Here is a 1,066,649-nt window from a genome sequence, read left to right on the forward strand (position 1 = left end):
TGGTGAATCCCTGTCTCTACTAAAAATATAAAAATTAGCTGAGGGTGGTGGTGCGTGCCTGTAGTCCCAGCTACTCAGGAGGCTGAGGCAGGAGAATCGCTTGAACCCGGGAGATGGCAGTTGCAGTGAGCCAAGACTGTGCCACTGCACTCCACCCTGGCAACAGAGCAACACTCCATCTCAAAAAAAAAAAAAAAAAAAACCAAGGCCCTTAAAAGTTATATTAAATCTACTCTGCCAGTGCTCTATAAATGAAACAACGAAACTTGGATGATGGCACATCTGTTTACAGAATTGTTTACTGAATATTTTAGGATCACTGTTGAGACCTATTGCTCAGAAAAAAGATTCATTTCAAAATATTGCTCATTGACAATGCAGCTAGTTACCCAAGAATTCTGATGGAAATGTACAAGGAAATTAATGTTGTTTTCATGCCCACTAGCAAAAAATCCATTCTGCAGTCCATGAATCAAGGTGTAATTTTGACTTTCAAGACTTAGTATTTAAGAAATACTTATTTCCTAAGGCTATAGGTTCCATAGATAGTGATTCCTCTGATGGATCTGGTAAAGGTATATTGAGAACCCATAAAGGATTCACTATCCTAGATGCCATTAAGAACATTTGTAATTCATGGGAGGAGGTCAAAATATCAACATTAACAGGAGTTTAGAAGAAGTTGACTCCAGTCCTCATGGATGACTTTGAGGGGTTCAAGATTTCAGTGGAGGAAGTCACTGCAGATGTGGAAGAAATAGCAAGAGAAGTAGAATCAGAAGTGGAACCTGAAGATGTGACTAAATTGCTACACTCTCATGATGAAAATTGAATGGATAAGGTGGTGGTTTTTTTGGTTGGTTTTGTTTTGTTTTGTTTTGTTTTGTTTTGTTTTGTTTTAGAGATAGGGTCTCACTCTGTCACCTAGGCTGGAGTACAGCAGCATAATCATAGCTCACTACAGGCTCAGACTCCTGGGCTCTAACAATCCTCCCACCTCAACTTCCCAAGTAGCTAGGACAACCAGCAAGCACCACCACCACACCCAACTGATTTTTTTCCTGTAGAGATGAGATCTCACTATGTTGCCCAGACCAGTCTTAAACTCCTGGCTTTAAGCAATTCTCCTCTGTTTTAGTCCGTTTTCACACTGCTGTAATGACATGCCGGAGACTAGGTAATTTGTAAAGGAAAGAGGTTTGACTCACAGTTCCACATGGTTGGGAAGGCCTCAGGAAACTTACAATCATGGCAGAAGGGGAAGCAAGCACATCTTACATGGCAGCAGGCAAGAGAGTGAGCGTGTGTAGGAAGAGGAATAGTCAAACACTTAGAAAACCATCAGATCTTGTGAGAACTCACTCACTGTCACAAGAATAGCATGGGGAAACCTCCCTCATGATACAGTCATGTCCCAACAGGTCCCTCCCTCAACATGTGGGGATTGTGGGGATTTTGGGGATTACAATTTGAGATGAGATTTGGGTGGGGACACAGAGCCAAACCACGTCATCCTTCCTCAGCCACCCAAAGCACTGGGATTACAGGTGTCAGCCACCATGCCTAACCTGGAATTGTTTCTTATGGATGAGCAAAGACAGGGTTTTCTTGAGATGAATGTACTCCTGGTGAAGATGCTATGAACATTGTTGAAATGACATCAGCTAATTTAGAATATTACATCAACTTACTTGATAAAGCAACAGGGTTTAGGAGGATTGACTGCCATTTTGAAAGAAGTTCCACTGTGGGTAAAATGCTATCAAACAGCATGGTATGCTACAGAGAAATCTTTCTTAAAGCGTTAACAGATACCAGGCATGGTGGTTCACGGCTGTAATCCCAGCATTTTGGGAGGCTGAGGCGGGCAGATCACCTGAGGTCAGGAGTTCGAGACCAGCCTGGCCAACATGGTGAAACCCTGTCTCTACTAAAAATACAAAAAATTAGCCAGGCGTGATGGCACATGCCTGTAATCCCAATCCCAACTACTTGGGAGGCTGAGGCAGGAAAATCACTTGAACTCAGCAGGCAGAGGTTGCAGTGAGCCAAGATTGCACCATTGCACTCCAGCCTGGGTAACAAGAGCAAAACTCCATCTCAAAAAAAAAAAAAAAAGTTAACTGGTATAGCAGATTTCATTGTTGTCTTATTTGACTAAGTTGCTGTGGCTTCCCCAGCCTTCAGCAATGACCAACCTGACTAGTCAGCAGCCATCAACAACAGGGAAACCTCTTCCACCAGCAAAAAGATTACAAGTCACTGAAGGCTCAGATGGTTGTTAGCATTGTTTAACAATAAAGTATTTTTTAATGAAAGTACATACATTTTTAAGACATAATGCTATTGCATATTTAGTAGACTACAGTGTAGTATAAAGTTATCTTCTATGTGCGCTGGTTAATCAACAATTTTGTGGGACTTACTTTATTGAAATATGTACTTTATTACAGTGGTCTGGAACCAAACCTGTGATATCTCCAAGGCATGCCTTTATGTACCGCCTCTGTCCTGAGGAGACCTCCCCAGGTCTCTGATTCTGTTGTGCGTTTTATTCTGGCATCTTTCTTCTCATATTGCTAGGATCTTTTATTGTCCCACAAATCCAAATATTCTCTACTTTTTGGAGGATACTAGCATCTTTTAAAAATGATATTCTCATTGTATTTCCTGCATAGTTTAATAAACCAGTAATTATTTTGACCATCTTCAGCAATTCTACTCTCACTGCCTCTTTTAGGCCTAGCATTTACACTTCTGATTGGGCACTTTGGGTTTATATTAAGCAGCTCCTAAATTCACCTACCTATAGAAGGAGTCACAGATACAAACCTTTGTAAGAGTTACTCATAGTAACATTTATATTCTAAAATCATTAGCTGGGTGTGATGGCACGTGCCTGTAGTCCCAGCCACCTTGGAGGCTGAGACGGGAGGCTTGCTTGAGCCTATCAGTTTGAAGGGCTGCAGTGAGCTATGGTCACATGACTGCCCTCCAGCCTGGGTGACAGAGTGAGACCCTGTCTAAAAAAAAACAAAATACAAACAAAAAAAAATCAGTTATGACTCAGCACTATAATGATTAGTTCTAAGTGTCTCTAAAAAACAATGTTTCGTTGCCAGGTGCGGTGGCTCACGCCTGTAATCCCAGCACTTTGGGAGGCCGAGGCGGGCGGATCATGAGGTCAGCAGATCAAGACCATCCTGGTTAACACGGTGAAACCCCATCTCTACTAAAAACACACACAAAAAAATTAGCCAGGCGTGGTGGCGGGCGCCTGTAGTCCCAGCTACTCAGGAGGCTGAGGCAGGAGAATGGCGTGAACCCTGGAGGAGGAGCTTGCAGTGAGCCGAGATCGCGCCACTGCACTCCAGCCTGGGTGACAGAATGAGACTCTGTCTCAAAAAAAAAAAAAAACAAAACAATGGTTCGCAAGCTTGAACACACACCTGGAACTCGTTAAAACACAGATTTTTGGCTCCAATCCCCAGGGTCTCCAATTAGGTCAGTCTGAGGTAGGCCCCACTTGCTGCTGCTGCTGCTGCTGCCGCTATGCAATCACGTTTTGAGAACCACTGTTCTAAATCATGGCAAGCAATTTGCACCCTTTCAAGCATAAGCAGCCTACCTGGCTTCCAGATGTAGCCCATCAACTACGAGTTCAGGAGGAAAGACTAGAAAAGTACTTTTGTGTTGTGCTATGGTTTGAATGTTTGTGTCCCCCTAAAATTCATGTTGGAACCTAATGCTCGATGTGAAAGGATTAAGAAGTGGGGCCTTTGGGGAAATGATTAAGTCATAAGTCATGAAGTCTCCATTTTTATGAATGGGAGTAGTGCTCTTATAAAAGAGGTTGAAGGGAGCTGCCTTGCCCCTTCTACCATTTGAGGACACAAACCATCTCTAAAGCAGACGGTGGGCCTTTACCAGACACTGAATCTGTTAGCACTTTCACCTTGGCCTTCCCAGCTTCCAGAACTGTGAGAAATAAATTTCAATTATTTATAAATTAGCTAGTCTATTTTATTTTGTTATAGCAGCCTTCACGGACTGAGACATGTTGCTACTTAGCACATGTGGTCTAACCTAAATGAAAAGCTGTAACAATTTTTCCCTTGGTATTTTTCCTTCAATAAGGAAAAAAATCTAAGCACTGATCTTAGGAGCAGTTTAGGGATGGTCAGAATCTTGTAGCCTCCAGCTGCAGGACTCCTAAACCATAATTTCTAATCTTGTGGCTAATGTTAATCCTACAAAAGCAACCTAGTCCCCAGACAAGAAGGAGGTCGGTTTTGGGAAACGGCTTTCGTCATCTTTGTTTTAAACTATAAATTAAGTTTCTCCCAAAGTTAGTTCAACCTAAATCCCAAAGTGCTGGGATTACAGGCATGGGCCACTGTGCCTGGTTAAAGTGAAACAATTTATGTGACTTTTTTTCATGTGACTCAATAAAACCACTTTATTTTCATAAAATTTTATTTTGTCTGATTGACTGATAAATATACGTAAAGCTTGGTTCTCACTGCTCCAAGCCACAGCCTGACTCCACACAGATAACAGACCATCAGTAATAAAGCCGCATCTCCTAGTCCTTGAGACCTGGGTTTCTGACCTTGAACAGTTTACTTCCATTCTTTTCGTGCCCTGTGTGTGTGTGTGTAATACAGAATGAGGGGTTAACATATATAACCTTCCATATCTTAAAGACTATGGTTCTGGGATTCTAGAGATTAGACTGAAGGAAGACCTTCTTGATCCACAATTATAATGGAAACTGGGATGTGGTGACTGGAATTAGCCAAGAAGATGATTTAACACATTCCTAAAATGACAGATATCTTAAGTAATTTCCCCCAAATGTCATGCTAGCTACTGTGTTGGGAAGAGAAGTCTTTTTTTTTTTTTTTTTGAGACAGAGTCTCGCTCTGTCGCCCAGGCTGGAGTGCAGTGGCACAACCTCTGCTCACTACAGCCTCCACCTCCTGGGCTCAGGTGATCCTCCTATCTCAGACTCCTGAGCAGCTGGTACCCATAGGCATGTCCACTAAAGCCTGCTAATTTTTGTATTTTTTGTAAAGATGAGATCTTGGCATGTTGATCAGGCTGGTCTCAAACTCCTGATATAACTGCCCAAGGGGTTCACCTTGCCCACTGCCTAGACAGAACCAATTTATCAAGACAACGGAACTGAGATAGAGAGTTATTCACACAGAGCCAGCTGTGTGGGAGGCCAGAGTTTTATTATTCCTCAAATCAGTCTCCCTGGGCATTCAGGGAGCAGAGTTTTTAAGGAAAACTTGGTGGGTGGGGGTAAGCCAGTAAGCCGGGAGTGCTGATTGGTCAGAAATGAAATCGTAGGGAGTCTTCAGGCTACACGTGAGGCCCATAATCACATGTAATCATAGCTGTCTTCCTGCACTGAGTCAGTTCCTGGGTCGGGGCCACAAGATCAGATGAGCCAGTTTATCCATCTGGGTGGTATCAGCTAATTCATCAAGTGCAAGGTCTGCAAAATATCTCAAGCACTGATTTTAGGAGCAGTTTAGGTAGGGTCAGAATCTTGTAGCCTCCAGCTATGTGACTCCTAAACCGTAATTTCTAATCTTGTGGCTAATGTTAGTCCTACAAAGGCAACCTAGTCCCCAGGCAAAAAGGAGGTCAGCTTTGGGAAAGGGCTGTTGTCATCTTTGTTTTAAACTATAAATTAAGTTTCTCCCAAAGTTAGTTCAACCTACTCCCAGGAATGAACAAGGACAGCTTGGAGGTTAGAAGCAAGATACGGAGTCAGCTAAGTTAGATCTCTTTCACTGTCTCAGTCATAATTTTGCAAAGGCGGTTTCAATGGGCTCAAGCAATCCACCTGCCTCAGCCTCCCAAAGTGCTGGGATGACAGGCATGAGCCATGCACTTGGTGGGAAGACATAAGGTGAAACATATTTATTTATTTATTTATTTTTTTTTTAGGGATGGAGTCTCGCTCTGTCACCCAGGCTGGAGTACAGTGGCGCAATCTCAGCTCACTGCAGTTCAAGCGATTCTCCTGCCTCAGCCTCCCCAGTAGCTGGGATTACAGGCATGTGCCACATTACCCGGCTATTTTTTGTATATTTACTAGAGATGGGGTTTCACCATGTTGGCCAGGCTGGTCTTGAACTCCTGACCTCAAGTGATCTGCCCACCACAGCCTCCCATAGTGCTGGGATTACAGGCATGAGCCACTGTGCCTGGTTAAAGTGAAACAATTTATGATGTTCTATATACTTTATACCATGTACATACATTAATGTCTTTTTTTTTTTTTTTTTTTTGAGACGGAGTTTTGCTGTTGTTGCCCAGGCTAGAGTGCAATGGCGTGATCTCAGCTCAGGCAACCTCTGCCTCCCAGGTTCAACTGATTCTCCTGCCTCAGCCTACCTAGTAGCTGGGATTACAGGCATGCATCACCACGCCTGGCTAATTTTATATTTTTAGTAGAGACGGGGTTTCTCCATGTTGGTCAGGCTGGTCTTGAACTCCCTACCTCAGGTGATCCGCCCGCCTCGGCCTCCCAAAATGCTGGGATTACAGGGGTGAGCCACTGTGCCCAGCCATTAATGTCTTTTTTAAGTTTCTGGCTAACTCGAATTTCCCTATTAGTTTCCCAGCAGAGAGATTTATCTGGAAACACATTTAAAAGTTGGAAAGTAGACACCAGGTTGATGGGCCTCACATGTGGCCTGAGAGTCTCTGATCTGGCTCAGCAGTTACTGCTGGGCTCAGAAGAGTGTCATTTCTGTATGGATGATCTGTTTTATTATTTTCTTAGCACTTTTACAACAATCCTGTGAGATAGGCAGGGCTTACATCTTACAGAAGAGGAAACTAAGGATGCAAGATGTTACATGACTGCCAAAAGTCATTACTGAGTGAGGATAAACATGTTAAGACCCTTTTATGAAGGATATTTTATAAAGGATATAACCTTGGTCTGGAGATCATTTTTATTTTACTTTATTTTAAAGATAGGGTCTTGCTCTGCTGCCTAGGCTAGAGTACAGTGGCACAATCTAGCTCACTCTAACCTAGAACTCCAGGGCTCAAGCGACCCTCCTGCCTCAGTCTCCTGAGTAACTGGGACTACAGGCATGCATCACCACACTCAGCTAATTTTTTTTCTTTTTTTTTTTTCGAGACAGAGTCTTGCTCTGTCACCCAGGCTGGAGTGCAGTGGCGCTAACTCGTCTCACTGCAACTTCTGCTTCCTGAATTCAAGTGATTCTCCTGCCTCAGCCTCCCAAGTAGCTAGGACTACAGGCACCTGCCACAACGCCTGGCTAATTTTTTGTATTTTTAGTAGAGGTGGGGTTTCGCCATATTGGCCAGGCTGGTCTCGAACTCCTGATCTTGTGATCCGCCTGCCTCGGGCTCCCAAAGTGCTGGGATTACAGGCATGAGCAACTACACCCAGCCTTTTTTTTTTTTTTTTTTTTTTTTAGCAGATACAGGGTCTCACTATGTTGCCCAGGCTGGTGTCAAACTCCTGTCCTCAAGTGATCCTCCCTCCTTGGCTTCCCAAAGTGGTAGTATTACAGACGTGAGCCATTGTGCCCAGACTGGAGATTTTTTTTTTTTTTTTTTTTTTTTTGGAGAGACTAGGAAAAATATAGATACCCTCAAAGCTATCTAGTACAACAGACATATCCCAGAAGCTTGTGAGCTTCTTCTCTACCACTCACCTCCCACCATAACTTAGTTTGTTTTGTCATTATAAGGCAGTTCTTTTTTTTTTTTTTTTTGAGACAGAGTTTCACTCTTGTTCCCAGGGTGGAGTGCAATGGCACAATTTTGGCTTACCGCAACCTCTGCCTCCTGGGTTCAAGCGATTCTCCTGCCTCAGCCTCCCAAGAAGCTGGGATTACAGGTGTGTGCCATCACACCCGGCTAATTTTGTGTTTTTAGTAGAGACGGGGTTTGGCCACGTTGGCCAGGCTGGTTTCAAATCCCTGACCTCAGGTGATCTGCCCTCCTTGGCCTCCCAAAGTGCTGGGATTATAGGCATGAGCCACCACACCCGGCCAAGGCAGTGCTAAGATCTTTGAAGCCATAAACTCTTAGTGGACTGAAAATTTCTTTTTGTGGCAATGCTGACACACAGGGAATCTATAAAAATCATAGATGTTGTACTGTGAAGAAGGTTGAAATAATTCCAGAAAAGTTCATCAAATACCAAAGCATTCTTTGGAAGAAAAGATAAAAAATGTTTAGTATGTGCAAAAAGGATAGAAAACCTATATTAAAGAGAAGAAAGATCTCAAATAAATAACTTAACATTCTGCCTTAAGGAGCTATAAAAAGAAGACTGAACTAAACCAAAGCTAGCAGAAGGAAGGAAATGATAAAGATAAGTGTAGAGAGAAATAAAATCATAAATACAATATAAAGAAAATGAATCAAACCAAGAGTTGATTATTTGAAAAGATCAACAAAAGTGACAAATCTCTAGTTAGCCTAAGATGAAAAAGAGAAACAACTCAAATTATTAAAATCAGAAATGAAAGTGGAAACATTACTAATGACCTTACAGAAATACAATTATAAAAGGATACTATGGGCCAGGCGTGGTGGCTCACGCCTGTAATCCCAGCACTTTGGGAGGCCAAGGTGGGTGGATCACGAGGTCAGGGGATCAAGACCATCCTGGCTAACACAGTGAAACCCTGTCTCTACCAAAAATACAAAAAAATTAGCCAGATGTGGTGGCGGGCACCTGTAGTCCCAGCTACTTGGGAGGCTGAGGCTGAGGCAGGAGAATGGCATGAACCCAGGAGGTGGAGCTTGCAGTGAGCCGAGATCGTGCCACTGCACTCGAGCCTGGGCAACACAGCGAGACTCCATCTCAAAAAAAAAAAAAGGATACTACAAACAATGGTACATCAACAAACTAGAAAACCTAGGTCAGTGTTTTGTACACAGAAAGCTACAAAACATTGCTGAAAGAAATTAAAGAAGACCTAAATAAATGGAAAGATATCCTATGCTCATAAATTGGAAGACTTAATATTATTAAAGTGTCAGAACTCCTCAAAGTGACCTACAGATTCAATGCAATCTCTATCAAAATCCCAATGGCCTATTTATGCAGAAATGGAAAAGCTAATATCAAAATTCATATGGAATTGCAAAGGGCCTTGAATAGCCAAAACAAATGATATGGTTTGGCTGTGTTCCCACCCAAATCTCGTCTTGAATTGTAGTTCCCTTAATCCCCACATGTTGTGGGAGGGACCAGGTGGAGATAATTGAATCCTGGGTGTAGTTTGCCCCATCCTGTTCTCATGATAGTGAGTTAGTTCTCACAAGAGCTGATTGTTTGTTTGTTTTGAGACGGAGTCTCACACTGTCGTCTGGGCTGGTGTGCAGTGGTGCCATCTCAGCTCACTGTAACCTCTGCCTTCTGAGTTCAAGTGATTCTCCTGCCTCAGCCTCCCAAGTAGCTAGATTTATAGGCACCCGCCACCATGCCTGGCTAGTTTTTTTTGTTTGTTTGTTTTGTTTTGTTTTGTTTTGTTTTGTTTTGTTTTATTATCATTTTATTTTTAGTAGAGACAGGGTTTCACTATGTTGGCCAGGCTGGTCTCGAACTCCTGACCTTGTGATCTGCCTGCCTCGGCCTCCCAAAGTGTTGGGATTGCAGGTGTGAGCCACCGCGCCTGGCTGAGCCGATTGTTTTATGAGGGGCTTCCCCCTTCTCTGGGCATCATTCTTCTTGCTGCCACCATTTGAAGAAGGACATGTTTCTTTCCCCTTCCACCATGATTGTACGTTTGCTGAGGCCTCCCCAGCCCTGCAAAACTGTGAGTCAATTAAACCTCTTTCCTTTATAAATTACCCAGTCTCAGGTATGTCCTTATAGCAGCATGAAAACAGACTAATACAGTAAATTGGTACCAGGCAGTGGGGTGCTGCTGTAAAGATATCTGAAAATGTGGAAGCAACTTTGGAACTGGGTAACAGGCAGAGGTTGGAACAGTTTGGAGGGCTCAGAAGAAGATAGGAAAATGTGGGAAAGTTTGGAACTTCCTAGAGATTTGTTGAATGGCTTTGACTAAAATGCTGATAGTGATACAGATAATAAAGTCCAAGCGGAAGTGGTCTCAGACGGAGATGAGGAACTTTTTGGGAAATGGAGTAAAGGTCACTCTTGCTATGCAAAGAGACTGGCAGCATTTTGCCCCTACCCTAGAGATCTGTGGAACTTTGAACTTGGGAGAGATAATTTAGGATATCTGGCAGAAGAAATGTTTAAGCAGCAGACTCCAACAGGAAGCAGAGCATAAAAATTTGAAAAATTTGAAGCCTGACAAGGCAGTAGAAAAGAAAAATCCATTTTCTGGGGAGAAATTCAATCCAGCTGCAGAAATTTGCATAAGCAATGAGGAGCCAAATGCTAATCACCAAGACAATCGGAAAAATGTCTCCAGGGCATGTCAGAGCCCTTCGCAGCAGCCCTTCCCATCACAGGCCCAGAGACCTAGGAGGGAAAAATGGTTTCCTGGGTTGGGTCCAGGACCCCCCCTACTGTGTGCATCACTTGGTGCCCTGCATTCCAGCCATTCCAGCCATGACTAAAAGGAGCCAAGGTACAGTTCAGCCCATGGCTTCAGAGGGTGCAAGCCCCAAGCCTTGGCAGCTTCCACATGGTGTTGGGCCTGCGGGTGCACAGAAGACAAGAATTGAGGTTTGGAAACTTCTGCCTAGATTTCAGAAGACGTATGAAAATGCCTGGATGTCAAGGCAGAAGGTTGCTGCAAGGCTGGAGCCCTCATGGAGAACCTCGGCTAGGACAGTCCACAAGGGAAATGTGGGGTCAGAACCCCCACACAGAGTCCCCACTGAGGCACTGGCTAGTAGAGCTGTGAGAAGAGGGCCACCATCCTCCAGAATCTAGAATGGTAGATCCACTGACAGCTTGTGCCATGAGCCTGGAAAAGCCACAAACACTCAATGCCAGCCTGTGAAAGCAGCCAGGAGGGAGGCTGTACCCTGCAAAGCTATAGAGGCAGAGTTGCCCAAGGCCATGAGAGCCCACTTCTGGCATCAGTGTGCCCTGGATGTAAGACATGGAGTAAAAGGAAATCATTTTGGAATTTTAAGGTTTAATGACTGCCTCATTGAATTTTGGACATGCATGGGGCTTGCAGCCCCTTCATTTTGGCCAATTTCTCCCATTTGAAATAGGGCGAATTTACCCAATGCCTGTACTCCCATTGTATCTGGGAAGTAACTAATTTGTTTTTGATATTACAGGCTCATAGGCAGAAGGGACTTGCCTTGTCTCAGATGAGACTTTGGGCTTGAACTTTTGAGTTAATGCTGGAATGACTTAAGATTTTAGGGGACTGTTGGAAAGGCACTATTGTGTTTTGAAATGTGAGGACATGAGATCTGGAAGGGGCCAGGGATGGAATGATATGATTTGGCTGTGTCCCCACCCAAATCTTACCTTGAATTGTAATTCCCATAATCCCCACATCTCATGGGAGGGACCAGGTAGAGAAAATTGAATGCTGGGGGCAATTTACCCCATCCTGTTCTCATGATAGTGAGTTCTCACAAGATCTAATGGTTTTATAAGGGGCCTTCCCTTTCACTGGGCACTGATTCTTCTTCTCCTTGCTGCTACCATGTGAAGAAGGATGTGTTTGCTTCCCCTTCCACCATGATTGTAAGTTTCCTGAAGCCTCCCCAGCCCTGCAGAAGTGTAAGTCAATTAAACCTCTTTCCTTTATAAATTACCCAGTCTCAGGTATGTCCTTATAGCAGTGTGAGAACAGACAAATACAACAATCATGAAAAAGAAGAACAAAGTTGGAGGACTCATATTTTCTGATTTCAAAACATACTACAAAGCTGTAGTCATCAAAACACTGTGGTGTTGGCATAGAGATTGACATAAAGACCAATGAAATAGAATTGAGAGCCAAAAAATAAACCTATACATCTAAGGCCAATTGATTTTTGACAAGCATGCCAAGACCATTTAATGGAGAAAGAATAGTCTCTTCAATAAATGGTACAGGGACAATTGGACATTTACATCCAAAGAATGAAGTTGGACCACTAACAACGACATACATAAAAATTAACTAAAAATGCATCAAAGACCTAAAAGTAAAAGCTAAAATTATAATATCCTAAGAAGAAAACATGGGGCATATCTTCAGAACCTTGGATTTCACAGCTTCTTAGGTATGACACCAAAAGCAGGAGCAATAAAGAAAAAATAAATGGGACCTAATCAAAATTTAAAACTGGGCATAGTGGCTCACACCTATAATCCCAACACATTGGGAGGCTAAGGCTGGATGACTGCTCAAGCACAGGAGTTTGAGACCAGCCTGAACAATATAGCAAGATGCTGTCTCTACAAAAAAAATTTAAAAATTATTCATGGGCCGGGTGCAGTGGCTCATGCCTGTAATCCCAGCATTTTGGGAGGCCAAGGTGGGTGGATCATGAAGTCAGGAGATCGAGACCACCCTGGCTAACATGGTGAAATCTCGTCTCTACTAAAAAAATACAAAAAACTAGCCAGGCACGGTGGCAGGTGCCTGTAGTCCCAGCTACTCAGGAGGCTAAGGCAGGAGAATGGCGTGAACCTGGGAGATGGAGCTTGCAGTGAGCCAAGCTCATGCCACTGCACTCCAGCCTGGGCGACAGAGTGAGACTCCATCCCCAAAAAAAAAAATAAATTTATTAATCATTCATGGTGGCAAGTGCCTATAGTCCCAGCTACTTGGGAGGAACACATGAGCCCAGGAGTTCAAGGTTACAGTGAGCTATGATTGTGCCACTGCATTCCAGGATAGGTGACAGAACAAGACTCTGTCTCAAAAAAAAAAAAAAAAAAAAAAATTAAAATTTTAAAACTTTAGTACATCAAAGAACACTACCTAGAAAGTGAACAGAAAACCTACTAAATGGCAAAAATAATTTCAGAGCCTGTGCAGTGGCTCACACCAATAGTCCCAGCTACTCATGAGGCTAAGTTGAGAGAATTGCTTGAGCCCCAAAGTTTGAGTCCAGCCTGGGCAATATAGTGAGATTCCTGGCTCTAAAATAAATACAATAAAATAAAAATTTGTTTAAATTATTTATAAACCATACATCTGATAAAGGTCTAATATCTGAAATATTTTTTTAAGCTGTTACAACTGGACAACAATTAGACAACCCAATTCAATAACAAGATAGAACATGAATAGACATTTCTCCAAAGAAGCTATACATGGCTAACAAGCACATGAAAAAGTGTTCTACGAAGTCATGTCTCTCACAACATGGATGGCACTGGAGGCTGTTGTCCTAAGCAAATCAATGCAGGAAAAGAAAACCAAAAACCGCATGTTCTCACTTATAAGTGGAAGCTAAACATTGAGTATACATGGACACAAAGACAAGAACAATAGACACCAGGGCCTACTTGAGGGTGGAGGCTGGGAGGATGGTGAGGATTGAAAATCTACCTATCAGGTACTCTGCTTATTACCCAGATGACTAAATAATCCGTATACAAAACACCCATGACACACAATTTACCTATTGTATTAGTCCTTTTCATGCAGCTAATAAAGACATACCAGAGACTGTGCAATTTACAAAAGGAAGAGGTTCCAAAACACCAAAAGCAATGGCAACAAAAGCCAAAATTGACAAATGGGATCTAATTAAACTAAAGAGCTTCTGCACAGCAAAAGAAACTACCATCAGAGTGAACAGGCAACCTACAACATGGGAGAAAATTTTCGCAACCTACTCATCTGACAAAGGGCTAATATCCAGAATCTACAATGAACTCCAACAAATTTACAAGAAAAAAACAACCCCATCAAAAAGTGGGCGAAGGACATGAACAGACACTTCTCAAAAGAAGACATTTATGCAGCCAAAGAACACATGAAAAAATGCTCATCATCACTGGCCATCAGAGAAATGCAAATCAAAACCACTATGAGATATCATCTCACACCAGTTAGAATGGCAATCATTAAAAAGTCAGGAAACAACAGGTGCTGGAGAGGATGTGGAGAAATAGGAACACTTTTACACTGTTGGTGGGACTGTAAACTAGTTCAACCATTGTGGAAGTCAGTGTGGCGATTCCTCAGGGATCTAGAACTAGAAATACCATTTGACCCAGCCATCCCACTACTGGGTATATACCCAAATGACTATAAATCATGCTGCTATAAAGACACATGCACACGTATGTTTATTGCGGCATTATTCACAATAGCAAAGACTTGGAACCAACCCAAATGTCCAACAATGATAGACTGGATTAAGAAAATGTGGCACATATACACCATGGAATACTATGCAGCCATCAAAAATGATGAGTTCATGTCCTTTGTAGGGACATGGATGAAACTGGAAACCATCATTCTCAGTAAACTATCACAAGAACAAAAAACCAAACACCGCATATTCTCACTCATAGGTGGGAATTGAACAATGAGATCACATGGACACAAGAAGGGGAATATCAAACTCTGGGGACTGTGGTGGGGTGGGGGGAGGGGGGAGGGATAGCATTGGGAGATATACCTAATGCTAGATGACGAGTTAGTGGGTGCAGCGCACCAGCATGGCACATGTATACATATGTAACTAACCTGCACAATGTGCACATGTACCCTAAAACTTAAAGTATAATAAAAAAAAAAAAAAAAAAAAGAAAGAGGTTTAACTGGACTCACACTTCCATGTGGCTGGGGAGGCCTCACATTCATGGCAGAAGGCAAGGAGGAGCAAGTCATGTCTTACGTGGATGGCAGCAGGCAAACAGAGAGCTTGTGCAGAGAAACTTCCATTTTTAAAACCATCAGATCTCATAAGACTCATTCACTATCATGAGAATAGTGCAGGAAAGACCTGCCCCTATAATTCAATCACCTCCCACCAGCTTCCTCCCACAACACGTTGGAATTGTGAGAGTTACAATTCAAGATGAGATTTGAGTGGGGACACAGCCAAACAATATTATTCTGCCCCTGGCCCCTCCCAAATCCCACGTTCTCACATTTCAAAACCAATGATGCCTTCCCAACAGTCCCCCAAAGTCTTAACTCATTTCAGCATTAACTCAAAAGTCCACAGTCCAGCATCTCATCTGAGACAAGGCAAGTTCCTTCCTCATATGAGCCTGTAAAATCAAAAGCAAGGGGATGAGTGTGGTAGCTCATGCCTGTAATCCCAGCACCTTGGGAGGCCAAGGCAGGTGAATCACCTGAGGTCAGGAATTTGAGACCAGCCTGACCAACATGGAGAAACCCCATCTCTACTAAAACTACAAAATTAGCCAGGCGTGGTGGTGCATGCCTGTAATCCCAGCTACTGGGGAGGCTGAGGACAGAGAATCACTTGAACCCAGGAGGCGGAGGTTGCAGTGAGCCAAGATCATGCCATTGCACTCCAGCCTGGGCAACAAGAGCAAAACCCCATCTCAAAAAAAAATAAATAAATAAAAATCAAAAGCAAGTTAGTTACTTCCTAGATACAATGGGGGTACAGGCATTGGGTAAATACACCCATTTCAAATCAGAGAAATTGGCCAAAACGAAGGGGCTACAAGCCGCATGCTAGCCTGAGATTCAGCGAGGCAGTCAAATCTTAAAGCTCCAAAATGATCTCCTTTGACTCCATGTCTCACATCCAGGTTACGCTGATGCAAGAAGTAGGTTCCCATGGTCTTGGGCAGCTCCGCCCTGTGGGTTTGCAGGGTACAGCCCTCCTCCTGGCTGCTAAATAAAAGTTGGTAGGAAAAAGAGGAACAAATAAAAGAAAAGATGTTCTAGATTATTAGTCTTTATAGAGAAATGCAAATTAAAGCCACAATGAGATAGCATTTCACACCCATGAGAATGGCTATAATTTTTTTAAATGAAAAATAAGTGTTGGCAAGAATGTAGAGAAATTGGATTCATCATACGTTGCTGCTGGGAATGTAAAATGGTACGGCCACTATGGATAACACTCTGGTGGTTCTTCAATTACTTAAACATAGAATTACGATATGACTCAGCAATTCTGCTCCTAGGTATATATCCAAAAGAATTGAAATCAGATATTCAAACAAATACTTATACAGGAATGTTAATAGCAGCACTATTCACAAAAGCCAAAAGGTGGAAAAAAAACAAATATTCTTCAACAGATGAATGGATAAACAAACATGGCATATTCATACAATGGAATCTTATTCAGCCATAAAATAAAACTGATAACATGCTACAAACATGTTTTGAATGAACTTCAAAAACATTATGTGAAGCAAAAGGTCACATCTTGCATGATTTCATTTATATGAAATATCCAGAATAGGTAAACTCATAAAGGCAGCAAGAAGATTAGTGGTTGCTTGGGCTGGGGGAGAGTGGGAATGAGGAGTGACTATTTAATAGTATAGAGTCTCTTTTGAGGGTGATGAAAATGTTTTAGAGCTTTTAACAGATAAAAAGCAATGATTGCACAACATTGTAAATGTACTAAATGCCTCAGAACTATATCATTTTAAATGGTTAATTTTATGTTACATTAATTACCCCTAAATTAAAAAAAAAAGACAAATTGGACTTGCTTCTATATTTTCAGAAAGGCAACTGTCTTCTCTTCCCAGATCCAGTAACAAGATACAAGACTACATGGAACCTCCGTGCTTTCAAAAAACACCTGCGGCTGGGCGCGGTGGCTCACGCCTGTAATCCCAGCACTTTGGGAGGCCGAGGCAGGAGCATCACCTGAGGTCGGGAGTTCGTGACCAGCCTGACCAACATGGAGAAACCCTGTCTCTACTAAAAACACATAATTATCCCGGCATGGTGGCACATGCGTGTAATCCCAGCTACTCGGGAGGCTGAGGCAGGAAAATCGCTTGAACCCGGGAGGTGGAGCTTCCAGTGAGCCAAGATGGCACCACTGCACCCCAGCATGGGCAACAAGAGCGAAACTCCGTCTCAAAAAAAAAAAAAAAACACTTCCCTACATGTATAAAAAATGACTTCATTGATTTAGCAACTACTCTGTGGAGCTGATATTCAGCTCAAACCACTATTATGGATTACACTGGTGCTGAAATGCAGGAATATTTCTGACTGGCTGAGCATTTTTTTATGCCTGTGCTATACTGGGGTTAAATACTTGACATCAGCCTGGTCACTCTGTGTCAGGCTCTGTTCTGAGCACTGAAGATATGGTAATGAACAAATCAGACAAAACTCCCAGCCCTCCTGAAGTTTACATGCCAGTGGGGGATGAGAGAAAAGAAACAATGAAAAAGTAACTGTAGCATGTTAGATATAGATAAGTTTTAAGGAGAAAAACAAATAGAAAAGGAGATAAGAACTGTTAGAAATTATGTTCCCAGTCATGGCAGAGGAGCTCCTATGAGACTAATCCTGCTGCAGGTAACAACTGTAAATTCTGGACCAAAAAAAAAAAAAAAATCAGGCCGGCGCGGTGGCTCACGCCTGTAATCCCAGCACTTTGGGAGGCCGAGGCGGGCGGATCACGAGGTCAGGAGATCGAGACCACGCTGGCTAACACGGTGAAACCCCGTCTCTACTAAAAATACAAAAAAAAAATTAGCCGGGTGTGGGGGCGGGCGCCTCTAGTCTCAGCTACTCGGGAGGCTGAGGCAGGAGAATGGCGTGAACCTGGGAGGCGGAGCTTGCAGTGAGCCGAGATCGCGCCACTGCAGTCCAGGCTGGGTGACAGAGCGAGACACTGTCTCAAAAAAAAAACAAAAACAAAACAAAACAAAAAAAAACCCAAAAGCAACCAGACTGGAGAGAGACCCAAAAAAGGCACATTCTGAGGGGTTTGAGAGCTGTGCACCAAGGCACAGACCAGGTGCAGTTTATTAGTTCAAAGAATCCAAGGACAGAGTTCAGAGAAACCATAGCAGCTGGAAACTGAGAAGAGAAATCCAGGAAAAGGGAGAGGTAGAGAGGAGAAGCTTCAACTTCTCTGGGTATTACCCTTTCGCTGAACCTGGCTGACGTCTGAACCAGGCACATATGCCAACTCCAAGCTGCCCAGATAAGGTTAAAATAACCAAACTAAAATTCTGCCACTCACTGCAAGGAAAAAAGTGAAACTGTTGTGTTCAGCCAAGGCAACCAACTGATTTATTTAAAAAATAAAAATAAAAAACAATACTATTCAGAGGCTCTAAAAGAATCCAACTCAAACTCCGGTGTGTTAAAAGCTATCTTCCTACCTACTGCACCTTACCTCTTTACAATCTATTTAATCTCTTTTTAAGCTTTGTTAGATGGGAATGAGAAAATTAGCACATCTTTCTGGAAAACACTGTAGCAAAAAGTAACAAGAGTTTAAAATTGTTTGTACCTTTTATCCTTCCTGGGACAAGAGGACACCTTTACAAATTCACTTCTTGCTTTTAGGTAAGTAAAGGAAGGGCAGAGAACTTTTCTTGTATCTGCTTCCTCTCAGTTGCCTTCAGCTCAAAATAATCTTCATGCCAAAGTGGCATATTTTGGGTTTGCATATTCTGCTACTCTTAAGTTTTTAATCATAGCACTATTTTTCATTTGTAAAATTGCATATTACCTACGAGACAGGGAAAGATTTAAAAGTTTCATAAAATGCTATGTTGGAAAGGCTTATTGTTGATATTGAGTTGTTGTTGTTGTTGTTGTTGTTGTTTTTGAGACAGGGTCTCACTCTGTCAACCAGACTGGAGTGCAGTGGCATGAACACAGCTCAGTGCAGCCTCAATCTCCTGGGCTAAAGTGATCGTCCCACCTCAGCCTCCCATATAGCTGGGACCACAGACATGCGCCATTACACCTGGCTAAGTTTTTAAATTTTTTCTAGAGATGGGGTCTTGCCCACACCAGTCTTGAACCCCTAGACTCAAGCAATCCTCCCATCTCAGCCTCCCCAAGTGCTGGGATTACAGGTGTGAGCCACTCTGCCCGACCGATACTGAGCTTTTCATTGCAACAATTCTAATGAGGGCAATTTAGCAATAATCAACCAGAATTACAAATTTCCTGCAATTCCACATCTGGGAACTTATCCTACAGATATACTCACATATATGTGAAACTACCTATGTGCAAGGTTACTCATTGCAGTGATATTTTTAACAACGCAAATTTGGGAACTACTGAAACCATCCATCAGTGAGGGATTGGTGGCCAGGTGTGGTAGTTTGTGCCTGTAATCCCAGCACTTTGGGAAGCCAAGACTGATGGATGGCTTGAGTTCAGGAATTCAAGACCAGCCTGGGCAACATGGTGAAACCCCATCTCTACAAACAAAGTACAAAAATTAGCTGGGCATGGTGGTGCATGCCTGTAATCCCAGCTACTTGAGAGGCTGAGGTGGGAGGCTCGCTTGAGCCTGGGAGGTGGAGGTTGTGGTGAGCCGAGATCAGCCACTGCACTCCAACCTGGGTGACAGCATGAGACCACATCTCAAAAAAAAATAAAAGAATTGTTGATACTATAAAACAATGGAGTATTATTATTCAGCCTTAAAAAATAAAAATAAAAATGCCAGGTGCAGTGGCTCACGCCCATAATCCCAACACTTTGGGAGGCTGAGGTGGGCAAATCGCCTGAGCTCTGGAGTTCGCGACCAGCCTGAGCAACATAGTGAGACCACCGTCTCTACAAAAAATACAAAAAAAAATTAGCCAGGCATGGTGGTGCATGCCTGTAGTCCCAGCTACTCGGGAGGCTGAGGCATGAGAATCGCTTGAACCCAGGAGGCGGAGATTGCAGAGAGCCAAGATGGCACCACTGCACTCCAGCCTGGGGGACAGAGCGAGACTCCATCTCAAAAAAAAAAAAAAATTAAAATTAAAAAATAATAAAAATAAGGATTCTCCTTAAGTACTAACATTGAATCATTGCCAAGATATATAAAGTAAAATAGGCAAGGCACAGAACAGTATTAATTGTTCCCTATTATTCTTTCTCCCTTCTTCCAAAAGTTTTAGCCAGACACATGACCATCAGGAGTAGACTACATTTTCCAGTGTCCCTTGCAGCTAAGAGTGGCTATGTGATTGAAGTCTCCTCAGTGAGATATGAGCAAAACTATTATGTGGCAGCTTCCAGGTCCCTTCCTTAGACAGAGGTATTATGTGGCCTTTGTTTCTCCATTGGACACATTCTTCATTGGATACACTCCATCCTGCTCCCGGGAAAGTAGTTCTCTCATCTTGGTTCATGATTGAACTGGAAGAAAACCAAGTCCCTTTTGGAGCTCACACACATCACAACTCTGGACCACTCTTGGAATTTCGCATGACAGTGATATAACCATCTTTTTTAAACCATTATTATTTGGGGTTTCAGTTATTTGAAGCTGAACCCAGACCTATCTCTTACACAAGTATAAATTTTGCAAGACTTATATCTGGCTAAATTGCCTGCAGAAAGATTGTGTCAATTTGTGCTGCAATAAGTGCTGTATAAATGTGTACAGAGCTTTTTTTTGCCACACTGTGCCATCTCCTGGATACCAGATGCCAACTGCTCGCTGGATCTAGAGACAGGTAAAAAGAATCTACAAATGTGACCTGGATGCCAGGACAGGCAGAGGCACCAGTACCAGCAAGAAGCTTCAGAAATAGAGTAGTTATTAAAATGACCATTTGCAGTGAGAAAATAAATCACTACAAACTACCAACTACCAGAGGCTAGGAGATTCAGGTCCCTTACTTGTGACATCTCTTTAGGCAATTTATCATAAATGCTTTTATATGGATGCATCCTGCTTACAATCTGGCTTCCCCTTCCGCTTAGGTCACCCTTTAACTCTCTGTAAGTCCCAGCACCCACAGAATCTGAGCAAGTGAAGGACCAGGAATTTTAAACCTCAGTAAAGTCCACCGTGCTGTTAATGTTAATCTGCCCTGAGCAGACACACCTTGTAAATACTCTGAGAATAAGGTTCAAAGTACCAAGGGCACTTGAGGAGGACATGGCTTTGCTTCAGTCAGGGAAGATTTCCTAGAAAAGTTAATGCTTAACAGAAGCCAACAAAGAAATGAGTGAAAAACGGAAGAGGAACTAGGATTTCTGCCCAGTTGGGAATTTTGGCGTTTACAAAACACCATTGAAACACTGACTCAATTATCATCTTCCTCCTGGAAAGACAGAAGTCTTCCCTATGATGTTAAAGAGGACACATTTTCTTTTTTTTTCTTTCATCTAATTCTCAAAATAGTTTCTTTCTTTTATGTTTTAGATTCACTTTTTCCATCTGTTTTTTAATCTTTTCAGTATAATGCCCATTCTTAAAGACCAAGAGATTAAAATTGAACACCAGCTTTCATTAGCATCCAGGTCAAAAATATATATTAATATGTGCATTTCTAAAGGTAAAGTTCTAGTTAGGTCATGCTCTAACCTATAGACATGAACACTCATAAAAGGGAATTTGTTAGGAGGCCAAGGTGGGCGGATCACCTGAGGTCAGAAGTTTGAGACCAGCCTGACCAACATGGTGAAACCCCATCTCTACCAAAAATACAAAAAATTCGCCAGGTGTGGTGGCAGGCGCCTGCAATCCCAGCTACTTGGGAGGCTGAGGCAGGAGGATCGCTTGAACCCAGGAGGCGGAGGTTGCAGTGAGCCGAGATCGTGCCACTGCACTCCAGCCTGGGTGCGACAGAGCGAGGCTCCATCTCAAAAAAAAAAAAAAAAAGAGAATTTATCATAGCTGAGGTCCGTGTTGTCATGGAGACAGAGGTAAGGGCTCCTCTGACAGATGTTCTCGTTCCTTTTGATTCCTTACTCTTCATTCTCTTTTCTTCTCTAACTACAGGATTCCATATATACCTCCTCTGACCTAACTCCTAAAGTTTTTCTGACTTGACCCTTTTCTCATTCCATGTGCTATCTCTCTGGATCATCTTATCCACTACCCTTGTAAACTGTTATCTTTAAATAGAGGATTTTCAAGTCAACGGCTCCAGCCAGACTTCCACCCAGCTCCAAGTCTATGTTTCCATCGGCCACCTTGACATCTCCTCTCACACTTCTCCTGGTGCATCAAACCTCTCCCAGTCAGACTGCGAGAAAACTCAGTCATTATTGACTCACTCCTCTTCCTCATCACCATATTTGATCAATCACCGAGTTCTATCATTTCACCTTTGCAATGCCTATTCTCTTCATCTGCCCAGAATATGGGTAAGCAAGCCCCAATCATTTCTCACTCGACTTTTCAGGAATCTTGCCAACTCCAATTCCTTGCCTCATCAATGGATGCTTTTCGTTAGGGAGGCAAGATGGCACAAAGTGGCCAGGTTCCAACCAGGGTCAAATAGAATCTCTGCTCCCCTGCTTTGTGCCTCCTAGCAAGTCATCTCCTCCAGCTAAACCACAACTGCTTTATGTAGAAAATGGGGCAATAACTCATAAAGATGTGGTAAGGAGTACATAAAATAATCTATGCAAAATGTCTAGTACATATAAGTACTTAATATATTTTACCTGGTTTTTTTATTTTGTTTTGTTTTTGTTTTGTTTTTGTTTTTGTTTTGAGATGGAGTCTTGCTCTGTTGCCCAGGCTGGAGTGCAATGGCACAATCTTGGCTCACTGCAACCTCCACTTCCTGGGTTCAAGCAATTCTCCTGCCTCAGCCTCCCAAGTAGCTGGGACTACAGGCATGAGCCACCACACCCAGCTAATTTTTTGTATTTTTAGTAGACACGGGGTTTCACCATGCTGGCCAGGCTGGTCTTGAACTCCTCGCCTCGTGATCCGCTCACCTCAACCTCCCAAAGTGCTGGGATTACAGGCATGAGTCACTGCACCTGGCTTTATTTTACCTGTTACAGCATAACTCTTAACGTCTAACACATCATGAAGCCTGTATTTGTATAAATACAGGCTTCACCATGTGCTAGACATCACTAGTGCACACTAGGGCTTCTCGCCTTTGGGGCACATGGAAGACTTCACTTCCTAACCACCTTCCAGTTAAGTGGGACCATGTGACTAATTCTAAAAAATGAGCCAAAATGTAGATTGGGTATGAGATTTTGATGAGTTTTTTTCTCCCATTTGATGACCAAGAAGGCCATGTGTTCCAGGTGGCACTTCTACAAGATGGTAGAGGCTCCTCAGCCTGGGTCTCAAGTTGCAATAGATACCAAGTATGAGCAACTCAGATTGGGGAGCTGCTATTATCACAGCAAAGCTTAGCAGGTGGTATCCCAACTAATACAGGACATCTCATTTCCTACTTCTCAATCCTGGGGATAGGCCCTAACACGTGTAAGATTTCCTAAAACAAATGAACTAGCAGACAGCAAAAGTTCTAGTTATTTAGGGACAAAGGAATGTCTGCAGTTCTCATTTATTTTCCAAAGTTATTACATCTGTATATATTTACTTATAAGTGATTTTAAAAACCAAATGAGGCTGGCATAAGCAAAATAGGAAACTGATTAACATATGTAAATTAGATGTCCAAGAGCCGACAAGTATTGGGCATGCTGGATGCAGGGGCTTAAGGTAGATATCAAGGATTCATTCTTGCCCTTTTCATAGCTCAGGTCTCTTTTCTTTTGTGATAGACGCATTTGCAGACAAAGTCTTCTCTTTTATTGGAAAGATGATTGCCAGCAGCTCCAAGATTACGTTGCTTTCTATTAGCTCTTACAAGTTTTCTAACTTGAGCACGAAGAGTGATTCTTTCTCCCAACCATTCTGGTAAAAAGTCCTGGGATACAATCTAACTGGACCAAAGTCAGTCATATACCCAGTGCTAAACCAGTAAATATGACCAGAGAAATAAGATATTCTGATTGGCCACTCTACACCATGTGTCTAGCCCTGATTCACAGGGTAGGGCCATCCACAGTGAAGCCACATGGACTAAAACAGAGGAATGGAGGTTCCCCAGGAAAATCAAGGAACTACTACCAAAGAAGACAGAATCGACACAGGGTAGCTAAAATGATAGATGTTCACTACAGACATTAATACAATGCACCTGGCAATGTTGGTGAACTATGTAATCAGTTAAGGAATTTTATGAAGTCCTGAGTATAAGCTTAAAACCTACTATGTCTGCCTGACCTTCAAAGGACCATCTTCCTTCCAAGTATTAGGTTGGTGCAAAAGTTAATGTGGTTTTGCACCAAAGAAATACATTGCAAGGTTCAAAATAGCCTGCTGGCTGGTCGCAGTGGCTCACGCCTGTAATCTCAGCACTTTGGGAGGCTAAGGCCGGCGGATGGCTTGAGCTCAGGACTTTGAGACCAGTATGAACAACATGGTAAAACTCCCATCTCTACAAAAAATACCAAAAAAAAAAAAATTACCTGGGTGTGGTGGCGGGTGCCTGTGGTCCCAGCTACTTGGGAGGCTGAGGTGGGAGGATCACTTGAGCCCAAGAGCCATAGGTTGCAATGAGCCAAGATTGTGCCACTGCACTCCAGTCTGGGTGAGCGAGCCAGACCCTGGGAAGAAAGAAAGAGAAAGAGAGAGAGAGAAGGAAGGGAAAAAAAATAGCATGCTTTCAGCTATATACCACTCTCGTTACCCCCATCCCCATCTTAGTAGGCTTCTAAAATTATACTGGAAAACAATTTTAAGGATCATGGCATAGAATAGACTTCTTAGTCGAAGCTATTGTGATTTTAGATCACCTTTACATTACTTATGTTCTCAAATGTGAGTGAAACTTGAAAGAGGTGCAGCAATACATCTGGTTTTCTTTTCTGTTGTTGTGCATGTTTGCATTTTCTTTTGTTTTGTTTTTTGCCTCATGGGTGAAACTCCCATATCAGCCATTCCAGCCTCTACATCTCTCTCCCAAGCGGGTGTTCCTCTTGAGAGTTTCTGGCTTCAGCAGCTCAGGTGATGCAGTAACAGGTACAAAGTCGTATGTGAAGAGAATCACTCTCTGTCGAATTAATCTGCCTCTTTCAGTGAGTGGGGTCTTAAGAGGAGAAATGAGCATCAGGAGAAATTGAAATGGGACACTACTCTTTGACTTATCCACAGCTTGTGCAAGATGAAGGGATTTATGGATAAAACCATCTGCCCACTCAGGGTTGTGAGCTCTTCAAGGACTTAGCATGTGTCTTTTTGACATCTGTCTCCACAGCACCCAGTACTATGAGGGACAAAGAGGTGACGGACTCTGCCCAGGTTGTTCATAGTCTAGCGGAAATATTAACCTGGCATAGGAGTTACCATAATATAAGATGGAGAATATGGACTGACACTCGAACCACAGGCAAAGAGTTTTGGGATTTCAAAGAAGAAAGTGATTACAGCTGAATGGATAAGCAATCTTTAACAAGGAGGTAGCTTTGAAAGAGGTAAGGGAGGGATGAGCAGAGCTGGGGGCAGGAAGTGCCAGGCAGAGGAACCACTAGTAAAAGAAAACAAAAAGGTGACATTTTCAGCTTAATCACTAGTACCAGAATAGGAGAGGACATTCTTTGTTTGGAAAAATATTTTGGTGAGCTACTAGAATTTAGGGTGAGAACTTTAAATTCATGAACATGGGCCCAAGCAGAGTCATGATCCCTGCACTGTACTGGATAATACAAGAAAGGGGCTCATGCGTAGCTAGATTTGGGGACATATACCCTCCTATGTCACAATGGAATACATTAAGCATTTGGAGGAATGGCAAGGAGTTTGGAAAGGGCTGCAAATTTTAAAGTTTTTATCATTTCAAAAATGTTATATAAGAATTAGACATATGTTATTTTAGGGTATTGACTGTTTTCACTCAGAACAACTTCCTTGTGATTCATCCAAATTCTCGCATGTATCAATAGATTGTTCCTTTGTTGCTAAGTAGTATTGGGGGAATATATCTACCCTGGTTGTTCAAACATTTACCTGTTGAAAGATGTCTGGTTTGTCAATTACCCTGGAATAAGAAAAAAGGACAAGGATATCTGAGCTATTTTCAATTGTTAGCAATTACAAATAAACCTCTATACAGGTTTTTGTGTAAGTTATAATTTCTCTGGGTTAAATGCCCAAGAGTGTCATTCCTGGGTCACATGGTCATTGCATGTTAATTTATAAGAAAGAGCCAAACTGTTCATCCAAGTAGCTGTACCGGTTTAAATTCCTCACCAGCATTTGGCATTTTCACCATTTTTTACTTTAGCCATTCTGAGAGGTGTGTAGTCATAATTAACTATACTTTTAATTTGCCTTCCTCTGTGGGTAATGCTGCTGGACAGCTTTCCATGCACTTATTTGCCTCCATAGATCCTATTTGATGAAACATCTGTTAATGCCTTTGCCCCTTTCTATCTGGTTTGTTTGTATTTTTACTCTTGGGTTTTGAAATTATTCTAGATACTTGTCCTTTGTTGTATATGTCATTTGCAATTATTCTTTTCCGCTCTGTACCTCGTCTTTTCACCCTCTTCTCATGGGCTTTTACCAAAGTTTTTAATTTTGATGATCTCAAATTGATCAATTTTTGTTTCCATGAATAGTGCTTTCATAGATCATGTATCAAATTATTGCCTAGATCTAGATACCAAAAGTATTTTTCCTATAATGTTTTTCTCAAGTGTTTATTTTATTTATTTTATTTTATTTTTGAGACAAGTTCTCACTCTGTCACCCAAGCTGGAGTGCAGTGGTGCAATCTCTCTCACTGCAACTTCTGCCTCTCAGGTTCAAGCGATTCTGTGCCTCAGCCTCCCAAGTAGCTGGGATTACAGGCGCGAGCCACCATGTCGGCTAATTTTTGTATTTTTAGTAGAAACGGGGTTTCGCCATGTTGGCTGGGCTAGTCTCAAACTCCTGACCTCGGATGATCCACCCACCTCAGCCTCCCAAAGTGCTGAGATTACAGGCATGAGCCACCGCGCCCAGCCAAGAGTTCACATTTTACATTTTACATGTAAGTTCATGGCTCATTTTGTGTTAATTTTTGTATTGAGTTTTGTTTAAGTCAAGTTTCATTGTCTGATCACAAATGTCTCATTGTTCCAGCGCATTTGTTGGAAAGGCTACGCTTCCTGCATTGAATTGCTTTTGTACCCTTGTCAAAAATCAACTGGGTGGATTCTTATGGATCTATTTCTGGGTTCTCTATCTTGTTCCGTTGATCTGTGTGTCCAACCCCTCACCAATATACCACGCTGTCCTGATTACTTCAGATATAGAGTAAGTCTTAGCATCAGACAGAGTAATTCCTCCCACTCTGTTCTTCTTTGTTAATATTGTTTTGGGTATTTGGGAGGCCCATGTCTTTCCATATAAATTTTGGAATAACCTTCTCTCCATCTTCAGAAAGTTTCCTAGGATTTTTACAGAAATTGCATTAAACCTATAGATCAATTTGGGAAGAATCAACATTTCTGTTATGTTGACTCTTCCAAAATATAATATAGTACGTCTTTCCATTTATTTAGGTTGTCTTTAATTTTTTTAACCAGTATTTTGTAGTTTTCAGCACACAGATCTTGTACATGTTTTGTTGAACATATACCTAAGTATTTTGTTTTCTTTAGAGCAATCAAATGGTATTGCATTTCATTTTATTTTTATTACAGCAATGCCAGCCTAAGAAGGTATTGCATTTTAAAATTCAGTTTCTTCCTTTTTTTCTTTTTTAGACGGAGTCTTGCTCTGTCGCCCAGGCTGGAGTGCAGTGGTGCAATCTCCGCTCACTGCAAGTTCCACCTCCCAGGTTCACGCCATTCTCCTGCCTCAGCCTCCCTAGTAGCTGGTACTACAGGTGCCCGCCACCAGGCCCGGCCAATTTTTTTTGTATTTTTTAGTAGAGACGGGTTTCACCCTGTTAGCCAGGTTGGTGTCGATCTCCTGACCTCATGATCTGCCCCCTTCGGCCTCCCAGAGTGCTAGGATTACAGGTGTGAGCCACCACGCTTGGCTTAAAATTCAGTTTCTATGTGTTCACCGTTAGTACACCGAAATGTGATTGATATTTGTGTTGATCTTGTATCCTGTGACCTTGCTTAACTCACTTAGTTCTGGCAGATTTTTTTTTTCTGTAGAATTCTTGGCATTTTCTATGTTGATAATGATGTCATCTGCAAACAGTTTTATTTCTTCTTCTGTTCTTTTTTTTTTTTTTTTTTGAGACAGAGTCTCGCTCTGTTGCCCAGGCTGGAGTGCAGTTGTGTGATCTTGGCTCACTGCTAACTCCGCCTCCCAGGTTCACACCATTCTCCTGCTCAGCCTCCCAAGTAGCTTGGGACTACAGGCGCCCGCCACCACGCCTGGCTAATTTTTTTTTATTTTTAGTAGAGACGGGGTTTCACTGTGTTAGCCAGGCTGGTCTCGATCTCCTGACCTTGTGATCAGCCCGCCTTGGCCTCCCAAAGTGCTGGAATTACAGGCGTGAGCCACCGTGCCGGGCCTCTTCTTCTGTTCTGATATGTATGTCCTTTCTCTTTTCCTCCCTCCCTCTCTTCCTTCCTTCCTTTCTTCTTTCTCTCTCTTTCTTCTTTCTTTCTTTCTCTCTCTTTTTTTTTCTTGCTTACTGCAGGGGCTAGAACTTTCAGTACTATGTTGAATAAGAGTGATGAGAGCTGACATCCTTGCCTTGTTCCTAATCTTAGAGCAAAAGCATTCAGTCTTTCACAATGAAATGCGATCTTAGCTGTAGGATTTTTTTTTTTTTTTTTTTGAGACAGGGTCATTCTCTGTTGCCGACCTTGGAGAGCAGTGCCGTAATCGTGGCTCACTGCTGCCTCAGCCTCCCAAGAAGCTGGTACTACAGGTGTGCACCACCACACCTGTATAATTTTGTTTATGTTTTATAGAGACAGGTCTCACTTTGTTGCCCAGGCTTGCTGTAGGTTTTTGTAGATGCTCTTGATCAAGTTGAGATAAATCTCTGCATTTCTAACTTGCTGACACTTTTTTTAAAATCATGAATAGATATTAGATTTTGTTAAATGCTTTCTTTGTGATATGTTTATGTGACTTTTCTTCTTTAGCTTGTTGATATGGTAGATTAATTACATTAATTGATTTCTAATGTTGAGCTGGGCTTGCATGCCTGGACTAAATCCCACTTGGTTGTAGTGAATAATTCTTCTTATACATTGTTGGTCCACATACCTTTAAAATTGAGAAACTTGTGTGTCGTGCTGAACATTTCCCTCTCCCTCTCCCTCTCCCCAACATTGCCATTGCCATGACTTTTACCCCCATTACCCTCTAGTCAAAGCCTCTACCCCCATTCACCTGTTCTACTTCAACAGCCTCCTGCTCCCCCTGCATTAATTTTTGCTTGCCTCTAGCCATTCTCCACACAGTCAAGGGTATTTTCAAAACACAAATCCAATTCTGATGCTTCTTTTCTTAAAATCCTTCAATGTTTTCATGCCACTTTTAGGTTAAAGGCTCACAACTTTAATGTGGCCTACAAGCCCCAGGGTGATGTGACCCCGCTCCGCCTCTTAAGCCTGCTAAGCCCCACTCTGTGCATCTGCATGTGCACCTTCTTGATTCCCTCAGCATCACCTGCCATCCACCTTGGAGCCTTTGTGTGTGCGATGCCCAAACACTCCTGCCCTGCTCCTTCGTCAGGATGAATCCTTCAACTGACAAATTGCTTTCCCAGGAAAACGCTCCTGGACCATCTAGCTTGGTCAGGTCCAAGTATTTATCATAGTTTCCTAATACTTAGCATAGCTTCATAGTATTTAGCATAGCTTGTGGGTTATGCTTATTTGTATGGTTATTTGATTAGTAGTAGTTTCTCCTGAGACTGTAAAAGCTTCATCAGTGCAGGGACTATATCTGTTTTGCTCAACAAATGTATTTTGAATTAGCAAATGGAATCAACTGTCCTACTTAGTTAGTTCATCAATATGTGTTTACTGACCATCATATATACCTTATCACGTATATTAGGCCATTCTGGCACTGCTGTAAAGGAATATCTGGCCAGGCGCAGTGGCTCACACCTGTAATCTCAACACTTTGGGAGACCAAGGCAGGAGAATCACTTGAACCCAGAAGTTTGAGACCAGCCATAGTGAGACCCTGTCTCTATAAAACATTTAAAAATTAACTGGACTTGGTGGCACATGCCTGTAGTCCCAGCTACTCAGGAGGCTAAGGTGGGAGGATTGCTTAAGCTGGAGAGTTTGAAGCTACAGTGAGCCATGATCACGCCACTACACTCCAGCCTGGGCAACAGAGTGAGACTCTGTCGCAAAACAAAAAAAGAAAACAAAAAAAAACAAAGGAATACCTGAGACTGGGTAAGTTATAAAGACAAAAGTTTTAATTGGCTCACGGTTCTTCAGGCTTTACAGGAAGCATAGTGCTAGCATCTGCTTAGCTTCTGGGGAGGCCTCAGGGAGCTGCCAATCATGGTGGAAGGCAAAGAGGGAGCAGGCACATCATACGGCCAGAGTAGGAGGAAGAGAGGGAGAGTGAGAGGTGCCACACACTTTTAAACAACCAGATCTCGTGTGAACTCTCTCAGCACCAAGTAGATGGCAGTAAGCCATTCATGAAGGACACACCCTCATGATACAAACATCTCCCACCAGGCCCCACTTCCAACAACAGACATTACATTTCTTTTTTTTTTTTTTTTTTGCGAAGGACTTTAGCTCTTTTTGCCCAGGCTGGAGTGCAATGGCGTCATCTCGGCTCACCACAACCTCTTCCTCCTGGGTTCAAGCAATTCTCCTTCCTTAGCCTCCCGAATAGCTGGGATTACAGACGCCTGCCACCGCACCAGACTAATTTTTTGTATTTTTAGTAGAAATGGGGTTTCTCCGTCTCTACTAAACCCAGCCACAGGCTGGTCTCGAACTCCTGACCTCTGGTGATCCTACCTGCCTCAGCCTCCCAAAGTGCTGGGATTACAGGCATGAGCCACTGCGCCCAGCCCAAGATTACATTTCAACACGAGATTTGGCAAAGACACACAGATCCAAATCATATAATCAGGAGAACAATAACTAAGGAGAGTGAAAACAAGGGAGCACAAGAGAGCAAGAGAGAGAAAAAAAAAAGAGAGAACAAATGCTTACTAGGTACTATTACATATACGCGAAACAATCCTGTGCACTATGTCATATAATTTTATTAGGTATAAGGATATTTTCTGCTAATTTAATTGGTAAAAGAATTACTAAGTAGCTACAGTGGTCAAAGTCATCTCTGGGTGGTAGGATTCAAAGTAATTTTTATTTTCTTCTTTTTATTTTTTTTTTGTTTTTTATTTTTTTTTTTTTTTGAGACAAGGTCTCACTGTGTTGCCCAGGCTGGTCTTGAACTTCTGGGATCAAGTGATTCTCCCACCCCAGCTTCCCAAGAATGGGAGCCACCTTTGCAAAAATGATAGCAGTGAGAGAAATCTAACATAACTGATTCCATCTTGCTTCTAACTTCACAAGCTAACTGTGCTTGCTCATTCCCAGGCATAGGCCAAGCTAATTATGGGAAGAATTTAATTTATAGCTTAACCGTAGAGCAAGGATGATGACAGCCCTTCCTAAAATTACCCTGCTCCTTGTTCAGAGACTGAAACTGCCCTTTGTAAAGCTAATGAAAGGCTATAAGGTTAGAATTATGGTAGAGGCCTGAATTCTGCTAAGCCCTAGGCATAGTAAAATAGTAACTAGTCATTGTCTCCTAACTTATGTAAGTAGAAGTCATGTAGCCAGAGGTCACAAGATTTGTAACTTCTCTAATGGCCCCTATAGATAACATCACTGCTGTTAAACCTGAGACTGGTGTTTGCAATATTTTTCAGATTTTGCATTCTGGTGGGCTAACACATCTGGACTCACGACCCACACAAAGGAAATGACCTAACTGGCTCCCCACTCAGAAACTGACTTAGTCCATGAAGACAATTTCGAACCCCTATGATTTCATCCCTAACCCAAACAATCAGTCAGCATTCTCCATTCCCTAGTCCCCTGCCCACCAAACTATCCTTGAAAAACCTTAGCCTCCGAACTCTTAGGGAGGCAGACTTGAAAAACATCTCCTGTTTTCCTAGCTTGGCTAGCCTTGCTATTATTAGACTCTTTCTCCACTGCAACTCCTACTGTTCTTAGTGTCTTGGCTTTTCTGGGCAGTGGGCAAGAAGAACCCAGTTGGAGTATTACAGTCGCTGGGACAACAGGCATGTGTCACCACACCCAGCCTTCTTTAATTTGTAAGATGAACACATATTATTAGTTTATTAACGAAAAAACTATAGAGCACTCTTGAAAAATGTTCACACTTCATTCACCTTTCTTCAAAATACATAAACAAAACAAAATTTAAAAGATATAACAGGCTTGGCGCGGTGGCTCATGCCTGTAACCCAGCACTTTGGGAGGCCGAGATGGGCGGATCACCTGAGGTCGGGAGTTCGAGACCAGCCTGACCAACATGGAGAAACCCCGTCTCTACTAAAAATACAAAGTTAGCCAGGCATGGTGGTGCATGCCTGTAATCCCAGCTTCTTGGGAGGCTGAGGCAGAAGAATCACTTGAACCCGGGAGGAGGAGGTTGCGGTGAGCCGAGATCGCGCCATTGCACTCTAGCCTGGGCAACAAAAGGGTAACTCCATTAAAAAAAAAAAAAAAAAAAAGTTATAACAAAAAATTATATTATTAAATGTTAGTTCTTGAAATAATGATAGGCTATTAAGAATTTATATTTCTAACGATCATTTGTGTCAAAAATACTATATTATGCTTGAATTATATTGTATAAAATCCTAACACCATATTACAATTCAGAAACACCAGAAGAATACACACACACCAAACACACACACAAACACACACACACACACACACACACACCCCCCATGCAATTCATTCTGCTGACTAGGATGAGATTGAATAATAAAGTTGTGAACCAATTATAACACTTAATTTGCACTTTATAATATCTATACTGTGTTCATACTATCTACTTGAATATATATTGTTTTCATATTTTTAAACAAAACTACTTTTCAAAAATGCATTTGGAGATAATTTTTTAGAAAAAAACAAATGAGTCCGGGCGCACTGGCTCATGCCTGTAATCCTAACACATTGAGAGGGTGAGGCAGGTGGATTGCCTGAGCTCAGTAGTTCCAGACCAGTCTGGGCAACACAGTGAAACCCCATCTCTACTAAAATACAAAAAATTAGCTAGGCGTGGTGGCGTGCGCCTGTAGTCCCAGCTACTCGGGAGGCTGAGGCAGGAGAATTGCTTGAACCCGGGAGGTGGAGGTTGCAGTGAGCTAAGATTGCGCCACTGCACTCCAGCCTGGGCGACAGAGTGAGACCCCATCTCAAAAAAAAAAAAAAAAAGAAAGAAAGAAAGAAAAAACAAATAACCTGGATCCCTGTCACCCTCCCCCACACCTCCCCCTTGTTAGCCACATTCATCAACCATCGCAAACACACATAACCACATTGCAGGCTCAAATGGAGCCATTCTATTATTATACATATGCTATAGGGGAGGAAAAGCTTTATCTCTCTATCCTTCTAGGGTCTCCCACTGGGGCCCTGAAAATTAAGCTAATAAAAGACAGATTAACAAGAGAGGCCAGACATGATGGCTCATGCTTGTAATCCCAACACTTTAGGAAGCCAAGCGGGCCTATCACTTGAGCCCAAGAGTTCAAGACCAGCCTGGGCAACATGGTGAAACTCCATCTCTACTAAAAATACAAAAAATTAGCTGGGTGTGGTGGCAGGCGCCTGTAGCCCCAGCTACTCAGAAGTGGGAGAATCACCTGAGTCTAGGAGGTCAAGGCTGCAGTGAGCCAAGATCACACACCTGTACTCCAGCCTGGGTGAGAGTGAGACTCTGTCTCAAAAATAAATAAATAAATAAGAGAAAAGTTTAATTACATATGTATGCAAAGGAGTTTCAGAAAGAAAAGTGACTCAAAGAGGTGGCCAGATAAGTGAGGCTTATTTATCATCTTAGGCTAAACAAATTAAAAGGGGTTTGGGGCTTCTGAGTCGGGGAGGCACATTATGGGAGAGAGAGGAGCGGAAATATGTAATAAATAAAAGTAGTCTGGTTATGCAGCTAAGAGTCTCAGGTGATAAGAGTTGTCTGCCAGAGTACCTTTCTTCCTGGTACAGACATACCTTTACAAATAGAAATTTTCTTTATAAATGTAAATGTATTTTACAAAAGGGGAAATGAATACTCCACTTTCATGCAGTTAGAGGGAGGTAAAGAGCTTTTCTGCATCTGCTGGTTCTCAATTGCCTTTAACTTAAAGTAATGCATATGACAAAGCAGCACACTTTGAGGAGGCATATTCTGGCATCTTTCAATGCCAACCTCAAAAACAGTAAGAAAGTGACTTCTGCTTCCCAGTAAGATGGAGTAACAAGGCCCAGGATGACGGACATGACTGAAAAAATGGTGTGTAAACAATGGTTTTCAGACATTGGACATCAGGCAATGCAAGAAACTATTCCCTGAGTGGTGAGAAACAAACCAAGTGAACCCAGAACTGCCCAAGCTTATTGCCTGGAGAGATTTACCAGGCTGCAGTTTAGGGTGAGGGAAACTAGATGAAGCCCAGCCCAGCTGAATTGAGATGGTGGAAGTTCAGGGAGGCCAAGGCAGCTAGAGTTCACAGGGCACAGTACTGGAGAGGAGAGAGTTGCAGAGACAGATAAATCTGGAGATCTGTGAAAGATCCCTCTCCAGTCCTCAGCTAATTATTTATCAGCACATGAGTGATTAGAGGGAACAGTCCTGGGAGATCACACAGATCTGGTATGTGAATAATTCATCTGCCCAACAGACAGACCAACTCACCGGACATTAAGTGGAGTACTCAGAAGAGTATTCTCTCAGTAGCGGGGCAAAATTAGCCCTTGACCAAATCCTGTTCCAGTCCACTTAGCAAAGCTTAAAAGCAAGATCCAGAAGGATACAGACATTTCCAAGTAACTAACAGTGTCCCAGAACAAAGCTAGAGAATAATTAAAAGAATATTAAAATATACAGCACTCAACAGGATAAAATTCACAATTTCTGGCATTTTATCAAAAAGTACCAGGCATGCAAAGAAGGAGGAAAACATGATTGTGATGGTTAATTCATGTGTCAACTTGATTGGCCACAGGGTGCCCCAATATTTGCTTAAACATTACTCTGAATGTGTCTGTGAGAGTGTTTCCGGATAAATATCAACAATTGAATCTGTAACCTGAGTAAAGAAGATTGATCTCCCCAGTGTGAGTGGGCCTCACCCAATTCAGTGAAGGCCTGAATAGACAACATAGTTGAGTGACGGAGAATTTGCTCTCATGACACGACTGTCATCAAGCAAGAACATCAGTCTTCCCTTGCCTTTGGGCCCAGACTAGAACTGGAATTTACATCCACCTCTCCTGATTCTCAGGCCTTCAGACTTGGGCTAGAACAATATCGTTGGCTCTCCTGAGTCTCCAGCTTGCCAACTGCAGATCTTGGGACTCTTCTCTGCCTCTCTAAGTGTGTGGGCCAATTCCATAAAGAAATAAATCTCCTGTTTTAGCCGGGTGTGGTGGCACGCACCTGTAATCCCAGCTGCTCAGGAGGCTGAGGGAGGAGAATCGCTTGAACCTGGTAGACGGAGGTTGCAGTGAGCCGAGACCGTGCCATGGCACTCTAGCCTAGGCGACAGAGCGAGACTCCGTCTCAATAAATAAATAAATAAATATCCTGTTGATTCATTCTTTTTCTTTTGAGATGGAGTCTCACTCTGTCGCCTAGGCTGGAATGCAGTGGCATGATCTCGGCTCGTTGCAACCTCCGCTTCCCTGGTTCAAGTGATTCTCCTGCTTCAGCCTCCTGAGTAGCCGGAATTACAGGCCCACGCCACCACACCTGGCTAATTCTTGTATTTTTAGTAGAGATGGGGTTTGCCATGTTGGCCAAGCTGGTCTCCAACTCCTGACCTCAAGTGATCCACCCGCCTCAGCCTCCCAAAGTGCTGGGATTACAGGCGTGAGCCACCACTCCTGGCCTCCTGTTGATTCTTTCTCAGCAGTACCCTGATTAATAATAAAAAAGTTAAATGTATTATTATCACTTCTATTTTATGTAAAGAAGAAATTGAGGCCACTAGAGATGTAACTGGTCCCAAATCAGACAGCTAATACATGGTGAAGGGAGGACTTGAACCCTGATTTTGGGTTTCTACATTCTGTGTCCCGCCCACACTCACTGTCATCCCTGGTTGAGTGTGATTGTGCAGCTCTCATGCTCTGGCCCTCCCTTTTTTTGGCACTGCATTATACGTTGCATCTATTGCAACTTCATATTGTAGTTTCATGGAATTATTATTATTGTCATTATTTTTAGAGACGGGGTCTTGCTGTGTTGCCTGTGCTGGAATGCAGTGGCTATTCATAGGCACAATCATAGCACGCTGCAGCCTCGAACTCCTGGCCTCAAGTGATCCTCCTGCCTCAGCTTCCCAAGTAGCTTGGACTACAGGTGTGCACCACAGTGCCCAGCTTTCATAGCGTTATTCTTAAATCCCCACCTGGCCTGCAAAGCTGAGAAGAAAGTACATGACTTCCGGAGTTAGACAGCCTTAGGTTTTAATCCTAGCTCCCTCGCCACTTGCTCATTTTAAGACCTTGGGCAATAACAAGAATCTCCAGTGTTTATTGAATGCTTAGTATGTTCAGTGATGCTAAGAGCTTAATATGTATTAATTTCCTCTAACCTACACAACAACTCAAGGAGGTAAAAACAATTAATATTCCCATTTTGTGGAAGAGGAAATTAAGAGAATCCATTTTCTCTCTCTCTTTTTTTTTTTTTTTTTTTTGAGATGGAGTTTTGCTCTTGTCACCCAGCCTGGAGTGCAATGGCACAATCTCAGCTCACTGCAACCTCTGCCTCCGGGGTTCAAGCGATTCTCCTGCCTCAGCCTCCCAAGTAGCTGGGATTACAGGCACGGGCTACCACGCCTGCTAATTTTTGTATTTTCAGTAGAGACAGGATTTCACCATGTTGGCCAAGCTGGTCTCCAACTCCTGACCTCAGGTGATCCATCCACCTTGGCCTCCCAAAGTGTTGGGATTACAGGCAGGAGCCACCACACCTGGCCGAGAATCCATTTTTTGTGTGACAACAGTCACATCTAATTTACTAGGCTATCATGAGGATTACATGAGATAACACATAGAAAGTGTCTAGAGGGTAAGAGTGGCTTTGCAACTCTTCCTCCCCTCCCTGTCACCTCCTCCACTGAGGGCAAGGACCACATCTCTGCTGCCTCTGCTTTCCCTAGTAAAGGGCAGGGGTGAGCAAGTAACAGGGGCACCAGAAATGTTATCAATGATCAATTTGAAGATTGGAACTCCCCTCGCATTTGACCTTAATTCCTCTTTCACCAAAAACACCAAACATATAGATGTCATTTGCTCTGCCTGCCACTATCCACCCAACAAATACAGCTCATGGAGCAGCTAAACTTTGCTGGTAATAACAACCACTTGATATGTTCCACCATCATGTTCTGAAACCAACTGACTAAGGAAAACATACCTGGACTGAATAATGACCACCTGCACGTTGGGTGTAACTCAGCACTTTGCTGACTGTTGTATGCCACTTTGGCTACACAAAGAATCACCCAGGATCTCTCTGAAAATACTGACGCCTGGCTCCACGCCAGAAATCATGATTCATTCAATCTGAAGTGATGCCCAGGCATTAAAAATGCTTAAGTTCTAGAGATGACTCTAATGTGTCACCAGGATTACAAATAGTTGATTTACCTATATACATGAAAGGGAAATTAATTTTAGCCATTCTAATTATTATTTAGGATGGCAAATCTGTCTCTTTGCATGTGTTATTCAGACTATAACCAAATATTATAGCATGGTGCAGTAACCATACAAGGAAACTAAAAAAAAAAATTATGGTATAGACTGAGATCAGCAAATACATGGCTGCCCCTCCCTGTGTCCACAATTGCAACACTCATCTGAGTCCTGGTCTTGCATCCTTTCCCAAGAGAGCATCTTGGTGGTCACACGAGATGGAGCTTAATCTTGCACAAGGTATACACACACTTAAAAAGCTATTACGGCCAGGCACAGTGGCTCGCACCTGTAATCCCAGCACTTTGGGAGGCTGAGGCGGGCGGATCACCTGAGGTCAGGAGTTCGAGACCAGCCTGGTCAACATGGCGAAACCCCGTCTCTACTAAAAATACAAAAATTAGCTGGGCATGGTGGCGCATGCCTGTAATCCCAGCTACTGGGGAGGCTGAGGCAGGAGAATCGTTTGAAACTGGGAGGTGGAGGCTACAGTGAGCTGACATTGCTCCATTGCACTCCAGCTTGGGCAACGAGAGTGAAACTCCATCTCAAATAAATAAATAAATAAATAAATAAATAAAAAGCTATTACCAGACAGTATTTACTGTATTTATTCAATAAATATTGATCAAGAACCTACTATATGCCAGGACCTGCGTTAGCTACCAGCAATACGAAGATGGATAACATGTGGTTCCTGGCCTCAAAGAACTCAGTCTGTTGGAGGAGAGAGGATGTGGTAAGTGCTTTGTAGAATATGTACACAATGCTGTTAAAACAAAGAGAACAAATCAACTATTCATGCCTGGGAGAATCAGGAAAGATGACAAGAATTGTCAACTGTGTTGGATCATAAGGGATTGAGTAGGAATTCACAAGGCCCCATTCAACTGAACCAGTATTCTAGTGAAGGATTAGCATGTATGACTGCAGTAATATGAAATAGCTGCTGTGTTTAGTCTACAAGTGGTGTTAATAGTGTGACTGTGGCCAAAGATGAGCATGAGGGATTGACAGAAAGTCAGGCTGGAAAAAGAAGTATCAGGGACTTTGCATGGCATTTTGGTGTTCAGGTGACAGTTAAGACTGTCCAGTGAAATTTCTGTGATGATGGAAATTAAGGGGGTAGTTCAAGCAAGAAAGAGTATAGGAATTCCAAGAGTGAACCTAAACTCAAAGGGAAGGTCTTGCACTTACATCAAAAGTTTGGGAAATCAACATACTTGCATGTTTTGATCTAGATAAAATTCTTTTTTTGTTTTTTTGTTTGTTTGTTTTTTTGAGACGGAGTCTCGCTCTGTCGCCCAGGCTGGAGTGCAGTGGCTCGATCTCGGCTCACTGCAAGCTCCGCCTCCCGGGTTCACGCCATTCTCCTGCCTCAGCCTCCCGAGTAGCTGGGACTACAGGTGCCTGCCACCATGCCAGGCTAATTTTTTTTGTATTTTTAGTAGAGACGGGGTTTCACCATGTTAGCCAGGATGGTCTCAATCTCCTGACCTCATGATCCGCCTGACTTGGCCTCCCAAAGTGCTGGGATTACAGGCGTGAGCCACTGTGCCCGGCCCTGATATAGATAAAATTCTTAAATTCCACTTGTCTTTTAAAAAATAATTATTCCCAATTCTCACAAAGTTTTTGTCTTCATAGACCAATCACCAATCCATACAGCTTCATTTCAGTGCCACAGCTAAGGATGTGAAGATACTGTTTATGCCACGACGTTTACTCAGCAATACAATTCACCAGTACTTAAAGGAAAGTTGCTACTTCCACCCACCATTAATAACTCACTTTTTTTCTTTATCGTCCCACTTTTTTTATTTACTTTTAAAAAATGTTTTAAATTTTAATATATTTAAGAGATACAAGTACAGATTTCTTACAGGCTTGTACTGCATTATGGTGAAGTCTGGGCTGCTAGTGGACCCATCACCCAAATAGTGAACATTGTCCCCAATAGCTAATCTACAACCCTTACCCCACTTCCACCTAAATAACTCACTTCTGGTCCACTCTTTTCAACCGTGTGTTCACTACTTAGCCTATGTTGGTTTCAAATTTCCCAACCACCAACGTTGATCCTTGTTTCCAGTATTTGTCTTTGCTAGTGCTTTGGCCTCAGTGCTCAATCCTGTTTTTCCAGCTGCAAACTCAACTTTATAGTCAATTTCTCCACCTCGCTGTGTAGTCATAGGAAAACAATCTTCCTACTTTGGATGGGTCTGAGAACCACCTATCTCAGGGCCCCCTTTACCTGTGATCATCCCACCAGGCTGGCTTCAGTTTCTTAAGAAGGTCAGAGAGAGCAAGAAAGGGAATCTAGACCAAAGCCTAGGACACCTGAGAGGAAACACTGAAGGACAGATTTTGGGAGGAAGATAATGAGTTCAGTTTTAGGTGTGTTCTTTTAAAAATGTTTCTGTACCATTCAAGTTGAAGCTACCTTTGCAAAAATTATAACAGTGAGAAAATTATGACAGTGCAAGTGATCTGACCTCACCAATTCCATCTTGCTTCTAACCTCTAAGCTGCCCTTGTTCATTCCTGGGCATAGTAGTGTATTGTTGAACCTTGAAATAAAGATGATAGATAATAACCCTTTCCTGGAACAAATCCTCTTCTTGCCTGGGGATCAGACTGCCTTTGTAATGAGAGAAGAGAGACAGACCCTCTCATATTGTTTTATATTGTTCTATCCTCAGAAAAGGAAAGAGAACCAAAACTAAAGGCGGGTAGCCTGGCGCCTAGGAACCAGACCCAAAACCAAGGAACCAGACCCAAAACCAGGCCTGGGCCTGCCTGACCTAAGCCTGGTAGTTAAAATTCGACCCCTGGCCCAGCAACTGATGTTATCTATAGATTATAGAAAGACACTGTAAAACTTCCCGGTCCGTTCTGTTTCACTCTGATCACCGGTGCATGCAGTCCCTGTCACATACCCCCTGCTTGTTCAACCGATCACGACCCTCTCATGCGGACCCCGTTAGAGTTGTGAGCCCTTAAAAGGGACAGAAATTGTTCACTCGGGGAGCTCGGCTCTTGAGACAGGAGTCCTGCCGATGCTCCCGGCCGAATAAACCTCTTCCTTCTTTAACTCGGTGTCTGAGGATTTTTGCCTGCAGCTTGTCCTGCTACAGTAAGACTAATTAACCACAAGATTAGAAGTTATGGTTTATGGCCGGGCATGGTGGCTCACGCCTGTAATCCCAGCACTTTGGGAGGCCGAGGTGGGTGGATCGCATGGTCAGGAGATGGAGACCAGCCTGACCAATATGGTGAAACCCCGTCTCTACCAAAACTACGAAAATGAGTAGGGCGTGGGGTGGGCGCCTGTAGTCCCAGCTACTCGGGAGGCTGAGGCAGGAGAATCGCTTGAACCTGGAAGATGGAGGTTGCAGTGAGCAGAGATTGCGCCACTGCACTCCAGCCTGGGCGACAGAGCAAGATTTGGTCTCAAAAAAAAAAAAAAAGAAGTTATGGTTTAGAAGTCATGCAGCTAGAGGCCACAAGATTCTGAACTTCCCCAGTTGCTCCTAGGGATAACATCACTATTGTAAAACTTAAGACTAGTGCTTTGAGACCTTTCCTACTGATGCACCAGCTGCAGCCACTCAGACCGGTAATCTAGGTCAACGAGTTCTGCAATCCCATCCAGGAACGGAAGGCAGCAAAAAGAACCCATCTTGATCCCCTATGATTTCATCTCCCACTTGACCAGTCAATACTCCCCCACTCCCTGGCTCCCCTACCTGCCAAATTATCTTTTTTTTTTCTTTTTGAGATGGATTCTGGCTCTCTTGCCCAGGCTGGAGTGCTATGGTGCCATCTCGGCTAACTGCAACCTCTGCCTGCTGAGTCCAAGCGATTCTCCTGCCTCAGCCTCCCAAGTAACTGGGATTACAGACACCCACCACCACACTCAGCTAATTTTTGTATTTTTAGTAGAGACGGGGTTTCACCATGTTGGCCAGGCTGGTCACGAACTCCTGACCTCAGGTGATCCACCCGCCTCAGCCTCCCAAAGTGCTGAGATTACAGGTGTGAGCTGCCACACCCAGCCAAGAGTTTATATTTTATATTTTACATATAAGTTCATGGCTCATTCCATGTTAGTTTTTGTATTGAGTTTTAAGTCAAGTTTCATTGTCTGATCATGACATATCATAAGATACTTGAAGAGATTTATTCTGAGCCAAATATGAGTGACCACGGCCCATGACACAGCCCTCAGGAGGTCCTGAGAACATGGGCCCAAGGTGGTCAAGGTGCAACATGGTTTTATACATTTTAGGGAGGCATGAGACATCAACCAAATACATTTAAGTATTACATTGGTTTGGTCCAGAAAGGCAAGACAACTCAAAGGGGGTGGCGGACAGTGGGGGAGTTCTAGTTAAACATTTTCTGGTTGACAATTGGTCGAGTTTGTCTAAAGACCTGGGATCAATAGAAAGGAAATGTTCAGCTTAAGATAAAAGATTGCGGAGACCAAGGTTCTTTTGAAGTCTCATAGTGGCTGCCTTTAGAGACAACAGATGACAAATGTTTCCTGTTCAGACCTTTAAGTGGTGCTAGACTCTCAGTTAATCTCTTCAGGATTGGGAGGGCCTAGAAGAAAAAGATCTGGCTATGTTAATAGAGATTCTTTACAGATGCAAATTTTCCCCCACAAAGGGCAGCTTTGCAGGGCCATTTCAAAATGTGGCAAAGAAACACGTTTTCAGGTAAAATATTTTGATTTTCTTCTTTGTCACGTAATATTATGCCAAAGTCAGATTGGAAAGTAGTAACAATATATAGGTCTAAACAAAACTCATCTGATGAGAATTTATGGTTTGTAGGGCATGACTCCCCAAACCCCTTAGATAGGGAATTTGGGCAAGATAAGAAAAACAATCTGAGCTTAGTCCTCAGTTTGGATAAGAAAAACAGGACACTTTTGCCATAATAGGAAGAAGCGAAAGATAAGTTTTAGAGATGTTGCTCCTAAGAAGCAAGCATGGTTTCACACCCTTTACTAAATGAATTTAAGGGTTGATGTTTCACTTTTATTAAGAAATGTCCTAAGTTGGCTAAACATACGTTTGACAAGCTAAGTCAAACTCAAATTTCTCCTGACTTGCTTTCAGGTTTACAGGCACAATGAGTACAGGGCTCACACCATTAGTACTCAATAGACATTTAATCTTGCATTTGGGAAGCTCCTGGTTAGTAATTACAGAATGAATGAAAGAATAAATCTGTACAACAAACCCCCAGGACACAAGTTTACCTATGTAACAAATCTGCCCTTGTACCCCTGTAAATCAAAAATAAAATTCTAAGACCCTCCCCTCGCCCCAGCCATCTGAATGCACTACCTCCTCCGCGTGAAAATTTAACCTGAAGGACTGGCTCAGGCCATGGCTGGAAGTGAGGGTCAGACAGGCCTCATTATACCTCCCTGGCATTAACATCAACACAGGCCTTAAGTCTGATAAGAAGCATTTGCAATCTATTCTCTCTGGAGCCTGCTACCTGAAGGCTTCGTCTGCACAATAAAAACTTTGGTCTCCACAATTCCTCATCTTTTTTTTTTTTTCGTTTCGCTCTTTTTGCTGAGGCTGGAGTGTAATGGCGCGATCTCGGCTCACCGCAGCCTCCGCCTCCCAGGCTCAAGCGAATCTCCTGCCTCAGCCTCTTGAGTAGCTAAGATTATAGGCATGCACCACCACGTCCAGCTAATTTTGTATTTTTAGTAGAGACAGGGTTTCTCCATGTTGGTCAGGCTGGTCTCAAACTCCCAAGGTGATCCGCCCACCTCGGCCTCTCAAAGTGCTGGGATTACAGGCGTGAGCCACCGCGCCCAGCCCACAATTCTTTATTTTAACCAGAATATTTCCTTTCTATTGATCCCAGGTCTTTAGATAAACTCAACCAATTGTCAGCCAGAAAAATTTTAAATTTACCTGTAACCAGAAAGCCCCACCCTTCAAGTTGTCTCGCCTTTCTGAACTAAACCAATGTGTTACTTGAATGTATTTGATTGAAGTCTCATGTCTCCCTAAAATGTATAAAACTGGGCAGTACCCCGACCACCTTGGACACATGTTCTCAGGACCTCCTGATGGCTGTGTTATGGGCCATCGTCACTCATATTTGGCTCAGAATAAATCTCTTCAAATATTTTACAGAGTTTGACTCTTTTTGTCAATACCCCCGAACTTAAAATAAACGTTAAAAAAAAAAGAAAAAAAGAAAAGAAAGGATAAATTAATGCAGAAAAAACACCTTTTAACTTGCCCAGGGAATATATGCACTAATGGCAGGAAGTCAAAAGATAAACCTTTCCAAATTAAAAAGATGTACTGTAACCAACTCCACATGCTTATTTCTCTCATTATTACCTCTAAAAACTGAAGGAACCAGTGTTTTATTAACTTCCTAAAAGCCTTGAGGAGTCTTTTAAATGTTAAAAGGCCAAGACCCATTAAGTATTAGTAGATCATTTCTTAATATAAACTAATAAGTAACACAATGCAATAGGACTATCTACTGAACTTAATAGCCATGCTAACACTTTGCTACTTGGTTCACCTGCGAAAAATTCAGGAATATAATGTAAAATTAGTTACAGAGGGATTTTTATTTAGTCATTTTTCTTCTTCCTCTTTTTTTTTTTTTTTTTTTTGAGACCAGTCTCACTCTGTCATCCAGGCTGCAGTTGCGGTGGTAAAACCATAGCTCACTGCCGCCTCCACTGGGCCCAGGTGATCTTTTTGCCTCAGCCTGGCAATTAGCTGGGACTACAGGCATTGCGCCACCACGCTCAACTAATGCAGAAGGATTTTAAAACAAACTTTTTCATATTTTTTTGCTCTGACTATGTCCTTTAGTTACTCTCTAGTTTGGTTCAGATTCTCCCAGTCATTGGTCTCATACAGCCAAATAGAGCAAGAACTTAACTTACAAGGTAATAAGAGGTCATATTCAACAGAAAACCCAATCCACCTGTTCTCAGTTGACCTAGGTTGCTACTATGGAAACAGATAAACCCACAGATACAAATAAACCACTGTGCTCTACTCAAGAATAAGAACCCCCCTACAATTCCTTTTGCTGAGACTCTTTTCTGATTTAATGTATTAAAATGTCACTATCAAGTGAATGTAATGTTGTTCTTGTCTTATTAGCTTTTTAAAAATTAAAATAACAATTGTTCTTATTACAAAATCAATACTTTGCATTACAGAGAAATCTGAAAATGCAAGATATTCAAAGAAACGAAAATTACAGCAGGTAATTGGGCTTCCTGTTAATAGGTCAGTTGGGACTTCAGTGATTAAATAAAAAAAAAAAGAGAGAAAAACATCTAGAGATAATTACTTTTACACTCAGTATATGTAAGTGATTTGCAAATTTTTCAAACTTGCAAAACTTCTTTAAATGAATCTTATGTAGGTTATCAATATGTAAAACATACAATTAGGAGGTGGATGCCTGAAAACGCAACAGTTTGGTCTGCAAACACCCGCCAAGTTGAGTCCCGAAGCACCTTCTTGGCACCTCACAGTTCTTCAGAATGAAGTTTAAAATCCACTGGGATCTATTATTCTAGAAATTTTTCCTATGAATAATATTCCTATGTATCACTTTATAAAAAGATCATACAATGTATGCATTTTTACAGAGGGGAATACTATTTTCACTGCACAATATTACAATTCATAAACAGCTTTCCCACATCAAGATATTCCCTTCTAAGGGTCACTAAGGGTAAACCTCTTTGTCCTTAGTCAGGTCATAATTTTTTTTTTTTTTTTTTGAGATAAGATCTCACTGTCACCCAGGCTGGAGCACAGTGAGGAGATCACAGCTCACTGCAGCCTCAACCTCCCGTGCTCAAGGGATCCTCCCACCTCAGCCTCCCCAGTAGTTTTTGTTTTGGGGGTTTTTTGTTGTGTTTTGTTTTCATTGCCCAGGCTGGAGTGCAGTGGCATGAACACCGCCCACCACAGCCTCAACCTCCTGGGCTCAAGTGATCCTCCTGTCTCAGCCTCCCAAGTAGCTGGAACTATGTGCTCATGCAGTCACGCCTGGCTAGTGGTTTTGTTTTTTGATTTTATGTTTTTTGTAGAGACGGTATCTCGCCAAGTTGCCCTGGCTACTTTCAAACTCCTGTGCTTAAGCAATTCTCCCTCCTTGGCTTCTCAAAGTGCTGGAATTACAGTAGTCAGCCACCTCTTCTTGTCTAAATTTTTAACATTTAGTTTTAATAGTAAACACTGTTACTTGTTCATATGCCCTTCCTATCTCCTTGGTGGTTAGGGAAAGGCACTATTTTCATCCTTGCTTTAAAATTAACCTATAAACTAAATTCCTCCCATAGTTAACATGGCCTATGTGCAGAGATAAGGAAGGAAGTTAACCTAAAATATATAATTGGGGAGGGTAGCATTAGGAGCAAAATGGAGTTAGTCATGATAGGCCTTTTTTTCACTGTTACAATAACAAATTGTTTCAGTATCATTTATGAAACAATCCACCAATCAATTTACAACACTAACCCTATCACATATAATATTTTCATGCATGTGGATCTGTTTCTAGGCTTTTCCCCATTATTTTAGTCTGTATAATATTGTGCCAATATTATACTTTCTTGATTACTATAGCTTTGAAATAAAACTTGACATCTTGAACTTGGGAGGACAAGTTATCCCATCTTCTTCAAAGATCATTTTGCAAAATTTTGATAGGAAATCAACTGCTCTACTCAGATTCCAGTCTGGAGTTTTGCATTGCATCAAGTGTTGTGAATTGTTTCTACAGAATGTAAGAGAATTGCCTCTTTATTGTCACTGAATGTAATGTTTATAGATAACCTGCAAAATTTTTCTTCCATTTTTCAAAGGATTCCAGTAACAGGAATTTACTGCTCAATTTCTCAGGACAAAAGATTTTTTTTTTTTTTTTTTTTTTTTGAGACAGAGTTTCACCCTGTCGCCCAGGCTGGAGTGCAGTGGCATGATCTCGGCTCACCGCAACTGCCTCCTGGGTTCAAGCAATTCTCCTACCTCAGCCTCCTGAGTAGCTGGGATTACAGGCACACGCCACCACACCCGGCTAATTTTTTTATTTTTAGTAGAGATGGGTGCTGAGACCAGCTCGGTCAGGGAGACCCTAACCCAGCAGCGCTAGAGGAATTAAAGACACACACACAGAAATATAGAGGTGTGAAGTGGGAAATCAGGGGTCTCACAGCCTTCAGAGCTGAGATCCCCAAACAGAGATTTATCCACATATTTATTAACAGCAAGCAGTCATTAGCATTGTTTCTATAGCTATTAGATTGACTAAAAGTATCCCTTATGGGAAAAAAAGGGATGGGCAGAAATAAAGGGATGAGTTTGGCTAGTTATCCGCAGCAGGAGCATGTCCTTAAGGCACAGATCGCTCATGCTGTTGTTTGTGGTTTAAGAACGCCTTTAAGCAGTTTTCCACCCTGGGTGGGCCAGGTATTCCTTGCCCTCATTCCAGGTAAACCCACAACCTTCCAGCGTGGGCGTCATGGCCATCATGAACATGTCACAGTGCTGCAGAGATTTTGTTTATGGCCAGTTTGGGGGCCAGTTTATGGCGAGATTTTGGGGGGCCTATTCCCAACAGATGGGGTTTCACCATGTTGGTCAGGCTGGTCTTGAACTCCAGACCTTGTGATCTGCCCGTCTCAGCCTCCCAAAGTGCTGGCATTACAGGCATGAGCCACCGCGCCCGGCCACACTAAAGACATTTTTAAATTTATTTTTTGCATGAGTTATTCACGTGGTTCAAAAACCAGGAAATATTAAAAGGCATACAGCCTCCCTTCTATATTTGTCCCCATTTGCTCAGTTCCCTCACCTCCATAGGTCATTCCTTTTCTTAGTTTCTTATGTATCTTTCCAGACTTTCTTTATGCATATATAAGCAAACATAAATATAAACCCTTATTTTTCACAATTTTTTCCAAAAACGTGTTCTCCATCTTGTCTTTTTCATGTACAATATATTTTAAGGCTTTTGCATAACAGCACATAGGCGGCTTCTAAACTTTTTTTTATTTCATTTTATTTGACATATGTATATAGGTATTTAATGAATCTGCCACTGATAGACCTTTGGTTGTTTTCTACCCTTTGCTTTTGCAAGTAATGCTGCAATAAGTAACCTCGTACAGATACTTTCTTAAACATATGTAAGAACATCTGTCTCATATATTGCTAGAAGTGAAATTTCTGGGTGAACGGCTGTGCTGGTAATTTTGATAGCTATTACCAAATTCTACCCATAGACATTTTACCAGTTGGACTCCCACCAGCAACATACAAGAATGTCCAGTTCCACACAGACGCATCCATAGAATGTCATTGCTGGTGCTCAGAAAACAATACACCAAAATGAAGGCCTCAAAAGCAAAAGTTCTTTTCTGACCTTCTCCTACCCTCCTATCTCTCAGTCCCATTCTCCCTCAAGACTAGAATTCTAGAAAACTAGAATTCTAGAAACTAGAATCCTTCTTCCCCAAGGTGGGCCATAGAAACCAGTACCCCTTTTCCCCATAGAAACCAGAACCCTTTTTCCCCAATCAGCCATAAAACCTAAAAATCTTACTCTAAGTTTCCATCTGCCTTTCTTTCTAAAATCTGGCCATAAAAAAAATTATCTGACCTACCTTGTTTGACTGTAGGCCCAAAGGCCCCCAATCCAGAGAGATCTTTCCCCATACTCAGAAGGAAGGAATGCATGCTCAGGAAGGCCGAGAAGAATCTAGACAGAGAGGCCTTGCTGGGTTTCCCCACTCATTCTATTAGCATTAGATTAGACCCTTTTTGTCCAATCATTTTTCTACATGGCCGATCATACATTGTTGAACCTAAGCATAAAAATGGGCAGTTTCTCCTCTTTTCTAGCTAGAACCATAGAGGGTGTCGAAGAGAAGCAGCAGCAGCTTCCCGCTGTGTCAGAAACTTAAGAAAAAACAAAGGAATTTCGCAGAACTGAAGATCAAGCGCCTGAGAAAGAAGTTTGCCCAAAAGATATTTTGAAAGGCAAAAAGGAAGCTTATCTATGAAAAAGTGAAGCACTATCACAAGGAATATAGGCAGATGTACAGAACTGAAATTCGAATGGTGAGGATGGCAAGAAAAGCTGGCAACGTCTATGTGCCTGCAGAACCCAAATTGGTGTTTGTCATCAGATTCAGAGGTATCAATGGTGTGAGCACAAAGGTCCGAAAGGTGTTGCAGCTTCTTTGCCTTCATCAAATCTTCAATGGAACCTTTGTGAAGCTCAACAAGGCTTCAACTAACATGCTGTGGATTGTAGAGCCATACATTGCATGGAGGTACCCAAATCTGAAGTCAGTAAATGAACTAATCTACCAGCGTGGTTATGGCAAAATCAGTAAGAAGCAAATTGCTTTGATAGAAAACGCTTTGATTGCTCAATCTCTTGGTAAATATGGCACCATCTGCCTGGAGGATCTGATTCATGAGACCTATACTGTTGGAAAATGCTTCAAAGAAGCAAATAGCTTCCTGTGGCCCTTCAAATTATCTTCTCCAAGAAGTGGAATGAAGAAACTGACCATCTATTTTGTAGAAGGTGGAGATGCTGGCAACAGGGAGGACCAGATTAACAGGCTTCTTAGAAGAATGAACTAAGGTGTCTACCATGATTATTTTTCTAATCAGGTCAGTTAATAAACAGTACTTGCTCTCAAACTGAAGAAAAAAAATGAACAATTTCCCCTGTATTTTTTTTTTTTTTTGAGACGAAGTCTCACTCTGCTGCCCAGGCTAGAGTGCAGTGGCGCCATCTCTGCTCACTGCAAGCTCCACCTCCCGGGTTCAAGCTCCCATATAAACATGTTAAATACATTTGCACGCCTTTTATCCAAATAATCTGCCTTTTGCAAGTTAATTTTTCAGCGAAACTTCAGAGGGCTCTTGGCCCCTAAATTGTCCAATCTTAGGATTTTTGCCAACCTTCCAGGTGTACACATTCTTTACTCATTACTTAGCTGTTGTTCTTACAGAGACAGAATATGAGTTGCAAATGTGATTCCCCAGTTCTTTTTATTTTATATACTTCTTTTCCCCGCCTTTTCGTTTTATTTTTGTGCTAGTTTCTGTTTTATATAGTCAAATTTATCAAGCTTTTCTTTTGTGACTTTAGGATTTTAAGGCATAGTTGCAAAGGTCTTCCTAACTGCAAGATTTTAAAGGTATTTCTTCTGCTTCTTTCAAGAACTTTTAAGTTTACAATAATAACTTATGCAAGTAGTGATAGTTTTACCTTCTCCTTTCACAATTTTTATACTCCTAGTCTCTGTCTCTTGTCTAATTGCATTGGCTAAAACCTTCAGCACCTTGTGAAATAATAGCAGTGACGACGGACATCTTTTATCTTATTCCTCACTTTATTGGAAATGTTTATAAATTCTGGCATTAAGCACGATGTTGAGCTGAGATCAATTTATCTTATCATGTTAAGGAAATATCCATCTATATCTACCTAAGTCAATATTTTTATCAAGCATGGTTGTCAAATTTGGCCAAATGTATTTTCAGCATCTATGGAGACCATTTTATGGTTTTTCTTCAGATCTACCCATATGATCAGATATATTAATATATTTCCAATATCAAAATATCTAGACTAAACCTCAGGGCACATTTCATTTCTTCATGCTTTCTGGCCATCTTCTTTTTCTCACCATCTCCTATTTTTGTTCTTTTTGAGACAGAGTCTTGCTTTGTCGCCCAGGCTGGAGTGCAGTGGCACCATCTCGGCTCACTGCAACCTCCTCCTCCTCCCAGATTAAAGCAATTCTCCCGCCTCAGCCTCCTGAGAAGTTGGGACTAGAGACACTATGTTTACATTAAAAAGTCCATATATATATATATATATATATATATATATATATATATATATAACTTTTTTTCATTAAAAGGATGCTCATGGCAGGGCACAGTGTTTCACGCCTGTAATCCCAGCACTTTGGGAGGCCGAGATGGGTGGATCACCTGAGGTCAGGAGTTCGAGACCAGCCTGGCCAACATGGTGAAAAATGCTACTGAAAATACAAAAATTAGCTGGGCATGGTGCTGGGTGCCTGTAAACTCAGCTACTCAGAAGGCTGAGGCAAGAGAATCGCTTGAACCCGGGAGACAGAGGTTTCAGTGAGCCAAGATGGTGCCATTGCACTCCAGCCTGGGCAACAAGAGTGAAACTCCATCTCAAAAAATAAAAAAAGAGATGCTCATATAATTATTTTCATGTTGTTAATGATATGGGGAGGGTAGTAAACAGTAGAGAACTTTTGCTTTCTCTTACAAATGGAAATAAACTTTTTCCTTACTATAAAGTAAAACAGTTTAATTTTTTAAATGCAGACAGTATAAAAAGTGTTGACTCTGTAACCCCACCATGAATAAAGAAGTTATTGCTACTTATAAAACTTTTGTTCTAGGTTTCCAAGTTTTTTTTCTACCCTCATCTCTACTCAAAGTTTTGTTCTAAGTATATACAGTCATCTGTTGGTATCAGTGGGGCTTTGGGTCCAGGACCTTCTCAGACATCAAAATACACAGATGCTTATGTTCCTGATATAAAATGATATAAAATGGCTTAGTATTTGCGCGTAACCTATGCACATCCTCTCGTATACTTTAAATCATCTCTAGATTACTTATAATAACTGATGCAATGTAGAGTTGTGTAAATCATTGTTATATTTCATTGTTTTTTGTTTGTTTGTTTGAGACGGAGTCTCACTTTGCTGCCCAGGCTGGAGTGCAATGGCACTATCTCTGCTCACCGCAACCTCTGCCTCCCGAGTTCAAGTGATTCTCCTGCCTCAGCCTCCCAAGTGGCTGGGATTACAGGCATGTACCACGATGCCCGGCTAATTTTTATATTTTTAGTAGAGATGGGGTTTCACCACGTTGGCCAGGCTAGTCTCAAACGCCTGACCTCAGGTGATCCACCCACAGTGGCCTCCCAAACTGCTGGGATTACAGCATGAGCCATTGTGCCTGGCCAATATACCTTATTGTTTGGGGAATAATAACAAGAAAGAAACATCTGTGATGGGCATGGTGGCTCATGCCTGTAATCCTAGTGTGTCCAGAATTGGTGGGTTCTTGGTCTCGCTGACTTCAAGAATGAAGCTGTGGACCCTTACCATACATAAAGATGGTATGTCCAGAGTTTGTTCCTTCAGATGTTCAGATGTGTCCGGAGTTTCTTCCTTCTGGTGGGTTCGTGGTCTCACTGACTTCAGGAGTGAAGCTGCAGACCTTTGCAGTGAGTGTTACAGCTCTTAAAGGCAGTGCATCTGGAGTTGTTTTTTCCTTCCCATGGGTTCATGGTCTCGCCAGCCTCAGGAGTGAAGCTGCAGACCTTCGCGGTGAGTATCACAGTTCATAAAGGTGGCCCATAGGGAGTTGTTGGTTCCTCCCGTCCGGAGTTGTTCGTCCCTCCCAGTGGGTTCGTGGTCTCGCTGGCTTCAAGAGCGAAGCTGCAGACCTTCACCGTAAAGTGTTACATCTCATAAAGGCGGCGTGGACCCAAAGAGTTAGCAGCAGCAAGATTTATTGCGAAAGGCCAAAGAACAAACCTTCTACAGCGTGGGAGAAGACCTGAGAGTGTTGCTGCTGCTGGTTAGGGTGGCCTGCTTTTATTCCCTTATTTGGCCCCACCCACATCCTGCTGATTGGTCCATTTTACAGAGAGCTGATTGGTCCATTTTACAGAGAGCTTATTTGTCCGTTTTGACAGAGTGCTGATTGGTGTGTTTACAATCCTTTAGCTAGACAGAAAAGTTCTCCAAGTCCCCACCGATTAGCTAGGCACAGAGTGCTGACTGGTGCATTTACAAACCTTTAGCTAGACGCAGAGTGCTGACTGGTGCATTTACAATCCTTTAGCTAGACAGAACTAATTTCTCCAAGTCCCCACCCGATTAGCTAGGCACAGAGCGCTCATTGGTGCATTTACAAACCTTTAGCTAGACAGAAAAGTTCTCCAAGTCCCCACCGGACCCAGAAGCCCAGCCAGCTTCACCTCAGACACCAGCACTTTGGGAGGCCGATGCAGGTGGATCACCTGAGGTCGGGGGGTTCAAGACCAGCCTGACCAACATGGAGAAACCCCGTCTCTACTAGAAATACGAAACTGGCCAGGCGTGGTGGCACATGCCTGTAATCCCAGCTACTCGGGAGGCTGAGGCAGGAGAATCACTTGAACCTGGGAGGCAGAGGTTGCAGTGAGCCGAGATCATGCCATTGTACACCAGCAGCCCGGGCAACAAGAGCAAAACTCCATCTCAAAACAAAAACAAAAACAAAAACAAAAATTCCATCTGTACAATATGTACAGACGGTTTTTTGTTTTGAATATTTTCTATCTGTGCTTTGTTGAATCCATGGATGCAGAACCCATAGATACGGAGGGCTGACTCTACTAACAAATTATAAGCACATTCACATGTATTAAAAAAAAATACAATCATAGCACGTCTTCTGTTTCGTAGCCTGCTTTTCCACTTATATCACGGCCCTCTTTTTATTTCTTTTTTTTTTTTTGAGAGGGCCATGGTGGTTTGCTGTACCTATCAACTCATCAGCTAGGTTTAAGCCCTACATGCATTAGGTATTTGTCCTAATGCTCTCCCTCCCCTTGTTCCCCAGTCCCCGACAGGCCCCTGTGTCTGATGTTCCCCTCCCTGTGTCCATGTGTTCTCATTGTTCGACTTCCACTTATGAGTGAGAACATGCGGTGTTTGGTTCTCTGTTTCTGTGTTAGTTTGCTGAGAATGATGGCTTCCAGCTTCATCCATGTCCCTGCAAAGGACATGAACTCATTCTTTCTAATGGCTGCATGGAATTCCATGGTGTATATGTGCCATATTTTCTTTATCCAGTCTATCATTGGTGGGCAATGATACATATATATACCTATGTAACAAACCTGCATGTTCTGCACATATATTCCAGAACTTAAAGTAAAATAAAAATTTTAAAAAAATTAGCCAAGCATAGTGGCCCAGGCCTGTCTCTCTCTTTTTTTTTTTTTTTTTTTTTTTGAGACAAAGTCTCTCTCTTGTCCCCCAGACTGGAGTGTAATGGCATGACCTCGGCTCACAGCAACCTCCGCCTCTCAGGTTCAGGTGATTCTCCTGCCTCAGCCTCCCGAGTAGCTGGGATTACAGGCATCTGCCACAACACCTGGCTAATTTTTGTATTTTTAGTAGAGACGGGGTTTCACCCTGTTGGCCAGGCTGGTCTCGAACTCCTGACCTCAGGTGATCCGCCCGCCTCAGCCTCCCAAAGTGCTGGGATTACAGGTGTAAGCCACTGTGCCCGGCCAGGACTGTCTCTTAAAAAAAAAGAAACTGCAAATATTGGATGTAATCTTAAATAAATGAGGATTTATACCTATGGGTAATTTCTGTTACCCCAGAAAAAACATTTATTTTACATTTTAGCCATGAAGTACTTATGTCTTTCTGGAAAAGCAGTGATTTGTTAGAACTGATTTCCTTACCAAGTCTTCCAACAGAATAGGTGAGATTATAACAGTGATCATAATATAACTGTTTTTTAAGTCAAGTTCTTTGAAGTATTATTTATATTCAGTAAAACTACCATTTTTAGTATATAAATTTATGAGTTTTGATTAATACATACAGTCATGTAACAGTAATCAAGATATAGAACACTTACACCACCCAAAAAATTCCCTCATGGTCCTTTGGTGGCAATCCCACCCCTACTCCAGCCTCTGGCAACCACTGATCTACTTTCTATCTCTATACTTTTGGCTCTCCCAAAATTCTATTTAAATACACTCATGCAGGCTGGGCATGGTGGCTCATGCCTGTAATCCCAGCACTTTGGGAGGCCGAGCCGAGTGGATCATTTGAGGTCAGGAGTTTGACACCAACCTGGCCAACATGGTGAAACCCCATCTCTACTAAAAATACAAAAGTTAGCCAGTCATGGTGTACACACCTGTAATCCCAGCTACTCGGGAGGCTGAGGCAGGAGAATTGCTTGAAACCAGGAGGTGGATGTTGCAGGAGCTGAGATCACACCACTGCACTCCAGCCTAGGTGACAGAGTGAGACTCCATCTAAAAAATAATAATAATAAATACACTCATGCAGATTTATTTCATTCATTATGCAGGCTTATTTTATTCAGCATGATGCTTTTGAGTTTGATCCAAGTAGTGGTGTATACCAATAGCCTGCCCATTCCTTTTTATCACTGAGTAGTATTCCATCACATGGAAGAACCACAATTTGTTCCTCCATTGAAGGACATGTAGATTGTGTTTCCATCTTGGGTGATTATAAATAAAGCTGGTGTAAACATTAACGTACACATCTTTATGTGACTATAAGTTTTTGTTTTTGTCTTTGTTTTTGTTTTGAGCTGGAGTCTCACTCTGTCGCCCAGGTTGGAATGCAGTGGCACAATCTCTGCTCACCTCAACCTTCACCTCCCAGGTTCAAGAGATTTTCCTGCCCCAGCCTCTCAAGTAGCTGGGACTACAGGCATGTGCCACCATGCCTGGCTAATTTTTAAATTTTTATTTATTATTTATTTATTTATTTATTGAGATGGAGTCTCGCTCTGACGCCAGGCTGGAGTGCAGTGGTGCGATCTCAGCTCACTGCAACCTCACCTCCCAGGTTCAAGTGATTCTCCTGCCTGAGTCTGTCAAGTGGCCAGGACTACAGGCACACACCACCATACCTGGTTAATTTTTGAATTTTTAGTAGAGATGGGGTTTCACCATATTGGCCAGGCTGGTCTCAAACTCCTGACCTCGTGATCTGCCCACCATGGCCTCCCAAAGCTGTGGGATTACAGGCGTGAGCCACCATGCCTGGTATAATTTTTGTATTTTTAGTAAAGACGGGGTTTCCCCATGTTGGTCAGGCTGGTCTTGGACTCCTGACCTCAGGTGATCTGCCCGCCTCAGCCTCTGAAAGTGCTAGTGTTACAGGCATTAGCCACCATGCTCGGCCAAGATCTGATAGTTTTATAAAGGGCAGTCCCTTGCACAGATTCTTTTACCTGCTGCTATGTGGGACATGCCTTTGTCCCTCCTTTGCCTTCTGCCATGATTGTGAGTCCTCCCCAGCCATGTGGAACTGTGAGTCCATTGAACCTCTTTTTCTTTGTAAATTGTCCAGTCTTGGGTATGTCTTTATTAGCAGCATGAGAATGGACTAATACAGAGTTGATGCAGTTTTGAGTCCAAAATCTACCAAGGAGGCCAGGAGCCTGAAAGGTCAGGCAAGGTTTCTGTGTTGCAGTCTTGAGGCAGAACTGCTTCTTATTTGGGGAACCTTAGCTTTTGCTCTCAAGGTCTTCCAATGATTGGATGAGGCCCACCCATCATTAGGTGAGATCATCAGCTTTACTCAAAATCTACTGATCGTAAATGTTAATCACATCTTTAAAATATCTTCATAGCAACATCTATACTGATGCTTGACCAAAAAACTGGGTACTATAACCTAGTGAAATTGACATATAAAATTAACCATCACATATGGGCCAGGCACAGTGGGCTCACACTTGTAATCCCAGCATTTTGGGAGACTGAGAGGGGAGGATGGCTTGAGGTCAGGAGTTCAAGACTAGGCAACATAGTAAGACTCCATAGATACAAAAAAAAAAAAATTAATTAGCTGGACATGGTGGGATGCATCTGTAGTCCCAGTTATTTGGGAGACTGAGGTTGGAGGATCTCTCAAGCCTGGGAGGTTGAGGCTGCCCTGAGTCATGCTCACACCACCACATTCTAGCCTGGGTGATAGCACAACCCTGTCTCAAAAAAATAAAAATTAAATTAGATCAAATTAACCATCACATATGGTAAGTGTGTTTAACTGCCAAATTGTTTTCCAAAGCAGCTGTCCCCTTTTCATTCTCACCTCCAATGTATGAGTGTTCATGTGAGTGATTACTTATAAACATTCTTGTAGCCAAAACTCTTAGAGTATACATTCAATTTGCTATAGCATTGGGATATTTAAAAAAAGTCAATCTTGCTGTACAAAAGGGAAAATAATTTTCTCTCTATCCTTTGTAGTTCTTGGTTGGGACAGAGTGACAGACATCTGTAGCCAAAGACAGATTAACAAACAGGTTTATTAACATGTGTACATAGGAGATATCTGTTGAAATTGGTAAATCTCAAAGAGATGGCTTTAAATTTAGTCTTAAATACCATCGTGTGCTGAAACGAGAAAGAATGATATTGGGAAGGCTGGTTATGTGGAGATGCTCAGGAAAAACAAGGGTAAGGTTTGTTATGCAGATTTCAGCCAGTGCCTTCTCCATTTATACACATCTTAGTGACTTTGTCATCCATCTCTTCCTGGTACAGAGAAGGAGGCACTCTTACAAATGGAGATTCCCTTTATAGATATAAATTTCTCTTACAAAACGATAACTTCTAGTACTCTGTTTTCAGAATTTCTCCTGTGTCTGCAGTTTCTCAAAATAATCAGCTCAAAATAATCCTTATGCCAAAAAACCATTATTTTGGAGCAGCATATTCTGGTCCTCAGCACTGCCATCAGAAATTTGTTTGTAAACAAACATCCAGTATGAGTGTTTTGACTTTTAAGTGTTGACCTTAGGAGGAAGTACATTTATTGTAATGTAGCTTAAAAAGGGTAAGTAAGCTGTTTCATGTTACATCACTAATAAACTGGCTTACTAGCTAATATGTCTCATCCTTCAAAGGCTGGCAAGTATTTTAAAATCTAACCTACCTTACGCATGCCCTCAGCAGAAACCAATATCTTAATTAGAAACAACAAATCAAAAAACCTAAATGGTGTTAAAGAGCACCCGCTTCCCAGACATTTGTTCTTAATTTCCTCCCCAGTAGGAGACGTTAGCTCTTATTATTTTAAATTTGCTTTTATTTTTTTAAGAGATAGAAGTCACAGCTCAAGAAGAGAGAGAAAATTTGCCTTCCTCAATCCTTTTGTATGTTTGCTTTTAATGAAAAGTGAGGGGTTTATGTAAATCGGCTGTGACTCCTCAGGTACAAGTAGAGGCTAAGGATAGCTACTCCTGTTCTTCAGTAGAAAGATGCTTAGCTCCATCTACACTCAGCTGGTCATCTCGTTACCATGGTAACACCATCCCTCCTCCTCACTCTCGGGAGCTTTGCCTGCCTCTGCTGATGGAAGGGCATTGCCACATTTGCATCAGAAATTAAATAATACTTTCCAGGACAGATCGTACACAAGGGCTGGGGTCACAGGGATCACCAGTATGGCCTTGATAGAGGTGAGCAGAATTAGTCCAATGGTTACAGTATTTCTCTTCAGCATCATTTCCCAAAAAAGAATAGAAAATTGATGACTCAGAACTTAGTAAGCTTGTTGATTAGCAGGGTACCAAGTGGGAGTATTCTCTCCAAAGTAACAACAAAGAGCGGGAGCTTTCGGCAGCAAGCCTGCCAGGTTTTCAGGACTGTTTCCCGCTGTGCCCCTCAGTGCATGGCCCCACACTGCCTCAGAAACCTTCTTACATTGTAGGCAGCTGCTTGTTCGGGATCTGTCTCTCTCTCTCTCTCTCTCTGGAGCCCACCTCCATCTTCTGCCTTCATTCTCGTCTGTTGGCCTGCATTTCTTCTTAGGCTTGTTTTACAGTGACTGCTTGCCCAGTGATCAGTTCGTCCTGCTGGTGGACTTTGCCCCAGGATCCTTCCCCTACCCCGACCCTATCACCGGAGGTGGTTGCTGCGGTGTCTGGGAAAGGAGTCCTGCCAATTCCTCTTCCTGGCACTCGTTCTCCTGGTTTCTCCCTTCCTCTTGTCCTCTTCCTCGTTCCCTACTCCCACACTTCCTTTTTCTTTCTCTCTCCTGTTTTTCCTTTGCTTCTCCTCTTCTCAACCTAAAATTTAGCACCCTCCAAAACACAGCCACACATATTTCACCCTACTGGTGACACTGTAAATCAAAAATACAATTCTAATGCCCCCCAAAACCATCTGAATGGACTTCCTCCTTGGCCAGGGTACATGTTCTCAGGATCTCATGAGGGCTGTGTCACAGGCCATGGTCACTCATATTTGGCTCAGAATAAATCCCTTAAGTAATTATTGTTGACTCTTTTTGTTGACAGTAATTTGGTGCCTCAGAGAAGACTCAGGACCCTGAAGGAGTTAGCCAAACTCGGAGCTAAGGTACTAGCAGGGAACCATTGAAGCCTCCCTGACTTCGAGCTTCTCCAACCAGTGGAGCTGACAAGTCCTCCTGAGCCCTGGACCTCCCTTTGGTCGACGGTCCTTAATTTGTTCTGAGCCGATTTTTTCCTCCGAGGAAGTTATTGTTTAGGATTGTTTTTTTTGAGACAGAGTCTCACTCTGTCGCCCAGGCTGGAGTGCAGTGGCACGATCTCAGCTCACTGCAAGCTCTGCCTCCTCCGGAGTTCATGCCATTCTCCTACCTCAGCCTCCTGAGTAGCTGGGACTACAGGCACGCACCACCACACCCAGCTAATTTTTGTATTTTTAGTACAGACGGGGTTTCACCTTCTTGGCCAGGACGGTCTCTATCTCTTGACCTCAAGATCCGCCCGCCTCGGCCTCCCAAAGTGCTGGGATTACAGGCATGAGCCACCACGCCCGGCCTGTTTAGGATCTTACTTCTAGTTCGGAGGTACATTCTAACGGGGCTTCTCCATTACTTTTTCTTCCAAAAGTAATCTTGATTTGGCTTGCCTGTGCATATTTGCCTTGGGAACTGAAATGTTGTTTTCATAGGTAAATAAGAGACTGAGTTCCCTCAGCTCTGAAGAGAAGGCCATTTTGTTTCTCCCAGCCAAAAAGAACCCCTGGGTGACAGGGGGCCACATGGGAATGTCTGTGGGGTTGACCCCCGTGACATGCGGCGGCCTTCAGGGAACCCCCAACAAAATTAGTTTAAAAAGGGCTTGTCCAGGAAGTGCATATAGGACCTGGTCACTCCGTGCTTTGAGCCCTCCCAGAGGTGCTTAGACCTCTGGAGAGAGAAACTGAGACATGTAAGAGGGCGTCAAGAACTCTGTGGTGACACGGTGGAGTCCAACCCACAACCAGCACACTTAACCCACCACACTGAACTCTAGACCACAGCTCAGCCCCTCCTTTTCAAGAAAAAAAAAGTGGGCAACAAATAATCTAAGAATGAGGAAAAAACAAGAAGAATGACAGCTTTCAGGCGCTCTGTTGGTTTTATGGTGCCACTCCTTGCAAGTGTTTGTATAAAATGAACATATTATGGTCTTTCTGCACATTTACGTCAAGGGAAAAGAGCCCAAAGTTCGAAATGTAATTATAGGGTTTCTAAGTTCTCTTTTTCTCTATTTTCTTTTCTGCCTTCTTTAAATCCACTGTTTTTTTTCTTTTTAAAAAAATTTTAAAATAATTTATTTTGATATAGGGTCTCACAATGTCACCCAGGCTGGTCTTAAACTCCGAGGCTCAAGCAGTCCTCCCACCTCAGCTTCCCAAAGTGCTGGGATTACAGGCATGAGCCACTATGCCTGGCCTGCTGTTTTCTACTGAGATAAAAACCACTGTTTGGAGCCAACCATTTTTTGTTTGTTTCTTTGTGTGTTTGCTTTTTGCAAGCCTGTGAATTTGTATTAATAACTCATGGCTAGAGTTCTGAAGTAAAAGCTATAGAATCGTGTGTGTGTGTGTGTGTGTGTGTGTGTGTGTGTGTGTATTTAAAAGGCCTTTTTGTTTTGTTTTGTTTTTCATTTTTTTCTCCTATGACCATGTTCTTACTGAGAAAGTTTTTTTAGAAAAATAGTGTCTAACATCCTGGGATTCCTTAAAGTAAACAGAGAAGTTACCAAACTCCTTTTAAGGAAGAAACCTCTTTTTCCCTGTTGAACCCCAAGAATGTAAACAAATGTGTTTTCTCTCAGATCTTAAACTGCTTGCTTCTATATTGTGTTATCTGATTTTTTTCCAGCTAAAATAGTTATTACAACAGAGGCTACTGTTTGATGTTTAAAATAAGGAAGAATGTAGTTTAGACACTTAGAGAAATGTCTTTGTAAAAAAAAAAGTTGCACTGTAAAAGCATCATCTAGCCTCATAATTCTCTTTTTGGAGATCCAGTGCTCAGAGCTTAAAAGAAGACTTAGGGCCAGGCACAGTAGCTCACACCTGTAATCCCAGCACATTGGAAGGCCAAGGTGGGCAGATCACCAGAGGTTAGGAGATCGGGACCAACCGGGCCAACATGGTGAAACCACATCTCTAATAAAAATACAAAAACTAGCTGGGCATGGTGACGCACACCTGTAGTCCCAGCTACTCGGGAGGCTGAGGCAGGAGAATCACTTGAACCCAGGAGGTGGAGGTGGCAGTGAGCCAAGATCATGCCACTACATCCAGCCTGGCAACAGAGCAAGACTCTGTCTCAAAAATAAAAAAGAGAAGACTTAAATTAGAACTAATGAAAAATCGTGGATAGGAGACAGGACTAACATGCAGCTCCTGCTTGGACAGACAGAACAGTGTCTGGAGACTCACATTGTGAACTTTTGCTTCAAGAACCACTGCAGGAACATACCAGGAAAACCAAAAGAATTCAAAGACCCTTTGAAAGAAGTGGCTTGCCGTTGCAAACACCACAAGACAGCCAAAAAACTGTGAGTTCCCAAAGTGTGAGAGGAGGAAAAGAAAGCCTCCAAACACACATCTTCACTGGGGAAACTGAAAATCCAGGTCACAGGAGAAGGATTTAACCTTACCTACAGCTGAAACAGATTTAGGGAGCTGAGTGAAATATAAAAGCAGAAGAAGCAGTGGGAAGATCCCTGTAGGCACTCCCAGTCTCCAGCTCAAGCCTAGTGAAGCCATTCCTGGCTTTATCTCACAGAGGTCTTTGGGGAAGTGAAGACAGCCAGTGGAACTGGGGAGGAGCCACAGAGAGAAGAAAGCTCCTAGCTGAACTTTGTAATAATTTTGACTGAGCACTAATTTTTCTGAACAGAATCAGGTGGGGCAAATGGGGAAGTGCCGATACAAGCGCAGAAGCCACAGCCTACAGTGCAGGCAGGTGGGAAGGGGTGAAGCCTGAGAGCCCTGTTTGCTTTCTCAATAGGGAGGCTTGTACCCTGGGGCAAGATCTCACCCCTGCATGCGGGCTGCTTGGATATAAACTCAGTGCGGTTGGTGGGAGCATGGTGGGAGTGAGACTGGCCCTGCTGGCTGCATGGGAGCTAGGTAAGGCCTGTCACTGCTGGCTTTCCCCCACTTACCTGGCAACCTGTATGATGCAGCAGAGGTGGCCATAATCCCCTGGGAACATAACTCCATTGCTCTGAGAACCACTCCCCTACCCCCAACAGTGGCCATAGCAAGCCCCACCCATGGGGAGTCTGATCTCAGACTCACCCAACCCTGCCCCCACCTGATGGTTTTTGTCTACCCACCCTGGTAGCTGAAGACAAAAGACATAAACTCTTGGGAGCTCAATGGCCCCACCCATCGCTTGAGAAACCTGAGAACTTATCCTGGCCAATATAGAACTAGCCTATATCTCCCTTCTACTATCACAGCTGGTGCTCTCTTAAAAGTGCCACCTCCTGGTTGGAGGCCATCAACTCAAGCCATCACAGTAACACATAACAGAACGACCCGGCTCTAAAGGAGAAAACAACAGCTAATTCCACTGCCTGCAACACCCTAGCTAACCAGAGGTCCTGAGTCTGTCCACGTGACAACTTCACTGCTAGTATAATCACTATTCAAGAAAACCAGCACACTAAACAAAACTACAACCAAGGACTCGCAGAGTCCAGTTCACTCCCCTTTCTTTCTTTTTTTTTTTTTTGAGACAGAGTGTCACTCTGTCACCCAGGCTGGAGCACAGTGATGCAATCTCGGCTTGCTGCAACCTCCGCCTCCCAGGTTCAAGTGGTTCTCCTGCCTCAGCCTCCTGAGTAGCTGGGATTACAGGCACGTGCCACAACGCCCAGCTAATTTTTTTATTTTTAGTAGAGATGGGGTTTCACCATGTTGGTCAGGCTGGTCTTGAACTCCTGACCTTGTGATCTGCCCACCTCAGCCTCCCAAAGTGCTGGGATTACAGGCACGAGCCACCATGCCTGGCCATCCACTCCCCTTTCATCTCCACTGGAGCAGGTGCTGGCAGCCATGGCTCAGGGAACTAGAGATGGATCACATTACAGGACTCTTTGCAGACCTTCCCCAGCACCAGCCTGGAGCCTGGAGCTGAGTGGCTAGACCCAGAAGAGCAATAAAAATCACTGCAGTCTGGCTCGCAGGACCCCATCCCTAGGGAAAGAGGGAGTGCACCACATCAAGAGATCAAGAGCGACAAGAGCGAAACTCTGTTTCAGAAAAAAAAAAAAAAAGAACAGAGCCTCCAAGAAATTTGGGATTATGTTAAATGACCAAACACATGAATAACTGGTGTTGCTGGGAAAGAAGAGAAATCTAAAAGTTTGGAAAACTTATTTGAGGGAATAATTGAGGAAAATTGCCTGGTCTCACTAGAGATCTAGACATCCAAATACAAGAAACTCAAAGAACATCCGAGAAATTCAGTGCAAAAAGATCATCACCTAGGCACATAGTCATCAGGTTATCTAAAGTCAAGAGGAAGGAAAGACTCTTAAGAGCTATGAGACAAAAGCATCAGATAACCTATAAAGGAAAACCTATCAGATTAACAGCAGATTTCTCAGCAGAAACCCTGCAAGCCAGAAGAGATTGTGGTCCTATCTTTGGCTTCCTCAAACAAAATACTTACCAGGCAAGAATTTTGTATCCAGCAAAACTAAGCTGCATAAATGAAGGAGATATAATTTTTTTCAGACAAACAAATGCTGACAGAATTCGCCACTACCAAGCCAGCACTACAAGAAATGCTAAAAGACGTTCTAAATCTTGAAACAAAACCTTGAAATACACCAAAATAAACCTCCTTAAAGCATAAATCTCACAGGACCTATAAAACAATAACACAATGAAAAAAAAACAACAAGGTATTTAGGCAACAATTAGCATGATGAATAGAACAGTACCTTACATCTCAATACAAATGTTGTATATAAATGGCCTAAATGCTTCACTTAAAAGATACCAGGCCAGGCATGGCGGCTCACGCCTGTAGTCCCAGCACGTTGGGAGACCAAGGTGGGCAGATCACATGGTCAAGAGATTGAGACCATCCTGGCCAACATGGTGAAACCCCGTCTCTACTAAAAATACAAAAATTAGCTGGGCATGGTGGTGTGTGCCTGTAGTCCCAGCTACTCGGGAGGCTGAGGCAGGAGAATTGCTTGAACTCAGGAGATGGAGGTTGCAGTGAGCTGAGATTACACCACTGCACTCCAGAGGCCAAGCATAGTGGCTCCTGCCTATAATCCCAGCACTTTGGGAGGCCAAGATGGGCGGATCACCTGAGGTCAGGAGTTTGAGACCAACCTGGTCAACATGGCGAAAGCCTGTCTCTACTAAAATTACAAAAATTAGCCAGGTGTGGTGGTAGGTGCCTGTAATCCTAGCTACTTGGGAGGCTAAGGCAGGGAGTATTGCTTGAACCTGGGAGGTGGAGGTTGCAGTGAGCCAAGATCATGCCACTGCTAATGACACCTTTGAGAGATCTCTAAGCTGATCTCAAAGGTGCTATCACCCAAACCTAAACCTGATGCCAGAGCAGGCTGACCTCTGCCTCCATCAGTGCCACAAGCTGCAACCAGGTCCTGAAGGCCCAGTTCTTCACATCCTCAAAGTCTCTCAACAAATCAACTCCTCCAGCTTCAGGCTCAGCCCAGGCCAGAGATCTGGGCAGGAGCACACACCATACTCATCTCTGGTCTGTGTCCCTCTCTCTTCTCTGCCCCCAAAACTCCTCTCTTCTTTAATTACAAGGTAAAGTCGTCTTGTATTCACTTTTCCTTTTCCCTAAAAATTTGCAACAGCAGAAGCATTCATGGAAATCACTTACACTTAAATAAAAATAATCCAAATAACCTTAAATACCAAATTCCAGACCTCTCCTATAATATTCATGGGAATGCCCAATTGTAAAAAGGGCTAGAATTGCCAATTACTGTACTAACTCTGGTGGAAGAGGTATATCTGTGAAAAGAAAATGAGATCTCAGGACCCCAAACTCACTATGCCAAAGGAAAAAGTTAAGCTTGAGAACTGAGTCAATGCGAAAACTGCCTTCCTTTCATTCCCAAACACATAGCTGTAATTTCACATGCTTATTTTGTCTTATGTGAAATGTAGATTTACTGAGCCAAGAGGACTGCATAACTGACTCCTCCCCTTTCTCTTCACATGTAAAATGTAGATTCACAGAGTGCTAATCAGAGTTTCACAAGAATATAACCACTTGCCTCATTGCCTACCCCTCCTTTTTTTTTCACTTTCTTCATCCTCCTGTTTGCTCTTTCCTATTTAAATACTGAAGTTTCCAAAACTCTCTTGGAAAAAAGCACAGGACACAGATCCTACTGTGACTTGTGTTTCTTGCCCCCCAGCCCCAGGCACATCCTCAACCTTGGCAAAATAAACCTCTGAATTGATTGAGATCTGCCTCGGTCACTTTTTGGTTTACGTGTCTATGAGAGCCTGAAAGTGTTTTTGAGCAATTTGAAAGTTCACACTGTCTTCTCTTGCTAAGAACCGATTGTATCAGAGCAAGGGTAGAAAGCATTAAAAGGTTTCTCAGTTGGTTCACCTTTTTTTCCTTGAATTTTGGTCTGTCACTTCACTGATCTTGTTATTTTCCAGCTGGATTCTTTCCATCTTAAGAAATCTCTTTTCTTGGCTGGAGAGAAACACACACTAGAAGGTTCACAGTAGCTCTCTCATGGAGGAGGAATTTGGAATTGTTACTTCTTCTTTATATGTTCCTGTAATTTCCAAAGTTTTTATGATGAGACACATGAAGTGCTGAAAATAGAAAAATGCTGTTTTTAAAAAGAAGAAAATCTGTTTTCATTTTACATTTATCTTTATTAAAACCCAATTCAAATAATTGGACATTTCTATTTTTTCCTTCCTGGATGAAAAAATTAATGTCTAAGCAGCTTGCATTCATTAATACCACTAACATGATGATTATTCTCTACCCTCCTTAACACTGAAGAAATTCCCTCCACATTTTGCATCCTAGTTAAGTTAGATTTTTAAAGAAAGTATGAACATAACTTCAGCAATCTAAATCATAGAATTAAAAATAAAAATTCTGGCTCACGCCTGTAATCCCAGCACTTTGGGAGGACAAGGTGGGTGGATCACAAGGTCAGGAGATTGAGACCATCCTGGCCAACATGGTGAAACACCGTCTCTACTAAAAATACAAAAATTAGCTGGGCGTGGTGGCATGTGCCTGTAGTCCTAGCTACTCAGGAGGCTGAGGCAGGAGAATTGCTTGAACCCGTGTTACGTATAAAGTTTCAGTGCCACAAAAGAAATAGCACTCGAATATAAAATTTTCTTTTTAATTCTCAGCAAGGCTAGGTACTTCTATAGAAGGGTGCGCCCTTACAGATGAAGCAAAGGTGAGCACGCACTTGGACAAGGGAGAGGAAGGATTTTTTTTTTTTTTTTTTTTGAGACTGAGTCTTGCTCTGTCGCCTAGGCTGGAGTGCAGTGGCGCGATCTCGGCTCACTGCAAGCTCCGCCTCCCGGGTTCATGCCATTCTCCTGCCTCAGCCTCCCGAGTAGCTGGGACTACAAGCGCCCGCCACCACACCCGGTTAATTTTTTTGTATTTTCAGTAGAGACAGAGTTTCACCGTGTTAGCCAGGATGGTCTCAATCTCCTGACCTCATGATCCACCCACCTCGGCCTCCCAAAGTGCTGGGATTAAGGGCACGAGCCACCTCTCCCAGCCAGGGGAAGGGGTTCTTATCCCTGACCCACGTGGCCCCTGCTGCTGTGTTGTTCCCCTATTGGCTAGGGTTAGACCACACAGGCTAAACTAATTCCGACTGGCTAATTAAAAGAGAGTGACAGGGTGAGTGGTTTGGTGGGAATTTTGATTATGACAGAGTAGGTAATAGGAATGAGTCAGGGTGGAGCAGGTGATTGAAATGAGTCAGGGTGGAGCAGGTAATCAAAAAAGCTTGCTTTATGAGGAAGTTTAAAAGTAGAAGGCAAAGAATTGAACATACTGACATATTGATTCTTTGAAAAGAAATTTAGAACTCATATCTAACACCCAGGAGGCAGAGGGTGCAGTGAGCCAACATTGCACCACTGCACTCCAGCCCGGGCAACAGAGCAAGATTCCCGTCAACATGCATCTGTATGAAGAGACCACCAAACAGACTTTGTGTGAGCAATAAAGCTTTTTAATCACCTGGGTGCAGGTGGGCTGAGTCCAAAAAGAGAGTCAGCAAAGGGTGGTGGGATTATCATTAGTTCTTACAGGTTTGGGATAGGCGGTGGAGTTAGGAGCAATTTTTTATGGGCAGGGGGTGGATCTCACAACGTACATTCTCAAGGGCAGGGAGAATATTACAAAGTACCTTCTTAAGGGCCGGGGAATATCACAAAGTACATTATTGCAAGGGCGGGGAGGGTGTATTGTCATAAGGTCAGTTGATCAGCTAGGGTGGGGCAGGAACATCACAATGGTGGAATGTCATCTTTTATGGTTCTTCAGTTGCTTCAGGCCATCTAGATGTATATGTGCAGGTCACAGGGGATATGATAGCTTAGCTTGGGCTGAGGCCTGATAACTCCGTCTCAAAAACAAAATAAAAAATAAATAAATAAATAATAAAAATAAAAATTCTAACACCAGAAGAAACAGCAACTAAAATAAGAAAATCAATCGGAAAAATAGCTGTCAGATGATAACCTGGAGAAGCTGAGCAGATGACAACATGAAACAGAATGGGCTTATTGTAAGACTGCCCAGGCAAATTTTATTACAATAGAGTTTTTGAAATCAAGAGAGAGAAAATAAATGTGTTGAAAGCCAGCTGTCTATACTGCACAGTACACTTAACATCTTGTGGGTATGAAATAACACTTGAGTTTATTTGGAATCATTTTAGAAATACTGTCTAATCTCTCTTTCCCTCAGTTTCCTCCTCTGTAAAGTGGGATAGTAACACCAGTAGAGGTGTTATCAGAATTAAAGGAGATGTTCATTCATTTATTCAACTAGTAGTGACTTAATTTTGATGTGAATAGTTGAGGAATTGATTAACCAGTTTAAAGATTTCCCCACCCTTTTGTCTCTCACTTTCCCCCCCTCCTGTCTGGCTTTTGATAACTTCAATCCCTTTCATTTCCCCGCCTCAGTGTGCAGATAGGGGTATAAAAGGAAAATCAGTCCATTTTGTTTTCTATTTCAGCAGCTTCTGGTTAGAAAGTGCTATTGAACAAATAAGGGCTTTAATTGACCAGTCTTCAGTTTCATTATCCATGCTCTCCTGGTCTTTTCAACTCTGGGATTCTTTTTTGTTTTTGTTTTTTAAGACAGAGTCTCACTCTGTCGCCCAGGCTGGAGCGCAGTGGCGCAATCTCAGTTCGCTGCAACCTCCGCCCCCCAGGTTCAAGTGATTCTCCTGCCTCAGCCTCCCAAGTAGCTGGGATTACAGGCATGTGCCACCACACCCGGCTAATTTTTTGTATTTTTAGTAGAGACAGGGTTTCACCATGTTGGCCAGGCTGGTCTCAAACCCCTGACCTCAGGTGATCTGCCTGCCACGGCCTCCCAAAGTGCTGGGATTACAGGCATAAGCCACTGCGCCCAGCCAACCCTGGGATCCTTTTTACCCAGAATACTGAACCAGAATATTTGTTGGTTAAAAAAAAAAACAAAAAACCAAGGTCTTGCTAAAGAGGCAGCAGCTCAACTGACTAGAGCCCAGAGCTGGGGGTGATCTCGCTGTCCCGTCTGCCTGTTCCAGGAGCTGAATTAAAAGCCTCAGAGCTACCTTTGGCTCTTCAGGCCAGAGATCACCTCAGCCGCCAGCCCAAGCCTAAACCTGTTAATAAAGATTGATCCCCTACAATGTACCTATATCCCATCTACTCTTCCACTAATCTTACCCATTTACCCTTTTCATATGAAATTGCCATTTCTGTCAACCAAAAAATGGTTGAATATCTGTAATTTCATATGGTCCATATCTGTCATTATTGGTATGCCCATTTTACAGATGAGGAAACTGAGGCTCCTAAAAAAGCCCTAGATCTTTTCACTATTGCCTCCTGAGCCACTTGAAGGAAACAGTCCAGCCTGGGAAACACCATTTATAAAGGGAGGCCCCATTCTCACCATGTTAACCCCTTAACCACTGGCCCTCAGTCCTGCTCCTTCTTGCTCCTTCCAGCACCTTGTTGGCTTCATGACTTAGTCAAAAGTTGGAAATGAACATTCTGAATTAACCATTTTTAATCTGTATAAAGATCCACTTCAGGGGTGGGTCATGGTGGCTCACATAATCCTAGCATTTTGGGAGGCCAAGGCAGAAGGATTGCTTGAGGCTAAGAGTTTAAAAAAATTAGCTGGCCACAGTGGTACATACCTAGATTCCTAGCTACTTGGGAGGCTCAGGTGGGAGGATCGCTTGAGCCCAGGCTACAGTGAGCTATGATCCTGCCACTGCCTAGGTGACAGACCAAGACCCTGAATCTAAAAAAAAAAAAGAACCACTTCAAAGCCTTCTTATTTTCCTCTTAAAATGTTTTCATTGGTACCACAACAATTAATAGTAAAATAATTTTGATCAAAGTTTATTAATGCCATATTTCCCCCACCTAGAATAAAAGTAATTGGATGGTTATACTTCATGTGTCCATGTATCTAAATTTGTTTAATTCGCAAATGTGTGTATTCTCTCTCTCTGTTTTTTGGAGGACATTCTGATGGCATCCTGCTCAATGAACAAAATATGATTATTCTATTACTTGTTAAGAAAATTGTAAGTCTAGAAATCCATGTCAAAGCCCACTGGTCTTTTCTCTGAACTTGTGTAACACTTATTGTGTTGAATGAATAAATCTATTCGTTTATTTATGCAACAAACATTTATTAAGCACTGTGATGATCAGTTTATGTGTCTTCTTGGCTAGTCTATGGTGCCCAGTTGTTTGGTCAAAGGCTTGTCTACATGTTGCCGTCAAGGTATTTTTGACCAAGGTATAACAATTACTATCAGTTGACTTTAAGTTAAGCAGATTATTTCAATCAAGCTTCATCCCATCAGTTGAACGCTTCAAGGGCAAAGACTGAGGTTCCCTGAAGAAGAAGCAATTCTGTCTCAACAGAAAAATCCTACCTGACCTTCCAGGCTGCTGGCTTCCCTGAGATTTTTCAACTCAAGGCTGCAATATTAGCTCATACCAGAATTTCCAGCCTGCAAGTTTCAGACTTGCCATCCCCCACAATGATATGAACCAATTCCTTGAAATTAATCCTAATAGTTCTGTTTCTCTGTAGAACCATAAATAATATAAGCACCCCCTATGTGGTATGCACTATGCTCATCAATGAGGACCCAGACTGGCCAGGTGCAGTGGATCACATCTGTAATTTCAGCACTTAGGGAGGCTGAGGTGGGAGGATCGCCTGAGCCCAGGAGTTCAAGACCAGCCTGGGAAACATAGTGGGACCCCCATCTCTACAAACAATTAATTAAAAAAAAAAATTAGCCAGGTGTGATGGTGCATGCCTGTGGTTCCAGCTACTCAGGAGGAGGCTGAGGTGGGAGGATCCCTTAAGCCAAGGAGACCAAGGCTGCAGTGAGCTATGATCGAACCACGGCACTCCAGCCTTGGCTACAGAGTAAGACCCTGCCTCAAAAATATATATAAGTAAGTAAATAAATATGGACCCAGATAAACCTATTCAGGAGATGACCTCCCTTCAATGCAGAAGGAACATGTTAAGAGAGAAATCAGGATACCTCAAGTTAAGGGCTATGAGAGTAAGAAAAAAGTACTTGAGGAAATAAGCAAGGAGGTGGCTAATTCTGCCTGGGGGACCAGAGAAGTTATACCTAAAGAGGTGATATTTTATTTGGAACTCAGGGTGAGTAGGCATTCCCAGGGTTGATTAGGGGTAGAAGCCATTATAGGAACCAAGCCCGGAGCTTTTGTAATTCAAGAACATGTCCTAAGACCTAAATATTGCAGGAGCACATGACAAAACGCTGTAAGACCAGGATGAAAAAGATCAGGACCAAGTTGTGAAGATTATATTGAAACTGAGATGCCAACAGCTGAAAACTTTTTAGCTAACGTTGGTAGGGAAGTCTAGAATTAAGTGCTAGCTGGGACGTAGAAAGAAAAGGCAAAATAAACGTCATTTCAACATGGGAGAAAACTCTTCATTTTGTAGATAAAAGAGACTATGTCAAGAGAATGTAGCTCGTCATTCAAAAAACATTTAGTGAGTATCCTGGGCCGTGAAATGTTTTAGAGACTGGAAATATAACCATGTATAAGATATAGTCCTTAGGTTCAAGGACCATGTTGTCTAGGGGCCAGGCAGAAAGTTAATACATGCACCCCACCCACCCAAACCTGGAAAAACAGATTGCATTCCCAACATCATCCATCTCCTTGTAAAGTTTCCTGGTTATTTTTAGGAACCTCAGTAGTATCTATTATTCTCTCCATGTTTGGGTCCGGTTCCTGTCAAAGCTGTCTGCTATTGAGGTCTCTGATACCAGGGAAATCTGCCTGTGGCCAACCCCACTGCTCCCACCCACCTCCACAGGGCACCCACCTTCAATCCAGTGTCCCAGGTGGTGGGTTGACAGACGTATACTATATTTAAAAAATCATCAAGCTGTTGTATTAGTTCTCTATGGTAGCTGTGAAATATTGCAGCATTTTAGAATTAAAATGATGAGGCCGGGAGTGGTGGTTGAAGCCTGTAATCCCAGCACTTTGGGAGCCCGAGGCGGGTAGATCACCTGAGGTCAGAAGTTCAAGACCAGCCTGGTCAATATGATGAAACCCTGTCTCTACTAAAAATACAAAAAATTAGCTGGGCATGGTGGCAGGCGCCTGTAATCCCAGCTACTCAGGAGGCTGAGGCAGAAGAATTGCTTGAACCCAGGAGGCGGAGGTTGCAGTGAGCCAAGATCACACCATTGCACTCCAGCCTAGGCAACAAGAGCAAAACTCCAACTCAAAAAAAAAAAAAAAAGAATTAAAATGATGAATAATAAGTATTGGCAAGGATATGAGAAATGAGAACACTATTGGTAGGTGACTCCTACGATCATTCTGGGGGCATAATATGGCAGTACTTAATGAAATTTAACAAATGTGTTCCCCATGTTCCAACAACTTCCTCCTGGTAAAATATACACGAGACATTCTCACATAGATGTGCATGAGGCTACGTGTACAAGGATGTTCACTGCAATGTTTATGTGGTAAAGGGAAGTTCAAAATCCTAGGCCTGAGGCAGAAACACCTTCATGCAGCAGTTCTTAGGTTGGTGCAAAAGTAATTGCAGTTTTAACAATGAAGTACTGGTGAAAATTGCAATTACTTTTGCACCAACCTGAAATAAATGCAACTTGCTTTGATATATAACAATATAGACTTTTTAAAGGTTAGTGCTGAGCTTTTAAAAAGATAGAAAAGAACGAGATCCCTGGCAAAATACTAATTATGTGAATTTAAAAACATACACACAAAAATACTATGTATTTTATAAGAACACATTCAAGTTCAAGGTAGATATTAACACGTGAGAATTAGTGTCTACTGGAAGGAGGAGGAAATGGGAGTGCAGAACTAATCAACCAAAGGAGGTATTTCAAAAATGAAGTTTAAAAAAAAAAAAAAGGCCCAATTAAGGCGTCTCATGGCTGTAAATCCCAGCGCTTTGGGAGACCAAGGTGGGTGAATTCCTTAAGCCCAGGAGTTTGAGACTATCCTGGGCAACATGGTGAGACCCCTTTCTCTATTATTTAAAAAAAGAAAAAGAATAAATAAATAAATATCTTTTCATTAGCACATGTAACATTCTCCAGAGACCATATTTTAGGCTACAAAACAAGCCTATTGCATTCTTTGTGATCTAAGATAAGGTGTCATTTCTTTAAAATAATTGGTTATATCTATAAGATGTTCTTTGTAAGCCTCATGGTAACTACAACACAAAAACCTATAATAGATTCACTAAAAATAGGAAGCAGCAAAGTATACAAATGAAGTTTGTATTATATTGTAAAGTTGCAAACAGCAGAAACTGACTCTGGTTGATTTAAACATAAGAGGAAAAAAATTAAAGGCTATTGGGTAGTTCATCAAATCACCTGCAGAGGCTATGCAGTCAAATCACTATCACAAACCACACCCCAGAATTGGTAGCATAAGGACACCACAGTTGTGGTCTCTGAAGACTGGACTATTAGCACTGCCTCAACAAAAGAAATGCTCACTTTAGGAGGCTGAGGCAGGCGGATGATTTGAGCCCAGGAGTTCAAGACCAGCCTGGCCAACATGCCATAACTTTGTCTCTACTAAAAATACAAAAAATTAGCCAGGTCTGGTGGCACACACCTGTAATCCCAGCTACTTGGGAGGCTGAGGCATGAGAATCACTTGACCCCAGGGGGCAGAGGTTTCAGTGAGCCAAGATCACGCCACTGGACTCCAGCCTGGGTGACAAAGTGAGACTCTGTCTCAAAAAAAGAAGAAGAAAGGAAGAGAAGGGATGAGAAGGGAAGAGGAAAGGGAAGGGGAAGGGGAAGAGGAAGGGGAGAGAGAAATGCTGCTATCACGTTATTCACTGTCGGAGAGAAGCCAGCTCTCCCCGATTCTTTGCATTACCAAGTATGAATTCCATGCCTGGGGCAGGTATATCAGAATGGCCAAGCCTAGGTCATAAGCAGGGCCCTAGTTGCAAAGGAGGCTGGCAATGCTGCTCTTTTTAACTTCTATAGTGAGATACAGTTTTTACCTCCCCTAAGACACATGAAGTGGGGAAATCATGGAGCATCAGAAGAAAGTTTTATGCTGAGCAGTCAAAAGGATAATAAAAGTCCACTAATGAAAGTGTGGCCAAGAGTGGTAACTTCTGCATTGAGATAGAACAGTCCATTGACTTTTCTAACTAGAAGGCCAACGATAACATTTCTCAGAAGAGTTTCATGAAAAGCTGGGGGTGGGGGTGGGAGTGTGGGAGGAACAGGAAGTAGATAGTAGTGATATGGTTTGGATCTGTGTCCTGTGTCCCCACTGAAATGTCTTGCTCAATTGCAATCCCCAATGTTGAAGGTGGGGCCTGGTGGCAGGTGACGGGATCGTGGGGGCAGTTTCTCATGAATGGCTTAGCATCGCCCTCTCGGTGCTGTTCTCACGATAGTGAGTGAGTGAGTTATCCTACCATCTGGTTGTTTAAAAGTGTGTGGCGTTGGCCGGGCGTGGTGGCTTATGCCTGTAATCCCAGCACTTTGGGAAGCCGAGGTGGGTGGATCACGAGGTCATGAGATCGAGACCATCCTGGCTAACACGGTGAAATCCCATCTCTACTAAAAAAAATACAAAAAAAATTAGCCAGGCTTGGTGGCGGGCACCTGTAGTCCCAGCTACTTGGGAGGCTGAGGCAGGAGAATGGCATGAACCCGGGAGGCAGAGCTTGCAGTGAGCCGAGATCGTATGTGGCACCTCCCTCCTCTCTCTCTTCCTGCTGCCCTGGCCATGTGAAGTTCCTCACTCCCCCTTTGCCTTCCTCCATGATTGTAAGTTTCCTGAGGCCTCCCCAGCCATGCTGCCTGTACAGCCTGCAGAACTGTGAGTCAATTAAACCTCTTTTCTTTATGAATTACCCAGTCTCAGATGTTTCTTTATAGCAGTGTGAGAATGGAGTAATACAAACGGTAAGTTGGAGAATGAATGGAACGTGAAGAGCGAGCTAGTAATGAGTATAGACTACTAAGGAGTTTAACTGTGAATGGAAGGTTAAAGGGGTTCATATGTAGAGGAAAATGTAGAATGAAGGAGAGGCTTTGTTTTTAGCCTGTGAAGAAGGAGCTATCAGAGAAATGTTGCCATGGCTAGAAAGAAAGGGAATGATTTTTAAAAGCAACAACCTAATTAGAGCCCAGGTAGAAGGATTAGCCTTAGAATGGCTCCTCTAAGAGAGGAGCAAAGCAGCTAGAATGCATGTGGCTGGGAATGTTTTCAAGCTGGGAAGTGGTGGGAAATGAGTGTGCGTGGATGGCCTCTATTTTATCTAGGAAATAAATAGCAAGATCATCAACTGAGGGAGGCAGAGTTGGGGGTGAGCTAGAGGCCCTGAGAAATAGTGAAATTTTCTGCTAAATAGGAGGGGAGCTGACCATGTTCAGGTAAAGGAATTATTGAAAGATGAGTACAGATAAAATGGAAGATTATAAATTTGAAGTGGTTGCAATTTGCTTAATGGTTGTTTTTCCTTTAGCAGTACTCTGCCGCCAATGTGGAAACAAGAAAGGCCAATACTGGTTTGGCCCCATGGATGTGCAGGGCAGATAGATACAGAACTATAAGAAACAAGCAAGAGAGAGTGGTTGAAGTGCTAGTCCATCTGGCTATGGATTATGTAAGGAAGGAAATACGGCCAGGAGGTGTTAGATAGAGGGATCAAGGTATTTCAAATTTTCTCCGAAACTGAGAGTTAGGAATTGTAGGAAAAAAAGGAATGATAACTGGAAGCATGGGAATTTGTAGTCAGAGTGTGAATCTTTAGAGTTTTAGGTTTTAGAAGTGAAGCTATTTAGGTCCAAGATGTGATGATTCAAAAGCAATAACCACTCAGGCGCAGTGGCTCATGCCTATAATCCCAACACTTTGGGCTGCCAAGGTGAGAAAAGTGCTTGAGCCGGGCGCAGTGGCTCACGCCTGTAATCCCAGCACTTTGGGAGGCTGAGGTGGGTGGATCACGATGTCAGGAGTTTGAGACCAGCCTGGCCAACATGGTGAAACCCCGTCTCTACTAAAAATACGAAAAAAAATTAGCCAGGCAATGGCACATGCCTGTAGTCCCAGCTACTTGGGAGGCTAAGGCAGGAGAATTGTCTGAACCTGGCAGGTGGAGGTTGCAGTGAGCCGAGATTGTGCCACTGCACTCCAGCCTGGGTGACAGAGCGAGACGCTGTCTCAAAAAAAAAAAAAAAAAGAGAAAAGTGCTTGAGGCCCGGAGTTCAAGACCAGCCTGGGTAACAAAGCAAGACGCTGTCTCTACAAAAAAATTAAAAAATTAAGTGGGTATAGTGGCATGCACTTGTAATCCTAGGTACTCAGCAGGCTGAGGTGAGAGGATCGCTTGGGCCTGCAAGTTCTAGGCTGCAGTGAACTATGATCAAGCCATTCACTATACTCTACCTTGAGTGACAGAATGAGAAATTGTCTCTAAAAAAGGAAAAAAGAAAAAGCAATAACCTTTGATATTAGGTCCAGAGGACAGAAAAAAAAATTAGAAAAACCACCTGCAGAGAGATAAACCAACTGTCCCTCTGTTTGGAAGCCTGCAATTAAGAAGTGTTGCAGTCAGCACAATGAGTCCTGGAGATCCTGCCTCCCATCTGGTAGCCATGGGTGGTACACATGGCCAAAAACAAGGATTCCCTAAGAAGTTGGTGATAAAGGAAAAATGACTGCCCCAGATAGCTAGATTATATTGTAAGCAAAGAAATAATTGTATCAGAGATAGGCAAAGTTATGGTAAAGAGATGGATGGTAAGATTCCCAGGCCAGTAAAGTGTAACCATAACTTGAGGTATCTTTAGGGTTATCACCCCAATAGAATGTGTCTATCAGGTTGCAACTGGGTTTGTAAATGAAGCATGAAAGAGAGTTAAAGACACAGACATTGACTGTGTGCCTCTAGCATGAGTCAGGGCAGTGAGTCCCTGGCCCATGGACACAGATAGCCTGACACAGCCAGATTCCTATTATTTATCATACCCAGATGATATCAGCCATTAAAGTCATCAGTTGATTCTGCTTGTGTTCATTCTATGCTCACCAAGTAAACTCTTCCTATTAGATTCTGGCTTCCCACATAGGTTTCACAGATAGGACAAGATACATTAATCAGCAACGCAACACCTCTGGGTGACCTAACAATTGAATTTCAGAAACTAAAAAGCTAAGCATTATCTCCCGGAAAGTGGAGCTCACAAAATACAGCCACCATCTGAAGTTGGATTGGGGTGACAAGCAGTTGTTTCCCAGGCATTGCCTCTCTGACCCACTGCCCTCCTACAGATCCACCACTGACTTCTGCATGTACTCAACAGTGGCAACAACACTCATGTGATCTTTCTATCTAATCCAAGAGTACAGACCAATAGTCAAACTAATAAAGTGGGATATTATGGTCATTTGTCATGTGGTGTCATGTCATGTGGTTGCCATATAAGAATAAAAATATTATACAACGGCAGGTATATAATAAAAATTATGCTAGGGCACAATTTGGAAGGCCGAAGAGGGTGGATCACTTGAGCTCAGGAGTTCGAGACCAGCCTGGCCAACATAGTGAAACCCCATCTCTATAAAAATACAAAAATTAGCCAGGCGTAGTGGTGCACGCCTGTAGTCCCAGCTACTCAGGAGGCTGAGCCTGGAGAATTGCTTGCATCTGGGAGGTGGAGGTTGCAGTGAGCTGAGATCATGCCACTGCACTCCAGCCTGGGTGACAGAGTGAGACTTCATCTCAAAAAAAAAATTATGCTAGGGCAAAAAAATGGGAAGAAAACATCCTCTGGTCATAAAATGTTAAGGAAATGAACAAGTTCATTGCCAACCCAGTATGACAAGGTTGATGATTTAGTAACAAGGCTAGAGCCAAGTAGGCATGCAATTGAGACCCACTTCCAAGACCTTTGCTGTGCAATTAAGTCTTTCCAGAGCTGTTAATAATTACTCATACACTGGAACTATGTAAGCATTATATTGAATAGCCTGCTTCTGGTATGTAATAAAGCAAATTTATTTGCTTCTTTTAAATGTACTCATTGGGGCTTGTTCTTCCTCTTCCCTCTGGGTAAGCATTATAGCAGGCCCTATGGTTTTTCTAATTATCCATAGTTAACGCAAGGTCTTCCGGTTAATTTTTAACATATCGGCCACATGTAATAGTTCAAACTTAGAACTTCATGTGAAGCTGGGTTCTCTCCTCCTATCCTCCCAGCTCTGACTTATTGCCAGATGTTACCAGCTTCTCTCTACCACTTAGGGCTTTTATTATTCCACCTCCATCTTGCTAGCTGTGTTTCTAATGTTTTCAGGAAAATTACTAGGGAGTGGGAAAATTATTACTTGTACTATTGTGGGTAAGTAGTTGGCACTCTTTGGAAGTGCCAGATAATTAAAGCTGTATCTTTCTCTAATGGGTGCATTTGAGAGTGTTTTGGAGACCCTTGATCAGTCAAGGTCCTAGCAGAAACTACATTTGCCCTAGATGCTTCAAACACAGAGACTCTAATGAAGGCACTGCTTATAGAAGTGTGCACAGAGTTGATGGCATATAGAAGGGACGGTGTCACATACAGATTCATAGCAGTGAGAAGCCATTACCACCCACATATAAAAGGGCAAGGGAAGGAAACAGTAATACCAGGGCCCAGTGAGGGCTGAGAGGGGAAGGAGTTGCCTGTAGTCCTGGATGGATGCAAACACTGCTAAAGACACAATGCTAATGCAGGGAGGGAATGCCTAGACTTCCCTCCATTTGCTCTGAGTTTCTGCCAGTGCCTCACACTGGCCAAACCCAACTGGTACCCAGCTAGCAAGGGAGCTCAAGCAATAATGTTGTCAGGAGAAAGCCTCCTGAGAAGAAAAATGGATCTGGGAGACAAACAGAATAACCCCGGCACACCACCCTCACTGGGGATCTCTCATCTCTACTTCCCCTGATAGAAGCAAGTGCATCTCCATTATGCTTACTGTTTCTTCACTTTCTGGGAATTAATCCTGTAATTTTTTTTGTTTTGGTTTGGTTTGGTTTGGTTTTTGTTTTGGGACAGGGACTCACTCTGTCACCCAGGCTAAAGTGCAGTGGTGCAATCACAACTTACTGCAGCCTCAACCTCCTGGGCTCAAGCGATCCTCCTACCTCAGCCTCCCAAGGAGCTGGGACTACAGGTGCAAGCCACACTGCCCAGCTAATGTTTGTATTTTTTGTAGAGACAGGGTTTCACTATATTGCCCAGGCTGGTTTCCAACTCCTGGGCTCAATCCACCTGCCTCAGCCTCCCAAATTGCTGGGATTACATGCATGAGCCATCATGCATGGCTAATCCTGTAATGTTGACAATTTACCTCTGTAGAGGTCCACAGAAAATATTCACACATCCTTTACATATAACATTTGCTATTTAATGTATTTAGCACCATGTTAGATATAATATTAACTGTTCACTGAGCTACTTGGAGACAGGCATTGTGGTAGGAGTCCTGCATGCTTTTTTTTTCAAACCTCACAATGGCACACCAAGGCAGTTATAATTATTGTTAATTAAAGAGAATAATTGGCTGGGCGCGGTGGCTCATGCCTGTAATCCAAGCACTTTGGGAGGCTGAGGCAGGTGGATCATGAGGTCAGGAGTTCAAGACCAGCCTGGCCACCATGGTGAAACTCCGTCTCTACTAAAAATACAAAAATTAGCCAGGTGCGGTGGCGGGCACCTGTAATCCCAGCTACTCAGGAGGCTGAGGCAGGCGAATCACTTGACCCCAGGAGGCAGAGGTTACAGTGAGCCGAGATCACCCCACTGCACTCCAGTCTGGGCGACAGAGCAAGACTCCATCTCAAAAAAATAATAATAAAAAAATAAAGAGAATAATTAAGGAAGAGAGGAGGTAGAGAGAGAATCCAACCCAGAGTAGTTAAAGTGACTTATTCAGGCCACAAAACTGCCTTTCGGTACTAATTTGCCTCTGGGAACAGAGAAAATAATACCTCTTGACATATCGTTTGTTTTTCTTTTTATCACCCTACCTTTTCCTTGAAGCTGATATCAGTATATTTAGCTTGGACACTGGAAACAACTGAGCCTGTCTCTGAGCTCTGAGATTTCCGCTGGGAATTGCTTTGCGTCAGGCTAGCCAAAGAAACCAAATCCCATGTGTTCTCCTTAATTGCTGGTTCATACTTTTAGCTCTTTGGTTGTTTTATTTGGAGCCTTTTAATGAACAACTGGTAGGGCTGGGTGTGATGGCTCACACCTGTAATCCCAGCACTTTGGGAAGCCAAGGTGGGAGGATCGCTTGAGGCCAGTTAGAGACCAATCTGGACAACATAGTGACATCCTATCCCTGCAAATACAAAATAATTAGTCAGGCACCTTGGCATGCACCTGTAGTCCCAGCCACTTGGGAGGCTGAGGCAAAAGTTCCATGCTGCAGTGAGCTGTGTTTGTGCCACTGCACTCCAGCCTAGGCAACAGAGCTGGACTCTGTCTCTTTAAAAAAGAAAAAAAAAAAGACTTAATTTAAATACTCCCAAAGTGTATGAGCAACATATGGTATAACTATTTTGTTCTGGAAAATTCTGAAATGGTGGCTCTTACCAAGAGACTGGTTTCTATTACAAGCTATCTTCTTTTTGGATAAGATCTTTAGTGAAGCTAAATCTGGGTCCATGTGTTCCATCCTTCAGGAGCCCTTTAGAGCCAACCCAGGACTGAACATAGCCTATGTTTCCACTTAGAAGTATGTTCTCTTGGGGCTATTCCAGGTGTGGGGGGATACCTGGCAACCCTCTTCTGATACTTTAATTTAACCAAGACATGCTCTGCAAGAGCAAGGCAGTCACCTTGACTGCCAGGTGTTGATAAATAACCCTCTATTGAAAATTCAGGGAGCACACGCCTATTGTGTAGCCACACCTGTTGATCAATTCCCAGGTGCCTATCTTCAAGCCTCTTACTAGTAAGTATTATAGAGTTTTACTCCAAGTATTATTAAACATAAATGGAAGCTTTCTATAATCATTTATGTTTCTGCCTTTCCCTCCCTCTCTTCCTTTCTTACGTCCTTCCTTTCTTTCTTTCCTTCCTTTGTAAAAGCTATAAGGTGCTTTATTTAATAAGCAAATGAAAGGTACTCCTTGTAAGGGCAATATATTTTTCCTAGAAATTGATTTTACTGATATATAATTTACATATATATATTTTGTTTGTTTGTTTGTTTCTTTGAGATGGAGTCTTGCACTGTCGCCTGGGCTGGAGTGCAGTGGTGCCATCTTGGCTCACTGCAACCTTCACCTCCCAGGTTCACGCAATTCTCCTGCCTCAGCCTCCCGAGTAGCTGGGATTACAGGCACACGCACACCACCATACCCGGCTAATTTTTCGTATTTGTTTTTAGTACAGATGGGGTTTCACCATGCCGACCTCGTGATCTGCCTGCCTCAGCCTCCCAAAGTGCTGGGATTACAGGCGTGAGCCACCAAGCCTGGCCTACTTTTTTTTTTTTTTAAGAGAGACAGGGTCTCAGTCTGTGGCACCCAGGCTGGAGTGCAGTGGTGTGATCATAGCTCACGGCATCCTCAAACTCCTGGCCTCAAGCGATCCTCCTGCCACTGCCTCCCATGTAGTGGGACTACAGGCACAAGCCACCATACCCAACCAACTTTTAGATTTTTTTTGGAGAGCCAGGGTCTGGCTCTATTGCCCGGTCTCGTCCTGAACTCCTAGCCTCAAGTGATCCTCCCACCTCGGCCTCCCAAAGTACTGGGATTACAGGCATGAGCCACTGCTCCAGCCAGTTTGATAAGTTTTGACAAATATATACTGTCTCATAATCATGACCAAAATCAAGGTATAGGACATTCCATCATGCCAAAAAGATTTCTCTTGTGAGCTTGCAATCATTCCTCTCTCCCAGCCCTCAGGCCCAGGCAACCACTGATCTATCACAATGGTTTTGCCTTTTATAGAATTTCATATGAATAAAACTCTTGTTTTGCTTAGGAAGCTTTAATTAATATTATATTAATCAATATTTTTGCATGTATCAGTAGTGCTTTCCATCTTATTAATGACTAGTATTTTATGGAATGGAATTATCACAATTTTTTGTGATTTTTAAAAATATCCCAATATGGCCAGGCACGGTGGCTCACGCCTGTAATCCCAGCACTTTGGGAGGCCAAGGCGGGCAGATCACGAGGTCAGGAGATGGAGACCATCCTAGCTAACACAGTGAAACCCCGTCTCTACTAAAAATACAAAAAAAAAAAAAAAAATTAGCCCGGCGTGGTGGCAGGCGCCTGTAGTCCCAGCTGGTGGGGAGGCTGAGGCAGTAGAATGGCGTGAACCCGGGAGGCGGAGCTTGCAGTCAGCTGAGATCGCGCCACTGCACTCCAGCCTGGGTGATGGAGCAAGACTCCGTCTCAAAAAAATACATATATGGCCGGGCGCGGTGGCTCACGCCTGTAATCCCAGCACTTTGGGAGGCCGAGGCGGGTGGATCATGAGGTCAGGAGATCGAGACCATCCTGGCTAACAAGGTGAAACCCCGTCTCTACTAAAAATACAAAAAATTAGCCGGGCGCGGTGGCGGGCGCCTGTAGTCCCAGCTACTCGGGAGGCTGAGGCAGGAGAATGGCGTGAACCCGGGAAGCGGAGCTTGCAGTGAGCCGAGATTGCGCCACTGCAGTCCGCAGTCCGGCCTGGGCGACAGAGCGAGACTCCGTCTCAAAAAAAAAAAAAAAAAAATACATATATACACACATATGTATGTATATATGTATATATGTGTGTGTGTATATATATGTATGTGTGTGTGTGTGTGTATATATATCTGTATATATCTATCACAATATGGCCTGGGCACAGTCACTCATGCCTGTAATCCTAGCACTTTGAGAGAACAAGGCAGGTAGATCACTTAAGCCCATGAATTTGAGACCAGCCTGGGCAACATAGCAAGACCCCTGTCTCTACAAAGAACTTTTAAAAAAATTAGCTGGGGCCAGGAGTGGTGGTTCACACCTGTAATCCCCAGCAGTTTGAGAAGCCCAGACAGGTGGATCATCTTGAGGCCAGGAGTTCAAGACCAGTCTGGCCAAAACATGGCAAAACCTACTAAAAATACAAAATTAGCTGGGCATGGTAGTGTGTACCTGTAATCCCAGCTACTGGGAGGCTGAGGCTTGAGAATCACTTGATCCTGGGAGGCAGAGGTTGCAATGAGCAGAGATCGCACCACTGCACTCCAGTCTGGGTGACAGAATGAGACTGTCTCTAAAATTAAAAAAAAAAAATCAGTTGGGGGTAGTGGCGCACACTTGTAGTCCCAGTTCCTTGTGAGGCTGAGGTGAGATCGCTTAAGCCCAGGAGTTTGAGGCTACAGTGAGCTATGGTAGACACCACTGCACTCCAGCCTGGATGACAGAGCAAGACCCTGTCTCAAAAAAAAAAAAAAAAAAAAAAAAAAAATCACAATGTGTTTAGCCATTCAGCAGTCTGTGAACACCTGGATTTTTTCTAGTTTTTGGATGTTGTCAATAAAACTGATATGAACATCTTAGTACAGAGTTTTGAATGGATAAATGTTTTCATGTCTTTTGGGTAAATACCTAGTAGTGAGATTGCTGGTGCATATATCAAATGTATTTTAACTTAAAAAAAAACCAACTATTATTCAGAGTAGTAGTTGCTTCATACCCTTGCCAAAAATTAGTATCATCACTCATTTAATTTTATCATTCTACTGCTTTGTAATGATACCTTATTGTGGTTTTATTTGCATTTCCCCAATGAATAATGATGCTGAGTATCTTTTCATATGCTTATTTGCCAGTTTTAAAATATTGTTTGGGGCCGGGTGCGGTGGCTCATGCCTGTAATCCCAGCACTTTGGGAGGGTGAGGCGGGCAGATCATGAGGTCAGGAGTTCGAGACCAACCTGGCCAACATGGTGAAACCCCGTTTCTATTAAAAATACAAAAATTAGCTGGGCGGGCATGGTGGCACACACCTGTAATCCTACCTACTCAGGAGGCTGAGGCAGGAGAATTGCTTGAACCCAAGAGGCAGCGGTTGTAGTGAGCCAAGATTGCATCACTGCACTCCAGCCTGGATGACAGAGCGAGACTCCGTCTCACAAAAAAAAATAAAAATAAAATATTCTTCCATGAAAAGTCTATACTGTTTTGCCCATTTTTAACTACATTATTTATTGAATTATAAAAGATTTTTATATATCCTAGATACAAATCCTTCATAAGATATAAATTTTTAAATATTTTCGCTGTGTGGTTTGTCCTCAGTGTTCTCAGGGTGTCTTTGGAAGAGCAAAAGTTTTCAATTTTGATGAAGTTCAACTTATGGATTCTTTTTATGGCTAATGTTTTTGTGTCCTAAGAAAACTGCCTAACCCAACATCACAAAGATTTTCTCCTTGACTTTCATCTGGAAATTTTACAGTTTTAGCTCTTATTTTTACATCTATGACACATTTCAAGTTAATTGTTGTAAATGGTATGAGGTAAAGGTCATGTTTTTTATGTATATGAATATATTCTCATGTTGATCCAGCATGCTTTAAGATTATACTGCATTGAAGCTGGGTGCTGTGGCTCACGCCTGTAATCCCAGCACTTTGGGAGGCCGAGGTGGGCGGATCACTTGAGGTCGGGAGTTCAAGACCAGCCTGACCCACATGGAGAAACCCCATCTCTACAAAAAATACAAAATTAGCCGGACTTGGTGGCACATGGCTATAATCCCAGCTACTTGGGAAGGCTGAGGCAGAAGAATCGCTTGAACCTGGGAGGTGGAGGTTGCGGTGAGCCGAGATTGTGCCATTGCACTCCAGCCTGGGCAACAAGAGCAAAACTCCATCTCAAAAAAAAAAAAAAAAGAAAAAGAAAAAAGAAAAAGATTATACTGCATTGAACCTTTAAAATCAATTGACCATATATAGGTGAGTCTAGTTCTGACCATGGTATTCTGTTCAATTGCTATCATTATATGATTATACTATCTTAATATTGTAGCTATCTCGTAAGCCTTAAAATCATGAAGTATAAATCCTCTGATATTGTCCTTTTTCAATATTATTTTAGCTATTCTAGGTCCTTTGCATTTCTACATACATTTGAGAATCAGCTGGTCATTGTCTACATACAAACTGCTGGGATTTTAATTAGAACTGTAATCAATCTATAAATAATTTGAAGAGTGGGAGCATAATTAACATCTTAAGAATATGGAGCCTGCCAATCTCTGAATATGTATACATCTCCTAAGTAGGTCTTTAATTTCTCTCAGCAATGTTTTATAGGTTTCAGTATATAGCTCTTACAATTATTTCATTAAATGCAATCCTAAGGGTTCATGTTTTTGGTGATATTTTGATTTTTTATTTTAACTTCCAATTATTTTTTGCTATAATATAGAAATACTGTTTATTATTTATCTTTTGTCCTGCAACCTTGCTAATTTACTTATTATTTTTAGTCATTTTTAAATAGATTATTTAGGAATTAGTATGCAGGCAATCACGTTGTTTGTGACATTTTCTCTTCTGTTTTAATCTGTAAACTTTTATTCCTTTTTCTTGCTGTATTAAACAGGTGAGGACCTCCAACACAATGCTGCCTAAAAGCAATAGAAGTGAACATCCTCACCTTGTTCACAGTCATGAGAGAAAGCATTCAGTCTGTCATCATTAAGTACAAAATTAGCTATAACTTTTTGTGGATGTTCTTTATCAGATTGAGAAAATTCTCTACTGGGTATGGTGGCTCACACCTGGAATCTCAGAATTTTAGGAGGTCCAAGCAGGCGGATGGCTTGAGTCCAGGAGTTCAAGACCAGCCTGAGCAACATGGTAAGACCACATCCGTACAAAAAAAAAATACGAAAAATTAGCCAGGCATAGTGGCACAAACCTGTAGTTCCAGCTACTCAAGAGGCTGAGATGGGAGGATGGCTTGAGCCAAGGAAGCAGAAGTTGCAGTGAGCGGAGATCACTGCACTCCAGCCTGGGTGACAGTGTGAGACCCTGTCTTAAGAATAAATAGGCCAGGCGCGGTGGCTCACGCCTGTAATCCCAGCACTTTGGGAGGCCGAGGCCAGCGGATCACGAGGACAGGAGATCGAGACCATCCAGGCTAACACGGTGAAATCCCGTCTCTACTAAAAATACAAAAAAATTAGCCGGGTGTGGTAGTGGGCGCCTGTAGTCCCAGCTACTCAGGAGGCTGAGGCAGGAGAATGGCATGAACCCGGTAGGTGGAGCTTGCAGTGAGCCGAGATCGAGCCACTGCACTCTGGCCTGTGCGAAAGAGCAAGACTCCGTCTCAAAAAAAAAAAAAGAAGAATAAATACAGAAAAAAGAGAATTCTCTTTTTTTCACAGTTTGCTGAAATTTTTCAAAAATGGATGTTGGATTTTGTGAAATTCTTTTTCTATATCTATGGAGATATAATTTTTTTCCTTTATTCTGTTAATGTGATGAATTATATTGATTGATTTTTGTTTTCTTTTGTTTGAGACAAGCTCTCACTCTGTTACCCAAGCTGCAGTGCAGTGGTACAATAATGGCTCACTGCAGCCTCAACCTCCCAGGTTCAAGTGATCCACCCACCTCAGCCTCCCAAGTAGCTGAGGCTACAGATACGACTGTGCTCAGCTTGAGGTTTTGTAAAATTACAAACTCAATTTATTTAGTAGTTATGGAGTTATACATATTTTCTATTTATTTCTGCATCAGTTTTTGTTAAATAGGTTTTTCTAAGAATTTGTACATTTTCTCTAAGTTGTCAAATTTATTAGCATAAAGTTCATCATAATATTCCCTTATTCCCTTTCTTTCTATAGGATTTCTTGTGATGTCCCCTTTTTGACTCCTGATAATTTTAATTTGTCTCTTCTCTGTTTTTTCTTTATCATTTTCCCTCAATTTTATTAGCCTTTTCAATGAATTAACTTTTGGCTGTAATAGTTTGATCTGTCTTTTCTGTGATTTATCTTTCTTATTTCCATTCTTATTGGTTCTTCTACTTACTTTTTGTTTATTTTTTTTTCTAGCTTCTTAAGGTGGAAACTCAGAGCCTTAATTTGAAGGCTTATCTATTTTCTAATATAATCAATCATTTTAGACTATAAATTTCCCCCTAAGTGCTGCATTAGCTACATCCCACAAATTTTGATATGTTGTGTTTTCATTATCATTCAGTTTTAAATACTTTAAAATTTCTCTTGGAATTTCTTTTCTGACCTGTAGGTTGTTTAGAAGTAGGTCATTTGCCGGGCACGGTGGCTCACGCGTGTAATCCCAGCATTTTGGAAGGCCAAGGCAGGCGGATCATGAGGTCAGGAGATCCAGACTATCCTGGCCAACATGGTGAAACCCTGTCTCTACTAAAAATACAAAAATTAGCCGGGCATGGTGGCGCAGGCCTGTAGTCCCAGCTACTCAGGAGGCTGACGCAGGAGAATCACTTGAACCCAGGAGGCGGAGGTTGCAGTAAGCCAAGATCACGCCACTGCACTCCAGCGTGGATGACAGAATGAGACAGTCTCAAAAAAAAAGAAGTATGTCATTTAATATCCAAAATATTTGGGCTTTTTTGTTTGTTTGTTTGTTTGTTTGTTTACTAGAGACAGGGTCTCACTCTGTTACCCAGGCTGGAGTGTAGTAGCACCATCATGGCTTACTATAACCTTGAACTCCTGAGCTCAAGTGATCCTTCCACCCCAGCCTTCCCAGTAGCTGGGACTACAGGCACATGCCACCATGCCTGGATAATTTTTAAATTTTTTTGTAGAGACAAGGTCTCACAATGTCGCCCAGGCTGGTCTCAAACTCCTTAGCTAGAGCTATCCTCCCGCCTCAGCACTGAGATTACAGGCATGAGCCACCATGTCCAGCTTGGGTTTTATTTTTTTTAAAGATATCTATGGCAACTCATTTCTAGTTTTATTTTTCAGTGGTCAGAGAACATACTCTGCATTACTTCCGTTTTTTGAAATTTGAGACATATTTTATGGCCCAGTATATAGTTTATCTTGCTGAACATTCCGAGTGACTTGAAAAGAATGTACACTCTGCAGTTCTTGGGTTAGTGTTCTCTAAATGTTAATTAGTCCAAGTTGACCTAATAGTATTGCTCAAATGTTCCATATCCAAGATTATTTGTCTTTCTGTTCTATCAATTATTGAAAGAGTAGTTAAAATCTTCAGCTATAATTTGAACTTAGCTACTTTCCCTTTCAGTTCTTCAACTTTTTGCTTTTGCTAGGCCTTGCAGATCCTTGCCTTACATACACGCATTTCAGCCTCAGCCAAGAAGCCCACAGGAGCTACCCCACAAACATTTCTGGCCCCTTTCTTCTCCATTCTCCTTCAAGTGCAGAGCCCTCTCAGTGGTTCATTGTCCCACAAATTCCAACTCTCTCAGCAGCTTCAGAAGCCCCTTATTCTCTTCTTGGGCTCTTTACTGTGCAGTCCAGAGAGCTCCGGCAGATAAACTTGGAGCTCACCTCACTAGTTTCCCTTCTTTAAAGGATTATAGCCCGTATCTGTCATCCTGAGCCTGAAAATAGTAGTTCCATATATTTTGTTTAGATATTTTTAAACTTTATTTTATCTTTTATAAATAGAGACAAGATCTCTCTATGTTGCCCAGGCTGGCCTCAAATTCTTGACCTCAAGCAATCCTCCTGCCTCAGCCTCCCAAAGTGCTGGGATTACAGGCATAAGCCACCAAACTCAGCTAGGACTTTGACATACAAAATATATCAATAACAAAAACAAAACCAACTCATAAGGAACAATATAAAGAAGAGTAGAAAGCATAACTCGCTACTAGTTGCAGGTTTTTGTAGTTCCAGTGACTAAATCCCTGTCCGTCATGGTTTTGGGTGATGGATCCCCACCAGGTTACTTAAGGGTGTATGTCCACTCCTTGAGCCCTGAAGGCTGGGCAGTGAGCCAAGGCCGTGATGACCAGCTGAAAAGAAAGTGTCCCTAAGAACCTAAACATTCCAGAGCATGTCTGGGAACATACCAAAAAAAACAGTCTCGTCGCACGCAGTAGGCAAAGGGCAAAAAAAAAAAATAGCTTAAAAGCAGTTTACAGATGGGTGGTAGAGCAGTTCTCCGGAGATGTCCTGCTGCTGCCCAGGAATGCCCTGTCCGTAAGTCCTAATTAAGAATAACTAGACTTCTCTGGGTCATTCTTTGGTCTCTTGACTCCTTCCCAATTTGAAAGGATGTTCTTCTGTACAGTCCTGTGTCTTTCCCGTAACACACAGGCAGCCATAGAGAGCAATCACTGGGTGAGAAATGGAGTTTGGAGTCAGGCAAATCAGAATTCAAGTCCTACTCTCAGCATTTGCTCCTTGGATAACTTGGTACAAATAATGTGTATTTTCCCCAGGGTTTAGTTTTATCATCTTGAAAACAGAAATAATAATAGGACCTAATTCCTAGAATAGTTTAGAAGATTAAATGTACCAGATATATTGCCTGGAACCCGGAAGCACTTGATAAATAATAGTTTCTGCTTTCAATGAATTAGTTTTCATGGAATCAGTCCTTTTCCTTATTTTGTACCCCTACTACCCACCCTACACAAACAAACAAAATGCCCAACTTACATAAGGGTGTTAGTGTATGTAGCAGACCAAGTGAGGAAATGGGCAGGATTTAAATCACAGAAACCTAACACCTTAAAATTGAATATTAGACACATCTACTCCTATAAAGGTCTTTCCATTACTTCCAGGAACCTTGAGATCTAGCCCACCACTCTGTTGCTGAGCCCTCTCTACCTATTTCTATGCCATCCCTCTACCTTCACAATTCTGTTAATTTCTTGTGCACATAAGTTTGCCTCACATTCTATCCATAAAGGTCTTTTCAAATACAAAAATTTTTCCCAGAAGGATATTTTTTCTCAGTTGTTGATATAACTTTCTTTCTTACTCATTTACATTTGGTTTACATTTTGGAATTCTGAATAAGTACATCATTTGAAAAAAAAAAGGTTTTCATTTCCAAAAATTGGGAGGAGGGTAGTATAAAAACTTCTATAGACCAGAGAAGTATAGAAGACAATATGCCAAATTATACTTTAGAAATTATAGGGGCCAGGCACAGTGGTTCACACCTGTAATCCCAGCACTTTGGGAGGCCGAGACGGGCGGATCATGAGTTCAGGAGATCGAGACCATCCTGGCTAACACGGTGAAACCCCATCTCTACTAAAAATACAAAAAAATTAGCCAGGCATGGTGGCGAGTGCCTGTAGTCCCAGCTACTCGGGAGGCTGAGGCAGGAGAATGGCATGAACCCGTGAGGCAGAGCTTGCAGTGAGCTGAGATCGCACCACTGCACTCCAGCCTGGGCGACAAAGCGAGACTCCATCTCAAAAAAAAAAAGAAAGAAAGAAAGAAAGAAACTATAGGTAAGTTGCAAGTTTCCTTGGGAATCACACTGGTGTGGCACTCAATTCTGCTTCTTTAAATCTCATATTTTATGTGTAAAAAAAAGCAAAGAAGTAGAGAAGAATGTCAAGGATACTGGCATATTTTTGTGGAGGCTAACAAAATGTGGCAACAGTATGGCATAGATCTGCAGACCAAATTAAAGCTCTCTAAGGCAGAAGTGATCTCTAATTGCCTTAAAGGCTGTAAAACCAGAGGCAAGGCATTTTTAGAGCAATGGAAGAGCCTAGATGTCATCTGATCAATCCCTCACTTTACAGATGAGATACGAAGCCACCAGCTAACTAACAGCACAGCTGAGTTAGAGTGGAGGGTTCCTGACTCCAAGTGCATTCTATTGTCCCTGATTGGCTGGCTTGTAGTCACTATCAAGACAGGTACCATGGGCCCTGTGTGCATGTGATAAGACTCAAGAGGACCTAGAGGGCGCTGTGATAGGGAAAATGTGATCACTGGAGGCTCAGATAATTTTGTTCATGTTACTTTACCTTCCTCTGCTTAAATTAATTTATCTATCAAAAGAGACCTAATCCTGGAAGGAAACTTTAGGTGGTGGGATATATTTATGGCGTAGATTGTGGTGATGTTTTAACGGGTGTATACTCATCACCAAACTCATTAAATTGTATACATTAAATATGTACATCTTTTTGTGTGTCACTTATACTTCAATAAAGTGTATTTTTAGGCTGGGCATGGAGGCTCATACCTGTAATCCCAGCACTTGGGGAGGGCAAGGTAGATAGATCACCTGAGGTCAGGAGTTCGAGACCAGCCTGGCCAACATGGTGAAACCCTGTCACTACTAAAAATACAAAAATTAGCCAGGCATGGTAGTGGGCGCCTGTAATCCCAACTACTCGGGAGACTGAGGCAGGAGAATCGCTTGAACCCAGGGGGCAGAGGTTGCAGTGAGCCAAGATCACGCCACTATGCTCCAGCCTGGGAGACAGAGCAAGACACTGTCTCAAGAAAAAAAAAAAAAAGTGCATTTTTTTAAAAACATGCTAAAATTTGCCCTCAAATGGCTATTTTGGGGAATAAAAATGTAATAATGTGTATGAGATCTGAACCACTAACTCTGTCTAGAGCATAGTAGGTGTGAAATAAATGCTAGTACCCTCCCCTGTCTCAGTCACACCAGCATACAAGTTGGATTCAAGGTCAAATAACATGAACTAAAAAAAAATAACAAGCACCAGTAGTTAGCAGACAATGAAATACATAGATGTTTAGTTGGTATATTTTGTGAGGATTAAGGCAGGCTGCCCCTGTCCTTCATAGTGGTGATGGGTGAATTTAGATGCATGCATGGATAAGTCTGCTTCAAGTTCTGTACCAAGAAACGATGCATGCCAGGCCCAGGTTGGCTTCCAAGCTGAACACTCATCTCCCAAGGGCAGGCTCAGTCTTCTAGTTCCCAGAGCCAATCTTGACCTGGGGCCAGATGTGTTCAGATGACTCCTATTCCACATTTGGCTGCCAGTCTAATCCCAATCTATTGCTAACCTTTTGGTGGCTGGACTTCTGCTTGCTCTCCTATCTGAGTCCCTGCCCCATTAACCTGCTTTCTACTTTGCCCTGGCTTCTTTGTGACTCTACCACACATAACCAATAGGAAGCCCACCTACTTGTCACCTTGGCACCTCTAGTAGTTAAAAATTGTAATGGTTGCCCAGCACATAGTGAAGCACATCTGTCCTTTAGCTATGCCTAAATGAGCCAAGGGAAGGGGCTGCTGACCTATCTGGCTCTTTCCTGAGAATTTTGAGAACCTAATCAGAGACAGGAAACAGTAAGAGCTGAATTGCCTCCAGAAATGCTCAGAAAAGAAGCCCACAAGCTCTTTCTGTTTCAGAAGCCCTGGCCTTGTTACCATTCTTCCTGAGACTTGGCTGTTCAAGCCTTCTATTGTAAGCTTCCACAATCAAATTTTTGCTTAAGTGATGGAAGATCCATTTCTGGTGTTTGCTTCCAACATGAACCTTATCCAGTACTTACCTGAGCTCCTGTGTCCTGCTCCTGGTTCAGTACCTCTGAGTCAACTCACCCAGGTATCCCAAACACTAAAGCATAACAACACACCTGATATTTAACATTGACACCTGTCCCAGGTTCTCCAGAAAATAATTTTTGGAATTTACCCCAGTCCTAGTAATGTCATTGGCTGTATTCATTTATTCATCTATAATCCATCCATGTATCCACCTAGCCATCCATATTGAGCATCTACAATACACTGGGCACTGTCTGTGGTCCTGGGGTTACAAAAAATATAGCAGACAGCATCCCTGCTTTTCAACACCACAGACCAGTAGAGGAGACTGCTGTACCAACAAGTAATCTTAGTACAAAGGGCTAAGAACTATAATGGAGCTACAAATATGGAGCAATGAGAGAACAGAGGTGGGAACAAGCCTCACAAAGAAAGCAAGAAAGTCTTCAACAAGTAGCTAAAGTGAGTATTGGAGAATGAGGAAGAGTTCACGAAGAGAAGAAGAGTAGTATTGCATTTTAAACACACACACACACACACACACACACACACACACCACAAGAATGACAAATTTGTTAACTATTAAACCCAAGAATGCCATTTCTGGGGTTTATTCTACAGATGTATTTGTATATATAACAAACAACTTATGCATCAAATTAAATATTGAAGTACTGTTTGTGAGAGTAAGAGACTGAAACCAATCCAAATGTAAATTAATAGAGCACTGGTTATGTAAATATGGTATATCCACTTGATGGAAAACTATACAACTATAAAAAAATGGGGAAGATCTCTGTTTACCAACATGAAAGATCTTTAAGATACAATGCTAAGTTAAAAAAGAAAGGTTCCCTCTCCCTCTCCCCCTCCCTCTCCCTCTCCCTCTCCCCACGGTCTCCCTCTCCCTCTCTTTCCACGGTCTCCCTCTCATGCTGAGCTGAAGCTGGACTGTACTGCTGCCATCTCGGCTCACTGCAACCTCCCTGCCTGATTCTCCTGACTCAGCCTGCCGAGTGCCTGCGATTGCAGGCTCGCGTCGCCACGCCTGACTGGTTTTGGTGGAGACGGGGTTTCCCTGTGTTGGCCAGGCCGGTCTCCAGCCCCTAACCGCAAGTGATCCGCCGGCCTCGGCCTCCTGACGTGCCGGGATTGCAGGCGGAGTCTCGTTCACTCAGTGCTCGGTGGTGCCCAGGCTGGAGTGCAGTGGCGTGGTCCCGGCTCGCTACAACCTCCACCTCCCAGCCGCCTGCCTTGGCCTCCCAAAGTGCTGAGATTGCAGCCTCTGCCCAGCCGCCACCCCGTCTGGGAAGTGAGGAGCGTCTCTGCTTGGCCACCCATCGTCTGGGATGTGGGGAGCCCCTCTGCCTGGCTGCCCAGTCTGGGAGGTGAGGAGCGTCTCCGACCGGCCGCCATCCCATCTAGGAGGTGAGGAGCGCCTCTTTCCGGCCGCCATCACATCTAGGAAGTGAGGAGCGTCTCTGCCCGGCCGCCCATCGTCTGAGATGTGGGGAGCGCCTCTGCCCCGCCGCCCCGTCTGGGATGTGAGGAGCACCTCTGCCCGGCCACGACCCCGTCTGGGAGGTGAGGAGCATCTCTGCCCCGCCGCCCCGTCTGAGAAGTGAGGAGACCCTCTGCCCGGCAACCACCCCGTCTGAGAAGTGAGGAGACCCTCCACCCGGCAGCTGCCCCGTCTGAGAAATGAGGAGCCTCTCCGCCCGGCAGCCACCCCGTCTGGGAAGTGAGGAGCGTCTCCGCCCGGCAGCCACCCCGTCCGGGAGAGAGGTGGGGGGGGTCAGCCCCCCGCCAGGCCAGCAGCCCCATCCGGGAGGGAGGTGGGGGGGTCAGCCCCACGCCCCGCCAGCCGCCCCGTCAGGGAGGGAGGTGGGGGGGGTCAGCCCCCCGCCAGGCCAGCCGCCCCGTCCGGGAGGGAGGTCGGGGCGTCAGCCTCCCGCCCGGCCAGCCGCCCCGTCCGGGAGGTGAGGGGCGCCTCTGCCTGGCCACCCCTACTGGGAAGTGAGGAGCCCCTCTGCCCGGCCAGCGGCCCCGTCCGGGAGGGAGGTGGGGGGTCAGCCCCCCGCCCGGCCAGCCGCCCCGTCAGGGAGGGAGGTGGGTTCAGCCCCCCGCCAGGCCAGCCGCCCCGTCCGGGAGGGAGGTCGGGACGTCAGCCTCCCGCCCGGCCAGCCGCCCCGTCTGGGAGGTGAGGGGCGCCTCTGCCCGGCCGCCCCTACTGGGAAGTGAGGAGCCCCTCTGCCCGGCCACCACCCCGTCTGGGAGGTGTGCCCAACAGCTCATTGAGAACGGGCCAGGATGACAATGGCGGCTTTGTGGAATAGAAAGGCGGGAAAGGTGGGGAAAAGATTGAGAAATCGGATGGTTGCCGTGTCTGTGTAGAAAGAAGTAGACATGGGAGACTTTTCATTTTGTTCTGTACTAAGAAAACTTCTGCCTTGGGATCCTGTTGATCTGTGACCTTACCCCCAACCCTGTGCTCTCTGAAACATGTGCTGTGTCCACTCAGGGTTAAACGGATTAAGGGCGGTGCAAGATGTGCTTTGTTAAACAGATGCTTGAAGGCAGCATGCTCATTAAGAGTCATCACCACTCCCTAATCTCAAGTACCCAGGGACACAAACACTGCGGAAGGCCGCAGGGTCCTCTGCCTAGGAAAACCAGAGACCTTTGTTCACTTGTTTATCTGCTGACCTTCCCTCCACTATTGTCCTATGACCCTGCCAAATCCCCCTCTGTGAGAAACACCCAAGAATTATCAATAAAAAATAAATAAATTTAAAAAAAAAAAAGAATGGTTAAAATAAAAAATAGCAACAACGCTAAAAAAAAAAAAAAAAGAAAGGTTTAGGCCAGGCACAGTGGTTCATACCTGTAATCCCAGCACTTTGGGAGGCTGAGGGAGGCAGATCACAAGGTCAGGAGTTCGAGACAAGCCTGACCAACATGGTGAAACCCCGTCTCCACTAAAAATACAAAAAGTAGCCAGGTATGGTGGCATGCATCTGTAATCCCAGCTACTCAGGAGGCTGAGGCAGGAGAATCCCTTGAACCCAGGAGGCAGAGGTTGCAGTGAGCCGAGATCGAGGCACTGCACTCCAGCCTGGGTGACAGCGAGACTCTGTCTCAAAAACAAAACAAAAAAAGAAAAAGAAAAAGAAAGGTTTAGAACAATACTACCTGTTGTCTTAAATAGGGTAAAATATAAATATAATTCTTATTTGTTCACTTTTATCTTAAAAGCTATAAGAGTAATATACACCTGGTAAAAGTGGTTCCTATTAGGTATGGGGTGGTGAGAATTAAAAAGTGAAAAAAGTGAAAGTGAAAATTTTCACTCAATGCTAACATTTTTAACTTTTGAACTAAGTGAGAATACCATCAATTAAAGATTGTTTTCAAAGAATACATTGCAAAGAAACACCGAAGTTAGATGCAGGACTCAGAAGACAACACATTTTAAAGACTGTATGATGAGTTAGGAACTTGCTGGCAAAAGAAAGTAAGGGAGAATGTTCTGCTTCACCTCCCTCTCTTGTGGGCAATAATAATTCTAATAGCTATCTGTTCACAGCAATTACATAGTATGAGAATGGGCACCTTTAGAAATACAGATATGAGTGGAGATCTGAAGCTGATGAGAAAGAGATATATTGGCAGGGAAATCTATAATACAGATTTGGAAGCAGAATTTTTATTTCTTCTTATGTGAGTGTATTCATTCCATTTAAACAACACTTTCTGCCTTATTCCTGAAAAGATGCGAAGACTTTTAATTGAAAACACTAGGAAAAGAAAACAAATAAAACTGCTTTCTTACTCTGGAGCTGCCATAACAAAATAATATAGACTGGGTGGCTTATAAACAACAGAAATTTATTTCTCACAGTTCTGAAGTCTGGGAAGTCCATGAGCAAGATGCCTGCAGATTCCATGTCTGGTGAGGGCAGCTTCCTGCTCCACATATGACACCTTCTCTCTGTGTCTTCACCTGGTGGAAGGGACAAGGCAGCTCTCCAGGGGCTCTTTTTTCTTTTCCTTTTCCTTTTTTTTTTTTTTTTTTTTTGGAGACAGTGTTTTACTGTGACGCCCAGGCTGGATTGCAGTGGCATGATCTGGGGCTCAGGTGATCCTCCTACCTCTGCCCCCAAGTAACTGGGATTACAGGTGTGTGCCACCATGCCTGGATAATTTTTGTATTTTTAGTAGACATAGGGTTTCGCCATGTTGCCCAGGCTGGTCTTGAATTCCTGGCCTGAAGCTATCCTCCGCCTTGGCCTTCCAAAGTGCTGGGATTACAGAGCCACTGTGCCTGGCCTTGGGGGCTCTTTCATAAGGACTCTAATCCCATTCATGAGGCATCTACCCTCATGACCTAATCACCTCCCAAAGGCCTCCCATTTCCTAATATCTTCACATTGGTGAGTTTCAACATACAAATTTAAGGAGGAAACAAACATTTAGACCATAGCAACTGCATACCCTAAAGTCATCTTGCAACTTAAAAATCTGAAATTTTGATCTTTAGAAGCCTCCCTTGTAGAGAGTATAAGATACAAGGCTGAAAAGTAATTACCTTCCCCCAAGCAATGGGCTTGTGAATGTTATTAGACAGGATCCGCGTTTTTGTTTGTTTTTTATTTCATAGGTTATTGGGGAAAAGGTGGGGGTTGGTTACATGAGTAAGTTCTTTAGTGGTGATTTGTGAGATTTTGGTGCACCCATCATCTGAGCAGTATACACCGCACCCAATTTGTAGTCTTTTGTCCCTCACCTTCTTCCCACTCTTTCCCCCTGAGTCCCCAAAGTCCATTGTGTCATTCTTATGCTTTGCATCCTCATAGCTTAGCTCCTGCTTATGAGTGAGAACATATTATGTTTGGTTTTTCATTCCTGAGTTACTTCATTTAGAATAATAGTCTCCAATCTCATCCAGGTTGCTCACTGCAAAAGCCATTAATTCATTGCTTTTTTGGCTGAGTTGTATTCCATTGTGTGTGTGTGTGTGTGTGTGTATATATACACACATATATATATATTACATATGTATGTATATATATAATGTATGTATATATAATATATTATATATAATTATATTTTATATATATAATATATATATTATATATATTATATATATAATATATAATTATATTTTATATATATTTTACAGTTCCTTTAGCAACTCACTGATTGATGGGCATTTGGGTTGGTTCCACATTTTTGCAATTGCAGATTGTGCTGCTATAAACATGCATGTGCAAGTATCTTTTCTGTGTAATGACTTCTTTTCCTCTGGGTAGATACCCAGTACTAGAATTGCTGGATCAAATGGTAGTTCTACTTTTAGTTCTGTAAGGAATCTCCACACTGTTTTCCATAGTGGTTGTACTAGTTTACATTCCCATCAGCAGTGTAGAAGTGTTCCCTGTTTACAGCACACCAACCTCTATTATTTTTAAATTTTTTGATTATGGCCATTCCTGCAAAAGTAAGGTGGTATCACATTGTTTGATTTACATTTCCCTTATCATTAGTGATGCTGAGCATTTTTTCACTTCTTTGTTGGCCATTTGTAGCTCTTCTTTTGAGAATTGTCTATTCATGTTCTTACCCCACTTTTTGATGGGGTTGTTTGTTTTCTTCTTGCTAACTTGTTTGAGTTCATTGAAGATTCTGGATATTAGTCCTTTGTCAGATTTATAGATTGTGAAGATTTTATCCCACTCTTTGGGTTGTCTGTTTACTCTGCTGACTGTTCCTTTTGCCATGCAAAAGCTCTTTAGTTTAAGTAAGTCCCATCTATTTACCTGTGTTTTTGTGGCATTTGCTTTTGGGTCCTTGGTCATGAAATCCTTTTTTAAGCCAATGTGTAAAAGACTTTTCCCAATGTTATCTCCTAGAATTTTTACAGTTTTAGGTCTTAGATTTAAGTTCCTGATCCATTTTGAGTTGATATTTGTATAAGGTAAGAGATGAGGATCCAGTTTCATTCTCCTACATGTGGCTTGCCAATCATCCCATCACCGTTTGTTGAATAGAGTGTCCTATCCCCACTTTATGTTTTTGTTTGTTTTGTCGAAGATCAGTTGGCTGTAAGTAATTGGGTTTATTTCCAGGTTCTCTATTCTGTTCCATTGGTCTATGTGCCTATTTTTATACCAGTACCATGCTGTTTGGTGACTATGGCCTTATAGAATAGTTTGAAATCAGGTAATGTGATGCCTCCAGATTTGTTCTTTTTGCTTAGTCTTGCTTTGGCTATGTGGCTCTTTTTTTGATTCTATATGAATTTTAGAACTGTTTTTCTAGTTCTGTGAAGAATGATGGTGGTATTTTAGTGGGAATTGCATTGAATTTGTAGATTGCTTTTGGCAGTAGGGTCATTTTCACAATATTGATTCTACCCATCCCTGAGTCTTGCTCTGTCGCCCAGGCTGGAGTGCAGTGGCACGATCTCGGCTCACTGCAACCTCCACCTCCTGGATTCAAGTGATTCTCCTACCTCAGCCTCCCGAGTAGCTGGGATTACAGGTGCCCGCTACCACGCCCAGCTAATTTTTGTATTTTTAGTAGAGATGGGGTTTCACCATGTTGGCCAGGCTGGTCTCAAACTCCTGACCTCGTGATCCACCCGCCTCGGCCTCCCAAAGTGCTGGGATTACAGGCGTGAGCCACCACACCCAGCCAAGAGTTTTAATCACAAAGGGATGCTGGATTTTGTCGAATGCTTTTTCTGTGTCTATTGAGATGATCATGTGATTTTTGTTTTTAATTCTGTTTATGTGATGTAACACATTTATTGACTTGTGTATGTTAAACCATCTCTGCATCCTGGTGTGAAATCCACTTGATCATGGTGGATTACCTTTTTGATATGTTGTTGGATTTGGTTAGCTAATCCTTTTCTTTTGTTAAGGATTTTTGCATCTATGTTAATAAGGGATATTGGTCTGTAGCTTTCTATTTTGGTGACGTCCTTTCCTGGTTTTGGTATTAGGGTAATAGTGGCTTCATTGGATGATTTAGGAAGAATTCCCTCTTTCTCTATCTTGTGGAATAGTGTCAATAGGATTGATACCAATTCTTCTTTGAATGTCTGACAAAATTCTGCTGTGAATCCGTCTGGTCCTGGACTTTTATTTGTCAATAATTGTTTTGTTACTATTTTAATCTTGCTGCTTGTTATTGGTCTGTTCACAGTATCTAATTCTTCCTGATTTAAGCTAGGAGGGTTAAATTTTTCCAGGAATTTATCCATCTCCTCTTAGAGGTTTTCTAGTTTATGTGTGTAAAGGTTTCATAGTATCCTTGAATGATCTTTCAAAGTTCTGTGGTGTCAGTTGTAATATCTCCCATTTCATTTCTAATTGAGCTTATCTGGATTTTCTCTCTTCTTTTTTTGGTTAATCTTGTTAATGGTCTATCAATTTTGCTTATCGTTTCGAAGAACCAGGTTTTTTTTTCATTTATCTTTTGTTTTTTGTTTGTTTGTTTGTTTCAATTTAATTTAGTTCTGCTCTGATCTTGCTTATTTCCTTTCTTCTGCTAGGTTTGGGTTTGGTTTGTTCTTGTTTCTCAAGTTCTTTGAGGTGTGAACTTAGATTGTCTGTGCTTTTTCAGTCTTTTTGATGCAGGCATTTAGGGCTGTGAACTTTCCTCTTAGCACCGCCTTTGCTGTCTCCCAGAGGTTTTGACAGGTTGTGTCATTATTGTCACTCAGTTTGATGAATTTTTTAATTTCCGTCTTGATTTTATTTTTGACCTAATGATCATTCAGGAGCAGGTTATTTAATTTCCATGTATTTGGATGGTTTTGAAGGTTCCTTTTGGAGTTGATTTCCAGTTTTATTCCACTGTGGTCTGAGAGAGTGTTTGATATAATTTCCATTTTCTTAAATTTATTGAGGCTTGTCTTGTGGCCTATCATACGGTCTATCTTGGAGAAAGTTTCATTTGCTGATGAATAGAATGTATATTCTGTGGTTGTTGAGTAGAATGTTCTGTAAATATCTATTAAGTCCATTTGTTCCTGGGTTTGATTTAAATCCATTGTTTCTTTGTGGAATTTCTGTCTTGATGACTTGTCTAGTGCTGTCAGTGGAGAATCGAAGTCCCCCACTATTATCGTGTTGCTCTTAATCTCACTTCTTAGATCTATTAGTAATTGTTTTATAAATTTGGGAGCTCCAATGTTAGATGCATATGTATTTAGAATTGTGACATTTTCCTGTTGGACAAGGCCTTTTAGCATTATGTAATGTCCCCTTTTGTCTATTTTAACTGCTATTGCTTTAAAGTTTGTTTAGTCTGATATAAGAATAGCCACTCCTGGCTGGGCATAGTGGATCACGTCTGTAGTCCCAACACTTTGGGAGGCTGAGGCGGATGGATCACAAGGTCAGGAGATCGAGACCATCCTGGCTAACATGGTGAAACCCCATCTCTACTAAAAATACAAAAAATGTTAGCTGAGCGTGGTGGCACATGCCTGTACTCCCAGCTACTCAGGAGGCTGAGGCAGGAGAATGGCATGAACCCAGGAGGCAGAGCTTGCAGTGAGCCGAGATCGCACCACTGCATTCCAGCCTGGGCAATAGAGCGAGACTCCATCTCAAAAAAAAAAAACAAAAAACAAGAATAGCCACTCCTGCTTGCTTTTGATGTCCACGTGCATGGAATGTCTCTTTCCACCCCTTTATCTAAAGTTTATGTGAGTCCTTATGTGTTAGGTGAGTCTCTTGAAGGCAGCAGATAGCTGGTTGGTGAATTCTTATCCATTCTGTGATTTATATCTTTTTTTTTTTTTTTTGAGATGGAGTCTCACTCTGTTGCCCAGGCTGGAGTGCAGTGGTGCGATCTCAGCTCACTGCAAGCTCCACCTCCCAGGTTCACACCATTCTCCTGCCTCAGCCTCCAGAGTAGCTGGGACTACAGGTGCCTGCCACCATGCCTGGCTAATTTTTGTACTTTTAGTAGAGACGGGGTTTCACCATGTTAGCCAGGATGGTCTTGATCTCCTGACCTCATGATCCGCCCTCCTTGGCCTCCCAAAGTGCTGGGATTACAGGCGTGAGCCACCGCGCCCAGTCTAATTCTATATCTTTTAAGTGGAGCATTTAGGCCATTTACATTTAATGTTACTATTGAGATGGGAGGTACCATTCCAGTCATCATGATATTTGTTGCCTGTATACCTGTATACCTTGGTATCTTTGGCCAGGCATGGTGGTTCACGCCTGTAATAGCAGCACTTTGGGAGGCCAAGGCGGGTGGATCACGAGGTCAAGACATCAAGACCATCTTGGCCAACATGGTGAAACCCTGTCCCTACTAAAACTATGAAAATTAGCTGGGTGTGGTGATGCACGCTTGAACCCAGGAGGCGGAGCTTGCAGTGAGCCGAGATCGCGCCACTGCACTCCAGCCTGGGCAACAGAGCGAGACTCCGTCTCAACGGCTGGAGCATAGTGGCGCTATCTCAGTTCACTGCAAGTTCCGCCTCCCAGGTTCATGCCATTCTCCTGCCTCAGCCTCCTGAGTAGCTGGAACTACAGGCGCCTGCCACCATGCCTGAGTAGCTGGGATTACAGGCATGTGCCACCATGCCCAGCTAATTTTTGTATTTTTAGTAGAGATGGGGTGTTGCCGTGTTAGCCAGGATGGTCTCGATCTCCTGACCTTGTGATCTGCCCACCACGGCCTCCCAAAGTGCTGGGATTACAGGCATGAGCCACTGGGCCTGGCCTTATTTTTTTTATTTTTTATTTTTTTAATTCTTTTTGAGACAGTCTCTCTCTGTCACCCAGGCTGGAGTGCAGTGGTGCAATCTTGGCTCTGTCACCCAGACTCAAGCGATCCTTCCACCTCAGCTTCCTGAGTAGCTGGGACTACGGGCATGCACCACCACACCAGGCAAATTTTCTGTACTTTTAGTAGAAAAATACTAAATGCCATGCTGCCCGAGCTGGTAAAAATAATTTTTATAAATCTAGACCAGGCCGGGCGCGGTGGCTCACGCCTGTAATCCCAGCACTTTGAGAGGCCGAGGTGGGCGGATCAAGGTTGGGAGTTTGCGACCAGCCTGACCAACATGGAGAAACCCCATCTCTACTAAAAATACAAAAATTAGCCAGGCATGGTGGCACATGTCTGTAATCCCAGCTACTCGGGGGGCCGAGGCAGGAGAATCGCTTGAACCCGGGAGGCAGAGGTTGTAATGAGCCAAGATCGTGCCATTGCACTCCAGCCTGGGCAACAGGAGTGAGACTCCATCTCAAAAAAAAAAAAAAAAAACAAAAAAAAACTAGACCAATTCTACACTCAGAGAAAAAGAAACTGAAGCCAGAGAATAATAAAATAAATGATGTATCTATAAGAAAGATTTAGACAGTAGGGGAAACTAGCTGGAAATACAACTTGGATAGCCAACATTGAAATGGTGGGATACACACATGACCTCAATCCCGGTGAGGCTCCCAGGTACCTATAGCCTTATTACAAGAAGGAAGGCCCTAGGGCAGTGGCAGAATTACTTTGGAAAACAAACTGAAATAATTTTACATGTAGAATTGCATAAATTGGGAGCTGGATGGATTTTAGAGATATAATAGTTCAGAAATCACAGTACGGATCAGCGATCACAAACACCAGATGCCTGTGAGTTGTGTTTGGCTTGAATACTGCATAACGTTGTTTTTTTTAATTAATTAATTTATTAATTTATTTATTTTGAGATGCAGTCTCGCTCTGTCACCCAGGCTGGGGTGCATTGGCATGATCTCGGCTCACCGCAAACTCTACCTCCCAGGTTCAAGTGATTCTCTTGCCTCAGCCTTCCGAGTAGCTGAGATTACAGGTATGCACCACCACACCTGGTTAATTTTTGTATTTTTAGTAGAGACGGGGTTTTGCCATTTTGGCCAGGCTTGTCTCGAACTCCTGACCTCAGGTGATCCACCCACCTTTGCCTGCCCAAGGTGCTGGGATTACAGGTGTGAGCCACTGTGCCTGGCCTATTGTTTTAATTTTTTTTTTTTTTTTTTTAGAGACACAGCTTCACTATGTTGCTCAGACTAGCCTGGAAGGAAATACTGTGTTTAAATTTTTTATTAATTAATTGCCAACATTTTAAGATCAAGAGATTTCACACTTCAACAAATTGGCTATCTGGCTTCTTTTGAAATTCTTTTTTTTTCAGACCTCTATGGTTTAACTCGGGGATCTTTTGAAATTCTGAAAACTCTGGTAGGCGAGGCCCGCATTCTCACGTGGCACCATCACAGCTGCCCCCGTTAGACAGAGGATAGAGTACTCCCCAGTTTCCCACAGTCCCCACCAGCCAGTGTTTCTCATTTTCATCACCTGTGGAGCCCATATAAGTATCTCAGGTGAGGAAGCTGGTTCAGAGGCCAACTGTAAGAGTTCGTGGCCCCTTTTCCTACTCCCCAGTTTTTAATATTTTCTTCAATAAGCAGAGTTGGGAAATCAAGAGCCAGATAACACTCCATAATCATCTTGGTTTGAGCCACTACTCAGTATTCCTGATTCTAAATTCTACACCACTACCCCAACCTAGTGGTTGGGTCCAATAACCATAATCAGAAAAAAATAGGGGTTTTTCCCCCAAGAATTATAGAAAGCTCATCCAGAATTTTAGGGACTATACTTATCCCAGGACCTTGGAATCTTTCCACTTCTTTGCTGCTATTACTAGTGCCAGGCCTACAACACCCCCATCTTTTGCCAAATTTGCCACTGAGCTAGAAGTTGCCTTTGCCATGACTTTATCCCAACGAGGGCAGCTGCTAATATGATTATGGTTGCTTCCAGGAAGGGGCGTTACATGGAGGCTAAGACCCAAATGACTGCCATGTTGTTGTGACTGCTGCTGATGCTCACCATGAATTCTTCTTTCCCCACTGATCCCTGCAATTCCCACCTCTGAAGCTGCTGCTCCCAAGTGCTACTCCTCAGGGTGACAATGAACCACCTCCCTTGGTTACAGCCATTCTGATCCTGCCCTTACCCACTGCTGCCCAGGAACCTATGTGGTCACCACTCCTGAAGCGAATGCTACTAAATCGCCAGATAATATGTTAGACCAGTTCTACCTGAAAGATGACCTCATTCTCTGGAGTGAGGGTGCCCCCTGTTGAGGAATTTGGGTCAAGTATTTCAGGACCCAAGATTTTAGGTTGCAAGAGAATCCAACTCAAACTATCTTAAGATTTAAAAAATAAATAAAAAGTTACTAATGAAGGAGTTAAGAATATGCCACCCCAAAGTAGTGGCATACTATTTTCAGTTAAAGGCACTTGTGTGGTAGGAGTTATTATTTTTTACAATTTATTATTATTATTATTTTGAGACAGAATCTCGCTCTGTCGCCCAGGCTGGAGTGCAGTGGCGCGATCTCGGCTCACTGCAACCTCGACCTCCCGGGTTCAAGCAATTCTCCTGCCTCAGCCTCCTGAGTAGCTGGGATTACAGGCGCCTGCCACCAGGCCCAGCTAATTTTTGTATTTTTAGTAGAGACGTGGTTTCACCGTGTTGGTCAGGCTGGTCTCGAACCACTGACCTCATGATCCACCCGCCTCAGCCTCCCAAAGTGCTGGGATTACAGGCGTGAGCCACTGCGCCTGGCCGAGAGTTATTAAGAAATTACTGTAGGCAGATAGAGAGGAAAAGGGGCCCTTGGGGAGTTTTGGTTTTTAAAGCATCTCCGGAAAAATTTCTTGTAAAGCCCCGGCTCTTAGAGCCAGGCCGGCAACCTTTGATATGCAAATGCAGGGCATTAGAAACTGGGTCCACCCAACATGGTGATTCCTGCGGCCTTCTTGCCCTTGCCCCACATGTTCCTGGCAACATGGCTGCCCCACATATCTCCACATGTGTAGAACATTCAGAGTGCCCTGCATTTGCATCTTAAAAGGCTAGGATGAGAGGGCCAGCTTTTTCTGAGGGCTACGTGAATGACATGCCTGGTCAAACCAATCCCCTGAGCCCTATGCAAATCAGATATTGCCTTCTCCAGCCTCTGCATATATACCTGGCTGGTATCCGTGGCAGGTGGGGACCTCCTCTTTTGGCTTTGGAGCCCCCCTCCCCCTGTCTCTACTGGGGACCTTCTTCCTTCTGTCTCCTCCCTTCCTTGCCTATTAAACTCTCCGCTCCTTAAAACCACTCCATGTGTGTCCATGTTGCCGGCACGAGGACCAAGAACCCTCGTGTTCCTCCACTCATCTGAGCCGTATCACTTGGGAAACAGCAGGTGCAAGGAGTTCACTCTGACTTTTCTTCTGTTTCTTAAAAGCAGGAGATGAAATTCCCATGTGAAAGGTGTCCTCCCTATACCCAGAAGGAAAACATCATTCTTATCATCAAGGACAGGAAGTTGAGGCTAAGGGAAATCTGTACAAACCAACCTTGTTAAACTAACTCTTAGCTTTCTAGTCACTTCTCCACTCAATTAACTACCCTATCCTTGTATGCTTTGCCTTGTCACATTTTCATAATTCACTAACTCTTTATCCAATTCAGTTTATAAGTGTTCAATTGTAACTGTTTCTTTGGGTCTTCATTTCCTTATGAAGGATCCTATGCCACATAACACTTGTATGAAATTAATTTGCATGTTTTTCTCCTGTTGCTCCATCTTATGTCAATTTAATTCTCAGGCCCAGCTGAAAAATCCTAAGAGAGTAGAGGTAAAATTTTGCCTCCTTTACATAATGGCAAATACAGGAGAGCAGATGGCCTCAGCCCCAGTAGCTCCAAGTCACTTGACTTCTATCTTCTCCATTTTCTGCCTTTGCTTGTTCAAACTCTTGCCTCTGTTCCTTCTAACTCTTCCACTGGCAGGAACGGTCTGTGTCTAGGACACATTATTAGGTCCTTAGAATGGATAAAGGGCTTCTTGGTTTATAGATAAAACCCCACAGGAGGATTCCGATTGGCTCTATTTGAGACACTTGATCATCCTTGGACCAACCACTGTGGCCAGATTGGGAATGGTTCTATGACTGGCAGCCCCAGGAGGATCAAAAGTAGTAGGGAAGGTCAGCTCTAATAAACAATACTAGGCTGACAAAAACGATAGATATTTCCTACAACAATGTACTGATAAAAACCAGGGCTCCAGCTGGGCATGGTGGCTCATACCTGTAATCCCAGCACTTTGGGAGGCCAAGGCAGGAGGATAACTTGAGCCCAGGAGTTCAAGACCAGCCTGGGCAACATGGTGAAACCTCTTCTCTAAAAAAATAAAAAAATTAACTGGATGTGATGACAGCGTACCTGTAGTCCCAGCTACTCAGGAGATTAAGATGGGAGGATCACCTGAGCCTGGGAGGTCTACGCTGTGTCACACGCGTCAGTGTGAAGAGACTACCAAACAGGCTTTGTGTGAGCAATAAAGCTGGGTGCAGGCGGGCTGAGTCTGAAAAGAGAGTCAGCAAAGGGTATGGAATTATCATTAGTTTTTTCTTTTTTTTTTTTTTGAGACGGAGTCTCACTTTGTCGCCCAGGCTACAGTGCAATGGCGCAATCTCAGCTCACTGCAACCTCTGCCTCCCAGGTTCAAGCGATTCTCCTGCCTCAGCCTCCCAAGTAGCTGGAACTACAGGCACCTGCCACCACGCCCAGCTAATTTTTGTATTTTTAGTAGAGAAGGGGTTTCACCATATTGGCCAGGCTGGTCTCGAACTCCTGATCTTGTGATCCTCCTGCCTCGGCCTCCCAAAGTGCTGGGATTATAGGCGTGAGCCACGGCACCCAGCCTATCATTAGTTCTTATACGTTTGGGATAAGCGGTGGAGTTAGGAGCAATTTTTTTGTGGGCAGGGGGTGGATCTCACAACGTACATTCTCAAGGGCAGGGAGAATATTACAAAGTACGTTATCGCAAGGGCGGGGAGGGTGTATTGTCATACGGTCAATTGATCAGTTAGGGTGGGGCAGGAACAGATCACAATGGTGGAATGTCATCTTTTGTGGTTCTTCAGTTGCTTCAGGCCATCTAGATGTATATGTGCAGGTCACAGGGGATATAATGGCTAAGCTTGGGCTCAGAGGCCTGACACGCTGCGGTGAGCCTTGATTGTGCCAGTGCACTCCAGTCTGGGTGACAAAGCAAGACACTATCTCAAACAAACAAACAACAACAAAACAACCAGAAGGCCGGGCGCAGTGGCTCACGCCTGTAATCCCAGCACTTTGGGAGGCAGAGGTGGGCGGATCACCTGAGGTCAGGAGTTCTAGACCAGCCTGACCAATATGATGAAATCCCATCTCTACTAAAAATACAAAAAAATTAGTCAGGTGTGGTGGAATGCACCTGTAATCCCAGCTACTCAGGAGGGTGAGACAGGAGAATCGCTCCAACCCAGGAGGTAGAGGTTGCGGTGAGCCAAGATCGCACCATTGCACTCCAGCCTGGGCAATAAGAGGGAAACTCTGTCTCAAAACAAAAAAAAAAAAAAAAAAAAAGAAAGAAAAAAAAAACCAGAGCTCCTATGGAAACACAATAACTTTATTTAAAAATTGGTAAAGAACTTGAATATACATTTCCCCAAAGAAATATGCAAATGGTCAATAAGCACATGAAAACGTGTTCCATCAATATAATTAGGGAGATGCAAATAAAAAGTCATGAAACACCATTTCACACTCACTGACACGGTTATAATAAAAAGTTCAGATAAGTGTTGGCAAGGATGTGGAGAATCCTGCTGGGGAGGGGAGTAAAATGGGACAGCCACTTTAAAAAAATCTGGCAGTTCCTCAAATAGTTGAAAATAGAGTTCCATAAATACAGAAATCCCTTGGTATCTGCAGGGTGGACTGTTTCGAAGACCCCTGTGGACTCCAAAATTGACAGATGCTCTTCTTGCAGTCAGCCCTGTGGAATCCGCCCATAGGAAAATTCCTCTTATCCTCAGGTTCTGCAACCTGGGAATACTGTAATTTTTGATATGTGGTTGGTTGAATTGGAGGATGCAGAACCCACAGATAGGGAGGGCTGACTGTATACTACTGGGCACATGCCCAAGAGAAATGAAAACGTATTTGCACAAAAATGTGTACATGAATGTTCATAGCAACGCCAAAAGGTAAAAACTTTTTGATAAATAAAATGTGGCATATACATACAATGCAATATTATTCAGCCAAAAAAGGAATGAAGTACTGACACATACTACAAAATGGATGAACGTGTTACAGGTGGCAGGTATCCAAGTTACCAGGGCAAATCTGTATGGGTCTGCAGCAACTTCAGTTCTTGCCTCCTCAGAAGAAAGAATTTGACCGAGGGGCAATAAGGCACAAAAAGAGACTGAGGCAAGTTTCAGAGCAGGAGTGGAAGCTTATTTAAAAGGCCTTTAGGAAAGAAAGGAAAGCACGCTCGGAAGAGTCCCAAGCTGTCACTGAGGTCAACTGTGATATTGACCTCGATCCTAGGACTTTACAGGCTGGCTCCTTTCCCATGATTCTTCCCTTAGGGTGGGCTGCCTCCATGCGCAGTGCCCTCCTTACCCTTGGGAAGTGAGCACAGCGCAATATGTATGAAGTTGTATGCGTGCCCATCTGAGGCTTTCTTCCCTTTTCCGATAGAGTCCCCCTGAAAGGTCATACTCCCCGATTTTGTCTCTTAATGCATATGCCCAGGAAGTTGCTTCTCCCTGTCACCTGCATTCAACGAGCACTTTAGTGCAACAGGTGTGGGCCATCAGGAAATGGCCTCTCCCTGGCACCGGCTGCCAATTTATCACTTTTAGAGGCAATGTGATAAATGCCTAAGCATCACCCCACATTCCTAGTGGGTGAGGGAAGAGCCCTCTCCTGCCCTGCTCATGCCTAACTACCTGTAACAAACCTTGTAAACATTAAGCCAGCCACCAAAAGACCATATAATTCCGTTTATATTAAATGTCCAGATTAGTTAAATCTAGAGAGACAAAGTAGGTTCTTGGTTGGCTAGGGCTGGAGGAGTTGGGAGGATCAGGGGTGATAGCTAAAAAGTACAAGTTTCTTCTTTCGAGTGGTAAAAATGCTCTCAAATAGTGGTGATGGTTGCCCAAGCCTGTGAATATACCAAAAATCACTGAACACTTCAAATGGGTGAATTATATGGCATGTGATTACAGTCTAATAAATAAATAGTATGTCCTGCTGTATCCTTCAGGGCCTCTGAGAAATGGAGAGAGCTCCATCTGAAGCCAGACTGAGTTCCGATCCTGCTTCTATTTTCCCCGCAGGTAAATCCTTCCTCAACAGCAACACGGGGTGATACGCCCTATCCGGAAAGGTTGTTGTAATTTTTAAAAACATTAAAAACATACATTAGGGTTAATCATGTAGCGTGTGATACACAGACGCTCTGAAACACTACTGCACACGCACACCAACATGGGGCCTCTGCGGAGCTTGTGAAAGAACCAGATCTGGAGGGCTGGTCGTGTCCCTGGTCTCGGCCCTCGCCCTCCTTGTTTCTTAGGCTCTAAAGCAATCAGGCAGCAGAGCAGTCCTTGAACCCCAGTCAAGAAAAAGCCCTGCACCCCTTAGTCCGAAAGCCGCAAGGAACGGGGCCTAAGCGCCTGGCGAGGCCGCCCTACCGGGCAGAGACAGTTGCTACGTAACTCGGGGACCAGAAACCCAGCCCCACCCGCTGCGGTTAACCGACAGCCGCAACGGTTCCCGCACCGCCCGGGTCGGAGAACAATGCTGCGCCCTGCACGTAGAGCCTCGCGGTGCCGCGCCCTGGGGCGGGCCTGCCCATGGCCTGCCGGGAAATGTAGTTTCTGATGCCCTGCCCGCGCCGCCTCGCCGCTCGCCGGCCGGGCGCCCCAAGCAACTACAACTTCCATCACGCTCTGCGAGGCCTTGATCTGCAGGCTTTTGCAGGGGAAGGAGTGGGGCGAACATGGCTGAAGGAAGCCGAGGTGGCCCTACGTGTAGCGGGGTGGGTGGCAGGCAGGACCCAGTCTCCGGCAGTGGCGGCTGCAACTTTCCAGAGTATGAGCTTCCCGAGCTAAATACGCGCGCTTTCCATGTGGGCGCCTTTGGGGAGCTGTGGCGGGGCCGTCTGCGCGGGGCCGGGGACTTGTCGCTGAGGGAGCCGCCGGCATCCGCTCTGCCTGGGAGCCAGGCAGCTGACTCCGACCGGGAGGATGCCGCGGTGGCCAGGGATCTGGACTGCAGCCTGGAGGCGGCGGCTGAGCTGAGGGCGGTGTGCGGGTGAGTGCGGAGCAAAGGGGCTCTTGCAGCTTGGGGTCAAACAGGGTGCAGCCTTGCTCGTGCGCTCCTCTGGGACTCATCCCTGAGAAGGGCCTGTGGTTTAGACCTGGGCTAGGAGTATTACCCTTTAAAGCTTTCAACCCGCTGGAGCCTTCCTGGGACACCAGGAGAAGTCCTGGGACCCGAATGCACAGTTTCTACGAGTTGGAGCAAAGGGACAAGACAGCTGCATCAAAGACTAGTTTTTCCATTTGCTTATTCTAAGAGTGCTTGTTAATAAAGAAAAGCAATCAGGGCAACAGCGACGTGTACCTGCCATTGACAGACACTTTGACAATGGAGGAACCTGAGTAATGGTGAAGCTGCGGGAGACTTCATCAGAGGAGTGTTAAAACCCCGACTAACTGGTTTCTTTTGGGGACCTTCCGGGTATTCTGTTACTGAAATATTTCTTAAAAGTGCCTTATTTGGGGATGAAAATATAAAAATAACTTTAATCTCTTTCTCCATTTAACAGTACTGGCTGCCTTCATCGGCCTTTTCATTATAAAATATAATCACAGAAATCGTTGTCTTAAGTTCTGGCCTCTCTGAGCCGCCTGCTGGATTTTATCTGACTTCGTAATTCAGTAATGTATTTAGGAAAACAACCCTAACTCGCTGTGAACCAGATGCAGAGTCGACCTTAAAGTATTGCTTTTCCTTTTTGTTTTAGCCTTGATAAACTGAAATGCCTTGAGGACGGTGAGGATCCAGAAGTCATTCCGGAGAATACTGACCTGGTGACTTTGGGGTATGGAGGACTTGGTTTTTATGACCTATTTATTTAAACATTTTTTCAACATTATGTTTTGAAAAGTTGAAAGTGCAGTATTGATTGTTGTCTGTATACCCACCCCTTAAATTCAGCTGTTCTTAATATTTGACCATATTTACTTTAGCCGTGTGTATGGGATGCCTGCTGTGTGTTTTTTCATTTTGCTATCCCCCATTCAGTAAGTTAGACATGATAATTTACCCGTAAATACATAAGCATATAGCTTCTAAAAGTATCATTCTCCTACATAATTATTGTGGTATTATTATACCTAAGAAAACCGTAAATACATAATCTATAATATTCAGTCCATATTCAAACTTGTGTTTATTTTTTAATATTTTTGAATGTTTGTTTATAGAGGTAATCTACTTAGATCTGGGGGGCAACCTAAATACTCTGACAGTGTTTTTCAAACTATTTGTGGTAAAGGACAGTTCTTGTTTTTAAAAATTTTTAATCTTTGACAGATTTATGCTTTGATAAAATACTATAAAAAGAATTACTAGAAAAATGGAATTAAAAAAGACAAACACAATATAAGTTCAAATTTTTAATTAAATTCAATAGACAAAATTATTCAATGATAATGGAAGTTTCTAAATGCTTACTGTCATTTTCTGTACAGATTGGTTAACAAATAGGTCATAGATGAATTCTGGTCTGCCTACCACTCTTTGAGAGGCACTGTTGTATGATAATATAGAGAAATTGTGCATGTAATAGTGAAATTTATAATTTCCAATTTATAGTCCACTTATTTCATACTACCTCAGCTATGTTCTGTCGTTCTTGATCCTACGCTATTATCCCCCTCAAATATTCAGGCAGTCATTTCAACTCTACTTGGGTTTTCTTTCATAATAACTGCTAAATCTGTTCCCCTGGTCCCTACTGCTGACTTTTACAGCAGCAACACCTGGAGCACTGTGCAAGGTTCTTAAGTGTCTTTGATAAGTACAGTCATTTCTCCCACTGATTTATCCATCATGCTGTCGCCTGAGCAAGCCATTTTGCTTAAAAATGGTCTATGGCCCTACATCTCCTATATGGAAAAATTTCAAACTCCTTAGCTAGACATTTGAAGCCTTCCACATATATCCCAAATTTGCCTTTCCAGATTTATTTTCAACCACTTTCTCTTTCAGATGGCTCAGGATGCATGTGGCCTCTCTCCCATCTGAAACATACCACTTCTATGTTATGTTATGTTACGTTATTTTTTTGAGATGCAGTCTCACTCTGTTGCCCAGGCTGGAGTGCAGTGGCGTGATCTCTGCTCACTGCAACTTCTGCCTCCGGGTTCAAGCGATTCTCCTGCCTCAGCCTCCGGAGTAGCTGGGATTACCGGTGCCTGCACCCTCGGCTGCCTAACTTTTTTGCATTTTTTGTAGAGACGGGTTTCACCATGTTGGCCAGGCTGGTTTCAACTCCTGACCTCATGTGATCTGCCCAACTCGTTCTCCCAAAGTGCTAGGATTACATGCGTGAGCCGCCACACCTTGCCCATACCACTTTTTTAAAAGCCCAAAGATTCCTTTCCAGATTACCACAACCCATCTTTCCCTTAGGAAACAGATGCATTTATACTGCCTTAAACTCTTAACATTTCTAAAGTCCTTGAAGGCTCAATGAGAGTCCAAACTCCCATCTGTGTATTGTTCTCAAGCCTACTATACTGCCTTGCTCCAATTGGTGCTCTGTAACTATTGTTGATTGATTAGTTGTATTTGTCTAAAATGCACATCTGATTGTCACTCCCTTGCCTAAAACCTTTTGATGTCCCTTAGGCTGAAGTCCTGAGTCTGTAGTGGCTCACAAAGGCCTCTAAGGAGTGGACCTTGCTGTTTTCATTTTGTTTTGTTTTTGAGATGGAATTTCACTCTTGTTGCCCAGGCCTGAGTGCAATGGTGCGATCCCGGCTCACGGCAACCTCCGCCTCCTAGGTTCAAGTGATTCTCCTGCCTCAGCCTCCCAAGTAGCTGGGATTACAGGCATGTGCCACCACGCTTAATTTTGTATTTTTAGTAGGGACGGAGTTTCTCCATGTTGGTCAGGCTCCATGTTGGCCAACCTCTCGTGATCCACCCACCTCGGCCTCCCAAAGTGTTGGGATTACAGATATGAGCCACCGCACCTGGCCCGACCTTGCTGATTTTTTTTAAGCTTTCTCTCTGCAGTGTTCCAGCCACACTGCACTGTGTTTCAGTTCCTCGAATATGCTCTCTCACTCCAGGCCTTTGCCCAGAACAGTCATTCTTGCTTATCTCCTGACCTTGTTGACTTCTACTCATCCTGCAAGTCTTAGCTAAAGGACTACGGACTCCATTTAGGTCATCTTGTATGCTCATGTAGCACCCTATGCTTCCCTATTGAAATGCTCATCACATCTGTAATATACGTGTTTAATTTTCTGTCTTCTTAGCTACACTTGAAAGTTCCTTAAGTTACATCTGCCACACTCACTGCTATATTACCAATTCCTAGAACTGTGGTGCATAGTAGGGAGCCAACAAATATTTGTAGAATGAGTGGAATAAATGAAACTTTCAGAAGACTCAGGAAGTGATTTTTAGAGATAGACTGAAAAAAGAACGTTGATGATAATCATATTAAAGCAGACTCTTTTTTGCTATAGTTAATAATGTATTCATTGATTTATAGTAATTTTGTTAAGCCATGTTAAATAGTAATTTTAAGACTGCTTAAACATTATTTCCCTTGACTACTTTGCACTACTAGGTCAACTAGATCTCTTTGGTTTCTTCTAGTCCCTCCAAACAGGATTTGTGGGTAGAATTATATATAATCTAATGTAAATCAGTACGGTATTCTTCAACTGGGGTTATTTTGATATACTGTGAAGCTAGTGTATTTAATACATGACCATTGTTAACCTTAATGGTCCTGCCAAAAAAAAATTAGACTTGTGGCAAAAGCCTAAATTTGTATCTCTATGCTTTATCTTTCTCTGAACCTTCCTTTTCCTCACCAATAATTTCACATTATTATATTATAAAAATAAAACATAAGTACATCATTTCTTTATTATGACATAAAATAAATTTCTGGTACTTTTTCTTTCCCACATCAAATGAAAGAGCTCGTTTTATGCATATAAGGGACCAAAGGTAGTTGGTAGATATTGATTCTTCCTTGATACATGTTGCTCCCTTAATCTATAGCAAACTACATAGCTTTGGCAGTTTTGACATTTTTTTTGACTACTTAGTTGGTTTTAATTCCTAGGAATAGGAGAGATAATTGTTAATACATGGGTGCTGCTAAAACTTACTTGTCATTCCAAAAGCTTCAGCAACATCACTTATTTATTTGTTTATTTATTTATTTTTAGACAGAGTCTCACTCACTCTGTTGCCCAGGTTAGAGTGCAGTGGCTCAATCTCTCCTCACTGCAACTTCTGCCTCCTGGGCTCAAGTGATTCTTCTGCCTCAGCCTCCCAAGTAGCTGGGATTACTGGCGTGTGCCACCATGCCTGGCTAATTTTTTATATTTTTAGTAGAGATGGGGTTTCACCATTTTGACCAGGCTAGTCTCAAACTCCTGACCTCAAGTGATCTGCCGGCCTTGCCCCAAAGGGCTGGTATTACAGGCGTGAGCCACGACGCCCAGCCCTTCAGCAACATTACTTTTAATACAATAGAAATTTTAGATTATTCTGCCCATCCCCCTCACTTTTGTGACCAAGAAAGCACTGTTTACAGGTCCAGGATGTACTGTTTAAAGGTTAACAAAAGGAACTTACAGAGTCCTGCAAAAACAAAAAACAAAAGAACCATGAAATTGGAGAACTCAAAACTCCTATTCCACCAAACCAACCACAAATGATTTTTTAAAAAAACTTAAACAGGGTGGAGTGCTTGAGGTCAGGAGTTCAACAGCAGCTTGGCCAATATGGTGAAACCCCACCTCTACTAAAAATACAAACATTAGCTGGGCGTGGTGGCACCCGCCTGTAGTCCCAGCTACTCGGGAGGCTGAGGCAAGAGAATCACTTGAACCCGGGAGGTGGAGGTTGCAGTGAGCTGAGATCGCGCCATTGCACTCCAGCCTGGGTGACACAGCGCAACTCTGTCTCCAAAAAAAAAAAAAAAAAAAAAACTGTCAAACAGCTCTCATATATCTGAAGTTGGCTAGAATGACAGAAAAGAGCACCATCAAACTGGGAATCTTGTAAACTATCACTGTGCCCCAGATGTTACAAAAATGAGCAAGAGGAAATAAAATCTAACGAGAGCTTGTTGCAGATAATCAGGAAATAACTGTTTATACAGATCAACTTTGGAGACTACCTGTTCCACTCGGAAACAGGTAAAGCCTGTTAAGTCTAGCCGGTCGTGGTGGCGGGCGCCTGTAGTCCCAGCTACTTGGGAGGCTGAGGCAGGAGAATGGCGTGAACCTGGGAGGCGGAGCTTGCAGTGAGCCGAGATCACGCCACTGCACTCCAGCCTGGGCGACACAGCGAGACTCTGTCTCAAAAAAAAAAAAAAAGAGAAAGCCTATAAGTCTGTACTCCAAACAGAATTGAATATACTCAAATAAGCATTTGAGGGTATAAAAATGTTTACCTTGGCTTAGAATTTTTAAAACTATTAATAAGAATGGAAATGATGACTAAAGGAGAAATGAAAAAAGAGTTGATGAAACAAAGGGAAGAAATGGAAGAAAAAGACAATTACCTCATAAGTGAATAAATTGTAAGATACCTAAGGGAAAATAGACTGAAATGAAAGCAAGAGGCAATGAAGAAAGGCATAAAAACAACGAAGAGAATTGAAAATGACAAAGAAAAAAGTAAGATGAATCCGAGAAAGTAGGGAATGGTAGGTAGATAGGCAAAGACATAATATTCATATTATCAGAGTCCCTGAAGAAGAAAAAGAAATGGAACATAATTCATGTTTAAAAACATAATCCAGCAAAAGTTTCCAGAAATTGAAAAAAAAACTAAATCTAGAAAGGGTTCCCTAGGTACCTGGAAAAATTAACCCAGACTTATTGACTTTTGGGATATATTTTAGTACAACTATTAGATTTCAGAGATAAAGATGAAATCATCAAGTCTTCTGTGCAAAAAGAACATATAACTTACAAAGGCAAACTTACAAAAAGCATCACATGTTGAAAAACTGACATACAAAGCAAGGCAACATAGAGCAGTGTTTTTTTTTAAAGCTCAATGAAGGTGTGAATTGAAGGATTTTATATCTAACTGAATGTTCTCAAATGTCAAGGTTATAGAAAAAGAGTTTTCGACATAACGAAAACCTGGGTAATTTCTGTACCTGCTGGCCATTTCTGAGGAATATACAAGAGAATGAGCTTTATCCAACCAATTGATGACTGGAAAATTTTCAGCAAAAGGACTAATACAGAGAGGATGAGGGTGGAAGATTTGTGTAACCGTTGGGTATTGCAACAAAGTACAGTATTGCAACTAAAATGATGGAAGGAGAAAAATGGATAATGTGTGGGCAATAGATGGGTTTTAAAGACTACTGCAGAGGAAAAAAAACCTGACACACCAGATAGTAAAGTGTTAAATAAGAAAATGGGTAACTCTAGGATTTAAAAAATGTGAGTAGAAAGGTAACCAGTAGAACAATAATAGAAATATCAACTCCCCCTCAATTTCTAAAAATTAAATGGAAAAGAAGGGTATGCATTTCATAATGAAAAACAGCTATTACAACAAAATACAAATAATTAGAAAATATTGTGATAGAGTTGAGACCAAATACATTAGTCTTAAGCAACCTATTAAAAAAGGATTTTCAATTTGGCTTGTAAAACAAAAATCTTGGGATGACAAGAGACACATCTAAAATAAAATGATTCCGAAAAGCTAAAAATAAAGGGTTAGACCAAAGTATACCAAGTAAATGGAAACAAAAATCAAGCAGGAGTAGTGATGCTGATATCAGACAAATAGTATTCAAGCCCCAAAGTATTACATGTGATAAAGGACACTTTTTAATTTATATCTTATGGAGGTACGTATACATAAAATTTGCTCCCTGCTAATGAGAACTGTATGACATGTTCACAAAAATTGATTATGTATTAGGTCACAAAGGAAACATCAATGACATTCATAACATAGAATATTACTAACAGGTTGCGTGCAGTGGCTCATGCCTGTACTCTCAACACTTGGGGAGGCCAAGATGGAAGGATTGCTTGAGCCCTCGAGTTTGAGAACAGCCTCGGCAAGATAGGGAGAACCTGTATCTACAAAAAATAAAAACAATTAGCCAGCTGTGGTGGCACACACCTGTGCTCCCAGCTACTCAGGAAGCCAGGGTGGAAGGATCACTTGAGCCTAGGAGATTGAGGCTGAAGTGAGCCGTGATTTTACCACTCCACTCCAGCCTGGGCAACAGAAAAAGACCCTGTCAAAAAAACAAAAAGAAAATAAATTTCCAGCTCAGAAAACAAAAAAAGAACAACAAAGTAAGTGAAAAGAAAATACTAGAAAGGAAATAATAAAGATAACAGAAATTAATGAGGAAAATAATACTTTTTGTCCGAGCAATCCCATTTCTAGTAATTTATACCAAAGGTACCCCTCCAACAATATGAAAATACATGTGTTCAATACTTACTAGTGATGTTTAGCTTGTTTCTGTCTGCTTGTTATTCCTTGCAGTATTGTTTGTAATTGCAAAATATTTGAAATACCTTAAATATACAGACGTAGGAGAGGAGAGTGTTGAATACGCTATGGGAAATCCACACGGTAATATTTTGCAGCTAGAATAAAGGATGAGGAAGGATTAATTCAGAGTAATTTCCAGTACATTCTATTAAGTGAAAAAAGCAAAGTCCCAAAGTATATGCCACCTTTCATGTAAGAAAGGTGTGCCAGGTGTAGTTTATTGGCTCTCATCTTCAAATTTACCTCTTTTTCCTGCTCTGTAAAAATGGACCTTGGCCTTTTAAATACTTTTCTTTTGCCAACTAGCACATCCTTAAGCTTTGTCAGTGAAGGGCAATGGAGAGACTTCTCAGGAGTCTCAAAGGTTTTGCTTCCTGATCTGATGTGCTGGCTCAGCAGGATCCTGCAGTGCACACAGCTTCCCCAGTGCCCAGCTCCTGCAATACACTGCAGTCTGAAGCACCCCGCGCCCAGCAGCTTTCCTGCCAACCCCATTTCCCTCCACAGCTCCCCTGAACAGGTTTTCCTAGTGCCCTTGAGGGTGGATTTCCAGCAAGTTCCACTGATGCAGTACCATAGCAACTTCTTTCTCCAGCTCGTCTGGATCTCTGTCCAGGAAGAAAAAAGGACTTCCCTGCGCTCTTTCTCAGCCCTAGGGGTAGGGTGCTCCTTCTGTTTGCTATTATTCTATACTTCAGTGTTCCCTTTTACTGCTTCCTTGCCAATCCCTCATTATTCCAATCCTCTGTTAAAGTTATTGAATCCTTAACCTTTGTTCAAATTGCTGTTCTTTTTTTCTTCCTAATTGAACTCAGATTGATACAGGAGATAACAGAGTATACACAAATATCTGTTTATTTGAACAAAGGAAATGGAAAGGACAAACCAAAACTATAGAGACTGATTGCCTGCAGGGGTGGGTGGGAAAGGGGTGGAAAGAAGGGAGGGAATGGGAACAGGTTAGTAGGAACAAAGAGGGAGTGACACTTTTGACTCTTAGGATCATAGTAATGTGTCACATATTTTTCACACACCCCAAATGTAATCAGACAATTAAAACCAACTAGGATGTAGGGGGAACCCAAAACTGAATTCAAAAACTAAAAAATAAGGCTAGTTGTATTACGGATGTGTAATATAACACCACTGAAAAGGGTGGGGAAGAAAGAACTAAAGTCTGTATTAAAGCCTGTCTTTTTTTTTTTTTTTTTTTTTTTGAGCACTTCATGAATTTGCATATCATCCATGCACAGGGGCCGTGCTAATCTTAAATATATTGTTCCGATTTTTAAATAATAAAATGCTACCAAAAGCGTATCTTGATATAATGTAAAGGTGAAGACAGAACTGTTTATAATTTAGTGTTTCTCACAGGGGTATAGGTTAGCAATTCTGTAACTATTTTATGTATTTACTAGAATTGAACAAATCATAGGTTGCCAACAGTGAAAGCTGGATTTCTCACTTGTGGAGAAAGACGTTATAAACAAGGAAATGTTAAAGGCTAAAATGAATCCTGTGGTTTTAGTTTGGGATCAGAAGTATCAGTATAAACTCATAGTTTTAAATGTATGACAGTAAAATACAGAAATACAGATATTTATACATGTATAGGTTAGTATACATACATATATTTCCTGCCTATCTCAGCTGAGAGGCCTAGAAGCAGTGACTCCAGTAACAATGAGAACGCCTAGAACCCAGATACTGGTCTCTAAACACCTTTTTCCAGTAAAGGAACTAGGGCTCTTACAAGTGGTTGATTCCGGGGACGAGACAAGAAAAATATAGGATGGGCCTTGAGCATCTTGTGGTGCCGGAAAGTAAGGGAATATTAAAAAAATAAAAAATAATTTTAAAAAGGAGAGGACTTGCTGAAAGAACGGGAGCTCCTAATGATAAAGCTGTACCAATTTGAACAACAAAATAGTGATAGTATTAGATTTTAACCCCAGAATAAAACAATTATCTGTAGGTTCATACTAATAGAAATGATGAAATAAACAGATGGGAGGAAAGAGGCAGGTCTTCCTCAAAATATAATTCCAATGAATAAATGTAGAAGATCCAATGAATAAATGTAGAAGAAAGTAAAGACAGAATTGCTATTAGGCATACAGCACAGTAATAAATGTTGCAGACATAATCTATCAGTGAATGCTAAAATTCATGGGTGAAGTTTGAGGAGAAACAAGATTTGCATAGTGTCAAAGTATCTCCCCCAAAATATTTACCAAGTTCATAGAAAATAAGGTGTCTTTCTGGTGCAGGAACCTGGCAGACAGAAACAAGCTAAACATCACTAGTAAGATGTCATATTAATATCATGAACATCTTGATATGATATAATGAGAAGGGCATCATTGTAGTATTCTTACCAAAATGCTAAATTTATTCCTATCATGAGGAACTAGCGGTCAAACCCAAATTGAAGGACATTCTATAAAATAACTGATTAGAGCTCTTTGAAATTGTCAAGATCGTGAAAGATAAGGAGAGACTGAAGTATTTTAACAAACTCAAGGAGACTAAGGAAAAATAACAGATGCCATGTGGGATCCTGGATAGGAATCTGGAACAGAAAAAAAAAAAAACGAGTAAATTAAAAATTGTGTGAAATTTTAAAAAGGCGTATAGCTAATAATATTGTGTAAGAATTTATTTCCTGTTCTTAATTGTCTCATGATCAAGTAAGATGTTGACATAAGGGAAGCTGAACAAGAGATAGAAGGGAACTTTTTCCTGCTTTTGCTACTTAAAATTAGTTCAAAATAAAAAAACTTGAATGTTAAATATGTTTTTGAAGCCCGAATAACAAATGTTGAACTTTGATTTTTTTTTTTCTTTTACATCTACAACAGGGTTAGAAAAAGGTTCTTGGAACATCGGGAAGAAACCATTACAATAGATCGAGCCTGCAGACAAGAAACATTCGTTTATGAGATGGTAATTAAGAGTCTCATCTTTTTCACCCTTTTCTCTTAAAACAGTAAACCGACATTGGCTGAGGGTTAGTAATGACAGTATGGTAGCTTTATACTGGATATGCTTAGTTGAAAACAAACTAGAGAAACTCCTTTGAGTCTGGGAACTAGTGAGAGAAGAGGACCCTTAGAACTCAAGTGACCACATGTTTGACTTTTTCAGATCTCTGCCTTTATTCTTGTTTGGTTTTATCTTGCTTTCGGTATTAGGCTAAATTTATGCCTTTTCACTACCCTATTTCTGGTCTTTTTGTTCTGCTCCTGATTTTGGTTTAACCACATTCTCAATCCTCATCTATTATCTCTTGTGTAAAACTTTGGGAAAATTTAAGATGATGACTCTTGAGGAATTAGGAGCTAGTAGACACGATAGGTTCAGAATCAATGTGCTAGGCACTGTGCTGGCACTTGATCATGCATACGGGCACCTATTGTCTCTCCCACTTATTTTACTTTTATTGTGGTAAAATTTACATAACATAAAATTTACCATTTTGACCATTTTAAAGTGTTCAATTAAGTGGCAATAAGTACATTCACAATGCTGTAAATCATCACCATTTCCAGAACTTTTTCATCATCCCAAACAGAAATTCCATACCTGTTAAGCAATAACTCACCAGTTTTCCCTCCTGCAGCCCCTGCTAACCTCTATTCTACCTTCTTTCTCTATGAATTTGTCTATTCTAGATATCTCATGTAAGTGGAATGCTTTTTTGTCCTTTTCTGTATGGCTTTTTTTTTTTTTTTTGAAACAGAGTCTCGCTGTGTCGCCCAGGCTGGAGTGCAGTGGCGCCATCTCGGCTCACTGCAGTCTCCGCCTCCTGGGTTCAAGCGATTCTCCTGCCTCAGCCTTTTAAGCAGCTGGGATTATAGGTGCCTGCCACCATGCCTGGCTCATTTTTGTATTTTTAGTAGAGACGGTTTCATCATGTTGGCCAGGCTGGTCTCGAACCCTTGACCTCAAGCAATCTGCCTACTTCGGCCTCCCAAAGTGCTGGGATTACAGTCGTGAGCCACAGCACCCAGCCTATGGCATATTTTACGTAGCATAATGTTTTATAGGTTCATCCATATTGTAACGTGTATTAGAACTTCCTTCCTTTTTATGGCTGAATACTATCTATTGTATGTATACACCACGTTTTGTTCTATTTATCCGTTGATAGACATTTGGGTTCTTTTATCTTTTGGCTATTGCGAATAATGCTGCTATGAAAATTGGTGTACAGATATCTTTTTAAGTCCTTTTTCATTTATTTTGCGTCTGCCCCTAGGAATGGAATTGATGGATTGTATGGTTAATTCTGAGAAACCTGTTTTTCATAGCAATGATACCGTATTACATTCCCATCAGTAATGCATGAAGGTTCCAATTTCTCCATGTACTTGTGAACATGTGTTTTCTAGCTTTTTTTTAATAATAGCCATCCTTGTGGGTGTGAAGTAGTATCTCATTGTGGTTTCGATTTGCATTTCCCTAATAACTAGTGATGCTGAACATCTTTTTATTTGGTTTTTGGCCATCTGTATATTTTCTTTGAAAAAGATCTATTAAAATATTTTGTCCATTTTCAAATTGGGTTGTTTATCCTGTTGAGTTATAAAGAGTTCTTGGCCGGGTGCCATGGCTAACGCTTGTAATCCCAGCACTTTGGGAGGCCGAGGTGGGTGGATCACCTGAGGTCAGGAGTTCCAGACCAGCCTGACCAACATGGCGAAACCCTGTCTCTACTAAAAATACAAAAATTAGCCGGGCGTGGTGGCATCCCCCTGTAATCCCAGCTACTCGGGAGACTGAAACAGGAGAATTGCTTGAACCTGGGAGGTGGAGGTTGCTGTGAGCCAGTATCATGCCACTGCACTCCAGCCTGAGCAACAGAATGAGACTCTGTCTCAAAAAAAAATTAGCCGGGCGTGGTGGCAGGCGCCTGTAATCCCAGCTACTCTGGAGGCTGGCAGGACAATCACTAGAACCCAGGAGGTGGAGGTTGCAGCGAGCCCAGATTGTGCCATTGCATTCCAGCCTGGGCAACAGGAGTGAAACTCTGTCTAAAAAAAAAAAAAAAAGAGTTCTTTGTATATTCTGGATTCTAGACCCTTACCATATAAGTAATTTAAAAATATTTTATCCCATTCTATATGTTGTCTTTTTACTTACTTTTCTTTCTTTTTTTTTTTTTTTTGAGACAGAGTTTTGCTCTTGTTGCCCAACCTAGAGTACAATGGAGCAATCTTAGCTCACTGCAACCTCCATCTCCCAGGTTCAAGTGATGCTTCTGCATCTGCCTCCCAAGTGGCTGGGATTACAGGTGCCTGCCACCATGCCCAGCTAATTTTTGTATTTTTAGTAGAGATGGGGTTTCACCATGTTGGCTAGGATGGTCTCGAACTCCTGACCTCAGGTGATCCATGCGCCTCGGTCTCCCAAAGTGCTGGGATTACAGGCGTGGGCAACCACAGTCAGCCTTTTTACTTTCTTGATACTGTTGCTGGATGTACAAAAGTTTTTAAATTTGATGAAGTCTAGTTTATCTTTTTCTTTTGTTGTCCTTGCTTTTGATGTCATACTTAAAACATTGCCAGATGCAGCATCATGAAGATTTTCCCATATGTTTTCTTCTAGGAGTTTTATAGCTTTAGCTCATAAGTTTGTCTTTGATCCACTTTGAGTTGATTTTTATATATGATGTAAGGTAAGGGTTTGATTTCATTCTTTTGCATATAGCTGTCTATTTTTTGCAGACTGTCCTTTCCCTAGTGAATGATCTTGGCCCTTTTGTCCAAAGTCAGTTGACCATATAAGTTTCATTGTTACATTCTATCGGTCTAGATTCTAACCTAGAACTACACTGTTTTGATTACTTTGGCTTTGTAGTAAATTTTGAAATCAGGGAGTGTGAGTCCTCCAACTTTGTTCATGTTTTTCAAGATTGTTTTGACTATTCAGAGTCCCTTGAAATTCCCTATGAATTTTAGGATGGGTGTTTCTATTTTTGGAAAAAATGCCATTGGGATTTTGATAGGGATTGCATTGAACCTGTAGATTACTTTGGGGGAGTATTGAGATCTTAATGATACCAAGTCTTCCAATCCATGAATGAGATTTCTTTCCATTTATTTAGATATTTAATTTCTTACAGCAGTTTTTTTTTTTTTTTTTTTTGAGACGAAGTTTTGCTCTTGTTGCCCAGGCTGGAGTGCAATGGTGCGATCTTGGCTCACCGCAACCTTCGCCTCCCGGGTTCGAGCGATTCTCCTGCCTCAGCCTCCTGAGTGGCTGGGATTACAGGTGCATGCCACCATGCCCGGCTAAGTTTTTGTATTTTTAATATAGATGGGGTTTCTCCGTGTTGGCCAAACTGGTCTCCAACTCCCAGCCTCAGGTGATCCGCCTGCCTCGGCCTCCCAAAATGCTGGGATTACAGACGTGAGCCACCGTGCCCAGCCTATCAGCAGTGTTTTATACTCTTTATGTATACAACCCTTTCACTTCCTTGGTTAAATTTATCCCTAAATATTTTATTCTTTTGAATGCTATTGTAAGTGAAATTGTTTTCTTAATTCCTTTTTTTTTTTGAGACAGTCTTGTTCTGTCACCCAGGCTGAGTGCAGTGGCACAATCTTGGCTCACTGCAACTTCCGCCTCCCGGGTTCAAGTGATTCTCATGCCTCAGCCTCCTGAGTAGCTGGGACTACAGGCGCCCATCACAATGCCTGGCTACTTTTTGTATTTTTAGTAGACACAGAGTTTCACCATGTTGGTGAAGATGGTCTTGAACTCCTGACCTCAGGTGATCCACCCACCTTGGCCTCTCAAATTGCTGGGATTACAGGCGTGAGCCACCGCACCCGGCCCTGTTCCTATTTTCTTTAGTGTTTTTATCATGAAAGGGTGTTAGATTTTGTCAAATGCTTTTCTGTGTCAGTCGAGGTAATGATCTGTTGTTTTTTTTTTTTTTTTGCCCCATCATTCCATTAGTGTGGTGTATTATATTGATTGACTTGCTAATGTTAAATTACCCTTGCATTTTGAGGATAAATAAATTCCACTTGGTTGTGGGATTCAATAAAAATTGTAATCATAAAAAGTACCTTTTCTTATCATAACTGAATGACATTAGAAATCAATAACAGAAGAAAAGTTGGAAAATTCACAAAAATTAAACACATTTGACAAAAGCCTTTTCATATGCTTCTGAATTTGCTTTGCTAGTATTTTGTTGAGATTATTGCATTCCTATTTATAAAGGGATATTGGCCTGTAGTTTTCCTGTAGTGTCTTTGTCTCACTGTGGTATCAAGATAATGCTGGCCTCATAGAATGTGTTAGGAAGTGTTTACTCCTTTTGAAATTTTGTGAAAGAGTTTGAGAAACTCTGGTATTAATTCTTTTAATGTTTGGTAGAATTTACCAGTGAAGTCATCTGGTTCTGGGCTTTTCTTTGTTGGGAGGTTTTTCATTGCTGATTCAACCTCCTTACTTGTTACAGGTCTATTTAGATTTTTTATTTCATTTTGAATCAGTTTTGATAGTTTGTATGTTTCCAGGAATTTGTCCTTTTCATCTAGGTTATCCAATTTGTTGGCAAACAGTAGTTCATAGTTTTCTCTTCTAATCCTTTTTTTCCTGTAAAATCAGTAGTAACGTCTCCACTTTTACTTCTCATTTTAGTAATTTGAGCCTTCTTTTTTCTCAGTCAGTGCAGTAAAAGTTTGTCAAATTTGATGTTTTCAAAGAACCAGCTTTTGTTTTTATTGATTTTTCTGTATTTTCTATTCTTTTTCACTTATCTCCACTCATCTTTATAATTTTCATTTTTTTTGCTAGCTTTGGGTTTAGTTTATTCTTAATTCCTTATCTAGTTATTGAGATTGTTCTTTTATATAAAGTTATACAGCCATAACTTTTTAAAATCACTCTTTTTACTATATCTCCCTAAGTTTCCTATGCTGTGATTTTTGTCGAGTGTTGTTAAATTTCCACATACTTGTGAATTTTCCAATTTTTCTCCTGTTATTGATTTCTAATATTCACTTAATGATCAGAAGAGTTACGTTTATTACTTTAATTTTTTTTAATTTAAGATTTGTTGGTGTATCCTGGAGAATGGTTCACATGCACTTGAGAAGAACCTGTATTCAGCTGTTGTTTGGAGAGTTCTTTGTATATCTGTTGGGTCTAATTGTTCTCGTTGTTCAAGTCTCCTGTTTCTTTATTGATCTTCTATCTAGTTGTTCTACCCGTTATTGAAAGTGGGGTATTAAAGTCTCCAACTATTACCATAGAACTGTCTATTTCTTCAATTCTGTTGGCTTTTGCTTCATATATTTTATTTTACTTATGTTTTTTGAGATAGGGTCTTGCTCTCTTGCCCAGGCTGGAGTGCGGTGGCGCCATCACTGCGCATTGCTGCCTCAACCTCCTGTGCTCAAGTTATCTTCCCACCTCCACCTCCCAAGTAGACAGGACTGTAAACTTGCGCCACTATGCTGAGTTAAGTTTTTGTATTTTTTGTAGAGATGGCGTTTTGCCGTGTTGCCCAGGCTGGTCTTGAACTCTTGGACTCAAGCAATCTGCCCACCTTGGTCTCCCATGCTTCTTATGTTTTAGAGTTCTGTTGGCTTTATATAAGTTTATAATTGTATATATCTTCTTGCTGGATGGCATCTTTTGCCAATATATAATATCCTTCTTTGTCTATTGAAACCTTAAAAAATTTTGTTTTTAGAGGTGGGTCTTGCTCTGTTCCCCAGGCTGGCCTCAAACTCTTAGGCTCAAGTAATACTCCCACATCAGCTTTCTGATAGCTGGGACTACAAACACATGCCAAAACATCTTATTTTTCTGTAACTTAAGGATTACTTTGTTTTTTTTGAGACAGAGTCTCACTCTGTCACCCAGGCTGGAGTGCAGTGGCCCGATCTCGGCTCACTGTAATTTCTGCCTCCTGGGTTCAAGTGAATCTTGTGCCTCAGCCTCCCGAGTAGCTGGAACTACAAGCACCCACCACCACACCCGGCTAATTTTTGTATTTTTGTAGAGGCAGGGTTTCACCATGTTGGCCAGGCTAGTCTGGAACTCCTAACCTCAAGTGATCCACCTGCCTCAGTCTCCCAAAGTGCTGAGATTACAGGTGTGAGCCACTGTGCCCAGCCAGGATTACAATTAAATCTTAAAATTGAAACAACTTACTTTTAATTATACACAGTCCTCAACCTACTGTGGTTTGACTTAGGATGTTTTGACTTTATGATGGGTTTATTGGGGTCTTAAATGCATTTTCCACTTGTGATGTATTTTATTTATGGGGTTTATTGGGGCATAATCCCATCATTGTTGAACATTTGTGTCAGTTTTGTTTCTATAATATTCAAATACTCTGCTTCCACATCTTTGTCTGTCCCTCTTTGGGTTGTCACAGATTATGTCTTTATATATTGTGTGTCCATTAACATAACCTTGTAAGTATTGTTTAATCCATTTATTTTGCAATCATATAGGAAAAACAGAAAAATCGTAGAGGAGTGAGTTACAAACCAAAAGTACAATAATACTGGCTTCTATATTTACCTGTGTTGTTCCCTTTAGCAGTATTCTTTATTTCTTCTTATGGCTTCAATTTACTGTCTAGTGTCTTTTCATTTCAGCCTGAAGAATCCTCTTTAACACTTCTTACAGGTCAGGTCTGCTGGTAGTAATTAATTCCCCTAGCTTTTGTTTATCTGCAAATGTCTTAATTTCTCCTTCATTCCTGAAGGATAGTTTTGCCAAATACAGAATTCTTGGCTGACAGGTTTTGTTTTTTTTCTTTCATGGGTTTAAATATGTCACCCAAAAAAGAAAAACAAAAGTAAAAAAATTTAAAAGCTGAACACAGTGGTGGGTTCCCATAGTCTCAGTTACTGAGAAGGTTGAGGCAGAAGGAGCACTTGATCCCAAGAGTTTGAGGCCAATCTAGGCTACATAGATAGATAGATTTAAAAAATCAGGGCCGGGCGCGGTGGCTCACGCCTGTAATCCCAGCACTTTGGGAGGCCGAGGCGGGCGGATCACGAGGTCAAGAGATTGAGACCATCCTGGCTAACACAGTGAAACCCCGTCTCTACTAAAAATACAAAAAATTAGCTGGGCGCGGTGGCGAGTGTCTGTAGTCCCAGCTACTTGGGAGGCTGAGGCAGGAGAATGGCATGAACCCGGGAGGCGGAGCTTGCAGTGAGCCGAGATAGCGCCACTGCACTCCAGCTTGGGCAACAGAGTGAGACTCCGTCTCAAAAAAAAAAAAAAAAAAATTGGTCAGTCAGTCCATCCGTCTATCTGCCCATTCTCTGGTTTCTTAACCTCCATGTTTTCTGATGAGAAAACTCCTGTTAATCTTATTGAGGAATCTGATTTTCTTTAAGTATTTGGTTTCCTTTAGCTAACTGAACACATTTTTAAAGTTGATACATAATGATTGTACAAATTTCTGGGGTACTCATTGAGCACATTTAAGTCAGTTGCTGTAACGTCTTTTTTTTTTATTTAACGTTATTATTATTTTTTTAATTTCATTTTCTTCATTTTATTTCATTTATATACCCTGAAGTGGGATGACTGAATCATGTAGTAGTTCTACTTTTAATTTTTTGAGAGACCTCCGTATTGTTTTCCGTAATAGCTGTATCAATTTGCATCCTTGCCAACAGTGTGCAAGAGTTCCCTTTTCTTTTTTTTTTTTTTTTTTTTTTTTAGTATTTATTGATCATTCTTGGGTGTTTCTCGAGGAGGGGGATTTGGCAGGGTCATAGGACAATAGTGGAGGGAAGGTCAGCAGATAAACAAGTGAACAAGGGTCTCTGGTTTTCCTAGGCAGAGGACCCTGCGGCCTTCTGCAGTGTTTGTGTCCCTGGGTACTTGAGATTAGGGAGTGGTGATGACTCTTAAGGAGCATGCTGCCTTCAAGCATCTGTTTAACAAAGCACATCTTGCACCGCCCTTAATCCATTTAACCTTGAGTGGAGACAGCACATGTTTCAGAGAGCAGGGGGTTGGGGGTAAGGTTATAGATTAACAGCATCCCAAGGCAGAAGAATTTTTCTTAGTACAGAACAAAATGGAATCTCCTATGTCTACTTCTTTCTACACAGACACAGCAACAATCTGATTTCTCTATCTTTTCCCCACATTTCCCCCTTTTCTATTCGACAAAACCGCCATCGTCATCATGGCCCGTTCTCAATGAGCTGTTGGGTACACCTCCCAGACGTGGTGGCGGCCGGGCAGAGGAGCTCCTCACTTCCCAGAAGGGGCGGCCAGGCAGAGGCGCCCCCCCACCTCCCGGACAGGGCGGCGGCCAGGCGGAGGCGCTCCCCACCTCCTGGATGGGGCAGCTGGCCAGGCAGGGGCTGCCCCCCAACCTCCCTCCCGGACGGGGCGGCTGGCCAGGCGGGGGCTGCCCCCCACCTCCCTCCGGGACGGGGCGGCTGGCTGGGTGGGGGCTGCCCCCAACCTCCCTCCCAGACGGGGCGGCTGGCCGGGCGGGGGCTGCCCCCCACCTCCCTCCGGGACGGGGCGGCTGGCCGGGCGGGGGCTGCCCCCAACCTCCCTCCTGGATGGGGCGGCTGGCCGGGCGGGGGCTGCCCCCCACCTCCCTCCCGGACAGGGAGGCTGGCTGGACGGGGCGGCTGCCGGGCAGAGACGCTCCTCACCTCCCAGACAGGGCAGCTGCTGGGCGGAGGGGCTCCTCACCTCCCAGACGGGGCGGCTGCCGGGCGGAGGGCCTCCTCACTTCTCAGACGGGGCGGCTGCTGGGCGGAGGGGCTCCTCACTTCTCAGACCGGGCGGCTGGGCGGAGACGCTCCTCACCTCCCAGATCGGGTGGCGGCCGGGCAGAGGCGCTCCTCACATCCCAGACGGGGCGGCGGGGCAGAGGCGTTCCCCACATCTCAGACAATGGGCGGCCGGGCAGAGACGCTCCTCACTTCCTAGACGAGATGGCGGCCAGGAAGAGACGCTCCGCACTTCCCAGACTGGGCAGCCAGGCAGAGGGGCTCCTCACATCCCAGACGATGGGCAGCCAGGCAGAGACGCTCTTCACTTGCCAGACGGGGTGGCGGCCGGGTACAGGCTGCAATCTCGGCACTTTGGGAGGCCAAGGCAGGCGGCTGGGAGGTGGAGGTTGTAGCAAGCCGAGATCACGCCACTGCACTCCAGCCTGGGCAACATTGAGCACTGAGTGAAGGAGACTCCGTCTGCAATCCCGGCACCTCGGGAGGCTGAGGCTGGCAGATCACTCGCAGTTAGGAGCTGGAGACCAGCCTGGCCAACACAGCGAAACCCCGTCTCCACCAAAAAAATATGAAAACCAGTCAGGCGTGGCGGCGCGCACCCGCAATCCCAGGCACTCGGCAGGCTGAGGCAGGAGAATCAGGCAGGGAGGTTGCAGTGAGCCGAGATGGCGGCAGTACAGTCCAGCTTTGGCTCGGCATCAGAGGGAGACTGTGGAGAGAGAGGGAGAGGGAGACCGTGGGGAGAGGGGGAGAGGGAGAGAGGGAGAGGGAGCTAACGTCTTTGTTTAGTGGACTTTTATTTATGTGCGAATGTAACTATTGCCTGTAGGAATAATTAATTGACACTTTGACTAGTAATTCCAATGTCTGGGCTTCCTCAGGGTTGGTTTTGTCAAATTCTTATTTTCCTAAGAGTTGTCCATACTTTCCTCTTTTTTTGTGATTTATATGTTTTTTTGAGAACTAGACATTCTAGGTATATTTTCTCTTGTGCATGGCTGGAGCTGCCTGTGACTTTTCCAAACGATTATTGTAGCACGTGTATTACTTGTTGTACGTGGTCACTGATGTTTCTGTTTCATTCTCTCTGCGGTCAATCAGTGATCTGACAAAGATTTCCTTAAATACCTGGCTCCAAAAAGAAAAAAAGCATCTTGTCTGTAAGTCTTCCAATATAGATCCTGCTGGGGGAAGCTGCTGCCACCAAGAGGGTCAAAACCAATGCACGTACCTGGACCAGGCACTCGGCATCACCAGACCAACCAAAACATAAAATCCTCAGTTCTTAGAGAACAGGTCCCCACTGCCTGCCTTGGCACCAGCCAGCTTCTCCAGGAATTCCAGCTGCCTGTCTCATCGGCGAGGGGCGAAGGAGTGAGGGTGGTAGTTGATTTGCACACAGTGCTTACTAATGAAAAGCAGCAACTTCTCTCGTCATCAAACACTCCCCTGATTGTTGTAAGTGTCCCATCAGGTTCCAGAGTTCCCAAATAGTTTATTCCAGTCTCTCATTCCAGCTTACTGGTTGCTTCTGTTAGAGGGACTAGGCCCTGGAGCTGCCTACTCTATTTTGTGACATGATTCCCACTTATTTTTAAAACTCCTGCATCTAAACCAGTTCAGCCTGGCCCCTATTTTATATTAATTTAGCACACATAAAAGATCAAAATATATTAAAGATGTCATGGTGTTATAAAAAGCATAGGGTTTAGAGCCAAACAAATCCGTATTTGCGTCCTAACTCTGGTATGACCTTGAGTAAATCACTGAACCTCTGAGCTTTATCTGTAAAATAGCTTTCACAGGAATATTTGATAAGGAATGTAAAAATGTAACTGGAAATGCCAGTGTTATACCAACATTAGTTGATACTCCTGTTTGCTCATCAACTGCTAAGTACTCAGTACCACACATCTTATCAGATGCATTGTGTACACATTCCCAGCAACAGTACAGTAAGTATTTTCTGGTTCTGTTTGTTTATTGAAAGAAGATGAAACTAAAGCTTAGAGATGTCTTAACAGTTTTCCCAGAGTATAATTAGGTGTCAAACCCAAGGCTGCTTGACTCGATCCCTTGCTGATAGCCATTGTACCACACTGCATCTTATCTGAGTTATAGTATCTGATTTCAGTGTCTCTTTTTCTTTCTTCAGGAGTCACATGCCATAGGAAAAAAGCCTGAAAATTCAGCAGACATGATTGAAGAAGGGGAGCTTATCCTATCTGTGAATATCTTGTACCCTGTTATATTTCATAAGGTAAGTAGTAAAACCTTTTGGATTTTATGGATAATAGTAACTTTTGTAAAAGTGTTTAATTATTTGAAGAGTCATATTCCTATGCTTACATTAAAAATAAACACTCTGGGAGTGGTGGCTCATGCCTGTAATCTCAGCACTTTGGGAGGCCAAGGCAGGAGGATCACTTGAGGCCAGGAGTTTGAGACCAACCTGGGTAACACAGTGAGACCTTGTCTCTACTAAAAATCAAAAAAATTAGCTAGGCATGGTGGTGCACATCTGTAATCCCAACTACTTGGGAGGCTGAGGTGGGGAGATCACTTGAGCCTAGGAATTCAAGGTTGTAAGCGAGCTATGATTGCACCACTGAACTCCAGCCTAGGAGACAGCGTGAGACCCTGTCTAATAAATGCAAGCATATGCTGCCTATCTGATGTCTTATTTTTAGAGTTGACAATCTATAATCTTGTGCCATCTGTTCTAATAAGGAATATTGGAAATAAGGTCAAATTTCAAACAATCTCTCGATCCAGTAGGATTACAGGTATAGTATTGAAATATATGCCTGATTTCTGCACTAGAAGCAACTGAAAGTATATGTAAATCCATAATGATTCTAATTCTACTAATTCTTGAGGGATTTTTGCAGAATAGGTGGCTAATGGAGGAATTAGCCTATGTTCACTAATTTAGAATACTTGGGAAGTTATTGAACTAACCAGAGACAGCTCTTCTTTGATGAAAATACAGAACATTATTAAGTCAAGGGTATCTAGGAATCTCTTAGGAGAAAGAACTCTTTCCTAGGCCAGAGTGTATATATTCTTGATTCCTTAAATAGATGTGTCATAAATTCTGATGAGTTGTCATTGAAATATTAATATATATATAAGTTGCACTTATGAATAAATAGGCTTTTACAAAGCATCTGGGATGTAGTTAATACTAATCTTATTTGATTAAGATCTCAAATTGCTGGCTGGGTGTAATGGCTCACACCTATATCCTCAGCACCTTTGGAAGGCTGAGGTGGGCTGATCACTTGAGCTCAGGAGTTCAAGATCAGCCTAGACAAAGTGGCAAAACCTCATCTCTACAAAAAATACAAAAACTAGCTAGGTGTGGTGGTGTGTGCCTGTAGTCCCAGTTACTAAGGAGGATTGCTTGAGCCCGGGAGGTCAAGGCTGCAGTGAGCCAAGACCATGCCATGGCACTCCAGCCTAGGTGACAAAATGAGACTGTCCCTCACCGCCACCCCCTTCTCCCCAGAAAAAGATCCCAAATGACCAATCATAAAAAGAAACCAAACCAAAGTATGAATCTGGGTTTATAACCTCAGGTTACAGTATAGATTGCCTGACCTCAATGAAGTAACTTTTAGGAAATTTTAAGACAGTCTTGCTAAATGAAGTTACATTCCAGTGGATCTTAATGCTCATGTCAGTTTGGTATCATCTTGATTATAAACTTCAGTTTAAACCAGAAAATTTCCATGGCTGAGTATGTCAGTTGTACCCATGGGATTTTTGTTGGTTTGTTTGTTTTTGAGACAGGGCCTTGCTCCATTGCCTAGGTTGGAGTGCAGCAGTACAATCATGGCTCACTGCAGCTTCGCTCGAGCAATCCTCCTGCCTCAGCCTCCCAAGTAGCTAGGACTACAAGCATGTATCACAACGCCCAGCTAACCTTTAAATTTTTTGTAGAGATGGGGTTTTGCTATGTTGCCCAGGTTGATCTTGAACTTCTAGGCTCAAGCAATCCTCCTGCTTCGGCCTCCCAAAGTGTTGGGATTACAGGCATGAGCCACTGTGCTTGGACATTCCATGCTATTCTAATTTATGGAGATGACTGAGTGATGACATGGAGAGGCTATAATGCCTTTGAAAGGAGATTTTTATTACATTTCCTTAGAGGAGGGGGCACACCATGTAGGGCCACAGGAAGAAGCATCATTCTCATTTAGGAGGCTGAAAGGGGAGAGGGGAAGGCATAGACCACAGTTTTTATTGGGGTTTCTGTGGGAAAGACAAGGTAGGGAAGAGTAAACAGTTTAGGATTGGCTAGTTCGAACAATTCCAGTAGGTTTGGTGGCAGAGGGGCTGTCCCTTGTAGCCTGGTGCTTGGCCCTGGGTGGATTGAGGTTGAGGGAATACCAGGGGAAATAGTGGCTTGGTGTGTAATAAAGGAGGTGGTTTCAGAGTGGCTCTGGATCACAGGGGAGATGTAAACAATTTTGACCATGAGTTTGGCCCTATAATTATTGGATGTGAAAATACAGAGCATCAAGTTATGGGGACAATTTAAAATTAAGAAAACCAGCAATTTAATTTTGATCTAGTCATGACAGGATTTGTAGTTTTATCGCTTTGTCTCTAAATGAACACTTATTTATTCTTTGACTTTTAGCACAAAGAACACAAACCATACCAAACAATGCTGGTGTTGGGCAGTCAAAAACTCACACAACTGAGGGATTCAATTCGATGTGTCAGTGACCTCCAGATTGGTGGTGAATTCAGCAACACTCCTGACCAAGCCCCTGAGCACATCAGCAAAGTAAGGTGATTTCCTCCCATAAAACAAAAGGAAATAACAAGCTAAGAAAATAGCGATTACTCTAGCTGGTTCATAAATGTCCCAGTAAATCCTTTTCTTCTCCTGCGGGATTCCATCAAACTACACTATCTCATTCCTTCCCTTTATCACCGGAACTTTTCCAAAGAAGAGGCTAGACTCTGTTTTGATTTCTTCATCTCTCATTTGTTTCTAAACTATTGTATGGAGACTTTTCCTTCTGGGCTAATAGTGACCACCTAATTTTCTTTTTTGTTTTTTTTTGTTTTTTGTTTTTTTGAGACAGAGTCTCGCTCTGCCGCCCAGGCTGGAGTGCAGTGTCGCCATCTCAGCTCAATAGTGACCACCTAATTTTCTAAGCAGTTGGTCACTTTTCCATTTTTATGTAACTTGACCTCACTGTAGCATATGACTTTGCTGTTCATTCACTCGTTTGAAGCTCTGTCAGAGTTGTGATCTGTCATGATTGTGCCCAGCAAAAGGCTGGAGTCGACCTGAGAGCCTCAAATAGTTAGCACCCATTCTTCACCTTTCGCTGCCCAAGGACCAATACCCAACAAGGAGAGAGCATATGAAGTTGGTCCTTGCTGGTGTTTCCCCAATGTGTTGCTCTCAAAAGGAAAGAGAAGCCCTGCATACCCCCTGGATAAGGATGGAAAGAAGCAGTGTGGTAGACTGGCTACCCACAATGTTTTCAGAAAGGATCATTTACCTAATAAAGCAGGAGGGCCTTGATCCCTTCCACATTTCATCATAGGGCAGGATTGAACTAAACCTGCTACAACTCTGGCAGAGGGCCTCAGGTTTACAGGGCCATTTCAGGGGAGGGATAGCATCTCCTAGAGATAAGTAAAAAGATATTTGGAACAACAAGGATGGAGATAGTGTTTGGACAAGAACCAACACAATCTCCTTTTTTCCTGGGTCCTGTTCCACCAGCCACATAAATGTTGGTATAACTGAGGTTTCATGTTAACTTTTTTTTTTCTCCCTAGGCTGACATATAAGGCCTTTTATAATGATGCTTCCCAAATTAACTTTCTGAACTGTTTACTTGCTGCCTTTACACCTCATTCATCCATAGTGAATTTGTGTATTTTCATCAGTGTACCATACTTTTTCATGTCTCTGAGTATTTGAACATGGTAGGAAGCCCTTTCCCTACTTCATCCGTTTTGTGAGTTCATCCTCAGATTTCCAAACCCAGCTCAAAACTCACCAATTATATGCAATTTTTCTTGACTCCTTTCTTTGTTACCCTGGCACCTTTTCTTTTGTCCATTGTAGTATGTATTTCAGTATGCTGATTCAGTGTAATGTGTGTCCGTCTGCTCCACAGGCTGACTATATTCGTTTTTGGTGACTAGTGTGGAGACTAGCATATGGCTCACATGTAGATTTCACTTAAGTACCTGTTGAGTTATGCTGAAAATGGTTTTTAGATATTTAGGTTCTTCAGGGTTGCCATCTCAGTGCTTTTGGAGAGAAACAATAGGATAAGAAAAGTAGAATTTCAAAATTTTACGCGGAGCAGGAAATACGAGATTTATCTTTTTCTTTCTTTTTTTTTTGGATGGGGCTCTGTTGCCCAGGCTGGAGTGCGATGATGCAATCTCGGCTCACTGCAACTTTCACCTCCCAGTTTCAAGTGATTCTCGTGCTTCAGCCTCCCAAGTAGCTGGGATTACAGGTGGCCCCACTGCGCCCAGTTAATTTTTGTATTTTTTAGTAGAAACGGGGTTTCACCATGTTGGCCAAGCTGGTGTCGAACTCCTGACTTCAGGTGATCCACCCGCCTCAGCCTCCTAAAGTGCTGGGATTACAAGGTGTGAGCCACCGTGCCTGGCCAAGATTTTTCTTTAAAGCAGCGGTGGCAATCTTCTGCAAAGTTTTTTAACCTTGTCAAAAAAAACGTAAGATGTAACTGTTAAATAATAAGATCAGTCTAAGAAGAAAAATCTGAATTTACCCTCTTCACTCCAACCATCTGAACATTGCTCAAAGCAGTTTGAGTCAGATCTGGGAATCGGTCTTACCTTCAGGAAACCCTGGAGAATGTTTGTCTGTCTGTTTTTTAATCAAGTCCAGTCTGGGCAACAACTCACTGTGTTGCCCAGCAGAAGGTTTTAACCAGGCTTTGTCAATTTACTTGGTCTGTACATTGCTGCTGATAGCTTCGGAAGTTTTTTAAGCAGGGATTAAATAACCCATAATTGTATTTTAAAATGTTTACATATCTCCTGTTATATTGTTTCTGTCTCTTCTATTATTATTATATATATATATATATATATATATATATTTTTTTTTTTTTTTTTTTTTTTTGAGACAGAATTTTGCTCTTCTTGCCCAGGCTGGAGTGCAATGGCACCGTCTCGGCTCACTGCAACCTCTGCCTCTCGGGTTCACACGATTCTCCTGCCTCAGCCCCATGAGTAGCTGGAATTACAGGCATGCACCACCATGCCCGGCTAATTTTTGTATTTTTAGTAGAGATGGGGTTTCTCCATGTTGGTCAGGCTGGTCTTGAACTCCCAACCTCAGGTGATCTGCCCACCTCAGCCTCCCAAAGTGCTGAGCCACCAGGCCAGTCAGGGAAGTTTATTAGTGGATGACTTTTGATTTAAATGGAAAACATTTTTGTTCTTTTAGAGTTCACCTTGTAATTAATAATTATGCCAAAAGATAGTAAGTTGCTTAAATCACCTAAGATGAAGTTTTATGGCAGTGTTTTGTAAAACACATATATATTAAACTTCATTTTGTTTCCAAAATAATAGTTATTTTTTTAGAACCTTTATTTTGGACCCTGCTTACCTCTTTGAGGGTGTAGAAATATATTAAGTGGCAGATTTTGTATTGTAGCAGCTAGTCATATGACATTAAGTACATTATACTTAATGTACATAATCTCCATAACAACCTATGAGGAAAGTAAAGGCTTTACTCACATTTTACATGGGAAAACAGTGTGAGTGAGATTTAGTGACTGGTCCAAGAAGAAACAACATAGCCAGTCTTGCAGGAGTGTCTGATGCGAACACAAGATAATCTGTAAGTGGGGGAATGAAGACAAGAAAGAAAAATGGAAGCTTCAAAGAACTAGGAGAAAAATTAAAATATTACGGTAAAATTATTTTAGTACCTGAAACATATCTCCTATACATAAATTGCTTTTGATCTTCACCACAATCCTGTAAGACATCGTGGCAGATATTATTATTCTCATTTCACAGATGAGAAAACAGGTCTGAGAAGTGATTGCTACATACCAAAATCACAAAGCTAGTAAGTGGTAGATTAAGGAAAAGAACTCAGGTCTTCTGACCCTCATTCAGGAGTCTAAATAGAAGGTGAAGGACCAGTTTAACAGAGTGCTTCTCAACTCTGGTTGCATGTTTTTTTCTAGAGAGCTTTGGAAAAATACTGATCCCCAAAGATTCTTAATTAATGAGTCTGAGTTGACACTTGTGTTTGGTGTTTTTGTGATTTGATTTTGCAGTCAGGATTGAGAGCCACTCCTTTGACGGACACTGTGGTAGAATGAGTTAAGAACCCTTGAAGGTTCCAACCAGTTGTGGTACAACTACAGTACCTGGGGCAAGATTGCTTGAGTAAAAATAGAAATTCAGATTCTGTCTGCCTAAGAGTTACTGAAAATATAAAGAGAGAATTTTTGTAAAAACATTGCAAATACAAAAAAATGCCAGAAAAACATAGCTCGATGATCATTGTTACTACTGGGGAAACATTAAAGATAGGACTTTGTTTAGGTTTTAGTTCTAGTATCCAACACTACTTACTGCTCTGTAAGTATAATAAAATAATGATGTTTATTTGATTTCTAATTGGGTTCCTTTCATGAATCTCAGGAGAATATACACATTTAGATCAAACGTAGTGATTATAACAGCAATAGGGTAAAATTGAAAATAGTAGCAGTTTTTTAACACATATTAGTGTGATTTTATGATATATCTATTTTGAATTAATACTTAGAGCAATTTCATCATTGTTAATAGTTGATTTTCTCTCAATACAATCTGTTTTCTTGTAGGACCTATACAAATCAGCCTTCTTTTATTTTGAAGGAACATTTTATAATGATAAAAGATACCCAGAATGCAGAGATTTGAGCAGGTATAGTTTCCAAAAATCTTCTCAAAGTCTTTCCTATTTCTAGTTATCAAAGTAGTGTTATCTCCACAAATCCTATTATTGGCCTATTAAGGACCTTTGCCAAGGAATTATTGATAAATCTTGTCTTTTGCATTACATACATCCAAAAAAAATTAGCCAGACACAGTAGTCCCAGCCACTCCGGAGGCTGAGGCAGGAGAATCTTTTGAGGCCAAGAGTTCAAGGCTGTATAGCATGCTATAATCTCGCCTGTGAATACCCACTGCTTTCCAGCCTGGGTAATATAGCAAGACTCTGTCTCTAAAAAAAAAATAAATAAATCACCTTAACATGCATTATTAGTCTCTGGCCTTTACATATAAGTAATAGTGGCAAATTAACCTTTCACTATTTTTTCTGCCTATCCAGCATATACTATTGTTTGCCCTAGGTGATGGTGATATATATATATTGCTTAAGTACATAATATAGGAAAAATCTGTAAGCTCATTTTAATGAGACCATACTTTCATTATCAATGTCTTAACAATTACAGTATACAAGTATATATATTATTGTTGCCCTTTTTAAAAAAAAAAAATGAAAAAGTCTCGTTCTGTCACCCAGTCTGGAGTATGGTGGCACGATCTCAGCTCACTGCAGCCTCTGCCTCCCAGGTCAAGCCATTCTCGTGCCTCAGCCTGCCAAGTAGCTGGGACTACAGGTGTGTGCCATCATGCCCAGCTAATTTTTGTATTTTTAGTAGAGACAGGGTTTCAACATGTTGGCCAGGCTGGTCTTGAACTCCTGGCCTCAAGTAAGCCGACTGCATCGGCCTCCCAAACTGCTAACGTTACAGGTGTGAGCCACAATGCCCAGCATATTGTAGCCATTTTTAATCTGTATTCTAACCCAACAGTTCAAACCTATTGGTTTCAGCATTTTTTTTTTTTTTTGAGACAGTTTCGCTCTTGTTGCCCAGGCTGGAGTGCAATGGCGCGATTTCGGCTCACCACAGCCTCTGCCTTCCAGTTTCAAGCGATTCTCCTGCCTCAGCCTCCCCAGTAGCTGGGATTACAGGCAGGCACCACCACGCCCGGCTGATTTTGTATTTTTAGTAGAGATGGGGTTTTTCCATGTTGGTCAGGCTGGAGTCGAACTCTGGACCTCAAGCGATCCGCCCACCTCGGCCTCCCGAAGTGCTGGGATTACAGGTGTGAGCCACCATGCCCAGCCTTGCATTTCTTTATACTATAAATAATTGAAGACCCCAATGAGCTACTGCTTATGTGGGTTATAACTATCACTATTTATAATATTAAACATTGAAACTAAGAAGTATTTGAAATATTAATCTCATTACATACTAACATTTTGTGAAAAATATTTTTCAAAACACAATGAGTGGCATTGTTACACATTTTGCATTTAAGCTAAAGTGATGCACATCATGTAACCTGCAGAAAACTGATCCCTTATGAAAATTCAGCGTTCCTAATCTCAACATGTGTCAAACATTTTGGTCTTCATCTCAAGATGGCAACTGTCCAGTTAGTTGGGTGAGCTAGGTTAATGTGAATTACTGCAATCACAAACTGTTTTCTGTAGTTTTTAAGTTTTTGTGGAAAAATGATATATCCTTGCCTTTTCCCCCCTCAGAACTATCATTGAGTGGTCAGAGTCCCATGATAGAGGCTATGGAAAGTTTCAGACTGCTAGAATGGAAGATTTCACCTTCAATGACTTGTGTATTAAACTGGGTTTTCCTTACTTATACTGTCATCAGGGAGACTGTGAACATGTCATTGTCATTACTGACATAAGGTAGGTGACAGCACTTAAGACATTTTGTTACCTTTTTTTTTCTTTATTTCAGAGTACAAAACCAGAGATAGTTTTTTTAAAAATAAGAGGAGTAAAAGTAATAACCATTGCAACTTGGCTTGGGAGCAGCAAAAATACTGTCTTCTTTCCATGCAAATACCAACTCTTTCCATCCATTTGCATCCTCTATTGTTCATTATTTTGGAAAATCTTTAAGAAATACTTTACTATTAGACGGTTAAAAATCTGTTAATACTTTAAAAAGTATCTCTATTTTGTATTAAATAGCTGTTATTCAGATATAGTACTTATCCATTTATATATAACATTGCAACTTTATTTTTAGGTTTGTCTTTTTGCCAAAATTTGAAGAAGATAAAAGGGAATTGGAGGAAGAGTAATTCTAATATTTGACAAATGTGAAGTCTTAATGCTTTGACAAAGATTTAAATTGGGAAGGAGCTAAGATAGTCTAAAATAAGACTTAGGGATGAGTTATAAATTTTAGACAGCTAATAGCTCTATTCCATGAATAAGGCTATTCATTTCCTCTTTATTTAGGAAATCACAGTTTAAGAAGGAATACTATGTACGAATAAACCCTGCTCCATTGCTGGTTTGATTCCTTATGAGAGACCATTTAAAAGTTTTTTGTGGAACAATAATGTACCTGTGTTTGACCAGTAATTAGAAACCAGTAATTACTGGTATTAATTAGTAATTTATTATACCACTAATAGAAACTGATGCCTGCCGGGTGCAGTGGCTCACGCCTATAATCCCAACACTTTGGGAGACTGAAGTGGGCAAATTGAGCCCAGGAGTTCGAGACCAGCCTGAACAATATGGTGAAACCCTCTCTACAAAGAATACAAAAATTAGCTGAGCATAGTGGTGTGTGCCTGTAATCCCAGCTACTCAGGTTAAAACGTGAGGATTGCTTGAGACCAGGAGGTCAAGGCTGCAGTGAGCTATGATCATGCCGCTGCATTCCAGCCTGGGTGACAGAGTGAGACCTTGTCTCAAAAAAAAAAAAAAGAAAAAAAGAAAGAAGCTGATGCTTTCAGAAAGTCCCTGCTTCCATTTTTGGTCTTACTGACTCTTCTCCAAAATTTTGTATCCCATGCACTCCATCTCAGGAAACTATCAGAAGATGTAAAAGTGCTTCACAGAAAGTGTAAACCATGAACAAGAAAGACATGGAATGCAACACAGAATAGGTTAAATAGACATAAAAGGGATTCTCAGAATTATGGAAAAGTGAAATCCCAGTGTGAGAGCTTTACACCAGACCCAGAGATTTGATCAAGGGTCTGGAGCCAGGAGCATACAGAACTCAGGAAGGATGTCTGGGAGGAAAAATAGAACTGGTAGACTCCCGGTTGTTCACTGTTCTGTCAGAAAATAGGGGACTGAATTCGTGACAGGTACACTGAAAATTAAGCAAATGGGCCAGGCCCGGTGGCTCACGCCTGTAATCCCAGCACTTTGGGAGGCCAAGGCGGGCAGATCACGAGGTCAGGAGATCGAGACCATGCTGGCTAACACAGTGAAAGCGTCTCTACTAAAAATACAAAAATTAGCCAGGCGTGGTGGTGGGCACCTGTAGTCCTAGCTACTCGGGAGGCTGAGGCAGGAGAATGGCGTGAACCCGGGAGGTGGAGCATGCAGTGAGCTGAGATCGTGCCACTGCACTCCAGCTTGGGTGACAGAGCAAGACTCCATATCAAAAAATAAATAAATAAGAAAATTAAGCAAATGCAAATGGGAGAGAATTAATAGATTAATAGCTACAAAACAAAATGTCGTCCAACAGATGTCAACTGTGTGGCTTAGGTAGAAGTAGCAGTAATTCGTCCTGAATTAAATATCTGTTTAACCAAAATTATGGTAGTTCTGTGGTGAGAAGTTGAGGAGCTAAATTCTAAACAAACAATTAAGAATGGAAAACAATTGCCCCTAGGGAAGAAGAATGGGGAGGCAAGAGCCAGAAGAATACATAAACCTTGGATTTATATGACTTTTAAAATTATAGACAGTACATTTATGTCTTTGATGTTATTAAAATTTTATATCAGCAGCCTGGCATGGTGGCTCATGCCTGTAATCCCAGCACTTCGGGAGGCCAAGGTGGCCAGATTACTTGCAGTCAGGAGTTCAAGACCGGCCTGGCCAACATGGTGAAATCCTGTCTCTACTAAAAATACAAAAATTAGCCAGGTGTGGTGATGGGCGTCTGTAGTCCCAGCTACTTGGGAGAGTGAGGCACGAGAATCACTTGAACCCGGGAAGCGGAGGTTGCAATGAGCCAAGATCGTGCCATTGCACTCCATCCTGGGTGACAGAGCAAGACTGTATCAAAAGAAAAAAAAAATTATATAAGCTGTTCTGCCTGCTCTTCCTTTCAAATGTGGGAAAATGTGCTGGCCTTGTAATAAACATAAGATGGAAGGCAATCCCCTATTCTCTCTGATGGCCTTATTTTTCATATATTTTTCTTTTTTTTTTTTTGAGACGGAGTTTCGCTCTGTTGCCTAGGCTGGAATGCAGTGGCATGATCTCAGCTCACCGCAACCTCTGTCTCCTAGGTTGAAGCAATTCTCATGCCTTAGCCTCCCAAGTAGCTGGGATTACAGGCACGTGCCACCTTGTCCGGCTAATTTTTGTATTATTTATTTATTTTTTTGAGACCGAGTTTCGCTCTTGTTGTCCCAGCTGGAGTGCAGTGGCGTGATCTCGGCTCACCACAACCTCTGCCTCCCAGGTTCAGGCAATTCTTCTGCCTCAGCCTCCCGAGTAGCTGGGATTACAGGCATGCGCCACCACGCCCAGCTAATTTTGTATTTTTAGTAGAGACAGGGTTTCACCATGTTGGTCAGGCTGGTCTCGAACTCCCGACCTCAGGTGATCCGCCCACCTCAGCCTCCCAAAGTGCTGGGATTACAGGCGTGAGCCACCATGCCAGGCCTAATTTTTGTATTTTTAGTAGAGACGGGGTTTCACCATGTTGGCCAGGCTGGTGTCGAACTCCTGACCTCAGGTGATCCGCCCATGTCGGCCTCCCAAAGTGCTGGGATTACAGGCAAGAGCCACTGCGCCTGGCCTTTTCCGTACATTTCTTATAGTGTAGGCCTATTTCTATAAACAACGTGATTCCAAGGCTGAAGGATAAAAACATGACCATTAAACTCATGGTAACTTCTTGATACAGTGATCAACAAAAGAAACATGATTTGTTTGAGTGTCAAAGACAAACAATTTACACTTTTTTTTTTTTCTTGAGAGGGGATGTCACTCTGTTGCTCAGGTTGGAGTGCAGTGGCAAAATCATGGCTCAATGCAGCCTCAACCTCCTGGGCTGAAGTAGTCGTCTTCCCTCAGTCTTTCCCATAGCTGAGATTATAGGCATATGCCACCATGCCTGGCCAATTTTTCTATTTTTTGTAGAGACAGGGTCTCACTTTGTTTCCTAGGCTGGTCTTGAACTCCTGAGCTCAAGCGATCCTCCTGCCTTGGCCTCCCAAAGTGCTGGGATTGCAGGCGTGAGCCACCACATCTGCCCTTTTATTTTTTTAAATGGTTTACATTTATTAAGAGTATGCAATGTAGGGCTTTTTAAAAGGCCATTTATAGAAGTCATTTTTATCTTACAGGTGGATTTAATCATTCATTGCCATTCCATAATACCAACTATCAAAAGGTTAATTATTTTCTGATGGTGAAAGTTTTAATTTTAAAAAAATCAAATTTTAGAATTGTTAGAGACCTTTAGAACAATTTTGTGTAGTCCTTTCATCTTTCAGAAGAATCTGAAGTCTGTCATCATTTAAAGGATTTACCCAAAGCCATGGAGCTGATTAGTGGCAGAGTAGAGATTGACTTCCATTTCTTTTTTAATAAAAATTATGAAACTTCTTAAAGGTTTCATAATTCTGATACTTAAAACTAAGATTCTACCAATTCATATTATGCCAGGAGTCAGAATTAGATTTTAATAAAGGAGACATTAAAAAAACAAGAGGCACATTGTAACAACCAGTTAATCTAGGTAAAATATCACTGAGTAGCTTTGCCCAAATTATGTTTCATTACAAGGTACTAAATGTTAGCCAGGTGTCGTGGCTCACAGCTGTAATCCCAGCACCTTGGGAGGCTGAGGTGGGAGGATCGCTTGAGACCAGGAGTTTGAGACCAGCCTGGACAACATAGTGAGACCGTGTCTCTACAAAAACTTAAAAAATTATCTGGGTGTGGTGGTGCATGCTTGTAGTCCCAACTACTGGAGAGGCTGAGGTGGGAGGACTGCTTGAGCACAGGAGTTTGAGGCTACAGTAAGCCAAGATCATGCCACCGTACTCCAGCCTGGGTAACAGAGTAAGACCCCATTTCAAATAAATAAAAATAAAAGGTACTAGTGTTAAGCAAAGCAAGGATTCTCTGGTAGAATACATTCAAGAAATGCTCTACATAATAACTCCCTCTTAAGGGGGGATCACAGTGTACATTACCATAAAGGGATTTGAGAAGCCTAAGGAAAGAAAACCTTGTTTAATCCAAAATGCTCTTGGAGAAAGTATTTTGTGGAACAGAATTTGGTGAAACATGGCATAACAAGTAATTCAGCAACATCTTGTAAGCAAAAATTGAAAGTATCTATTTTCCTAATACTCAGGCACAGATATATTTAATAGCTCATAAAAATTTGTCACTTAATATTTGTCACCTTAATATCTTTATTTTCCCACGAACAAAAGGCTTGTGCATCATGATGACTGCTTGGATAGGACATTGTATCCCCTCCTTATCAAGAAGCATTGGCTATGGACCAGAAAATGTTTTGTTTGTAAAATGTATACAGCCAGGTGAGTGATAATGTATTTTTTTTTTTCTCTGAGAAATGGCAGTTTTGACTTTTGGTATTTTGTTTTCCACTTTGGATCTAAGAATATTTGTACTTTAGGTTATAAATATGAAGTATCATCTAGTAGGGAAGTGCCAGAAAATCAATTTAGTGAGTTAAAACTAACATTCTTAAATAGTCAGGAAATATTATATGTACACAAGTCCAGGGATAGGTCAAATTTCAGGCTTGTAAAATGTATACAGCTAGGTGAATAAAAATAAAAGTCACTAGTGTTAAGCAAAGCAAAGAATTCTCTGATAGAATACATTCAAGAAAAGCTCTGTACAATAACTCCCTGTTAGAGGGTCACAGTGCACATTACCATAAAGGGATTTGGGAAGTCTAACCAAAGAAAACCTTGTTTAATCCAAAATGCTCGAGAGCCATGTTCTTTCTGCCTCTTGTCCACATAGTTTACATAATCAGCTTCATCAATAAAACTTCATCAATAAAACCACAGTACATCACATGAAGTTAAAATATAGTTTTATAAAATTTTTACTTTATGTGATTCTACATGTTTAGATTATAAGGCATTTCTTACTGTGGGTCAGTAAAAAAAAAATTTGTTGCTTTTGGAGGCTGAGGTGGGAGGATCGCTTGAGGCCTGGAGACCAGCCTGGACAACACAGCAGTAACTATAAAAAACATATAAAAAAAATCTGAAAGCCACTCAGAGGAAAGGAAATTTAGTACAGGTTGAGCATTCCAAATTTCAAGATCAGAAATCCAAAACCTGAAAGTGTTTGAGTGGCAACATCTGATGCTCAAATGATCATTGGAGCATTTTGGATTTCAAATTCTCAGTGGGATGTTCAACCGGCAAATATATGCATAATATATTTAAAAATCTGAAAAAAATCTGCAATTTGAAATACTTCTTTTTGATCCCAAGCATTTCAGATAAAGGATACTCAACTTGTATCTTCAGTTTGTTTTCGCCACCCCACCACAATATTCTTTTCTGAAAGATCAATAGGAAAACATGATAAATCAAAGTGAAAATAATGTTAAAAGCAAACATTCCATGAGATGCAGAATTCAAACATACCATACAATAGCATCTTCATGCCATTCAACATTTTGGTTGAATAATGTTGCCCATATTGCTATTTGTATATACTTTATAACATAATCTTGAGTTCTAGGTAAAAAGAGTTATATAGTTTTCAAATTAACCAGTACTCATTTATCAGTTAAGAAGGTATATTAAGCAAAAGTCTATCAGATTTGTAGCATCTAATTTTGCCATGGTTTTTCAAGATGGTCTGTTAGAAGAAAATGACTATATTCGTACTTGGAGGATAGGTATGTCGTGGCAAATGTGTGATGCTTTCAAATAGATTTATATTCTTCCTTTAAGGGTAAGTATTACAGAGAAACAGCATTCTGCAGTGTTTCTTAATGTTAGATGCCCTTTCGCTTTGTAGAGAGAGTATTGGTGGTGATGTATTTGTATCTATGTATACAAAATTAAGGGATTATTATGCATTAATAACAGACTGATAAGGAAATAGAATGTTATATTTACATATTGCTACAGGTCATAAAGCATGTTAAGTATGGCAAATTTGATTGTAATGATGTACTTCTTTTTTTAAAAACTACAGATGGGTGACGAACAATGACAGTTTTGCACCAGAGGACCCATGCTTCTTTTGTGATGTTTGCTTCCGAATGCTGCACTATGATTCAGAAGGCAACAAACTGGGGGAATTCCTTGCTTATCCTTATGTTGATCCTGGAACCTTTAATTAAGAATAGCTACACTCACAAAAATACCCCCTCATGAAATAACTGTTCTCTTGGATGGTTACCTTATTTCTAAGAAACGCCACTGAGGAACAGGATCCACTTTGAACAGTCCGCTAAAGCTATCAAAAAAAAGTCCAAATGACAGATTTTCTTATAATGATAGTATTTAAATGTTTATAACATAGTTTAATTTTATATTTATTCCAGATAGTATTTAATTTAGTGCTTTTTACCCATTTTGAGTTGAGTTGTAGTACTTTATATATTCTGACTTTAAATCCTTTGTCAGACACACATATTCTTTCTCCCAATCCATGCCTTCCCTATTCATTCTCTGTCCAGAGTTTTTTGCTAAAGATAGAATTATTAATGATACATCAAGTAGTGGAAGTGTTTTGAAAATTCTTTGAAGAATGTGAGAGCTACACCTTCTACCATGAGGCTTCCAAGGTAAAGATCCTTCAAATAACTGTAATGGAAACTAGGGAGAATGAATTATTTACAAATAAGACAAAATTAATAGCTTTGGGATTATTTATTTTTTGAGACAAAATCTCGCTCTTGTTGCCCAGGCTGGAATACAGTGGCGCAATCTCAGCTCACTGCAGCCTCCGCCTCCCGGATTCAAGTGATTCTCCTGCCACAGCCTCCTGAGTAGCTGGGATTGCAGGCACCTGGCACCATGCCTGGCTAATTTTTGTATTTTTAGTAGAGACGGGGTTTCACCATGTTGGCCAGGCTGGTCTCAAACTCCTAACCTCAGGCGATCCACCCGCCTAAGCCTCCCAAAATTTTGGGATCACAGGCGTGAGCCACCGCGCCCGGCTGCTTTGGGGGAATTTAATCTTAGTGTGCTGTTTAGTAATGTTAGGTTTTGTTTTGGAGGAAACTAGGCATACAAGACATGTTAATAAGACTATGTGAATAATGAATTTAAAAAGATCTTGAGTATATACTCATAACTCCAGAAATAACATTAACTTGAAGCTTTATTTCTTGACAAAAGCTTTATGAATGTTATGAGTTTAAAATATGTCAATTTAATACTATGATTTAAAAAACAATAGCAGATTTCGTATGACTGTGGGGACATGGAAAAATCAAGATCCTATTGATTGCTAGCTCTGGCTCACTTATTCTCCGGTAATGATACTATTGGATATATACCAAAATTATATAAGCAAAAAGAAAAAAAATAAGTTTTCCTGGCCCAGGTCTTCCATTCTTCTGGTCCCCTTACTATAGTAATTCTAGTTACTCTCATCTTATTCTGAGGAAAAAAAAAAAAACCAAAACTTTTTAAACTTATTTTTTGACATAGGGTCTTACTGTGTCACCCAGGCTGGAGTACAGTGGCGTGATCTTGGCTCACTGGAGCCCTGACCTCCCTAGGCTCAGGTGATCCTCCCACCTCAGCCTACCGAGTAGCTGAGACATGGTGGCACAGGCCACCATGGCGGGCTAATTTTTTTATTTCTTGTAGATACAGGGTTTCACTATGTTGCGCAGAATAGTCTCGAACTCCTGACCTCAAGTGATCCATCCGCCTTGGCCTCCCAGAGTGCTGCGATTACAGGCATGAACCACAGCGCCCAGCAAAATAAACTTTCTTTATTTTCAGGTCTAGACCATCAGATAGATTTATTCAAATATTTTCTGGGAACCTTTATGGGTAGAACATTTAATACTGTTTAGAAGACTTTTAGGAATACTATAGATTTCAAATGCATCATTTAAAATAAATAAATTCCACTTTCTCTCTCCTAGGTTGTATTTAAATTTGACTGAATATCTGGATGGCTAAGAACAGACATTTATCTTACACATGGAAAACTGACGAAACCTATAAGCCTATGTGTTTGACAGTGAAGTATGTTTTATGGACTTAAATGCCACAAACAGTTAAGTCCATTGGCTTGGAGATGACAAGCACGAGTTTCTGGTATGTCTAGTGTTCTCATTCACTGATTCAGTCAGTACACAGATAATCAGTATAGAGAACTTAAGAGGCTGGCTTATGTTATACCTAAATTTTTACTTTCTTGTATACAACAATGCTAAAATTGAGCAGATTGATAACTGCCAGCAAACCATAGATTTAAGATAAATGAATGATTTACCCAACCCTAAAATTCCATGGGTAAAAATTTTGATTCCTTTATTTTCAATACTGCGTTCCTTATAGGTCTTACATGCATATGCAAGGATATTTTATCTTATTCATTCATTTCATACTCTCAAAACACCAAACTTCAAAAAGTTAATTATTGTCATAATGCATTATTCCATGTGTGGTGTCAATACATTTTAGCGGACAAAGAAGAAACATGCCAGTTAAAACATTTCTGCTACTGGGATTCTTTATTAATTATTTGAGAATGTTATTTTGCTAGTTCTTAAGGTTAAGTTTTTCATCAAAGACTCAGGTACCTATTATTGTTCCCTGGTGAAACTGAGGAGAAAAGTTAATCAACCAGGTTACTCCCACAGTTTGCCCGTGTGTTATGTATCAGTTATACAGGTATCCCACCAAGTTCAAGTCAAAAGAAATTCCTAACTTTGTATATTTCTGGAGCTATAAAACCCCTGATTTAAGACAGCTTTTCTCTTTTTTCGAGGCAGCTTTTCTTTATGCTTATTTCAATCAAATGTAACACGCCTGTCAAATTACATGTAACACATTAGCTAATGAAGATAGGCAACTGAAAATGTTGTCATGAACATGTCAACCTGCTTGGTAGTTGAATTTGACTTTTATATAATAGTGGATACACATGCACAGAAGTTACTAGAGAAGCAATAGCTATTTCTTTAAACATTCTTCAGGCATCAGTACCATTTAAGGACAATTAGACATTCTAGTTTTACTAGGAGAAAGGTCAGTCATCTCTAACATTGTGTTGCAGAATTACACGACACAAACATAAACACATTTCTGCCTATTAAACCAGTTTCTTTGTTTCTAAAGAGTTTAATGATACAGGTTTGCTATTTCCATTAGAGCATCCTTTTTCTGGCCAATCGGACAAAATAGAGTTAGCAAAGCCCTCACAGCACCCTATGAAAAATCTCTGCTCTTATACAGGATTAGATGCAGACCTCATCTTGACCTAACATCTGTAACCAGGTAAGTGTATGAGTAGGAACACAGACAGCAGTACTGTATCAGCAAAATCTATCATATTATTTGAAATCACTGGATATAATATTAATTATAAAGTGTATGGTTCTCTCCAGTTGTTCACATACCAAATCCCAGTCAGTTCTCAGATTCAGATAGATGTATCTGCAATTTCTCCAAGCAGCTAAGAAAACCTTCAATGGTCAGTTCTGCTTGGTCATGGTATGACTCTTTTTTTTTTTTTTTTTTTTTTTTTTTGAGATGGAGTCTTGCTCTGTCTCCCAGGCTGGAGTGCAGTGGGGCAATCTCAGCTCACTGCAACCTCTGCCTCCCGGGTTCAAGCAATTCTCCTGCCTCAGCCTCCCGAGGAGCTGGGATTACAGGCACGTGCCACTGCGCCCGGCTGATGTATGACTCTTTTATCCAGTAATCAAAACACATACGTACATACACACACATACCAGCCCAAAAGAGGTGTTAAAACATACATATTACACGTACTTTTTGGAGGGGTGGGGTGGGGTGGGGTGGGGTGGGGTGGGGGTTATCTATCTCAAAATTACCTTTTGGTGCCTTGTCAAGCTGTGGAGTTTTGACCACACACACAAATTGAGCCAATGAACAATTTCAATGATCCTGAAAGTTCTTAAGTCTTATGAATAATTATCAAGAGTTCTGAGAAGTTATCTGTAAATCAGCCTATGACACCATTTCTTGAGAGTTATGATTAAAGAAACAGCAATTATGCTTGAAGCGAACATACATCAACTAGTTAGAGCAAGGTCAGCCTGTACAAGCTGACATAAATTATGAGAATGATGCTCTATCTCTAGAATTGGAATATTCTGTGGCTTCTTTGTAAAACTATAGATCTGGTGGGTCATGGGAAGAAAGGGAGGGTGAACAAAAGATAAATATTACCTTTATTTTTTATCATCTTGAGCTTACTGTTTAGTTACCCCGTTTCCCAAAACAGCACAACCTCTGTGACCAGTTAACTAAGAAATTATTTCCTTGGCAGCAAACCCAGAATTCCATCACTTACTCTTGTAAATAGCAAGAAAGTAATTTACTAGCAGAGTTTGATAGAAAAATTCTTTAATGAAAACAAGTTTACACGTTGAACTTATGGCTTAACTAGAATAAATCTAAGTAAGTTAAAACTGTATAAGGACCAAACAGATAATGACTGGTATATATGCAGGTTCTCTCAAAACGGTGATTCCTAGTTCCATTATAAGACCTCTTTAAAAGCAAAAATGCAATTCTGTAGATGAAAACAGTTATCTCAGAGGGTCAACCACACAATGTCATACAGAGACGCTGGTCTTAAGCCATTTTTTTCCATATTCATATAATTTCAAAACATGAGAAGTATCCTACTTGCTGAGAAGTGCCAAATGACCCTAATATTCAAAATATCTTAGAAATGCTATCCTTTAGTTAACATACCCTTAAATTTTGTAACATTGATTTTACCCTGGATTTAGTCCATACACGTCAATGTACAGACTTATCAAAGTACAATGCTGGAACAACTAGTGTTTGTATTTTTGGAATCTAGAAAATAAAAACAATATAGCCATGATTTCAAATAGGTGAGTTTCCTTATATAACATTTATTCATATTTATTGTATAAGCATCATGATTTTTTCTTCCAATTAAGTTTTAGTGACTTCCTAAAGACATTTTTAACAACATTCCTCAAAAATAAACTTACTTAGTTTTCAGTTTTAGTTACTAGTGCCTGCCTATAAAAGGACCTTAAATGATTTAACCCTAAAGCCAGATTCATTCCTATATATACCCAGTCAGTTGTCTGCAAAGAAGTCCTAAGACTTCACTGAATGCCCAGCCACAAAACTAAATTACCTTCAAAAATTAATGTTTTATAGTTTGTAGAATTCTCAGTTCCATGTCAGTTGCTTAATTAGTTGTCATACCAAAAAAAACCATACAGAGCACACATTGTTCCAAAGAAGCTGGATAATGTAGCACAATGTAGACTGTGAGATTAAAATTAACTTTTGATAAAAAGGGAGTGAGTACTTGTATAGAAGTAACATTTTATCTACCATAAAAATGTGTAACTTCTACAAAACCCACAAACAGTGAAAAGACAGTCTGGTAAATCCAAGGTTTGTAAAAACTATGCACAAAACCCACAGTATTTGGGAAAAGAGGCAAGGTTTATACAAGTAGCAGTTTTAAAAATGTAACTTTGTTCTACTATCAATTACACATTAACATACACACACTAATTGAAAATATGCTACAACCATGTCTGGAAAAGCAGTTTAACATTTTCTAAATGGATTTTATCCCACATTTACTGTATAATGTAGCTGTTAATACTGCACAAGTACACTTAGCGATAATGTTTACTTTACTTTAAAACAAAGGGATTTTCTCCCTCAAAACAAGTTTTCAACATCAAACCTATGCTTATAAAAATTTAAAACTTTCAGCAGTCTATTTCAAATGAAAACCATTACAAACTTCTCAAGTGTTCTCTATATTCCAGGTATGTCAACCTAGTTATCTAGTGTAGAATCCTTCAGAGATATTTCAGTCTCTCTCTCTTCACTGGATGGCCTGAAGAAAAGGGGGAAAGGTACAACTGGAATTAGGATTTTCTCCTGATGAAGGAAAAAAAGACATTAAGTCTGCATTATATTTTTAAACCCATGAAAAGACTGAAACCAACCAAACAAAAGAAAAACTTGACTTGTTATTAGAACAGTCATTATTATTTTTTTCTTCTTCAAAACTGTTATTTTACCATGTTGTATCTTCTTCCCAAAGTAATATGCAGATGAAGCAAAATAACTCAGCAAAGTGTCATGGACCAAGCCCTTTCCATCATTTCTAGCATAAAAGTGAATTCTCTTTAAAGAACATGAGAATGTTTTATATCTGTGATACCAACATATTTCAAAATCTTAATAAAAAGAGAGGTTGATACACACATAGACAACAAGATTTCCCTCAATTTCAGAATTAGAAGGGATGCTTCTATCTAACTCCTTCAGATACACAGTGGAACAAAGCAAGACTTCAACTATGGCTCCATAGCCTATTTTAGGGTGGGTATTAAAAAATAGCCTGTGATGGCCGGGCATGTTGGCTCACAGCTGTAATCCCAACACTGGGAAGCCAAGGTGGGTGGATCACCTGAGGTCAGGAGTTCGAGGCCGGGCTGGCCAACATGGTGAAACCTCATCTCTACTAAAAATACAAAAAATTAGATGGGCGTGGTGGCAGGTGCCTGTAATCCCAGCTACTTGGGAGGCTGAGGCAGGAGAATCGCTTGAACCCAGGAAGTGGAGGTTGCAGTGAGCACGATCGTGCCATTGCACTCCAGCCTGAGCAACAAGAGTGAAACTCTGTCTCAAAGAAAAAACAACAACAACAAAACTGTGATTCTCCATCTAACTTTTTACAATTATCCTTTCACAATTCAAGAAAGTGTGAATGCAAGTCATTACTAACAGTATCTCAGTAAAAGTAGTCCAGGAGCAAATATTTTCTTTTTAACTGGGTTCCCAGCTAGTTCCATTCCCTTGAATTCAGTGGCAAAGTCACTGTCAATAAAAGGTTTTTACTCTTCTTCCTTTTTGAATTGTAACTTGCTTACTGAATTCAGGAATTGGGTGATCAAAAGATAACTGCTTATTATAGTAAGATAACCTTGGAACAGAACTGTGATTAAAAACCTGAATAATAAAAAACACACAAGACCCATTAAAACCTATTCCTCACTTTTTCTTCGTGCTGGCTTCATGGTTGTCTTTGCTGTCTTCATTGCTCTCCCCGTTATGTTGTGGCTGATTACCATCTTGAGCATCAGATCCTCCATTTAGAGTCTTTGACCCTTGCGAAGGAATCCAATGGAAAAACTTTGTTAAAGCTTACAAAACAATAATTGAAGGTGTCCACTAAAGATCCAGAATCAAAATACAACATGGCCATCGTGTTTCTACTACTTAATGTCTTTTATTTGAAATTACATTGTAATACAGCCCTCTCTTGAATGTTAGAATTGGGTTTTGATGGCTTTGTCAAAAAGGGGAGCAGATGACCACCAGAGGCTTTGGGTAGCTAAGGCACCATAAAAAGCAGGTTAACTATCTATGAGTACAGGAAGTGGATTATTAATCTGATTATTCTGGTTGTTACTATTACCAGGAATACTACAGGGTGTTGTAATTCTTAGCATATTCATTTATTCTACCACGGAAAAGCAATGTGAATCAAATTTTAAAATTTACTATTTTAGAACAAAGTGCTAAAGGAGTATTTCCTAATTGATATTTTTGTGCCTAATAAAGGGGGTTTTCCTGTAAGTCGTATTAATAATTCTCTAAGGGGACCCATGTCATTCCCCAATAAAGCAACAAAAACAAAAAACCAACCGACTGCTTTTGAAATGCCAGCTTTTACCTTAAGCAGCTGCCACTAAGATGTTTAATAACAAGACTGGAGGAGCTGATAATGGTACTATGATTCTGTTTTAAGAGTCTTTCATACATTCTGAAATGTTTATGAGTGAAATGGTATGTCAGGGATTTTTCGTAAAACAACTTTCAAGAGGGGCATAGAGAAAGCTTATGGGCTACAAAAGCACAATGATCATAAACTGAACTGCCAAAGCTGGATGACAAGGACATGAGAAGTTATTTCTATTTGTATAAGTTATAAATTTTTCCTAATACAAATGAAAAGAAAATAACTACTGTTAGTAATAAGTACTAGCAGGATTTAACTACTGCTAAAGTTAGTGAAAAAAGTAGAAGCTAAGGTTCAGTGCCTTACATATATGCTACACATCTAAGTGCTTTGTAAGACTTTATCACCAGGCGCGGTGGCTCATGCCTGTAATCCCAGCACTTTGGGAAGCCACGGCAGGTGGATTACCATAGGTCGGGAGTTCAAGACCAGCCTGACCAACATGGAGAAACCCCGTGCCTACTAAAAATACAAAATTAGCTAGGTGTGGTGGCGTATGCCTGTAATCCCAGCTACTCTGGAGGTTGAGGCAGGAGAATCGCTTGAACCCAGAAGGTGGAGGGTTGTGGTGAGCCGAGATCACGCCACTGCACTCCAGCCTGGACAACAAGAGCGAAACTCCATCTTTTAAAAAAAAAAAAAAAAAAGGACATGGCATTAATACTGTGAAGTCTGTTCAGGGTAACTCAGCAGCATCATCAGAATACCTGTATCAAGTAATGGCAGGTGTAGTCTCCACCTATGAGGCTGTGTTTTAATTTAAAAGGCTACTGTACGCTATTTTACTTTTTAGGTGAGAAGAAAACAGAAGCAGCTGAGCAACCAGGAAGTGGGTACTCTAGGGATTAGGAGGCATTGTGATGGATGGGTTTTTAAAAATTGTTTATCCAGAGTCATCTGCCTCATGAGCAATGGTTTCTGCCTTAGAAGTCGAATATAAACTGACATGATTTTTTGTTCTCAATGCACACTGCTCTAGTCCTTCAATAGGCCCATCAGATTTTCACCATTTTGCCTTTGTATACTTTTTCTGTGGCGTATACACAGTGAAACTATGTATGAAAGCCATTTTTAAAAGCAGTCCTGGCAAATGGTTTAAAAACTGGTGTGAAATTGTTGGCTTTTTACCACATACCTGTTTGTTCCTTCTCTAGCTTTTTGTTTGGCCCTTTCTTCCCTTGATCTTTGGTTTTATTCGCTTCCTCATGCTGTCTTTGTTCAGCAAGAGATTTATTCAGCACTTGGGTGATCACGGAATCTCCTTCACCAACCAAGAACATGTTCTTAAACTTGTTATACAACATTGTAGACTTTTCCATGATTACCTGACTAACTTTGAATCGCCGTATCTGAGAAAACAATATACATTCATCATAATTGTTTTCCTAATTGATTTTTTAAACAATTTTTAAATGAAGTAATGACAAAATTCAAAGAATCCACATGACTTGAAATCACTTACTTTTTTCAGTGTAGTAATCATCTCTGTGTGTTTCTGAGCTTGTTGCATTGTGACCTGAAGTGAAGCAAGTTCATCCAAGGCCTCAATGCATCTGTTCACATCCTTCATGACAAAACAGTAATTTCATAGCTGTTAATTATCTTAACACTTAAACAATCTGTTTCTAAAGATCGTTTCCAAAAAAAAAGAGGTAGTGCAAAATGACCAGTAATTATCCCTTAAATTTACATACTCATAAGATCATGTGAGAAAATAAAAGATGAAGCTATAAATGCAGTACTGAAGTATTAAATGAAGTTAAACACTTACAAGATTATCAATTTTGAGTGAATTTTTAATCTCAGCATGTATCCTTTGAAGTCGAGAATCCATTGATGTTTCTACAAATTAAAATATGTGAAAAACAGTGAACAGTTTTTCCAAAACCAGTATTTCTATATACAGGCTAAGTATAATGAATTAGTGGACTTAAAAAAAAAATGTTCTTAGTAATCTTTACTAAGAAGCTCAAAGATATGCACAATAGCTTAACTAAGAATAAGTACTTATTGCCATTTTTAGTGGTTGAGAAAAGCAACATGCAGTGTAAAAGCACAAAACCACCACTTGGCTGCGTTTTTCCTAAAATAAATAGTCTGCATATGATAACTCCTCTGCTCTCCAGTCCCCAAACACCTGCTTTTCCTTATGTTTAACCAAGGGATTTGTCTGAAATGGGAAAGCATCCAGCTTTCAGCAAGTGTACTAAAATTTGACACCATCAAATAATTAATGAGCATTAAACATAAACAACTCAAGCAAGTTCACTTGATTATGCTTAAAATACAATGCAATTTATATAAAGCCCATTAGGGATTTGAAAAATTCTATTTGTAGGATATGAGTATAAAATTATTCCAAAACCAATACATGAAAAGTTATGTCTATATAACTTCTTTTCCATGTATAATTTTATGTATCTTAGAAAGTGAAATAACTAACCTCGCTTCTTCTCCACTTTCTTAACTTCTGGCTTCTTTCCTTCATCTTTATTCTGCCTATCAAATGTTAACAAAAATATTTCAACACATTGGAATTTTGTGACTAAATGCCCACAATCCCTATGTAAAAGCTAAAAATGTTTTCCTTAAAATAAGTCAATAGCCTAGACTGCAAAGGAACTGACTGTAGCTCTTAGAATGGTGCAGTTCCGTAGCATAAATATAAGCAAAACTCTAATTAACATGCTAGATTAAATCATATCTGGCTTTTCAGTGACATCACAAATAGTGTGTTGCTAGAAGAGCAATTTCAGGGTCACTGGACAAACAGGCCACAATGGGAAGATGACACCTATAAATGTTTAATGGCTTCTACATCCATTCTTTTTTAAAGCTGCATCTTAAAATAGACCAATTTAATCATTGTGCATGTAACAAGCAGATTAATGAGTTCTGAAGTTAGCTTTAAAGTTAAATAGACTTAAGATAACACTGTTTTTAAAATTTTGGCCAATTCATCAAACTTGAATGACGTCCAGTAACATTCACTAACATTTCACAAAAGGTACCATTTTATTGTCAATCACAAAAATAACCACTTAAAATTGAAATCTTAATTTCTAGTACCTTGGCTTAGAGTTCAGGCCATATTATGAACCAATTCAAATAGACAAGAACAAAAAATATCTAAAAATCAGGTTTTTTTTTTAAAAAAAACTTTATTTTAAAATTTTGGTTACAGTTTCATTCTTAACAAGTCTACTACTGTTTAATCTCTCAGGATTAAAAAAACATTTATTAAGATTCTAAAGAATTAAACAACAAAGGAATGTCAAGAGAAGGGCCCCATTCTCAGGGATATAACTGCTATTCCAGTTTAATAACTAGCTTCAAAACAAAATGAATTTTTATATTTTCTAGATGAATAATGTACAACCACCATCTTCGTCTGAGCTTGTTATTACTTTCAAACACAAAGCTTCATTTTAAGCTTGGTTAAAAAAAAAAAAAAAAAAAAAAAACAGGAATGATGGCCGACCTTAGTATGTAGTGTGTACCTTACAGGAAATTTGTTAATCATAACACAGTAATGCCATTAATAATGAAGTCCTCAATTTAGAATCTGGAACATTCTTCCATCAATGGGGGGAAGGGGGAAATTCAGTCCAATGAGTCTGTATCAAGATCTTCATCTCTTGTTTGCTCCACTTGTATTCTCTTTTCAGTAACTGGATTAATGCTTTGAGCCCAAAATGAGATATATTTTTTATTACTGTAGATTACATGTTGTTTGGCTGGGAATACAATACAATAAACTTTATTTTGCATAATGCATTTCACACAAGCTGCATCTGAAATGCTTTACAGAGCAAAACTGTCCAAGTACAAAGTTTTGTAATAACAGGAGAAGGAAAGAAAACACAAATATTAGAATTTGAGAAAGTTACATTGGAGGACATTCAAAAGAAACTGAAATACATAAAGATAACTTTAAGATACTAAAGAAGGGTTGGGCTACATATACTAGTAACAACTAATTTTATATCTTAATTTTGAGATCACAATAAAGTCAAAAGCAACAAACAGTCCAACAGCTTTTCAGTGAAAAGATAGAATAGAAAATGATAGGTGACAAAGAATAACTTAAATATTTACAGAAGTGCTTAAAGTCTAACATTAGAGGGAATAATATTTTTGAGCTTTAGATAAGTTATTTAAATTACTCCCTCAAGGAGCTAAAACTACTTGTATATCCTCCAAACTAAGAAAGCAGAGTAAAACGCTGTACTTGTCAAGAAAGACTTTGGCTTACGGATATATTATATAAAGAAAAAAAGTACAAAATTGTTCAAGAATTGTTTTACTGCTCATCATTAACTTTGTCTTATTGACCTAGAGCATGTTTTAAAAATCACCTCACTAAAACAACAACAAAAAAACAAAATTTAGTCAGAATGTAAGACGCTTCACGAGAAAAGAAAAGCATGTCAGAGAAAGAACTCAGAAGTGACAGTCTAAAGGTAACTAGGAAAGCAAATGTAATAAAGACACGAAGTCTGTTCATTATTATCATTGCTATTACTTTTCCTTCTAGTAATAAAATTATATAGTAAGGGGAAAGAAATTCCCCATGGCAAGTCCTGTCTCTATAAGTATCAAAATTTAAGAGAAAACAGCTTTGAATTTGATTTATATTGCACATACATAATAATGTACACCCTGTCAGCCTTTAGATTTACTTTTACTGGCTTCCTGGGTTTCCAAATGTGCTTTTGTTACTTTTGCTGGTCTTTAGGGTGAGGCCTGCTTGGTGGTGTGATGAATAAGGGCATTTCCTGCATTCTTTGTCTACCAGTATATTATCGCCCCTCTATCTATATGTATTATATTATACAAACAAATGGTTGAGGATGAGTACACTTCTTGCAAAGCCAGTATCAATTAAATCCTATCTGCACTTCGTTTAAATTCAAAAATAATTCACAGAGTGACTGCCTCAGTCAATTTCATCCTCTCAGAAGAGAATGAAGCCTGAAATAAGATCATCATCATATATTGAAGATTTTTCTAACACATGGGAAAAGTCACTTCTTCAAAAGGCTTCATAAAGTCTGGAAAATGAAAGTCTATTATTTAAAAATTCCATGCTAGCCTTTAAAAAGAACCCAAAATTTAGAAAAAAAAAAATACTTACTGCTCAGTTTCCATTTGTTCCTCTTGCTTGCGTTTTCGATCTGCTGCTTCTTTCTCATGTTGGCCTTTCAGCATATTCCTTCTGTGAGCAGTCTGAAAGTTCCTCCCACCTTTTCTCTTCTGTTTTGAGAATTAGGATGGTTTTATTTAACTATAAAGTCAGTGACTAGTGCTTATGGAATTATAATCTTGGGGGAAAAGCAGCAGCTAGTTTTTAAAAAAGGGATGAATACTCAAATTAGCAACCTAAAAATAGTCTTTGAATTACACCTATCTCTGCAAGTTTAACTTTGATTAATGACCGTGAAATAATCATCTTGTTTTATGCCCTGCTATAGGAGTGATGTCCTTTGGATAAAATATAGTATGTCAGTCTGTTTGCCTCTCTACAGAGTGATTTGACTTGAGTACTGACAAGCACACTACATGACCTATCCAATTTAAAATGTTTGGTTTCTAAAAGATTAAGAAATGAGCCAAAAATCAGATGAAAGTAAACAAAAGATTTGCATGACCTGAATCTGTAAATCTCTAAGGCTATACACAAAATTTTATTTTTCTACACAAAAGGATACACAGCTTTAATGAGGTTCCCAACAACTATGGCGTCCAAATAAATTTACATACCACTGATAAAATGTACAATAGGCCTGAAGGGTGTTAAGAACTTCTTGGGGGTAAATAACAAAAATCTCTATATAAATCCACCTCTTTTAACATTTGTCTTCACTGGCCACAGCCTATTTCATCTACCTTTTCTAGACAGATGGGGTTATTGGAAAGGTACTGTTTACTTAATTTCCAGATCATAATTGTAAAATAGATGAATTTAGAGAACAGATAATAAAGGGACGTTTTCAATATGCTTTGTAACACAGCTAATTCAAGTCTATTCAAAAAGGTAAACAAATTCATTTTAACTGCCACTGATATTTATAGACTTCCTCCAAAATATTAAAAGCTCTTAAACTGGGCAGATTAAGAAATACATAAATGGCCAGGTGTGGTGCCTGTAATCCCGGCACTTTGGGAGGCCAAGGTGGGAGGTTCACCTGAGATCAGGAGTTCAAGACCAGCCTGACCAAGATTGCAAAACCTTGTCTCCACTAAAAATACAAAAATTAGCCGGTAGTGGTGGCACATGCCTGTACTTCCAGCTACTCAGGAGGCTAAGGCTGGAGAATTACTTGAATCCAGGAGGCAGAGGTTGCAGTGAACCAAGATTGTGCCACTGCACTCCAGCCTAAGCAACACAGCGAGACTCCATCTCAAACAAAAAAAAAACAAAAAAAAAAACAAAAAAAAAACAAAGAAAAAACAAAAAATATATATATAAACTAAGAATAGAACAGCCATTTTATATATGTAAACTTTATACCTTTTCACCTTCTTGATCATCTCCTTCTTCTTCAGAATCGGAGGTTGAAGTAACCCCTGTTTTAGCTAAATTTTTCCTTTTTGATTCAACTTCTTTCTTCCCCTCTTTTTTATCCGGCTCTTTTCTTGGCTTATCTTCTTCCTTCTGGCCCTCTTCATCCTTCTTAGGCTGCTTTTTAGGTTGTTTTTCCTCTTGCCCCTTTTTCTTACTTTTGTCCTCTTCAGTAATGCTATTTTAGAGAACATAACAATGTATACTTGTCATTCAACTATAATAGTATTTTAGATATCAGTAAGCTATAATTTTTAATTTAAAGGCAAATCTAAAACAAAGTAAAAAGAGTGTCTTCACTATCCAATCATAAAAGGAATTCTGTCACAGAACATCCTTTTGGTATAAATTAGAAGATAGAAGATGGGCAGATCCCTGGCTCTTATGGAACTTAAATTCTACATATTTGTAAGAATAAATTATGTTTAAAAAGTAGACACACTGGGACAAATGGAATTGCGGAAGTGAAATCAAATACGGTCGTTTTAGAACTCAAATATTCTTTGCAGGGTAAAAAGGTCCCAACTTAAGCATATGATAAATATATAGCCAATTAAGCATGTTTTCAGACAGTGCTGTGCTGACTAGCACCTAAGTATTCCCATCACCACTGAATTTCACAGACACCACTAAAACAAGAGAAACTACCTAAACTGCTCAATAATCCTAATTACTGCTGCATATTTATGCAAGTTGGTACTACAGAAATAGGCTCTAGGAGAATCAAATAATGCAAATACTAACCACGTAATTACTTTTATGGTTGATATATATTCTTCTAAAGCAATTCTTTTACAAATAAATACTTCATTTGAAGCTGGAATAAGCCGTTTAAAAACTGTAACCTTTTAACTGTCCAAAGAATTTCATTGAGATTTTCGCAAATTATTCAATTAAATCAATGAATTTGAGAGCTTGAAGAGACTTCCTATCATTCAGTTCAACCCCTTCCATTTGACAAATGAGAAAATGATGATGCAAAAGGTCAAATAACAAGCCCAACATCTCAATTCCAAATCCATTAACCTCTTTCCAGACAAGTGATTCCCTGACCACTTAAGAACTATTAAGTTGGAAGAGAAGAAATTTACTTTTGCCCCTTTAGAAACTTTTTATTATATAATTATCATTGGGTATGCTTATTTTCTAATGGTCCTATGGTTTTTATCCTTTTAACTTTAGCCTCTCTGGGATTAAAACCATCCTTTACTTTTAATAAATGAAAGTAAAAGCATGCAAGTGAAACTATTTGCTTTCTTCAGGATTTCCACTGATGTAAATATTTTGATAATCAGTTTCCTAAAAATGGGACTAGAGTCCCATTTAAAAAGACATTTCTGTGTCTCTTAAACAATACTGGCCAACTACTTCTCCCAAAATGTTACACCTGTATGGAAGGAAATAGCTATTAAAAATACAAATACCATTTGACCCAGCAAATCTGCTTCTAACAATGTATCCTAACCAATATATTTGCATTATGTACAAAAGAATAGATGACAATGTTTTTAAAATCGTCTATCCATACATAGGATAGATCTTAAGAATTATAAAACATACAGTGGGATACCATGCAGCTGGTCTTTAAAAAGTGACTTTAGGGATTTATTTTAAAAATTTATCCTAAGGTCATAAAAAAGATTATTTCAAGGTGTGAAATAATCTTTGTGCCAAAACAATTTACATAAACATGACTATCACTGCTTGCTACCAATGAGTCTTTTCCCAGTGGTTCTTCCATGAAATACAGACTTGTGACAACTTCCCTTTTTAGCAGGTAAGGGATATTAGCAAAGTTGTATTTGTAAATTTCTTAATCTTTTAATATATGTTAATATAAGCAAAGACTAATGCAAACACAACCCTAAGAGCTTCAGTGGGCTTTAACAAACATTTCTGAGGATTATGAGTTGGTTTTTAGCTCTTCTGGGCTCTATTCTACTGTTGTGTCACATCAGTACCCGTGACAAAGAAGTAGACGCTAAGAGATACATGGTGTTCTAACGGTGAAGAGCAGAAGTTTAAAAAGAGCTTATACAGTTTAGTTCTGCACTCCACTGAGTGTGTGCCCAGATACACAGCCAAGAGTAGTTACAGCTCACACTCAGCCTACGCACAGCATGAATAAGAAATAAACGTTGTAAAGGCTACTGCTATTTTAGGGTTGTCCATTGCCTCAGGAAAAAGCTCACTAATAGAGAAACTGACACCAGGACCAAAAACCTAAAACATGTAGTCACTTGCTTTAGGGCTGGGAGACTGGAAACCCTAATACGTTATTATACAATGGGTAAAACTGTTGGACCGCAGCAGAAATAAGAAAATATATTCAATCAACTTGTGGCTTTGGGTGAAGAAGTTTCAAAATAGAATACTGGTAGCGTGAAATGACTATCAAGGTGAATTTGATAGTGTTCAAGAAAGATGTGTTCAAAAAAGATTAGCCTATTTTCAAGTGAGGATGTAGGACTTTCAAATTGGGTGATAGCCTGGGTCAAAGACCCAATAAAGGGTATAGCTGCAATCCTTAAGAATTAAAATTGGACTTCATTAATCCTTCAGATGGACAAATGATTCCTGAGGGATGGTTTCTCACAAAAACCTATAAACTCAAAGTATCTGTTATTAAATATAAAAAGACGAGCATGTCTGAGAAAAGTCTTAACAATAATTGCATAGGAAGCTGACCAGAATTAAACACACATACAAAAGTATTACATTACCAAAAGTGACACCAGACTCCATCAAAAGAAAGTAAGTGAGATGAGGATAAGTTCCTAAAAAGGTACACTGGGCCCTCAGATCACTATGGTCCGAAAGTAGGCTGAGAAAGCTGCTCAGCTGATGAGGAGGGCAGTATTTTCCAATGACCTTTTCAGATGCAACAAAGGATGATACTGAAAAAGTAGAGAAGTTCCAGAGGAATCAGCCAAAAGCCAAGAAGACAAACGGAGTGGGAAGCATACTCCGGGGGAAAACTGGGACCTAATTAGGGAACACTAATTATATCCAAAACAGAGGGATCTCACAGTATTTTCCCAGCAGAATTTCAGATTTCCTAGGGAATAATGACTGCCAACTCACCTGTTAAGTATCCAATTTCTTAATTTCACTATAATAGTTAAAGTATGTTGTATTTTTCTGCCACTATTTTTAAAAATTGACAGGTAAAAATTCTATGTGTTTATGGTGTGCAACACAATGTTTTGATGTACGTATACACTGTGGAATGGCTAAATCAAGCTATTTACCATACCACCTCACATACATATTTTTATTTTGTGGTGAGAACCCTTAAAGTCTACTCTCTTAGTAATTTTCAAGTATATGATATATTGTTATGTGCCACTATTTTTGAAAGTAAATACAGACTGGCAGTGAAACTCTTTAAACATATTTTGGTTGAAACATACCAATTCTCTAATAGTGTTCTACAATTAGAATTTTCTATAATCAGTTCATTCAAAACAATGTAAATCTATGCTTAATAGACATACCCCACTTAAGCCTTTCAAATCTTCAAACACAATAGCCACAAAAAGTTTTTCTCCCCCTTTGTCTAAATATACTCTCTATTCCTTCTGGCAAAGATTCCCCAAAAAAGCCAAAGTAAAAAGGATCCAAGTAGAAAAGGCAGCAAGGGAAAAATGCAAAAAACCAAAAAACACGCACAATTTCCTGGATAACTGAATAGTTATTCTGAAATGCTTTAAAAATTAAATTTACATACAAAAATTATTTTAGCCCTATTTTTAAATAAAGCACCTATTCTAGAGGAGATAAAAAAAAGATTTGTAGGCTAGGCACGTGGCTCACCCCTATAATTCCAGCACTATGGAAGGATGAGGTGGGAGAATCGTTTGAGCCCAGGAGTTTGAGACCAGCCTGGGAACGATGAGACCAGTCTCATCAAAAAAAGTTAGCCAGGTGTGGTGGCACACACCTGTGGTCCCAGCTACTTGGGAGGCTAAAGTGGGAAGAGGCTCCTTGAGCCCAGGAGTTTGAGGTTACAGTGTGCGATTGCAGCACTGCACTCCAGCCTGGGCGACAGAGTGAAACCCCATCTTTAAAAAAAAAAAAAAAAAAAAAAAAATTTGTGACATTACTTCAAATATATTCTAAAATTCCTGAAACATACCATCTTGCCCAATTTCTCTATTATATATTTTATGTTGTATTATCTAAGTATCTATATAAATTGATATACCCAAGAGTCTTAATTAATGAAATGATAAATAGCCATTCCTTACCAATTTTTACTTTACAAAATTTTCCCAGTTTTTCCTGTAATTTTAAGAAAGATCAAAATAATAACAAACATCCTGTAAGAGAAAACTGATAAAATCGCAGAGATATGTGCTTGTTTAAAGTCAAATGTCTCATTTATTGCATAATTATACATTAAAAATAAACTCACATGTCACTCTCTGAAGGACAGGGCTGTTTTACCATTTTGGGTCTGCCTCTTGGTTTTGGAATCTTGACTTCTGTAGCTAATATACACATGGAAAAAAAATCAGTAACTACTAGTTTCTATTTAAGATACAAATCTCAGATATAAATATTAGAAATGATACATACTATTTAAGAATATTAGTAGCTTATTACAGATACAATTATTGCTAAATTGAAAAAATAATACCTCCCCCACCATGGTTAAAATGAGCAACAACAAAAAATTTATAAAGAGGTAAACAGAGTAATCCTCAATTTGTCCTTATTATGACTGAGAGGGCTTAAAACATTTTTCACTATCGTTTTAACAGTAATGTCACAAAATTCAACTTTTAGAATAGGAAACAGCACTTATATTTAATATTCATATACATATTATATTACTTATGCAGTTACATATCTTTGGAAGTTCATATCAAAATTCACTGAGTTTCCCTAGCACTATTAATTTTATCCACTGCAATATTAAACTCCAAAATATATAAATAAAAATCTTTTTTCTTTTCTGGGTATTACTCATCTTACCCCCCATTTTCAGTAAGAATCCTATTAAAAAGTAGAAAAAAAATTCACTCAATTTTGGTTTTGTTTTACGAAGATTTTTCCAAAATATTTCCAATTTGCCAAATTAAGAAAATACTTTTAAATAGGCAATGCTGAAGAGAGCTGCAAACTGTAAAAATCAAAATCCCTATCAATAAAGAACGCACAAATTTAAAATATTAATGACTTTAATCAAATGCTATTTCTCATTCTCTGATTATAACTCCATTTTGAAATCTTACGACTCTTAAGTGAAAGGTAAAATAAACCCATTATTCATGATAATTTTAACCTCCCCACAGCCTCTCTTACCACTATTTAGGGAAAACATAACAGAGATAAAGCAAAGTTTATTTCAAATTTAAATACTTTGAAACAGAGCACAAATCATGTTTATCTCCTTTGAAATCTGTATGTTACACATAATCAATTGCCTATTTGCTTCATTCCAAAATATTTGAGGCAGCAACACTTTAAATGGACTGGAATATTAATCACAAGCCAAACAGATATTTAAACATCAGTAATCCTACCTGCAGGTCGTCCTCTTTTAGGACTCACTTTTAGATTAACAGATGCTGTTGCTGTTGTCACTACTCCTGCCTCCTCAGTTTCTACTTGTTTTTCTGCCTGAATTACAAAAATTTAATTAACTTATTTAGCAAATAGTAGGCACTCAAAGTTTAATTCGATGGCAAAAATATGCCAGTCTATGGTAACGTTGAGTTCAAGTATAGATATAACCTCTATATGATCTTTTGTTTTTTCAACAATCAACTCAAGAGTAACATCTTCAAACTTAGTTTATAACTCTAGTGAACAACTCTTAAAAAAAACAAAAAATTTCTTAGAAATGAAGTCATTTGTAAAAATAAAGCTAATATTCTTGATGCGATATGGAGAACAAAGTATGTGATTACACTGCAACTAACACAATGTTATTTCTAATTCTTCGTTCATACAGACACATTTTATTTCTAAACTGAGACTGTTACCTAACAGTTCTCCTTTAGGAGTTATTCTTATTTCCCGTAAGAAAGGATTTACTACAACAGAGAGTAAGGAATCCACTGACCATTTGCAAACTCTAATGCCCTTTGATAACTGCTAGTATGATTCTCCTGGAGAGAATGGCCCCAAATGAGAATCAGTATTATTGATTTAAGCATTAGAATGGAACAAAGGTTAAGAACACAAATTAGAAACAAAATGTAAACATGAGGCAGCAGTTGGTACTGATCATAACTGCAAAAGGAGGAAAGAGAAAGACCAAAGGAGGAGATGGGCTCCTTCCCCAACTCCCCCAACTATTTAGAATTCAGCATTAACTGTATCACTAAAGATAAAAACAAGAAGGCATTCAAAAACATGCATAATCCAATCTCATTGATTAAAAAAATTAAAAATTGCCTTTTCATCAATGATTTGTAAACATAATGCCCAGTGTTGATAAGCATGTGGAGAATCATTCATACATTGACTACCAATGATCAATAAGCTGGTATCAATAAACTGATACTTTATGAAAGCACATAATTATGAATGAGTATTGGCAATATAGAATGTGCAAATCTCTATATAGGGCTGGACACAGTGGCTCACGCCTGTAATCCCAGCATTTTGGGAGGCCAAGGTGAGTGGATCACTTGAGGTTAGAAGTTCATGACCAGCCTGGCCAACACGATGAAACCCTTTCTCTACTAAAAACAAAAGATTAGCCAGGCTTGTGGCGCACACCTATAATCCCAGCTACATAGGAAACTGAGGCAGGAGAATTGCTGGAACTCAGGGGGCAGAGGTTGCAGTGAACTGAAATTCATGCCACTGCATTCCAGCCTGGGCGACAGAGCAAGACTGTCTCAAAAAAACAAAACAAAACAAAAAACCTTTATATGGCAATTCCACTTCTACGAATGTATCCATTTCTTTATTAGTTTTTTAAACATTTCTTTAAATAACTGAAACATAATGAAGCATATTAAAAGTATTATTAAAACTCATCTAAGGTAACCCTTGAGTTGTTCTCAGAGAACACTGAAAATTCCTCCCTGAACATTATTAGCTCAGGTTTTATTTCTAGAATTTTAAGAACTTACAAAGTTGCCCTGCCCCAATCCTGATTCAATAGCTCTGAGTCAGGGAACCAGGATTCTGTGTTTTTATAAAGCTCCCCAGGTAACAAAGCTTAAGAACTCAAGACTGAGAGCTCTTTTCCTACTGAGGAGTTAAGAGGGCATAATTTGTCTAAAATTCAGTTATAACTGGTCAATTCTTTGGTGCAAAGAAGACTCTCTCCACTTACACTTTCTGCTTTTGGAAATAAATCAAAACACTGAATAAGAATTATAGGTAGGGTTGGGTGCAGTGGCCCATGCCTGTAATTCCCACTCAGCGCTTTGGGAGGCTGGGGCTAGCAGATCACGAGGTCAGGAGTTCGAGACCAGCCTGGCCAACATGGTGAAACCCCATCTCTATTAAAAATACAAAAATAAGTCAGGCACCTGTAATCCCAGCCACTCAAGAGGCTAAGGCAGGAGAATCACTTGAACCCAGGAGGCAGAGATTGCAGTGAGCTGACATCCTGCTACCACACTCCAGCCTGGGCAACAGAGCAAGACTCCGTCTCAAAAAAAACAAAGAATTATAGGTAAAAGAGATGGTTTTTAAGGAGGTACCAATAAGTGTAACAAGTTCATCAATAATAATTAAAACTATATTAACACTAATACTAAGAGATCAGCCCTACCATGCACGTGTGTTCATGACTATTATGGCAAAATCATGCAAGTCAGAACCATTCCTCATGAAAATAAAATCAAAGAATAATAAATATTTTATCTAAAGAAAGGACCAATGAAGTTATACGAAACATATATATTTAAAACTTTTCCACTCTTAGGATATGCTTAAATATTTAAACATCTTAAATGCTAATATCTTAAACTACTGACTACAGATTTATTTCTTCCATATTTTACTTGCTCTGAGACATCTAACCCTCATTTTCTCTTCATTTTTTACCCCTTTCTAGCTCTACCAGCTTCCTTGATCTTAACTAAAAACACACCACTTCACACACACACAAAAACCTCATGGGATTACTATTCAAATGTATTCATAAGTCCTCCACATCCTTGTTTTGCTGTATCTGTCCCACAAATCCTCAAGAGAGGTTACTATACAATTCTACCTTCTCTGTTCTATTATTCCCAGCTGCTGAAGCCTGCTGGGAAAAAAAAAATGTACAAACATGCATTCATTTTATGCAATCTCAGTTGAGATCTCAAAGTCACTTTACCCTATCTGATCAGGCCTCCTCCTCCCACCAACAGCTGCATAATTTACTCAATCTATTCTTCCCGACTTGTACCACATCCAAAGTCTTGCTTTGATGTGGATGGGGCAGAAGGGAGTAAGGGCTGTAGAAAGGAATTCCCTTAATTTCCTAGTGTCCCAAGAAATTTTCAGAGCCTCCTCCATCCCTCCCCTTCAGTGTTAAGAGACTGAAACATCCATCTCCTCCTTGTTAAGTCAGTTCCTTCAAATGTCCCCTCCATTCTCTCATCCAACATGTATTTACATAAAATAATTTATACTGACTCCACATCTTTGATCTTTCCTAATTTTGCAGAGAAAAAGTGTTAAGGCATTTACTGTCTTTTGTCATTTTAACACTTTCCCTTAGCTATGAAAATCCCTATTATGTTGCCACATTCTCCTTGCCTTCAAAGATTTAAAAAGCACAGTGTAACTTTACCATTAACATTTATTCTCTAACCCCTTAATCTAGTTTCTGTCCTTACCATTCAACTAAATGGAGTTCACCTGAAAGTATCCTAGAGCAGCCTATGTGGCAAGTATCTTACTGGTACCCTCTCTAAATCAGGACATTACTGACCACTTCTTCATTCTGGACATTCCCCCTTCCCTTGTTTAGCTTGATACCCTCTTAGATTTTCTCTTGACAGTTCATTCTCAGCCATAATTTCACAGAGCAACCTTTCCCCCTCTCCATTATATTCCTTCAGGATTCTGGTTTCTGCATCCTCTCAATAAACCGTTCTCCTTTGACCTCATCTATTACCCTATCTTCATGCCAGAGACTGCATCTGTAACTTACATCTTCTCCCTCTTTGGTGCCAGAACAATATATATATCTCTTCACTCCAGTTCCCACAGGTGCTTCACCTTCCCCTTACTCATGCCTATGATTCCAAACCAACATCCTCTGCACTCCCAATAACTAGCTTATTCAAGTAAAGACCTTAGAGCCACCTTAGATTCTAGTTCCCTCCCCCGCCCCCTTTACCATCCACTTCTCATCAACCATCAACTTAACCTCTTAAAGTGCTCTTAAATCCCATCTCTCGTCTACACCACTTAAAAAATCTATAAGATCCTTGTCCTTCCAGTCTCATGCCAACTCCTTAGAAAGGCCTTTTGTAGCCTAGTCTGTTGCCAACTCATTAACTCCCCATTTAAACCCTCTTATTTTAAATATTTATTTTTTGTCTAAAAAAAAATGTAAGTTCAATGGAAACAAAGACCTTGTCTTCTTTACTGACTACTCAAATCCATGCCAAGTCCAGTAAAGTTAGTACTAAAATTCTGAATGAATTTTACAGTGAACTGGTCTCACTGCCCCAATCCAATCCCCATCGTTCACACTGCTTTAAAAAAATGACGCATTCTTTGGGAGGCTAAGGAAGGCGGATCACAAGGTGAGGAGTTCAAGACCTGGCTGACCAACATAGTGAAACCCTGTCTTTACTAAATATACAAAAAATTAGCTGGGTATGGTGGCGGATGCCTGTAATCCCAGCACTTTGGGAGGCAGAGGTGAGCAGATCACTTGAGGCCAGGAGTTTGAGACCAGCCTGGCCACCATGGTGAAACCCCATCTCTACTAAAAATACAAAAATTAGCCAGGCGTGGTGGTGCACGTCTGTAATCCCAGCTACTCAGGAGGCTGAGTGAGGCAGGAGAATCGCTTGAACCCGGGAGGTGGAGGTTGCAGTGAGCTAAGATCATGCCACTGCACTCCAGTCTGGGTGACAGAATGAAACTCTGTATCCAAAAAAAAAAAAAAACAAATTTATATTTAAAAAAAAAAAGAAAAAAGAGGCATCAAGTTGTGTACAGAGGCTCACATCTGCAATCCTAGTGCTTTGGGAGGATCACCGAGGCTGGGAGTTAGAGATCAGCCTAGGCAACATAGCAAAACCCCATGTCTATCAAAAAAAAAAATATATATATATAGGCCAGGCCCGGTGGCTCACACCTGTAATCCCAGAGCTTCAGGAGGCTGAGATGGGCAGATCACCTGAGGTCAGGAGTTCGAGATAAGCCTGGCCAACATGGTGAGACCCCATCTCTACTAAAAATACAAAAATTAGCTGGGCGTGGTGGCTCACACCAGCACTTTGGGAGGCCGAGGTGGGTGGATCACTTGAGGCCAGGAGTTCAAGACCAGCCTGGCCAACATGGTAAAACCTCATCTCTCCTAAAAATACAAAAAAATTAGGTGTGCATGGTGGTGTGCACCCGTAATCCCAGCTAATCGGGGGGCTGAGGCAGGAGAATCACGTGAACCTGGGAGGTGAAGGTTGCAGTGAGCCGAGATGGCGCCACTGCACTTCAGCTGGGGCAACAGTGTGAGAATCCGTCTCAAAACAAAAACAAAAACAAAACAAAAAAATACAAAAATTAGCTGGGCATGGTGGTGCATGCCTGTAATCCCAGCTACTTGGGAGGCCGAGGCAAGAGAATTGTTTGAATTCGGGAGGTGGAGGTTGCAGTGAGCCAAGATCGCACCACTTCACACCAACCTGGATGACAGAGCGAGATCCGTCTCAAAAAAAAAAAAAAAAAAAAAAATTAGCCGGGTATGGTGGCACACTTCTACAGTCCCAGCTATTAGGGAGGGTAAGATGGGAAAATCCCTTGAGCCCACAAGTTTCAGGTTGCAGTGAGGCATGATTGTGCCACTGCACTACTCTAGCCTATGTGACAGCATGAGACCCCATCTCTTAAAAAAATTTTTTAAAAGGAGGTATCTAAAATTTAAAATAATTCAATCATTTCCCATCACTTCTGTAAGTTCCAAGGTCTTTAGGACAACATCAGGTTTTTTTGGTACCCATTTCCCTCAGACTTTATGGTGTGTTAATAATGAAATACAATACTCAAGATGCTTGAGTAGGAATTTCCTCTATGTGAAATGGCTTCATGTGTCCTTCCCTGCTCCTTCATCCGCCTGACAAAATTCTGCCTGTATTTTAAAATCTTGTTATCACACCACTTCCAACCCATACTGCACAACAAATAAGCCACTGTAATTATTTATTTTCATAGTTTACCTCCTCATGAGATACTGAACTTTTGGTTTTCTTTGCATCTTTGGTATATGATAATAATTTGAGACATAAATAGGTCAGAAAAGGGTGTGAACAAAACTTCGTATATGGAAGGAAAATTTCATATTAATTAAAAGCCTACTATGTACCTAACCTTGCACTGTCACTCACACTCATTTCTCACAACGTGAAGTAACAACAACAACAACATAATGGACAACACTTATATAACACTTACTAGTGTTTAGGTATCAGGATTTAGCATAAACATTTCACATATGTTAAATCATTTAATCCTCCACAACCTTGGAGTATATATTTCTACCCAATTTAGAGAAAACTGAGGCACAGTCATTAAAATGAATGAAAACTGGTGTATTTTATTTCCTTTACCACTCAAGTTACTTTAAGGGTGCTATATCACTAAGAAAGAAACACAGATAGTTTTGCCAAGTAAAACATAACCCATAAAAAATTAAAGGGTTTAGAATAAAAGCTGAAATTTAAGGTTTCATTGTATCTACTCTCCCTCAACCCAATTAAAATAAAAATTCTTTTCAGATCCCCATGGTTGGTAAGTCAGTGAAATTACCTTTCTCTTTCTCCCCCTTCTGGCAGCTTTTGGAGTAGTTATGTCAACTGCTTTAGTCACATCCTAAAAAAGAAAAAAGAAAACTGAATACTGAATAAATTATTCCAGGAATGAAAGAAACCTTGTTAAACTAAAAGTTACAAGCACGTTTAACTGAAAGCATTGGGGAAATCTGTTTTGCTCTGTAGAGTTCTGAAATTAAAAACATTGTGTCTCAACATTATAAAGTGAGAAAAATGCATTTCCACTGTCAGATCAAATGTAAGTCATGGTTGCTGGTACACCAGGAAGTCTGTCTATTTAAATTTATAAAACTACTTTTTCTACACTAGAATTCTGAATTATAGGGGTGGATAAATTTGAATTGTGAATTTTAAAGGGTGGCTGGGACATTGAAGATCATCTAACAACCATTTCATTAGGCCTGGAAGGGCTAAATGAGTCATCTTTACACACAGATCATATACAGTTGGACATCAACCTAGGTTTTAAAAAATTTAGTCTAATGCTGTTTCCAGTACATCCATCCTACAACACTTCTCTTTAAAAAAAATCCTTAACACTACCGCACCCTACAGTTGGACTTCATGTTTTACATATAAAAATAACTTCAAATAATAACAGGTATGCATCTTAAAGATGCATAAGTTGTTTGACAATACTGTATTTAATATTTACACAAGGAAATAAGCCTTAAATATTTTCTAATTCACTTTTGAAGTACTTTAAAAATTACTTACTAATTAATCATGGCCAACTCATTTCATTATTTCTTCCTTGAAACAAAATGGGTTTAAAATGTTAGGAGAAATAGAACATACCTCATTGCTGGCTTTTTCTTCATGGTCGGTATCTTCCTTTGAAACACTAGTTTCCTTTTCTTCAACTTCAACATCAGATGATGCATTTGATTGTTTAGTTGCTGCCTGTGAGCAATCAACTCTATTAATTTCAAAAAATAAGTTTTTATCCCAATAATATATACAATTCTTTATTTTTATTTTTTTTTTAGAGACAGGGTCTCACTCTATCACCCAGGCTGGAGGCAGTGGCGCAATTATGGTTCACTGAAGCCTCAATTCCTGGGCTCAAGGCATCCTCCCTCCTCAGCCTGAGCCCAGGAGGTCGAGGCTGTAGTGAACCATGATTGCACCACTGTACCCCAGCCTGGGCAACGCAGTCTCAAATAATAAAAATTAAAAAAAACTCCAAGATTATATGGTGACAAGGCTTGGCAATTTGGAGGATAAAAAAGACCATAAAGGTGCAATCACAGGACAAATGATCCAAGAGAAATTACAAAACGTAGTTGGGCACTGTGGCTCACACCTGTAATCCCAGCACTTTGGGAGGCTGAGGCAGGCAGATCACTTGAAGTCGGGCGTTCAAGACCAGCCTGGCTAATATGGTGAAACCCCATCTCTACCAAAAATACAAAAATTAGCCAGGCATGGTGGCACGCGCCTGTAATCCCAGCTACTCGGGAGGCTGAGGCACGAGTATAACTTAAAACCCAGGAGGCAGAGGTTGCAGCGAGACAAGATCAAAATTGCACCACTGCACTCCAACCTGGGCGACAGAGCAAGATGCTGTCTCCAAAAAAACAACAACAAAAAAGAAATTACAAGACGTTAAGTTTCAGATAACAATCAATTCTGTCTCTTTAGACAGATGTCTTCCCATCACACAGTCAAGGCAATAATGATAAGAAACCATGTAGCCATTCAACAAATATTTAGTGATTAGCTATTCTTCTCACACGTGTACATGCTGGGCACACAGGACATAAACCTTTGTTCACAGAGGCAACATAATATTCTGTAGCAGGTACAGACAAGTACAGAAACAATTATGATATGGTTCGATGAATCCATTAACAAGTAAGTACTGGGAAGTAATAAAGTCACTAATCATTTAATGTGGCCTTGGAGCAGCAATGAAAGATTTATATGTTCCAGATAGAACAGTATCTAAAAAGTTCTCCAAGGTAAAGCATGGCACATGTGAAGAAATAAAATTTATCGGTTTAAAAGTAAAAAGCTAGGCCGGGCACAGTGACTTATGCCTGTAATCCCAGCACTTTGGGAGGCTGAGGTGGGTGGATCACGAGGTCAGGAGTTCAAGACTGGCCTGGCCAAGATGGTGAAACCCCATCTCTACTAAAAATACAAAAATTACCCAGGCACGGTGGCAAAGCGCACACGTAATCCCAGCTACTCAGGAGGCTGAGGCAGGAGAATTGCTTGACCTGGGGGGCAGAGGCTTCAGTGAGCCGAGATCACGCCACTGCACTCCAGCCGGGGTGACAGAGTGAGACTCCATCTCAACAACAACAACAAAAAAAAGAGTAAAAAGCTGCAGAATTTCCACTTTGTTGCTACCTCGCTTCTTTAGATTTACTCGTGCTCTTCCTAGTTTTTGGACCTCAGGTCTTAAACAGAGGACGTTTATTGATGAAAGAGAAACTGTCCCAATTATCTTCATAAAGACCTCTCATAGCCCTCTGATCCTATTATAAAGCCATCTGTTTATTTTAAATCGTAAGAGTTCTGGAACATTCATTTGGGAATATATGCAACAATTCAAGAGTGCAATCGACAATATAAAAAATTTTTCTAAGCCTATAATCCCAGCACTTTGGGAAGCCGAGGTGGGCAGATCACAAGGTCAGAAGATTGAGACCATCCTGGCTAACAAGGTGAAACCCCGTCTCTACTAAAAATACAAAAAATTAGGCTGGACACAGTGGCTCAGGCCTGTAATCCCAACACTCTGGGGGGCCGAGGCGGGCGGATCACAAGGTCAGGAGATCGAGACCATCCTGGCTAACACGGTGAAACCCCGTCTCTACTAAAAATACAAAAAATTAGCCGGGTGTGGTGGCGGGCACCTGTAGTCCCAGCTACTCGGAAGGCTGAGGCAGGAGAATGGTGTGAACCCGGGAGGCGGAGCTTACAGTGAGCCAAGATAGAGCCAATGCACCCCAGCCTGGGCGACAGAGCGAGACTCCTCTCAAAAAAAATAAATTTTTTCTAAATCACATCAATACCAACACAAAGGAGAAGTAAGAGAACCAGTGTTTTCTGTAGGATAAAAACAATACAAATTGGATAAAGGCAAACCACTCCATGAAAATTTACTATAACATATAAATTAATAAAAGCTCTGGACCCATGGGAAAAACCACAGAAAAGAAGGTATAAGGTGGCTGCTGACACCAATAAATATAATTTGCATAGTGCTGTAAGTACATTTGTCACATACCAATTTAACTCATGAGGTTCATATTCCAATACAATTCTATGGATTTAGAAATTAAAGGCTGCGCGCAATGGCTCTCATCTGTAATCCCAGCATTTTGGGAGGCTGAGGTGGGTGGATCACCTGAAGTCAGGAGTTTGAGATCAGTCTGGCCAACATGACAAAACCCTGTCTCTAGTAAAAATACAAAAAGTTAGCCAGGCGTGGTGGCGGGCACCTGTAACCCAGCTACTTGGGAGGCTGAGGCAGGACAATCACTTGAACCCGGGAGGCATAAGTTGCAGTGAGCCAAGATTGCACCATTGCACTCCAGCCTGGGCAACAAGAGCGAAACTACACCTCAAAAAAAAAAAAAAAAAAAAGAAATTTAATTAATTAATTAAAGAGAATAAGAAAACTTAGGCATACACCATGTAAGTCGCAAAACCTAAATTTAGAACAGTACATACAGCTTTATATTCAATGACGTATTAAACCCTCTATCAGGAGTTAAATAACTGAATAGTTCCCAGTTTCTTGAGATCTGTTTAACTACATAAAATAATGATTTTGTCAATTCATTTTGATATAAAATGCCCAAGGTTCAACCTCACAAATAAGAACACAACAAACTAGTATGAAATTCCCAAGGCTTTTAGTATTTACTTTCCTACAGCTAGGATAGTGATTATTCCCCAGGATTAAATAAGTAATATCAAATTTTATGTAATATGACTTACCTGTTGACTTGAAAATTTCACTTTTGGATTGTTATCTATCTCCCATAAACCTTCATTAAAACCTTTTCTTTTATTTGGTTTGCCATACTTTTCCTTATTTTCTGAGTAAGGAAATATATCCTTTGGTCCTAAAAAAGCACTAAAAAAGAAGTGGGGAAGATGTGAGTGCAAAGCAAGCTCAAATACATAATTTATTAGATAAGACACCCTATTACACAATTATCAAAAATACAGAACCTAAACTGCATTACAAATCTTAAATAAGTTAAAGGGCAATTAATAATTCCAAATACTTTTATTAAATTCAGTAACAAGCTACTATTTAAATCCATAATCCTATTAAGTAAAACCACAGACGTTGCACAATGTGAATGTACTTAACACTGCTGAACTATACACTTAAAAATGGTTACATCGCCATGCGTGGTGCCTTACGCCTGTAATCTCACCACTTTGGGAAGCTGAGGCGGGTGGATCACTTGAGGTCAGGAGTTTGAGACCAGCCTGGCCAACATGGTGAAACCCCATCTCTACTAAAAATACAAAAATTAGCCGGGCGTGGTGGCGTGCACCTGTAGTCCCAGCTACTTGAGAGGATGAGGCAGGAGAATCGCTTGAACCCGGGAGGCGGAGGTTGCAGTGAGCTGTGATCACGCCACTGCACTCCAGCCTGGGTGACAGAGTGAGACTCTGTCTCAAAAAAAAAAAAAAAAAAAAAAAGGTTAATTCAATAAATTTGGGTTTTTTTAAACTACAAACTTTGACACATTAGCATTAATCAACACATTTAACTGCACCCCAAATATAGTTTCACTTCAAAATAACTTCGTATATTATACAACTCACAAAACTATCGTGTTTTTAAAATAATCAGTGAGTATGTTAAGAATTTTATTTTACTGAATGAGGGAATCAGACATATTATAACCCATTCATTCATATATGTACTATCAATTTTTGCTATCTGTGGTAGTAATGTTCTATAAAGTCACTGTGAAAACTGAATTAGCAAATACACAACCATTGCTCCTAGGGGAAATACAGGGTTAGGTTCCTGTAATCACAAGGTTTTCATGAACCAATCAATACATAAATTCATTTTATGTGTGTTTCTGTTTAAAGACACCTTATTTAATACAGACTGCTAACTCATTAACACTGAACTCATAGCCAACAGCGTATGTAACATGCGCTTTCTCTGTAAAGCACATTATAACCTTCTCGCACTTAGCAACATGAAAGAACACTTTAGCATTATGCTTGGGAGCTAGTTTAAATAGCAAAATGACCAACAAAAGCAAAAAAATGCATGGCAATAAACAGACTGCAAAAAAGATACTTGCTTACAGTATGAGTGCTGAAAAAAGAAGGCAAGCATTCCCTTGTACAACCTCAGCTAAGAATGTGTTGTATCAGGAGACTCAAGTCTTTCCACTACTCAGTGCATGTTTGTGAATGACCTGTACAACAAGTACTACTGATCTGGGCTTACAAATAATTTTGGTGAGTAGGTACATTCGCAAATATGGAATCCACAAATAACGAGCCTCAACTGTTTGCATATGTGTGTACATATATACACAGATAGTTCTTAATTTACTAGGAGGTTATGTCCCAATAAGTCCACTGTAAATCTAAAATATCTGAAGTCAGAAATCCATTTAAGTAACCATGAAAAACCCACTCTAAAGTCAAAAAATCTAAGTTGAACCACTATAGGTGTGTTAGTCCATTCTCACGCTGCTATGAAGAAATACCAGAGACTGGGTAATTTATAAAGAAAAGAAGTTTAATTGACTCACAGTTCCACACGGCTGGGGAGGCCCCAAGAAACTTACAATCATGGCAGAAGGCACCTCTTCACAGGGCCACAGGAGAGAATGCATGCAAGCAGGGAAAATGCCAGACGCTTATGAAACCATCAGGTCTCATGAAACTCACTATCACAAGAACAACATGGGGGAAACCACCTCCATCATTCAATTACCTCCACCTGGTTCCGCCCTTAACACCTGGGGATTATTAGAATTCAAGGTGAGATTTGTGAGGGGACACAGAGCCAAACCATATCATTCTGCCCCTGCCCCCTCTCTCAAATCTCATGTCCTCACATTTCAAAACACAACCATGCCCTTCCAACAGTCCCCATCCCCCAAAGTCTTAACTCATTCCAGCATTAACTCAAAAGTCCAAGTCCAAAGTCTCATCTGAGGCAAGGCAAGTCTCTTCCACCTAGGAGCCTGTAAAATCAAAAGCAAGTTAAGTTACTTCCTAGATACAATGGGGGGACAGGCATTGGCTAAATACACCCATCCCAAATGGGAGAAACTGACTAAAACAAAGGGGCTACAGGCCCCATGCCAAGTCTGAAATCTAATAGGGGCAGTCAAGTTCCAAAATGATCTCCTTTGACTGCATGTCTCAAATTCAGATCATGCAAATGCAAGAGGTGAGCTCCCACAGCCTTAAAAAGCTCTGCCCCTATGGTTTTGCATGGTACACAACCCGCCTCAGGCTGGTGTTGAATGTCTGCAGCTTTTCCAGGTGCATGGTGCAAGCTGTCGGTGGATCTACCATTCTGGGGTCTGGAGGATGGTGGCCTTCTTCTCACAGCCAGTGCCCCAGTGCGGACTCGGTGTCGGGGATGCAACCCCACATTTCCCTTCCACACAGTCCTAGCACAGGTTCTCCACGAAGTCTTCGTCCCTGCAGCAGACTTCTACCTGGACATCCAGGCATTTCCACATGTCTTCTGAAATCTAGGCAGAGTTTCCCAAACCTCAATTCTTGTCTTCTGCACATCCGCAGACCCAACACCATGTGGAAGCTGCCAAGGCTTGGGGCTTGCACCCTCTGAAACAACAGCCTCAGCTATACCTTGGTCCCTTTTAGCCAAGACTGGAGCAGCTGGGACACAGGGCACCAAGTCCCAACGCTGCACGCAGCAGGAAGGCCCGGGACCCAGGCCAGGAAACCATTTTTCCCTCCTAGGCCTCTCGTCCTATGATGAGAGGGGCTGCCAGGAAGGTCACTGGTATGCCTTGGAGGTGTTTTCCCCATTGTCTTGGTGATTAGTGTTTGGCAGCCTGCTTGAATTTCTCCCTAGAAAATGGGTTTTTCTTTTCTACTGCATCATCGGGCTGCAAATTTTCCTTTTATGCTCTGTCACTTCCTAAATGCCTTGCTGCTTAGAAATTTCTTCTGCCAGATACCCTAAATCATCTCTCTCAAGTTCAGAGTTCCACAGATCTCTAGGGCAGGGGCAAAAAGCCACCAGTCTCCCTGCTAGAGCAGAGCAAGAGTGATCTTTACTCCAGTTCCCAACACGCTCCTCATCTCCATCTGAGACCACCTCAGCCTGGAGTTCATTGGCCATATCATTATCAGCATTTGGGTCAAAGCCATTCAACAAGTCTCTAGAAGTTCTCAACTTTCCCACATTTTCCTGTCTTCTTGTGAGCCCTCCAAACTGTTCCAACCTCTGCCTGTTACCCAGTTCCAAAGTCGCTTCCACGTTTTCAGGTATCTTTACAGCATCACCCCACTTTCTGGTACCAATTTACCATATTAGTCAGTTCTCACACTGCTATGAGGAAATACCCAAGACTGGATAGTTTATAAAGAAAAGAGGTTTAATTGACTCAAAGTTCCGCATGGCTGGGGAGGCCTCAGGAAACTTACAATCACGGCAGAAGGTACCTCTTCACAGGGACCCAGGAGAGGGAATGAGCGCAAGCAGGGGAAATGCCAGACACTTATGAAACCATCAGATCTCATGAGACTCACTATCACCATAACAGCATTTGGGAAATTGCCCCAATCATTCAATTACCTCTACCTGGTCCTGCCCTTGATGTGTGGGGATTATTACAATTCGAGGTGTAATTTGGGTGGGGACACAGAGCCAAACCATATCAGTAGGTCAGGGACCATCTGTACATATATATTTAGATACATTATCCAGGATGGACCCTGTACATCTCCTCCCCACATCAGTGAGTCATATAAGTCTGTCAGTTCTATAAAGCTAGACGTAAGTATGTTGATAATTTTACTATGACAGCTGATATACATATACTCCCCAAAGCAACAGGAAAATGGAACTGATACTTATTTCCTCTAAAATGTACTAAATTTTAAAATTATTACTATCATTAGATACATATCATAAATTCCTGATCTGCTAAAATTCTTTAAGAATTAGGGAACTAATGAGTACAGTTAATATTCTAGTTAGAATTTTAAAAAGGCTCTAAAATAAAATTTCAATTAAAAGACTTAAGAGTTCTATTTAAATATGGCTGGGCGTGGTGGCTCATGCCTATAATCCCAGCACTTGGGAGGCCTAGCAGGGCAGATCACCTGAGGTCAGGCGTTTGAAACCAGCCTGGCCAATGTGGCAAAATGCCGTCTCTACTAAAAATACAAAATTAGCCAGGCGTGGTGGCACACACCTGTAATCCCAGCTACTTGGGAGGCTGAGGCAATAGAATCGCTTGAACCCGGGAGGCGGAGGTTGTGGTGAGCCAAGATCACACCATTGCACTCCAGCCTGGGCAACAAGAGCAAAACTGCATCTCAAAAAAAAAAAAAAAAAAAAAAAAAAAATACACACACACACATATATAAAAAATCAGGGTATATAAAAGTCAGCTTTATTATTTAAATTCTGTAACATTCATTGTATCCATGTATTTTAACTGCACATCCCATTTTCAAAGTAATATTATTATGCTAGGATTAAGGCAAACCAATAATTTACCAAATTTACTTTGGAGTTAAACTGAAATCATCTCATTCCATCAAAAACTGAAGATTTTACTAGACATCATTAATTCCTGTCCATAATCTCAAATTAGAAAAATTAACACATTTAGCTCTAACAGTATAACATTCCTCTTATGTAACAGGTTTCAAATTCCAAGTAAATGACTTGAGTTAAACCTCCATGAAAACGTATTTCTGGTCAGAACAAACCCAATTCAACACAAATTCTCCCTCCTGAAAAACCAGAAAAACAACAGTAAAGAGATTATTTTAAAAGTATAAACTCTTAAAACCAAACAAGGCAAAAATAAAATTTGGAAGCTAAAAAGACAACTAAAGAAGTTGAATCTTAAGCACCCTCATTTACAATTTAAAATCCCCAAAGGGCTCAAAATTGGGGTGACCAGGAACTTCAGGAGTAGGAAAAGACCTCAAAAATAATTACAGGAAAATGTTTTAAAACCTCAAATATTTATTTTTTTTTAAAGATATGGCTCTAAGTCTAAAAGCCACAGAAGACTGATCTACCACAAAGTTACTGTATAAAAGATAAATTTTTTTACATGAATCATTTTTCTTAACCTCAAAAAAAGCAGTTCTTAAAAAGGACCATGCAAGGCAATCTTAATAATCAATGGGAAAAGTTACGATTGTTCTGTGACCTTTAAAATTTGTCAGAATATTAAGTAGTCTATTACTGACGGTTATGTAAATGCATAAGGAAATGAAATAGTAAAACCAATACCAACTTAGTATGCTGTAACTTAAAACATTAGGAACACTGATATTAAAGTGTATCATTTCTTTGTATTAAAAAAAATCTATCAAGAATAGTTTGAACAGTGCTTGCCTTCTTCTAGTGATATTTATTATGATATGGAATGCGTCTATCTTCTATGCCTTGGCAAACTGTCATACTCCTAAGTTTAGATCACATTCCAATATTTTATCCTTCATGCTTTCAATGATGTGAAATATCCTCAATGTTTTTTGTTGGTATCACTTCTATTAATAGGATATCTTCATATTTTCCATTACAACTACCTTTTTCATTTATGTTGATAAGCTTGCCTTCACTAAGTTTCTCTGGCTGGACAATTAGTGTCTCTCCAACTGCAAACCATCTATATTCACAAGGTAAGCTATTTATTCTATTATTCCATTTATGTTAAATTCAAATTTCCCATCTAGCATTAGGATTTTTGCTGCACTATCATCTTTGTTGACCAATTTCCTTGTTTATTTTGGTAAACTGTCACATGGGGACATCATTAGGAGACAGAGGCCAACTATACATCCGACTGTGCATGATTTTGAGAAACCAATGCATGGTGACCAATCACCAAGAAGCTTTAAAAGTGACATTATATGCACCTGTCATTTACATCTTAATTTGTAGGTTGAAAGACTAGCAGCAAATGTTGTAGTTTATACAATTAGTTAATATGGCAGGGTAGGTGAAATTTTAACCATGTTGTTAGTGGACTGTTACTTAGCTAAGTCATGGCAATTGAAATTTGTGCCTACAGGAACTATGTAAAGCTAAGGACTGCCTATATATACCCTTCTCTCTTCAAGCTTTGAGTTTAAATTCCACTTTTAACAGACAGCAGTATTGCCATTCCTGCTTTCTTTGTGACATTGTATCATTGCTTGCTCTTGTTTTGTTTGAGCTTTGTCTCACAAAATAAGACATAGCAAAGTGGTTTATTAAAACAGAAAGTCTTAACAGAACTATATTCATTCATAAAATGTAATGTTTACATTTAGTTTTATTCACACCACCTCATTTTACGTGTACCTTTTCACTACAATTGTTTTTTATTCTTAACTTTGCTAAGTAGGTTTTTAAAAAAATTCACCCCTTGCTCCTACTCCCAGATTCAGATTTACAAGTTGTACCTTTCATTATTAACCATAATGGTTCAACTGATGTCATACATAAATTCACGTATCTTAATATACCAAAAATTAAATAACTATGTTCTTCCAACTGAAAAGACTTTTACAAATGTAAATTCATGTTAAGTACAGAAGATTTTTAAATTCGCACACTTTTTTTTAGTTCACATAATTCAACATCATTAAGTTATCCAGGAAATGTAAATCAAAAATCACAATATACTACCGTCACTCCCACTCAGACGGCCAAAAAATAACAAATAATAACAAGTGTTGGCAAGGATGTGGAGAAATTGGAACCCTCCTACAATTGCTGGTGGGAATGTTAAACGGTGCAGCTGATTTGGCAAGTCTGAGAGTTTTCTCAAAACGTTAAACGTGAAATTACATCTGACCCAGGAATTTTCTCCTAGAGAAATGAAAACTTATGTTCACAAAAAAACTTGGACACAAATGTTCACAGCATTATTCATAAAAGCCAAAAGTAAAAATAACTCAAATGTCTATCAAGTGATGAATAAATATGGTAAATCAATATAATGGAATATGTGACAATAAAAAGTAGAGTAGTAATGTACTATCACATCCAGGCTAGAGCATGGATGAATCTTGAAAAACATCATCCTAAGTGAGAAAAGCCAGCCACTGAAGACCACACGTTCTATGATTCCTTTTTTTTTTTTTTTTGAGACAGAGTCTTGCTCTGTCACTCAGGCTGGAGTGCAATGGTGCTATCTTGGCTCACTGCAACATCCTCTGCTTCCCAAGTTCAAACAATTCTCCTGCCTTAGCCTCCCAAGTAGCTGGAATTACAGGCATGTGCAACCACGCCTGGCTACTTTTTATATTTTTAGTAGAGATGGGGTTTCACCATGTTGTCCAGGCTGGTCTCGAACTCCTGACCTCGTGATCCGCCCACCTCGGCCTCCCAAAGTGCTGGGATTACAGGCGTGAGCCACCGCGCCCGGCTGATTCCATTTATATGAAGTGCCCAGAATAGGAAGAAAGTAGGTTAGCTACCACCTAGACCAAGGTGGGAAAGAAGATTGGGTAGAAATGGAAAGTAAATGCTAATGAATACATGGTTTCTTTTTGGAGAAATGAATTATATTTTAATAAAGCTGTTAAAATTTTTTGACAATAACATATCCTATCAAAGTAAACTAATCCACAATCTCACCAACTAAATCTACTGTTTTCAGCCCACTTATTTGTATATATACATATATAACTATGCAATTTCAATGTATATGATACAAACTTACTCAAAAGTAGACCTCTTTAAATTAAAATGAGTATCTTTTTATGTCAACAATTACTTAACACCTACACACTATTTCACTGAATAGCTAAACCTATTGTTGGGCCATTTTCCATGTCAAATTTTATATTATAAAATCACACTGCTATAATAAACATATTGCTCAATCTCTGCACCTATCTTCACAATAAATTCTAAGAATAAGTGGGTCAAGCCGGGAATGGTGGCTCACATTTGTAACCCCAGCCCCAGCACTTTGGGAGGCCAAGGCGGGCGTGTCACCTGAGGTCAGGAGTTCGAGACCAGCCTGGCCAAGACGGCAAAACCCCATCTCTACTAAAAATACAAAAATTAGCCAGCCGTGGTGGCGTGCACCTATAATCCCAGCCACTAGGAAGCCTGAAGCAGGAGAATCGCCTGAATTCGGGAGGCGGAGATTGCAGTGAGACAAGATCGTGCCACTGCATTCCAGCCTGGGTGACAGAGTGAGGCTCCGTTTCAAAACACAAAACAAAACAAAAAAACAAAGAGTAAGATATGCTCAAGACTGATGAACTCTTAATGAGACTCAAAAATGACAGCAGATGGAAAAAAAAAAAAATCTTCCTTGGGCACGCAGTCCGACAGGTTTGGTGAACAGGGACCAGATTAGTTTTTCGACGGACATCACTATACTACTTCCCAAGGGTACAACCTTGTGCAGCTGTGGTTCTGATTCATTCTTCAAGGCATTCCACTTTAAAATTACATATAAAAAAATCCTTAATATGCTAAGTAAATGCAGGATATAATTATACATAATATCAAATACCAAAAAATTGTAAGTCAGTCTGAAATACATCAAAATGTTAACAGTAGGTCTGACTGATTCATTCTTCAAGGCATTCCACTTTAAAATAACATACCAAATGCTTAACATGCACACAAAAGCAGGGCATAACTATATACGACAGAAGCTCCTTTAAAAAATGCACAGACAAGTTTGAAAAAAACACGTCAAAATATTACCAGGTTTAGGGGTTATTTCTAAAAAATAGGAGTAAAAAGGATTTGTTTCCTTCTATATTGTTTTTTAAAATTTTAACAAGAAAAGATACACATTCAAGGTAACTTACCCACCAAATTCCAGAGCTGAAAGGAAACTGAGGGATCACCAAAAACCTCATTTTAAAGATGAGAAAATTGAAATTCAAAAAGACTGACTCAGGCAAGGTCACCTACCTATTAAAACAGCAGAGTCTCAACTTGCAGTGTTCCTTAAAGAGGTTTTGGACTTTCCTTTAACCATTGTAATACAGTCTTTGAAACATCTCCTAATAAAATATTCATGCTATTTCTCTATATGTACGAACTCAGACCTCAAATACCAATGTCAAAGCTTGTAAGAGTCAAGACTGATGTAAAACATTCTAAGAAAACAGGAAATCATTAACTGAATTCAATACTAGTTTTATAATACTGAGGCAGCTCAAATGCTACAATGTGTTTCTTACATGGCACACACGTTGAAGCCCTAAGTGTGTACATGTGCATTCCAATTTTCCTAATGGTATATAAACAAAGACAAGCAGTTCTCTCTCTTAATTCACTTTTTGTGAATAATATGAATACCCACAAGAACACACACAAAAATTCAGTTGTTACACAACTAGAACTCTTAAAAGAAACAAGTCACAGGCCAGGCACGGTGGCTCATGTCTGTAATCCCAACACTTTAGGAGGCTGAGGTGGGAGGAACATTTGAGCCCAGGAGTTCAAGACCCGCCTGGCCAACATGGTGAAACCCCATTTCTACTGAAAGTACAAAAATTAGCTGGGCTTGGGGGCGCGTCCCTGTAATCCCAGCTACTCAGGAGGCTGAGGCAGGAGAATCGCTTGAACCCGGGAGGCAGAGGTTGCAGTGAGCCAAGATCACGCCACTGCACTCTAGCCTGGACCACAGAGCAAGAGACTCTGTCTCAAAAAAAAAAAAAAAACCGAAGTCACATACACAAAACAGGAAATCAGAGCCAAATATATGAAGCTCAAAACTCATTTAAGTGTTGCCAAGTAATATTGCTAAACAGAAAAATTCCATTTTTAACAACATATTGATTCTAACTTGCTGCTTCATTTCTACATTACTAAATCACAAAATATGAAAGTTTATTATAAATATTTTATATTTTATAATAGCATGTATTAGTCTATAACAGAAAAATTATTCAACAGACAACTGAATATGCACGCACTATTTCTCATGAACCTGCTGGTAAAGAGAGATCAATAGGGCTGGGCGTGGTGGCTCACGCCTGTAATCCCAGCACTGTGGAGGCCGAGGCAGGAGGATCATGACGTCAGGAGATCAAGACCATCCTGGCTATCACGGTGAAACCCGGTCTCTACTAAAAACACAAAAAATCAGCTGGGTGTGGTGGCGAGCGCCTGTAGTCCCAGCTACTTGGGAGGCTGAGGCAGGAGAATGACATGAACCCAGGAGGCAGACCTTGCTTTGAGCGGAGATTGCGCCACTGCCACTGCACTCCAGCCTGGGAGACAGAGCAAGACTCTGTCTCCAAAAAAAAAAGAGATGAATAAACAGTTCATCTCATTATTTGGTGTAAAATTTAAGAGAAACCATACAAGTCCCACACCAATACGTGCAGCTATGAAACTTGTACAGAAGAACTAGTGTAGAAGAAAAAAATCCTATCCTAAGATTCATTACTTTATTTTCTTCTTGTCACCACTATCAGTACCTCTGCACTGACCTTCACTCCTAAAACTATAAATTAGACGGGTTTTAAAACAGCCTGTGATGTATATTTAAAGTTCCTAAAACTGAGCACCCAACTTCTTTGCATTAAGACAATTAAGAGCAGTAAGGAGGAAAAAACAGCAAAATATCTTTATTTAAATTTCCTAGACTTCTAAGATACAGAACTAGGTAGGAATAGTCCCTGAATTAGCAAAGGTAATTAGTCACCAAAACTCAAACTGAGCTTCATTTCAATTTAATAAATACTACTAGAAGTCTTGGAAAAATGGGTAAATCCCCACAACTCTTGTTCCCAAAATGAAATAAAAGTTTGCCAAAGCTGAACATTTTAAATAAATAATAGCCAAGCATTGTTCTAAGCATTATTCATGTCATGTCTTATTTGCATCCCAAGATTCTGAGGCAAGATAATATTATCCCCACTTTACAAATGACAAAGAAAAAAAACACAAATATAAGTAACCTGCCCAAGGTTATATAGCAGGTAAATGGCAGTCAGTATTCAAAAACAAACTTCTGATCTAGTTGCTCTACATAAACGTTGGCTAATGGACAGCAAATGCATAATCAACAAATGACTTTATCTAGTGCACAAAGCTTTCAATCACCAAATATTTATTTAACAGCTACTAAGTGCCAGGCACTTAAGTTAATGATGACAAGATAGACAAGGTCCCTGCTGATCCAGCTCTTCGAGTGTGGGTGAAAAAAAGAGAAAAGGGGAAAAAAAAAAATTCAGTCACTGTTGCAGTGGGGAAAATAAACACGAGGAGGAGGATGTGAGCTAAGATCTAAATGACTTCAAATATCCGAAGGCATAACCTTCCCCGCAAAGGGAAAACAAAAGACCTGAGATAAGATGAGGCTTATTTTTACAATAGAAAAAAGCGGTGAAAAATGTAATGAGGCTGGAGAGGTAAGCATGGGCTAGTTCGTATAGGTTTTTATAAATATCATTTGTAGGTAGTTTTTGGTTTTGATTCACTGCTAATGTTAAAATAGGGAGTCACTGAAGGTTTTCAGTGAAATGACATGATCTGACTGAGATATAAAGATCTCTTTGACTAGACAGTTGTACCTCCGTATCCGTAAGACTGTGGATTATCCTTCCTCGACCCCTGCAGATACCAAAATTCACAGATGTTTAAGTCCCTTATATAAAACAGCATATATATATATATATATATATATATAAAACGCACACCCTCCCATATACTTTAAATCTGGGGTCTCCAGCCCCCTGGCCAAGGACCAGTACCCGTCCGTGGCCTGTTAGGAACCACGCTACACAGCAGGAGGGAGGCATTACCACCTGAGCTCTGCCTCCTGTCAGATCAGTGGCAGCATTAGATCCTCACAGAAGCACAAACCCTACTGTGCACTGCACATGCAAGGGATCTAGTCTGAGTGCTCCTTATAAGAATCTAAGTAATGGCTGCTGATCTGAGGTGGAACAGTTTTCATCCCAAAACCATCCCCCCAAACCCCCGTGGAAAAAACTGTCTTCCATTGCTGCTTTAAATCATCTCTAGATCACTTATAATACCTAATACAATGTAAATGCTATATAGTTGTTACATTGCATTAAGGTAATAATGACAAAGAAAAAAAATCTATACATATTCACTACAGACATAACCATCTTTTTCCCCCAAATATTTTCAATCTGTGACAGGATGACTCCATGGATACAGAACCCACAGATACAGCAGGCCAACTGTATATGAAGAGTGGAAACTGAAACCAACATAGAGTAAGCGCACTATTTTTAATTTTTTTACCCCCCAAGACAGGGTCTTACTATGTTACAAGCCAGATTTGAACTCCTGGGATCAAGGGATCCTCCTGCCTCAGCCTCCTGAGTAGCTGGGACTACAGACATGTCCCAGTGTGCCCAACTTAGGACATTATTTACAGAAGTAATTACGCATGGACTTGAATTATACAAAGATGACCAAGAGCGGACAGATCCGAATACATTTGAAAGGCAAAGAACAAGATTTGCTGACTGACTAGATGTAGAAAGGAAGGGGAAAGACTATAACATGTAATCAAGGATAATACCAAGACTTGGCTTCAGTAAGAATTGAGTCTATGTCATTCCCACTTACTAAAAATCTGTCTGAATATGTTAGGTTTAAAATATCTAGTACATGGTCACAGTTAGGGCTCACTGTCTAATATTCAAAACTTGATTGCTGAACATTTACTATGAATGTCCTAAGTAAAATCAGACGTCTGTAGGCCAGGAAAAGAATGCAGTTACAAAAGAATTCTGCTCTAAATTAACAATTAAAAAACCTTAATCTATAAACCAGTTACGAATTAGTACAATTTCCAAATATACCTTTCTTCTAGTTTAGCAGACTACTAAACTATTTATGCAAAATCCAAACTAAAAAGTTCAAACAGGCCAGGCACAGAGGCTCATACCTGTAATCCCAGCACTTTGGGAGGCCAAGGCAGGTGGATCACTTGAGGTCAGGAGTTTGAGACCAGCCTGGCCAACATGGTGAAACCCCATCTCTACTAAAAACACAAAAATTAGATGGGTGTGGTGGCGGGTGCCTGTAATCCTGACTAGTTGGGAGGCTGAGGCAGAGGAATCACTTGTATCTCAGAGGTGGAGGTTGCAATGAGCCGAGATGGTGCCACTGCACTCCAGCCTGGGCAACAGAGGAGACTCCATCACAAAAAATAAAAAAATAAAAAAATAAAGTAGCCTGTAATCTCAGCACTTTGGGAGGCTAAGGCAGGAGGATCACTTGAAACCAGGCGTTGGAGACCAGCCTGGGCCATGTAGCAAGACCCCATCTCTAAAAAATAATAATAATAATAAAAAATACAAAAATTAGCAAGCTACTGCAGTTATCAGCTACTTGGGAAGTTGAGATGGGAGGATCACTTAGGCCCAGGAGTTCAAGGATGCAGTCAACTATGATCGCCGCTGTGTTCCATCCTGGGCCATGGAATGAGACTCTGTCTCCAAAAAAAAAAAAACTTCAAATAACTACCCTCCCAAATTTTGAGGGGAAAAAAGATCATCAGAGACCTAGTTTCCAAAAATTAGTATTTTTTTGTTTGTTTTTTAGAGACAGAGTCTCACTCTGTTGCCCAGGCTGGAGTGCAATGGCACAATCTCGGCTCACCACACCCTCTGCCTCCTGGGTTCAAGCAATTCTCCTGCCTCAGCCTCCCAAGTAGCTGAGACTACAGGTGCACACTACCATGCCAGGCTAATTTTTGTATTTTCAGTAGAGATGGGGTTTCACTATATTGGCCAAAGTGGTCTTGAACTCCTGACCTCGTCATCCGCCCGCTTCAGCCTCCCAAAGTGCTGGGATTACACGCGTAAGCCACCGCGCCCAGCCCAAAAATTAATCTTAAGTACAAAAGAAGTCACCACCAGACCAACATACATATGGGGCAGCACTGCTTTTCCAAAGATAAATGGTATAATCATAAGAACACTAAGGCAAAAACCAAGTGCATTTTGAAATGAAAATTCAGTATTGTCAGCTTAACTTTAAAGTTAAATTCATTTGAATTCCTTGAATATATCCTAAATTCTTGAATATTAGTAATTCACTGTCTTCATTAACTATCTAATTACCTATTAACCAAACAACAGTTTAGTTATTTAGTTTAGTTTGTTTTGGTTTAAAGTGTACATATATTTATATATGAAAATCCTTTTAAATGCAGGAGAAGGGATAATCATTCCTCTTCTAAATTTAAAATAGTAACGTAAGAATGGACTGTGTATTCTGTAAGACTATCAGGATATATAGAAGTATAAAATCGGTTCCATTCCAGCACTTTAGGAGGCCGAGGTGGGCAGATCACGAGGTCAGGAGATCGAGACCATCCTGGCTAACACGGTGAAACCCCATCTCTACTAAAAATACAAAAAATTAGCCTGGCGTGGTGGCAGGCACCTGTAGTCCCAGCTACTCGGGAGGCTGAGGCAGGAGAATGGCGTGAACCCAGGAGGCGGAGCATGCAGTGAGCGGAGATCATGCCACTGCACTCCAGCCTGGGCAACAGAGCTAGACTCGGTCTCAAAAAAAAAAAAAAGAAAAAACCTGTTCCATTTCAGACAAAAATCAGAATTAAAGACTTTTAAGCTTATAAAACTGAAAAATGCTAAGGAATGTCCACTCACATTACTACAGTATTTCCAAACTTCAACGTAAATCAGAATCATCTGGAAGGCTTGTTAAAACAGGTCTTTGGCTCCACACTCACAGCTTTATTCAGTAGGTCTAGAATAAGGCCTAAGAACTTTTTTTTTTTTTTTTTTTTTGAGATGAGGTCTGCAGTGGTGAGATCTTGGCTCACTGCAACCTTTGCCTCCCCGGCTCAGGTGACGGTTCCACCTCAGCCTCTGGAGTAGCTGGGACCACATGTGTGTGCCACCACAAACGGCTAATTTTTGTATTTTTTGTAGAGACACAGTTTCACCATGTTGCAGGCTGGTCTCCAACTCCTGAACTCAAGTGACCCTCCCGCCTTGGCCTCCCAAAGTGTTGGGATTACAGGTGTCAGCCACCACACCCAGCCAAGAACTTACATTTTAATTAAAGTTCGCAAGAGATGCTAATGGTGCTAGACCTGACAACACACTTTGAAAAGCCCTACTCTAATATACACTGCACCATTTTCCATTAAAAGATACTTTTGTCCTCTATTAAATTTACTGAAGAGTTTCTTTAAAGTATCCCATGGAATCAGAAACTTATCACTTCTTAAAAATTATATTGTTATATATAGAATACACTTGAACCTAACTCTAATTATGATGAAGGCCAAACCAATTCTGGATCCAAAGTTGTATTTTTTTAAAAACTTATTATGAAATATTGTATGACACCATTCAAATAAAATGTCCAGAACTGGTAAGTCTATACAGACAGTAGACTAGTGGTTGTTTACGGTTGGAGAGGGGAAAGTGATCATCAAAAGGTTATGATAGTCAATATACTAAAATCTACTAAATATACTAAAATCTATTGAAAATCACTTTAAGCAGGTGAACTTCTTTGTATGTAAATTCCATCTCAATAGAGCTATTAAAGACATTGTGTGAAAGTTTATACAGTAGCTAAGCAACTTTAAACCAAATATTGCCATTGCAGCCACTCTTAGGAATACATAATTCTAATCAGAATAGCAATAGTTTTGTTTCTCCTCATCCCAGGTAAACAAGACTACCAAAATTATGACAGACACCAAACTTCAAGTCCAAAATCAACCAGATTATATAGTATTTCTAAGGCCATTAAATTATAGGTACATAGGAACATTCTTCGGGAAATTAACGGTAGCCTCCTGAGTGATCCCATGCACTTGGCAGTAACATACGTCAACATTCAGCTGCAATTTTTGAAAAATTTGCTTCACATCAGTTCTCTGCCCACATACCCACCAGAGGCAGCAGAGCTTCAGGGACCATATAAACACATGGAGGGAACTAGCTAGACTTCCTCTTCTCACCTTCTCCACAATATACACAGTTTGCATATCTGATATCATAAAACCAAAAATTAGGTACCAACTAGTCCTTATAAAAAGCACTTATTTTACTGTATAGGAATATCAGATCACTTATTAAAACTTTCCTTATGTATTTTCATCCATCAATCATTCTTATTGCTCAGAGAATTTCTACTTTCCTTTTTGGTTAAGGAAATATCAATTCCAGTAAAAAATAAACCTATAGCATCTGTAAACGCTACCTTAAAAATAGAGACTTAAAGACTCTTTCCAAAGTTCAAAGATTTTAAAGTTTCCTATTACGTTACGATTTCCCCCTTGAATTAATGTCTACTGCCTAATAACCCTGTTAAATTAGCTCTGATTTGCCTTTAAAGCTAACAGGACTTACGTCTCATGAGTTCCAAAAAAGAAAATGGGTAGTTTGTTTGTGGGTGGCTTTACAGCTCCATCAGGAACTTCGTCTACCTAAAAGAAAAGTGAGAAAAATTAAAATATTTTAAATCATACACACCTCAACATTTATCTGAATAAACAAGAGCACAACATCCAAAAGGGTTCTGTTATAAAATGGGCCAGTTCTGCAGGCCCATAATCTCCTATCCCCAAATCTGAAACCCAAGAAGCTCTGAAAACCAAAATTTCTGTCAAAACTCATTTGGTGGCAAAACCTGGACTGACATTGAGGGTATCAGTCATTTCTTTTATCCACCTGTTTCCACTGTTGTTTCTTTGCAGACATATTATTATGTGCTATTCCAGACCGCACCAGCAGCAAAATATATGGCATATGTACTCTCCCTGCCTTCCTAAAATCCCAGAATTCTGAATTGTTAATCATATCATTTCAGGTAAGGAGTCTGAACCTATTTGACAACCCTAAATGTTAGTTCTGCAGGAAATCTATACAAATAACAGACTAATGTAAAAGCAGACATTGACAAAAGTTTAAATCAGTACCTCCCAAAGTCTGAAAAACTTACTATGAAAAGATCCTTCACTGATGTGCCTGAATCACATGAGGCTACCTGTTCCTTTTTCACTGCTCTTTCAACCTTTTAAATTATGTAAGGAAGAAATCATCAGGTGCTGTCACGTCTAATATATCCATAATACTTGTTACTTTCCCTCATCAATAAAGGAAAAGCAGACCTCAGGACTAAAGCAGTACTATCTAGCTAGAATTTAACAACATGTCGGCCAGGCGCGGTGGCTCACACCTGTAATCCCAGCACTCTGGGAGGGCAAGGTGGATGGATCATGAGGTCAGGAGTTCAAGACCAGCCTGACCAATATGGTGAAACCCGGTCTCTACTAAAAATACAAAAATTAGCAGGGCACGGTGTCAGGTGCCTGTAATCTCAGCCACTCCAGAGGCGAATCACTTGAACCTGGGCAACAGAGGTTGCAGTGAGCCGAGATCATGCCACTGCACTCAAGCCTGGGTGACAGAGTGAGATCCTGTCTTTAAAAAAAACAAAAAAAAAGAATTTAACAACATATCTATTTTAAATGTCATAATTTTCATAATTTCAAAAACACTTCAATTTGAAAATCAGCTGACTTTGTTAAGAAGGGGGTTGACCATCAGAGGACCTACTATCCTCTGTAAGCATTATGGTGTTGCAGAAGAAGACCATCAGGATGACTGAACTGATTTGTGAGGGAAGTCTAAAGGCTTTCACACACCAACAGAATCATTACCACCCAATATCTCTAGGGACCTATTTCCCCACTTATATGATGAAGATCACACCTGTTATCTCAACTTTGTGGGAATGTCCCGATAATTGCAAAAATCCTTAATCCCTTAAGAGATCATTTCTGTTAACCCAGTTCATATGCCTCTTTCTGCTAGCAAACAGCTTAAAGAGTTTATGCAAATACCTAGCACCTATAGCCTTTAGCAAATGCCGGGCAAAATTTAAGTTGATTTTTTAAATAATTATTACTGGTAAACGATTATGTACATGAATGTTTAAGACTTAAAAATTAATGAAGTTTGGGACATGTAGACAGAAATGTTAAAGCAAAAATTGCAACAAGAGGTGTCACCTTTACGGCTCAGACTTTAAATATGGACTCTAAACTCTACAGCAAAGATTTCAAATTTTTAAGAATGAAGAAGACAGAAAAAGGAATGTAACTGTTGGACACAGAATACACCAACACTAAATGGAGGTGTTTCTCAGAAAAAATGATGGGGAAAAGGGAAAAGACAAACACTTCCCTTCCAATCCAAATGAACTTGTTAAATGTAGAACTTGTTAAATAAGGAAAACACTCTGGTCTTCCAAAGGCTACCCTATTTTATTTTCAGTAGCACTCTTAGTCACTTAACATATGAGCGTGGGGAGGGTGATTTGGGAGATTTTTTAAACATTTCCTTTGGCTTTTAACTTCACTGTGGCATGCAAATCGGAATATAGATCTATTAGACAACCTCATATTTTCAAACACCTCAAAATAAACAAGGATACCTCGAAGACCATGAAAAAGTATATCAGAGGGGCCTTAAACCTGATCAGTTTCCCTAGGCTCCATTTGAACGTGAATTGTGTTTTATAGGTGCATCATATATACTACGGACTATGGAGGGTATAAACAAATTCCATTTAAGGTTGTTGCCCTCGGTCTCACAATATATTTGGAGGTCAAAGCATACACAGAGTTAAGAATTAAAACAAAAGATTATCACGAAAGGAATAGATTAGAATGTAAAATATACAGACAAGGATTATGACTAAGGATTGTTCAAGTAAGACTGCACCGAAAAGGCAGACTTTATAGGCAAGGAAAAAAGCTTTGGAAGGAAACTTGTGAACAGGAGTTTACGTAGAGCAGCTAGATGGAAGAAAGTCAAGGAACAGTGATCGTTTTACACTTGGATGGCACTCTCAGCTCCTAGACAGGACTCCGTTATCTAATGGGTGTTTTCCACCATTCCCCTGCTGACATAACTAAAACTACAGAATTTAATTATTTTTAAGAAATACATTTTCAAAGGACAGTAAATTAGTCGAAAATAAATGGCTTGGAAAAATAAAACTTCAGAACCCCATGTAAGTATATTTTTAAAGGATCTTGAGTTTACCTAATCTAATTGATTGCAACATATCTTAGGTCCTATCTATCTCTGTTTGAGAGCCTGGGTACCACCATAAACAAAAAGAACCCTTTTTCTAAAAATGGAGCGTAGATCTTTAAACAGTCTCAATTCCTCAATGTCACAAAACATCCTGGGTCCTTAATCATTTCTCTGTACCACTAGATGTGAACTGAGGAATCTGGTCCACACCTCCTTTTTGCCTATTGGAAACAAAAAGGTAAAACAACTTCTTCAAGGTCATAAACATCTCAAATAAAAAAGGAGAAATGAATTTTCTGGCCCTTCCTCGGTACTAAACTACTGTAATACTTTCAAGAATATCCAGTCCTGAATCTGTATTAAACAAGCAAATCCAGAAGGCCTCATCAAGTACAAGGTATTTTTTTTAAAACCCTGTAAATCCAATTTAATCACATACGCACTTCTCTGACATCCAAGTGTTTGTGTGTAATCTGCACAAATTCCATTGATATTTTGTACTTGATCCAAAACTATGGAAATGTCAATGTTTCACTAATTTTTAAACAAAAATTCACTCTTCATTATTTCACCTACAATGGAATATTAACTAGCAACGCATTTAAATATTTCCTAGGAAGAAAATCTGTCCAAGTCTGCCAATAAACCATAGGGAAATACACAGGTATGTAGAAACGTCTGGATTTTCATAATTACACGGGAGATTATTGGGCAAAAAACTAAAATGAAAGGTCAGGTTACAAATGAGACTAAAGCGAGGGAGAGAAAGGACAGAAGAAAAAATAAAGAGACACGGTGGGCAGCAGGCCTCTGGAGAGGAGGGTAGCACTGCTAAGCGCGAGGGCTACAAATCACTTACTCGAGCTGGCCAATGGGGATAACCTTTCATCTTGGCGAAGATGAGGTCTCCAGGTTTGAAATCGCGAGTCATGTTTCGGGGGCGAGACCGGGGGTCCGAAGCCCGGGAGGCGGCGAGGAGATGCGGCGGCGCGGGGATGCGGGCGGCGGACGCGGGCCCAGCTACCGGGCCCGCGGGCGGGGGAGGATGCCTCGGGGCGTCCCGACGCGCCTGCTAGGGAGAGCACCGAGGGCGGTTAAAGCGAAGAACCCCGAAGGGAGGGGCCGCAAGGGGAGGGGGAGGGGAACCGGCGGGTGGGGGTGGGAGAGCGAGGGGACGGCCGCCTCCCGCTCCTCCCCCGCCAGTGCGCTGCCTCCGCGCTGGAGCAGGTCCTCCACCCCGCCACCGAAGAGACGCCACCACCTGAAGCAGGGATGCTGCCCGGCCAGAAATCGCCCGTCTGCCCGCCCCATCTTTCTCCGGGCTTTTTCCACCGAGCTTAAGCCCCAAAAGGGAGGGGGTGCATGGGAGAGAAAAAGGCAGGGATTCCGAGAAGCGAGCGGCCCCCTTCCGCCCACGCAAGGCCTCCCCCGCAACCTGCTGCCCAGCGGCTGCAGCCTCGGCCCCCTCGGCTCCCGGGCGGGCCGCGTCCACTTCCCCGCTACAGCCAGGAGCGACGCCACCGAGGGGGGGGCGGGGCGAGTCCCCGTCGCCCGCTCACCTGCCGGGGCCGCGGGCGCCGACGCTGCGGTTGCTGGCCGGTCGCCTCTACCCGCGTCCACGCAAGCCACCTGCGCCACCAGCTGCCGCAGAGGCGTCTCAACGGCTCGGAATCGCAACCGCGCCGCCGCTGCCGCCGCCGTAGCTGCGCTGCTCCCGCGCGGCTCCCGCTCGGCGCCCGCTAGCACTGGGGCGCGACCAACTGTTTACCGAGAGAGGGGGGATGTTGCAGCACCCGGCGAAGCTGTGTGGCTCCGAAGCGGATTTTCTGGAAACCCTACGTCCCCAAGTTCGCTTTCATGTAACAGGTGCATGCAGATGGAGAGGAAGACGCAAGCGAAGAAGAAAGGACTGGGCGAAAATAGCTCGGCCTGCCGCAAGTTCCCCCTGCGGTTTGCGGAGTGGTCGGGCCCGGCCCGCCCCTGCTGGCTTCTCTGCGTGTGTGTATTTGTATGTGTACTGTATGTAAAAGGCGGGGAGGGAGGAAATGATTGTTGTGGACGCGGTTTTGGGGGCGGGTATCCGGGCCTCTCTCCCTTGGCTGCGTGTTAGGGAGAAAGTGGCAGTAAAGATTCATGTTCTTGTATCGTTTCCAGGGTGGGGAGGTTTGAATGCTGCTTTTGCGCGGTTTGCATCATCCAAAAAAGAGGAGCTGTACGAAAACCCTAAGATGAAATTGGAGCATGCGGCGGTTGCAGGGTGTGCTGCATCTAGGCCTCTTGCACCTCGCTGAATGGGCCTCGTAGTCTCCTTTTCCTTGAAATTGTAGTATGAGAGAGCCCTATTTCATTTCTTTTGCATTTGCATCACCAAGAACTATTAAGAAAAATGCAACCCTACTGAATGCAAAATGCGAAGGGTAGAAAACAATGACAGGAAAACAGAAACCTTTTAGATAGGATGTGAGTTTGGGCCCTAACTAAATTTTAGCTGCATCTAAATTTTATTTCCCTAGTAGAATAGGAGCTGGTAGGTGGTACAATGTGTAAGTGTTACTAAACCTCAAATATTTTCTCTCTTAAAATGCTCTTCAAGGGATTTTAAAGGTTAATTTTTTGATCCTTTAGAGAGGCTGAAAATATTTTTAAAAAGAATGTTAAGACATATAAAAATAAGAATAATAAGACATATATTAGCACCTAGATAATACTGTTTTAAATACGGGACTCAACTGGAAATGAATTAGGAAATTTTTTTTGAATTGGTAAAAATTGAGAATTTTTTGAAAGCGATACAGCATGTCTTTAAAAAGGAATGAAAGAAGACAGTCCCAAAGTAAAATGTCCTGTAAGGAGTTTCGAGAAACTAAGTATACCTGGGCAATATGCAGAGAGTTCCAAGTGGAGCAAAAAGAGAAATTGGCAGAGGAGAAGGAAGGGTTGGTGAAATGTCTTGAAGCTTCTCATTCTGAATATGAATTTAATGTGTGTAGTAGGAAGCTACTATAGGTTGCTCAGCAAGAAGGGGGTAAAAATGATTATTTAACCAGTTCTTGATGTTTCAAGGTAGATGTTAGTAGAAAGAGGCTGGGGGTAACTGGAGTACTCATGAAATGACGCATTTCTCAGTGAGAATGGTGACTAAGAAAAGGGAAGGAAGAGCACAACTAAGTAATTACACAAAGGAATGATTGTCAGGTGTTGGCTATAAATTATGCATAGGAAAAGGTGGAAAAAGATGTATTGAAGAAAAGCTCAAGATACAGAGTAAGAGAGACCAAAGCAGCATCCAGCAATCATTTTTTTGTGTGTATGCACTTTATTTGTTCTAAACCCTGTAAGGCCTTGCTACTTCAAGTGTGGTCCAAGGCCCAGCAGCAAGGGCTTTACCTGGGAGCTCAGGTAAAGCTCAGACCTTCCCCAGGCCTTCTAAATCATAATCTGCGTTTTAACAGGATCCCTAGGTGATTCTTACGCATATTCAAGTTTGAGAAACTGCTTTAGAGGATACCTCAGACTGTAAAAACTTCAAACTAAGAAAAACAGATATATAACAAGTTATAATTAACGTTAAAGATAACTTTTTATTAGTACTAATGGTAGGATTAACAGGTAAAGAGGGGGTAGTTAGTGTTAGAGGGGACCTCAGAAAAGAAATAAAAAAGGGAAAATGGAAAAGCATTGATGTTTTACTATTAGTATTTTCTGTTGTTTTTGTTGTTTTAAAAAAAGGAAGTACCATACTTAGCTCCTGCTGCCTTTAAGTTTTGTCCGCTTCAACCTGTGGTAGTTTGTGAACAACAGGAGATACCCTTTAAACAATAAAGGCAAAACAGGTGGTGGTTTAAGCTTCCAGAGAACAAAAGCCCAGGATCCCTGGGAGCAACAGTTCTGAATCTGCGAGGAAAGGGGGGGGGAGGGGAGGGGAGGGGAGGGCAGGGAACGGGGAAGGAAAGCTGGGCACATCCTAGCCACTTGGGAGAGCTTTTCTGTGCTCTTTTCCAGCTATGCTTGGTGCAGCCCTCTCCCATAGTCAGCCTTCTTAGTGGGGATACTTGAAAAAGTATACCAAAATGGAGATCAGAGGAGCAATGGGAAAGTTATAAGGAGAAAGAGTGTAATTTCCAAAACAACTGAAGCAAGGGGAGGGGGCAGGAAAATCCAAATGAGTTGAGGCAGGAACTTGGCCTACATTATCTCATTTAACCCAAGTGCCACTATCCCCATTTCACAGATGAGAAAATAAGCTCACAGAAGGTAAGCAGCTAGCTTGCCCAAGATCACACATCTAGTCCAGGGGCTGAGGCAACATTCTAGCCCCTCTGGCTACTTGCCCATGCCATTTTTGTGATCCCACATCGCCTCTAGGTGGGGCAGGGAGGCAGCAAGGCTGAAGGAGGAGTGGCTTATAATTAGAAAAGATGCTGGAAGGAAAAGCAGCCCAGTACTTACTCTTCCACCTTCCACCTTTGGGCTTGAAAGTATTCCCAGCTTCAAATTTCCTAACAACCTCCCTCCACACCATGCCATTCCCCAGCTTGTCCCCAGCACGAGACCATTCTGTTTAACTCCTTCTGGTCCTAAAAAACTCAACCCAAAAATCACCTCTGGAAAAGATGTGACCTAATCTTAGAGTAACATAGTTTCTTATTTACACTCTTTCCTACTAATCTGTAAACTGCTTAGAAGTAGGCACTATCTTATTCATCAGTGCAGGTACTCAATAAAAAAGCGCCGGACGCGGTGGCTCATGCCCGTAATCCCAGCACTCTGGGAGGCCAGGGCAGGTGGATCACGAGGTCAGGAGTTCAAGACCAGCCTGGCCAACATGGTGAAACCCCGTCTATACTAAAAATACAAAAATTAGCCGGGTGTGGTGGTGTGCGCCTGTTAATCCCAGCTTCTCAGGAGGCTGAGGCAGGAGAATCCCTTGAACCTGGGAGGAGGAGGTTGCAGTGTTCCAAGATCACCCCACTGCACTCCAGCCAGGGTGACAGAGCGAGACTCTCTCTCAAAAAAAAAATTCCTTTTCAAAAATATTTATTGAGTGAATGAGAGGGAGGGGCAAGTGAAAAACCCCAACAGACTCATTAATCCTTTAGGATGAAAATACAGGTAAGTATGACACATGGAAGTGTTTTTGTTTTGACTTTATGAATTTTTCTTGTACAGTACTTAAAGGTTAACCCTTTAAGAGCAGTGACATTTTTCATTCACTACAAATACATTCATTTTAACTATTTTAATGAAAATCTTTCTAAATGAGATCTTTATTCTAAAAAATTAGCAACAATCTCTTCCTTCGTATCTCTTGCATAATTTCCTACCTTAATACACAGTGTTAGTGATGCACCTTCAATTTATTGGTATGAACAGGTATTGAACTGTTTTCTCGTGTTGTATGTTAATCCTTATGATGGGGAAATAGTGGGAAGTTAGCAAGAATATGGGGGAAAATAAAGAGCATTAATCAAAGAGCTAGTTTAGTTGGGGATGTCATAAATCCAATCTAGGTCTTGCTTCCCATGAAAATCAATAAGCATTCAAAGCTTTGACTCCCAGGTGGGCAAAAACCAAGAAGTACTAGCTTATGAGCTGGTAGCTAGGTTTACTGCTGAGCTGGTTTACCAATGTTTAGAGGAGAGTTGTTTTCAGCACATGAGATAAGAGAAGTCTTAAGGAATCTGAGTGCTCCTTAGAAAGACTAGAAAGAAGCAAGGCAAAGATAGAGTTTGACAGTTGACCTGTGAGTACTATTAGTGCCTTTTGTGAAGACTGCCTAGACTGTGGGCCGTTCCAGTGGGAATTTTTTTTTTTTTTTTTTTTGAGACGGAGTCTCGCTCTGTCACACAGGCTAGAGTGCAGTGGCGCAACCTCGGCCCACTGCAACCTCCACCTCCTGAATTCAGGCAATTATCCTGCCTCAGCCTCCCGAGTAGCTGGGATTACAGGTGCCCACCACCATACCTAGCTATTTTTTTTTTTTTTTTTGTATTTTTAGTAGAGACAGGGTTTCACTATGTTGGCCAGGCTGGTTTTGAACTCCTGACCTCAAGTGGACCATCCACCTCGGCCTTCCAAAGTGCTAGGATTACAGGAGTGAGTCATGGCACCCGGCCTTTTTTTTTTTTCTTTTTTTTTTTGAGATGGAGTCTCACTCTGTTGCCCAGGCTGGAGTGCAGTGGTGCAATCTTGGCTCACTGCAACCTCCACCTCCTGGGTTCAAGTGATTCTCCTGCCTCAGCTTCCCAAGTAGCTGAGATTACAGGCATGTGCCACCATGCCCGGCTACTTTTTTTGTAGTTTTAGGAGAGATAGGGTTTTGCCACGTTGGCCAGACTGGTCTCGAACCCCTGATCTCAGGTGATCTGCCCTCCCCGGCCTCCCAGAGTGCTAGGATTACAGGCGTGAGTCACTGTGCCCAACGTCCAGTGGGATTTTTAAAAAAAATCACTAGATGACCTGATTACTTCTCATCTCAGATACTTGGTTTGCTTCTTTCTTACATCTCCATCTCCAGTCTTGGTTAAGGGTTCTCTTACCCACATGTGTATATGCCATACTCCTCTTTGACTCTGCTGCCTGATTTTGCCTTTTTCCCTGCTTCATCTTATTCCTTTGTCTACATTCTTTCTCATTTTCCTCCGTGTTCTTACTCCATGATTTTGGTGTGTGAAGTGTGTAGCTTTGAAAGTAGAATGATGTCTTGCTCTGGTCAATAGACCTACCAACCTACTGATGTCTTTTATTGTCTTTGTACCATTGATTCTTCTAGGTCAGCTTTCTCAGAGTGTTTTATGAGAACAGTAGTATAGCTTGAGAAGTTAAAAGGCCTAAATTAGGGAAAAGGAAATTCTATAGACAAGTGAATTTGAGAAACGCAGAGTCAAAGTTGCATGGCTTTCTTTAAAGTAAGACATCTCAGAGCTGTTAATATATTAAATTTGCTTTATGAATTTCTAAAATGGGTTTTTAGCCATCAGTCCAAAGTTATTTGATAATGGAACTCCCCTTTCTTTTTTCCTGGAAAACCGTCACCTAGGACTAGTGATGGTAAATATTGTACCATGCAACATTTTGGCGATGTGCTTTCTTATGAGCTTATTGATAAGCAGGGGATGTGAGGTTGAGCTCTGATAGCCAGACAGACACCAGAGGCTTTACTTTAAATGCAAATTTAATGTATCTTAATATTTAGAAAAAGTAACTCAGGTGCTCGATGTTCAATTACAGAGAAAAAACTAATAGTTACCACTTTGATATGACATAAGAAAAGAGAGCACAGACTTTGGAGTCAAGCATGAGTTCTGATCATGGCTCTGTCACTTTCCATACGTGCTATTAGGCAACTCTTAACTTCATGTACTTATTTTCTTATCAGTGAAATGTGAATAAGGACACTTGCCTTGGAGGGCTATTGTGAGGATTAAATTAGATCATAAATATATAATGTGCATGATATTAGTATCTTAGCCATGTTTACAACCTAGGGGGAGAAATAAGTAATTGTCTTCCATGTATGTATAGGATTATGCTATGACTGGGTCTAAAATCCAACTAGATGTAGAGGGAAAAGTTCTGTATGAAAACTTCACTTCTAAGGACTGCTGGATGACAAATTACTGGTTTGACTTTGCTGTTTGGGGATTTTTTTCTTCTTCTTGGATTGGTCTTTTATAATTATTATTATTATTATTATTATTATTATTATTATTATTATTTGAGACAGGGTCTTGCTCTGTTGCCCAGGCCGCAGTGCAACGGCCTGATCTCGGCTCACTGCATCCTCAAACTCCTAGGCTCAAGTGATCCTTCCCTCTCAACCTGTGGAGTAGATGGGACTACAGTCGCATACCACTATCCCCAGCTATTTTTTTTTTTTTAATTTTTTGTAGAGACAAGGTCTCCCTATGTTGCCCAGGCTGATCTCAAACTCCTGGTCTCAAGCAATCCTCCTGCCTCGGCCTCCCAAAACTGTAGGATTATGGGCACGAGCCACAGTGCCTGGCCTGGTTTGGGTTTTTTTGTTGTTGTTTTTTTTTAAGATTTTATTTTTTGAGAGCAGTTTTAGATTCACAGCAAAATTGAGAAGATACAGATGTATCCCATATGCCCTCTACCCCCACACATGCATAGCGTATATCATTATCAACATCCCCCACTAAAGTGTTACATTTTTTACGATTGATGAAACTACATTAACATATTACCCAATGTCCATAGTTTACATTAGGGTTCACTATTGCTTCGTGCATTCTATGGGTTTGGACAAATTTATAATGACATGTATCCGCCACTGTAACATCATACAGAGTAGTTTCACTGCCCTCAAAATCCTTTCTGCCCTGCGTATTCATCCGTCCATTCCCCAAGTCATGGCAACCACTTATCTTTTTACTGTCTTCATACTTTCCCCTTTTCCAAATCATACAATATGTAACCTTTTCAGAGGCTTCTTTCACTTCGTAATCTGCATTTAAGTTTCCTCCATGGCTTGATAGGTAATTTCTTTTTAGTTCTGAAACATATTCCATTGTCTGGACATATTTTGTTGGTTCGAATATTCACCTACTGAAGGAAACTTGGTTGCTTCCAAGTTTTGGCAATTATGAATAAAACTGCTATAAACGACTATGTGCATGTTTTGTGTGAACATAAGTTTTCAACTTATTTGTGTAAATACCAAGTTCTGTAATTGCTGATTCATATGGTAAGAATATGTTTCACTTTAAGAAATTGCCAAACTGTTTCCCAAAGTGGTTGTACCATTTTATATTCCCACCAGCAATGAATGAGAGTTCCTGTTGCTCCACATCCTCATCAGCATTTGGTGTTGTGTTTTGGATCTTGGCCATTCTATTAGATGTGTATTAGGTATCTCATTGTTATTTTATTTTTTATATTATAGCTCATAACTTATTAGCTCCTCCACAGTGGTTGGTAGAAGATTTCTGCTTAAGTATGTTTTATATGTGTCCTTTAGTGAAGAAAATATTTGTTAAGATATCAACCTAGAATAATATGGAAACCTAAGGTGGCTTGGAGAAAACAGTGTTTATGTACAGATTACAAAATATTTCGAAAATACAAAGTAGTAGCAATGAATTTTTTAAATTTCCATACCCACAAATTACCCTGTTAAAATGTTTGTGAATTATCTTCCAGTCTTCATTTGTATAGATTTTTTTTTTTCAGGCAGGGTCTCGCTCTGTCGCCCAGGTTGCAGTGCAGTGGCACAATCACACCTCACTGAAGCCTCACCCTCCTGGGCTCAAGCGATCCTCCCAGCCGGAGTAGCTGGGACTACATGTGTACACCACCATGCCTGGCTAATTTTTTATTTTTTGTAGAGAGGAGGTCTCTGTGTTGCACAGGCTGGTTTTGAAAGCTGGGCTCAGGCAATCCTCCTCTCTTAACCTCCCAAAGTGTTGGGATTACAGGCATAAGCCACCACACCTGGATTTTTGTATAGATTTTTAAACATAGTTTGTAAATATTGTTTTGAAATAAACTTTTCCTTTTTGAATAATTTTATTTTATAGACAAGTTACCAAGATAGTACAGAGGGTTATTTTATACCTTTTGCTAAGTTTTCACTCTTGTTAATATCCTATATTAGCATTGCAAGGGTGTCAAAATTAAGAAATTAACATATCTACAACACTGTTACCTAAACTACTGAGTGTATTTGTATTTCACCAACTTTCCCATTAGTGTCCTCCTTCTGTTATAGTATCCTGTCCAGGATACCGTATTATTCTGAGTTGTCATGTCCTCCCGGTCTTTTCCGGTCTATGGCAGTTTCTAAGTCTTCCATTGCTTTTCATGATCTTGGCAGTCTTTTTTTGTTTGTTTGTTCTTGTTTTTGTTTTTGTTTTTGTTTTCTTGAGACAGTCTCATTCTGTCACCCAGGCTGGAGTGCAGTGGCGCAATCTTGGCTCACTGTAACCTCCACCTCCCAGATTCAAGCGATTCTCCTGACCGTGACAGTCTTGAGGAGTTCTGGCCAGATACACTGTAGAATGTCCCCTAATCTGAATTGGTCTGATGTTTTCCTCATGGTTACACTGGTGATGTGGGATTTCGGAAAGAATACCCCAAAAGTAAAGTGTCTTTCTGGTCACGTCGTATCAGCTATATGATATGAACATGACACCACGCGTAATGTGAACCTTCATCACGATTTTGGTGATGTCTGTTAGGTTTCTCCACTATAAAGTTACTATTTTTCTCTTTCCCTACTTAGTCTTTGGAAACAGTCGCTAAGTCTAGCCTACTCCCGGGGGGGTCAGGGGCACCCAGAAATGAAGCTTCACCTCCTAGAGAGGGGAATATCTCTCTATATATATACTTTGGAATTCTTCTATATAAAAGATTTGTTTCTTCCCCCTTATTTATAAATATTGTTTTTAGTGACTGAATTACTGGCTATACTATAGTTTAGCTAAATAGTCTTCAAATGTTGCACATTTATGTGGTATACAATTTTTTACTTAGAGAGTTTTGTATTAATAATTTATAATCATATGATGGGTTTTTTAAATTTCCATTTTTTATCTGTAGTGTTTTAAACACATTCCTTGCTCCAAGGAACATATATTTATAATTTCAAAAAATCAGTACCTCTTGAGCATAGGCCTGCATATTTTATTTGACTGAGAACTCTTTTATCTCCAAGATTTTAAACTTGGAGCTTTCTGCTGTGATCGTAATCCAGGCAACTCTCCAGCACTGTTCTATCCATTGAACCTCTTTTTCTCAGTTAACTTGACTTTAGTCATTTTTGCATCCCACTTCACTCAGCATATCCCACTTTCCAGCCTCACATGATGCCTATGACAACAGTCTTCACATTTTTTTTGCTGCTATAGTTCCCCCTGCCAAACATTTTAAGTTGAAATATAACATTTTTTCAACATTTTAATCATTCCAAAAGATGCGGTTTCTAGCACATTAGAGATACTTTAAAATAAAAATGTTACATGAAGTGTAGTATAAATACCCACAGTGATTTCATAGCCACTATTATTCATTTTCAGAAAAACGTGAATAAATACATCTTTATTCTAAGGAATAAAGAATTCTTGTTCTTTAATAAAAATTTATTAGCATTTAAATTTTTCCATATTTGCTTATTCTCCTTGAACTCTAATTTCCATTCTACTTGTCCTGTAGAATTTTGTTGTAATCCAATACATTTTATATTTGAAAGTACTTTAGGGCCAGGTGTGGTGGCTCATACCTATAATCCCAGCACTTTGGGAGGCCAAGATGGGCAGATCACCTGAGGTCAGGAGTTTGAGACTAGCCTAGCCAACATGATGAAACCCCGTCTCTACTAAAAATACAAAAATTAGCCGGGCGTGGTGGCGCGTGTCTGTAATCCCAGCTACTCGGGAGGCTGAGGCAAGAAAATCACTTGAACCTGGGGGGCAGAGGTTGCAGAGAGCCAAGATCACGCCATTGCACTCCAGCCTGGGTGACAGAGCAAAAGTCTGTGTCAAAAAAAAAAGAAAGTACTTTATTGAACCCATCATACTTCTCTATAACAGTAATATGTATATAAATTGAAATTATCAAGTGCACTTTTTTCTTGTGATTATAAGACATAGATTTTTTCCTCAGATTGTTTTTCATTAAAATTAGTCATATATAGTTGACCAAATCAACATATATTACACATTTTAATACATTATTCATTATGAAAATTATATTGGAAATGTTTCTCTTAAGCAGATGAGTCATGATCAAATTTTTTCTAAGTATAATATTTAATGAAAGTGAAAGGCATAGATAGTAAATACTACTCAGTCTGGCAGTTGCTAGATATTTTAATTTTTTCTTACTAGGAGGTAAAATTTTTTAACATTTTTTTTTTTTTAGAGATAAGGTCTTGTTATGTTTCCCAGGCTGGATTCAAACTCCTGGGCTGAAATTATCCTCTCGTGTCAGCCAGGATTACAGGCACGCACCACTGCCTAGCTTAAACATTTTATAAGATAAAGAAAACTAGAAAAAAAATTACGTGATGATAGGTTCTTGAAATACAGTTGGCTCTCTATCAGCAGTTTCTACATTCGTGGATTCGACCAATCCCAACCCTGATGGAGAAAACAGTACCTGCATTCTGCATTGGTAGAATCCGCGGATGCAGAATCTGGCACCTCCTCACCGCACCCCCTCCATCCCACCTCCCCCTGTGAGTGCTAACTAAGGAACTTGAGTATCCATGGATTATGGTATCCACGGGGGTTCTGGAACAATCCCCCACAGATAAGGAGGGCCAACTGTGTGTTATTGAATAACACGTTCAATTTAAGAGAATCACTTAAATTTTTACCCTGGATTTTAATCAGTGTATCTGGAAATATTTAGTATTCATGGGAAACTTTACAGTTACATTTTAAGAATCAAGTTTAACCAGTTTATACCACTTCATCTGTGCAAAGATGATTTATTTACCAGCTCTAATGACAAATCTTAGAGATGAGTAGTGAGAATATCTAAAAAGAATTGGCAGGGCACGGTGGCACGTGCGGTAGTCTCAGCAACTCAGGAGCCTGAAGTGGGAAAATCACTTGAGCCCACCATCACTTGAATTCGAGGTTACAGTGAGCTATGATCACCACTGTACCGCAGCCTGGGTGACTGAGCAAGACCCTGTTTCAAAACAAACAAAATTGTTTGTTTGAAGGGAGACTGAGAAACACTTTAATGTTCTATATTTCTTATCAATGCTACGTTTGTTTTGCTCCTGTGGGAGTCTTTCTCGCTCTTTTTATACAATTCAAAAGATAGAAGAGGCAGAACTGGGCCATTTCTGCTTTCTCTTTCCTAGGCCACAAGTGTTGCTAAAGAATGCAGCAAAATCATGTAGGTCCCTTAAGTTAAAATTCATATTAATGTGGCAAGTTTGAATCATATTTCACAAAAGCAGCTATATAAGAAACATTTTATCTATTATGACAAATAACTCTGACTTTAACACTATTGACTAGCAGGAAATTCAGTCTCACTATAGGGTTTCCTTCCTCCTCCTAGAAGTTCACAAGAAGTAGGCTGATGTGCTGCGCTGGGTACATATGAAAGCTTCCTCATCTTCAGACCATCCTGATTGGATGATCCCTTGCATGTCTTGGTAGCCCTACAGATAGCAAAAAAAAATGTAGAGAATCAGAAAGATTAATATGGCTCAATAAAGTATCTTACCACTTTTCCACTGAACTCGTAAGATCACTCAACTGGTCCTTCATTAAATTTTGTTTCCTCTCCATTGTATAACCCATTATGACTCTTTCAAGTCATGTCAATACTACTCAAGTTCACACTTAACCTTGAATCATCCTCAGTCTTAGCAGATAACCTTTTCCCCACAGAGAAGATCTGCCATCAAGCTCTTCTCAAAGTAGTACCTGTCTTTCTTTGTCCCTGCTACCTTGACGGAAAAGTAAAGAATTTCCCTCATACCATCCAAAGTTAATTCTTTCTATTTTGGGGAGTGGGGGAAAGGCAATGCCCTGTATTGCGGAGGATCGTGTATTTACTATACCTTCGTTTTCACAATACAAACTCAAGGAAATAGAATTCTGAAAAAAAACTTCACTGTGGGTGTATGAAGAGAAGAAAATGAAGCGTTGTAGGGGCCATGTGTTAGAAAAAAGGCCGAGTAAACACTGCAAATATTGTATTTCTCTCACTGCTGGTCCTTTTCTCGATACCTTCATAATATCTATAAACAAAGCAGATTTTCCTTGCCTTAAACAAAAACTTTCTCTTGAACGTACGGTGAATAGATCTGTGTTTTTTCACTTTTTATTTTGAAATAATTATAGATTCACAGAAAGATGCAAAAATAATCAGAAAGGTCCTTTGAACCCTTCACTCATATCCTCCAATGGTTATATCTGAATTATAGTATAATGACAAAATCAGGAAATTGATCTTGGACGATGTGTATGTATAATTATCTGTCACTTATGACACGTTGTAGATTCCTGCCACCACAATCAAGATACAGAACTATTCCACCACCATGAAGACCCCTAGTGCTATCACTTTAGAGTCATTTTCTCCTCCTCCCAATTCCTAACCCTTGGCAATCACTAATCATTTCTCCATCCCTATAATTTCATCATTTTGAGAATATTATATATATTAAATCATACAGTATGTGGCCTTTTGAGATTGGCTCTCATCACTCATCTTAAAGCTCTTAAAACCTATCCAAGTTTTTCTGTGTATCAATAGTTCATTGTTTTTTATTTCTGAGTAGGATTCCATGGCATGAATGTATACAATTTGTGGAACCATCCACCTATTGAAGGACATCGTGGTTGTTTCCAGATTTCCCCTATTACAAACAAAGCTTCGATGAACATTTATGTATAGTTTTTGTGTAGATGTAAGTTTTTATTTCTCTGGGTTAAATGGCCAGAAGTATCATTACTGGGGTGTATGGTAGTTGCACACTTAGTTTTTTAAACTGCCAAACTATTTTCTAGAGTGGCTAAGCCATTTTACATTCTCTCCAACGATGTATGAGAAATGTAGTTTTTCCTCATCTTCACCAGAATTCGGTATCGTCATTATTTTTTCTTTACACTATTCTAACAGCGTGGTCTTAATTTGCATTACCCAAATGGTTAGTGATATTAAATATCTTTTCATGTGCTTATTTGTGAACTGTACATCTTCTGATGAAATGTCTCTTCATGTCCTTTGTTAGTTTCCTAACTGGAGTGTTTTTTTACTGTTGAGTTTCAAGCATTCTTTTTTGTTTTTGCCACAAGTTGTGTTTTATTTTCATTATTCATACAAATAATTTTCATACATTTATTTATTTATTTATTTAGACAGAGTCTCCCTCTGTCACCCAGGCTAGAGTTCAGTGGCGCCATCTCGGCTCACTGCAACCTCTGCCTCCTGGGTTCAAGCCATTCTCCTGCCTCAGCCTCCTGAGTAGCTGGGATTACAGCTGGCTAATTTTGGTATTTTCAGTAGAGACGGGGTTTCACCATGATAGGTTGGTCTCAAACTCCTGATCTCAGGTGATTCACCTGCCTTAGCTTCCCAAAGTGCTGGGACTATAGGCGTGAGCCACAGCGCCCGGCCACAAATAATTTTCTATAATATCCTGGGGCAAGCCAGAGAATTTGGCAGTCCCATTGCGGGTCCCCTCGGAGACTCACAGGTCGGTGGCATGGTTCGGAGAGCCCAGGTTCACAGCGCAGCTTGTGGGGCATGTCCACCTTGCAGGTGGCTGTTCCTCCACATCTCAAGTCGGGGCTCACAGATGACAGTCATAGAGAATCCTCGAGGCTCTCAGGAAATTTCACTCCACTTCTCCTGCTCTGTGGTCTCTTTGGTCATCAGAGTGTTCTTCTGCATCTCTGTGGCCTTCAGCTTGGCCTTATCCAAGCTGGCAATTTCTTCCAGGTCTAGTTTGTGTGCCATTTTCTTACCCACTTTCCCATTTGCCCTGAGAATACTCTCCAGCGGGGCTTGTGGCTGCAGCGTTTACCCACAACTTTGCCACAAAATATCTCACTTTTATTACTATTTTCACGTGGTTCTAGAATATTGACTTTGGAAACAAAAGACATCACTCTGTTCATAGCATTTTGTTTTTAGTAGTGCTATTTCCATTTGCAAAATATAGCGATTCTCAATCACTGAAAATGCCAGATCCTAGAAAACATAGCATTCCTACATGGGATGTGAACATCGTTCTCAAACAGTTGTTGCCCGAAGATTGATTTGACAAATCCGGTTTTTCCGAAATAGATGATTCTGATGATTCAGCCTATTTTTATGTTAGTTCTGTTTAGAAATAACTTCAGGAACGGTTTTTATATTTTATTTTCACATCAAAAGTCAGTCAGATTTGCTTCAGCCTCAAAGAGCCTGTTTCTGTAAAATTAAATGAGCACTGGCAGTGAGCTGCCCTTTTTTGTTCTAAACAGGAAAAGGGCTAAAGCAATCCATGGCATCCTGTTCCAACCCTGGGTTCCTGGTGCTCCCACTCATGTTGCTGTGGCAGGCGACCCAGTTTCAAGCATTCCTTATATATTCTAGATAAGAGTTCTTTGTCACACACGTGATTTGCAAGTATTTTCTCCATATGTGTAACTTGTCTTTTTGTCTTCCCTATAGGTCTTTCACAGACTAAAAGTTTTACATTTTGATGAAGTCCAACTTATCAGGTTTTTTTCTTTGATGGATTATCCTTTTGTTTTCATGTCTGAGAACTCTTCATTAAGCCCTAGATCCCAAAGATTTTTCTTCTGTTTTCTCTTTAAAACTTTAGCGTTCTATGTCTAATATTTAACCCTGTGATCTACTTTGAGTTAATTTTTGTAAGGTTTAAGTGGAGGTTCATTTTTTTGTCTATGGATATCTGAATGCTCTAGCACCTTTGTTGAAAAGACTACTCTTGTTTTCTTGAATTGCTTTTTCACCTTTGTCAAAAACTTTAGAATAAGCTTGTTTGTATCTGTAAAAGTTTTGCTGGGATTTTTTTCTTTTTTAAGAGAGGAGGTCTCACTATGTTGCCCAGGCTGGAGTGCTTTGGGTACTCACAAGCAAGGGCCCACTACTGATTAGCATGGGAGTTTTGACCTGCTCCATTTCCAACTTTGTTCAATTCACCACTCTTTTGGCAACCTGGTGGTCCCCCACTCCTGGGAAGTCACCATATTGACCTTGGACTCAATGTGGACACCTGATCACTCAGCATAGTGCACTATAGCCTGGAAGTCCTGGGCTCAAGCAGTCCTCTTGCCTCAGCCTCCTGAATAGCTGGAACTACAAGTATACACCGCACCTAGCCTGCTGGAATTTTGATAGGTATTTAATTTATAAATATATTATAAATTTAATTATATATACATTTCTATATTACATATTATATAGAATATATAAACATAGAAATATATTATATATTTAATTATATATAATTATATATGATATAGAAAAACATATCATATATTTATATATAAATTTGAGGAAAATTTAGGTCTTTACTCGGTTGAGTTTTCTAACCCTTGAACACAGTGTATCTGTTAATTTAGTTCTTTCATTTCTTTGATTGGCATTTTGTGGTGTTCAGCCTACAAGTCCCACACATGTTTTGTTAGATTTACAACTAAGTATTTTATTTTTTGGAGTGATTGTTTTAATTTCAGTGTTCATTGCTAGATATAGAAATACGGTTGATTTCTTACAGTTTAGCTTGTGTCTGAGACCTTGTTGAACTGACCAATTAAATTTAGAAGGCTTTTTTTCTTTTTCTTTTCCTTTCTCTATTTTTTGTAGATCTGTTGGGATCTTCTACATAAACAGTCATATTATCTGTAAATAGGGACAACAAATACACTCTGTGTGATTTCAATATTTTTCAGTTTTCTGAGGGCTTTTCTGGCCCAGGATATGGTCTATCTTGTAGATGTTACTTGGGTGCTTTAAAAGATTGTATGTTCTGCTTTTTGTTGGATGGAATATTTGATAAATGTCAATTAGATCCTTCTAGGTGATGGTGTTGTTGAGTTCTTTTTTTTTCTTTTTGTATAAAGATAGGGTCTCACTATATTGACCAGGCTGGTCTCAAACTCCTGAGCTCAAGTGATCCTCCCACCTCGGCCTCCCAAAGTGCTGGGATTACAAGCACGAGCCACTGCACCTGGCCAGAATTCTTTTTTTTGGGCGGGGGGGGGGGGGGGGGGTACCAAATTTCTTTATTTGAAGGAATGGTACAAATCAAAGAACTTAAGTGGATGTTTTGATACAACTTATAGAAAAGGTAAAGGAAAACCCAACATGCATGCACTGCCTTGGTGACCAGGGAAGTCACCCCACGGCTATGGGGAAATTAGCCTGAGGCTTAGCTTTCATTATCACTGTCTCCCAGGGAGTGCTTGTCAAAGAGATATTCTGCCAAGCCAGATTCGGGTGCTCCCATCTTGCACAAGTTGGTCACGTGGTCACCCCATTCTTTGATGGCTTCACCTGCTCATTCAGGCAATGTGTCTCAATGAAGTCACACCAATGGGGGTCATTTTTGTCAGTGGCCGGTTTGTGCAGTTCCAGTGGTGACTGATACACATTTTTTTCCAAATGTAGTGCACACTCCATCGCATTCAGCCCACTCTCCCAGTCATCACAGTCTGGTTTCTTGATATCCTGAAGAAGGATTCGGCCACCTCGTTGGTTCTGCAGCTTCAACAGTTTCTCAGCATGTTCCCTCTCCTCATGAGATTGGTGAAGAAAGTATTTGGCAAAGTTCTTCAAAGCCACATCATCGAGGTCAAAGTAGTAAGACGTGGACAGGTAAAGGTAGGAGGTGTAGAGCTCCAGGTTGATCTGGCGGTTGATGGCGGCCTCTGAGTCCTGGTGGTAGTTCTGGCGCACCTGCGAGGTGGACGCGGTCGTCATGGCAGTGACTAAGGAGAGGCGGCGGCGGCGGCTGCTGCGCGGCGCTGGAGCTGCGGCGGGGGCCTTGGGGCAGTCCCAGGGCGCGGTGAAGAGGTGACGGAGGGCTGGCTATGGGCGGCTGGCCGGGGTAGGGGACGAGGGCTGGGTTCCATCCAAGCACTGTTGAAGCAGGAAACCCCAACGACTCTCGGCGAAGAACGTCTCTTTTTTTTTGAGATGGAGTCTCACTCTGTCACCCAGGCTGGAGGGCAGTCGGCACAGATCTTGGCTTACTGCAACCTCTGCCTCCCAGGTTCAAGCGATTCTCCTGCCTCAGCCTCCTAAGTAGTTGGGACTACAAGTGTGTGCCACCACGCCTGGCTAATTTTTTGTATTAATCCCAGCTACTCAGGAGGCTGAGGCAGGAGAATCGCTTGAACCCAGGAGGTGGAGGTTGCAGTGAGCCGAGAAAGTGCCATTGCACTCCAGCCTGGGCGACAGAGCAAGACTCTGTCTCAAAAAAAAAAAAAAAAAAAATCCCTGTAGCCCCAAACCTACACTACAAATAGGCTATGCTTGGTCATTCCTAAGGGCAATAAAAGCTTTCCTCTAGCGTTGAGAAGAGGGTCGGAAAGGTAAAACCAAAAAAAAAGTGAAAAGAAAAAGGAAGCATTTTTGTTGAAGGCATAGAGCAACTTGTCTGAGATCTATATACTCTGTCTTCTTGAACTCCACTCTGAAATCTTCTTGGTCTTTGGGACAGGGCAGCACATGTTCTCCTTTAAGAAACCCATATTATGTCTAATTCCTGTCTATTTGGAAACATTGTCTGTCCCATTTTATAAAATTCCTAGGTAAGGCCCTGGCCTTAGACAGGGAACTCCTTTACTATCTTCTGAACCATAGGATGTAGGATTAGTCTTAACTTTTCAGGCCTCTTAGAAAGCATAACATGAAGAGCCTTTGTGTAGAAGAAAGCAGTCAAAAATTCCCCTTCAGTTTTTAGGTTTTGAACTCAAATCAAGGCCCAGATTTCCTCCTTATTGAATTAAATTATTTAAAGATGTTTAGGGGCTGGGGAATGGAAATTTGTTGATGAAAATGAACCTTAGGTGATATCAGGGCCTATCCTGAGAGCAGGCATCAGTTGGTCAAGATAACATATCTGTGTCCAATATGCTAGTAGCAGTTAGTTTTTGCCCCATCAATTTAACACTAGGTACAAGGGAGCAACCTTGTTTTTGGTGATAATACCCCTATGGAGTTACCCCTATGTTGTCAGATGGTGAGGTAATATTTTGCAATGTTTCATAAGTGTCGTTTGGTGTCAAGAAATGATATTTGTGATAAAGAAATCACCAGGTAGGTCTAAAGCAAAAAACGGCTGGGTGCAGTGGCTCGTGCCTGTAATCCCAGCACTTTGGGAGGCCAAGGCAGGAGGACTTGCATGCCACTGCACTCCAGCCTGGGTGACAAAGTGAGACCTTGTCTCAAAAACAAAAACAAAAACAAAAAAAAAGCAAACACAAAAAGGCTAGGGGAGGCCGGGTGCAGTGGCTCATGCCTGTAATCCCAGCACTTCGGGAGGCCGAGGCGGGCAGATCACGAGGTCAGGAGATCAAGACCATCCTGGCTAATAGGGTGAAACCCCGACTCTACTAAAAAAAATACAAAAAATTAGCAGGGCGTGGTGGTGGGTGCCTGTAGTCCCAGTTACTCGGAAGGCTGAGGCAGGAGTATGGCATGAACCCAGGAGGCAGAGCTTTCAGTGAGCTGAGATCGTGCCACTGCACTCCAGCCTGGGCGACAGAGTGAGACTCTGTCTCAAAAATAAATAAATAAATAAATAAAAATAAGGCTTGTGCTTAAGCCCACTAATGTGCTTTTCTTGTAAGATCAGTAAAAGTGAAATTATCTTTGAATACACCTCATCTGTTTAAAAATCCTTTCCAGGACTGATTTCTTTTGGTTGCAAAAGCTGGCTCCTGCAAGAGTTTTCTACAATGAGTTTGTCAAACTGCAAAGTCTGTAGGCACAATTCTCCACAAGACTGCCTTTACTTCAGTTAACAGCCACAAGTTTGGGGGTTCCCAGGGCAACTCTCACTTCTGACCAGCTGGCTATAAATTCATGGGTTCCCACAACCACTCTCAGGTTTGATAATTCACTAAAAAGGTTCACTGAACTCACTGAAGTTGTGTGTGTATTATAATTTTATTACAGCAAAAAGATACAAATTAGAATCATCCAAAAGAAGAGATGTATCAGGTGACATCTGGGAGGGATCCAAATGCAGAGCTTCCATCGTCCTCAAGGATGTGTTATCTGCCCAGCATCAAAGTGTGAAAATAAGGCATGCTGCCAGCCGGGGAAACTCACCCAAGTTTCAGTTCCCAGAGTTTTTATTGAGGTTTCATTACGCAGGCATGATCGATTGAATCATTGTGTATGTGGTTGAACTGAATCTCCAGCCCCTCTTTCTCAAAGGTCAAGCTGATACCACATGGCTCAAAGCTCCAACCCTCTAATCACATGGTTGGTCTTTCTGGCAGGGCTAGCCCACATCTGAAGCACTTCACTAACAGAAATTATCAGGTGTGATTTGAGGGGCCCACAATGAATGACAAAGATACTCAGATCACTTGGACAACTCTAAGGTTTTAGCAATTAATCTCCCAGGGCCAGGAACAGTGGCTCACGTCCATAATCCCATCACTGTGGGAGGCTGAGGTGGGCGGATTGCTTGAGTCCAGGTGTTTGAGACCAGCTCAAGCAACATGGCAAAACCTCATCTCTACAAAAAATACAAAAATTAGCTGGGTGTGGTGGTGTGTGCCAGTAGTCCCAGCTACTTGGGAGGCTGAGGTAGGAGGATCACTTGAGCCCAGGAGGCAAAGGTTGTAGTGAGCTGAGATAGCACCATTGCACTCTAGCCTGGGCCCTGCCTCAAAAAAGTGAGACCCTGTCTCAAAAACAAAACAAAACAAAACAACAACAACAACAACAACAAAAAACAAGGAGGGCCAGGTGCAGTAGCTCATGCCTGTAATCCCAGCCCCAGCACTTTGGGAGGCCAAGGCAGGCAGATCACTTGAGGTCAGGAGTTCGAGACCAGCCTGGCCAATATGGTGAAACCCCATCTCTACTAAAAATACAAAAATTAGCCGGGCGTGGTGATGTGCGCCTGTAATCCCAGCTACTCAGGAGGCTGAGGCAGGAGAATCACTTGAACCCAGGAGGTGAAGGCTGCCATGAGCCGAGATCATGCCACTGCACTCCAGCCTGGGCGACAGAGTGAGACTCTGTCTCAAAAAAAAAAAAAAAAAAAGGAAATTATTTCCCAGGAGCTGGGGACAAAGACCTGCCAAATTGCCAAATTTTTTATTACATAGTCCCTGAATATTGTTTCCATAGAGGGGAACATGATGGGGGATTTTGTATTTCTGGATGTCTGACCTGTTGTGTTACTCTAAAAAAAAGTCACTTCGTGGTTGACTCCAATTACCAGGAAAGTATTTATTTATTTTTCTTTCTTTCCTTTTTTTTTTTTGTCAGAGCGGAAGAACTTGACTACTGATTTATTACACAGAACTAACATAAAAGGAAAATGAAGGCACCTACCTGTAAAGAGAATATAAACCCAATAGTTAGTTTGATTTTGTGTTTTAGCCAAATTATGAAAAATTATAGCCAAGCATTAGACTTTTACCAAGGAGTGATTAAGGAGACAAAACACATTATTAAGGATAAGGACCTTATAGGTATCAAAGTTAATAATCCAAAACTTCAAGGAAACTAGAAAGAAAGAAAATAGCTTGAACAATAACAAACAAAAGCCTGCTGATGCAAGCCTGACGATCTGACTCCAGTCATCTAGGTCTTATTTCATGAGTCTCTGATGGAAGCTGTCTACTTCATGCAGTCATCTTGATCTGAAAGTCTTGGGTGGAAACTGTCTCCTCATGATCTTGTGGTTTCTGGCCCATTGGGCTTTCTTGTAACTTAAGGATGAGTAAATTTCTTTACTTGAGAGAAATGGTTGTAAGCATCAACACCCTAGAGTTTTGTTGTAGTGTTAGATGTTTATAGCAACTTATATAGGTTCTTTTCATCAAGGCTCAAGGGCTATTTTTCTCTGAGGTCTCTTCCACAAGATGAAAAATATCAGAACATCATCAAAATAGAAGACAGTTGAATGATTTCTTGAGGGGTAACAGAAAATTAATATATAAGCATATAGTCAATGATGATCCTGGGAATAGGAGCATAAAGAAATTACATTACCATTTCCTGTTATAACCAAGATGAATGGAGGACACATTATAAATATGAAAGGCCATATTTCTTATCATGACCACAGCCATCATTCTTTTAAAATCATATTTATTTGAAAATACACCTGTACAGCTGAATAAGTAAATAATTTAGTTTATTGATTGATATTAGTTCCATAGAGCCAAATGGATTCCCAAACTCCAATGAGGGCTGCTAGGAAGAAAATAACAGAAGCTACAGCATCAACCAACAAATGTCTATTACACATTGTTTGGCTAAATCTCCTTCTCTTTTTTCCATAGCAAGTTTATGACTTTTATTTTTATTATTATTTTTTTTTGAGAGCAACCATAAAAAAAACACATAAAATAAAAAATTCAACAAGCAATTACAAATTCTCTTGAAACAAATAAAAATATAGAAATTCTCAGCAAAGAAATAGTGGGTATTTAGAAAGAACCAAATGGAAATGACAGAAGGAGACTCCAGGGCTTTTTAATTTGTGCCACAAGGTATATTACAGTGGTCCCTGATCGACAAAGACATTGGAACTTAATAACCTGATACAAAATCTTTTTGGAGACAATTATTGTACCAATCTTTGTACATGAAAAAACTATATTTCTAAGATATGTCAATCAGGGACCAGACAGGAAACAGAAACCACATCAGTTTTTTGAACAGGGAAAGTTTAATATAAAGAATTATTAACTAGCAGGAGGTGAGTGAATTCAAAAAGGAGTAAACAAGGACTCTAAAGAATCCAGAAGCAGCAAGTGCGGAAAAACAGCGCATCCCTCTAGGCTGAGGAAGAATGAACGATAAAGAGGAGAAAGGGCTCCTCTCAGCAACCACCACCCCAGGGCTGAGATTCAGACCTCTTCAAAGAAGACATGTTTATTTATTTATTTATTTTTTCAGACTGAGTCTCGCTCTTGTTGCCCAGGCTGGAGGGCGGTGGCGCGATCTCGGCTCACTACCGCCTCCGCCTCCCAGATTCAAGCGATTCTCCTGCCCCAGCCTCCTGAGTAGCTGGGATTGCGCCACCACGCCCGGCTCATTTTTGTATTTTTAGTAGAGACGGGGTTTCACAATGTTGGCTAGGCTTGTCTCGAACTCGTGACCTCAGATGATCCGCCCGCTTCGGCCTCCCAGAGTGCTGGGATTACAGGCGTGAGCCACCGCGCCCCGGCCAGAAAGACGTGTTTACTACAAACACAGCCACACAGCCTGGCAATGGTGAAGATACTTGCTAGAGGGGCCTATAAAAGTGATTCACCACTGCTGGTGGGGATAGGCAGGCTGGGCCAGTCTGCAGGAAGGGTCAGCTGTTGCCAGAGGATATAGGTAGCTGGACCTGGTCTAAGGTCGCCTTAAGAAGAGGGACTATACAGACTGAGGGCACAGCTAGAGCTACTTTGTTAGGCTCGTGTATTGAAGATTATAAGAGGGCTGGAGTCCAACCGAAAAGTGTCTTTCCGTAGCTGTGGCCATGCAGTGTCACTCTAGCGCCCTCTGTCGATGAACCATAACATTTTATCTGTTGGCAAAAAAACGATTGTAGGGTTCAGGACTGATCATGAATCAGGGCAAAATAGTGTAGATTTGCAATGGAGCGATGATATTAAATTGGTAACTAGCACATAAGCATTCACAATCATGAAACAATATTAATAATTTTTTTATTCCAAATTTTATTTTATTCCAAATTTTGTTTCCAAATTGATTCCAATTTTTTTTTTTTTTTTAGACGGACTCTTGCTCTGTCACCCAGGCTGGAGTGCAATGGCGTGATCTCGGCTCACTGCAACCTCCGCCTCCCGAGTTCACGCGATTCTCCTCTGCCTCAGCCTCCTGAGTAGCTGGGACTACAGGCTCGCCCCACCATGCCCAACTAATTTTTGTATTTTTAGTAGAGACAGGGTTTCACCATGTTGGCCAGGTTGGTGTCAAACTCCTGACCATAGGTGATCCTCTCGCCTCAACCTCCCAAAATGTTGGGATTTCAGGCGTGAGCCACCGGGCCTGGCCACACATAATTAAAATTTAGAGAATGTCACACATGCCTAATTATTTCTACTATTTTTCTTTTATAAATTGAGAAACTGACTTTTTGGCCGAACTGGTGGCTATTCCAGTAAATTCAAAGAAAGTTTTGATTTATAAGAGAACTTTACAGGCCAGGCATGGTGGCTAACTACATCTGTAGTCCCAGCACTTTGGGAGGCCGAGGAGGGTGGATCGCTTGAGCTCAGGAGTTCGAAACCAGCCTTGGCAACATAGTGAAACCCCATGTCTCCTAAAAAATACAAAAATTAGCAGACATGGTGGTGCACGCCTGTGGTCCCAGCTACTCGGGAGGCTGAGGCAGGATGATTGCTTGAGCCCAGGAGGCAGAGGTTGCAGTGAGCTGAGATCACACCACTGCACTCCAGCCTGGGTGACAGAGCAAGACCCTGTTTCAAAAGAAAAGAAAACAATAAAATCTTAAATAAAAAAAAAAGAAAAGAAAATTTTACAGTCTGATTATTCTGAATTAGAGAACTGAATTTGGAACACACATAATCAAGAAGAGTTGTCAGGGGACATAAGACATACGCATAAGCCATTTTATTCAAAGGCTATACATGGTTGTAACAAATAGGAAACACAACGATAAATAATAGCTATTACTAGTAATTTTTATTTTTATTTTATTTTATTTTTTTTTTTTTTGAGACAGAGTCTCACTCTGTCACCCAGGCTGGAGTGCAGTGGCATGATCTCGGCTCACTGAAACCTCCACCAACTGGGTTCAAGTGATTCTCCTGCCTCAGCCTCCTGAATAGCTGGGATTACAGGCGCATGGCACCATGCCCAGCTAATTTTTGTATTTTTTTAGTAGAGACGGGGTTTCACCACGTTGGTCAGGCTAGTCTCGAACCCCTGACTTCGTGATCTGCCCACCTCGGCCTCCCAAAGTGCTGGGGTTACAGGCATAAGCCACCGCTCCCGGCCCTTGATTACTAGTAATTTAACTTTAAAAAATTTCTTGCCAAAATGATTCCATCATATGTAAGAAGTCTAGAGAGTTAACAGAATATTTTGGGAATAAAAAAGAATTTCTGTTTATCTGAGCATGAATAACTAGGATGTTACGGGAAGAAAATGCAGATCTTAATTTTACTTTTTGTTTTCAATCCATATTAAAATTTACAGTAAAAGATATGTAAGCCTTCAAATTTGTCTTTTGTCTTTTAAATTTTTATTTATTTTATTTATTTATTTATTTATTTATTATGTTTTTATTTTTTTGAGACGGAGTCTCGCTCTGTCGCCCAGGCTGGAGTGCAGTGATGCAATCTCGGCTCACTGCAAGCTCCGCCTCCCAGGTTCACACCATTCTCCTGCCTCAGCCTCCCGAGTAGCTGGGACTACAGGCGCCTGCCACCATGCCTGGCTAATTTTTTGTATTTTTAGTAGAGACGGGGTTTCACCGTGTTAGCCAGGATGGTCTCGATCTCCTGACCTGGTGATCCGCCTGCTTTGGCCTCCCAAAGTGCTGGGATTACAGGCGTGAGCCACCGTGCCCAGCTAAAATTTTAAATAATTCTTTTGAATTTATTTTTATATAACTCTATAGATATGCATTGAGACGTACACAAATATGTAAATATGCCAGCAAGTGATTAAACTAAGGCTTTAAATTGTAGCTTTAAAACATATTTAACTTACAAAAAAATTTAACTTAAAAAAATTTAACTTTATCAGCATATTAAATAAAACAAAGTATATATTATGTTATTAAATAAACATCTTTATACACTGCAAAGATACCCTTAAAAAACAGTTAGGCATACCTTATTTATTGTTTTGAATGCATACTCCTATTTCTGTTTAACGGTTCTCATTATTACAAACTGCAACCAAAGTAATCTATTTTGGATTTTTCAGACACAAGATAAATTAAAAGGTAGAATACCCAGAACTATATTGGTAATGTTTTTTCCTTTGAACAAATATATATTACTTTAATACATTTTAAGGTGGCTGAATAATATATATGCATAAATAAAGACACATATATATATACATATATGTAATCGTTAAAAAAGATTTGCACATCTTGCTAATCTATAGCCAGTCCATACATTAAAATAAGGTGTAAGATTATTTATTTATTTAATTTTTTGAGAGGGGTCTCCCTCTGTCACCCAGGCTGGAGCGCAGTGGCGCAGTGGCGCAGTCTCGGCTCACTGCAACCTCCGCCTCCCCTACTCAAGTGATCCTCCCACATCAGCTTCTGGAGTAGCTGGGACCACAGGCGCACGCCACCACACCAGGTTAATTTGTTTTGAATTTTGGTAGAGACGAGGCTTTGCCACATTGCCCAGGCTGGTCTCGAAGCCCCGAGCTCAAGCAATCCACCTGCCTTGGCCTCCCAAAGAGCTGGGACTACAGGCTGAGTCACCGTGCCCGGCCTAGAAATAATTTAAAGTTATGCTTAGTGTTCAGTGTTTTGTTTTCTTTTTTATATAAAATGATTTGGCGCTTGAACTCATGAGACAGAAGTTGCAGTGAGCCAAGATCACGCCACTGCATTCCGGAGCGCCAGGGCAACAGAGTGAGACTTAGTCTCCAAAAAAATAAATAAATAAATAAAATAAAATAATTTGGGTAATTACAGTATATTTGTTAATTTATTTTAATATTAGTTTAATGTCTTAAAGTTGATTAAAAATCTGGAAATTAGAATTTAGGTCAGGCCATTGAGTCCTTATCATTTGTATTATCAGAATCCATGAGCTGGCTGGGTGCGGTGGCTCACGCCTGTAATCTCAGCCCTCTGGGAGGCCGAGATGGGCGGATCACGAAGTCAGAAGATCGAGACCATCCTGGCTAACACGGAGAAACCCCATCTCTACTAAAAATACAAAAAAATAGCCGGGCGTGGTGGCGGGCACCTGTAGTCCCAGCTACTCGGGAGGCTGAGGCAGGAGAATGGCGTGAACCCGGGAGGCAGAGCTTGCAGTGAGCCGAGATCGCGCCACTGCACTCCAGCCTGGGCGACAGAGCCAGACTCCGTCTCAAAAAAAAAAAAAAGCATCCAAGAGCCTGTGCTCAGTGACTCATGCCTGCAATTCGAGCACTTTGGGAAGCTGAGAATGGCTTGAGCTCAGGAGTTTGAGACCAGCCTGGGCAACAAATTGAGAACCCCCATCTCTACAAAAATAAAAACTAAAATTAATAGAAAATTAAAATATTTTAAAAATTCATTTAATTTTTCTTAATTCAAGAATTTTAATTCTTGATAAATCTATTATTTCATTCAGCTAAATACAATTTCATGTTTGTAATCTTAAACCATCTGTAAAAATGATAACTTACTGGGCTGATAGGATATTAATCCTACATTAGTAGAAATTTTAGAAGTTTAAATGAGAAACGAAACCCAAGTCTTGCATTAAACAAAATATTGGGTCAACTTTTTATTTTCTGAAAAAGTCAGGGAGAAGGCATAAAGTTGGTTTTAAGCTAAAATTTTATCACTATAAAATGTTCAAAGAATCATCTATCAGTAATATTACATAGACTTCTAAAATTATAAAAAAAAACCCTCAGTATTTACATATAAAACATTTTCAAAAAAGACTTTTGAACTCATCATGCCAGGAGCTCTAAGTATCTAGCTTTTTTTCTTGTCTAGGTATCAAGGCCATTACCTAAACCTACCTCAGTAGTTCTTTGCAGTGAGGAAATTAGGAAAAGGCCTTTAATAGGGTGATTTTTCAGGTGAATTTTGCTTGTAAGAAACTTGTTGGGATAGTTGGATTGTTGGGAAGAGGAAGATATCAAGGCAAGTTTTAAAGAGAAAGCTGTTAGTCTTGATAAATAAGTTGTTTAGCTGGTTCACAATCTTATCTTCAAGAAATATTTTCCAGAGCAAATAAGCTAGTTATTTTTGCTTGGTGTCAATATTATTTAACATAGGGAATGAAAGCATGTTTGTCCCCATGGATGTAGGATTATGTTGGTTTCAGTTATCACTTGTGTCCCCTCACTAAAATGCAAGCAATGTGAGAGCAGATATTTTTGGGTGTATTTTTCACTTTTCTATGCCTAGCACCTAAAACATCTAGGAAATAGTAGGTGTTGGGTAAATATTTGCTGAATGAATCTGAATTAATGGATGCATTAGAATAGCCAAGAACATTTTTAAAAAGTAAGGACAGACAATTTAGCAGTTAAAAGAGGTACTACAGTCAGGTGCAGTGGCTCATGCTTGAAATGTCAGCACTTTGGGAAGCCGAGGCAGGCAGACTGCTTGAGCTCAGAAGTTTGAGACCAGCCTTGGCAATATGGTGAAACCCTGTCTCTACTTGAAAAATGCAAAAATTAGCCGGGCTTGGGGGCCTGTGCCTGGAGTCCCAGATACTCAGGAGGCTGAGGTGGGAGGATAGCTTAGGCCAGGGAGGTCGAGGCTGTGGTAAGCTGAGATTGTGTTGCTGCACTACAGCCTGAATGACAGAGCAAGACCTTGTCTCAAAAAAAAAAAAAAGAAAAAAAAAGTACTACAAAGGTACAGTAGTTAAAACAGTGCGGTATTGGAACATAGATAGATCCATTGAACAGAATAAAAAATCCAGAAACACGTACACACACGTCTATTAAACTTTCATTCCACTTTAAAGGAAATGTCAACCTTCTCAAGTATATGTGTTTTTTGGGTTGGGGGTCTTTGTTTTGAGAGAGGGTCTGGCTTCATCACCCAGGCTGGAACGCAGTGGCATGATCATTGCTCACCACAACCTCCGGCTCCAGGGCTAAAGCTATCCTCCTGCCTCAGCCTCCCAAGTAGCTGGGACTACAGGCATACACCACCACACCCAGCTAACATTTGTATTTTTAGTAGAGATGGGGTTTTGCCATGTCAGTCATTCTGGTCTTGAACTCTTGGACTCAAGGTATCTGCCCCCCTTGGCCTCTCGGAGTGCTAGGATTTCATGGGTGAGCCACCGTGCCCAAACCAAGTATATGTTTTAAAAGGAGAGGAATTTTTCTCATAGTTGCTTCCAAGTTGACCACTGCTTCTCTGTCAGTGATCCCTCAATCCCTCTTTGGTTGCACTGGTTACAATCTAGAACTCATTAACTGTGATTTCGTCTTACATCAATGCTGACAACTCCACAAAAGCTTCTATAGACTAAAAGAAGGTAACATGAGGCCGGCTTAGCTTGCTTCATAGATTGGTCCTCACTTCCATCTACAGCTCCAATTATAAAGCTGTTAGTTGCTCTAAGAGGAGTTAACATGTGAAACTATAGACCAGATGTGACTTTTCGCAAAGTTGGAAGCAAAGGTTCCCAAGAAGTTATACACTGCCCAGGGCTCCATTATAGACTCACTTGGCTCTTAACTTTTCTCTTCATTCCTTAGGTCTACCCTCCTTTCTGTAATAGTGCTTCCTTTTTTGGAGAGGAAATCCCACCTTCTAACCACTGTTAGATGGTCTCACTGTAGGAGACATTCTCCTCTCCAGGAGTATGGTTCTTTAAATTTGAGTCATTTCTTCAAGAGCAATGGCTCAGAGCAGCAACAAGGAAGTCTAAGGTAAGCTTTAGGAGATGAAGTCCTGTCTTGCAGTCCCATGCGGGCCAATAGCAAATTTGGACCTCTTTCAGATCTTCTCACGAGAGATAACTGCACATATCTTTTTAATTTTGTTTGGAAGTCTATTGGGTAGGTAACTATTGGATTAGAAATATATACACTTAAATCACTTGAGGAGCCTGGCGCGATGGCTCACGCCTGTAATCCCAGCAGTTTGGGAGGCCGAGGCGGGCGGATCACAAGGTCAGGAGATCGAGACCATCCTGGCTAACACGGTGAAACCCCGTCTCTACTAAAAATACAAAAAAATTAGCCAAGCGTGGTGGCGGGCTCCTGTAGTCCCAGCTACTCGGGAGGCTGAGGCAGGTGAATGGCGTGAACCCGGGAGGTGGAGTTAGCAGTGAGCCGAGATTGCGCCGCTGCACTCCAGCCTGGATGATAGAGCGAGACTCTGTCTCAAAAAATAAAATTAAATAAATAAATAAATAAATAAATAAATAAATAACTTGAGGATAAATACTGGAGAATGCTAGTCTAAACTTGAAAGAGTAACACTTTCCTATTGCCCGTAATTTGCAAGAACACCACTACTTATATTGGAGTCATTACATTGCTATACATACTGATTTTAGTGTCTTTCTTCCACCATTGCCCTCACTCCTACTCCTTAATTTTTGCTTTTCAATTATACTCTGTTTAGACCCGCGAGGAGTAATAATAAATAGGCTCAATTCTTAACAATAGGCTTATGTAGGGGATGTTACCTTGCCTAGTGAATCTTGGCCAGAGCATTTCAATTATTCATTGTAAGGTTATAAGCTAACATCTTAGACTTGGTACAATTCTCCTCTCTAATTTGTGATGGCAGTGGTGGTGTAGTAGTGATTTCGTGCTTCCAGTTACATAAAAGTGTCATTTCTAGATATTACTAAACTTCATTAATAATCAGATAAATGTAAATTAAAAGGACAATAGAATAACGATATATCACTTTTTGCTTATCAGATCGGAAAGGTTTCGATACTGAGAAAATATCTAGTGGAGAAGGAAGTGGATACTTTCACCCAATGTTATTATTTGTTTAAGTTGATACAATCTTCCTGGAAGGTAACCTGGTAGTATGTTTAAATAATTAAAATATGTTGTCAAATAGTGACTCCTCAAAAGCTCATTATAAAAACTGTTGATTAAGCAAAGTTAAGTGTATTAGATTTATTTCATTAAGAAAGTATACCACCTTGACTGAGCCTTAGCAGTGTCTCAAAACAGAAAATTAGAGTCAATTATTTGTAGAGTTTTAGAGCTTGGGCTGAATACTTTCAGGGAATGTCAGAAATACGATGAGGATTGGGCACAGTTTATGATACAGTAGCTTGATATTGGTGGGCACAGTAAGGGAATTGTTGTAAAGCATTTCTTTTCTTCTTCTCTTTTTTTTTTTGGTACAGTATGTCACTCTGTCACCCACACTGTAGTTCAGTGGCTCTATCACGGTTCACTGCAGCCTCAACCTGGTTCAAGCCATCCTCCCAACTCACCCTCCTAAATAGCTGGGACTACAGGCATGTGCTAGCATGCGGGTTAATTTTTGTATTTTTTGTAGAGATGAGATCTCATTATCTTGCCCAGGCTAGTCTTTAACTTCTAGGCTCAAGTGATTCCCCCCCTACTCAGCTTCCCAAAGTGTTAGAATTACAGGCATGAGCCACCATGCCCAGCTCTTTACTGTCATTTTTTTTTTACTATCATTTTAAAGAGACAAATATGGCCGAGCATGGTGGTTCACGCCTGTAATCCCAGCACTTTGGGAGACCAAGGCAGGCAGATCACAAGGTCAAGAGATCAAGACCATCCTGGCCAACATGGTGAAACCCCATCTCTACTAAAAATACAAAAAACAAAACAAAACAAAACAAAAAAACAAAATTAGCTGGGTGTGGTGGCGTGCACCTGTAGTCCCAGCTACTCGGGAGGCTGAGGCAGAAGAATCACTTGAACCTGGGAGGCAGAAGTTGCAGTGAGCTGAGATTGCCCCACTGCACTGCAGCCTGGTGACAGAGCGAGACCCCATCTCAAAAAGAAAAAAAAATAAAAATAAAAATAAAAAAAGACAAATATGTGAAATATACGTAGACAGACAGTGTTTAATTTTTTAAATAAAAGGAATAAGTTAATAAACATCTAAATGGATAAATTATGGGCATTTATAAAATAGGTCATTATGCAGTCATAAAAGGGTATTTTTTTTCATATCAACATAGAAATGTCTATGCTTATTAAGTAAAGAAAAAGTATAGAATTACAATGCATATGTTAGCATTTGTTTGGCTTTAAGCGGTGATGTGCCAGAGCTGGTTCATATTTGCTTGAGAGAGCACAGGGCTCTTGAGAGCCAAATGTGCACATTTCTTCACAAGTGCAGTCAAGCTTCATGTTGGTTGTTTAAAATTGGCCATAGTGAGAGCATTTAAAGTATTTACATCAAGGAAGTCAGCAAAGACTACAAATCAGGGGAACTTTTTCCCTCCCCCAGAGCTAGTTTACTAGCATGCCACTGGCTTCAAGTAACAGAAAACATGACTAGCACAGGCTTAAACTCTAAGGCCATTTATTGCTTACTACAAGGAGATCAGGGGAGATCAGCGGTAGTAGGCAGTTCAGGAAAGGGTCAGCAACTAATTATGTCATCGAGGATCAAGGCTCTTTTTATTCTTATCTCAGTAAATGTGCCCTTATATTTCATTGTTCAGAACTGTTCACATAGCCAACCCTAGCTACAAGGGAGCCTGGGAGCGCCAGGAGCTGGCAGCAGGAAACGGGATAGCCAAGAGTCGAACATGCATCTTCTGGAGTCGTACCTATAACTGCTACAAACAAATCAGGGTTTATCAGCAAGGGTGGGGTAGGGAATAGATAAGCAACTAACAGTGTCTGCTACTAATGTGTATGTGTGTACATGTGAATAAATATAGCAATAAATAAATAAATGCTTATTATTTTAAAAATATAGCTGGGTGTGGTGGTTCATGCCTGTAGTCCCAGCTACTTGGGAGACTGAGGTGGGAGAATCACTTGAGGCCAGGAGTTTGAGGCCTGCTTGGGTATCATAGTGAGACCCCCTATCTGTAAAAAACAGAAGTATTTTTTGTTTTTGTTTTTGTTTTGAGACAGAGTCTTGCTCTTGTGACCCAGGCTGGAGTGTAATGGTGTGATCTTGGCTCACTGCAAATTCCGCCTCCCAGGTTAAGCCATTCTTGTGCCTCAGCCTCCCAAGAAGCTGGGATTACATGCGTGTGCTACCACACCCAGCTAACTTTTGCATTTTCAGTAGAGACAGGGTTTCTGCATATTGGCCAGGCTTGTCTGGAACTCCTGGCCTCAAGTGATCAACCCACCTTGGCCTCCCAAAGTACTGGGATTACAAGCATGAGCCACTGTGCCTGGCCAAAAATTAGGTATTTATTTATACATCAAAATATCTATAAAGAAATAAAACACATTCTTAAATGTTTTTAGATCTGGAGTAGAGAAGTTGGACTTTGAGGATATTTTACATATTTTTATGTATATGTATTTTTATTTATTTTTTTAAAAGACTTTAAGAGCAGTTTTAGGTTCACAGCAGAATTAAACAGAAAGCACTGAGATTTCTCATACACACCCTTCCCCCACACATGCGCAACTTCCCCTGTTTTCAGCATCTTCCACCAGAGAGCTACATTTGCTGCAATCCATGAATCATCATAATCATAATCACCCAAAGTCTGTAGTTTACATTAGGGCTCACTCTTGGTGTTGTATATTCATGGATTTAGAGAAATTTATAATCCACCATTACAGTAGCATACAGAGCAGCTTCACTGGCGTAAAAATTGTTCGTGCTCTGCCTATTCATCCCTTCCCCTACCAACATCTTGGCAACCTCTGATCTTCTTGCTTTCTTCCTAGTTTGATTTTCCAGAATGTCATACACAGGTATACCTTGGAGACTTTGCAGGTTGAGCTCCAGACCACCATAGTAAAGCAAACATTGCAATACAGTGAGTCACACAAATATTTTGCTTTCCCAGTGCATATAAAAGTTATGTTCACACTATTCTGTAGTCTATTAAGTATGCAATAGAGATCTGGCAGTGGCTCATGCCTATAATCCCGGAACTTTGGGAGGCTGAGGCAGGAGGATTACTTGAGCCCAGGAGTTTGAGATAAGCCTGGGTAACATGGTAAAACCCCATCTTTACAAAAAATACAAAAATAGACCTGGATGTAGTGGCACAAGCTTGCAGTACCAGCTACTAAGGAGGCTGAGCTGGGAGGATTGCTGAAGCTCAAGAGGTCGGAGCTGCAGTGAGCTGTGAGCATGCCATTGCACTTCAGACTGGGCAACAGAGCGAGACTCTGTCTCTACAAAAAAATGGGTGTGGTGGTGCACACGTGTAGTACCAGCTACTTGGGAGGCTGAGGTGGGAGGACTACTTGAGCCTGGGAGGACAAGGCTGCGGTGAGCGGTGATCATGCCACTGCATTCCAGCCTGCGCAGCAATGTGAGACCCTATGTCAAAAAATAAAATAAAATAAATAAATAATAAATTCTTGTCATTTCAACAATGTTCACGGCATCTTCACCAGGAGCAGATTCCATCTCAAGAAACCACTTTCTGTGCTTGTTTCAGCAGCACATATACTAAGACTGGAATGATGTAGAGAAGATTAGCATGGCCCCTGAGCAAGGATGACATGCAAATTTGTGAAGTGTTCCACATTTTTTGACAAATGGGATCTAATTAAAGAGCTTCTGCACAGCGAAAGAAACTATCATCAGGGCAAACAGGCAACCTACAGAATGGGAGAAAATTTTTCCAATCTACCCAAGTGACAAAGGTCTAATATCCAGAATCTACAAGGAACTTAGATTTACAAGAAAAAGAAACAAACAACCCCATCAAAAAGTGGGCAAAGAACATGAACAGACACTTCTTAAAAGAAGACATTTATGCAGCCAACAAACATGCAAAAAAGCTCAACCTCACTGATCATTAGAGAAATACAAATCAAAAGCACAATAAGATACCATCTCATGCCAGTCAGAATGGAGATTATTAAAAAGTCAAGAAACAACAGATGCTGGTGAGGCTGTGGAGAAAAAGGAATGTTTTTACGCTCTTGGTGGGAATGTAAATTAGTTCAACCACTGTGGAAGATAGTGTGGCGATTCCTCAAGGATCTAGAACCAGAAATACCATTTGACCCAGCAATCCCATTATTGGGTATATACCCAAAGGAATATAAATCATTCTGTTATAAAGATACATGCACAGGTATGTTTATTGCAGCACTATTCACAATAGCAAAGACATGCAATCAACCTTAATACCCATCAATGATACACTGAATAAAGAAAATGTGGCACATAGACACCATAGAATACTACGCAGCCATAAAAAGGAAGGAGATCATGTCCTCTGCAGGGACATGGATGAAGCTGGAAGCCATCATCCTCAGCAAACTAACACAGGACCAAAAAGCAGACACCGCATGTTCCCACTCATAAGTGGGAGCTGAGCAACAAGAACACATGGACACAGGGAGGGGAACAACACACACTGGGGCCTGTCGGGGGGCAGCGGGCAGGGGGCAGGGAGAGCATCAGGACAAATAGCTAATGTATGTGGGGCTTAATACCTAGGTGATGAGTTGATAGATGCAGCAAACCACCATGGCACACGTTTACCTATGTAACAAACTTGCACGTTCTGCACATGTATCCTGGAACATAAAGTAAAATAAAATTAAAAAGAAAAAAAAAAGAAGCCACCTTCTTTGCTTATTCATGAGAAGCAACTCCTCATTTGTTTAAGTTTTATGATGAGATTGCAACAATTCAGTCACATTTTCAGGCATCACTTCTAATTCTAGTCCTCTTGCTATTTCTACCACCTCTGCAGTGATTTCCTCAACTGAAGAATTAAACCCCTAAAAGTCATCTATGAGGGTTGGAATAAACTTTTTTCAAACTCCTGTTAATGTTGACATTTTAGCTGCATGCAGTGACTCATGCCTGTAATCTCAGCATTTTGGTACGCTGAGGTGGGAGGATCATTTGAGCCCAGGAGTTTGAGACCACCCTGGGCAATACATGAGAATTTGTCTCTAAAAAAACTTAAAAAACAATTAGCCAGGTGTGGTAGTGTGGTGTGTTCCTATAATCCTAGCAACTGGGAAGGCTGAGGAAGGAGGATTGCTTGACTGCAGGAGTTTCAGGCTGCAGTGAGCCATGATCACACCACCACTGCACTCCAGCCTGGACCACAAAGCAAGACCTTATATCACTCTCTCACTCTTTTTTTTTTTTTTTTTTTTTTTTTGAGACAGAGTCTTCCTCTGTTGCCCAGGCTGGAGTGCAATAGCATAATCTTGGCTCACTGCAACCTCCACTTCCCAGGATCAAGCCATTCTCTTGCCTCAGCCTCCCAAGTAGCTGGGACTACAGGCATGCATCACCACTGTGGGCTAATTTTTCTATTTTTAGTAGAGACAGGGTTTTACCATGTTGGCCAGGCTGATCTTGAACTTCTGACCTCAAGTGATCCACCTGCCCCTGCTTCAAGACCCTATCTCTTAAAAAAAAAAAAAAAAGTGACATTTTTTACCTCCTCCCATGAATCACACATGTTCTCACTGGCATCTAGAATGGTAAATTTTTTCCAGAAAGTTTTCAATTTACTTTGCCCAGATCCATCAGAAGAATCACTATCTATGGCAGCATAGTCTTATGAAATGTCTTTCTTTTCTTTTTTTTAAAATTAATTAATTAATTTATTTTTATTTTTTGAGATGGAGTTTCGCTCTGTAGCCCAGGCTGGAGTGCAGTGGTGCGATCTCGGCTCACTGCAAGCTCTGCCTCCTGGGTTCGTGTCATTCTCTTGTCTCAGCCTTCCGAGTAGCTGGGACTACGGGCACCCACCACTACGCCCAGCTAATTTTTTGTGTTTTTAGTAGAGGTGGGGTTTCACTGTGTTAGGATGGTCTCGATCTCCTGACCTCATGATCTGCCCTCCTCGGCCTCCTAAAGTGTTGGGATTACAGGCATGAGCCACCGTGCCCGGACTCTTTTTTTTTTTTTTTGAGATGGAGTCTCATTCTGTTTACCAGGCTGGAGTACAGTGGCACGATCTCAGCTCACTGCAACCTCCGTCTCCCAGGTTAAAGCGATTCTCCTGCCTCAGCCTCCTGAGTAGCTGGGATTATAGGCATGCACCACCATGCCCAGCTAATTTTTGTATTTTTGGTAGAGACGGGGTTTCACCATGTTGGCCAGGCTGGTCTCAAACTCCTGACCTCAAGTGATCCACCCACCTCGGCCTCCCAAAGTGTTGAGATTACAGGCATGAGCCACCGCTCTTGGCCAAAATAGATTTCTTAAATAATAATACTTGGAAGTCAAAATTCGGCTGGGCACAGTGGCTCATGCCTATAATTCTCCTTTGGGAGGCCAAGGCAGGTGGATCACCTGAGGTCAGGAGTTCGAGACCAGCCTGGCCAATATAGCAAAACCCCGTCTCTACTAAAAATACAAAAATTAGCTGGGCGTGGTGGTGTGTGCCCGTAATCTCAGCTACTTGGGAGGCTGAGGCAGGACAGTTGTTTGAACCCGGGGATGGAGTTTGCAGTGAGCCGAGATCGCGCCACTTCACTCCAGCCTGGGCAGAAGAGCGAGACTCTGTCTCAAAAAAAAAAAAAAAAGAAGGTCAAAAATCTTCACTGATCCATGGGCTGCAGAATGGATGTTGTGTTAGCAGGCATGAAAACAGTATCAATCTCCTGGTACATAGCCATCAGAGCTCTTGGTTGACCAAGTGCACTGTCAATGAACAGTAATATTTTGAAAGTAATCTTTTTTTCTGAGCAGTAAGTCTCTACAGTAGGCTTAAAATACTCTGTAAACATGCCATAAGAGATGTACTGTCATCCAGGCTTTGTTGTTTCATTAACAGAGCACAGGCAGACTAGATTAGTGTAATTTTTCTTTCTTTCTTTCTTTTTTTTTTTGAGACGGAGTTTCACTCCTGTTGCCCAGGCTGGAGTGCAATGGCGTGATCTCGGCTCACTGCCACCTCTGTCTCCTGGGTTCAAGCGATTCTCATGTCTCAGCCTCCTGAGTATCTGAGATTACAGGCGTGCACCACCACGCCCAGCTAATTTTGTATTTTTAGTAGAGATGGGGTTTCTCTATGTTGGTCAGGCCGGTCTCAAACTCCTGACCTCAGGTGATCCACCTGCCTTGGCCTCCCAAAGTGCTGGGATTACAGGCGTGAGCCACTGCGCCTGGCCAGATTAGCCCAATTTTTCAGGGTGCTAGGATTTTTGGAATGGTAAATAAGCACTGGTTTTAACTTAAATTACCAGCTGCATTGGTCCCTAACAAGAGTCAGCCTATTCTTGTAATCTCTGAAGCCAGGCATTCACTTCACTTCTGTAGGGATCATCTTCCGATAGAAGGCTGTTTTCTGTACATTGTAAATCTGTTGTTCAGAATAGTCATCATCAATGATCTTAGCTACATCTTCTGGATAACTTGTTGCAGCTGCTACATCAGCACTTGTTGGTTTACTTTGCACTTGAATGTTACAAAGAAGGCTTCTTTCTTTAAAACTTATGAACCAATTTCTGCTAGCTTCCAACTTTTCTTCTGCAGCTTCTTCACCTCTCTCAGCCTTCGCAGAATTTAAGAGAGTTTGGGTCTTACTCTGAATTAAGCTTTGGCCTAATTCAGGGAGTGTTGCTGGTTTGATCTTCTACCTAGACACTACAACTTTCTTCATATCACTAATAAGGCTGTTTCACGTTCTTATAATTTGTGTGTCCACTGGAGTCTCATCCTGTCACCAAGGCTAGACTCAAATTCCTTGCCTCCCATTTTAGCCTCCCAAAGTGCTGGCATTCCCCTGCCTCAGCCTCCCAAAGTGCTGGGATTACAGGCTTGAGCCACCACACCTGGCCTAATTTCCTTCAAGAATTTTTCCTGTGCATTAATACCTTGGCTACCATTTGGCGCAAGAGGCCTAGCTCTCAGCCTGTCTCGGATTTTGACATGCCTTCCTCACTAAGCTAATCATTTCTAGCTTTAGGTGTGTCTTCCTTTCACTTTAATGCTTAGAATTAGAAGTCATTGTAATTTGGGGGACACATTCAAACCATAGCAAATGTGAAACCCCTTAGTATAGTGCTTGGCACATATTACATGTTTAATAATGTTATTTGGCTAAGAGTGGTGGTTCACACCTATAATCCCAGCACTTTGGGAGGCCAAGGTGGGCGGATCACTTGAGATCAGCCTAGGCAACATAATGAAACCCTGTCTCTGAAAATAAAAAACATATAAATTTAAAAAACAAACACAAAATAATATTATCTGGATTTAAATCTTGTATATTAACCTATGTATCTTAATACTTTTAACACAAGCCCATGCCTACCTCTTATTACATTTATTCCCAAACATTTTGTGTTTTCTTTTGCTAATGTAAGAATGAGAAGGAAGATTTATTGCAAGGTCAGAAAAAGCAAGTCTGGAAAGGCGGGTAGGGAGATTAGGGCCCTTGACTGACAGCAGAAAATCTGGGTTTTATCCAGGCAGCAATTGAGGGGCCACCAAAAGAAATAATCAGTATAGTAACATAATCAGAGTTATGCTTTAGAAGGATATTTCCGTTTTAGCATATAGAAGGAGCATAGGACCAGAGCCACTGAGAGCAACAATTATGGCAAGGCCTTTCAGTTCTACGAATTGATACCAAGGCAGCATAATAATCAAGAAGCTGTGGGGTGGGGGGTGGGGGGTGGGAGACTAGGGGAGGGATAGCATTAGGAAAAATACCTAATGTAGATGACGGGTTGATGGGTGCAGCAAACCACCATGGCACATGTATAGCTATGTAACAAACCTGCACATTCTGCACATGTACCCCAGAACTTAAAGTATAATTAAAAAAAATAATAATCAAAACCTGGTATTTAAACCTTCTAGGGGAGGTTACAGAAGGGTCAAAAGAATGTGGTTCATCTGGTGCTTTAAAACTCTGAGGCTCACATACGTACAATCAGTTTATTACACTCCCCTAGTTTCATAAAGATACAGGTGTTCTTAGACCTGCTTTTGATTTTTTTCTATTTTTTTGATCCTCTCTTCTTATATATGCCAGTTTAAAAATGCCCTAGATGTTAATGGTCAACTTCTAAAAATGTCAAGAATTTGCACAGAAGGGGAAGGTGAGTGACTTGCATTGGGCCACAAGGAAGGTCCTAATTATGAGTGTCTCAATAGGAAGCAATAAGGAAACAGACAAATGAAGTTGCTTAGTACTAAGTAGGCACAGAAAGAAGACATGAGGTTTAGAGAAAAAGTAGGAATCCTGCATGCAGGAAGTGAGAGTTTGAGAGAGAAAGACGCAAACAAAATTTTTAGGGTTTTTCTTGCCTGGGTGTCTAGGAGATTAGAAGTTTTATAAACAGGTGGGAGAGTAGTTTAGAGGATTCCCACAAGAAGTTAGAAAGATAATTAAAATTTAGTTATATTAAATTAAGTATTTCCAGAAATTAGAGTGGCACTGTTCAAACCGGGGTTAAAAATTCAAAACTAGAGCTCAGGAGAGGTCAGAGATGGATATAAAGAGTTGAATATTGGGGATATGGAGTTCATACTTGCAGGAATGGATGACATCACTGAGGACGCTTATCTGGTACAAACGATGGGAAGGTTGAGGGCAGAAACTGAGAAAATATCACTTTGAGGGGCAGGAAGGGAAGAATGGTTTCCTGAGCAGCAGCAGAAAGTTCAGAGAGTTGGAGAAACAATGGAGTATAGAGTCTCACCTTTGCTGGAGAGGCATCTGAGGATCAACATGTGTCAGCAAAGTCAAGGGGTCTCAGATTTGGCAATGAGGTCACTACTGACTTTGGAAGCTATTGGTAGAGTGGTGTGAATGAATGAATCTAATCATATCTCAAAAGGATTGGTAGAAAGAAGAGAGAGAAATGAAGTGATGTTGAGGCCAAAAGATAAGCGGGTAGGAGAACATCTCTTTATATAGCTTTTTTCAAGTAGTAGTAGCATGTTAAGCAAATAAAAGACAACAGAGAATCTCCACGCATTTTGAAATGGTCTGATTTATTGTGTAATTTTTATATTTTTTCTGCTTAAAACCCTTCATTAGCTTCATTGCTTGATAAACTCCTAAGTATGATGTAGAAATTCCTCTGTGATCTGGGTTCTGCATATTTCTCTAGCCTCATCGCTCACACCTCCTTTGCACAGACAGCTTTTTCCAGCTTTTCAAATGTCTGGTGCTGGTTCTTATGCTGGTGTTTGCAGCTTCCGTGTCTTCCTTCTAGTTCCTTGTTAGCTTCATAAATCTTTAACGGTCTTCTTAAACTAAGCTCAAAGTTCTTTTCTATGAATCATTTCTGGGAGCTCAGGGTTGATATCAATATTCCCCTGTATTTCTATCATCTAGCTCCATGTTGGGTACATAGTCTGTATTCTGTAAATGCTGAATGAACAAATAAATGAAAACGGGTCTTCACATCACATCCATTTTTCATTTCAAAAACATACAATATAGTACATAGCATTTATTCTTGCGATACAATATTCACTTTTGTGACTTTGTTAAAACACAAATAATTTTTTTTTTTTTTTTTTTGAGACGGAGTCGCGCTCTGTCGCCCAGGCTGGAGTGCAGTGACGCAATCTCGGCTCACTGCAAGCTCCACCACCCGGGTTCACGCCATTCTCCTGCCTCAGCCTCCCGAGTAGCTGGGACTACAGGCGCCCGCCACCACGCCCAGCTAATTTTTTTTGTATTTTTAGTAGAGACAGGGTTTCACCGTGTCAGCCAGGATGGTCTCGGTCCCCTGACCTCATGATCCGCCCACCTCGGCCTCCCAAAGTGCTGGGATTACAGACGTGAGCCACCGCGCCCGGCCAACACAAATGAAATTTTAAGTAGTTCCAGCTACTCAGGAGGCTGAGGCAGGAGGATGGCTTGAGTCCTGAAGGTCTAGGCTGCAGCGAGGCGTGATTGTGCCGCTGTACTCTAGCCTGGGCAACAGAGAACAACCCTGTTTCAAAAAAAAAAAAAAAAAAAAGAAAAAGAAAAAAATAAAATTTAAAAATATTTTTTAAAGCTTGTAACATAAAAGTTCTAATCTCATTAGTCAGTTGTAATTTTCCATTTCATTTCTAAACTTTAGAGTGGGCTATTTTTTCCCTTTATTTCCTCTGGAGCAATTGTCCTCTTTATGGCTCTAGTAAAAAGAATCAGGGACAGGCCTCCGTTTTAGATGTAAATGACTAAAATCAAACCAATTAAGGTTTCAGTGCTACAAGAATCAAGGAGGTTTTAATCTCAATTTGTGTTTGCATTTATGACCGTTGGCTCTCCCATGGGAGAGAGAAAAGACGGCCCCTACACCTGGTTTCAGGTTGATTACAATCAACAAGGACCCAGTTTAGTATAGAAGGCTCGTTTTGCATTAAACACCTTTTTGTGCAGAGGAGGTGGTGGTGGTGAAGATAAAAATCTTTGACCAAATCCTGTCAATTTGCATTGTTCTCTGGAAGAATAGGCTTTCAAAAGTTAAGGAACAAAAGAGGAGTTGGTTTTCCAGTCTCCCTTAGGCGGCAGCAGATTGTGAAGCAGCCACCGGGAGGAACCAAAGTATAAATTATCAATAAGAGGACGGTGTGTGTGTGTGTGTGTGTGTGTGTGTGTGTGTGTGTGTGTGTGTCAGAGAAAAGTGAGAGAAGCGAGGAAAGAGATAGGGAACACACATGCTAAGGCTCCGAGGCGTTTTCCACGATGTGCCTGGTTACGTAATGTTGATAATGAAACGCACTGCAAGCAGCATCAATGCATTCTTCCGACCCTGCTCACCACTCCCAGCTGGGATACAATGGGGACGGGAAGAGGGGACAGGATGCCCTGTGCAGGCAGAGAGCTGTCCAGACAGAGGTAAACCAGGCAGTTGGGCAGAACCCGAGCCCAGAGAATTTCTCCCCAGGCCCCGGGACCAGCCCACCGTTGCTGTGGCTCTAAAGATGGGCAGAAGAACCAGTTTCAAAAAGCAGGATCTGGGATCCGACCTCTTAGGTTTTTATTCAGCAGGCAGGGAAAAGGGGTTAGAAGCTGGAAATCTGCATTTCCACTCGGCTCTGGCGACTGAGACAGGAACGCGGACACCTCACGCTGAAAAGCCACAGCAGCGCGTGGGCAGGGCGCACCCCCGCGCGGGGACGCGGAGCTCCTGGAGCGAGAGCGCGTGCGGTCGCGAGCCCGCCGCTCCCCAGCAACGGCGCATGCGCCCGTTCGTCCCTCAGCGAAGGCGCGCTGCTTGGCGGGCGGGCTCTTCCAATCCGAGCCAGCGTTCTCGGAGTACGTATCCAGGAGCTGCAAGCTGAGGGCTGCGGGAGGCGGGAGGAAAAAGTGGGGCCGGGCCTGAGTTGGGCTGACCTGTGAAAGTCTGGGAAGGTCTGCGAGAGAAGCGGAGTGTTTTCAGCTCCGGAAGTGGCAGTTGTAAACTTCACCTCCCGGGGGCTCTTCCCCTTCTGTACCCCTTTGCTGTTTGTCCCCCTCCTCCCGGGTCCTGGAGTCCGTCGTGTTCCAACAGTTTTTGCTCTTATTCCCGTGGGCTGCCTGGGCCTCCTTTCACCCGTGAGACTTGGAGCGGCCCCTGGGGTCTTGGGTGTGCAGCACGGATCACGCGAGACCCCTGAGGTAACCGCACGGTGTGGGGGCTTCGAGGCGGACGACTTGGGAGGGAGGTGTTGAGAGGGTTGTAGGGGCCCCTGAGTGAGTTTGGGGCGGCCCTGGGGCTGTTGGCGTAGGCTTTGGGGCACGCCTCCAGCTCCCTGGGCTGGGTCTCCCCGCCCACCTGGAGGAAGATCTCCGTGGAGCATCCTAGCCAGAGATCGCTGAGGCTGTACCAGAGCGCCGGATGGGGACCAGAGGGGAGGCAGAGGACCGGGATTTGGAGCTTCTTAGGGTTACTGCTGCGGAGCGCTTTCGTTCCCGAGAATCAGTAAGCCCCTCGAGGATAGGGACCACGTCTTTCAGCCCGCTCTCCCCTTTTTAAATGCCGGCCACACACTAGACACTCTACAGATGTTTGATAAACGGGAATGAGTTGTGCTAGACTGTCACCTGCAGCTTCTACCTACCCTCCAGGACTCTGAGAGACTTAGAATCTGAGTCAGCTGTGCGTTTTCCCGAAGCTGTAAATTTTCTGCAGAAATGGAGCCGACTTTTTGAATTTTTTTATTCCATTATGATATTGATCCTAAGAAAATACATATTTCATGTATACATTTTAGGTAAATGAGATAAATACGTCTTTATTTTGTTTATTAGAGTTGGTGTCCAGCTCTTTTGAATACATGACATACCGATGTTTTATGGTTTTCATAATATTGGAGAAAAGAACATACGATTTTGTCACTTTTTTTTTTTTTTGAGATGGAGTCTTGCTCTGTCACCCAGGCTGGAGTGCAGTGGCGCGATCTCGGCTCACTGCAAGCTCCGCCTCCCGGGTTCACGCCATTCTCCTGTCTCAGCCTCCCCAGCAGCCGGGACAACCGGCGCACGCCGCCACGCCCGGCTAATTTTTTTGTATTTTTAGTGGAGACGGGGTTTCACTGTGTTAGCCAGGATGGTCTCGATCTCCTGACATCGTGATCCGCCCGCCTCGGCCTCCCAAAGTGCTGGGATTACAGGCGTGAGCCACTGCGCCCGGCATGTCACTTATTTTATTTAACTGTTAGTTCCTACTCTCAACAAAACAGTGGTAGAGCAGAAGATGAACATGGTTTTTCATAAAATGCAGAGGAAACAAAGGCAGTGCAACCTGCTAAGAGGAAAGATGAAGGGCATAGTCTTAGTTTGTAGCTTTCTGTGTTAGTCTTGGGGCTCAGCCATTTATGAGCTGCGTCCCCACAGGCAAACCACCTAACCTTCCTAGGCGTTAGGTTCTTTATCTGTCAGATAAGGAGGAAGGACTTAGTCTCTAAAGTCTCATTTGATTCTAAAACGTTTTGGTTGTCTCAGTCCCTTGGTCTTGGTCTTGTTTTGATGTAAGAACCAAACTTCCCCTTTAAAGGTTGATTATGTACCTATGCTGAGAAACACTTCCAACACAGGTGTGGTTACTAATGAAGACAGCACTGCGTAGTGAAAGAGGATGGACTTAGCCAGATGTGGATTTGAATTCTCATTTTCCGGCTGAATATTTTTACACAAATTATTCAACATCTCCAAGCCTCAGTTTTCTTATCTGTGAAATGTGCATAATCTCATAGAGATGTTGGGATTAAATGAGATCAGGAATGCTGATCTCAGTATCTGGCATATAGTAAGTGGCTCAATAATAGGAATTTCTATTTTTTCATCCACCCATCCCTCGTTTTTCCTCTGATCTGTGCAGACACACTGAAAGATGAGTGCATTTGGGATGACCAACTGAAGGACTCAGATGTAAGGTAGAAAAATTTTTTACCAGTAGTGGCTCCGAAATCTAAAGTAGATTCGCCTTTCTGGCTGGCACCTCCTCTCAGGATGTCGGGATCACTGATCCCTTGGCCTCAATTACCCTTTTATCTATTTTTAAAAATGCTTCTCATTGATGAATGATACACATAATATCCCATCATCTATTTTAGTAGGAATGGTGAGATTAGTTCAACTCCACTATCAAAAAAAGATTAATCTATTAATACATTAACATAAAAAGCTAATTTGAACCTTGCCTTTCTTTATCTATTACTGCTACAGGATGGCCTGGTTTTGGTCCAGAACTGTGAAGGTGCTATCTGGATTGAGAATCGACTGAAGGTCTGAGTAATCTTTTGTTGAGAAGGCCATGGCTTGTCAGTTTCGATACGGGGAAAAATGATATTTTTAAGAAATCTCCAGCAAAGAGCAGAAATGCTTCCCTGATAAGTGAGGTCTTACATGCTTCCCTGACTGGGATGAACTGTGTCTTGAGGGCCAATAGCAAGGCACACAGCAGAGCTCTGGAGTCAGCTAACTTGGGTGTAAATCCTGACCCTGTCACTAGAGATGTGAGAGATGTGACTTTAGTCAAGTGACTGAGTATCTATTTTTATTTCTTTTATTATTATACTTTAAGTTATAGAGTACATGTGCACAATGTGCAGGTTTGTTACATATGCATACATGTGCCATGTTGGTGTGCTGCACCTGTTAACTCGTCATTTACATTAAGTATATCTCCTAATGCTATACCTCCCACCTTCCCCCACTCTCTGCCAGGCCCCGGTGTGTGATGTTCCCCACCCTGTGTCCAAGTATTCTCGTTGTTCAATTCCTACCTAAGAGTGAGAACATGCGGTGTTTGGTTTTCTGTCCTTGCGATATTTTGCTCAGAATGATGGTTTCTAGCTTTATCCATCTCCCTACAAAGGACATGAACTCATCCTTTTTTATGGCTACATAGTATTCCATGGTGTATATGTGCCACATTTTCTTAATCCAGTCTATCATTGATGGACATTTGGGTTGGTTCCAAGTGTTTGCTATGGTGAATGGTGCCGCAATAAACATATGTGTGCATGTGTCTTTATAGCAGCATGATTTACAGTTTCTGCCGAGAGGTCCGCTGTTAGTCTGATGGGCTTCCCTTTGTGGGTAACCTGACCTTTCTCTCTGGCTGCCAGTGATGGGATGGCTGGGTCAAATGGTATTTCTAGTTCTAGATCCTTGAGGAGTCGCCATACTGTCTTCCACAATGGTTGAACTAGTTTACAGTCCCACCAACGGTGTAAAAGTGTTCCTATTTCTCCACATCCTCTCTAGCACCTGTTGTTTCCTGACTTTTTAATGATCGCCATTCTAACTGGTGTGAGATGGTATCTCATTGTGGTTTTGATTTGCATTTCTCTGATGGCCAGTGATGATGAGTATTTTTTCATGTGTCTGTTGGCTGCATAAATATATTCTTTTGAGAAATGTCTGTTCATATCCTTTGCCCACTTTTTGATGGGGTTGTTTGATTTTTTCTTGTAAATTTGTTTAAGTTCTTTGTAGATTCTGGATATTAGCCCTTTGTCAGATGGGTAGATTGTAAAAATTTTCTCCCATTCTGTAGGTTGCCTGTTCACTCTGATGGTAGTTTCTTTTGCTGTGCAGAAGCTCTTTAGTTTAATTAGATCTCATTTGTCAATTTTGGCTTTTGTTGCCATTGCTTTTGGTGTTTTAGTCATGAAGTCCTTGCCCATGCCTATGTCCTGAATGGTATTGCCTAGATTTTCTTCTAGGGTTTTTATGGTTTTAGGTCTAACATTTAAGTCGTTAATCCATCTTGACTTAATTTTTGTGTAAGGTATAAGGAAGGGTTCCAGTTTCAGCTTTCTGCATATGGCTAGCCAGTTTTCCCAACACCATTTATTAAATAGGGAATCCTTTCCCCATTGCTTGTTTTTGTCAGGTTTGTCAAAGATCAGATGGTTGTAGATGTGTGGTATTATTTCTGAGGGCTCTATTCTGTTCCATTGGTCTATATATCTGTTTTGTTACCAGTACCATGCTGTTTTGGTGACTGTAGCCTTGTAGTATAGTTTGAAGTCAGGTAGTGTGATGCCTCCAGCTTTGTTCTTTTTGCTTAGGATTGTCTTGGCAATGTGGGCTCTTTTTTGGTTCCATATGAATTTTAAAGTAGTTTTTTCCAATTCTGTGAAGAAAGTCATTGGTAGCTTGATGGGGATGGCACTGAATCTATAAATTACCTTGGGGAGTATGGCCATTTTCACAATATTAATTCTTCCTATCCATGAGCATGGAATGTTCTTCCATTTGTTTGTGTCCTCTTTTATTTTGTTGAGCAGTGGTTTGTAGTTCTCCTTGAAGAGGTCCTTCACTTCCTTTGTAAGTTGGATTCCTAGGTATTTTACTCTCTTTGTAGCAATTGGGAATGGGAATTCACTCATGATTTGGCTTTCTGTCTGTTATTGGTGTATAAGAATGCTTGTGATTTTTGCACATTGATTTTGTATCCTGAGACTTTGCTGAAGTTGCTTATCAGCTTAAGGAGATTTTGTGCTGAGACGATGGGGTTTTCTAAATATACAATCATGTCACCTGCAAACAAGGACAATTTGACTTCCTCTTTTCCTCATTGAATACCCTTTATTTCTTTCTCCTGCCTGATTGCCCTGGCCAGAAGTTCCAACACTATGTTGAATAGGAGTGGTGAGAGGGGGCATCCCTGTCTTGTGCCAGTTTTCAAAGGGAATGTTTCCAGTTTTTGCCCATTCAGTATGATATTGGCTGTGGGTTTGTCATAAAGAGCTCTTATTATTTTGAGATACGTCCCATCAATACCTAATTTATTGAGAGTTTTTAGCATGAAGTGTTGTTGAATTTTGTCAAAGGCCTTTTCTGCATCTATTGAGATAATCATGTGGTTTTTGTCATTGGTTCTGTTTATGTGATGGATTACGTTTATTGATTTGCGTATGTTGAACCAGCCTTCCATCCCAGGGATGAAGCCAACTTGATCGTGGTGGATAAGCTTTTTGATGTGCTGCTGGATTTGGTTTGCCAGTATTTTATTGAGGATTTTTGCATCAATGTTCATCAGGGATATTGGCTAAAATTCTCTTTTTTTGTTGTGTCTCTGCCAGGCTTTGGTATCAGGATGATGCTGGCCTCATAAAATGAATTAGGGAGGATTCCCTCTTTTTCTATTGTTTGGAATAGTTTCAGAAGGAATGGTACCAGCTCCTCTTTGTACCTCTGGTAGAATTTGGCAGTGAATCCGTCTGGTCCTGGATATTTTTTGGTTGGTAGGCTATTATTGCCTCAATTTCAGAACCTGTTATTGGTCTTTTCAGGGATTCAACTTCTTCCTGGTTTAGTCTTGGGTGGGTGTATGTGTCCAGGAATTTATCCATTTCCTCTAGATTTTCTAGTTTATTTGCGTAGTGGTGTTCATAGTATTCTCTGATGGTAGTTTGTATTTCTGTGGGATCAGTGGTGATATCCCCTTTATCTTTTTTTATTACATCTTTGATTCTTCTCTCTTTTCTTCTTTATTAGTCTTGCTAGTGGTCTAGCAATTTTGTTGATCTTTTCCAAAAACCAGCTCCTGGATTCACTGATATTTTGAAGGGTTTTTTTGTGTCTCTATCTCCTTCAGTTCTGCTCTGATCTTAGTTATTTCTTGCCTTCTGCTAGCTTTTGAATGTGTTTGCTGTTGCTTCTCTAGTTCTTTTAATTGTGATGTTAGGGTATCAATTTTAGATCTTTCCTGCTTTCTCTTGTGGGCATTTAGTGCTATAAATTTCCCTCTACACACTGCTTTGAATGTGTCCCAGAGATTCTGGTATGTTGTGTCTTTGTTCTCATTGGTTTCAAAGAACATCTTTATTTCTGCCTTCATTTCGTTATGTACCCAGCAGTCATTCAGGAGCAGGTTGTTCAGTTTCCACGTAGTTGAGCGGTTGTGAGTGAGTTTCTTAATCCTGAGTTGTAGTTTGATTGCAGTGTGGTCTGAGAGACAGTTTGTTATAATTTCTGTTCTTTTACATTTGCTGAGGAGTGCTTTACTTCCAACTATGTGGTCAATTTTGGAATAAGTGTGATGTGGTGCCGAGAAGAATGTATATTCTGTTGATTTGGGGTGGAGAATTCTGTAGATGTCTGTTAGGTCTGCTTGGTGCAGAGCTGAGTTCAATTCCTGGATATCCTTGTTAACTTTCTGTCTCATTGATCTGTCTAATGTTTACAGTGGGGTTTTAAAGTCTCCCATTATTATTGTATGGGAGTCTAAGTCTCTTTGTAGGTCTCTAAGACTTGCTTTATGAATCTGGCTGCTCCCGTATTGGGTGCATATATATTTAGGATAGTTAGCTCTTCTTGTTGAACTGATCCCTTTACCATTATGTAATGGCCTTCTTTGTCTCTTTTGATCTTTGTTAGTTTAAAGTCTGTCTTATCAGAGATTAGGATTGCAACCCTGGCTTTTTTTTGTTTTCCATTTGCTTGGCAGATCTTACTCCGTCCCTTTATTTTAAGCCTATGTGTGTCTCTGCACGTGAGATAGGTCTCCTCAGTACAGCACACTGATGGGTCTTGACTGTATCCAATTTGCCAGTCTGTGTCTTTTAATTGGAGCATTTAGCCCATTTACATTTAAAGTTAATATTGGTATGTGTGAATTTGATCCTGTCATTATGATGTTAGCTGGTTATTTTGCTCATTAGTTGATGCAGTTTTTTTCCTAGGCTCGATGGTCTTTACAATTTGGCATGTTTTTGCAGTGGCTGGTACCGGTTGTTCCTTTCCATGTTTAGTGCTTCCTTCAGGAGCTCTTGTAAGGCAGGCCTGGTGGTGACAGAATCTCTCAATATTTGTTTGTCTGAAAAGGATTTTATTTCTCCTTCACTTATGAAGCTTAGTTTGGCTGGATATGAAATTCTGGGTTGAAAATTCTTTTCTTTAAGAATGTTGAATATTGGCCCTCACTCTCTTCTGGCTTGTAGAGTTTCTGCTGAGAGATCCGCTGTTAGTCTGATGGGCTTCCCTTTGTGGGTAACCTGACGTTTCTGGCTGCCCTTAATATTTTTTCCTTCATTTCAACTTTGGTGAATCTGACAATTATGTGTCTTGGAGTTGCTCTTCTTGTGGAGTATCTTTGTGGCGTTCTCTGTATTTCCTGAATTTGAATGTTGGCCTGCCTCACTAGGTTGGGGAAGCTCTCCTGGATGATATCCTGAAGGGTGTTTTCCACTGGGTTCCATTCTCCCCGTCACTTTCAGGTACACCAATCAGACGTAGTTTTGGTCTTTTCACATAGTCCTGTATTTCTTGGAGGCTTTGTTCATTTCTTTTTACTCTTTTTTCTCTAAATTTCTCTTCTCTTTTCATTTCATTCATTTGTTCTTCAATCAATGATACTCCTTCTTCCACTTGATCAAATCGGCTACTGAAGCTTGTGCATTCGTCACATAGTTCTCTTGCCATCGTTTTCAGCTCCATCAGGTCATTCAGGGATTTCTCTACACTGTTTATTCTAGTTAGCCATTCATCTAATCTTTTTTCAAGGTTTTTAGCTTCTTTGCGATGGGTTTGAACATCCTCCTTTAGCTCGGAGAAGTTTATTATTACCCATCGTCTGAAGCCTTCTTCTCTTAACTCATCAAAGTCATTCCCAGTCCAGCTTTGTTCCGTTGCTGGTGAGGAGCTGCGTTCTTTTGGAGGGGGAGAGGCGCTCTGATTTTTAGAATTTTCAGCTTTTCTGCTCTGGTTTCTCCCATCTTTGTGGTTTTATCTACCTTTGGTCTTTGTTGATGGTGACATACAGATGAGGTTTTCATGTGGATGTTTATTCGTTTTCCTTCTAACAGTCAGGACCCTCAGCTGCAGGTCTGTTGGAGTTTGCTGGAGGTGCACTTCAGACCCTGTTTGCCTGGATATCACTAGCGGAAGCTCAGTTGGAAATGCAGAAATCATTCGTCTTTTGTGTCGCTCACGCTGGGAGCTACAGACTGGAGCTGTTCCTATTTGGCCATCTTGGAACCTCCTCCGTGACTGCTTATCTTTAAGCCCTGGTTTCCTCATGTATAAAGTATGGATATTAGTATTATCTTCCCCTTGGGGTTGGTGTAGAGTGAAATGAGACAATATGTAGAAAGTTTTTAATACGATGCCTGGAGAAGGGAGTTTTGTGACAGTTGGAATGATGACAGCAGGGAATGACTTTGTATCATATAGTTTGTTCACAAGTAATGATCAATTGAATGTTTTCAAATGGAAAGTAATATTTAGAGTTCAACAAATATTGAAGAAGAGAAAGGCTGATTTTGATTGCATGTCATGAGGAATTTTTAATCACTGACATAGTTTGACCAAATTGTGTATTTTAACTTTGTGGAGTTTCACAGGGAAGTTCCAAGTAAAGCTAGAAATAAATACTCTTTAAGGGCACTGTAGTTCTTTAACTTAACTTTGTATTCCATTGACATTTTCATTACTATCCTGTAACTCTGAACTTGACTGTCCTCATCATTCCTTGCCTTTTTACCTGGTGGAAGAAGAGGGAGGAGATTTTACTGCACCTTCTCTGCCATGCTCGATTGCATGGGAATCCCATCATAGTTCATATTCAGCCACTGACCGTATCAACTTTGGTCCTTCATTGATTTAGTCTTCCTAAAACACACAGAGAAGTAAATCCTTGTTCTCTGTGTCATCAGGGGCTGATATCAGCGAGGAAGATGAAGAAAATTAAAAAAAAAAGAAAGACTTGATAAAAGACACACAGGCAGAGCTGGTGTGGAAACCCATTTTCCTTCTTACCTGCCTGTTACTCAAGATTTTTTCACCTTAGGTCCAAGATGCTGCCTGCAGTTCTTTGCCATGTGGCTTCTTCCATGGGCAGTTCACAGCATGACATTTTGCTTCTTTTTTTTTTAAGATGGAGTCTTACTCTGTAGCCCAGGCTGGAGTGCAGTGGCGCAATCTTGGCTCACTGCAGTCTCCACCTCCTGGGTTCAAGCGATTCTCCTATCTCAACCTCCTGAGTAGCTGGGATTATAGGCGCCCACCATCACGCCCAGCTAATTTTCTTTATTTTTAGTAGAGTCGGGGTTTCACCATCTTAGCCAGACTGGTCTCTACCTCCTGACCTCGTGATCCACCCACCTCGGCCTCCCTAAGTGCTGGGATTACAGGTGTGACCCACCGCGCCTGGCCTGACACTTTGCTTCTTTAAGGTCAGCAGGAGATTGTCATTCAGTCTGCTAAGATAAAAGTCTTATATAATGTAATCATAAGAGTGGCATCCCTTCATCTTTGCTGTATTCTCCTGGTTATATATCAGTGAGCTAGAAGTAGATGAAACTTGCTTCTGAGCTATGGAAGATGCTATCTCTCTAGAGGACCATTCAGATTTGAAGATGTTAGGTGCCAAAATAATGCACTGAAGTATGATGATTCCCTTTAACTTTATTGAAACAACTTTATTAAAAGTTTCGTAACCTCTACTTGCCACACTTCTCTGCCCAATATACGAAAACATGATTAAGGCCCTAACTATCTGAAATTATTTTCCTAAGAGGTAAATAGAGGTCTGTTTATGCCTGTTGTGCTACCTCTGCATATGTGTATTTAAGCTTTTCAACAAAACAGGAACATTTCATGTATGTGTTTTTGTGCCTTGGACATTACTCTTAAATACAGAAGGGTCCATTCCTTCTGGGTTCTAACTCTTACTTTCATTCTGAAGGAAGTTTCCCTGGGGTCTGACCTTCAGGAGCGTGGTGATAATGTGACAAGATTTTGGGACAATATCTGAAGAGCTTGATAGACTCCTTGGTGCCCCCCACTTAATAGCTGAATGGCTTTGGGCAAGACAGTTGAGCGTCTCTGAATCAGATGAGTTTTCTTATAAAGTGAGGATAATAACCCTCACGTAAGATAACTTATAGTTCAGGTTTATGTGTCATCAGTGGCCTGTTAGAAAGAACTTGAACTTCAGTGTCAGAGAGTTATGAATTGGAATCTTGGTTCTGTAACTATGTGACTTTTTCAAGTTACTTCTTTTTTTTTTTTTTTTGACACGGAGTTTCTCTCTTGTTGGCCAGGCTTGAGTGCAATGGTGCAATCTTGGCTCACTGCAACCTCCGCCTCCCAGGTTCAAGCAATTCTTCCACCTCAGCCTCCTGAGTAGCTGGGATTACAGGCATGTGCCACCCCGCCTGGCTAATTTTATATTTTTAGTAGAGGTGGGGTTTCTCCATGTTGGTCAGGCTGGTTTAGAACTCCCGACCTCAGGTGATCTGCCTGCCTCTGCCTCCCAAAGTGCTGGGATTACAGTCGTGAGCCACCGCACCCGGCTCAAGTTACTTTTAATCTCAGTCTTGGTTTTCTTGGTAGAAAAATGGGATAATCCTTACATTGCAGTGTTGTAAGGATCACAATGCTATATATAAAATACCAATTACAGTGCTTGACGCTGTAGTAGGTGTTCAGTAGATGAATGACGGTGGTATTCATTTGTCTACCACTATTTCCAACCTAGTCTTTCAGGTCCCTGGATAGATGAGATCTCCCCATTCCCACATCATCTTGGCCAAAATTTCAACCTCTGTCCTAGGTCAGACTGTTCAGTCAGCCACGTGAATCACTGTTGTAAAGATCCTTTGGATCTATATGTAGGAGCTGTTAGTCATTTCTCAGCACTGAGATACAGTCTCCATCTCAGTCTGCTTATTTGAGTTCCTTTTCTTTTGGTGATCTTCTGAGGTCTAGATATCTCTATACACCTACAATTTCACTTATCAATTATTACATCTTTCCAAAATAAACCAAAAAACAAGAAAAATCTCCAATAGTATCAGGACTCAAACTGCTATTGTATCATTTACTATTTTAACAGACCTCAAATCATCTAACGTGAAGCCACAGACATCTTGGGCAATTTTAATCATCAAGAAAGAAATATGTCATTAAGAAATAGCAGGGTATTTTGAAAGAGTTGGAAAACATCATGAATTTGAATACTTCAAGTAATACTGGTGATACCCAAAGGTAAGCCTCTAGTCTCTTCTTTTAGTTGATGAACGTTTTTAGTTGCAAGGAACAGGGAGAAGTCAGTGGTTGTAGAGCTAACTGTAAGAATTCTCATGGGATGGTAAGGGGAGTAGAAATTCTGTGGGACTGAAGGAGCATGAATGAAGCCTCATAAGAATTGGAACTGATTCTAGAGACTTTATGGGGATTTTGTGCTCCTCTGTTAATTTGGACCACAAAAGTCTGTGTGTCTGAACTTTGTCCTGTTACTAGAGACTTGCTTGTTCTTTTCCACTACTTTAAATGTTTCCCTTGTATTTTTTATTTATATTTCTGTTTTGTTTTCTTTAACCTCTGTGGCTTTAATTCCTCTTTCTTCATTGGCCCAGCTCTAATTCATGGCTACTGCTTAAGCATTCATTTAGTCTTAGCTCCTGTTGCTGTTTCGCTTCCTTACTTGGTATCTCTCAGTTTACCCTTCAAGACGTAACGCCTAATTGCTGTTGCTCATCTTTTTTGTACCATTGATTTCTGCCTTTGGGCGTGGCGCCTACCTTTAGTTCATTCACCTTTGGTGGGTGGAGTCTATAATACAAAACTGGACCACATAGGGCAGTGCCACTCTCTCCTAAGTGTGCTTTACAAAGAAATAAGTACTGAAATTAAAAGTAAATGTTTAGAAACTTTTATAGTCATGTAACAGAGTAATATTCTGTCTGCTGAATCTAAGAGTAAAACATTTGGGGTTGTATTCTGTCTGTTTTTAAAATTTCTTTAAAAATAATGCATTAAATGTATTTTACAAAATCATCATGGATGGGGTGAAGATAGTCCTTCCTCATATTTAGTTTGAGAAGGACTGATCTAGACTGCCTTTTCAGCAAGGATGTGTGGGTGGGACAAGTACCAAGACTAACATGTAATTTACCCGTAAATTTGTTTTCCACTTAGCTTTTGAAGCTACCCACCCCCCACTTTTTTTTTTTTTTTTTTTTGAGACAGAATCTTGCTCTGTCGCCCAGATTGGAGTGCAGTGGCATGATCTTGGTTCCCTGCAACCTCCGCCTCCCGAGTTCAAGTGATTCCCCTGCCTCAGCCTCCTAAGTAGCTGGGATTATAGGCGCCTGCTGCCACGCCTGGCTAATTTTAAATATGTATTTACAAATTAGAATATTTCACCTTATTTAGTATCCTGCTTTTTCAATTTTGGGGAAACTTCTTACCACATCAATGTATCAAAGTTTTTAAATTTTTCTGAAGTGGGGTCTTGTTATGTTGCCCAGGCTGTCTGAGAACTCCTGGCCTCAGGCAATCCTCCTGCATCAGCCTCCCAAGTAGCTGGAACTGTAGGCACGCACCATTGCTCCGGCTTGTCATCATTTTTAATGGCTGAATTACTTTTTATAATTAGAGAATCTGGATACAGTTATTTAAAATCTGCTACTAATCTACTTTCTGTTTCTATAGATTTGCCTTTTTTGAACAATTCATGTGAATGGAATCACATAATAGATGGTCTTTTGTGGCTTCTTTTACAGGGCATATTCCTGAGTTTTGTAAAGTTGTAACACGTAGCAGCCCTTCGTTTCTTTTTATTGCTGATTGTATTCCATTGTATGGATATGCCACATTATGCCCATCTGCCAGTTGACAGACATTTGAGTTGTTTCCACTTTTTGGGTACTATGAATAATGCTGCTGTGCATGTTTGCATATGTCTTTGTGTTGACATATGTTTTTGTTTCCCTTAGGTAGATTCTTAGGAGCAGCAATGCTGTATCATATAGTAAATTTATGTTAAAATTTTCAAGAAACTGCCAAATTGTGTTCTGAAGTGGCTGGGTCATTTTATATTATCACTAGCAATAATTGAGGGTTTTAATTTCTCTATAACCTGACCAATACTGGTTTTTATCTATTTCAATTTAGCCATTTTGGTGAGTGTGAAGTTATATGTTATTGTGGTTATAATTTGAATTTTCCTAATGATTAACGATGTTGAACATCTTTGCATGTGCTTTTTGGTAATTCATGTATCTTCATTGGTGAAATGTCTCTTCAGATCTGTTTATTTTTAAATTGTGTTTTTTTTTTTTATGTTATTGAGCTTTAGGAGTGTTTGTATATTTGGAATGCAAGTCCTTTATCAGATACATGATTTGCTGGCCTGGTGCAGTAACTCATGCCTGTAATCCCAGCACTTTGGGAGGCTGAGGTGGGTGGATTGCTTGAGCCCAGGAGTTCGAGACCAGCCTGGCCAATATGGCGAAACCCCATCTCTACAAAAAAATACAAAAATTAGCCAGGCGTGGTGGTGTGCCTGTGTGGTCCCAGCTACTCCAGAGGCTGAGGCATGAGAATTGTTTGAAGCTGGGAGGCGGAGATTGCAGTGAGCCTAGATCATGCCACTGTACTTGAGCCAGGGTGACAGAGCGAGACTTTGTCTCAACAACAACAACAACAAAAAATAAGATATATGATATGCAAACATTTTTCTCCTGTTTAGTGGCTTGACTTTTTGTTTTCTTAATAGTGTCTTTGGAAATGCACAAGTTTTTAACTTTGATGAAGTCCAGTTTATCAGTTCTTTTCCTATAGGAGTTGTGCTTTTGGTTTTGTATATAAGAAATCTCTGACTAACCTAAGGTCATGAAGATTTTTCTTCTATGTTTTCTTCTAGAAGTTTTATAATTTTAGCTCTTATATTTAGTGCTCTATTTTAAGTTACTTTTTGTACGAGGTAAGGGTCTAAATTTGTCTCTTTGCATGTGCGTAGCCAGTTGTTCCAGCAGCGTTGTTGATAAGAGTAACATTTCCCCGTTGAATTGCCTTGATACTTCTGTTGAAAATTACTTAACTATTTAAGTATAGGTTTATTTCTAGAGTCTTAACTCTGATATATTGATCTACATGTCCTTTTTTTTTTTTTTTTTGAGGCAGAGTCTCACTGTGTTGTCAAGGCTGGAGTGCAGTGGCGTGATCTCACTGCAACCTCTGTCCCCCGGGTTCAGGTGATTCTCCTGCCTCAACCTCCCGAGTAGCTGGGATTACAGGCACCTGCTACTGTGCCCAGCTAATTTTTGTATTTTTAGTAGAGACGGGGTTTCACAATCTTGGGCAGGCTGGTCTTGAACTCCTGACCTTGTGATCCACCGGCCTCAGCCTCCCACAGTGCTGGGATTACAGGCGTACATGTCTGTTCTTAATCCAATATCACATTGTCTTGATTACTGTAGCTTTATAGTAAGTTTTGAAATTAGGAATCAAAAGTTTTCCCATTTGTTCTTCAAGATTGTTTTGGCTATTTTGAATTCTTTGTCTTTCCATATGAATTTTAGGATCAGCTTTTCAGTTTCTGCAAAAATGTCTGTTGGGGTTTTAATAGGGATTATATTGAATATGTAGAATAATTTGGGGAGAATTGCCATTTTAATAATATTGAGTTTTCCTTACATGAATGTGAGTATGGTGGAATGTCTTTCCACTTGTTTAGCTTTTCAACTCCTTTGAACAACATTTTGTATTTTTCAGTGTAAAAATCTTTCACTATTTTTTTTTTTTGAGACAAGGTCTTGCTCTGTTGCCCAGGCTAGAGTACAGTGGCATGATCTTAGCTCACTGTGGCCTCAACTCCTGAGCTCAAGTGACCCTCCTGCCTCAGCCTCCTTAGTAGCTAGGACTACAGGCATGTACCACCATGGCTGGCCAATTTTTTTTATTTTTGTAGAGACAAGATCTTGCTATGTTTCTCAGGCTGGTCTTGAACTCCTGGCCTCAAGTGATCCTCCTGCCTTGGCTTCCCAAAGTGCTGGCATCAGGCATGAGCCACCATCCCTGGCCTTGCATTTCTTTTGTTAAATTTATTTTATTCTTTTTGATGCTGTTATAAATGGAATTGTTTTCTTAATTTTGTTTTTGGATTGTTCATTACTAGGATATAGAAGTATAATTGATTTTTGTTTATTGATCTTGTATTCTGTGACCTTGCTGAAATTGATTTTAGTTCTAGTCTGTTTTTTCTTAGTGGATTTCTAGAATTTTCTTTCAGAATCATGTCCTTTGTAATTAAAGACAGTTTTACTTCTTCTTTTCCAGTATGCATGCCTTTTATTTCTTTTACATTGCATGATTGCACCATCTACATCTCCAATACATCTTTTTTTTTTTTTTTTTTTTTGAGGCGGAGTCTTGCTCTGTTGCCCAGGCTGGAGTGCAGTGGCGCGATCTTGGCTCGCTGCAAGCTCCGCCTCCCGGGCTTAGGCCATTCTCCTGCCTCAGCCTCCGGAGTAGCTGGGACTACAGGTGCCCGCCACCACGCCTGGAGAATTTTTTGTATTTTTAGTAGAGATGGGGTTTCACCGTGTTAGCCAGGATGGTCTCGATCTCCTGACCTCGTGATCCACCCGCCTTGGCCTCCCAAAGTGCTGGGATTACAGGCGTGAGCCACCGCACCCAGCCTTATTTTTTGACTTTTTGATAATGGCCATTCTGACTGGTGTGAGATGGTATCTCATTGTGGTTTTGATTTGCGTTTCTCTAATGATCACTGATACTGAGCTTTGTTTCATATGCTTGTTGGCTGCATGTATGTCTTCTCTTGAAAATTGTCTTTTTATGTCCTTTGCCCACTTTTTAATGTTTTTTTTTCTTGTAAATTTGTTTAAGTTGCTTATAGATGCTGGATATTAGACCTTTGTCAGATGTATAATTTGCAAATTTTTTTTCCCATTCTCTAGGCTGTTTAAACTGTTGATAGTTTCTTTTGCCACGAAGAAGCTCTTAAGTTTAATTAGATCCCATTGGTCAATTTTTGCTTTTGTTGTGATTGCTTTAGGCATCTTCGTCATGACATCTTTGCCCATTCCTGTGTCCAGGATGGTATTGCCTAGGTTGTCTTTCAGGGATTTTTATAGTCAAACATATTTGTTAGTCTTTTGTATAAAACCTATTTATTTCTCTCTAGACTTTGGAGGAACTACTTTTTTGTTCCTTGTTTTCTGAAATTTCCATGCATTTAACCTGGGCTCTTTTAATAGGCCTTTTCGGTTTGAAACTTATATCCTTCGGAATCCGCCTATTTCCATGGATTTGTTTCTGTAATAGTTTCCTCCCATTCAGAGAGACATTGTAGTGCAGTGGTTAAGAGGATATATCATGGAGCCAGGGTTTCAGGGTTTGAATTTCAGCTCTGCCTCTCCCTCACTAGCCCTGTGAACTTGGGTAATAGGGGGTCATAAAAGTACCAATCTCATGAGATTATTGTGAAGAATAAATAAGTTTATATATGTAAAATGCTTAGAACAATGCTTACAAAATAACAAGACTATTTAATGTTATAAATTTATTGTTTTTCATTCTGCACCTTTTTTTAGATTTTGAACTTCTTGGACAGTCTTCTAATTTAAAAAATTTTCTATTTTTCGGCCGGGCGCGGTGGCTCGCGCCTGTAATCCCAGCACTTTGGGAGGCCGAGGCGGGCGGATCACGAGGTCAGGAGATCGAGACCATCCTGGCTAACACGGTGAAACCCCGTCTCTACTAAAAATGCAAAAAATTAGCCGGGCGTGGTGGCGGGCGCCTGTAGTCCCAGCTGCTCGGGAGGCTGAGGCAGGAGAATGGCGTGAACCCGGGAGGCGGAGCTTGCAGTGAGCCGAGATCGTGCCACTGCACTCCAGCCTGGGCGACAGAGCGAGACTCCGTCTCAAAAAAAAACAAAAAACAAAAAACAAACAAACAAAAAAAAAATTTCTATTTTTCATCTCCATCTCTTTTTTTGCTTTATTTTCTGGGAGATTTTTCTTTTATTTTTATTTGTTTAGTTTTTCGTTTTCTTAGTTTGTGTTTTTGATTACTTTTCTTTTTCTTTTCTTTTTTTTGAGATGGAGTTTTGCTCTTGTTGCCCAGGGTGGAGTTCAAAGGTGTGATCTCTGCTCACTGCAACCTCTGCTTCCTGGGTTCAAGGATTCTCCTGCCTTTGCCTCCCAAGTAGCTGGGATTACAAGCATGAGCCACCACATCCAGCTAATTTTTTATATTTTTAGTAGAGGCAGGATTTCACTATGTTGGCCAGGCTGGTCTTGAACTCCTGGCCTCAAGTGATCTGCCCGCCACAGCCTCCCAAAGTGCTTGGAGGCCAGGCGTGAGCCACTGCACCTGGCTGTTTTTGATTTTTTAAGAGCTGTTTTTTTTTTCTCTGAATATTTCATTTCCTATTGCAGTCATGGATGTGACATATGGATGATATACTCCTATTTTTTTTAGTAGACAATGTTAGTTTTTTTTTTCCCCTCTTCTAAGTTGTCATCTTTCTGCATAGTCTTTCAAGGCATGCTTCTTTTCTATGCACCATATTTTTGGTCTCTGCTTATCATATTAGATGCTTATTAAACTTTTGGTGATTGTTGGCTGTCTGCTTATATTGAAAAGTAGGGGCTTAACCTAAAAAGATGACTGGAAGCTCAGTGTGTGAGACTTTGTGTTTGTGGCATGCTCTGTAGGGTTATATGGTTAAGCTGTTTTTCTAGAGAACCACTGGCATCAGTATCTTTAGGTATTTTTCACCTGGTTGCTTAGGTTCTGTAGGGAAGACACTTCCAATTTCTGCTTGACTGCCATCGTTCTGGCAAGAACATTCTGGCAAGACAAGTAGTGTTAAAACTCTAGAGCGCTCTTTCCTTATATAACTTTTAACTCAAGCTTCTTGTATATAGTATGAAAAACTTAGGTCATTTGTATCTAATGTCTTCTGATCCAGAGACCGTCTGTTTTATCCTCTCCAGGGAATAAACCCCTAGTGTTTTTCTGCCAGACTGGGAAAGAGATAGGTACCCAGTTGTGTGGTATAGGGGATGGGGATCTGAGGATGTAATTATTTTGTTGGCAGACTTTCAAATAATTCTCCTGTTTTCTGCTCTACTTTTACCTCCATTTTCAAAGGTGTTGCCAATTACTGAGCTTTTGGGGGTTATCAGTTACCACTTGTCCACATGCATTTCAGCTTCCAGTAATTGGTTGCTATTATCTCATCTTTTGTGTTCTCTCTCTTGTGAGTTTATACCTCTAAATTCTGTTTGCTGTTATTTTAATTTTTAATTTTTATTTTTGGGAGAGAGTAGGGTGCTTTAGTCTGACATTTTTCTTTTTGTATTATGTATTACATTTGCAGTAAACAAAATGTATTATTTACAAAGAAAAAAAGTGGGAGAACCCAGTCTCTTCCAAAATTATCCAGCTTGTGATATGATCAGACAATTTAAGTAGCAATCTTGAATAATGTGGTAATTTCCCATTAGACAGTGGTTTGTTGCTAGGTATCTATCTATATATATATACTACTTTGTATTTCTACATAGCTTTTGCAGTGGACATCTTTTACTAGATTGTGAACTCTAAGTCAAGAACCATGTCATGTTCTCTTTGTTTTTTGAAAAATAAGTTATCAAAAATATCAGAAATGCTCTGAAATGTGCTTTATGAGAAGCATATACATTTTACTGTAATCTCATTTTAAAGGTTGAAGATTGCCTCATTGGATGTAAAACAAATACTTAAAAATGAAACAGAGTTGGATATTACTGATAATCTCAGGAAGAAACTCCATTGGGCTAAAAAAGAAAAGTTAGAAATAACAACCAAACACAATGCAGAGGTACGATTTATTTTCCTCTCAAATAATGTTAAAAGTTGAGTTTGATTTTTTAGATTTATTTCATATGAAAAACTCCATGTTTAACCTTTATAACTATACCATTCTTGGGCTTAAAAAGGAAATTGTAATAAAGGAAACATAATTTTAAAATGTAGTGTAATTGCATAAGTGTTAAAGTAGAACTTTAATGAATTATGTTTATTTGTATGTTATCTTAGATTTATTTTAATTAATGGGTTCAATTGATTAAAATTATTTATGAACATGTTTGATGATTAAAGGATTTGTAAATCAGACATTTTTGAAATCATAATGTAGGTTCCTTTAAGGTCTCCATTATGGAGCAATCTCTTTAAGTAAATTTGAGTATGGAATTTTTAATCATAGTTCAGTTCATAAATTGTCTTAGTTTATAAGTCATTATTTCTTTTATTAGTATGTATGTGTGTGTATATATATTTCATATGTATATGCATATAGTCCAAGATAGTTTTCCTTCCCTTCTAAGATAATTCATGAGTCATATCTTTATGCCTCTTCTCTCTGCTGTGTTTTTTCTCCTTTTTTCTCTGATAAGTCTTATTTATTCTTAAAACTCAGTTTAGGCCACCTGGTATAGTGGGAAGAATATCAAATTACACAGAGCTCAATTTATTCCTGGCCTTTCCATTTACAAGATGCGTCATCTTGGGCTACTCATTTATCCTGTACACCATTGGTTTCTCATTGTGAACTGCTGGTCCCAAAGGGTTGTTGTGATAATTAAGTGAAATAAAATTTGGAAAGTGCTTGTGTACTGTAATAGCTGTAATTTATTGACAGTTAAGTGTAAACAGTATGTTTTTCTTCCCTTTTTGCTAAGTTCTGCAGTTCTCATGTTGGGAAACCTTTTAATGTCTCTCTAAGTGAAACTGGCTACTACTTTGTTCTTCCACAACATGTTGCTGTTATAGATATTTTAGAACTAAAACATTTATATCATGCTTTCCTGCTCTTCTTTAGTTTGTAAACCCCCTGAGAGCTGAAAACAGTGATCACACTTTGTCTCCATATTGCTTATGTTTACTGGCACATAATAGGCCGTCAGTAGTTGTGTATTGAATAAATGTATGAAAAGGGCCAGGTGTGGTGGCTCATGCCTATAATCCAAGCACTTTGAGAGGCCAAGGTGGGTGGATCACTTGAAGTCAGGAGTTCGAGATCAGCCTGGCCAACATGGTGAAACCCCATTTCTACTAAAAATACAAAAATCAGCTGGGCGTAGTGGCACACACCTGTAATCTCAGCTACTTGGGAGGCTGAGGCAGGAGAATCGCTTGAGCCCTGGAGCTGGAAGGTTGCAGTGAGCTGAGATCGTGCCACTGCACTCCAGCCTGGGCAACAGAGGAGAGTATGAAAAGATGATTTTTTTCAGGATATCTAAGGAGCAGTGGTATTGCTGATTGAAATAACAAGAGATGAATACATAATAATTCTCTTTGTATTTTTTTAGTAGCATTTGAGGTAATATTATTATCATAATTTTTCTTTTTTTGAGACGAAGTCTCGCTCTGTCACCCAGGCTGGAGTGCAGTGGAGCGATCTCGGCTCACTGCAACCACTGCCTCCAGGTTCAAGTGATTGGAGAATCACTTGCCTCAGCCTCCCCAGTAGCTGGGACTACAGGCACGTGCCACCATGCCCGGCTAATTTTTGTATTTTTAGTAGAGATGGGGTTTTACCATGTTGGCTAGGCTGGTCTTGAACTCCTCACCTCAGGTGATCTGCCCACCTTGGCCTCCCAAAGTGCTGGGATTACAGGCGTGAGCCACTGTGCCCCGCCCAATTGAGGTAATTTTTAAGTGATAATTGAAGTAATTGCTTCTATTTACATTGTAATAATCATATAAAGTGGTATGTGTTAAATGTGTGCTAATTATTCATAAACTCTAAAACTTGTTTTTTTAAAACCAAATGCACATTTTACTTGAGAGTATTAGTGTGATGATAATCATTACTCTATTAAATAAATTCTCTCACAGCCAGGTGTGGTGGCTCATGCCTGTAATCCCAGCACTTTGGGAGGCCAAGGCAGGAGGATTGCTTGTGCCCGGGAGTTCGAGACCAGCCTGGGCCTGTGAGTGAGACCCTGTATCTACAAAAAATAAAATAAAAATAAATATATTCTTTCATAATATGTTTATAGTTGTCATTAGATTTCTCAGCAGAACACACTGTTCTCTTTTATTTGATCAAAATGTTTTGAAGTATATGTTCACATTAAGGAGATAGAAATTATCTTAGGGAAGGAATACAGTTTTCTTAAAACAGGAAATTATAATTGGTTCAACTCCAGATTTATATTACTAATTATTATTTTTTCAATTATTTCTTTTCTTTCTCTTTTTCTTTTTTTTTTTGAGACAGAGTCTCACTCAGTCTGTTGTCCAGGCTGGAGTACAGTGGTGCTATCTTGGCTCACTGCAACCTCTGCCTCCCAGGTTCAAGCGTTCCTCCTGCTTCAGCCTCCTGCGTAGCTGGGATTACAGGTGCCTGCCACTGTGCCTGGCTAATTTTTGTATTTTTAGTAGAGACGGGATTTCACCATCTTGGCCAGGCTGGTCTCGAACTCCTGACTTTGTGATCCACCCGCCTTGGCCTCCCAAAGTACTGGGATTATAGGTGTGAGCCACCGCGCCTGGCCAAATTTTTGTATTTTTAGTGGAGACGGAGTTTTACCATGTTGGCCAGGCTGGTCGCGAACTCCTGACCTCAAGTGATCCACCTGTCTCGACCTCCCAAAGTGCTGGGATTACAGGTGTAAGCCATTGAGCCACTGTGCCTGGCCTTCAATTATTTCTTTAGATGATCATACTTGTATTATGTAGTTAAATTTTTTAGCCATATAATCTCCAACTGTACGCATCAGGAAGCAAGGCAGAGAGGAATGCAGTGATTTAAAAACTAAGGCCATATTTGCCTTATCAGGTATTCCTAATGCGAACACAAATGCACGGTGATTGGCACAAAATATCTTTAAAGACTTCTGTAGGAGTTTTATTGTTGGAGGATCTTGGGCAAGTTAATTTATTTTTCTGAGCTACAGGTTTCTTTGATAGGTATTCAAATAATAGATTACTGTTGAAAGGATTTATTAGTAGACAGAGGGTACAGGGAGAAGAATTGCTTATAGACTCATACGTTCCAGATGAGACTGAATTGCATTGATGTAGGTGATTGGGATGGGAAAATACTGTAAGGTTTTTAGAATCATTTGAGCGTAACAATACTGTTGTGGAAAATAGGACAAGAAGACCGTGAGGCTATTCAGATATCTCATTGGCCCAGATAGTGATAACAGAGCAAGAAAATCCAGATAAATTAGAAAGAGAGAGGGTAAAGGAGAGTGACATAACTACTTTTTTTTTTTTTTTTTTTTTTTTTTGAAACAGGGTCTCGCTCTGTCACCCAGGTTGGAGTGCAATGGTGTGATCTTGGCTCACTGCAGCCTGGTCTCGAACTCCTGGACTCAAGTGATCTCCTACATCAGCCTCCTGAGGAGCTGGGACTACAGGCACGCACGTGCCACCATGCTTGGCTAATTTTTTGTATTTTTATAGAGGTGTGGTTTTGCCATGTTGTCCAGGCTGGTCTTGAACTTCTGGGCTCAAGTGATCCACCCACCTTGGCCTCCCAAAGTGCTGGGACAACAGGTGTGAGCCACCGTACTCGGCTGACATAACTTCTTTTAGCCAAAAAATACTGGAAACTTAGGACTAATCAGTAGGCTTTATGGCTTGAAGATATTGTCTGACCCAGCCAGTACTCTTGAGAGCAGGGATTCTTAAGCTGGAGTCCTCAGAGAAATCAGGGAATCTGTGAACATAGATGGGGAAAACTTATAATTTTATTTTTATTAACCTCTAACTGATATTAAGCATTTCCTTCAGTTCTGAAAGGCTTGACCCAGCCAGTCCTCCTTTTAACAAGTCATAGTAGTGTTAGCAGCACTTTTGAGTATCATCAATAGAAATCACAGATACATATCACATTTTAGAAATTATAGTTACAGGATGGGTGCCATGGCTCACGCCTGTAATCCCAGCACTTTAGGAGGCTGAGGTGGGCAAATCACTTGAGGTCGGGAGTTTGAGACCAGCCTGGCCAACATGGCGAAACCCTGTCTCTACTAAAAATGCAAAAATTAGCTGGGCGTGGTGGTGCGCACCTATAATCCCAGCTACTTGGGTGGCTGAGGTGGGAGACTCACTTGAACCTGGGAGGCAGAGGTTGCAGTGAGCCGAGATCATGCCACTGTACTCCAGCTTCGGCAACAGAGCGAGACTCTGTCTCAAAAAAAAAAAAATTATAGCTACATATATATCATATTTCAGTTGTGTGTGTGTGTGTGTGTGTGTGTGTATATACATGTATATATATTTGTTGTTTTAAATCTTTTTTTAGAGACAGGGTCTTGCTCTGTTGTCCAGGCTTGCATGCAGTGATGTGATCATTGCTCCCTACAGCCTGGAACTCCTGGGCTCAAGTGATTTTATGCTGTAGCTTCCCAAGTAGCCAGGACTGTAGGTGTGTGCCATCACACCTGGCTAATTTATTATTATTATTATTTGTAGACATGGGGTCTTGCTGTGTTGCTCAGGTTGGTCTCAAACTCCTAGCCTCAAGCAACCCTCCCTCATCAGCCTCTCAAAGTGCTGGGATTGCAGGAGTGAGCCACCGCACCTGGCCAGCATTTTAATTTTAAGTAATGTACTTTGTGCCCTTGAAGAGGATGTAGTCAAGGAAAAGGGAGGCTTGGTTTGCACAAAACCACTCCCGTGTTCTTAAGTGTTTGTATTATGCCAGGAAAGTGCTAGTATTTTGACCTTATGAAATGATTGTAGGCTAATGTCGAATTCAATTTTCAGTCAGCCATCCAAGCAAAACTGTTAAGAGTTAACTTAGAGACGATATCCACGTCGATCTTGTACACGTTCTCCAAGTTCCTGTGAATACCAGATTAGCAAGAGCTTTCAGTTCTTCTGCTATATAAGCTATTTCCTCCTGGAGCAGACTGCATTTTTCCTTCTGTAGCATACTGAGATCTGAGTCAATCTGTGGTGAACAGAGCGGTGTAGGTGGCTCTTGCAAATCCTCCTGCAAGGCAGCTGCTTCAGGTGTGGTCATTACTAATTCTTTCAGCAAGGAAAGGCTGGTTACCTCAGTCAGAAAGGAGAGGCTGCTTTTTTTTGGTAAGGAATGTTCAGTGGGGATTTGAGAGTTCATAGTTTTTAGGTTTGTTTAATTCTGAAAGTCCTCATCCTATGTTCTTCCTACTTAATATCCAGCTGATAGCATCTTAACAGAAGAAACCTGGTGAAACTCTTCATTGAACTTGTAATTTTGCATTTCCCATAATTAGATTTCCAGGTTTGTTCATAACCTTATCTGCCCTGGGGCTGTACTAAATAAGCAGTTATTTTAAAGTCACCATAAAAACTCGTTTTTCTGACTGTCTTGAACTGAGATTCTAAAGCTCTGAGATTATCATTTTGTGTTTGTAAATTCTCTAGTATAGTGAGATTTACCCTTTCTATCCCTCAGGCCTTGTAGTAAATCAATACTGGCATCATAGTTAAGTGCGTTCATTACTTCATTTTCCGAAGGCTTATTTTCAACTGGCACTTCATCCTAAACAACTGCACACCATAATTTAAAGAACTGTGATCCCACTGTATGCTGTAGATCACTAGAATCCCATTTCTACCTGCAAAGAGGCTTTCACTGTGTTCAGGCTTAAATATATTAGCCAGCCAATATTATAAACCCATCTTGAGACAATTTCTGATACCAAGAGCAATATTACTGGGTGTTTAGTTAGGAAAACAGAAACCATTCTAAGTCTTAAAACAAAGGGACATTAATAGCGGGTATTGGTTACACAGGTACCAGAAAAGTGGAAAAGACAACTAGAGGAGATTAAGACAACCCAACATTAAGAACTGCTTCTATTCCCAAGGTTGATTAGAGCTAGAACTGGACAAAGCAAGGCCCATGGAAGGAGGGACTATCCATAAGGATTTGCAGCCACAGGCAAGAGAGGGATAACTGCTCAAGGTAGATCTAGAAAGGCAGAAATAACTTGGCATCTTCACTTCTCCTGCTGTCAATCATTCCACATGTGCCTCTCATTGATCAAGCCTATTGAGAAGCCAGTTGTCTCTGACCTTCTGTCATGCTACTTTGGAAGGATCACAAATTCGATATTCGTTCATTTAAATCCCTGCAAAATTGGCACTTTTATTACTTTATGATCAGTGATATCATAATCAAGAGAAATAATACAGACAATATTTATTAAACTATACTTTGATGCAATTTGTTTATTGGTTCCATTTAGGGAATAGAAGGAGGAGAGGAAAGAATGAATTTTTAAGTGCTTAGTATGTATCATGCATTTTTTTGTTTGTTTGTTTTTTAGGTATGAATATTTTCTTTTCTTTATTTTTTTTTTTTTAGACGGTCTTGCTCTGTCCTTCAGGATGGAGTGCAGTGGCATGGTCTCTGCTCACTGCAACCTCTGCCTCCCAGGCTCAAGCAATCCTTCCATCTCAGCCTCCTGAGTAGCTGAGACTACAGGTGCACACCACCATGCCTGGTTAATTTTTGTATTATTATTATTATTATTATTATTATTATTATTATTATTATTATTGAGACAGGGTCTGCCCATGTGGCCCGGGCTGGTCTTGAACTCCTGGGCTTAAGTGATCCTCCTGCCTTGGCCTCTCAAAGTGCTGGGATTACAGGAGTGAGCCACCGTGCCTGGCCAAGGTGTGACTATTTCTGATTAAAACGTAATTTATCTTTAATTTTATAAAAAGTTCTTATAAGATTTTTTTTTTCCTCTAGTGGATTCTCTAAAATAAAAAACATAATGGGTGTCATTTTGTAAGGTAGTGCTTTCTTTCCAGTGATTCAGAATATATAAATTTATAAATTTTTGCCTTGTATATATTATGGAAACAAGTTTCTCTAAGAAACTTAAATGTTTGAGTGTATGATCTCATAATCTTTGGACACATGTTGATATCAGGAATCTGTTTTTAGCTGGCAAGCTATGAGAGCCAGATTGCCAAGCTACGGTCCGAGGTTGAAAAGGGAGAAGCATTGCGACAAAGTCTGGAATATGACCTAGCTGTTGCTAGAAAGGAAGCTGGTCTTGGAAGACGGGCTGCTGAAGAAAGATTAGCCGAGGCACATAGGATCCAAGAAAAACTCTGTGGTAAGACTGTTTCTATTTCTTCCCAAGTTTAGGGTTGTAACCTGATTGTATATCACTCCTCGCTGTTGTGTGTACATCCCATACAGGGTCAGAGGTAAGATTCTGATTCGTTGACTGACTTTTGATGTACAGACTTAGCTGGGTATGTATAAAAAGTCTTCTGGCAATTTTGTGAACATTTATCTACTTTACATTGATTTTTTTATGCTGTGCATATATGGAAAAAGGAGTTCAAAATTCTCTTAAGTCACTTTTTAGAAGCACTTCTTCCATGAATAATCAACAGAATCACAAAGGGATTTTTGTTTGTCTTAAACATATACTCCAGGCTCCCCATCACATATAATATGAATCCAAATCTCTAGCTTGAGAATCTATATGTTCAAGAAGCACTGCCTCTTTCATTGATTTTGCCAGGTTTAGAAATCACTGGGCTAGAGTGTGGTGCCTGGAAAAGAAAAAGTCACTGGATTTAATCTTCAAAAGCTATGTGTTATGTAGCCCTTGGACTTAAATAAAGCCTTTCTATTTACATATAATATATAAAAATAAATGTGCCTAGATAGCGATATCACTCATAACAAGCACCCAGATGAGGGACCAGAAAATGATCAAAAGCCCTTCTACATGGATGACTACTATACTGGTTTTTAATAGTGTAGATTAATTTTGCCACTTTTTTGTACTTTATATGAATGGAATCATAAAGTATATATTCTTTTTTTTCTGGCTTTTTTCCTCCAACATTATGTTTTTGAAATTCATGCATATTGTATGAGAGCTTTGTATTGATGTGTAGTATTGTGTAAACATTCCACACTTATATTTATCCATTTATTATTGATGGGCATTTGAGTAGTGTCCAATTTTTGATTATTAACAATAATGTTGCTATGAACATTCTTGTACACAGCAGGTTTTAATTAAGAGAACACTGAATGTGAATTCAGATTTAGATTTAGGTCCTGGTTCTACATGGTACTGGTATAAAAACAGGCATGGAGACTAATGGAACAGAACAGAGTACCCAGAAATAAAGACAAATACTTACAGCCAACTGATCTTTGACAAAGCAAACAAAAACATAAAGTGGGGAAAGGACACCCTATTCACCAGTAGTGCTGGGATACTTGGCAAGCCACATGTAGAAGAGTGAAGCTGGATCTTTATCTCTCACCTTATATAAAAATCAATTCAAGATCAAAGACTTAAATCTAAGTCCTGAAACCATAAAAATTCTAGAAGATAACATTGGAAAAACTATTCTAGACATTGGCTTAGGCAAAGAGTTCATGACCAAGATCCCAAAAGCAAATGCAACAAAAACAAAGATAAATAGATCTTTAAACTAAAATTAAACTAAAAAACTAATTAAACTAAAAAGCTTTTGCACAGCAAAAGAATAGTCAGCAGAGTAAACAGACAGCACAGACTGGGAGAAAATATTCACAAACTATGCATCTGACAAAGGAGTAATATCCAGAATCTATGAGGAACTCAAATCAGCAAGAAAAAAACAAATAATCCCATCAAAAACTGGGCAAAGGACATATATAGACAATTCTTAAAAGAAGATATACAAATGGCCAAAAAACATATGAAAAAATGTTCAATATCACTAATTATCAGGGACATGCAAGTCAAAAGCGCAATGAGATACCACCTTACTACTGCAAGAATGGCCATAATTTAAAAATAAAAAAATAACAGATGTTGCATGGATGTGGTAAAAAGGGAACACTTTTACACTGCTGGTGGGAATGTAAATTAGTACAATCACTATGGACAATAGTATGGAGATTCCTTAAAGAACTAAAACTGGAAGCATTCCCTTTGAAAACCGGCACAAGACAAGGATGCCCTCTCTCACCACTCCTAGTCAACATAGTATTGGAAGTTCTGGCCAGGGCAATCAGGCAAGAGAAAGAAATAAAGGGTATTCAAAAAGGAAAAGAGGAAGTCACATTGTCTCTGTTTGCAGATGACATGACTGTATATTTAGAAAACCCCATCATCTCAGCCCAAAATCTCCTTAAGCTGATAAGCAACTTCAGCAAAGCCTCAGGATACAAAATCAGTGTGCAAAAATTGCAAGCATTCCTATACACCAATAACAGACAAACAGAGAGCCAAATCATGAGTGAACTCCCATTCACAATTGCTACAAACAGAATAAAATACCTAGGAATCAACTTACAAGGGATGTGAAGGACCTTTTCAAGGAGAACTACAAACCACTGCTCAAGGAAATAAGAGAGGACACAAACAAATGGAAAAATACTTCACGCTCATGGATAGGAAGAATCAATATTGTGAAAATGGCCATACTGCCCAAAGTAATGTATAGATTGAATGCTGTCCCCATCAAGCTACCACTGGCTTTCTTCACAGAACTGGAAAAAACTACTTTAAAGTTCATATGGAACCAAAAAAGAGCCCATATTGCCAAGACAATCCTAAGCAAAAAGAACAAAGCTGGAGGTATCACGCTACCTGACTTCAAACTATACTACAAGAATACAGTAACCAAAACAACATGGTACTGATACCAAAACAGATATATAGACCAATGGAACAGAACAGAGCCCTCAGAAATAACACCAGACATCTACAACCATGTGATCTTTGACAAACCTGACAAAAACAAGCAATGGGGAAAGGATTCCCTATTTAATAAATTGTGTTGGGAAAACTGGCTAGCCATATGCAGAAAGCTGAAACTGGAACCCTTCCTTACACCTTACACAAAAATTAACTCAAGATGGATTAAAGACTTAAACGTAAGACCTAAAGCCATAAAAACCCTAGTAGAAAACCTAGGCAATACCATTCAGGACATAGGCATGGGCAAGGACTTCATAACTAAAACACCAAAAGCAATGGCAACAAAAGCCAAAATAGACAAATGGGATCTAATTAAACTAAAGAGCTTCTGCACAGCAAAAGAAACTATCATCAGAATGAACAGGGAACCTACAGAATGGGAGAAAACTTTTGCAATCTATCCATCTGACAAAGGGCTAATATCCAGAATCTACAAAGAACTTAAACAAATTTACAAGAAAAAAACAATCTCATCAGAAAGTGGGCAAAGGATATGAACAGACACTTCTCAAAAGAAGACATTTATGCAACCAACAAACATATGAAAAAATGGTCATCATCACTGGTCATTAGAGAAATGCAAATCAAAACCACAATGAGTTGTCATCTCACACCAGTTAGAATGGGGTTCATTAAAATGTCAGGAAACAACAGATGCTGGAGAGGAGATGTGGAGAAATAGGAATGCTTTTACACTGTTGGTGGGAGTGTAAATTAGTTAAACTGTTGTGGAAGACAGTGTGGCGATTCCTCAAGGATCTAGAACTAGAAATACCATTTGACCCAGCCATCCCATTGCTGGGTATATACCCAAAGGATTATAAATCATGCTGCTATAAAGACACATGCACACGTATGTTTATTGTGGCACTGTTCACAATAGCAAAGACTTGGAACCAACCCAAATGGCCATCAATGATAGATTGGATAAAGAAAATATGGCACATATATACACCATGGAATACTATGCAGCCATAAAAAAGGATGAGTTCATGTCCTTTGCAGGGACATGCATGAAGCTGGAAACCATCATTCTCCACAAACTAACACAAGAACAGAAAACCAAACAGCGCATGTTCTCACTCATAAGTGGGAGTTGAACAGTGAGAACACATGGACACAGGGAGGGGAACATCACACACTGGGGCCTGGCAGGAGGTGGGGGGCTGGGGGAGGGATAGCATCAGGAGAAATACTTAATGTAGATGATGGGTTGATGGGTACAGTAAACCACCATGGCACATGTATACCTATGTAACAAACCTGCACATTCTGCACATGTATCTCGGAACTTAAAGTATTAAAAAAAAAAAAAAAGAACCAAAAGTAGAACTACCATTTGATCCAGCATTCCCACTACTGGGTATCTTCCCAGAGGAAAAGAAGTCATTATATGAAAAAGACACATGCACACGCAGGTTTACAGCAGCACAATTCACAATTGCAAAAATATCGAACCAGCCTAGGAGCCCATCAACCAATGAGTGGATAAAGAAAATGTGGTATAGGCTGGGCGCGGTGGCTCACGCCTGTAATCCCAGCACTTTGGGAGGCCGAGGAGGGCAGATCACCAGGTCAAGAGATTGAGACCATCCTGGCCAAGGTGGTGGAACCCCGTCTCTACTAAAAATACAAAAATTAGCTGGGTGTGGTGGCGCACGCCTGTAGTCCCAGCTACTTGGGAGGCTGAGGCAGAATAGCTTGAACCTGGGAGGCAGAGGTTGCAGTGAGCCAAGATCGCACCACTGCAGTCCAGTCTGGTGACAGCGAGACTCCATCTCAAAAAAAAAAAAAAAAAGAAAATGTGCTATATATACAGCAAGGAATACTACTGAGCCATAAAAAGAACGAAATAGTGGCATATGCAGCAATCTGGATGGAGCTGGAGGCCATTATTCTAAGTGAAGTAACTCAGGAATAGAAAACCACTTATAAGTGGGAGCTAAGCTATGAGTATGCAAAGGCATAAGAATGATATAATGGACTTTGGGGACTCTGTGGAAAGGACGGGATGGGGGTGAGGGATGAAAGACTACACATTGGTTACAGCATACACTGCTTGGGTGATGAGTGCACCAGAATCTCAGAAATCACTACTAATGAACTTTTGCCTGCAACCGAACACCATCTGTTCCCCAAACTATTGAAATAAAAAATAAAATGTGAAAAAAATTGTCCTTGATTAAAAAAAAAAGTGTTTTTGTTAACTTCATGGGGCTAAAGAAATGTTAAGATATAATTTTCTTTTTTTCTTTTTTGAGATGGAGTCTCCCTCTTTCGCCCAGGCTGGAGTGCAGTGGTGCGATCTCGGCTCACTGCAACCACCGCCTCCCGGGTTCAAGCAATTCTCTGCCTCAGCCTCCCGAGTGGCTGGGATTACAGGTGCCCACCACCACGCCCGGCTAATTTTCTTGTATTTTTAGTAGAGACGGGGTTTCACCATCTTGGCCAGGCGGATCTTGAACTCCTGACCTTGTGATCCACCCGCCTCGGCCTCCCAAAGTGCTGGGATTACAGGCGTGAGCCACCGTGCCCGGCATGTTAAGGTATAATTTTGTAACTGTTAAGATCCTTAGTTTTGCTCAGCTGTCTGGGGTTATTGATATTGGTCAGAAGTATTTTTGATTATGTAGAGAAGAAAAAGTAGTATCTTTTACTCACCCATGCAAGGTTTACAACTGACAACCCTATAACAAAACACAGGTTAACAAGAGAAAACCATAACAAATTTATTTAACAAAGTTTTAGATGACATGGGAGCCTCCAGATATGAAGACGCAAAGAACCAGGGAAAACCGTATTTTTGTGTTAAGTCTGATGAAAGAAGTGGATAGTTGTGGAGAAATATGACTGGACAAAAGTATATGTTCCAATGTAATAAACTGAGTGGGAAACCCAGCAAGCCTGTTTGTTCAGTAGCATTTCTTTCTTCCAGGTGATAGATCACATGAGGGCCCCATGACCTACTTTCAGAGGTAGTAGGTCAGAGAGGCGACCTTTCTAGATTTTATATCTTGCTTTGGGGAGAAAGAAGGGTAGAAGACAGGAAGTCAGAGTAACCTTCCTTCTGAGGCCCTCCTGTCTTCTGCAAGTGAAAAATATTCAGCATACCAAGCCACCATAATTGGGGGTATTGTGTTCTGAGCCCCAGTAATTACCTTTGGTGTTTAATAATAGTTACACGACTACCTGGAATTTAGGAATATAAGAATTGGAAGGCACTAGATATGAAAGTTCATGACTTTCATTTAACCATGAGGAAAGTGAAGTCCTGGAAAGATGGGAAGTTACTTGCTCAGAGTCAAACAATTTCAACAGACATTCTACAGAGTAAGATAGAGAGATGACTATTAATCAGAGGAAAAATGCGTAACCTCACTTATTGTCAGGGAAATGCAAATGAAAACCATAGTAGATGTTACTAAACACCTATCAGGTGGCTCTAATTGAAAAGATTGTCAATACCAAATATTGGTGAGGATATAGAGCAACAGGGACTCATATTTTTTGTTAATGGGAGTGTAAAATGATACAGCCACTTTAGAAAAAAACCTGGCCGTTTCTTTTAAAATAAACATGGATTTATCTTATGAGCCAGTGGTTTCACTCTTTATTATTTCCCCATGAGAAAGAAAAACTTTTGTCCAAAAAAGACTTGTAAAAGAATTTCCTAGCAACTCCATTCATGGTGGTCCAAAGTTGGGGAAAAAGACATTCATTAACAAGAGAATGAAGAAACAATTTGTGTTATATAATGAAATGCTACTCAACAATAAGAAGAAAGCAACCACTAACGTATGCGGTAACATGAATGAATCTCCAAAACATGCTTAGTGAGAGAAACTTTACACTCAAGAGGACATCCTGTATGGTTCCATTAACATAAAGTTCTAGGATAGGAAAAGCTAATCATTGGTGAAAAAAAGAATCTAAACAGTGATGGCCTCTGCAGGGTGGGTTGGCAGTGGATTTGACTGGGAAAGAGTATGAGGGTACTTTTTGGGTTGAAAGAAATGTTCTGTATTTTGATAGGTGTTTGGGTTACATGAATGTATTTATTCATAAAATCTCTTTGAACATTGGCTCACACCTGTAATCCCAGCACTTTGGGAGGTGGAGGCGGGTGGATCGCTTGAACCCAGGAATTCAAGACCATCCTGACCAACATAGTGAAACCCCATCTCTACTAAAAACAAAAACTAGCCAGGCATGGTAGTGCACGCCTGTAATTTCAACTACTCAGGAGGCTGAGGCAGAAGGCTCACTTGAACCAAGGAGACAGAAGTTGCAGTGAGCTGAAATCGTACCACTGCACTCTAGCCTGGATGACAGAGTGAGACTCTGTCTCAAAAAAACAAAACGAAAAACTCCTTGAACAGTACACTAAAGATTTGTGCATTCTACTAGATGTACATTTTATCTGTAAAAAAATAAAACTATATTACATTCTAATTAATGATATACATGCTGAACTATTTAGGAGTGAAATGTCCTGATGTTTGCAACTTGCTTTGAAATGCATAAAATGTATGATGGACTGCTGGGTGGATAAATGAATGCATGCATTGAAGGATGGATGAATATCTGATAAAGCAAATATGGCAAAATGTTAACAATCCTAGAGTCCAGGTTGTAGATATATGGATGTTCACTGCACAATACTTTCAACTTTCTGTGTTTTTAAAATTTTTATAGTGAAATGTTGAGGGTAGTGTAAAAAGCCTAATGCAGTTATGAGATAATCCCATAACAATGGAGAGAACAGGGGGTGTGACAAGAGAGAAAATTTTGGAAGCTGGAAAGCAAATGGATGAGGAATAACTGAGTTAGAGAGATGTTAAAATCCTAAGTCAGGAGTGGGGAAAACCGAAAGAGAAATTCTTAGTCAAAAGGCTTATAAACTGGAAGCACCAGATACCATTGGAATTATGTATGGGAGTAGCAGTAGTGAGTAAAATAAGTAGGGTTAGATGAAAGCTGTTTGAGAGGCAGATAGGTCCTTAGATTTCCTTCCAAGAGCATGCTACTCTGGGATTACTTAAGAATTGCTAGTGGAAGTCAGGAGGTTTAATCCCTGGAGATGGCGAAATAGAGTCTTTTGACTGGCAAAACCAGGAAGATTCTGAATGCTGAATATTGAGGAGCCATTCCTTCCAGCTTCCCTTTAATTAATTAATTAATTATTATTATTACTTTTAGAGACAGAGTATCACTTTGTTGCCCAGGCTGGAGGGCAGTGGTGTGGTCATAGCTCAGTGCAGCCTTGAACTCCTGGGCTTAAGCCATCCTCCCACCTCAGCCTCCTGAGTAGTTAGGACTATAGGTGTATGCCACCACACGTGACTAATTAAAAAAAATTTTTTTTTGTAGAGACTAGGTCTTGCCATGTTGACCAGGCTGGTGTCAAACCCTTGGCCACAATCAATCCTCCAAGCTTGGCCTCCCAAAATGCTGGGATTACACGTGTGAGCCACCATGCTCAGCCCCCAGCTTCCTTTATATATTGACTTCCCCAAAAGCTAACACCTGGATTTCTACACTCTATGCCGGATGTTGGAGGACTCTTTTGTGTATCACCTGACCAAGCTGATATAGTTTGGCTCTGTGTCCCCTCCCAAATCTCATCTTGTAGCTGTCATAATTCCCATGTGTTATGGGAGGGACCCAGTGGGAGATGATTGCATCATTGGGGTGGGTCTTTCCCATGCTGTTCTTGTGATATGGGTCTCACGAGATCTGATGGTTTTAAAAATGGGAGTTTCTCTACACAAGCTCTCCTTTTGCCTGCTGCCATGCATGTAAGATATGACTTGCTTCTCCTTGCCTTCTGCCATGATTGTGAGGCTTCCCCAGCCATGTGAAACTGTAAGTCCAATAAACCTCTTTCTTTTGTAAATTGCCCAGTCTCAGGTATGTCTTTATCCAAAAAAACAGACGAATACAAAGCCAGGAGGAAGAACCTAATGATACTGATGTTGGAGGTTTCCCAATAAATGAGCCATCCAGATCCTTCTCCAGCGAAGACTAAAGTTGTTAACGTCCACCTTGAAGCTCAGATTCTAGGTGGTGGGTATATTAGTGTATAAACTGTATTACATTTATAGTTTCTAACTTTTAATGAGAGTAGACAACCAAGAGTTACCAGATATATGAGGAAACCCTTTAAAATGGAGAGAAGAAATCAACTTAGAAGAAACAGAGGCTCTGCAGGGAGAACATTTAAAAGAAGTAGCATTAATTTCCTCAGATCTGAAAGAATATATTTCATCTATGAAGTAAGAACCAGGTGTTATAAAAGATGAAATCTATTAGAAATTAAAAATATGAGGCCAGGCGCGGTGGCTCACGCCTGTAATCGCAGCACTTTGGGAGGCCGAGGCAGGTGGATCATGAGGTCAGAAGTTCAAGACCAGCCTGACTGATATGGTGAAACCCTGTCTCTACTAAAAATACAAAAATTAGCCAGGCGTGGTGGCAAGTGCCTGTAATCCCAGCTACTCGGGAGGCTGAGGTGGGAGAATCACTTGAACCTGGGCGGCAGAGGTTGCAGTGAGCCGAGATTGCGCCACTGTACTCCAGCCTGGGTGAGAGAGTGAGACTCTGTCTCAAAGAATTTAAAAATATGGAAGCAGTGGGAAGAAGAGGCAAGAAGGACCCCCGGACTGACCAAAGCCCACACGCCATTGCATCCCTGCATCTGGTGCTACGTCTTAGCAGCATTACCACCATGCCCAAGAGAAAGCCTGAAGGGGATGCTACAGGAGATAAAGCCAAGCTACAGAGAAGATCTGCAAGGTTGTCTGCTAAACCTGCTCCTTCAAAGCCAGAGCGCAAGCCCAAAAAGCCTTCTTTGCCCCTGCAAAGAAGGGAGAAAAGGTACCCAAAGGGAAAAGCTGATGCTTACAAGGAGGGGAAGAATCCTGCAGGAAATGGAGATGCCAAAACAGACCAGGCACAGGAAGCTCAGCGTGCTGGAGACGCCAAGTGAAATGTGTGCATTTTTGATAACTGTGCACTTTTGGTGACTATACAGTTTGAAATATTTTTCAACCAAGTTTTATGAAGATGCAGACTTTTTTTTTTTTTTTTTTTTTTTATGAGACGGAGTCTCACTCTGTCACCCAGGCTGGAGTGCAGTGGCACGACCTCGGCTCACTGCAAGCTCCACCTCCCGGGTTCACGTCATTCTTCTGCCTCAGCCTCCTGAGTAGCTGGGACTACAGGTGCCCGCCACCACGCCCGGCTAATTTTTTGTATTTGTTTTGGTAGAGATGGGGTTTCACCGTGTTAGCCAGGATGGTCTCGATGTCCTGACCTTGTGATCCGCCTGCCTCGGCCTCCCAAAGGGCTTGGATTACAGGCGTGAGCCACCGCACCCAGCCGTGTTTTTTTTTTAGAGCTATGTTGTTGCCCCACAGAAAACGTCGTTGTTTTTTGAGGAAGGGACATGTGTTACTACTAGAATGTCTCTGAAGTGGATTGATGGGGGGAAAACACGTTTCCCTTCTAGTTTTGAGAGACTTCTTCTTGGCTTCCAGGAGGAGAGATTCCCTGATATTGACACACATAGCCACCTTGGCACAAACACCTTGTGGTGTGGAAAAACAAATTTGTTTTTATGTCCTCTTCTCCCTTCCATCCTCAGCATAGACTTAACTCCCTTAAGCCCAGACATCTCTTGGGATTGACTCCCAGTAATTGGTTGCCAGTGTATCAGGCAATCTGGACTTTCCAATGACACCACTGAGATGGCACTCCTCAAAATAGCAGCCCTTCTGTTTCTAGATTGTAGATCTTTAGATAAATCCTGCCATTTTCATTTCACTTCCTAAAAGTCAGAGTCTGCTTGTGAAAAGTTGTTAAACAACATGTTAATGTGAAATGTCAACCCCCACTCTAAACTCTCTGTTGAGAACATCAAATGAGGACTTCATTGGGTTTATAGTGGCTTTCTGATTTTGGTAGTCCTTTGAAGAAGAGGGTTTGAAAGTTGTATACTGTTAATTGAAATACCTGCCTACAATACCATTATTGTTTGTGAAAAATATAATTAATAAAGTTGGATACAGTTTGGCTTGAAAAAATTAACAAATTAAAAATATGAAGGCAGAAATGAAAAATGTCCCTAGAAGCACTGGAAGATGAAGATGGAAGAAACCTCCCAGAAATTAGAATTAAAAAGACAGAGGTAGAAAAATAGGAGAGAAGAGATGAAAAAATTTGAGGACCAATTTGAATAATAGGGAATAGTGAAAGACGTAAGAGAGAAAACAGAAATGTATGATAAATCATCAATGAAAATAACTCAAGATAACATCTCAGAACTAAAGGACATGAATTACCAGATTGAAAGAGTCTATTGAATATTTACCGTTATGGAAAGAAGTAGACCTACTGCAGGCATAGCATTATGAAATTTCAGAAAAATAAAGACAGAGAAGATTCTAAAGCTTTCACGAGAAAAGAAAAATAGGTCAAATGCAAAGGATCAGGAGTCAAAATGGCCTCAAACTACTTTCCTGCAATGCTGGATGAGAGACCATGGAAGAATGTCTTCTGGAGATGGCAGCTGAATGGGAGGGGGACTTTTAATGTATTTCCTTTTGTACCTTTTATACCTTTGTATTTTGAACATTTTGAATGTATGATTGATTCAAAATGCAAAGAAATATAATTTAGAAATACTGCTAATATAGCTGTGGCATCTTTTAACATGTGTTTTTATAAACATTTCCTCATTTTATCTTCACAAAAACTTAACTAGGGACATTCTTATTTCTAGTGAGAATCAGAGAATCAGGGAGGTTTAATAAGTGGCAGGTGATGGAGCCAGACCTGGAAGCATTTCCTTCTTTTCTAGGTGCTGAAACAGAGCAGCAGTGTTAGTGTGTTGATAGGTGTTGGTTATTGTTGAGGTAATCGGGTAGGAGGTGAGTTGCACCTAAATCTGGCAAAGTAAATAGTTACAGTTCTAAGGGTTGGGGTAGTGGTTTCCAGCCTCAGCTTTGTGACCCTTGTGTAAGATGTGTTACAACTAGTTTGTTGTCAATAGTCAAATATAAAAATTTGTAATCTACTCTTTTTAAAAACTTGCCCTATATATCACAGTCTTAAAAATAGATTTTTTTCTTCTTTCTTTCTTTCTCTTTCTTTCTTTCTTTCTTTCTTTCTTTCTTTCTTTCTTTCTTTCTTTCTTTCTTTCTTTCTTCTTCTTTCTTTCTTTCTTTTTTCTTTCTTTCTTTCTCTCTTTCTTTTTCTTTCTTTTAAATCTGAGAGGAGGTCTCCCTATGTTGTTCAGGCTGGTCTTGAACTCCTAGGCTCAAGTGATCCTCCCGCCTCAGCCTCCAGAGTAGCTGGGATTACAGGTGTGTACCACCACACTCAGCTGGTTTGTTTTCTTGAATAGGACAAAAACCAATAGAGTTGCAGCTGGTGCTAGAAGTGCACCTAAACTTGGATATGCCTTCAGAAATATGTCACACTGTTTCATAGCAAAATCATCATTGTCTGAAGGGGAAGAAGAGATCGAAAATTATAGAATAGATTGATTTAGAGACTGTGAGCTTTTCAAGAATTTACCGGAATGGAAAGGTTTTCAAGAGTTTACTGTAATGGAAAGGTTAAATGTTTTATCCTAAGATCATGCTGTAAATGATGTCAACTCCAATGCCTAGGTTTTGGGGCTCCTTGTTATTTAATTCATGGTTGTAAATGTACCTATTATTCTATTCTTAATAGCACAGAATTCAGAACTTCAAGCAAAGACAAATGAGACTGAGAAAGCATTTCAGACTTCTCAGCAAAAATGGAAAGAAGAATGCAGAAGATTTGAACATGATTTGGAGGAAAGAGACAATATGATCCAAAATTGCAATCGAGAATATGATTTACTTATGAAAGAAAAAAGCAGACTAGAGAAAACTCTACAGGTAAAATAGTTTTTATAAAGGAATTTTCCGATATGTAATATTCACCGAGATGTGTTGTACATTACTTGAAGTTATCCTGGATTTCCTTCCTTCCTTTTTCCTTCCTCCTTCCTTCCTCCCTCCCATTTTTTCTTTTTTAGGGGCATATTTGCTGGTCTCTTTTGGAGTATATTAATAGGTATACTTTTTGGGGTGAAAAACGGTTTGCGGTCGCTAATCAAAATGTTAAAAGCCAACAAAGCACTTATATGGGCATATTGTAAGAAGCTAAGAATCTACAGCTCTTTTTGTCTAGCAATATGAACATTTGGAATTTTAGAAATATGGGCCCTGGATTTTGGTCTGAATATACAATAAATATAGAAAAATATTTGTATGTTTGATATGAGCTTCATTATCTATGTAGAGCATGTTTTGTATAAACATGATATGTAACATATTTAACTTCTCCTAAAATTGTGAGCTATTTATTCCCTCATTTTTTGTTCTCTTTTTACTCCCTAAAGTAAAAGTGATATAAGGTTGAAGTTGCCAGTGACTTAAAAGGTAGATTTTGAGTTGTCTATATTTGCCATTTTTTTTGAAGTAACAGTTTAAATGAAAAAAAAAAAAAATTACATGACAAAGCCAGGTATGGTGGTGCAGGCCTGTAGTTCCAGCTAGTAGGGAGGTTGAGGTGGGAAGATCACTTGAGGCCAGGAGTTTGAGGCCACAGTATACCATGATTGGGCCTATGAATAGCCACTGTACTCCAGCCTGAGCAATATAGTGAGACCCTGTCTCCCCCCAAAAAAGCAAAAAAACAAAACAAAGAAAAAAAAACGGTGATAAAAATGTTCTACCTTTACCATTGGTGTAAATGGCTTTTTTGAATTCTGGAAATGTGTCTTTACTAAAATTAATTACACAAAAGCATTTAAAAACTGTAAAAGTTTTCGCACAGTCATTCCCAGATGTTGTCATTGTCAGCAAATTTACTTTTGATTTCTTCCACATCAGTAGTCATAGTTTGTTTCTTTTGTTTACTACTGTATTCTTAGACCCTGGAACAGTAGCTGGCATGCAGAAGGGCTCCATTAGTGTGTGAATGGGGGAGGTTTCGGTGGTAACTGATATTACAAGTCCTTGGATGGGCCTGTATAACCTTCCCCACATAAAATGTTTTGGAGTTATGTGGAGAGGAGGGTGATGGTGGCAGTATTTCTTCAGCCAGTCAGCTTGCACCTGAAGGTAGAAGATTTTGATCTGATCTCAATTAGCTACTTAGGAGAATTGTGGTTTGATTTTAGGCTATTGGCTTTTTTTGTTTTTATTTTTATTTTTATTATTATTATACTTTAAGCTTTAGGGTACATGTGCACAATGTGCAGGTTAGTTACATATGTATACATGTGCCATGCTGGTGTGCTGCACCCATTAACTTGTCATTTAGCATTAGGTATATCTCCTAATGCTATCCCTCCCCACTCCCCCACCCCACAACAGTCCCCAGAGTGTGATGTTCCCCTTCACTAATCTGCACAGAGACCCTTGGGACAGTTTGGAGTTGAATCTGAGTCACTATTTAGCCCTTGGGGGAAAAAAAAGCCTCAAGGCTCTTTGTGAAAGCTTTCTTTCTATAAGTTAGGAGGGTAGTATTTGTTATACAGATCCATGCTACCATTGTGTGGACATGAGAGGCTTTCTTTCTCTCGCATGTAAACTATAGACTTTTTCTTCTGTTAATGGGAACTTAATTTTAAACCCTATAGTTAGAAAATTGGGCTTCTCAGCAAATTGCATTTTATGTTTTTAAGATACTAAACCGAATTAGATCTTGCAGTACACCTCAGAAAACCCAAAAGGAAAGCATTTTTTCAAGTATTGTTTATCTATAGAACTAGAAATTAAAGTCCATACTTAAATTTCTTGTTTTTTTGCTTTTCAAATTTTTAACATTCTAGAGTTTCCTTATCCTAATTTGTTGCACAGAATTCTTTTCTTTGCCCCTTTTTCCCTTTTGGAAATACATTGCTCGTGTCAAATTTATATATAAATTATCAGGGATAATCCAAATGTTTTGATCACAGGTAGAGATTTCCATATTAAATGGAATCTACTTTGTTTATATCTATCATATGATATCATATATTGATATTTTGTTCAAACCTCTGAAGTTAACATTTTTCAGAAAAATTGGGTCAAATATATCCCTATATAATAAACAGGTATATACAGCCTGTTGCTTATATATACATATTATATATAGGTAATAGGTAAATATATGCCTATATAAACAAGGTATAATCTGTTGTTTAAATAAACATAGTTTCTCAGATCTACATTCTATTGATCAAATTATAGTTTTATTAATGATTTTAACATGAATTATGATGAGTTTTAACATCTATAGGTAAGGAGAGCCTCTTTGTACATTTAAACTGGGGATGAAGGAAGATAACTTTTATTGATCTAACAGTAAAGCAAGATTTTATTTATATAAAGGAAGCGTTGGAAAAACATCAACGGGAGAAGAATGAGATGGAGTCTCATATCAGGGAGACAGCATTGGAGGAGTTTAGATTACAAGAAGAACAATGGGAAGCAGAAAGAAGAGAATTACAATTTATAGTACAGGTATTTTAAAAATAATCAGTTCCTTAAATATATATTTTTAATGCTTATGATATTCAAAATTACATTAGTGGGATAACTGACTCGCTCAAAGGGAAAATAATTTCTAGTTTTGATTCTGGAAGGCCACATTTCATTTGCTGTTACATGACAATAGGGCAACTGTTACCAACAGATACCATTAGTGTTTAGAGTTCAGTGATTTCCATTGCATACCTTATGTGATTTTTAAGAAGGATGTATATATATTTGGTATTTTATTTTTCCAATTTAAAATTTGAGACTAATAGCTGTTTTGAATAGGACAAAGAAATAGAATAATAGGATTCTGGATGTTAAAGAATCCTTACAAATCATATAGTGTAGTAATTTTTGAACTCTTTTTAAGAAGTACAAATTCTTAATTATCCTCTATTCCTCCACCCCTGAAATACGCAGAATCCCCGAGGCTTCTATAGTCCAATTTGAAAATTACTGATTACATCTAATCCCCTTTATACATGAGCAGATGGAGATTTGGAAGTTACTGACTTAGGTTATAGACTGAATGATTAATCTGGGAAAAGGCTGCAGGTCTCTGAATTCTCACTCCAGTGTACTTTGCATTTTTTCAGGAGATTATATGTATTTATTTTGAAGGAGAGGTAGGAGAAACTCAAACTAGTGTGTTGTGTGTTTTAAAGGAAATTTGTGAAGGTAATCCTCTTTAAGAAAAAAACCCATGAATCAACTAACTTAAAACTTCAAATACATTTTCAGCACATCTTCTAGTTATTTTGTGATAACACAATGTGTTTTATGTATTTTTTCGACACAGAATGACAAATTGAAATAACCTTTCTATAGATGTCAAAGATATGCATTTTTCACAAGAATGAAAAATATCCACATATAATACATTTTGGAGTAATTATGTCTCACAAACAACTTTGTAACACAGAAGTTGACCAAAAATATGCAGAGAATAGAAGCCACTTAATTTTTTTTTTTAATTATACTTTAAGTTTTAGGGTACATGTGCACAGCGTGCAGGTTTGTTTCATATGTATACATGTGCCATGTTGGTGTGCTGCACCCATTAACTTGTCATTTAACATTAGGTATATATCCTAATGCTATCCCTCCCCGCTCCCCTGACCCCACAACAGGCCCTGGTGTGTGATGTTCCCCTTCCTGTGTCCATGTGTTCTCACTGTTCAATTCCCACCTATGAGTGAGAACATGTGGTGTTTGGTTTTTTCTCCTTGCGATAGTTTGCTGAGAATGATGGTTTCCAGCTTCATCCATGTCCCTACAGAGGACATGAACTTATCCTTTTTTATGGCTGCATAGTATTCCATGGTGTATATGTGCTGCATTTTCTTAATCCAGTCTATCATTGTTGGACATTTGGGTTGGTTCCAAGTCTTTGCTATTGTGAATAGTGCCTCAAGAAACATACATCTGCATGTGTCTTTATAGCAACATGATTTATAATCCTTTGGTATATACCCAGTAATGGGATGGCTGGGTCAAATGGTATTTCTAGTTCTAGATCCCTGAGGAATTGCCACACTGACTTCCACAATGATTGAGCTAGTTTACAGTCCCACCAACAGTTAAAAGTGTTCCTATTTCTCCACATCCTCTCTAGCACCTGTTGTTTCCTGACTTTTTAATGATTGCCATTCTAACTGGTGTGAGATAGGTACCTCATTGTGGTTTTGATTTGCATTTCTCTGATGGCCAGTGATGATGAGCATTTTTTCATGTGTCTTTTGGCTGCAGAAATGTCTTCTTTTGAGAAGTGTCTGTTCATATCCTTCGCCCACTTGTTGATGGGGTTGTTTTTTTCCTGTAAATTTGTTTGAGTTCTTTGTAGATTCTGGATATTAGCCCTTTGTCAGATGAGTAGATTGCAAAAATTTTCTCCCATTCTGTAGGTTGCCTGTTCACTCTGATGGTAGTTTCTTTTGCTGTGTAGGAGCTCTTTAGTTTAATTAGATCCCATTTGTCAATTTTGGCTTTTGTTGCCATTGGTTTTGGTGTTTTAGACATGAAGTCCTTGCCCATGCCTATGTCCTGAATGGTATTGCCTAGGTTTTCTTCTAGGGTTTTTATGGTTTCAGGTCTAACATTTAAGTCTTTAATCCATCTTGAATTAATTTTTGTATAAGGTGTAAGGAAGGGATCCAGTTTCAGCTTTCTACATATGGCTAGCCAGTTTTCCCAGCACCATTTATTAAATAGGGAATCCTTTCCCCATTTCTTGTTTTTGTCAGGTTTGTCAAAGATCAGATGGTTGTAGATGTGTGCTATTATTTCTGAGGGCTCTGTTCTGTTCCATTGGTCTATATCTCTATTTTGGTACCAGTACCATGCTGTTTTGGTTACTGTAGCCTTGTAGTATAGTTTGAAGTCAGGTAGCGTGATGCCTCCAGCTTTGTTCTTTTGGCTTAGGATTGACTTGGCAATGTGGGCTCTTTTTTGGTTCCATATGAACTTTAAAGTAGTTTTTTCCAATTCTGTGAAGAAAGTCATTGGTAGCTTGATGGGGATGGCATTGAATCTATAAATTACCTTGGGCAGTATGGCCATTTTCACGATATTGATTCTTCCTACCCATGAGCATGGAATGTTCTTCCATTTGTTTGTATCCTCTTTTATTTTGTTGAGCAGTGGTTTGTAGTTCTCCTTGAAGAGGTTCTTCACATCCCTTGTAAGTTGGATTCCTAGGTATTTTATTCTCTTTGAAGCAATTGTGAATGAGAGTTCACTGATGATTTGGCTCCCTGTTTGTCTGTTATTGGTGTATAAGAATGCTTGTGATTTTTGCACATTGATTTTGTATCCTGAGACTTTGCTGAAGTTGCTTATCAGCTTAAGGAGATTTTGGGCTGAGACGATGGGGTTTTCTAGTTATACAATCATGTCATCTGCAAACAGGGACAATTTGACTTCCTCTTTTCCTAATTGAATACCCTTTATTTCCTTCTCCTGCCCGATTGCCCTGGCCAGAACTTCCAACACTATGTTGAATGGGAGTAGTGAGAGGGGGCATCCCTGTCTTGTGCCAGTTTTCAAAGGGAATGCTTCCAGTTTTTGCCCATTCAGTATGATATTGGCTGTGGGTTTGTCATAAAGAGCTCTTATTATTTTGAGATACGTCCCATCAATAGCTAATTTATTGAGAGTTTTTAGCATGAAGGGTTGCTGAATTTTGTCAAAGGCCTTTTCTGCATTTATTGAGATAATATGTGGTTTTTGTCTTTGGTTCTGTTTATGTGATGGATTACGTTTATTGATTTGCATATGTTGAACCAGCCTTGCATTCCGGGGATGAAGCCTACTTGATCATGGTGGATAAGCTTTTTGGTGTGCTGCTGGATTCAGTTTGCCAGTATTTTTTTGAGGATTTTTGCATTGATGTTCATCAGGGATATTGGTCTAAAATTCTCTTTTTTTGTTGTGTCTCTGCCAGGCTTTCCTATCAGGATGATGCTGGCCTCATAAAATGAGTTAGGGAGGATTCCCTCTTTTTCTATTGATTGGAATAGTTTCAGAAGGAATGGTACCAGCTCCTCCTTGTACCTCTGGTAGAATTCGGCTGTGAATCCATCTGGTTCTGGACTTTTTTTGGTTGGTAAGCTATTAATTATTGCCTCAATTTCAGAGCCTGTTATTGGTTTACTCAGAGATTCAACTTCTTCCTGGTTTAGTCTTGGGAGGGTGTATGTGTCCAGGAATTCTTCCATTTCTTCTAGATTTTCTAGTTTATTTGCATAGAGGTGTTTATAGTATTCTCTGATGGTAGTCTGTATTTTTGTGGGATCGGTGGTGATATCCCCTTTATGATTTTTTATTGTGTCTATTTGATTCTTCTCTCTTTTCTTCTTTATGATTAGTCTTGCTAGCGGTCTATCAATTTTGTTGATCTTTTCAAAAAACCACCTCCTGGATTCATTGATTTTTTGAAGGGTTTTTTGTGTCTCTATTTCCTTCAGTTCTCTTCTGATCTTAGTTATTTCTTGCCTTCTTCTAGCTTTTGAATGTGTTTGCTCTTGCTTCTCTAGTTCTTTTAATTGTGATGTTAGGGTGTCAATTTTAGATCTTTCCTGCTTTCTCTTGTGGGCATTTAGTGCTGTAAATTTCCCTCTATACACTGGTTTGAATGTGTCCCAGAGATTCTGGTATGTTGTGTCTTTGTTCTCGTTGGTTTCAAAGAACATCTTTTTTTCTGCCTTCATTTCATTATGTACCCAGCAGTCATTCAGGAGTAGGTTGTTCAGTTTCCATGTAGTTGAGCGGTTTTGAGTGAGTTTCTTAATCCTGAGTTCTAGTTTGATTGCAGTGTGGTCTGAGAGACAGTTTGTTATAATTTCTGTTCTTTTACATTTGCTGAGGAGTGCTTTACTTCCAACTATGTGGTCAATTTTGGAATAGGTGTGGTGTGGTGCTGAAAAGAATTTGTATTCTGTTGATTTGGTGTGGAGAGTTCTGTAGATGTCTATTAGGTCCACTTGGTGCAGAGCTGAGTTCAATTCCTGGATATCCTTGTTAACTTTCTGTCTCATTGATCTGTCTAATGTTGACAGTGGGGTGTTAAAGTCTCCCATTATTATTGTGTGGGAGTCTAAGTCCTTTTGTAGGTCTCTAAGGACTTCCTTTATGAATCTGGGTGCTCCTGTATTGGGTGCATATATATTTAGGATAGTTAGCTCTTCTTGTTGAATTGATCCCTTTACCATTATGTAATGGCCTTCTTTGTCTCTTTTGATCTTTGTTGGCTTAAAGTCTGTTTTATCAGAGACTAGGATTGCAACCCCTGCCTTTTTTGTTTTCCATTTGCTTGGTGGATCTTCCTCCATCGCTTTATTTTGAGCCTATGTGTGTCTCTGCATGTGAGATGGGTCTCCTGAATACAGCACGCTGATGGGCCTTGACTCTTTATCCAATTTGCCAGTGTGTGTCTTTTAATTGGAGCATTTAGCCCATTTACATTTAAGATTAACGTTGTTATGTGTGAATTTGATCCTGTCATTATAATATTAGCTGGTTATTTTGCTCATTAGTTGATGCAGTTTCTTCCTAGCCTTGATGGTCTTTACGATTTGGCATGTTTTGGCAGTGGCTGTTATTGGTTGTTCCTTTCCATGTTTAGTGCTTCCTTCAGGAGCTCTTTTAGGGCAGGCCTGGTGGTGACCAAATCTCTCAGCATTTGCTTGTCTGTAAAGTATTTTATTTCTCCTTCACTTATGAAGCTTAGTTTGGCTGGATATGAAATTCTGGGTTGAAAATTCTTTTCTTCAAGAATGTTGAATATTGGCCCCCACTCTCTCCTGGCTTGTAGATTTTCTGCCGAGAGATCCGCTGTTAGTCTGATGGGCTTCCATTTGTGGGTCACCCAACCTTTCTGTCTGGCTGCCCTTAACATTTTTTCCTTCATTTCAACTTTGGTGAATCTGACAATTATGTGTCTTGGAGTTGCTCCTTTCGAGGAGTATCTTTGTGGCATTTTCTGTATTTCTTGAATCTGAATGTTGGCCTGCCTTGCTAGATTGGGGAAGTTCTCCTGGATAATATCCTGCAGAGTGTTCTCCACTTGGTTCCATTCTGCCCGTCACTTTCAGGTACACCCATCAGACGTAGATTTGGTCTTTTCACATAGCCCCATATTTCTTGGAGACTTTCTTTGTTTCTTTTTACTCTTTTTTCTCTAAACTTCTCTTCTCACTTCATTTCATTCATTTGATCTTCCATCACTGATACCCTTTCTTCCAGTTGATCGAATCGGCTACTGAAGCTTGTGCATTCGTCACATAGTTCTCTTGCCATGGTTTTCAGCTCCGTCAGGTCCTTTAAGGACTTCTCTGCATTGGCTATTCTAGTTAGCCATTCGTCTAATCTTTTTTCATCTTCTTTGCCATGGGTTCGAACTTCCTCCTTTAGCTCGGAGTAGTTTGATTGTCTGAAGCCTTCTTCTCTCAACTCGTCAGTCATTCTCCATCCAGCTTTGGTCTTTTGCTGGTGAGGAGCTGTGTTCCTTTAGAGGGGGAGAGGCACTCTGATTTTTAGAGTTTCCATTTTTCTGCTCTGTTTTTTCCCCATCTTTGTGGTTTTATCTACTTGTGATCTTTGATGATGGTGATGTACAGATGGGGTTTTGGTGTGGGTGTCCTTTCTGTTTGTTAGTTTTCCTTCTAACAGTCAGGACCCTTAGCTGAAGGTCTGTTGGAGTTTGCTGGAGGTCCACTCCAGACCCTGTTTGCCTGGGTATCAGCAGTAGAGGCTGCAGAACAGCAGATATTGGTGAACAGCCAATGTTGCTGCCTGATTGTTCTTCTGGAAGTTTTGTCGCAGAGGAGTACCCGGCCGTGTGAGGTGTCAGTCTGCCCCTACTCAGGGGTGCCTCCCAGTTAGGCTACTCGGGGGTCCGGGACCCACTTGAGGATGCAGTCTGTCTGTTCTCAGATCTCCAGCTGCATGCTGGGAGAACTGCTACTCTCTTCAAAGCTGTCAGACAGGGACATTTAAGTCTGCAGAGGTTTCTGCTGCCTTTTGTTTGGCTATGCCCTGCCCCCAGAGGTGGAGTCTACAGAGGCAGGCAGGCCTCCTTGAGCTGCGGTGGGCTCCACCCATTTCGAGCTTCCCGGCCACTTTGTTTACCTACTCAAGCCTCCACAATGGCGGGCGTCCCTCCCCCAGCCTCGCTGCCACCTTGCAGTTGGATTTCACACTGCTGTGGTAGCAGTGAGCGAGGCTCCATGGGTGTAGGACCCTCCGAGCCAAGCGCGGGATACAATCTCCTGGTGTGCCGTTTGCTAAGACTGTTGGAAAAGTGCAGTATTAGGGTGGGAGTGACCCGATTTACAGGTGCCATCTGTCACCCCTTTCCTTGGCTAGGAAAGGGAATTCCCTGACCCCTTGTGCCTCCTGGGGGAGGCGATGCCTCGCCCTGCTTCGACTCACGCTCAGTGCACTGCACCCACTGTCCTGCACCCACTCTCTGACAATCCTCAGTGAGATGAACCCGGTACCTGAGTTGGAAATGCAGAAATCATTCGTCTTTTGCATCGCTCTTGCTGGGAGCTGTAGACTGGAGCTGTTCCTATTTGGCCATCTTGGCTCCACAGCCACTTCATTTTTTTGAGAGTAAAAGCTGGTAGTGAACATTGGAAATTCTGAATTTGTTATATATGTCATTATTGAAAATACCAATGAAACCACAGCTTTTCCAAACCTTCAGTCTTTGTGCAGTGCTTTTCTTCCCATTACCTCTTCTGTAGAATCTGGAAGGACAGTACAACCACGCTTTAGACCTCTTGTATTCTGTTTGTAGTTTGTGTAGTTAATTAGTTCATTAGTTCATTTACTCGTTCATTCATTCTCTAAGTACTTACTGAGTTACTGCTCTGGATACTGAGGCTGTAAAACTGATTAAGACCTGGTTTCTGTCCTCGAAGATATTTCAGCGCAGAGACATGTAAAGGGAGAAAATATTGTTTGATAAAATTTTAAATAAAATGCTGTAGTGCCACAGAAGAGAAGTTGATTAGCTGTCTGGGAGACTAAGGAAGACTTTGCAGAGCCTACAGGATATTTAAGTTGTTGATAAGTGTCTTAAAGGCTACTTGGAATAAACAAGCAAAATAAAGTAAATTAAAATAGCTCTTTTATTTCTAAACACTCAGCCAGAGGTCTAAATTTATAAAATATAATTCAAAGGCCTGTGTATAAATATGTGGATGATGTGATTTTGGTCTCATTTCCAGATCAGTCCTGTAAATCCTAAATGAAACATTGTGGTTATACCAAAGTTTATATGTGAAGTACTAAAAGAATTTAAAATTAGGCATCTGTCTTTCATTATGAGGTGTACAGAAAAATGTGGGAATATGCTCCCTAGTTACTACGAACAGTAACTTGCTTTGCTGCTTTTGTAAGGTAAATTTTACTGTAATTTGTAACTGGAATGTTTAGAACTCTGTTTCTCAATTTCTTGTCCTTTTTTTAATTAACAAAAGAAAATAGCTTTTCCTTTTATACATCAATCTTAAGAAACTGTTGTGACTTTATGTTAAAAAAAGTTTTTTAAAAACAACCTGAGGGATAGAGTGAAATTTTCTTCTCTGTTGGCTGTTGATGGGTTTAGTTTTACATACTATAATTAGGTGTTAGTATCTCATAGTGTTCTCTTTGTGTAGCTCTCTAAGAGAATTCAGTTTTTTAAATAAGTTATTTTTAAACCTTCTCAGTGAAACCCCATCTTTAATAGACAAAACTTGTTATAATATTTCTCTCATCTGGGCTTTAGAATTCAGACCCACCATAAAAAGAAAATCTCAATTTTATGCCATATTCTTTTTCTTTCTTGGAGATTGGAGCACTAAATAGAGGTGTCCTTCTCTGGAATATTAACATGAGTGAATTCTTATTGGTGTTACCCAAAAAGTTACCTCATTTTAAGATAGTGTTTCTCATTTCTTTTTTTTTTTTTTCTTTTTTTTTTTTTTTTTTTTTTTTTTGATACAGAGTCTCTCTGTGTTGTCCAGGCTGGAGTGCAGTGATGTGATCTCGGCTCACTGCAACCTCTCCGCCTCCCGGGTTTAAGCGATTCTCCTGCCTCAGTCTCCTGAGTAGCTGGGATTACAGGCACGCACCACCATGCCCAGCTAATTTTTGTATTTTTAGTAGAGACGGAGTTTTGCCAGGTTGGCAAGGCTGGTTTCAAACTCCTGACCTCAGGCGATCTGCCTGCCTCGGCCTCCCAAAGTGCTGAGATTACAGGCGTGAGCCATCTCGCCTAGCCTTATTTAATTTTTTTAATTTTTATTTATTTATGTATTTTTTTGAGACGGAGTCTCACTCTGTCACCCAGATTGGAGTGCAGTGGCGCGATCTTGGCTCACTGCAACCTCCACCTCCTGGGTTCATGCTATTCTCCTGCCTCAGCCTCCCGAGTGGCTGGGCCTACAGGCGCCCGTCACCACGCCCAGCTAAGTTTTTTTTGTATTTTTAGTAGAGACAGGGTTTCACCGTGTTAGCCAGGATGGTTTCGATCTCCTGACCTTGTGATCTTCCCGCCTCAGCCTCCCAGAGTGCTGGGATTTATTTTAAGTTTTTGGGTACATATGCAGGATGTGCAGGTTAGTTACATAGGTACACATGTGCCATGGTGGTTTGCTGCTCCTGTCAACCCATCACCTAGGTATTAAGCTCAGCTTGCATAGCTGTTTTTTCTAATGCTCTCCCTCCCTTCACTCCACCCTTGACAGGCCCCAGTGTGTGTTGTTCCCCTCCCTGTGTCCATGTGTTCTCATTGTTCAGTTCCCACTTACAAGTGAGAACATGCGGTATTTCGTTTTCTGTCCCTGCATTAGTTTGCTGAGGATAATGGCTTCCAGCTCTATCCATGTCCCTGCAAAAGACATGATTTCATTCATTTATGGCTGCATAGTATTCTATGGTGTATATATACCACATTTTCTTTATCCAGCCTATCATCGATGGGCATTTGGGTTGATTCCATCTCTTTGCTATTGTGAATAGTGCTGCAATGAGCATACATGTGCATGTGTCTTTATAGTAGAATGATTTATATTCCTTTGGGTATATACCTATTAATGGGATTGCTGGGTCAAATGGTATTTCTGGTTCTAGATCTTTGAGGAATTGCCACACTGTCTTCCACAATGGTTGAAGTAATTTACATTCCCACCAACACTGTAAAAGCATTCCTCTTTCACTGCAACCTTGCCAGCATCTGTTGTTTCTTGGCTTTTTAATAATTGCCATTCTGACTGGCCTGAGATGGTATCTCATTGTGATTTTGACTTGCATTTCTCTGATGATCAGTGATGTTGAGCTTTTTTTCATGTTTGTTGGCTGCATGTATGTCTTTTTTTTTGAGAAGTGTCTGTTTATGTCCTTTGCCCACTTTTTGATGGTTTTTTTTTTTCTTGTAGATTTGTTTAATTTCCTTGTAGATTCTGGATGTTAGACCTTTGTCAGATGGATAGATTGCAGAAATTTTCTCCCATTCTGTAGGTTGCCTGTTTGCTCTGATGATAGTTTATTTTGCTGTGCAGAAGCTCTTAAGTTTTTAATTAGATCCCATTTGTCAATTTTTGCTTCTGTTGCAATTGCTTATGGTGAGTTTGTCATGAAATCTTTGCCCTGCCACAAGCTTTTCTATTGTGGGACAGGCAGTGATAAAGCTTTGTTTCTAAACTATCATGCCCCTCCTTTGTTATTTTTCCAGTTAATTTCACGTATACTTTATCAGTGGGATTGAAAACATTTAGAAGATGAATATATATGTTTTCATTTTTATTTCATTTCCAAAATTCTATACCTCAACCAGGGAATACAGTTATCCTTTCCTTATTCATCGACTAAATTTGGTGTATGTGTCTAGTGATTGAAGCATGGGGGAGTTTGTGACGGTATGGGAAGTGTAGCTTGAAAATAATTCCATGAACTATAGAAAGAGGAGGAAGAGTAGGGAGGCAGTGAAGAAAGTTATCAGACCACCCTTAGTAGGCATGGTCTGATAGGCCTTAAGACAATCCAGGGATTGGGGTGCAACATATCAAAAGCTGACCCAGTAAGTATGATTGTGATGTAGTGACAACTCGGAGGAAGTTACGTGAAAAGAAAGTGTTTTTAGGAATATCCACGTAACAGAATAGTATGCAAATACACACAGAAATAAGATATGAACATCAACAGATGGATGCAAAATATTAGGAATATAATTTTATTTTGTTTTATTATTTTATATTTTTGAGACAAGGTCTCACTCTGTTGCCCATGTTGGAGTGCAGCGGGACTATCACAGCTCACTGCAGCCTTTGCCTACCTCAGCCTCCTTTGTATCTGGGACCATAAGCATGTGCCACGAAGCCTGGTTAATTTTTAAAATTTTTGTAGAGATGGGGGTCTTCCTTTGTTGCCTAGGCTGGTCTTGAATTCCTGGGCTCAAGTGATCCTTCTGCCTCAGTCTCCCAAAGTATTGAGATTACAGGAGTGAGCCACCACACCTGGCTTATAATTTTATTTATGTAACACATTAACATATGTTGACATGTATGACAGGTAAACACCTTAAGGAAGTTTACCTTAAATAATCAAGGGCAGCAAGGAGCATTTCTTTTCTTCTGGAAAACTATGTACTGGTATCCTATTAACAAATGGCATAGAAAAGGACTCTGACACTGATAACTTTGTTATAAAAATGCCCCTAATTTGGCCGGGCAGAGTGGCTCATGCTTGTAATCCCAGCACTTTGGGAGGCTGAGGCGGGCAGATCATGAGGTCAGGAGATTGAGACCATCCTGGCCAACACTGTGAAACCCTGTCTCTACTAAAAAAAAAAAAAAAAAAAAAATTAGCCGGGAGTAGTGGCACGCACCTGTAATCCCAGCTACTCAGGAGGCTGAGGCAGGAGAATCGCTTGAACCCAGGAGGTGGAGGTTGCAGTGAGCCAAGGTCGCACCACTGCACTCCAGCCTGGGCGACAGAGCGAGACTCTGTCAAAAAAAAAAAAAGAAAAAAAAAAGTCCCTAATTTAGGGAAATTTAAAAGCAAGAAAGTAAGGGTCTTGCCCCTTTCACCTCTGATTTCGCTCCTCATGTCAGGATATAGAAGCATTACGTTTTTACATAAATAAAATGATACACCTCAATAATATTTTGCCTCCATCTTTTGATGTTCATACCTTATTCTTTTAGTATTTGCATGGCATTCTGTCATGTGGATTTTCCTAACATACTGTAGCCTTTCCCTTACCTGTGGGGCATATGTTACATGACACCAGTGGATGCCTGAAACTGCAGATATGCTGTGTTTTTTTCTATACACACACATACCTATGATAACGTTTAATTTATAAATTAGGCGCAGTAAGAGATTAACGATGTAACTAATAATAGAACCATCATAACAAGATACTATAATAAAAGTAATGTGAATGTGGTCTTTCTCCCACTCTAAATATCTTATTGTACTGTATTCACTTATTTTTGGACCTAGGTTGACTCAGGGTAACTGAAAGGGAAGATGAAACCGCAGATAAGAGGGAATATTGTATTTCAGTAATCTCTTATTGATGCACATTTTATTTCTTTCAAAATTTTTAGCTCTAATTAATGATTCACTAACATTCTTGTCCATATCTTTGAGCAGTCATACAAATGATTCTTCGTGTAAATGCCTAGAAATATAATTGTTTCATTTTCAAGCTTATGGATTCACAATTATGATAAATGTTATACAAAGCACCAGTTTATGCTCTATAGCAACAAACACTTTGTAATTGTAGAACTTTGCTAGCCTTGGGGACTTAGAGAGGAGGAACTTGTTCTGGGTCTTTCAGGAGATAATAATGTAATAGATTAAGGTTGTAGTTAGCTATATTGATATATTTTATAAGCTAGAAAAGAGGAGTACATTTAACTCTGATACTTTTCTAACTAGTGTAATTCTTCAGAATTGGAACGGAACTGTATTTTGGATTCTGAGAAATGTTGTTTATATGAGTATATATAAAGAATTATACTTTTTGGGCTACGTTTCTGGAAGATGTGGAAAGAAAGCAAGTTTATTTTCTAACAGCCAAATGTAGTTTCCTGTGATATTAAATGTCAGTTCAAAAACAAGCCTCATTTTAAAATATTTTAAGTTCAACAGCCCCCTCTAGTGGAAAAAAGAAGAACTTCCCTCAATTTCCAGTGTCCTTAATATGATTTTATTTCACACACACAGACACACATAATAAAGATGCAGGTAGCTTTTGGTGTGATTGGAAAATATGTTCTGTAACAAAAATTTTAAAGTTACATTTATTTGGGATGAAGGCAAGTTTTTCTGTAAATTGCATGAGGTATTTTTGTAGTTTTTTTGGATTTTCTTGAGTGTTACATTGCATCTCAGGATTGGATGATATTGATAAAGCCATAAACTTAAAGCAAATATTTGAACATACAACCCCCCCAGGGATTTATATATACTCAATGCCCAATATAACCCAGCAATACCATTAATGTAACAAATGCTACCTAGATCATGTTAGTGTGTGTTATGTTTACTGGAACTGGAAACAAACAGTAAATTGTTATATCATTGAAGACAATTCTGAGTCACTTCCCCATCCTGCCACAACTTCAGCCCCAAAAGAATAACTGCCATTCTGAAGTTGGTGTTTAATTTTCTGTCTGTATACATTGACAGTATATTGTATTATTTTAGTATTTTTGTTTTAGGATATATATTAGAATATCATACAGGATGCTTCTTTGTCAAACTTATATTTTTCACTTTTTTTTTTCTTTTAGACAGGGTCTCACTCTGTCACCCAGGCTGGAGTGCAGTGGCGCGATCTTGGTTCACTGCAACCTCTGCCTCCTGGGCTCAAGCAATCCTCCCACCTCAGCCTCCTGAGTAGCTGAGACCACAGGCACGTGTCACCACACCTGGCTAATTTTTGCATTTTTTAGTAGAGACGGGGTTTCGCCATGTTGGCCAATCTATTCTTGAACTCCTGAGCTCCAGTGATCCACCCGCCTTGGCCTATCAAAGTGCTGGTATTGCAAGTGTGAGCCACCATGCCTGGCCTGCTTGTATTTTTGAGGTTTGTTAAAGTTAATAAAATAGCTTCTGTTCATTCAGTTTAACTGCTGTATAATATTTTATCTTGTGCGTGTGCCATAATTTACTCATTACCTGACTGCCTTGTCCATTTTCTGTTGTTTATAACAGAATATATGAAGCTGGTTAATTTATAAAGAAAAAGAATTTATTCTTGCAGTTCTGGAGGCTGAGACATCTAATGTCAAGGGACTGCATCTGACGATGGCCTTCTTGCTGATGGGAACTCTGCAGAGGTCCAAGGCTGCACAGGGCATTGCATGCTGGTGGGCTGAGTGTGCCAGCTCAGGTCTCTCTTTCTCTTCTTGTAAAGCCACCAGTTCTACTGCCATGATAACCCATTAACCCATTAATCCATGATTGGATTAACCCATTCACAAGGGCAGAGCTGTCATGACCCAGTCCTCTCTTAAAGGCCCCACTTCTCAAAACTGTCACATGGGGGATTACATTTCAACATGAGTTTTGGAAGGGACACACATTCAAACCATAACACTGACATTGAGATTTAAGTTCTTTGCAAGTTTAAATTATTACAGACAGTGATTCCATGAACATCACATCTTTTTATGTGGGTATGTATTTAGTGCGTATAAAATATGTGCCAAATTGTTCTCTTAAGTGGGTGTAACAATTTCAAAGAAGAGTTTCTCTTCCTTTACAGCCTCTTGGTATTTTTCAGATTTAATTTCTTTTGAAATAGGATATGTGTGAAATTGTATCTCATTCTTGCTTAAATTTCCACTTCCTTGACATTGACCATGTTACGTTTATTGGCCATTCACATTTCTTTTTTGTGAAGTGCCAGCTTATATTTTTTGCCTTTTTTCTTTTGGATTTTTGGGTATATTTTTATTGATTAATAGGAACTTTTGGCTGGGGGTGGTGGCTCCTGCCTGTAATCCTAGCATTTTAGGAGTCTGAGGTGGGAGAATTGCTTGAGCCCAGGAGTTCGAGACCAGCCTGGGCAACAGAGACACTCTCTCTATGAAAAAAAAAAAAAAGTATATATATTAGCCAGGCGTAGTGGCATATACCTGTGATCCTGGCTACTAGGGAGGCTGAGGTGAGAGGATTGCTTTTGCCTGGGAGGTCAAGGCTGCATTGTCCTATGATCACAGCCCGGGCTACAGAGCAAGACCCTGTCTCAAAAAAAAAAAAAAAAAAAAAAAAAAAAGAGTGGTTTTTTTTTAAAAAATATATTTAGTAACTAACCCTTGGTTATGTATATTCCTTTTGCAAACATCTTTTTCTTCTTTGTAGAGACAGAGAGGCAATTTACATTATGTATGATGAACAGTTTAAAATTTTTTTTTTTTTTGGACACGGAGTCTCGCTCTGTCATCTAGGCTGGAGTGCAGTGGTGTGATCTTGGCTCACTGCAACCTCCGCCTCCCGGGTTCAAGCGATTCTCCTGCCTCAGCCTCCCGAGTAGCTGGGATTACAGGTGCCTGCCACCATGCCCAGCTAATTTTTTATTTTTTTTTATTTTTAGTAGAGACGGGGTTTCACCATGTTGGCCAGGCTGGTCTTGAACTCCTGACCTCAGGTGATCCACCCGCCTTGGCCTCCCAAAGTGCTGGGATTACAGGCGTGAACCACCGCACTTGGCCTAGTTTTAAATTTTAATGTAGTTGAATTTATCAGTATATTTTTTTATAGTTGTGATTGTTTTGTCTTAGATAACCCAAAGTCATAAAGATAATGCGTATATAGCATGAGATGGGATCTAATTTTGTTTTTCCAAATAGATAGCCAAGTGTCCCTGTACTAGTTATTCAATTGTCTGTTCTTTTACCGCATATTGATTTATAGTGTCATTTCCATCATACATCAAGTTCTTTTATATCTAAGATTTTGTTCTTGGGTACTCTGTTCTGTTTCACTTACATGTTTGTTTCTGCATCAGTACTAAATTGCTTTATTCATTATACCTTTAGAATAAGTCTTGATATCTGGTAGAGAACTTTCCTCTGTCTTTATTCTTAATATTTTTTAGGGGTGAGGGAGGGGTTATTCTTGGCTTTTTACTTCCCTATGTGAGTTTCAGGAATGGCTTATTGTATTCCATCAAGAGACCTTCCTGTAATTTTGATTAAAATTGGATTGCATTTATAGATCATTTTGACATAAAGTTGACATCCTTATAATGCTTATCTCTTCTATTTTCCATCTTTTTATATTTTTACTCTTATTTTCTGAGAGATTTTCTCAATTTTATATTGCAGCCTTTCTATTACATTTTATTTCATCTTTTGGGTTTTTAATTTCTAAGCTCATTCTTGTTATTTGATGATACCTTTCTTAGTATATTCTCCTTGTTTCATGTTTGTAATGTCTTAATTTAACTCTTTGAGGATATAAGTCATACTTATTTTGAAGGTGTTTCTCCCCCCACCCCTCCCTTGATGGTCTTGTCTTCTTTTCTTTTCTTTCTTCTTGTTTTTGAGACTGGATCTTGCTCTGCTGCAAAGGCTGGAAATGCAGTGGCTCGATCATGGCTCACTGCAGCTTAAACCTCCTGGGCTCGGCTGGGCGCGATGGCTCATGCCTGTAATCCCAGCACTTTGGGAGGCCAAGGCGGGTGGATCACCTGAGATCAGGAGTTCAAGACCAGCCTGGCCAACATGGTGAAACCCCATCTCAACTAAAAAAAAAAAAAAAAAAAAAAAAAAAAAAAAAAAAACTGGGCGTGGTGGTGGGTGCCTGTAATTCCAGCTACTTCGGGAGGCTGAGGCAGGAGAATCACTTGAACCTGGGAGGCGGAGGTTGCAGTGAACCGAGCTGGTGCCATTACACTCCAGCCTGGGTGACAAGAGTGAAACTCTGTCTAAAAAAAAAAACAAAAACCTCCTGGTCCCAAGCCATCTTCCCACCTCAGCCTCTCGAATACCTGGGACTACAGGTGTGCACGACCATACCTGGCTAATTTTTTCTGTTCTTTGTAGACACAGGGTCTCACTGTGTTGCCCAGTCTGGTCTTGAACTCCTGGACTCAAGTGGTCATCCCGCCTTGGCCTCCCAAAATCCTGGGATTACAGGTGTGAACCACTGTGCCCGGCCTGGTCTTTATTTTCTCTGAGTGTTTGGCTTCATTTTGTAGTAGCCTCTGAGTTTCACATGAGAAGTGATATATTTTGGATGTGTGTCTCTGCCCAAATCTCATATTGAAATGTAATCACCAGTGTTGGAAATAGGGCCTGGTGGGAGGAGATCATGGGGGCAGATTTCTCATGAATGGTTTAGCACCATTCCTCTTGGTACTATCCTCATAGTAGTGAATGAGCTCCACGAGATCTGGTCATTTAAAAGTGTGTAGCGCCTCCTTCCTCCTGCTCCTGATCTGGCCATGTGACGTGCCTGCTCCCCCTTCACCTTCTACCATGATTGTAAATTTCCTGAGGCCTCCCCAGAAGCCAAGTGATGCCAGCATCATGCTTCCTGTACAGCCTGCAGAACTGTTAGCCTATTAAACCTCTTTTCTTTATAAATTACCCATTCTCACATATTTCTTTATAGCCATGCAGGAACAGCCTAATACAAGAACCTTTCCGCAAATGTCCGGTGATTCTAGACTGTGTGTTTATATTTAAGAATGAGGCACTAAAAAGATGAGAAGAAGCTCTTTGGATGTGGAGCCCTTGCATTGAATTAGGGAACCTTACGATGTCTTTTTTCTTGGCCTGGTAGTTTCCCTAGAAAGAAATCTTTCCGTCTCCTCCTTATATTGCTATGAGTGTAGGAGTCAGTGCTCAGGGCGCTGTGAGGTCTAACTGCCCACTATGCAGATGTTGCTTAATCTCCTTATTTTTAATAAGGTGTCTTACCCCAACCCCCAGTTGTGTTTGCTTTTCATATCGTCAGAACCTCTTTTGATCAACCTCTAGTTTGTAAACTCCTTCCTTTTACCAGGATATGGAGGGGGATTTTTCAGGGAGGGAGCTGGCAGAGGCAACCCGAGAGTGTAAAGTACTGGTTATAGAGGCTTCCAACAATGCTCCTGTATTCATTTTTACTATATAGCTTGGCTTCAAGGTTAGCTGTTTTGCTAGGGTCTGGATGTTTGTGTCCCTCCTAAATTTGTATGTTGAAACCTAATTGCCATTGTGATGGTATTAGGAGGTGGGGTCTTCAGGAGATTATTAGGTCTTGATGGTGGAAACCTTAAGTAGAATTGGTGCCTTTATAAGGGACTGAAGAACCAGAGTTCTTGCCTTCCACCATGTTAGGACACAGATAGAAAGCATCCTCTATAAACTAGAAAGTAGGCTCTTGCCAGACATTGAATCTGCCAACACCTTGATCTTGTATTTCCCATCTTCCAGAACTGTGAGAAATACATTTCTGTTTTTTATAAACTGCCTAGTTTATGGTATATCTTGTTATGGCAGGCTGGATGGACTAAGACATTGTGCCTCCAAATTCTGAGCTTTTGTGGCTGTAAATCAGCTTGCTACTAGGCTTCTCTTTTTTTCCGCATTTAGAAAAGATGAAAAAGCTGAAACCTAAGTCATTATCACTTGTCAGTTTGCTTTCTGTCTTCCAAATTTGCTCCTGACATCTTTTGTTGGCTATCATTTTCTCCACCATTCATTGTTTCTGCCATTTGTTTTTATTTTTTACTTTCATTTAAGTGGTGTTTTAGGAGAGATGATTAGCTATGTTTAATCATATCTGTTTAGTGGTCCCCTCTTGGTGTTCTTTTTAACTTATGATCTTCTGATAGAACTGCAGTCTCACTTTTCATCTCATATTTGAATTCTGGTTTTACCAAATGTTTTTAGTATTAAAAGTATTTTGTAGTGTGAAACTGTTGTGTTGAGTGTGCCCCTGTTCTTGAGTTTTGACTATTTTCTTGGTTGGGCACATTGCCTTTTGTGTGCTTTGTTCATTTCTACCTTTGTTATTTTTTCTTTTTCTTACTTTTGAATAGTTTGCATATTTGCATAGTTTCCATGCCATTCTTTGCAATTTCCTGATACTTTGGTGGCTTTATTTTGATCTTCTATTTATAAAAAGAGTTGGAGTTCTTACCTGTCTTACTAGTTTGTTTTTCCCACTGAACATCTGTTTGAGGACTGAACTTCTGTATTTCTTAACACTTTTCTGCAGGTTTATGTAATGGTGACAGGATGGTAGATACTCAACTGATGTAGTGGGTGGTCCTAGGCTCTGTCGCCTATTTGAGATTTATTAAATGCCATAGACTGTTTTGTTGGGGGTTCTATATACAAATTTTTGTGTTGACATAGATTTTCTGTTCTCTTGGGTATATACTCAGTATTAGAATTTCTGGGTCAAATAGTAACTTTATGGTTAGCTTTTTGAGGAACTGACGGACTGTTTTCTAATGCTGCTGAATGACAGTATGAGTAATGTTTGAGAGTTCCAGTTTCTCTACGTCTTTGCCATCACCTGTCATCATCAGTCTTTTTGATGATAACCATCTTAGTGGCATGAAATAGAAGTCCTCATTTAACATCATTCATAGGTTCTTGGGAATTGTGACTTTAAGTGAATGACGTAGAATGAAACCAGTTTTAGCATAGGTTAATTGATATAAATGAGTTAAGTTCTTGGAGCATATTTCTGGTAAAAAAAATCACTAAACTTCTAAATAAAGACTCAAAACACTCATATTAAACATTGAAATAAATGTTATCTATACATACATTTAAGAAAGCTTAATAAAAACAAATGGTTTTGATTTGCATTTTTCTTTTTTTCTTTTCTTTTTTTTTTTTTTCAGATGGAGTCTCGCTCTGTCGCCAGGCTGGAGTGCAGTGACACGGTCTTGGCTAACTGCAGCCTCCGCCTTCTGGGTTCAAGCGGTTCTCCTGCCTCAGCCTCCCAAGTAGCTGGGATTACAGGCATGCGCCACCATGCCCGGCTAATTTTTTTGTATTTTTAGTAGAGACAGGGTTTCACCATGTTGGCCAGGCTGGTCTTGAACTCCTGACCTTGTGATCTGCCCGCCTCGGCCTCCCAAAGTGCGGGGATTACAGGCGTGAACCACCGTGCCTGGACCTTGATTTGCATTTTTCTAATGACTAATGATGTTGAATACCTTTTTATATTGTTGATTGTGACTTTTCTGTCTAAATCTATAAAGTGTGTATTCTTTGTCATGTGTGGCCAATGAAATCTCTACTTGGTTTGTAGATGGTCAGCTAATGAATGGACAGAAGATTTTCTTAAATGCCGTGAACAAATAAGTCTTCTAGCCTTTGCTGAGTGGTTCTTTCTTTATGTTGGAGTATGCATTCAATGCTTTTGTGGGCTGATCAAAACTCTGCCTTAGCCTTTGCTTCCTACTTGCACAGAGCCTTAAGGTCAGCCAGAGATGAGAGACTGAGGCCTTCTCAGGGACTAGGCTTATATATAGACTTGCACTTGCATGGTTTTCTGATGCCAGGAATATGTCAGAGCTTTTCAAAGGCTATATATGTGCCTGGTTCTCTGTGGCTGGGGCTTTTGGGGAGCTCCAACTCTGTTCTTCTCTCCTTCCCCACAGTGCTGGCTAGGCTGCTGGATTCCATAAGCTACTACTATTCTGAGGCAATTGATTTTTGAAGCAATCAGGAGCTGGTGGGGTGGGGATGAGAATAGTACAAGTTAAAATGCCACATATCTCACTATTCTTATTGAGATTCAATTGATTTCCCTGAATAAATGCTTTTTGGATTACTGCAAGTTTTTGGTTAATTTAAAGAGTTAACGAGAAATTAGATTCAGATAATTTTTGCCAGCATTCTTGTTGCTTTTACGAAGGAAAGGATTTTTGGTGCTACCCCATTCTGGAGCTGCTTATGTTCTTTGAGGATATTTTGAAGTTTTCTTGTTTTTAAATACCCATTTCTCTTAGGTTGCCCCTCCCCCTTTAACATTATTTGATTTAGATTTTATCTTCATGTTGGATAATTTTTAAAAATATCATGTTTTCTCATTTTAAGAGTGAAGGACTAAAAAGTTTCCTAGAAACTTTGAGTGTCTGGGTGAGGCTTTTCAGCCATGATCTTTACTATAGGATTGTTTGGCTAGATATAATCCTTCCCCCTTCCCCATCTAACTTAAGAAGTAGAAAATAGAAAAGCTGAATACTATGGATCATTAAATAGATTGAGTCAATGTCAAAATTGCTGGCCCATATTGTTTTACCAATGAATAAAAAGAAACATTAAAGGAGCTAATAATTCCAGTTTTATGTAAACTCCTCTACAGAATGGAAACATCTTGATAGCATAATCTTGATACCAAACTGACAAGGATAGAAGAAAAGATAATTATAGCTAATCTCAGTTATGAATATATATGCAAAAATATTATACAAAATATTAGCTAACCAAATGTAGCAAGATTTTAAAAAGATAAAATATAAAAGACTTTATACAATTAATGTCAGGCGGGTTTAACATTAGAAAATCAATCAATATAATTCTAACTCAATGTAGTCAGTTAATTAATGTAATATAACTTTTCTTCATATAGAATTTCTAAGTATCTCTACTCTTGAGTAGAATTCCTAAACATCTCTACTATTTTAGGAAAACATCTTTTTCCGTGAAAACATGTTTGTGTGTTTGTATGTGTCTATATCTGTGTGTGTATTTATATTCATATCCAAGAATACAATAGAAATTATCATATAATATTAAGTGACTACCAGACCTCTGCATTGAAAATGTGATTGTTAGGTCAGAATTTTATCTAAATCTTGAAATACTCTTAAATAAAAGCCATTTGGCAAGTAATATTAAATATAGATCAACTATCATAGCAGTAATATAGTAATATATCACCAAAATAAACATCATAAGCTCTAACTGATTGGCCTTTGATTTTCCAGGTTCTTTTTTTTAAAAAAGGATTAAATTTAAACTTGGTGGAATAGTGGGCATACTCTTTGTTTATTGCAATGGGATTTAAGTGATTATGTGTTGTGTTTCTACATGATTTGTCAGTAAAATGGGAATCACGTGTGATTTTTTTTTTTTTTTTCTTCAGACAGGGTCTCACTCTGTCACCCAGGCTGGAGTGCAGTGGCATGATCTCAGCTTGCTGCAGCCTCTGCCTCCTAGGCACAAGTGATCCTCCCACCTCAGCCCTCCAAGTACTGGGACCACAGGCATGCGCCACAACGCCAGCTAATTTTTGTTTATTTATTTATTATTTTGAGATGGAGTCTCGCTCTGTCGCCCAGGCTGGAGTGCAGTTGTGTGATCTTGGCTCACTGTAACCTCCACCTCCTGGGTTCAAGCGATTCTCTTGCCTCAGCCTCCCGAATAGCTGGGATTACAGGTGTGTGCCACCACACCTGGCTAATTTTTTGTACTTTTAGTAGAGACAAGTTTCCACCATGTTGGCCAGGTTGGTCTCGAACTCCTGATCTCAAGTGATCTGCCCCCTTTGGCCTCCCAAAGTGCTGGGATTACAGGTGTGAGCCACCACGCCCAGCCATTTCTGTTTATTTTTTAGGGATGATGTTTTGCCATGTTGCCCAGTGTGGTCTTGAACTCTTGAGTTCAAGGGATCTACCCACCTTGGCCTCAAAGTGCTGGGATTACAGGAGTGAGCCACTATGCCTGGCCTATGATTTTCTTTTATAAATAAATCTCATGAGACTTCCTAAATAATTTATTTTACTATTTTATTTATTTTACTATATAAAATACTATATAAAATAGTTTCGATCAACTAGGATATAAGCATCTTTTTGTTATAGACTCCATTTTGTTATTATTTCAAATTATTTGGTTTATGGTTAACCATGTAAATTGCTATTTATTTACTTTAAAGTAGACAAGTATGTAAGTCAATGACTGAAAGTTGGAGATTATGTATTTGTAATTTAAGAAGGCATATAATTTAACAGTGACTGAATTAATACTGGGGCTATTGAGTGATTGAAGGAGGAGGACCTATCATATAGAATAATAGTCTTTTATACTTAGGTAGTATAGTGCATAATGTTCTTAAAAGTGCTTTCATATATGAAAGTACTCTTATGAAAAAATGAGATTACATAAGGTTGTTCATAATACTATTTGTATTTGGCCATTCTCACATTGCTATGAAGAAATACTTGAGACTGGGTAATTTATAAAGGAAAGAGATTTAATTAATTGGCTCATCATTCTGTATGCTTTACAGGAAGCATGGTGCTAACATCTGCTCGGCTTCTGGGGAGGCCTCAGGAAGCTTACAATAATGGTGGAAGGCAAAGGGGGAGCAGGCATGTCACATGGAATTTATGTTCCTCTCTATACTGGTTATTCTAGTTAGCAGTTCCTGTAATAACCTTTTATCAACGTTCTTAGCTTCTTTGCATTGTGTTAGAACATGCTCCTTTAGCTCAGAGGAGTTTGTTCCACCTTCTGAAGCCTACTTCTGCCAATTGCTCAATCTCATTCTCTGTTCAGTTTTGTGCCCTTGCTGGAGAGGTGTTGCGATCATTCGGAGGAGAAAAGTTATTCTGGCTTTTGGAATTTTCAGCATTTTTGTGCTGACTTTTCCTTATCTTTGTGGATTTATCTACCTTTGATCTTTGAGGCTGATGACCTTTGGATGGGCTTTTTGTGGGAGGGTTTTTTTTTTTTTTTGAGATGGAGTCTTGCGCTGTCACCCAGGCTGGAATGCAGTGGCGTGATCTCGGCTCACTGCAAGCTCCGCCTCCTGGGTTCATGCCATTCTCCTGCCTCAGCCTCCCAAGTAGCTGGGACTACAGGTGCACGCCACCACACCCGGCTAATTTTTTGTATTTTTAGTAGAGACGGGGTTTCACCATGTTAGCCAGGATAGTCTTGATGTCCTGACCTCCTGATCCACCCGCCTCGGCCTCCAAAAGTGCTGGGATTACAGGCGTGAGCCACCACGCCCGGCCTGTGGGGGGGGTTCTTGATGTTGATGTTGATGTTGTTCCTTTCTGTTTGTTAGTTTTTCTTCTAACAGGCCCCTCTTCTGATGGTCTGCTGCAGTTTGCTGGACTTCTGCAGGTCTGCTGCAGTTTGTAGGCCCTGTTTGCCTGGGTATCACTAGTGGAGGCTGGAGAACAGCAAAGATTGCTGCCTGCTCCTTCCTCCGGAAGCTTTGTCCCAGAGGGGCAGCAGCCTGATGCCAGCTGGAGCTCTCTTATATGAGGTGTCTGTCGATCCCTATTGGGAGGTCTCTCCCAGTCAGGAGGCAGGGGGGTCAGGGACCCACTTGAGGAGGCAGTCTGTCCTTAGGAGTGCGGGTGCGCTGTGCTGGGAGAATCCCCCTTGTCAGGATCAGCCGCTGTCTTCAGAGCTGACAGGTAGGAAAGATTTAAGTCCACTGAAGCTGCGACTGCAGCCGCCCCTTCCCCCAGGTGCTCTGTCCTACCAGGATGAGAGTTTTATCTGTAAGCTCCTGACTGAACTGCTGCATATCCTGCAGAGATGCCCTGCCCAGTGAGGAGGAATCCAGAGAAGCAGTCTGGCCACAGCCACTTTGCTTTGCTGTGGTGACTGTGCCCAGTCCAAACCTCCCAGTCTCCTTAGCACTATCAGGAGAAAACCACCTACGAAAGCCTCAGTAATGGCGGTCGCTGCTTCCCCCACCAAGCTCGATCATCCCAGGTCGACTCCAGACTGCTGTGCTGGCAGTGAGAATTTCAAGCCAGTGGTTCTTAGCTTGCTAGGCTCCGTGGGAGTGGGACCTGCTGAGCTAGACTTCTTGGGTTCCTGGCTTCAGCTCCCTTTCCAGAGGAGTGGACGGTTGTCCTTTCTCACTGGAGTTCCAGGTGCCACTGGCATACGAAAAAACTCCTGCAGCTTGGTGTCTGCCCAAACAGCCGCCCAGTTTTGTGCTTGAAACACAGGGCCCTGGTGGCATAGGGTCACGAGGGAATCTCCTGATCTGCGGATTGCAAAAATCCATGGGAAAAGCGTAGTACTCAGGGCGGGTAGCACAGTCCCTCCCCACTTCCCCTGGCTGGCTGGGGGAGGGAGTTGCCCTAGCTCCTTGCACTTCCAGGGTGAAGTGACGCCCCACCCTGCTTCTGCTTGCTCTCCGTGGGTTGCACCCAGTGCCTAACCAGTCCCAGTGAGATGAACTGTGTACCTCAGTTGGAAATGCAGAAATCACCCACCTTCTGCGTTGGTCTCGCTGGGAGCTGCAGACTGCCGCTGTTTCTATTTGGCCATCGTGGCCCCTCCCCGCCCTGTCCAGTGGTCTTTACGTTACTGCTATTGTAATTGTTTTGGGGCACCATGAACCATGCCTGCATAAGGTGATGTACTTAATTTATAAATATATGTGTTCTCACTACTCCTCTGTCCAGCCGTTCTTCCAACTCTCCCTCTCGTCTGGCCTTCCTACTCCTTGAGACACAACAATGTTGAAATGAGGCCAGTTAACTCTACAGTGTCCTCTAAGTGTTCAAGTGAAAGGAAGGCTCACACCTGTTTCATTTTAAATCAAAAGCTAGAAATGATTAAGCTTAGTGAGGAAGGAATGTTGAAAACCAGTACAGGCCAAACGCTATGTCTTTAGTGCCGAACAGCCAAGTTGTGAATGCAAAGGAAAAGTTCTTGAAGGAAATTAAAAGTGCTACTTTAGTGAACACATAAGTGATAAGAGAGCCAGCCATTCTTATTGCTGACATGGAGAAAGTTGTAGTGGTCTGGATAGATCAAACCAGCCACAGCATTCCCTTAAGTCAAAGCCTAATTTAGAACAAGACCCTAACTCTCTTCAATTTGATGAAGGCTGAGAGAGGTGAGGAATTTGGAGAAGAAAAGTTGGAGGCTAGGAGAGATTGGTTCATGACTTTTAGGGAAATAAGACTTCTACATAATATAAAAATGCAAGGTGAAACAAGTGCTTATGTAGAAGCTGCAGCAAGTAATCCCAAAGATCTAGCTAAAATAATCGATGAAGGTGGCCACACTAAACAACAGATTTTCATTGCAGACAAAACAATCTTCTACTGGAAGGTGTCATCTAGGTGTTTCAGAGCTAGAGAGGAGAAGTCAGTGCCCAGCTTTAATGCTTCAGAGGACAGGATGACTCTCTGGTTAGGGGCTAATATTGCTGGTGAGTTTAAGTTGAAGCCATTGCTCATTTACCATTCTCCAAATCCTAGGGCCCTTAAGAATTATGCTACATATACTCTGCCTGTGCTCTATAAATGGGACAACAAAGCCCAGATGACAGCTCATCTCTTTACAGAATATTTAACTGAATATTTAAGCCCACGGTACCTGCTGCTCAGAAAAAAAAGATTCTTCTCAAAATATTGTTTGTTAACAATGCACTTGGTTACTGAAGAGCGCTGATGGTTATGTACCAGCAAGTTAATGTTGTTTTCATCCTTGCTAACACAACATCCATTCTGCAGCACATGCATCAATGAAGAATTTTGACTTTCAAGTCTTATTACTTAAGAAATACATTTCATAAGGCTATAGCTGACATAGATAGTGACTCCTTTGATGGATCTAGGCAAATTAAATTGAAAACTTTCTGGAAAGGATTTGCCATTCTAGATGCCCTTAAGACCATTTGTGATTCATGTGAGGAGGTCCAAATGTCATCATTAACAGGAGTTTGGAGGAAGTTGGTTCCAGTCCTTATGGATAACTTTGGGGGTGGGGGCAGGTTTAGACTTCAGTGGAATAAGTTACTGTAGGTTAGAAATAGCAAGATAATTAGAATTAGAAGTGGAGCCTGAAGATGTGACTGAATTGCTGCAATCTCATGCATTCATAAAACTTGAATGGGTGAGGAGTTGCTTCTTATAGATGACCAAAGAAAATAGTTTCTTGAGATGGAAACTCCTCCTGGTGGAGATGCTGTGAACATTACTGAAATGACAGCAAAAGATTTAGAATATTACATAAACTTAGTTGCTAAAGTAGCCATAGGGTTTCAGTTTTGAAAGAGGTTCTACTGCTAGTAAAATGCTATCAAGCAGCATTGCATGCTACAGAGAAACCTTTTTGAAGAAAGAGTCAACCAATGTAGCAAACTTCTTTGTTGCCTTATTTTAAGAAACTGGCACTGACTGCCCAGCCTTCAGCTGCTACCACCCTCATCAGTCAGCAGTCATCAACAAACATTGAGTTAGGACCTTCCACCATTAAAGATGATGACTTCCTGAAGGGCCAGATGATGGTTAGCATTTTTTTTTTTAGCAGTAAAGTATTTTAATTTTATTTATTTATTTTTGAGACAGAGTCCTGCTCTCTCGCCCAGGCTGGAGTGCAGTGGCGTGATCTCGACTCACTGCAATCTCTGCTTCCTGGGTTCAAGCGATTCTCCTGCCTCAGCCTCCCATAGTAGCTGGGATTATAGATGTGCGCCACCACATCTGGCTATGTTTTGTATTTTTAGTAGAGATGGGGTTTTGCCATGTTGGCCAGGCTTGTCTCAGATTCCTGGGCTCAAGTGATCCATCTGCCTTGGCCTCCCAAAGTACTGGGATTACAGGCGTGAGCCACTGTGCCTGACCTCAATAAAGTATTTTTAAATTAAAATAAATATGTTTTTATATATAATGCTATTGCACACTTAATAGATTACACTATAGTGCAAACATTACTTTCATTTGCAATTTTTTGGAAACCAAAAATTGATGTGACTCACTTTATTGCAATATATGCTTTATGGCAGTGGTCTGGAACTGAACCAGCCATATCTCTAAGGTATGCCTTTGTTAAGAAGTCTGTTACCTGAAGGAAGTAATTATTAAGAGTTCATATATAGCCTGCTATAGAATAGTAATCTTATGAATAAGGGGATTCATAAGAATAAGAATAAGGAATTGGAATCTCAGACCAGTCAGAATGGCTATTATTAAAAAGTCAAAAAATAACAGATGCTGGCGAGGTTGTGGAGAAAAGGGAACACTTATGCATTATTGGCAGGAATGTAAGTTCATTCAACCATTGTGGAAAACAATGTGGCGATTCCTCAAAGAACTAAAAACAGAACTACCTTTTGATCCAGCAATCCCATTTCTGGGTATATACTCAAAGGAATAGAAATTGTTCTACCACAAAGACACGTGGCATGCATATGTTCATTGCAGCACTATTCACAATAGCAAAGACATGGAGTCAACCTAAATGCTTATCAGTGTTAGACTAGATAAAGAAAATGTGATATATATACATCATTAAATACTATGCAGCCATAAAAAAGAATGAGGTAATATCCTTTGCAGGAACATGGATGGAGCTGGAGGCCATTATCTTTAGCAAACTAACACAGGAACAGAAAACCAAATACCACATGTTCTCACTTCCAAGTGGGAACTAAACAATGAGAACACATGGACACAAAGAGGGGAACAACATACACTGGGTTCTGCCTGAGGGTGGAGAGTGGGAGAAGGAAGAGGATCAGAAAAAATAACTTTTGGGTTCTAGGCTTAGTACCTGGGTGATGAAATAATCTGTACAACACATCCCTGTGACATGAGTTTACCTATATAACAAACCTACACATGTACCCATGAACCTAAAAAGTTAAAAAAATAGAAATAAGAAATTGGAAATATGAAATAAAAGTTGAATTTAAAATGTTTCTTCATCTCTTCACTGTGGACTTAGGATGCTGGGTGTTTTTCAAACTAGAATCTTTGATAGAGAATTATATTTGATGTTTGTAACATACTCAGATTCTAATGGTATCTTTTGAGTGGCTAGGTATTCTTGGAAGCATATATAAATATTCATGTGTGTTTGTCCATGAATAACATTACTGTGGTGAGGGAAATGTGGGAAAGAGGGCTTTGTTAAAGGCCTTAAATGACAACAATGAATCTAGATTAGTTACTGTGGAGAATGCCTTTGATATTTGTGTTAACTTTACTTTTGAACTTTTTCAATAAAATTCAACTCCCATTTCTGTGTTTAGTTGGGAAAGGGGATTGAGAGATTTTAGTATAAGACTACCTGAAGTTATTTCTTTTTCAATAGCTAAGCAAAGATTTGAAAGCTTTTTGAAAATCCAAGAGGAAATGAAACACAGCCATCTAGTGGATGCAATTTTAAAAGCTGTAAGCATGTAATTTAAGTACCGTGAGCTCATGTAAGCATTATAAACATTATTAGGCATTCAAGTTAATCATTTCTTATTATAAAAAGGGCAATATACATTTAAAAATTTTAATGAGAAGGGGAAACATAATATATGATAGTTGAACTACTGCATTATATAAATACCTTCAGAGGTCAGTTAAACTAATGTAACTTTCTCATATGCTATAACATTTTCCGTTGTAATATTAATCAGAGTTTTTGAATTCTAAAACTTCAGTATTGCTTTTTAAACACATGGACATTCTGAAACATTGATGGAAAATATCTAGGCCTCTTTTGCCTATATAAATTAACCTATTATTATAGTTGAAGCACAGATTTAGTTACTCACTGTCTTCTATTGGAGTGACTCTTAGTCATTGATGGCTTATAAACTTTATTGATGCAAAAATGAATTATTTTCCAGGAGCAAGATACTGCTGTGCAAAATATGCATAAGAAAGTAGAAAAATTAGAAACAGAACATATGGACTGCTCTGACCTTTTACGGCGACAAACAAGTGAACTTGAATTTAGCACTCAACGAGAGGAACGCCTTAGAAAAGAATTTGAGGTACATTTTCTCATTCCTTTATAATATATATGCGTACAAACTTTCACATATGCGCGCGCGCGCACACACACACACACACACACACACACACACATAAAACCCATTCCGTGATTTAAGATTGGAGAGTTTTACTCTGTGATAATATATAAAACTAATTTTAGGGGCACTTATTTATAATGTATATTTGGCTTCTTTGAAAATTTTTGTATCTGAGTATTTTCTGTTTTGCCCTAGTTTAAAAAAATCTGTTCACTTTTGAACAATTAACTCTCATGGAATATTTGGGAAGTTTGAGAGTAATTGTTTACATTATTAGGTTGAGAAAGCAACACAGGAAAAGTTTTGGTGTACATAGGTTCTAAATCATAAAAGTAATTTTACATTTTAATTTTGTAGTTTGAATCATGTATGGTTTTGTGGAATGCTTTTCAGATGAGACTTTACTTGGGAAAGGAGCATCAATTTACAGATGAAAAACAGGATTTTTATTCGTGAATGATACTGAAAATAACTTTTAATCTTAAGAGAAATGTAATTGATTTGTTAGTTCATCTTTTTAAAATTTCTCTTTGCTTTGTGGGAAATGAAATATTTAAACAGATAAAGAAGTTTTGTCCTAAACATAATTTGTAATCTTTATTAGGCAAATAAATACTTATGAAGAGTATTTAATGGCAAAGTACTAGAGTTAACACTTATTAAACTCACTGTGTCACTTAACACTGTTAAGAACAGCAATAAGGATTATAACTTTTGGGAGGAAGGAAGTGTGATTCCTAATATTTTTAGATGATATGTAAATAAAATGAATAGTAAAATCAACTTTGAAATTATTGACACTAGTAAAAACATTCAATAAGGAGGCTAGGCAGAGAATAATATATGACAATTTTTTAAAATTAATTAATTTTTTATTATACTTTAAGTTCTAGGGTACATGTGCACAACATTCAGGCTTGTTACATATGTATACATGTGCCATGTTGGTGTGCTGCACCCATTAACTCATCATTTACATTAGGTATATCTCCTAATGCTATCCCTCCCCACTCCCCCACCCCATGACAGGCCCCGGTGTGTGATGTTCCCCATCCTGTGTCCAAGTGTTCTCATTGTTCAATTCTCACCTATGAGTGAGAACATACGGTGTTTGGTTTTCTGTCCTTGCAATAGTTTGCTCAGAATGATGGTTTCCAGCTTCATCCATGTCCCTACAAGGGACATAAACTCATCATTTTTTATGGCTGCATAGTATTCCATGGTGTATATGTGCCACATTTTCTTAATCCAGTCTATCATTGTTGGACATTTGGGTTGGTTCCAAGTCTTTGCTATTGTGAATAGTGCTGCAGTAAACATACGTGTGCATGTGTCTTTATAGCAGCATGATTTATAATCCTTTGGGTATATGCCCAGTAATGGGATCACTGGGTTAAATGGTATTTCTAGTTCTAGATCCTTGAAGAATCGCCTCACTGTCTTCCACCATGGTTAAACTAGTTTACACTCCCACCAAAAGTGTCAAAAAGTGTTCCTATTTCTCCACATCCTCTCCAGCACCTGTTGTTTCTTGACTTTTTAATGATTGCCATTCTAACTGGTGTTAAGATGGTATCTCATTGTGGTTTTGATTTGCATTTCTCTGATGGTCAGTGATGATGAGCATTTTTTCATGTGTCTGTTGGCTGCATAAATGTCTTCTTTTGAGAAGTGTCTGTTCATATCCTTCGCCCACTTTTTGATGGGGTTGTTTGATTTTTTCTTGTAAATTTGTTTAAGTTCTTTGTAGATTCTGGATATTAGCCTTTTGTCAGATGGGTAGATTGTAAAAATTTTCTCCCATTCTATAGATTGCGTGTTCACTCTGATGGTAGTTTCTTTTGCTGTGCAGAAGCTCTTTAATTTAATTAGATCTCATTTGTCAATTTTGGCTTTTGTTGCCATTGCTTTTGGTGTTTTAGTTATGAAGTCCTTCCCCATGCCTATGTCCTGAATGGTATTGCCTAGCTTTTCTTCTAGGGTTTTTATGGTTTTAGGTCTAACATTTAAGTCTTTAATCCATCTTGAATTAATTTTTGTATAAGGTGTAAGGAAGGGATCCAGTTTCAGCTTTCTACATATGGCTAGCCAGTTTTCCCAGCACCATTTATTAAAGAGGGAGTCCTTTCCCCATTTCTTGTTTTTGTCAGGTTTGTCAAAGATCAGATGGTTGTAGATGTGTGCTAATATTTCTGAGGGCTCTGTTCTGTTCCATTGGTCTATATCTCTGTTTTGGTAGCAGTACTATGCTGTTTTGGTTACTGTAGCCTTGTATTATAGTTTGAAGTCAGGTAGCGTGATGCCTCCAGCTTTGTTCTTTTTGCTTAGGATTGTCTTGGCAATGCGGGCTCTTTTTTGGTTTCATATGAAATTTAAAGTAGTTTTTTTCCAATTCTGTGAAGAAAGTCATTGGTAGCTTGATGGGGATGGCATTGAATCTATAAATTACCTTGGGGAGTATGGCCATTTTCACGATATTGCTTCTTCCTAACCATGAGCGTGGAATGTTCTTCCATTTGTTTGTGTTCTCTTTCATTTCATTGAGCAGTGGTTTGTAGTTCTCCTTGAAGAGGTCCTTCACATCCCTTGTAAGTTGGATTCCTAGGTATTTTATTCTCTTTGTAGCAATCATGATTGGGAGTTCCACTCATGATATGGCTGTTTGTCTCATATTGGTGTATAAGAATGCTTGTGATTTTTGCACATTGATTTTGTATCCTGAGACTTTGCTGAAGTTGCTTATCAGTTTAAGGAGATTTTGGGCTGAGACGATGGGGTTTTCTAAATATACAATCACGTCATCTGAAAATGGACAATTTGACTTCCTCTTTTCCTCATTGAATACCCTTTATTTCTTTCTCCTGCCTGATTGCCCTGGCCAGAACTTCCAACACTATGTTGAATAGGAGTGGTGAGAGAGGGCATCCCTGTCTTGGGCCAGTTTTCAAAGGGAATGCTTCCAGTTTTTGCCCATTTAGTATGATATTGGCTGTGGGTTTGTCATAAAGAGCTCTTATTGTTTTGATATACATCCCATCAATACCTAGTTTATTGAGAGTTTTTAGCATAAAGGGCTGTAGAATTTTGTCAAAGGCCTTTTCTGCATCTGTTGAGATAATCATGTGGTTTTTGTCTTTGGGTCTGTTTATATGATGGATTACGTTTATTGATTTGTGTACGTTGAACCAGCTTTGCATCCCAGGGATGAAGCCCACTTGATCATGGTGGATAAGCTATTTGATGTGCTGCTGGATTCAGTTTGCCAGTATTTTACTGAGGATTTTTGCATCAATGTTCATCAGGGATATTGGTCTAAAATTCTCTTTTTTTTAGTTGTGTCTTTGCCAGGCTTTGGTATCAGGATGATGCTGGCCTCATAAAATGACTTAGGGAGAGTTCCCTCTTTTTCTAATGATTGAAATAGTTTCAGAAGGAATGGTACCAGCTCCTCCTTGTACCTCTGGTAGAATTTGGTTGTGAATCCATCTGGTCCTGGACATTTTTTGGTTTGTAGGCTATTAATTATTGCCTCAATTTCAGAGCCTGTTATTGGTCTATTTTGGGATTCAACTTCTTCCTGGTTTAGTCTTGGGAGGGTGTATGTGTCGAGGAATTTATCCATTTCTTCTAGATTTTCTAGTTTATTTGCATAGAGGTGTTCATAGTATTCTCTGATGGTAGTTTGTATTTCCGTGGGATCGGTGGTGATATCCCCTTTATCATTTTTTGTTGCGCCTATTTGATTCTTCTCTCTTTTCTTCTTTATTAGTCTTGCTAGCTGTCTATCAATTTTGTTGATCTTTTCAAAAAACCAACTCCTGGATTCATTGATTTTTTTCAAGGGTTTTTTGTGTCTTTATCTCTTTCAGTTCTGCTCTGTTCTTAATTTTTTCTTGCCTTCTGCTAGCTTTTGTATGTGTTTGCTCTTGCTTCTGTAGTTCTTTTAATTGTGATGTTAGGGTGTCAATTTTAGATCTTTCCTGCTTTCTCTTGTGGGCATTTAGTGCTGCAAATTTCCCTCTACACGCTGGTTTGAATGTGTCCCAGAGAGTCTGGTATGTTGTGTCTTTGTTCTCATTGGTTTCAAAGAACATCTTTATTTCTGTCTTCATTTCGTTATGTACCCAGTAGTCATTCAGGAGCAGGTTGTTCAGTTTCCACGTAGTTGAGTGGTTTTGAATGAGTTTCTTAATCCTGAGTTCTAGTTTGAATGCACTGTGGTCTTAGAGACAGTTTGTTATAATTTCTGTTCTTTTATATTTGCTGAGGAGTGCTTCACTTCCAACTTTGTGGTCAGTTTTGGAGTAAGTGTGATGTGGTGCTGAGAAGAATGTATATTCTGTTGATTTTGCATGGAGAGTACCGTAGATGTCTATTAGGTCTGCTTGGTGCAGAGCTGAGTTCAATTCCTGGATATCCTTGTTAACTTTCGTCTAGTTGATCTGTCTAATGTTGACAGTGGGGTGTTAAAGTCTCCCATTATTATTGTGTGGGAGTCTAAGTCTCTTGGGTTAGACCCTAAGAATCATGGGTTTAGGGAAGCCGTATTGTGTAGGGTGATAAGGAAATGTTAAAAGGTTTCACTGGGGAGGGAGCCAAGATGGCCGAATAGGAACAGCTGCTGTCTACAGCTCCCAGCGTGAGCGACGCAGAAGACGGGTGATTTCTGCATTTCCATCTGAGGTACTGGGTTCATCTCACTAGGGAGTGCCAGACAGTGGGCGCAGGACAGTGGGTGCAGCACACCGTGCACCAGCCGAAGCAGGGCGAGGCATTGCCTTACTCGGGAAGCGCAAGGGGTCACGGAGTTCCCTTTCCTAGTCAAAGAAAGGGATGACAGGTGGCACCTGGAAAATCGGGTCACTCCCACCCCAATACTGCGCTTTTCCGACGGGCTTAAAAAACGGCGCACCAGGAGATTATAACCCGCATCTGGCTCAGAGGGTCCTGTGCCCATGGAGTCTCGCTTATTGCTAGCACAGCAGTCTGAGATCAAACTGCAAGGCGGCAGCGAGGCTAGGGGAGGGGCGGCTGCCATTGCCCAGGCTTGCTTAGGTAAACAAAGCAGCTGGGAAGCTTGAATTGGGTGGAGCCCACCACAGCTCAAGGAGGCCTGCCTGCCTCTGTAGGCTCCACCTATGGGGGCAGGGCACAGACAAACAAAAAGACAGCAGTAACCTCTGCAGACTTAAATGTCCCTGTCTGACAGCTTTGAAGAGAGCAGCGGTTCTCCCAGCACGCAGCTGGAGATCTGAGAATGGGCAGACTGCCTCCTCAAGTGGGTCCCTGACCCCTGAACCCTGAGCAGCCTAACTGGGAGGCACCCCCCAGTAGAGGCAGACTGACACCTCACACGGCCGGGTACTCCTCTGAGACAAAACTTCCAGAGGAACGATCAGACAGCAGCATTAACGGTTCACGAAAATCCGCTGTTCTGCAGCCACCGCTGCTGGTACCCAGGCAAACAGAGTCTGGAGTGGACCTCTAGCAAACTCCAGCAGACATGCAGCTGAGGGTCCTGTCTGTTAGAAGGAAAACTAACAAACAGAAAGGACATCCACACCAAAAACCCTTCTGTACATCACCATCATCAAAGACCAAAAGTAGATAAAACCACAAAGATGGGGAAAAAACAGAGCAGAAAAACTGGAAACTCTAAAAAGCAGAGCGCCTCTCCTCCTCCAAAGGAATGCAGTTCCTCACCAGCAACGGAACAAAGCTGGATGGAGAATGACTTTGACGAGTTGAGAGAAGAAGGCTTCAGACGATCAAACTACTCCGAGCTACAAGAGGAAATTCAAACCAAAGGCAAAGAAGTTGAAAACTTTGAAAAAAATTTAGACGAATGTATAGAATAACCAATACAGAGAAGTGCTTAAAGGAGGTGATGGAGCTGAAAGCCAAGGCTCGAGAACTACGTGAAGAATGCAGAAGCCTCAGGAGCCGATGCTATCAACTGGAAGAAAGGGTATCAGTGATTGAAGATCAAATGAATGAAATGAAGCAAGAAGGGAAGTTTAGAGAAAAAAGAATAAAAAGAAACGAACAAAGCCTCCAGGAAATATGGGACTATGTGAAAAGACCAAATCTACGTCTGATGGGTGTACCTGAAAATGACGGGGAGAATGGAACCAAGTTGGAAAACACTCTGCAGGATATTATCCAGGAGAACTTCCCCAATCTAGCAAGGCAGGCCAACATTCAGATTCAGGAAATACAGAGAACGCCACAAAGATGCCCCTCAAGAAGAGCAACTCTAAGACACATAATTGTCAGATTCACCAAAGTTGAAATGAAGGAAAAAATGTTAAGGGCAGCCAGAGAGAAAGGTTGGGTTACCCACAAAGGGAAGCCCATCAGACTAACAGTGGATCTCTCGGCAGAAACTCTACAAGCCAGAAGAGAGTGGGGGCCAATATTCAACATTCTTAAAGAAAAAAATTTTCAACCCAGAATTTCTTATCCAGCCAAACTAAGCTTCATAAGTGAAGGAGAAATAAAATCCTTTACAGAAAAGCAAATGCTGAGAGATTTTGTCACCACCAGGCCTGCCCTGCAAGAGCTCCTGAAGGAAGCACTAAACATGGAAAGGAACAACCGGTACCAGCCATTGCAAAATCATGCCAGACTGTAAAGACCATCGAGGCTAGGAAGAAACTGCATCAACTAATGAGCAAAATAACCAGCTAACATCATAATGACAGGATCAAATTCACACATAACAATATTAACTTTAAATGTAAATGGGCTAAGTGCTCCAATTAAAAGACACAGACTGGCAAATTGGATACAGTCAAGACCCATCAGTGTGCTGTATTCAGGAAACCCATCTCACGTGCAGAGACACACATAGGCTCAAAATAAAAGGATGGAGGAAGATCTACCAAGCAAATGGAAAATAAAAAAAGGCAGGGGTTGCAATCCTAGTCTCTGATAAAACAGACTTTAAACCAACAAAGATCAAAAGAGACAAAGAAGGCCATTACATAATGGTAAAAGGATCAATTCAACAAGAAGAGCTAACTATCCTAAATATATGTGCACCCAATACAGGAGCACGAAGATTCATAAAGCAAGTCCTGAGTGACCTACAAAGAGACTTAGACTCCCACACAATAATAATGGGAGACTTTAACACCCCACTGTCAACATTAGACAGATCAACTGGACAGAAAGTTAACAAGGATATCCAGGAATTGAACTCAGCTCTGCACCAAGCAGACCTAATAGACATCTACAGAACTCTCCACCCCAAATCAACAGAATATACATTTTTTTCAGCACCACACCTACTCCAAAATTGACCACATAGTTGGAAGTAAAGCTCTCCTCAGCAAATGTAAAAGATGAGAAATTATAACAAACTGTCTCTCAGACCACAGTGCAATCAAACTAGAACTCAGGATTAAGAAACTCACTCAAAACTGCTCAACTACATGGAAACTGAACAACCTGCTCCTGAATGACTGCTGGGTACATAACGAAATGAAGACAGAAATAAAGATGTTCTTTGAAACCAACGAGAACAAAGACACAACATACCAGAATCTCTGGGACACATTCAAAGCAGTGTGTAGAGGGAAATTTATAGCACTAAATGCCCACAAGAGAAAGCCGGAAAGATCCAAAATTGACACCCTAACATCACAATTAAAAGAACTAGAGAAGCAAGAGCAAACACATTCAAAAGCTAGCAGAAGGCAAGAAATAACTAAAATCAGAGCAGAACTGAAGGAAATAGAAACACAAAAAACCCTTCAAAAAATTAATGAATCCAGAAGCTGGTTTTTTGAAAAGATCAACAAAATTGATAGACAGCTAGCAAGACTAATAAAGAAGAAAAGAGAGAAGAATCAAATAGATGCAAGAAAAAATGATAAAGGGGATATCACCACCGATCCCACAGAAATACAAACTACCATCAGAGAATAGTATAAACACCTCTACGCAAATAAACTAGAAAATCTTGAAGAAATTGATAGATTCTTGGACACATACACCCACCCAAGACTAAACCAGGAAGAAGTTGACCTTCTGAATAGACCAATAACAGGCTCTGAAATTGTGGCAATAGTCAATAGCTTACCAACCAAAAAGTCCAGGATCAGTTGGATTCACAGCCGAATTCTATCAGAGGTACAAGGAGGAACTGGTACCATTCCTTCTGAAACTATTCCAGTCAATAGAAAAAGAGGGAATCCTCCCTAACTCATTTTATGAGGCCAGCATCATTCTGATACGAAAGCCGGGCAGAGACACAACCAAAAAAGAGAATTTTAGACCACTATCCTTGATGAAGATTGATGCAAAAATCCTCAGTAAAATACTGGCAAACTGAATCCAGCAGCACATCAAAAAGCTTATCCACCATGATCAAGTGGGCTTCATCCCTGGGATGCAAGGCTGTTTCAATATATGCAAATCAATAAATGTAATCCATCATATAAACAGAACCAAAGACAAAAACCACATGATTATCTCAATAGATGCAGAAAAGGCCTTTGACAAAATTCAACAACCCTTCATGCTAAAAACTCTCAATAAATTAGGTATTGATGGGACGTGTCTCAAAATAATAAGAGCTCTTTATGACAAACCCACAGCCAATATCATACTAAATGGGCAAAAACTGGAAGCATTCCCTTTGAAAACTGGCCCAAGACAGGGATGCCCTCTCTCACCACTCCTATTCAACATAGTGTTGGAAGTTCTGGCCAGGGCAATTAGGCAGGAGAAGGAAATAAAGGGTATTCAGTTAGGAAAAGAGGAAGTCAAATTGTCCCTGTTTGCAGACAACATGATTGTATATCTAGAAAACCCCATCGTCTCAGCCCAAAATCTCCTTAAACTGATAAGCAACTTCAGCAAAGTCTCAGGATACAAAATCAATGTACAAAAATCACAAGCATTCTTATACACCAATAACAGACAAACAGAGAGCCAAATAATGAGTGAACTCCCATTCACAATTGCTTCAAAGAGAATAAAATACCTAGGAATCCAACTTACAAGGGATGTGAAGGACCTCTTCAAGGAGAGCTACAAACCACTGCTCAACAAAATAAAAGAGGATACAAACAAATGGAAGAACATTCCATGCTCATGGGTAGGAAGAATCAATATCGTGAAAATGGCCATACTCCCCAAGGTAATTTATAGATTCAATGCCATCCCCATCAAGCTACCAATGACTTTCTTCACAGAATTGGAAAAAACTACTTTAAAGTTCATATGGAACCAAAAAAGAGCCTGCATCGCCAAGTCAATCCTAAGCCAAAAGAACAAAGCTGGAGACATCATGCTACCTGACTTCAAACTATACTACAAGGCTACAGTAACCAAAACAGTATGGTACTGGTACCAAAACAGAGATATAGATCAATAGAACAGAACAGAGCACTCTGAAATAATGCCGCATATCTATGACTATCTGATCTTTGACAAACCTGAGAAAAACAAGCAACGCGGAAAGGATTCCCTGTTTAATAAATGGTGCTGGGAAAACTGGCTAGCCATATGTAGAAAGCTGAAACTGGGTCCCTTCCTTACCCATTACACAAAAATTAATTCAAGATGGATTAAAGACTTAAACGTTAGACCTAAAATCATAGAAACCCTATAGGAAAACCTAGGCATTAGCATTCAGGACATAGGCATGGGCAAGGACTTCATGTCTGAAACACCAAAAGCAATGGCAAGAAAAGCCAAAATTGACAAATGGGATCTAATTAAACTAAAGAGCTCCTACACAGCAAAAGAAACTACCGTCAGAGTGAACAGGCAACCTACACAATGGGAGAAAAGTTTTGCAACCTACTCATCTGACAAAGGGCTAATATCCAGAATCTACAATGAACTCAAACAAATTTACAAGAAAAAAACAAACAACCCCATCAAAAACGGGGCAAAGGACATGAACAGACACTTCTGAAAAGTAGACATTTATGCAGCCAAAAAAACACATGAAAAAATGCTCACCGTCACTGGCCATCAGAGAAATGCAAATCAAAATCACAATGAGATACCATCTCACACCAGTTAGAATGGCAATCATTAAAAAGTCAGGAAACAACAGGTGCTGGAGAGGATGTGGAGAAATAGGAACACTTTTACACTGTTGGTGGGACTGTAAACTAGTTCAACCCTTGTGGAAGTCAGTGTGGCGATTCCTCAGGAATCTAGTACTAGAAATACCATTTGACCCAGCCATCCCATTACTGGGTATATACCGAAAGGACTATAAATCATTCTACTATACAGACACATGCACACGTATGTTTATTGTGGCACTATTCAGAATAGCAAAGACTTGGAACCAACCCAAATGTCCAACAATGATAGACTGGATTAAGAAAATGTGGCAGATATACACCATGGAATAGTATGCAGCCATAAAAAATGATGAGTTCATGTCCTTTGTAGGGACATGGATGAAATTGGAAATCATCATTCTCAGTAAACTATCGCAAGAACAACAAACGAAACACCGCATATTCTCACTCATAGGTGGGAATTGAACAATGAGAACACATGGACACAGGGAAGGGGAACATCACACTCTGGGGACTGTTGTGGGGTGGGGAGAGGGGGGCGGGATAGCTTTAGGAGATACACCTAATGCTAAATGATGAGTTAATGGGTGCAGCGCACCAGCATGGCACATGTTTACATATGTAACTAACCTGCATATTGTGTACATGTACCCTAAAACTTAAAGTATAATAATAAAACAAAAGAAAGCAGAACCCAAACACACAAAAAAAAGAAAAATAATTTAAATTTTTTTTAACTTTTAAAAAAATTAAAGATATAATTTGAATAATAAAAAAAGTTTCTTTGGAAAATTTTTAAACATTACAATCTATAGGTCTTTTCTCTGTATTTCTTTTATTTCTACAAAGGGATATCTGCTAGTTTCAGGTTTGATGGTTAGAAAATGGAAGAAGGAAATGGAGGAAGAATCTGGTTATGATGCTGTTTAATGTGCAGACATCCCCCTGATTTTGGTCTGGTGCACCCCTCTTCCTCTCTCTCCATGTGTATTTCTGTGTTCAGCTTCTGGTTCAGATTTATATTCTTCAGATAATAAACCTTTGTGTGAGGGCTAGGGTAGGGTATTTGTTTGGCTACTTGGGGTAAGGGTGGATGCCTTGAAGTCTAACTTCTTACAGCGATGAGTAAAAAAAACACTTTATAGAGATGTAATTTGCATATTATAAATTTGTCCATTTGAAGTGTACAATTCAGTGGTTTTTAGTGTATTCACAGCATTGTGCAACCATTACTATAATCCATTTTGGAACATTTTCATCACACAATAAGAAACCCTGCTCATTAGCCATCACTTTCCTATTCCCCTTTCCTCTCATCCCTAAGCAACCACTACTTTCTGTCTTTATAGATTTGCCTATTCTAGACATTCCTTACAAGTGGAACTACAATATATGGTCTTTTCTGACTGACTTCTTTCACTTAGCATAATGTTTTCAAGGTTTGTCCATGTTGCAGCATGTATTAGTGCTTCATTCTTTTTTATGCCTGAATGATATTCTGTTGTGTAATATATATTTTGTGTCTCTGTCCATCAGTTGATGGACGTTTGTGTTTGTATTTGTCAGGGTTCTCTAAAGGGACAGAACTAATAGTATATATGTATATGTGAAGGGGAGTTTGTTAGGAGAATTGACTTACACTATCACAAGTTGAAGTTCCACAATAGGCCATCTGCAAGCTGAGGAGCAAGGAAGTCAGTCGAAGTCTCAAAATCTCAAAAGTAGATAAGCCAGCAGTGCAGCCTTCAGTCTGTGGTCGAAGGCCTGAGAGCCCCTTTTTATCATTTTATGTGCTTATTAGCCATTCATATATCTTCTTTGGAGAAATAGCTATTTACACCCTTGTCCTTTTTAAAAATGGATTGTTTGTACTGTATATATATATAAATCACAGTGTAAGTCCAAGAGTCTAAAAATTGAAGAACTTGGAGTCTGATGTTCCAGGGCAGGAAGCATCCAGCACAGAGAAAGATGAAGGCTGGAACACTCAGCAAGTCTCCCCATTCCACTTTCTTCTGCCTGCTTTATTCTAGCCATGCTGGCAGCTGATTAGATGGTGCCCACCCAGACTGAGGGTAGGCTGCCTCTCCCACTGCACTGACTCAAATGTTAATTTCCTTTGGTAACACCCTCACAGACACACCTAGGAACATTACATCCTTTAATCCAATCAAGTTGACACTCGGTATTAACCATCACAGTGTTGTTTCCACTCTTTCAGCCATAATGAATAATGCCACCATGAACATTCGTGTACAGGTTTTTGTGTGGATATGTTTTCAGTTGTCTTTATGATATATCTAGGAGAGGAATTGCTGGGTCACATGGTAACTATATGGTTAACATTTTGAGGAACTGTCAGTTTGTTTTGTACAGTGGCAGCATTTTACATTCCCACCAGCAAGGTATAAGGGTTCTAGTTTCTCTAGATCCTCACCAACAGCTGTTATTGTCACTCTTTTATATTACAACCACTGTAGTAGGTGTGAAATGGTACCTTATTGTGGTTTTGATTTGCATTTCTCTGATGATTGATGATGTTGAATATCATTTTATGTGCTTATTAGGCATTCATGTATCTTCTTTGGAGAAATAGCTATTTAGACCCTTAGACCCTTCTCTTTTTTAAAAATGGATTATTTGTACTATGTATATATATATATATCTATAAGATGCTAACGATGGAGGAAACTGGGTATGGAGTAGGTAGATGGACTTACCAACAGAAATGCCAAATATGAACTTGGCAAGGATAAACTTCCTCATACTCTAACCACACATGGGTTATTTTTTACAAGATTACAGAAGGAATAAAAATATGAAATTATATTTGAAATAGTATTTTAACATATTGTCTTGTGCTGAACATCTTTTTAGGCCAATAAATTCAGGAATTCATTATATTTTATATCATCATTTTTAATACTATGGTTTGTAGATGGCTTACTAAAAAAGGATTAAGGGCCAGGAGCTGTGGCTCATGCCTGTAATCCCAGCACTTTGGGAGACAGAGGTGGGCAGATCACTTGAGACCAGGAGTTCAAGACCAGCCTTGGCAACATGGTGAAATATCATCCCTACAAAAAATACAAAACTTAGCCAAACATGGTGAAATGTGCCTGTAGTCCCAGCTGCTTGGGAGGCTGAGGTGGGAGGATCACTTGAGCCTGGGGAGTTTGGGCCTGCAGTGAGCTGTGATCGTGCTGCTGTACTCTAGCCTGGGCAACAAAGTGAGACCCTGCCTCAAAAAAAAAAAAAAAAAAAAAAGGTTTAGGATAGAGTTAATGTTCTGAATATTAGAATTTAAAAGATCACTTAGAAGTCACTTAAGGATGCTAGAAAACTCTATCATCACTAAAAACATTTTATTAATTGTGTTATAGTTGTGAGGCTGTACTATGTAATAACGAATTTTTTTTTGTTTTTAGGGTTCTTGGTAAGGCAGTTTTGACTCAGTTAAGAAAATATCGGCTGGGCGTGGTGGCTCATGCCTGTAATCCCAGCACTTTGGGAGGCTGAGGTGGGCCTATCACTTGAGGTCAGGAGTTTGAGACCAGCCTGGCCAACATGGTGAAACCCCATCTCTATTAAAAATACAAAAATTAGCCAGGCATGGTGGCGCTCGCCTGTAATCCTAGCTGCTCTGGAGGCTGAGACAGCAAAATCACTTGAACCTGGGAGGTGGAGGCTGCACTGAGCCGAGATTGTGCCACTGCACTCCAGCCTGGGCAACAGAGCAAGACTCTATCTCAAAAACAAAACAAAAGAAAAAGTAATAAAATGCACACAAAAAAGAAAATATCTAAACCTAAACTTTAAGGTGTGGTTGTGCACAACCCGGTATTGACTTTTTTCTGTAAAATACTTAATTTCCTCAATATCTGTTTTTATTGGTTGATGTTATAGGTATAATATTATTATAGACTGGTTTTATTTTTACTTTTTAAAATTTTTTTGTTTATTTTATTATTATTATTATTATACTTTAAGTTTTAGGGTACATGTGCACAATATGCCGGTTAGTTACATATGTATACATGTGCCATGCTGGTGTGCTGCACCCATTAACTCGTCATTTAGCATTAGGTGTATCTCCTCATGCTATCCCTCCCCCCTCCCCCCACCCCACAACAGTCCCCAGAGTGTGATGTTCCCCTTCCTGTGTCCATGTGATCTCATTGTTCAGTTCCCATCTATGAGTGAGAACATGCGGTGTTTGGTTTTCTGTCCTTGCGATAGTTTACTGAGAATGATGATTTCCAATTTCATCCATGTCCCTACAAAGGACATGAACTCATCATTTTTTATGGCTGCATAGTATTCCATGGTGTATATGTGCCACATTTTCTTAATCCAGTCTATCCTTGTTGGACATTTGGGTTGGTTCCAAGTCTTTGCTATTGTGAATAGTGCCGCAATAAACATACGTGTGCATGTGTCTTTATAACAGCATGATTTATAGTCCTTTGGGTATATACCCAGTAATGGGATGGCTGGGTCAAATGGTATTTCTAGTTCTAGATCCCTGAGGAATCACCACACTGACTTCCACAATATTTTTACTTTATGTTTTTTTCTTTACTGCTGTGTAAATACTTTTGATAATACCAGGTCTCTGCTTTTGGAGAACTTGAAGCTTTGAAGGTAGTCTAGATAGTCTTTATTTTTCTTCTATTTGTAAGAATTTTACAAGTGGAGAGCTTTAGTCTTCTAAGTTACCTATGATTTCTCATATTTAGATTCTTTTTAAAAGCTTTGCTTTATATTATATATCATGTGTTGTATATTAGTTAGTATATTTTATGTTGGCTGTTTGACCACATAGTGACATAATGAACAAGAAGTTAAATTTCTGGAGAGCATTTTATGTTAGTTTTACACTCAATTGCGGAGACAATCACTACCAGTAATACTAGGTACTTAAGTAATTGTTAGTGGTATTTTTAAGAGAATTAAGGTAAGATGGGATAATAATAAAGAAGAAGTTGTTAAAATTTTAATTTAATAAAGTACATTATTTAATATCAGCAATATCAAACTAAAGCAACTAATAAAATAGACATTTAGCCTAATGAATGTTTTAAATTCTAGTGAAGCTTTTTAACAGTTGCATTTCTTGAAAGGTGATTTTTTTATGTGCCTGAGCCAAAGAAGTTTTTATATATATGAAACATAAATATAAAAGAATTTAAAAATCTTATAAGCTTTATATCACTGTGTCTTAATCATCTTAACATGGATCAATGCTTTCTTAGATTAAAAAAAAACAAACAAACTCCCAATCCAATTTTATAAATGCAGTACTGGATACCATAGAATCAAGGGAAAAGCAAACTGGAAAAAGAAATATCCATGGCTTTTATAAACCTCTTTACAACTAGGGGAGTTTATTATCATGGGAAATAAGCTTAACTCAATAAGAAAAGAGAAAAGAGAAGATGCAAACCTAATTCTGAGAGAACTGAAGAATCTTCTGAAGATTATGGTAGAGAGAGAACAGTCTTTGCAAATAAATTCTGAATTGCTTCTGTCAGTCATATTCTATATTATAGTAACATAAAAAAGGGTAAAAGGTAGCATCTTTCTCTAAATGCGTACTATCTTCAACTGAAAATGGAAAAGTTGTATTTTACCTTTCATAATTGTTGATAAAGACCACCTTGTATGATTCATCTTTTTAAAGCCATCATGTGTTTGTAGGAATCATTTTCAAAGGTCCATTTGCATAGATTACTAACTATAAAATAGGTAAATGATGAAATCACCTGTGTTATACAGTCATAGGTATTACACATTTAAATGCAGCATTTTATGTTTATAATAAATTTTAAGATTGGAACTTCAGTTAAAAATTTGGTAAATACTCAAGTTTTTTTTGCCAGAAAAGGTAGAGATAATTTTTAAAGAAGGTAAATCAGTTTATTATCATGTTAATCAGAATTTGCGACCACAAATTCTGTTCCTGATATTTCTTATTTTTATTATCTGTGGGTTTTTTGATTATACCTAGAAGTAATAAAACTTTTTCTTCATTAAACTCTTTTATAATCTGAGTGGTATACTTCATTTCTTGCTGAATAAAAAAATTACAGTGTTCTCCAGTTTATTTCTATTGTCAGCCTATTGTCCTCATATATCCCTTCTGAAACCGTTAAGGCTCTGTTACCATCCTCAGTGACTTTAACTTTGAATTTTCTACCTTCAGAACTGCATAGTTAATCATGATCAAGATGACTGGCACAGAGAACTCTGAATCTTTCTATGTTCTGCTATGCTTTATATGAGCCTGTTTATGTAAAATAATCTAGGGGATTCTGGAAAACAAATATGTTTTGGCCATTAATAAAACAGTTACAGATGAATTGTAGTTCAGAGAAGTAAGTAGAAGGAATATCCTTTAGCGACAAATGAATTTTTGTCTACAACACAGGTCTTTTGCTTACTCCTAATGGAAATGCTTATAGATGTGTCAGGACTCGTTTTGGCCTTTGGGCCAAGGACCTAGTATGGCATCTGGCATATAGTAGGTACTCTATAAATGTTCCATTCTGCTTTTTAGTTGACCTATATAGTAAAATAAGTATCAATGAGATCATCATGAAAAGTTATAAACCTATTCATTTGTTTTTAATAATCTTTTGTTTTTATGCAGTCACATTTGTTTAATGGGATTGAATATAAATGTAAAATGTTTGGACTTCTATGAGGGTACAATAAAGTGGATAGGACTTCCTGACCAATTCACTTCCAAGACCAGTTGGACTTCCTTCCTCTTCTCTTTTACATGGCAGTTCCCGTGTTCTGAGTCACAAAGCAGCATTAATTTTGTCTCTGAGTTGTTTTTCTAATGTACTGTGCTGGCCACATGGAAAGTAGGAGAGCTACTTAAAAAAAAACACCACCTTCAAATTAGAATGCCTTATTAAGATTTAAAATATTATGTATCATACGAGGCCCCTTATGTAAAATATATCATGTTATTTTAAAAGTCAAATGAGAACATACACGAGAGTTCTTTGAAAACTGTAGCATATTAATATTTAACTCTAGGCATAATCTCCTCAGTGACATTAATGTAAATACACTCTGTCATGTAGAAGTGACATTAGAAATATAAATGCTTACATTTAAAAAGCCAACATTGAAGGTCAGACTAATTGAATAATATTATTGTTTCTTAACATGTTTGATTAGAACAAGGATGATAAATAGTAAAGGGCTTATAGACAGTTCTTAATTATGACCCTTCAATATATGACTCTAGCGATTAAGTGATTTAATACTGTGATGCCTGTTTTACAAATACTTATCAAATACTTGGAGACTCTGACCCTCTGAGGCATCTTTTTTGGTAATAAAAATCCTTTGAGACCTTCTGTTTAAGGGCTCAAAAGATAGTATTAACAAGTGTGCCCCCCTTCCCTGCCCAGGTAAAGAATAAGTGTTATATTTAAATATTAACATGCATATAATAAAATATTAACAGCTATTAAAATGTAACAAAATAAAATACACTTATCATTAAAATAAGCATCGTAGAATTAATCAGTCTATGATGATTCAGTCCCTTGGAATCACCTTTTTGTAGATGGATTATTACTATATTTATTACTTATGAAAACATCTATTAAAGGGAATTATCAGGTGATAAAATCTGGAAAAATAATCATTTTCTATTTATACAAGTTATTGATACGTTTGGGGTAAACTTTGTGCAACTAATGAGGAAACTAACATACAACACACTCCTGAGGAAATCATTAACTAGTATGTACTCATGATAATTCATCTCATTTTTCTTGATGTCTATTTTGGTGGACTAAATTTCATATCTCAGTTTTTCTTCTTGACTAATTGTTTTAAGTTCAAATCCTCTAAGCTGAATATATTTGGGGATAACAGAATGTAGTAGAAACTGTTTTGTTTACTCAATCTTTCAGCACATTCATTGTACACATATGTTTTCATAACTTTTGTGAAACTTTTGGAAGAGGCCCATGGAAACCATAGAACCAAATGTGACGTGGAGAACATCTGGGTATGTTTGGTTAGTTCTGCTGCTGAATTGGAGTCTTCAGCTCATTCCTGGTTTATAATAAAGTAACATGTATCAAAGGGTTGGATAGGAGACATTCTTCTCTATATTGCCCTCTTGAAAGACTGAAAACCCCCTTTTCTTAAGTGTACTAGATGATCTAATTGGGCTTAATATGATTTAGTGAGATATAAATTACACCAAAAAAGAGGTAGAGTAACACCTACTATTTACTAAAATAAAAATCTCTTGGCAGTACATTGCTGTAGGAAAGGACATGGCAGTCAGCTTATAAATGACAAAATATGTGATAACTTTGTGTTACATACAGAACTGTTGTTTGGCTAGGCGTAGTGGCTCACGCCTGTAATCCCAGCACTTTGGGAGGCCAAGGTGGGCGGATCACTTGAGGTCAAGAGTCCGAGATCAGCCTGGCCAACATGGTGAAACCCCATCTCTACCAAAAATACAAAAAGTAGCTGGTCATGGTGGTGTGTGCTTGTGGTCCCAGCTACTCAGGAGGCTGAGGCAGGACAATTGCTTGAAACCAGGAGGTGGTTGCAGTGAGCTGAGATTGCACCACTGTACTCTAGCCTGGGAGACAGAGTGAGACTCTGTCTCAAAAACAAAAAAAAAGGACTGTTGTTCGTAGTGTATAGTACATAATACAGTGTAATACCTGTATTATAGGCAAAGCTGTATATAGTTAAATTAACCTGTAGTATATATATGAACATATATGTGTGTGTGTATATATATACACATATGTATACACGTATATATATATATACACGTGTGTGTGTGTATATATATATATATATATATATATATATATATATATATATGCATTTTAACCAGAATTTTGTTCCGCTTTCTGCCCTTTCTTTGTTGATTACATTAGGATTGGATGCCTATGAAACAGTTTATGAATGTTACACTAGTTCTCCTAGGTGGTATTGGAAAAAATTTTTTTGAGCAGCATGTTGATGTTCCTCTAGCACCCTCTGCTGGATTTGAGAATTAATTCATTGGACTAGAAGATTTAAAAAAATTATTAAGAAGGCTTAAATTTCATTATGTCTATCAACAAACCCTACTCTTGGAAGGAGTTTGTTTAAAGATTTGAAGATTTTTTGCTGTCCTTACTGAGTAATTGATAGTTTCAGTAATAATAAGCACCTTATAATTTTCTGACATTTCATTTAAAATGAGAAGTTGTGAAAATAAAGACATGATCTCCAGTTTATTATTTCAACCCCCTGTGTTTTGCTCTAAGCAGGAAAAACAGAACCTCTTTTTGATTTTTGGAGTGAAAACTAGATCATTAATTAACTAATTAATATATATACAAGAAGTGAAAACTTGAATTTTCGATTCATTATAGAATCACTGAATATTCTGCATTTAACAAAATATATGACTATCATTTTGATAAAGAAGCATATATGCTTTTTGGAATCTGAGAAAATATTTTAAAATTGTTAGCCTTGTTTTTTTTCTCTCTGTGCCCTTTATTTGCTTTTTTTTTAAAAAAATTTATTTCCATAGGTTTTTGGGAAACAGGAGGTGTTTGGTTACATGAGTAAGTTCTTTAGTTGTGGTTTGTGAGATTTTGGTCCTTTGCTAGCTTTTAAAATCATTTATTCTCAATCCTATGGGCTATTTCCTTGTGACTGGCTAGACTTTTTTTTGACTTACAGAAACTAAAATGAGTATACTAGGTACTGAGAAAACTGACTTCAGTTCTTTAAGGGCAAGAACCTTATCCTTTATACTTTCTTAAAGAAAAAATTAGCATTGGGCCCATCTGGGATAATGCTCATTCTGGTGTGGGCTAAACATAATAATTTCTCTGCTACAGTATGCATCATGCTTTATACCTACAACCTCTGGGGGACCCTTGTTCTAAGGCTTCAAAGTCAGCATTTAGAAATAACTTTTTTTCCACAATGAGAATCAGAAGTTTAATTTAGGTGGCTGCCACTTCTTGACATTCCAATCAGGGATTCTTTATTTTTCAATTGAGATATACTTCACATATCATAAAACTCACCCTTTAAAAGTATACAATTCAATGCTTTTAATATATTCACTATACTGTGCAACTATTACCACTATCTAATTCCAGAGCGTTTTCATCACCCCACTAAGAAATTTCATATACATTAGCAGCTACTGCCCTTTTCGTTCTCTCCTTCTTCCCTATCCTCCTGCAACCACTTAATATACTTTTTGTCTCTGGATTTGCCTATTCTGGACAATTCTTATCAATGAAATCATACAGCATGTGGTCTTTTGTATTTGACTTCTTTTACTTTTTTTATATATGCTTTCAAGGTTAATCCATGGTATCACATTTATTGGTACTTCATTCCATTTTCTTGCTGGATAATATTCCATTCTATGGATTCACAACATCTTGTTTATTCATTCATTGGTTGATGGACATTTGGGTGCATTCCATCTTTGGCTGTTATAAAAAATGGTGCTATAAACTTTTGTGCATAATTTTTTGAATCTGTTTTCATTTCTCTTGGGCAAATATATAGGAATGTAATTGCTGGGTCATATGGTAACTCTATGTTTAATTTTTTGAGCAGCTACCAAGCTGTTTTCCACAGCAGCCAAACCATTTTACATTCCTATCAGTAATGTATGAGGTTTCTAGTTTTTCCAATTTTCTTCCAGTATTTTCTGTTATTTAAATTATAGCCATCTGGTTTTGGTCCAAGATGGCCGAATAGGAACAGCTCCAGTCTACAGCACCCAGCGTGAGTGATGCAGAAGATGGGTGATTTCTGTATTTCCAACTGAGGTACTGGGTTCATCTCACTGGGGCTTGTCAGATGGTGGGTGCAGGACAGTGGGTGCAGCCCAGTGAGCGTGAGCCTAAGCAGGGTGAGGCATCGTCTCACCCGGGAAGTGCAAGGGGTCAGGGAATTCCCTTTCCTAGCTAAGGGAAGCTGTGACAGATGGCACCTGGAAAATCGGGTCACTCCCACCCTAATACTGCACTTTTCCAGTGGTCTTAGCAAACGGAACACCAGGAGATTATATCCCGCACCTGGCTCGGAGAGTCCCATGCCCACGGAGCCTCGCTTATTGCTAGCACAGCAGTCTGAGATCCAACTGCAAGGCAGCAGCGAGGCTGGGGGAGGAGCGCCCACCATTGATGAGGCTTGAGTAGGTAAACAAAGTGGCAGGGAAGCTCAAACTGGGTGGAGCCCACCGCAGCCCAAGGAGGCCTGCCTGCCTCTGTAGACTCCACCTCTGGGGGCAGGGCATAGCCAAACAAAAGGCAGCAGAAACCTCTGCAGACTTAAATGTCCCTGTCTGACAGCTTTGAAGAGAGTAGTGGTTCTCCCAGCATGGAGTTTGAGATCTGAGAACAAACACACTACCTCTTCAAGAGGGTCCCTGACCCCTGAGTAGCCTACCTGGGAGGCATCCCCTAGTAGGGGCAGACTGATGCCTCACACGGCTGGGTACCCCTCTGTGACGAAGCTTCCAGAGGAACGATCAGGCAGCAACATTGGCTGTTCAGCAATATTTGCTGTTCTGCAGCTTCCGCTGCTGATATCCAGGCACACAGGGTCTGGAGTGGACCTCCAGCAAACTCCAACAGACCTGCAGCTGAGGGTCCTGTTAGAAGGAGAACTAACAAACAGAAAGGACATTCACACCAAAACCCCATCTGTATGTCACCATCATCAAAGACCAAAGGTAGATAAAACCACAAAGATGGGGAAAAAACAGAGCAGAAAAGCTGAAAATTCTAAAAATCAGAGCTCTTCTACCTCTCCAAAGGAACTCAGCTCCTCCCCAGCAACAGAACAAAGCTGGACAGAGAATGACTTTGAGGAGTTGAGAGAAGAAGGCTTTAGATGATCGGTAATAACAAACTGCTCTGAGCTAAAGGAGGATGTTCGAGCCCATTGTGAAGAAGCTAAAAATGTTGAAAAAAGGTTGGACGAATGGCTAACTAGAATAAACAGTGTAGAGAAGTCCTTAAATAACCTGACTGAGCTGAAAACCATGGCACGAGAACTACGTGATGCATGCACAAGGTTCAGTAGCCGATTTGAACAAGTGAAAGAAAGGGTATCAGTGATTGAAGATCAGATGAATGAAATGAAGTGATAAGAGAAGTTTAGAGAAAAAAGAGTAAAAAGAAACGAACGGAACGTCCAAGAAATATGGGACTATGTGAAAAGACCACATCTACGTCTGATTGGTGTACCTGAAAGTGACAGGGAGAATGGAACCGAGTTGGAAAACACTCTTCAGGATATTATCCAGGAGAATTTCCCCAACCTAGTGAGGCAGGCCAACATTCAAATTCAGGAAATACAGAGAACGCCACAAAGATACTCCTCGAGAAGAGCAATTCCAAGACACATAATTGTCAGATTCACCAAAGTTGAAATGAAGATAAAAATGTTAAGGGCAACCAGAGAGAAAGGTCGGGTTACCCACAAAGGGAAGCCCATCAGACTAACAGTGGATCTCTCAGCAGAAACTCTACAAGCCAGAAGAGAGTGGGGGCCAATATTCAACATGCTTAAAGAAAAGAATTTTCAACCCAGAATTTCTTATCCAGCCAAACTAAGCTTCATAAGTGAAGGAGAAATAAAATCCTTTACAGACAAGCAAATGCTGAGAGATTTTGTCACCACCAGGCCTGCCTTACAAGAGCTCCTGAAGGAAGCAATAAACATGGAAAGGAAAAACTGATACGAGCCCCTGCAAAAATATGCCAAATTGTAAAGACCATCCATGCTAGGAAGGAAGAAACTGCATCAACTAATGAGCAAAATAACCAGCTAACATCATAATGACAGGATCAAATTCACACATAACAATATTAACTTTAAATGTAAATGGGCTAAATGCTCCAATTAAAAGACACAGACTGGCAAATTGGATAAAGATTCAAGACCCATCAGTGTGCTGTATTCAGGAGACCCATCTCATGTGCAGAGACACACATAGCCTTAAAATGAAGGGATGGAGGAAGATCTACCAAGAAAATGGAAAAGAAAAAAAGTGGGGGTTGTAATCTTAGTCTCTGATAAAGCTGACTTTAAACCAACAAAGATCAAAAGAGACAAAGAAGGCTATTACATAATGGTAAAGGGATCAATTCAACAAGAAGAGCTAACTATCCTAAATATATATGCACCCAATACAGGAGCACTCAGATTCATAAAACAAATCCTTAGAGACCTACAAAAAGACTTAGACTCCCACACAATAATAATGGGAGACTTTAACACCTCACTGTCAACATTAGACAGATCAACTGGACAGAAAGTTAACAAGGATATCCAGGAATTGAACTCAGCTCTGCACCAAGTGGACCTAATAGACATCTACAGAACTCTCCACCCCAAATCAACAGAATATACATTCTTCTCAGCACCACATTGCACTTATTCCAAAATTGACCACATAGTTGGAAGTAAAGCACTCCTCAGCAAATGCAAAAGAACAGAAATTTTGACAAAGTGTCTCTTAGACCACAGTGCAATCAAACTAGAACTCAGGATTAAGAAACTCACTCAAAACCGCTCAACTACATGGAAGCTGAACAACCTGCTCCTGAATGACTGCTGGGTACATAACAAAATGAAGGCAGAAATAAAGATGTTCTTTGAAACCAACGAGAACAAAGACACAACATACCAGAATCTCTGGGACACATTCAAAGCAGTGTGTAGAGGGAAATATATAGCACTAAATGCCCACAAGAGAAAGCAGGAAAGATCTAAAATCAACACCCTAACATCACAATTAAAAGAATTACAGAAGCAAGAGCAAACACATTCAAAAGCTAGCAGAAGGCAAGACATAACTAAGAGCAGAACTGAAGGAGATAGAGACACAAAAAACCCTTCAAAAAATCAATGAATTTAGCAGCTGGTTTTTTTAAAAGATCAACAAAATTGCTAGACCACTAGCAAGACTAATAAAGAAGAAAAGAGAGAAGAATCAAATAGACACAATAAAAAATGATAAAGGGGATATCACCACCGATTCCACAGAAATAGAGACTACCATCAGAGAATACTATAAACACCTCTATACAAATAAACTAGAAAATCTAGAAGAAATGCATAAATTCCTGGACACATACACTCTCCCAAGACTAAACCAGGAAGAGGTTGAATCCCAAAATACACCAGTAACAGGCTCTGAAATTGAGGCAATAATCAATAGCCTAACCAACCAAAAAAAGTCCAGGACCAGACGATTCACAGCCGAATTCTGCCAGAGGTACAAGGAGGAGTTGGTACCATTCCTTTTGAAACTATTCCAATCAATAGAAAAAGAAGGAATCCTCCCTAACTCATTTTATGAGGCCAGCATCATCCTGATACCAAAGCCTGGCAGAGACACAACAAAAAAAGAGAATTTTAGACCAATGTCCCTGATGAACATTGATGCAAAAATCCTCAATAAAATACTGGCAAACCGAATCCAGCAGCACATCGAAAAGCTTATCCACCATGATCAAGTGGGCTTCATCCCTGGGATGCAAGGCTGGTTCAACATACGCAAATCAATAAACGTAATCCATCACATAAACAGAACCAATGACAAAAATCACATGATTATCTGAATAGATGCAGAAAAGGCCTTTGGCAAAATTCAACAGCCCTTCATGCTAAAAACTCTCAATAAATTAGGTATTGATGGGACGTATCTCAAAATAATAAGAGCTATCTGTGACAAACCCACAGCCAATATCATACTGAATGAGCAAAAACTGGAAGCATTCCCTTTGAAAACTGGCACAATCCAGGGATGCCCTCTCTCACCATTCCTATTCAACATAGTGTTGGAAGTTCTGGCCAGGGCAATCAGGCAGGAGAAAGAAATAAAGGGTATTCAATGAGGAAAAGAGGAAGTCAAATTGTCCCTGTTTGTAGATGACATGATTGTATATTTAGAAAACCCCATCGTCTCAGCCCAAAATCTCCTTAAGCTGATAAGCAATTTCAGCAAAGTCTCAGGATACAAAATCAATGTGCAAAAATCACAAGCATTCTTATACACCAATAACAGAGAAGCAGAGAGCCAACTCATGAGTGAACTCCCATTCACAGTTGCTACAAATAGAATAAAATACCTAGGAATAAACTTACAAGGGATGTGAAAGACTTCTTCAAGGAGAACTACAAACCAGTGCTCAACAAAATAAAAGAGGATACAAACAAATGGAAGAACCTTCCATGCTCATGGATAGGAAGAATAAATATCATGAAAATGGCCATACTGCCCAAGGTAATTTATTGATTCAATGCCATCCCCATCAAGCTACCAATGACTTTCTTCACAGAATTGGAAAAAACTACTTTGAAGTTCATATGAAACCAGAAAAGAGACCGCATTGCCAAGACAATCCTAAGCCGAAAGAACAAAGCTAGAGGCATCATGCTACCTGACTTCAAACTATACTACAAGGCTACAGTAACCAAAACAGCATGGTACTGGTACCAAAACAGAGATATAGACCAATGGAACAGAACGGAGCTCTCAGAAGTAATACCACACACCTACAACCATCTGATCTTTGACAAACCTGACAAAAACAGGAAATGGGGAATGGATTCCCTATTTAATAAATGGTGCTGGGAAAACTGGCTAGCCATATGTAGAAAGCTGAAGCTGGATTCCTTCCTTACACCTTATACAAAAGTTAATTCAAGATGAATTAAAGACTTAAATGTTAAACCTAAAACCATAAAAACCCTAGAAGAAAAGCTAGGCAATACCATTCAGGACATAGGCATGGGCAAGGACTTCATGACTAAAACACCAAAAGCAATGGCAACAAAAGCCAAAATTGACAAATGGGATCTAATTAAACTAAAGAGCTCCTGCACAGCAAAAGAAGCTACCATCAGAGCGAACAGGTAACCTACAGAATGGGAGAAAATTTTTGGAATCTACTCATCTGACAAAGGGCTAATATCCAGAATCTACAATGAACTCAAACAAATTTACAAGAAAAAAACAAACAACCCCATCCAAAAGTGGGTGAAGGATATGAACAGACACTTCTCAAAAGAAGACATTTATGCAGCCAACAGACACATGAAAAAATGCTCATCATCACTGGCCATCAGAGAAATGCAAATCAAAACCACAATGAGATACCATCTCACACCAGTTAGAATGGCAATCATTAAAAAGTCAGGAAACAACAGGTGCTAGAGAGGATGTGGAGAAATAGGAGCATTTTTACACTGTTGGAAGGACTGTAAACTAATTTAACCATTGTGGAAGACAGTGTGGCAATTCCTCAAGGATCTAAAACTAGAAATACGGTTTGAGCCAGCCATCCCATTACTGGGTATACACCCAAAGGATTATAAATCATGCTGCTATAAAGACACAGGCACACGTATGTTTATTGCGGCACTATTCACAATAGCAAAGACTTGGAACCAACCCAAATGTCCAACCATGATAGACTGGATTAAGAAAATGTGGCAGATATACACCATGGAATACTATGCAGCCATAAAAAAGGATGAGTTCATGTCCTTTGTAGGGACATGGATGAAGCTGGAAACCATCATTCTGAGCAAACTATTGCAAGGACAAAAAACCAAACACCGCATGTTCTCACTCATAGGTGGGAAATGAACAATGAGAACACTTGGACACAGGATGGGGAACATCACACACCGGGGCCTGTCGTGGGGTGGAGGGATGGGGGAGGGATAGCATTAACAGATATACCTAATGTAAATGATGAGTTGATGGGTGCAGCACACCAACATGGCACGTGTATACATATGTAACAAACCTTCACGTTGTGCATATGTACCCTAGAACTTAAAGTATAATAAAAAAAAGAAAAAAAATAAATTATAGCCATGTAGTGGGTGTGAAGGTATCTCTTCATGTTTTTAGTTTTCATTTCCCCAGTGACTAATAGTTTTGAGCATTATTTCGTACAGTTATTGGTCATTTACATATCTTTTTTAGACAAATGTCTAAGTCCTGTACTCATATTTTGAGTTGTCCTTTTATCGTATGATTTCTTTTTTTATTCTGGATACTAGAACGTGCTCAGATATATGATTTGTAAGTATTTTCTCCCATTCTTTAGGTTATCTTTTCATTTTCCTAATAAAGTCCTTTGATACACATGTTTTTTGTCTTTTAGTTTTAATTTTGTATTGTTACATAAAATTTATATATATTTATGGGGTACATGTGTTTTTTTTATGTGCATAGAATGAAATTATCAAGTCACTAGTTAGGCTATTCATCATCTTGAACATTGATCATTTCTATGTGTTAGGAATATTTCAAGATCTCTCTTCCAGCTATTTTAAAATATACAATACATTGTTGTTAACTGTAGTCACCCTACTCTGCTATCTAACTTTAGGACTTATTCCTTCTAACTGTATGTTTGTACCCATTAGTCAATCTGTCTTCCCTGCCACCCACACCCTGACACCCTTTCCAGCCTCTGATAACTATCCTAACTGTCATTCTACTCTCTACCTCCTTGAGATTAACTTTTTTTACTTTTATTTTTTAATTTTTTAGAATTTTTTTTTTTTTGAGATGAAGTCTCACTGTCTCACCCAGGCTGGAGTGCAGTGTGCAATCTCCACTCACTGCAACTTCCACCTCCCGGGTTCAAGTGATTCTCCTGCCTCAGCCTCCTGAGTAGCTGGGATTACAGGTGCCCGCTACGACACCTAGCTAATTTTTGTATTTTTAGTAGAGACAGGGTTTTGCCATGTTGGCCAGCCTGGTCTTGAACTCCTGACCTCAGGTGATCTGCCTGCCTCGGCCTCCCAAAGTACTGGGATTACAGGCGTGAGCCACCGTGCCTGGCCTATAGTTTTTTTTTTTTAATAGAGATGAGATCTCACTTTTTTATAGAGATTTTGCTCAGACTGGTCTTGAACTCCTGACCTCAAGCAATCCTCTCACCTCAGCCTTCCAAAGTGCTAGGATTACAGGCATGAGCCACCATGCCCAGCCGAGATTAACTTTTTTAGCTCTCACATACGAGTGAGAACGTGCGATATTTGTCTTTTTGTGCCTGGCTTATTTTACTTAACATAATGACCTCTAGTTCCATTCATATTGCTGCAAATGACAGCATTTCACTCTTTTTTTTATGGCCAAGTAGTATTCCATTGTGTATATATAACCCACTTTCTTTATTCATTTGTTGATGGACACCTAGGTTGATTACATACCTTTGCTATTGTGAATAGTGTTGTAATAAGTTTTTAATTTCTATGAAGTTGTTTGTTTGTTTGTTTGTTTGTTTATTTATGCTTGTGCTTTTGCTATCTGAGAATCCATTGCCAAATCTAAGGTCATGAAGATTTTTGGATTTTTTTTGAGACAGGGTCTTGCTGTATTGCTGAGGCTGGAGTGCAGTGGCATGATCTCAGCTCACTGAAGTCTCAACCTCCTGGGCCCAAGCCGTCCTTTCCACTTTAGCCTCCCAAGTAGCTGGGACCATAAGTGTGCCTCACCACACCCGGCTAATTTAATTTTTTTGTAGAGACCAGGTTTGACTATGTTGCCCAGACTATAAAGATTTACCCCTATGTTTTCTTCTAAGAGTTTTATGGTTTTTAGCTCATATATTTAGGTCATTGATCCATTTAGAATTTATTTTTTTATATGATATGAGGTATGGGATCCAAATTTATTCTTTTGCCTATTTATATCCAATTGTCTCAGCATCATTTAATGAAAAGATGAATCTTTTCCATTGAGTGGTGATGGCACCATTGTCAAAAATAAATTGACCACCCATTCATGAGTTTATTTCTGGACTGTCAGTTCCTTTCTGTGGATCTATATGAATCTATATGTGTATCCTTTTGCTGGTACCACATTGTTTTGATTATTGTAGCTTTTTTTTTTTTTTGAGACAGAGTCTGGCTCTGTCACCTGGCTGAATCTTTGCTTACTGTAACCTCTGCCTCCCAGGCTCAAGCCATTCTCTCACCTTAGCCTCCCTTGTAGCTGGGTTTACAGGTGGCCACCACCACACTTGGCTAATTTTTGTTTTTTGTTTTTGTTTTGATAGAGACAGGGTTTTACTATGTTGCCCAGGCTGGTCTTGAACTTCTGTGCTCAAGCTGTCCACCTGTCTTGGCCTCCCAAAGCACTGGGATTACAGGCGTGAGCCACCATGCTCAGCTGATCACTGTAGCTTTGTAGTGAGTTTTGCAATTATGACATATGTCTTCCATCTTTATTCTTCTTTTTCAAGATTGTCATGTTAACGTTTTGATAAGTCTTTAGTAAAGAAAATTGTTTGGCTTAATTTTGTGTTTCTCACATGCTTCTGATGATGTAATTGCTTTTTTATATAATAGCTAAGAACATCCTGTGGGACTGGTATTCTGTGGAAACATTTTTTGAGAAGGGTGGGAAAAAAGTGACTATGTGGGGAATATTTTCTTTGCCTTATCTTATCACGTCAGCAATATATGTAGGAATAGTTTGAGTTAAACTCCCACTTCCCATTTACTTTTTCTGTTTAGTCGTGAAAGTCTTAATTCATTCTAGTGGTTTTTTGTTGTTGTCATTGTGAAAATATATACCTATATATTTTTAGCTGGGGTCTCGTTCCTCTTGCCTAGGTTGGAGTGCAGTAGCACCATGACAGCTCACTGCAGCCTTGATTTCCTGGGCTCAAGTGATCCTCCCACCTCAGCCTCCCAAGTTGCTGGGACTACAGGTGCACATCACCATGCCTGGCTAATTTTTGAATTTTTTTTGTAGAATTGGTGCTTCACCATGTTGCCCAGGCTGGCCTTGGACTCCTGGGCTCAAGTGATCTCCCTGAGTTGGCCTTCTGAAGTGTGGGGATTACAAGTGTGAGCCACTGTGCCTGGCCTAATTTTGTTAATTGGGTAAATAATGATACCATTGCCATACTACCCCCTTAACTTTAATAACTTTGCTTTTGTTGTTTAAAAAATGTTTCTCAATATGGAAAATTTCACACATACATGAAAGTAGAAAGAATATTATAGTGAACCAAGTGCCTATGATTTAGCTTCAACAGTTATCAGCTTATGACCAATCTTATTTTATGAACACTAACCCCCACCCCTAACTCCCAGTTTGATTATTTTAAACCATATCTAGACATTATATAGTTTCATCCCTGAACACTTTAGTATGTATTTTTTAAAAGATAAGGGTTTATTTTATTTATTAATTAAAAAAATTTACTTAGTTAATTCTTTTATAGAGATGCAGTTTTTCTCTGTTGCCCAGGCTGGTCTCAAACTCTTGGCCCCAAGCAGTCCTCTCACCTCAGCTTCCCAAAGTGACGGGGGCCACTGTGCCTGGCCCAAAGATTGGGGTTTAAAAAAATTCTAATCATTATCACACCTAAAAAGTAATAATAATTCCTTAGTTACATCAGATATCCAAATGTCCTCATTTCTTGGTTTTCAGAGTGTTTTGAGTCTTCAGACAAAACTGTGAATATTTACTAGTTTCACCTTTCAGCGGAATGCCTGTTATTTTTAAATACTCTAGTAGTATAAATTATAAATGTCAGATTTTATTCAAAGTATTATTTTATCCTTTGGATTTAAATTACCTTGAGACCCAAAAGGATCATATTTGGATTTATTGCTTTCTGTAAAAAAAAAAAACCAAAACTATTTTCTAGTATAATAGCTCATTAAGAAATATTTTCCATAGGGTTGTAGAATCTAAATAAAGCAAATAGTTCATTGTAAAAGAATATTTTGTGATTTTCATGTTTGCAAAACACAGAGTGATTATATCCTGAAGCAGGATTACTCCATGACTGTGAAGGCCATCAGAACCAGGTGCATCTACAAAGGCCTCTAGAGAAGAAGGGATGTTTGTGTTTATGCTCTGCACTATGATAGTCATTATGGGAATGATTTGCCCAGAAAGAAGTATAGTCATTTCTAAGTTATTCACAGACTGCTTGATTAGTTTGTGGATTATTCAGTTTTTATTTCTATTTCTTTTCATTGTGATCCATTACCATCTTTGTCTGTAAACAAAAAGAAATGGTGGGAGAGAAGGAAAGTCAGATTAATCAAGTTGAACATTAATAAAAACTTGGCTAAGGGGGTGGAGCCAAGATGGCCGAATAGGAACAGCTCCAGTCTATAGCTCCCAGCGTGAGCGACGCAGAAGACGGGTGATTTCAGCATTTCCAACTCAGGTACTGGGTTCATCTCACTGGGGAGTGTTGGAAAGTGGGTGCAGGACAGTGGGTGCAGTGCACTGAGCGTGAGCCGAAGCAGAGTGAAGGATATGAACAGATGAGTTCATGTCCTTTGTAGGGACATGGATGAAGCTGGAAACCATCATTCTGAGCAAACTATTGCAAGGACAAAAAACCAAACACCGCCTGTTCTCACTCTTAGGTGGGAATTGAACAATGAGAACACATGGACACAGGAAGGGGAACATCACACACCGGAGCCTGTTGTGGGGTCGGGGGAGCAGGGAGGGATAGCATTAGGAGATATACCTAATGTTAAATGACGAGTTAATGGGTGCAGCACACCAACATGGCACATGTATACCTATGTAACTAACCTGCACATTGTTCACATGCACCCTCAAACTTAAAGTATAAAAAAAAAAAACTTGGCTTAGGGTAAATGGTTTAGTAAATATAATGAATATTAATTTATTTTTTCGCCAAATTTCATCTAGGAAGGGAAATCAAATTAGTAATGCCTTTTTCTGTCCCTATTGAACTACCCCATTGACAGATAGGACTCTAGGCATGGCTTTTCTTTGCTACTGTTATGTTGAGACATGCTGGATGTTCCCATAGTTCTGTTTTTCTGTCCCGAACAGATTCTTGGTCATGACCGATTCCCTTTTTGGGACTAGTAATCCGCTACTTCCCAGGGGTGCATTTTCTGAACAAAAATTGTATTCAAAAATAAAGATCTTGACTTCTGCTTCTGTCCAGAAACTGACTCTTGCCTGAAAAACTGATAAATTAGACTTCATCATAATGAAAAGTTTTGGTTTGCAAGTGATACTGTTAAGAGAAGGAGAAGACAGGACGTAGACTGGGAGAAAACATTTGCAAATCATGTATCTAACAAAGGACTTGTTTTCAGATTGTATAATGAACTTTTAAAGCTCAGTAATACGAAAATAAACAGCTCAATTAAAAAATGGTGAAAATATTTGAACATATACTTCTTCAAAGAAGATACACAGTTGGCAAATAGGTACATGAAAAGATGCTCAGTGTCATTAGTCATTGGGGCAATGCAAATTAAAACTAAAATGAGATAACCACTACATGCCTATTTGATTGTCTATAAAACCTCAAGAAACCAAAAACAGAAAATGACCGTAGCAAGTGTTGGTGAGGATGTGGAACAATGGAAAATTTCAAAAATTGGTGTTAGTAATCTAAATTGGCACCATCGCTTTGGAAAACAGTGTGGCAGTTTCATAATATTCAATATGGCTGGGTGCGGTGGCTGACGCCTGTAATCCTAGCACTTTGGGAGGCCGAGGCGGGCAGATCACGAGGTCAGGAGATCGAGACCATCCTGGCTAGCACGGTGAAATCCCGTCTCTACTAAAAATATAAAAAATTAGCTGGGCGTGGTGGCCGGTACGTGTAGTAGTCCCAGCTACTTGGGAGGCTGAGGCAGGAGAATGGTATGAACCCGGGAGGTAGAGCTTGCAGTGAGCCTAGATGGCGCCACTGCATTCCAGCCTGGGTGACAGAGCGAGACTCCGTCTCAAAAAAAAAAAAAAACAAATCAATATGTACCTGTCATTTCACCCATTCATTCCATTCTTCACTATTTACCCCAGAGAAATGAAAGTGTGTGTCTCTACAAAGTCTTGCACACAAATGCTCATAGCAGCTTTATTTGTAATTGCCTAAACTGGAAACAAGTCAAATGTCCATCAGTAGGTGAACAGATAAACCAATTGTGGTCTATTAATAAAGTGGAACACTATTTAACAGTGAAAATGAATGAACTATTGATGCATGCAACCACATGGATGGGTCTCAAAATAATTATGTAAGGGGAAAGAAGCCTGGCAATAAAAAGCATAATATATGATTCAATTTATATACAACTCCAGAAAATGCAAACCTCTCTGTAGTGACAAAAAGCAGATTCGTGATTACTTGGGTATGTGGTGGGGTGGTGAGGGCTGGAGGAAGGCATTACCAAGAGACATAAGGAATCTTTTAAGAGTGATGGAAATGTTTCCTGTATTGATTGTGGCAGTGATTTAATGGATGTGTACGTGTTTGTGTGTGTGTGTGTATAAAAATTTATCAAAAAGTATATTTTCACTATGTGTAGGTTATTATATGTAAGTTATACCTCTATAAAGTGTAAAGAAAAAAAAGCAGGCTCTGGAAGCATTCTTCCTGAGCATGAATTTTACATTCCATTCTTGCAAAGAAAAAAAAAAATGAGGCTGCAAGTCCACTAATCTAAAGTGTTAATTATAATGCTGGACTGTAGTGATCCATATCTTCTTTAAATACCAATGTTTATGAATTTAAACTTTTAATTTGTTTTCAGGCAACTACTCTAAGAGTGAGGAAATTAGAAGAAAACATTGAAGCAGAAAGAGCAGCGCATTTGGAATCAAAATTTAATTCTGAAATTATTCAGGTAAAATGTAAACAAATATTTTGGCCTGCATTTTCTTAATTTGTGTTATAACAGCTGGGAAAAACAGCACTGTGTTCAGAGAACGAAGGTGTGCATTGAGAATGGGTAACATATTGTTATGACACTCATTATTGTATATAAGGTTAGGATACAGTTGAGATATGCTACCTTAGTGGAGGAGTTGGCACACTATAGCCTACAGGCCAGGTCTCACCCACTGTCTGTTCTTGTGAAGTTTTGTCTTGTCCATAGCTACTTTTGTGGCAGAGTGGAGTAGTTGTGACAGAGAACTTACCTGGCAGTCTGCAAAGAAATTTGCAGATTGGAGTGTTCTTTTACGGCTGTGGGATGGATTTCTTTTTGAGAACGTTGAAAAAATGTGCATGTTATTTATTGAGTGCATATCCTATGCATATCACTGTATTAAGAGCTGAAGGTGTAAAGATGAATGAGCTCCTTTTGTAACTTACATTTTGTTGTCAGAGATACTATATATCTATCTCCAGATATATAGATGCTTACATAGAAGTACAAAATACTGAAATACAATGGGAATATAATAAAGAAAAGGATTAAATCTGGGAGGGGAATTAAATGGAGGCCTCCTAAGGAAATTATCCTTTTTGCTATGCTTTAGAGAATGAGAAGGAATTTCTAAGAGAAGTGAGAGCAGGGCATTTTATTAGGGGTTGGCACACTACTGCCCATGGGCCAAGTCTGACCTGCAGCCTTTTTCTGTAAAGTTTTATTAGAAGATAGCCATGCCCATTTGTTTACATATTGTTTATGGGTGCTTGTCGAGACAGACCTTATGGTCCACAAAAACTGAAATATTTACTCTGTGGCCCTTTACAGAAAATGTTTACTGACCACTGTTCTGAACAACTGCTTGGATAAAGCCACTAAATAAAATGTACTTGTTTATTTTTGAGGAATACTTGCAGTGTTGAGTGGTAGAGCTTAGGGAAAAGTTTGGAGATAATGGTGGGAAGGCATGATGAAGACTAATTATGGAAGTCCTTTTTCGTGCTAAGAAACTTAGACTTATTTTGAAAGCAATGGAAAGCCACTGCAGCTTTTGGGACAGACAGATATGAAATCTAAGTTTAGGAAAATAACTCTGGTGCCATATTGGTAGATAAAGGAAGGGAGTGAAGATAGGAGGCTGGGTGAAGAGATGATGAACACCTGAATCAAGACAACGACTGTAGCAATGGAAAAGAGGGCTCCTGTGGCAGAATAACAGTCCCTCAAAGATGTCCACATCTGCCCTTATCCTCAGAACCTGTGAATATGTTACCTTACATGGCAAATGGGACTTTGCAGATGTGATTTATTTGAGGATCTTGAGATGGGAGTTTGTCCCAGTTTATCTAGTTGAGACTGATGTAATCATAAGAGTCCTTATAACAGGGAGGCAGGAGGGTCACAGTCAGAGGCAGAGATGTGATGACAGAAGCAGAGGTCAGAGTAGGTCACCATGAACCCAGGAATGTGGGTGGCCTCCAGAAGTTAGAAAAGGCAAGACAAGATTTCTTCCCTAGAGTCTCCAGAAGGAATGGAGTCTTGCTGACACGTGACTTTAGCCCCAGAAGACCCATTTCAGAATTTTGACCTCCACAACTGTAAGATAATACATTTATGTTGTTTTAAATTGCCAATTTGTGGTAATTGGTAATAGCAGTGATTGGAAAGGTACAGGGGACAAACTGAGAATGCATGATTTTAGGTAACTAATTTGCAGTGTGAGGGGAGGGAAGGAGCAATAGAAGAGAACACCAAGGTTTGCAGTATGTGTGAAAGTGGGCAGATGCAGTTGACTGTCAAACTCTGAAGTCTGAAGAGAGACAATGGTAAGTTTTGAACATGTTGACTTTGAGGAGCAGTTTAAGAGGTTCATAGTGCCCTTTGAGGATATGGTCATGCAAAGTTACCTGAACAATGTACATTTACTCTTGACATCCTGCTTTTTGTGAACAGATCCTTTCTTTATATTCTCTCAAGCAACTGCCGGTAGCTTATCTTGGATCAGCCAGTTTCCCAGGTGTTAGGAAAGTTAAGGAAATTACATAGGAGGAGATTTGTTGGACCTGCTACTTTCTTGATTTTAATATTTTATAGACAGTTATGACTTTTCGCTTAAATGTTTTCTCAGCATTTGATAATATGCTTTAAAATCTAATAAATATGGTATTTGTTATGCTTCTGTTAAAGAGATTAACTTTAATGAAGATTGTATACCTATAATAGTATTTTTGTTTGCTTAAATCTAGGAAGGTAGAAAGTATCTTTATGAACTTAGATTCTCAGTATAAACTGTTAAGATGTTCTTATTTCATGTTATTTAGCTGGTCAGTTATTACATTTGAGCACTACTTTGTGAACAAATGTAATAGACTGTATGAAAATAAAATATATGCACTTATTTCCAGAAGAAAAAGTAGTTTTAAGCTTATTTGGCTTTAGCAAGTTTGAAAATCATCTCACTTTATTTGTGCTCTTGAATTTCATATCAAGTAGGATGGTGGGATTGCCAAAATCAGTAAATGAAAAGTAGCTATAAGCAGATAGATTAAAACTAGTTTAGACTAAAAAAGTTATTGCCTTGATTTAGGTGTTTATTATCTTTTCACCCAACCTCCTATCACCACTCCGTTACTTTATTTGCCAATGTTAGTTACCAGAATTATTTTTCTAAAACTTAGATTTGATATCTACATCAAAGGCTACTTATATTAAAAGCTACTGCTTTCAATATGTCTAAATTACTTAATTTAATTTACATTTTTAAAGACTTACACTTTTTTCCTATCTTGTTTTAATTAATGCAATTTATAGTGTTTTACCTTATTGTTTAAAGAACTCCCAATGTAAGATACAACTGTATTTGTAAAGATTTGGTATTAAAATTTATGTTTTTACTTTTGACTTTAATGAAATGTTCTTTTTACCTAAAAATTCTCAGATCCCTATATTTGAGCATGTCTGTTTGTTAAAGCAAACTTACATACTTTTCTTTAAGATCAGGTCACTAAAGTGGCATCAATAAGTAATAAGACTGAAGTTTTCTTTTTCTTTTCTTTTCTTTGTTTCCTTTTATGATTTCAGCTTTTATTTAGATTCCGGGGGTACATGTGTAGTTTGTTACCTGGGTATATTGCCTGATGCTGAGGTTTGGGGCATGATTGATTTTGTCACCCAGGTATTCAGCATAGCACCCAATTGTTAATTTTTCAACTCTTGCCCCCTTCCTGCCCTTTTCCCTCTAGTAGTCCCCAGTGTGTATTGCTGTCGTCTTTATGTCCACAAGTATCCAGTATTTAGCTTCTACTTATAAGTGAGAACATGTGGTATTTGGTTTTCTGTTCCTTTGTTAATTTGCTTAGGATAAGGGCTTCCAGCTGCATCCATGTTGTAGCATAGGACATGATTTTGTTCTTTTTTATGGCTGCGTAGTAATCCATGGTAAGTATGTACCACATTTTCTTTATCCAATCCATCATTGATTGATGAGCACCTGTGTTGATTCCATGTCTTTGCTATTGTGAATAGTGCTGTGATGAACATAAAAGTGCATGTGTTTTTTTGGTAGAATGATTTATTTTCTTTTGGATATATACCCAGTAATGGGGTTGCTGGATCAAATGGTAGTTCTGAGTTCTTTGAGAAATCTCCACTCCACTTTCCGCAGTGGCTGAACTAATTTACATTCCCACCAATAATATATAAACATTTCCTTTTCTCAGCAGCCTCACCAGCATCTTAACATGCTGTTTTTTTGCCGGGCGCGGGGGCTCACGCCTGTAATCCCAGCACTTTGGGAGGCCGAGGCGGGTGGATCATGAGGTCAGGAGATCGAGACCATCCTGGCTAACACGGGGAAACCCCATCCCTACTAAAAATACAAAAAATTAGCCGGGCGTCGTGGCGGGCGCCTGTAGTCCCAGCTACTCCGGAGGCTGAGGCAGGAGAATGGCGTGAACCAAGGAGGTGGAGGCTGCAGTGAGCAGAGATTGCACCACTGAAATCCAGCCTGGGCGACAGAGCGAGACTCCGTCTCAAAAAAAAAAAAAAAAAAAAAGTAACATGCTGTTTTTTGACTTTTTAGTAATAGGCTGAAGTTTTAAATTCATGAAAAAAATGTAATTTCAAAATTAGGTTTTTCATTGTAGTTGTGATACATCCCTGGGAATATATAGTTAATTACTATAAATAAGAAAATTATTACCTATTTTTTACTTATATGGTTTAAAATTAATATTTGATATCTCAGTGCTATGACTTAGAAAAAGTGAAAAGTTTATATTTGAATCATAAATCTATAAATATTTACAAGTATTTTCAATGAGGTACATCTACTACCTTTCGGTTTCAGAGCAGTTTAATGGAAAGTAGAGTACTAAGTAGCTATAACTAATCACCATCTTATAAACTACTGTTGAATATGTATTTGAAATTTGTTATTGTTTGTATATTTTGGCATAAAAATGAGAAAGCAGACTTAAAAGAGTTGACTCAAATTTGTTATTTTGTAGTCTATTTTTCTTTCAATTGATTGGTTTACCATTTGTGATTGAGTGTGCTTATTTTCTAAAAGAAGGTAGCAATGTAGACAAGAAGAAAATATTCCCCAGATTTACTGTTTGGCTTACAAACATTGGATTTAGACAAAATAACAAAGAAAAATAGAGTTTAAGAGGTACAATTAAAAAATTTAAATCGAGTTGTATCTACCTATTTTACTCCCTTAGTTTAGTATAAGAATAAACGTTTCATGCCAGGTGCAGTGGCTCACACCTGTTATCCCAGCACTTTGGGAGGCTGAGGTGGGCAGATCACTTGAGGCCAGGAGTTCCAGACCAGTCTGGCCAACGTGGCGAAACCCCGTCTCTGCTAAAAATACAAAAGTTACCTGGGTGTGGTGGCGCATGCCTGTAGTCCCAGCTACTCTGGAGGCTGAGGCATGAGAATTGCTTGAGCCTGGGAGGTGGAAGTTGCAGTGAGCCGAGATCGTGCCACTGCACTCCAGCCTGGGTGACAGAGTGAGACTCTGTCCCCATCCCCCCTCCCCCCCAAAAAAGAATAAACATTTCAATTATTCCAGAAATTTTGGATAATTAAAAATAATTCTGGTGATTATCATTTTTATGGATTAATGTTGAAACATTTTCATAGTGTCTTAGGCTTCATTTCCTGGTGAGTTTATCTTTCTTAACTCAGGTTGTGTGTTGCCATTCCTGTGACGCTTGCCTCACACAGAGTTCCGTAACTTTTCTCTGAATTCAGGACCTTTGTGCATGCATCTGTCACAGGAAGCATATACCATATTATTTCGCAGTCTATGTTCTCTTAAAACCTATCAGCTCCTCAAGATCTAAGACTGTGTAGTTTCATTATTGTATGTATCTTGAGCATTAGGATATTGACTGGCATATATTAAGTACTTAATAAATATTGATTAAATAAACATTGCCAGTTGGACACGGTGGCTCACACCTGAAATCCCAGCACTTTGGGAGGCTGAGGTGGGCAAATCATTGGAGGTCAGGAGTTCGGGACCAGCCTGGCCAACATGGTGAAACCCCATCTCTACTAAAAAAAAAATACCAAAATTAGCTGGGTGTGGTGGCAGGCACCTGTAATCCCAGCTACTCAGGAGGCTGAGGCAGGGGAATCGCTTGAATCCAGGGGGCGGAGGTTGCAGTGAGCTGAGATTGCACCACTACACTCCAGCCTGGGGGACAACGCGAGACTTCGTCTCAACAACAACAACAACAACAACAACAACAACAACAACAACAACAAATTGCCTGATTAGATCCTTGTAGCCACCCCGCAAAGTAGATAGTCTAGTTGACATTATTATTATTCACTATTTATAGATGAGAAGCCTCAAATATTTGGAGTTTTAGTAATACGCCCAAAGTCGCATTAGTTAATTTTGTAGATCTGGGATTCAGCCTGAGTTTTGTTGGTTTGTTTGTTTTATTCTAATATCTGTTATGTTTGCACAGCGTCAAACCCAAGTTTTATGGTTCTAAAGCCCATTTTCTGTCTAATGTGAAGCATTTTTTTTCTATCCCCACCCCGTCTTTAAACTATTTTCTAAAAAGAAACTATTTTTCTTTTAAACTTTATTTTCTGAAAAGGTAAACTATCTACAGAGTTAAAAAATTAAAACAATATTAGATCAAGAGTTCTTGCTTTATTCTTGTCCCTCCCATTCCTCTACCCTCCTGCCTGCTTATTTTTATTCTTTTCACTTATTTACGCCAAATGTAGCATACTATATACGCTGATGTGGAACCTGCTATTTTCAACATATGTTAGCAATACATTGTTCTTGAACACTATGTGGAGAACTACATAGAGAATTTTCTTTTTTTTTCTTTTTTTTTTTTTTTGAGAGGGAGTATCGCTCTGTCACCCAGGCTGGAGTGCAGTGGCGCGATCTTGGCTCACTGCAAGCTCTGCCTCCCAGATTCATGCCATTCTCCTGCCTCAGCCTCCTGAGTAGCTGGGACTGCAGGCGCCCGCCACCACACCTGGCTAATTTTTTTGTACTTTTAGTAGAGATGGGGTTTCACCGTGTTAGCCAGGATGGTCTCGATCTCCTAACCTCATGATCCGCCTGCCTCGGCCTCCCAAAGTGCCGGGATTACATGCGTGAGCCACCGCGCCCGGCTGAGAATTTTCTTTTTAGTAGTTGTTTTGAAAAAAGAATAAACTCATGTATTTTACAGCAACATGGATGGAACTGGAGGCCATTATCTTAAGCGAAACAACTCAGAAACAGTCAAATACCACATGATCTGACTTAGAATTGGGAGCTAAATAATGTGTACATATGGACATAGAGTGTAGATTAATAGTCACTGGAGACTCAAAAGGGTGGGATGCTGGAAATGGGGTTGAGGGATGAGCTATTACTTAATGGGTACAGTGTAAACTATTGGGTGTTGGTTACACTAAAAATCCAGACTTCACCACTATGCAATATATCCAGGTAACAAAACTACACTTTTACACCTTAATTTATTTATTTTTGAGACAGGTTCTTGCTCTGTAACCCAGGCTGGGGTGCAGTGGTGCGATCTTGGCTCACTACAGCCTTGACTTCCCCAGCTCAAGTGATCTGCCCGCCTCTGTCCCCCAAGTAGCCGGCATTACAAACGCGTGACACCACGCCCAGCTGATTTTTGTTTTTTTTGTAGAGATGGGGTTTCACCATGTTTCCCAGGCTGGTCTCAATCTCTTGAGCTCAAATGATCTGCTCACCTTGGCCTCCCGGAGTGTTGGGATTACAGGCATGAGCCACTGTGCTTGGCCTGTAGGCCCTTAAATTTATACACACACACACACACACACACTCACACGAGTTGTTTTGTAGCCTTTTTACAGCTACATATAATTATTTTGTTGGAATCTCTTGTTTATTCATCCTATGGTTGGTGGACACAGGGAATATAGTTTTGTTTTTTTTTTTTTTTTTTTTTGAGACGGAGTTTCACTCTTGTTGCTCAGGCTGGAGTGCAATGGCGTGATCTCGGCTCACTGCAACCTCTGCCTCCCAGGTTCAAGTGATTCTCCTGCCTCAGCCTCCCTAGTGGCTGGGATTACAGGCACGCACCACCACGCCTGGCTCATTTTGTATGTTTTAGTAGAGACGGGGTTTCTCCATGTTGGTCAGGCTAGTCTCGAACTCCTGACCTCAGGTGATTTGCCCACCTTGGCCTGGGAGTATAGTTTTAAAATGTCTTTTTATGTAGAATTTCAAGTATATGCAAAAGTAAAATAGTAAAATGAACTTCCCACATACCCATCGCCCAGCTTCAATACTTTACTCACGTCAATGGTGTTTTATCTCTTACCTCCTGGAACTCTCCCAGTTTCAGACCTAAACATTTTTTTTTAAATTTTTTATTTTGAGGGAAGGTCTCACTGTTAATCAGGCTGGAGTGCAGTGGTGCAATCACAGCCCACGGCAGCTTCTGACTCCCTGGCTCAAACGATCCTCCCTCTTTAGCCTCCTGAGTAGCTGGGACTACAGGCGCCGGCTGCCTCCAGACTATTTTGAAGTAAATCCCAGATATCAAATAACGATAACCATAAATATTTCAGTCAAATAGTATTGTTTGACAATAAGAAGATCACTTTTCTATAGTAAGAAATCTCAGGAATAAAAAGATCTGTTAAATTTCTTAGGCTTATAAAGATACTCATGTAATAATGTTTCTTGTAAGAGAGGAAGAATACTTCCCTTTAGTTTTCAAAAACCAGGCCAGGAGCAGCGGCTCATGCCTGTAATCTCAGTGCTTTGGGAGGCTAAGGTGGGAGGATCACTTGAAGCTAACAGTTTAAGACCAGCCTGGGCAAGATAGCAAGGCCCTATCTCTACAAAAAATAAAACAATTAGCTGGGTGTGGTGGTGTGCACCTGTAGTCCCAGCTACTTGAGAAGCTGAGGTGGGAGGATCACTTGAGCCCAGGAATTCAAGGCTGCAGTGAGCTATGATCACACTACTGCACTTCAGCCTGGGTGACAAAGTGAGACCTTGTCTCTTAAAAAACCCAAACATTTAATTTATTATATTTTATAAAAGAAGTATCTGAATGGATTAGTAGGTAAAAATTTGAAACTTTGAAAATTTAGATTGAGTTGTATCTACATATCTATTTTTCTTTGATAGAATGGGTTATATTGTACCAGCCTATCTTTCATAACACAGTTAACTCTTCATTCTTCTACTCTTTCTCCTTTCATTTAAACATATTGAGAAAGGGAATAAACTGTCTTTTATTTATTTTTCTTTTTTAAGCCAAAGCAGAAAGAAAGAAGTGCTTGGATGAATGATAATCTGTTACTGACAAAGTATTCTACTCAATTTAAGATTGATGCTAGCATTTCTTAGCTTGATTTAATTACTTGTCTGTCGTCCGGTAGTTACGGATTCGAGACCTTGAAGGAGCTTTGCAAGTAGAGAAGGCCAGTCAAGCAGAAGCTGTTGCTGATTTGGAAATTATCAAGAATGAATTCAAAGAAGTTGAAAGTGCATATGAGCGAGAAAAGCATAATGCACAAGAGAGCTTTGCAAAACTAAATTTGTAAGTATTCTATTGTAAAATTCTCTAAATTAACATAAAGATTTTAAAAGAGCTATATAAAATATGAATGTATACTATGTATTTTAGATATAGCTCCCATTAATGTCAGTGGTAGACTGGGGCAAGTGACTTCATAAAACATAACTATACTTTCCTGTATAGGTAAAAATGGAAATGCTCTTTTGGATATTGAAGTATATTCCAAGTAGCCCAAGAAATTGAGTAATAAACTAGAAAGTAAATACATTAATGTAGTTTGTATTATATGAGTGATGTAACGCAATATCTTTAAGTATCAAGACCAGCTTGGGCAACATAGTGAGACTTTGTCTCTACAAAAAAAATAAAAAAATTAGCCAAGTATAGTGGTGTGCACCTGTAGTCCCAGCTACTCGAGAGGCTGAGGTGGGAGGATCACCTGAGCCCGGGAGTTCAAGGCTGAAGTGAGCTATGATCTAAGGCTAAGATCTGGGGCTAAGATTTCTAAGTCACATAAAATGGTCTATATGAAGATGGATAATATTTGACATTTTCTCAAACTACAGAAATAATAATAATAGCAGTAACACTACTACTAATAGTGGCCAACATGCATTGTGGCTCACTTCATACCTAGCATTGCAGTTTCATTTGTCTAACACCGTATGAGGAAGGTATTTTAAAAAATCTCTTTTACAGATGTGGAAATTGAGGCTAAACAAGAGTAAGGACATACAGCTCCTAAGTGGCAGAATTAGAATCTTTCTGACTCCTACTGATTTTAACCTTTTTCAGTTTAAAAGCCTTTCATCTTCAAAATTCTGTGAAATGATTTAAGAAGTTTATAATGCATTAATATGTTTCCAAAAATAAGTCAATAGTAGACATTTTAAACCATTTCCCCCCCCAGAGGGTGAAATTCATACTACCATTAGTATGTGGCATGATAATACATTGGCATATTAGAATTATATTTTAATCTTAGTTTCTATTTATGGCAAGTAGATAATGGTTTTCCATTTATAGCCACAATATAAAGATCCCTTTTAAAATGCTTTATTGGCTGGGCACGGTGGCTTACACCTGTAATCCCAGCACTTTGGGAGGCTGACGCGGGTAGATCACCTGAGTTCAGGAGTTCGAGACCAGCCTGGCTAACATGGTGAAACCCTGTCTCTACTAAAAATAAAAAAATTAGCCAGGTGTGGTGGCGGGCACCTGTAATCCCACCTACCTGGGAGGCTGAGGCAGAAGAATCACCTGAACCCGGGAGGCAGAGGTTGCAGTGAGCTGAGATCGCGCCATTGCACTCCAGCCTGGGCAACAGAGGGAGACTGCATCTCAAAAAAAAGAGAAAAGCTTCATTTATTATAAGAAGTGAGTTAACTTAAGTGAAAGTGTGATTTAAATAGCGGTAATTTTTGTGAGTGTGACAAAAATCACGAAGATTGCACCTGAAAGACTGAAAACATTAAAAACTCTTAAACTGTTTGTTTCTTTAATTAATAATGCTTATAATATTTTAAACCAATAATTCTTAACTGAATTTCCTTGCTTCCCTCTAGTATGACTTAAATGACATTCTGTGAATGTTATTCTAAGGACTTATTTATCCTTTATGTTCTTTGAACCATTGCTTGAATGCATACATTTAATACATTTGAATGTATTCAAATATTATTCAAATATGTATTCAAATATTATTCTGCATATAAATCTATTTGAAAGGCTTTTATGTAGAATATAGTGCAGATTTCTTTACTTTTGCTTTAAGGTAATGATTAGGACCTACAAGTAAAACTGTAAGAAGTCAGAATGAGCTCCCAATAATTAAAGCTTTCTAGCAATGAAATAATAGACATCTTTCAGGGAACTAGTGAGTTCCCTGCCTTGGGAAATTCAAAACACAGAGTGGATGATTCTCTGTCATGGATGTTGAAGAAGAGAGTCTTATAAAGATTGGACTGGAGGAATTTTAACCTACTTGCTAACACTTAAGCTCTGAGTCTAACCTATATACTTTCCTAATTGGACCCCAAAGCAGTTTTTTTCCTTAAGTTTTGTTTTGCTGTTATTTGTATTTTGGTACTTGAAAATTTTTACTCAAATTTAGTATTCCAGTAAGCACCAACTGACAATTCTAAACATTAGTTACATATTCCAACTAGGCACTAGCTAACTAACACTCCTAATGCTTTAACATAATGTCCCTTATATCTTCTTCATCTGTATATAACTGTCATAATAATACAAGTTAAATAATAATAAATAAATAATGACAAGTAATAACTAAACCCAATAATCACTGAAAATTTCTGTGACTTTCCTTTTCCATCCCATCTTCCTTTTCCGTGTATGTGAAATGAAAGCCACTTCCATCCCTACTATCTGTAGTATAAGAAGGAATGATGTGACTTGAGGGATCTACCTGTACTTCCATTTTCCATTTTCTGCCTGTACTTCTGACCATACTTCAGAATCATCTTTAAAAAACCTTTTTTAAAGATGATTCTGAATTTTTTAAATATTTTTTAAAGAAGATTCTGAATTTCTGAAAAAAATTCTGTTGTTTCAAAGTAGTTCTAAGTTTTGGTTAATGTATTCCAAATAGAGAATTGATAGATTTTAGGTCTTTAAGGTAAATAATACCTTTAACTTACAACTTTGAGAATGTGGAGTTTTGGAGCAGTATATTGTTTTACCTGTTGTGAACTGACGTAGCAGTTTATCATGCTTGAACCTGCCATTGGTTAAGGTTCTTTAAGCTTCTGTTTCTTGCCAGGCAGACCTCGGCAGGATCTCACTAAAGGCAGGAGAAAAAAAGCTGTGTGTATATTGCAGAGTTATAGTTTTGGTCCATAGTTTCATAACAGTAGACATTCCTACATGAAATTATTTTAGATGGAATGTATATATTCCATAATTCTATAATCAAAATTTCTTAGAATAAATTTTTTTCCATCTAAAACTTGCAGTATGAAACCAAAGCTTTTCAATAATCTTTTGTTTTCTTTTTAAACATTTTTTATTTTTAATTATGGGTAAATAATAGTTGTACATATTTATGGGGTATGTGTGATATTTTTATACAAGCATACAATGTGTGATGATCAAATCAGGGTAATTGGGCTATCCATTAACTCAGGCATTTATCATTTATTTATGTTAGGAACATTCCAATTCCACTTTTTTAGTTATTTTGAAATATGTGATAGATTATTGTTAACTATAGTTGCCCTGTTGTGCCACCAAACACTAGATCCTGTTCCTTCCATCTAACTGTATTTTTGTACCCATTAACCATCTGAATTTTCAAATATAGTAAAGTCTTCATTAGCTGTGACAACTGATTGCTGGGCAATAGTAGGGAGAAAGAGATCATAGTAATCCTTAGGTATAGTTGAAACATAAATTTAATTTGAAACATCATTAGTCAAATATATCATGCTGAATGGACTGCATCTAAATTTATTTCTTAGACTCAATATTTAGGAATTTATTTTTCTAAATATATCACCCAAAAGGATAAACATATCAACGGTATTGTAACTTAGTAGCATTATTTTTGTTTACATTATATGTAAAACATAGTCCAAAGATGGCTATTTGTTAAAATACCCTGTTATTGTCAAATTCTTAGCTGAAGTCTTAAAAAAAAAAAAAAAAAAAAAAGAATGGGACTCCAGTAGGAAAGAAGGGATCCTAGCTACAAACTTACTTCTCCTCTCTTCCCTTTCTTGCCTAAATCCTCCACCTTTTAAGTCCTGGCCCTTTCCCATCAGAATTCAGAGACAAGGCATCTCCTTAACCTGCCCTACTCTTGCTCCACTTACTCCTTCTTGGTTGGGAGTTTAGCAGCATGGTAGGAGCCAGCTTTTTTGTCCGCCAGAATGCTCAACAGCAAGGTGTGTTCCCCCATTTCAGTGGACACAGTTTGGCCTTTATTTATAAAATAGTACCAAAAAAAAAGCTGTGTGTGTATTGTGTGTGTAATGACAGATGCACTTAATTATCTATTTTTTGAGTAACAGCAGTTTTTAACTAAAATCTTGATTTTATCAAATTAATACATGTACACAGTCTAATGAATAAAATGGTACTGTTAGGCTCATGAAAAACAGCAGTTTCATGCCCCATTGCTCTCTACTATCAGTTTCTACTCCTTTGATGCATCTACTTTCAAATCTTATTGCTGGTTCTTCTGATATTTGATTTCATATTTCTAAATAACAGGCATAGTATGCCATTTTTTTCAGTTTCTACCTTTAAATATCTATTGGCTTCTACTTATATATCTCTATTATATGCTTCTCCCACACCACAGACACTCCTTCCCTCTTCCCATCCTTTCCATAGAGTTATATTTTTGGGTTCAGCATACTTTATTTTTTCTACAGTTTAATTTTTGTTAACCCATCTTTTTTTATAGCACATTTTATTGTGTTCTTTGTTATTTATTGTCTGTCTTATGTAACAAGAAACTTTGTTTTGTTTATTGCTGTCTTGTCAGTGCCTAGAAAGGTACATAAGAGCTGCTAAATAAAGATTTATGGAATTGGGCTGGATGTGGTGGCTTATACCTGTAATCCCAGCACTTTGGGAGGCTCTGGTGGGAGGATTGCTGGAGGCCGAGGTGGGGGAGGATTGCTTTTGGTGGCGCATGTTTGTAGTCCCAGCTACTTGGGAGGCTGAGGTATAAGGATTGCTTATGCTGAGTAGTTCGAGGCTGCAGTGAGCTATGATCATGCCACTGTACTTCAGTGTGGGCGACCAAGTGAGACGCTGTCTAAAAACCAAAACAAAACAGAAAATACTTGCAGAATCAACAGATGAGAATAGTTAATAATTGCCTCATTTTAAACTGTATTAGTTCATGTGATTAACCAATCACTTATTAAATTATTTGTAAACACTAACAGAACCGAAAGTCTCTCATGTTCCTACACCTCAGAGACGCTATCATTTTAAATTTCTTCTAAGAGATGTTCCTCCTGGACTCTTCTGTCTACTTTTTCCAGTCTGGAAAAGTTTTTTTTTTAAATTTATTTTTATCTTTATTTTTTGGCCTTAAGTTCTAGGATACATGTATACAACGTGCAGGTTTGTTACATAGGTATACATGTGCCACGTTGGTTTGCTGCATCCATCAACTCGCTTACATTAGGTCTTCACATTAGGTCTTTCTCCTAATGCTATCCCTCCCCCAGCCCCCCACCCCCTGCCAGGCCCCAGTGTGTGATGTTCCCTGCCCTGTGTACATGTGTTGTCATTGTTCAATTCCCACCTATGAGTGACAACATGCAGTGTTTGGTTTTCTGTCCTTGTGATAGTTTGCTCAGAATGATGGTTTCCAGCTTCATCCATGTCGCTGCAAAGGACGTGAGCTCATCCTTTTTTATGGCTGTATAGTATTCCATAGTGTATATGTGCCACATTTTCTTAACCCAGTCTATCATTGATGGACATTTGAGTTGGTTCCAAGTCTTTGTGAATAGTGCCGCAATAAACATACATGTGCATGTGTCTTTATAGCAGCATGATTTATAATCCTTTGGGTATATACCCAGTAATGGGATCGCTGCGTCAAGTGGTATTTCTAGTTCTAGATCCTTGAGGAATTGCCACACTGTCTTCCACAATGGTTGAACTAATTTACACTCCCAACAGTGTCAAAGCATTCCTATTTCTCCACATCCTCTCCAGCACCTGTTGTTTCCTGACTTTTTAATGATCGCCATTCTAACTGGTGTGAGATGGTATCTCATTGTGGTTTTGATTTGCATTTCTCTGATGACCAGTGATCATGAGCGTTTTTTCATATGTCTGTTGGCTGCATAAATATCTTCTTTTGAGTAGTGTCTGTTCATATCCTTTGCCCACTTTTTGATGGGGTTGTTTGTTTTTTTCTTGTAAATTTGTTTAAGTTCTTTGTAGATTCTGGATATTAGCCCTTTGTCAGATGGATAAATTGCAAAAATTTTCTCCCATTCTGTAAGTTGCCTGTTTACTCTGATGATACTTTCTTTTGCTGTGCAGAAGCTCTTTAGTTTAATTCAATCCCATTTTGTCCATTTTGACTTTTGTTGCCATTGCTTTTGGTGTTTTAGTCATGAAGTCTTTGCTCATGCCTATGTCCTGAATGGTTTTGCATAGGTTTTCTTCTAGGGTTTTTATGGTTTTAGGTCTTACATTTAAGTCTTTAATCCATCTTGAGTTAATTTTTGTATAAGGTGTAAGGAAGGGATCCAGTTTCAGCTTTCTGCATATGGCTAGCCAATTTCTGAACACCATTTATTAAATAGGGAATCCTTTCCCCGTTTCTTGTTTTTGTCAGGTTTGTTGAAGATCAGATGGTTGTAGATGTGTGGTGTTATTTCTGAGGCCTCTGTTCTGTTCCATTGGTCTATATATCTGTTTTGGTACCAGTACCATGCTGTTTTGGTTATTGTAGCCTTGTAGTATAGTTTAAAGTCAGATAGCGTGATGCCTCCAGCTTGCTTTGTTCTTTTTGCTTAGGATTGTCTTGGCAATGTGGGCTCTTTTTTGGTTCCATATGAACTTTAAAGTAGTTTTTTCCAGTTCTGTGAAGAAAGTCATTGGTAGCTTGATGGGGATGGCATTGAATCTATAAATTACCTTGGGCAGTATAGCCATTTTCATGATATTGATTCTTCCTATCCATGAGCATGTGATATTCTTCCATTTGTTTGTGTCCTCTTTTATTTCCTTGAGCAGTGGTTTGTAGTTCTCCTTGAAGAGGTCCTTCACATCCCTTGTAAGTTGTATTCCTAGGTATTTGATTCTCTTTGTAGCAATTATGAATGGGAGTTCACTCATGAATTGGCTGTCTGTCTGTTATTGGTGTATAAGAATGCTTGTGATTTTTGCACATTAATTTTGTATCCTGAGACTTTGCTGAAGTAGCTTATCAGTTTAAGGAGATTTTGGGCTGAGATGATGGGGTTTTCTAAATATACAATCATGTCATCTGCAAACAGGGATAATTTGACTTCCTCTTTTCCTAATTGAATACGCTTTATTTCTTTCTCTTGCGTGATTGCCCTGGCCAGAAGTTCCAACACTATGTTGAATTAAGTGAGAGAGGGTCTCCTTGTCTTGTGCTGGTTTTCAAAGGGAATGCTTCCAGTTTTTGCCCATTCAGTATGATATTGGCTGTGGGTTTGTCATATATAGCTCTTATTATTTTGAGATACGTTCCATCAATACCTAGTTCATTGAGAGTTTTTAGCATGAAGGGCTATTGAGTTCTGTCAAAGGCCTTTTATGCATCTATTGAGATAATCATGTGATTTTTGTTGTTGGTTCTGTTTATGTGATGGATTACATTTATTCATTTGCATATATTGAACCAGCTTTGCATCCCAGGGATGAAGCCAACTTGATCGTGGTGGATAAGCTTTTTGATGTGCTGCTGGATTCAGTTTGCCAGTATTTTAATGAGGATTTTCGCATCGATGTTCGTCAGTGATATTGGTCTAAAATTCTCTTTTTTTGTTGTGTCTCTGCCAGGCTTTGGCATCTGGATGATGCTGGCCTCATAAAATGAGTTAAGGAGGATTCCCTCTTTTTCTGTTGATTGAAATAGTTTCAGAATGAATGGTACCAGCTCCTCTTTGTACCTCTGGTAGTATTTGGCTGTGAATCTGTGCAGTGCTGGGCTTTTTTTTGGTTGAGAGGCTATTAATTTTTGCCTCAATTTCAGAACCTATTATTGGTCTATTCAGAGATTCAACTTCTTTCTGGTTTAGTCTTGGGAGGGTGTATGTGTCCAGGAATTTATCCATTTCTTCTAGATTTTCTAGTTTATTTGTATAGAGGTGTTTATAGGTGTTTATAGTATTCTCTGATAGTAGTTTGTATTTCTGTGGGATCGGTGGTGAGATCCCCTTTATCATTTTTTATTGTGTCTATTTGATTCTTCTCTCTTTTCTTGTTTATTAATATTGCTAGCAGTCTTATCTATTTTGTTGATCTTTTCAAAAAACGAGCTCCTGGATTCATTGACTTTTTGAAGGGTTTTTTGTGTCTCTATCTCCTTCAGTTCTGCTCTGATCTTATCTATTTCTTGCCTTCTGCTAGCTTTTGAATTTGATTGCTCTTGCTTCTGTAATTCTTTAATTGTGATGTTAGGGTGTCGATTGTAGATCTTTCTTGCTTTCTCTTGTGGGCATTTAGTGCTGTAAATTTCCCTCTACACACTTCCTTAACTATGTCCCAGAGATTCTGGTATGTTGTGTCTTTGTTCTCATTGGTCTCAAATAACATCTTTATTTCTGCCTTCATTTTGTTATTTACTGAGTAGTCATTTAGGAGCAGGTTGTTCAGTTTCCATGTAGTTGAGCAGTTTTGAGTGAGTTTCTTAATCCTGAGTTCTAGTTTGATTGCACTGTGGTCTGAGAGACAGTTTGTTATAATTTCTCATCTTTTACATTTGCTGAGGAGTGTTTTATTTCCAATTATGTGGTCAATTTTAGAATAAGTGCAACGTGGTGTTGAGAAGAATGTATATTCTGTTGATTTGGGGTGGAGAGTTCTGTAGATGTCTGTTAGGTCTGCTTGGTGCAGAGCTGAGTTCAAGTCCTGGATATCCTTGTTAACCTTCTGTCTCGTTGATCTGTCTAATATTGACAGTGGGGTTTTAAAGTCTCCCATTATTATTGTATGGGAGTCTAAGTCTCTTTGTAGGTCTCTAAGGACTTGCTTTATGAATCTGGGTGCTCCTGTATTGGGCGAATATATATTTAGGACAGTTAGTTTTTCTTGTTGAATTGATCCCTTTACCATTATGTAACGGCCTTCTTTGTCTCTTTTGATCTTTGTCAGTTTAAAGTCTGTTTTATCAGAGACTAGGATTGCAACTCCTGTTTTTTTTTTTTTTTTTTTTTGCTTTCCATTTGCTTGGTAGATCTTCCTCCATCCCTTTATTTTGAGCCTCTGTGTGTCTCTGCACGTGAGATGGGTCTCCTGTATACAGCACACTGATGGGTCTTGACTCTTTATGCAATTTGCCAGTCTGTGTCTTTTACTTGGGACATTTAGCCCATTTACATTTAAGGTTAATACTGTTATGTGTGAATCTGATCCTGTCATTATGATGTTAGCTGGTTATTTTGCCTGTTAATTGATGCAGTTTCTTCCTAGCCTTGATAGTCTTTACAATTTGGTATGTTTTTGCAGTGGCTGGTACCAGTTGTTCCTTTCCATGTTTAGTGCTTTCTTCAGGAGCTCTTGTAAGGCAGGCCTGGTGGTGACAAAATCTCTCAGCATTTGTTTGTCTGAAAAGGATTTTATTTCTCCTTCACTTATGAAGTTTAGTTTGGCTGGATATGAAATTCTGGGTTGAAAATTCTTTTCTTTAAGAATGTTGAATATTGGCCCTCACTCTCTTCTGGCTTGTAGGGTTTCTGCCAAGAGATCCGCTGTTAGTCTCATGGGCTTCCCTTGTTGGTGAACTGAACTTTCTCTCTGGCTGCCCTTAACATTTTTTCCTTCATTTCAATCTTGGTGAATCTGACAATCGTGCATCTTGGGATTGTTCTTTTCGAGGAGTATCTTTGTGGTGTTCTCTGTATTTCCTGAATTTGAATGTTGTCTTGTCTTGCTAGGTTGGAGAAGTTCTCCTGGATAATATCCTGAAGAGTGTTTTCTAACTTGGTTCCATTCTCCCCGTCACTTTCAGGTACACCAATCAAATGCAGGTTTGGTCTTTTCACATAGTCCCAGACTTCTTGGAGGCCTTGTTCATTTCTTTTTACTCTTTTTTTCTCTAATCATGTCTTCTCACTTCATTTCATTCATTTGATCTTCAGTCACTGATATCCTTTCTTCCACTTGATCGAATTGGCTATTGAAGCTTGTGCGTGCATCACGAAATTCTCGTGCTGTGTTTTTCAGCTGCATCAGGTCATTTAAGTTCTTCTCTACACTGCTTATTCTATTTAGCCGTTCGCCTGACCTTTTTGCAAGGTTTTTAGCTTCCTTGTGATGGGTTAGAACATGCTCCTTTAGCTCGGAGAAGTTTGTTATTACCGACCTTCTGAACCCTACTTCTGTCAACTCGTCAAACTCATTCTCCATCCGGTTTTGTTCTGTTGGTGGTGAGGAGCTGTGATCCTTAGTTGCAAATGCAGAAATCACCCATCTTCTGCGTTGATCTCTGTGGGAGCTGCAGACTGGAGCTGTTCCTATTTGGCCATCTTGGAAGCGCTCGAGCTGGACAAGTTGTTTTTTAGGTTCCCTGTACACAGTCACCCAAGGACTTCCCTTTAACATCATCCTTGGAATTCCCTCTAATTCTCTTGTATTTTGGATCTCTTTTTGATAATCTTGTGCCTTATTCTTTATTTGATTTTCTCCATTGGAAAGTAGCTATTTGAGAAATTATTTATCAGAGGAAAATTTAAAACTTGCATTCTGAAAGTTTTTGATCTTTATCCTTTTTCATAGTTCAGCTGGCCGTTCATTCAGTTTTAGTGTTTGAGAAGTCTGAAGTCAGTTGAATCCTGATCTTTTGTATGTAGTCCACGTTTTCCTCTGGAAACTTAACACAGAGTGGCCATCAAGTCTGGAATCTTTAGGTGATTATATATGAAATGGTTTACTTATGTTACATTATTATACATGATAAAATAATAATACGTGTGTTTCCATACTTGATGGGCACTCTGTAGAATCATTTTTTGTTCCCAGTGTTCTGAAATTTCATGATGATGGGCCTCACATGGATTGTTTTTCTTTCATTTTGCTAGGTTCTTGTCGAGCTCTTTCAATTTTAGAGACTGGAGTAATTAATTTTTGGGAAATTCTCATTGCTTTGTTTATTCTTTGCACCTTATTCATCTTTCTCTGGACTCCTTTATATGTTGGGACTCCTGGATTGATTTTCTTATCTTTTTCTACTTAGACTCATTTTTATAGTTTAGTTCTACTTTGAGAGATTTACATAAATGTAGCATCCAATCCTTTTACACGTGTTTATTTTAAATTCAAGCTACTCTGCCTTGGAATATTCCTAATCTAAAGGAGAATATACAAAAAAAGTTAACACTAGAATTGTCTGTGTTCCACCCCAGAGAAAATAATGTTGATTGCTCAGAGTAAGGTCATGTGCTACTCAAAAATTACCTCTTTATTTGATTATAGTAGTAATTTAGACTGCATTATACTGAGCCACCCTGTCTCCTGCAATATAATTTAATCAGGGGAAACAGGTCTACTACATTTTTAGGAAGATCTCAGATTTAAAACAGTGACAACATTTAAATTTGAATTAAAATTATTCCTTTGGTAGATTATCTATAGAAAATTTTAAATGAAAATACTTCGAAGCTACCTTTCATTATATGTTCATACAGAATGTAAACACAGTTTAATACTAACCTGAACAATATACATATATATTTTTTCTCCCATATATATGTGGTGTGTATTTATATACCTATATGTGTGTGTGTGTGTGTATATATACCCCATCTCATATATATACACACACACACGCGCACACACACAAATGGCTGTGTGTGTGTGTGTATGTATATATATATGTGTGTGTGTGTCATATATATATATATATATATATATATATATATATATATATATATATAAGAGATGTGGTCTCATTCTGTTACCTAGACTGGAGTGCAGTGGCACAATCATAGCTCACTGCAACCTTGAACTCCTGGGCTCAAGCAATCCTCCTGCCTCAGCCTCCTGAGTATCTGGGACTACAGACACACACCACTGTGCTCGGCTGATATTTAAATTGTTTTGTAGAGATCGAGTCTTGTTTTGTTGCCCAGGCTGGTCTTAAACTCCTGACTTCAAATGATCTTCCTGCTATGGACTGCCAAAGTGCTGGGATTACAGGTGTGAGCTGCTGCACCTGGCCTATCTGAGCAAAATTTAAATAGGAAGGCGAATCCTTTGAAAAGAAATTCGTATGTCTTCAAAGTGAATGTGAATTATTTTTGATTATTTTTCCTTTTGGATTTTCCATGCCACCACACTGGTTCTACTTGCATGGACATTCAGATGTGAGACATTTGTTCCATTTCTAATGTTGTATTTTAATTTTAAAGTTGTTTGGTACTACTGTTTTCTCAGTCTTGAGATAGTCTCTGAGCTAATTGAACTACGGTAGGTGGGTTTTGCTCGTCAAAAATGATGGTGAATCCAAATCAACAGTAACCAAATCTATTTTGCTTATAGCCTTGGGCATACTACAAATACCTACTATCAAAGGGAAAGTAATATTGCTTTGAAGTTTTTCATTTAAGAATATTCAGTACTTTTTGTTTGAAAAAGGAGTTAGCCTTAAAAAGTCTTTTAGCATGAACACATGATATGTAGTACATCTGCCATATGTATTAAAGGTGTGTAATATCAGTTGATGTAAGCATGTTTGAAAAACCTGCTCTGACACTTTAACTTTTCAGATTAGAAAAAGAGTATTTCTCCAAAAATAAGAAACTAAATGAAGACATCGAGGAACAGAAGAAAGTAATTATAGACCTTTCAAAGAGACTCCAGTATAATGAAAAAAGTTGCAGTGAATTACAGGAAGAACTAGTAATGGTAAGGATAAAAAAGAAAACCCTATGGAAATCACTTTATTAGGTCATATTGGATGTATAGCAGGGTTTTTCCTCACCACATTCCATGAGATAATAGTATGCAAGTTATTTTAGTGACATTGATAACAAAATTTCCAAAACTGGAAATGCTGATTACATCAAAGATACACATAATGAAACCTCTCTGATTTGGAATAATTGGGGGAAACTAACTGAACTAGTAAAAACTGAATTATAGAATTTTCAAAAATGTATTCAAATGTTTTTTTTTTATCGTGCATAAAACAGTATTACTTAGATTAAGGGTGATTAGGGTTTGTAATTAATACATCTGATGATTTCAAAGACTTCCTTTTGTAATTGTTTTGTACCTGATCACTCTCTCTCCATTCCCCAGTAATCTAGCTTTTACACCATCACCAAGTTTATCTTTGTAAAATATTGATCTGTTTTTGTTAACCTCTCTTTATTTAAAACTCATCAGCATCTCGATGTCTCCCTGTTGTTTTCAGAATAACGGCCAGCTTCTTGTTGTATAATCTCAGGACCTTTTCCTTTTGTCTTCATATTAACTTTTCTACCCTCTTATTTTGCCTTTGCCCTCTGTCTGTCTTGCTTTAGCCATATTAGAGTGCTCCTTGTTTTCTACACACATCTTTTCTTTTCTTTTTGAAGATGAGGTTTCACTCTGTTGCCCAGGCTAGAGTGCAGTGGTGCAACCCTAGCTCACTGAAATCTGCAGCTCCTGGGCTCAAGCAATCCTCTTGCCTCAGCCCCCCGAGTAGCTGAGACTGCAGATGTGCCACCTTGCTTGGCTAGTTTAAAAATTTTTTTACAGAGATGAGGTCTCGCTATGTTGGCCAGGCTGGCACCAAACAAGTGGCCTCAAGTGGTCCTCCTGTCTTGGCCTCCCAAAGTGCTGGGATTAAGGCATGAAGCACTGCATTGACCTAAACACATCTTTTCATATATTCTTATTTTTATTCAGGTTATTCATTTCTTTTACCTGCAATGACTAAAATGCTCCTTTTCTTTTCCATTAACAGATTTCTTTACATCCTGTGATGCCCAGCTCTGATATCTTGCAATCTGTGAAGCTTTCTGTGATTCTATCTTCTCCACTCTCATCCACCTTAAGTTAAAATTCTGTGCCTCCTCAACAGTATTTCTTTAGTACTTAGTTCAGCATCTTTATCATAATACTCACCGAAATTTGATGTGTATTATGTCTCCCAAGAGGATATGAATGCATTGAGGTTAACTTACTTCATTTTACATACCTAGATTCCACTATAGTACTTGGCTCAATAAACATTTGTTCGATGGATTTATTTGGTTGATGCAGAATCCTCTTCTCAGCAGTTTGCTGGGGACCCCACCATGGAGGGTGTAAAGTTTATGGTAATACTGTATTACTTCTTTGTTTTGTTCTATACATACATACTTTCCTCAGAGGCTTGACTACTTCACTTTCAGTTATATTCCAAAAGTTTTAGTGATTTAGTTATTGAGGACAATGGATATTATTTTCCTCAAAAAAGGTGGACCCTGGGTTATACTAGGAATTGGTCACCAAATCAGTGCTGCCCATATCGAAAGCTAATAATAGGATATAGTTAAAACTCTTCAGTGTTTTTTCAGATGATCCAATATTATATACATTTTCCATTTATCTAAAGATGTTTGCTGTGTTCTGATTCAGGGAACTGATATCATTGCTTGTTCTAGAAATCAGTTTGCAGTTTGGTATTTTGAATGTGATGTTTTAGAAAGTTAAGAGCCCTCTGTGTAGTCTACTGTAGCATCTGTTCACTGTAATGTTATCTTAAATTTCATGGGCTGTTTTAACTCTTACCTCCTAGTTCAGGAGGTTGAATCAGTAGTGGAGAAAAATATATCAGGGTCATTGAGCTGAGTACTGCATTTGGTTCGCTTGCTTATTAGATATTGTACTCAGTAGTTTGGAAAATAAGCCAGGGTTATAACTAAAAATGCAAGAGTTAAGACATAATCACCAATATAGGTTGCATGAATTTTCCTAATTCTGGTTTTCTAGCACTTTAGTGAGTAGATACAAAATAAAATGAGACTGGTTTAACTCACCACAGAGCATATTCATATTTAGTGATTAAAAAATTTTACTTGGTACCAACAGATTTTTTTTTCTAAAACATTTACAGAGTGATATATGGCCTAAAATAATGCAAGTGGCAGCTCACCAGCAACCTTTGTTTTCCTGTTGGGACCGTCTGCACTCGTTGTATTCATTGTATTAACCCATTAAACACTACTGTTTTGATAATGATGCTGAAAATTGTAGGCTAATTGTTTCTTCAAAGCTTGATGGATTGCTAAAAGCAGTTGCAGATCTGTAAATAATCTAATAGTTCCTTGCCGAATGGGATGTTCGAAAAACTTACTCAGGTTGCCAGATTAAGTGATGTACAGTTGATGTGGCTCAGACTGTTAATATGTTCCTCTTAATTTTTTCATCTCTCTTAAACTCATAGCTTTGCGTCTTATTTTCTTCCATCTTCCTCTTCTTTCTTCTTCCCTGTTAGCTTTCTTTTAACTTTTTCTGTTTTATGCTTATTAGAGCTGCTGTTCTCTATTTCTTTACCTGACCATAATATGAAATTTAAGACCTGTTTAATGAAAATGTCTTTAAATAGTAAGTACAATGTTTTTCTTTTTATAAATTACTATTCTGTCACTTTTCCTAAATATATTCTTTTCTTGTACATATTCCTTTATTGACTTTTCTCGGTAGATTAGTGGCCTTTGGGGGAAAGAAGGCTTGCAAAGTTTCTCTTGAAAGATGTTTCTCCCAAATTAAAATTTTAAGCCATAAGAAATGAAGTTTTTCTAGTTCTGCATTCACAGTCTGGCTGTTATTTGTGCTTTCAATTCATAATTGTTGTTGACTGAAGACAGAATGACTTATGAGGAAGATTTTCCCTTTTGCTTTTGGAAACGAAATTGTTTTAATGACATGCCATGATTTTACATACCCTAGTGTGTCTTTTCCACAATTATATTTCTTTTGAGCATAATAGTTTCAGTATTTTACAGACTATGGATGGGAAGCATAAATTACTAACAGGTAATTTTTCTTCCCTTTTGAGGTACCAGATTGTTTTCTAGTTTAGGTCATGTTCATGGTCATTATTTAAATCTTGGTCTTTATTTTCTCTGTTACATTGGAAAAGAAAGTTAAAGTCACTATCCTCTATAGGTTTACTCGTGAGATCAAGGTGTTATTAATAAGATACAAAGACTTGAGCAAATTTTGAGACTTACAAATAACTTTGTATGTGTTAGTACAGCATAGCCTTATGCTGTATCCTGGGCTAGATACAGCAGCAGAGCTGTTAGAGGCTTTAGAGATCATCTAGCCCAGGATACAGAAAGTCTTAATAAACCAGTTGGAAAGTGATAGCTCCCCTGTTTTGAGAGAGATATTATATAAATATAAAACATAATTTTGGAAAAGTCTAAACTGAGTATGTTGTCTTTTGGGGGTATTTAATAAATATAAACCAGCTAAATTTAATTGTACTTTATTTATTTTTAATTGACACAAAATAATTGTATTAATACATATTTATATGGTACACTGTGATGTTTTGATATATACAACATAAAGTGATCAGATGTGGGTAATTACTATCTCAAACATTTATCATTTCTTTTTATTCTAATTATACTTTTATATTAATGAAATTACTTCAATTTATAGATTTAAAAGATATAACTAATAAATTAATGGTATATAATTATTGTTTTGAATGTCATTGAATTAGTAGGTTTTCAACATAGGACATCCAAGGACTTAACAAATTTATTTTCATGTTTACATGAAGATGTGAACACAGAATATGAAACTTGACAGAATTTGACTATAAAAAGTTTTGATTGGAAATTGAGCTTTTAGTTTCAAAATCTATGAATTTAATAATGATTTAATCAACTACTAAATAAAACTGAATTTCTAGTTTAAGATGCTGACTGATCATGCTTATTAAAGTCCATCTGAGGCTCAACAGATCCAGCTGGGTCTTTTAGACATTACTGTGAGTTTTTATATCTGCTTCTCTTGAAGCAGGGGAGCTTTCATTTTCAAATTGGTATTATTAGAACTTGCTCTGTGCTTTCTTCAATGAAATTTTCTTAAGTCCGTCATTTCTTGAGATTTGTTTTCCTGCCACTCAGTAATATTTAGTTACAGCTCTAGGAGAGACTTTATATTGAAAAGGGAATTCTAGTTCTCAGGAGGTTTTGGTCAAAGAATGTTTTATTCTCTAAAGAACTTGTGATTGAAAATGGTCAAGTGTATATTTTTTCCCCAATACTTTTGGGGGTTTAACTGATTATATAATAGTAATGATTGCTAGCATTAAATATGATTTTGGAAAGTGCTTTGATGGTTATGCTTTGTGGTGAAGGTAATATTTCTTGATAATATTTTTACTTCCAATGAACTATTAGGTTTGCTTTAGAAGAACATGTTTCTGATTTTGTAGGAGGTTTTCAAAACTAATGGGCTAATAAATATTCTATTCTGATTTTTTACTAAAAAAAGATTGATTCTTGTTTTTCACCAAGAATAGGAGTAGTATTTATACATGGGCATTGTTTTTGCTAATATAAATATCACTTTCCGTTTCTCTTAGTGGCCCTTAAATTTTAGTTCTAGTAAATAATATTCATCGCGTAAGTGTCTTTGTGTATTTAAATATTCCTTTTAGGAGGCTGACTTCCTAAATTTATGGTATAGGCATAAAGCTTTTGCATTAAGCCTTTTGAAATTTATTTCTATGCAAATTAGTAAATTTTGAAAATCCAAATCTCATTTTTCACCTGGGAAAAATAAAATGGTATTGTGTATGTATGTGTGTGAGAGAGACAGAGAGCAAGAGATTGCGAGAGAGATGTTTATATGTTAAGGCCCATGTTCAGATTGAAAGGTAGCGTCTACTGAAAAATAAACTGATTGTCAAAGCTAAGTAAAGAAGGGTAACATTTCATTATGTGAGATAAGCAAGTGGGGTCATGGAATACTGACATCCGTGGAAGTGGCATAGGTAAACAAGGTGGTAGGGAACTAAGAGACTAGCTATCATTAATATGATTAGGGAAAAGCTGCTGATGGTGATGATAACAAAAGCTACTCAGACCTCCTTAAGCCCATACAAATGCATTGTGCATATAATGGTAACTAGGTACAAGATATGATGAAAAGGTGAGCTGTGAGGGTAAAAGTATGTAATGAAGATTATAGGCTTTGATGCTTCCTCGTTTTTACTTAGAATTTCTTCATAATTGCTTAACATATATTTAAATAAAAAACTTAAAAGTTTTACTTGAGTTCAAAAATGTTCAGAAATTATAAGAACTATATATTAGTTGCAAAAGTTCAACCTATGTTTAAAATGCTTATTTCATTAAAAAAACCCATTGACTAAAGGCTTTTTTTAAACCTGTTTGTTTTTTCTATTATTTTTAACCTTATTAAAATTGGCCTTCATGGTTTTTATTGTTATTTATGACTTGAGTCAACTTTTTCCATAGCAGATCAGCAAGACCCATTTACCAATTTTCAGATATAAATATTTATATATAGTTTTTATATGTTTCTTCAAGGCTCTCAATCGAAATTTTTATTTACGTGCCTTTCTATTTGTGGTACTCATGTTGAGTGAGCAAAAAAGTGAGCATGAGGTTTTGAAGGATCATAAAAAAGAGAAGATGATTATGAAACAAACAAAAAAGAATGACATGTTAGATTAAGCCAGAAATGCATTCAGTTCAGCAGTGTGAGAGGTATAGTATCCCAAGGTGCATATAAAGGTAGTTTGTTATCTCATTTTTCTTTCTGGTTAAAGATATTTTTTAACCAACATTGACTCCTCTTTCATAATACATTAAGATTTGTCAATCACAACATTTTCTGAACTTTCTTTGAATATTTTGATATTTTTAGTCCCCTGTTTACACTGGTTGTAGATTCATCACAGCATTTAAAGTAGTCCGTGGGTCATGTTGGGTGATGAGTAAATGTTCACCTAAACATCATCTGCTTAGCCAACATAGCATTAAGGGACCTTTAATCCTAGGGCAACAAATTCCATATGTGAGTTTTGTCTTGAGGCAAATAAGTGAGTCCCTTTATCTTACAATTCTTTTAAATTTCTGGGGATGTTTAGAATTATAGCGTTTGTTGAGTCAACAATTTATCATTAACCTAAACTTATTCTTTATGTCACATGACAAAATATGTTAATAAAAAATTAGAAACAATATTTTATCTTCAGTTAGTACTTTGTTTTCAGCTCAACAGTTTTGTTTATTTAGCTAATGGATTCTGTTTTCATTCTCAAATTCCTTGTATATTAAAAGGTTGTTAAGAGAACTACCAGCTTTGGAAACAAAATTTGAATATAAGCATAGACCAGATATGGTGGCTGACACCTATAATCCCAGCACTTTGAGAATCTGAAACGGGAGGACCATTGAGCCCAGGAGTTTGAGACCAGCCTGAGCAACAAACGTAGTGAGACTCCCATATCTACAAAAAAATTTAAAAAAAATGAGCTGTGCGTGGTGACGTGTGCCTGTAGTTCTAGCTACTTGGGAGGCTGAGATGGGAGGATCACTTGAGTCTGGGAGGTTGAGGCTGCAGTGAGCCATGATTACACCAGTGCATGCTAGCCTGGGGCACAAAGTGAGACCCTGTCTCAAAAAAAAAGATAAATGCAACCACAATCCAGCATTTAAAAAACAAAACAAAATCCTGACACTTTTACTGTGTGAATGAAGAGTGGAATCTTCATTAATAAAACTGAAACAATTTGTTAGGAAAAAAAACTTGTCAACTGTAAAACAAGTTAATAATGTAATTATTAAATTTAAGCTAACTTTCTACTGGCTATATTATTTGTAAGACTATTAGCCAGACATCTCTGTAGAATGATGTGAAAATTATAATATTAATAATTACAAATGTAATAGTAATTTTCAGGTAGATGAACATTAGCTTCTTTTTAAGCCTGATGAGTGAGTAAATCTCTTTTTTGCTCTTTGAAAAATTTTACACTATTCAATCTTTTCTGCCTAATTTGACCCTAATTTTGATCTCATATTGTAATAGTGTGGAAATATTAGCTCATATTTTAGTTAAGATTGAGCTCTATACTTGAAAGAGAATTATTTTTGAACTAGGAATTTAATTGAACCTTGATATTAAGCTCACTCCAAGTATGCAGTTTATCTGGCTTTCTATAGATATATTCCTGTAAATTTTTATACCTTGATATTAATGGGGACTTCAGTCAGCTGGCATAATAGAAACAACATAAATTTTGGAGGCATATTGATCTGGGTTTTAATCCCAGACCCTATCTCATTTTAGTTGTGTGACTTTAGTGATATTCTTCCTCTGGATCCATTTGCTCATGTGTAAAATGGTGCTAACAATCTTGGTCATGCAGGGTTTTTGATGATCATTAAAGATAATATATGTATCGGGAGAATGGCGTGAACCCGGGAGGCAGAGCTTGTAGTGAGCCGAGATCGCGCCACTGCACTCCAGCTTGGGCAACAGAGTGAGACTCCATCTAAAAAAATAAAAAAATAAAAAAAAGATAATATATGTATCAAAATAGCAGAGGATGGAAAAAATATACCATGCACCCAATAAAAAAAAACTGGAGTGGATATACTGATGATAGACAAAATAGACTTTAGAATAAAAATGTTACTAGAGATAAAGAGGGACATCTCATGTTGTTAAAAGGGTCAATCCACCAGAACGATCTAACATTTATAAACATGTGTACACCTAACAACAGACCTCCAAACTATTTGAAGCAAAACCTGACATAATTGAAGGGAGAAATAGACAACAATAATATTTCGGGGCTTCAGTACCCCACTTGCAGTAATGGGTAGAACAATGAGGAAGAATATCACCAAATAAATAGAAGACTCAACAGTACTGTAAACAAATTAGACCTTACAGATATCTATAGAACACCACACCCATTAGCAAAAGAAGATACATTCTTCTCAAGTGTACGTGAAATATTCTTGTGGATAGATCATATGCTAGGCCATGAAACAAGCCTCAATAAATTTAAAAGGATTGAAATCATACAAAGTGTCTTCTCTGACCATAATGAAATTAAATTAGAAATTAATAACAGAAGGCAACAGAGGAAACATTCACAAATATGTGAAAATTAGATAACACACTCCTAAATAACCAGCAAGTCTAAAAGAAATCACAAAGGAATTAGAAAACACTTTGAGATGAGTGAAATAAAAAGACAACATACCAAACTTTGTGGGATGCAGCTAACACTATGCTTAAGAGGGAAACTTACAACCATAGTCATCTATATTCAAAAAAAATACTGGGGCATGGTGGTCCATGCCTGTAGTTCCTAGCTACTTGGAAGGCTGAGGTGGGAGAAGTTTTTGAGTCCAAGAGTTTGAGGTCAGCCTGGGCAACACAGCGAGACCCCGTCTCTTAAAAAAAAAAAATCCTCAAATCAATAACCTAACATTTCACGGTAAGAAAAGAGAAAAAGAAGAGCAAACTAAACCCAAAACAAGTGGAAGAAAATAAACAGTAAAGACTAACAAGGAAATAAAAGAAATAGAGAATTTTAAAAAATAGAGGAAATCAGTGAAACCAAAAGTTGATTCTTTGAAGAGATAACTCAATTGATAACTTTAGCTACACTCATCAAAAAAGGAGAAGAGATTCAAATTACTGAAATCATGAACGAAAGGGGGATATAACTACTGACCACGCAGAAATAGAAATAATTGTAAGAGAATACTCTGAAAAACTATATGCCAACAAATTAGATAATTTAAAATGGACAACTTTCTAGAAAGACACAAATTACCAAAACTGGTTAAGAAGAAATATAAAATCCGTTGGGCGCAGTGGCTCGTGCCTGTAATCCTAACACTTGGGAGGCCAAGGTGGGCAGATCATGAGGTTAGGAGTTCACGACCAGCCTGGCCAACGTAGCGAAACCCCGTCTGTACTGAAAATACAAAAATTAGCTGGGCAAGGTGGCGCATGCCTGTAGTCCCAGCTACTTGGGAGGCTGAGGCAGGAGAATCGCTTGAACCTGGGAGGCGGAGGTTGTGGTGAGCTGAGATGGCGCCATTGCACTCCAGCCTGGGCAACAGAGCAAGACTCCATCTCAAAAAAAAAAAAAAAAAAAAAGAAAGAAAGAAATAGAAAATCAATGCAATAGCAGGATGTCTTAGAATATCAAAATACAAAATAAATCAAAAGAGATTGAATTAGTAATCAAAAAAACTCCCACAAAGAAAAGCCCAGGCCTAGATAGGTTCACTGGTAAATTTATTTAAATGTTTAAGAACAATTACCACCAATTCTTCATAAATTCTTTCAAAAATAGAAGAGGAGATAACACTTCCCATATCATTCTGTGAAATCAGTATTATTACCTTGATACAAAAACCAAATATACTGAAAGAAAAGAAAACTACAGACTAGCCTCCCTTTTGAATGTAGATGCTAAAATTCTCAAAACTATACTAGCAAGCTGAATCCAGCAAGATATAAAAAAGATATTACACCATGATCAAGTGGGATTTATCTCAGGAATGTAATACTAGTTTAACACCTGAAAATCAGCTAATGTAATAAATGATGGAAGCCTAATGATTATCTCAATAGACACAGAAAAACATTTGATAAAATGCAGCATCCTTTTATGATAAAAATGCTCAACAAACTAAGAATACAAGGAAGCTTCCTCCTCAACCTCAAGAAGAGCATCTATAGAAAACCTACATCTGACATTACATTTAATGGTAAAAGACTGAATACTTTCACCATAAGATTAGGAATAATACAAGGATGTACACTCTCACCATGTCTGTTCAACATTTTACTGGAGGTTCTAGCCAGTGGTATTAGGCAAGAAAAAGAAATAAAAGGCATCAGTTTTGGAAAGGTAGAAGTAAATTATCTATTTGCAGTTGACATAATCCTGTATATATTAGAAAATCCTAAGGAATCCACACATGCAGAGAAAATTATTAGAGCTAATAAAGTAGTTTAGCAGAGTTGTAGGATACAATACAATATCCATTTAGGAAAGCAGTTGTATTTCTGTAACTAGCAATGAGCATTCCAAAAATAAAATTAAGGAAACAATTCTATTGACAATAAAATAATAAAGAATATAATACTTAGGAATAATTTGACAAAAGAAGCATAAAACTTGTCTGCTGAAAACTGCAATTTATCATGGAAAGAAATTAAACAAGGTCGAAATAAATGGAAAAATATCTCATGTTCATGTAATAGTTAATACTGATGTTAGTACTCCCCAGATTGATGGTTTAATGCAATCTCCATCAAAATCTCAGTTGACTTTTTGGAAGACAGCTATGCTTACCACTGTACCACCAATGAACTTTTAGTTGTCTTTTTGCAGAAATTGACAAGCAGATCCTAAAACACATATGGAAATATAAGGAGGCCCAGCACAGTGGCTCATGCCTGTAATCCTAGCACTTTGGGAAGCCGAGGCGGGCAGATCACTTGAGGTCTGGAGTTCGAGACCAGCCTGGCCAACATGGTGAAACCCCGTCTCTACTAAAAATATAAAAATTTGCCAGGTGTGATGGCGCGTATCTGTAGTTCCAGCTATTCAGGAGGCTGAGGCATGAGAATCACTTGAATCCAGGAGCCAGAGGTTGCAGTGAGCCAAGATCACACTACTGCACTCTAGCCTGGGTGACAGAGTAAGACTCAGTCTCAAAAGAAATATAAGGGACTATGAATAGCCAAAATAATCTTGAGAAAGAACCATAAAGTTGGAGTAGTAACACGTTCCAATTTTAAAGCTAACTACAAAGCTACAGTAGTCAAGATAGTATGGTACTAGCATAATGATTTACATGTATATCAATGGACCAGAATTGAGAATCTAGAAAAAAATCCTTCATGATTATGTTTAGTTGATTTTCAAAAAGGGTGTTAAGTCAATTCAGTGGGGGAAAGAATAATATTTTTCAACAAATGGTGCTGAGAGAACTGGCTATCCACATCCAAACACCAAAGAATGAATTTACCTCAGCCTGGGCGACAGAGGGAAACTCCATCTCAAAACAACAAAAACAAAAAGAAATGAGAATGGTGATTCTTTAGGCCTGGGGATAGTGGTGGGAGAATGGGGAGTGAGAGCCAGTGGGTGTGGCACATCTTTTAGTAGGGACAACACTGTTCTAAATCTAGATTGTGGATATGCTTGTACAACCTCGTGAAAATACTAAAAACATTAAACACTTTAATTGGGTGAGCTGTATGTTATGTCAATTATGTCTCAGTCAAGTTTAAAAAAAATATAAAGTTACCACAATTAAGAGTTTGGTACTGACAAAATAATGAAGAAAGCAATGAAACAGTAAGGAGTTCAAAAATGGCTATCAGTATGTATGAGAATTTAGTATATGATAATGTTTGTATGCCAAATCAATGTTTAGAGATAGATTATCTCACAAATAGTTTTTAGACAACTTGTTATGTTATAATGATAAGTAATATGACTAAAATTTACTAAACAAATTTTAGATTGATCAAAGAGCCATAAAAGAAGAAAATGAAAAAGCACTGGAAGAAAAATGGAATTGTTTTGTCATCTTGGAGTAAAAGGAAAATATGACATAAAAATCAGAAGTCCTAAAGCATACTATTGATTTGCACACTTGATCACTTGAAAAATATAATTTTGTTTTAAGAATATATTATAGTCAGATGGCAAATAGAAATGAGAAAAAATGATTTGCAACATGTAACAAAAAGAGATTGCTTTTATAATTTATGGAGCGCTTTTATAAACCACTAAGGAAGAAATGAATGATATAATATAAAAATGGGCACATGATATGAACAGGCAATGCACAGAAAAAAATACAGATGGCTAGTGAACATGAAAGGATGCTAATCTTAATTAAAATGAAGTAAATGCACATTAAATAAGTTGATAATGCCTACTATTGGATAGATATTGGCAAATGGATGCTCATACCGTTCATGGTAGTGTACATTGGTATAACTGATTAGAGAGTAATTTGTTAACAATTGTCTGAAAACAGTGTGTTTCCTTTTGCCTCATTAAATCTATTTCTAGGAATTTATTGAGTAGATATACTTAACGTACATGCAAAATATAAAAAGAACATATGTAAGAATGTATATTGTAGTGTCGTCACTAATAGCAAAAAAAACTGCCAGAAACCTAAAAAATATTAACAGTAGGGGGGACTGGTTAAGTTAATTTATGGTACATCTGACCAATGGAGTACTATACAGCTAAAAAAGTTTCTGACGTGGAGAGATGTGAAACATACTATGAGTGGAAAAGAAAGTAATATAATAGTATGTATTTTATGATCCTATTTGAATTAAAAAATTATAGATAGATATTTCCTATAATTATAAAACACATTGTGAATAAAACTTACCTGTGAGAATTGAATTACCTTTTATTTTTCTCTATTTGTTTTTTTTTACTCTGAGCATAATATACTCAAAGAATTTAATAGAATATTTAAATATTTAATGATTAAAAATACCTGTAAATATATGTTTTTTATATATATATATATATATATATATGTACACATAAACTTGGTGCTTTATAAATACTGTGTTTTTTAAGGTAGACTTTGATTGCCATTAGCAAGAATATATTTTATTTAGACTTATTTATGTTGTATTGTATTTACCTTATTTTATTTTTGAGGCAAGGTCTTGCTCTGTCGCCCAGGCCGGAGTGCAGTGGCACAATGATGCTCACTGCAGCTTTGACTTTTCGGACTCAAGCAATCTTCCCACCTCAACCTGCTGAGTAACTGGGACCTACAGGCATGTGCCACCATGGCTGTCTGGTTTTTCATTTTTTTGTAGAGATGGGATCTCACTATGTTGCCCAGGCTCACCTTGAACTCCTGGGCTTGATCCTCTTGCCTTGGCCTCCCAAAGTGCTGGGATTACAAGAGTGAGCCATTGCACCCAGCCTTTCACTGACCTGTGAGTCTGTGCTTTGCTAATTTCCAGAAGTCTCTATCTGGACTTCTTGAGTATTTTATAACACAGCAACAACTTGCATGTATATCTGCTATGGAAAAGTGATTTTTTGGTCAGGTGTGGTGGCTCACGCCTGTAATCTCAACGCTTTGGGAGACCAAGGTGGGTGGATCACTTGAGGCCAGGAGTTCGAGACCAGCTTGGCCAATATGGTGAAACCCTGTCTCTACCAAAAACACAAAAATTAGCTGGGCATGGGCACACACCTGTAGTCTCAGCTCTCAGGAGGCTGAGGCATGAGAATCACTTGAACCCAGGTGGTGGAGGTTGCACTGAGCCGAGATTGTTCTACAACCTGGATGATGGAGCAAGACTCTGTCTCTTCAAAAAAAAAAAAGACAAGTCATTTTTTGTTTGTTGGCTTATTTACTTTTTACTCTTTTTTAAAAATCTAACTTTTTGATGATAGAAAAAGGTTCTACAATGAAAAATGAAATCTCTCTCTTAATCATCCAGATTCTCTTCTCAGAGACAACCATCATTACTACTTTTTTTTTTTTTTTGAGACAGAGTCTCACTCTTTTTCCCAGGCTGGAGTGCAGTGGCGCGATGTCGGCTCACTGCAAGCTCCGCCCCCTGGGTTCACGCCATTCTCCTGCCTCAGCCTCCCAAGTAGCTGGGACTACAGGCGCCCGCCACCATGCCCAGCTAATTTTTTGTATATTTAGTAGAGACGGGGTTTCACTGTGTTAGCCCGTATGATGTGGATCTCCTGACCTCGTGATCCACGCGCCTCGGCCTCCCAAAGTGCTGGGATTACAGGCGTGAGCCACAGCTCCCGGCCATAGTTACTCCTTTTAAAAATGATTCTAGGCCGGGCATGGTGGCTCACCCCTGTAATCCCAGCACTTTGGGAGGCCGAGACGGGTGGATCACTTGAGGTCAGGAGTTCAAGACCAGCCTGGTCAACATGGTGAAACCCCTTCTCTACTAGAAATACAAAAATTAGTCGGGTGTGGTCGTGGGCACCTGTACTCCCAGCTACTTGGGAAGCTGAGGCAGGAGAATCGCTTGAACCTGGGAGGCGGAGGTTGCAATGAGCTGAGATCATGCCACTGCACTCCCGCCTGGATGACAGAGCGAGACTCTGTCTCAAAACAAAACAAAACAAAACACCAAAAAAACAGATGCTGTGTAGAAATTCTCTCTGCGTTTACAAATAGGTACACACAGACACACATGCACACACACACTTCACACATATGGCAGTATATTAAACATACTGTCAACCCACTTCCCTTTTTGTTTTTAGCTGAACAAGATAACTTAGATATGTTTTCATTGATGAAGGGCATCCTCCTAAAGTCTGTGTGGATGAATCCTAATTGATTTTTCTGTTGATAACATGCTATAATTAACTAAACTACTTAACACTTATTTTAGAAACTAGGTGTTGCCTAGGGGAAACACTGGGGATACACTGGTGAGGACAAAAAAAAAAAACAGACATTTACTCCCTTCATGGAGCTTAAATTCTATGAGATGGGCACATTAATAAAAGACCAACTCAAATAAAAGTGAATCATAATTGTGATAAGTGCTGAGATGAATGTGATAGAGAGTTGATATAGTCAGGGAGGTAAAGAACAGTTTTTCTGGGGAAGTGATAGTTGAGCTGACATGTAAACAAACATCAATTAATTTTACATATTTTAAGGATGTAAGTTTGTCTTATAATATCTATTCTTCCATTTTTTCTGTATCTATAAACATACCTTTAACATCAATCTTTAAATGTGCTTAAGTTTCTCATATATTAAATAAAAACAAAACTCTTCTCTGACCCTTCCCTCCTTTCCAACTACTGCCCTTTATCTCACCTTCCTTCTTACCAAGAGAGTTGTCTAAACTTCCTGTTTCTATTTACTCATCTCTCACTCAAGAAAAAAAATTCAGGCTTACTCCTTCTTTAACCTATTCCAGTCTGTGTTATAATTATTATAACACAGTGAAACATCTCACCAAGGTCACCAATGACTTCCAAACCCAGGAGACACTTTTTAGTCTCCATTTTGCTTCAATTGGCATGATTGACAACTCTCTTACTGAACTTCTTGAAATGTTCCCACATCTTGTATCCCCTTCTGTTTTTCTTCTTCTTTTTTTAGTTTTGTTTGCTGACTTCTTTTCTAACTATTAAATTGCTGGAGTTCCATAAGACTTGTCCTAGGCTCTTTTCATTTCCCATCAAACACTTTAAGGCAAGTTTCAGACAGTATCTGTAGATGATTCCCAAACCTATACCTGACCCTGCTTCTAAGATTTACACCAATTATATTCAGCCACCTCCCATATTTTTCTACTTTATTTGTCATTTGTTCATTCACATATATTTATTTGGGACCTGTTATTTGACAGGCATTGTGCTGGTGTAGAGTGTCTTAGGTATCTCTAGTGGAATATGATTAAAATAGAATTCATGATTGATACCTCCTGCCAAAAAGAAGCAAGCAAGTAAACAAACAAAAATAGCCAAAACGAGACCCTCTCTACCATCATTATTCTGATTCAACTACTGAAATCCACCCAGTTCATCTAACTTAAATCTTGGGATCAGTCTCAACTCTTCTTTTTCTGCGTACTTCCCTTATCCTCATCCAATCCAATCCAGTTCAATCCAGTCCAATCAGTGTGGTCTAACCCAATGCAGTTTTACTAAAGTCTGGCCATTCTACCATCTTAGTCTCTGTCCAGTGCTTCCATTCCCTACCCCTTCTTCCCCTTTCACTGTCAATACCCTAGACCAAAGTACTGTCACTTGACTGCTGCAGTAACTTCAAATTGGTCTTAACTGTCTTCACTTTTGACTGCCATCTGGCAACTTGCCATATGACTGTAGTCATGATTTTTTAAGTGTTCCATAATTCCTCTGTCTCAGTTTTCTTGTCTCTAAAATTGGGATAATAATAGCCTTTCCATCATAGGGTTATTGTGAGGATAAAATGAATTACTATATATAAAACACTTAGAATAGTGCCAGGCACTAACTCCTCAGTAAATTGTTAATAAGACCTTGTACAGTGTTACATTAAGCCAAGTAAAAGGTATGATTAAGAGAGAAAGATGGTTTATTAATAATATATTTGAATGGAATCATTATCTTGTTTATACTTGTGTTATATATGTTCACACTAAAAATATGCAGCTCTTATAATACGTGACCTTATGTGTAATTTTTTTCTTAATTAAAAGGCTAAGAAGCACCAGGCCTTCCTAGTAGAGACATGTGAAAATAACGTGAAAGAATTGGAATCGATCTTGGACAGCTTTACTGTGTCGGGCCAGTGGACATCAGGTTAGTTGAAGGTATAAAATGACAGATGCATCTGTCAATGTTCCAAAGTCACTACATTTTGGGAATTCTGCAGATGCCTCTTGTAGTCCCTCATCTCAACATGTTTTGATTTGATGACATGATAAGAGCAGTTCTCACAGCAGTCAGTTGGCCTAGCTGGCTGAGAAAGGGTGACGGAATATGGACCTGCTGTTGTCCTCCCAGAACTTGATTTACAAGTGTTGGGGTGTGTGTGATTGGACAGACAAGGGCTCACTTGCTGTGTTCTGAATCCAACTGAGAAAAAAGTCCTTACAGTATACCTGCAAGGGGAACAGATGTTTCGATCAAACTGAGCCAAATTCTGAGGCAACCTTCAGCAACTTAAAGGTCATGCATTTAAAAGGTTATGTAGGACACAGGCTGTAGCATAGCGCATGTTCTATACTTTCCAAGCCGGTTTTCTAAGCTGGTTTTCATTTCCTACTACCATATACATATACTGTCCAGATAAGAATGCTTAGGTAGAATATTTTAGTTGTAGTTATTAGCCCACTTCATATGATAAAGAGCTATAAAATTATATATTAATTAGGTAGACATATTTTGAGAACTAGCAAAAGCAATGGCTGGCTAATGAATTCTGTTCACTATTTCTACTTTCTTAGTGTTTTGTGTTTATGTTATTATGTGTGCTATAGTAGCTTTGACATAAATACTTTTCTACCTCAGTTTTCTTTTGCCCTGCTTTCAGCCCTGAATTATTTGGTGGTCTTCTAACACAATTCTATTCTTCAAAAGGCACATAAAATTAAATTTCTCACTCTTAAAAATTGAGAAATTTAAGAAAACATTTTTAAAAGGAATCTAACAGCAATTTGGCAAATAAGTTCTTTAGAGAGCTCTTAAGTTCAGGAAGTTTTTGTCCTTGAAAACTTGGAAGGACCTCATCAAGGTTCATATTTTGCCTTGTGGATCTGTAGATTTCTCAGTTGGTAAGCTATTAGAAATGTAGTGTGCTTTGCTATTGTCTATGTTTTAAGTCTCTGTGTTTTTAGCTTTTATGAAATTAATGTGTAACTATCTTTGTTTTTATGTAAACTTTTCCCAAAAGCATTACTGTATCATAATCATAATTTGTTATCATGGACAAATCAAAAGATATAAAAGTGTCATAAAAGTAGGTGCAGGTATCCAGTTTCAATTATATTTGTTACAGCTTTGGAGGAGAAAATTTTCCTTTGCACTGGTACTTTTTTATTATTGAGATGTATCAGTGGTGTTTAATGGTGTTAGGATCTTTAAAAATTGTTAAATATTGTCGCAGTATAGCATATGCCTCAATATTATTTTAAATATTTCTTCAGAGTTGAATTAGAAAAGCTAAGAATAATGTGGTCATGTCTCGTTTGAGTTTTAAAGTAAAATAGTTGGTAACAAAGCAACTCAGAAGTTATTACTAAGCCTACAGAATTTTCTATTAAAATTTTAATTTTTATTCTTTTATTAACCATCCTTTTTTATCTTTATCTTCCTAATTTTCTGTATAGATGCATACTTTGTGTATTCCAGGGAATGTGTTCCTGCGAAAGGACTGTGCACTGAATTAGTGATTTTTGGATTGTTACAGAGTGGTAACATGTTTCCATTTTGTGCTGATTTTTCTCTCCTTTACACCCTTCTCCCCTTGCTGATCCATTCTCCTCTGTTCTGTTTTGCTGTGTGCCTTGGGAGGCTGCCTTCTGTGGATCTGGGCTCCTTTACCTTCTGGCTTCTGGTTAGGTTTGGACAGTAGGTGCACCCACAGGAGATTAAGGGAATGACAGAATAAAGCAGTCGAAGTGTTTATTTCCTCTGCTTCCTCTGCTCCACTGCATTTTTGGCAGTGGCTTCATTTTTCAGCAGCCACAGTGCCTGTTGGGTGGGCCCTCTTTCATGGCTGTGGCTCTTGTTAGACTATGGTGACATTCTCTCCACTTGACCTTTTAAGCTAAGACATAATATTAGTTTTCTACTCTTGCTTGCTTTTGGTGCCTCATCATACCTTTTGGGATCTGTTAACCTGTACACATTTCTGTAGTCTCGTCATTAAACTATCTTGCTGATGACCTCTTCTGAGTATTTAATTTACATCCTGATTGATTTACATAACTCCTTGGGATCTGGTTTCATTCCTCCTATTGGCTTGCATAAAACAGCTCTGTGCCTTTATAATGGACTCTGTTTCTGCTCAGATTGGGTTTTTGTTACATAAGCAAAAAAGTGAGTCACGAGTTTTTCGGCTTCCCAGTATGTTTGAATGTTATGTTTATACTATAGTGTAGTCCATTAAGTTGTGAGAGCATTATGTCAAAAAATCCACATACCTTAATTAAAAAATACATTATTGCCAAAAAATGCTGATGATCATCTGAGCCTTCAGTGAGTCATAACCTTTTTGCTGGTGGAGAGTCTTGCCTTGATGTTGATGGCTGCTGACTCATCAGGGTGGTGGTGGCTGAAGGTTGGGTTAGCTGTGGCAATTTCTTTTTTGTTACCTAAAAAATGGATACAGAATAATTTTACATACTTTCATACACATTTATGGGGTGCATGTGATATTTTGATACATGCATGAAATATGTGTAATCATCAAATCAGGGTATTTAAGATACCAGTCACCTTGAACATTTAGCATTTCTTTCTATTGGGAACATTTCAAATCTTCTGGCTATTTTGAAATATAAAACGTATTGTTGTTAACTGTAGAGTTCAATACTGTGCTATTGAACTCTAGAACTTATTTCTTCTAACTATATGTTTATACCCATTAATCTACCTCTCTTCAATACCATCCTCCACACTGCCACTAGTAACCACCATTCTACTCTCTACCTCTGTGAGATCTGCTTTTTTAGCTCTCATGTGTGAGTAAGAACATAAGGGCCAGGCGCGGTGGCTCACGCCTGTAATCCCAGCACTTTGGGAGGCCGAGGGGGGTGGATCACGAGGTCAGGAGATTGAGACCATCCTGGCTAACACGGTGAAACACCGTCTCTACTAAAAATACAAAAAATTAGCCAGGCGTGGTGGCGGGTGCCTGTAGTCCCAGCTACTCGGGAGGCTGAGGCAGGAGAATGGCATGAACCTGGGAGGCGGAGCTTGCAGTGAGCTGAGATCGTGCCACTGCACTCCAGCCTGGGCAACAGAGCAAGACCCCGTCTCAAAAAAAAAAAAAAAAAAAGGAACATAGGATATTTGTCTTTCAGTGCCTGGCTTATTTAACTTAACATAATGACCTCCAGTTTTATTTACGTTGCTACAAATGACAGGGTTTCATTCTTTTTTATGGCTGGATAGTATTCCATTATGTGTCTGTATGTGCGTGTATATGTATGTATATACACACACACATCATATACTCTTTCTTTTATTTTTTTAGAGACAGTGTGTTGCTGTGTTGCTCAGGATAGCCTAGAATTCCTGGGCTCAAACAATCCTCCTGCCTCAGCCTCCTAAATAGCTAGGACTTTAGGTATGGTAGCATCTGGCTTATACCACATTTTCTTTATCCATTTATCCATTGCTAGACACTTAGGTTGATTCTATATCTTGGTTATTGTGAATAATACTCTAGTTTATATGACAGTGCAGGTATCCCTTTGATATACTGATTTTCTTTCCTTTGGATAAATATCTGTAGTGGGATTGCTGGATCATATTGTGTCCGGAATTGGTGGTTACTTGGTCTCACTGACTTCAAGAATGAAGCCGTGGACCCTTGCGGTGAGCGTTAACAGTTCTTGAAGGCAGCGTGTCCAGAGTTTGTTCCTTCTGGTGTTCAGATGTGTTCGGAGTTTCTTCCTTCTGGTGGGTTCTTGGTCTCGCTGGTTCAGGAGTGAAGCTGCGGACCCTCGTGGTGAGTGTTACAGGTCTTAAGGTGGCGCGTCTGGAGTTGTTCGTTCCTCCCGGTGGGCTCGTGGGCTCGCTGGCTCAGGAGTGAAGCTGCAGACCTTCGCGGTGAGTGTTACAGCTCATAAAAGCAGTGTGGACCCAAAGAGTGAGCAGTAGCAAGATTTATTGCAAAGAGTGAAAGAACAAAGCTTCCACAGTGTGGAAGGGGACCCGAGCGGGTTGCCACTGCTGGCTTGGGCAGCCTCTTTTTATTCTCTTATCCGGCCCCACCCACGTCCTGCTGATTGGTAGAGCCAAGTGGTCTGTTTTGACAGGGCACTGATTGGTGCGTTTACTATCCCTGAGCTAGACACAAAGGTTCTCCACGTCCCCACCAGATTAGTTAGGTACAGAGTGTCGACACAAAGGTTCTCCAAGGCCCCACCAGAGTAGCTAGATACAGAGTGTCGATTGGTGAATTCACAAACACTGAGCTAGACACGGGGTACTGATTGGTGTGTTTACAAACCTTGAGCTAGATACAGAGTGCCGATTGGTGTATTTACAATCCCTGAGCTAGACATAAAGGTTCTCCAAGGTCCCACCAGAGTAGCCAGATACAGAGTGACGATTGGTGCATTTACAAACCCTGAGCTAGACACAGGGTGCTGATTGGTGTGTTTACACACCTTGAGCTAGATACAGAGTGCCGATTGGTGTATTTATATTCCCTGAGCTAGACATAAAGATTCTCCACGTCCCCACCAGACTCAGGAGCCCAACTGGCTTCACCCAGTGGATCCCGCACCCGGGCTGCAGGTGGAGCTGCCTGCCAGTCCCGTGCCGTGTGACCGCACTCCTCAGCCCTTGGGTGGTCGATGGGACTGGGTGCCGTGGAGCAGGGGGCAGTGCTCATCAGGGAGGCTCCGGTGCACAGGAGCCCATGGAGGGGGTGGGAGGCAGGCATGGCGGGCTGCAGGTGCTGAGCCCTGCCCCACGGGAAGGCAGCTAAGGCCCGGTGAGAAATCGAGCACAGCGCCGGTGGGCTGGCACTGCTGGGGGACCCCGTACACCCTCTGCAGCCGCTGGCCCGGGTGCTAAGCCCCTCATTGCCCGGGGCTGGCAGGGCCGGCCGGCTGCTCTGAGTGTGGGGCCCGCCAAGCCCACGCCCACCCGGAACTCCAGCTGGCCTGCAAGCGCTGCGCGCAGCCCCGGTTCCCACTCACGCCTCTCCCTCCACACCTCCCTGCAAGCTGAGGGAGTGGGCTGCGGCCTTGGCCAGCCCAGAAAGGGGCTCCCACAGTGCAGCGGTGGGCTGAAGGGCTCCTTAAGTGCCGCCAAGGTTCGAGCCCAGGCAGAGGAGGCGCCGAGAGCAAGCGAGGGCTGTGAGGACTGCCAGCACGCTGTCACCTCTCAATATGGTAGCTTTATTTTTAGTTTTCTTTTATTTATTTTTTTTATTTTGTATTTTTTTTTTAACGAGTTAGACTCTTGGGATGTTGCCCAGGCTAGTCTTAAACTCTTGGTCTCAAGCAGTCCTCCCACTTCATCCTCCTGAGTAGCTGGGACTGCAGGTGCATGCCACCATGCCTGGCTTATTTTTAGATTTTTTGAGAAATCTCCATACTATTTTCATAATAGCTGTACTAATTTACATTCCCACCAACAATGTATAAGAGTTCTCTTTTATCCACATCTTCCCCATTATTAGTTTTTTTTTTTGTCTTTTTGCTACTAGCCATTCTAACTGTGGTGAGATGATATCTCATTGTGCTTTTGATTTGCGTTTCCCTAATTTATGATTTGAGCATTTTAAAATATACTCATTGGCCATTAGTATGTCTTCTTTTGAGAAATGTCTACTTATGTCCTTTGCGTGCTTTTTACTGGGATCGTTTGGGTGTTTTTTTGCTGTTGAGTTGTTTGAGTTCCTTGTGTATTCTGGATATTAGTCCCTTGTTTGATGAATAGTTTGTAAATATTTTCTCCCATTCTACAGGTTGTCTCTTCACTCTGTTGATTGTTTCCTTTGCTGGGCAGAAGCTATGTAGTTTAATATAGTCCCTTTGGTTTATTTTTGTTTTTGTTGCCTGTGCTTTTGAGGTTTTAGCCATAAAATCTTTGCCTAGATCAGTGTCCTGAAGGATTTCTCATATGTTTTTTCTAGTAGTTTTGTAGTTTCAGGTCTTATGTTTGAGTCTTTACTCCATTTTTAGTTGATTTTTTAATACAGGAAGAGGGGTCTACTTTCATTCTTCTACATATGGATATAATTTCTTAAGATGACAGTGATGAAGTTTGCTCCGTCAGTTGACTCTTATTTTCATGAAAGAATTCTCTGTACCATGCCATGCTATTTGATACCATTTTACCCTCAGTACAATTCCATTTTTTTTTTTTTTTTTTTTGAGACAGAGTATCGCACTGTTGTCCGGGCTGGAGCGCAGTGGCACGATCTTGGCTCACTGCAACCTCCGCCTCTCCGGAGTACAATTTCTTTTAAAATTGAGGTCAATTGTCTCAGACTCTGCTGCTGGTTTATCAACTACATTTATGTAATATCCTAAATCCTTTATTGTCATTTTATAAGGAACTCCTCAAAGTCATCCACGAGGATTGGAATCAACTTCTTCCAAATTCCTGTGACATATTGACTTACTCCCATGTATCACAAGTGTTTCTAATGGCACCTGGAATGGTGAATTCTTTGCAGAAGTTGTCAATATAATTTGCCCAGATCCATCAGAGGAATCACCATCTATGGCAGCTATAGCCTTATGAAATGTATTTATTAAATGATAAGACTTGAAAGTAAAAATTACTTCTTGATCCATGGGCTACAGAATGGATGTTGTGTTACCAGGCTTGAAAACAACATTAATCTCCTTATACATCTCAGAGCTCTTGGGTGACCAAGTACATTGTCAATGAACAATAATGTTTTGAAAGGAATCTTTTTGTGAGTAGTAAGTCTCAACAGTGGGCTTAAAATATTCAGTTAAACATTCTGTAAAGAGATGAGCTGTCATCCGTATGAGCTGTTCCAACTTGTCATCCAAGTTGAAGCCAGTGCTCATTTACCATTCAAAAATCCTGTGGCCCTTAAGAATTATGCTTTATCAACTCTGCCTGTGCCCTGGTAGCTGGTAATGTAGCTTGTCAGTTTAAGTTGAAGCCAATGCTCATTTACCATTGAAAAAATCCTAGGGCCCTTAAGAATTATTCTATATCTACTCTCCCTCTGCTCTATAAATGCTCTATAAATGCATAGGCAGAGTAGATAAAGCATAATTCTTAAGGGCCCTAGGATTTTTTCAATGGCAAATGAGCATTGGCTTCAACTTAAAGTCACCAGCCACATTAGCCCCTAACAAGAGAGTCAGCCTGTCTTTGAAGCCTTAAAGCCAGGCATTGACTTCTCCCCTCTAGCTGTAAAAGTCCTAGGTGACATTTTGCAACAAAAGACTGTTTAGTCTTCACTGAAAATCTGTTGTTTAGTGTAGCTACCTGCATCGGGGATTTTAGCTAGATCTGCGGATAACTTGCTACAGCTTCTACATCAGCATTTGCTGTTTGGCCTTACACTTTTGTGTTATGCAGAAGGCTTTTTTCCTTGAACTTCATAAACCAATCTCTCCTAGCTTTCACCTTTTCTTCTGCAGCTTCCTCACCTCTCTCAGCCTTCATCAAATTAAAGAGAGTTAGGGCCTTGGTTTTTTTTTTTTTTTCCCTGAGACGGAGTCTCACTCTGTTGCCCAGGCTGGAGTGCAGTGGCGCGATCTCTGCTCACTGCAACCTCCCTCTCCTGGGTTCAAGCGATTCTCCTGCCTCAGCCACCTGAGTAGCTTGGACTACAGGTGTGTGCCACCACACCCAGCTAATTTTTTTTAATTTTTAGTAGAGACGGGGTTTCACCATGTTAGCCAGGCTGGTCTCGAACTCCTGACCTTAAGCGGTCTGCCCGCCTTGGCCTCCCAAAGTGCTGGGATTACAGGCCTGAGCCACCACGCCCGGCCGGGCCTTGTTTTTAATTAGGCTTTGGCTTAAGAGAATGTTGTGGCTGGTTTGATCTGCGCAGACCATTACAACATTCTCCATATAGGTAATAAGGCTGGTTGTCTTTCTTATCATTCATGTGTTCACTGGAGTAGCACGAATGTGAACTAGAAACCTTCTAGAAAGGCGAATCCTTGTTTATATCCATTAATATATCTCTCTTCATTACCACCCCACCACCAGCCTCTGATAACCACCATTCTTCTCTCTACCTCCATGAGATCAATTTTTTTTTAGCTCTCATGTATGAGTGAAAACATGTAGTATTTGTCTTTCTGTGCCAGGCTTATTTCACTTAACATAATGTCCTCCAGTTTCATCCATGTTGCCACAAATGACAGGATTCTTTTTCTATGGGTGAGTGATATTTCAATGTGTATATATCCCACTTAAAATATCCCTTTATCCATTGATGGACACTTATGTGGATTCTGTATTTGGCTATTGTGAATAGCACTGCAGTTAACATGGGATTGAAGATATCTCTGTGAGACACTGATTTCATTTCTTTTGGATACATACTCAGCAGTGGGATTGCTGGATCATATGCTAGTTCTATTTTTAGTTTTTTGAGAAACCTCCATACTAGAGCATACAACATTTATTGGTTAAGTTCACCATCTTCTATGGGCATGGTTTGTGGTGTCCCAAAACAATTACAATAATAACATTAAAGATCACTGATCATAGATCACCATAATATATATAGTAATCATGAAAAACTTTGAAATACTGCAAGAATTACCAAAATATGACATGGAGACACAAAGAGAGCACATGCTGTTGGAAACATGATGCCAATAGACTTGCTCAAGGTAGGTTGCCACAAACCTGCAGTTTGTAAAAATCGCAATACCTGTGAAGCACTGTAGAATGAAATGCAATAAAACAAGGTATGTTAGGATATCTTTGAGGGAAAAATCTACTTTAAATAGTGACATTTGTGTGTATTTGTTTGTAGCACATTCTTAGAATTTGTAACAAAATTAATTCATTAATCAAGTGCTAGGTGTGCACATATGGTCCCAGCTACTCCCGAGGCTGAAGGAAGAGGATTACTTGAGCCTAGGAGTTCAAGTCCAGACTGGGCAACATAATGAGATCCCATCTTTAACAAATGAATAAGTAAATAATTAATTCTGTTATCTTGGGAAGAATTTTCCAGAGATCTTCTCTTTTTTAGCTACGGCAAGAAGGCAGTGGCGCTTTACCTCCTTTTTGTCTCTTGACATACCTTTCAGTTTAATACATGCTTTGTATCTAACCTCTATTTCAGGAAAAGTAATCCATGGTAGAAATTTATAGGGACAGTAGCAAAATTGTTTTTTGGGCTTGCTTTTCAAAATGAAATGAATGAAAACTATTTTCTTGAATTAATCTTAACTTAGAGCTGGCAGAAATTCTCAGATTTTCAATTCTCTGTCTCCTTCAGATTTTGTAGTTTTCTACATTAAGAAACTTTCCGATGCACATGTCCCACCAGCTTATATTCAGGTAGCAGATAAGTGAAATTTCAGTAAGTCCAAGACGTTCCAGAAGTTATTTACCGAGAGGATTTAACTTGATCTCCTCACCTGTGATCAGTGTAACAGTTTACACCTTGTTTCCTAATGCCTCTAACCCTGGCCTTCTTGTGACTAATGGGGTCTCTCTGCTTCCACCTTTGCTCCCCCTCAGTCTGTTTTCTCTGTAGCTACCAGAAGGACCATTTATGAGCTTAGGTTACAAACTTACAGGTATAGAGTAAGTTCTGGGGATCTAATGTACAACATGGTGACAATAGTTAATAATGCTGAAATAATACTGTTTACTTGAAATTTGCTAATAGATCTTAAGTATCCTTACGACACACACACACACACACACACACACACACTCTCACTCACTCAGATAACTAAGTGTGGTGATGGACGTGTTAATTAACTTGGTTGTGGTAATCATTTCATAGTGTATATGGATATCAAGTAATGAAGTTTTGCACCTTGAATGTATATAATCTTTTTTGGCAATTATACTTCTGTAAAGCTGGACGGAAACTACAACAACAAAAAACCTAAGTTAGAGTGTGTCATTCCTTTGCTCTAAACCTTGTAAGGTCCTGTGCTTTACTTAGAAGCCAAAATGGTATCAATGGCTTGCTTATTTTTCATTGCTTCTTTGGCCTCACCTCCCACTACTCTCCCCTCCTTCCCTATGTTTGGGCCACTCTAGCTTCTTGCCATTTCTTGAATATGCCAAGCATGCTTTTGCCTTAGATGCCTTTGTACTGACCATTCCTTCTACCCAGAAAGCTTTTTACCTAGTGTATCTGTATAGCTCTCTTTCTTGTCTTCCTTCGGCCTGTGCTCAGATCTCACCTTGTCCATGAAGCTTGCTTACTTCCCACTCCTATGTTATTTGGGCTCACTGTGTCTCTCCCTTGCATGCTCTACTTTTTTCCCCCATAGCACCTATTGCAGTCAAACATTTCTATCATAGTATATGGAACATTTATTATTATATTTCAGTTCCATGAGGATGAGAATCTTTGTCTCCTTTAATCATTAGTGTATTTTAAGCAGCTAGAATAGTACTTGGCACAAAACAGTCACTCAAAAAGTATTTGTCGAATATGAATAAAAATATGAATGAATTAATATCAGGTTGAAGGTCTATTTTACATTTTAAGTTTTGAAGTTATAAAGGTGATCATGGAATCTCTTTCTAAATTACAGCAGCTCTTTGGGTAGCATCCATAAGGAGTCACCAGAAAGATTGACCTCCAGTGGAACAGATGTACAATCTTTCATGGATCATAGAAATGCCATCTTGATTGCCTCTATCATTAGGGACATTTATTTCCTATTTCTGCTTTCTACTATCAACTAAAATTGAAGCACTACAGTTGCTCCTGTCTCATTTCTTTTCAGGTAGAAATTCTTATAGTAGGATGTGTGTGGGGAAATCTTTTTCTGCTTTGAACCCATGTAGTCTTCCTTCCTTCCTTCCTTCCTTCCTTGCTTCCTTCCTTCCTTCCTTCCTTCCTTTCTTCCTTCCTTTCTTTTTCTGCATCTTTTCTTTTCTTGGCAGGATCTCACTCTGTTGGTTGGGCTGGAGTGCAGTGGTGCAGTCATGGCTCACTGCAGTCTCAACCTTCTGGGCTCAAGTGATCCTCCCACCTCAGCTCCCAAGTAGCTGGGACTACAGCACATGCCATCATGCTTGGCTAAATTTTGTATTTTTTATAGAGATGGGATTTCACCATGTTGCCCAGGCTGGTCTCCAACTGCTGAGTTTAAGCAATCCTCCCACCCCAGCCTCCCAAAGTGCTGCGATTATAGGTGTAAGCTACTGTGCCCAGCCCCATGTAGTATTTTTGCTGTGAGTATTTCTTCTAATAGTTTCACTTATGCCTGAGGGTGTCAGCAAACATCAAGAATGTGACTTTTTCTTCTTAGGATTCATGAAAGAAAGTCTTCCTTGTGGCTCAGTCTTGAATTTTTTTAGGGTGGTTGACTTTCATGTTCACTGAGACTCCAACTTTCTTCAGCTTTCCTTGAGGAAATAATTTGTAATACTCTAGAGGTGTTCTTTTCCTTTTTACTTAGAGAGGCTGAAGGATCCCAGGAAATAAAAGCAGTAGCATTTGATTCCTTTGGGCATGTATGTGTCACCCAGGAATTGGGCAGTCTCAGGGAGTGCTCTTGGGAAAATCAAGACAACAAATTGGATTTTTCCTCCCCCCTTTCCTGCTTTACTTCTTTCATAAAGGAATATTGCCTACACCTAGTATCCTCTTGAGAATTTTTAATTGTTCTTGTGAACCTTGTAGCTGGTATCTTTTTAACTAGAGTCTCATGGGTGGTTGAGGAGCTGAGGATGGCTGTAGGAGCAGTACACCGTTTCCTCTGTTGTCATTTGCAGATTTTTTCTCTCTGGCTTCCCTTATCTCCTAATTCACTGAGGTTTACAAACCAAACTTGCCGCACTTCATTATACTCATAGTTTCAGTTTATGAAATCCAAGGGAGTAGCTTTACTGAGTACTCAACATTTTGTAATGAGGTCATTAATATATGCCAATGTACATTTTTTGACTTTTCTTAATGCAAAGAATGCTTGTAAATGTCAGAATATTTTGTTTCAGGCATAGCTACTTTGGTTACGATTTGATAACAATAGAAACTCATTTCTATTTTGCTTCATCTATTCAGAGTATGTTAAAGGTAGTTGATAGTTGGAATAAAGTGAGACTATGCCATTTAACTTTATGCTAATCACTACTCATTTCCAACCATCTTTTGTAGTCTTCTTGTTCTCTTCTCTTTGGATTTTCTGCCTTCTTTTTATTTATCCACTTTCTCCCTTCCTTACTTTACAGTTATATCTCAACTTCATAGACTTTCCTAGAAATGGAGTGTTATCATTCATCCCAAAGTTTAAAAACATACTATTATTCTCCTTCTCTTTCCTACTTTTTCTGGAGACGTGAATTTTAAATGACGGAACTGAAACAATTCATTGTGTTTCATCTTGTTATCCTTATTTCTCTTTAAGTTTTAAATTGTTTGTAGAGAGTATAGTATTGTATAAAGAAAACATTCAGATAATTAAAAATGCTGATTATTAATATTATTATTTTGAGATGGAGTCTTGCTCTGTCGCCCAGGCTGAAATGCAGTGGCATGATCCTGGCTCACTGCAACCTCCACCTCCTGGGTTTAAGCACTTCTCCAGCCTCAGCCTCTCAGGTAGCTGGGATTACAGGCATCCAGCACTACGCCTGGCTAATTTTTGTACTTTTAGTAGAGATGGGGTTTCATCATGTTGGCCAGGCTGGTCTTGAACTCCTGACTTCAGGTGATCTGCCCGTCTTGGCCTCCCAAAGTGTTGGGATTACAGGCATGAGCCACTGCACCCCCAAAATACTGATTATTAAGCATTTCTTCGTGCCTATGTTGTTATTTATGATTTGCAAACAATCAAGTTTAAAGTGTCAACAGCCTGGTAGCCTCCTATAAAATAGTTCCACACTTTCATACTAATGATTGCACAGAAATGTTGAAAACACATAGTAATGCTGGAAATCAAATAAATATTCACCCTCCCTTGGGGAGAGTATATATAATACGTAGTCAATAGAACTGGAATGAAAGTACAATCAGCTTCCCTTTGACTTATCCTATGACAGTAGACAGACATTTTGTTCTCCTGCCACGGTATCCTCCCTCTTTTGGAAATGGAGGGTCTGTACCAACTAGAAAATTGGGAAGCTATCTTTCTACTGTGTAGGTGCTGCTTTCTGAGGCAATAAGAGTATTCTCCCCATCTTTCTTTCAACTCCCATACCATCTCCGTGTAACTCCCAGAATACAGCTAGCCAGGAATGACCCACGGATTGGAGGTAAAGTTCTGAGAAGTCTCCTTTGTATTATCTCTAGGAATCAAGACAAAAAAAAAACATTGGTAGCAGTTCATACTAGAGATAAAATTTTCCCTATAGTCTATCTAACTATATGTGCCAGAAGTCCAGGGAGTAGATTGGGAGATGATACCACCTAAGTTCAGGGATTGCTGCTTGCTGAAAAATATAATAGGAACTGTGTACACTCATGTAGCTTCAGATATTGATCTTAGAGGGAGTTTTATCACCATGTAATTGATTCAGAGTAGAACTTTGGAGAATTTATACATACAGTCTTTTTTCAAACTTTCTAAATATTGTTAGGGTTTTACTCTTTTTTTTCATTTAAAAATTAAGGAAAACTAAATAGAATTTGTGAAAAACTAAGCACCACAAAACGAGGGGAAAGGAACAGTACCTGGTACATTTAGAACAGAGTGGTGAAATGATTCACCATGGAAATTGGAATAAAATTTAGAAGCTATTTGGCATCCACAGTAGGCTACAAAAAGAAATGACCTTTTTCAAATGGGATTAATAAGGAAAGAATAGGCTGAAATAGAAAAAGGTTAATTCTCCTCCTACTCCGAAAAAACCCAGTAAGATTAACAGGTAAAAGAATGACATAAGGAAGGAGTCTAAGGAAACTAAAAATAGGATAGTAGATTAAAATTGTGAGTAGCTATGACAGAATTGACATTAGAAAATCTACAGTCTACAATTAACATTTTAGATTGGTGATTTGGAGGACAAAATGTAGAAAAAAGAACACAGATAAAATGCAGAGGAAAAGAACAAAGAATTAAAACAGATAAGGAAAGAAAAACAGAGGGAAAAGATGATAATATGGAGTACCAATGAAAAGATTGTACGTCTTTCTAAGGCAAAAACTAGAGTAAATGAAACAAATGTAATAATTGAAGACATAATTCAAAAATACTTGTTTGAGATAAAAAAGATTGTAGCATGCCAGATGAGATCACTGCTTTACAGGGAAAAATAATCAAATAACACCTGCATTTAAATATATTTTTGAAATTTTTAAAACTATAAGAATAAAGGAAAAATGTGTTACCTATAAGAGCAGAAATATGTATAATGAACATGTTTTTTCTTACTCCCAAGAGAAACCTCAGTAAAGTTTACTTCAAAAAAGATAAGATCCTCCTATGATCTTTCTTCCTTCAAATTCATCCAGTAATTAATTGCATATCTTTTTTTATGAAAAATTTCAAATATGTACAAAAGGAGGCAGAATAGTGTAACAAAATCTGTTGCCCTCATCACTCAGATCAACATTTATCAACTTAAGAACCAATTTTGTTTCATCTACTTCCCCTCTGCTGTATTATATTGAAAGCATATCCCAGCTATTTCTGTATTATATATCTGTATAATACAGATATCTGCTGTATTATATTGAAAACATGAAAATATGTTTAATTGTATTCATAAATATTTAACTTTGACTCTAAAAAATGAAGTCTTTTAAAAATATAAATATAAGATCATTATAATATGTAAAAAGTTAAAAATTTCTTAGTGTCATAAATTTCAAAGTTTCTTGTATATCTCATATAATATCAGTTAGTTTAAATTAGTATGCAGAGAAGGTCTAGATATTATGGTTGGCTGATTTTAAAAAATCTGTAGGTTCCTCTCCTCTTCTGTCTCTCTCTCTCTCTCTCTTTCTTTTTTGAGATGGAGTCTCACTCTGTCACCCAGGCTGGAGTGGCGCCATCTCAGCTCACTGCAAGCTCCACCTCCCAGGTTCATGCCACTCTCCTGCCTCAGCCTCCCAGGTAGCTGGGACTGCAGGTGCCTGCCACCATGCCCCGCTAATTTTTTTGTGTTTTTGGTAGATGGGGTTTCACCATGTTAGCCAGGATGGTCTCAATCTCCTGACCTCATGATCCGCCCGCCTCGACCTCCCAAAGTGCTGGGATTACAGGTGTGAGCCACTGTGCCAGGCCCTCTTTCATTTTTTTGAGATGGAGTCTCACTCTTCTCCAGGCTGGAGTACGGTGGCACAATCTCAGCTCACTGCAACCTCCATCTCCCAGGTTCAAGCGATTCTCCTGCCTCATCCTCCCGCGTACCTGAGACTACAGGTGTGCACCAACACGTACAGCTAATTTTTGTATTATTTAGTAGAGATGGGGTTTTGCCGTGTTGACCAGGATGGTCTTGAACTCCGGACCTCAAGTGATCCACCTGCCTCGGCCTCCCAAAGTGCTGAGATTACAGGCGTGAGCCACCGTACCCGGCCTTCTGTCTCTTTTTATCATTTTTGTTTGAAATTTATTTGTTAAAAAACTGTTTCATTTGTTCTAGGAGTTTCACAGCCTGCATTTTTCTGATTGCATCCCATTGTATAGTTTAACATGTTTTTTTGTTCTGTAGATTTTCTCCCAATTGGTAATGGAATCTGCAGTAATGGAAATGTTCTGTATCTGTTGTTCTAGTATAGTAGACTCTAGCCACATGTGGCTATTAAGTGCTTTTAATATTACTATCGTGACTAAGGAATTGAAAATTTAATTTTAACTAATTTAAATATGAATACGAATAATCACTGTTAAATAAATTTTACTATCCACAGATTGGACAGTACAGAATTGAAGGCTTGATTAAGGCTTGGCCTCTGATTTTCTTTAAAATTGTATATTTTTAAAAATTCACTTTAAATTCTTCATCTTGTACACTTCTTTTTTGAGTTCTATAAGTCTTTGACCTATATCAGTTTGAATTTTCAATTTTTGTTTCTCAATTCATATCCTGTTTAACACTATCATATTTGTTATGATAGGTTTAATTACATTTTGCCTTTACTAGGCTTGTTCTTATTATTTCTCTTTAGGAGAAATTGTAGACTTTTTTTCCATTTTAGTGATAGAATATTAAGAATTATAAATATAAGAAGTAACTGTGAAGATCAAGTGTGCATTATAAGATAAGAACATGTAAAGCTAGAGTTTGATTGGGTAGTCAGAACCACTATAGTATTTTTGAATAAGGAATTTGTTGTAAGAATTAGACCTTATGCAATTGTGGGAGGAGCTGGGAAAGTAAGGTCAGATAAACCCATTGTAAGTCGAGGAGCATATTGAATGTGTATTGCTTTGGCACTATTGTAAAGTTGAGAAATCTTAAGTTGAATCATTGTAAGTTGAGGCTGTCTGTACTCTGTACTTAGTCCTTCTTTTTCTATCTGGTCACATGTAACTGGTATTTTTAACTTCCTTTACTACCCATACCCTATTGCTTTGCTGTCAGCAAGCATCTCAGCTGGATATGGTTCCATCTCTGGCGAGGTGGTCCACACCTGTATTCCAGGAGGGTCTATTATCCGGGAGAGCTGTATGGTTCTAGTCTGAGTTTGAAGTCCTGAGAACTGGGAGAGCTGATGATGTAAGCTCTGGCAGGAGTCTGAGCCTGAAAGCAAGAGAAGATTGATGTTGCAGCCCAAAGACAGCAAGGCAGAGAGAAAGCATTCTTTCTTACTCAGGGTTTTATTCTCTTCAGACCTTCAACAGATTGGATGAAGCCCACTCAAGTTAGGGAGGGCAATCTGCCAATTCAGATGTTAATCTCCCTTGCAGACATACCCAGAAATAGTGTTTAACCACATATTTGGGCACCCAATGACCCAGTCAGGCTGATAAAAAATTCACCATCACATCCCCTTTTCTCCTTCCTCCTTGTCCCTGGTAACCTCCATTCTACTTTCTTTTCTATGAATTTGACCACTTTAGATACCTTATATTAAGTGGAATCATACAGTGTTTGTGTTTTTGTGATGAGAAACATAGTAAGACCAGTGAATCCTATGGAAACAATCTTATTTCCACACTTCATTTGCTGTAAAATGCATTCTCTGATCAGAAGCAATGCCATTTGGAATACATGATGGTGAATTAAAGTATTTTGTGTACACATGGATGGTAGTTTGGTCAGAAACGTTATGGTTAGGGAAGGAAAATCCGTATTCAGAGTAAGTGTCTATCTTAGTAAGAATAAAGCATTGCCCATTCCATGATGAAAGTTACTCAGTGTGATCAACCTGCCACCAAGTTGCTATCTCATCCTCCCAGAGGATGGTGTCATATCATGGTCTCAGTGTTTGTTTTTGCTATTGGTGAATTTGGCACTCAACAGGAGTTGTAACCCAATCAGCCTTGGTGAATGGAAGTTCATATTGCTGAGCCTGTGTATTACCTCTGTCCTTGCTGCTATGACTCTTTTGTTCAATTTTGTAAAGACAAAGATGGCTAGGAAAAAACATTGGTTGATATCCATAGAATACTTCATTTTGCCCTCCTGATTATTAAGATCCTTGTCTACTGAAGTTGATCTGGGCACAGTGCCCATTTGAAGAAGTCTGTCCACATATTCTTCCCCAGACAACCTTGTTACCAATTTTCTATTCACATTCTTTCCAAGTACCTAACCATTCAGCCAAACAGTTAGACACCACACATGAATTGGTGTATATTTGTATATTTGGTCTTCTCTCATTCTAGGAAGAATGATAGTCACATCCACTACTTGACGTTCTGCTTACTGGAAGGATTCTTTTTACCACTGTTCTCCCGAGCCAGCCTTGAGTGGGGCTGTAGTGCTGCTGCAGCTGCCTATTTTTGAATCATGTCACCATAACATACAGAACCATCTATAAACCAAGCCCATTTTTTTTTTTTTCTATTTGTGAGCTGGTCATAGAGAACTCTCCATGCATCCAAGGTGTGGGTTAAGAGAGAGAAAGCAATGTAACAGGAATAGGGCCCATGGGAATCTGGACTACTTGCTCATACAACTTATTTGTGCCTTCGGGACTTTTATGCCACTTTCATTTGATGATAGAGTGCTCTTGTGTATGCCAAAATTTATGGATTGGTGGATCACACAGTAACCGTTTCATGATGGGCACCCTCTAGTCACATGGTGAATTGTTGGCCATGTATTCAGTATCTGCTGAGGACCAGTAGCAAGTCCAAAGCCCATTTTCAAAAGGAGAATAGTTATCTGTAGTGGATGACTTACTTTGCTTCTAACTCCTAAAAGTTTACACTATGATCCACTCATAAGGACCTGTGAAATGCTATATACATCTTGAATTTGAGTAGTTGCTACTTTCTGTTCATCAGGTGCATTCAGAATGATGCCATCAATTTAGTAGAGAATGAAGTGGAGCATGTGAGATCTTTGGTAATGGAGAGTTGATTAAGATTTCTACATACTAGATTGTGATAGAGAGCCAGAGTTGATATAGCTCTGTGGTAGGGCGGCAACAAAGGTACATTGCTGGTCCTGCTAGATGAAAAAAACTGGTTTTGGTGGTCTTTACTAAGGGGGTAGAATGAATAGCTTCATTCCAATTGCCAGAAAATGTGTTGATTTGTTTCACAATGAAACTGCATATTTAATTGCAGCAGCAATTGGAGTCATATTGATTAATTCACTGTCATTCTGTAAGATCCATCTGTATTCTGCAGCGGCTGAGTTAGGTGAGTTGAATGCTGATGTGGTAGGAATCACCATGCCTTTATCTTTCAATCCTTTAAAAGGCAGTAATCTCTACAGTCTTGCCAGGAGTGTGGCATTACTTTCAATTTGTGTTTTGGTAGGTAAAAGTTCCAGTGATTTCCTCTTGGCTTTTCCACTTGATTTTCCTCTGTAATATCCCTCACTCTATAGGTCAGGTAACCACTGTGGACACTGTGCCAGTTGCTGCATCTGTCCTTTCTAAATATGTGTTCCAAACTCGGAGAATAACTATGGGGTGGGTTCAGGTACCTACTGGACCGACTAGAGAGAGGCCTCAGCTAAAACTCAGTTAATTACCTGACCTCTGTAAGCTCCTACCCTGACTACAGAAACCACAGTAGCACATTTTATGTCTCCCTGAATTAATGGCAGTTCAGATCCAGTGTCCAGTTATCCCTGATAAGTGTAGTTAATTCCTCCCCCCGGTACAGTTACCCTGTTAGATGGTTGCATGTTTCTTTGAGGAAGGTTAGGAGGAAGATTTACGGTATTTTTTGGCACTATGTCAGGATTGCTAACAGAGACCCATCGTCTTTATTCACAGGTCCCTAGGTCTGTGAATTAGCTCAAGTCTGAGAAGTATTTGAGGACTAATTCTTCCTTTTTTGTTTACTTAAGTCCTGCTTGTGGTAATCAGAGCTAGGACTTTTCTACTTATGCAAACCAAATGAGACTTAACTATGCTGCCCATTTATTTTGGTTCTAGGAACACCATGATCAGTTAGCCAATGTCAGTGATCTCTGTAGGTCAAACCATTTTGTTTATTGCTTTGACTCCACTACCCATTATGTTAAACATGTCCACTTTGTCTCTGGAAGTTAATTGCTACCATTTGGTCTCTTGTTACCCAAGATCCAATCACTTGCACTAAATTCAGGGAACCCATTTTGATGGCACCAGTGTTTGCTGTTAATCTTTGCCTTCTAGCCACATGGAGCTTATCAAGCTACACAGAACTCATCAACGAAGCAGGGACTTCCGTTACTAATATATTTCTCAAGCTTTGGTAAAGGAAGTGTTTTTTGAATTCTCCCAAGAGACGTAGTTAGAGAGTGAGAAGGACTTACATAATAAATACTTTCCATATGTTAGAAAAGTTATGAACCATTTTTCCTAAACACTCTAGAATAGGCACTAATGTTTGCAAGATAATGAAAGATGTTTATTTATAAACTTAGTGATTAAGACAATATACAGTGTTGTGGTCTGAGTTCAAAAAAAGTCTAACTGCCAATAAAATGTTTGTATTAGTGCTTTTAAAATGAAAACAGAATTTTCTTAGTTATCAATACATTATATATTAAATGTTTGGATTTTATCAGGTGAAAACAAAACTCATTTGAACATTATTTCCTGTTTTCTACTACAAGATAAAAAATCAACACTAAACAACAGAGTTCAGTTCAAAACATGAACGTGACTACTCATATCCTATATTGATAGCTGTATAAAAAAAGCTCTGTCTTTTGTCTGTATTCTCCCTCCATTATTTCTTACTAATTCTCCCTTCTTGGGATCTTGTAGAAAAATGAAGTAGGTAACAAGGTGGTTAAGAAGATGGAGAAGATAGACTCCATTCATGAAAAGTTACTGTTTTTTTCTGTAGAACTATGGATTACTGAAATAATGATGTCAGCTTGAAAAACAATGATTTATATGAGTTATGAAAAATTATTTAGTTTTTGAGATTGTCTAAAAGGAAACGTGTAAATAGAGGGCTTGGAACCTTTTTTCTACTCCACCTCCTCCTGTGGGCTACTAATTCAAGAAAAGATTTGCCAAAGTACAGCCAGAGTTGAAACCTACTTAAAAGTGAGAGGGAGAGATCGAAACAGGGTATGGTGAGTGAAAGTAACCCACATATTTGGGCACCCAGTGACCCAGTCAGGTTGACAAAAAATTCACCATCACATCCCCTTTTCTCCTTCCCCCTTGTCCCTGGTAACCTCCATTCTACTTTTTTTCTATGAATTTGACCACTTTAGATACCTTATATTAAGCACAAGTATAGACAGAGGGAGAGAGAAGCTCAGGATTTTGAGTTGATGTTATTCAAGTATAAAGTGTTCCTGATATATTCTATTCTTCATTTGGAATTTCACTTTTGAAAAGCTAATTATGATCACTGTTCAGATCTTTTTTGCTACTCTTTGTGAGTTTTTAAACCTTTCTTTGATAGGATAGCTTTTATAGTTCATTGTTTTTCGGGCCATACTGCAGTGATTAAAAGATTATTAGGTTAAGTCAAATCACTCAATAAGGTCCTCGGTTTAGGGTGACCCTTTTTTTTTTATTTGTAAGCATTTTGTCAGGTTAAGGGACCAGTAAGTGTTTCTTTTTTATAATAAATTTGGGTGGGATATTGTCTTAGTTCCTTTTGTGCTGCTATAACAGAATGCCTGAGACTGGGTAATTAATAAAGAAAGGAGATTTATTTCTTACAGTTCTGGAGGCTGGGAAATCCAAGATTGAGGGGCCAACATCTGGTGAGGGCCCTTATGCTACATCATCTCATGGTAGAAGATGAAAGGGCAAGAGAGAGCAAGAGTTGGGGAGAACTGACTTTTATAACAAACCTACTTCTAAGATAATAAACCCATTCCTGTGATGACATTAATTCATTCATGAGAGTAAAGCCCTCATAACCCAGTAACCTCTCAAAGATTCCACTTCTCAACACTGCATTGGGGATTAAGTTTCCAACACGTGAACTTTGGAGGACATATTCAAATCATAGCAGCTGGAGGCTGAGCAAGATGGCTGAATAGAAGCCTCCAGTGATCATCACCCCCACAGGAATACCAAATTTAACAGTTACGTAGGCAAAAAAAACCACCTTCATAAGAACCAAAAATCAGATGAGCAGTCACAGTACCTGTTTTAAACTTCATATCACTGAAAGAGGCATTGAAGAGGGTTGAAAGACAGTCTTGAATTGCTGACACCACCACTCTTCCATGCCCCAGCAGCGGCTATGTGGTGGGGGGAATCTGTGCACTTGGGGAAGGGAGAGCACAGTGATTGTGGGACTTTGCATTGAAGCTCAGTGATGCCCTGTCACAGTGGAAAGCAACACTGAGAATAAGCCAGTGCTCACGGAGGGAACATTTAGACTAGTCCTAGCCAGAGGGGAATTGTCCATCCTAGCATTTGGAATTTGAGCTCTGACAAGCCTTGCCACTGTGGACTAAAGTGCTCAGGGTCCTAAATAAACTTGAAAGACAATCTAGGCCACAAGGACTGCAACTCCTAGGCAAGTCCTAGTGCTGTGCTGGGCTCGGAGCCAGTGGACTTAGAGGGTATGTGACCTAGTGAGACACCAGCGGGGGCAGCAAAGGGAGTGCTTGCAGTACCCCACCTCCAGATTCAGGCAGCACAGCTCACAGCTCTGAAAGAGACCCCTTCTTTCTGCTTAAGAGGTGAGGGAAGAGTAAAGAGAACCTTTTCTTGCAACTTGGATACCAGCTTAGCCACAGAAGGATAGAGTACAAGGCAGAGTCCTGAGACACTCATTCCAGGCCTTAGCTCCCAGATGACATTTCTAGACACACCCTTGGCCAGAAGGGAATCTACTGCCTTGAAGTGAAGGACCCAATCCTGGCAGGATTCATCACCTACTGACTAAAGAGCCCCTGGGGCCTGAATAATCAGCAGCAATACCCGTGTAGTACACACGGACCTTTGGTGAGAATCTGAGATCTGCTGGTTTGAAGTGTGGCCCAGAACATTCACAGCTGTAGTGGCTACGGCAAGAGATTATTTCTGCTTGAGAACAGCAGAGAGAAGAATAAAGGGGACTTTGTCTTGCAGCTAAGTTAGCTTGGCCACAGGGTGGTAGAGCACCAAGTGGGTTCTTGGGGTCCTTGATTCCAGGCCTTGGCTCTTCGATGGCATTTCTGGACCTGCCCTTGGCCAAAGGGGAGTCTGCTGCCCTGAAGGATGATTCCCAGACCTGGCAGCATTCACCACAAGCTGACTGAAGAGCTCTTGGACCTTGAGTGAGCCTTGGCAGTAGCCTGGAAGTACTCCTGGTGGGCCTGTGGCAGTGGTGGCCAGGGGGAGAGACTCCTCTGCTATGGAAATGGGAGGGAAGAGTGGGAAGGACTTTGTCTTGTGCCAGTTCAGCCTCAGTAGAATAGAGTACCAGGTAGATTCCTAAGGTTTCCAACACCAGGCCTTGGCTTCTGGACAGCATCTCTGGATCTTCCCAGGACCTGGGGGAGCTTGCCATCTTGAGGAGAAGGACACAATCCTGGCTGGCTTCACTACCTGCTTATTGTAGAGCCCTAGGGCCTTGAGCAAACATAGGCAGTCGCCAGTTAATGGTTACAGCAGGTCTTGGGTGATACTCAGTGCTGTGCTGGCTTCAGGTTTGACCTAGTGCAGTCCTACTGGTGGTGGCCACAGGGGTGCTTGTGTCACTTCTCCCCCAGTTTTAGCTCAGCACAGAGAGACTCTGTTTGGGAGAAAGTAAGAGAAGGCAACAAGAGTCTCTATGTAGTAATCTAGAGAATTCCTCTGAATTTTATCAAGACCACAAAGGTGGTGCCTCTGTGAGTCTGCAGGAGCCACAGTGTTACTGGGCTTGGGGTGCCCCCTAATGCAGATATAGCTGCAGTGGCCAAAAACTTAGATCACAACACCTAAAGACGTTTAAATACTGGGAAAGCCTTCTCGGGAAGGACAGGTACTAATAAGTCCAGACTGCATAGACTAAAATAAATAACTAACTCGTCAATGCCCAGACACTGAAGAACATCCGCAAGCATCAAAACCATCCCAGAAAACATGACTTCAGCAAACAAACTAAATAAGGGACCAGAAACCAACCCTGGAGATACAGAGATATATGACCTTTCAGATAGAGAATTCAAAAGAACTGTTTTGAGGAAATTTAAAGAAATTTAATATAACACAGAGAAGTAATTCAAAATCCTATCAGATAAATTTAACAAAGAGACTGAAATAAAAAGAATCAAGCAGAAATTCTGTAGTTGAAAAATGCAGTTGACAATGAAGAATGTGTCAAAGTCTCTTAACAGTAGAATTGATTAAGCAAAAGAAAGAATTAGTGAGCTTGAAGACAGGTATTCGAAAATACACAGTCAGAGGAGACAAAAGAAAACAGAATAAAAAAGAATGAAGCACTCCTACAGGATTTAGAAAATAGTCTCAAAAGGGGAAATCTAAGAGTTATTGGCCTTCAAGGCTGGCGGGGGGGTGGGGGGCGGGGCGGGGGAAAGAGAGAGAGAGAGAGAGAGAGAGAGAGAGAAAGTTTATTCAAATGGATAATAATAGGGGACTTTCCAAAGCTAGAGAAATATATCATTATTCAAGTACAAGAAGGTTATAGAACACCAAGCAGATTTAACCCAAAGAAGACTCCCTCAAGGCATTTAATAATTTAGCCATAGCAGACATAAAGCTTACTTTGTACTTCAACTAAACTTTATTATATAAACATTTTCAGGAAATAAAACTTTATTTTATTTAGAATATAAGAATGTTCATAGGTCAGTAAGGAGAGGGCATTTTGTCCCATTACTCTTCAGCACTCATATTAAGATGATTTTATTCTTCTGAATTTCTAAGAGGAAGTTTTCTCCCTTATTGTAAAAATGCAGATTTCCCGAGTGTCCTTGAATGATTTATTCATGGTCTACTTGTGTAGTAGCAAAAGAAAAGAATTATACATTACTTTTTTTTTCATCTTGTGCAAGAGAGGAGTTTAAAAATATATATTTGATAAGACCTTTAATAAAATTTTTAATGAGTTGTCTTTCCAACTCATAGTCATTACGAAGAGTACTGTCTCCTCTATTATCATGGCTCAGAAGAGTGTATTTCTTTTCCTAGCTGTCATATGTGTTGTTTCCACATTACTTTTGGTTTTTAAGTTAAATGTTCCTCTTCTGTTAAAGAAAAACCAAGTTGTACCCATATATAAGTTGGTGCTTAAATTATACCTTGATAAATGTCATAAATATATTAATAACATTTTCTCCAAGATTTAAACATGAGATATCACCATACTCTGAGCTGAGTAAAGTTGCTCTATCATTAACTAAGAATTTTTCCCCTTTCTTCCTTCTTTATTACTGCCTTCCCCCACTTCTCCATAAGTTCTAATAATAGAATATTTGAAGAATGGATAAATGATGTCATATAATTTTTTATCTACTATCTTTCTCTTATTAAACCTTAAATTCTATAAAGACAGAGGCTATACCTTTCTTGTTTATCTTTGTATGCATAATGCCTAAGATTAGTATGTAGTAGGAATTCAGTAAATTAGTTGAATGAATGAATAGTAGGACGTATAATATGAATGCTGCTCTTAAAATTTAGCTTTGTTGAAAATCCGTTTCGTGTATATTGAAATATTTATATTATAAAATATGATGAGAAGAAATAACAAGAAAAGAAAAATATTTTCAATGTGAATATTTAAAAACTGAATTTGCTACTTGCTTTTTAACACTTAAAGAATAGTGCAATCAACAATCAATTTTTTTAGTATATTTTTTATTGTACTTTAAGTTCTAGGGTACATGTGCACAATGTGCAGGTTTGTTCCGTGTGTATGCATGTGCCATGTTGGTGTGCTGCACCCATTAACTCGTCATTTACATTAGGTATATCTCCTAATGCTATCCCTCCTCCCTCCACCCACCCCACAACAGGCCCCAGTGTGTGATGTTCTCTTTCCTGTGTCAAGTGTTCTCATTGTTCAATTCCCACCTATGAGTGAGAACATGCAGTGTTTGGTTTTTTGTCCTTGTGATAGTTTGAATCAACAATCAATTTAGTTTTTGAAATTCAACTTTTTGGATTAATACTTGGAGCTACGTTTGATCATGTGACCTTTATTAGCTCAACTAACATAATTTATGGCCCAACTAAATTAAAGTAGTTTGAGGGCATAACATGGAAATGCTCATATTTTTACCATGAGTATCAGTTTTAAGGGTTTTAATTGAAACATGATGTAGGCTATGTAGATAATAGCATTTTTATTGTTTATTTCAAATTGTAACTTGAGAATTTTAAGGATTGAAGAATATTTCCAAGTATAACAGAAAATTATATACTCTTGGGTTCAGAAATTATTATTTAAGCAAAATAGTGCAGTATAAAAGGCCTGACTAGTCAGAAACACAAGGACCACAGTAAGTGTACATAACTCCCCCAAACAATGGTAATGTATACTTCATTTAGTTGTTGGATAAAAGGTATGTACAAACACTGCCGTTACTTAGGAGACATGAAAACAAAAACAAAAACAAAACTCACTACCATGTGGGTCTTGATAAGGTAGAAAGTAGTCATAAATTTAAATTTGATATATTATGAACTTTAATTTGGCCGCTTGTTTAGAAAGACTATTAATACTTGGCCATACAGCAGTATACTTGGAGAATAAAATTCTATTCAAGAATTTTATTCTCCAAGTATACTGCTGTATGGCCAAGTATTAATAGTTTCATAACGTCTTTTCAGCTCTACCTAATTGTAGTATCTCTGTTACTATTTGCCTAAGTTTTGTCCCTTTGTGACTTTAAGGGTATATTTTCATCCTATATTTTTCTCTAGGCATCCACAAGGACAAAGATAAACCTCCCAGCTTCTCTGTTGTCCTTGAGAGATTGAGGCGTACCTTGACAGATTACCAGAACAAGCTGGAAGATGCATCTAATGAGGTAACACTTGCACTGTTTGGCTCCACACATATAGCCTTCGGCCTGTACCAGTACGTATTCCTTGCTTGTTACAAAGGTCAAAAAGATTGGGAATGTTGAACTGACAGCTTCACAGATACAAAAAATAATAAATTATCTTTCGCTGTTCTTTCTTTAAGTGTGGCCTAAAGTCATGTCTCACTTACGTTTTTGTAACTCTTCAGTCACACTATTATTTTCAAAGTTATAAAGACTCTATCACTTCTTGATCTTCATAATTTATCTGTTTTAACTTAATGAAAAACACTATGCAAGTAGTTTAAGTTAATATGTACTGTATTTAAATGTCAGTGTGTTTTTATGACATTTGGTATAGCTACTGGAAATTTAGATTTTGTCAGTGTTTTAGGTTAAGATTTCTACAAACTGTGGAAGTCTTAATAAAAAAGAGAGAAATTAGTTTTCATTCTCTAAAGGCAGTAAAGTGTTGTTAGAAGTTTTTAAAAAACAAATATCTGTTTGATGTAGCCTGGGAGCTTTTAGTTTGCTGATTGAAAAAGCTCATGCTTCTATTTATCATCCCATTTGTATTGTTTAATGTGTGGGTTGATAATTTTCTTGGGTATTAAAATGTTTTATGAATTTGTGCTTTAAGAATTGAAGAGTTTGTCTAGTTACATCTTGTCAAATTAGCATATGAAGTAATTACATTAAATACAATTAGTTAGCAAAGCAACAAACAGATTGTTAGAGTCAAAGACAAGTCACATAGCATGGAATTTGGAGTTTATCCTTGTGTGTATCTCTTTCTTTCATATAATATAAATGCCATAAAACGGTTACATTTCACATTTCATATGCGGCTTATTTTATTTTAGCTTGCTAAGATGAACAAAGAAGGAAAAGTGAGTCTTTTTAATACCCTCGGTAATTGTTCAAAAGGCATAAAAGAAAATGACCATCGAAATAATTAAATTTCTATGAGGAACAAATATTACGAAGTCTTTCCCAGTGAGACAAGACAACCTGTATTGTTAGTAGTTTATGAAACTCTTCTGAGGCCTAGGTCTGGAAGCTGCAGGGTAACTAGGAACATATTACCCACAGCGAATTGTTATTTGGGAGGATGAATGTCACATGATCCTCAGCACAGTTGAAAAGTCGACTCAGCAGGCTTTGGCTTAGTAATGCGCTTTGTTGTGAACCAGTGCCAGAGACAGCAGTGGGGAGACCAAGGGGGTGGCTGCAAAGAAAGCAAAAAGAGCAGTCTGACAGAAAGAAGAATGAACTGTCAAAGAAAATAAATCACAAGCGGTGCAGGACCAACTGATGACCTGCCACAAGCCTTCCCAGTAGGACTGCATGTGACCGACCCTGAAGTTGTCATATGGAGTGAGAGACCAGTGAATATCCTCATGATGTATAGAAAGAACAGTCTTCTGCTCTGTTCTTTTTTATTTACTTATAGATGCCCCTGCTTCTGGCATTTTGGTCCAGTAGGATTTTAAGAATAAAGTTGTATTTGTTTACAATAAGAATGAAATCCTTTATCTGGACGTGTGGTAAAAATATAGTAACATAAGTGATATTTTAAGCTTGAATGCTTTCTTTTCTTTTTAGCCACATGAACTTGTGACAGAAGCTATATAGCATTTAACCAAAAGAAATAATTTTTTAAAGACTCTTAATTACTATTGAAAAATTTGTATTTAAGTAATTGCATAAAAAGCACTTAAAGATTAACTTTTGAGTTACCCATCCTTGAAAAATGTAAAAAAGTTACTTATATTTTCTTTCATCAGCTAAACAGCATGAATGATGTTAAGGAAAAGGCATGTAATGAACTTGATTCTACGAAACAGAAGATAGACTCTCACACTAAAAATATAAAGGTATTATTTAGAATAACTTTTACCTTTTGTATTAAGAAACAAATATAGTTATCTAGGGAATATTTTAAAGTAGAGATATTGAGGTACCTGAAAATATGTATTTCTATTTTTTAAAGTATGTATGGGTAGAATTTTAATTTTTTCTTGTTGATTAAGAGTAACAAGAATGTTTTTTTCATTTAAAAAATTAAAACCTGATTGGAAATTATTTTGGTTAAAGGAAAATTTATTTCCCAGATTTAATTATAATACCTTATGAGATTCAAATAATTATTTAAGATGAAATGTCCAGCCTTAGGTACGTACTAAACATATTTTACATAAGCACATCATATTTGGAGTCAGTTTTCATCATTTTAAGGTGGAGCCATTGTTTTCAGTACATCATGTCTGTTAATGGGCTGAGACCACACCTGGCTAAGGCCCAGGACTATAGTTTATTTTAGTTTCTGTGCTGGTTTTATGTACTACATCTTTGCAAAATTATGCTGAGTCAACTCTCAGAAGTTTCCCAGTATTGCTGGAATTTCATTATGTTGTTTCATGTTGGGTTTGTCCTGGACACACTTCAAAAGAATTTGTTAGGTTTAAGGAATAAACAGTTCAGCAAAATTTTGTGCCACATATTTGAGATTTCTATAAGTGGTTGGGATGTCATTGGAAAGTAAATGTTCTTATGTTAAATGTAAGATATTTATTTTAAAATATTTTAAAATTTTTGAACTACAACGTTGTTTTAAAAAAATAGGTTGAAAGGAAACTCCCTTGGAAGAACTTTTTGGAATAAGCCATCATATTAACATTTTATGTAAATGTTTAAACATAACAAATGTTCTAATTTTTGAGCTGAGATATTATATTTAGAAAATACATTCAGTAAAATATTTTAATGTAAACAAATGCTTGCCTGCCTTTGTGATTCTTTCATTTTAAAGCTTTGAAAATGTTCAATATGTGTTTTATACTAGTGTCCCCTCACCCCTTGTTGGCTGGCCTTTCTACAATCTCTTTATTTGGTATCTATGACAGGAACTTCAGGATAAACTGGCTGATGTTAATAAAGAGTTAAGTCATTTACACACTAAATGTGCAGACCGAGAGGCTTTAATAAGCACTTTAAAAGTGGAACTACAAAATGTGCTGCACTGTTGGGAGAAAGAAAAGGCTCAGGCAGCCCAGTCTGAAAGTGAACTGCAGAAGCTTTCCCAGGCTTTCCATAAGGATGCAGAGGTATTACCTGAGACTCAATGACTGTCAGGAAGGGCCTTTCACTAATCTCAGTGTTATACATCAAGTGACTATTTTTACTTGTATTTAATTAAGAAAATTGTTCTGAGCAGAGTATTTTGAAATGTTTGTGACAGCTACAAAATCACTCCATTACTCTTGTGTCATTCTCTTTTGTGAGAGAAGTACTATAACTTGCACAACTAATTTTTTTTGTTTATCATGTGTACAACTATCTTTTTGGACTTTTAGAATATTGTAACTCAAGTAACTATGCTCCTAACAGTCCTTTCAAGGTTCCTGTTTGCCAATGACAAAATTATTTTTATTTCAGTAGCTTGGTAGATTGATGGTGGAAAGAATAAATATTTTATAATCAGATAGACCTGAACTTGGATGCTAATACTTCTGTTTATAAATGATGTGGCTGTGGACAAGCTATATAGCTTAGCCTCTCCACATCTTCGTTTCCTTATTTATTTTTTTTCTTTTTTGAGACAAAGTCTTGCTCTGTTGCCTAGGCTGGAGTGCAGTGGTGCGATCTGGGCTCATTGCAACCTCCACCTCCCAGGTTCAAGCGATTCTCCTGCCCCAGCCTCCTGAGTAGCTGGGATTACAGGTGTCCACCACCATGCCTGGCTAATTTTTGTATTTTTAGTAGAGATGGGGTTTCACCATGTTAGCCAGGCTGGTCTCGAACTCCTGACCTCAGGTGATCTGCCCACCTTGGCCTCCTAAAGTACTGGGATTACAGGCCTGAGCCACTGTGCCTGGCCTAGTTTCCTTATTTGTAAAACAGTAATAATATCTACTTTAAGAGATAGCCTCCTAACTCTGTATAATTATAGGATGTTAATAAAAATTTAGAAAAATAAGAGTCCCATAAAATTAAAACTTTTCATTTAGAAACCCTGGAGAGTTGCCTACCCATTTATGTTTATTAATGACTTATAAAAATATTATGACACAAATTTCATATTTTGTTTAAGCCTCTGTGAATGGAATTATCTTCTAGTTCTTTTTACCCTATGGGTTATAGAGCTAGTCTAGCTAGTGGAACTGGTTTATCTAAGTCATCCTGCATATTGAGTTCATTACTCCAACAAATATGAACATGAATGCCAAGAGAGTAAAAAGGAAACATTCTTTCCACTCTTTTTACAGTCTGGGATTTAAATTGTGTCCACATGAAGGGGTTGGAATTGCTCTACACATCAGATAATGATTAAAGTAAAGGAAACTAGAAGCCTGACTATATTGTAAAGTCAGCATGTCTACAGCGCTGTGGTTGGGTTCAACATGTGTGAATTGATTTTGGATTTTGGAGTCTCTTTTCATGCCAAATGGATGATTATCATGCTTGGTTTATCACAGCCCAAGCAAAAAGGACATAATAGCGACACAATGAATTATCCTTGAGGATGAACTTCCTTGAGAACAAACGTGATCAGTAGGCAAAACACAGGAGGAAGATTTTTATGTATTTGTTAAGTTATATTTAATAAGACTTTAAAACATTTTGACCTAGTTAAATAATGCAAAAGTCATCATTAACTGCTTATGAAAAGGTATAGCATATTTGTGAAAAAAATCTGATTTCTTAAATTTGTTGTTGTAACTACATTTTCAAATTTTTTGATTTTTAAATTATTACATTTGGAAAAAAGGTGGCATACATAGTGAACTAAAGATTTATATTTTGATATTTGTAAGAAAATGTTCTCTATAATTTCTAATTATAAAACTTTTACATATGCTATATTCAGTTTTTTAAAAATCTATAATAGACTTTCTAAATTTTTCTTTTTAAGTTTGTCTCTTTTAAAAGTTTTCTTCCTGCTGATCTATTAAAAAATCTTGAGGGAACTTATTTTATCTAGATAAAATAAAAATATTCATTTTGCAGCTTTACAATTACCTTGTCTTAGAGTTCCATGCTTTGGGACTTTACAGATGAAACACCTTATAAAGAGAGCTATTTGACATTATAGTAAGTAAACCCTCCTCATGTGTTCAAATGTGATCTGCTTTATATGAATTCTGCAGCATAGTAAGTGTTTCTAAGTCATTCAGCAATGGATAGTTTAATTACTGAAGTGGTAATATAATTTTAAAGGACTTTTAAAAACATATTTCTAATTGGACATTTTCGAAAGTATGTAATGAGCAGCTATATCCATTTTTTTTTGCTGTTACTTTATAATATTTAAACACCTACAAATGCCCAGTGTGCCAAATACTATATGAACTTATAAGTGGGGAAAACAAATGAGCCCATCTTCCATATCTTTCATATCACTATCTGCTTTGCCTAAGGGGCTTGGGATAGATTTCCTATAAGTAGTAAGTAAACTGGATTCTCTGGAGGAAGAAGAAAGCTGAGTAATTGTGTCCATGTAAAGTACAGATATTGGTATAACTTTTTTTCATCAGAGTTGAATAACACTTTTTTTCTGTATTGTTTTTTGACAAGTAGTATCTATTTTGGCAAATGTAACTATTAAATTATAGAATTACTGTACTGAGTTACAGTTAGATAGGCTTATAAACAATGAGTCCAATCCATATGCTTCGTGTGATAGCTAAGGAAACTTAAGCCTGAGCAGGTGTTTACTCAAATCACAACCTCCATCAGTAGCAGAGGTGGAGATGAATCTTGGTCTTCTGGCTTCCAGACTTCAGATTTCGATTTTGAATACCAAGTGTAAGCAATTCCAAATGTTTTATCTGGTGCTTAGTTTTGATTATAAAAAAAGTCATTAAAATATTCTGAGACTTGAGTATTGTAATTCCTTTTCAGGTTTTTTAAATTAACTCTTCACCATTAGTATTATGTATTTTACTTCTTACAATGTTTATATACAGCAATTAATTTTTCTTTTTTTTTTCCTGCAGGAGAAGCTAACCTTCCTTCACACCTTATATCAGCACTTGGTAGCAGGCTGTGTGCTCATAAAACAACCAGAAGGCATGCTGGATAAATTCTCTTGGTCTGAGCTTTGTGCAGTCTTACAGGAGAATGTTGATGCCCTGATTGCAGACCTCAACAGGGCTAATGAGAAGGTAACTGTCCTCAGGCACCAGATACCTCTATTAAATTCAGTGACATTTGTCCACATCACAGTATCATTAAGAGGGGCTGACATTCATCTTATTTCAAAAAGAATTTGGATGTTAATAATTCAATACCATTAATTATGGCTTGTCTACAACTCAGTTTGATGCCATTGCTGTGGGCATGTAAATGTGACTGAAGTCTGTATGAAGTCTCTAAGCTCCACTTTCTGTGCAGGACATGCTAATACTACTAGCCAGTATTAGCCACAGGGACCTAATTAAAAGAAAATAAATTAATCTTACTGATGAAGCAATTCAAAGACCTTAGTCATTTACATTAATAAACCAACTCTTTATGTTAGCATAAAATAGAAGCAGGATATAGTTATTCAAAAACATGATCTTAAAATTCTTTGCTTAGGAAATATAAGGTGTTATTTTTAAAAGCTTAAACATTTTAAATTATATGCTTATGATTTGCTTCTCGAAATACAACAAAATGTATATTAGAAAACTCACTCCATGCTTTAGACTGCAAAAAGTGTATTTTATAGGAGAATATAGTAGACCTTTATGGTAACATTACTATCTCACAAGTCTAGGAAATCAGTCTCCAACAAATGTTTAAAAACCTGCTTTTGGTCATAGAAAATTACAGTGGCTTAGCAGATCAACATATGCCACCATTAAAGACACATTGGTTCTTATCCTGGGTCTATTGAACTAGTCAGTACTGTGTTTATGTGGTTTAGTTTCCAGGTCTTAGTTGCAATGACATGTGCTCTTAAGGGACAAGAAGAGAAAAACTGTCCCGTAAGTTAAAAAAAAAAATTCTGTTGAAGTAATAAAACAGCATATTGACCTAATTTCAGGGTGATATTTTTTATTATTGAGCATTTTATCTTGGTCCTATTGACAAACACAACCATAGACACTGAGAAGTAGGGCTAGGAAATGAGGGAATAAATTGTGAAAGGCACAGATGCTATTCTTGATTGTGAATGTGTACATAATGGATTTGAAAATTAAAGATAATTAAAATGAATGTGTTTTAACCCTATGAGATGGTATTATATTTTCAATAGTTTTCATTGTTTCAAAACATCCTTAATAGTCATACATTTTAGAAAATGAGGATTTTCTTTCCAGAGTTTGAATGTGAAACAAAAAATGGTTAGAACATTCTGCTTTATTTCATGTAAACTGTTTGCAGATTTTTAAATCTTACTTACTTTTTTTCCCATTGAGATATTTGAATAGCTTGAGCTTTGGTTCCAGAAGTAACAGTATCTTTCTCAATCTCAATCAAATTAATTATAGAATAAGTAACTTCATTAGAAAGAGAAGATGAAAAATTTGCCATCTAAATATACAAGTAACACAATTTTCTGCTAACGTGTGGCAGTTTACACTGCTATTTTCTTTTTTTAAATTTCTTTATTTACATTTTATGTTAAAATTTTTATATGATCTTAAGGAATAAAATATAGTAGGACATTTTGGGTATTTTATTGGGGGAGATGACACAAAGAAATAGCTTGTGAGCATATTTCCTTCTCTGTTGCATCTCCCCGTATAGATAAGGCATCTAGAGTATATCTGTAAAAACAAGTCTGACACGATGAGAGAGCTTCAGCAGACTCAGGAAGACACCTTTACCAAAGTGGCAGAACAGATCAAAGCCCAAGAGAGCTGCTGGCACAGACAAAAGAAGGAACTAGAGCTGCAGTATTCTGAACTCTTCCTGGAGGTGCAGAAGAGGGCACAGGTATGCTACCTTTACAAAGAGCTTTAAAAAATGGGTTACTCAGTGTAACCATTAGAAACTTTTTTTTTTTCAGTAGCAGTGCTAAATCAGTTTAAACTTCTTAAGAACTTCGTAGAACTTGTTTAGATACACATATATTTGTTTAGATACACACACATACGTGTGTGTGTATGGGTGTGTATATTAAGGATTGTCTTTCATGTAAGTTTGGAAATATATGGGTTTCTGATTAAAATATCCCAAAATGCATTGGTCAGTTAATTAAATGCGAAAATTATATTTCCTTTATTTATTTTTAAAATAAAATATTAAAGTATTTGGTAATGTATTGTCAGTTTTAGTGTAGGTATTCCTTTATCTGGTTTACTCCATTTGTGGAGGTTCCTATGTGAACCATCATTTAAATTTATTTGGGGTTAAAATCTCCTATGCCTGCTGATATTATATAAGGTTATATTATATAACTGATATTATATAAGGTTATAGTTGTAGGCCATGTAGCAAAAGTAATTCACTATGAGTTGTATTATGTATTATATCTTGATTGAGAGTAGAAGTTATGGGTTAACATAACCATGTATTTTTTCTACACAAATTATCATCAACATTATTTATATTGTTAACTATCATCTTCACCTAATCAGGAATAACTTGATGATAGGGTATACTTTTTTGGCATTGAATTTATTAATAGGTCACTTTTGTTCCTAAGTTAGGATACTTAGGAACCAGAAGGTTGTATATTCTTCCCATGGTTGATTTGGTATTTAGCCTCTTTATTTGATCCATTCATGCTTATATTGGCAAGTCTAATTAAAAATAACCAAACTATATAAATATATATACACACACATACATAAATAAAATTATTATTATTATATTAAATCAGGTCATTCTGTATCCCCAAATTTAAAGGTCCTATATGAACTTATGCCTTTCTATATGAATTTGAATGAATCAACAAACGTGCCATCTAAAAGTAGTAATTTTTTCATTGTATGCAGATTACTATATTATATGCTCTGCATTTTCTAATATTGAAGTAAAAGAGCTAAACAATTTTAATTTTGTAGAGGTAGCATTGATATACAGTGACATGCACAAATCTTAAGTGTATAATTTGATGTTTTTAAAAAGTATTTATTTGATATGTAATATTTGTACATATTTATGGGGTACATGTGATATTTTGATATATGCATAGAATGTGTAATGCTCAAGCCAGAGTAAGATATCTATCACCTTGAGCATTTATCATTTCTTTGTGTTGGGAACATTTCAAATCTTCTCTTCTTGCTATTGTGAAATACACAATATATTGTTGTTAATAAAGTCACCTTACTGTGCTTTTGAACACTAGACCTTATTCCTTCTATCTAACTGTATTATTGTACCCTTTAACCTACCTCTCTCCATCCCTTTCCTCCCCCAACACACCCTTCCTAGACTGTGGTAACTACAATTTGATGTTTTGATCAACATAAACACCCATGTGATCATTACCCCATTTAAGACTTCAAACATTTTCATTACCCTAGAGTGTTCTCATGTTCTCTCTTCCAGTCAGTTTTACGCCTCATAGGCAACCATTGTTCTGATGCCTGTCATGTAGATTAGTTTTCACCTGTTCTTGAATTTCATGTAAGTGGAATCATTCAATAGTCTGGTGATTGACTAATTTCACTCAATATTAATGTTCCGAGCATAATGTCATTTACGTTGTTGTGTGAATCAGTACTTCATTCTTCTTTATGGTCACTAGCGTTCCATTTTATCACAGCACCACTATTTGATGGATTGTGGGTTGATGGATATTTGAGTTGTTTCTGTTTTTTAAATATTGTAAGTAAAATTGCCACAAACATTATTGTACAAGTCTTTTGTCAACATATGGTTTTATTTCTCTCGCTTAATTACTAAAGTGCAGTTGCCAGGTCATGGGATATATGTGTGTTCATAAGAAACTGTCAAAAGTTTCTAAAAAATGCTTGTGTCATTTTTTATTCCCACCAGCAACACATGTAAGTTTCCATTGTTCTACATCCTCTGCAGCACTTGGTATTGTCAGTCTTTTAAATTTTAGTCATTATAGTGGTTTTAAAATGGAGTTTCATTGTGATTTAAAGTTGCATTTTTTTGGTAATTCATGATGCTGAGCACCTTTCATATACTTATTGGCTATTCACATATCTTCATTTGTAAAGTATCTCTTCTACTGTTTTCTCATTTAAAAAATAGAGATATTTGGTTTTTATTATTGATTTCTAAGAGTTCTTTACATATCCTGGATACATATCCTTTGTCATGTATATGCATCACAATATTTTCTCTGAATCTCTTGCTTGCCTTTTCAGTGTTTCTTTTGATGATCATAAGTTTTAAAATTTTGATGAAGTCCAACTTACAAATCTTTTTCTCTTTTGGCTATTTGTTTATATATGTGAAATGATTTTTCCTTACTTCAAGGTTGGGAAGATAATGTCTTGTTTCTTCTAGAAGTTTCATAGTTTTAGCTTTTACGTCTAAGTTTGTGATCCCTCTCAAATTAATTTTTGTGTGTGCTGTTAGGAAGAGTTTCATTTTTTCCCTCTTCATTTATTGTTCCCACTTCACTTGTTCAGCACTTTCCTAGCTGAATAGCCTTGGTACCTTTGTGAAAAAACAGTTGGCCATATTTAGAAACCACAGACTTGTCCATCTATATAGTTTTGCCCTCTCCAGAATGTCATATAAATGGACTCATACAGTATATAGCCTTTTGGGTCTGGTTACTTTCACTTAGCAAAATATATTTGAGATTCAGTCACATTGTTGCATATATCAGTAGTTAATTCCTTTTTACTGCTGAATAATGTCCCATTGTATGGCTGTAAAATTTTATCCAAATACTTGCTGATGGGCCTTTGGATTGCTTTTAGTTTTGGCAATTATGAGTAGAGATGCTTTAAACATCCATGGAAAGGTTTTTGTGTGATCATAAATTTTCATTTCTCTTGGGTAAATACCTAGGAGTTTGATTTCTAGATTATATGGTAAGTGTATATTTATATGGTTATATGGTAAGTGTAACTTAAGCAACTATTAAGTTGTTTTTCCAAGTGACTATATCATTTTGCACTCTCACTAGCAATGTAAGAGATTTTGATTTGGTCTGCACCTGTGCCAACATATGACTTCATCATTTTTTTCTTTTGAATTTTAGCCATTATAATAGGTGTGTAATGCCATGTCATTGTGATTTCGATTTACATTTTCCCTACTGCCTAATAAATTAATCATTTATTTATGTGTTTATTTGCTATCTGTATATCTTTTTTGGTGAGTTATCTGTTCAGATATTTTGCTCAGTTTTTAATTGGATTGTGTGTTTTCTTATCGTCAAATTTTGAGAGTTATTTACATACCGGAGGTTCAGGTCATTTTTCAGATACATGATTTGTAAATGTTTTCTACTGTTCTCTTAGCAGTACTTTTGCAAAGCAAATGTTTCAAATTTTTATGACCCATTTATCAATTTTTTTATGGGTTATACTTTTGATATTACATGTAAGAACTCTTTGCCTAAGATTATAGGCACCATTTTTTTCCCTATATGTTTTATAGTTTTAGGTTTTACATCTAGGTCTATGATCAATTTTGAGTTAGTTTCTGTAAAGGTGTGAGGTATCGATTAAGGTCAGTTTTTTTTTTTTTTTTGCGTATTCATGTCCATTCCAGTAACATTTATTGAAATCACTGTCCTTTATTGAATTGCCCTTGTACCTTTATCAAAAATCAGTTCACTGTTTGTGTCAATCTATCTCTAGACTTTCTTGTCTGTTCCATTTATTTATGTGTCTAATTCTTTTTTTCTTTCAATACTATACTGATTTAACCTTTTACTAAGTTTAAAATCAGGTAGTGTGAGTCTTCCAACTTCTTTTTTCATCAATGTCCTGAACTCTTTGAAAATCTACCAGAAGGCATAGCAATTCACTTTTTTCTCTTTTTGAGACACTTTCGCCCTGTTGCCCTGGCTTGAGTATGGTGGCACAGTCACGGCTCACTGCAGCCTTAACCTCCTGTGCTCAAGTGGTCCCCCACCTCAGCCTCCCAAGTAGCTGGGACTGTAGGCATGCACTACCATGCCTAACTAATTTTATTTTTAAAATTTTTTTGTAGAGATGAGGTCTCACTATGTTGCCCAGGCTGGTCTCCAACTCCTGGCCTCAAGTGATCCTCTTTCCTTGGTCTCCCTAAGTGTTGTGATTACAAGCGTGAGCCACTGTACCCAGCTGCAGTTCATTTTTTGAAGTAAGAGAATCAGTCATCACAAATGCTAATGTTTTAGGAGAAGCTCTCATTGAAGACTTTTCTCTGAAGAATGTGTAATACCTTAGTCTTTGACCCATCTGTATACAAATGGAAATGATCATTTTAATTATCTGTAAAAGTACATTACTATTATAAATTGGAGGCTGAGTGTGGTGGCTCATGCCTGTAATCCCAGCACTTTGGGAGGCCGAGGCAAGTGGATCACCTTGAGGTCAGAAGTTTGAGACCAACCTGACCAACATGGAGAAACCCCGTTTCTACTAAAAGTACAAAAAATTAGCCAGGCGTGGTGGCGCATGCCTGTAATCCCAGCTACTTGGGAGGCTGAGGCAGGAGAATCACTTGAACCCAGGAGGCAGAGGTTGCAATAAGCCGAGATTGCGCCATTTCACTCCAGCCTGGGCGAAACTCCAACAAGAGCGAAACTCCATTTAAAAATAAATAAATAAATAAATAAATAGGCATATATTCTGTATTATTTATGTACATATTTGCTTTTTTATCAAATATAATTGAATACACTGCAGCAATTTATTTTGGTATTATGTTTGATAAACTGTTATTATAATACATATTATAGGACCTGTAAATTTTATTTTAGGAAATTTTGTTATGATTAATTCTATATCTTTTACCACCAAAAGTGCAATGCAAATAAAAAATTTTCATTTTACATTACTTAATACATTTTCAAAAATTATGTTGATAAGGACATGAGGGGAAAAAATCCGCAGTTGTTATATAGGATTGTGAGTTATAGAGGATGTTTGGTGTCAGATGAGCATAACCATAAGTATATTCCATCTGCTGGGAAACAAATGACCTATTCTTAGAGTCTTATGTTTAATATTTGGCCATTGTAAAGAAGCAATTAGTAAAAGACACTAAATTAAAGTAAAAAACAATATTTGGATTTGATTGCTTTTATCTGAAAAAATGTAGTAGATGTTAGAAAAGTAGTGTTTGTAAGAATCTAATATTTCTAAGACTTTTTTAATGTCGAAGCTTTAAAACAGTTAGTGTAAATGCTACTAGAAAAATGAAATTTGTAGAGAAGGCAGACTGGTTTTACTATCACAGCATGTCTTTAGCACTGGGTAAAGTTTGCTAGCCACATGTTGGGTAATTCTTGAATTTAAATACGTTGAGCCATCATGTAAATATATCTCAAGTGTCTATGCCTACTAAAGTATCTGGGCCCAGTGCCACATACCATTCCATTTACTAACTTTGTTTTTGTAATCTTAGCATTTATGTTCTTGTTTCTTTTCTATTTGAAAAAGATAGTTATTGGAACAAGGACTTCCTTTCTAGAAGTAAAGTTTTTTTTTTACTGTCAGTTAATTAAGGGTTACCCTTGATGTAATGTTTATTGTAAACACTTTAGATTTATTTGACATTTTAGTAAAATCAAGTGAGTTTAGAATGGAGAACAAAACTCAGGGAGATTCAGGTTCATCATGCTATATTGCATTTTATTCTTCTTTTACTGTGGTATTGAGAGTGTATTTGGCAAGGAATCCAGGTGAGTCATAAAAGTGTTATTAGATGTTGAAACTTTTTTCTTCATAATTGAACTCCAAGAATATTCAGAGATAAAGTGGAGCTTATTGATATTGTTGGAGGTGATAATTCCTTAAGGTATACACGCCAGCCTGCAGCGATTCAGAGAGTTAGTTACAATCACGTGTACACTATGTTCTGATAGACTGTGAGTCCATGGGAATGGATACCTCTAATGAAATTGTGGAAGAGACTTCTGACTACTTTTCAAATAATTGCTTTAGAAATTGTTTTTGTTAATTATAATATTAGCAGTTGAATTGGCGTGGTGCTTGATATAATTTTCAATGCTTTTGCATATTTTGTATGTCTCTCCTTATGTAAGCCCTACCACAGGCATATGAGATAGGTCATTTAAGTATCATTTCTATTTTACAAGCGAGGAATCTGAGGTTCAGACAACTGATACTACTTACTTGTGTAGTAAGGAAGTTCTAGGGACAGGATTAGAAGAAACATAACCATATGTGAAATGTCTAGCCCATTGCTTGGCATTTAGAAATTACAAAGTGAATGTTATGGACTGTTTTAGTACGTTTTTACCATCCTTATCTTCCAGTCCCTTTTGCATTATATTGTAATACTGCTTCTTTTAGAAATATATGCTATTTTTATATATAAAGCAATATCTGAAAATAGGTATAGTGATACCTCAGTTTCATATTTATGGAACTCATATTCCTTTTTTTTTTGGAGCTAGTACCTCACTACATTGCCTAGACTAGAGGTCAGTCGTGCGATCATAGCTCACTGCAGCCTCAACCTCCCAGGCTTAAGAGATTCCCCCACCTCAGCCTCCCAAGTAACTGGGACTACAGGGCACGCCACCATGCTCTGCTGATTTTTGTATTTTTTAAGTAGAGACGGGGTTTCGCCCTGTTGTCCAGGCTGGCCCTGAACTCCTGGGCTCAAGCAGTACACCTGCTTTGACCTCCCAAAGTGTTGGAATTACAAATGTGAGCCACGGTGCCCGGCTCACATTTCTTTTTCTTTCTTTCTTTCTTTCTTTCTTTCTTTTTGAAACAGGGTCTCACTCTGTCACCCAGGTGGAGTGCACTGCTGCAGTCTCGGCTCACTGCAGCCTTGACCTCCTGGGCTCAGGTAATCCTTCCACTTCAGCTTCCTGAGTAGCTGAGACTATAGGCATGCACCGCCACACCTGGCTAAGTTTTTGTATTTTTTCGTAGAGATTGGGTTTTGCCATATTTTCGCAAGCCATCTGCCTGTCTTGGCCTCTCAAAGTGCTGGGATTACAGGTGTGAACTACTGTGCCTGGCCAGAACTCACATTTTTAAGTGATTCTTGATTAATGTTTAAACATGATAATGTATGAAAAATCTAAATAGTGCTACATTGTCAGCCACCCACAAATGGTAGTTCTCTTAATTTGTATTTCTCGGATTTTTTTTTTCTGAGAAACTGAAGTTTTAATACACTATATCATAAATTGCTACTGTAGATAAGAATATCAAGATAATTTTTACATAATTTAGTTAATATTAATAAAAAACTATATATGTTATATACCAAATATATAGCACACTGTGTTGCATGCTGTGGTAGTAACAAAGAGGTATACTATATATTTTTTTCCTCAAAAAGTGTAAAATATAATTGGGGAGATACATGAAAAAGTAAATAATACAAGGTTTATCATAGGCTGTACATAATTAGTTGCCAAAAGAATGCTATACATTTAGAAGAGGAGATAGATGGTCAAAGTTTGAGGAGGCTTAGCAGAGGAGACTGGAGCCAACCTGGGCCCTGTTGCCAGGATCTGAAAGCACAGAAAGAAGGGAGATATAGGACACATCAGAATTTAGAGGTAATATTGCTAATTTTCCACAGTCAGAGGTAATATCTCTTAACAGTAAGCAAACCAGACATCTTGCCTGTATTGACATATTTATTCCCAGTCTTCCGATAAAAAGAACTCTGTTCTTTTGAGGGTATGGCTTATCCAAAGGGTATTTTATAATTTACAGTGCTTTAGAAACAAAACAATAAACCCAGGCACATACTATTTTTGGCACATATTTTTGATGTGTTAAATTTACGTAATGAAGATAGTGTTTTAAAATTAAATAACCATTATGGGGCTTGAGAATGTGTGTGTGTGTATGAAGACTAGATAATAGGATTGCTAGATCATATGATAATTCTATGTTTAACTTTTTGAGGAACTGCCAAACTGTTTTTGAAAATGGCTGCACTATTTTACAATCCCATTAGCAATGTCTGAGAGTTCCAATTTCCCTACAAAGTGTCCTTATTTTTTAACAGAGAAACATTTACATAATAGAGAAAGCAGGTGAATTTATGTTTGTTATATTTTTAAATATTACCATAGCTTAAAAAGGCAAGATATGAAACTTATAAAAATAAGACACTTTAAATGAAGTCCTTTGATGTCTATATGCCATTGAATGTCCAGTGTGCAATTTGCCTTTTTGCCAACATAAAGAGCAAGAACTCAGCAAGCAAGAGTGATACAAAAGAATTTTACTCCCTAGGGAAGTGTCTAATTTCTGGCCCAGAGTCTCAAAGTTCACAGAGTGCTGTAAGCCAGTAAGGCATCCCTCAAAGTTCATGTATTTCAGGAAGTAAGTCCGTGATTCATTAAGGAAAAAAGCTGTCCTTTTTCCACATTATGGATGCACTTTGAATTTATTAGAGAGTAAAGGAAAACTGGTGAAATTATGTAGTATTTTTGTTATGCTATTGAATTTTGTGTAAAAGGTATGCATTCTATATTTTTAGGTTTTTTTCTTCATGATCGGAATGTTTTTATGGGGGAATTTGAGAATATTATTTTTCGAAATTAAACACACTGAGGAGCAGGTTATTTCAGTACTAGGAATGCTTTTGTCCCATATGAAAGCGATGTTCCTTATGTTTGTTTTAAAAATACTGGCCTTTAATCTCCTTGGGTGGAAAACATTCGATTTTTTTTTTTAAAGCAAATTTGCTCTATAGCTGTTTCCACCCTTACAATCAAACAGGCTTTGTTCTTCAAGAATAATTCACAGTAAATAATGCAATACCTCTGAAAGTAGTTCCCTATGGAAAGTCAGAATTAATTTAAACCAGAATTCTGACATGTAGATAAGTTCCAAATTACATTTGGAAATTTTGTTTTTTTAAATTATATTTTTCTTTTTTCTAAGCCTTTACACTCTAAAGCTTTTTTCATTAATTGGGCATTTATTCAGTGTCTATTATGGGCAAAACACTGTGCTAAGCAAAGTCAGGGATGATTTTATAAAGGGTTATTTAATTCCTTCAATATTTATTAAATACCTACAGAGTATAGAGCACTGTGACAGACACTATAGTAAATAATTCCTAACCTCTAGGAACTAGCAATCTTGTATTTGAGGGAGAGTAGATATACACACATGAAATAAATAAGTAGTGTAGAAGTTAAATGCCTGAGTGACCCTTACTTAAGTTCAGAGAAGGTCAATATCAGTGTGAAGGAAAATGATAGTAAAATGAGTCATAGAATAGACAGAACCTGAAATGGGCTCTGAAGATTGTTAGTATTCAAATAGTGTTAGGGGAGATCGAAGGCAAAGGAGCCGGGTGTTCTACAGAACATGTTAAATTGTGAAAAGTAGTGGTGAGGCTAATGCCTGTATACTAAAGGAAGAGATCAACTTCTTGTTCATCAGGTTGAGGACAGTGGGAGAAGGTGAATTCTTTACTGGGGAAGACGTGGGGATGTTGGTACCTGAGGGGAGAACCTTAGTTCAGTAAAGACAAAAAAGTTAGGTGATAGAATTAGATAAACCCAGCTGAAGGAGTGTGGGCAAATTGTGTAACTTCTCTAAACCTCAATTTTATTATCAGTAAAACTGTGCCAACCTCATAGTTCAGTATAAGGATTTAAAAAAATATATGTAAAGCATTTAGAACAATGCCTGGAATATGAATAAGCACTATAATATTCAAACTATTCCTATTAAAATAGAGAAATAATAGGTCTCACAGTATCCACTGAGATTTGGGTTCTAGTAGGAGTGAATTGGAAACTTTGAGACAAAATTATTTATGTAATACCAATTTTTTTTTTTTTTTGATACCAAGTCTCACTCTGTCGCCCAAGCTGGAGTGCAGTGGCACGATCTTGGCTCACTGCAACCTCTGCCTTCTGGGTTCAAGTGATTCTCCTGCCTCAGCCTCCTGAGTATCTGGGACTACAGGAGCGTGCCACCATGCCTGGCTAATTTTTTGTATTTTTAGTAGAGATGGGGTTTCACTGTGTTAGCCAGGATGGTCTCGATCTCCTGGTCTTGTGATCCACCTGCCTTGGCCTACCAAAGTGCTGGGATTACAGGTTTGAGCCACCGTGCCTGGCCCTCCAATGTGTTTTTTTTAAATCTGTTAATTGATCTTCTCTTTTTATGCATCTGGATTTTTAGTTTTAACAATCCTATCTTTATAACAAGATTAAGTAATTTGCCTGTATTTTCTTCTAATATTTCTGTGGTTTCATTTTTTTTACATATAGATTTATGGTCTATTTGGAATTTACTTATGTATAAAATGTCAGGTATAGATCAACTTTTATATTTTTTTCCAGAAGGCCATCCAGTTATTTCACCACCATTTAGTCTGTCTTTTTGCTACTGCTTTGAATTGCTACCTTTATCATTGAAGTTTTTTTGTGCTTAGATCTGTTTCTAGCTGTTCTGTTCCATTGGTCTTTTTTTTTTTTATGTACAAATAACGTGATTTTTTAAATAGAGGTTTTTGTTTGTGTGTGTGTGTGTGTGAGACAGAGTCTTGCTCTGTCACCCAAGCTAGAGTGCAGTGGTGTGATCTTGGGTTGCTGCAACCTCTGCTTTTCAGGTTCATGCAGTTCTCCTACGTCAGCTTCCCAAGTAGCTGGGATTACAGGCCTGTGCCATCATGACTGGCTAATTGTTTTTTTGTATTTTAAGTAGAGACAGGGTTTCACCATATTGGCCAGTCTGGTCTAGAACTCCTGATCTCAGGTGATCCACCCGCCTTGGCCTCCCAAAGTGCTGGGATTACAGGCATGAGCCACCGTGCCCGGCCTTAATTAGAGGTTTTGTTGGTGTTTCAATATGTGGTGGGGCTGTTCCCCTCTCATTCCTCTTCTTTTTCAGGGTTAAACTCAGCTTGCCTAGCTCCAGAAAACAAACTGGTTTGTTTTTTGGTGGAATTGTACTACGTTTATCAATTTACTTAGGAATAATTGAATCTTTGTGATGAGTTAGGCTGTTGAAGTTTGAAGTATTATTTTGTGTCTTTCAACCATATTTAAAACTTTTCCTCATATAGATTTTTTACATTTCAGGCCAAATTGATTCCTAAATTATTATATCTTTTTTATTATGGAATTCTAAATGGGGTTTTCTCTTCCATTATTTTCTTTTTTGTTTATCTGTATATATTAAGGATATTGATATTTTAAATTGTGGTAAAATATGCATGACATAACATTTACCATTTTGATCCTTTTAAAGTATACAGTTCAGTGGCATTAAGTGTGTTCACAGTATTGCACAACCATCACCACTATTTAGCTCGTGAACTTTTCATCACTCCAAACAGAAACCCTGAACTCGTTAAGCAGTCACTCCTTATTCCTTCTTCTCCTCAGCCTCTGGTGACCAAAAATGTGTTTTCTGTGTCTATAAATTTTCCTAGTGTGTATATTTTGTATAAATGGAGTCATACAAATGTGGCCTTTTGTGTCTGGTTTCTTTCTCTTAGCGTAATTTTTCAATTTATGTTGTACCATGTATTAGTACTTCATTCCTTTTTATGGCTGAATAATATTCTGTTGTGTGGATATACCACATTTTGTTTATTCATTCATCCTCTGTTAGGCATTTGTGTTTTTCCTACCTTTTGGCTATTGTGAATAATGTTGCTGTGAACAAGAAGCTATTGATTTTTTTGTATGTTAATTTAATATATTTTAACCTTACTGACTTTTTTTTCCTGTTTGAATTCTGTCATTGGATCTTTTGCTATTTCTAGATTTATGATCAAATTTTCTACAAATGGAGATAGTTTTACTTCTTCTTTGCCAATTCTTATGTCTCTACTTGCTTTTTGTTGCCTAGTTGTACTGGCTAATAACACACCAAATACAATGTTAAATACTAGTGGAGATAGTGGGTGTTCTTGCATTGCTCCGGAACTTGGTAAAAAATGCTTTAGGTTTTTCTCCATTATTAAGATACTGACTTTAGGATACAGTGTCTCTATCTCTACCTGTATCTACATGCACAATTTTTATTGTAATTTTATGTGTAATTTTTGTTGAAAACACTTTTGCCTGAGACACTGAGGTTCACTTTTATTTTCACTTATCTAAGTGTTGCTAGTTTGCCTCTTGTATTTTCTAGGTTTTCTGTAATTTTCTTTTTTTTCTCTAATTGAACAGATGAAATTGATTTTGAAGAGAATATGGAATCAACCTTTGTGATGTCCATTTGTTCCCCTCATCCTACTCCCAACTGCTGCAACTCTACTGCTAACCCTGGCTATCTTTATTATGTTTCTGATTCTCACATCCCTTTACTAAGAATAGGGACAGTTCCAGGATTTTATGGCTTCTCATACCTCTCTAGATAAAGTTAAGTTTCTTAGTGTAGCACATAAGGTACTCAGTCCTCTGTTATCTGTGTACTTTTCAAATTTCCATCCTTTCTCTCATTTCTTCAGGTATTCTGAATTATTTGCATCCTTAGAGCATACGATGCTGTTTTCTGCCTCTTCCTTTTCCTCATGCTAGTCTTCCTGCTTTAATATAGCTATAAGCCAAGTGTCAAGTTTTATTTTTCCTTGAAGTGTGCCTGCTTTAAGAGGGTTGTCGCACATCCTCTTGCAAGCAGTCTGCGTAGCTACTGCTTCTCAGAGTTCCTTGCTTCTTTTAGCACTCCCTGTGGGCCACCACTTGCTTTACTAATGGTCTTTATGTGGAGTTCTGGGACATAGTCCCATTGATAGAATATGGCTGCCAAAGTTTAAGTGCCCTTTTGTACTCCTCTGGCAACCTGGAATATCTCTATCATAGCATTATACCATGCTAGTTGATTTACTTGTCTCTTTTCCGAGTACATGTGATTTAGTAACTAATCAATACTTTTTTTTTTCTTTTTTAATAGAAACAGGGTCTTGCACTGTCACCTAGGCTGGTCTCAAATTCCTGGACTAAAGAGATCCTCCCACCTTCACCCTCTTGAGTAGCTAGAACTATACACATACCACCCTACTTGGCTGATATTTTTAAATTTTTTTTTTGTAGAGACAGGGTCTTAGTCTGTTGCCCAGGTTGGTCCTAAACTCCTGCCCTCAAGTGATCCTCTCACCTTGGCCTCCAAAAGTGCTGGGATTATAGGTGTGAGCCCTTATGCCTGGCCCCAATAAATGTTTATTGAATAATAAGTGAATAGTAAAGGAAACTGGGATCTGTTACCTTCTTTTTTTTTTTTTTTTTTTTTTTTTTTTTTTTTTTTTTTTTTTTTGAGACAGCGTCTTGCCCTGTTACCCAGGCTGGAGTGCAGTGGCATAATCATGGCTCACTGCAGCCTCAACCTCCTGGATTCAATTGATTCTCTGACCTCAGCCTCCCGAGTAGCTGTAACTATAGGTGTACACCACTATTCCTGTCTTAATTTTTTTTATTTTTTATTTGTGGAGATGGGGTCTTGCTATGTTGCCCAGGATGGTCTCAAACTCTTGAGCTCAAGCAATCCTCTTGCCTCAGCCTCCCAAACACTGGGATTACAGGCGTGAGCCATTTTGCCTGTCCCTTCTTAATTTTACTCTTTCTTTCAAGATTCCTTACTGATTAGGTTAAGATTTCATAGAGAGAGCCAATTTATTTTCTAGTGATTAATTGTGGTTCTTACAGTTAAATTTCTTTTTATTTCAAATTAAGTTTTGGATTGTAAGCAACTTGATTAGGCAAAAAGGAGCAGAGGGCTGCTGAGGCCCAGCTCACAATTAGTATTTCCTGTCACCACTGGAGATGCACTGTGTATAGCTTTCTGTCATGGGGAGGTAAGACAGAAACTGAAATTAAGTGAGTATCCTTGAGAGACAGTGCCTTCTCATGCAGTAAATGGTAGACCATGCTATTTGTTATATCATTGATTGAACCGGTTGCTTATTTTGGTAAAAAGTAAAGTCTTTTTTACATCTAGGAAACCCTCTATTGGCAGTGTCATTTCTGTTTAAAAGTAGAAATGAAGAATTAGTGAGGAGTGGAAGAAGAGAAATTATACAGAGAAAGCATATTTTTCTTTTCTAAATTTGTGTGTTTATGTATAAGTCTACAGGAAATATATGAAATAGTCTTAAATTTATGTGTTCTACTTTACATAAAGCTTCTATGTGAGAGGATTTAAAAATCAATGTGCACATTCAGATCTAAGCTGTTTGGCTCACTGTTGCCATGTCTATCTTATTTATATTTTGGATATTTTAGCACATGTATCTTTTAAAGAGGAAGAAGTGGTTGTCAGCAAAAGTTTGTTTTCTTTGAGTAAAGGGAAATTAATATAATGCCTGTTTGTTTCATGATCAAATATATTTTTTGACTTCTTCCATAGAAATTTCAAGAAATTGCTGAAAAAAACATGGAAAAATTGAACCATATTGAGAAGTCACATGAACAGTTGGTTCTTGAAAATTCGCACTTCAAAAAACTGTTATCACAGACTCAAAGGGAACAGATGTCCTTGCTGGCAGCCTGTGCATTAATGGCTGGTGCCTTATATCCCCTCTATAGCCGATCATGCGCCTTGTCTACACAGAGAGATTTTCTCCAGGAGCAGGTCAACACCTTTGAGTTGTTCAAACTGGAAATTAGAACTCTAGCCCAGGCTTTGTCAACTGTAGAGGAAAAGAAGCAAGAGGAAGCCAAGATGAAAAAGAAAACATTCAAAGGATTGATACGTATATTTCGGAAAGGTGTTATTGCTGTTTTGGCAGCAAACAGACTCAAGATTTTGGGCCAATCATGTGCCTCTCTTTTTACCTGGATGGAGAGTTTCAAAGAAGGCATAGGCATGTTAGTGTGCACAGGAGAGCCCCAAGACAAGCATAAATTTCCAAGTAAGATAATTTCTGCTTTTAAAAATATAAGTTGCATGTAAGCGAAATACAGTGTGACTATACCTGGCTATTATGGAAAAACTCTTAAAAAATCATGTAATATGCCAAATAATATAACATAGTCTCCATATGTACGTATATGTGTGTATGGATAAGTGAATATTTTTGTATAAATTAGGCTGTGATTTTTTGTTTTAAACAGGTTAAAATATTAGGTGGCAAATATATATAATTTCAACTTTGTCTTGTTTTAGATTTGAATCCTCTGCAGTAAAGTGGAGAGTTTATACAGTGATTTTTCAGTTATGTCAATCAAAAACTGCCCTGTTTCAAATTACCAGTATAATTTATTTTCAGTTTCTATGAATAAGTATGAAATGGGTTAAAAATATATTGAAGAATTGTGTGAAAATGAGACAAATGTAAATTTTCCAGTTGTGTTTTGAATGCATAACTATTTTGAAGAAACAATTTGTTTTAATTTTTAAAAAGCAGACTATTAAGTAATATAAGTAAAACTAAAGAAAATTTGTTTTTTTCTGTTTATTTGGTGTCATTTACAGTTATTTGTAAATTAGGTCAAGCTAATCTAACATTTAATAGATTTTTCCACATTAGGCAATGTTCACAATAGGGTTTTATCTGTTTCTTAAATAGCTGAACACTGCTACGAATTTTAAATATAGATTTTAATAAAGTTTTGTAGAATTTTACAATGGATTTTTTCAATTTTATAGAACATCAAAAGGAGCAGTTGCGTTGTTTACAAGCGCTCAGTTGGCTCACCAGTTCTGACCTTCTTGCTGCAATAATCAGTTCTATGGCTGAATTACAAGACGTCATTGGTAAAGCAGGTATGGTTCCTTCTTTTATGTCCTTGCAAAATACATTTAAGAACAAATATCCAGAAATTCTTTATGTCACAAATTCTAATAAAACATATAGGGGGAAATATATTTGTTTTTATCTTTATTTTATTCAGTCATAGAGAGATTGTTAACTCTGTACTTAATGATGTAAATTAATATAAATTTTGTCTCTATTTATGGGGAAATGACATTTCTTGGTGAATGTATCCACCTTTTCTTTTTTTCTATCTGTTTTTCCTATGGAAAGCTCATCATCAGCTTTTTATTAAGTAATACTGGCAATGTTTTTTCATATGTTTTGGCCTTATTTCACTTCTACTTCTGGCTGTAAATTTCATAAGCTTGAGTAATATGAGAGCCAGTAGAAAATTTTTATCTCTCGTTTTGTGATATATTTTTTTACTTTTTCTAGTTTATTTTAGATGGAATTAATTTGGATAGTCTGCTCCTTTCCACCTGGTGTGGAACCACCTATTATCAGCAATTTACAAAAGTTTAAAATGCAAGTTTTTTTTTATGATTCGGATTGCATGATATTTTGTCTGACAGGTTCAATGAAAACTAATTGGACTAATTATGGTCATTTCAGACACATTAATTGTTAAAATTGTGTAATGGACTTAAGATTTGTCTGTTTAATGAAATGTAAGCCTATATGTAATGATAATTTGGGATTTAATTCTTAGACAATTCCACTGTGCAAATATAGATTATTCATTGTGATTTCAAATATCTAAACCTAGACTTTTGTAGTAGGAAACTTAAAGATTATTTTTAAGTTGTGGCCATCGATGTTGGTAAGCAATGCGCATATTTAATGTATTGGCAGAACCTCAAGATACTGGGTTTGAAGTCTGAAATAAAAGTCTAAACTAAATGTATTTTAAGAATTTTGGTATTATAACTTCAAAGCAAAACTGAACATTCTTGAAAGAGCTTAGAAATAGTTTTTAGATTTGGTTTAAGAAACAGGCGATTTGAGTGCTTCCAAGATGGCCAAATAGGAACAGCTCCGGTCTGCAACTCCAGCAAGATTGATGCAGAAGACGGGTGATTTCTACATTTCCAACTGAGGTACCTTGTTCATCTCACTGAGACTGGTTGGACAGTGGGTGCAGCCCACGGAGGGTGAGCTGAAGCAGGGCGGGGTGTCACCTCACCTGGGAAGCACAAGGGGTCAGGGGATTTTCGTTTCCTAGCCAAGGGAAGCTGTGAGAGACTGTACTGGGAGGAATGGTACACTTCTGCTCAAATACTCAGCTTTTCCCACAGTCTTCACAACTGGCAGAGCAGGATATTCTCTCCAGTGACTGGCTCGGCGGGTCCCATGCCCACAGAGCCCAGCAAGCTAAAATCCATTGGCTTGAAATCCTTGCTGCTAGTGCAGCAGTCTGAGAATGACCTGGGATGCTGGAGCTTGGCGGGGGGAGGGCGTCTGCCATTGCCAAGGCTTGAGTAGGTGGTTTTATGCTCACAGTGTAAACCAAGTTGCCGGGAAGCTCAAACTGGGCGGAGCCTACCGCAGCTCAGCAAGGCTGACTGCTTCTCTAGATTCCAGCTCTGTGGATGGGGCATATCTGATCAAAAGGCAGCAGCCTCATTCAGGGACTTATAGATAAAACCCTCATCTTCCTGGGACAGAGCCCCTGGGGGAAGGGGCAGCTGTGGGCACAGCTTCTGCAGACTTAAACATTCCCCTGCCTGACAGCTCTGAAGAGAGCAGTGGTTCTCCCAGCATGGTGTTCAAGCTCGAATAACGGGCAGACTGCATCCTCAAGTGGGTCCCTGACCCTCGTGTAGCCTGACTGGGAGACACCTCCCAGTAGGGGCCAACAGACACCTCTTACAGGAGAGCTCTGGCTGGCATCTGGCAGGTGCCCCTCTGGGACGAAGCTTCCAGAGGAAGGATCAGGCAGCAATACTTGCTGTTTTGCAGCCTCCGCTGGTGATACCTAGGCACACAGGGTCTGGACTGGACGTCCAGCAAACTCCAACAGATCTGCAGCTGAGGAGCCTGTTAGAAGGAAAACTAACAGACAGAAAGGAATAGCATCAACATCAACAAAAAGGACATCCACACCAAAACCTCATCTGTAAGTCACCAACATCAAAGACCAAAGATAGATAAAACCACAAAATGGGGAGAAACCAGAGCAGAAAGGCTGCAAATTCCAAAAACCAGAACACATCTTCTCCTCTAAAGGATCACAACTCCTCACCAGCAAGGGAACAAAATTAGACTGAGAATGACTTTGACGAGTTGACAGAAGTAGGCTTCAGAAGATGAGTAATAACAAACTTCTCCGAGCTAAAGGAGCATGTTCTAACCCACTGCAAGGAAGCTAAAAACCTTGAAAAAAGGTTAGACGAGTGACTAACTAGAATAACCAGTGTAGAGAAGAACATAAATGACCATCATGTTGAAGCTGCCAGGCTTCAAATGCATTACTCTGAGCAAGTGACTTAACCTCTCTGGGCCTCAATTTTCTGATGCAGCTGAAAAACACAGCATGAGAAATTCATGAAGCATACACAAGCTTCAGCAGCAGATTTGATCAAGCGGAAGAAAGTATATCCGTGATTGAAGATCAAACTAATGAAATAAAACGAGAAGACAAGATTAGAGAAAAAGGAGTAAAAAAAATGAACAAAGCCTCCAAGAAATAGGGGATTATGTGAAAAGACCAAATCTGTGTTTGATTGGTGTATCTGAAAGTGACGAGGAGAGTGGAACCAAGTTAGAAAACGCTTTTCAGGATATTATCGAGGAGAACTTCCCAAACATAGCAAGGCAGGCCAACATTCAATTTCAGGAAGTACAGAGAACACCACAAAGATATTCCTCGAGATGAGCAACCCCAAGACACATAATCGATAGATTCACCAAAGTTGAAATGAAGGAAAAAATGTTAAGGACAGCCAGAGAGAAAGGTCGGGTTACCCACAAAGGGAAGCCCATCAGACTAACAGCGGATCTCTTAGCAGAAACCCTACAGCCAGAAGAGAGTGGGGGGCCAATATTCAACATTCTTAAAGAAAAGAATTTTCAACTCAGAATTTCATATCCAGCCAAACTATGCTTCTTAAGTGAAGGAGAAATAAAATCCTTTACAGACAAGCAAATGCTGAGAGATTTTGTCACCACCAGGCCTGCCTTACAAGAGCTCCTGAAGGAAGCACTAAACATGGAAAGGAACAACTGGTACCAGCCACTGCAAAAACATGCCAAATTGTTAAGATGCTATGAAGAAACTGCATCAAGTAACGGGCAAAATAACCAGCTAACATCATAATGACAGGATCAAATTCACATATAACAATATTAACCTTAAATGTAAATGGGCTAAAGGCTCCAGTTGAAAGATTCAGACTGGTAAATTGGATAAAGAGTCAAGACCCATTGGTGTGCTGTATTCAGGAGACCCATCTCACACGCAGAGATGCACATAGGCTCAAAATAAAGGGATGGAGGAAGATCTACCAAGCAAATGGAAAGCAAAAAAAAAAAAAGCAGGTGTTGCTATTCTAGTCTCTGATACAACAGACTTTAAACCAACAAAGATCGAAAGAGACAAAGAAGGCCATTACATAATGGTAAAGGGATCAATTCAACAAGAAGAGCTAACTATCCTAAATATATATGCACCCAATACAGGAGCACCCAGATTCATAAAGCAAGTTCTTAGAGACCTACAAAGAGACTTAGACTCCCACACAATAATAATGGGAGACTTTAACACTCCACTGTCAACATTAGACAGATCAACGAGACAGAAAATTAACAGGGATAGCCAGGACTTGAACTGAGCTCTGGACCAAGCGGACCTAATAGACATCTACAGAACTCTCCACCCCAAATCAAAGGAATAAACATTCTTCTCAGCACCACATCACACTTATTCTAAAATTGACCACATAATTCGAAGTAAAACACTCCTCAGCAAAAGTAAAAGAACAGAAATCACAACAAACTGTCTCTCAGACCACACTGCAATCAAACTAGAACTCAGGATTAAGAAACTCACTCTAAACCGCTCAACTACATGGAAACTGAACAACCTGCTCCTGAATGACTACTGGGTAAATAACAAAATGAAGGCAGAAATAAAGATGTTCTTTGAAACCAATGAGAACAAAGACACAACATACCAGAATCTCTGGGACACATTTAAAGCAGTGTGTAGAGGGGAATTTATAGTACTAAATGCCCACAAGAGAAAGCAGGAAAGATCAAAATCAACACCCTAACATCACAATTAAAAGAACTAGAGAAGCAAGAGCACACAGATTCAAAAGCTAGCAGAAGACAAGAAATGACTATGATCAGAGCAGAACTGAAGGAGATAGAGACACAAAAAAACCCTTTAAAAAAAATCAGTGAATCCAGGAGCTGTTTTTTTTTTTAAAAGATCAACAAAATAGACTGCTAGCAAGACTAATAAGAAAGAGAGAAGAATCAAATAGATGCAATAAAAAATGACAAAGGGGATATCACCACTGATCCCATACAAATACAGACTACCATCAGAGAATGCTATAAAGACCTCTACATAAATAAACTAGAAAATCTAGAAGAAATGTATAAATTCCTGGACACATACACCCTCCCAAGACTAAACCAGGAAGAAGTCGAATCTCTGAATAGACCAATAACAGGTTCTGAAATTGAGGCAATAATTAATAGCCTACTCACCAAAAAAAGCCCAGGACCAGATGTATTCACAGCCGAATTCTACCAGAGGTACAAAGAGGAGCTGGTACCATTCCTTCTGAAACTACCCAATCAATAGAAAAAGAGAATCCTCCCTAACTCCTTTTATGAGGCCAGCATCATCCTGATACCAAAGCCTGGCAGAAATGCAACAAAAAAAGAGAATTTTAGGCTAATATCCCTGGTGAACATTGATGCAAAAATCCTCAATAAAATACTGGCAAACCGAATCCAGCAGCACATCAAAAATGCAAGGCTGGTTCAACATGTGCAAATTAATAAACATAATCCATCACAGAAACAGAACCAACCACAAAAACCACATGATTATCTCAATGGATGCAGAAAAGGCCTTCGACAAAATTCAACAGCCCTTCATGCTAAAAACTCTCAATAAACTAGGTATTGATGGAACGTATCTCATAATAATAAGAGCTGTTTATGACAAACCCACAGCCAATATCATACTGAATGGGCAAAAGCTGGAAGCATTCCCTTTGAAAAACGGCACAAGACAAGGATGCTCTCTCTCACCACTCCTATTCAACACAGTATTGGAAGTTCTGGCCAGGACAATCAGGCAAGAGAAAGAAAGGGTATTCAGTTAGGAAAAGAGGAAATCAAATGGTCTCTGTTGGCAGGTGAGATGATTGTATATTTAGAAAACCCCATCGTCTCAGCCCAAAATCTCCTTAAGCTGATAAGCAACTTCAGCAAAGTCTCAGGATACAAAATCAATGTGCAAAAATCACAGGCATTCCTATACACCAGTAACAGTCCAACAGAGAGCCAAATCATGAGTGATCTCCCATGCACTTCCAGTTGCTACAAAGAGAATAAAATACCTAGGAATCCAACTTACAAGGGATGTGAAGGACCTCTTCAAGGAGAACTACAAACCACTGCTCAACGAAATAAAAGAGGTCACAAATGGCAGAACATTCCATGCTCATGGATAGGAAGAATCAATATCGTGAAAATGGCCATACTGCCCAAAATAATTTATAGATTCAGTGCTATCCTCATCAAGCTGCCGCTGACTTTCTTCACAGAATTGGAAAAAACTACTTTAAATTTCATACGGAACCAAGAAGAGCCCGCATAGCCAAGACAATCCTAAGCAAAAAGAGCAAAGCTGGAGGTGTCAGGCTGCCTGACTTCAAAACAGTAATCAAAACAGCATGGTACTGGTACCAAAACAGATATATAGACCAATGCAACAGAACAGAGGCCTCAGAAATAACACCACACATCTACAACCATCTGGTCTTTGACAAGCCTGACAAAAACAAGCAATGGGGAAAGCATTCCCTATTTAATAAGTGTGCTGGGAAAACTGGCTAGTCATATGTAGAAAGCTGAAACTGGATCCCTTCCTTACGCCTTATACAAAAATTAACTCAAGATGGACTAAAGACTTAAATGTAAGACCTAAAACCATAAAAACGCTAGAAGAAAACCTGGGCAGTACCATTCAGGACATTGGCATGGGCAAAGACTTCATGACTATAACACCAAAAGCAATGGCAACAAAAGCTAAAATAGACAAATGGAATCTAATTAAACTGAGGAGCTTCTGCACAGCAGAAGAAACTATCATGAGAGTGAACAGGCAACCTACCGAATGGGAGAAAATTTTTGCAATTTATCCATCTGACAAAGGGCTAATATCCAGAATCTACAAAGAACTTAAACAAATTTACAAGAAAAAAACAACCCCATCAAAAAGTGGGCAAAGGATATGAACAGACACTTCTCAAAAGAGGACATTTATACAACCAACAAACATGAAAAAATGCTCATCATCACTGGTCATCAGAGAAATGCGAATCAAAACCACAACGAGTTACCATCGCACACCAGTTAGAATGGCGATCATGAAAAAGTCAGGAAACAACAGATGCTGGAGAGGATGTGGAGAAATAGGTACGCTGTTACACTGTTGGTGGGAGTGTAAATTCAACCATTGTAGAAGACAGTTTGGCAATTCCTCAAGGATCTAGAACTAGAAATACCATTTGACCCAAGCAATTCCACTTACTGGTATATACTGAAAGGATTGTAAATCATGCTACTATAAAGACACATGCACACATATGTTTATTGCGGCACCATAGCAAAGACTTGGAACCGACCTAATGTCCATCAATAATAGACTGGATAAAGAAAATGTGGCATATGTACACCATGGAATACTATGCAGCCACAAAAAGGATGAGTTCATGTCCTTTGCAGGGTCATGGATGAAGGTGGAAACCATCATTCTCAGCAAACTATCACAAGGACAGAAAACCAAACAGCGCATGTTCTCACTCATAAGTGGGAGTTGAACAGTGAGAACACACGGACACAGGGAGGAGAACATCACACACCAGGGCTTGTCGGGGGTGTGGGCTGGGAGAGGGATAGCATTAGGAGAAATACCTAATGTAAATGATGAATTGATGGGTGCAGCAAACCAACATGGCTCATATATACCTATATAACAAACCTGCACATTGTGTACATGTACCCCAGAACTTAAAGTACATATATAAAAAAAGAAAAAGGTGATTTATGTTACTAATATTCTTTGTAAGTATGACGCTTAAAAGTAGATTGGTTTCTTAAGCTATCTTCTTGTTTATGTTATTAATTTATTTAATGTATTTTTTCTTGTCACTGTGTTATGTATATATTCTAGGAGATAAAATAAAAATGTGTGAATTGGTCTGACGCTAATACGCACAGTTGTTAGAGAACAATAATGACAACTCATGAGCGACTTCAAGCAGAATGTAATTAAGGGTGAGATGAAGAGATACAGGCTTTTAATGCTACAAGAATCTACAGAAGGTGCTGCTCATTGTGGGCTTATGAGTATAGGGAAGACTTCAGGGAGGAGCTTGTGATTTAGCTAGACTTAGAATGATGGCAAGTTAGAGAGGAGAGATGGCATTCAGATGAAGGGCATGGTTAAGCAGAGATGCAGTTGTGGGAATAAACATAGAATGGAAGGAACAGACATTAAAAGGATGAGATTGAAAATCCGTGCCTAGCAGACCTGGCCTATAGATAGTGATTAATAAAGGATATTTTCCATTATTCATATCGGAAGAGAGATGTATCATTGGCATGGGGTCAAATTACAGAGGTTTTATAAAACTAGGCAGTAATTTCCTCTGAGCACATTACAAAAGTGGCCCCTTACAACACTTTCAATGTTAAAATATTGACACAATAATTAAGACCCTGATAAAGATATGCATAGGTAAGATTTATCAAGTAGAAGGTGGTGTCTTTACATGCTTGCCTAAGTCTAGGAGCAGAGGTGCCTTTGATATTAGATCTGGCTGTGCCTCTTACAGCTAGAGGAAATAGCAGGTTCAGGAAAACTTTTTTTTAGGGTAAGTTTTAAGTGTTTGTTCGCTAAGAAACACGACTTTGAGAAGAGTAAGTGATTGTTAATTAAAGCAAGAGAATTATTGATGTATCACAGTCATGAGGAATATTGGAAGGAATATGGTCCATACAGGTAGATAAAGGAATATTATTGGACTGACACAAAATTATCAGTGTGGACCCTCTCTGGATATAACTTGACCATCTGAGCTTTTAGAATAATTTCTTCAAACATGATGAGGGGTTTGTTTATATAATATTTTTCCAGGGTCATGTGTTTTCATTTTAAGTTATATTTTTGTAGTAGAAATTTCAGGTATTTTGACAGAAAGGATGGGAACATATTTTCAGAAAGTTAAAGCGTATGAGTAGTTATGAAGAGAGAATAATGACAGTAATAAATATAAAACCATAAGAGCTTATATAGTCATGTGGAGTTTCCAATTTAGCATATGAATAACCTAAACAGGTAAACATTATTGTATGGTAGAGAGAGCATTAGCTTTAAACAAAGCGGATTTGATTTTGTATCCAAATGTAGTTATCAGTTATCTAGTTATCAGTTGTGTGAAACTGGGCACGTTATTTAACTTTACTGGGTCTCAGATTCTTTGCCTATAAATGAAGATATTATCTTCCTCCTGGATGTTCCAAGGATTTAGTGAGATAATACTTTTTGAGCATTGTGTATAATACCTGGCAGTTGGTGGGTGGTAAAAAAATAGTTGTCACCTTATTACTCATCTCACTGTGAATGTAGAGTATAACATAAATGAGCACACATGCGCATACACACACACACCCCTTTATACATTTTCAGGCTACTAATTATTAATCTTCTATCCTAAAATTGCTAAGCTGCTCTACAGGGGAGGCAATACTTTAGGGTTAAGCAGGAATTCTGCCTGACTTTGAATACTGGTTCTGACACTAGCTGTGTGACCTTGGGCAAGTTATTTAAATCCTGTGTGCATCAATTTGTTTATATATAAAATGGGGAAAGTAGTTTTACCTATCTCATAGAGTTATTTAGAAGACTAAATGAATACATTTTTAAAGTGCTTAGAAGAGTCTTTGATTACTGGTTTGCTTGCTTTGCTTAGTTCATATATTGGTCATTATTAATATTTATTGCATTAACAGAATAATAAATAGATTTTGTAAAAAATAAGGTCAAATGAAAATACATTGGTTGATCTTAGAATTTCAAGGTAATTTAAATGTTATATGTAGCTATAAATTTTAAAAAGATGGTTCTGTTATAAATTAGTATATAAAGATCAAGGAGAAGTTTATTCTCTGAATAGGATGACATTGTATGTTTGAAAGAGGTTTGCCTTCTTTGTAATTATTGGATGACCCTACTTAAAATACCTTAATCAAATAGGAATTTTTCCTCCCAGATAATAGGAAGTCTAGAGGTAAGTAGAAATCTAGACTGGTTCTTTCTTCTCTGCTGTCCTTAACGTGTTCATGTTTGTGCCTCTTAGTTTTAAGCTGGCTACTCTACTTTCAGGCATTAGGATTGTGTTTTTGCAAGAAGGAAAAGGGAAGGGCAAAATGTGAAGGCATTCGTACATTGTTGGTAGGAATGAAAAGGATACAGATGCTTTGGAAAAGAGTCTGGAAGTTCATTAAAAAGTTAAGCATAGAGTTATCATATGAGCTAGCAATTCACTCCTAGGAATGTATCCAAGAGAAAGAGAAAGGAAAACATACATTCATACAAACACAAACCAATTCAAGTGTTTGTGAATTGGATACATTTGCAAATGTTCATAGCATCAGTACGCGTGAGTCAAAAAGTGAAAAGAAAACCCAGATGTCTATCAACTGATTAATGGATAGATATCTAAATGATGAAATATTATTAGTTCATAAAAAGGAATAAAGTACTGCTACATGCTATAATGTGAATGATCCCTGAAGACATTATGTAGTGAAAGAGGATGGTGACAAAAGATCACATATTGCATGATTCCATTTATTTGAAATGTCCAGAGTAGACACATCTAGAGATAGAAAGTAGATTAGTGATTGCCCAAGGCTGGAGTGAGGGTTAAGGGAGTATGGGAAGTGACTGCTAATGGATATAGAGTTTCTTTTGGGGTTGATAAAAATGTTTTAAAATTGGTTGTGGTTATAGTTGCACAACTCTGTGAGTATACTACAAAACATTGATTTGTATACTTTAAATGGGCAAACTGTATGATGTTTAATTATATCTCTAGAAAGCTGTTACAGATGTGAAGAGATGTGGCTGCTGAATATATTCCTTTATGTCAGGAAGGCAAAAGCTTTCCCATAAGCTTACCCAGCAGTTTTCTCTTCTTGTTTCATTGACTTGAACCTGAATCACATGGTTATTCCTGGCTGGCTAGCTAGAAGGTGGCAACAGAGAAGGGATATTTTGTAGATGGATCCACTAATCAACAAACTCAACATAGAGAGGATTTACTTTCTAAAAAGCAAATATCATTTATTACCTCCACATCTACTGCCCCACCCTACCATTACAAAGGAAAACTGGTCAATTCAGAAAACTTGAAAAAAATGAATTAGAAAAGAATAAAAATAACAGAAACAAAAAATATTTTTCTATCAGCTCACACAAGAATGGTTACTGTTATTTTTTCTTTTTTAATAATTTCAACTTTTATTTTAGATCAGGGAATACATGTGCAAATTTGTTATGTGGGTATATTGTGTGATGCTGAGGTTTGGGGTACGAATGATTCTGTCACCCAGGTAGTGAGCATAGTACCCAGTAGGCAGTTTTTCAGCCCTTACCCACCTCTTTCACTCCCTACTCTAGTAGTCCCCAGTGTCTGTTCCCATCTTTTTGTCCATGTATACCCAATGCTTAGCTCCCACTTATAAGTAAAAACATGCGGTATTTGCTTTTCTGTTCCTGTGTTAATTTGCTTAGGATAATGGCTAATAATGGTTTGGCTCTATGTCCCCACCCAAATCTCATCCTGAACTGTACTCCCATAATTCCGGCATGTTGTGGGAGAGACCTGGTGGGAGATAATTTAATCATGGGGGTGGTTTCCCACATACTGTTCTCATGGCAGTGAATAGGTCTTAACAAGATCTGATGGTTTGATAAGGGGAAACACATTCTGCTTCATTCTCCTTCTCTTTCTTTCTGCCACCATGTGAGATGTGCCTTTCACCTTCCACTGTAATTGTGAGGCCTCCTCAGCCATGTGGAACTATAAATCCAATAAACCTCTTTCTTTTGTAAATTGCTCAGTCTCGGGTATGTCTTTATCAGCAGTGTGAAAATGGACTAACTAATACAGTAAATTGGTACCAGTAGAGTGGGGCGTTGCTGAAAAGATACCTGAAAATGTGGAAAGATACCTGAAAATGTTTAAGCGACTTTGGAACTGGGTAACAGGCAGAGGTTGAAACAGTTTGGAGGGCTCAGAAGAAGACACGAAAATGTGGGAAAATTTGGAACTTCTTAGAGACTTACTGAATGGCTTTGCCCAAAAGTCTGATAGATATATGGACAATAAGGTCCAGGCTGAGGTGGTCTCAGATGGAGATGAGGAACTTGTAGGGTATTGGAGCAGAGGTGACTCTTGTTATGTTTTAGCAAATAGACTGGCGGTGTTTTGCCCCTGCCCTAGAGATTTGTGGAACTTTGAACTTGAGGGAGATGATTTAAGGTATCTGGTGGAAGAAATTTCTAAGCAGCAAAAGAGGTGACTTGGGTACTGTTAAAGGCATTTAGTTTTATAAGAGAAGCAGAGCATAAAAGTTCAGAGAATGTGCAGCCTGACAATGTGGTAGACAGAAAAACCAATTTTCTGAGGAGAAATTCAAGTGGGCTGCGGAAATTTGCTTAAGTAACAATTAGCTGAATCTCCAAGACAATGGGGAAATGTCTCCAGGTCACGTCAGAGGTCTTCACGGAAGCCCTTCCCATCACAGGCCCAGAGTCTTAGGAGAAAATGGTTTCATTGTCCAGTCCCAGGGTCCCCCGTGCTGTGGTCAGCCTAGGGGCTTGATGCCCTGCGTCCCAGCTGCTCCAGCTGTGGGGCTGAAAGGGGCCAACGTAGAGCTTGGTCCATGGCTTCAGAGGTGCAAGCCCCAAGCCTTGGCAACTTCCACATGGTGTTGAGCCTACGAGTGAACAGAAGTCAAGAATTAGGGTTTGGGAACCTCTGCCTAGATTTCAGAAGATGTATGGAAATGCCAGGATGCCCAGGCAGAAGTTTGCTACAGGGGTGGGGCTCTTATAGAGAACCTCTGCTAGGGTGGTGTGGAAGGGAAATGTGGGGTAGGAGCCCCCACACAGAGTCCCTACTGGGGCATCTGCCTAGTGGAGCTGTGAGAAGAGGGCCACCATCCTCCAGACCCCAGAATGGTAGATCCACTGACAGCTCGCACTGTTCACTTGGAAAAGCCACAGACACTCAATGCCAGCCCTTGAAAACAGCTGGAGGAAGGCTGTACCTTGCAAAGACACAGGGGTGGAGCTGCCCAAGACCATGGGAACCCACTTCTTGCATCAGCATGACCTGGATATGAGACCTGGAGTCAAAGGAGATCATTTTGGAGCTTTAACGTTTCACTGCCCTGCTGGATTTTGGACTTGCGTGGGGCCTGTAGCCCCTTTGTTTTGGCCAATTCCTCCCATTTGGAATGGCTGTATTTACCCAATGCCTGTACCTCCACTGTATCTAGGAAGTAACTAACTTGCTTTTGATTTTACAGGCTCATAGGTGGAAGGGACTTGCCTTGTCTCAGATGAGACTTTGGACTGTGGACTTTTGAGTTAATGCCGAAATGAGTTAAGACTTTGGGGGATGGTTGGGAAGGCATGATTGATTTTGAAATGTGAGGACATGAGATGTGGGAGGGAGTCAGGGTGGAATGATATGGATTGGCTGTGTCCCCACCCAAATCTCTGAATTGTACTCCCATATTTCCCATGTGTTGTGGGAGGGACCCAGTGGGAGATAATTGAATCATGGGGTTAGTTTCCCTCTTACTGTTCTCGTGGTAGTGAATAAGTCTCACAAGGTTTGATAGTTTGATAAGGGGAAGCCTGTTTTGCTTGAGTCTCATTTTCTCTCTTGCCACTGCCATGTGAGATACGCCTTTCATCTTCCACCATGATTGTGAGGCTTCCCCAGCCATGTGGAACTATAAGTGCAATAAACCTCTTTCTTTTGTAAATTGCCCAGTCTCGGGTATGTCTTTATCAGCAGTGTGAAAACAGACTAATACAGTGGCCTCCAGCTGCATCCATGTCGCTGCAAAGGATATGATTTCATTCTTTTTCATTGCTGTGTATTAGGAATAGTTACTGTTAACATTTGAATATGTTCTTCCAATGTATTTCGTCTCCCTCCCTCCCTCTCTCCAGCCTTCCTCCTTTCCTCCTATCCATCCACTAATAGACTAACAAGTGATATTGATAATATCATAGAGTACATAGGTTTATATCTTCATTTAAAATGTGATATAAAACTTACAGAAAAGTGGCAAGTACATAACAAAGAACTTTTCTTTTTGCTGAACAGTTTGAGAGCAGGTTGATAGTATGATGCTGTGTCACTCCCTCTTGTTTTAGTATGCATTTCAAAGACTGCATATTTTAGTGTGTATTTCACAGTTGCATTCTGGTTATTCTCCTGTATAACCAGAATGCAACTGTCAACATCAGGAAATCAACATGGATACATTACTGTCATTCAGATCCCATTAAACTTTCCCTAGTTGTCCCGACTATGTTCTTTATATAGCAGAAGGATCTAGTTTAGAATTATGTGTTGCATTTAGTCATGTTTTTTTAGTCTCCAGTATGGAAGAGTTCCTCAGTCTTTTCTTGCCCATGATCTTGGCCTTCTTGAAGATTGCAGGCTAGTTATTTGTAGAATATCCCTTAGTTTTGATTTGTCTGATGTTTCCTCATGATTAGATTCAGCTTGTGCATCTTTTGCAAGAAAACTCACAGAAGTGACACTGTACTTTGCTTATGATACAGTGTCATAACTTCATTTTTAAAAAAGCTTTACTTTTTGAGGGTTTTTCCATTTCTATTAATATTCTTTTAGAGAATGATTTTTAATTTCTGAGTAATATTTAATTATTTGTATATTCCATAATTTAACTGATTCATAGTAGGATATTTTCATCATAGGACAGGTAGCAGGAATATCAGTTTAGCTTTGATTTGTAATTGACTCATTGTCCTTTGAATCATGTTAAATTATGAGCAGTATCTTAATTATTTTAGCCAAGTAGGAAATAGAAATGACAGAATCTTGGGGAAATCTATTTAGTAAGTATTCTGAAAATTCTGAAGTGAAAGAAGATGTTTGTTATGAGGCAGAAGTATGTTTTTATCTTTTTGTACTTCTTGTTTTTTGTTTTTGAGAACTTGCTAAAAATTTAAGCCATTTTAAATATTGGGATTACAAATTAATAGCATCACTGACCCCTTTTCTTCTTAGCCCCAGGAAAACTGTGGTGCATGTATGCCAGTACTAAGCTTTTAATAATAACTGTATGGCTTTTCATATTATCTTTGTTCTAAGGTAAAAAACATTCAGTCTTTTTAAAGAGTAGGTTTTTATCTATTTAGAGTAAGTTCTGAATTATATGCATACTATTAATTAGGAAAGAAAATTTACTGTAAAACGTGTTGGATATACATTAAAGTATTGGTTAAGAACTTGGACTCTAGATTTGAATCTGGGTACCGTTGCTTACTATTTGTGTGTTATTGGGCAAATTACTTAATCTCATTTCAGCCTCAGTATCCTAATCTGTAAAATTTGGCTAATAAAATTTCCTAGCTTTTCTTTACATTAAGAAGAAATGTAACCTGCCTAGTGTTTGTAAATGTCCTGTAAATATTCATTGTTTTATTTCTTTCTTGTGCACTGATGTCTTAATGGGACCTGCATATTACTTTTTACCTTTTCATGAAACAGGAGGTTCAATAACAATAGCTTGAATTCAATGCGTAGAAAGTGCTAAAGGTGGCTGCCCCAGCTACCTTCCTAAACTTTGATGATGAACTTATAGAGAGTGGGCAAAGACCCCAGTTTTCATGTTGCCTCTGTAAATACTGGACAGGTGGCAACCTTCTTGCTTTCATTATAGTGTTTGCCCACTTGAGATAAATTACCTCTTCTCGGTATCCAAATGGTGTGCCTGCAAGAGATCATTTACCTCAAACAGGGGAGAATGTTACTTCCACTGAAGGGTTAGGATATCAATCATGATGGGAATGGACTAAAGAATTCTTTAGATAGCTGAACTTTTTGATATGACTGGTCGAGACTAAAATTCTCAAGATAGAAACAAATGTGCTGATTTGCTTTGAAATATCTCTGAACAAACACAGGAGTAGATGGACATAAGTAGAATGTTAACACATTTTGTCACACATTTCCTGTGTAATTACGTCTTAATTGTCTAGAAGATAGATGACCCAAATATACCCCTGCTAGTACAACTCAGAACTTTTTTTTATTGCGTACTTTGAGTTAACTTTCTAGAGGTCATAGCGACCCTTTCAAGCAAACTAAGCCTAGGTTGTGTTCAACTCAACATTGAGGTTTCATACTAAGGAAGTTCAAAGTGGTAAGAAAAGATACTGGTATTGATAAGCAGCTATTGGCATATATTTAAAAGTGCTGAGGCTTTATTGAATCTTAAAAAAATTATAAAAAGAATCTTGCTACTCCAAGTGTGGTCCATGGACCAAGGGCATTGTCATCAACTGGGAATGTGATACAAATGCATAATCTCAGACTCCACTCCAGACCTAATGTGCATTTTAACAAGATCCTCAGGTGACTAATATGCACAGTAAAGTTTGAGAAGAGACTTAGGGGATTTTATTATTTTGTTATTTTTATTTTGTTATTTAAAAAAAATTTTTTGTGTATGGGATTTTGTTATTTATATAACTTCACTCATATCTGGAACGGAAACAAGCACAATCTGACTGAGTATCGTTTCTGGTGCTTCAGCTGCTAGTCTCTATTTTGGGGAGCCACAATTTAACTTACAGATTTTTACAAATTTTGTGATTTCTTATATTATCACTTTCACATTTTGCCATATTTTTTCAAACATTTTATGAAAAAGTATAAGCATGTAGAAAAGTCAAAAGAGTTTTACAGTGAACAGATATTTTGTATTTTAAATTGAAATTTTATTTGCCTATCAATTTTTAAGAGCAATTTTCAAATGGATAATTCATCCTTGAAAGTGTTCACAACTATGCAAAATCTTACTTTCATGTCTTTTATAGAATATATTTTATAATGCAGATCTAAAATAATATACAAAATCAAAATAATTTTAGGAAGCATAGATGAGGCTTGAACACATTTTGTAGTTTATGGGTAATTTCTGGGCAACTTCTAAGAGCCTGAAGCTTTTTTTTTTTTTTTTTAAGAAAGCTAAGTTGGATATCCAGATACTGTCTAACAAAGCAACATAGTTATCTTTTCAGGTTTTTGTAAAAGAACAAAAAAAATCTTCCTTCAAATCTGTACTAAAATATTACAGATATATTTAGAAAAAATTTTTACCTCCTTTTCCAGAAAAAATATGGCAGCTTATAGGTATTTGCAAAATACAACATAATATTCATTAAAACCTAAGCAGGAAAAGGAGCAAATTCAAGCCAGGAATGACATTGAAAAAGTCAACTATGGTAGCCTACACACTTGTGTTCACATTTTGGTCTGAGGATTCAGTTGCCAATTATGTTATTAAAGAAAAATCACAATTTAGGAAAAAATACAAATGTTCCTTAGGCTAAGAGTAGATAGGAAACTGTTCTGCAGCTCTTAATAAAAAGGGATATCAAGTGATAGAATGAACAACATTCTCAGTAATATCAGACATAGGACTTTTTCTTTTAAGCCAAATGTATTGTGATACAATTTACATGCAATAAAATGTGCTTATTTGACTATAAAATTTGACTAGTTGTGAAAAATGTATACACTAGAATGTATACAAGAAAATGTATAGCACATTCTTTTCACCTGTTTTGGAGTCAGTCACCCCTGCTCCTACCTGGTCTAAGGCAACCACTGGTGTCTTCTCTGTCCCTTTAGTTTTTTCTGTTCAAGAATTTCATAAATTTTATAAAAATGGAGTCATACAGTGCAAAGGAGTGTAGCTGAACTGCACAGGTGGAGGGAACAGTTCCCAAAGGCTGTCCTCACTTCTGACACCACAAATTCAGGGGTCCCCAGGGCCACCCTCACTTCAGGCTAGCTGGCTACAAATTCGTGGTCCACATGGATTCCTTCAGGTTGGACAGTTTTCTAGAACAACTCATAGAACTCAGGAAACTGTTATATTTAGGATTACAGTTTTATTATAACAGAAGGAAACAAATTAGAATCAGCCAAAGGAAGAGACACATAGGGTGAAGTCTGGGATGGCTCCAAATGCGAAGCTTCTGTTGTCCTCAGGATGTGTTACCTTCCCAATATTGAGGTATGATAATATGCATGGAGTATGACCAACCCAGGAAGCTCACTGGAGTTTTGATGTCCAGAGTTCTTAATTGAAGCTTCATTATATAAGCATGATTGAATGGATCATGCTCCACATTGTTGACCTCAATATCTAGTTCTTTTCCTCTTCTTGAACATTGGGGTGATATCATATGATTCAAAGCCCCAACTTGCTAATCATATGGTTGGTGTTTCAGGCATGGCCAGCCCTTATCCAGAGTTAGCATAAACTATCAGATGCTCAACATGAGTCATATCATTACAAACTATCAGGTGTGGTCTGGGGCCACCACGAATACAAAAAACACTCTAATCACTCCAGAAATGCCAAGGTTTTAGAGGTTATCTCCCAGGAGCTGGGAAAATGGCCAGACTTCTCCTTAGGTGAGGCCAAATTTCTTACTACCCATACAATATATATTCTTATATATCTGGATTCATCTGCTCAGCATAATGTTTTTGAGATTCACCTGTATTACCTGTGACTGTAGTTTGTTCTTTTTCATTGCTGAGTAATATTTCATTCTATGATTATACCAAAGTTTGTTCATTCATTAACTTATTGATGGGCATTAGAGTTGTTTCTACTTTAGAGTATTATGAATAAATCTGATGTGAATATTCATATACATGTCTTTTGTTGGATGTATGTTTTTATTTCCTTCGAGTAGGTACTCAAAGGCTTGGAATTCTTGGGTTGTAAGCCTGTGTTTTGCTTGAAAAAATGAGCCATGCAAATATCTGAGGGGAAGCGGTGGTAGTTGGGGAAAGGACATTCTAAGCAGAGGAAACTGAAGTGCAGAAACCCTAACAAAGGAGTGTGCTTGATATTTTTAGGAATGGCAAGGAGGCCCAAGTGGCTGAACCAGAGTCAATAGTGGGAGAAAGGTGGAAGATGATGTCAGAGAGATAGCAAGGGCAGGGTTAACACCTGCACCCACATTATGCAAATCCTTGTAAACTATGGTAAGAACTTTAGATTTTATTCAGGATAAGATGGGATACCATCGGAAAGTTTTGAGTGGAAGAATGACAAGATGTGATTTAACGTTTTAAAAGATTATCTCTGACTTCTATCAGTAGTTAAAGGTGTAGGTAGTAAGGGTGCAGTGTTCTAAGATGAGGAACAATGGTAGCTTGGAATAGTATAACATCATTGGACTTGGTTATTGGCTAGAGTCTGGAAATATTTTGAAGATAGAGCTGATAGGGTTTGCTGATGTATGTTGAATGTGAGGTGTGAAAGAAAGATAGGAATCAAGAATGGCTTCAAGGCTTTTGTCTTGTGTAAATGGTAAATTGAAGCAAGAGTTACTGAAATGGGGAGATTAGAGAAGGAACAAGTAGGAAGAGAAAATCAAGAGTTTTTTTGACATGTTATGTCTGAGAAATATATTAGACTCGTAAGTGTCAAGGAGGTGGCTGGATATCTGAATTTGAGAAAAATGTCAAGACAGATAAAATTGTAAGTGCTCTCAGTATAAGTGTTATTTAAAGTCATGCTATTGGATGAAGTCATGTAGGGTAGTGATTTTAACCCTGGTTGTACATTAGAATTACCTGTGGAGCTTTTTAAAAATAGTGAAGCCTGCATTCCACCCAGATTTTGGCTGGGGTGGGACATAACTGCTTTGGGGAGTGAGTATAGCTAGAAGAGCTCTGAGGATTTGTGGACCTTTCAACATTTAGAGGTTAGGAAATGAGAAGGATATAGCAAAGGATTCTGAAGAATAGCCATTGAGCTAGTTGGTGAACCCTGATGGTAACCTTTAAGCCAAATAAAGTGTTTTACAAGTAGGAGTGTAATTAATCATGTGGAATGCTGCTGCTAAGGTGAATATGATGAGAATTGAAGAATCACTCCAAATTTGGCAAGATAGAGATAACTGATGACCTTGAAGGGACTGTTTTGATGGAGTAGTTGAGACAAAGTCCGACTGCAGTCTGTTAAAGAGAAAGTGAGTTCTGTTAAAGACAGTTTTTATGAAAGGCAAGCAGGTACATTGAGTTGGAGCAGGAGCAATATTTAGGGGTCAAGGGAGGTTTTTGTTTTAAGATGAGGGGTAATTCAATGTGTTTGTGTGGTAAGGGGAATGATTCAACGAATGAAAGAAAAAAAAATCTTGATAATGAGGGAAGGCACAATTGGCAGATGTCAAGTCTCTGAGTTGATGAAAGGGATGGGATCCAATGCACAGAAGTGGGGAGGAAGGTTGGCACAAACAGTTCAGGCATTGTAACAGGAGGGAAGGCAGAGTATATGGGTACAGTTGCAGGTAGGTTGGTAGATTTGGTAGTAGATGTATGTAAAAATTATTTTCTGCTTGCTACTATTTAGTGAAATAAGCAAGACTATCAATTGAGATGGAGGAAGGTGAGAAGATATTGGTTATTTGAGAAGCGGAGAAAATGAGAAATAGTCATTCAGGTGAGTGGGAGATTAAGTTCATCAGATGATCAGCTGCTTGGGTGTCAGGCCATAGGAGGTTTTTATTTAATCAGGGTGGGGGTTTGCCAGGTAAATACAATGGAAAGAAAGAGCAGCAAGGAACTTGAAAGTATATGCAAGAGTATAGTTATAATTGTTGGGAGAAAATTCTCCATAGGTCTTGTGTTTTTGCATATTTTGTGAGCAGAGGCACTGACGGCTTTCTTATTTATTTATTTATTAGCTATTTTTTCAGGGAAGTTTATGTAACGAACAGCCTCGGAAAATAAAGACAGTACCTCCCTCCAGAGCGGAGGACACGTTTGTTTACTTTCCAGTATAATGAAAATAATGTTTCCCTTGGGGAAAAGATTGAGCAGGTTTGTTTTCAGCCTATTATAAAAGATTTGGGCTTCCTAAGTTCTGGATTCCTCAGCTATGACACAAACCCATTACATGCACAGCATTAGCCTAGGTCACTCTGTGTCACCTCCATGGGACTTGGGGAGCAAGAGGAACTGTAGTGCATATGAAGCTCCTGCTGTCTCCTGTGCCGTGAGTGTTAAAGTCCCTTGTCTCTCACCCAGGAGTCTTGTGTTTTTTGCCAACATTCATGAAATTTGTTAGCTTGAAAATAAGGTGACCTCGAACTCCTGGGCTCAAGGGATCCTCCTGCCTCAGCCTCCTGTGTAGCTGGGATTATAGATGTATACCACCATGCTTGGCTTCAATTTTAATTTATATATATGTATATATATTTTTATTTTAGAAAATTATGATAGGATAGTAAGTTCCATATTGCAATAAATTAAGTAGCAGAAGGGCAATGGAAATATGAGATATTGGAGAAAACAAATAAGGCAGAATTTCTGATTGTTAAGGAAGAGCTTGTTCATGTATTTTAAAAATGTATTATGGTAAGGGCCAACTCTTCCTGGCATTTAGATTCTCTTAGTTACATTTATTTTTATTTTATTTTATATTTTTTGAGATAAGGGCTCTCTGTCTCTGTCACCCAGGCTGGAGTACAGTGGTGCAATCATAGCTCACTGCAGCTTCAAATTTCTGGGCCCAAGGGATCCTCCTGCCTGAGCCTCCTGAGTATCTAGGACTACAGATGTGTGCTACCACACTCAGCTGATTTCTAAGGTTTGTTTTTTGTAGAGATGGGAGTCTTACTATGTTGTCCAGACTAGTCTCAAACTCCCGGCCTCAAGCAATCCTTTTGCCTTGGCCTCACAAAGTACTAGGATTACAGGTGTGAGCCACTGCACCTGGTTTCTACTGGTTATATTTAAAGGAGGGATGTGTCAGTTTTTTTTAAAAATGCCAAAATTTACAGCATACCAGGAATGATATGCTTTACAACTGGTTAAAAATACATGACGAAAGTTTTTTTAGATGTAAACTTAAAAATGTGTGAGGGCATACATATCAGGTTCCTGTTATTGGGCTAACAAATTGTCACAATCTGTGGCTAAAGACCACACGAATTTATTATCGGATATTTCTGGAGATCAGATGTCTGAAATAGGTCTTATTGGGCCAAAATCAAGGTGTTGGCAGGGCTGTATTCCTTCCGGAGGCTGTAAGGGTGAATCTGATTCTTTTTGCAGCTTTTAGAAGCCATCTGCTTTCCTTAGTTTATAGCTCTTTATTCCATCTTCAAAGCCAGCAGCATCACATCTGCAAATCTCTCTCTGACTCTGACCTCTTCTTCTGTGTACCACTTTAAAGGACTCTTGTCATTATGTTGGGTCTACTTGAATAATCCAAGATAATCTTTGTATTTTAAAGTCCACTGATTAGCAAACTTCATTCCATCTACACCCTTAATTCTCTCTCGTTGTGTAACATAACACAGTCACAGGTTCCAGGGATTAGAATGTGGACATCTTTAGCGAGGTCATTATTCTTCCTACCACAGCATACATAGTTAAAAAAAATTACAGAGTACATTAGTGAGGACAGTTAAAGACCACTGTCCTGCCTTTGGTATTTGACATTGCTGATCACTTCCTTCTTCCAGATTCTTTTGATGCCCATGATATTACTCCTGTTTCTCCTCTTTTCATGTCCTTGGGCCTTTCTGTTCAGTGTTTGTGTGCCCTATGGGCTCTTTTTCTTTTTTCTTTTCTTTTCTTTCCCTCCTTCCCTTCCCTCTTTCCTTTCTTGGAGTAGGACTTTGACTATGGGTCTTTTCTTAGCCATTAAAAAAATTTTTTTAATTTTTAGTAGAGAAGGGGTTTCTCCATGTTGTCCAGGCTGGTCTTGAACTCCTGAGCTTAGGCAGTGCACCCACCTCGGTCTCCCAATGTGCTAGCATTCTAGGGGTGAGCCACTGCGCCCAGCCACTTAGCTATGTTTTTATTCCTTGTTGTCCCGAGCAGTCCCATGTATAGCCAGGGCTTTATTTACCATCTATGTGCTGATGGCTCCCAAATATTATCTGTAACCTAGACCTCATTCTTGAACTGAAAGCTTGTATACTTAGCTTCCTATGAGTTTCCTAAAAAAAAAAAACCCTAAAATTCAGCATATTCAAATTTTTACCCATTTTCTTAGGCCCAAAACTTCCTTCTGAAAACTGTCTTTGTAATTGACATGACCATCTGCCAAATAGTATCTAAAATAGAAACCTAGCAGTCACTGTAACATACTTTTATTCTTACTCTTATTCTCCATATTCTACATTTCTTATTGGGTTATTTTTTTATCCCAGCCCCATTGCTGTGGTCTTAGCTCATTTTTTACATGTGTTACTAACCTGCTAGTGGGTATCCACGAGCCCACTCTTAGACTGACCCACCCTTTCTCCCTGTCTCCCAGCCTTCCTTCATTTAGCAAAGTGATCATTTGGACGAGAGTTATTGAAATAATAAAGAAGTAGCATCAGTATATTGTAGAATATTCTAAAACATATAAAAGTATATAAGGAAGTAAATTTAAACCTCATGTAATCTCCTTATTAGAGAATATTAGTATTTAATTAGTATTTATATCGAGTTGTTTTTTGGATATTTCAGTATAATGGGGTCATTCTATAGATACATTATTTTAATTATTCTTTCCCCCTCACTTATTATTTTAAGTGGTTATAATAATGATATCATTTCATGGGGTTATAATGATGGTTAAATTGGTTAATGCATGTAAGCAGTGCTTGATGTGTCACCTATCTTCATCCGCAGTATCAGCAGCAATATTGTTCCTTGTTTCTTATTGCATGAATTAACACTTTAGCTAGATAAACAACACCCTTCATGACCAGATTCTCATCTGTTTGTACAGTCTCACCTCCCAATGCTGTCCATAATAAACCTGCAATTTAAGCCAATGGAACTGCTTATTATTCTTCAGAAGTGAGATGCTCTCTTATGTCTCCAGACATATGAGAAATAACGTTTCCTGGCACTAAACTTTAAAAGGAATTTATTACATGGATTATTGTATTAGAAATATTGAATAACATTGCAGTTTCTGTCTTTAAATGCAATTTCTTAGAAGATGCAGAAGTTTTTTTCTTGTCAGTAAAACTGAGAGCATGATAGTATATTGTCATTCTCTGACTGAAGTAGTCCAGGGATGTAGCTTTCTTGTTAATTTAAGTTGACAGAGAGAGAGGGTCAAGAATATAGATTTATGATTGGGTAGTATATTCCTTAAATAAGGGATCTCTTAACCAGGGGTTCATAGACCTCTTCTCAAAAGGGTCCATGGGTAGAATTCAGCAGAGCTGGGGGAACGGTCTGTGGACTTGAATGAGAAAAAAACATCTTGTTTCACTATCTGCCAACAGAATTTTGACAGTTCCTTCAATTATGAATGGTAACGATAGACCATGATAATATTAGCAGCATAGTGACTTTGGCGCTAATAGAAGTCACAGATATTTTTATATTGTAATACAGTTACTGCAGCTATCACACATGTAGTTTATGCTCATCTTAACTAATCAGTAATCATGAGAGTCATCACTTACATGGCAAGTCATCATAGTCTCCCCCGTACCAACGGATGCTGGTGCAGTGCAGCCGGCCAAGTGAAAGGACAACTCTGCATTTAGTTGTTCATCCATCAAAGTGAGGTTCTGTGTACTCTTTGTTTATGTTGCTTTTCAGTATTCTCTAAATACGAAATTCTCTGTTATTTTCTTTGAAATAGCAGCCTTAAGCCCTTGGAAAGACTTCAGAACTCCTTCAAAAGAGTTACTGAAGTTACTTCTATCTAAATAGCATAAAATTTGAACCATGGATTCATAGTTCTTTCCTTTCCAATACAAATTGCATTGAATATGTTGACCTAGCCAAAGATGAACTCATTGACTTTAGGACAAAAAAACTTACCACACTAGATTTTGGATTTAAAAGCCTTGGAGAATTCTGGTATTTTTTGTGAGAAGCCCTCCACTATGTTGTAAAACGAACTATCGAAGCTTTAATTATATTTGTAGCAGTAAATACTATATTTGTAAATCAGGACTTTTATCACTTTTAAATATATTAAAAAACTTGATGTCCAACATGACATGTATGATGCCTTGTTGAAGACCACCCAAAAAGTTCAATGTTCTTATTTGGTTTATGCAAAAACTTTCACTATGCTATGTCTTCTAAAAAACTATCTTTATCTATATTTGAAATGTCCTGTCTTGTACTTAATGGATTAGTAATCAAACTTAAAATATTTTGAAAACTATATTACAGAAAAATTAGTTTCCTTTGTAATCCCACATCTCTTGATTTATGGATTTAAAATGATTATTCTTAGAAGGGGAGCCATAGGTTCCACCAGACTGCCAAAGGTATCTACAGTACAAATGTATCATTTGTCTAAAATGATAACAGAAGTATCATTTGTCTAAATCAGAATATGTTTCTGGATATTCTTATTTGGGGGCATTTGTATAATAATAAATAATACAATATAAATGGGAGTTATTGATTCTTAATCAGTGTTACATGTCCCCTCTCTCCATTGTCCAACACAATTCCCTTATACATATGAGCTATTCTATAGCTAGCTGTTTAATGAATGAGTAAGGTAGTGAGTAAGATAGTGCATGGTGCTTTTAAAAATAGTTTTGTTATTTCTGTGAAAATGCTTATACCCAGCGTAAAACCTTCACACAATACAGAAACCTGCACAGAAAGTAAAAATCACTCAAAGGGTCACCTCCAACCATTCTTAACATTTTGATGATCTCTACGAGTATCCCATACATGTGTACAAATATAATCACACACACACAGTTTTACATGAGGGAATCATATAATCATGCTTCATTGTAATTATTTTTACTCCCACTCAATGGATAATGAATATTTTTTAATATCAATAAAATAAATCTATATCATTAATTGTATTTAGTTACATACTAGTTGCACTGTATATATCTACTGTAATTTACTCAGCAAATTTCCTTTTGATGAGTATTTATTTTTTCTTATTTTTTTCGCCATTTTAAGCAATATTGTAATCAGCCATACTATAGTTAATATGCGTGTATATAAAATCATCTTATACTTGTGCAGTTATTTCTTGGGCTAAATTCATGAGAAATGGGATTGTATATTTTACATTTAGAAAGTACTATCAGTATTCTTTACATTGTTCTTTCATGAACAGTGTTGACCGTTCTGGTTTTCTCATAACACCTTTGGCATGCAAAATTTTGATAATCTCTTTGACCTTTATCAATGTAAAAGGCAAAAGACATTATATTATTACTTATTTGTATTCTTTGATTGGTAGTTAGGTTGCACATCTTTTCATTTGTTATAAGCCCATTCATATTCTACAAATGATCATACTATGATCATATTTGGGGGTGTGTGTTTGTGTCTTATGGAATTATAAAAGCTCCTTGTGTATCATGTATATTAACACTTTATCATAGTGCAAATAATTTTGCAGCTTGTGTTTTAATTTTGCTTGTGATATTTTTATATAGTTTAAAATTATTAATCATTTATTTCTGTTTTTTGTTATGGTAAGTTACTGAGAAAGGCTAGCCTTACCTCAAGGTAGTATTGCTCATATTTTAGTAGAATACTTTCGATACATTAAATCTTGAGTTTATCTGGAATTATTTTTCCTGTAAATAGTGAATAAATGATTAAACTATTTTTGCAGCCAGATGACCAGGTAGCTTTTTTGGGGGGACGGGCGGGGCAGAGGCTGTCTCTGTTGCCCAGGCTGGATTGCTATGGCCAGTCTCAGTTCACTGCAACCTCTGCCTCCCGGGTTCAAGTGATTATTGTGCCTCAGCCTCCGGAGTAGCTGGGATTACAGGCATGTGCCACCACATTCAGCTAATTTTTTGTATTTTTAGTAGTGACGGGGTTTCTCTGTGTTGGCCAGGCTGGTCTCCAACTCCTGACCTCAAGTAATCTGCCAGCCTTGGCCACCCAAAGTGCTGGGATTACAGGCATAATTCACCACGCCTGGCCTGCACCAGTATTTTTAAATTCTGTAATCCATCTTTTCCCTGATTAAGATATGCCATTAATAACACGTTAAATTATTGTTTAAGTTCGTGGATCGATCTATTTCCTGTATTTCCAGTTTACTCCATTAGTTTCCACCTCTCTTCTAGTACCAGTATCATACTGCGTTTTTCATGAATGTATATCTGTGTGTTTTACAGTAAGACAAATTCGCTTACTACTTTTTTTTTTGTCGTTTTCTGGGCTGTTTTGCCCAGTGATTTTTAGATAAAACATTGCTTTGAAGCAAACATCTTACTATAGTGTTTGCCTCCACAGTTTGAAAAATGATGTCTATATTCACGTTTCTCAAATTATTAGCAGTTTGGAACACAAGCATAATTTTTACTCAGAGGGAATGCTTTAAGATTGTGATATATTGGGGTCACTTAAAAGGAGTTGCATATAAAGAAAGTTGCATATAAATAGTGAAAGATGTTCCTGTGAAAGTAAGTAGGGACCAGATGTGTAGGACTTTTGAGCCATGTTTTAAGGAGTTTAAAATCCATTCTTAGATGAGAAGAAAGTTATTGAGGCATAAAAGCAGGCAGTGTGATGAGATCCTAGTTGTGTGTTACGAGTTATTCTATCTACTTTGTGGAGAATGGATTGAAGAGCGGGAAGACTAGAGAAGAGTGCGTCTTAGATATGGCCATGACTACAGAGAAAATGGAATAAATTGGAGAAATACTAAGAACAAGAAATGGGAATATGGCAAGGGAAATGGAGATGTCAGGGTTGACAAAATGTTACCAAGTGTGTAGAACTGAGGTGGAATTAAATTTAGTTAACAATACTCATTATTAATATTATTAACCTTATTATTAACATTACTCATTATTACAATATTAGTAATTATTTTTGCTACTATTATACTCATTACTAACATTATTTTAAACGTTACTAATTATTACCTTTTTTGGTTAAAGGAATATTTCTCAATCTTTGAGTATGAGGACTTCATTTTAATAAGAAAAAATGTTGTAGATTGCTCTCTCTTCCACATAATAGATGTATTTTGAGTAGCAGTTGATTTATGTAATGTTTTCAAGGGACTTTTAATTTGATTACTCACAATATCATTATTATTCACGCATATATTTTGTTAGGGCTAGATAAAGATCAAAATGCACAATGGTTACTGCAGCTAAAAGTAGTGGAACTGTTGCAATAACTTTTCAATGTCCTTCCTTCCCCACCTCATCAAGATCTGCAGCCCACAGATTTAGAACTACAGGTCGAAACAATTCTTTATGAATTTGTTTTGAAGATTTTAGCCCTAGATGTACATTTTTCCCCCTTCTATTGGAAAAAGTAATTTCAGAATATAGGGTTCACTTCTTTCATTAAAGACACATTTTATTAAATAGGAAGAAAGTGATTAACAAATGTATTTAACATAAGAATTTGTTAAATGTAACAAGCCAAACATTTACAACAGTCTAGACAAGTATACATGAGGAACTTTAGTGACGTTTTTCCTCTTATTTCTGTATTATTATATAAATAATTTTACAACTGTATCACTAGAGGATTTTTTTTTGTTTTTTCATTTATTTAATATAGAATGAATTGCACTCTGACCCAAAAGAAATGCAAGAAAAACAAAGATAAATAGAGGGGGCATAATTAAACTAAAAAGCTTCTGCACAGCCAAAGAAATAAGCAGCAGAGTTAATAGACAACCCACAGAGTGGGAGAAAAATCTTCACAATCTATACATCCGACAAAGGACTAATATCCAGAATCTACAAAGAACTCAAACAAATCAGCAAGAACAAAACAATCTGATTAGGCCAGGTGCGGTGGCTCACGCCTGTAATCCCAGCACTTTGGGAGGCTGAGGTGGGTGGATCACTTGAGGTCAGGATTTCAAGACCAGTCTGGTCAACGTGGTGAAACCCTGTCTCTACTAAAAATATAAAAATTAGCTGGGTGTGGTGGTGGGCATCTGTAACCCCAGCTACTCGGGAGGCTGAAGTGAGAGAATCACTTGAACCCAGGTGGCATAGGTTGCAGTGACCCGAGATCTCATCATTGCACTCCAGCCTGGGTGACAGAGCAAGACGCTGTCTTTAAAAAAAAAAAAAAAAAAAAAAAAAAAAAAAGTCATCAGAAAGTAGGCTAAGGACGTGAATAGACAATTCTCAAAAGATATGCAAGTAGCCAATAAGCAGATGGAAAAGTGCTCAACATCACTAAGATCGGGAAATGTAAATCAAAACCATGATGCCATTACTGCCTCACTCCTGCAAGAATGGCCATAATAAAAAAAAATAAAAAATCATAGATGTTGGCATGGATGCAGTGAAAAGGGAACACTTTACACTGTTTGTGGGAATGTAAACTAGTACAACCACTATGGAAAACAGTGTGGAGATTCATTAAAGAACTAAAAGTAAATCTACAGTTTGATCCAGCAGTCTCACTACTACATATCTACTCAGAGGAAAAGATGTCGTTATACAAAAAAGATACTTGCACACGCATGTTGATAGCAGTACAATTTGCAATTGCAAAAGTGCGGAACCAGCTCAGATGCCCATCAATCAACAAGTGGGTAAAGAAAATTGGTATCTATATACCATGGAATACTACTCAGCCACAAAAAGGAACGAAATAATGGCATTTGTAGCAACCTGGATTGAATTGGAGACCATTATTCTAAGTGAAGTAACTCAGGAATGGAAAACCAAACATGGTATGTTCTCACTCATATGTGGGAGCTAAGCTATGAGGATGCAAAGGCATAAGAATGATACATTGTACTTTGGGGACTCAGGGGAAAGGGTGAGGGGTGACGAGGGATAAAAGACTACACATTGGGTGCAGTGTACACTGCTTGGGTGATGGGTGCACCAGAATTTCGGAAATCACCACTAAAATATTTATTCATGTAACCAAACACCACCTGTTCCTCCAAAACCTATTGAAATAAAAAAAATTGCCCTCTGTACTGTATAATGTGAACTATATTGTAAAAACACTTCTTATTATAGCATACATTATTTAGTGCTCTTACTGTAATTCATTGAGAGTCGGCAGTTAGGAACTTAGAGCATATGACTTTCACTTCTTAAAAATTTAGAAGAATGCATTGCAGAATTATATTGTCATTTAGTATCACCCTTCAGATCAGTCAGTGTCTACACAAACATTTCTGTGACAAAGTAAAAAACCTTATTTGTTTGTTTATTTATTTATTCCTTTTTTAAGACAGAGTCTCGCTCTGTTGCCCTCCCGAGTTCAAGGGATTCTCCTGCCTCAGCCTCCTGAGTAGCTGGGATTACAGGCACGTGCCACCACGCCCGGCTAATTTTTTGTATTTTTAGTAGAGACAAGGTTTCACTGTTTTAGCCAGGATGGTCTCGATCTCCTGACCTCGTGATCTGCCTGCCTTAGCCTCCCAAAGTGCTGGGATTACAGGAGTGAGCCACTGTGACCGGCCTATTTATTAAAATTTAATTACAATTAATTTGTGCTTTTAAAGGCTCTTTATCTGTGAAAAATTTTTTTGTATCCTGAAATTTCCTAAAATAATGAACTTTTGTATTGTTTATTTAAAAACAAGAACCTTTGACATAGCTTAAGAGTTAACATTAATTTCTCTTAGTATTCTTGTGTTCAGCATTGTTGCAGTAGCTATGGAAATAAAAAGAAATATAATTTAACAAACATGTAAAAAATACCCATGTATGCTGGGCTGGCCCAGTGAAGATAAAAAGAGTTTGTTAAGATGAAAAAAGACACAGATAAATAATTGCAAGGTAGTTGGAGAAACAGGGAATACATATATATATTAGGTATTGAAATGATAAATTGAATATTATAGACAAAATAAATTTTACTGTTCTTTCATTCAACAGTGGCCTATTTAATTCACATAGTACTTTAGTAAATTCCTTTAACTCAGTGTTCTGTGTTATATATTGATTGCCATATAAAGCTACTTAGTTCTTTTTCATCCATTGTTTTCTTTTTATTTATTTATTTATTTTGTATTATTATTATAAAAACATGGAACGCTTCACAAACTTGCGTGTCATCCTTGCGCAGGGCCATGCTAATCTTCTCTGTATCGTTCCAATTTTAGTATATGTGCTGCCGAAGCGAGCACTTCATCCGTTATTTATTTAAGGAATATGATTGTTAACAAAAGGACTGTGTATTTTCATTATACTTTGTCTTTTTTCCATGGGACTGTCACAGAGTATGTTTATAATGAGTGGCATATAGAATTAAACTTATATTACCGTATATTTATATTCCTAGAAGTTGATGCATCAATAACTGATTGAAATAAATTTTACCTGGAGGATATTATGCTTTTATTCACTTTATTTCCAATTTATGTATAACTCCTAAGCAAGATCATTTTCAAATTCTGGCTGCTACATAGATTTTAAAATTTGTCTGTCCTTTAAACATTGAGGAATAAAATAAGTAGAATGAAGCTCAAATTTTATAACAGTGTCTCCATGAGACAGTTCTTTATGCCATAGAAAACCATTGGTTGATTACCGTCTCAGTCAATGTTGCTCTTCAGTTGTTGAATTATATGTATTCTTATAAGGATAAAACATTTTTAATTTGGTAAGACTAGCTGAATTTGCTTTTTGTGCTTATGATGTAAAGACAAGATTTAAATTAACACCAACAGCAGAGGCTCTTAAAAATGTAGAATGTTATACTATGAATTTAAATAATCTTTCTGTGCTTGTCATTTTACATTGATAGTATCATAAGACAAGTAATGACAGATTAAGACCTACCTAGCAGAGGGAAAACTAAATTACATGGCTTTATTAAGGCGTAAATAAACCTATTAACCATTATCTGGAATACCAATTAGTAGAAAGAGCACTGACAATTTTATTTATCAACATTAAACACAATTATTAATTACAGACCTGATGAATCTAGCAGTAAGCAGGCCATGTTGGATATGCTGGGACCTTAAGTCCATTATATGAGAAGGATGATTACCAAAATCCTGTGGGGAAATAAGTAATTGTAGTTGTAAAATTTTAATTGCCTTGGAATAAGGCAAATTATATTTTCTTGTCTGAGAATATAAATAGTATGGCATGAAGGTAACAAGCTTTGGCAGTTGTAAATAGAAAATGGATTTATGTTAGGTTTTAAAACAAAGAAAAGAGTGATGAATTTTTAGTGTCATGCTATTCCATGTGAATGGCATACTGTAAATACATGCAGATTTTTTTTGATGTATTCTTTAGTAGGTGAGCTATTCTCTGAATTCCTTTTTTTCATAGTGAAAATAATGTGGGAAGGACCTTTTTGAATGAATTACTACAGGTGAATGGGAATTATATAATTAAAAAATATTTTCATTATGTGATTAGCAGTGTTGTGAAATGCACAAGAGACAATTCACATTTTTGTGCCTTTTTTTCTTTTTCTTTGAAGATCCAAATTCCAGAATTTGTGGACATTTACTCATAGGTGCAGCCAAGAATTCTTTTGCAAAACTCATGGATAAAATTAGTCTGGTAATGGAATGTATACCTCTGCACAGTAGCAGGAGTATTACATATGTAGAAAAAGATTCCCTGGTTCAGAGGCTGGCCCATGGACTTCATAAAGTAAACACACTGGCCCTGAAATATGGTTTGCGTGGCCATGTGCCCATTACGGTATGTATACACTTTCATTTAGTAGTAACCTAAGAACTTGTAGGTTTAATTTTGAATTAGCCTAATTTGTAGTTTAAATTATTAGTTGTACATGAATGTATCTGGATTTTCTTTATAGTTCATGTAAAATTTTAATACACTAAATTACTTCCAAATAAGTGTCCAAAATATCTAAATACAAAAATCACTGGCCGGGCGCGGTGGCTCACGCCTGTAATCCCAGCACTTTGGGAGGCCGAGGCGGGTGGATCATGAGGTCAGGAGATCGAGACCATCCTGGCTAACAAGGTGAAACCCCGTCTCTACTAAAAATACAAAAAATTAGCCCGGCGCGGTGGCGGGCGCCTGTAGTCCCAGCTACTCGGGAGGCTGAGGCAGGAGAATGGCGTGAACCCGGGAAGCGGAGCTTGCAGTGAGCCGAGATTGCGCCACTGCAGTCCGCAGTCTGCCGCAGTCTGGCCTGGGCGACAGAGCGAGACTCCGTCTCAAAAAAAAAAAAAAAAAAAAAAAAAAAAAAAAAAAAAATCACTGGCCAGGCGCGGTGGCTGATGCCTGTAATCCCAGTACTTTGGGAGGCCAAGGCAGGTGGATCACCTGAGGTCAGGAGTTCAAGAACAGCCTGGCCAACATGGTGAAACCCCGCCTCTACCAAAAATACAAAAATGAGCCAGGGGTGGTGGTGGGTGCCTCATGCCTCTAATCCCAGCTACTCAGGAGGCTGAGGCATGAGAATCGCTTGAACTCGGGAGGTGGAGGTTGTAGTGAGACGAGATTGTGCCACTGTACTCCAGCCTGGCCTACAGAGTAAGACTGTCTCAAAAAAAAAAAAAAAAAAAAAAGGCATGACATTAGTGCTAAATTTAATGTTCTCTATAAATGCACTGCAACAGAATTGTATGAGACCTAAACAGCTGTCAATTTCATTTTTAGCTATCTAGATTATTTCTTTTCTCCAGATGTTCATTTTTCATAAGCCAAATTATTGGTCACATAAAAAATAAAGTTTTCACCTCTACATTTCTGTAATAGCTAGCACTGGTTTTTGGATAATCTAAGTTACATTTAATTTAGTAAAATGGTTATTGCTATTGTTAGTAAATCTGTAGTTACTGTTTATAAAATTGCTCTTGTTTAACAACAGAAAAGCACAGCATCGTTGCAGAAGCAAATACTTGGATTTACACAAAGACTGCATGCTGCAGAAGTGGAGCGCCGCTCACTACGCTTAGAGGTCACAGAATTCAAACGAAGTGTGAATGAAATGAAAAAGGAGCTTGACAAAGCCCAGGGTCTGCAAATGCAATTAAATGAATTTAAGCAGTCTGTAAGTATATATCATTTAGGAAACTGTTGCTTTGCTGATATATATTTCTTTATCTCTATATCCTTTTTTCCTTAACTTTTGTTATGTGTGGTTTTTCAAATAATTCAAAAGCCTATTAATAACATCTCTTTTTCTTCAGAAAACTTCCTGTCTAAAATGCCTCTAATTGCTGATGTTGGTGGCAGGCGGGGGAGTGGGGAGAGAGATTTCCTCTCTTCTTTTTTTTTGAGATGGAGTCTCACTCTGTTGCCCAGGCTGGAGTGCAGTGGCACTATCTCAGCTCACTGCAACCTCTGCCCCCCGGGTTCAAGTGATTCTCTTGCCTCAGCCTCCCAAGCAGCTGGGATTACAGGTGGCTGCCACCACGCCTGGCTAATTTTTGTATTTTTAGTAGAGATGGAATTTCTCCATGTTGGCCGGGGTGTTCTCGAACTCCTGACCTCAGCTGATCTGCCCACCTCAGCCTCCCAAAGTGCTGGGATTACAGGTGTGAGCCACTGCACCTGGCCTCTTCTCTTCTTATATTGAATATTTTGAGTAAATTAGATTATGTAGTATGAAATCAAATTGCTTTTCCAAAGAAATGTTCAATTTATCTAACGTCCATCAATGACTTATATGTATTATTTTAAAAAGCAGAAAATAGCTGAAAAAGCACAGTCGTATGCCAAATACCATTAGATCAAGAACAAAATGTCTAACTGTGTGAAGCACAATATAATGCAGACATCCACATATTCTGTTTGCAGTTGGGATAGTTATTAACATTGCTGTTTTTAATGTGGATATGGGAACATAGAGTTAAAAGATTACCCTGAAACTTCAAGACTGTACAACTTAAAACAGCTACTATAACTTCAGTTTAAATGTGCTTTTATCTTTTGATTAATTTGGAATTTACAGTTTTAACATTTGCAGTAACAGAGGCAGCAGCAGGTGTAGTAGTTTAGTTATTAATCCTATGATAATGTAATTGTGCTAGTGTTAATTATTATTTCAAGTAGATACACCTTCAAAGGGCAAAGAGTTCCTATGAATTAGGCAGGTCAAGTAATCATGAATTACTCTTAAGCCATAGGTTTCTTTTCGGTAAATGTCTAAAGACACCATAATTTTTCCTTCTCTTAGTTTTTTGCTCAGAGAAGGAAAATTTAAGAGATGAGCTGCTTCAACTTTTTTTTTTCTAATTATGAAAGTTATACATGACAACCTTAAGTAAAAATACAAGAAAGTATTAAGAAGAAAGTTTAGACTGGGTATGGTGGCTCATGCCTGTAATCCCAGTGCTTTGGGAAGCCAAGGTAGGAAGGTTACTAGAGGCCAGGAATTCAAGACCAACCTGGGCAACATAGTGAGACCGCATCTCTAAAAAAAAAATTATATTTATTTTAAAAACGAGGAAAGTTAAAATCATTTTAATCTTACCACCCAAAACCAATCACTGTTGAAATGTGGATGCATTTTGTTCTCCACATTTCGTGTGTATATATGTGCCTGTGCATGCCTTTATGCACAGTTGTAGTTTGGAATAATTTTGTATGTATAGTTTGCAGCCTGACTTATATAAATATATGTATACATGTATGCACTTAAAGTACTGTAATCATTTTCCTCTGTCATTTAATTATTAATTTCATTTTAGTTAAATGAATACTAGTGTGTCATATGAATGTATCAAAATTTGAGTATTTCCCTTTTCTTAGATATGTGATTTTTTTCCATTTTTTGCCATTTTACTTAAATAATAAAGAGATGTTTATACTTTTAAAAACGAATTCTTTTGAAGCATGTCTCTCCTTCCGTTTGATTTGCTTCTGTATCATAGAAATAGTTGAATTTGGGATATTGAGATAGTCTACCAAAATGGACACAGACAGTCATTTATGCAATTTGAGATTTAGAGTATAGTCAACTGTATTTAGATTTAGATAATAATGGCTTTTGTAAAAACTGGAAAATTCCTTACATATGTTGCTCCCTGGAATATATACGAAGAATTCTAAATATTCTACACAATTTGATTTCCTAGTCCATAGTTAAGTATTAAGAAAACAAGTTTGCATCTTTGATTAGTTTAGAAGTAGTCAGGACTTAATTTCTAGAATCTAGAGAGAAGATTAGAGTTTGAGGGAAGGTTAGTGGAAGGTGACAGAATCCTCTTGTAAGAGCTTTGAATAACTGGCTTTCAGTAATTAAGAGTATGTTTGAGGAAGTGCAGGAATAAAAATAGCATAGTAATTGAGGGAAGAGGTACTTAATTTTTACTTTATTTTACCTTATTTTTTGAGATGGAGTCTCGCTCTGTCACCCAGGCCGGAGTGCAGTGGTACGATCTCAGCTCACTGCAGCCTCCACCTCCCAGGTTCAAGGAATTCTCCTGCCTCAGCAGTAGTTGGTGTTACAGGCGCCCACCACCACGCTCAGCTAATTTTTTGTATTTTTAGTAGAGACAGGGTTTCACCATGTTGGCCAGGCTGATCTCAAACTCCTGACCTCAGGTTATCTGCCTACCTCAGCCTGCCAAAATGCTGGGATTACAGATGTGAGCCACCACACCTGGCCAGTACTTAATTTTTATATATTGTCCTATAATTATAAGTTATGAAGTACGTGACGATTTCTAACATTTAGTGATCGTGTTGACCAGGTATCAGACACTGACCCTAAGCACGTTACAGACGTTGACTCATTTGGTCCTTATAATTATCTCACATACTATTATTATTTCTAATTTACAGATGGGGCTTTTGGAGCAGATAGAAACTAAGTAGCTTGCCTGGAGTCATATAGTTATTAATGGAAATGACAGACTTTGAACTTGGTTCCTGTGGCTCTAAAACTCATGCTTTTATCCACTTCATTACAGTGGTTAGTGTTGATACCTAGGTGTGCTAATAAAGGGTTGTTATATTAAAAACATAATAGATGAAGAAAAGATGGTAGTTTCCTCTAAGAAAATTGGAGAGAGTGCCTGCAACCATTTGTCTCTCGCTCATTTCAGAAAAAGTGTATTGGAGAGAATAAAACAGCTTCTTTATAGTTGGTCTAAAATTATGAAGGGAAACATCCTGCTCACCGAAAGCTATTTAGTACTTTAATGGTTTTGGAATACTGTGTCCATCTACTGACAGTCGTTCTTTAACAGCTAACTTCCCCAGTCTCATGATCTTTGTTTATTAGCTCCTTACACTTGCTTTCACACACCATCTCTTTCTTATTCTGCGTTGCTATACTTGCTTGATTTTATTTACTTTACAGAGGAATAAACAGAATTGAGCCAGTCTCTGGGACGGATGGATGGACAAGAGAGGCTAAAATTACCTGAGTTTTTAGGTAAAGGGGAAATTTTGGAGGATTGTGAAGGGAACACACGTTCTGTTAAAACAAGGAAGTCCTGCAAAATGGTGGGGATGTTGATGGAAAGATCTTTATTCACTTGATGGTCAAGTGGATTGAAAAGGACAGAATGGTCTCATGGCAAGGAGTGGTAATTTAAAACAACACATTGAAGATAGAAGAGGTACAAAAATATATGTTCACAAGACCCAGCGCATAGAGGGATGTTAATAAATAGAAATATAACTGGAGTGCTGAGAGGAGACTGTTAGATTAGATGTTTTGAAAGCTGAGGGTTTGGTTGTAATAGCACAATGTGGAGAGTTCGGCAGCTGTTAAACAGCGAGTAAAAAGTTGAGTGTTCTGTATAATCCCAGCACTATGCAAGTATCAGTGACATATTAGATATACCTTTTACTAGGTGACTCTCTGAAAATGAGGCAACTTTCCTGTGTGTCTTGTGATCATTCTCATTAATTTATATTAACTTAGGTAAATCATTAGACATCTGTTTTTATGCTACACTATTGGCTTTTAAAATTTCTTCATTGTTGAGAAATGCACTCTTAAATTTTTGAGGAATGCACCCTTAAAAAGAGAAATGAGTTTTAAAAGACAGTTGCTTCATAGAAGTGGCAGGCAGGGTACCTGGTGCCAAAATAAAACTGAGTGCTTATGTATTATGATATAGAAGGACCTATGTAATTGATTTATCCTAAAACTTAGTTTCAGCAAAAGTCTTTCTCTTTATATGAATTGCATGCTTGCTGTTGTTGGCCCACGAGGAAACTGTGACTATGCACATTTCTATTTTTGTCTTATTTGTCAGAAAAATAAAAGACAAAGTCTGTATTCAGTTACAATAGTTACTAGATGCTTAGAATCAAAAGGATTTTTTTCACTGCTTTTTCCTCCCAGATTTGTTAAAATTTCAAATCAACCTGCTTTATATTTGTGGCGAATGATATTAATCCACCTCACATCCTTTTTTACAATGGGAAAGTTAGAATTTTTAAATAGATACATGTATAACTTGTGTATTTAAGTGGCCTGAATCGTTCCTTTGAGTTTTCCACATATATTTCTCAGGTTATCTACCTTTTGTGAAACCTTCCTCTTTTTTATACTTCACGATGTCTCTGTTGTTTGTTGTATCTAGATTTCATTTGTTTAAATGTTTTGAACAGGAGATAATACAAGCTTGTCTTGCCTTGGATTCTCCATCCCTGTCTAGAACTGTCATTAGTTATTCCAGAGCAGAGTACTGTGCCCTCCAAAGCAGTCATGATATTGTAAAAACCATGTTGTGTGTTATGGTGTAGATTTTGTTGGCAGATGTGTATATATGAGTATTATTTCATTCAACAAATATTGAACACTCACTGAGTGCCAGGCACTCTTCTCTATGTTGGATGAAAAGCTAAATGAAGCCCCTGCTTTGGGGATGCTACACCTTTATATGTGTGGTTGGTGGCAGGGTGTGGACAGGCAATAAAAAAAGTGAGATGAATTTAGATAATGACAATGGCTGTGAAGAAAATAAAACAAGATGGTATAATAGAGTGATTGGGAGTTGGAGAGGTGTAGTCATGTAAGACCTGCCTAGGAGAAGATATTTGACCGGGAGACCTGAATAATAACATACGCTGAACACAAACTTCTAGGTGATCACTTAAAAGCCAAGGAATTTGTTAAAGGTTTTAATTCCCACAATCATAATCTTTATAAAAAGTGCTCATGTATGAAAATTTAAACTGAGCATCATGGATTCATATGGAATTTAAAATGAGTTTTCTAAGATTTTATTTGACTGAAAATGATAACTAAGTGTGGCTGTTTTGCTTTAAAAATCACAGTAGTATTTTTATCTTGACTTATGCAATTAAGAAAAGCTAATTGTATTTTTTTAATGTATCAAGTGCCTAGAAATGTTTGTATTATATTCCTTTAGTTTTGAAGGTGAAATGATACAACAATGCAGTTAGCTTTATAACTGATTCTCCCCTCTCCTCCTTTTTACAGAAATTGATCACCCATGAGAAGTTTGAAAGTGCATGTGAAGAACTAAATAATGCATTACTTCGGGAAGAGCAGGCACAAATGCTATTGAATGAACAGGCACAACAACTACAGGAATTGAATTATAAACTTGAATTGCACTCCAGTGAGGAAGCTGACAAAAACCAAACTCTTGGAGAAGCTGTTAAGGTAAGAGAATAAAGGGATATTTGCATAAAGGGATATTTTATCTATGTGTGGATCTTAGAGGGAATTATGATATCTCCTGAATAGGAATAGATCCCAAGATGTAAAATTTTATTCTATGAGGATAGAATGAAACATGTTTCTGAGACCTCAGTTATAAGCCTGCATTCACATGCATCGAGAAGGTAAAAGTAGGCTTTACTTGCTGGTTGAAAACGAAGTGAAGGTCTTTTCCAGTAATAATAACAATTATTATTAACAATAAAATTAACAATAAATTTTTGTTTCTTTTATCTTCTTTATTTCTTCCTCTCTTTAGAATTTTCCTTTTCTTGTTTTGTACCCAATGGACTTTGGAAACTCCACACATCTTTTGGATTCTGGAAGGTTTTGGTCTGGGTCTGATTCTTATATAAGTACATATTTGGGGAGAAGGGAGGTTTGGTTAGAAAGAGTTGTTCTCTCTGTCATATATTTGTGGTAAAGGTATTTCAAAGGAAAAAGAGAAGCTATCATTTAAAAGTTGTCACTGAGAAAATTTCATTAATGGGTTTAAATGTTGCCTACAAAGTATAATAGAATTCTAGTTTTTGATTATAAAACTTGTGGATTTTTCACTAGTGAGATTATATACGTTGGAATGGAACTAAATCCAGGGAAACAAAAATGATATAGCCACTATATAGGATATCATACTTAATACAGTTAATCAACTCAGAGTTGGTATTAACTTATACAAATAATATCTATTTATTCTGATATCTTAATAATACTATTATGATCAATGATAAAATAGCCAAAATTTATTGTTAACTTCCTGTTTACCAGGCACTATGCTAACTACTTTAAAACACTTATGTACTCCTCACACAAACTGTATGGGATTATAAAACACTTAGGTACTCCTCACACAAACTGTATGGGATTATAAAACACTTAGGTACTCCTCACACAAACTGTATGGGATTATTCCTGTTTTATAAATGAGAAAACAGATACAGAGAGGTGACATAACTTACACATTTCTTAGTAAGTAATATATCTAGGGAGTCAGATTTCACATCTGTCTTCCTAACCACCACATCATATGTTCCACTGATTGACAGCATGCATTTGCCAGGCTCTGTGTTACTGTCTCTACATGAATTACTCATTTTAAACTACCTCTGTGAGGTAGGTACTATTATTATGATTTTGATTTTTTTTTTTGTTTAAATTTAGAGACTTCAATAAACTTGCCCAGGGTATCCTGTAAATGTTGAAACTGGGATTTAGTTTTCAGGAAAATTAGAAAATTTTGAAATCTAAAGCAGGAAAATACACGTGAATTTAAAGAGGAAAATATAGATGTCCTTTACGAAGAGGAATAAACGACCAGGATGGTATTAGTATTTTAGAGTATGTTTTTCCAAATACATGTATTAAATTGAACCATTTGAAATTGCTGTTTTTATAAGTGAAAACTAGACAAATGCCAGGAATTTCAAATGGCTCAACCTAATGCATATTATTTTTCTTACATAAATGAGAATGTACCTATATACTGTTTTGAAACTTACTTGTATTACTTAGTAATAGATTGTGAGCATTCTTGCTTACCAACCGATATGACTGTGAATTTTTTTCACTTTTTTACACAAGTAATAAATATTCATTGTGGAAAAATAAGAAAATATAGATGAAGAAAAATTAAAATAATCTCAAATCATATCACCTGATATATCTACCATCAACATTTTGATATATATATTCCAGACTTTATGTTTTAAAAATATAGAAATATAACTGAATATAGGTTAATAAAAATACAATCATACTATTATACATATTGTTTTTTACTTACTTCAAACACCATGTCAAGGATTTCTTTCTATGCTAATAAGTATAGTGGTATCTGTCAGGCCTCTGAGCTGAAGCTCAGCCATTGAAACATCTGTGACCTGCACATATATGTCCAGATGGCCTATAGGAGCCAAGAAGTCTGGAGCAGCTGAAAAACCACAAAAGAAGTGAAACAGCCAGTTCCTGCCTTAACTGATAACCCACCTTACGACATTCCACCATTATGACTTGTTCCTGCCCTATCCTAACTGATCAATCAACCTTATGACATTCTTCTCCAGGACAATGGGTCTCATGATCTCCCCACCATGCACCTTTTGACCCCTCCCCTGCCGACAACAGATAACCACCTTCAACTGTAGCTTTCCACTGCCTACCCGAGTCCTACAAAGCTGCCCCTCTCCTATCTCCCTTCACTGATTCTCTTTTTGGACTCAGACCACTTGCACCCAAGTGAATAAACAGCCTTGTTGCTTACACAAAGCCTGTTTAGGTGGTCTTCTATATGGACACGCGTGACAGTATCATCATTTCCTGGCTGGTTGAATTCTTTTGGATGTATATTTTTTCTTTTTCTTTTTAACTGACAAATAATTGCATACATTTAGGGTGTATTTTGATGTTTTGCTACATGTATGCATTGTGGAATGATCAAATCAGGCTAACATTCATCTTTTCACATACTTATCATTTCTTTGTGGTGATAATCCACTTTTTTTTTTACCATTTTGAAATATACATTATTATTAACTGTACTCACCTTGCTGTGCAATAGATCACCAAAATTTATTCTTTCTGTCTAGCTGAAACTTTGTACCCTTTGATTAACATTTGCCCATCCCCACTCACAGCTTCTGGTAATCACTTCAATGTACTGTACATAATTTATTAACCTAATTTAATATTATAGACTTAGATTTATCCCAGCTTCTTCCTCCTCCTACTCCTCCACCTCCTCTTCCTTCTCTCACTCCTTTCCCTCCTCTTCTTCCTTTTTTTCTCTTCTGTTTCTCCGTCTCCTTTTGCTATTATAAGTAAGTATCAAGATGAACAACCTGGTATCTAAATGTTACGCACATATCTGTGATTATTTCATCAGGATGAATTCCTAGATGAGGAATTACTAGGTTAGAAACCACATACATTAAAAAATGTACATGTTATCAATTGGCCTACAGCAAGTTTCTACTGATTACATTCTCTCCTAAGATATATGAGAATGGCAACTTTGGCCCTACCTGGCTATTACTATTTAAAACATTTTTGACAGTTTGGTAGATATGTCCTTGTTACTTTAATTTGTATTTCTTTTATTATCAGTGGAGTTGAAAATTTTTATAAGCATATTGGTCATTAAACAACATTTTTATGATTCATGTCCTATTAATAGATAATGTAATGAACTGTGCTTTGGAAAAGCATCTTTGTCATTTTGAAGTCTTTTTCTCTGTTATAGTTTGTGTTTAGGTATAATATCTTTACGCAGATAAAGAGCTGTTCATGTTAATTTTTTTAAATTGCCAGTAGCTTAAATATTGTTGTCAGGAATGGAGAATTGTTTAATTACTATCTCTTAATTAGAACTAGCAGGTGGTAATGTGAAAATGCTCTCTTGTGGGAGGCAACATGGTTCAATGGGAAAAGCACTGGCCTTGGAACAAGTATTCCTGAATTCAAATCCCAGCTCTGTTGCTTGGGCAAATTACTTAACCTTCTGAGCCTCAGTTTCCTCTTCTGCAGAAATAAGGATAATGATACTTAAGTTACAGGATGTTTATGAGAATGAATTAAGATTCTATTTGAAAAGCAAGTGTATACTTGTTAAATATTCGGTTGTGTTTTCAGTAATGCTTTAAAAAATAGTTCTTTTTTAAATATGTCCTGTGCATAACTTCTTTTAAAAAACAAAGTGTATTGTTTCTTCTTTTTAAAAACAAAATAAGATCATGAGTAGAAGATATGGATACAGAAAAAAAAAACAAGCTATCTATGATTTATAATCTGAAAGCAATCACTTAACATTTTGGGAATTTTGTTTTAAATCATATGTTTTTGTTTTTTTTTTTTTAAAGACAGGGCCTCACTCTGTTGCCCAGGCCACGACCTCCTAGGCTTAAGTAATTCTCCTGCCTCACCCTATCAAGAAGCTGGGTCTACAGACACATGCCACCACACCCTGCTAATTAAAAAAATTTTTTTGTAGAGATGGAAACTGCCTATGTTGCCCAGTCCTGGTCTCAAACTCCTGAGTTCAAGCGATCCCCTTGTCTTGGCCTCCCAAAGTGCTGGGATTACAGGTGTGAGCCACTGTGTCCAGCCTAAATCATTTCTTTATATGTAATAGTTTTTATAAATAATAATTTAGACTGGATTCTCAGAATGGCCTTTTGTTTTAATACAGCTAAATCTTGGATTAGACATTCCCTGCAATAAATGCACTGCATTTATTGCATAAATGCACATAAAGGAAATCTCCAAGGACAAAAATAAAACAAATGACAATATTGTCAAACGTCAGTATGTGGAAATCAAAGTTAACACCGTGAGTAGTTGCTAGGTTTGTCCTGGAGGCAGATACAGGTTGAGCATCCCTAATTTGAAAATCCAAAATCCAAAATGCTCTAAAATCAAACTTTTTGAGCACTGACATGACACTCAAAGTAAATGCTCATTGGAGCATTTTGGATTTCAGATTATCAGATTTGGGATGCTCAACCAGTAAGTATATAAATAATACAAACTTTCCAAAATGCAAAAATATTCAAAATCTGAAATACTTCTGGTCCTGAGCATTTTACATAAGGGATGCTCAACCTATACCAATATTAATCCTGGAAATAGGAGATTAAGCTTTGGGTTCCACCAGCAGATAGGAGCTTGAACCTAAAGCTCCGACATTAAGAAATTGCTTAATAACCTGAAAGTGATAATCAATAGTATTCCATTGTTTTAAGCAAAAGCTAAGGCAAAAGTCTATCTGGAAAAAGGCTTGCCTAATCTAGTTCCTTCAGAAGCCAACAAAGAGTAAGATCAACGAAGTAACTGACACATGAATAGATAGATATATTAATCTTTTTTTAAATTATACTTTAAGTTCTAGGGTACATGTGCACAACGTGCAGAGTTGTTACATATGTATACATGTGCCATGTTGATGTGCTGCACCCATTAACTAGTCATTTACATTAGGTATATCTCCTAACGCTATACCTTCCCCCTCCCCCCACCCTACGACAGTCCCCGGTGTGTGATGTTCCCCTTCCTGTGTCCAAGTGTTCTCATTGTTCAGTTCCCACCTACGAATGAGAACATGCGGTGTTTGGTTTTTTGTCCCTGCAATAGTTTGCTGAGAATGATGGTTTCCAGCTTCATCCATGTCCCTATAAAGGACATGAACTCATCCTTTTTTATGGCTGCATAGTATTCCATGGTGTATATGTGCCACCTTTTCTTAATCCAGTCTATCATGGTTGGACATTTGGGTTGGTTCGAAGTCTTTGCTATTGTGAATAGTGCCCAATAACATACGTGTGCATGTGTGTTTATAGCAGCATGATTTATAATCCTTTGGGTATATACCCAGTAATGGGACGGCTGGGTCAAATGATATTTCTTGTTCTAGATACTTGAGGAATTGCCGCATTGTCTTCCACAATGGTTGAACTAGTTTACACTCCCACCAATGGTGTAAAAGTGTTCCTGTTTCTCCACATTGTCTTCAGCACCTGTTGTTTCCTTTTTAATGATTGCCATTCTAACTGGTGTGAAATGGTATCTCACTGTGGTTTTGATTTGCATTTCTCTAATGGCCAGTGATGATGAGCATTTTTTCATGTGTCTGTTGGCTGCATAAATGTCTTCTTTTGAGAAGTGTCTGTTCACACCCTTTGCCCACTTTTTGATGCGGTTGTTTGTTTTTTTCTTGTAAATTTGTTTGAGTTCTTTATAGATTCTGGATATTAGCCCTTTGTCAGATGAGTAGATTGCAAAATTTTTCTCCCATCCTGTAGGTTGCCTGTTCACTCTGATGGTAGTTTCTTTTGCTGTGCAGAAGCTTTTTAGTTTAATTAGATCCCATTTGTCAATTTCGGCTTTTGTTGCCATTGCCTTTGGTGTTTTAGACATGAAGTCCTTGCCCATGCCTATGTCCTGAATGGTATTGCCTAGGTTTTCTTCTAGGGTTTTTATGGTTTCAGGTCTAACATTTAAGTCCTTAATCCATCTTGAATTAATTTTTGTATAAGGTGTAAGGAAGGGATCCAGTTTCAGCTTTCTACGTATGGCTAGCCAGTTTTCTCAGCACCATTTATTAAACAGGGAATCCTTTCCCCATTTCTTGTTTTTGTCAGGTTTGTCAAAGATCAGATGGTTGTAGACATGTGGTATTATTTCTGAGGGCTCTGTTCTGTTCCATTGGTCTATATCTCTGTTTTGGTACCAGTACCGTGCTGTTTTGGTTACTGTAGCCTTTTAGTGTAGTTTGAAGTCAGGTAGCGTGATGCCTCCAGCTTTGTTCTTTTTGCTTAGGATTGTCTTGGCGATGCGGGCTCTTTTTTGGTTCCATATGAACTTTGAAGTAGTTTTTTCCAATTCTGTGAAGAAAGTCATTGGTAGCTTGATGGGGATGGCACTGAATGTATAAATTACCTTGGGCGGTATGGCCATTTTCACGATGTTGATTCTTCCTATCCATGAGCATGGAATGTTCTTCCATTTGTTTGTGTCCTCTTTTATTTCCTTGAGCAGTGGTTTGTAGTTCTCCTTGAAGAGGTCCTTCACATCCCTTGTAAGTTGGATTCCTAGGTATTTTATTCTCTTTGAAGCAATTGTGAATGGGAGTTCACTCATGATTTGGCTCTGTGTTTTTCTTATTGGTGTATAAGAATGCTTGTGATTTTTGCACATTGATTTTGTATCCTGAGACTTTGCTGAAGTTGCTTATCAGCTTAAAGAGATTTTGGGCTGAGGTGATGTGGTTTTCTAGATATACAATCATGTCATCTGCAAACAGGGACAATTTGACTACCTCTTTTCCTAATTGAATACCCTTTATTTCTTTCTCTTGCCTGATTGCCCTGGTCAGAACTTCCAACACTATGTTGAATGGGAGTGGTGAGAGAGGGCATCCCTGTCTGTGACAGTTTTCAAAGGGAACTCTGCTGCTGATACCCGGCAAACAGGGTCTGGAGTGGACCTTCAGCAAACTCCAACAGACCTGCAGCTGAGGGTCCTGACTGTTAGAAGGAAAACTAACAAACAGAAAGGACATCCACACCAAAACCTCATATGTACGTCACCATCATCAAAGACCAAAGGTAGATAAAACCACAAAGATAGGGAAAAAACAGAGCAGAAAAGCTGAAAATTCTAAAAATCAGAGCACCTCTCCCCCTCCAGAGGAACGCAGCTCCTCACCAGCAATGGAACAAAGCTGGATGGAGAATGACTTTGATGAGTTGAGAGAGAAGGCTTCAGATGATCAAACTTCTCCGAGCTAAAGGAGGAAGTTGGAACCCATCGCAAAGAAGCTAAAAACCTTGAAAAAAGGTTAGACGAATGGCTAACTAGAATAACCAATGCAGAGAAGTCCTTAAATGACCTGATGGAGCTGAAAACCATGGCACAAGAACTACGTGATGAATGCACAAGCTTCAGTAGCTGATTTGATCAACTGGAAGAAAGGGTATCAGTGATTGAAGATCAAATGAATGAAATGAAGTGAGAAGAGAAGTTTAGAGAAAACAGAGGAAAAAGAAACGAACAAAGCTTCCAAGAAATATGGGACTGTGTGAAAAGACCAGATCTACGTCTGTTTGGTGTACCTGAAAGTGACGGGGAGAATGGAACCAAGTTGGAAAACACTCTTCAGGATATTATCCAGGAGAACTTCCCCAACCTAGCAAGGCAGGCCAACATTCAAATTCAGGAAATACAGAGAACGCCACAAAGATACTCCTTGAGAAGAGCTACTCCAAGACACATAATTGTCAGATTCACCAAAGTTGAAATGAAGGAAAAAATGTTAAGGGCAGCCAGAGAGAAAGGTCGGGTTGCCCACAAAGGGAAGCCCATCAGACTAACAGCGGATCTCTCGGCAGAAACTCTACAAGCCAGAAGAGAGTGGGGGCCAATATTCAACATTCTTAAAGAAAATAATTTTCAACCCAGAATTTCATATCCAGCCAAACTAAGCTTCATAAGCGAAGGAGAAATAAAATCCTTTATAGACAAGCAAATGCTGACAGATTTTGTCACCACTAGGCCTGCCCTGCAAGAGCTCCTGAAGGAAGCACTAAACATGGAAAGGAACAACCAGTACCAGCCACTGCAAAAACATGCCAAATTGTAAAGACCATCGAGGCTAGGAAGAAACTGCATCAACTAATGAGCAAAATAACCAGCTAACATCATAATGACAGGAACAAATTCACACATAACAATATTAACCTTGAATGTAAATGGGCTAAATGCTCCAATTAAAAGACTCAGACTGGCAAACAGGATAAAGAGTGAAGACCCATCAGTGTGCTGTATTCAGGAAACCCACCTCACGTGCAGAGACACACATAGGCTCAAAATAAAGGGATGGAGGAAGATCTACCAAGCAAATGGAAAACAAAAAAAGGCAGGGGTTGCAATCCTAGTCTCTGATAAAACAGACTTTAAACCAACAAAGATCAAAAGAGACAAAGAAGGCCATTACATAATGGTAAAGGGATCAATTCAACAAGAAGAGCTAACTATCCTAAATATATATGCACCCAATACAGGAGCACCCAGATTCATAAAGCAAGTCCTTAGAGACCTACAAAGAGACTTAGACTCCCACACAATAATAATGGGAGACTTTAACACCCCACTGTCAGCATTAGATCAATGAGACAGAAAGTTAAAAAGGATATCCAGGAATTGAACTCAGCTCTGCACCAAGCGGACCTAGTAGACCTCTACAGAACTCTCCACCCGAAATCAACAGAATATACATTCTTTTCAGCACCACATCGCACTTATTCCAAGGTTTTTTTTTTTTTTTTTTTTTTTTTTTTTGAGACAGAGTCTCACTCTCTTCCCAGTGGCTGGATCTCAACTCACTGCAAGCTCTACTCTCCAGGTTCAAGTGATTCTTCTTCCTCAGCGTCCCAGGTAGCTTGGACTACAGGCACACACCACAACACCTGGCTAAGTTTTATATTTTTATTAGGACAGTGTTTCACCATATTGGCTAGGATGGTCTCGATCTCCTCACCTCGTGACCTGCCTGCCTCGGCCTCCCAAAGTGCTGGGATTATTGATGTGACAGATATATTAATCTTATATGCAGCCACATTGCTGAACTCTCTTGTCATTTCTAATATTTTATCTATACTCTCTGGGGCATAGACAGTAATATTTATTCTATAATGATAGTTTTGTTTTTTGTTTTCAAACCTTATTCCTTTAGGTTTTTTTTTCTCCTGCTTTACTGTACTGGCTAGGATACAGTGTTGGGTGGAGGTGGAGGTGTGGTAGGCATCCTTATCTTGTTTCCAGTCTTAAAGAAAATCTTTCTTTCTTCATTAAGAAGGAAGTTTGATATAGGTTTTTATTTGATAATCCTTGTTGGGTTAAGGAAGTTATCTTCCTGCATTATGCATAAATTAAAAATCATGGACCGGGCATAGTGGCTCACGTCTGTAATCCCAGCAGTTTTGGAGGCTTAGGTGGGCAGATCACCTGAGGTCAGGAGTTCAAAAGCAGCCTGGCCAACATGGTGAAACCCCGTCTCTACTAAAAATACAAAAATTAGCCAGGCATGTTGGTGGGCACCTGCAATCCCAGCTAGTCGGGAGGCTGAGGCAGGAGAATCACTTGAACCCGGGAGGCAGAGGTTGTAGTGAGCCTAGATGGTGCCATTGCACTCCAGCTGGGTGACAGAGCGAGACTCTGTCCCCGCCCCCACCCCCCCACCAAAAAAAAGAAAAGTCATGAATGGATGTTGGATATTATGAAATACAGTTTATGCATCTATTTAGATAATCATATGACTTTTCCCACTTATTCTGTTGGCATCTTGAATTATATCAGGTAATAGCAAACTATGATTTGTGTTTATACAGACTGTGAGCTAAGAGTGGTTTTTAGATTTTTAAGGGATTATAAAAAATAAAACCAAAGAACAACATGTGATACAGATGGCATGTGGTACACAAAGCCTAAAATATTTCCTATCAGAAGTTTGCTGACCCTTGGGTTATGTTTTAGTATTCTAATGTTAAACCAGCCTTGTATTCCTGAAGTAAACCCAATGTAGTCGTGATGATTTTTTAAAAATATATTGCTGCACCCAGTTTCTTAATTTTTCACTTGGGACTTTTAGATCTGTAGTCTTAATTGGAATTGTCTTGTAATGTATGTTTCTCCTACTGTCATCACTTTCTTGAAGTCAGGATTTTGCTAACATGAAAGGACTTCTCTTCCCACTCCAAACACAGAGAGTGGTGTCTTAGTGCATTTTGTGTTGCTATGACAAAATAGCACAGATGGAGTAATTAAATAACAGTAGAAATCTATTTCTCAAGGTTCTGGAGGCTGGCACCAATATCAAGTTGTGGCATCTGGTGAGGACCTTCTTTATGTGTCATCCCATGGCAGAAGGCAGAAGGGCAAGAGAGTGTGCTTGCATTCTCTGGGGGAAGGAAGTAGGGAAGGGGGCCAAACCCATCCTTTTATAAGAAACCCTATTTCATCGGTTAATTTATAACTAACTCACTCCCATGATAACTTTATTAATTCATTTATGATGGCAGAGCCCTGATGACCTAATCACCTCTTAAAGGTCTCACCTCTCAGCACTGTTGCATTGGGGATTAAGATTTTAACACATGAACTTTGGGAAACACATTCAAACCATAGCAAGTGGAAACTAGAAAAAATATAACATGAATTTTGGGGTATATAGCCAAGCTTAAAGAGAGCAAAATAATCAGGTTCAAGAAATAAAGAGGACCAAAACACCAAATGATGAGGACTCAACACCAAATGATGAGAAGGAGCTGAACTCTAATTAGCTCATTGGGGTGTGCAAACCTAGCTGGAGGCCAGAGTTGATAATAATAATGTTAGGGAAATCTAGGCTTTAAGCCTCAGAGACTAGGAGAGATCTACCTGTGTAAAGCTAGGCATCTGGAAGGGCTGCCCTACTATGAAATGTGGATGAGAAAATCTCTGCCTAGCAGCTACATGAGAATTTGACATCTACTCAGGACTGTGGGTGGGAAAAGTTACTAAGGAAACTGGAACCTAGGCCTGTGCCACACACAGGGTCTTAGTTTACACCTTAATGATCCAAGGACTCTTTAGTTGAGATTTAATCTTTAAAATGGTACAGTCCAGTCACCAGTGTGACCTTGTAGAAGGAAACGTGAAAATGTTCAATTAGGGATGTTTCTGCATCTCAAAGAATACAGTCAAGACTTTTATAAAAAAATTCAATATTTGATAATAGAATTCAATATTACAAATCACACAAAAATGAATTACACATCAAATGAGAAAATTTACACTTTAGGTGGTAGAAATACTAGAAGAATTGAAATCAGCTAAACAGATACTTTAAGTGTTTTTTCAAGCATTCTAAGAGATAAGGTATGAATAGAAGTTGTAAGTTAAGACATGAAAATATAGTCATGGAGATTATGAACTCAGTGAACATTGGGTAGACATTGATGAAGTATATTAGCAAATTGTAAGAAAGCTGAGGAAATAACACATAATGCTCTCCAGGGGGACAAAATGATGGATAATAAGAAATTAAGAGGAAAGAAAAAGAGAATGAAACAGATTTAATAAAAGAATGAAAGTAGAGTACCATAAGCACCTATAAACATAGTAATGAGATGACAGAATAACGAAGACAAAAGTAAGTCTTTAAAGTTATGGGAGAAAAAGGATTACTTACAGAAGAATAACAATTAGATCCTAAGAGTAATGACTTAATTCAAAATAACTTAATTGAGGTATAATTATAACAATATAATGTACACTTAAAATATATATAGCTCAGTGCCTTTTGACAAATGTATACATTGTTTAACTACCACTACAGCAGTCTGAGCTCCCTGCTCAACCCTGCGGTTGGGGAGGGTGTTGGCAGGGTGCAAGATGGGCCAAGTCAGACCTGGCAAGTATGCCCTCAGGCAAGAGGCACATTTGTGGAGTGCACAGTGGTCTGAGCTCCCTCCTCAGCCCTGGGGTTGGGGAGGAGCGTTGGCAGGGTGCAAGATGGGCCAAATCAGACCTGGCAAGTACAGCCTACAGCCTACAGGAGAGCCTACAGATTCCCCTATAGCAGACTCAAGCACCAGTGCTAAGGGAGAAACCAGTGGGTGACTAGCAAGCACCCAGAGGTGTACCTAGGTTGTATAGTAAGTGTGAGTTTTTAAGAAACTGCCGAAATCTTTTTCAAAATTGGCTGCATGATTTTACATTTCTATCAGCACTGTACGAAAGTTCCATTTGCTTCACATCCTGGTGAATACTTGGCACTGTCTTTAATTTTATCTGTTATAATGGGTGTATATGGTATGTTTTTTGCATTTAATTTGCATTTACCTGATGATTAATTATGTTAATCATCTTCTAGTGTACTTAGTCATTCATATATGTTCTTTGTAAAATATCTGTTCAAACCATGTGATATTTGATTGATTGACTGATTTTTTTGAGACAAGGTCTCCCTTTGTCACTCAGGCTGGAGTGCAGTGGCGCTATCATGGGTCACTGCAACCTCTGCCTCCTGGGCTCAACTAATCCTCCCATCTCAGCCTCTCAAGTAGCTAGGACTACAGGCGCATGCCACCATGCCAGCTAGTTTTTGTATTTTTTGTAGAGACGGGGTTTCTCCATGTTGCCCAGGCTGGTCTTGAACTCCTGGGCTGAAGCAATCCACCTGCCTCAGCCTCCCAAAGTGCTGAGAATACAGGCATGAGCCACTGTGTTTGGCCAACATTTAATATTTTAAACTTTGGGTTGTTTGTCTTATTCATTGTAAAAATTCTTTCTATATTCTCTATATAGATTCTTTTTTCACATATATTAATAATATTATCTTTTAGTCTTTGGTTTGCTTTTTCATTTTCTTAACAGTATCTTTCAAATAAAAATTTTACATTTTGATGAAGTATCCATATTCTAACTTTTATTGTTGTAGTTGATCCTTTTTATATTTCATCTAAGAAATGTTTGCCTACTATGATGTGAAAAAGATTTTACCTTTTTGACAATTATATCAGTTAATTTTTATACATGGTGTGGTGTAAGGGTTGAAGTTTATTTTCTTTCCAAATAAATATTAAGTTATTCCTGTGCTGTTTAAAACATATGGTCCTTTTTCTATTGAATTACCTTGGCCCCTGTATTAAATCCTCTGTGTATGTATGTGTGTGTTTATTTCTTTATTACTGGACTCTGTCTCTGTTTCATTGATCTATATGTCTTCCTTTTTGCTAATTCCACATTGTTTTAATTGCTGTGCCTTTATAGGATGCCTTGGAATTCATATTTTTAAGGTGCTGTAAGTCCTTTAACTTTGCTCTTTTTTTGGAACTGTATTTGCTATTTGGGTCCATTGAATTTCTATACAAGTTTTAGAATCAGATTGTCATTTTCTTGTAAGATATTAAGTTTACTGATACAGAGAGGCTTTATAACATTCCATTATTATATTTTTAATGCTTGTTGGATCTGTTGTGATAATTCCTCTTTCAGTCCTCATACTGGTAATTCATATTTTCTCTTTTCTCTAGTTAGGAGTTTATTAATTTTGTTGTTCATTTCAAAAAACATAAGCTTTGGCTTTGCTAACTTATTCTATTTTTTGTAATATTTATTTCTGTTATTTTTATTATTTCCTTTTTTTTAGTTTTTTAAAATTTTACTTTAAGTTCTGGGATACATGTGCAGAACATGCAGGTTTGTTACATAGGTATACATTTACCGTGGTGGTTTGCTGTACTTATCAATCTGTCACATTTTAGGTTAGTTTAGCCCTTCTTTTTCTAGTTGTTAAGGGTTTAGCCTATTAGATCAGGAATCAGCAAAATGTGACCCACAGGTCAAGTGTAGCCCACTGTCCATATATAAAGTTTTATTGAAATGCTACTATGCCCGTTTATTAAAATATTGTCTGTGGCTGCTTTCTTACTACAATGGTAGATTTAAGTAGTTGCAACAGTGACCACGAGGCTCACAATGCCCGAAATATTGACTGTGTAGTTTTTACAGGTATTGAATATTTTTTAGAACTTTATAAAGTCTCTGCTATTGGCTTATTAGGTATTTCTCTTTTTTACTTTTAGGGGCTGCTGTAGTGTTTATAATATACCTATTTCACCTATCACAGTCTATTTTAAAATAATATTATTTGACTTTATGTATAATACAAAAATCTTACAACAGTATACTTCCATTTCTTTTCTTTCATTCTCTTTGTGTTGTTGTCATAGATTTCAATTTTACCTGTATTCTAAACTCCATACTATATTGTTATCATTTCAACTTTTAATAGAAAATTAGATTTTAAAGAAATTTTAAAAATAAGAAAACAATTGTCTTTCATCATTGCCATATATATATATATATATATATATATATATACCATTTTGATGCACACTTCCTTTATATAGACCCGTGTTTCCATCTAATGTGATTTTCCTTCTGCTTGAGGAACTCCCTTTAACATTTCTTGTGATACTTGTCTTTATTTTCGAAAGGTGTTCAGTATAGATGTCTGTGTTGACAGTTTCTTTTAGCACTTTAAATATGTTGTTCCCTTCTCTTCTGGTTTGCATTATTTCTGACAAGAAATACGTGTTCATTTTACCTTTGTTTGTCTCTATGTAATGTGTCTTTTTTTCCCCTCAGGTTTTGTAAAGGTTTTCTTTACAAATTTTAATTTTTAATTTTTAATGTTTGTGGAAACTTAATAGGGTATGTGTATATATTTATGGGGTACATGAGATATTTTTATACAGACATTCAATGTGTGATAACCACATCATGGTAAATGGGGTATCCCCTGCAACCGTTTATCCTTTGTGTTGCGAACAATCCAATTATACTCTTTCAGTTATTTTTAAATGTATAATTAAATTGTTATTGACTGTAGCCACCTGTTGTGCCGTCAAATACTAGGACTTATTCAATCTTTCTCTCTGTTTTTTTTGCACCCATTAACCATCCCGACCTTCCCACACATTCCCCACTACTCTTCTCTGCCTCTGGTAACCATCCTTCTACTGTCTATCTCCATGAGTTCAATTGTTTGGATTTTTAGCCCCTCCAAATAAGTAAGAACATGCAATGTTTGCCTTTCTGTACCTGGCTTATTTCACTTAACATAATGACCTCCAGTTCCATCTATGTTGTTGCAAATGACAAGATCTCATTCTCTCTTATGGCTGCGTAATACTCTATTGTGTATAAGTACCACATTTTCTTTATCTGTTGATGGCCACTTAGGTTGCTTCCAAATCTTGGCTATTGTGAACAGAGCTATGACAAATGTGGGAGTGCAGATATCTCTTCAATATACCAATTTCCCTTCTTTTGGGTATATACCCAGCAGTGGGATTGCTGGATCATATGGTAGCTCTGTTTTTAGTTTTTTGAGGAGCCTCCAAACTGTTCTCCATAGTGGTTGTACTAATTTACATTCCCACCAACAGCATACAAAGGTTCTTTTTTCTCCCTTGTGCATCCATTTGTTACTCCCTGTCTTTAGGATAAAAGCCATTTTAACTGGAGTAAGATGATACCTCATTGTAATTTTGATATGCATTTCTCTGATGATCAATGATGTTGAGCACCTTTTCAAATTTGTTTGCTATTTGTATGTCTTCTTTTAAAAAATGTCAATTTAATCTTTTGCCCATTTTAAAATCAGATTATTAGATTTTTTTCCTATAGAGTTGTTTGAGCTCCTTGTATATTCTAGTTATTAATCCCTTGTCAGATGGACAGTTTGCAAATATTTTTTCCCATTCAGTGGGTTGTGTCTTCACTTTGTTGATTGTTTCTTTTGCTGTGCAGAAGCTTTTTAACTTGATGTGGTCCCATTTGTCTATTTTTTCTTTGGTTATCTGTGCTTGTGCGATATTTCTTAAGAATTTTTTGCCCAAACCAATTTCCTAGAGAGTTTCCCCAGTGTTTTCTTGTAGTAGTTTTATAGTTTGAGCTGTTAGATTTAAGTCTTTAATCCATTGTGGTTTTATGTTTGTGTATGACAAGAGATAAGGGTCTAGTTTCATTCTTCTGCATATGGATGTTCAATTTTCCCTACACTATTTATTGAAGAAACTATCTTTTCCCAAGTTTATGTTCTTAGCACCTTTGTCAAAAATGAATTCACTGTAGGTGTGTGGATTTGTTTCTGGGCTCTCTATTCATTCCATTGGTCTGTGTCTGTTTTTATGCCAGTACCATGCTGTTTTGGTTGCTGTAAATTCTGTAGTATAATTTGAAGACAGGTAATAGGATTCCTCCAGTTTTGTTCTTTTTGCTCAGGATAGATTTGGCTATTCTGGGTCTTTTGTGGTTCCATGTAAATTTTAGGATTTTTTTTTTCTATTTGTATGAAGAATGTTATTGGTATTTTTATAGGGATTGCATTGAATTTGTAGATTCCTTTCGGTAGTATGGACATTTTAACAATATTGATTCTTTCAATCCATGAACATGGAATATCTTTCCATTATTTTTGCACTCTTTTCCATTCTTTCAATCATTGTTTTATAGTTTTCATTGTAGAGATCATTAACTTATTTGGTTAAGTTAATTCCTAGGCATTTTATTTTATTTATGGCTATGGTAAATGGGATTACTTTTTTTATTGTTTTATTTCAGATTGTTTACTTTAGGCATATGGAAATACTACTGAATTTTGAATGCTGATTTTGTATCCTGCAGCTTTAGTGAATTTGTTTATCAGTTCTAATAGTTTTTTGGTGGAGTTTTTAGGTTTTTCCAAATATAAGATCATATCATCTGCAAACAAAGATAATTTGACTTCTTCCTTTCTAATTTGGAGGCCCTTTATTTCTTTCTCTTGTTTGATTGCTCGAGCTAGGACTTCCAGTACTATGTCATGTAACAGTGGTGAAAGTAGGCATCCTTGCCATATTCAGATCTTAGAGGAAAGGGTTTCATTTTCTTTCCCTATTCAGTATGATACTAGCTGTGGGTCTGTCATATATGGCTTTTATTATGTTGATGTATGTTCCTTATATCCCCATTTTTTTTAGGCTTTTTTAAAATCATGAAGGGATGTTGAATTTTATCAAATGCTTCTGTCAGCATCAATTGAAATGATTATATGGTTTTTGTCCTTAATTCTGTTTATATGATGTATCACATTTATTGGCATATGTTGAACCATCCTTGCATCCCTGGGATAAATCCCACTTGGTCATGTTGAATGATCTTTTTAATGGATTATTGAATTTGGTTTGCTAATATTCTGTTGGGGATTTTTGCCTCAATATTCATAATAAATATTGGCCTGTAGTTTTCTTTTTTTGATTTGTCTTTGTCTGATTTTGATAAGGTTTCCTTTTTATTATTGGTTTCCGGAAGTTTGATTATGACAAATGTTGGTGTGGTTTCTTTGTGTTTTTCCTACTGAGGGTTTATTGAGCTTTATTTATTTATTTATTTTTAAATTTATTTGTAAAATTTAATTAATTATTTTCAACTTTTAAGTTTAGGGGTACATGTGCAGGATGTGCAGATTTGTTACCTACGTAAATGTGTGCCATTGTGGTTTGCTGTACAGATCATTCTATCACCCAGGTATTAAGCCCTGCATCCATTAGCTATCCTTCCTGATCCTCTCCCTCCTCCCAGCCTGCATCCTCTGATAGACCACAGTGTGTATTGTTCCCCACTGTGTGTCCATGTGTTCTCATTTAGCTCCCACTTATAAGTGAGAACATGTGGTATTTGGTTTTCTGTTCCTGTATTAGTTTGCTAAGGATAATGGTCTCCAGCTCCATCTATGTCCCTGCAAAGGATATGATCCCATTCCTTTTTATGGCTGCATGGTATTCCATGTTGTATATGTTTGACATTTTCTTTATCCAGTCTATCACTGATGGGCATTTGGGTTGATTCCATGTCTTTGCTATCGTAAATAGTGCTGCAATGAACATATGCATGCATGTGCCTTTATAATAGAACAATTTATATTCCTTTGGGTATGTACCCAGTAATGAGACTGCTGAGTTAAATGGTATTTCTGGTTCTTGGTCTTTGAGGAATCACCACACTGTCTTCCACATGGTCAAACTAATTTACACTCCCAGCAACAGTATAAAAATGTTCCTTTTTCTCAACAACCTTGCCAGCATCTGTTGTTTTTTGAGTTTTTAGTAATAGCCACTCTGACTGGTATGAGATGGTATCTCATTGTTGTTTTGATTTGCATTTCTCTAATGATCAGTGATGTTGAGCTTATTTTCATATGTTTGTTTGCCACATGAATGTTTTCTTTTGAGAAGTGTCTGTTCATGTCCTTTGACCACTTTTTAACAGGGTTGGTTGGTTGGTTGTTTGTTTTGTAAATTTAAGTTCCTTATAAATGCTGGATATTAGACCTTTGTCAGATGCATAGAATTGCAAAAATTTCTCCCATTCTTAGGTTGTCTGTTTACTCCATTGATAGTTTCTTTTGCTGTGCAGAAGCTCTTTAGTTTAGTTAGATCCCATTTGTTAATTTTGCTTTTGTTGCAATTGCTTTTGGTGTTTTTGTCATGAAATCTTTGCCCATGCCTATGTCCTGAATGGTATTGCCTAGTTTTTTTTCTAGGGTTTTTTTTTGTAGTTTTGTGTTTTATATTGAAGTCTTTAATCCATCTTGAGTTGATTTTTGTATATGGTATAAGGAAGAGGTCCAGTTTCAATTTTCTGCATATGGCTACCCAGTTCTCCCAGCACCATTTATTAAATAGGGAATCCTTTCCCCATTGCTTGTTTTTGTCAGGTTTGTCAAAGATCAGATGGTTGTAGATGTATGATTTTATTTCTGGGTTCTTTATTCTGTTCCATTGGTCTATGTGTCTGTTCTTGTACCAGTACCATGCTGTTTTGATTACAGTAGCCCTGTAGTATAGTTTGAAGTCAGGTAGCATGATACCTCCAGTTTTCTTTTTTATTGTTGTTTAGGACTGCCTAGGCTATTTGGGCTTTTTTTTGGTTCTGTATGAATTTTAAAATATTTTTTTCTTTTTCTGTGAAGAATGTCAACGATAGTTTAATGGGAATAGCATCGAATCTATAAATCACTTTGGGCAGTATGGCTATTACACAATATTGATTTTTCCTATCTGTGAGCATGGAATGTCTTTCCATTTGTTTATAGTTCTCCTTGAATTGGTCCTTCACTTCCCTTGTTAGCTGTATTCCTAGGAATTTTATTCTTTTTGTGGCAATTGTGAATGGGAGTTCATTCATGATTTGGCTCTCTACTTGCCTGTTGGTGTATGGGAATGCTAGTGATTTTTGCACATTGATTTTGTATCCTGAGACTTTGCTGAAGTTGCTTATCAGCTTGAGAAGCTTTTGGGCTGTGATGATGGGGTTTTCTAGGTATAGAATTATGTCATCTGCAAACAAAGATAGTTTGACTTCCTCTCTTTCTATTTCCATACTTATTTATTTCTTTGTCTTGCCTGATTGCCCTGGCCAGACTTTCAATACTATGTTGAATAGGAGTGGTGAGAGAAGGCAACCTTGTCTTCTGTTGGTTTTCAAGAGGGAATGCTTCCAGCTTTTGCTCATACTGTATGATATTGGCTGTGTTTTTATCATATATGGTTCTCATTATTTGAGGTATGTTCCTTCAATACCTAGTTTATTGATCTTTAACATGAAGAGATGTTGAATTTTATCGAAGGCCTTTTTTTTTTGCATCTATTGAGATGATCGTATGGTTTTTGTTTTGGGTTCTGCTTATGTGATGAATCAGATTTATTGATTTGAGTACAGTGAACCCCAACCTTGCATCCTGGGGATGAAGCCTACATGTTTGTGGTGGATAAGCTTTTTGATGTGCTGCTGGATTCAGTTTGCCAGTGTTTTGTGGAGGATTTTTGCATTGATGTTCATTAAGAATATTAGCCTGGAGTTGTCTTGTTTTGTTTATCTCTGTCAGTTATTGGTATCAGGATAATGCTGGCCTCATAGAATGAGTTTGGTTGGTAAGCTGTTTATTACTGGGAGGAATCTCTCCTCCTCAATTTTTGGAATAGTTTCAGTGGGAATGGTACTGGCTCTTCTTTGTACCCCTGGTAGAATTCAGCTGTGAATATGTCTGGTCTTGGGCTTTTTTTGGTTGGTAGGCTATTTATTACTGCCTCAATTTCAGAACTCATTATAGGTCTATTCAGGGATTCAATTTCTTCCTGTTTCAGTCTTGGGAGGGTATATGTGTCAAGGAATTTATCCATTTCTTCTAGATTTTCTAGTTTATGTACAGAGAGGAGTTTCTAATAGTCTGTGATGGTTGTTTGTATTTCTGTGGGGTCAGTGGTAATATCCTCCTTATTTCTGATTGTGTTTATTTGAATCTTCTCTCTTCTTTATTAGTCTACCTAGTAGTCTGTTTTATTAAGTTTTTCAAAAAGCCAACTCCTGGATTTGTTGATCTTTTGAATGGTTTTTCCTGTCTCTATCTCCTTCAGTTAAACTCTGATCTTGGTTATTTCTTGTCTTTTGCTAGCTTTGGGGTTTGTTTACTCTTGGTTCTCAAGTCCTTTTAGTTGTGATGTTAGGTTGTTGACTCGAGACCTTTGTAGCTTTTTGATGTGGGCATTTAGTGCCATAAACTTCCCTCTTAACACTGCTTTAGCTGCATCCCAGAGATTTTGGTACATTTTATCTTTGTTCTCATTAGTTTCAAAGAACTTCTTGATTTCTGCCTTAATTTCATTATTTACCCAAAAATCATTCAGGAGCAGGTTGTTCAATTTCCATGTAATTGTGTGTTTTCCAGTGAATTTTTTTAGCACTGAGTTCTAATTTGATAACACTAGTCTGAGAGACTGTTTGTTATGATTTCAGTTCTTTTGCATTTGCATTTGCTGAGCAGTGTTTTACTTTTGATTATGTGATTGATTTTAAGTAAGTGCTGTGTGGAGATGAGAAGACTGTATATTCTGTTGTTTTTGGGTGAAGAGTTCTGTGGGCATGTGTCAGGTCCACTTGATCCTGAGCTAAGTTCAGGTCCTGAATATCCTTGTTAATTTTCTGTCTGATAATCTGTCTAATATTGTCAACGGGGTATTAAAGTCTCCCAGTATTATTGTGTATTATTGTCTGGGAGACTAAGTCTCTTTGAAGGTCTCTAAGAATGTGCTTTATGAATCTAGATGCTCCTTTATTGTGTGTATATATATTTAGTATAGTTAGCTCTTCTTGTTGAATGTCTTTCTTTGTCTTTTTTGATCTTTGTTAGTCTAAAGTCTGTTTTGTCAGAAACTAGTATTGCAACCCCTGCTTTGTTCTGTTTTGCATTTGCTTGGTAAACGTTTCTCCATCCTTTTATTTTGAGCCTACCTGTGTCTTTGCATGTGAGATGAGTCTCTTGAAGACAGCATACCGATGGGTCTTGGTTCTTTATCTAGCTTGCCACTCTGTGTCTTTCAATTGGGGCATTTAGCCCATTTACACTTAAGGTTAGTATTGTTATGTGTAGATGTGGTCCTGTCATAATGATGCTAGATGGTTATTTTTCGGACTCGTTTATGTGGTTGCTTCGTAGTGGCATTGGTCTGTGTACTTCAGTGTGTTTTTGTAGTTGCTGGTAATGGTTTTTCTTTTCCATATTTAGTGCTTTCTTCAGGAGCTCTTGTAACACAGGTCTGGTGGTAATGAATTCCCTTAGCATTTGCTTGTCTGAAAAGAATCTTATTTCTCCTTCGCTTATGAAGCATAGTTTGGCTGGATATGAAATCCTTGGTTCAAGATGTTTTTCTTTAAGAATGTTGAATATAGGCCTCCAATCTGTTCTTGCTTGTACAGTTTCTGTTGAGGAGTTCACACTGTTAGACTGATGAGGTGGCCTGCCCTTTTTCTCTAGCTAACTTTAACATTCTTTTTTTTCATTTCAATCTTGGAAAATCTGATGATTATGTGTCTTGGGATGCTCTTGTGTAGAATCTTGCAGGGGTTCTCTGTATTTCTTGAATTTGACTCTTGGCCTCTATATAGCAAGTTTGGGGACATTTTCATTGACAATATCTTGAAATATGTTTCCTGACTTGTTTGCTTTCTCTCCATCCCTTTGAGGGATTCCAGTAATTTGTAGATTTTGCTTCTTTACGTAATCCCATGTTTCTCAGAGGCTTTATTTGTTTTTCTCATTCATTTTTCTTTGTTTTCATCTGTCTTATTTCAGAGAGCCAGTCTTCAAGTTCCAAGATTCTCTTCTCAGCTTGGTTTACTCTGCTGTTAATATTGTCATTGCATTGTGAAATTCTTGTAGTGTGTTTTTCCCCTCTGTCAGATCACATAGTTCTTCTTTGTGGCTATTTCATTTGTCAGCTCCTGTATGGTTTTATCGCAGTTCTTAGTTTCCTTGGATTGCTTATGCCATTTTCTTCAATCTCAATGATCTTTGTTCCTATCCATATTCTGAATTCTATTTCTGTCATTTTAGCCAACTCAGTCTGGTTAGGAACCCTTGTTGTAGAACTAGTGTAGTCATTTGGAGGATGTAAGACACTCTGGCCATTTGATTTCCCAGAGTTCTTGCATTGGCTCTTGCCATGACTTGTAATTTTTTATTGATTGCTGGGCATTGTGTTGCTTCTTTTATAGAGTATTGGACTTTATTCAGATAAGCAGTTATTTGTTGTTTAATTTTATCCTTTTGAGGCTTGTAAGGACGGGGATAGAATAACCTTTACTCAGGGATGGTTAAGCCTTACTACTGAGGTATGGTCCTTCTGGGATCTCTAGCGAATGACACATATAATAAATGTAGACTCACCACATGTCTTGAGGGGACTTGAGTGATTCTCAGTCTTGGTGATCTCTCTGGAAATTGCTTACTACTTTGCTCTTCAGTTGCTCAATTGCCTTACCTTATGGATTTTTTTTACTCTGCACATTCACATCTTATTGTTCAAGCAAAGACACAGGACACTTTAAGCTGGAATTCTAGATTTATTTTTTAGGGTAATTTCTTCCTCTCCAGAACTCTGTACTATACCTTTTAGCTATCTCAGGCACCTAGGTATCTGATCTCTGTCTTCTCACCGGAGCAAGATTGCCGTTTCTGCTTGGAATCTTCCTTCTTGCTCCATGGTCCAAAATATGCCTCCAGGAAGAAAGCCAGATGATTTTATGGCTCCTCTCATTTCTTTCTCTTATTAGGTTTTTTTGCCCTATGCTACTGGTTGTTCAGTATCTGAAAACAGTTGTTTTACATATTTTGTCCAGTTTTATCATTGTTTAAGGTGGAAGGGTTAATCTGGTTCCTGTTATTTCATCATGTCCAGAAGTGAAAGTATCCTCCACTTAAAAAGAAATCCATTTCTCTTTGATGCCACTTTTTCCTTTGTGAAGCTGGCAAACTCATATACTCTGAGTGAGGGGGCATTTGGAGGGAAAAGGCAGCTGGAGAGTAGAGAAGATTTGAAATAGTCACTTTAGAGAGAAGGAGAGCAAGTCAACAGTAGAAATATAACTGGAATGCTAGATAGAAATACAAATGGAGGGATGTTTTGAGAATTTACGGTAATACTAATTTGCCTAAGGCATTTGAATGCTTAGATGTATGCCTTCAAACATGAGTTTGCATTGTTTTTCAAGGATTGGGATTTGTTAGATATATTAGACAAGAAGACAGAGGGGCAAGGGATGATAGAGTCCAAACAAGAGTACTTTTGAATGAATCAATCATTGGATGTAAGCTGGATTAAAAGAGAAGTGAAGAAGGGAGAGTGCTAGTAGACTGGGTGATCAGTGAATGGTCATATAATTTATTGTTGAACAATAAATCTGAAAGAATCATTGCTTGCTTTCAGAGAGCAGGGTGCTTGATTTCAGAGAGCAGGGTGCCTCAGTGATTTTGGAAGCAGAGTAAGGTTAGGATATCACAGGCGTGAAGTTGGAGTATGGAATGGAATTGAGCAGGTGAGATGAAGAGGTCAGGGAAATGGAGAGGTCAGATTTTTTGATGGGCTGTCTGTGTTGTCTTTCAAGTCACCCAGAATGATAGGATGTTGCCTTAGTCTATTTGGGCTGCTGTACCAAAATACAATAAACTGGATAGCTTATAAACAGCAGAAATTTTTCTCACATTGCTGGTTATTGAGAAGTCTAACATCAAGGCACTAGTAGATTTGGTGTCTGGTGAGGGCTTGCTTCCTCATAGATGGCACCTTCTTGCTGTGTCTTCACATGGTGGAAAGCGGCAAGGCAGCTCTAGGGAGCTCTTTGGGCCTTATTTATATAAGGGCACTAATCCCGATTTTGAGTGCTCGTCCATGATGGTTTAGTCACCTCCCAAAAGCCCCACCTTTTATTGCCATCACCTTGGGAGTTAGGATTTCAACATAAAAATTTTTTGGGAACATAAAACATTCAAATCATAGCAAGTGGGTATTGGAGTTAGATAATAATTGTGAGCCAGGCACATGTGGCTGAGAATTAGCATGAGTGTATTTGCAATGAATAGTATTTTCAATGTATGTAGTGGAGTCTAGTGTCTAGAGCAGCACTGTCCAATATGGTAACCACTAGCCACGTGTGGCTATTGAAATTTAAATTAAAATGAAATGAGATAATAAATTCAATTCCTCAGTCTCACTGTGTCTGAAATTGGTGGGTTCCTGGTCTCACTGACTTCAAGAATGAAGCTACAGACTCTCGTGGTGAGTGTTACAGTTCTTAAAGATGGTGTGTCTGGAGTTTATTCCTTCTGATGTTTGGACGTGTTTGGAGTTCTTTTCCTTCTGGTGGGTTCGTGGTCTCGCTGACTTCAGGAGTGGAGCTGCAGACTTTCGCGGTGTGTGTTACAGCTCTTAAGGCGGCACGTCTGGAGTTGTTCATTCTTCCTGTCCGGAGTTGTTCATTCCTCCTGGTGGCTTCATGGTCTCACTGGCCTCAGGAGTGAAGCTGCAGACCTTCGTGGTGAGTGTTACAGCTCATAAAGGCAGTGCGGACCCAAAGAGTGAGCAACAGCAAGATTTATTGCAAAGAGCGAAAGAACAAAGCTTCCACAATGTGGAAGAGGACCCGAACGGGTTGCCACTGCTGCCTGGGGCAGCCTGCTTTTATTCCCTTATCTGGACCCACCCACATCCTGCTGATTGGTTCATTTTACAGAGAGATGATTGGTCCATTTTACAGAGAGCTGTTTGGTCCGTTTTACAGAGAGCTGATTGGTCCGTTTTGACAGGGTGCCGATTGGTGCATTTACAAACCTTTAGCTAGACACAAAAGTTCTCCAAGTCCCCACTAGATGAGCTAGACACAGAGCACTGATTGGTGCATCCACTAACCCCGAGCTAGACACAGAGTGCTGATTGGTGCATTTACAATCCCTGAACTAGACACAGAGTGCTGATTGGTGCATTTACAATCCTCTAGCTAGACACAAAGTTCTCCAAGTCCCCACCAGATTAGCTAGATACAGAGTGCTGATTGGTGCATCCACCAACCCTGAGCTAGACACAGAGTGCTGATTGGTGCATATACAATCCTCTGGCTAGACATAAAAGTTCTCCAAGTCCCCACCCGACTCAGGAGCCCAGCTGGCTTTGCCTAGTGGATCCCATGCCAGGGCCACGGGCAGAGCTGCCTGCCAGTCCCACACTGTGTGCCTGCACTCCTCAGCCCTTGGGAGGTAAATGGGACCGGGCGCTGTGGAGCAGGGGGTGGCGCCTGTCGGGGAGGCTAGGGCCACTTGGGGGCCCGCCATGGGGTGGGGGGGTGGGGCTCGGGCATGGCGGGCTGCAGGTCCCGAGCCCTGTCCTGTGAGGAGGCGGCTGAGGCCCGGCGACAATTTGAGCACGGTGCGGGCGGGCCGGCAGTGCTGGGGAATCTGGTGCACCCTCCGCAGCTGCTGGCCTGGGTGCTAAGCCCCTCCCTGCCTGGGGCCGGCAGTGCCGGCTGGCTGCTCCGAGTGCGGGGCCTGCCGAGCCCACGCCCACCCGGAACTCGCGCTGCCCTGTGAGTGCTGCGCGCAGCCCTGGTTCCCGCCTGCGCCTCTCCCTTGACACCTCCCACAAGGAGAGGGAGCTGGCTTCAGCATGGGCCGGCCCAGAGAGGGGCTCCCACAGTGCAGCGGCAGGCTGAAGGGTTCCTCAAGCATGGCCAGAGCAGACGCTGAGGCCGAGGAGGTGCTGAGAGCGAGCCAGGGCTGCTAGCACATTGTCATCTCTCAACACTAGCCACATGGCAAGTGCTCACTAGTTTCATGTGGCTAGTAACTGTCATATCAGCAGCATAAATATAGAAAATGTTTATCATTACAGAAAATTCTGTTGTACAGTGCTGGTCGAGAGGACAGGTGTCACGTGAAGTATCTAGGCCTGTAGCAGACCTGTTGGGCTTGGAAAGAGAAACTTACCTGCAATATTCTTCATTTAGGCAGAAACCTTTTGGAACCAGAGGGCTTGAAAAGCCAGATCTTTCTTTTGCTGATATTGAGCTAATGGAACTTGTTGAATAGTTATCAAACTCTCTAACAACCCTTATGTCAGTGAAGGAAAAGTCCTTTGAAGGCAAAAACTATAATTAGATACAGCATACCTCTCTGTTATTGGAAACATTACACAAATAAATATGGAAAATATAGTATAGAAAAAAGTGGAACAAATTAAAGGCTTGGGTTTTTTTTCTTTTTTTCCCCACCCCCGTACTCTATTCTTGAGATGTTTCATATTGTTGACCTGGTCTGTAATATCTTTAGTGGTACCAGACCTCTGAGACTGTTGTGTTAGGTATCATTACTTCATTTGGTATAGTTTAGAAGACAATGAAAGCTGCATATGCAATGTATTTTATTTTTTTCTTTAACCTTACTAACTTTAAGTAAGTGTGGATTTAAATTTAGTTACTGTTTCTACTAATGATTTTTTTCTTGAGTCCTGTCTTACATATTTTGATCCTTAGGAGACCTCAGATTCTGTTTGGTGGTAGGCACCCCATGTTAGTGGAAGATGTGGAAGAATGATTAAAATACATAGTTACTTCGATGATGGAGTCTACCTATAGGTAAAATTCATGAGTGAATACAGAAATGTTTACCTTAAGATGTGTTGCTGCTGTAACCAGTACCTAAAGTGTGAGGCACTGGCTTAGAGATCAAGCAGTTTGTGGTGGAGAAACTGGTATCAGGGCTGGAAAGCTGGAGATTTATGTTAAGTTGTGGGAAAACATTTGATAAAACTGTACTTGGGATAATTTAGGAGGCAGACTATGTATCTAATGATCCTACACGTCTAGGGGAAATGGTTGGAAACAATAATATGTCTTGGCTTTGGCACTCTGGTTTGAACAAGGTATTAAAAAAAGAGAAGTGAGCTCAGGAAAGAATTAGTCAGTTTGTGACCAAAATAAAAGGGACGAGAGAGAGTCTAGAAATCTGGAGCTTAGAAGAAGTCCATTAAGACTCAGCTCCATGGCAAAGAAACTAAGGGCATAGCTTTCTTATTCAAACCTGTTATCTTAGATGGCTTCAAGGAAACCACCATTAAGTTCAAGTTCACATGCTATGCCTATTGCACACTCATATACATACACATAGGTATATAGAAACAGGGAAACTGGTAGCGAGGGTAATCTTCAAGGAGTCTAGGTATATTGATTGGCACATGCACTGGTTGGAAGCAAACAGATTGAAAATCAACTTTTTGAGTCAACTGTGTGCTAAAAACCCCACAAGTCTGGACTAAAATTGCCTTATAGTCTTTTAACCTTAAACAAAATTTGGGCCCTCAAATATTTGAAAGTAAGAAAAGGAATGCAAAAATTGTATCGGCCACAAAAAGTTACTGTCCTCAATGTTCATTTCATATATGGCCATGGAAGATAAAGGATAAAGAAGAACCTCCCAGAAGGCAGAGCAAGCGACTATGGAGAGCAGTAGAGAACAGGTTCTTCCAGAATTAGGGACTAATTAAGGAATTTATCCTACTGTCAGGATAGAAGGATCTCTTGAGTTTTTGCCCAACAAGATTTCATTATTATTGTGGACCAGTGACTGCTACTTGTTGCCCACTCTTCCTTTCTCTGAATGGGAGTGTTTGCTGTGCGTTCCCTGTCCCCACTAAATTTGTGTATATTGGGTTGAGCATGGGTTTAAATTATCTTGCAGTTAATAGGTTGCTGTACTATGAGGACCTACATTTGGACCTCGTGGTAACTACTGAGCACTATCAGATGATCCTAGATTTTGAGCTGGATGCAATGACTAGATGGGAATTTAGGTTGTCCTCTTTGGGGAGAGAGTGTGCAAATAAGGGTGAACAGAATACTGAAATGGGTATTTGGTGGCCAAAAACGCAGCCTGTGGGCAGAGACTGGCTAACTGTTCTTCAAGCCCATTTCCTTCTCCTTTGGGGCTTGCTAGAGTGTGATTGAGTTTTGGCTAATGGAATGTGAACAAAGTAATGTTTCTTACTTAAATATTGGTTATATGGTTATGGAAATTTCCCATGTACAATAACTCTATATTGTCTTACCTTTCTGGCATAATGCCAGACAAGTAAGGTGACTTTGGAAGCCATGTGTTAAAGATAGTGGAACTACAAGACGGAACATGTGGGTCTTGCAATCACCATTTAGGTGACAACTAAACACCAGTCAGGACCATCTATTTTGGAATTTATGTGACCAAAACTCTGGACATTATCATGTTTGAGCCATCATACATTTTGTTTGTTTTTTGGCTATAGCATCTAACTAATATAAGGGTAAAGCTCCCTTTGACCACAACCAACAGTTTTGGTTGCTTTTTTCCTCCCCAGAAGTAATTAATATTACAAGTCTGTGTTTCTTTCTAGACATTTTACATACTTTTACATGTATTTGTGTGTGTGTGTGTGTATATATATATATATTAAACTATATGTTAATATTGTATATTGTGTCTTTTTGTTCCAGAACATGGGCTAGAGATCTACCTATTTATTATTTTAATTGATGTACAGAATTTTATACTGTAAATAAGTCATTGTTTATTTAGCTATTCATCTGCTGATTGGCATTAGGTTTTTGTCAATTTTTAAAATACTGTAGTTTTGAATAAGGAGGCCAAATGCCTTATGCAGCCATGTTAGATCTAGTTCTGGTGCACACACAATTTTTTAATTTAATTTAGTTGAGTAATAGGATCACTTTGTATTTGCATATAAGGTGAAATAAGAAGAGGTCAGGATAATTAAATTTTAGAATAGGGACCTGTGATTTGCAGTTTCAGTAAATGGAAGGCCTTGGGAATACCATGGCCCCTTGACACTTGTGTGGTTCCTTTGACCCCTTGACACTTGTGGGATTCCTTTGGAAAGGGATAATTTTGCTAGTCTTAATTAATTTTGTCAGTTATAGAGAAATATTGGAAAACAAAGCATCTGAAATAGCCCATTGATTTCCCAGAATATTTTTGGTATCTGTAGCTAGTACCAGCCTCGGGCTGGGTCATCTTCTGAAAATCCATTCCATTGTCCCAAAGTGAGTTGATTTCTCCCAGTTAGTCTACAAACCATAATTTAATGACATGCTTCTTTGACTTGGTGTATATTTCATGTTTGTTTCATCTGTTAAAAACAAGATTTTGGCCCATAGATAATACGAGGATGGGGTTGGGGAAGAGGAGTAAATTAGGCTCTTATAAATGAAAATTTAGGAAATGATAGTAATTTGTGAATTTTTAGCAAACAATGGGAATAGTACAGAAACTGTTACTTCCTTGAAATGACATTGCTTATATGAATTTTTTTTAAATGTTGCTCTCTGCTTACTAAGTTTGAGATTAAGAATGACTGAATCATTTGGGATTGAAATACAATTGTAGCTAAAGTTTTTCTTTTTTTTCTGAGAAAAGTTAGATATCTTACATTGTTATAACTTACAATTGCGTATGAAACACACTAGATATTTTTATTATATATAGAAAATTTAAAAATATTTTTGTATTTGTAGAATCATCTAATGAAGCAGAGTCTTTTTTGTAAAATTACAGATCTACTGATTTATCTTTCTGAAAAAACAAATCTTCATCATGCAATTAATACACATATTTGAGCCTCTACTATGTAAAAAGTGTAGTACTTGTCTTCATGAATATTGTATATCGAAAGTAATTAGAATATTGACATCCTAATGGTTGGTGAGATTTTGATATGACAATGAATGACAGCTTCTGAAGCTGGAGTATTATAAAATCTTACATTCTGTGAATTGGTCAAGTCTGTCCATGAAAAATCTTAGACATTGGTCAACTGAGACTGGCTTAGGGGGAAAAAATAAAGATTTATTCACAGTAAGAGTCCCAGATGGTTCTTTTGTGTAACCTTGATCCAGCTCTTGTTCACACACCCCTTTTCATCATTGTTTTGTGTCATCTGCTTACTTCTGCTATCTTGTCTTTCATCCCATCAAGCTGTTAGCAGCCTCACAGGGGTCTCAAGACTTACGCCTCTTCCTAGCCGCCCGTATCATTCCTTGCCTTTCTGTAGCTGCTTTGGGTTTTTCTCTCCCATGTCTCATTTTTAATAGAATGTGAACTCTGTGCTTTATTGTTCTCCATTCTCAAAAGTTAATTACATTTAGACCATGCATGGGGAAGAAGAATTACTTCTTTTTGCAAAGAATATGTTTTCACTTATTTTTACTTCTTTTACTTTTTTTTTTTTTTTTTACAAAGAATATGTGTTTAAAAATTTCAAATGGAGTAATCATTATACTAATTCTGGCAGAGGGTAACATTTTGTGATTATTTACCTCCTTCTTATTTTAAATGTGTCCCAACGTTTATATTATTAATAAAATTGTTTGCCCTACTCTGAGGGTACAGAATGAAAATGTTGCATAAAGTAATATAATCACTTAATTTTGAATAAATAATCATATTTTCTCTGGTAAACCTTTAAACAAAAGAACTCCAACACTCATTTTCTTTAAAAAATGTAAAGATCTCTTAGTTGCCAAACCTTGGTTATAATAATAATTAACATCTATGATATAACCCATTTTCATAAAGTAGGATTATTAGCATCATTACTTAATTTAAAAGTCTTATCACTTTTTACTTTAATCCCATATATTTTTATCTTCCTACTGACTTATACCATTGAGACCTATAAGACAGTTAATTATATTTCAAGGTCAGAGAAAAAGAATTAAGAAAACAATAGCTCTCAGACCACTTTTTAAAAATAATAATTTTAGCAGAGAAGATTCAAGATAGAAGGTAGAAGATTCATAAAAAGTTGTCATTTTCATTTTTGTTAGCCTGAACAACAGAAAATATGTAATAATGTAAAACATTCACGTTTTGTGTTTATTATGATGTCCTATTATGATATGATAATTTCCTTTTTTCAAAGTGTATGTTCTCATACATAATTTTAAAAACGTTTTTTCATGTTCAAATTTGTCCTCAATGAGTCATAATTTGAAATTAGAGTTTTTTTGAGTACTAACCTTTGATTAGATCATATTTTAAAATTAAAATATTTGAATCATACAGTTCAATTTGTATAAACTTTTTTACAAACATTATATTAGTTTTTTAAATTAAACCTGCTTAAGTAAGAAAAAAATTAAAAACATGGACTAAACAAAATAACTTGTATATAATCTCATTATCACTCACATATAAACATTATTAATATTTTGGCAAATAAAACTGGAAATATGCTATGCATAGTTTCATATCTTGTTTTTGAGGCATGCAGTGACATTATTTTTACTTATATTTTCGAAGAATAATTCTAGCATCTATTGAAGTATAGACTATACGTATGCAAAACTGGAAACAGAGGCAAGTTAGGAGGCTAACAGTATAATCCAGTTCAGTTCTAAGACGAGTGGCTTAGGACAGGGTGGTAGGAGTAAAGAGAGGTTAGATTCTGCATGTACTTGCATTTTGAATGTTAACGCTTATGTAATTTTCTAATGGATCAGATGTGAATGTCAGAGAGATGAAACAAGGACAATCCTGAGCCACTGGGTGAATGGAATTGCTATTAAGCAGTTATTAAGATAATTTAATAACCTTTTTTAATGAACCATATAATATTCTGTTTCATGAATGTGCTAAAATGTATTTAACTATTTTCTTGTTGGATATTCAGATTGTATTCCTTTTTCACTATTAAAAGTTAAGATGAACATCTTGTAATTAGATCTTTGACTACATAGCTGATTATATTCTCAGGATAGAGCTCAAGAAGCAGACTGAGTCAAAAGATAAAAGAAGTTTTATAGTTATGTGTGTGTGTGTATTTCCTTAAGGCTGTGGATGTTTTTCTCAGTTCTGGTGTTTTTCTGAGAGGATGTGTAAGCGCACTTGTCTAATTCCATTCTGATTGGCATTGGCTGTCATTAGGTGTTACCATTAAAACACCAATAACAACAAATCAAAACCAAGAACCTTTGCCAGTGTGACAGATAAGAAAAGGTGTACAGTGGGGTGGAGCCAAGATGGCCAAATAGGAACAGCTCCAGTCTACAGCTCCCAGTGTGAGCGACGCAGAAGATGGGTGATTTCTGCATTTCCAACTGAGGTAACGGGTTCATCTCACTGGGGAGTGCCGAACAGTGGGTGCAGGACAGTGGGTGCAGTGCAGCAAGCATGAGCCGAAGCAGGGCGAGGCATTGCGTCACCCGGGAAGCACAAGGGGTCAGGGAATTCCCTTTCCTAGTCAAAGAAAGGAGTGACAGAGGGCACCTGGAAAATTGGGTCACTCCCACCCTAATACTGCACTTTTCCAAAGGGCTTAACAAACAGCACACCAGGAGATTATATCCAGCACCTGGCTTGGAGGGTCCTACGCCCACGGAGCCTCGCTCATTGCTAGCACAGCAGTCTGAGATCAAACTGCGAGGTGGCAGGGAGGCTGGGGGAGGGGCGCCTGCCATTGCTGAGGCTTGAGTAGGTAAGCAAAGCAACCAGGAAGCTCAAACTGGGTGGAGCCCACCACAGCTCAAGGAGGACTGCCTGCCTCTGTAGGCTCTACCTCTGGGGGCAGGGCACAGACAAACAAAAGGCAGCAATAACCTCTGCAGACTTAAATGTCCCTGTCTGACAGCTTTGAAGAGAGTAGTGGTTCTCCCAGCACACAGCTTGAGATCTGAGAACGGGCAGACTGCCTCCTCAAGTGGGTCCCTGACCCCTGAGTAACCTAGCTGGGAGGCATCCCCCGGTAGGGGCAGACTGACACCTCACACGGCCGGGTACTCCTCTGAGACAAAACTTCCAGAGGAACGATCAGGCAGCAGCATTTGCGGTTCACTAACATCTGCTGTTCTGCAGCCACCACTGCTGATACCCAGGCAAACAGGGTCTGGAGTGGACCTCCAGTAAACCCCAACAGACCTGCAGCTGAGGATCCTGACTGTTAGAAGGAAAACTAACAAACAGAAGGGGACATGCACACCAAAACCCCATCTGTACGTCACCATCATCAAAGACCAAAGGTAGCTAAAACCACAAAGATAGGGAAAAAACAGAGCAGAAATACTGGAAACTGTAAAAAACAGAGTGCCTCTCCTCCTCCAAAGGAATGCAGCTCCTCACCAGCAACGGACCAAAGCTGGACAGAGAATGACTTTGATGAGTTGAGAGAAGAAGGCTTCAGAAGATAAAACTACTCCGAGCTAAAGGAGGAAGTTCGAACGAATGGCAAAGAAGTTAAAAACCTTTAAAAAAAAATTAGACGAATGGCTAACTAGAATAACCAATGCAGAGAAGTCCTTAAAGGACCTGATGAAGCTGAAAACCACGGCACGAGAACTACGTGATAAATGCACAAGCCTCAGTAGCTGATTCGATCAACTAGAAGAAAGTATCAGCGATGGAAGATGAAATGAATGAAATGAAGCAAGAAGAGAAGTTTAGAGAAAAAAGAATAAAAGAAACGAACAAAGCCTCCAAGAAATATGGGACTATGTGGAAAGACCACATCTACGTCTGATTGGTGTACCTGAAAGTGACAGGGAGAATGGAACCAAGTTGGAAAACACTCTGCAGGATATTATCTAGGAGAACTTCCCCAATCTAGCAAGGCAGGCCAACATTCAAATTCAGGAAATACAGAGAACGCCACAAAAATACTCCTCGAGAAGAGCAACTCTGAGACACATAATTGTCAGATTCCCCAAAGTTGAAATGAAGGAAAAAATGTTAAGGGCAGCCAGAGAGAAAGGTTGGGTTACCCACAAAGGGAAGCCCATCAGACTAACAGCGGATCTCTCGGCAGAAACTCTACAAGCCAGAAGAGAGTGGGGGCCAATATTCAACATTCTTAAAGAAAAGAATTTTCAACCCAGAATTTCATATCCAGCCAAACTAAGCTTCATAAGTGAAGGAGAAATAAAATCCTTTACAGACAAGCAAATGCTGAGAGATTTTGTCATCACCAGGCCTGCCCTGCAAGAGCTCCTGAAGGAAGCACTAAACATGGAAAGGAACAACTGGTACTAGCCACTGCCAAAACATGCCAAATTGTAAAGACCATCGAGGCTAGGAAGAAACTGCATCAACTAACGAGCAAAATAACCAGCTAACATCATAATGACAGGATCAGATTCACACATAACAATATTAACCTTAAATGTAAATGGGCTAAATGCTCCAATTAAAAGACACAGACTGGCAAATTGGATAGTCAAGACCCATCAGTGTGCTGTATTCAGGAAACCCATCTCACGTGCAGAGACACCCATAGACTCAAAATAAAGGGATGGAGGAAGATCTACCAAGCAAATGGAAAACAAAAATAGGCAGGGGTTGCCATCCTAATCTCGGATAAAACACACTTTAAACCAACAAAGATGAAAAGAGACAAAGAAGGCCATTACATAATGGTAAAGGGATAAATTCAACAAGAAGAACTAACTGTCCTAAATATATATGCACCCAATACAGGAACACCCAGATTCATAAAGCAAGTCCTGAGTGACCTACAAAGAGACTTAGACTCCCACACAATAATAATGGGAGACTTTAAAACCCCACTGTCAATATTAGACAGATCAACGAGACAGAAAGTTAACAAGGATATCCAGGAATTGAACTCAGCTCTGCACGAAGAGGACCTAATAGACATCTACAGAACTCTCCACCCCAAATCAATAGAATACACATTCTTTTCAGCACCACACCACACCTATTCCAAAATTGACCACATAGTTGGAAGTAAAGCACTCCTCAGCAAATGTAAAAGAACAGAAATTATAACAAACTGTGTCTCAGACCACAGTGCAATCAAACTAGAACACAGGATTAAGAAACTCACTCAAAACTGCTCAACTACAGGGAAACTGAACAGCCTGCTCCTGAATGACTACTGGGTACATAACAAAATGAAGGCAGAAATAAAGGTGTTCTTTGAGACCAATGAGAACAAAGACACAACATACCAGAATCTCTGGGACACATTCAAAGCAGTGTGTAGAGGGAAATTTTTAGCACTAAATGCCCACAAGAGAAAGCAGAAAAGATCTAAAATCGACACCCTAACATCACAATTAAAAGAACTAGAGAAGCAAGAGCAAACACATTCAAAAGCTAGCAGAAGGCAAGAAATAACTAAAATCAGAGCAGAACTGAAGGAAATAGAGGCACAAAAAACCCTTCAAAAAATCAATGAATCCAGGAGCTGGTTTTTTGAAAAGATCAACAAAATTGATAGACCACTAGCAAGACTAATGAAGAAAAGAGAGAAGAATCAAATAGATGCAATAAAAAATGATAAAGGGGATATCACCACCGATCCCACAGAAATACAAACTACCATCAGAGACTGCTATAAACACCTCTATGCAAATAAACTAGAAAATCTAGAAGAAATGGATAAATTCCTCGACACATACACCCTCCTAAGACTAAACCAGGAAGAATTTGAATCTCTGAATAGACAATAACAGGCTCTGAAATTGAGGCAATAATTAATAGCTTACCAACCAAAAAAAGTCCAGGACCAGATGGATTCACAGCCGAATTCTACCAGAGGTACAGGAGGAGCTGGTACCATTCCTTCTGAAACTATTACAATTAATGGAAAAAGAGGGAATCCTCCCTAACTCATTTTATGAGGCCAGCATCATCCTGATACCAAAGCGTGGCAGAGACACAACAAAAAAAGAGAATTTTAGACCAATGTCCTTGATGAACATTGATGCAAAAATCCTCAATAAAATACTGGCAAACCGAATCCAGCAGCACATCAAAAAGCTTACCCACCATGATCAAGTGGGCTTCATCCCTGGGATGCAAGGCTGGTTCAACATATGAAAATCAATAAACATAATCCAGCATATAAACAGACCCAAAGACAAAAATCACATGATTATCTCAATAGATGCAGAAAAGGCCTTTGACAAAATTCAACAACGCTTCATGGTAAAAACTCCCAATAAATTAGGTATTGATGGGATGTATCTCAAAATAATAAGAGCTATCTATGACAGACCCACACCCAGTATCATACTGAATGGACAAAAACTGGAAGCATTCCCTTTGAAAACTGGCACAAGACAGGGATGCCCTCTCTCACCACTCCTATTCAACATAGTGTTGGAAGTTCTGGCCAGGGCAATCAGGCAGGAGAAGGAAATAAAGGGCATTCAGTTAGGAAAACAGGACGTCAAATTGTCCCTGTTTGCAGATCACATGATTGTATATCTAGAAAACCCCATCGTCTCAGCCCAAAATCTCCTTGAGCTGATAAGCAACTTCAGCAAAGTCTCAGGATACAAAATCAATGTGCAAAAGTCACAAGCATTCTTATACACCAATAACAGACAAACAGCCAAATCATGAGTGAACTCCCATTCACAATTGCTTCAAAGAGAATAAAATACCTAGGAATCCAACTTACAAGGGACGTGAAGGACCTCTTCAAGGAGAACTACAAACCACTGCTCAAGGAAATAAAAGAGGATTCAAACAAATGGAAGAACATTCCATGCTCCTGGGTGGGAAGAATCAATATCGTGAAAATGGCCATACTGCCCAAGGTAATTTATACATTCAATGCCATCCCCATCAAGCTACCAATGACTTTCTTCACAGAATTGGAAAAAACTACTTTAAAGTTCATATGGAACCAAAAAAGAGCCCGCATCGCCAAGTCAATCCTAAGCCAAAAGAACAAAGCTGGAGGCATCACGCTACCTGACTTCAAACTATACAACAAGGCTACAGTAACCAAAACACCATGGTAGTATTACCAAAACAGAGATATAGACCCCGGAACACAACAGAGCCCTCAGAAATAATGCTGCATATCTACAACTATCTGATCTTTGACAAACCTGAGAAAAACAAGAAATGTGGAAAGGATTCCCTATTTAATAAATGGTGCTGGGAAAACTGGCTAGCCATATGTAGAAAGCTGACACTGGATCCCTTCCTTACACCTTATACAAAAATTAATTCAAGATGGATTAACGACTTAAATGTCAGACCTAAAACCATAAAAACCCTAGAAGAAAACCTAGGCAATACCATTCAGGACATAGGCATGGGCAAGGATTTCATGTCTAAAACACCGAAGGCAATGGCAAGAAAAGCCAGAATTGACAAAGGGGATCTAATTAAACTAAAGAGCTTCTGCACAGCAAAAGAAACTACCATCAGAGTGAACAGGCAACCTACAGAATGGGAGAAAATTTTTGCAACCTACTCATCTGACAAAGGGCTAATATCCAGAATCTACAATGAACTCAAACAAATTTACAAGAAAAAAAACAAACACCCACATGAACAAGTGGGCGAAGGATATGAACAGACACTTCTCAAAAGAAGACATTTATGCAGCCAAAAAACACATGAAAAAATGCTCATCATCACTGACCATCAGAGAAATGCAAATCAAAACCACAGTGAGATACCATCTCACAGCAGTTAGAATGGCGATCATTAAAAAGTCAGGAAACAGCAGGTGCTGGAGAGGATGTGGAGAAATAGGAACACTTTTACACTGTTGGTGGGACTGTAAACTAGTTCAACCATTGTGGAAGTCAGTGTGGTGATTCCTCAGGGATCTAGAACTAGAAATGCCATTTTACCCAGCCATCGCATTGCTGGGTATATACCCAAAGGATTATAAATCATGCTGCTGTAAAGACACATGCACACGTATGTCTATTGTGGCACTATTCACAATAGCAAAGACTTGGAACCAACCCAAATGTCCAACAATGATAGACTGGATTAAGAAATTGTGGCACATATACACAATGGAATACTATGCAGCCATAAAAAATGGTGAGTTCATGTCCTTTGTAGGGACATGGATGAAGCTGGAAACCATCATTTTCAGCAAACTATCGCAAGGAGAAAAAACCAAACACTGCATGTTCTCACTCATAGGTGGGAATTGAACAATGAGAACACATAGACACAGGAAGGGGAAAATCACACACCGGGTTTGTTGTGGGGTGGGAGGGATAACATTAGGAGATATACCTAATGTTAAATGACGAGATAAAGGGTGCAGCACACCAACATGGCACATGTATACGTATGTAACAAACCTTCACGTTGTGCACTTGTACCCTAAAACTTAAAGTATAATAATAATAAAATATTAAAAAAAGAAAAGGTATATTGTCTTGCCTTGCATTAAGCATAAAAAGGAATAATAATTTTTTTCACAGATGTTTTCTCTTCATATACTTTACATAAAGTTAATTTGCTATTTTTAGTGTAGTTTGAGAAATGAGAGCTAAGATTACTGAGCACATATACCTTGGCTAGGCACATTGCAAGGCACTTCATATTATTTTACTTAACAGTCACAACATGTTAAGATACATAATATTGCTTACATTGTATAAACGAAGAAAGAAAAATAATTGCAAAGAACTTGACAATACGCATGAGGACGCTGCTTTATAGAAAAGCCAAATATATTTGTAATGTTGCATGAAAGGCTTGATTCCCTTTGGGCCCTTCACAGTTTTAAAGAGTGTTACTGTTGAAAATTCTAATTTTAATTTGTCATAGCAGGAGATTTTTGTATTTTATATTGAAAAAAATAAAATGCTTTACACAGATTTAAAGAGAAAGTTGATAATGTGATGTTTTCTTTGTATATTAGAAGAAGATTTACATGACAGAGAAAAAAATTATTTGTCTTTTAACAAAATCATTTTTAGGTAAGTTTTAGAATAGACATTGGTAGACTTGAAAATATGCATTCTTGTTTCTTGTCATATGTTGCCCACTTGAAGAAAACTTAATAGCATTGAATCTGATTTTCCCCTATCAAGCCAGTTAGTCATATTCTGAATTAATCAGGCTACACAGTGGAGAAAATTTTTTTCCAAGCTTTACAAGAAGTTGTACCATTTATTATCAAAATTCTCATTTTATTAAATGAAAAAACATGACATATTGGCTTTTCACTTCTGAAATCATGTATCTATGTTTATCTGTATAGACATCCACATACTCAGTATATGTATATACATACACTCTACAGTTTATGTAAATAAATTATGTATTTCACATATATGTCTATATACAATATAAAATAAAATTTATATACTACACATTTTTACAAATAATTATACATTTACATATGTATTAATTTTATATGTTAATATATATGTGTATATATATGTCTGTCACGATGTTTATTGTTAGAAATATATTCTGTGATGTGTTTTGGGTGTGGTTTTTGTCATTTGCGTGTTCAGTCTTCTATTGGTGCTTTGCTTTTAGGTCCCTTTCAACAGTTAGTGGTATGCTGCCCCCAGGTGTTGGCAAGTACTTTGATTCACATGATCTCCTGGTCTGAATTTACAAAGCCTGTTTTAACTAAGGTCTGGATTATGACTTTCACAGAATTCCTTTTGTAGTTAAAAAACATCTTTTATTAAAATAGATGAACAGAACAACGTATATACAGGAAGCTGGCTAATTTCTATCCTGCGAACTCTTTAAGAAACAAGTATCTTTGAATAATGTGGTACCTTTCTATTAATCTTTTACTGTTGTCCATCCCTAGATTTATCATAGTACTTTGATTAGAATGGTCTCTTCTGATTTACTCTGACAGCCTCTGGTGGTCAAGTAGTTGCCTGGATTCCAACGTGGTTCATGGTACTATTATGAAGGGGTCATTATCTACATGGCTTTAGATGTCAGGCCAGTTTGCTGTTAAAATGGTTCCTTTCCTCTTGGATTCTCAGACTTGGATGATGGTGATGCATTTATTTTACCTAGAGAAGTAATATTATTGAAGAGATGGAAGGAGTTTTTACTTTTCTCCTGCTCTAACTCTCCCAAAGTTCCTCTTGTGGTATGGAAGCAGGATAGAAAAAAAGAGAGTCAACTTCAAATTTTCTTCTTCATCCACCTATGACTGAATTTCAGATGAGAATATTTTTCTAGTTTACACTATTAGAAATAGAACCTATTAATTTGCCTTGTGTTTGTGGAATTTAGATTGCTATAGTCTCCTGCATTAAAGACACCAACCACATGATTGATAACTAAAAATATAGACAAGGAGCAGGTGAGATCAGACAATGCATAGATCAATATTAGTTCAGAGAATGTTTCTTTGATAATGTAGGTAGAAGGGAAATAGGGCTATCACATCTTTGGATTCTCATGAGGATCCTGAGTCATCCTAATAATGTAACCACTATAAAGTGGATGCTTTACATACGTTCTCTGCAATCCTCTAATTTCCTGGAAATAAAAAATAAATATAAATTACAAATAGAAAGTTAATTAAGGATTAGAGTTTTAATAAATTGGTCCAATGTCACATATTAGAAAGTTTTGGAGTCAGAACTTGAAGTCAGTTCCTGGTGATTTAGTGGCTAGGGAGAAAAAGAACTTGAACTCAGGATTGCCCAACTTCATTACCCTCCCTATTTCCAATACAGGATTTTCTTTCAAGTTTGGGGCATTTTCTCTCTAGGAGAGATTTTTTTAAAGAAGAAAATTGGTTAAAATATTTAGGAATGGAGATTGCAATAATTCTAGAAGTGTCTTAATCTGCAGCTATTAGCAGCTAGTTAGCTGTCAAATGATTTATTTCAAGTGAGTATAATTTACTAGTTGAAGTTCAGTTCAGTATTGGTGGTAGAGGGGCACCAAAATGTGGTAGACACTAAGCTTCCAGAGGATTAACATTTTCACTTTGTGAAATAATACTCCATAGACTCTTCAAAATTAAATTTCATTTTCTTGTTTTTGTTTTTCTCTTTTCTCTTTCTGGAACATCTGTTAGTCTGTCAGAAGTTGAATATCCTGGTTCTATCCTCTATGGCTCTTATATTTTAAAAATATTTCTATCTTCTTATTTTATATTCTCGTAGTTTCTCTTCACTCTTTGTATTGAAATGCTTTTTATTGTAGTAATATTTTAATTTCTAAGAATTGCTTTTAATTTCTCATTCTCTTTTCATGGCATCCTTTTTAAAGTTTCTGTGTTTTCTTATAGTTTTTAAAACTGGTGTTTAACAAGCAAATATTATAATAAACAATTATTTAAGTTCTCTGAATTCTCTTTCGTTCTTCTGAGATCTTCATATTTTTTTCATTTGTTTTTGTTGATCCTTTTTTTTTATGCTGAAGGCCATGGAAGATTATATTTTCCAAAAATGGCCACAGCAATATTTCTGATCCCACAAGTGCTTCTAGAACCTTGCTACTCCCATATCAAGATGTGGAGTCTATTTCCCTCTTTTTGAAATTGAATGGGCCTTTGTGAAGTGACAGTGCATGGCTTTTGAGACTATGTCATAAAGACATGGCTTCTGCCTGATTTTCTTTCTCTCTCTCAATTTTCTCTGTTGGAAACCAGCCATCATTCTCTGGGAAAGCCTGGGTCACATCGTGAACTAGGGATAATATGCTCAGCTAACAGCTCAGCTAGGGTCTCTTGCAACAAGCTAGCATCTCATGCAACAAGCTAGCATCAAATGCCAGACCTGTGTGAATGAGCCTTCAGATGACTTCATATACCAGCCTTCAGCTGAGGCTCCAGATAATAGGGAACAGAGACTAGCAGTCCCTGCTGTGCCATGCTCTATTTCCTGATCCATGGAATCCATGAGTCTAATCACAGTAGTTTGACACCATTATGTTTTAGATTAATTTGTCGTATGTAACCCTGGAACACATGACATATTGTTCTAAATTGTAACTGGAACAAAGGCTTTCATCAAATTTATGAAAAGCTTTGTTTGATCATTCACATTTAAGAATGAAGAAAAAAATGCTAACTAGGAGCTCTTTGTATATAGTTAAGAGTTGGTGGCTGGTTGGCTTTCCTTTAGGATGGATGGGCTATGAGCTTGCTGTTAGGCTGGGCAACCCTCAAATGAATATGCTGGTCCTTCCTTTTTGGCACCACCACTCGTAGCTAGTTGCCTATTGCTCCCTTAGAGATCTTTCAATTTTTATTTGTTTTTAGTTTGTTTTATGAAATAAATACCTTCTTTTTTCTCCCTTGCAGGTAAATGTCTGCTTACAGTTTTGTATGATTATGTGTGTGTGGAAGGGGGGACATGTGGGTGTGGTTGGTTATTCCAAGTATAGTCTTTTAATTAATTTCTATCTTCTACAGCTTGATTTACTCCCACCTTGTATTGTAGTGGTTTTACAACTTGAGCCTCTTCTAGGTTGTAGACCATTACTCCTCTTTTCTGTACACATCTCCTACATACACTCTAGGTTGAAGATTGAAGCTTTCACTGCTTTCTAAAATGGAAGTTTGCCAGAGAAGAGTGTCATCTTGAACTAGACTTTAGACCTTCTTGAGTCTGTTGCTTGTTTATTTTCGTAGAAATCTTCTATTTTATTCAAGTTTGAAAGTGTTTCATATACACCTAGGGGAATGCCATATCTTTCCTTATAATTATTAAAAGTTTCCATGTATCTGATATTGTCACCTGTTTTTTATTCCTAATTTTGCATCTTTGTCCTTTTAATCTGATTCAGCTAGCTTGTGAGGGTGCCCTAGATTATGTTTCTTTTAGATTGATTAGGCCACTTGAGTTCAAAGACCTTGTGATTTTTGAGCCTTTAGTTTGTTGTAGCTGAATAAGCTTTTCTGCTTCTAAGTAATTTTTTTGTGTGTCTGAGCAACTCATGTTAGAATTCTCCATACCCGATCTGCTTTCCTCTGGGTCAGAATGAAGGAAAAGGATTCATCTTGTTATTTCTTAGAATCCATTTTTAAAATCTGAGGTGAGGACCTTTCTTTCTTAGAAGTCTTCAATAGTAGGATTTCATGACAGAGTAAATGTAGAGGATATAGGAATAGAAAGGAATAAAAGATGAATTAATATTTTACACTGTAAGATTAATAGTACTGCTAACAACAAAGAGATAGGGCAGGGGAATCAGTTTGGGGAATGTGAAAAAGATGATTTCAGCTTTTCGTTTTGTTTTATTTTGAGATGATCATAAATTCTAGTGAGGAAATGCATAGTTGTTGGTTGTAGTAAAGTGTTAAAGATTTAAAAAGTAGATGAAACATCTTGAAAGCATGAAAGGAAGAGCAAACAAATGTAGGAAAGATCTAAATTTGGAAGGCAGGAGGTAAAAGAGAAGATACAGAAAAAAAAAAACAGGACTTAGAAAAGTGATACGTGAAGAATTTTATTGAGAAAGTGTTCAGTAACATCCAGTGCCCATACATATTAGGTGTTTAGTTTGAATCTATTTTGAAAACTTGTTTAAAATAATTTTGCTTATTGTATATTTTTAGATTTATATGTAGGACGTCCTTAGAAGAAGATAGCTTTCAAAAGAAAGATTTACTTAGCAAGTAGCTCTTCCTGGGTCAAAACACATTTCATCTTGTACTGGAAGAAACAGATATGCATAGATTTAAGTGCAATACAGAATAGAGAGGACCATCATTCTCTATAGGGTGCTACAGAAGCCTGCATATTATGTGTAAAAGCCGTAGGTTGTCAAAGAATGAAAACTATTTTTTCAAACTACAATGAAAATGATTTTTCTCTGTAATATTTTTTAGAGAAAACAGAATGAAAACTGTTTTTTCAAACTGGAATGAAAACGATTTTCTCTGTAATATTTTTCTCTTTTCTAAAAATAGGTCAGAAAATAGCTTATGTTGATGGAAAAAATAATCAGGGTTTTTGTATCTTTAGTTCATAAGTGAGGTTTCTCCTTCTTGACTGGCATTTGGAAGACTGGGAACTGTACACTGGCATGTTGAGTCCTGTCTCTGCTAGGAGAATGGTGAGTCCAAAGGCCAGATTTCACACGGCAAAGAATGGCAGGCATATTTATTGAGTGTTTACTATATGTTTGGCTCTCTGATCAATACTTCAAATATATTGTTACATTCAGTCCTCACAGCAACCTATAGTATAGACACCCAAATTTCCTTTTACAGATTAGAAAATTAATGCTCAGGGATGTTAGTAATTTGACCGTTTCCTCAGGTAGTAAATGTTATAGCAGGAATCTGTATTTCAATCTATTGGCTCTTTTATTACATCTGATGTGTGGATGGGAAGGGAAAGTAGTAGATATAGGTTTTTACCTTTGAGGGATTAGCAAAGGCAGAAAGAAAAGCCGATACATGATAACTTGAGGGAAGATGATGGCCAAGTGAAATTTACAGAAATTAGGACCACTTAAATGTGTCTAAAATGAAAGCCTTGATTCTGAAAACATGTAAAGATGAGAAGAGGGAGATGTGAAGAAAGATAGAAAGACTTGGGATTGGATAAACAGAGATGTGAAAGTTAGTAATTTTTGTGTCTAAAGCATCTAAAATTTAAGGTGCTATAAGTCTGATTCCCATGTGTTTTCCCTCTTTAGTGAAAATACTCTGCAAAACTTGCTATGCAAGAGATTCATATTATATATGCTAAAAGAACTATGTAGGCTGGGCATGGTGGCTCACACCTGTAATCCCAGCACTTTGGGAGGCCGAAGTGGGAGGATTGCTTGAGCCCAGGAGTTAAAGACCAGCCTGGACAACATGGCAAATCCCCATCTCTACTAAAAAATAAAAAATTAGCCAGGTGTGGTTACATGTGCCTATAGTCCAAGCTACTCAAGAAACGGAGGCGGGAGGATCACCTGAGTCCAGTAGATTGAGGCTGCAGTGAACCATGATTGTGCCACTGCACTCCAGCCTGGACAACAGAGTGAGACCCTGCTCAAAAAAATGTGCAATAATGGTAGCAAATATGGCATTTGCTATAATTATGGCATAATAGTAGGCTTGTTGCTGAATAAATGAGATTACTAATGATAATCTGTTTTCTTCAGTAGCGAAGTTGGTGTGCCTGTGATTTGTTGAGATTCATGTCAGTGTTCCTCAAGCAGTGACAACAACTGGTAGTACCCATAAAAATCCTTGCTGGAATGCTGTTTGAGATAGCTTTGTATTTTCCTAAGTTACTAAGGCATCAATGGAATATTTAGTTTAAATTAAATATCATTATGAGAAAGTGTTTTTGTTTGTTTTTATGGTGGTGGAAACTTGTAGGAAGTAAGACATGAAAGACTCATCTGATCTAGATGACCTATTGAGATTTATTTTAGTTTTACATGTTATAACCAGCAGAGGTTTCACAAATAACCTCTGTAGTATTATAATTCATATCTTATTCCAGTTACAGAAGAAAGCAGGATATTCATTTTCTAACTTTTATGTTACTATATGCTTATTACGAGGAAAGCATATTAAGAAACAGACTTTCCCCTAAACAAACAAAACCCTATAACAGCTGCCTGGCCTTTTCAATTGATTCTAATGATAGTAAAGTCCCTAATAATAGGAAGTTCAGACATTGAGAATTAGATATTCTCATTTAATGCAATCCGCTTTACCATGTAGAACAATGCACCCAGAGTCTTTAACCGTAATGTCAAAAAGGAGATAGGAAAACTCTTTTTCTTTGAAATACTGATTGTTCATTATTGAGAGTAGAAAGTAAAGTGATTGGATATTGAAGGATAATCAAGAATCTTTGGTATTATGCATATTTACAGTTCTGTAGAGATAGATTTCAAACACTGGTTAAGAGTGGTTAGAATCTTAATTGCTTAAGAATTGTTAGAATCTTAAATATTTAGAAATTGAACATAGAGACCCTGTTGAAGAATGCCTGTAAAGTTGAATAATTCATTATATTATAAATGAGTTCCTTTTGGCTGTTCAGCAATTTTGGCTTTTTCTACCTCTTTTCTTATGGCCATATCTTAATTTTTTTTTTTTTTTTTTTGAGATGGATTCTCGCTCTGCCGCCCAGGCTGGAGCGCAGTGGCACGATCTCAGCTCACTGCAAGCTCCACCTCCCAGGTTCACACCATTCTCCTGCCTCAGCCTCCTGAATAGCTGGGACTACAGGTGCCCACCACCATGCCCGGCTAATTTTTTTTTGTATTTTTAGTAGAGACGGAGTTTCACCATGTTAGCCAGGATGGTCTCGAACTCCTAACCTTGTGATCCGGCTGCCTCGGCCTCCCAAAGTGCTAGGATTACAGGTGTGAGCCACCATACCCGGCCCTTAATTTTTATAAAAACAAAACTGTACTTCGTAAGTGCTTAAAAAAAGTTAGCAACTTCAAAGATAAAATGCAAACAAAGCTAAAAAATAGATCATGTAATAAAAGAGCACCACATTAGGAATCTTTAGAGCTGAAGAATTAAAACACACTTGACACTTTCTTAATCTTCTTATTCTATTAATGTATGAAACCTAGAACTGGAAGCTTACTGGTATTTTTTCTGCATTGTAATTATACTAATAAACATCTTTGACTGTCACCTTGGAATTTACAGTGCAATAGGAAAGATTTATTATAAGTCAATGCTTTAGAAGAAAAATGGGATTATTGCACAAGTGGATTGCATGTTAAGCACATGTACCCGCATACCATTTGTTCCAGTTAGTTTTGAGCTTTAACTTGTCTTTAGGTTTTCTTTAAAAAACAGAGAGGGTTCTTATTAAATTCAGACTCCTGACAGATCTTTGTAATATTATTGAGTCAACTACAAAGTAACTACTTTACCTTGAAATGTGCAAAAGGAATCAATAGGCTTACAAAACTGCCTTTTAAAAAATGTTTGTAATCATATTTTTCCTGGTAGCCTGAATATCAATGTGTATGACCTTTCTTGGTTTCTTTCTTTCTTTGGTTTTGTTGCAATATTAAAGTCCCTTATAGTTAGAGGGTGTTTGAGTATTTTGGTTTTGATTTCTTTTTTTGTCCCCTGTGCCAGCATCTTACTTTTTTGTCTTTTTTGTTTGTTTGTTTGTTTTGGTAAAGAAGTACTACTTACAAGGAATTTTCCTTAGGGTGTCTTTATTTTTCAACTCAATCAACTTTTCCCATGATCTTCTTTTTCTTTTTGTTTTAAAGTCAAGTCTATAAAGAATTTTATTTTTTAAACTTTTGGTGTGAAATGCCATAGAAATGCCAAATAAATCTACAGTGGACATTCAAATGGTGAGATACAAGTCAAATCCCTTTCTCCTTTAATTTGACCTTATCCAGCTGTGGTTGGCATTTGAGCTCTTTGTGTGCCTTCCTTAAATGAGGTTACATTTTCATTTGAAATACAGTCATGTGTCATTTAAGGATGGGGCTGTGCTCTGAGAAATGTGTCAGACAATTTTGTTGTACAAACATCATATAATGTACTTACACAGACCTACATAGTATACCCTTCTACACACATAGGCTCCATGGTAAAGCCTGTTGCTTCTAGGCTACAAACCTGTACAGAATGTTACTATACTGAATGCTGTAGGCAATTGTAACACAGTGGTAAGGATTTGTGTTATGTGAACATAGAAAAAATACAATAGAAATATGGTATAGAAGATAAAAATCATATACCTATGTAGGGCACTTACCATGAATGGGGCTTGAGGGACTGGAAGTTGCTCTGAGTGACTCAGTGAATGAGTGGTGAGTAAATGTGAAGACGTAGGACATTACTGTATACTGCTGTCGACTTTATAAGCACTGTATACTTTTTGACTCCTTTACAACACTTAGCTTAAAGCACAAACACGGTGTAAAGCTGTACAAAAATATTTTCTTTATATTCTTATTCAGTAAGTGTTTTTCTCTTTAAAATCCTTTTTTTAACGTTTAAAACTTTTTTGGCAAAAAGTAAGACATGAATACGCGTTAGCCTAGCTCTACACAGGGTCAGGATCATCAAGATATTAGTAGGTGATAGGAAATTTTCAGCTTCATTATAATCTTTTTTTTTTTTTTTTTTTTTTTTGAGATGGAGTCCTGCTCTGTTGCCCAGGCTGGAATGCAGTGGCGCGATTTCGGCTCACTGCAACCTCCACCTCTCTGGTTCAAGTGATTCTCCTGCCTCAGCCTCCTGAGTAGCTGGGATTACAGGCACACACCATCATGTCTGGCTAATTGTTTTTGTACTTTTTAGTAGACACAGCGTTTTGCCATGTTGGCCAGGCTGGTCTCGAACTCCTGACCTCTGGTGATCTGCCCACCTCGGCCTCCCAAAGTGCTGGGATTACAGGCATGAACCACCACACCCGGCCTCATTATGATCTCATGAGAGTACTGTAGTATACATGGTCCAATGTTGACCAAAACCTTATGTGGTACATGACTTTATACATTTCCATCTGGAAACTGAAGTGTTCAAATATATGTAAACTATTTGGAATTTTGTAAATGATATTCATTTATGTTGTGCCACTTAAAATCTGTGAGTGAAGTTTATTTTTGCCATTGTTGAATAAGTCTTTCATTTCTTTAAATAATTTTCTCTGTAATTAGTTGAATTGGTAATATGCCAAAATACTTTATTAATACAAATATGCAATTTTATTATCTTATGACTTGTATTTGCTTTAGTGGTTTGTTTTATTATTAACTACAGTGAGGATTCTTTGTAAACTTATAAACCTCCAATGTGGAGGCTTAAGGGACTATGTAAATTTTGTTAGCATTTGTCCTTGCATTAGATAAAAATAGCTAGGATTTATTTCCTTGCCACTTGGCTAAATAATTTGCAGATAATAATTTCTCATCTAACTTTTAAAACAATTTTAAAAATAAATATTATTACCCATCATTTGCAGATGAGGAAACAAAGGTATAGAGGATTTAACTTAGCCCAAGTTTCAGAGCTAGTAATTAGTGGAGCAAGGACCTGAACCCAGAGATGTTTATTGAGAATGACAATACTGTAGTAAGACTTTCTCTCTTAGAAAAATTATTTTCTTTGAATGCACTACAAAAATGACCCAGACTGTATAGTATAATTACAGATATTCCAAGGTTAACTATGAAAATACTTGTTGTTTCAGTGGGCCCAATTTTAAATTAATAAATAGTACATTGTAACCTAAAGGACTAATTAAAATTTGTTCACTTTTTGATCATGATTATTTTAGTTCTCATTAATCTGAGACTCAGCAATGGTTTTGTTTCAGAAATATTTAATTTAATTGTCATCAATCATAGTAACCAACCTTAGAATATTACATTTGTAGTGGAATGAGGATAAATTTAAATGTCTCAGTCTTTGGAGGTAATTATCTAATTATATGTTCATATTTCTAGCATGATTAAGTGGCAATGTTTAATTCATTTTAGAGGTAATTTTACCCCATGTGGGGATATGTATTCTAAATCATTATACCTTTCTGTTTATAGAAAACATTTAATTAACATACTCAAGTTTTATTTGGAAGTTTAGTAATATTGCACTGTTATATCACATCACTACTTAAGATGTTATTTCGGAAAACACCATTATTTATTAATCTTAACAAATTGCATTTTATTTTAGTATATTCACAATTAAGAGGCTACCCAATGGATATGACTTTATAATGCTTTGATCTTATGGAGTGCTGGCGAGTATTATTTTCTATGTTTTAGTTCAGAAAATGTATAAAGTAGTATTAACCTTGATAAAATTAGAATGCCTGAAACTGCAAAGGGTAAAGCATATTTGTCAGTTTTATCTTGTGCTAGCAAAAGCCTGGCCAATTGCCAAAATGTGGTTAGGGACGTATATGCACTCTACAAGGATTATTGTTAAGGGCATCTACAAGGAAAATCACTATGATAGATGAAACAGGATGCTACTTTATGGTGGTTTTATCTTATTTTAGGAGTAAAATCAGAGTATCAAAGCAAACCAAAATCATCAAAATCATTTCTGTGATGGAAATAGAATTCATCTGTTTTTCTGATCTATGTCCTGTGACACAGAACATAGAGTCCTTGTGGAATTCAGAAAATCATTTATCTGTGAAGAATGTTGATTTGGGGTTTCTAAGCTGTGTCATGGCTAAAAGTCTTAAAAACAGGCAACTTTAATTGGGGAGAGGGTTTGACAAAATCCTGGGAATCAGATGGATATGTATTATGATGTGACTATTAGCTTAAGAAATACTAAGGCCCTATTTATTCCCTAGAGGGAAACAGGTCATTGAAATATTTCCCCCTCAAAGAGTTGAATAAATGATAGTGATTAAATTTAGTTGCATATTACATGTATTTGTATTTATTTACCATTTGATAAAATGTTATATAACTGAGCAATTTCCTGTCTTTGTTTACTAGAGCACATTAAAAATCAGTTTTAATTACTATTATGATATCCTGTGTCTAAATTTAAGATTTTGTGATGAAAGTTGAGCTTATGAAGATTGTATCAATTACATTTTTCTCTTTTGAGTTGGAGTTTCGCTTTTGTTGCCCAGGCTGGAGTACAATGGCGTGATCTCGGCTCACTGCAACCTCTGCCTCCCTGGTTTAAGCAATTCTCCTGCCCCAGCTTCCCAGGTAGCTGGGATTACAGGTGTGCGCTACCACACCTGGCTAATTTTGTATTTTTAGTAGAGACAGGGTTTCACCATGTTGGTCAGGCTGGTCTCGAACTCCTGACCTCAAGTGATCCACCTGCCTTGGCCTCCCAAGGTGCTGGGATTACAGGCATGAGCCACTGCGCCTGGCTGTCAGTTGCATTTTTAATTACATAAAGTTTATACATATTATATTGAAAGTAATAAAAATATTAACAAGAAATAAGTGTTGTCATTACTATTTTGGTTTATGCCTTTCATATTTTTAAGTGTACCTATTTACATATATACATGCATATTAGTAATTTATCATATGTATATTAAAAATAGTATGTTTTACAGTATGGTACCCCTCTTTATTTTGTTATTGTCTTCAATTTTTAATTATTAAATTATTTTTCTATAATGTCCTTATATTTACATACTCACCTAAGTCTCAGATGACTTGCTGTGATTTTAATATTTAATTAAACTTCATATCTTCCCCCAATGATCCAATATTAAATGAGCCTAGACACTGATTTTCTAAAGTATCTCCTGATGACTTCATAGTTATATAAATATTAAATTGCCAAATGTAGAAAAATGGGTTAAGATACCCTCTCCTATGTTGCAGTGACAAATAACTCTAAACAGTGACTTTACAACCACAAGTGATTTCTCACACATTATGCATATTCATCATGGGTCAGCTGTGTGCTTCTGCTTCATATGTCCATACCCCATGATTGAGGCTGATAGAGTGTTCTTTATCTGGAACGCTGTTGGTCTTGTTTTATTTTATTTATTTATTTTTGTTTTTATTTTTTGAAACGGAGTCTCTCTCTGTCGCCCAGGCTGGAGTGCAGTGGCGCCATCTCGGCTTACTGCAAGCTCCGCCTCCCGGGTTCACGCCATTCTCCTGCCTCAGCCTCCCGAGTAGCTGGGACACCACGTCCGGCTAATTTTTTGTATTTTTAGTAGAGACGAGGTTTCACTGTGTTAGCCAGGATGGTCTCGATCTCCTGACCTCGTGATCCGCCTGCCTCGGCCTCCCAAAGTCCTGGGATTACAGGCGTGAGCCACCGCGCCCGGCCGGTCTTGTTTTAAAGGTGTCTACATGGGACATTGCTGTCCTTTTCTCCGATAGGAATTGACATTTTGCTTCTAGTCACATTTCATTGGTCAAAGCAAGTAACTTGACCATTCCTGATTTTGACAGGACAGGGTATATATAATCTTCTTTCCAGAAAGGACACCACCGATTTACATCGTCAAATTTCGTATCAGTGGAACGGGAGAATATACTTTCCCCTCTTGGAGAAGGAACAAATAGTTTGACCAATAATAAAATCTACTGCGGTAACTTATCTTTTTCATTATATAATGTATAGAAATAATTAATCTTCTTTCTAGTTAGCCACATTGGCCAAATTTGGTGTAACTTGACATTTTAACATCTGCAACCCTCTTCACTAGTTTGGTCAGTAGGGTTGAAAATAGTTATCTCCGGGAGTCATATGTCTGGTTGATGCTTTTCTCTCTTGTTCTAGAGGTTTTTTAAGTATAAAAGAAAAAGATTCTTCCGTGTATTATGCTGTTTGTTGTTTAAGAAAATTTGAACGTTCTACAATATGTACTCAGTGTCCACCACATTCCACAGAGCATTTTCTAGGCTCCAGAAGCCATATTCCTGACATTTTAAAGCATCACCACTAGATGGCGATCTCGCTCATTTAGAAGGTTAGAACAACTATGTTTTTCTTCAGGTGAATGGGTTGGTTACAGAGGGATCAGAAGTGTAAATTATACTAATTTTATAGCAAGCTCTTTGTAACCAAAATGGTACTATTTACTGAGTATGTATATATTCATGTACATATATACACATACACCCTTATACAGGAAAATTCCATTTGAAGAAAACCTATAAAATGCTATGTTTTGCTATGTTACTTCCCCAGAATATATATTTTTCAACTATTACTGCCTGAACAAATACAGGGGTTTTCATAAGCACAATTCCTCAAGAAACTGCCCAGAGGCTTGAGTCCATCCCTCTGCCTTGTCCCAACAGTACTTTGAATATGCTTCCAACTGTTGCTGAAACTGGTTGATTTAGTTGTGAGCCTTCATCTTTGTTTTAACAACTCTGTATTACTCAGCTTCACTCTCTTTTTCTTTAATTAATACAAGTGAAGAGTGGTTAAAAATTATATATTTCACTCAGATATGTTAAAAAATAACTTTCATGGTTTATTGCACGATGGGAAAGCCGGTACCAACCCTTTTAGAAAGCCTTTTAGAAATCTCACTCAGTGGTTATTGCCAGTGGTAACTTTGTTCTACCCTCTTTTACTTCAAAACAACACAACTTAATAACCGAAAACATTTTAAAACCATAGCCGAAATAGTGTAGTTCTCCTTATAAAACAATTACTGAGTTCAATTGTTAATCCTCTTTTTGGTGTTCCTAAAATAATATTCTTTTCATTTATTTCTGCTATGATGTAGGGTTTATGGCTCTCTATCATATAATTCATATACCTTGTAGGATTTAATAATTAATGGAAATAGAAAATATATGGCTAGAATGTGCGTTTATAGGAAGTAAATATTTAATATATACTCTGAGTAACGTAAAAGTAAATTTTGATATAATACTCTAGCATATTAAGGAAAACTATTATAAGCCAGTTCTTTGAAAATCATTTTTAACATAGTATATCATTGTATCTTTTACTCACAGGTGAAATCATATTAAACCTTGGTTAGAATTCTTCTGAAGGTTTAAATGAGCTATGATGATATAGCCAGAATGACCTCTTGTATTTCTTTAATTAGACAGTTATAGTTTATATATATGATTCCCAAACAGATCAAAGAGGGCTGCTTCACAGCCTAGAATCCTTCAGAAGCTTCCCATGGCCTTCTATTACAATAGTTGGCAAGTATATTTAGCCAAAGAACCCTTTCTTTAAAAAAATCTTCCACAAAGTTCATAGAAAACATTAAAGCAAATTCCAGTTTAAAGAAGGATGGGAGTTGGGAGTCCACTAATTCAAGCATCCTCTTCAAATTTTGCCCAGGCTGGTCTTGAACTCCTGGCCTCAAGCAATCTGCCCACCTCAGCCGCCCAAAGTGCTGAGATTACAGGCATTCACCACCACGCCTGGCTGGATACCAGTTTTTTAAAGATGACATTTTTGATTTAAATTAGGCACATAAGTGTCTTCTTACATAGCAGCTAAGATCTCCCTAACTAGGAAGAGGTAGCTACAGATGCTGTATTATTGAGCTTGGTATCTTGATATACTGTTGTGATAGGGTGGGTTGCTGTTACAAATATTAAAAAGGTGATACTATGCTAGGCAGTCAAATTTTAAGATCTACAGGGAAAGTTAAGTGCTGTTGTTGCCAACTTATAAAGGAAAGGTAAATAAGTCCATTGCTTTTTGAAAGGTTAAAAAAAGCAACAGCCCAATGTGTCTTGAGTTATATAAAATTCTATACTACAATGGAGTGCTGTACAATTCATCATTTCTTTACAAATATTTATTTTTTATTAGTACATTTAATAAGTGATGACAGTGATCCTACTTTCACACAAGGGATCTTGAGTTGTACATTCTTCAATGTTTGATGTTGAAAGTGTATCCTTAAATAATACTGAAGCTCTTATTGGACTTTAATATAAGTAGAAAGTAACCATTTAAATATATTAAAGTACCTTACTAACTTTATGGAGTTTGATAAATAAGAGAAATATTGGTTTTACATTTCCATGGTGATTTCCCAGTTAGTAGATTTTATGGAAAATCTGAAGACGTTGTTACTAATACTACTGTAGTACAGAGTTTAGAGGAAGGTTTTAGATTCAGAAGAAGGGCTCACATTTTGACATAAACCTATTTACTAGTTCCATGACTTTGGGGAAATAACTTTTCTGATTCTTAGTTTTCTCGTGTAAAACAGGAATGGTAATACTATATACCTCACTGGATTATAAAGAATCAAATGAACTAATGTAATTATAATATGCTTGAGTTATAATGATAATAATGACACTTAGTTGTTACTCAAGTAATTTTCCCCCCTAGTGATTATAAGGGAAATAACAACAGCAGTTATAATGGCCAGCATTTGTTGAATACTTACAATATGAGAGGCACTGTTCTGTGTGTACAAGAAAATATGTGGAACACTCCCCATAGTGAAAGTTAGCAAACATTTGCTGTCTAGAATTTTTTCCCCCATGGACATACTTCTAAAATTAATATAGAAATCAGTAGTAAAATACTTAATGCACAGAAAATCATCCAGTGAAGAAACTTTTAAGAAAAAACTCAAAACTTTGTTTTATTTACATTTAAGTCTAAAATAACCTAAATTTATTTTCCCAATTTTAAATTTGACCTTCAAATTCTCTTAAATAATTGAATTTTATTGAGTTGGTATTTGATTTACTTTTATTAAAAGTAGTTAATATATAACATATTCACGTTAAATAATGGCCATTTAAATTCTGTAGTACAGTGAAAATATTAATGTAAGAGTATTTTAATTATTAATAGGCTTATTTACCCTATTATTCACTTCTATCACCAAAACAATTCTCGAAGTTGAAAGATTTTTTTCAACAAAGTTTTTTATTTAAATATTAGAAACCCAACTATATGAAGCCCTTTATAAATTATTCACATTTTTTCAAATTCTTTTCAGACATTTGTTTTAGGTAATTCTCAAATGATTTTAAAACAGCATTTAAATTCTAAATGATAGTTTTTTACAACTTAATTCATAGCTCGACTCGTTTAAAATATTGCCAGGGAATTCAGCAATTTTTTGGACCTCCACATAGCTGGGGTTGTCAGCTCTGGGAAGTTTTTGAGTATGCTATAGCTGATAAGGTCCAACAGAAGAGCCCATGTGTATTCTGTCCCCTTGTATTTATTAGGTATTTGCCAAGAGAATGTAGAGGTCATATAAGAGCTGATTTTGTTATAGCAGCATCATGATGGTTGTCATCTGCAGGTAGTTTCTGTCTCATGAGGTCTGCAGTGCAGCCAAACTCAGTTTGCTTTATACTCAGAAAACATTACTGTCACATTACTGCTTACATGTCGTGTGTCACAATAAATCTAGCTACCACTTTTCTATTTTGTACTTTTCTGAGTATATTTTCCAGTTGAGAGGGTTTTTGTGGTTCTCTTTACTATCCTCCTTTTTTTTTGTCATTTAAAATGTGTAACTATTTCTTTTCCACTTTACTTCACTGTTATACATTTAGTCTATCACAAAGAGTTTTGTGCTTTATATGCGAGGCTTAGAACAAATAGCATTCAATATATTTTGAATACTCTTATGAAGTTCCTTTTTATTCCATTATATTTTATTATTGATCACTTTCAGTTAGTTTACTGGGAAGAATTAGCTTTTTTATTTTATATTGACACCATTTAGGAAGACATTTTCAAAGGCATATATGAGAATATGGTACAGATAATCATGAGGCATTATACAACAAAATCTTACAGCATACTTGGAAATTTTTAAGGTGAATTTCCATTGCTCATTTGCCCCATTTGTTGTTAATCATCTGTCACATGGCCTATTTATAAAAGTAACGTATTTTACACTCTTCTTTGTTAATTTCCTTTTATCTTTTTCATGTGTGATAAAATAATTTTAAAAATTATACGTATTTGTATGTATATATAAGTAAATAAATGAGGCAGAAATAATATAGGCACTCATAAGTTGTCATATATAGGTGGAGATTTAAAGAACAGTCTGTAATGACGTTACATGTAGAAGTGTAATTATTAATCCTGCCTTTTACATTTATGTAGTCTTTTACAGTTTATAGGATACCTTAACATCTGTTGCCTTACTAGACATGTGAGTTCTAACTAAGACTGCCATTTATTTAACCCTGAAAGTGGGTAAGTTATTTGAGTTTCAGCTTCAGTTTATAAATATGTCACCTACTTTCTGTGTAGGTATTACTAGAAAACAATAAAAGATAGTATCCCTAAGGAAGATTAATTTAAATTACATAACTTTGTATTTAAATTCCTCATATAAAATATAAGATACCAAGATCGAAATTTATTCAGATATAAACTGTACTATATACCAACATCTTTTATTGTTGTATTTTTATTGTAAATTATCTAATTGTTTATCTTACAGATTTTCTGGCTTTATTATAAAATATATTATTCTTTAGTTTCATTCCTAACTTGCTTACCCGGCCCTATTGTAAATTTGGTTGTTGTATCATTTTATGTTTATAGTTTCTGTGACAACCTGTACAGTTTGATCCACCTAGCAAGTATTTAATTAATTCTTGATTAATATAATTTTTTAGTTGTTACATAACAGTAGGGCTGAAGACAGCCTTATTTCCTTTTCAAACATTAATTTTACTAAGCTTTTTAACCAAATTTATTGCAATCTAGAGATGTTTAAAGGAACAGTCAGTCAGCAATAAATTTATTTTTCTTTAAATGTTATCTTTTTTCCCCCTGCAAGGAAATGTAACCTAGTTCTTATAACACTTGTGTTGTCTTGCCTTTCATTTTGTATGACTAACTTTTTATACCAAATTGAATAAGCCATTAGCTTTTAGTGTGTAGGAATGTAGATCCATAGATATTTCCCATTAGACAAAAGAAAATCTATAAAAGCAATATCCCCTGGGGCTTGGTCTTCTTAGCGGCCTAATGGTCTAAAGCACTGCTATACTGTACCCTTATGAGAAAGAACTATGTTGGGTGATTCGCTTGGCATCCAGAAATATTAGTTGAAGAGATATGCATACCCTTTAAGATAACTTTAACGTTTGTACTGTACCACATTTATTAATTAAATATTCCAATTCAGGGAATTCATTCATAAATTTTTTATTTCAAAAATCATTTCTAAACAGAATGATACACTTTGTATATCTTATGCAGTTTTCAACTAGAGTTTGCTGAAACTGAGAGATAATATTATTTAGATAGCCACATTGTTTTGATAAGGTTTTTTTTCTAAAGAATTTTACTTCAAAAAAGACCTCTATTGGTGATAGTTGTACAACTCTGTGAATACGTACTGAATTGTACACCTTAAAAGAGTGAATTGTTTAGTATGTGGATTACATCTCAATAAAGCTGTTATTTAAAAAAATTTTCATTGCACAAAATGTTTTCATAGGTGTGAGATAATAGAATTTCAATTTATTTTATAATTAATTAAAAATTATTAGCCTTAATAAACGTTTGAAGCTTTAGAAATATAATATTATGTATGACTTAAAATAATTTTTGCTGTTATTCACTAGTAATACATGCTTATTATAGAAACTTCAGGAACTATGGATAAGAAAAAATACATTGAAAAAATGTGTGGGTCATTTAATATTCACATTTACCATGTATTCTATTCCTAAGCTTTTACTATACTTCACTACTTCCTTTGTATCCATACTTTTCCTGCCAGCTTTCATTAATAGTAAATAGCTTTTCATGATCATTTCTGGAAACAATCAAATGTAAGTATTTTCTTATAGGAGTAGTTAAGTGAAAGCATTGGTTTTTTCTTCCTTAACAGAGAAAATGAAGGTAAGCAATGACATCATTATCTAAAAAGAAATGCAATAAAGATATTATATAATAGCTTTTGAAATACAGTCATTTTGGGATACCATTGTAAAAATTTGCTTTAAAACATTTTGGATTTAAAAGGAAAACTGGAAATCTTTGATAAATAATATTGTGACATTGGTTCTTGTGTAGGTAGAATATTTTTTTCTGCTCTTTAAAAGACTCTTGTTATCATATCTAGCCTTAACTTTCTAACAGCTAAAATTGTTCACAACACTGTTTAAAGATAAATTCAGTATCAGGCTTTGAATTTTTTTTTCTTGGTAAGTATTAAGACCTGAGTACAAAATGAGGGCTGTATTGTGGATTAAGTGAAATATCTCAAGGCTGTGCTGTTCTGATAACTGAACCTGAAGTGACCTTTCTCAGACACAATTACAGAGCTGTATGTTTTTCCTTTAATTTCATCAGGGGTTTAATTAGTATACAAATAAAACTTCCCTTATCTTCCTTTCTACCTAATTGGCTTGTCTTCACTTATATATGAAGTATGTGAAAGTGGGCTGTAATTAGGGTGACCGTGTTAACCTTTTTTCCTCAAATGTACTGTTGCTTAAAGGCCTCAAGGCCTAAAAACAGTGCTTTGGATTATTGCTTTGCAATCACTATGGCTGTCCCATAGGTTTTCTCATGAGCAGAAGGGCTTTGGGTGCTGCAGGTTCCCACTGCTTAACAGGATCTTCATTCTTCTCCCCACTAAATGTTTATTGATTATCTCGCTGTTCCAGGCTCAGCCTCCAACAACTTAATATCAGGTGACAGTCAGGAGAGTTCTCCAAGTAATTAGAGTTGAGCATTGGGGGAACAATTAGGAGCAGAGTTATTAAACTTGATTTATCCTATTCTCTCCTGAACAGTTTCTTGGATATCAGAACATCACACTTTCACAATCTACCCTGGTTGAGAAATTAGTGGCTAACCTGCTGCTTATCATTGTTGCCTTGTTGCCTAGAGGCGCGCCCTCTTGGTTTGTCATTCAGTTGGAAATATTAGAGTCCATAAAGTTTATCATGGGTTTTAATTAGATCAATCTGAACAGGAGAAAAGAAAAGCTGAATTTAAAATTATATGTGATATATGGATATATATTTATAAATATATATGTGATGTGTATATGTATGTAAATATATATACACAAATATATTTTTCTTTAAAGCTCAGTGTTAGGATTTTTAAATATTCTGTTTTTGTTATTTAAAAAAGGTTAAGTATTAGGGAAAAGACGTATTCTTGAATCACGGTTTATGTCTTGGTGTTTTACACACATCCCCATCAATCTTAGGACCCACTGATGTATTTTATGATGTCATTCTCCTCTTTTCAAATGAGAATTCTATGTCTATAAGTTATAAAACTGTGATCTTTTTTCCAAAAAAACTATATTTTTGTTTTCATACTCAAGGAAGTATGAATTATATCACTTTGTTTATACCACTTTTTGTTTCTTTTCTATGCCCCTGAAATAGTATAAGCTTTAGAAGAGTTTGATGACTCCTGTCGTTGCCCCTGAGACATGAAAATGAAAGAATGGAAACGAGAAGATTTAGCTATGTAGTAGAAATTCTAATGTTATGAGGTATATCTTCTTTGAAAGTATATGATAGGATTGTTGAAAAGTCAAGTGTGGGTTTATGATAATTTCAAAGTCATGGATTCCCTGAGATTGGATCAGGAAGCTTCAGTCTGGATAAGGTTAGAGATAATATACTGAATGCTGGATAGTCCCCTCACCAATATGCACCTCTAGTCATAAGAGTTATTGAGCAGAAGAATTTGAATGGACTGGCACAAATGTATTGTTTTTGTTGGAAGAACTCAAGCTTTATCCATAACTGGTGTTGGATCATTAGTTTGATCTTCATATTTGAAAAATTGATTTTTTTGTTGCTTGAAAGATGTCAGAAATGCTGACTTTAAAAGGAACTCAAAAGGATTTTACTTTTTTAAATAAAGAAATCTTATAATGCTTTAGTGTCTTTATCTTAGCATTGGCACAAAATTAGTAGGTTTAGCGTGGTTTTAAAAATTTATTCTTTGCCATCTTTTTAAAGTTGGTTTGAATCAGTGACTATTTCTGTGGTGGAACGTTTGTGAAGATCTGTTAATAGTGAAGATTTAAAACAAAATACAATGTCTCATAAGTAGTCATAGTTTGTTTAATTTTTTGATTTATATTTGTTTGACGGTAACTCGACTATTTGAAAAGTGAATGACTGAATTTTAAAACTTTCAACATTTAAAAATACCTGGTTTGACTGATGATGGCTTGCAGTTCACCAGCATTTAGAGGGAATTAATTGGTTTAACATGTATGCAGCTTAAGTTTTTTATACTATTCTTTTTTTTATACTACCCATTGTGAATGCACTAAAAGAATACTGTTAGAAGAGTTTTACACATGAAATTATAACATTTTTGTTTATTCTTTACTAGATATTTGAAGCACAGTGTGGATGTTAATGTGTGGCTAAACTGAGCAAGAAGAAAACATTATGTGTATGCACTCAATTATTTAGCTCACCATCCAACAAATTTAATAAAAAACTGTTTGATAAGCTTATTCTAGAAATTTTTTCGGCAAAGGAGTAAGAAGATTTTTAGTGCTAAGCGATCCTCTGATCCCTGTACTATTTTGTATCCTAGAATTTTAACTGAGGTCTAGAAAATACTTCTCTCAATTGTGAGCTTCTGATTCTAAGCCTTCAGTGTAAAGTTGCACAATTGCATCTTGAAATTTTTGTGTTAAGTAAATATTTCAGATTAAAGTAGATAGCAAATATAAATCAACAGATCTTGTACTTCTGTGACTAAGAAAATATTTACAGAACACAAATAATTCTGAATGCAAGTATTATTTATAACTTTATTAGTTAAAACATGTTGATCCTATTTGTGTTGCTATCCTTGACGTGAGAGTTATTTACTGGGAAGCAAGTAGATTTTATTTTGGAGTCCAATTTGTTTGTTTGCTGAAATGTCTATAGCCACCTAACTATATATTTATAAAGACAGTAGTGGTACTCTTTCATCTTGGGTTTACCATTTTCTTATAGATATCCTGGTCTATCATTTTCTCAATCACATGCATAGTTTGGGCATATGATAGTTCTTAACTCTAATTCTATTTGGAATAAAATTGACTCTAAATTTCATGTGCTTTCTCCCCTGAAATCTTTATTTTTTCATCATTAAAAGAAAGTACAACTTGAGATTTTTATAATCAGATTATTTTTAGTAAGAATACAATTTGCCTTGCAGTATTTGAAAAAATAAAATGGAACTGTATTTTGTAACAATTTCCCAAACCTTATCAGTTCTATCATTTCTAATTAGTACGTATATAAAATTTTTGCAGAAAATTTGTTAAACTTTGATGTGTAATGACCCAAGTCTACTTCTCAGTCAGTCTGTATTCTTCTTTGTTTAATAGCCTATGGCATAAATTGAAGTTAATTATCAGGGCTGACAAGTAACTCTGTTTTCTGTCTGCTTGCAGAGTCTCTCCGAGGCAAAGATGGAGCTGAGAAGAAAAGATCAATCTCTGCGTCAGCTCAATAGACATCTTACCCAGCTGGAGCAGGACAAGCGTCGACTGGAGGAGAACATCCATGATGCAGAGAGTGCCCTCCGCATGGCAGCCAAGTGAGCATTTGGACCTTGGGGAGATCACTTAAAACAGACAAAAGATCAATTCTTACTTTCATGCTCCGGGTTTTAGCCCTGGATAATACAGTGTTAGAAAACAAAAGTACAGCTGTCTTTCTTTGAAATTCTCTGATATATCCTCAAAAAAGAAAAACTCTTAACATACTAAATGTATATTTTATTGAGAAACCTCAGAAAAGTATAAGCTTCTATGTAACCTCTAATTATGCTTATTTTGGGCTCTGTTACAGTGTTACATGTTAGAAACTATGTTTTATTAATGTGAAATGTAAGACTCTAAAAGTTTTGCATAGTATCTTCTGTTATACATTCCTATTCTCTTCTGCTCCACTGTCTCCGAAATTTTGTTCTGCATATATTATTATATACTAATATTGCGAGTAATATTTCCATAAAGAAATGTTAGCATACAATCAGCATGTGTATCATAGCATTTAAAAAATACAATAAAACATATTGACCATGGAAAACTCATTTAATTTTTATAGCTGTATATTCTAATATTTTAAGTAGAAAAATATAGTTTTCAGAGTAGACCACTATGTAAATGTGATGAAAGTGTTTTTCCTTTTTTATTTTAAACCAGGTAATCAAGTTGACATACATTATGAAGTTCACATTGAACAGTTCTCTTGGGCATTTTTATTTGTTCCTCATATCAAATTTCATGGAATACTTTAAAGACAGTTCTTTGTACAACAGCATGGCTTAAAGAAAATCTATTTTCAAGGAGTAAAGAAACATCTAATTTTGATAAACGCAGTGTTTTCTAAATTTAGAATTCTGAATTTCTTTACTTGCAAAAATATACGTTAAATATTTTTTGAGACAAACTCTTAAACATAAAATATCGTCAGATATGAATATAGTCTGTAAACTGCAGAATGTATATAAATCACTGAACAAGGAATCCACAATCTTAGGATATTCATAAGCTTTGCCACAGGGTTTGTGACATTGCTCAAACATAATGAAAACATGAATTGACACAAGGCCAAAATGTTGGCATGTTTGAATAACCACTGATAATTTTTTGGAAAATTGTAAAGCTATGTAACATTGCACCACCATCTGAGGTGTATGTTTTTGTCATTTTTTAAAATATAAGTTTGACTAAATCAGTTTTTGTTGTTATTGTTCACTCCCAGTTTCATCATGTCAAATGAGAGGCTTAGCCCAGGTAATTTCCAGTGAGTCTTATAGCACTGAGAAAATTCTGAGATGAATGAAAATAGGCTTATAAGACCTCCAGATTCAAATTGTATTTTCAAAACATTGCTGTTAATTCAGTGTTTTGACATGTCTATGATCTGTGACCACGGGCACATGTTTTTATAAATCTAAAGAAAGCTAATTTGAAATCTGGAGACTAATACATTATTTACAGTTTTAAATTTCAATTTACAATTAGATTTTTATCTTCATTATTTTCATTCAAACTTTTTATTTCATTATGAAGGCTAAATTCAATATACTAGGCTGATAGGAGAAACTAGTAACTTTGCATATTCCTAGACAAGTCACAGAAGAGTTTTCTGTGTAATTATTATAGCATAAAAAGAATGTGTGGAAAGGAAAATACTATTTTGCATAGCATGGTCATTTATTATATATCCCCATCACTAAGATTTTTTAAGTCTTTTTCATTAGAAATAAAAGAATAAAGTTTTACCATTTACAGCACATTTTAAATGATCAATAATGTAATTGTGATTTTTTTCTTTGTTTTTCACTTTTTTACCTTTTTATTCTCCCCCACCCCAATTTAGGACAGGCAACAAAATTTAAGATATTAGTTAAATGTGGAAATATATCAGTGAATATGGTTAGTTTTTATAGTTTTAAAAGGAGAACAATGAATTAAAAAATCAAAATTTAAAAAGTTAAAATAAATTAAAAAAATAAAAGGAGAACAGTGATATCAGACCCTTATTTTTTAATACCAGTGACTTATACTAAAATGTGTAACAGTTGTAGTAAGGTTTGAGTTTTACTAACACTTAATCTTTTATTTTTTCTAGAGACAAAGAATGTGTTGCTAATCACATGAGAGCAGTAGAAAATACGCTTCACAAGGTACTGTTATTTTTCTTTAATATTGTTCAATTTGTGTCATGACACCTAGTCATTATTTTTATTAGCCACAAAGTACTTTCATTGATTTTGAAAGTTAAAAAAATAAATTAACAAAAAGATGCTTTGTAGATGACTGGAAATTTCCATTACATGGTGCTATATTGCATGCTTTTTTTCAGAATTCACTTTATATATCTATAAAACTATGAAAATAGTGGTTTCCCCAAACTGGTGTAATTGCACTAGGAATTATTTGCGGTCTTTGCTGAACAAAGCAGAGGTCATTAAGATCCTTATATGTCTCATAATGATAAAATGTTTTACCACAGTGTCTAACCTCTTACCACTCTTAAACCAATGGTCCTATATATATATGTATATAGAGAAATATATATTTTATTTAGTAATACTCATATATATAAACTAGGTAGTAATGTTATTCAAATTGAAATTTTCTTTCTTGTAAGAATATATTCTTAAAGTAGAAATTTAATTATTTAATATATTCTATTGTTTTCAAATTTGATTACTCCTGTATGATAAACTCTGAGTGTTAATTTGTAGTGATGAACAGCATAATAAAAGTATTATGATACTAGTAAAAACATAATATATTTATTGACCATGTATTTTGTTAGCACTCCACTCTGCATTGAAAGATGTGTTCATTATTTCATCATTCAAAAGTAGAGAAACATTGTTTATGTGTTTCTGCTACTGTCTGAAAGGCAAATTATTAGAAATGCAAACATTAAGTACTTTAAAGATACATGGAATTTATGAATGAATCACATTTAGAATAACCTTGTGAATCAATTTTTTATATAATATCATTTTATAAGTCACTTAAAATACCCTAAAACTAACCTTTTGAAGGGCATATTAAATAAAATTAGCAAACTAATAGTTAATGCATTTTAACATTTTAAAAACAATGGGCCCCTGTATTCTTTTATATTTTGACAGTGACCAGCATTATTTCATGTCAACAAAAGTATTTTGAAAAAAAAATAATCTGAGTGCTATTTCCTAAGCTTCTTTGAAATTATTATTTCTCCCCCTTCCCATTTAAAAAAGTTTAGCTAGTCAGTATAGTTTAAATATAGTCACATTAAAGTCATATGTGCCACAAATCTGAAATTTAGATTTGCAGTGAAAGAGACATCTTTGGTATGTTTTTTTGAACTTGGTGGATAGAAAAGTCAATTACGTCATATACATGGCATACCCTTTTATATAGTTAATGTTGACTTTGAAATCCAGTTGGTTTTTCATCATCCCAGTTGGAGAAAAAAAGAGTTAGATAGCAGCTAACTTGGGGAATGAACTTCGACGTCAGGGAAAAACCATCACCAATATGAAATGTAAGTGTTGTACCTTCTTCTTTTCTTATGAAAATGGCAAAATATATCGTTTAAATATAATAAAGACTGACTGCAACAGGATGATTATAATCATACAGTTCTTCAGTTGTAGTTCATCTTTTGATTTTTGTGTCATATGGAAAGAAAGCTGTCTGTAAATCTGGTCTATAGCCATTGTAGATTTGCTTTTGCTTTATGGCTTTTCCTCTCTTCAGATTTAGTAGTTAATTATTTTGATTTATGTCTTTAGAAAATTCTATTAATATAGTGGCTTTAAAGTTATGAATTACTTTTCAAGCTTGTAGTGAAAACTTAGGAAAGATAATTGGGGATAATTCTGTTTTCTGTGAGGTATGAGTGAGAATGAATGAGTGATAAGGAGGTGGCCCAGAGAGTCCTCTGAAAGTCTCAGGAAGATGCAGGCCCACCTGTCTTCGTGCCAGAGTTCAATAGGTTTATTTTTCTGGCCACCTTGGACTTCCCATTGGCATTTTGCTGTCTTTGATGAAACAAAGAGTAGTATGGAAGGAGGGTCCAGGCTCTTTCATGGGATGGTAAAAATGGATATGGATACATCCAAACTCTTTAACGAAGTTTACTGTGCACCGTAAAATAGTATCACTATTTATATTTCTTACTGTTTTAAACACGTGTGTTTTCAAGGTTTGTACCATTCATTCTAGAATAAAACTAAGTCTTACCCGCTGAGTTGAATTTTAATACTAACTTCTGACACAATAATCAAATAGAAGAAAGAACTTGTTTTCCTGCAGACGTTATTTCTTTTCTTGGATGTTAAGGAACTTAACCTGAACATATTTGTTCTTAGGAAAAACAATTACATTTTATTTATACTTGTTAGTTTTTAAGCAACATATTTCATTCAACTTTTCAAATACTACAACTATATTACACAGAACAGTTGATTAGATATTATTTTCAAAATTCCATTGGGGACTGATAACTACTATTTAATAAGGAAGGTCAGTCATTTCAGTTAAAAACATATAGTTTTTTTTCAAAGAAATGTAAATTTTATATTAATTTCATTTAGATATATATTTTTATTTATGCCAGTTTTTAATGTAGGTCAGAAGTTAATTTTAAAAGACACTCTTTTGGGGGGGAATTTCAAGTTATTGGAGATAAGAAAAATAAGAACGAGAAGAAACAAAATCATCATAACTTTTCATGAGGTACATTTTTTAAAACACACCCTTCTCTCTTGAGTTGAAATTTTGGCCGCTTTTTATTTTTTTTGAAAATCCAAAACTGTTGAACTTCTTTTGAAAACAACTCACCAGTTTAACCATTTTAAAGTGCACAGTTCAGTGGTTTTCAGTATGTGCACCCATCACAACTAATTCTGGAACATTTACATCACTGCAAAAGAAACCCAGTACCCAAGAAGCAATTATTTCTTATATCCCTTTCCCCTACATCCTGGCAAACACTGACCTGCCTTCTGTCTCTATGGATTTTTCTGTTCTGGACATTTAATGTAAATGGAATAATACAATATGTGATTTTAGATGTCTGGCTTCTTTCATTTAGCATAATTTATTCAAGGGTCATTCATCTTGTGGCGTGTATTGATACGTCATACCCTTTTATGGCTGAATAATATGCCATTGTATAGTTATACCACATTTTGTTTATGCATTCATCAGCTGATAGACACTGGGTTGTTTCCACTTCTTGGTTATTATGAATAGTGAATGCTGCTGTGAAATTTTGTGTAAAAATTTTTGTTTGAAGGTCTGTTTTCACTTCTCTTGGGTATGTAGCTAGGAGTGGAACTGCTGGATCAAATAATAATACCATGATAACTTTCTGAGGAACCACAACTGTTTTCCACAGTTGCTGCACCATTTTAAATCTCCACCATTATGGATAAGCATTCTTATTTTTCCACATCCTTGCTCACACTTGTTAGTTTCAATTTTTGTTAATGGCCATCCTAGTGACTACTATGTAGTATCTCACTATGGTTTTGATTTGTATTTTCCTAATGACTAACAATGTTGAACATGTTTTCATGTGATTATTGATTATTTGTTTGTCTTCTCTGGAGAAATGTCTCTTCACATCCTTTGCCCGTTTTTAAATTGGGTTGATTGTCTTTTTGTTGTTGAGTTTTAAGAGTTCTTTGCATATTCTGGATACTAGAATCTTATTATATATATGAATTGAAAACATTTTCTCCCATCCTGTAGGTTGTCTTTTTACCTTCTATTTAAATAGTGTCCTTTCATGAACAGAAGTTTTAGAATTTGATGAAATCTAATTTTTTTCTTGCTGCTGCTTATGTGTTTGGCCTCATATCTAATAATCCATGTCCAAATGCAAAGTCGTGAAGCTTTCCCCTCTGTTTTCTTCTAAGAATTGTATAGTTTTAGCTCTCATATTTAGGTCTTCAGTCCATATAGAATTGATTTTATATATTCTATCATGTAAAGGCCCAACTTCATTTTTTTTATATGGCAATCCAATTATTCCAGCACCATTTGTTGAAAAGGATGTTCTTTTCCCATTGAATGATCATGTTGAATCATTCATACTCCTGTTGAAAATCAGTTGACTATAGATGTATAGGTTTATTTCTGGACTCTCAATTCTGTTCCATTGAATTGTATGTCTCTCTTCATATCAGTACCGTAAGTTTTGATGACGATGTTTTCTATTAAGTTTTGAAATTGAGAAATGTGAGATTTCTAGATCTCAAGATTGTTTTGACTATTCAAGTTCTCTCATAAAATTCCATGTGAATTTTGGGATCAGCTTGTCCATTTCTGCAAAAGAAGGCAATGGAATTTTGAAACCTGCTATGTTGAATTTATAGATCAATTTGGGGAGTATTGTCATCTTAACAAAATATTAAGTCTTGCAATTCATGAACATAGAATGCCTTTCTACTTATTTAGATCTTCTTTAATTTCTCTCAAAAGATGTTTTGTGGTTTTCAGTGTATAAGTTAGGCATCTTCTTGGTTAAGTTTATTCTTAAGTATTTTATAATTTGCAATGCTATTTTAAATGGAACTGTTTTCTTAAGTCTAATTTTTTATTCTTAATTGCTGGTGTGCAGAAAAGTACAACTGATTTTTGTATGTTTATCTTTTTGTATGTTCATCTTTTCTCCTGTAACTGCTGAATTTATTAGCTCTAGTAGTTTTTGTATGCATGTATAGCTTCTTTAGGATTTTCTACATGTAAGATTATGTTATCTATGAGTATAGTTTTACTTAGTTCTTTCTAATTTGGATGCCTTTAGTTTCTTTTTCTTATCTAATTATCTGGCTAGAACATCCAGTATGGTGTTGAATAGACATGTTGAGAGCAGACATGTTTGTTTTCTTCTTAATCTTAAGGGGAAAGTTTTTGGTCTTACACCATTAAGCATGATATTAGCTGTGGGTTTTTTCATAGATCCTCTTTATCAGTTTGAGAAAGTGCTCTTCCTTTCCTGGTTTTTTGAGTGTTTTTATGAAAAGGAATTCAGTTTTGTCAAATGCTTTTCTTTTTCTGCATCAGTTGAGATGATCATGTTGTGCCTCGCCTCCTTCATCCTACTGATGTTTTGTACTACCTAACATGATTTATGTATGTTGAACACCATTGTGTTCCTGAGATAAATCTCACTTGGTTATGGTGTATGATCTTTTGAATATGCTGCTAGGTTTGGTTTGCTAGGTTTTTTTTTTTTTTTTGAGGGTTATTGCATCTAAATTCATAGGACATATTGGTCTGTAGTTTTCTTGTGATATCTTTGTCGGGCTTTAGGATCAGAGTAATACTGATCTCATAGAATAGGTTAGGAGATGCTCCCTTCTCTTCATTTTTTTTCAAGAATTTGAGAGAGATTAGTGTTAATTCTTTAAACATTTGGCAGAATTCATCAGTGAAACTTTCTGGGCCTGGACTTTTCTTATCTGGAAGTTTTTTGATACTGATTCATTCTTTTCTCGTTATAGATTTCAGATTTTGTGTTTCTTTTTCAGTCAGTGTTGGTAGTTTGTGTGTTTCTAGGAATTCGTCTATTTTATCTAAGTTATGTGACTTGTTGATATCCCATTGCTCATTTTCTTATAATTGTTTTTATTTCTGTAAGGTTAGTAGTAATGTCCTCATTTTTATTTCTGATTTTAGTAATTTAGTAACTTTTCTCTTGGTCAGTCTAGGTAAGGCATGCCAATATTATTTGTCTTTTTAAGGGTCCAACTTTTGGTTTCCTTGATTTGCTCCATTGTTTTTCTGTTCTCTATTTTGTATTATCTCTGCTCTAAAACATTATTATTTCTCCCTTCTGTTTGCTTTGGGTTTAGTTTGCGCTCTCTGTCTCTCTCTTAACTGCTCCAAGCTGGAAGGTTAGGTTATTGATTTGAGATCTTTCTTCTTTTTTAATGTAGACATTTACAGCTATAGATTTCTGTCTGATGCAGCTTAAACTGCATCCCAGAAGTTTTGGTTTATTATTTTTTTATATTCATCTATTTCAAAATATTTTCTAATTTCTATGATTTCTTCATTGACTTGTTATTTAAGAGTGAGCTGATAATTTCTGAATATTTGGAAATTTTCCACACTTTATTTTTGCTATGGAGTTATACTTTAATTTTATATGGATTAAATACTTCATTTGATTTCTATCCTTTTTAAGTTTGTTAAAGTTCGTTGTATGCTCCAATATATGGTCTGTCTTTCTGAAAGTTAAATGTGCATTTTAAAAGAATATGTATTCTTTTGTTAGGTAGACTGTTCTATGTATGTCTGTTATGTCTAGCGGGTTTATGTTGTTCAAGTCTTCTAAATCCTTGATTGTCTTTTGTCTGGGTGTCCTATTCATTAGTGAAAGTATGATGTCAAAGTCTCCAAATGTTATTGTTGAACTCTTTTTCCTCTTCAACTTGGTCAGTTTTGCTTCATATATTTTGAGATTATGTGGAAATTGTTATATCTTCTTGATGGATTGACTCTTTTATCATTATATTATCTTTGTTTCTTGCAATAATTTTGACTTTAAAGTCTTTCGTCTGATATTAGTGTAGGCGCTCCAGCTCTCTTGGTTACTGTTTGCGTGGGCTATCTTTTTCTGTCTTTTCACTTTTAACCTATTGGTGTCTTTGTATCTAAGATGAGTCTGTTATAGACAGTGTAAAATGAATCACGTTTTGAAAAACATTCATTTTGCTAACTTCTGACTTTCAATTGGATATTTAAATCAATTTACATTTAACGTAATTGTGATAAGGAAGGACTTCTGCCATTTTTTTCTGCATGTGTTATATCTGTTTTGTTCCTCAGTTCTTCTACGATTCCTTCTTGTCTGCATTAGATAGATCTTTGGTAGTGTACCATTTTTTATTCCCTTCTCTTTTATTTTACTATACATTTTTAGTTGTTTTCTTAGTGTTACCCTTGGTGATTATAATTAACATCTTAATTCAAAACAATCTTGTTTGAATTAATGCCAACGTAGTGCCAATTATGTTTAAAAAATTTTGCTCTTAAATAGCTTCATCCTTTCTCTTCATGTTGTTACAAATTACATTCTTATATATTGTGTGCCCGTCAACATAGTTTATAATGATTGTTTTATATAGTTGTCTTTTAAATCTATAGAAGAAAAAGAGGAGTTACAAACCAAACATACATTAATACTGACTTTTATATTTCCCTACGTAGTTACCTTTGCTGGTGTTCCTTATTTTTTCATGTGAATTTGAGTTACTGTCTAGTATCCTTTCATTTCAGGACTCCCTTTAGCATTTCTTATTGGGCAGATCTAGTGGTGAACTCCCTTAGCTTCTGTTTATCTTGGAATGTCTTAATTTCTCCTTCGTTAGAAAAAATTTTAATTTTATTGTGGTAAGAACACTTAATCTAAGATCTAGCCTCTTAATGGATTTTTCGTATGCAATACAATATTGTTAACCACAGGTACAATGTTATAAGGCAGACTTTCAGAACTTATCCATCTGGCATAACTGAAGCTTTATACCTATTTATTAACAACTCCCCACTTCTCCCTCCCTGACCCCAGCCCCTGGTAACCACCATTCTACTCTCCGTTTCCATGAGTTCGACTATTTTAGATACGTCATATAAGTGGAATTATGTGGTATTTGTTCTGTGAATGGTTTATTTCACTTAGTATAATGTCCTCAAGGTTCATCCATTTTGTTGTATTTCATAAGATTTCCTTCTTTTAAAAGGCTGATTATTTCCTTCCTTTGAAAACCTGAGTAATATTTTATTGTATGTTTATACCATATTTTATGTATCCATTTATCTCTCAATAGACATTTAGGTTGTTTCCAGATCTTGGCTATTATAAATAGTACTGAAGTGAACTTGGGAGTGTATATATTTCTTAGAGATTCTTATTGCCCTTCTTTTAGATAAATACCCAGAAGTGGTTGCTGAATCATATGTGGTAGTTCTAATTTTAACTTTTTGTGAAATCTCCATACTTTTTTTCCAGAGCATCTGCACCACTTTACATTCCTTTGCTGTTGTGTACATGGGTTCCAGTTTCTCCACATCTTTGCCAATCCTTGTCTTTTAAAAAAATTTTTTGTAATAGTCATCCTAATAGGTATGAGGTGATACCTCATTGTGGTTTTGATTTTTATTTCCTTGATGATAGTGACATTGAGGATGTTTTCATATACCTGTTTGACCATTTGTATGTCTTCTTTGGATAAATGTATATTCAAGTTCTTAGCCCATTTTAAAATGAGGTTATTAGTTTCTTTTTGCTATTAAGTTGTATAGAGTTTAGAAATTAACCTCTTAAATTTTAGAAATTAAAACCCTCATGTGGTTTGCAAGTATTTTCTCTTATCCCACAGGTTGCCTTTTCATTATGTTGATTATTATTATTATTATTTTTTGCTAGGCAGAAGCTTTTTCATTTGATGTAGTTTCACTTGTCTGTTTTCATTTTTGTTTCTTGTGCTTTTAGTGTCATATCCATGAAATCGTTGCAAAGGCTAATGTCATGAAGTTTCTCCTCTATGTCTTGTTCTAGGAAATTTATAGTTGTAAGTCTTATGTTTAAGTCTTTAATCCATTGTAAATAGATTTTTTTTAATATGGTGTAAGGTAGGCTCCATTTTTTCTTTCTTTAGACAAAGTTCTGCTCTGTCGCTAAGGCTGGAGTACAGTGGCGTGATCTCGGCTCACTGCAACCTCTGCCTCCTGGGTTCAAGTGATTCTCGTTCCTCAACCTCCTAAGTAGCTGGAACTACAGTAATACACCACCATGACCGGCTAATTTTTATATTTTTAATAGAGGTGGAGTTTCACCATGTTGGCCAGGCTGGTCTTGAACTCCTGTCCTCAAGTTATCCACCCCACCTCGGCCTCAGAAAGTGCTGGGATTACAGGCATGAGCCACCGTGCCTGGCCCAGTTTCATTCTTTAGCAAGTGATATCTGGTTTTCCCAACACTCTTTGTTGAAGGAAACTATCCTTTCCCCATTGTGTCTTCTTTGCACTCTTGTCAAGGATCAATTGACCATATATGTGTGGATTTATTTCTGGGCTTTCTATTTTGTTCCATAGAACTCTATGTCTGTTTCTCTGCCAATACCATACTGTTTTAATTACTATAGTTTTGATATATATATATGTATATATGCATATGTGTGTATATATGTAGATGTGTATATATATGTATATATGTATGCATATGTATATATGTTTTTTATTTTTATTTTTGAGGGGGAGTCTTACTCTTTTGCCCAGGCTGGAGTGCAGTGGCATGATCTTGGCTCACTGTAGCCTTCCCCTCCTGGGTTCAATCAATTCTCCCGCCTCAGCCTCCTGAGTAGCTGGGACTATAGGCACACACCACCATGCCTGGCTAATTTTTTTGTATTTTTAGTAGAGATGGGGTTTCACCATGTTGGCCAGGCTGGTCTCAAACTCCTGAGCACAGGTGATCCACGTCCTTGGCCTCCCAAAGTGCTGGGATTACAGGCATGAGCCACTGCATCCAGCCATCTTTGTAATGTATTTTGAAGTCAGAAAGTGTGAGGCCTCCAGCTTGGCCCTGATTTTTCAAGCTCTTTTTGGCTATTTGAGGCAGTTTCTGGTTGCATATGAAGTTTAGAATTGCTTTTTCTATTTCTGCAAAAATGCCACTGGGATTCTGATAGGGATTACATTGAATCTGTAAATCACTTTGGGTAGTATGAACATTTTAACAATAATAAGTCTTCCAATTCATGAACACAGAATGTTTTTTCATTTGTTGTATTTTTAATTTCTTTTGCCAATATTTTATACTTTTTAGTGTACAAGTCTTTCACCTCTGTTAATTTGTAAGTATTTTATTCTTTTTGATGTGGTTATAAGTGTGATTTTTTTTAGTGTTTACCTTGGTGTTTACAATTAACATCTTAATTCATAACAATCTAGTTTGAATTAATACTGAACTAGGATGTTCCATACGTAAGGAATACTCATCTATTCTAAAGGGGTTTCTATGTAGAAGATCACGTCATCTGTAATCAGGGACAGTTTTACTTCTTCCTTTTCTGTTTGGATGCCTATTACTTATTTTTCTTGCCAAATCACGCTTGCTAGGACATTCAGTGATATGTTGAATACAAGTGGTAGAAGCAGACATCCTTACCTTGTTCATGATTTTAGAGGAAAAGCTTTAAGTTTTTAATCATTGAGTATGATATTAGCTGTGAACTCTACATATATGGCCTTTGGTGTGTTCAGCTACTTTTCTTCTATTCCTAGTTTGTTGAGAATTTTTATCATGAAAGGCTATTGAATTTTTATCAATTTTATCAAATGCTTTTTATGCATCTATTGATTGTGTGAATTTTGTCCTTCATTCTGTTAATGTTATGTATCATAATTGATTTTTGTATCTTGAACCATTCTTACATCCCAGGGATAAATCCCACTTTGTAATGGCGCCTAATCCTTTAATTGTGCTTTTGAATTCAGTTGCTAATATTTTGTTGAGGATTTTTAGATCTATATTCATCAGGGATATTGGCCTGTAGCTTTTTTTTTCTTGTGATGTCCTTGTCTGGCTTTGGTATCAGGAAGATGCTGGTCTCATAAAATATATTTCGAAGTTTTCCCTCCTTTTCAAATTTTTTGGAGGAGTTTGAAAATCATTAACATTAATTATTTAATTGTTTTATAGAATTCATCAGTAAAGCCACCTGGTCCTGGGCTTTTCTTTGTCAGAAGATTTTTGATTACTGAGTCAATCTCCTTACTATTGTTCAAGATTTTCCCTCCCTCCCTTCCTCTCTTTCTGCCTTTCCCCCTCTGCCCCCACCCCCCGAATCTTTTTGTTTTGTTTTGTTTTGTTTTGTTTTGTTTTTTTGAGACAGTGTCTTGCTCTGTTGCCTAGCCTAGAGTGGTGCAGTGGCATACTCATAGCTCACTGCAGCCTCAAACCCCTGGGCTCAAGAGATCCTCCTACCTCAGTCTCCTAAGTAGCTGTGACTACAGGCATATGCCACCAAATCCTGCTAATTTTTAAATTATTATTATTTTTTGAAGAGACAGCATCTCACTATGTTGCCCAGGCTGTCTTGAACTCCTAGCCTCAAGCACTCCTCCCACCTTGGCCACGGAAGTGCTGGGATTATAGGTATAAGCCACCACACCCAGCCTCTGTTCAAGACTTTCTATTTTTTTTTTTTAATCATTCAGTCTTGTTAGGTTGCATGTTTCTTAGAATTTATCCGTTTCTTCTAGATTATCTACTATATTGCATATAATTGTTCATAGTAGTCTCTCATGATTCTTTTTATTTCTGTGGTATCAGTTATAATTTGTCCTTTTTGTGTTTTTTTTTTAGTTTTATCTTTTTTGCTTAGTCTTACTAAAGGTTTGTAAATTTCGTCTTTTCAAAATATAAACTCTTAGTTTTACTGATTTTCTCTATTGTGTTTTTCTGTTCTTTATTCTTTTCCTGTTCTAATCTTTATTATTTCCTTCCTTCTGCTAATTTTGGGTTTAGTTTGTTCTTCTTCTCGTTCGTTGAGGTGCCAAATTAAATCGTTTATGCGACATCTTTCTTTTTTTTAATGTAGGTGTTTACTGCTGTATGTTTCCCCTTACTACTGCTTTCACTGAGTCTCTTAAGTTTTGATATGTTGTATTTCATTTTCATTTTGTCTCAAGATATTTTCTAACTTTCCTAATGATTTCTTTCTTATGCCGCTGGTTGTTCAAAAATTTATTTCTATATATTGTGAATTTTCCAGTTTTTCTTCTATACTTTGTTTCTGGTTTCATTTCATTATAGTCAGAAAAGAAACTTGGTATGATTTTAATATTCTTAAATCTATTAAGACTTGTTTTGACACCTAACATATGATATATCCTGGAAAATGACGTGTGTACACTTGAGAACAATGCGTGTTCTGCTGCTGTATACTGGAACGGTCTACGTATGTTCATTAGGTTCATTTGGTCTATAGTGTTGTTTGTGTTTGCTATTTCTTTTTCTGACTGGTTGTTCTCCCCGTTATTGGAAGTGGGGTAATGAAGTCTCCTACTATTATTGTGTTGCTGTCTATATTCCCTTCAGTTCTGCCAATGTTTGTTTTATATATTTAGGTGCTCTGTTGTTAGGGATGTGTGTGTGTGTGTGTGTGTGTGTGATAATTGTTAAAATTGTTATATGTTCCTGGAGACTGCACTCTTATATCATTATATAATGTTATTCTTTGTCTCTCCTGACAGTTTTTGGCTTCTAATCCTAATCTATTTTGTATGATATAAATATATCCACTCCTACTCTTTTTTGGTTACCAAATGGTAACTAATGGAATATCTATTTCCAACACTTTACTTTCAGTCTATGCACATCCTTAAATCTAAAATGAGTTTCTCATAGACAGCGTATAGTTGGATCTTTTTTTTTTTTAAATCCGTTCAGCCACTCTGTGTCTCTTTATTGGAAGTTATATCTATTTATTTATCAGAAGTTAAACCTATTTACGTTTGAAGTAATTACTGATAGGAAATTATTTATTATTGCCATTTTGTTCATCATTTTCTGTTTGTCTTATAGTTCATTTGTTTTTGGAGTTCCAGAGCTTTTTGGAATTCCTTAGTGCACAGTTCTTAGTTCATTTTTCTCCCTTGCTCTCATCCTTTGTGTTTCGTTGATTTTTTTTGTATTGATAAACTTTTATTAATTTCTTTTTTACTTTTGTGTAACTTATATGGGTATTTTGTTTCCAGTTACCCTGGGGCTTATATAAAATACGGTTATGACAGTTTAAGTTGATAACAACTTAACTTTAATCACATGCAAAAACTCTACAGTTTTACTCCTCCTACCTTCACATTTTGTCGTTGATGTCACAATTTACTATATGGTGTATTCATTCATTCATTCACATATTTTTTACTTATAGTTGTTTTTAATACTTTCGTGTTTTAACTTTTACATTAGAAATAAAAGTGATTTACCCACCACCATTAGAGTAATAAAGCATTCTGTATATCTGTATATTTACCTTTGTGTTCTATACTTTCTTATGGTATCATGTTGCTGTACAGCATTCTATTATTTCTACTTGAAGAACTGCCTTTAGCGCTCCTTGTAAGGCAAGTCTGTTAGTGATGAACTTCCTCAGCTTTTGTCAGGGAAATTTTTATGTTTCCTTCATTTTTAAAGGGCAGTTTTGCCAGGTATAGTGTTCTTAGATAGCATTCTTTTTCCCTTTCATCCCTTTGAATATGTCATGTTACTGCCTTCTGGCTTGCAAAGTTTGAGCTGAAAAAGTCAATTGATAGTTTAATAGGGATTCCCTTGTTTGTAATGAGTCATTTTCTTCTTGCTTCTTTAAAAATTCTCTTTTTTTGAATTAAAAAAAGAATAAAAAAGACTTAAAAATTCTCTTTTTTTGAATAAAGACTTAAACTGTCTTTATTCTTTATTACTATTATTATTTTCTTCCTCCGACTGGGTGATTTCACGTGGCCTATCTTCAAGTTCACCAATTTTTTTTTTTCTGCTGGTTTTAGTCTGCTGTTGAACCTCTCTTGAATTTTTAGTTGAGTTATTATATTCTTCTGCCCTAATATTTGTTCCTCTTAAGTTTTCTTATTACTGAAATTCTCACTTTGTTCATGTATTATTTTTCTGAGCTTATCGATCATTTTTATGACAGTATTTTGAATTCTCTTTCAGATAATTAATATATCTCCATTTCATTAGTATTGGTTTCCAGAGTTTTATCTTGTTCCTTTTTTGGATTATGTTTCTCTGTTTTTTCATTTTCCTTGACTCTTTGTGTTGGTATCTGTGCATTAAGGAGAAAAAAAAAAAGAACCTACCATCTCTCTCAGACTTCAAGGATTGGCTTTGTACCAGAGAAGACCTTCACCAATAAACTTGGCCAGAGCTTCTATGGGGCTCTCAAACTTCTGTGTTAGTCCAAACTGTCATCTTCTTAAAGGCTCCAGGGTTCTAGAGTATGCTAGAACCTCATAGAACCTCATCAGTACTTTGTAGTATGCCTCATCAGTACTTTGAGACAGGCAAGACAAAAGATAGAAATATCACCCTCTGGTAATACTTGGAAAAGTTGGAATGTTGTATGTATGGCCCAATTCTTTTCCTCCCAAGGTAGAGGCTGAGAGCTGGGCATTTTTTTTCACTGGTCCTTTCTGTGCCAAGCCAGGGGAGAGCTGTTATGAATATCTGTGCTCTAGTCCAAACCACCACCCTTTTTCTCAAACCACCACCCTTTTTCTCTGTGGATCTAGTGTATGTTGGGTCATGTCAGTACTCAAACACAGGTGAGACAAAAGCCAATCCTTTAGGTAGAACTCTGAAGAGTGGGACATTGTACGCACAGTCCAATTCCTTCCCTTCTCATAAAAAGTTGGGAGCTGAGAGTTCCCTCCTGGTAATAACGATGCTGTGCTGGGAGTGGGGATTACGATTAGAGAGTGTCTTCAGTTTTCCCAGTGGTTTCAATGTGACTGATTTCTTGTTGCCCAGGTTGCAGGAGCCTCTCAGCTACTTTCTTGAATTTCCATAAAGGGAATTGATATGTGCCATTGCATCAGTGTGTCCATGGGGGAAGGAGAGTCCAGGGTTTCCTATTCCACCATCTGGCTGCTATCATTCTCCTTCGTTTTTAAGGACACTTTTGTCACAAACAGAATTCTTGGTTGACACATTTTTTTTTTCTAACTACCCCCACCCCACCACCAAATTTTGAATGTGTCAACTTCAAAATTTATATTTTGCTTCTTTTTTCTTTTCATTTACATTTTCTATTTTGGAAGACATTGTTCTCATGGTTTCTTTTAGTTCCTTGTACATGGTTTTCTATAACTTTATATGCACATTTAAAATAATTGATTTAAAGTACTTATGTGGTAAGGTCAATGTTTAGACTTCCTCAAGGACAGTTCCTGTTCATTTCTGTTTTTATTGGAAATGAGCTATACTTTCTTTTTTCGTGGCATACACAGTTTTTTGTTGAAAAGTAGATATTTTGAAAATTATAATCTGACAACTCTGGAAATAAGATTCTCCCCATCTCCAGGGTTGTTGCTGCTTGCTCTAGTTGTTGTTTTGTATTTAGTGACAGATTGTGTAAAGTCTGAACTGATTTTGTAAAGGCTGTCTTTCTGAACTCATTTTGTAAAGTTGTATCCTTTGTCACGTATAGCAACTGAAGTCTCTGTTGGCTTAGTAGTCAACCACTGTTTTGACAGAGTTCCTTAAATACTGAGATTCAGATTTTTTTCTTGGTTAAGCTTTTACCTGGTTACTGTAAACTTTCAGTTAGCTTCTCGAGTTCTGAAAAAAGCTAATTCTGACCTTTTTTTGCCAGTTTATTTGCTAGTTTTATGGAACGACTAGCTTTTGGAGTTCCTTAGTCCATCATTTTTGCCAACATCAATCTCTAAAAGCATATACTTTTGTTTTTTAATAGCTCTACCAGTAGGCTTTCAATTTTACTGATAATACAGGAATTATTATTTCTTTTTTTATTATACTTTAAGTTCTAGGGTACATGTGCACAATGTGCAGGTTTGTTACATATGTATACATGTGCCATGTTGGTGTGTTGCACCCATTAACTTGTCATTTACATTAGGTATATCTCCTAATGCTATCCCTCCCCCCGCTCCCCGCACCCCACGACAGGCCCCAGTGTGTGATGTTCCACTTCTTCTGTCCAAGTGTTCTCATTGTTCAGTTCCCACCTATGAGTGAGAACATGCGGTGTTTGGTTTTTTGTCCTTGCGATAGTTTAATTAGAGCTTCTCCAAATGTGCCTAAGTATTTCTATTGTGTGGGGTAAAGGGAAAGCACAACAATTATATTAAAATAATTTCAGGATAGGATAATGCCTAGATGAGTAGGATAATGTCTGGATTGTTTAGGATTAGATATGATAAAAATAAGTACTTATTAGATACTAACCAAGTGCCTAATAGAGAGATATCTCAGTTTACTGCAGCTAAGAGTAAAAGTAAGAAAACTTAGGTAAAATTGAAATGTGAAGAAGAAGCTAATAATTTTGTAGTCATGTTTGTTGTTGGATGAGTAGAATGGCTGCATTCTTGAGGCTTTTGAGAAAGCATGAGTCCTACAAGTTTGGAAAGATTAACTGAAATGTTCCCTATGTACGGCCATAACATACAGGCTTTAAAAGTACCAAAGAATGTTCACTGAGAAGTCTTAGATGCTTTTATCGTAAATCATCTAAAAGATAAAACAGGAAATGACAATCCAGAAATTGTAAAAACTCCATAAGACCTTGTGTCTATAAATCCTTTAAATTTATCGGACTGAAATGACACTGGAACAATATTTAGGAAGTCACAGGAGTTTTTGCTGACATCTTTTTGGATTTGCTTCTTCAGAAAAGTTATTTAAAACCTAGAACCCATCATGAAACACAACATTTATAATAATTAAATTCTACATATACATTTTTAGTATGTATAATGTTCCAGAAACTGTAGTAGCCTCTGGGGAAACAAATATACATACATACATACATATATATACACACACACATATATATATGTATATTTGTCATATTTGTGTGTGTGTGTATGTATGTATATAAAGTTGACCCTTGAACACATGGGTTCGAATTGTGTGGGTCCACTTATACGTGGATCTTCTTCCAACTCTGCCATCCATGAGACAGCAAGACCAACCCCTCCTCTTCCTTCTCCTCCTCAGCCTATTCAACATGAAGAATATGAGGATGAAGACTTTTATGATGATCCACTTCCACTTAATGAATAGTAAATATATTTTCTCTTCCTTACGATTTTCTTAATAACATTTTCTTTTTTCTAGCTTTATTATAAGAATATAGTATATAATACACATAACACAAAATATGTGTTAATCAACTGTTTATGTTATCAGTAAGGCTTCCAATAGTAGACTGTTTGTAGTTAAGTTTTGGGGGAGTCAGAAGTTACACATGGATTTTCAACTCTGTGGGGGTTGGCATCCCTAACCCACATGTTGTTCAAAGTTCAACTCTGCGTGCGTGTGTGTGTGTGTGTGTGTGTGTGTGTATCACAGTTCTATATAGATAGTTATTCTCATATGTGGCATACTTAGAAAACTCAGGGATTGCCTGGAGTTTCTTAGAAGAAAACTAATGCCTGGGTGGGGCCTCAAAATATGAGGAAGAAGGGAAAAGTATGCTAGCAAAGAAAGTGGCATGAGCAACAAGTTCATGGAAGCATGAATGACTAAATATTCTAAGTTCAATATTAAATGCAAAAAGAGTAAAAGAGATAAAGCTCAATGAGGCAGGTAGTAGCTAGGTCATGGAAGGCCTTTTTTGCCATGCTAAGAGCCTTGGATCATATAATGGAAGGAGTGGGGAGCAAACCAGGGTTTAAGCTAGGGGTTGATGTGGTTGGATTTTCTTATAAAATTTGAGCTCTAGAGAGCACATTTTGCAAACTGGATATAGTGAGTAATAAAAGTGGTTTTAAGAGCCACAAGTCTGAATAGACAACTCTATTAGGAAGCTGTAGCATTAGGCTAGATGGGGGCTCAGAAGGGTTGAACCAGAAGAGTGATGGTAGGTGGTGTCAGAAGGAAGGATGTGAAACTTATTCAGCAAAGTGGCATATGATGATGAGAAAGAGGCAGGGGAGGATGATTCCCCTGATGGGGCAAAGGACGCTGGGAATACAGAAAGCAGCCTTTTTGCTTTAATTATTTTTATTAAGTAGGGAGAAAGGAGACAATGATGAGTTTTGTTTTGGAAATACTGAATGTAAGGTAATGTGGAATGATCAGCAGGATGTGTGAGTCTGAACCTCAAGGGAAAGTCAGGGCTAAAGATAAAGGTTTGAGATTGACTAACATAATACTCTGGCAAAGAAAGAAGGCAGTATAGCAATTGACAGGAGAAACAAGACATTATAGATAAATGGGAAGCTAGAAAATGCATTTCAAGAGATTAATTATGCTACTAGAGTTTGAAGTCCTTGAGGGATGGAATTCTGTCTCCTTAATTTTTATATTCTTGGCATCTATCACTGTGCCTGGTACCCAGTAGGCACTTAATGAATGTTTGTGGAATGAGTCAAATTTTACCAGCATATAGTCTCTAAATATAACATAAGCCATCTCTAGATTCTAATGGAAGTTTTGCTGATATGGTCACCTGCTTTGTTTATTTGATTACTAAAAATAGCATCTGTATTTCACTTTGCCTAATCAAGACCTAGAGGAGAAAGCCTAAATTCAGTTGTCAGAATATCTCTTGGAAAGAGGTGTGCTAACAATGAATTTGCAGGTAATGTAATGACTAGTTTGATTCCTATGAGATAGAAAGATGATTACTTCTATTCTTAGAGTGGATTGTGGAATGGAATAGTGTCAAACAGGATATGATAGATGAAGACACTGTATAACCAAATCTTTAAATATAATTTTATAATTTTACATTAACAGTGATTAACCAGAGTAAATAATAATATATAGTTATTTTTGATTTTTAGTTTTCCGTGCATTTATAAGGAGTACAAAGAATAATTTTTAATTTATGAAACTGACAGTATTTTAAAAGTTGAAACATGATCCTCTGCCTCTAAAAAACCCAATTTTTAGTGGCTTGTCAATGACTCTCTAAATGTTACTTACGGTCTTTGAACTCTATTCTCAGTTTCTTGATCTTGGTTCCTGAAGATCAGCTGTGCAGGACACACAGGTGTTAACACAGCTGGCTTGCTGATGACAACTCTGTCCATATAGCTGTCTTGTGTGTCATTATTCATATTGTTCGGTGTCATTCTGACCTAGCCAAGCTAAAAATGATACTCCAGCTCAAGAGGGATTTTAAAACCTTGACAAACTAAAGATAAGACACTACAGAATATCATGTACATGTGCTTAGCAGTTTTTAGCTTAAACACATCTAAATAACTAATTTCAGCGTGTATCTGTCTTTATCCTTTAAAATAATTTATCTTCAGAATGAAAATATATCTGTGTGGATGAGTGTTATCAATTCTATTCTCAAGTATGGTTTTTTTGTTTGTTTAAATAGCTCAAGGTCAAAGCACTCTGTGAGGTGCATTCTATAGTATATAGCCTATGCTACAGATTTATCATGTTATATAGTGACTTTATAAGATGTCCATGATTAAATCACCCTATTTTCCAGCTTGATAATTTGATTTGAATAGTCAGTTTTTTAGATCTTTAATTGGGATGTAGCCAGATTGATAATTTGATTCAAGAGATCAGTTTTTTTATTTCTGTAATTGGGATGTAACTATAATGTGTGGTGTGGTTGTGGTGGTGGATTTTGCCCTCTTTTCTGGTGACAGCAGCTGGCAGTCATGGGAGAGTTCTGGCTTTGCTCCAGAGTTGTAGATTAAGTTAAATAACCTGCCAGCAAAAGAGGGCTAGTTGCTTACCTCCCACTTTTCAAATTATGAGTTTCTATGCTTGCTGCAGTGCCAATGGAATGCCTGCTTCTGCTGAGAGAGTGTCAAGGTCTCTTTCCAGTAGGTGTGGAACACAGCTGGAACTGTTGCTTATATCCTGGGACATTGTGGTTTGGGGATCCTCCATTATGACATTGTGATCATTGTATAAGGATGATTGCTACACAGGTAACTTGTTTCTTAGTGTAATAATTGTGTTCATGTGTGTACACGTGTGTGTGTGTGAGAGAGAGAGAGAGAGAGGATATGAATGAATGAGGATGCCCACAGGTGCAAGGAAACTATTGAGGAAAATAAAGATGTTTAATATTCATTGATTATCACAAAACCACTTTTATGAAACAAACATTGTTGCTAAGATTGCCAGACAATAGATATAAAGAAAAAAGATAGGGAAATGGAAGTACCAAAATCTTAAGTAATTTCTTCAACTGTTAATTGTTCATATATAGATATTAAAACGCATTATTGTTTGGCGCTAAGAGCACTAGACTTAGTATCCTCATATTAGAGATGGCAATAACTATTTCACAAGGTGGGTAACAGAATCAAGTGACGTAGTATGGAGAGTACGGTTGTCCCTTGGTTTCCTTGGGGATTGGTTCCCAAACCTTCTGTGGATACCAATATCCATGATATTGAAGTTCCTGATATAAAATGGTGTAGTATTTGCATATAATCTATGCACATCCTTCTGTACACTTTAAATTGCTTCTAGATTTATTTATAGTACCTAATACAATGTAAGTGCTATCTAAATTATACTGTATTGTTTGGGGAATAATGAAAAGGAGAAAAAGTTTGTACATGTTCAGGACAGATGCAGCTTAAAATATATACTTTCAGTTCATGGTTGAATCCATGGATATGGAACCCACAAATATGGGGGGCCAACTGAACTTTGAAAAGTATGAAGTACTTTTGGAGGTACTAATTGTATTATTACTAATAGAAGTAGTATTATTATCTGTCTGTCCATTTGATTAATTAGATAGTTAAAGAAAAGGTTAAAGAAGGAGGAAAGTATCCATTTAGATGTAACCATCCTATCCCTGAATATCATTTTCATTGCATTGACACACTTTGATGCTTCCTCCTATCACTGGGTACATATCAGAGTCTTGGAACTGTCTAATTTTTTTTAAATTATTTTTTCTTTCTTCTACATTGTAGAATTCATGCGTTTATAACGGTGTTCTTATCTGATCATACTTACTAAGAGCCTCTGAAAGCGTAGTGTTTTTTTTTTGTTTGTTTTTGTTTTTTTTGCTACTGTGTATTACAGAGTATATGGTTAACTCTGGCTAGTTCCCTTCTCTTTGTATTTACAAAAGACTCTCCAGTATGCCTTTTCTACTTGTTTAACCAGAATTTCTGTTAATTAGGTACTAGAATAAGTGGTCAGTAGTTGTGACCAGGAAAGTTAGCCGTGGTCAGGAAAGTTAGGACCAGTCAAGATGTGTACTAGACTATATAAAACTTGAAAATGTATCAGGAGACGGTATACAGATTTCTGGAAAAATTGAAGAAAGGAAACAAAGTGTCTTTGAGATGGCACCCTGTATTGGCGATATAAACTTGACTCACTAGAAATTGTTTGTAGATTCTCTGGTGAGAGATAGTCATTTAAAAAAAAACTTTATAGGTGATAAAAGAATATTATCTTTCTTCTATATCTCCAGAGCAGGGGATGACCAAGTTTTTCTGTAAAGGCCAGATAGTAAATATCTTAGGCTTGGTGAACCATATGGTCTTTGTCTCAACTACTCAACTCTGTCATTGTAACAGGAAAGCAGCCATGGACAATAGGTAAATGAATGGGTATAACTCTAATAAAACTTTATTTATAATAGACAGTGGGCTGGATTTGGTTCTCAGGCTGTAGTGTGCTGACTGTACACTGCTCTTTGGTGCATAGGTTGAAAAATAGTATGTAGGCTGTTCTAGTGCATAGAATGAAAAATAAAAGGAAGAAAGGGAAGCAGTAAGGAATCAGTGGGAATGGAAGGAAGTACAAGGGAGGGAGTAGGACAAAGGAGGGCAAGAAAATGGAGGCAAAGTACAACATGAATGCAGGATAATGAGAATGGAGATTATAAGAAATATTATAGAGGTCTGTTTTCATATGGATCTATATCTGGTAAAAAGGTTTATTTTGAAGCATCGGAGGCCATAATAGATTGGAGTAAATACAATTGAAGCAGATTAAAAGTATGACATGAAGCCCTAATATCAGTTGCCTTTCCCAGGCATTCAGGATTCAGACACTGTATACATCTTCTTACATGTGTTTTTAAGTCAACCTCAGTTTTTATATATACCTTGAGGTCTTCTGGCTTGGTATCCAATTGGTAAAAATACAGCTAGTAAATCATTTCATGAGTGTGTGTTTTTTTTTTAATTGGAACATAGAGTCCAGAGGGATTTATAGCTGTGCATGATAAAAGATGGAGGGAGTTGAGCAATTTTTCTAGAAATGACTAATTTAATTTCATAGTTGATATCTAGCAGAAATAGCTTTTTTTTTTGTTTTGGTAGGAGCATAAAAATTAGAAAACATTGTTTACTTGTGAGTAAAGGCTAATCAGAGAAATAGGAATAGTACAGTATGGATCTTGTGGATCACTTAAAATCTAGAACTGGATTATTATAGTAAAATATATTTTAAAATATATTTATCTTGAAATAAATATATTTCATGGAACTGTTTTGACTTTTTAGAAAGTTTTATTTATTTTCTTCTCCTGTTTTTTATGATATGTCTATTAGAGATATCTCCTTTCTGAAAGCATGTAATAAGAAAGGGAGAAAGTAAACTGTTCTTTCTAAAAATCAAAATTTTAGAGTAGAAGTAATATAGGTTTTAAAAATTATTCTAAAATATGATATTGCATGATTTTAAAGAACGTTATAGAATGTATAACATTTGATAACAGATTTATATTGGGAAATTCTATATGTTAAAAATGAGCTGTTAGGCGTTTTGAAGAAGAAAAACATTGTATACATGTATTAGTCATATTGATAAATGAGAATAAAAAGGCATAGAATCTTGATTATAGGATGAATAATAATGTATTATAAACATAATTAAAGATTGGCTTTTGAAATTATAATTTAATCTACAGACAGGTGACTGCTGGTGAATTTTATTCCTAATTCACACTAAACTCAGTACTTTAAAAGATAAACTTTTCCTTTTAGGAAAAAAATAATTTGACTATTCTAATATTACTTCAAAACTTTTTTTGACAGTAACTAATTTGCTTTAGATCCTCATTCTTGAAAATAATTTTGTATCCAATAAGCTGTACTTCCTAAAGAAATTCCAAATTATCTCTCTTTTAATATGTTAGTTACTTTGTTCTCAGCCTGCCTGTTCTATTTCTTTTCATGAACGAACTTAATGCAACAAGGTAAGAGTCCTTTCTTACTGTTCTGTGTTGAATCTCCCTGTTGACACCTTGAAATTCAGACTTGCCTTCTGCATTCTTTCTGAAGTCTCTTCCTTCTACCCTTTATTTCTTCCGTTTCTTGTCATCTTTCTTTTCTTCTCCTTTGCTGCATGATTTTATTTTTGCTTGTCTTAGTGTCACTGTTTTGGATTCTTTCAACATGATGCTTTCACTCCCTTTACTCATTAAAATAAAATTATGGATAATTCTTTTACAAGACTTTTCTAAAAACTTTTCCTAGAAATATTTGAGAACATTTTAGATACTTACTCTCAAAGTTCTCGTTTAATTTAAAAGTGGAAAAAACTCTTAAAATTTTAGTAGAAGTATTTGTGATATTGCATCTATTATATATCATGGGTCTCTCACTCTTGATGGCACTGTCAAGTTGATTCAACAGATAATTTGTAATTAAATGGAAGTATTAAAGCATGCATATTATTCAAATGATTATGATGTTCATCATTAGGTGTAGCAAAAATAGCTGCATTTTGCAAGTTTTTTTTATTCAATATAAAGAATTATTTAATTTGGCAAATTAAGTAATGTTATACCAAAAATATTGAAATGACAATAAATCAGTTTCAAAAGCAAGATGCCACAGCTTAACAATGTTCATAAAGTTTATTTAGAGAATATAAAATGTGGCTTACTGTTCACTGTATGTCAAGCTTCGTGGATGAAGTATGGTGCCTGATGCTAATCAGGTTAAAGGACCTCCAGTGCTCGAACTGTGTTGTGGATTATACTTACATTGCTTATGGTTTTTTTCCCCTCTCTTTGCCCGTATTAGCAATCTGCTTTTGTACTTTGACATCCAGGATTTCCCTAGTGAATTTTGTCACAGAAAAAAGAGAATCATCAATATCGCAGTTAAACTTGACTTTCAAAGCTAATAGTATCTCATTTGGGGGCTCAAATTTAATAAATTTTCTTTGATTCTGGGTGAGTTTTTAAACATCAAACAATGAATTGGCCAGGGTGCAGTAAAATATTTAGATCTATTGACTGTGGTTCAGAAGGGTAGAAGGCAAAACACTAGTGGTTTGATGTTGATAAATTCTCAGAACCTTAATCCACATTAATGTTTTCTTTTATCTGAGTGCACATTGGTGACAAAAAAAAGCAAGAGAAGGTATTCATACATGTAAAATATAAAACCTAAAACAAATGTAGTTGTAAAATACGATTTGTTTTGTTATGCTAAGTAAGTTTAACAGCATTCTTATCCTGAGTGAAGACTCTGGAGAGTGTTTGTTGCAGATAAATATACATTGTGAATTGAGACTCCAGCATGCATGTGGTACTCACATCATTATAAAAATTACATCATAGTGTATGTTTTACAGCATACACTTTGACATTCTCTTATTGACAGAAAGTCTTCAGATCAGCTTGGGACATATAAGGATTTTTATGCCCATAGATTAGCGTGAACAGTTAAAGATGCCGTTATATGTTTGTGTGTGTTTGCTGGCTTAAAGAAACTCAATAGAGTTTGTTTTGTGAAATGTGTGTATATCCTAAGGAACTAATTAATACAATAAAAATAATTCAAACAGTTTTACAAGCTTCCCAAGTAGGCTAGAAAAATGGAGGAGAAATTTTCTATCTTGTATTTTTGCCAAGTTATATTTGAAGTTGCTTGGATAAAACTAGAGATAGAAATATATTTATTTGAGCAGTTAATGCAATTTTTATAGTTAACCTTGTTTTTGACCTTCGCTACCTGATAAAAAACTTTTTGTTCTGTGGCATTGAGCTAATTGTATAATATTTATTAAGTATATGGTAACAAATAGATAAAATTTTAAAACCTATTCCAAGCATAAGGAAAGTTAGAAAATATGCCTATGTATTGAAAACTCCTATTATTAAACTATATGATTAAAATGAGAGCTTTTTGTTCTTAAATGCAAACGAAACTATGGAATTCTTAAGGCTTTTACTAAGTTTGGAAATTAAAAACCAAAATATCTGTTTTTGAATGTTTCCATTTATATTATATAAGGAATATTTTCTCATTTGTCCAGAAGGTGGCAGTGTGATATCAACTGCATGTGATTCCATACTGACTAGAGAATTGGTGTTTTTCCCATATCGGTGATGTGTTTGTATTGTTGCTTTCTGAATACTTAAAATAGAGTACAAATACTACTGATTTTATCTGTTGTATTGTTTAGAAATTGTGTGACTGTGTTGGTTTATATGTATTTAATCATTAAGACTCAAGTTTAATAAAATCCTGCAATTCTAGAAGAGTGAAAAGGGCAAACAAACCTCTTTCTTGTATATTTTTAAGTCTCCTTTTGTGTTGAGTATATTTGTTTTGATTCTAGAGTACATGTTATTGAAGTTTTCTTTTCAAAGACTAGTACCTAATAACTATCTTGTCCAATATGTATCAGTTCATATCAGTTAAACACCACATGTTACTAAGCAGGTGATAATGATTAGGAGATGGCTGTTGTTTTTGATTTTGTGAATGTTTTTTCTTTTCTTCCTTTTTAGGGTGGAACTGTGAAAAAATAATTCAAAACCTCTTGATCAGAAGAGCTCTAGTGACTCTTCTTCCCCTCCCTCATTTCAAGCAGGAGGATGCTTTTTCTTCTTAACATTCTCCCCCAGCACTCTGAATTAGAGATTTATTTGCAACGAAAAATCAATTAGTCCTAAATTTATTCATGGATTTCAGGTCCAGCGATCAATGCAAGTCCACTCAGTGGGCTCAAGGGGACCCAGTTCATCCCAGTTAATGTGTCTGAAGGGGAATTACCATTGATGCTGTTTTTTTCCCTTTAGGTCAGAGATCAGATCTCGCTGTCATGGTCTGCGGCAAGTAGGAATGACTTCACCCTACAGCTACCCAAACTGCACCTGGAGACCTTTGCAATGGAGGGGCTCAAGGGCGGGCCAGAGGTGGTAGCATGCCAGGTTAGAGTCTAAATAACATTGTTTGCTACTGAGACATATAGAAAAATAAATTGCACTAACTGGAGAGAATGAAAGCCTCAAAGTATTGTGAATAATTTAAAGGAGATGCAAATAGATGTTTCTTCATTTTTCTTCTATCATGTAACAGTATACTTTACAAAATATTGTTTTTTTCTTTAAAGCCTAGAACTAGCCTATTAAAATAATCCAGAAAAGTGTTTTTACCAAGGAAAAATGTGTTTTATGGCAAAGTACAGTATTAAAAGAAAATACTTTCCTATCAGCAGAGGACAATAAGACACTAGGCTGTTACCTCTTTAAGCAAGTCTCAATTTGTTGCTTTTATTGTTTGAAAATAAGTAATTTTAGAAAAAAAATAAAATAATAAATCACTTTAGTTGTAAACATCAAAAGAGATACCTGAAATATCTCAATATTAATTCCAAAATATATCCAACATTTCTTATGAAGTAATTTAATTTCAGCAAAGCTTAAACTTATCTGTGTTTTCTATTGAAGAGTATTTTACCCTTTAATATTTAGTTTTAGTGAACATTGTAAGATGTGCAAATTGGGTCATTTCATTTATAAAACTTAAAATATCAAATCATAAGAACTCAAATAACTTTAAAGTACACTAATAAACTTATTTTTAGAAACATTCATTTTCGGATGCTGTAGGTATCCTTCTATTTTATGTCACTATTGTATTAATATTATTGTGATCAATTTTTTCCTTAAGGTTATTTTTCTTAATCTGACAAAATGAAATTCAGTGTGTCCTTTTAATGCCCAAAACCTTCATTAAAAAAAGAAAACTATCAACATTATGTAAATTATAGGAAGCATGATATTTCAAAAGAGACTGTCCTTGTTCAATAGCACTCTATTTTTTAGTGTATTTAAAAGGAGAAATATCTCTTAAAACTTAGTGTGTCTTTCACATGTTGAGATTTAAAATAATCTTTTTCATTTTAGTTTATGACCCTGTGGAATTTTAATTTTATAGAAAATTAATGTCAGTGTGTGTGTGGAGCAATGTTAATTTTTTATATGCTCCATATCCTAATTTAATTTGTTATTAGTACCAAATTAATGCTCTACAAGGAAAAAAATACTCATTGCTTCTTTCATTAGATTGTCCAATATGTCTAAAATATATATAATTATAAAAGTAAGCATAAAATATTTTTCTTCTCTGTTATAGGGTAGATTGCTGTACTGTTATTTAAGATGAGATTTAAAATGTGTATTTTAAATTTGATTGTCAGTATTTATGAATTCATCATTACTATGAATACAGTCTGATTTGAGATTTTTCTAGTGGTTGTAAAATAATCCTTTACTTGGCTATTTCAATTCAGAATCTCACAAGGCTTAGTATTTGTCGTAATTTACAAGTAAAGACTTCCTCAAAACTAGATGTTGGTGATTTCGAAAGAGGTTGATTCCCCAAAATGCCCTTTTTGGGGGTTATGATATCTGGGAACAGCAAGAAGGAAATGTAGAGACCCACAGTTTAAACTACTGTCTTTTCCAGGTTCTAATAAAAATATTAGACTCCCACCTGGATAAGTTCCATTGATATGCTGTAATATATATTGTAGTTTAGTAGTATACATCATAGTTGGAAAATTAGGAGACATTAGTGATAATAATAGTACCTACAGTTTCAGCGAACACTTAACTATGTACCAGGTACCATGCTTAGCTCTTTGAATATATCATCTTATTTAATTCTCACAATGAGCCTGTCAAATAAATGGCACTATCTCCATTTTACACTTCACCACCACCACCACAACAAACACAACGGGTAACTCCTCAGATCAACAGCAAGGAAAAGGCAGAGCCTGGATTTAAGTCTAATAGTATTTGACTGCTAAGCTGAATTAATAAATCTGATACTAAAAAATGTAGACACATATGTTACATGGTAAGAGTAAAACCTTAGATATCTATAATGGAATTTTTCTTCCATTTGTAAAAAATTATGCATCTATGTATGATATAGATCATAGTTTATGCTGTATTGTAGACTAATTATGGGCTAATAGTATGAAACTCTAATTTCACCTTTTTTTTTGCAGTATAAAAATATGTGCATTTATACTAAGTGTGGCTACTGACTTGGGAATTCAGTAGTTGTTTAACTTTGTACTCTGACTCTGTACTGATGAAGTGGACTATTCAGAGTTCTCAACCTTTGATTATGAAGAGAGGATCACTCAGCAGGGTGTGGTGGTATATGAACCATTTGCCCAACTTACTCAGCTGTCATTTACAGAAGTAGGAGCTGAAGTTTTCTGTCTTTTTCAATGGGGGCAAACTTTATTATAGGTATAATCCTGAATGGAAAGAGACCAGTGAGCATTATTACTGAGTGAAGAGGATGAGTGGAGTACCTTTGTTCTCTGAACCTGGAAGAGCATGTGACTGATGCTTTTCTATGGAGAAAACCTCAGTTCAACTTGTTTCTGAGATCTGCTAGCTTTCCCCTCCAACTTTCTTAGCTGAAACAAACAAACAAACAAACAAACAAAAAGTAATGCTACTGATCCCCGAGACTTGCAGTGGGATTGAATACAGCAATGGATGTAAAGTGTAGTACAGTGCCTAGCCTAGAGAAAGCAGACAATGCAGGGTGGCTGTTGTTATTGCAGCCGTTATAAGGCCCTTGTAAAGATGAAGTAAGCAACAGTAGCTTGTTTTCATTACGTTTAAGGTGTATGTATGTTTTATTTTGAGGAATCGTTATTTAAGATCTTTTTTTTTCTGTATCTTTCCATTTAGTTTCTTCACCCTTCCCTGTTTCTTCAAAAACTTTAAATAATTTTGATCAAGCACAGCCTACCATAGCTTCTTATTTACTTTTCCATGGCATAGGATGTTCCAATGAGGCCATGTCTCCAGTGAAACCTTTCGTTTAAGTTCCTGCAGCAAATTTAAACCTATACTAGTGTTTTATCTTCCAAATAACAGCAAATAGGCTTTCATTATAATAGTGAGAAGAATAAAAACACCCCTATTAGACCAATTAGCTTTAAATGAAAAGTCCAGTGTAGTGTGAATGCAGAGAACTTTGCAATAAAAAAGATTCTACTTATACTTTATAAAGATAATACCTATTATTCATTATCTTATACTCTGAATTACAATTTTTCAATAATTATGATATGTACTATTGGTAATAACTGGCAAATATTAGTAGGCATCCAGTAAATATTTGTGTTTTCATTTCGATTCAGTAGTAAACAATAAATAATAATTAAACAGTAACAATAGCTAATATTTGTTGAGTGCACAAAAATCAATCCAAGATGGATAAAAGACTTAAATGTAAATCCTTAAACTATAAAAACCCTGGAAGCCAACCTAGGTAATACCATTCTGGACATAGGAACCAGCAAAGATTTCATGATGAAGGTGCCAAAAGCAATTGCAACAAAGACAACAAATGACAAATGGGATCAAATTAAATTTAAGAGCTTCTGTACAGCAAAAGAAACTATCAACAGAGTAAACAGACAACCTACAGAATGGGGAAAAATATTGCAAACTGTGCATCTGATGAAGGTTTAATGTCCAGCACCTATAAGGAACTTAAATTTACGAGAAAAAACCAACCCCATTAAAAAGTGGGCACAGGATATGAACACATACTTTTCAAAAGAAGACATACACACAAGTTAACAGGAGTATGAAAAAAAAAACTCAACAACATTGCTGATCATTAGAGAAATGCCAATCAAAACCACAATGAGATACCATCTCACACCAGTCAAAATGGCTATTATTAAAAAGTCAAAAAATAACAGATGCTGATGAGGTTGTGGAGAAAAGGGAATGCTTATACACTGTTGGTGGGAGTGTAAATTAGTTCAGCCCTAGTGGAAAGCAGTGTGGCAATTCCTCAAAAAGCTGAAAACAGAACTACCATTTGACCTAGCACTCCCATTACTGAGTATGTACCCAAAGGAAAACAAATTGTTCTACCATAAAGACACATGCAGGCATATGTTCACTGTAGCACTAGTCACAATAGCAAAACATGGACTCAACCTAAATGTCCATCCATGGTAGAATGGATAAAGAAAATGTGGTACATATACACCATGGAATACTATACAACCATAAAAAGAACGAGATCATGTTTTTTGTGGGAACATGGATAAAGCTGGAGGCGATCATCCTCAGCAATCTAACACGGGAACAGAAAACCAAACACCACATGTTCTTGTAAGTGGGAGCTAAATGATGAGAACACATGGACACAAAGAGGGGAACAATTGGGGCCTTGAGTCTGGAGGGTGTGGGAGAAGGGAGAGGATCAGAAAAAATAACTATTGAGAACTAGGCTTAGTACCTGGGTGACAAAGTAATCTGTACAACAAACCATTGTGACATGAGTTTACCTATATAACAAGCCTGCATATTTACCTCTAAACCTAAAATAAAAGTTAAAAAAAATCATTTGAAATTCTGCCATTCAGACACAACCAATGTTAACATTTTGGTATATATTCTTCAAGTTATTTTTTAGCCATAAATACAAACTCACATGCACATATTATTTATATTTAATACACCTATATATATTTAAACAACAATTGGGCCATACAGTTTTTTTCACTTTTTTTCCTTTTTATTGGTATGTAATAGTTGTACATGTTTTGGAGGCACATGTGATATTTTGATACCTATATACAATGTGCAATGATCAATCAGGGTAATTTGGTTATCTGTCCCCTCGAATGCTTTTCTTTATGTTGGGCATATTACAATTCTTCTCTTTTAGCTATTTTGAAATATACAATAAATTATTGTTAATTATAATTTCCCTATTATACTATTGAATATTAGAACTTATACCTTCTAGCTAACTATTTTTGTACTCTTTAACCAACTTCTCTTGGGCCATACTATTTGTGTGCATTGTTTTTTAAACCTAATAACATATCTTTCTTGTCAGTAATTACAGATTTATGTAATTATTTTTGATGCCTGAGTTGTGCTCTGCTACATGGCTCTACCACAGTATATTTTGTCAGTTTTCTGTTGATGGATATTTGAAGTTATTTTGAGTTTTTGGTTATTATGAATAAGGTGGTAATTACTATCCTCTTGCATACATTTTTTCATTATTCTCTTTTTTCCCCTGGAATAAATTAGTAGAATGATTGCATCAAATATTATGTGTACTCTAAGGCTTTTAATACACATTCTCCAATTGCCCCTGAAAAAGATAAGATGGTTCCACTTTACCCCCTGCAAGACTTCTATTAGCCCTTTAATTTTCTTTTTAAAGTGTGGTTCTTTAATTTCTGATAATAGAAGAAAGTTTTTTCCTCTTTTTATAATTTTGGTCTTCCCTGAATTTGCAGACATCCATTCTTACTAGGTCCTTATTTTACACAGAGTTGCTAAGTTTTAGTCTAAGAGATTCTCCTTGGTGAAGTAAAGAGGATACATTTTGTGGCAGCTGCTTGTCTCACAGATTTTCTTTTTCATTGCTTTCTAAGTCCATGACTGTGCTTTGAATGTTTGAGATTATTGGAATTGGTAAGTGACATCATTTTAATAGTAAGTTATCAAAAAGATTTTGGATTATCCAAAGTTGTTGTCTATAGGAGTTTGTGCAATTCTCTTTATTCTTTTACATTTTTTACTTGCCAATTGATAAATTGTAGTTGTGTATATTTACATGGTACAGAGTGATCTTATGGCTTATGAATACAATGTGCAATAATTAAATCATGCTAATGAACATATCTGTCACTTCCAATTCTCTCTCTCTCTCTTTTTTTTTTTTTGAGACGGAGTCTCTCTGTTGCCCAGGCTGGAGTGCAGTGACGTGATCTCGGCTCATTCCAACCTCCCGCAACCGGGTTCAAGCGAATTTCCTGCCTCAGACTCCTGAGTAGCTGGGACTGCAGGCATGTGCCACCATGCCCGCCTAATTGTTTTTTTTTTTTTTTTTTTTTGTAATTTTAGCAGAGACGAGGTTTCACCGTGTTGGCCAGGCTGGTCTCGAACTCCTGACCTCAAGTGATTCACCCGCCTCAGCCTCCCAAAGTGCTGGGATTACAGACATGAGCCACCACACCCAGCCCAAAATAAAAATATCTTTTACATTGAAAAATATTAAATAATTTTTTAATTGGGTTGTGGAATCGAAAATAATGTTGGAATGTCACCTTCTTCAAAGGTTTGTAAATACTACCCAGAGAAGAGCTATTTGTTAGGGAAATACAATTAGCTGGCAAAGTCATATAGTTCATCTGAGAATAAACGAATTTGATGGAAAAATACCATCCTTTGTCTCATCTAGCTACTTGACAGGTATAGACTCTAGTTCTTCAGAATGTAAATTGTGCCAATGAGCAATCTAAATGTCCTAGATATGGGGCCTAACTTGAATGTGAATATAAGAAGTAGTGAATTTGGTGCTTTTTTCGGTTGTTGTTGACAGTAGGAAGAGTTTGCTACTTGGTACTTGAAATTTTAGAATTCTACTCTGAAGATTTCATATTGCACAAGTAGAACTAAAATTTCTTCAAAATTTCCTGAGTAGAGCCCTAAGCAATGCTAAACAAAACAAAGTATTACAAGAAATGAAATACTAAGGTGCGTAGAAGAACTTATTATTTTTCTCTTTTTGTTTCTTTTTCTCATTAAGAAATTTGATGCATAATAGATGTACATGGTTTTAGGGTACATGTGATAATTTAATACATTCATATAATTTGTAAAGTTCAAATCAGTGTGCTTGGGATATAGATCCATCACCTTAAATATTTGTCTTTTCTTTATATTAGAACCATTCAAATTCTTCTAGCTATTTAAAAATACAAAATAGATTATTGTAAACTGTAGTTACCCTACTGATCTAACACTAGGTCTTATTATTTCTATCACACCATATATTTGTACCCATTAATCAACTTCTCTTCATCCCCTTCTCAACCACTACCCTTCCTGGCCTCTGGTAACCACCAATCTATATATCTTCATGAGAGTCACCTTTTTAGCTCCCACATATGAGTCAGAACATGCAATATTTGTCTTTCTGTGCTTGGCTTATTTCATTTAATGACCTGCAGTTCTATCTGTGTTGCTGCAAATGATAAGATTTCATTCCTAATTCATTGTGTATATCTATATCGCATTTTCTTTATTCATTTATTAACGGCCACTTAGGCTGGTTCCACATTTTGGCTGTTGTGAATAATGCTGCAGTAAAAATAGGAGTACAGATGCCTTGTGATGTATTTCTTTCTTTTGTACACATACCCAGTAGTGGAGTTACTGGATCATGTGGTAGTTCTATTTTTAGTTTTTTGAGGAAACTCCATACTGTTCTCCATAGTGCCTTACTAATATACATTCTCCCTAATAGTGTGCGAGGATTCTCCTTTCTCCATATTTTTACTGGCATCCATTATTGCCTGTCTTTTTAATATAAATTTTAACCGGGGTGAGATGATAGCTCATTGTGGTTTTGATTTGCATTTCTGTGATAGTTAATGATGTTGAGTATTCTTTTCATATACTGTTGACCATTTGTATGTTTTCTTTTGAGAAATATCTATTCAGATCTTTTTGCCACTTTTAAATTAAATTATTTGTTATTTTGCTATTGAGTTGTTTGAGCTCCTTGCATATTCTGGTTGTTAATCCCTTGTCAGATGGACGATTTGCGAGTGTATTCTCCCATGCTGTGGGTTGTCTCTTCACTTTGTTGATTGCTTCCTTTGCTGTGCAGAAGCTTTTTAACTTGATGTAATCCCATTTTTCTATTTTTGGCTTGGTTGTCTGTGTTTTTAAAGTCTTAAAAAGAAAATCTTTGCCCAGATCAGTGTCCTGGAGTGTTTCCCCAGTGTTTGGAAAAACTTATTTTAAGGGCTTGTTGCAAAGTGAGATAACAATAGTGATCTTAGTTTTAATTCAATATCAGTATAAATAGCATTTAAACGTCGGTTATAGTCATTGTGAGTTATGCCTTGTCATCCTCAATCTGTATCTTCTCCTAAGATTTTAGTGTTTCATGACTGGGAAAACTGCTTGATAATTAGCTTTGCGTATCAGCTATTACTAGAGCAGTTTTCGTATTATCCCATAAGTCTTTTCACCATCCTTTTCTCCCATTATTCCTCCTTCTCTTTCTGTGCCTGTTGTCTGATTTCTAGGTTTTTTATTTGTTTGTTTGATGGTGGTGGAGGGGGGATGCATCAGATTTTTAGGACAGAATCTTGAGGGTAAAAATATAAAATTATACTCTTTTTGTTCAGATATTTTACCAGCCGATAAAAGCCAGCCTGCCTGCCTGCCTTCCTTCCTTCCTTCCTTCCTTCCTCCCCTCCCCTCCCCTTCCTTTTCTTTTGAGACAGGATCTTCCTCTGTTGCTCAGGTTAGAGTGCAGTGGTGTGATCATAGCTCACTGCAGTCTCAAATGCCAGGGCTCAAGCAATCTTCCTGCCTCAGCCTGCTGAGTACCTAGGACCACAGGTGCGCACCACCATACCCAGGTAATATTTTTAATTTTTTGTAGATAATATTTTATTTTTAAATTTTTTTGTAGAAACACAGTCTCGCTATGCTGCCCAGACTGGTCTGAAACTCCTGGCCTCAAGCTATCCTTCCATCTCAGCCTCCCAAAGTATTGGGATTACCGGCATTAGCCACCATGGCTGGCTCTTTTATTTTAAAAGATTTATTGTAATAAGGTATTTTCTGTATATCCATTATTAAAACATAGTCTTGCACACTAAGGTAGTGCCTTCTGTCTCTCAACTCCTTCTGATAGGTAGAAGGAGTTCTATAAAGTTTTCTTTTTAATACTAGCAGATGAGATATCTTACATCTTGCATCCTGGGTTGTATTTCAGACCAGTGTGTTTGTTTCTTGTTTTTTCTTGTTGAGATTTTTATCTCTCTTTGCCTTTTAAAAAGGACAAGATGACATTTAAGGGCAAGTAATTGCATCCGTGTAAAGCTTCTGCTACAGTTTTAAAGAATCTTATAACTTTGTACTCCTTAATTCAGCTTAATGTATGTATGAATTATATACCTTGCGGGAATGATCTGGTATAACTGATCTGAACTGAGATTAAGGAAAATCTGGTAGGACTTCTTTAAAAACAAGGTAGATTTATAAATTCATTTTTCTAGTTTTGTTGTTTATTATTCCTTTTCTTAATAGGAAAAAATAATTAGGAAGGAAATAAAATCATAGCAGAATCAGTATTACAGAAGGTTGAAGCAGTTATGCAACTTTGCTAGAAAGTAGTAGGACTGGCAATAAAGCAGTTGAAATCCTTCCCCCTGTAGACACAAATTACACCAGTAGCAGGGATTCTCATTATTTTATACAATTGTTTTCTTTTTGTGTGTATGTGGAATACAACATTGTCTTTTCTTGTGAAGGATGAGTATGTATTACAATTCTTGTGGTAGCACTGGATAGAATTCCAGTGCTACTGGAGTTCTATCCTAGAATCACTATTTTCTGTGACCCCTTGACCCTGAATTCTTCCAGCATGTCAGTTTCCTCATCAGTAAAATGGAGGTGATATTACCTGGTCTGGTGCATCTTTGGGTGATTATGAGGATCCTATAACATGTATGAAAGAACTTAGAAAATTAAATCGCACTAATAAATGTTTTTGAAATAATTTTTCTTTAAATATTTGCCATATAAACATCCCTTGGTCAGGTATATATAGATTGCTTAGTTTTCAATTTCAGGTTAATATTTTTACCCCTTTAAAAGACAAGAAAGTAAATCAGATTATATGGAAATTGGCAACCATAAGTCTGTGCAATTTACTGTATGTCATTGAGTTATGTTGATTAGAATGGGAATTATTTTCTTAACAGCATAGTATTTGGAAAAGTTGAAATAATTTCATTTTCTGGGGAAGGAGTCAGCAAGGTAGTATTAGAAAAAGCTTGTGTGGAGAGTCAGAATGCCTGGATTGAAGTTCTGGCCCTGTAATTTAACCACCTCGGTAAGTCACTCAACAGCACAGAGCCACTGTTCCCTCATCTGTAAAAGGTGACAGTGACGCCAGTCTTGCTTTTGCTCACAGGACTGTAGGGAGATCAGATGAGATAATGTGCATGTGAAGGTGATTTTCACATTAAAAAATGCTATATTAGTAAAAGCTAAGTTGGACTGAACTATAAAAGGCCTAAGGTCAGGAACGGTGACCCAACTATATTGAGAAAGGTTTTAGTGTTTTGACTTTTGGAGGTTTTTGATTGATGACCTGTTCAACATGTGCCTTCAAAAAAATAATATGTTCAACAACTTTAGTGTTTCCTTCCAGTTAAGTATACAGCCATTGCCAAGACCCAGGTGGTAAATTCATGCCATATACTACTATTTAAATAATCATATAAAGTAATGCAAACATTACTACTGTTTCCATATTTTGAAACATTTTGTCACCTTTTCATCATTTAATTTTGGGATGATTTCAAATTCCAACTCAAGTGGTGACAGTATTTGCTTTTATGTGAAATGTTTGAGATGCAATTAGTAAAAAACAAAAATGACAAAACGTATCAAAGTACAGTACAGAATTTTGTTTTTTGTTACAACTCTGAGTTCTAGGTGGCCCTAAGTAGAAAAGCTGCTGACATGATGTGAACATAATTTCTTTGTCATTAATGTTAAGAGGCAAAAACTAAATTCTAAACTTGATGCTTTATCTTTTTGTTCATTTTAAGGCCACTTTTTAAATATAACTAGAACTATTATATCTTTTAATACTTATTATTGAGAGAACGAAGCCTGTGAGCAGTTGAACTTTCAAGTGCTATAACCAGAATTGCTATTCATTTTAGCTACTTGGACAAAAAACAGTGTTTGATGGACTGCCTAGGTGAAGACCTGGAAAAGGAAGGGTTATCTACAAATGAGTGAGTTTATTATGGCTTAGTGATTTGCTGATTGATTTCATTTGCTGTCAGTTAAGGCTCTCTTAATGTCAGTTTTCTTTGCATAATGCCTTGAAATGAAGACTGATGAAGTTCTTCAAATTGATGCCGCTTATATAAACTGACCCCGATTTGCCCTATTCTGCATGACAACTTAAGTGACAGCAGTTAGAAGAAAATACAGCAATGAATATGCAACTTAAGGATTAAGGAAGATGCAGTAAATCAGTCTAAAGCTAAGTACAATGATAATTTCTTGTAATAATTCCACAGATGCCTTACATTTGTTAAACAGACTGTTATTACTCTCAAATACTCAAATATATGTTTTCATTATATACATGTATTTGAATTGAAGAAGAGAACTAAAAGTTATTCCAACAGAGATCCTAATTCTTTTCCCTCTTATTTAAACTTGGAATTATCAAAATCACAGTTTTAAAAATATTTTATTTAGGATATCCACATGCAAAAGAATGAAATTGGACCTTGGTCTTACAACATGCACAATAATCAACTCAAAATGGAGTACACAATGTTAGAAAGACCTAATGCCATAAAACAAAGGAAACAACAAAATGGAAAGGCAACTTGTGGAATAGGAAAAACTATTTATAAACTGTATATCCAGTAAGGAGTTTAATATCCAAAATATATAAGGAACTCATACAACACAATAACTTTTTTAAAAAATGGGCAAAGGACCTAAAAAGACATTTTTCCAAAGAACACATGCAAGTGGCCAATAAGTAAAAAGGTGTTCAACACCGCTAACCATTAGGGAAATGAAAATCAAAACCACAATGAGATATCACATCACAACTGTTAGGATGGCTATTACCAGAAAGTCAAAAGACAACAAGTGTTGGCAAGGATGTAGAGAAAAGCGAACCTTTGTGCACTATTGGTGGAAATGTAAATTGGTATAGCTATTATGGAAAACAGTATGGAATTTCCTCAAAAAATAAAAATAGAACTACCATATGATCCAGCAATCCTACTTCTGGGTATACATCAAAAGGAAATGAAACCGTTGTCTTGAAGACATGTCTACACTTCCATGTTCATTGTAGCATTATTCACAATAGCCAAGATATAGAAACAACCTAAGTGTCCTCTGATGAATGAATGGACAGAGGAAATGTTTATACACACACACACACACACACACACACACACCCAGAGGAAAATTCAGCTTTAAAAAATAAAGGAAATCCTGCAATGTGCAACAACATATATGAACATGGAGGACATTATGCTAAGCGAAATAAGCCAGACGCAGAAAGAAAAATACTGCATGATTCCATTTATACGTAGAATTTTTAAAAATCTTACTCACAGAAACAGAGTAGAAGGTGGTTGGGGGTGGTTGGGGGAATGAGGAGATAATTGGTCAAAGGGTAAAAACTTTTGGTCATAAGATGAATAATCTCTGGAGATCATGGTACAGTGCTATATAATGCATTGTGTACTTGAAATTTGCTAAGAGAGTAGATCTTCAGTATTCTCACCACATACACAAAAGAGGGTAACTCTGTGAGGTGATAGATATGTTAATTAGCTTGATTGTGGTAATAATTTCACAAAGTATATATATATTAAATAATCACATTATATCCCTTAAATATATACAAACTTTATTTGTCAAAAAAATATTTCATTTGAGTTTGCATAGTACTGTATATTAAGTAACCAGTGAAATGTAGAGTAATTTTAGAAATGGTTTAGAAAGTACTTTTCAGTTTTGGAGCCTTCTAGTAACAGTAGTAGGTTTTTTTCCCCCTTTTCCCACCAAAAGTCTCATAGTGCTGACTAAAAGGAGGCATAAGTTTTTGAGGGAAGACTAACTTAAGAAGTAACTCACTGAAGAAAACATTAAAAGGTAAACTGTGGCATATAAAATTTTAAGGTATTTGTTTGAGTGAACAGCAATTCATGAGTTGTACAGCTCCAGGCCAGAAGTAGTTTGGAGGTCCTGTTGAGAGAACGCACTCAAATTTCTACACGTTTGTAGACACTAAGCCAAAACCCAAATCAACTCTTTATCTGAAATAAAAGATTGTTGCTTAATTCATTTATTTTCAAAGGAAAAATAAAAATGAAAAATTAAATAAATTCTCATAATAATTTCATTTAGAAATAGTATTATTATTTTTCTTAACAAAGTACCCTTTAAAAAAAAACTCAAAAGACTTGCCAATACTAGCCAATCAAATCCTTCCTTCAATTTTAGAAAACAGGAATTGCATGTAAACAAGTCTGGGCCAACTCTTACAACCTGCTTTCTATATCCTCCTCCTCTGTTCTCCATCTTTCCTAGTTCTTTGAGCCCCAGTGGTCAGGCTGAGCTGAGTATGAGAGAGGGCCCTCAAGAGGCCCTGGAAGCATATTCCCTCAGCTCCTAAATGAAGTCTCCATAAGGTGACCCTAGGAGACTGTGCAGCGTGACTGGCCGCTTGTTTTATCCCAGACTCTTTTCCAGGTAGAAACACTTACCTCTATGGAGATATTTGCTCTGAACAACATGTTTCTTTTCTTGCTGATTATTAGTATGGACTTAAAAAAATAAGAGAAGGTAACACATTTTTAAAGGAGTACTACTTAACTTTTAAAACTTGATGTGATTTTCACATCCTGACTTAATTTTTTTTGGTTGCAATAATTAGAAGAATAATTGGAAGCCATACATATATCTTTTGATTGATGACCTGTTAAACATGTGCCTTCAAAAAAATAAAATGTTCAACAACTTTAGTGTTTCATTCCAGTTAAGTATATAGCCATTCCAAGACCCAGGTGGTAAATTCATGCCATACACTACTATTTAAATAATTACATAAAGTAATGCAAACATTTCTACTGTTTCCATATTTTGAAACATTTCGTCACCTTTATTTACACCATTTAATTTTGGAAAGATTTCAAATTCCAGGGGTATATGTTGACTTGTAGCTCCTCTGAAACTAGCAGAATATCATACCAGAAATTTACACAATGAATTGTTAAACAATTTAGTAGAATTGTTTCGCTTATTATATGGATTTGTGTATGCTCTAGTAAAATATGACCCTATAGACTTAAGCATATATTGCAACAACTCCGAATGATATAATTTTGTTATAACACAGGAGTTATTTTTCATCATTCAGACCCAAATCCCACATCTGAAATTCCACACTCCAGAATGCTCTGAAACTGGTAACTTGAAGGCAAAACCTGACCTGCCCTAATTTTGTGGCAAAACCTGAGAAATATGTTTTTGATTAAAGGGTGCTATTCCAGATCTTGATGAGCTTGATGAGAGTGTTATTTAATATATGGTATATGCCTCATTTTTCTTTTCTTTTTTTTTTTTTTTTTTTTTTTTTTGAGACAGGGTCTTACTTCTGTCATCCAGACTGGAGTGCAGCAGTGCGATCTCAGCTCACTGCAACCTCCACCTCCCAGGTTTAAGCGACTCTCCTGCCTCAGCCTCCACAATAACTGGGACCACAGGTGTGTGCCACCACACCTGGCTAATTTTTGTATTTTTTTTATGGAGACAGAGTTTTACTGTGTTGGCCAGGGTGGTCTCGAACTTCTAACGTCAAATGATCCACCTGCCTCGGCCTCCCAAAGTACTGGGATTACAGCCCACATTTCTAAAATAGGAAAAATCCTGAACTGAGAAACACATTGGTTCCAAGGGTTTCAGATAAAGGAATGTGAGAATTGTACTAGCATTATAAAACAGGTTCTATGCAAAGGACATATACTGTTGTTTCCATGCATTGTGTCAATGCAATCAAACAAAGGTTTTTTGCTTATAGAGAAGCACATTCAGTCTGTGGGATGGTATATTTGAGTGAATTTTTGCTATCTACTCTCTCTTGCATCTTGTTTTGAGTCATAAAGGAATTGTGTAGTATTTTATGCCACTTGAAAACTCGAAAGACTTCAACAGTTGTGTTATGTGCAAATCAGATAAGGCTCTAATAGGCTTTATCTTGCTTGTGTATAGTACCTGTTTGCAAACTAAAGGCACATTTTCACTCCATGCCAGTAGGAATCCTCTGAGGCATTATTTTTTGGGCCCCTCCCACTTTATGTACTGAAAGCAGAATGGATGAAATGCCTTGACACATAACTTACTTATCTTTTCTTACTCAACATTCTAATGTGTTCTCACTGGTAAAGGAATGCAGATTTTTTGAAGGATCTGGAGAAGCCAGACTCTGCTGGTATTCAGACAATTACTCTAGATAGAGAGAGGAAGTCCTCTTGTTGTGAGTCCAGTGGCTTGGTGGTTCGTATCCTGGATTCCTGGTAGTCCATAGGAGCAACAGGGACTAGAAATGGCTTTGTTTCAAAGTTCTCTGCTTATTCTAGAGAGGAAATAAAAATATCACTTAATAGTATTTAGAGACCAGTGTGAACTAAGATACTGGCTTTAAACCAAAATGGCCAGCTCTGTTGATCATATAGATTTGAATGTGGCTAACATCATTCAGTGACGTACTGAGCACCTACCAAATGTAGGGCATTGCGCTGTACTCTGGGACACAAAGGTAACTCAAACTTTTTTTTTTTTGAGGGGAAAGAGAGAATGTGAAATTTAATATGAAAGTTGAGACTGATATGAAATGAAAGACATGGTTGCCATAGGAGAGGCATAGATAAAAGTACCATTGCTTGCCCTTTAGAGATGAATGAAATTTGTTCTTGCTGGGTGATTAGGAGAGGCTTCATAGAGGAGGTAGCATTTGAGTGGACCTTGAAGTTTATGTGGCTACAAATTCCTTTTCCTATAAAATGCTATTGTCAGGAAATACAAATAGGAAATATCTGGAGTTTGAGTCTCATCCACTAGGTAGCTCTGCAGCAGTGAAGTCTATAGGATGACTTTTAATCTGCAAAATGGGGATTGACCTGGAGGATTGGTAAGGTTTTTTTTTTTTGCAGCTACTGAAACTCTGTGATACTGCAAATAAACTATGGTCTTAGGAGAATTTCATGGCACTCTTATTATTTATTCCTTCACAATGTACAAAATAAATTCATTGCTTTAGTTGAAAATCAGAAGGCACCTGGGAATCAATTTGTCCTTAAAACAAAATGGCTATTTATTAAATATGTGCAATTCTTTGTTTATTAATTATACCTCAATAAACCTGTTTTAAAAACTAAAATGGTAACAATATTTTTTTCAGAGTGATATAGTTTAACATACTTCAATGAATTTTGTTATAGAATAGAGATTATAGGGATTATTGAAGTAGATGATAACCCTGGCTGAAGCATGCAAATTCCCAAACCAATTTGCTGTATTATATCAGAATCAGAGTGGAATCATGGTGATAAAAGGACTGGCTCTTAATAAAGGCATAAAATATTTTCTCTCTTTCTCTCTTTGCCAATTTGCTTTTCTTCAGGTATATTGAAAATTGTTCATATTATATTTAAGTAAACCACAAACAAGTACATCAAATTCTTATAATTCTAGCTAAATGTGTTTTTAGCACCTCTGTCCAAATTAATATAAAGAAACCAATTATGGATGTACTTTGCTGAAATTCATAAATAAAACTAACAGTTTGATGTGAAAAGAGGAAAGATAAGGCAGTCAAAAATGTGTGGATGTGTGGATGTATTTACTCTGAGTCAGTAGCTTAAATGCACTTTCTGAGGAGCTGTTTGTTTCAAGATAATGGATTGAGCAGTTTTTCTTTGATAGTGAACAACTAGCTCTCAACCCTGCAAGCTATTTATTTCTGTAGCTTTTCTTTTTGCACTAACACTACTCTTTAAGACAATTTTTATATTGAACCCCAAAAGGTCAGAATTAGGATGTGTCTTTGGTCCATTGTCAGATCTGATCAAAGCAGTTGGATCTTTGTAGGTCGATTATGGAACAGACACACGGGAGGTGCTGGTTATCACTTTGTTTAGTCTGCAAAAAGTGTAAATCAGAAAGAGATAATTGAGATAGAAAGTGCCTTTATTAAGCCCCAAATATCTTTTGAAGGGGTTAAATAGGCACTTCAAATATAATCCACATTATTAATGAAATTGAAAGGCTCACTAACTAAAATGAAGAACCATACCAATATTTTATAATCTTAATGTAATCAAGTGGAATAAGTATGTATGGAACTCCTGTTCTTTATTTAACCCTGTGCTTAATAGGTGACTGGGTGAGATGACAGAGAATGAACGAGCATGCAGGGAGGATGAATTAAAAAGAAAGAACCTCAGTGTTACCATTCCTAATTACAAGGAGAACAAAACAAGCACTAATACGGGAATCACTGAGTACCAGCATGTATGCTGGGAGCCTATGGGACGCATGAGGATGGGAAAGGGCCTGAATAGATCACTAACCTTGTTTTGGACCTTTCCCCAATCCCCCATCTTTTTCTTACTAACAAGAGGCATTTGGCTTTTAAAAGGAAATAATCTTTATTAGTGTTTTATCCACTGCGTTTCAATATGAAATTTTAAAATGTTTTATTTCCCCAACTTGAAAAATGTGAATCAGATATAGGATCATGTCTTCTGCAAACAAAGATAATTTGACTTTCTCTCTTTCTATTTGAATAGCCTTTATTTCTTTCTCTTGCCTGATTGCCTTAGCCAGAACTTCCAATACTATGTTAAATAGGCATGGTGAGAGAGGGCAGCCTTGACTTGTGCCAGTTGTCAAGGGGAATGCTTCCAGCTTCTGCCAATTCGGTATGATATTGGCTGTGGGTTTGTTACATATGGCTCTTATTATTTTGAGGTGTGTTCCTTCAATACCTAGTTTATTGTGAGTTTTTAACATGCAGGGATGTTGAATTTTATTGAAGGCCTTTTCTGCATCTATTGAGATAATCATGTGTTTTTTTTCTTTAGTTGTTTAGTTTATGTGATGAATCACGTTTATTGATTTGGTTATGTTGAAGCAACCTGGCATCCTGGGGATGAAGCCAACTTAATCTCAGACCAAACCTTCTTAAGCAACTTCAGCAAAGTCTCAGAGTACAAAATCGGTGTGCAAAAATCACCAACAACAGGCAAGCCGAAAGTCAAATCATGAATGAATTTCCATTCACAGTTGCTGCAAAAAACAAACAAACAAAACCTAGGAATACAGCTAACAAGGGAAGGGAAGGACCTCTTCAAGGAAAACTACAAACCACTGCCCAAAGAAATCAGAAAGGACACAAACAAATGGAAAAATATTCCATGCTCAAAGATAAGAAGAATCAATATTGTGAAAATGGCCTTACTGTCCCAAATAATTTATAGATTCAATGCTATTACCATTAAACTACCATTGACATTCTTCACAGAATTAGAAAAAACTATTTTAAAATTAATATGGAACCAAGAAAGAACCTGAATAGCCAAGACAATCCTAAGCAAAAAGAACAAAGCTTGAGGCATCATGCTGTCTGACTTCAAACTATATTACAAGGCTACAGTAATCAAAACAGCACGGTACTTGTATAAGCACAGATACATAGACTAATGGAACAGAATAGATAATCCAGAAATAAGACCACACACCTGCAACATCTGACCTTTGACAAACCTGACAAAAACAAGCAATGGGGAAAAATTCCCTATTTAGTAAATGGTGCTGGAAGAACTGGCTAGCCATATGCAAAATATTGAAACTGGACCCCTTCTTTACACCTTATACAAAAATTAACTCAAGATGGATTAAAGACTTAAATGTAAAACCCAAAACTATAAAAACCTTAGAAGAAAATCTAGGTAGTACCACTCAGGACGTAGGCATGGGTACAGATTTCATGATGAAGATGCCAAAAGCAATTGGAACTGAAGCAAAAATTGACAAATGGTATCTAATTAAACTAAAGAGCTTCTGCACACCAAAAGAAGCTATCATCAGATTGAGCAGACAACCTACAGAATGAGAGAAAATTTTTGCAATTCATCTGACAAAGGTCTAATATCCAGAGTCTACAAGCAACTTAAACCAATTTACAAGAAAAAACAAACAGCCCCATCAAAAAGTGGGCAAAGAACATGAACAAACACTTCTCAAAAGGAGACATACATGTGGCCAACAAACATATGAAAAAAATCTCAACATCACTGATGATTAGAGAAATGCAAACTAAAACCACAATGAGATGCCATCTTGTGCCAGTTAGAAAGGCTATTATTAAAAAGTCAAAAAACACAGATGCTGGTGAGGTCGTGGAGAAAAAGGAACACTTTTACACTGTTGGTAGGAGTGTAAGTTCAACCACTGTGGAAGACAGCATGGCGATTCCTCAAAGACCTAGAGGCAGAAATACCATTTGACCCAGCAATCCCATTACTGGGTATATACCAAAGATGTATAAATAAATCATTGTTATAATGATACATGCACACGTATGTTCGTTGTAGCACTGTTCACAATAGTGAAGACATGAAATCAACCCAAATGCCCTTCAATGATAGATTGGATAAAGAAAATGTGGTACATACACACCATGGAATACTGTGCAGTCGTAAAACAGAACGAGGTCGTGTTCTTTGTGGGAACATGGATGGAGCTGGAAGCCATTATCCTTAACAAACTAACATAGGAACAGAAAACCAAATACTGCATGTTCTTACTTATAAGTGGGAACTGAATGATGAGAACACATTTACACATGAAGAAGAACAACACATACTGGGGCTTGTTGGGGGCGAGTTGTGGGGGAAGAGCATCAGGAAGGATAGCTAATGGATGCTGGGCTTAATACCTAGGTGATGGGATGATCTGCGCAGCAAACCACCATGGCACACGTTTACCTGTGTAACAAACCTACACATCCTGAACATGTAACCCTAAACTTAAAAGATAAAAAAAGAAAAATATGAGTCATTTTTGCCATTCCTCCCTTCTTATACAGCTAAATGGCTTCCCATCACCCTTAAAATGAACTTCAAACTTCTCACTTTGGCCTTGGGCTCTTCATGATCTGGGCCCTGCTGCTCTCCAACTCCATCACCTTAACATTCTCCATCTCATTCACTGAACTATAGTGACACTGACCTTTTTCCTGTAACTTGAACACAGTGCACATAGGCCCATTTTAGAGGCTTTGTGCTTGGTGGTCCCTTTACTTGGTATCCCTTTCTCTCGAATTTCCACAAGGCTCACTCCTTCACTTCATTTATGTCTTTGCATAAATATCACCTCATTGAAGACTTCTCTCATTCCTTACTAAAATAACCTCCCTTCTCCCTGCATATTTTATAGCCCTGACGTAATATGTTTGGCTGTTATCTATTTGTCACCAAAATGTAAGATCCAACAGGGCAGGGCTTTATATACTTTACCACAGTATCTTCAGCACCTAGAACATAATGGGTGCTCAATAATATTTGTTGAATATGTTAATGAATGAACCAGGATTTTCTCCCTTGTGGCCTTTTTGAGAGGCAGAACTGCATGCAAATTAAGGAAAAAAGTAGGAGGTTTGAAATCAAATGGACCTCTTATTTCCAGCCATGTCACTTTTTAGCAATGTGCCTGTAAGGAAGTTATTTATGAACTCTGAGCCTTGGGACCTTTATATCTAAAATATTGCTAAATAATTCCTGTTTTTCAAGGACTGTGTAAAAAGTAAGAGATTATGTATGCCATCACAGAAAACAGACTATGTTCCTATTTGCATATGCTTTATTTAGTAGAGTCAGAGAATGGCTGCCTTTTGAGTGAGGAGCCTAACCATTCTGCACAGGTGTATCTGTTACTTGCTAAGTGTTAGAGAAAGTCAAAGTAACTGTGATCTCCAAGGAGTGTACTCTTAGATATCAAAAATTCATAAGAACATTTCCACTTATCGAGGCCAGATGTCATGATTTTGACACTTGAGCAGAGGTGGACTGCCTGAATTGTAGCTGACACCATTGCAATAGAATCCAAATATTCACCTATATACTCACACCACCATACTCTGTCTTATCTATATGTCAATAGACTCCAAAGTCTCCAAAGCAGCTCTAATAATCTTCATTGTAAAACTCCTAATGATGTCAAGAGAGAGAAGGTGCTGAAGAAATGATAACCATAATAATATATTTTTGTGTGTGATGGAGAACTAAAGTAATGAAGTTAAGCTTCTTCTTGTTTTCCTATGGCCCACAATTCTGCTTTAGTCACTAACCAAGCAACTTCCAGTTTATCAGACCTTGTTTTGCAACACATTAATAAAGCCAGTGGCAATTCTGTAATTTACCAATATGACAAGCATTTTTCAGGCTGCTTAAATTTCTAAGTCCCTAAAGTAAGGCAATTTATTAGTATTGGTGTTATCATCACTGATCTAGTAGTATCTTCTGAGAAACTCATTCCTCTGACTTTTTCTAAGATTATTGTTGCCTTTTATGGTTTTCATGTCCATATGCAATGGTTTTCACTAGGAACTTTTCTCATTCTCTGATTATTTTGATGACCTCTTTTCCATATTTTTGTAGGAAACCATGTTGGTTTTTTTCTATGTAATTGTCCCTTTGCTCTTTCTTTACAGTAATCTTTAGCATAATAAGGGCAATAATCACCATCAATCTAGAAGCTGCATTTGCCCTTAGAATTAGCCTTGATTCAGTTCTACTTGGAAGTAACATATTTGAAAAAGTATTGGTCTTATTTTTGGCACATTTAAGTTGTATATGCCATGGTTGAGTGGAAGCCAGAAAAAAGTTTAGAGTCTAAACAAGATACAAAGAAAACATCATTTAAAAAAAGTCTGCTGCAAAAGTGTTCTGCAACTCTGCTGAATATGGTTTCCCATGAGACTCCTTCTCATACCTGAAGAGCTATTATATTTACATCCTTCAAAGATGGTGCCAGTAAAAACTTTGAGTGATGGGATAAGTCAAGTCCAGGGCCATTTCAAATGCCAAAAAAGGAAAATGAACTTAGATTCTCTTTTTCTTGTATAAAATAACACCAACAAAACAGCTGAACTACATGCAGCATCACATCAAGTCAGTTTACAATTTTGCCTTCAGTTGTGCTTGACTAAGGAGGTTGCATATTTGCAACAAAATTTTTTCTCTTCTACTGACCTGATACATTTGCTATCCTTATCAATGTCACCATTATCACTAAAAAGCCCTTCAGTATCTGTGTATACACTGCATTCAGTATCTAGTTACACATTGTTTTTACCATAGCCTGTAATAGTCATATACAATTTTAACTGAACAGTGGTGGCCCAGACCAGTCTATAAAGGAATAAAATTCTTGTATATGTACACAAACCCTAATACATGTAGGACCGAATATGGGCTATCCAGAAAACTTCTTATAAATAACGAAGGGAGAGGAACTTGGTTCACTAAAATCCTAGTTTTTATATAAAAGAAAGGTCATTTTTTTCTGTCAGATAATTTTCCGGGCAGTGCAAGATGAAAGCCTTCCCCATCTTAGTAGTTAAAATGGAAATGGAATATAATGTCTCTGAGTCCCATTCCTTCTATACATATATCCAGCATGTATAGATCTCATTCAGAATTAGAATTTATGAGTTAGATGAGCTAATCCTATGTGGGCAGGATTTGGGATATCACTGTCTTGGTATTTTGCTTGTCAAGTCCTTTACTGATGCTAACAGGTCCTTTTAGTCAGGCTGCTGAGAGATACATAGCACATTATCATTTTACATGTATAAGTTAATCGAGTATACCAGAAGTTGTTTTCCTTTTTTCCAAGTCATCTATTGTGTGGATAATAGATGATTTGCTATAATTTCTAAGCTTAATTTTTTCCCATTAAAAAAATCTAAGTCTTCTTCCAAATTATGTATGTTTTTAGCATCAAAAGATGTTTTGATGGAAGTGTGGAAGTTATATGGCATGCTTTGATAGAATAGAGATTCATTATTTTGTTACAAATGTTTATTGAACAACTACAGAATGAATGAAGTTCCCAAGAAAATATCATTTGAAGTTCTTTTATTTGAAATATTTATTTACATAAACAAAAATCTGTAGCTCAGAGTCAATGCAGAGTAATACTTATTAATGATTGTGAGATCTTTGAAAATCCTGGTGTCATAGCAAAATTCAAAAGGGGTTTGCTTTGTATCTTTTTCAGTTAATAAAGGAGAGAACATGGATCAATAAAAGAGAGAATATGGATTCAATTGTTGTTATATGAATGTTGTAATAAGTTAGCTGTGCACTTTATGAAACTTGGAAAGCCTGGATTAAGTCTACTGATTTCACTGAGAAACAAATAAACAAACATCAACCAGTCCAAATCAAACCAGGAAACTTGGAACACATTGAGTGAACATGGGCTTTGGAATTGGACAGGCATGGATTTGAATCCCAATTCTGCTCTTTATTAACTGGGTGACACTGGACAAGGTACTTAGCATCACTGAACCACAGTTTCTTAGTCTATAAAGATAATATGAGTCTTACAGCATTATTGGAAGGCAGCTATAATCCTGGTGTAACACCAATACACCTACAGGATTATTGTCAGAATTAGAAAAAATACGCAAAGCTTATAACATGGTGTCTGGCCTGCAGTAGCTGTTGTTATAACCAGGGTCCAGGCAAACCCTGGAACATGGGAACTACAGAGGAAGCTGGAAAACCTTTGAGCAAAGATTTGGTAAGAGCATAGGCTTTATTTACTTCCATACATTCTAACTTATTTGGCAATTCCTGATTGTAGAGTGTGGGGTTCACCTCCTTTGGGGCTTACATGGGTTTGCCTTTGAGTGGAGAATTGAGCTGAGTGCATATACCCCTCAGATTACATTGACTCTTTTGAGGCAACAGGCTGCAGAGGGTCTCAGAATAGCTGGTGTTGCTATCACAGTCAGTGAGCAAATATAGACTAGTATCTGATAATCTCTCATGTTGAGTGTGATGAGCAAAATGCTAGGTCGTTTTATTCAAGTATCTGCATAAGAAGTTATGTGCAGAAGACTGGTTGGTCTAGTCCATGCCTTTGCCCGCTAAATCAGTATCATTTAAACAAAATTTTAATGTTTTATTCTCTTCTTGTTTATTTGTTTCTAAAATAAATATAGACATGTCTATAAATTTGTATATCTTCCCTTTTAAATATTAGAATGCTATATATTTGCTTTTTTACCCTTTTATTTTGAAATAATTATAGATTCACAGAAAAGTACAAAAATAGCACAGGGAGGTCCCTGTGTACGCTTTATCCAGCTTTCCCCATTGTTATATCTTACATCAGTTTAGGAAAATGTCAAAACCAGAAAATTGGCATTAGTACAATGGGTAAATACAGTTTTGTGACATTTTTTCATGTGTATATTTGTATAGACACTACCACAATCAAGATACAGAAAGGTACCAACAAAATTCTCTCTCAAGTAACCAGTTTATGGACATATCACCCCCTGTCCTGCCATCATCCCTAACTCATAGCAGCCACTAAATAGTTTCCATTTCTATAAGTTTGTCATTTCAATAATGTAATATAAATGCAGTCATACAGAATGTGACTTTTTGAGTTGGCTTTTTCACTCAGTGTAATGCTCTTGAGATCCATCCAAGTTTTTGCATATATCAATAGTTTATTCCTTTATTTGTCAATATTGATTAATAGTTTATTGGTGACTTGTTTTCGTGGTATGGATGTATCACAGTTTGTTTAGCCATTCATTCACTGAAGGATATTTTGTTGTTTCTGGATTTCGGCTATTACATATAAAGTTGCATTGAACATTTTTATGCAAGTTTCTGTTTGGGCACAAGTTTTCATTTTTCTAGGATAAGTACTGAGGAATGTGATTGCCTAGCTATATGTAAGTTACATTTAATTTTTAAAAAACTGTCAAACTGTTTCCAGAATGACTGCCATTTTTTTCATTCTCACTATGAATCTTTAAGAGATCCAGTTTCTCTGCTTCCTCGCCAGCACTTGGTGTTATCCCACTTTTTTTCTGTTAGCCATTCTGATAGGTGTAGTGATATCTTACTATGGTTTTAAGTTTGCATTTCCCTAGTGCTTAGTGATTTTTGAAAATATCTTTATGTGCCTGTTTGCTATTTGTATATTCTCTTTTGATAAAATTTGCGATTTGTATATTCTCTTTCGTAAAATGTATCTTAGTGCCTTTTGCTCATTTTCTAATTGAATTGTCTTTTTACTGTTGAGTTTTGAGAGTTGTTTATATATTCTAGAAACTATCAGATGTGTGGTTTGCAAATATTTTTTCTCTGTCATTTACTCTTTGTGACAGAATTTTTTTTCATGGCAATAATTTTTAATGAATAGTTTCTGATGAAGTTCAGTTTATTGTTTTTTTCTTTCATTGATCACACTTTTGATTTTGTGTCTAAGAACTCTTTACCAAGCTCGAGATCCCAAAGATTTTTTCATATATTTTCTTCTAAAAGTTTCATAGCTTTATGTTTTATATTTAAATCTATGATCAATTTTGAGTTAGTTTTGGTATAAGGAGTGTTTCAGGCTGCAGTAATCAGAATTCTAAGATGACCCCTTTGTCCTTTCCCATGTTGTACATCTGCTATAAAATTAGTCTTCTCCCCTCGATGGTGGGTGATACCAGTAAATGTAATGGATACCACTCCTGTGATTAGGTTACTCATCAAAAGAGATTGTCCTGGATGGGCCTGACCTAATCAGGTGACTCCTTTCAAGAAGCCAAGGTGTCTGAGAGATGTTCTTCTGAGGGACTGGAGGAAAGCAAACAGCCATGTTGAAAGAGGGCGGTGGGGGCATTTGGCAAGGAGCTGAGTATGCCCTTTAGGGGCAGAGAGTGATCCTGGGTGACAGCCAGCAAGAAAATGGGGACTTCTTTTTCACAATGGCAAGTAAGTGAATTCTGCCAACTTGAATGAGCTTGCAAGAGGACTCTGCTTCTCAGGTGAGATCACAGCTCCAGATGATACCTTGATTTCAGCCTGCTGAGACACCCGAGCAGAGGACCCCACTAACCTATGCTGGACTCCTGGCCCATGGAAATTAAGAGATAATAAATTTGTGTTGTTCTAAGCCTTTAAGTTTCTGGTAATTTGTTATGCAGCATGCAATACAGATTTCAATACCCTAGAGTGAGGTGCTGCTTTTATGCTTCTTTGTAGATGTAGATTTTGATTATTGGAGCTTACATCTGGGTGTGAGGGAAAGAAGTAGGACATACATGCTGTGAGACACAGTGAATAGATAGACTGTCTTCTGGGTTTGGAAGCTTCCTTAGGCTCTGCTCTGCTTTCCTGATTCTAGGGTCCTTACTCATGGTTTTTGTTTCTGGGGACAAACCCAGCTGCTGCCACCCTGCACAGCCCTAAGTACGGGAAGAGTCAACTAGCTCAGTTGCTTCCAGTGTACATCTACAGTTAGTCACCTGATGCCACAGGGGAGTAGTCTCCAAACTTTTTCATAGCACACTCTTATTTTTAAGTCAGCTTCCCTAACATATATACATTCATTCCTTAATAACTTATATATGTGTTGTTATTAAATATGCTCCATAACATAGAAAAAGAAAATTTTAAAGGTATGATTTTTAAAGGTTTTAAGAGAAACATTAAAAAGTAATTATAAAAACTATTGAGAAAATGAAAAAGATCAGTGGTTGCCAGGAGTTAGAGGGGAGCGAGGGATGAATCTGCAGAACACAGGATTTTTAGAGCAGTGAGTCTATTTTGTGTGATACTAATAATAGTGAATACATGTCACTATACATTTGTAAAACCCATAGAATGTCCAACACCAATAGCCGTAATGTAAACTGTGGATTTTGGGTGATAGTGATGTGTCAGCATAGGTTCATTTTTGTTGCAATAAATGTACCACTTTGTAGGAGGGTATTGATATGAAAGAGGGTTTATGTGTATAGGGGCAGAGCATGTATGGGAACTCTCTGTACTTCATGCTCAACTTTTCTGTGAACCTAAAATTGCTCTAAAAATAGTCTATTTAAAAAGTAAATATACCATAAAATCTATCTGTGGACATCCTATAATTTTTTTTATTTTAACTCACTTTGTTGACTATAAATACATGCCATTAATTATACAAGATAATAAATTATACCTTATTTATAAAGTAAGAAATAACATATGTATTCTTTACTATAGTTTGGCACTGATGTCTTCACTTGGTCTATTTGTTAAACATTAATGTGTCCTGTAAGGTACGTTCAAGGAAGAGTGGAAGGCTTTTGCAATGTAGAGGGGCTGAAAGTGGCATCATTACTCATTTATTTACTTTTGTGTTTCAACATGAAAATATGTATGTAACTGTTAAGTGAATCTATATATTAAATTATTTTACATAGTACAGTCTTTATAATAGTTTATAATGAGATGAGAGACTTTAAAATCTTCTCTGTAAAGTTCACTGTTGTGACAGCATGCTTCAAAGTACTCTTGAACTTGTGTAAGAATTATGCAATTTTCTTTCAAAAAAGATGAGGGTTACAAATCTGTAGAACTTTTCTTTGATGGCAAGTGGCTAACAGAAACATTCTAGCTAGAAGATATTAAACACATACTCTGTCACTTCAAGGTAAAGTGACATTTGTAAAAAAATAAAAACTAACTGCTCTGAGTTTTGCAGAGAAAACATTGTAAAATAGTTGTTTGGAAATATTTCCAGAATTATGGACTTTTTTTCTCAAAATGATACAAAGCTATAAAATTCATATATATATATATATGTATATATATATATATATATACACACACACACACACATAAAAATTTCAGAAATGTAATTTTCTAGCCACAGTGTCTTTTGAACTTTTGTTACGAATGTAGAAAGTATTTAATATAAAAGGTTTTTGTTAAAGAATAATTGATTAATTCAGGGAAGTTGGAAATTTTCTAGGCAAAATTTAAATTACAACTTTTGTTTGATTGATAGGTAGTATTGAAACATGAATTCCCTGATTTAGTAAACACAACTGTATTAGGGCATTCTTGCATTGCTATAAAGAAATAACTGAGGTGGAGCCAAGATGGCTGAATAGGAACAGCTCCAGTCTACAGCTCCCAGCATGAGCAATGCAGAAGATAGGTGATTTCTGCATTTCCAACTGAGGTACCGGGTTCATCTCACTGGCGAGTGTTGGAAAGTGGGTGCAGGACAGTGGGTGCAGCGCACCGAGCATGAGCTGAAGCAGGGCAAGGCATCACCTCACCTGGGAAGCACAAGGGGTCAGGGAATTCCCTTTCCTAGTCAAAGAAAGGGGTGACGGACGGCACCTGGAAAATTGGGTCACTCCCACCCTAATACTGCACTTTTCCAACAGTCTTAGCAAATGGCACACCAGGAGATTATATCCTGTGCCTGGCTCAGAGGGTCCTACACCCACGGAGCCTCACTCATTGCAAGCACAGCAGTCTGAGATCAAACTGCAAGGCGGCAGCGAGCTGGGGGAGGGGCGCTCGCCATTGCCTAGGCTAGAGTAGGTAAACAAAGCAGCCGGGAAGCTCGAACTGGGTGGAGCCCACCGCAGCTCAAGGAAGCGTGCCTGCCTCTGTAGACTCCACCTCTGGGGGTTGAGCATTGCCAAACAAAAGGCAGCAGAATCCTCTGCAGACTTAAATGTCCCTGTCTGACAGCTTTGAAGAGAGTAGTGCTTCTCCCAGCACGGAGTTTGAGATCTGAGAACGGACAGACTGCCTCCTCAAGTGGGTCCCTGACCCCCGAGTAGCCTAACTGGGAGGCACCCCCCTAGTAGGGGCAGACTGACACCTCACATGGCCGGGTACTCCTCTGAGACAAAACTTCCAGAGGAATGATCAGGCGGCAACCTTTGCTGTTCACCAATATCCGCTGTTCTGCAGCCTCCACTGCTGATACCCAGGCAAACAGGATCTGGAGTAGACCTCCAGCAAACTCCAACAGACCTTCAGCTGAGGGTCCTGACTGTTAGAAGGAAAACTAACAGAAAGGACATCCACACCAAAACCCCATCTGTACGTCACCATCATCAAAGACCAAAGGTAGATAAAACCACAAAGATGGCGAAAAACAGAGCAGAAAAACTGGAAACTCTAAAAATCAGAGTGCCTCTCCTCCTCCAAAGGAACTCGGCTCCTCACCAGCAACGGAAGAAAGCTGGATGGAGAATGACTTTGACAAGTTGAGAGAAGAAGGCTTCAGACGATCAAACTACTCCGAGCTAAAGGAGGAAGTTCGAACCCATGGCAAAGAAGTTAAAAACCTTGACAAAAGATTAGACGAATGCTAACTAGAATAACCAATGCAGAGGAGTCCTTAATGGACCTTATGGAGCTGAAAACCATGGCACGAGAGGTACGTGACGAATGCATAAGCCTCAGTAGCCGATTTGATCAACTGGAAGAAAGGGTATCAGTGATGGAAGATCAAATGAATGAAATGAAGTGAGAAGAGAAGTTTAGAGAAAACAGAATGAAAAGAAACAAACAAAGCCTCCAAGAAATATGGGACTATGTGAAAAGACCAAATCTACATCTGATTGGTGTACCTGAAAGTGACGGGCAGAATGGAACCAAGTTGGAAAACACTCTTCAGGATATTATACAGGAGAACCTCCCCAATCTAGCAAGACAGGCCAACATTCAAATTCAGGAAATATAGAGAATGCCACAAAGATACTCCTCGAGAAGAGCAACTCCAAGACACATAATTGTCAGATTCACCAAAGTTGAAATGAAGGAAAAAATGTTAAGGGCAGCCAGAGAGAAAGGTCGGGTTGCCCACAAAGGGAAGCCCATCAGACTAACAGTGGATCTCTCGGCAGAAACTCTACAAGCCAGAAGACAGTGGGGGCTAATATTCAACATTCTTAAAAGAATTTTCAACCCAGAATTTCTTATCCAGCCAAACTAAGCTTCATAAGTGAAGGAGAAATAAAATCCTTTACACACAAGCAAATGCTGAGAGATTTTGTCACCACCAGGCCTGCCCTAAAAGAGCTCCTGAAGGAAGCACTAAACATGGAAAGGGACAACCAGTACCAGCCACTGCAAAAACATGCCAAATTGTAAAGACCATCGAGGCTAGGAAAAACTGCATCAACTAACGAGCAAAATAACCAGCTAACATCATAATGTCAGGATCAAATTCACACATAACAATATTAACCTTAAATGTAAATGGGCTAAATGCTCCAATTAAAAGACACAGACTGGCAAATTGGATAAAGAGTCAAGACCCATCAGTGTGCTGTATTCAGGAAAGCCATCTCACGTGCAGAGACACACATAGGCTCAAAATAAAAGGATGGAGGAAGATCTACCAAGCAAATGGAAAACAAAAAAAGGCAGGGGTTGCAATCCTAGTCTCTGATAAAACAGACTTTAAACCAACAAAGATCAAAAGAGACAAAGAAGGCCATTACATAATGGTAAAGGGATCAATTCAACAAGAAGAGCTAACTATCCTAAATATATATGCACCCAATACAGGAGCACTCAGATTCATAAAGCAAGTCCTTAGAGACCTACAAAGAGACTTAGACTCCCACACAATAATAATGGGAGACTTTAACACCCCACTGTCAACATTAGACAGATCAACGAGACAGAAAGTTAACAAAGATATCCAGGAATTGAACTCAGCTCTGCACCAAGCAGACCTAATAGACATCTACAGAACTCTCCACCCCAAATCAACAGAATATACATTCTTCTCAGCACCACACTGCACTTATTCCAAAATTGACCACATAGTTGGAAGTAAAGCACTCCTCAGCAAATATAAAAGAACGGAAATTATAACAAACTTTCTCTCAGACCACAGTGCAATCAAACTAGAACTCGGGATTCAGAAGCTCACTCACAACCGCTCAACTACATGGAAACTGAACAACCTGCTCCTGAATGACTACTGGGTACATAATGAAATGAGGGCAGAAATAAAGATGTTCTTTGAAACCAACGAGAACAAAGACACAACATACCAGAATCTCTGGGACACATTCAAAGCAGTGTGTAGAGGGAAGTTTATAGCATTAAATGCCCACAAGAGAAAGCAGGAAAGATCTAAAATTGACATCCTAACATCACAATTAAAAGAACTAGAGAAGCAAGAGCAAACACATTCAAAAGCTAGCAGAAGGCAAGAAAAAACTAAGATCAGAGCAGAAGTGAAGGAGATAGAGACACAAAAAACCCTTCAAAAAATCAATGAATCCAGGAGCTGGTTTTTTGAAAAGATCAACCAGATTGATAGACTGCTAGCAAGACTAATAAAGAAGAAAAGAGAGAAGAATCAAACAGACACAATAAAAAATGATAAAGGGGATATCACCACCAATCCCAAAGAAATACAAACTGCCATCAGAGAATACTATGAACACCTCTACGCAAATAAACTAGAAAATCTAGAAGAAATGGATGAATTCCTGGACACATACACCCTCCCAAGACTAAACCAGGAAGAAGCTGAATCTCTGAATAGACCAATAACAGGCTCTGAAATTGAGGCAATAATTATTAGCTTACCAACCAAAAAAAATCCAGGACCAGATGGATTCACAGCCGAATTCTACCAGAGGTACAAGGAGGAGCTGTTACCATTCCTTCTGAAACTATTCCAATCAATAGAAAAAGAGGGAATCCTCCCTAACTCATTTTATGAGGCCAGCATCATCCTGATACCAAAGCCTGGCAGAGACACAACCCAAAAAGAGAATTTTAGACCAATGTCCTTGATGAACATCGATGCAAAAATCCTCAATAAAATACTGGCAAACCAAATCCAGCAGCACATCAAAAAGCTTATCCACCATGATCAAGTGGGCTTCATCCCTGGGATGCAAAGCTGGTTCAACATACGAAAATCAATAAACGTAATCCAGCATATAAAAGAACCAACAACAAAATCCATATGATTATCTCAATAGATGCAGAAAAGGCCTTTGACAAAATTGGACAACGCTTCATGCTAAAAACTCTCAATAAGTTAGGTATTGATGGGACTTATCTCAACATAATAAGAGCTATCTATGACAAACCCACAGCCAATATCATACTGAATGGGCAAAAACTGGAAGCATTCCCTCTGAAAACTGGCCCAAGACAGGGATGCCCTCTCTCACCACTCCTATTCAACATAGTGTTGGAAGTTCTGGCCAGGGCAATCAGGCAGGAGAAGGAAATAAAGGGTATTCAATGAGGAAAAGAGGAAGTCAAATTGTCCCTGTTTGCAGACGACATGATTGTATATCTAGAAAACCCCATCGTCTCAGCCCAAAATCTCCTTAAGCTGATAAGCGACTTCAGCAAAGTCTCTGGATACAAAATCAATGTGCAAAAATCACAAGCATTCTTATACACCAATAACAGACAAGCAGACATCCAAATCATGAGTGAACTCCCATTCACAATTGCTTCAAAGAGAATAAAATACCTAGGATGTGAAGGACCTCTTCAAGGAGAACTACAAACCACTGCTCAATGAAATAAAAGAGGATACAAGCAAATGGAAGAACATTCCATGCTCATGGGTAGGAAGAATCAATATCGTGAAAATGGCCATACTTTCCAAGGTAATTTAGAGATTCAATGCCATCCCCATCAAGCTACCAATGACTTTCTTCACAGAATTGGAAAAAACCTACTTTAAAGTTCATATGGAACCAAAAAAGAGCCCACATTGCCAAGTCAATCCCAAGCCAAAAGAACAAAGCTGGAGACATCATGCTACCTGACTTCAAACTATACTACAAGGCTACAGTAACCAAAACAGCATGGTACTGATACCAAAACAGATATATAGACCAATGGAACAGAACAGAGCCCTCAGAAATAATGCTGCATATCTACAACCATCTGATCTTTGACAAACCTGACAAAAACAAGAAATGGGGAAACGATTCCCTATTTAATAAATGGTGCTTGGAAAACTGGCTAGCCATATGTAGAAAGCTGAAGCTGGATCCCTTCCTTACACCTCATACAAAAATTAATTCAAGATGGATTAAAGACTTAAATGTTAGATTTAAAACCATAAAAACCCTAGAAGAAAACCTAGGCATTACCATTCAGGACATAGGCATGGGCAAGGACTTCATGTCTAAAACACCAAAAGCAATGGCAACAAAAGCCAAAATTGACAGATGGGATCTAATTAAACTGAAGAGCTTCTGCACAGCAAAAGAAACTACCATCAGAGTGAACAGGCAACCTACAGAATGGGAGAAAATTTTCGCAATCTAGTCATCTGACAAAGGGCTAATATCCAGAATCTACCATGAACTCCAACAAATTTATAAGAAAAAAACAACCCCATCAAAAAGTGGGCAAAGGATATGAACAGACACTTCTCAAAAGGAGACACTTATGCAGCCAACAGACACATGAAAAAATGCTCATCATCACTGGCCATCAGAGAAATGCAAATCAAAACCACAATGAGATACCATCTCACACCATTTAGAATGGCAATCATTAAAAAGTCAGGAAACAACAGGTGCTGGAGAGGATGTGGAGAAATAGGAACACTTTTACACTGTTGGTGGGACTGTAAACTAGTTCAACCATTGTGGAAGTCAATGTGGCGATTCCTCAGGGATCTAGAACTAGAAATACCATTTGACCCAGCCATCCCATTACTGGGTATATACCCAAAGGACTATAAATCATGCTGCTATAAAGACACATGCACACGTATGTTTATTGTGGCACTATTCACGATAGCAAAGACTTGGAACTAACCCAAATGTCCAACCATGATAGACTGGATTAAGAAAATGTGGCACATATACACCATGGAATACTATGCAGCCATAAAAAATGATGAGTTCATGTCCTTTGTAGGGACATGGATGTAGCTGGAAACCATCATTCTCAGCCAACTATCACAAGGAGAAAAAACAAAACACTGCATGTTCTCACTCATAGGTGGGAATTGAACAATGAGAACACATGGACACAGGAAGGGGAACATCACACACTGGGGCCTGTTGTCGGGTGGGGGGAGGTGGGAGGGATAGCATTTGGAGATATACCTAATGTTAAATGATTAGTTACTGGGTGCAGCACACCTACATGGCACATGTATACATATGAACTAACCTGCACGTTGTGCACCTGTACCCTAAAAGTTAAAGTATAAAAAAAAAGAGAAATATCTGAGACTGGATAATTTATAAAGAAAAGAAATTTAATTGACTGATGGTTCTGTAGGCTTCTAGGGAAGCTTCAGGAAGCTTAAGATTCTGGCAGAAGGTGAATGGGGAGCAGGCACGTCAGTAGGCAAAAGTAGGAGCAAGTGATGTGTTGGGGAGAGGGAGGTGCCACATGGTTTTAAAGCACCAAGCCATGAGGGATCTCCGCTCATGATCCAAATACCTCCCACCAGGTCCCGCTTCCAGCACTGGGGATTACAATTCAACATGAGACTTGGGTGGGGACATACATGCAAACTATATCAACAACCAACTGTGCACTTCTTCCATTTGCATTACCTGTTTAACCATGTATCATGGGTGATGGGCATGGGGAATCAGAAGTACGACTCCAATTGAGTATATCACAGAGTTATATAAGTCTTTAAAAATAATAAAGCTTATCCAATCATATTTCTTTCACTATGTAACAACTTTTTGTTGAGAGTAAATGTTTTAGGGCTATTAATAAAGCAAGGCTAAGGCCTTCTACCCCGTCTCCTACCTGTTTATGCTGAGCTTCAAGCCTAACTGTAGTTGGTGTTACCATTGTAGAAGTATTCTCTTATTTTAAATAGGGTTTCTCTAAAATTTTGTTTGTGATCCTTTCTACTTTCTATTCCTTATTGCTTAATCAGGATTCTTCTCAGCTGATAGCATTTTTAGCAGCTTTTATGCATTCATGTACATGTGCGTACACACACACACACACACACACGTGCACATAATTCCACTGGCAAAGCGAGAAGGTGGTTGGCAGTCTGACATCCTGATATAGTCCTTCTTACACAACTTTTTACTGGAATGGAATGTCCTGGCGAAACAAGTATTTGTGGGCAGGACCAGAAACCAAACATCAAACTAGAGTACAATTCCACATCTTTGATGGGGATTTTATTGGAGTCACAGTTGCTGTTTGCGTGCTATTAGTAATAGGCCGTCTGTATCTCATTCCCTCCTATATCCTTAAAATTTGTAAAATATTATTAAAATATTGGAATGAAAGTAAGTCTAATAAATGAGCAACCATATCAGAGTAACTTTTTGATAATGAAGAAAATAATGAAATTTCCTTTAATTCCTGGTGCCAATGAAGACACATTTTTTTCTAATGGTGGTCTTTTTATTTTTATTTTTACATATTTAGGAGGTACAAATGCAGATTTCTTACTTGCATATATTGCATAGTGGTGAAGTCTGCTCTTTTAGTATATCCATTATGTGAGTAGTGAACATCATATCCTGACCACCCTCTCACCTTTTGTAATCTCCAATATCTGTTATTCCACTCTGTACTTCCATGTGTAGCCATTGTTTAGCTCCCACTTATAAGTGAGAACATGCAGTATTTGACTTTCTGTCTCTGAGTTATTTCACTTATAATGGCCTTAATTATATCCATGTGGCTGCATAAGACATGAGTTTCCTTTTTTTAATGCCTGTGTTGTATTCCATGGTATATATGTGCACACACACACACACACACACACACACACCATATTTTCTTTATCCAATCATCTGTTGACGGACAGTTAGGTTGACTTCATATCTTTGTTATTATGGATAGTGCTACAACAGACATATGAATGCATCTGTTTTTTTGTTATAACAATAGGGTATAATTTCCCCAGTGTATATTTTTATTGACTTTGTCAAAGATCAGTTGGCTGTAGGTATGTGGCTTTATTCCTCGCTTCTCCATTCTGTTCCATTGATCTGTATGTCTGTTTTGTGCTAGTACCATGCTATTTTGCTTACGATAGCCTTGTAGTATAATTTGAAGTTAGGTTATGTGATGTCTCTAGCTTTGTTCTTTTTGCTTAGGATTGCTTTGGCTATTAGGGCTCTTTTTTTAATATACTTTAAGTTCTGGGATACATGTGCAGAATGTGCAGGTTTGTTACATAGGTATACCTGTGCCATGTTGGTTTGCTACACCCATCAACTCATCACCTACATTAGGTATTTCTCCTAATGCTATCCCTCCCCTAGCCCCCCACCCCACAACAGGCCCCGGTGTGTGATGTTCCCCTCCCTGTGCCCATATGTTCTCATTATTCAACTCCCACTTATGAGTGAGAAAGTGGGGTGTTTGGTTTTCTGTCCTTGTGATAGTTTGTTGAGAATGATGGTTTCCAGCTTCATCCATGTCCCTGCAGAGGACATGAAATCATTCTTTTTTATGGCTGCATAGTATTCCATGGTGTATATGTGCCACATTTTCTTTATCCAGTCTTCATTGATGGACATTTGGGTTGGTTCCGAGTCTTTGCTATTGTGAACAGTGCTGCAGTAAACATATGTGTGCGTGTGTCTTTATAGTAGCATGATTTATAATCCTTTGGGTATATACCCAGTAATGGGATGGCTGGGTCAAATGGTATTTCTAGTTCTAGATCCTTGAGGAATCACCAGACTGTCTTCCACAATGGTTAAACTAATTTACACCCCCACCAATGGTGTAAAAGTGTTCCTATTTCTTCACATCCTCTCCAGCATGTGTTGTTTCCTGACTTTTTAATGACAGCCATTCCAACTGGCGTGAGATGGTATCTCATTGTGGTTTTGATTTGCCTTTCTCTAATGACCAGTGATGATGAGCTTTTTTTCATATGTTTGTTGGCCATATAAATGTCTTCTTATGAAAAGTGTCTGCTCATATCCTTTGCTCACTTTTTGATGGGGTTGTTTGTTTCTTTCTTGTAAATTTGTTTAAGTCCCTTGTAGATTCTGGATATTAGCCCTTTGTCAGATGGATAGATTGCAGTAATTTTCTCCTATTCTGTAGGTTGCCTGTTCACTCTGATGATAGTTTCTTTTGGTGTGCAGAAGCTCTTTAGTTTAATTAGACCCCATTTGTCAATTCTGGCTTTTGTTGCCGTTGCTTTTGGTGTTTTAGTCATGAAGTCTTTGCCCATGCCTATGTCCTGAATGGTATTGCCTAGGTTCTCTTGTTGGATTTTTATGGTTTTAGGTCTTACATTTAAATCTTTAATCCACCTTGAGTTAATTTTTGTATAAGGTGTAAGGAAGGGGGTCCAGTTTCAGTTTTCTGCATATGGCTAGCCAGTTTTCCCAACACCATTTATTAAATAGGGAATCCTTTCCCCATTTCTTGTTTTTGTCAGGTTTGTCAAAGATCAGATGGTTGTAGATGTGTGGTGTTATTTCTGAGGCCTCTGTTCTGTTGCATTGGTCTACATACCTGTTTTGGTACCAGTACCATGCCGTTTTGGTTACTGTAGCCTTGTGGTATAGTTTGAAGTCAGGTCGTGTGATCCCTCCAGCTTTGTTCTTTTTGCTTCAGATTGTCTTGGCTGTACAGGCTCTCTTTTTGTTCCATATGAAATTTAAAGTAGTGTTTTTCTAACTCTGTGAAGGAAGCCAATGGTGGCTTGATGGCAATGGCATTGAATGTATAAATTACTTTGGGCAGTATAGCCATTTTCATGGTATTGATTCTTCCTATTCATGAGCATGGAATGTTTTTCCATCTGTTTGTGTCCTTTCTTATTTCCTTGAGCGGTGGTTTGTAGTTCTCCTTGAAGAGGTCCTTCACATCCTTGTACCTTATATTCTTAGGTATTTTATTCTCTTTGTAGCAGTTGTGAATGGGAGTTTGCTCATTATTTGGCTCTCTGTTTGTCTATTATTGGTGTATAGGAATTCTTGTGATTTTTGCACATTGTTTTTGTATCCAGAGACTTTGCTAAAGTTGCTTATCAGCTTAAGGAGTTTTGGGACTGAGACGATGGGGTTTTTTTAATATACAGTCATGTCATCTGCAAACAGAGGTAATTGACTTCTTCTCTTCCTATTTGAATACCCTTTATTTCTTTCTCTTGCCTGATTGCCTTGGCCACAATTTCCAATAAATAGGAGGGGTGAGAGGGCATCCTTGTCTTGTGCTAGTTTTCAAAGGGAATGCTTCCGGTTTTTGCCCATTCAGTATGATATTGGCTGTGCGTTTGTCATAAATAGCTCTTATTATTTTGAGATATGTTCCATCAGTACCTAGTTTATTGAGTGTTTTTAGCATGAAAGGGTGTTTAATTTTATTGAAGGCCTTTTCTGCATCTATTGAGATAATCATGTGGTTTTTGTCATTGGTTTTGTTTATGTGATGGATTACATTTATTGATTTGCATATGATGAACCAGCCTTGCATCCCAAGGATGAAGCCAACTGGATCATGGTGGATAAGCTTTTTGATGTGCTGCTGGATTCGGTTTGCCAGTATTTTATTGAGGATTTTCACGTTGATATTCATCAGGGATATTGGCTTGAAATTTTCTTTTTTTGTTGTGTCTCTGCCAGGTTTTGCTATCAGGATGTTGCTGGCCTCATAAAATGAGTTAGGGAGGAGTTCCTCTTTTTCTCTTGTTTGGAATAGTTTCAGAAGGAATGGTCCAGCTCCTTTTTGTACTTCTGATAGAATTCCACTGTGAATCCGTTTGGTCCTGGGCTTTTTTGGTTGGTAATTACTGCCTCAATTTCAGAACTTGTTATTGGTCTATTCAGGGATTCGACTTCTTCCTGGTTTAGTCTTGGGTGGGTATATGTGTCCAGGAATTTATCCATGTCATCTAGATCTTCTAGTTTATTTGCATAGGGGTATTTATAGTATTCTCTGATGGTAGTTTGTATTTCTGTGGGAGCAGTGGTGATCTCCCCTTTATGATTTGTTATTGTGTCTATTTGATTCTTGTCTCTTTTCTTCTTTATTTGTTTGGCTGGCAGCGTATATATTTTGTTAATCTTTACAAAAAAACAGCTCCTGGATTCATTGAGTTTTTGAAGAGTTTTTTGTGTCTCTATCTCCTTCAGTTCTGCCGTGATTTTACTTATTTCTTGTCTTAGCTTCCTTGTGTTGGGTTAGAACATGCTCCTTTAGCTCAGAGGAGTTTGTTATTACCTACCTTCTGAAGCCCAATTCTGTCCATTTGTCAAATTCATTTTCCATCCAGTTTTGTTTCCTTGCTGGCGAGGAGTTGTGATCATTTGGAGAAGAGGGATTCTGGTTTTTGGAATTTTCAGCCTTTTTGAGCTGGTTTTTCCTCATCTTAGTGGATTTGTCTACCTTTTGTTTTTGCTGTCGGTGACCTTCGGATGGAGTTTTTGCATGCTTGTTCTTTTTGTTGATTTTGATACTGTTGCTTTCTGTTTGTTAGTTTTCCTTCTAACAGTCAGGTCCCTCTTCTGCAGGTCTCCTGGAGTTTGCTGGGATTCCACTCCAGACCCTGTTTGCCTAGGTATCACCAACAGAGGCTGCAGAACAGCAAAGATTGCTGCCTGCTCCTTCCTCTGGAAGCTTCGTCCCAGAGGGACACCTGCCAGATACCAGCCGGAGCGCTTGTATATGAGGCGTCTGTCAACCCCTGCTGGGAGTTGTCTCCCTGTCAGGATGCATGGGGGTCAGGGACCCCCTTGAGGAGGCAGTCTGTCCCTTAGCAGAGCTCGAGTGCTGTGCTGGGAGATCTGCTGCTCTCTTCAGAGCTGACAGGCAGGAACGTTTAAGTCTGCTGAAGCTGTGCCCACAGCTGCCCCCCTTCCCCCAGGTACTCTGTCCCAGGGAGATGGGAGTTTTATCTATAAGCCCCTCACTGGGGCTGCTGCCTTTCTTTCAGAGATTCCCTGCCCAGAGAGGAGGAGTCAAGAGAGGCAGTCTGGCTACAGTGGCTTTGCTGAACTGCAGTGGGCTCTGTCCAGTCAGAACTTCCTGGAGGCTTTGTTTAAACTGTGAGGGGAAAACCGCCTTCTCAAGCCTCAGTAATGGTGGACATGTCTCCCCACACCAAGCTTGAGCATCCCAGGTTGACTTCGGACTGCTGTGCTGGCAGCGAGAATTTCAAGCCAGTGGATCTTAGCTTGCTGGGTTCCATGGGGGCGGTCTCTTCTGAGCAAGACCACTTGGCTCCCTGGCTTCAGGCCCCTTTCCAGGGGAGTGAACAGTTCTGTCTTGCTAGTGTTCCAGGTGACAATGGGGTATGAAAAAAAAACTCCTGCAGATAGCTTGATGTCTGCTCAAATGGCCACCCAGTTTTGTGCTTGAAACTCAGGGCCCTTGTGATGTAGGTACCCAAGGGAATCTCCTGGTCTGGGTTGTGAAGACTGTGGGAAAAGCGTAGTATCTGTGCCGGATAGCACCATCCCTCACGTCAGGGTCCCTCATGGCTTCCCTTGGTTTGGAGAGGGAGTTCCCTGACCCCTTGTGCTTCCCGGGTGAGGTGATGCCCCACTCTGCTTCTGCTCACCCTCTGTGGGCTGTACCCACTGTCTAACCGGCCCCAGTGAGTTGAACCGGGTACCTCAGTTGGAAATGCAGAAGTAACCCACCTTCTGCATTGGTCTTGCTGGGAGCTGCAGACTGGAGCTGTTCCTATTCAGACATCTTGCCAGGAATCCTCTATTTTTGTTTTATATGAATTTTAGGATTGTTTTTTCTAACTCTTTGAAAAATGACATTGGTAATTTGATAGAGATTGCATTGGATCTATAGATTGCTTTGGGCAATATGGTCATTTTAACGATATTAATCCTTCCAATTCATGATCATTGGATATTTTTCCAATTGTTTGTGTTATCTACAATTTCTTTCATCAGTGTTTTGTAGTTCTACTTATAGATCTTTCCGTCTTTGGTTAAATATATTCCTAGTGTTTTTTTTTATAGCTATTGGGAATTGGATAGCTTTCTTGATTTTGTCCTCAGATAGATTATTATGGGTGTATGGAAATGCTGCTGATTTGTGTACATTAATTTTGCATCCTGAAACTTTACTGAATTTATCAAATCTAAGTGTTTTTTGGTGGGTTCTTTAGGATTTTCTGGATAGAAGAATATATCATCAGCGAGCAGGGATAATTTGACTTCCTGTTTGCCAATTATGATACCTGTTATTTTTTTCCTCTTGCCTGATTGCTTTGTCAAGGACTTCAGTACTGTGTGGAATAAAAGTGGCAAAAAGTGGACGTCCTTTTCTTGTTCCAGTTCTTAGAATGCTTTCAACTTTTCTTCATTAAGTATAATGTTGGCTGTTGGTTTGTCATATAGGCCCTTTACTATGTTGAGGCCTCTCCCTTCTCTGCCTAGTTCTTTGAGGATTTTTATCATGATGGTATACTGAATTTTACCAAATGCCTTCTCTGCATCTATTGAGATGATCTTATGGTTTTTGTCCTTAATTCTGTTTATGTGATATATCATGTTTGTTGATTTACATATATTGAACCATCCTTGCATTCCTGCAGTAAATCTCACCTGGTTATAGTGTATTATCTTTTTGATGTGCTGTTGGATTCTATTTGCTAGTATTTTGTTGAGCATAACCATGTTATCATTGTGAGATCTTCTTCCTTAGGAATGACATAATAAATAGTAACTTTTATTATCAAAGAGAAATAAATATTTAAATATTTTATATTTAAAATATTCACATTATGTCTAATAATTTACACCTCTCAGAAATATTGAATCTTTCTTTTATGAGCTTAAATAGTAATTTTCCTATTTGATATCATTATTACAGGTAACATTTACCTGAGCCTTTATTATATGCCAGGTAGTTTAAGCTCATTTCATGTATTAATACTCATTTAATTTCTATAAAATGTTATAAGGTATGAATTTTTATCCTGATTTTGTGAGAATGTATTACATTTCACATATTTAGTATATTTGGCATATGTGTTTTACACAATATATTTACGTAAGATATAGAAATGAAGTATGTATATAATTATATGAATTAAAGTCGAAGTGATAGAGTTTTTTGCTTTCCAATTACTCAAAAATGTAGATAAAATATTTGATATTTTGGCATGTAGGCTTTATGATATTTTTCACTATTTTCTTCTTCTCTTAATATCAGTCCCCCAACTATCCCATTGTTCCTGATGTTCAAATTTGAAGTCAGTCTAAACTACTTAATAATATGTACATAACAAATTATATAAATGGTCTTCTAGTCTTCAAGTGACATGCAACTGTTTGTATCTTATAACTTTTTATATTCTAATGCACGTACACTTTTAAAAAATGGATAGATGTGGAATTTTATGTTTGAATTCCCTCGTCTTATTACTGTCAATTATAAACACTATAGATTATCCCTTAAACAAAGGCTATTCTTGTTCAGAAACTGTCTTTTGTTCTTCATATACTAACCGAGTCTCACTGAGATACAGATCTCACTGCATGGTATAGTCAAAATAAGCCCCTGGGGCCAAGGATGACAACAGGATAAGTTCTCAAATCCTGGACTTGCTGTATATAATATCATGCTGTTTTGTCATTGTTTCCTAATGTAAAATAATGTGATCTTTTAATAAGGGAACAGGATATGTCGTAGAGGGTTAGACAGTCAGACTGTCATTTCCATTTCTTCTGCCAACTTGACACCTTTCTTTTGTATTAAGGAGTTGAATTTTTCATTGGTATGCTTTACTGTATAGTTTGAATCACTTATTAATACTGGAAGTTAACATTCTTTATTCTTCAAAGGATATGTGGCTTCTTTGAATAATTGCCATTTCAGTGATACTCCTCATACCTTCCAGTTTTGAAGGAGACTTTTGTTTAGAAGAGCATAGTATATTTTATACATATTAGTAACATGAAACCTGCTTTCTGTATTGATCATTGTACCTTGCTGCTCTGAAAAAGTATCATATGCACTATTATACAAATTTTATTTTGTCTCTCAAAATACTACTTTAAGAGAGTTGGAATGTTTAAGATTTGAAATCCTAAGAAAAATTGGATTATTATATTCTTTTTAGTGTTATAAAGAAGTAGTATGTGGTTTATATTAATATTTCGCTGAATATTAGAATTTAGTTATTAAAAGTAGATCAAGGAAGAGTTATCCACTATATAAAATTTCTGACATTACTTCTCAAAAAATTTATTTTTAAAGGGAGATTTGAAGGAATATCATTTATATTATTTATTCCTTTTAGAATGTCATAAAGATGAAATTCATAAAATGTGTTTCTCCAAGGTTAGAAAATGGGATAACTTTTAAAATGTGGAACTTTTAATCCTAAAATATTAAAGGTCAATTCTCTTGTGACTTACAGTGAAATAATAATCCAGGAGCCTATTACTGATGGAAGGGAACTTTCTTACCATTCAATAAGCATTTATGCATGTTTCAGCCTTTTATACATTTTAGGTCCTTAGACAATAAAAGTATATATCTAAGAACCACATATTTCAGATTGTCTCATTTAGATTTTAGTGGAGAATTTAAAAATAGAACAATAGTAATAATACTACAATGAAATTCAATAGTTTACCATTTTTAGAGTGCTTTCTTATATTAAATGCAACATAGGTGAAGGGTTAAGAGAGTGAGTTTGCTTGAGAAATACTTGGATTTGTATCCTGACCATTGTACAACTAATTGTAAACTTGGACTAGTTATTTAATCCCTCCAAGCTCCTGTGTTTTGCTCTGAAAAACTAGATTAAAAAAAGTATCTACTCCATATGGTTACTGTAAAGATAAATGAAATTAAGCATGTAATATGCTACATGGTCCCTGCACTTCAGTAAATCCCTAGTAAACATTAGCTATTTTAATTTTCTGAGCCTTACAACAGTTTTGGAAGTAGACAAGAAAACGACTCTTTTTCCCATTTTATAGAGGGAGGAGATGGAGGCTCAGAGGGATTATGTGGCATTTCCCAACAACATAGAGTTGAATCAAAGTAAGACTCAGAAAAAAAAAAAAAACCAGGACTTGTGATTTCTGGTCTACTATCTCAATGGAGAAGATACATGAATTTATAAGAATTGAGAGAGACTTGACATAGGAAAAAACAGATGTAATTCAAGTTTCTGATTTTCACATACTTTTGAGATGCAGAGATATAGTTTGTATTAGTATTAGCTATAAACTTGCCTTGAAATGATTCAAAGGAAGATAGGTTAGGATATGTCAGATATTCCCAGGTAAGAAGTCATATAATGCTTATGTAGTGTTGGTTAATAAATTAACATTTGTGTACTTCACCCTTTTATGCCTAGCCTATAGTTATGCTTCTGCTTTTTTTCAACTTGAACAGAGTATTATTAATAATTTATTCATTAGATTAGGTGTTAAGATTATACTTTCCCAAACATCATCACCCTTTCGTAGAAGGCATTTTATAACAATATATGGTTTCAACTTATGGTTTTTATCTTTTCTAATTTTTCATCCATTCATTCTTCAAAGCAGTCATTAATTCAAGCAGTCATTCAAACAAGTACTCACTATCCCTGAAGCTCCAAATATGTATAGGCAGAGTATCTTGCCTTAAGTAGCTTCTCAGTCTAGTAAAGAAGATAAACATGTAAACTAATAAATTTCTACTAAAGCAATAATATGCAACAGTAGAAGCAGGCATGAAGGATCCACAGAAAACCAGGATAGAAGTTAACACTGCCTTTTTTGGGCTCACAAGAGGATTCTTGAAAAAGATCTGAGCTGGTTTTTTGAGGGCAAATAAGAATTTATTAGGCCAAAAGGTCTGAATTTTCTTACTCTTACCTGCAAGTAACTAACTTACCTCTGTTTTGCATACATTTACTATATTGTTTCTTACTCTGTCTTTGTTCACTAAATTATTTTTCACATGCATTCACAACTGCTCAAATACATAATTTCTCAAAGCTTTCCTAATTTACAACCTTAAGATAGAATGTAATTTGCAAATTCTCAGACTGTCTACCTTTATACTAAGTTGTGGCTGTTGTAGGAACATTTTTCTTGTAAACAATATAGTATTATTTTTGAAAATGTCTTTGAAATATGGGATTTATTTTGCTATATTTGAGTTATTTTGAAAGTCTCCTTTAAAAAGGCATAATAGTATCCTGGACTTAAAATTTATTACAAATTGCTTTAGAAGAAAAATTCTATAAAATATGATTAAACTGTGATACAATAATTCCCTAAATATGGTACTGTTTAGAGGAGATAATAGGTTACCAGAACTTGCTTATGTTAATTGTTTTATTATGTATAGTCCAATGTAAGGGCATTTCTGTGTTACATGAATCAACATAATTATACTTTTCTTACAAAATAAGAATCACATTTACTCTTAAAAATCACAAGATTATTTTAGCTCCTTTTGTTTCAAAACATTTGTTTTTTAGGTGGTTTAAAAATTTTACTAACTCAGCTTATTTTGAAATACCTTGTTTGTATACCCATTAAGATTGCACCTCTCTTAAGATGGAAATTTAGGTCAAATTACAACTTGAATTTAACTTTACTACAGAAAATAACTGTGCCATCTTTTAAAACCGCATTCTAAATTTTAAGCACAATAGATCAAAGTACATCTTATTTAAATAAATACTCTGGAATGAAGTCTCAATTATTTTCTCACAAACTTTCTTAAAATAGTCACTGTTCTCAATATAAAATGTTAGGTTTAGCTTTATTATTTTAAAGAAAGATGAAAAGTTGTTTATTTTAAAATTTTAATGGTTTTGCTTTCAAATTATGGAAATTCTCCTTTGGGGACATATTTATTTGAATTATATGTGACATTATTTTTATTTCTTAAGGCTATGATTAAAAGTTTCATGGATGTCTACCAGCTTGCAAGCACTAGAATCATGACATTAGAGAAGGAAATGACATCTCATCGAAGTCACATTGCAGCCTTGAAATCAGAACTTCACACAGCTTGTTTACGTGAAAATGCAAGTTTACAATCAGTAAGTCCTTGTCTAACAATATTTTTATAACTTTTTGAATCTTGGGTTACATTTACATTTATGTTTTTAATGTTCATAAGATCATTTGCCAATATATATAATTTAGGGTAAATGATCAATCAAGTGACATAAAATTATTTGTGTGGAGAAAAATTTGAAAGAAGAAAAGCAATTAATTTTTTCATTGTATTATGTATAAAGATATGCATATTGTTATCAATGCTAAAACACTACATCAAGATTCCTTTGTGTTTGGCAGTGCAGCTGACAGTTGAATTTGGCAGTATGCATAGTTAAAGCTTGCAACTGTCTGAAGATTCAGTGTGTCCCATTAAGACAGAATATTATTAATTATGCGTATAACCAAAATGGTAATTAGAACATGTGATTATTCTCTGTAGAAATCTAGACTTATCCATAATACATGCCTAGCTAAAGATGCATGTTGTGATTCATCTATATGATTAAAATTCAGTTTCAGCAGCTATTTTCATGTCTTAAAATTTCAGCCCATGATGAAGTTTGGGCTCACTTAACACTAAAAAAAAAAAAATTTCTCTACTTGAAATATATTTTTGGGGAGTTTTAAAAAATGAATGTATTGTGACATAAAGGAATAAGTAAACATTTAAACTTTCCCTCAAAAGGCTGATATGTCAACAGTAGATTCAGAAGGTTACCAATAATTGGAATGTCTTTTTAATTTTTTTTGGTTTGATTACAGTGACTTATAAAGAAAAACAGTATCATTTTGCTATTCCGCTGTTGACCCGCTTCAAATGCTACATTCAACAGAAAAAGAGTTAGCATTAAAACAAATAGATGCATGGCTGTGGTCTGATTCCTCACCTTCTAGTCTTGGCTCAAGTGCCAGCGTCCAAATAAATCCTTTGTAACCAGGGTATTCAAAATCACAACCATCAACTCTCCCTGCCCCCTGAAAAACTGTCTCTCTTTTGCCCCATATTTCCTGTCTACCTTCCACCTTTCTTATTTTTTTCCCCTCTAGCAGTTATCGTCAAACTGACATATGGTGCATTTTATTTATTTGCTTATTGTTTGTTTGCTCCTTCCTCAGTAGAATGTAGGTTCCATAAAGAAAGGCAGTTTTCAGTGTTTGCTTCATTGCTGTTAAGACTTTCCAGTTCTAAGAGCAGTCTGGCTTATAGTAGGTGCTCAATAAATATTTATTGAGTGAAAAGTACGAGTAATCTATCCAATAAATGTAAAAAGACAGTTATTTGGGACCAGAGTTGTGAGTTCAGTTTTTAAAATGACTTTGTTAATTTCTTAATGAGAGATTAGTAAATTTGACCTCCACCAAGAGAAATTAAAATGAAGAGGAAACTTTTTAAAATTTTGGAGTATTTGGAATTTATTCTAGCCTTTTTCATATTTCTTCTTGCTATCTCTGATTTGATTGGTTAATTTTACATTATACTGTTTAAGTTGTATCAGCTTTGTTGGGTCATACTATTACTACTTTTTACTGTTATTTAATATGAAAACAATTACTTGTATTTTAAGAAGACCAAACTTGGTAAGGTGAGATTGTTTCTCCGTGGGTTCCAAAAATTTTTACCAATTGTTACGCTACTGATATCTTAATGAAAGTGTGTTTAATATACTTCACAATCATACCAAAACTCTACTTTTCAACACTTTTTCCCCTTTGAACATATCTACAGGATACATTCATCATTTCATTTAGAAGAGATGGTTCACCCTGTAGTGATTCTTCATCTATAGAATGCGAAACATTCCCCCAGGTGATTCTGATGTATCCTTTTAGGAGAATGCTGCCCAATTCCATGTCTTGACAGGATGTGTGCTCTCCTGTCTTTTCCCTTAGTTGAGAATCACTGTTTTAAAAATAATAAACTTGTGTGATGGTTTTTATTTTTAAAAGATATTTGTATATGCATTTACTAACTTGAACTTTTTAAGAACTCTCTAAAGGAAATAGAAAAACAAACCTTTGTCTTTGTATTTCGTAGATGAGAGGCAATATTGTTTGGTGGGTAAGAGCATGGGCTTTGGAGGTATATCCATTAGGAATACTATCAGGTGTAAATAACAGAAGATCTGACTAGCACAATTTAAAAAATAGAGGAGTGCGCATATCTCTTTGACCTACTGATTTCATTTCCTTTGGATATATACCCAGTTGTGGGATTGCTGGATCACATGATAGTTCTAGTTTTAATTTTTTGAGGAATCTTCATACTGTTTTCCATGACTGTACTAATTTACATTCCTACAACCAGCGTGTGCAAAGATTCCTTTTTCTCCACGTCTTCACCAACACTTATCTTTTGTTTTTTGTTAACAGCCATTGTAACAGGAGTGAGGTGATATCTCATTGTGGTTTTCATTTGCATTTCCCCGAAGATTAGTGATATTGAGCATTTTTTCATACACAAGTCCATTTGTATGTCTTCTTTTGAGAAATGTCTATTTAGGTCTTTTGCCCATTTTAAAAATCAGGTTATTTGTTTTCTTGCTATTGTTAGAGGTCCTTACTTATTTTGGATATTAATCCCTGTCACATGTATAGCTTGCAAATATTTTCTCCCATCCTGTAGGTTGTCTCTTCACTGTGTTGATTGTTTCCTTTGCTGTGCAGAGCTTTTTAGTTTGATTTAATCGCATTTGTCTGTTTTTGGTTGTATTGCATATAATTTTTAAGATCATATCCCAAAAAATCATTGCCAAGAACAATGGCATGGAGTTACCCCATGCTTTCTTCTAGTAGTTTCAGAGTTGTGATATCTGCGCTCCTATGTTTATCACAGCACTGTTCACAATAGCCAAGATATATAATCAGCCTAAGTGTCCATCAATGGATGGATGGATGAAGGAAATATAGTATATATACATAATAAATACTATTCAGTCGTAAAAAAGAACGAAATCTTGTCATTTACGACAACATGGATGAATCTGTAGGACATTATGTTAAATGAAATAAGCCAGGCATAGAAAGACAAACACTGCATCTCACTCATATGTAGAATCTAAACAAGTAACCTCATAGTAGAGAACAGATTGGTGGTTACCAGAGGATGGAGTGGATAGGGGAGAGAGAGCAATGGGGAGATGTTGGTCAGAGAATATATAATTACAGTTAGGTAGGAGAAATAAGTTCTAGATCTCTTGTACAACATGGTGACTATAGTTAATAAAGACGTATTCTTGAAAAGTGCAAAGAGTGGATTTTAAGGGTTCCTACCATAAAAACGATACCTATGTGAGGTATTACATTTGTTAATAGCTAGATCTAACAATTTAACAATGTATATATACTTGAAAATGTGTTGTACATGATAAATACATGCAATTTCATCTTGCAATTAAAAAATAGAGAACTTTTTTTCTCGCATTACAGGAAGTCTAGAAGTAGGTGGTTATTGTTATTAGTTTAGTGGCTCAACTTTTCTGTAATTTCTCTACTACTCCCTCATTGTCATAAGATTGCAGCCCAGATCTAGGATTTGTAGTAACATTCCAGTGAGAAGGATGGGATAGCCCAACAACAGCTTATATATAATGTGTTACTCAGTTATATATATGCCTCCAAAGGCATGTATATAGATATATAGATATAGGTATATAGATAGATCTCTATACACACCTTAAAAGGCTTTTCCTTTTAAAAACATATATTTAATATTTATATATTTCAAAGAAGGGAAAATCTTCTAAAGAAGCTCCAAACAGATTTCTGCTTATGTTCCAATAGCTGGAAATGGGTCATGTGGCCACACATAGCTGAAATAAGTTAAGGGACAAGGGAGTTAGGAAGGAGTGGATATTGTGTTAACCAGTTAATAGTGTGTGCCATAGAAGTCAAATAAGTTTGGATTCAGATTCTGGTTCTGTCAGTTGCTAACTATGTGGCTTGCATGTCAGGGCTTTCATCTGTAAAATGGGGTTAATGATATTGCTACCTAATACAGATGTTGGGCAGTCTAGTGAGAAGTGTTAAAGTACTTAGGACCTTGCCTCACACTTAGTCAAAAAAAAAAAAAAGTCAGCTATTATTCTGATAACCATTATCTTGATAGAAAGTCATTGGATTATACCACAGGAAAAGATTATTTACTAACCTAACACTTTCAACTACAAATTTCATCATTTTATCCTGCTTCCTACTACAGCCTTGAGCATGTAACTCCTCTTCTTTGATCACCATTAGCATATTCCAGTGACTGAGCTCTCTGCTCCTTTCTGCAGCCTGTTTTCCTCTCCTTTCATTGATACATTCTTAAAAAGTAATCTATACTTGCTTCTATATACTCACTTTCCATTTATTCTTGAGCTTTGGTACCATCTGACTTTTGAGTCTGTCATTCTGCTGAGACTATTTTTCAAAAGTCACCAATAATTTTATGCTTGCTCTATCCATTAGTTCCTTTCCATCCCTTTCAATTTTTATGCAACATCAGGTCTTTAGCTACTCCTTTCTTCTTTAAACACTCATCTCCTTTGTTTCACATGTCTACTTTTCCTTTGTTGACTCCCAGGCCTCTGCTTACTTGTGCTCGGCCTTCTTTGTATTATTAATTCTTTTCTTTATCTATTAATTCAAAATTTATTAAGCATCTGCTTTTTGGTGGGCACAGTTCTGTTCTTGGAGATATCATACGAACCAAAACAGACAATCCTTGTTCTCATGAACTTAAAATCTAGAAGTGGAATTATTTTTCATATAATCACACTAAATAATGTGTAATTACTAACCAAGACAATGCACTGAAAGGAAAGAACTTGACCGATTATGAGTTTTTTAAACAATGGGGCTGTCCTAGACTAGGGTATGAGTAAAACATTTTCAGAGTCAGTGATGCTTGAGCTAGTGACTGAAGATTGGATAGGAATTATCCAATGATGCAAAAGAACAGTGATCTAGATCAGGAAAAGGGGAGTGGTGACTTCTACAAAGTTTCTGTGATGGAAAGAAGAAACTGAGAAAGACCAGTGTGGCTGGCGGAAGAAAGCAAAGGCGAGAGAGGTCTAATATAAGAATGGTCTGGAGAAAAGGGCAGAGGTCAGACTTTGTTCTTTTTCCTAAGAGCAAAGGAAAACTCACTGAAAAATTTTAAAGGAGGAATGAGCTCAGATTTGCATTTTAAAAAAGATCACTTTGGCTACAGTGTGAGGAACCAGCTAGACATGAAGAACAAGAGAAAATGGTGTGCCTGGGACAATTCCTAGTTTTTTGCTTTTGGAAATGGATCAATGGTCTCATTTACTGATAAAGAAAACAGTGGAATGGGGGGAATATTGTGAATGTAGTTTTGAGTATGTTGAGTTTGAGTTTCCCTTAATCTAATGTTTTGGAATGTTAATATCCACTGACATAGATGGTTTGAGCATCAGGGACATATAGGTAGTACTTTGTACCATCATCTCTGAAAAGCACTGAATGTGTGCTCATTTCCTTTCCTTTGGAACTCACACGTCTCTGTGTTCCTTATTGCATAGACCATTTTCTACCTGTATTTAACAATATAGAAATAATCATTAAGTGGACATTATTTGAGGTATGGAGACAGAGGTGAATAAGACATGCTCTGCCCTTGTGAGTTCCTCTTCTAGCTAGGGAAACAGAGACATAAGCAAATCACAAAAATAGGCATATAAAAAAATCTGTGGATGCACAAATGAGAGAAGAGTACATTCTAACATTGTCAGAAGAAAGTGCTGAGAAGATAATGTATGTGTAGGAGTCTCTGAAGAATGTATAGCAATTTGACACATTGTAAAGTGGGAAGAGCAATCAAAATATATATTTTATGTTGACTTGGGTCTTATGGATAGTACATATGTTTAATGAATGAAATTATCATTTTGTATAATAGGAAATGTATTGTTATTTTAGTTCCATTCCCCCTCTTAATTAAAGCCACCCAACTCACCCAAACAGCCCGTACCCAGTGAGCCCAAGACTGCTTGCAATAGTCATTCCAAACCTTACCTTCATCGGTTCCCAATCCATTCTTGCACCATCCAATTCCAGCTTTTTACTTTATAATCTGATTTGATTCCACTTCTGACCATTTTGTTTTTGATGCTCTTTCTTGACCTCTCTCATATTTATTTTGGCTACTCTCAAAACTATTAACCAGCTGCCATTTTCCCCTTCTCACAGAAGGCTTTAGAATCAGGCAGGCCTGGATGTACATTCTGACACTGTTACTCATTAGCCATTAAAACACTCTAATCATCAGTTTTGATATTTGTAATAAGTAGATGAAAATTCCCACATTGTAGTGTTGTTATGAGGATGAAACAAAGACACAGTGTCTGGCATATTAGTAGGTGATCAATAAATATTCTCTTATCTGTGTGTAAAAAGATTTTCTGATAGTTATATGTATTTCCTATAGCTAAGCTATACTATAATTTTAAGAAATATGTTAACTATGAGGAAATCTTTTTATTTGTAGGCAAAAGAACTAAAACAACCCTTATATCAGTGCTTTTACCATATAATAAGTACTGTATTACCATTACTTGTTGTTGTTATGACTTATTTAATGAATCAAGGCAGCCAGTATGTACTCATTACTATCCTATCCAGCCATTTCACCAGATACAAAATAAATATTCATTATTTATCAAAAACATATGTCATGTCATTGTAATGCATATAAAGAGATTGATCATATTGTAGACATAATTATCTTTAAAAACTATCCCTCTTTAGGTAACATTTTCAGTTTTTTTAGCAACACACAATAATAATGCTGGAGTTCATGTAAGATTTCTCATCAGTTGTACACTTGCCAGTACTTTAACTTTTCCGGTATGTTGGTCTTTGGCCCATTAACTTAGGACTGCTCCAGAGCTTTTATCTTGAGTTATAATAACTAGAAAGGGCTTTGAGTAAAGAGCTTTTGAGTCCCATACAGCCCAGTAGAGAACAGTACAGCAGTCAGAACCAATTACTTGTGGGTGTTTGGAGACCAGCACACCCACAGCTATGGAGAAACATGATACTTCAGTCTTGAAACATAGAATGCCAAACCCAAATACTTTGCTGTGAGTTATGATGCTGCAAACTACGGTACTGATTTGCTTCATTTCCACTGTATGTTTAAGCAGTATGTTTTTAATTTTATAGGACTTTATTTATGAGTAAATAATAAATTACAATGCAGAGGACCATTCCATTAGTGTCTTTGCGGGAGAAATATCTTTGCATCATTGTTCAGATTATGTCAGATTTGATACTTGTCAGGTGGTATTATATTGTTAATAAAAGTGAATTGTTTAGATATTTTGGTTCAGTTAAGATGAAAAAAAGGGATCCTCTTTCTCTTAAGTTCCAAAATAGCATTTCACCACATTTATTTTAGTTATACTTTACGGATAGCAGAGGGATCATTTGTTAATTTTAGTGTTGTGTAGCTAGAGAAACTGACACAGAATTAAGTGTTTTTCTCCAGGTAAGTTGCTTCCACAAACATTCATATACCTTATCTTAGTTGATTATTGATACTCATTATTGAGTTTTTAGCCCTTTAAGAATATTTTTTTGAAACAGCTGTTAGCCTTGACAATTTGTTGAGAGAGGCTATACAGTGCACTTCAATGGTATAAAGTACAGATTCTGGAGTTCAACTCCCTGGCTTTTAATTAGAAACCAATCAGATTACAAGCCAAGACCTCTGATTCCCTGTCAGGTGCTTTCCGATGAGACTGCAATGTGGAATAAGACAAATCTTTACCATCATGGCACTTCAGATATAGTGGAGAATACAACCATTGTACAAGTAATTAAAAGAGGGCTGTTAAAGTACAAGCGTAGGGTGCTTTCAGAGCATATAACTGAGGGACTTCACTTGGGCTGTGGTGAGGAAAGGCCTGCCTGGGGAATTGAAATCTCAGTTGAAAAAAATGAAGATTACGTCGGAGTTGACATGAGAAAGCATGGCAAGCTCAAGGGATTGAAAGATGTCTAGCATGGTTGAAGCAGAGTGGATTAGATGGAGAATTGTGAGAGATGACACTGGAGGAGAAGGGGCCAGCTGTGTGGCATATAAGCTGTGATAAATTTCACTGTTTGAGAAACTCTCACTGTGATATCTCTGACAACTACATTACAAAATATTTACTCCTTTTGCTTTATTTTCCTTACCCAAATTTCATTTTTTTCCTATTCTCAAAATTCACCTGCATTTTATGTCATAACAGTGCTCATTTTACCCTTTGCTAAATACTTCTTAGTTAGATTTTCATTAAGTTCTCTCATATTTTTATTGTGACTGCCAGCTCTGGCTTTTGGATACTAATAGAGCTGAATAAGGAAAACATAAAATATCAAAAACTGGACAGCTCAGTCAGCATGCAAAATATATTTTTTTTGATCCTTGGCATATATTTCCAAACTTTTAAAGGTTTCTCATATTCTAGAAACTCAAGAGTTGTTTGTATAGGAAACAGGGGCCTGGAGTTATTGGTGCATATTCCAATGGCCTCATACCTTCTTTCTAGAATTTTGTTTTATGTAATGCAGTTTAAGAAGATGCACTTTCATCATGGTGACTAACCCAAATCCTGATAGTGACTTTTGGGACATGATATAAATTTTGTATTTATGTAAATATAAGTATACATTCATATAATATAAAACATATTAGATATATATTATTTTGCATATCAGTATAAACATTAATATATATTTATATAGTTCTATTCCACAGTGATGAAGTTTTACAAGGATGGAGCAAGAAGTGCCAGAATTAAAATTTCAAAGTGATCAGTATAATTGATTAGTAATTAAGTTGCAGAAAATATGGATAGTAACTGGCAACATAATGCTCTAATTATTCCTATTAGTTTTTCAAAGAATGGCAACAACTAAATATGCTTCTGAGTGTCTCCCCTACTATTTTGTCTTTTTTACCAAATTGAGTTCTTTAAGGGTTTCAATTACCTATTAAACATCTGCACTTTGATTTTCTGCAAAAGCCTGAAATTCACTGAGGTCCCAAACTGAACACTTTTTTCAACACTTCTGTGCCCTGTTTCTCCTAATTCTCCTTTGCCTGCATTGCTTGTCTCTGAAATAACTGTCCACCTTGCAGCCCAAGGAAGAGTCCTTAACTTTTGTTCCACTTTCCCTCTACCACCAATATTTAATTTATTGCTAAGCCTTACTGTTTCTACCACCACAGATCTCTTAGACCCATCCTCTTATTTCTATCTGTGTGGTCACATGACCATTTCCCTGGGCTATTGCAATGGTCTTCCAATAAGTTTTCTCATATCTAGTCTTTTTTCTTCTATTCACCCTGCCTTATTAGTGCCAGAGTTATCCTTCCAAAACACAGATATGGTCAGGTCATAGCATTACTGAAAACATTTTCAAACTTTTAAAGATTTCTCATATTCTAGAAACTCAAGAGTTGTTTTTTCTCTACAGTTTCCCCATAATAAAGTATGAGTTTTTTACCATTGACATTCTGGCATATTCTGACTCCTTCTGGTTTTTTTCACCATTGTTCAATTGGCAGAAGAAGTAAGAGTTCCTTTGTTCTGATCGTTTGTCACTGTATTTACATGTGTGAGTTCTGTATAGTAGTCTGACTTACGTAACCAATTAGTTGTGTATGTATTAGCATATTGTGAGACTTTGAGGTGATGTCTTAGTCATATTTATAATCCATTATAATGATCAGATTTTAATAAATGCTGCTTGATTTGAATTGAAATTAATGAGAAGGTCACTCATTTCATAATATTTGTTCAATCTATACTTGTTATTGGACCTATACTTTGCATAAACCATGATTCCCTCCGAATTTTTCCCACACCAAATTTTCTTTAATTTCCATCAAACTGTTTTATATTATTCTGTATTAGCACTTAATGAAAATGAGTAGAATAATTTACATATTCTATATATGGTAAAATTTTAAGTAAATACTTTTAAATAATATACATTGGATGTTTCTTCTCACTACTTTTCCTAAAAAAAAAAGACAACACAGAATTATTTGTGACAAAGAAGAACATTCTTTTCAACATACCACTTAAATGATTTTCTCAGATATTTTGGCACCCCTACCTCTGGGTGTTTATGTAGAGGTGGACATACATAGACATAAAATTACCATCATAATACCTTTTACTTACATGGTATATACTCAGTAAGTGTTTGTTAGTGACGATATACTGAGTTAAAATGAACTCTACTTAGGCCTAGCAAAAAGTAAGACTTTATGTTATTTCAGAAATAGAGGTCTAATTTACATAAATCAGTAGAAAGTTTGTTTTCAAAAATGTGTTTCCTTGAAGTCTTCCCTCACACTATATACAGAAATTAACTAAAAATGAATCAAAGACCTATTTATAAGAGCTAAAACTATAAAATTCTTTTTTAAAAATTATGTTTTGAACTGACACATTATAATTGCACATATATCTGGGGTATAATTTGATGTTTTGATGCATATTTATGTTGTATAATGATCCAGTCAGGGTAGTTAGTGTATCCATAATCTCATGCATTTATCATTTATTTGTGGTGAGAACATTCAAAGCCTCTCTTCTAGCTATTTTCTAATATACAACATTTTACTGTTAACCATAGTCACATCCATGCAATAAACATTGGAGTGCAGCTATCTCTTTGACCTACTGATTCCATTTCCTTTGGATATATACCCAGTAGTGGTATTTCTGGGTCATATTGTAGTTCTATTTTTAACATTTTGAGGAAACTCCATACCGTTTTCCATTAATAGCTGTACTACTTTACAACCCTACCAACAGTGTGTAAATGTTCCCTTTTTCTCCACATCCTTACCAACATTTGTTTTCTTTTGCCTTTTTGGTAATAATGATTCTAACTGAAATGAGGTGATATCTCATTGTGGTTTTGATTTGCATTTCCCTGATGATTAGTGATGTTGAGCATTTTTTCATATGCCTGTTATCTACTTGTATGTCTTCTTTTGAGAACTGTCTATTCAGGTCTTTTGCCTATTTTTAAATTGGGGTCTTTCTTTCTTTCTTTCTTTCTTTTTTTTTTTTTTTTTTTTTTGCTGTTGAGTTGTTTGAGTTCCTTATATATTCTGGATATTAACCCTTTGAGAGGTGTATAGTTTACCTATATTTTCTGCCATTCTGTAGGTTGTCTCTTTACTCTGTCCATCATTTCCTTTGCTGTGCAAAAGCTGTTTAGTTTGATGTAATCACATTTGTCCATTTTTGTTTTTGTTGCCTGTGTTTTTGAGGTCTTACTCAAAAAATTCTTCCCCAACCCAATATCATGAAGCATTTCTCCTATGTTTTCTTCTAGTGTTATCATAGCTTTGCATTTTACATTTAAGTCTATTACCTATTTTGAGTTGATTTTTGGATATGGTAAGAGGTAGGGGGTCTAATGCCATTCTTTTACATGTGGATATTTAGTTTTCCCAATACTATTTATTGAAGAGATTGTCCTCTCCCCAATGTGTGTGCTTAGCACCTTAGGTGTATGACTTTATTTCTGGGTTCTCTGTTCTGTTGCATTGGTTTATGTGTCTGTTTTTATGCCAGTACCGTGCTGTTTTGCTTACTATAGCTTTGCAGTATATTTTGAAGTCAGGTAGTATGATGCCTGTGGCTTTGTTTCATTTGCTCAGGATTGTTTTGGCTATTCAGGGTTTTTGTGTGTGTATGTGGTCTCACATGAATTTTAGCACTTTTTTTTCCATTTCTGTGAAGAATGTCATTGGTCTTTTGATAGGGACTGCATTACATCTATAGATCACTTTGGGCAGTATGGCCATTTTAACAATATTAATTCTTCCAATCCATGAACATGGGATATCTTTTCATTTATTTGTATCCTCTTCACTTTATTTTATTAAAATGTTATAGTGTTCAGTATAGAGATTTTTCACATCTTTGGTTACGTTGCTTCATAGATATCTTACTTTTTTATAGCTATTGTAAACGGAATTGTTTTCTTTATTTCTTTTTCAGATAGTTGACTATTTGAATATTAAAATGCTGCTGATTTCTTATATTGATATTATATCCTGCAACTTTACTGAATTCATTTATTACTTGTAAAAGTTTTTTTGGTGCAGTTTTTGGGGTTTTCTATGTATAAGATTATGCTTTCTGCAAACAGAGACAACTTGACATCCTCCTTTCCAATTTAGATACCTTTTGTTTCTTTCTCTTGCATAATTGCTCTGGCTAGGACTTCCAGTACTATGTTGAATAGAAGTGGCGAATGTGGATGTCCTTGTTTTCTTCCTGATTTTAGGGGAAAAACGTCTTCTCCCCATGCAATATGATGTTAGTTATGGGTTTCCCATAGGCCTTTATTGTTTTGAGGTACATACCTTCTATTCCTCACTTGTTGAGAGCTTTTATCATGATAGATTTTGAATTTTGTCATCCTTTTTCTGTGTCTATTGAAATGATCATATTTTGTCTTTATGTTAATGTGGTATATCACAGTTATGGATTTGTGTATATTAAACCATCCTTGCATCCCCATGATGAATTCCACTTGATCACAGTGAATAATCTGTTTAATGTGCTGTTGAGTTTGGTTTGATAGTATCTTGTTGAGAAAGTTTGCCTCTATGTTCATCAGGGATATTGGCCTGTAGTTTTTTTTGTCTGTGTGTCCTTGTGCAATTTTGGAGTCAGGATAATGCTGACCTCATAAACTGAATTTAAAAGTATTTTCTCCTTTTCAATTTGCTGGAATAGTTTGAGTAGAATTTTTATTTCTTCTTCTTTGAATGTTAGATAGATTTCAGCAGTAAAGCCATCAGGTCCTGAACTTTTCTTTGATGGAAGATGTTTAATTAAGATGTTCAATTTCCTCACTTGTTTTTGGTCTGTTCAGATTTTCTATTTCTTCGTAATTTAATCTTGGAAGGTTATGATCCTTTATATTTCTGTGGTATCAATTGTGATGTCTTCTTTTTAATCTCTGATATTATTTATTTTTTCTTTCTTTTTCTTAGTCTTGCTAAAGGTTTGTCAATTTTGTTTACTTTTCCAAAAAACGAATGCTTCAGTTTATTAATCTTTTAAATTATTTTTCTTAGTCTCTACTTTTAAAAATTATTTCCATCCTTCTACCAATTCTGGGCTTAGTTTGTTCTTATTTTTCTAGTTCCTGGAGGTGTATCATTAGGTTGTTTATTAGAAATCTTTCTTCTTTTTTAATGTAGGTGCTATAAGCTTCCCTGCAAGAATGGCTTTTGCTGTGTCTCATAGATTTTGGTACGATATGTTTCCATTCTCATTTGTCTCAGAAAATTTAAAATGTCCCTCTTAATTTTCTTTAACCTTTACCTTGCACTATATACAAAAATTAAGTCAAAATGGATTAAAAACCTACATAAGAGATCTAAAACTATAAAATGCTTAGTAAAATGCATACCAATAAATCTTCATGAGCTTGGATTTGGCAGTGGATTCTTATGGATTCTTAGATATGACACCAAAAGGATAAGTGACAAAAGAAAAATAATAAATTGGGCTTCTTCAAAATTAAAAGCATGGAAAGACTCTATCAAGACAGTGAAAAGACAACCCATAGAATGGGGGAAAATATTTATAATTATATATCTGATTAATCCCTGATATCCATACTATGCAAAGAACTCTTACAACTCAACAACAAAAAGACAATCTAATTTTTAAAAAATCACAGAGGACTTGAACAGCTAATTCTCCATAGAAGATATGCAAATGCTTTGGGAGGCTGAGGCAGGAGGATCACTTGAGGCCAGGGAGACCACCCTGGGTACTATAGTGAGACCTCATCTCTACAAAAACTAAAAAAGATTAACTGGGCGTGTTGGCATGTGCTTGTATTCCTGACTACATGAGAGGCCAAGGTGAGAGGACTGCTTGAGCCCAGGAATTGAAGGCTGCAGTGAGCTATGATCATGCCACTGCACTCCAGCCTGGGCAACAGTGTGAGACCCTGTCTCAAAAAAAAAAAAAAAAGAAAAGAAAAGAAAGAAAAGGAAAAAAGAAAAGGAAATGCAAATCAAAACCACAGTGAGATGCCACTTTACACCCACTAGGATGGTCATAATTAAAGGAAGATAACAAGCATTGCAAGGATATGGAGAAACTGGAACCCCTATACATTGCTGGTGGGAATGTAAAGTGGTAAACCACTGTGGAAAATGATTCCTCAATAAGTTAAACTTGGAGTTACCATATGACCCAGCAAATTTACTCCTGCATATATACCCAAAAGAATTGTAAACAGGTATTCATACAAATAAATACTTGTATACAAATGTCTATAGCAGCACTATTTACAAAGCCAAAAGGTACAAACAACCCAAAGTCCATCAGTTGATGAATAGGTAAATGCCATACAGCCAAACCATGGACGAATAATAAAATTCAGCAATAAGAAGGGAAGAAGCACTGATACGTGTTACAACATGGATGCACTGTGAAATCGTTATGCTAAGTGAAAGAAGCCAGACACAAAAGGCCACATTTGTATGATTCCATTTTATATGAAATATCCAGAATAGGCAAATCCATGGAGACAAGAAAGCACATTAGTGATTGACAGAGGCTAGGGGGAGGAGAGGATGGAGAATGACTGCTTAACGCATATGGAATTTCATTCTGGGGTGATGAAAAGGTTCTGGAACTACATGGTGGTGATGGTGGCACAATGTTGTGAATGTTCCTGATGCCATTGAATTGTACACTTTAAAATTGCAAAACTAGTAAATTTTGTGTGTATTTTATCTCATTAAAAATATTTCTTTGAGTTCTTGGGTGGTGTAGGATAGGCAGGTAGATTGTTGCTTACACAGGATGGCAATATGTTGTAGTGGAAAGAGCATGACAGAGACTCAGAGGAAATTTGAGTTCTAGAGCAAACTTTACTATTGACTCACCTCAAAGCTTTGGGAAATAAATTGTGCTATCTCCCTGGGTCTTGGTTTTCCTGGCTGTAAAATGAAGGGTTGCTATTTGATGAAATCTAAATTCCCTGTCAGCTTTAAAATTCTTCAATTGAAGTTACAAATACTGATTTTGAATCCAAGAGTCTAACTATGTTTTGTCTTGTTCCTGTGTCAGTTTACAACAATAGATTAAGTGTGTTTCTAAATTTATAATAAAATTATATGTTGAATTTGGTTATATTAGCATATAATATAAATGTAAGTCATTTACAAATGTATACCAGTTATGTGAGTCTCACAATGTGACTTGTAACTAGGTAGTCAATAAATCCCCAAAGTAATAAAAAAATGTATTAGCGTATTTGTAAGGAGTATTTCCTTTTTTTATGCAACATTTTTTGATACTTAATATGTTAGGAATGTGAACTTTTAACTCATCAGACTGTTGTAACATATTTGAAAATTATAGTAATTTGATTAAAATGTTGCCTATAAGGCAAAAGCCTTAGTTAATAGAATCCATATGTAATTAAAATGCAGAACTAAATGTAATCAGACTCCAGTGACTAGTGCCTTCATATTGATAGTTTTACAATGGCCTCTGGGGTTGAAAGTTTAAATGTTACAGAATGTAACAACATTGCAGAAAACAACTTAGGCTGGCAATTTAGCTGTTTGAAAGTCATCAACATAGTTACTTGATAAGATGTGACTGTCACATTCTAGATTCTCATCATTTTATGAATAGGTACTGTTGGCAGGTGGTAGAAGCACAAGACTAGTGTTCCAGTGGAGGACTATGCTTTGCAGCACTGTTATATAAACAGACCCAGATGAAGGTCCCTGCTAGAAGCCAAGCCACTGCCTTCTTTTCTTTTTTCTTTCTTAATAACAGAGTTGCTTAATTTGGGTGAATTCATTTGAATCATATGAAAGTTATAGACACGACACTATGCACCAAGCCACAAAAAAAAAGTCAAAAATTTTTTCCTGAACTTAAAGAAATTATTTTCTCTGGACAGTTTTAAGAGTTGACATCCTGTGTTAGAGTTCTCTAATCATCACCAGCACAATTTACAATCAGAACACACAGAGAGCCAGTTCAGACCAGCTCATCTGTTGATCTTGGCAGAGACCCTTCATCTCATTGTGTGCAGCTGCCACTTGAGAGTTGAGGGGACTCAGCAGAGAGCGAGAGGAGGGTGGGATGCAAGGCTGGTCAAGGCATGAACACTTGGGCCTGCTGCATTTCAACAGTTGTATGTTGCTTGAAAAAATAGTCTTTTTTATTATACTGCCTCCCCACCTCCCCTTAACCTGAAATTAAACGAGGACCTCTCATGAGCCACTGCGCTCCAGGCATAAGAAATTGTAATGTCTGGCTTCCAGAAACTGTCCCGTCAAAATGTGCTTCTGATTAGGTGGCTTAATTACAGCTGTGAAAACAATGTTGATTTAGGCCTCAAGATTCCAGGGCATGTCAGCCGTTATTAGCTAACCTTGGACTGAATCCATCATTTTAAAACTCTGTACCACTAAAGTCACCCTGTTTGACAACTTTTTTTTTAGGTGGAAAGATTGCCAGAAGCAACACATTTTATGCAAAATATTGCTCAGTGCACAATTTCAACTGCAGCACCATTAGTGGACATTAAAGGGATAGTTAACTTTGCACTTTATCAAGAACAAGGAAGTGCTGTTTGTAAAAACAGTAAGTTTTGAATAGTATTTTTAAAGAGTTGACTGACATAAGAATTAATTTTAATTCCTTTAATTCAGTTTTATTTCAAATCCAGCATGTTGGTTTAACCGCCCAATTTTATTACACCTAAATTTTCCTGACAGTTTCATTTGCTGTTAGGAAATAAAATTGCAATTTTTTTCAACATGGGAAATAATGGCTAGTTTAAAAAATGTTGTGTTTGAAACTTCCTTTGCCTCAAGCTGGTTCAGAGACAACCTCAGTTTACTTTTGGAAGGAAATGAACCTCATTAAACAGTTTTTAATATTTTAATATAAGTAAATTTTTTCATAGTGAGAAAAAAGCTTATTAGACTCATGTATTTACACCTTCCAGGGAAGTAAAAGTTGTAATAATTAGATGATTCCAATACTTTAGAATTTTCTATACAATTGTCACTGGTATAAATATAACTATGTATTGTAAGGAGTTCCAATTCCATTGTATTTTAGATGTCTAAAATCCCCCTTATATACTATGAATACTTTTTTGTCAGCAGTTTTAAAGTAGACATTATTTTAAAAGTCATTACTAAAAAAGCACACTGGGGAGTTGAACAACAAACATAAAGAGTCATAATTCTCATTATAATTTTGGAATAAAGTTTTGCTTGAAAATGCTGAATTTATGCCAAGCTTAATACCTAAGAGAGAGAGCTAAATGATTTCTTTAAAAGGAAATCTCCCACACCCAAGACGTTAAATACAGTGATGTGGGTGGTCAAGGCACATCTTTTTCTACTGGGTAAACTCATTGAGTATTTAACTCTGTCACTGTGAATCATGTATGGACAAGGAAGCTTTTGTCCAAGTTAAGAGTTAATACATAGATAATTAATTGTGAGGAATGGATGGGTGAAGAGATGGGTTGGTAATATAGTATGTACGTCTTGAAAGAGAAAGATGAGCAACTGATTCAAAATAGAGAACAAATTAGTAATCCCGTAATCTAAATAATATCAGTAACACCTGATTGCCAGATACTGAAGAGACACTTTACACTGGTATCTACCTCATCTATTATTTAATTTAATCTTTATACCAGTCTTATGAGGGAAATGTTATTTCCTCACCTTGCAGATGAGGAATCTCAGTCCCAGAGAGAATATGTAATTTGCTCAATACCATGCTGTTTGGGTCTAGACTGGAACCATTATCTGTGTGTCCAAAACCCGTGCTCTAAACTAAAGATGGGAATAGATTTTCTTTTTGAAAATGAATTCCAGGTTATGAAATAGTGGGGAAAAATTAAGAATGACCAAGTTTACATGGAGTGTGCCTTACTCTGTGCATACACTATTAATAGAGAAGAGCATTTAAGCTTAAATAAAAGTTTTACAGTTTTCTACGAAAAAAAATCCTAATTTTTTTTTCTTTTAAAAAATGACTGTATATAAAGACTCACAAATTCACTGGGTCTATGGTTAAGGCCTTTTACCTAGAACAAAAGGATCTTTCTCTTTCCTTTTGAAGTTACTTTATGCACAGAGAATTGAAAGTGTACATCCTTCCATGTTAGACTGGTTTGAAGTTTGGATATATTGCATTTGTTCTTAAGATTCTATGTTAGCTGAGAAATTGGGAAGAAATAGCTGTCTTTCCCAGAACTTTGGCTTAGGGCATACTTTGATAGAATCTGAATTCAGCTTATTCTTTTGGATATTCTTTTGTTCTCCATGTTTGCCTGACACCAACTGGAAAGATACTCTTCCAGAATGTAAGGGGCCAGCTAAGGTTACAGGACTTTATTTTTCTAGTCTCTACCACTTTATTTTTGATTAGTTCTAACTAAAAATATGAATTTGTTTGAAAAAATAATGCCATATGGATAGTATACACAATAGATTTTATTTAATTTTTTCATGATAAAATGATTGCTTTGATATATCATTTTGTGGTGACTTATGACTTAATTTTTCACGATCTTTTATTAAATAACATTAATATTATAGATTCTTATGATTATAATTATGTACACCCTAGCTGGTTTTGCCTCTTCTTGATAATATAACCTTTTTTTTTTTGAGAAAAGAAAATGGCCCAAGAAGGAGTTTTGAAGAATTATGTCTACACCTATTTATATCTATATACTGTGTCTAAATAGATAATATCCATATAGATATAAATATTCTCACTATTTCATGGTATTATACTATTTTGGCTATGGAGTAATCACTTTTTAATATCTTAGTTCATGTACTTATATATCCTGATTCATATTTATTTGCATACAGAATCCTTCAGTTGTAGAAATATGGTATTTATCCTACACAGGTAAAAAAAAGAAAAGAAAACCCTGCAGAATATTTGAAGTCAGATTATTGAAACAATTCAACTTTTATAATCACATAGTTTGTTTCCTTAATGGCACTGCAATAAAGGACATCAGGTATATATAATGCTTCTTAGCAGTGATTCAAAAGAGTTTAAATTGGTCACCATTTCAATAACAAAAGTGCATGAAAAAGTATAGGGTAGTTATTTATTAGAAGCAGCCATTAAATAAGTCTCACAGTCTTGTTTATCTCTATCTCATATGGATACCTCAGGCTGGGAGTGGGAGAAGCCTAGAGAACAGAATTTTTACTTCCACCACTTCCCCGAGCAGAATAACTTTACTTTTATGTCATTTAGAAATTAAATTTTGAAATAAGATTTCATGTAATAAATGCATTCTGCTGCTTAAAAATTTGGAAGCGGTAGTCCACCCTGGAATAACTGATCTGTTAAATAAGTAGTTATTTGAGACACCCCGGAACAAATGATCTGTTAAAAAAGTAGTTAAGTATGTCATAAAGTATCAATTACATACTCAAGGCAAAAAATAATGAAAAGGGATGGATAATTTCATGATAACTTCTACACTTTGTAAAATTATTTTATTTGTTTCATGACTGCTTGAAAGCCTGAAAATTTAAGACTTGTTTTTGTTTCTTCCAACAAAAATACTTTTGCTTTACTCAATGCGTACACTCTTTTTGGCACTACTTGGTACAGATCTTGATTATTGATGCCATACAACTTTATATCATTTGTTTAGTGGATAAAAGCAATACACATAATTTTGCTAAGAGTGTAAAATTATCTTTGAAATAATGAAATATATGTAAATACATGTTTTACAGTCTATATTTTGTATTTGACCTTTATAAACTTAATGAATAAAGACTTTTCATAGTAATATACTGAAGCATGGATTTCCCACCCATAGTATTTGATCTACCTGTAGAACTCAGAATCTTATCTAATTAAGCTGCAAGTCATTTAAGGTCATTTCTCTTTTTCAATGATTGAAGGGAATTTTCCAGGAAATTACCAGTTACACTGGTAACTGACTTGACTTCTCAACTTCCCACATAAGGAAGGATATACACAATAATTTCTTAATGGAAATAAGGGTTCGGTCCCTTTGCACAAAGTCAAACTTGCAGACCAAATGTGGGAACCAACAAGGATATAAAAAGGTACTATCTATCATCAAACATCTTGTACTATTTGAGTACAATAAACAATTTTCTCTCTCCATCTCCCTCACCAGAAGTTATACATATTCACTGTTACTATAGCTTTATCTCCTCAATATTTCTCCCCTTTATTTTTGAGGTACAGAGAAATTGAAGGGATATGCTCCTAATTTTGTGTGGTGGAAAGCAAACTGGACTGTGGAGTCAAGAGCTAAGACCTTGCCTCTAGTCCCAGCTACTCAGGAAGATCAGGAGAATTACTTGAGTCTGAGAGTTCAAGAACAACCAAGGGCAACCTAGTGAGACCCTATCTCACTAGGTTCAAAAAACAAAACATAGCGTTAAGAAGTTAATCTTTGCCCTGCCAACATTAGCTATATGATCTTGGGTGATTAACCTCTCTGGTAGTTCCCACGACTGTAAAAGGTGGAGATTGGACTAGATAATCTCTAAGGTGCCTTCTGGTACTAAACAAGTGTTTTCTCATTCACTTTATTATTATTATTTCTGTCATAGCCTTCCATGCCACTTAAAGGTGTCCCTCTCAGGGCCTTGTGCCACCTAAGTGTTACCTCACCCAGCCGGCAGACTATTGCAGAGGATTCAGATCATTAACAACAGTAATAGCATATGTTTCAGTTTCTATTTTTTAGAATAACAAACAAAATGAGTATTTAAATATTTAAAGTTTTTCACCTTTGAAATTGAATATTTGGCAGTCAGGAATGCATAGAAAGTTAGTGTATTGGTTAATGGAGCTCGCCGGTAGCGATTCAATACTTGGTTAACTTATTACTTTGTTTAACACTTCTGGACACTATTGTAATCTTAACCATTTTCAGTTTAAACTTGTTTTTATTGTTATTCACATTTAATTTGCACCCATAATATACCATTGAATAGATAGGAAACCTTAAAAAAAACACTGAGTTTGAAATTCAGTGATAATAAGGAATCTTAAAAAAGATAATTAGGGAAATTTACCTCAGTCTTCAACAGATCCACAAGTTCCATTCATCTGATCAAAATTCTTATACCAACGCTTGATATTTTTAATGTTTCAAAGCCAGTGTTAAGAAGAGAGAATTGTGATAACTTTATTTAGATTGGCTGTACATTTATTGAAAATCAAGTGCTACAATATATAATTTGAAAGAAGTGCTAGACAGTAGCAGCCTGAAATGCTCTCTTTTAACTAGCCATTTAGAAACAACATACTCAATATTATATAAAAGAAGACAATTCATTTTTAAGCATAAAATGCAAAGAACTAACATAAGGTTACCAGTTAAAAGGGTTACCTATCTATTGTTTTTTTAAATTGGTTTGTTTTTACTTACATTCAGTTTTTATTATTTAAAAAAGCACACATTGACCACATTGCTTTTTAACATGTTCAGCCACATTTGAATTCTTTTTCTTTTTAAATATACCATGCTCTCCCCCATGAGCCTTTATGTATATGCTGATTTCTTGCTTGGAATAGTATTTTCAGCCTTTCACCTACTTGATTTTTTCCCAAGTTTTAAATCCCAAGTCTCTCCCCAAACATCCTCTTGTATAATTATAACATTAATTGTATCATATTACAATTGATTTTTAGTTGACTAATCCTATTCTAGAAGTGCTATGTGAGTAGGAGATTGCTCTATTCCTAGATGTCACTACGATACCTAATACTGGTAGATAACAAATAGTTTGCTAAAAATTCCATTATAAATTCCAAATTATGTGGATCAAGTTAAAGTTCATAAGCCTATTTGGAAGTTCAGATATCAAAAAGCAATGGCTGTAATTGGTCTTCTGTCTCTATGGGTCCGGAATTTCTTTATTAATAAGGTCGTCTGGTATGTCAGATTATTACTGAAAATGTCATATTTCTGTGGTCTCCCTGCCCCTTTCTTAAGGGAAGGAGAAAGGAAAGGAGAGAAATTGCTGTTGTGTGGGTTGTATTTGAATTGTTCACCTGAGATCAGGAATTGTGTCTTGTTTTTACCTTATTCAGTGCCTAGCATACTACTGGAGTACAATAAATAAGTAATAATGGTGAGGAATATACTAGTAGACAATCTGTAGCGCTGAAAAATAATGCAAAGAATGGAAGAAATATTCTTTTAAGTTCTAAGTTCAGGTAAAGAGAGTGCTTTGGGATATGTTTTTGAGTTTAGTAGGAATCATAATTTCTGCAACAGATTGTCCTTATGTGTTGACATTCCATATCCTTAAGAAGAAAATACTGAATTATTGTGCTTTCCCAGAAGAAATATAGAGAAAGATATAGGGTATTATAGAAATTTTAAACTATGACCAAATGCTCCTACAATATTAATAGCAATGTAGAATGGTAAGTTTAAAAAAAAGAAAAAGAAACAAAGCAATTCAGGAGGCAGATGGTAAGAATGTCAGCCCACCTGAGAATAGCTCTGAACTCTGAGCTTTAACTGCTGAACCCAAACCAAGCCGTATAAGGAGATGGGTCCTGAGTTAAACTGCTGGCTGTCTTGTCAGCTTTGTTTGATGTTACTTTTCCCTTTGAAGATTTTGTGTTTCGTATCAAGTTTGTGGCAACATAAGAATGGTTCTATATTACATGTGTGTTTCTCAGCATTGTTAACAGCTTTGTCTTTATTGTCACTGATATATTTAATTCAGTGATCCTAGTTCGCATGGTGGCAGTGTGGTATTTTCATCAGTTTAAGGATGAGAAGAGCAGAGATATTTAAAAGGAAATGTCAAAAGACTTTTTCTTTAGATCTGTGCCAGAAAAAAACACTTATTTATGATTTAGAACTTATGAGACACATATAGGGTACATTAGACAGGATGATAAGAAATTGTGCTTGCTTTTATTTCTGCAAATGGTGGGAACATTGTATGTTTAAAAAGATCAGGTTATTGATATGAAATAATTTAACAATTAAACATATAATAGCAATGAATTAATACTTGTATATTTAGAACCAGATGCAGGTCTAAGTATATTTTTGATTTTGCAAAGCTTGGGATCTCGAAGTCAGACATTGTGTATTATTTAACCTTATAGCCTTAGCAGCACCCACACTGTACCTGACTCATTGCCAAGTGCCCAACGAAGGTTTATTGAATCAATCAATAAATTATCTTCCCTTTTGAAGAGTTCTAAAATCTTTTAGAGCTCTTTCTCTTCCCATCTTTTATGCAGGCAAGGTAGTTGTATCTGCACATGGATTGAATACAAAAAGGCATAATGAAGAGTTGCTGATTTGATGGAACTTATAATCAGTTGGTGAGTCAGGATAGACTCCTGTAGTGCAATAAGGTGATAAATGCTCATGGGGTTTGAAAAGATAAATTTATTGAAATGAGATGGTTAGGGAATATTTTTAAGAAGTTGTATTTGAGCTTGATTTTGAAGGAATGATAGGGCTTGAACAAGGAATTCCAGGCAGGGAGAACTATGTGAACCGAAACAGGATGCCACTAGCCTGTAAGAGAGTAAGGTTAAACTATGTGTTGTTTTTTCTTTTGCAGTAATGTTGATGTTTTTATTTCTTTCTGCAGTTCTTTACAATTTTTGAAATATACCCATATACATACCCTTACAGGTTTTTTTGTGATAAACGTGATATTTGTAAGATTCAGAAAAGTTGGGGGATTTTCTCAGCATCATCTAGTTATTAAACCAAAGAGCTGAGAGTGCTGGCTTTTTGTAAACCACTGTGGCTATTGCTTTTCTTTTTGGCCAAAGTCATCTACACTTAATTATTGAAGCCTTCTTGTGACCACTGGAAAGTATCTTTCAGGTAAAGGCATAATCTGTGAACATGAAACAGAAGAGGACTTGTCGATATATAGTTTTTGAGCCAGAGGGTTGCTAAAATGCTGTAAAAGGAAAGGATGGGGAGGAGGAGAAGGATTAGCTAACATTTATCTAATACTTTCCATGTGTGAGACATTGTCAGGGCCTTAAATGTGTTAATGTATTCAATACTTACAACACTCTTATGGGGATATATTATTTTTATGAACTCTTATTATGCTGTATTGCTTATTACGTATTGAAGCAAATATTTGAACACAGGCAGTTCAGCTCAAGAGCCCATTCATAGTAGCTAGGCATGCGGGTTTAAATGAAAGGATGCCTGTAAGGTTCCTGTTATTATTGTTAATGCCATTTCCTTTATGTTATAATCAATTGAGGATAGACATAATTTTTACTTGTTTTCAAAGTAGGAAGGAACTACCAAGGCCACAAAGTAACTCCTTTATTCTAGGCAGAGCATGGTAGTTGGGTTAGAATTCTTTTTCTTTCTTTTTTCTTTCTTTCTTTCTTTCTTTCTTTCTTTCTTTCTTTCTTTCTTTCTTTTTTATCATTATACTTTAAGTTTTAGGGTACATGTGCACAATATGCAGGTTAGTTACATATGTATACATGTGCCATGCTGGTGCGCTGCACCCACTAACTCGTCATCTAGCATTAGGTATATCTCCCAATGCTATCCCTCTCCCCCGCCCACCCCACAACAGTCCCCAGAGTGTGATGTTCCCCTTCCTGTGTCCATGTGTTCTCATTGTTCAATTCCCACCTATGAGTGAGAATATGCGGTGTTTGGTTTTTTGTTCTTGTGATAGTTTACTGAGAATGATGATTTCCAATTTCATCCATGTCCCTACAAAGGACATGAACTCATCATTTTTTATGGCTGCATAGTATTCCATGGTGTATATGTGCCACATTTTCTTAATCCAGTCTATCGTTGTTGGACATTTGGGTTGGTTCCAAGTCTTTGCTATTGTGAATAATGCCGCAATAAACATAGGTGTGCATGTGTCTTTATAGCAGCATGATTTATAGTCCTTTGGGTATATACCCAGTAATGGGATGGCTGGGTCAGATGGTATTTCTAGTTCTAGATCCCTGAGGAATCGCCACACTGACTTCCACAATGGTAGAACTAGTTTACAGTCCCACCAACAGTGTAAAAGTGTTCCTATTTCTCCACATCCTCTCCAGCACCTGTTGTTTCCTGACTTTTTAATGATTGCCATTCTAACTGGTGTGAGATGATATCTCACTGTGGTTTTGATTTGCATTGCTCTGATGGCCAGTGATGGTGAGCATTTTTTCATGTGTTTTTTGGCTGCATAAATGTCTTCTTTTGAGTAGTGTCTGTTCATGTCCTTCACCCCCTTTTTGATGGGGTTGTTTGTTTTTTTCTTGTAAATTTGTTTGAGTTCATTGTAGATTCTGGATATTAGCCCTTTGTCAGATGTGTAGGTTGCGAAGATTTTCTCCCATTTTGTGGGTTGCCTGTTCACTCTGATGGTAGTTTCTTTTGCTGTGCAGAAGCTCTTTAGTTTAATTAGATCCCATTTGTCAATTTTGCCTTTGGTTGCCATTGCTTTTGGTGTTTTAGACATGAAGTCCTTGCCCATGCCTATGTCCTGAATGGTAATGCCTAGGTTTTCTTCTCTGGTTTTTATGGTTTTAGGTCTATCGTTTAAGTCTTTAATCCATCTTGAATTGATTTTAGTATAAGGTGTAAGGAAGGGATCCAGTTTCAGCTTTCTACATATGGCTAGCCAGTTTTCCCAGCATCATTTATTAAATAGGGAATCCTTTCCCCATTGCTTGTTTTTCTCAGGTTTGTCAAAGATCAGATAGTTGTAGATATATGGCATTATTTCTGAGGGCTCTGTTCTGTTCCATTGATCTATATCTCAGTTTTGGTACCAGTACCATGCTGTTTTGGTTACTGTAGCCAAAATCTCCTTAAGCTGATAAGCAACTTCAGCAAAGTCTCAGGATACAAAATCAATGTGCAAAAATCACAAGCGTTCTTATACACCAATAACAGACAAACAGAGAGCCGAATCATGAGTGAACTCCCATTCACAATTGCTTCAAAGAGAATAAAATACCTAAGAATCCACCTTACAAGGGACGTGAAGGACCTCTTCAAGTAGAACTACAAACCACTGCTCAACAAAATAAAACAGGATACAAACAAATGGAAGAACATTCCATGCTCATGGGTAGGAAGAATCAATATCGTGAAAATGGCCATACTGCCCAAGGTAATTTCTACATTCAATGCCATCCCCATCAAGCTACCAATGACTTTCTTCACAGAATTGGAAAAAAATACTTTAAAGTTCATATGGAACCAAAAGAGAGCCTGCATCGCCAAGTCAATCCTAAGCCAAAAGAACAAAGCTGGAGGCATCACACTACCTGACTTCAAACTATACTACAAAGCTAGAATTCTTATAGTTTTGAATTAGATGCCTTTTGATGGGCATTTTTGTACCTCTGCCTAAGTAAATGTTGTTTAGTTAGGTTTCAAGATATGTTGTTAAATGCTTGACTTATTGATGACGGGGAGATAGCACTTTTATATATAAACACTTTTTTTCTGAATTACAGGGTTTTGTTGTTTAGGTTGTACAATTAGCATTTTAATCTGTCTCAGTTTTATTGTATCATAAGAATCTGTGATAATAAAATTACATTCATTTAGAAACTAAAAAACATGATTCTAACAAGTCAAACTAAGTTGGGATTTTAGAAAGACAACAAATACCTATAATATGAATTTGGATAATGGAAGAACAAGTGATGTGTGTCACCATTGTTATAAACCCTTTCTACATATATTTATTAGAAAATTATAGTTGCATATATATCATAGAAATTCTGAGACCTTAACATTCATAGACGTTAAAAACTTATAGGGTGTTTGTGGAATTTATGGATAAAAGCTTATGTTATGACATCACTAAATACACTTTTAAAATACCCTACTTGTATACCCATTAAACAGTAATTTCCCATTTCCCCCATCTCCCTAGATCCTGGCAATCACCATTCTATTTTTTCTCTATTATTTTGACGACTCTAAGTATTTCATATAAGTAGAATTCTACAGTATTTGTCTTTTCGTGCATGGCCTATTTCACTTAGCATAATGTCCTCAAGGTTAATACATGTTGTAGCATAGTAGCATATATCAGCATTTCCTTCTTTTGTAGGGCTGAATAATATTCCATTGTATGTATATAGCACATTCTGCTTATTCAGTCATCCATTGATGGACATGGGTTACTTCCTTGTTTTAGCAATTGTGAATAATGTTCCTACGAATGTGGGTATACAAATATCTCTTCAAGACCCTACTTTCAATTCTTTCAGGGTTATACCCAGAAGTGAAATTACTGGATCATTTGGTGATTCTATTTTTTTTTCCCAGTGGTTCATAATGGGCATACAAGTATGCTTCCATATTTTTTTTAATTTTTTTATTTTTTTTTAATTTATTATTATTTAGGTTTTAGAGTACATGTGCACAATGTGCAGGTTAGTTACATATGTATACATGTGCCATGCTGGTGCGCTGCACCCACTAACTCATCATCTAGCATTGGGTATATCTCCCAATGCTATCCCTCCCCGCTGCCCCCACCCCACAACAGTCCCCACAGTGTGATGTTCCCCTTCCTGTGTCCATGTGTTCTCATTGTTCAATTCCCACCTATGAGTGAGAATATGTGGTGTTTGGTTTTTTGTTCTTGCGATAGTTTACTGAGAATGATGATTTCTAATTTCATCCATGTCCCTACAAAGGACATGAACTCATCATTTTTTATGGCTGCATAGTATTCCATGGTGCATATGTGCCACATTTTCTTAATCCAGTCTATCGTTGTTGGACATTTGGGTTGGTTCCAAGTCTTTGCTATTGTGAATAATGCCGCAATAAACATAGGTGTGCATGTGTCTTTATAGCAGCATGATTTATAGTCCTTTGGGTATATACCCAGTAATGGGATGGCTGGGTCAGATGGTATTTCTAGTTCTAGATCCCTGAGGAATCACCACACTGACTTCCACAATGGTAGAACTAGTTTACAGTCCCACCAACAGTGTAAAAGTGTTCCTATTTCTCCACATCCTCTCCAGCACCTGTTGTTTCCTGACTTTTTAATGATTGCCATTCTAACTGGTGTGAGATGATATCTCATTGTGGTTTTGATTTGCATTGCTCTGATGGCCAGTGATGGTGAGCATTTTTTCATGTGTTTTTTGGCTGCATAAATGTCTTCTTTTGAGTAGTGTCTGTTCATGTCCTTCGCCCCCTTTTTGATGGGGTTGTTTTTTTCTTTTAAATTTGTTTGAGTTCATTGTAGATTCTGGATATTAGCCCTTTGTCAGATGAGTAGGTTGCGAAGATTTTCTCCCATTTTGTGGGTTGCCTGTTCACTCTGATGGTAGTTTCTTTTGCTGTGCAGAAGCTCTTTAGTTTAATTAGATCCCATTTGTCAATTTTGGCTTTGGTTGCCATTGCTTTTGGTGTTTTAGACATGAAGTCCTTGCCCATGCCTATGTCCTGAATGGTAATGCCTAGGTTTTCTTCTCTGGTTTTTATGGTTTTAGGTCTAACATTTAAGTCTTTAATCCATCTCGAATTGATTTTAGTGTAAGGTGTAAGGAAGGGATCCAGTTTCAGCTTTCTACATATGGCTAGCCAGTTTTCCCAGCACCATTTATTAAATAGGGAATCCTTTCCCCATTGCTTGTTTTTCTCAGGTTTGTCAAAGATCAGATAGTTGTAGATATGTGGCATTATTTCTGAGGGCTCTGTTCTGTTCCATTGATCTATATCTCAGTTTTGGTACCAGTACCATGCTGTTTTGGTTACTGTAGCCTTGTAGTATAGTTTGAAGTCAGGTAGCATGATGCCTCCAGCTTTGTTTTTTTGGCTTGGGATTGACTTGGCGATTCGGGCTTTTTTTGGTTCCATATGAACTTTAAAGTAGTTTTTTCCAATTCTGTGAAGAAAGTCATTAGTAGCTTGATGGGTATGGCATTGAATCTCTAAATTACCTTGGGCAGTATGGCCATTTTCACGATATTGATTCTTCCTACACATGAGCATGGAATGTTCTTCCATTTGCTTGTATCCTCTTTTATTTCATTGAGCAGTGGTTTGTACTTCTCCTTGAAGAGGTCCTTCACATCCTAGGTATTTTATTCTCTTTGAAGCAATTGTGAATGGGAGTTCACTCATGATTTGGATGTCTGTCTGTCTGTTATTGGTGTATAAGAATGCTTGTGATTTTTGCACATTGATTTTGTATCCAGAGACTTTGCTGAAGTCGCTTATCAGCTTAAGGAGATTTTGGGCTGAGACGATGGGGTTTTCTAGATATACAATCATGTCGTCTGCAAACAGGGACAATTTGACTTCCTCTTTTCCTAATTGAATACCCTTTATTTCCTTCTCCTGCCTAATTGCCCTGGCCAGAACTTCTAACACTATGTTGAATAGGAGTGGTGAGAGAGGGCATCCCTGTCTTGTGCCAGTTTTCAAATGGAATGCTTCCAGTTTTTGCCCATTCAGTATGATATTGGCTGTGGGTTTGTCATAGATAGCTCTTATTATTTTGAGATACGTCCCATCAATAGTTAATTTATTGAGAGTTTTTAGCATGAAGGAGTATCAGCGATGGAAGATGAAGTGAATGAAATGAAGCGAGAAGGGAAGTTTAGACGAAAAAGAATAAAAAGAAATGAGCAAAGCCTCCAAGAAATATGGGACTATGTGAAAAGACCAAATCTACGTCTGATTGGTGTACCTGAAAGTGACGGGGAGAATGGAACCAAGTTGGAAACACTCTGCAGGATATCATCCAGGAGAACTTCCCCAATCTAGCAAGGCAGGCCAACATTCAAATTCAGGAAATACAGAGAACACCACAAAGATACTCCTCGAGAAGAGCAACTCCAAGACACATAATTGTCTGATTCACCAAAGTTGAAATGAAGGAAAAAATGTTAAGGGCAGCCAGAGAGAAAGGTCGGGTTACCCACAAGAGAAGCCCATCAGACTAACAGCAGATGTCTTGGCAGAAACTCTACAAGCCAGAAGAGAGTGGGTGCCAATATTCAACATTCTGAAAGAAAAGAATTTTCAACCCAGAATTTCATATCCAGCCAAACTAAGCTTCATAAGTGAAGGAGAAATAAAATCCTTAACAGACAAGCAAATGCTGAGAGATTTTGTCACCACCAGACCTGCCCTAAAAGAGCTCCTGAAGGAAGCGCTAAACATGGAAAGGAACAACCGATACCAGCCGCTGCAAAATCATGCCAAAATGTAAAGACCATCGAGACTAGGAAGACACTGCATGAACTAATGAGCAAAATAACCAGCTAACATCATAATGACAGGATCAAATTCACACATAACAATATTAACCTTAAATGTAAATGGACCAAATGCTCCAATTAAAAGACACAGACTGGTAAATTGGATAAAGAGTCAAGACCCATCAGTGTGCTGTATTCAGGAAAGCCATCTCACGTGCAGAGACACACATAGGCTCAAAATAAAAGGATGGAGGAAGATCTACCAAGCAAATGGAAAACAAAAAGAGGCAGGGGTTGCAATTCTAGTCTCTGATAAAACAGACTTTAAACCAACAAAGATCAAAAGAGACAAAGAAGGCCATTACATAATGGTAAAGGGATCAATTCAACAAGAAGAGCTAGGTATCCTAAATATATATGCACCCAATACAGGAGCACCCAGATTCATAAAGCAAGTCCTGAGCGACCTACAAAGAGACTTAGACTCCTACACATTAATAATGGGAGACTTTAACACCCCACTGTCAACATTGGACAGATCAACGAGACAGAAAGTCAACAAGTATACCCAGGAATTGAACTCGGCTCTGCACCAAGTGGACCTAATAGACATCTACAGAACTCTCCACCCGAAATCAACAGAATATACATTTTTTTCAGCACCACACCACACCTATTCCAAAATTGACCACATACCTGGTGATTCTATTTTTAATTTCTTGAGGAGCTACCATAATGTTTTCTACACTGTTGTACTATTTTACATTTCCACCAACAGAGCAAAGATCCTAATTTCTCCATCTTCCATTTGCTTGGTAGATCTTCCTGCCAACACTTGTGATTATCTGTTTTTTGTTTGTTTGTTTGTTTGCTTGTTTTTTTAAGTAGCCGTTCTAATGGGTAGGAGGTAGTATCTCATTGTAGGTTTGATTTGCATTTCCCTAATGATTAGTGATGTTGAGCATCTTTATATGTGCTTATTGGTTTGTTTGTTTTTTGGAGAATGTTGATTTAAGTCCTTTGCCCATTTTTTAAATCAGGCATTTTGTTGTCATTGAGTTTTAGAAGTTTTCTATATATTCTGGATATAAATCCCTTAACAGATACATGATTTGCAAGTATTTTCTCCTGTTCTGTGGGTTGCCTTTTTACTCTGTTCATAGTGTCCTTTGATGCACACAATTTAAAAATTATCAGGAAGTTCAATTTGTCTGTTTTTTTCTTTTGTTGCCTGTGCCTGTTGTGTCAAATTCCACAAATCTTTGCCAAATCCAGGGTTGTAAAGCTTTCACCCTGTGTTTTCTTCTAAAAATTTTATAATTTTTGGTCTTACATTAGGTCCTTGATCCATTTTGATTTAATTTGTGTACATAGTGTTCTTCATTCTTTCTTCAGTGAACTTCTTCAACTTCATTCTTTTGCATGTGGACATGCAGTTCTCCTAGCACTGTTTGTTGAAAAGACGTATTTTTTCCCCATTAAATGGTGTTGACATCCTTGTCAAAACTCATTTGACCATTATCTGATGCTTTACTTCTGAGCTCTCTATTCTGTTCTATTGGTCTCTATATCTGTCTTTATGCCAGTACACACTGTTTTGAATACTGTAGCTTAGTAGTAAGTTTTGAAATCAGGATGAATGAGTCCTCCAACTTTGTTCTCCTTTTTTCAATCTTGTTTTGGGTATTTCCAGTCCCTTGAGATTATATATGAGTTTTAAGATGGATTTTGCTTTGTTTTTTTAGAGACAGAGTCTCGCTGTGTTTCCCAGGCTGGAGTACAATGGCGTGATCTCAGCTCACTGCAACCTCGGTCTGCTGGGTTCAAGTGATTCTCCTGCCTCAGCCTCCCAAGTAGGTGGGACTACAGGCATGCACCACCAAGCCCGGCTAATTTTGTACTTTTAGTAGAGACGGGGTTTCTCCATGTTGGTCAGGCTGGTCTTGAACTCCCAACCTCAGGTGATCCACCTGCCTTGGCCTCTCAAAGTGCTGGGATTACAGGCATGAGCCACCGCGCGCGGCCAGATTTTGCTATTTCTGCAAAGAATTTCATTGGGATTTTGATAGGGAGTGCATCGACTCTGTAGATTGCCTTGAGTGGTATTGACATCTTAAGAATATTAAGTCTTCTAATCCATTAACATGAGATATGTTTCCATTTCTTCATGTTTTTAATGTCTTTCAGCAATGTTTTGTAGTATCCATTATACAAATGTTTCCACCTCCTTGGTTAATTTAATGCCTAGGTATTTTATTCTTTTTGATGCTATTTAAATGGAATTGTTTTTGTAATTTGCTTTTCATATCATTTATTGTTAGGGTATGGAAATGTAACTGATTTTTTTGTGTTGACTTTGTGGCCTCCTACTTTGCTGAATTCATTTATTATTTCTTACAGTATTTTGTGTGGAATCTTTAGGGTTTTCTACATGTAAGAGCATATCATCTGCAAAGAAAGATAATTTCACTTCTTCTTTTCCAATCTGAGTGCCTTTTCTTTTTCTTGCCTAATTTCCTTTGCTAGGCCTTCCAGTACTATGTTGAATGCAAGTGGTGAAAGGAGTCAGGTTTGCCTTGTTCCTGATCATAAAGAGAAAGCTTTCATTCTTTCACCATTGAGTAAGATATATGCTCCGGGCCTTTCATATATATGACCTTTATTGTGTTAGGGTGATTTCCTTCTATTCCTAGTTTGTTGAGAGTTTTAAATTAGGAAGCAGTATTAAATTTAATCAAATGCTTGTATGCGTGTATCGAGATGATCATGTGATTTTTAGCCTTCATTCTGTTACTGTGGTGTATCACATAAATTGGCTTTTGTATGTTGAGCTCTCCTTGCATCCTGGGGTAAACCCACTTAGTTATGGTGTTTGGTCATTTTATTGTGCTGTTGAATTCAGTTGCTTGTATTTTGTTGAGGATTTTTGGGTCTATATTCACTGGGGATATTGACCTATAGTTTTCTTTTCTTGTGATACATTTGTCTGGCTTTAGTAACAGGATAATGCTGGCCTCATAAAATTTATTTGGAAGTGTTCCCTTTTCAATTTTTTTGGAAGAGTTTGAGGAGGACTAATGTTAATTCTTCTTTAAATGTTTGGTAGAATTTATCAGTGAAGCCATTTGGTCCTAGGCTTCTCTTGTTGAAAGGTTTTTGATTACTGAGTCAATCTGTTTACTAGTTATAGATCTTTTCCTTTTTTTTAACTAATTTGTTAGTTAGTCCTGGTAGGTTTTATGTTTCTAGGGAATTGTCTGTTTCATCGAGGGCATTCAATTTGTCGGTACAATTGTTCATAGTACTCTTACAATCCCTTTTTTCCCCCTGTGGAACTGGTACTAATATCCCCACTTTCTCTTTTGATATTAGTAATTTGAGTTTCTTTTTTTCTTGCCTATCTAGCTAAAAGTTTGTCAATTTTGTTGGTCTTTTCAAAGAACCAACTTTTGGTTTCATTGATTTCCTCTACTTACTTTCTTTTTTTTTTTTTAGTCTTTATTTTGTTTATCTCTTCTCTAATCTTTTTTCCCCCTTCCTTCTGCTAGCTTTCAGTTTAGCTTTTTATTTTCTAGTTTCTTAAGTAGTAAAGTTAGGTTGTCGATTTGAGATCTTTCTTGTTTCTTAATGTAAGCATTTATAGCTATAAATTTCCCCCTTAGCACTGCTTCCACTGCATCTCATAAGTTTTGATATGTTGTGTTTTCATTTTCATTCATTTCTAAGTATTTTCCAGTTTTCCTCATGATTTCTTCTTTGGACCATTGGTTATTTAAGAGTGTGTTGTTTAAATTCCACAATTTTGTGAACTTTACAGTTTTACTTCTGTTATTGATGTTTAAGTACATTCTTTTCATTCTAGATCTCCACAGTGCATATGTTGCTCTGCTTATTGTTATCCCACAGGTCCCTTAGACTCTGTTCACTTTTCTTCGATCATTTTTCTTTCTGTATCTCAGCCTCAGTAATTTCTGTGGTCCTGTTTTCATGCTTGTTGATTTTTTTTTTGCCTGCTCATATTTGCTTTTGAATCACTGTAGTGAATTTTTCATTTCAGTCATTTTAATTTTCAGCTCCAGAATTTCTTTTTTTGTTGTTGTTTGTTTCTTTCTAGGCTTTCTATCTCTTTATTGATATTTCCATTTTGTTCAGACATTGTTTTCTTGATTTTCTTCACATCTTTCTTTAGTTCTCTGAGCATCTGTAAGACAGTTGTTGTAATGTCTTTGTCTCAGAGACCTGCCATCAAATCTTCTTCAGGGATAGTTTTCTATTGATTTATTATTTTCCTTTGAATGAGCCATAGTTTCCTGTTTCTCTGTATGCTTTGTGATTTTTTTTGCTGTTGTTGAAAACTGAACATTTGAATAGAATAATATAGTAACTCTGGAAATCAGATTTTCTCCCTTCCCTAGGGTTTTCTGATTTTTTAAAAAATTGCTGTAGCTATCTGTGTGTCAAGGATCAGCCTGAGATGTAAACTTACGGTCTTCTCAGGTCTTTTCTGGATCTGCACCTTTCCCTGGGCTTGTGTGGTCACTTTCTAATTTTCCTCACATATGTAGTTGCTTTTAAATCTTAGTTCTTAATGTCTGGTCCCAAAGGGGGGAAAAGAGAAAGATGAAGAGGAGGGAAGAAAGGATGCTGGCCCTTTAAATTCCCTGGATGTCACTTCAGCTGAGGGGGAGTTGCAATGTGGGGAGGTGCAACAATAATGGTCACCTGCCTTTTGGTACCTCTGTGATAAGAAGCGACAATCAGAGCACAGATCCTGATATTTGGAGAACAAGGTTCTTTTTGCCTACCCTGGCTCCTGCAAGTTATGTGCAAGCTGTTCCAAGAACATTTGCACATGTGTCTGTCATGGGGCTGGAAGTGGGAGATGGATAGCTGCTGCTGTGCTAAGAGCTAAAATTGACTGAAATTAATCATAATTTACTGTCCAAGCCTTCCCCTGGAAGTTGCAAGCCTTCAATAGACTCCAGAATTCCAAAATGCTTTCATCAGACAGATTCTGCCAGTGCAATTGTTGTCTAGCTGGTTCCTGGTGCTTACTACTCTGCCATCTTTCCAGAATCCTCTCAAATCCTTGCTGCACTATATTATATTACATTTTTAATAAGATGTGATAAGGTGCTTTCTATCAGGGACTTATAGCTTTAGTGAGGAAACAGACGTGTGTGTATGTGTGTGTGTGTATACTTATAACAAATTATAATAAGGAACATTAAAGCAGTACAAGTAAGAATTGAGAATTATCTGTGTGAGGACAGTAACAGTGGAGATAGAAAAGGATTCGATTCTAGATAGATTTAGATGAAAAATGTGGCTGGACTTAATGAATAAAATTGATGCAGGGCAATTTCCTAATTACTTAGTAATTCATTCAAGATCTCTCCCTTCCTTGAACTTCTGGTAAGAAGTGAGCAGTGTTCAATATAACAAATTTGCCTTTATGTAAAGAAAGATTTTCTGCGATTTGAAGGCATGTCACGAAAGCACTGCTACTTGGAGACCTGTCTTTGAAAGCTTGGAGCATCTTCTCACATTCACAGAATGGCAAGTTATGGTCTAACTGTGCTTTGCCTGGTGTGAAATAGTGGGAAATATCTGCTGGGATTAGTTCATGATGATGGAGGCTAGGATTCCCCATCTTGTGATTAGTTTTTCAGCTTTGATTACTGATAGGATACTTGGAATTGAAATCATAATTCTGTCTTAGTAACTATAAGGATCTGCATTTGGATGTCAGTAACAAAGAGCCCTATCTTTAAGGTTTTGTGTGTGGCCTCTTTATCACACAGCTTTACAAATGTAGGTTTCCGAAGGCAGCGTAGTTTATATTACTTTTCCTTTTCTTTATATAACATTGATTTTTAAAATAACTCAAATTTTCAGAGTGCAAATAAATGAAAACTGATTATATGCTTAGAAGTGAACATATTGGGAGGTGAGAAAAAATGTGCAAAATACTTAGATCATTTTTCAAAAAAGGATTAAAATTTTATTTCTTAGCCAAACATATATTCAAGTACAATGTATTTCATCTGAAAGCCTCAGTAACATGACAAAAATTTACAGAATAATTATTGTTGAGTTTGTCCATAAGTGCATGTTTATGAGTAGAGGCTGAATTCCATACTTTTGAATGTGCGTCGACCTTTCCGCTTTTACTTGTCAGATGCCCCTTTTTTAATGCCAGGTAGTCTTTATACAATACTATTATTAATGATGTAATGGAAAAATTAACTATAAATTGGTTGTTAATATTAAGTTTTGGTAGTCTAAAAATCAAATCTTTTCTCTCAGTAGGGCCGAAAGAACTGACTTGAAATTTAACTTTAATCATCTAGAAGTCTGTTTTTTTTTTTTTGAGGAGCTTAATGTATCACTATAATATTTCCTAGATTCCTGTCTAATTCAAGATATGGAATGACTAAACTGTAGCCATACTAGTTCTGAGCATACAGGCAAGAAGAGAAGTCGTTAAACATCTTGCTGTGTGTGAGCAGTTCGAGGGCAGGCAGACACCATGCACCTTGACCACCTATTATGAAGCTTTTTGCTGCCGTGTCAAGTGAAAGTGAGTTAATTGGGTGAAGCTGTGGAGCATGTTAGGGGCCTGGTAAAGGGTTGCTGTCTGACAGCTGAATGTCAGCGAAAGCCAGTCAAGTGTGGCTGAGAGACAGAGACCTGTCACAAAGTTCCCGCAGACTGGAACACAGTTAGGAAGCTGAAATATGGTTCCGTCTCACTTTCTCCCTCATTGAATCCAAGCACCTTAAAAGATTTTACACTGTATATGTCAACTCTTGTTCTCTAAGCTGTTTCCCCCTAACTGTCCTGCATTCAAATGATTGAACAAAAGATGCTAATGTTGAGCAAAGTGAATGTAAATTCCCTCTTTTCCCCTTTTCTGCCCAAGCAGATAGACATTCAACTCAAAGGAAACTTTGAAGGTTTACATCAAACAATTAGATTTCTTCAAAATTTAGCTTATAACAGAATCTCTTTCTCAAGAGAGTATGAAAATTGACAATTAAAGCAGTAGAATAAGCAATGCATTTTCCTCTGATATAGAAAATCAAGCTTTAGGGAGCTAGGACTCCTGTCTGAATGTCTTGAGAATGGACACTGGCCAAGATAACTTTCCTCTTATCTTTTGTCATAGGCTTCTTTCTTTCTTTTTCTTAGTGGCCTAAGGTAAAATGCAATAATTATAGCCACCAGAAGAATAAAGATTAGCATAGAAAGGAACGGTAAGTTCCCTTCTGAAGCTTGAGACACTTCGAAAGGAGGAATTGAAGAAAGTTGGAATTAAAGAAAATGAAGTTAAACTCTGTGAAATAAAAATATTTGCAGAAAGAGGAGTTTAATATTAAAAGATGCCCTGTTCATTTTCTTTAGAATATGGATTAGAATAAGTCCATTAACTCACTCATCCATTCATTCATTCATTCATTCATTCATTCATTCATTCCTCAACAGGCAGGTGTATAGAGTACCTGCTCTGTACCTGTCACTGTGCAGGCCACTGGTAATACAGAAACAAGCAAACAAAATAGCCTGTGGCTTCAAGGAGTGAACACTCTAAGCCAGCACTATTCATTAGAACTTACTGTGATGATAGAAATATGGCTTTGGGGCACTTGGAATGTGGTTAGTGTGACTGAGGAACTGAACTTTAATCTTTAATTTAATTTTATATTAAATTTTAACTAATGTAAATTAAATAGCTACATGTGGCTACCATATTGAATAGTGCAGGTCTAAGCAAACATAAGACTGTGATACTGTGCTATTATAAAAGTGTGTATGGGGTGTTATAATAACACGGAGGTGAGGTATTATATTATATTATATTATATTATATTATATTATATTATATTATACAAGGTGACAGAGGCCAGGAAAAGTTTGGGGTAAAGGTGATACCTGAGGTAAGCTTTGACTAACAGTAGGAGTTAACGTGATGAAGAAGCCTCCTTCTAAATAGAAAGGGCAGCATGCAAAAGTGGCTCCAAGACAGGAGAAAGCAGGGCATGCTTCAGGATCAGCATTTTGATTAGTACAGGAGAGCAAAGCTGTTTTATGAGAAATTACGTTAATGCAATGGTAGTGTCCAAGAAGACTACCAGTCAAGTTATCCAAGGGGTCATAACAGAAGGTGTCACAGACCAAATTAGTATACCGAAATCACATGGTTTGTGGAATTAAACACACAGCAAAAAGCAAGAAGAGATATAGCAGGGAGCAAGCAGGGGGAAGGATCATAACCTGACTTCTTGGTTGTGCAGTGTTCATGTGCCCTGTCTCTCTCCACTGCCTCAGCCTTCTTCACTCTCTGTGAGTTTATGAGGATCAGGGTTGAAGTTTGAAACAGGGGGCTTGGAAGACCGAAGGTGCCTGAGGCCACTTACACACACTTGCTATCTAGGAGAGATGCAGGGACAAACATGCCTGGCCAATAGCTATAATTTGCCACTGAGGCTGCTGAATAGCTTTGTGTTTTATCTGCAGTTCTAGGGTCATTGTAAGGATGACATTAACTAAAGGTGGCATATCTCTACCTTACGATGTGGCCTTTCCATCCATTTCTATCTATAAAGTAACAGGTCTTACCATATGGATTCTGCCTATGTCCCACAAACTGCTTGCTAATTCATTATCTGTGCTTACTAATATTTCTTATGAGTTTCATCTATCCTATTTTTCTAGTCTTTAATCTCAAATTTGAATATTTTCAAATAGTAAGCAAACATACAGTAAAGAAGAGATGAAGTAGGAAACAGCGAAGTCTGAAGAGATGACTTGTTTACAAAAATAAAAGTATGTTTAGGCCAGAAAAAGTGAAAAGACAAATAACTGATGAAAAATATTTAGCAAAGAGCTTTGAAACCTGTGTCAAAATTATTATCTAGTAGACAACCTACTCCAAGCGCAGACTGCATTTCAAACAAGTCTAGGCCTTTTTGAAACACCATTGTGCGGACTCTAGAGAGTTAATCTGAATGAGGGCTCTGGCAGTTGGAGAAGGACTAGTGGAGATTTTATGGGCAGGCACCCAGAGAAGGAGATGTGAAGTGGAGAGAACGACCTAATGCCTTTCCTCCATGCAGACCTATGGACTGGCATTTGGACTCTTAGAAAAAGGGCCTACAGGTAGAAACTGAAAGAAATGTTCTGTGACAGATACTGCAAGGCACTGGGTTTCAGTCAGAGTTGTCACAGTTTTCAGATGACAGAAAGGGAAGGATGGGCACCCCAAATTTTTGTTAGAGCTATCACCCATATGACCTAGCAAGCCCCCTAATACATTGAAGGCAGACCCTGTTGGAGGGATTGCAGACACCAAGCAGCTCTTGATGGGGAATCCACAGGGGTGTTTGAGGCTTGTATGAGCAGGACAGGGAAGGACCAGGGTAACTTGACTCACTTGGGACTTTGTATCCACAGAATAATGAGGACAGGAAACTTCCAGTGCTATTGTGCATCAAAGCTTTTCCTATAAAAATAGCAATTATGTGGTTTCATAGTATTTCAACAGATTATAATTTAAGAAGAACTGGATCAGGATGAAGATTAGTTAAGGTCTAATAAATAATCCCCAAAACAGGGAATTTTTATTTGTTTAATTCACTTTTGTATTCCAGTACCTGGAACAGTATTTGGCACATCATAGGCACTTGATAGATATTTACTGAAAAAATAAATGAATAGAGCTAATTTAGGATACTAAGAGGGGATATGGGTTTAGGTATCTTTATGCATTATGCAAGCATAGGGAAAATTTATCATATGGAATTGATAATATAGGGAGTCAATTCCTGAAATAAAGCCTAGGGGTATATTATTTTGGAATTTTGTGTTTGCTATATTTTACTGTTACATAAGATGTTCTCCCTAGGGATGGATCTGGGTTGAGACTGCTGGAAATGATGTGGTTATATCAGAAATAACATTCCTGACTATCATGTAAAGGAAATGTCATTGCCAACTAAGTGATTTGTTTTAGAACATGTGCCCCAGTGCTTGTTGTGATTTGAAGGCATTCTGCAGATATGACCCCCAGATCACATGATTTGTCTTACATCTGAAGTACCTTTCTCTCCCTAAGAAATACATTCTTTTAACTGAAGATAGCCAGTCCCTCCAGAAAGGCCCAGCTATGGAACTGTTCAAAGGGTCCACAGCCCTGGGGAGTATAGAGCTTATACCATGGTCAGTGGGGAAATAAAGGCAGCTTGCAGCATTCCACGAAGAATTGCTAAGGATTTTAGGTGTGATATAATGGAACAATGAAGGAGCATGGCCTAAAACAGCAGTGGAAGGGAGGGGCATGCAAAAAAAAATGGGTTTCAAATTGCAAAATGAGAATTTAATGCTAAGTTTTTTGAGATGTGTGATTGACAGATACTTATATTGTTAGAAAGGTTTAGGAAAGTCATTTCTTTCAAACTACTTTAAATTCTAAATGATTCTTTCCTTCCTCTGCTCTTCTTTACCTGAGTGCCTGCTCAGTAATTCCACTCCTTGAAAAACATATTGCTACGAGGTCTAAGTTTATAGCTTCCAGATTATTACTAAATTTTTGACATTAAATAAAAAAGGTTTATAACTTTAAGAGGAAATTCTTCAGTAATGAAATAGTGGTCAGAAAACTTTTGCCTAATAGTTCCCAGAGAGAGTGTGACATGTGTACATTTTGACCACAGAAGTCGTAATTTGGCAGCTGGAAGTGCTATTTGGAGTAAAATGAAGGCACACAAGTTATAAGTAGCCACTCTGCATAAGGAGTTGCATTTGCGCAGAGTAGAGGAACAAATTACTCAGTGTCATTATTTGTGTAGGTGTTTACTCAATGTAAAACTGTAAATATGACTTAGATAACTGAAAACATTGAAATGAGAGTGTTCTTTGCTTGATCAAAATCTTTTCCAAACATGAAAAACACTTAAAGACCTATCCTCTGAGACCTTTAACTATCCAATTACATTTTCATTTTGACCACACATTTTAGAGCCATAACTATACTAAAATATATAGATGTATTTCAGTATATATAAATATGTATAGTTTCATTTTTTAATAAAGGGTTTTTAGCTATAAAAGTAAAACGTACTTACTGTAGGTAATTTGGAAAATACAAATCCTAATCCTAACTCAGAGAATAGAGAAAAAAACCCCAACAATTCCAATACCACAAAACAAGCACCATATGTAATTTTGTGTACCGTTTTTTCATGACGTAGTCTTGCCCTAGGGTCAGCAAATCTACATGCCACCTGTTTTTGTATGGCCTGTGAGCTAAGAATGGTTTTAATATTTTAAATAGTTATGGGAAAAAAGCAAAAGAATAATAACATATCATGACACATAAAATTTATGTGAAATTCAGATTTCACTGTCCATAAATAAAGTTATATTGGAACACAGCCATGCTCATTCATTTACATATCCTCGATGGCCGCTTATGTGCTACAACACAGGGGCTAATGCTTGTAACAGAAAACATATACCCTAGAAAGCATGAAATACTTATCTAGCTCTTTACAAAGGTCTGACCTTTGGTTAGACCCAAGCATTTGTCCATGTTATCCAAAAGTTTATAACTGTAAATTTTATAGCTACATAATTTTTCACCGCGTAGCTATAGCCTACTTAACTATGCTTCTGGTTGAATATGAGAGTATTTCTAATTTTTGTCTGTTATTATTAATATAAACTAATCATAAATGGAATTGTTGGATCAAATGGCATTAAGCATTTAAGACAGTTGCCCAATTATAGATCCAATGGTTCTATCAATTTATACAGTTACTAGCAATTTATGAATGCCTGCTTCACAATGCTTTCACTAACCTTTAGCATAATTTGTAATATTTAATTTTTACTGGCAATCAATGTCTTATTTTCCATTTTTGATTACTTGTGGGGGTTACCATTTTTTTCCCATTTATTTGTTACTTAGCTGTATTTTTGCTTTTGTGAACTGCCAGTTGATAACTTTCTCTCATGATTCAAATAATTTTAAAGATAAAAAATCATGGAAAGAAAAATTTAACCTTTCAAACCTTTTTTTTCTACCCAAACTCTAATTCAGTTCTTTTTTCCAAAGATTATTAAGTTTCTTTTGATTTCTTGTGATTCTTTTTTCCAGAAAAAATAGGGATAGATATGCATGTATGTGTGTTTATGCTTATTTTAAAATGTATATTACTATTTATATATATGTATATATATATACACATAAACACATGTATACATTTTGAACATGTTTTTTTCACTTGGATATATTTCTCTATCAGCCTTTACATATTTACCTCACGTTTAAAATAGTTGTATTATATGGTTGTCATACTTCACTTAAGTAGCCCTCTGTTCATAGACCTCTGGTTTTATTTTTAAAAAGTTTTGTTTAGCACCACATGTTCTCACTCATAGGTGGGAATTGAACAGTGAGAACACATGGACACAGGAAGGGGAACATCACACACCGGGGCCTGTTGTGGGGTGCGGGGAGCAGGGAGGGATAGCATTAGGAGATATACCTAATGTTAAATGATGGGTTACTGGGTGCAGCACACCATCATGGCACATGTATACATATGTAACAAACCTGCACGTTGTGCATGTGTACCCTAAAACTTAAAGTGTGTGAAAAAAAATCACTCTTAAAGTTAAAAAAAAAAAGTTTTGTTTATCTATCTAAAAATGCTTCAGTGAACATACCTGCATGCTCACCTTGGTGAACTCTTTTGAGTGTAGCCATAGAAGAAATGCCTAGCAGTGGAATTGCTAGGTCAAAGGAAGATACATTTAAATTTTTTGTCTTCCAGAAAGGTTGCAACAGCTTATGTCCCTAACTACATGGCATGAGTTTGCCTGATTCCCTCTTTTCAACAGTGGAGATCATCAGACATCTAAGTTTTTGCCCATTTGATATATGAAAAGTCATCTTTAATTGGGATGTGTTGCATTGTATTTCTTTACTTATGAATTAAGTTTAGCACCTTTTCGTATGTTTTTTGGTTATTATACTACTCTCTCCCCCAATCAGACATCTAATCTGTACATGAGGCAGAGGCTGGCAGTGGTTTCCTGGCATCTGTTTTCTCTTTCTTAGTAATAGAGCCTCTGAATGTTACCTGGGCTGCTCAGGAAACAAACAAACAGACAAACAAGCTACATTTCTCAGACCCTCTCTAAGCTAAATTAGTTATATGACCTAAGTTCTAGTCAATGGGATGTAAGTAAAAGTGTACAATTTTAGGAAGTGTCTGTAAACGGAAGCAGTGCCTCCTTCTTTGCTCCATCCTCCTTTCTTCTCGCTAGAATGCAGACATACTAGCTGGAACTTGAGCAGCCATTTTTGACCATGAGGTAAAAGCCATGTACTGAGCTGTGGAGCCCAAGATAGAAGCAGCCTGGATTCTTGATAACTTTATATTGCCCTATCAGAGGGAAATAAACTTTTATTTAAGCCAATGACATTTAGAGTTTTCTCTTACAACTGAACTCAGTCTTAATAAATATGCTACCCTCAGCCTATTTTCTAATTACATTATTTTAATTGATTTTCATGAGCCTTTTGTAAATTAAGAAAATTACTTGTATGGGGATTCTATGTGTTGCACATATTTTTACCAGTTTGTCATTTCAGACTTTCAGTGGCATTTTTCTATATGGTATGCTTGTTTTTATTTATTTGGTTTTTGTGTCTTTTTATATATTTGAGTGCATAAAGTTATTTATATTTTCAATTCTCTCGAATTGTTTGGGAATGTATGTTTCTAAGACAGAGGGGAAAATGCCCCTTTGCATTTTCTGGCCATTTCTGGCACTGTCTACCATCAGTTGTGTCAGGATTGTCAGGTCAGCAACAGACTGCAAGCACAAGGGTATGAAGAACACTGGGAAAAGAAAGAACAAAAGCCACCTGGGAGAATTCTTCAACTCTTTTTCTAACCTCAACCACATCAGGAAATCTAAACATCCTGGAGAAGAAAATGGGACATATTGTCTTGTCAGGCACAAGGTATCTTGAAGTAATTTAAAATTAAAGTTTAAATGTTCTCGTGTAATTTAATTAATTAATTATTTTTTGAGACAGAGTCTCACTCTTGTCACCCAGGCTGGAGTGCAATGGCGCGATCTCAGCTCACTGCAACCTCTGCCTCCTGGGTTCGAGCGATTCTCCTGCCTCAGCCTCCCGGGTAGCTGGGATTACAGGCACCCACCAGCATGCCTGGCTAATTTTTTGTATTTTTAAGCAGAGACGGGTTTTCACCATGTCGGTCAGGCTTGTCTCAAACTCGTGACTTCAGGTGATCTTCCAGCCTCGGCCTCCCAAAGTGCTGGGATTACAGGCGTGAGCTACCGTACCTGGCCTTAAGTGTTCTAGTGTAAGTTTAAACCTCAGTGCCTCATTTTGTCTCTGAATATAACAACATATAAGCTCCTTTGATGAAAGGGCTATAACTTTCATTTTTGTGTAAGTTCCATGAGATCTATGTATTTACTCCAGTAAGTACCACAGGCATTCAAATGTTAGACCACAATAAAATATGCTATCAAAATATAAACATTTCTTTTAGCCTCTAGCACAATCTATGTACTTTTATTTTCCATTTTCAGAGAGGTTTGTTGAGCCCTTATTTTGTTGATGAAATGCCTCTAGATACAAAATAAGCCTGAGGCTAGGCTATATCTTCTTTGGGCAACATGGTAAGGTAATGGTCAAGCGTATGAATAGGAGAGTCAGAGGAACCAAGATTCACATCCCTTTCTACCATTAGCAAGCTGTGCAACCTGTGGCAATTTATTCTGCTCTTTGAGCCCTAGTCTCTTCAACTGTAGAATGAAGATAATTGTAGTGCTTTCTGATTGAGTCACTGTGAGAATTCAGATAACGCCTGTAAAACTAAATCTAGCACAGTGCCTGACATAATGCTGAATACATGTTGGCTATAATTGTAAAGTTAGAATTCATATCATTTGAGAAGAGTGAAAAAGAGAAGGGAAGATATGCTACACATTTTTGTGTATATTATTCCATTTAATCCTCCTAACAGCCCTATGAGGGATTAGTCTGCCTCCTTTACAGATAAGGATAAAAGCTCACACAGGTTAAGTAACTTGTCAAGGATCACATAATTAGTAAATGGCAGAATGAAGTTTAGAACCTTAGTTCCTTCCACCTTCAAAGCCCGTATTCTTTCCATTAATCTTTGCTAAATCTAATTGCGACATAATCTGTATATGTGTGAAATAACAAAATAACAATAAAACACCAAGACCATGGAGTAATAATATAAGTCGTTTGTTCATTCACTCATTCATCATTTAGGAATCTTATTTAGTCCCAGATATTCTGCTAAGTGCTAGGGTACAAAGTCATGATTCCATCACACTAAGTGCTCATAGTTTTATAGCGGAAATATAAGGATATACAAATAAGTGAAAAAATAGTAAAATAAATGCTCATGAAGGAATGTAAAAATGAGATTGGATGTTACAGTTAGCTGTAGTTGGGGAAGGATGGGAAGAGGATCCAGAAAAGCCTTATGAAAGAGGCAGACCTTGACCAGAGTTTGAAACGTGGAGGACTCACCCAACAAAGAGCAGAATTGGACAGACTGGAGGGTGATGTGAACTATGGAATGTCCTATTTAGGGACTCACAAGTTCCATGTAACTGGCTTGCACAGTACAAGTGAGGAAATGGTAGATGAGGCTGGACAGGGAAGCCAAGAGCAAGGGCATAGGTATAGGGAAGCATGAAGAATCAAAACCATTGATCCAATCAATCTTCCACATCAAACGAGTAGCCAAGGCTGAATTAGAACCAGATAGAATGCTGAATGTCTGCCTGAGGACAGAGTTGTTGTGATGTGATTCAGGTTTCTTGTTAATATATTCTACCTCTTTTTTCTGATTTGTTTCTACCTGTATGGTTGTCCTTTTTAGATCTCTAGGCACACTGGGCCCTTAGGGTGTTTCCTAATGCAACTTCTTTGCATTTTTGCCATTAACTCACATTTCTTCCCATGCCTTGATGTCAGTAAGATAGTCAAACTAGTCTGTACTAAGGTTTAATGACTTACAGGGAGAAGAATGCATAAAATATTCCTACCAGCTTGTTATTGGTAGCTAAAAGTTAGAACTGGTAACTACCATATGAGAAATAAATATTGGATGGCATGATAGCAGATGTGTGTGTGTGTATATATATATATATATAACTGTGTATATTTATATGATGCATATATCAAGTATATGTGTGTGTGTATATTTATAAGGTGAATGTATGTTTTTATGTGTATATATATCTCAGATATAAAATAGAGTATTCCACAAGAGAAAACTATGTGATTTTTGCCAACTCTGGCTGTCTGTATAAACTACGGTGGCCTATGAGACCAGCATGACAACTGGAAAATTGACAGGTAGAATTTGGCTAACTCATCTGAAGTATTTAGAAGAAAGAAAACTTTGTGACACTGAGTATTGAGACTCTGGTAAGAGCACGTTAGGAACCAAAGTAGAAATGGCAAGGGAGCCTCACTGTAACACCCTCTTGTGGGTGCTTTGATTTCTTCATCTGTTTATGTGGAGCTGTGCAGACTACTTAAAAGCAGTCAATAATTTACAGGGCTTAAAACATCATCATGGAGTTTGAAGTAATGAAAAGAGTACTATAGAATTTAATTGAATGAAGCCACATCATCTAAATTGTGGCTAATCTTGTTATCTATTTGGCTTTATTTTAGAACAACGTGCAATGTGCAATATGTATTCTTTCCCCTTAAGAATGGTCTGTCTACATCCTCTCAAGTATTATATTCAGGAAACTGATTTCTGGGTTAATGTCCCTCAAAAAAGTTAGGGTTTATAGTATATTCTGTCACACGTGGAATTATGGCAGACCTGTAGAATTTCAAAGCTGGAAAGAGTCCAGCCCCTCATTTGGATGGACTAATTTACCTGCCCCAAATGACCCAGTCAGATTGTAAAAGAACTGTGAGGAGAAGCTAGAGTCCACTGATCTTCAGTCTAGTATTCTTTTAATCACACTATGTGCTTAGCATAATCTCCATGCAATACTACTAAGGCTTACTAAATCACATTTTTCCTCACTTTTTATAATACTAAATTCTAGAAGACTTAACTTGATCATAAATGTTACACAGGAGACAAATGGCTTAGTTTCAGAAGCCTTGGTCGGCAAAAAGGCTTTGACTTACAGACAATTTATTGGGTGGTTATTTTATTATTAGACTAATGCTTTATTTATTTATTTTTGTTTGAAAAACATTTGTAGAAAATTAAGATATTAAAGCCTTGAAAAATGGCTATTGAATGTGTCCAATTACTGTATTTCATAAGATTTTTAAAATGTAGAAATTTAGTAGACACATTTTGTATTGTGAATATGTATTTAGCTGATGGACTATAGCAGTTCAAATAGAATCATTTATAGCTTATTGAGTAAATAAAAGTGCTTCCATAAAGATTCACATGACGCCTAGCTTTTATTTAAGGTAACTAATTTCCTTTTGAAAAACTGCCTAAATTTAGATTTACATAAGAGACAGAACACCTCAGCAGTTTTAAAAGTAGTTTATATGACCATGGACTTTACAGATTTAAAATATAAGATTGGGTGGTGAACACTAACTTTTAATGTTCTCTGACAAAAAGTTATTTAACTGTCCTTTACTCTCTGTGTTACATTAAAATAGTACAAAAGTGTTACGTATTTCTGGATATTATTCTGGATATTTATAACAAGAAAAACCGGTCATATTTACTTGTATTTTAACATCACATTCTCAAATCAAAGTTTCACCAGAATTGTTGCTGGCTTTTTTTTTTTTTTTTTTTTTGAGACAGAGTCTTGCTCTGTTGCCCAGGCTGGAGTGCAGTGTGCAGTGGTGTGATCTTGGCTTACTGCAACCTCTGCCTCTGGATTCAAGCGATTCCCCTGCCTCAGCCTCCTGAGTAGCTGGGATTACAGGCGCCCGCCCAACTGATTTTTATATTTTTAGCAGAGACGAGGTTCCACCATGTTGGCCAGGCTGGTCTCCAATTCCTGACCTCAGGTGATCCACCCACCTCGGCCTCCCAAAGTGCTGGGATTACAAGTGTGAGCCACCATCCCCAGCCGGTGGCTTCTTTTTAAGCTTTTAAGTGACTTAAAATCAGACTTTACCTCATTTCATGAAAAAAGTTTTTTTCTAGCAGTACAGCAGATGATCCCAGTAGCAAAAGCAGTCATTTGTTTTCCTTTATACAAAAGTAACTCTGTTTACTTTCTAGAGACTATACTTTTGGGGGGTACAAGACTTTAAGGAAATCTCTCTGTCTCTCTTTTTCATCTCTGGAGATTCTTTAGATTATTTTCCATGTTTAGGACATAACGTCAGAAAATAGTGTGCAAAAAGTGAAACTAATTTGAAATACTAGGGAAATAACACCCCATTTCAAGGTTATTTAGTCAAAAATATTATATTGGATGAAAGGGTGCTTTCAGACGACATAGTGGAAAGTAGACATATTAGAAAAAGTAGGATGAGAAAAGGCAAAAGAGGGACCTCTTTGTAGGTTACCAAGATCTGTAGAATATTAAAGAGAAATGAGCAGTTAGTAGAGACTTTCCCTAAAGGACTGCCTTCCTAACTTTGTAATGTGTTAGGTTGATGGATTTGCAAGAACAAAAAGGGAAACTTTAAGTACAACATATAAGTTTGAGTAAATTATGCATATCACTAATATTGACAAAACAGGAATGGTTGGTCAGTTTGGCATAGTTACCTTTCTCTAAAACATCCAGAAGAAAATACCCCCAGAGGATATCTGACCTTCCTTGGACTGATTCTGCACACCCCTCTATTTTCCATACATAGTTTTCTTAGACCAGAACTTGAAGTATAAAGATGTATCAAAACAAACTTTTGAAGCCTTTTCTGACAATAAAATATTCTACTATAATAAAGAATACTGTGGCTATAACTATGTTTATTAAGAAGAAAATCAGGCCCCACCATTTCCTGCTCTTCCAGCATTCCCCTAACCCCCAGGCCTGGCAGAATGAGAAGTTAGTAGATGGCACTGTAATGTTTATAGCTGCAAAGTCAATCCAGTAATGACACTGCTAAAAAATGATTCTAGCAGCAGTAAAAATGCAGATGTGTACACCTCTAGCCTCTGATGTAATGAGATGCCTCTGTTCAGGTTCTGAGCTGAGATGATCAGGCCCAGCATTAAGGTTCTGCAAGCAAAACCTCATTAATACTACTAATCAGGGTCAACACACGATTTTGGAAGTTGTTTTCCTTCCACTGGGAAACCTTATCCTTCATAGAGCTATTTCAAGTGACCATTTTAGGTGTTTTCTAACTTCCAGTATAAAAAGAGATGATTTCCGTCAGCTATTGGCCTGCAGTAGAGTATCAGGAAATCAAAAGAACAAAGATCAAAGAAAATTGCTGAACTAGGTGTTAGATGCAGATATTGATTTTTTCTCCAGTTGTAGTTTTAAAAAAATCCACAAAAATGGTAACACATACAACAGTTGAATTTCTAATATGTTCCTAAAGCCAGTGATAAGCTTCCCTCTTGTTTTTACATGTAGCAACAATTTTGTATAACATGACATAATAAAGCACACCTTATAGTTTACATTATTTTGTTATCAAAACTGTAAGAGGATCTACTAAAAAGTTTTTTTTTTTTTAAAACCCTGCAATATAGAGTATGATTTTTAGTGGAGATACTTATAACCAGACTTGTTATTTCAGCAACATTTATTTTGTGGGAATCTGGAAAATTATGTCATACAATTGATCACTATTTTCCTGCCATCTTTAAATGTCATAATACTTACCTGCTTTACTGCTAAGACTTCTTCATGTTAAATATTAACTACTAGATACTGACGTCACTTAAGGCTTAAAGGAGCAGCTTTATCGAAATATTAATTCTACTGTCCAGTATTCCATGACTTTGTGGCATTTTTAATTTCCAACAATTTCTGGATACCATCAGTGTTCTCAAATATATGACAAATTATTTTCATTCCCTTATTTTGACATGTGATTTCTAAATACTTATAATAGTCTTTATCAAAACAGGGTGGTATCATGGACATAAAGATGGAAACAATAGAGACTGAGCACCAGGGACTATGAGAGTGGGAGAGGGTTGAAGAACTACCAGTCGGGGACTGTGCTCACCACCTGGCTGATGGGATCATTTGTACACCGTACCTCAGTGACTTAAATCAAGAATTACCCATGTAACAAATCTGCACGTGTACCCCTGAACCTAAAATAATAAAGTTGAAAGAAAAAACAGGGTGGTGGCATTATTATTAAAGTAAAGCCAAAGAGTTCTCATTAGAATTTTGTATCTTAGTATGCCATTTTCTAGAGGTCACTGGGATTGGCTTATTTTACTTTGTGCTACTTTTGTCAAATAAGTAAAATGGATAGATTTAAAAAACATAAATACTCATAGTTTATTTTCTAAGTAATCTAATCTTCCATATTATATGGCACTTATTTTATAGCATAATGAAATAAATGCTATTAGCATCGGTTTCTGTAAATTGCCAATGGACTGAAGTCAAGGTAAAAATCCCTGATTGTATTGACTCTCTGATATAATAACTTTATAAAAAGTTTTACACAAAGATTTAGTGTTTAGACAAATTCTTGTTGTCTAGAAAAGTTCAGAAAAGAGTAAATAAGGGATTCAGTCACACTTGATAAATAATTTACTATTTATATATTCTCATGTAGATTATTGAAATAGTAGTTTCCATCTCATTTTTATATTATAATGATTATTAGTCTACTTGCCTGTTTATGGTTTTAGGCTCTATTTGAGAGTTTTCAACTCTATGTTTATTATTTTTTTCTTTTGTATGTCACAGATAGGATCACGAGACCATTCAAATCTCTCCATTCCTTCAAGAGCTCCTCTTCCTGCTGACACAACTGGTATTGGGGATTTCTTACCATTGAAAGCTGAACTTGATACTACTTACACTTTCTTAAAGGAGACATTTATAAATACTGTGCCCCATGCTCTGACATCATCTCACTCCTCTCCAGTGACTATGTCTGCTAATGCCAACAGACCAACTCAGATTGGATTATGACTTCATGAAATTAAAAAATGGAGGAAGAGTTAACAGTACAATTAAAATTGTTTTGAATGGGAATTTTCTTATCAGTTGACTTTTGTTTCAGCAGAAGTGGCAGTGGATTTAAAAAATTTGTGCGCTATCTTGATGTATTCTGGTAGCTCTGTCTCCTTGAATAAGGAAATAGCCAACTTTTTTCTCTCCAAGTTTTATTTGTTATCACAGTTGCTCATTTTTATGTAACATATTTTTAAATGTTAAGGAATGACACATTTTGGGTAATTTCCCTCAGACTTAAAAAAATCAATAAGCCATTTTAGTCTCTATCTATCAAAGTTGTTTCATACTTGTCTATTTTAAAGCAGGACTGCAATGCTTTAATAGGATTGAGAGAGCTATTTGAAATGTATGCCAATGATTCCTGTCATTTCATGGCAGCCCGGCCATGGTTCACTGAGCCCCCTCTTCTCTCTTGTCAGCTCAACTGAAGACAAGCATTTAGTTGCAAACTTTAAGCAGGTTGTGCAAAACAGAAATGATGTGACTGCTTCTCCTCCTGCACAATAATGTCACTCCTGGTCAATGTGAGAAGGTCAGGTTGCTCCTTGTAAAGCTACATGATACCACTTGCCCATTTGAACAAGTTAAGTTAACTGCTGAATCTGGTCCCTGAAGGCACTGAAAACTCATTCTTTTAGCAAGTCTGCATTTGATAAGAAAGTAGAGCAATTGTGCTGGAGGATTTCTGTGGTATGTTTAGGCACTTCATAAGGACAGTTCCCACACTAGGATAGCAGGTAATATATTTAGTATAAGCTGAAAAACTTCAAGGTAATGGCTGTTTTGACCTTCAAAATAGACTCCTTTTTTGTTTTTGTTGTTGGTAGGACCCAAGAGTGACACCCATCTTTGATGCTGACAGAATTTAAAACAAGGCCATTGCCCTGCATTTTCTGCCTTGTAGCACACAAAAGTAAAATTGTATGTCAGGCCGAGATGTCGGGGAGCTGACAAGATGCCCCAGTGACATTTCAGCTAGAAAGAGCAAGTGTCTTGCAACCAAGTGGTCAAATATCAAATAATAGGTCAAGCAGGAAGGAGCTGAGTTCTAACCACAAAGAGGTTTCTGGTAACTTACTTGACAAGCTTTTGGGTGCTTTGTGGCTTGACAAAGTGATGTTCTGTTGGGTATCGCTAGACAGACTGTTCTTTATCGCCTTCAGAAGATCAGACATTGACATTGATTAAACTCTTTAACCCTTAAAGGTTAAATCCTTGCAGTTTGCATCATGGTAAGTGAAGAACAAAAGAATATTTGTAGTAAGAATTTGTTTTTGTATTAATCATTTAACTCCCTAGTGCTATTAACTTCTGATGTGAACTATAGCTTTTGACAAAGAGTCTTGATACATAATCTATTTTTTATATTATTTTTCATTATGGAATCTTTCATTATGGATACATTAGAGTATAACAGTATGTATTACAGAAGTTTTTTTGTCTTATCTTTACAGTGACATTTGATTCAAATTACCCAACTGCTGAGAATTTTTTTATTGGCCTTGGTAAATAAGATTTTATACTAACTATTTATTAGTAGCCAAATTAGCCAAGTGATTTATGCCATCTGAGGGAACACAGCAGTATTACTGTCGTACTGTGTAACACATCCTATTCTTGTAATACTGAACCACTATAATTAGCTTTATATAAAACTTTAGAAAGCTTATATGGAGTAAAATTATATCTTTAACCAAATTTCTCTTAATTCTTTCCTTGGAATTATTTTTAATATGACCTGTGTAACATGACCTGTATGAAATTCAACTTGCAAATTTATTATAACATGGAAGTGCTATTTATTGTTTTTATACAGATCATATAATTTCTGCACATTTCAGAACACCTTTCTCTGCTGTTCCAAACAATGATTAGGATATTGTTCATACAGAAATTGATAGACAATTTTTTAGTTCATGTGATATCACTGAGCTTACAATTCTCACTAGAGAAGAACAAGGTTACTATATGTAACCTCTATGTCTAAGTGTTTGTGTGTGTGTATGCTTGTGTTGAATCTGTTTTCAGATCCTACTGATTTTAGAGGAACAAGCAGCTTTGTAAAATGTGCCTTGGAAAGGCCTTGGTCTTCTTGCCTTGATTTTATAATCTGTTAATGGGATAACTCCAAAAATAAATGTGTATGTGTCTCCATATATATGGGTATCTAACTTTACAGGTACATTTTGTACAGTGAATTCTGAACCACAAATTCAAAATTCGTAAATTATGATTAAATCAAATCAAAGCATGTCACATTTATAAGCAACTAGATGCTAAAGGCCATAGAAACTGAAGGATGAACCTCCTGAGCGATCATTAGTATTCACTACCAAATATAGTAATATTTATACCATATGCTTTTTTCCCAGAAGTCAGACCCAGCAGGAGGAGAAGATTTAATGACATATCCTATGGAGATCTGAGAAACTCTAGACTGCTTCTAAGCACCTTAGTGACCAATTGCTGCATATTTGAGATCTCTGTTGTGTCGGCAAGGACAGTTGCTGTATCAGCTTCTTTATCTTTTTAAGAATGATGTATAGAGTAGACATATCTCAGGATAATGACTTCAAATATTTTTGTAGAGGAAAGGAAGTTTTACTTTACACTTCCGAATGTGGATTTTCCTGCTAACTTTCTGTGATCTAGAAACACACCTATATCACCTATCACTATTAATTCTTAAAGTTATTGTTCTGATACCTGAGTCACACTTACATATTGTGGAGTTGCTGACATTTTTAATACATGTATTTTGGAATGACATAATATAAAAACAAAGAGGTTTAGGATTGCAAAAATTGCCAGTTCAGTGATAACTTAATGACATAAATAAATAACCTTTTAAATAGAATGATCACTTTAATTTACCAAATATCTGACTCTTATTAAACTTAGCAACTCTATTTCCTATTTCATATTTATGACATATGCTATTATTGAATGTTTAATGAGATTATTAGTATTTTCATATTACTTCATTTACCAGTTGTCTGAATTCATTCTGTAGACCATACTGAACAATAGGAAGTTGATCCTATTTCACTGTGCACTTATTCTTTTTTTAAGAGATGGGCTCTCACAACGTTGCCCAGGCCGGTCTTGAACTCCTGGGCTCAAGTGATCCTCCCACCTCAGCCTCCTGAGTACCAGGGACTACAGATGCGTACCACTGTGCCCTCACTGTGCACTTTTTATAGACAAGTTTTCTAATATAAAAGGTGGAAGATAATTAATATTTATCAAGCAACTGTTTTATGCCAGTTATTATAGCAAAACTAATGATCTCACAACAAACCTCTAGCATAGGAGTTTCCATCACCATTTTAGACATGAATAACTGAGGATCAAAAATGTTAAGCTTTTGGCTACCAAAGATCATACATAACCTAGGAATTAGTAAGCCTAGAGCTGCAATTCCAAAGTCCACATTATTTTGAAACACTGCTAGTCCTGCCTTCCAGAAATAATTAACACTTTTTAAAGAGAAAAAAAAATTTTTTTTAATTGTCCTGACCAGCTAGGAATAATTTTGATAAGTATGTTTTGGTTTGAAATCTAGATTTCTTATGAATTGATTAGACAAAACAAAATACATACATACTAGCACTATTTATGTAAACAGTAACTGTGAAGTTGGTGTCTATCTTTCAAAGGAAACACCACCCTCACTGTGTTGCCCAGTGTCTCTAGCTTGGCCAAAAGACCACACAGATACTCTCAGAAGCAGAGTCTCTGTTGAGAGGTACTGATGGTGAGTCAGCTTGACCATGCTATTACTTCCCAATGGAAAATAATGACATATGCCAAATAAAGCTGATCAATAAAGCATTCACTTGTGTAACTCCTAGGATAAAGATTTAAAAATATATTTTCTGGACTAGTGTAGTAGGCTGAATAATGGCCGTACGAGATGTTCATAATACTAATCACTGAAACCTGTGAATGTTACCGTCTACGGCAAAGGGACTTTGCAGGGGTGATTAAGTTAAGGATCTTGAGATCAGGAGATTATCCTGGATTAGCTGGGTGTGCTCTAAATGCAATAGGAGGTATCTTTGTAAGAGAGGGAGGTGCAGGGGTTAGTTTGACTATGGAGAGGAAAAGGTGATACGATGATGGAAGCCGAAGTTGAAGTGATGTGCTGTGAAGATGGAGGCAGAGTCCAGACTTAAGGCTTTCAGGGCGGTGCTAGAAGCAGAAAGAGGCAAGGAAATGGATTCTCCTCTCAGAGCCTCCAGGATTGTAAGAGAATACATTTGTGCTGCTTTAAGCCACAAGTTTGTGGTAATTTGTGGCAATATGTCACAGCCACCGAAGGAAACTAATACACCAGTAAACGTTTAGTAATTTTTTTAAAAGATTAATATGTTAATCTTTTAATATTAGCAAACAGAGAAAATGTTCTTTCTTTTAAATTATCCGTAATAATTGCCTTCATAACTTGAATTTTCAAATTCTTTTCGGTTTCCATTTTATATTCATGGCTTCTAAATATAATAAACAGTGATTATATTGGGCCAGCATAGAGTCACACTCTATTGCCATAACTTTTGATAATTCTTCAATTAACCTGTGATTTCAATGTATATTTTAATTCCTACAGTTTTAAAAAGATGCCTTAAATATCTTAAAGATCTACTTTAAATGATTGTTTTTATTTTATTCCATTTTGGTTGGCATATTTTAATAGCTTTCTTACAAAAGAAATTGAATCTTGAATGAATTTATATTAATCACAGCTTAAAATAATGATAGGGAATTTATGAATTATATACTTTAAATTAAATTATATATTTAAATATATTTAAAAGAAAATGCCAGAGCATTTCCTGGTCATTTCTCCCTGCCTTTTGTTATAATTGAAGTGAGATAATTTTAATAATTTTATTCAACAAGGAAATCTTCTAAAATTTTTACAATGTACTATGTGAATCCATTTTGTCTTTACTTTGGTGAAAGCATATAATTTTTCCTGATGGTTTAATTTAGTGAGAGAAAGGAGAGCAATTTTAATTGAAATGACTAAGTGTTAAATGTGATCAAACCTAAAATATTGAAGATTTAAACCTAGAGCGTTAAATATTGCAAGTACAGCCAAGCAAAGAAAAGAAAAATAAAGCCTCTGGTTCTGTAAGAAACCCCTCCATTCCTCCAGTCCTCCTGGTTAAGTGAGACATAAATGTGTAAATTTACATATTAGAAGAGCTCCATCTTTTTTCTTATACCTTAGCAATTTTATTACGAGACACTTTTCTGGCTGTAGAATGTGTTGATTGACATATCCAGATATCAGATGTCCTGTTAGTTCATATTATGGATGCGTACATATTTTTTCTGAACCTCCCCCTGCATAATCTTTTTTAGTTATTGTTTTAAACAAATCAGAATCTAAAGGTCTCCCTAACTGTATCTTGTGGGCAAATTACATTTCCATGGACGTTGCGATGGGAAAATGTGTTCTTACTCTTTGCAGTAGTGATACCTAATTGATACCACATATTCTTAAGTTTAAAATCTCTGGATATAGTATGGGAAGGAGATAAATCAAAACAGAGTTTTGCTCCTTCCTCTAAATCATATTCTGTGTAGGTGTGTTTGATGCTTAGGCATATGTTTTTAAAGCGCTGACCTTAATGTTAGGCAACAGAAGCCCTACAACATATAAAGCTTTGAAAACTACTGGGTTAATGTTATCTGAAGACAGTTTTTTTGTGGTTTAATTGAGTCATGGTTCATTGTCTTTTATTGCATGTTAATGCCAGTGAAATGCTGATTGTTGACAGAGTCCTCCCAGTGAAGCGGCTCCAGAAATGTTGTGCGGCTATAGGAAACTACGTAAAATAGGAAGGCTTATTTAGATCTGAAGAAGACTCATCTGACAGGTTAAGAGCTATCAGATATTCATAAACATTCACGATGACAAGAATATAAGGTGACCTGTCTTCAGTAGATCCCTTCTGTGTTTTGGGTGTCTATATAAGAGGAAAATCTTAAATGTGATCTAGGACGAATGGAATTGTATTGGATGCCTAGTAAAAAGAACTGTAAAAGAAATAATTACAGGCTATATAATAGGACATCTCATTTTTGCCTTTTTCTTCAAACAGTAACCAAAATACATTTTCTTTTTCTAAGTTTACTTCTGGTTTAAAAGTAGAAGGCTTAGGCAGTAAAAGTGCACATGGAAAGCTTTGGAACGTAGACACTCCCTGCAAATCATTTAGGACCTGAGGTTTAAAGACATCAGTTCATTCTGGTGACTTTGATGTACTACTGACTATTGAACTCATTGTAAATGCTTCTGTGGTTACAGAAGCACCACTTCGGTTTTCCTTGGGCTGAGGAGTATTAGTCTAAATATGTGCTCTGAAGACGATTTAGAGAGATTCCTATGAAGCAGAGTTCTCATTCACAGTCACAATTAAAAGTGCTTTCTAATAACGAATGGTGGCGGTGTTCTTACTGAAGTGTTCATGGGTCCAAGAGGGCACAAACTACATCATAATGTGTGTGACTGGTGCACGACAGGTGGGGCTACACAGAAGAGTCCTGGCACATGGAGGTCATCATCAGCTTCAGCGTCCCTCCTGGGCTTTTTGCTCTCTTTAATCTGTGGGGAGGCAGAATCCCTGTTCTTCCTAAGAGACAATTTTGAGGAAGTCCAACGTTGATTTTCCTGAATATGAAGTTAATCAGAGTAGAAACCCTGTATCACTGTATGTCTAAATAGCTTTCAAAATTGGCAGTCACCCTTTGACTAGATTTATCTGCTTCACAACAATTCAGATAAGAATTCGAACACCTAGGTTAGAGCACATACATATATATTTTTTAAAAAGTACAGCTTTATTAAAATATAGTTCACGTAACATACAATGTATCCTTTTAAAGTATACAATCCACAGTTTTTCACATATTTCACAAAGATGAACAATTTTCACCATCTAATTCCAGAACATTTGTATTACCCCAAAGAGGAGCTCTGAACCCATTGGCAATCACTTTCCATTCCCCAATCCTCTATCCCCTGGTGACCATAATCTACTTTCTATCTCTATGGATTTGCCTATTTTTGTATATATCATGTAAATAGAACAATATGTATTGCTATTTTTATCTGGCTTCCTTCATTGAGACTTAACATTTTCCAGGTTTGTTCATACGGTACCGTGTATCTACTTCATTCCTTTTCAAGTGGAATAATATTCCACTATATGAATAGACCACATTTTGTTTATTCATTCACCATTTAATTGACTTTTGATTTATTTCCAGCTTTTTAATTCAAATAGTTTTGTGGTGTGAATTTCTTAGTATTTTTCTATAGACAAAGTGGTGTCATCTGCAAATAGACACAGTTTTACTTCTTTTCTAATCTAAATGCCTTTCGTTTCTTCTTCTTACCAAATTGTCTCAGCTATAATCTTCAGTACATTGTTGAGTAGTAGTAGCAAGAGTGAACATACTTGTCATGTTCCTGATCTTAGGGAAAAGCATTAAGTCTTATACCATGAAGTGTGACATTAGCAATTGGATTTTCATAGATGCCCTTTATCAGGTTGAAGATGTTCCCTTCAATTTTTAGTTTTGTTGGCTGTTTTTTATCACAGAAGGGTGTTTCAATTTGTCAAATATTTTTTCTGTATCTATTGAGATGATCATGTGGTTTTTGTCCTGTATTCTATTAATATGATGTCTTACATTGATTGATTTTCACACGTTAAACCAATCTTGCCTTCCTGGGATAAATCTCACTTGGTCATGGTGTGGTATGTAATCTTTTTTTTTCATGTTTCTGGATTCAGTTTCCTAGGATTTGTTGGAGATTTTGCATCTCTGAAAATAAGGAGTATTTGTTTGAAGTTTTCTTGTGATATCTTTATCTAGTATTAGGCTAATACTGGGCTCATAGAATGATTGGGAAATTATCCCTTCTCTTCTATTTTTTTAAAGAGTTTGGGAAGGGTTAATGTTAATTTTTTGAACATACTTAGAATTTATTAGTGAATTCATCTTGGCCTGAGCTTTTCTTTGTGGGAATTTTTTTTATTATTAAAGAAATCTTTTTAATTGTGGTAAAATATACATAACATAAAATTTACCATGTTAACAGTTTTTGATTATTTAATCTCTTTACCTAAACAAGGCTGTAGTATTTGGCAAAACTTAATAAGGACTTGAGAATAACTGAAGGGAATTCTATCATAGAGAGTAAAAATATTAAGACTGGAAAGAAAAGAGTTTTAGATGTAATAATACAAAGCATCTAATGTTTTCTGGAAATTTTCTATTTCAAATTAGGATTTTGACTTTACCTTTGTAGAATCAAAAGGTTCTGAAGTGGTTTACTAAAGTGGTTTTTCAGAAACAGGAATAATCTGCCCCCGAATTCAAACAACAACTGGACTTTGGAAATTACATGTTATTTGCAAGACTTTAAAGGTCCTAGAACTAATTCTTAAGTTGGACTCAAGTCAGATTTCTTAAGGTCCCCCTAGCCCCAGTGATCTCTCCAGCAAATGGTTCAGAAAGGGGGTTCAGCAGATCTCCTCCCTCTCAGCACCCTCAGCATCCAAGTTCTATTTCTGAGACAATAGCCTGCATGTATGGCCTCTCTGCTCTCCCCAGGCCCATGCTTTATAATTAGGGTTTTCTCTCAGTGGAGACCTACTTTAATTGATTTCTTAAAAGCCATCTTTCATAGCCCCAAACCATCTGTACAGATCTGTTCTTCAACCCTTTCAAGCTATAGAAGAAGGTCCTTGGCATTTGTCTAAGATTTACCATTCTGTAATACCTGGGCATATATTCTGTTATAATGTCATGGTTGATATTCTTGGGTGTTGCTCATTTGGTTTTTTTTTTTTTAATAACTATTTCAAAGCACCTGCTACGTACTGAATTGTGTCCCCCCAACCCTGCCCCGCCCACCCAATTTGTATATAGAAACCTGTATTAGTCCGTTTTCATACTGCTGATAAAGACATACCAGAGACTGAGTAATTTACAAAAGAAAGAGGTTTAACTGAACCTACAGTTCCATGTGGTTGGGAAGCCTCACAATCATGGTGGAAGGCAAGAAAGAGCAAGTCACGTCTTACATGGATGGCAGCAGGCAAAGAGAGAGAGCTTATGCAGGAAAACCCCCATATAATAACCATCAGATATTGTGAGACTTACTGTCACGAGAAAAGCCAGGAAAGACGTGCCCCCATGATTCAGTTACCTCCCACAACACATGGGAATTCAAGATGAGATATGGCTGGGGACACAGCTAAACCATATCAAAACCCTAACCCCCAATGTGATAATATTTTGATATAGGCTCTTTGGGAGGTACTTCAGATTAGAAGAGGTCATGAGAGTCCTCTTGATGGGATTAATGGCTTTATATGCAAAGAGAGAAAAAGAGAACACTCACTCTTTCTCCACCACATAAGGACACAGTGAGAAGGTGGCTTTCTGTAAGCTAGGAAGGGATCTCTTGTCAGGAATCAAATCAGCTAGCACTTTGATTTTGGACTTCCCAGCCTCCTGAAATAAATGTTCATTGCTTAAGCAACCCAGTCTGTGGTATTTTGTTATAGTCTGAGCTGACTGAGCATCTCAACTTCCAGTGAAAGTGTCTAATTAATATAAGCAGTGCTGATTTATGTATGATGAGGATGACAAATAAATGGAAAGATCTGTCTGGAGTAGACATGTAGAAGCTTTTTAAGTTGTAACTACCTAAACAATGTTAGATGTTCTTTTGTGGTTAGAAGTACGCAGCTCATTTTAAAGTAGGCCAGAAAAACTGGGAGATTCTTACTACTTCAGAAACAATGTCTTACCTTTTCTTTTCCATAACCCTCTCCCTTCCCTTTTCCACCCCCACCTTTTTCTGGCTCCGTCTGTCTCTTTTCCATATACTCTCAGCATGACTTCCCAAAGGTACAGATTAAATGGCTAGGGTTATTTGAAAAAGCGTCTGAAGTTCTCCTCCCAGCCAGAAGGAATTGTACTATAAAGTAGAATAATTTGAAAGGGAGGAGTTTGTCTTTTTCATGAACAGTAAAAAGCTTTCAATTCTTTCAATAACTGAAAAGGCTTATACTTCTGTTAAGAGTCTCTAAGAACCCGTGATAAAGTTCATATTGTAGTTGTAGTTTATTCCATGAACTGGGAGAATGCAAACTTCTTTTGAGAAGATTCTGGCTCTTTCTGACATACTTCCTCTGTATGGAGCATACTGAAGGCTGATGTATGAGTGCTGCAAATTAAGGTGTTATGTTTATAATTAAATACAGAGGAAGATATCATAGCACAGACATAGCCTTCATGCTTCTGAGAACTTCTCAGAATTTCAATTAGCAGTAATTGAGCTTGTTTAGTGTTTATGGCCCAGCGTAGTGATGTGAGAATTTAGAACCGTATTCACTCACCAGCTGTGTGTCCTTAGGCAAGTTATTTAACCTCGTGAACCTCAGATTCCTCTCAGGGAAGAGGGAGATAATGATACCTTCTCTACTGAGCTCTTGTAAGCATTACGTGACAGAGTATTTAGCACACAGCCAAATGGCACACAGTAGTTACTGTCTCGGATGGAGTAGTTTGATGATGAGGCACCAAATCCCACTCCAAATTACTGGAAGGAAAGAGGGATAATTCATGGAACCTGAGGGCAGGAGTGCAGCCCAGCCTTTAGAGGAAGCAAGGGGTCTTTTTCTTGTAATGCACCCTCCTCTCCTCTGTTCCTGGGGGTGTCTGCTCTCTGATCTCTGGGCCTTTCTGTGCCTCTGCTTCCTTCCCTTCCTTCTACTGACTGGTGCTCTCAGCCTAATTTCCACATGACCCAGGCATGGTCACTTTAGGTTCTTAAACCGACTCACTTAATTTTCCAGTTTAAGAACCTAAAAGAGTCTTCACGATTCATTTCCCTGCACTCTTCTGTGTCCAGAGAGAAAGGGGTCTATGGGATTCTACTTGTTCAGCAGACACAATGGGAGACCAAGGGGGACATGGGTAGATTCTGCAAGAAGGTGATGCAGGGGTGAGGTCAAAATAATGGGCATCTCCAGAAAAGTCACTCAAATATTAACATCCATTCTCTCTTAAAGGTCACTTCCTACAAATAAATCCCACTGAAACATGTTCGTTCTTACCCTGGATTTCTTGTGCAGCACTTAACTATGGACTTGTGTTTGCTTCTTGAAGCTCCTATTCTAGCTTTCATAAAAATACATGATCCTGGTTATCCTCCTACTTTTTTGATAGGTTCTTCTCCAGATCTTTTCAGAACCCCCTTCCCCTTTCCTCTTAAATACTGAACATTTTTTAAGGTTATACCCTCCTGCTTAATCTTTTTCCCCAGTTCTCTATCCCTTGATGAAATTCAGCCACAGAGAACTGGAAACATAATAGTTGACAAGTACATGGGAGTGCTCTTCATTTCTCTTTTTTCCTGTATCTTTAATTTTCTAGCAATATCTGTTTTTCTTTTTTTAAAAAAACATATTTTACTATTTTAACTTATTTCTCATACTCTCTTCTTAGGTAATATGCAGTATTTCCCATATTTTGTACAGTTTATATTGTGGATTTTGTGATCAGTTGTGTGTGTGTGTGTGTGTGTGTGTGTGTGTGAGAGAGAGAGAATCTCTGAAGCATATGTGGAATATCTAGGCAAGTGGCTAGTAGGTTCTTAGCACCTTTTTAAGGGATCCTCAGTTCTCCTCCCAAAGTCTCACAGGCATTTGTTCCTGGATAAACATTTGTGTTTCATACTGTTTGAGAAATCACTTTCACTGCTGCCAGATAATTGTGTAAGGAGTTAAATAATCTGCTCAATGGGATGGATGTGATTGCCTGCAATGAGAATAAATCTATAATAATGCATTTATTTGTGTTTGTTCATCCCAAGGTAGGGAGGCAAGAGCTAAATAAAGAGAGTGTGTGTGTGTGTGTGTGTGTGTGTGTGTGTGTGTGTGTTGGCATTTGGAAATCAGCACTACTGTATCAATTTTACCTCCAACTGCTAGATAAGAAATTTAAGTAGATAAAACAGAAACTCTACTAAAAACCATCTTCCCACCAGAACCATTGAGGCAGCATAAATAGCCCTTTCCACTCCTCTGCAGAGTAGAGACCAGGAGCATCTGTAGTCCTCTGTATCAGAATAGACTACAGTATAGTTTCACATCAAGCAAAACTGGTCAGTATTTCTTTGAAATATAGAGCCCAGGTGGGCAACAAGATAAGAAAGAAGGTAAAGCCACTGAAGCCATGGACCCTGGACCAAATGTGAGGTCTGACAGATAATCTGGAGCCCTAAGACCTGCTGTGGTCAATGAGAAAGCATAGACTTCCAGGCCTCAGAAAGCATACCACAGTGGATGCATATAGCTTCATGCCTAATTAGAGAGGACTTAAAAGATGATGCTAACTTTGTGCCGGTAATAGTGTCACTGTGGTTAGGTATGGGGTTAGGTATGTAATTAAGCACAGTCTTTCTGGAAAGCATTTGACCATGTATATATATGAGTGTGTGTGTACATATATATGTGTGTGTGTATATATATATATATGTTTATATGTATGTATATACATATATATGTCATAATTATTAAATAAGTGTATTATCTTTGATCCTACTTCTAGAAATCTTTCCTGAGGAAATAGCTAGAGAGCTAGAGTAAGATTTCTCTGTGTGATATGCGTCATGGGGTTATTTTAAATACATTAGTAAATAAATTGTCCAATAAATCTTATATTCATTTAATGGACTATCAGGCAATGTTGAGAATCATGGTTTTATAGAATATTTATCAACATTACAAAGTTCTCATGATTTGATATTTGATGAAAAGGGTAGGATACAAAATCTGCTCTATAAATTTTCCAGTCACAGATTTTCATGGATAGAAACTAAGTCTCACAACAGAGCAGAAATGGGTCAATTCTTCTCAACAAAAACAGATATTGTGCTAAGTTTAAAGTCACTATGGACTTTTGCACAAATGGATCTACATTTCAGAACCCAGTCTATTGGTAATTTGAAGTATTTCTATATGAAAGTTTTGATGTATTTCTATATTTATACATAATATAAATATCTATGTTGGTACATATATGAGAGAAAAGGCATCAAACATATCTACCAGTGGTAGAATTATGAATAATTTTTATTTTCTTCATATTTTTATAAATTTCTAAATTTCCTACAATGAACATTTATAATTTTATGTTTAGAAGAAAATAAACTCTATAAAGACAGCAGAGGAACATTTCACTGTGTACAAAGAGGCACACAGGAAGGGAGGCTCCATAATTATGTGGCAAATGGAAATAACCTTACTTGAGTAATAATGCAGTACACCAAGTGAAAAGGTTTTTTTTTGGACCAATCATACAAATTCCTTTTCTTCCTAAGGTTCAAGTGCGAGATACATTTGCAGGTATGAACACACTGATCCTTTAGTCAGATTACTTCCTTCCATTCAGTTGCTGCCTTATACTTTAATCTGTAAGTCAGCAGCAGTATCATCACTGTTAACAGGGACAGTCCTTCATCTGGGTTTTGAGTTTCTCATTTGTCCTGGTAGCTAGGCTTTGTGCAAAATACATTATTTGGGTTATCTCATAATTTCCAAAAATGACCTATTGTTACACTACCTTACAGACAAGGAAATTAAGACCTAGAGAGATTAAGTGACTTTCCCAAATTAGGCAGCAATGGAATGGCAGATTCTTCAACTTTCCAACTTTTGGTATACTAGAAAATACTGACAATTTAGGAAGAAACAAGTTGTACTGTAATATGTAGAATAACTGACCACCCAAAGATGATAATTCAGTATTTATTTATTATTTATTTCTGATCTTCCCATGAGAGGCAGAGGTAATTCAGTACTTATTTAAAAGATAGAAAAAATGAATATGAGTCCCTTTGACAGACCCACCTGGAGCTTTGGAATTACTTGATACCATTCACCAAGAAGTGGTCAGACCATTTGAGTTTTGTGTGCAGCTGTTGATGAAGTCAGATAGACTGGTTAATCAATGGAGAATTTGCAGGGCATTCTTTTTCTTCCCATTATTGGCTAGTCATAAACTCTGTACTTGGTTGAAAGGCACAACAGAACCAAATGATGAACAAGAAGGCATAACTTCGTAAAAGAATGAAAGCAGAATTTTAAGAAACTGCTGATGCTTAGGAAATAAAAGGGGCTGATAATGGCAATTAATGATTGTGAAATCTGGGCCTCATTGCTGTGAGTCTTAAAATCAGTTCTAAAACAGAAGAAGATTAAAATACATATTGATCTGCTGATAGGCAAAAGGTAAAGTTTAAAAGCAAAGAATTGACCAATATGTATTACGTTGATTAAACCCTTCTCTGCGATGTGAATAAACACAAGCTGATAACTAGTGTCTGTGAGTTCCTGAATTGATTCTTCATTGAGTATACTTCAAAGATGCAGGACCATGTCTGTCTGCAATCACCTTCAGAAAGGCTGTCTTGCTGCAGAGGGATGCCATAAGACACTTAAAGTTCTCTTTCCAGCTGATCCCCGAACTTACTTTACTAATGCAGCGGGTGTAACAGCAACAGGCTTTGAAATGCAAAGCCTTCCTTCAGTTATGCGCTCATTAAAAACTAACCTGCTCTCGTAAAAATCCAAGAACTGTAATGGGAAAGATTTTATACGAAGAGGGCAACAAAACCCCAGATTGCCCTAGATCCTTGTCCTTTCACTTGTTTGCCTGGCACCTGCTGGAGATGGAGACCAACTTACTGAACTTTAGACATGGCACTCTGTAAAAGTAACTAGGACCTTGGAGAACTTTCTTGCTGACTTACTCTTAGATGACTATTTCCATTCTGTTGTTTATGTCATTTGTTTGTTCATATATGGTCATTAACACAGATTCTATAAGGATTCTAAGAGACTGAGAAATGTAGTAATTAAGTAAAGTAGTAATAGAAATATTATGAGAATTTAAGGTGTAATATTTCAAATCAGTGGGGAAAGATGTATCCTTTAATACATGGCATTAGAATTACTTGCATTTGTCCAGAAAAAAAACCTACATTGTTTATGCTGAAATAAACTCCAGAAAATAAAATATTTAAATACTTAAAAATGAGAACTATGAATGTACTAGAAATATACATAGGTGATTTGTTTTTCATAATATTGGCATAGAGAAGGCATTTCTAGGCAAGACTCCACACCTAAAATCTGTAACAGAAACTATTGAAAAAAATTTACTATACACAAATTTCAAACTTTTATACAGAAAACACCACTAGCAAATGTCAAAAGATGATGAACAAAGTAGAGAAAAAATTTGTAACACACATATAAGAAAATGAACTAATTTCTTTAGCATTTAAAGAACTCCTAAAAATTGGAGGAGGGTGAGGATTGAAAAACTACCTATTGGGTATTACGCTGATTACCTGGGTGACAAAATCATCCATATTCCAAACCCTCATGACACAACTTACCCATGTAATAAACCTGCACATGTACCCCTTGAACCTAAAATAAAAGTTGGAAAGAAAAAGCAACAATATTGTAACAAATGTAAAAAAAAAAGCATGAAAAAGATAAACATTTTAATTTAAAAATGGACAGAGATTTGAAACATCAGTTCCCAGAAAAATGAATACAAGATTGACTGTAGCCTTGTTGGCAGTAGCCAAATCCTGAAGATAAATGTTCTTCAATGGCATGACTTGTTAACTAAACTATGATAACAGCTGTTAAAGGAGTGAGATGGAGTTACATATATTGACATGAAAAGTTGTTCATATTTCCAAAATACAGGTTGAGTATCCCTTATCCAAAGTGCTGGGGATGAGAAGTGTTTTAGATTTGGGATTTTTTTTCACATTTTGGAATATTTGCATATACATAATGAGATATCTTGGGGATGGGACCCAAGTCTAAACACAAAATTCATTTATGTTTCATATATACCTTATACACACGGCCTGAAAGGAATTGTATACAAAATTCTTAATAACTTTGTGCATGAAACAGTTTGTGTACACTGAACCATTGGGAAAAAAGGGTGTCACTATCTCAGCCACCCTTGTGGACAATCTGTGGTTGTTTGGTATAACCTTCATTCCTGACTCTGAATTTATATGCCAGCAGTAAACAATCCTTTTGTTATACTTATTCACACATCAGTACTTAACAATAAAAATATAACATACCATTAATACAGTGAAAAAAATTGTGTTCAGGGTAACTAAGCAGTACAGTAGCATCACCAGGATACTGTCTCAGCTGTTAAACTACAGCAACAACTAACAAATGGCAGGCTTTCAGTCACCACCTATGAAGCTATGATGCTGTGTTTTGATTAAAAGGCTACTGTACACTGTATTTTGTTTTTTTAGATTAGAAGAAACATCAGAAACCCTTGAGGGACCAGGAAGTGAGTCCTCAAGGGATGACTAGCCATTATGCTGCACGACTTTTTAAAATATTTCCTCCAGAATCATTTGTCTCATTATTAACAGTTTTGGTCTTAGAAGTTTCTGTTTCATTTGGAAAAGGCAGTTCCAAGATGGCCGAATAGGAACAGCTCCAGTCTACAGTTCCCAGCTTGAGTGACACAGAAGACGGGTGATTTCTCCATTTCCAACTGAGGTACCAGGTTCATCTCACTGGGGCTTGTCAGACAGTGGGGGTAGGACAGTGGGTGCAGCACACCCACCGAGCATGAGCCAACGCAGGGCGAGGCATCGCCTCACCCGGGAAGCACAAGGGCTCAGGGAATTCCCTTTCCTAGCCAAGGGAAGCTGTGACAGACGGCACATGGAAAATCGGGTCACTCCCACCCTAATACTGCACTTTTCCAATGGTCTTAGCAAACAGCACACTAGGAGATTATATCCCGCGCCTGGCTCGGAGGGTCCCAAGCCCATGGAGCCTCACCCATTGCTAGCACAGCAGTCTGAGATCGAAGTGCAAAGCGGCAGCAGGGCTGGGGGAGGGGTGCCTGCCATTGCTGAGGCTCGAGTAGGTAAACAAAGCGGCCGGGAAGCTCGAACTGGGTGGAGCCCACCGCGGCTCAAGGAGGTCTGCCTGCCTCTGTAGACTCCACCTCTGGGGGCAGGGCATAGATGAACAAAAGGCAGCAGAAACCTCTGCAGACTTAAATGTCCCTGTCTGACAGTTTTGAAGAGAGTAGTGGTTCTCCCAGCATGGAGTTTGAGATCTGAGAATGGACAGACTGCCTCCTCAAGTGGGTCGCTGACCCCCGAGTAGCCTAACTGGGAGGCATCCCCCAGTAGGGGCAGACTGACACACCACACGGCAGGGTACTGCTCTGAGACGAAGCTTCCAGAGGAACAATCAGGCAGCAACATTTACTGTCAGCAATACTCACTATTCTGCAGCCTCTGCTGCTGATACCCAGGCAAACAGGATCTGGAGTGGACCTCCAGCAAACTCCAACAGACCTGCAGCTGAGGGTCCTGACTGTTAGAAGGAAAACTAACAAACAGAAAGGACATCCACACCAAAACCACATCTGTACGTCACCATCATCAAAGACCAAAGGTAGGTAAACCCTCAAAGATGGGGAAAAAACAGAGCAGAAAAGCCGAAAATTCTAAAAATCCGAGGGCCTCTCCCCCTCCAAAGGAACGCAGCTCCTTGCCAGCAACAGAACAAAACTGGATGGAGAATGACTTTGACGAGTTGAGAGAAGAAGGTTTCAGATGATCAAACTTCTCCGAGCTAAAGGAGGAAGTTGGAACCCATCTCAAAGAAGCTAAAAACCTTGAAAAAAAGATTAGACAAATGGCTAACTAGAATAACCAGTGTAGAGAAGTCCTTAAATGACCTGATGGAGCTGAAAACCCTGGCACGAGAACTAGGTGACAAATGCACAAGCTTCAGTAGCTGATTCTGTCAACTGGAGGAAAGGGTATCAGTGATTGAAGATCAAATGAATGAAATGAAGTGAGAAGAGAAGTTTAGAGAAAAAAGAGTAAAAAGAAATGAGCAAAGCCTCCAAGAAATATGGGACTATGTGAAAAGACCATATCTATGTCTGATTGGTGTACTTGAAAGTGACGGGGAGAAAGGAACCAAGTTGGAAAACACTCTGCAGGATATTATCCAGGAGAACTTCCCCAACCTAGCAAGGCAGGCCAACATTCAAATTCAGGAAATACAGAGAACACCACAAAGATACTCCTCAAGAAGAGCAACTCCAAGACACATAATTGTCAGATTCACCAAAGTTGAAATGAAGGAAAAAATGTTAAGGGCAGCCAGAGAGAAAGGTCGGGTTACCCACAAAGGGAAGCCCATCAGACTGACAGCAGATCTCTTGGCAGAAACTCTACAAGCCAGAAGAGAAGTGGGGGCCAATATTCAACATTCTTAAAAGAATTTTCAACCCAGAATTTCATATCCAGCCAAACTAAGCTTCATAAGCGAAGGAGAAATAAAATCCTTAACAGACAAGCAAATGCTGAGAGTTTTTGTCACCATCAAGCCTGCCTTACAAGAGTTCCTGAAGGAAGCACTAAACATGGAAAGGAACAACCAGTACCAGCCACTGCAAAAACATGCCAAATTGTAAAGACCATCGATGCTAGGAAGAAACTGCAACAACTAACGAGCAAAATGACCAGCTAACATCATAATGACAGGATCAAATTCACACATAACAATATTAACCATAAATGTAAATGGGCTAAATGCTCCAATTAAAAGACACAGACTGGCAAACTGGATAAAGCGTCAAGACCCATCAGTGTGCTGTATTCAGGACACCCATCTTACATGCAGAGCCACACATAGGCTCAAAATAAAGGGATGGAGGAAGATCTACCAAGCAAATGGAAAACAAAAAAAGGCAGGAGTTGCAATCCTGGTCTCTGATAAAGCAGGCTTTAAGCCAACAAAGATCAAAAGAGACAAAGAAGGCCATTACATAATGGTAAAGGGATCAATTCAACAAGAAGAGCTAGGTATCCTAAATATATATGCACCCAATACAGGAGCACCCAGATTCATAAAGCAAGTCCTTAGAGACCTACAAAGAGACTTAGACTCCCACACAATAATAATGGGAGACTTTAACACCCCGCTGTCAACATTAGACAGATCAACGAGACAGAAAGTTAACAAGGATATCCAGGAATTGAACTCAGTTCTGCACCAAGCAGACCTAATAGATATCTACAGAACTCTCCACCCCAAATCAACAGAATATACATTCTTCTCAGCACCACATCGCACTTATTCCAAAATTGACCACATAATTGGACGTAAAGCACTCCACAGCAAATTTAAAAGAACAGAAATTATAACAAAAATTATAAACTCAGACCACAGTGCGATCAAACTAGAACTCAGGATTAAGAAACTCACTCCAAACCGCTCAACTACATGGAAACTGAAAAACCTGCTTCTGAATGACTACTGGGTACATAATGAAATGAAGGCAGAAATAAAGATGTTCTTTGAAACCGATGAGAACAAAGACACAACGTACCAGAATCTCTGGGACACATTCAAAGAAGTGTGTAGAGGGAAATTTATAGCACTAAATGCCCACAAGAGAAAACAGGAAAGATCTAAAATTGACACCCTAACATCACAATTAAAAGAACTAGAGAAGCAAGAGCAAACACATTCAAAAGCTAGCAGAAGGCAAGAAATAACTAAGATCAGAGCAGAACTGAAGGAGATACAGACACAAAAATCCCTTCAAAAAATCAATGAATCCAGGAGGTGGTTTTTTGAAAAGATCAACAAAATTGATAGACCGCTAGCAGACTAATAAAGAATAAAAGAGAGAAGAATCAAATAGATGCAATAAAAAATGATAAAGGGGATATCACCACCAACCCCACAGAAATACAAATTACCATCAGAGAATACTATAAACACCTCTACACAAATAAACTAGAAAATCTAGAAGAAATGGATAAATTCCTGGACACATACACCCTCCCAAGACTAAATCAGGGAGAAGTTGAATCCCAAAATAGACCGATAACAGGCTCTGAAATTGAGGCAATAATTAATAGCCTACCAACCAAAAAAAGTCCGGGATCAGGTGGATTCACATCCAAATTCTACCAGAGGTACAAGGAGGAGCTGGCTCCATTCCTTCTGAAACTATTTCAATCAGTAGAAAAAGAAGGAATCCTCCCTAACTCATTTTATGAGGCCAGCATCATCCTGATACCAAAGCCTGGCAGAGACACAACAAAAAAAAGAGAATTTTAGACCAATATCCCTGATGAACATCGATGCAAAAATCCTCAATAAAATACTGGCAAACTGAATCCAGCAGCAGGTCAAAAAGCTTATCCACCATGACCAAGTGGGCTTCATCCCTGGGATGCAAGGCTTGTAAACATACACAAATCAATAAACGTAATCCAGCATATAAACAGAACCAAAGACAGAAACCACATGATTATCTCAATAGATGCAGAAAAGGCCTTTGACAAAAGGCCTTTGACAAAATTCAACAGCTCTTCATGCTAAAAACTCTCAATAAATTAGGTATTGATGGGATGTATCTCAAAATAATAAGAGCTATTTATGACAAACCCATAGTCAATATCATACTGAATGGGCAAAAACTGGAAGCATTCCCTTTGAAAACGGGCACAAGACAGGGATGCCCTCTCTCACCACTCCTATTCAACATGCTGTTGGAAGTTCTGGCCAGGGCAGTCAGGCAGGAGGAAGAAATAAAGGGTATTCAACTACGAAAAGAGGAAGTCAAATTGTCCTTGTTTGCAGATGACATGATTGTATATCTAGAAAACCCCATTGTCTCAGTCCAAAATCTCCTTAAGCTGATAAGCAACTTCAGCAAAGTCTCAGGATACATAATCAATGTGCAAAAATCACAAGCATTCTTATACACCAATAACGGACAAACAGAGAGCCAAATCATGAGTGAACTCCCATTCACAATTGCTTCAAAGAGAATAAAATACCTAGGAATCCAACTTACAAGGGATGTGAAGGACCTCTTCATGGAGAATTACAAACCACTGCTCAACAAAATAAAAGAGGACACAAACAAATGGAAGAACATTCCATGCTCATGGATAGGAAGAATCAATATCATGAAAATGGCCATACTTCCCAAGGTAATTTATAGATTCAGTGCTATCCCCATCAAGCTACCAATGACTGTCTTCACAGAATTGGAAAAAACTACTTTAAAGTTCATATGGAACCAAAAAAGAGCCCTCATTGCCAAATCAATCCTAAGCCAAAAGAACAAAGCTGGAGGCATCATGCTACCTGACTTCAAACTATACTACATGGCTACAGTAAGCAAAACAGCATGGTACTGGTACCAAAACAGAGATACAGACCAATGGAACAGAACAGAGCCCTCAGAAATAATACCACACATCTACAACCAGCTGATCTTTGACAAACCTGACAAAAACAAGCAATGGGGAAAGGATTCCCTATTAATAAATGGTGCTGGGAAAACTGGATAGCCATATGTAGAAAGCTGAAACTGGATCCCTTCCTTACAGCTTATACAAAAATTATTTCAAGATGGGTTAAAGACTTAAATGGTAGGCCTAAACCCATAAAAACCCTAGAAAAAAACCTAGGCAGTACCATTCAGGACATAGGCATGGGCAAGGACTTCATGTCTAAAACACCAAAAGCAATGGCAACAAAAGCCAAAATTGACAAATGGGATCTAATTAAACTGAAGAGCTTCTGCACAGCAAAAGAAACTACCATCAGCGTGAACAGGCAACCTACAGAATGGAAGAAAATTTTTGCAATCTACTCATCTGACAAAGGGCTAATATCCAGAATCTACAAAGAACTCAAACAAATTTACAAGAAAAAAACAACCCCATCAAAAAGTGGCAAAGGATATGAACAGACACTTCTCAAAAGAAGACATTCATGCAGCCAACAGACGCATGAAAAAATGCTTATCACTGGCCATCAGAGAAATGCAAATCGAAACCACAATGAGATACCATCTTACACCAGTTAGAATGGTGATCATTGAAAAGTCAGGAAATAACAGGTGATGGATAGGTTGTGGAGAAATAGGAACACTTCTACACTGTTGGTGGGACTGTAAACTAGTTCAACCACTGTGGAAGACAGTGTGGCTATTCCTTCAAGAATCGAGAACTAGAAATACCATTTGACCCAGCCATCCCATTGCTATGTATATACCGAAAGGATTATAAAACATGCTCTATAAAGACACATGCACATGTATGTTTATTGCAGTATAATCGCAATAGCAAAGACTTGGAACCAACCCTAATGTCCATCAATGATAGACTGGATTAAGAAAATGTGGCCCATATATACCATGGCATCCTATGCAGCCATAAAAAAGGATGAGTTCATGTCCTTTGTAGGGACATGGATGAAGCTGGAAACCATCATTCTCAGCAAACTATTGCAAGGACAAAAATCCAAACACCGCATGTTCTCACTCATAGGTGGGAATTGAACAATGAGAACACTTGGACACAGGAAGGGGAACATCACACACCAGGCCTGTCATGGGGTGGAGGGAGCAGGGAGGGATAGCATTTGGAGATATACCTAATGTAAATGACGAGTTAATGGGTGCAACATGCCAACATGGCACACGTATACATATGTAACAAACCTGCACATTGTGCACATGTACCCTAGAACTTAAAGTATATATAAAAAAAAGTTTCTCTTAGATTTTATAAATGGACACAATTTCTTGTTCTGTTAAGAATTCACACTGCTCTAGTCCTTCAGTAAGCCCATTGCACATTTCACCATGTTGTCTATAGGTACATTGTCTGCAGTGTTAACAACGTCATCTCAGTCATCACTATTCTTACAATCACCTTGATTCTGAACTATTTTGGCTATTTCACCATCAGTCAATGAATGAACAACTGGAGCCTCATTATCTATTTTAGAAACTTCTTTGATATCCACTTCTTCCAGCATACTGATGGACTCTGATGGAATATTTTTTGCATATGTAAGGAGGTCAGACATAATTTTTCTCCTTCAAAGTGGACTCCTTCAAAGTGACCACCTTATGTATCATCATCACTGAATATAATTACAGGCCAGAGGTTGTGCCAGGCATGCCCAGCTGTGTTTTTAGTTGCTGTATTCCAAGCATTGGCAACAGAATATATGGCATCCTTCATGCTAAACTCCTTTTGAAAACCCACACCCACGCCTCTGTTCATTGCTGCTAGCATGCTATTCAAGAAAAAGTTTTTATATTTACTCTCAATTGTTCTAAGTCTACCCTAGGCACATGGTTGAATTAATGAAGTAACATTTGGGGGAAAGTACCTGCCATAACAGGATTAATGAGAATTTCAGCTGGCCAAGAACAGAACAATTGTCAAGAAATAACAAAGGCTTGTAATCTTCCTCCAGTCCAGTCTCCTTACAGGGAGTGCCAGCTACTGGTACAAAATGTTTGTGAAACCAGTTGTGAAAGATGTCCCTGGTGATCCATGTATTTTTGTTAGCGTAATAATGGACTGGTGAGAAATTCACTCCTTGAAAACAGCAAGGACACAAGCTTTTGCCTATCACAGCAAGTTTACACTTAGGTGTGCCTGCTGCATTAGCACATCTCAGCACAGTTATTCTACCCTTGGAATCCTTAATTTCTGTAGGAGCTGTCATCAGCTGTCATCAGTGTTTTTCTGGGGCAATAATACCTAAACAGTGATGTTTAATCAGCACTATAGACTTGTTCTCGTATCAGATTTTAATCAGTGATGACCTTGACAAACTCATCAATGAATTTATTTGTTGCTTCATGATCAGCAGATGCTTTAGCACTACAAATCTTTAAAAACTTAACACTGTGTGTTTTCTTAAATGTCTGCAACCGGTCTGTTGAATATTCAGTTTCCTTCAGTTTTCAGTTCATCATGATCTTTGCTTGTTTCATTATCAACATACCATTAATTGTCATATATTCACTGCTATGGGGTAGATCCACTCTTTCAATACACAATCCAGATCTTCATGTATAGCTTTGTGCAGTGTTTTTCTATTTTTCATTAACTTCTGTTTATCACTTTCAGCATAAAACCCCAGTAGTTTATTCTTCTGTTTCTTCAGGTCCTATACAGTGGTCATTCCAACACCGTGCTCTTCTGTAAGATGTTTCACACTTACACTGCTGTCCAGTTTCTCCAACAATTGACTTTCTGTGCTATAGGTAAACATAAATGATTCCTCTTTTTCTTATTACTTTTCTCTTTTTCTTTTCACTGTTACTCTTCGGGGTATCTGCAGGCCTTTTTGACATTTTGAACAGTTTACACCACAGAGCAGAGAATAAGCAGGAAAACACAGGGAGTAATGCACATAGGTCTTGGCCCCATGTGGGACATCGTGGGGAACCTGCTGTTGGTGCGCCTGGCCGGCACACCTGCCATTTTATTACTTTTTATGGGCAGGCTTGCATGGGGGAATCTGGGCATGCACAGAAAATATATATGGCAGCTGAATGGGGCTAGGAGGCTCTTTTTTTTTTTTTTTTTTTTTTTTGCGGGGGGCGGACATTGGAATAAACTGTGTATTGTGCACCTGTGTTTTGACTGAAACCCATCACATGAGGTCGGGTGTGGAATTTTCGACTTGTGGCATCATGTCGGCACTCAAAATGTTTTGGATTTTGGAGTATTTAAATTTTTGAATTTTGGATTAGGAATGCTCAACTAAAATAGTTTTAAGTTAAAAATACCCAGCAGGTTGTATAACAATGTTTAGTATAATCTCATTTATCTATGGACATGTATGTCAATCTGGAAGGATATACAAGTATTATTATTAGCTCTGAGAATTAGTACTGAAGTATAAAAGGATAATTTTAGTTTTGTACTGTTTGGATTCTACAGTGTATTATTTTTATAATTATTTAAAATATTACATAAATGAATATGAAGACAAATTGAGGTAAAGGCTCAAACCAGCTAATGAATATGGCACATAAGAACAGATACATCATGCATTAAGAAAGAATAATGAACAGGGCTTTGTCCTGTATTGGTAGGTAGTGGGTGGATTGGTCATTGTGTCCTGGACCTCATACTCTTTTATGATTTGTGTCAGTTTGGGTCATTTGGGAAAGACACTAAAACAGAGTTAGGAGTGATTAAAAGATATTTATTGAAGAGGAGTGCCTGTGAAAGATAAAGGGGAAGAAAGGAGGATTGGGGAGGAAAAGCCTTCAGACCATGTGCTGATCTGACATTTACAAAAGTCTTCCTTCCTGTCCATTCCAAGAAGGAGTGGACAGAGAGAGAGACTCAAACCACAGTGCAGATAAGGTAAAGCCAAACCAACATGGAGCTCTAGAGCAAAGACTGCGTCTTAGAGAAGTCCTGTTTGGGGCAGAAATGGCCAGACTCTCGTACCCCTACCATGCTCAGCAGTTGGCTGGGGACTGCCCAGAGGAGCATGGCCCCAGCTCCTACACTTTGTAGATCCCAAAGTTGCTGCAGCTATAGGCTGTGAGTTAACGGCACTTTTTGCAGCTAAAAAATAAGTTTTTTGTTGAAGGGAGTTCAGAGTGGACCACCTGCTTGGCTGCCAGAGTCCAGATCCACTTCTCTATACAGTTTCAGGGAATAGCCCTTCCAGGATTCTACTGGGCCTTTCTTTCTGAGGGGAAATTTACCAGAGGGAGTTTAGGGAGACAAACTACAGCCCCTGTTGCTGTATTTGATCTAAGTGCTATAAATGATACTCACTCTTCTCCACTATCCATTTAAAATTCCCTTGCCCTCAGCTGTCACCTCTGCTGGTCTCAGGGAATTACCTGGTGGCAGTACCCCAATCCTCATTTCTGAGGGATTTGCGTCCCTGATGGCATACCCTTCTCAGGCCCTTGTTTATTCACTGTCAGAACTTGGCAAGGAGGTACCAGGGTGTGCCCAAGTGGATCACCCAGGTTTAACACGTATCCTTCCCTTGCATATTTACCCCACAGTGGAACAGAATCTCTACCTCCCTCTGATGATCAGCATCAATTACCCCTGCCAAGATGGTGACTCTTCTTGCCTGCTGGAGCCTGGACACAAGGAATTCAAAGTGCTCCCATGGTAGCTGTAGCTTGTACTTCCATAGGATCCTTATCATGTCTGTTGATAAGAGTGTGCCCCCTTTGAAGACCAATACCTCCAAGACTTCAGAGCCCTGAGTTGTGGGAATGGGATACACCAAGTCCCCCAGAGAGATCAGAATGATGACAAATGGAGCCACCCCTGCTTCATCCTCGGTTCCCAGACCCATGTGTTCTCTGTTTTTGTGAAATGGTGCCATACAGAGCTGTCTAATTCAGTATATACTGCATCCTGGAGTACGGTGCCTCATCTTTGCAGAGTATTTCCTCTCAGCTCAGTCTTCAGTAGGTCATTCTGTCACTCTGTTAGGCTGACTTCTTCTGGGTTGTTCAAAATGAGATATGATCAGTGGATCCCACCTCTCCTTCACTGGGAAGTGGATCTCCTAGTCAGATGCTATGTAGTTCCAAGTCTGTGGATCAGGCATTTCATAAGCCCCCAGATAGTGATGTGTGGCTGAAGCTTTGGGGAGGAAAGGCGAGTCCATACGCAGATTGTCTATTCCTTTGAGACTAAACTATTAGTCTTTCCAGGATAGCAGAGGATCAATATAGTCGATTTGTCATCAAATAGCCAATTGGTCTTTCACTGTTAGTTTCTGTTGCTGATAGGTTGGACCTTCAGAAGCGGTAGTAACTAGATCAGGCTTGGCAAGTGGTAGTTCACCCTGCTACCCAGGATTGTCCTTCCTGGAAGGTTTATTCATGCCCTTCTGAAAAAAATTATGTGACTAAATGACTTGCATTCATTAAATGCAGAAACTTTAAAGGCAATGGAGGAGAACTCCCTTCCCTCTTTGAAAATTTGAAGAGAGGGACAGTTCTTGCCCCTACTCCTCAGCAAAACTCTTCCTCTATCAGAACAGGAAAGATGGGTCTGTACTGTAGCAACTTGAATTTCTCATTCCCCAAAGCTACATGTGAAAAAGAGACAACTTTTTCTGAAAAAATCTAAATTTTATTTTGACACTCTATTTCAACATGAGTGCTAAATGTAACCTCTATCATTCAGAGAGACCAGCCTGGGCAGCATACATTTTTTTTTAACAAGGGCATAGTGGTGTGCACTTGTAGTCCCAACTACACAGGATGCTGAGATGGGAGGCTTGCTTGAGTCCAAGAGTTTGAGGCTGCCATGAGCTATGATTGCATCACTGCACTCCAGCCTGGGTGACAGAGAGAGACCCTTTTGAAAAAAAAAGGAAAAGAGGAAGAAAGATAGAAAGAAAAGAAAGAAAGAGAGAAAGAGAAAGAAAGAAAGAAAGGAGGGAGGGAGGGAAGGAAGGAAGGAAAAAGAAAGAAAAGAAAAGAAGGAGGGAGGAAGGAAGGAAGGAAGGGTGAGCAAGCAGGGAGGGAGGGAGGAAGGAAAGAAGGAAGGAAGGAAAGAAAGAAAGCAAACAGGGAGGGAGGGAGGGAGAGAGGTGAAAGAAAGAAAACCTGCTGACAGGGCCTGATATAGTGCCATCAGAACAAGGTTGAAGCACCCGCACGCAGCTCGGACCTCTCTATCCATCGAAGCAGTCCTTGTCTTCATCCAAGCCATCCCTAGGTCTTCCAATAGTGGTGCAGCATCTGCACTATTGTCACTGTACCAGAAAGCATCCAGCTGTTGCCTCCAAGGACAAGGCTATAGAGACTCCCTCTGTGAGGCTCCTCCAGCCCCTCCATCTGGACACTTCATGCAGCCATGCTCAATTCTACTGCTCCTACACTATCTTCTCTTTTATGGGCCTTCCCACCCAGCACCTGGGCACTGTCCTGGACTGAGACATAGGTCTCTGCTCTTAGATTCCACAACTTATCTGGAGACGGGGGAGAGGAAATGAATCATGTCCCCAGGCTCCTATGACTCAGCTTGGGAACAAGAACTCAGGCTCTTTTCTCAGGAGCACACTAGTATCTAAGCGCTCTTCCTTCTGACTCTTCTCCAACTAGCCATCCTATGAGATTTTTATGTAATTTGGAGTTAAGGTAGCCAGGAGCTGTAACTATTCTGACAAAATCTAATATTTATGGCAAAAGCATAATGCCCTGAGACCTGCAAGACTTTAAAGAAGCATTTTTTAACTGGATGCTGTAGGCTTTGGGGGCAGGATAATTCTTCATCATATGAGAGTCACATTGCATGCCCTGCTCCCCAACCCCTAGTCCTCCTCATTGTGAAATCCAAAACATGCACACACATTTCCATATGTCTTCCAGCTAAAATTTATGAAGCTCAAAAAGTTTGTAAAACTACAAACCCAAAGCCTTTTCTTTCCGTATTATTCTCTATAGAATAAGTTTCAAAAACAAGGGATTGACTTTTTTTGCTTGCTGTTTTTTGTTACCTCTCCCCTTGAGGCAATGTGTGTCTCTTGAACTGCCCAAATGAGTTGGATCTCTGTGGCAAGGAAGTGTAGGTGAGAACTCTTTAATACTTTAAAAGTTTCTAGGTAGAAAAAAATTTTAATCATCTTTAACACTTTCCATTTTCTAATATGTTGAAGTGAGGTCATCAGCAGACTGAGGTGGGGAGCGATTGCAGAGAATTGAGGAGAGGGAAAAAGATATGAAATATTCATCCTCAGATAATGGGGAGACAGAATTTGAGTGTGAGTGTCCCATATCTTGCCAGACAGGTATGTCTGTAGATATCTTTTGACTCCCTATTTCCTTGTGACTTACCAAACCACTCTGGAAATTTGACCTTCTCGTTAATAAGAAGAGACTTTTTTTTTTTGCTTCACCTACTATGTGCAGAAGTGTATGACAACTACTCTCTCTCAACAAATGTTATCTTCCCCTATTTCTTTTTCCTGCTAAAATCCACTTATTCTTAGCATAATTTTAGCAATAATGAGACGAGAATGCTGTCTTCAACTGGATCTCGCAGAGTTACAGCCTTTGATGGGGGAGGAGGATGGAGTGGAGTGGGAAGGGAGGATCATCAGAGTCCAGTGTTTTGTCCTTAGTTTTGCACAGTCTGAAGATGATGATTGGCTCATTCAGAAATGATTGGCTGATTCACAGTAACCAAACTTGCCAAGAGGGTTGTATGTATATATTGGAAAGCTAATGCATTGATTTATAATGACATGCTGAACTTTCTAGTGACTCAGAGAAGGGCCTCACCTTTTCAGGATTCAGTTGCCTAGAAAATCAAGATAGGAACCAACTGACAGGAGTGCATGATCTTGTAGGATATGCTGCCCAGTTTCTCAAAGTGCTGATGGATTTTTCATGCCCTTCTGAAAAAATTTATCTGTGACCAAATGACTTGCATTCATTAAATGCAGAGCCTCTCTCTCTTGAAGAAAACAATATGGCACCCTCAACTCAGGCTGCCCAGTTTAATTTCCTCTATACTTTGCCCAAGTAAGGAGGGTTTTCTCATATGTATGTGTGTGTGTGTGTGTGTAGAGAGAGTTTTCTCATATATGCATATAAGTATTTACGGTAGGGTGTGTGTGTGGGCGGGGGTAGGGAGTTAAGGGGCATTTTATTAGGTAACCCAGATTCAAAGGTTTGCTGATGACTTTGTATTTTGCTATTCCAGTCATGCACTGCATAACAACATTTCAGTCAACCATGAACCGCATATATGATGGTGGTCCCAATGGTGGTCCCATAAGATTATAATAGAGCTGAAAAATTCCTATAGCCGAGTGACATTGTAGCTGTAATAACACAGTAGTACAATGCAACTTGCATGTTTGTGGTGATGCTGGTGTAAACAAACCTGTGCTGCAAGTAATAGAAAAGTCTGGCACTAAAATTATGTATACTACATAATACTTGGTAATAAATGACTATGTTACTGGTTTACGGATTTATTATCTTTTTTTTTTTTTTTTTTGAGACAGTGTCTCGCTCTGTCACCCAGGCTGAAGTGTGGGGGTGCAATCATGGCTCACTGCAGCCTTGACTTACTGTGCTCAAACAGTCCTCCCACCTCAGCCTCCGAGTAGCTGGGACTACAGGCAGGAGCCACCATTGCCCATCTGATTTTTTGTAGAGACAGGGTCTCACTATGTTGCCCAGATTGGTCTTGAACTCTGACTCAAGCAATCCTCCCACCTCAGCATCCCAAAATGCTGGAATTACAGGCATGAGTCACCATGCCCAGCCTACTATCATTTTTTTTTTTTTTTTTTTTTGCTGTTATTTTAGAATGTACTCCTTTTACTTTTTTTTTTAAAAAAAGTTAACTGTAAAACAACCTCAGGTCCTTCAGGAGGTCTTGCAGAAGAAGACATTGTTATCATAGGAGATGACAAGTCAATGTGTGTTATTGCTCCTGGAGACCCTCCTATGAAAGTGGAAGACAGTGATACTGATGATCTTCACCCTGTGTGGGCCTAGACTAATGTGTGTGTTTGTGTCTTTGTTTTTTAACAAAAAGGTTCAGAAATTTTAAAAAATTAAAAATTTAAAAATAGAAAAAAACTTACAGAATAAGGATATAAGAAAGAAAATAGTTTTGTACAACTGTACGTTGTGTTCGTGTTTTATGCTGTTATTATGAAAGAGTCAAAATGTTTTCTTAAAGATTAAAAGTCTATAAAGTAGAAAAGTTACAGTAAGCTAAGGTTAATTTATTATTGAAGAAAGAAAAGTATTTTTATAAATTTATTGTAGCTAAGTGTACAGTGTTTATAAAGTCTACAGTAATGTACAGTAATGTCCTAGGGCCTAGGCCTTCACATTCACTCACCACTGGCTTACTGATAGAGCACCCTCCAGTCCTGCAAGCTCCATTCATGGTAAGTGCCCTCTGTAGTTGTACCATTTTTTATCTTTTATACCATGTTTGTACTGTACTTTTGCTATGTTGAGATACAGAAATACTGCTGTGTTACAACTGCCTACAGTATTCAGTACAGTAACATGCTGTAAAGATTGGTAGCCTAGAAGCTGTAGGCTACACTACATAGCCTAGATGTAGATGGCTATACCGTCTAGGTTTGTGTCTGTACACTCAACATTTGCACAATGATGACATCGCCTCACAATGTGTTTCTTAGAACATATCCTTGTTAAGTGATGCACGACTCTATAATGTTCATACTGCTTACTCACCATGTTGATAACCCCTTACACAATTTCTGCATCTCTGTTAGTGATTGTAAAAAAGAAAAATCAAAAAGAAAACATCCCAACTTCCCACATCCAGAGTTCTAGTCCTGTCTCTGTCATTACTTTGCTGTGTAACCTTGAGCAAGTCATATATCCTCTTGGTGTCTCTCGAATAATATCCACATTGAAGGTGATGGGACTAGATGATTTCTAAGGTCCCTTCCAGTTCTACAATGCCAAAGATTTTATGACTAAGATCAGAGTTCCTGTTTCAACAATCAAATTATTCCACAACACAATGGCTCCCTTATATTTCCTGGGCACAGAGCAAATGGAAATTTGCACTAAATTGATTGGAGAAGTTAGAGAAACAGCAAAAAGGGATGGGAAAGTGTCAAGAAGAGCCCACTGGGAGGACAACTTCCTGGGCTCAACTGCATGTCTTAGATTTCAAGCTGATAACATTTACCTACCTGATAAGGTGTTGGGGTAAGGGATGGAGGGGCACATTTTCTGAATATATAAAAAGGCTTTTAAATACTTGGATATAAGAACTAAATACTCTGGTTGGGCTTTTTCCGTGTCATTATTTGACAATGAAACTAATGCTGCTGATCTCAACATAATAGGTGAATTTAGAAATAGAGTTACAGGCTTAGATAAAATCCAAGTTTTCACCCTTGACCATTAAGAGGTATTATATGTATGAGGATTGGGATGTCCTACTTTCCCTTAACTGCAAAGTATCCCTTTGGTGCTCATATTTCAACCTCCAAAATGCACTTTGCTAAAATGTTTGCTGTGGAGCCAGGTCCTGTGGACAGAAGCTGAAGAGGTGAGGGCTGTGTGCAAACACACGGCGGGGAGTCTGGATTGGTTTACAGTAAGCACAAGCACCCCACAGGGACTGCAGCCTTTTACCTCTCACTGCAGGGGATCGGCATTGACCAGGTGATGCAGCCCCAGAAATCAATTCAACACTAATGAGGGCTGCAGCTGGGATCAGAAAGGAACACGCGGGAGTTTGTAGATGATGCAGTCAGGCTATCTGAGATATGATGGGAGCACCAGAAACGGCTAGCCACCATATCTGTCCAGTTTGCCTTTCAACACTGCACATTCACATTTGGGGTAACACAAGCCAATAGTGAAGGCCCAAAGCAGAGGCTTAGACATAGGACACTCTCCTGGATGAAATGGAGATTTTAACTAGTGTGTCAGGCCAGAGCACAGCCAGCACCAGAAGTGAAAAATAACTGAAAGAAAGAAAGATGATTTTTTTGACTTACATGCTCTTGAGAAGGCTGGAAAATTCAGTCCAGTAAAGGAAAAATAACAAACTTACAGCTATTGCTTGTCTCTTCTAGAACAAAGATGACGAGCTGGTGGCCCAGTGGGGAAATCTTGTCCAGCGATCTGCTTTCCTTCCTCAACCTTGCATTGATTTTGTGCTGCTTGGTTCTCTTTTGTTTTAACTGTGAATGCCCTTGGTGAATTTTCATGGCCTGCACATCGTATGACTCTAGGTGTCCATTTGCAACTGCAGTTCACCGAATGCCCCGTCACTGCCTTACTGAGCCACCGCCACATATTTCTACTAGCTGGCTTATCCCCACAGGTGTCTAAATTCGAGACCTCTGATGTAGAATAGTAAGATTTCTTAGTAAAGTTAGCAAAGGGTCTAAGTACTAGAGAATTGGTATTTCTAGTCCTGAAGGAGAGCGATCAGCCCTTGAGGGTTGTTTGAAGTTAAGAGTTGCAGGAAGTGGTAGATCTCATTTCCCTGGAGGCCCTTAACATTATAGAAGAGTCTGACCTTGGAAGGATGAGATGTCCAATTGCATCTAAAGTAGAAGGTAAACTAGGTTACTATATATATTATATATCGCATAGATACCATATGAATAACATATATATTACTCATATATACCAGCTTTATTGAAGTATTAATCATGTAACATATAATTCACCCATTAAAGTGTACAATTCAATGATACAGTATTTTCACAAATATGTGCAACTTTCACCAAAGCCAATTTTAGAACTTTCTTATCAACCCGAAAAGAAATCCTGTATTAGTAGTCACTCCCACTCCACCTGCCCTAGGCAACCATTAATCTACATTCTATCTGTATAGATTTAACTATTCTAGACATTTCATATAATCACATAATATGTGGTCTTTTGTGAGTGACTTTTTCACATAGCATAGTGTTTTCAAGATTCTTCCATGTTGTAACATGAATCACTATTTCTTTCCTTTTTATGGCCAAATAATATTCCATTGTATGGATATTGCCACATTATGTTCATCCATTCATCAGTTGATGGACATTTGGGTTGCTCCCACCTTTTGGTCATTGTGAATAGTGCTACTATAAACATTCTGTGCAAGTTTTTGTGTGAACATATGTTTTCTTTTGAGTACAGTTGACCCTTTGTATCTGCAGGTTCTACGTCTGTGGATTCATGCAACCATGGATCACAGATTGAAGATATTCAAAAAGTTAAAATAAACAATATAACAATAAAAATACAAATTTTAAAAGCAATACAGTATAGCAACTATTGACTTAGCGTTACATTGAATTAGGTATTATAAGTAATCTAGAGAGGATTTAAAGTATACAGGAGGATATGTGTAGTAGGTTAAATGCAAATACTACATTTTTTATAAGGGCCTTGAGCATCCATAGATTTTGGTGTCCTGGGCTAGGGGTGAGGGTGGCCTGGAACTAATCCCCCATGGATATCAAGGGATAACTGTGTATACCTAAGAAAGTCACATGGTAACTTTATGTTTAACCATTTGAGAAAGTGCTAGATTGTTTTCTTTTTTTATTTTATTTTTTGAGATGGAGTCTCGTCTCACCTCCTGGGTTCAAGTGATTCTCCTGCCTCAGCCTCCTGAGTGGCTGGGACTACAGGCATGCACCACTACGCCTGGCTAATTTTTTTGTATTTTTAGTAGAGATGGGGTTTCACCATTTTGACCAGGCTGGTCTCGAACTCCTGACCTCAGGTGATCTGCCCATCTTGGCCCTCCAAAGTTCTGAGATTACAGGAGTGAGCCTCTCTGCCCAACCAAGAAGGTTCTAGACTGTTTGCAAAAGTAACTCCACCATTTTACATTCCCACTAGCAATATATAAGGGTTCCAGTTTCCCCACATCCTAACACTTGTTATTATCTGACAATAACTTTTTATTGTACTCATCCTAGTGGGTGTGAAGTGTATCTTTTGGTTTTGATTTGCATTTCCCTGATAATTAATGATGTTGAGCATGTTTTCATGTGTTTATGAGCTATTCGTATATCTTTGAAGAAATGACTATGCAGATTCTTTGCCCATTTTCTTTTCTTTTTATTATTATACTTTAAGTTTTAGGGTACATGTGCACAACGTGCAGGTTTGTTACATATGTATACATGTGCCATGTTGGTGTGCTGCACCCATTAACTCATCATTTAGCATTAGGTATCTCTCCTAATGCTATCCCTCCCCCCTCCCCTCACCCCACCACAGTCCCTGGTGTGTGATGTTCCCCTTCCTGTGTCCATGTGTTCTCATTGTTCAATTCCTACCTATGAGTGAGAACATGCAGTGTTTGGTTTTTTGTCCTTGCGACAGTTTGCTGAGAATGATGGTTTCCAGCTTCATCCATGTCCCTACAAAGGACAAGAACTCATCATTTTTTATGGCTGCATGGTATTCCATGGTGTGTATGTGCCACATTTTCTTAATGCAGTCTATCATTGTTGGACATTTGGGTTGGTTCCAAGTCTTTGCTGTTGTGAATAGTACCGCAATAAACATACGTGTGCATGTGTCTTTATAGCAGCATGATTTATAGTCCTTTGGGTATATACCCAGTAATGGGATGGCTGGGTCAGTTGGTATTTCTAGTTCTAGATCCCTGAGGAATCGCCACACTGACTTCCACAATGGTTGAACTAGTTTACAGTCCCACCAACAGTGTAAAAGTGTTCCTATTTCTCCACATCCTCTCCAGCACCCATTGTTTCCTGACTTTTTAATGATCGCCTTTCTAACTGCTATGAGATGGTATATCATTGTGGTTTTGATTTGCATTTCCCTGATGGCCAGTGATGGTGAGCATTTTTTCATGTGTTTTTTGGCTGCATAAATGTCTTCTTTTGAGTAGTGTCTGTTCATATCCTTTGCCCACTTTTGGATGGGGTTGTTTGTTTTTTTCTTGTAAATTTGTTTGAGTTCATTGTAGATTCTGGATATTAGCCCTTTGTCAGATGAGTAGGTTGCAAAAGTTTTCTCCCATTCTGTAGGTTGCCTGTTCACTCTGATGGTAGTTTCTTTTGCTGTGCAGAAGCTCTTTAGTTTAATTAGATCCCAATTGTCAATTTTGGCTTTTGTTGCCATTGCTTTTGGTGTTTTAGACATGAAGTCCTTGCCCATGCCTATGTCCTGAATGGTATTTCATAGGTTTTCTTCTAGGGTTTTTATGGTTTTAGGTTTAATATGTAAGTCTTTAATCCATCTTGAATTAATTTTAGTATAAGGTGTAAGGAAGGGATCCAGTTTCAGCTTTCTACATATGGCTAGCCAGTTTTCCCAGCACCATTTATTAATAGGGAATCCTTTCCCCATTGCTTGTTTTTGTCAGGTTTGTCAAAGATCAGCTGGTTGTAGATGTGTGGTATTATTTCTGAGGGCTCTGTTCTGTTCCATTGGTCTATGTCTCTGTTTTGGTAACAGTACCATGCTGTTTTGGTTACTGTAGCCTTGTAGTATAGTTTGAAGTCAGGTAGCGTGATGCCTCCAGCTTTGTTCTTTTGGCTTAGGATTGACTTTCTTTGCCCATTTTCAATTGGGTTATTTGCCTTTGTGTTATTGAGCTGTAAGAATTCTTTATATATTCTGGATACAAGACCCTTATATATATGATTTGCAAATACCTTTTCCATTCTGTGGATTATCTTTTTACTTCTTTATAGTGTCCTTTGAAGCACAAAAGTTTTCAACTTTAATGACGTCAAGTTTATCCATTTTTTTGTTCATATTTAATACTTTTGGTGTCATATTTAATACTCCATTGCTAAATCAGAGGACTCAAAAATTTATCCCTGTTTTCTTCCAAGAGTTTTACAGTTTCAGCTCTTACATTTAGGACTTTCATCTATTTTGAGTTAATTTTTTTAAAAGATGTGAGGTAAGAGTTCAATTTCAATCTTTTGCATGTGGTTATCCTGGTATCCCTGCATTGTTTGTTAAAAAGACTCTTCTTTCCCCCATTGAATGGTTGTGGCACCATACTAGGTTTCTTCTTAAGATCTCATCTAAGTCTGACATACTTGTCCGCACATTCGTGACTATAGAGGTTATCCCTCCCTTTAATCTCATCTAATATAGTCAGAGTTCTCACCTTTCATGCGTCCAGAAATGTTTTTTTCCAACTGTTTCCCAAGTCTTTCTGAGAGTCCCCTGGAAATGCTTAGGCGTCTCATGGATCCATCCTAGTGGTTGCTTGTCCTAAATGCAGCCCTCTCTCTTTCTGGTCCCCTGTTCTTGCCATTTTGTAATTCTTTCTGGCTGCTGCCCCTCTCCTTGCATCGCTGGGCCCCAGGTCTTGCCCCTGGCAAGCCTCACTTCTAATTCTCAGAGCACAGCTAAGACTATACAGTAACATCTAACACCATTTATTGAAGGCATGAGGTAAGCAGAATGGAATTGCCTTATAGGAGGCCATAACACATGGTTGGCTATTAATTATCGCTGCCCTGGGTTCCACTCGCTATGCCCATCTATAAAACATCACCTGGCTATCTCCCACCCTAGCCCTCTGGCCATCATGTGAATTCCAGTGTCGGCAGACCTTTTTTTCATATAAGCAGGCCCTTGGCCAGTCCAGGCCCCCAACACTTCTTTTGCCTAATGGAGAAGAAAACCTTTTCTTCCGCAATAATACAATTTGTATTATTATAATTTTATAATTAATATAAAAATTGTATTATTATAATTTTGCAAAGATGTAACTGCTTACAGCAAGGATGCTTTCTCTATTATTATGGAGAACAGTTTAGGTCCTCTTTATCTCTCTCTGCTGCAGAAAATGGAATGGGTTTTACTTTGTAGAACTAAGAAGCTCACAAAAATGTCCTTTCAAACTAGAGTGGTCTGACCTTAGGAGGGGTCAGTGTCTTCATCTAGCTAAAAAGGAAACTTCTGTCCGCTTGAAATAACAGATACTCACCTTTCCATCTGCATTCCTGATATCAAAGTAGACATCAAATATTGAGGTACAGTCTCCAGGAACCCTGTTATTAAACCTAGTATACCACAGTTGTTTTTCCTTAGCTCATTGTTAATTCTCTAATTAGAAACATTCTTACTTAAATAATTATTTTTCTAATAAAAAAGGAGAGTTATGTCTTATTTCTCATTTCAACTATAAGAAAATATGTTCTTATCTTGGACCCGTTATCTTTAAGCTTTTTGATCATTTCCCTTACGATTCTTTCTGGTAAGTGAATGAGAATCATCACTTAGTAGTTCTAATTATGTCCTACCAAAGCAGAAAGAACCACATACATCAATAGTCAAATTGGTAGAAAATTGAGAACACCGAAATGCCTTTAACAAGAATGATGTGAATATAAGTGACATGCATTCGTTTTTTTAAAATCTAGATAAACTTCTGAGTTATTTAGTCCAATATTATTTGGAAGGGAAATGGAACTAATTTTTAACAAAACATATTTTATTTGAGCTGCTATAAAAATAAATTTGAGGAAAAAAATAAATCTTGAAAGTAGACAGCTAATGGTAATAATCTCTGAGATCTAAAAAATGCATTACAGGCGAATTGAATGCTGGCAACTCTGTTAAAAATAAATAATGTTCTTTTTATTCCAAAACAAGAATTGGTCCTTCTCAATTCTTCATTATTAAAATTCAGAAAACATAGAACCATTTCATAGTGTGAGTAATTTATATCCTTACATCCCAAGTGCCTCAACAGAGTACCCAACATAGAGTAGAAACTTAAACAAGAAATTGTTGAATTAAGTAGAGTAGAAATTGAATGTTCTGAAGTCTGAATGTGTGTGTGTGTACTTTGTGGAGGGGAGGTTTTGCCTCTCCATGGTACCTAGCCCAGCTCCTCCACAGAATAGACTCACTTTCTTCTTGTTGATTTTATGTGAATGGTTCTCATTACCCAAACTTTATATTATAATTCTATAATGTTCAATAAAATAAAAACTTCTTGGACTGAATATTTTTAATACCCAGATTGCTTGCAAGATACTCCAGGCTAGCCAGGATTTTGCAGGGATATACGTGCAGATGCGTCACTAGGGAATGCCTAAGGAATGAACAAGCAGGCAGCAAGGGCCTGTGGGGGCAGCCATATGTGTCTCTCTGGAATCAGTGAGGAAGCTGGAAGCAGAGCAGCTCAGCCCTCTCGCTCCCCCTCAGTGCTTCCAGAGACCCCTAACACAGAAGCTTCCTCCTAAAGAAATGGCCCACTCAGCTCTTTTCCTTTCCACGCTTCTTCAGCTTCCTCACTACTGACAATATTCTGGTTGAAACATTATTTCCTGAATCCTAGCTCTATCCTTGGTGATGAGCACACCTAGGTTCAACTGCAAGATAATAGTGTAGTGTTATTTGGTATTCCAAGGTCAACAGTTTATTAAAAAAAAAAACCCAAACCTCTGGAGCATGGAATGCTGAAAAAAGACCAGTTTATAACCAGTGGTATAACATGGCATTGAAAGCCATGGACATGGGTTAGTTTGCCCTAAAAGAGTATACAATGAGAAGAGGGCATTAGGATGAGGTCCCCAGGGATACCCACATCTGACTGTCATGTGGTAGAGCCTGATTCGCTCCTGAGTATCCATCTTCCCCTTTTTCTTTAGTAAGATGACCCTGATTTATTCAGTTAAAAGACACTGTTCTCCAGCATCTGCAAATGGGAGGCCAATGGAGTGTATGTAAAGCAAGAGGTTGTATGGATCTTACTAGAAGCCTCTTTAATGGCTCATGGAGAAGGTGCAACACATGCCCCTTTTCCCTTCCTTCTGATGTCTCCTGGCACGTGTATGTTGGCTGCTATACTGGACTATGTAGTGGCTATGAGGTGACCTTGAGGATGCTAAAATGCTGGGTTGGAAAGACAGACACTGGGCCCCTGGATGGATTACCCTTGGACTTCCTTTGTTCCTGAGAGAATCACCTATTCTATCCTGTTTATGCTGCCATCATTTAGGAACAATGCAGGAAGACAGTCCTGCAAGCTGGAATGAAAGATGCAATCTGAAAAATAGTAATGGTGTGAAAAATGCTGTTTTTTACTTTTTTTTTGCAGCAAAATTCTCTTAGAGATGAAGTTTTAATAATCCATATAAACTTATTATTCACAATTTTTTTGAAAAATGACAGGCAAAATGGTCTTTTCTGTTGTTAGGAGTGACAACAGAGCCCAATTATGCAGCTTCTTTAACAATGGAGCAGAATGTGCATACTTTTTAGTGGCAGGTCCACAGCCACTGTCACCTTTTCTGTGTTAAAAATAGTGGAAATGTATCCATTCCTTTGTCTGTCCATACAGTCATTCAGCATTTTCTGAGTTCCGATTTTGCACTAGGACTGGTTTAGGGCAGGATAAAAATGCAAAATAAGATATAGACGTTGCTTTCCCAAAGCTTACAGTTAATTAGGAAACAGATAAACAGGAAATGACAATAGAATGGGAGAAGTTTGAATAAAACTTGTTTCCTTTCTCTGAGGGTTTTCCACTCCTGCTCATCAGTCAGAAGATTGTCTTGGTTCCTTATCTTCTCAAGGGTTGTGCACTTTGTCACCGATACTGGGACATCCTGGTGACTCAGAGTCTTGTCCCCAGTGGGCCAGTGTCCCTTTAGTGATGAGAGGGGAAGAGATTGTCCTTTCCTTCTCAATCACTTCATTTCTCTGATAGCATCAGATCCCCTTGTGGACTGATCTGCAAATAGGAAGTTCTCTTCTGAAGGTTAGGGTGAACATAGGAGATAAGTAAATTCTGGCTAACCAGGACTTTCCTCTGTGCTGCCCAAGGAGGGTTCTTTAAGACTGAAGGAGTGTGTCTCATGTGTGGCTCCTCCTGTCCACTTTGCTCCCATGGCCACAGCATCCATGAATGTGGCCTGTCTTTTTTTGCTCTGGAAGATATTAGGATCTCCTTATTCTTGGTGTGGAAGTTGTGTAGGGATCTATCTGGGCACGGTTCTTCTACTCCTTATGCTGGAAATCTAATGAACACATTGAACAAATACACTCATGAGCTTTCATTCTTGTATTATTTCTTTGGTTGGTCAGAGGTTGGCCCTCCTGAATTCATCATCTGGGCCTCTTACCATTTTTCTTACTGTGTCTTAAGTGTTGTTAATTAGTTGGTCAGCTTTCTGGGATATTTACTTGACTTTAATCTCCATATTTTCTATTGAATTTTTTTTTTTACTATAACCCGGATAATTTTTTTTTTCAAAGAATTCGTTATGGATTGCTGGTTGTTTTTTTTTATAATGGCAGCATGCTCTCCTTCCATGAATACAATTTTGTATCAGACTCTTGCAGAATACAAATGAGAATGATTTTAGTTCACTGAATTATCACAGTTCCTCTGAGGTCATTTGTTTGTGTTTGCTCATCTTGGTCATTCTTATTCATGTTTGAGATATTCCCCAGTGTCTGGGATTCCTTTGTTATTTGTTCATGGATGATAGGTAGCATTGCTGTGCATGGGTGGAGAGGGTGGACTGGCTGAATTTACAGGCAGAGAGCCCACCAGCATCTTGGGAACTCCTAAATGCTTAAACGTATAGGTCTCAGCCCTGGGATATCAACCATCACACCAGCTACCACAGTTTTCCTGCATGGTACTTCGACTTCTCAAGCTGAAGTCTGACACCTTCACTTTCACACAGTCTGGGGAACACCTTCACCCATCAGATCTGTCAGCCTTTCCCACTCAAAATGTCCCCAACTCTCTTCCTTCACAAACCTCTTTGCCTCCTTGGACTTCCTACATCTGATAGCTATACTGTCTTTCCAGTATTCAAAACCACAGAATAATATCTGAGTGGATCTTACTCTCCTTGTTTAGTCTGTTCCTAAGGCCTTGAGGATTCCTCCTGCCTCTGTCCACCCTCTTTCTTTCCATCACAGCCTCTCCAGTCAGGCCATCATTATTTATTCCCTGGAAAAAATCCAAGTTTCTCTCTAGCTTTCTGCCTCTCATCTCTCTTATAGTTAGCTGTCAGATTAATATTCCCAGGTGTAGTTCTCTTTATATCATTGTGCTGCTCAAAATTCTTTCCTGGATCTCTTCTATTTACTCACTAAGGCCTACCTTTGCAATCTGACGTTCAAAGGTTCAACCCACTTCTCTTCCCACCTTCCTATGGGAGGCAGGAGCATGTAGCATGCGCTCTTGGGACATACAGGCACAGCCAGATGCAGGCTCCAATGCCTACGGGGCAAATTATTTGCCCTCTCTGACCCGTACCTACCTTTCTCATCTCTAACTTTAAGATAAAAAAAGCACAGGTATGCCTCGGAGATATTGTGGGTTCAGTTTTGGGCCACCAGACTAAAGTGAATACCACAATAAAGTGAGTCACAGATAATTTTTAATTTCCCAGTGCATATAAAAGCTATGTTTACACTATACTGTAATCTATTAAGTACACTATATTGTAGTCTGTTAAGACATTATGTCTTTAAAAATGCAGATACTTTAATTAAAAATATTTTCTTGTAAAACAAATACTAACAATCATCTGAGCCTTCAGCTTGTAATCTTTTCACTGGTGGAAGATCTTGTCTTGATGTTGATGGCTGCTGACTGATCATGATGGTGATTACTGAAGGCTGGGGTGGCTGTGACTATTTCTGAAAATAAGACAACGAGGTTTGCCACAATGGTTGACTTGTGCTTTCACAAAAGGTTTCTCTGCAGCATGTGATTCTGTGTGATAGCATTTTACACATAGTGGAACTTCTTTTAAAATGTGTCAGTCCTCTCAACCCTTGCCACTGCTTTAGCAAATTAAGTTTATGCAATATTCTAAATCTTTTGTTTCATTTCAGCAACATTCACAGCATCTTCACCAGGAGTAGATTCTATTTCAAGAAACCATTCTTCGCTCATCCATAAGAAGCAACTCCTTATTCATTCAAGTTTTCTCATGAGATTGCAGAAATTCAGTCACATCTTCAGGTTCCGTTTCTAATTTTAGTTCTTTTGCTATTTCCACCATCTTGGCAGTGACTTCCTCAGTTGAAGTCTTGAACCCCTCAAAGTCATGCATGAATATTGGAATCAGTTTCTTCCAAATTCCTGTTAATGTTGATATTTTGACCTCCACCCATGAATTACTAATGTTCTTAATGACATCTACAATGGTGAATCCTTTCCAGGATGTTTTCCATTTACTTTGCCCAGATCCATCAGGGGAATCACCATCTATGGCAGCTATAGCCTTATGAAATGTATTTCTTAAATAATAAGACTAGAAAGTCAAAAGTACTCCTAATCCATGGGCTGCAGAATGGACATTGTGTTTGCAGGCATAATAACAATATCCATCTCCTTGTATATCTCCATCAGAGATCTAGGGTGACTAGGTGCATTGTCAATAAATAGTAATATTTTGAAAGAAATCTCATTTCTTGAGCAATAGTTATCAACAATAGGCTTAAATATTCGGTAAACCATGCTATAAACAGGCTTTGTTATTCCATTTATAGAGCTCAGGCAGAGTAGATTTAGCATAATTCTTAAGGGCCCTAGGATTTCAGAATGGTAAATGAGTATTGGCTTCAAGTTAAAGTCACCAGCTCCATTAGCCGCTAACAAGAGTGTCAGCCTGCCCTTTGAAGCCTTGAACTCTTCCAATATAAGACTGTTTCGTCTACATTAAAAATCTGTTGGTGTGCTGCACACCAACATGGCACATGTATACATATGTAACTAACCTACATGTTGTGCACATGTACCCTAAAACTTAAAGTCTAATAAAAAAAAATCTGTTGTGTAGTATAGCCATGTTCATCAGTGATTTTAGCTAGATCCTCTGGATAACTTGCTGCAGCTTCTACGTCGGCATTTGGTGTTTCACCTTACACTTCTATGTAATGGAGATGGCTTCTTAAACCTCATGAACCAGTCTTTTGCTAGCCTCAAATCTTTCTTCTGCAACTTCCTCACCTTCTCAGCCTTCATAGAATTGAAGTGAGTTAGTGCCTTGCTCTGGATTAGCCTTTGGCTTAAGAGACTGTTGTGGCTGGTTTAGTCTTCTATGCAGACCACTAAAATTAATGATCATAAAGGGTTGTATTTATAAAGACTACTACTGTTATTATTGTTATTGTTCTTGTCATGCGTCCAGTATCTTTCAGCCAAGGTGGTCTCCTCTGTATTTTCTGACTACAGCCTATAATTTCCCACCTCTGTACTCTGTCTCAAGTGCCCTTCCTCCTCACTGTACACTGTCAAATTTTTTAAATACTTTTAAAATTGTGATAATATATACATAACACAAAATTGACCATTTTAACCATTTTAAGTGTAAAGTTCATTGGCATTGAGAGCATTCGTATTGTTATGTAACCACTATCCATGTCTAAAACTTTTCCATCTTCCCAACTGAAACTCTGTACCTATTAAACACTAACTCCTCCCTCTTCTCATCTCTTACAACCACGATTCTACTTTCTGTCTATGAATTTTACTATTCTAAGTATTCCAAATAAGTTGACTCCTACAGTGTTTATTCTTTTATGTCTGGCTTATTTCACTTAGCGTAATGTTTTCAAGGTTCATTCGTGTTGTAGCGTGTATCCAAATTTCATTTATTTTTAAGGCTGAATAATATCCCATTGTACGTACATAACACATTTTCTTTATCCATTCATTTGTTGATGGACATTTAAGTTGCTTCCACCTTTGGCTATTGTGAATAGTGCTGCTATAAACATGAATGTACACATCTGTGTCCCTGCTTTCATTTCTTTGGGGTATATACCCGGAAGTAGAAATGCTGGATCATATGGTAGTTCTGTGTTTAGCTTTTTGAGGAACTGCCATACTGTTTTCCACAGCGGCAGTATATCCTGTCAAATTTTAAGTGTCAAGGTCCAGCTCCATTACTACCTCCTCCAAGACATTTTTCAAATCCCCTTCTAGATAGAAGAGACTTCTATCTGGAAGGGTTGTGGTGATTTACTTGCAGATTGCCTTCCCTCAGCCTCTTTTAGAAGAGTCTTCTTGATTTCCCACATAGCTTCGCTCAGAGGCAGGTGCCCAATATATATTTAGTGAATGAATGAAAGAAAGAAAGAATAAATGCATGAATCAAGCAATGGCCAGAGCTGCTGACAACTCACAGGGGAGAGTGCAGGGGATTAGTGAAAACTCCCCACCTGAGAAGATGTCAACTCCCGAAATGCTTTGGTACACGGATGAGGTCGGTGAGCCACTTCTGCATTCTCTTCACAAATCCAGCGTAGTGTTACTTCCTTGGCTCACTCTCCTTCATTACATTAAGAAGCAGCATGTGTTGCTGGTGTCTGTTGGATTTCCCTAATACGAAAAACAGGTTGCCACTTGGGTCTGCAGAGACATTTGGATGCATTGTATTTAAATTTTGTTTTCATTGAAAATTTATAGCTGCCACCTTCTACTCTAATGTAATGAATAATTAGAAGCAATTACAAGGACATTTAGCAAATTACTAAGCCATCTAGGAGTAAAAATTAGTGTTTATGGTGTTCTTCCTTTACTGCCTAGCAATCTAAAATGATATATGATATGCATGCAGACAGCATGCACAAATACTTTTCTATGCACCCAGCAGTTTTCCAGTAAGATCGTAAAAATCAGTGCATGGCATTAGAGTCTTGTGATGTTAAAGGGCCTTCTCAATAAATATTGGATGTTGGGGCAGGGAATGATGAACTTGAGCAGTAAAAACTTAACCACAAAAGGTTATTGGTGGTGGAGTAGATTATGTTCTTTTTTAAAGTTAATTTTTCTATTGTATATTTTAATTTTAAAAATTAAGGAGGAAACCAGAAAAGTGAAATAAATAAAAATGCTGTCTATACCCTTTATCCAGAAAATACTATTTTCCCATTTTTATTGGTATATTGACATTATTTTCTTTGCATGTTTACATGTATTGTCATTATTTTTTTCAAACTGCACAAAAAAATACCATTTTGATTTAAAAACTCAGTAGAATCATGTAAACATGCCTCTGTTACTATGGCCAGTCACATAGACAACGCATAATTATTTTACATTCCTTATGCTTGTAGTTTTAGCTTGTTTCCAATTTTTAATTATTATAAATAATACTATAGTGAACCTCATAGTCCATACAACTTTTAAAATATATTTTAAAGCTAGAATTCTAAGAAGAAGGATTTTTACGTTAAAGAAAATAAACTTTCAAAGTTCTTAATTCTTATTACCTCATCACTTACCAAAAAGCTTATACTTAATTTGTTTTTCAACTTGCAGTGTAGAGAATACTTGTTTTACTGCAACTGCACAAGTATTAATAATATCATTAAAGCATTTTGTTAGTTTATGAGACAATTTTAATATTTTTGATTATAACTGACCTTGGGTGAACTTGAAATCAGTCAGGTTCAGTAGCAAGAAATAGAATTCACCTAGCTTACAAATATTTATTTCATAACATGCGTTGCACAAGAAAGAGGCCTAGGTTGAGCTTTGAGATATAACTTTAAGAGCAGCACCGCAGCACTGGGTCACAGAGAGAACTGCTCCTGCCTCATGAAGCCATCACAATGGAGAAGCTACTATAGGAGAACCAAACAATACTGCAGCAATTGCTGGTGGAAATGACAGAAGCAGCACAAAACATGCCCTTATCTCATTTCTGCATTCCAAATTAAATAACATCCAGAATCATAGCTGCAAGGGAGTCCAATAAATGTAGTTTTAAGATTTTTTTAGCTTCTACAGTGCAGGAAGACCCCTGAGAAGGCAGGTAGAATAGATGTTAGGTGCTAATCTCCCATATCCACCCATGTGTTTGTGATGCTTGTTAGCCTATTAGATGAATTGTCAATTTTTAACCCTTTCTGAGCTAACTTGTAAAAGAAGCTACCAGAGGCCAGAAAGATATATTATTTCTAAGAAGCATATAGCATTATCCTTAGCAAAACTGGAGACCCGGTGAAAGTGAGAAAGGGCAGGAGATGATTCCATATACTCCCACATTGCAGGGGGTTCCAAAGATCTCAGGTAAGTTTATTTGTATATATGTCAATATATAAGCATTAAAAAGAAATATTTTTTTGTTGTGTTTAATACAGCAGCATGCTAATTCAAATATTATTATTTTTCCCTTCCTGATAAAAATTGGACCTTATTCATTTATTAACTTCTTAAATAACTCGTTTCTTCATTGAATGAATTATGATCATTTAAACATAATCAGTAATAAATCAAAGAATCTTTCGTTACCCCTCACTCACCTACTAGGGCCGCTGTGTTGTATAATTCCAGGGTTCACTGATTACGTAGAATATAACATGAATGGCACCCAGTGGAGCTGTGCTCCAACACAGTGGCCCTGTCAATTCCCTTAATTCATTGGATAACTGAGTCTACTTTTTTTGTTAGACTAATTTTAAGAAAGTTGCTGATACCCAAGGGAGCTACAAAAGGTTATGGGGAACCGGGCCCTTAAAAAACCTAGGAGGGCCTTTTTTCAGAGATGATGTGAGCTCAGAAGCCATCAGTCAGGCCCACCAACATCCTTCTCCAAGGAAATCCCTTTGTATTCATGCCTTTTTGCCATTTGACTTAGCAACCAAGATTGAACAATTTTTCCTATGGATGATACAGCTTTTACTTTGAGGGCTGTTTGGAAGACTAAATCTAAAGAAGTAGTGGATTCATTTAAGAAAACAGGAACAAATCTGTTGCAAAGGCAAAACATTAACAGTTCCTTTCAAAGTCCCTCTTTAAAGCCTTTGATTGGGAGTTGACTCTTAACCCATGACTTTTATGAAATTGTCAATGGAATTGCACTAGGGGAAGATTTCTGAACCCTGACCTCTTCTCTCCAGCTACTCCTGTCTAAGAACCAAAGGCAGGTCCCTGGAAAAAATATCCTTCAGATGCTGCTGAGAAGCCAAGTTCCGCTAGGTTTATGAGTGGTGGGGATGAATCTGAGTGAGTTGATGGCTCCCATCAAGTCCTGGTAAAAGTAAATTGTATGACCTCTGTTAGTGGATAGATGAGGGGCCATCTCAAGTAGAGACTAATTCCCTGTAGATGAGATTTTAAATTCTGTTGTTAGGAAGATAGAAGGCTACCAGACTTTGGATGTTTATAAAAACCATTGTTTCTTGTTTTCCCATAGGCAAGGGCAAGAGTTGAGCTGTGAGGGGAATCTGGGTTTAGATAAGGGGTGGTGGGGGTGAAAGAGATTGAGAGGGAGAGACAGAGAGAAACAGAAAGACATGGTTAGAGAAATCTCACCTTTTTTGGAAAGGCTACAGTCTACAATTACCATATTTTCTAGATTTTCTAGGACTATCTGCATTTTAAATATTTACTTTCATTATCCCCATGAAACATCAAAATATTCTGGAAATGTAAATATTTTGACAAATGGTAACTGAATCAGGTCATTAATCATTACAAGTGTGTGAATTCATTCTCTTGGTTCTGAGCATGATTTCAAGGGTATCAAAGGGAAAGTTGATGTCACTGATTAGTGACTTCTGGGCAGCAGGGAAGTTATCAATAGGCTCTGGCACTGAAAATTCTCTTTTAAAATGCGAATCAATATTCAGAGGCTTGTCAAGAGATGTTTGGGGAAAGAAACAGAAAATATAATAGTTCCCCTTTATCTGCAAGGGGTATGTTCCAAGAACCCCAGTGGAAGCTTAAAACCTTGAGTAGTACTGACCTCTCTACTGGCTGAGCATCCTTAATCTGCAAATTTAAAATCCAAAAGCTCCATAATCCAAAACTCTCTTGAGCATCGACATGATGCCATAAATGGAAAATTCCATACATAACACCGAACACAAATTTTGTTTCATGCACAAAATTATTAAAAATATTATACAAATTACTTTCAGGCTATGTGTATAATGTATGTATGCAACACTAACGAATTTCATGTTTATACTTGGGTCCTATCCCCAAGATATCTCATTATATATATGCAAATATTCCAAAATCCAAAAAAATAAAAAATTTGAAACACTTCTGGTTCCAGGCATTTCCAATAAGGGATATTCAAACCATATATGCTATGCATGAATTTCTTTTTCCTTCTTTACAATTTCATGAAGAAATTGTAGAAGATTTGTTTTTACTGCAGATCTTAGCAAGTACAGCATATGATTTTTTTCTTTCCTTATTAAGTGGAAAGCATCCACTTTTTCACTTAAAGAAAACATTTTGTGACTTCTCCTTTACATATCCAAATTGCCAGCAGCACTACGTTTGCACTTTGGAGCTATGATTGAGTAAAATAAAAGTTACTTGAACACAAGTACTGTGACATGGCAACCAAGATGGCTACTGAGTGACACACAGGCAGGGAGCTTACACACCGTGGATACCTGGACGAAGGGAGGATTCAGGTCCCAGGTGGGATGGTGCCGGATAGTGTGACATTTCATCATGTGCCTCCGAATGGTGAGAATTTTAAAACTTATCAATTGTTTATTTCTGAAAATTTCCATGTAATATTTTTGGACTGTGGATGACCACCAGTAATTGAAACCTCAGAAAGCAAAATCTCTGCTAAGAGGAGGCTACTGGAAATAATTACTGAACAAATGAAGTTCTTCTCACAAGCTTAAGTAGGAAGATACACTAGCAGTTTTACTCACTGATGAATAGCAAAGACAAACGCAAGTATTGCACTAATTGTTATATGCTTTTTGCTATATTTTAATTTTTCATTAGAATTTTCCACTTTCAATAAGACAATTTTTGTTTTCTTTAGACGGAGTTTCACTCTTGTCACCCAGGCTGGAGTGCAATGGCGTGATCTCGGCGCACTGCAACCTCCGCCTCCGGGGTTCAGGTGACTCTCCTGCCTCAGCCTCCCGAGTAGCTGGGATTACAGGCACGTGTCACCACACCCAGCTAGTTTTTGTATTTTTAGTAGAGACAGGGTTTCACGATGTTGGCCAGGATGGTCTCAATCTCTTGACCTCGTGATCCACCTACCTTGGCCTCCCAAAGTGCTGGGATTACAGGTGTGAGCCACCATGCCTGGCCTCAATAAGACAATTACTTAAATTTATAACTATGATTTCACTGTCATATTCCTCTAAGATTTTTTACATAAATAAGTTCAGGAATCAGAGAATGTTGTCAAGTGAGGAAGGCAAGGTAACTAAAGGCAGGGATTTGGGAGCTGGCTGAGGAATCAAAACCAGTTTCTGCGACTTGCTAGATTTGCAATAAATTGCTTAATCTCTCTAAGATTCAAGTCTCTTACTTGAAAAATGGAGGAAATAAATGTCTCATAAATTTGTAGTGGTTGAGGATTAAATGAACTAATGTTTGAAAAGTGTTTGACCCCAGAGTGGGTATTCAATAAATGATAGCTGTTATGAAAAGTACTAATAATGAAATAATGTGAGCAAAAGTCTTAGAGTGAATTCAAGATTTGCGATGTCCCCCTATCTCTGTACTATGTGGCTAGCTATGTTCTAGATGGTGCAGGATCTGTTAGCCTGAACCTCTGAGTGAGGCCCATGCAGAATCCCCTGCTGATGAGTGATGAGCATGTGGAATGAGGTAGAAATGTACTTTTGCCTTTTTAAACCACTGTAACGCAGGGGTTGTTTGTTACTGCAGCCTAAGCAGCCTCTCCTGATGGATGCAGGAGGGAACATAGATGCTTCCACTGCTACCATATCTAGGACCCAGGGAGAGAGATGATTTGGACAGTTTACAGAACAAGGGACAAGTAGGCATATGAGTGGTGGACACAGTGGCCATGATTGGCAGGAGGTGATGGCTACTCCAGCAGTGAGCAGTATTGTAGAATAGGCATGGAACCCCATATCCTAACCGACATTGAATCAAGAAAAATAGTACTCATTTGGAATGGTCTTGAACGTACTGGTTCAGTTCCAGGAAAGTCTCAAGGGAGGTTAAAGAGATTTGAAGACCTGTATGTTTTTATAGGCACTGTCTTCTTTCCTTCACAAAACAGGATGGTATTATCATGCTAATGTCTGCAGAGAAGGAAGCACAGATTAGGTGACTGTGGCTACTATGAGGGCCAAGGAGGCCCTCCCACCCATCCTGTGGGATGCACCACCTGCGCTCACTAGGCCTATGGAGAGGGGAGTGACTGGGGCACCTGCTCACCCCTGTACCATGCCTGTTCTTCAGCTTCAGCTCTGGATCGCCCAGAGAGGGACTGCTGCCTGCATCTGGGTTCCTGGACAAACATGCAGTCTACCAGTAAGTGCTTTTAAATCCCCAAGAATGTAATTGCTTTATATTCCCTCTAAGTGGGCACACCCCATTAACACACCTGAAATTGAGACCTTTTCCAAATAGAAAAGCATAAACTTTGTGGTAAAGCTTCTTCAGGCCCTTTATCTCCCTGTCCAGGCCAGCGTGTTCTCCAAAAAGAGGAAAATGAGTGTTCTGCTCCCAAGAGATCACGGAGTCCACCTGAGTCCCACCAGCCGAGTCATTTGTCTGCTCCTGTAGCATTTACCTTTATAGTGCAAAACCTCAGGGTGCTGGCATTTCAGCCACATCCAGGAGGTTGATGCATGGTAAGCAACCTTTCATATGTTGAATTACCAGTGCCCTGGTCAAACCCTGGACAGAGCATCATCATCTAAATAGTTCACATCCTGATTCAGTGTTTCCCAAGCACTATGCCACAGAACCCAAGTTCTGGAAGACATAGATGCCGGGATACTAAGGGGTTCTCAGGTCAAAGCATTTGGGGGTTCATTGTATTCTTTTTTTTTTTTAAATGGAGTCTCACTCTGTCGCCCAGGCTGGAGTGCAGTGGCGCGATCGGGTTCATTGTATTCTGTTTTCCCTTCCCAGCAATTTGAACTGCTTATTAACATATTACAGTTCTAACAGGTCCCCACATAAAACGTAATCTCTGTGACTCAAATAGATTGATTTATTTATGTTTCTGAAATTTATCTGACTTTGACTATGAGCCATGTTTAGTATAGCAAAATGATTAACATCTTAAGGAATAAAGAATTTTTCTCAAATTTATTTTTCTGTATTTCTTCTCAAATTTATTTGAATTTGGCCATGAGTCATGTTAGTAGAGCAAAATGATTAACATCTCAAGAAATAATGAACATTGCCGCACTGACTTAAGAATCACCACCCTGATTTATTCCTATAGCTTGAGGCAGCACCACCTCTTGCCCTGTCCAGAGGAATAACTTAGGTTGGAGATGGACCATATTCAGTCCAGCCAAGATGTTTGCATGAAGTCCCTGAAGGACTCAGCCCTTTCCAACTGGGAGACTTCCAGAATAAACAAAGATGTTCATGAATTGGTGGGTTCATTGGGCATTACTAATTGCTTATTCAACTTTTTTTTTGCTTTTTTTCTCTGAATGTTTCAGTATTTGATCATCTCAAGATCAGTAAGGAATTCAACTGGTCACTGTCACAGCTGAGGTTTTCTGGTGTTCAAATATGTCTATTTCAGACAGAATAATGCCACCCTCCCCCCACCCCCACAAAGATATCCACTCCCTGGATCCATGTTACCTTACATGGCAAAAGGAACTTTCTGGTTAAATTAAGAATCTTGACATGGGGAGATTATCCTGGAATATGTGTGTGGCTCTAATGTAATCCCAGGGTGTTTATAAGAGGAAAATAAGAAGGTCCATGAGAGAAAAAGTTGTGATGAGGGAAGCAGAGGTCAGCGTAATGCACTTTGAAGATGGAGGAAGGGGCCATGAGCCAAAGAATGCAAGCTTAAAGAGGCAAGGAAATAGAGTCTCACCTAGATCCTCCCAAAGGAATGCAGCTCTGTCTACACCTTGATTTTAGCCTTATAAGACTTATTTTGGACTTCTGACCTCCAGAACTTTAAGATAATAAATTTACGTTGTTTTAAATTTACCATAGTAAACTTACAGTAATTTGTTACAATAAAAATAGGAAACTAATACAATACCTTAATCCTATCCTACCTCAAACTGGACCAGGCCCATATAATCAAACTTAGAGCATCCACTCTAAAGGGAGATTACTCTAATTTAGAAGGAGCCAACTCCCAACATCTCCTCCTTTCTATCCACTTCCAGAAGCTGGGCCCCCTATGAGAGCAGCTACTCCATACGGAAATGAATTATTGGTTGTTACCATGGCTTCCTCAGGCATAGAAGAACCCCTCATAGGCATGCTCAGACCACCAGAAGCCAGAGCAGATGAGGCAGACCTAGCAACGCAGGTTCAGAAGAGGAACTGTGTGCTACTTTCTTGGACAGGTTTGATTTTACCTTCTGCTGCATGCAGCCAGCAACCCAAGCAATTCCCTTTATTCTGGAAACCAGAGCACATATCAAGAGGTGGCATCATTTCAGGAATAGGAAAGTCATGTGACCAAAGGAAGTTGTAGCCATGCATCATGGATACAATAAACAGAAACAATATGGAAGAACATGTATGCAGAGGGGATACCTACATATACGGCACCCGAAATTTAGGGCCACTCAGAGATAGTATCCTGGGAAGCCCAGCCTGTATGCTGAGAACCTGCTATTTGGATAACCAATCATCTCAGATGCCTGGGACTGAGGCAGTTCCCAGACATGGAACTTTCCATTCCCAGACATGGGACTTTCCATTTTAAAACCAAGACAGTCCTTTCATACCTTGCTGGTGGGAATGTAAACTGGTACAGCCACTTTGGAAAACAGTTTGACAGTTCCTCAGTAAGTTAAACGTAGAATAACCATATGACCCAGCAACTTCATTCCTAAGGGTATGCCCCAAATAACTGAAAATATATGTCCACATAAAAACTTGAACAGGGGCTGGGCATGGTGGCTCACACCTGTAATCTCAGCACTTTGGGAGGCCAAGGCAGGTGGATCTCCGGAGGTCAGGAGTTCAAAACCAGCCTGGCCAACATGGTAAAATGCTGTCTCTACTAAAAATACAAAAATTAGCCTGATGTGGTCATGTGCGCCTGTAATCCCAGCTACTCGGGAGGCTGAGGCAGGAGAATTGCTTGAAACCAGTAGGGATCCCAGGAGGTAGAGCTTGCAGTGAGCTGAGATTGCGCCACGGCACTGCAGCCTAGCCTGGGTGACAGAGTGAGGCTTCCTCTCAAAAACAAACAAACAAACAAAAAAACTTGGACAGGGATATTGATAGTGGCACTATTCACAGTGGCCAAAAGGAAAAAGCAACTCAAGTGTCCATCAACCGATGAATAAACAAAATGTACTTTAGCCATACAGTGGAATATGATTCAGCCATTAAAAGTAATGAAGCACTGAAACATGCAATAACATAGATGAACCTTGGAAACACTAAGCTAAGTGAAAAAAACTAGTCACAAAAGCCCATTTACTGTATAATTCCATTTATCTGAAATGTCCAGAAGTGGGAAAATGTATAAAGACAGAAAGCAGATCAGTGGTTGCTGAGATCTTAGGGAAGGGGAAATAGGGAATGACTGCCAATGGGTGTGGGGTCTCCTTTGGGAGTGATGAAATGTTCTGGAACTAGATAATAACAGTGGTTGCACAACATGAATGCACTAAAAGCCACTAATTGCGCATGCTGAAATAGTGAATTTTGTGTTATGTGAATTTTACTATAATTAAACAATTTTTTAAAAAACAAGACAGTCCCAGGCAAAGTGGGATGAGTTGGTCACCCTACGGCTAGCATCCACACTGGTAAGGAAACCAGGCTCAACTGTATGGTAAGGGAAGATCACGATACTCAGAGATACCATGTCACGCTCCATGTTTTGCTGGAGAGGACCTGGGTCAGAGGAGTGGGTGTCGTAACCCATCTCACCCCTCACAGAGGAACCTAAAGGTTGTGGAGTCCTCTGCTTGGTAAAGCTGGGGTCACCCTAACCCTGCCACACCAGAGCCAGGGTCTCAACAGATACACGTGGTGTTGGATAGACAGGGAGATTCAACCAGTCATTACCTATTCCTCAAACACTTGTGCTCATTTGATCACCTCTAATAAAGGTTCTCTGGCTGTGAATCCAGACTACCCCTCCCTGGAGTCCCTGGATTTGGGGTGGGAGATTCACAAGAAGTTGCTACAGGCATCTGGAATCCAGTCAGTGTGTTTTCAAGCCACCTCAAGGGCCCTTGCTCCTTTGTTGCCCTGCGTCTCCACCCCTTTGACCCCTTTATCCAGTGGGTAATCATTTAACCTATTCTTGGACCTTGATCCTCAATACGGAACTTGTGAATTTTGCTCATCAGTTGATAATGGGAGAAATATTCGCTTCTGTCCAGTCCTGGGCTCCCACAGGGCTGAGTAAGGACATTTCTCTGCCCCAACTTCCAGAGGCAGGAGATTAGACAGGGATGACAGTTAAGGGGTTACTGGTAATAGGAAAATCATTAAAACTGGAGATATAACTAGGTAAAAAAGAAAAAGCTAGAAATGTGGTTTCACTGGATAAAAAGCAATAATAAAGCATTCACAAAAATGTTTATCATCTATATTTAATTGCTCTGTAGCATAACACAATTATGTGTATTGGTAAATATGTATTATATTAATATATTGTCACTTTAGATTTCCCCAGTTAACCCTCTGTGAGTTTACTCAGTCTTTATAATTTATTGCTCATGCAGCATGGTCATCTGTTTCCAACCTAGAAAATTAGTGGGCCTATGCCTCGGGCTTATGAGCTATCAGTTCTATGCCTTGATATTGCACTTGGTGATGCAGGGCAGAAGTAGTTTGGTGGTTTCTCAGCCCAAGGTTGAGTAAACAGATGTCCCGGAGTTGATTTTCCCCAGAATAATTGCATACAATGAGCACAAATGTTTAATTAATCAGGAATCTTGTGCTTATTATCTTTTCTCTGGGCTTCCACTGATAATGACCCAGAGGAAATTTCTTTTCCTTTGTGGGAATGATATTTTATTTAAAGGTTTTCATTTCATCATCTGATCCTCCCTCCAACCCCCTTTTCTAGTAAAAGAGAGAGAAAGAGACTGACTGACTGAATACCTGGACCACCAACAAAAGAAAGGAACACCCAAGCTTATGACTGCAGAGAGGCACTGATACAGCTGGGTGGAGGGCGTCTCCACCACTCAAGTCAGTCTCAAAACTATGCTGACTCAGAATAATTTAATATTTTATATTCACCTGATGCAAACTTTTCTCCCCAAAATCAAAGTTGCGAGGAAGGAAAGAGAGTTAAGCAAATGTTTAACATACAATCAAATGGAAAGGCGCTTGTGTATGAAGTCAGGTTTGAGTTTTCAGGACTGAGTATTGCAGTCCAGGCTGATTCCCTAATGAAGGGCCCACTCGCCAAGCCTGGTGCACGGCACAAAACATTAATCAGGACATTGTTTGCATTAAAGGGCTGAGTTTTTCAGTGGGTAATCATCAGGGAAACCCAGTCAAGGGCGAACAGGGACGGCAGCCCTGATTAATTAAACATCTGCACCGGGGCTAAAAGCAAGACTTACCCTGTTGGTTGTATAAGAGCTGTTGATATTAATGCCACACATGGAATTGGGAAATATTGTTTGCTGAAATCATGTCTGTATGGAAAGCTCCACATTCAGAGCATATCAAGTTATATCTTCCCATATTATTTCAGCTGCTTCCTGTATCACTAGGTGTAAGGGGTTCTGGGCAGAGTAATGGTATACTTAGCTTATCCCTTCAAGGAGAAGGCAGCATTTGAACTAGCCTTGACACATAGGTTAAATTTTGTGAAGGACATTCCAGGGAGGGGGGCCAGCATAAGCAAAGGCAGGAGATATGTCTTCATGGCCATGAGTCTTGGTCTGATTGGAGCCAGGGACTGGAAAGTCAGCGGCAATTAGTGTTGCAAATGCACGTCCTGATACCAGACACTGAGGTCCAATCTGAAAGCCATGGAGCTATTGGAAGCTTCTTCCGTGGTGGATGGGTGGCATGACCACAGTGTTCCCAGAAGAATGATTTGGAGTAGTGGGGAGAATGGATGTCTGGTTAGCAGAGAGACCGACCGGGAGAGGGATCTGTTAAGATGATACTCAGCGATGTGGGTACTAAAGCAGACCAAAGTAGATCTAGTACAAAAGAGAAAGGATTTTTCACAGATAAAGTCTAGTACAAAAGGAGCTACAGTCAGGGTTACCAGATGAAATATAAGACACCCATATATGGGCACACTCATACTAAATATTATTTGTTGTTTATCTGAAATAAAAACTTACTTGTCATCCTGCACTTTTGTTAAGTCTGGCAGCTCTAGCTCCTGTCAGTTTTGTTAAATCTGGCAGCTCTAGCTCCTGGCAGCTCTAGCTCCTGGTGTGGCAGCTCTGAGAATGCACCTCTCAGATCTCCAACTGCAGGGAGAATAATTCACTGACTGAGGCCCCAGCTGCTGTATTCTGAAATTGCTGCATTTGTCCCAAGGCTGTGCTTCCCGTGGGCTGCTCTCAGTCAGTGACTTGGCATGGCAGGGATGCTAGGCATGGGACCTCTCTGATGGACGACTTTGGCTCTGGGACTTCCCCTAGTATTGCACTGCAGTCTAAGGCACTTCCAACCAACCTTCTTTCCTTCCTTCCTTTTCATGGAGTCAGACCTGTACTGTAGTCTGACAGCTCTCCAGCCTCTGCCGGTGCCTTTTTTTCTCTAGGGGCTTGCCCTGGTAAAAAGCCTTGAGCATAGAGCCCCCTCTTGGCCTCTTCTTCTGAAAAGACCCAGAATAATGTATCTAGTGTCCAAATGGAAGACGGCAGGCGCTGGGTCGAGAAAGTTTAAGATTTTTAGACGTGGAATAGGAAGTAGTGAGGGCTGTAAGGCAACAAGTGGTAAAAGGAGAGGAGAGAGAGGTCTTAGAAGGGGCAACATCTTCTGATTTGGGCTTGTTTTACTTAGTCCTCGATGAGTGCACACCAAAATCATGCATAATACATTTTAAAATGCCCATAATTCATGCCCACAAAAATTCTGGTTTAGGTCTTAGGTCTTAGATGATTCAGACATCTGTGATCCTGATGTTCCCTCCTGGTTGAGTAACCTCGTTTTAAAGGACTTGGGTCAGGGATGGTAAATAGATTTTGTCTCTAGAGGAACTCTGATAAATTGGTGATGCTTGGAGGGCTGTGCTGACAAAAGCTGTGTGGCCACATCTGGGCTCACGGGAAAAGATCTGGGATTGATTAGGATGGTCTGCTAAGGTTGAGGGAATAGGGGCAGTAGGAGTGCTCTGTATTTGTTAGGCCTGCCTATGTTGGTAGACTCTTAAAGCCAATATCCTATGCCTGAAAGGAGGCTATTACTGCAGTCTGGGACAGAAGCAGAAGGGCCTGAAGTATAGTTGAGGCTGTCAGGGTTAGAGAGGAAAAGATAGGGTGATAAATGTGAGATTTTTGGAGCTAGAAGGAGAAAGACTTGGGAACCAAATTGGTGAACAAAGTAAAGATGAGAAAGACTCAGATAATAGTCTGAGGTTTCAATGACTGAGGGGCTTGTATGTGTTCAACTAGCTGGACCATAGCTCCTTGCCAACTGGGACTAAGTCATAGTTTGGGCTGTTATGGCAAAATACCTTAGACAGAGTAGTTTATAAACTGGAATTTATTTCCCACAGTTCTGGAGGCTGGGAAGTCCAAGATCAAAGCTGTCAGATTTGGTGCCTGGTAAGGGGCTGTTCCTCATTGATAGCACCTTTTGTTTGTGCTCACATGGCAGAAAGGCAAGAGGGCAAGGCGGCTCTCTGGGGCCTCTTTTTTAAGGGCACTAATCCCATTCATAAGGAGAGAGCCCTCATGATCTTATCATGTCCCAAAGACCCCGCCTTTAATACCATCACCTTGGTGATTTGGTATCAACACATACATTTTGAGGCAAGGTCACAAACATTTAGACAACAGCAGACTGGTAATTTCAGTTACTCTTTATATATCTAGTAGTGGTAGCAGCAGCAGTAGTGGTCATCATCAGTCTTTTTATTTTCCCGTTCATTATACCTCTGTGTGTTTTATATGAATGGCATATTTGGATGAATAGATAAATGTACAGATTCATATTTAGTTATGTACATATTTGTTGTTTAGATATAAAAATGTGTATAGAAATTTCATCTATTTTGAAGCACTTTAAAAGATTTTAGTACATAGTCTATAGGTGTGTACTGTTCAATTTATCTTTACTAGAAAAAGAATGTGTTGATTTAAAGTGGGTTTAGATTGAGAATATGAACATTTGATATGCAAAAGTAGCAGTGTGTATGGTATGTTAAGGACAAAGGAACATCTGTCTAGTACTGCTTCTCACCAGGAGGTCCCATGCTTGGTCAGGCACACACCCACAGGGAGGAAAGAGGTGACAGAGGCTCTGGGTTTGTGACCACAGAATGCAGAGGACCTGACTCATTTCCCTTCCCGCGCTGTAGGGCATGGTTTGTGGTGGCGGCTCACCACGCTGGCCAGGAGCTTGCCTCTCCTACCATTCCCACTCCATGTGATCGCTTCCCAAGGTGCCAACTCCTGGCTTTCCATCTGGGGAACGCAGATATTTTTTTCAAGAGGGTGGAGGGAAAATCAACATGAAGATTAATGGACTTCAAAGCAGAAAGAGAATGAAAATACTGGAAACCTTTGCCTGTGATTCAGCGTTCAGGGGCACAAGAATACACTGGAGACAAAGAAGAAGAGCCAAGTCGAGTCTGGGGCCAGAGGTTTGAGTTTAAGAAATCACTTAGAGACCTCACCTTAGGCAACATGGCCATGAAATTAGTGGTTGAATGTTGCCCACTTTCTCTTCTTTCTTGAATGCTGGTTGGGGGCTTAGGTTTAAGGTGAATTTTATGTTTAGGAGCATTCATTTGAAAATAGGTTTTTCAGCCTGCATTTGTAAAAATAGCTTCTCCCAACTGGAACACCAATGCATGTTCCACATGTGTGGGCATTCTATGGGATAACATGCTACTAAGTACTACACAAAAGTAAGTTACTAATCTCATTTTAAGTAGCATAGGAAATTTTTAGTGACTAGTAAATCCAATATTTCACACCTGAAAAACTTGAAAGAATGTTCAGTAAAAATCTAACAACATGTGGTAAGTTGTATATATACCAACCAGCAGATACACTCTTCACTGTAGATGTTGGCAATAATCTAGCCACACTAGAGTCACAGTGTTTACTGTGATATGCTAAATTACCTGAATCTGTTGCACCCTAATTTCTCTCTAAAAAACCAAGTTGTTCATGGTCAGGGAGCTGCTCCCTCAATTGGATCTGTATAGGGCTTTAGGGAAATCGAATGGCCAGTTAAGCTAATCACAGGTGTGAATTCCTTATGGGCCCCCTGAGGACAGCCCAGAGAATGCATTTCCCAGCTGCAAGAGGTACACTGAATCATAATATGTAACCACTTCCTGAGGGGTCGATAGGATTCCCTGGCTGCCAAACAGGGCCATTTTTGATGAGGCTCAACTAGGGGGAACATGTTGAGATGGGGTAGCTACTGGACACCATGGTCTGTGAGCATGCCCTCCACCCCAGGGCTCTGTGGGATGTGGCAGCCCCCAGGATCCAGCTGTACAGGCAGCCCCCAGAGCAGGGCAGAGACTGAGCTTGCCCTTCCTCAGTTCCCACTGCTTGCTCTTCAGCAGGGGAGCACGGCCAGTGCTGCTCAACTCACAAAATGGTGCCAAACGGGCCCTGAGAGAAACATGTTCAAAGGCCTTTTTGTCTAGGAATGCATCCGTGCCGAGGAAGGGAATGTTATGCATGACATGCATGGATGGGCTTTCAACCCACCCAAGTCCAAACCTCATTTGCTTTCTGTGAGGGAGGAAGGTGGCAGGAGAGGAAGCCAAGTGGGTAGGATGCTGCCAACATTCAAGCGGGAAGGGCCCTGCTCTGGAATGAGCATGCTGGCAGAGGAATGCATTTTAGAAATGTTGTGGTGAATGAGACACCAAGGTTTATTTTAAAATGAAGATTTATGAAAATAACCTGACACCTGAGGGGAAAAAAAGACAAGAGTTGAAATAGACGATGGTTTGCAAGCTTGGATGATGTGGAACATAAGAGAGCAATGTGGAGGACTGGCAGGGAGGAGAAGGGTCACTGGCCATGCACGAGACGCCAAGAAGAGAGTTCAGAGAGGGCAGCAGAGGGCATAGGTGGCCAGTCTGGGATCTGGCTTCTCTCCTACTTCCACATTAGTTTCCCTGACCTGGGAATGTTTTCTCATCTGTACAGCGAAGTGGGGACCGAGACACATTGCAAAGCACAGATATCCAGGTTGGCTCCAAGGAGCAGAGAACTTTGTTTTTTAGAGACAGGGTCTTGCTCTATTGCCCAGGCTGGAGTACAGTGGCACGATCATAGCTCATAGCAGCCTCAAACTCCTGGGCTCGAGTGATCCTCCCACCTAGGCCTCCCAAAATGCTGGGATTTCAGGCATAAGCCACCATGCCTGGCCAACAGGGAACTTCTTGTAAGGATAAGGATTAGCTCCTAGAACCTGAGGAAGGGGTGAGAATCAAGGCAGCTGTAGGGATTTGGCAAAACAGGGACAAATGCACAGGCTCTCCAGGGCCTGGATTCCAGGTTTAATGAGCTCTAAAAGCCTTCTGTCTTAGTAAGCTCCTCCCCAAGATCCACATTCTTAGGAGGGCAATTCCAGCTGGTTTAGCGTGGGTCACATTCTCACCTGCTGGCCAGAGGAGGGCACCCAAACCATGAGCCAGGGAGGAGAGGTTCCTGGAAGAGGACTGAGGGAACTGGAGCTGGACAAACAGAAACACCAGTGTCCACTGTACAGGGCTAGGATAAAACCACAAGCAGGCATCATCTCAATACCACAGAGTCATGGAAGCAAGGGAAGGCTCTAGTACGTGTCTGATATTGCTGCTTTGTATGCGTTATTATAGGGGTCCCCAACCCCTGGGCCATAAACTGGTACCAGTCCGTGGCCCGTTAGGAAATGGGCTGCACAACAGGAGGTGAGTGGCAGGAGAGTGATGGACGCTTCATCTGTACTTACAGCCACTCTCCATCGCTCACATTACGGCCCGAGCTCCACCTCCTATCAGAACAGCAGCGGCATTAGATTCTCATAGGAGCGCAAGCCCTGTTGTAAACCGCGCATGCGTGGGATCTGGGTTGCGTTCCTTGCGAGAATCTAATGCTTGATGATCTGTCTCTGTCTCCCATCACCCCCAGATGGGACGGCCTAGTTGCAGGAAAACAAGCTCAGGGCTCCCACTGATTCTACATTATGGTGAGTTGTATAATTATTTCATTATATATTACAATGTAACAATAATAGAAAACCTAGCACAATAAATCTAATGCGCTTGAACCATCCCGAAACCATCCCCCTACCCCCCACCCCCTGTCTGTGGAAAAACTGTCTTACACAAAACCAGTCCCTGGTGCCGAAAAGGTTGGGGATGCTGTGTTACTGTATTAACCTCCCATAGTCTTCCTGAGAAAGAGGAAACCGAGGACAGAGAGACTCAGGAAATTGTCTAGGTTCTCCCAACATCCTATGCTAAGATCGGGTGGCAGGGCCCCAAGGGCAGGTGTGCCTCCTGGTTGTCAGTGGTGCCCACACAGGGAGCTCAAGGGAGGAGGGGAGTGGAATGGTGTCTTCCAGCCTGAGGCTGCCCCAGAATTCTGCGTGCTTCACATGTGCACAACAGAATTTGTTCACCTAAGCTTCTTAATATAAGTTTGAAGATCAAGTGCTTATCTCATATCTTACATATTTTCAGGAATGCTGAAAGAGGGGAAACATGCCACCTAGTAGCATTTCCCGAAAGAATTACCTGGGGGAAGGAAGCAACAACGTGCACTGACAGGTGCTAGGTTCAGTCACTGGCTTTGGGTTGCCGCAGAGCCCTCCTGGTTTTTGTAGCAAGAGGCGTGACTTCAGTTGTGTTGGAGTTCCCACCATTGGCGTCTATCAGCCTTCCTTATGAAGAGATGCAAAGATTTAATGGTTTCAGGAGGGAGGCCACCTAATTTGACACACATTTGACACACACATTTGACACATTCTGCACATTCTTGTACTAGAATAATAGTAGTCTGGTGAGATGATTTTCAACGGGTGGTAAACTGCCCTTTTTACTTCATTGTGGGAAGGGAGATCTCACACATTTTTTCCACAGTAATTTGATTTGAGCTGAGAACAACTGCAGGAGACACTGTTGGGAGTGCAACCAAGGTTCAGTGTGGAGGTCATTACTGTAATTAGATGTTTCAGTGCGTGTGACATAGTTGAGTTCTCTTGAACGCCTCAAGGAAGCCTCCTGTCGTAGTTCTGTCCATCAGAATGGACAAGGGGCCAGTGTTCTCACCACTGTGATGGACACTGCCCCAATCCTGGGGGACAGGTGGCTTTAGTTTTTTGGAAAGCTAATATAGCATGAGACTTTACCTACCAAAGCTTCCCTGGATCTCAGATTGGCACTACAATCATGTTTTTTGTGCTGTGGGCTTTATTCTCCAGAGTTTTTACATGTGGAGTCCTCCATTTGGTTTTCAAATTTTCTGGGCCCAAGGGTTAACTTGGAGAGTGGGGTCTATCCTCCCCTATCCCCAGGCCAAACTTAATAAATGCACAATTGAGAAGAAACATAGTACACTTGATATGCAAACACAGTTCCAAATTGAGTCTGCCAGCCCCCATCTTTCAACCAGATGGCTACCCCAAGACCTTTGACGTCTCCGTTAGTAGGGCTGAATCGAATAAATTATATACTGAGAATAAAGAAAACTTAGGTAAAGCAGCATTTTGTAAGGGAACTGTTTTCTTAGCTCCCAGGTTTTGACTGCAGCTCTCAGCTAATTCAGATATCTGTTTATAACAGCATTTGGAGAGATCCTTCAAATTCGGTCTTAAAAACAAAAAGAACATACTAAGAAAGAATCCACAGGAGGATTTGAACTACATATATGTTAATACATAATTAACATGGACATTATTAGATATAAAAAACTAACACAGTGGATCCCTTTAAAAAAATTTTGGTTCTTTCCCCCTAAATCTCTTATGCAGTTATGTCTAAGAGAATTGTCTTCTTTTTTTGTGGGGTGTGCTTTCTCTTAATTTAACACCCGAGTTCACAGATTACTTCCTGCCCTAGGATCTGTGGCGAATGTCACCACCTGTGACAGCGCTCTTATTTATGAACTGAAGAACACTCTCCATCTTGGTATGTATGCTAATTCAAAATCCACTCCAAGTTCCAAGCATTTATGATGATTTCTAAAAGAGATTACTTTCCTCCAGCATTCTTTGCTTACTGCCTGCTTCTAGTTACTTATTTCTCCAGGAAAGATTTACCTTTCTGTGAGCATGGCTTTATAGCTTTCTGGCTCTCTGAACATTTTCTCCCTGCTGCCTCTATGTGTTTCATTCTCCCCTTACTGAAGATTAGAAGAGGGGATTGATATTTGTTTCAACAAATATTTATTCAATATCCACTATGTCAGTCACTGGGCTATGTTGTGTGGAAGAGTAACTTACACATTTGATCAGAGTTGAAAATAAATTCTACCGCTATGCAGAAACAGGCTCACCTTGATGTTTCCTGTGAAACACTATCAACACCTTCCCTGGTTACAACAGCTGACTCTTACCTTTAATAATTTTGTGCCCACAGCTGGGGGTACACAATCATTGATGGCATAGATTTATACAAGAGAAGTGTTGAAGAAAAGTTATTGGTTTCAGGGATACTAATTGTTTCCTCTAATGATCACTTCTTCCCTTCCTCTAGGCCCTCTTGCCAGAAAAGTTCTTTCTCCACAGACCAACAGGAAGTTCCCTAAGTACTATGAGACCTTGTCTTTGCCTATAGCTGGCTGCATTGGACATGGATTCCTGGCCCAAGGTGAGAAAGACACAGAAACTACATTAGTTGTCTTGGGAACGTGAATTGGAAAGGCAAGTATTTGTGAATGCTGAGACCTACATTTTGTGGTTTCCATGATGGCCCAAGAACAGCCCAAAAAGCCATCAGCACAGAGAGACAAAAAAGAAATTTCTTGGCCGGGCACGGTGGCTCACGCCTGTAATCCCGGCAATTTGGGAGGCCAAGGCAGGCGGATCTCGAGGTCAGGAGATCAAGACCATCCTAGCTAACATGGTGAAACCCCGTCTCTCCTAAAAATACAAAAAATTAGCTGGGCGTGGTGGCAGGTGCCTGTAGTCCCAGCTACTCAGGAGGCTGAGGCAGGAGAATGGCGTGAACCCGGGAGGTGGAGCTTTCAGTGAGTGGAGATCGCGCCACTGCACTCCAGCCTGGGCCACAGAGCGAGACTCCGTCTCAAAACAAACAAACAAGCAAAAAACAAATTTACCTATCTTAACTAGCACCAAAAATTCTCTCAGTTGTCAATCAAGAATTCTGAACCAAGAATCCAATGCCTTACTTGGGTTTGAGGTTTGAATTTACACTATAGATGTGGTCTAGGAATATCTGAGATGAGATATTGACATAAACATGTGATTCTATACTATTCAGCCATAAAAAAGAATGAAATCCTGTCATTCACAGCAACATGAATGAGCCTGGGGGACATGATGTTAAGTGAGATAAGTCAGGCACAGAAAGACAAATACTGCATGTTTTCATTTGTGGGAGCTGAAAAAGTTGTGCTCATAGAAGTAAAGAGTAGAATGCTAGGAAGGGGTATGAAGAGGAAATGATGGTTACGGATACAAAATTACAGCTAGATAGAAGAATAAGTTCTAATGTTCTATAGCATTGTAGGATAACCATAGTTAATAATTTATTGTATATTTTTCAAATAGCTAGAAGAGAGGATTTTGAATGTTCTCAACACAGAGAAATGATGTGTTTGAGGTGATGAATATTCTATTTACCCTGAATTGATCATTACATATTGTACACATATATGAAAATGCCACTCTGTACCCAATAAATATGTACAATTATCACATGTCTAAAAATAAATACATGGATGAATAAATGTGATTCTAGGCCATGATGCCATGCAATCATGAACCAGGCACAAAACTCTCCTGGTTGTGAGGTCACGTCCTCAACCCAGACCACACAAGATCCCCTGAATAGAGAAAGCTCCACTGAAGATGATCTCAGCTTCCAAAATTATGAAGAATATTAGGAAATGGTTTCCCATGAGAGAGAACCAGTGGATAGAATACAGAGCGAGATCAGATCCCCAGGCACTTCAGATAATAAATGTATTACATAAAGACTATAAGTAGGTTTAAAAATGATTCAAAGCATAAAATTAGGAATTGAAAACATAATAAATTATGACAATATATAAGGTACCATGAAAAAATAAAATAGAGATTTTAAAAAGAAACAAATGAAACTTCTAAAAGTAATAAATATTGTCATCAATTTTAACAGATTAGATATGGTTAAAGAAAAAAGTAGTAAACTGGAAGAGATTTAATTCCAATTCAGAATGCATCACAAAAACGTAAACATGTGAGGGAGTAACTAAAGATATGGAGGAAAGAATGAGAATAAGCGTTTAGAAGTAGAAATAGAAAATGAAGGAGAAGAAATATTCAGAGAGAAAAAAGACTGAGAATTTTTTTACAATGTCTAAAAGATAAATATCATAAGATTCAGGAAGTACAGTAAGTCATGAGCTGAATAAGTAAGTGTGAATTCAAACTTCAAGTCCACTATAATGAAATTGCAAAATACTGATGCCAAAAAGTTCTTAAAGCAATGAAGATTTTTTTTGTAGGAAATATAATTAGGCAGCAGATTTCTTGACAGCAACAACAGATATTAAAAGTCAAGAAGATGACATACCCAAAGCACTAGGAAAAATCACTATCGGTTTGCAATTATATAGCCAGCTAAACTATTACTCAACAACACATATAAAATTAAAGTTTTGTTTGGTTTTGGTCACCAAAAATGTAAAGTAGTTGCTAAGGGATTTATTTCAAGTAGAAGAAAATTGAACTAGAAAGGAAGGGATGAGCTCTAAGAGGGGAAGTTAAATTTAAACAAGCATTGTCTGTAGAAGTTAATAATCTTGACAGATTTTAAGGGTATAAAAGTGAAAATAATATATTTGACAACAATAATAGATAAAATGGGTGGGAGATGTTTGGAGCTCTGAAGATTGATAGGTAAGTAGAAATGACATTTTGTACTTTTCAAAGTCAAGTATGTGTGTTAAAAATGTAAGGGTAACATCTAAAACATCTGTATGTATATACAGAAATACAAATAAGACTGATAATTACCAAATCAGTAGAACAGGAAAAGAGGAAATAAAGAAATCAGAATCAATCCCACTAAAAGTTTGGAAAAAAGAAAGCAAAGATCATATATAGCAAAGTAAACACAAAGCTCAAACTAAGATGGCAGAAATAAACCCTAAAAAATGTTAATGAACTAAATGTATCTGTTAAAACACAGAGATTGTTAACTTGGATGAAAAAATTAAAATCTATGTGGTTTTATAAGAGAAAATATGAGGGCAAAGAAAAGAACAAAAACAGAAAAAAAAATAGAAAAAGACCTATCAGGCCAAAAAAAAAAAAAAAAAAGCTGAATATAGTTACACTTATGCCAGACTAAAGGGCGAAATTTATGATTACTGATAAAGGTTGTTATACAAAATGTAACACTTTTAGTATATATATAATATGATAGTCTCAAAACTTGAAGTCCCAAGAGGAACTGTGAAATTATAATCATAGTAGATGTTTTAACACATCTGTCTCAGGGAAGTAAAGCTGACTTTAAAAATTAGTGAGGAAGACTTTTCAACAAGTCATTTTGGGAATGATAATGAGAGTTGTCCAAATAGTGCTTCTGGTTCCAGCTCAATGAGGTTCAGGGTCCTTCTTAGGCAAATTTTCCGTAGTAAACTCCTATGGGGAGGAGAGAGCAGGATTCTCTGACCTTTGCTGTCACCTGTGCAGGACTCCCTCATGTGGCTGAGGCCCCTATTCCAGCCTTGACTCAGGGAGGGGGTGATTTTGGCATGTGAGTACTGCTGTTATGTAACTTGGCTACGATTTTTTTCCTTCTGCGTTTTAAGTTAGTGCAAGCTATTGTGGCCTCAAGATTCTTTACACACAGCTGAGGCTGCAGAAAGTCACATGCGTTAGTTAGAATGTAGGCTAAATGGCTGTCACAAAGACATGGAAGAATACAGTGGCTCAGAGGAGGCTGATTATTTCTCCTCACGGAACAGTCTAATTTCCCTGCAGGTCGGTAGCCCCAGGAAGGTAGGTGGCGCTGTTCCATAAACTCGTCTAGCCTCCTTCTGCTGTGCTACTCCAGTAGCCCCTAAGGTTGTCCTCTTCCTCATTCTTACATCTGCGTCCCAGCCCATGGGAAAGGCAAGCAGCTACTTTAAAAAGATGTGACCCAGAATTTGCACACATTACTCCTACTCATGTCCCTCTTCTTGGAAATCATCACTCAGTCACATGGCCCCCCTTGAGCTACGTGGGTGTCTGGGAAATACCATCTCCAGCCAGGCAGCCATCTTCCTTGCTTCTGTGTGTGTGTGTAATGGGGTGGGGGGTGGAGGTGGAGTTGTGTTCATTCTATTGCCAGAAGGAAGGAGATTGGACCGGATAACAGAAGAAAATGAGCAGTGTCTGCCACAGCATACAAGCTTATTTCTAATCATCGCCTACTCATTACATGTGAGGGACACTGGAACCTTTCAGAATCTCAGTTTCATCATCTAGAAAACTGCACCTCACAGAGTTGTTGTTAATGGCAATCAAGATGAAGGGAGGGAAGGTGAGGGCCAGCTGGGTGCCCTGTTACCCCCTCACTCCACAGTCCCTCCTCTGCATAGCACAGAGGCCCCTAGCCAGACGCATACTCCACCAGAGAGCCACAGGCATCGTGTTGGAGGCTGGCCAACGCTTTGCCCAGTCCTGCCTCTGTTCCTGGAGCCCCTCTTTCCTTATCTTGATCCCCCCACTTCTCCCTCCCACACCTCCCCAGTGAAGGGATTCTGCAGATTGATGGACTGTCATCTAGAAGGTGGAGGCAGACCTCAGATTCCTGAGTTCTTGAAGGAAAGGGATTAATGAGCCCTCAGAGTTGTCTCTGGGCTGGAGCTCATCTCAGTGCCTGCTCCAGCTGGGACGGCCCACCGCAGAGAGAAAGGCAGGCGGCTGCGAAGCTTTGGTCATGCTGCCCCATAGGTGACCTGTCAGGTTTTGTTTGTGATTGTTTGTGCCCAGTGGTGCAGGTCACACGCTGAGCTCCTCCCAGGAATTTGATTGTTTGCAGTTGTAAAGTGCAGGAGCTTGGATCTGTCCGAGCAGAGGGTTAAATCATAGAGTGTTTTACAAGAGCAGCTATAGGGAATGCCTTGTTTTCTCCTTATATGGCTATTTCTCTCAGTCCAGAATCCCAGGGTGTATTTTACGTGGTTGAAATACACAAATGGAGTAACAGTCTTAGCCAAACATGCTATGTGGCTTTAAAATTAACAAGCTTCTCTCTACTTCTGTACCCCAAACACACATTCACATGCATAGTTTCTGTTGAGACTCTGCAAAGATACTCTCTCTTTTTTTTTCAGCCAAAAATATTTGATGGGGTGAATTTCTACAGTTCCCTTGCTTTATACATAAGAAATATTTCTTTTGAGGAGAGGTGTTTGCAAGCGTGTGGGTCAAATCTAAGCATCAAGTTCTTAATGAGCAGCTACTGTGTGTGTAGCTAACTCTAGGGTATAAAGACAGAATTGGGTGCCCAACATTAAAATATGACAAGGAAAGATGTTTAATGAAAGTTCAAGATGACACTGGGCAAAGTAGCAGAAGGCAGCACTAGGTGAGTAAGCACATGGGCTTCCTTTGCCACAGGGGCTCAGAGGAAGGAGAAATCTGTTCAGATTGGTGTGTTCAGGACAGATTTCATGGAAGAAGTGGAGGTTTCAGCTAGTCGGATTTGGCCAACTAGGTCAGTGGGAGCAGGGAGGCATTTGGGAGCAGGGAAAAGGCCTGAGAGAAAATGCAGAGGAAATAAAATGAAGGAGCTTTTAGAAGACAGCAAATAATCTGGTGTCTAGAGCAAATGGCTCATGCAGGAGAAAAGGAAGTTTAGGTGGGAAAGATAGACTGAGGCTGGGAATGTTCTGTAGAAGTCAGGCGAAGAAGCTGGGGTTTTTGTTTCATGGTAAAGGGAGGGCAATGAAGATTTTTTAGTACTTATTTTGATCTGAACCAGGTGTCTGAGGTTCAGGATTTCCAATAATTTATATTTCTGAAATGTTATTATTTTTTCTTTTAGCCTACCTTAGTGAATATCACTTAACCCAGAAAACTAGGATTGGATTAATTAAATATGATGTTTGGATATTGAAAATAAGAGGGCTTATCGAAATTTCCTTATTGGTGATTTCGTAAATGAGAAATACAGAGTTTAATATTGAATATAGTTCTTGGCCACACCTTCTGGAACACAAATTATGAACTCAGGTTTTGCAGGGAAAAGTTGAATGACCAACCTTCATTCTTTGTGGGCACAGGAGGAAATTTTGGAGAAAAAATTTGGCATTGGATTCAGATCCAGAAACACCATATTCTGAGCAAGTTTAGATGAAAATGTGCATTTTGGGGGCATTTTGGAGATAAAATCTGGTATGGGAATGATGTTCCCCAAAGCCCGCTTTCTGAGTCTCATTCAATCTTCATTTTAGTTTTCTTTCAGAGATAAAGCTGAAATTATTGTGCATATTATAACTGCAAAGAAACTGCCAGGGAGTTTTAATGACTTTCCCAGACTCAGTCAGCTAGTTCGTCGTGGAGCAAGACTCTTGCGAAGCTAGTGGTATCCAGGCAGCCTCTCTGGAATAGTAAGCTGGCAGTGGGCGGGCTCCAGTGGATTAGAGCGCAGACATATAGTCAAGGAGGCAACCAAATTAGACCAGAGAGCCTTTTGCAGCCAGGCAGGTGTGAGATGATAATAAGACAACTGGGAATGAGGCATGAAAGAGAAAGCCCTTATGAAGAGGATCATGAGGATTCTGGCCTGAGAGAAGAGGGCCCCATCAACCTAATAGGCAGCCTCTTGAGGCCAGGTGGCAGGGAGGGCTTCTGGGTAGGACCAGCTTCAGGAAAGACTCAATGATTGAAGGCGTTTTGCTCCCCAGGGACCTCGAGGAAATCACTTGATTTTTCTGAGCCTCAGCTTCTTCCTGTGCTAAATAAAGTGAATTATAACCCCTGAGGACAAAGTGTTAAGAGGATTAAATGAGAAGACTGGACAAAGCATCTAGCTCAGTCTCTGGGGCACATTTGAGTTCAATACAGATTTTTTGAATGAGTGCCATCAAGAACTGTCAAGCTAGCAATGATATGGGGACCTGCAGTTTCTCTAGGGGTGAGGGTGGTGATGGAGTTTATGTCCAGGAACAAAAGAGAGACTCTAAGGAAAAGTCTCTTGGAAAATAACTCTTTTTTTTGTTTTCATTTCTAATAGTTCATTAAAGAAGATGAGGGAAAATAAACACACATGTACACGCACACCAGATAAACTGAATGCTTCCTTCTGCTGGGGACACGCTGTAGGTGAGCAAGTGCACCAAGGACAAGGCGGCCACTGGTAGGTGCCCTTTGTAGGCCTATCAAGGATCATTTGAGATGATGCTATTTTCCTGCTTTAAAATCTCCTTCTAAAATATTTAGTGCTTGCAGTGGGGAGTGCCAGGCTTCCAGGTGGCTTGCCCAGGTATCAGATGAGTGTTAAGCCAGGAAAGTGTGATGAGCCCAAGTCAGCATTGAAATATGCAAGGTCCAAGGATGCTGAAGCCAGAGAGGTTGGGGAAAAAAAGCAGATATATATGGGTTCTATATAATTGTTCACTATCATAGTATATATTATTTGCAAATGTTTATTGTAAAATCCATTGTGTAATACAACTCTTTCTTGCCTCTGGAGAGTAAAATTTTTATTATATATTTTTGTGTGTTAATGCCATTAGTGTATCCTTGTTCTTATATCTTGGATGACTGTTGTTAATTTATTATGACTATCATTTGTATTAGGGAGCTACATTACCAACATTTATTTGGGGTGTTGAAAAGTTATAGATAAATTAGTTTTGTAAGAAAACAGAATCTTGGGGATGAGTACTGAAACATGTAGAACCAGGCCAGTTATGAAGCAGATTTCGTAAAACCATTCTCAGAAATAAAAATGTGTCCAAAAGCCCCACCACAATATTTGTTTTCCATGGTTCTTTTACACCTGCATGAAGTGGGCTCAGCACCAAAAGGGCCACATTTACCTGTGCCACTTCAAAGACCAAAGGGAATCCTTTTGAGGAGAGACTAGTAAGTCCCAGTGCTGGAGGAGATCTGTAGATATCAGATGTGGCTTTGTTCCTTACTACTTTCTTGGACCTTTTCCTACAATAGTGCTTGTGGAACCTAAGCTATCTGTCCATCTCATAGTAAATTTGAGAGAGATTTCAAAAAATCAAAGTACTGAATCTTACTACAGGGCCCTTAGGATGAGTCAAGATCTTGTTTGGGTTTCAAAGAAAAATTCAGTGCCCTGGCATCACAGATACGTCCATTTGAGTTGCAGTTACCCTTGTTCCAGGGTCTGGAATGCATGGTTAGCATAGGCAAACCTAGCCAAGGAGAGAGAGCTCAGCAGTCACCAGGGAAAACAGTGCCATTCATTCTGAGAATGTGCAGAAACAGCATTTGATTGGGAAGAGGCCTTCGGTCATTTATCTCTCACTTTTAAAATGATGAGATCGATGTGTCTCCCCAATGGGCTGTCCCCCTTCTATTCAGCAACAATACACTACTTCTTTTCAAAGAGAAATATGCTTCCAATAAGGGGGAAGGGAGGCTGGGGGTGGTAGTGAAGGGGATCAAGCAACTTTCATTGAAGGATTCATTTTTGATTTAAATATTTTGTTCTAATCTCCAACTTCCTTTTTAACTTGGCAGAATGACCAAAAGAAAAACAATGTCCCTCCCTAGCCCAGTTTACAGCCTGTCAGAGGAGAGGATCCGGTTACTTCTTCCAAATTGTATACGTTGGGTTGTTTGATATACTAGGTTTTTTTTCTTTTTACATCCATTGCTCATATACATAGGGTTTTCTTTTAATGGCTTGTCAAAGTGGACTTTGGTGAAAAACCACAGGAGAAAAAAAAAGAATGAAAAATATAGATCAAATATAGCCAGCTATTTAATAATTTTTTTTTTTTTTTGGTTCTTTGAGTATGTTGTGGAAGGAATTCTCTGCAAGTGATACATCCTGTAACTGTAGGCAGATGTAATCCCCTGGCCGTGACACAGGCAAAAATTTCCCTTCACATTGGAGACATTTGCAGCCATTTTGTTCCCTCCCACAAAGAGGAAGTGCACAGGGAGGAGGACGCTCTGGGCCTCATGCACTCCCTGCAATGCTCCAGAATTGTTTTTACAATTCCCATGATGCCCCATGAACTCTGCCTTGGAAGGGAAAGAAGCCCAGGGTATTGCAGCCTGGGGTTGGAATCTGGGCTGAATCTTCTCCAAAAGCCCTTTCTCCTTCTTGTTGCCAATTTGCCCCACTCCTTGCTTTGAGCTTGGCTTCAAACTCTTCTCAAGGACACATGCTGAGATTGATTCTGCCCAATCTGGTCTCTGCTCTTTTTAGCGTTACCTATAGTGTGTCTTAAGAGGTTACTGCTTGTCTTATATTCATTGGGACTTGTACCTTTGCTTTGTAAATATGTAAAAAGCATATTTTTTCCTTGTGGTGGAGAGTGCTTCTTCTAGTGGGTATAGGAATAAATTCCACCTTACTCAGACCAGAAATAGCCCAATGCAATTCTTGTTTGGGGGTCCCCAGAAGCACACCCTGAGACAATGATTTGAGTGCAGTGGCGCAATGGGGAGGAATCCCAGGAGATCCTAGGAGAGGAGTGGAGAAATGAGACAGGGAAGGGAAGGAGGCCACCAAAGGGAACCTCGTCAAGGTGGTGGCCACTGTGGACAACTGGATCTTAACACAGCCCAGGAGGCTTGTCAACCTCAGCACTGTTGACATTTTGAGCTGATGATTCCTTGTTATGGGGGCTGTCTTGTGAATTACAGGAGGCTTACAGCAGCCCTGACCTCTACCTGCTAGGTGCTGGTAGCACTCCTTCCTTCACGGCTTATTGTCATGGGTTGTAACAATCAAGAATGTCTCCAGACATTGCCTAGTACTCCCAGGGGGACAAAACTCCCCATGGTTTAGAACCACAGGAGCCACAGCAACTCTGGCCATGGGTAGTCTGGCCACCATGCTCTGAGATGGTAAAGGCCATGGTGAGCCCTGGAGTGTCCACTGCATTCTCTTCTAGAGCCAGAGCAGCACTTGGGGAGGCTGAGGAGTGAATAGAACTGCCTGTCACTCAGCAGACAGCTGCTGGGATGAGGCAGGCCTACCTAACATAAAACCAATGAAAATATTTGTTTTTGGTGACTCTTTTCTAACTCTGCAAGCTCCCATTAACCTGGTGATCTCTCATCCTTCACCCCCATAAAATCCTCTCTAAGAAAAGGTTAGATAAACCCAGGCTCTACTTCCCTGGGATATACACATTCTCAGAGCCTGGAGAGAATATAAGCTAAAGGAAAACAACATTTCTTGAGCCTATTAGGAGGGAGGCAATTTCCTTATGGGCTATCTCATTAATTCCTCAAATCAGCCCTGTGACAGAAGTCTTATTAACCTATTTTACACACTGGTTAGGTCACTCCCATAGACACAGTTATTGAGGGCAAAGTCCAGATTTGAATTCAGCTCTCCTTGCATCTAATAAAGGGCATGGATTTTCTGTGTTCACTATGGGTTGGTGAGTGTGAGGGCAGAATGCTTTAGAAAGAGGAATATTTTCAGGAGGCTCCAACACATGGATGGATGCTGAAGAAACCAATCGAGAAGTAAAATGGGGTCCGGAGTGTGGGAACTGAGGGTTTCAGAGGAGCAGGGTGCATTAGAGTAGGCAGTGGCTGCCAGGCTTTTTGAGGCCCAAACCAGAGACTTGGGTCTGCAGAGCTGTGGTTGTGTTCCACCCAGAGCACCTGCAGGGCAATCTCTTTTCTTCCATGTGCCACTGATAGTATTTTGGAAAAGCTCTGGCAAAAGTTCTCAAAATAGCCAAATTCAGTGGACATATTTTTCCCTCAACTAGACCTTGACATTTGACACAGTGATATGGTTTGGATCTGTGTCCCCACCCAAATCTCATCTTGAATTGTAGCTCCCATAATTCCCATGTGTTATGGGAGGGACCGGGTGGGAGATAATTGAATCATGGGGGTGGTTTCTCCCATACTGTCCTCATGGTAGTGAATAAGTCTCATGAGATCTGATGGTTTTATAAGGGGTTTCCCTTTCACTTGGCTCTCTCATTCTTGCTTGTGTGCCGCCATGTAAGATGTGCCTTTCACCTTCCACCATGATTATGAGGCCTCCCCAGCCACGTGGAGCTGTGAGTCCATTAAACCTTTTTCTTTACAAATTACTCAGCCTTGGGTATGTCTTTATCAGCAGCGTGAGAACAGACTAATACACACAGTAAACCACTCCCTTCTGGAAATAACCTTCAGTCGTTCCCCAGGCATCTCACTCTCCTTCCCTCCCTTCACTCTGACCATTCCCCTCAAGTCCCCGTAGCTGGGTCTTCTCCTACTGCTTTCTAGTAAGCATGGACTCTAAGGACTGCATCCTTGGCCTACTTATTTCATCACTTACCACAGTTTCCCTGGGTGACCTCTTAAACTGCAGTATATTTAGTTCCTGAATTTAAGAATGGCAGCTTTCAAGTCTGATCTCCAGCTCAGACCCTTTAGGGTGGTGAGTGGGGGTGGCATTTTCATCCAAATGTCTTCTGGGTACCTTGAACTCAACATGTCCCAAACAGAACCCAGTAATCTCCCTCCAAGTGCCCTTAAATCTGTGCCCTCCCTGGTCTCTTTCCAGTTGATGGTCCATCTATCTATGCAGCTGCCCAAGCCAGAAATCTGGGAGCGATCCTAACCACCTGCCTTTCACCCACCCCTGCCTAATAAGCCTCGTTCTACCTCCAGCATCTCCTAGGTCTGTGTCCTCTTCACTACCTCCTGCCACTACTTTAGTACAGGTGCCTTTGGGAGTCATTCCTCGATTATCACTGCAGCCTCCAGGTGGTCCCCCTGTCTCTAAAGCCCTCCTAATTTTCTACCTGTGGCCATTCTTTCTTAAAGATATATGACCATCACCAAATTCTATTTGAAGGTTTTTAAAATCTCACAGTTTTCAGGATGAAATCCAGTAGTTTAGCCAGACACACAAAGTCCTTTGTTACCTGGGAAGTGGGTAAGAGTCAGGAGCACGTGGATTTGAATCCTGGTACCTTGGGTAAATGACTAATCCTCTCTCAACGTCTGCTTCCTCAATTGTAGAATAGGGATCAACCACAGTATTCACGTAATCTATAAAAAGCACTTTTAAGAGTGCCTGGCCCATATTAAGAGATCAATAAATATTCTCGATCATCATTGTTGCCTGGCTTCCAGGTTGTGATGGGTGTGAGGTAAGGGGACACTCATGGAAGAGCTCTGCCTCTGCACATCCTCTCATTTCTTCATCTTTGCTTCCTCATCTGACACAGAACCGATGGCTCTCAGAGAGGTAGGGAGTGGGGACAGAGGAAGGATGAACACATTGCCTGCAGTGGCAAGTTGGCTCAAAGGGATGGCCCTCAGTGGAAATGCACAGGCAGAGGAAGAAGGGTTTTGAGTCAAAGCACCAAGTGACTTGTCAAGTTTTGACATTGGCTGCCAAGCTTGAGCTGCGTCCTCTGTAAGAATTCGCTACTCAGTCCCTTGAGCTTCCTTTGGAGCAAATTTAAGAGGTCTAACATGTTCCCAGTACCATTCTCCCTGATGGCTGAACTCGTGGGAAACGTGTAGAGCTCTTAGTTGTGTACAGATGGCACTCTGCATGGCAGTAGGGCTGGACAGGAAAGGTGCAGACTGATGGGCCTCTCTCTGAGGAGGGAGCTGGCTGAGGGAGGGAGGATGGCAGGTTGCCTTGGAAGGTCCCATCTTGAAGAGTGAGCTGGAGGCACCAGGTGAAGTGGGGCCAGCCAATGCCACATTACAAATTAGTGACGTTGGGCCCTGGTACTTCAGTAACAGTGACAACCCCCCTCAGTTTCTTTCAGGGTCCTCCTGTGCCCCTTATCTTTTAGAGATTAAGACCACAGATTTGGGGGCAAAATTTTCAGGATTAGAACCTCAGTTCTGCCATTGCCATTTAGTAGCCAGTGTAACTTTAGGTGAGTGGCTTTATCTCTCTCTCTTTTTTCTTTTTCTTTTTTTTGAAAGTAAAGAAATAAAGAAATAGGCAGAACACCCGGCTTTAATCTCTTTATGCCTCTGCTCTGTCATCTGTAAAGTGGGGATAATATCATAGTAGCATCCACCTTAAAGAGTTATTGTGGGAATTTAAATGAGTTATTAGAACAGTACCTCGCACGTAGTAAACGCTGTGGACAGGCAGTATTAACAAGGGTTTCAGGGAGGCATTTAGACCACACAATAGGCTGAGAGACAGAAGTGATGAGTTTGGTGCCAATCATAATATAGAAAGACAAAAAAAAAAAAAACCCAAACACCATAATCCCAAATGTTGAAATCCCAAAAGATCAAAATCCCTAAAAATTACAATCCCTAAAGTCTAAAATCCTTAACATCTAAAATCCCTAATGTCTACATTCAGAAAATCGCAATCCCAACAGATTAAAATCCTGAATGTTGAAATCCTGAAAGCCGAATTCTAGGGAGGGGATTAGTATATTTTCAGTTGCATGCAGGATTACTGCATTGTGTCAGTTGCATCATATTAGGCAGAACAATTACCTTGTTATTGTCTTTATTTGGAAATGAAGTATGGCTTACAGAGATGTGTGTGGGTGCCAAGTGGATGAGGGGTAGAATTGTGGACTTAATTTTAGGTGTCAATTTGACTGAATTAAGGAATACCTAAAAACCTGGTAAAGCATTATTTTGGGTGTGTCTGTGAGGATGTTTCCAGAGATTAGTGTGTGAGTCTGAATGAATTAGGCAGGGAAGATCTGCCCTCAATGCTGGCAGGCACCATCTAATCAGCCAGGAGCCTAAAGAGAACAAACACAGAAGGCAAACTGGTCTTTCTCTGAAGCTGGCATGGGCTTTTCTGCTGCTGCCTTGGATATCAGAACTTCAGGGTAGCCGGTCTTTGGGCTCCAGGACTTACACCAGCAGCACCCTGGGTCCTGAGGCTTTTGACCTTGGACTGAGAGATACACCATCTGCTTTCTAGATTCTGAGGCTTTCAAGTTTGGACAGAGCCACACTACCAGCATCCCCGGGTCTCCAGCTTGCAGATGGCCTGTCATGGGGTTTTTCAGCCTCCGTAATCATGTGAGCCAATTCCCCAATAAATCCCCTCTCATAGATCTATATCAATATCCTATTGGTTCTGTCTCTCTGGAGAACCCTGACTAATATAGATTTGATATCAGGGAAGCCAGATATTATTCTTACTGTTGTTTTTTTTGTTTGTATTTTGACAGAGTCTTACTCTGTCACACAGGCTGGAGTGCAGTGGTGCAATCTCAGCTCACTGCAACCTCTGCCTCCCTAGTTCAAGCGATTCTCCCACCTTAGCCTCCCAAGTAGCTGGGATTACAGGCGCATGCCACCACACCTGGCTAATTTTTGTATTTTTAGTAGGGACAGAGTTTTGCCATGTTGGCCAGGCTGGTCTCGATCTCCTGACCTCTGATGATTCACCTGCCTTGGCCTCCCAAAGTGCTGGGATTACAGGCATGAGCCACCGCACCTGGCTTTCTTACTGTATTTCTTACAGCACAATGGAAGATCTGTATAATTGTTGATAAGTCAAGTGTATGAGGCTACTTAATGGTAAAGGATAAATGTTTAAAGGCTAATTATTACTGGTGCTGTAAAAGCATAAATTGCTTAATTGCAATCGCCAAGCAATAATCCAGTTTGTGAATGGACAGCATATACTTTCAAAATTTGTAGACCATAATCACTGTCCAAATACAAATACAATACTCATTGTATTTTGAAGATCTTAGAGGTAAAAATGCAGATGAACAATACAAGAACTCTCTCCTGGCAAATTATTTAATCATGTATGACTTCTGCCCCTGTGCACACAGTGCCAGTTTGCCATACTGTTTTTCACCTTCACATTATTACCAATACTGGAGGTATGACTTATGTAAACTTTAGGGGGTTCTAATTCGTTTTATGCACTTTTTTGCAAATTTGACACCACAAAAGTGCATTATCACAACATTGTCTTTGTATATGAGCATTGCACATGTCCATAAAAATGTTGAAACTCCCTCAATAAACAAAGAGCTGTCCCTTTTGTATATCTGCGTTTGTGAAAAATAAAATTTCACAAGATCTGGGCTCTTGAGCTACTGCATATGTGGTAGTAACCCCTCAAAGTTTTTGAATGATCTTGTCAAATGACTGAGGTTGTCCTTCCAGGTATATCCGATGACCACAGTTATAAAGCTGACGCACACAATTACCAACCATAGTGAAGCACTTTTATACATGTCACTTTTTGACCTCTTTATGAATATGGTTCATCTGCTCATAACTTTTATACTCATGACTGTAGTTAGTATACCTGAGTGTTTATACTTGCAAAAATATATTTTATTGCCTATTTTACTGTACAAAGTGGCCTATGCAGTGTTTATCATATTTTTATATGTTTCTCAAATAAATTCCCCTTAAAAACATAAATAAATGTTTTTTAAATAATTTATAAAATTATTGTTTTCCATAATTATATTTTCAGGATTTCAACATTCAGGATTGTGTCTTTGGGGATGATAGCCCAAGCTCTGCTGGGTTCTGCTGTCATCCGTGTCTCTAATGATTCATGTCACTTAGTCCCTCTGACCTCAGTTTCCTTATCCAAAACAGTGTCTGGACAATGTGTTTTCATAGCAAGCAGTCCCCAGCCCTTGGTTTTGCCCCCTGTGCTGGGAGGAGTCCCAGGCTATCCTCTCTCTCCCTGACTGCTGCCCTCATCCTCTGGTCACCAAGGCCTGGGTAAGTTTGCTCTGGTTCTGTTTTTAGAGAGCTGTCTCTCTGGGTTCTACTTGCCAGCCCCTCCTTAACCGTTGTGGCCCAAACACTCCCTGCTGTGGCCAGCTTTGAGGTACGACCCATCCTTTGTTGTTTTCCTAAACCCAGTCCACACCATTGAAAAACAAATTCCTTTATTAAACTTCACTTGCTACCCAGCATGAGTGCACCATGATGGATCTGGAATCAAACCCCAGTAATTTGAATCCAGAGTTCTTAACCACTACACTGTCCTCATCATCTCAGGATGCAAGTGACTTCACATCTCCTTAGTTTTCTAACTGAACTGATTTGAGCCCCCTGTATTAGTCTGTTCTTTTACTGCTAATAAAGACATACCCAAGATTGGGTAATTTATAAAGGAAAGTGGATTAATGGACTCAAAGTTCCACATGGCTGGGGAGGCCTCAAAGTCATGGAGGAAGTCGAATGAGGAGCAAAGTCACGTCTTACACAGTGGCAGGCAAGAGAGAGAACTCCCCTTTATAAAACCATCAGATCTCGTGAGACTTGTTCACTATCGTGAGAACAGCAGGAGAAAAACCTGCCCCCATGATTCAATTACCTCCCACCAAGTCCCTTCCACGACAGGTGGGAATTACAGGAGCTACAATTCAAGATGAGATTTGGGTGGGGACACAGCCAAACCAAATCACCCCTTTTGTTTTGGGGTTGTGGACCCCATGCTTCTGTTGGAGCCTCTCCATCCTTCTGAATTCTTTGTCTCAGTCCAAGTACTGGAAGGAGGGAGAGAGGGAGGCTCTGAGGAGGCCCTCTTGGTCCTGGTGTGATCCCTGCTGCTGTTTCTCCAGCACGTCATCATGGGCTGTCATTGTGGAAAGCTGGCCTCACGCAGTCTGGCCTTCCTGTCTGCTGCTGCTGTGAGACTGTGGCTCATCCGGGCTGTTTTCTGTCATGAACGAGTGACAGCACTCTCAGGCCCAAGATACCCCTGGGTTACACATGTGCGGCCTCCTTTTATTCTCACAAAGCTCTTATGCCACACAAACTTCTCTTCACACTGGAAATGAGGAAACTGAGGCCTAGGAAGAGTAACTCACTGATCTGCATTATATATATTAGAACTTTCCAGCTTTAAAATAAAATTTGCCTCCTAAACCTCCTTCCTGGTGTTAACAACATTCTTAAGAGTTAATCATGGGCCTCCCCAGCCAGGGCCCGGGGCCTTTTGTAGAGTCCGCCCTCTATTTGATTTGTTCCATGATCTCAAGCTCTGAATTTGTCCTGTATTTATCACTTTCTCTTTCTTCCCCTCTGTTCACTCCACAAACTCTCTTTCTTTCCTCCCCCAACCCACCGCCCCCCATTACACTTTGAGAAGTTGTTAAAATCCAGAGTGAGTGAGCGTGTCCCATTAAAACCCCTTTTCTTTTCAAACGGAATGTGAGTCTTTCCAGATTCCCTTTTCCCATCACCCGGCTCGCCGTTCAGCCACATTTAAGTCCACTGCTGACAGATGGACTTCCGCTCTTCCCTAAGATCCCTCTCCCTCGCCAGGAATATTCTATGCATACATTGTTGCTGGAACGGTAACATTTGCAAAACCTTAACATTCCATGTCTCATATCCACAGGAATAATTCTTTTCAGAATTGTAGCTGGACAAATCCTAACCGATGGGTGTTAAGTTTCTAAGATCAAAGAATTTTTGAGCTAGAAAGCCTATTGGAGATCTACAGGCAGCTCCACTCTAGACAGATGAGGAACTTGAAACCTGCAGTGCTCAGGGGACCTGCCCAAGGTCAACCATCAGCTTGAGCGTGGACCAGAGTCCAGGTCCACTGACTCTTGGGCAGCGCCCAGCACTGTTGTGATGCAACTTGCAACATTTTCCACCTCCCGGCATCATGGCAGCCTCGCCTGAGTTTTTGGTGTGGGAGGGTGTCATGTACAGGGAAGGGACTGGGGGATACAGGCAAGTAAGGGCTCACATGTCAGCCCTGCCACTTACATGCTCTGTGTCTAGTCAGGTTACTGGACCCATCCGCGCCTCAGTTTCCTGTCCTTGATGAATGTTTGTTTGAGGATATGAGGGTGCATGGCACATAGGTGAAGAAGTGATTGCCTCTTTTCTCTCATCTCCTGCTCCCGTGCCTCTCCATAAAGCAATCCGCTGTCAACCTGCCTCCTGAGCACGGCCCCTCTCCATCAATGGTGGCAGCAGATGCTATTTGCCACGAAGGCTGAATCACCAAAGGCTGCAGTGTGGGGCCGGAGAAAGCTCCTGATGTGAGTCTGGCACCTCAAGATGGTGTCTCCCTCACTGGGGCTGCACCACTTCATTTCACAGGCTTTGCAGAGTGATGGGTTTTAAAGCACAGTTTCACAACTATTCCACTAGAAGGCTTTGGGTCCATAGATGAGTAAATCTGAACATCTCTTCTCATGGCCATGCTGCCTGTCACCTCAGTGATGCATTCAAGTTCTTGCCCCGTTAGCACTCTCCTTCGAGCCTCAGAACTGAGCCAGTCTTTGTCAAAGGGAGAGGAGGTGGCCTTGGTTCCCAGAACCTGCAGCCTGGCCTGCTGATGTTCTTTCCTGCCTTCTGAAACCATCTTTCCTTTTCTTCCGGGTTCAGCGCTCCTTTTAAAAGTGGGCTCATGAGGCCACGTATTTGAGTGCGTGGAAAGATATGGTCCTTCTCTGGGGTCCGGGCTTTGTAGACAGCAGCTAGACCATGGCCAGAGGGAGCGAAGGGAGTTGCCCATTCAGGGATCCTGGAAGAACACCCTGGTAACCCATTATCCTGCCCTCAAGGAACCCTCTAATTAGTAGGGGGAAAGATACATAATAAATAATTGCTACATTGTGACAGAGGCTGTCATTCGGGTGTGCACGAAGTCCAGAGATGGCACAAAGGCTTCCGCAGCTGCATGGAGTAGTCAGTGGGGCTCCCACAGGAGGTAACGTTAGAGTGAATTCTCAAGGACTCGTAGGAGGGCACCAGCTAGATGGGGAGGGAGATTTCAGGCATAGCGAGTCCCATAAGCACCTTTGTTGTTGTTGTTCTCTAAAGATCCTCTCCCCTGCCTTCCCCACTAGGACCTGGAGATTCCTTGATTAGTGGTGGTTAACTGTGACAGGCCTCCTACCTGTCTGGAATAGAGCCAGGGGGAGGACTTAACATGGAAACTGCCGGCTTCAAGGTTCAAAAAATATATTTTTTAATGTAAAAAGCCATTTAAACATTTCCTCCAGGGAGCTGTTTGATGGAGAGAGTCCTTGCAGCTTGGGTCTTGAAAGGATCACTGCAGGTCAGAGCTTCTCAGGGAAGTGTTATTGGCATGTTGGATGGGATATTTCTTAGTGGGGAGCATTTAGGACACTAGTCCTTCAGGCACTAAGGCAATGAGCATTGTTGTGACAACCCAGACACCCCCTCCCCACACACATATATCCAAACACGCAGGGCGGGGGGCAGGTGGAACTACCTTGGTGAGAACTTAACGTGGAGACGAAGCCCCTCGGGGCAAGGGTGGATGCAGAGAGGCCAGTTGGGAAGCTGCTGCGGTGGCCAGGTGAGAGGGGGCAGTGGCTGTCGGGCTGGTGGAGGTGGGAAGGTAGGATTTGAGGAATTTAATGATGGATGAGGCATTAGAGAAAGAGAAGGACAAAGGAGGACCTCAGATTTTTGACCTGAGCATTTAGAAAAATGGAGATGTCATTTATGGAGATGGGGGAACTGTAGTAGGGGCAGAGATTTTTGTTATCTTTGTTCGTTTATTTGATAGGGAGATGGGGTAAAATTACATTTTAGTTCTGAGATGCCCAGAGATGTTTTGGCAGATGTCTGAGTATGGAGTTCAGAGAGAGTTCAGGAGGCAGAGAGAAGTTTGGGGTCCTCTTGGTGGCTAAAGCCACAGGCTGGCTGAGCTGGGTCACTGAGGAGTCTGGGGGCAGAGCCTGTGGTCCTTGACACTCATGTGAAGAGGAAGAGGAGACCGGTGTAGTAGGAGAAGAACCTGCTGAGGGAGGGCTCTGGAAGCTTTCTGTGAGAGTGTGCCAGGCTCTGTGTGGGGTCCTTTCATGTCCACTGCCCCCTCAGCAACGCCGCTGGGCCCTGTGAGGCTCATAGTATATTGCAGGAAGAAGGCTCTGAGAGGGCATAATCCTTCTGCGTTAGCTTTTGGCAAATGAAACGTGTAATTTCTTGATGCCTATCCTCATTTTGCAGCATGTTGGCCTTACCTTGCATCTGCTGAACATAGCCCTAAAGTAGTGGGAGATGACACACATGTGCCTCCTCCAAGTTCAGGGGCTCAGGAAGGGAGAGGAAGCCACCAATGGTTCAAGCGGATTATTCCTGATGCTCCCAGATTCTGTGTATGTTAGGAACTATTGCAGAATGCAGTAATTTCTCTGGGCTCTTTTTAAAGCAAGCAAGTGCTATTAAATCAGAAATTTTACCTTTATTTGAATTAAGAAAAATTCAAACGTGTACCCTCTATATGCCAACAATTGGGTAATGAAATATTCTGCAGCCATTTATGTTTCTGAGAAGGAGGCAACAACATGGAAGAATGCTTTTATTTTAAAGCTTAGCAGACTATAACATTGCATATTCAACAGATCACAACCATGTAATCTAAACGAAACAAAACAGATATTCAGGAAAAAAACCCAAACATTATAAATAATCTGCTAAATTATTAATAGTGGTTTTCATTGGTGGTGGGAAAATAAGAAATTTGTGTCTTTTCCCTGATTTTATATATTTTCCACATTTTTGTAATGAGTATATTCTGTATTGTTTTAGAGCAGTGTTGCCCAACGGAACTTTCTACAACAATGGAACTGGTCTATGTTTGTACTGTCTAATCCATAGCCACTAGCCACACATGACTACTGAGCACTTGAAATGTGATTAGTATGACTGAGAAACTGGATTTTTAGTTGTACTAAGTAATTGTTAATTTAAATTGAAATTCAAGTAGCCACACGAGCCTAGTGACTACTATATTTGACAGAGAAGTTTTTTGTTCTTTTGTTTTATTTTGTTTTGTTTTCGAGATGGAGTCTCGTTCTGTGGCCCAGGCTGGAGTGCAGCAGCATGATCTCGGCTCACTGCAACCTCCGCCTCCCAGGTTCAAGCAATCCCCCTGCTTCAGCCTCCAGAGTAGCTGGGACTACAGGGGTGCACCACCACACCTGGCTAATTTTTATATTTTTAGTAGAGACAGGGATTCACCATGTTGACCAGGCTGGTCTCAAACTCCTGGCCTCAGATGATCTGCCTGCCTTGGTTTCCCAAAGTGCTCGGATTAGAGGTGTGAGCCACTGTGGCCGGCCCTAACAGTGAAGTTTTAAAGTATAAAAAATAATATAAGAGAAGATGAATTATATCTCATTAAAGCTGTTAAAGCAATATAAGCATTTAAAATGTGCTCAGTATATTATGTTTAAAATTTAATTGTAATGTAGAAATGAGTTTGGATTTCAAAATAGAGAATGTAGACACAGCAGAAGTATTGGAGTTTTTATTTAAATTGCTTATTTTCTAGCACAATAAAAAGCGATCCAGCATTGAGTTTTCATGCCTGAGTTCAGTTTTAGTTTAAGAAGAAACAATAACCTGGACATTATTAGGTGTTGTTCTGTAACAACTTCTGCTGTTATGAATGACATCCTTTTATATATATGTCTTGATCTTTACACAAGGAGTTCATATCATGTGAGTAATGTTTTTTGAGGTGGGAGCAAAGCTTATTAACCCCATTTTATAGATGAAAATGATAAGAACCATGAAGGTTCAGTTCCCAAAGTCACGAAACAAGAAGCAAAATCAAAGCCTCTTAGTTCTTGAAGCCCAGAGGATTTTATTATCTTTTACAATATGGAGAAAACAGTTTCTGATAAACGGTAGTGGGAAGGGAACTTCCCCCAGGAACTGGAAAGATTTAAGATGTGCTGGTTTTGGTTAAGTTCTTTCAAGGAAGTTTTTTTTGTTTGTTTTGTTTTGTTTTTTTGTTAGTGCTTCATTTTGTTTTGTTTTTGGCTTCTAGAGCTATTGTAAGATCAGTCCTCAGAAGGCAGGGCACTGTGTGTCTATTCAAGGTTGCTCTTTATCTGGTAGGATCTGCACCTTTAGGCTTTCCATGGGAATGCCAAGTCCAAAACCCTTGTCCCTTGTCTCTTCATGTGACCTGCCACTGGGTCCCCAGCCCCAAAGCCCCCTCCCGCTTCCCTCCCTCTGCCACACACAAGCCCTGTTGCCAGACCGGGAGGTAGCAACCGTGATTCCACATCCAGCAGTTTAGGTTTAGAGAGATTTATAAAGGTGCCAAGCTCCCCCCAGATGATATTCCTGGATCCACTCAGGCACAGTGGACACGGCATCAGAGAGATTGGCTGCAGGTTAGCAGGGGCTGGGACACCTCCCTCTATGCCCTTGTCTGGGTGGCCCTGAGTGTTTGCTGTGAGCAGCAGGCAGCAGTGCAAATGAAGCAGAGCACAAATGAATCTCCTGAATGTTTTCAGACCTAAAGTCTCAATCCCTTTTGGTTCAAGGTCTAGGGGAGAGTTGAAGCCAGTTGTGAATTTTTTGAAAAAAAAAAAATAATAATAATAATAATAAATTGGTTCACCCGTCTGTCAGAGCTGCCAAGAAATATTCACATGAGGGGGACTATCCAAAAAAATGAAGAGTAGCTCTTGTCCAAGACCGATCTCTGGAACTCTCTCCCTCCCCTTGCTCAGAACCACTTCCTCTCCTCAAATCTCACTTTAAAACCTTCCTGTTTGCTTTAGCCTATGACTGACTCAGGCCCCATTCATCTTTCTTTCCTCTCTCCCCATGACCACATCCTTCCACTCTCCTCTCATCATCCACCGTGAGAACACTCCCCTGCCTCTTTCCTCCCTCTATTTCTCAGCCCCCTTGCCTGTTACCCTGCAGTGACAGCAGGTATGCTGCAGGTATGCTGCAGGTATCCTCGCCGGCGTGCACAAGTCACCTCCCCGTCCAGATGTGTTTGTGAGCATGAAGATTCTCCACACGGGGGCCTGTTCCTTTGCCTGGTTCTCAGAGGAGGAGATAATGAATTTCAGTGGTACTTCTGCATAAAGAGGGACTTTGCAAGGTGTATTTCAGGAGTTACCGATTCAGAAACTGGAGAAGCAGAACACAAAGAGACCTTGTAATAGACCAGCAAAGATACCAATTCCCCGCTGTGTTTCCTTTGAGATACTTCAGGTAAAGCCTGAAGGAGAGGTGGGAATAAAACACAGGCCAAACTGGAGCTGTTGTTTTGCCTCCAGAATAGAATTCTAATTGTCTCAACTGAGCTTCTTATTTCCCTCAAGTAATGAGAAACGTAAATTCCTCAGCAAAGTTCTAAGGCAGGATTGACCCTGGGAAAACAATCCCAGCGTAAGCTCAAGTGTTTGAATTCTTTTTGTTCAGGTTGTAGACTCAATACTTTCTAACTAGTGTGGTTTCAGTTGTGTTTTCTGAACAACAGGCATGCTGTGGGTTTTCCCACAATGCATTCCTGTCCTCCCTTCCAAGATGGTGCCTTTTCCCACAAACATGGAAGCAAAATGGTCTGTTCCTGTCTCCACAGTGACCTCGCTGCTGGCTCCAAAAGAAATGCTTCCAGAACCAAGCACCCGAGACAGTGTCTGATGAGCCATGTTCTTGGGTCATTTTTGATCTTATTACAATTATAACAGCTGCCATTTCCCTACCACGTTATTGTTTCCAAAGCACATTTGTATTTGCTCATGAGGTACATCAGGCAGGTGCGAATGTTTCTGTTTTACACTTAAAGGACTAAGATTGACATGACTTGTCCAAGGTCACAGAAGTTGAGTGGTGGGGTTGGAATTCACACGAATATTCTTTAGAAACTACGGCCCAATTAGAGGCATCCCCGGGTGAGAATATGCGTCCGGTGTCCGGAGAGGACTTCCACACTGTGAGTGATGCAAACGGCACCTCAAGGGGGCTTTCCAGGGGACACTGGGCTTTTTGCTTGATTTTTGATAGCAGGTCTTTTTTTTTTTTTCTTTTTTTTTTTTTTTTTTTTGAGACGGAGTCTCGCTCTGTCGCCCAGGCCGGACTGCGGACTGCAGTGGCGCAATCTCGGCTCACTGCAAGCTCCGCTTCCCAGGTTCACGCCATTCTCCTGCCTCAGCCTCCCGAGTAGCTGGGACTACAGGCGCCCGCCACCGCGCCCGGCTAATTTTTTGTATTTTTAGTAGAGACGGGGTTTCACCTTGTTAGCCAGGATGGTCTCGATCGCCTGACCTCATGATCCACCCGCCTCGGCCTCCCAAAGTGCTGGGATTACAGGCGTGAGCCACCGCGCCTGGCCTTTTTTTTTTCTTTAACACACCCGACTTATTAAAAAACTTGCAAGTGAGTGAGTCAGTATTACCCAAGCTCACCCAAACTGGTGGTAGAATGATGGAGCTCAGAACTACGCCAGTGTTTAAGCTAACCTGAGATGAAGTCTGGAACAGTTAATTCTGCTGTGTGAAAAACAAATAATGAAAAGCATATTTTTAATAAAAAACTGGAAAAACAAATAAAAAGCAACTGCCCAACCTCCCTTCCTTAATTTTTGAGGGAGACGTAGCATGTAAATGTATATGTATGTAAATTTGTATTTAATTGTGTATTAGTTTTTCTCCTTTGCAGGGTCTTCTCTCTGAAGGCTAGTGGCTGGACCTGCACTCAGATGGCAATTCAGGTCCAGTTCATGAGATCTTGGACTGTTTTGACAAATGATTTGGGGAAAGGGATAGGGAGAGAGTTGTCAGTACCGATGCTGAGACTGTGAGAGCCATTTCTGAGTGGAGGTGAGGAAAAACGGAGCGATGACCGTGAGGGTCTTTGCGTGGCGCCTCGAGACCACACCTGGGAACGGTGACTTTGGAACTGGCTGACGTGTTTATTTGGTGTGAGGTCAACTACAGCTCTGAGGGCAATAACATGATCCTCATAAAACAGACCCCCCAGGCTGGGCCTCAGCCCGCTTGCTGCCAAGCAGGGGTGGTGGCCTAATAAGTGAGACATTGCTATCAACTCTCTGTAAATGGTGGGTTCATTCACTCTGTGGATGACATAGCCTGTTCTTTGCCCTTCTGTGTCAGCCCCATTGATTGCTTTTTAACCACCTTCTTGCTTTGTGCTGCTTCTTTCAGATGAAAAGGAAGGGAAAAGAGACTTCATTTCCATACCCACTAACCATGCCAACAGAAGGCTTTGTGAAGAAGGAAGTAAAAGCTATCGGTAGGAGTTAGAAAAAAACATTTCTAGTTACAAGAACAGCAGAAAAAGACCTGAACTTCAGAGTGGACCACAAATGAATATGAATTAATAACACAGATCTCTTTTCAAAAGCCAACACAAAATGAGGATGTGTTTTTTGCAAAAGCAGTTGTTCTTGCCACTGGGCTTATGCTTGTCATTCTTTCATGTGTCACAGCCAGACCTAGGAAATTCCCTGGAAAGTCCCCTCCATCACACACCTGCAGTTTTTCCATTTGAGTGTAATTCTGTTGGACCTTGAAAGACTTTTTGATCTTTGGGACGCTCTTATCACCAAATGTATCTTTCTGCAGGAAGAAGACAGAAGAAAGGGGTGGACTATGAGATGGGAGCCTGGGTCCCAATTTCAGTTCAACCATTACCAACCAGGTGGCTTTAGGCAAGTCTGGTCATTTCCTTTGCCTCAGTGGCTTTCTATAAAATGGAATTCTATAGGGATGATGAAAGCGAAAACGTTAGCCACTATGCTTGCTAGTGCTCAAGAAATGATTCCTTCCTGCCTGCCTGCCTCAGTTTTCCATCTGTAAACAAGGATTCAACTAGAACATCTTTGAGGTTCCTTGAGCTCTAACACTCTGTGATTCTGTTGGCAGCACCTTAAGAAATTTACAACAAACACTCCATTGAGTCTTAATCTATTAGATCCCATTCAGTTCTAATAGTGTTGTGATTTTGACTTTGTAGCCTCATGTTTATTTTCTCTCTTCCTGATTTTTTATTTATATATTCTATTTAATAGTTTTTGCTTTTTCAAGTTGTCACCAGTTCTTTGTAGAATAAGAAAAAAGTATAACTAACTGGAGGAAAGAATGCATTCACAGAAAGCCAAGGAATGATAACACTAATGCTAATACAATACTACTGCTAATAAAAATAACTGCCTTTATTGAACACTTACTGTGTGCAAAGAACTATGCTAAGCACTTTATAAACATTGGGTCATTTAATTCTCACAGTAACCCCATGAAGCCATACTTTTCATCTCCATTTTTACAGATAAGGAGACTGAGTCTTAGAGATAGCAAGCAACTTGTCCATGGTAAAGCTGAGCTGCAAATTCAGGTTGGGATAACTCGGAGAAGTGGTGTGCCGGCAAACAGGCATGCAAAACCAGAACTCCAAATCCCTGGTTTGGAGCATTTACTGATTTCCATGGTATAAACCCTCCCACTATGGCTGAATTCAAGTTACCAACAGTTTAAAACCAGCTCAAAAATTTTTAAAAATACCTCACTGCTAGGGAATACCAGGAATTGTACAATTCACTGTCTTCATTTTAACAATCCACTCTTGCAAGCCAATCAGAGCCAACCCCAACACATCCCAGAGAGAACCTGTGTTGATGACCACTAGGCTACACTGTCTCCTTGTATCACAGGCTGGGGCTGGGGATGATAGGGAAAACAAACAAAAAAACAAAACAAACAAACAAGAAAGGGGAGAAGGTTATGGACAGAGAAAGTAAGGAGATTTTGCAGCAACATGAATGGAGCTGGAAACCATTATTCTAAATGAATTAATGCAGGATCAGAAAACCAAGTACTGCATGTTCTCACTCATAAGTGGGAGCTAAACACTGAGCGCACATGGACACAAAGGAGGGAATGATAGACACCAGGGACAACTTGAGGGTGGAAGCTGGGAGGAGGAAAGGATTGAAAAACTACCTATCAGGTACTAAGTTTATTACCTGGGTGACCAAATAATCTGTATACCAAAACCCCGAGACATGCAATTTACCCATCGAACAAACCTGCCCCTGTATGCCCTGAACCTAAAAGAAATGTTGGAAAGAAAACAAAAAGAAAGTAAGGAGATGACAAATTCATTCATCCATTCATTCATTCCTGCATTCATTCACTCCACAAAGGCTTTTTGAGTACCAGCTAAGTACCTGGACTTGTGGTACACACTTCAGATACAGACATGAGTAAGATAAGGAGCCTGGAGTGTGTTGGTGAGAGAGTGACATGCACACAAATGACTGAGCACATGATGTGTACAAGTATGTGTATGAGTCTGGGGGACCCCGGTGAGGGACGAATTAATTGTACTTGGAGATCCTTGAAGGATGGAGTTCCAGGTGACACAAATTTTGCTTCCTTTCCAATTTGTAGGGGAGTTTCCCTCACTAGAGACATGTGCTCGGTGTAGCTCTTGATATTTTGGAACTAAATAGTGAAACCGAAGATGGGGCCAGGAGAGGAAGAATGATGAGAAAGTATGCTCCTTGGAGTTAGGGAAGCTGTTGCATCACCCCCGTGTTACCGACACCTGGTACCACAGAGTTGGCGCTCGGTGACTATTTGTTGACTTGGTGAATCACTGATGAATAATGATTTGTAAGCTCCAAAGAAGGTGGTTTGCGGAAAGGGGACCAGTGATAGCAGGAAAATGCACAATGTGAGTAGTGATTCCTAAGCATTTAAGGGGTGATTTTCAAGTAATAGAGTGAGCAGAAGACACCATGTACAGGGACTCCAGATGCCCCAGGCAGAGGTAAAATGCTCGAAAGAGAGGAACATCACTACCTGGCGGGCAGGTGGGGACAGGCTTGCCACGGATGGTCTGGGGATGGGATAACTCTCTGGCTCCCACTCTGAGAAGCAGGAGGTGATCTGGCCACAAGCCCTCAAGACGTGTTGAGTTTGGGAATACCTCACTGCTAGGGAATACCAGGAATTATGCAATTCACTGTCTTCATTTTAAAATTCTGTATGGGAGAAGCTAAAAAGTGAAGTTGGGGGGTTTTAGTATATTTCATTTGCATTGGTTTACTCTTCTCGTTCCTTGATTATCTGAGAGGAGGCTGCTGTTACGGAAAAGCGAAAACCAGGAGTGGTTTGAATATTCTTCCTTGAGACTTTTGACTGTTTCTATAAGAAGTGGATCTGCATGTGCCTTTTGGATATTGTGTTCCTCATGACAATGCCTTTTGTTCATAGATAGTTCCCAGTTTCCAAAGACTTTCCCCATTATAACATTTGTTCCATCCTCAAAACCGTCAAATGCAAAGGCCTCCATTTTATTAAAGGAGAAAGTACGACTCAAAGAAGTCAAGTGACTCACCCGAGGTCACACAGCTAAATTCTAGCAGAGCAAGGGACCAAGATAGTGAATTCTAAATGCAGAGACCTTCTTATTGTTCCAATTTTCTGTCCGACAATGCCCACCTCCTGGAGTGAGCAAGTCTTGCTGGAGACACAACAGCAGCTACAAGTGGTCCTCCCGACTATTCCAGAAATCCTTTTTCCACAGTGAAAAACTGAATTTGCCTGCCCCAGTTTCCCAGCCGCCTCATGACTCGATGAGCAATTGCTTTAACTCTGACAAAATTAGGCCACCTCCAACCTAAATGTAACCCGTTTTCAGAGTGAGACCCTGCATGGAGGCAGCTCTTTTCCTGAAAGGATAACAAAAGCATGCTTTTGTGTGTATTTCACTTGATGGAAAGAAATCCCCAGTGAGGCCGTTTTTTCCCCCTGAATTCTCCCAAGTCCAGAATGTATCCAAGTTTCCAATATTACCTCAGAAGAGCCATTCATCTATGAAGATGGCCGAATTGTCTTCCAGCTCGGTAGACAGTGTGTCTGCGAGAGAGAAGGTGAGGGGGTGCAGATAGAGGTGTGGGGAGAGGGTGAGGGAGGCTGAGGGCAGAGGAGGAAGACGCGAGAGGAGAAAATGTGTGCAGACAAATGCTGACAAGAGAAGGAAAGAGGCGAAAGGGCCAGCCCTGACTCTGGGGTCCCATCTGCCAGGGACACTTTTGGCTGATTCTTTTTAGGGCCTGTCAAGATCTGCCTGGTGAGCTGTCACTTGTCATCACTTGGCTCTCAATGAGGATCTTTGTGTCTTCACTGTCATGAAGAGGCATGGCAACTGGCAAAGAATTTCCTGGGGCGCTACCTGATCCACCATTATTCACCTCTTATCATCTTAGCAGAGTAGTTACGCCACTGTCAGAGGTAATGGAGACCATGCCACTAAGAAAATTGGCCGTAATTTATTTATCAGTTGTTTCTGTATACCACAAAAGCGGCCTTCTACTTTACGGCTGGGTCTAAGGTATTTGAGAGCCCTCGAAGTTCATGGTTTTCCGGTATTCTAACTTCTACTTATGGCCTTTCCTGTAGATGACACACAACACCGCCCTTGTGGCTTGCAGTCAGTTTTCTTCTTTGCTTTCTTTAGTCACAAATCATCCTGAGGCATCCCTTAAGTGCATTTGTATTGTTAAGTGCACCAGCTTGATTTGGTGTTAATTCAATTTGAGTGCCCTTAATATCTTGTGGGGGTGATGCAATGCAGGCTGCCTCTACCTTGTAAAATCGGGTCCCAGGTCCGCCTGCGAGCAAAGCACCTTTCCCATAGCCACTTACCAAAGTTGCTGATAAAATTTTCATAAGGGAACCTTTTTAGTCTGACCCTATTGTGTTATTCTACCATTAAGTCTCAGAGAACTGAGCTGGCTTCTAGTGACAGCTTATCACATTCTCCATTATTGCTGCCTGCCCAGAGAGCTGGCTGGCTGTGTGTAGTGCAAGCTCCCTCCCTCCCCACCACTTCTGGGACGTTCTGGGAAAAGCTTGTGGGCCAGCACCTCGGGGCTAATGGGAGATTGTCTCTCTGTGGGTGCCAGAGAACTGAGCTCTCTTCCTGATGAGCTGGTTCCTTTCACCTTGGAAAGCTCGAGGGGCCCTGAAGGATGAGGAACCTGAGGGATAAGGAGAGCAGTGAAGGGTGAGCTGAAGTGGAGGAAGAGTTACAAAGCACTTTCCTTAAAACAGCACAGAACGCAGCCACAACCATGTGAGCACCACTCTGACACACAGTTTGAGGCAGAGGATTAGACCAGGTATTTGTCTTTGGAATATTTGCTTTAGAAACATGATGACATTATTCACTCCAAGAGAACTCCAAAATCATGGGCCACTTGTCCCTGGGTTGGCATCTGAACTCAGTAGCTTATTTGCTTTGTGACCTTGATCAGTTTTCCTATCTGTGAAATCAGCACCCACCTATGGGTTTGTGTGCATGGTGTGTGTGTGTGTGTGTGTGTGTGTGTGTGTGTGCTGATTAAATGAGGCAACACATATAAAGACCACCAAAAACAGTATCTCCTGTGACTATCTTAGAATCCAGGAGGCCGTCAAAGGGCAAGGTGAGAAAGCTGGTTCAGACAGTGCAGAAATTATCTGGGTACCACAAGATGAGAAAGAGATAATAAGTCTAGAAACTTGGTCTTCTGATCCTTGACCCAATCTAGGTCCTTTCCGTCCATCCCACTGTCTCCCTAATGCTGTCCATGGACATCAGGAGCTTGAGTAGATTTGGGGTGCATCAGGCTACTTTCTACTTCCTTGATGACAAGATTTCTTCACTGCAGACTAACCTCTTCTCGGTCACTCTTCCTTGTTTTGTTGACTGTGTCTGAGGAATGGCTTAAATCTGCCTAACAGTGTGAGCATTGCCCCTACCTGTCTGCTGCGTTGGGTTAAAAAGCATGGTAGTCCAATAAACAGAACTGGGAGATGCTCTTTCAAAAGAGCATTTAAAAATTATTGTTCACTGTAGATGTCACAGAAGTATAGATAAAGTGCAAATACTACAGCAAAAGGGAAAAATCCCCTGTCATGCCACCTATAACCGTGAAGTCACGTGCTGTGTTTTCTTCCTCTTTTTCTTTTCTTTTTTTTTTTTTATTATACTTTAAGTTTTAGGGTACATGTGCACATTGTGCAGGTTAGTTATATATGTATACATGTGCCATGCTGGTGCGCTGCACCCACTAACTCGTCATCTAGCATTAGGTATATCTCCCGATGCTATCCCTCCCCCCTCCCCCCACCCCACAACAGTCCCCAGAGTGTGATATTCCCCTTCCTGTATCCATGTGATCTCATTGTTCAATTCCCACCTATGAGTGAGAATATGCGGTGTTTGGTTTTTTGTTCTTGCGATAGTTTACTGAGAATGATGATTTCCAATTTCATCCATGTCCCTGCAAAGGACATGAACTCATCATTTTTTATGGCTGCATAGTATTCCATGGTGTATATGTGCCACATTTTCTTAATCCAGTCTATCATTGTTGGACATTTGGGTTGGTTCCAAGTCTTTGCTATTGTGAATAATGCCGCAATAAACATAGGTGTGCATGTGTCTTTATAGCAGCATGATTTATAGTCCTTTGGGTATATACCCAGTAATGGGATGGCTGGGTCAAATGGTATTTCTAGTTCTAGATCCCTGAGGAATTGCCACACTGACTTCCACAGTGGTTGAACTAGTTTACAGTCCCACCAACAGTGTAAAAGTGTTCCTATTTCTCCACATCCTCTCCAGCACCTGTTGTTTCCTGACTTTTTAATGATGGCCATTCTAACTGGTGTGAGATGGTATCTCATTGTGGTTTTGATTTGCATTTCTCTGATGGCCAGTGATGATGAGCATTTTTTCATGTGTTTTTTGGCTGTATAAATGTCTTCTTTTGAGAAGTGTCTGTTCATGTCCTCCGCCCACTTTTTGATGGGGTTGTTTGTTTTTTTCTTGTAAATTTGTTTGAGTTCATTGTAGATTCTGGATATTAGCCCTTTGTCAGATGAGTAGGTCGCGAAAATTGTCTCCCATTTTGTAGGTTTCCTGTTCACTCTGATGGTAGTTTCTTTTGCTGTGCAGAAGCTCTTTAGTTTAATTAGATCCCATTTGTCAATTTTGGCTTTTGTTGCCATTGCTTTTGGTGTTTTAGACATGAAGTCCTTGCCCATGCCCATGTCCTGAATAGTAATGCCTAGGTTTTCTTCTCTGGTTTTTATGGTTTTAGGTCTAACGTTTAAGTCTTTAATCCATCTTGAATTAATTTTTGTATAAGGTGTAAGGAAGGGATCCAGTTTCAGCTTTCTACATATGGCTAGCCAGTTTTCCCAGCACCATTTATTAAATAGGGAATCCTTTCCCCATTGCTCGTTTTTCTCAGGTTTGTCAAAGATCAGATAGTTGTAGATATGCAGTGTTATTTCTGAGGGTTCTGTTCTGTTCCATTGATCTATATCTCTGTTTTGGTACCAGTGCCGTGCTGTTTTGGTTACTGTAGCCTTGTAGTATAGTTTGAAGTCAGGTAGTGTGATGCCTCCAGCTTTGTTCTTCTGGCTTAGGATTGACATAGTGTTGGAAGTTCTGTCCAGGGCAATTAGGCAGGAGAAGGAAATAAAAGGTATTCAATTAGGAAAAGGGGAAGTCAAATTGTCCCTGTTTGCAGACGACATGATTGTATATCTAGAAAACCCCATTGTCTCAGCCCAAAATCTCCTTAAGCTGATAAGCAACTTCAGCAAAGTCTCAGGATACAAAATCAATGTACAAAAATCACAAGCATTCTTATACACCAACAACAGACAAACAGAGAGCCAAATCATGAGTGAACTCCCATTCACAATTGCTTCAAAGAGAATAAAATACCTAGGAATCCAACTTATAAGGGATGTGAAGGACCTCTTCAAGGAGAACTACAAACCACTGCTCAAGGAAATAAAAGAGGATACAAACAAATGGAAGAACATTCAATGCTCATGGGTAGGAAGAATCAATATCGTGAAAATGGCCATACTGCCCAAGGTAATTTACAGATTCAATGCCATCCCCATCAAGCTACCAATGACTTTCTTCTTCCTCTTTTTCTATGCACACACACGTGCTCACTTGTTCACCTGCTTGCTCTCTTCAGTATACTGTGATGGCTAAAAGCACAGACCCTTGAACCATTCTCAGTTCAAACTCTGGCTCCACCACTTGAGCAAGTTATTTAACTTTTCCGCTGTTGTTTCGTCGTCTGTTAATTTGACTTCATGATGGTGCCTTCCTCAGCATGGGGGTTAAGAGAAGCAAACGAGTGAATCTACGTAAATCACAGTGCCTGGCACGCAGTCAACATTGTACAGAGATTCCTTTAGGATGACGATTACATACAACAGAAACCTGGGGTCATACGATGTATTCTGCCAGGATACGATGTATTCTGGTTTTTATGGGGGCAGTTTCTTTGCTCACACCCAGCTGCTAAATTATAATCCTTTCTTAAACTGCTCACTCAGACAGGGTCTCAAAGTCTGGAGGGGTCCCGCCTGCCTCCTGGCTCAGCATGCCATGGTGAGCATTGTGTCTTCATCTCCAAAAAGGTCTGGCAGAAGTTAACACCCTACAGCCTGATTCCTGGAGGGGGTAGTTAGACCCATTTTAGAGGAGGGAGGATTAAGACTGAGCAGCTATTGAAGTGGCTGCATTCAGGTCTTCAAGCACATGAGGTGGACTTCCTGCCCCATGTAAGTGACTTGGCCACTCCCTGGCCTTGGTATACACTTTTATTACACTGGCGATTTAGGCCTACATGACGTAAGGAGTAAGGTTAAAATCATAAGAAAAGACTAATTCTCAGAAAAAAACATCTCATGGAAAAAAGCTCTGAGTGGCTTGGTATATGTGTAATGTGTGTGCAGATATGTGTGTGTGTTACCATTTTGGTGTTTTTGAGCATCTTTTTGTGAGATTCAAAAATGCTGAGAGTGAAAAATGATCATTTCAAACCAGACTGGGCCAGGTAGTATCATCAATCAGGAAGGAAGATCAGAGTCCAGCGGTGTGCATGTGCATGTGCGTGTGCACGTGTGTGTGCGTGGAGACCATATGCACGAAGAAGGCGCCAGCGTGCGAGCCTCTCGGGGTGAGAAGGAGGAGCAGATGTGGACCCGAGGAAGGGAGAAGGTTTTGATGAAATATTGGCTAACGCTCGGGGCACCGAAGGAGAAGCAGCTCTGGTCAGGGAACTGTGCTACATTAGAATTTATAATAGATTAGCTTAGCTGTCCCTTGATCTTCAAGGGTATTTGGGGAGCTGAGGACGAGGCATTTCTGCCTTGATTTTCACAGTGAGAGGAAACCTCTGGAACACTATTCCCAGCCTTTCCTTTTGCACAGCCTAAGGCGGTGAGAGCTTGCTGTTCACACCCCCACTCGGGTCATTTGAAGGAGGCTGACAGTGCCCAGGAATGCTGACATGCTTCAAAACATCACACACAAAAGAACCCACTCAGATTCCTAAGGGGAGTTGCTGTCAGCCCTTCCCAAGCTGGATTCTAACATTGGATGTGATTGCCAGGGCTCCCCCTCCCATAGCAGGGGCAGGAAATCCATATTCATTCTGTCCGTCTGCCAGACTCTCCTCTCCCTGTCCATCTGTCTGTCTGTCTGTCTGACTCTGCCTTGCTCTCTGAGGGTGTGTGCTCTCATGAAAAGGGGAGCGCTCAGGGATGTTCCAGATGAGCTGCTGCGAGCCGTGTAGCTTTAAACTCCAATGAGCTGAAGCGGCCTGGAAAGAAAGAGTGAGGGGTGAAGTCTGGTTTGATGTCTTGGCGCACTGGGGAGATGATTCATATAACATGAGCCCCTCGGGGTCCGTGGTTAAATCCCAGCCTAACACCCCCGGCCGGACTGGAATTCTGAAGTCCAGCCAAGGAGTGTTACTGGTCCTGCCTCGGCAAACAATTGGTGGGTCAGAGGTAAAGGACAGAGGAGGGGTGATTCTTTCACTGGAAAAAGTACCTGCTGGGAAGGAAGGAATCATATGATGTGTGTGGTGGGGACATCCAGCCAGGGAGGACCTGGCTCTCACATTACGAGCTCCCTTGCAGAAGCCAGAAGGGACTTTTTATTGCTGGTTGGGCCTGGGGGCCCAGCAACAGTGGCTCTGGCTTGGTTCTGAAAGGCTGGAGAAGGGGTTGAGGGGCTGTGAGCTGGGCTCTGGATGCCAGGGTGGGTGTGAGGAAGGAGGGAAGCCAGGGATGGGTGTGACTGTCTTCAGACTCACAACTAAGGCAGGAGCAAGAAAGAGGAGAGAGGAGCCGCCTGGTTTCCTCTCTGGCCAAGTGCCGTGGGGCCTCTATGGCCTCTATTTTGGCCTTTGCATGACATTTAACATGTGTGGCCACCCACCTCCACCCTCGGCTTCTTAAACATCCTCTCCTCCTGGACCCACTCTCCACCTCTCTGACCGCACTCATTCCGTTTTTATGTGGAAGTTGTGTAGCCCTCCTTCTTCAGGGGAAGCCCCTTTCCCGATGCTTAGTTAGTGTAGGTTTGGATGGGGGATTTTTGGCTTGTGACCCAGGCCTGACTAGAGTGACTGGTTTAAGGACAGGCCTGTGAGCCAATGGGGTCCAATCAGAGCCAAAGCTGGAACTTCTGTTGGAATTTTTGGGACAAGGAATTTCCTTTTCAACTGAGGTTGATGAGATGAGAGGCTAAAAGCCTGGAGCTCCCAGGAGCCGTCACAGTGAGAGAGGCTGTGCAAAGGCGAATCCACAGGAGAGAGGGAGGCAGAGAGAGGAGATGGAGTTCCGATGGCATTGTTTGAGACCTGAGACCTAATCACAGCTGAGGTCAGGATCTACCCCTGGACTCTTCAGTCATGCTGCTAACCAAGACATCCCCTCTTTTTCCTCCACCGAGTCTGAGTTTTTCTGCTCCTGTGATTGCCAGCATTGTGGCTATGTGTCAGCTCAGCACACCTTGTTGTCTCTCCCATACAGAGTCTCCTCTCCCCTTGTCCACTGCTGATCTGTGTCTTCCCCCTAAGTCAAGCCCTCGACCTTCAGTGTTTGCTCCTCTCTCCTTGCTCCCTCAGACTTTCCAGCTACTCTTGTGGTGTCAGCTGTGCCTTCTGTGAGAATGGCCCCACTCCCACAGTTGTGTTTTTGCTTAGATCTTCTTGCCTGTCCCCAGTGCCTGGCCATGGAGAATACATTCCCACATGTGCGTCATGCACAAGCACACGAGCACAGCTGGCTGAGGTTGGTATGTCCCTCCTGCTCCTTGGGAAGAGGAAGCTTCGCTTCCCAACCCTGGAATCACATCCCCAGGGTTCAAAGTTAGAGTTGTCTTTTATTCCTTCTTCTCTTTGTCTGGCCCCCTAGAGTGAATCATCCACCAGGTCTTCAAACATTTCTCTTCTGTATGTTGTTTTTTGCTTCATCCACTGCCATTCTCTAGTCTGAGAGCTCATTGGGATTCCCTTAAAAGCCTCTTACCTGGCTTTCTAATATCCATTTCAAACTGACCCAACCCCATAACCCCCAATTTAACTCCCCCAAATCCCTGTTTCCCCTCACAGCTCACCTGAACAAACCAAATTCCTCACTGTTGTATATCATCCAATACTGGCTTTCATGAGGCATGAGAAGCCATAGGAGCATCTTGCTGGAATATTAATTTGACTGCAAGAATTCTTGGAGTGTGGGAAGTGTTTTTACTGGAAAGTAATTAAATACTATTTTTATATTAAAACAGACTGATCTTATGTAAAGTAGAATGCAAAGCTCATATGAATTTTACAGATTAAACAGAAGTTCCGAGATTGTAAAAGTCCACTTCCAGTCACCACCCAAGATTTCCAGACCTTCTTTTCCTCTGCTATTGGGTAGAAAGCTTTGAGAAGCACTAGCATGTTGAGATCAGTGTAACCTTCTCAATTTAGTGTCTTCCTCTCCTGACCCTAACTTACCTATGCTCCTCCTGGTCTCTCCTTTATTCCTGGAGGCAGGGAGCTCCTCTGGCTGTTTTTTAAACTCAATACTTGCATTCCCAACTCTGTTTCATGCCACAGTCACCTTTTCCAAATGACCTCTGTTCTCCTTTTCCTTATCTTACCTTGAGTAGCCTTTGGAATCCACATCAACAAATGGATTATAAACTAGACAAGAGTCACTCCATAGCTCAAAACCCTTACAAAGCTCATATCTAGCTGTGGGATGAGTCCTGGCTCCTTCACATGGCACACTGGCTTTTGGCTGATCTGGTTTCTACTTGATCTGATGCTTTAGCCTCAACTCTTCTTGGGACGGCATCGTGATCAAGAACCACTGGAGCGCCGCCAAAGCACAGTGCTCACTCTCACCTCTATCTTGGTCCTTTCCATTCCCCTTTCCTTCTCGTCCTATTCGTTAAGATGCAGCTCAGGCATAATTTTCTTCTTGGCCATCTTCCCTGAGATACCCTAGCCCCCTGAGCAGAGCTGCGTCTTAGCATCAATCTTTCTTACCGCTTTCTCTGCTCACCAGATTGTGGGGTCCTTAAATGCAAGAACTAATCACCTTTGTTATTCCTGCTATTTCTTGAATAAATTAATTAGTGGACAAATAAGAGATATCAGGAGACTCAGGATTAATATCTGTCCACATGTCCTTGGGCAAGTTGCTTTACCTCTCTAAGCCTGTGCATTATTTTTTAGTCAAATCTGTTTCATGCACACAATTTTTAAAAATCTCTATTTTGCCTAAGGGCCCCTGGAAGTATCAATGGTTGCATAGATTGGAACTGAAGACTGGGTCTGGGACTGAAGCTGCAAATAAGGAACTGGAGTCAGCGGATGAGTAGGACCAAGGTTGCTGCCTCCTCCCCAGGATGGCACAGCTTGCACAGGAAAGCATCCATATACTCGGGTTTGGTGTAGGAACCCTGGGTAAAGGTCCACAGAGAGACAATTTGGGGTTAGACACACATATTTTATTCATATTATTCTGTCCCTGCCTGCAGGAAGGCTATTATGTTTTTAAATTCCAAGAGCTCTTACTTATTTGCTGAAAGTTCTTTTTACAAGCACTCTGTTCTTGTTACGTGGATGTAAAATCTTCTCTTATCTCTCTTAATTATGTTGCTTACAATCATAATTAATGTTTGTTTTGTTCTCTGCCTTGTCTCTATTTCCTGTAAATTTCTTTTGGTCTCTTCCATTTAGGTTAGTGGTTTTCCTGAAGTGCCAAGAATATAAACCATTTATATTTATATTTATACATATTTAAGAATGAGGGACCAGAAGCTAATTGAGAAACCCATGTGCCTAGTGGCACTGTTGGGTGGCAAACCTCACCAAATCGCGATCTGGCAGCTGATTTGAGAGAGGCCCCATGTCAGCATAGGTCGGTCATGAGTCAGGTGCTGTTCTCTTCACCTCCATGCTCAGTATTCCTGGGTTAGTCTTCCTCTTTTCATTGGAGTTGTCAGTTTCTGTGATCCCCTGTCCTTCTAATTACCTGTCTGAGGTGAGGTAAACAAAGTAGAGAAGGGATTGGGAAGAGGGCTTTCAAAATTTCACTTAACCTTCTTGTCTTTGGTAGAGTATCTCACTGCTGCTCTCTGCCTTACCTGATGCCTCTAAGGCCAGAGCCCTTCTAGAACAATCTAGCCACAGTGCAAACTGCTTATCTTTTGCTTGGATGTGGGGTAGGTCAGTTGCTTAGTATCACTGGGCTGGAGGAGAGGATGGGGGTTTCTACATTCTCCATATAAGAACTTTCAATCAATCCCTTTATTTTAGCCCCACATTTTCTGAAATACCCAGTGCCTTCAATTACATTCTTTGGCCCTTTAAACCTTGCTTCTTGTTGGTTTCCACACCCATCTACTACCATCCAATTAAGCTGCATGTTTATCTCCTTTGATAATCTATCTCCAACAGCATTCTCTTTGTCTTGCTGGATATATGTCTTGAAAACCAATTTTACTGGCATTTTAGTGAAGTTTTATGGGGAGTGGGCAGAGACAGAGTTAAATGTACATTCTGCCATGTTGAACCAGAAGTTGGGCTAATTTCCTATCGTTCAACTTCCATTATTACTTTACAAATACTTTTTTTGGATTCAGTTAGTATACTTCCTGTGCCACTGAGTACTAGAAGTACATTGGTGACCACCACAGACACTGTTCTTTCCTCACAGTGCTTACCATCTAGTGGGGGAGATAGAGAATTAAATAGGAAATTTACAAATGAGAGGGGTTCTATGAAAGGCTAATAATTCAAGGCTTTGTGGAAGAAAGAACATCTCATCTAAGATGGTTTGGATAAGTAGTGGTTATTTAGGCAAAGAGGTGGCAGAAGATATTCCAGGCAGAAGAACAACAAATGTTAGAGTTTGAAAGTAAGAGAGTAAAGGCATATAGGAAGAATAAAAATAAACTCAAAATTACTGCAGGAAGCATTCCAGAGGGTAAGGTATGAAAAATGGGCTGGAGAGATGAGAAGGGACCAGATCCCACTGGGCCTCATAAGCCCTGATATTGGACTTTATTCTGAGGGTGGCAGGAAGCCACCAAATGCTCTAAGTACAAAAGTGACTAAATCATTTGTGCTTTTGGAGGTGTGTCAAACTGTTTTCTCTTCCTCCCAGTTTCGTGCTTGTTACTTTATACATGCTGAGTCTGTATTGTGAGGTGCATATAATTTCAATGATGGTTACATGGTTCTTGCTTACTGTCCTAGATTACTTTTGCCTTGAATTCCATTTTACCAGATATTGAAATTCATACTTTCCTTCTTAGACTCCTACTATCCAGATATTGGCATGTCTCCCAGGTTTCCTGTAATACTTCCTCTTTATCTCTTCCTACTTCTTTCTGTTAGAGATCCTCATATTTCAGCACCCTAATTCGTTATTTGGCTGTATCCTGTTGTTTTTCTGCCTATGGTGTTCCTGGTGTCAACTGTTACTTTTTCTTGTAATTAAAATCACTAATCTTTTCTCTCTTTTGATTTCCTGTTCCTTATTCATATTACCTACATAATCGCTTGTCTCTCTGAATATATATATTATGCTTATTTTAAAATCTTGATCTGTCTGTTACGATAGATCTGCTTCATGTAGTGTAAGTTGCTCAGCCTGTTATCTTTCTAGTGGTTGACTTCTTATGGTCCTCAGTCTTTGGGCTATAAACTCTGGTTCCTTTAGGGGCAACAGCTACTGTACCTGGTTGTCAATACTAACAAAGGAACTCAAATCCCACTCCTAAAGAGGGACAGGGTAAGCTCCAAGACATGGTGCTTCAGGTCTCACACAATGATAGCCCATCACCCCAATTTTTTGTCCTTCTATCAGGCCACAGCTTTAGTCGGGATCCTCCTTTAAATGCTCTGAAAAAAACAACTTAGGGAGGAAATAATCTCTATAGATAAGTTTTTCAATCTCTAGTGGCAACCCATTAATGGGTCACACAGTCAATTTAGTGAGTCAGCCAGCATTAAAGAGAGAATAGCATAGCATAGCACAGCACAGCACAGCACAGCATAGCATAGCATAGCATAGCATAGGTTGAAGTAGATAGAGGGCATCCCACCAGTAAGCACACTGTTTTATGAAACTTTCATGTATATGTACTGAGTCATCACATAAAATGTACTCCTTATTGCAAGTGATAGTCAAAATCAATTTGAAGAACAGTTTTTGACTGTGATCCACCAATGCAGAGGGTCTGTGGATGAGTGGGTGTAGAGGAGGTAGAGGGGTGAATGCTCTGGGCCAGTCAGCTAGTCAATTGATTCTGCTTATCAGTTCTTTACCCAGCAGGGCTTGAGCGTTGCTCTGCTCTCCCGCACCTCACACCTATCATCTGCTGATGCTGCTAACTCCTTTTCCAACATGGGACAGGTAATTATCCCTCAGAGGTTACGTGGGCAAGTGCAGAACTAAGAGCTTTCCCTCAACCTGTACTCCATCCATGCACCTGGTACCCCCTGCGCCGGGTTGGTTCCACCATGTATTTAGTCAACCAAAGGGTTCCCCACAGTTTCTATTTGAGTCCTCCAGATCCAGTCTTCCTTCTCGTTTTTGCTGTTCTTCCAGGTTGATTGTGTGGGAGGGAGCCGGAAGCCCAGGCTTGCTTTCATCTTTCAGAAGCAGAAGCCTTACCTGCAGTCCAGTTTGGAGCTGTGGTGGTCCTGTGCTGAGCTCCTTAGGGTCCCATATCCCTAGGGTCCCATGCTTCCGGCAGCCTTCAGCTCTCTCCGCCCCACTCAGCCCTTCCCTCAGCACATCTTCGTGCTGGGTTTCTCTCCTTTTCTCCATGCACTGTTTTGACTTCTGCCTTTGTCCGTGACTATTAGAAACCTCAGGCCCCAGCCAGCAGGAAAATTTATAGCTAAACAATTACATTGTTGAAACCCTGACAAGTCCACTCTGGTTAATGGCTCTGAAAATATAGGAGAGGTGTGAACAACTAAATCTATTAGGCTCCATATCGTGGGCCTGCAAAGACAGACTTGTAGAACCCGGTATTTGATGGACATTTCTCGTTCTTTTTCTCCTGTGTTGTTCTAAATGCTACTCTCGCTCAACATGGATTCATTACCTGGAGAATGGCTTGGATATTTGGATAATCGTCTTCTAAATAGTTTCTTTTTTCCCCTTTCCTCTTATGATATTTTGGAACTCAACCAACAATAATGCAACAGGCAGGCAACCGACTGAGGAAAAAAGCAAATAGTGCTGGGTTACATTAGGAAATTATCGTGTATTAGATGCAGGTGGGATTCCTTGACTTCCCAGCCTGGTGGAAAGCTTTTAATAAAGAAGCTTGAGAAAGGAGTGCTTTAGAAGAGGTGGTGTCATGGAATCTAGGGAGGAAAAGAGAAGGTTAGAGGACTCAGTGATCAAAGTCCAAACCCTGTGGTTTGGACAGGTACATGGTGGGCAAATAAGCCATGAGTAACTTGAAGAATGGGGCCCTCGCCTTACCGGGGTATCAAATCATTGGTCCCAATTCTCTGCTCCTTTGTGGTAGCATTATACCTGCACACCCTTGCCATGACCTTGCATGACCTTGCCATGACAGGTGGAGAATACTTCCCTACTCCTTGACTTTAGGCTTGGCCAAGCGAATCACTTCGGCCAATGGGAGGCTAGTGGATGTGATGTGAGATTATGCTCACCCCCTTGTGCTCCTGCCTTTTTTCATGAGAAGAAAACACCTGATCCAAGTGCTCATCCAGAGACGACGAGAGACATGTGGAGGAGCTCTAAACCCAACCCACAGGTTGGAGCCAACCTCAGCTTAGCTGAAGCTCAGCCTACATCAGCAGCCAAACCCCTCCCACTCACAGATGTAAGAGGGGAAAAAAAGCCTTTTGTTGCTTTCCACTGAGATTGTTTTTGTGTGTGGTTGCGTTTGCAATGCAGCACACCTGACCTGCATTCCCTGAACAGGGTTGCCCTTGGACAAATGAGGGAGGCATACACTTCTGTTTTTTAAGAGGTTGATGCCTAAGAAGTGGAGCTGGTTTCAGTACCCAGGAAAAAATGTAAACTGTTGCTTTCTGTGGGAAGATGTTGGCAAAGGATACAAATTTGCAATTTATAAGATGAATAAAACCTAATATACATTGTGATGGTTATAGTAAATAATAATGTATTATATACTTGAAATTTGCCAAGAGAGTAGATCTGAAGTATTAATACACCCATGCAAACACACACACACACACACACACACACACACACACACACACACACTCACAAAGGTGAGGGATATGTTAATTGGCTTGATTGCGGTCATTTCAGTGTATACGTATGTCAAAACATCACATTGTACACCTTGAATACGTACACTTTTTGTCAGTTCTACCTCAATAAAGCTGGGGAAAAAAATGACCAATCCAAAGGTGTGCCATTCTCTCCAAGGTGTGAATCTAGAGGGCAGAGCAGGAACTCAGCCTCCAGCTCTTGCTGAGGCACGGCAGGGAGAATTGAGGTATGGGGTCTAGTGACAAGCAGGGAAACAGCATTTCAGAACATTGCTTATGGTCGGTGGTTGAAGTGAAAGCCACTGGCTGATCTGCATGCAGTTGTGCCAAGAAAAAGAAAAAACGTTCTGAGCACTTTTATGGACATGGCTTGGTTAAGAGTGAGCAGGAAGTCCACTTGGCCTCTGCTGATGGGGCTTCTCTATCAACTCTGGAAGTTTTAGTGATTTGATTTGACAGATACCAGGGGTCAATCTTCAATACTTAGCACTGTGCTAAACAAATAGGAGCTGTTCAAGAAATCAACTTGTGACTGATAGATTATCAGGAAACTTATTAAACCTAGTCATAGCACCACCATTAATTAATTACATGACCCCAGGATAAAAGCTTCACCTCTCCGTTCCCTCACATGGAATGAGCATGATACCATTTGGTGCCCTTGGCCTCTGTAACTGTTCAAAGGGTAAGATGAGATGAAGGTGGAAAAAGTCTGCAGTGGGTCAGAAGTGACTGGTTACAGGTCTTTCCCCACAGGTGCTGCTATTTTGGGTGTTTTGTACTTGTGGAGCAGAAAGAATGCTGAATCAGGAAGGCAGGTGATTCAAGACTAAGCTCGGCCTTGAAGGGGTCACCACTAGATATTTTCCCTTATGATCTCTGCAGGAAAATAGACCAAGGAGGTAATGGTTAAATTGCTTTGTACTTTTACTGCTCTAACCTATAAGGCCAAGTTAAGTTCCTGGATTAAGAAATCAAGCTTTTTATTGCACCCTAAATTGAATGGTGGGAGTCCTGATTTGACCAATCATTGTTTTGTAAAAGCAGATCCTCAGCTGGCTGCATTGTAGGACTACAACCAGCAACATCTCTGATCCACGGGCCATCTGACTCTTCTGAAAGATCCCCAGTGGCCTGGTGTTACGGTTTGAATTGTATCCATCCCCAGCTCCAATTCGTACGTGGAAATCCTAACTACCAGTACATAGAATGTGACCTTATTTGGAGCTAGGGTCTTCACAGACAAAATCAAGTTAAAATGAGGTAATTAGGATGATCCCTAATCCAATACAGCTGGTGTCCTTATAAAGGAGGGAAATGTGGAGACAATTATTCACTTAGAGAGAACACCGTGTGAGGATGAAGGCAGAGATCAGGTGATGCTTCTGTAAATCAAAGAGCACCAAAGATTGGAGTGAGTTGGATGAAGGCAAGAAGCAAACGAACAAAGAACACCAAAGATTGTCCGCAAATCACCAGAAGCCGGGAGAGAGGCCTGGAGCCGATTCTTTCTGGGTAAGGAACCAAATCTGCCAACACTTTGCTTTTGGACTTCTAATCTCCAGAACTGTGAGACGATAATTCTATTGTTCAAGCCACTCAGTTTGTGGCACTTCGTTAGAGCAGATTTAGCAACCTGATACGCATGGAATCTCTGTTTATGAAAAAGCTGGTTCTTTGTATGACTAGCAGAGACTTACACAATGCTTACAATTTAGCAGGCACTGTCCTAGGCACTTATATTAACTCCTTTATTCCTCTTAAGAATCCTAGAAAGTAGCAGCTCATAGTATCCTCATTTTGCACATGAGGAAACTGAGGCACAGAGGGATTCAATAACCTGCCCAAAGTTATCATGTCACTGTGTGATAAAACCAGAAACCTTCCATGCTTGTGATGTGGGGCACTTCTCATGGCATCAGCTTCTTCTTACAAAAAGCTGAAATCTGCTGCCTTGGAATAAGAGGAGTGACTTTATTTTCTGCTCTATAGGATGGCCTCTCTGCTGCATTTATGCTATGGCTTCTGGAGCCTTTACCCTCTCAGGCACTCTCCACTGAGTACCTCTTACTTTGTCAACATCACTATTAATTACCTCAGTGATCCAGAACAAAGGCAGGTCCCCAGATGTGGTCTGATTCAATTGGGAAATGGTCTAAATATTATAGTGATCGCTAATCATTTTATTGGTTTTTTTCCCCCAGTATGTTAGGGCTTTTGTGTGTATGTATGTGCATGTGTATATATGTGCCTGTTGGTATTTGTATTATATTCCAATATTTTAAAACTTGGTTTGCCCATAGTTCTTTTTTATTTCTGTTAAGCTTCTTAATTGTTTTCTACGTCTTTTTCTCTATCTCTAAAATATTGAATCATGCTCAGCTCAAAAGGCCATGCCTTATTCCTGGCTTGATCTAACCAAGACGAGCACTATTAAATCTCCTTCTCTGTGACCTTCCCCGGGTGATGCAGCAAGTCAAAAATTCCAATCTACTCATCTTTCGTGAGATCTTGGAAGATCCTCGCTTATGAGAAGTGTTCTCCAGCCTGGGAGAGAAAGGAAAGCTAAATCAGTGTTCTTAGCGGTTAACCTAGGACTCTGGGATTCTTTATACATCTTTGTCTCTGCGCCCCTATCTAGTAGAAATACTGTGTCCCAAAGACAGCTCAAATCTCCTTCTTTTCCATGGTGGGTGACTTCTGTCTTCTTGAAGGCATTTGGGCTTTTCTGCTGCCCCCAGGCTGTATCTCTCTGACCATAGTCAGTAGTTACTGCTTCTGTTTTTGCTGATGTGGGGCATGTCTTTGCTTCTAGTGATTTTATAGTTCTCTAACAAGCTCTGATAAAGTTTCATCTGCCTATTAAGTTTATTTGCAGCCGTCTCTCTTGCGGAACTTAGAATCCATTTTCCTGGGACTAGGTGGAAGCACATAGGCTTACACTTAGAAACACTCCTTCCTGCGAGTAGCGGGCCACCTCTCCTACCCAAAGTTCAGACACGCCATCAGAGCCAACATTCTTCTCATCACTTCTGGGAAGCCCAGTGGGTTCTAACATGGACATTGTCAGTTGCTTTCTAGCATCAATTCATTCTTTCTTGCTTGCTAATGGAACCCAGATTTTCTTTGGATATTCAACCCTTATACCCAATGCAGCCCAATAACTCAAGAAAGGTTCATCAAATCTCTCAGAGGTGAGTCTGGATGCATCCAAGCCATCTCCCTTACTGGTCAGGGCTTAAGACAATCCATGCTTGATAGTTCCCTGGCAACTATTGGCACAGTGTTGGGCATGAGAACTCATGGGTCAAATAAGACTGAAGAGAAGGATTTTTGTTCTATGGTTGGGAGAGTTTTTGTCCCTTGCTCACTGAACATGAACAAGAAAAAATGTAGCTCTAGATGCTGTTGACAGTCAATTTGCAATCGTGAGGAAAGCCAGCCTGGTACAACACCAGCACATGCAGAAGGGCCAAGCTGGGAACATTTCAGAGCAACAGAGCCCAGGCTATGATGTGCCTAGACTTTCTGCTATGTGGGGTAATACATTTTTTTTTATTGTTTGCACCTCTGTGGGTCTAACACATCTTAATTGACACAGAACCTTAAAGAAAATAAGAATCCTGTGGTCTTGCCAGGTATAGTAGAGCTTCTGAGGTAGGTTTGCATGGGGAAAACTCAGATTTTCAATGTTGGCTGTATTTGTATAATGCAGTTAAAGTGTTTACTTCTTATTGATTACTTTAAAAAAAAAAACCCAGGACAGAGATGCTCACTGCATCCTCGAATGACTCTTCTCCACTGATCTAATATTTTATTCCTGATATTTTATCTGAATATTCTACCTCTCTTAACTAAAGAGTAGAAATGGTCACTTTACAAACTGAACATGTCTTATAAGTAATACATAACTAAAAGAACCTTTAAAATCCCTCAAAAACCTGCTCTTGATTTTGTAAAATTGTCTAAATTACATTGGAAAAGGGAAATATTTAGTTTTGGGGGGACTGCATATATGACTAAAACAGAAAAAGAAAAATCATGACCTTTCATTTCTAGACAACTGCCCTTAGGAAAGGTATTTCGTGTCTTCCTCACAAAAAATGTAAATATGCTTTGTAATATGTCACATCTCTGTTGACTTGGAGAATGAGGGGCTTTATGCTATAAAATGATTATTTCCAACATTTCTAATCAAGTGAGTTATGTATGGTCCAAATGGGTTTGATGCAGAATCAATTCATGGCTTCATAGCAGGTCACATGAGTTTCCAAGTTTTAGATGTTCGGTCTCTCTTCTTTTGTGACAGCTTCATTTTAATGCGTAAGGACTGGTAGCCCGGGGTTTCCTGAATTCCAAGTTATCTTTGGGTAATATAAAGCTTCATCAGTATTTTTGACCTGGGCCTGGGGTCATTTGCTTTTGTAAAGCAAAGAAGGGCTAATTCTTGTAAAGAATAAACTTTTCTAGTTTTATTTCAAGTAATCAAAGTATAACTTCTAGGTTTTATTTTAGCAAAATTTATATATCTGTGGAGAGTGTACGCATGTGTATGTCTAAGTACACGCATGCGTGAGCTTTTTATAAACCAGTAACAAACATCTTAAGAGATGTGGTAACATAGAATGGACCGTGCATTCTTGAGTGAGAGACAAATCATTCTTCTCAGGTGGAATCTTTTATTTATGCTTTGGGATTCCATTTTTCCGAGAAAGCTTTGGTTTTCCTTTTTGGCTTTGTCTAAGCTGTGCTTTAGCAAGTAATTCAAATCAAGCTGACATTTATTAGTGAGGACATGGTCCACTCCAACCTTATACTCACAGTCCAGCTGCTGCCATACAAATTTTGCTGTGGACTTTCCTATTTGTGACTAAGTGTGTGTAATGGCAATGGTGTATGGTTGCAGATTTACTGTCTCTAAGTCAATGGAATGAAATCACTGTGCACTCCCATGCCATAAGAATTAGGTATCAGGGGTTTTTATTTTGTCATTAAAAGAATGACAACTTAAAATCTGAGCAATTAGATAGGGTTATCATAGGAATACAAGGTTTTTAGTAATGGGTCCTATGTTGAGAATGTTCCTATTTTCTAAGACATTTCCACACTCTTAACACTTTATCCTCGCGATAATCCTGGAAGTCAGTAAAGCATACACTGTTATCCCTGCCTTATAGTTGAACCACACAACTCAGGGAAGCAAAGTAGTTTTTCCCAAGGTCACTCAGTGAAAAAGTGGCCAGTCTTGGGACTTACACTCGTAGCTTCTGGGTTCTACTCTCTTTCTACCACAGAGAGAACCAAAGTTGGAAACAGTACTCTGAGATCACATCCAGAATATTTCCTCTTGAAATTGTCAAGAATTGTTCCTTACATTGACATTTAAATATATTCCATTGAGATTTTCAATAACTACCATTGTTGGAAAGTGATATATTTATTTGGGTACCTTGGCTGGTGTGATGGTTAAATCATTTCTGTGTTGTTAAGGGCTTTTTAGGACGAGGGTGGAGATGGTTCTAGAAAGACCTAGCCACACATTCCTATCTTTCTTAAAGGCCCAGAAATTCATATTCCCTGGGGATGGAACCTCTTAGGTTCAGGTGTTGAAAGGCCCTTCCAGTGGTGTTAGCTCCCCTAATGGAAGAGTTGAAAAGTTTCAACGATCTTTCTGCATCTAAGAGATATTATTTTGTCCTGATAGTCATATCTCCTGGAATTCCCTCTTGTGATTTCAAGAACTCGCTGAGTTAACCATTTTTTGAGTGTCTATTACAGGCTGCAGGGCTCAGTCCTCCCTTTGGTGATCTCACCATGTTTTCTTGTTTGCAGGAACTGTATTTGGGAGCAAACAGTCGATTTTGCTAAGATAAGTGGTAGACTAAAGACACTGAAACATGGTTTTTCTACTTGAGTTACTCTGCTCTTACAGAATATCCCATTGAGTGAATGCTGGATGCAGGTGGTTCCTTTTAAACCTGAATCAATATGTTCCAGAAGTTGAGCTATTAACGTTTGAAATCTGTAAAGCAGAATACTTAAAGTAAAAGCTGCTTCTTTAAATTGCGGAAACAGTTATCTTTTGGTCTTGAGTGCCATTTTTGTTTAACTCTGAGGAGTACCCCCTTGGTGGCTGACTGCTCCCTATCCTCAGCTCCTGATCATTTCTCTTTCTCTCTCTGTCTTTGGCTGCCTGCCTTCCCTGTACCTTAGATACCCAAGAAGTCCCTTCTAGGGCTGTGTAACTTGCTACCTTTCTTGTGTTCCTCTCTCTACTTGGCATTCCGCACCTCTTCATCCCAGTATTCCTGTTGTCCTCTTTGTCTACCTCATATTCATGGCTCAGCTTGAGAGCAACAACAGTAGCAACAATTTATTAAACCTCCATGTAATTGAAGTCCATGCATTTTGGTAATTGGCCCAGCATTGCCAATTAGAAAGTGGCCAATTAGAGAGCTAGAAAGTATACTATTTGAACCCAGACTACCCGCTTTCCAATTTGCCATGGCGCCTCCTCAAACTTCCTACTGCCTATGTCCATCAATGATGAATACCTCCGGGCTGCCATGGGGGCCCCCAGGAAGCAGGCCTGAGATAAACTCTGTCAATTCACATAGTCACAGAAGATTGGATCCAGGCAGGGTTTTGGGTGTCATCTAACCCAATTCCTTCATTTAACAGATGGAAAAACTGAGGTGGGAGAATCCAGAAGGCCGGTGAGGTAAGGCAGCGTGGTAGAGTAGAATGAACATGGAATTTCCTGACAGTCCAGGGTTCCAATCCAAACTGGTAACCAGTCAAGGGGCCTTGACCAACTCACTTAATCTCTTTGAGCATCAGTTTCATTTGCTATGAAATGAAAATCATAACACCTAAAAATTATGTGTGTATAGTGCCTACTTTTGGTAGGTTTTAAGAACTGATGCCTATTACATTATGACAACCAGTCTAGTAGCCACCTTGCTTGGATCCTGGGAGGGGCCCTACTGAACTGGAGGGCAGCATGTCAGCCTGTGCCAGGCAGGGGAAATAAGGAGGTAGCTCATGTGCCCCTTGTCCTCTTATCTATCGACACTCCATCCATAAATGATCTTGTCCCATTCCAATGGCTTGCTGTATTTGTCAGAGCTTGGTCAGGGAAACAGAAGCTACATGAAGTATTATAAGCAGTAATGTTTTAATTCAGAGAAGTAGAGTCTTACGACACTGTTGGAAGGGCTGGGAGCTAGGGTAGGGGGAACTCAAGCTGCTGACCTCAGCTGCATGTAGCACTGAAATGGGTCATTCTCAAATGCCTGTCCTGAAGTCACTGTAATTTCAAGAGTCTGTAGGAAGCCAGTGCCACTGGCCTACAGCTCCAAGACAGGCAATTCGCTGAGCTTGCCTGGAAACCTCTGCAGCCAGTGACTGAACACAGGTCTGCCAGGAACCGATGCTGGAGAACGCTGGTTCCAAATCTTGTGCAAGGGCTCTTAGTGGCTGACTCTAACTCACAGCTACACTGGGAAGATTTCTGGGAAATGTGTTTCCAGGTCCTCCCCTGTGATGCAGACAGAATGTGGCAGGAGGTGGTATTGATGCCAAATTATCAGCCCACAAACAAACATGAACATTATTCCTTTTTAAAACATTTTTTCATTCTTCACTGCATGCAATAAACACTTATAGTGCCCAAGACTGTGTGAGACCTAGTCTGTATGATTATCACAAATATAATAGAGACCACAAACATGAATGGGAGTGAGAAGGGGAATGTGGTACTCTTTATTCTCTTTTAAAAATTGCCTTTTTATCAGGAATATTGGCCTGAAATTTTTTTATTGTTACGTCTCTGCCAGGTTTTGGTATAAGGATGATGCTGGTCTCATAAAATGAGTTAGGGAGAAGTTTCTCTTTTTCTGTTGTTTGGAATAGTTTCACCAGCTCCTTTTTGTGCCTCTGTGGCTCACCGGCTGTGAGTCCGTCTGGTCCTGGACTTTTTTTGATTTGTAGGCTATTAATTACTGCCTCAATTTTAGAGCTTGTTACTGGTCTATTCAGGGATTCGACTTCTTCCTGGTTTAGTCTTGGGAAGGGTGTATGCATCCAGGAATTTATCCATTTCGTCTAGATTTTCTAGTTTATTTGCATAGAGGTATTTATAGTATTCTCTGATACTAGTTTGTATTTCTATGGGATCAGTGGTAATATCCCCTTTATCATTTTTTTTTTTTTTGAGATGGGGTCTTGCTCTGTTGATGAGGCTGGAGTGCAGTGGCACAATCTTGGCTCACTGCAACCTCTACCTCTTGGGTTCAGGTGATTCTCCTGCCTCAGCCTCCCAAGTAGCTGGGATTACAGGTGTGCACCACCACACCTGGCTAATTTTTGTATTTTTAGTAGAGATGGGGTTTCATCACATTGGTCAGGCTGGTCTCGAACTCCTGACCTTGTGATCTGCCCGCCTCAGCCTCCCTATCATTTTTTATTGTGTCTATTTGATTCTTCTCTCTTTTCTTCTTTATTAGTCTGGCTAGCAGTCTGTCTATTTTGTTAATATTTTAAGAAAAAACAGCTCCTAGATTCATTGAGTTTTTGAAGGGTTTTCATGTCTCTATCTCCTTCAGTTTGGCTCCGATCTTAGTTATTTCTTGTCTTCTGCTAGCTTTTGAGTTTGTTTGCTCTTGCTTCTCTAGTTCATTTAATTGTGATGTTAGGGTTTTAGATCTTTCTAAATGTTTGATAATAGTTCTTTCCTGCTTTCTGCTGTGGGCATTTAGTGCTATAAATTTCCCTCTAAACACTGCTTTAGCTGTGTCACAGAGATTCTGGTATGTTGTGTCTTTGTTCTCATTGGTTTTAAAAACTTATTTATTTCTTCCTTGATTTCATTATTTACCCAGTAGTCTTTCAGGAGCAGGTTGTTCAGTTTCCATGTAGTTGTGCGGTTTTGAGTGAGTTTCTTCATCCTGAGTTCTAATTTGATTGCACTGTGGTCTGAGAGACTGTTTGTTACAATTTCCATTCTTTTGCATTTGCTGAGGAGTGCTTTACTTCCAATTATGTGGTCAATTTTAGAATAAGTGTGATGTGGTGCTGAAAAGATTGTACATTCTGTTGATTTGGGGTGGAGAGTTCTGTAGATGTCTATTAGGTGTTCTTGGTCCAGAGCTGAGTTCAAATCCTGGATATCCTTGTTAATTTTCTGTCTCGTTGTTCTGTCTAATATTGACAGTGGGGTGTTAAAGCCTCCCACTATTATTGTGTGGGAGGCTAAGTCTCTTTGTAGGTCTCTAAGAACTTGCTTTATGAATCTGGGTGCCCTGTATTGGCTGCAAATATATTTAGGATAATTAGCTCTTCTTGTTGCATTGATCCCTTTGCCATTATGTAATGCCCTTCTTTGTCTTTTTTGATCTTTGTTGGTTTAAAGTCTGTTTTATCAGAGACTAGGATTGCAACTCCTGCTTTTTTTTTTTTTTTTTTTTTTGCTTTCCATTTGCTTGGTAAATCTTCCTCCATCCCTTTATTTTGAGCCAATGTGTATGTCTTTGCATGTGAGATGGGTCTGTTGAATACAGCACACTGATGGGTCTTGACTCTTTATCCAATTTGCCAGTCTGTGTCTTCTAATTGGGGCATTTAGCCCATTTACATTTAAGGTTAATATTGTTATGTATGGATTTGATCCTGTCATTATGATGCTAGCTGGTTATTTTGCCCTTTAGTTGATGCAGTTTCTTCATAGTGTCAATGGTCATTATAGTTTGGTATGTTTTTGCAGTGGCTGGTCCCGGTGATGACAAAATCTCTCAGCATTTGCTTGTCTGTAAAGGATTTTATTTCTTCTTTGCTTATGAAGCTTAGTTTGTGAAAATCCTCAATAAAATACTGGCAAACGAAATCCAGCAGCCCGTTAAAAAGCTTATCCACCACGATCAACTTGGCTTCATCCCTGGGATGCAAGGCTGGTTCAACATATGCAAATCAATAAATGTAATCCATAACATAAACAGACCCAATGACAAAAACCACATGATTATCTCAATAGATGCAGAAAAGGCCTTTGATAAAATTCAACTCTGCTTCATGCTAAAAACTCTCAATAAACTAGGTATTGATGGAACGTATCTCAAAATAATAAGAGCTGTTTATGACACACCCACAGCCAATATCATACTGAATGGGCAAAAGCTGTAAATTTTGCCTTTGAAAACTGGCACAAGACAAGGATGCCCTCTCACCACTCCTATTCAACATAGTACTGGAAGTTCTGGCCAGGGCAATCAGGCAAGAGAAAGAAATAAATGTATTCAGATAGGAAGAGAGGAAGTCAGATTATCTCTGTTTGCAAATGACATGATTGTATATTTAGAAAACCCCATTGTCTCAGCCCAAAATCTCCTTAAGCTGATAAGCAACTTCAGCAAAGTCTCAGGGTACAAAATCAATGTGCAAAAATCACAAGCATTCTTATACACCAATAACAGAGACCAAATCATGAGTGAACTCCCATTCACAATTGCTACAAAGGGAATAAAATACCTAGGAATCCAACTGACAAGGGACGTGAAGGACTTCTTCAAGGAGAACTACAAACCACTGCTGAAGGAAATAAGAGAGGATACAAACAAATGGAAAAACATTCCATGCTCATGGATAGGAAGAATCAATATTGTAAAAATGCCATACTGCCCAAAGTAATTTATAGATTCATTGCCATCCTCATCAAGCTACCATTGATTTTCTCCACAGAATTAGAATAAACTATTTTAAATTTCATATGGAATCAAAACAGAGCCCGTATAGCCAAGACAATCCTAAGCAAAAAGAACGAAGCTGGAGGCATCTTGCTACCTGACTTCAAACTATACTACAAGGCTACAGTAACCAAAACAGCATGGTACTGGTACCAAAACAGATATATAGACCAATGGAACAGAACAGAGGCCTCAGAAATAACACCACACAGCTACAACAATCTGATCTTTGATAAACCTGACAAAAACAAGCAATGGGGAAAATATTCCCTATTTAATAAATGGTGTTGGGAAAACTGGCTAGCCATGTGCAGAAAACTGAAACTGGACCCCTTCTTTACATCTTATAAAAAATTAACACAAGATAGATTATAGACTTAAACATAAGACCTAAAACCATAAAAACTCTAGAAGAAAACCTAGGCAATACTATTCAGGATATAGCCATGGGCAAAAGTTTTCTCCCATTCTGTAGGTTGCCTGTTCACTCTGATGGTAGTTTCTTTTGCTGTGCAGAAGCTCTTAAGTTTAATTAGATCCCATCTGTCAATTTTGGCTTTTGTTGCCATTGCTTTTGGTGTTTTAGTCATGAAGTCATTGCCCATGCCTATATCCTGAATAGTATTGCCTAGGTTTTCTTCTAGAGTTTTTATGGTTTTAGGTCTTATGTTTAAGTCTATAATCTATCTTGTGTTAATTTTTTTATAAGGTGTAAAGAAGGGGTCCAGTTTCAGTTTTCTGCACATGGCTAGCCAGTTTTCCCAACACCATTTATTAAATAGGGAATATTTTCCCCATTGCTTGTTTTTGTCAGAAAACTTTTGCAATCTATCCATCTGGCAAAGGGCTAATATCCAGAATCTACAAAGAACTTAAACAAATTTACAAGAAAAAAAAAACCCATCAAAAAATGGGCAAAGGATATGAACAGACACTTCTCAAGACATTTATGCACTCAAGAAACATGAAAAAAAGCTTAACACCACTGGTCACTAGAGAAATGCAATCAAAACCACAATGAGATATCATCCCATGCCAGTAGGATGGAGATCATTAAAAGTCAGGAAACAACAAATGCTGGAGAGGATGTGGAGAAATAGGAAAGCTTTGACACTGTTGATGGGTGTGTAAATTAGTTCAACCATTGTGGAAGACAGTGTGGCAATTCCTCAGGGATCTAGAACCAGAAATACCGTTTGACCCAGCAATCTCATTACTGGGTATATACCCAAAGGATTATAAATCATTCTACTATAAAGACACATGCACACGTATGTTTATTGCAGCATTGTTCACAATAGCAACGATTTGGAACTAACCCAAATGCCCATCAATGATAGAATGGATAAAGAAAATGTGACACATATACACCATGGAATATGAAGCAGCCATATAAAAGGATGAGTTCATGTCCTTTGCAGGGACATAAATGAAGTTGGAAACCATCAGTCTCAGCAAACTAACACAGGAACAGAAAAACACTGCATGTTCTCACTCATAAGTGGGAGCTGAACAATGAAAACACATGGACACAGGGAGGGGAACATCACACACCGGGGCCTGTTAGGGGGTGGGGGGCTAGTGGAGGGACAGCATTAGGAGAAATACCTAATGTAGATGATGGGTTGATAGATGTAGCAAACCACCATGGCACGTGTATACCCATGTAACAAACCTGCACGTTCTGCATATGTATCCCAGAACTTAAAGTATAATTTAAAAAATGCTCTTTTAGCACAAAAGTATGGAAATAAAAATGAAAGAGAAGGAAACCAATGGTGGCCTCACTTTTATCTACCTGTCCCCAAAGCAAACAACTTCTCACCATGAAGTTTATTTTTTTAAAAATTAGTCATTCCAGTTATTCATTGAGCCTTTATGAAGCCTAACATGAGTTTCAAATATTGGCTAAGAGTAGGAGCTATATTCTGATATAAAGAGACTCTTAATAATTTCCAAAATGTCTGATGCAGTGAAGCCCTTTCAGCGAATTAATACAATGAAGAAAAATAGCATTCCTTTTAAGAGGGATGATCAGGACAATAGGAGAAGTAATTCTCGAAAGTTGAGACATGTGTCCTGGTTCTTAACTCTGACCATATCTTTTTTCCACCCTCTTTCTTCATTTTCTTGTTCTGCAGTTCTCTTTTCTGTCCTCTGCCTACTTGTGCCATTTGCTCTTCCCTTTCTAACAGACTTGGCCATAGCCAGTGATGGTCACCCCCCACCCAGGAATGCTGATTGTGTGACTGTAAATCATTTGCAAATCACATGATTAGCTGCCTGGAGCTGCCTGATTAGTCTGCTAGGCCTCAGAATGTGTCCTCCTTGAACCCCTCCTCCATCCCACATACATCTTTGTCACTGGATTTCAAATACAGATAGTGCACAGGAAGAGATAAGAGCCATTTTTTTCCAGTATCCTCTCCACCCTCACCCCACACTCACCATTCTACCCAATGGAAAAGAAATGAGATAATTAGAATTCTTCTTTCATTAGAAAATTTGCAAGATGAGACCCAAGAGGTGGAGCATGCCAGATGTTGTGGAGAGCATGACTGCTCAGTCCCTTTGGCCATACATGCTGAAGTCATGAAATTGGGAAATCTGACTCAGGAGTCACCATCTAGTGTAGGAGCTGACAAAGCACCAAATGCTCTGGGACAACTGGTCAACCTGCCAGTCCCTGGAGCACAGGCCTGGTGTGAGTTTGCTCTCAGGTCGTGATCAGTCAGAGGGGAACGGGAGAGTTGGGGCTCCTTCTGCACATTCTAGGAAACCCTGAAAGGCTCAGATTCAAGGTGAGCTGTGAGCTGGGAATACCTGCAGTTGCAAGGGAAGGCCTGTTGATATTTCTGATTCTTCCTGAGTGCCTGGAGTCTACCTCCAGGTGAATGGTAGAGTACCTTGGATGCATATGTCTCTTTTAGGTGTCAGAGGAATAAGATACGATGCTCTAATAGGTTTCAATGACAGAATGTGAGAAAGAACATACTTCTATGCCTTTTCTGTTACAGCTATATCTTTTTTAAAATTACGATGTGAGTGAGTCATCACTTTCTAAAAAATGAACAAAGACATAAGAGGGAACAAGGTTTTAAATACAGGCTCTGGGCTCAGCTTGTTCCTCACTGAGCCCAATTCCAATCAGTTCTTGGTCTGTCCTAAGCTGTTGTTCCAGGTCTAAGTGGTACATTTATCCCAATTTTTAAAAATAGATTCAGAAAGTTTGAGCTCTGTGCTACTTTTCTCCAGTCTTGACACAACTTGGAAAAGCAAATAGGATCTGCCTCCTCAGCTTTGCTTATCAGCTCTGGGACCACTCCAGGTTTCCTTCATTCCCTAAAGCCTGGAATGTCCTTTCAGGCTCACATGGAGAGACATTCCTCAGACAAGGGGTCCTCTAATCAATATCACCCAGGTGGCCTGACTCTCAAATGAGTTCAGGTTGCAATCACTTGGGAAGCTTGTTCGAAATGCAGATTCCAGGCTGCCAGCTCCAAAGGTGTGGGTGGCCCCCTCAGGCACCTTTAGTGTGTTTCCAGGTGAGTCTGACAGAGTTGCTGAGATGCGCTGGTCTGCCTGGGACAGCTGCATCGGGAACTGTTTTCTGCAGTGATGCTTCTGCTCCACTTCCCCCTTTGTTTCCCACTGCTCCCCACCCCGCCGCCCAAGCAGGTGCAGACATTTGCTAACAGAGGTTCTTTGCTATATGTCATAGCACTTTACAACTAGCTTTCTGCAGAACACTTGAAAAAAAAGGAGTTCAACCTAAACATAGCCAAACAACTTTTACCAGAGCAGTGAAGGGATTTCCTCACTGGGCTCTGCTCTGAGGCAGATCTGAGGAGCTCTGTTCACTCTGGGTCCTTTTGCAAGTTTACCCTGGGCTCACCTTTGGCAAGATTCACCCTACAAGAGATCTGGACCACCATGTGGGATCTGGTCTCCATGGACTGTCACGCTGGCTTATTTCAGACCTGTGTCCCCAGGGGTGGGTGGGAGCTGGCTGAAGCCTCAGGCCAGCTGGGTAGCAGAGCCTCGTGCCCGGCTGGCCCTGTGCAGCCTGGTGGCCTTCTGAGCTCTGCAACATGGGTGGTCCTCGTGCTGGCAGAGCACAAGGCTGTGGGAGTTCATGGGCCCCTCTGGGGGACATGACGAATGGCCTTGCTGACAAAACGTGGTCTGCTTTCCATCTCTGAGCTATGAACGGTTTCATTTTCAAAGCAGGAAAACAAACCACGGGAACCAGACACAACACACCCAGGCCACAAACGATATAGCCATTTTCTCGTCTCAAATAAGGGACCTGCAAAGGTAAAAGAAAAACGGCTTTGTTAGAATTCTTTGATGAAAAGCAAATACGGAAAACTCAACCGGAGGTTGTAATGAGACTTCCTTTGCCTTCCCTCACTGATCCTTATCCTGACCTGGTGGAGTCCCAGTCCTCTGTGGTGGGCCAACCTACCTGATACTGACCTTCAGGGGCTTCCCACAGGCCACTGTGGAGGTGGGAGAGGCAGGGAGTAGGGGGCGGTGCTCTCAGTCCCTCTGCACCCCACCAGCCCCATTTCTATCTGATTCATTTAATACACTTCCACTAACATTTCTTTTGAAGGAAAGGTTGAGCATCTGAAGAACGTTTGAAATATTCTAGTCTAGTCTGATCTCACATGCATTCTAATGAGTGGCTCCAGTGAAGAAAGAAGGAGAAAAGAATAGTAATTTAAGAAGAAGTGCATTGATTTCTGTGCCTCTTCTCTCTCTGATGTTGCCCACTGTTTCCCTTTAACCATTTGTTCCTTGCTTTAAGGGTATGTGTGATAACTTAAGGCTGAGTTCTTAAGAGTGAGAAAGAACTAGCCAAAAATTATGTCTCTGTATCTTGTGAATGACAGGACAAGCATGCCAGCTAACCAACATAAGTGAGTACCCTGCCTCTCAGCCTCTAGCAGTCGGCACATAGACCCATATGCCACAACTAGCTCGTGGATATAGAGCCTATCCTGTGTTCCTATAGTAATATAGGAAATATAATAGATAAATTGGGGTAGCTGCCAGATTGATAATGTCTCACGCTTCTATGGCCCCCCACTGAGTGCTCCCCGTTGGCCATGTGTGGCTTTGTTTCCCTAGCCATAGTTAATTGAGCCAAACTGGGCCAATGGATTCTTTCTCTTGCTAGTGGCTAAGAGCATGGACTCAGGCTAAGCCAGGAGGCATAGTAAGAGGTTGGACGATAAGCAGTGTGGGGAGAGAGGACCGTGAGTAAAGGTAGGGGTGCATAAATGAGTACAGAGTGCACGGTGGGCTGGAAGGAGCACTTGGAAAGCGGGGTGGGCCCCAGCTGCATCAGGTTAAAGTATTTGGATTATTCTTTTAGGCCTTTAGCAGCCATTAGGAGGTGCCTATGTGAAATCAAATCTAAAATTTACAATGTTGACTCTAGTGGTCCAGTGAAGATGAATAAAGAGTGGTGAGCTGGTTAGGAGAGTCTGTCTCAAAATGGTTCATGTGTTCACATTTGGAAAACCTTTATGGAGCGAGTGCTCGTTGTGTATCAAAGGAGAGGGGAAAAGGGTTTAAACTATGGTGTCAGTGTGAGGAAGCAGGAGGAAGAGAGTCACAATCCAGGCCCAGCAGAACCTGATGACCAATTTGATGTGGGTATGAGGGAGGGGCAAGAGTCAAGGGTTGTTTAGTCCACAAAAGGACTGATAGGGCTTTGTAGGAAAAGAAGTTATTTGGGAAAGTGGTAGGGATGTATATGGAAATGAGTTTTCTCCTCAAGAGTGGGACTATGTTAACATTCAGAGGACTTTCAGGAGATGTAGTTTCAATCCACACCTTCTACAAAACTAATATTAAAGCAAACAAGTTTGTATCTTACATGATGATATGAAATAATCAGAAAGTGTTAATAAGGAGGTCATCCAAGAAACAGGTTATTAGAAAGCAGTGTGATAGATTTGGGCAGGGACACAGATCCAAATCATCAAATCTAATTGTAATCCCCAGTGTTGAAAGAGGGGCCTGATGGAGGTGATTGGATCCTGGGGGCAGATTTCCCCGTTGCTGTCTCATGAGGGTGAGCAAGTTCTCATGAGATCTGGTTGTTTAAGTGGGTAGCACCTGGCCCATCTCCTCCTCCTGCTCTGGCCATGTGAGACGTGTATGCTTCCCTTCTCTTTCCTCTGTGATTGTAAGTTTCCTGAGGCCCCCCAGCCATGCTTCCTGTACAGCCTGCAGAACCATGAGCCAAATAAACCTCTTTTCTTTATAAATGTCTGAGTCTCAGGTATTTCTTTATAGCAGTGTGAGAAGGGACTAATATAGCATGGGATCCCAGTGCTAATGTGAAGCTCCCTCAGGAGCAGTTGTGCCTCTTACTGACTCTGAGCAAGGCAAGGACACAATCGCCTTCGGTGAGCATGGGCTGCTTTGCAGAACCTACATTCACATACGGGCCCATGGAAACATGTGGGTCAAACTGCTCTGGGGAAGAATGCTCAGAACAGATCTTATTTTCCACCAGTTCTTTCCCCTACTCCTATTCTTTTAGAACTTCCCTCAAAGATTTTCTTTCAAGCTTCTGAAATCCACACTTTCTTTCTCTCTCCCCACTCTTTCGTTTTCTCTATATCTCTCTTTCCGTCTCTGTCTCTCTTCTCTCTCACACACACGCTCTCTCTTTCTCTCTCTCTCTCGCGCACACACATACACACATGTTGAAATATGGAAAACTGTGAGTTATTAGGATAGTTATTCTAAATCACCTATTTCCCCATAGAAATGAAAGGAAGACATAAGGGTGGGGAATCATAGAGCAGGAGCTTTGGTGCCAGGCGAACCTGGTGTTGATTTGTGAATCTGACATTTGCCAGATGTGACCCTGGCTAAGGTACTGAACTTCTCTGAGCCTCAGCGTCTTTAATACTTCATAGGGCTATTTCGGTGTTGGAGTGAGTATACACACACACCCACATAGACATGTATGTGTGTATATACACACATAGGCACATATATATATATATATATATATATATATATACTGCCTCCAACATATGATATATGATATAGGGGTATGTCTATATATAATATCTAGTGCTTAGTAGGCATTTGATAAATATAATCAAATTAGTTCTATGTTTCTATACACTGTGAAGGTTTTCCTCCTTCATTGCTCATCATAGTAAATAATGGTCCCAGCATATCTTCCAACAGGTAGAATTCTCTAGAAACAAAACTTTAGCAAATATCAGCGTGGAATTTATTCATGTTTTATTTAATTACTTGGGGCATTTAATGAAAGAATGAATTATTAAATGAGAACATTGATTGTTCCCTCTGTATGGCAAGAAGATCTCTTGTGTATGCTTAAAATAACTCCATAAAATGTAGAGCAGGCCATAGTAAATTAAAGAAAGGAAGGAAAATGGAACAAGGATTGAAAACACAATTTATCCTGTAAGTCTGCATAAAGGACAACCACATCCCAATTACCCCACACCTCTGCACTCAGGATTTCCAGCTGTTTAGATGGGTGGTGAGTCCAGACCCAAAAGAGGATTATATGCTGCTACAGGAAGCAGAAGATGTGTGACTGCTATGTTCGTGAGTTAAAAGAAAGCAAGCTCTTTGGTTAGTATGTGCCTCTAGACCCCTGTACCTTGCTTTATCCTGCCGTGTGTCCTGGAAGTCTTGTTCTTTAACTTCTCACTTGTTCTTTGTCCAGCGGAAGCCCTAGATGGATATGGAAGGGAGGGAGAAGAGAAAGTTTGAGGTATTTATCCCCTGGTCCTCTCAAGTGAGGCTACTGCCTCTGTTCAGTGGGGTGTTTCTCCATGACACACTTCTTGCAAGTTCTAGAAACCACTCCCTTTCCTCATCCACTTGGGGCTAGAGGTAGTGATAGCTCCCTTGTTTTTAGACCCAGCGTACTGCACCATCCAGAGTGAAACAGAAGGTAGTTCACTCTGCCCACACTTTGTAGATAGTACTTTTGTTAAGCCCTTCTAGAGTTCTAATTTGAGCATACCACCTGTTTCCTACTGGGACCTTGAATGGTACAATTAGCACTGATGAAAGCCAAGTCTCCCTGATACCAAAGGCTGAGAAAATGGAAGGAAAGGAGGCAAAAGGGGAAAATAGAAATTCGGAAAGAAGAAGAGAGGTTCATGAGGGTGATGAAGGGTATCCTTGGAGAACAGAGGAGGAGAGAAGGCACGATGCAAAATGGAGTAACACCCACTGAGCGAATAGGGGGAAGAAGCTGAAACCCAACCCATGAGGCTGGCCTATCATGCTGAGGCTCCCCAGCCCTGGAACCCCAGGTGTCAAGGTAAAACCATACAAGCCAGTCCGAACAGATGAGATAGAATGCTTATGGCATGTGGGGAAATTGGTTCCCACTTAGGTCAGTAACCTCTGAGTGCCTCACTGTATTAAGACACAATCTAAGGGTGGATGGTTATGGTTTGTATATGCTAGTGTCTAAGAGAAAAAGCTAAATTACATCCCATATATTCCAAAAGGGAAAGCAATATTTTTTGAAGGCCTACTCATTGTCAGAACAGGTGTATTTTAATCCCCACAGCATCCAGAAAATAGAATGGCATTATTCTCATTTTATTAGGTGAGGAAGTGTGTTCAGTGAAATTAAGTACTGAAGCTTGCTTGAAGCTACACAGCTAGTGTGTTTCACAGGCAGGAGCTGAACACAACCTTTTGGATTTCAATGAGCAAGCATACTATCTCAAAAAAGGATGAATCTTTACCTAGCATGATCCTTGAATGTTTCCAGTAGATGAGGCATGACCATATACTTCTATGTTCTGCTAGTTTTGCCAGGGCAAGCCTTGCTAAGACTGCCCTGGGTTTAAGGTGCACCATTTACAAAGAGGCTCATTGAGATAAATAAGTGCATCTCTCAGAACGAATCTGATCTGTGTTATCGGTGAGAATCCAGACACAGCATCATTGAACTTCAAATGTTGCTACTGAGTTAGAGAGAAAAAGAGACTGACTGACTTGCATTTCTGCCTTCTTTGCACCCCATGCATCCTGCCCTAGGTGGTGATCAACTTTATGTTGGTACCAGTCAGCTTCATGTTAGGAAATGTTATATGGAACTAGCAGTTAGCAGTGCCTACTGTGAGAAATAAGGAGCTAGTCCGAGCTTTAAAGGGAAAGAGACACGAAAACAATCAGCGTAGCCTTTGTAGCCAAGTGTTTTGTTCAATGCAATCCATTAGTTATTGAGAACATACACATCACGGTTTAAGTCAGAGTTCGGCTATCTTTTAGCTGAGAGACTTTGGGCTAGCTAACATCGCTGAGCCTTTTTTCCCCTAATGCATAAAATGGGGCTAATATTATTACCCTAACTTACAGGGTCATTTTGAAGAGTTCATTACATTCAAGCATGAACATGTGCTTTAAAGTGTTTAAAATGTAGTGGGTCAAAACAAATGGTCTCTAGTGTCATCATCACCATCATTGTTGTCGTCGTCGTCATCATCATCAAGGACTTCATAGCCTGGTTGGAAGAATATGTGAATAAGAGCTGCTATTTAGAAAAAAATGTGTTCATTCTGAGCAGTTTCCCTCAGAAGGAGAATAAGAAAGCTGGCTTTGGTCCACACTCTTGAGTGTTGGAGTAAGCCACCTAATTTCCCTGAGCCCCAGTTTTGGCATATGTACAATGGGCTGATCATATGTCCGCTTCCCAGTGTACTGTGTTAATGAAGTCGATGAAATGAAATCTAGTACCTTAGAACACAGAATTACAAGGGATTAAGAGTGCTCCTAACTTAAAACACTACTAGTTGGGTTTTTGCCACCTTGAATTGCTGTCTCAATTCACAACCAGTGTTTTAAAGATCCCTTTCTGTTTTCAAAAACAATTTATTGATCCATTTTCCTATGGAATATTCCCCCTTTGAAGAAATAGACTTACATGTGTTAGCCAGAGAAAGCATCTAAATTGGGAGTGGGGGAGCAATGATGGTACAGTGTGCTGTGCACATATGTGGGCACGGATGTTCCTAGAAAAATTGAGACTGCTCTGAGGATTTCCAGTGCCAAGTCCTGCATCAGGGAGGGCTCATTTTGTAGCTCTGACATAGGATGGATATAATAAGCCCTTATTTGGGAAAGCTTTCATTTGGGGGAAGATTTTTAATAATTTTTCTTAAAACTGAAAAACTGGTCAATATCAAATCCAGTTGATTCCAGACTGTTTAGAGAGTGACTGTCATGTGTAAGACCCTGGGTTTGAAAAATTCATCTCTTTAAGGCTTATTTAAAACATCAATTTTTTGCTAATTCTTGGAGATTTAATAAAGCACCACCAGGCTTTTAGATACCCTTAGAGGGGTTAACATCAGAATTCTTCTTAGGAGCCTTGGTCTGTGCCATTGGGGTGCACCCTGTTCCCCCTGGTTTATTCTGCTAAGTTTCATTTCACAACAGAGGAAAAGTGGCAGAGGAGCCTCCAGGCTGGGAACATGGATGGGAAACGCCATCGCAGTGGCTCTCAGAAGGTTCTGGTGAGCAAGGCTTCACAAACACAGGGCAAAGATGTGGCAGGTGAAGAAGCACAAGGGAGCGTGATGCAACCTGAAGACGAATCAGCTGTTTCTGATTTATTGTTGCACACCATTTTCTAAGCATTTCTGATGTCCTTTTCATAAGAAAAATGCCATGAGCTTCCCTAGCGACTTCTGAAACAAGTCTCTGAGAAGCAGCTTGTGGAAGGCACCTTTGTAGGAGGTGCATGAAGGGGGCATCCAAACTCCCATGAGTCCATCCCAGTTTGCCATATTCGTGGGCTTCTGGTGGGTGACCACAGTCTGCACTGATTTGGCAATGAGATAGTCTCAACAAGAAAGAGATCGCACAACAAAGTCATTTAACAAGGACAATGATTAAGAAAAAGACTCAAATAGATCCTCTTCTGCAAGTGGTTAGGGAACTCAGAACAGACACAAGTTAGTGCATGTTGGCCAAATATGAAGATGGAAAGAAAGAATGATTATAAAGACATCCACCCACCCTCTCACTGGCCATTGCTTGCCTGTGGAAAAAGGCCAGTCTATGACAAACTAGAGACTCTTTGAGAAACCAACGCTGTATGGAGATAGCTTTCAAGTTAAAAAAAAAAAAAGAAAAATCTAATCCAGGCTTTGCAAAACATCAGTGAATGCATGTAATACCAGCAAAACCTGAGCTTTCAATAAATCAGAAAACAATGGGGGCATTGTCTGAACTCACCAAACAGTCCTTCGCTCCCACAGCACAGAACACTCTAATCTGTGTGCAGCCAAAACTCAGCCCCATCTTATTGAACTAAATTGATTTATGAGAGGAAAAACCTAAAAAGGGAAGCAGCAAAATGATGATATTAATTCTAATAATGCATTGACTGGTGCTTATATAAATCACTCTCCCCACTCAGATTGATTTCATCCGAGTAAAAACGCCATGCATAAGCCTATCTCCAGCCGCTCAGCTCAGGCAGCTACCTCAGGCCTCCTCTTGCAGATAGAGCTCAGGATAAAGGGTGGGGGGTCTGGTGGAAGTTCACAGGTATTTTGCCTGAGAAAGGCCTGTGGGATCAGCCCCAGAGGTATCGATGTAATTGGCCACACACACAAATGTTGCGGCATCTGAACATTTTTGGCAGCTCATGAAAGCTCCTTTCCTAGAGGCCACTTGAGTGTCCAAATAAAAGGGGATTTTTGTTAGTGAGAACTGGAAAGAATAACCCATCTTAGGATCAGGCTAATAGGGCCTGGCCTGGTAAAATGTAACACTGGGCTGGCCAGAGTTGGAAGTGTTGCTGGCAAGGGTTGGAAGCAGCTGCGAGGAGAGCCAAGCCTCGCTCCCAAGGAAAACTCTTCTGCTGGTTCAGGGGAGTTTTCTGTAGCCCAGAGAGCCTGTCAGGCGCCCCCCACCCCGCCCCCCACCAAGGGCAAGAGCTTCTGTTGGGGCAGATGGGAGGGGGCCTGGGGTGGTTTCTTGCTCCCCCTTCACCCAAGCTCTCCTCTCCGATTCCCTACCCCATCCCCCAGGCTCTGTGATTCTAGGCAAGCGAGCCTCTGTGGCTGACCTCTGTGGCCTGTTGCTGCACACAGCCTGGGAACGGCAGTTGCTCTCAGTGAGTATGCAGGGTGTTGACAGGCTCAGGCTGAAGGAGCTAGGAGGGAAGCAGAGAAAGCCGGGCTGCAGAAATAAGGCCACAGAGGCCTTCTCTTATCACCAAAGGGCCCCCAGCTGAAGAAAGGTCTACTGCTTCTTGCTACACAAAGGAAATACATTCTGCTGCAAGCCAGTCTCTGCCTTTCAGCAGAGCCTGTAGGCTCTCCACCTAGGGTGGCCAGGTAACATACAGGGCACCCAGTTAAATTTGAATCTCAGATGAACAATGAATAATATTTTAGTATACATAGGTCCTGAATATTGTGTGAGAAATAATTAAAATGTATTGTTTATCTGAATTTCAAATTTAATTGGGCATCTTGTATTTTTATTTCTTCTATTAGGCAGAATTCTGAGATGCTCCCCAGTGACCCTCCCTCTGGTATAATGTCTTACCCCAAAGTGTAGGTGAAACCCGTGAATGTGATGCAACATCACTCCTGTGATTATGTTACACTACATGGCAAAAGGGATTTTTGCAAATGCAATTAAGCTCACTAATCAGTTGACTTTATCAAGTTAAAGAGCAAATTATCTGGGTGTGCCTAACCAAACTACATGAACCCTTTAATTCTGGGTCTAGAGTCCAGAGAAAAAGGAAGTCAGGCCTTTGAAGCAGTAGAAAATTGTCCAGTGACCTTGAAGGAGCAAACTGCTGTGTTGTGGAGAAGGCCACAGGGCAGGGAAGAGTGGTCAGCCCCTAGGAGCTAAGAATAGCCTCCAGTTGACAGCCAGGAAGAAAGCAGGGAACCTCAGCTCCATGCTGCAATGAACTGGGTTCTGCCAACAACCTGAGAGCTGGGAAGAAGCCCCAAGCCTCGGACAAGATGGCAGGCCTGGCCAACACCTTGACTTTGGCTGTGTGAGACCTGAGTAGAGAACCTGTCCAGAACATGCCAGACTCCTGAACCAGGGAAACTTTGAGGTATAAAAATACACGTTGTTTTAAGCTGCCGAGTTTGTGGTAATGTGTTCTGCAGCAATAGTAAACCAAAACACCTATTAAATCTGGCAGCCCTCCCTGCATCCTGTGGTCTCCAGCGTACACTTACAGGGGTTTCTGGTGTAGGCACCAAGGACTGAAGATGAAGAACAGTAAAGGAAACAGATGCACTGGACTAACTCCTGTGAGCCTCCTCCACAGTCAAAGAGCAGGGCTAGAAGGGAAATTACGATATTGTCTGTTTTGGTGTCCGTGTCCTGGCCTCCTGGACCCTGCAGCCCCAACATCTCAGTTGAGATCTGTAGACATATACACACGCGCTTGCTCTCCTACACACCTTCCTTTCCAGGGAGGATTGCGGGGGATGAGCTTGTCACTTGTCTCAGACGGATGTAGTTGCTGGCTCGCTAAGTAAACAGGTCATCTCAGCCAAAGTTCATTATGGATCTGAAGCTGTAGAAACAGATGCATTTCATGTAAGGATAAACGTGTGTTGGGGGGGGGCGGGGGTGGGGGCAGGGGGGAGGGTGGGTACAAATATAAACAGGGAAGGTGAAACCGTCTAGAACCTCCTTAGGCATGGATTAAGTTTCTGTGAAGATCATGTAAATAAGCCCTCATAGTCTACAAGAAACTCGGATATCTTTTTTAAAAGGGTCAGAAGATCTGTTTGTGTTTTGCAATTCTCCAAATGTTCTTCTGCTTATGGATTCCCCTAAATTCACTTTCCAACAGCTCTTCGTCCCCCTGGCCTCATGCTGCCCTTGAAAGTGGCCGGAGGAAACTCTTAGGTGTCAGGCAGTCAGCATGGAGAGCTTCTTTTCATCCCCTGAGTGTCTGGAGATGTGAGTTTAATGAGAGGCATCGACCTTTGAATTATACAAATGGACCTCTTTAGCAATCACTTCCCTCCCCAGTCCATACCCACCCTCAGCTTTTAATCTTCTCAATTATATTTCCTTTCCATTGATTACTACTTTGCTAACTTTCGGATTGAGCAGGCAGAAAACCTCAGCCGCACAGGTAATGCAATTGCTCTTCAAGCTTTGACGCCTGCGTCTCACCTCCTGAGGGGACCTGCAGGCCCCCCTCCCACCCTTTTGGGTCTTGGCAGGTCCATCGGCCTTCAATTGATTTTGCAAGATGGCCCCTTCCATCCAAAGAGCTGTGCAATCCTGGTTAGGAAGATGGAGTTTCAGTTCTGAGCTTTAAGTAACAAAGATAAGGGGGATTTGCATGCTGGCAGGGTGTGAGAAGGGCACTCACAGTCACCAGCTGTTTGCAGCTAGGCCTGGGAGTGGGCAAGGGATGGGCCTGGGAGCAGGGAGATCTGGGTTCCTTCCCCACCTCTGCTCTGATTTTTTGAGTGACCTTCATTGAACCACTTAACTTTCTGTGCTTTCCTCTCACTGCCATCTGTAAGGGGGAAGACAACGGCACTTGTCTGTGAAAATGCTTTGAGGGATACTGGCATAAAAGATGCAATGTAAAAGCAAGTGATGGGCAATGTTTTCCATAAAGAGCCCCTTGTTTTCATCTGCAGGAGGCCTCATTTGAAGGCTAAGAAGAAAAATTGAGAAATGTCCTTGGTAGCCGAGGCCAGGCAGAGGACGTGGCTTGGGACCTGTTAGAAATCCCTTCTGTGGCTGGGGGCTCCTGCGCTGCTGCCGGGATGTGAGCTCAGCAAGGGGCATGCTGGGAATTGGCCTGCAGAACAAACAGATCCGAGGTCTCTGCACCGAGCAGGACCAAGGGCCATATCAGGATTAGCCCAGTGACCTGACAAGCGGCGAGGGGGGCCTGCCCCCCAGTGATTTACGGGCTTTGACGCATGGACTCCGGGGGGGCTGGGGGAGAGTCAGAGAAATTTGGGGACGTGTTCAAAACTGGAGGTCGTCCAGAGGAAATTACTCAATAAAAACCAGCTTTCTCTAACTGAATAGATCAATTTACAGCTCATAAGGTGGAAAAAGTCTGAGACTTCAAGATGCCGGCTGGTGGGTCTCCTAAGGTTTCCTCCCTTGGCAGAGAGGCTGTGGCTTTGGCTTTTTTACCCTGGGTACCCCTTCTGTAGCTTTCAGGGCCAGCATTTTTCTTTCTTCTTGTTTTCCTCTTTCTCTGTTACTTAAATTTAGCTGGTTAAGATTCTTTCCCTCCTCTCCTTCTTCTTACAAGCCTCCCACTTTCAACTTTCACCTCCCTACAGTCCTCTCAGAAAAGCCCCTGTTGTTTTTGTCATCCTAATGGCACAGATTCTCCTCTAAGCTCCCCCTTCCCAGCTGCCTCCCCCTCCCCACGGCTCATCTCAACATCCCTTCTCCCTCTGTTTTTCTCTTAGGTCTCCAAAGCTCCTGCCTTTCTCTTCCAGCTGCCCGTGGTCTGTGCTGCTGCATACCTCTCACCCCTCTATTTCTCCCTCTCTGCCTTTTGTCTTCCCAGCCTTTCTCTTTGGCTGTACTTTTTGGCCTTTCTCAGCTGCTGGCCAAGTAATTCATCATGAGCATCCAGGAACACCTTCACCTATTGACTGAGCTGCTTTAAGCTACACTGGACCCACAGAGATTTCAGGGAGGCAGGATTACAGGAAGATGGACAGGGCCCAGATGTAGTGGCACTGAAATTCCATCATCCATCAATCATTCATCCATCCATGCACCCATCATCATCCATCCATCCATTCATCCACCCACCCATCCACCCACCCGTTCACCCAAGCCTTCATTTAATCATATCATTCATTGCTTTTTTTTTTTCATTCAAAAAACATTCATTGAACATGTACTATATGCCAGGCATTGGGCTAGGCACTTGAGAGAGAATGATGACCAAATATAGATGTGGGCCTTGACCTACGGGGCTCAGCAGAAGAGGCAGACATAAGTAATCACAGATAACAATGTAAAACTCCAGTAAGAGCTAAGGAGAGATGTAGGTACCAGCAGACCATCTCATTGGGATTTGACCTACTTAGGAGTGAAGTATTAAGTGGAGGTCTGAAGGCTGAGGGGAGAGAAGATGCAGGCAGTAAGGAAAGCTCTTGATAAAGCCTGGCCCTCCTCATCCCTACCAAATTCCCTCCCATTTGCTTGCCAAAGACTAAAATTCTTTTAGCAGAAGTCAAGGCTGTTAGGCTACAGACTTCAAATGCAACACATCCTATGAGACGGCAGCAGTGACTTAAATATATTTGGGCTATGTGTAAATAATGGATATTAATCTTTCCCTGGGAACAGGCCTTGTTAGAGGATAGAAGGGACATTTAATATCTGAGGGCGGGAGAAGTGTGGGGAAGAAGGCATCCCTAACAAGTTGATGGTACCTAGGACGCTGGCACTCCCTCTATACTGTGCCAGGAGTGGGCTCAGGAAAAAGCACACACTCCCTGTCCACCTGCTGTTCCATGTGTCACTTGGCTGGCCTGACAAACTTTGGAGACCAGGCAGTTCTTGAAGTCCAGCACCCCCCCCTTCTCTTTTTCAGTGGCACTGGTCACAAATTCAAAGTGGACATCAGATTTCATGGCTTGATGGCCTCGTAATTGTTATTGGAACTAGCCTTGGATGGATTTACGGTAATGAACTCATCTAACAGCAAACCCGTCACGGGCCTCTCTGCAGACAGGATCTTTCCTGAGTGAAGATAATAGAAAACCATTCTGTAAAGGAAAAGCAATACTGACTGGTGACTTTGACTTCAAGTTTAGGAAAAAAACACCACTGTTTGGGTTTTTCTGTTGGCCTCTAACTTTAAATGCTACATTGGCCAGTTGCTAACCAACACGGTTTTTGGCCAGAGTCCTGTTTATGTTGGCACCAAATGTATGTATCACAAGCAATTTGTGTATTTCTGGGCATGTGTGTATGAGTTTGTATATATTATAAACTCCAAAACTTTGAACACAAGGTTTTGTACTCTTTTTACAGATTCTTCTGGCCAAGAAAACAGGCCACTGGCAGGCAGGGCATCCATTTGCATTAACGACCTGCTTTCAGGCCACCACACCCCATCGCAGCCACCCTTTGGCTTGGTCCAACGTGGCACTAAACTCTGGCCTCTCTGGACCCCTGTCCTATTGAGTTATGAATGAATGAGGTGGCCCCTGCCCAGCAAGAGGGATTCCGGGGACAGTGGATGTTTTCTGTGTCACCTCAGTCTGCAGGCAAATCATCAAGAATGCTTGGGATATGGAGTTTTCTCCTAACAGGGGCCAGAAAGGCTCCATGTTTTTGTGGCTTGGCATTAAGCAAACAACTGCTTTTTTGTTCTCTCCTCAAATTATTTGCCCAAACAAAAGGCAGCTGTCATGGGGAGAAAAGTAGGATTTTTCCAGCGTTTGCCCCTTTCTGCGCCCCTCGCACAGCATGCTTTTGGACTCCGCATTTCCGTAGCTCAGTGTCAGATTTCCAGCCTGCAGAAATGCTCCAGAATGTGAAGCCACCTTCTGCCTCTCCCGGGCCTCCCAACCCAGTGCAATTCCGGAGCTAAAGGCAGCATTCACAGGATGGCACCTTCTCTCTCCAAAACCCCAAAGGGTTTCCCAAGCCTGTAAACTGTGAATTAGAAACATTCCTTCAGGGACTAACAGTTTGGATAAACAGTGAATTCCAGAACAAAGGTTGTTTTCCCTCAAACTCCTATTTCTTTAGAAAGTTGAGAAGTCAGATCTTCCGCCTAACAAGGGATTGTTATTTAATTGAGAGTCATCTTTTAGAAAAGACATGGCTTATCATTTGTATCTCATTAGAATATGGTAAAATATGCTAAACAATAAAACTAAATGCTAGAGAATTTAATCTTCCTCTGAGGCTTTTTGGGATTAGGCCATGTCCTTATCTGCCCAGCACACTCAGGGTTTTCCTGCAAGACTTGGGCCAGGTGTCACCCTCCAGGTTCAGGACTTCTATACCATCTACCCTGGAGCCACCCTCACTGCCCTCCTGCAAAACCGGGGGACCCAGGCTGCCTCTTCTGCCTCCCCTAGCTCTCGCAGCACTGTCTTGGCTCAGTGTTTGCACTCTTCATTCTGAAATAATTTCAGACTTATAGAAAAGTTGCCAAAAGAGTATAAGGAATTCCTGTATACCAGTGTTTCTCAACCCTTTTCTGATTGTCACCCCTAAAGAAATTTGCAGACATTTTTTTCCTAATCACCCTCATATATGAATTTTCTTTTAGAGACAAGGCCTCGCTCTGTCACCCAGGCTGGAGTGCGGTGGTATGATCATAGCTCACTGCAGCCTTAAATTCCTGGGCTCAAGCGATTCTCCCACCTTAGCCTCCTGAGTAGCTGGGACCACAGGCATGTGACCATGCCTGGCTCCTGACATGAAATTCGAATACCCAAATATACTCTATATCTGCTTATGGACTTTACGTATATCTGAGCTCTATATGTAAAAAGTAAGGTTTCTTTTATCCCCAAGAACAATTTTTATTCCCTTGGGTATGATATTGCCCCCATGGAGAATGTATTTTATATACCATTTACACAAGTTCCCCAAATGCTAATATTTTACCATATTTGCTTTACTGTTCTCTCTCTAAATGTGTGTGTGTATCACACACACACATATACATATATGCATAAATATACCCATTTGTACGTACACATATATACATACACATATGTAAACAATATATATACATGTAAGTGTTTTTTTCTGAACTATTTGAGAGTAAGTTGCAAAAACATGTCTCTTAACCCCTAAATATTTTAGAAAGCATTTCTTATAAACAATGACTTTCTTGACAAAAAAAATTTTAAACATTTTCATCTCGTTCCACATGGCCATAAGTTTCTCAAGGTCAGGAGCCTATGTCTTAATCATTTTCGGAGACTGAGTATCAGGATAGGGCCTGGTATGTAGTAGGAGCTATTATGAAAGAATACATTTCATTATAATGTAGCATATGCCATGCATTTATACATAATTTATACATAATGTAACTATTATAAAGTGAAAGCTTTATTTCAATATAAATGATATCAAATATAGAGTACTACGCATAATAAAAAAATACATTGTTGCTGGCAAGTGAATGGAAAGTTCAGGGTCAGCGGTATAAACTTCAGTCGCAAAGTATTCTATAGTTTCAGAAGCCGGAAGAAAGTGGGTGGAAAATTTACAGATTTTGGAAATTGCTTCAGAATCAGTAAATAACAAAATTGGAGGCTACTTATGGGAGGTCAGTGTCATAGGCCGAGAATGATACTCCAATCAGTTGAGCTTTCCAGTCATTTGTAGGAGTCTGCCCTTCCAGGCTCAACATGTATTCTGTTCTTTGGGAGGCAGCAATGATCCAGTAACTCAAACACTTTGTCTTCTTGCTTTTACTTACAAAGATTTATTAACCACCTACCACTTAACATGTAAATATTGGAGGCTTGTGAATTTTATTTCTTATTTTCTATGTGTTAGAAAAAAATTAGTGACCTAACTTCTATTTCCCTTGATTTCCTTGATTGCAGAATGAGTGTCCCCATAGTATGCTCTGTGCCGCCCATAGGCACTAGTTAATGTGGCACTGAGGATGTCAGAGGCAGATTCTTCATGGATTCTGAAGTGAGCAGACTTAGAATAGGATTTCAGGGACTGAATGACCCACGTAGAACTTCTTTCAGAAATTCGGCATCACATGTATGAATATACTCAGTCCGAATAAACCTCCATTCCACAAAGCATGTAAGAGATGGACAGTTGGCCCTTTGTGTTCACAGGTCTGCATCTGCCAGTTCAGCCGGCCCTGACTGAAAATATTTGGGAAAAAAATTACAATTAAAAAGTAAGAATATTCACCTTCTGCCATGAGCAAAAGCCTCCTGAAGCCTCACCAGAAGCTGAACAAATGCTGGCGTCATGCTTGTACATCCTGCAGAAACGTGAGCCAAATAAATATCTTTTCTTTATATTAAAAAAGGAACAATGTAACAATAAAAACATAAATGTTTAAAAATACAGTATAACACCAATTTACATAGCATTTACATTGCATTAAGTATTATAAGTAATCTAAAGATGATTTTAAAGTATATGGTAGGATGTACGTAGATTATATGCAATTTTATATTATGGACTTAAGCATCTGAGGATTATGGTGTGGCGGGGGCGGGGGGAGGGCCTGGAATCAAGCCCTCACAGATAATTGACTTTGTGATAAATTGCTTTTGCTGAAGTGAGTTTACCAATAATGACACAATGTTATTTGACAGTCCTGAGCATAAATGAAAAAAAAAATGTTGTTGGTACTTAATATTCTGATCACAATTTAAACATTTTCTTGACTTCCTTGCAGACAGCTAACCCCTCCATTGTGTCCTTGAGACTTCTTGTCTCCATGCAGACTTAGGAGACAGCTTCTTCACTAAGTGATCCCAAATCTCATGAGAGAGTGCTAGAACTTAGGGGGTTGTTTGGGGTGGGGCTGAGAAGGATGTGAGGTTCAATAAAAATAGAGCAAGAGGGTGGGGTGCAGTGGCTCACACCTGTAATCCCAGCACTTTGGGAGGGTGAGGCACACAGATCACCGGAGGTCAGAAATTTGAGACCAGCCTGGCTAAGATGGTGAAACCCCGCTTCTACTAAAAATACAAAAATTAGCCGGGTATGGTGGCACATGCCTGTAATCCCAGTATTTGGGAGGCTGAGGCAGGAGAATTGCTTGAACCTGGGAGGCAGAGGTTGCAGTGAGCAGAGATCAGGCCACTGCACTCCAGCCTAGGTGACAGAGCAAGACTCCATCGCATATATGTGTATATATATTGTATGTATTTACATATATATGTATATTATATATAGTACATACATATGTATATTATATATGTACATATACGTATATATATATATACACACACACAATATATATACACACTCACACACACACACAGAGCAAGAGGATATATACCAAGAATTTTGTTTAAACAACAATGTCAGTGTTCAGAAGCTATATTTCCATTCTTTGTGCCTTAATATTTCCACTGCAACAAATGACCAGGAGAGCTGCCCGTATCTTCCAAACTCTGAGACGAGGGACAAATAGGGCTGGAACAAGTGATGACACATGGCCCAGCATCACTGAATCCTGAGATGGAAGGGACCACAGGAGTTGTAATGTCTTGTACTGTAATTTCTCTTAAAAAAAAGAAAAGGCCCTGGAAAGAAAGTGACTTGGTTAAAGTTACAGAGCAATTACTGGCAAAGCTAAGACTAAAGTTCAAGTTTGGCTTCTAGTTTGGGAAGTAGAATTCGTTTTTTAAATGGCCTTTTTGGAAAGTTTGAAGATGAATGGGATGAGAATATGTTTTGTTTCTACTTGTACTTCTTCAAAATAAATAGTTTGCATAAATTTAAATACTTTATCTACCATTATTTGGAATGATCAAAGAGTCCAATTAAGTTCGTATTAATCTGAGACTAAGAAACAGAATAGTTGACTTCATTCATTTTCATTTCCCCACTTTGCAGATGGGTAAAATGGGGTCTAGCTGAGGGCGGTGGTGTCCCTGTGAGCTCTCTTTGAAGCTCTCGCAGAGTTGGGACAAAGACTTTTTTCCCTAAGCTAGGTACCTGTTGAGTTTCTAGGAGATTACATTGTTCCTTAATGGAGAAGCCTGGCAGTAACGGCAGGGAAAGTTCAGTTCTACCTCCCTCTCCAAAGCCCCACATGCCCACTACCATTTTGCCTTACCCTGACTCCCTTTTCTTCCCTACAACTAGGATTTTCACCCCGCTAATACAGTGGTGCCCCACACCCTAGATTTTTTCCAAACTCCTCTCTCTGTTGAATATATATCCATCCTGTGCGAAACTCCATAATAGCCCCACTCATCTACTAGGGCAAGATGGGTCCCAATAGGCTTATCACAAAAATAATCTGAAGCAATGAGTAAGATAGGCAATGTGTTAGTCTACTCATATAACATCATGCCATAACTAACTTAACATGCGCATGGCTCTAAAATACCTCCCGTTTATGGTAAACTCAAATTTTTAACGAAATCTAAAGTGTTTTATTGAATCATACTTATAGCATAAAGCAAAAATGATAAAATACAAAGCCCCTGGCTGATTAAAAACTATTAAAATGTGATTCCATTTTTTGAAGGAGACACAAGCAACCATTTTGGGGGAGATATTGATCAGCTAGAGAGTGAACATCTCTGTACAGTGTAGGTCCAGAATTAGAGTTGGAGGCAGATTTACCTGAAGTAAATAGTAGCATCCAGTGGAATGAAGAAGGTCCTAAAATGCTAGGTGACAATCTGTACAGTCACTAGAAACATGGCTCCTGGTGGGAGAATTTTTTAGTACTACAGCTTCTAAACCAACAGTGTTGCAGGAATGAGACAAGAACATTTTTAAAGTATAGCATTGAGTGAAATGCTAGCAGTATCTTTACTACTTCCATGCTTTGATCAGTGATCTGTGCTTTCTGACTGTGGGAGAAACATCAGAAATAGAACCAGTATTTCTTACTCAGTGGTTCACAGGATATGCTGCATCCTGCAGGACTCACTTCAAACTTGCATTCTTGTGTCTTGGAACCAAGGCTTCAAATGTCCATTCCTAGCTACTCAGGAGGCTGAGGTGGGAGGATCACTTGAGTCCAGGAGGTCAAGGCTGCAGTGAGCTATGATCACACAACTGCACTCCACCCTGAGTGACAGAATGAGACCCTGTCTCGAAAAAAAAAAAAAGAGAGAAAGAAAAAAAGCCCATTCCATCATTCCCTTAAGACAGCTGCTTCTGGGTGATGGGATACATAGTAACACCATGAATACCATAAGCATAGGCTGTTGCCTTGCTTCTTTTGCTGAAAAAGGAGTTGACAGGCAAAAGTGACACTTTGTGCAATAATATTTTGGTTAACAAGGTATCTAATGTCCTAATTTAAAAGGGAAATACATATCCACAAGGTGTCCATTCTGTGAGGACAAATCACTGTCTCTTGTGCAGTGGAAGGGGTTCAGTGTAATGAACCCTCCTGGAGGCTGATAACTACTTGTCACAGGCTAGTCCTCTTTGAGTATGAGCCTATATTTGGGACTTAGGGTGAGTCGTTGCTATTGGCATGTTACGTGATGACTTGCAACTGAGGTCCATTTAGTGAGCAGCCACATGGGACAAAAGCTTTCCGCACTCTGGGGCCATTTTAAGACCATACCTAGTTGTCTTCTGACTTCCCTGTCACCATCAGTCCTACAGTTCTATTCCTCCAAATTCTCAATCCCTTAGCCAAGCCGGAAGCCACTTCTCATGAAACAGTGTAGATCTGCACCTAACACCGCCTGAGATGCTCTGGGAAAAGAACACCTCATGTGCTGTCCAAGGTGCTGCCCACTGGGAGGATTTCTCTTCTTCACTGCCCTCCAGGCCACCCCTAACAGAAGCTATAACATCATAGCCATTGATTTCAAGCTGGCGATTTCAAGCTCAGAGCTAACTGTTAAATAAGACACCGTGTTTTTTGCTTTTCAGTCAACTCTCGGTCATGAGAAACTCCTAGAGAATACAGATGTGGGTTGAGGAAAGAGTAGGGATGTGTCCAGAGTGGATATTATCAGGAGTGTGAACCACTAAGTCAATCAACAGCCAGGGCCTGCTTGACCTTACCCTCATAGAAACACTTCATTTGATGGTGGAATGCGGCAACATGTGGTTTGGTATAACAGATAATACCCAGTTCATTGATGGGTACTCAGGTAGCACAGCCAACTGATATCCAGTGGATTGGTGTTCTGACAGTACCAAGGGTTAATAGCTAGTGTAGAGTTTTTCTTAATGGTAATAGCATGGCTACTTACACTTATGAAGTTACCCTCTCACCATAAACAATTAGAAAACTGGCAAAATACAGGACATAGCTGGTTTATATGTAAATATATAAAAATAAATGAAACAAAATTGGAAAAAGTCAGTGCATGACTAATCGCTAAATGAAAGAAAACAAACAAAGTGATCTCTATATGAGCGGCAGTACTCTGCCTGGAATCAATTTCTATATGGCGTGCAGGGGCAGGGACCCCTGATAGTGCCAGGGGCTCATTGAGTTAAGAGATGGAGACTGGAAGTTAAGGACACCAAGGTGGGAGAAATTTGCAGAAAGGAGTACAGAGAAGACAGAACTGTGCAGAAAACGAGCTCCGTAAATGTGGATACAGGTCTCCTCGAGTCTTTGGCTAAATATCAATATGCACATGGTTAGGGTAAAATACCATGAGGTTGAGCAGAAAAAAAAAAAAATGACAGGGGAGCCATAAGCCATAGAATTCCCAGAGTACATAGAGGGAAAGGAGACTTTTTGAGCTTAGACCACCCAGAGAATCTCCATTGATCACCTGGGGGCAGGAGGACCATGCCTTGGTTGTAGGGCTAAACTATCTCTAGAGTAAGGATTACTACTGACCCTCCCTAAGCCCTTTAAAACAAGCCATAAAGGTATCAAAGTTGTCACCAGGGAACTGAACAGACTGCAAAATGAACAAGTCAAATACTTTTTTAAAGGAAGAAACAAAATTCAGATATTCAAGGATGTAATATTTACAATGTCCAGGATCCAATTTTAAAAGTATGAAACATAAGAAGCAGGAATATGTGACTTATAACCAGTTGATAAATCAGTCAATAGGAAAAAAATCACAGAAATGTCAGATTTGATTGATCTGTAGATAAAAACTTTAAAAAGAGCAATTAGAAATGTGCTCAATATACTTACAAATTTGAATTAAAACCAAAATATAGGGAGATAAATGAAAGAAACAAGCCAAATAGAACCATATCAACATCTGAAAAAATTCTGGAGGAACTGTCAGCAAAATAGATAGCAGAAAAGAAAAAATTAGTGACTTAAAAATAACATAATAGAAACAAATTAAAGCACAGGGGGAAAAAGAGATTAAAAGTGAATGAACAGAGTTTTAGTGATGTAAGGGACTAGATCAAGTGGCCTAAGATATATGTAATTGTAATCCAGGAGGGAAAAGAAAGGAGAAAACAAAACAAAACAAAAATGTTGAAGAAATAATGGCTGAAATATTTTCAAGTCTGATGAAAGTTACAAATCACCATATCAAAAAGGTCTACAAATTCCAAGCAAGATAAACAGAAAGAAAATAACACTAAGGCACTTCATAATCAATTTGGTGAAAAAACAGAGATAAAAAGAGCATCTTAAATACAGCCATAGTGGGGAACAGCACATGACATGAAAAAGAACAGAGATTGGATTTATTGCAGACTTCTCATCAGAATCAGTGCAAACCAGAAGGCAATAAAATGGTATCTTTTAAATGCTGTCAGGAAGAAGAAGAAAAAAACCTGTCAACCCAGAATTCTACATCTATCTATTGTTCTGTTGATTAATGGATCATCTGTGTATTGTCGTTTAAAAAAATACAGTGTTCAGAAATACTTCCAAACATATTAATTGATTTTTGACATGGTTATTCAATGGAGAAAGGATAGTTTTTTCAACAAGCGGTACAAGAACAACTGGATATTCGTATGGAAAAATGAACCTCAACATTTGCAATACACTATATGCAAAGTTTAATTAGAATTTAATTAAATTAAAATTTCTAGAAGAAAGCACAGCAGAAAATCTGTGTGGCTTAAAGGTAGTCAAAATGTGTTAGATAGGAGACAAATAGCAAACCATTAAATAAAATGTGATAATTGAACTTTATCGAAATTTAAAACTCTTGCTCTTTGGAAAATTCCACTAAGAAGATGAAAAGGTAAGCCACAGATCAGGAGAAAATGTTCACAGTACGTGTATCTGACAAACAACTTGTTTCCAGATTATACAGAAAGCTTTTACAACTCCACAATTTAAAAAGCAATTAAAATGGGGCAAAAATGTAATTAACCAGACCATGATAAGATGCTCATCATTATTAGACATCAGGAAAGGAACATTTAAACCACAATTAAATACTACTATATACTCCTTAGAACAACTAACATTTAACACATTGAAAATATCAAATATCAATGTCAAAAACACCTCATATACAAGGTGGTACAACCTCATTTTGGAAAACAGTTCATTGGTTTCTTATAAAGTTAAATATGCATTTACCATATGTCCCTGAAATTTCTTGTAGGTATTTAGCCAAGAGAAATGAAAATATACATCCATAAAAAGATATCACAGGAATATTTGTAGTAGCTTTATTCGTGAGAACCAAAACCTGTAAACAACACAAATGTTTGTTAACAGGTAAGGAAATTGTGGTATGTCCATACAATGAAATACTTAATCATTAAGAAGGAACAAACTGCTGATACTACTGATACATGTAAAGAATAATCTTAGAAACATTATATTGAATGAAAAAGTTCAGACCCCAAAGTGTATATACTGCATGATTTCATTTATATAAAACTCTAGAAAAGATAAACCAAATGTATGATGACAGAAGATGAGTAGTTGACTGGAGCTAGGTTCAAGGAAGGATTGGTGCAAAGGGGCAAAATTCTGGTTTGATCAAAATGCTCCTTATCTTGATTTTGCTGCAGTTTTCCAGGTGTATAAATTTATCAAAACTCATTGAACTGTCCACTTAAAATGTTACATTTTATTGCATGTAAATTATATCTCAGTAAAGTTGACTTAAAAAAAAAAAAAGAAGAATACACTAACTTGCTATTGAGGGCAAACCCTTGCCCTTAAACTCCAGGGTTCTTTATTGTGCTTCTTCTGTCAGGCCTTGGCATGGGGTCCATATAGTATCCTGAACAGCCACTCTTCAAGCACCATTAGGTTCATTAATCATAAGACCCATGGGTAGAATTGCTTGTGTTATGGCCTGAATCAACTACTTTTGTTTTGGACCCTTTATTAGTCTGTTCTCATGCTGCTAGTAAAGACATACCCGAGACCAGGTGATTTATAAAGGGAAGAGTTTTAACTGACTCACAGTTCTACATGGCTGGGGAGGCCTGACAATCCTGGCAGAAGGTGAATGAGGAACAAATTCACGTCTTACATGGCAGCAGGCAAGAGAGCTTGTGCAGGGGAACTCCCATTTATAAAACCATCAGATCTTGTGAGATTTATTCACTACCACAAGAACAGTATGGGGGAAAATGATACCCATGATTCAATTATCTCCACCTGACCTCACCCTTGACACATGGGGATTATTACCATTCAAAATGAGATTTGGGTGGGGACAGAGCCAAACACCCCATTCAAAGATAGTAGCCAGTGCATTAGTCAGCAACAGGGTCAGAGGAATACAGCCTTATGTGGAATACATCCTTATATGTTGCCTTCAAAAATCCAAAGAGGGGCTGGGTGCAGTGGCTCATGCCTGTAATCCTAGCACTTTGGGAGGCTGAGTCGGGTGGATCAGTTGATGTCAGGAGTTTGAGAAAAGCCTGGTCAACATGGCAAAACCCCATCACTACTAAAAATACAAAAATGAGCTGGGCATGGTGGAACATGCCTGTAAGCCCAGCTACTTGGGAGCCTGAGGTAGGAGAACCACCTGAACCTGGGAGGCAGAGGTTGCAGTGAGCCACCAAGATTGCACCACTGCACTCCAGCCTGGGTGACAGAACAAGACTCTGTCTCAAAAAATAAATAAATAAAAAATTTTTAAAAATCCAAAAAGGGTTGGGTATGGTAGCTCATGCCTATAATCCCAGCATTTTGGGAGGCTGGGGTGTGAGAACAGCTTGAGGCCAGGAGTTTGAGACCAGCCTGGGCAACAAAGTGAGGCCCTGTCTCTACTAAAAAAACAATTTTTTTTAAATAGCCAGTTATGGTAGCTCATGCTTGAATTCCTAGCTATTTAGGAGACAGTGGCAGGATGATTGCTTGAGTGCAGAAGTTTGAGGCAACAGTGAGCTATAATCACACCACTGCACTCCAGCCTCAGTGACAGAGACCCTGTCTCTAAAAAAAGTAAAAATTAAGTCCAAAGAGAGACAATTAATGTATTGCTTGTTTTCATTTGTGGGATATGCATGGTGCAGGAATTTTTCATTTTGGAGGGGATATTCTGATATTATATAGTTATCTGAACTTCTAGAATCATCTCTGAAATCACTGAGTTTCCAATGGATGCATCTCAACCTTCTAACATAAATGTGTTTGACAAGGCATTTAGGGTATGTGCTCCTGCCTGATCACCTGGTCTATTATTAGCATGATATCATATAAATTGTGGTCCAGCATAAAGTTTTGTCGATTAATAAAAAGATCAAAGACCTTATTGCCGTAAGTTATGGTATAAAGCAAAATAATTAATGCAGCTTTGAGACCAGGATGGTGAATATATGCTGTTATTCCTGTCAGGTAAAAGCAACTTTCTTCTAATAGAGAAAATGTATTCACCAGATCAATAGACATATGGCAAACTCACAGAGTAAAGACAGCAGCAGCATCAATTGTAATCATCACCTTACAACCTTAAAATAATACACTATCTTTCTCCAAGATCCATCTGATTTTTTGCAGAGGTCAAATAGATCAGTTAACTAGAGAGATGTAATAGAGATCACTTCCCTTGCAACTTTGAAGTCTTTGTTGCTAAAATAATTGTGTTAGGCTGCCAGGGATGCGATGATGCATTTAGTTCATTACTTTGGTATGGAGGGGATGCCACAGATGCTTCTATTTTACCCATTGTATCATAAAAGCCCTGATTCTTCAAGCCAAAGAGTCAATGTGGTGGTTCTACGAGTCGCTGAGTATACCTATTCAAACTACCTCCTTAAGAACTATGAAAATAACAAAAAGATGTGTTCACAGATTATTCTAGGCCCAAGTGAGACTGAAGTAGCCTCACATTCCAGTTATCAATGGACTCTCCTAAACATCCATTTTAACTTACAGACTGTGGTGATTTTCTGGAACCCTAATGATTAGCATTAGTTTTGAGTCGCTGTCCAATAATCCCTAAAATGTCCAGCTAGTTCTATTTTTCTAGTCCAAAATTATGTGTAAATTGCTGCAGTTTCCTTTGAGGAACTGGAATGAATATTTAGAGTTTTCTAAGTGTGGTCCCTGGACCAGCAGCATCATTATCATCTGGGAAATTCTCAAAAATGAAAATTCTCAGGACCCACCCCAGCCCCTGTTAATCTTAAACTCTGGGAGTGGAACCTAGCAATCTGCATTTTAACAAGTCCATATAGGGATTCTGGGACACACCAGAATTTGAGATCCACTGATTTAAAGTGCATATTCATGGTGGTATGACGGGTTTTTGTTTTCTTTCTCTTTCTCTCTAAGCGTAAGCATCCTCTCTTCATTCAAGGGACTCTGATCTATGAACTGACTCAGATCTGAGAATTGTGAATCTATTACTGTGGTTTGGTTAGACCTCTGTTCACTAAACCTATAGCTCTTAGAATTATGTGATCATGTAGGACCTTAGCTATATGCTCATTGATTTTGCATCTAAGATTCCTGACCAATGAGATACTATATGCTGTATTCCCAAGACTTGGCAAGACCAGGCCCTTTCCTTTAAGAAGCTCAGGCTAGATGGATGAAGCAGATCTTGCTGAGGAATATGCTTCAAGGACAGCCTGGAAGAGCCAGACGCTCTGATTTTAAAAGGAGAGACAAGAAACAGATTTCTGATTGAAGTATGAACAGGCCAGGCAAACTAAGGCCAGAAGTGGAATGACCAGGGCATTTATGGATCAATGTTCTGCCCCTTTTTGAATTTATGGGTGGAGTGCTCCCATCTCAGCCAACCATGCCCAGAGCTGGCATCCGCAGAACAGGAAGAAAGCAGTGGTATTAGGAACTCCCCATGCTTCAGTTTAGGCAATGTTAGCACTGTACCTCCAGCTAACAGATGAGATGGACTCTCTGTGGCTAAGATGAGACCCTCAAGAGAAAATTAAGTGGCCATAGCAGGAAAAGTGGTTTGGTCACTGATATGGTTTGGCTGTGTCCCCACCCAAATCTCACCTTGGATTGTAATAATCCCCACGTGTCAAGGGTGGGACCAGGTGGAGGTAATTGAATCATGGCCTTGATTTCCCCCATGCTGTTCTTGTGATAGCAAGTGAGTGCTCAAAAGATCTGATGGTTTCATAAGGAGCTTCCGCCTTCACTCGGCAGTTATTCTGTCTCTGCCGCCCTATGAAGAGATACCTTCTGCTATGATTGTAAGTTTCCTGAGGCCTCCCCAACTAAGTGGAACTGTGAGTCAATTAAACCTCTTTCCCTTATAAATTACCCAATCTGTTATGTCTTTATTAGCAGTGTGAGAACGGACTAATACAGTCATATACCTTAATGTTGTTAACTATCGTGATGTTTGTTAACTGCCATAAACTTTTCCTCCTGTGATGAGGCAGAAACCTGTTGTAGTGTAACACTGCCCAACTGAAGTTGGTGGACTGCCTGATGCCAGCTGACCATGGCATCCCCATATTGAGGGTCCTGCAAGCAGCACTGATTGGATAGGAGACTGGCCTTGCAAACATTCTTTCCTGATAAGAAACCACAGACCCTAAGCCAGTTCCAGCTGGCTTACAGAGACTAGGTACAAGATGTCTCTGTGCCCTATAGTTCACCTTTTGATGTAAAAGCCAAATTCAACCTCATCTTGATGTTAAAATCCCACCCCAAAGTGAACATGGGATGTATGTCATATATGTGTTAACTCACTGCACGTGCACTAGATTTTCTCCATAATTATTCATAGACATCCCCCAAACCTGATGAATATGCAGGTTAAATCCTGGAAGGCTTAAATGCCTGTTTCCTCTCCTTCTGTGTAGCATGTGCTCACTGTTCCCGGGAGGCTCCATTCCCAATCTGCAGATTGTTACTCTCAAAATAACATTTTTTCCTTTATCCTTCCTCCATACATCTCATGTTCATTTTATTAACAGCAGTAATTATTACCTTGTTTTCTTGTATCTTAAGTGACTTACTGAGGTGAGAGAATCACCCAAATCACCCAAGATATCTTACAAATAAACATCCTGGGATGAGATCCTACCTTAGTGGGGGTTACCCAGGAAATGACTCCATTAGAAAGACTTCCCCGAGGTCACAGGGCAGACAGATGGGATTGTTAGCGGTAGAAGAAGGCATGTGGGAGAGGTGGAGTGAAATAGATCATGTGGTTCACAGAGCGAAGATGAAGGCCTTGGCTTTAGAGAATGGTTTCTGTGGCACCAGAGGCATTCCAGTAGGGTATCCAGAAGTCCCCTGGTGCCAGCAAAGGCTTTTGCTGGGGGAGAAAAGAGAACTGCTCCGAGTTGCTGGGTCCTGGAAGAGCACTGAGAGTGGCCTATTTTTGTTTCATTTCTCTTCTCTCTCTCTCTTTTTTTAAATAATGATCACCAAATTCCTGTCATTCTTTGTATGCAACACCCATTTAACCTAAACGATTCTCCAAGACAAAGAAAACACCATGTCTGGGGAAATATGCCAATAAGAAGTCCATGACCCTCTCTTGCTGGGGCACTGGTATTTTTAAAGCAACAAATGCATGATATCAAATGTCCCATAGGCTCCCTAACTGAGCAGATCCAACAACTGTCTCGGAGAAGGAAGAAACTGGGAAATGCCCCCAAATGACTATGGGATGCCCACAAAAACAGATCATCAAATTCCTATCCCTCATCAGGAAGGCAGGGGGTAGGGCGTGTGCGTAAGAGAGAGGGAGAGAGAGCGAGCCGCTTGTCATGGCTCTGGGAACCCACTGTTGTCCCCTTACAGGCATAGATGATGACTGTTGGACCTTCTGCTCACTCCTAGAAAAACACAAGACCCAACACAGTTTCTTGCCAAGGACACATTCCACCCAGAGGTCTTTGCCTCAAGGCAAAAATGTTGAATATTCTGCCCCCTCCCCAAGGCCTTCTGGCAGATGACAATCCCCCAGTGGCTATGTGAATAACTCGCTCTGTTCCGGGGCTTGGGGGCAGAGCAAGGTCTGTGGTGCCCAGCCCTGGCCAGTAAGGCCGAGGGCTAAGCAGGTGGCACTGAGCCTCTGAGTTCCCCATCACTGCCCCATTGGGCTCCTCTGCGGGCCAGAGCCACAGCCACAGCTGTACGCTGCTTCTGATTGTTTTTCAGCCGCAAGCGAAGCCAAAGGTAGAAGAAAGGGAAATGCAATCTCCAGTGAATGGCAATATTTTGTTTTCTCTAATCCTATTCAGGTGGTGACTGTAGCAAAAAGGAAAAACAGGCCAACATGCAGGATGGATAAAAACCCTGATTATTACCCCAATGAATGCCAGTTGGCTGAATTGAATTCAAGTCCCAGTGATGCATTATTAATGGGCCTCAACTTCGAACCTGAGGTTGAAGATGGGGCTTATGTGAAGTGGGACGGGGTGGCTGTGGGAGGGTCTCTCTCTGGAGAGGGGCTGGGCCAAGGGAGCAGGCAGCCTCCGAGCCTGTCCCAGACCACAGCTGGCTGCATGCTGGGCGCTTCCTCGAGGACCGCCTACTGCACACCTGCGACTCTGCTCCCCTTCTCTCAGGGCCCTGCTCCAGGTGATTTATTCTCCCCTGGAGCCTCCCCAAGGCCGGACTTGGGGAGACGGTGTGCAGAGAGGGTGGGGGGAACCATACTCCATCTTCTCTGTTCTCTAGTGAGGGCCTCCCCAGTGAGGAGAGTGGAAAACACTGTCTTACATCAATAACACGCCTTCTCCTTTGCTCTTTTGAAGAGCTCAGAGCACCTAGCAGACAGGATGTTCTTCACCCTCAGCAACTCCGTGAGGCTGAATCAGGTTTTGATCCCCTCTCCCATTTTTTTTTAATAGATGAGGAAATGACAGCCCCGAGCCATTGATGTCTGTGAGTCAGCTGGCTGCAGCCAGAAGCTGTGTTGTGATAACAGGAAGCAGACAGGGAAGAGCCGCTCTGGTGAGAGTCCTTCATGGAGGCAAAACATCTCTGGGTTAACCCCATGCCCAATCACTGCAGGCACATGAAAGAAATCCTAACCATTTTAGAAGTCCTGGTATATGTAATATCTTGTCTCAGAAGATAGCCAACTAATAGGGTTTTTGTCTGTCTATTTTTACTAGCCAACGGTTTCTCTTCTAAGAGTATGCTACCAGGTCATGTAGAAATATCATCGCAGCTCCACCCAAGCAGTTGCAAAGCAGAGGAGAAATACTGCTTCTTTCAAACTGTAGTCCTGTTGAGCTCAGGAAATGAAGGCAAAACTTCCCTGTCAAATGTCTCTGAGAGATGATTCCCAGATTTTTCTGCCAAATGGATGGAACAAGAAGAGAGGCCCAGACTTCTGAGTCTTAAGTGTTGTCCACGTCCCTAATCTTCTTTTGCCTTTATATTTGTGCAGACTCTTGCTAACCTATCTCATGGCCTCTAGACTTTCTTTTACCACACTATGGAAACAATGATCTTTCAAAAAACCAAAATCTGATCATGATCATGCCATTCCTATACTGAAAACATACAATGTTCTTCAAAATAAAACTTAAATAGCCTTCAAAATAAAAAAATAGCCTTCAAAATAAAACTTAAACTCCTTAGCACAGCATGAAAGGCCCCTGTCTGTTTCACCAGGTGTATGAAAGGCTTATTAATTCATTCATTTGTTTGGACATCAAACTGAAATTTATTGGGTGGCTACTATTTCCCAGCCATTCACCAGGCACTGGGAATATACTGCTTCTGCCGGTGCCTAAAACACGAGCTGACCAAGACTCAATGAAATCTACTTCTAAGAGCTCAGCTCTCTCTCTGCATATAACTACATTCTTGCCTCTTTGACCAGCTAGCTTCACTGGTCCCTGAGTTTTCTTCTTCTTTATCCCTCCTGTGCCTCTCAAATGCCATTCTTGAGTGCCGTGATAAGACATGGTGCAGTAATTGGGTATTTTTGATCTGTTTCTCCACTTGGTCTAAGAGTCTTTTGAGGGCAGGGACTTTGTCTTATGAGCCCTTGGCACAGGGTTCAACTCATGGTAGGTGACTATAGTGGTCATGGTTCCACTGCTGCATTGACTTTGGCCAGTGAGATGTGAGGAAAAGTCTGCTGTGGGCTTCTGGGAGAGAAATATCTTTAAGTGACTGTGCCTTATTTTCTCTAGGGTGTCGTATCTGGAAGTGACACACAGAACTGCAGTAGCCATCTTGCTGTCCAAATGGAACTAGCTTTTGAAAGAAACCAATGATGAGGACAGTGGCGGGGAGAGATGGAGGGAACCTTAGCCTGAGATCATCCTACTTCTAGACTTGAAGTTATGTAAATTACAAATTTCTTATGGCTTAAACCATTCCAAATCAAGGTCTTCCCTTTCCTTCCTCTTCCCTCCTCTTCTTCGCATTCTCCCTTTTCTTTTTCCTTGTTTTCCTTCTTGTCCTCCTCCTTCTTCTTTTCCTTTCTTTATCCTGCTAAAATCTTCCTGATTTGGAGTTTAACACCAATCTTTTGTTGGAATGACTGTGTAGGGCCCAGCAACTGAGTCTGATTAACAGCATCTGGCATTAATGGTGTTCTCTGGCCCACTAAGCTACAGGCTGTTTGAGAAGAGGAAATCTATTTTATCTAAAATCACCCTATTCCTCTCCTCTCCAAAGTGTCTGCCTAATGCCTGCTATGTAGTAAGAAGCTTCATAAAGGTTTGTAGAATTGAGTTGGCCTTCAACTACCTTTTTCCTTTTTCTTAATCACAATTTATGACTTATCTTTGCGCCACGTAAGTCTGCATTTTACTCTGTACTATTGTTTTCACATTGTTTTTCATTGGAAGGCTTGCGCTCCCCAACAGGATGTTAAGGTCCTAGAGAACGGCATCTGAGACTCATCTCGTAGGTCTGTGGTAGCCCACACAGCTCTCAGCATTTGTAGGGTTCATAAGAGGCCTTCCTGATGAACTAAGCCTCTGAAATCTTGGATAGCATTGACTCTGTATCCACTTTCATAATTATGCACTTTATGCTTGTGCTGACCACTACTGCATGTTGGTCTCAGTTCCTTCAAGAAGTTCTCACCTCCTTCTTCTTTATGCTAGACTATGCTAGGCATGGCGTTGGCATTAGTAAAGGCTTTCTGATTCACGGGTGAGAATATTAAACTATTGTTTTCCCACAAATCATATCCCACAAGGCTATTTTGATGAACTTAAACCTCTCAAAGACTGGTGTAGTGGGGATGGAACTAACATGTTTTAGTCTTTTGTGGGATGCAGGGCTGTTTTTGGAAGGGACACCACACACTGATATCCTTGCCAGCCATTAAGATGGCTTTGATGTTATCTGTAGGTAGTTATGGAAAGCTGAGTTTTATTTCTCAGTCAGACATTTCTGTTTTTGAAGCTCCACTTCTTAGGCATATACCTGTGGGTCTCCAAAGGACCATGCACTCACAACTACTGTTTGCTAAAAGGGCCCTTGGCAGCCCGTGTTCTGTCCTTAAGAAGCCCTCTGACAAGCTGTTTGAGTTGCCTGAGTTGCAGGCCTTGCCACATGACTGATATTTAAGAATACAACTCAGCACTTTAAATTATTTACACCAACTCCCAACAAATAACCAACCAGGGAGAGGTAAATATAGGGCCCTAGGCATTCCCATTCCTTCACTGCCACTTTAAACAGAGTTTCTCCTATCTTGGTGATGGATTTTGACCCTGGTTATAACACAGCACCTCCCAGAGACATTTCAAAGCCTTAAAACCAAGAGAAAACAGGGATTAAGAGTCAACAAATCTGTCCTCATTTTTTCCTCATTTTATTTATCAGAGTGGCCTAGCTCCCCTCTCCAAATCCAAAGAACAAGTGTTCTTCGAAGAATGGTTATGCATTCTCTGCCTTGTTTCATTCCACCTGAGTATGAAAGTGGTGGTGGTGATGAACGGAGGGTGAATTACGTGCATGTTTGTGTATCAAGAGCATTCACAATATATAGGAGGGAAGGCCAGAAAGCTGGGCTTTCACATTTAATCTCTTGTGTCAGTGCTCTATGCCCAATCAAAATATCCCAATTTTAGACAACTTTTGACATGTGAGGCAGTCTGCTGCAGGCCCTAGAGGCTGCAGAGATGTGCAAGACATAGTTAGACCCTCCAGGGACACTATGAGACATCAGCAATTTAAAAGAAGAAAAACTTTTTTCAAAATAAAAAATTTTTATTACAAAATTTTTTATTGTAAAATTAATTTGCTGTCATAAAAATTGATATAAAGTAGAAATGTATAGCAAAGGGAGTAAAATTTCTGCATCCCCACCTCTAATCTCATGGACAGGCACTATTAAGAATTTTGCTGTAGCCTTTCAGAATTTTTATGTGTATAGAAACGTGCATTCTTATGGAATTGATGCATATTACGCTGACGGTTCTCTAAGCTGTATCATTACATAGAGCTATATCTTATCCTCGCTTTACCTTCACTGGCTGCATAATATTCCATCGTGTGTGTGACATAATGTCTTGTCTTGGATGGACACTTCAGTTCTCTTTTACTCCTTTAGAAATTGTGTTGCAGTGAACATCCTTGTTCCTTTATTCTTTTGCACTTGTTAAACCAGCTTCTGCTTGGGGAAATCAAGGAAGATTTCAGAGAAAGGGTGGGATGTTTGTAGAGCTGGGGGGCAGGAAACAGCATGAGCAAGAGTAGAAAGAAGAGGGTCTATTCACAGCTCTGTAAGTAGACCGATAAGTTACGTGGTCTTAATTTTCAGTAACTTTTAAAATGAAGGAGTTGGGGTGAAGGGGCAGTTGACAAGGGAACATACATTCAGGTTTACGTCTTTTGAGTTTGTGGTGATGTCATGATACTCACATCTATCTGGGAATGGAGGATATTGGGAGGATGGGAGCCACTGGAGACTGGAAGGCTTTCCTGGAAGCACTGGGAAAGCTAAGACACATGAAGGAGACATTGTGAAACAATGATTCAACAGGGCTTGTACGTCAAGAGAGTCAGTGGAGTAACAGGCAGAGTTTCTTCATCCATAAAATAGGGGCAGTTCCCAAACTCTGGGGGGTGTTATGGACACCATCCAAAATAATGGGTGATCTTTCAATAAGTAGCAGTTACTACTATAACAAAATTTAATTTGGTTTTTGAACTTTTTCGGTAGTTCCCTAAATAATGGTTATCCCAACATGGCTTCAGAGTTGCTAGTTTATGGTATAAAGAGGGTGGATTACAATGACCTTTTCAGATAGCAACTGTGAAGTCACTGAAGAGGGTTGGCTGTGTTTTCTCAGTGATTCAGTGGAAACTTAAGATTTACCTCCAAAGATCTATATCTGGACTAAATACTTCGGGCACTTTCACATCTGTGGTTACTGAGTTAAATTTTCCTTTTATCTAATTCAGTCACCCCCACCCACCAAATTACAGAGACTTGTTTTTGCTTTTCCAGCAGAAAGGATGAAGAGACACACTCCAAATATTTAGTCAGTTTCAGAACTATGTGTTATTCAAAGCACCTTCAAGTACTAGGTTTCTTGAAATAAGAAACTCTATCATCTTACGCTGCTGTGTTCCCTTTGACAGGAGCCTGAACTTTAACCATCCACTTCAAGGGCATAACACACAGCTATTTGCAGGGAAAGAATAACAGCCTGAGAGTCTGGAGAGTGAGATTCTAGGCTCAACTTTTTCTCCATCTGTCTGGGGCCACTTCTCTGGGCCTCAATTTTCTTATCAGTAAAATGAGAGGACTGAACGTAGTAATGTTGTGTTCCTTGTTTGTGGGACATCATGACCTCTGGGTGCAAACTCCTCGAGAGGTTGATGGGTCAATATCATGAGGCCTGTTGTGCAGATTTGAAAATGGAAACCCAAAGAGGTGAAGGACTTGGATAAACCAAATGCGATTCCCGAAGAGTTGAGACCAGAACCCCCATTCATCCTTTTCTGTAGTTAACTCTTACTCCTCCTTAGGGATTTCATTCCAGCATTGCTTCTTCCACATAGCTTCCCCTGACCCTCCCTCCAAGTTAGGCTAGAGGCAATGTCTTGGGACGCCATAGAACTCTATACTTCCTCTCTTAAGATGAAACCAGAATCCATGCCTCCTAGCTGATTGCTAACAGGTAACGCTGTTTTCTGAAAGTTTCCGAGTTCCGTTGGGAAAGGCAGAAGGTCAGGTGTCTGACTTCCTTTAAGTGGACAAACACTTTCCACCACTTGGCAGCCACCACCTCAGGGGGACCACCAATATCTCTTCACCTCTCACCCCCTCTTCATGCTCTTCTTCCAGATACACTAAACATCTTTGAGTTTTCATGGGCCCCACTCCCTCCCACCTCCTGGTCTTTGCATAAACTGGGTTTATTTGGGGGGCTTGGAAATTTTTCCCCCATTAATCCATTTCTGTAGTTAACTCTTACTCCTCCTCAAGGTTCCCATTCCATCACTGCCTCTTCCAGATAGCTTTCCCTCACCCTTCCTCCAAGTTGGGTTAGAGGCAATGTCTCAGGACGCCATGGAGCTCTATACTTCCCAAATCATTGTGATCATAGTATTTACCACCCCACACAGTAAACACCTGTTCACTCATGTCACAGATGAAATGTACTTAATAGCTCCCAAATCACAGTGGCTTAAACAAGAGAAATGTCTAATTTCTTTTATGTAACATCAAGTTTGGAGATAGGCTGTCTAGAGCTTATGATCAACAGGAACTCAGGTTCTTAAAGCTTTTTGTTCCAATATCTTTAGCGTCATCTCGTGGCTGCAATATGGCTGTGGAGTGGAAGCATCACAACCACGAAAGGGGAGGAACAAAAGGAAATAACTCCCAGAGGAGTTAGCCCACTTTAGGAAATTTTTCTGTAAGCTCTACCAAAAGCCGTCTCCTTGCCTGTGTTTAGCTGCTATGCAGTGTTTTAGCACCCTGGAAAACACTAGATGCCCTTGGTAAGATAGAAGGAGAGAGTAGCTGTGGGCAGGAGTAGGGTGGGCAATCAGAAGTCTCCGCCACACCAGCTACTCAATGCGTGGTGGGCAGTCCATGTCAGTCTATAAGCAGATAAACACAGAAACATGGACATTTAGACATTTTGTAACAATTTGACATTGGCATGGCATGGTATCAGTCCAGTGGATAGGAAATGAATCCACAGCAGCTGGGGCTCCACCACACAGAGGCTGAAAAGCCCTGGATGCTGAGGCCTTCTGTCTCTGTCTCCCCCACGAGGGTGCAACCGTCATGAGGGCAGGTAAGCCGCACTCCTCCCTGTTGCACTCACAGATCCTGCCACGTCATGGCAGGAAGAGGGGCTTAACGGGCCTTTGAGGCAGGATGAGCAGGGACCCACTCATCACCACCTGGTTCCAGCTCAGCTCACTTTCTGTGATGGGTTTGTGGTTCTTTCCTCTCCCGTTTCCCTTCATGATCTTTCTTGCTTTCTCTTTCCCTCCTGACAGCATCTCCTTGATCCCTCTTTCTCTCCTACCTCTTGAATGTGATGACTCCCAAGCTTCACCCCAGAGCCCTCTGCTCCTCTCTGCATGCTGTCCCTCAGGGCCTGCCAACTTCAGCACTTTCCCTACTGCAGGAGAAGGACCCCCAGGTCCCCGCAGGGCTGGGCTCCCTCCGACCCCAGTGTTCTCTTGCATGTCTCTCCTCCCCTAAGTCAAGCTGACACCCAGGACAGGAATCAGCCCCTAGCTTGAACAAGAACAGTTCTCCCATTTTTCTGTGACACCCTCCCCGCTTCTCATCATCTTTTGCTAGCTTCCCGGGGCTGCTTTAATAAAATACCACAAACTGAATGCCCTAAGAAAACCAGTTTCTCTCTCGCAGTTCTGGAGGCTAGAAGTGTGGAAGCACGGTGTTGGCAGGGCCCTACGCTCTCTGAAGCCTCTGGGAGAGGTGCCTCTTCCAGCTTCTGGGGCCCTGACCATCCTTGGCTTGAGGCAGGAATCTCCAGTGTCCCTTTCCATCTTCACAGGGCTTCCCCTCCCCAGTGTCTCTGTGTCTTCACTTGGCTATTGTCTCCTCTGTGTCTCTCTCTTCTAAAAAAGCCCCCTGTTGTATTGGATGAGGGACCCACCTTACTCTCGTGTGACCTCACCTAAACTAATTATATCAACAAAGTCCCCATTCCCTAGCAACACATCTGAGGTCCTGGGGAACACACGTGAATGCATAACTTTTCTCTTCCTCTTCCTTTTCATAATTCTTACTCACTGGAAATGTCCATTGAGGTCTCCAAGATGCAGACTCTGAGGCAGAGTTCAAGATGTTATTAGGGAGGGCTTTGGGGATCAACCCCTCCGGAAGGGTGGGCCAGGGACAGGACTGGGCAGAGGGAGAAGTGGGGCATTGAACCAGGGCAAGGCCAGCCTGCTGGCACTAAAAGGGCCCTTCAGCCCGCCGTAACTTGGGCCCAAATGGTCATGTCTTCTGTGATGAACTGAACTGGTTTGAGGGATTTTTAATGCTAAAACTAGAAGCATCTCAGGCCGAGGGAATGGTTGTCACCTTTACACTTCTGCATCAGTCAGTCACAGAGGGTGGATAGAGGCTCCGTATTCAATAGCCATAACAGCAGATATAATCAGAGCACTTCCTTCCTAACAGTGAAGACAGAACACACCTGAAAACAGATTTAATAGCCTCTAGTGGCTTTCCATCCGAAAAATTTGAAGAGGAAATTGACAAAATATTCATCCTCAGGGTCCTCTCTCAAAAGCCCTTGTTGTGTGAAGGCCACATCTGCCTGAGCAGCTCCACATGCCAGCCTCCACCATCAGACCCAGCTCTGAGAACACTGGCTGCAGGTAGCCAAAGAGGGGCCCTCTGTTTTCCCTCTTCCCCTTTGCTCACAGGAGTGCCCTGTGGAACCCACATCCCCTTTCCCCCAACTACTCAGACTGGCTCTGACTCAAGGCCCATACCCTGTTGAGACTATGTGGAACCCCACTAGCTTTGGGGGATTGATCTCCCTCGGGGCATGCCAGGTCCCCTACCCTTACACCAGGCCAAGAGGGCCCCTGCTGGGGCTATGGGATGATGGCCATGGTTCTGTTTGTCAGACCACAGTGTTTTTCATAAAAGAGGAAGGAGGAGTGCTGCGTGAGAAACTCCCTCCTTCAAGGCTACACTTTTGGTCACTTGGGCGATTGCCCTTCCCGAATTGAATACACCAACTGTGAGCTCACTCCCCAGGCCTGGTCAGAACTGACCAGGTCTTCTCAGCCTGCTTTGCAATCAATGGCTCCAGAAAAGGCAGCTTGATTTGCTGAAGTCACAGATCAATGAGACCAGATTTGCATATGAGCTTAGTATATAAATCCTGGGTGAAGTCATCATTTGTCTTCCCTGCTATCTCCTGATTTCCCTCCCTCTCTTGTTCCTCTGCTGCCTCTCCTTTCTGCTCTTTTGTCCTTGTCTTCACTGACAATGTCCTTTCTTTAGAGACTCCTCCTTTCCCCAAGCCCCTAAGCCCCCCTGAGGAATGCACCCCCCTGTACCCCAGATAAATACCCCCATGGTAATTATCTGCTAATTTGCCTCTCTCCCATCACCCCCAGAATTCTGTGAGCAACTCGTATGCAGAGATGGTGTTTCCCCCATGGTCCCCACTCCGAGACAGAGGGCCTGCCGCGTGGCAGGTGCTCAGCATAGTGTCTTAACCATGTCTTTGACACCCTCCTCTGCTCCTCCTTCTTCCATCTCTCCTCTTCTTTCTCCTCTTCTCCTCTCTTTTCACTTACCTTTCTTAAGGGATAGACCTCTAAAGGTGCTAGGGAAAGGAGGAGCTAGCGTGTAGCTCCACAGTTGTGATTCTCATATCCCAGATGCCAAGGAACCACCCTGAGGAATTAGGAATTGTTTTCTTCCATGACAGTGTCACCTGTTACAGTTGTTCCCCAATGTACTCCCTACCCTCAGAAGACCTTAAGAACATGAAAACCATGCATGCCCTTCTCTTAGTTGAAGGCTTTGGGAGCCTCACTTGGAGGCAGAGGCACCATTTGACCAAAATAGTATTGGCGGAAGCCTGGAGAACACGGCTGTCGTAGGTCTTGCCAGGGGATGGTGCCCATAGGCTTCCTCTATACTTATTTTCTATCTTGACCAAAAGTTTGTAATGCTTGCACTGTTTCAAAATAGATTGAATTTTTGGTTTTATTTTTGGCAGTTCTATCATGTTTCCAACTGTTCTGATGTTCTTTTACTTCTTCTGGGATATTGAAAAAAATAACACTGGCGTGTTTTGGGGGCCCTTCCTCAATGTTACACATAGAGATGGATAATCTTTTCAAATAAAAATTGGCATGGATTGCTACCAAGACAACCTCCTACATGATTAGAGACCAGAAAGAAGCCTCAGGGGCCATCTAGTATGCGGCAGGTTGACATCAGAGGCCCTGGGGTTTTGTCGTTGCTGCCTGTAAGCATGGTAGCTGCTGACATTCTCACAGAATGGCACAGTGCAGCTCCACATCGAATCTTACTTGAGTCTTATGTCGGCTCTCATGAGGTCAGTTGGTGTAATCACATCCCTGGTAGATGAGTGAATGGAGGCTCCCAGGCGTTCTGTAACTCGCCTGCAATTCCATAGCACCACCTACAGTGCAAACCCAAACCTTCTACTGCTAAATTCCTTGCTCTTCCCATTGTGGCACAATGTCCAGGAATGAGCAACTTTCTAGAATGATTGGCATTAGAGGGAGGTGCTTGACCAGACTCACCTGTCACCCTCCTGATGGATGCCACTGACCTAGTTGACAGTGTGGAAAACATTCCCTGATGAAGCCCACTTTTCCTGGGGAAGAAAACCTGTACTTTGGTCAAGTATATGCAAACAGCTGAGCCTCCCTTCTCCAGCTTCCAAAAACAGCTACCAGATCCCATAAACAGGCCTGCCTTTACATGGTTCAAGACTCTCTTCTGCCTGTGCAGTTTCTTTTCCACCAGGCCTCTCAGTACTGGCCTTCCTTCTGCCTCCTGCCCTCTGACCATAGCAAAGCCTATTAATATATGTTGTCTTCATCAAAAATATCGTGCAGTTACTCTCCTGTTCCAACCTCTGCTGAAAAAGAATCTGGTTAATTAACATTGATTACAATCCACCAACTGCAAGTAAAAATCGATTGCTGCCGTCCCTAATTTGAATGCTCTTCTCTCTCCTTATCTCTTGTGAGAAAGAAGGGACAGAGTGTGAGTAAGAGAAGCGGGGAGAGGAGAGAGGATTTTTTTAAGCAGTCCAATTTCCAGGGTCCCTGGTGAGGGACATTAGTGATGTGCTGGTCCTTAGATCTTGCCCACACTCCTTCAGCGTGGCCATTTTTCAGTGTGACGTCTAATTGCTGCAAATAGTCATTGTGCACATTTGGGCCTTGTTCATAGCTCCCTTCTTTATTGAGAGAGGAGCGATGGTATTGATTCCGGACGGCTAGGGAGAATGCCAGAGAATATTAGTAAGGAGCACAGAGAACACAGTACATAAACTTTTATGACACAATGTCAAGCTGGATTGTGAAGACATAAATGAAAAGGACAACACGGTCTGTAATTACCACAAGCCCACATCTTCCATCTGCTGGGGAAGGCAGCCCAAGCTGGCCAGAGCAAATCACAAAGAGGGATGGATGGTCCAGCTCACAGGAACGGTGGCCCGTAGTTGTTGCTCCTCATTGTTGAGAAAGAATATATGGGGCATAAAAAAGCACTTGTCGTGGGTCACAGGGCAGGCCTGAGAAAAGTGCGTGGATTCTAAAGTCAGCTTGGCCGTTTACTGCTAGCCATGTGGCACTGGGCCGATCACTTAACCTCTCTGAGTCACAATTCCTTTTCTGCTAAAACAGAGATAATAATAACTACTTTGCAGGGATGATGTAAGGATTAAATGAGATGGTGCAAGCAAAACCCTTTGGCACCTAGAAAATAACTGGCTCTTAGCAGACAGCAGATATTATCATCATTATAACTTTTTTTATTCCATCAATATTTATGGAGTGTTTGCTATGTGCTAGTGCTGTGCTAAGTGCTGGGGATAGAGTGGTGCCCCAGCCTCATGGATCTCACAGCTCTGTGGATGAAATAGACATTAATCAATTATTTACCCAAATCATTGTGAAAATGCTTCTGTAGAAGGCACTGGTAAGGAAGGACACCACACTATAGAAGTGGCTTTTCCAGGAATTTTTGTTGTTCCTGCTTTTTCAGTAGTCACATGTGCTTATTATCTGTCTCTCCCTCTATAGCATAAATTCCATGAGGACAGGGACTCAGTCTGTTTGGTTATTGCTCTATTTCTAGTTCCTGCAATAGTGAATGACAGGTGGTAGGCACTCAGTAAATATTTACTAAATGAATAGCTGTAGACTTAGGGCACAGAGGAAGAATTTGCACCTGCTTCTTCAGAGCTGATAGTCAAATGGGGTGCAGAAGAAAGACATAGCATGTAAGACTCCATGGGATCAGTAGCAGGGTTAGGTACAAAATCAGTTAAACTTAATACTGTGAAAACTGTGCCTAGACACTGGCATCATGGGGTGGATGTACAGTTGGCATCTTGTATCAAGTAGTGACAGGAAATAGAAAGACAAGGGAACTGGTCATCCATCTCTGAATTGAGCTTCTTTGGCTCACACAATGTGAGTGTGTTTGTCAGGGTAGGCTAACTGGTTAACAAGCAATGCCACCGGAGGGACTCCTCTCCATGCGGTCTTCAGGGCTCAGGCCCTGCCTGTCGGGTCTGGGGTCCTTTGCTGGAGCCCCCACAGGCAGCTGGCAGGTGAGGGAAGAGAGACCTAGGATAACTCAAATGAGGCCACTTCACCCACTCCTTCCTATGTCAGTCTGGAAATAGCCAAGTCATGGCTCATGTTGCATTGGCAAGAACAAGTCACATGGCCTCACCTAGGTGCCAGAGAGCTGGGACGTGTGTGCCCAAGTAGTGTGTTCAAGAGGAGGAGTTGGTGGGCGATCCATGTCCCTGCCACAGTGGATTCAATAAACACATACGGAGACTCCAGCGCGTGCCAAGCACCGGGATCCCAGCTGACCCGAGCTCAGAGCCCTCCAAGAGAGCGCCATCTAGTGGAGAAAACACATAACATAAATAACTGTGATAAGCCTTGCAGGAGGAAGGACCGCAGGCACTAAGTGAGCACGGAAGAGGGAGGAGTAAATTCCGCACAGATTACGGGGCAGGTTCACCGGGCTCAGTCAGCCTGAAAAGGACTTTAATACTCTAACCGCTGGTGTGCTGGAGATGCCTAACTGTACACCAGAGATGTGTGTTTCCTTTGCGATAGTATACACATGTCATTGGTAAGCAGCTGTCTAGCATGGCGCTCAAATTCACAGCCTTCTTTCACCTGGGTAAGGCCTGAGACGAGTTCTCAGTGGAATGTTAGCCGAAGGGATGATGATTACCTCTGGGCCATCCATAAAGAAAAAGGTGTTCCTTCTTCATCCTCTCATTCCTCTTTCATGACTAAATGCTGATGCCCGAGTTGCTTGGTGAGCTTTATTTGGGGAAGGAAGAGCTGCCACCCTAGTCTCTAAATGACCATGTGGAGCAAATTTACCCCAGAAACATCCTGCTGACATAGAACTACCTCGGACACCATGTGAGTGAGAAGGTGTGTCATTGGGTTTGAGGCATTATGCATGTTGGGTGTATTTGTTACAGATATTAGGTGGCTTAATAGAGGTGACTCAAGGGAGAAGAGCCAGGCAGTAGCCATAGGGCTTTCCAGGTTTAGTAAACAATGAAAACAAAGACTCAGAGGCAAGAAGATACAGAGTCTATTCAATCTCCTACATTGTTGGTGGGGGGTATAAACGGCACAACCGCTTTGGAAAACAGTTTAACAGTTTCTTACAAAGTCAAACATGTGCCTATCCTACATTCCAGTAATTCCACTCCTAGGTATTTACCTAAAAAAATGAAAAACATACATCCACAGATAGATTTGTGCTAGACATGTTCATTGCAACTTTATGAATGATAGCCGAAACTTGCAAACAGTCCAATTATTACAATGGATGAACGAATATAAACATTGTGCCATATTCATATCATGGAATACTATTCAGCAATGAAAAAGAATGGATTACTACATGTAACAAGATATATAAATATCAAAATTATTATGTTTTATGAAAGGAGTCAGACACAAAAGAGTATATGCTCTGCTTTCTTTCTATAAAGTTCCAGGCAGGCAAAGCAGCCTATGGTGATGGAAACCAGGATAGTGGTTGCTTATAGGGGAGAAGACCGACTTGGGGGAGACATAAGATGCTTTCTGAGATATGGAAATATTGAGGGGGTGATATATGCATGTATCAAAACTCATCAAATTGTATATTTAAGATCTGTACATTTCGGCTGGGTGCAGTGGCTCACGCCAGTAATCCCAGCACTTTGGGAGGCCGAGGCGGGCGGATCACCTGAGGTCGGGAGTTCGAGACCAGCCTGACCAGCATGGCAAAACCCTGTCTCTACTAAAATTACAAAATTAGCCAGATGTGGTGGTGCATGCCTGTAATCCCAGCTACTTGGGAGGCTGAGGCAGGAGAATCGCTTGAACTCAGGAGGCGGAGGTTGTGGTGAGCCAAGATTGTGCCATTGCACTCCAGCCTGGGCAACAAGAGCAAAACTCCGTCTCAAAAAAAAAAATCTATGCATTTCACTGTATGTAAAGTTTTCTTTAATGGAAACTAAACAAAAAATGTGTTCAGGAAAATGAATAGCTAATTTTTACTAGAGCATGAGATTCTAGACTGGGGAATAGGTGCAGGGTGCAGTAGGATGTGAGACTGATGTAGAGTTCAGGGCATTTAATGCCAAAAGAGTTGTGATTCTATTACCTAAACCATGGGGAACCATCTAAGACATTTGAGAAGGGGAGAAGCAAGCTCATGTGCAAGTTTTTGGAATGTAAATGGTGTCAGTATGGAGGAGGGAAAAAAGGAAGATGACAAGTTTTGTTAGGGGCAGGGGTCCCTATAAGTTGTACATGGACTGGAATTTCCTGACCCATGTATGCAAAGGCCAGCCCAGGGAGACTGCTGGGGATCTAGTGGCTGTGTTTGCCAAAGGTTGAATGATAGAACAAATAGTTTCTTTCACACAAAGAATATTTTAATCCCTGTGACTCTATAGTAGGATCAGTCCATGTGTTATTATTGGAAATGATTTCTATTATTAGTTACTATTACTACTCTTGGACTGCAGAATGCCAAGGCTTGGGAGGAGCTGGGCTGAGCCCAGAGAAAGAAATGGTCTGTGAAGTTTGCATTTTCCAGAGCTCAGCACACAGGCATTCAGCCTTGCAGCTACTTATTTTATGTTCATCCACTCACACCTTGGGCAGTGTTCTTCAGTGTGTGTGAGAAGCTCCACAGCTTTGGACAGTGGTGACTGGGTGGGGGCCGTGCCCATAGGGGCCTGCTTCTCTGGAAAGCAATGATGGTGGAACCACAGGGCACAGGCTCAAAGGGTGTGTGGTTATTCAGGCCCACTACTGAGTAGCCAGGTGTGTTTCTCAAATATTCTGGGAGAGACAGTGGCAGGAATGCCTCCTTGCCCTCATGATTTGGCATGTAGATTAACCTCACTGACTTCTTCAGGCTTCAGAAAAGATGTAAGAACTACCAAAGCAGCTCAGAAAACTCTTGTGTATTAAGGAAACATCGTGGACATTCTCCGAGTGCTGCTCTACGCTGGCACTGGACACAGAATCGGGTGGGACGGACGGGGCCCCTTCGCCCCTCCTGTTTCATGTGCATCAGCCAGCAACATTTCCACGTCGGGTATTTTCCAAGACGGTCCTGAGTCTCTGTATTTTTTTCCTTTTCAGCAAAGATGATTCATTAAATGTCAAACCAAATATGACCTTATTTTAGTACCTTTGTCAGACTTAAAAAAAAATACCTAGAGATCAGAACAACAAATCCTTTGTCAGTTTCTGAAGTAGGGTCTCATGAGTAGCAGTAATTGTAGTGGTATGTACATAGCAGGTGGTCAGTAAGTGCTTAAAAGACGCCTAACCTGAGCCACACGGGACCTTCTGGAAGTTGAAGCCAGGCAGCTGCTTCCCAGGGTCTTGTCATCCTGGCTGTGACACCCTAGGAGCTCCCCTCCAACCTCATCTGTGGGTGTTATGCAATTTCATGGTGCTAAGCTCCTACTGAATTGTTGCAATGTTTGCAATCCCACGGTGCCCGAGTCTCTCAGTGGCTGTAGGGGGCCCTCATTTAGTCCACCAGCTGTCCTGAATGCGCAATACTCATCAGGTTAAGAGTTCTTCAGAGGATCCTTGCCCTGCCCTGAACAGCAGTGGCTTGGACATGATGAATCAATCTTCTTGGAAGCTGCAGATGGTCAGACTTCTTTCCAGACTTCCCTGGAGGTGGAGCCGATTACCAAAGATAACTGGCTTTCTCTGGCAGGGAGACCTGTTTCCCACTATGGGCAAATCTGTGGGCCTCAGAACTCTTGCACACATGGGCCTTTGTCATGAAGAGGCAGCAAAGCAGAGTAAAAAACTTTTGAGGCAGGCAGGCCTAGGTTTGAATCCAGGCTCTGCCATTTACTAGCAATGGTGCCTAATCCATTAACCTCCAAGCCTCGGTTTCCTCATAAATAAATGGAGACAGTAATGATAACCACTTGTATTAGGATAAATATTGCTAGGTACCATAACCAGCAAACTTAAATTTCATATTCTTGCCATGAGAAGATTCTCATCCCTGCGAAGTCTAATGTGAATGCTTTTGATCAGCAGCTCTCTTCGTGTCTCCTCTAAGGGAAATAGTTCTGAGGTCAGGACTCCTTCCTTTGTGTGTATCTCCCACCTTCTAGTGCCTGGGAGTCTATGTTTCCAGCCCTGGAAGAGGCAAGGAAGATGGGGGGTTGAGGTGTGGAGAGAGAGGGACAGAAAACACAAGCATTCTTGAAAAGATGGTCAAGAACAAAAGCTGTCAGGATCTCTGCTCGCAAGCTGTGCTGAAACACAAGAGATTAATGAAGAATTGTCTCCTAATTCTTGGTAGCTGAAATTGGCCATGATGGGAATATTTACACCACAAAAATTGGCAAGTGCTACAAATCAGGGCTTTTCCCCATAGAGAGCTGGTTGTTAAACATTTCCAAGAATGTCATTGGTCCCCTCCGGCTCTGAGTTGTATGGGCATCTCTGGGTTTGAGCTCTCTCCTCAAACCCCTTGTGTCAAATGACATTTGAGAAGGAGGTGATCCTGTTTCGAAGCTCTTTCATGAAGTAGTCTCTATGGAAATTGTCATAGAACAGTGTCCTTTGCCAGGATTCAAATTCAGTTCTGCCAGCCTCTAGAGGCTGGGTATTTTTCACTAAGTCATGCTTTGTTTCAGTGACAAAGTCTAGAGCTTTGCCCATATCATAGAAACATGACATCCCACATTCTCAACATGGGAAGTAACATTTGGAAGGTCAGAGGCTCTCTCCACTTGCTCTCCCTAATCCTGCCTCAAGTCTTTGTCCATTCTTGACCTTTTCTCATGCTGCTAGAACTGAGAGATTTTGTGGAGCTGAGAAGGCTTGACTAAAAGGGGATCTCCCTTACAGCAGCCCCAGAACAGAAGAGTTGTCTTCTAAAATTGATTCTTAGTCATGCACAGCATGCGCCCATGCACATGCCCTGTTTCCTAATATTAACATTTCCTACTTTTGCCATTTTCTTTTCTGAGACCCCTGGGAACCATTAACAGGGTTTTCCTGCTACCCAGGATTTGCAGGAGAAGGCAGATGGGCCCAGAGCGGCCCAAGTGACGTCTGGAAGCATGTGATAGAATTTGCTACTGGAACTCCAGCTTTTCTTACCTGTGGCGAATATTCGTCATCATTTCCCAAAATAGCACAGACAGAACAAAGACTTCTCTGGGTCTCCAGGCTAGCCTTGGCCCGGGTCTGTGTGCACTGGAGGACTGGGCTGGGCAGAGGGCTTAAGGTTAGCTTCACTCCTCGTTGCAGTGGAAGAAAGGCAGGGTTCAGTGCATTTTTGCTTGTTTTTACAAACTCAGTGGGACCACCTCAGCACCCCGCCCTCCCCCAGTTTTCACTCAGACCTTCCCCAGACTCTGGAACACAGCCGCACACAGCCACAAGCTCCAGGCAGCAGTGGATGAATGGCAAAACCTGAAATGATGTCAACTGCTTGCGCCGAAGCCAAGGAAAATATGCGGGGGCCCTTGGTGGCTTCATCCCGGTGCTTGTTGCAATGCAGCTGCGAGTCATAAGTTTTCCTTCCGAGCAGACAGAGTACCACACATCTGAATTGGATTCTGAACCTAGCATACACTTTCTGACCTCTTGCAGCCTCCCCCTGCTCCCCAGCCTCCTTGAAGAACTCAAGTTCTTTAGGATAAAGTCAGAGACAAATGTGGGGAAGAATGTGGGGTGGCTAGAGCTGGTGGTATGTTGTAAGTGTTTGGGGGAAGAGCTTAAAGTCCACAAGGCGTGGCAGTAGGGATGGGGAGGAAATATGACCAGGCAGGGCAGGGGACAGGAGTGTAAAAGATCGAATTCCATCACCAAAGTGACTCCAAGAGTTGAGACAGCTGTTTTGATAACTCAGGACCTTAAGCCAATTCTCTGCTGATTTATAGAGGTTTTTACATTTTGTTTTGTGTTTTGAAGAGGCAGAGGCTTGAGTTGCCTAAAATCATTGTTCCAATCTTCCAATTGATTCTAACCATGTAGAATCAAGCCAGAGGGTTTCTGAAAACTTCTAGCCATGGAGACACAGGACAGAGCTGGAGGCCTCTGAGGGCCCAGAGCATCCTTCAGGCTGCTTGATGGTGGAACCATCTCCATGGTCAGTAATTCTGCTTTTGAATCAGAATCACACAGATGCAGCCCTAGGGGAATATTGTAAGTACCCAAGCAGTGCATTTTATGGATCAAATGACAAGTTGGTGGAAGCCTTATTATTTTTCAGAGTCCAGCAAGGCCTTGGAGCCTGGGAGAGGGAGCGGTTAAGCATAACTCCCTGGTTGCCTCCTGCTCCTCGTGCTCCTCCTCCTGTTCCTCCGCCTCCTCCCCGTCCTCCCCCTCCCAGCTGTCTCTTTCTCCCTTGACCCTCTGTAAATTGCTCCAGCCAAGTGAAGTTTGGAGAAAGTAGGGTGTGACAACATGATGGGATGCAGGGCCTCTCCTCCTCCACACTGACTGCTGGGGCTGGGCTGGACACAACCAGCCATCTCCAGAACAATGCCTCTCCCTCTCTTGCTCCAGCCTTGCCATCGCTGATGCACAGCTTTCATTTTATGATTGTTTTTATACAGCAAACACTTTAGGGGGCAAAAACACCCCCATGGCTGCCAGCCATACCACCTTGCGATTGCAGTAGCAAAGTAGGACTCTGCCTGATTGGTGGGTGCTACAGAGTCCCCCTGGGGTCCTACGTGCTCTGAGTCAGCGGGCCCGGTGGCTCGTGTCCTGGCATCCTCTCTTCTGAGTCTCTTGCCTCTGTGAGAAGCAGACGGGGCTTCAAGTCTCCCCAGGAAGGTATAAAGATGAGCCACAAAGTCAAAAGACCCAGTCCATATTTGAACCTCGAACACCCATTCTCTTACACCAAGAATAAAATTAAAATAGCTTAATAGCTACCAGTTTCCAAGAACACAGAGAGTGCTCCCAGGCTTTAGCTGTCATCATTATTATTAATGTACCACTAGGCACTGTCTTCGTGCTTTCCATATGTTTTCTCGAATCCTTACACTAACCAAGCAAGAAAGGTACTTTTATCCTATCTTAAAGATTTGTCTCAGAGAAGTTAAGGAACTTGCCCAAGGTCACAGAGCTAGGCAGTGTTTGAGGCTGCCTGACTCCAAAGTCTAAGCTCTTTGTAGGAAAACCCACAGCCTCCTAATACTTTTCCTCTGTCTCCTTTTTTCTGCCTCTTTGGACTCTACAGGGACTGACCACAAGTAGGGCTAGATCCTCAGGCTCCACTGGGTCCTTGGCTTCCTCTTGGAGAGGAACTGCTTCTTTGCTTCTCTTTCCCCTCAGCCTGTGCACTGGCCTCTGGGACTCTTAAAAGAACCCCTGGCATGTTTCCGAGTGGCAGTGCTGTGAAGAAGGATGGTCTTTGCAGAAAATGCCCTTTCCGATGCTCCTCATGGAGCTGGTGAGAATAGCACTGAGGAGTGGGAATGGTTTGAAGCTCAGAGTGTTGCCTCCTGGGAGCAGCCTTCTCCGCAGAATGCATCTCCAAGGCCTCCCCATCTACACTGGGTGGTAGGATCCATATGACTCCAGGAGGCTTGGCAGGCCAAGCTCTCACAGCTGTGGGGGCAAGGGGAGATGGCCAGGAAGGAGGAAGAGGCCATGGAGTCCATCCAGGACCCCGAAGCCACAGCTACTGGAGCCAACCTGGACTTCCAGGTTGGGTGATCCACTGAGAAGCAGAGCGAGAGAGAGACAGAGGGAAAACTCTGTGACTCCAAGATCTGTGGGAAGAAAGCAGATGCCCTCACCTGCAGTAGGCCCTCAACCCCAGCATTCTCTTCTCTATGATGTGGGCTTCAGGTGTGTGTGTGTGTGTGTGTGTGTGTGTGTGTGTGTGTGTGTGTGTACGCATGCACGCGTGTGCTGTTACTGCTCCCAGGACTCAAATCTTCCATGCCTGGAATGTGGAGCCAGGTGTCTAAGATAGAATCCATGACGTTGTCTGGTGGGAGCTAGACAGGGCATCTCCAAAGATCCAGAGTAGAATAAAGGGACGATTGCAGGCATGCATGAATGAATGAAGAGATGAGCTAGGAGATCTAGTTGGTCTACTCTGGTCTCCTCTCTCCTTTCCACAGGCTACCTACATAGCCCTGTCTTGTACTTTCTAATTGAACAAAAATTGGATCCACCTATGAACAACCCTCAGATACTGTATCCAGGGTCATTGCCGACGTGAATGCCAGTCCCATGGCCTATTCTAGGTAGTCTGTGGGGAACACTAGGCTGGAGACAGGAGGCCCATATGTGAATGCCAATTTGGCCCCCAGTAATCTGTGTGACCTTTGTTAGGCCTCTTTGCTTCCTTGGGAATTAGCCACTGGCTCTGTCAAAGGAGGGTGGTCCTGGTAGAAGGACTATTGTAAAAATAAATCAATAAAAGAAAACAAGTGTTGGCAAGGGTGCGGATTAAAGGGAACACTTGCACACTGTTGGTGGGACTATAAACTAGTACAGCTATTGTGGAAACAGTATGGAGTTTCCTCAAAAAACTACATATAGAACTCTCCTATGATCCAGGAATCTCACTGCTTTGTAGCCGAAGGGTATGAAATCAGTATGTCAAAGAGATGTCTGCACTTCCATGTTCACTGCAGCACTGTTCACACCAGCCAAGACATGGAATCGGCCTAAGTGTCCATCAACAGAGGGGTGAATAAAGACAATGTGATTTATATAATGGAATACTATTCAGCCTTAAAAAGGAAATTGTGTCATGTATGACACAGATGAACCTAGAGGACATTATGTTAAGTGGAATAAGCCAGGCACAGAAAAACAAATACCATATTATCTCACTTATACGTGGAATCTAAAAAATTCAAACTCACAGAAGGAGAGAGTAGAATGGTGGTTAACAGAGGCTGAGGGGAGGGGGCATTGGGGAGGTGTTAGTCAAAGGGCACAGCATTTCAGTTAGATAGGAAGAATAAATTCAAGAGATCTCATGTACATCCTGGTGGCTATAGTTTATAACAATATATTGTATACTTGAAAATTGCTAAGAGGGTAGATTTTAAGTGTTCTCATCACAGAAAATGACAAATTTGTGAGGCATGCATATGTTAATTCGCTTGATTGAGCTATTTCACAATTATATACATCAAAACATCATGTTGTACGCCATAAATATGTATACTTCTATGTCAATTTAAAAAACTTTTAAAGAGGGTGTGGCCTAGGTGATCTGCTGGAGCCCATCAAAATATGGTGGTCTGTAAGTGGCCTTTGCAGGTGCCCACGGCCATCACACACTTGGCCTTCGGTGCAGAAGCCACAGTCACTGAAAGCCACAGACTCCTCAGAAGCTGTAGTTGAATTATCAAGTATCTGCCGCTCAGACCTTAAATCTTCCAGCTCATGGCAGGGTGACTTCCAGTCCTGTGGGCAGCCCTGTCCTCAGAGCCATAACCAGAGAGGGAGGGAAGAGGGATGGAAGTTCAGGATGAGGAACCCCCAGTGCTGGAGGTGAATTACGGGACAGACAGAGGCAAGGAAAGCCAGGGCAGGCAGGGAGGGAGGAGGAAAATGCAGCTTTCTTGGGCTAGGGACCAACCAAGGACAAGAGGCTTTTTAGTGCTGCGGGGTCCCCCTCTCTCCCACTCTCTGACTCCTGTGATAGTGACCCCGGGAGGCAAGGGCGAGAAGGGGAGCTGGAGTCTCTGATCTCTGTCAGTGGCTCCATCCTGAGCTGATGATTCCAATGATTTAGTGATGATAACAGTCAAAGAAACTCCCGAGGTAAGGCACAGCTTACCAAACAGCCTCGCTGGGAGTTTAGGTCAGGGAAGGAAACAGGGTCTGAAAGAAGAAAGGCCAGGAGAAAACCTCTGCAGGCCAGGCTGCGGCGAGGGAGAGGGGAAGCCAGTATCCACCCACCAGCACACAGACCGTGAATCATCTCCCTGGTGAGGGCCCAGGAGCTGCAAGGATGGCAGGGGAGAGAGGCCTAGACGGCTGGGGGCCTACAGGTCAGTCTTTTGCCCCCAGAATAGCAGGTTTCAGGCAGGCTCCACTCCCAGAGCTGGTACTACCGAAATTGCATGCTGCAGGGTGAGGAGCAGGTCTCCTGTCCTCCCTAATCCCCAGTCTCCTAATAATGTTCCTGCAGGCATCTGCAATTTCATCCAGGTATGGAAGGCTTTATTATTTAGGGAATTATTCATACTTTTATTGTGCACATACTGTGTCAGGAATCGTGATCAGTATTTTGTATATACCGTATTAGTTCTCCAGAGAAACAGAAGCAATAGGGGTATGTATACATATATATATATATAATAAATGATAGAGAGGTAGGGAGAGAAAGAGACATTTATTTTAGGGAATTGGCTCATACAATTGTGGCAGCTGGCAAGTGCAAAATCTGCAGGGCAGGCCAGGGGGCTGGAGACACAGGGAAGAGTCGATGTTGGAGTCTTGAGTCTGGAGGCAGAATTCCTTCCTCTTCAGGGGACCTCAGTGTTTTCTCTTAAGGCCTTCAACTGATTGGATGAGGCCCACCCACACTCTGCTTTTCTGAAAGTCCACTGCTTAAAAAATCCGTCAATCTCAAACAGACCTTCACAGCAACATCTAGGCTGGTGTTTGTCCAAACAACTGGGTGCCATAACCTAGCCAGGCTGATGCATAAAAGTAGCCAGTGCACATACTTTACCTCTCTTAATTCTCACAGCAACCACGTGAAGTAGGCACTACTATAATCCCCATTTTCAGGCTAGAGAACTGAGACTAATGAGGGCTGACAAGTTGCCAAAAATAACACAGCAAGTAGGTGGTAGAGCCAGGACTCAGATTGAGGATTGTTTAATACTGAAGACCACCCTCAGCCAACGCACCGCACACCTTCCTTGGCTTTAGTCCCAGAGACCCTGTTTGAAAACACATACACTTGGGCAGAATCGCACACTAAATAAGTAGTGAATTTCGAATGTTTTGAGAGTATCTCTGATGAGTCAGAAGTGCGCTAGTGAAACAGTCTGGCCAATCATCTTTTGCCCCCTGGGTCAGCACTTTTCAGCGCTTCTCATCTGGAGCGCCCTCATCTCACTGGCATGAATGGGCACGCCTGGCATTTGGGGCGATACACAGCACGCTTGTGGTTTCTTTGTTCTTTCATATTACATGCCACAAACACTTTCCTGCTCAGATCATAGCCTCTCTGAGACCCTGCCCAGAAGTTCATTTACTCAGGAATCCCCAGCAGGCTTCAAATTGGATTTGGGGCTTCTACTGTCCCAAACCAATCAGCATGGTTGTCTGAGATGTGGGGTTCCCAGGAACTGGAAGCCAGGGTGCACATCAACCTCCAGAAGACCAGGCCATCAGCCTCCTCCTTTCACTGCCAGAGGTCCAAGACCCCACTACTCAATTGCCTGCACTTGGAAACACGGGCATCGTTCTAACTCCAAGTCAGAAGTAAAGAGAGAAAAGGAAGAGAAATTTCGATTCCCATGAAGAACCTTGAGAAATGAGGAGCTCGAATTGAAAAGCAAAACTTTTTTCCAGCTTCAGGCTCCCTGGAGAAGGGAGAAAAACCCCAAAAAAGCGAGGCGAGAGAGAGCTCCTTGACTCTATGCCTCAACTGTCATCTGCCAGTGGTTCCTCACATGGCTCTGTCTCTCCCATTGGCCTCCAGGCCTCTCCCCTCTCTGCTTCCACCTCCTGGATAGAGCTGGATGAAAAAGGTCAACAAGATGACCTCGCTAATTCTTATCAGCTGATGTTCTCTGACTGTACGTAAACACAAGACAAATGGTTTCAGCCACTACAAATCCTGACCCTGACATGCCCCAGACCTAAAGTCAAGCATGCACCAACACCGAGACTCCCACACTGTTTCTCTTGTGGAAGAAATCTGTCTAGTAAGTTCCCTTTCCTCTGTGTGAGAGGGAAGGGAAGGAGAGAAACCAGCCCGCTTGCACACAAAGCCTCACATGCTGAAGGCCTGGGGTTCACTGCTTTGCTAGGTACCCCCTGTTCAGGCACCAGCCACCAGGTCTTACACAGCATTTGCTCCCTGGTTGTGCCACAGACTGGTTACAGGAAGAGAAAAAAGGCAGACAGATGTTGCTTCTCAGCTTTCAGGTTTTAGGAGCCACTGGCTCCACAAGATTCGAATACCACAGGTGTTTCTCAGCTGGAGCCAAGATGGTCAAGTTGCAAGGGGAGACAGAACCTCATTATGATCAGAGATGTGAGATCAGAGGTGATGCTGTGTGGGCTTCTTGAAGTGACTACTTAGGCCTGAATGAGTCAGTTGACCAGTCTCGTCCTCTGCATCAAAACATGGGTTTCATTTCTTTTTTTTTTTTTTTTAAATCAGAGAACTGATTAAACAGCATTTTATTCCGATAGTGATGTCTCTAAGAGGATCCCTCTGATCACAAGATCCACGCTCCAGGGACCATCGGTTAGGGGTAAGCCAAACATAAAATAGAGGGTGCCCCGTGATGGCCAGCTGCCTCTTACTGCCACGAGTTGGGTTCAGCCGGAAAGAAGGACATTTGGCCAAGGGGAAGACCCACTACGGACATTAGTGACAGGTGCTCTCTACGCTGATGTCAGAGGAAAATGTGAAGGAAGGAGAAAAATGTCTTTCAAAACAAGTAAATTCTAAAGAAAATTGTGTGAATGGGAAGGTTGATACCTGAGCCAAATGTTCCAGCCCAGAAACACATGGGTTATGTTGGAGGATGGCAGGAAACTTACATTTCCACTAATACTGGGAAAAGGCGGCTCTATCTTATGGATATCAGTTGCATATTTTTAAGGTCTCTCCCTCCCTTCCTTTCTTCCTTCTGCTTTTCTGCCTTCATGAAAATAGAACCATATCTACAGTGAAGTGTATAATAGTAAGCAAAACTGCTTAGAGTGGGTCTTGAAATTCATGCTTGAATCTCCATGTTATAGGACTAGGTCACCAATCTTGGAATATGTTGGTTTGGATTCTCTTTGTGTGTGAGTCTAAGAAGCAGAACTTAAAGCTAAATTGAGCATGGATAAATTAGTCAAATCCCCTTACCTTTCAAAAGGGAGGAAATCAAGACCAGAGAAGTTAAGATTCTTAAAAATCATCACATAGACAAGATGAGTCCTAAAGTCTGAGTTTGGAAAAGTGATACCAGTTGCAACTGCAGATTGCGGGGGAGAAAGCCCTCTTTTTCCTGGTGAAGCGTGAAAGCCTTTCAGAGCCCTCCACTAGCCCCATGACCTTACTTCCTTTTGTGGGCGACTTCCCTTTCTCTCTTTGTCTCTTTCCTTCCAGCCTCATGCTTTGAAAACAAAGGATTTGGAGGTCTTTTGTATTTTGCAAAAGCTGCAAGGGCATCCCTGTGTTGGACAACCTATCTGGTAAGGTGTTTTTGTTTTTGTTCCTTTTAGAGACAGGGTCTTGCTCTGTTACCCAGGCTGGAGTGCAGTGGCATGATCATGGCTCACTGCAGCCTCAAACCCCTGGGCTTAAGTGATCCTCCCACCTCAGCCTCCTGAGTAGCTGGGACTACACGTGTGTACCACTATGCCTGGCTAATTTTTCTATCTTTATTTTTTGTAGAGGAGGAGCCTTGCTATGTTGCCCAGGCTAGTCTTGAACTCCTGGGCTCAACTGATCCTCCTACCTGGGCCTCCCAAATCACTGAGATTACAGGCTTGAGCCACTGTGTCCAGCCTCTTGTGAGGTTCTTAATGGCCAAAGAAAAACCTTAATTGGGAAGGCCCTCAGAAATATTTGATCCTCCCTTTGAAAATGTTGAGGGAGGGGGTGGAGGAAGATGGCTGAATAGAAGCCTACATCGTTTGTCTCTTGAGCAGGAACACCAAATTTTAACAACCACACACAAAAATCACCATCACAAGAATCAAAAATCAGGTGGGTAATCACAGTACCAGGTTTTAACTTTATTTCACAGAAAGAGACATTGAGGAAGGAAAGGAAAGACCATCTTGAAGGGCCAATGCCACCCCTCCCTCACCCCCTGTGCTGTCCTTCTTCCAGGAGAGTACAGTAAGGAGAACCTGTGTGCCTGGAAGAAGGAGAGTGTGGTGATTGTGAGGCTCTGCATTGAACTCGGTGCTGCCCTGTCACAGAAAGCGGAACCCGCTATATTCAGTTGGTGCCCCCGAGAAAGCATTTGGATTAGCCATAGCCAGAGGGTCATCGCCCATCTCAGCATCAGGGCTTGAGTTCTGGCAAGTCTCAGCACCACAGGCGGGAGTGCTCTGGGGCCTTAAGTGAACTTGAGAGACAGTCTAGGCCACAAGAACTGCAATTCCAAGGCAAGTCCTAGTGCTGAGCTGGGCTCAGAGCCAGTAGACGGAAGAGGAAGTGGGGGACCTACAACCTGCTGAGACACCAGCCTAGATGGCTTAGGGAGTGCTTGTGCCACCCCTCCCCAGCCCCCAGCATCGATCCTGCTGCACAGAGAAATCTGTGAACTTGGGAGAGGGAGAGTGCAGTGGGTGGGGGACTTTGCATTGAACTCAGTGCTGTCCTGTTACAGTGGAGACCTGTCAGGATTCATCACCTGCTAACTAAAGACTCCCTGGGTCCTGAATAACCAACAATGATACCCAGGTAATATGCCATGGGCTTTGGGCTCTTAGATACGTTGGCTTCAGGTGTGACCCAGCACATTCCCAGCTGTGGTGGCTGTGGTGAAAGACTCCTTCTGTTTGAGAAAAGCAGGGGGAAAATTAAGGGAACTCTTGCATGTTTGATTTTTCAAATGGATTCCTGCCTGTGTGTGACCACTCTTTTCTCTCAAAAACTCATCATGGGAACACTGCAATAAAACCAAAGAACCAGGACACCAAAGATTGTTATATATGGATTTGAGAACATAAGGGGAAATTCCTGGGCTCCCAGAAGAGGGTAAGGTAAGAGTAGAACTTTTACTACCCTCCTAGCCTCTCCACCCTCAATGCTATATCCAATAATTATCAACTCTGAAAAAATGATAACATTTATAGCATCTCCAGTTTTGAGCATTAATAAATAGTGAGCTTTCTGATATCTTGGCTCCTTACCAGTTTGGGCTGGCACCAAGACCATTAAAAAAAAATTTTTTGTGGGCACATAGTGGGTGTATACATTTATAGGGTACATGAGATACATTGATACAGACACGCAGTAAGAAACAATCATGTCATGGAAAATGGTGTATCCATCCCCTCAAACATTTATTCTCTGTATCACAAAGAATCCAGTTATATTCTTTTAGTTATTTTAAATATACAATTGAATTATTACTCACTGCAATCACCCTGTTGTACTATCAAATACTAGGTCTTATTTATTCTTTCTGTCTATTTTTTGTACCCATTAAGCCATCCCCACTTCCCTCCTATTCCCCAACCCCCCTACCACCACTACCCTTCCCAGCCTCTGGTAACCATCCTTCTATTCTCTATCTCCATGAGTTCAATTGTTTTAATGTTTAGCACCCACAAATAAGTGAGAACATACAAAGTTTGTTTTTCTGTGTCTGGCTTATTTCACGTAACATAATGACTTTCAGTTCTATCCATGTTGCTGCAAATGACAGGATCTCATTCTTTTTTACAGCTGCATAGTACTCCACTGTGTATATGTAACACATTTTCATTATCCAGTTATCTGTTGATGGACATTTAGGTTGCTTCCAAATCTTGGCTATTGTGAACAGTGCTGCAACAAACATAGGAGTACAGATATCTCTTTGATATACTGTCTTCCTTTCTTGTGAGTATATACTCAGCAGTGGGATTGCTGGATTGTATGGTAGCTCTGTCCTTAGTATTCTGAGGAACCTCCAAACTGTTCTCCATAGTGGTTGTACTAATTTACATTCCCACCAGCACTGTACGAGGGTTCCCTTTTCTCCACATCCTTTCCAAATTTTTTGGAAATTTAAATCAAATAATATCATTTTCTTGCTCAAAAATGTTCCAATGACTTCCTTTCACTCTCAGAACAAAATTCACAGTCCCTCCATGACATATAAAGCCCTACATAACCTGGCCCCTACCTATTTTCATGGCTTCACTTGTCTTTCATTTTGTTCCAATCACATTGGCATCTTTGTTTCTCTAGTACACAAAATAGTCCCTGCCTCAGGGTCTTTGCATTTGCTGCTTCATCTTTCTACAGTGTCTTCTGCACAAATAGCTATATATCTAACTCCTGATTTATTCACATTTCTGCTCAAAGAGGCTCCCTTCACCCCCCTATTCACCCCATCCATCATTATTCCCTCAACTTTACTTTTCTTTGTAACACTGATCTATTTATCTATTGTTTATTTTCTGTTTCCTTCATTCAGATATAGATATCACAAGGCTAGTAATTTTGTCTGTGCCCCTAGAGTAGTGCCTAGCACCTGGTGAGCGCTCAATAAATATTTATAGAAGAAACGAACGAATGACTTAATATTTATTGTTCACATATCTTTATCTCACTCTCTGTATATTTTTCCAAGTATACACCTACCCACACACACACTCCTCCTACATGCAAATACACACATATCACCTATCACACTAAGCACAAAACATTTATCCATGAGGTCAGATTCATAAAATTCAAATTTATTAGGCATTAACTGAGTATGCTGTAAGTGTAAAGCTCCCTACCAGGTGCAGGGACAAGAGGAAAGTCCTAGATAAAGAAATAAGAATGGTTTGCACTCTCCAGCAAAGCCCTCTTTCCACTGAATCTTCACTAAATCTATTTTGCTTACTGTAATTGTAGCAAAAAATTTACATCAGAAATTATTTCTTTGCACTCACATATGTCCTGAAACTTCACTTTGTTTTTAAGCATGTCACTTTGTAAAATTTTTCCTTTTTTATGTCATTGTGTCCTTGGCACTATAATTACCCTTTTACATTGAGTTGCAATTTTGGAATTCTTGATGAGGAATACTCCCAGTACTGAGCTCACACAATTAATTCTTCAAAATAAGATTTAAAAACTCTGCATTCTGGATGGAAGACCCTGTCTGGTGATTAGTTGCCTGGAAGAGCTTGTTACAAGCCAAATAGAAGGAGCTGTCATCCTGTTGATGGTTTCCAGGGACTAAGGCTCCAGGACCTGCAGTAATTTCATTTGTCATCATTGCAAAACCAGATAGTCACGTGAGCTGCCAAGGCCTGCAGCGGAGCAGGTTCACTTGCCAACTGTCCTTAGGAATCGGAACACAAGGTAGACAAGGCAACTGCTGGAAATGAATTATTTCTAGCAGTTATATTATCATTGTCGTGAAAAATGGAGGAGGCAGTGAGGTTGGATATACTTGTAAAAATTTCCCAACTCTAGGCAAAAACTTCTAATGATGAAGATATCTCCAGAAATCATAAAAATAACTATCTCCCTTGTCATGGTGAGAACAGGCTCGGAGGAAGCTTTGATCAGACAGGGCAGCAACAACAGACCAAGAGGAGGAGAAAGAAATGTGACCCTGGGAGAACCTCCCTACCAGCGTGTCGGGTGTCAGCTAGAGGGAATTCACCTCCAGCAAGACAGCCTGGAGCACAGTGTCCCAGGAGAATAAAAACACAGGTGATACTGAGTCAAGCAAGAGTGCCAGAGGAAGGTGGGGAAATCACCACCCTGTGGGCAGTCGGAGCTGCATTCGCAGGCTGCCGAGTCTGTCTATCTGTTGATTCGTGGAAGTTTCTCAGCCAATACCTTGGGATAAAAGTAGAGGACTCAAGTCCCAGGGAAGGAGATTAGCAAGAGCTGAAAAGAGCACAAGGACCTTACATTAGCCAGGAGAGGCTAAGTTATGTTGTGGTGACAAACCTCAAAGCTCAGCGACTTAAAACCACAAGTTTGTTCTTGCTTGCTCTATGGAACCACTGCAACAGCAAAGGACTCAGTTCATCATTGGCACTTAGGGATACAGGCTGATGTGACAGTCACCATCTTAAAGATTGCCAGTCACCCTGCCTGAGAGAAAAGAGATCTTGGGATGAGGGACTTATATCAGTAAATACGTGCTCTATCTGAGTAATGACCCCCACACAATTCATTGGCCAGGACTAGGTTCATGGGCTTTACGCAAGAGATCCAGGAAGTACAATTTTACCAAGTAGGTAGGTGGAAAGGAGAACTGGAAATAGTTGGTGAATAGCATTAATGACCAGCACAACCCCCTCCTAGTCCTGTGGGGTGCTCAGGTCGCAATGCAGAGAATATTGTCCAACTCAGTACCCGAGATCCAGGGGAGTTTGAGAGAGATAATATGAGGGAGGAGAAATGGGAGAGGGGGAGAAATGGCAAAAGCCCAAAATGTGAACATGAGCCCACAAAATGGAGGTGGGAAGCCTGAAGTGGCAGAGAGGCATGATGTCCCTGCCACCTAGGCTGCCCCTGGGAATCTCATCTAGATGGTGGATAACTTAATTCCAAATCCATCCTCTCTCAATGTGGGGACTGAGGCCACAAACACACTCCTTCCTGCAATCCTGATGGGCTACGGGTCCTCCAGGACCTGCAGGAGATGCCCAGCAGAAGGTTATACCTGTGAGAAAATACAGATGGGAAAGTTGGGGAGGAGAGGCAGAGGCTGACACCTGGTGCTTATCTTCCTCCAACTTAGATGCATTTATATTGTTTTCAAGGAATGTCATCGTGAGTCTCAAACACCCACAGGAATAGATAGAAGGAAGAATTTTTTGCAGCTTTTGAAATTCTCAGATGTGTTCCTAAGGGAGGTGGAGGACTTTTGTTTGCTTAAGGCTCTAAAGCAGAGTTTAACAGAGCATAGTTCAAGACCACCTGCGTCTGAATCACAGGGGAGCTTGTTAAACACGCAGCTCCCTGGGCTTCTCCAGACTTGCTGTATCAGAGCTTCTGGGGATGGAGCCCAGAAATTTGCATGCTTGACAAGTTTCCCTGGTGCAAATGAAAGCTGGAGAACCACTGCCTTAAAAAGGAATAAGATGGCTCTTGGGGTGGCACAGGTTGGTCCTTCCTGGAAACAGAAATGGCAGTTCTTCTAGTCCCATGGCCTTAGACTCGAGGGCAGCAGTTTAAAGATTCCCATGGATATCACAAATCAGTCCTGTATTTATTCTGGTTCATAACCTAATTCTGGCACCAACCTCTAAAGTGTTTCAACTTTCCCCGGCTTTTGCCGGAGTCTGAACTACCAGTTGCTGCGATGGGAAAGACAGGTGGCTGGGCCTATGGGGCAGGGGATCTGCTCTCCCCAGGAGACAATTACATGCTCAGAAAAGGACAACCATGGCTTGTCCTAGGCAACAGAGGGGAACTCTTGTCAGCATTTTGAAGAGCTGGCGCCGTGCTTGAAAGGGGCTGACGGGAGCCACTGATTGGTCTGGCTGAAAAACAATTGCTTATGAGGAGGATCAGTGTCAACTTTGAAATGAGCCATGCTCGAATTAGCACCGTCGTGGTAACAAGCAGAATGAGCAGGGCTGAAATGACATATTTAGTCAGGAAAGAGGCCTGTGTTTAAGGACGGATTCTTTCAAAAGGAAACAACACAGGAGACTTGGATGAGCCTCTGGCTCCTTGTTTGTCTGGTTTAAAATTCAGGAAAATTGACATTTCATTGAGTGGCTCCTTCCCTGGCGTTCCGTGTGTAGCTTCTGTATTTCTGTAGCAGCCATCTGCTACAGATGCTACATGGTCCCATACCAGTCCTTTCTGGATCATTATACTGGTTCCATCCTTCATGGTGCCATGTGTCTTGAAGAGTCATGCAACCTCTATGTGTTCCGGAGTTTCCAAAGGTGGGCTGCCACGGCTCCCTGCTGATTGTGGGCACCCTGAGCAGCTCCATGGAAAAAGCAAACCACAGCGGCTCAACCCTGGGAACTGAGGTCCGTTTTCCCCTCCTTCTTAAGGACCATCTCCCTCTAATAATTTGCAGAGAGTGCTCGTGGTGGTGTGATGGTGGTGGGAGCACAGCCGAGTGAATGGCGGTGCCACCCTCTTCCCAGCCTCCTTTCCCCCCGCCCCGCCTTTGTTTTTTGCTTCACTGTGAGCTTCCACTCTCTTTATTTCTGGCCTCAGCTCCAAACTCTTGGTCTCGTGATCCCCTCAGCTGAGGTTGTCCCTTCTCTTCACAGAGGCCCCAAAGCAAAGTTTGTAATGGTCAAATGAAGTTCTTGGGCCAGGTCCCCTCCTCCTCCCTAGGTCTGGGTAGGTGGTGGGAAATGGGGCAGGAAGCTGGTCATTCTTCCAATTATCCCTTCATAAGCCTTTACTTGTTCAACTTCCTCTTGGAGAAAATGTGGGAATAATGCCTCCCTTTAAGAATAATAATTTCTAAAAAGCCTGGCTCAATGCCTGGCCAAAAAAAGAAAAAAGAAAAAGCCTGCAATACATATTTCTTGAATTGAACTGGACTATTTTCATTAATATTAAAACTGATACTCTTATGATATTTCCTTCCTATTTTGAAGCGGCATTGATTCAGCCTCCTAGATCAGTCACATTACAGATGTCACACAAAGCGGGATTTTTTTCTTATCTCTGTAGCATACAAAACGAACAGCTATACTTGTCTTAATTTAGGAGCAAAGTGTTTTTGCCTCTTTGCTCTTAAAACCGTTCTTTACCAGAGTTCAAAATGCACGGTTGGAAGATGTTGTCCAGTTTGTAATTGGGAGCGGGAGTCCATTCCTAGCTCTCTGCACACACCCAGCCAAGTGATTTGACATTCTTCATCCTGGCCTCCCCACCAGTAAAACTGGGGACAATGTCCATCTTCCTGATGGTCATTTGTCAGCTGTGTTGTAAAGATGAATAAAAGAAGATCATTCAAACGTGTTCTAATCCTCCAAAGAAAAAGTTGCTATAGTAACCCAAAGCACGAGTCGAGGTCTCCGTTCATCGTTGGAAAATCTTGCAAAAGAAAAAAAAAAAAAGTTTTTGCGTAGGGGAAAAAAGACATCATGTGTCAATCACCCATTTAAGGTAATACTTGGAACTCACAAACAGATCGAGAATCACTTCCGGAAGGTTACAGAATGAGTGTGTTGAGAGTAACTTGCAGCAAAGAAAAAGCTGAGCGCAGCTCCTCGCCGCTCGGCCATCTGGCGCGCTCCCGCTCCCTCCACCCTTCTGTCGCTCACCTGGTGGAGCGCGGCCCGGGGACGGCAGGGGGCGGCTGTGCGGCTCCGACGCCACGCTGGTGCTGCAGCAGCAAGCGCCGCGAGCCAGCCACGAGACAGGAGAGCCCATTAATTGGCTAATTTTGCTTATAATGTCTGGTCACTGCTTGGCAGGCCCAGCTGTCTCTCGGGCGGGGTTTGCTTGGGCTCGTTTGGAGAACTGGCCTGGCTTGGAATTTTTTGAATGACTTGATGACATCTTCAAATGGCTCAATCTCAGACCGACTCCCATCTTTGTCTTTACCTTTGCCCCACACTCTAGATCAACCCTTCTGGCCCAGCTACCTCTGGCAGGCCAGTTCAGAGGCCAACCTCAGTGGGTCTCTCCAAGTTCCTGCTCTTTCCTAACTTCAGACTCTCTCCTTTCAGGTGGGGGAAGATGGCTGGGAACTCTCAGCTACCCACAGTCTGCCTTGGGAATCCTCTGTGATCAAATATGTCACTACCCGAGGGACATCTCAGGTTCTAAACTCATCCTAGGTCCCTAGCACCAGAGGACATAAACTTCTCAGGTGTTTACTGCAATCTGGATTTCAGTACTTTTCTCCTGAGGGGTGTGTGTGTGTGTGTGTGTGTGTGTGTGTGTGTGTGTGTTTGTGTGTTCCTAAGGTATTTTTTGGTTCTTTGTGAAAATTTGCTAGAAATTGCTGAACAAAGATGAGCCCATGGCTTACCTCTATTTGATGTTTTAGTTTGCTGTCAGTTACCCCTGGATGTTTTTCTGTTTCTCTAGGATTTTGCTTTGCAAACTTCTCACAGGCCTTGGAAACATGCTTTTTTTTTTTCTTTTTTCAATACAGCTTCATTCCAATACCCCACCCCAAAATTCTTCCCTTTTTAGACCTACAGAGGGACCATGTCTCCTACTATCAACTTCAAAATCTTTAAGAACCTCATAACCTTATACTCCCCTTCTTTGCCCCCAAGGAAATGCCGTTACCATGCCCTCTATCTCTTTCTGGGCCTGTGCTGGAAATGCCTTTTTATTCCGTACAGTTTGCCCAGCTCCCTCGTTTATTTGTCAAAGATTTCCTGAAACCCCATTTTCTTCCCAATGACCGTTCTGCCCATTGGAGGGGACTGGTGACTTATCTTGACATCCAATGCACGGATGTCTTGTCTTCCTTCCAGCTGTCTCAGCTTTCACATAATGAAGATTTTATAATCTTTTTATTTGCTCAATGCTTGCAACTTGGTGCGTGTGACTTCTCATCCCTTTGGGTTTGCAGTGTGCAAACTACTCGACATCAGATGTTGTCTTTACCTAGCCTTGTCCACTCACTGCATGGCTCCAGGTAATTTAATTTTCCTTCACGATAATGAGGAGCTCTGGTTTACAAATGGCAAAATGAAGTACTGATAGATTCCTCAGAACAAATTAGTGGCTTGATTAGACATGGAGTTAATCTTTTAGTGCATGAGTTATTTGGTCCCATTCTCTACAGTTTTTCCTTTTTCTTAGATCCCACAAAAGAGGGGAGCCATTCTTTCCATCTAAATTCCGCTCCACTTCCCTTACTACTTGAGGGACATTTTATACATGCTATTCCATGAAAATGAAAAACTCACGTTGCAAAGAGCAACAACATTAGAGCCTTTATCTTACTGTTAAGTTTCTAACAAGCTCTCAGAATGTGACTTGTTTTTCTTCGGGAAATAATTCAGTTAACAGTCAGTTACGGTTCTTCTCAAGGATAAGATAGAGTCACTGAAATCCAATTCCTTTTGAAGTTTTCCTTTTTAGTGAAAGTGTGACTCTGGGGCTTGTGTGTGTGTGTGTGTGTGTGTGTGTGTGTGTGTGTGTGTGTGTGTGTATGGTGTCTTGGAGTCCTGGTAAAAAGAACAAAACTGTAAGCATCTTGGAGGAAATGTCCATAGCTAAATTCAAAGTTGAGAGCTCTTCCCTGGGCTCAAGTTTCACTGAAAACCCAAAACCTGGGCCAAATTCAGCAAAAGGCTGATTTGTGGCTGCGACCCTTTAGGGCTGAGCAAATCTGATAGTTCATCAGGAGTGGTTTCTTGGGGACCCCAGGTCAGTTTGTGGGAGACAGTCTGTGTCCAATTAGGACTTGATGTGCAAGGAGGGTTTACTAATGATCTAAAGAACAATTTTGGGTTTCTGTAAAGAGAAGCCACACACACATGCACACATATAGACACAGACAAACACCTTATCTGGGTTTTGCAAGGTTTGCATGTGAGGGACTCTTCCAACTGCGTTTCACTTTGATGTTTTCAGGCTCAGAGAACTGTACTTTATTATTTTTTTTTTTTTAAAAAGGAAATTTCCTGTTGTAAGACATTCAGAAACCAGAAACAAACGAGGAAGTGTGCTGCCTCCTCCTTGGGAAACATCAACCCCATTTTTACACCTTTAACTAGGCCCCTCTGGGATGAACAGTGATGATCACTAGCCGTCACTTTGGAACTCCAACTTTAAAGAAACATTTCTGACACACAAATAATTTGCAAACACTAGGGCTGGAAAAGTCCCAGTGCAGCTTCCAGTTATTAAGCACAGATCGACACTCAGGCGTGCTTTGGTCCCGGAGAATCTTTTTACATAAAACAATTAGATCTGCCTATATATCTTGTCACCAATCAAATCACTGCTTTGTGCTAAAGCAAGATAAATACATGCCTGCATTCCTTGTGCAGGGAAATAGCCTAAGTGAATTATTTTGAAAATCTGATTGTGAGATATGCCTGTTCCCTTTAACAAACAGAAAAGGCAGAGTTGAATGACCATCCTTGTCCTATAAAATCCCAGCTGTAGTGAAATCAGCTTCTCATGTTTGCTGCTAGATAATGGTAGAAAACATTTAGGCAATTGCTACTTCTTTTGAAACACTGTGAAAAGTAACACAAAAACAAACCAAAACAAAAACAGCAGGAGAAGAGAATGTAAAATAGTTTTCAGGTAGCATTTGGGGAAAAAAAAAAAAAAAATCCAAAGAGCAGTACCTTTCTTCCACATGCTTCTCAGTGTTTTTCTCTTTGTTTTGACTGTAACCTTAATTCTCCACATCTAGCATGACAGATAGCAAGAAGACTGAATTCTACCATATGGTTGACATCTTAAAGGAAGTTTCACTTACATGGTGGAAGTTTAGAGGAGCTTTTTGCTGTATTCGAGGGAAGAAAAGGAAAAAAGAGTGCGTATGTGTGTTTTGTACGTCTACTCATGCAGGATTTTTATTTAAAAACAAAAACCCTGGATGTCTGGAAATAATTGAGATCCCACATAATATATAAATCAATAAAGAGAAATGCGTAAACAATTCAGATAGCAACCAAGAAACAGATTAATGTAAAATAACATAATTCTGCAACACATTGTCTTCTGGCCTTCTTTTTAGGTAGTGAAAACACATGTTTGTGAAGTCTGGTTTCCAGGACATTCCCTTTAAAACATCTTCAAAAACGTTATCTTATCTCTGGCACACTCTGGCCTTAACCCGGAGTCCGATGTCTCTGGGATAATGATGGTGAATGCTCATGAGATCCAGAAAGCAATATGTTAACCATACAGTGTTCAAAACCGTTCATCAGATGGAGACACTGGTATGTGCATATTCCGCGGCACAGCAGCAGAAAGGATGGCGGGCCTTTATGTTGTCTGATAATGCAGCTCTTTGAAACATTGCTGGCGGACTCTCTTCACATCATGTCACACAGGACAAGAAACGGGACAGGCCCTCTCTGCTTCTCAATTCATCGACCTGCCATACAATACAACAAACCAGCTTTTTCAAGGCCCCCTGAATGAAGGCCTGTGCCTGCAAGGGAAATTTAATTGGATTTCTTTATGGGTTGCAACAATCCAATGAAAAATTATGTAAGAATGGCATGATTCAGTTTCAGCATGCACTTGAATAATAATAATTTTTTTATTTATAACAAGAATTCTTTAAAAAAATAATAAGAATTTTTAAATGAAAACACCCTGCACCAGCACTTTTCAGCTCAACTCGACCAGGCAGCCCAACTTTATACATGGCAGCTTGTGTTGTGTGGATGTTTGTGTCATTGTCCCAGCTTAGAAAATGATTTTAAATGCATAGATTGCAACACATTCAGAATGGAGTCGGAGGCTTTCAAAAGCGCTTGATTTGGCTTTCTGGAAGAATAACGTTGTCTTTAACAATGTCCCCGGCTTTGAACCAAAGTGCATTTGTGCATCCTAGAGAGCAGGAAAATGTCCATCACTCCATCCACTCTTCGGAACATCTTTGTGACATACGAAGATTAAGTCCTCTGTCACATTTTGACATTTCCAAATCGGTAACAGCATTGCAGATTATTTCTTATCCTCCTCCTGGAAGTGGGCAAGTGGCTAGTATCTGCCTAAGATTCCTTTTTTGTTTTTCCTTTGCTAGGATCCTTCCTCTTATTCCCATGGTTCCAGGTGTCCTTTCTGGCTACTGGGGCAGCATATTAGTTAAAAGCAGTTCATTGCACGCATCTCCATCCACAAATAGCCACACAGTTGAAATTCAAGGTGGCGGATAATTTAGGTTTATCTCTTTTATTACTTAAGCTATTCTTTCACTCATCTATCATCCTTTATTCACCAAATCACATGCTCTTCCCAATACCTGAATACATCTTTTGCATCTAGTTCACCTAGAAAACCCATACTCATTCTTCAAGACTGGGTTCAAATATCATCTCTTCTGAAAGGCCTCTTACAACACTCCACACCATTGCAGAGGAGGAATAAGAGCTTCCTCCTCTGTGCTCCCATCACTGCTTACATGTGTGCACCTCTCCATTACAGTCCACATCACATAGTTGTAACTGTGTTTATAGGTTAGGCTTCTCCAGTAGACAGTGAGATGAATTCAAGAACCACCAGTCATATCTTTCATTGTATCCTCAGCACTTAATATAGTGCCTGCCACAGGGTAGGCATTTAATTAATAGTTCTTAAGTGTGTGACTGAATTGATGAATGGATGTATGAAGATAAAAAAAACAGGTAACCCTCACATTTACATGCCCAGCAAAAAAAAAAAAAATCTATTTTTCCAAGGAGGCAATGTTAATGCAGGATTTTATACTCTTGAATCAGGGCTCTGTGCTGAATTTCTATAGAAATGACTAAAAGCATCATACTCATTCAAGGAAATGATATGCCTAAAAACTTTACAGTGGAAATTGTTTTAAATACACATATAAATTGGTTGAACAGGGCAGCCTAGTAACCAATCACTTGGTATTGACATGTCGCATAATAATAATAGTATTTGACATTAGTATGTGCTTTGCAGTTTTCAAAGTACTTTTACATTCTCATATTTGTTCAGCTAATACTCATTGAAGGCTTGCTATATAGTAATCACTCTGCTATAGTGTGCCATATTGAGCTACAATAGTGAGCAAAATAGGCCTCATGGAACTTACAGTCTAGTGGAGGAAGCAGATTTTAAACAAATCATTGTATGGATCATTAAAACTGCAGACATAAGTGCTGTACATGAAAGGAAGAGATTACTTGGTGAGTCTCTATGACATTTTACTTGATATTTACACCTTTGTCAAGGTTACAGACAAGTATTCATTACCACATGTTGAAGGTAGAATGGACAAAGTTTACAATGGGTAGCAAGAGAGGAAGCAAGATTAGAATTCAGTTCTTCTATTTCCAAGTTGGACTAGGTATTGAAAATGACTCCATGCTAAATTTCTTGAGGTATTGCTCTGGGCTTTCCAGAGACTTTCAGACTGAGGTGATGGTAAGAGGTCCCAGCTTTGTGAATGGGAAGGACTTGGAGGCCCAAAAGCAGACTTTCACAAGAGTGTATCAAAACTGAGAGGCTTGGTAGTTGTATTGGGTGTATGTGTTTGAATGAGTACATTTGTATGTAGCCATGCAAACGTGGGGGGAGGTGTGGTATTGAGAGGGATAGTGTGCATGGTATCCTCTAGTTCTTGTTAATTTAAATGAGATGGTCACCATTTGAGTACTTATGACAAGCCGGGCATTTACATATATTATTTCCATTTTACAAATGACAAAAAGGTAGGAAGCCATGATAGCTGGTGCTTAGAGAAATTGAGGAAGTTGTCCAAGAATATGGAGCTAAAAGGTGACAGGGCCTGGATTTGAACACAGGTCTGTGACCTCAATATCTGTGTATGTTGCTGTACCCATTGTGCCTTCTACCTCTTGACCTGCACATCATATGGTTTTATAAATTTGACAATTGCTATCAACAGAACATTTCCATCATCTTTACTCTTACACTGGCACATAGACATTAGAGGATTCTCAGGACAATTGAGTTGGCTGCTTTCAAGCTATGAAGGCAAATGAGTTTTAGATTTGGGTAAGAACCTTCCATGTATGCACACACACACACACACACACAAACACACAAAGACACACATCTCTGCTCTGGAGCTTGTCTTTATAGCTCCACTTTCTTGCCACCAAGAAGAGACCTCAAATGTGTTTTGGGCCTCTCTGACTTCAATGGGATACACATGTGTGCATCTGGAGATAGCATTTGGCTGGCGGAGAAGAAATGAATTGTCATTTTCAGTGACCATAGAGAGAAAACTTGATCCAAGAGGCTCTTTTTACCATGGGAAGTAGCTTTGTTGGTAACAGTCCTAATCTTCTTTTTCAGTGGGCAAACAGGGTAATAATGCTTTTTGCCAAGGGTCATGGGGAAGGGTGGCTCATGGGGGACTAGTTGACCATTCACGGGAGGAAATAGAATCTCAGGAGCTGTAAAACCACTGCCATTCAACCCCGCTCCCAACAGTTCCAGCCCCTCATATTTCAGCCACTCATAACTTTACAACAAATTCTCCTTTTGGGATAAAAGTTTCCAAGTTCAGTCTCTGCTCCCTAGAGGCCAGCTTTTTATGGGAAATTTGTGCTAAGTCAGCAAAGCTATGCTCAAGACGGAGAAATACAAGACACAAGGCAGTTTCCCTCTGCCAAATTGAAAGAGACGGTCAGCAGGGAGTGTCCCCTGAGGTTGTGTCTCAAGGATGTCTCTTGTTTCTAAAGGTTTCAGGCTTGGATATGAGCATAGCAATGATGAGAAATAGGATCGCCAGTTTCAGAGATGTCTGGATCGATGACAGAGCCAATAAATGGATATTGCCAGTGAATGGAGACAGATGTGAGGGAGATTGGGAGGGAGTAATGAACAAACAGAGAGAGATCATAACACCGAAAATATTAATTGAAAAGGACTTCTTTGATTCAGAAAACAAAAAAAAACAAACTACCAGATTTGAATGGGAGAACATCCTTCTTGAATGCACCCATGTTTGTGCAGGTAAGAAATCTCTCAAATTGGGTAGCTAATGTGTCCTGAGCATCTACCAAGTGCCAGACACCACATGAAGCCATTGGCATTGTGTTCCCACATTCTCATCACAAGCCTCCATGGCAGAAGTTACTATCCCCATCTCACAGATGATGAAACAGAAGTTTGTTCATTCATTCAGTCAATAAATATTTTTGGAAAGTTTACGACGTGTTTAAAGCCACGAACAAAACCATAATGTCCCTTTCTTAGGAAGGTCACATTCTAGTGGGGGCAGGGCAAAGACAGCCAACAAACAAGTACTTATATGTCAAGGAAGGATAAGATGGTGAAGAAAAATAAAGCAGGATGTGAGGTGACATTGGGCGGTCAAGAGCTCCCTGATGAGGTGACATCTAAGCAGAGCCCTGAGGAGGAGTGTCCTTGATGTATTTGAGGATGCACAAGCAGGCCAAGTGGCTGGAGTGGAGAGAGCAAGGGAGGGGTAAAAGAAATGAAGTCAAAGAGCTAGTCAAGGGCAAGATCCTATAGGACCTTGTGGGCCTTGGAAAGGTTTCAGATGTTAGTCTAATTGCAAAAGCAAGGCATTGGTGGGGGGGAGGGGGCGGGGGTCTATAGCTAGGGTACATGTTCAGCTGCTGTAATAATTTCATGACATCGAATTCTCACTCATGTCACATCCACAGGCACAGTCCAGAGTAGTTAGTGTGGCTCTGGTCCACCCTTCCCCAGGGTGTGATGGTGAACAACCAGCAAGAGGGGAAAGGAAGAAGTTGAACTTCCCCTTCCTTTAGAGCATGACCTGCACCTTGTTCACGTTCCTTCTGCTCACGTCCCATTAGTTCCAGCCCAGTCACATGGGCACATCAACGACAACAGAGGCTGGAAAATAGAGTTGTTAGTCATTGGGTAAAATTCGGAAGATCTGTGACTTAAGGGAGAAAGGAGAATAGATGTTTGGGAATAGCTAGGAGTCTGTCACAGGTTTTGAGGGAAGGAGTGACATGATTTGACTTATGTTTTTAATAAGACTACTCTAAGGATCAGATGAAAAAATAGTCTGGAAGGCCAGGGTGGAATTCCAGTAGGGTGGAACTACTCTAATGAAAGTAGTTAGCAAGTGATTTTAATAATTCTGGTAATGAATAATGATGGCACAGACTAGAGTGACAGGGCAGGAGATGGTGAGAAGTGCACACATTCTGGATATATTTAAAGGTAAGTTTAGATAGATTTGCTGATGGGTAAAAACGTGAGGTAGGAGAAGGAGAAAAGGAAGTCAAGAATGACTCCTAAAACTTTGGGCTCAAATACAAAAAACAATGGACTTACCATCTACCAAGATGAGGAAGGTTGGGTAAAGAGCATATTTGGCAATGAAATTGAGTTTACTTTTTGATATACTGAGTCAGAACTGCCTATGAAACATTCAAATACAAATGTCTAGAAGGAAGTTAGAATTTTACCATCTAATTTAGTAGGAAAATCAGGGCTGGAGATACAAATTGGGGAGTTGTTGATGCTGAGATGAGATTTAATACCACACACAGAGATGTAATGAATTTGTTCCAGGTGCTGATCTAACTAAGATCCCTCAGCCCGTGTTTGTGTTATTACAAAGCCTTGGCTCTTTCCATTGGGCCACATGAGCCATCTAGGACCTGCTGGTCTGCCTTTCCAGACCCATTGCTCATTACTCCCTCTCCTTCCTCTCTCTTTACACCCTGTTTCAATTTTAATTTATGCCTTCACCATTTCACTAGAGAAGAGAAACAAAATATGCTTCCATCCAAGAGAGAGATCATGTAAGAAAGGAGTGCCTTAGTGGTAGAAACTCTGAAGGGTACATCAGAGGACTTAAGATTAAAACAAAGCTGAGCCCAAAAGCTGGTGGAATGGGCTCACCAGGAAAAGGGAATTGGGATTCCCTGAAGACACAAGTCACAGATGAAACAGTGGGGTGTGGTGATGGCTGAGCAGGTGGTAGAGGTTTGCTGGGAGAATAGAAAGAGGAATGCCTCAAGAGCCCATGAAGTTAGGTGAGGAACTTCTGGGAAGCCATTGGCATCTTTGAAGCCTGCACAGGAGGTGGGACTGGTCTTTATTTCACAGTTCTATTTACTTGGCCAAGATAGCTGCTTGAAGAGCTATTCATGGGCAGTCATTAAGAACAGCTTTTATGAAGATGTCGTGAGGATTGGGGGAAGACTGGAGAAGAGTTTTGAGACTTTCAATAATCTTCCATTGATTTTTAGCACCTCTTTGTTTCTACCATGACTATGTTATCTCAAAAAGAAGAGAAAGATTCTGGAAGAATGAAGAACGTTGGGAATGCCATCATTAAGGTTTGCTTTTATGGACTTTCCTTATTAATTCACTTTCCCAAGACCTATATTTCCCCATGAGTTGACTGACTGATGGAGACAAGGGATTTTTGTCCTCCTACCCTAGAGGCCTTATTATAGGTTGAATTATGCTCCCCTTACAAATTCATAGGTTGAAGTCCTAACTCCCTATACCTCAAAATGTGACCTTACTTGGAAATCAGATTATCGTGGATGTAATTAGTTAAAATGAGGTATTAGAGTGAACCCCAATTCAATATACTGGCATCCTTATAAAAAAGGAAAATTTGCACCCAGAGACACCCATGGAGTGAAGGTTATGTGAAGAGACATGGAGAAGACAGTCGTCTACAAGCCAAGGAGAAAGGCCTGGAACGCCTCCTTCCCTCAGAGCCCCCAGAAGGAACAATCCTGCCAACACCTTGATTTTGGTTTTCTAGCTTCCAGCATTGTGGGTCAATAAATTTCTGTCATATAAGCCACCCAGTTTGTGGAACTTTGTCATATAAGCCCTAGCAAATTAACATTGTCCTCTACATATGTAACTTCAACAAGTATACACGATAAGATACCAAGCTTGGCCAGGGGACAAGGAACTTATATAAAAATCATTACCTCACCTCTAATTTGTTGTGAAGTTTGGGCTAGGCCCTTTTGATTTGTCTTTACTGATGCTTTTTAGAACTCAAGAGGCAGCTTTCAGATGCATTAGCGACCCTGGTGAAAACTGAGTCATGCCAAACACATACTCCTTAAAGAAAGTTGACTACACCAATTCAGGGGACAAAGAGAGAGACAGAAATTTAGATAATGCTGAGAGTTAGCCCACCACCCTACTCAATAGGTTTATGCCTCAGAATGAGTATGAGCTGAGAGGCAGAAATCTGTGGCTCCAATCTGCTGTTTTCTCCTGGTCTCAGTTCTCATGTGCCTTCATGCAAGAGCATCTTTCTGTGGCAAGAGTGGTTCCTGTCTATAAAGATGCCATCTTAGTCCATTTGTGTTACTATAAAGGAATACCTGAGGCTGAGTAATTTATAAAGAAGATATTTATTTGGCTCTTGGTTTTGCAGGCTGTATAAGAAGCATGGCACCAGCATCTGCTTCTGGTGAGGGCCTCAGGAAATTTCCACTCACGGTAGAAGGCAAAGGGGAGCTGGCATGTGCAGAGATTACATGGCAACAGAGGAAGCAAGAAAGGGGAGGGAGGTGCCAGGCTCTTTTTTTAACAACTGGTTCTCGTGGGAACTAATAGAGTGAGAACTCACTCATTACCACGAGGATGGCACCAAGCCATCCATGAGGGATCTACTTCCATGATCCAAACACCTTCCATTAAGTCCCACTGTCAACATTGGGGATCAAATTTCAACATGAGACTTGGAAGGGTCAAATGAACCAACCTATAGCAAATGTCTATTTTCCATACCTCGAGGTGATTTGGGGTTTAAGATACTTGTGCTGTATGAGATGACTTTACCCCCATCCCCATATAGAAGGCAGCTGCATGTGAAGGTTTTCTTCTTATTGATCCAGCTGGTGTGAGGCACTTCTGGTAAGCACAGTGGCATTGGTGGTGGTGACCTTCATGTAGGCATCATACTCCATGACATGGATTGGAGTGAGCACAACAGGCCACAGAGAGAGAGTTTATGAAATTGCCTCTCCTCTCGTTCAAGTTGAATGTGACAATGGAAGGGTAAGACTGATTGGAAAGAGCAGGAAGATCATCTAAGCCAGTCATGTTTAAACTTTTCTTTTAAAGCATCAGATGGTTTTACTCAAGGCATACCTATGTGAAACCCACTGTAGAAAGGAGAAGCTTTCTCTAGACCAGAGTCATCCCAGGCATATATCTCAGGGGGCCAGGCAGGTAATGCAGCTGAGTGAAGTGGGAGGGATGCAGCTCTGGAGAACTGGGGAGAGCTGGCTGTCCACAGAGGCAGCCGCCAGTGGCTTTAGCCCTGCAGGCATGGGTCCCAGTGTTACCAGATGCACTTCCAAGAGAAGCCAGAAAGCCAGATTGCTATGTGAAATGTCTTGATTTTTAAAAACTTCTGGTCTGTCGAAGACACTGTTAAAAGAGTGGAAAAAAAAAAAAAAAAAACCATAGACTGAGAGAAAATATTTGCAAAACACATACCTCATCAAGTACTTGTATCCAGAACATACCAAAAAACTCAACAATGGAAAAACAACCCGATTTAAAAATGAGCAAAGCTCTAAACAGACACCTCACCAAAGAAGATATACAGATGGCAAATTAGCATATGAAAAGATGTTCAACATCATATATTGTAACTCATGGAAATTGCCAATTAAAACAAGATACTACTACACACCTATGAGACTGGCTAAAGTAAAAAACTGAAAACACTATATGTTGGCAAAAATGTGGAGCAATGGGAACTCTTACTATTGTGGAGCAATGGTAAAAATGCAAAATGATATGCTGTCTTTGGAAGACAGTGTGACAATTTCTTACAAAGCTAAACACAATCTTACCATGTGATTTAGCAATTGTGTTCCTTGGTATTTACCCAAATGAATTGGAAATGTATGTCCACACAAAAACCTGCACATAGATTTTCATAGCAGCCTTATTCATAATTGCCAAAATTTGTGAGAAACCAAGATGTCCTTCAGTAGGTGAAATGAATAAATAAACTGTGATACATCCACACAATATACTTCTTATTCAGCACTAAAACGAAATGAGTTATCAAGTCATGAAGAGACATGGAAGAGTTTTAAACGCATTTTGCTAAGTGAAAGAAGCCAGTCTGAAAATATTACATACTTTATAATTCTATGACATTCTGGAAAAGGCAAAACTATAGATACAGTAAAAAGATCAGTGGTTTCCAGGGGGTAGAGGGAAGGGAAGGATGACTAGACAGAACACACAGGGTTTTTTTTAGGGCTGTGAAGCTCTTCTGTATGATACTGTCGGTGGATACACGATACTGTGCATTTGCAAAACCCATAGAATGTGCAACACAAAGCGTAAAACCTAATGTAAACTTTCAACTTTAGTTAATAATAATGTACCAATGTTGGCTCATCAACTGTAATAGGCATACCTGTTACAAGACACAAGATGAGAATAATAGAGAAAACCTGGTGTGAGGGTCCACGTGGAAGGGGGGAGGACATATGTGGGAACTCTCTGTACTTTGCTCAATTTTTCTGTAAATCTAAAACTGCTATTAAAAAATAAAGTGGGCCAGGCATGGTGGCTCATGCCTGTAATCCCAGCACTTTGGGAGGCTGAGGCGGGCGGATCACGAGGTCAGGAGTTTGAGACCAGCTTGGCCAACATAGTGAAACCCCATCTCTACTAAAAATACAAAAATTAGCCAGGCATGGTGGTGCGCGCCTGTAGCCCCAGCTACTTGGGAAGCTGAGGCAGGAGAATCGCTTGAACCCGGGAGGCAGAGGCTGTGGCAAGCCGAGATCACGCCACTGCACTCCAGCCTGGGCAACAGAGCGAGACTTCGTCTCAAAATAAATAAATAAATAAAATGTATATTTTTAAAACCTCCTGATTTTGAAATTTGAGCTACTACTTCAATATTTAAAGAAAAGAAAATCATTGCACAGATCAATAAAAACTCATCTGTAGGCTGGCCATGAGGTGCTGGAGTTTGACCTCTGCCCCAGGCCACTGTGGCAGCTTCACAGGTGCTGCCATGGGGCCCTAGGCTCCATGGAACACAGTGTGAAGACCATGGAGCTGCTCCAATCTCCCCTCTTTAGAGATAAGGAAATTGAGGCCCAGAAAGGTGAAACAACTTGCTCAGGGTGACCTGGCCCATTAGGGACAGAGCTTAGATGGAGATTCCAGGTGCCTTCCAGTTTCTTCCCCAAGATGCCTTTCCTAAGGCCTCAGGACTTCAGCCTCATTTTCCCATCGACTGGGAGGGAAACAGAGAGGCCAACTGGGCTCATTTTTATAGAGGCAAACACTGAATTGTTGAGGCTTGGACTTGGAAAAGAAAACTGGAATGGCGAGCCCAGGCAACAGACAGGGAAGCTATGGAAAAATGCACCAAGACTGTCATCAGAGCTGCTTAACTGCCAGTTTCTGTCTGGAATCCCACTGCAGCAGTTCCCCAGAGAACTGCACATGAGATCTCATCTGCCGTATTTCTTGGGCTGGTAAATGGTCTGTTGTATCCTAAAACTCGGTCTGGTTTTATTAGCCCTTATACTGAAAGAAATCTCAAGACTCCCCAAAATGTCACCCCCAATGACTTGTTGAGATGTTCCCACTCTCTATAATCAGACCCACTCAAAGCAAGCCCTCGCCCCTTCCACACTCCAGTTAGAATGGAAACTCATTCCTGACTTGGAAAAGGTACAGAGCCCTTATCACCTATCCCCCAGAATAATTTCATGGATGGTGACCAGAAGAAGGGAGCTGACATTTGTTGGGAACTTAGCTTCAATGTGCTCTCTTGTTTAATTCTCACAGCCATATGATGAGTTGAAATAGCATTTATTCTAGATTACAGAGGAGGAACTTAAAACTCAGGGTAGTGCCACAAATGCTGGAAATTACACAGCTAATTCACTTAGAGCCAGATCTTAAGCCACACCTGTCTCACTACAAGCTTTTCATTTCCAGTTCAGACTATGGCACCACCCTGCACAAACAGGGCCTCGAAGGACGTGCTTTTATCACTCAATTTTACATGCACTAATGATGGATGTTTTGACTTGAGAAGAAAAATGTAAGGAGGCTCAGCCAAGATCCTCCTCCTCACTCCTCAATGCTATCCCTTGGTGGGGAAAGATTAATTCTTCCAGCAGGGTGCTTCCTGCAAGGCCACAATGATGCTTGAATTTCTGATCCATAGGTCATAGATTGAGGTTAAATGTATGTTGAAAACATTTATGGGAACACAAAGGATTTGGGGGAAAGGGAGCATAGCATTTATGGAGTGGCTATTAATAACTCCAGTTGCCATTATTGAGCACCGACTGTGTCAGGCACTAATATAAGTCCTGTGCATGCTGTGAGCTATTTTATCCTCACTACCACCCAACAAGGCAGGTGCCATTCCACTGCCGTTTACAATTAATTAACTGAAGCACATAAAGGTTACCATCTGCCCAAGGTTATATAGGTACTAAATGGTAAAAGCTGGAATTTGAACTTGAGTGGTATGATTCCCAACCCTCTGCCATAATGTCTGCTTAGCACCTGTCAAGTGCCAGCACTGGCATTTTGGTGTTTTAACTGTCACTGAATCCCCACACATCCCTGTGAGGCAAGTACAACTGGTTATGAACATTTGCAGTCAGATTATCTGGCTGCATCCTGTACAAACTGTATTGTTTTGGGGCACATTACTTAGCCTCTTTGTACCTCAGTTCCCCCTTTGTAAAATGGGGCTAATAGTATCAACCTTGTGGGGCTACTGTGAGAGTAAAAAGTAGTTATATGCATGTTACCTCATATTTATCCCACCTTTTAATACATGAGAAAAAAGAGTTTCAGAGAGATTAAGTCACTTGCCAAAGATCACACAGCTGGTGAGTGTATTGCCTTCTTGGACGGGAGGGAGAAGGGAGTTGGGGGCTGCTTCTGAAATGAAAGTAATTTACTCTAAAATGAATGTAATTTGGACACCAAATGCAGTGGAGAGCATCAGCCTCTAATAGAGAAAACATGATTTAGTGGTTGGTTTTTAAACTAAACAAATTTACTGTGGTCTCTAAATGAGTCTCATGACAAGACCAAAACATTTCTTTTGCCCCAGATTACCAATATCATATGTTAAGGAGAGAAAACCAGATGGCTCTTAAGCTGGTGTCGGTAGAAATATATATAGGTGGGCTGTTTTTTATAGCTGTTGGCATATAAAATAAGTCATTATTTTAAATAGAAAAATATTGATGATGTCATCGAGGCCATTGAAAGACACATCAACCTGATCTGATGAACTGGAAAATCAATAGATACTTTCCAAACAAGATGACATGCCTTTTTAATTGGTTGTGTGAGTGTGATATACTGTGTACTGCAAAGGTTCAAAGTTAATTCTCATTGGTTTGGGGTTTGGGTTGTTGTTTCTGTATGCAGGCGCTTTCACATCCACTTAATGTATTATTAATAGCAGTAATAGTACCTGCTATGTATGCTTTCATTCCAAGAAGGAATACATTTATTGGTTATGTTTGCTGCCTTATAATAAGAAGACTGGCATTTCTACCTACTTCTCAGGTGGCCAAAGGATAGTTGCCATGGGTTTGGTCTACATTTAACACAGGGGACCTCAGCCGAAGAATATCTCATTTCCCATGGGATATTAATTCAGAGGCAGGTGACTTTCTAGACAAATCCAATAAATTCTGGTTCTGGGATCTCTGAGCTATTGCCCTGGCTTCAAACAAAGCCCAAATGAACTGTGGAAACACAGCCTTGATGTTGAAACACCTTGTCGAAGAGGTCTCGAAGCCAGACTAAGTGAGGTTGAGAGGAAGGGAGGTGGTGTCTTGCTGCCGCACTGTGTGACTTCCGTTAGAAAACTGTGCAATATTTTTCTGACATGCATCTTCCTAAGAAGCAGGCCTGGGTAAACATTAAAGGGTTTTTTTCCCAAAAGGACTTGACATGACTTTGTGTGCCTTTCCTTGACTTCACATCGTTTGGGGTAAATTTCCTATTGGAAAGCAATTTAAAGTCTTGAGAGGCCCAGGTGGGGAAAAGGCGTGAGTCCGAAAACTACCTGGGAGAGCAGAGCTGGAGGGAACCTGAGATCCTGCATTTAGTTAGTACCCCTTTTTGTAGATGAGGAGGGGTTCCAGCTTACACTACATCCTGATAAACGAGCTGAATATCAAGTTAAAGTTTTTTTAAATATCGACTTAGCTTGGCGTTGTTCAGGTAACACTAGAAAAGAAGAGAAATAATTTGACCTTCTGTGAAACTCCTGAAATACCCACATTTTGGAGAAAATGATACATGAAAGGAAAAGAGGAAAAGTCGGAGAAAGGGTCAGAAAAAAGGAAGAAGGAAAAGATGCGGAATGAGAGAGGAGAGGGTGACAAAGAAAATAGAGAAACTCCCATACCATACTCTCGAGTCCTCACATCATCTGCCTCCCAAATATTGCAGCGCTTTGTCCTGGCCACTGGGAAGTGGTCCCTTGAACCAAGAACTGTGTGAAAGCCATCAGCCCACAGGCAAAAAAAATAGCTGGTGTTTTAGACCCCCTCCACATATGCTTGGCATCTCTGGGTGATACCTAGTTATTTTCTCTCAGGAGGCAAAAATGCTAGGCACCCAGTTGTTATGAAGGGAGAGGGAGTGGAAGTGGGATTGTAAGGAGGTGGGGAGCGCAGTAGATGGAGCGTGGAAATGGGCAGAGGGCAAAGACCATGGCCACGTGGGTGGGCTGGGAGGTAGCTTGGACACTCTCATGCTCTCAAGCAAGTTCCTCGGCGTCTGCAGAGGGTCCCTTCCCATCGAGTACTCATGTTAGAGGAGAAAGCAGCTGTCTTGCTCCAGAAAAACCCTATATTTACAATGGCTGGCACCGACTGAGATTTATAAACCTGCCCCTTAGGAGGGAAGCCCCGAGAACACAGACCAACCTTGAACTGGCGTTGTCTCTTCACACCTTATCAGCTCTTCATCAATCACAATGACATTTTTTATGGTTGTCTTCCCAGGCCAGGGTCAGAGATAGGGCAGCTGGGCTTCTCTTGTTTTCCTTCCTTCCGAGAATGTCAGGTGACCTTGCTTTGCTCTTTCCCACCAGGCCGCCTGAAGGGTTTTTTCTGCTCATTCTGAGCTGGGCTGCTGCTGATCAATGCCCAGTCCTGGCTGGGAGGGTGGCAACCCTCACGGGGGCTCATTGTGGCTGAGTCTCATTTGAGTTCAGCTGACTGCTGTTTCCATCAGACATGCTTTCTCCGCTGAGGGCACCATCAGTGCCACTCTGGGTGGCCCCATGCCAGAGTCTGCCAGGATGAAGCAGACCTCATGGTCCAGAAAGTGACTTAAATGCACAGGTTCGTCACCTGACATCATACTTTCTCTATGGAATTATGAACTTGAATTTTCCTGGGACTGAATATCCTCATCATGGATAACAATGACAATAACGAGAATAATAATAATAAGTGCTAATATGTATTGTGTTCTTATTATGGAAGAGATGATCACCACCGAAGCACTTTTTCCTGAATTAATTCATCTAAATCTCTCAAGAACCCTGTCATGCAGGTGCTATTATCATCCCCATTTCACAGTTGAAGAAACTGAGGCCCAGGTTGTTTCAATGACTCACCTAAAGCTACTCAGCGGGTCAGCAGTAAGTACTGCTGGATTTTGGATCCAGGCAGTGTGACTTTTCTTTAGAGTCTTAAAACAGTTTGCAAAGATTTTCACAAAAGCTATTTCACCAACTTCTCCACTTAGCTCTGGAAAGAAAGCAGGATAAGAATTACGATTCCCGTTTTACAAACAAGAAAACTGAACTGCGAACTTAAGTGATATCCAAGCGTAGCTGGCCAGGGCAGAGTGGAGTCTGGAACCCCAGTTTCTTCTTTGGTAATTCCCAGATCTCTTAGGGCTGAGCCTCTGCAACATGAAATGCTCAGCCTGGTGATTTCTAAGCTTCCTTCAAGCCATCTCCTCTGATCATAAATGCTGACTTCATTTTTCTTTAACAGTCTTTGGAATGTAGGAAGGAATATCTTCTCGTGGAGGCTGTTGTTTTATTTAGAAAAACCTTGCTAATACTTCCTTAACAAAAACAACAAAAACATTTGGTTGGATATTTTGTTCTTCAACAGAACTCTTTAACAGAAGCCTAATATTTACTCAGGATTGCCCTATCTAAAGAATATTAATTAGGAAATGATTAAAGGATATTGAATCTCATTCATAGCCTCAAATATTTATGAAAAATGCATGTTTATGGAAACGTTTATTTTGTCATCTTTAAATCTACTCTGTTAGTTTGCATACTATGTTTAATTTTGTCAGGTTTCTCCAAAATCCAGTTGCTAATAGGACCTAAATCTATTAAATATTGACTCCAGCTTTGCCATGCAGAAACATTATTCTGTTAATAATGCAGTTCTATTAAACATCATTGACACTGAAAGTGGAATAACGTCTCAGTTTGAGTGGCTGTGTTTACTGTCAGGCAAGATACTAGAGAGGGGTTTTCTGACTTGGTGTTAGCCAGTTTCTTCTGCCATGGGGATGCTCGTGAAAGAAAAAATTGACTGAATTAAAACTGGCCTGTGGGCTTTATTTTTTATTTCCTGTAGCTAAAATTGTATAAATTGAACTGCACTAAATAAAACACAATAATTTGTTCTCGAAATTAACAAACACACGTTCCACCCATAAAACTGTTGCTCTGTGATGTGAGACTGGATTTCATTTCAGTGGTCTTGATTTATTGTTTGGTTTGTTTTATTTTGAGGTGGTGGGGCTGAGACCTCTGCAGGACAAATCTATTAAAATGGTTGACCAGAGCAGATTTGTGAAGGTTTATTAATCTTTAAAAAGTCTGAGTCAGTGAATTGAAAGTTTTTAAATGTTAGAAAGGATTTTTAAAGGCCTTCAAGATGAATATATGTAGCTTAAACCAAAAGATTTGTGTGAGCTCAGAGAGCTCTTCCTCTACGTATTTCACTCTTCTCTTGAAGGTCATTGTCTATGGACTTGCATTTTGTGCTTAAGGGACAGATTTTGTGTCATGCGAGTTGAGAACATGGTGAACTAGGATACCTTAGCTGGCCTGGCAAGAGTCTAGATGTTGCTCAAGTAACTGCCCCTACAGCTTGCCACCAGCCCCCCTGCTCACCACATCCCGTGTGCATCCTCTGAAATGAGTGGGCATAGATGGGAAAGGTGAGAGGCATGTTAGTTGAAATTGGGAGCCAGGGGGTGATTTGGAGAGAGGAGATGGGTTTCCATCGACTCCCTTGGGCTAGTTTTAAGTTTCTCTGGGAAAGCAGATTAAAGGCAAAAGCCATCAGAGCAGCTCAAAAGAGGCTTAGTGAATATCGAGGTGTAGATATCTTTATGAAGTGGCGATTTCATTTCTTTTGGGTATATTCCTTTGTGTTGCTAAATCATATGGTAGCCTTATTCACAATAGCCAAGATATGGAAGAAACCAAAGTGTCCATCAATGGATGAATTAATAAAGAAATTGAGATATGTGTGTGTGTGTGTGTGTGTATATATATATATATATATATATATATGTATATAAAATTTAAGGCTAAATTATATACTATATATAGAGATATATAATCTCCTTATATATATACACATCATATATACATATTATATATATATACACACACACACACACACACATATATATATGTATATATATCCATAAAGAAGAAGATCCTGCCATTTGGAACAACACAACATAAATGAACCTAGACCACATTATGCTCAATGAAATAAGTCAATCACAGAAAGAAAAATACTGCATGACCTCACTTATATGTGGAATCTCAAAACAACAGCAACTTAGAGAGTAGAAAGGTGGTTATCAGGAGTAAGAGAAATGGGGAGATGGAGGTCAGACAGTACCAAGTTGCAGTTATATAGGATAAATGAATCTAAAGATCTAACATACAGCATGAGGACTATAGTTAGTAATATTGTATTGTAAACTGGAAATTTGCTGGAAGTAGATTTTAGATAGTCTTACCACACACAAAAAAATTAACTATGTGAGATGATGGATATGTTAATTTGCTTGACTAGTAATCATTTCATGATGTTTATGTATTTCAAAGCATCACATTATATATCTTAAACATGCACAGTAAATAAATAACAATGTGCTAAGGAAAAATAGACTTGAGAAGTTGCTGGATGCAAGCATAAGTGCTTTGAGGCTCAGAATTCTTAGTTCTAGTGGCACCTAGCCTAAGGAAAAGAAAAAAATAACTTACTGGTTCATGTGACTGACAGGAATTACCTGGTTTATGTGACTGACAGGAATTACCTGGTTTTAGTTCTCAGGTTGTCCCAGGGGCCCAAACGATGTCACCCTTACCCTTCTCTTGGCTCTGTTCCCTACTAGTTGGCTTCATAACCAGACTCCACGCAGTGGCAAGATGGCTGCCAGCAGTTCAAGTCCAGTAGAAAGAATTCTAGCCTCTCTCCCAGCCTACCTAGCAAAAATGCCTTTGCATCTTGTTGCCTCTGATGGGGCCACCTGACCCTCTTGAATCAATTGCAAGGTCCAGGGGAATGAACGGTCTGATTGGTCAGGCGTGAGTCATAGGCCCAACCATGGAGAGAGGCCCACTTCTGGCATTGGCAGAAGAGGATGGATGGTTACCCAGAGGAAAAGAAGGTGTTTGAAAAACAGGAGGCAGAAACTATAGAAAGCTGGGTGCTCTCTGCAGGGTAACAGAGAGACAGCAGGAGAGAACTAACAGGGCCAACTCCACGGGTGGCTGCTGCTGTCACAGTTTGGGACGTGAAAGGCATCCCTTTGGGAACTCCCAGAAATAGCTGAGAAACACTCTGAGGGGGCTCAGTTTCTAGCAGTTAAATGGATTTGGACCATTACGATTTGGATATAAAAACAATGTGTTGATTTTCCTTCCTAAGCAAGGCCTAGGGCATTTGATTCTACTTGGAAATCTAGTAAGACAGATGTCACTTAACGAAGTTGTATGAACATATGTCATAAAATCCCTACAATACTCTGTTTAAACCCTTCTTATGGCTTGTTTTTGCAGTTTTTAAATGTCTCATTCTGGTAAAAATACAAATTCATTTATAGACTGATTCTGAGGAACTGGAGACAAAGAAGTCTTTATCTAAGGCAGTTATTAAGTTGAAATTTTCTGAGGCAACCTCAGCGGCTAAGAGATGTGATTGCATTTGTCTCTTAAAATGCATTCAGTCTCTTCAGTATCTGTGACTGTGCCATTGATTCTTTATTCCTCATCTTGTAGGTTGTAGTTTTCTCTCTCTATTTCTCAGGCTTGCCAGGGATTAGTTAATTTTGTCTTTTCAAAGAACCCACTTTGGTTTTACTAGTCACTTATACTTTGCTATTTATATTTCTAAAATTAACCACAGCAATTTCTAAAATTGCTATTTTATTTTTTTATAATTTCTCTTCCAACTTTGTTGTAGTAGATTTTTTGCTGTCATTTTTCTATTTCCTTAAGTTACATGTTTAGTTTGCTTGTTTCCTTAAATACTAAAACTATACATTTTATTTTGAATACAGCATTAGCCACTACTCATAAATTTGTATCATGTCATTTTTCTGCTGATTTTCTATGTAATTTATTATTTGATTTGATTTCTTCTTTGATTCAGGAATTGTTTAAAATTTCCATTTTAATTACCAGATGAGTAAGTTTTGTTTGGTTACCTTTTTGTTGTGGTTATGGCTGGTTTCTAGCTTTATTTCATTATACTGAGAGAATATGACCCATATGAACTCAACATTTTACGTTTTTACAGTTTTCTTTTTGGTCAAGCACGCTATCAATTTTTTATATATGTGTATATAACATAAAAGGAAAAGTGAATCTTTGTAACATACATTATGTATGTGCGTATATGTGTGTTTATATATATACTCACACATATGAAATATTAGAATTTATTATTTTACTCCTTTATATCTTTTTTTGCCAAAATTGATGTGCTGGAATCTCAGAGAACTAAAGTTCCCACTATGATTATGGTTTTACCAAATTGTTTGTATACAGTTAAAATGTTTTTTACATATAACTTATTGCTTCTATATTTTGCTCATTTCAACAACTCAAAACATTCCTTGTTACCTAATTTCATGTTTTGGTCTCAAGTACTACTTAATCTGACATTAATATTGGTATTCTTCCTTTCATTTGGTTTGTGTTTGGATGATATAATTATAGCTATCATTTATTTTTAAACATTTTCATTTCGTTTCAGGTATCTATAATCTTCTAAACAGTGCCCAATTAAATTTTGTTTTTTGTTGGTTGGTTTGTTTTTCTAACCTAATCTGTGAGTCTTTGTCTATTAATGAGAAAAATAAAGCCATTCACATTAACTGTGATATCTGATATCTTTGTTCTGATGCCTTCCATTTTATATTTTCTTTAATTCTTATTTTTTCTTCTTCTTCTTCCCTGATTTGAATATTTTTAAATCCTTTTTTCTTCCTTCAGTATGAAATTCTGCTATGTTTCTAATTTTGTTGATAAAGTTATATCTTTAAAAGTCATTTTTAAACATATGTCTCTGCCAAAATTAAGTAATAACTTCACACCTGCACCCCTCTCCTAAAAAGCACAGGAACTTCAGCAGGGTTTTTGCCTTCTCACTCTTAATTTCTACACACACCTCCACCCCCACTCCCACTTTTGAGTATTGTTTAATTAATATGGGATTTTAATTCTGACAAGCTATTAAACTTTTATTATAATACATCTCTTTTCAAACATTCTTTTTTATCATTCACATTATCATTTATATTTGCATTATTATGAGGCTATGCACGGCATTACCGTATACAGGATAAATGCAGGTTCTGGAATCAGTTTATCTGACTTTAGATCCTGGTTCAATGAGCTTGGACAAGTTACCAAAGGAAAAGTAATAGCAAAATGTGATATTTGCCTCTAATGTGGGGAAAGTAATAGTAAATAATAGATATAATGTACTTAGAAAAATGCTTGACAGATGGTAGGTAGTCAAAATCTGTAAGGTAGTATCATCATCATCCAATTTAGATTAAATTGTAAACTTCATTGCATTGTTGCATTTGGTCTCCTCTAATTCTTATACTCCATTATCTGCTACCTTGAGATTTGCATTCTGATTTTAATTTTATGTGACTTTCACATTTTATTAAGTAATTCCTTTATAAAAAGTACAAGAGTCTTTGCTTGTGTGGAAATGTCTTTCTTTGACCATCCCAATATCTTGGTCAGGTAGATAATTCTGAAATTATAATCCTTTTCTTACAGATAAGAAAACCAATGCCTGTCTCATTCTGTTCTCTGTTAAGTAAATCATTCTCTCTCTATTATCTGATTTCAGAAACTTTATCATCCAGATATAGCCAGCTTTGTTTGTTTTGCCTTATTAAATCTGCCTGGCAAGCATTTTTGATCTGAAAATGCAAGTCATTTTTCATGTAAGAGGAATTGTCTTCTAAAATGCATTTGATTATTCTCTTCAAACTATTCCCTCCTCTCCTTCTGGGCTACTATTTTCACATTATAGATGTCCTGGATCCATCTTCCACATCTCTTATCTTTTTATTCATTATTACCATTTCTTTATATTGTTCTCTGTCCTGTGAGATAATTTGTCCATTGACTCTTCCAAGTCACTAGTTGAGTATTCATCATGGTCCAGTTTATTGTTCAATTTTCCTGTTCTAGTTTACTGTTTAGAAATTATATTTTTATTCCAGAAACATTTGTGTTCTTGGGTTGTTCCATTGCAACCTCATCTTTTATCATTTTAAGAGTTTTCATTTTAGTTTTATATTTTGTTTTGTTTTATATCCTCTTTCTATCATTAAATCAGCCTCCATAGCAGCCATGTATCCTGGTTTTAGCTTGATCTGCTTTTCTGGAGTCTACTGATTTTACTTGCAATCTTTCTATTAGTGTATGTGAGTTGTTTTGGGACCTGTGTAGGTAAGGCTACCAGTGTCTACTGGGCATGTATACATAGTGGAAGATGGACAAGTGAACAAAGGAAAAAGAGGACTATGTTTTCCACCAGTTAGTTACCAACAGATTAGCAAGTTGAGTCCTGTTTTCTGGGGCATGAGGAGCCCTCTAAGATCTTATTTTTTTTTTGAGACGGAGTCTCGCTCTGTCATCCAGGCTAGGGTGCAGTGGCGCCATGTGTGCTCACTGCAAGCTCCGCCTCCCAGGTTCACGCCATTCTCCAGCCTCGGCCTCCCGAGTAGCTGGGACTACAGGTGCCCGCCACCACACCTGGCTTATTTTTTGTATTTTTAGTAGAGACGGAGTTTCACTGTCTTAGGCAGGATGGTCTCGATCTCCTGACCTCGTGATCCGCCCGCCCCGGCCTCCCAAAATGCTGGGATTGCAGGCGTGAGCCACCGTGTCCGGCCCCAAGATCTTATTTTTCTCCATGACTGACGGGGAAGTGCTGTCTTCAAGTCTGTGGAAGGGAAGCTGTTCATTCCAAGATTGTTGCCCTTGAAGGCAGCCAGAACCAATGAGATGAACAGATGTTTCCCAGGGCTGCACCCAGCAAACAGATGGGGCAGTTTCTGTGCCTGTGCTGCAGAATCCGCAGGCTCAGCTGGGGATCCCCCTTAGGCAGCCAGGCAAGAAGTGATCTCACCTGCTGAGCCCTTCAAAGCCAGACCACATCCTTCAGCTCTCCTCCCCACCAACCCTTAGTGTCAAAAACATGGCTCAGAAAAGCTACCCTTCATTGGCCCCTCATAGGCACTTCTTCTTAAGAACCCAAAGTCTCAACGTATGTAGATGCCCTCGAGGCTCCAACAATAGACCTCGCTCAATCTGCAGGTTTTCTTCTCTAATCGTATTTGAATTGTAAGGTTTCCTATGGCACCATTTAGTGCTAGACAATTCTGTTGGGAAGTCAAATATTTTTCTTTCTTCTTTAAAGAAAAAGTAGACTATTGTTCCTTTCATATTTGGAAAGAGAGAGAGAGAAAGAAACTGTATAGATTTCATGTGACAGTTAAACAATTTTTTTTCTTCTTTGGTGCCTGAAAACAGAGGACTCAGAGGAAGCAGGAATGGTGAAATTTCCTAACTCTGTGTTTTGCAAACTGAATGTGGCAGACATTGTTAGGTAGTCCCCTCTTATCTGCTGTGATGCTTTCCATGGTTTCAGTTACCCACGGTCAACTGCCTTCAAAAATAGATGAGTACAATACAGTAAGATATTTTGAGAAAGAGAGAGAGAGAGACTGCATTCACATAACTTTTATTACAGTATATTGTTATAATTATTTTATTAGTTGCTGTTAATCTTTTACTTTATCAATTTATGAATTAAACTTTATCATAGGAATGCATGTATAGGAAAAAACATAGTATATATAGCATTCTGTACTACCCGTGATTTCAGGCAACCACTGAGAGTCTTGGAACTTGTCAGCTATGGAAAAAGGGAGACTCTTATATTTGTCTATTCAATAGACATTTCCTGCCTTCTTATTCCCAGTTAGCCAGTTAAATGAATCAGGATTAGTCTAAACCAGTCATGGGAACTCCATTCCCCTTTGCCAGAACTTACATTCCAGCCTCCCTGGTAGCTGGAGAGAATCATAGCAAGTGTCACCCAAAGAGATTTATGTATGTATATTTTGGAGGGCCTGTCCCTTACCTTTCGTTCTTCTTGGAATGACAGTGTGAAAAGGAATGCCTGGAGCTATGGTAACCATTTTGTGATCATGAAAAAACAAAACAAGACAATCATGGAGAGCCAACACGTTGAAGATGGTGTATTAACTTAGGCTTGAAAGAGTCAGGTCACTGGTGACAGAGTTGAAGCACTTAAACATGTTAAGTCAGAATGTAGGTACTAATGGCTTAACCCACTATGGTTAGGTATTGTATTACCTGCAGCTGAAACCCTTTCTAATTGACACACTGATGTTTGGGTTGGTGTACTGCAGTTAGGCAAAGGTCATAGATGAACATTATTTTGTTTTTAAAACAAATACCAATATATTATAAAAAGAATTCAAAACCCACATGAATTTTTAAAATAAAACAGGAAGCATCAAAGTGAATTTCTATTTTCCAGGAAGTTCTTTGGCTCATGCCTATGGATGGTCACTCTCCTCTGCCCTTAGGAATTTGGAGGGCAAGAGTTTCAGAAAGACACTAGAAAGGCAGACCAATGTTTTTTGTTTAATAAAGATCAATAGTCAAGCAGATTATTGCTGCTACTACTGCTGCTGCTGTTGCTGCTGCTGTTGCTGCTGCTGTTGCTGTGATATCATTATTTTTCCACCAGTAACTGAAGAAGAACACGTTGCTGATGACTGTGAGACATTTATGCCAAATATCCCAGCCTGGGAAATATCTGATTTTACCATAAAGATTCAGGGAGAATTACAAATATATTTTTCAAATGAACTAAGGTTAAATGAGGCTGTGATTAATAACAGGGGTTTGTGTTATTTATTATATTTTGAGTTGCCTCTGAGGTGAGCTGCTCTTTAAGTACTTTTTCTTTCCAAAAGAGAAAATGGGCAAAATAATAATGAATGCTGCCTATTATTAGGTACATATCATGTGCCGGTCACTGTACTGAGTACTTCATAGGCATTATCTCACGAAGTCCTTCCAAGAATTCTAGAACAAGCTGTCATAGTCATTGTTTTACAAATAGGCAACTCAGGGCTTAGAAGCATTATATAGTTAGTGGGAGAAATTTGTATCTGCCAAGCCCATATTCTTAATGTAACACTATGCTATCTTCCATAAAGTAGTTGAATGCCACTTCAAGGCCGTGAAACTTACAGTTTAACATAGTAGATCTTTTAACCAAGGTATCTATTTAATAGTGACATATTTTGAACTTCAGATTTAGTTTTTTATTACTTTCCACATCTTTGAAATTGAATTGGCAGAATTAAACCAACTGATTATCAACAGAACATGGCATGATTTGTTTCTTAATTATCAACCGGGGCAGTGTTTATCAATAGTCACATGTATACTTTCATTGTATTAAGTTTTTGAAAAATCAAATTCAGCACATTACTGATAGTCCTTGAGCCATTGGCTAAGTCAGAAAAAAAAATCAAGGGGATAGTGAGGCACATCACAGATAATTCGGACATAGAACAGTGGTTTTCTTCATAAGACAGTGCTCAATAGTCTCTCACTATTTTTCTATGTTGACAAAAAATAATTCCAGTCTTCATACTGTCATGGTACAAATAGAAGTGTGACTTACATCTCACAATTTGCATAGCTGATTTCCTGTCCTTTTAACCATTCCATCATCTGTACGACAGTTACAAAATTGTTTTTCTTTGGGACATCATTGGTATATGCTTATGCTTCAAGGAGTTTCCACATTAAGCCATGGGTTTATTATATGACACACAGGGAATCTGATCCCAAGTAGTATAATAACCAGACTCTGCAAATCAATAAATCAGGCTTCACTGATACTCAGAGCTGCAACTCCAGCCTCAGGAAGCACTTGGCTTTACTCTGGGTACCAAGGTACTCAGATGACCAGTTGTGAATAATAAAGACTCAGCCTTCCTGAGGCCTGGGGTTAACCAGTTCGGAATCCTATTCTCCTGATATAGAATAGCCCTAATACATACTTAGTGTGAACACTGTAGAGACAGGGTTTCACCATGTTGGCCAGGCTGGTCTCCAATTCCTGACCTCAGGTGACCCGCCTGCCTCAGCCTCCCAAAGTGCTGGAATTACAGACATGAGCCACTGCGGCCAGCCATTTAATGGTCTTTACTTGTAAATATGGGGATAATGAAGGAAACTTGGATGACTCTCAGATGAGACCAGTCACCTGCCTTAGTCACAGGCCTCACCTTGGTTACGCTGGTATAGCACTAAGACCACCTGGCATGCCCACGTTCCCCTTCTTGCAGAACCTTCCCTCCCTGCAGCTTCTGCTTTAAAGACTTAGGGCTGTCATCTTTGATACAATGCGACTCGGACCAGGTGTGGATGACTGGACCAGGGATGGGCAGTGCTCTAAGGAAGCCAAGCCAAAGACACAAGGCATGGCCTGGCCCCCCACAAGATGAGCTGAATTAACCAAGACCTTCATTTGAGCTGAGAGACTGCAATGAGGTATCATCGATGAGAGCTGAAGTAGAAAGGATATCCTGGGGTAGAATTAGGCTGGACAAGATCCTGGGGAAAAAATTCTGAGATGAGGAAGTAGATATTACAGGGACACAGGAGCTATGAGGCAGGGAAAATATGTGGTGCAAAGACGTGGTGCACAAGGTGAACGTAGGTCACTGAAGGATGGAAGAGAAAGACATGTAGAGGGAGAAACAGAGAGAGAGTGAAAGAGAGACAAGGAAGGAGAAAGAAAGAGAGAGACAAGAGAGAACTAGTCTCTAAAACTGATAAAACTGTCTCTAATGCTAACAGTTTTCCAATTCCTGCCCATGACTGTGGATATTCACAATAAGCCCTCCTTGTTTTGCTGGATGTTTTGCCCTGTTAGGCCATTTTCAGAGGCAGAGAGTTTGAGAGGCTTACTCTAAAAAGTGTCTTAGAAGTCTGGAAATTGAAGTTGGCTCCACTGGGCATGACCTTGACTATGACCTGAGCAGCATTATTACTAAGAACTAACTCTTAAGAAGGGGCACGCCTCGTAACTAATTCAGATAAGCAGAGTTTGCTTGCTTGGGAATCCTCTGAATCGCCTGTGGCCTAATTCTATGAACAAAACCCCAGAGAAGAGCCACTGTTTATGGCTGAGGGAAAGGTCCATTTACTTAAATAGGGCCCGACATGCTGGTAGCGCAATGCTTTGACAAGTGGGAAAGGACAAATGGAATCACCTAAATGGCTCTGGCTATTTATCTATATATTGTAAGTGCTGTATTTCCTGGAAAGAAGCTGGGACTTAAGAAAATAGTTTTAACCTGTTCTCTCAACTTCCTGGCTGCCGTGATACTCAAACCACATTTCAATATTTCTGGGTTTTGTCTGACAAAGTAGAAGTGTGTGGAGGTGGAGGTGAGGAGGGGAGGAAGGAGGAGGATGTAGTGAAGATGAAATCATAAAACCGGAAGGAATTCAAAGGGTCAAACACTACAGGCCCCATCTGCAGGCAGGACCGTTCTAAAACCGGGGGAGATGCACCTCCTATGTCAAATTGGCAACAAGGGCATTCTAGATATTTAGGCCATTTTGCTCATGCTGCCAAAAGCCTCCTTTGTCACGGAGAGTAGACCTGATATCTGATCTATCTGAAGGAGCACCAGGTACTTGCCCTTTTTTCCAATCTCTCTTCCATTGCTGCCTTAAAATTTTGTAAGTTAAAAGTCATCTGTTTGGGCTACCTATCTCCAGGCATTCTCTTTCGATCTTTATATAAACTTATCAAATAACATTTCTCTAGGGCAGTAGAGAATTGCTGAGTGATTTTGAGATTACTGGGCATCTGTGTGGACTGTGGGAGAAAACAAAACAAAACTATGATATAGTATGATATGATATATGATATGAAATGATACGACACCATCAATCTGTGGCTTTAAAAATTCTTTGTGTATTTATCTCATTTTTCCCCACAACACAAAAGATAGATGCTTTTATTATTCCCATCTTTCAGATGAGAAAAACCAAGGGTTTGAGAGATTGCATGGCTTTTCCAAGCTCTAGAATTAAGGGGCAGAGTTTAGGTGTGACTCCAGTCCATGGGTTGGGTGTTTTTTTTCCTACTCTAGGTGGGTTCTCCAGGGAACTGAAGATATTCACAAACTGTTTCAGGTTGGCTTTGTAGCCAGTGACCAGCAGCCAGCAGGATTCAGGGGTAACAGCAGGCAGTGGGCCCTCCCTCCCCCATGAGCAGACCAAGCCCTCTCCAGGAGGGGAGCCTCCATGGGGCCATGGCACCCCTGAGGAGTAGCAGCCTGGCCAGCCCTCAGGAGAGATGACAAGAGTTGTCCCTTTCCCTAGCATGTAAAGTTGTGTAGGAAATTACCAACCCTATTCTCTGCCTTCTCTTTCCACTCAAAGGCATGTCACTTTCAGACAGAAATCTGACTCAAAATGTACTGTCATCATCTATATTAGTTATCTATTGGTGCATAACGGCTTACCTCAACATTTAGCAGCTTAAAATAATAAACATTAATTATCTTAGTTTCTGTGGGTCAGAAATTTCAGAGCGGCATAGCTTGGGAGTTCTAGCTCCAGGTCTCTCCAAGGCTGCAGCCATCTAAGGTTTGACTGGGGCTGGAGGACCCACTTCTGAAATGGCTCACCCAATGGCTACTGGCAAGAGATTTCAGTTCTTTGCTGGCTGTTGGCAGGAAGCCTCACTTCCTTGCCACATGGACCTCCCCCTGGGGCTGCTTGAGTGTCTTCATGACATGGCAGTCAGCTTTCCCCAGAGTGAGTAATCCAAGGTAAAGGAGGAAGTCCTGGTGCCATTTATGTTTGAATCGTGGGAGACCCACACTGCCCCTCCGGCACACTCCATTCCTTAGAACAAGTCAGTAAGTACAGCTCACATTTCAGAGAGGGAATTAGGGTGTACCTATTGGAGGAAAGAATATCAAAGTATTTGTGGATATTTATTGATTATTTCTATTTTATTTTATTTTCCATTTTTTGAAACAGGGTGTCACTCTGTCACCCAGGCTAGAGTACAGTGGTGTGATCATGGCTCACTGAAAACTCAAACTCCTGCATCAGCTTCCCAAGTAGCTAGGACTATAGGTGAGCAGCACCACGCCTGGCTAACTTTTTAAATTTTTTGTAAAGACCAGGTTTTGTCATGTTGCTCAGGCTAATCTTGAACTCCTGGCCTCAAGCAATCCTCCTGCCTCGGCCTCCTGAAATGCTGGGATTACAAGTGTGACCCATCATGCCCGGCCTATTTGCGGATATTTAAAAACCACCACGCAGGCCCACAGGAGCACTGAGAAATCTCAAAAACATTCAAGAAGTGTGTGACTCTCACAATTGTCAGTTAATAAAACCAGAAAGATGAAGGTTTATCTTAGTTACGCACCTCATTAGACTAGATTATAGGATTGTTTTGATGGCGCTCTGAGAAACATTCCAAGAAGCACACAGTCCTAAATGTAACAGGCAGATGATTATAGTCCATTGCATACAGTGCACTAACAACCATGGCCAGGATGTATTGATAGTTTACTGTGTGCCCATCATTGCCAGAGAGGTTCTACTTGCATTAACTCAACCCTCACAATGACACTATGAGATAGGTACTGACATTATCCCCATTTTACTTACAAGGACAGCTCATAATTGGTAGAGCTGGGATTTAAAAAAAAGGCATGAGCAGAGTGCTGGCAGAGTCCAGGTGGGAGGAGCCTCTTCCTGCCTGGGTTGGGGTGAGAGTCCTGAAAGCCATTCTGAAAGAGGAGATATTTGAGCTGGACTATAAAGGATGAGTAGAAGTTTGTTGAGCAGACAATGTAGAAGAGAACACAGTTGGGGCAGGGAATTGTGACTACTGAGGTTAGGTTATGTAGCGCTGCTGGGATTTTCCTACAGGCCCCTCATGTGTTCAGGCTTTCTATAGTGTTTGCATCTGAGTCTTACACAGGTCATACCCACAGTCTGATCTTGGTCCCTCCCCAAATAGAATTTCCCGCACCAACAGGCCTTTGAGGAGACAGTGGTGGGTATGGGAGAAAGAGGAAAATGTCTTCATGTTGCCTGTATCTAGTTAGACTGGGCAGACTGGGAATGAAGTCAGTCTCTTGATTTCATTTCCCACATGGTCTGGTTTGCTTTCTTTGATGCTTGCCGCAAACAGTGACCACCACTAGCTAATTGTCCCACTGGTGCGTCTGGCTGGTAATGCTCAAGCTGGGTAAGTTCCATCCATTTTACTGGGGGCAATTGAGAAGCCTTAAAGCACACATGTTAATGACAGAAACCATGTATCTATAGGAAAAGTCACATGACGGCCATAGCAAACTCCTACTTAGCATGACTGGGTAAGTAAAGTTGTGGTGGTTAATTGACTATTTCATTTAACTAAGGGTTACACAGAGATCATCCATACCTTACTGATTTTCAAATAATTAGAATCCGGTTAAGCACCACTTTGGTCTGAAATAACTCTGTGCATGATTTAATATTTCTTTTTTTTTATTGAGAGAGGGGTGAATTTTCTTTTTTTTATTATACTTTAAGTTTTAGGGTACATGTGCACACGTGCAGGTTTGTTACATACGTATACGTGTGCCATGTTGGTGTGCTGCACCCATCAACTCGTCATTTGACATTAGGTATATCTCCTAATGCTATCCCTCCCCCCTCCCCCCACCCCACAACAGGCCCCGGTGTGTGATGTTCCCCTTCCTGTGTCCATGTGATCTCATTGTTCAGTTCCCACCTATGAGTGAGAACATGCGGTGTTTGGTTTTTTGTCCTTGCGATAGTTTGCTGAGAATCGTGGTTTCCAACTTCATCCATGTCCCTACAAAGGACATGAACTCATCATTTTTTATGGCTGCATGGTATTCCATGGTGTATATGTGCCGCATTTTCTTAATCCAGTCTATCATTGTTGGACATTTGGGTTGGTTCCAAGTCTTTGCTATTGTGAATAGTGCCTCAATAAACATATGTGTGCATGTGTCTTTATAGCAGCATGATTTATAATCCTTTGGGTATATACCCAGTAATGCGATGGCTGGGTCAAATGGTATTTCTAGTTCTAGATCACTGAGAATCGCCACACTGACTTCCACAATGGTGGAACTAGTTAACAGTCCCACCAACAGTGTAAAAGTGTTCCTATTTCTCCACATCCTTTCCAGCACCTGTTGTTTCCTGACTTTTTAGTGATCGCCATTCTAACTGGTGTGAGATGGTATCTCATTGTGGTTTTGATTTGCATTTCTCTGATGGCCAGTGATGGTGAGCATTTTTTCATGTGTCGTTTGGCTGCATAAATGTCTTCTTTTGAGAAGTGTCTGTTCATATCCTTCACCCACTTTTTGATGGGGTTGTTTGTTTTTTTCTTGTAAATTTGTTTGAGTTCATTGTAGATTCTGGATATTAGCCCTTTGTCAGATGAGTAGATTGCAAAAATTTTCTCCCATTCTGTAGGTTGCCTGTTCACTCTGATGGTAGTTTCTTTTGCTGTGCAGAAGCTCTTCAGTTTAATTAGATCCCATTTGTCAATTTTGGCTTTGGTTGCCATTGCTTTTGGTGTTTTAGACATGAAGTCCTTGCCCAGGCCTATGTCCTGAATGGTATTTCCTAGGTTTTCTTCTAGGGTTTTTATGGTTTTAGGTCTAACATGTAAGTCTTTAATCCATCTTGAATTCATTTTTGTATAAGGTGTAAGGAAGGGATCCAGTTTCAGCTTTCTACATATGGCTAGCCAGTTTTCCCAGCACCATTTATTAAATAGGGAATCCTTGCCCCATTTCTTGTTTTTGTCAGGTTTGTCAAAGATCAGGTAGTTGTAGATATGCAGCATTATTTCTGAGGGCTCTGTTCTGTTCCATTGGTCTATATATCTGTTTTGGTACCAGTACCATGCTGTTTTTGTTACTGTAGCCTTGTGGTATGGTTTGAAGTCAGGTAGCGTGATGCCTCCAGCTTTGTTCTTTTGGCTTAGGATTGACTTGGCAATGCGGGCCCTGTTTTGGTTCCATGTGAACTTTAAAGTAGTTTTTTCCAACTCTATGAAGAAAGTCATTGGTAGCTTGATGGGGATAGCATTGAATCTATAAATCACCTTGGGCAGTATGGCCATTTTCACGATATTGATTCTTCCCACCCATGAGCATGGAATGTTCTTCCATTTGTTTGTGTCCTCTTTCATTTCATTGAGCAGTGGTTTGTAGTTCTCCTTGAAGAGGTCCTTCACATCCCTTGTAAGTTGGATTCCTAGGTATTTTATTCTCTTTGAAGCAATTGTGAATGGGAGTTCACTCATGATTTGGCTCTCTGTTTGTCCGTTGTTGGTGTATAAGAATGCTTGTGATTTTTGCACATTGATTTAATATTTCTATCAAGACTCACTATCAAGAAGGCACTGCAGATTTTGTGGGTTCTTAAAGTCCGTGTTGTAAAGATAAATTAGGTATATGAGGTTGAGGGGGAAAACCAGGGCAAAAAATGTTTTCCTGTGGAAACCACCAAGCTTGCTCTGGGGGTTGAGTGTGGATGTCAACTTAGGAAATCATGGGTCTTCCAGGTTATTCCTGGAATGAGAAGACCTTCAAAGAGCAACACAGGGCCATTCCAGAGGACAGATGCCACCACAGACACTGTCTTGGGCCTTCTCTGACCCAGAGCTAGAAAGGCATCTATGAAAAAATTTCCCTCCTAATCAAAACCAGCTGCTGAGTAGGGTCTATGTGCAGTTTCCAGGGGCATTGCTTCCTATAGGAGCACTGAAGTATCACTTGAATGCTAAACCTTACTAGAAATGTAACAAGATGAGAAAAGTTGCATTCATCAAAAGTACATGTGTAGATGGAATATTTCAATTAAATGTTCTTTGCAGTGGGTTGGGCTTTCACAATACTTGCATGTCTTTTCATCTTCAAAGGAAATCAGGTCTAGTTTGCTGCAGAGCTTTTGTTTATTTGAGTGGCATATGCAAATTTGAGGCAGAGCAGAATTGTTAGAAGAGCAAAGGAAAGACCTATCACTTTTCTTAACTGTCTTCTTTCTCTTTCCCTTACTCCTCCACAAAAATGTTGAACAGATATTTAAAGAAAATCAATATGGAGGCATGTTCCATTATTAGGCTTCCTACTAAGACCATCATGTCAGCATCTGGCTTTGTTCCTAATGCATTGATGGTTTAAAGCTCACTGGCCAACTTATCTTGTGACCCTAATCACCATGCTTTCTGCTATTGCACTGTTAATTATACTTCCATGAGAAAGTGGGAAAGAAAAAAGAAATAAGGAAGGGAATATAAAACAGTCAAGTATTCTACTTTTTGACAATTCTAACTTTTGAAAGAGGGGTAAAAATCAATGGAGAAGGTTGAAATGAATGTCTAAAATGAGGTTTAACACATGGGGGCCAGTTGGGGGGTGGGGGCGAGGGGAGGGAGAACATTGGGACAAATAGCTAATATATGCAGGGCTTAAAACCTAGATGACGGGTTGACAGGTGCAGCAAACCACCATGGCACACGTATACCTATGCAACAAATAGTTCTACACTTGTGTCCCAGAACTTGAAGTAAAATAAAAATACAAATGAGGTTTAAAAGTTGCCTATATCTGACTTTTAAAATCATGTACACTAAAAGGGATTTTCAAGAGGCTTTGCAGATGAGGAGGCATTGCAGATTTTCAAACTGACTGCAGGTCATGATGCTATTATAACATATAATAAAGCTAATCAATGAGGTACAGGAAAGGGTCCCTAAGACTGAAAAAGTATGAAGGATGTGTCTGGTCATCATGTCTTTTCCTTTCTCTTCCCTTTTTTTTTTTTTTTTTTTTTTTTTGAGACAGGGTCTCACTCTGTCACCCAGGCTGGAGTGCAGTGGTGCAATCCCAGCTCACTGCAGCCTTGACCTCCTGGGCTCAGGTGATCCTCTTACCTCAGTCTCCCTCATAGCTGTGACTACAGGTATGCACCACCACACCCGTCTGATTTCTGTATTTTTTTTAGAGATGGGGTTTCGCCATGTTGCCCAGGCTGGTTTCCAACACCTGGGCTCAAGTGATCCACCATCTCGGCCTCCCAGAGTGCTGGGATTCCAGGTGGGAGCCACTGTGCATGGCCCTGGTCATCATTTCTTTGTGTTCTCTTCTTCCTTTTACCTAATGAGAGATAGGGGAAGAGGACCCCAGGATTACTCAGGAAATAGCACAACCAGCCTGGGTTATGTACTTTTATTTGAGAGAGATTTATGTAGTGATTATTATATGTCAGATACTGTTCCAGCAGATTCTGAATACTAACCCATTTTATGACCATCACAACCCCATTAGGCAGGTACTGTTATTTCCATTTTATAGATGAGGCAACCAAGGCACACCACTAGTGCATGACAGCACTAGGGTGCATGCAGACAATCTGGCTCAGAATCCATGCTGTTAGCTACTAAGCCTGCCTGACCTCAGAGCTTTGCTCTTTAAATTTTTCCAGAAATCTTTACTGAAATCCCCGGTGATCTGCCTAAACTAATGAACGTACAGAGATCTGGTGCCAGTGGGAGCACAGAGACTTTGCTGTCTGGGAAGTGGTCCCTGGAAGGGCCTTCAGGATGGAACAATAGAGCAACAGAATGACTCCCAGAGGAAATTTCCCAAGTTTCACACAACTTGGGAGCAGAGGGAGGAAGGCGGGGAGGGTGAGTCTGTGGCTGGAAGATGCAGTCCATATGGGATTACATGAAGACATCTGTATATATGTGTTTGGAGGTCTGTGTACATGTGGTTCTGGTTGGGTGTCCCTGTGTGTGAAAGTGTTCATGCATTTATGTTTTAATACCCACCATATGCATGTGCGTGTGTGTGTGTGTGCATGTATGTGTTTGTATATACATCCATGGGCTTGTTAATATACATGAAAGGTGCAAGAATAGCCTCCTTGTAAAGTGACTTGGTTTCTGTCTTAGTGAATTCAAATTCACATCCAGGAATTCTAAAATCAACAATTTTTATTTTTCCTGAAAGGGCCATTATTTGCTTAGAAGTCCATAGGATGAGCAATACATTTGGCATTCTTCTCTTATCTTTAGTGAAGCTGAGGCCCAGTTGGAGACGAACACAGAGTCCCCTGGTATGCAGGCTCTCTGAGCCAGAGCCCATTCCTGTGGGCAGCCAGGACCTGTCCCTGGGGCTCATAGACATTAGCCATCCAGCTGTCAAATAGAGATATGGAAGGACCTTCCAGGTTCCATTTTTCCAAACCTTTAAATCTTAAGATCCCATCCAAGGCCAGCCCTGCTGACCCCAGCAACACTGTTTATTCAAGGGCTTTTCAGGGAGCCACTGCCTACACTGACAGGGACAAGGAGGCACAGCATAATTGCTATCTGTTGCTGCTGCTGCTGCTGCAGTTTTAGCACAAACTGTGAGCACGTCTGTGGGCATTTGTCTGTCTGCAGAGAGGTCAGTCCAGACTTCTCTCACCGGAAGGCGATGGCTGGAGTGCTATTCCTAAGGAAGCAAAGAACGAGGGGTGGAGAGAGTCGTCCCCGGAATTGCATGGCTTGGGGCTTGGTCCAGATTGCGTGGCGAGGAGGGTAAGCAGGCCCAGCAGAGGGCGCCACCGCGCTGGCTCTCTTCTCCCGCGCAGTGCAGGCAACGGGGCGGTGTTCAGGAAGGCCAAGGAAGGATAGATTCTCGATACTGTACCCCCACCCCACCCGCCTCTGCCTCCCTCCTTCTCCTATCTCTTCTCTCCTCCCTGCCCCCTCCCTCCCTTCCCACCTCTCTCTCAGTCTTTCTTTCTTTCCATCTCTAGCCCCTCACCCCCCTCCCCAACTTGAGCAGGTCACCCCAGGGAACCTCAAGTCTAGTAACTGAGTGTTAATTATGTCTGAGTGGATTCTGGAGAAAAAGAAAACCATATACTGTATCAGCAGAGAAATGGTTTCACTGTGAGGAAACTAATGATGCTTTTATCAGGAACAATATAAAGATTGCTTTTTTACTAGTGTGTGTCCCATAGGGTTCAGGGCTATGAGATATTTCTGTATCTGGCTTTAGGTTCCTCTGAGCTTTTACATAATCAAATCAATAGAGCCATGATTCACCCTCTGGCAACAACTGCTCCCTGCAAGTTTGCTGTTGCATCTTTAGTGGCGAAAGAGAAAATAAATAAATATATGGAAAGGAACTTATTATGAATCTGTAAAAACATTGATTTGTTTCGTCTTCAGTCTTCCTTTTTAATTGCTTTGCATACACATGTACACACACACTGTGAGGGTCTAGGTTCACAGCCGGTCAGAGAATGAGGTGGCTGACGATTGCCCAGGTATTTGCCATTGTCTGATGGGAAGAGATGGGTTCTGTTGAGCAGAATCAGAGGTGGAGATGTGCTGCTTGCCTGTCCTCCCGTGTCTTTTTCAGACATTTTATTCATCTTCTCTCCCATCCCTGTGAATTCCCTACATTCCAGGCATGATTTTGGTTCTTCCCTTTCTCTTTGAGTTATATTGTTTTTATCAGAAATTTCCCTCCCCTCTGCCTGGCAGAAATGATCACCCTTGGACCTACATCTGTCCCCAGCAGCATCAGTGAGGCCGCAGACTTCTCACCCTCCCCAGCCCCCATTCTAAGAACAGCTGGTTAGGACCTCAGTGAGAATACAATATGGGAGTGGGCAGGAGCAGAGAGAGCAGATCTCACCATTTACTCTGGAGACACATCTTTCCTTCTCATTTCTCCTATCCCCAAACCTCCGAGTTCACGGAAAGAGAGCACCAGGAATAACTCCTAAAGTCTTTCAGGACACAGGCAGTTTGCCACTCCTTTCCCTCCTTTCTTTAAGTAAATAAGCAAAGGCATCTTTCAGGCTAAAACATGGGGGAGGATTCAGTGTTGTGCTACTGTGTCATCTACTTTTCACAGGCAAATTTAGATGACCAGGGCCTCAAAACACAGGTGTTTCAGTGTCACTTGCTGCTTTGCATTGACAAAGTCAACCGATAAAATAGGTATGTTCAGCTGGGCTTGGAGAAATAAAAACAGGGACTCACTGGCAGTCCAGCTGGTCACAGAGACAGGGAAAGGTTGTTTTGTATTTTCTACTCCAGTCCCCAACTTAGAGGCCTTGTTCATAGATAGGCTTCATTCTTCCCATCCTTCAGAAGCAGAAAAACATTAGAAGTAATAACAGAGACGAGGCAGGAAAGAAAAGCCACTTATGTAATCAGGTGTGCTGGGACCTGGGGATGACAGTGTCACAAAAATAAAATGGCTCCCTAATGATGACAGAGTCTTATTACCAAAGCCATGCTCCTGTGACAGTGCTGCCAGGCTCCTCTGAGAGGACAGCAATGACAGAATTCTTTAAGGACCTACTTTGGGTAAATATTTGTCCCTAAAGAACATCATCTTTGAGGACCCTCAATCCTATAATCTGGGAGTCCCAGGCATTTGGACAGATGGGATCCAGCTTGGGTTTCAGGAAAGAAAGGGACTTTCATACAGCGCTGGGGACTGTGATACCAGCAACACAGTGTATTAGCATACAAACAATTGCAATGGTGGCCATTTATTGAATATCTACCTTGTACCAAAGACTATGCCGGGAGCTTTGTGCAGACTATTGCATTAAGTTAACTTTCACCCTCAAGACAGTATAGCAAAGAAAGGCTTATTATTCCCATAATTGGGACTTGAGACTCAAAAAGATTACATAATTTGCTCAAGGCCACGGAATTGGTACAAGATTGAGCGGGGTTCCAACTAAGTCTCTTTGAGCCTCACATCTCCGGTCTTCCTGCCATGCCAGCATCATAGAAAGTGTTGAAAACATGCTAAGTTAACCTTGAATGGATCCTGGACAACTTTATTTAAAAATTATATAATTATGTACTTTAAAAACGTATTCAAAATCTTATTGTTACCACATTAAACCATGGATATTATTCTTAGAAAAAGGCTATTCTTTGGCTTAAAAAAAGGGAATCGCTATAAATCAAGTAAGTAAATATATTGAGATGATAGGGAGGATGGATACAGTAAAAATTATGAAGGAGATGAACAGATGACTGGAGGTTGGGGGATGCCACAGCCGGCTGTGCTGCCTTGAAGGGCAGTGAGAATGTTGTTAGTAGCTGCCTAGAATGTTGTGTAGAGAAGGAGTCTGAGGCCCCATGCATTGTCTGTTAGTGACGTCTGCCATGGCGCACGGGGAAGCACTGGAGGTTGCTGGGGGTAACAGCAAATTGTGAGGTCTCCTCGCTCTCTTGAATCAAGCCCAACATGCTCCTTTTTCAGAGGAGGAGGAAGCCCAGAGAAATGAACTGAACTTTTCAAATGTCTCAAGGCAATGATTCTACAACCAGTTGCCTCTTTCTAAGAGGCCCAAACATTTACTCGTGGTTCCCAGTCAATATATTTTGTCTTTTGGGGAGTGGGGATCATGGTTTTTAATAATTTCACCCAGTTTAGATTCTTTCCAGTAGAAAGGCAGACCTGGATTAGAATCCTGCCTTATTCCACGTGTGCTACAGGAAGTAACCGTGTCCCTTTTAACCTCTGAAGTTTCTTCCTCTGTGTAGTGGAGTACGTCACCATCACAGTGCTGTTGTGAGGGTTGAATGAAATAAACCACCTAGAGCATTGATTATGAAATGCAAAGTCGAAGTTCAAGAAATGGTGCCTAATGTTGTCTCTTTCCCTTGTCTACAAAATGGATACTTGTTACAAGCCTACCAGGTGCCTCAACCTTTAACCAGTAGGGTTTTCACTACCATGAAACAAGGGGCAATTCCATGTTCGACACATGCTCGGGAGGCTCTGCTGACTCTCCCAGGCCTTCATGGCCATCATCGTTGGGCATGCAGCCCACCACCCTCCCAGCACAGACACACAGATCCCGACCACACACTCCCAACCAGAAATATCCAAAAATACACTAAGAAAAATCCAATAATACTTACTTGAGGTTCTTAAACTCTTTCTTTGGGGGTAGATAGATACAAGGCAGTAAACCAGCATAGGGAAAGAAAAATAGCAAAAAACAAACAAACCAAAAAAACACCTAATAAAAAAATCCCATAGGAAGGAAATGGAACCCCCCCCCACCCACCCCAAAATGGATCTAAACTGTGTGGTTGCCGGAGCTGCTTTCCTGAAAAGAGGGCCAGAAACTGAGAGCATGGAGCGCTTAGACTGGAATTGTTTTCTAAACAGAATTTTTTAGGGTATATTTTTCACATATATTACCCTTTCTCAAAATGCCCTGGCCAAAAGTAGTAAAAATGCTGTACTATTAAACTTAAGTTAGGGGCCTGTGTTGGCTGAGGGACCCAGCTGGGTTTCTTCTGGCAACCGGAGAAAGAAGGAGGCGGGAAAGTGCCACTGCGCCCTATTACCCTCAGGTGCCCATTTGGTGCCAACTGGGGGATGTTTGATTGAACTTGGCCCCTAGCTAAGAACAGTGGGGGTGGGAGTGGGGGAAAAGTAAGAGACAGTTTAAAAAATAATGAAGGGACATAGGTATGTTGAGAAGAAAAAAAGAAAGAAAAATCACATCTGCATATTTTCTGAATGAGCAAGAGAGGTTATGATTACAGCTTCATTTTGTGTTCCTTGTTAAAAAGAGGCAGGGCCTCCTAGGACTTGGCAGTGGGTGCCTAGAGGTATGGTAAGAAGAGGGTGGAGAATGGCCCAAGTTTTATTCAAAACAGTAGGTTTTAGCTAAAGCCAAGTTGGGCAAAAGAGACATGTTCACAAGTCATCACCAGTTGTGGCCAAAGAAAGGTCACTTTCCATCTTGTGATTTTCCACGGTCCTTGGGGACCAAATTGAAAGCTTTAGGGCTTTGACTTTGTCCTCAGGAAAGTAAACTCAGCTTGAAGTACAAGTTCCTGGTGGCACACTGGGTCACATTGCCACGACGAAAGTCCAGCACACCCTGACTTGCTGGAGGATACCTGAGGAAAGGTCTGTGGTCGGAGCTGAGTGGGTTTATTGATCTTACTGGAAAATGGGCATTTCAGCTTCTCTCCAAGGAACCAGCCCAGACGTGTCAGCAAAGAGTCCCTTTGGACACATTGACCCAAGCTGAAAAATGTATGAAAACACTTCATGTCTACTAAATCTGGTACTGCTAGCTGCATTGTCTGATGGTCCATCCAAGAAGAAAGGGAGGGACTGGGAAGAGTGACCGCCTCTCTCTGCAGTCCTATGTCTGCACCAGAGCCGCCTCACGGGCCTATGGGCAGGCAAGGAAGCTGTCAAGGACCTACCAAGCCTTGGCACAAAGATCGCTGCAGTTGGGAAGAACCTTTAGCTCACAGATGTTTTGCAGCAATGAATGGAACAAAAACAATGTCTGTTAGTGCCACCAGGCCTTGCAGTTGGAATCTGAGTTTGGGCTGCTAGAACATGACCAAAGGAAACAAATGTTTGACCAGACATCTGAGAACATGTGTTTTGTTTTGCTTGTGTAGATGCAGACTGCTGGCCTGAGGTGTCTGCTTTTGGCTGAGAGGCAACATGGAGGCCCGTTGCAGACATGCACCATGCCAAATACAGGCAAAGCCAGCCTAGGGGATTGCACTGGTCTCTGTTTAAATCCCTCAGTAAGATGGGTTTCCCCCTGTTCTATTCCAAGTCTAAACTTACAGTGGTTGAAGAGACGGGACAAAAAAACAGGTGTGGTTTGAACCCTCTGGATTTGAACTCTTTTTTTTCTCTCCTCTTCCTGACTTGGATACCAAAGAAAGAGCCTCAACTCACCACTGCTTGGACCACCCCACAATAGCCCCACTCCTTTTCTGACCAGGACAAGAAAGGGGCTCCTGAGGGAAAGGGTTTCTAATAGATCCATCCTGGGATACCTTGGAGGCACTAAAAAAAGAAAAAGAAAGAAAGAAAACCAATTCTGTTCTGGTGATGTTTATGTGGGCTTTTTAAGAATGTCCAGGCTCCCGTCCAGTGGTGGCTGCTGTTTCTCGGTGGCAGAGATGATGCCTGGTTTATTCTTAGTAAAGTGCTTAGGACGCTGAGCCTGAGGGGCTCTGGAATGGAAAAACAAAACAAAACAAAACAAACCGGAGGCCCGCTCTGCCTGGCTCCTAGAGACACGCAAAGCTGGGCAAAGGAAGGAGATTGAGGTGGGACTGAGACATTGTTGCATTGTGAATGCCCCGGTTCCCCACCTCCTGCCCCCCGAATCATGATTGTTTTATGCGGTTATTTTTCCCTTTGGTGAGGAAAATGGGATGTGGTGTCAATTACTGGGAAAAATATACAAAGTCCTAATGGCTAATCTATTCTTCTAAGTATGTGGAAGGCTACTACACCGAAGAGACTTGATCTAATTGTATAATAAAACTCAAATCATTTCCAGCCAGATCGGACATGCCAGGGCTGCTGCTGCTGCCGCCGCCGCTGCCCTGGGCAAGAGAGAGGTGAGCTGACCCTGGAAATTGCTTGTGGGTAAAATCAGCAGAGGATCTGAAGGCAGTCGGGAATACGGCTGCGGGGAGCAATGAGGGACCATAAAGATGTTGTACTGTAAATAGTATCTTCTTGTTTTATGTGTCTCCGTGGTGGCAGTTGTTTTCTCGGCTAGAACGTCTATGTCAAGAGCCTAACCTTGGAGAAAAATCCACAATACTGCTCCATGATGTTCTCTCCCTTCTTCCCTGGACTCGTCGTTTATAGGTTGTCATTTAAAAAACTCACAGCGCCAAGCGTTTTCACATAATTTGTCTCATTTAATTTCATCCTCCCGACAACCCTCCCAGGAAAATCCAATTATCATTTTACAGATGAAAAATCTAAGGGAGGCTAAGTTGTCCAAAGTTTCATGGCTAAAAGATGATGGTGCCAGGACTCAAACTCAGGCTTTCTAACTCATGTTGGCCTTTTCTGCTCTTCCACAGCTGTCCCAGTTTGGGGCCAGCAGGCCCCCTTTGCAAAGCCCTGTTAAGTGATTTTGGTGTCAGGGCATGGTGGAGACCTGAGGCTTGGGAGCAAGGTGTGTGCAGTGTGGAGCTGGTGGAAACACATTTCCTAAAATTAGCTTTCTCCTTTCAACTCTTTCTGATCTGATCTAAAAACATGAAAAGGCTCACAACCACCCGCTTGCATGTAAATCCAATGACAGCTTCTAAGGCCACCACAAAAGGCAAAGCCTCTGTTTATTTAAGCATTGGGATTTAAAAAAAAAAAAAAAAGAAAAATACATCTGGGAGTAGAAGTCATTGGGTTATAAATGAGCTCTCGCCCCACCAAAGAAAAAAATAATAATTATAATAAAAATAATGGCACCATATTCTCTGATAAACCAGTGCCAGAAAAGCTCTTGGGGATCAAGTTTTGTCAGTCCCCAGCTTTTACCAATTTAAATTCTTGGCAGAGTATTAAAAAAAAAAAAAAAAAGTATAAGGTATTTGAAACTTCAGTCCCTCAGGTACTAAATCTAGCGTTTCCTGGCAATAGATGAATGTTGCTGGAGTGAAAACCTAGCACCACAGGACCATATCTCCACGGCTGTTCGTATTTATACTTAACAGACAAATATGTCATTCTTTCCGGATCCCTTTATGGGGCCAATTTTTTTTTTTCCTAATGTGTTACCCACCTACTTCTGATAAAAACGAAGACCAATGAAGCCCAGGACACAGACTTTGAGTTAGCAGGATGCTCTTTGGTATCAAAAACCATGTTTTCCCCCAGCTGCTTAATTCCCTAAGCCACAGGTATAATAAGGTAGGAACAGGATTCTAGATACACAAACCTCGGTGGAGATTGTGAGCAGGCGCAGGATCGATGTAGCCTGATGACATTCATTCCCTGGTCTCTTCACATGTTCTTGTTCTTTATGAGTTGGTTGTGATCCACAGAGAGAGTTGGAACTGAGATGATTTTGCCAGAACTTGGGTTGGCAGAGGCTGTGTGACTCTTTCTGGGCAGTTAGCAGAAGGACCACTTTTCAGTGTTAAGGTCTACACTCATTCATCAACTATGGATCATTTCTCTATTCGGGGGTCCTGCAGTTCTACTTCATCATAAAGCTTTCTCTAATTGCCTTTCAGAATATCTTTTCTATTCCACTCTTTTTTTTTTTTTTTTTTTTTTTGAGATGGAGTCTCACTCTGTTGCCCAGGCTGGAGTGCAGTGTTGCGATCTCAGCTCACTGCAAGCTCCGCCTCCCGGGTTCACGCCATTCTTCTGCCTCAGCCTCCCGAGTAGCTGGGACTACAGGCACCCACCACTACACCTGGGTAATTTTTATACTTTTAGTAGAGACGGGGTTTCATTGTGTTAGCCAGGATGGTCTCAATCTCCTGACCTCGTGATCCGCCCGCTTCAGCCTCCCAAAGTGCTTGGATTACAGGCATGAGCCACCACGCTTGGCCTATTCTCCTTCTAATTAAGTTTCTTCTCTTTTCTCTCCTCTAACCCCTGCTAATGGCATTAAGCATAGTCTGGAAATATCTCAGATTATTCACCTCCCTGAGTCTACAGACCCCATTTCAACCTTCATCATATAAGAAGGGAAGAGGACAATTGAACACCTACTATCTTTTGGGCTCTGTGCTTACTCCTTACCCACCTTTAAACTTGTATAATGAAACTTACAAGCCTCATGGAGAAAGGAATGGAATTAACATCTTAAGTACTTTGAGACCCTGAAAAACACTGCATAAAATATTGCAATGGGACATGTCCATTTCTTTGTCCAATCTAGAGTTTCATATTTTTGTAAGTAAGTGGAAAATGCATCCTTTAACTTTCAGAAAAATGAGTTTTCAGTAAAAGTGTTAAGATATCTCAACCCTCTGTACTTCATAAAATATTTATACCATAACGTGAGGGACACAGAGATGTCTCAGCAGGAATGGAAAATAACTGGGGTGAGGATTTTCAATAAGAAGTTGCCACGGGAACTTTCCACATATTCTGTGAGTACCACGTAAGCTTTAGCCCACACAGCAGCCTTTCCCTAGCTCAGGCTGATGAGATGCTACTCAGCTGTCTAAGGCAGCCTGAGAACCACAGCATCTTCTCATAACAGCAACAAGGTCGACTTTTCTTTTCGTTCTCCTGCTCCCAAAATAAGGCAGCTGCCCAAGGCAGCCTCTTGCTCTCTGCCCTTTCTTTCTATTCCCTTTATAGAGTTTCTCATCTATTCTCTCAATTTCAGCCATGCCCCATGCTGACCCCTCCTTAGGGTCTCAGTCCTATGTGCTTAGCTGCTTGTGGGACATTTAAACATGCTGGCCTCACTTCAAACTCAACATGCCCCAAAACAAACCCTTTTCCTCCCACAGTTTGATATTTGAGCCAATGTCCCCAATTTTCTGGATACGCACATCTGAAATACCAAAACTATTCTCACTCTCTTGTCTTTCCTAGTACTAACAATAGTTCCCATGTATTAATAATCATACCTAACTTTAATTAGATTCTTCCATATGCCATGGTCATTTCATAGATGAGGAACAAGCTCAGAGATGGGAAGGGACTGGCCCAAGGTCACCTCACTGCCTGTGGTGCTACAAGAAGTGGGTTTCAATTCTGATCTTGGTCTGCCCCTCCGCAGAGCCTACACTCACAATCTCTCCATACTTTGTGGCAATCAGGCAGATCCCCTTCAGTTCTTCCCAAGAAATATCTCTTGAAGTCATAAACGCTGGTCTATTCCCAGTTCACCTTGTCCCTCACCACCTTTCTCCTGGACTGATTTCCCCAGCACCATGATTTCCCTGGCTTCAACCTTTTTTCATCAGGAACAACATCAAGAGCTCATCTTAAGGTGCTGTGTTTACCATACTGAGCAAGAAGCAAACTCCAGTGGTTCCCAGGAGAGCAGCCTTGCCCAAACTATGTTCCTGGAGTATTTCACACACATCCCCTTGTTGGAGGAGAATCTGCTCTGTGCCAGGAAGTCAATGAGACAAATGAATGAACCTTTCATGGTAATAAAAAAGTAGACATTGAATGAAAGTTGCATAGGTGATGAATGTTTCGAAGAAAAATACAGAATGCTTTTGGGAGCCCCTGAAAGGTGAGCCAATCTCACCTAGCTGTCTGGTCAGGGAGGTTTCTTTGAAGAAGATCCAAATGCTGTTTATGGGTGTATACTGGGTTGAGGAAAGCTAAAGACATGTCTTTGTTCTAGGTCTTCTCAGAGTGTGACAATGTGCTAGAGTGTAGTATGACTTTTTTGAGGGGATGACTTTGTACACAGCGTCTTCCAAGTGTCCTTCACGTTGCTGCCCTCTTTTGTGAAGCATCTTAGAGGGCGAGTGTTCCACAGCATACTAGTTTAAGAAAGAAAGACTGCCCTAGAGGATAAAGTCCAAGTTTGCCATCCTGGCCTTGGTGTTCCAAACACAATGACTAACTTGACTTGAATAACGTTGCCCTGCCCTGCCCATCCACCTCACCTCCTGTTTGTTAGTGCATCCCCTTCCGCATTAGTGCAGCCATTTGCCATTAACGTGGCTCTGTGCTGCTCATCAGACACCCAGGCCCCCATCCCACAGAGAATACTGCCTTTTCCCTGACCCTTGTCAAGTCATTCTCCACTCTCTAAGGTCCAACTGGAAATTCCTACTGCAACCAAGAAAACACTGTTTCCCTTTCACTTTCTTAGTTCATGTGGCTCTTGCATTTTTTGCAGTCCTCTAACCCTTAGCTATGTGATTCAATTAGATTAGGTAGATATTGGAATCTAAAGACCTTGGTTCTAGTCCCTGCTGTGAATCCACTCTGTGTAACCCTATGCTCTTGGCCTTTCTAAGTTTCAGCTTTCTCATCAGTAAAAAAGAAATATTGTTCCCTCAGAAGCTGAATTGGTTTTTCCTTTAAGAAGTGTTTGTTTAAAAAAAAAAAAAAAATGAATGTGGAGAGAACACATCTTTGCAGAAACCCTCTCTCTTGGTCTTTGAGCTAGTCCATCCAGGCTCTGTGCAGAACTCTCCATGAGTTCTCCATGAGTCCAGTCATCACGTTTTCGTTGTTTCCCTCAACTCTGCTTCTCTGTTCCCAATACTTTTATCAAAGGAATGAATCAAAGAAAAACAGTAATGAATCTAGTAAAGCAGATGATTGGAGGCTAGGAGCGGTGTGATTGGCCTGACAGTTGGGGACTGGGTGCCGTGGGAGGACTGATGTGAATCCACGTGTGAGATTCAGCTGCGTATTGATCAAGTCCATTTGCACGTGAACCTCATCATCAGCTCCTGCTTAAGCCCTAGCTTCCCCGGTAATTGACTCTCGCATATTGATTAAGATGTTGATGTGTCCCAGGATTTCTCGGTGGTGATGCAGGCGCGCCTCTCGGCAGGCCAGGCTGGCAAAGCTCTTGCTGCACGGCTGTCACCAGGCACTCCTTAATGGATAAAGCTGTCATCTGAGAGCTGGAATATCTTGCAGGCACAAAGACGAAATTAACTGTTCAATAATGTATGGGACACGGAAAAAACTTTACCCAACAACTCGAATTGATTGCTGTAAGTGTTTTGACTGCACTTGCCTGCTTTGCATAAAGTCAGTGACTTTGGCAAGCCTGATGTTCACGTACATCCATTTCTCAGCCTCTTGCAGAATAAGAGGAGTTGAGAGACTTCAGCGGCTGCCAGGAATGGGCTGTCTGGAGGGAAGGGGGAAAAGGGGTTGGGGAGTAGATGGCACCACTGACAGACACCTCTCCCTTGAGAGCCTTCAGTGATCTCTGAGCTTTAAAACGATGTGTTACTGGCAGTTTATTGGAATCTTGCTGGAATGGATCATCTTGGGCGAGTTGGGTGAATCACTGGGTATGGAATTCCTGGAGCTCTGTGTCCTCACTTTGCCCCTGGCTTGCCTCCTCCCCTTCCCTGTTAGGCTGGGACCTCTTGCAGAGAGAGGCTGTCAGTCAGACTTATGGGAGGAGGTCTGTTCTTGGTCACACATTTAACACCAGTTTGATAAACAATTTTCATGCATTTAAGTTGGACCCTGCTTATTATTTGGGACTTGGTCAAACGCATGCTGTCTAACGATCCCACAGGTACTAGAAACCACTGTATGTGTCTCCTCCACTTCTCCCTCTTTAACCTGGAAAAGGGGAAAAATACCAAGGTACAAAGCTATACTCTACATGTTTTCTGCCAAGCTCAGCCCTTTAAAAACATAACAGGATCCTTTGAACATAGCTCTGTTTTATCACAGGATCTTTATTGAAGTTTTAATCAACACAAGCAGCTGACAAAATAGGAGACTGTAGATTCGGCTGTACATTATGTATCTTCCTTGTGAGCCTGAAAAAAAATCATAACATTAAAAGAAGAGAAAATAAACAGCCTCATTTAAAAAACAAACGAATCCCACCAAACCAAGGAAATCCTTTCGCACCCGAAGGAAGGCCTGCCGCGTGGCGTGCCGACTGCAGTCCTAGAGTTTGGAGCCTCATGGAGATCATTACCATAAAACAAATAACCATCTCGTTTTTGTCACCCACTATGAGTGAACTCAAAACCTCAGGCCCACGTCCAGAGATTCCTTCTCCACAGGCTCAGCCAGCTACGAAGGGAAGAGGGTACCAGCCCCTGTGTCCAAATCCTTATCCTTTTCTTGGTCCAGCCGCTGTGCCATGGATCTGGATGGTGACTCATCATTCTGCCTGGCAGAGTCCCCTCCTCACCACTGCCTCCATCTCCTTTACTTGCTTCCTTTCTTCCCAAAGGAAGGGTCTCCACTTAGTGTGTGAGGGAGCACTGGATGAGAGGGAGGAATGCTTTCCTCTTTCTATCCCAATCTTGGGTCCCTTTTTGAAGCCCTTCTGCTGTCTTGCACTCCAAGAAAGGTGTCTCCCGGGCCTGCACAGTGATGTTATTTCCACAACTGGTGCATGGAAACTGTTGAAGAGATGGATCCTGGGGGCTGCAGCCCAACTAGTGGGACTCCTGCTTTTCTGGCCAAAGTGACATCTCTTTTCACTGAGAAAGGAAGCTAAGGCAAGGTCAAAGAGGCCTCAGGGGCAGGGGGTGCCATGGAGTGTTGTGATGGAGAGCCAGGCTCTTGGGTTGTTTAGATCTGGATTTGAATCTCAGCTCTGCCTCTCACAAGGTATGGGCCTAGCACCTGGTAAGGTTCTCAAAATAGGCATTGACAAAAGGAATGCATAGGGAGGAGAAGGATGGGCAGGATGTGGTCCAGATGGGGCACCCAAGCAAGGAGGACATACAAAGTGTGAGAAAGATGAGCTGGATATGGTTCCTCAGAAAGGTTTCTTGAAATAACAGATGAATACCTATTGGCCCAGAAGCATTCAAAGGTCCAAGCTAGGACTAAGCACACTGGGGACGGGAGGATTGGCCTGAGCATCCTCGGGGAGTCTGGAGGGTTGTGTGGTGCCACAGGCACTGTTGGAGAGCCTCAAAGGCCAGATGGGGCCTGGGAATGAGCATGTGATTCTTAAATAGGACAGTGGCAGGATCTGTCCTTTGGGAATGATTACTTGGCCATAGTGGAATGATGGTGAGTGGGCCAGCAGGAGCCTAGACACATGCTTTGTCCAGGATGGCCACCTTGTGTTGGGTATTAAGGGCCAGAGCTAAGACTGTCAGCATCACATAAGGAAATGACACGGTCTTGGCAGGTCTTGGGGGAGATGGCTGCCCAGCCATCCTGATCCTATGAATACTGTGGTGGCATTCATATCAGAGTTTCCGTCTAAGCATAAAGATTTTCCAGGAAGCTTCCCTGGAAGTTCTGTTTCTGTGCATCTTATCAATTTGCAACCACATCCAGGGAACTGGGCCAGTAGGCCAAGACTTCTTCCTGTCATCCTTCCCCTCCCTTGCTTTCCTCAGTTACTTGTTCCCTGTGTGCTCTGGCAGACGGTGGAGATACAATGATGAGACACACCAGGTTCCTCATCCCAGATGTTCTCGGCCCAAAGGAGAGAGACAAACCCATAGGCAGGCATGGCCAAAGTGCAGAGGAGGCCAAGAGAACAGGATGACTAACTCAAATGAGAAGCATAGTTCATAGAGACTCATAACTCCCTATTGATCAAGGGTACAGAGGAACTTGGCCTCTCCAAAAAAGCAAGAGAGGTTCCAAACCTTCCTCATTGCAGTGGGATGAAAGATTGGGAGAAAACAGAAGAAATACACAGACGGGTATGATTGGGTCTTATCTGAGTCCATTTGTGCTGCTGCAACAAAATACCACAGACTATGTCATTTATAAATAATAGCAATGTGTCTCTTATAGTTCTAGAGGCAGGGAAGTCCAAGACCAACGTGCCAGGTTTGGTGTCTGGCAAGCCCTTGCCTCTGCTTCAAAGATGGCCCCTTGTGCTGAGTCCTCACATGGCGGAAGGGAGAGCAGAGGTGGGTGGGGTGAACTCGGTTCCTCAAGCCCTTTCTATAAGGGCACTAATTCCATTCATGAAGGCTAATCACCTCCAAAAGGCCCTACCTCGTAATGCTGTTGCATTGGGAATTAATTTTCAATATGCATTTTGGAGCAACACAAACATTCAAACTACAGCAGATCCATCCAGGCATGTGATTTGGTAGAAAACCCAGGCAAGCCCAGCCACAGCAGCTCATTTGAGCACTCGGGCCTGTGAGAGGCCACTTCGGAGTCAACACACAGGTAAAGGATTCGCAGAAAAACTTTGCAATTATTCTGGCCACCTTTAGCTTCTAGATTTCTCTGGGATACAGAAAGTACTTGCGCTTCAGCCTTAGGGAAGAGGAGTAAATTAATTAGGTCAGAACTGCATTTTGTCCTCATGGGTAAAAGGGGGGAATTGTCGCAGAGCTTAGGTAACCAATGGCCAACTCCCCCATTCTGTCTCAGGGCAATTACAGTAAGTGATGTGAAGTGGTGAGAATGGAAATGATTTATTCGGAGAACCTTGTCAGTACTGCTGTTAAATCATTTGTATTTCATTATGGGCCATGAGTGGGCTAGACTACATTCCTTTGCTTCAGGCCCCCTGTGCCATTTCCACAACTGGTTATTTCAGTTGACAATTAACAGGAAATGATGCTAACAGCCCCAGGGTGGTCACTTTTCTGAGGGACTCTGCGTATTAAGTTTCAATTACTTAGAGTCTCCCATCTAAGTCCCCAAAAGGAAATGAACTGCTTCTATAGTTGTCACAGAAAACCAGTTACTTTTTTTTTTTTTTTTTTTTAATCTTTCCCAGTCTCTGTTTTGTCAGTCAAGTTTCAGGAAGTTAAACTAAGAGTTAAACCTAAGGTTCTTTATCTTTCCCAGTCTCTGTTTTGTCAGTCAAGTTTCAGGAAGTTAAACTAAGAGTTAAACCTAAGGTTCTCTGGGGTCTCATCTGTAAGAAACTCATCTATTTCTTCTACAATCCAAACTCCAAAGACAAAGTCAAAAATGAAAAGCATAAGAAGCAAATCATAATGCTGAAGAAAATAGTGTTTGTCTTTTTCCCTTCAATATTTAAATCTCATGTTATGGAGAATGCTGTCAGCAGAGAACCCAGCATTTCCTGCTCTGATGGTCTCCATGCTCTTTCCTTCTTTTCTGAAGACTGCTGCTTCAGGACCACGGAATAGGATGTGTTGGTTCCCAGGGCAATGTAGCAAACGGAGGTCCCGCCCAGACAGGCAGGATGTGCAGCAGTTTCTGCCGACCGCGGCCGTCGCAGCTGCTGTGGTGCCTTTCTGCTAAGACAGCGAGCAGTGTCTGTTTGAAGTCTGTTCTTTGGAAAGGAGACCCAAGAGAACTTGAGCTGGGCTTGTCTGGATATCAAAGTCCAGATTAAAAATTTATTCTAGTGTTTGAAAAATTCCTGGCCAAAACCTTCATATGGATTTAAAAAATACAAACTCCCTGCTTTCTTCACTGTCTCCGATTGAGGACGAGAGGATTTATTTCTAAAAAGAAAAAATGAAAGCGAGGCCGAATAGTTCCATAAAAGAGCTCAGGTCAGACGGCCTTTTAGCTAAATCTGTAAGAAAAGTAATATGTTAAACCACTTTGGGCAACTGGGAAGCACTTGTATTAGTTATCATTTGTGAATCTTTGTTTTTCCCCTTTCCTATTGCATGTCGGATCACCTGGCTCTTTTTGCTGGATGTAAAGGGTGAAGAAAGAGAAAGAGTTTCTATTCCGTATCCCATACTCCTACCCCATTAGACAGAAAAGTAGAGGAGAAAGCTTTGTTTAAAAGTTGTGATATTGGGAGGGAAAAAAAAGATTGCCAAGCAAGCAGATAATGTAATAGTAATTATGAAATTATTGATAAAAAGAACATAAAAATCATTAGGCCAAAACAGAAAAAAATTAAGGAAAGAGTGAACATTTAAGCAATAAAATTAAACCAAGGCCATTAACAAAATATACAGAAGAAGTAGAACTACCTGACATGGGACATTATTAGTGAAATGTGATTTTGGTTGTTGTTGTTGTTGTTATTGTTTTTGTTTGTTTGTTTGTTTGTTTGAGATGAAGTCTCTCTCCGTCACCCAGGCTGGAGTGCAATGGCATGATCTCTGCTCACTGCAACCTCTGCCTTCTGGACTCAAGCGATTGTCTTGCCTCAGCCTCCCAAGCAGCTGGGATTATAGGTGCCCACCACCACACCCAGCTAATTTTTTTTGCATTTTTAGTAGAGATGGGGTTTCACCATGTTGACCAGGCTGGTTTCAAACTCCTGACCTCAAATGATCCACCCACCTCGGCCTCGCAAAGTGCTGGGATTACAGGCGTGAGCCACCATGCCCAGCTGTGAAATGCTGAAATAGAAGTTGAGAATGAGAAATTAGCTCCAAGGGCAAAACAACTAGATGAAGGATCAGGATGAATATATCAAGTTTAGATTGAAAGCAAAGGGCTGAATAGAAGAAAGTGATAGAACCATGTCAACAGACAGAAGCAATGGCAACTATGAAGGCAGACAGCCCCAGAACTACAAAGACACAAAGCAGCCTGCAAAAATGAATGCTAAGCCTTAAATGAATTCATACAGATCCTCTGGTAAAGGGTTTTTGCTATTGTGGTTGTTTTGATAAACTTCATAATTTGAAGTATAACTAAGATACCTAGCATTAGTGTACAGTTTGATTAATTTTTCAGAGTGAACACACCCACGTGACCACCATTCGGACCTGGCCATGGAATAATGCCATTACTGTAAGGCTACCATCTTTACTCCCACATTCCAAGAGTGACCCCTCTTTGGACAGCCATCAGTATAGATTAGTTTTGTCTGTCATTGAAGGTCCATAGAGTCATACAATATTTTTTCATTTCTTCCTTCACTCAACATTATAATTTTTATCCATACTGTTGCACATAGTGGTAGTTTGTTTATTTTCAGTGCTATATAGTATTCCATTGTATATATGCCATAATGAACACCTTTCTCCTGTTGATTGATAGACATTTGTGTTGCTTCTAGGCTCTGGCTAGTCGAAATAGCACTGCTATGAATATTCTTGTGCGTGACTTTTGATGCCCTTATACACAGATCTCTTTGTGTATGTATCTAGGAGAATGATTGATTGCATCAGAGACTATGCGTACATTAGCTTCAGTAGGTACCACAAGAACAATTTTTCAAAGCATGACATCAGGTTCCATGCCTGCTAATGGCATGTAAGAATTCCTGTCGTCATTTCAGATTCTCACCAGTATTCAGCATTGTCAATTTATCTGAAATTTATATTCTAATAAGAAAGTGGTTAACATTGAATTGTGATTTTAAGTTTGCATACCTAATTTTATATATTTTCATAAGTTTGTTACAAATTTAGACATCTTCTTTTGTAAAGGGACTGTTCAATAATTTTTTGTCCATTTTTAATACATTATATGTCATCTTGTTGTTGTTGTTATATAAGAAATCTTTAAATATTCTAGATATATTTACCTTCTCCCACTCTATGAGTGGTATATGTATGTCTGTGTTTTCTTTACTTTTTTTCATGAGAAGTTGTTAATTTTAATGAGACCAATTTATCAACCTTTAGTTTTATCGTTAGTAAATTTTATGTATTGTTTTGGTTTATCTACACCAAGCTCATGAAGTTATTCTCATAGGTTATATTGTAGAAGCTTTATTGTTCAACCTTTTATACTTAGGCCTATGTTCCATCTGTAATGGACTTTTGTGTATGGTGTGAGATAGGGGGTCAAAGAATTTTTTTTCTTTTGGAAATCCAATTAACCCAGACATTTGTTTTCACACACTACATTGCAGTGGTGCCCGTGTTGTAAATTAGGTGATTTCTATGCAGCTCTGTTTCTGGACCCTCAAAACTCTGTTCCATGGGTCCATTTGTCTCTATTTACACTAGTATCACACTGCCTTAATTACTGTGGCTGTGTAAGTTTTGATATCTCTGGTAGTACAAGTCCTTCAGCTTTCTTCTTTTTCAATTTTGTCTTGACTATTTTTGACACTTTGTATTTCTACGTAAATTTTAGAATTAGCTTACCAATTTTAAGAAGGAAGGGAGAGAGGAAGGGAGAGTGCATGGGAGAGAGGAAGCAAGGGAAAAAGGAGGAAGGACAGAGAAAGAAAATCTGCTGGGATTTTGACTAGTATCGCATGGAAGCATAGGCCAATTTGAAGAGCGTTAACATTTTTACAACTATGGGTCTCCCAATCCAATTTACATGTTATATCTCCTCATTTATTTAAGTCTTTAAAAACTATTCTCTGCAATGTTCTGCATTGCTGTGCATTGGTCAGGTGCATATTTTGCTAAATTTATTCCTAACAAGGTGCTTAATTTTTTAAATACTATTATAAATGGCATCAAATTTAAAGTATTATTTTCTAATATTTGTTGCCAGTATACAAAAACATAGCTGATTTTTGTATGTTGACTTTATATTCATTAGTTTAGCTAAATTGCTGACTCATTCTAATAATTCACCTGTAGATTCTATGCATACAATCATGTCCACAGATACTATCAGGTTTGTATCTTTTCTAATCCTTAAATTTTGAAATTTCTTTTTCTTGTCTAAACTACTCTGGCTAGAACCTCCAGTACACTGTTACATAGAAATGGTAAGAGTGAACATCCTCGTCTTGTTGCTGGTCTCCAGCAGAAGTGTTCGTATTTCATTATTAAGTACAGACTTTTATAGATGAAAGGGTTCCCTTCTAGTCCTAATTTGATGCCAGTTATATTTTCAGTGATGAACAAGTTCTGAGTTTTAACAAATGCTTTTTATTCATCTTTTGAGGTGTTCATATGGTTTTTCTTTATTTTGTTTCTGTGGTGAATTATATTGATTGATTTTCTAGTGTTAAACCAACCTTGCATTTTTAAAAGAAACTTTATTTTGTCATGATATCTGATCCTTTTAAAATATCTCTAGATTTGGTTTGCCACTAGTTTGCTCAAGAGTTTCATATCTATATTACAATGAAGGATTGGCCTATAATTTTCTTCTCCTGGAATGTCCTTGACAAGTTTCAGTATCAAAGTAATGCTGGCCTCATAAAATGAGTAGCAAAGTATTCCTTTTTCCAGTCCCTGGAAGAATTTGTGTAACACTCATTTTTTTTTTTCCTCATATGTTTGAAATAACTCCTCACTCAAATGTCTGGGCCTCAAGATTCCTTTGTAGGAATCTATTTACATTATAGATTCAATTTCTCTAGCAAATATGTGAATATTCAAATTATCCATTTTTTCTTATGTCAATTTTTGCATTTTTCTAGGCGTGTGTCCATTTCACCTGCATGTTCAAAGCCACTGACATAAAATTCTTCATAATATCATCTTAATATTTTGTTTAATGTCTTTAGTGTGTGTGTTAGTAGTTTATGCTTTTGATTTATCTAGGTCAGTCTCTCCAGGGATCTATTTATTAGGCTTTCCCTGAAAATATGGACAAATACATAGAAATTCATTATTCAATAAAAAGTTAAGAGAATGCCAACTGAAAGATATGTAGTGTGTTGGTAGTTAAAAGCAGGAGAAATTGTAATTGATTGGGAAGCTCACAGGGGACTTAAAGTGGGAAATAATTGAGATAAACCTTAAAGGAAAGGTAGAATGTTGACAGTATTAATAGAAAAGGCATTATTGGCATAAGAGAAATTTGGATAATGTGCAGCAGGAAATTGAGAAAAGATGGGAAGGTCTGGACAATCAAGAGATTTGAGTCATAGACAATGAGAAGACACCGAATTCATATTTTCAGTATTTTCATATGTTGACTATTTGGAAAATATAAGGAACGATGTTGAGGAAAGACACTAAGTTGTCCAGCCTGGTGACTGGGAGAAGAAAAAGAAGGCAAGAGGAAGAGCGTTTCAGGGTTAGAAATGTTTGACTTTGTAGGTCCCAGTCAAAAGCTGCAGGCTGGAGCCAAGACAGTGGAGGAGCTGTCAAAACAAGCAACAGCATGAGGATGTGATCAGGCTGTGTCCAGAACCATGGGCTTTAGTCCCTTTACAGCATAAGAGGAGGAAGGAGTCAGTGAGCATAGACCAGAGAGGGGAGCCTGGAGCCACAGAAGCCAAGAAAGCAGGCTTTCTAGTAGGGCAGAGTTCATTGTATCAGACTCTACAACTCAACCGAGGGATGAGGACCCAGAAAGCCACTGGACTCAGCATGCGGGAAGTCACTGTGGGCCTTTGTGGCATATATTGAGATAGTAAATGTCTGGTGTCAATGGGAAGAGAAAGAAGAGAGGGCTTCATTCTAAGGGGCATGCTTTTCCAAGCTGTGCAACCCACTCTGTCTTCCATTCACAATTATTTATAGGTTGCCTGCCTATTCCAGTCACAAAGCTAGGTAGTGATCAAAGTAGACATGACCCCTCTCCTATTGAGCTCATATCTAATGAGGAGCTAAACATCAAATAAATATAAAGAAATGATTAAAAACCATGATTAATGCTTGGGGAGAAAGAAGAGGGAATTATGAGAGAGAATAAAAGGAGGAGGCCGATTTAGATTGCAGCGGGGATTGGGGAACGCCTGACCATGGATTCACATGTAGAGGCATGAAAGAAAGAGTTCTGACAGCATTGAAATAACAAGATGGGCTGTTCGAGTGTCTCCTTCAGGGGCCAAGTAAATTCTGGGGTTCTAGAACTTGCCGGGCATCATGACCCCACAACTTCATCTAATTCCCAAACCTCCCTCCCCATCACATGCCTGTCTTCAGGAGACGGAGAATCAGTCAGAAAGCAGAAACCACCACAAGTCAAATTAAAGGAGAAAATGTGTAGCTCAAGGCAAAAATCTTCTTCCAAAGAACACAAGGAAGATGAATCTACCATTGTTGAGTTATAATGTTGGGGGATTATGAAGGCTAATATGATTAATTGTAATTATCATTTATAATGTATACTTATAATGATATTGCTTCTAGAACATCTTCATTATCTTTCACTTTTGAAATGCTGCTTGGGCTTCCCAACAGATTTCAGAAGGGGCTTTTATTGGGCCCAGATCATCAATCCAAACCTTTTAAGGTAAGGGTGTTGCTACCTCAGAAGCCAAAGAGACATTTCCTGTCCTGGAAAGCACTAAATAGTCATTAGCTTCTTCAATCTGTTTACCAGCCCGCCTGTCACTGGGGTTCGACAGGCCTCAAAATTAACACTCTACTCTATTTGTCCATCACAGGGCTGTCCCACAGACTGCGGTTCTCAAGTGGCCTCAGGCAAGCCTTATTTCATGCCAGAGCTAAGTTCCTGGGGAATAACATGTCTAAATTGAATTTGGTTTATTCAGGTCCGTTTGAAATGAAGCCTTGTTTAAAAGAAAGCCATACTCAATTTTATTTTTCAAGCAAATCTATCTTCATCGTCTGACCTAATTGGTCTCAGAGACCCTAATTTGGAGAGTTTTCATGCCCTTCGTTTATCATTGTGGCAACGTCAAAATCAGGATGGTTTCTTTCAACCACCTATGCTGCCTTTGTAAGAGCAAGGATGCTCCAAGCAACACTGGTCTCCCCAAGTGTCAGCGAGGCCCCTCTCTCCATAATCTCTGGCCACCCTCTGTCTGTCTCAGTTTCTTCTGACTTCACTGTAGGGCTCCCCAGGCCTCCTCAGTCTTGTCTGTCTCACCTGGACACCTGCTCAGTGGGAACCCATGTCCTTGACCATCTCGGCTGGCCCATGCACCTTGGCCTGTTTGTATTCAGACCTTTTGGAATCCACAGGGACAACTCACCAGTGACCAGGGGCAGAGCAGCTGTATCAACTCAGCTTGGGGAAGCTCAAGTATCCAGTGATCTTGGCTGTGTGGAGTTTGAAATGAAGCCCAGTGTATTACTCACGGCAAAACCAGGGGCCAGCCAAGTTAAATAGAGCACTCCCCGAAACATTCACGGACTGATTAGAGAAGGAAGCTCTGATTTGAAGAGAGGCTATTTTGTGTCTGCTTTTATTTTTTTAAACAACATGCTTTCCATTAGTGAGATGGGAAAAGTAGAAACCTGAAAGAATGATATTTATTAATTTAAAAAGTTCAGGTCTGTGACCATATGCCATGTCCCTTTGACTTCATAATAATGGCCACACTTTGAGGTCTTCCTTTGTCCAGAAACTGTGGTAAGCACTTTGTAAGCACTTTCTCATGTAATCTTTATGAAAACTCTGTGATGTAGGTACCGTTCTTACTCCTGTTTGCAGATGGGCAAGCTGAGGTCCAGAGAGAGTAAGCACACACTATTTTTAAGTGGTAGAGCTAAAATTTGAACCCTGGCAGTCTGCCTTCCTATTCTTGCCCGCTCTTAAACAAATGCAAGTACCCAGGAGCTTTCATGAAGAGAACCCCTCAAAAGAAAGCTGACATTACCCCACGGGTTCATAAGTGGGTGCAAGTTTTTTTTTTTTTTTTTTTTGAAAGATCTCTGAAGGCCAGGAATTCAATAAGGCGGAACACACCCCACTGAACCAAGCAGGGCTTGAGTTTGCAGATTATTTTCCGACCAGAAGGAGTTCATTGACTTGGAGGAAGAAAGGAGATCATTTAATGGACTTACAGAAAATATTTTTGTTTTCGCTTTTTTTCTCTCGCAGAACAGTTCAAATCTTCCAGGCCACGGTTCATTCCCTCTGTTGGCCTTTCTACCTGGGATTGTTATGAGAGGCCTGAAGCTAAGTCCCCGTGTCCCCCACTGGCCAAGCCTGCCCTCTCGTTTGGTCAGCGCACCGACACTGCCTTTGCAGCTGCATATCCACGTAGATATGTTTATTGGAGCACTGAGAATCTCACTTCTCAAAAAGCCCCGGGAATTAGATTGTTTTCCACACTGAAAGTTTTCATTTGAAAAATAACCCTCTTTGTTTAACTAATGAAAAGGAGGGGCTGCTGCTCGCTTCTCAGGCTGGGTAAGAATTCCATGGGCAGTAATTCTGTTTCTCAGTGGAAAATGTTTCGGTTTCTTAATGTTGTTTTGCAGACTGGTCCCTGCCCGGCCCTTGCTCCCAGGACCACACATACACACATGTGCACACTCACCCATGCACAGTGCAGCATTTTCCACCCTTCCCTGTTGGGGATGGTTGCATCCTCTTTCCAACACCTGCAGAACAAAAACGAGGTGGGTCAGTGGCTGTCACCCAGCCAGAGACATCCCTGCGTGTACGGGAACAGAACGCTTTCCCTGGCCACGCTTTCAACCCCAGAGGCTGGGTGGGCCACAGAAGAGGAAATTGGACTCCAAACTTCTCTTGTTTCTGTGCATCTCCATGTCAAGCAATTCTCTCACACTATGGAGGGGGTGTTCTGTAACATTCCCTCCTCATTAGGTTCGTATGAAATGGAGATAAACACAGTGCTGTCATCATTGGACTTAGAGTGTGGCCAGCATGGTGCAGAGTGGTCTGGACCGCACAAAACAAATCAAAATATGGCCCCAGGAGACAACTTGCTGGTGGTAGAAAAAGCATGGATGCTTGCATTTCGACAGACCTGCACCGTCACCTAAACAGCTCAGCCCACGTGCAAGCAACTGCTGAACTACTCTGAGCCTTTTGCATCCACAGCTACGGACAAGAGAAGTTATGTAACTCACAGGCAGGTGCAGTGCCCTGGGTGGTGTTTCTCACATAGTAGATGTTCAAGGAACACCTATCTTCTTCCCTCTCCTTTGTTCTCTGAAAACGAGCCATCTCGCGTCTAGCTGGGGGCCAAGCCCCATTCCTACAAAACAAGTTACAAACAAACAAGTGAGTGCAGCCACAGCAGAGCCGAGTCCAGAGCAGGGTGTCCTCACCATCCCCAAGGTCCACTGCAGAGTTAATGTGTACTGTCAAAGGGGTGCTGTGTGCTGTAGGGCTGGGGGATCCAACACCAGCGGGAACTGTTAGGTCTGTTATCCAGAAATGTGAAGTATTCCTTCTCTCTATGGTCTTTGCGTGGGACAGATATATCTGGCCTGAGTATGTGGCCTAAACACAGTTGTGCTTAAAGCAGGCAAAAGGACTGGGCAAAATAACCACCATGTGAAAATAGACATTCAGGAGATCCGCACGCATTAAATGTAAAGAGAAGATTAGCTGTTAGCATGGAGCAAATGAACAGCTTTAAAAGTAGACAGGGATAGTATGAAACAAGGCTGTCAGTCAGACTGCTTTTAGTTTTCAGTGATGAAAACCTTCTTCTATATTACCTCTAGCAAATAAATAAATCAGTAATTTATTGGTTCATATAACCAAGACATTCTGGGTTAGAACTCCAGGTGGGGCTGAATACACAAAGTCATATGATGCTGGTAGGGCTAGCTGCTTGGCTGGCTCTCTTTCTCTCTCCATATCCATATTTTGTCTAATAGCCTAATTCTCTACTCTTTCGAATTACCATCCTACTCTCAACTTGGTAGCTCCAATAGAGAAATTCTATCTATCTCTCAGCACAGGCATATCAAAACCAGGGAGGATTCTAAGGGACCCAACCGTGAACATATTACTGGCTAGAGGATAAGGCACTATACTTTCTCTGCTACAGAAAGTGCAGATCTAGACAGATCTGTTTAAGTGACACCCTCTCTAAGTGACAGTGCAGGTCCAAGTCTCCACTCAACCCAATGTTTTCGTGTCTACTCCGTTCTAGCTACGATCTAGCCACTGGGAACCCAGCCGTGGACAGGGGAGAGGATGCCCAGCTCCCAGGCAGCTTATGGTCTTGTGAAGAGCCAACATTTTAGTTGAATCCTGCTACTTCCTGCTACTCTGCATCAAGAACCAAACAGAAGTACAGAGTCCTCTCCGTTCACAAAAAAAGCCAATTTCTTTTTATAAAATTAACAGAAAGTTACCAAATACAGTTCTGTACACTGAAAGTTACCACATGTAAAGCAAGCATACATATTGCCTCGCATTCCAGCCAGCAGGGCAGTCTCAGTGTGGAACCCCCCTGCTGAATGGCACCTCTGGAAGGTATGCAGCAGGCAGTACTGCCAACCAGAAATGGCCGGGGCTTTCAGGAGACATCACTGCTTTGGAGTTTCTTGCAGAAAACTTTCACATTCATCTCACACACAAGGATTGCAAACTGCTTCCTTTTGTGTGTGTGTGTGTGTGTGTGTGTGTGTGTATGTTCTCTGATCAAAGGAAAGTGGGATACTCTGTAATACTCTGTAATCAATGATATGAAATGGAATTACACCCTGAGTACACTGTAATGGGCATTGTGGATTTAGGTTAGGGGAGAAAAGTTGGCCTCCCAAAATTTCTGTATTTGGAGGGACCAGTAGACTTGTGTTTTTTGATGACTTGGATGTGTGATGGTGTGGGAGGACAGTCTCATCAAATATAATTTACTCAGTATTTATTGAGTGCCTACTATGTACCAATCCTCTGGTTATATAAAAACAAATAATACAGCATTTCTTCTTCATGGATAGAGTGGCTAAGTCGGGGACCTGCACATAAACCAAGCACACTACAGTGGGTAAGTGTTCTAAGGGTCTGTGCACAGCACATTACACTATGACATGTTAAGGCATGCAGTAATCTCTTAGTGCCTATGGTGGGGATGAAAGATTTTCTCCTCATCTCTGAATGGCTGGGTGGAACCCCAGCATGGAGCCTCGGCTGGAAACTAGAGGATTCTGGACAAAGACGAGGACAGGCTCTAATGTCAGGCCTTGGAACCATCTGAGGTCACCACCTGTTAAGCACGCTTAACCTCTGTGGACCCAAGGTGGTGTGTGACAAGCATCCCCAGGGCTTGCTGGACAACCATTACTTTTTATTACGTTTCTTACTGTCAGGTGCTCCGAAATCCACATGGACTGCTCTTATGATTTCAGGTTATCCCAAAAGAGAAACTCAAGAATCAGTGATGAGCACAGCCGGGAGTGAGCCGGCTGCCTATCTCAAAAGGGCACATCACCATAATCACAGATATACCATGAGCATATGCAGAAAGAATGTACCGAGGGAGTGTGTGTCAGGAGCGGCCAAGAGGATACATAAACCAGGTGCCCCTCCCAGCATCCCTCTCCCCCACCAAAGCAGTGCCTTTAAAATATGTGATAGGTGCCCACATTGTCTCTCTGGCCCCGCAGAATGCCCCTCCCCCAACAGCCACCTTTGCTGCTCTTCGTCTAAATCCACCCGGGGTCTCCCCTGGGCTGGCTGTTGCCTTCATATTTCATGCGGAATGCGCAGCTTCCCAGGAGCCGGACGCATGCCCTGCATTCTGATGCATCGGCCGGCTCTGACACCAGCCAGCTCCAGAGCATGCCTAATGAGGAGGCTGACACCGAGGCAGAAGAGCCAGGCCGGGCTGTGGACGGCCCGCTGCAAACAGGGAGTGGGGTGACAGGAAGGCACCAAGGGTGAACCCGGGGGAAAGATGGCAGTTGCCTTTTTAAGACACGACTCTAGCATCAGATACTACAAACATGGGCCAATTTAAACCACACCAGGAATGAATCACAGCCTCGAATAAAGAGCAATTTGGATCAAGGAACTTCCTTGGGGAAAGCATAAAACTAAAAGAGGAAGGAGAAGCGGCAAACACTAAGAGAAGGCAGAAGCTTTGAAATCACTCATATTTCAGTAGGCAGAGTGGTTGCCCATTTTAGTTTTTCTTCCAGTGTAGAGCTCCTTCAAGTTTCCTTAGAGACCACTTCATTATCTAAAAGATGCTGCTGAACAGAAGTTTTTCCTTTCCTGAAAGCCTCATCTACCTTAATTTCACACATTATTCCTCGTTTTGACTGGCTCTATCAGGATAAATTGACCCTTGCTTCCCATGGTATTTATGGCATTTATCCTTGGGGTAGAGCCAGTACCGACAATCACCATCCCAAAGCTACGAGGATGCGATGGTAACATGCTCATCAGCCATCTACTTAACACTTTGCCCAAGCCTAGTCCCGTTTCATCATCCCAGCAACTTGATGAGTTAGGTGCAGATGAGAAAACCAAGAATGACAGAAGTTTATCCAAGGCCATACATCAGACCAACGGTCTCAAACATGGGACCGCCTTCAGTACTTTCCAATGAGCTGGGTACCCACTAAAAAAAAAAAAAAAAAAAATCAAAATCTACCATTCCACTTGGTTCTATGTGGAATGATGTGGCAAATCATGATTTCTAATCATTTAGTGTAGATAAAATATTAGCAAATAAAACTTTACACTGACATAGGAAAGATTGTTATTTACATCATGGACTCTAACAAAGAAATTTCCTTTAAAGCTTTAATTTTGTCATTTGTGTTTCTGTGTGTGTGTCTGTGTAATAAGCCTTTGGTTTTGGCTCTGCAGATGCTAATTTCGTAATGAAATTCATAGTTCTTTATTGAAATGCTTACCACATGTCTCACAGTTTTCATTAATTGTCTCATGTCATCCTCCTGACACTGTGATCCAGGTGATATTGTCCCACTTTGGAGATGAGGAAACTCTTGTTCAGACAAGTTACATAGATGGGCCAAGACCACAAAGCTCCTAAGTGGCAGGACAGGAACCTGCCTGGCTTAAAGCTACAGATACTGCTCATAGTAAGCCACCCTGTTCTGCAGCCATGTGGTATCCAACATATTTAATATCATTCAATGCCCTGTGTTTCCCAGCATCATTGTTCTTTTTGTACTTCCTGCCCATTGGGTTCTTGAAATATTTTCCCTGTTAATTCTTGCTCTTTTCCAGAGGAACTGAATATCAGGATATCAAAAAGATATCTGCATTCCAGTGTTCACTGCAGCATTATTCACAACAGCCAAGACATGGAAGCAACCTGAATGTCCATCAACAAATGAATAAAGAAAATGTGGTATATACATATAATGAAATACTACTCAGCCTTGAAAAGAAGGAAATCCTGCCTTCTTTTTTTTTTTTTTTTTTTTTTTTGAGATGGAGCCTTGCTCTGTCACCCAGGCTGGAGTGCAGTGACGCGATCTCAGCTCACTGCAACCTCCACCTCCTGGGTTCAAGCAATTCTCCTGTCTCAGCCTCCCGAGTTGTTGGGACTACAGGCGCCCACCACACCTGGCTAATTTTTGTATTTTTAGTAGAGACGAGGTTTCACCATGTTGGCCAGGCTGGTCTTAAACTCCTGACCTCATGATCTGCCTGCCTCGGCCTCCCAAAGTGCTGAGATTACAGGCATGAGCCACTGCACCCAGCCCCTGCCCTTTTTGATAGCATGGATGAACCTGGAGTCGGTTATGCTAAGTCAAAAAAAGCCCAACACTGAAGGACAAATACTACATGGTCTCACTTATGTTAGGAATCTAAAATGGTCAAACTCAAGCAGAAAGTAGAATGGTGGTTGCCAGGTTCAGAGGGAGGGAAAAATGGGGAGAAGTTAGACAAAGGGCATGAAGTTGTGTGATATGCATAAGTCCAGGAGAGCTGCTACACAGTGTAGTCCCTAGAACTAACAATATTATACTGTATACCTAAAATTTTGCTAAGAGGGTAGATCTTAGGTTAAGAGTAAAAGAAAACTTGCACTTTTTGGCCGGGCTCAGTGGCTCATGCCTGTAATCCCAAAACTTTGGGAGGCTGAAGTAGGCGGATTACTGAGGTCAGGAGTTTCAGACCAGCCTGGCCAATGTGGTGAAACCCCTTCTCTACTAAAAATACAAAAATTAGCCGGGCATGGTGGTGCATGCCTGTAATCCCAGTTACTCGGGAGGCTGACTCAGGAGAATTGCTTGAGCCCAGGAGGCAGAGGTTGCAGTGAGCTGAGATCGTGCCACTGCACTCCAGCCTGGCCAACAGAGTGAGACTATCTCAAAAAAACAAAACAAACAAACAAACAAACAAAAACTTGCACTTTTTCTTGTGTAGAATTACATTTTACTGGTTCTTTTTTAACGCTCGTTTAGATTCTGTCCTTTCTCAAAACAAAACAATTCCTAATTTAAAATCTTCAGCTAATTTTTTGTTTCTGAATACTTTTGGAGTTAGAAGCATAGAATTTTACAATGGAAGGAAATCTTGGAGATTGTGCATCCCCCGCTTGCGGGAATTTTCCCTATAATAGCTCCAGAAACTGGTCATCTCACCATCTCCACTTACACATCCTCAATACTACAAAGCACACTACACCAAAAGGCAGCTCAGCCCACTCTCAGACAGTCTGAATTGTTAGAATGCTCTTCCTTGTGCTTTCTTCAACATACAAATTTGGGGATATAAGGGGGGAAAATTCAAACCATAACAGTCTCTTGTCTGCAAATCAGTGCTTTAGACACATGAATAAGTCACTTGTGTGATCCCTGACGCTTCTCTTTTTCTGGTTTAACAACCTCCAACTTTTCGCCAGACTCCTCTGTCCTGGGAGTCTATTCTGAACGCACTCTTCTGTCAGTGCCTGAAAGGGTGGCACCCTGCCAGCTGGGCTCGGAGGACCCTACTTCCCCATGTCAGCTCCAGTTGAGTTCACACTCTCAGCTGCCTAGGTGTGCAGAGCTAGATTTATATTGATCACAGACTCTGCTAATTCTCCCAGGTCCCGATCACATTGATGATTCTTAAACCTGGATTCCCACATCCAGTACTATGCTATTTGATTCTCTTTGTAGAATATCGACAAAACAACCCTGGCCAGAAAGAGAGATCCTTTCAGTACTTTGCTGAAAACCTCTTTTCTGAGTTTGGGGCTGTACCACATATTTTAGGGTCTTTCCACTTCTCACTGCTGCACCTATTCTAGTCTTCACATCAAATCCAACAAAGACAGGAAGATAGGTGAAGTGGTTTAAAGCCACCGTATTTGCTAATCCTGAAACTCCTGAAACTGAAATATGCAAAGAGCTCAAGTTTGGCAAACTCAGTTTTTCAGAAACATGCCATGTTAATTCCCCATTGTCCTGTTGTCTTGCAGATACTGAGGCTTTTTCTCTTAAGATTTGTTCCCTTTTCTTGCAAAACATTGAACTTCCCAGTTCTATGTTTTCCCTGGATTATTTCCAGGGAAATAATGCTTCCCTATTCTGGAAATCAGTCCCACATGTCTTCTTTTAATACTTCTGATAAATCCCCTGATAGTGATTCATATTTTTCAGTCCTTTAACAAGTTCACTTCTTAAGCAATTGTTTTGATCAGTTTCTAATTTGGGGGCAGGGAAGGGCAATTCTTTCAAATCTACTGATCTGTACTCTCCAAGAGCACCCTTTCTCTTTAGGCTTCCTTTATACATATCAAAGAACTAAGGCGGGGCCATAAAGCAATCAGGAGGTGGAAAGAGGTTAAAACAAGTAGCAGGCTTACAAGAAAAAAAATAGTCGACTCTGTTTTTCAAAATTCTTTTTGTGGAATATGAGATAGATAGGAGAACTACAGTCCAGAGTGGAAGGTCTTGGGGACCAGGGAGGAAAAAAGTAGCGTGGAAGTGGGATTACAGAGGGACCTGAATTGCCATGGCATGTGAAAAAGATAACTCTACCAACCCAAGCAACATCCAGGTCATGAATTCAGGTCTGAATTCTTCCAGGACAAGTTCTGGAATTTCTAGAAAGCAGGGATGTCCTAATATATTTTATACTCAGAGCAGGTCATTATTTGATACCATCCCCTATATCACATTAATTTTTAGGAATCAGTGTGTAGCATTCAATTATAAAATTTTTATTTGTTATTTAGTTTTAAAACGAACAATTAGCAACTTAAAAAAGGAGAAATATCAACCTTAAAGATACTAGTCAAAGTCAGCAAAATATTTCATATATGTACTAAAACTTATATTTATTAAACAACAACATTACATCTCAAAGTTTGCACTGTTTCACTGTCTTGAATTTCAAACCCAAAAACTCCAAGAGGTCACATAAAATGGCAACACTGATAGAACCCAAGTTTTGTTTTTTCATCCTTACAATCACATACCATCGCTTAAAAAAAAAAAAATCTGTTGTTAAGGCTGGCAAGATAGCCCAATAGGAATACCTCCGGTCTACAGCACCCAGCGAGGCTGACACAGAAGGCAGGTGATTTCTGCATTTCCAACTGAGGTACCCGGTTCATCTCATTGGGACTGGTTGGACACTGGGTGCAGTCCACGGAGGGCAAGCCAAAGCAGGCTGGGGCGTTGCCTCACCCAGGAACCGCAAGGAGTCAGGGAATTTTCTCCCCTACCGGAGGGAAGCTGTGAGGGACTGAGTCCAAGGAACTCCAGCACAGATACTGCGCTTGTCCCAGGGTCTTCGCAACCCGCAAACCAGGAGATTCCCTTCCGTGCCCCACCCCACCAGGACCCTGGATTTCAAGCAAAAAACGGGGCGGCCATTTGGGCAGACACCAAACTAGCTTCAAGAGTTCTTTTTTTCCATACCCCACTGGTGCCTGGAAGGCCAGCAAGACAGAACCATTCACTCCACTGGAAAGGGGTGCTGAAGCCAGGGAGCCAAGTGGCCTGGTTCGGCGGGTGCCACCCCCATGGAGCCCAGCAAACTAAGATCCACTGGGTTGAAATTCTCGCTGCCAGCACAGCAGCAGTCTGACATCCACCTGGGATGCTTGAGCTTGGTGGGGGCAGGGGCATCTGCCCTTGCTGAAGCTTGAGTAGGCAGTTTTACGCTCACTGTGTAAACAAAGCCACTGGGAAGTTTGAACTGGGTGGGGCCCACTGCAGCTCAGCAAGGCTGCTGTGGCCAGACTGACAGATTTCTCTTCTCTGGGCAGGGCATCTCTGAAAAAAAGGCAACAGCCCTAGTCAGGGACATACAGATAAAACCCCCATCTCCCTGGGACAGAGCACCTGGGGGAAGGGGCGGTTGTAGGTGCAGCTTCAGCAGACTTAAACGTCCCTGCCTGACAGCTCTGAAGAGAGGAGTGGATCTCCCAGCACAGCATTCGAGCTCTGCTAAGAGTCAGTCTGCCTCCTCAAGTGGGTCCCTGACCCTCGTGTATCCTGACTGGGAGACACACCTCATATAGGAGAGCTCTGGCTGGCATCTGGCAGGTGCCCCTCTGGGATGAAGCTTCCAGAGGAAAGATCAGACAGCAATCTCTGCTGTTCTACAGCCTCCGCTGGTGATACCCAGGCAAACAGGGTCCAGGAGTGGACCTCCAGCAAACTCCAGAAGACTGGCAGCAGAGAGGCCTGTCAGAAGGAAAGCTAACAGAAAGGAATAGCACGTCCACTCAAAGACCCCACCCAAAGGTAACCATCATCAAAGACCAAAGTCGGATAAATTCACAAAGATGGTAAGAAACCACTGCAAAAAGGCTGAAAATTCCAAAAACCAAAATGCCTCTTCTCCTCCAAAGGACCACAACTCCTCACCAGCAAGGGAACAAAACTGGATAGAGAGTGAGTTTGATGAATTGACAGAAGTAGGCTTCAGAAGGTGGGTAATAAGAAACTCCTCTGAGCTAAAGGGGCATGTTCTAACCCAACTCAAGGAAGCTAAGAACCTTGATAAAAGGTTCGAGGAATTGCTAACTAGAATAACCAGTTTAGAGAAGAACATAAATGACCTGATGGAGCTGAAAAACACAGCACAGAACTTCATGAAGCATACAAAAGTATCAGTAGCCGAATCGATCAACCAGAAAAAAAGGATATCAGAGATTGAAGGTCAACTTAATGAAATAGAGAAGACAAGATTAGAGAAAAAATAAATAGGAATGAAAAAGCCTCCAAGAAATATGGGACTATGTGAAAAGACCAAATTTATGTTTGATTGGCATGCCTGAAAGTGACAAGGTAAATGGAACCAAGTTGGGAAACACTCTTCAGGATATTATTCAGGAGAACTTCCGCAATCTAACAAGACAGGCCAACGTTCAAATTCAGGAAATACAGAGAACACCACAAAGATACTTCTCGAGAACAGCCACCCCAAGATACATAATCATCAGATTCACCAAGGTTGAAATAAAGGAAAAAATGTTAAGGGAAACCAGAGAGAAACGTCAGGTTACCCACAAAGGGAAGCCCATCAGACTAACGGTACATCTCTTGGCAAATACCCTACAAGCCAGAAGAGAGTGGGAGCCAATACCCTACTCAACATTCTTAAAGAAAAGAATTTTCAACCCAGAATTTCATATCCAGCCAAACTAAGCTTCATAAGTGAAGGAGAAATAAAATCCTTTACAGACAAGCAAATGCTGAAAGATTTTGTCACCGCCAGGCCTGCCTTACAAGAGCTCCTGAAGGAATCACTAAACATGGAAAGGAACAACTGGTACCAGCCACTGCAAAAACATGCCAATGTAAAGAACATGAAGAAACTGCATCAACTAACAGGCAAAACAACCAGCTAGCATCATAATGACAGGATCAAATTCACACATAACAATATTAATGTTAAATGTAAACAGGCTAAATGCCCCAATTAAAAGACACAGACTGGCAAATTGCATAAAGAGTCAAGACTTATCAGTGTGCTGTAATCAGGAGACCCATCTCGCGTGGAAAGACACACATAGGCTCAAAATAAAAGGATGGAGGAATATCTACCACACAAATGGAAAGCAAAAAAAAAGCAGGGGTTGCAATCCTGATTTCTGATAAAACAAACTTTAAACAAACAAAGATCAAAAAAGACAAAGAAGCGCATTACACAATGGTAAAGGGATCAATGCAGCAAGACGAGCTAACTATCCTAAATATATATGCACCCAATACAGGAGCACCCAGATTCATAAAGCAAGTTCCTAGAGACCTACAAAGATACTTAGACTCCCACACAATAATAGTGGGAGACTTTAACACCCTACTGTCAATATTAGATCAACGAGACAGAAAATTAACAAGGATATTCAGGACTTGAACTCAGCTCTAGACCAAGCAGACCTAATAGACATCTATAGAACTCTCCATCCCAAATCAACAGAACATAGATTCTTCTCAGCACCTCATCACACTTATTCTAAAATTGACCACATAATTGGAAGTAAAACACTTCTCAGCAAATGCAACAGAACAGAAATCATAACAAAGTTTCTCAGACCACATGCAATCAAATTAGAACTCAGGATTAAGAAACTCACTCAAAACCGCACAAGTACATGGAAACTGAACAACCTGCTCCTGAATGACTACCAAGTAAATAACAAAATGAAGGCAGAAATAAAGATATTCTTTGAAACCAGGGAGAACAAAGATACAATGTACCAGAATCTCTGGGACACATTTAAAGCAGGGTTTAGGGGGAAATTTATAGCACTAAATACCCACAAGAGAAAGCAGGAAAGATCTAAAATTGACACCCTAACATCAAAATTAAAAGAACTAGAGAAGCAACAGCCAACAATTTCAAAATCTAGCAGAAGACAAGAAATAACTAAGATCAGAGCAGAACTGAAGGAGATAGAGACAAAAAAACCCTTCAGAAAATAAATGAATCCAGGAGGTGCTTTTTTGAAAAGATCCACAAAATAGATCGCTAGCCAGACTAATAAAGAAGAAAAGAAAGAAGAATCAAATAGACACAATAAAAAATGATATAGGGGATATCACCAATGATCCCACAGAAATACAAATTACCATCCGAGAACACCTCTATCCAAATAAACTAGAAAATATAGAAGAAATGGATACATTCCTGGACACATACACCCTCCCAAGTCTAAACCAGGAAGAAGCCGAATCCCTGAATAAACAATAACAAGTTCTGAAATTGAGGCGGTAATTAATAGCCTACCAACCAAAAAAAGTCCAGAACCAGACAGATTCACAGCCGAATTCTACCAGAGGTACAAAGAGGAGCTGGTACCATTCCTTCTGAAAGTATTCCAAACAATAGAGAAAGAGGGAATCCTCCCTAACTCATTTTATGAGGCCAGCGTCATCATGATACCAAAACCTGGCAGAGACACCACAAAAAAAGAAAATTTCAGGCCAATATCCCTGATGAACATCGGTCCAAAAATCCTTAGTAAAATACTGGCAAACCGAATCCAGCAGCACACCAAAAAGCTTATCCACCACGATCAAGTTGACTTCACCCCTGGGATGCAAGGTTGATTCAACATATGCAAATCAATAAACATAATCCATCACATAAACAGAAACAATGACAAAAATCACGATTATCTCAATAGATGCAGAAAAGGCCTTTGACAAAATTCAACACCGCTTCATGCTAAGAACTCTCAATAAACTAGGTATCAGTGAAACGTATCTCAAAATAATAAGAGCTATTTATGACAAACCCACAGCCAATATCATACAGAATGGGCAAAAACTCAAAGCATTCCCTCTGAAAACTGGCACAAGACAAGGATGCCCTCTCTCACCACTCCTATTCAACATGGTATTGGAAGTTCTGGCCAGGGCAATCAGGCAAGAGAAAGCAAAAAAGGGTATTCAAATAGGAAGAGAGGGAGTCAAATTGTCCCTGTTTGCAGATGACATGATTGTATATTTAGAAAACCCCATCATTGCAGTCCAAAATCTCCTTAAGCTGATAAGCAACTTCAGCAAAGTCTCAGGATACAAAATCAATGTGCAAAAATCACATTGATTCCTATGTTATTAATTCCTATACATCAGTAACAGACAAACAGAGAGCCAAATCATGAGTGAACTCCCATTCACAATTGCTTCAAAGAGAATAAAATACCTAGGAATCCAACTTACAAGGGATGTGAAGGACCTTTTCAAGGAGAACTACAAACCATTGCTCAAAGAAATAAGAGAGGACACAAACAAATGGAAAAACATTCCATGCTCATGGATAGGAAGAATCAATATCGTGAAAATGGCCATACTGCCCAAAGTAATTTATAGATTCAATGCTATCCCCATCAAGCTACCACTGACTTTCTTCACAGAATTGGAGAAAACTAATTTAAACTTCACGTGGAACCAAAACAGAGCCCACATAGCCAAGACAATCCTGGGCAAGAAGAACAAAGCTGGAGGCATCATGCTACCTGACTTCAAACTATACTACAAGGCTGCAGTAACCAAAATAGCATGTACTGGTACCAAAACAGATATATAGACCAATGAAACAGAACAGAGGCCTCAGAAATAACACCACACATCTACAACAATTTGATCTTTGACAAACCTGACACAAACAAGCAATGGGGAAAAGATTCCCTATTTAATAAATAGTGTTGGGAAAACTGGCTAGCCATATGCAGAAAACTGAAACTGGACCCCTTCCTTACACCTTATACAAAAATCAACTCAAGATGAATCAAAGACTTAAACATAAGACATAGGACCATAAAAATCCTAGAACGAAACCTGGGCAGTGCCATTCAGGACATAGGCATGGGCAAAGACTTCATGCCTAAAACACGAAAAGCAATGGCAACAAAAGCCAAAATGGATAAATGGGGTCTAATGAAAGTAAACAGCTTCTGCACAGCAAAAGAAACTATCATCAGAGTGAACAGGCAACCTAGAGAATGGGAGAAAATTTTTGCAATCTATCCATCTGACTAGGGCTAATATCCAGAATCTACAAAGAACTTAAACAAATTTACAAGAAAAAAACAAACTCCATCAAAAAGTGGGCAAAGGATATGCACAAACAGTCCTCAAAAGAAGACATTTACGCAGCCAACAGACATATGAAAAAATGCTCATCATCACTGGTCATTAAAGAAATGCAAATCATATCCACAATGAGATACCATCTCACGCCAGTTAGAATGGCCATCATTAAAAAGTCAGGAAACAACAGATGCTGGAGAGGATGTGGAGAAATAGGAAAGCTTTTACATTGTCGGTGGGAGTGTAAATTAGTTCAACCATTGTGGAAGACAGTGTGGCAATTCCTCAAGGATCTAGAACTAGAAATACCATTTGATCCAGCAATCCTGTTACTCGGTGTATACTCAAAGGATTATAAATAATTCTACTATAAAGACACCTGCACACATATGTTTATTGCAGCACTATTCACAATAGCAAAGACTTGGAACCAATCCAAATATCTATCAACAATAGACTGGATAAAGAAAATGTGGCACATATGCACCATGGAATAGTATGCAGCCATAAAAAAAGATGAGTTCATGTCCTTTGCAGGGACATGGATGAAGCTGGAAACCATCATTCTCAGCAAACTATTACAAGAACAGAAAACCAAACACCACATGTTCTTACTCACAAAGGGGAGTTGAACAATGAGAATGCATGGACACAGGGGGAACATCACACACTGCGGCCTGTCAGGGGGTAGGGGGCTAGGGGAGGGATAACATTTTGAGAAATACCTAATGTAGGTGATGGGTTGATGGATGCAGCAAACCACCCTGGTACGTGTATACCTATGTTACAAAACTGCATGTTCTGCACACGTATCCCAGGACTTAAAGTATAATAATAATAATAATAATAATAATAATAATAAAATATGTTGTTTAAAAGCAGGGATATGTTCTATCACAGGAGTGGAAGATACAAACCTGGACTCCCTGCAAATACTGCACCCAAAGTGAACCCCAATAATCTGTACCTGCAGGAATTTACTCTCAAAAGGAAGACAAATATATGTGTCTACCTGTATTGGAGACCATATGGATGAGAATTAATTAACTTCCATGTAGAATACGAAGTTTATTAAATTATAAATAAAAATGTACACATATGTAAATAACACTTTATAGAAATTTTTAACAATTGCTTAACGTTATCTACCAGAGGATTATGGGGGGTAAGGGAAGCATATTTTATCACTGACTTTTTTTTAGAACCAGTGGTGTATATTGATAATAAACATCTGGCCAATAACACTCCAATACTGGGGCCTTTAGCTCTGGCTGCCCCATCTTTGATGTCTACATCTAAAAAGTCATGGGAATGGTGAGCAGGACTGGATACTCAGATATGCCTGGAGTACTGTTGCAGGCAACAAAAATTAGGGCCTGAAATAAGGGTCTGGGTATTGTTTGTGTGGTTAAATTATGCCTGGTTATTTCATTTAACGAAATTTTGCTTTGTCTCCTTAGCTCTACAGATACCTTCAGGGCATTGTCATCATGAGCTGTTTGAGGGCGGAAATCCTGTTTTGTGCTTCTCTGGGTGGTACCCCCTCTGACTGTCTCCTCAGGTGCTTGGCACACCTGAAGTCCTCTGTAAATGTCCACTGATGGAGAGATTTCTCTGGTATCATCAACAGTTTAAAAACAGCTCATCCTCTTTGTGCTGTTCGAATTCGTGAATTGCACTCTTCTCCTCTTTCATTTATTACCTACACTAGTGGGCTTGTTTTTACCTAAGACAGTTATATAAGACTCTTGATTCTCTGCAACCCTGTTAGCTCATCTTCACTTCTTTGGCTTCCACTGCCTCAGAAGACCAACACTGGGGAAGGCAGACAGACAGGCAGGAAGCAGGAAGAAGATCCCCAAAGATTTAAGTGCATTGGATCCGCCTGTGATGATTCAAATCAGGTTCCTAGCGCCCCAGGCCTGGTGAGGTTTCCCGATTATCTTTACAAAATGGAAGTAACATGTCCATAGAGGTGTCCCGGGATCCAGGTTGGAGTGTCTAGTGGGGGCCACAAGATGTAGCCCTTAGGAAACTCTGCCTGCCCTTGTGTGCCTTCCTCAGGGAGAGATTCAGCTCCGCTAGTTGGAGCAATTCCTCCTGCCCACTTCCAGACCCCGCATTTAGCTCTTCATTAAAAGAAAGTCCATTGAGGGGCTTAAACACAAAACTCCCTATAATGGTGAATACTCAGAATTACTTTCCACCTGATACTGCTTCATTTAATTGGACTAAAGCAGGCTCCCCTGGCTCCAGCCTCCCTTGAAATCCTGCCCAAATTTGCCTGGCTCCTGCGTGGGCCTGAGTAAATATGCGGCAGGTGCGCTGAGGGGTTGCGAGCTGGGCGCCCATGAACCGTAATGGTTGCTGCATGACTGATTCCCCAGCCCCTCCGCCCTCCTGCTAAATCCCAGGACCCTCCCTGCTTGTGCAAAAAGCGGGCTCCCCAGTGCCGCCTTATGAAGAAGTGGTAGAGCAATTTCATTTAATATTGCTAGTGCTTCCATTAACCTGAGTATATTGCTCTCCATCCTCAATTTAAGACTCCCTCTTTCTCTTGATTATCGCTGTATTTCAGAGCACCTGAATGTCCTCCCCAGACCTCTAAGCCAGCCTGGAATAAGTTGATGATCAAAAGCTACAACTCCTTGAATTTTCTGGCTTCAGAGTAATGCGACCTTCCTGTGCCCCACCTGGAGGCCTTGAAAACCAGCCTGGGTTCTCCACTTTGCTCTGAATGAGGCTCCCTCTGGTTGGCTCTGGTGTTGCCTGTACTCACTCTCTCCTCTAGCGCTTTCCTTCCTTCTTTTCCTTTTCCCATTCTTTTGACTGTTGAGATTTGTGAGACAGGAAAGTGTTTTGAAGCTTTGCAGGGTGAGGTGCAGGTGGACAGAAGTCTGCTACGGACTATTTTGAATCTACTTGATCATTACTTAGATATGTCTATAGCTCTACATGATTGATTGATAAAATCATTAATTCAGCAACCATGTATTAAGTGCCTACTATGTGCCAGGCACTCTTATTGGTGCTGAGAATGAATTCTGAGCCAAACTAGCAAAAGTTTTTGCTCAGGAAGCTTAAATTCTAGTAGGGACAGATAGTAAGCAAACATGTTTCCAGCAGATGCTGATAAATGGTATGAAGAAAAAATAGGGTAAGGGCTGGAGTGTGATTGGGAGGCCACCATGAGCACTCTGGTGCACACACACCCTCCTTTGAATGATACAGGCCTCCCTACACCTGAAGTCTACACAATCTACAATAAGGAGGATGGTGGGGGCGAACTAAGGACACCCTTCCTAGGGAGATCAGAACTGGCAGTATACTTGAGTCAACTCCACCCATCCCCTACCCTCCATCACGGCTTGCAGGAAGCTGGGGCAGTCCCTCAGGGACACAACCCCAGGCTTTCCTCTGGAGGGTAGGCCTGGGAGGGTGAGATATTGATATGACTATAGCATACACAATGGTAATGCATCCTGCCCCATCCTGTCACCACTGTCAGAACCCCTCACTCTACCTCTACTCCCTTGCCAAGCCTTAGGGAAAGGCTGTTGCCTGCCCTGCCATCCCTTGACTGCAGTGGGCAGCTCAAGAAGGAATTAAAGCTAGCTTCTCAAAATCTGTGATCAAGGCCAAGTGCAGTAGCTCAGGCCTGTAATTCCAGCACTTTGGGAGGTCGAGGTGGGAGGATCACTGGAGCCCAGGAGTGTGAGACCAGCCCTGGCAACATAGTGAGACACCATCTCTTAAAAAAAAAAAAAATTAATTAGCCTGGTGTGGTGGTGCATGCAGGTAGTCCCAGCTACTCAGGAGGTTGAGGTGGGAGGACTGCTTAAGCCTGGAAGGTCAAGGCTGCAGCAAGCCTTGATTGCACCACTGCATTGCAGCCTGGGTGATAAAGGAAGATCCTGTCTCAAAAAAAAAAAAAAAATCTATGATCACTGGGCAACCAGACTCCTAATGCCTTCAGGGCATTAGGCTAGGCCTGGCCTGAATCAAAGTATAGCGTTCTGAACTTGGGGGGGCGGGGGAAATAAATGGAAATTGTGGGGTCTGTCAAATGCTCTGAGGAAAAGACAGTTTCCCAAGACAAAGATGCCAGGTCAAGGACGGGGCCCGAGGGGGAGAAAGATCATATGCCTTCCATGCAGATGAGTTTCTAGGCCATTTTCTGCAGCTAAGTAGTGACTGAGGGAAAGCTCTACAGCCAGACTTGGTTTTGAATCTTGGCTGCACACCTCTCTAGTTACCTGGCCTTGGATAAGTTACAAACGCTCTCTGAGCCATTGTGTCCTTGTTGATAGAATGGGCCAGTCATACCTTCTTCATAGAGTTGTTGTGAGAATTAGAAGAAAAATATAAATGGACACTGCTGAGCCCAGGGCAAGAGCTGGCTCTGAGTTGATGAACCTAAATGTCATTTCTGGGATTGTGCTTAAGTAGGAAGATGTCCTCATTTTGTGAATATGTACACTAAAGAATTTAGGAGTGAAATATCATGTCCATAATTTACTTTAAAACATTCCAAAACATACTGTGAAGTAAATATGGCACCTTTCTTCCTTCTCTGGAGGACCTCTAGCCAGCACAATACTTACTCACTTTTATTCAAAATCCAGGTAACATCATTCATTGCCATGGTTTTAAAAACCATCTACTTGTCAACAACTCCAAATTTATATCTGCAAGCCAGACCTGTTTTAAGAACTCTGGACTCAAATATTTGACTGACAATTTGACATCTCATTGCCAACATGTCCTAAATGGAGTATTTTGTTTCTCATCCCCAAACCTATCCCAACAACCTAGTTCCCTGCCTACCCCATCCCACCTTTTTCATCTTGACAAATAGGACCACTGTTCACTGAGATGTTTGACTCAGAAACCTGTGCAATAGTCCTGGTCCCTCGTCTTTCTGATGGCAGTGGCAGCCTGTCTGGAGTGGCTGCTGACATGACACCAACTGCAGTGGGGCACTTGTGGCTGGGGCAGTGCACCCCATGGAGCTGGCAGGAGTCCTACCCCCTCTCAAGTTGGAGGGGTGGGAGCCCCACCCTCCCAGGTGTAGCTGCAGCCACCCAGCCATGGCTACAGACCCAGGCATCCCTGTGCTCTAGGGGACCAGGGAAACCCCTCTGTCCCTGCTGGCTCAAACTGTCTGCTCATGCTGCCTGGCTTCTCCCCACTCACAGCACCTGCTCTGATTTCAGACCAAGTTGTGGCTGAACCCAGGCATTATCACTACCTGGCCTGGTGTGCACGTGCTTGGGGCAGTGCTAATATGCCAGCCCTCTGCCACCTTGGCCCCCTCTGAACTTTGGGCACCAAAAAGCATGGGAGGGAGGCCAAGAGGAGGCTGAGGGCAGCTTGGCATGGGCCTGCAGGCACCCCTTGCCATGAACAGCCTGGGGACCATGGGCACTGTAGATGACGTACGGATGGCAACAGGAGGCAGACAGGCTCCTGGGTGGAAAGAGGTGGGTCCCTGTTGAAGTCCCACCTTCAAGCCAGGGACAGCCTGAAGCTTGAGGGCCAGGGTGTCAGTTCTGTGGACCAGAGTGAGAATTTATGGTGCTTTTTCTGGGCCCACCTATGGCACCCATGGACCAATCAACACACACATTCTCCCCTCAGAAGCTCATAAAAACCCCAGACTCAGCCAGACTCAGGCAGAGGACAGAATGTCCTGCCTATGATTAGGAACCCACTCCAGGTCTCCTCTCCACTGAGGGTTGCAGATGATGGGATGACCTGCCTGAGGATAGGAGCTACCCACTCCAGGTCTCCTCTCTGCTGAGGGGTGCACAGACGTTGGGGTGACCTGCCTGTGGGAGGGAGCTACCCCACTGCAGGTCTCATCTCCTCTGAGAGCTGGATGCTAATGGGGACAACCTGCCTGCAGAAAGGAGCTACCCACTTTGCGTCTCCTGAGGACTGTTCTGCCACTCAGTGAAGCTCTTCTCTGCCTTGCTTACCCTCCAGTTGTCCACGTACCTTATTCTTCCCGGACACAGAACAGGAACTCAGTACCCACCAAATGGTGGGACTAAAAGAGCTGTAACACAAACAGGGCTGAAACACGCCCCCCTGCTCACCATGTTGCAGACAACAAGGAGAGAAGAGCTGTGGCCCTTTTGGAGCCCAGACCTAGGGGCTCCCCAAGCCAGGGCTGTGATACCTTTTTGGATTTCTGTGGTTCCTGGCATCTCCGTGCTTCCAGGCAGCACTGCGTTCCCCGTGTCCAGAAATGTGTGCCCTCAGAGGAAGCCACATACAGTGTATCTGGTCCAGCTGCAGCCCTGCACAGAGCTGGTACCTGGAGTTGCCTGCCCTGTGCAGCAGCCAGTGTGCTTAGCTGTGAACAGTGGCTGGACCACATGCTTGCTTACCCACACACTCCTCGCCACTCTGTACCTGGCTTCTGCTTGACCAGTGTGGGATCCTGGCCAGTAGTGCAAAATGAGTAGTGCATAGCCTGCTGGGCCAAGTGGTCAGAACAACCCCAGCGGGCATGAGCAATACTCAGGCAGAAGGCGCCACCAGCTGCAGAGGTTTCTGGCTGGCGAAGTGACACCCTAAAGATCCTGTGACACTTCCTCACTGCCACATCCAGTCCATCAGCATTCCCTGTTGATCTTACCCTAAAGATTGCCGCTACCTGCCCCCTTCCCACCATCTCCGCTGTGACCCATACCTAGACCACAACAGCAGCTTATGAAGTTCACCTCCCTGCTTTGGCTCTTGCTCCTTGTAATTCACTCCCCCTATGGCCAGCATGAAGGCATAAACCCAATCATTTTACTTGCCTACTAAAAAGTACCAGTAAGTTCCCTTGTGCGTATACAGTTAAATCCACATGCCTCGCCTTGGCCTGTAAAACCAAGCATGACTCCCATCTTCATCTCCATCGTCTTCTCCCTCCTCTCCTTCTCCACTCCCTCTCTGTCTTTCACTGTACTCCAGCCACACTGGCCCCCTTTCTGTCTCTCCAACATGCCAATCTCTTTCTCTTTCTGGGCTTTCCATTAGGCTGTTTCCTCTGGCTTGAATTCTCTCCCTTCCTCTTCCTGTTTCTAGCTCATTCCCATCCTTCTAGTGGCAGCTTAAATTTTATCTCTTTGAGTGTCCTTCTATGACACCTAAATCTCAAATAGACCCCTCTGTCATTCTCATAGCCCCCTAATCTCTTACCCTTCATAAACGGAAGTATCATCTGTTTACCACATATATCCAGTGCTTGGCATAGGGCTTATTAAGTATATGTTCTACACATGAATTGAATGAATTAAAAATTCTACTGCCCTTATTTCACATTCCCATCTGTGAGCCCCACTTCTCCATTCTCAGACCCAGGTTCCAGGCCACACCCATCTGCCAGCCACACTGTGGCCAGAGAGCCCCTCTCTGTGAAGCTCTGCAGCTCTCTCATACTTCCTACCTGCTCACCACTCTGCATCCCAGGGCTCTTGGAAGGCAGGTTGGTTGACCTGGTAGATGAAGTGGTACTTGTGGTCCAACACACCGTTGTGTACACATATGTAGGTGTTAGTTCTGTGTGTTTCATATGCAATCTTTTATTTTTCTTGCAACAACTGCTGCCACTAGGTTGCCCATCCAACAACTTCTGCAAAATTGGACCATGCAAACATGAACAGCAGACTACAGGCCATCATTTTCTCATGTTGGGGGCTCCATCAGAGGCCTTCTCCTTGCGCCTTTTGAGGTGATTTCCTGCTGTTGCTGGGGTCCGCGTTTGGACCACCTTTGAACATGGAAGCCTCTCCCATCCCAGGGTGACTCTGGCTTTCCTATCAGACTCTGTGCTCATGAGAAGTGAATGCTGCAATCGCAGGGCTCACTCTGAGGTCGCAATTACGTAAGGATTATTAATGAAGCAACAATGTCAAAATTGTGTGAAATCAAACTCAGATTTAAGTACTTAAAATAAACAGATATAAAGTAACAGATGTCCCGTTTTGTTCTCAGATGATTTCATCCCTTGTTAAAAATAAACGTCTGGCTTGAAAGGAGAAAAAAAATAAAAGAGACTTTACTTCCATGTTAAAAATTAATTGAATCCAGAGATTGGTAAAGCAACTAAGTGGTGTGGGTTTTTTTTTTTTTTCATTAAGGCAAAGACATATTTGTGTTGATTTTTATTTCAGCAAGTAATGAATTCATTGCATAGCCCCAACTTTCGTAGGCCTAAATCACATCCTTTGAAACCCAAAGGGAAAATTTCTCCAAAGTTATTATGTAGATAAGAATGGGGCCTCATGTGTCTATCTGAGAAGAATTTAGTTCGACGCTAAACCCCGAAGGATGCAACAGCAGAGGCTTCGAAAATCAGGAGTCCAGAGTGTCATTTTCTGAAGCCACAAATTCCCACTGTGGAGCTCTTGCCTTGGAATTTCAGTGTGGAATTCCCAGAGACAACTCCTACTGAAATTAGTAATGAGAAAGGCAAATTAGGTCATCTTGTCCGTCCCCCTGCCAGTTTCCTACACTGTGGTTAATTTTCTCCTCCTTTGATCAGATACATTTTAAATGTTTCAAGAGATGGAAATTGCACCAGTTGTCTCTCTCCAGAGTCTTACCGTCTACTGAAGTTATAGGACTCCATTTTCTGCCCGTGAGACTCAGAGGAATTTTTCGAAGAGTGGAAGGTTGTTTGTGGGCTGGAAACTGTCTTTACCTCCCCCAAATTTCTCATCATTTTCTGGTCATGGCCCAATTCACAGGGATTAGGAATCCAGAGGTATGTTCATCGCCCCAAATCACAAAATGGCCCCGAGAACATCCAAAGAAAATAATTTATTTGTAGAATCTGAGTACAAACACAAGGGGATTGATACTGATGCCCTTGAATAAAAGATGGGGCAGCTTGGCCCTGATGCCAGCTTTCTGTGCAAGAGAGTTACACGTAACATTTATTGGAGGGGGATAAATAATCCAGATCAGAAACCACATGTTCCCAGGAAGAAACTACATGTCTTTCTAAACTGTTAGACACATCTAATAGTAAAAGCACTTTGTGTTTTTGAACGAATTAAATATTTCACTGCCTTTATTTCCAATCTCAATCTCTGAACCCTACGTCTGGAAAACCCAACATTACATTAGCAATGAAAAGCAAAATACAGAATAGTGGCAATGACTGCACATAAAGTATATTGTAGACGTAGTCAATGTCACTGAATTCTAAACTTAGAAATGGTTAAAATGGCAAAGAAAAAATGTAAAAACCCAAAGCCATTCTAACTGTACCAGAGGACGGCGGTGGCGGGGGGTGGGGGGGTGGCTTTCTGCAATGGGTAGAGCAGGTGGACACGGGAGAAAGGGAGACCTCTTCTTCCTTGTTTTAAAGCACACGCCTTGGCTCTAGGAGATGAGACGTGGGGTGATGGAGTGGGCAGTGGGCTGAGAGGCACAGACTGGTGTGGTTTCACACAGGTCCATCCCTTCCCTTCTCAGCACATCCCTCTGCACATTTTCCATAGAGGAAGAGGGTGGGACAACATGTTCTCTGAGGTCTCTTCAGCCCTAGCATGTTGCTGTTTATGGCAGACACTGTTATGGCCAATTCCCCATCCATTCTCTTTTCCACTTACTAACAGAACCTCCTTTTTGATTTTGAGTGTCACTATGCCAAATTATTTAAAATAAATAAAAATCAAAAGCTCTCTTCCACAGGCTCCCTTGCAGCTGGGGGTTGGCTATGTGACTCAGTTCTAGCCGATGAGATGTCAGCAGAAGTCCCTGGGGAGATAGTCTCTGTGTCTCCCCCTTTTTCATCCTCTTTGCCCCATCGTGGTTGCAATACTTCACGTGATCTTCTTGCAACCATGGGGATAAAGCAGGAGGAGAGAGGGAAGTTTGGCCTGTAGTGATGGGATAGAGCTGCCATATAAGCCCTGGACAGACAACTCAACAATTTGCATAGGTGTGGGTGTGGGTGTGAATGTGTGTCTATCATAAACACCTTTACTTCTTTAAGCCACTGTAGCATGGCTTTCTGTTAAAGCCAAAGACATTTTTAACTGACATAAATTTCATGTCAATGACATTCGAAATTCCACATTACTCACTCCTTTGAATGAAGTGCTGAAGGCTTGTATTAAAATACAAATGGTTTTTGGAAGGGGAACATTTTAAGTTATAACAAGCCATTGATATCGTAAGTTCAAGAGCATTTATCAAAATAGCTATTCAGTTCAATGGCAGGAACCTAGAGGAACAGGATAGGAGACATGGACTTGGGCGTGAGGGAGTTTCCTTCAGCAAAGTTCTGATGTAAAGGAGCTTCCTTACTGAGTCACAGCAGAGACGGAGTCCTGAGCTCTGGGCCAGGGGTGCTGGGTGAGGTGGACAGAGCTTATGGAGAGATGGAGAAAGGCTGGAAAGAATAATATGGTTTGGTTGAGTCCCCACCCAAATCTCATCTTGAATTGTAACTCCCACAATTCCCAGGTGTCGTGGGAGGAACCTGGTGGGAAGTAATTGAATCTTGGGGGTGCATCTTTCCCATGCTGTTCTCATGATAGTAAGTCTCATGAGATCTGATGGTTTTAAAAACGGGAATTTCCCTGCACAAGTCCTCTTTTTGCCTGCTGCCATCCATGTAAGACGTGACTTGATCCCTTTCGCCTTCTGCCATGGTTGTGAGGCCTCCCCAGCCATGTGGAACCGTAAGTCCATTAAACTTCTTTCTTTTGTAAATTGCGCAGTCTTGGGTATGTCTTTATCAGCAGCGTGAAAGTGGACTAATACAGAGAATGCCAAATTATTCCTTGGATTTGTCTCCTGTGGAGGAAGCTTCAACGCTGAATGGCACCTGAAGGCTTCCAGAGTGGTTCTCAGACATTTAGAAGGGAGACAGGAAGTTTTGTAGTATTTATCCCGGGAGTTTAGAATTTAGTCTGAAGATACCTCCAATTGTGCTTTCTCCTGCTCCCTCCCGTACAGCCACTTCTTATCTTACCCCTTACTCCAGAGCCTGCTCAAAGCCCAGAGTCTACACTATCCCTTTCTAGCCCCCTGGAACCCCCGACAGCATGTCTGTGCTGGCTTCCCAGCTCTTCCCTCCCAGTGCAGATATGCACTGCCTCAGCCCTTTTGGTCCAAGCGTCTCCTGAGCCTGGTGTCTCCTGCAGCACTAAATGTCTCATGGCCCTTTCTTTCTTTAACCGCATTAAGTACTCACAGCCCAGCACCATGCTAAACTATATCTATGAACCAGCTCCTTCCATCCTGGCCCTGGGCTCACCCTCACCCCCAGCCAGGGCCCAGGGCCCTCAGTGTTGCCCTGACAGAACAGGGGCCCCTGTCGGCTGTGTAATAACCCTAAACCTGTTCATCATCCTCCCTCCTCCTCCCCGCAACCCTCACTTGAAGTAACCTCCTTGCTTCTCCTGCCAACAAGTGCCATGCCCTGTGCTATTTTTGCTGTTAAAAGAGGGACCAGTCCCTATAACATTTTTTATGAAGGAAATGACTACATCATGAGGCTCAGGGTAAGAGGCAGAAAACAAGGGCCCTGGAGAAAGGGCATTCTGGAGAGGGTCCACAGAAGCCAGTCTCACACAGTGCAGGCAGGAAGCCCCCATCCCTGAATACCCAAAAGGCCCTGAGAAACTCACCCAGGGGCAGGGAGCAGAGGCGTTCTTGAGGGGCAGAGTTAAATGCATGGATTTAGCCATCAGACTGACCTGATTTATGTCCCCACTCTGCCACCACATAGCTGTGTGACCTGAGGCAAGTCACTTAGCATCTCTTAGCCTCAGTTACCTCATCTGTGAATAGGAAGTATAGTTTTAACAGCTAACCTCTCCTAGGCTTCTATGAGAATGCAGTGAGATAAGCCATGAAAAGTAGTATCAGTCTGTCCTGTCAGGAAACAGAAACCACCCTGGGTATTTCAACAAAGGAAGTTTAATACAAGTGATTGGGTATGAATGTTTTGGAAGGGCTGCTGGAGCAAAACCAGGAAGGCAGTGTTGTTTAGAGATAGGTACCTACAGGAAGACCCTGCCCTCTGGGACAGGAGACCATAGGGAGGTGGGGTTGCCCATAGCTCACGAGCTCTGCCCCATGGGGCTGCTATGGTGCCTCTGCTTCCTCTACTCTTGTTACCTTGGCTGCCATGATGAGAAAGCAAGGACCTGGGCCTTTGTGGTCATTGCACGGGCCCAGGAGCTCAACAAACCCCAGGGCATTGTCACTTACCAGCTATGTTAGGGGCCCCATGGTCACCTGCTGTTGTTTGCTGCTGCTGCTGCTGCTGCTGCTGCTGCGCAGCCACCAGCACAAGACACTGGATTAGTTAAAATATCAAAATAATGACTTTTTGCTCCCATTTCCCAGTATTCTGTGAGTGCTTCCTATTGACAGAATGGAACCGAACCTGGCAAGGACGTCTGGGAGATGTAGTTTTCAGGCTTCCCAGCCCTGGATACAGAAGAGGAAATCACTAACACAAACAGCACAACTCCTGGCAAATAGTAAGTGCTTGATTATTTTAACCCTCGTCATCATCATTGTTATTATTTGTAGCATACCTTGGTTTTTTACTTCCTGCAACTGACAAGTAGTGGGGTCTCAATCAAGTTATTTCACCTCTTCACGCTTCCATTTCTTTAAAGAGAATGGATGAGTGCCGGGGCCACACACAACAAATAATTTTCTTCTTTCCCTCATTTATCCAATCAACAAACATTGCTAAGTACCCTGAATCAGCCAGGCATGGAGCAGGCAACCATGGATATAAGATCAGCAAGATCAGGTTTGTGCTAAAGGTCACTGTCTCTAGTGAAATGAAAATATGTGCTTCTTAGTCATCGTGAGTTCACCCTGCTAGTTAGAAGCAAAACAAATGGACTCCCAGTCCAGTGCTGTTTCCTGTATATTTTATTACTTCTCTAATTTTTCTAGCAAAGCCCATGTTTCTAGCAAAACATTTCTCCTTCTGTTTCTGGGTGTGCACATAACCAATAGTCCCTTTCTCCAATAAGTTCCATTACTCACTGCCCATCATCCACCCACCCCCGCCCTGCTGTCACCTGGGCCCCCATATCAACTTGTCAATGATGTAGCAGGGAGATGAGCCGCAGAGTGGGTCAGCAGCCTGGGGCCCTGGTCAGCACCTGCAGAGCAATCAGGGTAATAAGGAATGTAAAAATATGAATGCTCTGGGTCTCCATGATTTCCCTGTTTGCCCAATCCGTCACTCTGCTACCCATGGATTTCCCACTATTACTCATGACCCTAATGTGGAGTGGGAGACCCTGTGTATTCCATCTCTTATTCCTGCTCACTCCAAACGCATTTCAAATATTGCCGTGGAAACGTCAATTCCCCAAGCCAAGAAGACCCCCGTTTCCCAGAAGCTACTTCTACGAACTCTAGAATATAGATGAGCCTGGCCCAATCACGCGCTGCATCTGGGCCCAGCGGATTTGTAGCACACCTGCATTGGAGGTAAATCGATTGGCGCTTCTTAATCCTGGCTACTACCAGGCAGGTTCTCTCCTACTCATTGAAGCTTAGTAGCAACATGCCCTTCACTGTAAAGAGAATTTTTTGTCCTCTCACTTGGGACTAAAGGTCAAAGTTTAAATCTATATTTAATGCCATTTTCTGAAAACTGGATTTGTGATTCCCTTTATGTTGGTATTACATATCTTAAGGGATTTCAGGGGGAGAAATCTGGGAAGCCCAGTTTCTGAGAATGACCTTTACTTTAAATGTGTAAATAGGATGGAGCTTGTGTTTCTGGTTTTTAAACCTTCTAATTGTGCTTCCAAAGACAGCGCTGGAAAGCGTAGGCTGTGGTGAGTGGTTACACAGAAGCCACTTTGAAAAGGAAAGACTTTGATTTTTGTCTTATACAGATGAAAGGCCGGAGGCCATAAGGGCTCATGCTTTTCTGGCCTGCTAGGGACAGTTTCTTTTGAAGCTTTGTACCTCCAGCTAGAGTGATCCCACATTAGAATATGCAAATAGTACGGCCTTTAAGTGTCTCGGAAAAGGGAAAGTTCAAATTTACTTAATTCTATTTTTCCTCTGAATTTTATAAAACATTATTGAAGTGGCATCAGAATATCATTCAGAATGTCAGTTTTAGAATATTTCAAATATTTACCTAAAGGTTTTTTAACAGCAGCTTTTACAGTCTGAATGTGGCACTAAAAGCAGATATAAAATCGACTTTTTGTATACTTCATAAGCTCACACTTGCATATTTAGAAGGTAGGGATAAGGGTCTCTCAGTTTGCCAAGTGTCTCTAGCCAGGATTAATGGATGGATGGCTAGATAGACAGAGAGGATAGGATAGATTAGATAAAGAGAGATGAATAACTGTAATAATAAATAAATATGCCATGATAAACTTATTTTTTAGAAAACAGATCGACCCTCATATTATCACATAATCCCCAGCTCTCAGACTCCTAAAATTTGGCATCTGCTATTTTGAAACAAGATGTGACTTGTCCTCCCTGGCTATATGGAAAAGACGGGTGTCTATAAAATTTTTTTTTTTATTACTCAACATCATTATAAAATCGGGCTCTGGGAAATTTGCTGAGTCCTACCAGATTGTTCTGCCCTCACACCTCCCTGCCACTCCCACAGCAAAGGCACGGCCCCCTCCACTGCCAGCCACTGTCTGGACGCTGACTCTGCAAAGGGTCCATTGATGAGAACTGTGAGGACATCACAGCCCAGGCTCAATTCAAAAGTGGCAGGACCAGATCACAATCCCCAGCCTTTCCAACCCAAAACCCACATCCTCCCGCTTTATTCCACTCGGTTGCAAAGTGAAGCTCACTGGGCCTTCAACTTGGGGGGAAGAAAAAGACTTCTTTATGAAGCGAGCCATTTCTTGTAGCATTTAATTTTTTTACCCTCATTCGCACGTGTCTATCAGATACCTCCTCCATCAGAAAGCAAACTCCCAGAAACAGGTTGTGGTAGACTTGGGCTGGTGTTTGCAGCCACTCTAATGACCAGATCAGGTCTCTGTGTGGTAAGCACTGAGCTGGCCAGATGGACCAAAGCTGTAACATGCCTTGGGCACATTTGTTCACAGTTTATAGCCACAGTGAACTTCAGTTTTTAGAGAGGCATCTAAGTACCCTCTTTATGATTGCCCCAAGCTTTCCTCTCCCTCCTGTGGTCATATAGGCCTTAACTGCCACCCTCCCACCTGCAACTTCCAGCCCCTAAACACCCGCTAGGGAGGAATACAGCCCTTCTCCTGCCTGTGTCCCTCCACTGATTTCCTGGTTGGTGTTTGTTTCCTCGTTCTTGCAAACTGGGCTCCTCCCACTGTCTTCCCACCTTTGTTCCCTTGCCCCTGAATAGCTGTCACTGAAACCACTGTTGACCCTTGCCTTTCCAGAATGCCTCCCCTCCTCCCCCTGCATCCTTTATTTAATGGTGGCTGCCTTAGGCGAAGCTGATTAATCTCACCTCCTCCACGGCCACGCCTTCTTCCCTGGGGCTCTGTGCTACCTCTGCACTTTGTTTCTAGGTGACCTCCTCTATTCCATCACTTTTAACTGAGGCGGACTCAAGGAATGTCTTTCTCTCTCTCTCTACACCACACACACACACACACACACACACACACACACACACACACAACCCAAACATACTCTCTTCCCTCTATTCACCACCATCTCTCTCCCAGCTTCTCCTTCTTTTAAGGAAAGTTGCCACCATGTCAAACTGCAATCAAGTTTTATTGTCTTTGCCGGAGGCCATTTTCTTTCTCATTCCCAACTCCTAATCTTCAAGCCTAAGGTACTCATATGATTTGTCATATTGAGACCCTCTTTTCCTTAGGATCTTCAGGATTCCTCCACTTCATTCTCAGCAAAAATGTCTTAATTCAGGGTCCTTGTCTCTTACACCTCATCGACTGTAATGTTTGACTTTTCATGATGTAGTCCAAGACAAAAAACCAGACGGTCACATTTAAGGCAATTTTGAGAGGCTCATATAGTTGTACAACACATTAGAAGCAACTTGTTCGTGGTGGATATTTAATAAATATTGAAACAGGGAAGAAATAGTTAAAAATGCGGTCCCTGGAGTCAGGCAGACCAGAGTTCAAATTCTGCCTACATCCCTTACAATCTCTGAGACCCTAGGGATGTGACTGAATCTCTCTGAGCCTCATTTCCTCTTCCATAAAAAATAAATTATAATCAGAGTACTTCTTTCCTGGGATGTTGTGAAGATTAAGTGAAATAATGGGTATGAAGGCTTAGCCTCAAGTCTGGTACAAAATATTAGTTCAAAAATATTATCTTTTATTAAATGTTAGGTTGATGCAAAAGTAATAACAGTTTTTGGCATTACTTTTAATGGCAAAAAGTGCAATTACTTTTGCACCAACCTAACAGCATTCAACAGACAAAGAACAAACCCCTTGGTTTAGGGCAGTAGCCTCTTAACAGCTTAATTCTGAGTCTAATTTTTGTTTTTTAAATCTCTGCTTATTTCTAGGCTTAATTGACCAAAAAGGATTACCACTGCCTCCTAGGCCAATTTCTAGTTTCTTGCTTATGCCATACATTTTGGGTCTGAAGTTCAACAGGAATCAGGCAATCTCCCAGCTTTTTCTAACACTCTCAGAATTCACCTCTTCACTCTTTATGGCCTTCCACTGTCTGAGAGCTTGGAGGTAGCTAGGGGTCACCTTGGAGGGCAAGCATATGGCTTGGAAAGCATTCTCTTTGACTCACTTTACCTCCCACCCAGCTCTATGCATTGTATAGATTTTTTAAGCCAAACACATGAAAGGCATGGACACAAGTCGTCCACGGAAGTTTCACCACCAGTTCAACTCTTGTAATTAATTAGCCAGTAAATTCAGTAACATTTTAAAGAAGAGTAAATTCAATCAAAGAAACAGGGAATTCAGTTCAGTCATAGGTTTAGATTTTGCTCCCCCACTTTTTTTGGTTAGTTGTGGCTGAGCCACCACTGCAATTGAGACAAAACGGTTGGATCTGTCTTACATCAACCTCCTTTAAGCACTTTCAAGTAACTTGCCTTGACCAGAGAGCTAAGAAGTAGGCATTTCACTACCTTTTCAGCAAATGGTGATTTTCTTTGTCAGCCCCATAAAGTGAAAGTTCTAGCTGTTCCTAGGAGAAAAAAAAAAAGCTCAGTTTCACTGTCAAGGCCAAGAACTGGAAGCCAGAACACTTAGAGCTCTTGGTTCTGTTGCATGATTAATTCTCCATGAAGGCATTTAATTTTCTCTCCCTCATCTTCTGCATCTGTAAAATAGGAGTAAGCAATACCCTAGAGTTGCCAGAGATCAATGGGCAGGGACAGGCATTAATGAGGCAGCATATGAAATATTCAGTGAGATTCTTGGATAAGGAGTTACCAATGATTACATGCTTGCTTACCAACTTCCAGATTTAGCAAATCTGTATTGTTAGTACATACTAAAAATTAAAGGACAGCAAGAAATACAAATTTAATTTGTAAAAAGTCTTCAATTACTGGTTTGGAAATGCCCCTTGGAGATACAGGCTTCATTCTGGCTTGCTTTTCAAACTCAGTCACTAACCACAGGGTGTGAGGGTCCCGCTCCTGCAGTCTTCAGGGCCATTGGCTCCACTCTCCACCCCCTGCTTTGTGCTACAGCTTCCAATCTGATTTCACAATAAAAGGTCACACAGCTGCCTTTGGCTGCCAAGTTTCAAATATGCCCTGATGTTAACCCTTTAGAGGCTACAGAGCAGTGGCATTTTTCTCAGTGCTGTTCCAGTATTCACATAAATGGGTCATCTAAGTTCCAAGAATATGCATGCCCTCCACCCTCCACATAGGACTCCATAAAACCATTACATTTGAATGAGAATGTAAGATGCTTCCAAAACTACATTGATGCTATTTCCTAAATTGATTTTTTTGTGAAGAAAGTTGTGTTGTAGTGTTCCACCCTCAGAGTGTCTTAACCAGTGAGCATCTTGTAGACAGTCCTTCCCCGATATTCTGCAACACCTCACCCCATCCCTCCAAAGTCTTTGGGGAATGAAGAAGGCTAGAGCCACCAGCTTCCCTCAGAGAGGAGACCTGGGCTTTAGGCTTCCTGAACCTCATTCTGACTCTCCTTAATGTTCTTCTTTATCCTGCTTCTTGAAAAAGCCAACTTGGAGCATATGTGGACAAGCTCCAGAAAACAGTGTGCTCTCATCAGTGAGCCCATCTAGTGGGGAAGGCAAACAGAGTCATGCACCCGGATCCCCTTGGTGGAACCAGGCCAGCAGTCAGCTTAGAATGTCTAAGGAAGGAGACTCCAGCAGCCAATCTAACCTCACAACCCCACAACTCCTCCCTGCCTTGAATCACTCTTTCCCCGCTGGCCCACAGAGCTTTGATGCAGCCCTTCAGAGACCTGGGTGCATTGCTGACACGACTGTCTAGCCCACTCCCCTCTGAGACCTCGTGGGAAGTGTTATGATTTTCTCTGTGCTCCTCTGTGCCTAGCACCGTGCCTGACACTTTAGAAGCCCTAATTGTCCGTCAGATGAATCAACAAAGATAAAATATCAGTTGACAATTAACCTGCTTCAAAGGATGAACAACTCTATTTCTGGAAACTGTACTGAAGTAATTGGTTCACAGATTAAATTGCTAAAGTGCTTACTGGACAAGTTAGTGAGTGACTTTTTTGGCACACTTCATAATAAGTGACACATCTTTGACTAGTCACCAGGAATGTGAGTTTATCCACCAAGCATTTATTGAGACTCGCGTACGTGCCCAGGAGTGTTCCAGTACCGTGGGGGAGGGTAGCAGGGAAAGGGAAATAGAACAGAATTGTGAGTCCTGGGTCCTGTCCTCCAGCATCTTAATCCTAATGAGGAGGAACAGATTCAGAAAGACTGTGGCAGAACACTTGTGACACTCCAAGCTGGACCCTCAACCCTGGACAAACTTGCTGTGATTTAGACATGGCTCAGCCAGCCAGGTTGGTTCTGGCCACAGTATCTCTGGACCACATCATGTCACAATGCAGTATGGTCACATCATTAAAACATCCAGACATGCCTTCAACCATTATATAGCCAAACCAGTGTCTGTGGGGAGATGAGTGGTTTCAGTGAAATCACAAGTCTGAGAGCAGAAATGGCAAATGAAGAACTTCACTGAGCAAAACCCCTGGAAAAGCGAGGGGGCCATGCCAGCCTCTTCCTTCAGAGCTCAGAGCTGCTGCCTCTTCCTCTCACCTGCCTAGGTTTCCTAACTTCTCTTGAGAGGCAGGTGTGGCTAACACATTTTTAAAAATAACTTGGCACCTATTTCCAACCCCCTTTTTCTTTATCTCTCTCTGCTATAGCAGCTGGAAAATCTAAATATGGTATTTCCCAGCCTCTCTGGTGTTCTCTTGGCCAATGAGACAGAAGCACAAGTCAGCTGGGGGCTTCTTGGAGGGTTTCAGCTCTCCTGACACCACCCCTACCCAAGTCCCTTTTCTGTCTTGACCACAGACATGACCGCTCAAGGTGAGGCAAGCCTCTTGTGAACATGAGAGAAAGGTTAAAATCAGCACAGAGACATTGGTCCCGATGCCAAAGCAGCCTTCAGATGTCTTGTTGTGTAAGAAAACACAATTCTGTTTAAGTCACCCTTGGGTTTTCTGTTACATGCAGCTAAACATATTCGTAACTGGATTAGAGAGTTAAAAATTTCCTTTTCTTTATATGAGGAATGATCAATAAGATATCAAAAGTGAATACCAAATAGGAAAGAGGAATATAGTAGCAGAGAAACTAGTATCCCTGGGACCCACAATGACATTTGTGGAACAGCTCATTGTGACTGGCTATGGACACAAAGTGGGCCCTTTGCCTGCCTCCCAGTTAATACAGCATAGAACCTTTTAAAATAAATAGTGTTTTTAACAATAAAACCTCAATTAGCCATCTAACTATCCTCTAACTTGAACTCTCAAGTCGTTGGACAAGCTCATGTTATTCATGACCAATATTTGGACTGATGCTTTAAAGTTTTAGAAAGCACTTTTATATGCATCATCTGGCATAATCTCTGCCACTTTTATCAGCTCCTTAAATACAGATAGGCACAGGAGTGCCTGCCTGGCTTTAGAAAGGCAATCCTTGAATCTCCCAGAAAATTAGCTTATTAGTTATCATATGTGAAATATATTCTGGTTTTATTTTTTTAAATACAATTTAGTTGGTTCATAGGAACATTACTTATCAGAGCCACAAAGTGGAGACAACCCAAATGTCTATCAACTAATGAATGGACAAGCAAAATGTTGTATCTATACAATGGGATATCATTTGACCGTAAAAAGGACTGACATTCTGATACATACCAGACCATGGCTGAGCCTTGAAAGGATCTTGCTAAGTGAAAAACAAGCCAGACACAATGACTACGTATTATACGATTCCATTTATGTGCAACGCGGAATAGGCAAACTTGTAGAGACAGAAGGTAGATTAGCGGTTACAAGGAGGGGGAAGGAGGAATGGGGAGTAATGCTAATGGATATCAAGCTTCTTTTGGGGTGATAAAAGTGTTCTAAAATTAGATAATGGTGAGGGTTGTACAATTTTGAACATACTAAAAATTGCTGAATTATACACTTTAAAGGGTGAGTTTTATGGTATGTAAATTATACCTCAATAAAGATGATATCTTTATCATATCTCATGATGGTATAAAGCCATCTTCTTGGGTTTGAATCCCAACTCTGCCGCATACTGGTTGTGTGATTTTGACCAAGTTACCTAACTTCTCTGTGCCTCAGTTTCCTCTTCTGTAGAGTGGCTGTAGTAAGATACCCTATCTCATAGGACTGTTGGGAGGATTAAATTAATTATTTAAAACGTATAAATTACTCAGAATTGTACCTTTCACACAGGGAACACTGTGGAAAAGTGTCTGCTGTTATTATTATTGTTATCATTATTCAAACCTGGGATTTTTATTTGACACAAAGACCATTCTTTGTACCAAGCTGTGAATAAATCTGTTTAGAATTATAGATGACTTTTTGGTGTGGAGTTTGTTGTCCCTTCCTTGTCTATTAGCTACCAAAGTGGGTATCTGTTTTGTGCTTGGTTGCTTGTAGGTACAAAGGTAGTAATTTGGAGCACAAATAAATATACCCCAGGTCTCACCAGCTGGTGATTATACATACACACACACACACACACACACACACACACACAACAAGCTATGATTTTGAACACTGCATGCGCTCCATAAAGGAGCTTGCACGATCCTGCAGTTTGTTGTTAGAGCGTCAGTGGGCACCAGGTGCCTGCATTTCTTTCCTCTCCTGCATCTCCTTCCCGTCCTTCCTCTATGGCTCCCATAGAGCTGCCTAAAGGAGGCCCTGCTGCCCCAGGACAGTGAGCATCCCCAGAGTGCCATTTCCCACCCAGGCTGCCATCTGTTATGTGCCCAGAGGAGATTGTGGATCCTTGCAGGAAAGAGAAGGATAGAAGCTTCTGTGGCTATGGGATCACGTGGGCCCCAAAGCAGCAGATCCATGCCAGAATCTCACCTTCTCAGGAGAACAGCTCTCCTGTGCTCCAACTCTCATTCCTCCAGGCGTGGCTTCAAACCCTCTCTGCCAGACCAGACTCAAAATAGCTGTTCCTGCATTTTACCCAATAGCTCCCTTTTCCTTCTGCCTCTTTCCCAAAGAAAATGTTACCCATGCAATTAAAGTAACAGTCACAAACAGATGCAAATAAGGGGTGAAAAGTGGGCTTGTCTACACTACCAACACCTGGGACCCAGCTTGGCCAGCCAAAGGCTCTATTCCAATGCGGATAGAGAACTACCATCTTGACATTACACGAGAATGAGGTTAGCAGGGCAGTCTTTTAAAGGAGCAGGCACCATTGATCATTGAATAAATAGTTATTGATCACATACTATGGCCTGGCACTAGACTGGTGCTAGGGATATCATTATGAATAAATGCAGAACTGCCTTAATCCTCATTTGCCATGAGGAGAAACAATAGATGAATGTTGAACACACTTTTCTTTTTCCATTGAAACATCAATGATATGCTACCACATTTGGATCAACAAGACACTTTCCCAGCCTGGCCCCTCCAATTCCCTCCTAGGAGAACAGAAAGATAAACATTCTTTTATCTGAAGTTGACATGGTTTTATTTTCATGAACTAGGAGTGGCCTTAATAGACAACAGGCCCTGCTCTCCAGTCACTGCCAGAAAGAAGAGCTACAGACCATTTATTCTGAAACCACATCCCAAATACTTAACTGACTTCTGGTTCACAATCCTATACAACAGTTACCTTTTGGCCTATAACATGGCTAAACGTATTTGATGCTTCTCATCTAAAACTCCAGGATAGCACATTAAGCATCTAGTTCCCAGGTGGTCCTCCTATACTATTCCTCTAGGATAATGAAAATTCTCCTAGGACAGGTTGTGGAACTCATCTAAGAAACATAATAAAATATTTTGGGAAGAATTTTAGTAAGCATGATTGAAACAAAAATGAAAAGATCTAATAAATCTTCTGTTAGCCAGAATATTCTCTACCTCTTATAATTCTGGTTGGTTGAAGTTTTCTTATACCCTCAGGGTTTGTCATAACCCATTCAAAGTATTGCCTAGCAAGTCTTTATGGGGGCTGCTCCAACGTTTGAGTGGTGCATACTTCCACTTCTGGTATACACCCAAAAGAACTGGAAATGAGGGCTGGAATGAATATTTATACACAAGCACATAAAAAGATGCTCAGATTCACTAATCATTAGGGAAATGCAAATCGAAACCACAATGAGATACCACCTCACATCCATTAGGATGGCTACTAACAACAGTAGAAAAGCCAGCTGAAAATATCAAGTGTTGGTGAGGATGTAGAGACACTGGAACCCTTCTGCACAGTTAGTGGAAATGTAAAATGGTGCAACTGCTATGGAAAACAGTATGAAGCCTCCTCAAAAAATGAGAAATAGAATTACCGTGTGATCTGGAAATTCTACTTCTTGGTATATGCCCAAAACAACTGAAGGCAGAGTCTGGAGGAAATATTTATAGACCCATGTTCATAGCAGCATTATGCACAATAACCGAAAGGTGAAAGCAACCCAAGTGTTCATAGATGGCTGAATGGATAAACAAAATATGGTATATACATACGAGAGAATACTATGCAGCCTTAAAAAAGAATGGTACATGCTACAACATGGATGAACCTTGAAGACACAATATGAAATGAAATAAGTCAGGCACAAAGAGAACAATATTGTGTGATTTCATTTACATGAGGTACCTGGAGTAGTTAAATTCATAGAAACAGAACGTAGAACATAGAATAGAGGTTACCAAAGGCTGGAGGGATACAGGGACCAGCACCTGGAAGGAGTTGTTGAATGAGTAGAGTTTCAGTATGGAAAGATGGAAAAGGTCTAGAGATGGATGGTGGTGATAATTGCCCAATGATGTGAATGTACTTAATGCCATTGAATTGTACACCCAAAAATGCTAAATTTGTTATTTATATTTTACCACAGTAAAAAAGCTTAAATAGAAAAAGAATAGGTGCACGCAGAATGCTACTTGCATGGATATAAGGAATGATCACAGTAATCTCTTCTCTCCACAGCCTTAAGACCTTTCACTTTCCTGGCTTGTTTATGCCACAGAGGATGCTCAGCCCCATGGTCTCCGTTGTCATCATCCAATAAGGAGTGTGTAAGTGGCACTGCTGTAACCACATGCACTTTACAAAAATAATATTTCATCCTTACCATTGGTACTGTCTGTGGCTGCACGCTGAATGGGAATCATTTCAGAAGGTTCCAGCTGGCCTTCCTCAAAAGATAAAGAAAATCCTCTAAAGGATGATTTTTCTGGGATCTACTAAGAAGAGCATAATGAATGTTGTAGAACAAACCAACTTAAAAAGTTGGTGGTGGGGGGTAGATATTGCCGACTTGCAGAAATTCCCTCTACCCCCTTTATACCAAAGGAGCCATATCTTCATCTCATAATAAATGCAAACTTGGAAAGGCTCACAAGCCCGCCTGCCTCTTCAGCTAACGACAGCTTCAATTATGAGGCCTAATCCTGCATTCCTGACACTCCCCTTATCCCTGCATAACTTCCAGGGGAGTCAAAGGGCCCTCCGCCCTGGACCTGGTGAGGGAGACATTAGTTATGCAGGAGCAGTGCCTGGAGCTTGCTGGCAAATTTAAGGGTCTGTTCCTATAACTGCACACACTTGGAAGCCTTAAATCCTCATACTTTGACTCTTCACCTTATGCTGAAATAAAAAGCCACAGTAACTCCATTAAAACGTATAAAATTCCTCTACAGGAAATGAGTACTAGTTTGCTTCCAACTTACATTGGTTTTAGGTTTCTTCTTCCCAACCCCTTTTTACTTTTAATGTTGGTGTTCAATTCCATGGAAAATATTTTCTATAAGGGAAAAAAAATAAACACAAGCATCATGCAGGGTCTTTGCATTTTATTTACTAAACTGGGCAAAACATCTTTGATTTGCTGGCTCTTACTCCCTGGTAAATCAGTGGGAATTCCTCACAAATACAAGGTTGGCTTAAGTCACCCTATGGGGACACCCAGTGACCTCTGGCTTATTGAGAAGTGACCTTGTTTTATATACTAATCATCCACCCAGCTATATTAGTAACGAGACTATAACTCATTTTCATCCTAGGCACACACTGTGCATTATCAGTCTCCTAATTAATCCCAGACTATTCAGGGGGCAGGTATTCTTAGTTCTGATTTTCCTCACTGCTCCTCAAGCCAGAGAGTCAGAGAGTCGGCAAACAGAGGGTCGTGCTCTGTGTCCCTGAGGCATGTCCTTATGTCCCAGCCCAGAGCTCACTTCACCCCCAACACCCTCCCTCTGGACTGGGGAAGCCCTGGGAACGAGCACACCTCTGCTGATCTCTGAGGCAGTGGTGCTTCCTCAGGGGAGAAGGAACCTGGGGTCAGCAGATATCCTGCAAGCCTGCTTAATGGACAAAGTCAACAGCAGCTTCCCCACAGGCAGAAAATAAATTCAAAGCATTGGTAGACAGCAAGCAGGCTGGGCTCTGTGCTCTGGGCAGCTCAGACTCCCACACGTTTGCCTCAAACCCTCATCGCATTCACCTTTGTCTCCGGGGATGCAGAGGAGTGGCTCCAGCCTCCCCTCCCCACCTCTCTGAAGAGACAAAAACACGTAACACATTGCTAGGCATCAGTTCCAAAACACTGAGCTGGTATTAGCTCCTTTTCAAAAAGGAAGACACAAGCAGTTGTACATTTTCCATCATTTAATTGCTTATTTTTAACGTCCCCAGTTAAAAGGGAAAAGGGGCACCTATAATATCCAAGCTCTCAGCTTGAATGCGTGATCTCATTTTATCTTCACACAACTCCATGAGGTAAGTACTATGAGTCCCATGTTACAGATGAGGAAACTTAGAAGCTACATATCTTGCCCAGTATCACACAACCGGTGGGTAGATGAGCTAGGCTTTCAATCCAGGCCTGCCTGAGCACAAAGCCCATCTTGTCCTGTAGAACTCCATTTAAGGCTCTATGCCAGATGAGAATCTGAGGGTTCGTGTGCTTGAAAACGTGTTCGTCTATGAGTGTCTAGTATTGCTAAATGGAGTATAATTGCTTCTGCTTTATTTCTTTGTAAAAATCACCATAAATCACGCCCCAGCTTCCCTTTCTCCCCAGGTTTTGAAATCTGGCAAGGTGAATATTAAACCATGAGCACTGGCATCTATAAACACTTTCAAAGGAGGACCAGTTCTTTTCAGCACTTGGGCCCTCCAACGCTGGGAAACCTTCCCTTGTTGGGTTTAAAGGAGCACTAGGCTTAGGGTCAGGAGCTCTGTGTTCAATTTCTAACCTCCGCAAGCCTTGGTTTTCTCCTCTTTGTAATGGAGATAATAATACTTATATTGCTGCTGTCTTTGCAGGGTGGTTGTGAAATGATAGTCCTCAGCCTCCTTTCTAAGCTTCTATTCTAATCAGTCAGTACGTTTTGGAAGGCCTCAGTAAAGCAGTCTTGACCATCTCTCTTCTTACTCCATCTCCCTAGGCAATTCTTGTCCACCCCAGTAGTGAGGATGTCAGCATTCCACCCAGCTGCCCTGGGATCTCTTTTTAGGCTTTCTCTGCCTCACCCCTCACCAGCTGTGGTGTGCTTTCAGCTGCACCTGCGGCCGTTGGAGGAGGAAGAGGTGGAGGAAGGTTGCCCTCAGGGATTGCCCAGGAGTTTGCACAGCCCCTCCCAGTGAGGTTCCTTTGCAATAGTTGGGGAAGCTGTGGCTTATTCACCAGAGCCCCAGAGAGATCGGGCTAAAGCCTGTCCTCTGCAGGACTTACCCCTTGATAATACCTTACCCTGAGATAACCCTGTGCTCAGCTTCTTCCCTTCGCCTGCTCCACTCCCCACTCCCTGACCAGTCTCCCAGGGGAACACAGCCTTAATAAGTAACTTGTACATGACCCCTCATCTCAGGGTGTTTCTAAGGACCTCCTCCAAAAAAAATAATGGTTTCTGTTACACCTATTCCAGGCTTCTCTGAGCTCCAGATCCAAGAATCGAAATTGCTCCTCAACATCTTTCATATTTCTCAATGGCAGCCTCAAGATCAAACACCCAAAACAGAACTCGTGATCTTTCCACGTACCCAGTGCCTTCCAGTGTTCCCCAGCTCAGTGACCCCCCTCCCTCCCGTCCCCTCTCATCCATCTTTCAAGGTGGAATTCTAGGAATCTCTCAAGGCTTTCTCACCTTTCAACCTGGCTTCCTCCTCCCCAATTCCATACAAACCATCTTCAAGCTCCTATCATTTTCATCCCCCAAATAAACCTAAAATCTATAAAATTCCCTCCTTCAACTTCTACCACCACCCTGTCCAAGCCACCATCTGGAGATGCTCATAATTCCCTCTAACAGGTTTACACAACTCTCTTTCAGTTTCCAACATTAGTGATCGTTCCAACCTACTCATACCAATTCCCTACACAAAGCTCTTTAGGAGATTTTTAATGCTCCTCAGTTAAGCCCAGAAAACTCAGTGAGGCCCAGCAGGCTGTGCATGGTGCCAACCTCACCATTCTTTGCACTCCAGCCCCAGGCACTTGCCTCCTTCGGTTCTTTTGACCAGAATGCTTTCCCTCTCCTCTTCCTTTTCATTCTTCCTGGCCTTCTACTCAGCTCAAGTATCGCCTTCTCACCTCCCTGCCTAAGATGAATTCCCTATTTAAGATTCCTGTAATACCATGGACACCTTCTTCTTAAGACCTGCCACAGGTGCAAGAAGTTGCAGTCAAATGATTACCAACATGCACCTGTGTGGTCACGTGGCTTAGCAACCCAGGTACAAGTGCTTTGAGAACAAGGGCTGCATGGGGTTTTTTTTTTTTTTTTTTTGGTCACTTTATCCTCAGTAGCACCCAGCAGGCACTCGGTGAACTGCATCATGACAAAACTTAGAAACTGCAGCACCACGTGGAGGATTTTAGGATGAGTCTTTCCCTCAATACAAGCAGGGGCAGTGTCTCTTCTGTCACTGAGCTATTGCTATTGCTGCTCTGCCTCAGGCTGGTATGACCCAGAGAATCAGAGGATTACGCTATCAAATGACGAGTTATTCTCTCTGAAGACAGAAAGACATGAAACACATTGTAGGCTTCAGTTCCAAAACACTGAGCTGGTATTAGCTCCTTTTTAAAAAGGAAGACACAAACAATTGCACATTTTCAACCATCTAACTGCTTGTTTTTCAATGATCCCAGTTAAAAAGGGAAAGGGGCAACTGTGGAGCACCTACAACAGCCAAACTCTCAACCTAAATGCATGATCTCATTTTATCCTTACAGCAACTCCATGAGGTCAGTACCATGAGTCCCATGTTATAGACGAGGAAACTGAGAAGCTATGTATCTTGCCAAATATCACACCACTAGTGAGGAGATCAGCTAGGCTTTTCAATCTGGGCCTGTCTGAGCATAAATCCCATCTTCTTGTCCTGTAGAACTCCTTTTAGGCTCTACTAGAGACAAAAATCTGGGGGTTTGTGTGCTTGAAAACGTGTTCATCTGTGAATATCCAGTATTCCTAAATTAAGTATAATTGCTTCTGCTTTATTTCTTTGTAAAAATCACTATAAAAGCTTTTCTCTTGATCCAATAGATATTGTATTTTGAAAGAGTGTGATTCAAAGTAGAGACCATGAGTTCGTGTACGACAAGGACCAGGTAGTATTTATTTTGTGTATGCCCTGAAGCTAGTAGGTGCTCAATAAACATTTGTGAAAGGAAATTCAACTTCTCTCTTACTGAACTACTGCGTTAACATGAAATGTTAGAGATTTGTGGTTCCATTTATATTCTTCTCTCAGCACTCAAGACCAAGAGTTTGATTTGTTTTGTGAAAATTAAATAATATATTTGGAAGCACAATAGTGACATTTTTCTCTTTAATTGCTGCATGACTCAATCACAATATTGCAGAGTGTGGGAATGGAAAGGAATCCATTTCAAGGAGGGCTGGTCCTTTTTAGCAGGGAAGCTCATCCACGCACCTTCGTGTTTTACCCCATTCACTACACAGAATCTGTAGAGCCCAAGGTAAGCAATATACCTGAAACCGATTCTTTGTCTAGGACTTCCTAGCAGGCCACAAGCAGTGACCATAGCCTCAGTCTCCCTGTGACAAGAGAGGCTCTATGTTTGGAAAGAAAAAGGGTGTCCTTCCCAGCTCCTCCAGGAATCAGTGTTATATGTGTTCTATGCTTTATACGTCTTTGTTGCCAGGCTTGTCTTGTTGAAGTTTGCCTTGATTTGACAACCGTTACAGCCTAGTCAGGTTGAAGAGAACAGAAGAGAAATATGAAATTCTGAGCCTCGGAAAAGGCTCTTGATAACGTCATTCAGGGCCAGCATTTTGGCCACACTGTATGCTCTAAACAATGCCTTTACACATTAACTTTAGGACTGAAGCCTACTGCCCTTGTTCTAGAATGTTCTGTCCCAGATCTTTCCTCCTCCTGGTTCAGATCTCAACTCAATGCCATTTACCCTGACCACCAGTAGGGGCAGGGCTTTGCACAGCTATGCATTTGTTCCCAAGCTCTCATCAATCTCTGAAATTACCTTGTTTATTTTTCTGTTTATTTATCTCTTTCCCCTACAAAAGAATGTCAACCATGCAAGGGCAGAGGGATCTGTCTTTACTCCTCCCTCCCTGGACCTACAACAAGCCTGGCACGTTAAAAGCACTCAAGATTACTTGTCGTATTGGTGAATGAGTAATGATTTCATCTGAGCATCACAGTCCGTTTTAGAGCAAGGGAATGCTCACCTTCGTTTTAGAGAAGAGGCACCTATATCTCTGTGACCCTCAGCGGTTAGCCTGAAATCACAGGCAGGTCTGTAGCAGAGTCGTGACTTGAACCCAGGTCTTCTGTCTATGATCTGGGAAGGAGAGTGAACTTCTGCCCAAAACTTAGGTCATGCAGGTACTCTTAAAAACAAGAGCCCCATCAAAGATGATCAAATGCCAGCTGCTTTGGGTATAAAGGCCTGATTCAACCCTGAATCTGTTCCCCATACCAGAGATGAAAACTCGTCTACAAGATGAACGTACAGATGCGGCCCAAGACTGCTTCCTGCACAAGCTTCTGCGCCTGTGCACCGGGACCCGTACTCATCCCTCCCTAGCCTTGGCCTCGGGCCGCGCTGGACTCTGGGTCCCTCATTCCAGGAGGCTCTGGCCTGGCTCTAGACTTTCCGTAATTTTTCTGATGTCCTAATTTCTTGATCACCTGTGCTGACAAGATCCTGATTTCCTTCAATATGTCTTTTTTCCACTCTCGGGAAATTTATGTCTGCTTCGGCATATGTCCCCATCTTCCTTTGTGAAAAGAGAGGCAAGGAGCGGGAGTGGGGGAGAGCCCTTTAATATTTTTTAGCTATGTCTTCATGTTCTGTCAATAAATTGCCTCTGCCAGCTTTTAGAGGCCCTATTGGCTTTTGTACTGACCTCTTGTTCCTTCTGCACTTGAAAAATGCCTTATTATTTATCTTAACCTCTCTCGCAATCTTCTTTTCATTCCTCACCTTTGCTTTCCTTATCATGTTTTTGCACTTTCTTAACTTCGCGCTATAATTTCTCTAGCTGAGTCGCTGTTTGATTTTTTTCATACTTTCTCACTTTCCTAGTTTTGATTACTTCCCCTACCACTACCACATCCTCTTTAGAGCTATTTGTCTGGCCTATTCTCTACACTTGGTGTATTTGTTGCTAGGTAGCACGTATTTTCTTTGGGCAGTTTCTATTCATTTCTCTCTGATTACACTCTTCCATCGGCGGCTGTTCTTTTCAATCTCTTCGTGCCCTTGGCTTTTCTTGGTAGGAGCTGACTACTTTATTTGATCTGGGATCTCCTGCATGTCCTTCAAAGAGGGTCCTAATGCCCGCTGAGCCTTATATGGGGTATGTATTCATTTGCTAGAGTTGCCCTAACAAAATACCACAGACTAAGTGGTATAAACAACTTATTTTTTCACAGTTCTGGAGTTTGGAAGTCCAAGATCCAGGTGCCATCAGGGTTGGTCTCCTTCGAGGTCCCTCTCCTTGGCTTTTGGAAGGTCACCCTGTTGCTGCCTCTTCACATGGACTTTTCTTTATGTGAGCACATTCCTTGTGTCTCTTTTTATGTCCAAATTTCCTCTTGTTATAAGGACACCAGTTAGATTACATCAGGGCCCACCCTAATGGCCTCATTTTTAACTTAATCATCTCTTTAAAGGCTCTAGCTCCAAACACAGTCGCATTCTGAGACACTGGGAGTTAGGGCTTCAACATGTATATTTAAGGAGACATAACTCAGCCCATAACAGAATAAGCAGTAACTCCTGACATTCGACCATGGGTCAAGAGCAAGCTAGGTGCCTCTGTTTACATGTCACCCAAGTTTCCCCGGGTCAGACTGCCTGTGGGTACAAGTGGAATCGCCTTACAGTAATATTCTACAGATACTGGCAGGCCCTCAAGCCCTACCAAATACTTTTCTACATAGTTCAGTGAATCTCAGAGAGTGAATCCCACTAACAAGACAGTCAGATGAGAATGGTATCCTCTGGACTCCTCAGCCAATGTCTACCTTCTGGATGTGACCACTTGGCACTAGTACTGATGCTGGGCACCGCTGCCACTTCTGCTGAGTATTGTCATTGGCTGGCACCACCTCCTAGGTGCTGCCAGACACCTGCACTGCCATGGCGCAGACTGCAGTTCTTAAGATCCCAAAGCCACACCATGAAGGTAGAAGGTAGGAGCCTTTTTACCTTCCATACTGTTCTTTGTCCTCAGGTGCCAAGATGGTGATGCCCTATGCCACACGTTTTCTAGATCTTTCAGTGAAGCACCCTGATTTGTTTTAACTTCCAGCTCCCCTTTCTTAGTATTCAGACGGGAGTCCATGCAGCTTGAGACAGGTACACTCAGACACTGTCTGCTTCTCTGCCATTGAGGTGACATATATCTGCCAATTTTATCATCCATTAGAATGAGTTCTCCCACGTGTCTCCTTGGTACCTCCTGCAAGAAGACTTGGGGTAAACGCACCTAGCTATGTCTATCAGCTATGGACTGAATGTTTGTGCATCTACCCCAAATTCATATGCTGAAATCTTAACCCTCGATGTTGATGGTATTAGGAGGTGGGGCCCTTGGGAGGTAATTAAGTCATGAGGATGGAACCCTCATAAATGGGATTAGTGCTCTTATAAAAAAGACATGAGAGCACTTGTTTTTCTCCCTCTAGTCTCCTCTGTGTTAGGATAAATGAGAAGATGGCCAGCTGCAAACCAAGAAGCAGGCCCTCACCAGACATTGGATCTGTCAGCACCTTGATTGCTCTGGAACTGTGAGAAATAAGCCACTCAGTCTATGGTACTTTTGTTAGAGCAGCCCAGACTAAGACACTATTCTATAGTGGTCACAGTTTAGGACCTTCTGCATACATATGGAATTTGGACACAAGTTGAGTCCAGTTCTGACATCTGTAAAATCTCTGTTCTCAGTCTTCCACTGAAATAGCATACTGAGTATGCCTCTCTTCCACCATAGGAAGCTGCAGGTAACAGACAATTACAGTGAATTGAAAATTGAGAATGAAGATGATGGCAGAAATAACCAGGATAATCAAAGTTTATTCAGCCTTACAGGTGCCTGATGCTATGCTATTTTCCGGAATTGCAATGGTAAACATGAATACATATGATTAAAGTGTTTACCCTTATTTTAGGATTTAAATTGTGATGAAGGATAAATTAAGATAAATTTTTATAATATTTTCGGTGGTAAGATAAAGGTTTGTACAATTGCAGCACAGAGAGCCAAAAGTCTATCCTGGACACTTATGGCAGATACCCTGTGTTTCCAGAGTGCTCACATGAGTACATGCACCTTAGTAAATATGCCAGTCATCACCCCCCCATCCACGCCCACTCACACCTTGAAAGGTGACATTCACCCGGGTGTGTTGGCTAATGCCTGTAATCCCAGCACTTTGGGAGGCCGAGGTGTGCACATTGCTTGAGCCCAGGAGTTCAAGACCAGCCTGAACAACATGATGAAACTCCATCTCTACAAAAAATACAAAACAATTATCCAGGCGTGGCGGCAGGCACCTGTGGTCCCAGCTACCTGGGAGGCTGAGGTGTGAGGATTACCTGAGCCTGGGAAATCCAGACTGCAGTGAGCCAAGATTGCACCACTGCACTCCAGCCCGGGTGACAGAACGAGACCCTGTCTCAAAAAAAAAAAAAAAAAAAGAAAGGTGACATTATATACAACCTGCACTTTCCCCTTCTGGCTCCAGGCACCAGTTTACCAATCAGATATCAATGACTTAATCAGAGCCAACTGGGTTCTCTGTCCTGAGAAGTAGAACACTGAGGGATAGAGTCAGGTGTGCCCACAGGATGATAGGCACTTTACCTGAAAGGTCATAGGAAATTGGTCCTGAAGCTGATGCCAGAGCAAGCCACAAATGCCTATGAGGCAAAGATATGGGATTCCTAGGCCACATGTAACCAGGGAAGAATGGACCTCAGGAAGACGGGAAGTGGACAGAGACACAGAGCTTGGAGGATGGAAGTCCTTGTGCCTCTGTCAGGAATTGACACTGGATCATGGTTTCCTGGGTCCAGTCCCCATGGCAACCCACAGCACTTCTTTCCTCTTACTTTCTGGTAAGAGTCTCTGTTGTACTTCTGTAGTAATGCTCCTCATAACTTCAGCTAGTTTAACTGAACTTTTTTTCTCTGCAACCAGAGCCTTCATTATAATAGTCTTGTGGTTACTCAACTACAGTCTTTGGTACAATTTTTCCTTCTTTACCGTGCTCAGTCTTTATTAACCAGCCTCAGTGTCACCTCCTCTCTGAAGCCTTCCCTGACAGCTCTCTCCCTTATGATCCTTCAGGATTCTGTTCATAATCATTGTATTGCAGTGTCATTTATCTGTTTATAAACATTTCACTCCCAGACCACAAGATCCTCAGAGGCAGAGCTCTGGTACCTACAAGGCATTCGGTGAATGTTTGCGGAATTGCCTTAGTGGCTCTGAGTTGGTTCTGAAAGCAGCCCGCCAGTCGGTACGCCATCCTATCTGCTGCTCAACCTTCCAGCCACTTGAGCGGCTCAGAGTTTACACGGACTTCACTGCCTCACCCCTTTAGTCTCAGTTCTGTCTTTTCTCAGTCCTCCTGGTGTCCAGGCTTGCTTGCTTGCTTGCTGGGTCCCCCTGCTCTGTGCAAACTTGACTACCTTTGGATCAGTGACAATTCCAAGGCGACCCCCCTGGGGCAGGGCACAATCTGTTTCCCAGGGTTCTAGAACTCTTTGCTGAGTTTTGGCTCCTCTTAATGGCTTCGTGTGGTTGCCTGGGGCCCATGCTACCTGTGTGTCTGCTCGTGACAGCATCCTCCACCCGATCCAGCCATCTGTTTATTTTGGCTGCATCTCCGTTTTTATGTTCCCTCTTCTGAGAAATAGTGAATGGTAGCTACTCTCTTTAATCAGCCAGAGGCCCTCACTACCTTGTCCATCAGAGAAAAATTGACTCCAGATCTGTAGCAGCTTTCTTGCATGGGAGAAAACACCAGTGCTCGTTTGCTCAGGAAAAACAACAACAACAACAAAAGCCTCTTGCTCTGCTGAGACAATTTTCCTTTATGGATTGCAGGGCCCCCATAGCAAGCCCACCGGGTTTTCCTGCCAACTGCCACTATATATCCAAGCTGCTGACTCACCCCCTGTCAGCCTGGGGCAGGGGGTGGCGATTGGAGCGTTTCACAGCCTCAGGATGTTTATTTGCTTTACTTTCTGTTCTCGGATAGGGAAGGTTTTGCAAGAGGGGTTTCTGCCAGTGCACCTGCTGTGCTATCCTCAGTACTGATAGGTGTGTGATCGCCTGGGAGAGCAGGGGCTGAGACACACTGGGGTTCTGACAATTTTGCCCTCACCTCGCGACACCTTTCTGACCTCTGCTTTCGGGAGGGGAGGAAAAAAAAGACAGAGAGACAGATTCGAGTTCAGCCTTGAGAATTTCAAGATGGACTCTCTTGCCTCTCTCTCTGAACCCCACCTCTCATGTAGATAGATAGCTCAGGCTTTTTACAGATGCTGTGACCTTCATGTTGATTGTTCTGGAAATAGAGTAAGAACTTCTGGCTAAAATATTGCCCGCTGGCTTCACGTGCCCAGGCTGTTTCTGGTCCCCGCGGGGGTCAATGCTGTATGTCCGGCTGGATACTAGTCTGCTCAGGATGGGCCAGTCTGTGGAAAGGCTCCTTCTTGCTTGAGATAAAAGAAACAGCACTCCTCCGCCAGGCAATACTTCAGACTCTCTCTTCAGCCTCTGGCTGTGGGGCAGGACATGGACCGAGAAATGAAGACAGCCTCCAGCCAGGGCTGAGAGCCCTGAGTGACAAGCAGGGGAGCGGACAGTGCCTGTCTTGACTTTCTTCCTCTCCATGGCTTGCTTCTTTCTCCATTAGGAGATCTCAGCACATCAAAATATTAGCTAAGAAGATACTTTAATCTGAGAACAAAGTGACACCTATTTAAACTAACATCAATAAAGACAGCTAGAAGGTTTTTGCACTTGACCATAAATGATACCCAAAAGCTGTTCTAAGAAAACCCGATTTTGTGATTTGGGGCAGCCTAAAAGTATGTGTAATAAAAGAGAAAGAGCACTTAACCAGAGTCGGGAGCCTCAGTTTCTAATGCTAGACTCATTACTAACGATGTCACTTTGGGCAAATCATTCTATTTCTCTGGCTTCATTAGTGACCTCAGTGGGAGCAGCTTTAGCAGAAAAACTGACATCATAATTGCCAAATCCATAGGCTAATTTTCATTCCTCATCCTCCTTGACAACTCCGCCGCATTTGGCACTCTTGACTGCTCTTTTCCTTCTCGAGACCATCTCTGCTCTTGGCTTCTGGGACCCAGCCTCTGTGAATTCTTCTCCCCACTCTCTCCCAGCCCTTCGCACTCTCTTTCTCTATCCCCCATAATCCCCCAACCCAGCACCGCCTGTCCATTGCCTGGCAGTGTTCCCCAAAGCTGTCTCTTTGCCCCTCTTCTCCTCACACATCTGTCTCATATGTAATCCTGTCCACTCCCATGGATCCAGCCACCATCACTTTGCCGGTAACTGCCATATCTCTTTTTCAGAACTCTCCCTACCTCTTTCCCGAATGCAGACGGGCCTTTCCAGTGGCCCAGAAGATGCCCCGTCTACATTGCACATTGAGCACTTCAAACTCAGTCTGCCCTTGACCGAGCTCATCGTCTCTGGCATGTGTCCTACTCAGCCCTTAAACCTGAATCCTTGGGGTGGGCCGATTCTGCCGTCTACATTTCAGTCAGTTTCAGGAGCTACACTGTCTTTCAGGCTTCACTCTCCCTAACAAGATGTTGCTGCCAAGTCTACCTGAGAGCTGTTCCTCACCTCTTCATGCCACTGGCTGCTGTAGTTCAGGGACTCAGGGGCTGTCACCTGGACCTATGAAACAGTACCAGAAAGAGTTAAGAATGGGTTCAGCTGATGTAACAGAAAGCTGAACTTGCCGTGGCTTAACCACATAGAGTCTGATTTTTTCCTCACACAATAAGAAATCCAGATGTAGGAGATCCAGAGCCAATATGGCAGCCCCACAATGCCTCCAGAGACCCCGCATGCCTCCTATCTTTCCAATCAGCCTCTCTTGCCGTATGGCTATCCTCAGTTTGCTTGTCACCTCATGGTGGCAAAATGGTTGCGCTTCTTTCAAATCCACATTCCAGGTTAGAAGAAAGCGAAGGGCAAGGGGAAAAAAGCAGCTTGCCTCCTGAATCTGACCCCTTTCAAAGGGCTCTCCTGGGAGCTCCGCCCAGGGAAATGTCACTTGACATTTCATTGGCCAGAACTGTGTTGTCTGACCTCTCCCTCTGCAAGGAAGGTTGGGAATGGTAGTGGGGATTTTCTTTCTTTTGTTTTCTTTCGCATGCAGCACACATTGCCTCTCTGAATAAAACTGAGGTTCTGTCAGGAAGGAAGAAAATGAGAACTGATACTGAATAAGCAGATAACTGTGTCTGCAACAGCCTGGTCTTGGTCCCCCAGCCATCAAACTCTTCCCCTACTTCTGTACCCTCCATGTCCCTAAAAAGGGATTGGACCATATCGTTCCCCTATTCTAACTCTCTGTGTTGATTCCTTGTTGGCTACAGAATAAAGAACAAACACCACAGCCCACACAACCTGGGTCCCATCTTCTTTTCTATGCTCTCCTCTTGCCATCACCCTCTCCCCTGAGAACACAAAATAGGTCCCACAGAAATCTCCACGGTTTCCTCTGCCCACAATGCTGTGCCTTTCCACACGCTAGTGCCCTATTGCCTTTCCCATCGGTGGCCATTTATTCAGCCCTCATTGCTGGGGAGGGAAGAGGCATCTATCAACTCGGATTTCTTCCTTAACCCTTAGGAGACAGACCTTCCTCACACTTCTGAGTCCTCCCCATTCCCTGTGGGCTCCACTCCATGGGACAAGGTGCTCAGCTTGAGAAGACAGAGCCCAGCCTTAAGTGAGTCATGTTTCCTAGAGAGTGGGGTCACTGAGTTGAAAGAGAACACAATTCCCCAAGCATGGTGTATTCCACTTCTGGCTCTCTCAGAGAAGCCCTGGATCATCCCCATTACTATTATTTCACAGCTGCTCCCTTGAGTAAAGTGCCCTTGAGTGGGACATCCGTCATCTAGGGCAGCAGCCTGTCTTGACCAGTTCACGCCACTTCCGTAATTCGTCCATGCAGTTGCTTCAGGAAGTTGGCTCAGAATCTTCTCAAAAGACTTGGAAGTCTGTCTTGTCTCTCTGTGGACAGCCTGAGCATAGGGTCCCAGCACTGCCCTCATGGAAGTTAGGGTCCCCAGGCCTAAGGCATGGATGTGAATTTTTACCAGAGCTTTGCACTGTGGTATAAGCCTTTGCCAGTCATCTAATGAAATCAGTGTTGAGTTTTTCATACAGCTAGGGATTCTTGTGTGGAGACAGTGGTGTGCTGATCAGTGTTTAACAACTGGTTCCGGGGGCAGGGGTAGCTGTAGAAGAAGAGCTCTGGCTTGTAGAGTTTGCCAATTTCTGTGGTGTAAATACTCCCACCATGGCTAAATTCAAGCTACCAATGCGATAGAACTGAAAATGCAGTAGGAAAGAGTTAGGCATGACTGGCTCGCTGGGCCAGTTTGACCTGGCTCCAGTGCAATAGCAGGAGACCCCACCAGGGGAAAAGGATGTGGATTCAAGTCTAAGCACCAAAGCCATACCCAGAACTCTGTGACCACCTCCTTAGCAACATCTTCTCTAAACCTACCTCCATCCTTCAAATGGATCCTTCTTTCCCCTGCGATTACCCAACTCTGTGATGATTCTTCTCCCACAGCAGTGTTTTAAAAAATCTTCTTTTGGGCGAACGAGTTCACTTTTCCTCAGTATATATGCCATCAATCATTGATGCCACAAACAGGCAGTGAAAGCCTTTCGTGAGCAATGCCCTATTGAATCCTGAGGAAGCCGCCACACCTTGGGTCACCACTAGGAGTCACTCTTTAGCACTGGGAATAGACAGACTCAATAGCGCTTAGCACATAGTAGGGCTAAATGCCCATGTGTCGAACGCATGGAGGAACTACCAAATGTGGGTTAGATGCCCCCTCTTGGGGGTCCCATAAACCTTTGTAGCATCATGTGGTAGGGTGTCTTGTGAGTAGGTATGATGTGCCCTATCTCTAGGTCATTCACCTTAGTATTCGGAAACCTAGTACAGTGCCCAACACGAAGGAGCTACTCAGTAGACATCTGCAGAATGAGTGATGGAGGAGAACATGCAGTACTTTAAAATATTCCCTAAGGAGGTTTAGTTTCATTTCTTTTTTTCACTTTCTTCTTTTGTTACTATTACTATTTTCCCACAAAATTCCTGCTTTCAACATGATGATACCCAAAGAAAAAGAGAGAGAGAAAAGAGTTCAATGAATTGCAGCTTCCAGCTGGTTATTATTATTATTTAAATTTTGGCTGTATCTTTGTGGGCAACTGAAGCCTATGATTTAAGCTATCTCTAGCTGAGCAAGGGGCTGTGCCCGCCCAACCACTCGTATTTCCAGAATGCACTTTGCTGTGTCAATACACATTACTTGTCACATTGCCATGAGTCTGAGAAGTTTGATCTCTGCTCTTAGATTGTTGTCATGTGTCAAATCATACAGCCCAGGGGGAATGACTACATTGCGCAGGAAAAACAGACATCGAGCCGTGGTCAGACCACCTCAAAGATAAACACTGCTGTGTGGACCAGAAGAAGAAAGGTCGAAAAACAATCTGAAGCCTCAGACACTGTAAGGCTTTTTCACTTTCATTTTCTTGCCACTCTGAGGCTTCCATTTTATCAGCGTGTGCAAATATACATTTTTCTTCCAACTGACCTTCCAACAGCTTGTGCCACAATACGGGACTAGCTTGAGTAAGTGGCCCTGTCATTGGTTAAATGGGGTGGTATCTACGATACCCTCAACTGGAAGCTGAGTCTACAAGCCCCCACCCACTGTCCCCTGCAAGATGAAAGCTCAGGAAAGATGTAAAAAATATAACTAAACTCAGGGAAGAAAAGTCCACTTCAGGGAGTATGAGCTACCCAAGCAGAAAGGCTGAAATCACTGTTTGCTGCTGCTGCTGCTGGTGGGTTTTCTATTTTTTGAAGTCGGCTAAAAACAAACAAACAAATGAGTACTAGTTGTTCTCATTAAAAAAGGAAAGGGCAGAAGTCATCTCCCTGTTTAAAGACGCCCACACACTTGAAATAGTTTCCTAGAAAGGCAGATAGAATTTAACTGGGTGTAGCTTAGCACACTCGCAGAGCATTTTTACACCTCCCAAATCCTCAATGGCTGATCCCGTGGTATGACAGCAGCATGCCACATTCATTGCACCAGACAAGGATTAGGGAGTAAAATTTGTCATGTATGTAAATTGTAATCACAGTGGATGGTTGTATGTGCTCATTTAGGCATTTTAACAGAGTGTGATGCTATCCTCTCCGCAGGACTAATAAGCATTAGCCATAATGAGGTCAGTCAGTCAGGCATTATCAGGGGATTTAATTGGGACATGGGTCTCTGCTGAAGTGAAAATTAATAACTTTTGTCAATGTTCTGGTGAAATGTTCTGTCTTATCAAACTATGAGGGTCAATTAGAAAGCATTATGTAATAAAGTCCCCAGCAGCAGAACTCAAATTGAGTTATACCACAGTCATTATTCCAGGGCGAATGCATTTGAAAATGGAAAACCAGAGTGCCATATGGAGGATTTGGGTCAGATTTACAAGCATTGCATGTTAAGGCTTCCACAAGAAGGAAACAATTAAACGTAATACCGAAATAAATCAGCGCGCCGAGTGGGCTGTGCAGGGCCAGGAGCCTGGGGCGGGTCGTGGCCCTGGAGTTGTGACACTGCAAAATGGCAGTGTCAGGAGCCTTCCATGGGCTGCATCAGGCAGCGCCAGCCTGCAAATCGCTCAGAGTGCTTAAAATCTGGGGCACACCTGGAAGGCTCGGGCCTGCACACTGACTCATATAAATAACTCTTTATTGTGTAGCTATTAAGACGAGAGATTGCTTTTATTAAAGTGCAAGTTATTGTGGCACAGCAAATTAAAGAATTTTAAAGCATACTAAACAGCCACTGCTATTCCCTATTCGGTCATGTTTTACGGTTCTTTAAATGGGCAGTATATTGTTAGGGAGATATAAAGCCTGTGCCAAGACTGGGATCTGACACAACGGTTCAGGCACTTTTTCTGGCCAGGAAGGATTGGGAGGGGTGGAACAGTGCTGGTGAGGACACTGTCCTGGGCCTGGATGTGTGTGTAGAGGTGGGTGTGGGGTGGGGGGTTGGATGTCCCCTCTCCTCTGGAAGACTGGGGAGGTGGCTCTTGTCTGCTCCATTCTGGTAAAGAAGGTTATCTTCAAACAGAGAAGAGTTTTAGAGATAGTCTTCAGACAAGGTAGTTAGAAGATGGAAGAAAGGGAGGAAGGAAGAGAGGGAGGGAAGGAGGCGTATGCGCAGAGGATCTGTAGTGTCCCATTACTAAAGAATCACAGCTTCCTCCAACTTCCTTATCTTGACCAACCCCATTTTCTCTGAACCTTCTCTTCTCTAGTGAAGTGAGCTTGCATCTGATTATTTCCCCATTTACCCCCAATGTTGATTATGTTTCTAATTAAAAATACATTGCGGCAATGCCCCTTCTTGGTTCCACATCATCTTGGGACCTAGCCCGTCCCCTCCCTCTCACCTCCATGACTGCCTCTCCAACCTGAGCCCCGTCACCTCCCGTGAGGCCCGACAGTTGCAGTTTTCGCTTTAGCCCCCTCCTACCCATTCTCTTCACAACAGTCGCAGTAATCTTTAAAAAACACAGATCTGATCATGTCACTCTCTACTGAAAAATTCTTTAACGCCTTCCACTTGCACAAAGGATAAAACTCAAATCCTTTCGATGGTCCACAGAGCGCCTCCCTGAAGTGTCAGGGCTCACCTGGAGGCATGCTTCCCTCTCACATAATTCCCCCAAGTTCTAGAACATATGAAGCTCTTGTTCTACCCAGAGGTTTTGCCCAGGCAGTTCTCTGAGACTGGAATCGTCTTCCTCCTGACCATGTGTGGCTGGTGCCTCTCAAGCTTAGGTATTCATTCTCTGGGAGGCCTTTCCCGACCATTCTACCTAAAATAGATCCATCCAGAGCTCTGTATCCTCACCCCATGGGTGTTTCTACAATAGTACTTACAGTTTCTAATTTTAAAACAAACCAGACAACAATAGCAAAAACAAAAAACTTTTTAGCGGCCTACTCCTTTTTTCTCTGACATCTTCCGTGGTCTGAAATTCTGTGACGTGCCTGTTTTGTTTTCTACTGAATCTAGTAATGGAGGCAAATAGCAGATTATGTGTTCAGTGAGTGAACAACTTATTGAATTAGGAAGTTGCCTTAGAAGAGAATCTGAAGCTTATCTAACTCAACTTCTTTACTTTACTGAGAAAGTGTTTCTGAGAATGGTGAGATAACATGTACAAGGAAGACCATTAGGAGAGTTGGGGGCTAGGGCCTGGTTTACCTTCAAAATGTTACTTTCTGGCAGGACACGCAGTGGCTCATGCCTGTAATCTGAGCACTTTGGGAGGCCGAAGCAGGCAGATCACCTGAGGTCAGGAGTTTGAGACCAGCCTGGCCAAAATGGTGAAACTCCATCTCTATACTATTAATTAAAATACCACCACCACCACCACCACCAACAACAAAAACTAGCCGGGCGTGGTGGTGCATGCCTATAATCCCAGTTACTCAGAAGGCTAAGGCAGGACAATCTCTTGAAGCCGGGAGGCAGAGGTTACACTGAGCCAAGGTCCCTCTACTGCACTCTAGCCTGGGCGACAGAGCGAGACTCCGCCTCAAAAAAAAAAAAAAAAATGTTAGTTTCTTACTTCCTTTGCCCAGTCACCTAGTCCTGTTTAACCACACCTTGGCTTTACCTCTACGGGAATAAACACTACTGTAATGGACTGAATGTTTCTGCCCTTGAAATTCATATGCTGAAATTCTAACCCCCAACATGATGGCATTAGCAGGTGGGGCCTTCGGGAGGTGATTAGGTCTGAGCAGGGAGCCCTCGTGAGTAGGATTAATGCCCTCAGAAAAGGGAGCCCACGAGTTCACTCACCCCCTTTCTGCCATGTGAGGACACACTGAGAAGTCAGCAGTCTGCAAGTGGAAGAGGGCCCTCACCAGAACTCGGCCATGCCGACACCCCCTTCTCAGACCTGCAGCCTCCAAAACTGTGAGAAATATGTTTCTGTGATATAAACCAAAGATTATATCTTTGGTATTTTGTTACAGCAGCCTGAACTAAGACAAGCACCCTAAATCCTACAGTGAAAGCATGTTTAAAATAAATGCAAAGACTAAAGCTGTGCTATCAAGAAGAGAAGAGACGATTGATTTCTGGTATATTCATAAATGGAATACAATGGAATGAGAATGAATGAACCAAACCTAGAGGCATAGAAACTGTCAAATCACAAACACATAACGTTGGCTAAAAACAGCAAGTCCCAAAAGAATACATACCTGGTGATGGCATTTATATGGAGTTTAAAAGATAAGCAGGACTAAGTGATATATGGTTAGTGGATATGTGGTCAAACTGTGATACAAAATAGGAATAAAGAATATTGTTTTAAAAAATAAAAGCACCATTCAGATAGTGGTTCCTTGCCATGTATTCAGGTGATGGGAAGGGAAGGGCCCAGCGTGAGGAAGAGACCCTGGATGGAGTGGAGGGTGATGATGTTATTTATCGTTAACTGGGTGGAAGTTTCATGGCTCTCCATTTACTTCTCATGCTTCATAGTTTGTAAGTTTATATTTAGAAAATAATTGATAAGTTGAAAAAAAACTAAAACCAACATGATTTCACCTTTGCCCAAATACAACCCGTCTTGGGAAGAAGAGCTTCTTCCCCCTTCTTCACGGAGGCCTCAAAGAGCTTCACCCCAGCTGCCCATTCACTTTTCCTATTTCTGCTGAGGGAAGACCAATACTTATTTTCATCTTCAGGTCTACCAAATGAGAAACTGAGGCATAGTATGAGGTGAGTCTCTGGAACCCAGAACAACTCTCAAGGGGCGAATGCTCCTTTATATCTCAGTGGATTCATTCGCTCATGACATTTACATATAATGACTACCTGCAGAAAAGGCCTAACGAAATAGTGTCAGTTTCTAAGGCAGGCAACCGTGTCAAAAGCCCGATCATCTTTGTGCCCAGGCTTTTGTTCTCTGACTGTGCTGGGGACAACCACATAAGCCACGTATCCTGATACTACTCTGCATGTGTTCATTTCTGAGTCTCTTAGGAGACTCTGTCACATACATGACCTCATTTGATTCTCCCCATGACACGGTGTGGAAGACACACAGCAGATATTTTAGTTCTCGTTTCAAGAATGCTGTTTCCTATATATTTTGATGCCTTTCTTCCAGCTGTCGACACCCATTTAATGCTGACAGAATAGAATCCCTGCAGCCCATTCCTGAGCCAGGTCAACACTGTACAAAAAACAGTATTTGGAAGATGACTTTGGGGGCATTGGGCAGGGCCCCCAAGCAAAAATAACCTCCTTACTGGTCCTTCCACTATTAGCAAACTATTCTTTGCTATCGTCAAGGCTTTTTCACCTTTTACAATCCCTTATTAAAATGCAAATACTCCTGAGTGTATCCGCATTAAAAAAAAAAAAAAAAAACAACCCTGAATGATCTTCATTAACTGAAAGTGGGTGGGAGATGGAAGCCGGCACCAGGGCAGGAGTGGGCACCAGTGAAGGGAAGGGGAATGAATGAAGAAGGAAGAGGAGACAAAGAAGCCCAAAGGCAAATCATGCCAACATCACCGTTTGGTACAGGGCGTCCTTGCCCTATTTTTCTGCCCAACCTCATTTACTGCACGCTCTCACCTGACTTCAGCCCCTAGACTTGCTACTGGCACAGGGTGGCCTGAGATGGCCAGTCGATGTCCCTCTGATGGTTTGCCACATGCTGATGTTCCCATCCTTGAGCAATTCTGCTCTGTTCGTGGCGGGAGTTCCCACTCTAAGGGTTTCCGGATCATTTGTGTTGCTAGTCTCCCTGGGCCACACTTCTGTTTCGGGAGAGAGTTTTTGCACTGGGCTCCTTCTGACGCGTCAGGCTGAAAAGTGAATTTGAGCCAAGAGTTCTGTTGTTTCATTTCAGTTATTTATGAGAAGCTGGTATTTTCTGCTCACAAAGAAAATATGAAATTTCAAAACCTAAACATTATCAAGCTATTAGGATACTGGTGAGAAAATAGAAATTGCAAAGTATTTCTCAAACAGTCTGAGTAATTTTCCTTCACTATTTTTTCCCCAGGAGTAATAACAAATAGAAATACTACTTGTCTTTTGGAATCTTTTTTTGCTGAAAAGTGTGAAGCGATTCCAGAGATATTCTGAACAGAGGGACCCCATCAGCATGCAGTCCTATAGGAGAATGCAACCTGTCTGCACCTTCTTCCCAAGGGGGCCAGTGAATGAATGAACGAAAGAATAAATGAATGAACAAACCATTCAGCTACACACACTTAATTTTACAGAGCAAATGCCTACTAGTCATGCGTTACTATCCTAGCTTGAGGCCCAATTATTTCTCTATCTAAATAATGTGGGTGTTTTCCTTGATCATAAATGAAACGTGCTCATTATAAAATGCTTAGAAGATACAGAAAAGTATAAAGAAGAAAATAAAAGTCATCCATAATCCTACCCCACAAAAAAGTCTTATTAATATTGAGGTTTATATCATACACGTGTTCCTCTGAGCTCATAAACATTACATGGCTGAGATCTTGTGTATATACAACTGGTATCTGTATTAGACAGAATTCTAAGATGATCCCGGAATCCACATGGCTTTACGTAATCCCTTCCCCCTTGAATGTGGGCAGGTGGGACCTGTGACTATTATGGGCCATCGCTTTCATGATTTGGTTATGTTCCATGGCAAGACTTTAAGGGTGGGAGATGATCCTGGGTTGGTCTGGCCTGTTCAGGTGAGTCTTGACAGAGATTAGGCTTTTCCTGGAGACAGATACGAAGCATGAGAGGGACTTGAAACAAGGGAGAGTCTCCTTTGGTGACTGTGAAGATAGAGAGCCCAACATGGCAAAGAATGCTAGAAGCCTCCAGAACCTGAGAGCAACCCCTAGTTGACACCCAGCAAGGAAAATAGGGACCTTGGGCCTGCAACCACAGGAACTCAATCCTACCAAAAATATGAATGAGCTTGAAAGAAGACCCCAGCTCTAGATGAGAACACAGCCTGGCCAACACCTTAATTTTGGTCTTATGAGACCCTGGGCAGAAAACCCAAACAAGACTGCTGGGGTTTTGGACCTACAGAACCATGAGATAGTAAATGGGTGTTGCCGTAAGTGGCTAAACTTACAATAATTTGTTATGCAGCAATAGAAAATAATATAGTGTTCTATTTTTTCACTTTACATTACAACTTGAACTTTGTCTCCTATTAATGTTAACTAAAAATTTAATGTCTATGTCTAATATATGTGTTTGGATTATAATCAATGTAATGAGTCTGAATGATTGGGCATTTAAATGTAGCCATTATTTGTGTTAGGGATTTGTTATTTGGAAGTTGTGTTGTTTTGTTATTTGTGTTTGTTTTGACTCCTGTGGTCACATGAAAGAAAGATGAAACATCTTTCTCAACAACTGCTGTGCTATAACCCCTGAGAGAGAGAGAAAATGTACTTCTGAAAGGTTATTTTGCTTATTTAAAGGAGATTATGGTACTTTGTGAGAGAGCTTTGTGTTTCAAAAACAGAGGCCCTTGACACCTATAGACTACATCGTCCAAGGAAGAGGATGAATGATGTGGGCTGCAGACGTTTAACAGATGGGCTCCTCCCTGGCTAAATGACTCCCCAAGACTGGGGAAAGAAATAAGACTTGAACTGTGACCTATGGTGGAGATATGGCCCTATCTGAGCCCGATGCTCTGGGTGACCTCAGATGGGCACTGCTACGTGGCTGTCTATGTGGCTGACACCACACACTATGGCTAGAGAGGTTCTGCCAACCCAGCTGGGGTAGAGGAATTCAGAGTTCTTCTCACCACCCTTGGCTAGTGTCAACTTCTATCAGATTTCATTTCACTTTAGAAAATATGGAAATGTGGCATTTCATACATTCCTGGGATGTGGAACGTTCCTACCTGTTTCGTAAGTAGTACTATGATATATAATTCTACAGAAATATGTCACCATTTTTATCATTATTTTAATAGATTTCTAGCAATAGGTCAAAAGATATACACATTTTAAGGTTCTTTATATAAATGATAAAATTAGCAGATTCCTAGACCTGTAAGCAAAAGTATATATAAGACGCTAGATTCATCATAAAGTCTCCCTTTGGCCTCTGCCCCCAAACCATCCCAACATACCAACTCCTAAACATCCAAGGCCCACGGGAGCACATCCAGGCACTGGCTGGGCCCTCATCAAGGAAACCAGCAGTGTGCAGGCTACACTGCATAACTGCGGGGACAGGCAGGGCCTGGACACATACACACCAGCTCCACCACCCACAGTTTGGGTGAGCTTGTGTAGTTACTTCCTGGGGCTCCCATACAAAGTATCACAGGCTAAGTGGCTTCAACAACAAACATATATTGTCTCATGGTTCTGGAAGCTAAAAGTTCGCTATCAGGCTGTTGGCAGGGTTGGCTCTTTCTGAGGACTGTGGGGGAAGGATCTCGTCTAGGCCTCCCTCCTAGAAATCGCTGGCATTCCTTGGCTTACAGATGGCTGTCCTTCCTCTTCTCCCTGAGTCTTCACATGGTCTTCCCTCTGTGTCCAAATCTCCCTGGTTTTTCTACCAGTCATATTGGATCAGGACCCATCCTAATGACTCCTTCCTAACTTGATCATCCACAAAGACCCTTTTTCCAAATAACGTCACATTCACAGGTGGGGAAGGTTAGGATTTCAACACATTTCTTGGGGTCAGGGACACAATTCAATCCATAATACCTTGGCAAGTCTCCTATACTCTCTAACGCACTGTTTCCAGATCACGTCAACAGGGATGACACTGCCTTTCCCACTGCGAGGATTCAATTTAGATGACAAGTGAAAAGATAGGTCAATGATAGGTAGAGCATTGACCCAGTGTCTGGCCCATGGTTGTTGTTCAATAAACATTGGCTAAGTTATCAATGAAAATTCTTGCTATAAGTATCTCATGACACACACGTGGGATACACAGAAACCCATGCTCAACTGGGCAGGCACGTGTGTTTATGTGGCTCCCCAGTGTCCCTAGAGAAGATTCTCTCTTACTTTTCAGGTGTCTTTGGCCTTTTCCTCTTCCAGCCTCTACAAGCAGGTTGTTTGCCCAGACACAGACCTCTCTCCCACAAAGCCCACTTTGGAGATTGGCGCCCGCCTTCTGCTGCTAGTTAGTTGTTTGAAAAGTGCTGACGCTTCTCTTCATCCACCGTGCCAGGACTCCGTGCCAAAGCCGCCCACACAAGCAAGGCTCGCCCTGCATGCCAGGGTTTCAGAAAGTGGACCTGGCACCAACCAAGCGTAGAAAGAGAGGCCCTTGTGATACAGCCTCCCGACACACTCACACACACACACATACCAGCCAGAGACCAGAGACCCCAATCAGTACTTTTAAAAGGAATAAAAATTGCTCAATCTCTTTGATGATATTCAAAGAGTCTTTTTTAATATATGAAGAAGCACATTCTAAATTCTTAACACATCTGGTGTCACCCGCTCTTTTCCCCCTCTAAACCCTCTTAATTCCATAATTTAGAAGGTCTTAAGATACCGAAGGATCTCACTGAGGCATAATTGGATATCTTGTGCGTTCCAAGTTGCATCTGATGTCCCACCTCATCCCAGAAACTTTTCCACTGAGTTGGAGAGAAAAGATTTGGGGGTTCGGGGAGCAAGGACGGTGCTCTGCCTGCTCAAGTGGGCTTTGACAGAAAAGCTGAGCTGCCTGCAGGAAAATGTTTGCTATTCATTTTGCCCTGACACTCCAGGAGAGAAAGCACAATTTCTTTTGTGATTGGAGGTAATGTAATCTACAGGAAAATCAATGTGGGCTGACGGGAGAATCGCCCAGCTGATCTGCAGACCAGAGACACTGAATCACAGCAGCTGAAAGCGGCATGGCAGTGAGGCCGTTCCTGCAGCCTCCGGGAGAAAGTGGTCTTGGAAAGCTCACACCCTGGGGTGCTCCTAACCTCAAAGGAGCCCGTGGACCCAGCCGCCCAAGCCACCAAGAGTTAAGTGGCAAAGTGCTCAGTTGTGGGGACAGTGCTGGGGGTACAGAGGGCCACAACGTGCTCTGCTGGGTTACTGAGAACAGAGAGATACATACAGAAGAAGGAAGACAGACAGAGGACCTAAGATTGTAAGATACAGACAGAAAGAGATAGGGAGGGAGCAAGAAATAGACACACACACACACGCATGCACACACACACACACACACACAAAACAGGGACCTCTGTTTCAAATTGTCCCCTACTACAAATTGTCCTTTACTACTTTTTAAATTAAAAATTCAGACAATGTCCCCACCATCCCCAAACAGCAATTACTTTAGTAATCAGGAAAGAAAATGTTGCAAAAATAAATAAATAAATAAGATAGACTTAACAAAAAATAACTCTCGCCACCCAAGAAACATCTGCGCATCTGCTGGCCCCTTACTGGTCTGGTTCAGCTGACTTCAGCACTCACAGCAGCAGCGGCGGCGGCAGCAGCACCAGCAGCAAAGTTAGCAGGTGTCACCCCAATGTGGCCGCAAACCGCTTCTCAGGATTCAGAGACATAAATCAGAACAACAGGCCCATACTACCCCCTTCCCATATGTCCCCTGTACCTAAGCCACAACCACTCACAGGCTTCTGGCCCCTGGACGCTTGCTTTAAGGCATTACAAACACCCACCCCCCAACTTTGGAGGTGAGGGTGCTTTTCTAGAATCTCTGTAACCTTTCTGGGTAGTCAAACCACCTGGTCATTTATTATTAATACCTGAAGCATGTGGAAAATTGCATTTGGGAAAGGAGTGTGTTAACTAACAACTAGAGCCCAGACCTGGAGTGCTGGGAGAGAGGCTGGTGGTTCCCACTGGTACCCGTTGGTGCCCATTGCTAATCTCTGACACGAGGAGGCTGGAGAGGCCCAGGGTGGGATGGGGCAAAGAATTGCTGATACATGCAGGCCTCTCGGTGGCCCCCTCCCTCCTGCCTATAACAAAAACCCTTCCCCCATCTCTCCTTCTGCCTGGAGTGTATAACAGGCCTCTTCTACCCCCTCGCGAACTTCCTGGCAATGGCTTCCTATTTCACCTATTATGTTCCTGGCAGAAACTTTTAAGGCCACCGAGGCAGCAGTCTCAAACACAGTCTTTTCAAAGACTTGGGGGCAATTCCGAGCCTGAATTGGCTCTGTTTTGTTTCCCTGTACAGTCCCCGCTCTGCAGTGGAGCTGACAAGGGCTCTGGACAGCGGGACAGCGGGATCCAATAAATCTGAGGCCTGTCTAGGTGCTTCATTTATCAAGAGGCCTAATTTACCCAGGCCCTTTAGACTAATTGCAGATTTGCAAAAACTGCTGAGAGTGTAGAACCGTGTATTGTGAGTGTCCCTTGCCATATTTCTGCTAATGTGTTTCATCTGGAGTACATAAAGAGGCAGGGATGCTGATTTTAGACACAGCACTTTGGGGCTAATCCAGCTAAATGATTAGCCCTAAAATTCTGCAGTGATGTCATTTTCCCTACAGTGCTCTGCCAGTCGGGTTGTTTGCTTTATAGTGAGAAATGTGTACTCGAGACACAGGCTTGCTGTCTTGCCATCACAGGGAACTCTGCCCTCCGTGGCTGACTCGGGGAATCACCACCCTGCCCACAGTCTCTGGGTCTCCTCTGAAGATGACAAGGGTTGCCAGCAGGTCAACAACCACGGAAAAATATCACCTCTTTAAGGGACCCAGATAAGAATCACTCTCCGCTAGCACGCACACGCATCTGTGAGTGGGTTACAGGAGAAGTCACCCAGGTTCTGGGCAAGGAGCAGGCCCAAGCTGTGTGGGCATGTGTGGGTTACTTGACCTCTCTGAACCTCAGTTTTCTTCTCTACAAAAGAGAGACACGAACACCTGTCTTGCTGAATGCCACAGGACAGCTGACAAGATGATTACCATGGAGTTTGGAGTGAGAGGGTTCAAGTCCCAGCTCTCTCACTTCTGAGCTCTGGTTACTCATCTACTCTGAGCCCTGGGCTCCTCTGGCATAGATATGAATAATAAAAGCAGCCTTCCGAGGTTACTGGACTGAGCACTTACCCAGCATCCAGCTCCGCATGCCACACGGTATAGTTGCCCAAAAAGTAGTAACTCTGACTTGGGTTCATTGGGCCCATGCATTTGTTTCAGAAAGAGGGGCTGAGCTGCAGTTGATGGTTTTTAAAATACCTTCTGCACCCTAGAAAGTTATTTTCCCAGTAAGTGCAAGTAGGTTTGCACTTGGTACAATGTCAGAATTTACAGATCAAAGTTCCTGAGGCTGGTTAGGCTTTCCATATTACTTTGATATACACTCAACCCTTGAACAACACAGAGGTTACGGATGCCAACCCCCTGCATAACCGAAAATTCACATGTTACTTTTGACTGCCCCAAAACTTAGTTTCTAATTACCTACTAATGACTGCAAGTCTTATCAATAACATAAACAGTCAACACATATTTTATATGTTATGTGAATCATATACTATATTCTTACAATAAAGTAAGCTAGAGAAAAGGAAATGTTATTAAGAAAAGCAGAAGGAAGAAAAAATATATTTACTGTTTATTAAGTGGAAGTGGATCATCATAAAGGTCTTCATCTCCCTCATCTTTAGGTTGAGTAGCCAGAGGAGAAGGAGGAGGAGGAGGAGGAGGAGGAGGAGGAGGAGGAGGAGGAAGTTGGTCTTGCTGTCTCATGGGTGTCAGAGGCAGAAGAAAATCCACTTATAAGTGGATCAACACAGTTCAAACCCATGCTATTCAAAGGTCAACTGTATTTTGGATAAGAGGCAGAAATATTATTTTTCCATGTAGCCAAAGCCTTCACAGATTCCAAAGTACATATCCTATCTTCTGTTTACAACCTTTACTAGGTGCCTGGTTATGCCAAGCAATAAGCATTTTACACACAACTGCCCATCCAATCTTAACCCTAGCTCTCCAAAGTAAGAACTATTTTTATCTCTATCTTACTGATGAGGAAAGTGACGCTTCATGAGATTAAATAATTCATCCCAGATTGCACAGCTGGAAAGAGGTACAGTAGAAACTCTAACCTTAGTCCAGCTGCCCCAAAGCGGGTCCTTTTAGCCAGGACATTACACAGAAGCAAAACCATAGAAAGGGACGCCACCAAATCTAGGACACAACCCAGCAATTGTTTACTGAGGGTCAAGTAATTTTCTGGGTACTAGCAAAGTACCACACAGGGTCTCTAGTCTTCCCAACCATGCTGCAAAGTAGGAATTGCTACTATTGCCCCCATGGTACAGATGAAGAAAGTAAGGCTTGTGTATTCTCACAATTTACTCAGGTTACAACTGGAAGAGTTGGGAGAGGAATTGAAGGCCAACTGCCCCTTGAGGCTGCCTCTTAATCTCTGTTCTGCTGGGAGGAAGATCAGCCCTTCAAAGGGGCTTGTAAAGTAGATGCCCATGACGGGATTGCTGGACCCATCATCTTTAGACACTGGCTGTGGTCCAGTTGTAAGCATGATCTTCACAACTCATCCAGAGTAAATGAGGTTATGCTTTAGATATCTCACAAAGGCCTATGCTTGCCTAAAAACTCTAGGACATGATCCTTTAGCCTAGAGAATAGTTAAATAATAGCCCAGAAGAAGCTGAGGGCAAAGCACTCCGTGTTCTGAGAGGCTGGGTGTTAATAAGCCATCTTATTAATTGGCCTTCCTAGTGGGAGTGTTTGTCCTGATGGGTCAAAGCTTGAAACAGACACAGCACCCAAAGCCTGGAGACAACATTTGGCTTGCATCCCCCATCTCTGATTAAGCAGCTGGGGGCATGGGCCAAATTGCATGATGGATTCCTCACACATCATACCATAAATTTACCCCTGAGGGCCGGGTGCTGTGGGTCCCACCTGTGTCAGCATGCTAACACGTAGCCTCAGAACCATAACATAGTGTTCTTGGGGGAGGCTGAAATTAATGAAACTCCAGCTGACATTTTGAGCACGCACACACATATCTCAAGATTATCCCACAAGTATATTTCTGGTGGAGAGAGTAGTTTTTCCATATTAAAAGATGGCATTAACCTTCAATAGTCCATCACTTGCTTTAATCCTTTCCACCTGTAAATATTTCAGATAAAAATATCACATCGGCTGTGCCTGCATCTTACAAATGTGGCTTAGATCCGGGATTAGAGGGAGATGACAGGTTGAACTTTTTCACTTTCAAATATCCATCAAATTAGAGTCAATGGGTGGTAGTGGAGGAAGCATGGAATTTGGAGTCTGAAAGGCCTGGGTTCGAATCCCTGCTTCTTCACTGCTAGCCCAAGGAGTTTGGAAAAGTTGCTTGCCATTTACCACCGTCAGTCGTAGAGTTTCTGCCCTGCCAAAGAGGGCTTTGTACAGTTTGTCTGTTCAGAGGAGGTGCCTTTTCTAAAGTCATCGGCCTGAGGATGTAGCTTTTAATTTCAGTCACCATAAGCAAGAATTGCAGCCCTCTTCCTGACTTCTTCAAGTCTCATCAACCACATCTATAAAATCACGATCATTCCTTATTTTCCAAGCCTTGAGCTTGAGAGGTGCTGTGTGCATAATCCAAGCACCCACACTCCTATCATGGAAGGCAGGCCCAGTGCAGTCCTGGGTAACTGCTCAACGGTCTGAAACTAGGGTTGCAAAATGGCAGCCTGTGGGTGAGTGCCATTCCAGCTAGGTGTCTTATTTGACTTGCACAAAAATCAGAACATTTTCCCATAAAAACCTGTATTTCCGGTTCCTCTAGATGAAGCCGAATATCTGGGCACACAGGACAGTATTTCCACAGATCAACAGACAGCAGGACCTGCAAGGACGAGGAGCTGCTTCCTCTAGACAGGCAAGCTCACTCCAGGCCACAGACCCCAGCTCTCAGCCAGTGTGTGCCCCTACACCCACCAACTCACTCACATCCACTTCTGGCTTCTGTGGCCCCTGCAGTTTGAGATGTCCAGACCCTTGCTTCTCAAAGCGTGGTTTCTGCCCCAGCAGCACCTGGGAGTGTGTTCAAAATGCAGAATCTGGTCCCGGCCCAGGATCTACATTTTAGCAAGATCCTGAAGTGATGAGTGTGTGCATGAACCTTTGAGAAACTCTGATCTAGAATGGGGGCAGTGATCTGTGGCGAAATCCAGCCAGCTACTTGCTTTAGTAAATTAAGTTTTCTTGGAACACAGCCATGCCCATTTGTTTATGAGTTGTATGTGGCTGCTTTCACTTACAATGGCAGAGTTGAGTAGTTGCAACAGGCCTCAAAGACTAAAATATTTACTCTCTGGCTCTTTACAGAAAAAGTTTGCTGACCTCTGGTCTAGAAGAATGCTCTAAAAAATAGATTTTATAGTCAGTTTAATTGGACATTCCAAGTACTACAGATACCACAAAGAATAAACATTCAGGAGAGTTCCAGCAGTCTAACCTGCTAACTTTCCCATCCCCAATTTCTTCTTTATTTGGGGTTTTTAGCTGTCAGACCTTAGAGAGCCCACAAAGCCATGGAGGTTAGCCAAAAAGGTCTTCCACCCCGGACATCCCATCTCCTCTTCGCCTCTCTCTCTCAGCCTTCCAGCCTTTTCCTCTTTTTCGTCTTTTCTTCAGGGTTCTTCCTCTTCTCTTGGTCTAGTGTCCTTCTGGATGAGTTGGGAAAGTAGAACACTGGGCAGGAGGTGGAAGACGGGAGGGTACTCTCTCAATGTGGTTTCTGCAATACAAGCAGGCCTTCCACCCTGCCCAGATCCACAACGCTTCTACGCCAGCATTTTGCGTTAAGAAAAAGTCTCCTCTGGTATCCCTGCCTTGTGTCTACAGACCTCAAGAGGCAAAAAGGGAAAAGGAGAATAGAACTGTCCTAAAACGTACATCAAGCACCTGGCCCATAGAAGGCGCTCAGCAGGTGATAGTAGGTCTTCCGCACCTAAGGTATCTCACGCTTCTTGACTTACCCTGAGGTAGAAAACCCTGTGAAATACCGCAACACGAAATCATTTTTGAGCCCAAAACCTGTCTAGAATCATACTGAGCTTCCATATGTGGTATGATGAGTTTTTAACTGACCAGTCAACAAAAACTGTTCATCTTCAAAGTGGAATGCAGCATTTCAGAAGGCGTGCCAGCCAGCAAAGGGTTCACCACACGGGGCATCCCACAAACATCCACAGTGACTGGGAATTTCAGGTGGGCCTTAGGGCTCACTGAGTCTCTGGAGGCGCAGTCCCACACCTGTCCCTGACAGATGAGGAGGCTGGGGCCACAGGGGCACGTGGCGGCAGGCAGTTTTTCACCCAGTCCTGCCTTGCCACCCTATTGCCTGCTGCGAACTCTTGGCCCGCTCAAATGTGATTCCATTAGGGGAGGATTTCCAGACACCGGCATGTAAGTCCGTGGTATTTTTGAGCCTGTTCTGGAGCTCATACCCAGTTCTGTTGGGAAATGATCCTTAAAGTAGACCTGATTCCCTCTTGCCACACTCTCTGCTTTCCGTTTGTTTCACCTTTTCCAGAGAAGCACCAGTTGCCGTTTTCTCCTTAATAACCTTTTCATCTCAGAGAATGGCTCCCCATCCCCTCAGTCATCTCCTGTCCAAGTTAATAATTGTAGTTCTTTTCATGTTTCTCCATTAGTCCTGTTTCTCAACTCTTAAAATCACTACCTTCAAACCATTTCCAAATTCCCTGCATCCCTATGAACCTGCTTTATATCTTAAAAAGTATATAGAAATGTACTGAGTAAACATATGGACAGGGCGGCTGTGTAGGTACTAATACACTCCATCTCGTCATGGACTTCGCCAAGATTTCTTCTGAAGGAAATGTTCAAAAATGGAGAGTAGTGAAAATAGAGAAAATGCTACTTGCATTTTCTCAATTATTTGCTATTTTGGAGTCAGGGGATGAGGGAGACCTACTAATAAATCATAATGGTAAAATTAATAATAATAGTATTTGATATGTATGATGTTCAGGGCTCCAGCTAAGATTTACCCATATTATTCTCACTCAATCCTCCTTATAAGCCTGCGAGAAAGTACCATTATCATGCCCATTTTGCAAATAAAGGAATTGAAGATTAAGTAACATATTGAAAGTTTTCCTCTGGTAACATATGCTGATCTCCCAAAAATATTTCCATCTTACTCCCAAGGATATAGAATTTTCCACAGAAGCAAGAGAGAATTTGAGAAGCCTATTCAGGGAAGATTTATTCGCACTGGCCCCCTAGCACCCAGCAACGTGCCTGGCACACAGTAGGTGCTCAGCAAATGTTTGGAATAAATGGATAAACCTTACTGCCCACTTTGAACGTGATGTCAGGGATCAATGGACAACTTGAGCTGAGATCCAGGTGATAGCACTTAATTCAGAAGACCATCACATGACTGATATTGTTTGGCTGTGTCCTCACCCAAATCTCATCTTGAATTGTAGCTCCCATAATCCCCACGTGTCATGGGTGGAACACAGTGGGAGGTAACTGAATCATGGGGGCAGGTTTTTCCCATGCTGTTCTAGTGATAGGGAATAAGTCTCACGAGATCTGACGGTTTTATAAAGGGCAGTTTCCCTGCACAGATTCTCTTGCCTGCTACCATGTAAGACCTGCCTTTGCACTTCATTCGCCTTCTGCCACAATTGTGAGTTCTCCCCAGCCATGTGGAACTGTGAGTCCATTAAGCCTCCTTTCCTTTATAAATCACTCAGTCTCAGGTATGTCTTTATAGCAGCATGAGAACAGACTAATTATGATGACTTAGGAAGGCATTTTCCATTCTGGCTGGCCCATAGAACCACCCAGAGAGCTCTGGAAGGGTACAGCTTCTCTGGGCCCATCCCAGACATCCTAAATTGGAATCTTCCAGGGGCAGCCTGGGAATCTGTACTTGTTACCAAACCTCTCCAGGTGACTGTGATGCACAACTGCATTCATTGTCACCTTCCCCCACCTGCTTTGTGCCCAAGGAATGGGAACCTTATAGACCACACTCAGATGTGCTCCACTGCTCTCTGGCTTCTGATTAGGTTCAGCCACAATGAGGCACTAGCAGATCAGAAGCTGGAAGAAGAGTGGAGTGGGGTGTTCATGCCCCAACTTCCTCCGAGCAAGGCTCTTCTCCAAGAAGGTGACCATGGCTGGTTCTTCTCCCAGAAGGTGACCATGGCTGGTTCTTCTCCCAGAGCTCCTCGGGTGGCCCTCCCTCAGCCACCGCTGCCTCTCCAGGTTCACTCACTACTCCTCCCCTCATCCCATCAGCCCTCCTGGTGCTTGGCTGTGCTCAGCCTGGGTGCTTCTCCAGCACCTTTTAGACTTCCCTTACCACTGCCCACAACTCTGAAAACAGTCCCTTCACTAATCTCCTTTCAATCCCCCCTGTTGTAATGTGCTGTATGCTTCCCACTGAGACCCTGACTGAATATCTAGGAAATTATCCTGAAACTGGGTTTTTACAAATCCATGGGATAGGGTATAAAGGGGGCCACCATGGACACCTTTCTAGGGAGTTTGCTCCTGGGACCACCCTAAGCCCTCTATCACTCTGTCCTACTGCTGGGACCCAGAGGCTAACAGCAGACAAGGTCTTCCCTGGCCCTGACTGGCAGGGGCAGCCCAGGTGTTATTTGTCATATTTTGTTCAAAGGAAGAAGGGAGATCCAAATAATATCTTTTGGAGTTACTGAGCTGTGCCATCAGAAGCTTGACTTTAAAGACCATATTAAAAAGAAAACCATTTTCTTTTGAGGTTTCCATGTACAAATTATTGAAAAGCCAATCTGTTTGAGGTGGCTCCCTTCACTCACACCCTCCATCTTAGAAGGCTGGGACGGTGGGTGAAAGAAATATATGAGCCTTATGGGAATGAGGTTGGGGAGGGAGGCCAGAATTCCCTCCAGAAGGTAAAACTCAGGCTTCCATCACTTGCCCCAAAACCTCAGAGTGAAAACTACTCACAGCCCCAGGCTTTGCCTGTTTTCTGCCCAAGCCCAGTAAATCAGCCCATTCACATACCACCCAGACCAGCCTCCGCTGAAACAGACTCAGCCCCTGAAGAAACCCAAGCTAAGAAAGCTCTCTGCAAACCCAGGCTAGTGCTTGCGAACCTTGGCCAACCTTTCCCAAGTCCTTGGCCCAGCATGCGGGTCTGTGCCTGGTTTAGGGTTTCATAGTGGCAGTTTCAAAGCCGTCTCATTATTACTGATGACCGGGGCTTGCTGAGCGCAATTGTGTTTTATAGCCCACTGAGCAGAGGGACCGAGGAGCTGTGGAGGACTTGCTGCCTCTGAACTTGTACAAAGAACTGATTTCAAAGGTGGGTGGAGGCCACATGCTTAGCTGAAGCTGTTCTAAGTGAATTTTGCAAAAGCGGACAACCAGCATCCATGTACCCATGCAGCAGCCTAAAGATGGGGCAGGCACTTCCAGGTGTGGCACCCCCTCATCTGCAGCCTTCCTCGCTGCCTAAAAAAACTCAAGGAAGTTGTGTGTAACTGACAGAGATTTGGGGCATGTTTTAGTCATGCAGCACATTATCCGATGCCCTTAAGATAACTCCTTTTTCAAATTGGATGTATTTTTCAACTTATTGCCTGGGCCATTTTGGTCGGACTGAAACCTGAGCTTCCATTCTTTACCAAGCCCAATTTCTTTATTATCACCATTCATACCTCATTTTCTGGGGTTACCAAAGTTCTGAGAAAAATTAGAATTGGAGTTTGGGGAGCAGAAGGAATAATATTTATCAAGGTGCCAGAAAGATTTCATCCTTGGACACATTTAACCTTCATTGCAACATAGGAGGTAGTGGCTATGATTACTTTGATTCTATGGCTAAGAAGACTGCTCAGATTTCTATGCAAAGTCCTATAGGTAGAAAAGAGAGGCCAGGTTTGTCTGACCCAGAGTCAGGGTAAACCACATGCACTGCCCTGTTGTGTAGGGTGCAGACAGGGAGATTTATCTGTAGCCCACACTTAATTTTATACTCTACTTTTTATTTACAAAATATGAGAAATGACAAAAGAGAAAATAAAATTTATAGACAATCTCATCAGCTTTTAACATACAAATAAATTAGGAAGTGGAAGTCATTCTGCTCCTGAAATCCCAAACCCTCATTAGTATGACAGTTGGGAGGCCTCCGGCAAATGGAAGAGAACACACGGAGCTTCTGTTGATATAGGCAATAGGACATTGATTATTTTACATAATGGGAAGTCCCAAAGCAGCATGGTTCCAGTGTTGGTTAACTCAGTAACTCACATCAATGAGAACACAGGTTTCTTTTATCTTTCCTCTCTGTTATTCTCAATGTATGGACTTGGTCCCTGGGTTAGCTCTCCTCATGGTTCCCAAATGGTCATAGTGATTCCAAGTGTCACATTCAAACAAGACAACTTCAGCAGAAGGCATGACTCCATTTTTTTAAGACAGGGAAACCTTTCCCAGAAGCCCCACAGTAGAACCCCATCGCCTTTCATTGGCCAAGACCAAGTCACATGCCCGTTCCTAACCAATCATCAGGAAGGAAATGGGACCACTAGAATTGGTGTAGACTCATCAGGATTCACCCCAGAGCTGGGAATACTATCTCTTTCCTTGTGGGGTGGATACCTGGGTAAAGTTAGGGTTCTGTCAGGAAGTAAGAATGAGGCAGTGGACCCTAGGTAGGCAGTCAATAATAATTGCCAAACACACGCACATTTACACATACAACCACAGATTACACCTCTTATTAATTTGTTCATTATTCCTCAAAATTTTCACCATGCAAAAAACGTGTGTTGTGGCTTACTTATTAAGAGTGGACTATTGTATTTTTCACTAAATGAGGTTTTTTTCATGGTGGAACACACAGGTTTTATTTTTCCTCCATGGGAAAATAGCTGTAATTGAAGAGGTAACCCATCTTTAGTAACCATTCCCCTATTAATGGATATTCATGTCATTTTTAGCTTCATGGTACTATAGATAGAACTTTAATTAAACACCCTTGCATGTGCATTTTGACCATTGCATCTCATTATTTCTATAGGACAGCTACCTCGGGTACTTTTTCAAAAAATTTTAATAATTTGTACCAATTTACACTTGTATCAGTATTGTTCTAGAGTACTTTTGCCAGCAATTAAAATGATCATTTTAATTGTATCAATACACCAGATTTTAAAAACTGGTTTTTTATAAAAAATATTTCTGGAGTAAAGTATATGGCTTTTCAATGTTTACAGGGCATTTGTATTTCATCTGTGAATTGCCTTTTTACTCCTTGCCCACGTTTTCCCATTAGACCATTTCTTCTGCACCCCAGGTCCACTGTTGGGCAAAGATCTGGTTCCATTGTTGCTGCACCACCATCACAGTTCACTGTGGTTGGAGTTGTCCCAGGCAAGCTCCGCTCCCAATGAACACTGTAATTCCTTCTACTCCAAAGGAAAGGCATTTTTACCTTGAGCAGAAGCCTTGGGTTTAAAGTATGGACCAACCAGAGCCAACTTTATTCTGCCAGTTTCATGGCTGTGAAGTGTGAAATGTCCATGTTTCCTCCCATGCTGTTCTTAGGAACTGGTTATGCAACTTTTTGGGTAGTCACAGCTTCTTTAACGGAATCTAATACAGATCCTCCAGTTGGCGATATAGAACAAATCTTCACAGTGAACCCCAGAACTGTGGTGATGGTGGACACCTCCACAAGGAAGCAACAGGGACAAGGGAGACCTCCCATCACTCCTCCCTATATGAGATTGTCCCTTCCTTGAAAAGTCAGACAGGTCTTGATCATGGTGGGGCAGCCAGCAGGTTTCCTCGTACCAGCCTTTGTGGAGCTTGATGCCTCCGTCAGCATCAGATCTGAAGGTGAAACTGAGCTTGAAGCTGGAGCTCATGCCTCCTGGCTTTACCCTATCCTAACTGCGTTTGCCCCTTTCCATCATCATTGAAACCTGGAGAGTTTAGAGAAGGGACTCTAGAGTCACATGCCATTCAGCTATGTGACTTAGGGCAAATTAACTCTCTTTCCTCAGTTTCCTTATCTGAAAAATAGGGATAATAATAACAAAACCTACCTCACAGGTTTGTGAGTTATTAGACATAAAGCACTCAGGACATAAGCCTCGCATATGGTAAGCCCTCTGTAAGTGTTTGATGTTGTAATTTATTATTATTCATCAACACACCTTGTTGAGCATCCTAAGTATAGGCACTGGGAAGATCAAGATGAATTAGCGACTATGCTCGCCCTTAAGCAGTGCACAGTCTAAGAGGGAAGGCAGAGAAGTGAAGACATAAGTACAGTGAAGGGCTGCAAGTGTTGTGAAAGCTCTCTGCAGAGTACCTGGGGGACAAGAGAGGGGTGGCATTTTACATACCTCCCTTAACTGTTTTGCCCCCTGCTAGCCCAGAGTCAGCATTCTACTAAACTGAAAATTCCTTAGGAGCTGAGTCTGAAGAAGAGCTTCCTCCATAGCAGAGTTTGAGCTGACTTAAGGTGTCCCAGGCAAGCAAGGGGGATCAGAGTGAGGAACAACCATATGGCATGAAACAACCTAGAACAGTCTGAGGACAACAAGTTCAGTGTAGCTGATCCCTAGGGAGGGGCCCCAGAGGAAGCTGAATGGGGAAGTGGGAGGGATGAGTAACAAAACTGGAAGTATGAAAAGCAGTTAGAGAACTTTGTGGCGATCCAGGGGAGAGCTACTGAGGACCAGGACGGAAGCAGAGCCAGCGAAGAAGGCTAGGGGAGCTGGATAGGTGCATCATTAAGAAGGTAACCCTGACAGTATGTCAGGTGCAAGCTGACCCAGGCCTGCCTTCAGATCCTAGAGTCCCAGGAGACACGCAGATTAAACCCACTGGGACCCTCATCTATATGGAAGAAAAGGTTTTGCTCAAGAAAAGCAACACTGTCTTCCCTACTGGTAAGTTTGCAGGATGCTTTGTTCTTTTATCAGACGTTTTCTTCAAGAAAAAAGAAGTCATTTTATTTTGTGTATGGAAACGGGATGAGTGTTCACAGTCAGGACTACCGAGATGTTCTCCAGCCCCAAGGCTGCCTCTCACAGTCAGATGCCACTCTCCCCCTACTGGAGGTGTAAACAAAAAACTTATGGCTACAGGCAAAGCAGTGTAGCCCACAAAGTCGGACGTGACTCCACACTCTCAGAACTCATGCTTTTCTAAACTTCCCCTCTGTGTGAGAAGCATCTCAGGGTTTCAAAACAAACCCATGCTTCCCCAGCATTGCTTCTGGTGCACTGCAGAAGGCAGAGGAGACATACGTGGTGGCCTGTTTGAGCACTCCCACCTGTGAGTCCTCCACCCCATCCAATAGCAGTGACACCAGGAAGCACAGAGCAGAAAGCCTGCATGAGGAGCTCACTTTGGCTCCACCACGATCAGAAGCATCTCGTTCTAAGAGCCTGCAAACATCTCTTTCTGTTTCAAATGTCAAAATTCCCTTCCTTGAAAAATGAAAAACAAGTCCAAATGTATCTCAGTGTATCATCTATCTTTACAAATGAACAAAGAAGGGAGAGTATTGGATATTAGCAAGTTTATTTTTCCCATTTTCATTTGGTTATGAATTTTTAATTCATCAAGCATTTCACCATGGTAACAATTTTAAATAAACCATTAAATTGTCCTGGGCACCGCCATCATTGGAATATTTTTAAGGCAAATATATTATTGACAGCACTTTTATCATATGTTCCATCCATTCAATTGCCTTCCTAACTGAAATGTCTTTCAACAAGTACGTGTTGTCAAGGTTGCCTGTCTTCTGTCCTGTTCCTATATGTTTAATGGTAAAATACACTGGCATTTGTCAAAAGAAACAGTAATGAGGCTGTCCAACAGCCAGGCTTAGCCTGCTTTATGCAATACATATGCTCCCACAAAGTTGCGGCAACATTTTTGGTGAGTTGTTTCATATTCTGTGTCCTTTTAGGAAATAAAAATCAGTACTAACCTCTTTTTTATATATAAATTGAGATTCTGTATGCCAAGTTTCTTTAAATTCAAGTTTACCTGTAAGAACCATTTTTTAAATTAGGTAAACATTTATGTATTAGTTTATTCAAACATACATTTATTGAGTACCCACTGTGTGCCAGACAGCGCTCTGAGAAGCTGAGAGCTACAGTAAATGAGCCAAAGTCCCTGCCTTCATGGTGACTGTAGTACAGTGGGACAGTCAGACTAAACAAGTAAATAACTGCATAATATATTTTCAGATAGCAAAAGAATGCTATAAAGAAAAATAATGCAGGCAAAGGGATGGAAAATTGTCGAGGGAGGTATTTTAGATGGTGTATTCATTTTCTATTGTTGCCTAACAAATGACCACAAACTTAGTGGCTGACAAGGAGATACATTTGTTATCTCACTCCATGGGTCAGGAATCAAGGCTTAGGTTCCTTGGGTTCCCTGGTTAGGTCTCCCAGGGTTGTAATCACAGGATCAGTCAGAGCTGGGGTCTCATCCAAGGCTTGGGGTTCTCTTCCAAACTCATGGGCTTGTTGGAAGAACTTATTTCCTTGCAGCTGGAGGACTCATGGAGGCTGTGCCGCCAAGGGCAGGAGGAGAATGTCTCTTACTGCTTCTTTCTCATCCAAGGGCTCACCTGATCGGGTCAGGCCCACTCAGGATAGTCTTTCTTTTCAACGACATAAAGTCAAGTGAATAGTAACCTCATGACAGGGGTTATATCCCCTTGAATCATCGTTTCCACTTGCACGAGGACATTACACCAGTGGGCAGGTATCATAAAGGCCATCTAAGAATATTGCCCACCACAGCCAGGGTAGTCAGGGACAGCTTCTTTATGGAGATGACATTTGAACAAAGATCTGAAAAAAGGCAGAGACTGAGCTACCTAAAACTTTGGCACAAAAGCATACTGGCTTGTGCAAAGGCCCTGTGGCAGAAATTGTGCATTCAAGAAATGCAAGGAGACCAATGGAGTTGGAGGCTAATGAATGTTGGGAGACAGCATGGAGTGAGGTCAGAGAGGAAAGCAGGCCACAGAACCTTACAGGTCGTGGTGATGCATATGGAAGGCTCTTGCTGCGGGGTGGAAGAATGTGGTTTATATTTCAAAAGCCCTCTCTGACTTCTTTGTGAAGAAGGAATTGCAGGGGAAATGTAGAATGAAAGCAAAGAGACTATTAACAAGACAGTTGCTAAAGTCCAGGCATAAAGTAAAGGTAGTTTGAACTATATGGTAGCTATTGAGTCGGATAAAACAAATTCAAGGCAGATTTTGGAGGGTAGGGTCAATTAGACATACATGAAATGTAATGATTTAGGAGCATAGGCCCTGGGTACAAACTTCCTAAGTTCAAATCTTTCATCTACCACATGCTAGCCATACGAGCTTGAACAAGTTATTAAACTTCCCTGAACCTTAATGTCCTCATCTGAAAAATAGGACTTAGTGCCTATCTCACAGGGTGTTGTGAGCATTCAATGAGATAATAAAGGCAAAGCACTTAACACAGTACTTGGGCACATAATAACCGATATTTATGTAAATGGTATTTATGTATACATAAATGGCTATTGTTATTTTATCTATTGATGATGGATTGAACATGTGATATTTTCTCATATCAAGAAATCGAGAATGTTCTCAAGGGCTTTGGCCCATGTAACTGGGAGCATAGTGGAACGAAGAAGACTGAAGAATGCTTTGGTATCAGCTTTTCTAATAGTCCAACATCAGAATAGACAATGCATGCATGGGATGCTAGGAGAAAGGTGGGCTTTACAGATTAGGATCTGAAACCCAGCTAATTAACTAGACACCTATGAACATGTTTCCTCATCTGAAAAAATAAATGGATTTGCAGGATAGAATGAGGTAAAGCCCATGGGAGCCCCCAGCACACAGTAGGGCCTCAGAAAATGTGTGCGTTATGGTCTGAATGTTTGTGCCCCCCAAAATTCATATGTTGAAATCCTAACTCCCAATGTGATGGTGTTAAGAGGTGGGGCCTTTGGGAGATACTTAAGTCATGAAGGTGGAGCCCTCGTGAAAGGGATTAGCGTCCTTACAAGGAGAGGCATGAGTGCTCTCTCACCCTCCTTCCACCATGTGAGGAGCAAATGAGAAGTTAGCAGTCTGCAACCAAAAGAGGGCTCTCACCAAAACCCAATCGTGCTGGCACCCTCATCTCAAACTTACAGACCCAGAACTTTGAGAAATAAAATTCTGTTGTTTATAAGCCATCCAGTCTACTGCACTTTATTATAGCAGTCCAAAGGGACTGAGGCAGTGAGGATCTCATGCCCCTAGAAAGCAGACAGATAGGAGATGAGGAGTTTTTCAATTCTTGTTTTAGACTCTGATGTACAAGCTGTCGCCTGCACACTCACTTAGCCAGGGGGTCATTCTGTAGTGCAGCAGTGCTTTTGGCACTCACTTAAAATAGCCTGTGAAAGTTTTGGGGGCTGTCACCAGAAAGCCACTAAGTAGAAAAGACTTTGGCTTCCACTGTCCATTTGGCTATCTGGGATTCTAGCTATGATCTGACAGAAAGCAGAAGTATTGACTCTCTTACCCGGAATGATGTGGTGAATTGTTCCGCCCCTCAATCACCCCAGGACTCTGCCAGCAATGCTGGGATCCTCCCAGATTCACACACTCACACTCTGGGACACAGAAAAGAGCAAATGTGCCCAAAGAATCAAGAAGGAATGAATTTTCTCACTGCTAACCTAGTCCAGTTAGTCCTAATTCTTAAGATAAAATGTTAATTTCTCTTTAATAGTTTTAGGATCAAGTAATTCTCACAGACATAAAAACTGGAAAGAACCTTGGATTTACTGCCTAGTTGGCCATTGTTTCTCCTTTAAGACCTCAGATTCAAGTTTGAGGGGATCATGGCGGACGGGAGGCAGGACTAGATTGCAGCTCCAGGAAGAGCAGCATCTGGCGGCTTGCGTCATGAATTTTAGCTCCAGGTTGACTACAAGAACAAACCAGCAAACCCAAGAGAACCCACAGACCCTCTGAAAGAAGCAGAATGCTCCTGCAGGACCTGGGAGATACCCCAAGTACTGTGAGTGCCCCAGCTGCAGAAGTGGGAAAGGGAGACCTCCTCTCCTGAACACACACCCCTACTGGAGAAGCTGAAGGTATGTTTGCAGGAGAAACTTCCAACTTTACCTGGATCTGAGTCAAGTTAGAGAGCTGAGTGAAACACAGGGGTACAGGAAGCAGCAGAAAGGCCCTGGGAGCTCACTGGATCTCCAAGCAGCCCATTCCTGCCTGGCACCACAGGAATCCACCGGGAGGGTGGCCAGAGGAGGGGTGGGGGGTGAAACTCCACAGGGAGAAGGAATTCTGTAGCCAAACTTTGTAACAATTTGTATGGGGCAAGAAGCCTCCTGGCCAGAAATCAGGGGAAGAACTAAAGCCCTTTTCTTTTTTTCTTTCGCAGCTGGAAGGCAGATTGCCTTGGGCAAGTTTTCAAGCCCCTCTCACCCTCCGCCTGGAAACGGATTCAGGGCTGTTGGTGGGGCACTGTGGGAGTGAGACTGGCCCTTTGCTTTGCGTGGGAGCTGGGTGGGGCCTGTGACTGCTGGCTTACCCCCACTTTCCTGACAACCTGCATGACACTGTAGAGGCAGCCATAATCATAGGTACACAACTCCAGTGACCTGGGAGTCTTACCCCCACCCCCCACGGCAGCTGCAGCAAGATTCGTCCAAAGAGAGTCTGAACTCACACACACCTAGCCCTACCCCCACTCGATGGTCCTTCTCTACCCACCCAGGTAGCAGAAGACAAAGAACACATAATCTTGGGAGTTCTAGGGCCCCTCCCACTGCTGATCCCCGCTCCACACTACTACAGCTGATGCTCTCTGGAAAGTGCCACCTCCTGGCAGGAGGCCAACCAGCACAAAAATAGAGCATTAAACCACCAAAGCTAAGAACTCTCACGGAGTCCATTGCACCCCCTGCCACCTCCACCAGAACAGGTGCTGGCATCCATGACTGAGAGACCCATAGACGGTTCACATCACAGGACTCTGTGCAGACAGCCCCCAGTACCAGCCCAGAACCAGGTAGACTGGCTGGGTGGCTAGACCCAGAAGAGAGACAACAATCACTGCAGTTCGGCTCACAGGAAGCCACATCCATAGGAAAAAGGGGAGAGTACTACATTGAGGAATGTCCCATGGGACAGAAGAATCTGAACTACAGCCTTCAGCTCTAGACCTTCACTCTGACAGAGCCTACTCAAATGAGAAGGAACCAGAAAACCAACCCTGGTAATATGACAAAGCAAGACTCTTCAACACCCGTAAAAAATCACACTAGTTCACCAGCAATGGATCCAAACCAAGAAAAAATTCCTGATTTACCTGAAAAAGAGTTCAGGAAATTAGTTATTAAGCTAATCAGGGAGGGACAAGAGAAAGGCGAAGCCCGGTGCAAGGAAATCCAAAACATGATACAAGAAGTAAAGGGAGAAATATTCAATGAAATAGATAGCTTAAAGAAAAAACAATCAAAAATTCAGGAGACTTTGGACACACTTTTAGAAATGTGAAATGCTCTGGAAAGTCTCAGCAATAGAACTGAACAAGTAGAAGAAAGAAATTCAGAGCTCAAAGACAGGGTCTTTGAATTAACCCAATCCAGCAAAGGCAAAGAAAAAAGAATAAGAAAATACGGACAAAGCCTCCAAGAAGTCTGGGATTATGTTAAACGACCAAACCTAAGAATAATTGTTGTTCCTGAGGAAGAAGAGAATTCTAAAACTTGGAAAACACATTTGGGGGAATAACTGAGGAAAACTTCCCCAGCCTAGCTAGAGACCTAGACATACAAATAAAAGAAGCACAAAGACCACCTGGGAAAATCATCACAAAAAGATCTTCACCTAGGCACGTTGTCATCAGGTTATCCAAAGTTAAGACAAAGGAAAGAATCTTAAGAACTATGAGACAGAAGCACCAGGTAACCTATGAGAGAAAACCTATCAGATTAACAGCATATTTCTCAGCACAAACCCTACAAGCTAGAAGGGATTGGGGCCCTATCTTCAGCCTCCTCAAACAAAACAATTATCAGCAAAGAATTTTGTATCCAGCCAAACTAGGCATCATATATGAAGGAAAGATACAGTTGTTTTCTGACAAACAAATGCTGAGAGAATTCGCCATTACCAAGCTACCACCATAAGAACTGCTAAAAGGAGCACTAAATCTTGAAACGAATCCTGGCAACATGTCAAAACAGAACCCTTTTGAAGCATAAATCACACGGGACCTATAAAACAAAAATACAAGCTAAAAAGCAAAAGCAAAAAAACAAAAAAAATACCAAAGTACACAGGCAACAAAGAGCATGATGAGTGCGATGGTACCTCACCTTTCAGTACAAACACTGAATGTAAACGGCCTAAATGCTCCACTGAAAAGATACAAAACTGCAGAATGGATAAGAACTCACCAACCATCTGCTGCCTTCAGGAGACTCATCTAATACATAAGGACTCACAAAACCTTAAAGTAAAGGGGTAGAAAAAGGCATTTCATGCAAATGGACACCAAAAGTGAGCCGGGGTAGCTATTCTTATATCAGACAAAACAAACTTTAAAGCAACAGCGATTAAAAGAGACAAAGAGAGGCAATATATAATGGTAAAAGGCCTTGTTGAACAGGAAAATATCACAATCCTAAACATATATGCACCTGACACTGGAGCTCCCAAATTTATTTATAAAGCAATTACTAATAGACCCAAGAAATGAGATAGACAGCAACACAATAATAGTGGGGGACTTCAATACTCCACTGACAACACTAGACAGGTCATCAAGACAGAAAAGCAACAAAGAAACAATGGATTTAAACTATACCTTGGTACAAATGGACTTAACAGAAATCTACAGAACATTTCATCCAACAACCTCAGAATAGACATTCTATTCAACAGTGCATGGAACTGTCTCCGAGATACACCATATGATAGGCCATAAAATGAGCCTCAATAAATTTAAGAAAATTGAAATTCTATCAAGCACTCCTTCAGACCACAATGGAATAAAACTGGAAGTCAACTCCAAAAGGAACCTTCAAAGCCATGCAAATACATGGAATTAAATGACCTGCTCATGAATGAGCATTGGGTCAAAAACAAAATCAAGATGGAAATTTAAAAATTCTTTGAACTGAATGACAATAATGACACAGCGTATCAGAACCTCTGGGATACAGCAAAGGCAATGCTAAGAGGAAAGTTCATAGCCCTAAATGCCTGCATCAAAAAGTCTGAAAGAACATAAACAGACAATCTAAGGTCACACCTTAAGCAACTAGAGAAACAATAAGAAACCAAACCCAAACCCAGAAAAAGAAAGGAAATAACCAAGATCAGAGCAGAACTAAATAAAATTGAACAAACAAACAAAAAATACAAAAGATAAATGAAACAAAAAGCTGGTTCTTTGAAAAGACAAATAAAATTGACAGAACATTAGCAAGATTAATCAACAAAAGAAGAGAGAAAATCCAAATAACCTCACTAAGAAACAAAATAGGAGATATTATAACTGACACCAGTGAAATAGAAAAGATTATTAAAGGCTACTATGAACACCTTTACACACATAAACTAGAAAACCTAGAAGAGCTGGATAAATTCCTAGAAAAATACAACCCTCTTAGCTTAAATCAGGAAGAATTAGATACCCTGAACAAACCAATAACAGGCAAGACTGAAATGGTAATTTAAAAATTACCAACAACAAAAAAAAATCCAGGACCAAACAGATTCACAGCAGAATTCTACCAAACTTTCAAAGAAGAATTGGTACTAATCCTTTTGACACTATTCCACAAGATAAAGAAGGAACCCTCCCTAACTCATTCTATGAAGCCAACATCACCCTAATGCCAAAACCAGGAAAGGACACAACCAAAAAAGAAAACTACAGATGGATATCCTTGATAAACATAGATGTTAAAATCCTTAACAAAATACTAACTAATCGAATCTAACAACATATCGAAAAGATATTCCACCATGATCAAGTGGCTTTCATACCAGGATGCAGGGATTTTTTAACATATGCAAGTCAATAAATGTGATACACCACATAAACAGAATTAAAAACAAAAATCACATGATCATCTCAATAGATGCAGAAAAAGCATTTGACAAAAATCCAGCATCCCTTTTTGATTAAAACTCTCAGCAAAATTGGCATACAAGGGACATACCTTAATGTAATAAAAGCCATCTATGACAAACCCACAGCCAACTTAATACTGAATGGGGAAAATTTGAAAGCATTCCCTCTGAGAACTGGAACAAGGTGAGGATGCCCGCTCTCACCACTCTTCTTCAACACAGTACTGGAGGTCCTAGCCAGAGCAATCAGGCAAGAAAAAGAAATAAAGGGCATCCAAATGGGTAAAGAGGAAGTCAAAATGTCACTGTTTGCTGAAGATATGATCGTTTATCTTGGAAATCCTAAGGACTCTTCCAGAAAGCTCCTAGAACTGATAAAAGAATTCAGTTCTTTTATCAGTTAAAAGTTTCCAGATACAAGATTAATGTACACAAATCAGTAGCTCTTCTATACACCAACAGCGACCAAGCAGAGAATCAAATAAAAAACTCAACCCCTCTTACAATACCTGCAAAAAAATTAAAATACTTAGGAATATACCTAACAAAGGAGTTGAAAGACCTCTACAAGGAAAACTGCAAAACACTGCTGAAAGAAATCATAGATGACACAAACAAAAGGAAACACATCCCAGGCTCATGGATGGGTAGAATCAATATTGTGAAAATGACCATACTGCCATAAGCAATCTACAAATTCAATGCAATCCCCATTAAGATACCACCACCATTCTCCACAGAATTAGAGAAAAACAATTCTAAAATTCATATGAAACCAAAAAAGAGTCCACATAGACAAAGCAAGACTAAGCAAAAAGAACAAATCTGGAGGCATCACACCACCTGATTTCAAACTATACTATAAGGCCATCGCCACAAAAACAATGTGTACTGGTATAAAAATAGGCACATAGACCAATCACACAGAATGGAAAACCCAGAAATAAACCGAAATACTTACAGCCAACTGATCTTCAACAAAGCAAACAAAAACATAAAGTGGAGAAAGGACAACCCTTTCAACAAGTGGTGCTGGGCTAATTGGCTAGCCACATGTAGGAGAACGAAACTGGATCCTCTTCTCTCACCTTATACAAAAGTCAACTCAAGATGGGTTAAAGACCTAAACCTAAGACCTGAAACTATAAAAATTCTAGAAGATAACATCGGAAAAACCTTTCTAGACATTGGCTTAGGCAAGGATTTCATAATCAAGAACCCAAAAGCAAATGCAATAAAAACAAAGATAAATAGCTGGGACCTGATTAAACTAAAGAGCTTTTGCATGGCAAAAGGAACAGTCAGCAGAGTAAACAGACAACCCACAGAGTGAGAGAAAATCTTTGCAATCTATACGTCTGACAAAGGACTGATATCCAGAATCTACAACAACTCAAACAAATCAATAAGGAAAAAATAAACAATCCCATCAAAAAGTGGGCCAAGGACATGAATAGACAATTCTCAAAAGAAGATATGCAAATGGCCAATAAACATATGAAAAAATGCTCAACATCACTAATAATCAGGGAAATGCAAATCAAAATCACAATGTGATACCACCTTACTGCTGAAAGAATAGCCATAATCAAAAAATCAAAAAACAGTAGATGTTGACATGGATGTGGCAAACAGGGAACAACACTTCTACATTGCTACTGGAAATGTAAACTAGTACAGCCACTGTGGAAAACAGTGTAGAGATTCCTTAAAGAACTAAAAGTAGAACTACCATTTGATCAAGGAATCCCACTACTGGGTATCTACCCAGAGGAAAAGAAATCATTATTTGAAAAAGACACTTGCAGACACATGTTTATAGCAGCACAATTCACAATTGCAAAATTGTGGAACCAACCTAAGTGCCCATCAATCAAAGAGTGGATAAAGAAACTGTGGTATATATATACCACTGCATTTCCAGTGACCTGGACGAGATTGAAGACTATTATTCTAAGTGAAGAAACTCAGGAGTGGAAAACCAAACATTGCATGTTCTCACTGATATGTGGGAGCTAAGCTATGAGGATACAAAGGCATCAGAATGATACAATGGACTTTGGGGACTTGGGGGGAAGAGTGAGAGGGAGGTAAGAGATAAGAGACTACAAATATGGTGCAGTGTATACTGCTTAGGTGATGGGTACACCAAAATCTCACAAATCACCACTGAAGAACTTACTCATGTAACCAAATACCACCTGTACCCCAATAGCTTATGGACAAATAAAATTAAAATAAATTAATTTTTTAAAAAACCCTCAGATTCCTAAGATCAGCTCTCCAGGGAAATCTACCCTAACCCCCTAGACTAGTTCAGGACTTGTATAATCTCAGGGCTCCCTGTAATGTGTCTTCATGGTCCTCCTCACAGTTCATAATTATTGCTTAAAGTCTGTGTCCCCTCTTAATCTATAAGCTTTATGTAGACAGAGACAATATCAGTTTTGCTCACCACCATATCACTAGTGCCTTACTGTCTTGGTTCATTTGTGCTGCTATAACAAAATACCTTAGACTGGGTAATTTACAAACAACAGAAATTTGTTGCTCACAGTTCCAGAAGTTGGGAGGTCCAAGATCAAATTGGCAGCAGATTCAATGTCTGATAAGGGCCTGTTTCTCATAAATGGCACCTTCTATGTGTCTACACGTGACTGAAGAAATAGGCAGCACCAACTGTTTCCCAGCTCCTGGGCAAGGCAATGGGGAATATGGTGGTAAGATATGATCCTTGTCATTTAGGGTTTTACAAGCAATGTGATTGTTAGCACTTGCACCAATGGTGAACTGAGGTGGGATAGTGGTGGAAGGGAATGTGCTGGTATTTTCATATCTCAGACTTTTAAGAGGTTTTGGGGAAATATAAAGATTACAGAATTGGATGACTGTTGCTGGAAGTTATTGACACCTTGCTTCCCAGCAAGAGTCCCATTAAACTTGAAGCTACAGGAACCTCCTAGTCACTTCAGGCATCTGGAGACAAGAGGCCTTCAGGCAAGAAGGGAAGTAACCCATCCTAACAGGGGTAAATGGCCCTAATCAGGCCCATATGAGGCAGGGCTTCTGTCACATAATATCTTTGAACTTGGGTTTTGTAAGTGAAGTCTGATAGGACCATGCTGCACAACATGTGAGCAGAGGAGACAGGCACAGTATGAGTATCTGCTGTTCCTTGCCATCCCCTTCACATAGAGCATTTGCCCCATGGCAGAGAATGTCAGAAACCCATGGACAAGACTCAAAGTGAATATAAGGTAAGTGTGTTATGTCTGCAAATTAAGTGAATAGGCTGGGGGTGGTGGGAAAGGGGCGGTGCTGAGAGCCCTGAGAGGCTTCGTCCTCATTTGAACTAGAATTTGCTTTGAACATAGAAAGAGGGCAATGGCATTCTAGGAAATATAAACATCCTTTCTTGCTGTTATTACTTCCCTTTATTAGCCAACCACTTACACTGAAAATGATAAGGGAACAGAAGAGATAGGACAGCCCATAGCTCCTTTTCCTTACTCAGCAGTTAGCTGAAGGTAGAGAGTGTTGGTAGAATGCATGCATATCAAGAACTGAAATAAAACAGTTGGGTCGGTTTTGTGGAGCATTTCCACCATTCTAGTAACAATGAGATATGTGTGCAAGCTACGAAATACAAATTGTGTAATTTGGATGACTCCACATCAGTTAAATGCTCTAATGTCTGCATTTAAAAGTGGCCTTTTGCAATATAAAGCTGAATGTAAAAGGTACGCTAATAATTCAAGATTTTTCATTTTTTCATTTAAATGGCATTAAAAAGCAAATTTTCAAACCCATGGTAAGTCTAGAGAGAGACTACAGAGGAAAGGAAAAAGCTTTATATTTCTATAGCATTAGTGGCATTTTTTCCTGCTTTCTAAAAAAGGGACCTGCATTTTCATTTTGCACTGGGCCCCACAAATGTAGGTGGACTTGGAACGGAAGTTCTATAGCTGGTGCTATTAGGTGCTATATCATATTGCACCCACAAGGTAAGTCCCATTCTCATAACCACTGATATACAGTGGTAAGAAGGGCTGTATGGACCACCATTATGCTATATCCTGTCTCTGCCACGTACTCCTCTGGCCATGGCCTTGAACTTCAATTTCAAGCCTCAGTTTCTTCAGCAGCAGTGTGGGGGCAGTGCAGGTGTCTATGAGAATTAACTGATATAGAGTATGTGAACATGTTGAGCAATTGTTACATATCAATACTCATGTAAAGACTTGTGATTTTTATTGCATATATGCTCCCAGTGAAGGGCAAGACTGTCGTTGCAGGCCAGGTGCAGGCCAGGTGTAACCAAACTTATGGGAGGAGTCAAGGGGCAGGGCTGGTGATTTGTTGATGAGCAGAGATGAGCTGTTTTGTAACTTGAAGCATCTCATGGAGATGGCATACTTTCCACTGAATTTTGTGAAGGAAAAGTGGCTTTTTGTGACATCCAAAGAATGGGGATGAAAGCACTCCCTGGAAGATTTGGGAAGAGTGACAGTGTCAGCGGTGTTTGAAAAAGAGTGACTCCATCTTGAATAAGGGCTGGGTAAAATTAGGCTGAGACCAACTGGGCTGCATTACCAGGAGGTTAGGCATTCTTAGTCACAGGATGAAATAGGAGGTTGGCACAAGGTACACGTCACAAAGACCTTACTTATATAACAGGTTAAGGTAAAGAAGCCAGCCAAAACCCGCCAAAATCAAGACGGCCATGAAAGTGACCTCTGGTCCTCCTCACTACTCATTATATGCTAACTATAATGCATTAGCAGGCTAAAAGACACTCCCACAAGCGCCATGGCAGTTTACAAATGCTATGGCAATGTCAGGAAGTTACCCTATATGGTCTAACAAGGGGAAGGACCCTCAGCTCTGGGAATTGCCCACCCCTTTCCCAGAAAACTCATGAATAATCCACCCCTTGTTTAGCATATAATCAAGAAATAACCATAAAAATGGCCAACCAGTAGCCCTCAGGGCTGCTCTGCCTATAGAGTGGCTGTTCTTTTATTCCTTTACTTTCCTAATAAACTTGCTTTCACTTTACTCCATGGATTCGCCTTGAATTCTTTCTTGTGCAAGATCCAAGAGCCCTGTCTTGGGGTCTGGATCGGGACCTTCTTTCCGGTAACAAGAAGACACCAGAAACTCAATATCATACTGAGCATCACTGAGTCAAAATCCTCTGCCCCAAAACTCAAGTGAATCCACGATGAACCCCTGGCCAAACTCACCAGTTGAAAAGTTCATGTGAACTTTGGGGTTTTGTGCAAAACATGTAATCAGGCCAGGTTTCAGGTTCCATAACAAAAGTTCTTCCCAGACTGGTGACCGCAAGCCAGTCTGACATTTGTAAGTGCATTTCCATGGAAAAAGAAGGCGCTGCTTAATTGCATTAGGAGAATAGTACCACATTCCATGGGAGAACACTGACATGCTTTGACAAGCATAAGGAAAACGTACTCCTCTCCGTGCTGTGTCCATTTTCTTTGGGGTCACGTCCATTATCTTGGAGATGGCATGCAAAGAAGAACTAGAGTTTATTCCCCAAATGAAAAGCAAATTGGCAGTTCTTTCTTAGTAATGATCACAGCCACCACCCAGCATACTGCTACCAAACCATCCTACTTTCTTCCAGCCACAAGGTTTGTAATTTTGTTCTGCACAATGCCCTCCTGGCTTAAGAGCTCCTACAAATGAAAAGGGTGCTAAATGAGGAGACAGTCTCCGGTTGCAGAGAAAGAGCAAATAGGTAAAAATAACACATATTGCTGATTCAGTGTTGTTCGTTAGCCAGAAAAATAGAGAAAGGATGTGGAATGAAATCCTTCAAAGACAGTCTTTCAAAGAACATATGACTCTGGGGAAAGTGTTTTAGGAAGGAAGTCGAAAATTATAGATGTTTCCAACAGGAAAATTGTATAAATGGACATTTCCTAGAAGGGGAGTGTTTAACGGTGCTTCATGAAAGCTAAGAACCATATTTCTGTAACAAGGATAATATTTTGCAAATATTACACTTCTAACTTTTCAGTTTCCTCTTAAATCACCTTCCCCTGCCGTCTTCCACCTCCAAGGCTGAGGCACGAGGCTTATGGCCCCAGGGATACTGCCTAGAACAAAGAGGCCATTGATCAGTTTGAATCTCAGAGCTGACTTTCTTGACCTCTTAAGCAAGAAAATAGTCTTCAAAGCCAGGCATTGTTGAGAAGGAAAGGGATTTTCTAAATTCCTTTAGCTCCCATTAGTGTATCAAGAGCCATACCTGGTGGAATAGATCATAGAGATTTACTATATGCCATCAGGATAGGATGTGGAGGAGTGGAAAGCTGGCTGCTTTCAGCCTGAGGGATTGGATGAAGAAGACAGAGGGCAGGGGAGTCAAGGGAAGCCAGTTAGGTCCCCAATTCTTCTCTCCAGTCCTGCATCCTGGAAAGGTGGGGGGGGGGGGCATGTTACATAGACAGAGGGGAAGGCTGCACATGTCAGGAGAGTAATGAAGCACTTCTTGTCACGCATATCTGGGGATTCTAGTGGAAGGCTACAAGCCTTAAGGAGAAGTCCTGTGAGTGGTCACTGCCAGCATGGTGCAAGGCAATGGGGCAACAATGGAGGGAGAAGGTAACCAGCAAGTGAGCCCAGAACAATGCTCCTAGGTCCCTACTGCCCTAGGGATGGCACAATGGGGAACTAGAGTATAGAGATGTGAAGGTACTAAAAAGACTGGTGGGAAGGATGAAAACCATGGTCAAAATGAAGAGGCCAGAAGCAGCCCTAGGATCAGAAAACATGGTCAGAAGTGGGTGCCAGCATGTTACCCCAGAACTCCAGGTAGGCAGTGATTACCAGTACAGGAAGCAGGCTAGACTGGCCACTTTGCAGCAAAGACCAGCAAGAATCTGGAGGATCTCACATGATCCCCTTTCTCCTCTCCACCAAATAATAGGCGAGCCTCCTTAACCACCCTGAAATCACCGTGGGATGGAGAATGAGCTTTACCTAAAGAGGAGGAGAGTTCTAAAAGGGAACATTTAAACCAGCCTTGGGAACGGATTGAACATCTGATTAATAAACTATTTAAATTAAAATAAGAACATTTAACTTGGAGGAGACTGCTATAGTGTTAATTGGCAAGTAGGGGAGTATCTAAGGAAGACCAGCTCAGGTTTAGGAAACACAGAAACTACACAATATTGCACATCTGAGTGAGTGTGAGTGAATTCGCAACTCTGTTACATCTTTATTCCTCACTGCTCCTTACCATTCTATTGCATGTGCACTTGTCGACTTTCTTTAAGTCAAAGCAAATTTGGTGTTTGGAAGTGTCCTCGGGGAAGCCTAGGGGCACAAGAAACTTGCTTTAAAGTCCCAAAAAGGCAATAGCAATTTGAAGTTTGCAAGATATCCTCTTGAGAAGTCCTCAATGCTCACATCACTAGAATTAAAATCAAAGCTGCTGGGAAGACTTGCTGAGCCCCAGTGTGTTCCATGTGAAACTGGAGGTCAGCATTCTTCTGCGGGGAAAATAGTATTGCCAACTGTTGGGAGGAAATGGAAGACATGAACCGAAAAATCACAAGAGCCTATCTCCTTTATAGTCTCCATTGAACCTACAATGTGGTGAAGCAAACTAGGCAAACTCAGTTTTGTACAAGAAGAAAGGATAAAATTAGTGGGGAGAGGTAGCTAGCAACAGTTGGTGAACACGGCTCCATCTAAATCCACATCTATCTATTCTACCACCTCCACTCCCCAGTTGTGCAGGGCACTGCTTAGTAGACACATACATATGTGGCCCAGGCATAGCCCAAGGACCCTTTCAAGGAGATCAGAAAGCTAAACTTCAAGAGCAAAGCTATAGCCTGGGCAACAGAGTGAGACTCCATCTCAAAAAAAAAAAAAAAAAAAGAAAAAAAAAGGAGCAAAGTTGAATCTGGGGGACACAGTCAGAAAAACAGTTGTATGACTTAAGTCAGCTCCAGGGTGCTAAACTGCTAAACTGCTGGTGAAAGCCTACTCTATTGTCACCGATTGTTTTTATGGAGCTACCCATACTTAGAAGCTGCTCTACCCTGGCTCTGCCAACCCTCATTGATTTTCAGCAGTTTCTGAAAATCAAGCCCAGTACAGGAGAAGCTCAACTTCTTACAAAAAACAAAGAGTGTCGGAAAAGTTCACACTCAAGGTGACTGGATGACTTGAGCATTGAGGATTAAAGTATGACCCGGTCTGTTTAATCACTGAACACTAGGTATTCCACAGTACAGAAACATTCAGAATAATGGTTCTCTTGCTTTTCAGCAGTGTGCCACCAGATTTCAGGCTTAGTGTAAAACTGATTCCTGGTAAAACAGGGACATATTCTGTTCAGGTGATGTCCGTCAGGTGGAGGCAAGCTGAACCAGCCATGCATGAGGGTGGAGGGGGGTCTCCTGCATGTGAGGATGTGTAAGAGGTGAGGCTGAAGGAGAAGCTGGTGCCTAGGGTACAGGGTGTTCACTGGGACATGAGATACCCCTCCTCAGGAAAGTAGAACAGTGTGTGACCCAGGCAGTCAACGAGTCTATTCCAAGGCAACTCAGCACTGTAGGGCAGGCAAGTGAATAGTCAAATGTCTGTGGATATAACTTAACTCCAACACACGTGCCACCAAAAATTCAGGTTCAAAGAGCACAGACAGCAAAAGAGAGAGAACCAGAGATTCAGTAAAATACATTCCTGAGGAAGAAAGTCATGCATCAAGAAAGTCGTGCCACATATACATTATTGGCATAGGCTGACATACATTAATTCAACTGCCATCTTTGTGCTGGAAGGCATATCAGAAATCATCTAGTTCCATGCATTCATGTTTCCTTACATTGATCTTATATACATGGACTATGCCAAAATAAGATGTAATCCCTGACTTCAATGCACTCTCACTTAAGATGATATTGTATATTCTATGTCACAGAATTACAGATTATCTCATTGAAAAGGGCTAAAATATTCACCACATCCAATTCCCCACATCTGATAAAAGAACTCCAACCAAAACATTCTCATCAAGTGGTTCTTCAACACTTGTAACTCAAGCACATCCAGTGACCAGAAACTTACTACCTCCTAAGGCAGCCCACCCTACCTTTGAAACTGTGGCTATAAATTACTAAATTACTCTTGGAAATTTCTCATGCTTTGTTTTTGGTTAATTATCTGTCATTAGCTAACCCTGGATACTAGCTATCTATTTTTAAACTCTTCTCTGCAAGATATTACATGTGCATATGTAACTGCACACACTTAAACACAGAATCAGCTACTATAGTACTTCCCAAATTAATAGGATTAATCAGAAATAGATTGCACTTTTGTGTGTTCACACACACACACAAGCACACACATGCACATATATTGTCACTCCAGTGCTTAAATTGTCATCAAGAATGGTTTATTTATTCAACCATTCACTGCTCTTTTCTTTGGAAATTATTAACAGACCTGAAAAAGATTTAAAAAAAAAAAAAAAAAAAAGCTCACCAACTTGCCTTGAGGCAGAAAAAAAAAGAGTGCAATTTATCATTTTGCTGAAATAAGTAAACCTTGATGAGGTGAGCACCCATCAATTTCATAAATAAGTCAATAATGGGAATGTCAGCATCGGAACCACCCATTCGCTGTCTGGATATCACACAGGTAAACAAAGCCAGTTCACAGACTCTCACCTCAGTGTATATCCAAATCATTTTTACAAGTTAGACTGTGAAAATAATGATTACAAGTCTCATTGTCATTTTTTAAATATTAAATACTTTTTTTCCTACCATATTTCCTTGTTGCACACACTCTAAGACATATCATGATAATATCACCTTTTGGTGGAAACTGATACATCTAATGCACATGTCAACTCTAAGAGGTCTCAATTTCAGAAATGGTGAAGACTGGGTGGGGAGCATCCATTAGAATTACAGAAATGCTTTGTTTTTTGTCTTTGTTTTTATTTTTGTTTTTGTTTTTGTTTTGAAATGGAGTCTCACTATGTGGCCCAGACTGGAGTGCAATGGCGTGATCTCGGCTCACTGCAACCTCTGCCTCCGGGTTCAAGTGATTCTCCTGCCTCAGCCTCCTGAGGAGCTGGGATTACAAGCGCCGGTCACCACGCCTGGCTAATTTTTGTATTTTTAGTAGAGACGAGGTTTCACCATGTTGGCCAGGCTGGTCTCGAACTCCTGACCTCAAGTGATCCACCTGTATCGGCCTCCCAAAGTGCTGGGATTACAGGCGTGGGCCACCACACCCGGCCCGGAAATGCATTGTTTACTTGCCTGAGCATCACGGAAATAACATGTAAGGGGTTTATTCAACTGAACCACTGCAAAGAGGGATGTGCTTGGGTTTGTTAGGTATGTCTGTGTCCTGTAACTTAACCCATCCCCTCCAGCTGTGGTCTGGGTTCCCCGTTTTCAGGAAGGCTGTACTTTTACCTCTGTTAGCATCTTTTCCTGGACACATTTACTTCTTCAGCTTTGATGTTTGGCAGTGGTGCTGAGTTTTTTTCTAGCCAACTGAAAAAACGGGGGCCAGCTCTAATCTGAAGGCATCCAGTTTGTTTTATTTTTAAGGTCCAAGGCTGGTACATCCAAAAACCAGTTGCATCAAGAGAAAGCCAGTCTATAAATTATGGACATAAATAGTATTGTGGAAGATTGACCTTCACACAGACAGATAAATAAGTGATAACTGTGAGACAAACAAGAACATGTAGATAAATAAGTGATAATCTCAAGAAAACTTCTCTTCTTTCTAAATTAGCAACCCCAAAACTTGGGAGTTCTTCCTTTCTTTCACCAGAGAGCTGTGCGTAATTCCTCCATAGACCATCATGTACCCCAGCTGCTGGTCCCTAACGAAACTGAGGCCACCATGTCACATTCACCAAGCTGCTTTTATGCACATTGGCACAGTTTGTGGAGAGTAATGAGCACACTTTTTCTCTTTTCGGAAAAGCCGTCATGGGCTAAGCCTGGGGATGGGGAGAGGCACTAGGGATTGGGGAGGGGTCCCTTTTCCCCGGAATAAGCTTTGCAAGACCTTAGCTTAAACCCTGGGAAGAAATTAAGGGCAGGTCAGAAGCTCTTCGGGTCACTGTTTGCCCATTCACTGGCAGTCCCTTCCTCAGCTTTGTTCAGCTAATTAATCCCCCCAGACACTTACATTCACCACATGCAAATTATCACAGAAGGGCGCTTTTTTTTTCCCCCTGCTATTTTTTCCAAACATTCACTTGAATTATACTCTTCTGACATCAGCTTCCAGCCCCACTGAGGGGTTTCCAACAGCCTAATAACAAACAGATTAGAGGCCAGAGGAGTGTGTACTCCTCGAGTCCCCCTCTGGGTCCAGCTGCGAGCTGCAAGACTGCGCCGCGATTACCGGCAAACGTAGCCCAGGCCGCGGCTCCAACTCTGATGTTCAAATGGAAACTCGGTGTGAAGGCCTCTGGGGGATTCGAGAACACTAACTTTGTTGCCCATCAGAAATGGATAATATTCCCTGTTCTGTTCCTGCTGGGATCAGTTCCAAGTTGGAAAGCGGCCTCTTCTCCTAATTCAAGCTGGGGCCAGAGTGGAGCAAGCCTTCTCAGATATTATAAGCCAGTGTGAGCTCAAAAAGGAATTCAACGCTCAAGGCCAAATAGCTTCAAAGCTAATAATCCTCCAGAGTCGGCGCGAGAGTGCTACAACTGTCAGTGTCAACTCACACCATGCGCGGTGAGAGCGCAACTTCAATAATGACATCATGGAGGAGAGGGCAGAGGGCAGCCGCTGCACAGGGAAGTGCCCGGGCCCTTCAGATCTTTGAAACCTGCAAGGATTTATCTGGACTAACATGTCTCCATGTAGTCATCGCAGTTTTAGGCTACTCTGATTAAGGATTTAGTGTATTCAAAGGGTTTCGGCGGTGCAAGATGACACGTTTTCAGGAGCTCTATTGGATTCCATTATCTTCTCCTCTCTTCTCCGAATGTATCTCCTCCCCAGCTGGGGCCCCTCTTCCCTGTCATGTCCCCTACCAGGCTTCCAGACAGGCCTCCTCACACAAGCTGCTGGCTCAGCCTGGGGTCCCTACCGCCCCCCAGCGCCTCCCCCCTCTTGTTCATGCCTGGGTTTGATTGTCAAACAGGCTCGGCCGCACTTATGCACTTGAGTGTCAGGATGCAGACCCCAGCAGACTTGAACAAATTCCTCCAGGACTCCCCTGGGCCCTGCGTAACCTCTTTTTAGCCAGCTCAGCGGTGGAAGGAACACAGGTTCCTGTTAGAAGACACCCAGAGATATACACAGTCACGGTCACAGTTCAAAAGAATAAACTTCACAGAATCCTAGGGGAGGGAAGAGAGGGAGAACGTACAGCTCGGGGCAGGAGTAGAAGGTCAGGGAGGAATTTTCCCCCCACCCGGAAAGCCCATGAGGACAAGGCAATTCAACTTTGCAGTTGGTTGCAGTCCATGAATGATGCTAACAAGAACTCGTCACACAGTGTAAGTCTATCTGCCAGGCACCGCGGTGACTGCAGGGAAGCCTGAGCTACAGAGGGCTCCTCCGGGACGGGGAAGCTGCCCTGAAGACGCTGGCAGCAGAGCAACGATGTGTGCTCCGCCGCAGCAGGCATGCCTTGTGCCCTCCCACGGCAGAAGGAGGGGTCGGCCTGGCCCACGGTAGGAAGCCCTGGAGTGCAGTGACAAGAACACAGCAACCTAATCCAACATACTTGAACGTCAGTGCTGGTCTGACCAGCTGTGTGCTCTTGACAAGAGCTTTCACCTCTCTGAACCGCCATCCTTTTCTAAAAAACGGAGACAATGCCTCATAGGGTCAGCGTTATGTGAAGATAACATAAAACAATGCAGGTAAATTACAGAGCCCAGTATCTGGCCCCAGTATGTGTTCAATAAACGTTCGCTGTTATTATCATCACTATCATTGTAATTCAAACGGCAGTTTTTACCTACTCCTGAAGCAGTTAAAAATATTGGAACTTGAAAGACACATAAAAACACTTTAGAGGGAAGAAATATAAACTTCTGTGGGTTCAAACATGCAGAGCTCCCCATAATGGTTAATGTAAATGCACTTCCGGATTGAACACTGCAAGTGTGGTCTACAGGCACAACTCTGGAATGTTGTTGATGGGGTTCCACTCAGGAATAACCACAAAAAGCCTGGGACATATTATTGAATTAATCAATATCTGTCCTGGTCCCAACCCTAGTTCTCCTTTGTTTCAAACTTTGGTTTCATATCAAACTCATTAAAGTGTAATTTACACACAATAAAGTGCGCACATTTTAGGTACGCAGTTTTGATGAGTTTTGGCCAATACGCTCACCCATCTAGCCACCAGGGCAATCAATCTAATGAACATTACCTGCATACCAAAAAAGTTCCCTTGTAGACCTTCCCAGGCAATACTTGCCCCACCCTCCGCCCTAGGCAACCATTGTTCTGCTTTCTGTCACTATAGATTAGATTTGCCTGTTCTTGGTCTTCAAGTAAATGGAATCAAACAGTGTGATTTCTTCTGTGTCTGGCTTCTTTTGCTCAGCATAATGTTACTAAGATTCATTACTGGTTGCGAGCATTGGGCTTTATTCTTTTTCAGTTGCTGAGTGGCATTTCATTGTATGGATATACCACATGATGTTTATCCATTCACCTATTGATGAACATTTAGATTGTTTCCATGTGGGGATTATTATAAATAAAGCTTCTATAAACATGCATTTCATGTGTTTTCATTTCTCTTGGGTAAATATGTAAAAGTGCAATTTCTACAATTTTAAAAGAAACTGCCAAGTAATTCTCCGAGGTGGCCGTACTACATCTCACACACACACACACACACACACATATCCCGCTGGGATGTGGCTCCACATCCTGGCCAAGAGAAGTGTGGTGCCAAGGGAGGGGGCTGTGGGAGAGGTCTGCCCTAGCTGGGGAGGAATATCTTATCACTGACATTGTTTAGAATTGCAGTTGCATGGTGATAATAAAAAGCAGATTGTCTTTGCGGTTTTACTATTGTTTGAAAATTCTCTACAGAAAACGCACCCCCTTATTCAGCCTGCTTGCCCCACCCTGGGCACACCACTGCTCACCCACGGTTGGTCGACAGCCTTAGACATTAGCTACCTTAGTGTCTGCACGGTGCTATTTTACTGTGGCTTGAATTTGCCTTTCCCTGGCAACTGATGAAGTTGGACTTATTGGCCACTTGCATGTCTTATTCTGTGATGTGTCCACTCAAATCTTTCACCTATTTCTAATTGGGCTATTTGTCTTCTTCTTTTTGTGTTGTAAGAGTTCTGTATGTATCCTGGATATGAGTGCTTCATCAGGTGTGTGTGTCACAAGGATTGTCTCTCTTCCCAGTACATAGCTCTTGACACATTCTGCCCCTAGCATCCTGCTGATCCAACCTTATGGACCTGAATGGACCCTGGAGTTTTGACTCAACTACAACAGTTCACTAAATATGTTTGATTGCAGCTTCATGAGCTGCAGGAGTCATGGGTTCCATGATGCCCCTCATTGAAGGAGGCACTGTTCTTTGTTCTTCCTTCAGTGGTTCTTGTTGCCGCTGTTATTGCCCCATTTCTAGGCTCCATTTTGAAGCAGGAAGCTCTGTCCCCTGGTCCACATGCCGCCAGGAATACTTCCCCAACTTCCAGTCCTTCTCACCACAACCGCATGCCACCTGAGCACCTCGGACTGGCTTTCCCAGGGTTTCGCTGCTGAACGTTCCACTCTGGCCCTTCACCTTACGTCATAGGAAAGGGCCAGAGCTGGGCTTTATCCTTTTTGAGCACATTCCACCGGTTTTTCTATTTCACAGCTCCCACCCCATGGATTTACTTGTCTACTTCTTCATGTCTGTCCATGAAACCTGGAACCTGGGTTGGGCCATTTGGAAGCCACCATACCCCTTCCCCATGGATCCATCAGGGGCTGGTCTTTCCAAAGATCCAAGGACTTCAGCACCTTCTAACACAAGGCTGCGAGAGGCAGGGTACTGGTTTATAGGGATGCAGTTCAGCAATGGGCTACCAGCTGGCAAGAGAAGGGAGAGTGGATGGGAAGCAGGAGACACGAAGATCTGTTAAAATTGGCCCATGTCCCACCATAGGAAATACTAGTATCTAACTCCTGGGTAGATTGTGAGGATTAGAAGAGCTGTTATATAAAAGGCACTTAAGCATAGCATCTCGCACCGAATAATTGCTCAATAACTGTTAGCTATTAGATCAGGGTCCCTTTTATCTGATGCAACATGGACTGCTGTTGGTCAGCTAATGGAAAAAGTTGTTCAAAAAGACAAATCAGAGAAAATTATATGACACACCTTCAACATTTTAACTTAAAACATAAACATACATCCTTTCACAGTCCTTAGATCTAGTCACGACACCTTTCCTTTGAGTACGGGTCCATGGATGGGCGTGTCCAGCTGTCTTTCCTGAGCAAACCATCCCTGGCATTTCCAGCTTCCATTTCCTTAAAGTGATACAAAAATGTACACTTGCTAAGTAATCTGAATGAAGAATCATTTTTGATGTCTTCCTTTTTCCCCAATCCTTTTTAGATTTGTTTTTAATTGACAAATAATAATGTGTATATTTATGGGGTACAGTGTGATGTTTTGATCCTAATGTGAAGGCATGCCTACTGAGACCTGTGGATCTTTGTTCCTATTGCAAAAATAAGCCTATTGCAATAAGTAATTTAACAAAATGTTCATAAACAGATGATATAATGAGAACAAAGAGGAAATTTTACTCTTATGAAAACTAAGTTAGTGTGAGAAGATCAAATGACCATGAGTTGCTAGAAAGTGTTGCTTTGTTATGTATAAATCTCTCTGTAATGTATACATTACATACATTACATACATATATATGGAACTTGCATGCTATTTGTTGTTGAACTTTGCCCTGACCTGTAGGATTACTTCTCACACCTCTGGAAAAATCAGCAGGATGACCCTTGGGAGTTAGAAGACCTGAGTTCTAGTCCTGGTTCTGTCACTCACACATCTGGTGACCTTGGCAGACCCTCATCCCTTTCCCTAGAAGGAAAGCCTGATGCTTTAGTTAGTGAGAAATCTGCCCACATCACTCTTGAGGACCTAATGAGATGGTGTGAGCAAAGCCCTGTCCACTTTAGGACGGGCTTCAGTCCAAGCAGCTTCTCTTGTCATGTTACCAGTTCCCAAAACCCAGATGCCAAAGGTCGGGCCATGTCACATTTGGGGGTTCTCAAATTCCAGGCCCCTGTCACTCAGGAGAAGAAAGGGCAAAGGCATGCTTCTACTGTCAGTTCCCTTCAGCATCTGGCCTGAGCCTTCCCTCTGCCCTTTCACTGCTGCCAGAGCACTGTTTATCAGGCAGAGCCCTCCAACCCGAGCTCTGGGCACCTCCGGGGCAGCGCCTGCCAAACTAGACCATCCTCAGCCAGGTTAGTAGGTCTAGTCCCTGCAAACGCAGTTAGCCACAGCCGAACCTATGCTCATTCTCAATGTGCCTCTATTTGGAGGGTGGGAATGCTGCTTGGAATGTGAAGAAGAAACGCATGTTAAGTAATCCTAGCTACTGGGGAGGCTGAGGCAAGAGAATCACTCGAACCCAGGAAGCGGAGGTTACAATGAGCCAAGATTGCACCACTGCACTCCAGCCTGGGCGACAGAGACTCCATCTCAAAACAAAAACAAAAACAAAAAACCAAGACTTCTTTCTATCTACCAAGCACCTTCAGAGCCTGTAGGGGTGATTCCAAACAGCAAGGGGCAGCAGACAAGACCTTATCCTCAGAGCAGGCCTTTGAGGTGAGCAGGAGTCAGCAGCCCTCAACTCAGTGTGCCTTCCGCACCCCCCGCCTCAGTGCTTCTGTGGCATGAGACTCCACACTTTCACAGCCATTTGTCCCTGGAAATGCAAAACCTCCAGGAAGGGGACACTTTATGTCAGTCCTTTTCCCTGTGGAGTAAATGAGTGAGAGTCTTTCCGCAAAGCTAGTTTTTGTAGGGAGAGGGAGAGGAGAATTTGAGGACTTGAGGGGACAGAGAGGAAAAGGAGAGGAAGGGGGAAAGAACAAAAAGCAAGAGGTTCAGGAGAGGCCCTGAGGACTGAAATGGAAGAAAAGCCTGAAAGCTAGCCCTACACCTCTGCAATGTTCTCCAGCGAGCACCTTCATTTTCTAGAAATAGCTCAAAGAAGCACGACATGAGAACCAAACCATCATTTTCTGTACACGTGTGTGTGTGTGTGTGTGTGTGTGCATGTTGCCACACAAACCCTAAAATGATTTGTTAATTGTTTTAAGTTTTTCATCCAGGATGAACATATTGGCATTCTGAGAATGTTTTCTCCCTATCTAAACCCAGCCCTGATTTTTCTCTCTCCATCTGGGTTCCTTTGGCAGAAACTTGTACGAAAAGAATGAAGGAGTGAAGGGTCATTCTGGGAAGGACGGATGGGATGCAGGCCAAGCCGGGAATCCTCCACCACAGTAATGCACTTCTGCCTTGGGGCCCCGCCACTGGCCACCCTGGGAAATGGACTGGTGAAGGAGTTTCAGAGCCCGGTGAGAGGACTGATCTGAAGATCTGTTTCTCACACGCTTGCTTTTACACCAGGTTCACAGCAGCTCCACATCAGGATTTTTTCAGTTTTGTTTCATTTTTTAAAAAAATCTCCAGCCTTGCTGTCCATACCACATGCTCTATGCAGGGGAGTCAGATGAGCTACTGGAAAATTTGGAGCTGGAATTTCAACCCTGGGGTCTGTTCCCTGGAGGGAAGCAGTGTCCCCATACATCTGGAGGCAGAGGGATAAATCCTACATGTTCACTTTTAACCACTGAGTGCCTGGGTGGGCCCTGAAGAGGTGGTCCCTGTGACTTCCAGACAGCTAACTCTGGTTGTTCCGCTCTGATGCAGCCCTTCTGGAAGGAAGTGTCTCCTATAAGGGGCACAGCTTACTCTGAGCTGAGTTACATTATAGGGTCCTCCCTTGCAGGCAAGTGAAAGGCCCCTTGGGGAAGGAGAAGGAGTATGACAGTGGAATCCCAGTTCTTCCCCTTCTTGAGCGAGTCAATCTCTTTGAGCCTCGTGTTTAAGTGTATCATAGACTTTATGCCAGGATTGCAGGAGACCTGAGAACAGTTCCTGGCACAGGCGCCGAGGGTTGCAGCCACTCACGTTACCTGCTGTAGCTCCATGTCCTTGTCCCTGGTGAGTTCCCAGTGCCATCCAATGAAAGGGACAGAGCCGGCTGGGCGGGGAGAGCCTGGCAGATGGCCTTAGTGAAAGATTCAGAGCTATCAGTGTTCTGCTCCCCCATCCCCTTCCCTCAGCTGCCCCCCAGAGCCCTCCATGATGCAGGGGTAGCCCATGCAGCGGTTTTTATGACTCTAAGTGATTGCAGAGCAGCCCGGGGCTGCCCATCACTGCTGGAAAGGCCAAGTTGTGCTAATAGGAAGTGATGGTTGATCTCATTTACTTGGAAACATCCGGGAAAACAGGATTTAAAGGAAGCTCACATTCTTCTGGCCCTTCTCCTGGGAGCTGAGGCTCAGGGGTGAGAAATGGGGACCGAAATGCAGCAGGGACTTGTGATTTGGGGAGGAGGAGGGGTAGGGACGGTGGGACTGGCAGCTGGCAGCTGGCCCTGCGGGTACCAAGGATTATGCTATTTTTGCCAATCCTTTATTCAGACCAGGAAGGGGGAGAACAGGGAAAATATTGGGAAGGTTGAAAAGGGCCAGCCGGCAGAGCCTTCACAGAGGGGCAGAGACGCAGGAGGAGCAGGCACGCAGGGTCTCGATGCAGTTATTCTGAGCATGCCTAAAGAGGGAGGGGGCGGTCAGCCTGCCTGGATTTTGGCAGTCTGAGGCCTGCCAAATGTTCCACAGCTTTGTCAACAGTTTAAGAAATACAAAATTAAACAGTGCCACCATCACTGTGCCAGCTCAAACTGATGACGGCATTGTTCCTTATTCTTTGTGACCCATGACTGCTCCTCTGGGGCAGTTGGGGATTTGGTATTATTGATCAGTCCCAGGAGGGGAGGACCGCTGGCTTTCCGTAGTATCCTTGTGCATCCAATGGACGAGGTCTCTGTCAACGCAGCCCCCAGAGCCAAACCTCCCTGTAAGAGAGGTGTCACGCAGACTCAACTCTTTCTTCACACAATTCCCCCTTCCCAGATGAGCTGATGGGAATCACTTGGTTTCTCAAGAAGCAGCCCCTCAGGGGCTAGCTCCACAGCTCTTGCCCACTGACAAGTCAGACCAGGTGGACCCAAGAAGAAGGAAGGCCACCTCTGTTGGGGTATATTTTCCTGGAACCTCCTGTGCATGCATCTGTCTTATTGACTAGGCTCTTCTCCTCAGGGCAGGGACAAACTCTCACTCCTAACACACCTCCTGGCACATTCTGTGTGTGCATTTTACTACAGACAACTGGATACGAGTACCATCTCTGACCACAGGGATCACTTAGCCTAGCCAGGCAGAGCAAATATATTATCTGTTAAATTTTAGAACAAGCAGAGAGTAGGTATCTGTGAATGTGATACACATCTGCAGTGTCAAACTGTTACATATTAGAGCCAAAAGGGATGTCACAGGGACGGAATGGATTCAGAAAAGTCAAGTGACTTGCCCCATGCCTCACAATAGTTTTGCAGTAGAGACAGGGAAAGATTATCCAGGTTCCCTGCACCTCAGTGCAGTGATGCTCCTGCTCCATCCCCTGCTCCATTACATGAAATAAAGAGCTAACAGGGAGGGCTGTGCAGAGTGATGGGAAGGTCTCCGAAACCAGAAAACTCTAGTTTTGAACCCTTCTCGTGGCTCTTTGGGACGGTGCAGCCTCATCCCTTAAATGGACACAGTGATGGACAGGCCGCACTGAACGAATACGCAGAGTGCCTAAATTCTCTGAGCCTCGGTTTCTGCATCTGTTAAATGGGAACAATAGGGTCCCTCAGAGTCTTCCTGTGAGGAGGCCTCAGTGAGAGAAGACATGGGAAGCACCTAGCACAGCGTCCTGCATATAGTGGCTGCTCAACAAACAGGATTGTTCACAAGACTGTCAATTAAAGAAAAAGCCCCATCTTGCAGAAAAGAAGGTTAAAAGCAGGTCTGAGAGGGAAGAGATGTCAGCGCCCTGAGGAGAAAGATCTTCAGGAGATGAAGAACGACCTTGAGGAGGGGCTCACCGGGGAGGTGAATGGCTGGCGTTTAGCTGAGCCAGGCATTCTCAGCCTGCTACCCGGGCCCCTGGCCTGGGAAGAGTGCCCTGCGTGTTGGCTGCCAGCACGCCGAGGCGCCGCATAATTACTTAGCAGTTTACTAGCGCTGCAGACATCCAGGGTGCACTTCAACCATCAATTAGCTGCCACTCACGGCCCCCCTGTGAGGCCCCGTGGTATCAGGACTCCCATTTTTCAGCCAAGGAAACTAAGGTGTAAACAGGTTAAGCAACCAGCCCAAGGTCACACCTTGAGTCAGGTGGTCACCAGGCACGGAAGCGGCATCCTCGCTGTCTCCCCGGCCTGTCCTTAGCCCACTGGCCCATGCCGCTGCCCATAAAATCCACCGTTTATATCTCATCAGAAAGCCAAGGAGTGCACCCGGGACATTTGGAGCTGTTCAGAAAGGCCATTCAGCTGATTTCCAAGGCACCGTAGGGTTTTTAAAGAAATGTTTAACCCCTTGCTGTGAGAGGGTGATGGTGGGCGATGTGACCTCAGCAGTTTCTTCGCCGGGCTGCTGGTGCCGAGGGTGCTGCCTACTGCATCACACCTGGTTTTAGGGATCTGGGCCTGAGTTTGCTTTTTCTCTGCCTGCTCCACACCAGGGTTTGCAAGCTTGTGTCCCCCCAGATTCCTATGTTGAAACCTAATCCACGATGTGCTGGTGTTTGCAGGTGGGGTCTTTGGGAGGTGATCAGGCCATTATCCTCGTCATTGGGATCAGTGCTCTTATCAAAGAGGCCCCAGAGAGCTCTCTCTCCCTTTCTACCAGGAGAGGACACAGTGAGCAGGCACTGTCTATAAATCAGAAAGCAGGCCCTCACCAGACAATGAATCTGCCAGCACCTTGATCTTGGACTTCCCAGCCCCCAGAACTCTGAGCAATCCATTTCTTTTGTGGATAAGCCACCCCATCTATGGTGTTCTGTTACAGCAGCACAAAAGGTGTTCCAGTAGACACACATTCAAGAGTCATCTGGAGACCACAAAGAGCAGCATTCGGGAGACACTGAGACGGTGAACACAGAGCACAGCCTCACCTCCAGCTCACCCTCAGTTCCTGGACTTTTCCACAGGTTGTCACTGTGGGGGGAAAGAAAGCTTGCCTAAGTTAGAAAGACTTCCACAGGTGTACCAGGGAGCTGGCAGGGGGTGGGGCAGCAGGGGACCTTCTGTTGCCCAAGAAGCCTGCTGACCACACAAAGCCTCTCCTGGTGGTACCTGCCCCAACCACGGGCCTCCCTGACCTATCCATGTTCCAGACTTTCAAGAGCACTGGTCTAGCACATGGCCTATTCTTTCCAGGCCCTTCTAGGTCACTTGCCAAATATTCTAAGTTCCTCCCTGTCCCTCAGCACCCCTTCCCTATATCCAATCACTCACCTCCATAAAATATCTCCCAAACATTCCAGAAACTTCTACCAGATAGCCTCACCCCAGGCCCCTCATTACAACTCAGCTAGACCATTGTAACAATGCCCTAAGCAGGCCTCCCTTTGTACCTCCTCCCCTCAGATCCATCATTACACAGCAACCAGATGCCCCTATCCTAAACTGCTTAGCCCCAGCTGAAAACCTTTGATCTTTATTCACTGAGGATGAAGCCCAAGATCCTGAATATGACCTCCCAGGCCCCAACAGATGCTGAAGGTGGCCTCCCAGGCCCCAGCAGATCCTGAAGATGGCCTCCCAGGCCCCAGCAGATGCTGAAGATGGCCTCCCAGGCCCCAACAGATGCTGAAGATGGCCTCCCAGGCCCCAGCAGATGCTGAAGATGGCCTCCCAGGCCCCAGCAGATGCTGAAGATGGCCTCCCAGGCCCCAGCACCCTTTCCTGCCTCCCCACTTTGCATCCCTCCCTCTGGTGACACTGGGCCATTCACAGCACATACCATACTCGTCCTCCTTCTGGGCCTTGGAGCTGCCTGGAATGCCCTTTGCCTCCTGCCCTCACCAGCGGAGTCCTCCCATTCTCACTGCTCCACTCAAGCTGGGAAGCCCCCCAAACACTCAGGCTGGACTGAGGTGCTCTGCATTCCCACAGCACTCTGTGCATGCTGCCCTTGTACTCCACAAGGTACTGGAATGATCTGCTTGAGGGTCTCTTTCTTCCCATTCCTTAAGGCAGCCACTACGCTTTTTCTTGCCGCACAGTGCCCTGAATGTGGCCACAAGGCACGCACTAACTGCTTATTAAGCTTAAATCACCTGCATATCTGCTTCTAACAATGTTTTCAATAGCTGATAGTTAGTTTATAGGAAGAGAGAGAATAATGGATTCCAACCAGGCTATCATACTCTGCCAAATAAACTTGGGTAACCAAACTTAGTATAAACTATGCCAGCTCTATATTTTCTGTTGAAGTAGCAGACAAGTCACATCACCTCTCTGGACTTGAATTTCCTTTCCGGCAAATCAAACGACTTGGACTAGATTACACGTTTTCAAACTGTGCTGGGAAGCCTGGCTAGTCTTGCTTCTGGGGTGAGGGAGGGCCCAACAGACAAGGACTCCAGGTCCCCCAGTGCATACCCTTATTCAATCAGAGATACTCTACTTTTCTCTATTTTATCAACTGGTCTTCTGTATAAGATATTTGAACAAAAAATTCTGCAGCTAAAGAAAGTTTGAAAACTACTTAGCCTACAGCAGTGGCAAATCGGGGCATTTCAGATAGGGACAGGGGTCTTTCAATGTCCCTCTAATCACACACTCATGGCCTCAAAGAGTGAAGGTCTTTGAATACAAACAGGGCAATGTTAAGCCAGGAATATTTTCATCCAATAAGAAGGAGCCCACAGAAGCATTTCTTTTCTTGTGACCTTTGAGAATCTCTGGGGACCTCAGGCATTGAAGGCTACTGTGGGCAGAAAAGTTCAGGCTGTCAGCTGAGTGGCTGAGCTGCCGAGCTACTAATTGCAGAGAGCAGGCAGAGTGAGTGGGGGCCGGGCAGTGGCTGTGTGGCACAAAGAGGCCTGGGGGCAGACCTCACTCCAGCCTCCAGCTGCATCCACTGCATCTTCCCTGGGCTGCTCAGAGGGAACTGCAAACTGCTTTGGCATGAAAGATGCCAGAGCAACCCTGTTTGCCCAGAACCAACCAGAGCCAATTCCAGGCACTCACAGGCATGAGTTTCCACCTGAAACTTCCAGGTATAATAAAAATTGGGGGTGTTCAGGGTGGAGTAAGTAATGTGGGAAGTAGCACAGCCTCTTCCTAGAAGTGGAACCAAATGCTCCACCTCCTGGGTATTAGTCACAGCCTGTCCACATCCTCCTCGGCCATGTCCGTGACACAACTGGCACCAACCACACAAGCTCACACTCATTGCCAGGATCTTGAAGGGCACAGGGTGGGGAGTCAAACATGTCTGGATTTTTTTTTTTTTTAGATGGAGACTGGCTCTGTCGCCCATGTTGGAGTGCAGTGGTGCGATCTCGGCTCACTGCAACCTCCGACTCCCTGGTTCAAGCAATTCTTCTGCCCCAGCCTCCCTAGTAGCTGGGACTACAGGCACGCACCACCACGTCCAGCTAATTTTTGTATTTTTAATAGAGACGGGGTTTCACCGTGTTAGCCAGGATGGTCTCAATCTCTTGACCGCGTGACCCACCCGCCTTGGCCTCCCAAAATGCTGGGATTACAGGCATGAGCCACCGTGCCCGGCCACATATTTGGATTTTAAACCCCATCTTCACCACTCTGATAACTCTGGGATCTTGGTTAGACAAGAAAATAACTTTGAGCCTCAGTTTTTTTACCCTGTAAAATGGGAACAAGTTATTTAAGTTGCCAGTGTTTTAGTTATCTCATGCATAAAAGTAAAAGGCTGGGCGTAGTGGCTCATGCCTGTAATCCCAGCAGTTTGGGAGGCTGAGCCAGGCAGATCACTTGAAGTCAGGAGTTCAAGACCAGCTTGGCCAAAATAGTGAAACCCCATCTCTACCAAAAATACAAAAATTAGCCGGGCGTGGTGTTGCACACCTGTAATCCCAGCTACTCAGGAGGCTAAGGCAGGAGAATCACTCGAACCTGGGAGGTGGAGGTTGCAGTGAGCTGAGGTCTCGCCACTGCACTCCAGCCTGGGTGACAGAGTGAGACTCTGTCTCAAAATAAATAAATAAAGAAAAAATAAAAATAATAGCAATATCTTTGGGGTGTAGGAATTGGATAAGATAATACATAAGAAGAACTTAGGACATGCCTGACTCCACTACATTCAGTCATTAGGATGAAGATCCTGTTGCTCCCCTGTCTGTTTCCTCTTCACTGATGTTGGCCAGTGGCCCTGCCTGCTGCTTCTCCTGCCAACCCCCGCAGCGTCCTGCCCAGTGCTGGGCCCCTGCACAGCTAACTGTCCTTACTGTCCAGCACTCCTGTCTGTCCTTCCTGCTGGCCTGTGTGTCGTTCACCAGCGCCCATGTCTGGGACATACCCCCTGCATGCATTTGCACGACTTTCGGGAGCAGCCCTCTCCTAGGGTCTCCTTGAGGACCTTGGGACTGGAGCAGCACTGGGCTGAGGACAAGACCCCAGCTTAAACCCAATGTCAAGACTGAGCAACCACCTGCCAGGGCAACCCCGAGGGACAGCCGCACCTCCACAAAACTGAAGCCTCTGCATGGGAGAGGCCCAAACACCTGAGGCCTCTTTCCTGACACTGCACCCACGGAGAAGCTTCCAGAGGCTTTCCATGGGCCCTGCCTCCAGCCACAGCCACAAGCATTCCTTGGCATGCCTTTCACAGGCTCTCCCCGCCATCCATTATCTATGGAAATGTAGAAGTGGACAGACATTGCTCCTGAGCCTTTTTCCAAAGTCAAGGACACTGAGGCAAAGTGGTAGGAGGGGGAATAAGCTGGTTTGGAGGAGTGAGATTGTGAATTAGAGCATTTTGACTTTCTTTGGCCAGGAGGAATGCCAGATGAAAAAGAAAACAAAACAAACACTTCAATGAGCTGCCCCCGACTCCCAAGAAAGTCTCTGGACTTGGGTTCTCCAACTGACCACAAAGGACGGCCAAGCCCAACACTCACCCACAGTGTCCAGGCAGGATCATGCAGGTCCTGCTCATCTGTGCAGTTGCCTTTGAAGGAATGCAGTTGCTGCCATTACTAAGGATACGCACTCTTTCACCCCAGGCAGCTTTTGGATCAGTTTGCCTCTTCTCATCACAAATATTCAAAGTCTAACTCCTATTATATCAATGTAAGGATGAGGACAAGGGGAAGTGGAGCTAGTAGTCTAAGAAAGAAGTTTTGAAGCTTACAAAGCATTCACTTAATGGAAAGCATTGAGGCATTGCGCCTCCCATGAAATCCCTCAGTGCCCGATAAGGGATGGAAGGGGTTCTTTGCAGAGGGAGTTCCAGCTTTGCAGGGATCCATCATGCAAAGTGAATATAGTAGAGCAAGAAAAGGTGTGGCCTAGGATGAGTGTACTTTTCAAGGGAGTGTCCCCACCCTCTCAACCAGGCCCCCAAGCTGAGGAAAAAGGAAGGGGAGGGGAGCAGCCAGTGTCTGCTTGCTGGGGGAGAAGTGTCCTGGCCATGGGCGAGATGTCCAGCTCTGCGACCTGAACACTGGACATCACCACCGTAGTTTGTAAAGCTTCCTGCAGAGAATGCAGGAGCCTTTTCTTTTGCTTCCTGGTCAGTCTAGGGGAGCCCTCGGGCTGGGCTCATGGCCTGGATGCTGCCCCTGGTCTGGTTCCATCCTGTCTGTGGCCTCACAGCAATCAGCATTGGCAGCCAAAGCTCCCAGGGACCGCAGGGCAGTCCCCACAGAGCCCCGGGCTGCTCCTGAGCTTCCCTGGACCTAGAGCCTGGCCTCTCCTAGGCCCTCCTTCGCAAACCCACCCGTCATCTCTACTAAGTTTTCCAGAGCTAGATGATACGCAAAGACCATGCAGTCTAGAAGTGTCACCTTTATTTTACTTGGTTTGTTTGTAGTCCAAAGGCTGGGAATGGGTGGGGGCGGGAGCATAGATGCTCCTAACAGAGAGGACACGCCGTCTCGGTGAGCCCAGCGTGGCAGCCTTGACCACCACAATGCCCAAGCAGGGCCTCTTGGGAGCAGAAGGCTGGGCCACTTCCCTGCTCAAGCTTCTGGTACATTAAAAAAAAAAAAAAAAAAGAAAGAAAGACAAAGCAAGGTTTCAAACACCGTGCTATTGCTATCATTTTTTAGTGTTAACTTTTAAGAGATTAACACTTGACATATTCACAGAAATACAACAGAGTGTAATTGTATCATTTACAATGCAAGACAGAATTTATTTTTAAATTTACATATTGAATGATATGACACCATATTCAAGGTAATATAGTACATAGGATGCAACTTTAAAACGGTGCAATGAATGCTTCTTCCAGTTCTGCCAGTACAGCCTCATATTTTCTTGTAGATAACACACGGGTCTGGAGCTGAGGCCCGCTCTGATAGGCACTACCATGGGGAAGGGACTTTGGCTGCTGGAGAGGTGGGTGGAACACAACGGCATGGGGGTTTAGTGAGACCAGCCTCCCTTTCCCCGCTCCCTTGATGTTCCCCCAACCCCCACCTCTCCTCTCTTCAGCCTAATCTCCATGTGGCTGGCCAGTGAGTTTTTAAAAAATGCGAACCCGACTGTGTCAGTCCTGTCTGTGAAACGTCCAGGGCCTCACATCACCACAGGCACAGCTAAGCGGTGGCTTCCAAAATGTCCACTTTTATGCCCACAAAGCCTTTGATATTGCTGCCTTCAGACAGCGGAGCCTAATTTACAGAATAGACTGTGGTCCATGTGATGGCGGGTGACATCTGGGATCAGGACATAAGGCACAGCCTCATGGAGGCTCAGCCCCATCATGTCCTTTGTCCCTGTTTCAGTCCAGGATCTGCAGGCCACCCCTCCCTGGACCCGCCATCTGCACGTGGCTCTGCACATGCCCTGGTCTGATTCTGTCTCCCACCCGTCCCCAGCTCTGGAACTGCAGGCGCTCCTGGCCTGTCCTCAGCAGATGCCCCTCGGCACTCAAGTCCTTCTTCCGCTTTCCCTTCTCTTATTCACTCAACTTTTTAATGCTGGCCTCAACCCACTAAATTAACTTCACCACCAGCTAATAGGTCATGACCCACCATTTGAGAACCAGATGCATGATATAAAGAATGGGGTTTTGTGGGATTTGTTTTTCATTTCTTCACTGATGCAGGATCTCACTTGTGGGCAAGAGAGCCGAGGTGCTCCAGGACTTGCTCAGAATGAGCCCAAAGGCAGAGAAGGAGGGCACCTTTTCTTCCCGCCATCTGTACATGGGGTCACAAACACAAATGCCCACAAGGGCCAGCTAGGTGATGTCCCAGAGGAAACCAGGAGGATGTAAATCTGTTCTCAAAGAACAGGCCCCGACACTAGGCCTCACTGTCCAGGACTGCTGGGACCAAGGTGAACCAAGCAGCGCATTTCCTGGCAGCACACAGCAGCCACGGCTCCACAACACTCTCAGTGGGCTGCTGTGCACCTGCCTCTACCATTGCCCAGCTGTGCGTTTGGACAAGTCACTTGCCCCACTCTGTGCCTGTGGTTTCCTCAAATGGAAATAGTAATAGTCTATTACGCTAAACTCTGATAAAGCTGTTTTGAGCATTGCGTGATAGGATACAGAAATGTATGTGAAACCACACCTGCCAATAGTTACTCTGGCTAGGTTCAGCTGATAGTGGGCATGCAGATTTATTATTGCCATATCTCACTTTGTTAAGAGAAGCCGAGAAATCCAAGTTTTTATGGTGAATCTTCTGATTTTGAAGCATTCATGGTTTTTTAAGCACTGTGCAGGTTAAGCAAAATCTGTCTGCAGCCGGCTGGGCCCACATCTGCTCTGCTGCCTTAGGTTCCATGCCAGCCTCCTTGGGACTGTGGTGGAGCGCCCCCACCTCTCCCACCTGCCCTACCTCAGCTGGTCTCTGGAGGAGAAAGGATGCCGGTGGGGAAGGAGGGTGGCTGGGAGAAGGAGGGGAAAGGAAAGCCCATGCATCTGGGCGGCGACTTCTGCTCTGGAAACGCTGATCTGCCAGCCCAAGTGACGGATGTATTGAGTTCGTTTCTGCAGGTAATTGTTTAAATGTTACGGCAGCTTTAACATGTCGTCTGTTCAAATGTATTGGTGAGGCAGCCATTCCAAACCTGTAATGTGGGTAATATTTAGATGATTTACTAGGTGAGGTGCATTTTCTGATTCAATCAGAGTTGCATTTGATTCAATAGGTGATGCATCTAATCTGACTGGGAGTCCAATGGATCCAGAGGTGATGCGTTTGATTCACGGGCTGATCTACCTGATTTAGAAGGTGATGGATCTGGGTCCACGCTGAATGATTCCAATTCCCCCATGCCGGGTATTTGCTTCAGTGTGTGATGTATGAGCTTTAATAATAAGACACACTTTTGGGATGGAGAGGGCTGCCTGACATGTTTGTGGCTGCAGCCACTTCTAGGCAGAGCCAGTCCTGGCCTATAGGACCAGAGGTACAAAGTGGGAGAAAAGCCCAGTTCCCCATGTGTGACCTGAGCCTCCACATGTCCCCATAACAGCCATTCTTCTATGATCCATAGGTGGCCTTCTGTCTGTCCAGTTGGAGGTCCACAGATGGGCTCTGTGCTGGGAACCTGGTTCTTTGCATGTGGGGGCCTTAGGGATGGACTTGTCATTTGAAAGATATTCACTCTGCCCATTCTGTTCTTGTCTGCCCCAAGTTCCTTGAGCCTCACCTGACATTTCAGGGCCCCTCCATGGAAGCCTTCCCCAGGTCTGGTGCACAGGTTTGAACCAGCATTAGAGGGACTGAATTGTTGTATTCCAGTGGGAGGCAAACGGAAGGGTGTTCCCTGAATTAGTTTTCAGCCCCTCCCTCCTCTTCTGTTCCCCCCCTGGTGTGGGTGGGAATTCCCTTCAGAGAAGAGCTCCTTCTGTTTGTATTCTCTCCTCTGCCTGGAATGCCTGTCTTCCTTATCCTCAGCTTTATAAAAAGCTGTGCACCCTGTGCAAAGTCGCAGCCTCCTGTCACTCCCCCTAACAGAAGCCACCCTGCACTGAACCTCAGTTCAGCCTAGTAAGAGCAACCCCTCTTCCAGCTATCTGAGTCTTCCGGCCATATCTGTATGATAACACATCACTCGAGTTGTCCTATGATGGGGAGGTTTCTTCTTCACCCTGCTATCCCCTGAAATGGCTCAGCCCTTGACAGATGGCAGACATGTAACCTTGGAAGAGGGAGTGGAGTGAACAGTAATGAAATAATTTGCGTTTATTGAGCTCCAAGTATGTTGTAAGTGTTCCAAGTGTAAAGTGCTGATACTGTCTAGGGTTCACGTCTTTATGTCTTTCAATCCTCACAACAAACCATATGTGGTAAGAATGCTTATTTCCTCCATTTGTACAGTTGGAAAACTGAGGCTCGGTGAAGTTAAACGACTTCCCCCAGGGTTTCACTTTGGCAGAATTTGATTTGAATCTAGGTCTCTCAGGCCCTAAAGCAGAGCTGTTAATTGTTACATCATTATCCGACCTCCTAGGACCAGATAGACTTCTCCATCCTAGCCCAGGTCAGGGAGGACAGAGTCCCTACTGACGCACAGGTGCCCTCAGGGAGACAGAATCATGACACAAGGCAGAATGGCTTGATTGGTAAACTGAGGCACAAGGGGGCGGTAGATGAGGGAGTAACTAGGGAAGGCTTCCTGGAGGAGGCATTTGATCTAGCCCTGGATGAAAAGAAGAAGAAAAATGGGGCCTTCAGATGTGCTAATGCCCATTTTCAGCCACTCTTGGCCCAGCGCCCTAGTCCTCAGACTGCCCTTAAGTCAGGGGAATCAAAGAAGCTGAGTCTGCAACAATTTGTCTTTTGGGTGACTGTTTCCCCACTAGGAGCTATGTGTGGTCAAAAGTGGAGTCTAGGCCAGCACTACAGACCAGAGTGAGCAGTGATCTCCCCGCCACCCAAAAGAGATGAGTCAGCTACCACCACCCTTCAATGCAGAGGAAAACTCAACTGAGCCCCAAGATCAGGCTGAGTACTGGACATTCCTCCAGCAAAGGCCCAGATGCAGGTCATATCTCCTGCTCTCTCCTCCAGCATTTAATCCACAATTCTCCTCCTCCCATTCCTCTCCCTGTCTTGAGTCCCCAGAACCCTCATCCCCCTTCAGGGATGGGCCCATCATGAGATGCTCTTATCTGGATAGTGCCATTTTTGGAGGACAGCCTTATCATGTTCAACCTGCTCCTGCCCAAGCCTCTAGCAGTCTCGGTCTGAGGAGAAGCCAAGGTGTTGAGTTTAAGACAGGGATCTGCTTCCAAGGACCTAGACCACCTCCCTGCTCCAGTCCACAGAGCTGGCCTCCTGATTCTTGGGGTGGGGCCCAGGAATAAGGCTCGCTCCAAGCCCTCCACTACAGTGTGACAATTCCTGTGTTAGGCCATATGTGGGTGAGGGGCTCAGCACTAGAGGTCTGAGACTCCCCTAGTTTCCAACTATTCCCACACCTCAGCTCCCTCCTCCTCGTTTCTCTTCATTCCAAGACCCCAAGAAAGCAAATCTGACTGGTTCAGGGCAGCCTATGAGTTGGCACCTCTAGGCAGAGGGGACGCCACAGCACAGTAGGCTATGGTCAGGGAGTCCAGGCCTTAGTACTCTAGGTTTTTGCAGGCCCAAGAGATCTGGGGGATTTAATGGACATCTCTGAAAAGCAGGACTTTACTGGCCACGTGCTGTGTGCCAGATTCCTCCATGTTCTTGATCTCATTTTATCCATTCAACCCTGTATTCCAGGCCCATTTTACAGAGAGAAGGTTGAGGCTTGGAAAGGCATGGGGGCTTACCCAGGGACAAGCATTTGAAGAACAAACAAAGGGAGTGATATGTGTCAACCCCAAGGCTTAGTTACTTTCTCTCTCTGTCTCTCTCTCATCTCTCTGATGGGGGGCTGTCAGGCACCGTGACAGACTGGTGTGGGAGATATTTGGATCAAGCACATCCTTGTGTCCTCTAATCTCACCACCCAGGCAGCGGCCAACTCTAGCATAAGGCTGGTGATGGGCCAGACAGACGGATTCCTTGGAGGCTGGATGCAGAACAGCTGCCTGCACTACTTCTGCTGCTTCTAGAGGCCACAGTGGCCCTGACTGCACACATTTTCCCAGGCTGCGGCCGCAAGTGGGGGGTCCTCAGACACAGACAAAGGAATAGCTCAGCCTTGCAAATGGCTTTGAAAATGGGACCACGGGGATTCCACTTGGCTGACACACTCTGCCCTGGCCCAGGCCTCATCCCCCAGAGGCATCCCCAGCCCCTGCCGACCAGCTGTGTCTCCCACTGCCGCCCACACCAAAGGCCTGACCACACGGAAATGGCTGCTCAGCCCAGAATTCCCCCATCACACCCCTTCCCACGCAGGGTGGGGCAGGAGGCAGGGATAGTGGCAGCAGGGACTCTGGGGGCTGACCCTCCACTGACATTGGACATTGGCCCTCTGACCCTCACTGGGCACCCACCATGGACTAAACCCCTCATGAGTCAAGCAGGATGTTCAAATGGGACTTGCCTGTCATTCCCATTTCAGATGAGACCTTGATTCTGAGACAGAGGGTGTTAATGCACCCACATGGTAACTCGGGGTGTCAAACCACCTGTGCCAAACCTGCTAAGGGGTGACCACAAAAGATCCAGCAGTTAGCACAGCAGCCTTCTAACTGGGCACCCCTGGGGACACATGGAGACTTTCCCAAGAATACGCAGCATACACAGTGTTAGGGACATCACTTTCCAGCCCCTCCAATCTAGGCATTCTTTTCTAAAATCAATTTGTCTGAGCATAAACTGATGGTCTCCAGTTTTCCTACAAAACAAAGAAAGGTTTTACCCATCTTGAATCTGGCTGCGCTAGATCTCCCCTGGATATAAAATCCTCAGGGCAGCAAACATAGGACTCTAAGAAAAAGTCCAGTAAAAATCCAAGCAAAAAATATTTATCATGAGCGACAAGCTCGTTGCAAAACTCTGCACCTCCCCTGCCTGCCTATGTGTCTTTCTTTGGATCAGAATACAAATGTTTCAAGTATATATAAAAATGTATATTCATAGTGAAAAGTGAAATCAGAATCTTCCCTTTTTTATAAAAAGTTCTGATTTAGCTGTTTGGTTTGGCCAATGATGTGATACAGTGGATATCTCCTATAAATTGAATGGCCCAAATCTAAAGCTTCAGGATTCTAAATATTTAAAGCACATATATCATATTATGTCATAGTCAATACACCAGAAGTCATGTTTTCTTGGTAACTAAACTTATAATGAAAATTTTTTCAATGTCAACTAACGCTCAAGAGGCTGACTAGTTTTCCAAAATCCTTTTAGGAGGTCCTCAAACAACAAATTTGAAGATCATTCCCTTAGTCCACACATATTCTCCAAGGCAGAGAAGAGGACTGATCAGTAGTGACTGATGGAAACAATTTCCTTGGCGGGAGAGTCATTAGCAATGCTGCTCTTGTTCCTGGGCCAGGAAGAGAGAGGTTCCCCTAACTCCAGCCAGATGAGGGGGCCTTCAAGGGAACCATACATACAGAATTAGAAAGTTTCTCATGAGGAGAAAGTGACCGCAGCCCTCTGGCCAGATGCTTTCTGAGCTATACCAGTCTGTGCCTTGGTGTCACCAGTAATGAAAGGCTCTGTTAATAGAGCCTGTCATGAATCCCCTGGAGTGGGGAACACTGGGCTGATGCTGGACTCTTACTTAGAGAATTCTCAAGATGAGTGACTGGAGAAACATAGTCCAAAGCAGGAGACAGAGAGAAGGTGACGACGGGAACAAGCTGTGCTTCCACCAAAGGCAGAAAGAGGACACAGGCAATTTTCTTTGGACCAAGCAGACCTACAAAAGCCAGCAGGTTTGATTTTGTCTTGATCAAGGTTTCCAGACAAGAGGACTTTCTGGCAGGGGCAAGACAGCCCCCACAAACGCGGTTGGAGGCGGTCCAGAGAATGTAGAGGTGGGAGGGTTATCAGATATCAAGAAGAGACTGTCTCCCATGCCAAGGAAAAGCAGAGCAGAGGGCCCCAGGAGGATCCACAAAAGCTCATCACAAGAAAAGGAGCTTGCCCCGGCCTGGGGTGCCCAGGGCCAGATTACGAGAGGCCAGGCAAGAAACACCTTCTCTGCCATTTGTCTCTTGTCCCCTGCTCCAACCTGGAGGCTGCACAAACTCCATAGTCAGTAGAAAAGGAAAGCAAAGGGAAAGCAGCAAAGAAGTCAACCACAGCCCCTTGCCCTGAATCGGTGCTAGGCTGGGAATAGGGGAAGCCCTTAAATTGGGTGAGAGAGTGTAGCTTTGGTATTAGATGGGACTGGACTTTTTAACATTTATTTTGAAAGTAATATTAGAGGGAAGTAACTGCTATAGATTGTTTTTGTTCCTCCCCAAATTCAAATGTTGAAACCCCCAGTGTAATGGTGTTTGGAAGTGAGGCCTCTGTGAGATGACTGGGTTGTAAGGGTTGAGCCCCCATAAGTGAGAGTAGTGCCCTTATAAACGGGACCCGGGAGAGCTCCCTCCCCACTTCTGCCATGCAAGGACACCACAAGAACCAGCTGCTGGCATCTTGATCTTGGACTTCCCAGCCTCCAGAACTGTGAGAAATAAATTCTATCATTTATAAGCTGTCCAGTCTGTTATTCTGTTATGGACACCTGATTGAACTAAGACAGTGACCAAGAAATCTACCAAAGCTGAACCATTGCCCAGGGTGGAGGGAGGACAGACAGTGGTGAAACTACATGAAGTCATAGGTGATTTTTTTTGCTTTCTCTGCTCGCTTCCGATAGAGTCAGACCTACCAGGGAGCTGGAGGGGAGCAGTCAGCCTGGAAGCTCATGGTCAGGCTCCAGAGCAGGCACCAATAGAGACAAACCCCTTCGGGTGATGGGAGGCAGAGGAGCAGGGCAGGTGGTCAGCACTAGGGGAAGACTATGATGTGAGAGGCAGAGAGTCCCTGACAGAGCAACACACATTAGCTGGACAGTACATGGGAGAGCCACCATGTGGAGCAAGAAATGCTTCTGCCAGTGTCTTCACCTGCCCCCCAACAAGACCCAGTTCAGCAGGGGAAGTAAACATATACTTACAGGACTACAATTCACATGGGTGCTGTCCGTGGCATGTGCCAGGAGTTTGGTGCTACTTGTTTTAAGAATTCTGGGCCAGGCGTGGTGGCTCATGCCTGTAATCCCAGCACTTTGCAAGGCCAAGGCAGGCAGATTGCTTGAGCCCAGGAGTTTGAGACCAGCCTGGGCAACATGGTGAAACCCTGCCTCTACAGGAAAAAAAAAAAAAATACAAAAATTAGCCAGTCGTGTGGGCACAGACTTGTAGTCCCAGCTACTCAGGAGACTGAAATGGAAGGATCACTTAAACCCAGGAGGTCAAGGCTGCAATTAGCTGTGATTGTGCCACTGCACTCCAGCCTGGGTGATGGAGTGAAATCCTGTCTCTTTAAAAAAAAAAAAAAAAAAGGAATTTTGAAGAGAGAGTTCACCTTCAGCTGAGATGACTGATTGGGGGTGTCTGGGTTGGGCTTTGAAAGACAGGAGGCTGAATGTGTTAAAGAGGTGTACAGAGAAGGCAGGCAGGTGTGCTGAGCGTGGGGTAATGCCTCTGTAGCACTGCAGGACCAGTGGCCTCTCAGAGACTCCAGACAGGACTGCATACCATCTGCGGCCCTCTGAAGCCCCAGGTGTGAGCCTTCACTACAGGCAGTCTGAGCTCTGGTTCCAGCTCTGCTGCAAGGTGGACCCTGATCTGGGGCCACAGGTGGAGATTTTGGACATACCTGGCAGCCGGCCCCACCAGGTTTATCCTGTCTCTATTCCGTTTGGCTCCAGAGCCAGCACATGCACAGACGCACGTGCATGTGTACCATTGTGTGCGCACACACACTACAGGCGGTACTCATTCTAGCTACCAAGGTCTGTGGAGAAAAGCAAAGCCCAGCACAAGCAAATATGTTTTACATCCCAAGCCCTCACTGGGCCAAACAAGGCGGCCAAAGATGGGGAAGAAAAGAGCCTGGGCACATCCTACCCACCCAAGAAAGCTTTGGCTGAGAATGCTGGCACGACTCCCATCTGGCAGCCAAACTGGACCTCTCGCCCAAACAGATGAGAATCACAGTTCCTCGTGCCCACTCAATGACTGTCTTCCCCCAAAGAGGATGCCACTGCAATCTCAGGAGCACGTGAAACCACAGGGCTCATTAGCCTGGAGCTACATCATGTCCTGCCATGGTCATCTCGTTCCTTCATCTGTCTACCCTGTGGCAGGAAGCCACTTCCCTTAATAAGAATGAAATCTATAGTCTTCCAAATCAGCCCCAGGACGGAAAGTCTCCTGACGTGGAGGGGCAGCTGATCAGATGGCCGTGCTCTCCCTGAGAGAGGCCTTCTCTTGAGTTTGCTGCCTTTGCATCCCCTTCCCACCAGCCTGACCCTAGGGAAGTATCGTTCTCCCATCTACTCTGGTCCAGGCCTAAACAAAAATACCTGGATTATCTGGAATGACCCTGGTGCACACTCTGGGTTACCTGGACAATGATCTTGCTGGAACCAAAGGCCCCAAATTTCCCTAGGGTTTGTCGGGGAGTAGGGGAAGGTAGTCTGTAGCCGAGTTCTCCTGCCCATGGGACTGAGTGTCCTCCCTCTGCAGGAAGACTGCGGCACCACATAGGTCCCAAGGCTCCAGGGGCTGGAAGCTGGTGTTCCCAGACAACTCTGGTAAATGCCAGCCTGTCTTACACTAAGTGGTCTAATGACTTCCCCCTCTGACAAGATCTCTCTCTTGCTCACCCTATAAGGAGGGGGATCCTATCCCCCTGTGGGGATGAAAACCCTCACAAAATCAGCACACCTCTGCACGGACGCAGTGGAGAATGGCTGGCACCTTGTCATTTCCGCTTCTCCCATAGAGCCGGTCCTTAGCCAATGCACTGTAGCATCTGTCTTTACCCCAAGACATGTGTCAATGGAACACAGGACTTTAGTCATCAGATAACAGAAGATCAAACACTCAGCACAGGTGAGTGGCCGGCATGGGACAGAGAGTGATGGGATGGGGCATGTTTATAACTACGGTTATTTGGTCCTGCATCGTGACTAGAGATCATGGGTTTCTCTTTGTTTGAATCTATCCTCAAGCATTGCAGGGGGTGGATATGCAGTGATGTCATAATGTCACCTTAATAAATGTGTGAAATGCAGTTGTTTCCTCTACACTAGCAGCCCCTCTCAATGCAGTCTAAGCATGTACGATACAGAATGATGGAGGGCTAGAGCTAAATGGGGCACCAGGGGAAGACTTAAAGGTGCTCCTTGTCCTTAAGGAGCTGATATTCTGGATGGAGAGTCAGATACATAATTAGCCAACCAGATTACAATGGATTAAGTGCCCAGATCAAGTCATGTGTCATATGTTTTGGGCTCCCAGAAAATGACCACTTCATTCCACCTGGGGAAGGGGACAAAGAAGATTTCTCACTTTACAGATGAGGAAACTGTTTAGTCTGTATTAGTCTGTTTTCATACTGCTGTAAAAAACTGCCCAAGACTGGGTAATTTATAAAGGAAAGAGGTTTAATTGACTCACAGTTCAGCATGGCTGGTGAGGCCTCAGGAAACTTACAATCATGGCAGAAAGTGAAGGGGAAGCAAGGCACCTTCTTCACAAGGTGGCAGGAAGGAGAAGTGCCAAGTGAAGGGGAAAAAGCCCATTATACAGCCATCAGGTCTTGTGAGAATTCTCTCACTATCATGAGAACAGCATGGGGGAAACAGCCCCCATGATTCAATTACCTCCACTTGGTCTCTCCCTTTACACTTGGAAATTACAGGGATTATAATTCAAGATGAGAGTTGGATGGGGACACAAAGCCTAACCATGTCAATGGTCAAGGTGATAAGATTTGCTTAAGGTCAGTGGTAAAACCCAAGAGAGACCCCAGGACTCCAGACACTGAGCTTGTGCTCTGTCTGTCTCTCCAGGGTTTGGGTTGTCCAGGGGGTTGCCTCCACTCTTGGATAAACCTAATGCTCGGCATCCCAGGAGAAGATGCTCCTGGTCCCTAGGCTGAATCTCTGGAATGGGACGGGAAAACAAATGCCCTCCCCGTACTGGGATACCTGGGCAGTGTGGCAGGAGTCAGGAAGGAGGGCAAGGAGGCCACCTGGTCTGGTCCCCTGGCTGACAGGAAGTGATGCCTCCTGGGCTCATTCAGCAGCTGTTGCTTGCTTGGCATGGTTTAGACAAACAGGCAGATGTCCTCAGAGTGACCTCCCTGACTCAGAGAGTTTGGGAACTGAGGTATTCACTCCCTGGGGTTGGGGGTGCTGGCCAAGGACAGGGCATGAGCTGCTGACTCATTCTCACTGCCTCTCCGTTCTGATACTTGAAAAGTTGGGAAAGAATTGGGAAATGAAGAAGCTATCTGAAAAGGGTGAGTTACAGGACCGCAAAATAACATGTTCTCCTTCCTCCAAGCCATCTGCTCCTTGTCCCTTCTAAGATGCCAACAGATCTTGGAGGGTTTCATGCATTCAGGACACAGTGGTCCTTACAAGGTCTCCGGATGGCTGAGCAGACAGAACGGGGAGAGAGATGATTCTATGAGATGCCAGAGAGAGACACGGTCAGGTGGAAAGGCTGTCTCAAATATTTTCATGGTGACCTAAGAATAAACCAGTAAGGAGGGAATAATAGCAGAAAACAAAAGGAAACCAATATTATTGAATAATAGAGCTTGAAGGACATTAAATATCACATGGGCTCACCCTGTCTCCAGGACTGGCTTCAGGGACATGTGACCCATTCAGTCACACAGGTCCCCACACTTGGGAGAACCTACTCTTCATTTAAAGCTCTCCTGTCGCCATCTTGAAATTCAGAATTTATTTTTAACAAGAGGCCCGTATATTTATTGTACACTGGGCCCTGCAAATTATATAGCCAGCCCTGCGCATGGCCTTACAGATTAAAAAAAAAAAAAAAAAAAAAAAAAAAAAAAAAAAAAGCCCAGAAAGGGAAAATGGCTGCTCAGGATCACACTGGTCCTTTGCTCTAGAACCAGGGTGAGAACTCTCAGTTCTGTTGAGAGTCTACATTGAGTGTAACTCTACTGGCAGTGTCTGTTTAGGGCAAGAATTCCTGATTCTGGCCTTGCCTGCTCCAGGTAGGCCACTGCAAGGGCTGTATGGACCACAGCAGCCCACGTGTCCAAAATGGAAAGCATGCCTTCTTTCCCTGATCATCTCCCCCTTCTCCTTTGGCCAACCTTGTCTATATAAATGCAATACCATCCTGTCATCTCAAACTAGGGACTCATGATTGGACTCCACAGTTGTTAACGGGCTTGATCTTGGACTCCCAGCCCTGGGTAACTTTGAGCAAAGTTCCTTCATCTTGCTAAGCCTCTATTCTCTAATATAGGAAGTATAAATAATAATGCCATGAAGCCTCTGGGGTTATTGGAAAGATTAAGTGAGACGATGCAAAACAAACATTTAGCATGGCATCTAACCCATAGCTAGTGCTCAATAAAGTGTTGTGTTTATTTAACTTTATTCTACAGCTCCCCTTGTCCTGGCCTAAGACTGTGACTGGATAAATCCCTGCCTTTGTCCTTGAAGCTGCTCTCTGATACCCTACTATTCAGACTATGGAGCAGCAGGATCAGCCTCACTTGGCAACTCATTAGAAGTGCAGAATCCCAGGCCCCAACCCAACCCTGCTGAATCAGAAACTGCACTTTCACCAGATTCCCAGGTGACTCATATGGGCATTAAGGTTTGTGACACACTGTGATTTCTAGTACACACAGTTGGCCTTTCTTTCTCTGCCCTGGGGATATGAGTAACTTCCTAATTCCAGCCATAATCATTCTTATAAAGGTAGAACCCGAGCCTACCATGACGGGTTTGACCAAAGTCTAAGTCCCTTCCTGAAGGCTTACGATATGGCTAACGTGAACCTGGTGAAGAGTGCCATTAGTGTGAAAGGTGTATGGAAAGGTGAATGAGCAAGAATCAGGAAACCTGTCAGAGACTACTGCAATGATCCAACCAAGACGTGAAGGGCCTGAACTAGGCCTGGGGCCAAGAAAACAGGGAGAAGGGGGTGAGTTATGGAGTTTTATCCAATACAGAATTCAGCAGATTGAACTACCAGGTAGAGTTACAGGGGATACAGGAGATGGAGTAAAGACAGCTCTGAGATTCCTTTGAAATAACAGGATCATATTGCATGTATATAGACAAGGTTGGCCAGATGGTGGAGAAGGGGGAAATGATCAGAGACAGAAGCCATGCTTCCTTTTGTGGGTATGTGTGCTGGCAAGAAAAGACTTTCAGGAAGAAGGGTGGGCTTCCTCTGGCATTTACTTCACAGTGAGTGTTACAGAGATGTGAGGTAAGTGCACTAGAGCTAAAAGGCTATGGGTTCAAATCTTGGCTTTTCCACCTAGGAAACACAGCTTGTCACTCTGAGCAAGTTGATCAACCTCTCTGTGCCTCAGTTTCTACTTTTGTAAAATAACCTTCAGAGTGTTGCAGTGAGGGTTAAATGAATTAATATATATGAAATGTCTAGAACCATGCCTGGTACATAGTGAACACTCAATAAATATTATCCATTATTATGGCTGCCTCTTTGTCTATCTTCCCAATGAAATTCTGAGGTCCTTGGGGAGAGAGACCTCAACTGACAGTCTTTGTGTCATCTAGCACGTAGCACAAAGCAGGTACACAAATACGGTCCACGGAAATGTATGTTGTTCACTAAAGGTAGCCAGGTGGTCCCGTGTGGTATCTGTGTACACAGAAATACAGATGTTGTATCCCTTTACAAATGTTCATCTCTTCCCTGCTCCCTTTTCCTAATCACAGCTTAATAACTTCTATGTAATGAGAATCTGTGCTCATTCTTTTCTCAGTCTAAATTGATCTATGGGCTACCCTGATAACGCAGCCTGCCTCTTGGGTAAATCCACTCTCCCCAAAGGGTGACAATGAGTGGGAGGAAACTTGTCCTCTGGAGTCTCTTTCACTCATTTGACAAAGATGACCTGTGTGCCCATCAATAATGGCAATCATTCCATCTTCCATTTCTTGAGAGCAGGCACCAAGTCTCTGCCTAGCTCTAGTGCTCTGGTCTTTTCAGGGAGAAAGACAAGAAAATGGCAGATTGTAATATAGTAACAACAGAAGTAGACACAGGGTTCTGCGGGGCTCAGAGGAGGGAGAGGCACCCCAGTCTGATCACACAGAACTGGCTCCTGTGAGAGGGTAAAGCAAAATGGTGGCCCTGAGTGAACCCCAGTCCTGCCCTCAGCACTGTACACTTCTTGTCTTTCACTATCACACTGCACTTAGAAACAGAATAAAGACTGGAAACAAAAAGACAGAGGGCAGAGGCCAAGGCCCAGATGAACATACAAAATGAGCTCCAGACCAGGCATGAGTCTATATCAGGAGGTGGCTTGGACCCATTGCCCTAGAAGCAGAGCTTGAGATAGGGACTGAGTGCACCTGATTTATCAAGGGAGCGTTCTTCAGGGAAAACCATAGAGGGAGGGAGGAAAGAAAGTCAGAGAAGGAGAAAGAGTAGAGCCAGGATACGGTCTCAGGTAAGGTCTTGTCCTCCTGACCCTCAGGGATCTGGGGAGGAATAAACTTAGCCCCGGCCGGGCAGCTTCCGCAGTCAGCTCAACAAAGAAGGTGACAGCTGGGAGCTGTCAGCAGCCAAAAGTCTCAGGTGCACTGGCCCCAGAAAGGGGATCTGAGTGGGGCCTCAACACGGACAGTTACAGGCAGATAAGAGTCAGAAGGGCCAGCATCAGATCCACGTTCCCCTGACATCACTTTGGTCTATCTGTGACCTCTGAAAGGACATTCTTGTGAACAAAGGTGAGCTAACAGGTTCCTTGCAGAACCTCAGTGTGAAACCACATGCACGGGCAGGGGTCCACATGGGGTGGATCCACCCCTCTTAGTCTTGTCCTGTGGTGGTCCTGAGCCATGTCTCCCCCATCTTGTTTGTGCATCAGGTATGTGTCCACAAAACACAACTTTGGGTGGTAGAAGCAAGTTGATTTGCCCAAAACTATTTGGCACCCCGGCTTTCTGGGGTCATGGTTTATACACCAACATCCACCAGTTATCAGCCACAAATTCAAGTATGTAAGAAAAGGTCAATTCCTCCCACCCACCCAGGAAGCCTGGAGGAGCAGGCGTGGAATTCAAGGGGGAACGAGGAATTTAGCTCCCAAGCAACTGCTGGGTGTTAGAGATTGAGAGAAAGTGTTCAGGGAAGCGGTAGGATCTTCTTCTCTCGTAATGAGTTTATGTGTGCATGTGTGCAAGCATGTGTGTATGCATGTATACGTGTATACATCTGCATGTATTGCATGCTTATGCATGAGCATGCATGTATATGTACATGTATGCGTGTGCATGTATATGTGCACATGTGTGTACATGTGCTCACAGCCTTCCCTTTGCAGTTCGGAGTCACTTTGGTGGAAAGCAGTACTTTTTAATTTCAGGAAATTAGCTTCAAGTGAGAAAGCAGGGAAGTAAAATATCGTATTTTAAAACTCTGTCCTGGGGGTCTCGTTGTCCCCTACCCAGCCCCAAATACAGCATCGGTCAGTTTTGTTTGTTTGTTTGTTTCTGGCAGTTTATATAAAGAGCTTCCCAGAGTTGTGTGTGAGATAACAACTTAGCCCACCCCTAGTCTCCCATTCCCTCTCTCTAACTCTAGGTGTCTCATCACACACCCATCCCTGCTTCTCAGGGTGTACTGGTGTTCAGGTGATGTGGCCATGCCACTCCTAGATCTGTGCCAGGGCCCTAGGTTATAGCTGGGCCTTTGGACACTCAAGGGATAGGAAGCCACTGGCCCTTCAAAGAAGGAAGAAGGCAAGAAGTCACCGCCCAGAATGGAGATTTTTTTTTTTTTTTTTTTTTTTTTGAGATGGAGTCTTGCTCTGTTGCCCAGGCTGGAGTGCAGTGGTGCGATCTCGGCTCACTGCAAGCTTCGTTCCCCAGGTTCACGCCATTCTCCTGCCTCAGCCTCCTGACTAGCTGGGACTACAGGTGCCGACCACCATGCCCGGCTAATTTTTTGTATTTTTAGTAGAGATGGGGTTTCACCGTGTTAGCCAGGATGATCTCCATCTCCTGACCTCGTGATCCGCCCGCCTCGGCCTCCCAAAGTGCTGGGATTACACGCATGAGCCACCGCGCCCGGCCCAGAATGGAGATTTCTACGTCTTCCAAATATCCAAAGTCATTTTGCTGTTTTAGATATTTCATTCTTATTATGAAAGCTGTATGTGTTCATTGAATACCACTAGAATACAAAGGCAAAAAAAAAATCATTTTTCTCCAATCCAGGGAGAACCACTGTCAATATTTCAGCATGTACCTTTTCAGATGTCTTTCTATGGTGACCAACACTTTTTAGTTGTATCATGCCTACATTATTTAATATCTTTCTACATTATTAGATCTTCAACACAAATGTAATACAGTCCATGCTAGGGGAACACCATCATATTTTGGCCTATCTACTATTGTTGGGCCTTTTCTGAGCTGGGTTCTCCAGCCTCTTCTGGCAGTTATGAGTCACCCGGCATTCCTTCAATAAATTCTTTTTCTACTTAACCCAGTTTCTATTGATTGCAACTATCCTGATGGATACAGACAGTAAAGCTGTTCTTCATTTCTCACATTTTAACTAGTGGTGTGGTGAACAATGTTATCATTTTGTGCATTTGCCTGATTTGTTCCTTGAGATTCGTCCCTAGAAGCAGAATTGCTGGATTCAAAGGTCTGCAAAAGTGTAAGCCTTCTGGTTGATAGTGCCTAATAGTCTCAGGCCTATGGTGTTGGAACTGATCAAATGTGCTGTGCATTAAGCTTGGAGCTTCACACACATAGGCTCTAAGAGTCACTGCACCTCTCAGGGTGTATGGCATTACAACCATCTTACAGATGAGGAAGCCAGAGTCAGTGAGTTGGGTCACTTGTCCTGAGTTATAGCACTGGGAAGTAGCAAAGTCTACTTGAGATTGGAGCCCAGATGTGCTGGGTATTCTGCTTGCCCCTCCAGATGCAATTGCCCCTCTCTTCCCCTGGGAGGCTTATTATGGACCACATCATGGCCCCCTTGCCTCCGGCTCCTGTTAGATTCACCCACTGGGAGGCATGAGCAGGAGTTGTGAATAGGGAAGGGTAAGAACATACTATTGATTTCCCAGCTTCTTCCCTGGCAGGTCACCCTGGCTGTCTGAGTGGCAGCATCAAAGATCAATCTTAATCTCCCCGGGTTGGAGAGCTTCTCCCTCCACTACCCTTCCTCAAGTCTAAGGATGCAAACAGCTCCTTGCTGGTGCTTACATGGTCCCTGACCATCCCTTACAGCTTTTCTTGACCCCGCCCACCACTGTGTACATAGCTCCCGTGTTAGGGTCACCATCTTTTTCCCGTTGGGATACTGACAATAGACCAGGTCTGTCTGGAGCCGAAGTGCACGTTTTCCCATCACACCATGTTACACACAAGTGTGTATTTTTCACAAGCAGTCTCAGCCACTCCAGCTCCTGTGCACATACACACATCCCATGACAGGCACTTCCACTTTCCACCCCTCAGCTCTGTAGAGGTCAGAATATACTTGAAAGAGCCCTGGAGGGAGAGTGAAGCAAGGTCTTGCTGTGTGACCTTGGGCAAGTCCCTCCAGCTCCCCAGCTCTCTTGACTTCAGTTTCCTCATCTGAAAAATGAGGAGCTGAATTAGAGGGTTTCAAAGGTCAGCTATCCCAGAAGAAAGAGAACAGTGTATACCAGTAGATATTAAATTTACATCTGCACTTTACACACATCTGCACACCAGTGTGTGCGGTATCTGTGCATAGAGAAAAGGGAGCCCTTTTGCAAGCTGAGTGCTCGGACCTTTTATTCCTATGTATTTAGAACCTTTGCTGTTTGTACTTGGCCAGCTTTGGATGGCAAAACAGTCTATTCTCTGTGGAAATTCTGACTTATTTTTCCAGCTGGTCTGCCAGTTGCCAAGAAATGTCATCTGAATACCATTATTTAATCGAAGATTAGCCCACGCCTGTGACATAGGCTGTAACTATTATCTTCTTTGATTTTTTTTACATAAGCACACATTTTCTTCACAGATTAGACCTTGCATTAGCAGAGGTAAATGCTGCCTCCTTCTTGGCCAAATAGCCCAGAAAGTCGTGAAGTGATCCAGTGGGATTGAGGCTGTCTGTATCTGTGTGCGTGTGCGAGTGTCCGTGAGTATGTGCTAGGATGCGTGTGTGACTGGGAGGATATGCATGTGAGTGTGAGTGAGGAAGCTACCTTTGAAGTCATTTCGTGCAGGGATCCAGAGAGAGGACTTTCCTTGGTCATTGGACATATCAACTTGGCCTCCCAATTTATCAGATGATGTTCAGCATTTGTTTTCAAATTAGAGCATGTGTGAAACAAAATCCAGCCGGGCCTGCCGGGAGGTTTTAGGATGGACCCGACAGTATTTGTAACTCAATCATATTACAGATTTCCTGGGTAAAGCAAGAGGGCAGGGAGGTCATGAGTTCAAGCTGTAACTGTTGGCTTGGGTGTTGGAAAACTCTAGACTGCATGACCTTAGAAGGCCACCACTTAGCCCTGGAAAGTCTCCAGCCTCTTTAAGCTCTATGTGGCATCCAAGTTCGCCTCTCATTTGCTGCTTTCAGAGCTTTCTAGGACAATTTTCTCATTGGCCTTTGTTTAGGCAGTTGAGGTGATAACGTCTTATTTTGTTTTGTTTAGATTTTTATCAGGTTGCTCCCGACTGAGCAGGGCCCCAACCCAGCCTCAGAGTGGAGCTCATTACAAGTTGGGGCTTGCTCCCTTGTTCTTGAAGGCCCTTCGGATTCTTTCTTATTTTCCAGGCTCTTGGCCTCTGCCTGGTCCAAGGGCCAAGCTACAGCCAAACATCTAACACGGCCACTCCCAAATTACTGGCTAAATGTTCGTCTGCCAGAAAAGAGGAGCTCAGGAACAAAACCTTGGGCCTGGGGGCAACTTGACTCTTCTCATACACTGAGAGGGCAAGAAAGGTCACGGGCTTCATTTTTAAGAGCCAAGGAAATTGAGAAACTAGACAAACAACCAGAAATTCTCAGATAGAACTTATTTATACCCCCTCCACTTTCATCCCCCAACCTTGTTCTCTTTCCAGAGGCAGTCTATGGACTTGTCAACAACTCAGGAACAAAGAGAACTCTGCCCAAGGGGACGGTCATGCCCTGGCCCCAGCACTTTGCTGGGGGCCTGGTCTGTTGTAAGCACACAAGCATAGTTTTTGAAATAATGAATGAATGAATGGGTGGGTGACTGTGTGAATGAGGATGGTTCCCAGAATAAATCCTCAAGAAAATCTTCTTTGGAAAGGGTGAAGTGTGGAGAAGCCCGTGACCTGTGTTAGTTACATTATAACAGATATCAATGTTTCCCACCCTATTGAGTGTCCCAGCCTTCAAATCAAATCAGAAACTCCTTTCAGGCTCCTCGGGGTGGGTAGATGAGAGCTGAAGGAGGAGGAGAGGCAAATAGGGAAGAGCTGACCAAGATGAAGGTCAGACCTTCATGCCCACATGAGCTCTACGCACACTTCAGTCCTTTTCCCAGACTGCTCAGTGCTTCCCTACCCAGGCACTCCCTCGGGAAACAAGGGAAGATGACTACATGGAGAAGATAACCAGGAGCCCGACCAGGCTTTTTTTTTTTTTTTTTTTTTTCTCTTCGAATTGCTAAGTGTAGAGTGACTCATAGGAACTCCAGACAAAGATGACGATGGAAAAGGAGTCTAGCAGATCAGGGGAGGTGGTTGAGGTAAAAGAAGCGGGGGTACTTGAGGTTGGGAGAGAATGGGAAACATGTTTTGTAAGATTTCCAAGATTTTTGGAGGCTGTTGTTAAGGACTTTTTCATAAGACCTGTTACCCTGCTGGGGTTTACATCACTATTTGATCTAAGCCCCAACAGGACGACTACATCTGCTACTAAGCTGTGTTGTAAATGTCTTTAATTTTTATATTTCATCTGAAGGGAGTTGTTAAAGTGAGTTTACAGGGTGATGGCTCTTTGAATAAAAGCCATCAATACTGGAGCAGAGCTCTGTATGACACTTAATTTTCGCTCTAATAAGCCCTCCTAAAACATTACAAGATTTAGGAGGGATTGTTTTTCCTTTCTTCTTTTTCCCTTTGACTTCCTTTCCCTCCTTGCATTATTTCTCTCCTCTCCAGCTCTCGCGCTCTCCTCTCTTGCTTTCCTTAAAGGACATACTTGAAGAGAACATTTGTGCTCAGATGACACCACTTCTCTTTTTACCGCCAGCCAGATGTGCTCTTGACTTCTGAACAGGAGAAAGGTTTCTTTGAAGTTTTTCAAAGACTTTGCTTTTATTTAGAATTTTTTTTCCCTTTTCTCTCTCTCCCTGGTGTTTAACTGGTTGGGAAGCCCCAGGAGGGGTTTTCGCATGGGCCTCTTTTCTTTTCCTGGGGCATGAAAGGAATGGGATCAGAGGCACAATGTTCCCAGAGAGCCTTCTATTTTCTGCCCCAATGACTCCAAGTATTTTCTGGTAGAGCCGCTGTCCCCAGGAGCAAAAAGAAGATGGCTTTGGATTTTCCCTGGAAACGCATCTATTAAATGAACAGAATGGTTCTGGTAGTGGTGCAGGGGTGAAGGGCACCCCCATCCCGTCCCTGAACATCTCCCTACCCTTCCTAAGGAGGGCAGAGAGAGGTCTTCACTTTCCCGGCCATGCTGCTGTCATGGTTGCTTAACTGCTCTTGCGTGGCACTGAAATTTGATTAAAACAAAGATCAGTAATGGGAATTCAGGGGACGTGTCAGAAAAAGAATGGTACCCCAAAGTGAGAGCAGGAGCCCCTCTGAAAGTAATGAGAAAGCTTTATCTTTGCATCCCTCATAGCACCACAGCCTGGCATCCTGCTCAATATGCTTGGGCCAGTTTGTGATTTTTCAGGAGGACTGGAAAAGTGCTAATGCTTTAGGAGGTGGCAGTGACAGAAAGCTGGAAGACTTCTCTGAAGAACAGGTGAGTCTTTAGCATGACATGCTAGGGCGGAGGATTTGGAGTCTCAAGTTTCCGTCAAAGTGCCAGCTGTGTACTGAGTAGCTCTGTATCTCCCCAGGTGAATATAAGTTCCAGAAAGGCAACATCCCCGCCATTGTATTCCCAGGGCCGAGAAGAGTGCCAGGGACTCCATGGGCACATGGAAAATGTATATGTCCTCCATGCATGTGTCTGTTTCACAATAGCCATGATTTCTTTGGAGGAAATGATGCTGCAAATTCAGGAGGGAGGGGTTTTCTCTCAGAGTACTTTCAAAGAAAATAGGAACTGGGGGCCACCAAAGACTTCTTATGCCACAAAAGTATTTGTGTTTTCTAAAAAACCTCTAAGGTTTTTGAGGAAAATAAATACATTTGGAATTGAGGGGCTTGTTTTTGTTTTATGCAAAAATAGATTAATTAAAACCCAGGAGTGTGTGTGTACACGTGGGTGTGAGCACTGTTTTTTGTTTGTCTTATGTGAAGTGTGTTCACTACTACAGATAATCATAGTCAGGCTCATTTGACTGACTCCTAAAGACGAAAACCCTAAGTCAGAACCAATCACGTTCATATATACCACGACCCACAAGCCTGAAATCACAACACCAACCTTGGGAGTGATTGGGTGGGTTACAAAAATTATTCTCCAGTCTCTTCCTTCCACTAATTTCTTAGCAGCTTCTATGTTCTTAGGGGCAATGTGGATATGTGACTTCTGACACATGGGTATGGTCGTACTGGGGCCATGTGATTAGTTGAAGCCAACAGACCATGAGTGGTGTTGGTCACTTTTGGGTCAAGTCAGTTAAAAGTCTTTGTGTGTATCTTCCCTCCCTCTCTTCCGGTACTTCAGCATCCCATGAGGCCACGTCTTTCAAATGGTGCTGCTAGAAGACCACAGAGCCTCTTTCAACCTGAGTCCCTGAGCATGATGTGGGGCCTCTTGCTAACCAGTCTTGGATGTAAAACATGAGCAACTCAATTTTTGTCACGATAAATACTGAGATTTCAAGATTAATTTGTTATCACAGCATGGCCCAGCACATCTGATTAATGCACCCTTAATAGTCTGGCCAAGCTATCAAACAAACAAAGGCTCTCCTTCCCAAATGTCTTTTGCATCTATTCCCCTTCATTTCAATGGCCAAGATTCCTGTTTGGACCCCAACTTCTCAGTGGTATGATTACGCTAACATTCCATCAGCCATCCTGCTCTATTTCTTCCCCCATGTAGAAATGTCATTTTCCGATTCCACACCCTCAAGCATGGCTTAATATCATGTCACTCCCTTGCTTAAACTGGCTCTCAATAGGCTGCAAAATAAAATGTAAACACTGAAGCCAACCCCACAAAACCCTCCGTGATGAAAACTGAACGCTGTCTTTCCACCTTCTTTTCTTAAATTCCTGAATTAAATGACTCCCTGTCCATGATCCCTCACTGCACATTGTCACCCCTCTCCATTGCCACTTACTCCTCCCAGAAGGCTCGACCCTTCTCATCCCACAACCCAGCTGTTCCTGATGTCAAAGGCTCCAGGGCCAAGTTCTCCATGACAAGTTTTCTCTTTGTAGCCCCACCATGTAGATGAGATCTTGCCCTTATGTGAAGTCCCACAGCCCTCATCCTTTCCTGTGTCAATTAACCCCTTACACAGAGCAGTTTTTTGGTGTGTTTCACTGAGCAGTTCTAGGACATCTTTAACTGCACCACTCTCACCACTTTCATAGGAGCTAGCCCAGTGCCATACGTAGTAGCTCAATAAACTTCTGCTGAAAGAATATATGAAGAATAAGCCAGTATCTCAGGGACCTAGCATGATTGAAGCTTACTATTTGATTGCCTGTATTAGCCTATTGCGTCTTTAAGCCTGCTATTTTGAGAATATGGTTTGGAAACCACTCCCAGGGTGTTTGTACAACTCTAGCTCTGGAAATTCTGATTCTATAGCTCTAGAGTGGGTCTCACGAATTCACATTTTAATACAAAGGTCTTTTTAAAAAAAAGACATTTTAAAGGTCTTTGAAGGAGATTCTGATGTGAGAGATCTGTAAGCCACATTTTGACAAACACTAGGGTGCTGTGAGTATGTGATTGTGAATGCTCTTAGTGTATGAGGGAAATGCATTGGTAGTTTGGGTCGCTGGTGAGCAATCCTTTCCAGAAATGGCAAGTACGTTTTATCTCACTTGTCAACACCAACGCATTGGTAGGGGCGCTCCAGAGGACTGTTTTAAGGAGGTCTCTGGGGCCACATCTGGACTGCACAGGGAGAAGCCCTATGATGGATTGATGATGTCTGCCATAGGAGAGGGGAATGTGGGGCCTGTGTGCCAGGTGTCTGCCGTCACTGCCAGCCCATTGGTCTGGAGACACAGGACCAATACTTGGAGATGAACATCAAAGGATCATCTGAGTCCTAATCCAGCCTGCAACCTGACTTCAACTTCCTCAGGTAACTGTGGCAAGCACAAATAAGATCAAGATGTCCAGTAAAAGGCATTCCTTTAGAAGAAGCCACAAAGTTGTCATAGTGAACAATTGCTGTTTTCATCTGCAGCCTCCATCTTCCTCCTTCAATGGTACCTTGAGTTTCAGCAATTTACCCCTCTTCCATTCTCTTCTACTCTGGTTCCAAGTGGGCATGGGTGGGAATGACCACACCCCCAGTTCCAGGGGTGGGTCCTGATTGGCTGAACTCAAGCAGCTTATCCTATCTCCCCAGTGACAGGAGCAAAAGAGAGAGACGCCCAGGACTTGTAGGAGCTGCAGGAGGACCCTCTCCCTTCCGCATGAGGAGAGGCATGAGGGTGTGAACTCTGACCAGCTAGAGTGATTTTGTAACCACCAGATAAGAAACTGCAGCTGCTGAGGGGCCACTCTGAGCAGTCCAGGAATGAAGTCAACACCACAAAAGGCAGACGAGCGAGATGGTGAGAAACCAGGTCCTGGGGTATCCTTTGAGGCACTGGACCAAGTCTGACCTGAGGTCTGTCTGACTACTGGACTCTTCAGTTATGTGAATGAATACATTTTCTTCATTATCTAACTGGTTGTTTTAGTCATTTTCCATAACACAAGTCCTGACTAACAGTTCTTTGAGGGGAAAATGGAGATTCAGGGGCCTTTGGTCTCAACATAAGCCAGAAACAACAGACTCAGACTCTAGGCCCAGCCCAGAGTCCATATGTGTCCTAACTATGGGCACGTGATGTAGCTTTGTGCCTCTGCTGCCATTACCCTAGTGTGAGACTTTCAGTTCGGGAGGAAAAGAAGCAGAAAAGAGTCAGTCCCACAGGATGGTTGGCTCTGGGCTGCTAGCCTGGAGCTCTGCTTTCAGCATTTGGATCTCACTGAGGCACTGGGCAATGATGCCTGAGCTTTAATTAGTTACACTGGTAAAGGTCTTTGAAGGTGAAAATCGCTGAACATCAGTATTTTGATTCTTTTGAACTTAGGAGCATGTTATTACACGTATAAAATAAAAAATCAATAGCCACTCAGTTATCTAGAGTAAAAGTGGCTGGTTCACATATCAGCATATAGATATACAATTACTTTCACGTGACTGACTTTATATTTATGTATTTTAACAGATCCTATGGTAGTGTTTTCATCATTAGAATATTTTATTAGTCACCTGTTTTTCTACAATCTCCACTAAAAAGGAAGAATTTATTTCTACCCAACCGTTTACTTGTCAGTTTGTGGTTTATTCAAAATCACATTTGCAGAAAACACTCTGAATGAAAAACCACCCTGGAACTTAAGGACACAGGCCTCTGTTGGGGGTGATTTCCTTCTTCTTCTTCTTCTCAACATTGGTTAACATTTTTCTTCTAGATTAAAGGTGAAATTGATGGGAATTAGACTGTCTGCAAGCTGGAAAAGCAATCACTTAAATAATGACATTCAAATAGATCATTCAGTATCATGTAAATGTCAAGCGTGAGGTCATTTTTCAAAACAACACCTTTGTTCAACTGCGTCAAATGCATAGACACACGGTGACCAGCCTTGGTGGACAGAGCCCCTCCTTCTTTCTTGCTGTTGGTCCCTTGAGCAGCAGCACCCCTCATTCAGACATACTCTGCTCTGTGGTGTGTGTCCGTGTGAGAGTGAGCAAGAGAGAGAGAGAGAGAGATGTGGGGGGCAGACAGACAGAGATGGCAGGGGTGGAGTCAGCCCAAGAAAAAGTGCCTTCACCTCTTCTTCCTCTCAAAATGATACCATTAATTTCTTCAGTTTGAGAAAATCAAACTTTTGTTATGATTAAGAAAAAACAAAAAGTGAGCCTCAAACACAAAGCAACTTCCATTCCTGCTCTCAGAATTTGGTCTTTAGGTCTTTAAGCACCCTCTTCTCTTTTCCTCTTTCCACCAGAATCACGCTGTCTGGTTTCCTACCTTATGAAATATTATCGATCAGCTTGAAATGAAAGTGGGCTGCAAATTAATGTCTGCAACATTGTCTCCCATCAGATGGTTGGGGCTGGAAAGCCACAGCTTTTAGGATGTTAAATATTTATAGTTATCATTTCAACCAAAATATGAACTTGCACAAAGAAGAATATGATGCAGATTGCTTTGAAAAAGTTTGCCTCATTTTCATGTCATTGGAGAAACTTCAGAAAAATAGGGCCCGTATGGATGTACACCTTGAATGTAAGCTTTAAAATACTCCCAGAAGAAAATTGCAGCTAATGACGGAAAAGAACCAGCCCGTCTCCCAGAGGAGTGTTTGCCACATCCCTGAGAAATGAGTGGCTCATTTAGATTATCCAATTTTCCACTCTTAAATCTGGTGGACTTCAGCAGGCTCTCAACCCTACTCCCCAATCATGGGGGAAAAAATTGTTCATCAAATATTATTCTAAAAATCATTGGTATGGATAATTATTACAGACAGCAATTGCTTTAGTTTTGTTATCATTATTGCTGGCATTTTAAATGCCTGAAGGCTAAATATCTGAGATTCATTGTTAACTATATATCTCTGAGCAACGACAGACTTGTGGCAGCTTGAAGATATTTTTGAACAAGGAATAATAGTACAGTAGAGATTGAAACTGAATCTCCTTTAGAATTCATGATCACAAGGAAGTGGTATTGAATTTACCTCCCAAGTCTTGGAAAAGAGCACAAGATAACATTCTGTTTTCTTAGGAATCAAAATCAAATTCACAATGTAGTTTATCTAAAAGTGAGCAGGTGACTTTAGGATCTCTGCTAAGGGACAACATATCAAGGATGTCCCTGAGACTTCACCTGGGTTCCAGGAGGAGCGGCACCATAAATACTCACTCTACCAAGATAAGATGGTTTCTGCCAGAAAGCACCTTCAAAACCTCTGAGTCCAAGGTTAAATAATTACTTATTTCCACAATTTAATCTTAAAAAAAAAAGGATTTATGTTAGCTAAGATACAAATGTTATCATGAAATTAAATAACTCTTATATAAGTTTCAAAATAAGGGAAAATAAGATCAAGGAAGCAAGATGGAGTAAAGACGTAGTTTTAGTCCCTAAATGTCTGCCATTAGGAATTCAAGGTTGGACTACAGGTGGGTCATAAAGTTGGCTCTGAGCTTCCTAGCAGTCACTATAAAGAGAGAAACATGAAAGGTCATGAGATGTAGAGTTTGTAAAGTAAAAATAAGCCAGTTGTTCAGAGAAGCAACATAGCCATTCCTGATGCCAAGACAATAAAATAGCTCTCCTGAGCATCCCTGGGAATAATAAATGCCATCTTCTGCAGCATCTTTGATCAGGGCAATGAGTTTCATAGTCTGTGTCTTATGAGATGATGAGACCAAGTTTTTGGTCAAGAACACACATGTGACTGGGCTTCCTAAGAAACTTTCAAATTCTATTTGTATGTTTGGGTAGTTGAATCAGACCTAGTCCTTCTGAGCATATTAGCCCATACACATTTACTCTTCCACAAAGCACACGTGCAGTTGAACAGATAGAACTTGACTGAGTTCTCCAATGACAACACTTTGAATGTCAGGAATTTCTGTAGTATGGACACACACTGCCTTTCAAAGTATATCCTCTGCAGGAAAGGGCGTGAAGCCCTCACCAAGAAGGCCATGTTTTTTGTGGAGACCCCGGTACCCCATTATTAATGGTTACCTTAATAAGGTAACATTGCCTGACTCTTATTATGATAAAATTATTTTGTCATCAGCCGTACCTCTAAGGTATTTTCCTTTTCCCGTCATGAAATGAAAGGGCTTTTCTAAGAATAAATGTGATCATTGAAATGCACCTATTATTTGTCTGCCAGCACTTTCCTTCCCTCTTGGATATCAGGCTACCCCTTTGGGGAAGTTGTTCCTTTTTCTTTGTCCAATCATCCATTTGTGGTTGGGGTCTAAAATTATAGCACTCTAGTCTCTTGCTACAGTTGAGTGGTCTAGGGGTCACATATGATCCAAAGTGGGCCAATCAGATTTCTTTCTAGGGCTTTTCAAACTGGAGCTAGAGAAAGCATTTCAGGCCCTCCTTGGTGGTGAAGTTGTTCTATACAGTCCTGGGAGCCGTCAACAGCTGCATTCCCAGCTGGGTGAAGGCAGCCAGTCTGCAGAGGAGGAGGTGAAGTCAACACAGAGGGAGGCAGAGACAAAGGACACAAAAGTAGACCTGGCAGCATCATGTCCCCAGGTTTCAAGGTGTCTCTTAGACCTTTTATAATCCTCCTATTGCCAATTGAAGTTGAGCTTCTGTCACTTGCAAAGAGAAGACTTTTTGCAAAGGGAAGACTTGTAAATGCTTCTACCGTTTCTCAAAACTCTTTCACCAAAAGATCCCCAGGTTTGTGTAAACTCAAATAAGCAGACTAACCTGAGGCTCCCAGGAATATTTCATATACATTCCCCAAGGGGGCCTGCTTGGTTAGGTGATAGTCTGTGTTCACACAGCTTATTCTCAAGGAGTGCACAAATAATTAAATGAAGATCAGGGGCAGATTACAGGCTTGTGAACATCAGCTTGGGCCCCACACTCTCCCACTGCCAGCCCCGGACTGTCTAGCACAGCTTTACTGTGTCACACAACAGAATCACAGGGCTCCCTGACCTTGGAATATTTCTAGCAAGTGCTTAATCAGGGCTGTTTGGCAGCCCATATGATTTAGAGACAGTTATATCTGAACCAGCCGTCAAACTAATGTTTTCATAGTCATTGTAAATTGGGACAGTCTCCCCTTAAGAATGGTATCTCTCCAACTTTGAGCTACAAAGTAAAAAAACGGGAGACCAGATTTTTGTGTTACACAATATGAGTTGTTTTGAATATGGAAATTCATGCTTCAGGAACCTAAACTGGAATCCTAGCAAACACATTTTAACTTGTGTAAATAGGGGTTAGTAACTATGAGCTGGATTTTTTTTTTAAGAGGCAAGATCTCACTGTTGCCCAATCTAGTCTTGAACTCCTGGCCTCAAGCAATCCTCCTGCCTCAGCCTCTCAAAGTGCTAGAATTACAGGCATGAGTCACCATGCCTAGTTAGGGAAAGCAGGATTTTTGTCAAAATCTACTACATTTAATTGATTCTAAAATGCTGTATAGAATGTGATTGACAGTGGATGGGGTATTGTAACTGGCAGGATTTTTTCCATCTCAGTGATACACAAAATGATAAAATATCCTATAAGCAATGGCATGTTTTCTTTGATTGCATTAAACAAGAAAGGCATATTTTAGTTATTGTGGTTTTTTCAAGGATGTATCACAGTTACTTCCTTTGCTGTCACCAAAACTTTGTGTTGTAGGACTACTTTGGGGAGGCTCAGGTGTGGGCCTAAAGTGCCCCAGCAGTTATTGGCGGAGCCCAGCTTAGAACTTGGTGTTCTAGAATTCCATACAGCATTCTGCACTTTGTATCAGACTCCCAGCAGTTCCAGATCAGAGGCACACACAACCAGAGCTCCCCATCCAACCCCAAACATATTTGCTTTCACCATTTCCAGGCATTCCCAATAAAATTGGTGTTAAGGGAAGAGAGAGAAGGAATAATTGACAAAATAAAGGAACCATTCTCTGTACCCCAGAAATACTGCATATTTGGTAACAGTGTGGGGCATGTATACATCCCCATCAGGTTCAAACCTCACTGTCCTCTTTCAGAGTCCTTTGTTGAACCCCAGGACAAGAAGTGAGATCGGTAAGTCTCAGCCTATGGTGCACATAGCTACTTGCTCCACTCTCTTTCTTATTGATTCTGTATGCTTCATGCAGAACAGTCCAGAAAGCCACTACCAATCCCACACAGCCCGTGAGATGAAATATTTTTGCATGAAACACTTCAGCATAGTCTGATCCCTCAACCCTTTATAATCTGGATGCAACCTCCACTTCCCACTTCATTGCCTGCCATTTCCTTATCCCATGCCATAGTCAAATGGAACTACCGACTGTCTCCAGGTATATGCCTCATTTTCAGTCACCCTGTCCAAAAAACTCCTCCTCTTTGGCATGTTCACTTGTGCATTCACAGCCCCACTAAACACACATTTTCTCCATCAGAAGTAAGCTGTTTGGGCTCTAAACTCCCATAGCATTCTCTCTGTTGTATTTATTTCGCATCAGATGTGAATTTGTCCCACAATACTAGGCTGCAAATAACATTCTGCTTCAATCTTCTTTCCCCCAAACAAAACTCTACTAATGACCACTAAGGGATGCATCTCTGGACAGACAGGCCTTGGAAGAGGTGGCACTGGTACGACGGTTTGGGGCAAGGAGTCCGGCAGCCAGCACGACAAGCCTCAAATTCCACCTTGGCTACTTACCACCCATAAGACCCTGAGCAAGGGATCTGACTTATTTCTTACTGATGGTATTTTAAGTGGCAGGATCATCATCTCAATATCATCATCTATAAAAAAGGGAATGATAATGGGACCTGTGTGAGAGATTCACTAAAATAATCTACAAAAGGGACTTAGCACAGTGCCAGGCATGTGGTAAAGTTCCACAGATGACATTTATTATTAGTATTATTGTACTTTCCTTTAGCTCTATGTTCAGTCCTATGAGACTGTTAGGACTTAAATTATACCAAGGAAATAAGAAGTGGTCCATTTCCTTCATCTTTGGTGGTGGTCATCGTGGTCCCTCTACTGTAGGGTGCCACAGGGGAGCGGGAGCCCTCTGCCACGGGCTGGGCTCTGCTACAGGGGGCATATTCCAGAAGTGCATCCCACAGGACTCAGTGTAGCCACAGCCCACTCCCCACCCTGAGCTCCTGGAGCACAGGAGCCTAATCCACAACCCAGAAACACAGGGGTTGCCCTTTTAGAAGTCTTACCACCTGGCCCAGGAAGGAAAGCAAGGGAGGAGGGCAGAGTTTCTGACCCTTAGACCATCAATCCTACTTCCTCCCCTCTTGCCACCTCCCACACTCCCTGCCCAAGCCCTAGCCATGCTTTCCCCTCCTGGGCAAGCCCCACTTAAGTCCTTGATGGTCCTACGTGGGGATCACACCCTAGTTAAAAGACTTAGGGGTTGATGGGAGAAATTAGGTTCTCATCCTTTTGAGCCTCCTACAATAGCAAACATGAATATCTTGTTCGGTTATGCCGACGCATGGGTGTGCCAGCTGGGATTAGTGTGCTTCTCTCTGCTACTAGATGGTAAGCTCCCTGTGGGCCATATCAGTGTCAGATTCACCCAGCTCTGCCTCTGTCTTGTGCACAGAGTCCTTATTCTGAGAATCTGCAGGAGAAAATATCTGGGGGTACTAGACATTCTATTTCCCCTTTCCCTGTGGCCTCTCCCCATCCCAAGCCACAGGGGACAAAATGCTGCCATTGCTTGCTCCCAGTGACTAGAGGCAAACTGGTTCCCTGTTCCTCCAGACCAATCTTAAATCCAAGGAACATCGCCTGCCATCAGTCCCCCGCCCCTTCCTCACCTCAACTTAATGAACAAATAAGGAAAGAAAATTAAAGCAAAAAAAATTAAACAGCTTCAGCTAAGATCAATAGAATTCTATAAAGCTCTGGGCTATGGTATTGAGTGAGCGCAGAGTAATCCCCTGCATATTGCATGTTAAGTTAACTTGTGAGAGAAATATGCTCTTTCTCAGCCTCGCACCTTCTCCTCCATGGTGAAGGAGGAAGCAGGGAACACAAATTAAAATAATGTTGATTTAGTTTTTAAAGGGAGTACCCAGGAGCATTTTCTGCATGGCCAACTGAAAACTCCAGCCCAGGCTGCAGAACGCCTCTCTCTGCACAATACAAAGAGAATATTTGATCCCCAGAGCTCAGCCTGCTGGTGGATTTTTATTTTGGTTTTGGTTTTTGTTTCTTTTATGCCTTCCTCTGGATCTCAAACTTTTAAATGCCGACTGGAAAATTCCTTTTTCAGCAAAAGGTCCTTGCTCCACTCCAGTGTGACTGTAGGGAATCATTAGTCCTAACACATAGCAGTGTGTGATCAGGGCACACCGCGCCAGGGAAGCAGGTGGGGAAGAACAGGCATGATGTGGGTCCCTGTGTCTTGTCATTGGCTTGGCTTCTCCTAGGTGAGGGAGAACTCAGGGAACCAGGTCATCGGGTTTGCTCCTGGCAATTTAGCCACCTCTTCAGGTCCTGCAGACACTCGCCTAAATTCCAACCAGGGAGCAAGCATCAGAAACCATTCATGCCCACTCGATCAGTCCTTCTGAAAGACAGGCAGCCAAGAGGCAGCCGAGCCTGGTGCCAGGCAACCAGAGCTTGAAGCAGGGGTGGTGGATTCAAGCAGACCTGTGGCCAAATTCCAGCTCCACCATTTACAAGCTGCACAACTTTAACCAAGTTAGTTAACGTTTTAAGTCCCATTTTTAAAACAGCAATCATAATACCTCTCTTGCAGAACAGCACTGGGGATTAAATGAGATGTATCATGTGAAAAAAAATACCTGGCCTAGAGTAAATGCTCAGTAAATGTTGGCTTCCTTCTAAAGGGTTGACCCTGTGCACCTGGAAATGGGCAATGGCACAGGGACTACACACCGAATTCTGAATTCATTTCCAAGTCTCCAGCACTGAACACATTAAACAAGAAAAGCTGAGTGATGAATTAATGAATGGCCAGAACCATAGAGCTAATCCTTCATTGCTATCTTGCAAATAGTTTTCTCACATTATAAAATGAATTCATGCTTGATGTAGAGTTCTTAAGAAGTATAGATAATCAAAGAGAAGGAAATACAAATCATCCAGAATCTTGGCAACAAGAAACAGCTGCCATTATGGTTTCGGTATATAGCCTTCTGGGTATTTGTCATCATGTCTACAGAGATATAAATATTTGTTAAAGCAAAATGGAACCATTCTGAAACACTTTTTACATCACCTGTTTTGCTTATTTAACAATGGACCAGGAACATCTCTCCATGCCATTCAATTTCCTTCTATATGAGTTTTTAAGTGCTGAAAATATGACATTGATTCAATATACAGTAATTTATGTAAAAGAACTCCTTCTTGGATATACAGGCTATTTTCAATGTGTTCCTTTTATGACTGACTCTATAGACAACTATCTATAGATGAACACTTTAGACTTCTATCTTTGCAAATGGGTCTGAATACACCCTAAAAACAAACCTCTACAAATGGAATTGCTTGGTCCAAGACTCTGGAAAAATTTAAGGCCCACCAGAAAGGGAGATGAAAATAATGACATTGTGCAAACAAACCTCACACACAATGCTCACAGGTACCCGACCACCCTTCCAGAATAAACAGAGCCCTAGTCCCAGCCCAGGCAGGATGTTCAGAACTAGGGATGACCTTAGGAGCGGCCAGGACTGGCCACCCCACTAGGGAAGGGGATGTAGTGAATAACAGGGCCAGAATTAGGCCAGGTGCCCTCACCTATGGCTATTTGACCCCAGGCAAGAATTTTAATGACAGTGAGGCTCTGAGAACTCTGTAAAAATAAGGATAATGGTATTTTTCCATCTGCTTTGAGGCAGTGGGGGAGTTGTAAGGAGCTAATGAAAGGATATCTGTGAAAATGCTTTTCAAACAGCAAATGAAATTGGGGAGGAGCTGCTCTGGGGGCAGCTCAGGGAAACTGAGCAGTTTTCCCAAACCTCCAGAGACAATCTTCTCAGTGTGTGGCTTTGGGCTTTTGTTTGAAATGATGTGAATTCCCAGAACATCAGACACACCCACGGTCAAATGTAAGTAAAAAACACACCCAAGCCAAGGGTGCTGGGAATCCTGGCCCCTCTCGATTCAGGGTTATTCACGCTGGGTCTGCCCGCCTTCCTTCCTTGCTTCTTTCCTCCCTTCCTTCCACCCATGCAATCAACTGCCCTGCAGAATGTAAATTACAAACATCTCCCAAAGCAACTACCTGGAACCCTCACCCATTCCACTCAATGGCTTCTGATGGAGAGAGGAGAGAAAAAAGGAAACACACACAGGAATCCTTGCTAATTTATTCAAGTATTTTAGGACACTGGAGATATTTCCTGATAGCAAACAACTTTGCTCTTGGAGACCTTCAACAAAGATGGTTCAGGCTGCAGTTTCCTTCCTGCAGCCTAAACTTCAGTCTGGCACAGTGTTTGCTACCATAGCTCCTCCAGGGCAGATTCTTGTGGTAGGGATGGTGGGAAGTGGGTCAGAAGTACCCAAGATCAACCAGTACAACTGTTCTCTCCTGGTCTGTCAGAGCAATAAGGCTCTGGAGTTTAATGTGCTTGGCTCTTCAGGAGTGTCCAGGGGAAAGGATACAGTCATGGCTTCTTAATTTCTGTTTCTGATTGGGCCAGTAAAGTCCCTTCCTCATCCCTCTTTTCTGCTTATCACTAGAGACAGAAACTAAAAACCATGGCTTCAGGCTACTAAAAAGCCTAAAACAAAACAGAACCACCACCACCACCAAATAAGGCAGGTTGGACAAGCTTGCAAAGAATCCTAATTTGCCAACCCAGAGGTGGTTTCAGCTGCAGTGAGGACACAGGGGAGCTCTGATTGAGAAAATGCACTCATCCGCAAGAACACTTCCTGTATGTGGGGACAGGGAGAAGCTGTTGGGGGTGCAAAGCTGTGAGAGGCAGCGTCCACCCCAAGGAGTGTTTAAGAGTTTGTACCTTGTGGTCAGAAAAGGCTGGGCCTGAACTCCAGCTTTGCCACTGCTGTATGCTGCACCTTGGATAAGATCATTAACTTTGTTAAGCCTACATAAAATGGGAATAGAGCAATTTACCTCTAAGAGCTTGATATGGTTTGGCTCTGTGTCCCCACCAAAATCTCATCTTGTAGCTACCATAACTCCCATCTGTTGTGGGAGGGAGATAATCGAATCATGGGGGCAAGTCTTTCCTGTGCTGGTCTCATGATAGTGTATATGTCTCCTGAGATTTGATGGTTTTAAAAATAGGAGTTTCCCTGCACACACTCTCTCTCTCTCTCTCTCTCTCTCTCTCTCTCTCTCTCTCTCTCTCATCTGCCAGCACGTGAGACGTGCCTTTCAGCTTCCACCATGATTTGAGGCCTCCCTAGCCATGTGAAACTATAAGTGCATTAAACCTCTTTCTTTTGTAAATTGCCCAGTCTCGCATGTCTTTATCATCAGTGTGAAAACAGACTAATACAGAGCTGTTGTGAAGATAAAATGAGATGATGTCAATATAAATGAATATATTGCTGTGACAGACATTATTCTCAACCATAAGCTTTCAGCCCACTCACCTTGCACCCCAACTCCTCCAGCAGTGCTATCTTGGCTGAGCTCAGAGCATTATCAGTCACTTTTTAGACATTAGAAAAGTTTGATTCTCAGAAATCAATAAAGTTCAGATTCTCCTAACACTAAAACTTCAATTTCTCATCCAATTCAAAGGCTCTCTCTTTCCCCAGCTCAGGCCTACACCAGGCTCAGTAACCTGCAGTTGGGAAGCGGGGGGCTTTTCCTTACTCTCAGTCCCTCCTCCACTTCCTCTGGCCTCTCCAGGACTGCAGCAGAAGGAAGGAGGAAAGGTAAAGGGTGGTCTTAGACAGTTCAGACTGCTATAACAAAACACCATAAACTGGTGTCTTATAAACAACAGAGAATTTATTTCTCACAGTCCTGGAGGCGGGGAAGTCCAAGATCAAGTCACTGGCAGATTTGGTGTGTGGTAAGGGCCTCTTCCTGGTTCACAGAGAGCTATATTCTCACCGTAACCTCACATGGCAGAAGTGGTAAGGGAGCTCCCAAGGCCTCTTTAAAAAGCGCACTAATCTCATTTATAAAGGTTCTGCCCTCATGACTTAATTATCCCTCAAAGGCCCCATCTCCTAATACCATAGCACTAGGCATTAGGTTTCAACATATGAATTTAGGGGACACAAATATTTAGTTTATAGCAAGGACTAAAATGGTCAATTGACTTAGCTGCACTGTGAAGATCTGCATGAGGCCCTGTGTGTGGCAGATGGCCAAACCCTGACTGTCACCCACAGGCACTTCAGTGCCTTCCTCTACCTCCATGGAAGCACCTCCTCCCCAATCCCACCTCTACCCATGTGGCTGAGATTGCCCTTGGAAAGGCCGTCCTCTTGGGCATAGCCCTATCACGAGGCCTCTACTCTTAAGACTGCCCATCCATAGCGTCCACTTAGCTAGTGGGAAACTCAGCATCCTCACCCCTCCAATCCTGACAGTGTGTGACATGCCCACCTCAGCCTTTCTCCTCATTCTGCTAACCTTCTCCTTTGGACTTTTGCAGTTTCAGTACCTCCATGTGCCAGAGGATGCGGATTAATTTTGCCCAGAATTCTCTCACCATGTCTACTCCCACAGCAGCTATGGAAGTGTCTAGGTGTTTCTTCAGTTCCACGATCATTCAGCTAGAGGGTGAGGTGGAGTGATGAGTGAAATATCAGTCCCCTTCGGGCTAATCACCCCAAACTTGAGTTTTTCTGCTAGGAAATGTATCTCCCTCCACCAGGTAGCCCATTGTTTTCAAAGAGATGTTTACTCACTCTGACAGTACTGAGGATGACAGTGCTGACACTTATAGGCCCTCACTATGAGCTAAATACTGCTCTAAGAATTCTAGATGTAGAACTGCCTGGTCCATATATAATAACGCATTTAATCCTCACAGCATCCCTATGAGGTAGATGCTATAGTCACCCCACTTCATAGGTAAGTAAATGAAAGTACAGAGCTAAGTAATTTAGCCAAGATCTTGCAGCTAGTAGTAGCAGAGAGGAAACTTGAACTCAGACTCTCTGGGCTTTAGCTTTTGGACCCTAATCACAAATTCCTATTTCCTCTCCGTCTTTCTCTTAAGTAGAAGTGAAGAATGGACTAAAGCATCTGAAAATATGTTAGTCATTTTTTGGCATGTGCTGCAAATGTGTCTAGTACCCATCTTCAGAATGCAGGAGTATTTGTCGCTCTGTTCTCAGCTTTCAGTCAACCAAAATTCCATAGACAATAGTCAAAGTTCCATTTAATATACTGTTACATATATAAATCTCTTAGAACTTTGTCAACCATTCATCAACAATAAATGGAAGCTTCAAAGCTAGGGAGCTCATGGCCTGAAAGGGAGAAAAATAGCCAGGAAATAGAGCATCATAATACAGTATAGACGCTGTAGTATATAATTTTGTGTTATGAATTCCACAAATATTTATTAGAAACCTATTATGGGCTGTTAGGGGCTGAGGATATAATGATCAAATTGGATGAGGTTCCCATCCTGTGGAAAGTCCCTGCAATTGAAAGGAAAAATATTCTCTAGAAAGAAGGAATTTCGGTTATCTATTACTACATAAACTAACTCAAATTTAGAGGCTTAAGATGACAACCACCATTTATTGGCTCATAATTCTACAACTTGGACAAGGCTCAGAGGGGCCCTCCTAGGGTCTCTTAGGTGGCTGCAATCCCCTGAGAACTCAGCCAAGGAATATCCATGAAGGCATCACTGACATGTGTGGCAACTGGTGCCAGCTGAGAGCTGGTGTGCGTAGATTTTCCTCCAAGTGGCTTCCTTTCCTCCACTAGTCTCCATTGGCCTCTTTATCAAATGGCAGCTGGTTTCCAAGAAGGAGGTCCCACTGTGCAAGTACTTATCAAGTCTCTACATTCTAATGTCTCACTGGCCAAGCAAGTCCCATGGCTGAGCCCAGAGTCCATATGGGAGGGGATCACACCAAGAGAATCCTGGTCCACTGGGGATCACTGATGGACAGTCTACCACAAGAAGCTTCACAGGATGTCTGACCCACTGGCTGCCTCTCCCAGGGCCCTGGGTCAGCTATGTTCCTAGCATCCACCCTCCCTCCAAAAGCTCCACCCCAGCAGGTGGTTCTGGGAGGCAGGGCTCAAGTCAGAAGGGCAAGGGATAGGACTTGCTTTGTTCAAGTCAGAAATTTACATTCTGTGTCATCACCTATGTGGCATCAATTTCAAGAGGCACCAAGCAGGTTCCCCATCTCAAAAAATAACCCCACTCTCTGCCACCTCACCATTATTTCATTCTTTGCAGGGGGAACATTTATGTTTGACTTCAGTAGAGACATCCTTAGTTAATATGGATTACAGCCCCACTGTAAGTGATCTTGTTTGTAATATACAATTATAGCAGAGTGTGCACAAAGTCTTGCTGGCCCAGAGGAGACCTTGAGGGCGGTTCACCAGAAGTTAGTCAAATGGTTCAGAGCAAAGTCTCAGGGAATGGGAACGCATCCTCTCTGTGGGTTAGTAAGAACATTCTGGCTGCTGTGAAGGGAAATCCTCAGTAGAGTGCAAAAGAGCTAGCAGAACCCCAGGAGTGCTGCCTTGGACCTGGGGTGGTCACGTACTTTTAATTCAAAATTTCTCTTCAGCCTTTTGTCAACTATTTCTTTCTTTCCGCAAAGGGGCTTAGCTTTTGGAACTCAACAGCTAGGAAGAAGTTCCCCTTTTCTCTGTTTCTCCTATCACATTGTTTCCCCAAGACCATGAATACAGAATGATTAGCCTAATTGAAGGGGACAAAGAGCCAAAGAAATTATAATGATTAGGGGGCGGGGCTCTGTGGACATTTCCAAAAATTCTTATCCCATCACATAAGAATGCATAACCTAATCAAACAGTGAAACTTCTATTAGTCTCATCCCACTGAGTGGGTTCCACCACCATTAACAAGCCCTCGTATTGTCTTCGTAAATTTGAGAAACTTTCCAGGTATTTTTATAGACAGAGTGGGCTGAGCGGGAGCTACCTGACCCTGGTAGTCAAGATGCTGGCATCCAGAATGGGAAAATGAGGTAAGTAACTCCCCTTACAAACAGACTTGCTCCACTGGCAACTGCAGCTTTTGCAGAATGATAGGAAATGACATGGTCACAATTGTATTTGGGTAAGATTCATCTGGCAGCAACATACAGGCTGATTTAGAGGTGGGAGATCTAATAATAATAATTCCCGGGAATTGTAATAGCATCGCGGGGGACCCTGTACTAGGCACTGGATGTGGTCACTCCCACCTCATCCTCACATAACTGTGAGCTAGGGTGGTATTTTCTATGTCGCGCAGATAATAAAATTAAAGTCAAAGATATCCAGACACTTGTCCAAGGGCTAAACTGCAAATAAGAAGCAGAGTCAAGATGACATTCAGATCCAGCTGGCTTTGAAGCCCCTGCTTGTATCTGTTCAGAAGCTATGACAATTGCAGGGCCAAGACATGATCAAGGCCAGAACTAAGGTGCGGAAGCAAATACAGTAAAGAAAACAGCAGACAGAAAGCTGTGTGTCAGGGGAGGACTTGAGAGGACCCAGTGCAGACCCGAAGCTGCAGCAGACTGAGAGAGACATTCTCAGTCCTTCCTGCCTGTGCCTGCAGCAGGCATTGAACTGGATTGGCTTTTGAGCCCTACAAGGAACAATGATGGAAGGCTTTATTGCTGTGTTTTGCTTCAGAAAACTGGTAATTCTTACACATTTCATAAGCCAGGAGCAGAGTAATTATCCACTTATTTAAAGCCATCTCCTCATTTGTGTATTTATTCATTCAGGAAGCTGGTGGGGTGGGGCCGGGGAGGGTGGCAGAAACAGGAAACAAAATCCTGGAAACATCATTAATTATTATTTCCTAGAGATAGCAGTGCCGTGCTATTACCTGCTCATCACTCAAGGCCAGGCCCAACTCGTCCACCTTTTTTGGCTTCTGCTGCTTAGCATAGAGCCCTACACACAGTAGACATTCAACAGGTGCTTCGAGATAATGAGGCTGACGGTGTCACCCAGGAGACATCCCACTGCTGGGGTCCAGGCCCTGTCCCAAGTCTGGCTTGTGGGTCCTTAAGCAAGTCACTTAAAGTCTTGATGCCTCTGTGTATTCATTTGAAGGACAGGAATAATGATGGGACTTATCTCTCTGGGTTGTTAGTAAGATCAATGAGTTATGATAATGGAAGACTTAAAGCAGTGCATTCCAAAAAGATTAGCTGATATTAGTAGCCGTAGTATTGAATGCTTGGGTCCCATTAGGATCTGCTACCTTGTCTCAGCCACAGGCCCCCAGGGCTGGTGACGGGGATGCCTGGGTTATTAGATACAGGGCATTCATTGCCAAGCAGAAGCCTGAGCCCATTGTTCTGAGTAATTATGCTCAAAGTTCTCGGAACCTGCTTGTTTCTGTCCTTTTAGTATCGCCTCCTGTGCTACCGCTTGGCTCTGCGCCTAGACCGAGTCTGTGTTGGTTTCTGGAGTCTGCCACTTGCGGAAATGTCTATTTTAGCAGGGTGTCTCCTCTTGGCCTGGGAGGCCCTTGCTGAGCCCTGCTTTGTCCCCCTCAGGCATGTGGAGAAGCTGCTTTGGCTAACCCCTCCTGCCTACCAGGCCACAGATGCCTCAGGAAAGTACTGACTCTCCAGGCAGGAAGAAAGGAAACAGTTTTGTAGCTCTGACATTTTGGGGAAGGGGGTTCCTGGAAGCACCCTCACTTGCATCCCCAGTGGTCCCCTTCCCCTGAAGCTTCTAATGCAAACTTCATCTTTCTTCCCCAAGTTGACACACTTTTCTAACTTCCTGGACTCAACAGGGGATGAGCTTTCTTCGAAGCCCCTCTCCCCTACTGGTTTTCCCATCTCCCTCCCCACCTGACTCTGTGGGGAAGAAGAACTTTTGGTTTCTTGGTCTGACTGCTGGCCCATCAGCTTTCCTCCATGCCTCTCCTTTTGAATTTTCTGCCAAAAACTGACTTGACCTCCCACTTTTGAGAAAGCCATAGTCACATGGTACAAGAAGTTTTATCCTCCAGCCTCTTGACCTCTGCCTACCAAATCCCTCCTGCCTGTCCTCCACTGGCCACCCTCACAGCTTTCCCCACAGTGCAGACGCTTCCTTCCTTCCTTCCTTCCTAACGTAACCGCCCAGTGGTTCACCTTGTCCACAGCCTAGACAGAGCCGATTTAGCAAGACAGGGCAATGGCAATAGAGAAAGAGTAATTCTCACAGAGCTGGCTGTACAGGAGACTGGAGTTTTATTATTACTCAGTCTTGAAGAAAACTCTGGGATTGGGGGTTTTAAGGACAATTTGGTGGGTGGGGGCCAGTGAGTCCAGAGTGTTGATTGGGTCCGAGATGAAATCACAGGGAGTCAAAGCTGTCCTCTTGCACTTGAGCCAGTTCCTGGGTAGGGGCCATATGACTAGATGAGCCAGTTTATCCATCTGGGCGGTGCCAGCTGGTCCACCAAGTGCACGGTCTGCTAAACATCTTAGGCGCTGGTATCAGGTTTTATAATAATGATGTTATTCCCCAAGAGCAATTTGGGGAGGGTCAGAATCTTGTAGCCTCCAGCTGCATGACTCCCAAACCATAATTTCTAATCTTGCGGCCAATTTGTTAGTCCTGCAAAGGCAGACTAGTCCCTAGGCAGGAACGTTTGTTTTGGGAAAGGGCTGTTATGGCCTTTGTTTCAAAGTTAAACTATACAATAAGTTTCTCCCAAAGTTAGTTGGATTACAACGCCCAGGAATGAACAAGGGCAGCTTGGAGGTTCAAAGCAAGATGGAGTTGATTAGGTCAGATCTCTTTCATTGTCATCATTTTCTTAGTTATAATTTTGCAAGAGTGATTTCACTAGCTCTTGAGAGAATTTTCTCCTGGGCTCTTCTTGGCCCACTGTCAGTCTTCCCTCTCTCCTGCTCCTCTGTTCACTTCCATTTGAAGCAAACGTGCAGCATTCACACCCGGTTTGAAGAGTTTCGCCTTGACCCCATTGACCTATTTGGCCTGCATCCTATCACATTATTTCCTTTTCAGTTCCAAGCCTTTGGATCTAGAAGTGGGTATCTCTTGCCTCTCCCTCCTTCTCTCCCATTCTCTCCCTAAACGCTTCTCTCCAATTGCTTTTTCACCTCATGGATCTATTGAAGATGCTCTCCCAAAGGTCTTCAGAAAAGCATGAGCCTCCAAACCAAATGACCATTTCTTAATCCTTAACCTTCCAGACCTTTCAGAAGCAGGTGCCCCCAGTGAACACATGCTCCTCCCACAAACCTCTCCTCTCTGGGCTTGCCTGGTGTCCCCCTTCCCCAGCCCTCTGACCTCACCAACTGCCAACTGCTTTCTGTCTAAGTTCTTCTTGAGCTTATTCCAAGGCCAGGATCCTTTTCTTCAGGGATCACAAGTCAAAACTCAATGATCTTCTCTAGGCCAGTGACTCTCCAATCTGGAGCTGCTTCCAGCACATTTCTACTTTGCATCTGATAACCAGATCAAACCAACAAGTTTCAAACTCAATGACTTGGCACCAGCCCAGTTGGCTTTCTCTCCTAACATCTGCATTTCTCTCAGGGGTCCATGGTTTTTTAGTAACTTCAACTTGCAATGCAGATTCACCAATGTCCCATGCCCCCTCTTTGATTTCCAGGTCCTCAAGATTTATAGACTCATCTAAGGATTTCTTTCCCTTTCCCTCTATCCTCACAGCCACCCATCTAAGGCTTCCATATTTATTCCTGTAGGATAACAAACTGACTTCTTTTCTCTCTAGACTGTCTCCAAATGTGCCCCATTTAGATACAAATTCTGCCTTTGGTAACTATGGGATTATTTCAAGCATTTAGGTCTCATCTCCTCAAGATTATAAACACTCGGAGGACAGGGACAGAATGACCTTCCTTCAGCCATCCCAGCACAGTGTCATGTCCACCATAGACACACAAGTACTTTGGAAATACCCACATAATGAATTGGCATTAGCTGGGGCCTGAGACATGTCCTCTATAGTGATTGTTTCCTGGACAGTGATCATGACTGGTCTGCCCCATCCACGCCAATCACTCTCTCCTTATCCCTGGCAGCAATGGTTCTACCCCTTCCAGTCAACTTCCCAACTCTGACCACTACCCAATGACCTTTGCTTAGTCTCTGTACTCCCCAATTTCTCTTAGCACCAATGTCGGGTGGGTGGTACAGACCTTGGTGGGCTTGAGGGAGTGTGCACTACTTAGCACTACTATCTTGCCACTTGGTCTAAACATCTTTCAGTGTAGTCTGTGGTCCTTTATTTAGATGCAGAATTTTTTTTTTTTTTTTTTTTTTTTTTTTTTGAGACAGAGTTTCACTCTTTTTGTCCAGGCTGGAGTGCAATGGCACAATCTCGGCTCACCACAATCTCCGCCTCCTGGGTTCAAGCAATTCTCCTGCCTCAGCCTCCCAAGGAGCTGGGATTACAGACATGCACCACCACGCCTGGCTAATTTTGTATTTTTAGCAGAGACGGGGTTTCTCCATGTTGGTCAGGATGGTCTTGAACTCCCGACCTGAGGTGATCCGTCCACCTTGGCCTCCCAAAGTGCTGGGATTACAAGTGTGAGCCACTGCACTTAGCGGAGATGCAGAAACTTTCTAAAGGCAGGGACTACACTGATTTTGCCAGCCCTGAATGGCGAGGTGTATGTGTTAAGCCTGGTGAGCATCTGCAGGGCCCACAAGCCAACACTGGTGCTGAGTATTCCCTAGGCAATCCGAAGTTCTCTACGCAAAATACCAATATTTTACATTTTTCTGAATGTGTCTTTTTTTAAATAGGAAAAAAAAATCACTTTCATAAGAAAAAAGTCAAAGTTGGAAAGTTCTTAGTTTTGCTACCATTAGCTAAAAAAAGACTGATTAAAGACAAATGCGCCCATGAGTCAACTGGGAGGTGATTAAGCAGTCAAGCTCCATGCCCTTAGGGGGGTCATTACCTTGAAGAATGCAGCAGCCTCTGCAACTCCTATAATGGTATATACTGACTGCATCTGTTTTCGAAATCCTTTCCCTTAAGGACCAGGCACACTCCCTCAAGCCCACCAAGCTCTGCACCACCCACCCAACACTGGTGATCAAGGCTATCACCTCTGGGCTACACAGAAAGCCTGACATCAGGATCCTACTTGACCCCACAGTGGTAGACAATGAGACCAAATCTGACGGGACCAAACATTCACAGAGGGTGAAAACACAGGTGTTAGTAGCTTCAAAGGAGGCTACAGACTACAGACAAAGAGCCCAGCAGGTGCCACCCATGGTAGATGATTGAGAGGACCCCGATGCCTCACAAGCAACAGGCAGTGTGGCTGGATGGGACTCCTGCTCTGACAGCAGGGTTGGCGACCGAGGGACTTTAGGGAAATTATTTGTCCATGAGTCTCGGTTTCCTCATCTAAAAAATATTTACCTTGCAGGGCTGTTATAAGGATGAGATCATGTCAAACAGGATTTGAGTGCTTACTTTGTGCCAGGCACAATTCCAAGTATTTACATCCATTAAGTCATTTAGTCCTCTCAACAAACCTCTGAGACAAGTATTCTTATTATCCCCATTTTACACTGGAAGAAACTGAGAAGCAAACTGGTAACTTGCCCAAGGTCACCCAGCTAGTAGCTGGTAACTGACCCATAAAGCCATAATCAGAGTGAAGCCACCACTCCAAAAGTTTTGAGTCAAAAGAGGAGCCCAGTTTGGAGGGAATGACAGCAGCTGGATATCTGTGAGGGGCCCACAGTCTACAAAGAGTGCACAGTCCGGCAAAGACCAGCCCTTGAACAGTCAACAAATGTGGCTGCTTTTTCCTTCCTCCTAATATGTGTGTGTCTGCTTATGTGTGTGTGGGCGTGTGTGAGCATGTGCATTTATGTGGGCATGTTTGTGTGTGAGTGTGATTCTGAGTGTGTTTGCAAGTGTGTGTTCACGTGTGCATGTGTGAGAGTGTGTGTGTAATGGGAATGGTGGGGCTCAGGGATGGGGTGACACCGTCTGATCATCTTTGGTTTCTCCATATCTCCTGCCCTATGCGCCTCTGCTGTCAGATGCACACGGGTGACCAGAGCCTTAAGAAAAAGTGTGCTTGATCCCTGACTCCGCATCTCACTGCCACCCCATTTCTTTGCCACCTAACTAGCTCCATGTTATCTGTTTTATGCTTTGGCAGCTCCGGTTATGTAAAAAATCACCTGTGGATGCAGATTCTTCACAAAATCTGCTGTAAGGATCATTTTGACCAACCAGACTTTTAAGAAGTATTGGGAAGCAAATAGTTTGAGGCAATAGATTCTGGTAAAGACCTAACTTTAGTAATAAAGTAGACATTTCTACCCACCCAGTAAACACTTTGGAAGTGCTTATTACGTGCTAAGATTCAAAGCTGTCAGGGCTGTCCCAGCTCTCCAGTGGCTCACAACCCAGGGGGAGGACTGACAGGAAAGAGCCACAGGGAGGCAGAGATAAAATCAGTGCTGGGGACACCAATGGAGGGATGCAGAAGCTCACTCCACCAAAGCAGCCCTGAAATTGCTAACACCTGGTGCGAGCACCTGCTTCTCCAGCCGCCCTGCTAGAAATAATCCCACAGCGACCTCACTTACCTGAGCCTTCCAGAAGTTCTCCACTTGAGCTTTCACAGGATTGACCAAATTTGTTACTTTGAATCCCTAATGCCAATGCAGAGAGTGAAAAGCCTGACATCCAACCTTTTACTTATGTGTTCCCCCATCAGTGTGCTGGAATCTGTATCGGATTTGTTACTCTAGACACACAGAGCATGAGACGCAGTAGTAAATGGTCACTGAGGTTTCCTTCTGTTTAAGGCAACTGTGAGGGCTGAGGGACCAGGACCATCTTTCTCCCCTGGGATCAGTTTGAAAATGATGAGCTGAGGAGTCAAAGTTCCCTTCAGGCTGGAGAAGCTGGGAATGGGTGGGGTAGGGAGTCTTTTGTACTTTATTTCCTCCTGCTTTTTTTGTTTTTTTGACACAGTATCTCACTCTATTCCCCAGGCTGGAGTGCAGCTCCACAATCACAGCTCATGGCAGCCTCAATCTCCCAGGCTCAAGCGATCCTACCACCTCGGCCTCCCAAGTAGCTGGGACTACAGGCACGCACCACCACACCTGGCTAATATCTCCTCTTGCCTTTTTAATACCCCACCAAAGGTCTGTTTCCTATACCAGCACACTCAGTCATCAGGCACCAACTTTGCAGACTGCTGAGTGAGTCTTTGATTTGCAGATTTAGGAGGTTGAAAATTTGGGTCCTTCTCAGGATAGATCAAAATTGAATTCCCTCTGGACACAGGGCTGAGCCCAGCACGGACGAATTTTCTTCAACAAGTGGTGCTGAGAGTGGCAGGTTAGGTGGAAGACAGAGAGGAAATATCCTAGAACTCCTGCCTGAAGGTGTCCCCTACCCCCACCCCCTCACCGCCTCCACCCTATAACCAACAACACTTCATTTCCAACAAAATATGAACCGAGAAAGAGTGTTGGACACATACAGTAATGAAAATCCATGATTCAACTGTGCATTCATAATTATTTCATAAATAAATGGCTTCTGGAGAGGCGCATCTGTCTCTCGCCACCACGTGCGTGCCTTTCATTAATGTATCCCGGCCTACGTGGAGCTAGCCCGAGAGCTCCACTCAAGTCCTCCTCCTCCTCTCCATCACTGTCCACCAGGAGGTTTTTGTGGTTCAGAAAGAGCTGCAAGCCCCACACTTCTCTGCAAGATTGATGGCTCGTCAATAACATTAGCCAGCATTACGGGCCGCATCGGGCTAAGCAGAATCAATACGGCCAAGTAAAAAGTCTAATAAGTTGACATGGCCATCCTCGGCAGGGCTCACATTACAAGAAATGAGTTTTCTTAAGGAATCAGCATCAGGGCTGCTTAGATGCCCGCACCCAGATGTCCTGACTAAGATTTACAGTCTTTAGTTCAGTTGGTTGGAATGGGACCAGCTGCGAAAAGTAAAATGGTGACTGGGGTTAACTACAAAGTAAAGAGGGCACCTGGGGCACTCTGCTGATAGTGAGGGGCGTGCTTGGGGATCCCTTCCTGTGATATGTGACAGTCTTCCCCATGAGCCGGCCACTCTTCACTGCTGACCACACCTCTCCCATCTCCAGGAGTAAGCCCCTGGTGAATAATGGGTGGTAGCTCCTTCTCCAGGGAGGCTGCTTAGCACCCTGGATGGCCACGGTCCCCTCAGAGGCTTCATGGAGGGCCCCTCCTCACCTCCTGTCACCCAGAGTCACCATAGCTGGAGCAGTCGGCAGGATGCAGCAGAGAGTTCACTTTTACTAACTCAGCTGCTCAGCTCTTCTCATACATCCAGCTGTCTGAGGGAAGCCCTGTGCAGTCATGCGAGGTGAAAGCATTAGCAAGAGCCTTTGCATAGGCTCAGCCACTTTGGAGCTAATGCACCAGAGCCAGGTTCCTCCACATATTTCCATCTTCCTTTTCAAGGAGAAGCCCAAGGGAATAAAGCCTTCAAGAGAATCCAAGCAGTCACTGGAGAGCGCTCACATAGTTCATCTTACCTCTCATAAGCTCAGACAAGTCTTTCGACCCCAAGTTCACAAGCATAGATCAAGGGCCCAATGAACAATGTGGATGATTCAAAGTAGTAAGAGATGGCCTCTGTCCTCATATTGCTGGTGGAGGAAGGGGAGGCCACAGGCAAGTGCAAAAAACGCCATTATATCAAGCAGGCTGTTGATAGGGTCCTTCAGTCATTCAGATACACAAGTATATTGATGCCCTACTGTGTGCCTGGCATTTTGAAGTGCTGGAGTATGGCAGTGACTAAAACAGACCAAGCCGCTGCACTCAGGGAGCTTATACTCTTGTGAGGGTAGGTAGCAAACAATGAACAATTAAGCAAGTGGCATATTGTTTCAGAAAAACTCTATGAAGGAAAATAGAGCAGGTGAGGGAGATGGAAGAGGAGTTGCTGCTTTGAATAGGGATGGTCGTCAAAGGCCTCAGTGAGGGGGCAAATATGAGCAAAAACGTGGACCTAAGCAGAGGAGACAAAGTACAATGTCTTGTGGCAGGCAGACATTTCACTGGTGTGTTCAAGGAAGAGCCAGAGGCCAACGTGACTGGGCCCAGAGCAGGAGAGAAAGGCAGAGACAGCACTGGGAGACAGCCAGGGCCCATAGCCTTGAGAACCTTGCAAGCCAGAAGGAGGGTAGATTTCATTCTGCATATGGCAGGAGGCCTTCAGAGGGGTTCTGAGTCGGGGAATGACATGCACATGCTTTTGTTTTATCGGAGCCCTCTGGCTGCTCTATGGAGAATAGGACAGGAGAATGTAGGTGGGGACGAGGGGCTAAGAGATATGGATTCAGCAGAAGAGAGAATGCTAAGAAGTAGTAGGGTCCTGGGTGCATTTGGAGGTACAGCCAAAAAATTTTTTTCTAGAGTGGATGAGGATGTGAAGGAGATAAGTCAAGGATGAGGCCAATGTTTTTCACCTGAGCAAGTGTATGAATGCTGGCTCCTTTTCCTCAGATGGGGAAAGGGTTGGGCAGGTGAAACCCGGAGATCATTTAGGACACATTGTGCTTGAGACGCCTATTAGTATCCAAGCAAAGACTAGAGGAGGGGGTTAACTATTCAAGCCTAAAGTTCAGGGAGAGTTGTAGGCTGAGGAGATAAGTTAGGAAGACATCTGCATATTGATCTCATGGTGTTTAACGTCATGTTCTTGGATGAGATTGCATAGGGAGCGAGTGTGGAAAGAGCAGAGAAAAAATCAGGACTCTGCTTTTCAACCCACCAGCATTTAGAGGATGGAAAGATATGGAGGACCCAGCAGAGAAGACAGAGGGCGGTCAATGAGGTGGTGAGAGTTTGAACAAATCTCAGCGAGATCACTCAGGAGGGTAATTCATTCTACCTGGAGGTGGCAGGAGTTGAATATAAACCCTGAAGGACAAGACAACTGTAACAGCTGGATGGGGGTGGGAGGAGCGAAGGTTACCCAGGGAAAGTGAGAATGGGGGAGTCAGGGCAGAAAGAACAGCAGGAAGAGAGAGTGTGGGGGAAATGGCTGGGTCTGTCTAAGAAATGTCAGGATGTCCAGATAGGCTGACACAGGGAGTGCATGGGGGGCAGAGCAGGGGTCAAGAGAACAGCCATGAATAGTAGTTGGAGCCAGATCCTGAGAGAACGTGAATGACTGGATGTGATGGGGAGATGACGGCAAGTTGCATCCAAACCATTCATCAGCCATCACAGAACACAGAAACCACAGCATCCCCCAGTCTACTTAACAGATACCATGAGATCTCTGAACTAAGGTGCCCTCTACCCTGTGGCAAATAACATCCACCATCCCCATCCTTGCCATTTAACTAGGACCAAGGGAGATGTTTATGTGATTCCATTACATCTAAGCTCTTGAAAACATAAGAAAAAGTTAAATTGCCAACTGTATAGAACAATTCTAGTTTCTCTATTTGCACGTGTCCCTTCAACAAAACTGACCTAAAGCCTCTTTTAAAAATCTGATGCATTTGCCTGATTTATTCGATAAAACAAGGATGAACATATTGTTTTTCCTTTCCTTCAAATATCTACATTGATTTTGTTGTACATTCATCTTGTGTTGTATTTTGAAGACCCAATGATTGTCAGTTCTGCAATAGCTTTGGCCCAAAGTAATAATGTTCTGATGCTTGAAAAGACCTTGTTGCTTCCTGTGGGGAAAACGAAGGCTTATGGAACAATGTCCCTGGGGACTTAAAAATCCATCAGGGATCAGGAGAGAGCACACATAAAATAAGGTGGTACATGCACCACAGGCAGTAAATGCTCTAGAAAGAAGAGCCTCGAGGAGGGAGAGGTCACCAGAGCAGAGTGGCTGGGAAAGCAAAGCAAGAAAACCCAGAGGACCAGCACTGGAGAGGAGGCATGACGGCGGTGCTGAGTGCTGGACCAGTCAGGAGGCCAGGTGAGTGCTTTACAGAGAGTATTTTTTTTTAACCCTAGAACAACTCCATGAGGTAAATATTATTTACCTTCATTTTAGAAAAAAGTAAAAATAGGCCGGGCACGGTGGCTCACAGTTGTAATCCCAGCACTCTGGGAGGCCAAGGTGGGTGGATCACTTGAGGTCAGGAGTTTGAGATCAGCCTGGCCAACATGGTGAAAACCCATCTCTACTAAAAATACAAAAAATTAACTGGGCGTGGTAGTGTGCACTTGTAATCCCAGCTACTCAGGAGGCTGAGGAAGGAGAATCACTTGCACCCGGGAGGTGGAGGATGCAGTGAGCCAGATTGCACCACTGCACTCCAGCCTGGGCAACAGAGCGAGACTCTGTCTCAAAAAAGAAGAGAAGAAAAAAGCAAAACAGGCTCAGGAAAGTTAAGTTCTTGCCAGTCGAAGTTTAACTGTATGAGGGAGAGGCAGGCACCCACTGCTCCCCAAATCTTAATCATTTACTCCCCTAGCTTATCCTAGAGAAGAACTGGCTGGAGCAAGCTGACGCAGGAATGAGAAGGAAGGGACAAATAACTTGAAAGGACCATCAAGGTTGGAGGCCTTGGGCCCTGTAGGCACCAGGTTAAGCTTTGACACAGAATGTGGCCGCTTTTCCATTACAAAGAGTGGCACAGTCTAAGAATAAACCCCAGGCAGAACTTCAGCAGACCAAACATATGCTGACCCCCACAAAACAGGGCCATCAATGACCCATACAGGACCTTCATACTGAAATTAACACATCTACCTATAGGAGAAACACAACACTGCCCTCTCCTCAAGTCTATTTCCATCAGAAAGTGTTCAGACAACTTTCTTTTAGAATGAGATATTTTATTGTCAGGGGCCAGAAAATTGTGGTAATCAATATATACCTCCATTATGCCTATAGTGTGAATGACACCTCTTAGATAAGACACCCTTGTTCAGAGCGCAAAACACTGCTGAAAGCAATCATACACAACACAAACAAGTGGAAAAATATCCCATGCTCATGGATTGGAAGAATCAATATCAGGAAATGACCATACCGCCCAAAGCAATCTACAGATTCAATGCAATTCCCATCAAAACACCAACATTATTTTTCACAGAATTAGAAAATAAAAATATAAATGGTACCTAATTAAACTCAAAATTTTCTGCACAACAAAATTAATTGTCAGAGTAAACAGACAACCTACAGAATGGGAGAAAATATTTGCACATTTTGCATCTGACAAAGTACTAATATCCACAATCTATGAAGAATTCAAACAAATCAGCAAGGGAAAAAACAACTAATCCCATTTAAAAGTGGACAAAGGACATTAATAGACATTTCTCAAAGGGTGATATACAAATGTTCAACAAACATATTTTTAAAATGCTCAGTATCACTAATCATCAGGGAAATGCAAATGAAAAGCACAATGAGATACTACCTTACCCCAACCAGAATGGTCATTATTAAAAAGCCAGAAAACAGTAGGTATTGGCATGGATGTGGTGAAAAAGGAATGCTTCTACACTGCTGGTAGGAATGTAAATTGGTACCACCTCTATGGAAAACAGTAGAGAGATTTCTCAAAGAACTAAAAGTAGATTTACCATTCAATCTAGCAATCCCACTACTGGGCATCTACTCAAAGGAAAAGAAGTCATATCACAAAGACACCTGTACACATGTTTATTGCAGCACAATTCACAGTTGCAAAGACACGGAACTAAGTGTCCATCAACCAATGAACGGATAAAGAAAATGTGGTATATACCCACACACGCACGCACACACACAAAAACACACCATGGAATACTATTCAGCCATAAAAAAGAATGAAATAATGTCTTTTGCGGCAACTTAGATGAAACTGAAGGTCATTATTCTAAGTGAAGTAACTCAGGAATAAAAAATCAGATACCACATGTTCTCACTTATAAGTGGAAGCTAAGCTGTAGGTACACAAAGGCATACAGAGTGATATAATGAACATTGAAGACTCAGAGGTGGGGAGAGTGAAAGGGAGGTAGGGGATGAAAAACAACACCTCTTCTGTACAACATAACAGTACTTGGGTGACAGTTGCACTATAATCCTAGACTTCACCACTATCCAAGTCACCATGTAACCAAAACCACTTGTACTCCCTCAAAACTATTGAAATAAATTATATATGTAGATATAGATCATATAACCAATGTATATATAACCTGTATACATATAACTTTTATATAATATATATATCAGTTCACATAATTATTGTTTAATCTTGTAGACATTTTAACCAATAAGAAAGGCACATAACAGTAAGAAATATAATTATTAGAAACAAAGGACTAGAATAATTATTACTTCCAGATGTCAAAATTATAAAACCAGATAAGAAAATTTGAAAATTATTATAACAAAAGTAGTTAAAATGACCAAATACTTAAAAATAATTTTTCTACATACCAAACATAATACATTGAACATATAATAATACAGTATAATGGAAAAAAAAGACTTTATAAAAGTAACTTAAGAAAAAATAACGAAGAGGCTGGGTGCAGTGGCTCACGCTTGTAATCCCAACACTTTGGGAGGCTGAGAGGGGTGGATCACCTGAGGTCAGGAGTTTGAGATCAGCCTGGCAAACATGGTGAAATCCCATCCCTACTAAAAATAAAAAATTAGCCTGGTGTGGTGGCATGCGCCTATAGTCTCAGCTACTCGGGAGGCTGAGGCAGGAGAATTGCTTGAAACCGAGAGGCAGAGATTGCAGTGAGCCGAGATCACACCACTGCACTCCAGCCTGGGCAACAGAGTGAGACTCCATCTCAAAAAATAATAATAAATAACTAAGAAAAACTATAGCAGTAAACATGAAGAACCCAAATTTTTTTAAAAACAGAACTCTACTACAGGTCATAATGGAAGATTTTTTAAACAGAGAAAGATAGCTCCTTTCTGGATAGAACCCGAGTAGACTAAATACTGTAGAACAGTTCATTCTTCCAAATAAACATCTTAGGCTAGTTGTAATTTCACCAAAAACCACAAATGGGATTCCAGAATTCATTGGGAAGAATGGATAGGTGAGAACAATTAATATTTTTTGAGCAATGGTGGATCCTTGCTATCAGATATCAAAATTTGTTTGAAGTGAGGGACTTGTACAAAAGATAATGAACAGATGGACAGAATAGTCATCCCTTAGACAGACCTAGTGTGCAGAAGATGTTAATATGTGACAAAGACAGCATCACATGCTAATCCCGCAAATAAGCAAAGAAATGAAAATTAAAACCTATTTTTATGAATCAGATTTGTAAGGATTGATAGTGTCTAATGTTGATGAAACTACGAGGAAATGACATCATTGTTAGAGAAAGCAAAATGGTATATCCTTCACCGAGTACAATTGTATGTATGTGTCAAAACTTAAACACATTGGACCCATCAATTATTATTGAAGAATTGATTCTAAGAAAATAATTGAGAAGTACTAATATTCACATGCATGACTGTTCATTGCTGATTGCTAATATTAACAAAGAAAATTAGAGATATCTAAACTTTATAAATACGGGGTGGTTAAATAAATTATGAAATATTCAATGGAATACTGTCCCATTGCTTTTTAAAAATGTTAAATTTCTTCTTTCCTTTTTATTTCTAAAAAAAAAACTGGATACATGTGCAGAATGTGCAGGTTTGTTACATAGGTATACATATGCCATGGTGATTTGCTGCACCTATTACCACATCCTCTAAGTTCCCTCCCCTCACCCCCCATTCCCCAACAGGCCCTGGCTTGTGTGCTTTTCCCCTCCCTGTGTCCATGCGTTCTAAATGTTCAACTCCCACTTAGAAGTGAGAACATGCGGTGTTTGGTTTTCTGTTTCTATGTTAGTTTGCTAAGGATGAGGGCTTCCAGCTTCATCCGTGTCCCTGCAAAGGACATGATCTTACTCCTTTTTATGGCTGTGTAGTATTCCATGGTATATGTACCTCGTTTTCTTTATCCAGTCTATCATTGATGGGCATTTGGGTTGGTTCCAAGTCTTTGCTATGGTAAATAGTGCTGCAATGAACATACATGTCCATGGGTCTTTATAGTAGAATGATTTATATTCCTTTGTGTATACACCCCGTAATGGGATTGCTGGGTCAAATGGTATTTCTTGTTCTAGATCCTTGAGGATTCACTATACTGTCTTCCACAATGGTTGAACTAATTTACATTCCCACCAACAGTGTAAAAGCATTCCTATTTCTCCACAGCCTCACCAGCATCTATTGTTTCCTGAATTTTTAATAATCACCATTCTGACTGGTGTGAGATAGTATCTCATTGTGGTTTTGATTTGCATGTCTCTGATAGCCAGTGACATTGAGCTTTTTTTCATGTTTGTTGGCTGCATAAATGTCTTCTTGTGAGAAGTGTCTGTTCATATCCTTAACCTACTTTTTGATGGGGTTGTTTTTTCTTGTAAATATGTTTAAGTTCCTTGTAAATTCTGGATATTAGACCTTTATCAGATGGATAGATTGCAAAAATTTTCTCCTTTTCTGTAGGTTGGCTGTTTACTCTGATGATAGTTTCTTTTGCTGTACAGAAGCTCTTTAGTTTAAATAGATCCCATTTGTCAATTTTGTCTTTTGTTGCAATTGCATTTGGTGTTTTTGTCATTAAGTCTTTGCCCATGCCTATGTCCTGAATGGTATTGCCTAGGTTTTCTTCTAGGCTTTTTATGGTTTTGGTTTTTACATTTAAGTCTTTAATCCATCTTGACTTAATTTTTGTATAAGGTATAAGAAAGGGGTCCAGTTTCAGTTTTCTGCGTATGGCTAGCCAGTTTTCCCAACACCATTTATTAAATAGGGAATCTTTTCCCCATTGCTGTTTTTGTTCAGGTTTGTCAAAGATCAGATGGTTGTAGATGTGTGGTGTTATTTCTGAGGTCTCTGTTCTGCTCCATTGGTCCATATGTCTGTTTTTGTACCAGTACCATGCTGTTTTGGTTACTGTAGTCTTATAGTATAGTTTGAAGCCAGAGAGTGTGATGCCTCCGGCTTTATTCTTTTTGATTAGGATTGTCCTGGCTATATGGGGTCTTCTTTGATTCCATATGAAATTTAAAATAGTTTTCTTCTAATGCTGTGAAGAAA

At 40.3% G+C, this 1,066,649-nt stretch overlaps 3 protein-coding genes, 3 long non-coding RNA genes and 8 pseudogenes across 75 annotated transcripts, besides 29 other annotated features; 7 read left to right on the top strand and 7 right to left on the bottom strand.

Moving 5' to 3' along the window:
- Nucleotides 42,239-43,080: an enhancer, noted in NCBI's record as "OCT4-NANOG-H3K27ac hESC enhancer chr9:15354881-15355722 (GRCh37/hg19 assembly coordinates)". NCBI's record gives its function as "activates a minimal SCP1, AML or CMV promoter by ChIP-STARR-seq in naive H9 embryonic stem cells {active_cell/tissue: H9 hESC(naive)}" and the evidence as "EXISTENCE:reporter gene assay evidence [ECO:0000049][PMID:30033119]".
- On the top strand, nucleotides 48,731-49,627 carry RPL7P33 (ribosomal protein L7 pseudogene 33; annotated as a pseudogene).
- Nucleotides 106,278-106,778: an enhancer, noted in NCBI's record as "H3K27ac hESC enhancer chr9:15418920-15419420 (GRCh37/hg19 assembly coordinates)". NCBI's record gives its function as "activates a minimal SCP1, AML or CMV promoter by ChIP-STARR-seq in primed H9 embryonic stem cells {active_cell/tissue: H9 hESC(primed)}" and the evidence as "EXISTENCE:reporter gene assay evidence [ECO:0000049][PMID:30033119]".
- Nucleotides 109,959-110,248: a silencer, noted in NCBI's record as "silent region_19780". NCBI's record gives its function as "represses an Ori minimal core promoter by ATAC-STARR-seq in GM12878 lymphoblastoid cells {active_cell/tissue: GM12878}" and the evidence as "EXISTENCE:reporter gene assay evidence [ECO:0000049][PMID:35858748]".
- Nucleotides 110,232-154,091, top strand: SNAPC3 (small nuclear RNA activating complex polypeptide 3). 25 transcript variants are annotated; one of them, NR_161433.2, is made up of 12 exons: nucleotides 110,232-110,549; nucleotides 111,265-111,342; nucleotides 120,908-120,992; nucleotides 131,958-132,062; nucleotides 134,451-134,600; nucleotides 138,676-138,758; nucleotides 140,397-140,561; nucleotides 145,316-145,423; nucleotides 147,075-147,669; nucleotides 148,987-149,161; nucleotides 150,221-150,346; nucleotides 152,866-154,091. NR_161433.2 is itself a non-coding variant. In XM_017015056.3 (11 exons), exons 1-9 carry the CDS (start codon nucleotides 110,236-110,238, stop codon nucleotides 147,220-147,222), a joined length of 1,236 nt encoding a protein of 411 aa, XP_016870545.1. In that variant the 5' UTR covers nucleotides 110,232-110,235; the 3' UTR covers nucleotides 147,223-147,669; nucleotides 148,987-150,346; nucleotides 152,866-154,091. The 25 variants fall into 25 exon arrangements, 7 of the variants coding, with proteins under 7 accessions (XP_016870545.1, NP_001356577.1, NP_001034786.1 ...); XM_017015056.3 differs by having other exon boundaries at nucleotides 148,987-150,346; NR_161447.2 differs by having other exon boundaries at nucleotides 134,451-134,605; nucleotides 148,987-154,091.
- Nucleotides 110,589-110,708: an enhancer, noted in NCBI's record as "active region_28214". NCBI's record gives its function as "activates an Ori minimal core promoter by ATAC-STARR-seq in GM12878 lymphoblastoid cells {active_cell/tissue: GM12878}" and the evidence as "EXISTENCE:reporter gene assay evidence [ECO:0000049][PMID:35858748]".
- On the bottom strand, nucleotides 119,255-119,362 carry RNU6-319P (RNA, U6 small nuclear 319, pseudogene; annotated as a pseudogene).
- On the bottom strand, nucleotides 151,422-198,326 carry PSIP1 (PC4 and SRSF1 interacting protein 1). 12 transcript variants are annotated; one of them, NM_001128217.3, is made up of 16 exons: nucleotides 198,173-198,326; nucleotides 197,473-197,682; nucleotides 193,917-193,993; nucleotides 177,342-177,480; nucleotides 174,183-174,287; nucleotides 173,362-173,424; nucleotides 166,947-167,043; nucleotides 165,833-165,908; nucleotides 161,365-161,593; nucleotides 159,988-160,106; nucleotides 157,294-157,349; nucleotides 156,622-156,692; nucleotides 156,313-156,414; nucleotides 155,986-156,199; nucleotides 154,104-154,215; nucleotides 151,422-152,936 (listed from the first exon to the last, which is right to left on the bottom strand). In NM_001128217.3, exons 2-16 carry the CDS (start codon nucleotides 197,542-197,544, stop codon nucleotides 152,876-152,878), a joined length of 1,593 nt encoding a protein of 530 aa, NP_001121689.1. In that variant the 5' UTR covers nucleotides 197,545-197,682; nucleotides 198,173-198,326; the 3' UTR covers nucleotides 151,422-152,875. The 12 variants fall into 12 exon arrangements, with proteins under 12 accessions (NP_001121689.1, NP_150091.2, NP_001304829.1 ...); NM_033222.5 differs by having other exon boundaries at nucleotides 197,473-197,685; NM_001317900.3 differs by lacking the exons at nucleotides 151,422-152,936; nucleotides 154,104-154,215; nucleotides 155,986-156,199; ... (1 more) ...; nucleotides 156,622-156,692; nucleotides 157,294-157,349 and adding an exon at nucleotides 158,015-158,587 and having other exon boundaries at nucleotides 166,947-167,016.
- Nucleotides 197,439-198,392: an enhancer, noted in NCBI's record as "NANOG-H3K27ac-H3K4me1 hESC enhancer chr9:15510081-15511034 (GRCh37/hg19 assembly coordinates)". NCBI's record gives its function as "activates a minimal SCP1, AML or CMV promoter by ChIP-STARR-seq in primed H9 embryonic stem cells {active_cell/tissue: H9 hESC(primed)}" and the evidence as "EXISTENCE:reporter gene assay evidence [ECO:0000049][PMID:30033119]".
- Nucleotides 197,452-197,651: a silencer, noted in NCBI's record as "silent region_19781". NCBI's record gives its function as "represses an Ori minimal core promoter by ATAC-STARR-seq in GM12878 lymphoblastoid cells {active_cell/tissue: GM12878}" and the evidence as "EXISTENCE:reporter gene assay evidence [ECO:0000049][PMID:35858748]".
- Nucleotides 197,752-197,801: a silencer, noted in NCBI's record as "silent region_19782". NCBI's record gives its function as "represses an Ori minimal core promoter by ATAC-STARR-seq in GM12878 lymphoblastoid cells {active_cell/tissue: GM12878}" and the evidence as "EXISTENCE:reporter gene assay evidence [ECO:0000049][PMID:35858748]".
- Nucleotides 197,932-197,991: a silencer, noted in NCBI's record as "silent region_19783". NCBI's record gives its function as "represses an Ori minimal core promoter by ATAC-STARR-seq in GM12878 lymphoblastoid cells {active_cell/tissue: GM12878}" and the evidence as "EXISTENCE:reporter gene assay evidence [ECO:0000049][PMID:35858748]".
- Nucleotides 198,002-198,211: a silencer, noted in NCBI's record as "silent region_19784". NCBI's record gives its function as "represses an Ori minimal core promoter by ATAC-STARR-seq in GM12878 lymphoblastoid cells {active_cell/tissue: GM12878}" and the evidence as "EXISTENCE:reporter gene assay evidence [ECO:0000049][PMID:35858748]".
- Nucleotides 198,232-198,311: a silencer, noted in NCBI's record as "silent region_19785". NCBI's record gives its function as "represses an Ori minimal core promoter by ATAC-STARR-seq in GM12878 lymphoblastoid cells {active_cell/tissue: GM12878}" and the evidence as "EXISTENCE:reporter gene assay evidence [ECO:0000049][PMID:35858748]".
- Nucleotides 198,393-199,345: an enhancer, noted in NCBI's record as "NANOG-H3K27ac-H3K4me1 hESC enhancer chr9:15511035-15511987 (GRCh37/hg19 assembly coordinates)". NCBI's record gives its function as "activates a minimal SCP1, AML or CMV promoter by ChIP-STARR-seq in naive and primed H9 embryonic stem cells {active_cell/tissue: H9 hESC(naive and primed)}" and the evidence as "EXISTENCE:reporter gene assay evidence [ECO:0000049][PMID:30033119]".
- Nucleotides 199,998-200,616: an enhancer, noted in NCBI's record as "OCT4-NANOG-H3K27ac hESC enhancer chr9:15512640-15513258 (GRCh37/hg19 assembly coordinates)". NCBI's record gives its function as "activates a minimal SCP1, AML or CMV promoter by ChIP-STARR-seq in naive and primed H9 embryonic stem cells {active_cell/tissue: H9 hESC(naive and primed)}" and the evidence as "EXISTENCE:reporter gene assay evidence [ECO:0000049][PMID:30033119]".
- On the bottom strand, nucleotides 211,731-212,074 carry LOC107987048 (thymosin beta-11-like; annotated as a pseudogene).
- Nucleotides 213,138-213,437, bottom strand: RN7SL98P (RNA, 7SL, cytoplasmic 98, pseudogene; annotated as a pseudogene).
- FTH1P12 (ferritin heavy chain 1 pseudogene 12) lies at nucleotides 214,328-215,242 on the bottom strand (annotated as a pseudogene).
- Nucleotides 219,934-220,474: an enhancer, noted in NCBI's record as "H3K27ac-H3K4me1 hESC enhancer chr9:15532576-15533116 (GRCh37/hg19 assembly coordinates)". NCBI's record gives its function as "activates a minimal SCP1, AML or CMV promoter by ChIP-STARR-seq in naive H9 embryonic stem cells {active_cell/tissue: H9 hESC(naive)}" and the evidence as "EXISTENCE:reporter gene assay evidence [ECO:0000049][PMID:30033119]".
- Nucleotides 220,475-221,014: an enhancer, noted in NCBI's record as "H3K27ac-H3K4me1 hESC enhancer chr9:15533117-15533656 (GRCh37/hg19 assembly coordinates)". NCBI's record gives its function as "activates a minimal SCP1, AML or CMV promoter by ChIP-STARR-seq in naive H9 embryonic stem cells {active_cell/tissue: H9 hESC(naive)}" and the evidence as "EXISTENCE:reporter gene assay evidence [ECO:0000049][PMID:30033119]".
- RNU6-246P (RNA, U6 small nuclear 246, pseudogene) lies at nucleotides 231,544-231,650 on the top strand (annotated as a pseudogene).
- Nucleotides 239,996-240,641: an enhancer, noted in NCBI's record as "NANOG-H3K27ac-H3K4me1 hESC enhancer chr9:15552638-15553283 (GRCh37/hg19 assembly coordinates)". NCBI's record gives its function as "activates a minimal SCP1, AML or CMV promoter by ChIP-STARR-seq in naive H9 embryonic stem cells {active_cell/tissue: H9 hESC(naive)}" and the evidence as "EXISTENCE:reporter gene assay evidence [ECO:0000049][PMID:30033119]".
- Nucleotides 239,996-240,706: a biological region, named in NCBI's record as "NANOG-H3K27ac-H3K4me1 hESC enhancer GRCh37_chr9:15552638-15553283".
- Nucleotides 240,097-240,156: a silencer, noted in NCBI's record as "silent region_19786". NCBI's record gives its function as "represses an Ori minimal core promoter by ATAC-STARR-seq in GM12878 lymphoblastoid cells {active_cell/tissue: GM12878}" and the evidence as "EXISTENCE:reporter gene assay evidence [ECO:0000049][PMID:35858748]".
- Nucleotides 240,167-240,256: a silencer, noted in NCBI's record as "silent region_19787". NCBI's record gives its function as "represses an Ori minimal core promoter by ATAC-STARR-seq in GM12878 lymphoblastoid cells {active_cell/tissue: GM12878}" and the evidence as "EXISTENCE:reporter gene assay evidence [ECO:0000049][PMID:35858748]".
- Nucleotides 240,241-796,282, top strand: CCDC171 (coiled-coil domain containing 171). Of its 35 annotated transcripts, none has more exons than XR_007061261.1 (28): nucleotides 240,399-240,658; nucleotides 251,334-251,485; nucleotides 258,980-259,115; nucleotides 266,205-266,379; nucleotides 278,722-278,912; nucleotides 281,397-281,528; nucleotides 310,623-310,769; nucleotides 344,483-344,575; nucleotides 353,519-353,679; nucleotides 366,114-366,252; nucleotides 382,591-382,693; nucleotides 409,125-409,231; nucleotides 411,013-411,102; nucleotides 412,132-412,332; nucleotides 415,225-415,392; nucleotides 416,966-417,154; nucleotides 431,629-432,133; nucleotides 432,871-432,987; nucleotides 464,956-465,182; nucleotides 466,324-466,506; nucleotides 471,865-472,050; nucleotides 534,058-534,203; nucleotides 536,249-536,303; nucleotides 561,888-562,019; nucleotides 607,626-607,778; nucleotides 723,449-723,562; nucleotides 730,154-730,276; nucleotides 796,068-796,282. XR_007061261.1 is itself a non-coding variant. In XM_047422930.1 (27 exons), exons 3-27 carry the CDS (start codon nucleotides 251,445-251,447, stop codon nucleotides 659,190-659,192), a joined length of 4,005 nt encoding a protein of 1,334 aa, XP_047278886.1. In that variant the 5' UTR covers nucleotides 240,241-240,316; nucleotides 242,708-242,767; nucleotides 251,334-251,444; the 3' UTR covers nucleotides 659,193-661,395. The 35 variants fall into 35 exon arrangements, 30 of the variants coding, with proteins under 30 accessions (XP_047278886.1, XP_047278891.1, XP_005251454.1 ...); XR_001746227.3 differs by lacking the exon at nucleotides 796,068-796,282 and adding an exon at nucleotides 748,002-749,021; XM_047422930.1 differs by lacking the exons at nucleotides 240,399-240,658; nucleotides 723,449-723,562; nucleotides 730,154-730,276; nucleotides 796,068-796,282 and adding exons at nucleotides 240,241-240,316; nucleotides 242,708-242,767; nucleotides 658,965-661,395.
- Nucleotides 240,537-240,706: an enhancer, noted in NCBI's record as "active region_28215". NCBI's record gives its function as "activates an Ori minimal core promoter by ATAC-STARR-seq in GM12878 lymphoblastoid cells {active_cell/tissue: GM12878}" and the evidence as "EXISTENCE:reporter gene assay evidence [ECO:0000049][PMID:35858748]".
- Nucleotides 275,591-276,080, top strand: HMGN2P16 (high mobility group nucleosomal binding domain 2 pseudogene 16; annotated as a pseudogene).
- Nucleotides 305,833-306,332: an enhancer, noted in NCBI's record as "H3K4me1 hESC enhancer chr9:15618475-15618974 (GRCh37/hg19 assembly coordinates)". NCBI's record gives its function as "activates a minimal SCP1, AML or CMV promoter by ChIP-STARR-seq in primed H9 embryonic stem cells {active_cell/tissue: H9 hESC(primed)}" and the evidence as "EXISTENCE:reporter gene assay evidence [ECO:0000049][PMID:30033119]".
- Nucleotides 463,538-463,642, bottom strand: RNU6-14P (RNA, U6 small nuclear 14, pseudogene; annotated as a pseudogene).
- On the top strand, nucleotides 472,060-473,017 carry LOC107987049 (uncharacterized). The gene is made up of 2 exons (XR_001746625.1): nucleotides 472,060-472,905; nucleotides 472,947-473,017. It is a non-coding gene; the product is annotated as an uncharacterized LOC107987049 (long non-coding RNA).
- Nucleotides 717,432-718,631: an enhancer, noted in NCBI's record as "P300/CBP strongly-dependent group 1 enhancer chr9:16030074-16031273 (GRCh37/hg19 assembly coordinates)". NCBI's record gives its function as "activates an origin of replication core promoter dependent on BRD2, BRD4, P300/CBP, MED14 and CDK7 cofactors, with strong dependence on P300/CBP, by STARR-seq in HCT116 cells {active_cell/tissue: HCT116}" and the evidence as "EXISTENCE:reporter gene assay evidence [ECO:0000049][PMID:35650434]".
- Nucleotides 723,611-723,866: a silencer, noted in NCBI's record as "fragment chr9:16036253-16036508 (GRCh37/hg19 assembly coordinates)". NCBI's record gives its function as "represses an EF-1alpha promoter that drives an FKBP-Casp9 reporter gene in an ReSE screen in HepG2 liver carcinoma cells {active_cell/tissue: HepG2}" and the evidence as "EXISTENCE:reporter gene assay evidence [ECO:0000049][PMID:32094911]".
- Nucleotides 747,532-748,731: an enhancer, noted in NCBI's record as "CDK7 strongly-dependent group 2 enhancer chr9:16060174-16061373 (GRCh37/hg19 assembly coordinates)". NCBI's record gives its function as "activates an origin of replication core promoter dependent on BRD2, BRD4, P300/CBP, MED14 and CDK7 cofactors, with strong dependence on CDK7, by STARR-seq in HCT116 cells {active_cell/tissue: HCT116}" and the evidence as "EXISTENCE:reporter gene assay evidence [ECO:0000049][PMID:35650434]".
- Nucleotides 747,701-748,201: an enhancer, noted in NCBI's record as "H3K27ac hESC enhancer chr9:16060343-16060843 (GRCh37/hg19 assembly coordinates)". NCBI's record gives its function as "activates a minimal SCP1, AML or CMV promoter by ChIP-STARR-seq in naive H9 embryonic stem cells {active_cell/tissue: H9 hESC(naive)}" and the evidence as "EXISTENCE:reporter gene assay evidence [ECO:0000049][PMID:30033119]".
- Nucleotides 866,829-867,329: an enhancer, noted in NCBI's record as "H3K4me1 hESC enhancer chr9:16179471-16179971 (GRCh37/hg19 assembly coordinates)". NCBI's record gives its function as "activates a minimal SCP1, AML or CMV promoter by ChIP-STARR-seq in naive H9 embryonic stem cells {active_cell/tissue: H9 hESC(naive)}" and the evidence as "EXISTENCE:reporter gene assay evidence [ECO:0000049][PMID:30033119]".
- LINC03041 (long intergenic non-protein coding RNA 3041) lies at nucleotides 891,291-963,669 on the bottom strand. Its single transcript, NR_171034.1, has 4 exons — nucleotides 963,587-963,669; nucleotides 903,128-903,255; nucleotides 902,572-902,635; nucleotides 891,291-891,394 (listed from the first exon to the last, which is right to left on the bottom strand). It is a non-coding gene; the product is annotated as a long intergenic non-protein coding RNA 3041 (long non-coding RNA).
- Nucleotides 931,196-931,697: an enhancer, noted in NCBI's record as "NANOG hESC enhancer chr9:16243838-16244339 (GRCh37/hg19 assembly coordinates)". NCBI's record gives its function as "activates a minimal SCP1, AML or CMV promoter by ChIP-STARR-seq in naive H9 embryonic stem cells {active_cell/tissue: H9 hESC(naive)}" and the evidence as "EXISTENCE:reporter gene assay evidence [ECO:0000049][PMID:30033119]".
- On the top strand, nucleotides 954,819-960,790 carry LOC124902124 (uncharacterized). Its single transcript, XR_007061424.1, has 2 exons — nucleotides 954,819-954,986; nucleotides 960,595-960,790. It is a non-coding gene; the product is annotated as an uncharacterized LOC124902124 (long non-coding RNA).
- Nucleotides 1,010,002-1,010,502: an enhancer, noted in NCBI's record as "H3K4me1 hESC enhancer chr9:16322644-16323144 (GRCh37/hg19 assembly coordinates)". NCBI's record gives its function as "activates a minimal SCP1, AML or CMV promoter by ChIP-STARR-seq in naive H9 embryonic stem cells {active_cell/tissue: H9 hESC(naive)}" and the evidence as "EXISTENCE:reporter gene assay evidence [ECO:0000049][PMID:30033119]".
- Nucleotides 1,016,805-1,017,364: an enhancer, noted in NCBI's record as "H3K4me1 hESC enhancer chr9:16329447-16330006 (GRCh37/hg19 assembly coordinates)". NCBI's record gives its function as "activates a minimal SCP1, AML or CMV promoter by ChIP-STARR-seq in naive H9 embryonic stem cells {active_cell/tissue: H9 hESC(naive)}" and the evidence as "EXISTENCE:reporter gene assay evidence [ECO:0000049][PMID:30033119]".
- Nucleotides 1,058,852-1,058,901: a silencer, noted in NCBI's record as "silent region_19788". NCBI's record gives its function as "represses an Ori minimal core promoter by ATAC-STARR-seq in GM12878 lymphoblastoid cells {active_cell/tissue: GM12878}" and the evidence as "EXISTENCE:reporter gene assay evidence [ECO:0000049][PMID:35858748]".

Source organism: Homo sapiens, chromosome 9 (assembly GCF_000001405.40).
Source record: "Homo sapiens chromosome 9, GRCh38.p14 Primary Assembly".
NCBI lineage: Eukaryota > Metazoa > Chordata > Mammalia > Primates > Hominidae > Homo > Homo sapiens.

Coding starts and splice junctions, on each gene's coding strand:
- SNAPC3 (XM_017015056.3), top strand. CDS start 110,236: ATGGCTGAAGGAAGCCGAGGTGGCCCTACGTGTAGCGGGGTGGGTGGC. Junction 111,343..120,907: donor ACTGACCTGGTGACTTTGGG/GTATGGAGGACT, acceptor CATCTACAACAG/GGTTAGAAAAAGGTTCTTGG. Junction 145,424..147,074: donor TGTAAAATGTATACAGCCAG/GTGAGTGATAAT, acceptor TAAAAACTACAG/ATGGGTGACGAACAATGACA.
- PSIP1 (NM_001128217.3), bottom strand. CDS start 197,544: ATGACTCGCGATTTCAAACCTGGAGACCTCATCTTCGCCAAGATGAAA. Junction 156,415..156,621: donor CACTCAAAATTGATAATCTT/GTAAGTGTTTAA, acceptor TTTGTCATGAAG/GATGTGAACAGATGCATTGA. Junction 152,937..154,103: donor GAAGCCAGCACGAAGAAAAA/GTGAGGAATAGG, acceptor CCTTTTCTTCAG/GCCATCCAGTGAAGAGAGAG.
- CCDC171 (XM_047422930.1), top strand. CDS start 251,445: ATGAATTTGAATACTTCAAGTAATACTGGTGATACCCAAAG. Junction 251,486..258,979: donor AATACTGGTGATACCCAAAG/GTAAGCCTCTAG, acceptor CTCATTTTAAAG/GTTGAAGATTGCCTCATTGG. Junction 353,680..366,113: donor AGCTTTGCAAAACTAAATTT/GTAAGTATTCTA, acceptor TTAACTTTTCAG/ATTAGAAAAAGAGTATTTCT.